The 1,007,323-nt window shown below is 38.0% G+C and overlaps 3 protein-coding genes and 1 non-coding gene across 4 annotated transcripts; 3 read left to right on the top strand and 1 right to left on the bottom strand.

The window, feature by feature from the left end:
* The first annotated feature begins 115,321 nt into the window (after window positions 1-115,321).
* Helz (Helicase with zinc finger) lies at window positions 115,322-625,142 on the top strand. Its single transcript, XM_090378353.1, has 16 exons — window positions 115,322-115,430; window positions 139,373-139,559; window positions 160,131-160,437; window positions 214,622-214,810; window positions 263,121-263,500; window positions 312,296-312,512; window positions 342,944-343,054; window positions 366,747-366,871; window positions 385,134-385,340; window positions 417,310-417,569; window positions 454,638-454,756; window positions 520,270-520,563; window positions 562,764-562,871; window positions 588,332-588,407; window positions 606,803-607,007; window positions 622,709-625,142. Exons 1-16 carry the CDS (start codon window positions 115,346-115,348, stop codon window positions 625,140-625,142), a joined length of 5,304 nt encoding a protein of 1,767 aa, XP_090234479.1. The 5' UTR covers window positions 115,322-115,345.
* Window positions 625,143-733,616: 108,474 nt separating this feature from the next.
* LOC150083007 (irregular chiasm C-roughest protein-like) lies at window positions 733,617-734,672 on the bottom strand. Its single transcript, XM_090378351.1, has one exon. The coding sequence runs from the start codon at window positions 734,670-734,672 to the stop codon at window positions 733,617-733,619; it is 1,056 nt and encodes a 351-aa protein (XP_090234477.1).
* Window positions 734,673-768,199: 33,527 nt separating this feature from the next.
* On the top strand, window positions 768,200-768,272 carry TRNAK-UUU (transfer RNA lysine (anticodon UUU)). Its single transcript has one exon. It is a non-coding gene; the product is annotated as a tRNA-Lys (tRNA).
* Window positions 768,273-779,716: 11,444 nt separating this feature from the next.
* LOC150083005 (nose resistant to fluoxetine protein 6-like) lies at window positions 779,717-947,329 on the top strand. The gene is made up of 11 exons (XM_090378350.1): window positions 779,717-779,816; window positions 794,673-794,760; window positions 820,168-820,262; window positions 828,792-828,974; window positions 855,157-855,250; window positions 881,672-881,837; window positions 882,152-882,231; window positions 893,831-893,953; window positions 898,696-898,816; window positions 914,008-914,194; window positions 947,175-947,329. The coding sequence occupies exons 1-11, from the start codon at window positions 779,717-779,719 to the stop codon at window positions 947,327-947,329; spliced, it is 1,392 nt and encodes a 463-aa protein (XP_090234476.1).
* Window positions 947,330-1,007,323: the final 59,994 nt, after the last annotated feature.

Raw genomic sequence — 1,007,323 nt, 5'->3', positions numbered from 1 at the left:
GTAAAATCGCTTTCCAGCAACATTGGGTAGAAAAGACTTCAGTTCGTGTCCCGTCGATAAAATCAGGAATTTTGTGGGACTTTTTCCACGATGTAGCTGAGTTACTCGGTTTCAGCTCTGGACAGCATGGTTTTTCTACCTAAACCTTAGGTTTTCGTCCATAAAAGTGAAAAATCGACCATCGAACTCACACAATTTAAAGACAATGTGCAACATGCCATATTCGTAATGCTCCTAAAAAGAAAATAAAACACAGTATAAGGTTTACTACAAAAAACAACACTCAACAAAGTAATTTAAGAGTTTTTATTACCCACTGAAAAATTAACAGAAAAAAATTAAAGCAATTAATATTAAAAACTACACTGATATTATATCAAAGCATCCTTCACGAGATCTTATTTCTACCTAACACAGATGGAGCATTCTGGCGATTAATTTTATAATAGTGTCTGGAGTAATATAATTCCGAGAAATCAGAAAGGTTTCCAATAAATTAATTATTATTATTATTATTATTATTATTATTATTATTATTATTATTATTATTATTATTATTATTATTTCTCCCTAATTGGGAGTTCCACATCGTGGTGGGTACTGCTCCCAGGTACACAGGGTGATTCTTCTTCAGTCTGGTGACACTGTTTGGTCGAGGAATTCTCTGACTGTCCTACTGTTGTTCTATATTGCGACTTTATGGAGTGCCTTGTATGTGTTCGCTGGAAGACCTATTCCTGCTGTGTTATTATGTAGCACTTTTGGCACCATACCTGTACCTGTGGTTGACACGATGATCGAGATCGTCGTTACTTGTAACATACACAACTTCTCTTTGATTTCCTGTCTTAGGTTGGTCTAATTCCTGATTTCTTCCCCGTGAGCAATCCATTGGAAGAAATTTTATCTCTGTAACCTTCATGGAGATCATTGTAGTGTCTGCCATGGAGTGCCTTCTCTGCAGATCTTTCTAGCATCGTTTGTACCCAATGGATGCCAGGAAAAACAGCAAAGGATTTATTTAGTTATATAAACTCTAAAAGGAAGGGGATGAATCTGATTCCTCCGCTTGATATCGATCGTTCGACAGTTAATGATCCTGCTCAGATAGCAAACGAACTGAATGAATATTTTGCATCTAAATTCACAAACCAGAAGTTATTAATGATTGAAAATGTCAGAAAGTTATCAAATTGTAACAGGATGCTTAATAATTTTGCAATAACTAAGTGGAAAGAGGAGGAGAAATTGTTGAAGTTAAACAGAAGAAAGGCACCTGGGCTGGATGGGATCTATCGAGTTATATTAAAGGAGGTGGCAAAGGAAGTAAGCAAACATTTAGCCATAATTATGAGAGCATCCTTGGACTCAGAAGAGGCCACCACGGACTGCAGATTGAAAATGTATCACCAATTCACAAAGGGGGAATAAAGGGTGACAGCAGTAATTACAGACCAGTTAGTTTAACATCTGTTCGGGGTAAAATAATGGAGTGACCGGTTAAAGATGCATTCAAGGATCATTTAGACGAGACTTCAGCAATAATTCAGACACAGAATGGGTTTGTTAAGGGAAAGTCTTGTCTCACAAATTTGGTCGGATATTATGATGTGGTTACAAAGAAGCTGGATGCAAAAAATAATGCTGAAATCATATACTTGGATTTCAGGGAGGGCTTTGCACTGTTGCACATGGAATACTACTGTACAAATTGGAGCAAAATGGTATTAGGGGTAAGTTGCTAAATGACTAAAAGAATGGTTAAACGGGAAAAAAGAGAGGGTGGTAATCAATGGGTGCAGCTATTCAAGGACCAATATTATTAGTGGGGTCCCACAAGGTTCGATGCTGGGTCCGCTGTTCTTTTGTAAATTTATCAATGATATTGATGAAGGTATATTAGTCTTATTGTCGAAGTTTGCAGATGATACAAAGGTTGGCAGGGTTGTTAATAACAGTAATGGCAGTGTGCTACTGAAACAGGATCTAGAAAATTTGGTACGATGTGCTGAGAACTGAACTGAACTTTAACTTTGACAAATGCAAAGTAGAAGTAGACAAATGCATATTGAAGTAACCCCAGTGGAACGTACAAACTTTGTGGTATTACACTTAAGGTGGTCGAAATGGAAAAAGACCTAGGAATAATTGTGAAGTCAGAAATTAAGTTTTATGAGCAATGCAGACACGCTGCCACGACTGGTCATGGGATTATTACAATGATATACAGGAATTTTGCTAGCATGGAAAAGGAGGTGTTGGCCCTCTGTATAAGAAAATGGTCAGTCCAAGCCTTGAGTACTGCATAGAGATATGGAGGCCTCATTTCAGGAAGGATATAAATTTGCTTGAGCGTGTACACAAAAGGTCAACAAGATTGGTGAGTGGAATGAACGGATCCTTTTACCTACAGAGGCTTAAGTTCTACAAATTGCAGCGGCTGGAGACTAGGCACCTGCGAGGTTATCGGATTGTGGTGTTTAAGGCGTTAAAAGGTTGAGCACGGTGAATTCTGATGGCATTAATCCACTTGTTCAGATTACGAAGCTAACGGAGCATCAATTGAAATTGAGGAAAGGCAGATGTAGAATAGATGGGCGGAAATTCGACTTTACCCAGTGGGTGGTTAATTGCTGCAACAAACTTCCATAAGGATGATAGACAAACTTCCACTTCCGTATCATTTTTATGGCCTGGAGCAGTGCTGCTGTGTGTTTCTGGAAGCGTTATAAAAATAAATAAACTCCAAGGGAACTCACTACACCAAGTCGCAGTGGCGGCAAAGAAAGATTCTAGCGACAAACCAAAGAACTACCACTGGACAAAAGATGAAGCTAAATAGGTCCACCTCCAATAATGGATGATGTCGCAGAGAACTATTAATCATACTGCATCGCTTGTAGCGCAGGATATAGTCACATATGTTCACGCCTTAGTCAGAGAGGCGGTTAGAAAAATCAGAGGCGTTCTCGCGAGGAAGACAGTGGAGCGAGTGACGCTGTTCTACATAGGGCTACCATAAGAGATGGGCAGGACACCATCCAGCCACACCAACTGGAAGTGGTTCCTACGTAACTGCACCAGTGTCCACCCAGCAAGGGAGAAAACGACAACACATCAACGGGAGCATCGAAATGAATACGTATATCATGCAAGCACACTACGAAATAACGAAGCTGGAAACCAATATGACAACTTACAGGGCGAAACTACATACCAAGTGGCGGGAACGATTCCCAGATATTCAGGTCACCGAACAGCGGACCACAGAGGGACCATTGTCAAGAAGAATCTGATAGCTGCAGCAATCTTCGAAGAAATCAAGCATGACGGGATCGATCAACTATAAAGGATAAAGAATATGGAACCGGGGGAGGAAGAACCTACAACCACCGAACAAGAGGAAATAGAACCCACTGCATCTCAATAGGAAACAGAAGAGGTCATGATATCCAGAATAGAGAACGAGAGGAAGAAGGCTGTAACAAAATTCGGAGGAATGAACCCCAAAAAGACTCACGTGATACCGAAGCATAGGCCGAATACAACCTTGTGGATAGTCACAGACCACCACTATCGGCACATAACACCACATTACCTCGACAGAATGGTTCAACACTGGAGACAATCCAGAGAGCCATGTATTGTGCTGCGGTATCAGCCATGAGGATTAATGGAAGAGAAGAGGGAGACCAGCAGCAGAAGAAAGACAAAGAACTTTTCCAGCTTGGGAAAGAAGATTATTTTTATTTTATTGTAAATAAAGTGTTTTAGTTGCAGGATTGGAATTTGTTTATTTGAATACCGGCTGCTGTAAAGTTTAATTGTTCAACAAGGAGAATTCAGCAGAAGTTAGAATAATTATGAGTCAAGATAGGCCAATTGACCCAGTACGAATGGGGGCAATAGCAGTAAGAAATTAATTGGAGAGTTCTTGGACACATTGAAACATAATCTCCTTGCACTGAGAAAGAGACTATGCCGAAACAAATAGAGAGCTCCCAGAGGGAAAAAAAAGAACCGATCTAAGACGACGACAAAAGAGGCTTCGACACGAATATCGAACAAGACCGGAAAGAAGGGAACGGACTACCCAAAAAGAAGACGATTGAGGAATTCTTTTGAAACATATGGAGCAGGGAATTAAGACATAACATCCGAGCCACCTGGATAGAACAAGAACGCAAGAAAACGATGAACTTACAAGAAATGAGAAGGTGAAAAAGACAAGAAATCACGAACTCTCAGATCTCGCGAAATCCAGGAATCGATAACGTCCACACTTCTTCTACAAGACGCTCACTTGCACACAAAAGCACCCGGCAGAGAAGTCACCCAAATGATAAGGCAACCAGAGACAATCCCGAAATTTCTCGAAATATCTGAAGAAAGACGAAGATATAAGAAACCAGGCAAAATATAAACCAATCACCTCCCTCCCAACAAAGTATAAGATCCTGACCAGCTGCATAAACGAGAAGAAATCAGACCACTTGTAGAGCCAGAAAATAATAGCCGAACAGCAGAAAGGATGCAACCGGCTGGGCAAAGGATGCAAGGAACAAAAAAAATCAGAGAATAGGAGATTAACCATAGATGCTGCGGTTATGGAGCAAGCCTACAAGAAGCGCGACAACATGTACACAGCCTACATCGATTACCACAAGACCTTCGACTCCGTGCCTCATAGCTGCCTAATAGAGGCGCTGAACATCTAAAAAGTCAATCCGATAGTGACAAACGTCCTAGGAGAAACGATGACGAAATGGAGAATCATGATTAAGGTCGAAAATAGCAAAGCCAGGCAAATCCCCATTAGGAGAGGAATCCTTTAAGCAGATGCCCTGATCCCCTTGTGATTGTCTGCGCGCATAGCACAGTGGTATCGTCACCGTCCTCCACGCACCGGGTGGAACAGGCCTGAGTTCGAATCCTGTCGATGACGCGAGGAACTTTAATGGGCTTTTTTCACTCCGTGGCTAAGTTAGTTTGTTTCAGGTGTTGATAACGAGGTTTTTCTTCCAAGTAACTGGGATTTTTTCCTCCAGCAAAACAGTCTAATCAACCATACAACATACGCAATTTACAGACACAAATACGAGTTAATGTATTTAATTACGGGCAACCCTAAAATAATAATAATTTTTTAATTCCCTTGTGGTTGTGTCTAGCACTTAACTAGCTACGGATGTATAACCTCAAAGAAGGAAGGAAGAAAATGTATATTCTCTCACCAACCTGATGTACATGTATGAAATCAAGCTCTACGAGGGAAATGAGAAGCGCTTTCCCATTACCGAAGAATTCAGCAATGGTATTAGGATGGAATTTGGTCTAGACATATACATCAACCACGGATTGCTTCAGGGAAAATTAGTCAATCGAAACTACGAGATGCAGAATGTTAAAGAGATCGAAGCGATGGCAGAGGAAACATCCCACAAATACTTGGGGATGATGCATGCTCAGCAGTTACAGCACAAGGAAATCAAGACCTGCCTAACCGAAAAATACCATCAGTTCCTCAGAAGCCTGCTGAAAGCAAAGCTGACACGAGTGAACACAGTTAAAGCCATAAAAACCTATGCAGTCCCAGAGCTAACATACTGATTCCAGGTCATAGATTGGGCTAACTCCGAGCTGGAGGATATCACGAGAAAGACAAGGACAATGATGACCAAGAGCCACCAACACCACCCGAAATCTGCCTTGGAGAGACTGACAATTGCCCGTGAAGAAGGAGGAAGGAGTCTGATAAGCCTCATGAAAAAAAAAAATTATTATTAATATTGTTGCTCTCTTATATTATTTCTCCCTGATTGCGGGTTCCACCTCGTGACGGATATTGCTCCCAAGTACACAGGGTGGTTCTTGTTATGTCGGGTGTTACTGTTGGTCGAGGAACTCTCTGACAATCGTGCAGGTGTTCAGGATTGCTACATTCTGGAGTTACTTGTAGGTGTTTGCTGGGAGACCTATTGCTGCTAGGCTGTTATGTAGGGTCTTTGGCACCATACCTGTGGTTGTCACGATGATTGAGATTGTCGTTACTTTTTACATATCCGTTATCTCTCTGATCGCCTGTCATAGGTTCGCGTACTTCCTGATTTTTTCCTCACGGGTTTTTTGCAGTTGCCAATTTTTTGTACCGCTGTGTCAATCAGATAGGTAGTCTTTTCTTTATTGTCCATAAGGGTTATGTCCGATCTGTTGCGCGGGATTGTCCTATCCGTTATTATGGCGCGGTTCCAGTACAGATTGTGCGTTGGGATCTCTCGTACTTACTGGGGTCTGTACTTGTACGGTACACTTTCTTCGACAATCTCGTATTTCCTTGCTAGCTTCTGATGTATTATCCTGGCTACCTGGCTACCTGGTCGTGTCTGTGAGTGTATTCAGTCTGGGTGGTCACCTTGCATCCCGCAGTGATGTGTTGAGTCGTTTCGGAGGTCAGGTGGCATCGTCGACATATGTCATCAAACATTCCAGGCTCCTTGTTGATGTATTTTGATATAGTTTCTGGTGTTGATTACCTGGTCTTCGATAGCGAGCTTAAAACCTTCAGTCTCGGGGAAGAGCGTCCCGCTCGTGAGCCATGCATTGGAAGCAATTTTATCTATATGATCTTGATGGAGATCATTCCAGTGTCTGCCGTGGACTATCGTCTCTGCCCAACTTTCTATCTTCGTTTGTACCTACTGATTGGGGGCGGATTCCTCACTTAGGTTCAGTGGGGTATACTGCTTGTCTATCTTCCTTATGGCCAGGTGGAGTGGTGCTGTGTGTTACTGTAAGTAATCCTTGAGATTAACTATTGCTGTTTTCTCTTGCTCTATCAAGTCTATCAGAGGTCTTCTTCCTTCTTCCCAGGCAATTGTCAGTCTCTCCACGAAAGATTTCGGGTGGTGTTCGCTGCCCTTGGTCATCATCATTGTCCTTGTATTTCTCATGATATCCTCCAGCTGGGTGTCAGTCCAATGTATCACCCAGGAGTATGTCAGCACTCGAACTGCATAGGTGTTTATGGCTTTAACTGGGTTCCCTCCGTTCAGCTTTGCTTTCAGCAGGCTTCTGTGTCTCTGATGGTATTTTTCAGTCAGGCAGGTCTTAATTTCCTTGTGCTATAACTACTGAGCCTGCATCTTCCCCAACTATTTATAGGCCTTTCCCTCTGCCATGGCTTCGATTTCTTTACCACTCTGCAGCCCGTAGTTTCGGTTGACTAATTTTCATTGACCAAATCCGTAGGTCTTGCATTTGTCTAGACCAAATTCGATCCTAATATCATTGGTGAATTCTTCGGAGATCTGGAGTAGTTTCTGAAGGTTTTTCTCAATTCCTGAGTAGAGCTTGCTGTCATCCGTTTACATTAGGTGGGTGAAGGTGTACAGGTTTTTCCTTCCTACTTTGAAGTTATATCCATACTTGCTGCCGTTGAGCATGGTAGATAGCAGGTTACATGCTAGACAGAACCACAATGGGCTCAGGGCTTCTCTCTGAAAGATTCCTCTCCTGATGAGGAATGGCCTGGTTGTGACGTTTCCGACCTTAATGGTGGTGCTTCATTTCGCCATCGTTTCGCCTAGTAAGTTTGTCACTATCGGATTGACTTTGTAGATGATCAGCGTCTCTATTAGCCAGCTATGAGGCACGGAGTCGATTGCCTTGCGGTAATCGATGTGAGCTGTGTACACGTTGCGGCGCTTCTTGTAAGCTTGCTCTATAACCGCGGCATCTATGCTTAATTGCTCCCTTCATCCTTTGCTCAGCCACTTGCATCCTATCTGCCGTTCGGCCATGATGTTCTAGTTCTCCAAGTGTTCTGATATCTTCCTGGTTATGCAGCTGCTCAGGATCTTGTTCACTGTTTGTAGGCAGGTGATTGGCCTATATTTCGCTGGGTTTGTTGTATCTTCGTCTTTAGGCTTCAAATATGTGATTCCTTGAGTGAGAAACCTCGAACTGTCTCTGGGTGCCTTATCATTCAGGTGTACTGCTCTTCCAGGTGCAAGTGAGCTTCTTGTACCAATAGTTGTTGACGTTATCTATTCCTGGAATTGGCCAGTTTTGAGAGTTCTTGATCGTCTGTTTTATTACTTCTTCCCGAATCTCCCATTCTCTCATTTCTTGTACGTCCTTGGTTTTCTTGCGTTCTAGTTCTATCTAGGTTGCTCGGCTGTTATGTCTTATTTCCCTATTCCATATGTTTCCCGCGAATTCCTCAATCGGGTGGTCCGTTCCCTTCTCGGGTGGTCCGTTCCCTTCTTTCCCGTCTTCTCCGAGTTTCCTGTAGAAGCCTCTTTGATCCTAATCGAGGATTCCGTTGTTTATTTTCCTGTGGGAGCTCTCTTTGTATCAGCATAGTCTCTTTCTGAGTGCAAGGAGGTTCTGCTTCAATGTGTTCAAGTACTCCCCTATTCATGTTTGCTGTGAACGCTGTCTCCTCTTGAGGATGCTCTTCACTTTTCCAATCAATTTCTTACTTGTATTACCCCGTTGGTATTCCGTCAATTGGCCTATCTTGACTCTTAGTTCTTCTATCTTCTGTTGAAGTCTTCTTTCCAATGCTGGAGATCCTTCTGTTTTCGTTTCTCCTGCTGCTGGTCTCTCACTTCTCTTCTATTAATTCTCTTGGCTGCTACCGCAGAACAATACACAGCAATGTAGATAGTCTCCAGTGTTTCACCTTTCCTCTCGAGGTAATGCGGTGTTATGTTCCGATTGAAGTGGTCTGTGACTCTCCACAAGGTTCTATTCGGCCTCTGCTTCGATATCACGTGAGTCTTTGTGGGTTCCATTCCTTCGAATTCTGTTAGGGCCTTCTTCCACTCGTCCTCTATTCTGGATATCATGATCTCCTCTGTTTCCAATTCAGCTGTTGTGGGTTGTATTTCCTCTTGCTCTTTCTCTTCTGGATCGGTGGCATATTCTTCCTACTCTAGTTCCCTATTCTTTATCCTTTGCATTTGATCGCTCATATCCTGCTTGATTTTTTCCAAGCGTGCAGGAGCTATCAGGTTCCTCGCGATGATGGCCTTCTCTAGTCCGATATACGCTGTTCGGTGATCTGAATATCTGGGAATCGTTCCAGCCAGTTGGTGTGCAGTCTCGCTCTGTAAGTTGTCATATCGGTCTCCAGCTTCGTTATTTCCCAGTATGCTTGCATGATGTACATATTCATTTCGATGCTCCAAGTAATGGGTTCCCGTTTTCTTCCTTCCTTCCTTCCTGGGAAGAAAACGCCAACGCATTAATATTGTTGTTGTTGTTGTTGTTGTTGTTGTTGTTGTTGTTGCTGTTTCTCTTATATTAATTCTCCCTGACTAGGTGATTTCACTCCGTGACGTGTAAAGCTACCACGTACACAAGGTGGTTGTAATGTCTGGTGTTATTCTTGATAGAGGAAATCACTGACTATCCTACAGGTGTTCAGGATTGCGACTCTCTGGAGTTACTTGTAGGTGTTCTCTGGGAGACCTATTGCTGCTATGTAGAGTCTTTGGCACCATACCGGTGGTTGACACTATAATCTGGACAGTTGATACTTCTTGATCTCCTGTCTCAACTTTATGTACTTCCTAATTTTTTCCTCATGGGTTTTATGGACATTGTTATTGTTGGGCACCACTATGTCAATCAAGTAGGTAGCCTTTTCCATCTTGTCCACAAGTGTTATGTCCGGTCTATTGTGGTGGATGGGCTTATGCGTTATTATGGCGCGGTACCAGTATAGCTTGTGGTTTCGAGTCTATAGTACTGCCCGTGGTTCGTACTTGTAATATGGTACACTTTCTTTGGTCAATTGGTATTTTCTCGCTAACTTCTGATGTATTATCCTTGCTACCTTGTCTTCTCTATGAGTGTACTCAGTCTGGGTGATCACCTTGCACCCCTCAGTGATGTGTTTGATCGTTTCTGAAGCCAGGAGGCATCGTCAGTATGTCTCATCAAAACATTCCGCCTCCTTTGGGATGTATTTTCTATAGTTTCTGCTGTTGATTACCGGGCCTTGGATGGCCAGCATGAATTCTTCAGTCTCCGGGAATAGCGACTCTCTTGTGAGCCATATATTGGAAGCAATATTATCGATGTGATCTTGATGGACGTCATTGCAGTGTCTGCCAAGGAGTATCTTCTTTGCCCATCTTTCTAACTTCGTTTCTTGTGCCGTCTGGGCAGGAGGGGGTTTCTCGCTTGGGGTGAATGGGTATAACACTTATCTAACTTCCTTATGGCTGTTGGGGTGGTGCTGTGTTGTTCTCGAAGTAATCCTTCAGGTGTATTATCGGTGTAAATACATACATCATAGTTTCCCCCATAAGTATAACTACATAAGTAGTGTAACTGCGTCGTTTGATTTTTGCCTCATGTTATGGCTAGCTTCACAACGAGATACTGTCATCAGGATACCTGACTATTATCAGGGTACCTGCCCGCCCTCCGATGAGTGAGCCAACAAGCTTCGAAACGCTTCTGTGTGGTGGTGGTATCCACTGAGAATAAATAACAGTATCGAGAAGCATTATTTATTCGAATTACAGCAATACCTGGTGTCTCGTTGTGAAGGTAGAGATGAAAAAGAGTTGAAAATCAAACAATGCCATTACACTACTTAAGTAGTTAAATTTATCGGGAAACTATGGTGTATTTACACCAATATTATATATTATTTTATTGTATTTTTTATATGTTATATGTTTAATTATAGCGTATAATAATGTAGTCCAACTTAGATTACCTAAATCTTGGTCTTATGGCTCTATAGATATCCTTTTACCCTGAATCCATATTTTTATTAAATTTTATTTGTCATTTGATTCCATAGGTATACTGTTTTTTAAAGACTGTAATATAAGTTTTATAGACTCATGTAATATTTAATCATTATCATTATGGCATTAATCTGATCTGACTCTCTAATTTTCTACTTTTCTTATTCTCAATTTTTTCTAGATTTGAACACTTATATATATATATATATACCCAAGGATCGTATATATATAAACCCAAGGTGATTTATATACACAAGGTGATTCACTACCAGTGCGACAAACTTGCAGGAGGTGTAGGGAGCACAAAGACGAAACGCAATCACATAGCATTGCAAGGTCTGAAATTCCTTTGTCGTGCGGTACAGGACGTTGAACTGGTGGTCACGTGAACAGCGATCCCGCCGGAAGTCAGCATTTGCGAATCGTTTCTGTTGAAGAAACCAAGTAGCAAAAGTCCTCCGGAGTGGATAATCCGCAGGCTCCAATGACTGGACGCGTTGCAGATGGTATTAACTCATTTGGTTTGTTGACAGTATCCTCCATACAGTGGATTGGGTAATACCCAATCGTTGGCCTATCGCTCTAGTACTCCTATTGGATTGCCTTCTGCAAGACGTAGGACATTCTCCTCATTGTCTGGCGTCCTCGTCGTTCGCTCTCGATTCATGGTACCTCTCGTGAAACAATCAGTCTCAGGTAACCTTCTGTGCACACGTGCGAAAATCGTATGATGAGGACCACGTGAACAGCGATCCCGCCGGAAGTCAGCATTTGCGAATCGTTTCTGTTGAAGAAACCAAGTAGCAAAAGTCCTCCGGAGTGGATAATCCGCAGGCTCCAATGACTGGACGCGTTGCAGATGGTATTAACTCATTTGGTTTGTTGACAGTATCCTCCATACAGTGGATTGGGTAATACCCAATCGTTGGCCTATCGCTCTAGTACTCCTATTGGATTGCCTTCTGCAAGACGCTGCAATGTTATGTGATTCCGATTCGTCTTTGTGCCCCCTACACCTCCTGCAAGTTTGTCGCACTGGTATCACCCTGTACATATATATATATACAAATTTGTACATGTACAGAATGTACAAACAGAATTAATGTTTAATCTCATACGGATGTCATTGATCGGTTCTGATATAATTTATTACTTATATCTAAAATGAAATACACCATTGCATTTTCGTATCCCTATATATATATATAAGCTGTATATATATATATAAGTATATATATATATATATATATATATATATATATATATATAAATATATATTAGTATTAGTATTAGTAACGGCCGCATGGTGCAAGAAAGCCTATGGCTTATGCTGCACCAGCCAAAAAAAAAAAAAAAAAAAAAAATTTTTTTTTTTTTTTTTTTTTTATATATAATATATATATATATATATATATATATATATATATAAGCTGGTTAAGCTTGCATTATGTCAGTGGTGTGGCTCTGATCAAGAGTGTTGTCTGTTCTATAGTTTATTTTTCGCTGCATAAGGACCACCGCCATGCAAATCCTCTGCATTGGTTTATCTATCGGAGAATGGAAGGGTGGTTTGGTTCTTCAATATTTTTGCCTTTGCGATGATTTGTATGACGATTGAAATGCAGCGATTCCATGATCATTATTGGCCTCGTGGTCCTCTGTCGATATGGGGCATGATGGTCAGTCTATTATTTTGATATTTTAGTTTTTTTGGTAGTTTCTTTAACCCTTTTTTGGTGATATTTCACGTTTTTTGGAACTGGTACCTTCTAGGGGGGTACCGCTAAATTATTTATAATTGGCATTATTTTAAATTTACAAATTTTTTATTAATTGGGTTTAATCATTAATTGACTAAATTATATAGGGGATTATCGACTACCTTTTTGTTCTATTATCGCTATTTTTCCCTTCCCTGTTTGTTTATTTTATTATTTTGCGTTTTGTTTCACTCTGTATTATTGCCGTACTACTGGCTGATGTTTTTATTTTAAATATCGTATTTATTTTTTTATTTTTTTTTTTTTTGGCTGATGCTGCATAAGCTCCTACACTTGCTTTCTTGCATCAAGTGCCACTACTACTACTACTACTACTACTATTTTAATTGTCAGATATATATATACAGGGTTTCTCAAAAATACACGGCATAACTTCAGGAATGAGTTCCTCATATGTAGATAATAAAAATATTTCATGTCAACATAGTTGGAAAATGCTTGGTTCCGAGGTGTTAACTGGAATGTCTTATCTCCGCAGGTGATTTCCTTCATCACAAGGTACAGACAGAATCTGGTGGTCTTCCATTCCGACCATGTACTCAAATAAAGAGCAAGCGGATATGCACTCTATGTACGGTTTGGCAGACGGCAATGCTCTGGAGGCCCGTCGTTTGTACCACAAAAGGTTCTCCGAACGAAGATGTCCAGACAGGAAAACGTTCGAAGGTATCTACCATCGCCTTTTTCAACATGGGACCTTTACACCTCGCGCTGCCAACAGGGGACGACCAAGATCTACAACTCCTGAAGTAAAGGAGGAGATTTGGATGTTGTGCATGCCACTCCTGTAATCAGTACATGCAGAATAGCAATGCGACTGGTTGTTCAACCTTCCACTATTTGGAGAGCATTGCGAGAACGCCAACTGTATCCTTACCATCTGCAACGCGTACAGGCCTTGTCACCAGAAGATTACCCTGCGCGAGTAATGTTTCTTCCAGTGGTCCTTGAAGCAGTGTGGTACAACTCCTCTATCTCCTGACTTCAAAGATGATATTCAAAGATGAAGCACAGTTCACACGATACGGACTCCAAAACTTTCACAGCCCTTCAATTGTATGGGTTGAGGAAAATCCACATGCAATTCTTCCATCACATCACCAACAGCGGTTCAGCCTCAACATCTGGCTGTTATTTGGGCCCATGTACTTCTAAACAAACTCAAACGGCAGGTGTACAGAAACTTTCTGGAAAACAACATGCCTGATTTCTTGGACAACACGCCACTGATCATTCATCAACAGGCACACTTCATGCATGATGGCGCTCCCGCACATTTCAGCCACCTAGCCGCAATTACCTGAATCGAAGGTTTCCTGGTTGGTGGATAAGTAGAAGTGGACCAACTGCCTGGCCTCCACGCTCACTTGATATAAGCCCACTAGATTTCTTCTTGTGGGGCCATGTAAAGTCATTGGTGTATTCGACTCCTGTAACTGATGTGGAAACTCTCCGCAATCGAAATGTGGCAGGTTGAGACACAATACGAAACATGCCAGGAATTTGGCATCGTCTTCGCGAGTCCATGAGACGTCGATGGGAGGCCTGTATTCAGTCAGAAGGTGGACATTTTTAACAATTACTATAAGGTCATTTGAACAGTTGTGTCATAGACAGACCTTTAAATTCGGAAACAAAGCATTTCCGGAACTGTGTTGATATAAAATATTTTTATTGTCTACATATGAGGAACACATTCGCGAAGTTATGCCGTGTATTTTTGAGACACCCTGTATATATATGTGTCATCGATGAAAGTAAAATAAAATAAAATAAAAATAAAAATAAATTAAAATAAAAATAAATATAGATGGAGAAGTTATTAAACACAAAATGCCGAGCCTAGTTGAAGAAAAAAAGAATGTTAAGAACCTATATAAAATTAAGTAGAATTAAATCTGAATTAATGCCGAATTAACAGGCCAATCATATGTACAAAAGCTGAAAGAAAAAGAGGGGAGGATAATAGAGATAAAAATTATAAAATAAAAATTAAAATTATAAAATAAAAATTAAAGAATTAAAAATTAAAAATTAAAAATTGGTACATAGATCAGGTATTTCATCATGGGGCTACACCTGATCATGTACCAAACACTGTGTTTCTATGCAAACTCATGCTGATGGAGAAGCTGTAGAAATGAAATGGATATAAAAAATGAAATAGATATAAAAAAAAAATTGATATAAAAATAATTTTTAAAAATTTTTTAAATCTCCAGAAACATGAGTGAGGTAGCCCCAACGTAGTGTATTTAGATTAATAAATTATGTAACGTAGTGTATTTAGAAATAAATTGAGTCGATAGTATGTAAGAACGCAAACGCAGTGTGTTTAGTAAATTAAATGTGTAAGAACGTAAGTTTAAATCAAAAGTATGTAAGTTAAATAATAATGAATAACAAGATAACAAGATAGCGGTATAGAAAAAGGAAGCAATGCAAGGTAGGGGAGGGAAAAGAAGTTAAAAATATAGAGGCGAAGATAGTGAGAATAAGAAAAGTGAGAATGTCCGAATCACCCTCGTATTACACTAATAGTTCAACGGACGGAAAAACGAAGATCAGAAAGTAGAAAGATGTAAAGAGAAGGAAAAGAGTTTAAAGGATACTAGGCAAGCTGGGTGTGTAAGTACCCAACCTCATAGAGAGGGCCTTATATATATATATATATATATATATATATATAAAGCAAGTATAGAGGTTGCAAGTATTGCTTTTACAAAATACAGGACAATGCTGTGTCCCAAAGCTCTAGATCTATCAATCAGATTGAAATTTGTTAGGCGCTAGGTGTGGTCCATACTCTTATACGGAGTTGAAACTCGGACACTGAAAACATCATGCAGGGAGAAAATAGAGACTTTCAAAATGTGGATCTACACATTTTTTTTTTTTTTTCTTTTTTTTTTTTTCGGCCCTCCCTGGGAAGCTCAGGCTAACCCCAGGGTCGGCCAGCCAGAGTTCTCTTTCCACATACCTGTCCGGCTCCAGTGCCAGTGACGGTAACTAGCAGTCTGTGGTGTTCACAGACCCTAGGCTAAGCGGCCAGATGAACAACATAACCCGCACTAAGCAAACATGAACATACACTAACATATGATATCTGGCCTTGACAGTACTGTACTGTCTTACTTCACAAGAGATTCAAATGCGGAGTTGTGCGAAAGCACCGGTGCCGCTTGTCAAAAAACACTATGTCACTATGTCACTATGTGGATCTACACACGCATGATAAAAATATCTTGGTTAGACAAAATCACCAACATTGAAGTCTCGAAAGAGCAGGAAGAAAACATGAATTGTTCAACCTAATGAAGAGAAGGAGAACTATACCTACCTGGTACACATCCTTAGAAAAATGTGAAATATAAATTGCTTCAAGTAATAATAGAGGTAAAGAAAGGAGTGGAAGGAGGAAACTTTTTTTGGCTGAAAAACATTTGCAATTGGGCTCGCAGATCAGCTGAGGAATTTTTCATCTTGCCCAAGACAGAGACAACCTCCAATAGGAGACAGCATCAAAAGAAGAAGGAGTATATGAGTAAGTGAACTGAACTGTCAGGTGGTTACCATGGAAAATAATTAAGGTGCTACAAGGTGCAAGAAAGCCTCAGGCTTATGCTGCACAAGACCAAAAAATTCCCGAATTACCCTGAGAGAGAGAGAGAGAGAGAGAGAGAGAGAGAGAGAGAGAGAGAGAGAGAGAGAGAGAGAGAGAGAGAGAGAGAGAGAGAGAGAGAGAGAGAGAGAGAGCACTCTCTTCTCATTCTTGGTGGTTCCTTTACTCTTCTCTCTCTCTCTTTCTCTCTCTCTCTCTGTCTCTCTTTTTCTCTCTCTCTCTGTCAATGAGGGTAACTCGGGAATTTTTTTGTTTGTTTTGGCTGGAGCAGCATAAGCCTCAGGCTTCCTTGCACCATACGGCTAATAATAATAATATCCAGCTCAGAAACCTGGATGTAACAAACCCATACTCACCAGCTGTGAACCTCTGGGGTGAATATATAATAAACGAGAAGCTTTTACCTTTAATGTAGTCAGAGTCACCCATTGGCACAAAGAAGGGCAAGAGGTTTGGTGAGGGGAACAAAGGAGTGCTCTTACCAAGAAAGGTTTAAATCCAACAGCTTAAAAAAGGATTATTGCTACCCATATGAAAAGTTCTGCATATGGGTAGCAATAATCGGAAAGAAATGTAATAATTGTGTCCGGTGCTACACTGAGCGAAGTGGAAAGTGAAAAAGACCTGGGGGTAATTGTTTAGTCGAATATGAAGTTCGCTGAGCATTGTAGATGTGCTGCCAGTGCAAGTCATGGAGTCTTGTCAATGATATATAGGAATTTTGTTAGCAGGGACAGGGAGGTGATTATCCCGTTATACAAGGCATTGGTGAGGCCTCACCTAGAGTACTGTGTACAGGTCTGGAGGCCTCATTTTAGGAAGGATGTACAGTTGCTAGAACGAGTACAAAGAAGGGCAAGAGGTTTGGTGAGGGGAACAAAGGAGTGCTCTTACCAAGAAAGGTTTAAATCCGCAAATTGCAACGCCTGGAAAGTAGGCACCTGCAGGTGATCTGATTAAGGTCTATAAGGCTTTCAATGGCTTGAGCAAGCTGATTACTGATGGGATTCTTCCTCTTGCCCAGATTAAGAACCTGAGGGGGGGGGGCACAGATTCAAATTGAGGAAAGACAGTTGTAGAATAGATGTCAGAAATTTGCCTTTAGCCAGCGGGTTGTTGATTGGTGGCACAGACTTCCATCTTTTATTGTGTAAGTTGATAGCTGAATAAATTTAAGGCTGAACTGGACAGGCATTTGGAACGAATGGTGGGGTGAAATGGGAATTTTTTTTTTTTTGGCAGCTGCTACATAATCTTGCTTTCTTGCATCGTATGCTGCTACTAATGCTAATGCTAAAAAGTGCATTCAAATATAATAATCTCTCAATGCATCAGTATTGCTACCATATGTAATAACAACAATATTTTTAGATGATATCAAATTATTCCATAATGACCTATTTGGTAATAGTTACCCTCATACTTCCTTTACCATCATTTTAGGAAAACACTGAATACCATGAAATTTAAAAAGCTTATTGACGACCATATTGATATTAATAACATATTTACTGGTTGATATCTTTTTACATTCAGGCTTGTACGTAATGGATAGTCAAATATCCCCTAGCCTCTTTTGCGTCTCACGGTGTAGAAAACTTGTTCCCTCCGATTGCCTAACTACGTGAGTATTATTTTGTTAGTTTTATCATGTTTGTTATTTTTTCGTAAACACATGAAGCCTATGCCCAGGGACCTACTATCGGTGCGGGTTACGCAACCCCGGATTGCCCTAGCACTACTATATTCCTCTTCTTCCAATTTCTTTTTGCTGTTCTTAAACACTACATTTTATATCTCGCGCGTGATTAGGTTGACCGAAATCATGTTTGTTATTTTTTCGTAAACACATGAAGCCTATGTCCAGGGACCTACTATTGGTACGGGTTACGCAACCCCGGTTGCCCTAGCACTACTATATTTCTCTTCTTCCAATTACTTTTTGCTGTTCATAAACACTACATTTTATATCTCGTGCGTGATTAGGTTGACCGAAAGCATTTATTTAAATGCCGACTTCCTCGTCTCACCGGTAAGGTTTACATTGAACTATTTACACCTTCTCTCCATTCTCGGGGTTGCTTTTACCGTTATAAATTGCTGGGCACTTTCGGCTAACTTCTTTGGTCTCCGATACAGCCTTGATGCGTTCGCTTCCCTCAGCCCATTTCACCGACTACTGTCAAGCTCGACAGTAAGTTGTCATATTCTGACTACATATCCTTTCGTCTTCATAATACAATTTCTCTGTTAAAATTCACTTAGGCTGTTTGCCATTCATCCAATTGGAATTGATTGGTATTAATTTATCTTAATTTTGCATTTTACTTTTATTTATTTTTGAATTATATTTCATTTTTTATTCCTTTTCTTTTTGGTCTCTGTTGCGTCCTGTATGACATATAGTATACGTCTGCTCACTTTTTCTGTTTGCTACGTGCATGCCATAAGAAACAGAGTCCTTACTTCTTGTTGTATTTTCTTTGGTTTTGGATGCCAAAGGAAATATATATACAGGAACTCTCCGACTTACGTAATACTCGACTTACGCAAGTTCGACTTTACGTTAGATTTTGCAGACCAGTGCAAACGAAAAAATTTTTTGTGGAAATGTATTTTGCATCTGTAGGGATAAATGGAGGTAATGTGAGAATATCGTAATGTGAACCCAAAAACATATATATATATATATATATAATATCGGTGTTTAGATACACCATAGACACTCTTAAAAAAACTACAAAGTAGTTGTTGTGGGCATCATTTGCTCTTTCTCATATTGTGCTCTGCCTTCACGACGAGTTGCCATGATACTGCACTACCTCAAATAAGTAACGCTTCACTAATAGAGAAGACTATTGTTACTTATTCTCAGTGAGTACCACCACCCAGACCATGTTTCAAGGCTATTGGCCTATCATCAGTGGGTGGGCAGGTACCCTAGTATTGCAGACATGACGATCCAGTTGTGAAGTTAATCGCGCAATATGAGAGATGCCAAAAGGTTACACCTTTTGGCACGAAAAAAAAAAAAATGATTTAGAAATGAAGGTGAAAATGATTAAATGTACAAGAGATGCCAAAAGGTGTAACCTTTTGGCATCTCTTGTACATTTAATCATTTTCATGAAATATGAAAAGGTAACAGATAAGATTGTAAAGGTTGTAGAGCTACTTCAGTTGGAGGTTGAAGTCAAAGACGTGGGGGAATTAATAGAGGAAGAAAAGAAGGAATTATCTAAAGAAGAACTTATTGACTTGCAAACAACGAAAATGATGAAAGAAGAAAATGGTGACGAAGCTGGTGATGAACCAAATGAGGAGCCGAAATGCTTCATCACCAGAGAGAGAGAAGTCAATGCCATTTCGTGAAATTGCATTGGGAATGGCGGGGTTTGAGAAGATGGATCCTGACAGCGAACGATTCTTAAGTTACCAGAGGGGTGATTGATATGCTTGCTTGCTACAAAGAAATCTATCAGATGTATCAGGCTTAGTGTTGAATTTTGCAGATGATACAAAGGTTGGCAGGGTTGTTAATGACAGTAATGGCAGTGTGCTACTATATGGGTAGAAGTAACCCCAGAAAAATGTACCATCTGTGGGGTACTACACTTAATGTGGTAGAAAATGAAAAAGACCTTGGAGTAATTGTACACTCAGATATCCAGTTTTCTGAGCAATGCAGGCACGCTGCCAGGACTTGTCATGGGATTATGTCAATGATATACAGGAACTTTGCTAGCAGGGAAAAGGAGGTTTTGTCCCTATATATAAGGCAATGGTCAGGCCACGCCTTGAGTACTGCGTACAGGTCTCATTTTAGGAAGGATGTAGATTTGCTTGAGTGTGTACAGAGAAGGGCAACAAGATTGTTGAGCGGAATGAAGGAATCCTCTTACCAAGTGAAGCTTAATTTCTGCAAATTGCAATGGCTTGAGACTAGCCACCTGCGCGGTGATCTGATTGATGTTTATAAGGCTTTGAATGGGTTGAGCACACTGAATTCTGAATGGATTCTTCCACTTCTTCAGATTACGAACCTAAGGGGGGCATAAATTCAAATTAAGGAAAGACAGATGTAGAACAGATGTGCGGAAATTTGCCTTTAGCCAGCGGGTAGTTAACTGCTGGAACAAACTTCCATCTGTCGTTGTGGAAGTTGATAGGTTAAATAAATTTAAGGAGGAACCGGACAAACATTTAGAGGAAATCGTTTTTGTGAATTTGTTTTTTATGGCTGATACTGCATAAGCTCATACCCTTGCTTTCTTGCATCACATGTGACTACTACTACTGCTGCTACGATGAAAAGAAAAAATCCACCGTGCAGTCATTCATTGATATGTTCTGTCATAAGGTTTAGCGGCCAACCCATTCTAAATTTCCACAGCGCTCAACTTCCGCAGCGACTTTCTTATTAGCTGAAGACGTCGATTCAGACAACGATGATCGAGGGGTAAAACTGACGAACGTTATGTGTGTCTCCTCTCTTTTTTGTAATTTTATAAATCTGAATTTTTTTAAATTGCACACTTTTGTAATTTTTCCTGCGGATGAGATAAAATATTGAATTAATACAGTAAATAATTATATTCACATGTTCGTCAAACATTTCTTTTTTTATTCAATCAATTCAGCATGCAGTGTTGTGAGTGCTGCCCAAGCATGTGGGAAATTCCAACTTACACGGGTATACCCTCTGGAATTGATTAATATGCGCAGTATACTCTGCTTTTTCGTAACATTTATAGACAAAGTGTATACCTTCTGCTAATTTTATCCACTACTGCACTTGGCTGCCCATAACTAAGTGCAAACCTTCGGGGGACCTTAACTGTCACACATTGAACTTTCATTTGGAACTATTCAAAAGATAGCAGATAGGAGTATAGAAAACGAAGGCAGAAGAAGTAAATATTAGGAAAAAGAAAACAAGCTATTACGTTAGGGTCACCCAGAAAGTTATTTCCAATCCCCATCTATGTATTGTGTCTGTAATTTATGTGTGTTCTCTGGTCGATTTGCCTGTTTTGCTGTACGAGAAACCCCAGTTTCTGGTGGAAAAGCTTTGCTCTCCACCGCTTAACTCAACCAGAGTGTTAAATTCCCATAAAAGTTCCTCACATTATTGACGGAATTCGAACATATGTTTTTTGAACACCGTCCTCCTCCTTCCGGTTTGAGGAGGACGTTGACGATACCATTCATAGTAAATATCACGAACTATTACTATTGTATTATATTAGTGTCACACGGTAATTTTTTATTTATATCCGTATTTGTCCTTGTAAATTGAGTGTATTCTCTGGTCGATTTGCCTGTCTTGCTGGACGGAAAAATTCCAGTTTCTGGGGCGGTGGAAACCTGTATATGTACTGAGTTAGACCGACTAACTCAGCCACGAAGTAAAAAAAAAGGCCATTATAGTTCCTTGCGTCATTCGACGGGATTCAAACTGGCCTTTTCCACTCGGTGTGGTGTGGTCGGTGATGATACCACTGTGCTACATGCACAGACAGTAAATATCAGGAAGAGAAACAAAAATGCGACAAAAAAAGTATAAAAAATGAAGTATATTTCCATTTTCCCGAAAATATAGGCTCGCAAAATCTGGTGCCGCCGAAGACCCAATCCGGGGACAAACACGTAGGTGCTGATGCACAATCATTCACACTCCTAAAGGATAGTAGAATTTGAAATAAAAGAGCACAGCAATGAAAGAAAAGATAATGGTAAGCACAGATTAGTATTCATCTGTGGTATCACTTTCATTGCTTACGGTTCTGAATGTTTTCGATCTGCTTTTGGACTGACGTGCGTTGGGAAGCATTAATTGTTTGTCGGTTTGTTTAGAATACAAACTTGGATCTCAGGCTATTTAATTATTAAAATTATATAAATATAGTTAGGGAAGGATGTTACTGGTTGTGTTACTTTAAGATTATTACTAAATATATTACCACTCTTATACCACGTGAAATGAATAATATAGTTTGTTAAGGTATTCGCCTCAACTCACATCTGGTGAGTATGGGCATGGCACACCCAGGGTCCTGAGCTGGATATCATCATTCTTATCTTTCTTGCTGATTCCCTTTTGTCTCTCTCTCTCTCTCTCTCTCTCTCTCTCTCTCTCTCTCTCTCTCTCTCTCTCTCTCACACACACACACACACACACACACACACACACACTGGATGGCTCAGGATTTTTTTTTTTTTTGGCTGGTGCAGCATAAGCTTTTGGCTTCCTTGCGCCATATAGCTAATAATAATAATAATAATAACTATTATACATTAAGGTAACGTTTCAGGTATTTTACCGACACCCATCATCAGACGGGTACTGCTGAGAGACTACTCTTGCCGATTCTCCCAGAAACCTGATGTGCATACGGCAGCATCGGCAAGAGGAGTGTGTACCGATGATGGGTATCGGTAAGATACCTGAAACGTTACCTTAATGTATAATGGTTGAGGCGAATAGCTTAATAAACTATATTATTCATTTCACGTGGTATAAGTGTGGTAATATATTTAGTAATAATGTTAATGAAAATTATATAAAGTTATTACAACAATATAAACGTTAAGAATCAGTAACCACTTCATTTGCCGTCCAATTAAGATTATTTTCTGTTTCTCTTTTTTTGTATAATGATACTGTAAACTAAGGAATTAAAATCCTATGCTGTGGGTGTAAGGTCGTATTTAATAAATGTAGGGGACGTTGATATGCGTGTATTGAGGAATTCTAATGCTTGTAATGTTTAGTACTTCTGTTTAGTTTCTTTACGTGTTTTGGTTATCAAGTAAATATATATTTTTGCCAAATGAATGCTTTCGTTTGTCCGATATATGTTATATCATGTAATTTTTTTTTTTTTTTTGCGCATTTTTATAAATTTTGGTAAGTATAGTTTTAGACTGCTGAGTTTGTAAATTCCACTCTATGAATTGAGGATAAATACGATCCTATTTAATGTGCTATTTTTACCGAGAGAATTTGACAGATATGTATATTAAAATTGTTATTTGCATCCATCGTAAGCTTTATTACTGTTTATGAACCATTTTTGTGATAACATCGTGAGATGATCTACCACCTGATCGATTTATCCCAAGAAACAGTTTTCATATTTCAGTTCATTACCATGATTCACGGTTATCAAAATAAACAAAGAAATGTGCGAGTGCAATATATGATTGGTATCAGCCTAGTTGTAGATGATATAAACGACATAGGAATTTAAAAAAATTCTAACGGACCTTATTAATATGAGGTATTTATAAGCCTTTGGTTGAATAAACATTATACAATAAACAACTAAATGAAGCCAACCCACAATTTACGTCTTCAATTTGTTACCTGTAGGTTGGACTTAAAGTGAAAATATTTATATGGAGAGGTCATTTCACTGTAAACACTATGCTGGTGTAGGCCTGTCGTTCTTAAACAACCGAAATCGAATCTTATTGTGATGTTACTCAATATTTTTTAACAGCCATTAGTACCATAAATACTACCTTCACCAAGGACAGTATTTAGTTTGCCAAATGATATTAAAGATATCTAATGAAACAGTTGACTTCCATTTGAAGTTTTCACTTTCAGTTATTCAATTGAACTTTTTACCTTCTGTTCAGACCTCCTGGGTCTCATTTGTGGAATTTTCTTTCTTTTTATGGTTCCATGGTGCTCCATCTTTCTTTGGGATGAAAATTTACTTACTGGCAGTTAATAGAATCCGTTGTTTTCACGTAGAGCTCCCTATAATATCTTATAGAGTTTCCAGACCTCTGCACATTTTACTTTGTTCAGAGACCAGATCATTTGTTTGAATGATCTCATTTATTGCCACCAATTGCTTATAAACTGATTAAAGATCATTCACTTTAAGAGATCTTAACAAAGGAATATTTAAGTCATCCTCATCCCATTCTTCTGGTCTTATTTTTTTTGAGCAGAATGAGATCTTCATTTCAATGGTTCCCTCATATGAGGGGTAACCAGTGGTTTTTCAAAGCCCAACTGTTTTCTTGGTTGCACAATATCAGCTTGAATTTACTCTGCATCTTCTTCAAATCTCTGAAGTTACCACAATATTTTATTTTTACGATAAGTTTTTCAGTCACTAACATTTTCTCTTCTTCATTTATCCTTTCTATTTCTGTTTGGAATCATGTAAATGTAAATGTCTTGAAGTCCTGTGTTCTGATTTAATAACCCATCTCTTATGATGTTTCTCCACTCTTTGCCTCATAGACATTCAGTTTCTGCTGCATGCCTTATCTATAGATACTTCCATGGGCCCTTTTTTATGCCCTGTCATTTGTAATCCTACGACTCTTCCAAATTACAGAACATGAGCCTTAACTAGTCAATGTCATTTCAGTCACTGAACTAACTTTTCTTCATTTATCTCTTCAATTTACATTCTTTGATGCAACCTTTCCTCACCTGTATTTCAAAAAAAATAGTCTACAGAAATTGAAGGCTAATGTAAACAAGTATCTTCTGTCTTAACCTTTAACCCATGTGTGGTACTAAACATTGCCCTAACACTTTTTTGAGTTTGGTGGTCTCAGAAAAAAAAAAAAAGGAAAAAAAGCCTAATTTTATTTAAACTCCGGTTTTGAACTGCAATATTTTAACTAATTTTTACTCCTCCATTGTTTTTATTATACTCAAAACATCTGGAAATACCATTTGTTATGTTTTACTGCTAATTTCATCTATTTTTGTCAGTTATGCCTGTATATACTTATATATTTGTGTAGATTTGAATATTATTAAATTTGTAGTATTACTGCTTCATTTTTATTTATTTATTTTTGGTTCATGATTATGTGCTGTTTTGTTGTTCATTTAAATAAATAAATGAATGAAATGTAGCTTGCCAAAAAAAAATAGTCATCAAAAAAAAGGCGGGGTTCTTCTCCCCACTTGCACACTCATCCCTACCTTGTATTCGTAACCTATTTCAGTGAATGACCAAAAATTTGGTCACTCACAAGTAGCGTGGCCGACCGGGCTAGCCGAGTGGGTAAAGTACCTGCCCGGCAACCCAAAGGTCGCAGGTTCGATTCCCGCCTCGGGCTTGGATCAAAGTACTGCAAAAACCTTGGGAGGTGCAATATGGCCACAGAAGCCGATGCGCCAACAACTACCAAATCAAAAAAAAAAAAAAAAAACAAGTAGCGTGAAGAGTTGCAGGTATTTGTCCTTCCTGTAGTTCAAGAAAATGTATTCATGCAAATTTTACCATTCAAATGTATTGTTTTCCAAATTGCCAAGGTGTAGCCTTTTGAAAAGAATGCATCCATTGGAAATGAGAAAAAAGGATTCAGAAATATAAAATTAAGCACACAGTCTCTCATATCAGAAAGCAAAGAAGCAGTTTACATTACCTGAATTAGGGTGGCCAGACTTCCAAGTTTTCTGGATTGACACAATTTTAGTCTTAATGTCCTGGGATAAAACAATGCCCCAAAACATTTTTGGGGATGCTTTTCACCTATTTTTCAAAGAAAGATACTTTTCTGAGCTGAATATGTATAGCAAAATTAATAATATGTAATTTTGTTAATTTAGAGTGGCACTCAAGATTATGATAATAAATAGCAACACACATACATTTTAAATATATCGTTGTTGAAGTGTGAGAATATTGTAATAAAGAAGATTGATTTCAACAGTATGTTCCACTTGCTTTTGGAACATACTGTTTTATGACTGACTGACTGACTTCATGTTGTGCTATTTTCACACCTAAATCTTAGCAAGCAGAATCATTTTATAGTTATTACTAAAATGGAACTTCAGATATTTTATTCTCTCCCCATTCAGTAAAATGCCTATGCATTTACAAGGAAGAATGTTTGAAGGAATGGACATTAGCAAAAAAAAAAAGCTTGCCTTGATGGTGAAGATGTATGCATGATAGTTTTAAGTACAATAGAAGTTGTTCTATCTGAAATGATTGGGACTGGCAGTTTTTCAGTTGAGTGAAAGATTTGATTAAAGCAATAAAACCTAAGAAAGCATACAATTAGGGGAGAAGACAGAGTGGTAATCATTGGACACTGCTCATTGTAGACTAATGTTATTAGTGGATTCCTCCAGGGTTTGGTGTTGGGACCATTGTTATTAATGATATTGATGAAGGTATATCAGGCTTAATGTCCAAGTTTGCAGATGATACAAAGGTTGGCAGATTATGTAATGATGGTATGTTGCTGCAACAGGATTTATAAAAGTTGGGCAGATGGGCTGAGATGTGGCAGGTGAAGTTTAACGTTGACAAATGCGCAGAATATTGCATATGGGTAGCAGTAACCCCAGAGTAACGTACCAACCTTCTGTACTATACTCAGAGTAGTGGAGAATGAAACAGATATGGGGGTAATTTTTCAGATATGAAGTTTTCAGAGAAGTGCAGACAGGCTGCCAGAGCAGCTCATGGGGTCTTGCGAATGATATACAACAGGGTGGGCAACCTTTGTAAATGGCAGGCCAAATAAAATGTCTGTGAGGTACACTTGGATTAAAAATTTTTTTAGCCTTCCATGATTTTTAGGATTATTAAAATGGTGTGTAATGAAAAAATTGTTATAAACAGTTTTATGTTATTTATATTGCAATATTTATATATACACGTACATATAATTCATTTTATTAATAAGAAAACAAAATACAAACACAACATAAAATGACAAAATACAATTGTAGTAAAAAAATACAAATGCAATTTCAGTAACAAAAATTTCAATATTTTACTTTTATAATATTTAATGAGAGATGTGATACTGTTTATTTTTATCGGTGAATATCTGGATCGATATTTGTTGTAGTAATGTGCAGACTTTTCTGAATTTATATCAGAAATTCCATTAATTCAAAAATATATATAATAAATGGCTGGCTGTTTATTATATATATATTTTGAAAATGACCACTGGCCGGATCATTCATGTTCGCGAGCCAGAGTTGGTTCATGAGCCAGAGGTTTCCCATCCCTGATGTACAGGAACTCTTTGCTAGCAGGGACAAAGAGGTGATTATCCCTTTGTATAATGCAATGGCAATGGTCAGGCCACACTTTGAGTACTGCATACAGGTCTGGAGGCCTAATTTTAGAAAGCATGTAGAGCTGCTAAAATAGTACAGAGAAGGGCAATGAGATTGGTGAGGGAAACAAAAGGGTGCTCTTACTAATTGCAGCATCAGGAGACTAGGCACCTGCGAGGTGATCTGATTGAGGTATATAAGGCTTTGAATGGGTTGAGCAGGCTCAATGCTGATGAGATTCTTCCTCTTGCTTAGATTACGAACCTGAGGGGACATAAATTCAAATTGAAGAAGGACGGTTGTAGAATAGATGTTCGGAAATTTGCTTTTAGCCAGCGAGTGGTTGATTGCTGGAACAAATTCCATCTGTCAATCCTTCAGGGACAGCTGTCTTTGCAATATCACTTGCAGTGTGCCTTGGTCATCAGACTGTATACAGTATGTTTGAAAGATGGAAGGGATTAATCTGGTGAGTTGGTTATGCATATGATTGGTTAAGTGCTTCTACTGTATTAGATTTGGTGGGCATGCTGATATATAAGCTTCATTTAAAATGAAGGTAACATAAACAAAATGGCCACTGCAGACAGGATTAAGCCTGGAATGGCAAAATTTCTTTTTCAGCAACTTGTTTGTTTGTTATTTGGTTTTTAGGAGCATTAGCAACGGTGGTCATTCCCTGACGTTTCCACATCCTCCGTATTTGGTGGTCACGGGCTTGAACCCCGGTCTAATCAAGAAGCGTGTGCTACGCACTGCTGCTCCTGCCCACCTGGCTACGGAGGCACCTTTTCCAGCAACTTAAGATTTGACTGTATTAAGTCTTAAGTGTATGGAATACTGCATCTCACTACTTAAAAAAAAGGCCCAGTAATGGTTCTGCTTTATCACTGGAGCTGGTGCCTGGATGCAGGGGCTTCCATGTTAACATAGCCTTGATTAAGGTTCTTTAAAATCATTTGATTTTTTTTTTTTTTTTTTCACTAAACAGTATTCTATTGAAGGATCAAAATGAAGCACTGCTAGTTTTCCTCACAATTTTTTAATTGCATAAGAAAAATTAATGCTAAAAATTAGGGTGCCCAAGGAAACCAAGGATGATAAAAAAAAAAAAAAGTATATTGGTTGGATTTTTAATAATTAGTGATGGAGGCATCCTGTTTTTTCTTCTTTTGTTCCAATTTTCATCCCTAACAATTTGGCTCTATACTAAATGCATCAGTATTGACTATTCATTCTCTTCTAACACTTTATTAGCTGATTGGACAGTATCAGTTCTTATTGATTAAAAGAACAGCCCTCCCAGCACTATGTCAAACATGCTGTGTATGTGATACTATCCACTAACTCTGGATAAAAACCTTACTCCACAAACAAAATGAACCAGCTCTTAAGTATGCAAAAGACATATAACTAGTGCTGAAGTCATGGATACCGTTAAAAATATTATATATTGGGAAGATGCAGTCCTTGAATTTGTTGATAGTCTCAGTGTATGTCAAATACTTATTTTCATTGCTTTCCAATGCAGACCTGCAGATTTCCTTATTGAATGTACTTCTTTAAGTGCCTGTATCAGTGCTGAAGCCCAAAAAATGTACATGTTAGCTCAGTAGAATTGTTGTGAACCTAAGACTAAGATGACATTAGTATTAGTAATGGCAAATGATCCAAGGAAGCAAGCTTAGACAGTATCTGCCAAAAAAAATAAAAATAACAAATTAACTCACGATAGTGCATTAACAAAAGGCAAATACCTCTGTACAGCCAAGGCAAGGGAGGTTTACAGTGTGAAAGAAAAAAAAAAAAAAAAAAAAAAGCATACATCATCCTTGAATATTACAACAGTCACATATCTTCTTCAATTTCTGATAATACATCCTTAGATCACCAAGCAGTCCATTCATCAATGCTGTTTTGTTTTCATAAAAAAAAAAAAATCCATTTTTCTGATCATATTCTATAGAGGAACATTCTTGGGTGTGAATCTAGATCCACAATAGGAATTCTATACGATAAAAACTGCAAAAGAGGAAATCCATCTGTTCAATTTTTAGATGCCTCATCAGCCAGCGTATTATTTTAATTTTCCATTTCACTAACACTGCTCACATTATTGGTGCCCAAAAAAGACTAGAAGGGCTTCAATTAATAATTTAACCACTTCATACAAAAATACAATAAACCCTTCATTTATTTAATTTTTTTTGTATTGTACTAAAAAGGGTGTCTGTTTTTAGTTGTTGTTGTTGTTATTTGGTTTAGAGCATTAGCAACTAAGGCCATATTGCTCCGGGAATATGCGGTGGTCATTACCTGACCTTTCCGCATCCTCAGTAGTTGGTGGTCACGGGCTCGAACCCCGGTCTAATCAAGAAGCGTGTGCTACGCACTGCTGCTCCTGCCCCTCCTGGCTACGGAGGTGCCCTCTGTTTTTAGTGAATGTCCATTAAATTAAATGTTTTTTTTTTTTTTTTTTTCAAGATCATTTGTTCCCCATATAATTGAAAATTTAAGCAGTTACTCTATATATATGTAAAAATAAAGGTAAACATTAAAAAAACAAGCTATTACTTATCTTGCCTTTATGGTTAATATTATACAAGTTAGTGCATTTACATCATTTCTGTACCTAGCCAACTACATAAGTAGTTAAAAAATTGGCATCATTAAGTATATCTCATATTGTGAATACCTTCACGAGTTGCCATGATATTGCACTACCTCGAATAAGTAATGCTTCACCATAGGAGAAGACTGTTGTTACTCATTCTCAGTGGATACCATCATCCATATGGCACCGTTTTGGAGCTTATTGGCTCCTCATCAGTGGTTGGTCAGGTACCCTGGTGTTGCAATGATAACAACCCAGTTGCGAAGTATAAATCCACAATATGAGAGATGCCTGATGGTGTGGAGTAATTTAGATTATGGTATAGTTTAGATTACGGTATAGTTTAAAGCCTCAGGTTACATAAATAGTTTAATGAATGTACAAGTTAGTGCATTTTCATAATTTCTGTATATAACCAACTACATATCGTTAATTAACCTAACTGCCCTCTTTTGAATGGAATCTAGAAGCCTAAGAGGTTTTGCAGCTCTAGATGTGGGAGCAATATTCCATGGTAGAGTGGATTTGTGATTTGTACAGAGGGAACAGCTATTTGGAAAAAAAATAATGCCAAGAGTGAAAAAGAAAACCCAGTTTTTTAGATGCAGAGGAAGCAATATTTGTAATGTGCTTATGCTAAGAGAGAGAGAGATTGGCCTTGCAAGTAGCACAGTGGTTATAATCACTGTCCTCCACACATCAAGTGGAAAAGTTCTGGGTTCAAATCCCATCAATGATGCAGGGAACTTTTATGGGCTTTTTTTTTTTTTACTCCATGTTTAGATCTCCAGCAAAGACAGCATGGTTCCCTCATATGGAAGCTTTGGTTTTTTTAATCAGCAAAACAGGCAAACTGACCATATAACATGCGATTTATGAACATGGTACATATGGGTGGTTAAGATATTCTTGGGTAACCTTAATATGCTATTTATTTATTTATTTAAAAAAAAAATTTTTTTTATCAAAATTGGCTTAATTGAAGAAACAGCAACATAACACCACATGAAGGACTCAGACAGAAGGCAGGGATTTATGAAACGTTTAAAGTACTTCATAATGGTTCTAAAATCGAATATTATAACAACATACAGTTTAGAAAGATAAAATACTTTTTTTTTAATGAAAACTCCAAATACAAGAGGTATTTCAACCTATAGTACTTTGTACCATGCATGGGCTCAAGGTTGAGAAGATGAAAGAAGATAATTGTTGACATAAGACTTGAATTTCTGCAGATTGTAATTTTCCAGAAATATGTATGATGGAAGATTGTTTTAGAAAATGGAAGTTGGATGAATAAATGAGGAAAAGAAAAGTTGATTCTGTGAGTTTGAAGTTCTACAGTAAAAGGATGTTGACTGGTTGCGGCATGTGTTCAGATTGCTTTGGGAGGAAGAGACAGTGGTAATTAGAGAAGTCAATTCAGAAGAACAGTGTCCATGGAATTACTATAGAAAAGGCATACAGCTGAAAGAGAACATCTATGAGACAGAGTGGAGAGAGACTGTTAGAGATGTCGTTAATTAACCTAACTGCCCTCTTTTGAATGGAATCTAGAAACCTGAGAGGTTTTGCAGCTCCAGATGTGGGAGTAATATTCCATGGTAGAGAGGGGATTTGTACAGAGGGAACAGCTATTTGGAAAAAAAATAATGCCAGGAGTGAAAGAGAAAACCCAGTTTTTTAGATGCATAGGAAGCAATATTTGTAATGTGCTTATGCTAAGAGAGAGATTAGGTGTGAGAGCAATCTCCATTAGATATATATATGATCTTGCCTAGAAATCAGTGTCATCGAAGATAAGCATAGGAGCAGAAGAAGCAAAAGCAAAAACACCTTTGGAATAAGAAAGTGAAAAAACGCAGAACAGGAGTAAGTTCAGGAGCACAGGTTTTGAGAACAAGTGGGGAAAGACCATCAAGACCTGGAGCTTTTTTAGCATCATGTTTGTTCAAAATCCTTCTGACATCCTTTTGGTTGAAGACCAGGAGGCTTCAAATGCAGTATACTAGGAATGGTAGGAGGTGGTTTACCAAGTTGATCAATACATGAGTTGGAAGAAAAGTAAGATCCTAGCAGGTCAGCTTTATCTTTGGCTGAAGTGACAATAGAACCATCTGGTTTTGACAGAGGTGGGACCTGAGTTGGGCAAAAGTTGTGGCCAGTAGTTTTGGCAATGCTTCACTACCATTTGGACAAGAAACAAGATTTCTACTCTTAGCCTGTTCAAAATCTAGTTTGGACTGATTAATAAATGCTTTACAATAAACGATCAAATAAATGATCAAATAAAAGCCAAAATAACCTTACAAATACCTTAAAAGTCAAGACCTGTATGCTTCAAAGTCACAATTTTTTATGGTCTCAAACAAGCACAAGTTCAACAGCACAGAACCTAATGTGGGGATTTCCCAATAATTTTTTTTGCATAATGAGTAGCAAGTCAACAGCAGGGATTCACAAAAAAGAATGGCAATGTTGAAAAATTATATCCAGCATAATAGCAGGGATTTCCCTGCACAAAAGCTCAAAAATACTGTTATGTGAAGGTTTTCTGCAATTCTCTAATTGCATTATATAACTACTGTGATGTGCGAGGATTGCCAATATGTCGGAGCGAATTTATCAATCATGTTAAGAGCAAAACCGTGTTTTAGAAATACCGTGCTATGCAGGGGATGCATGTACTAAAAATGCAACATACAAAAAGCATGTAATTTTACATAAGAATATTAAATTAAAAAATTAATTTTTCAAGTTCTTTTTGGGAAACAGCTTACCCTGCAGAAAATGAATGAATTATTTTGGATATTTTATTAATAAAAAGAAACCAAAATCAGTATAATAAAAACATAATTTGCAGTCATCATTATCAGCCATTTAAAATCCACTGCAGGATGAAGGCCTCTCCAGCAACTTTCCAGTTCCTTTTGTTTTGTGCAAAGGACATCCACCAACTTGTGAATTTCATCTGTCCATCTCTGTCGTGGTTGTCTTCTAGCTCCTCTTGGGTACCATTCTGTTATTTTTTTAGTCCATCTGTCATCATATCTTCGAGCTATGTGTCCTGCCCAAGACCATTTTAGTTCTTTAGTCTTGATAAGATATAAGGATGTCCTTTACTTGAGTTTGTTGCCTAATCCATGTGTTTTTCTTATCTAACAGTCTTATTCCTAATATAATTTGTTCTGTTCTTCGCTGTGCAGTTCTCAGCTTCTCTTCCATTCTTTTGGTGAGTTCCCAAGAGTCACTTCCATATGTCATGGTGGGGAGTATACATTGGTTCATTATTTTACAATTTCAGACAAATTGGGATATTGCGCTTCAGTATATGACTATATTTCCTGAATGCTATCCATCCAAAATTTATTCTTCTCTTGACTTTCAGCCATTTATCACTATGATAGCTAATGACTTGTCCCAGATAAGAATATGAATCCACCTTTTCAGTTATTGCTTCTTCAGTGATTATATATTCCTTTCTGTGGCATACTTGTTTATCATTACTTTTGTTTAGAATATTTATTTTTATTCTGAAATCCTTACTAACTCTGCATAACTGATGTAAGATTTTCCTCTAATTCTTTGGGAACATGGCTTATGATCACAGTGCCATCTGCAAATTGTAAATAGATAGGTGCTCTCTATTCACATTTGACTCCTTTCTGCAACCAGTCTTATCTTCTGAAAGCTTCCTCAAGGGCAGCAGTAAACAACTTTGGAGATAATGTCTCCCCCTATTGAACTCCTTTCTCAATTTTAAATTTTCTATTGTCTTTGGCTAGTCTAATAAAGGAGGTAGCGTTCTCGGTGATCAGATAAATGCGCACATGAAAAGAGCCCACACAAAAATTCTGCACAGAAAAAACCCCACTGTCATAAATGCTAACAAGAAAAATACCCACACAGAAAAGTGCTCGTACAGATGAATGCTCACATTATTTTTAGTTTACAAAAAACAAATTATTTCATATTTCAAAATGCAACAAATTGTTGAATTTATATATTTTATTTCTACTTTTATACAATGTATTTTAATATAACTTTTGATATAAAACTTTGATTTTAATATAAAATAGAATATTTCGATGTAAATGTTTGTTAGGGAAATTACAGGAAATAAAATGCTCTGGTCTTATTACAACTAAAGCCTTATTAGTTACAGGTCTTATTACAACTAAAGCCTCTTATTACAACTAAAGTGAACAGTGAACACTTTTTTGTTTTTTATCAACAAACAACTAATTCAGATATATTTCAGTGATTTATTTATTTGTCAAGAATTTGAATAGAATTTTCATTACTGTAAGTTAGCTAATCTCTGAAAGTATTTCAGTCTGTCTTCTACCTGCTCATATTCTGCACAAAAGTGGCAACCAAGTCATGCAGTGCATCATATCTTCTCTTTTTCACCTCTAGACGGACCTGCCTGTGCATTAGCCAGTGTCAATCTGTGGCAAGCCTCTATGTTGTGGATCAAGTACCTTATCAGGCAGGCTCTATTTGCTCTCTTGAGGTTATAAATGCCTTGATCCATTGGTTGCATTAAACTGGTGGTATTGGGGGGTAAAAACAACACCAGTAAATTTGTCAACTTAATTGTCTCGGCAGAATGTGCTGTACAACAGTCTAAAATCATCAAAATGGTCCTTTTTTGTGACGTCATTCTGTCCAATTTTGATAACCAAGACTGAAAACCAAGTTTGGCAGCAAATTAAAAAATAAACCTGTCTTGCCAAGATTAAAAATATCCTTTGCCTCATATTTTTCGAGGATGGACCATACAGAACACAACCAGTCTGTAACCTTTTCTTTGTCGACTAATCCAGACTCACCGCAAACATTTCGTGAAACCAAGTTATTCCTGTCTTTAAATCTTTAGAGCCAGACACTGCTGCATTTGAAGTCACTAATCCCATGTTGCTGAGCTAGATATTTTGCTTTTCTTGCAAAATCGGACCTGATATTGGCAAATTAGATGCATGCTTTTGTTGGTACCACTCAAAGTTTTGCACCACAAATTCGTTTCCTGTTTTTCATCGCTGATCCAGTTTGGTTTTTCAGTATTGTAGATAAAGTAGGATCCTTTGCAGTGTCCGTTTTGCTTCTATCCATCTTATCAGCCTCTTGTATAATTTTTAGTTTAATTTCCAGGCTTAATTCTGTCCGTCTACATTTTGTCACCATAACACTGCTAGATAAGATTTAATATAAACAAATTTTAAATTAATTTAAAGACACAAGTTCCAAAAAAGACATCAGCTCAGATAAAATAGCACAAAAAATAGATTGCTGTATAAAATAGCAAAAGACTCTTTGAACTGAGGTAACAATTGCAACTGACCTTATTCCCGTGGAGAGCGAGGGAGTGCATGTAAACACCTTAGAAAAACTTTTTATTCTTTTATTAATTTAACCACTCATCCTTCAGAAAGATGTTTTTCAGAGTGCAGTTGACGTTGTAGCTACCATAAACTGCTTTTGTTTATACAAAACTAATTTCTAACAAGTCAGTGCCATCCTTCAGGAAGTAGGAAGTCAGGTGGCCAGGGGCAATAATTGGATCGCTTTGCCAAGATTTGTATTAAACATACAAAATGACAATATTTATTTCTTACGGGGTGAAAAAGAACTTTGTAATACATATTAACCAAATTTTGTAATAAACAAATATATTTACATAGAAAACCTTATCCTTTCGCAGGGGAATGGTATGTGCTTCATATAAACAAGTACTTTGTATAAACCGAGTTTATATTAACAAGATTTTACTGTATTCTATTTTATATTAAAATCAAAGTTTTATATCAAAGGTTATATTAAAATACATCATATAGAAGCAGAAATAAAATATATAAATTCAATGTTTTGTTGCGTTTTGAAATATGAAATAATTTGCTTTTTGTAAACTAAAAATAATGTGAGCATTTATCCCTGTGAGCAATTTTATGCGTGGGTATTTTTCTTGTGAGTGACTGTGGGATTTTTTCTGTGTGGAATTTTCGTGTGAGTTTTTGTCAGGGAACTAGCATTCTCATATATTTTCTTCAAAATCATAATATATGGGGGTATCTATGCCTTGTCTTTCCTGTGCCAAAAACATTGCCTTATGCTGTATGGAGTCAAATATCTTTTCATAATCCACAAATGCCAGACATAATGGGGTTTTATATTCATTTGCTTTCTTCATTAGCAGTGATATTATGTGAAGATGATCCATAGTTGAAAATCCTGTCCTAAAGCTAGCTTTCTCTTTTGTTTGATTCTCATCAATTATTCCGTCTAATCTGTTAGTAATGACCCTTGTGAACTTGTAGATGTGAGATAACAAGCTAATTGGTCTATAATTTCCAATTTCTGATTTATCTTCTTTCTTATGCAGCAGAACTATGATTGCATTATTCCCCTCCTTAGGCATCACGCCTAAGGAGCGGAATAATGCATTTATTGAAGAGTCTTGCCAATTTCTGTGTCATGTCTCTTCTTCCCAATTTTAACAACTCTACAGTAACTTCATCTTCCTCCGGGGCTTTTTGATTCTTCATTTTCTTCAACGTATGTTCTACCTCATCAGGAAGGATATCGGGTATGTCATATGTGTTATTAATTTGTGATCCATCTTCCCCACTGCTGGCATCATTCCCTCGCTCCTTGTATAATTCTCTATAGTAGTCTTCTGCTATTTGTAAGTACACCATCGCATCACTATTCTTCAGTTTCAGTATCATTTGTCTCTTTGTATTACTTCTCATGGCTGCTGATTTAAGTCCTTTATTTTCACTTAATGCTTGTTCTACTTTTCTTGTGTTAAATCTTATGTCCTCTCTGAGTGTGTTTCTAATGACTTTGCATAACTCAGTATACTCAATTTTCTCCTTGTCAGTGTTTATCTTGCTCTTCATTTGTCATCTTTGGTTCATCGTGACAAGTGTTTCTTGACTAATTTTTTTTTCTTCGGATTTCTTTTTGCCTATAGATTTATTATCATTATCATTATTATCATCATTAGCCATATGGTGTAAAGAAGCCCGAGGCTTATGCTGCACCAGTCAAAAAAAAAATTCTGAATTATCCTGAGAGAGAGAGAGAGAGTCAGAAATAGAAGGGAATCACCAAGAAAGAGAAGAATAGTGATATCCAGCTCAGGACTCTGAGTGTGCCAAGCCCATACTCACCAGATGTGGGCCCTTGGGTTTCTCGGGCTTTATCACTTTAAGAAAGTTGTAGTATTCCTTGTCAATATCTTTGTCCTGAACAGTCTGCAGAAGCTTAAACTTGTTCTTAAGTTCCAGTACATACTGCTTTTTCTCGTCTTCTGTCATCTGAAAGCGCTTTGTATTATTTACTCGAGTCAGTTTTTTCGTTTCTTTTTTTACATCTATATCAAGTGTGCATCTTTCCATTCTGTGATCACTTCAAACATTTATCTTGTTCAGGTCGGTAACATGATTCATGATATATCTTCTGTTAGTGAGGATGAAGTGGAATTCATTAGTTGTTAATCGATTTGTGCTCTTCCATATCCACTTTCTCTTCACCCTTTTCTTGAAAAAAGTGTTAGTTACTGACGTTCCTTGAGATTCTGCTAATTCCTCAAGTCTTTCATCTCTTTCATTTCTTTCACCAATTCCAAAATTTCCTATAGTTTCCCTTTCTGTGTTGTTTTGTCTCTTTCCAACCTTAGCATTGAAGTCCTCCATAATGATAGTGTAGTGGGTTTTCTGCTCATCTAGAAGACTCAATTTCGGCGTAAAAAAAAAAAAAGACCAGATAAACTGCAGCCATTATCAACCCACTGCAGGATGGAAGCTTCTTTGACAATTCATGCTGAGGGAAATGGACCATAATCTGCCATGCTGATTCAGTGTGGGTTGGCAGGTGGACCGTATTTAGCAGTCTATGGCTTTAACCCTGGTCTACTCAAAGAACGTGTGCTACTGCACACCCGCTCTTGACCACTCGGCTGCAGTGTACATTTCTTCAACCTCTTCATCATCATGGCTCGATGTGTTGCATAAATCATTTTGCAGTGTATGATGCTTATTGCAGTCATGGATAATGTTTTCATGTAATTTTATCACTTTTATGAAATTCTGATCATATGTATATTAATATAGAGGATAAAACGTTTATTCTAAATGAGTGCTTTGGTAAGGGAAAAAAAGCCCTATTGCTTTTTTACCTTATTGTGGCTTATGCATGTGCAGTTGAACTGATTACCTAACATCCTGATTTGTTCTTGAACTCCAACACTTTGTGTGTCCAATTACTGCTGTTGTTTCGTTCAGTTCATATAGTTGTTGGCATTGTTACTCCTTGAAAGAAAGTACTGTATCTGTACCTTCTGTATATGTGAAAGCAAGTACTGTGGCCTACAGTAGAGCATTAACCCTTTTCTAATCCTTGATTTTAATATTTTCTATATATTTTTTTAATGGTTTTTATGGATTTCCAGACAGTTTCATATTTATTGATGACTTGGTTATTCTGTTGAAGAAACAGAATAGCCATATCATGTCAAAATTTTTCATGTTGTGTTCACAGAATAGGATAATATTTGGAAATATTTCTATATAACTTGTTAGCATGGAAATTAAGTACAGTATTATGGTATTTAACCCTACTTATTCATAATAGTCAAAAAGCTAAATTTTAGAAAGTTTATATTTTGTTATTTTACAATGTATCCATTTCTTTGATTAATCAGTAACGAGTCTTGTTTTGCTCAGACAGACTTTTTTGGGAAAGGGGCAAGTGGAGTTCATCTGCTCAAGTATTTACAGATATAAATGTATTCCAACTGTAGAAAGGAATGCATTGCAGTATATCCAGAATGGACAGTAAAAGGCACCTGAAAGAAAGCTACTGGGCAGAGTGTATTAGAAACATTCATTAAATGTTTCTAATACACTCTGCAATGCATTCCTTTCTACATCCAACTGTAGAAAGGAATGCATTGCAGTATATCCAGAATGGACAGTAAAAGGCACCTGAAAGAAAGCTACTGGGCAGAGTGTATTAGAAACATTCATTAAACTTTTAATTACCATCTGCAGAGACCAAGTTTGTAGATGAATATGATGTTAGCTTGGTCAGAATGGTGTAGGAAGAATGATTGAATGGTTACACACTTTGTTCAAGACTGTCTTCACACTCCAATATTTTCTGGATGTATGAAAAGGTAAGTTGGGCATAAGCCTTTAATAAGAAATCCAAAGAAGTTGAAATTAGAAATTAACAGAGAAAAATAAAAAATTTCTCTTTTGTTTTCACAAGTGTTTTTCATTTTGGTTTAATACCCAAATGGGCCAGGGTCAGCCTTGAGCAGGACCTATCTTTCCAAGAAGTAAACCCAAAATCAGTGCAAGTCTATATGACAGCTGTGAAAGACAGTCTTTAAAAACAATTAAAATAATTGAAAAATATTTTTTGACTGAATGTCTAAGAGTATGAAAGAGATTGTTTATGCATGGGTATGCACTTCCATCATTTCTACTACCCAGGTAGTATTAATGCATCGTTTATTCATATCTCATATTGTGAACACCTTCACAATGAGTTGCCTAGGTATTGCACTACTTCGATTAAGTAACATTTCTCTGGTAGAGAAGACTGCTGTTACTTATTCTCAGATGTGCACCGCTACCACCCAGATGGCCGTTTCAAAGCTAGTTTGCTTCATGAACCGTGGGTGGGCAGGTACCCTGTTGCAATAGTAACAGCCCAGTTATGAAGTATAACTCCACAATATGAGAGATGCTTGATGGTGTGCATGGTTTAATCGGAAAATATTTCTTGACTGATTGTCTAAGAGTATAAAAGAGGTTATTCATAAATGCATCGTTTATTCATAAACGATGCATTCATACTACCTGGCTAGTACAAATGATGGAAGTGCTATACCCATGCATAAACAACCTCTTTCATATTCTTAGACATTGTCAAGAAATATTTTTTGATTAAACCATGCACACCATCAAGCATCTCTCATATTGTGGAGTTATACTTCATAACTGGGTTGTCACTATTGCAGCAGGGTACCTGCCAACCCACTGATGATGAAGCCAACTAGCTTCGAAACGTTGCCGTCATGGGGTGCTTTATGCTGCCCTGAGTTTCTGAGAATAGGTAACAACAGTCTTTCCCACTGGGGCAGCATTGCCTATTCGAGGAGTTGATGAGTTTTTGAGTGGTGTGAGTTGAAGGAGTTAGTTCCTTTCATTCTTCTACACCATTTCTTTTCTTCTTCCTCTCCTACTATAGCTTTCCCTCTACTTTTTTGCTTTTCTAATTCTAATAGAGACAAGTGGATAGTAGAGTTATTATCCCACACGTATACAACTATCTTCGAAACGGTGCCGTCTGGGTGGTGGTGCCCATCTGAGAATAAGTAACAGTAGTCTTCTCTACCAGAGAAGTGTTACTTATTCGAAGTAGTGCAATACCTAGGCAACCTGTTGTGAGATATGAATAAACAATGTATTCATACTACCTGGGTTAGTAGAAGTGATGGAAGTGCCATACCTATGCACGAACAACCTCTTTTAATTAAAATAATTAATTTTAGCTTTTTTAGGCACCACCTTTTCTATGAGAACTGAGAGCAACATACTCAAATTAAACCGATTGTAATTACAAGGAGGAATTATGCTACTAATTGCAAGCTACAGTGCTCACAATTATGCTAGTGAATACTTTTTTTTAAGGAATTTGTTTAAAATTATATTGGTCTTTTAAAAATATACAAGATTCTCTTTGTATCCATTTGTTAAAATGAAGAACTGTATTACAAAGCATACATAATTTTTAAACTTTCTTTATTAATTAAAAATATTAAATGACTCACAAATTTCACCATATGACTGCTTTACTAAAATTTTTTGACCCACTCTTTGGAATTAATTATATGGTTCTTTACTTTCTCCATAGAATACTTAAATGGACAAGATATTTTCCTTATTTGGGATTTTTCTATTCAAGGCTGTCAGACAGTCTGTTGTAAATATAATTAGAATTTTACTGCAGTATAAAAATCGATTTAACCCCTCCGAACATGATTAAAGCTCTCCCTGATGGGTAATTAGGTGTATTATTTGCATTAGGTAAAATAACTGTGAACTTTGCTATATCGTAACACTAAATAGTGAATGACTATTTAATGTTAGGATGCTTATAGAGTTATTTGCATTGTGGTTCAGAAGCTCTTTGTAGGAAAAAAAAGTTGGGGTGAAAGGATCGTGTGTGTGTGTGTGTAGCCAGAAATGAGTCTGCAGTAGCTACGTGTAGGGTTCTGTATGCAAAAATCCATATAACACACTTTGACATTTGAATTATGAATTGTGTTTAGGATACTAATGTATCTAAGAAAATTGGTGGTGTAACTCGTAATCATGGTCGTTTTACCCCTCCACATCCATAATATAAACTGAGATTGATTTAGAAACACTTTTCTTGTTTTATTGTTGGGGTAATATGAAGACAGTTTTTAGTAAATGTTAAGATATTAAGGCCCCGAGTGCCAAGCGATAGTGACAAGCGATTTTTCTCTGAGACTCATAAAGTGATCTTTGAAAGTGATATAGTTCTATTTTTGTTGTGCGATTTTTCTTGTTTTGTTCACTTAAAGTGGTTCTTTGCTTAAAAAGTCTTTAAGAACCCAGAAAGGGAATCTATCTTTCTTTTTTAGTATTTATATTAAATACTAACTCACTCTACTAACCTTAATAACCGCTTGGTCACTGGTGGCACCGCTCCTGCCTCCACATGGCGGGGCCGGCAATCTGGAAGAAGAAAGTCCTTCTCCTAGGGTTAAAGGAGTAAACATGGACACTAATGATTTCCCACGATTAGAGCCAAAGAGCTCTCAACATGACAACCACGAAACTGATCATGACTTCTCATTGTCGAAAAGACTAAAAGAGGATGCAAACAAGCAGGAACCTCCAGCTTCCCTGATCATCTATTCTCTGACTTCGCAACCTGTCAGCAAGCTCTCCCCTTTTATCATACAACGATGCCTTATAAATGCAGCAGCATCCCTAAAAATGGTGAAACGTCTTCAATCTGGTGACTTGCTAATAAAGACCTCTCATCCAAGACACTTTGACCTCCTGTTAAAACTTACATCTTTAAGTGGAATTCCAATTCAAGTCACTTCACATAACACCCTGAATTCTTCCAACGGAGTGATCAGTGAATGGGACCTATTGAACGTTTCCGAGGAAGAAATAATCCAGGAACTAAAGGATCAAAATGTAACTCAGGCCAAGAGAATCATGATACAAAAAGAAGGCACCTTAGTCCCAACACGTAGCATAATTTTAACTTTAGTTCTCCGAATCTACCATGCTCAGTTAAAGCAGGCTGTTTAAACTGTCGTGTTCAGCTCTTTATCCCGAACCCTCTGAGATGGTACAAATGTCAGAAATTTGGCCACTCCCAGCATGCAGCATGTCCAAACTGCGGTTGCAAAACTCGTACTCAATCTGAATGCAAGGCACAAACTCCGCAGTGTCCTAATTGCAAGGGCAATCATCCAACTTACTCCAAAGATTGTGATCTCTGGAAGTTAGGAAAAAAATTACAGAAATACAAGACTGAAAATAAAATATCTTTTCAAGAAGTTAGAAGACAAGTAAAATCAAGTATTCCAAAAACCACTTGCGCTTCGGCTACTCATAGTTACAAATCAGTAGCATGTCAGACAGAAGTGTCAGTCTTTCCCGACAAATCGATCGCTGACTGGGCTCGATTAGTACTATCGACTCAGCCTACATCTGAATCACAGTTAGTGGACCAAAGTAATAATACGCCACTCACAATTCTAACACAAAACCTAACCTACAATAAAGTGGCAGAAAAATTGCATAAATCAGATCCTGTGGAGGTGAAACAACCAACAAGCATGGATACCGATGATATGCCCAACCAAGAAGATTTTCTTGAATTACATGCAGATGGAGATATGGAGGATAAAAATGATTCAGGACACCCTAATTTTCCCAGAAAAGAAAAATCTAAATCTGACCGTTACAAACAACCCATGCATAAAAAGCAGACAGATTCATCTTCCTCTTACAAAACCAAATAATGGAACTGTAGAGGTCTTCGCAGTAACATAGATGATATACATGAATTAATTCATCACTATAAACCTCTTGCAATGTGCCTGTAAGAAACTAATTTGACATCTCTGGTCTCAGTTTCAATCAAAAATTACACTGTAATCAAGCAAGACAGGGCTGACTCCGATAACGCTCGTGGAGGAGTAGCGATACTCGTGGATTCAAGCATCCCCGCCAGACGTATTCCGTTACAAACATCCTTAGAAGCCGTTGCCACGCGTGTTGTTAATGGTATTACTCTGACATTGATTCCATTTGTCTTCCGCCTAATCATCAATATTCTATTCAGGAATTTGAAGATCTTGTTATGCAGTTACCATCACCGTTTTGTTTACTAGGAGACTTTAATGCACATCACCCATTATGGGGTTCCCCCACCTCAGACAGGCGAGGTAAGCTTATCGAAATTAACATTACTGAATACTGGGTCTCCTACATATGTGCATCTCCCTACGGGCTCAACATCTGCAATAGACCTTTCCATCTGTTCCCCAATCCTCTTTCCAAGTATAGATTGGATATCTCTGAGTGATCCTTACAGTAGCGACCATTATCCGTTAATCTGCAAAATTCAAACATCCTATTCCTTTCCAACAGAAAGTCCAATTAAATGGAAATTTTCAAAGGCCAACTGGGCAAAATGCAGATCGCACATCTCATTTGACAACGATATCATTCAGTCCAGTTCCATCAATAGTGTTACTAGCACATCATGAGTCAAATGCTGGCAGCCGCTTCTGTCACCGTTCCTCAATATCAAGCAAGAAATAGGTGAAAAATAAATTACTGGTGGAATGAAGATTGCAATAATGCAAAAAAAGAGAAAAACAAAGCATGGAACCTTTTCCGCAAATATCCTACCACCTCCAATCTTATTAACTATAAAAAGGTTCAGAGCTAAAGTTCGCTATATCAGACGCAAAAATTCGCCTCATCAGTCAATAAAAATACCGATATCAGATTAATCTGGAGAAAAATAATGTTTGAACAATAAATTTCCACCTCTATCCACCCTGCTACTAAACTGGAATGGACAAGAACGCTCTAATCCCACAGATATATCAGATGCACTGGGAATTGTATTTTCTCTGTTGTCTTCTTGTAATGCTTATGATCAATCATTCCAAAAACGTAAAACAGTTGCAGAGAAATCCAGACTGAATTACACTGACAATTCTGCTTTATCTTATAATCAACCATTTACCATGTTTGAGCTACAGCAATCTCTTACCAACTCAAGAAACAGTGCTGCTGGACCTGATGGTATATATTATGTAATGATCCGAAATCTGGATCAAAGATCACTCTCTTCACTGCTCATATTTTATAATCGAATTTTTTCTGAACATACCTTCCCAAGCTCCTGGAGTCATTCTTATATACTACCAATTGCAAAACCCAGTAAAGATCATTCTGTTCCTCAAATTACAGACCGATAACCCTTACCAGCTGTCTCAGCAAAACTCTCGAGAAAATGATACATCGCCGTCTCACTTGGTTCCTCGAGTTTCAAAACTTGATAAATAACAACCAATTTGGATTCCGGAAAAGCCGATCTTCATTGGATTTCATGATAAAAGCCTAGACAAATATCAGAAATGCTTTCATGAAAAAGGAACATCTTGTCATGGTCTGTCTTGATGTTGAGAAAGCCTTTGACACTACTTGGCGTTTGTGGCATCTTAAAGGATCTAAATTCTCTTGGCCTGAGAGGTAATTTACCATATTTTATCCAAAATTTCCTTCAACGGAGATCCTTTCAAGTTCATTATCGGGAAACCCTCTCTAAAATCTTTATCCAAGAAGAAGGAATTCCACAAGGGTCTGTTCTCAGCGCTACCTTGTTTGCAATGAGAATGAATCATATAATTGAACTCATTCCGAAAACTGTGGATTCATACCTTTTTGCAGACGATCTCTCAATTTCTTGTCATTCTCAAAACATGCATTACATTGAACAGCAACTTCAAATATCAATGAATCGCATCCTGACATGGATGACACAAAATGGTTATAGACTATCCAGCTAGAAATCTACTGCCATTCACTTCTGTTCCAGATGCAATATGCATCCTGAACCCGAGCTGTGCTTGAATAACCATCCTCTTCCCATAGCTAATTGTATTCGTCTACTAGGATTGTTCTTTGACAATAAGTTAAATTTCCAAAAGCACATTGAACATCTCCGGACTACTTGTCAAAAAAAACTGAACATACTCAGTCTTATCAGCCACAACATGGGGAGCAGATCGTTACAGCCTGCTTCATTTATATACAACCATAATCAGATCATGACTGGACTACGGCGCACCTCTCTTAGACAGGCACGCTAGGGAGAGTGCTTTATCATGCATCAACCCTATTCAGCTCTCAGAACAGCACTAGGTGTATTCAGAACATCTCCAGTGCCAAGTTTGTATGTTGAAGCTCATGAACCTTCCCTAAATATCTGGAGAAAGATGCTGCTGCTGAACTATGCAACCAAGATCCAAAGTCAGATGACCCATCCTAATTGGTCAATACTTTATAATCCACAGTTTACAGGTGCCTCCGTAGCCAGGTGGGAAGGAGCAGCAGTGTGTAGCACATGCTTCTTGATTAGACCGGGTTCGAGCCCGTCACCACCAAATGTGGAGGATGCGGAAAGGTCAGGGAATGACCACCGCATATTCCCAGAGCAATATGGCCTTAGTTGCGCATCCGGGGTAGCCGATGCGCCAGCACTGGGGACCCAGGGTGCTGGTGTAAAGTGGACCACTGGCCATAGCAATAAGCTTATTACGCCGAAAAGGGCAATTAACATTGGCGAATGGAATGTTCGAACGGGACACCACGTTGGACAATCATTGCTCAAGAACTACTTAGGTGCAAGGTATCAATCGCGGCATTATCCGAATTAAGGCTCACCGGGTCTGGAACGATGATCATCCAACCACCAGCACCTAACGAAGCGGTTATCCTATTCTACTCTGGTGGTGAGAAACGAGAAGCAGGAGTGGGCTTTATGGTCGATGTTCAGGCCACCAGTAGTGTGATCGCTTTCCAACCAATATCGGACAGCCTGGCAGTCCTTACTGTCAAGGGCACTATCAAGACCCATATTATCTCCGCCTATGCACCAACTGAGACTAGCCTGGACCTGACGAAGAATGACTTCTACAACCAGCTCCAACGTATGCTGGATTCAATTCCACAGACAGAAGTGATCATCCTCGCAGGGGACTTTAATGTCCACATTGGCGTGGACAGATCCGGTTGGGAAACAACAATGGGCAAGTTTGGCCATGGGAAGATCAATGACAACGGACTACGTTTGTTGTCCTTTGCCGCATCTAACAACCTGATCATCGGAAACAGCCATTTCCAGCACCCTCAAAAACATCAACTTACATGGCGAAATCCATCTGGCAAGGACTCAGCAATCCTGGACTACATTCTGATCAATGCCCGATTTTGCTCTTCACTCATGGACGTTCGTGCCATGAGGGGACCTGATTGTGGATCTGATCACTACCTCATCCGGGCTAAGGTGCAGCTCAAATTACGGCATGCAAAAAGGTCATCTTGGTCAGCCAAGTTGGACTGGAGGCAGCTAATGAATGCTGCCAACAAAAGGGCATATCAGATCGCCCTATCCAACCGCTTCGAGACGCTAGCCGTGCCCGAGGATATAAATGAAGAAGAAAAGCAGATCTCTGATGCCATCCTGGAATGTGCCAAGCCCCTATGTCCACCTGCCCGACGTCGAACGCAACCATGGATATCAGACGAGTGCCTCGACCTCATGGACAAACGGAAACAGGCAAAGTTGGTCGACTTTGAATGGTACCGGCAGCTAAACCGAGAAGTCCGACAGAGGATGACAGCGGAAAGAGAAGCATACTGGAACCAAGTGGCAGACGATCTTGAAGTGGCGGCATCCAAGAACGAGTACCGCACCCTCAGATGTCTGAGTGGAAAGACCAAATTGACTAGTGACAACATCAAGAATGCTGATGGGACCTTCGTGCTATCACCGTCCGAACGCCTGCAACGGTGGAGTGAATTCTTCAAAGCATTGTATAATCACGACCCACCTCAGGAACCGCCAGAAGCTGCACTATCGATCGATCCCCCTGAAGTCTCCACAGTCGATGTTGAGCCTACAGTAGAAGAAGTGAAAGCAGCCATACAATCCCTAAAGAATGGCAGGGCACCAGGAGTGGACCAAGTCACCACAGAAGCGATCAAAGCTGGGGGAGATGTACTACTTCGCCGACTACACTCACTCCTCAAAACCATCTGGTGCACTGAACAAATTCTGCTAACATGGAGGAAAGCCATTATCATACCGATCCACAAGAAAGGTGATAACCGGGATTGCAAGAACTACCGTGGCATCAGCCTCCTTTCCATCATCGGAAAGGTCTTTATGAAGATCATCCAGTCATGGCTGCAAAAACATCGCGAGAAAACCAGTCGAGAAGAACAGGCAGGATTTAGACCCGTGCGAGGATGCTGTGATCAAATCTTTGCCATCCGTCAGCTGATGGAGGAGAGGATCCAGTGTGGACAGCGAACCGTCATTGTTTTCATTGACTTTAAGTCTGCTTTCGTCTATGTCCATCGGCCTGCCTTATGGAAACTACTAGAGGTCGAACATGTACCTCGAAAAGTCATCCCACTCCTCCAAACTGCATACAACGGTTTAACCAGCCAGGTGCGCATCCAGAACGATTTATCTGAGGAATTTACCATCCAAACTGGAGTCCGCCAAGGGGATGTAGCCTCCCCGTTGCTTTTCAACATCGTGGTCGACGCCATTATGAGGCAAGCATTCAGAAACAGACGGGGCATACAATATGACAAGGATCACTATGTGACTGACCTGATGTTTGCCGATGATAGTGCTATCTTTGCTGGTAACGACTCTGAAGCCACGGACATCCTCTACGACATTGCCCGCATTGCCCGGCCATACGGTTTGAAGATCAATGCTGATAAGACAAAGGCCCTGACAACAGATGGGTCGCAAGTCACCATCTATCTCGAAGGCGTCCAGATCGAGCAAGTGCAGGACTTTAAATACCTTGGGTCGCTGGTCCAGGAGAAGAAAGTTGTATCCACCATGGAAATCCACAGCAGAATTGGACAGGCGGCCACTGTGTTCGCCTCGCTCAAATGGTGTCTGTGGAAGAGGACCAACATTTCCTCAAAGACTAAAATCCGACTCTTCCAGACTTTGATCCTGCCCATTCTCCTTTATGGATCAGAAATATGGATTTGTGTCAAGCTAGATTTAAACAAACTTGAGGTATTCCAAATGCGATGCGTGCGGCAGATTTTGGGCATCTCACTTCGTGACCGCATCACTAATGATGCCATCTGCACCAGATGCCAACAGCAACCAACCATTGCCGACCAAATCCAGAAGCGAAGGCTTAGATGGTTTGGCCACATATGTAGAATGGGCACGAACAGAATACCATCCACACTCCTTTGGAGACAACGACCCACCCAATGGACTGCGCCTAGGAAAACGTGGGCCAAGCAAGTGGAAAATGACTTGAAGAGCCGACGTCTCGACCTTAACCAGGCCAGGACTGACGCCATGGATCGTAAAGTATGGAAGAACATCACAGAGCAAGTCCGAAACCCTGCGACACCTACAGCAGCATACTGGTTGCGTGGCCAACCGCCTCCTCCAGCTGCCAGCTAAGGACCAAAGAAGAAGAAGAAGAAGAAGAAGTTGCCAGTGCTCCTAAAAACCAAATAACAAACAAACAAACAATCACAGTTTACGACCTTCTATAGAAACAAACCACAGACAGTTCGGCCTGCTGGTATTAGGCTAAAACAACTAGCAGACGATTGGGATATACACTTCAATAAAATCTTACAAGATCCTATAGATCCCGACCCTCCATGGTCTCTCATCATGCCATCTTGTGACAATTATTTCCACCAGTGGGGGTAAACACTCTCTATCAGATAATAACATCCAACAGCTACACATAACGCATACTCAACGTTATTCTGACTTTGCTAAAATTTATACAGATGGATCGAAGTCTGAGAGTGGATCGGGCATAGCAGTAGTACTTCCTGATATTATCATTTCTTTATCTCTCCCAACAGAGTGCAGTAGTTACACGACTGAATTATATGCCATAAAGCTTGCTATAGAAAATATTTTCCGTATGTCAATTCAAAAGAGCTTAATATACACAGACTCTCAGAGTTCCTTATTAGCCTTGCAAAACAACTCCCCAATCTACTCACCCTCTGTTAAAGCTCATTAGAACAGAGTTGATATGTCTGAGAGAGCATCAACAAAAGGTTATTTTCTTCTAGATACCTGGCCATACTGGAATACCAGGAAATGAAATTGCGGATGATGCTGCCAAACATCCATCGAGAGTGGCCCCAATAAATTCCTTAGTACCATTCACAGATTATAAAATGAAGATCCGAAGTATATGTAAAGGTCGATGGACTCTTCAATGGCAAGCGCAAATTCATAATAAACTTTTTCAAATTAAACCTGTACCAAAATTATGGGCTTCCAGCCTCATTGCAAACAGACAAGAAGAAGTAATTCTAGCCAGAGCCAGAATCAGTCATACTCATATAACTCATTTGTTTCTCCTGTTAGGGAATGACCCTCCTCAGTGTAACCATTGTCATACACCACTCACAGTCAAACACATACTTCTAGAATGTACTCTGTATAATAACTCTTGACTAGTGTCATTCAGTTCTCTGGCAAGCTTAAAGGAACCTTTGTCATTTAGCAATATCATAGGCGAAAAATCAGATCTTGCAGAATTCTTCTCCTTCCTACAACAAATAGGACTGTATAGCCGTTTCTAAATGCTTCTACGTGAACCACCACATGCAGTACAAACCACTTTTCTAAGTGCAATATGGCCTAAGTAGCCATCGCACTTAAAACCCCCATCAACAACAACAATTAAGATATTAATTGAAAATAAGTACAGTCTGAAAAGAACTCTCTGAACAGAGTAGTAAAGGTTCTAGGACAACTCATGGTGTCTGGCAGTGATATACAAAAATTTTGTTAGCAGGGACATGGAGGTTATTGTCTCATTGTATAAGGCAATGGTTGGGGTACATCATGAGTACTACATACAGGGCTGGGAGCTTCATTTTAAGATGGATGTAAATCTCTTGGAACAGGTGAAAAAAGAAGCAATCAGAGTAATGGACATAAAAGGCTACTCTTACCATAAGTGACTTCAGTTTTGCAAATTGAAGTTGCCAGAAATGGTCACCTGCAATAGCTGTTGAAGTATTAAGGCTTTAAAGGTATTGAATAAACTAAATGCTGATGTCAACCTTACTTTCCCTCTCTCTGACAATACATAGAGGACATAAATTTAAGTTGAAAAAGGATAGATGTGTGAAATTTTGATTTCAGTCAGAGTGTAATTGATTGTTGGAAGAAACATTTGTGTGTTATGGATGTGGGTAGCTTGAATAAATTTAATTTGGTGTCGCTTCTCTAAGATGGATTATACCTGTATTCAAACGAAACCGGCTACTGGGACTGGAAACCTCTTCCTCCTTTACTATTCACAAAGTAGCTAAGTCAAGCCTAGTCAAGAAGGAGCTAAGGTCTTGTAACAACTTGAACAAAGACAGGCACCTAATTTTGGATATAGTCTCTAAGATTAAACACTGATGCTGGGATCTTCTGCACGGATCCTGCAATGGCAATGCACTCGAGACCTCTCACAAGGTGAAGTCCCAACACCACTGGGTGATTGACGGTACCTGTATTCTATCAGGCCATGAATACTAATGAGACTCGTAACAGAAAAGAAAAATGCATGGGATGCATATAAATTATCAAGCGACTCAGAAGCCTATGGCAGATATAAGCTAGTCTGTAATTAGGTCACAAAGGAGGTTAGGCAAGCGAAGGCAGATTACGAGAAATCTTTGGCAAAAGATGCAATGAAAAACAGCAAGGATTTCTTTACTTATATAAACTCTAAAAGGAAGGGGATGAATCTGATTGGTCCACTTGACATCAATAGTTCGACTGCTGATGATCCTGCTCAGATTGCAAACAAACTGAATGAGTATTTTGCATCTACATTCACACGTGAGGAATTATTAAGGTTTGAAAATGGCAGAAGGTTATCAAATTGTAGCAGGGTACTTAATGATTTTGTAATAACTGAGAGCAAAGTGGAGAAAAAATTGTTGAAATTAAACATAAGAAAAGCACCTGGGTGGATGGGATCTTATCCAGTTATATTAAAGGAGGCGGCAAAGCAACTAAGCAAACCCTTAGCCATAATTATGAGAGCATCCTTGGACTCAGAGGAGGTTCCCACGGACTGGAGATGTGCTAATGTATCCCCTGTTCACAAAGGGGGATCGAAGGGTGACACGAGTAATTACAGACCAGTAAGTTTAACTTCTGTTCCAGGTAAAATAATGGAGTCACTGGTTAAAGAAGCATTGCAGGATCATCTAGACAAGACTGCAGTAATAATTCAGACACAGCATGGGTTTGTTAAGGGAAAGTCTTGTTTGACAAATTTGATAGGATATTATGATGTGGTTACAAAGGAACTGGATGCAAAGGATGCAAAAAATAATTTTGATATCATATATTTGGATTTCAGGAAAGATTTTGACACTGTTGTGCATGGAAGACTATTGTACAAATTGGAGCAGAATGGTATTAAGGGTAAGTTGCTACAATGGATAAAAGGATGGTTAAGTGGGAGAAGACAGAGGGTGGTAATCAATGGGTGCTGCTCTTCGTGGACTAATGTTATTAGTGGAGTCCCACAGGGTTCAGTGTTGCGTCAACTGTTGTTTTGTATATTTATCAATGATATTGATGAAGGTATGTCAGGCTTAGTGTCGCAGTTTGCAGATGATACAAAGTTGGCAGGGTTGTTAATGGCAGTGTGCTACTGCAACAGGATCTAGATAATTTGGGCAGATGGGCTAAGAAGTGGCAACTGAAGTTTAACCTTGACAAATGCAAAGTACTGCATATGGGTAGAAGTAACCCCAGAGAAAAGTACCAACTGTGTGGTACTACACTTAAGGTGGTAGAGAATGAAAAAGACCTGGGAGTAATTGTGCAGTCAGATATGAAGTTTTCTGAACAATGCAGGCAGGCTGCCAGGGCAGGTCATGGAGTTTTGTCAATGATATATAGGAATTTTGCCAGCAGGGAAAAGGAGGTGATTGTCCGTCTGTATAAGGCAATGGTCAGGCCATGCCTTGAGTACTGCGTACAGGTCTGGAGGCCTCATTTTAGGAAGGATGTTGATTTGCTTGAGCGTGTACAGAGAAGGGCAACAAGGTTCGTGAGGGGAATGAAGGGATCCTCTTACCAAGAAAGGCTTAAGTTCTGCAAATTGCAGTGGCTGGAGACAGGCAGCTGCGCAGTGATCTGATTGAGGTGTATAAGGCCTTGAATGGGTTGAGCACGCTGAATTCTGATGGTATCCTTCCACAGATTATGAACCTAAGAATAGATGTGCGGAAATTTGCCTTTAGCCAGCTGGTGGTTAATTGCTGGAACAAACTTCCATCTGTCGTTGTGGAAGTTGATAGGTTGAATAAATTTGAGGAACTAGACAGGCATTTGGAGGGAATGGTGTGTTTTTTTTTTTTTTTTGGCTGATGCTGCATAAGCTCATACACTTGCTTTCTTGCATCACGTGCCACCACTACTACTACATAGATATTATTACAACTAGAATAAATGCTCTTCCTACCTTGGCAAGAACTTCAGGGGAAGGAATAAGAGCACAGCCTGTAGAGTGGGATGCCAAGCCACAGAGACACTTGCCCATGTTGCTCTGAGATGTCACCGAACCCATGGAATTGAGGGTCAAGAGACATGATGCAGTTGTACACATACTCGAAAACTGACTTTCTCAGTGCAAATGGATCGTGCTGAAGGAACCACATTACCAAATGGACCAGGGACTCAGGAACCTGATCTAATGTGCTTTAATGCACAAGGCGGTCACATAATCTACGCCCAAGGTCATAGGACATGGCCATGACCTTGATGTATCTCATAGATTAAAAACAAAATATTACGATACTCAAGATAGTCTCAAAAACCAAGTCAGAGAACTAACTGGTTTCAACCCTACAGTTTAAACTGCAACTATTTTACATAGAGTTATTTGGAGTCCGACCTCCTCCTCTTATCTACAGACCTTTGGCCTAACTGCCTCCGACCTAAAAATCACGGTGGTCAGGGACTTGCAGGGAACCCACTCCTGCTTCAGGGTCCATCAAAGGACAACCTCAATGGTCTGATGCCTCATTATGTAGCCCCTCCTGTGCACATACCACAGTCTACATCTCGCTGTTACAGAGAAGGAAATAATAATAATAGTAAGGTTAGAGAGGTTGTTAGAGGGAATATACAGATGATGTGGGTAGTTTTTTTTTTTTTTATAATTGTTTTAAAGGTATCAGTAACTATATACAGAGTGTCTCAAAAATATTGGTACAAACGTTTAGGGGAGGTCGGTAACATCTGAAGGAATGTGAATTGCATAGGAACCCATAACCGGAAACGTCACAGGAAAATAGTAGCAGAGGCATGAGAAGCAGAAATGACATGACACTAGTGGTAAACATTTATTTGACATAATATCAAAAATGGAGTACGAGATGGATGCATTTCATGGTGTTACAACAGATGCTCGAAGGTTCCACCACGAGACACGATGCATGCGTGACACTGACGCAGCATGGATTGGCAGACAGGGTCGAACACATCTGGAGTTTCTTTGATAGTAGCAGCAGTGCAGACGAGTCTCACCCCGAGATCCATTTCTGTCTCCACAGGTGATTCATACGCGATAGATTTGAGGCCCCCCCCCACAGAAAGAAATAAAGGCTCGATAAATCAGGTGAGCATGGGGGCCAGGCAACGGGTCCACCATGGCCAATCCATCGACGCCCAAAACGCCTGTTCAAATGGTCACAAATGCACCTTCCATAATGGGCAGGTGCTCCGTCATGTTGAAACCAAATGTTGCATCTAAAATTTGCTGGAACATCGTCAAGTAACCCTGGTAGAACTTGTTCAAGAAAGATCCAATATTTAGCGGAGTTCATGAGGGATGGTAACAGGCATGGGCCGACTAATCAGTCACTGACCATACCTGCCCACACATGTATTGCGAAGCGATGTTGTGCCGCATGGGAGCGCATACCGTGTGGGTTCTTGTGAGCCCACACATGAGCATTGTGTTGATTGAATAAGCTTTCACGAGTGAAATAAGCTTCATCCGTGAACAAAACATAGGCTGGAAAATTCAAGTTTTGAACACTTTCTTGGAAAAACCACTGCGCAAAAGCCACACATGAAGGATGATCTTGGGGGAGCAGTAACTGAACCCTTCGGAGATGAAAGGGGTGTGAGGAATCGTGGTGTCAGACACGCTGTACACTGCAACGAGACACTCCTAAGGCAGCGGCACGTGTGCTGGTAGTAGGATTATTCTGGACGGCATTCAACACACTTTCTTCCATGGCGGGAGTTCGCGTCGAACGTGGTCTGCCTGCACTACACCTGTTACCTCTAAATGACCCATAATTGCACAAATTGTGATGCACACGCGCAAACAAATGGTGGTCCAGTACATGTCTGTCTGGGAAGTGTTCTCCATAAATTTGTTGAGCGACTCGTTCATTGCCCTCTGCTAATCCATACACTAGGTGCATGTCTGCCAGCTCACAGTTCGTATATCGATGCATGCTCTTCGTGTGGCAACTACTGCTTGAATGAGTAAACCAGAAATTTTCCTTCTCGCGAACTGATGAACAGCGCTGTCTACCGACTTACGGTGACGTTTCCGATTATGGGATCTTATGCGATTCACATTCCTTTAGATATTACCTACCCCCCCTAAATGTTTGTACCAATATTTTTGAGACACCCTGTATACAAGCAGTTGACTGTCATGTTCACATTCAGTTATTCTTCAGTGTATTTCTGTAGTTTGTTTATGCAGTTTTTCTCTTTTCAATACAAGTTTATATGATATTATGATTTCAAAGTAGTAAGTGGAAGAAAATCTCCCTTGGAAAGGACGAAGGAAAATATTAAGCCTGAGCCATACGTAGAAATTTCAGAGAAAACATTGCAATTTAACAATAGTGCTATATCATTTTCTGTTGCATAAGGAGACTATGTGGGGAAATAATGAAGGATTTGGACTTTTTTTTTTTTTTTTTTTTTTAAGGTGCATTAGCATGCATATTAGAATAAGTAGAGGCATTTGATGCAAGAAAGCAAGCTTATGCAGCATCAGCCAAAAAAAAAAAAAAAAAAAAAAAACCACTTCCACTTCACTCCTCTGTTCGTTCGAAATACCTGTCCAGCTGAGCCTTAAACTTATTTAGGCTATCAACTTCCACGACAAGGGATGGAAGTCTGTTCCACCAGCCAACCACCCTCTGGCTAAAGGCAAATTTTTGCACGTCTATCCTACATCTGTCTTTCCTCAATTTGAATTTATGCCCTCTCAGGTGATTATTCTGAGCAAGAGGAAGAATCCCATCAGCATTGAACATTAAGTACTCATGCTCAAACCATTCAAGGCTTTATACACCTCTATCAGATCACCTCGCTGGTGCCTAGTCTCCAGACACTGTAATTTGCAAAACTTAAACCTTTCTTCGTAAGAGCAATCCTTTGTTCTATTCACTAATCTTGTTGCCCTTCTCTGTACTCGTTCCAGCAGCTCTACATCCTTCTTGAAATGAGGCCTCCAGACCTGTATACAGTACTCAAGATGTGGCCTGACCATTGCCTGATACAAAGGAATAATCACCTCCTTATCCCTGCTAGAAAAATTCCTGTATATCATTGATAAGACACCATGAGCTACTCTTGCACCCCGTCTGCACTGCTCAGAGAACTTCATATCTGCCTGCACAACCACCCCCAGGTCCCTTTCATTCTCGACCACTGTCAGTGTAGTACCACAGAGTTGATACGTTACTCTGGGGTTGCTGTTTCCCATATGTAGTACTTTACATTTGTCAATGTTAAACTTCATTTGCCACCTCTCAGCCCATATGCTCAACCTTTTCAAACCCTGTTGCAGCAACATAGTGTCAGTAGTGTCCTTGACAACCCTGCCAACCTTTGTATCATCTGCAAACTTGGACATTAAGCTTGATATACCATCATCAATATCATTTATAAATACAGAAAACAATAATGGACCCAATACTGAACCCTGAGGGACTCCACTAATAACATTAGTTCACGATGAGCAGTGCCCATTGATTATCACTCTCTCTCTCTCTCTCTCTCTCTCTCTTCTCCCCCTCAACCACCCCTTTATCCATAGCAGCAATTTACCTCCAATGCCATACTGCTCCAATTTGTGCAGCAGTCTTCCATGTGCAACAGTACCAAAAGCCTTTCTAAGATCCAAGTATATAATATCAAAGTTATTCCCTGCATCCAGTTCTTTTGTGACTGCATCATAGTATCCAATCAAATTGGTCAGGCAAGACTTCCCCTTAACAAAACCATGCTGTGTCCGAGCTATAACTGAAGTCTTGTCTAGATGATCCTGCAGTGCTTCTTTTAACTGCCTCCATTAATTTTCTGGGAACAGAAGTTAAACTAACAGGTCTGTAATTACCTGTGTCTCCCTTTGATCCTATTTTGTAGATTGGGGTCACATTTGCACATCTCCATTCCATGGGTACCTCCACTGAGTCCAAGGAAGCTCTCATAATTATGGCTAAGGGTTTGCTTACTTCCTTTGCTGCACCTTTAATATAACTGGATAGATCCCATCCACCTCAGGTGCCTTTCTTGTGTTTATCTTCAACAATTTCTTCTCCACTTTACTCTCAGTTATTACAAGATTCTCTAGTTTACTGCTAGAGTTGAATACACCTCTGGCATTCCCCTCGCTGAATAATTCCTCATGTGTGAATGTCGATGCAAAATATTCATTTAGTTTGTTAGCTACCTGAGCAGGATCATCACCAGTTGACCCATCGATAACAAGTGGACCAATCTGATTCATCGCCTTCCTTCTAGAGTTTACGTAAGTAAAGAACTCTTTCCTGTTTTTGTTTGCATCCCTTTCCAAAGATTTCTCATAATCTGCCTTCGCCTGTCTAACCTCTTTTGTAACTTGGTTACAGATCAACTTGTATCTATCATAGGCTTCTGTGTCACGTGTTAATTTGTATGTATCCCATGCATTTTTCTTCTCTGCCATATGTCTCATTAGTTCATCTGACATCCATTTAGGCCTAAAACTTGAACAGTATTTCTAAGTTGGTATGTAAAGCCTAGTAGCTTCCAAGATAAGTTCTTTGAATGCTTCCCAATTTGAATTTGCTGTTGGTAACATCAGTTGGTCCCACTGTATAGAATTTAAATACTGTCTCAGTCCATCGTAGTCGCCTATACAAAAGCAATAACCCTTCCCTTTACCCCAAATGGTACTTACCTCTTTGAGTAAATCCCACTTCAGCACAATGTGACCACTGCCACATAGTGGTTCATTTATCTGCAGATTCTTAATGCATGAAGGATCACTACTGATAATCAAATCAACAGTATTACTCCATCGAGTTGCCTCCCGAACATGCTGATGTAGAAATCATCCATTAAATCCCGAAAAGCCTTGCTAGTGTGTTAGTGACCAGCCCCCAAATTCCAGTCAATATGGGAAATGAAAATCCCCTATTATAAGACTCTCTGATTTACTGGCCCACTCTGTTTCTCTGTACAGTTTCTTATTATACTCATCAGAGTCATTAGGCCTATAGCACACTCCTACTCTCAATTTTGATCTCCCAGTGCTTATGTCACACCAAACTGACTCGACACTGCACTGTCCAGCGATGTCAGCTGGCTTCACTTCCTTGGATTTTATGTGTTTCTTAACTAATAGCATAACCCCTCCTCCCTTCCTATCCTGTCTATCCTTTCTGTAGACATTGTACTCCCCAAATTGCAGTTCTGCATTCCTTATATCTGTGTGACACCACGTCACTGAAATCCCAACAATATCCACCTGTGATGCTTTGAGCAATACCTCAAATTCATCAAATTTATTTACTAAACTCCTAGCATTGGTGTACACGCAAGTATACATGCACCTATTCTTTTTCTTAGCTACCCTAACACAACCCATGTGTTTACTTGTACCCCAATGATTCCCAGCAGTCTCTGAAATATCCTACATCTTATTTTCCAGGCTGCTGCTCATTCCAATAGAAGCAGTGCAAGAATCACTTTCACCTCTGCCAGTGGCTACTGTTAATCTATTAGTCCTTGTATCCCCCCAGTCTAGCAGTTTTCCGACCCACCTAACACTGCCTCGATAGCATCAGCAAATATTCTTGCACCCTTTCTATTTAAGTGTCTCCCATCCCTGTAGAAGCAGTCTCTCCTCTTAACAAGTACAGACCAGGCTGAAAAAAATTCTACCCCTTGAGCCTTGCCCAATCTTTCCAGAGCCAAATTGATCGACAGGGCTCTCATCATACACTCCCTCTTATCGTGTCTGGGCAGAATTGCAGACACATTCAAATTTCGAATTCAATATGTAAAGTGTATATTGCATAGCTGCCACCTCTCAATATACAACATCAAAATTGATGATAATATTAAAGTCTGAGTAAGCCATAGGAATTTTAGAGAAAACAGAATTTAACAATGGCATTCTGTCACTTGGTCTTGCAGTAGATATGATCTATATCGAGAATCTGTGAGATGTAATGAATAAGATTTGACCTTTGGATGAAGGTAAAGAAAGCCAACACGAGAACCATGGCCAACTTCGGGAAATTTATATGCATGGGATGCATATAAATTATCAAGCGATTCAGAAGCCTATGGCAGATATAAGCTAGTCTGTAATCAGATCACAAAAGAGATTAGGAAGGCGAAGGCAGATTACGAGAAATTCTTGGCAAAAGATGCTAAGAAAAACAGCATTTCTTCACTTATATAAACTCTAAAAGGAAGGGGATGAATCTGATTGGTCCACTTGACATCGATGGTTCAACTGTTGATGATCCTGCTCAGATAGCAAACAAACTGAATGAGTATTTTGCATCTACATTCACACGTGAGGAATTATTAAGGTTTGAAAATGGCAGAAGGTTATCAAATTGTAGCAGGATACTTAATGATTTTGTAATAACTGAGAGCAAAGTGGAGGAGAACTGTTGAAGTTAAACATAAGAAAAGCACCTGGGGTGGATGGGATCTGTCCAGTTATATTAAAGGTGACGGCAAAACAACTAAGCAAACCCTTAGCCATAATTATGGGAGCATCATTGGACTCAGGGGTGGTTCCCACGGACTGGAAATGTGCAAATGTATCCCCAATTCACAAAGGGGGATCGAAGGGTGACATGAGTAATTACAGACCAGTTAGTTTAACTTCTGTTCCGGGTAAAATAATGGAGTCGCTGGTTAAAGATGCATTGCTAGGATATTATGATGTGGTTACAAAGGAACTGGATGCAAAAAATAATTTTGATATCATATATTTGGATTTCAGGAAAGCTTTTGACACTGTTGCGCATGGAAGACTATTGTACAAATTGGAGCAGAATGGTATTAAGGTTAAGTTGCTACAATGGATAAAAGGATGGTTGAGTGTGAGAAGACAGAGGGTGGTAATCAATGGGTGCTGCTCTTCGTGGATTAATGTTATTAGTGGAGTCCCACAGGGTTTAGTGTTGGGTCCACTGTTGTTTTGTATATTTATCAATGATATTGATGAAGGTATATCAGGCTTAGTGTCGAAGTTTGAAGATGATAGAAAGGTTGGCAGGGTTGTTAATGACAGTAATGGCAGTGTGCTACTGCAACAGGATCTAGATAATTTGGGCAGATGGGCTAAGAAGTGGCAACTGAAGTTTAACCTTGACAAATGCAAAGTACTGCATATGGGTAGAAGTAACCCCAGAGAAAGGTACCAACTGTGTGGTACTACACTTAAGGTGGTAGAGAATGAAAAAGACCTGGGAGTAATTGTGCAGTCAGATATGAAGTTTTCTGAACAATGCAGGCAGGCTGCCAGGGCAGGTCATGGGCTTTTGTCAATGATATATAGGAATTTTGCTAGCAGGGAGAAGGAGGTGATTGTCCCTCTGTATAAGGCAATGGTCAGGCCACGCCTTGAGTACTGCGTACAGGTTTGGAGGCCTCATTTTAGGGAGGATGTAGATTTACTTGAGCGTGTACAGAGAAGAGCAACAAGATTGGTGAGGGGAATGAAGGGATCCTCTTACCAAGAAAGGCTTAAGTTCTGCAAATTGCATTGGCTGGAGACTAGGCACCTGCGCGGTGATCTGATTGAGGTGTATAAGGCCTTCAATGGGTTGAGCACGCTGAATTCTGATGGGATCCTTCCTCTTGTTCCTCTTGTTCAAATTACAAACTTAAGGGGGCATAAATTCAAATTAAGAAAGGACAGATGTAGAATAGATGTGCGGAAATTTGCCTTTAGCTAGCGGGCGGTTAATTGCTGGAACAAACTTCCATCTGTCGTTGTGGAAGTTGATAGGTTGAATAAATTTAAGGAGGAACTGGACAGGCATTTGGAGGGAATTGTGTGATTTTTTTTTTTTTTTTTTTTGCTGATGCTGCATAAGCTTATGCACTTGCTTTCTTGCATCGCATGCGACTACTACTACTTGCCAGACCAGCCGGTCTCCCTGCATTCTTGGTAACCAGAGTGTGCTTGTAATGCCTTCGCGGCTGAAGGAGATGGAGCCTTCTACAGGCTCCAACTTCTACAGATGGATCCTGTAGAAGTTGTTTTCCTATTTTAAAACAGTGGGAAAGGGGATAAATACCCTAAGATTGAGGCAGTCTGGAGGGTGTACCTGTAAGTAAATTTCAGCTGCGAATACAATCATGAACTCCAATAGGCTGCTTTTAATAACGAGAAAAAACTGATCAGTTCATCGTTATCAACTTCTACTGCCACTACCGATAACACACACCATCTGTTTACCGAGAATGCAGGGAGAAACTGCGGTAGTGGGAAACCAGTTTGTCTGGTAAGTGTCCCAAAGTTTGCCGTGGTTCTCACGTTGACCTTCTTCACTTTAGCCGTTTTTTTTTTTTTTTTTTAAGGCACATTAGCATACTTCACCCTAGCCGGTTTTTTTTTTTTTTTTTTTTAAGGCACATCACATGCCACTACTACTACTTACCAGACCAACCGTTCTCCCTGCACATATGCTAACCAGGGTGTGTGTGTAATGCCTTCGCGGCATTACACACACACTCTGGTTAGCATATGTGCATAGGTGCCCATTGACTTCATTGGGCACCTATGTGGATGGATTTTTATGAAATTTTATATTTGGTTCATATAGAAAGATTTGTGGTCATAACAAATTTCATTAAAATTAGACAAATAGCTGGCAGTCATTATTTATTTTTTTGATACAGTTCGTATGGTAAAAAGAAATTCATTGATATATATATATATATATATATATATTTTTTTTTTTTTCTTTCGTAGTTGTTGGCGTATCGGCTTCTGTGGCCATAATGCACCTCCCAAGGTTTTTGCAGTACTTTGATTCAAGCCCGTGGTGGGATTCGAACTCGCAACCTTTGGGTTGTTAGGCAGGCACTTTACCCAGCCGGTTAGACCGGTCGGTATGGTAAAAATAAATTCATTGATAAGTGGAAGCATAAGTTCTTGTTTATATTCCAGCACGACCACCAGGTCATGGAGTTTACAATAAATCATCAGTACAAACATTAATTGTATTTAGTAGTCATGGGCTTGAACGCTGGTCCACTCCAAGAGTGCATGCTATTGCACTCTCGCTCTTGACCACTCGGCTGCGTCAGGCCTAATAGTGTTAACAAAAAAAGCAAAGCCTGCCTGGACATTAGTCAGTTCGTGCATGCCTTGCGAAATATATTTGTAGAGAGTGTCTCAAAAATATTGGTACAAACGTTTAGGGGAGGTAGGTAATATCTAAAGGAATGTGAATTGCATAGGAACCCATAACTGGAAACGTCACCATAAGTCGGTACACAGCGCTGTTCATCAGTTCGCGAGAGGGAAAATTTCTGGTTTACTCATTCAAGCAGTAGTCGCCACACGAATGTGTGCGCCCAATGTGGAAGAACATCGCTTCGCAATAAATGTGTGGGCAGGTATGGTTGGTGACTGCTTAGTCGGCCCATACCTGTTACCATCCTGCACGAACTTTGCTAAATATCGGATCTTTCTTGAACAGGTTCTACCATGGTTACTTGATGATGTTCCAGCAAATATGAGATGCAACATTTGGTTTCAACATGACGGGGCGCCTGCCCATTATGGAAGGTGTGTGACTATTTGAATAGGCGTTTTGCGCATCGATGGATTGGCCGTGGTGGACCCGCTGCCTGGTCCCCATGCTCACCTGATTTATCGAGCCTTGATTTCTTTCTTTGGGGACCCTCAAATCTATCGTGTATGAATCGCCTGTGGAGACAGAAATGGATCTCGTTACGAGATTCGTCTGCGCTACTGTCAAAGAAACTCCAGGTGTGTTTGACCGTGTCTGCCAATCCATGCTGCGTCAGTGTCACGCATGCATCGCGTCTCATGGTGGAACCTTCGAACATCTGTTGTAACATCAAGAAATGCATCCGTCTCGTACTCCATTGTTAATATTATGTCAAATAAATGTTTGCCACTAATTACTGTCTTGTGTCATTTCTGCTTCTTGTGCCTCTGCTACTACTTTCCCGTGACGTTTCTGGTTATGGGTTCCTATGCGATTCACATTCCTTTAGATGTTACCTACCTCCCCTAAACATTTGTACCAATATTTTTGAGACACCCTGTATATTATGCAAGACTTTTAAATTAAAAATAAATATAAAAACAAGTGTCGATTATGTATATTTTATACATATAAATATATGTATAAAAAATATATATATATAGAGTCTACAGGTATAGGGTGCACAGTAGTCTGAAGAACTATCTGTTGAATCCATAGTAAAATTACAAGAAGGTATCTGTAAGCTACATATACTTTCTTGCAATTTTCTTTAAAGGTACTTTCTTGTAATTTTACTACGGATTCAACTGATAGTTCTTTAGATTATTCTGCACCCTGTAGGCTCTATATATTTTATCTATATTCCTTATAGTTTCTTGATTCAACTGATAGTTCTTTAGATTATTCTGCACCCTATACCTGTAGGCTCTATATATTTTATCTATATTCCTTATAGTTTCTAGTTTCTTCTTCTCTTTTATAGCTTACATACTCATTACCCCCTCTCTTAAAAACTTAAAATTATATATATATATATGCATGCAGAGAGAGAGAGGGAGAGTATTAGAGAAAAGATAAATATTATATGGTTATAATTAAACTGAATAGCTAAGTTTTCAGAACTTAAAGCAATGTAGTTTTATTAAGTATTCTTTAAAGTTATAATCTTAGTAATTAATTTATAAGGGGATAACTATATTTACTTTTCACTTCAGTTAATCACGGAAAAAGAAAAAAAAAATTCAATTTTATGAAAAAAAAAATAGTAATGTGCCTGAACTGTAAAAAATGTACATTACCCAACTTATAATGGAAGTATGTTACTGGATGTTTAAAAATTACTTGATAAGAAAAAGTTTAACCAATAGCACATTCAGTGTAGTTTTAATTGGTCCCAGGAAAGCTTTTAAGGTTAGTGATAGCTTCCCCTGTCTTCCCTTCTTCTTGACCATAGAAATATATTTATATATATGGAAGAAGTACATTCTGTATATTACTCTTATATGAAAAGTCATATTCAACTAATGTTGAAATTTTGGGTCTTGATTTGTACATGGGGGGAAAATTTGAGGTCTAGTTACAATTTCATAACCCTTGTTTTGCCTTCCCCCATAAAAATCAATATAAATGAAGGTATGTTTATGCATTAATTGGAATCAAAAGGTGACAATAAAAATGTGGATTGGTACTAAATTTTCAACGTATTCTGTTAGCCTCTGGGGTGGTTCTAAGTTTAGTTTGAATTTCATCATTCCTTCCCCAGTATTTCTCCTACAGAAATATTATTGTAAATCCGGAACAGAAGCTCTGATCCATTTCAAAATTCAGTGCTCCTTAGAATATTTTAGGAGTCTTTGTAATTTTTTTGTTGCTGGGTTGACTTATTTTGTTATAAATTATGAATTATAACTATTTGCTAATGTGCCTGAAATGTAATGTAAAGTAGTACTATGTCTGTTAACTAACTTGTTTCATATATGTGAAAATCACCTATTGCCTAGCTGCCAACTCACTGGATTTATGACAGAAAATCTACCTTTTTGACTTTATTTGAACCCTTCTCCATCTCAGTTTCTCTCTTTTTGCAAACACACCATTTTCATCCATCTTTTTCTTTTTTGCAAAAAATAGTAAAACTCCATTAAAATCAAAATTTTTTAATAGTTTCTTTAAAGAATACTAGAATTGTTTACTGTAGTTGTTCAATAAGCCATATTAAAAAAAAAAGAAGCAAAGTTATTCTGCAGGTTTTCATTTTACAATAAAGCAAGAAAGTAATAAAGAATAATAAAAGGAAAGTTTATTAGAAACTACTATAATTAAAGATTTATTTTCAAAGAATATAAATTTTGTTTTCAACTCCCAACTCATTGCTAGTAGAGTCTAGATTGCAAGTCAAAACACTGCTCTCCCCTCTCACTAAATTAATAAATGCTGCCTTCCTTGTCAATCACAATTACAAAAGAGCAGCGGGAGACTAGTACTGAGAAAATACATCATGAACAATAAAACAAGTTGACATTGCAAAACTTTAACATAAGCTGTTTTATACATATAGTAGAAAAAACAAAAAAAAACAAAAAAAATCTTAGTGTAAGTATACATTGTATGTAGTCTAAGTATACATATTACCACTAAGTATACATAAAGTGATTTGTATGCTGATATGAGCTAATGAATTTTTACAACTTCAAATATTTAATGCACCATAACAGGAGCTAAATGACTTCATGAATAAGTTTGGTGAATTGCTGACTTGGCCAACCAACTTACAATCGTGAAATCTTAAGACAAAAGCAGGTTTTTATATGATAGTTCCTAGATAGAAGTTGCCTAACATTGTAGGCATTCGGTTAAATATAACTTTAATTTAAATATAATTGTATTTGTAGATCCACTATGTCATCCAATAGAGCTATTTGGAAAACAAGTTTTTTGAACCAAATTGAAATGAATAAAAATATAAGTTTCAAGTAAGCACTTTTCAGTATCGTTGAAAATAAAGAAATGGATAGTTTGCAAGTCTCTTCTGTTAGTTTCAATATAGAAACCTACCAGAAGTTATTAAGAAACAAGAAATTTCTCATATGGCACCTAGCATAATGGAGGTGACCACCCAGGTGCGAACCAGAGTAAGCAGTGATTGAGGTGTGATGCCCACACCACACTGAAGAATGCCACCCTTCTGTTTTATCAGGCAATACTAGGTGGTAGATGACTCTCATGAACTGGTACAATACTAGCACTTTACTTATTGGAGGCTTGAAGTGGTGGAATCAACGTTTAGTCTCAAGATGAAAGCTGCGGCAATGCCCCCTTCCCCATCGCTTCCATTGTGCAGTATGACTGATGGCTTTTGAGGTTACAATGAACACCATGGTGAGATCCAATCTTCCTTATAATTTTGAGGGCACAGCTCTAAAAGTGTTTGCAAGCCGGTCGCTAGATAGTCCCCCAGACTGAACCTATTGGTAACTCTCTAATAGGCTTCTGGATCAGCTAGTGCTGCAGTTCTCACACTGTATATCACAATGCCCTGGGGAGAGAATGCATTGTGTTCCCTGACCGTATTATTATTTCATGTATTAATAATTATTGTATTAAAATATTAAAAATAATAATTTGCACAATTATAGATGTTTTACTTCAAGGGAGGTGCTGGGAACATTTTATGGGTCAAGGGAGGTGTGGACTCAGAAAGTTTGAGAACTGCTGAGCTAGTGTATAATCTCAATGTTAGATAGTGACTGGAGGGGGTCCAAGTGGTGTGTATTCAGGGGGCATTGTCAAGACCACGTTATGTATGGAGCAGGGTATATTCTTGCCTCGTGTACGGCATATCCAACAATTTCATTACTTCATACTGCATGTCTTCCCACCTTTTCTTACTACTGAATACATCAAGAATTGTCAAACTAATAGAACAAACTTATCTGAAAAAGAACTAAACCTCCCTAATACTTCCTCATTCATTTCACAAATATACATGCTCTCAGTTCTATTCTAAAATGATGTCCATTTCCACTTATAGTCCAAACCCCATATACTTTTTCTGACAGAATTTTAGTTATCGGTTGATTCTACCACTGTTCACCTTAGGTGTCTGAATTATTTGCTGTATGATTCCTTTCTCTTCACATGTGGTGCTTGTGCATATGTCTGTTCTGATATTCTCTGTCAGAGAGAGTAATTTGGAAACTCCTCTTTTCAATCTTCTTTGGCTTAAAATTTCTCTACCATATTCTGTCAAATTCACCAATTGCCTTTATCATTCTCTCAACTCCACTAAAGGTTGGAATGACCACCGCATATCCCTGGAGCAATATGGCCTTAGTTGCTAATGCTCCTAAAAACCAAATAATAATAACAACAACAACTCTCAACTCCACTAATCGCTTGGAACTCTTTGACTTCCTCTATTTGAAACTTCCTCTCTTGACTTTCCTAACAGTGAGGTAATTTTCCGTGGTGATTTTAATCTTCACAATTTCAGTTGGATTCCATTTTCTAGTCACACGAACCCAGCTGGTTGAGCTGCTGAGGTTTTTGCAATTACTAATGGCTTCGCATAGATTGTTCATTTACCTACCTGCTGGGTTGTGTATAATGTACAGGCATACCTCGAATAACGAATAGGATGCGTTCCACGAAATTACTTCGTTAAGCGAAACTTCGTTTTCAGAGGCAAAAATACTATGGCCAGAATAGGGATACGTTCCTACCTAAAGAAAATGAAAAGCTTTTTTTTCGAACGAAGAAAAGTTTTATTAAATAAACAGTCAACTTACATACAAAGTGAAATCACATTTTAAAATAGGAGTCTAAAGTTGATTGCTTATGCTTTTTTTCTCTTTCATTTAACAATTGCCTATACGGAGTTATTGCATTTAACACTGATCGCTTAACAATAAAACTTCTTCCTAAATCAGGATCATTTTCACTAAAAAAATTTAAAACGTTTTCAGTGTCATTTAAGCACCTTTTTAAATGGTTGTTAACACTTTTTCGGCAGGAACTTCTTTAACTTCGTCTTCATTATCTTTGTCTTTGTTGCTAACAAGGTTTTCTAAATCTTCCACTGAAAAAAACCATCATCTTCTGCATTCAATAAATTACTAACATCCTCTTCATCGACATTTTCGAAACCTATTGATTGAGCCATCTGGATAACTTAATTTCTAATTTCTTGGATGTTATTTTCTTCTTCTAGTACAACTTCTGGCCATATTTTGCGCCAAATTCCATTTAAGCATTTCTTAGTGACTTCTTTCCAAGAGCTATCAATGTTTTCAATTGCGTTTTTAATGGTGTAGTTTTTCCAAAAAGTTTTAACTGTCATTTCTTCTTTATCCTCTAGTTCAGTTAAATTGCTTAATGTTCGACGCAGATAATAAGCTTTAAAAGATGCTATTACTTCCTGATCCAGTGGTTGAATCAGGGAAGTTGTGTTTGCTGGAAGAAACACAACTTTGACAGGAATGCGTGTCCAACGTGTTAAGATCAGTAGGATGTCCCGGAGCATTGTCTAACAACAAAAGAGCTTTTTCTTCAAAGTTGTTTTTTTGACATTACCGTTTTACTTCAGGACAAAAGTGGTTAACAAACCAATCAGTAAATAACTCCTTGGTAACCCACACTTTTCTATTTGCTTTCCATATTACAGGTAAATTCATTTTTATGTTACCTTTTAACGCCCTCGGATTTTCTGAATGGTAAACTAATAACAATTTTAATTTATAATCGCCAGAGGCATTTGATCCAAAGAGTAACGTTAAACGGTCTTTAGCTGCTTTGAACCCAGCAGCTGATTTTTCTTCAATAGAAATGAAGCTTTTTGTTGGTAGCCGTTTCCAGAACAAACTGCTTTCGTCAACACTGAACGCCAAATTTGGTGGAAAATTTTCACGTTCAATTATTTCCTTTAGTTTTTCTGGAAACTTATTTGCAGCTTTTCCTGTTAATTTTACACTATGAATCCTGGCCCGTTTTTTAAATTTCTCGAACCAACCACGAGAAGCCCCAAAGGTTTCCGTAATTTTTTCAATTTGTTTAGATTTCAGGTGATTAAACTGGAATATTTTTTTTATGTTAAATGGGGCTTGAAATTGCGGACTTCGTTATATCGAAGCTTCGTTATCAGAGGTAACGTTAACCGAGATATGCCTGTATTCTGGTGTTTATTTCGTGCTCCTGTCTTTCTGGATTATTAAATCTATAGATATTGCCTTTTTCTTGTTACCAGGCAACCACAATGATGTTCTACCTGCCGTTGATCATTACTTTGATGGAATCATCTGTATTGATTTGATAACTATGAACCTCATGGCTGACACAAGTCTCTTTGTTGAGTGGTCAGGATGATTTCTGCCCGTGACTGCTAATTAGATAAATTCGTTGCTTTTTTTTGCAGAAGTACTGGACAGTGCTGCTTTTGTCACAATTTATTGCCCTTGGCTATACATGGACTCACTGTTCTCCCGATCTTTATTGCCTCTTTGGACTATAAATATCTTTAAATAGCGTAAACGCCTGCTCCGCTTCTAGGAGGGACTGAGGAGCTATTTTTGATTTTCAAGTTATTTGCTGCCGACATATTGTTATCGTCTTCTCCTTCTAAAAATTATCTAAGTAAATTTTAAAAAATTGTTACTTTTCTAATTCTGCTACATACCTAAAAATTGAAGTAACAATCTGAAAATTTGAAAATTAAGGAGCTTGTTTTGAAATCTACCACCTGCTAAAGACCTGGCTTTTCAATTGGCCTCTCCCTATTTTCTTATGGCAGTTCTTCAGTGGGAGAGCAGTTTTAAAAATTGTCTAATAACTGCTGATTTATTTTAGATTGTCTTATATTATTGAAACTTACAATGCCTTTTGTGGTATATATAGTCATACTGGTTAGAGGTCCAGGTAATCTCCATTTCTAGCTTTAAAAATGATTCTTGACAATCTGAAAATAGCCATCTAGTAGCAAATTTGGCTAATTTTCTATAACTTTGGAGCTGGCCTCTGAGCTCTCAGTAAGTCCTGGAGAGGTGAAGCTTTTATTTTGGACATTTTGTCAAATTACTTTTTTTTGGTAATTTTGTGGTGCCCCTGATCAAGTGAAGTGAAGTTATAAAATCTCAAACTTTAGTGATTTTATATGTTTTAGTACTAGAGGACTGATTCTAGTGCTGGTAATTTTTATTGTTGATATTTTAAACATAGTTGGTATCACGCTTTATTTTGCTAATTGTGTTTTTAATCTGTATTGTTCTACAATGTCGGATGAAAATTTATTATCATCTGTGTCCCCTATGCCGGACAATTTAACAATTGCCCCAGAGTTATTGGAAGCAGGGCTGCAGGATCTGCAGCAACCATTTAATAAGTTCGTTAACGTACCTGGGGAGGTATCCCCCCCCATTGTCTCAGACTCAAGTTGAACCTGATTATAGTAATATTAATATTTCAAATTCAGATCAGTTAAACGATACTGCAGATTTAGATTTTATATTTGCACTAAAAAATAATTTATTAGATGTGTTTAAAAGTTGTGTGAAAGTTATGCCCTCCATAATAGTGGACACAACAAAAATTTTCAAATCTGTGGAAAGGATAGTATTGGACCTCACAACAGAGAATGCTAAATTAAAAGCTAAACATGAAAATAAAGTAGTTACAGCAACCAGTTACACAGCTTCTGCCGCTACCAATGTAGGCAAACATGTTAATGTGTTACTAAAGGGTACTCAGGCAAAACATAGTTATAGTCATGGTTATAGAAGCTGTGAGATGAAGTCCAGTGAAAGAATCAAACAAATGGTTTCTAAAAGTTTTAAAGAAGAATTTAAAAAGGTTAAAATAAAATCAGTAAGAAAGATCCGAGATAAGGGTGTTTTAATTGAAACTTTATCCAAATGAGACCTTGATAAATTAAAGAATTATCAGAAATTCAGTGAAAACAAATTAAATGTGGATTTCCCAAAGAAGTTAAATCCAACGTTAATAAACTAAACATTTATTGGAAAAGATGATAGTGATGAGGAATTTTTAGAAGATCTCTTTGGTAAAAATATCGTGGAACAGATTTCTTAAAATCACAGAGGATTTTAGGAAATCTGTTAAAATAAGATTTAAATTAAAGTCTAGAAATAAAAACAGTGCACATTAGGTATTTGAAGCTCCTGCACCTGTCAGGAAAATTTTGATAAATTCCGGCAGCAGGAATTTCATTGGTTGGACCTCACATGGTATAAAAGACTTTCTAATAGCCTCACGTTGTTTGAACTGTGGGCATTCAGTAAGGAATTGCCATCAGACTGAAAACATGCGGACATTGTGGTGTGGTGTGGTGTGGTTGGTCACCAAGTCGAAGATTATCCGAATAAGGCTTCACTTGCAGTTTGTCCAAACTGCAAGTAAAGAAAGAAAAATGCTGACCATTCGTATCGGGATGCAAAGTGTCCCAAATACATAAGAGCTCAGAATGCAACCAAAATTAGAAAAAATTATGTATAATGTGCACTTAACAGATACAAATGTTAGTGAAAGTATCAAGGCACTTCAAATAAATTGTCAATGTTTGGCGATAGTTATGAATGATATTTCCATATTAGCAGATAAACAACATGATTAAAATTCTCATGTTGTAAGAACTTTATTCGTATAAAGGAGCAATTAAAGGCTTACCATTTAGTGCTAAGATTGTATAATCTGTCACTGAAGTTTCTGGCAGGAGGAGAAATGCAGTTGCCAGGGTCTGGGCTGCTGTGGCTGTCCTGGATCCTGGTATTACTGTAACCAAAATTGTGGGGCTATGTTCTACACATTCGGCTTGTGCATGCCTCAAAGGTTCTTTCAGTCAAATTTTTGTAATTTCAGTATATTTTCAGTGTAGTCAGCAGAATCAATAAATTGAACCATTTTTAAATTATGTAGAACAGGCATAATTCAAATTGGCAGGTAAAAAAGTAGTAATTTGTATGGACGCAAATGCCTCCACCTTGTGGAATAGTCCTGATACTGATCAAAAGAGAGATCTATTGGAACAATTTATATTTGCTAAGAATTTGCCCCTAGACCCGTAGACCCGTGCGTCTATGGGTGTCATTTTATTGGTGTTAAATTAATATGGTAGTATGTGTTTACTAAATAATAAAATAAGAATATATGTAGCATTTGTTGACCAAAAGTTTGTTTATGAATGGCAGTAATGGATAAACAATTGTTACTTACATCTGAAAAACATAGTTATATCATACATTTAGTTTTTTACAGTCTTGGCAGTATAGTAATATGCATAAGCTTTACATACGTATTTTGAGCAATTACAACATAGTATATTGGTTTTGTTGTCCTTCGAAGAGGGACAAAAATTACGTCTTTTACGCTTATTTGTGGTCAGCTGTTCCCTTGCTTTGGCAGTGCTGGTTGACGATCGTGCCCTTCTAACCATTTCAGCAGCAGGAATACTTTGAAGAAGGTGTTTTCTTTCTTGCAGTAAGGGAGCAATCAAGGAATTACCCAGTTCTTAAAGAAATAGTCGACATTTTGTAAGTTTCCCAGCATTCCAGGTTGGATTTACTTCGCACCACAGAACATAAGTGTTGTAAGCAGAAACATCCATATTATAAAAGATAGACATTAGCCATCTTTTAGTTTGTCATCTGCATGCGTATGTTGTAACCAACTTGTCTACGAGTATCTACAGCACCTTTTGTTTTATTGTAATTTAAAATCATAAATGGCTTTTTATGATCTTTATCTCTCTCTCTCTCTCTCTCTCTCACACACACACACACACACACACACACACACATACACACACATACACACACACACACACACACACACACACACACACACACACACACACACAGGAATTGTGTTGGAAGGTGCTTATGAGTGTCAAATTTTTATTCCGTTTCGGAATATAAGAAATTACCATTGTGTTACTGCTGAAGTGAACTTTGAAGAAAGTACTTCCTTCTTGGTGCAGACCAATTCGGTTGGCAATTCAGGCTTTTTTTTTTTAATAGTGCCAAGCATGGCAATATTTCTTTTCAGTAGCATCTGCCCCAGTTCGTAAGATGTAAAAAAAAAAAAATATTACACGTTACATTTTGCCCTTTTAGACCATAAGTAAGGTCTAGCACAACTGTTTTACCTTGGCCTTTTTCTGGAGGTTCACTTTTTTTTCCAAGGTATACTTGCATGTTATATGCATAAGCGTTTACAGAATCGCAAAGTCCAAATCTTGATTCCGTACTTGGCTGGCTTGTTGACTATTTACTGCCTAAATGGGCAATGGCCTCTAAAAGGCACCAGTTGCTCATCTACTGTTACATTTTCATTAGCATTATAGACTATAGGTAGAATTGTAACTCATTCATCCCACAAGTATGGCAGCTAATTTATCAGTCTGGCGCCATTGTGATAGAGTTCCTTTATCGTCAAAGTGAATTATTTGCGAAATTACATGGAATCATTGAGGGAAATTATTGCCCCGAATACAGGGTGGCCTACATTTCCATCCTATAGGCTGGAGGTTGCCTCCCCATGAGATTTATACACTCCAACGAAAAGCAGTAGGCCGAAATATGCTTCTAATTCAACTACTGTTAGTTCTTGCAACTGGTCACCATAAATTCTTTTTCCTTCTAAATTTGACATCTTCAAAATTAAGTTTACAATTTTTGGCATAAAAAATAAGTAGTAGGAGGATTTTATATCATATATTTTAGACGTAGTGGACCTTGTTGGTTCAGGATTCAATGTATTAATATTTTCTGAAAAAAATCTTCCTTGTTGATTAGGTGTGTTGCAATTCCACACTATATTGCCATTTTTTGAGGTTATGTAATTAGCCACAACAGCTTCATCTGAAACCGTAGGTTCCACTTCATCATCCGATTCACTATGCACCTCTGCTTCAGACAATTGGTCCTCTACTTCAGAAATACTATCATTACCATGAGAAGCATACAAAAGTTTCTCAATTTCACTGTCTGTCAACAATCTCTTAGTACACAACAATTTCTAATCACTGTGCGCAAATAATGCACATGTTGAAACTTGTTCAAGAAACATGGTAATGTAAGTTATTTCTATGAAAATAAAACAAAACTAATAAAATACAATCATTTATGATAATAATTCGCTTCTCATTCCTTAAATTTTAACAAAACTGATCGTCGGGTCATATTGACCCGAGCACAATAAGTGTAACAATTACGTTTATAAAAAAAAAAAACTAACTGTAAAATTTTTTTGTTAGTCTAGGTACACTGTTATTGGGGTAATTTAGTAAAAGTCATAGAGCGGCAACAAAATATTTAAATAAATATAGGATTTATTGGCATTAAAAGAAGGTGACCGGGTCATATCGACCCGAACACAATAGGAGGGTTAAGGTTTGGTTGGCAGGTGACCATTGCATGATTTTGAAATTCATTCAGGCCCAAATTTGACTTACCCTAGGAAATCGCATGATTTCCTTAGATATAAAATGCAAGGAACGAACCGGGGGAAATTTTGACTGAAAAATGAGAGAGAGAGAGAGAGAGAGAGAGAGAGAGAGAGAGAGAGAGAGAGAGAGAGAGAGGTAGCTATGCCTGAAGTTATAAATGATATTGCTCGACTCCTTGTGTTGTAGAGGTGCAAAAACTAATCATGCCTGTTTGCGATTATTCTTTTAAGAAAAAGAAAAGATAGAATAACTATATGCCTTGGTCGACTCAAAATTTGACATTTGAGAAATCAACTAAAGTCTGCTAGGTGTGATTTTCAGAGAGTGAAATGAGGAAATAGGCCTAGAGATGAAATGGACTGTCTGGCTGAGCTTTATAAGTCACCCAGACATCTTTACTTTAATAATATTTATAAAGAGAAAAAATTGGCCTGGGAATGTTTGGTTAAACTTGCATTAAATAATGAGCCTTGGAGGATGGCATACAAGATGGTTGCTAATAAGATCCATCCCAGTGAGATCTTTTCTTCCATTTTAACACCTGATAGACAGGAGACTCTTACTTGGTCGGACTCGATGAATGCCATCTTGAGTGGGCTTATCCACCAAGATATTTCTGTCCCAGAAAGCACTCATCAATCACACCTGAGAGATTTGGTCATTTGACTTATTTACTCTGGTTTAGTTTACGAGGAACCATTTATAAATGAAGAAATCTCACAAGCGATCGAATCAGTGAGGGATGGCAAGTGACCTGGTTTGGAATTTCTGGAGGTTGTTGGTTAAAAAGAGTGTGGTGGGTTGCTCCACAGTTGATTTCAAATCTTTTGAATAAATGTTTCTGTGATGGCTCTTTTCCAAGGACTTGGAAAAGATGTAATCTAAAAATCATACTTAAAAATCCGGGGGAATCCTGTAATGCAGCAGTTCTTAAATTGTGGGTCTCAAAAAAGATTCTGGGGGTCGCAGCAAACATTGATAAATGTGAGTAAATTAAATATTTGTTATAGAACTATTGAAATTATTATGGACTACAACCTTTCATTCTATATTCGTTTAGTTTATTGCTGAAATAAACGTCGTCAAGTATGATTACATGAACACAATTTCAATAATCGTTCGTATAATTAAGATCTGACACTAGACTCCAGTGACTAGAGTATAAAAAGTCTAACTTAACTTAACCAGTACTACCAGGGGTCGCTAATAATTTCATCTTATGAAAAGGGGTCATGAATAAAAAAAGTGTAAGAACCTGTGCTTGAATGTGCCCTCATCTTATTAACCCATTGCCCTTTTTTCAGTTTTGAGAAACGTGCTTGAAAAACTGATTGCTGGAAGGTTCCTGACATACTATCATGGTAACAATTTACAAGTTTTAACTCACTTAGGCTTTTCTAAGGGCAAATCTATGGTTGATGTGATCAGGTCTGTCATGGACTCTTTTTTTTTTTTTTTTTTGATTTGATAGTTGTTGGCGCATCGGCTTCTGTGGCCATATTGCACCTCCCAAGGTTTTTGCAGTACTTTGATCCAAGCCCGAGGCGGGAATCGAACCCGCGACCTTTGGGTTGCCGGGCAGGTACTTTACCCACTCGGCTAGCCCGGTCGGCTGTCATGGACTCAGTTTTGTCTACAGACTCCAAGTATGTTGTCAGCCTCTTTGTGGACTTAAAGGGGCTTTTGACACTGTATAGTGCCAAAGTGTCCTGGCGAGGTTCAAGGAGGCTGGGGTGTTCAGTGATAGAAGTCTTATTGTTTCATCTGAGTATTGATCCATATTTCGGCCTGTTACCAGGGGCTGCCCTCAGGGATCCATTTTAGGCCCAATTTGCTGGAATGTGGTCCTTGATGGGTGGCTTGCTGTACGACATGAAAAGATCCTTAAGATAACATACATGGATGATTTGGTGGTGTTATTTATGGTGAGTCAAGATTAGAATTTGAAGAGAGAGCAAATGATATACTGGAAGCTTAAATAATTGGTGTCAAGTTCACAAACTTAAAATTTCTACCACAAAAACCAAGCAAATGCTTTTAAAAGAGTATTTAAACCTAAACATGCCCCCATTTTTTAAAACTTAATGGTAATGTCATACAAATGGTTAGAACCTATATAAATACCCAGGCATAATGATGAATGACCATTTTAGTTTTATTGCACACACAAAATATGTGCTGCAAAAGATCACATTTTAAACAGGAAAATTAATAAAAATTACTAAAGAAGCATGGGGTATTAAGCCTAGAACTTTAAAAATTTACTATAAAAGTATTTTACTTCCAATAATTTGTTATGCTCCTGGTGCTTGGGGCTCACAAGTTGCTAATTATTCAGTGAAAAAATACATAACACAAGCGCAGCATTTCTTCTTTTTGGCTACCTCCAGAACATGTAAAACAGTTTCTACAGTAGCCTTACACGTTCTTAATTGGAAATTACCTATTTACTATGATGTTTTATTTCTACATCTTCAATATTTTAGAAGAAAGGGGTTACCAGCTAGAGCTGGTGATTATTATATAGATTTAAACATGCCTGTGAAGGATGATAACACTACAATCTAAAGTGAGTTCATACAGGATTGGCAGACATATTTGGGCCAGAATGACTAATAAGTTTTTTCCTAATGCTGCAGAGTTTACAAAACAACAACTGACCTGGTTAAATCCAGGATTAAATGTAACATTTTTGTTGACTGGGTACGGCAGCTTAAATTACAAGTAATTTAATTTTGGTCTGGCTGCCTCCCTGTTATGTAAATGTGGTGTTCAGGAGACAGTAGACTACTTAATACTAGATTGTTGCTTATATTTGGATTTAAGGAATAGTTTACAAATGTTGTTTTCTGTATTTATAAATGATATTGATGATGGTATATCAAGATTAATGTCCAAGTTTGCAGACGCTACAAAGGTTGGCAGGATTGTTAAGTACACTACTGATGCTATGCTTCAACAGGATCTGGAAAGGTTGAGCAGATGGGCTGAGAGGTGGCAAATGAAGTTTACCATTGACAAATGTAAAGTACTACATATGGGAAACAGCAACCCCAGAGCAACGTATCAACTCTGTGGTACTACACTGACAGTGGTAGAGAATGAAAGGGACCTGGGGGTAATTGTGCAGGCAGATATGAAGTTCTCTGAGCAGTGCAGATGGGCTGCAAGAGTAGCTCATGGTGTCTTGTCAATGATATACAGGATTTTTTCTAGCAGGGATAAGGAGGTGATTATTCCCTTGTATAAAGCAATGGTCAGGCCACACCTTGAGTACTGTATACAGGTCTGGAGGCCTCATTTCAAGAAGAATGTAGAGCTGCTGGAACGAGTACAGAGAAGGGCAACAAGATTAGAGAATGGAACAAAGGGTTGCTCTTACGAAGAAAGGTTTAAGTTTTGCAAATTACAGTGTCTGGAGACTAGGCACCGGCGAGGTGAGATAGAGGTGTATAAAGCCTTGAATGGTTTGAACATGCTCAATGCCGATGGGATTCTTCCTCTTGCTCTGAATAATCCCTTGTATCACCTGAGAGGGCATAAATTCAGATTGAAGAAAGACAGATGTAGGATAGATGTGTGGAAATTTGCTTTTAGCCAGTGGGTAGTTGGTTGGTGGAACAGACTTCCATCCCTTGTTGTGGAAGTTGATAGTCTAAATAAATTTAAGGCTCAGCTGGACAGGTATTTCGAATGAATGGAGGGGTGAAATGGAAGTGTTTTTTTTTTTTTTTTGGCTGATGCTGCATAAGCCATCTTTCTTGCATCATATGCCTATGCTAATGCTAACCAATGTTTATAATGTGGATGAATTGCCTTTTTTGGCAGGAAGTTCTCCTCCTGGCTCTTTCTGAATTCGCTGACAAACTGTTCAGAAGGAGAAAGAGAATTTATAGTGCCGAACCTGATGTAAATGAGCAGTAAGGCACTATTGTATTTTGCATAAATGGGTGAGCAGTGGTTTTGGAGGCTAACCTGTAACTGTCACATTTCCTCTGGTTGGGGCTAGATGTTTTCCAACTTGTATATATTCCCTTAATAGTTTACTTCATTTGATGGTGATTAATGCTAAGTATTATTAAAGGATTCATGAGTGCTGAATTATATTTTTGAGGCTGATTTTGAATAGATCTGATAATGTTGCCGCCATGGTTACGGTTGTAACAGACCACTTGATGTTGTTGAGCTGATAAATGTTATCAAGTTTGATGTTTTTTTTTTCCTTTTTCAATGGGGTAAATAATATCTTTTTAAGACTGTAGTGACTGAGTTGCAGAATTGTTGAACTGACACACCTTTTAATGTATTTTAAATTAACTTGGTCATTGCTGTATGCTGATAATGTGCCTCTCGTAATGCCCTAAGTGAGAGGGCTGTTATAATATTGTTAAGATGTTTTAATAGTTTCTCGGTTGGATTCAAGTACTTGTCTGGATGAGTTTTATTTGTTACCTGAGATTAGAACTTAACAAACCCAGTTTAATTGATAACCGAAAGAAAGATAAATTTAAACTTGTGACCCAAACTTTGTGAATTCAAACTTGAACTTTTACTGACAAACTGTCTTGGAAAAGGAAGTTGACTATGATGGAGCTGAAATGAGGTTTATGCAAACATAGTAACAAGTTAAATGCATTGAATGTTTAAATAGAAAAGACTGATGTGTTTAGCATGGAACTGTAATGATAATTCAGCTTGTTTATGTTGTTTAAGGCTCTTGTGCAGGTTGTATATGGTTAATCACAAGATAAAAGGTAGAATATTCTTGAGTGTTAAAGTGCAAACTATTTTGCATTCTTGAGGTCAAGTTAATGTAGTGAGTTCTGGCTGAGTAGATGATTTGACAACACTATTTAGGAATACAATTGAAGAAGTATGCATGTTATTGTTTTGTCTCTGGTGTTTGGGCAAGTTAATTAATGGTTAGTGGCCATTAATGTTAATTAATTAATAGTTAGTGCTTTGTAGCCTTGGTGTTCGAGTTATAGGCTTTAGATGTTTTGTTCCGTCGCTTACGAACTGTCGTCTATGGATTGGTAATGTAAATTCTAGGTGGTAGATGACTCTCATCAACCAGTGAAGTACCACCACTTTGCTTATTGGAGGCTTGAAGTGGTGGAACCCATGTTTAGTCTCTAGAGCTAAGTTCTGGTCAACCCTTCCCTATCTCTTCCATCATGCAGTATGATTGATGACTTTTGAAGTTATGATGAACGTCGTGACGAGATCCAATATTCCTTACATTTTGAGGGTACAGCTCTAAAACGGTGTTCGCAGGCTGGCCGCGTATCAACATCGGACCGGTTAGTACACCGGACCGAACCTATTGGTAACTCTCTAGGAGGCTTCCGGATCAGCTAGTGTATAATCTTGCTACCTCTACTCTGCCAGATAGTGACTGGAGGTAGTCCGAGTAGTGTGTATGCAGGCAGCATTGTTGAGGCCACGTTATGTCAAGGATCTGGGTATATTCTTACCATGTGTATGCCATATCCAAAAAGTTCATTACTTCATACAGCATGTCCCACCCACTTTTTCTTACTATTGAATACACCATGAATTGTCAAACTAATAGAGCAAGCTTATCTGCGAAAAGATCTAAACATCCCAAGCACTTCCTAATTCATTTCACAAATATACGTGGTCTCAATTCTAATCTCAACGATGTCCATTTCCACTTGCAGTCTGCCAAACCCCATGTACTTTTTCTGACAGAATCTCAGTTATCGGTTGATTCAACTACTGCTCATCTCAGATGCCCAAATTATTCACTGTATGAATCCTTTCGCCTCAAAGGTGCTACTTGTGCATATGTCCATTCTGATATTCCCTGTCAGAGACTTGGCAATTTGGAATCTCCTCTCTTTGATCTTCTCTGGCTTAAAATCTCTCTACCTCATTGTGTCAAATTCGTCTGTTGTCTCTACCGTTCTCCCAACTCCACTAATCACTTGGAGCTCTTTGACTTCCTCTCTTTGCAACTTGACTTTCACCAGTCCAACTTTCCTAACAGTGAGGTAATTTTCCTTGGTGATTTTAATGTTCAAAACTCCAGCTCACTTCCGTTTTCTAGTCACACCGACCCAGCTGGTCGAGATGCTGAGGCTTTTGCAATTACTAATGACCTAGCGCAGATTGTTCATTTACCTACAAGAATACCAGACAATCCTAATCAGCCAATACGCTTGATCTTTTTCTCAGAAACGACCCTTCTAAGCACACGGTAGAAGTGAGAGGTCCTTTAGGCACTTCAGATCACAACTTGGTGATTGTCTCTTCTCCAATGGAACCTTTATCTCATGGCTATTCCCAACCTCATGTTGTTTGGCATTATAAGAATGCAAAATGGGATGACCTGCGAGACTTCTTCTTTTCTTTGGTTGGATTACTGTTTCAAAACTTCTGATGTCAACGTTTGCTCAGATCGTGTCAGTGAAATTATTCTTGTAGGAATGGAATCCTTTATCCCACACTCCACTTTAAAATCTTGTCCTTTATCTAAACCTTGGTTTTCCAATAAATGTGCTAAGGCTGTTCAAGAGAAGAATGTTGCATATCGTAATTGGCTTGTTTCTAATTCTTCAGTTTCATTTTCTGCCTACACCAAAGCTCGCAACAGTTGTAAAGCAGTTATTAATCAGTCCAAACTAGAGTTTGAACAGGCTAAGAGTAGAAAACTTGCCTCTTGCCCTAATGGTAGCCGAGCATTCTGGTCTCTTGCCAAAGCTATTGGCCACAACTTTTGCCCATCTCTGCTCCCACCTCTGTCCAAACCAGATGGTTCTGTTGTCACTTCAGCCAAGGATAAAGCTGACCTGCTAGCATTTCATTTTTCTTCCAGCTCATGTATTAATGATCTTGGTAAAATACCTCCCACCATTCCCAACACACTCCGTTCAATGCCTCCTGTGGTCTTCTGTCAAAAGGATATCAGAAGGATTTTGATGAATCTTGATGCTAAGAAAGCTCAAGGTCTCAATGGTATTTCTTCACTTGTTCTCAAAACTAGTGTTCCTAAACTTACTCTTGTTCTTTGCCGCATTTTCCACTTTCTTGTTCCAGAGGTGTTTTTCCTTCTGCTTCGAAATTTGTTCATATCCAGCCAGTTCCTAAAAAGGGTGACAAATCCCTCCCATCCAATTATTGTCCCATTGCAGTTACTTCTACACTCTCTAAAGTAATGGAGAAATCAATTAACTGCCAACTCTTAAACTATCTAGAAACCTTCCTCCTTGATCAACGATTGCCAGTACGGATTCCGTTAGTGTTTGATCCACTGGTGATATTCTGGCTTATGTTACTCATTTGTGGATAAATTCAATGGAAAAGTTTGGTGAAACACAAGCAGTTGCTCTTGATATCTCGAAAGCTTTCGATCGTGTTTGGCATAAAGGTCTTCAAAACAAGCTTCCGTCTTATGGTTTGCCAACTGTTTTTAGTAATTGGTTATCCAGTTTTCTCTCTGATCGCTCACTGGGGGTGATAGTAGATGGCTCTCTGTCTTCTAACTTCTCCACTAATGCTGGTGCCCTCCAAGATTCAGTTCTTTAACCCACTCTTTTCCTCTTGTTTATTAATGACCTTCTTCCATTGACTGGAAATCCTATCCATAGTTTTGCCGATGATAGCACATTGCATTCCACTTTCCAATTTGAGAAAACTTGTCCTTCTCAATCAGCTTTAACTTCTCGAAAATCTGCTACCATTTTCTTAAATGCCGATCTTCAGGTAATTCTCCAGTGGGGCAAAAACAACTTAGTTGATTTCAACCCTTCTAAAACTCAGTCTTGTCTTATATCTCGCAAAAAGGATTCTTCTGCTCCTATGCTTATCTTTAGTGACACTCCGATTTCTAGGCAAAATGATATATTTCTTTTGGGGATTACCCTGACTTCTAATCTCTCTTGGCACAAGCATATTACAAATATTGCTTCCTCTGCATCTAAAAAACTTGGTTTTCTCTTTTGCTCTTGGTGCAACTTTTCTTCCAAACAGCTGCTCACTCTGTATAAATCGCAAATCCGCCTTGCCATTGAATATTGTTCCCACATCTGGGGTGGTGTCCCCAAAACCTCTCTCAGGCTTCTTGATTCCATTCAGAAGAGGGTAGTTAGGTTAATTAATGATTCATCTCTAACAGAGTCTCTCCCTTCGCTTTCTCATAGACGTACTGTTTCTGCTGCATGCCTCTTCTACAGATACTTCCACGGGCACTGTTCTTCTGAATTGGCTTCTATAATTCCCGCTCTCCCTTTCAAAACAGTCCGAACACATGCCGCCACCAGCCAACATCCATTTTCTGTCCAACTTCAAACCACAGAACCAACTTTTCATCTTCCTCATTTATTCATTCAACTGCTGTTTTCTGGAACAAACTTCCTTCGTACGTATTTCCTGAAAATTACAATCTACAGAAGTTCAAGTCCAATGTCAACAAATATATTTTTTCGTCTTCTGAACCTCCAACCCAAGCACGATACTAAGTACTATAGGTTCTAATACCTCTCGTGTTTGGGGTTCACATAAAAAAAAAAAAAAAAAAAAATTAACAGAAGTTGTGTTATATCGAAACTGCTACGTGATGCAGTGCACTGGAATTGTTAACACTTTCAAAAGTTTCATTTTGAAAGTTAATTATTATTATTATGCTGATGTGCAAGTTACACATTGGCTTTATATATTTATTCTGACTAATTTGTAAATGCAAAATTATTCTTTAGATCAGAATGGTGTTGTCCCAACCATAGGCTGGGCTTTTGTTGTTTAATTGGGTTGTACCCCATTTAAGTTGACTGGGACTCTTAGGATCAGTTATCTTATGTTTGTGCAGGATAGATAGTTTTTTATCATTAGTATTCTTCTTTACTTCTTTACTTTACTCTAACTGGCACTTCCGTAGCCAGGTGGGAAGGAGCAGCAGTGTGTAGCACACGCTTCTTGATTAGACTGGGGTTTGAGCCTATCACCACCAAATACGAAGGATGCGGAAAGGTCAGGGAATGACCACCGCATATTCCCGGAGCAATATGGCCTTAGTTGCCAATGCTTCTAAAAACCAAATAACAACAACTTTATTCTAACCAAGTTTTATTCTTCTGTTTCAGGGGTTGCCTGCTTCTTTCATCCCTTGCTTTCTGTCTACTTTCTTTTCTTTCTTCCTTTCTTCCTTCCTACTCCCATACGTCTCCCTCTAAATTCCTTTTCCTTTCCTTCAATACCTTGGACTTCCAAACATGCCTGATAGCCCCAGTAAGAGTCTCAGCTAGAAGTGGTCCCTGGTGGCCTCCACATGGCCAAGGTTGGGAGTCAGGAGATCAGGTGTAATTAATGGTTAGTGCCTTGGTGTTCGAGTTGTAGGCGTTAGATGTTTTGTTCCATCACTTATGGACTGTTGTCTCCCTGGCTATGAAGTTGCCAGGTGCCGCCACTCTACATAACAATACACATACATACATACACACACTTACTGACCTTGGCCTTTTGCCTTTTCAGATGCTACAGCAGCATATAGGGGGAACCCTGGAGATTGCAATTAAAACAAACACACCTTGACCTACCAGAATAGCAGACAATCCTAACCACACAGCCAAAAACACTTGATATTTTTCTCACAAACAACCTTTCTAAATACAAGAATGAGGTGAGTCGTCCTCTAGGGCACATCAGATCTCAACTTTGGTGATGGTCTCTTCTCCAATGGAGCCTTTTTCTTATGGCCATTCTCAACCTTGCATTGTTTGGTATTACAAGAATGCAAACTGGAATGATCTGCAAGATTTCCTTTTTTCTTTTCTTTGGTTGGATTACTGTTTCAAATCTTCTGATGTCAAAGTTTCCTCAGATCATGTCAGTGAAATTATTATTGTAGGAATGAAATCCATTATTCCACACTCCACCATAAAATCCCCTCCTTTATGTAAACCTTAGTTTTCCAATAACTGTGCTATGGCTGTCCAAGAGAAGAATGTTGCATATTGCAATTGACATGTATCCAAAATTGTGCAATTGACTTGTATCCAGGTTCATATTCTGCCTACACCAACACTCGCAACAATTGTAAAGCAGTTATTAATTAGTCCAAACTAGACTTCGAACAGGCTAAGAGTTGAAAACTTGCCTTTTGTCCAAATGGTAGTTGAGCATTCTGGTCTCTTGCCAGAGCTGTTGGCCGCAACTTTTGCCCATCTCTGTTCCACTTCTGTCAAAACCAGATGGTTGTATTGCCAGTTCAGAAAGGATGAAGCTGACCTGCCAGCATCCTATTTTTCTTCCAACTGGTGCATTGATGATCTTGATAAACCACCCCCACCATCCTCAGTACACTCCATTTAATGCCTCCTGTGGTCTTCCATTGAAAGCATGTCAGAAGGATTTTGAACAATCTTGATGCTAAGAAAAGCTCCAGATCCCGATTAGAGTTTGCAATACTGAGATTTTGGGATCCCGGTCATCTTTTTCCGGTATTCAAATCCCGGTATTGATACAAAAATACCAATTTTTCGGTACTAATTTAAAAAAATAATTATCCATGATTTATTCACATAAAGGTTATAAAATCTACAACAATAAATCATTAACTGCTGAATTTGCAAATGAGGGATTGTTATACACAGTACAAATGCAACGGAAACCTGAAAACGTCATTAAACTGTAAGACATAAAATCTTACAAATATATTTCTCTTAGTAAGTATAGTGTTTGTGTGGAAGTAAAGCACTTAAGGAATAATAAAAACATCATCACAGAAATATTTCAATTAGTGGCAGTAGGCCTGGTAGTGCAATTAAGGAATATGGTGAACAATGGTATGACAGGTGTGGAAGGGTTAAAATTAAAAGCTTCTGAACAATTAAATCCCCTATTACACCGCTATTTGAAGATGCGACACTTAGTGCATTTTGGGAAAGGGTGTTGGTATGGAGCAATTCAGAGGTTTTGCGAACAGGTGATCACAAGAAAATTGAAGGTATTGTGATCACCTGTTCACAATACAGGTGATCACAAAAGGTATTGTGAACAGGTGATCTGGCAGTAAAAGATGAAAGTGTTTCGTTGTGAGGGAAAAATATTCTTTTTTTCCCACCAAAGGAAGAAGAGTGAGTTTAAAGAATAACACGGTGATTGGGTTTAAATTAGATAGGGCAAGCTTATGTGCAAACCCAGAGGGGTTTGCACATAAGCTTGCATATAAAAAAGTGGTACAAGGGGCAATTGTAACTTGCAATCAATTCAATAAATAAATAAATGAGAAGGAAATAAATAAGGTGCTCACACCAAAAGAGGGGTTTGTGGTTGTTGTTCGAAGGGGTTGCAGACTTCCAGTGGTAGTTCTGGGTTCAGTTCGGGTCTGTTTCTTGGAGTGTCCAGCAGTGAAGGGTTCCGCTGGGCATGTTCTTGAGCAAGAAGTTAATCCGAAAGTTGAATAACAAGCCAGTCAGATAGTGCCCTGGCTTCTACTACTGCTGTGGTAATTTCCTTCAGTATTAACAGAGACCTGTTCTCGAAATAAGACAGTACTGGAAGAGCTATACAGTAGAGATACAGAGTTCAACTAAGGAGAGAGAGGTCACTGCACTCTGTGGAAGGAATCCGCACAAAGGAATCCCACCATTAAAGAAAAGGAAGGTAAGTCCTCTGAACTGTTGTTATTTTGGAAATGGTACTTAGATAAAGTGGGAAATTATTTTAGAGTAAGGTTGAAGTTGAAGAAACACAAGAAATAAGGAAATGCTTAGTATTAAGTTGGTTTATTGATTGAAGTTGTAAAGAAAATCGATAATGCTAAATTAAGAGAGATTACATGAAATTATTAGCATTAAGTTAGCGACTTATGGATTGCTGTTTTGAAGAGAATTGATATTGGTGATTAAGAGAAATATGAGGAAGTGATTAAGATTGGATTAGTTCAGTGTTTGAAGCTGTAGAGAGAGTTGAGATTATTAATTGATAGAAATTTTATGGAAATGAAAGCATGTATTAACAGAAATGTAATGAGAAAAATGAATAGATTAGATGTAAGTGAACACCAGTTATGTTTTGTAAGTAAATTTGTATGATAAATGACTTGTTTTATATTTGTGTCAATGCTCTTGAGAAACTGACAGCTCACATATAATATATATATATATATATATATATATATATATATATATACACACTCATGTGTGTGGGGGGGGGAAATATCCCTCAGCTCCTGGAAATTCTCATTTTTTAAAAACGGTCAAGTAGCTTGTGAGGCTTAGTGCTTGAGGGAGCTGCTGTACGAAAATCATAACAATGGCCACTGATGGCAATACTAAGGTACAGGGAAATAAAAATTAATAAATAAATAACCCCCCTACAACTTAAATTTGGTTTCCTCACCAAACTTAACCTTCAGTCCCTTTCTTTCGTTAATACGGATATAGTGCCATAAAAGGTCAAAAAGGAAATGATTTTTGAAGATGATGGAATAAGGGAGGGTTAAACTGCAACACATCTATGACTATTTCAGTACAAAGCACCAACCAGCATAGAATCCAAAAGGATGTTTTCTGCCGCTAATTAAATATGTACCAAAATTAGATCCAGTTTAAACAGTAACACTATTGAGTTTCTTAAGAGCTCAGAGCTCACTTTATTTGGACAGGTAGTGTGGTTGCTTATTTTTTTTGTTTTTAGAATAACTGTATGTTTAACAATTTTTGCTAGAATATTTATTATTGTAATAAAAGTTTGATTTAAAATGTGAATTCGAGTATTTACTTGTTTTTTCCTTACTTTATGCACCTAATTGTAAAAAAAATTTTGCGAAAAATGTTTTTTTTGGAATACCGGTATCCCGGTTTCATAAATTAAAAATACTGAAATACTTTCCATGCCACATACAGTATTTAGAATTTGACTGGTATTGTGAACCCTAGTTCCGACGGTATTTCTCCACTTGTTCTTAAAACCTGTGCTTCTGAACTTCTGTGTTGCCTTTTTTCACTTTCTTATTCAAAGGCATTTTCTTTCCTGCTTGGAAATTTGCTCATATCCTGGCAGTTCCTAAAACAGGTGACAAATCTATCTCTTCCAATTATCGTTCCATTGAACTTTCTGCTACACTTTTGAAAATAATGGAGAAATTAATTAACCACCAACTCTTAAACTATCCAGAAACCTTATATCTAATCAGTGATCGCCAGTATGGATTCTGTCAATGTTGTCCACTGATGATGTTCTATCTTATGTTACCCATCTGTGAACAAATTCGATGGAAAAGATTGGTGAACCTCAAGCAGTTACTCTTGACATTTTAGTCTTTTGATCACGTTTGGCATAAATGCCTTCTAAATAATATTCAATCCTATGGTTTAACCATCAGTTTTTTGTAATTGGGCATTCTGTTTTCTCTCTGACCTTTCACTACAAGTGATAGTAGATGGCTCTCTGTCTTCTATCATTAATGCTGATGTTCCCCAAGGATCAGTTCTTTCTTCCCACTCTTTCCCTCTTGTATATTTATGACCTTCTTCCATTGACCGAAAATCCTCTCCATAGTTTTGATGATAATAGCACATTGCATTCTGCCTTTCAGTTTGAGAAACCTTCCATGCACATACAACTTCAACTTCCCAATTCCTTAACTCCAAGTAATTAAATTAACACAAGTAGTTACCCTTGACATCTCAAAGGCTTTCAGTCATGTTTGGCATAAAGGTCTTTAAACAAGCTTCCATCTTATGGTTTGACAACTGTTTTTTGTAATTGGTTATCCAGTTTTCTCTCTGATCGCTCATTGAGGGTGCGGGTAGATGGCTCTCTGTCTTCTAACTTCTCCACTAATGCTGGTATCCCCCTAAGGTTCAGTTCTTTCCCCCACGCTTTTCCTCTTGTATATTAATGACGTTCTTTCATTGGCCGGAAATCTATCCATAGTTTTGCCGATGATAGCACATTGCATATCTCTCTTTTAAAATAGCATATTGCACCGTTCTCTTTCAAAACAGTCTGAACGCATGCTGGCACCAGCCAACACCCATTTACTGTCCAACTTAAAACTCACAGAACCAACTTTTTATCTTCCTCGTTTATTCATTCAATTGCCATTTTCTGGAACTACCATTCTTCTTACGTATTTCCTGAAAATTACAGTCTACAGAAGTTCAAGTCTAATGTCAACAAATATCTTCTTTCGTCTTCTCAACTTCCAACCCAAGCATGGTACTAAGTACTATAGGTTCTAATACTTTTTGTATTTGGGGTTTTCATAAAAAAAAAAAAAAAAAATTAAATAACTTAGTTGATTTCAATCTTTCTCAAACTCTCTCCTGTCTTATATCTCGCAAAAAAAATTCTCTGCTCCTGTGTTTATCTTCAATGACCTTCTGATTTCTAGCCTAGATCATATTCCTCTGTTGAGCATTAACCTGAATTCTAATTTCTCTTGGCATAAGAACATTACAAATATTGATTCCTCTGCATCTAAAAAACTGGGTTTTCTCTTTTGCTCTTGGCATTAGTTTTCTTCCAAACAGCTGTTCAGTACAAATCTGCCCTGCCATGCGAACAATATTGTCAGATAAATCTAATATATCGGTCTTCCAGTTTCTGAAATGCATAAACTACTATAATTTGATATAAAATCATAATAAGACATCAGTGAATAAACCAAAATCATAAATTTGGTGCATTATAGCCATAGAAGCTGATGCGCCAGTAAAATATCCAAACCAACCAAGCGCTGCCATGAATGTTCTCACATCTGGGGCAGTGCCCCAAAAACCTCTCTCATGCTTCTAGATTTGATTCAGAAGAGGGCAGTTAGGTTAATTAATGAATCACCTGTAAAAGAATTTCTGCATGCTTTTATCTCCTAGACGTTCTGTTTCTGCTGCATGCCTTTTCTGTATGTACTTCCATGGGCACTAATCTTCTGAATTGGCTCCTATAAATCCTACTCTCTCTTCCAAAGCAGTCTAAACACACGCTGCAACCAGTCAACATCATTTTACTGTAGAACTTCAAACTCACAGAACCCACTTTTCTTCTTCCTTGTTTATTCATTCAACTTCTGTTTTCTGGAACAACCTTCCTTCATACATATTTCCTGAAATTTGCAATATATTGAAGCATATGATGCTAGAAAGCAAGCTTATACAGCATCAGCCGAACAAAGGAAAAAAAACCCTTCCCATTTCACCCATCTGGTCACTCAAAATGTTTGTGTTTGTCTAGTTGAGTCTTAAATTTATTTAAACTATCAACTTCCACAACAACAGATGGAAGTCTGTTCCAGCAATCAACTACCCGCTGGCTTACGGCAAACTTCCACTCATCTATTCTACAACTGTCTTTCCTCAGTTGAATCTCTGCCCCCCTCAGATTCCTAATCTGAGCAAGCGGAATTATCCTGTCAGCATTGAGCTTGCTCAAACCATTCAGTGCCTTATTCACCTCAATCATATCACCTTGCAGGTGCCTACTCTCCAGATGCTGCAACTTGCAGGACATAAGCCTTTCATCATAAGCGCATCGTAATTGCCAACAATAACTAGTTTCTGTGAGGGCAGAGCATTCTGCCGTGGAGATTGTCACTGTGTTGCCTGATGCACAGGAGTGAGCTCTGGCACTGAGTTGGGCAGCTGAGAGTTTGATGGGTCCCCTTATATTAATTTCTTTGAGGGTATCTACCCTGCACCTCAGACCCTCCTAGTCACCTATCAGAACACTGAGTTAGTGTCTAATTTCTTCACTCTCTGCACCTAGCACACACACAAAGACATCCTCCTTGGCTAGATCATGCCATGTTCTAGACAGAAGTTCAGAAGAATATACAGAAGTTCACGTGTAATATCAACAAGTATATTCTTTCACTTCTCCTTCAACCCATGCTTAGTACTGAGAGAGAGAGAGAGAGAGAGATCTTGATCTTTATTGCAACAGTGATAGCGATGTACATAGTAGTGCACTTTCAACTACCCATCACGGCACAGTGGCCAAGGATAACAATGTAATGTAAAGACAAAATTGCCTGAATAGAGCAATAAAATAAAACTGCAAAATAATAATGAATAAGTTAAAGTATTAGAAAAATAGAGAAATGATTGGATATGCTAAACATTAAATGAGTGTACAGAACATTAGTAACAAAATACATAACATAAGAATATACTGTACATCGAAAGCATAATTATATACATTGAATTGAGTAAGAGATTATGTTGATTGTGACTCAAGTTATAATAGTGGTGGCTTTGGCCACCCACTACGGAGTATTCTCTGTACGATCCTGACTAAACTTGAAGTCAACATTTAGACCTTGGATGCATGATAACATCTGCTGAGGAAGGAACCAGTCTGATAGGTGAAGATGTGTTCGAAGAGGACATAGTTGTGGATTTGCTTGCAGATGTGCCACTGGGATCCTCCATGCACAGTTATCCCAGAAGGAGGGAGAAGAAATGAGACCAGTCACGAGTTTGACTAATGATGTCTCCTTTCATCAGTGACCCACATAAGTCTTGGGATGTTGAGTGTGTTGTCCATAGCAGTGGTTCGGCGCTGGGGAGGTAGGCTGAGCTTCTGTCAAGCCCATTTGAGGAGGCAATACTTGGAGAATGCTGGTTTCGTGCTAGAGGGAGATGCAAATGCCCAGATCTCTGCAGCATAGAGAAGTGGGGGGATAAACAATTGTTGAAATGTATCTGACAGTGGCGGATTTATCTCTTACATGTTACAGATGCTGCTTGCATAACCTTAGTAATCTTAGTCTAGCGGCTTTTGTGAGAAGCATGTCTACATGTTGGCTAAACAGATTCTTTGGGTTGAATCTGATCCCTAGGTCAATGTGGTTTTGAACAAGTGGGATGGAAGTTCCATTGGGGGTTTGATAGATTTTTGTTGGTTTTGTTTTAGTGAGAAAACCGTTGTTTCTGATTTCTCAGGTTTAATGCGTAGACCAAATTGCTTGAGGTAGGTAGATATTGCTGAAAGAGTGGATGTTAGCTCTATTATGATTTAGTGAGGGTCTTGGTTTGCCTTAATTGGCGGAGTACCTTTAGGTCTTTGGCATATATTAGGGTATTCAGCTTTTGGATTACCAGTGGAGCAATGAGGGCGGTGAAGAGGAGGCCGGATAGTACTACCCCGCGGGACTCCAACCGAGATTACTTTGCAGTATTTGGGAGTTATCTACAGACAGTTTCACTATACTGTTACACAGCAGAGATGTGAGGAATGCTAAGATGCCCCTATTTGATAGTGGTTTTCTAATAGCTTTAGGAGAGATGGGATGTACACAGCATCGAATGCAGATTCGATGTCTACATTGGTGGCTGCCAGTTTTTCTCTGGTAGTTTCTAGAAGATTGGTCACAGTTGATCTGTGTGGAAGTGTACAGTGAATTTGTTTGGGGTTATTTGGTAGGATCTGCTTGGTGAAGATTGGCAGCAGTATTTTTTTCTAGCAGCTTCAACAGGCAGAATGAGTTTGAGATTGGCCTGTAGTGTTTCACCTGTGATGGAGTTTGAATTGTTGGCCTTGACTAGGTATTTCTTCCATTGGTATGGGGAGCAGCGGTTTGAGAGTACAGTCAGTCCTTGTATAGCATGATAGTTGTGTTCCTAGAAACCCTCGTTCAATGCAAAATCGTGCAATATAAACAACAGGCCTATGGGAAAAATAGGGTTAGGTGCCGACCACCCAAGATTGAACACACATTTGTAACCAAAACATTACCAAACAATAAATAATCATAATAAAATACGTACGTACTTTATTACGATTATTTATTATTACACGTAATAAAAAAAATAGGGTTAGGTGCCGACCACCCAAGATAGTAGTAGTAGTAGTGGCATGTGATGCAAGAAAGCAAGTGTATGAGCTTATTCAGCATCAGCCAAAAAAAAAAAAAAAAAAATCACACCATTCCCTCCAAATGCCTGTCCACTTCCTCCTTAAATTTATTCAACCTATCAACTTCCACAATGACAGATGGAAGTTTTTTCCAGCAATTAACCACCCAATGGCTAAAGGCAAATTTCCGCACATGTATTCTACATCTGTCTTTTCTTAATTTGAATTTATGCCCCCTTAAGTTCGTAATCTGAACAAGTGGAAGGATCCCATCAGAATTCAGCGTGCTCAACCCATTCAAGGCCTTATACACCTCAATCAGATCACCGCGCAGGTGCCTAGTCTCCAGCCACTGCAGTTTGCAGAACTTAAGCCTCTCTTGGTAAGAGGATCCCTTCATTCCCCTTACCAATCTTGTTGCCCTTCTCTGTACACGCTCCAGCAAATCTACATCTTTCTTAAATGAGGCCTCCAGACCTGTACGCAGTACTCAAGGCGTGTTCATTGCCTTATACAGAGGCACAATCACCTCCTTTTCCCTGCTAGCAAAATTCCTATATATCATTGACAAAACCCCATGACCTGCCCTGGCAGCCTGTCCGCATTGCTCAGAAAACTTCATATCCGACTGCACAATTACTCCCAGGCCTTTTTCATTTTCTACCACCTTAAGTGTAGTACCACTAAGGCGCATTTAGGGCTAGGGCCTCAAGCTGCGAACAAATTTAGATGTGTTCCATCTAAATTTGTAGAAACGTACCAATTGTGTAGTACCACACAATTGGTACGTTTCTCTTGGGTTACTTCTACCCATATGCAGTACTTTGCATTTGTCAAGGTTACACTTCAGTTGCCACTTCTTAGCCCATCTCCCAAATTATCTAGATCCTGTTGCAGTAGCACGCTGCCATTACTGTCATTAACAACCCTACCAACCTTTGTATCATCTGCAAACTTCGACACTTAGCCTGATATACCTTCATCAATATCATTGATAAATATACAAAACAACAGAGGACCCAACACCGAACCCTGTGGGACTCCACTAATAACATTAGTCCACGAAGAGCAGCACCCAATGATTACAACCCTCTGTCTCCTCCCACTCAACCATCCTTTTATCCATTGTAGCAATTTATCCTTTATACCATTCTGATCCAATTTGTACAGTAGTCTTCCATGCGCAACAGTGTTAAACGCTATCCTGAAATCCAAGTATGTGATATCAAAATTCTTTTTTGCATCCAGTTCCTTTGTAACCACATCATAATATCCTATCAAATTTGTCAGACATGACTTTCCCTTAACAAACCCATGCTGTGTCTGAATTATTACTGTAGTCTTGTCTAGATGATCCTGCAATGCTTCTTTAACCAGTGACTCCATTATTTTACATGGAACAGAAGTTAAATTAACTGGTCTGTAATTACTCGTGTCACCCTTCGATCCCCATTTGTGAATTGGGGATACATTTGCATATCTCCAGTCCGTGGGGACCTCCCCTGAGTCCAAGGATGCTCTCATAATTATGGCTAAGGGTTTGCTTAGTTGCTTTGCCGCCTTCTTTAATATAACTGGATAGATCCCCTCCACCCCAGGTGCTTTTCTTATGTTCAACTTCAACAATTTCTCCTCCACTTTGCTCTCAGTTATTACAAAATCATTAAGCACCCTGCTACAATTTGACAACCTTCTGCCATTTTCAAACCTTTAATTCCTGATATGTGAATGTAGATGCAAAATACTCATTCAGTTTGTTTTCTATCTGAGCAGGAGCATCAACAGTCGAACCATCGATGTCAAGTGGACCAATCAGATTCATCCCCTTCCTTTTAGAGTTTATATAAGTAAAGAAATCCTTGCTGTTTATCTTAGCATCTTTTGCCAAGGATTTCTCGTTATCTGCCTTTGCCTGCCTAACCTCCTTTGTAACCTGATTACAGACTACCTTATATCTGCCATAGGCTTCTGAGTCGCTTGATTATTTATATGCATCCCACGCATTTTTCTTCTCTGTTACGAGTCTCATTAGTTCATTTGATAACCATTTAGGCCTAAACCCTGAACAATATTTCTTAATAGGTATGAAACTTCTACTAGCATCCACGATTAATTCCTTGAATGCTTCCCACTTAGAATTTACTGTTGGTCCCACTGTACAGAATTTAAAAACTGTCTGAGACCACTGTGCACACCTTTACGGAAGCAAAAACCCTTTTCTTTACCCCTGATGCTAATTAAATCTTTAAATAAATCCCACATCAATACACTGTGATCACTGCCACCTAGTGGTTCCTTTATATGCAAATTCTTAATACACGAATGATCACTGCTGATAACCAGATAAAGAGTATTAGTCTCTCTGGTTGCCTCTCGAACATGCTGCTGCAGAAAACAATCATCCAATAAATTCACAAAATTCTGACTAGTGTGTGAGTTACCAATCCACAAGTTCCAGTCAATATCTGGGAAGTTAAAATTCCCCATTATAAGACATTATGATTTACTAGCCCAGTCTATTTCTCTGTACAATTGTTCATTGTACTCATTCGACCCATTAGGCCTATAATACACTCCTACTCTTATTTTTACTTTCGCAGTGCTTATGTCACACCAAACCGACTCAACAGTGCACTGTTCATCTATATCAACTGGGTGCACTTCTTCTGATTTTATGTTTTTCTTAATTAACAGCATAAACCTCTTCCCTTCCTATCCTGTCTATCCTTTCTGTACACATTCACACCATTCCCTCCTATCCTTTCTGTACACATTGTACTCCCCAAATTCCAGTTCTGCATTCCTTATATCTGGGTGACACCACATCTGTGCTATCCCAACAATACCTGTCTTTGATGTCTTGACCAACACTTTAAATTCATCAAATTTATTTACTATACTTCTAGCATTGGTATACGTGCACCTATTCCTATTCTTAGTTACCTTAACACATCCCACATACCCACCTATTTCACGATGACTGCCATCCGTCCCTGAAACCCCCACCACCCCTCGCTCCAGGTTGCTACTTATTCTAATAGAAGTAGTGCAAGAATCACCTTCACCTCTGCCTGCGGCTACTGTTAAACTATTAGTCCTTGTATCCCCCAAGCTAGCAGTTTTCTGACCCACCTAACACTGCCTCGATATCATCAGCAAATATTCTTGTAAACTTTCTATTTAAGTGTATCCCAAGTGAACCTAAAGCTATAGGTTCTACCTTTCTTGTTTGGGGTTTTCATTAAAAAAAAAAAAAAAAAACCTCAAATTCTTGTCTTTCTGGTACAGTTTTGGAAATGATCATGATCAAGTTTGAATAGCAGTGCCAGAACTTTGATTCAACATTTCTTGAGAGGTGCTAAGTGTTCTACACTATCTTTCTTAAATCAGTCATAATCAGTTGATATCCAACCCACAGGTGAAACAGAAATCCTGAACTATATGCTTTTTAGGCGAGTAGTTTTAACAAATAGTGCTCATCGAGGGGTATCTAGACTCAAGAGTCCCTTGTAAACACATTCCTCTTTTAACCTGAAGTAATTTTGACATGTATAGTATTGGCACAGCCTTGACACTTGTTTCAATCTACTTTTCACTGAGCCATCCTTGTACAATTCAGGACCGGAAGACCTTGTTCTGCAGTTGCCATCTGCTTTCTGTTTATTAGGAGACTTTAATGGTAATTGATGATAACCATCATCATCATTGATTATGGGGTTCTTCCCCCCTCTCAGACAGATGAGAACAGCTGATTGAAATGTTATTCGATACACAGAATTTAACACTATTGAAAGCTATTACATCCATTTTTCTACGGGATCAGCTTCTGCAATAGATCTCTCAATTGTTCTCCAGTCCTTATCCCAAGTTTTTTTTTTATGAAAATCGAAACATGAGAAGTATTAGAACGTATAGTATTAATACCTCTCAATTTTAATGGTACTAAAACCTTAGTACATTAAAAATGATTGGTAGTATAGTACTTAGAGCCATTAAAAATAACACATGAACAAAGAGATGAGTATAAATGCTACACTATCCCTTGGTTGCGGGCTTTGTTATTTTTCAAAATAATGCTATTGGCTTTCTAAACCTAGCTAATTACAAAAATAAACTATGATTGGATTGGCTTATTTTTGATTGGATTGGCTTATTTTTGACTTTAAAACTGTTTATTTATTACAAATTGAAACATTGCAATTTAACAACTACAATGTACCTACAATTTACTAGTAATGAAATATGACATTTGAGCTAAATTATTGATAAAGGCTCTATTAATGTAACTTGTAATTTATGATATCCTTCATTAATTCAAAAATGAGCTGGTGTTATGATTAAGACAATTAAATTATTTATTAAACACAGCTTAATATGGTAATTAAGAAAAAAAAATTTAATTTTCCAATAACTTATCTGTTTCCAAGAGAACAAATTTTCAGTAGTTTCCTGCAATAGCCTTGATCACAGCCATATCTTCTAATAAAAATTGTACTAAATCTTAAGACATATTCAGATTATTGCAAAGTGTGAATTTTTTAAGGGAATTATCCACAAACTATAATTTATGGATTGAAATATTATCTAACTAGTATAATAGATAAATTCTTTATGATAGAACACACAATAGAACAGCTAACATACAAGGCTTCCATTAGTTTTTTCTAATTTAAATGAATGATTATTTGTATAATTTGTATAATAAAAATACATACTGATCCAGAAACAGGTAGGTAGCAAGGGAATTAGCAGTATTAGTAGTGGAAATTATGCAAGAAAGGAAGCTTATAAAGCATCAGCAAAAAAAAAACCTACATTCTTCACCCATCCATACCCTCCAAAAAATTGTCTAGCTCTTCCTTTAATTTATTCAAACCACCCGCTGGCTGAAGATAAACGTTCGCACATCTATCCTGCATCCATCATTCTTCAATTTGAATTTATGCTCCCTTATGCATGTGTTCAATTTGCGGAGGTAAAGCCTTCCTTGGTAAGACCATCCTTTTCTACTGTTCAGCAATTTGGTTGCCTTTCTCTGCACCTGTTCCAGCAGATCTACATCCTTCCTAATGTGAAGTCTCCAGACCTGTATACAGCACTTGAGTAATCTCAACAAGGGAAGAATGCCATTAGCATCTAGCTTACTCAACCCATTCAAGGCCTTAAACACCTCAATTAGATCGCCCCGCAGATGCCTAGTGTCCAGACACTACAGTTTGCAGAATTGAAGCCTTCCTTAGTAAGAACATCCTTTTCTTTTGTTCAGCAGTTTGTTTGCCCTTCTTTGCACTTGTTCCAACAGATCTGCATCCTTCCTAATGTGAAGCCTCCAGACTTGTATACAGTAATCAAGATGCATTCTACTACACTTTTTGTAGAATGCATCATTCTAACCATGGCATTGTACAAAGGGATAATCACCTCTTTATCCCTGCTAGCAAAGTTTCTGTATATCATTTACAAAACCCCAACAGCTGTCCTGACAGCCTGGTTGCACTGCTCAGAGAATTTCATATCTGACTGCACAATTCCAGGTCTTTTTCATTTTCCACTACCCTGAGTGTAGTGGAAATTGGTATGTTAATTTGGGATTACTATACCCATATGCAGTATCTTGCATTTGTCAATGTTAAACTTCAGCTGCCATTTCTTGGACCATCAACCAAATTTTCCCAGATCTTGTTGCAGTAGCTTGTGTCAAATTACTGTGGGATTACTACTACCCATATGCAGTATCTTGCATTTTTTAAATGTTAAACTTCAATTGCTATTTCTCAGCCCATCTCTCAGACAAATTTACTTAGATCTTCTTGCAGTAGAATACTGTCATGAATGACCCAGCTGATCTTTGTATCATCTGTACCTTTGACATTAAGCCTGATATACCTTCAACAATATCATTAATAAATATTGAAAGCAATAATTGGTCCAGCAACTGAATCTTGGGGAACTCCACTAATAACAGTGCATGAAGAATAGTGCTCATTGATAACTACTCTCTGTTTTCTCCCACTCAACCATCTTTTTATCCATAGCAGTAACTTGCCCTTACTGCCATATTGCTCCAGTTTGTACAGCAGTCTTCTATGTGCAACAGTATCAGAAGCCTTCCTAAAATCCAGTTATATCATATCAAAATTATATTTTGCATCCAATTCCTTGGTTACTGCATCATTGTATCCAACTAGATTGGTGAGATAAGAACGTCCCTTAGCAAATCCATTCTGTGGCTACAGAATCATTAATACATACTGAAAACAACGATGGGTCCAGTAATGGGACTTCACTGATAATATTATCCCACAAAAAGCAGTGTCTGTTGATAACCACTCACTGTCTTTTCCTACTCAACCATTCCTTTATCCTTAGCAGTAACTTATCATTAATGTCACCATGCCTTAATTTGTAGAGCAGTGTTTTATGTGCAGCAGTATCAAAAGCTTTGCTGAAGTATATGATATCAAAATCATTTTTTACATCCAATCAGATTTGTCAGACAAGATCTTCCATTATTGCTATGCTGTGACTGATGTATGATTGCATTCCTGTCTAGATGGCGCTGCATTAGTTCTTTAATCAGTAAGTCCATTATTTGCTCTGGAATAGAAGTTAAGCTAATTGCTCACAACACCCCTTTATCTGCCTTTGTAAATTGGGGATACATTCACCCATCTCCAGTCCTCCCCTGAATACAAAGATTTTCTCATAATTATGGCTGAGGGTTTGCTTGCTTACTTTGCTGCCTCACTTAATATAATTGGATAGATCTCATCAATCCCAGGTGCCTTTTTCATGTTAAATTTCAACAATTTTTCTTCCACTTTCCTCTCTGTTATTACAAAATCATTTAGCTCCTTGTTAGATAAACTTCTGGTATCCACTTCCCTAAAAAATTCTTAATGCTTGAAGTGGACCAATGTGATTCATCCCTTTCCTTCTAGTGTTTAAATAAGTAAAGAAGTCTTTGCATCCCTTGCCCAAGATTTCTCATAATATACTCTGGCCTATCTAACCTCTTTTGTCTACCATAAGCATCTTATCATCTAATAATTTATATGCATCCCATGTATTTTTCTTCTCTGCCATGTGTCTCAGTATTTCATATGATGTCCATTTAGGTGTAATCCTTGAGTATTTCTTAGTTGTATGAAAATCCTAGTAGCTTCTCAGATTATTTACCTGAATGCTTCTCATTAGAATTTGTTGTGAATATTACTATTAGTAGTGGCAAATGAAGCAAGAAAGCAAGCTTATACAGCATCAGCAAAAAAAAAAACTTTTCTATTTAACTTATCTATTCCCTCCAAAAGCTTGTCCAATTCTTCCTTGAATTTATTGGAATTCAATTTATTTATCAGTTGGAAGTTGTTTTCTGGCAATCAACTGCCTGCTGGCTGAAGACAAAGTTCTGCACATCTATTCTGTAACTATCCTTCCTGAATTTTTATTAGCATTATTAGAGGCATTATAATGCAAGAAAGCAAGCTTATATAGCATCAGCCAAAAAAAAAAAAAAAAAAAAAAAATCCCATTTTTCACAACCATTTGCTCTAACAGTTGCGAATTTCTTCCTTGAATTTATTTAAGCTATCAACTTCCACAATGACAGATAAAAGTTTGTTTGTTTCAGCAAACAACCACCCGCTGGCTAAAGGAAAATTTCTGAATATCTGTTCTATAACCGTCCTTCCTCGGTTTGAATTTATCCCCCCTCAGGTTCATAATCTGAGCAGGGGGAATCTCATTAGCATTGAGCCTGCTCAACCCATTCAAGGCCTTATACACCTTCATCAGATCACCTTGCAGGTGGCTTGTCTCCAGATGTTGCAGTTTGCAGAATTTAAGCCTTTCTTGTTAAGAGCACCCCTTCGTTCCCCTCATCAATCTTGTTGCCCTTCTTTGTACTAGCAACTTTGCATACTTTATAAAATGGAGCCTCCAGACCTGTACACAGTACTCAAGACGTGGCCTGACCATTGCCTTATACAAAGGAATAATCACTTCCTTCTCCCTACTAGCAAAATTCTTGTATATCATTGACAAAACTCCATGACTTGCTCTGGCAGCCTGTTGGCACTGCTCAGAAAACTTCATATCTGACTTCACAATTACCCCCAGGTCTTTTTCATTCTCTACCTCCGTGAGTTTAGTACCACACAGTTGGTATGTTTCTCTGGGATTACTTCTACCCATGTACAGTACTTTGCATTTGTCAGCATTAAACTTCAGTTGCCACTTCTGGCGCCTCCGTAGCCAGGTGGGAAGGAGCAGCAGTGCATAGCACATGCTTCTTGATTAGACCGGGGTTCGAGCCCGTCACCACCAAATACGGAGGATGTGGAAAGGTCAGGGAATGACCACCGCATATCCCGGAGCAATATGGCCTTGGGTGCTAATGCTCCTAAAAACCAAATAACTAACTTGCCACTTCTCTGCCCCCCATCTGCCTAACTTTCCTAGATCCTGTTGCAGTAGCATACTGTCATTACTAACCCTGCCAACCTTTGTATCATCTGCCAACTTGGACATTAAGCCTGCTATACCTTCATCAATATCATTGATAAATACCAAAAACAATAATCGGCCCAACACCAAACCCTAGGGAACTTCACTAATAATATTAATTCATGAAGGGCAGTGTCATTAATTACCACTCTCCGTCTTCCCGCACTCAACTATCCTTTTATGCATTGTAGCAACTTGCCATTAATGTCATACTGCTCCAATTTGTACAGTAGTCTTCCATGCGCAACAGTATCTAAAGCTTTCCTGAAATCCAAGTATATGATATCAAAATTATTTTTTGCATCCATTTCCCTTGTAATGACATCTTTGTATCCAATCAAATTGGTCAGACAAAACTTTCCCTTAACAAACCCATGCTCTTCTTGAATTATTACTGCAGTCTTGTTTAGATGATCCTACAATGCTTCTTTAACCAGTGACTCCATTATATTCCCAAGAACAGAAGTTAAACTAACAGGTGTGTAATTACTCATGTCATCCTTTGATCCTTTGTACAAATGAATCCCCCTTTGTGAACTGGGGATTCATTTGTACATCTCCAGCTTGTGGGGACCTCCCTTGAATCCAAGGTTGCCCTCATAATTATGGCTAAGGGTTTGCTTACTTCCTTTGCCGCCTCCTTTAATATAACTGGATAGATCCCATCCGCCCCAGGTGCCTTTCTTCAACAATTTGTCCTCCACTTTGCTCTCAGTTATTACAAAAACATTAAGCTCCCTGTTCGAGTTTAATAAGCTTCCATCCTCCACTTCCATACAGAATTCCTCATGTGTGAATGTACATGCAAAGTACTCATTCAGTTTGTTAGCTATCTGAACAGGATCATCCAAACAGTCAAACAATATCAAGTGGACCAACCTAATTCATCCTCTTCCTTCTAGAGTTTATATAAGTAAAGAAGTCTTTGTTGTTATTCTTTGCATCCTCTGCAAAAGATTTCTCTATATTTGCATTCGTTTGCCTACTCTCCTTTGTGACTTGATTACAAACTAGTTTGTATCTCCAGTAGGCTTCTGTGTCACCTGATAATTTATATGCATCTTTTATTTTTCTTCTCTTCCACTAGTCTCATTAGTTCATCTGACCTCCATTTAGGCCTAAACCATGAACAGTACTTCTTAGTTGGTATGAAAAGCCTAGTAGTGTCCAAGATTAAATCCTTGACTGCTTTCCATTTAGAATTTGTTGTTGGTAACATCGTCAGTTGGTCCCACTGCACAGAATTTAAAAACCGTTTGAGACCACTGTAGTCACATTTACGAAAGCTGAAATCCGTCCCTTTACCCCTGATATGAGTTATGTCTTTAAGTAAATCCCACATCAGTACACTGTGATCACTGCCACCTGGTGATTCTCTTATCTGCAGATTCTTAATGCATGAAGAATCAGTGTTGATAATCAGAATAAGAGTACTACTCCCTGTGGTTGCCTCTCAAACATGCTGTAGATAAAATCATCCAATAAATGTAGAAAAGTCTTGCTAATATGTGTGTGTTAAACCCACAAGTTCCAGTCAGTATCTAGGAAGTTAAAATCCTCCCTTATAAGATATTCTGATTTACTGGCACAGTCTATTTCTCTGTACTATTGTTCGTTGTACTCATCAGAGTCATTAGGCTTATAACCCACTCCACCTCCTCCTCTCATTTTTCATCTCCTAGTGGTTATGTCACAGCAAACTGACTCAACATTGCACTGTCCATTTATATAATCAACTGGATGCACTTCCTTATTTGTTTCTTAACTTACAGCATAACCCCTCCTTTATACTGAATTTATACTGTCTCATGCGTAGTCTGAGCAAGAGGAAGAATCTTGTCAGCATTGAGCTAGCTCATTCCATTCAAAGCCTCAAACAACTCAATCAGATCACCTCATCATTATTTGCGTGATTAATTCCATCATTACTTCCCATTTACAATTTGCAGTTGGTCCTACTGAAAGGAATTTAAAAATTTTCTGAAACCATCGTAATCGCTATTACGAAAGCATTCCTCCCTTTACCCCTTGACACTAGTTGTATTTTTAAGTACAGTACATCCAACATCAAAATATTAAAATCACTGCCACCTAATGGTTCCCTTATCTGGAGATTTTGAATGGATGACGTGTCAGTACTGATCAGATCAAGAGTTCACATATTTTTCTGTTGTTTTCACATATCTATTTTCTGGAACAACACAAGATGTGATAGGTGTGATAGAGCTCCACTTCAGAATATCAGGTATATTCATGTGTTTTCGTATCTGTCAAATCAGATCATCAGTATTGCTTTCTCTTGTCTCTATAACATGCTAGCATAGAAAGCAGTCATCTGTTTCCTTACATTCAGGTAAGCTCTTCTAGTGTGACCACCTATATGAGCCACCTATATACACAAGTTCCAGTCAGTATCTGGAAAGTGAAAATTGCCCATTATAAGGATATCCTGAATTGCTTGCTTATTCTGTCTGTCTGTGTAGTAGTTGTTCTTTGTATTCATCAATGTTTATATACATTTACAAGGTTGTCTCTGTGCTTCTGAATTTATTTTAAAAATATTGTTTCAGGAAAGTGATGATTAGAATTGTGGGAAATGACAAAAATAAATGTTTATAAAAAATTAACTATTATGATTGTAGATATATAATTTATATGTAATGTAGTTGTAACTTTAATGATTAGGGAAAAAAAAATCATTTGCAAATGTTCACATCCTACAGGACTATATAGTTCTGAAGAATGAGGTATGAACATCAGCATTTTAAACCATATAGCTTACAAAATTAAAGAAGGAAAAAAAAAGCTGCTATTACAATTATAATAGTTTAATGTTACAAAGGAAAGTGTTGTATGGAGATCACAAAAACTTTTTCAGTGTGAATTAACCATAAGTTCCCATGCTTATAAGCCCCTCGACGTGGGCACCTGTACGTGGTGAGGGGACCTCCCAGTGACGCTGCTGGACTCCCAGACTAGCATCACTGGGATCCAACGCCCACAGCCCAGGTTCCAGGCTTACATCAATGGAATCCGGCGTGTTTGCCGTGCGCTGCAACCCGTGGAAATTCGGAAAGGGGATCCTGGTGGTTGAGGGGCCCAGCTTCAATACACCACTTTGGCCCCTGCTTCGACAAGACGGGTGGTCCTGGAAGGCCCGGCTAGGATCAATCGGCTAGTAGGCTCGCCTGCGAGGGTCAACCGTGTCAATGCCATGCCCCTACCCTCATGATCCGAGGGACAGGATTCAGGCTGGCGGCGGTGCGGGTATAGTGTCTGGGTAGCCCTGGTGTTTCACTCCCGAGCGCATTTATTGCATACCGGGTAGTGTGCGTCCCTTTGGGCTCCGTGGTGGGTGGGGAGCCCGGGCACTGTACAACATAAAAAACTCAATGAATCCTGATAAACTTATTTCTTCAGGGGCCCCAACCCGGTCCCTATCTGAAAATTTAGACACAGATACAGATAGCATTATTGCTAAAAAGAGGCAGCGAACCGAATTACCATCAGGGCCAGTCCCAAGGTTCTTAATCATGCATTCTCCCAATGAGACACCGATTGGTAAAATGTCGCCCTTTTTTATTCAAAAAGGGTTAGATGGGATAGCAGGTTCTCCCAAATCAGTTAAGAGGCTCCGTTCTGGAGACCTCTTAATTGAAACTAAAAATGACAGGCAATCTGAACATCTACTCCGAACAACATCAATCGGAGGAATACCTATAACCGTGACACCACACAGAACACTCAATTCATCGAGAGGTGTCATTTCGGAGTGGGACCTTCTCGACGTAACTGAGGAGGAAATCTGCTCCGAATTAAAACCCCAGGGAGTTATTGTCGTCAAGAGAATTACTGCGCGAAGGGATGAAAAAATTGTTAAAACCAGGAGCGTTATCCTGACTTTTAACTCTCCTAAACCTCCTGATGAGATTAAAGCTGGATACATCAACTGTTCAGTGCGTCCATACGTTCCGAACCCTTTACGGTGTTTTAAATGCCAGAAGTATGGACATTCTCAAATGGCCTGCCGTAGGGTCCTTGCATGCGCTCGATGCGGTGCAAAGGACCATGAAACAACAGCATGTTCAGCCGCAAAACCTACCTGTATTAACTGTGAAGGTGAACACCCGGCCTATTCACGAGCATGCCAGAGGTGGAAAGAAGAAAAAGAAATTCAACGGCTGAAGGCAGAGCTAAATATATCATACCAGGAGGCAAGGAAATCGGTCAAACCCCTGAATATCAAGAAACCTACCTACGCCCAGAAGGTAGCAGGGAGATGTTCTGTCGGAACTCAGACGGACATGACCATTCCTCCAAAGAAGTCTTTCACTCCCATCGCGCAGTATCTCTTAAGTTCTCAAAAACCTGCACAAAAGGACCAATCAGCTGCCACTCCTATATCGGTACCTCCTAATGCTCCACAAGCAACAAAGGAAATTATGAAAGAAAAGAATAAGAAAGGGGAAGTCCCCTCTAGAACCCAAGAAAAGATGGATGTCGAGCAGAAGGAGGTACCCGAAGATTCAGTCTTGGAACTCTTTGCGGAGGAGGAAATGGACACGGGACAGCGTTCATTCTTCCCCAAAAAAGACAAATCCAAGACTGATAAAAGTAAGCCCTCAGCACCTCGGAAGCCGCCTGATGGACCCACCAAGCCAAAATAATGGCTAAATTCCTACAATGGAATTGTCGTGGATTCCGGCAAAATATTGATGACATCAAGGCCCTCCTGCAAAAGCACGAGCCAGTTTGCTTTTGCTTGCAGGAGACATATCTCCTGCAAGCAAAAGCAAATGATGATCCCACCATGCACAACATCACTTTTTTTTGAAAGGATAGAATTGCAGATGGCTCTGTACAAGGGGGAGTGGCTATCCTTGTGGGTAACCAGACCCCAGTGCAGCCCTTGCTAATTACAACCAGCATAGAGGCTGTTGCAATTCGCCTTTCAGTGGGATTTTTATTAACTGTGTGCTCCATTTATTTGCCACCTGGGATTGACATCTCCCAGGCAGACCTTGATGATCTTCTAACGCAGCTGCCTCCCCTTTTCTTACTTCTTGGGGATTTTAACGGACATAACACCCTGTGGGGTAGTGCTAACATCAACGGAAGGGGATGAGTCATAGAGCGTATGCTCAATGACAATGACCTTTCCCTTCTAAATACTGGAACAAATACCTTCTTCCACATGCCTACCCGTACTTTTTCTGCCATTGATCTCTCTATCTGCTCCCCTTCTCTACTCCCTTCACTCACTTGGGAAGTGGAGGAGAATCCATATGGAAGTGATCACTTCCCCGTGATAACCTCGTTACACAGTGGGAGACCATGTCTTCCCTTTAGGTTACCACGGTGGAAGATTGATCAGGCTGACTGGACTGCCTTCCAACATCAGGCAAATTTTGATCTTAGCACAGTCAGTCAAGAGCCTATCAATGATGCAGTTAAGTACATCACAGAAAATATTGTCCAAGCAGCTGCAAATGCTGTTCCAAAAACATCTGCCCAGTTTCCACCATTTCCTAAACCTTGGTGGAATTCACAATGCACAGCAGCAAAAAAGGCTCAAAACAAAGCGTGGGGGATATTCCCCCGATATCCTACCACGACCAACCTTATAGCCTTTAAACGTGCACGAGCCAAAGCATGATATATCCGCCGTCAGAGTCAAAAGGAATCGTGGATCCGTTTTACATCATCTATTAACCAGTCTACCAACTCTAAGGTAGTCTGGGATAAAATCCGGAAAATGAAGGGAAAATATACATCCCACCCTTCTTCAATCCTAGATTATAATGGATGCGCTATTGCAGATCCAACTGGAATAGCCAATGCTCTTGGGGAAACATTCTCTAACATCTCCGCAACATCCTCGTTCTCCCCAGAGTTCCTGGTCCTGAAACATAAACTGGAAAAACAAACACTTAATTTTAAGTCCAAGGGCCTCTATCCCTACAACGGGGTGTTCACTATAGAGGAACTGAAAAGAGCCCTCACTCTTTCCAAAGCAAGTGCTGTTGGACCAGATGGCATCCATTATGAAATGATTAAACATCTTTCACCAAAATCTATGGATTGTCTGCTCTTTCTGTATAACAGAATCTTTACTGAAGGGCAGTTTCCGGACTCCTGGCGAAAGGCAATCGTTCTTGCCTTTCCTAAGCCAGGAAGGGATCCAAAAGTCACCACCAATTATCGTCCTATTGCTCTGACTAGCTGTCTGTGCAAAATCCTGGAGAGAATGGTCAATTCTCGTTTAATATGGTATTTAGAATCAAATGACCTTCTCTCCAGCATCCAGTGCGGCTTCCGAAGGAACCGGTCCACTTTGGACCATCTTATTAGATTGGAAGCATCCATCCGGGATGCTTTCCTAAAACGCGAACACTTGGTGTCGGTGTTCTTTGACATGGAGAAAGCGTATGACACAACTTGGAGATTTGGCATTTTAAAGGATTTACATAGCCTAGGTCTAAGAGGGCATCTGCCCTTTTTTATTCAAAACTTTTTAGCCAATCGATCGTTCCAAGTTCGTGTGGGATCCTCACTCTCTCGCTCCTTTAGCCAAGAGGAGGGAGTACCACAAGGATCAGTATTAAGTGTCACGCTTTTTGCCATCAAAATAAATTCCATCACAGAACAACTTCCTCCAACTGTGAACAGTGCCCTCTATGTTGATGACTTTAGCATTTTTTGTCAGTCGTGCAACATGAGGGTTATTGAAAGACAACTGCAGAAAGCCATTGATAATCTGAATTCCTGGGCACTTGCTAATGGCTTCAGGTTCTTGCCGGAGAAGACCGTTTGCGTACACTTTTGTCGCAAGCATAATCTTCATAATGAACCTGAATTAAGGCTCGGACAAAATGCTATTCCAGTAGCAGCGAACACAAAATTCTTGGGACTCATATTCGATAAAAAACTGACCTTTTTGGATCATATTCGTCAACTCCGCACAAAGTGCACAAGAGGCCTTAATATGCTCCGCTCGCTCTCCTCTTTATCTTGGGGTGCAGACCGATGCACCCTTCTACGGCTTTACCGTGCACTTGTTTGATCCAAATTAGATTATGGGTCCCAAGTATATTCTTCAGCCAGAGACAGTGCCCTTCGATGGCTGGACCCTGTCCATCATCAGGCTCTACGTATCGCTACTGGAGCATTTCGAACATCTCCTGTCCAGAGCTTATACGTCGAAGCAAACGAACCACCGTTATCGCTTCGTCGTAAGCAGTTGTCTCTAAAGTACGCCTTAAAACTAAAATCCCTGCCAGACCATCCTACGTGGCCATTCGTTTTTGAGCCACGATGGGAAAATTTGTACAACACCCGTAAGACTGCCAATCGTCCTTTTGGTATTCGTCTCCAAGAGCTACTCAAAGAACTTAATATCAAGGAAAAGGTGGTTGCCCAAACACCAAAGCAACCCTTTCCACCCTGGCATGCTCATGTCCCGGCATGTGACTTGTCCCTTAGAAATTGGGGAAAGTCGGACAGTCCATCTTCAGTCTACCTGCAGCTTTATTCAGCACACCGAGCTGAACATTCCGACTTCGTGCCAGTCTACACAGACGGTTCGAAGTCGGAATCATACTTGGGATCTGCTGCTGTCTTTACAGACAGCACTACATCGGAGCAGATTCCCTCTGAATGCAGTATATTTACTGCAGAGCTGCATGCTATAGAGTTAGCCTTGGATCACATTAGTGAATGCCAATACCAACGGTTCATTTTATATTCCGACTCTCTCAGTGTGTTACAGGCTTTAATATCTGTGACGTATAATCCTCATCCAGTTCTGTCTAGCATTCAGCAGAAGATTCACGTTCTCCATGAATGCGAATATGACATCCGCTTCTGCTGGATTCCCAGCCACATTGGGATTAGGGGAAATGATTTGGCTGACGCCGCAGCCAAATCAGCAATTTCCAATAATAACCGCTGCCTGTCAGTCCCCTATACAGACTACAGGCAAATAATACACCAAAACATACACTCCCAATGGCAGGACTCGTGGAATAGACAGACTGGAAATAAACTATATTGTATAAAGCCTGTAATTGAACCGTGGCAGTCTAGTCTGCGCAGGAATCGTAAGGAGGAAGTTGTTCTTGCCCGGACCCGCATAGGACACAGTCATTTAACTCATTCATTTTTGCTGAGGGCTGATGACCCTCCTATGTGTGTGTCCTGTGGCACAATTTTAACTATGAGAAACATTTTAATTGATTGTCCAGATTTTAGTAATATCCGTTTCACTGCTTTTAATCATCTGACTGAGCCGTATCCAGGTATACACTCAGTCAGATTTTATCCGACAATGACAATGTGTCTGCTATTTTTAGATTTTTAAAATCAATAAATATTTTTACTCGTTTATAAAATTTACATTTTTCTTATACTTCTTGACATAGTGACCTAACTAATTAGGTCACTGAAAGTTTAAATAAATTTTTTTATAAATGACATGGTCTTGGCGCATTATAGCCTTAGTAGCTAATGTGCCAATAAAACCAAACCAAACCAAACCCATGGTTATAAGACTGTGGAGCACAGTATCCATACCACTCCAGTTCTCATGTTTTTCTATTCCATGCCATTTCTGACAGGTTTTATTGATTGATTTCAGTTTTAGTTGATAACTTTTTTTAAAATGATTTTTCCTTTTTATTTTATTGCAATTAAGGTTAAAGATCTGATTAAGGCATGTTTATATTTTAATTTAACTTTTTTAATAGTTTTTTTTTTCCTTCTTACTATATTATATATATATTTTTTTTTTATTTCAGAAACATTATGAAAGCATTATTTCAGGCCTTAAACAAAGTAAGCATTTATTATTTTTTATGAAACTTTCATTTATTTTGTTAAAGGAATATGTTATATAATTTGACCTAACCCAGTATACTGCTGGGTAAGATTTAAAGTACACACAATATGCCATTTAATGCTGGGGATTTGTTCCTGGAAACAAGAGAGCTAACTGACTTAGTACTATATGTGGTTATTATAGCATAGTCACGATGAAGATGCATTTCTGACATTTAATTTATTGTTACAGCCAGTGTATTCATGGTGTTTTGCGTTACTTAAGCAATAGTACAGGTAATAAACATGATTTAATAAATACACTTTGCATTGTCAAATGAATAATAACGAAAGAAAAATTGAATATAGTATCAGTGCATGGTGCATTCCCAAATGTGTCAAACTTTGTGTTGGGAGAGAAGACTGAAGTTACTTGTGGGAAGATGGGCAAGGTTGTGCTACAACCTACTTTATTGAGGGTCAATTTGCAAACTCGAAGCTTCTTCTCCCAGAGAGTTTTTTGTAGCAGGAGATTGCATCAACAAGAACTCTCTTCACTGCACTGTTATAGTCAAAATTTGCATCATTTTCAGTGAAGACCATGGATGATGGTCTCATTGAAGCCCTCTGTTAAAACTTCTCTTGTGAGATTACTGTTAGATATGTCTTCTGTGGAATCATCATTGTCCTCAGTAAAACTCTGCAGTTCCACCTGTACTAGCTCTTTGTTGGTGAAACTTACTTGGTAAGATTGGAGCAGCTCCTGCATATTGTCAGTGCTAACTTTTATCATTCCTCGTTATTCAGCAACCACAACAATGTCATTGGCAACTGCTGCATTGTTCTTTTCAAACCCTCTGAACTTGTGACGTGCCTCCAGTGATAATTACTTTCAGCTACTGTTCATATAGTTGGTTGTCACTTTTTCCCAGGCTGCAAAATTTTATGGTATTCTTAAAATTGTTGAATAACTTCCACCAATCATGCTTAACTATTTATCTTTACCATCTGTGTCCTCAGCGAGTTCCTTAAAGGTGCTTTGCAAGTAGTAGAGCCTGAAATTTGAAATGTAATTCTGATCCATTGGTTGAATCAGTGAATTCATCTTGTTGGAAGGAACACCGCTTCTACAGGATGTAAAGATTATAGGCTGTCCAAATTCAAGTAACAACAGTTGGCTCCAGGTCATTTTCTGCACAATAATGCTGTGTTGCTGGACAGAAATGGGAGATAGACCACTGCTGAAAGATGTCTCTTGTCAGCGAGGCATTTTTGTTTGCTTTTCAGATAGCAGGCAGCTGTTGTTTAGAAAGTCTTTCATGACAAACTCACAGCTACTTGATAGAGGTAGAAGTTTTGCCATGTAATTAGACATTTATAAATTAATTAGCATTGACATTAGCAGTGGCATATGATGCAAGAAAGCAAGCTTATACACCATTACCAAACAAAAAAACAAAACCACTTCCCATTTCACCTAACCATTCCATACAATAGTTTGTCTAGTTTTTCCTTGAATTTATTTAAGTTGTCAACTTCTACAACAGCAGATAGAAGATTGTTCCAGCAATCAACCACTAATTGCTGGCTAAAGACAAACTTTTGCAAATCTATTCTGCAACCGTCCTTCCTCAACTTGAATTTATGCTCCCTCATGTGTGTTCTCACAGAAAGTGGAAGTATGCCATTAACATTCAGCTTACTCAATCCACTTAAGGCACCAATCCACTTTAAACACCAATCAGATCTCCCAGCAATACCTCAAATACATCAAATTTATTTACCAAACTCCTAGCATTGGTGTACACGCAGGTATACATGCACCTGTTTCTATTCTTAGCTACCCTAACACAACCCATGTGTTTACTTGTACCGCAATGACTCCCAGCAGTCTCTGAAATATCCTGCATCTTGTTTTCCAGGCTTCTGCTCATTCCAGTAGAAGCAGTGCAAGAATCACTTTCACCTCTGCCAGTGGCTACTGTTAATCTATTAGTCCTTGTATCCCCCCAAGCTAGCAGTTTTCTGACCCACCTAACACTGCCTCAATAGTATCAGCAAATATTCTTGCACCCTTTCTATTTAAGTGTATCCCATCCCTGTAGAAGCAGTCTCTCCTGTTAACAAGTACAGACCAGGCTGAAAAAAATTCTACCCCTTGAGCCTTGCACAATCTTTCCAAGCCAAATTGATCGATAAGGCTCTCATCATCATCCTATCGTGTCTGGGCAGAATTGCATACACTTTCAAATTCAACCCTAATTCACGGCTTTTTTTTCAACAGTGACCTGTATTTGTTAAGTAATTCTGCCGGTCTCCTACTCTTAATATCATTAGTGCCAACGTGTACAACTATATCACCTTTTGTGCCCTTAAAATATGATATCTGCTCTACAACGTCATCAACCTTTGCCCCTGGCAGACATATCCTGGTCCTGTTCCACCTATCCTTTTTACAAAGCATATTCCCCGTGTCCCTGACAATAGAATCACCAACAACTACTAGTTCCTGTGGGACCAGCGCATTCTGCCTTGGGGGTTGCTGCTGTGTTGCATGATGACCAAGTGCAAGCTCTGGCGTTGATGTGGGCAGCTGAGAGCTTCATGGGCCACTCAATTTAGATCCTTTGAGGGCATCCACCCTGTCCTTCAAGCTCTCAGATAGGCCCATAACAATGCTGAGTTGTCACCTGATTTCGTTACACTCCTTGCATCGCACACACACAAAGACATCCCCCATGGCAATATCATGTCCCGTACCCGATTGTTCCACAAACATCATGCAAGCAGTGCATTTTAAAAGATTGTGATTCAGAGGGCAACTACCCCCCCCACCCAGTTTTCCCCTGAGCCACAGCACTCCCATTAGCTTGAGCCTTTTGCTTTGCTGCTCTGGTCTGAGTCATGATTTCGATTTAATTTCAATAAAATTTCAATTTCAGTACAAAATTATAACCCTAAACTTGTATCCCAACACAGTTATAACGCTATATATATTTTTCAGTATCAAGTATTATCTACGAGTTCCATTTATATAACTTCCGTATCAAGTTATGTATTAATTAATTATGTTAAATTTGTATCTAAGTCGTTATATATATTTAGTTAAAAGTACAATTTAGTTGACAACGAAGTTTAACAAAATTAATAGATTTTACTGATTAATTGAAAACATTATATTATATACTGTACTATACTAAGCTTAAGCTATCTAGTTCGGGGCCGACCGGGCTAGCCAGATAGGTAAAGTGCATGCCTGGCAACCCAAAGGTCGCGGGTTCAATTCCCGCCTCGGGCTTGGATCACAGTAAAATGCAAAAACTTTGGGAGGTGCATTATGGCCATAGAAGCTGATGCACCAACAACTAAAAAGAGCTATCTAGTTCGGGATATAACGTTGTGTTGTGTTGTATAACAATGGCGGCAAGTTACGAACGGTAAATCTACGGACACTTAAGTATTAATTAACTTCCAAATCTCGCTGTCCCAATTCAGAATAAACTATGAATCCTGACTAGGTCTATAAGCTACTTATAGGAAATAATTTGATGTAACAGTTGGTCAATAAAGCGGCTAAATATAGCTAAAAAACTTTTTGTTCAGCAGAGCTGCAACTTGTAACACGTGGATTTGATACCCTTACCGATACTTTTGTGCAATTACAAGGCCGAGTAAAGAATAAATACACCAGATTAATCAGAAAATCACAAAATAATGCTATACTACTAAATTTAAATCAAAAGTTTTAGAAAAACAATAATTTCAAATCAGTAAGTAAGAAAATCCACTTAGCGGCTTTGAACACGTCTGACTTAACTAATTTTATTGAAGATAATATCCAACACAGAATTCAGTTAAGTTAAATATTATAAAAAAAAAAAAAAAAAGGAGAGAGATTAGCCTATATGATGATCTGAAGAAAGCTCACCAAAAAAAAAAAAAAAAAAAAAAATGCGGAACCATTTAAAACTAGTAAGGGCTGGTTGAATAGATTTAAAATTCAGGGAGAAACTGCAAATGCAGATCAAGAAACTTTCAAAAAAGAACTTGTTAAAATTATTGAAGAGGGGTATTATGTGTTATACTTCTCAAATTTTTAACATTGATGAATCAAGACTTTTTTGGGAACGAATGCCTAAAAGAAGTTTCATGTTGAAAGAAAAAAAAAACATGTCAGATTTCAAAGTGGTGAAGGATCGGTTGACTTTATTGTTGGGTGGTAACGCTGTGGGGGATTTTTAAATTAAAACCCCTTTAATTTACCAGGAAGAGGGCTAAAATACAACCCAAAATAGACACATTTTTCATGATTAAATTCATCAATTTAAATCGATTAAATTCATGATTTTAATTGGAATTTTAAGTTTAATTTTGATACCTAAGTAGTTACCACATACATACATATGTAATGCAGAATATTTTGTATGTACAAATATTTGAATATTAAATATTTTGACCAAAATTTGTGCATCTTTTCACTACTGTTTATTATTAATTAGGAAATATTGTATGGCACTGACTGCAACTCACAAATACATATGTTACCTTATGGGAATGCAGCACTCGCTTACCGTGGATTCACTTAGCACTCTGTTTTTCTGGAACGAATTATCAGCATTAAGTGGGGGTTACCTGTAATACAAATATAATAAAGCATAATATTTTGAATTGATAAGAAATAAATTTGTGTAACAAGCATGAATTGATAAGAAATAAATTTGTGTAATAAACATGATTTAATAAATACACTTTGCATTGTCAAATGAATAATAACGAAAGAAAAATTGAATATAGTATCAGTGCATGGTGCATTCCCAAATGTGTCAAACTTTGTGTTGGGAGAGAAGACTGAAGTTACTTGTGGGAAGATGGGCAAGGTTGTGCTACAACCTACTTTATTGAGGGTCAATTTGCAAACTCGAAGCTTCTTCTCCCAGAGAGTTTTTTGTAGCAGGAGATTGCATCAACAAGAACTCTCTTCACTGCACTGTTATAGTCAAAATTTGCATCATTTTCAGTGAAGACCATGGATGATGGTCTCATTGAAGCCCTCTGTTAAAACTTCTCTTGTGAGATTACTGTTAGATATGTCTTCTGTGGAGTCATCATTGTCCTCAGTAAAACTCTGCAGAAATAAATTTTTTTTATTATTTGAATTAGCTTTGTGTAAAAAAATTTTGAAATTTATAAAAATATTTATGCTCCCGACTAAATATAATATTCAAATTATGGTCATATTTACATAAATGCTTACATTGAAAAATAAAAACCTTTTATTTTTCAAAGTCCTTGTAAAACCTTTTTGGTTTTTATAAGGACAACTTTTTTGGTTTTTTATATTTATCACAGAAATTCATCAAACAAAATCATTCAGGATCCAAAGTCATTCTGTTTGTCTGTTTGCTGGCTATTGCATTATACAATGTTTCAAGAAGGTTGTGTTTTTTTTTTTTTTTTTTTTTTTTTCTTGTTAGTTGTTGGCGCATCAGCCATAATGCACCTCCTAAAGTTTTTGTATTTTACTGTGATCCAAACCCGAGGCGGGAATCGAACCCGCGACCTTTGGGTTGCCAGGCATGCACTTTACCTACCTGGCTAGCCTGGTCGGCCAAGAAGGTTGTCTGGGAATCTCAAATATTATCTCACACTGCATTTACCTTGTGTTTCTTCATAAATTAACATAATTACACCATTTAACTTCATAAACTTATATTAACTGGAGAAATAAATGGCATAAATGTGAACAAGTGGTATGAGACAAGCAGTATGAGACATATCTCATACGGCTTGCTTGTGACTCGTGTGCCATGATATTTTTCCAGAAGCAGAAAATATGATATCATTTTGCTTATTAGCATGGTTCTGTGACAGAGGACAGAAGCATCTTGTTAGGTTCATTATCATTTCCTCTGTTCTCTTACCTGCAAAACCTCAGCATGTAAACTTTCATTTGGCTGAAATATTTTCTCACATATTATCAAACATATTATTTCTCTAGTTACCTCATTTTTCTTCATAAGTTAACATAATTACACCATTTAACTTTACAAACTTATATTAACTGGAGAAATAAATGGCATAAACGTAAACAGGTGGTACGAGACATATCTCATGCAGCTTGTGACTCGTGTCATATTTTCTCATTGGCCAGGAGTGACTTTTTTTTACAATTCAGAAGCCTCATGAAGTGTGAGGCATCTCATAAAAAAAAAAAAAAAAAAAAAAGTGTAAGAAATGATTTTTTAGAATTTTTTTTTTTAAATTATTTTTCAAAAGCAAAATGGTTGATAGCCTGTGTATCAAATTTATTTTTAACCTTACAGCAATTAATGAGTATTTTTAACCTTACGGCAATTAATGTTATTGTAAGTAATAAGGACCTCGTATGTGCCGTTTAAATTATATTCTAATTTTTAAAATTTTATTTTAAAGGAATTTCATGAAGAGAGTCAGTTAATCATGAATAAGGAAGAGGAGTTTGTACTTCCAGAAACCTTTCAACTGTGTAATAGAAGTATGGGTATAATGGATCCAGAAGCAGAAGGTGAATTCTTTAAATGAATTTTATGTAGCTCATCAAACTCATTAATCACTATGAAAAGTCAACCTGTAGAAGATGCATTAAATTTAAAGCACTAGTTATCCAAGGTATTTTTTAATCAGAATATTCATCAAAAGCAGAAAAAATGAAATGAAATCATTTTTATTATTAGCATGGTTCTGTGACAAAGGACAGAAGCATCTTGTTAAGGTGCAATTAACATTTCCTCTGTTCTGTTATCTGCAAAACCTCAGCATGTAAACTTTCATTTTGCTGCTGCCTTGAACAGAGTGAAGGCTTTCTCAACCATCTGACACGAGTTTAAAGGGTATTGAGATGTGCAGGTAGAAATCTTCAAAAACGTAACACATCACTATGTGGTTGTAGGACATATAAATATAATTTAATAAAATGCAATGGATAATTGCTGTAATGGGTGTCAGACATTCAACTGCATAGATTTGGAATTCAGTCAGCTTGGATAATTTAGAACTTACAGTAATGTTACAAAAATAAACAAACAGTGGGCATATGTTACAACCTGTTTTTTTTCTTGATCTTTTTCTTTTGACTTAAAATATAACAATGAGCAAAAAGTCTTACAATTATAGGATTCTTTTTTCCATATGTACGACTGAGGTCTGCTTAGTTACAGACAGGAAAATTGTCCCCCCCTTTTTTTTTTACACGAGAACAACTGGTTTTGGAATCAGCTTGATTGGTGGTACTATTTTTCTTGCATTATCATCATCATCATCAGCCATTTTCAATCCACTGCAGGATGAAGGCCTCTCCAGCCACTTTCCAGTTCCTTCTGTTTTGAGCACTGGCCATCCATTTACTACCCACAAACTCATGAATTTCATCTATCCATCTCCGCCTTTGTCTTCCAGGTTTTCTTCTAGCTCCTCTTGGATACCATTCTGTTATTTTCTTAGTCCATCTGTCATCATGTCTTCGAGCTATGTGTCCTGCCCAGGCCCATTTTAGTTCTTTAGTTTTGATAAGAATGTCCTTTACTTGAGTTTGTTGCCTAATCCATGTGTTTCTCTTCTTATCTAACAGTCTGATTCCCAATATGATTCGTTCCATTCTTCGCTGTGTAGTTCTCAGCTTCTCTTCCATTCTTTTGGTGAGTGCCCAAGTTTCACTTCCATAAGTCATGGTGGGGAGTATACATTGGTTCATTATTTTACGTTTCAGACAAACTGGGATATTGCTCTTCAGTATGTGACTATATTTCCTGAATGCTATCCATCCAAAATTTATTCTTCTCTTGACTTCCAGCCATTTATTATTATTACAACTAATAACTTGTCCCAGATAAGTATATGACTCCACCTTTTCAATTACTGCTCCTTCAATCTTTATTTCCCTTTCTGTGGCATACTTGTTCATCATTACTTTTGTTTTAGCCATATTCATCTTTAGTCCAAAATCCTTACTAGCTGTGCATAACTGATTAAGATTTTCCTCTAATTCGTTGGGATCGTGGCTAATGACCACAATGTCATCTGCAAATCGTAAATGGTTTAGGTACTCTCCGTTCACATTGACTCCTTTCTGCGACCAGTCTAATCTTCTGAAAGCTTCCTCAAGGGCAGCAGTAAACAGCTTCGGAGATATTGTGTCTCCTTGTCGAACTCCTTTCTCAATTTTAAATTTCCTACTGTCTTTATCTAGTCTAATAAAGGAGGTAGCACTCTCATATATTTTCTTCAAAATCATAATATATGGGGTATCAATGCCTTGTCTTTCCAGTGCCCGAAACATTGCCTTATGCTGTATGGAGTCAAATGCCTTTTCATAATCCACAAATGCCAGGCATAATGGTGTTTTATGTTCATTTGCTTTCTCCATTAGCTGTGATATTACATGAAGGTGATCCATAGTTGAGAATCCTGTCCTAAAGCCAGCTTGCTCTTTCGGTTGATTCTCATCAAGTATTCTGTCTAATCTGTTAGTAATGACCCTTGTGAACAACTTGTAGATGTGGGATAGCAAGCTAATTGGTCTATAATTTCCAATTTCTGATTTATCTCCTTTCTTATGCAGCAAAACTGTGATTGCATTATTCCACTGCTTAGGTGTCACACCTTTTCTAATGCACTTTGTGAAGAGCCTTGCCAGTTTTTGTGTTATGTCTCTTCCTCCCAATTTTAACAACTCTACAGTAACTTCATCTTCCCCCGGGGCTTTCTGATTCTTCATTTTCTTCAATGCATGTTCTACCTCATCAGGAAGATGAGGTAGAACATGCATTAATGTTGGGGTTATGTGGGTAGGTTCTTGGTTTTAATTTTGTGCTGGTTGAAAGAGATAAATTGAGGGGAAATTAAATTTCCTCCAATTTATCACTCACAATGAAGGCAAGTTATTCCAATGAATAATAGCTTATTGGCCAAAGGAAATAGTGTGTAATTCTAATTTCTTTCCCTGTGGTTCTAGTTGTTTCACCCCCCCCCCCCCCTCCCCAAAGTACCTTACCACACTCGTAATTACATATTTGAAGTCTCTTAGTTTCTGTTTGCTAATCTTACCAGATACATGACTTATTTTTTTCAAGAAGCTTTGTCTTTTTCTTAGGTTGGTTTCCGTTTTAATACTCGTCCATCCTACTGCCTCGGGAACCGGTTCGCAAATGCTGACTTCCAGCGGGATCGCTGTTCACGCGACCTCCGGTTCAATGTCCTCTACCGCATGACGAAGGCATTTCGGACCCTGCAATGCTATGCGATTTCGATTCGTCTTTGTGCCCCCTACACCTCCTGCAAGTTTGTCGCACTGGTAGTGAATCACCCTGTATATATCTCAAGAAATAGCTCTCCTGGCCCTGATGGAATCTACAATTTAATGATTCAACACCTCTATCAGAAATCGCTAATTTCATTGCTAAACTTTTACAGTAGAATATTCTCAGAACATATATTCCCTACTTCCTGGTGACATTAGCATTAGTAGAGGCATATGATGCAAGAAAGCAAGCTTATTCAGCATCAGCCAAAAAAAAAAAAAAAAACACAACCACTACTCCCATTTCACCCCTCCGTTTGTTCGAAATACCTGTCCAGCTGAGCCTTAAATTTGTTTAGGCTATCAACTTCAACAACAAGTGATGGAAGTCTATTCCACAAACCAACTGCCCGCTGGCTAAAGGCAAATTTCCGCACATCTATCCGACATCCATCCTTCCTCAGTTTGAATTTATGCCCTCTCAGGCAATTATTCTGAGCAAGAGGAAGAATCCCATCAGCATTGAGCATGCTTAAACCATTCAGGGCTTTATACACCTCTATCAGATCACCTCGGTGCCTAGTCTCCAGACTCTGTAATTTGCAAAACTTAAGCCTTTCTTCTTAAGAGCAACCCTTTGTTCCATTCTCTAATCTTGTTGCCCTTCTCTTTACTCGTTCCAGCAGCTCTACATCATTCTTGAAATGAGGCCTCCAGACCTGTATACGGTACTCAAGGTGTGGCCTGACCAATGCCTTATACAATGGAATAATCACATCCCTATCCCTGCTAGAAAAACTCCTGTATATCATTGACAAGACACCATGAGCTACTCTTGCAGCCCGTCTGCACTGCTCAGAAAACTTCATATCTGCCTGCACAATTACCCCCAGGTCCCTTTCATTCTCTACCACTTTCAGCGTAGTACCACAGAGTTGATACGTTGATCTGGGGTTAGTTACTGTTTCCCATATGTAGTACTTTACATTTGTCAATGTTAAACTTCATTTGCCACCTCTCAGCCCATCTGCTCAACCTTTCCAGATCCTGTTGCAGCAGCATAGCATCAGTAGTGTCCTTGACAACCCTGCCAACCTTCGTATTGTCTGCAAACTTGGACATTTAGCTTGATATACCATCATCAATATCATTTATAAATACAGAAAACAACAATGGACCCAACACTGAACCCTGAGGAACTCCACTAATAACATTAGTCCTCATTGAGCAGTGTCCATTGATTACCACTCTCTGTCTTCTGCCACTCAACCATCCCTTTATCCATAGCAGCAATTTACCTACAATGCCACACTGCTCCAATTTGTGCAGCAGTCTTCCATGCGCAACAGTATCAAAAGCCTTTCTAAGATCCAAATATATAATATCAAAGTTATTCCCTGCATCCAGTTCTTTTGTGACTACATCATAGTATCCAATCAAATTGGTCAGACAAGACCTGCCCTTAACAAAACCATGCTATGTCTGAGCTATAACTGAATTCTTGTCTAGGTGATCCTGCAGTGCTTTTTTAACCAGTGCCTCCATTAATTTTCCTGGAACCGAAGTTAAACTAACAGGTCTATAATTACTTGTGTCAGCCTTTGATCCTCCTTTGTGAATTGGGGTTACATTTGCACATCTCCAGTCTATGGGTACCTCCCCTGAGTCCAAAGAAGCTCTCATAATTATGGCTAGGGGTTTGCTTACTTCCTTTGCTGCCTCCTTTAATATAACTGGATAGATCACATCCACCCCGGGTGCCTTTTTTATGTTTATCCTCAACAATTTCTTCTCCACTTTCCTCTCAGTTATTAGAAAATCATCTAGCTCACTGCCAATGTTTACTTCACCTATGACATTCCCCTTCCTGAATAACTCCTCAAGTGTGAATGTAGATGCAAAATACACGTTTAGATTGTTAGCCACCTGAGCAGGATCCTCAACTGTTGAACCATCAATATCCAGTGGACCAATCTGATTCATCCCTTTCCTTCTTGAGTTTAAATAGGTAAAGAACTCTTTTCTGTTTTTCTTTGCATCCTTTGCCAAGGATTTCTCATAATCTGCCATTGCCTGCCTAATTTCCTTTGTGACTTGATTATAGACCAACTTATATCTATCATAGGCTTCCATGTCACCCATTAATTTATATGTATCCCATGCATTTTTCTTCTCTGCCATATGTCTCATTAGTTCATCTGACAACCATTTAGGCCTTGAACCTCGAACAATATTTCTCGGTTGGTATGTAAAGCCTGGTAGCTTCCAAATTAGTTCCTTGAATGCTTCCCATTTTGAATTTGCTGTTGGTAACATCATCAGTTGGTCCCACTGTATAGAATTTAAATACTGTCTCAGTCCATCGTAGTCGCCTTTATGGAAGCAATAACCCTTCCCTTTACCTCTGATGATAGTTACCTCCTTGAGTAAATCCCACTTCAGCACATTGTGATCACTGCCACCTAGTGGTTCCTATATCTGCAGATTCTTAATGAATGAAAAATCACTATTGATAATCAGATCAAGAGTATTACTCCTTCTAGTTGCCTCACGAACATGCTGGTGTAGAAAACAATCATCCAATAAATCCACAAAAGCCTTGCTAGTGTGTGAGTGACCAACCCACAGATTCCAGTGAATATGTGGTAAATTAAAATCCCCCATTATAAGACTCTCTGATTTACTGGCCCATTCTATTTCCCTGTAGAGTATCTTATTATACTCATCAGAGTCATTAGGCCTATAGCACACTCCTACTCTCAATTTTGATTTCCCTATGCTTATGTCACACCAGACTGACTCGACACTGCCCTGTCCATCGATGTCGACTGGCTTCACTTCCTTGGATTTTATGTGTTTCTTAACTAATAGCATAACCCCTCCTCCCTTCCTATCCTGTCTATCCTTTCTGTAGACATTGTACTCCCCAAATTCAAGTTCTGCATTCCTTATATCTGTGTGACACCACGTCTCTGATATCCCAACAATATCTGCCTTTGATGTTTTGACCAATACCTCAAATTCATCAAATTTATTTACTCAACTCCTAGCATTGGTGTACACGCAAGTATACATGCACCTGTTTCTATTCTTAGCTACCCTAACACAACCCATGTGTTTTACTTGTACCGCAGTGACTTCCAGCAGTCTCTGAAATATCCTGCATCTTGTTTTTCAGGCTTCTGCTCATTCCAATAGAAGCAGTGCAAGAATCTCTTTTACCTCTGCCAGTGGCTACTGTTAATCTATTAGTCTATGTCTCCCCCCAAGCTTGCAGTTTTCCGACCCACCTAACACTGCCTCGATAGCATCAGCAAATATTCTTGCACCCTTTCTATTTAAGTGTATCCCATCCCTGTAGAAGCAATCTCTCCTGTTAACAAGTACAGTCCAGGCTGAAAAAAATTCTACCCCTTGAGCCTTGCACAATCTTTCCAGGGCCAAATTGATCGACAAGGCTCTCATCATATACTCCCTCCTATCGTGTCTGGGCAGAATTGCAGACACTTTCAAATTCAACCGTACTTCAAGGCTTTTTTTCAACAGTGACCTGTACTTGTTAAGTAATTCCGCTGGTCTCCTACTCTTAATATCATTAGTGCCAACGTGTACAACTATATCACCTTTTGTACCCTTAAAAGATGATATCCGCTGTACAACGTCATCAACCTTTGCCCCTGGCAGACATACCCTGGTCCTGTTCCACCTATCCTTTTTACAAAGCATGTTCCCCGTTTCCCTGACAATAGAGTCACCAACAACTACTAGTTCCTGTGGGACCAGCGCATTCTGCCTTGGGGGCTGCCTCTGTGTGCAAGATGACCAAGTGCAAGCTCTGGCGTTGATGTGGACAGCTGAGAGCTTGATGGGCCCCTCAATTTATTTCCTTCGAGGGCATCCATCCTGTCCTTCAAGGTCTCATATAGGCCCATAACAACGCTGAGTTGTCGCCTAATTTCCTTGCTCTCCTTGCATCGTGCACACACAAAGACATCCCCCATGGCAGTATCGTGTCCCGTACCCGATTGCTCCGCAAACATCAAGCAAACAGTGCATCTTAAAAGGCTGTGATTCAGAGGGCAAGTGCCCCCCCTCAGTTCTCCCCTGAGCCATAGCACTCCCATTAGCTTGAGCCTTTTGCTTTGCTGCTCTGGTCAGAGTCATGATTTCGATTTAATGTCAATAAAATTACAATTTCAGAACAAAATTAAAACCTTAAACTTGTATCCTAACACAGTTATAACGCTTTATTTATTTTTCAGTATCGAGTGTTATCTACGAGTTCCCTTTATGTAACTTCCGTATCAAGTTATGTATTAATTACTTGTTACGTTTGTTCTAAGTCGTTATATATATATAGTTAAAAGTACAATTTAATTGACAATGAAGTTTAACAAGATTAATAGATTTAGTGATTAATTGACAATATTATATTATGCACTATACTATACGAAGCTAATGCTATCGAATTCCGGATATGCTGTATCGTGTTACAATGGTGGTAATTACGAACGGTAGTTCTACGGACTCTTAAGTATTGATTAACTTACAAATCTCGCTGTCTCAATTTAGAATAAACTAAGGATCCTGACTAGGTCTATAGCTACTTACAGATAATAATTTGATATAACAATTGGTTAATAAATCGGCTAAATACGGTTAAAAACCTCTCGTTCAACGGAGCTGCAATTTGTAACACGTGGATTTGATATCCTTACCGATACTAAGTAATACCTACAAAATCTCTATCAAGTTAAACTTTAAACTAAGTATCGTAACTAGGAATATAAAACTACTCTAGAAAATTAGTAAATATGCCAATTTATGCTAATAAAAGAGAAAATAAATCAGAAAAAACTTCTCTTCTTCAGGAGCTGCAAAGTAGCTGCGGCCGCACAGGCTACTCTCGAACCCGAGATTAGTTATGGCTATTACATTCTTATGTAATAGCCATACCTAAACCTGGGAAAGACCATTCCATTCCTAAAAACTATAGACCAATTTCTCTGACCAGTTGCCTGAGTAAGACTTTGGAAAAAATGGTTCACCATCGACTCACCTGGTACGTTGAATCCGAAAACATAATCAGTAATAATCAGTTTGGCTTTCGTAAGAATAGATCTTCCCTAGACCTCATGACCAAAGCCGAATCCAACATAAGAAATGCATTCATAAGAAATCAACATCTCGTCATGATATGCCTGGATATAGAGAAGGCCTTTGATACCACATGGTGCTACGGTATCCTAAGAGGTCTCCATCCTATTCATATGAGAGGCCATTTACCATATTTTATTCAAAGCTTCCTTCGGCACAGATCTTTCCAAGTGAGGTACCGGCAGGTTTTATCTTAAACATACATTCAAGAAGAAGAAGGAGTCCCACAAGGCTCTGTTCTTAGTGCCACTCTGTTTGCAATACGAATAAACAGCATCACAAATAGCATTCCAAATACTGTTGACTCGTATCTCTATGCAGATGACCTTACCATATCCTGCCATTCCCAGAATATGAACTATATTGAGAGGCATCTACAAATATCCATTAATAACATTGAATTATGGATGGCACAAAATGGATACAAACTGTCAAGCCACAAATCTACAGCTATACATTTCTGCACCAAGCGCACAATGCATCCTGAACCTGAGTTGCACTTGGCCAATCATCCACTACCAATTGTGAACAGTTTGCCTCCTAGGGCTAATTTTTGATAAAAAGTTAAACTTCCAGGAGTACATCAAGTATCTAAGAACCATTTGTCCAAAGAAAACGAATATACTCCTGGTCATCTCCAGTACATCTTGGGTGCCGATTGTTATACCCTGCTCCACTTATATAAATCTCTAATTAGATCTCGGCTAGACTACGGAGCACCTGTTTATGACTCAGCTAGGGAGAGCACCTTGGCCGTCTTGCCCCCATCCAATATTCTTCTCTTAGGATAGCCCTAGGTGCATATAGAACATCACCAGTTCAAAGTCTTTATGTTGAGGCTCACAAACTTCCACTTAGCATCAGAAGAAAGATGTTGCTGATGAACTACTCAGCTAAAATTAAAAGCCTGCCTACTCATCCGGTTTGGCCACTGTTGCATAATCCTCAGTTGAAAACCCATTATGCAAATAAACCTAGAAAAATTCAGCCTTCTGGTATCAGACTGCAGAATCTAACAGAAAGCTGGAATATTCAGCTTGATAATGTCATCAGAGAAACAAAAGATCCAGATCCCCCGGGGACTAACTTCACACTTTCTTCTGATGACCTTTGAGCAATGGAGTAAAGGGTCTATAGCAAATATTAACATCCAACAACTACATATTGCTCACTCACAAAAGTACTCCCACTTTACCAAGATCTATACTGATGGTTCAAAGTCTGACAATCGATTGGGTGCAGCTGCTGTCTTCCCTAATACAACTGTTTCTATTTCACTTCCAACCGAATGCAGCAGTTATACAGCTGAGCTCCATGCCATTAAGCTTGCTCTGGAAAACATCTCGCTAATGTCAATAAATAAAAGTATAATATATACTGATTCACAGAGTGCTCTTTTAGTTTTGAAAAGGACTTCCCCACCTAAAAATACTTTATTAAAGCTCATAAAACATAAGCTGATGTGTCTTCATGAGCATCAGAAAACTTATCTTTTCATGGATCCCTGGCCACAGTGGTATTCCAGGAAACGAATGTGCAGACAGTGCTGCTAAGTATCCTTCCATCATATCTTCAACAAATGACATAGTCCCATATCCTGATTATAGACATAATATATGAAGAACATCTATGGAACAATGGACACTTCTGTGGAAAATGCAAACAAATAACAAGCTATTCCAAATAAAACCTGAACCACAATTATGGACTTCTAGCCTTCATAAAAATAGAAAAGAAGTAATCTTGTCTAGAACTCGTATAGGTCACGCTCATCTCACACATCTCTATCTGCTTACAGGAAACGATCCTCCACAGTTTGTGCACTGCTCGCAACCACTTACAGTAAAACATATACTCCTTGAATGTAACTTGTTCAGCAATGCCCGATGAATGTCTTTTAGTTTCATTTCAGATCTATAGCAACCTCTCTCTCTCTCTCTGAATAGCATGATAGGTAAAAAAGCAAATCTCTGAATTCTTTTTCTATATAAAACAAATAAAAATGTATGACCGTTTCTAACTGCTCATCGTGAAGTTTTCATAAGTAACTCAATTAATTTGGGAGCCACAATATGGCCTAAATAGCTCTTGCCCCAGAAAACATCACAACAACAACAACAGTAACTCTGGTAACAGACAGAATTCGAAATCACAGCAAAGAACTATCAGATTCAAAACAATCCATGGAATTTAGAACAAAATCGCCAAAAAAGCTCTTTCTGCCAGCTGAGGACTCAGGTGACAGAGCTCCTTTACACAGCTTGTCTAGTTGGGAACCAGACAATCGACAAAAGACTTATCGCCTCAAAAGAGTTGCGATGATGATCGTAAAACCAACAACTATACAAGATCACTTGTCCCCTGGGTACCATACATGAAGGACAGTTCAGTTTATGTATAACTGTCTCTGGTGGAACCAGGCTGATGTCCATCTGCACCTATATTCGTGTATCCAAGTGGAACATCCAAAAAAAAAAAAAAAATAGTAACGAAGACTACTTATCCACCAGGGAGCAGGCACCACCAGGGCATCCCCAACCCAGCGTCCGTCCTCGGCACGTGGGTCTACTGTATTGTTTCTGTAAATAACACAAAAATCCTGCACCCAACAGCACTACTGCTGTTGGGCCAGTGTCTCTCGCTTCTAGGCTGCCAGTGTCTCTTCCTTCTAGGCTGCCCAAACCCAGGAGCCAGCAAACCCCCCCCCCCCCAAATTTCTCTCTTTAACCAACCTGCAGGGAATAATCCCGCATCAGTTTTGTCAATGATATACAGGAATTTTTCTAGCAGGAAAAAGGAGGTGATTGTCCTTCTGTATAAGGCAATGGTCAAGCCACGCCTTGAGTACTGCGTACAGGTCTGGAGGCCTCATTTTAGAAAGCATGTAGATTTGCTTGGGCATGTATAGAGAAGGGCAACAAGATTGGTGAGGGGAACGAAGGGATCCTCTTACCAAGAGAGGCTTAAGTTCTGCAAATTGCAGCAGCTGGAGACTAGGCACCCACGAGGTGATCTGATTGAGGTGTATGAGGCCTTGAATGGGTTGAGCATGCTGAATTCTGATGGGATTCTTCCACTTGTTCAGATTACGAACCTAAGGGGGCCTAAATTCAAATTGAGGAAAGACAGATGTAGAATAGATGTGCGGAAATTTGCCTTTAGCCAGTGGGTGGTTAATTGCTGGAACAAACTGCCATCTGTCATTGTGGAAGTTGATAGGTTAAATAAATTTAAGGTGGAACTGGACAAACATTTAGGGGGAATTGTTTCGTAAATTTTTTTTTTTTTTTGGCTGATGCTGCATAAGCATCAGCCAGAAACTTGCTTTCTTGCCTCACATGCCACTACTACTACTACTATCAGTAAATTCTACTGATGCCAGCAAACAAAGAAAAACTAATAAAATAAAGTAAAAAAAATATATTTTTAATTCCCTTTACAAGCCTGCCAAAGAAAGAATAGTTGCAAAGTGCAATCCCATATCAGCAATATTTAACTGATGCCAGCAAAAAAAAACAAAAATAAAAAAGAAATAAAAAAAAGAAAAAAGTACAGTCATGCAGTCATACTAAAAACCTAATCTACATTAATCAAAATAGATAGTTGCTTCCTTTTAAGAAATATGCTCCTACAAAATTCTTGTTAAAACATTTTTCATCAATCACCCATTCTGTTTCAGTTCCCCTATTCAATGTAGGCAAGCACATCATATGCTTCTTAATTTCTAAATTCTTCATAAATTGGACAATCGTACAAAACAGGATCCCAAGTCTCGTTGAACCTACAGGAACTCAAGGGATATGTTTCCAGACCTAGATCAGATAGCTTAGATTTTAATGAGCCATGTCCCGTTAGCAAATAAGACACTTCCATAGTTGGGTAAAACCACTTAGTCTTCTTACCCGTATTAAAACTTACTTTTGGAATAAATAGCCTAGTAACATATCTAGAATTACTTGCTCCAACAATTCTGCCATATTTCATTTAACTTTAACCATATATTCTTTTTCTCAATTTTCCTATCTACCAAAATGTCATTAGTAATACCCAAAAATGATATCTGAATTCCCTTTCTCAAAATATAGTTGAATGCCCTAAACTCTATATATAAATCTAACGGAAGGGTGCAAGCATTGCATGTGAGGAGACAGTTTTACATACTCTTAATATTGTTAGCAACATGGATCTCTGAATTGAGTTAATCTTATTCCTAAATTTAATTATATTAATTCTCTTAAATCAGTCAGAAGCAGCATATGATACTATAGGTAAACATATAATATAATCCAAGGACCCTTTTACCAAGTCCCCAGTCCTTTCTAGTAATCCTTACAATAGAGGAGTAAATCATTTAACCTTGCTACTCAGATATACTTGAAGGACGTTCAGGACAGGAGACGCAGAGGAGTATGCTCTTAGTTTAGAAGCATATTAAATCTAAGGCAGTGCATCCAGTTGACATTGGTGACCAATGAATTGTTGAGTCAGTTTGGTGTGACATAAGCACTGGTAAAGCAAAAAATTAGAGGAGTGTGGTATAGGCCATTCTTAAAGGAGGATCAAAAGGTGACATGAGTAATTACAGACCTTTAAGCTTAATGTCTGTTCCGGGGAAAATAATGGAGTCAGTGAAGTAATGCAGGACCATTTAGAGAGACAGGCATGCAGTTATACTGCAATCACAGCATGGATTTGTTAAGGGATAGGCTTATCAAACCAGTCTGGTAGGTTACTATGATGAACTGACTAAGTAACTGAATGCAAAAAATAATTTTGATGTCATATACTTAAATTTCAAGAAGGCTTTTGATCCTATTGCACATAAAAGACTGCTATACAGACTGGAGCAATGCATTAAGGGCAAGTTACTTCTATGGATAAAGATGGTTAAGTGGAAGAAGACAGAGAGTAGTTATCAGTGGAGACTGATGTTATTAGTGGAGTTCCACGGTTCAGTGCTGAGCCCATTGTTGTTTTCAATATTTATCAATGATATTTATTAAGGTATATCAGGCTTAATATCTAATACTGTAGATGATACAGACTGGTAGTCACAGTCATCACAGTGAGCCTCTGCAACAAGATTACAAAAATTGGGTCAATGGGCTGAGAAATGGCAGTTGAAGTTTAACATTGAGAAATTCAAGGTATTGCAATAACAGAGTAGCTTATCGACTGTAGTACTACACTCATGGAAGTAGAGAATGAAAAAGACCTCGCCTCGGGGGTGGGGGTAATTGTGCAGTCAGACATGAAATTCTCTGAGGAGTGCAGCCATGCTGTCAGGACAGCTTGCAGAGTTTTGTCAATGATATACAAAAACTTTGCTAGCAGGGATAAGGAAGTGATTATCTCTTTGTATAAGGCCATGTTTAAGCCACATCTTGAGTACTGTATACAGGTATGGAGGCCTCACTTTAGGAAGGATGTAGATCTACTGGAACAGGTGGAGAGAAGGGCAACGAGAATGGTGAAGGGAACAACAGGGTGCTCTTTCCTAGAAAGGGTTCAGTTCTGCAAATTGCCACATCTCAAGACTAGGCCCTGTGGGGAGATCTGATTGGGGTTTTTAAAACCCTGAATGGATCGAATAAGCTGAACGTTAATGGAATTCTTCCACTTGCTGAGACTGCACACAGGAGGGGATATAAATTCAAGTTGAGGAAGAATGGTTGCAGGATATATATATATATATATATATATATATATATGTTTAAGTTTGCCTTGAGCCAGGAGGTAGTTGATTGTTGGAACAGACTTCCGTCTGTTGTTGTGGAAGTGGTTCGGTTGAATAAATTCAAGGAAGAACTAGACAAATTTTTGGAGGGTATGGATGGATGGGTGAACTGTATAGGTTTTTTTTTTGTTAATACTATAAAAGCTTGCTTTCTTGAATCATTTGCCACTACTAATGACTTTATGCAATGCGAATGGAATGTTTTTTTTTTTTTTTTTTGTTATTGCTCCTCTAGACACCTCAAATCACAACTTGGTGTTAGTCTCTTCACCAATGGATCCCCCCCCTCTCTCTCTCTCTCTCTCTCACATGGCCATTCTAAGTCTTGTGTCATTTTGCATTACAGGAATGTGAAAGGGAAGGGTCTATGTGATTTCTGTTTCTCTTTTCCTTACTGTATTCTCAGTGAAATTATTCTTGTAGGGATGATACTATTTATTGTGTATTCTGCCTTAAAATCCCATCCATTATCTAAACTTTGGCATTCCAACAAATCTGTTAAGGCTCTTAAAGATAAGATTGTAGTATATTATAATTGGCTTGTATCCAACTCTCCAGCTTCATTTTTTGGTTACACTAAAACTCATAAAAATTATATTTATTAATCAATCTAAACTCAGTTTTGAACATGCTAATTGTGGAAAACTTACTTGTTGAAATGTTCATTAATTGTGGTGTCTTACCATATGTATGTATGTATGCATTCATGTATATTATGTCTTTGGCTGGTCAGAGAGCAAGTTCAGCTCCACAATGTAGTATTTGTTGCAACAGTTTACTGAAAAGTCAGTCATGTAATTAGTTGTAGGTTTGTGTTGATATGTTTTTAACTGGCCACTGAGCAATCAGGAAACAACACACACCAGGTCAGTCACTCTTTAGTCCCCAGTCTGGCCATGAGGAGGTGGGCCTTCATTATTGCCATTTTTCAGAGGAATTGGTAAAGCTCCCATGCCCGCTGCCAAACCAGAGGTGCCAGCAGTCCATTACCATCAGTGATCTGAAACTGATGGTACCAGCAAAAGAAATCCTTCCTTTGGCAAACTTAAGACCAATGAGTAATGTTCCCTAAAAGAGGCCATAAAAATAAAAAAAAGGAGGAAAGAAAAAGAAAGGAAGATATTATAGTGAAAAGATAACACTGAAGGACAGTAAAAATACTCTGGTAAAAAGAAATCATGATCAATGCAAGTAGGTTTAATGGATTTACAAGTATTATTTTTCATCAAAAAAAAATGTGAGTTAGGTGGGTCTGGATGCTGATTCCAAATCTGTTTTAAGTTTTCCTCTAGCACATTTTTGTGGCGAGACTCTTTATACCACTCACTTACCTGTTCAGCCAACCGACATGAATATAATTATTATTTATACATTTATATTTGTTATCATTTGAATGTATCTGTATCCTTGTTATTTCACGATTTAATTATTTGATTATGATTTGTTTCAGGTAAGATCTGGTGAAATCCATGTGTGTGGGCACCAAATAACGTGTGGTGCCCATGCATAATTCTAGTCACCTAGCGGACAGCCAAAGTTTCAAGGAATTGTGATGAAACACATTCATCACAATCCCTCGAAAGTGTACAAATTCTGCTGTGTGTGTGTGTGTGGGGGGGGCCTCTTTCTTAACTAAATCACAATAGCATACAATCGTGATGAACATTCGGAAACTTACAAGTTATACTTTGGCTGTCCGCTAGGTGACTAGAATTATGCATGGGCATCACATGTTATTAGATGTCCACACACACACACACACACACACACACACATGGAGGTTAATTTTGCCATGTGAATTAAATGGAAGTTGCATTCACATAACAGTGAAGAATAAGCATAAGATTGCTTATTGATATGTGAATTCATTGATCGATTAACCTCTCACAATGACAGTATGCCAATTCCGGTACTTCTCTGTCATCATGGTCTAGATCAGTGGTTTTCAACCGTGGTTTTGTGGCACCATAGGGTGCCTCAATAACATTTCAGGGGTGCCATATAATTTGGATTTAAGTTACTTAAACTTATTTTTGTTTTAAATTTATATATTTAATTTCATTATAAAAAGGTGTACAGCATCTTTTTAATTTTGTAGTGATCTAAATTGATGTTTATTTGGTACTGTTATATTATATTATTGTAATACAGATAATCCTCATATAACACGGTAGTTTGGTTCCTACAAAATCTCGTGTAATGCGAAACAGTGTTATATGGGACTAAGAACCAGTACAAAAAGGGGAGTTATGTTCCAAAAGCTAACAAAATTTACTTTTTTTTTAATAACTATTGGAAACTTAATTTTTATAGCAGTAATTACTTAATATTTTAACTATTATTTTTATAATAGTAGTAACATAAATAGTAATAACTGAACAAACATCTTACCTTACAAACTGTGATACTTATATGTCAGATCTAGATTTTGCGTACCTTTTGCTCTCTGTCACAATCAAAGTCACAATCTGCATGCTTCGAAGTTGCAATTTTTTTATGGTCTCAAACAAGCACTTCAATAGCATGGAACCTAACCCACGTTCAATAGCATGGAACCTAACCCAGGGATCTCCCAACAAAATACAGATATAAAACACAAATTTATTACCTTACCAATTAATAAAGTTAAATGATACGTGAAAATCGGAAGAATATTTTCCAGTTAGCAAAATAAAAATAAATTTACGTACATAGCTTAATTAATACATACTGTAATATGTACATACTAACTAATTGACATTTCTGTTCACTGACTTTTTTTTTTGTTGTAAAATTTAAAATAGTAAAAATGATAAGCAATTAATAACAAAGAACGCGGCTCACACAAGTTGCAACAAACGCGATATGCACAAGTGAGATATGGAGTAATGAGTTTCTGAAAATTTATTTATGTTTTTTATATGATTGAATATTTCATGGAAGGGGAAACACATTTTCACCATAATAATGTGAAAAACCACACAATTCCAGCTATCGGTACAATAGCAAATGCAAGAAGATCGAGTTTACTACCCATTTATAATTGATTACATTAACAGAAAAGACCAATAAATTGGAAACTGCAAATTGTTTTTATTGTTTTATGGTAGTGACCTCTAGAAATGTGCTTTAGAAAAATATCATGAAGGCGATAACGACTAGCGAATCAACAGCAGGGATTCACAAAAAGGAATGGAAATATTGAAAATTACATCTAACATAATAGCAGAGTTTTCCCAGCACAAAAGCTCAAAAATACCGTGTTATGCGAGATTTCCCGAAATTCTCAAACAGTGTTAGAGCGAAACCGTATTATATAAGTACTGTGTTGTGCGAGGATTGCCGTAATTCTCAAACCGTGTAATACAGGGGTTGCCGTAACTATCATATAGCATTTTTTTTAGATCTCTCTCTCTCTCTCTCTCTCTCTCTCTCTCACACACACACACACACACACAAGAATTGGATCTAATAGGCAGAAAATTGAGCTGGGGTGCCACAAAATAATAGAAATTACTTAGGGGTGCCATTATGAAAATAAGGTCGAAAACCAATTGTCTAGATTGTTTAGAAGATGAAATAGAATATGACAGTGTGTTTGGCAGAGAGATGCGAGAATTTCAGCTGATCCTGAGTACACATCTAATAAAAGAGACATCAGACCAGGATATGTTTACCCATAACATACCTACTAACTCTGGGTTTACAGTGGAGAATCCACCTTTTTTCTCTCTTTTTCTTATATTAGTAGTAGTAATTCCAAATGATGCAAGAAAGCAAGCTTATATAGCATCAGCCAGAAAAAAATCAACTCTATACAGTTCATCCACCTATCCATATCTTCCATGAATTTGTTTAGTTCTTCCTTGAATTTATTCAACCTGTTCGAATATATGGAAGCCTATTCCAACAATCAACTATCTGCTGGCTAAAGGCAAACTTCTGCACGTCTCTGCTTCAACCATTCTTCCTCAACTTGAATTTATCTTCCCTCCTGTGTGCAGTCTCAGCAAGTGGAAGAATTCCATTAATATTCAGCTTACTCAATCCATTCAAGGCTTTAAACTCCCCATTCAGATCTCCCCTGTCTCACCGTCTTAATATAGCTGGCGACAAAGAGTTTCTTCATTTTTGCAAAAACTTAGGTTTTCCCCATTATTTTCTTTTCTCAAAAAATATTAAAACTACTTTAAATTCGGATTGTTTCTGTAAATTCGTGCTTATTTTTGTTAATAGATTGACATGAGGTCAATCTGTTAAATAGAAATGCAGGATAATAGTTTTTTTTTTCTGATATGTGCAGATATTTCATAGTACTTGTATGGTGTGAAGCTAATTTTCAATGTCTTTTAGTAGATGCTGAAGAAATGCAACCTAAAATTTCTGATGATATATACATAAGTTTTGTAAAATCCACAGATTTTTTTTTTTCCCATTGTTTATTTGTATCTTTTGCCATAGAATATAATCTTCCTCTGAGTTGTGTTGATCATCAGAGATGTTGTTCAGAAGTTTATTTCCCAATAGTGAAATATCAAAAAAGCTATGATTGGGGAAGAACAAAACCAGCAGGAATTGTTAGTGAAATTGCAAGATCTCTATCTTGTAGAGAAAGAAGAGATAGTGATGCCTTTGAAAAATGTGGCAGGCATCTTTGATTGCTACAAATGGCAGTAATCAAAATGATTCTGCACTTTATTCCATTGTGGTCACCTTTTTTAAATAAAAAGAAAAAAAGAGAGAGAAAAAAAAAAAAAAAGAGTGAAATCTCTGCTTGTTCTCATTGCCAGCATTGGAATGTAACTCTACATGGTGTACAGCATTGGACATCCTTTTCACAACCTGAAAGCATGGTTTTCCTTCAAAAGACTGTCTAGTACTTAGTGTCAATAATGTGGCTGTTTAGGTAGGAGATTCTAAAACAAGAGGAAAAATTCTGTTCTTTTACTCAGTGAGAAAGCACTTTATGACTACATATGACTACATTATGCACAAGTGTCCATCAAAAAATGTTTTTCTTATTGTTGAGGTTGTTCAAATATCATTAATTGGCATTGCATCATTTTGAAATTGAAATTTTCTGTATTAGTAGTGGCAAATGATACAAGAAAGCAATCTTATAAAACATCAACCAAAAAAAAAAAAAAAAAAACCCTTCCCATTTAAGCTATCTATCCCCTCCATTCATTTGTCTTGTTCTTCTTTGAATTTTTCAAGTTATCCATTTCCACAGCAACAGATGAAGTTTGTTCCAGCAAACATCCACCTGCTGCATACAGGCAAACTTCTGTACATCTGCAACCATCTTTTCTCAATTTGAATTTATGCCTCTTTTGTGTAATCTGAGAAAGAGGAAGAATCCATTCAGCTTTCAGCCTTGCTCAGTTCATTCATAGCCTTAATCAGCTCAATCAGTTCACCTCGTAGGTGCCTAGTCTGCAGACACTGCAATTTGCAGAACAACTGTAATTACTTGTGTTACCTTTGTGAATTTGGGGATACATTTCCATATCTCCAATCCACATGGACCTTCCCTGAATCTGATGATGCTCTCATAATTATGGCCAAGGGTTTGCTTACCTCTTTTGCTGCCTTCCTTTATATAATTGCCTAGATTCCCTTCACCTCAGGCACCTTTTTTTTTATGTTTAGCTTCAACAATTTCTTTTCCACTTTTCTTTCAGTTATCACAAAATCATTTAGTTCCAAGTTAGGGTTTGATTGACTTCTAGCATCCCCTCCCCTTCTCTAAACTCATGTTCGAATGTAGATCTTGCACATCTCAAAGTGCAAAATTTTAATGGAAGAAACATACCAACATTATGTTTGAAAATGTAAAAAATTGTATTCTATGTAAACAGAATATGCTACCCTATATCAAAAGATTATGCCTCTTCTAATGTCAATATAATCTTGGCAGATTATCACTTGGCTATTCAAATTTGTACAGGAAATTCCCTACGCTGGAAATCTATGTAGTTATGGATTAGGTGGGTCGGAAAACTGCTAGATTGGTGGATTCACAGACTAAAAGATTAACGGTAGCCACAGGCAGAGGCAAAAGTGATTCTTGCTCTGCAAGAATCACATTCTCGATGAGCAGCAGCCTAGAGAGCAAGTTGTTGGGGAATTCAAGAGCTGCTGGGAGTCATCATGGAACAAGTAAATACATTGGCTGTGTTAGAGTAACTAAGAATAAGAACAAGTGCACGTATACTTGCATGTACGCTAATGCTAGAAGTATAGTAAATAAAATTGATGAATTTGAAGTGCTGATCACGACATCAAAAGCAGATATTGTTGGGATATCAGAGACGTGGTGTCACACAGATATAAGGAATACAAAATTGGAATTGGGGGAGTACAATGTGTACAGAAAGGACAGACAGGGTAGAATGGGAGGAGGGGTTATGCTGTTAGTTAAGAAACACATAAAATATAAGGAAGTGCATCCAGTTGGCATGTGTAGGCAGTGAAATGTTGAGTCTGTTTGGTGTGACATAAACACTGGGAAAGGAAAATGAGAATATGAGTATGTTATAGGCTTAATCACTCTGATGAGTACAATGAATGGTTCTGCAGAGAAATAGAATGGGCAAGTAAATCAAAATGTCTTGTAATGGGGGATTTTAACTTTCCAGATATTGATTGGAACTTGTGAATTGGTCACTCGCACGCTAGCAAGATTTTGTGGATTTATTGGAGGATTGTTTTCTACAGAAATATGTTCGAGGGGCAACCAGAGAGAGTAATACCCTTGATCTGAATATATCAGCAGTGATTATTCATGCATTAAGAATTTGCAGATAAAGGAAACACTAGGTGGCAGTGATCACAGTGTACTGATGTGGGATTTACTTAAAGATGTAACTACGATCAAGGGAAAAGGGATGGGTTTTTGCTTTCAATGACTACACTGGTCTCATGCAGTTTTTAAATTGTATACAGTGCAATCAACGGATGATGTAACCAACGGTGAATTGTAAATGGGAAGCCTTCAGGGACTAAATCTTGGAAGCTACTAGGCTTTTCATACCAACTAAGAAATACTGTTCAAGTTTCAGCCCTAAATGGATGTAGGATGAATTAACGAGGCTCGTGTCAGAGAAGAAAACTGCATGGAATGCATATAAATTATCAGGTGACACAGAAGCCTATGGCAGATATATAAGCTAGTCTGTAATCATGTCACAAAGCAGGTTAGGCAGGCAAAGGCAGATTACGAGAAATCTTTGGCAAAGGACACAAAGAAAAACAGCAAAGAGTTCTTTCCTTATGTAAACTCTAGAAGGAAGGGGATGAATCAGATTAGTCCACTTAACATAGATGGTTCGATTATTGATGATCCTGCTCAAGTAGCTGATAAACTAAATGAGTATTTTGCATCTGCATTCACACATGAGGAGTTATTCAAGGAGGGGAATGCCAGAAGTTTATCAAACTCGTACAGGGAGCTAAATGATTTTGTAATAACTGAGAGCAAAGTGGAGGAGAAACGGTTGAAGTTAAACATAAAAAAGCACCTGGGGTAGATGAAATCTATCCGGTTATAATGAAGGATGGAGCAAGCAAACCCTTAGGCTTAATTATGAGAGCATTCTTAGAGTCAGTGAATGTCTCCATGGACTGGAGATGTGCAAATGTATCCTCAATTCACAAAGGGGATTCAAAGGGTGACAAATAATTATAGACCTGTTAGTTTAACTTCAGTTCTGGTGAAAATAATGGAGTCACTGGTTAAAGAGGTGATACAGGATCACCTAGACATGACAGCATTAATAGCTCAGACACAGCATGGGTTTGTTAAGGGAAGGTCTTTTCTGATCAATTTTATTGGATATTACGATGTGGTCAGAAAGGAATTGGATGCAAAAAATAATTTTGATATCATATACTTGGGTTTCAGGAAAGCTTTTGATACTATTGCACATGGAAGACTGCTGTACAAATTGGAGCAGTATGGCATTAAGGGCAAGTTGCTGCAATGGATAAAGGGATGGTTGAGTGGGAGATGGCAGAGAGTGGTAATAAATGGACACTGCTCTACGTGGACTAATGTTATTTGTGGAGTTCCCTGAGGTTCGGTGCTGGGCCCATTGTTGTTTTGTGTATTTATCAGTGATATCGTTGTAGGTATATCAGACTTAATGTCCCAATTTGCAGATGATACAAAGGTTGGCAAGGATGTTAATGACAGTAAAGACAGTATGCTACTGCAACAGGATCTAGAAAAGTTAGTCAGATGAGCTGAGAAGTGGCAATTGGAGTTTAAAATTGACAAATGCAAAGTACTCATATGGGTAGCAGTAACCCAAGAGAAACGTACCAACTGTGTGGTTTTACACTCAGGGAGGTGGAGAATGAAAAAGACCTGGGGGTAATTGTGCAGTCAAATATGAAGTTCTCTGAGCATTGCAGATGGACTGCCAAAGCAGTTCGTGGAGTTTTGTCAATGATATATAGGAATTTTGCTAGCAAAGCAAAATAGTTAAGGCACACCTTGAGTACTATATACAGATTGGAGGCCTCATTTTAGGAAGGATGTAGAGTTGCTAGAACGAGTACAGAGATGGGCAACAAGATTGGTGAGAGGAACAAAGGGGTGCGCTTACGAAGAAAGGCTTAAGTTCTGCTGGGAGGTGATCATTGCGAAGTGATCGGATCGAGGTGTATAAGGTCTTGAATGGTTTGAGCAGGCTCAGTGCTGATGGGATACTTCTGCTTGCTCAGATTAAGAACCTGAGGGGACATAGATTCAAATTGAAGAAAGACAGTTGTAGAATAGATGGGCGGAAGTTTGTCTTTAGCCAGCAGATAGTTGATTGCTAGAGCAGACTTCCATCTGTTGCTGTGGAAGATAATAGCTTAAATAAATTTGAAGACTGAACTAGACAAACATTTGGAGTGTTGGATGGATGAAATGGGAAGGGTGTTTTTTTTTTTTTTGGGCTGATGCTGTATAAGCTTGCTTTCTTGCATCTGCTAATGATAATGGCAGTTTCTCTGAAAATAAATTGAGAATTTACACAACAGAATACTGTAAGATGTCAAAGAGGAAAAACGTCTAGTGGCTTCTTTTTATTATATGTAATTATAACAAGATGGGGAATTGAAGTGGACATGAAGATGAAATTGTATCTTAGAATTTGATAGTATAAGATATTTGATATATTGACGTAAACTTCTCTTATTATTTTACAAAAGGTATCGTAGAATGAAAAGGAATAAAAAAGTACTGCAGATGTTTTTTTTTTGGGGGGGAAATCTGATGGGTTGCAGTGTTTTATCTCCTCAGTGAAAGCCAAAGGCAAAAAAAATAATACCTGAAGTGACTTTACAGATATGATGAAAAGGAAATGGAGGGAAATTGGGAATTATATATTGTTGAAAACATTTGAAAAACAGCCACTGGTGGACACTTATCTACAAAAGAAAGTATAATTACTGTTTTTTTTAGATATAGACTAAACAGCAGACATGCAACCGCTAAACAAAAACAGTACTAATAATTAGTACTTTTTTTTGTTTAAGGTGCCTATATTTAGGCACACAGTTTCATTTTATTAAACTGCTATATCTGATGTTAATTATGATTTTGTGTATATTCTCTTGATGTAATTTTTGTCCTTTATCACGCGAAAATCTTTCACTGTGTAGTAGCATATCTGACTGCACAATTAACCTGAAGTCTTTCATTTTCCTCTGTAGTATCACACCACACAGCTGGTATGTTAATCTGAAATTACTGCTGCCCAAATACCTTGCATTTGCCAATATTAACTTCAACTGCCATATCTGTGTGGAAATGTGCCTTTAGCCAGCGAGTAGTTGATTGCTGGAACAGACTTCCATCTGTTCCAGCAATCAACTGTTGTTGTGGAAGTTGCTAGCTTAAATAAATTTAAGGCTGAACTAGACAAATATTTGGAGTGACTGGATGGGTAAAATGGGAAGGTTTTTTTTTTTTTTTTTTTTTGGCTGATGCTCTCTAAGCTTGCTTTCTTGCTTCATATGCCTCAACTAATGCTAATCTCTCAGCCCATTGACCTAATTTTCCTAGATCTTGGTGCAATAGTTATTAACCCTCCTGCCAACCTTTGTATCATCTACTACAAACTTAGACATTAAGCCTGATATACCTTCATCAGTATCATTAATAAATAAACTGAACTTCTGTTTAGCAAGATTTCGCCAATTAGCATGCTTCACACTGGACTGATTACATTGAATAATGGCTAGTGTTTCTGTGTTGTTATCTTTGCTCATTATTTTGTTAAATAACCAGTATGGATTTCCTTTGAGGTCTATTGTATTAATCTTATTTGTCCTCATTCCTTAGGTGTTCAAGCAGCAAACAAATACTATTGTTCATATTGTGGTCTAACATTTAATGGTGACGAAGAAATGAAACTACATTGCAATAGTGAGAATCATTTATTGGTTATCATGTCTGATGAAGGAAGAGAGTGGAAGAATAGAGCTCCTCCTAGAGGTCTAAGTGGTGAACAGTATACATTATGTCAAATGTGAGTATTTTTATTTCCTTCCCAATTCTAAATGCTTTAATTTTCATGTTAATATTAAGCTTAACCTTATATTAATTTGGAATGTTATATATATACAGCATACCTGGCTAATTGTGAACATCAGTGTTTGCAAGTTTGGTTTTTTTCATTATTTGGTTTATTTGTTGCCATTTTATTCCTGAAATCCCACATATTCATTGTTTTTTTTTTTTTTTTTGTCTTAATGCTGATGTAATAATTGTTAAATAAAAAAGAATAATTACCAAATAACTGTGCAAAAATACAAGATATAGTTTTTTTTTTTCTGCAATTAAAAATAATTTCTTGTGTTTTCCTGTTATTAGTTCATTTGACACTGTAAGCATTGTATTACAGGTGTTATTTCTGTGCATTCTTTGCTGAGCAGAGCTCACTTTGCATCGCTTGCTTGCTTGCTTGTTTGTTTGTGTCTTATTGATTCTCTTTAATTTTGCCTGTGTAATTAATTTTCAGTAGTTTCATAATGAAAATCTGTGGTTGTAAGAATTTAGGAATAGATTTAGGGTTTTGGCAGTAGAAAATTTACTCCACCCCCCATTTTCAAACAAACAACACCTGATAAATTCTCACTTGATTTATTACACAAATTTGAGCTTCTGTTCATTTTTAATATACAGTAATGAATAATGACATATTAAGGTTTCTTCTTTGTTTTTGTAAAATAACTTTATCTGCAACTTCTGTAAAACTAAATTATTTTTCCAAAATATCATTTATTATATAATAGGAAGAAATATAGCAATATTTCTTTTTTTTTGAAGTACTACTTAGATAGTTTTTGATCCTTTTTAATTCTTAAAAAATACTTTTCTACAGAAAAAACTATCACTGATAAGCTCAAATATATTTTGAATAAAATTAAAACAAAAAAAATTGGAAAAAATTCAGTCTAAATTATTTTTCTTTGCCAATTTAAACATATCCAAAACTATCCTCCCCTTTTTGTTGCTAATATAATTCTTAAAATATAGTAATTAGTTATATAGAATTTTTTGTAGATAATTGGCAAATTAACCGTAAATTTCTTTAGACTGATCTAATCAAGTTTTGTGTTAATTCTTTATCCTTCATTTCCTCACCGAAAATGTAATTTTTTTTATTTTTTTATTTTGGATCTTCTGAGAAAGGTTTTTTAATAACAGAAATGGAGTTAACTGTGTTTTTAAAATTACAAAGAACATTTTAGTTCAGACAAATATTCTATCAATAATCTGTATAAATTACAGATTTTTGATAGAAAATTAAAACAAAAAAAAAAAAAAAATTGGAAAAAATTCAGTCTAACCCTGGCCAACAGAAAGTTTTTTTTTCATACCTCCAAAGAGCAAATGCTACAGATTCTAAAGGAAATTGATTGCTGATTCCAAATGTGCCAAAATTATGGCTCTGTCACTTGCATTTGAAAGTTATACTGAAATTTTAGTAACTTAATGAATCATCATCATCATCAGCCATTTTCAATCCACTGCAGGATGAAGGCCTCTCCAGCAACTTTCCAGTTCCTTCTGTTTTGATCACTGGCCATCCATTTACTACTCAGAAACTCATGAATTTCATCTATCCATCTCCGCCTTTGTCTTCCAGGTTTTCTTCTAGCTCCTCTTGGGTACCATTCTGTTATTTTCTTAGTCCATCTGTCATCATGTCTTCGAGCTATGTGTCCTGCCCAAGACCATTTTAGTTCTTTAGTTTTGATAAGAATGTCTTTTACTTGAGTTTGCTGCCTAATCCATGTGTTTCTCTTCTTATCTAACAGTCTGATTCCCAATATAATTCATTCCATTCTTCGCTGTGTAGTTCTTAGCTTCTCTTCCATTCTTTTGGTGAGTGCCCAAGTTTCACTTTCATAAGTCATGGTGGGGAGTATACATTGGTTCATTATTTTACGTTTCAGACAAACTGGGATATTGCTCTTCAGTATGTGACTATATTTCCTGAATGCTATCCATCCAAAATTTATTCTTCTCTTGACTTCCAGCCATTTATCATTATTACAGCTAATAACTTGTCCCAGATGAGTATATGACTCCACCTTTTCAATTACTGCTCCTTCAATCATTATTTCCCTTTCCGTGGCATACTTGTTCATCATTACTTTTGTTTTAGCCATATTCATCTTTAGTCCAAAATCCTTACTAACTGTGCATAACTGATTAAGATTTTCCTCTAATTCTTTGGGATCATGGCTCATGACCACAATGTCATCTGCAAATCGTAAATGGTTTAGGTACTCTCCGTTCACATTGACTCCTTTCTGCGACCAGTCTAATCTTCTGAAAGCTTCCTCAAGGGCAGCAGTAAACAGCTTCGGAGATATTGTGTCTCCTTGTCTAACTCCTTTCTCGATTTTAAATTTGCTACTGTCTTTGTCTAGTCTAATAAAGGATGTAGCACTCTCATATATTTTCTTCAAAATCATAATATATGGAGTATCTATGCCTTGTCTTTCCAGTGCCCGAAACATTGCCTTATGCTGTATGGAGTCAAATGCCATTTCATAATCCACAAATGCCAGGCATAATGGTGTTTTATATTCATTTGCTTTCTCCATTAGCTGTGATATTACGTGAAGGTGATCCATAGTTGAGAATCCTGTCCTAAAGCCAGCTTGCTCTTTCGGTTGATTCTCATCAAGTATTCTTTCTAATCTGTTAGTAATGACCCTTGTGAACAACTTGTAGATGTGGGATAACAAGCTAATTGGTCTATAATTTCCAATTTCTGATTTATCTCCTTTCTTATGCAGCAAAACTATGATTGCATTATTCCACTCCTTAGGTATCACACCTTTTCTAATGCACTTTGTGAAGAGCCTTGCCAGTTTTTGTATTATGTCTCTTCCTCCCAATTTTAACAACTCTACAGTAACTTCATCTTCCCCCGGGGCTTTCTGATTCTTCATTTTCTTCAATGCATGTTCTACCTCATCAGGAAGAATATCGGATATGTCGTATGTGTTGCTACTTTGCAATCCATGTTCCCCACTGCTGGTATCATTCCCTCGCTCCTTGTATAATTCTCTATAGTAGTCTTCTGCTATTTGAATTATGCCTTCTCTGCTGTTTATAAGTACACCATCGCTATTCTTCAGTTTCAGTATCATTTGTCTTTCTTTATTACTGCTCATGGCTGCTGATTTAAATCCTTTGTTTTCCCTTAATGCTTGTTCTACTTTTCTTGTGTTAAATTTTCTTATGTCCTCTCTGAGTCTCTTTCTAATGGCTTTGCATAACTCAGTATACTCAATTTTCTCCCTGTCAGTGTTTTTCTTGCTCTTCATTTGTCGTCTTTGGTTCATCATGACAAGTGTTTCTTGACTAATTTTTTCTTCTTTGGATTTCTGTTTTCCTATAGGTTTCTTGGGCTTTATCAATTTCAGAAAGTTGTAATATTCCTCGTTGATATCTTGCTTCTGAGCAGTCTGCAGAAGCTCAAACTTGTTCTTAAGTTCCAGTACATACTGCTTTTTCTCCTCCTCTGTTATTTCAAAGACCTTTGTATTATTTACTCGAGTCAGTTTTTTCCTTTCCTTTCCTACATCTATATCAAGTGTACATCTTACCATTCTGTGATCACTTCCAACATTTACCTTATTCAGGACGGTAACATCATTCACAATATATCTTCTGTTAGTGAGGATGAAGTCGATTTCATTAGTTGTTAATCCATTTGGACTCTTCCATGTCCACTTTCTGTTCACCCTTTTCTTGAAAAAAGTGTTCATTACTGACATTCCTTGAGATTCTGCAAATTCCACAAGTCTTTCACCTCTTTTATTTCTTTCACCAATTCCAAAATTTCCTATAGTTCCTCTTTCTGCGCTGTTTTGCCTTTTTCCAACCTTAGCATTGAAGTCCCCCATAATAATAGTGTAGTGGGTTTTCTGCTCATCTAGAAGACTCAATTTCAGTGTACATTTCTTCAACCTCTTCATCATCATGGCTCGGCGTTGGTGCATAAATCATTATAATCTTTAGCTTGTACCTCTTAGAAATCTTGAGTATTAGTCTTGACATCCTTGGTGATGTACGTTTGAATTCCAAAATGTTGTTTTTAAAATCTTTAAGGACCAGAAACCCAACTCCACCTTCACTCCTTTCACTGTTTCCATTGGTGTACAGCAGATTTTCACTTGATAAACTTATAAGTGATTCATTTCTTCTTCTTGTTTCAGCCAAACCGATGATATTCCAATTCACATTTTCTAATTCCTTTTCCAGCTCTAATATCCTGTCTTCACCGATGAGTGATCGTACGTTATAACAGGCCAAGTTCAATTTCCGTGCATGGCAGCCTGGTCGTACCCAGAGATTCTTAGCACCCTCTGCTTCCACTCTGATCCTCTCGCTGCCGTAAGAGGGAGAGTGAAAGCTGCTGGGGACTGAGGGCCATTTGTATTGTTGTGCTCTCATTGCTGGAGGGTTTGGTCTTTTCCTCTTCACGCTTACCAGGCGTCTTGAAGAGAACCACTCTACACGTTCGTTGCCACCTAAGTGACGTAACAGGGCTTGCCATCGAGAAGGTGTGCATGAGTGGATTTTAGGGAGGCAAGCCAACCGGACTTCTCCTAAATCTTCTGTAATATAGAGATATTGGATCCATCAGTGTTTTAGGCTGAGTGTCTGATAACACACAGGATACCTGTTCCCCTCTAAGCCCCTTTTTTGGGCTTAATGAATAACCAACATCAAATATCATACAAAGTAGAGCATCGAAAATCCGAATGTCAATAATTCAAAACGTCGATAATCCGAACGAGCCAGCATATTTTTTTTTTTTTTTTTTTTTTTTTAAAGCTGATGTCATAAAATAATTACAGTAAGCGCCAGTCATTGTGATCACATTTGCAAATTGAATTTTGATTCTATTAAACGGCAATTCTAATAAGCAAAACTCAGATGAATATTATCCAAAGGCTATAAAAATGAAGATATAAAACACCAACTTACACTTTTTACCTTACCACTTAACAAAATTAAATGATATGTGAAAATCGGAAGAATATCTTCCACGCATTAACAAAATAAAAATAAATTTGTGCTTATGTACATAGCTTAATTAATATACATACATTACTAACTAAACATAACACTTTGTAATCTGATATGTTTTATCAATGATTTTATTCCAAATGTCAAGAATTATCGTGAATGAAAAGGCAAAATGGGCAAGGTCTTGCTTATCCTAGACAACGTGCCATCACATTGGAGAGGGTTCTGACTCTTTAAAAATTACAGCCGTGAATTACAGGCGCCGAAAAAGTGATGTGTTTGCCATTTTATTTACCTAATTGTTATTTTATATTGTACTTTATACGTAATCTTATAGTTCTAGTGACGCTGGTTATTTTTATTTTTAATTTAGATAAGAGTTTTTGTAGATTATTACTTAATATACGTAAAACCATTGTTTCATTTGAATCTTGCAGCTATTGTTTTTGTATAGAGCTGTAGAGAATTCAAATTTTTAATTGTGGTAACTAGGTAGCTCTAATGTAAAATTACGTAGCATAATACGCATCGCTGCATTTAGGATTCTATTAGATAGTGTAGTATTGACAATTTAATTAATTGAATTTATTGATCTTATTAATTTAAAACATGCCCCAGACTAGAGGAGCAAAGCAACGGGCACAAAGTGGCAGGAGTGCTGTGACTTGGGAGAGAACTGAGGGGGGCGATTCTCCAACGCATCACAGCCTAAAAAAAAATGTGTAACTTGTGAAATGTTTGCCGAACTCTCTGGAACAGAACATGATCTAGTCAAGGAGGATGTCTTTTTGTGTGTGCCAAGTGCTGAGTGTGTCTAGAAATCATGCGTCAACTCAGCGTTCTAATGGGCTTCTATGAGAGCTTGAGGTGTAGGGTAGATGCTCTTGAACAAATTAATGTAAGGGGGCCCATCAAGCTCTTAGCTGCCCAACTCAATGCCAGAGTTCACTCCTGGCCATCAAGCAATACAGCTGCAACCTCCAAGGCAGAATGTACTGGTCCCACAGGAGTTAGTTATTGTTGGTGACTTTATTGTCAGGGAGATGGGGAATATATTGTGTAAAAAGGATAGATGGAATAGGACCAGGGTATGTCGGCCAGGAGCAAAAGTTGATGACGTTGTAAAGCATATATTATCTTTTAAGGGCACAAAAGATGACATTGTTGTACATGTTGGAACCAATGACATTAAAAGTAGGAGATCTGCAGATTTACTTAACAAGTACAGGTCAATGTTGCAAAAAAGTCATGAGTTAGGGTTAAATTTGAAAGTGTCTGCAATTCTGCCCAGACATGATAGGAGGGAGTACATGATGAGAACCTTGTCAATCAATTCGACTCTGGAGGGCTCAAGGGGTAGAATTTTTTTCAGTGTGGTCTGTGCTCGTGGATGGGATACACTTAAATAGAAAGGGTGCAAGAATATTTGCTGATGCTATCAAGGCAGCATTAGATGGGTTGGAAAACTGCTAAATTGGGCGGATTCATAGACTAAAAGGTTGAAAGTGGCTGCAGGCAGAGGTGAAGGTGATTCTTGCACTACTTCTATTAGAATAAGCAGCGGCCTGGAGCAAGGGGGTGCTGGGGGTTTCAGGGACTGATGGCAGTCATCGTGAAACAGGTGGGTATATGGGATGTTTTAGGGTAACTAAGAATAAGAATAGGTGCATGTATACTTGTATGTATACCAATGCTAGAAAGTATAGTAAATAAATTTGATGAATTTGAAGTGTTGGTCAAGACATCAAAGCTGGATATTGTTGGGATATCAGAGACGTGGTGTCACACAGATATTAGGAATGCAGAATTGGAATTTGGGGAGTACAATGTGTACAGAAAGGATAGACAGGATAGGAAGGGAGGAGGTGTTATGCTGTTAATAAAAAAAAACATAAAATCAAAACAAGTGCATCCAGTTGATATAGATGAACAGTGCACCGTTGAGTCAGTTTGGTGTGACACAAGCACTGCAAAAGCAAAAATAAGAGTAGGAGTGTGTTATAGGCCTAATGACTCGAATGAGTACAACGAACAATTGTACAGAGAAATAGAGTGGGCTAGTAAATCATAATGACTTATAATGGGAGATTTTAACTTCCCAGATATTGACTGGAACTTGTGGGTTGGTCACTCGCACACTAGTAAGACTGTGGATTTATTGGATGATTGTTTTCTGCAGCAGCATGATTGAGAGGCAACCAGAGAGGATAATACTCGTGATCTGGTTATCAACAGTGATCATTCGTGTATTAAGAATTTGCAGATAAAGGAACCACTAGGTGGCAGTGATCACAGTGTACTGATGTGGGATTTACTTAAAGATATAATTACCATCAGGGATAAAGGAAAGGGTTTTTCCTTCTATAAAGGTGAGTACAGTGGTCTCAGACAATTTTTTTAAATTCTGTACAGTGGGATCAACTGATGATGTTACCAACAGCAAATTCTAAGTGGGAAGCATCCAAGGAATTAATCGTGGAAGCTACTAAAAGTTTCATATGTATTAAGAAATATTGTTCAAGGTTTAGAACTAAATGGTTATCAAATAAACTGAGACTCGTGAAAGAGAAGAAAAATACATGGGCTGCATATAAATTATCAGGTGACACAGAAGCCTATGCAAATATAAGGTAGTCTGTAATCAAGTCACAAAGGAGGTTAGGCAGGCGAAGGCAAATTACGAGAAATTTTTGGCAAAAGATGCAATGAAAAACAGCAAGGATTTCTTTACTTATATAAACGCTAAAAGGAAGGGGATTAATCTGATTGGTCCACTTGATATCGATGGTTTGACTGTTGATGATCCTGCTCAGATAGCAAACAAACTGAATGAGTATTTTGCATCTACATTCACAGATGAGGAGTTATTAAGGTTTGAAAATGGCAGAAGATTATCAAATTGTAGCAGGGTGCTTAATGATTTTGTAATAACAGAGCAAAGTGGAGGAGAAATTGTTGCAAGTTAAACATAAGAAAGGCACCTGCGGTGGATGGGATCTATCCAGTTATATTAAAGGAGGCGGCAAAGGAAGTAAGCAAACCATCTGTAGCCATAATTATGAGAGCATCCTTGGACTCAGGGGAGGTCCCCACGGACTGGAGATGTGCAATTGTATTCCCAATTCGCAAAGGGGGGGGATCGAAGGGTGACAAGAGTAATTACAGACCAGTTAGTTTAACTTCTGTTCCGGGTAAAATAATGGAGTCACTGGTTAAAGATGCATTGCAGGATCATCTAGACAAGACTGCAGCAGTAATTCAGACACAGCATGGGTTTTTTAAGGGAAAGTCTTGTCTGACAAATTTGATTGGTTATTATGATGTGGTTACCAAGGAACTGGATGCAAAAAATAATTTTGATATCATATACTTGGATCTCAGGATAGCTTTTGACACTGTTGCACATGGAAGACTACTGTACAAATTGGATCAGAATGGTATTAAGGGTAAATTGCTACAATGGATAAAAGGATGGTTGAGTTGGAGGAGACAGAGGGTGGTAATCAATGGGTGCTGCTCTTCGTGGACTAATGTTATTAGTGGAATCCCACAGGGTTCAGTTGTTGGGTCCACTGTTGTTTTGTATATTTATCAATGATATTGATGAAGGTATATCAGGCTTAGTGTCGAAGTTTGCAGGTGATACAAAAGTTTGCAGAGTTGTTAATGACAGCACTAGATCTGCAACAGGATCTAGAAAAGATGGGCAGATGGGCTGAGAAGTGGCAACTGAAGTTTAACCTTGACAAATGCAAAGGTTAAACTTCAGTTGCCATTTTCTCTGGGGAAGTAACTGCAGAGAAAACCCCAGAGTTTTCTGAGCAATGCAGACAGGCTGCCAGAGCAGGTCATGGGCAATTGTCAGTGATATACAGGAATTTTGCTAGCAGGGAAAAGGAGGTGATTATCCCTCTGTATAAGGCCACGTCTTGAGTACTACATACAGGTCTAGAAGCCTCATTTTAGGAAGAATGTAGATTTGCTTAAGTGTGTACAGATTAGGGCAAGAAGATTGGTGAGGGGAATGAAGGTGTCCTCTTACCAAGAGAGGCTGAAGTTCTGCAAATTGCAGTGGCTGGAAACTAGGCACCTGTGCAGTGATCTGATTCAGGTGTACAAGCCCTTGAATGGGTTGAGCATGCTGAATTCTGATGGAATTCTTCGGTTTGTTCAGATTACGAACCTAAGGGATATATTCATATCTGACTGCATAAATATCTGACTGACTAAGGGAGCATAAATTCAAATTAAGGAAAGACAGATGTAGAATAGATGTGCAGAAATTTGCCTTTAGCCAGTGTGTGGTTAATTGCTGGAACAAACCTCCATCTGTCATTGTGGAAGTTGATAGGTTAAATAAATTTAAGTTGGAACTGGACAAACATTTAGGGGGAATTGTTTCGTAAATTTTTTTTTTTTTTTTTTTTTTTAGCTGATGTGCATAAGATCATTCACTGCTTTCTTGCATCACATGCCACTACTACTGCTACTACATCCTTCAATGGAAGCATCGAACAAAACAGATGACGGATTCGAGGTCAGGTTTCTTCCATGAAACGTTACTGCATTCCTCCAACTTATGGACCAGGGAATCATCGAAAAGTTGAAGAGAATCTACAAAAAACAATCTGGTGTCGTTTACTTTTAGCAATCAATGAGCAGAATCGAAGGAGAGAGGGACTACTGAATGAGATGATCAGCTTATTTCAGTGAATCCCTGGGTTTGAAGATCGTGATGAAGGTGATGTTAAGGGCTTGGATGGAAAATGATATTGGTTCCACAGGGCAGGGCCACGTTAACGCTACGGCCAAACCGGCCATGGCTGGGGCCGCCTCCGTAGCCAGGTGGGCAGGAGCAGCAGTGCGTAGCACATGCTTCTTGATTAGACTGGGGTTCAAGCCCTTGCCCACCAAATACGGAGGATGCGGAAAGGTCAGGAAATGACCACTGCATATCCCCGGAGCAATATGGCCTTAGTTGCTAATGCTCCAAAAAAAAAAAAAAAAACCCAAATAACAGCCATGGCCGGGAACCTCATTTTCAGTGTAAATATTTTCAAAAGTAGTGATAAAAATTTCTAATAATAATAAACCAAGAAAATGTGTAATATAAGAGCATACTTAAACTTAACTTGTTATGTGTTTAAATTTTATTCTTACACCTTTTTATTGTACTTTTATTTTCTGTTGAAATTGTTTTTATTGTTACTTTATTTTTCAAGTCAAAGAACAATAAACATTTTTTACCTCTTATTTACATTTTTATCAAGGATAAAATTCACAATATAAATATAAAAACCTATGTAGTATTTGTATTTATATGTATGTGCTATATATATATATATATATATATATACTAAAGGGGCTTCAAATTTAAATATGTTTGGGGGCCTCTTCATCCTTAATCTGGTCCTGCTACAGGGTTTCCTGTTTTAAATAAAAACGAAGTTGTGAATGTGAAACTGGAGCTCCTGAAAATGATACGGATGAAGATGATGAGAAAGAAAATGACATCAACAGTGGGCTTACCTATGGTGAGGCATTCGCCATGCTAGAGACTGTGATGGCTTGGTACGAGCTACAAACTGAATGCTGTCCAATTCAACTACTCTTGCTGAAAAGAGAGAGAGAGAGCAAAGAAACAAAGTTTGAAAATCGTGCAGCAAAAAAAATGAGTAATTATATTTGTTAAAACCTATACATATGTGTCATTGTGGCTGAAAGTTCCATTTGTTTTGTTACTTAAGGATAAAAATATTAAGTACAACCTAGTGGTTTTTATTTCTAAAATTACTAAATCTTTTTTTTAGTCTCCAGAACAGTATTTTTGATCAGTTCAAAAATCTGAACAAATCGAAAGTCCAAACTACTCCCGGTGCCAGTTAGTTCGAATTAACAATATTCTACTGTATATATACCGTCTTGAAAATGAGTAATATTCAATTTAAATACTGTAATCAAACTTGTAATGTACTACATATATTACATTTTCTTAAATGTTTTCCACTCTTGAGTTTTTCATTATCATTTTGCTTTTCCTCTTGAGAAACCAGCAGTAATATCATGGCATATCCCAGTGACTTTGGTACTGTTTTTCCACTGTGCTAATGTTCTGATTAAAAAGCAATTCCTGTGCTCATCATTTACATCCTCCACATTCTGAGGGGAGAAAAAAACCAACCAGAAACTGAAACGGAGTGAAGAAAGTGAATTTTCAAAGATATTTTCTAGCCCACATCGTTATACATTACAGTGAAGTTGATACCAGAGATTCATAATTATTATCTTTCCTTCTTCCGAGAAGTCCATGCACAACTGCTTTAAGTGATTCCCAGCTTGTAGCAGGATCATTTAAAGGAGGATTCAAACCTGTAGCTTTGTTTAAAATAACATCATTGTTGAGGATTTCTTTATTTGGGGGCCAATAAAAATTCCTCCTTTCAGTTTTGCACATCTACTAAAGTGGGAAACACTTCCCTTAGGTAGCAGAATCCACTTTTTTCTCCAGAGCCTTAACAAAATTGTTCATTAATCCAAGCTTTATATACAAGGTAGAACAACAAAAATAACTTTTTTTTCCTTTTTTTTTTTGGTTTCAACCAGTGGGACATTTTATATTACTTCTCCCTGGTAAAAATTCTTCTCTCTTTTCCCACTTTTGCATAATTTGATGTTTTTATGTTTCATGACTGCCCCACAAAAATAGAAGACAACAGTCTTTTGCAAAACCTATCCATAGACTAGTGGGTAATCTAGTTACTTTAAGATCACAAACATTTCACGCACATACTCATATGTTTCTTTCAAACAAGTAGCTGTAGAGGAACTGATGGAATGCATTTCCATTGTGCAGGAAAAGTGTTTTTAAACTTAATTTTGAGCATCAATAAATACATACCATTCATTAAGATGTCTTAGATGCCCAGTTTATTCATAAGACCACTAATATCTCTACAGAAACACATACTAACTTCTATAACGAAACATTTTGAAAACACTTTGCAATGTTTTCAGTATACTGCAATTTTAGTTCATACTTCCTTCCATTGTAACTAACTTCCATTGTAGTAACCTTTTTTTGCTTAACTGATAGTGGCACATCAGAATTCTCTGATTGACAGGCAAAATCAGTCAAAGTGGATGATCCAGTAAAGTATGCAACACAAAAATCCTTGTTATTTCATCCCTATTTCCTTTACCCAATGGTTTTGGGTAGATCTTGTATTGTCTTTTTTTTCATTATGTGAAACAGACCTTATAGCAGGGTGATATTAGTATCAGAATCAGTAAGGGCAAATGATGAAAGCAAGTAGTGAAAGAATGCAGAGTATATAACAAAATATACTCAGATAAGGTATGATGCAACTCAAGGAGCTCCTCAGAGTTTTGAAGCACCATGGCCATAGTTGCCGATGTGCCTAATAAATCCTGAAACAAACAACATCCTCAGAGTTCATTTAAGTCAGTTTGCATTGAATTGTGTGTTGGATAGTTTGTTGAATAAGGAATGGGAGAGTGGGGGATTCCACTGTGTATGCTGATGATTTGTTTATCACGATGTATTGAAATTTGAGAAAAGAGCTTGGGGAGAATGCCTGAGAGTCATTAAGTATGGTAGAACAGTGGACAGATTTAAAAGGACAAAAGACAGATGATGATGTTGAAAGTTAGTCTCAGTAGGCGATGACATCTCTCTGTTAAATTGTATTCATAACTTTTTTTTTTTCTTTTATGTGAACCCCAAACATGAGAGGTATTAGAACTTATAGTACTTACTACTGTGCTTGGGTTGGAGGTTGAGAAGACGAAAGAAGATATTTGTTGACATTGGACTTGAACTTCTGTAGATTGTAATTTTCAGGAAATATGTATGAAGGAAAGTTGTTCCAGAAAACGGCAGTTGAATGAATAAATGAGGAAGATGAAAACTTGGTTCTGTGGGTTTGAAGTTGGACAGTAAATGGATGTTGGCTGGTGGCGGCACGTGTTCGGACTGTTTTGAAAGAGAGAGCAGGAATTATAGAAGTCAATTCAGAAGAACAGTGCCCATGGAAGTATCTGTAGAAGAGGCATGCAGCAGAAACAGTGCGTCTATGAGAAAGCGAGTGGAGAGACTCTGTTAGAGATGAATCATTAATTAACCTAACTGCCCTCTTCTGAATGGAATCAAGAAGCCTGAGAGAAAGAGAGAGAGGTTTTGGGGGCACCGACCCAGATGTGGGAACAATATTCCATGGCAGGGTGGATTTGCAATTTATACAGTGTGAGCAGCTGTTTGGAAGAAAAGTAACGCCGAGAGCGAAAGAGAAAACCAAGTTTTTTAGATGCAGAGGAAGCAATATTTGTAATGTGCTTGTGCCAAGAGAGATTAGAAGTCAGGGTAATCCCCAAAAGAGATATATCATTTTGCCTAGAAATCGGAGTGTCACTAAAGATAAGCATAGGAGCAGAAGAATCCTTTTTGCGAGATATAAGACAAGACTGAGTTTTAGAAGGGTTGAAATCAACTAAGTTGTCTTTTCCCCACTGGAGAATTACCTGAAGATCGGCATTTAAGGAATTGGTGGCAGATTTTCGAGAAGTTGAAGCTGATTGAGCAGGACAAGGTTTCTCAAAATGGAAAGTGGAATGCAATGTGCTATCATTGGCAAAACTATGGATGGGATTACCAGTCAATGGAAGAAGGTCATTGATATATAAGAGGAAAAGAGTGGGGGAAAGAACTGAACCTTGGGGGACACCGGCATTAGTGGAGAAGTTAGGAGACAGAGAGCCATCTACCATCACCCCCAGTGAGCGATCAGAGAGAAAACTGGATAACCAATTACTAAAAACAGTTGGCAAACCATAGGATGGAAGCTTGTTTAGAAGACCTTTATGCCAAACACGATCAAAAGCCTTTGAGATGTCAAGAGCAACTGCTTGTGTTTCACTGAACCTTTCCATTGAATTAGTCCATAAATGGGTAACATAAGCCAGAATATCACCAGTGGATCGACACTGACGGAATCCATACTGGCGATCGTTGATCAGACGGAAGGTTTCTAGATAGTTTAAGAGTTGGCGGTTAATTGATTTCTCCATTACTTTAGAAAGAGTAGAAGTAATTGCAATGGGACGATAATTGGATTGGAGGGATTTGTCACCCTTTTTAGGAACTGGCTGGATATGAGCAAATTTCCAAGCAGAAGGAAAAACACCTTTGGAATAAGAAAGTGTAAAAAGGCGGCAAAGAATAGGAGTAAGTTCAGGAGCACAGGTTTTGAGAACAAGTGGAGAAATACCATCAGGACCTGGAGCTTTGTTAGCATCAAGATTCATCAAAATCCTTCTGATATCCTTTTGACGGAAGACCACAGGAGTCATTGAATGGAGCGTGTTGGGAATGGTGGTAGGTGTTTTACCAAGATCATTAATACATGAGCTGGAAGAAAAATGGGATGCTAGCAGGTCAGCTTTATCCTTGGCCGAAGTGACAACAGAACCATCTGGTTTGGACAGAGGTGGGAGCAGAGATGGGCAAAAGTTGCAGCCAATAGCTTTGGCAAGAGACCAGAATGCTCGGCTACCATTAGGGCAAGAAGCAAGTTTTCTACTCTTAGCCTGTTCAAACTCTAGTTTGGACTGATTAATAACTGCTTTACAATTGTTGCGAGCTTTGGTGTAAGCAGAAAATGAAACTGAAGAATTAGAAACAATCCAATTACGATATGGTTATATATCGTAATTGGCTTGTTTGATCAACTATCTCACGGCTGGTTTTGAATGAAAAAATATGATAGATTGATCCACTGCAGCCAAATTGGGGGGGGGGGGGGTCAGAATGACAGACACACACCTGCGTGTACTCAACCCATCTGCACACCTATCATAGACATGCATAAGTACACACTTTTTTAATTTTTTTTTATAAACATTTATTTATGATCAGACTAATTAGCAGAACATCACACTGCAATTCACGCATACATTTTCCACCTTGCATTCATCATCATACAACTAGACAGGGCATAGGTGACACTTAAACATGAACAACTACCAAGATAATCACAATTTTTTTAATGTGTATATATATATATATAAAATACTTATCACGGGTATTTATTCGGTCACCAAAAAAGTTTACACAGATGACCTGGTATTCACTCACATTTATACAACTTAACTTGCAAAAGGGAAATATATATATACAGTGGGCCTTGACTTTTGTTAACATCAACATTCGATATTCTCAGGAACTGATTACCATCCATAAATGCTTTCATTTTAAGGAATGATGATATTTGTAGGAACAAATGGCTTTCCGATACAGCTGGAAACTGTATGTTGGAAATTTCCAGATGTGTGGAGCCTTGGCCAATCAGTGTGCAGAACATCACTCGTACATCCTTGTACAATTGTACCAATCAGCATCTTTGTTATTGTTCAGCACAACATCTCTCCCATTGTTTTGAAATAAATAATGGGCATTATTATTCTATGTGTAAACTGAGTTCATTTTTGTATATAATTCATTTGGTTGTGGTTATTTTTGAATTTATTAATTAAATAAATTGAAATTAATAACCATGGCTCCTAAAGTGCAAATTAAGAATAAAATTTCCATTAAAGTGAAGAGATATAATAAAAAAAAAAACGGAGCAAAAATTAGTGCATGAATATGGTTTCTCTCATTTGACCATTTCTACTGTAGTTAAACAAAAGGACATTCTGAAGAGTGTTCAAGTTTATGATTCCACATCAGCACATAAGGGTAGAGACTTTATTGTGGAAGTGAAAAGGCTTTTGTTAATATGGTTAAGGGAAAAGAAGAAAGGGTGATACAGTACCTAAACAAGTCATCTGTGAACGTACTGAGTGGCAGTGCTATGTGCTTTGAAGACTTTAAAGCCAGCAGAGGCTGCTTCATCTCGAAAACAGTGAATATCAAAAGTATTGAAAGACATGGATAGGCATCCAGTGCTGATCAAGAAGCAGCTTAGGCCTTTAAAATTAAATTCCGAGAGCTTGTTCATCACGAGGGTTATCTTCCTCAGCAAGTTTTTAATGTTGACAAAATTTGGCCTCTTCTGGAAGCAAATGCTCAGGAGAATTTACATCACTAAGGATGAAGCTAATTTACCTGGGCATAAGACTATGAATAATAAGCTCACTCTCCTGTTGGGTGCCAATGCCTCTAGAGATTTTAAGCTGAAGCCTTTGTTAGTGTATCACTCTAATACTTCGAGAGTGTTTAAATAACAAAAAAATCAAGGCATGCTGGGAATGTTTTGGGTTACAAGAAGTAGGCACTTGAAGTTTTATGTCTTTTCTTTTTGGGACCATTTAAGAGAAGTAAATAAAAAAAAAAAAAACACCCCAATGCTGAAAACAGAACTCCTGATGTGAATTGTGGTAGACAAAATTATTTTTTACTTCAGGAATCTACAAAAGTAATCAAAAAATCACTTGATTCAGCTGCACCACCATCAATTTCATCAGCCCCTGCACTTCACTTCTTAGGTAAATGCTAATTCATTGTTTTTTTTATTTTTTTATTTTTATTTTAAGATGTTTTATAACTATTTATTAAATCATCTTTGTAAAACACTCATTTTTAATGTAAAAATGGAGAGAGAGACTTTTATTATACCACATTCAATTGTAATAGTTACAAGATTGGATAGTGTTGCAATGTCCCTTCACAACCAAAAGGCCAGGGGTTGGTACTTACAGAGGTGATGGTGCCTCCGTAGCCAGGTGGGAAGGAGCAGCAGTGCGTAGTACACGCTTCTTGATTAGACCGGGGGTTCGAGCCCGTCACCACCAAATACGGAGGATGCGGAAAGGTCAAGGGAATGACCACCGCATATTCCCGGAGCAATATGGCCTTAGTTGCTAATGCTCCTAAAAACCAAATAACAAACAACAACAAACAAACAGAGATGATGACAACCAGATATATTACAGAAATAAAGAAATCAACATTATTATTAGCCATATAGTGCAAGGAAGCTTGAGGCTTATGCTGCACCAGCCAGAAAAAAAAAAAAAAAAAATTCCAATAGAGAGAGAGAGAAGAATGATGATGTCCAGCTTAGGACCCTGGGTGTGCGAAGGTCTCTCAGATGTGAGCCCATGGGGTAGAAGAATTAAGTGATATAGGACAGTAAGCAATTAAATGAAATTATTTAAAATGACATAAGACATTAAATGAAGTAAGACGATACATTGACATACATAATGGCATTGTTTCATAAAACATTAAGATGACATTAAACAAAATTACATTAAATAAAAACTGGCATAACATTAAAAATTAAATAAACAAAATGACACGTGATGCACTTGAAAGTCCCGATTTTTGTCTTCACAGTTCATGTCAGAAAACAGCATGAACAGAGGCAGTTGATTCCCATACATGCTGGCTCCTTCCTGGCATGCTCAGTAATTAACCGGAGCATTCAAATGGTGAATGCAGGGCATGTTGGCGTGGATGCATTGAAGAGAAGGCTTTTCATTTTGCAGACATCACTTCGTTGATTATTCCTTACTGGAAGGAACCTGGGGTGAATTTGCACGTGATTAGTGGTTCCAACAACTCCCTCTGTCTATGCTGAGTGATTGGGGGCCATGGGATGTGTGGGCCCAGAATCCCACATCTATAGCATCAGGTAACAGCAAATTTCTTTAGGTCGGCATCAGTTTCCTGATTTCTTCTGAGCATCTGGTAGGGTAGGAAGCGATCTGATAAGTGGAGGCAGGAGTGAAGAGGGCAAATTGTTGAATTCCCAAAAATAGTCTATTTTTGTTATTTTTCAGAAATGGTCCTTTTGGCTTGCAAGTACGGTATTGTTTAATAAATGTCTTCATATCTGCTGTTAAATTCTCTGAATAGTTTGCAGTGTCAGTGGGGTAATTCTCTGTTTTTATGATTTTCAATATTGATATTTTTGGTTTCTTTCAACATTGAAAAAATTCATTTTCTTCTGCAGAGGGAGATGGTCTACATGAGGATTCTTCTTCTTCAGGTGTTTTTTGAATGTCATTCTCTTGCTTAACCCCATGATGACTTTTTCCATTTTGTTGGTGTCAAAAGTTGTAGATTGACTTGTCATTGATGTTAATTCTATTTCTGGATGAGGAAAATACAGTTAGTTTTAGAATTTTTTTTAACTTCTTTTGTTAGAGCTTCATCAGCAGCGTGTTTTATTTTACATTTAAAAGCATTGCTTTTATGTTTTTTCTCAATGGTTAATTCGAAAAATAATTATAAAAGTTTTATAACAAACTAAATATAATCTTTTATTGAACTTATCAATGGAATGGCGTATGCATTTGGTTACTTAAAAAGATTAAAAAATTACAAATATTGATAAGGACTAAAGTACTATTAAATTAGTTGTAAAATATTGTGCCAGGATATTAATTCACTATAGGATATGCTAGCTGGAATATTAGCACAAATCTAAAATTACTTATAGACTTTCAGCACAGCCTACTCTGGTTATACTGTCACCCGTTATGTAGCAGAATACATCACTCCTAATCTCAATAACCTACACTTTACCCATTAATGCTGATCTGTTACTGTTTTAAAAATGGATGTGCACTACCATGTGAGTTATAACGTCATGAGTCCTTTATGAGACGAAAGTAAAAAACAAAGGAAACTGCAACCTTTAGATATTTTTTCTGTTTTTCTGTTAATTTCGAACAGAAATTTCGTGAGGCATAATAGCGTGAGCAGAGAAGCACATTTCAGGAGTTCTCCGTTTATTGGGCTTTTCTTTTAGCTCATTTGATTGCATTTGCTATAATACCGATAACTGGAATTGTGTGGGTTTTTACGTTACGGTATTATGGTGAAATAGGTTTCCCCTTCAATAAAATCTTCAATCATATTAGAAATACTAAATTTTCAGAATCTTCCTTCATTTCTATTTTCTTATTACAATGATGAAGCGAAAGTGACTAAAGGAAAGTGCAAGTGGTGGCAGTGCTAGGAAACGAAACAAAATTTTACTACCTACTGAACCCACTGACACCTTACCCTTATCTATGCTACGTAGGTCGACTAACTCTGGGTGTGCCAAGCCCATACTCCCCAGATGTGAGCCCCTGGCATTAATAGGCTTAACGTCCAAGTTTGCAGATAATACAAAGGTTGGATCTAGATCTTAGACAGATGGACCGAGAAATCGCAGTTGAAGTTTAACATTGATAGTTGCAAAGTACTGCATATGTGTAGCAGTAACCCCACAGTAATGTACCAACTGTGTGGTACGATACTGAAGATAGCGGAAAATGAAAAAGACCTGGTGATAATTGTGCATTCATATATGAAGTTCTCTGAGCAGTGCAGACAAGCTGCCTGGACAGCTCATGGGGTTTTGTCAATGGTATACAGGAATTTTGCTAGCAGGGATAATGAGGTGATTATCCCATTGTGTAAGGCACTGGTGAGGTTACACATTTGTACTTCATATAAGTCTGGAGGTCTCATTTTAGGAAGGATGTAAACCTGTTGAAAGGAGTTTAAGTAGGGTAATGAGATTGGTGAAGGGAACAAAGGGGTGCTCTTACCAAGAAAGGCTTTAGTTCTGCAAATTGTAGTATCTGGAGACTAGGCACCTGCAAGGTGATCTGATTGAGATGTTTAAGGCTTTGAATGGATTGAGCAAGCTCAATGCTGATGGGATTCTTCCCCTTGCCCAGACCCCCCCCCCCCACACACACAAGGAGGCACAAATTCAAGTTCATTAGCATTAGCATTAGTAGAGGCATATGATGCAAGAAAGCAAGCTTATTCAGCATCAGCCAAAAAAAAAAAAAAAAAAAAACCCACTCCCATTTCACCCATCTGTTTGTTCGAAATACCTGTCCAGTTGAGCTTTAAATTTGTTTAGGCTATCAACTTCTACAACAAGTGATGGAAGTCGGTTCCACCAACCAACCACCCGCTGGCCAAAGGCAAATTTCCGCACATCTATCCGACATCCATCCTTCCTCAATTTGAATTTATGCCCTCTGAGGTGATTATTCTGAGCAAGATGAAGAATCCCATTGGCATTGAGCATGCTCAAACCATTCAAACCCTTATACACCTCTATCAGATCACCTCGCCGGTGCCTAGTCTCCAGACTCTGTAATTTGCAAAACTTAAGCCTTTCTTCGTAAGAGCAACCCTTTGTTCCATTCACTAATCTTGTTGCCCTTCTGTGTACCCGTTCCAGCAGTTCTACATCCTTCTTGAAATGAGGCCTCCAGACCTGTATACAGTACTCAAGATGTGTATACAGTACTTTTATTTGTCTTTCATTTTTCTCATTTTTTCATCACCCATTTGACAAAAGAGACACGGTTAAGGATATATAAATATATTTTTAAGAAAATGGGAAAATCCATTTAAGTTTTGTCTACAGAAAAAAAATTGTAAAAACAATTGTTTTCTTTTTCAATTTTTCATACTTGCTGTATAGTTATTTTTTTATTGTTCTCTATTAGGTTTTTATCTCAGTTTGTTGATCTAATACACCAGTTTCATTTTATATCTATTTAGGTATTCTGAAAGTTCAAAGTGTAAATTTGGTCAACAGTGCAGCGAAGCACACAGTACTGAAGAATTGGTAGAATGGAGGGAGCGGTTTTTATACCGCCAGGCCCGGTTGCAGCAGGCCAGAGAGAATCAACTTCATGGCAACCATTATGGAGAACATTTGCTAGATAGGTTAGCCCATTCTTCAAATAAGGAATTGGTAATGAAAGAGAACTTGGACTTTGTGCATGTTAAAGTAACACCTGAGCTTAACCTTAGAGTTTCTGAGAAGAATGTGCGTAAAGAATGGACTTTTAATATTAAAAGTAAGGTGAGTGGTAAAATTTTAATATCTGATTTTCTTATTTGTGTATTTGGTTTGTTTTTCTTCAAGAGTAACAGAATCTTTTGTTTTGTGCATTCAAAGAAAAACACTTTTCTCATGTACTAATATTATCCTATAGAAATGAACAGGGTTTGTATAATGGTCAACAAAATAGTTTTTTAAGTAGTACTTATTTGCTTATTTTGTTAGCAGTATATATAATAGTTGAACTTGTCAGACATTAAATTAGCAACTACCATATTTCTTCGATTGTAAGATGCCATTGATTCTAAGATGCACCTTAATTTCAGTACCACCAACAGAAAAAAAGCTTTCATTCTAAGAAAAATAAATTAAATAAAATAAAACACTAAAATATATCTAACAAATATTTTCATTATAATAGAATTCAATTTACTAACAACAATAGTATTTATCAGTAGGTATGTTATTCATCACTTCTGCATCTGAATACATGCATCTGAATCAATATCAGAGTCTACTTCATATTCAGATGTCGTTATCTTCATTATCCCATAATATATCTTCTGAGCCATCGAGAGCTTTGGTGATGCCACATTTTTTAAACGAGTGCTGCACTATTCTTTCTGGGATTAGCTTCCAAGCTGTTGATACCCATTATGCCAATTTTGATGCCGGTGCTTTCTTAATTTTTTCGGAAGATGTGAGTGGAAGGTTGTCAGTCAACAGCCAGGATTCATATTCCTTTCTCAAGTAATCCTTAAATGGTTTGTTAACCGAAACGTTGAATGGCTGCAGTTGGCTAGTCATGCCACCAGGAATCACAACTAAATCACCACGTTTTTGTACGATTTTATTTTTGACCCGTTTGGACAAATGTCCACAAAATGTATCAAGTACAGGTAACCCTCGTATAACATGGTTATTAGGTTCCTGTAAAATGTCGTGTTGTGCAAAACTGTTATACGGGACTAAGAAAATGTACAAAAAGGGGGTTATGTTCCAAAACCTAACAGAAATACACTTATTTCGTTAACAAAATGTTCACAAAACAAACAAAAATACACCATTCTAGATTTTGTGTATCTTCTGCTCGCTTTAAAAAATCATTAATCTGGGTTTGTTTGTTTTTTCTTGTTAAATCTTTGTGAATTTCACCATATGGAACTGTGCATTTTTGAAGCTACTTTTGAATTTTGGGCTCCTTTCATTCCAGAATCTACATTCAAAACATAAGATTTTAATTGCTTGGCTAACTTTATGCCTTCCCCTATGCTTTTTAGTGTAAAATTTGGAAGTTTAGAATTTTCACCTGCAATACCATCATCTGAATTGATTTGATTTTACCTCCAATGCCATGTGCGCCAAATCCGCTACGCCGGCTTCTTTTTTCTACCAGTTATTCTAGAACGTCTTCAGTAAACATATTTTTAAAATTTTTTTAGGAGCATCGGCAACTAAGGGCATGTTACTCTGTGTATATTGTCTATAGATTGCATGTGTCCTGAGGTCAATTTTTTGTTTTGCTGGAAGGAAAACCCATGCTACCCTCTCCCGAGTCCGACTAACTCAGCCACATTGTGAAAAAGACACATAAAAATTCCTCCTGCCATCAACAGGATTCAAACTCAGGTCTTTACCACCCGGTGTGGCGAGGAGGACAATTCTATCAACTGTGCTATCCACGAAGGCTTCATATCATCAGTAGTCATATCATCAAAACCTTCCCCCTCCTACTGATGTAGCAAGTTCTACTATTGCACCGATTCCGTTTTCTGCCCGTTCGACCATATTTCCTGAATGAACTGACTCTGGCCATACATTTTTCCACACGCATTTAACGTTGGTGGTTTTACTTGAGCAATAAAGCTATGATTCTGATACAGTCCACAATTGAGAAATGTTTCCGTGCCTCCATTACTTCAATAGATTTGGAATCAATTTTTTCCAAAATCTGTTGTAATGATTATCTGATGGAATGAGTTTTAAAGGTGGATATAATGCCTTGATCTAATGGCTGAATGAAAGAAGCTATATTATCCCGGTACAAGTGTGGTGGTAGGAACATAACTTACGTTTGGATGACTTAAATCTTTTGGATGGCCTGGTGTGCTATCCAATAGTAATAAAACTTTGAAAACTAGATTTTTCCACAAGTTCAACAAATACAAGTTCAATAGCACAGAATGTAACACGGGAATTTCCCAACAAAATAAAATACAGGGATTTCTCAATAATTTTTTTTTGACTAGCGAGTCAACAGCATGGATTTAAAAACAGTGGAAATGTTGAAAAATTAAATCCAACATAATAGCAGTGTTTCCCTGCACAAAAGCTCAAAAATACTTTGTTATGAGAGGTTTATCGAAAATCTTTAACTGTGTTAGAGCAAAACCGTGTTATATATGTACCGTGTTGTGCACAGATTGATTTAATTTATTAGTCGTGTTAGAGCGAAACAGTGTTGTAGAAGTACTGCGTTATACTGGGCTGCCTGTACTAGTATGCTAGGTGGCTTACGAAGACTTCCAGGACATCTATTCCACACAACATTTAGTCAGTCTTCTGTAAGCTCTGCCGACATCCATCCAATTTTCCCCAAAGATGTTATTGTGCATGCACAATAACATCTTTGGGGAAAATTTCATTCTTCGGTATGGTTTTTCGATTTAAAATTAAATATGGTGGCAACTTTCGACCATCAGCGGTGATATGCTGCTTTTCTTAGCCTATGCTTATGATCTTGATTTCTTTAGCATTGACGGTGTAATTTCTAGACATATCGAAGAAGACCGGGGTTTCATCAGCATTTCCAATTTGACTAAACTCAGTTTCTTTTTTTACTTAATTTCATCAGCTTCTGTTGAAAGTCTGCAGGAATTTTTTGACAGATAGATGTTCTGCACCTTAACGATAATCCGCTACAATGTATGAGTCTGTCGCACCAGCCACAACTGCCTTTAAAAATTATTTTCTCCATTCTGAGGGACTTGGCAATTTCTCCGGCTTTCAATTGCATGGCTTGTCAAGTGATGGGTAATCCTTTTGCATGTGTCTCTGTTACAAAATGTATCACAGCTTCACTGACTTGTGGAACAGTTCCTTTCTTATGCCCTGTAAAACACTTGGTTGTTGCTTTGCACGAAAATAAGGAATTGCAATCATTTCTCCAACAAAGATTATTTACTTCACTAATGTCAAAATGTCGACCCGCAGCTCTATTTCCATGTTCTTTTGCATACACAGTAACTTTTCGTTTCAGTGCAGCTTCTTAGTGCAATCCTTTTGACAAAATTTTAATGTGCAATAAGGGATCAAAATGAATGAAATGTATTAAGTCCACTTCTTACGTACTTTCGAAGATGCAAACAAAACTTCCTAGTTTTTTGCTGAGTGAGCTCCACTATAATGAAATGACGGTGTCTTCACATTTCGAAAGCACGTGAAATCACCCATGCCACTATATTCTCCAAGGAATTTGAGAATGCGATGACGATCAATCTTGGAGGCAGGGTTTCTGCTTAAAAACAAAACGTGTGGTGCCGTGTGCAGATCGCTGAAAAATTCGAAAAAAAAAAAAAAAAAAACTGCAATTGTAAGACCCTATCTATTCTAAGATGCAACCCGTTTTTAGACAGGTTTATAGGGGGGAAAAAGTGCATCTTAGAATCGAAGAAATATGGTATTTGCATAATACGCTTTTCATCCCTTCTTACAAGGGATGCTTCTGATGTCCCTTAGAGCTTTTGGTCTGAAATTTTTTTATTTATGATATGTCCAAAATTATACCTGAGCCCTGACAAACATGCTAGTTGTGTTCTTAAAAAAAAAAAAAAAAAAAGAAGAAAAAGAATAGAATAAAATGATATTATGTTAGTTGGTCACATTTTCCATAAGAAGTAACAAACAGGGAAGGAGAGAATACATTCCAGCATACTAATCTTAGAGACTATTTTTAATTTTATTTTTAATTTTTTGATTTTTATTTGTTTATGTATAGTATATTTCTTTTGTGTAACTAATTTTTAGAGAAAAGAATCTGATAAAGGCAGAATTGGTAAGAATTTTAACACTTATAGCTGCTGTTGGGAGGGGAGGACAAAAAAAACCTTTAATACCTTGAAGTTTGCGCAACTGGGGGATGTTCTGGAGTATTATCCAACACTAACAAAATCTTGCAATCCATATTTTCAACCTTGCAGGCATTTCTGAAGTTTATTGTGCAGTTTTCCATTCACTAAATATTGATAATGAAATCCATGAACTTCCAATAAATAAGAAGGGATGATTTCAAAAAACTCTTTAGTATCGACTGGATTTTGAATATAATAGGTTATCCCAAAAATAATGCATAGAAGTGATTAATTTAAAATTAATTTATTTTGTAACATAATTTATGTTGAAAATCTTCAGTGTAGTCACTTTTACAATTTATCACTGCTTCTCAACATTTGGCTAATTTCTGAATGCTGTTTAACTGTCTTCTGGAGATAAGCTGTCTTATGCATTGGACCAAAACTTCTGCACTTCTTTATGCTTCAAAATACAGATTGTAATTGGTGAAAACAAGCTATACAGACTTTGATGTGAGACCATAAATTATCATGGAAAATGTGTACACTAGCTTCCAATGTCTGAGACTGCTTCTGGCAAATTTTTGGGCATAATTTCTGATGAAGAAATGTAGTGTAATAGTGACCAGTTAGTGATCTTCTAAGTGGCACATGATCAGTGGCAAGAATGCTCTCATAATCACAGGCCATGAATAACTATTTTGTTGACAGCAACACTTAAAAGGTATGGCAAAGATGGGTGCTTACACTGAAGTGATTGTGATTTCAATTCAGGTTCAAAGTCATGTGTCCATGTCTCATCATGGCATTTTAAAAATTCTTCACCTTTTTGTCAGTAAATTGTGAGTAACTGTGCTGCAGTTTCTTTACACTTTGTGCATTGTTCATGAGTCCATATTTGCTGTCATATAACTGACAGCAAATGCTGGCTCATCTCAGCAACTTTTCATTTTCATAACATCTTATTTCAAAGTCAGTGACCAGACAACTTTGGTATTCCAAATCTGTTAGCTATTTCTTTACAGGTCATAAAACATTAAATTAGTTAAAATAATTTAAGCCATTTGGTTTTGAATGACTTCCTTCCTAAAGCGGACCAGGGCTTTTCAACGGTCTGTTTTGGTCATAGGATAGAAGTAAGTTAGTGGGAATTTCTAAAAAATTGAGATTATTTAATATCTTGGTGCATGTGTGCAAATGACCACGAATCCGATATGAGAAATGGGTGTCATACATTAATGGATCTGTCTTCCACCAAATGGTGATAATAAGGATTGCTGATTTTTTGTCCATAGATGTTCTCAGTTTACCTGAGTATTGCTTGTCTTCAGCACTGGTTTGACTTTGATGAAACGTTTCAGACTAATGTAAAAACATGCAGTGATTTTCTTCTGACTCACTACATGCCTACCACAACAATTCAGAAATTTGTGTTAGTTTACACATGAAGTTTCAATTTCTTTTTATTAAAAGAACTGATTTAAATTGTAATTTGACCTGAAGCAATATTGTTATCCATTTAACAGAGCTATGATGCTCAATGAGTTCCACATTTGTACATTCATATATAGAAATAAAGATTAATTAGATAGTATATTGAAGTAAACTTCTCTTATTAATTTCTAATAGAAATAAAGAGGAATTTACCTTGATGCTTTTTGTAGAATACTTCAACACAACACACTCCTGAATTCAACACCTTCCTCGTTTCCTTCAACACCTTCACTTCATCAGAATTTTCAATGGTCCAATGCATCCGCGATCAATAGCTAAGGTCCCCCAGCCCGACTACCAGCACACAATTCTGAGTGTCAGAAGACATTATGTCTAATAATAAAATCATTAAAATGATTGCAGTGTATAAAAGTTTAAAAACATTAAATTAGTTAAAATAATTTAAACCTTTTGGTTTTGAATGACTTCCTTCCTAAAGCGGACCAGGGCTTTTCAACAAAGTCTGTTTTAATCATAGGATAGAAGTAACATGAAGTAAGTTAGTGGGAATTTCTAAAAAATTGAGATATATTTAATATCTTGGTGCATGTGCACAAATGACCACAAATCTGATATGAGAAATGGGTGTCATACATTAATGGAATTCTCCTGTAATTTGATTTCCAGAATTTCAGCGATTAAAGATTTAGTGTAGTTCCGCTGCATACTAAGTATTTTGGACTCTTCAAATAAAAATATGTGATTTTTATTAACGGCTTGGAAAGCTAATTCGGATGCAACTGCCATAGATGCACGTACTGAAGCTAACCGTTGTTTCATCTTAACATTCATCATGCACAGTGTCGACCCTTGATAAGATGAATCACATTCCCTACATGAAATGTTGTATACTATGTCATTTATCTGTGTCGAAAATGATGAAAGTATTGATCGATTGTTTAGTTCAGTATGTAATTTTCTAATGGATCTAGACAATTTTAAATTCCGTATCCTTGAAAAGTCTTAAGTTGTTTGTGCCATTATTCGATGTGGAATTTCAATAAAGTATTTCTTGGTATTATTGCTATTGACTAAACTTCTCACTTGTAGGTTATTTTTAGCTTGTATTTTAATCTGGTCTTGTATTTTAATAGAAAGAGGATAGCTTCTATTTAAAAATCTATCAGTTAGTGTTTCGATTTCATTGGTTAACAATAAATCCGATGTTGAATACTTATATGCATTCAGAAATTGGTTGAAAATAATAGATCATTTGTATGCAAACAGATGGTAGTTGCTGTAATGAAGGAACTTGCCCGTATTTGTCGGTTTCTGATAAATATTAAATTGGATACTACTAATGTGACGAGTGAGTTTAAAATTTAAGAAATTTAATGATTTTGTTTCAGAGTTCTCTGTTTCAAGTGTGAAATTCATGAGATGAGATGAGAATAATGAATTTCGATATCCTGAATAGCGTTAGTGATACATAGAACATCGTCCAAGTATCTTCCATAATATCTAACTTGGGGTAAAAAAGGGTTCAGATATACGCATTCAATCGTGGAAAGGTAAATTTTTTGATGAGACCGCTAAGTTTAAGCCCATTGGTAACCCAAAAATTTGTTTATATACTTTATCACAAAAATAATAAAATTAGTATCACTTAGAAGTTTCATCAAATGAAAAATTTCTTTAACCTGTTGACTGCTGTGGCTTATTTGGGGAAACCAGTCTCCGACGCCAATCTGAGTTAGGCATGTTAAATTATTCAAAACCCAAATTATAATATATATTCATCACTAAAACTCATAAAAAAAGCTTATTGTTGTAAAAACAAACTTCTCAAATTATCTCGTAGATCATGTGTAATAGAAAATTCCTCACAGCAGCCAACTACGAGTTAACTCAATTATCTCAGACATATTGTTACCTGCAGAATTCAGCATATGTGAGTCAGCGCTGTGTGTAAATCCCTAGTAGTTTGTTTGTTTGTTATTTGGTTTTTAGGAGCATTAGCAACTAAGGCCATATTGCTCCGGGGATATGCGGTGGTCATTCCCTGACCTATCCGTAGTAGTGATATAGACTGTGCCATGTATGTTGTATTTAGTAATATTTGTAAATGTGTTTTTTTTTTTTTTTTTTCAAAAAAAAAAATAACCTAAAACATGGATAAGAAGAGACCACTGACCGAAGAAGAGCTTGAGCTCTATGCTAATATGAATGACTCAGAATTTGAAGAGATTTTTGACAAGCTGTACGGTTCTGGTTCTGGCAGTGACAATTATGAACTTTCTAACGATTCAAGTGAGGATAGCGAAGATGAAGCCAGCTCCCAGCCTGAATATAATCCTAATTCTCTGCAGTCAAGTACATCAAATAATGACAATAATTTATGGAATGAAATAGCAGAAGATCCTCCACAATTTATTTTTGGAGAGAACGTTGGTTTTAAAATGGACACAACAGAATGTACAAAAATTGGTAGACATATTTTTCGGAAGAATTTCTTACATTATTAGTGAAACAAACTAATCTATATGCTTTGCAAGAAATTGAAAAATGTGGACAATCGTGAAAATATGCCAGGTGGGCAAGATGGAAGGACACTGACATCTCAGAAGCGAAAGTGTTTCTTGGACTTTTGTTACAAATGGTCGTTGTTCTTTTCCTTCAATAGAGCATTACTGGAGTATGAGTGCATTCAACAATGTTATGTTTTGATCATTTATGAGTCGAAATAGATTCCAGTTGATATTACGATATTTTCACTTGGCAGATAATTCAATAATTCTTACCTTCTATAGCCTGTCAGCAGATTACAATCTGCTGGCAGGCTATACAAGGTAAGAATGATTTTGAATCATTTTAATAATGTTATGTGCAATAATTACGTATCGAATAAAAACATCTGTATGAATGAGTGACACATGCCACAACATCATTGATGTTGTGGCATGGGAGACTGAATTTCTGCCAGTACATAAAAAATAAAAAGCACAAATACGGAATCAAACTTAGAAATTGAATCAGAAACTGAACAAAACATAGGTTATACTGCTGAAGTTGTGCTCTACATGATATGTATTATATATGGACAATTTTTATAATTCTGTTGCTCTGACGAAATTGTTGTCTGCTCGAAAAACTTATGTGGAAATATTACGTACCAACAGAAAAGAAAATCCAAAAGATTTGGTGATGCAAAAATTGAAGAAAGGGGAATTTTCATGGAAACGAAATGGCCCTGTTGTAGTATGTAAGTGGAAAGATAAAAGAGAAGTTCTCGCTATTTCTGACAAACACATTGTTGAAATGTCGAGGTACATAACCAGAATGGAAAAATTTCAATAAAACAAACATAATTCAAGATTACAATAGCAGGATGACCAGCATAGATCGATCAGATCAAATGCTCTCATATTATTCAGCGCTAAGAAAAACCATCAGATGGCCGAAAAAAAATTGCATTACATATTATAGAAATATATATACATAATTATGCATACATACTTTTCTGTCGTTACACCATAAAATCTCTAAAATCCAGAGAAACATTCATTGAATCTTTGATTGGAGAAAAGGTTCTAATCGTTCCAAAGAAGATTAGGTCTGAACGTGAAATTCATTATTTAGAGGCTATACCACCAACTGAAAAAAAAAAAAAAAAAACACCCCTGACTATGCCATGTTGAGTATGCACAAGGAATAAAAAAAATATCAGGAAACACAGGAAGCTCCACTTGATTAAATGTAAACGGCGGACAGCGATAGACGACGATATTGCACGATCTTCGATTTATTCAAGTATTACAACATGGATTTTTCAGGTTTGAAGAGTATCACAGATGAAGGTAAGTAAATTAAGTCGGGTAAGAATAGTTTTTGTGATTGTATTTGCCTATTTCTCTCTTTTGAGAGTGTCTTTGCTCAGTGCGATCGCTACAGCACCAGCGGTAGCGAACCCACTGGCATAGCCACTGATTTGAGTACGTCTCAAAAGTCCAAAAATTTTGAATATATTATACTTCAAACTGCTTGTGATAAGGTTATTTTGTATGGAAAATATAATGCTAGTGACGGAATTAACTTATACTTAGTATATAAGAGTTTTCTTTGGCGTTTCCCGCCAAAACTGGAAAATTGTGATTTTTGACTTCTAGTGGGCCTACAATGGGAATAAGTACTCCAAACCACTACTTAAAATGTCAACAGTTGAAAAGTGAATTTAATTCAGAAATTATTGCTGAAAAATCAAATAATGACAAAATTCTGAACAATGACTTAGACCTCTGAAAATGAAGCTAGAGTGCTCAGGGAGAAAGCCCCTATTAATGAGGAAAATGGTAATGAATTGGATAGCTGGCCTCCTGGCCTCCTCAGTATTAATAAGGGCAGGAAAGGGAAAAAATCAAGAAACTATAGAAATTCCAGAGATGCAACAAAAGACAGAAGAAGAACTAAAACTAGACTACTTAACAAATTTGACTGATCCTATCAAACAGGCAAAGGAAACCAGAGTGTATCTAGAAGAATATATGCACAAGCAAACCAACAGGATTACTTTTGCAATTAGGCTGCAGATAGTGAACTGTTGATCACTACTTGAGCAGTGCCTGATTGAATTAAACACAGAGAACCAAGTGTTAAAATCAAAATTAGAGATTACAACTGAGGAGAACAACTATAAAACAATGAACACATCAACCTATGCCCAATGTGCAAAGGTTAATGACATAACTAGAGCAAAACAATTAGCTACTAAGCAATGTAATATAAACAAGGAAAGCAACATTTATTATTCTGAAAGCAAAAAAGTGGCTCTACCCATAAAACCAGTGAGGCAGTTAAGGACACAGTGGTAACAAAGTTGAGGCCTCATCTGAGAGAAATAAAGATAAACAACATACAGAAAATCAGGAAAAATGGAATTCTGATCGAGGTAGCAAGAAAAGAAGATCTAAGAAAAATAGAAAACCATCCTGAGGTGGAAAAGCTGGGCTTGCTCTCTGAAAAACCAAAAGGGAAAAACCCAAATATAATCTTTGATGTACCTGTGTCAGTAATAGAAAAAGAATTCATGATGGACATCTACTTTAAAAACTTTAACAATGAAATGACAATAGATGAATTTGCTGCTGAGTTCCTGCTGAAAAGAGCAACAAAAAACGAAAAGAATGGACAGCTCAGCATAATTGCAGAATTACACCAAAAATTTGGAAGGTATTGCAGGGACAACAGAGAATCTATGCTGGCTGGACCAGTCATAGATTTAAGGAACACTTCCCTATCCAAAGATGCTTTAACTGCCATAAATATGGTCACATTGCCAGAAACTGCAGTCAGAAAGAACCTGTTTGTGGTCACTGCAGTAGCTGGCCATGATTACAAAAATTGCAAAAATAAGCTATGGGCCAGATTGTAATATAAACAAGGAAAGCAACATTATTATTCTGAAAGCAAAAAAGTGGCTCTACCCATAAAACCAGTGAGGCAGTTAAGGACACAGTGGTAACAAAGTTGAGGCCTCATCTGAGAGAAATAAAGATAAACAACATACAGAAAATCAGGAAAAATGGAATTCTGTCCAATTGAATGCTCAAAGAGCAAGAGCTGTTGTAGATCAGATCAAACTGAAATTAGAAGAAAATAATACTTAGTATTATTTTCTTCTAATAATAAATTTTAGTACTCCAAGAGCCCTACACACATATGAGTAGGGTTCAGGGATACCCAAGAGGCTATAAAATAATAGAATACCCTCAGGTGTCCCTTCTACAGCAGTAGTAGTTAAAAAATACTGACCTTACAGTCACAAAGGTGGGTCACCTCTGTTCTCCAGTGGGAGTGGGTGCCCATATCACCAGTGCTGTAGGACAGTTTTACATTAATTCACTATATTCCAGACCAGGTGAAGATATAAATCCAACTATTGAATAACTACAAGTAGTCACAAACTTTCTACCTACTGCAAATATAGTGTGTGTGTGTGTGCGCGCTGATGTCAACTGCTGGTCAGCCTTATGGCATAGCCGTATGGAAGACAGAACAGGCACACACACACACACACACACACACACACAACAGCCAGATACTTTCAGACTATATAGCCACCTCACCCTTTCAAGTACTAAACCAATCAAATAACCTCCCAACTTTTAGCAGTACCATGTGGGAGAGTGACATTGATGTTACTCTTGTCACCAATTCAATAGCTTGTAAAATCACAAACTGGTGTGTCCAGCCAGCCTGGACCACATCAGATCATAGAGTCATTTCCTTCAAACTAAACAGGCAATTACAAACAACCCAACACTCCCTGTTGGATATCAAAAGATATAACCTTAAAAAGGCAAACTGGCAGATTTTCGCAGAACGTACAGCAGCTGAGCTGCAAAAACAGGAAAACGAGTGGTCTAGATCAGCCAATTGTAGCCCTGATGAGCAAGCACTGACTATGACAAACATTTTAACAAAAACAGCAAGCCTGTCTATCCCATGAAAAAAACTGAGGAAGCAGGCAGTTCCCTGGTGGTGCCCCAAACTGGCTATACTCAGAAGTAGAGTACACCAGGCGAGGAGACATTTTCAAAGAGCCAGAACATCTTGGCCACAAAATGAGGTGGATGCACTGAGAGATTCTTATAGAACTCTCAGGAATCAGTATACAGCCCTCATAAGAGACAAGAAAAAGAGTGCTGGAGGCACTTAGTGGGAACTACTGGAAACAATAACCCTTGGGGAGTTGTCTACAGAATAGTGACCAACAAGCTGCCATGAGGAGATGCCTTGGAAACCACTGTAAAACCAGATGGAACCCCAACCCTGTGTTGGGCCGATTCTGTAAATAACATCCTAGACAGTATTATTCAGACTGAAACTGGGGATCATTCCCCCACCCAGGTAGACATTATAAAAGAAAACATTGAATATGATAATGCCAATATTGAACCTCTGTTTACTATACAAGACTTAAAAATAGCACTATCTAAAACCAAAAACAATAAATGCCCAGGTTTTGATCTCTTAGAGGTTGAGATTATCAAAAAATTATGGAAATAGCACCAGACAAATTAATAGCACTATATAATAACTGTCTATTCCCAAAAATATGGAAAAAAGCAGTGTTAAGATTAATTCTCAAAAACTCTGAATGATCCCAAATCATATAGACTAATAGCCGTACTCTCTGTACCAGGGAAAATATATGAAAGACTAATATATAGCAGATTAGCTCAATATTACACAGAAGAAGGTTTACATTCCAACAATCAATATGGTTTTAAGCAGGGCAATTCTATGGAGGATGCCATGCACTACCTACTGACAATAGTTAAAAACACAGAGGAGAAATATATGCTAGCACTCTCCATTGACTTTTCTGGGGCATTTGACTCACTCTGGTTGGCCTAGTGTCCTTAGGAGACTCCGCCAGGCAAATGCCCCAAAAACCTTTATAAGGTAAACAGCTATCTTACAGACAGAAGCATCTCAGTATGCACAAGGTTCCAGAAATTGACATGCCCTGTGAATAAAGGCTGCCCACAGGGTTCAATCCTTGGCCCTTTCTTCTGGAACATTGTTCTGGACGAATTTCTGGCCTTGAATCTGGGCCCCGTGGAAAGCCTGGCTTTTGCAGATGACATGATTTTCCTTGTAAAAGGTAACATGCGAGTGGTTGTAGAGTAAAGATCAAATGCTGCCCTCTTGCAGCTGCAGGAGTGGGCACAAATGCATATGCTCAAAATATCGCCTGAAAAAACCAAACAAATACTTCTAAAAGGCAATTTGGACATTAGAAGATGTCCACAAATCAAAATTAACACAACCACTATAAAAATGGTAACAGAACTAAAATATCTTGGAGTGGTCTTTGATTCAAAATTAACTTTTACCCCCATCCCTTTGATCTACTTGGCGAAGAAAGTGAGAAATTATACAGGTATGATTGCCAGGATCTGCCGAGCAGATGGGGACTCAAAAGAAAGACCCTGGGAATCATATACCGTGCAATGTTCCTACCTGTTATCACCTATTGAGCCGGTGCGTGGTTCACCCGCTTGGCCATAGTAAGAAATAGGAACAAATTAGAATCGATACAAAGGACAATACTACTCACTATTACCAGAGCATGTCACACAGTAAGCACACCTGTGCTACAGTTGCTGGCCGGAGCTCTCCCACATCACCTGGAAGTAGCCAAAAGAGGCTTATATTATAGATTTAAAAAGGGCATACCCACAGAATTGTTGGGGATAGTACTTGATACAACCAACACCTTCAATGCTGAAAGAAAAAGAATAGCCACAAAGCTCCATGAGCTATGGCAAGCAAATTGGGAGCAGGAAACCAGAGGTCTGGTTACCAAACGGTTTCTGCCACAGGTGTCAATGGTTAGCCCAAAGCCACCTAAATGATATACCCCTGGACTTTTTACAACATTTATATTGACAGGTCATGGCTCTCTAAAGGCTAAACTAACCTCCTTAGGACTGACTGATGACCCAAACTACACCTGTGGCGAGAGTGAAGACTGGGCACACATTCTGTATGAATGTATAATATATGACATCCCCAGAACAGAGCTAATAGCACAGATTGGCCCCCCTTCCCAGGGGGAAAGAACACCTGTTCATCATAGAAGAGGAAAATTATAAATCCTTTACATCTTTCACAGAGAAAGTATTTGAAATGTGCAGAACAGTTCAAAGAATGGCAATTCAGCCCGCCAGAAATTAAAAAATAATCAATAGTTAAAATTGCCCAAGTTTCCCACTATGCCCAGATGATGACTTAAAAACTATCAGGATAGCAGTATTCTTCACCCTGACAGAAATCTGACATGACAAAACTCCCCAGGACGGCCCTGCCATGTGTAGGAACCTGGGGCCCCACACCAAATAAGTAACCATGTAGGGGAGGGAGATGTACAGGCAGCCAGGCAAGCAGATTAGCTGAAAAATATCAGTAAGCTGATAGCAAGGGGATGCAATGTAGAATGAATGAATGAGAAAAGACAGAATGAATAGGTTGGGCTCTGAGTGAACTAGAAATTATGGTAAAAGGGAATAAATGGTGAAAGAGTGACCTAGCATGACGGAAGAGAGAGTGAATGGGAATGAGTGGAAGAGCAAATGTAGTTGGCCGAGATTGGGAATAACTTACATTACTTTATATATACTGACAAACATTTACTAACCACACAAACACTGCATTCTCCCCTGGCCTGCACCACAACTGAAGAATAATAGTAAGTTGAGGTGCCCAGAGAGTGGAGTGGAGTGGAGTGCAGTGCAGAAAGCAAGAGAAATTAAATGAAAGCTAGAAGAATGAACGAAAGTGTAAGTGTGTGAGAAAAAGAACACAAACCATAAATGCTACAGTTAAATACACACTAACCCTAGTTTTAATTAGTATTTAAATTTACATTACACATCATCGCATCCCCCCTGGTGTGTCAGAAAAAGATGAATGAGTGTGAGGGGAAAAAAATATATATACTGTATATAAAACTTGAAAAAAATATATATAAAATTTAAGAAAAAAAAAGTATTAAAAAAAAAAACGAATGCAAGTAGAGTGAGAATGCAGATTATGAATAAAGTAAATGTGTGTCTCTCTCACCCCTTCGCCTGGTGGGTTCCCGCTGCCAGCTAACATATCGCACCCCCAGAGCAGGATGGGCAGCTTGACCTTCTTACTGGATTTGACACTACATGGACATGACAACTATCACTGACGAAGACATACTGCGGCTATGCTGCCGACACGCCATTTAGTGATCTGAACTGGGTATTCTAACCAGGTTCCCTTTAAAATCCCATCCCCAGGCAAGAAGGGGAGGAGACAGAGACCTGTCTCCTCCCTCCCTTGCCTCCCCCATACTTCGCCTGGTGGAGCTTGTCTCCACTGACCTCTTTGGGGGATGCCTACTCTTTCATCCCTATTCTTCTATCTGTTTCCCTCCCCCAGTCTTCAGTCTCTCCCTCTCTCACTAAACAGACCGAGTACACTGCTTAACAATGCTTCCAAATTCTAATCAATGTCTAAATGCTACTGTTTTCACGTAAATCTCTTTCGGCCAAATTTTAGTGTATACCCTCCCTTTTTTTTTTTTTTTTTTTAATTTTTAATCTATTGGGTGCCTGACCTGCCTCCTTTTGGCAAAGTGTATGCAATGGTGGGTCCCAATAGGGGACAACTAACACTATAATTTTTCATCTAGCATATAGCCTCACGTCTAAATTTAATAACATCAAAATTTTACCCAACCTATTAGGCCTTTAAAAGCCTCTATAGCATTCAACCCCCAACCAGCGATTTCCTAACAGCAATCACATTAAGCATTAACGTAAAACTCATTTTTTTTTTTAGGTCCTAGCCACTGAAATTCCAGGAAACTAGGTGGCAGGACCAGCCAGAGCAACCTGTGATACTGGACACATCTGGCTAGCCTCCACGTGGTGAGGTATGGGCAACGTCGGGCCCCACTAGGGGCCTGGCGGCCAATAAGCTGGACAAACAATGGGCACAACACATCACACTGCGCAGACATGGCCCACACACTCAAGTCTCTGGCTTGACAGTGTACCGTCCTTGATACAGCGAACACACGCGGAGATGGGAGAAATCCCAGGTGCCGTCTGACACGAACATACCTTATTATTGTCCAGTGTGCCAAGAAAAGCCTGCTCTTTGTGTAGAAGAATGTTTCCAGAAATATCACAAATAAACAATTATTTTTGTAGTGTCTTAGTAATACACTTTTCTTTATGTATTTGTGAATAAAATATTTTTTTTGTGAATAAATTTTCTGTTTTCTGATGCCAGGATTGATTTTTCAATTCCTACTATTAGTTCACACTCTCCCTATATATATTTATATATCTTGTTCAAATTTTCCATCGTTAATAAAATACTTTTTATTCATCCACTCAAGTTCAAATACATTTTTTTAAACTTGTAGTGGATGACACTTGATGTTAATACAGTTTTTTCAAATATTAATTCACTAATTAAATTTAATTAATTAATTTTAGTTTTATATGGGAGAAAAAAATTTCTCTTATATAAGATATTTAGCAGGATATAAATTTAGGAATAAAATTGAAATCAGCAGGCAGTAGCTTAATCGGTAAAATGCAAGGATTTCAGTATTTTTCATGTGAAGGTGAAGAATGCGAGTTCAATTCTTGCGAAAATCAATAAATTTTTGAAGTCGAAAGTCGAAAGTTCGTTGTTGACCTAAGTAGGAATTGACTTTAAAAAATTTTTTTTTATATTACTTGTTCATTCTTATTTCAGAAGCCCACTATCCATCAGTTGCATGTATTTGCTACAAATATACTCGTAGCTGCACCTGAAAGGCAAGTCATACCAGTCCGAGTTAACTTGTTGGCGGTGTCTTGTGACAGATCGCCAGATATGAATTAACTCGTATTTGGTAGTCAACTTGTTAATCGGAATTTTGGTATGATTGATTGTTATAGTGTTATTACTTAACATGTCCCACACTACATCTAAAGTATGCTCAACATTTAAATTTGTGTACTGGAATGTAACATCCAAGGGGAAAAAGGTTATCATTGTTGTGTAATTTGAAAAGGTTCTGTATTCATTATTGAATAGAGAATCATAGTTCTTTATTCCAAATTTAATAGACTGGCTAAAAGGTTTGATGATATTATATAAGACGACCGAGCTAGCCAGGTGGATAAAGTGCCTGCCTGCCTGCCTGGCAACCGCAACCCAAAGGTTGCAGGTTCGTATCCCGCCTCGGGCTTGGATCAGAGTAAAAATGCATAAACTTTGGAAAGTGCATTATGGCCACAGAAGCCGATGCGGCAACAACTAACAAAAAAAAAAAAAAAAAAAAAAGAAGAAAAAAGATATTGTATAAGTGGATAGCTAGAGATGTGAATGCAGAATTTCTATATGAGACGATTGTGCCAATGGGAAATCCCCTTTTGTGAAGTTTTACACTACCAAAAAGAGTGGGAATGTTAAAAATTTTGGCTTTCATTCTTTTAATTAGGCCATAGTAATGAAATCATTTCTTCAATAAGTAGTTAATGTTCTGTCGTATTGATTGACTAAATTGATAAATAAAGTAGGGTTAACCTCTTGATAATCTCCCCCTTGTTCGTTTTTTGTTTTACAATATCCTTGTTTTTTTGAAGATCATGTAAGGCCTTGCTTTCATGCTTACTTAATTTGGGTTGCTGCGACTTTTTATGTTATTGATTTACTTGCTGTACAATTAAATCTTTTTGTGTAAAATTTTGGATACCAAATTCAATATCAATTACACACTGTTTCTTGGGTAAAACATGGGATGGTAAATTGTAGTTCAATCCCTTTGATAGATTTGAAACCTGATCCTGTGATAAAGTGTATGAAGACAAATTAATACATTGTTGTACTATCTTTTTGGAGAGAGTTAGTGGATAAACTATTCTGATCTTGGCTAGGATTGTGTGATAATACATAGCCGAGTGGTCAGGAGAGAGAGTGCATAGCACACGTTCCTTGAGTGAACCTTGGTTCAATCCCGTGACTGCTAAATACGATAAAAATCTGTACTGACGATTTATTGTAAACTCTATTGACTTGGTTGTCGTGCCGGAGTATAAACAGAAAATTTAATACATTAAAAATTATGTGTTTGCATGTTGTAGGTATGACCGGGGCATGTAGTGAATCTTGTATGAACTTGGTTGGATGTCTGTGATAATGTGTTCAAACTTATGTATGTGTTGATTCCTGATTTCGACTGCTAATGCCTCACGTTGCACATTAATGGTGGTCTTCAGTGATGACCAATCGATAGGGTGTAAATGTTTTTTTAAACTGTTGCGAATTTGTTTGACAGAATACCTAGAACTTAAAGCTAATTTAATAATAATACGTGATGTGGTAATTGCTAGTTTTTTTTATAACAGGAATTCTGTGATTATCATTAACTTTAGCAAATTTTGGGATTATATATTTTTGAAGACAATATTTTAAAAATAATATGTGGTGATTTTGGGCTAAATATTTTAATGTTAATTTAATATAATTATACACTAATATATCTAAAAAATCTCCCATCATTCCAAAAATTAACAGGATGTGATAGGAGGGGTGATGAAATTGAAAAAATAGTCAAAAGGAATTTGAATATCAATTAAGATAATTACCAGTGGGCTTAAACTTTAACAGTTTCTTATTAGAAATTTATCATTCCACGATTGAATGTTTATATTTCAACCCTTTTTTTATCCCAAGTTAGATATTATAGGAGATACTTGGACAATGTTCTACAATGTTCTTGGACAATATTATAGGAGATACTTGGACAATGAAACAGAGAACTCTGAAACAAAATCATTAAATTTCTTAAATTTTACACTGATTACATTAATAGTATATTTAATATTTATCAGAAACTGACAAATATGGACATGCTCCTTCATTACAACAGCTACCATATGTTTGCATACATATAATCTATTATTTTCAATCAATTTCTATTCAACATCGGATTTATCATTAACCAATGAAATCCAAACACTAACTGATAGATTTTTAAATAGAGGCTATCCTTTTTCTATCATTGACCAGATTAGCATTAGCAAAGGCACATGGTGCAAGAAAGCAAGCTTACATAGCATCAGCCAAAAAAAAACAAAAAAAACCCTTATTTCACTCACCCACTTGCTCCAAATGTTTGTCAAGTTCTGCCTTGAATCTGTTTAAGCTATCAACTTCTACAACGACAGATGGAAGTTTGTTCCAGCAATCAACTACCCGCTGGCTAAAGGCAAACTTCCGCACATCTATCCTACAACAGTCTTTCCTCAATTTCAATTTATGCCCTTTTGGGCGATTATTCTGAGCAAGAGGAAGAATAGATCGGGGTTTGAGCCTGTGCCCACCAAATATGGAGGATGCGGAAAGGTCAGAGAATGACCACCGCATATCCCCGGAGCAATATGGCTTTAGTTGCTAATGCTCCTAAAAACCAAATAACAAACAAACAAGAGGAAGAATCCCATCAGTATTGAACTTACTAAAACCATTCAAGGCTTTATACACCTCAATCAAATCACCTTGCAAGTGCCTAGTCTCCAGCCACTGTAATTTGCAAAACTTAAACCTTTCTTCGTAAGAGCAACCCTTTGTTCCATTCGCTAATCGTGTTGCCCTTCTCTTTACTCGTTCCAACAGCTCTACATCCTTCTTAAAATGAGGCCTCCAGACCTGTATACAGTACTAAAGGTGCGGCCTGACCATTGCCTTGTGCAAGGGGATAATCATCTCCTTATCCCTGCTAGAAAAATTCCTATATATCACTGACAAGACACTGAGGCTACTCTTGCAGACCATCTGCACTGCTCAGAAAACTTCATATCTTCCTGCATAATTACCCCCAGGTCCTTTCACTCTCTACCTCTGTCAGTGTAGTACCATACAGTTGATATGTTACTCTGGGGTTACTGCTTTCCATATATAGTCCTTTACATTTGTCAATGTTAAACTTCATTTGCCACCTCTCATCTCATCTGCCAAACTTTTATAGATCCTGTTGTAGCAGCGTACTGTCATTAGTGTCATTAACAACCCTGCCAACCTTCGTATCGTCTGTAAACTTGGACATTAAGCCTAATATACCATCATCAATATCATTTATAAATACAGAAAACAACAATGGACCTAACACTGAACCCTGGGGGACTCCGCTAATAATATTAAGTCCACGAAGAGCAGTGTCCACTGATTACCACTCTCTGTCTTCTCCCACTCAACCATCACTTTATCCTTAGCAGCAATTTGTCTCCAATGCCACATTGCTCCAATTTGTGCAGCAGTCTTCCATGTGCAACAGTATCAAAGACCTTTCTAAGATCCAAATATATGATATCAAAATTATTCTTTGCATCCAGTTCCTTTGTGACTACATCATAGCATTCAATCAAATTGGTCAGAAAAGACTTCCCCTTAATAAACCCATGCAGTGTCCGAGCTATAACAGAAGTCTTGTCTAGATGATCCTGCAATGCTTCTTTAACCAGTGCCTGAATTAATTTCCCTGGAACAGAAGTTAAACTCACAAGTCTATAATTACTTGTCAGCCTTTGATCCTCCTTTGTGGATGGCGCCTCCGTAGCCACGTGGGAAGGAGCAGCAGTACGCAGCACACGCTTCTTGATTAGACCGGGGTTCGAGCCCGTCACCACCAAATACAGAGGATGTGGAAAGATCAAGGAATGACCACCGCATATCCCGGAGCAATATGGCCTTAGTTGCTAATGCTCCTAAAAATCAACCAAACAAACCTTTGTGGATTGGGGTCACATTTGCACATCTCCAGTCCACGAGTACCTCCCCTGTGTTCAAGGAAGCTCTCATAATTATGGCTAACGGTTTGCTTACTTCCTTTACCGTCTCCTTTAATATAACTGGATAAATTCCATGCACCCCAGGTGCCTTTGTTGTGTTTATCTTCAACAATTTCTCCTCCACCTTACTCTCAGTTATTACAAGATTATCTACCTTACAGCCAGAGTTTAATACACCTCTGTCATTCCCCTCCCTGAATAACACCTCAAGTGTGAATGTAGATGCAAAATATTCCTTTAGTTTGTTAACTACATGAACAGGATCATCAACAGTTGAACAATTGATATCAAGTGGACCAATCTGATTCATCCCCTTCCTTCTAGAGTTTACATAAGTAAAGAACTCTTTGCTGTTTTTCTTTGCATCCTTTTCCAAAGATTTCTCGTAATCTGCCTTCTCCTGCCTAACCTTTGTGACTTGGTTACAGACCAGCTTATATCAATCCTAGGCTTCTGTCTCACCTATTATTTTGTATGTATTCCATGAATTTTTCTTCTCTATCACACGTCTGATTAGTTCATCTGACATCCATTTAGGCCTAAATCTTGAACAATAGTTCTTAGTTGGTATGAAAAGCCTAGTATAGTCAAGCCAAGATTAATTCTTTAAATGCTTCCCATCTTGAATTTGCTGTTGGTAACATCATCAGTTGGTCCCACTGTTTAGAATTTAAATACTGTCTCAGACCACTGTTGTCACCTTCACAAAAACAAAAATCCTTCCCTTTACCCCTAATGGTAGTTACCTCTTTGAGTAAATCCCATTTCAGCACACTCTGATCACTGCCACCTAGTGGTTCCTTTATCTGCAGATTGTTAATGCATGAAGAATCACTACTGATAATCAGATCAAGAGTATTACTCCCTCCCAAACATGTTGCTGTAGAAGACAGTCATCCAATAAATCCACAAAAGCCTTGCTAGTGTGTGAGTGACCAACCCACAAATTCCAGTCAATCTCTGGGAAATTAAAATCCCCTATTATAAGACACTCTGATTTACTGGCCCACTCTATTTCTCTGCACAATTGCTCATTATACTCATCAGATTCATTAGGCCTATAACACACACCTACTCTCATTTTTCCTTTCCAAGTGCTTATGTCACACCAAACAGACTCAACATTGCATTGTCCACCAACATCAATTGGATGCTCTTCCTTAGGTTTTGTGCATTTTTTAACTAACAGCATAACCCCTCCTCCTCTTCCTGTCCTATCTATCTTTTCTGTACACATTGTACTTCCGAAATTCCAATTCTGCACTGCTTATGTCTGTGTGACACCATGTCTCTTATATCCCAACAATATCTGTCTTTGATGTCTTCACTAGCACTTCAAGCTCATTGAATTATTAACCATACTCCTAGCATTGGTGTGCATGCAAGTATAAATGCACCTGTTTCTTCTCTTAGTTACTCTAACACAGCCCTTGTATTTACTTGTTCCACTATGACTCCCAGCAGTCCTGGAAATCCCCATTGCCTTACTTTCCAGCCTGCTGCTCAATTGCATTTCAATAGAAGCAGTTCAAGAATCACTTTCACCTCTGCTAGCGGCTACTGTTAATCTATTAGTCCGTGTATCCCCCAAGCTAGCAGTTTTCTGACCCACCTAACTCTGCCTCGATAGCTTCAGCAAATATTCTTGCACCCTTTCTATTTAAGTGTATCCCATCCCTGTAGAAGCAGTTTCTCCTGTTAACAAGCACAGACAGGCTGAGAAAAATTCTACCCCTTGAGCCTTGCACAATCTCTCCATGGGCGAACTGATCAACAAGTCTCTCATCATATACTCCCTCCTATTGTTTCTGGGCAGAATTGCAGGCACTTTCAAATTCAACCCTAACTCACTGCTTTTTTGCAGCATTGACTTGTACTTGTTAAGTAATTTCACCGGTCTCCTACTCTTAATATCATTAATGCCAAAGTGCACAACAATATCACCCTTTGTGCCCTTAAAAGATGATATCTGCTCTACAAAGTCATCAACCTTTGCCGCTGGCAGACATACCCTGGTCCTGTTCCATCTATCCTTTTTGCACAATGTGTTTCCTGTTTCCCTGACAATAGAGTCACCTACAACAACTAAAATATAATTATTTTTATTTATATGATTAAAATATAAGCTACAATGGCACAAACAACTTAACTGACTTTTCAGGGATATGGAATTTCAAATTATGTCTAGACCCATTTGAAAATTAGATACTTAACTATAAGCAATCGATCAATACTTTTGGCATTTTTGGCACAGATAAAAAACATAGTATACATCATATCATGTTGTATACCGAACCTTTTTGAACTGCCGAGCCCTTTTTAGGATCAATTTCTATGGAGGAGCCCCTTAGGCTTACCCTATGTTTTCAAGCTAATGGTATTTAAGAGTAGCGTTAGGGGGGGGAAGAGGGGTATTTACAATTGTACAATGTCCATGCAATAAAATTATATTTTAAAAACTTTGAAATTTTCCATAATATCTCAGTTTATTTTTAACTACCACCAATACACATGATATTGTCAAAACTTGACTATACATAAAAGTATAGTCAATGATATTACAACAGATTTTACATTATTGGTGAAAGCAATAATAAGGTCCATACAATAAACTCAGTTCCTCAAATTTAATTAATCCATCCAATTTGATTTTTAGTTCGGTGTGAGATGTCAAATCTATGAGGAACTCGTATTCTGCTGGGCTTTAAGCTAGATGGTTTTTTGTTCACGCTGAACACATTCAATACCCAATTAAGTCATTAAGCGCCTTCTCTTGAGCTGTCGGAAAATAATGTTCAAACGAGTCTTTCAATGCTTCGAAATGCGCCTGAATATTTTTCTGTATTTTTTCTTGAATCTTGATATTATTTTCGTCCAAGAAGCTTTTTGTAAGAGGGAAGCAATCAACATCTTCCTTTTCCACGCACTCCAACCAATACATAAGTTTCCGTTTGAACGAATACACTTTGGTGTTTGCATCAAAAACTGTGGCTGTTTTTCCTTGCAATGAGAGATTCATTCTGTTCATTTTTCTAAAAAATGTCAGCTAAGTACACCAATTTGCACACCCAGCCTCCGGTGCTCCGCTCTGCCTCGTCATCTGTCCACCTCGTACTACAATAATTTTGAAGCTAATGGCAGTAAAATGACTAAACATCATCTGCTAGAGAATGTGCAAAATTCAACTTGGCAAATTTTTATTCAGAATGTGATTTCTAGTCTTCTAATTTATGTTTGTAATTCTTTAATTTCATTCAATTTTTAGCTATTTTATTTTCCTGGAGCGGCCGTGGAGTCCCAGGGAAGTGTGCGCGGAGCCCTTAAGGCTACGCAGAGTGCAGGTGTAAGGAATGTGATTCATCTTATGAAGGGTCGACATGGTGTACTGTGAAGGTGAAGCAACATTTAGGTTCAATATGTGCATCTAGGGCATTTGCATCGGAATTAGCTTTCCATGCCGTCAATAAAAATCACATCTTTTTATTTGAAGAGTCCAAGATACTTAATATACAGCAGAACTTTACTAAATTATTAATCGCTGAAACTCTGGAAATCAAATTACACAAGAATTCTGTTAATGTACATCGCTCATTTCTCATATCAGATTCGTGGTCATTTGCTTGCATGCGTCAAGATATTAAATAATCTCAATTTTTTAGAAATTCCCACTAACTTACTTCATGTTACTTCTATCCTGTGATCAAAATGGACTGTCGAAATGCCCTGGTCCACTTTAGGAAGGAAGTCATTCAAAACCAATTGGTTTAAATTATTTTAACTAATTTAATGATTTTAACTTTTATACACTGCAATCATTTTAATGATTTTATTATTAGACACAATGTCTTCTGGCACTCAGAGTTGTGTGTTGGTGGTCGGGTTGGGGAACCTTAGCTGTCGATCCTGGGTACATCAGACCATTCATATGTGTTTGAGGGAAAGAAGACATTAAGAAATAATTTTCTTTTCGATTGAATTCAGGAGTGCGTTGTGTTGAAGTGTTCTACAGAAAGCTTTGAGATAAATTCCTCTTTACTTCTGTATAAGAAAATTTGAATGCAGTAACTTTGTTGAGGTTAAACTTCAAATTATTATACTGATAAATGTCAGTCTTATTTATCCTCACTTCATTTTCAGGAATGTGGAATGAGAAGCATATTTGCAGTGTGTATTGCTTTTTGGTGAAAACCCTTGTAAAACACAACGTCCTTCAACTTTTTTCAACATTTGCATCCCTTGCCCAGCATCACCATTACACATTCGTTTGCTGCATTTATTCCTGGCATCTTTTATTTATAACCAAAGATGTAAGTGGATGCCAGATAAACTGATGAGACTAGTGGCAGAAAAGAAAAATCTGTGGAATGATTATAGGAAGCCTGTGGTAGATATAAATTAATCTGCAATCAAATCACAAAATAGTTTCGGCAAGCTAAAGCAAATAGTGAGAAGTCTTTTGCTAAGAATGCAAAGAAAAGTAGCAAAAAATTCTTATCTTATGTTAATTACTAGATGGAATGGGATAAATCACATAAGACCACTTATGTGGTTATCGAATGGAAAACTGTTGATAATTCTGTTTAGTTGCTTATAAACAACAAATATTTTGCATGTATATTCACATGCAAAGAAGTTTTTTGGGATGGGATTACCAGAAGTGCACTAAGTTATAACTGTGAACTAATGATTTTTTGATAACTGAAGAAACTGGTAGAAAACGTTTGTCTCTAAAAGTAAATAAAGCACCTGTGCTTCATATAACTGGATGGAATCTATCCAGTTATACCTCAAAAGAGGTATAACTGGATAGATTCTGCAAACCTTTATCCATAGTTATGGGAACATATTTGCATTCAGGGGAGATGTGCAAATCTCTCTTCAGTTTACAAAGGGGATCAAAGATGGATTGAGTAACTATAAACTGTAAGCTTGATTTCTATTTCAGGGAAAATGCAGTCACTTGTTAAAGAAGTAACCCTTCTCGCCTATGCTGTCCTGTTTGCCCTTTCTGGACAAACAGGACAGGAGGAGGGAAAATACTCCCCATATTCAAATACTGTATCTGTTTTGTCTGAGTAACACCATGTCTTTGATATCCTTACAGTACAGCCAGGCCTCGCATAATGCGAGTTTGATTAATGTGTTTTTCCATTACCACTATTTGAAAAAAAAATTATACCAATTTTTACTTTACACAATGCAAATTTCCAGTTAGCATGATCTTTATTTTTTTTTATGTGATAGTTGAAAAATATTTGAATCGTGTGCTAAGCTTACTGCATGTCGAATTAGCAATAAACAAGCGTTTGCCCACTGCCCACCTCAGTCTGTTCCATCAACCATTGGAAGCAGACTTATTACTCGTCTCCCACTAATAAAGTCACGTACAGACTTGCATTTAAAAATTCTAATTTTTATTAGTGGGAGAAATTTATTAGCGGGAAATTTATTAGTTGAAAAAGATTTGAATTGTGTGTTAAGCTTACTGCATGTCGAACTAGCAGTAAACAAGCGTTCGCCCACTGCCCGCCTCAGTGTGTTCCATCAACCATTGGAAGCAGATTTGTTACTTTCTCCCACTAATAAAGTCATGTGCAGACTTGCATTTAAAAATTCTAATTTTGATTAGTGGTGACTTTATTGAGAAATAAACATTTCTCCCGCTTTCTTTTAAAAATTTAAAAATTAATTTAAAAATTTAATTTTAAATGAGCCAGATGAAAATGTTACTGCAAAGGAGATAACGGTAAAAGAGCTAGATAATCTTTCGTATCACAGAGAACCTCAAACTAAAAGTTTGAGGTTCTCCGTGATATTTATTTCACCAGGACCTAGAGAAGATTGTTGTTGGCTATTGGAAATTGATTGATGAAAAAAAGAAAGCAACACCGTTCAAACAGCTCTATTCAAATATTTCCATAACAAATAGTTTCTTCATTGTGTGTTTTATGCAATAAGAATTTAATTCTAAAATTATTTTCGTTTACATGGTATACAGTTAAAAAGTTTAAAAGATATTTTTAAAATTTTTTATGGACATTCCTGAAAGTCGCGGACCAATTATAATTTTTCCTATTGATTATTATATTCGATTAACATGTTTCTGTTTTGCATGATGCAGCTGGACTAATTAATCACGTTAATTGAGTCCAGCCTGTATCTGCATTTAGTGACTTAACCAGTACTTCATATTTATCAAATTTATTTATTATTAAGATCCAGCTAACATTAATGTATATGCAATTATACATGCACTTGATTTTACTCTTATTTACCTTAACATATCTCATATATTTGCTTATTCAATGAGGACTCCAAGCAGCTACTGCATGTTCCAATACAAGCAGAATGTAAGAATCACTTCCTGTTGAAACCTCTGCCTGTTGTTGTGCTTAATCGATTAGTCTGTGTATCTCCCCCCCTCCCAAGCATGGAATTTTCCTTTTCAACTTACCATACACTGTCTCAATAGCATCAGGATATATTCTTGCATTCACTTCTATTTAAGTGTACCCCATCCCTGTATAAAGAGGTTCCTGTTAACAAGCACAGAGCATGCACTGAAAATTCTATCCCATGAGTCTTGCACAGTCTCTCTGGGACAAAATTGATCGACAAGGCTCTCATCATGTAGTCCCTCTTTTGTGCCTTAGCAGAATTGCAGATGTTTTCACTTTCACTCCTAACTTTTGACTTTTTCATAACATTGCTCTATATGTGAATTAAATTCTAAGCTATCCAACATGTGCAAAATATCAACTTTTGCTTTTGCCACACATGTCCTTGTTCTCTAACACTTGTTGTTTTTGCACAATATACAATGTGTCCCAAAAGTCACTGCATATTTTGATGAAACAGTGTGATTTTTAAATAAATTTCATTACAAGTATACAGTCAGTCCTCGTATAGCACGATAGTTGCGTTTCTAGAGACCCTCGTGCAATGCAAAATTGTGCAATATAAACAACAGGCCCTATGGGAAAAATAGGGTTAGGTGCCGACTACCCAAGATTGAACACACATTTGTAACCAAAACATTACCAAATACAATAAATAATCGTAAAATTGTAATAAAATACTTAAGTATTTTATTACGACTATTACGTAATAAAATATTGCTAATGCTTTTGCTTCTATCGTAAGCAAACTTGTTTTTTTGTTTGATTTTCTATCCAAACAGATGACAGCCATTCCATCTCTTCCAATTCTTTTGTGTCTTAATCTAATGGATTTTAATTACACTTTGTGTTGTTCCTGCTATGAAAGTTGTTTTTATTTTCTCTGCATTCTTTGTAATTCTCGGCGTTGCCTCATTTAGGCCTGTAGCACGTGCAACACACAGTCTTTCATTTCGCTCAAAGCGTTTCACAATTTCATATTTTTTTTCTATCGACAGAGGCGGTCTGGCCATAGGCCTTACCGGGGAAACCCCGTTGGGCCGGTGGCCGGTGTGATTTTGGCCATAAACCATAGTATGAAGCCACTATAAATTTTCCCGGGTAAGAATTTTTGATCCAGTCCGCCTCTGTTTATCGATACAGTATTGCTTTTCTTTTTCTCTCTGAATCTGCAGTGTCTTCACCAGGACGCTTCCTTTTCACACCTTTTAATTAAGTATTTTACTCATTTTTAGGGAAGAAAGCACAATTACAAAACGAGGAGGCACACTTGATACACATAAACAAAGCTGCGCGCCTGTAGCAACTGAATAAACAACACCGTAAAGGCAGAGATTAACACCTCACATTTTACTAAAGCACATTTCTAGGGGTTACTACCATAAAACAAAAAATTTCCAGTTGCGTTTCTCTTAGTGGAATCTGTTATAAACTGGTAGTAACTCGATCTAATTGCATTTGCGATTATACCGATAGCTGGAATTGTGTTGGTTTTTATGTTATTATGGTGAAATGTGTTTCTCCTTCACTGATATAAAAAACAAATACATTTTCAGAATCTTGTCTTCATTCCTATCGTGTTGCATTCGGTTGGGGTGATTCTGCGTTCGACTGCCATTTCTTGTAAACACAAAGGTGAATCGTGCATAAGCGAATTCGGTTCGTGTTATATAAGATATCGATCCCCTATTTATAAATCGTGTATGATCGAATTCGTGTAGTGTAAACACGTGTTATACGACTGACTGTATTTATTTCTTTTTTACATAAAACATAAGTATTTGAATGTGTTAGAGATATTATTATAATTTTTATTAATTTTTTATTTAATGTTTTCTTTTCAGACCCATAATTCATGGTAAAGGTTCAAGAGCGAATTTTTGTTGTAACATCCCACATCAAAGGAATGAAGTTTTGGGAAATTAGGAAAAGATTTTCAAGGAGATTTCATAGTTCCAGTTCTGCAGACTATGCGATTCGTGCACTGGTGAATAAGTTTAAAAGAACTGGGTCTTTGTGTGTGTGTGACGAGGTGAGATGTGGACGCCGAAGGACAGCATATTAAAGCATTGAATCAATTCGAGAAATGTTCGAAGAGGACCCAGATTTATCAGTTAGTGAGGGTTCTCGAAGATTGAAAATACCTAAGACATCAGTTCACAGAATTTTGCATTCGATACTGATGAAAAAGCCCCACCACATCCAAGAGCTGCATGAAGATTTTCCACGTCGAGCAGCAATGTGTGCAGAACTTGTCGATAATATTCAAAATAACAGTTTAATGGACCACACCTTGTTGAATGATGAGGTGACTTTTCCCATTTGTGGTAAAATCAATTGCCACACTTGTTATATCTGGGCTTCCCAAACACCATCTGAGTTCACAGAATGGCAGAAGACTCCTGTAAAGTAAATGTGACTTGGGAGGACGAAGTCAAAAATTTTATTGACCTTTACATTTTTGCAGTCACAGGACCTGTGTACCTTGATATGCTTCAGCAGTTTCTTGAACCTCAACTTCGTGATGATGGTGTTATTTCGTGTAGTGTTTTAGCATGAAGGAGCACCATGTCATTATGCTTGAACTGTTCAGGAATACAGGCTGGCCTCGATTAATGCGATTAATTCGTCCCGCGATTGCATCACGCAAAACGGAAACGCGTTAATCGAATATAATAATCAATAGGAAAAATTATAATTGGTCCTTGACCTTCTGGAATGTCCATAAAGAATTTTAAAAATACCTTTTAAATAACTTTTTAACTGTATACAATGTAAAAGATAATGAAAATAATTATGGAATTAAATGTTTATTGCATAAAACAGCGGTTCCCAAGCTGTGCGCCGCAGAATATTTTAAATTTTCGAGGGAAACACAGCGATACTCGACATCTGTCAGACACCGTGCGAACTACTAGCTCGAGGTAGTCATGTTTCAGCATTTCTTATTAAGTTGTTTGGGCCTAACTACTAAACGGAACTGTTAAGTATTTCTTTTGGTCTGGGTGCGCCTTGAAAAAATTACTGAGACACTATGGGCGCTGTGAACTGAGAAAGTTTGGGAACCTCTGACATAAAATACACAATGAAGAAATGACTGTTGCAGAAATATTTGAACAGTGTTGACTTTCTCTTTTCATCAATCAATTTCCAATAGCCGACAACAATCTTCTCTGGGCCCTGGCAAAATAAATATCGCAGAGAACCTCAAACCTTTTGTTTGAGGTTCTATGCGATACAAAAGATTTCATCTAATTTTTTTACCGTTATCTCCTTTGCGGTATCATTTTCATCTGGTTCATTTAAAAATTTGAATTATTATGCAAGTGTGCATTGTCTTTATTAGCAGGAGACAAACAAATAACACATCTTCTTCCGATGGTTGATGGAACACATCGAGGCGGGCAGCAGGCAAACCTTTCGTGTTTGGGGTTTTCATAAAAAAAAAAATAAATAAATAAATAAAAAAAAGATCGCGTTAACTAGAAAGTAGCATCGTGTAAAGTGAAGAGTGGTATAATTTTTCAAATAGCGTTAACTGAAAATTGCGTTAATCAAACTCGCGTTATGCGAGGCCTGGCTGTACTTCAACAGGTGCTTTCTGAATTGGTGGATCGGGCATGGATGACCTAGACCTTAGGCAGATTGTTCTCTGGATTTAACTCCCTTCAATTTTTTTTTTTTTTTTGCTTGGGATTTCATAAAATCAAAAGGTTTATCGCAAGAAGATTCAAGATTTATCTGATCTTAGACAACACATTCAGGAGCCAGTGCAGGAAATTACTCCTGAAATGCTTGCAAATGTGTTCCGCAGCATGGCTGAGCGATTTGAAATTTTAAGGGACACTGATGTGGAAAGCAATAATTAAATTCTTGACATTTGTATGTAATAATTTTTTTTTTTTTTTTTTTTTTGAACTTGAATATTGTATAAAAATAAACTTGTAATCATTCTATTATAAGTCATTTGTCTCAAATTCACCGGATTTCACCAAAATAGCAGTGACTTTTGGGACACCCTGTATTTCCTGTTCCCCACAATAGGGTCATAGACAAATAACTGCATCTGGTGGGACCAGTTCATTCTACCTTTGGGATTGTTGGTGTGGTGTTTGTGTGAGTGTAAGCTCTAACACTGTGGTGGGCAGCTGAGAGCTTAATGCTGCCCCCCCCCCCCCATATTAATTCCTTCAAGGGCATCAATCTGCTTTTCCAAGGTCTCATAAATGCTGAGTTTGCACTCATTTTCCTTATACTCTTTGCATTGAACACTCACAGACTCCTCCTTTGTTGCATTATGTCCCGTTCCAGAAGAAAGGTCTTCAAACATAGACTAGTATACATAAGAGGATTGCTCCCTTCATTTCTCCCTCAAGCAACAGTACTCCTGCTACTTATGAATGTCACCAGGTGGCTGGTAGTATGAGTTGATAGTAAATTGTTCTCCCTAAAGTGATTTTAATTTAGTGATTATTCTAGTGTGTTACCTGATCTGACGGATATCATCGTGTAGTTGGACGCCAATAGCTTTCCAATCATACTGGTTTTGGAGGTACCGGACTTATAACAGATAAGTAACTTTTAATTTCATTTGTATATGAACAATCTTATTAAAGCCAAACTGCTGCCATTGTTTGACCGACTGAAGGTCACTGCTGGGAAACAACAGGTTAACATATATGTAAAGCTAATTGCAACGGTCATTCTGCTTTTACTACCCGCCTGCGACTACCTGTTTTTACCCCATTTCACTGCGGCAGCGCTTGTCCAACTTCAGTGCTGTTATTCTCCCTCAGACTCTACCAACTTGCATCTAGACTACAGAATTGTCGACTGACTGCCCCACCCCTAATAATTCCCATACCTTCACTATGAGTGATGCAGATATTGAGTTTATTGAGCGGCAGCTGTGTGACTATCCTATGCACTCAAGAAATGAAGCCCCAGCTACAAATGAAGAGACAACCAAAGCATTGAAATTAAAACTAAAGAAGAGGTGTAGAGGAAAATCCACAACATACTTGCAACCAGCAAAGGAACGATGGAGGAAACAATTCGACAAGTGATTCTGGCCACGAGGATAATAATACCAGAGTCTCTCCACTTACTCAGTCCTCCACTATTAGGAACCCCTGTCGGTTCCTAATAGTGGACCGAGTCATTGCTATCAGAGGGACACTTGATAAATATTTGGGCAAGAAATCTAATAGAGTCACTGCTGCTATCCGCACTGAGATTCTCACAATCTTCAGCAAAATGGAGACAGTAATCCTAAATCTCCATATTGAACATGAAAGACTAGAAGCCAAACTGGAAGTTCTTTCACAGGAAGGGGAAAATCAAATGCAACAACACCCCCCATCCTTTGCAGAGGTGTTGAGGAATGGCATGACTGTTGCACCTAATAAACCTGATATTTCCAAAACCAAGAGGACAACACGAATGCCAGAATCATACATCGTTTTGATTAAACCAGTAGAGGATGCACAGCTTGACACTAGTGAAGCTGTCAGAGTGACCCTGTCAACTAATCTAAAGGAGCAAATGAAGACTGTCAAGATTAGGAGTATCCTGAAGATCAGGCACCCAGCCATGGTGATAGTAACAGACACCAGGGAAGAGGCACAAACTGTCCTTTACAATGCCAATTTGAAAAAGTTTGGACTAAGGGCAGAAGCTCCCAAGAAAAAAAGGGCCTTCAATTGTAGTGTTTGATGTAGATCTGGGCATCAACCCTGAAGAACTTGCAGAAGAAATTTACAGTAAAAATCTCGGCCTGTACCTGCATGAAAATGCAGATGTAGACAATGTCAGTCCAAAATTCAAGACTAAATTGAAAACTCAATCTAACGTAAACTGGGTAATCCATCTCTCTCTCTCTCTCTCTACAAGAGCATGGAAAATCCTAGGAACTCTAAGCCACAGATTTAAAGAACATATTCCTATCCACAGATGCTATAAATGTTTCAGTTTTGGCCACACTTCACGCACGTGCAACCTGCGAGAGACGTGTGGCTACTGTGCCCAAAAAGGGCATGGATACAGGGACTGCTTAGCAAAAGATCAACCACCAACTGTGCCAACTGTAAGGCACCCCACCAGCACTCAATCAGGGATGGAGACTGTCCAGTATACCTAAAAGCTAAAAGTCTGTACCAAATGAGAATTAACTATGGATAGAGCCCCTTTAACCAATAACCAAAAAGAAATAAGAATTGTCCAATGAAACGCATAGAGCTAGGGGAGTAGCTGACCAGCTAAAAGTAAAAATAGAGGAAAATCAAATAGATGTGGTCCTATTTCAAGAACCCTATGTCAGCTCAGGAGTGGTTACATGGTATCCTGCATCATACAAAACAGTTTATTGCACAACAGAGAACCCTTGGGCTGCAATAATAGTCAGAATTTCCAGATTTCACTACCACCAAGATAACACCACTATGTTCTGCAAACAGTGCCTGCGTACAAATTATATCTCCCCTGGGCCTGCTATTCTTGTTGTCCTTATATACTCATCTTGGAGAAATATTGCCCCAACAATCTCAACTATCCAGACAGCTCTCCAACTTTTTGGGGGGGGGGGGAGTTGCTTCTAGCCATGGATACAAACTGCTGATCTGTGCTGTGACACAGCCGCACACCTGACAGGTCTCCCAAAGGAATGGTGCAAAATTTGAAGATGTCTCTCTCACACCAGGAACCCTATGTCAGCTCGGGAGCGGTTACATGGTGTCCTGCATCATACAAAACAGTTTATTGCACAACAGAGAACCCTTGGGCTGCAATAATAGTCAGAATTTCCAGATATCACTACCACCAAGATAACACCACTATGTTCTGTAAACAGTGCAGAACATAGTGGTGTTCGTGGAGTAGACAAGAGCTGGCCACAATTGTGGAGTTGCTTCTAGCCATGGATACAAACTGCTGATCTGTGCTGTGACACAGCCGCACACCTGACAGGTCTCCCAAAGGAATGGTGCAAAATTTGAAGATGTCTCCCTCACAACAGGACTTCAAGTTATAAACTGCCCTGGCCATCTCCACACCTACAGCGGCCCCCTCTGGGAGAGCAACATTGATGTTACAGCGCCGACTCCAGATATTGCTGGCAAGCTTACAAGGTAGATTGTTCAAGAATTCTGGACTATGTCGGACCACAGAGCGATATCATTCTCTCTGGTTCACTCTGGGGAATGTACCCATCCAGTCTCCAGAGATGTGATACTGAACTGTCAACGAGATTCCCTGATGATATTTCACTCCCTGACACACTAACTCTGGATGACTGTGTGAAAAGCATTACCGCTACTATTAGAAGCACCTGCGACCTTTCCATCCCACACAGAAGACTCTACAGGTATGCTGTCTCTTGGTGGAATCACCAGCTACATGACCTAAGATGGGTCTGCCGTGCTAGGAAAATGTTGCAGTGGGCAAGGGCGATGATGCCCCCCCCCCCCAAGAGATTACAGCAGCCAGAGAAGCTTACTGTAAAGTCAGGAATGAATATACTAAAGAAATTCACAAAAGTAAAAAGCAATTGTGGCCAGCTCTTGTCTACTCCAGGAACGAGAACCCCCGGGGCATCATTTTATAAATTGTAACTAATAACTCACCATGTGGTCAATTACTCGACACAACATCGAAAATAGACGGTACTTCCACCTATACCTGAGAGGACACTATTAATAACATTTTTGATACTATCTAACCTGTTGAAGAGGCACCTTTGACGCAACAGCAACAAGAAATTATTAACCAGAATTTAGAATACCACACAGCAATGGTGGAGCCCCTGTTCACCAGTTTTGAGATGGACCTGGCAATTAACAAGGTGAAAGATGGAAAAACACCATGTGCAGACCTGCTGGAGGTGGAAGTTCTCAAAAAATTCGCTGAAGCCTGCCCAGCTATACTTCTAAATCTATTAAATAAGTGCCTGGCATAGGGCACCTTCCCAGCATCATGGATGACTGCATCTTAAAACTAATTCTGATAAACCTGGACAAGTCACCACAGAACCCAGCCTCATATCGCCCAATTGCCTTACTCTCCGTGATGGCAAATTACTGGAGCATCTACTCTTGTTTCAACTTTCTGCCTGCTACGAGGAACAACAACTCTCCTCAGATAAACAATATGGCTTTAAAACAGGCTGCAGCACTGAAGACACTATCACCAGTCTAATCAACCAAGCAGTGCACTCAGCCTTCAAGTACTCTCTTGCTATATTGGTGGACTTTGCTGGAGCTTTTGACCACCTGTGGTGGCCCAGTGTACTTCGGAGGCTTTGGCAATCAAATGTTTCCACAAACCTGTATAACAGTTTGAAGTCTTACTAACCAACAGAAAAGTATGACTTACTAACAAATATCAGACAGTTACTAGATTCATCCACTGCAGCTGTCCGCAGGGCTCTGTGATTGGCCCATTCCTCTGGTCTATTGTCCTGGATGAGTTCCTTGGCTTGGACCTTGGGGGGAGTTGAGCCCTTGGCCTTCACGGACAACCTTGTCCTGCTGGTGCGTGTGGACACTAGTGCTTCCTTGAAAATTATTGCAAATGGAGCCCTTGTGAAGCTCCAGAACTGGGCTGTCTTGCACAACCTTACCATCTCTGGAGAAGAAACAAAATCCATTCTCCTCAAAAGCAGACTACAAATTAGAAGACCACCTACAATGAAATTAAACTTCACTCCCTTCCGACTGTACACAGAAGTTAGGTATTTACATTGGTATACTTAGGTATTTACTTAGGTAAATACTTAGGTATTTACATTGACTCAGGTCTTACTTTTTTATAACCACCTGAAATATCTAGCCACCAAAATCCGTAAGTATGCTGCCATGATCGGGGAGGTGAGCAGGGCCAACTGGGGCCAGAAGCACAAAGCTCTGGCCCTCATATACGAAGCAATCTATGTCTCGATAGTTTGCTCTGGTGCCTCCATCTGGTACAGACAAGCTACACTAGCAAGAAACAATCGGAAGCTGGATACAATTCAAAGGTTCAGGCTGCTATCAATCAGTAGGGCGTGCCGCACTGTTAGCACCCCTGCCTTGAAAGTTCTAACAGGATGTCAGCCACTCTACCTAGAGGTAGTCAGGCGAGGCCTATTCTACTCTACCACTTTAAGGAAAGGAACACCAGCTGAAATAGTAAATCTCCAGCTGAATCTTGCAAATGACCCACAAGATAGAGAGGAGAATCATCCAACACTTACAAGCGATATGGCAACAGAGCTGGGAAACCATGCAGAAAGGACACATCACGAGGCAATTGTTCCCAACTATAAACCAAACTCACCCAGAGCCCCCCTACCTGGTTCTTGCCTTGTCTGCTCGAGATGTTTATCATCACTGGACATGGACCTTTCTGTCAGAAACTTACGGCTAAAGAGACCCGTGGTGCCATTGTGGAGAAGAAGAGTCTTGGGGCATCTCATGTATGTGTGCCCTGCCTACGACAACAGTAGACTCAAATTCATCACTGCAATTCAAAGGAATCCACATAATCAGGAGTCCTTGCTGCTGCTTGGTGAAAACACGAACAACAAGGTACTAACCGTGTATGCGCAGGTAATCTTTCCACTGAAGTGAGCCAAGATCGCTGAAATAACAACATTGGATTATGCTCACCAAGGCCCGATCAGACAGGTGTAAGTTAGCTTCTTCTCTGCTAGACTGCCTTGACAACTTGCTAACTCTTTAAGGGTAGAAATACTGCTGGCACCATTCTGGTGCATGCGGGATTGATGGCACTCTCTGAGTGCAGGATAGAGTCCACTGGCCTCTGTTGATCATGTGGGGGCACCTGTCCCCTGCAGCTTTAACTCACACTCCCAGACCCCCTATTTTTGCCTCACAAAGAGTGGACTCCTCAACTTTCAGTCTGCCCTCCTTTCCTCTTTTTCTGTCCCTTCTGACCTGTACCTCCTTCATTCTGTGTTTTAATTTTTTTTTTTTTTTTTTTTTTTTTAAACCTGGCCTCTGTCAGGAAGCTCAGGCAACCCTTGCAAAGACCAGCCAGAGTATGATAGACAGCCTGGCTCACCCACCAGTGGTGGTGGTGGCAGGCAACGTGGAGTCTCACTAGGGGTTCTGCGGCCAAGCAGCCAGAGACACAACAAAACATAACACTACTCTGACAGAAACCAGACATTACACTTTTTCTGGCTTTTACAGAGATTCTGTATTTCGCAAAGTACCATGGCACAGTGGCAGGTGGGAAACCACCTGCCACTTTGCCACTTTGAGCTATTTTGCTTTGTTACTGTAGTCTAAGGCATTAAACTGAAATGCAATGTAAGTTGAGAATACTACACTAAATTAAAAAGATACTGAAATGCAATAATAACATTATTCTATTTGCATAATAAGTTTTATTCTATTTGCAAGAAATAATAAGTATTATTTCTGCAAGTTATGCAGAAATAATACTTATTACTCTATCAAGTTTGATAGAGTAATAAGTATAGTGAAATATAAACATAACTTTATATTTAACTATAAAGTTATGTTCTTAATGTTATGAATTAGTTCATAGCCTTACTTAAACTTCAAATAGTAATTACACTCCTACAAAATTACAAAAGATATAGGAAATAGCGACATAAAACGAAATAAGAAATCTTAATGTGATTAACTCTGACAGTAACAATAAAATTCCTTTTTACTCTGACACTCATTATTGGGTAATTTCGAAGCCCAATTAAGAAAGTTTTCGCCTAATTTATCAAGTTGACATATATAAAATTTATCTACTACAATTAGAACACTATAATTACCACTATAATACATTACACTACAAATTACTAATCAAGAGAAATTTGATATTTATACTGTAATCACCGATACAAAGGCTCTACAAATATTTAGTTCATCATCAGTCATTTTCAATTCACTGCAGGATGAAGGCCTCTCCAGCAGCTTTCCAGTTCCTTCTCTTTTGTGCAATGGCCATCCATGAATTTCATCATGAATTTCATCTGTCCATCTCCGTCATTGTCTTCCAGGTTTTCTTCTAGCTCCTCTTGGGTACCATTCTGTTATTCTCTTAATCCATCTGTTATCATGTCTTCGAGCTATGTGTCCTGCCCAAGAACATTTTAGTTCTTTAGTTTTGAAAAGAATGTCCTTTACTTGAGTTTGTTGCCTAATCCATGTGTTTCTCTTCTTATCTAACAGTCTGATTCCTAATATAATTTGTTCCATCCTTCGCTGTGTAGTTCTGAGCGTCTCTTCCATTCTTTTGGTGAGTACCCAAGTTTCACCTCCATAAGTCATGGTGCGTAGTATACATTGGTTCATTGTTTTACGTTTCAGAAAAATTGGGATAGTGCTCCTCAGTATGTGACTATATTTCCTGAATGCTATCCATCCAAAATTTATTCTTCTCTTGACTTCTAGCCATTTATCATTATTACAGCTAATGACTTGTCCCAGATAAGTATATGACTCCACCTTTTTATTTACTGCTCCTTCAATCATTATATCCTTTCTATGGCATACTTCTTCATCATTACTTTTGTTTTAGCCATATTCATCTTTAGTCCAAAATCCTTACTAACTCTGCATAACTGATTAATATTTTCCTCTAATTCTTTGAGATCATGGCTTATGACCACAATGTCATCTGCAAATTGTAAATGGTTTAGGTACTCTCCATTCACATTGACTCCTTTCTGCGACCAGTCTAATCTTCTGAAAGCTTCCTCAAGGACAGCAGTAAACAACTTCGTAGATATTGTGTCTCCTTGTCGAACTTCTTTCTCAATTTTAAATTTGCTACTGTCTTTCTGTAGTGTAATAAAGGAAGTAGCAGTCTCATATATTTTCTTCAAAATCAGAATATATGGGGTATCTATGCCTTGTCTTTTCAGTGCCCAAAACATTGCCTTATGCTGTATGGAGTCAAATGCCTTTACATAATCCACAAATGGTGTTTTATATTCATTTGCTTTCTCCATTAACTGAGATATTATGTGAAGATGATCCATATTTGAGAATCCTGTCCTAAAGCCAACTTGCTCTTTCGGTTGATTCTCATCAAGTATTCTTTCTAATCTGTTAGTAATGACCCTTGTGAGCAACTGTAGATGTGGGATAACAAACTAATTGGTCTATAATTTCCAATTTCTGATTTATTTCCTTTCTTATGCAGCAAAACTATGATTGCATTATTCCACTCCTTAGGCATCACACCTTTTCTAATGCATTTTGTGAAGAGTCTTGCCAGTTTTTGTGCTATGTCTCTTTCTCCCAATTTTAAAAACTCTACAGTAACTTCATCATCCCCTGGGCTTTCTGATTCTTCATTTTCTTCAATGCATTTTCTAACTCATCAGGAAGGATATCGGTTATGTTGTATGTGTTACTAATTTGCGATCCATCTTCCACACTTCTGGGATCGTTTCCTTGCTCCTTGTGTAATTCTCTATAGTAGTCTTCTGCTATTTGAATTATGCCTTCTCTGCTATTTATAAGTACACCATCGCTATTCTTCAGTTTCAGTATCATTTGTCTTTCTGTATTACTGCTAATGGCTGCTGATTTAAGTCCTTTGTTTTTCGCTTAATGCTTGTTCTACTTTTCTTGTCTTAAATCTTCTTATGTCCTCTCTGAGTCTCTTTTGTAATTGTAGTTACTTTTTTGTACTTCTAATTGTACTTACTTTCGAGAGAGAGAGAGAGAGAGAGAGAGAGAGAGAGAGAGAGAGAGAGAGAGAGAGAGAATATCCATAAATATTTAGTTGTAACTTACTAAATCCGTAGCTAAATTTAAAAATATGCTAATGAATGTGACCTTTACTATTTAAGCTATTTACTGAACTCAATTTAGTAGGTTAGTTTGCTAAAAAAAAAAATGGAAAAATTTTTCAAAACAACTTATCCTTTTTCAGGAGATAATTTCTTTCACCTGCTCAGTTCATAACCTCGAACACAAAAAGAATATATGGTTAATGGGTTAATTTAGTCATCAAGAAAGATAACAATTGTGCTATGAAGACAGTTGATAAATTTCTCGCGTGTTGACAAGATTGCTAAATTTCGTTTTTGTGTCCATTATGCAGTTCGATGATACAAACTATATATAAAATTAAGTGCTGTTTTGTTTATTATACTGATGTATAATTCTACTTACTTTTGAGAGAGAGAGAGAGAGAGAGAGAGAGAGAGAAAATATTCATAAATTTGGATACTATCTGCTATTTAATACTTGTAATAAATAGCAGATAACGTTTTTGTGTTATCACTTTCAGTATACTTCATTATGTGCAATGTTTACTGAAACGCTTACTGCTTGAGCTGGTGATCAGTTGATGTCATTTTAGAGTAGCTGGCATTGCTCAGTTAGAGGTCATTTGGCTTCATTTTAGAATGGAAAAAAAAAAAAAAAAAATTTTCCAATGTCTGATTACAGTTACAAAATTTTACCTTGGTTTTGGAATTAGATCTGCTTATATATTTATTTATTTTTTCTGTCTTTGTGTGCTTAAATAAGTCACTACTTACTAAAAAGAGTAACCACGGAATCTCTATGAAAAGAAAATATTACATGAACTCTATACTAAAACAAATACTGCATAACAAGGGGTAAAAAAAAAAAAGTATTTAGCCTACGTCCTTTTGACTGGCCATTTTGAGAGCCACTTGTGTTAGCTCTCTAAAATTTCCCAGTGTCTTGAAATTTCTAGTGTCTTAATTCCTAGTGTCTTAAAATTTCCCAGATAATCGATTTCCCGGTTAATCCAAAAATACAGCAAGGCTCTGACATATGTATGAGATACATTCCAGGACATCTTATGTAAGTAAAGTTTTATGTAACTCGGAAATGGCTAATAAAATATTGCTACTATATCCCTGATATGCCAAAATTACAAAAACCATATAAAATCCTCAAAAGAATGAAGAAAAATAGTTATATATTTTTAATTAGTTCAATTAAAAAAAATGTATATGGGGATGGCAGTGAGGTAGCCGGATTGGCACATAAGAAAAGAAAACATAAAAGGAAGAAAAAATGCATGTTAGTACTATAAAAACTGATGTGTGTTTCGTAGCCTTAGTTATAGTTGACTTCATTGGGGCTGATCCCTTCACTGCTTCTCGTATTCTTTCTTTCTCCTTTATTATTATTGTGTTTACCGTTGCTACTGACGAAATCTGAATTTCGCATGATACTTGTTAATGTTTGGCCATTTTCATACGTCCTTATTATTTTAATTTTCTGATCCAATTTGATCACTTTCTTCTCCTTGATAGATTTACTAGTACCGCTGTCACTTATTTTCTTAGTCAGCACCATGATGACAGTCAAAATTAAATTTTCTGAAAAGAACTTCACAGGGTTAAGGCGAAAACTCATTATTATCATCCTACGCGAGCTTACATTTTACTAGAGCACATTTCAGGAGGTCACTACCATAAAACAATAAAAACAATTTGCACTTTCTCGATTACTGGGCTTTTCTGTTAGTGCATCTAATTATAAATGGTTAGTAAACTTGATCTTATTGCATTTGTGCTAATACCAATAGTCGGAATTCTGTGGGTGTTTAAGTTACAGTATTATAGTGAAATGTATGTCCCCTTCGCTGAAATCTTCAGTCATATAAAAAAATCTAAATAATGTAATGTAAGTTGGGAACTTACTGTATTGAAAAATGTTCAGCAACTGATGTAAAAAGTATGGCAATAGACAAGAAAAAGAAAAAAGTTACCACATACTACTCGTATGTCCAATATGATGTTTCCCTTTATTTTTTACGATGTCAATTTCAATCTAATAGCTTCCCTTTATTTTTTACAGTGCCACATATGGTTTGGTCACCAACATTATAATGGTTCATTAGAGATTTAACAGATGCACTGTTTTCAAACTTTTGAAAATAATTTCAAGTTTTTGTTTAGCTGAAAGTGCAACACTTTTGTGTTTACCCATCATTTTCGCTATTTCTAGACATAAATAATGAAACAAACTGTCATTTTGCAGTGCAACGGAACACAAGAATTACTGCAATGCACTAAAACAAACTAAACATTTCTTTCTTTCTTTCTTTCTTTCTTTCTTTCTTTCTTTCTTTCTTTTTTTTTTTTTTTTTTTTTTGAGTGGCAGGTGTGAAGACAGGGATGATAATAGGTACATTATTTTCCAGTGACAACTTATAATGCCGCTTGTTGCTTATTTATGACTTGCAAAACATCTGATTATTTCTTGTTACTACTTGAATTTTATGATTTCTGGTTGTTGTTTTTTTTTTTTTGTTTTTTTTTAATTTGGAGTCTTGAAGTGTCCCTGTTAATCCGATTCCGGTAAATCGAGAGTCTGCTGTATTTGTAATTCTTTTCAATTCTGGAGAGGAACTAGGAAAGTTAAGCTGTCTTTTGATTCTCATCATAGTGGGGGATTTTAACCTCCCAGATTTAGACTGGAACTTATGGGTTGGTCACTCGCATACTAGTAAGACTTTTGTGGATTTATTGGATGATTGTTTTCAGTAGCAGCATGTTCAAGAGGCAACCAGAAAGGGTAATACTCTTGATCTGGTTATCAGCAGTGATCATTCGTGTATTAAGAATTTATAGATAAAGGAAACACTAGGTGGCAATGACCACAGTGTACTGATGTGGTATTTACTTAAAGATATAATTACCATCAGGGATAAAGGAAGGGGTTTTTGCTTCTGTAAAGGTGACTACAGTGGTCTCAGACAGTTTTTAAATTCTGTACAGTAGGACCAACTGATGATGTTACCAACAGCAAATTCTAAGTGGGAAGCATTCCAAGAATTAATAGTGGAAGCTACTAAACGTTTCATACCTATTAAGAAATATTGTTCAAGGTTTAGGCCTAAATGGTTATCAAATGAACTAATGAGACTCGTAACAGAGAAGAAAAATGCATGGGATGCATATAAATTATCAGGCGACACAGAAGCCTATGGCAATTATAAGCTAACCTATAATCAAGTCACAAAGGAGGTTAGGCAGATTATGAGAAATCTTTGGCAAAAGATTCTAAGAAAAACAGCAAGGATTTCTTTACTTATATAAACTCTGAAAGGAAGGGGATGAATCTGATTGGTCCACTTGATATCGATGGTTCGACTGTTGATGATCCTGCTCAGATAGCAAAAAAACTGAATGAGTATTTTGCATCTACACACACGAGGATTTATTAAGGTTTGAAAATGCTTATCAAATTGCCAGGTTATCAAGTTGTAACACGGTGCTTAATGATTTTGTAATAACTGAGAACAAAGTGGAGGAGAAACTGTTGAAGTTAAACATAAGAAAGGCACCTGGGGTGGATGGGATCTATCCAGTTATATTACAAGAGGCAGCAAACAAAGTAAGCAAACCCTTAGCCATAATTATGAGAGCATTCTTGGACTCAGGGAGGTCCCCACGGACTGGGGATGTGCAAATGTGTCCCCAATTCACAAAGGAGGATCGAAGGGTGACACGAGTACTTACAGACCAGTTATTTTAATTTCTGTTCCGGGTAAAATAATGGAGTCACTTGTTAAAGATGCATTGCAGTATGATCTAGACAAGACTGCAGTAATAATTCAAACATAGCATGGGTTTAAGGGAAAGTCTGTCTAACAAATCTCATTGTATACTATGGTGTTGTTACAGAGGGGTTGGATGCGAGAAGTAATTTTGATATCATATACAGTCAATCCTCGTATAGCACGATAGTTGTGTTCCTAGAAATCCACGTGCAATGCAAAATCGTGCAATAGAAATAACAGACCCTATGGGAAAAATAGGGTTAGATGCCGACCACCCAAGATTGAACACACATTTGTAACCAAAACATTACCAAACACAATAAATAATCGTAATAAAATACGTAAGTATTTTATTAGACTATTATATAATAAAATATTGCTAATGCTTTTGCTTCTATTGTAAGCAAACTTGTTTTTTTGTTTGATTTTCTATCCAAACAGATCACAGCCGTTCCATCTCTTCTAATTCTTTGTGTCTTATTCTAATGGATTTTAATTACACTTTGAGTTGTTCCTGCAATGAAAGTTGGTTTTTATTTTCCTCTGCATTCTTTCTAATTCTCGGCATTTCCTCATTTAGACCAGTACCACGTGCAATATCACATGGTCTTAATTTCGCTCAAAGTGTTTAAAAATTTCATATTTTTTCTCTATCAACAGAGACGGGACTGGCCTTAAGCCTTACTAGGAAAACCCTGGTGGGCCGGTGTGATTTTGGCCATAAATGCTAGTATGAGGCTGCTACAAATGTTCCCGGGTAAGAATTTTTCACCCAGTCCTCCTCTGTTTATCGATATTGCTTTTCTTTTTCTCTATCAATCTGTATTGTCTTCACCAGGATGCTTCATTTTCACGCCTTTTAAGTATTTCACTCATTTTTAGGGAATAAAGCACAATTACAAAATGAGGAGGCACGCTTGATACACGTAAACAAAGCTGCACACGTGTAGGAACTGAATAAACAACACCGTAAAGGGAGAGACACTAACACCTCACTAGCTCACATTTTACTAAAGCACATTTCTAGGTGTTACTACCATAAAACAACAAAAAATATTTCCAGCTGCCTTTCTGCTAGTGGAATCTATTATAAATTGGTAGTAAACTTGATCTAATTGCATTTGCGATAATACCGATAACTGGAAATGTGTGGGTTTTTACGTTATTATGGCAAAAAGCGTTTCCCCTTCACTGATATAAAAAACATAAATACATTTTCAGAATCTTCTCTTCATTGCTACCATGTTGAGTTCAGTTGGAGTGATTCCGCATTCGACTGCCATTTCTTGTAAACACAAAGGCGAATCGTGCATAAGCGAATTCGTATATAACACAAATTCAGTTTGTGTTATATACGATATCGTTCCCCTATTTATAAATCGTGTATGATCGAATTTGCGTTGCGTAAACACGTGTTATACAAGGACTGACTGTACTTTGAGTTTGGGGAAGCTTTTGACACTATTGTGCCTGGAAGACTACTTTATGGATCGGAGCATGTGGTGTTAGGGGTGAGTTGCTGCAATGGATAAAAGTGTGGTTGAGTGGGAGAAGACAGAGTGGTAATCAAGGGGTGCTGCTCTTCGTGGACTAATGTTATTAGTGCAGTACACTGGGGTTCAATTTTGGACCCACTGTTGTTTTGTATAATTATCAGTGATATTGATGAAGGTATATCAGGCTTAATATCGAAATTTGCAGATGATACAAAGATTGGCAGGGTTGTTAATGACAGTAATGGCAGTGTGCTACTGCAACAGAATCTAGAAAATTTGGGTAGATGGGCTAAGAAGTGGCAACTGAAGTGTAATCTTGACAAATGCAAGGTACTGCATATGGGTAGAAGTAACCCCCATAGAAACGTACCAACTGTGTGGTATTACACTTAGGGTGGTAGAAAATGAAAAAGACCTGGGAGTAATTGTGCAGTCAGATATGAAGTTTGATGGCTGCAAGAGCAGGTCATGGGGTTTTGTCAATATACAGGAATTTTGCTACGAGTGAAAAGGAGGTGATTGTCTCTCTGGTTAAGGCAATGGTCTGGCTACACCTTGAGTACTGCGTACAGGTCTGGAGACCTCATTTTAGGAAGGATGTAGATTTGCTTGAGCGTGTACAGAGAAGGGCGACAAGGTTGGTGTGTGGAAAGAATGGGTGGCCTTATGAAGAAAGTTTTAGGTTCTGCAGATTGCATTGTCTGGAGACTAGGCCCTTTCATGGTGATCTGATTGAGGTGTTTAAGGCCTTGAATGGGTTCAGCAGGCCCATTTCTGATGGAATTCTTCCTCTCAGTCAGATTACGAAGCTGAGGGGACATAAATTCAAATTGAGGACAGGCAGTTATAGAAAACAGATGTGCAGAAATTTACCTTTAGCCATCGGGTAGTGTGATTGCTGGAACAAACTTCCATCTGTCATTGTGGAAGTTGATAGCTTAAATAAATTCATGGTGGAACTGGACAAGCATTTAGAGGAAATGGATATGTGAAATGTTTTTTTTTTTTTGGCTGATGCTACATAAGCTTGCTTTCTTGCATCACATGCCTCTACTACATCCTTTCTAGCAATCAAGTAACAGTCACCAGTTTACCTAATTAATCCCTTTGTTGATTGAATTAATCTTCAAGCTGAATTATCATCAATAGAACTGGTTTCAAATAAAATTATGCTTCCATGACACTATCATATTAGTGATATGGAGATTTTAAAATTTAAGCATTGACTACTACTTTCACTAAACATTATGTTCTCTAACAGGATGGGGAAAGAATTTCCATATGATAAAAATAAACAGGTTACTATGTCCTTAATATTACAATGCAAAAAAAAGTAATGTAAAATAAAAAAATAAGTAATGCACAAAAGTGGATAATTTAAAATGTATTTATTTTATTATATCATTTTCATTACATGATGAAATAAAATAACTTTCAGTGTAGTCATCTTTCATCCCTTATGACTGCTTCCCACTGTCTGGATAATTTTTGAATCCCATGCCACGTAACTCATCTTCTGAAGTTAAGCTGTCTGATGAATTGAATGACAGCTGTACTTAGTGCTTCTGAAGACAGAAATCGCAATCACAAGGACTCATACCAGGACTATAATTTTTTTTTTTTTTTTTTTATTGTCCTCACTTTTCCCCCATTATATACGGGGTCAGCATTTTTTTTTTTTTTATTTATGTTTTTTTAATTGTTTTGGCATGCAATTTTTACGGCTGGATGCCCTTCCTGATGCCAACCCTCACCCTTTATCCGGGCTGGGGATATGCAGTGGTCATTCCCTGACCTTCCGTATCCTCCGTATTTGGTGATCACGGGCTCGAATCCCTGTCTAATCAAGAAGCGTGTGCTACGCACTACTGCTCCTGCCCACTTGGCTACAGAGGCACCATACCAGGACTATAATGGGGTGGGGTAATGATTTTCACTTGTAATCGAGGAAAACACATCACAAAATCTGTACAGACTGTGTGATTTGAGTCTGTGAGTTGTCATGGAATATAAGCACACCAGATTAAAAAATCTGTGGCTGCTTCTGACCAATTTTTGGGTGTAATTTCTGATAAAGAAATCTTCATAGTAATCTCCAGTTATTGATCTTTCAAGTGGCACATGATCAGCAGCAATAATGCCCTCACAATGTTGGACCACGATAACCATTTGTTTCACCTTTCATCGCTGCCTTTCATCTATGCCAGAAACTTTAGAGGAGCGTGGCAAAGATGGATGTTTCTACTGATGTGATTGTAACTACAGTTTAGGTTCAAAGTCACACGTCCATGTCTCACCAATGTCAGCAGTGCATTTTCTTCACTTTCCTCACTTTCACCTTCTTGTTAACATGCAAGTAACTGCATTACAGTTTCTCTGTGCTCATTGTAAATACATTAGAATGTAAATTAAAGAATGTAAATACATTCTACACTCTGTTCATCTAACAGCAAATGTGGGATTCATCAGGTGGCAATCTTTAGTTTTTGTAACACCCAAGTTAAAATTTGGTGAACTTATGATTTCACTATTCCAGATTCATTGGCTGTTTCTTCATCGATCATGTATCTCTCTCTCTCTCTCTCTCTCTCTCTCTCTCTCTCTCTCTCTCTCTCTCTCTCTCTCTCTCTCCCCCTCCTAAAAATGGAAGTTATAATGATTGCTGATGTGTTGTCCCTCTGTGCTCTGACCTGAAGCAACATCCATTCATTTTTAAGAGTATCTACACAAACATTCAATGCAGGATCTCTGTTTCAAGCACTAATATTACAGTTAAACTTCAGATTATTATCTTTATAAAAGCAGGTGTCACAGGCATGTAGAGTGAGGAGCATGTCGGCATGAGTGTGCATAACTTTTGGGGTAACCCAAAGTTATTATTGGTGACTCTATTGTCAGGGAAATGGGAAATATATTGTGCAAAAAGATGGGTGGAACAGGATCAGGGTATGTCTAGCAGGGTACAAACGTTGACGTTGTAGAGCAGATATCATCTCTTAAGGGCACAAAAGGTGATATTGTTGTACACTTTGGAACTAACGACATTAAGAGTAAAAGATCTGCAGATTTACTCAACAAGTACAGGTCAAAGTTGAAAAAAAATGTCATGAGATAGGGTTGAATGTTATTCCCCAAGCCTCAACTATCCACAGATGTAACTTATTGCAATATTTAAACAAATTCTGCCCAGACACGATAGGAGGGAGTATATGATGGGAGCCTTGTTGATCAATTCGGCCCTGGAGAGATTGTGCAAGGCTCAAGGGGTAGAATTTTTTCCAGCCTGGTCTGTGCTTGGTGACAGTAGAGACTGCTTCTACAGGGTTGGGGTACACTTAAATAGAAAGGGTGCAAGAATATTTGCTGATGCCATCGAGGCAGCGTTAGGTGGGTCGGAAAACTGCTAGCTTGGGGGAGGATACACAGACTAAAAAGTTAACAGTGGATGCAGGCAGAGGCAAAAGTGATTCTTGCACTGTTCTATTAGAATGAGCAGCAGCCTGGAAAGCAAGGCAAACGGAGATTTACAGAACTGCTGGGAGTCATAGTGTAACAAGGAAATACATGGGCTGTGTTAGGGTAACAAAGACTAGAAACAGGTGTATGTATTTACTAACTATACTCCTAGTTTACACCAGTGTAGGAGTATAGTTAATAAATTTGATGAGCTTGAAGTGCTATTCAAGACATCAAAGGCAGATATTGTAGGGATATCAGAGATGTGGTGTCACACAGACATAAGCAGTGCAGAATTGGAATTTGAGGAGTACAATGTGTACAGAAAGGATAGACAGGTCAGGAAAGGAGGAGGGATTATGCTGTTAGTTAAGACATGCATAAAATATAAGGAAGTGCATCCAATTGATGTTGGTGGACAATGCAATTTTGAGTCTGTTTGGTGTGATATAAGCACTGGGAAAGGAAATATGAGTGTAGGTGTATATTCTAGGCCTAATGAATCTGATGAGTATAATGAGCAATTGTGCAGAAAATTGAATGGGCCAGTAAATCAGAATATCTTATAATGGGGGATTTTAACTTTCCAGATATCGACTGGAACTTGTGGGTTGGTCACTTGCACACTAGCAAGATTTTTTGGATTTATTGGATGTCTGTTTTCTACATCATCAATTTTGAGAGGCAACCAGAGGGAGTAATACTCTTGATCTGATTATCATTCATTAAGAATTTGCAGATAAAGGAACCACTGGGTGACAGTGATCACAGTGTACTGATGTGGGAATTACTTAAAGATTTAATTACCATCAAGGCTAAATGGAAGAGCTTTTGCTTTCGTAAAGTTGACCAAGGGGGATCTCAGAGTTTTTAAATTCTGTACAGTGGGATCAACTGTTGATGTTTCCAACATTGAATGGGAAGCCTTCAGGGACTTAATCTTGGAGGCTACTAGGCTTTTTATTCCAACTAAGAAATACTGTTCAAGGTTTAGGCCTAAATTTATGTCAGATGAATTAATGAGGCTCATGGCAGAGAAGAAAAATGTGTGAGATGCATATAAAGTGTCAGGTGACACAGAACCCTATGGCAAATATAAGCTAGTCTGTAATCAAGTCACAAAGGAGATTAAGCAAACAAGGGCAGATTACGAGAAATCTTTGGCAAAGGATGCAAAGAAAATCAGCACAGAGTTCTTTACTTATGTAAACTCTAGAAGTAAAGGGATTAATCAGATTGGACCACTTAACATAGATGGGTTGACTATTGATGATCATGCTCATGTAGCTGATAAACTGAATGAATATTTTTCGTCTAAATTCACACATGAAGAGTTATTCAATGATGGGAGTGCGAGAAGTTTATCAAACTTTAACAGGGAGCTAAGTGATTTTGTAATAACTGAGAGCAAAATGGTGGAGAAATTGATTAAGTTAAACTTAAGGAAGGCACCTGGGGTGGATGGGATCTATCCAGTTATATTAGAGGCAGCAAAGGAAGTAAGCAAACCCCTTAGCCGTAATAATGAGAGCTTCCTTGGACTCAAGGGAGGTCCCCATGAACTGGACGTGTGCAAATGTATCACCAATTCACAAAGGGGTTTCAAAAGGTGACACAAGCAACTATAGACATGCTAGTTTGAGTTGTGTTCTGGGGAAAATAATGGAGTCACTGGTTAAAGTAGCATTGCAGGATCATCTAACCCTTGTAATTGCAATTTTTCTGTTCTTCCCCAATTTACTGTTTTTTTAATCATTGCTGAAAAGACCATTCTTTATCTGTCTTGTGGCTGTCTTTTGCCCTTCTTTCCCATTCATGTAAAAAGCATTGGTATATTTTTTAATATGCAAAATGCATACAAAGAAGAAAAGCTGGTAATTGTATAAGTAGTGGCAAATGAAAGAAAGAAACATATAAAACATCATAAAAAAAAAAAAAATTTCCCATGTTACCTGTCCATCTCCTCCAGTAATTTTTGTAGTTCTTTCTTGAATTTATTCAAATTATCCACTTCCACAACAACAGATGGAAGTTGGTTCCAAAAATCCAAGAGCTGCCTGCTGAAAGTACTTTCACATATCTGTATTGCAAACCATTCTTCCTCAATTTTAATTTATGCTCTCCTTTATTTGTGTTGAGTCTTAGCAATAGGAAAAGTACCACTGGCTTTGAGCTTCCTCAATCCATTCAAATCCTTGAATACCTTAAACAGATGACCTTGCAGATGCTACAGTTTGCAGAATGGAAGCCTTTCTTGGTTAAAACCAATTTTTGTTCCCCCTCCCCTATCTTTACAACCTTCTCTGCACCCATTCTAGCTGATCGATATCTTTCCTGAAATGAGGGCTCCAGACCTGTATACATTACTCAAAATGTGTCCTAAAAATTGCCTTTACCATGGGATAATCACCTTCTTCCCTTGCTAGCAAAATTGTTATATATATCTAGACAAAATCCCAAGAGCTGTGTCCTGACACTTGGTCGTACTGCTCAGAGAGAACTTCATATCTGACTGCACAATTACCCCCAAGTTTCTTTCATTCTAGAACATTAATCTGGCATGGCTATTACCGACATTGCTGCTACAACTATTGCAAAAATGGTGGTGGATCACCATTTGTCAACTTTTTGCTTGAAGTGTGTTGTGACACCAATGCTTGGAAGCTGTGTTTTGTATAGTTTCAGATTTTGTGTTTCCCACTTCACCCACTAGTTCAGTAGACATCTACAACCTTTCCCTAGTTGTTTTTGAAAGATATATATTATTGTTTTCACATAAATACAGGAAAACAAAATTCAGTATTCTTAAGATGGCTGGAAGACTTCTATAGTACAGAAAGCAAGATGTGTAGTTTCAAATTTCATGTGCTGTGATGCTCACTAGATTTTAAGTGAACCTGAAAACAAAAGTAACTTAAGTATTGAATATATGTAATTTGTTTTTAATATTTATATATAGAAGTGTAATAAGTAATGTGTGCATGCACATGTTTGAAATTTTGTACACATTTTAAAGTGGAAAATGGAAGAAACTAAGAAACTGAATTTCTGTTTCTGTGTTAAAAATTTTTATTTTATGTCAAACTTTTTTTTTTTTGAAAATTTTGTGAAGTATTAATTTTTTTTGAAAATAAAAGGTAAAACAGCATGTTTCAATATTTTTAATTTTTTATTGAAACTTAAAAGTAAATAAGAAAAGATGAAATATTGGAATTGTTTAACTTTGCATCACTGATGCACTCAGTTTAACAAAGACACTTACATGGCATCTGTGAGACAACCCTTTTTGTTTTAATTATAAAAAATTAATTTTTTGCTTTTTTTTTACTGAATTTAAAATGGTGAACTACTAAATATGATTTACTGAATTCAGTTATAAAATATAATGAAAGTAAATAAGAGAAACCAGTAATAATAATTTTAAAAAAAGTTTTATTTTTCTAGAATTTTTAAGGCATTCATCCTCTGAATGCCTTTTGATTCATGGCATCTAGCAGATGTAATGTGAAAATCTATTTTTTTTTTTTTTCTTTTTTTTTTTCAACTTGGCTTTTGCCCACTTGGCGTCTTCTAAATGGCAAACAAAATTTAATGTCTATTAATCCATAATGCATCAAAATGAAAGCAGAAAATACTATATAACAAGTTTTTCTCACTCAGATGTCTAGAAAGTCATCACAGGCATTGAGTATTTTTATAACAAATTTAAACCTGGCAAACTTTAACTAAAATTGTCTGGTGAGAACATTAGCAGTTTTTATGAGAATAAGGAATATTTGCAAGTTGGTCTGATGAATATCATGTTTTCTCAGTTGTCACATTAACGAATGAAATTCCAATGATGACTTCCAGAAATGTTTATGTGCTTTGAAGAAATGTATGGAACAGTCTGTACAAGCCGATTATTTTGAAGGGAATAACTTGTAAAGTTCGAAATATTTCATTATTATTTTATTATAACAGTCTTGTTAATTAATAGCCACACCTTGTATATTTAACCCCAGGGGCCTCACATCTGGTGAGTGTTGGCTTGGCACACCCACGGTCCTGAGCTGGATATCATATTTCTTCTCTTTCTTGATGATTTCCTTCTACTTCTCTCTCTCTCTCTCTCTCTCTCTCTCTCTCTCTCTCTCTCTCTCTCTCTCTCTCTCTCTCTCTCTCTCAGGGTAACTCGGAAATTTTTATTAACTGGTGCAGCATAAGCGTCAGGCTTCCTTGCACTATATGGCTAGTAATAATAATTATACAGTTTTTTAGGGTGGCAGAATTAATGAGCCATATTTCATTGAAAATATCCAAGATGCCCCAATTTTAGCAAGGAATCCTACAACACAATGTGTATCATGAACAAATGGAATTCTTCCATGCAGGTCTGGAAATATTTATCTTGCAGAAGGGCTACATTGAACAAACTTTCATCTGTCATTGTGGAAGTTGATAGGTTAAATAAATTTAAAGAGGAATTGGACAAACATTTAGAGGGAATGGTTTGTGTGAATTTTTTTTTTGGCTGATGCTGCATAAGCTCATACACTTTCTTTCTTGCATCACATGTCACTACTACTACTACATTTTTATCACCATATTTCCACAAGATGAAGCAACATTCCTTGCAGATTGTAGAAATTCGCATTTGCTTGAATAGATATTGCGTCACATTCCCAGTTCACCGCTGTGCAAGACATGGTGGTGAATTGTTAAGTAATGCACTCAGACTGATAGATGTAATATTTATGTGAGTTCAGAAAAGTTGACTTATACAATCATGACATTTAAATACACCTTTAAGATGATTTATAGAGCTTCTTAATGTACTGTTGTATAATCGACTTAATAATGTAAATAGCAATAAGAGCTTAATATACAGTACCCATCTCAGTTGATCTGCTTAGTTACACGGAGTTGAAGTGGAAATTAAGTTTAAAATAAGTTAAGTTGAATGAATACGGAATTGTTAAAACCTGTAATTAAAATTTTCTCAAGGAAGTAGAAGTGCACTACCTCATCCCTGGTTGTCATTTGAAAAAATTAATATGTTCATATTAATTTTTTCAAATGACAACCAGGGATGAGGTAGTGCACTTCTACTTCCTTGACAAAATTTTAATTACAGGTTTTAACAATTCTGTATTCATTCAACTTAACTTATTTTAAACTTCATTTCCACTTCAACTCCGTGTAACTAAGCAGATCAATTGAGGTGAGTACCGTCTATTAAGCTCTAATTGCTATTTACATTATTAAATACACCTTTAAGATAATTTTACTTTATAGCACGTATTCAGTACCCAGTTCGAAAAATATTATTGATGTTGTTAATATCATTTATAACTGATAGTTCTATATATTTCAACATTTATGCTGTCATTTGTGGCTGATATTACAGTATTTGCGAATTTACTGAGTTCTGAACAGATAATTTATTGTGCTTATATTTCTAGGTCTCTCTTCGCCAGGTTGCTCTTTTGTATGATGCCCATCGCACTCACTTTTTCATTTCAAGTTTGTCTGTAATTAGTTCTGATGGCTACAACATAATTAAATATGTTATGGATCAAGATTGTCAGGAATGGGCCAATCCCTCTTATACTCCTTCCGTTAATCATGTGGAGATTCAATATATATTTCAGGTAAAGTTTTTTTTTTTTTTTTTTTTTATATATATTGTATTGTATGTCAACTATGTATATATTACTAGTGCTGCTATAAATTAAAACACACTCAAGATTATGATTAAAGAGTTAGCTGCTCAAAAAAAAAAAAAAAAAAAAAAAGTTAATTGTTTTTTTTCTTTAAAATTACACTTTGGCTGCAAACAACGAAATTAAGCACCAAAGGCTCCATAAAGATTAGGATCCAAATTAAATGTTTCCCACAAATAGTATCACAATAACTTCCATAAAAATTGTGACACTCTTTGTGGGAAAATTAGCTAAAATACTATTATGAAAGATCTTATAACTTTTATGAAAAAAAAATAGGAAACCATTGTTGATAATGGAATCTATTCATTGAGAAAACTTGTGGACATTCTGAAGTGATTATTACTTCAAAAAATTTAATCATTAGCTGTTAAATCAATTAACATCAGCTGTTAGCTCATTTAGTGCAATTGTAGCAGATCAAATCTTAAATTATATTTCATATTTAGATCTGTTACAGTTACACTTTGTATTTACACTGCACTACCTAACCTAAGTACATTAGATATGTCTGCTGGGTCACTGAGACTGTGTGGGGTATGTCCAGTAACATGTTAGCTGCTGACTTGGACAGTACTGTCAATATTAGGATGCCTTATTTTTGGTTGCCACGGGCTCTAACTCTGACCATAAATAATAAAAACATAGTCTGTAGTTCAGTGGGTTCAGGTTGGGATTCCTAGTTGGCCATGCCAAAGACATGATGAAATACAGTATTTGGGTGAAAGCAATGATTGTGGTATTTTAGCAAGGAATCCTACTAAGAGGTCCGTTGGCTTCCATGGAACATGATTTGGTTAATTTTGACTTTGTTGATATTTGTATTAGCAAGAAGACAGTTATTATCATAGGCTGATTGATAGTAATAATAACAATAATTGTTGATAATATGAATCCTAATTACCTTTCTTCATGTGGCAAGAGTATTAACATTAATGCAATGGTGCTAAGCCCTTTTGCTGAACCAGCCAAAAAAAAAAAAAAAAAAAACATATATAATTAATAATAATGAAAAGTTGTAGTGAAAAATCGAAATGTCTAATGAAGAACAAAAAATTAGTAATATATTGTGCTAGTTTATGGATCTGTAACACTGCTAGTAACATACGTAAGTGTATGCTACTCATACACTTACCTAATATATTTGTCTATATATATATATATATATATGTATATAATCATCAAGAATAATATAATAGAGAAGTAATATTAGATAAGAGTTACAAAAATACCATAACTTGGCTAAATTCAAACAAAAACTACTAGAAATGCATAAAGACTTCATCATCACACCAGTTGATAAAGCAGCAAACAGCTATGCATTTATTTGCAAATCTTTTTATGCACATACCTTGACAACTGAACTTAACTCCAGCAATACGTACAAGCCTATATCTAGTACCTACAATAGCATCACAAAAAAACTCATAGCCTTCAATAAAAAGCTAAAACTAAACATGAACAATTACAGCTTACCTTATATATACTTCATTCCAAAATTTCACAAAAAACCCATAGGCTTCAGATTCATAACCTCCTGCAAAAATAGTTATGTGCACAAACCTGGAAAAGCACTTGAACAACTACTGCAACCACTGCTAAAAAACATCCATAACAGCAAAATCATAGGCAACAACCTACCGGTATTAAAATTTTTGCCGATGAATAGTAATGTTAACAATATACAAACCTTTGATTTCCACAGCCTATTTACAAGTATTAATTAAACCAAACTAAAATCTGTACTCAAAGATATTTATACTAAATATAATGATTATATATCCTGCAATACCTATTACTGGAACAACATACTGAACTTGTGTATCTCCAACAATTTTATATATGACGGTAATACAGTATATCAACAAACCAGTGGAACACCTATGGGCAGCCCAGCCTCATGCATAATAGCCAACCTATATCTATATTGGTCAGAGACCTCATTTTCATAGGACCTTATCCTATATAGATATATAGTGATCAACTGCCCGAATTTCATCAAGGAATATGGACACTTATACCCCAACAAACTCGTACTGGAAAAAACAAACAGCTTAGATACTGCAGCCCATTTCTTGGATCTAGACATTCAGTTAAAGAATAACATAGCCTACATCACCCTGTACAACAAATGTGAAGCTTTCAACTTTAGCATAGTAAACCTTACACAATGGAATTCAAATATTTCCAAAAAAGTACATGCCAACGTGATTCTAGCACAATGCATCAGAATAGCAACCATATGCAGCAATAATGAAACAGCCATTGATAACATCAGGATATTATACAAGAAACTCAAGAACAACCTTTTTCCTATAGCATATCTGCACCATCATATCAGTAAAGCCCTTAACATATTAAGGCACAAGAATATAAAAGATATTAAGATAAATAGCATCATCGACATATAATCAATCCCATACACATCTAGTATGTATATAGCGTAAATACAATACACTAGGCCTCTGTGGTGTCTTACAGTCTGGAAAACTCGTACCCACCAATTGGCCAATCACAGTGTATTTATCTTGTAATTATGAGCATTCTTAACTTTATTTATATTTAATTATATTATATTATATTCTAATTTAATATATTGCATTTTGACACTTTGTACACAACTGACCTTAAATACATGATGCACGAGCTCCCAGACGTTCGTTCAGGGTCCTAACTATAGGAATGGGTTTGCAACCCCGAACTATCCTAGCCCAACTACATATTTCTACCATAATCATCTTTCCACTTTACTAGCCTCTACATTTTATGCCCTGTGAGCCATTAGTTTACCGAATGCGATATTCAGGGCTCTATTTTTCTAACTTTACCCAACCTATTTTTCACCTTAAACAAAGTTTAGTTGCCTTCTATCGCTACTTTGTCAGCTATTATATTTCTTAACTATCCTGGGCAGTTTGAGCATCATGTACTTAACCTAGCGTAGCTTCACCATCCACGTTATTTCAAATATACACACACCAAAATCTGTCTAACGCTAGGCGCCGCTAGCGTACACATGCATATATACACTGGCAACCTACTGACACAGTCTTTTCTGTCAGTCCGGCATGTAGCGGTTAAGTTCTTGTCTTTCGGATTTTTCCTTGCCTTTGTCTTTGTCTTTTCTACTTTCATAGCGTTCCACTTACTTCTGTAAGGTCATCCATGTTCTGTATGATATAACTTATTAACACATTATGTAATTGCAAACTTGGCATAACGTTATTCAATTTTATTCATAATTTTATTCAAAATTTTATTCGTAACTTTATTAAAAACTTTAAAATTGTTATTACCACGTGGACTTTCGCACCTGTTTTTTGACATGCAGAACATGTCGGAAACAGAAGTAAGAGTATTGCTGTCTTTTTCATGATTTTGTGGATGACCTCTGATGAAGACACAAAAATTATGAAACACTCTGCAATGCTATCTCCACCTAGGTCGTCTCTTCAAAAATATTCTTTTGGTTTACTTTTCTATCGTTACAATTATTTTTCCGGTTCCTTGCTTCCCACCTTCGTTCACAACACATATCGCTACCAGGGAACACCGTATTTTCAGTAGATCTTTTCCATGCATAAACATCTACTTAATGTATTTTATACTAGCAATATTTTATATATATATATACATACAGGCAAACCCCCCCCCCCATAACACAGTTCTTATACAACATGGTTTCGCTCTAACATGATTAATGAATTGCGGAAATCCTTGTACAACATGGTACTTATATAAAACGGTTTCACCCTAACACAGTTAGAGAATTGTTGCAAACCTCGCATAACATAGTATTTTTTTAGTTTTGTGCGGAGAAAACTGTGCTATTATGTTAGATGTAATTCTTCAACATTTCCATTATTTTTTTGTCAATTTTTACTGTGTTAGGTTCTGTGCTATTGAACTTCGTTTGTTTCAGACCACAAAAAATTGTGACTTTGAAGTGTGTAGTTCGTGACTTTTAAGGTTTTTGTAAGGTTATTTTGGTTTTTATTTGATCATTTATAAATTTTTTTCAGGTATGTATTACTAAACTTTGTTCTTAAGAATCGTATTAGGATAATTTCTTTGTTGTGAATTAAATTCCAGTCCTAAATTGTGCCTAAGGAAATTATGCATAATTTTGGTAACTGCCCATTTATTTAAAGAATGGTTTCTAAGTTGTTTTTGTGCCAGCTGTGGAAAACTATTTAAAGAGGAAAAATCTATATTTCAAAGTTTTATTACTATTGGATAATGCACCAGGATATCCAAAAAGATCTGATTCATCCAAAATGTTGAAGTAATGTTTCTACCACCTAATATAACTTCTATAATTCGCCCATTAGATTAAGGCATTATATCTACCTTTAAAACTTATTACATCAGAAAATCGTTACAGTGGATTTTGGAAAAAAAATGATTCCAAATGAATTGAAGTGATGGAGGCATGTGAAACACTTTTCAATTGTGGACTGTATCGGAATCATAGCTTTATTGCTGGAAGAAGGAAATCCATGAACATGTGTGTATATGTGTGTGCTGGGAAAATATATGGCCAGAGTCAGTTCATTTGGTAAATATGGTTGAACCAGCAGAAAACAGAATCAGTATGATAGTAGAACTTGTTAAATCAGTAGGAGGGGGGGGGAAGATTTTAATGATATGACTACTAAAGATGTTCAAGAATTACTGGTAGAAAAAGAGGCTGGCAAAGTGTATATGGTGGAAATGTCATCGGAGGTAAACCAAATCAGTTGAGTATGATAGCGCAGATGAAAATTCAGAAGTTCCAAATTTTACACTAAAAAGCATATGAAAAGGCATAAACTTAGCCAAGCAATTAGAATCTTATTTTATTATTATATTTTTTTTTTGAATGCGGATGCTTAGACTGAAAAGGGGGGGGGGGACCAAGTTCAAAAGGGAGCTTCAAAAATGCTTAGCTCCATACCATACAATTTACAAAAATCTAAATTGCAAAAGCAAACAATCCCAGAATACTGGAATTGTCAGAGAGACAGGGAATATATTGTGTAAAAAGGATAGATGGAACAGGACCAGGGTATGTCTGCCAGGGGCAAAAGTTGATGACGTTGTAAAGCATATATCATCTTGTCGTTGTTGTTGTTTGGTTTTTAGGAGCATTAGCAGCTTAGGCCATATTGCTCTGGGATATGCGGTGGTCATTCCCTGACCTTTCCGCATCATCCGTATTTGGTCGTGACGGGCTCGAACCCTGGTCTAATCAAGAAGCGTGTGCTACTCACTGCTGCTCCTTCCCACCTGGCTACGGAGGCATATATCATCTTTTAAGAGCACAAAAAGTGATATTGTTGTACACGTTGGCGTCAATGACATTAAGAGTAGGAGATCTGCAGATTTACTTAACAAGTACAGGTCAATGTTGCAAAAAAGTCGTGAGTCAGGGTTAAATTTGAAAGTGTCTGCAATTCTGCCTAGACATGATAGGAGGGAGTACAAAATGAGAGCCTTGTCAATCAATTCGGCACTGCAGGGAATGTGCAAGGCTCAAGGGATAGAATTTTTTTTCAGTGTAGTCTGTGCTTGTTAACAGGAGAGACTGCTTCTACAGGGATGGGATACACTTAAATAGAAAGGGTGCAAGAATATTTGCTGATGCTATTGAGGCAGTGATAGATGGGTCGGAAAACTGCTAGCTTGGGAGGATTCATAGACTAAAATGTTAAAAGTAGCCGCAGGCAGAGGTGAAGGTGATTCTTGCACTACTTCTATTAGAATAAGTAGCGACCTGGAGCGAGGGTTGCTGGGGTTTCAGGGACTGATGGCAGTCATTGTGAAACCGGTGGGTATATGGGATGTGTTAGGGTAACTAATAATAAGGATAGGTACATGTATAACTGCATTTATACCAATGCTAGAAGTATAGTAAATAAATTTGATGAATTTGAAGTGTTGGTCAAGTTATCAAAGGCGGATATTATTGGAATAGCAGAGACGTGGTATCACACAGATATGAGGAAGGCAGAACTGGAATTTGGAGAGTACACATTGTACAGAAATAATAGACAGGATAGGAAGGGAGGAGGTGTTATGCTTTAATTAAGAAAAACATAAAATCAACAGAAGTGCATCCTGTTGATATAAATGAAGAGTGCACTATTGTGTCAGTTTAGTGTGACATAAGCACGGCGAAAGCAAAAATTAGAGTAGGAGTGTATTATAGGCCTAATGAGTACAATGAACAATTGTACAGAGAAATAGAGTGGGCTAGTAAATCAGAATGTCTTATAATGGGGAATTTTAACTTCCCAGAGTGGGCTAGTAAATCAGAATGTCTTATAATGGGGAATTTTAACTTCCCAGATATTGACTGGAACTTGTGGGTTGGTCACTCGCACACTAGTAAGACTTTTGTGGATTTATTGGATGATTGTTTTCTGCAGCAGCACGTTCCAGAGGCAACCAGAGAGGGTAATACTCTTGATCTGGTTATCAGCAGTGATCATTTGTGTATTAAGAATTTGCAGATAAAGGAATCATTAGGTGGCAGTGATCACAGTGTACTGATGTGGGGTTTACTGTTTTTGCTTCCGTAAAGGTGAGTACAGTGGCCTCAGACAGTTTTTAAATTCTGTACAGTGGGATCAACTGACGATATTACCAACAGTAGATTCTAAGTGGGAAGCATTCAAGGAATTAATCGTGGAAGCTACTAAAAGTTTCATACCTGTTAAGAAATATTGTTCAAGGTTTAGGCCTAAATGGTTATCAAATGAACTAATGAGACTCATGACAGAGAAGAAAAATTCATGGGATGCATATAAATTATCAAGCGATTCAGAAGACTATGGCAAATATAAGCTAGTCTGTAATCAGGTCACAAATGAGGTTGGGCAGGCGAAGGCAGATTACGAGAAATTTTTGGCAAAAGATGCAATGAAAAACAGCAAGGATTTCTTTACTTATATAGACTCTAAAAGGAAGGGGATGAATCTGATTGGTCCACTTGATATCGATGGTTTGACTGTTGTTGATCCTGCTCAGATAGCAAACAAACTGAATGAGTATTTTGCATCTACATTCACAGATGAGGAATTATTAAGGTTTGAAAATGGCAGAAGATTATCAAGTTGTAGCATGGTGCTTAATGATTTTGTAATAACTGAGAGCAAAGTGGAGGAGAAATTGTTGAAGTTAAACATAAGAAAGGCATCTGGGGTGATTTCGATCTATCCAGTTATATTAAAGGAGGCGGCAAAGCAACTAAGCAAACCCTTAGCCATAATTATGAGAGCATCCTTAGACTCAGGGGAGATCCCCACGGACTGCAGATGTGCAAATGTATCCCCAATTCACAGAGGGGGATCGAAGGGTGGCACGAGTAATTACAGACCAGTTAGTTTAACTTCTGTTCCAGGTAAAATAATGAACTCACTGGTTAAAGATGCATTGCAGGATCATCTAGACAAGACTGCTGCAATAATTCAGACACAGCATGGGTTTGTTAAGGGAAAGTCTTGTCTGACAAATTTGATAGGATATTATGATGTGGTTACAAAGGAACTGGATGCAAAAAATAATTTTGATATCACATACTTGGATATCAGGATAGCTTTTGACACTGCTGCGCATGGAAGACTACTGTACAAATTGGATCAGAATGGTATTAAGGGTAAATTGCTACAATGGATAAAAGGATGGTTGCGTGGGAGGAGACAGAGGGTGGTAATCATTGGGTGCTGCTCTTCGTGGACTAATATTATTAGTGGAGTCCCACAGGGTTCGGTGTTAGGTCCACTGTTGTTTTGTATATTTATCAATGATTAGCATTAGCATTAGTAGAGGCATTTGATGCAAGAAAGCAAGCTTATGCAGCATCAGCCAAAAAAAAAAAAAAAAAAAAACCCACTTCCACTTCACCTCTCTGTTCGTTCAAAATACCTGTCCAGCTGAGCCTTAAACTTATTTAGGCTATCAACCTCCACCACAAGGGATGGAAGTCTGTTCCACCAACCAACCACCCGCTGGCTAAAGGCAAATTTCCGCACGTCTATCCTACATCTGTCTTTCCTCAATTTGAATTTATGCCCTCTCAGGTGATTTTTCTGAGCTAGAGGAAGAATCCCATCAGCATTGAGCATGCTTAAACCATTCAAGGCTTTATACACCTCTATCAGATCACCTCACTGGTGCCTAGTCTCCAGACACTGTAATTTGCAAAACTTAAGCCTTTCTTCGTAAGAGCACCCCTTTGTTCCATTCACTAATCTTGTTGCCCTTCTCTGTACTCGTTCCAGCAGCTCTACATCCTTCTTGAAATGAGGCCTCCACGCCTGTATACAGTACTCTAGGTGTGGCCTGACCATTGCCTTATACAATGGAATAATCACCTCCTTATCCCTGCTGGAAAAATTCCTGTATATCATTGACAATACTCCATGAGCTACTCTTGCAGCCCGTCTGCACTGCTCAGAGAACTTCATATCTGCCTGCACAACCACCCACCACCAAGTCCCTTTCATTCTCTACCACTGTCAGTGTAGTACCACAGAGTTGATACGTTGCTCTGGGGTTGCTGTTTCCCATGTGTAGTACTTTACATTTGTCAATGTTAAACTTCATTTGCCACCTCTCAGCCCATCTGCTCAACCTTTCCAGATCCTGTTGCAGCAGCATAGTGTCAGTAGTGTACTTGATTACCGTGCCAACCTTTGTATCATCTGCAAACTTGGACATTAAGCTTGATATACCATCATCAATATCATTTATAAATACAGAAAACAATAATGGACCCAACACTGAGCCCTGAGGGACTCCACTAATAACATTAGTCCACGATGAGCAGTGTCCATTGATTACCACTCTCTGTCTTCTCCCCCTCAACCACCCCTTTATCCATAGCAGCAGTTTGCCTCCAATGTCACACTGCTCCAATTTGTGTAGCAGTCTTCCATGTGCAACAGTATCAAAAGCCTTTCTAAGATCCAAGTATATAATATCAAAGTTATTCCCTGCATCCAGTTCTTTTGTGACTGCATCATAGTATCCAATCAAGTTGGTCAGGCAAGACTTCCCCTTAACAAAACCATGCTATGTCTGAGCTATAACTGAAGTCTTGTCTAAATGATCCTGCAGTGCTTCTTTAACCAGTGCCTCCATTAATTTTCCTGGAACAGAAGTTAAGCTCACAGGTCTATAATTACTTGTGTCAGCCTTTGATCCTCCTTTGTGAATTGGGGTCACATTTGCACATTTCCAGTTTATGGGTACCTCCCCTGAGTCCAAGGAAGCTCTCATAATTATGGCTAAGGGTTTGCTTACTTCCTTTGCTGCCTCCTTTAATATAACTGGATAGATCCCATCCACCCCGGGTGCCTTTCTTGTGTTTATCTTCAACAGTTTCTCCTCCACTTTACTCCCAGTTATTTCAAGATTCTGTAGCTTACTGCTACAGAATCGTGATATTGATGAAGATATCAGGCTTAGTGTCAAAGTTTGCAGATGATACAAAGGTTGGCAGGGTTGTTAATGACAGTAATAGCAGTGTGCTACTGCAACAGGATCTAGATAATTTGGGCAGATGGGCTAAGAAGTGGCAATTGAAGTGTAACCTCTACAAATGCAAGGTACTGCATATGGGTAGAAGTAACCCCAGAGAAATGTACCAATTGTGTGGTACTACACTTAAGGTAGTAGAAAATGAAAAAGACCTGGGAGTAATTGTGCAGTCAGATATGAAGTTTTCTGAGCAATGCAGACAGGCTGCCAGGGCAGGTCATGGGGTTTTGTAAATGATATATAGGAATTTTGCTAGCAGGGAAAAGGAGGTGATTGTCCCTCTGTATAAGGCAATGGTCAGGCCACGCCTTGAGTACTGTGTACAGGTCTGGAGGCCTCATTTTAGGAAGGATGTAGATTTGCTCGAGCGTGTACAGAGAAGCACAAGATTGGTGAGGGGATCCTCATACCAAAAGAGGCTTACGTTCTGCAAATTGCAGTGGCTGGAGACTAGGCACCTGCACGGTGATCTGATTGAGGTATAAGGCCTTGAATAGGTTGAGCTTGCTGAATTCTGATGGGATCCTTCCACTTGTTCAGATTACGAACCTAAGTGGGCATAAATTCAAATTAAGAAAAGACAGATGTAGTATAGATGTGTGGAAATTTGCCTTTAGCCAGCGGGTGGTTAATTGCTGGAACAAACTTCCATCTGTTGTTGTGGAAGTTGATAGGTTAAATAAATTTAAGGAGGAACTGGACAGGCATTTAGAGGGAATGTTGTGATTTTTTTTTTTTTTTTTTTTTTTTTGGCTTATGCTGCATAAGTTCATACACTTGCTTTCTTGCATCACGTGCCACTACTAGTACTGCTAGATTCCATCCACCCCAGGTGCCTTTCTTGTGTTTATCTTCAACAATTTCTCCTGCACTTTACCCTCAGTTATTACAAGATTATCTAGCTTACTGCCAGAGTTGAATACACCTCTGCCATTCCCCTACCTGAATAACTCCTCATGTATGAATGTCGATGCAAAATATTCATTTAGTTTGTTAGCTACCTGAGCAGGATCATCAACAGTTGAACAATTGATATCATATGGACCAATCTGATTCATCCCCTTCCTTCTAGAGTTTATATAAGTAAAGAAATCTTTGCTGTTTTTCTTTGCATCCTTTGCCAAAGATTTCTCGTAATCTGCCTTCGTCTGCCTAACCTCCTTTGTAACTTAGTTACAGACCAGCTTATATCTATACTAGGCTTTTGTGTCACATGTTAATTTATATATAGTTCATCCATTTTTCTTCTCTGTCACATGTCTAATTAGATCATCTGACATCCATTTAGGCCTAAATCTTGAACTGTATGTCATAATTATATTAACACTTATATGGAATGAACATTTGAATTTTATTTATTTATTTTTATTATTATTATTATTATTATTTTTTTTATTTTTCAGATGTAATGGCAGACCGGTTAAATTTTGATTTCAGTTAATGTTGATTACAATAAATGTTTTTTCCCTATAAGTGTTAACATAATTTTGACATAGCCTGTATATATTCATGTATGTGGACAAATGTATTTTATCAGTGTGTTGAGTAGGTATATATATATATATATATATATATATATATATATATATATATGAATGAAGACTATAAAGCTTGTACTTGTACTCAGGTTATCCCTCCATGGGTGTAATTTCTTGTGTTCTGTGCTGGTGACAGCTGTGGATATTGTAGTTATGTCAACCATAAAATATATATATATATATATATATACACAGTGCTTTTTTTGTAAAGAAATAGGTGCCGGTACTCATTCTTTGCTATCGGGGAAAAATTGAAAATTAAAAGGATATGAAAAGTACTCTAATCCCCCCCCCCCCATATCTGATATTTTTACTTGAGTAGTAATTTTTTTTTTTTTAATAAGAACAAGAAATTAAGTATATTAACACAGTTTATTAAGCATAAATTTATTATTCAAGTATATAAAAAAATAAGTAAAATAAGTAAAAATAATTTTATAATAAAATTTTTGTAGAGTATTCCAAATTTTTATTAAGTTCTCACTTCTCTTCCTGCCTTTTTGTATCGGTTGCTGAATGAGGTTTCCGAAGCAACCACGAATCTACATATTTCGCTGGATTGTAGCAGGTCAGCGGACGGCCCACAGTTTTAAGAAACAGTAGTGAAGAAACTGTTTTTTTCATCAATGAAGCGTGGTTGGTGATCAGATTTATTTCTGAAAATCCTTGTTTTCATTCAGTCGGTGAAATTGGTATCGTACTCAGAGCGTTCATCAAATGCTTCAATTCTTCGGAAACCTTCTTATCAATTAGGTATCCACGAATTGCATTTAACTCTAATTGACAATTTTCTAACTTCATTTTCACCAAATGCCAACAATTCATGTTTAGAAGGTTTAATACCTTCGTTGTCCTCGTTTTCCTTCTCTCATCATCGGTATTGTCACTAGTTCTTAAATTAAAAATTTTTTTTTTTTTTTAAACTGTCCAAAATATCAGCGTTATTCGGATATTCAGGTAAAGTAAAGTGTAAACAGAGATAGGGAAAATTTACGGAAAAATGTGGATAACACACTTCCGCGAAATAACAGATGATTATTTATGGAGTAAAAGAAAATCACTTTTCTAATTTTCGAACGGGGCGCTTACAGTTGATTCACAGAGGTATCCAACCTACAACCAGCGATGAAAGTGAACTAAAACAGCATTTTAAATTTTATTATCAAAAAATTTTTCTAATTAAATGTTTTGTTTAGTAAATGTAATTGTGTATTGTAATTAATAAAATTTTTGAATATTTTCAATTTTACCTTTACATGCAATAAGATATTGAAAATATAACACACTAAAGAAACTTTGAATTTTTTGAATATGGGCCCGGTACTGGAGAAGGTTGGACAACGCTGCAGTAGGTGGGCTAGAGCCCATTGGGAATACAACTTTATCTGCTGACTGCAGACCAGCGCGACTTCTCCGTATGTGGGATAGGTGGTCGGATGGGTTTTACCAGGTACAGCTAAGTTATACAATACCAATCACTTTAGCTCTCTTAATTCGTGCAGCAGCACTGATTGCCTGAAGGCCAGAAATGCAAACAGGCCGTACCAAGTTAATTCTCTCCTAATCCGTTCGCTATATGAAAATTTTCTTCCATCAACTGAAACTATTTTAAATGTAACTTCCAAGGGAAATTCAAAATAATTAAACAAAGTTCCGACTGAGTAATTTAGAATTATAAAAATGGTTATACAGTTTTATATAGAAAATATCTTAATAATAGACAGTAAAAAATGCAAATTTAGTTAAATCATCTTAAGCTTATTTGAATTGTAGGTAAAAATGTGAAAAAATTTACGGAATATTATAAATTTTGAAGTGCATTGCAATCAAATGTCGCACGTCACTGTTAATAAAGGTGCCAGTACAGCGTACTGTTGCGTACCGTCACAAAAAAAGCACTGCACGCGCGTGCGCGCACACACACACACACACACACACACACACACACACACACACACACACACACACACAGTCATTCTTATCTGGAATATACACTCAGTGGATAGAAGTCATGGGATACCTACCTAGTAATGGGTAGGGCCACCTTTTGTCCGGATAAGGGAGTCACACGGTGAGGCATTGAGTCCACTAGTTCAAGAAAGTGTTCCACAGATATTTCCATGCATGCGTGCTGCACCGCTGTCCATAATTCCATCACATCCCTTGGTGGATGATCCAAAGCTCGATGGACCTTTCCACAGCATCCCAAAGATGCTCCACAGGTTTCATGACTGTTGAATGGGGAGGCCATTCCATGGTGATAAAATCTGCAGAATGCTCTATGAACCATGTTCTAGTCACCACGGCTCTGTGTCAAGGCCCATTTTTCTGCTGGAAGAGTCCATTGTCCTGTTGGTGACTGATGACCACGAAGGGATGCAGATGTTCAAGGATGGACACATAGTCTGTACCGTTCAGAGATGTGTCTAGATGTACCAGAGGTCCCAACATGTGTCATCTGAACAGTTTCTTGTTGACATGACAGATGCATAGCTTCGTGTGGTTTCTGCCAGATATGCACTCTGCTCGAAATAACTGTAAATCCTACCATACCTGGAGACCTGTCTCCAGGTATGGTAGGATACCAGGAGACAGGTCTCCAATCATCCATACCAGGAGACCTGTCTCCAATCATCCAAGGTCCAGTGCCGATGTTCTTTCTCCCACTTGAGGCATAGATTTCTGTGTCATGGTGTTACCAATGGGACTCTGGTGGGTCTGTGGCTCCCATAATCTATTGTGGGTAATGATCGCCTGATGGTCTTGGTAGAGACGTTTCTGGTACCTCCCTTGTTGAAGTTGGTGGTGATTTGTGCCACTGTTGCTCTCCAGTTGGTTGAAACAGTGCGAGACAGCACATTAATCCACTACCTTTTTCCGCCGTCCATGATGGTATGTTATTCCTGAAATGGCATATTCCCAATACACTTTTGATACTGTCAAATGGGGATAGTGCAATTTCTGTACCACTTCCGCGATAGTGACCCATGTGTCAGGCAACCACTGTCATCCCTCTTTCAAAGTTGGTTAACTCGCGATGTTTATCCATACTGACATCAAATTACCATATATATGAATACAGTTTACCTATGTACCTACCAAGCGATGGGTTCGTACACTGGTGAGAGGCGTGACAGCATTGTGTTTTGCAGGAACCAAGTATCCCATGAATTCTGTCCTTTCAGTATATATTTATATATACAGTCAGACCTCTTTTAACGAACTTTCCATATAGCGAATCTTTCTATGTAGTGAACCTTTTTGATTTCCTCTTGGTCTTTACATTGAAAATAGTTTCTGTATAACAAAACAAATTTTTATAAAATGAACTGATTTCGAGAGACCTAGGTACTTGTACCCTGGGTATTTGTGCATCTGACCTTTAGGGAATAAAGCCGGTGATGTAGAAGCATGAATTAAGAGCTAAAAGGATTAAGAATTAATCCCATTAGCATTTAAGAACTAAAGGGAGTAATTCCACGAATTAAGAGCTAAAAAGTTTTATAATTTAGTGGTTCCCATAAAACCCTGCAGGAGGAAATCGGCCAACCAAGGTGTGGGATAGAAAAAGATGGAAGGTTTTGGCAGAGGCCTTTGCCCAGCAGTGGGTCAGCAATGACTAAAAAGAAGTAAAACCTATACAACCTATACACTACTGTAACGAGAAGTTCATACTGGTCAACTGCCATCTATGTGTCCACAGCCATTGGCGAAAATTAAGGCATATTCCTGATGCAGACATTATACTCTGGTCAACCTGTTTTCTACTGTAAGCATCCTATGAGAGAATTGGGAGAGAGTGATTTTCCCTTATCCCGGAAATTCATTTGTTGTTTTTAAGAAATGAGTCATCCACACTTTCACTAAATTTCACTTCTCTGTTTAAATGGTAGGTACAAGTGGTCCCTAATTTCAGTTTTGTTTTAGCTGCTGTGCAAGTAACCTTACAGTAGTGTTACCAGATATCCTTGTTTCCGAGGGCATGTCCTAGTTTTATGTAATTTAAAAAAAAAAAAAGCATCTCGTTATAAAATGAATTTTCATTAAATATTCTGTTCATTGCACCTTCGGTCAGTACAACAGAATAAATAAAAACAATGCACTGGTTGCATTAAGAGGACTGTATCATCAACATTTGTCTAATTTAAAATCGATTATAAGAGGTTATTTGAATCCATTTTATGGAATTTGTTTCTGAGAAAAAGAAAGATGATAATTGGGAAAATGTATTAGCCCGCAAGAAATGGGTTGAATATTTTAATCAGTGCCAGAGTTCTGAGCTTTTAAAAATTGCTCAATATACATTTTCTATTTTTGCCCACAATGGGAACATAGAGTGTGTATTTTCATTAATCAGCAATATTAGTAAAAATAAAATAGAGACAAATACTGTGAATAATATTTTGTTGGTTACTTATAATTTGAGGAAAAAAATAAAGCCTGGAATCTATTTCGTAGGTTTCTCACAACTGCTAACCTCATATTATACATAAAACAAAAGGCAAGAGCATGACAAATCAGAAGACAAGCCAAAAAAGAATCCTGGATAAGATTTGCCAGTACCATCGCAAAGAACACTAGTAGTCGGTTAATGTGGAAGAAAATCCAACAATTAAATAATAAATGCATTCCTTTTTCTGCTCCAATCTTAATTAAAAATGGACAAGAACTGTCTTCTCTTAAGGAAATAGGCGATTTCCTTGGAGAGTCTTTCAGTCAAATATCGGCAGCATCTGCATATAACGGCACCTCCATAGCCAGGTGGGCAGGAGCAACAGTGCATAGCACACGCTTCTTGATTAGACCGAGGTTTGAGCCTGTGACCACAAAATACGGAGGATGTGGAAAAGTCAGGGAATGACCACCACATGTCCCCAGAGCAATATGGCCTTAGTTGCTAATGCTCCTGAAAACCAAATAACAACAACTGCATATGACAATTCTTTCCTGAAAATCAAAACCTCGGCAGAAAAATATAAAATTAATTTTAATACCATCCAATCATAACTCAGCCTTTTATCTTAACTGAACTTCAAGAAGCTCTGAACAGAACAGCAAACAGTGCAGCAGGACCGGACGGAATCTACTATATAATGCTGAAACATCTAAACAATACAGCCTTAAATCTATTATTAGTTTTCTATAATCGAATTTTTCTTGAATGTGCTTATCCTTCCTCATGGCGTCACTCTATCATTCTTGCTTTTCCAAAACCAGGAAAGGATCAATCACTTCCAGAAAACTATCTTCCCATTTCTCTCACTAGCAGGCTGAGTAAAACACTCGAAAAAATTATACATAGCAGCCTAAAATGGATCCTCGAAAGTAAAATGCTGTTAAATATCAATCAGTATAGTTTCTGAAAAAAACAGATCCTGCGTGGACCTAATGATAAGAGCCAAAACTGACATTCGCAATGAATATGTTAAAAACGAACATCTAGTAATGGTCAATCTAGATATTGAAAAGGCATTCGAAACCACATGGCGGTATGGCGTTCTTTGAGAGCTCCATTCTTAGGGGTGAGAGTATCTTACCTCAATTCATTCAGAATTTTCTTAAGCACAGAACCTTTCAATTCCATAACCAGAATGTACTTTTGCAGTATTTTATCCAAGAAGAAGGGGTGCCTCAAGGATCTATCCTTAGTGCCACCCTCTTCGCAATTAGGCTAAAATCATGATTCAAAATATTATCAAAACTGTAGAAATATATTTGTATGCTGATGATCTTGCCATATCTTGCCATTCACAAACTGGAAAAGACAATTGCAATTCACTGGTAAAGACTATTGCAATTCACTTTTGTAAAAAGCGCAAATTAACTTACAGGGATTTTTGGTTTAAAAGTAAGTTATGGGCTATAAAAATTTTTCTAAGAAAGGAAAGTGCACCTTCCATTCTATGGTTGCCTAATTAAATTAAATTAAATGAAGAAAATAGAAGCTAATAGCCACGCACGAGCGACTTTCAAAAATTCTTCCTCAGTTAGCTATAGTGGGGGGGGGGATTAAATTAAATGAAGAAAATAGAAGCTAATAGCCACGCACGAGCGACTTTCAAAAATTCTTCCTCAGTTAGCTATAGTGGGGGGGGGGGAAGAGTGCACGCTCGTGTTATATACGGGTTGGGTTCCTGAAATGCATTTCAGTGCACGTGGAAACTTAATACGTGCTAAATTCCAAATGGGGGAGAAACTGGCGGGAATCTTTTTGTTTAACATGTTGAGTGATGTATGGCGCTTAAACCATTCGATGACGAGGGCTTCGTTTTCAAGGATTTTGTAGCTGGAATTTAATTTAACTACTGGCTGAATCGATGAGTGAGTTGTGATTTTGAGATTGGACGTGTTGTGTTAGTTCTGTACTTGCTGAATTAGTTTTGAAGCTATTAAAGTGGTAGTATGCACGCGTGTTGGAAATTTTTGATGTCCAGAATTTTGCTGTTGTACTGCCTATGTAACATGCTTGGCAATCTGATTGGCATCTGATCAAATATATAATGTTGTTGTGATCTTGTGTCTCGTACTCGTGTGTTGTCTTGTATGAATTGAATTTGGAACTTAATTTGTTATAAGATGTGAATATTAATTTGATATCTGTATTTTTAAAAATCTGTTGAAGTCTTCTAACGTATTGTTGATGATATGGGAGCGCGATAAGGGGTTTATGTATCTTATTCTTGTTCACGTGGTTAATAATTTTGTTTGGGTTATTAGTGTTATTATGAACTTTGGTGATGGTTTCTTTTATTAGTTGTGATGGGTATTTTTTGTCAATGAATTTTTTGGCGAGGTATTGCAATTCTACAGATAAGTCTGTTTGTGTGTGGCTATATTTTACAGCGTTGTATGCCTGGTTGTATAGAACTGCTTTTTTGATGTATAGAGGGTGGTGTGAGTGGTAATGTAAGAATTTACCTGTATGTGTGTTTTTTCTATATATTTTGGTGCCTAAAGATGTGCTTATTTTGTATACAGTGAGGTTTAGAAAATTAATTTTATTATCGGTTTCTACTTCAAGGGTAAATTTGAGTCTTTCATGTGTTGTGTTAAAGGTGTTCAGTAAAGTATCGATGGTGGTTCTGTTGCCTATTAAGAGGACATCATCTGTACCTCATATATAGTTTAATTCCTGGGGGAAAGGGTTGGAGAATTTTTTTCTTCGATAGATGCAAGGTAGATCTCGGATAAAGGGGCAGAGATACCGAGGCCCATGGGAAGGCCGAAAATTTGTTCGTAGATGTTATTTTGGAATTTAAATTGTTTGGCGTCAAGTAACAGTGATGTGAGTTCTAAAATGTCATTAATGTTTAAGTCGGTACGTTTTGTCAATGTGTCGTCACAAAAAAAACCCCCACAAACTCAGTTGTTAACATCTCTACACAAACGTTTTCCCCTAACGAACTTGCCAGTCTAGAATATGGATTCAATTTTGCCATTAACAGCAACAACTACCCAGTTAAAGACGCCATGATAGAAATACAAACCAAACTTGATAACCACCCAGATAAATATCGAATCATACATGAAACTAATGCTGTTTTTAACTCCCAATTAATTAGTAAACCTAACATTCTCCAACAACAATTAACCCACATACGAGACTTTATGAAAACCCCAAACATTATAATACAAAAGGCAGACAAAGGGGATACCATCGCAATCATGGACAAAAACACATATATAAAGAAAATGTTACCCATCTGATCAGATTCAACAACACACAGAGCTTGCAACACGTTTAACATTAAAAAACTTAAAACTAAACTTGATGGGATCCTAAGAAGACTCAGTCAACAAACAAATTAATTTACATACCCTCCAGCAAATAGGCATACGCAGTAACATTCTCCCACACATTTTTGGAATAGTCAAACTCCATAAACAGGATTATCCTTTAAGGCCCATCATTTCCTATAAACAGTCCGCCTATGCTAACCTATCCATATTCCTCGTCAATATTATTTCACATTTAATGAGATTTTCTCGGTTCAGGGTCTACAATACTAAACAAGCACACGAACGTATAACTTCCATAACCATATCTGAAAACGATATTCTCGCGTCCTTCGACGTCGTCTCCCTATACACAAACATGCACATCGAATCCATGCTACTGGCCCTTAAAGAACTATTAATTAAAGACGACACATTGACAAAACGTACCAACTTAAACATTAATGACATTTTAGAACTCACATCACTGTTACTTGACGCCAAACAATTTAAATTCCAAAATAACATCTACGAACAAATTTTCGGCCTTCCCATGGGCCTCTGTATCTCTGCCCCTTTATCCGAGATCTACCTCGCATCTATCGAAGAAAAAATTCTCCAACCCTTTCCCCCAGGAATTAAACTATACATGAGGTATGCAGATGACGTCCTCTTAATAGGCAACAGAACCACCATCGATACTTTACTGAACACCTTTAACACAACACATGAAAGACTCAAATTTACCCTTGAAGTAGAAACCGATAATAAAATTAATTTTCTAAACCTCACTGTATACAAAATAAGCACATCTTTAGGCACCAAAATATATAGAAAAAACACACATACAGGTAAATTCTTACATTACCACTCACACCACCCTCTATACATCAAAAAAACAGTTCTGTACAACCAGACATACAATGCTGTAAAATATAGCCACATACAAACAGACTTATCTGTAGAATTGCAATACCTCACCAAAAAATTCATTGACAAAAAATACCCATCACAACTAATAAAAGAAACCATCACCAAAGTTCATAATAACACTAATAACCCAAACAAAATTATTAACCACGTGAACAAGAATAAGATACATAAACCCCTTATCGCACTCCCATATCATCAACAATACGCTAGAAGACTTCAACAGATTTTTAAAAATACAGATATCAAATTAATATTCACATCTTATAACAAATTAAGTTCCAAATTCAATTCATACAACACAACACACGAGTACGAGACACAAGATCACAACAACATTATATATTTGATCAGATGCCAATCAGATTGCCAAGCATGTTACATAGGCAGTACAACAGCAAAATTCGGGACATCAAAAATTTCCAACACGCGTGCATACTACCACTTTAATAGCTTCAAAACTAATTCAGCAAGTACAGAACTAACACAACACGTCCAATCTCAAAATCACAACTCACTCATCGATTCAGCCAGTAGTTAAATTAAATTCCAGCTACAAAATCCTTGAAAACGTAGCCCTCGTCATCGAATGGTTTAAGCGCCATACATCATTCAACATGTTAAACAAAAAGATTCCCGCCAGTTTTTCCCCCATTTGGAATTTAGCACGTATTAAGTTTCCACGTGCACTGAAATGCATTTCGGGAACCCAACCCGTATATAACACGAGCGTGCACTCTTCCCCCCCCCCCACTATAGCTAACTGAGGAAGAATTTTTGAAAGTCGCTCGTGCGTGGCTATTAGCTTCTATTTTCTTCATTTAATTTAATTTAATTAGGCAACCATAGAATGGAAGGTGCACTTTGCTTTCTTAGAAAAATTTTTATAGCCCATAACTTAGTTTTAAACCCAAAATCCCTGTAAATTATTAGAATCCTATAACCACTATGTATGTGTTAAAACTCTCCACCAGCTAAGCAGATTACTATGAGGTGAGTGCTGAAAATTAAGTTAAGCTATACATACGATCTAGTTTTTACATTACAGCACATAAGGACTCCTTAAAAAATCAAGAATCTAACCTGAACTTAAATTAAGAAATCGGCCAGTCCCTCTTGTCAGCAATATATGTTTTTTAGGTTTAACACTAGATATGAAACTCAGTTTTGCAATGCATATAAGTTACCTCAGAACTGTCTGCTTGAAAAAACTCAATATACTCAGAGCCATCTCAGCTATGGCATGGGGAGCAGATAGATACACTCTCCTGCATTTTTATCTCTCATCAGGTCACATCTAGACTATGGTGCAATAGTCTATGACTAATCTAGGAAAACTGTACTTACAAGACTGAATATTATACCACACAGTGCTTCATACAGTTCTTGGGGTTTTTCGAACATCCCTAGTCTAAAGTCTCTATATCAAAGCAAACAAACCACCACTCCTAAGAAGGAAAATGTTACTCTTCACCTGTGCAACCAGAATTAAAAGCTTTCTGATCATCCCAATCAACCATTACTTTTCAATCGTGAATGGATAACATTCTATAACAATAAACCCACTGAAAATAAACCAACTGTATTAGACTACAAGAGTTGATTTAATCTGGAATGTACATCTTGAAAACACACTTAATGAAACCAGAATACCTGATCCACCCTGGTCAACAAACTCAACTTACTGCGACACCTATTTCCAACAATGGGGCAAAAGTACCTGGAAAATTGTGACATAAAACAACTGCATGCAGGACATGCTTCTAGCAATGCTCAGAGCTGCTTAATTTACCGATGGCTCAAAATCAGATTCTGCCGTAGGTGCTGCAGCAGTCTTTCCCTCATTCATAGTGTCTGTATCTCTCCCAATTGAATGTAGTAGTTATACTGCAGAACTGTATGAAATCCAGCTAGCTATAGACAATATCAATATCCTTCTCAACCCCAGTAAGTTAATATATACACACTCCATGAGTGCACTGTCCACAATAAGTAATAAAATCTCAATCCCACATCCCATAGTAAAAGAAATCTGGTCTTGTCTAAATCATTTGCAGGATAGGAATCATACTGTAAGTTTCTGTTGGATTCCAGGGCACATGGGCATCACATGTAATGAAACAACAGGCCAGGCAGCCAAGCACCCAAACAGCAGTGCACCATCATCTTACCAGGTACCCTACATAGATCTTGTAAAAGATATCTGACATATCTGTAGAGGCCAGTGGTTAGACCTCTGGAAGACACAGATGTACAGTAAATTATTTGAAATTAAACAAGAACCACAAATATGGAACTCCAGCTTCAGACAAAACAGACACAAAGAGGTAATGCTGGCAAGACCTATCCCACTTGTTCCTGCTCATGGGCGGTGCTGACCCTCATATGCACTCATTGTTTATCACAACTGACAGTTTGCCATATCCTCTTAGACTTCTTTTTATTCTCACATCAGAAATACTACCTTCTGCTCCCTGGCCCAAATTCAAGAACCCTTATCACTAACCCATCTGTTGGGAAACAATGCTAATCTAGATGAGCTTTTCACCTATCTCAAAAAAACCAGACTGTATGAACATTTCTAATATCAAATAAAGAAAATTTCCAGCATATATCCAAACACTGGATTAGGCACTTTTTGGCCTTGTTGGTTGGTATAGAAGTTTAACGGCACAATGGGCCATTAAACTTCTATACCAACCAACCAACTTATAATTTGAAAATGGATTGTAAAAGATTTTAATTACGTCTTACTGAATATGTTTGGCAGTAATGATAATTATGTACAGTATTTATTAATAAATATCATTTTTAAAATGTCCTCATTTCATTCTCATTTTTAAAACTAAAAGCGTCCTAGTTTTTTGCCTATTTTGTCATAGCTTTAGAATTTAGATCTGGTAACCCTACCTTACAGTGTCAAAGAGGAAGAAATCCTTGGGTGTAGTGTGAAAAAGTGGAAGTGCTTAATAGTGTAGATTAGGGCGTTAAAATAAAAATAATAAATTGCTTTAAAATTTGGTATTCCTGCCAGTAGTGTGTTACCCATTCTGAAAAGCCGTATTTTGATTCTCAAACTGTTTGAGGAAACAGGACCCACTTGAAAGTGTGCGAAATTATGCCTGTATGAAGTTGTAGATGAAGCAGTTTTTAAATGGATGACGTTGATTCGAGACCAAAACATGCCGATATCAGGGCCATTAATAAAAGAAAAGGCTATGGAGTATGCATCTTTTTTTGGGGCCTAAAACATTCCAAGCCAGTTCTGGTTGACTGGACAAATTTAAAGAGTGCCATGGCTTACTCAAAAAAAGTTACTTCTGATAAAAGTGGAGTTGCAATAGCAGAAGGCTATACCCATTGGATAATTAACAGCGATGAGAGGGGTGAACTACTATAAGACATTGAGCAATCTTGGGAAGGTTCCAAGCGAGGTTTGATCAATAAAGAAATTATCCTTGATGAATTTTTAGAAGTTGATAACGATGTCATAGTAGCTGTATATCTGAGTGATTCTAACATTTTGGAGCGTATTTTAAGAACTGGGGACAAAATCGACAATGAGTTGGAAAATGAGGGCAACAAAGGGAATGAGGACAATAGCAATATTAAACCTTCCAAACAAGAAATGTTGGCACCATTTGAAACTTTGTGCCGCCGAGGCATTCAGTGGGAAGAAAATGTAACAGAAAATATATTTGAGTGTTTAAACAAATGCAAACATTTTTATGAATGGTGTACAATAGAATTCGGTACAACAACAACAAAAAAAAAATTACGACATAATTCTTAAAAGTGTACTAATATATCGTGCGCATCATGTAAGTAGTAATTTCTTTATGTATTAATAAATTAATAGTTTTAAAATGTTAGAAAATTTATTCATTCCCACTTATTTCTCATTTATTTCCCATCTTTTACTATATTTCTTAATTTAAAGTATTTTTCACTGTTGAAAAGGTCATATTTCTTTATAACGAAATTTCTGTTTAACAAATTTTTTCAAGGGAACAATCAATTTCATTATATAGAGGTCCGACTGTTTATTCCACATATACAGGAAAATTCAAAAAGAATGAATTTCTCTATGTGGGTGTCCCCATATGTTCACATGTTTTTTGCGAAGTAACCGATGAACCTACAGTCATGTGATGTGCACCAATCATTAGAAAAACTCAGAAAGCTTTATAACTTAAAGTTAAGAACTTTCATTGTGTGTACATTGTGTCACACAGCACACATCAAGTCAATCGTCAAAATACTGCCATACTTTCTCAAGCATGTCACTATTTGTTCATGTAATAGACTATGTCCTTCACATACCCCAAAGAAAGAAGTCTTACAGGGTGAGGTCTAGAGACCTAGAAGACAAATTACAGAAGGACAGTTCCAATCCACATGTGTGGAAGTGTTTCGTTGAGATAATGGTTCCCCTTCCCTCACTCTGTGGCCTGGAGAGATTGTTCTGTGGCTGAGTTAGTAATCAACTTAGAAGTGAAAATGAGGTGGAACACCATCCTTTTGGTAAATGTAGTCATCTGAGTCTTCCTCTGAGGAAAAGCCAATTGATCAGTATCCCCCTCATGATTAGGCAGTGGTAATAATCCCCACCCCACAACCCAGTGGGAGGGGACTTTGACATTGAACCCAAACTTTTTGGTGTGGGTGTGAATCCTGTCAGTGACATGCAGAACTTTCATAGGTCCCCTACCCCCACTCTGTGGCCTGGAGAAATTGTTCTGTGGCTGAGTTAGTAATCGGCATGGATAGCAAGGTTTTCAAAACCAACAATCAAACACATGGAATTTATGGACACATGGAATTTATGACGGATGAGCTTGTTCTTGGGACTGTTGGATAATCCTGGTGATTATATTTTCTATGAACTAAAATAAGCACTAGAATGTGATTTCCATTTGTTCTCTGTGAAGTGTTGCTGATTTTCAGTACCTAGTTGTGTACTTTATGGATATTTACTTTACTACTTACGTGAAATGTTGCTTCATCATTGAAGATCAGGCAGGTTACAAATTCACCTTCCACGTAAACTTGCATCTGTATGGAGAAATTGGGTCATTTAACTTTGTCATTGGATTTTAGGGCTTGTATCAGCTGCAACATATAACCTTTCATGGATAGTCATTTGCATAGAATGCGCCATATGTTTGCTGGGACAGCTATACCTCATGACTGCCTTCATATGTCGAATTCAATTCTCCTTCTGTATACCAGGGCAATCAGTGCTTTTCCTTCTCATGCTCCTCATACATACTCCAATAGATATCTGCCAACTTACTTAACATGTACAGGTCAATGTTTAAAAGGATTAAATTTGAAAGTGTCTGCAATTCTGCCCAGACACAATAGGAGGGAGTATTTGACAACATCCTTGTCAATCAATTTGGCCCTGGAGAGATTGTTCAAGGCTCACAGGATAGAATTTTTCTCAGTGTGGTCTGTGCTTGTTAACTAGAGAGATTACTTCCACATGGATGGGATATACTTAAATAGAAAGGGTGCAAGAATATTTTCTGATGCTATCGAGGCAATGTTGTGTGGGTCAGAAAACTGCTAACTTGGGGGGGGGGGGTTCCAGACTAATAGATTAACAGTAGCCACAGGCAGAGGTGGAAGTGATTATTGCATTGCTTCTATTGGAATGAGCAGCAGCCTAGAAAAGCAGCCTGCTGAGCATTTCAAGAACTGCTGGGAGTCATCATGGAACAAATAAATATATGGCTGTGTTAAGGTAAAAACAGTGAAGAGTAAGAACAGGTGCATTTATACTTGCATGTATGCCGATGTTCGAAGTATAGTTAATAAATTTGATAAATTTGAATTAGCATTAGTAGAGGCATATGATGCAAGAAAGCAGGCTTATGCAGCATCAGCCAAAAAAAAATAAAAAAACCCCACTTCCACTTCACCCCTCTGTTCGTTCGAAATACCTGTCCAGCTGAGCCTTAAATTTATTTAGGCTATCAACTTCCACAACAAGGGATGGAAGTCTGTTCCAACTACCCGCTGCTACAGGCAAACTTCTGCACTTCTATCCTACAACTGTCTTTCCTCAATTTGAATTTATGCCCTCTCAGGCAATTATTCTTAGCAAGAGGAAGAATCCCATCAGCATTGAGCATACTCAAACCGTTAAAGTCTTTATACACCTCATTCAGATCACCTTGCAGGTATCTACCTGCGAGGTGATCTAGTCTCCAGACACTGTTTTAAACAACTTAAGTTTTGCAAATTACAGTTGTTAAACTCTAATTTGCAAAATTTACACAGGCACATTCCGTCACACAGGCATATTAGCCTGTGTGACAGACATTTATCCAGATAATAATTTGATGTATAACATCAACATTAGTGTGCTAGAAACAGAGTTCCTGTTTTGAAAGTTTGTAGAGGCTTTTAAAAATCAATGATGATATTGCTTAAGGTCAGATAACTGTTTCAGATCAAAGCTCTTTTATACAAATTAAAATGTGGTCAATAGCCGATACAAATTTGTGATGTGTTGCAGGAAAAGTTTCTTGAGTCAACAGTAAATCAAAGCTTGATTTCACATTGGTTTCAAAGGTTTCTTCAAGATCAGACCATTTTTTAAGACAAGTGATACCCAGACAGACCAAGAGTATTTGTGGACAACACATTAACAGTCACCACCCTTTTGGAGGAAGATATGATTTGTGAAGAAATTAACAACAAACTTGGAATACCTAAATCATTTGTTCATCGAATTTTAAACATGCTCATCATACAAAAATGAAAGGTCATCACCTGATGGGTCCCATCTTTGCTGGCAGATGAACAATGAGCAACACATAAAAATATATACAGTGCAGTTACTCATATTATCAACAAAAAGGCAAAAAGATTTTAAAATCTGTGAGCTATGTACATGTGACTTTGAACCTGAGCTGAAGTCACAATCAGATCAGTGCAAGCATCTATTTTTGTACCACTTGTCTAAATGTTACCAAGAACAAATCTAAATGGTCGTTGTGGCCAACGGTTATGAGGGAACAGTTGTCATTAATCATGTGCCACTTGTAATATCAGTAACTGGAGACTGCTATGGATACAACCCACAGCCTCATATCACAAAGTCCATACCGATTTCACCGATTTCAAGTCAGAAGCAATAGTTCGTCCATTATAGCTGATATGAATCCTTATGATTATGATTCTTCCCTAAGCCAAAGGAGCCATTGAGTGTACCTAGATTTCTGTCTTTAGAAGCAATAGATGATGTAATAATATGTAGCACACAGCTTAATTTCAGCAGACAGTTAAATGGCATTCAAAAATTATCTGAACTTTTAGAAGCAATCATAAGTCATGAAGGAAACTACATTTAAGGTTCTAATGTAAATTATGTAATAAATTCATTTTAAATTTACTGCCTTCATGCATTACTTTTCTTATAACCTTCAAATATTAGGTCTGCTGCTCTATTCCTACTAGGAGCACTATCCATTAGAACCTGTAGTACTTAGTACCGTGCATGGGTTGAAGGATGAGAAGATGAAAGATGGTACTTGTTGACATTAGACTTGAATTTCTGCGAATCAAGAGTGTTAGGTATGTGGTTATGGTTGTCTGGTTTTCTGGTAGGTAAATGAACAGTCCCTGCAAGGTTAATTGTAATTGCAAAAGCCTCAGATCAGTTGTAATTGCAAAAGCCTCAGCATTTAGACCAGGTGGGTCTGTGTGAGTAGAAAACTGCAGCCAGCTGGAATTGTGAACATTAAAATCACCAAAGAAAGTTACCTCACTGTTATGAAAGTGGAGTGGAAAAATTTTAATTTCAAAGAAAGGAGACATCAAAGAATTCCAAGCGATTGGTGGAATTGGGAGATAGATAGAGGCAACAGATGAATTTGATAGAGTGATGTAGAGAGATTTTAAGCCAGAGAAGATCAAAAAAGAGGAGGTTCATAATTGCTAAGACTCAGTGAGGGAATGGCAGAGCAGATATATGCACCAGCACCATCATTTGAAGCCAAAGGAATTGTACAGCAAACAATTAGGACAACTGAGATGAGCAGTGGTTGAATCAACCTTTAATTGGGATTATGTCAGAAAAAGTAAGTGGGGCTTGGCAGACTAAGTGAAATGGAAAGTCATTCAGATTGGGACTGAGACCACATTATTTGGGAAAGAAATGAGGAAGTGTTTGGGAGATTTAGATCTCTTTGTAAATAAGTTTGTTATCTTAGTTTGACTATTCACGGTGTATTCCGTAATAAAGAAAGGTGGGAGGGGACATGTATGAAGTAATGAAATTTTTGGATATGGTGTACACATAACAATAAAATGCCCAGCTCTTTGACATAACGTGGTGTCGACAGTGCCCTCAACATACACGCTACTTAGACTCCCTACAGAGTCGAGGGAGCGAGATTATACATTAGCTGATCCAGATGCCTCCTTTGTGTAGCTATGTACATGTGACTTTGAACCTGAGCTGAAGTCACAATCAGATCAGTGCAAGCATCTATTTTTGTACCACTTGTCTAAATGTTACCAAGAACAAATCTAAGTGGTCGTTGTTTACTCAGACTTTTCTGGTTTGCGGCATTATCAAAACATTGTAAAACCCATTGGAATGCCTTGTAACTTTCCCTGAAGCGATGTAGTGTCAGCAGCCAAATTTCTCCTCCTTTCTAGGTATTTTTTTTTCCATCCTTTTATTATATACTTACCACAACCTCTGTTTCAAATCCATTGGATTATTTATTTTATTTATTTATTATTATTATTTTTTTCTTAATTCATTTCAGTTTGTGAGAACTTTATCCACTAAAGGAGACATATATGTTTTTCCAGATTTTCATTTTTTAAAATTCTCTTTCAGTCTATTATATAATTTATATAGGATAAATTTATGCCTAAAAGGATACTTACAGTTTCACTGAGATTTTATAGTTTTCCTCCTTCTTTTTCCCATCACTTCATTCATTTTATGTAAGGGTGAACTTTATTTTTCTCCTTAAAATTTTGTTTAAAATTTCAGGTTTCTCTAACCCCTGTTTTGGTTGGTGACTACATATATGTACCTTACTCTTAGTTTCACAAAGGGCTCTTTTGGTGTGTAATTGAATGTATTCTAACACCATATATACTGGGTGGTTATAAAATAAGTTTCCCTATTCTTGGATACCCTAGTGTCAAAACAGTTAGAGTTAGCACTGTGAAAATTGGTGGGTATGTCATTTAGGGTATGGGGAAGCGATTTGTAGAAGAAAAAAATTAGTTCAACTTTCTGCCCCCAGTGAAAAACGGTGCTGCACATATGTAAAAGTTGTCATTTACTTCAAGACACGCTGCTTACGCAAATGACATCCTGTTAGATAAAAGCAGAAAGGCCAATGCCATCATCAATAACCATTATGTTATTAACTCTTACAAAAAAAGGAACCTGCTCTAATAGTAACGCTAATGCAGCTCTACGTGAATATTGGAAACTTAAAGGTTTGCATAAAGGACTTTTGAAGTCAGTGGGGCTTCAAAAACTAATAAAGAAATTTGTAGTGACTGGGGAGTTGTGTAATTCCAGGCAGGGGACGACCACGTATCGGAACGGAGGTAGTGGATGAAGTGGCAGTTGCAATGGCCTCCAGGTCATAATGCGAAACACTATCAGTCAGTAGTCCAGAGGTGTGTTTTGCGCCACAAAAAATCAAAATCAATCAATCAACCAGAGGTGTGTCAAGAGACTTGAACCTTTCTTGGTCTACTGTACGTAAAGTGCTTCAAATAATTTTATGCTAGTTCCCGTACAAGATTCATGTAGTACAAGAAATAAAGTCTTGTGATCAGCAACAACGAATAGACTGCTCAAAGATTTCTGGCTCGTATGGAACTTGACAATACATGGGGTCGAATGATCTTGTGGTCTGATGAGGCACATTTCACTCTTCATGGGGTTGTAAATGCACAAAAGCTGAATAGGGAACTTGTCATCCATCTGCTGTGCATGAAAGACCACTACAAAGTCCATATGTCACATTATGTGGATTCACAGCAGAGTTTATAATCAGATCATTTTTCTTTGAGAGTCTACATCTCATGGCCCGTAAGGTGTGTGGCGCCTTCGTAGCCAGGTGGGCAGGAGCGGTAGTGCGCAGCACACACTTCTTGATTAGACCGGGGTTCGAGCCTGTGACGACCAAATATGAAGGATGCGGAAAGGTCAGGGAATGACCACCGCATATCCTCAGAGCAATATGGCCTTAGTTGCTAATGCTCCTAAAAATCAAATAACAACAACAACCACCATAAGGTGTGTAGGGTAACTAGTACATGGTACTGCGCTCTTCTAAGAGATCACATTACAGTCAGTCCTCGTATAGCACGATAGTTGTGTTCCTAGAAACACTCGTGCAATATAAACAACATGGAAAAAATAGGGTTAAGTGCCGACCACCCAAGATTGAACACACATTTGTAACCAAACACAATAAATTATCGTAATAAAATACTTACGTATTTTATTGCGACTATTACGTAATAAAATATTGCTAATGCTTTTGCTTCTATTGTAAGCAAACCTGTTTTTTTTTGATTTTCTATCGAAACAGATGACAGCCGTTCCATCTCTTCCAATTCTTTGTGTCTTAATCTAATGGAGTTTAATTACACTTTGAATTGTTCCTGCTATGAAAGTTGTTTTATTTTCTCTGCATTCTTTGTAATTCTCGGCGTTGCCTCATTTAGGGCTGTAGCACGTGCAATATCACATGGTCTTTCATTTCGCTCAAAGCATTCAACAATTTCATATTTTTTCTCTATCGACAGAGGCGGACTGGCCATAAGCCTTATCTGGGAAATCCCGGTGGGCCGGAGGTCAGTGTGATTTTGGCCATAAATGCTAGTATGAGGCCACTACAAATTTTCCCGGGTAAGAATGGTGCCCCTCCCCACATTGGCCGACAAGTGAAGGAACGACTCTGTTCAACAGTCGGAAATGATCGCATCATTTCTAGAGACTTTCTGAAGTTCTGGCCAGCCCGATCACAGATCTCAATCCCTGTGATTTCTGGCTATAAGGATACCTGAAAGACAGAGTTTACCATGGTAGCATATAGACGGTTATCGATTTGAAAGCAAGCATTAAACAGCATGTAGCCAACATCCCCAACTAGATGCTACGCAAAACTGCTTCGCAGGTAGTTCTCTGTTTTCAGAATGTCATCTGAAGTGAAGGAAAGCATGTAGAACAATATCTATAGATTTCTGATAGTGCTGATATTAAAATCTAATCCTAAGTTAAGTATTTCATCTCATGTTTACAGTACCAATTTAATTTCTTCCCTGGTGGCAGAAATTTGAACTAAGTTTTTTCTTCTGCAAATTGCTTCCCTATACTCTAAATGACATACCCACTGATTTTCACAGCACTTCTCCAACAGTTTTGACACTAGGGTCTCCTGAATAGGGAAACTTATTTTATAACCACCCGATATATATATATATATATATCTCGGGTGGATTCGGCCATTAACTTACAATATTTGAAAACTGAGGGTGATGAGAACTTTTAAGCATATAATTTACGCACTACAATAAAAAATTAAACAAAATTAATTTTGGAGTAACTGTAGGAATGGATGTTGTTATTTGGTTTTTAGGAGCATTAGCAACTAAGGCCATATTGCTCTGGGGATATGTGGTGGTCGAACCCTGGTCTAATCAAGAAGCGTGTGCTATGCGCTGCTGCTCCTGGCTACGGAGGTGCCTAGGAATTGATGCAAGTGTGTGTGTGTGTGTGTGTGTGTAGAATTTGATTATGAAACCATGACAATTGCAAAGGAAGAATGTAGAGAAAGGAGAATGAAAGGAAGAAATTAAGAATTATGAAGTAAATTAAGTAATAAAATGTTAGGTGCTATGTTTACTATAGAAGTTACCAGACTGTAAGAAAAAGATAAGAATTAAAATAAGATAGGAATTAGTTTGAAATAAAATAAGATGACAAACTAAAAAAACACAGATAAGAAATTAACAATCAGAAATGATCAAATAATATTGTCAAAAATCAGTGACGTATTTTAATAGCAAATGTTTTCAAGGACCGCAACAGTGACAATCCATCCTGGACAGCATTTTGGGCACCTAAACTATTGCAGGACCTTTGAAAGAAACTGTAATATTACAGTTACAAGAATTTTGAGCTCCTGGAAACATGTTTTTTGAAAAATTTTTCCTTTTCTTTTTTTTTAGTTAACATATTAAATTGCATTTAGTAAATAGTTTCAGTAGACCTAGTCACATTTGTTGGATTACATTGGTTGGCATCAATTTCCTCCCTGAAATAATTTTGACAGATTCTCATAAGAAATATGTTCAAAAACTCAGATATATGCTTAAAAGTTCTCATCACCCTCAGTTTTCAAATATTGTAAGTTAATGGGCGAATCCAGGACCTGTATTTTTTAAATTATCTTTTCCATTTATATATATATATATATATATATATATATATATTTTTTTTTTTTTTATCTCTTTCTTTGTTTCTTTTTTGTTTTCTAGAACATTCGGGAACTTTCAACAATATTTGAGAATGTTCCGGAACATTCTAGAATATCGTTTTGTACGGAATAAAGGTTGGGATGTTTCTGGAAGGCTCTAGAACTTTTGCTGTACTTTCATTATTTTTTTCCTCTAGAAACTCCTCTACTGGTATATATACAAGTGGGTTCCGCACCAATCAAGCATTTTCGTATTTCAAAAAGTGTTGTTTCAGAGAGCATATGTTGAAAAAGTGTTTTAGTAAATTAGTGTTTGTAAACAAATGTTTTAGTGAATAAGTGTTTGCAAACAATTGTTGTGTGCATTAGTGTAAATCATGAACAGTGTTTAAATTAGAAATAAAAATGTACAATTTCTTAATTGTGTTTTTGTGTGTTCATACCTCAACCATATATGAAATATGTCATGTTCTTGCCAAAGTATAAGCCTGATAGCTTTTGCTACATTTGCAGAGAAGTGGTATTAAAATCGCAGCAGAAGTCACTGCCACACTTGTGATAAAAACCTATGAACTCTATTTTGGATGCAAGGTCAGAGATCGAGATAAAGTTTTTTGTTTTTTGTTAGTTGTTGGTGCATTGGCTTCTGTGGCCATAATGCACCTCCCAAGATTTTTGCACTACTCTGATCCAAGCCCAAAGTGGGATTTGAACCTGCGACCTTTGGGTTGCCAGGCAGGCACCCGAGATAAAGTATGAGCACCAAATATTTCCTGTAGCTCATTAACAAGGACATTAATAGGCTGGCTTAGAGGTCATAAATGTTACAACGATGTCCAGGAATTAATGTAATAGTTATGTCTGGAGATGTTGGAGGCTGAAAAGCATCCACAGCTCCTGGTCTAGGTTTGGACTCCTTTTTTGTTGGCCCTTACTATATGAAAATAACTGACAGTGTTCATATTCTTGTAATTATCTTTTCTCTTCTGTCACTGTCACAATCTTTGATTTTAGGACTCTATTTTCTATTTTGTTCTATAAGTCTCTGTTCCAATATAGACCAGCAGTTCACGATTTGCATTCTTATGGCAGATTTGATCCTGTTTGTGCATACATTCTGTTTACATTGGTCTGTTTTGTGCATACATTCTTTTAGATATGTTTGGTTTTTAGGAGCATTAGCAACTAAGGCCATATTGCTCTGGGGATATGCGGTGGTCATTCTCTGACCTTTCCGCACCCTCTGTATTTGGTGGACCCTGGGCTAGAACCCCCGTCTAATCAAGAAGCGTGTGCTGTGCACTGCTGTTCCTGCCCACCTGGCTACAGAGGCACCCTTTTCTTTCACGTTTTATAGGGGGCGCCTCCATAGCCAGGTGGGAAGGAGCAGCAGTGCGTAGCACACACTTCTTGATTAGACCAGGGTTCAAGTTCAAGCCCGTCACCACCAAATACGGAGGATGCGGAAAGGTCAGAGAATGACCACCGCATATCCCGGAGTAATATGGCCTTAGTTGCTAATGCTCCTTAAAACCAAATAACAAACAAACAAACAAACATTTTATAGGATCTGATATTTTATTTAACATGTCCAATTTCCTTTCTTTTTCTTTTTCTTTTTTTTTTTTTTTTTTGCAGGTCTGGTTCTGCATATTCTTTTCTTTGTTCTGCTTATGTTAGATTCTTCCCCTTTCTTGTCTTCTTAGCACAAAGAGCCAGGGGGACAACTTTCTAAGTCTTCCATACCTTCCTCAGGGAGGCGGTCTAAATTAATTGCAATTGGTATTATTGAATTTTTTTTTTTTTTTTCTTTCCATATTTTGGTCTTTATTTGCCATTTTGATAAACTATTCTTTTTGCTGACTTCCTTGGGAACACGATGTGTTTTTTGTTTTAGTGAGGTTATTCAAACCCAAGTTTTTTGAGTTTTCCTTTCTGGCTAGAAAAATTTAATTTTTGGCCGTAAACAAAGAAAAGTCCTTCAAAAATAAAAAATAAGTCTAATTTCTACTTATATTCCAATTCCCTACCATTAAAAATATACCTACAGCTATTTTTTATCAATGAAAAACCAATATTTTTCAACTTCTGAGCGTTCGAAGTATGAGTGTTGGCAGCAATACGCTCACCAGGTGATCATTGTATCGACCGCATTGCTCCAATAAATCTAAAGTTATAAAAACTACAAAACTAAACACTAAGAACCCTTTTACCTCATTTAGATTACTTCCCTTCATCTGCTTCTTTCTTCAATATAAAGAAATGCATAGTAAAACTGATATAAAAATCGAAAACTGCTGCAATAAAGATCCACTCGCCTCTGCCATATACTAATCAAGCTTACCCCCGCACGTGCATGTCTGCTTCGTACCACGTCTACCCTCAAACTGCTAGGAGGGATTACGTGATCAGAGTCTTGTTAATCCATTTGCCCCTGGAGAGATTGTGCAATGCATGTTGGTTAAAATTTTTCTGAGTGTTGCCTGTGCTTGTTAACAGGAGAGATTGTTTCTACAGGGGACAGGATACACTTAAATAGAGGGGTGCAAGGATATTTACTGATGTTATTGAGACAATGTTAGGTGGCTCAGAAAACTGCTAGCCTTAGGGATAAAAAGACTAATAGATTAAAAACATCCAGGTGCAAAGATGGAAGTGATTCTCACACACTATTGGAACAGGCAGCAGCCTGGAATGCAAGGTGTTGGGGATTTCAAGGCCTGCTGTGTTTCAGTAAATGAGAGTAAGAACAAATACAGCTATAATTGCATATTAAGCGCAGTGTAAATAAATTTAAATTTGAGGTACTGGTTAAGTCGTGAAATGCAGACACTGTAGAGGATATTGGAGATGTCATGTTACAGACATAATGGATGTAGAATTTGAATATGGGGAGTATAATGTGTAATGAAGGGACATAGTGTATAGTGTTACAGGTCTTGCAGCCTCTTGGATTTTCCCCCAACTCCTTGATGATCTTTTATGACACAAAACAGACTGTAAAGGAAAGTGTAGTTTGTGTATAATTGCACAAACTACACATTGTGTTGGCCTCTTTGCCATTGGGCCCTTGGAAACCAAGGTCTCACCATTTCTCATCCTTTACCATGTGGAGGTGGGCCAGGCAGTAGGGTCCCCCTCAGTAACCCCGACAACAACTGTGTTCTTGAAATAGGCCTCTGGGGTTGGGCATATTCATAATATAAATTTTAGTAGTTTACACGAACCTTGCGTTGAAATAATAAAACCAAAAACAAAATTAATAGTTTAATAATTGGTATTACTAATTTACAATAAATTACTATTTACAATAAGTATATAAAAAGAAAAGAAATGAAAAAGAATACCATAAAATACAATAAAATATACAGAATTAAAAGCACTAAAATCTGAAGCTTTTGAAGGGTCTGCCTTCTTTCTCAACAGTACGCTTTATTTTTGCAGTGCAATCTTAAATACCTGCAGGTTTGCGGCACATGTCATGTGATTCAATAACACATGCATTGTTCTCATTCGTAACAGAACCGGAAGTGACATCTTATCTTAGATGTCACCTTAAATAGTAGGACCCAACTAGACGTGGAGGACATTTGTAAAGGTATAGAATTATGTTTATCATGCACCACTATGGTGTTTTGTAGCACTATGTATAAGCAGGTTCACGGGGCAGCAATGGGCTCCCCCATTATGCGATTATTGCTAATTTGGCAATGGAGGAGCTCGAGACTAGAATATTTAGTGATATGGTTCTCCCTATGCGTCCGTGGAAAAGATATGTAGATGATACGTTCTCAATTATTCGAAAAGGGAGTGAAGATGAGGTTTTGAATTTTCTTAATGGCTTCTCCCCATTTATACATTTTACCTCGGAGGTGAAAGTACGAGAGGTTTTACTGTTCTTGGATGTGTTGGTCTACAGAGAAGGCCCGTGTTTAAAGACTAGGGTTTACAGAAAACCTATGTGTAAAGGTCAGTATTCACACTATAATTCACACTATAATCCACAACCATCACAAGAACAGTGTGATTAGAACACTAATAGACAGGGCTAAATCACATTGTAGCACCTCCGAGGATAGAAAGAAAGAGTTAGAGCACATCACGGCGGATTTCCTGAGGTGTGGTTACCCCCAGAGGATCATAAATAATTATATCAAAGGAGAACAGAGGAGAGGTGAGGCATTTACGCCGATAGCCACCACACACATTCCCTATTATCCGGGTCTAACCGGGCAACTAGCCTGTGTATTACGGGACCATCAGACGTGTGTGCAGCTGCCAGGATGTGAGTTGCACACAGTGTTGTCACAAGTGAAAGATCCATTCCAAAAGAAAGTGTAAGTGGGGTCGTTTATAGCATTAAGTGCCTGGATTGTGGGGGAACGTTATGTGGGGGGAAACTAAATGGCGTTTTAAGGATCGTCTGGGGGAGCACACGAAGAAGATAAGGAATGCAGATTATGCGAAATCAGCCATGGCGGAGCATTATTGGGAGAAACAGCATCAAATCTCCCCGGATGAGGCTACTATCATCGACCGGGCGCATAGGTTTTGGGACCGCAAGTGGCTCGGGAGCTTGCGGATTAGTTCCATTGGGAACAACATTAATAGAGATAGGGGTATGCGGATTCATCCCCTCTTTGAGACAGTGATTCTTAGAGGGGATGAATGATTTCATCTGATGCGCTCCCCAGTCACTTCAGGTTCCGTTACGCATGAGAACAATGCACGTGTTATTGAATCACATGACATGTGCCGTGAACCTGCAGGTATTTAAGATTGCACTGCAAAAATAAAGTGTACTGTTGAGAAAGAAGGTAGAGCCTTCGAAAGCCTTCAGATTTTAGCGCTTTTAATTTTTATATATTTTATATATTTATTGTAAATAGTAATTTATTGTAAATTAGTAATACCAGTTATTAAACTATTAATTTTGTTTTTTGTTTTATTATTTCAACGCAAGGTTGGTGTAAACTATTAAAATTTATATTAACAACTGTGTTTGCAAAGGTTTGCCCAAAACAAGGAAAATTTTTATTGGAGACAAGCATGGGGGGTGACAGTTTGAGTCTGGAAGGGTGTACATGGTGAATGGTAAGAAGTCTCCCGCTAAGAATTAGAAAATAAAGGGACAGAGGGACACCTCTGTAGAGGCAACCCACCCTCTCTGGGGGTCAGGGGGACTGTTGAGCAGATAAAGTGTTTAGGATAGTAGACCCCACCAGGAGAAGGCGAGGGAAGTGGGTATTGCCCTAGGGAAAGAAGAGGGTTAAAGTCTTAGGGCCAGAGTGTGCTAATTGGAGGTACAGGTCTGCTCTGGCTGCTCAATCAAAATGAGACATCCCACAATGATGAGGCCAGCTGAAACCAGTGTCAGCATCCCACACCATGCTGCCTAAGAGAAGGAAACACATTGTTCTAAGCAGGGTGGGGTGGGGCCAGCTCTTGTCTACCACGAGAACACAATACATTTACAACAGTCTGGCACACACATTATCATTCCTACAATGTACACAAGGCACAAATTTTTGATTTATTTATTATTTTTTTTTTTGCCTATATTCAGGTGCACAAGTAACTGTAACATTGACACAGGTGCACTCAATTATTTGCCCATGACTCACTCCCTTTTGCACTCAGACAAAACAGTACCTGAATAAAAATGTATAAAACCTCACATACTTTTTTTTTTTTTTTTTTATAATAGATAGGATGCATAACATTTACTTGGACATTGCAATGTTTACACACACGAACAATTTATTCATTCTATTATTGCACATCTTAGCCTGCAAGAAAAAAAAAATTATTTTATTATTATTATTATTATTTTTGTGGACATGTATTTCAGGTGAACAATTAATTAAAACAGTAAAAGTCAATTGGATTTTCTCATTCAGTCATCATTTATATCTCCATTTGCCACAGCACTCTGAATATATATGGCACAGGCTTCTTTTTTATATTTTTTAAGGCTAAGTTTGGACAACAGCATTCATGCCAGACAGGGCTCCAAGAGTCAAGCATGGTTCACTCCCTGGTTGGTAGGGTTAAAGCCAGGGGGTGGATCTGCCTGATGGTTTTGGACCTGAATTCAGTTCCATATATAGTATAGTGGCATTTATATTTTGTCTAAGGTTCTGCCTTCTTGTTTCAAATAGTTTGGGCATACTGTTGAGTGCTTTGTAGTATTCCTCTTTAGTAATAAGAGAGGTGTATTCTTGATGCAAAGGGCGGACTAGTCCTTGGCTTCAGGGATCATCATAGCTTGGACACTTGTACAGCAAGTGTTTCCATTGTGTGCATCACAAGTGTGGCATGTGTCATCAGATAAGCCAAGGCTCGTCAACTGGGTCTTAAGGACCTATGTCCTCTTAATAGGAGTGTCATATATAGTCCAGGGACAAACCAGAGAGGTGATTTGGGGGAAACCATAGGCACATTGAGTATGAACTGCCTTGTTATTTCTTCTTTTGTGGACTGTTCCCAGTTTGGTTTCCACTGCCATGTAAGCACAGTGATAATTCTTTTTATTTCTCTCTTTAGGTCAACTGCCAAATCTAGTGCGATATCCAGGTGTTTGGTGGACATAGCTTTTCTAAGTCTATAATAAAGACTTTTGTGTACTATTTCCAAATCCAGGGGGAGAATACTTGCCAAGATTTGCAGGGCTGGGATACTCACTATACAGCAAGCTTTGGTTATGGGAAGTAGGATGTTGCTCTGTATCTAGTTTTCTTTTCATTTTATCTATTTTGGTTCTGTTATTTCAGATCCCAGCCCCATAGGAGATGACTGGAAATGAAAACAACTTCTTGGATCAGAGTCAGTGTGTTCTTTTTAAGTCTCCAGTTAGATCTGGTGAACCTGGAGAACATTGCTGCATAATTACTAAGTTTCTTGGCTCTGTGGTCAACATGGAGGTAGAAAGAGAACTTTGCTATTAAAAATGATACCAAGATATTTTAATTTGTGGACCATTTTGATAGTGATACCTGAGATTTTTATGATAGGCAATCTTTTTAATGATCCTTTCAGCAGGATTGTTTTAGTTTTTTTTTTTGGAGTTTTTTAATTTGTGGAGTAGTGTTCACTGTTACAGTGTTTGAAGGATTAGGTTTCCCTGGTTTTCTAGCCCTGCACAGGTGTCTGCCCCCAGTGATAACAAGAACATCTGTAAAGGTGAAGGCATCCTGGACAGGGACAGGTCTATGTTCAGGAGCTGATTAAGATTGTTCAGAGTGGCCCAGCAAACAGCAACTCTGAACAACTCAGGCTGTTACGAAAAGTGAAATGTCTAACCACTGTTATATCTCTGAAACTAATAGACAATAGTTTAAACAATTTATACTTATTTTGTCAGGTATATAATGCCGTCAAGGAATATGCAAGAAAAAAAAAGAGAAATTTTGATATTTAATATAATTTTTTTCTAAAAAACTAAAAAGTTCACACTTTGGTTATTTGCCATTGCACCTTGGTTACTTTCAATCTCAGTAACTTCTAAACTATGATAGATAGACATAAACAGTAAGCAACAGAATTGTTCAGTATGAAACATAGTTTTTACATATACTGTATATAAATAGTTTTAATGTGGCTCTTATGGTTCCCGAGTAACAGCGATGCAAAGTTTGGAGAGTTGAAAAATTCAAGCATTTTCAAGTTTGTTTTTGCAATATCTTGAAAACTATAAATGGTAGACAAAAACAGTAAGCAACAGAATTGTTGCCCTTTGAGAGCTCTACAAGGATATATAACTAGTTTTCAAATTGGGTTTTTAGTTTTGGAGAGTTGAACAACTCATTCAAGTAACTACTTCATTCAGTTACTTCGCATTTGTCGAGCAGTGAATTGTGTTTCTTTTAGTTAAGTTTTGACGATGCTGAAAGTTACATCAACTAAAATGTTCAAAGATTTTGACAAAATCACAAATCTAACATTGAAAAGCAAGCACCAAAGTTGGCGGCAGAATGCAAGAGAGAGAGAGAGTTGTAAACGCAAGCAAGATCAGTTAGAGGCAGATGTCCAGTCCCCAACATCGAAAAGAACAGTGCAAACATGCAACATTGAAGGTTACCACAAACCTTTATTGTTGATTGTAAATGAAAATACCAAATAAAATAAAACTGGTTTTATTAAACTTAAATGATATATTTTCATTTCAGATGATGTTATTCGCGGATCAGCCTTCGGCTCCATGGAGCCAACATGGATTTTTTTTCGCTGTTCTACATGTTTCATGGTATCTGGTACAAATTATTACATTTGAAACATTAGCCTGGTGTAGCTTCTAAGAATGCTCAGCCACCTCAGAATGTCAGAGGCACTAGCAAAATCTATAGAGATGGCAAGCATGTATTTTTTCTCTGTGTTAATCACTTCACTTATTAGCTGTTACATTGCATCTTCAGTTGAGTGGCCTGGCTTGAAGCCAAGTTGTTTGTCGGATTGCAGAGCTGCCATCTGCAATGCTGCCAAAGATCCATCCAGATCAGCCCCAACGAATTCCTTAGTACCGTTCACTGATTATAAAATGAATATACAAGGTATGTAAAGGTCGATGGACCCTTCAATGCAAGCGCAAATTCATAATAAACTACTTCAAATGAAACCTGTAACAAAATTATGGGCTTCCAGCCTGGTTGCAAACAGACAAGAAGTGATTCTAGCCCGTCAGTTCCTTTTGTCAGGGAATGATCCTCCTCAGTGTAATCATTGTCATACATCACTCACAGTCAAACACATACTTCTGGAATGTACTCTATATAATAATGCTCAGCTAGTATCATTCATTCAGTTCTCTGGCAAGCTTAAAGGAACCTTTGTCGCTTACCCATATCATAGACGAAAAATCTAATCTCACAGAATTCTTCTTCCTAAAATGAATATGACTGTATAGCCGTTTTCTAATTGCTTCTACATCAACCAACACAGGCAGTATGAACTAATTTACTTAGTGCAATATGGCCTAAGTAGCCATTGCACTTAAAACCTCATCAGCAACAATAATAACTGCCATCTGATCGTGGTCAAGTAGATGGCACAATACTATGTTCTCCAGGATCATCCCCAGCACAGCAGAGGTAATGGCTGATAAGCTCTGGGCTCAGTAGATAGCTTTTCCTGGTTTTTTAAGATTAACCTCAAAAGTGCCTGTTTCCATGGGGTGGGGAATATCCTATGGACATGGCAATGATTGCAGAGGTGAAGTAGTTGGCCTGGGAAGGTTGGAAGCAAATTTTTTAACAGCCCTAATTCCAGTAAATATAATCCAGGACATTCATTATTTTTTGTGTAATCTAGAATGGCCTCTAGTTCAACCTGGGAGCATGTGAGATCTGTTTCAGTAGAGTAATAGGCTAGATTATTATTACATACTGTATTTCCTGTTGGGCTGGAGTCAGGGCTGTGTTTCATTAGAGAATAGAGCATCTACGATGTTATTAATGATGTCCTCCCAATTGAGGGTGGAAAGGGTACCAGCTCATGGTTTTGGTGGGTCTACCTTGCGTGGTGGAAGCTTGTTTGTGACAATGCAATGCTGGATGAAGGTATTTCTGAGCACCAGGCAGAATGATTTTTCAGCATCCTTTACTAAGGATATATATTTTTTTGCCTCGTTCTGTTTTTGGCACCCCTTCAAGAATGATGCCCCGAGCAAAGGGGCCTGCTAGCCCGTACCTTAATCCGGCACTGTGACAATGTGGTATACGAATCTTCAAGGGTTGGCATCCCAACCAGCTGTTGCCAGGACTCTTTTCCTGTGCCTTTTAAAGGCTGTGAAATTGTTTGAGGGTCCTGTAGGTTTCCCTTAGGGCATTAACTTAATTTTTCCTTGCCTGATTGAACCTTCAACTAAGTTTTTTAGAGTAAGGTTTTGGGGGGGGGGCCGAGTTTGACAGCATTCTCTGCAGCAGCTCTCTTACTGTTTCCTGGAAAGTATCCCATTTAGCTTTTTTAATATTGTACCTTGTAATGTCATAGTAAGGTGGGGGGAGGGAAAGCTCCAGTTGATGAGCAATGTTTAAACGTTACGGCTCTGCGATCAGAGGTAGTCCAGGCATTACGGACACACCGATTTGTTATTTTAGAAACTATGGAGGCAGTAGCCAGATTAACATCAGTGTTTGATTTCCATACAGTTGACAGATTGTGAAGTCTGTTTATAATCACAATGGATGTAGTTGCAAGGAAGTCCTCCAATTTCTGGTCATTTTGAGTACCAGAACAGTCCTCATGCAGGTGCCAGAGTCTGCAGTGCAATCAGCATCCACTGCCCCAGAAATCTGTAACCTATTAGAGTTGTTTCTAAGTAATGTAAAGTAGCAGTGATGTCTTTCGCTAGGAGAGAGAGAGTGAGAGTGTTTACTTTAGTCACTGTTAAGGTGGTATGTATTACTATTATTGTGTCAGGTGTGGTTTCTGCTAACCTGAAGGAGTGGGGGGGGTAACCCAGTGACCATTCCCTCTTGAGCGTATGATTCTGGGTTGTTAAGATATTTAAATTGAAAGAATTTATTCTTTCAATTTAAATATCTTAATGTACAAGCTCCTTGTGCATTTTATTGGGAGAACTTCAGTGCCTTGCAAGTATTGTGATTATCCATAATTTATTCTTGTTTTGTATTGTTTAATAGCTCGCTGATAAACAGGAACAGTTAGTATCTCATGCAGAATGATTATAACTTAGTTACACTGCCTTGCAATTACTACACATTGTCTTTGTATTTCTTGTTTCACAGCTATTATATATGTGACCTGGGATAGCACAGTGATCACACTTTGAGAGCATGTGCGGCTGAATCTCTGCCAGTGGAAACATTTCAGCTCTACAGAGTGTTCTCTGAAGCAGTGACTAGTCCACCCGGGGTATATCTTGTCGTGAGCCCACAGAATGTTCCAACTTTTGTGGAGACTTCTAATATGCAATTCAATAATCCTGATGACTTGTTCTGGTTGAATGTTTTAAGACCATTTCTTTGGCAAATTCCTCTGCAGGGAGATGGTACTCAGAGTTTTTATAGTATATATTTTCCATCAGGGTCTGGAATGGGGTATCCTTTGCCACATCAAACAGAATAACAAGGGCCCTTGCCTCTAGGGGACTCAACTTTTAAACACAGTTTTACAACCTTTGGGCAGTTCTTTATGTTTTCTTTTACTGAAGCTGTCTCTATGATAACCCTCTGATTTTCCTCAGTGGTTTGACTTTCATATTCTTCATGTATGGAGCCAGGCTTGCTATAGCTTTATGCGCAGCTTCACTAGAATCAAGCTGTGCATTGGCAGTAGGTCTCAAGATTACTAAGTACTGGTCTCTGGTTGAGTATTATTTTGCTGAACCAGTGGCTTTTTTTTGCTTCATTTGTATTTTGATTCTGTTTGAATTCTGCATTTTTGGATTGTAAGATATAATTTCGTTAGAAGGATGTGGTTTGCTATATGCAAGTTAGTCTAATTGTTACCAATATTCCACAATTTTCACCCTGACAGTTGCAGTGATTCTGTTCAATTGTGCAGCCATCAGAATTTATAATTTATTTCTAACTGTGGAAATGGCATCAAGTAGTGATAGAGAATGAGTGTCAGGTTTGTATTGGTCTTGAGTTGTTGCTTCAATCTCTGATTCTCAACTGCTTTCTTGAGCTTCATTTACCTCACTTCTTTATAGATAGGTTCTTTTGAGATCATGAGGACAATATCTGGGTTTTCCTTGGCTTTCTTTTAGATGCAGGATTCAGTTTAAAGTCAATGTCTTCATCTGTATTAAAGGGCAAGTGCATTTTGGGTTTGCCTTGTTATAAGGTCTCCAGGTTACAGATCCAGAATCAGTATCTGATTTCAATATTTTTGCTTTAACGTCATGAATTTGGGGTAACAGTAAATTCACAGTAAATAATACTATCAAGTGAATTGCCTAATGCATAAGCATTAGGAAATTCACTGCTATTGTTGGCAATGGTTATTGTTGTTATCAAAACGTAGGGGAAAAAAAAAGTGATATTTTAACCAAAAATAGATGTTGGCTCCATGGAGCCGAAGGTGGATTAGTGAATAACGTCATGCGAAATGAAAAAATACAATTTAAGCTTAATAAAATCAGTTTTATTTTTATTTTATTCGGTATTTTCACTTACAATCAACAATAAAGGTTTGTGGTAACCTTTATTGTTGCATGTTTGCACTGTTCTTTTCGATGTTGATGGCCGGATAGCTGCCTCTAATTGATCTTGCTTGCGTTTATGCTTACGACTCTTCTCTTACATTCCACCGCCAACTTTGGTGCTTGCTTTTCAACGTTAGATTTGGGATTTTGTTGAAATCTTTGAACACATTTAGTTGATGTAACTTTTGGCATCGTCACAACTTAACTAAAAGAAACACAACTGCACTGCTCAACAAATGCGAAGTAACTGAACGAAGTAGTTACTTGAACGAGTTGTTCAACTCTCCAAAACTAAAAACCCGATTTGAAATTTAGTTATATATCCTTGTAGAGCTCTCAGAGTGCAACAATTTTGTTGCTTATTGTTTTTGTCTAACATTTATATTTTTCAAGATATTGCGAAAACAAACTTGAAAATGCTTGAATTTTTTAACTCTCTCAACTTTGCAGCATTATTACTCGGGAACCATAAGAGCTACATCAAAACTATTTATATATCTAAAAACTACGTTTCCTACTGAACAATTCTGCCACTTACTGTTTATGTCTATCGATGATAGTTTAGAAGTTATTAGAGTGAAAGTAACCAAGGCGCAATGGCAAATGACCAAAATGTGAAATTTTTAGTTTTTTCGAAAAAAATTATATTAAATATCAATTTCTCAATTTTTCTTGCATATTTGTCTATGGCATTATATATCTGGCAAAATAAGTATAAATTGTTTATACTATTGTCTATTAGTTTCGGAGATATAACAGCGGTTAGACATTTCACTTTTCGTGTCAGCCTGAGCGCTGTAGGGTACCCCCAGCATAGAAGTTATTCACGTCAAAAACTCAAACTGAAATGAGTAAAATTACACTTAGCTAATATCTCTTTTGAAAGACCTATCACTTACCCGATAGGTATTTTGAAACTGCACCAATACATACCATTTTCCTAGAGAATCCATACTTTTCCTATCAAAATAACGATAAATCGAAGAGCTGCAAATGACAACGTCTGACCTTCATGTACCTTCTAGCAGCCATCTATATGAAAATGACAGACCAGACAGGAAGGGAGAGGTGTAGGTTTATGCTCCTAGTTAAGAAGAATGACTAAGCCAGGGTGGTCAATGCAATGCTGAAACAGTTTGGTGTTGACTTAAGGACCAGAAAAAACAAAAAAATGAAAGTGGAATGTGTTGTAGGGTAATAAGTATAATGAACAACTATACAGCGAAATAGAGTAGACGTAAATCAGAATATTTTCGTTGGTAGGTGGACAGGTACCCTGGCATTGCAATAGTGACAAGCCAGTTATGAAGTATAACTCCACAATATGAGAGATTTAAGGGCAAGGGTCTCATGCTCTTTCCCTTAAATACTTTATAGTTTATTCTACTGTATGCCAACAGGCATCTCTCATATTATGGAGTTATACTTCATAACTGGGTTGTCACTATTGCAGCACCAGGGTACCTGACCGCCAATCAAAGAGAGGCCAACGAGCCTCGAAAAGGTGCCATCTGGGTGGTAGTATCTGCCGAGAATAAGTAAATTAGTCTTTTCCACTTGTGAAGCGTTGCTTATTTAAGGTAGTGCCATGGCAATTCATTGTGAAGGTATTGAAAATATGAAATATAATTAAAATGCTGTTAATTTTAGTACTTTGGTAGATGGCTATGAATTAAACTGATGCAATTGCACTAACTTATACGTTAGTACAAAAAACATCTATGAGCAGAGGTAGAGTACACTATGAGATTCATCTCAAACATTTCCTTAAATGCATGGCCCATTGCTGTTGAACTGATAGACTAACCAAGATGGCGCCTCCATAGCCAGGTGGGAAGGAGCAGCAGTGCATAGCACATGCTTCTTGATTAGACCGGGGTTCAAACCTGTCACCACCAAATACGGAGGATGCGGAAAGGTCAGGGAATGACCACCGCATATTCCCGGAGCAATATGGCCTTAGTTACTAATGCTCCTAAAAACCAAATAACAAACAAACAAACTAACCAAGATGAAGCACTTACAGGGAAGTTGTCATCTCCTCTGATGACCATACCAAGCATAAACAAAAATTTATTTAATTTGAAGCCCACAATGTTGAAATGCACGAAAAACAAAAATTGCATGTGTATTTCTCATTTTCAGGCTTCTAAAACAATTAAAGACGTCAGCTTCTAATTATTATACATAGAATATTAATTACCATTAAAAAAAAAAACTTTAAAGTTTGCCATGTATTGTTCTTGGTAGCACATCGCTGAACCCATGTAAATGGCACCTTTGTAATCATCTCTCATTGGTTTTGAATAATCACAACTGATACAGAAGGCTGCCTTTAGTAATTATTGGCAAAGCAGGTTGTCTTTTGGCTTGCAATCCTAGACTCCCAACTCAGTTGGCAAAATGGGAGGATCATAAAGGGTTAAAGGAATTGCCATTCAATGCATTTATTTCCTCTGAAAATAGATCTCTGGGTTGTTTAGTATGATCTACATTAGAAATGAAAAACCTGTAGGACCAAGAGTTTTGTTGATGGCTAACTAATGCTAATCCCAAATTTTAACCAATGTTTATAACAAACATTCATTACTTTTTCCTTTTTGAATTTCATACTGATTAGACGACCATAGTGTTTAAAGTATTTTAAATGAGGAGTCACTTAACCAATTCACATGTTGGTAAAAAAATTATAGTTTTATTGAAGCATATTAGAAGGTAAAAAACTCCTGACCTGGTACTTCAATTTACTAAAATGTTACAGGCTATGTTTATTTAGGTCTTCTATAGAACCCTTTTTTGTGTGACATGGGGAAGCTTGAAATTAAGATAATGTATACTTGTTATTATACAAATTTAAGGAACTATTTACAGAGTGAAGACATTATCCAAATTAAATGATTTTATACAAATGAAAATACATTCTGATTAAGATATTGACCAGAACTGATTTAATCATAATGACATAGAGCAGCATATTAGCATTAGCATATAAGATTCCCTTACCCCAAGGATTTTCACACATATCCTGTATGTACTTTGGCATGGTTGGAGGTATCCACACTCACTGCTATTTTACTGAGAACCATCAGGTACTTTTATTTAGTATGGAGACAATTGTAAATTATTTGGCAAAATGGCATTCTCTCTCTCTATACTATGCTGCTCTATGTTAGTTGTGATTCATTTTGGTTCTGTTCCATATCTTAAAAGTACTAGGTCAAGGGATTTGTATTTTCTAGTGTGCTTCAACTAAGATAAAATTTTGTTACCAACACATGGGTTGGTTAAGCATCTCTATGTTCAAAGCTCCTATGTGATGTTCTTTAGTAATTATACTACCACAGCATTTACTTTTGGCAGTCGAAAGTTGGACAGCCACTAAACATAGCTGTGGAGTGGGAGGTGCTGTGAACTGTTTTTTGATGTGTTAAGTTAAATATTATTTAACTTAAATATTATTTAAATATTATTTAACTTAAATATAATCATATTTAAAAAATGAAAAATAACTAAACTGCCCAGTTTTTGGGCTCTTCCAGTTTTCAGGATAAGGGGTACAATACTTGTACATAATTGACCTGTGAAATAAACAACATATTATATTGCATTTATTTTGGTCCAGCCTTTACATTTTAAAATTCCTAACTATTATAGGTGTATACAGACAGAGAAATTTGCCATTCAGTAAAATTCTTAGTCTCAAGAATGAGTACTAAAACTTTCTTTTGATTTTCATTAGTTATGCTACTTTTAATTTCAGTTCATATTTTGCATATATCATTCTGATGGAACTTTGTATCAAACTTACAATGATAATAAATAAATAAAAAAAAATTTTTTTCATGTAAACTACTACTATAAATAGTATTCGTTCCTTGCAGGTGGTATTTAAGACATCAATGTTTGGTACTTTTCGCCAAGCTATTGCTTTTGATTTTGGATGTGATCCAGCTTTAGTTCGAAGTTTTACAGTTGATGTAATTCCCCTTTTGCACTCGGAAAGGTCACAAAAGAAGAGGGAATTGAATATATCATTTGTTGAAAAATGGGACACAGAAAATTCATATGTTGTACCATTTGAAAACTCTCCGTACTGCTTAGCTGAGAAAGAAAAGCTGCTACTCTCTTGTTACCGGCTGCCAGATTTGTCAAATTATGAAGAAATTTCTCTGGATTCTTCTTTAACAGAATCTGATTATAAAAAAAAATTTCACCATTTATTGTATATGGAAGAAATGTCTCAGCATGAACTCTTGTCAAGGTAATGTAATTTAATGTTATGATATATTATTTATATAGCAGATAAAATTGTGATGTTTATTACAGACAATTTATATTTTTTGTTATTTCTAAAATTTATAATTTTATCTTTATATTTTTTCTTTATATTACCTTTAATATCTTTAAAATAGTTATACAAGAAATTTCTTTTAGTGGCAATGGTTATATTTATTCTATCCATCATATTTTATTCAGCAATAGTGGATGCTGCTGTAGGATTGTGGAAACTAATTTATAAGAATTAATTTCTCACAGGCTTATTTTACTATTTTTGAAATTGTATAAGGAAGGAGGTTGAACTAAAACCCTTTTAAGGGCATTTGCGTATTGCTTGGTAGATACAACATACATCTAGGATATCTTCCTGGCAATTCCTGACGAAATGAATCACCAATAGCTTGCTAAACTTCAATATTCAGCTGAAACTGGCATTCCTTTTAGAGGCCTGAAGATATGAAAGGCACCACAGTGTATCCAGTGGATACCATTTTTACTCTATTACTCTATGAAGCGTAGAAGCTGTGACTAATGTGTGCAGTTCTGGCTTTGACAGAACTGCACACATTTGTCTGTTCTGGTTCTTTGTGAAAATATGAATTGTTCTGCTTGCATCCCTCGATGGATCTTTTCCAACTGACATCTCTGTGTCCAAACATTTATAACTGTATTCCGGTTCTGTGTGGTCAGTTTATCTTTAACATCTCTTACATGTTACACAGCTTATCGTGCTGTCAAACGCATGACTCATCTGATCAACAATATGTTGTAACCTGCCGATTGATCTCATAAACATATAAATCAGTTGTCTTAATGTTGACAAACTAGTTTGAGATACAACTCTATTAAAATTATTTTTATAGAGTTATATCACTTAATCACTGTTACATGTCCCTGCTTGTGGAAATTCTTAAGTGTCTTCAGTTATGGCTGTATTCAGGTAATCCCAGGGGAGAGTAGGGATTTTCCATGTGAGTTATTCCAAGTATTTCAGCCACATAACATACAGATCAGCCAATGAAAATATGCTTTTAGAGACATTATACATATCTTCTGTGGAATTAGTGGTTTTGCCTTACTCATGTGAGCAGTCTAGGTTAGAATTCTATTGGATGCTGGAGGAATTCTTACGGTCCTGCTGGATCATGGATTTAGCTCTGGTTGGGCAGGTGGCAGGGAGGGAGTAACATTACCTTGAGGTGTGTGTGTGTGTGTGTGTTTTCAGTTCACACAACGAACACAGTTTTTCAGGCCCCAGGTGCCAAGCGAATCTTGAGGCCAAGTGATCTTCCCTGCGATTATATTAGAAAGATGTTTTCCCTTTTGAGTTCAGACATTTTTTCTTCCTCAAATATATAATAAGAGTTTTCTTTCTTAAAGCATAAGGAAGAAGTGTCCAGAAAGGAAAGTAACCTTTCTTAATTTTTCTCTGTACTAACCTTCTATTTTACTTGCTTGGTCACTTTGTGGCACTATTCCTGCCTCCCAATGGTGGGGCTGGACCTGGGTGAAAAGACACCACCCAGGACTAAAAGGAGTTTAAAATGGACCAAAAAACTAACAACACAAGATTGGAGAAAGTTAACACCAATAAATCTGATGACTTGCAACTAAACATGTCTCAGGCTAAGAGAATGAAAATCAGCAGCTCTCAGCCTACTGTACCTTTCTTTTCGGTGATACATTCGTTATCAACACAACCCGTTTGAAAATTATCCCTATTCTTAGTCCCGAAGTCTAGAGTCCATGATTGGATCACCAAAAATGATAAAACAATTACAATCAGGTGATCTCTTAGTAGAAACCTCACTAAGTCATCAATCTGAGAAATTGCTAAAAACAAAGAATTTTGCAGGACTGCCAGTTGAAATTATCCCACATAATTTCCTGAATACATTGAAAGGTGTTATTACTGAATGGGACCTCTTGACTGTTTCAGAAGAAGAGTTATTGTGCAAACTAACAGAACAAAAAGTAATACATGTTAGGAGGAGAATGATGAAGAAAGATGGCATTTTCACTCCAACCCAATCATTCTCACCTTTAACAATCCTTCTCTTCCCCACTCAGTTAAAGCAGGATATTTAAATTGCAAAATCCAACCATATATACCAAATCCAATAAGGTGTTACAACTGTCAGCGATACGGACACTCTCAAGCAACATGTCGCAGTGATCCCATCTGTCCGCTCTGTGGATCGAAAGAACACAATCAAGCAAACTGCACCTCCTCTACACCACTCTGTCCAAACTGTCATGGAAATCACCCTCCTTCTTCGAAGACATGCGAAATGTGGATATGGGGAAAACAAATACAAAAATACAAAGAAGAAAATAAAGTGTCTTATCTGGAAGCAAGAAAACAGATACTTTCAACCAAACCTTCACGTTCCTATGCTTCAGCAGTGAAACGACAGCAAACTACAGCCACTCAAACGGAGCTGGTAATACCTCTAAATCAAATTATAGACTGGAGTAAAGTAATATTAATGACAAAAACAGCTACACAAGAAAACATCCAGTGCTAAAGAGTAGGATACTTCCATGCCTGGAAGGCAGAAATCAGAAGTAACATCTTCAAAAACAAAGCAGACAGCATCTAGTAAACCGTGTGAAAGTCAGATTCAACAAATAGTTTTGAGACCTAAGTAATGCAGTATATTATTTTGCAATGGAACTGTTGTGGTTTACGTGGAAAATTCGATGAAATAAAAGATATTATTCAGCAGTATAAACTGGTCTGAATTTGCCTTCAGAAGACCCATCTAACACCTCAACCTTCACCCACATTTCAAAACTATACACTTTTCCTGAGAGACAGAAATGATAAAAGAACTGCCAAAGGGGGAGTGGCAATTTTGGTGAATACTAATATACTAGATAAGCAAACAACATTAAAAACCAATTTGGGTGAGAAGCAGTAGCAGTGAGAATTGCCATTGGAATTTCTATCACAACCTCATCCCTTTATCTTACACCAAATATTCCTCTCTCCCGGTCGGAATTAAAAAATCTTACTATGCAGCTTCAACCTCCCTATTGCCTTATGGGAGATATGAGTGCCCATCATCATCTGTGGGAATCTTCTCACATGGACAGTAGAGGTAACTTAATCAAAACTTTTCTAGATGATCAACAACTAAATTTACTGAATACCAGATCTCACACTTATATCAGTTTGGCTACAGATATCACTTCTCCAATAGACTGAACACTATGTTCTCCATAAATTTATCCCAGTATAGAATGGTTCGTATTAAATGATCCTTAAAACAGTGATCATTTTCCGATAGTATGTTCCATACAGACACAATCGACTCTTACAGAAGAAACCAGAATAGTATGGAATTTTTAAAAAGCTAATTGGAGTAAATATTTGCAATTAATCAAACTGGATAAGCAATTAATAGAAATCCTGCCAATAGATGATACTGTCATATATATCAACGATCAACTGCTAGAAGCTTTGAAAGCTACAGTGCTTCAAATAAGTAAGGCAAGGCAGGTGCGGTACAACTCTTGGTTGAATGCAGAATGTGCTACGGCAAAATCAAAACAAAATTGTGCATGGAATGGATTCCGGAAATATCCAACTACCCTCATTCTTAATTTGATTGCATATAAAAAAGCCATAGCCGAAGCAAGGAGAATTCAGAAAAAGGCAAAGAAAAATTCTTGGATCACGTTTGCTTCCACTCTGGGAACTCAATTCCTGGTTTGGTGTAGAAAAAAATTCGGATTTTAAGTGGAAGATATCCTAGCATACAATCTCCAGTCTTCCATTGGAAAGGGCAGGCTGAACAGAGTAAGTTGAATTTCTCTACCAAGACATCTGATTCCTATAATCTACCATTCCTTAAAGAGAAATTACTTAAAACCATTACAAAATTGCCTAATAGTGCACCAGGTCCTGATGGCATTTATTATACTATGATACAACACTTAAACGATGATTGTCTGGATATCCTACTAGCTCTATATAATAGAATTTTTCTGAACGACCTGTATCCATCCATATGGTGGCATGCATTTCTCAAACCTGGAAAAGATCTTTCCTATACATATAATTTTTGCCCTATTTCACTGATCAACTGCTTAGGGAAAATCCTTGAACAAATTGCACAATAGATTTGCATGGTTGCTGGAAAAAGAGAATGTTTTATCACCCCACCAATTTGGATTTAGGAAAAATAGATCAACACTTGATCTATATGTCAAAGTTGAAACAAATATTACAAACTTATTTATAAGAAAGCAGCATATGGTGATAGTAAATCTAGATCTTGAAAAATCTTTTGACACAACATGGAGATTCGGAATCCTACAAGATCTATTTCAGTTAGAATACAGAGGAGACAACTTCCACAAAATTTAAGAAAAGAAATTTTCAAACAATAAAAAGAAACTTTTGTATTAATCTTTGGTAAAACTCCAGAATACAGTGCATCCTCCAAAATGGCAGTGTGGAGAAGAGGGGGAGAGCAATGATTGACTGGTTGTGACTCTACTTACTCGCTGCATTTCCCCCTCTTCTTCTGGACTGCACATTAGAGGCTGATGTCATGTGGCTTGAAAATGAAGCAGAAAGAAACTGCAAAATGGCTTTTTTCTTTAATCAAGTAACAAAAATGCATATTATTTGGGGATCACAGTATTTGGCAGCTGAAATACAGAAACAGCAAAACTGCAATTTTTTTTTAAAAATCAAGTAACAAAAATTTTCACTGCTTGCAACCACTGATTCCTCCTGCCTGTGCATTATTAGATGATTCTATATCTAAAATGCTTTTTTTTTTTTATTAATTTTGGGGGCTACTGCTGCCAAACCCCAGCTTTTCTGACAATGCATCACTAGTTGATTCCACAAGCAGTAGCAATGAGAATTGCTGAAGCTCGTGGACACTAATGCTTTTTTTTTTTTATTCTGCTGCCCCCTAGACCCCCACTTTGGAAAAACAGTGTTAGACTAACCACTGATACAATAAATGGGAAAACAATGAAATCGTCAAAAAAAAACCTACATGAGTGCAAAGCAACTCACCTCATCAGTCCTGGCATGTGGGCTGATGTATTTCTAAACTCCTTTCAGGAAAACATCGGTCTTCACTCAGAGTGCATACACTGCCACATTCTGCACGTATGAGTCGAACTGACCATCTACTGTTCTCGATGGCAGTTGCCATTTAATAGCACTCCCTGATCCCTTAATACTGTTGGTGTTTGCACCAGTTTCAGGATCGATGACATGCAGTTTATTGCTATATGCTTAAACCCTCCATCCCTTAGGCAATCATAAGACTTCCAGCAGTCGATACTATAGTAGTACTGGACAAAATGCAAGTCTTAATGATGTCTAAGAGGACTTCTTTACTCCTTTTATCAACAACCGTGGAAAAACACAGTGATGTGCCTCGTTCAACCCCACCAAACACCCAGTGCCCATTCACTCTTTTACCTCTATTATACTTCCTTTTGCCAAACTTACTCTCATTAATTTCAACAATAGCACTCACGCCATCAATCATAATGTTTTCTTTCAAGTGCAGATCTACACATACCTCTAAAAAAAAAAAACTCCTCCAGTCACTCACTGTGGTGTGACTAACATGCATCTCATGTATAACAAATTCACACTGTTGACCAAAAAGCAGGTGAGAAGCACCTCGATCATATTTAATTCTCTTTCTGAAAACCATGAAGGGAAAAAAAATGAAAAAAAAAAAAAAAAACCCAACACGAATAACAATTAAAAATAAAAGAAGAGAAAAGGAAATGGCAATAGCAAAAAAAACAGATACAAGAACGATGCAGCATGATAATAACTGAACACGAGCACACAACAGCGAAACTAAGCAGGAGCCCTTATCGTGTAAAGTACATCCAGGAGCACCTATCATGTCTAAGCAGAATTGCACAAGTCGGATTTTCAATTTTATCCCTAATGTGTGACTTTCAACATTGCCCTTTACTTTTAAGTAACTCTGGTGATCTCCCACTCGTCATTAGTGCCATCATGTATAACAATATTTTTTGTGCCTTTACAAGATACCTGTTCTAAAATGTCATCAACTTTTGCCCATCTTGCCCTATTCCACCTATCTTTATTGCACAATATATTCCTGTTTCCCTGACAAAAGTCACCGACAACTAGCTCGTGTTGGACCAATGTCTTCTGCTTTGGAAGTTGCCGCTCTGTTGCCTGATGATCAAGTCCAAGCTCTGGCATTGTGGGTAGCTGACAGCTTGATGATCCTCCAATTTATTTCCTTTGAGGTCATCCACTCTGTTCGTCAAGCTCTGATAAAGGCCCATAACAATGCTGAGTTGGCACCTAAAATCTTTACTTCAAGCACACACAAAGAAGTCCCCCTTAGCAACATGTCTTGTTCCAGGTTACTTTTTGCAAATTCCCAGGGGTTTGGTGCTAAACAAAAGCTGGTAAGAGACAGAAAATTATGTAAAAATATCTTAATAAACTGTTTTCTTTGTTTATTTAGGATGGAGACCCCTAGCCTCTCAACTCCTTTGTTTGCTCAAAAAAGGTTTACAACCTTATAACCAGGACCGTTGGTTCATAAATGGTGTTATTCCTATCTTAATCACCTTTACAGACTTATGTTTTTTACTTTTCTCGGAATTCCAAGTTTGTAACCCCTTTTTGGGCAGCATACGTGCAGAACCCCGCAAATCTTTTGTAAAAACTAAACATTTGTACACCATCACCAACCAGAATAAAGAAATTTCACAATCAGATTTGCATTCAACAACTTTCCAACTTCAGCTTATGTATACTTTACCTATTTTTCCCTTTATTTTTATACTTGAATAAAGAAAATTTGTGTATTTCAGCTGAAAATAGCTGAAATAGGAATAAAAGGTGTATTTCACTAGAAAATTTACAAAACAGGAGCACGAGTAGGTTACCCTGAGAATTTAAAAATTGCCATTGCATTGCTATGAAAAGCTTGAACACAAAATGTAACAAAGCGTACGATACTACTAATCATATTGTTTCAAATAAGACAAAACTATACTTTTATGATTTTGCTTGACAATAGTAATTTTAAGAAATTCTAAAAAATAAAACCTTTTCACTTTGCTATGAGAGCTTGCACGATGATAGTCATATAAAATATATAACAGAGAAAATGTCCCTGGTAGCATGTAATGATAAATATTGATATTAGAATCAAATCTGGCCTATGCTATTATTACTGATGAAAAATATTAATTGTAATAACACATTAATTTCATTTATGATATTAACCACCATGTAAAAATTGAAAAAAAGTGTGGCCCTTTCAACCATTTACAAACTAAATGTAACTCCACAAGAATGCAGTCTTGCATCATCTGGAATATTCCTTTTTAAGATTCCAAAATTTGAAAGAAATCGTCAAAAAAAGGAATTTTCAGCACTAAAAGTTCAAATTCTAAAACCTCCATGTTTAAATGGATGTTAAGCTGGGTATCAAAATATTCAAATTTGTTTTTAACTTGCACCACTGGATTTTGCCTGTTTGCCAAAAGACATAAGAAGGCACTAGAATTCTCCAGGACTATCACTAGTTCGAATTCATAATAGGTAACTCAAAGAGTTTGACTCCCAGCCACCAATAGAAAAGCCGACCGGGATAGCCGGGTGGGTAAAGTGCCTGCCTGGCAACCCAAAGGTCGCGGGTTTGATTTCCGCCTCGGGCTTGGATCAAAGTACTGTAAAAACCTTGAGAGGTGCATTATGGCCACAGAAGCCTATGCGTCAACAACTACAAAAAAAAAAAAAAAAAAAACAATAGAAAACTAAATTCTTTTTTTTTCTTTTTTTTTTCCAATGTTAGAATCGTAATTTACAGGAGGTGCACAGAAAAATACCAAACTTGAAAAATGTTACAAAGCCAGAACCACAATTGTGTATTTTGAAATGCACAGTAGTATTTAGAATGACGTAGTGGACACATGACAAGTTTCTAAATACTCGTCTTCACTTATAAAATATCAGATTGCCACATCTATTCCACATCTCCAATGATTTCAGATTTAATTAAAAAATCAAGAGCAATAGCCATCATCTGTTGATGAAAGAATTGATTCCTGATATGAAACATTGATTGGAATAGTGGAATTCAGTGCTTTAGAAAAGCCATTGTAGCTCGATAATTGAGTACCTGGATTTATTTCTGCATGTGACACCGATGAAGACGTGACAGTCACTGGCCCTGAAAGAAAATTTGTCTGCATCGTATTAATAACTCGAAGGAACTAAGTAGGGGCACGGGCACTTTGAATAGATTTTCCCAGCGGGTGGTCTACTGCCCGCCCTGCCCCATGGTGGATGCACCTTCTAGCCACCGCTAGAGGGTGCATCCACCGAGGCACTTTGAACAGAATTTAATTGTGCCATCAGTACTAGAGGGCACAGCCATCAAGCCACTTTGAGCTGATTTTGTCTCCCTTGATCCTTTGCGCGATCTCCTCACAAGGACTCCAACATTTTTCCTTTCCCCAGATACATTGTGCGAGTTTCTCCCATGATGCTTTGCACTTGCCATGGGTTATTTATTTATTTTTTATTTTAAATTTTGCTGCTGGATGGCACCACAAGTTTCTTCATAAAAAGAATTTCAGTGGGATTTGAGCCCAGGTCTCTGGGCTTAGAAGTAACTGTTTTAACTATTGCACCACTCAAACACTTACATATAATATCGCAAAAGAATTATTAGAATGCAACTTGAACTGATTTTTTTTTTTTTTTTTTTTTAATTATTGTTATTTTGAACACAATGTGTGGCTTTTTATTATTTTTTTTATTACTTTTAATCAATAAATTTATTAGTGTTATTTTGAATACAATGTATAAATATTATTTGAACTTTTAATTACAATGTATGGTTTTATTTTTAATTCTTTTTTAAAAGCAAAATATATTCTTTAGTGGTGCTATTTTGAATACAGTGTGTGCTTTTTTAAATCAAAAGTATTATTAGAATATCACTTAAACTGAAATTTTTAAATCAATGTGTTTTTTTTTATTGAATACTGTTAAAAAAATTAGTTGCAAAAGAATCATTATCCTAAAAAATAATCAGTATTAAATAACAGCCTAATGGGTAACAGAAATATCAAGAATAAATAACAAAAGAATTGTAAAAACTCACCTGGTCCAGGGAAAAAGAAAGATCAATGTATTATTTAGTAGTTTTTATTTTTAAATTATTCATGGGCCATAATCATCAAATAATTTAATGAGAATGTAATTCCAATCAAGAAGTGTTTGTCTTTTCATGTTTTTATTGAATGTTATTAATATTATATGAAATTATAAAATTTGTGTCTTATATCTGAAAATTGTAATGTTCTTATTATTCTGCTAACTATATTAATGTGCATATATCTTTACCAATAATTAAAATGTTTAATGTTATTTGAACATGATTATTTTTAATTGTGCTTAATCAGAAAGTTAATTATTTTTAATTGATGCAGCTTAAAGGACTAACCAATATTTCCCCTGAAAATACAGTGAAAACTGAAGATATAATATATTTTTAATTTCACGCAGAGAGGTAAATGAAATCCGCACCCATTTTTGCCTTCCACTAGAGCTTGCAGTTCCAAAAATTTTGGACACTCGAACAATTCTAAATTTGCAGAAGGTATACTCAACCTTGGTAAAAGATCCCATTCTATGTGGCCACCTTTGTATGTGACAACATATTTATTGTCCTTCCTGTATTCATTATATTTATTTTTTATTATCTCATCTACACTACACCTTTCTATCTGTTCACCCTATCTGGGGTGCAGGATGAGACCATGTATATATGATTTTACGTAATTTACGCTTTTCCAGTTCTTCTTTTGAGAGATATTTTTTCTCACTTAACTTAAACTTGTGGGCAGTGGGTTCTAGTCGACCACTTACATTTATAACCCCCTAACTTCCTGCAATGGAACAAGGGCTTAAACCCCCACATTCAACCCCAGGGGTTCACATCTGGTGAGTATGGGCTTGGCACACCCCAGGGTTCTGAGCTGAAATTTTTTTCTGAACTACCCCGAGGCAGCATAAGCCTCAGGCTTCCTTGCACCATATGGCTAATAATAATAATAATTTATAGAAAAATTCCTTACTGACGGAACATTTCAGATACGATATAAAGGCTGTTTATCTACAATATATATATATATACAACAGGAAGGGGTCCCCCCCTAGGGCTCAGTATTAAGTGCAACCCTGTTTGTGCTGCGGGTGAACAATATCACAAAGGTTAAAGCACTTTCACTGGAAATATGTATGTATGCTGATGATCTTTCCATTTCATTTCAATCACAAAACATGAACACGATTGAACGACAGCTCCAATTATCCATAAACTAAGTAGAAGCATGGACTAAAAATAATGGATATAGAATATCTGAGAAAAAATCAGCTGTTATACATTTCTGTAAAATGCTTGGTCTTCATACTGAACCGGTCTTATAACTTAAAATAAAATTGCTCTACCTGTTGTTCAAAATTTCTCCTTTTAGGCTTAACATTAGATAAAAAAACTAAACTTTCATGAACATAGTACTAAGACTGCAAACTAGTTGCCTTTCAAAACTTAAAATCTTATGCACAGTAACCTCAATGGCCTGGGGAGCCGACAGTTACACATTACTACAATTATATAAAACTTTGATTAGATCTCGTTTGGATTATGGATCTTCTGTATATGCTTCAGCAAGAAGGAGCATGTTACATCGCCTAGATATCATTCACCATAATGCTCTCTGTATAGCTGTAGGAGCCTTTAGAACTCCACCAATTATACAGCTTGTATGTAGATGCATCGGAACCCCCCACTGCACCTTCAATGAGATTATCTACTGTGCTTGTATGCGGAAAAAAATATACAGTCAGCCATCACATCCAAATTGATCCATTATTCATGATCCACTATGGACGAGTAATTATGATTGCAAACCAAATGAAAATAAACCAGTAGGACTGCATCTCAGACACTTAGCTCAAATTTGGGAAATACGTTTCCAAACTACTGTGGAGTTTTACCGGAATATACTATATCTGTCTCCTTGCCTTATATTTACAATATTTTTACAGCAGAATTATATGCTATTAAACTACCACTGGATGATATTACCGAGCACCAACTTCTACCTGCTCTAACCTATACCGACTCCCTTAGTGCAGTAGCAGCTCTACAGAATAACAAATATTTCTCAAATTCCTTGATTCAGCATCATAAAAAACAACTCAGAATTTTGCATAAAGCAAGAAAACGTGTATATCTGTTGGATTCCCAGCCATGTTGGAATCCCAGGAAATAATCATGCAGACCAAGCTGCAAAAAATCCAGATCTTAATATACAAGATAACTTTCAGTTTGTACCATTTACAGATTATAGGGTTGTATTTCATACCAAATATACTTCCATTTGGAAACAGCTTTGTAGGGACCAACCATACAATAAACTCCGCAGAATAAAAAAAATCTATGTTCATGGCATTCTAGCTCACGTACAAACATGCAGGAAGAAGTTATATTGAGAAGACTGTGCATTCGGCATACCTTCCTCACTCACAAACATTTACTTCTATACACTTTGATATATCCATAAATCATTAAAATGAACATAGTGTTTCTGACAGACACATATTGGCCATCTCATGTCGCAAAATTTGCATAACAACAACAGTTTTTCAGATGTAATACCTGACATATATGACCTGTAATCTGTTCACTCCTACTTAAATGCTGACATAAACAAATACATGTGGTTAACAAGAAAGCCCTCATTTGTAAGTTGCTGAAATATTACTATACTTTTTAGTGTCTGACCAACAGGAGAGTTCATCACTCATTTGTATTTATGTTCTGATATAAGTAAGAATGAACATATACTATACAGTAACATAAAAACTGGTTTACTGCTATGACCTCAGTATCTGGTGGGCCAAAAATTTTCAAGGGCAAAGAACAAGAACATAAAATATGAAAATAATAAAACATGAAAACATAATATGAATTAGTGCACTATAACCAAAGTAGTTGAGCTCTTTAACCTGTAAAACAACTAACAGTATGGCAAGTACAGCATAGTTTATGTTAATTTTTTAATACTGTAAATAGTTTTGGTGCATAATGAATTTAAGATTGTTAATTGAAGTTGAAACTTTGACAATCCTGAACTGCAATGGTATACTGAATAAATATTTTGCCTCCAAATTTACATCTAAAGTTTTAAAACTTAAGATCTAGCTAACACTATGAATTGAATGAATTTATAATAACTGAAAATAGACTCAGAGTGACATTGCAATTAAAAGTGATCAAAGCACCAAGAACTCGTGGAATCTATGAAGATGGCTTTTTTTTTCCTTTTTTTTTTTAAATCACTCCAGCTTATAAACTTTTTTTTGAGATATTGTTCCTAAACATCATGCATTTTTGCCATCACAGTAGCAAGACACTGATGTCAGCAACATGAAATTAAATAAATAATTTCCATTTATTATGAGAATGTCTAGACTAGAAGAGTGTATTCATTACCACACAATAGGCATTTTTGTAGTAGCATACAGGCTTGAAGCCATGCATGCTAACCACTGGATCATGGTTAGCCACTATGATATAGGCTTACTGCATGGACTGCACTTGAGTTCATCATCTGCCTTGAATTTCTGCACAAACAAGTGATTATCACCTTGATTTTTTACTAGAGGCTTGCTCAGTTGAGGACAATGAAGCTCAATTACTTAAGATTGAGCAAGGTTTTCTGGCTTTTCAAAAATTTTCCAGGAAATTAATCTGGAGATCTGTACTACTTGAACTTGAGGAAAAAAATATTAGACGGCTTATCGTCTGATGACACGAATTCTGTATGACAGTTTAAGATGCTGAAATAAACTGCATAATTGTGTGTGATTGATTATTTCAGTCTTTTCTGAATCATCCTGCTATATATATTGTTTCATTATCATTATTATCATTAGCTATATGGTGCAAGGAAGCCTGTGGTTTTGCTACACCAGCCAAAAAAAATTTCTGAGTTACCCAGAGAGAGAGAGAGAGAGAGAGAAGGGACTCACCAAGGAAGAGAAGAATGATCATATCCAGCTCAGGACTCTGGGTGTGCCAAGCCCATACTCACCAGATGTAAGCCCCTGGGGTTTCTTAAAGCTTGGTTGAAATTGGAAAAAATCCTGGGGGTCTCCTGTTGTAAGTTATTTACACAGTAGATGCTTGGAGCTTGAATTTGATATAATTGGTCTTGATGGGCTGGTATTAATTGCACAATTCAATGATAGTGTGGAGATTTTCTTTTTTCTCCCTCCAGATCAGATCAGATCTTTTTATTTATAGAGTAGGCAGGATGAGAGGTACTATTCTGAAGTATTGGTGGGATGCTAGTCACAACATGTGCAGTATAGGATCATCTTTAGATTCTTGTGATTTCCTCAACTGTTTGACTGCTTCCTTTTTAATGGATTAATGAAAAGGATTGTGGTATATGTTGCAATTAGTTATGATACTTTTATTAAAACAATATTAGCTCATTGTATCAACCAATTTGTATGTCAAGTCATTAGTTTTCTGCAATTTTAGGACCAGTGAGGATTATTGAAGTCTTGCATTAGCCTTCATCTCATGTTGACTTCATAAGGTCATTGGCTCCTTGTGTCGTGTTTCTTCTTTCATATTATATGGCTCATCATGCCATATGCTTTGTCTAGTGGTTCCTTGCACCACAGATTATATTTCCGACATTTATTTCTAATGTGTCGTGTGATTTGTTATCTAGACATGTGATATGTTGATTGAGAATGGCTAATTGAATTCTCTCGGCTTGTTTTATGACCTTGTAATTTGTATATAATATGTATGTATGTACTATACAGGGTGATTCACTACCAGTGCGACAAACTTGCAGGAGGTGTAGGGGGCACAAAAACGAATCGGAATCGCATAACATTGCAGGGTCCGAAATGCCTTCGTCATGCGGTAGAGCATGTTGAACGGGAGGATCGCGTGAACAGCGATCCCACTGGAAGTCAGCATTTGCGAACCGTTTCTGTTGAAGAAACCAAGTAGCAAAAGTCCTCTCGAGTGGATAATCCACAGGCTCCAAGGATTGGACGCGTTACAGATGGTATGAACTCATTTGGTTTGTCGACAGTATCCTCCATACAGTGGATTGGGAAATACCCAATCGTTGGCCTATCGCTCAAGTACTCGTACATGGATTGCCTTCTGCAAGACGTAGGACATTCTCCTCATTGTCTAGCATCCTCATCGTTCGCTCTCGATTCATGGTACCTCTCGTGAAACAACCAGTCTCACGTAAACTTCTGTGCACACACGCGAAAATCGCATGATGAGGAGCATGCCTGTGCGGGAAACGTTCCTGGTACAAGCGCAGAGCGGCGCTCCCATTACAGTCCGCAGCTCCATATGCGAGGTGCATGTCGGCCAGTTCATCGTTTGAATACTCGTCCATCCTACTGCCTTGGGAACCGGTTCGCAAATGCTGACTTCCAGCGAGATCACTGTTCATGCGATCTCCCGTTCAACGTCCTCTACTGCATGACAAAGGCATTTCGGACCCGTCAATGCTATGTGATTCCGATTTGTCTTTGTGCCCCCTACACCTCCTGCAAGTTTGTCGCACTGGTAGTGAATCACCCTGTATATGTAATATGTATGGTGGAGTTTCTGGCTGGGGCCACTTTTTAATAAAAAATAAAAAATAATAAAATTAATGGGGGGCTTCACGATTTATCTGCCCAGATTTGATCTTTTCATCTTCAAATTTTCCATATATGGATATATAGTATCATGCAACAGAATGATTCACTTTTTCAGTTTTTCAGGCCTTTCCATGCAAATTGTTATTCAGGGTTGTTAAAATTAAAGTATCCCTAATTAGAGGGCTCTGCAGCGAGTTCTAAGGCTTGTACTGAAAAGAAATTTGGACAACAGGTACAATAAAGAATGCTCTCGCCATTTATTAGGAAAAAAAAAATTAGGTACAAAATTTGTCACTGTATGGCACTGTCACCGTATTATTATTATTACTGTTGTTCTCTTATATTATTTCTCCCTGATTGGGGGTTCCACCTCGTGACGGGTATTGCTACCCTGTACACAGGGTGGTTGTTGTTATGTCTGGTGTTACTGTTGGTCGAGGAACTCTCTGACTATCCTACAGGTGTTCAGGATTGCTACTTTCTGGAGTTCCTTGTAGGTGTTCGCTGGGAGACATATTGCTACTAGGCTGTTATGTAGGGACTTTGGCACCATACCTGTGGTTGACACGTGATTGGTATGGTCGTTACTTATTGCATATGCCACATCTCTCTGATCTCCTGTCTTAGGTTCACGTACTTCCTGATTTTTTCCCCACGGGTTTTCTGCAGGTTGCCAGTTTTGGGTACTGCTATGTTAATCAGGAAGGTAGTTTATTATTAATATAGGTAGTTTATTATTATTATTATTATTAGCAGCGATATGGTGCAAGGAAGCCTGAGGCTTATGCTGCACCAGCCAAAAAAAAAAATTCACGAGTTACCCTGAGAGAGAGAGATTGACAGTAGTAGAAAGAAACCATCAAGGAAGAGAAGAATGATGATATCCAGCACAGCACCCTGGGTGTACATACGACAAGACCATACTTGCTGGATGTGAGTCGTATGGAGCGTAACTATCTTAGTTACGATTATACAAATAACGTAAGTTATTGCCACAGCACCACTACTCAGCTCTACTGTAGTATAAAAGCAAAGTAATCTCTTAAAAATCATAAAGTAGATGTTTGCTTGCACTACAGCAGCAGCAGCAATACCAACAACATTGCAGGAAAAGGTGCTACTAGTGAAGCTGTACTAGAACAGCAACAATGTATCTGCGGCTATTAGAAATTCCACTATCAGAAGCGCATAAGGCGTGGACCTATGACTGTTTGTGCTGTCAGCGAAATGATTGGAAATTTGAAGCGACAGTATATCTTGGTGTTCAACCAGGTAGATGTCGAAAACGAGGATGGACTCCTCTCGTGTTAAAGATGTGGCTGTGGCTGTTGTGGATTTATCAAGACAATCTCCATGTGGTAGCGCAAGTGTGCCAGCTGTTTCTCATGAAATGAGCATGCCGTATTCCACTGTAAGGCTGCTTCTGGCGTTGCGGTACTATCCTTACAAGATGCACATGCTACAGCAGCTAAAGCATGGTGATGCAGATATTCGTTTCACATACACACTTCAGTTTCTGGCATGAATGACAGTGCATATCACTTGGCCATATAGCATCTTTTGGAGTGATGAAGCCCACGTCGGCTTAAATGGACAAGTGAATATGCACAACTGTCGCATTTGGGCAACAGAAAACCCTTGAGTTATCCAAGAGGTCCCGTTGCATTCTCCTAAAGTGAGTGTGGTGTGGATTTATGGCCACATTTATGATTGGGTCATATTTTTTTGAACAGGTAACACCGACTGGACCCCGCACCTGTTCCGTCACCGGACAACAATATTATGAAATGTTGGCAAATTTTGCAATACTAGAGCTGCAAGCAACAATGTGGGTACCTTCAGGATACCATATTCATGCAAGATGGTGTGCCATCCCACATCCACCATTGTGTCCAAAGATTGCTAAGGCAACACTTTACAGACGAATTGGTCATCAAATGTTGTTTCCAGACATCTTGGCCACCCCGATCACCGGACCTCACCACATCGACTTCTGGTTGTGGGGTTTTTTGAATAACCAGATATATCAGGAAGGATGTCAAATTCTGGCAGATCTGAAGGACAGCATTAGATGTCATGTGCTGGCTATTCCAGTTGACATGTTGCGTTCTGCTGTAGAAAATGCTGTTCTTCGAATGGAAACTATTATTGACCAAAACGGAGGACACATTGAACAATTGTAGTGCTGTTCAAGTGATTTGTATTGCCAAAGTGCCATATAGTCGCAAATTTTGTAACTAATTTTTTTTTTCCAATAAATAATGAGCGCCTTCTTTATTGTACTTGTTGTCCAAATTTCTCTTCAATACAAGCCTTAGAACTCGCTCCAGAGCCCTCTACATAGGAATATTTTAATTTTAACAACCCTGTGTATATACATATTGATTTTATATTAAACGTAATGTAAAATCAAAGTTTCAGTTGATGGATAAAAATAAAAAAGTAAGGTATGACAGATGCACCAAAATGTGCAAAGCAGCAGTAAAGGATGCAAAAGTATATATGAGAAGAATAGATAAGTCTGATAAAGTGTGCACAGATGGAGGTGAAAAGTACACAAAGTGTCAAGGACTAGACGGGTAAGGACAGTAGAAAAAAAAAAGAAATATTGTAGGTTTGTAAAAGGAAAAAGAATGTTAATATCCTAAAAGTCATGATGAATTAAGAAAATTACAGGCTGAATTGCAAAGCCAATTAGAAGTGGGGGAACTGTAAAGTAAAATGATTAATACCAAATGATTAAATAAATAAAATTAAATTAAAAATAAAAGGCGGTAAAGCAGTCATCAGATACGGGTGGACAGATTTAGTTATTGGTCGAAAACAGGGATAGCAAAGATGCAAAATCTTGTGTCAGATGAAGTAAAAATTGATACATGGTCAGGTATTTCATCAGGGAACTACACCTGATCATGTATCAGGAATTGTTTCTATACTTGTCCATAGCAGTGGAAGAGAGGAAAAATAAAGCAAAAAGATTAAAATTAGCACAATCTCTCACAGTATGGACAAGGTAGTCCCAATACAGTGTCAATGATATAAAAAAAATAAGGTAAAAATAAGGATAAAATATAAGCATTTTCAGAGTAGGAAAAAATATTTTTGAATTTAATGTAGGTTTTTAAGTAAATTTGGAAAAAGAAGAAAAAATAAATTTAGTGCTGGAATTTTGTGGATATTATATGAATTAAAATTAGAATTTAGAACAAGGGCAAAGTATTAAATTGATGATGAGGAAGGGATAAAGTAGTAATTAAATAAAGATGAAAACAGCAATAAAATGAGGATAGTTAGAATGTTTATATAGGTGTGTATGGGGGGGTGTGGTAGTAGAAATATTAGACTGTTAAGAAGCAAAATAAGCAGAAAAAGGAACATAACAAAAGTTATATGTCTACTGCTCCAAAACATGCTGTGCAGCAGTTAAGGAAGCAAAAGGATATAAATAATGTGTGGTTTGTAACGTAAATAAAGTGTCTCTGAAAATCGAAAATACAAAAAGTACCTGAACTAAGAGAAGTTTAAGGGATAGTAGAAATTAGAAGTGAAGTAGTGGTGAAAAAGTGAAAGAATTTGAAAAACTTAGTATAAAAATGAACTGGGACTGAGGAAGCAAACAATATTCAAAAATAATTTTATACAAATGTGAATAAAAAATAATAAATAAATAAATAACACAGTATTCAGATATGGGAGGACAGTTTTAGCAAGAGGTCGAATCAAGGGATGACAAATATGCAAAATCTGAATGCAGTAAATGAAAAGATGATACATAGCCAGATACATTCCCTGATGAAATTCCTGGCTGTGTATCATCTTTTCATTTACTGTATTCAGATTTTGCATATTTGCCATCCCTTGATTCGACCTCTTGCTAAAATTGTCCTCCCATATCTGAATACTGTGTTATTTATTATTTTTTATTTATTTTTATAAAATTATTTTTGTATATAGTTTTCTTCCTCAGTCCCAGTTCATTTTTGTACTAGGTTTTTCAAATTTTTTCACCACTACTTTACTTCCAATTTCTACTATCCCTTAAACTGTTCTTCCTCTACGACATTGCCCGCATTGCCCGGCCATACGGTTTGAAGATCAATGCTGATAAGACAAAGGCCCTGACAACAGATGGGTCGCAAGCCACCATCTATCTCGAAGGCGTCCAGATCGAGCAAGTGCAGGACTTTAAATACCTTGGGTCGCTGGTCCAGGAGAAGAAAGTTGCATCCACCATGGAAATCCACAGCAGAATTGGACAGGCGGCCACTGCGTTCGCCTCGCTCAAATGGTGTCTGTGGAAGAGGACCAACATTTCCACAAAGACTAAAATCCGACTCTTTCGGACTTTGATCCTGCCCATTCTTCTTTACGGATCGGAAACATGGATTTGTCTCAAGTTAGATTTGAACAAACTTGAGGTATTCCAAATGCGATGCCTGCGGCAGATCTTGGGCATCTCTCTTTGCGACCGCATCACTAATGATACCATCCGTGCCAGATGCCAACAGCAACCAACCATTGCCGACCAAATCCAGAAGCGAAGGCTTAGATGGTTTGGCCACGTATGTAGAATGGGCACGAATAGAATACCATCCACACTCCTTTGGAGACAACGACCCACCCAATGGAGCATCCAACGGACCGCGCCTAGGAAAACGTGGGCCAAGCAAGTGGAAAATGACTTGAAGAGCCGACGTCTCGACCTTAACCAGGCTAGGACTGACGCCATGGATCGTAAGGTATGGAAGAACATCACAGAGCAAGTCCGAAACCCTGCGGCACCTACAGCAGCATACTGGTTGTGTGGCCAACCGCCTCCCCCAGCTGCCAGCTAAGGACCGAAGAAGAAGAAGAAGAAGAAACTGTTCTTAAACTTCTCTTCTCAGCAGTGTTATCACCAAAAAGCTTATTGCCTTCAGCAAAAAATTAAAAATCAATTATACTAAAAAATGAATAGCAAATGCTTAGAATAGTTAAATTATAGTAATCTTATAATACCTTGATAAATCTGACTAAAAAATGAATAGCAAATCAATTTTAGCAATTATAATTACCCCTACATTTATTTCATGCCAAAATTCCACAAAATCCAATGGGTTTTAGATTCATCACATCTTGGAAACATAGTTATGCACATAAACCTGGTAAGACTTTAGCCTGTAATAGATGCCCTGAGAACTAATAACGTTATTAGCATATCAAAATATGACTTTAATAGCTTGTTCACCAGCATAGATCTATCAAACCTGAAGTCAGTTCTTAAACTGTAGAATAGCTAGACCATATTATAAATTTCAAACTAGCATATTGGAATAGTCTGACCAACCTATGCATTTCAAACAACTACATATTTGATGGCAATACAGTTTACTTTCAAACTAAAGGACCCCCCCCCCCCAGCATGGGAAGCCCAGCCAGCTGTGCCTGGCTAACCTCTATCCTCCTGGCTATCCTCCTGTACTATTGTGAAACCTTATTACTATGCATGTTCTGATGGTAATGCATGCTGGTACATGGATGACTTACTAGTAATAAATTGCACCAACTTTTTACAGTAGTTTGCCAATATTTATCCTCCAGAACTAACTATGAAAAAAACCAATAACCTTACAGCCAACTACCTAGATCTGAATATTGATATCAGTGGCTTACAAACCACCATTAATATCTACGACAAACATGATGCCTTTAATTTCGGTGGCACTCCAATATCTCTCGAAGAAAATACACGCAAATGTTATTCTTTTGCAGTACATTAGAATAGCCGCCATATGTAGCAGTAACAGACTGATCATGCACAACATTAGAATTCTATATAATAAGCTACTGGATAATATGTTCCCAGCTGCCTACCTTCTTTATCACTTCAACAAAATTCTTCTCTCCAAATATTAAAATATAAAAAATTAACCATTGATTAACCATTCTTTAGATATTGTGAATATATTAGCAATCTGACACCTCTGCATACAGGATGTGTATATAATGTACAGTCTACACTCCATAGCTTCTGGTTTCTCACGGTCTGGAAAATCTGTGCCCACCAATTGGCTAACAAAGGAGTATTTTTTTTAATAATTGATATTGTATTTTAATTGTAATATTTTATCATATTTTATGTTATTTCATTATCACTATTACAATCTTAGAAAGGTAATAATCTTTAAATACTATTATAATACTTGTCCTGCACCATTATTAACAAAATTGACTCTAACACATGAGACACACTCCCAGACTTATGTTCAGGGTCCTACTATAGCAAGGAGTTAACAGCTCTGAACTGCCCGAGCATACCTATATTCACCCTTTCTCATATTGCTTTCCACTGTCCTGGTGCCCTACCTTATTTCCCGTGAGTAATTAGGTTTTCAAAAGCAATATCGGGATACTGTTTTTCTGCTGTGATTGCTATTTTCGCCTTATACAAAGTTCAGCAACTGCATTACACTACTTTGTCAGTTATCTTTACTCCGCTACCCTGAGTGGTGTTGTTTCATCGTGTTTAATCCTGTTTCTTCCGAACACATTTAACTCCATTAGCCTCTTATGTCTTACTGCATTCCAATGCCTGAGGTCGCTTTTACACACTATATATTCACTGGCTCAAGTAAGTATTTCTCTTTATTTCCATTGCAGCATGCTGGCCTTCACTACACAACCTACTCCTCAACTCCGGCATGGTTATACAGTAAGTAGCGTTATTGATCCAATGATCCGACTCCTAATTTCAACCTTTCTTCTTACCTCAGCAATTTTTAATTTTTACTACTTTTGATTTCTCCATCTCTGTCAGGTCAGCCATGAAATATACTTCAGCATCCTGTACTAACCACTAACCTGACTTCCACTAATCTTCATATTATAACTTGGTTTTTTTTTATACCTACCACGTGCTATGGATATTTCATGTTAGAAACAGAGGCCTTACTTATTGCTGCATTTCCCTTGGTTTTGACGACTGACTCTTCAGAAAAAAAAACATTAAAATCATTAAATTTACAGCTTTAAATACTTTTAATAATGTATTAATTTTGCTTTCTTTTTACAGGAACAATTGTTTCGTTACTTGATTTCAATTTCTGGTTCTATTGGGCCACCTAATTCCCACTAGTCACATTAATTGCTTACAAATACACACACACACACACACACACACACACACACACACACACACACACACACACACACACACACACACACACACACACACACACACTTTATTTATGAGAATTTTACAAAGAATGTAACAGTATATATTATTAATGATTTATGGACCAGGGACATTGCCAAAATTAAGCAGAAAGAACCAAAAAACCACAATGAATACATAAGTTTGTAGGTAGAGAGGAAGGGAATGGAACAGGTAAAGTGCTAACAGAAATTGTAACTACAGAGAACAAGGAAGGGGAAAGAAGGTAATAAGTACTTAATGTTGTATATCCTATGATATCAACATCTTCTTCAAGGGCTAGCCGCTGAAATCAAAGAAAAAAAAAACAACAAGAAGTAAGGCCTCTGTTTTTGACATGAAATATATGCAGCATATGGTAGATTTGAAAAGCCGGTACAGAAGATAAGGGTTAAAACTTTTAAATTTAAATTATAAGGCATACATTTTATGGCTGACCCGACAGAGGCTAAATGCAAAGAGAAAGGTTAAAATGAAAGACGATAACTTACAGGAGTTGAGTTGGTATATGACTGAGAAGAGAGAGAGGTCTGTGGCACCTCCGTAGCCAGGTGGGTAGGAGCAGCAGCAGTGCGTGTGATACTGTTGATACTTTTGATACTGTTGCATTTGGAAGACTGTTGTACAAATAGGAATAGTATGGCATTAAGGGCAAGTTGCTGCAATGGATAAAGGGATAGTTGAATGGGAGATGGCACAGAGTGGTAATAAATGGACATTGCGCTATGTGGACTAATGTTTTTAGTGGGGTTCCTCAGTGTTGGGCTGGGCCCATTTATGTAGGAATTTATCAGCGATATTGATGAAGATATATCAGGCTTAATTTCCTAGTTTGCAGCTGATAGAAAGGTTGGCAGGGTTGTTAATGACACCAAACACAGTATGCTACTGCAATAGGATCTAGAAAAGTTAGGGAGATGGGCTGAGAAGTGGCAAGTGAAGTTTAACATTGACAAATGCAAAGTACAGTAAACCACCGCTATTCGCAGGGGTTACGTTCCTGAGAAATGCCGCGAATACTGAGTTATGGTTCCCATAGTAATAAAGGGGTTCCGTTCCAAAGTATGAAATATATAAGAAAAACTAGTCTAAAATTTTGTCTATGTATGTATTATATGTACCTTCATAATATGACTATGCACATAGTGAAATGCAAGCATATGGCATCCAAATGAAAATAAGAAACAATTTAATATTAAATGTAATATTTATTAGAAATTTCGAACAAATCTTTCAAACCAGCGCCTTTGTAGAAAAAAAAAAAAAAAACTTATCCCGCCAGTGCTATCACCAGTTTCGCTAAAGTGTTGATAAAGGAGTTTTGCCTTTTCACGAATGATGAGTGGACTTAACGGAATTTTATTTTTTGAGTTCGGTCTTCTATCCACAGATTTAAAGCCTTTCCCATTTTTTCTAATTTAACATCACGAGTTACAGAGCAAATTTTTGAAGCAACTAGCGCGTTTTCACGGACACTACGGCAGATTTTTTGATTGATCATACTGTTGACTCATTGATTTTATAATGTTTTGCCACTGAGGAGACACTTTCACCTTTAGAAATTTTGTCTATTAACTCAATTTTATTCGCTAATGTCATCACCTTCTTTGATATTTTCACATTTCTCTTGTTATTCGTAGCCATATTTTTGTACGGGTTAGAAAGAACTTGTCCACAATAGTCACTTTCGTCCGTTAACACACTCGAAAAAGTCTGTTTTACACTGCAAAACGGTAGATTTATCACTTTTATAAGCATATCAATTTATAAATTGATAAATTTATTCAATTTATAAGCATATAAATTAAAAGCAAACGACAAAAACTTCCATTGCAAGCGCATAACACATACTGAACAAGCATTAGCGAAAAACATCCACGCTGGCGATTTTGTCACCCCCTCTCCCCCCACCCACTGAGCGCTGTTTTGACCGGGAAAGATAATTTTAGCCACGCCCATGTTTTTTTATGGCGGATAATATTCACGGCGCTTTAAAATTCACATTTTTTTAGGTTTCATTTTATATTAGATCAGCAATCGCAAATACGTGAAACTGCAAATACAGATACCGCAAATAGTGAGGGTTTACTGTACTCCATTTGGGTAACAGTAATCTAAGAGAAAAACATACCAACTACACTCAGGGATGTGGAGAATGAAAAAGACCTGCGGGTAATTGTGCAGTCAGGTAAGAAGTTCTCTGAATGGTGCAGACAGGTTGCCACAGCATGTCATGGAGTTTTATCAGTGATATGTAGGAATTTTGCTAGCAGAGACAGAGGTGATTATCCCTTAGTATAAGGCATTGGTCAGGCCACACCTTCAGTGTTGCATACAGGTCTGGAGTCCTCATTTTAGGAAGTATATGGAGTTGCAAGAATGAGTACAGAGAAATGGAACAGGATTGGTGAGAGGAACAAAGGGGCAAGTTCTGCAAGTTGCAGCATCTGGAGACTAGGCACCTGCGAGGTGATCCAGTTGAGGTGTATAAGGCCTTGAATGGTTCGAGCAGGCTCAGTGCTAATGGGATACTTCTGCTTGCTCAGATTAAGAACCTGAGGGGGGGGGGGCATAGATTCAAATTGAGATAAGACAGTTGTAGAATAGATGTGTGGAAGTTTACTTTTAGCCAGCAGATAGTTGATTGATGGTACAGACTTCCATCTGTTGTTGTGGAAGTTGAAACTTAAATAAATTCAAGGCTGAACTAGACAAACATTTGGAGTGATTGATGGGTGAAATCTGGAGGAGTTTTTTTGGCTGATGCTGTATAAGCTTGCTTTCTTGCCTCATATGCGTAATCTAATGGTAATGCTTAGTGGAGGTATCCATGGACTGCAGATGAGCAAATGTGACCCCAATTCACAAAGGATCGTAAGTAATTATAGACCTGTTAGTGTAAATGTTGTTCTGGGGAAATTATTGAATGCGTTGTTTAAAGAAGCCCTGCAGGATCATCTAGCCAAGACTTCAGTTATAGTTTGGACACAGCATGGGTTAGTTATGAAGTCTTGTCTGACCAATTTGATTTGATACTATGATGTGGTCTCATAGGAACTGTACGCAAAACAAACAATTTTGATATCATATACTTGGATCTTAGGAAGGCTTATGATACTGTTGCACATGGAAGGCTGCTGTACAAAATGTAGCAGTGTGGAATTTAGGGCAAGTTCCTGCTATGGATAAAGGGATGGTTGTGGGAGAAGACAGAGTGGTAATCAGTGGACACTGCTCTTCTTGTACTAATGTTATTAGTGGAGTTCCTCAGGGTTCAGTGTTGGGTCCATTGTTGTTTTCTGTATTTATAAATGATATTGATGATGGTATATCAGGCTTAATGTCCAAATTTGCAGACAATACGAAGGTTGGTAGGGTTGTTAATGACACTAATGACAGTACACTGCTGCAACAGGATCTAGAAACGTTGAACAGACGGGCTGATGGCAACTGAAGTTTAACATTGACAAATGTAAAGTACTACATATTGGTAGCTTTTTTGCATCATATGCCAATACTAATGCTAAGATGACACTTTCATGTGATCTCAGATGCAGTAGATTAAATGGTTAAAGCCATGAAAGTTACCTCATTAAGAATACGGACTACTCGAGTAATCTAACTGTTGGTATAGCGACAGCTGATATAATCAGAAACACATTTGAAAAACCAGCTTATGTATCTCCTTTCATTACGATGGAAATCCATATGTTGTTGAATCAATAAAGGTGCCTCCTCCAAAAGACTCAGAAGTTGCTTTTCTAAAAAATTAAGGCAGTGTTTCTCAAATTGTGTGCCGCAGAAATTTCAAAAAAAAAAAAAAAATATAATAAAATAAATAAATCCAAGTTTTATGATAAAAATGAATTCAAAAATATTGGCTTTTTTATGCCGCACCGATTCCGGCGGGCAGTGTGACGTCACGTTTTGATTCCTAGTACTAGATCTGTTCACCTTTAATCCTTTATTCACCTTTTGATTCTTAGTAGTAGATCTGTTCACTTTTATTCAGCCATTCTTATCATTTGAGAGACTTTTCCAGGCTCCCTGCAGTTGTATAAGTGCAACTTGTAGGCAGCATAGTAAGAAATTTCCTTTGTGTTTTTATATCTCTAAAACATCATATTCAGTTAATTTGTATAGAACAGGTACTTTAAATTAACACGTAATTCAATTAAGTACATTCTAGAAATATCTTAAATTTTTTTAGAAATTATTAAAGATGCATAAATATTTAGTGAAAAGAAATCAGGAGAAGCAACTTGATAACGAGCTTCAAGAAAATGACTAAAATGAGCAACAATCAACATCAAAAAAGAAAACGTTGTAAATATGATGCCGATTATGTGGGGATTGGGATTTTTATATGCTGGTACCCAAGGTTGTCGTCTGCCTTTATGTATGGGATGTGGTTTAAAATTGTCGAATGAATCAATGGTGCTGAGTAAATTGTAGCATAATTTTTCTATGAAACAAGAGAATTTATCATCTAAAACTATGGAGTATTTTAAAAGACTGCAGGCCTCTACTAGAAAACAAGGTACATAATTTTATAGTATGGCTAAAATATCTGATAAAGCACAAGAATCCAGCTGTTTATTAGTTGAACGTGTGGCAAAAAAAAAAAAAAAAAAAAATCATCTCTCGTGATAGCAGAAAATCTGATTTTACCACCAAGTCGGGTAATCATAAAAAGTATTTTGGGAGAGGAACCTGGAAAAAAAATAACGACAGTACCACTTTCGAACAGCACAATTAACAGGCGTATAAAAGAAATGTCCGATGATAATGAAGAACAAGTTGTTCGAAATATTAATAATTTTGGGTGACTGTTTGCATTGCAAGCAGATAATTCTACTGGTAGTATTGGGAAGCTCAATTAATAGCATTTGTCAGGTTTATTGAAAACGACACAATTATTCATCTCTCTCTCTTTTTTTTTTTTTTTTTTTTGTTATAAAGAATTCACTGAAAGAACAACTGGCCAAGGAATTTTCAAAGTAATGAATAATTATTTACAAACGTGTGGTATATAATGGGAGTCGTGTGTTGGCATTTGTACCGACCATGCTCCCACAATGACAGGACCATAAAAGGATTTGTAAACTTAGTAAAACAACACAAATCAAATATTATTACAACTCACTGTTTTAGACACAGAGAAGTTCTAGTAGCGAAGACAGTCGTACCCAATTTAAAACATGTACTTGATCAAGCAGTTAAAATTATCAATTATATCAAAACTAGGACCACAAAAAAATATGTATTTTCAGAAAATTATGCAAGGAACTGGAGTCTGTATCAGTTTTCTCTTTAATGATGCATACTGAGGTTTGGTGGCTATCGAAAGGAAATGTACTTATGCGTATGTTCAAGTTGCGTGAGAAAATGCTTAAATTAGCTTTTCAAGTAGATTTATTTGCTCAGCTTAATAAGTTATATCAGTATGCAAGGTCTAGAATAAAATTTACTCAATTCTACTGACAAGTTAAAGAAAATTGCGAGGTGATCTGATTGAGGTGTATAAAGCCTTGAATGGTTTGAGCATGCTCAATGCTGATGGGATCCTTCCTCTGGCTCAGAATAATCGCCTGAGAGGGCATAAATTCAAATTGGGGAAAGACGGTTGTAGGATAGATGTGCGGAAGTTTGCCTTTAACCAGCGGGTGGTTGATTGCTGGAACAAACTTCCATCTGTCATTGTAGAAGTTGATAGCTTAAATAGATTCAAGGCAGAACTTGACAAACATTTGGAGCGAGGGGATAGGTGAAATAAAGGTTGTTTTTTTTTTTTTTTTTTTGGCTGATGCTATATAAGCTTGTTTTCTTGCATCATGTGCCCTTGCTAATGCTAAAAAGTTGAGTTACTGAGACGAATTATACTAAAACAATGAATGTAATAAGTGAAACATTAGAGCTGTTAAAGACAAAAATTGAGCATTACTTTCCATCCTTCGATACCAAAAAAAAAATCTGTGGGTAAGAGACCCAGTTGGAACAAGAAACCTTCCGACATTAGAACTTAATCTGCAAGAGGAAGAAGAATTGGCTGAGATCCATACTGACCAGTCATTGAAAATTCACTTTAATAACGCTAGTATTAGCAAATTTTGAATATTAGCAAAATTCAAAATAAATATTCATGAATTTCAGAAAAGGCAATTAGAATTTTATTGCCATTTCTCACTTCCTACTACGAAACAGGATTTTCCACTTTAAATGGCATTAAATAGAGAGAGAGAGAGAGAGAGAGAGAGAGAGAGAGAGACTAAAGTCGGTGGAGGAAGAGCTGAGAGTAAGCCTGTCTACAATAAATCGTCATATTAAAAAATCTGTGCACCTCCCATCAAACCCAACTGTTTCACTGATTAAAACATTAGAATTGTATATTTGTTTGTTTTTATATCTCATGCAATTTTATATCTCTTTTAAATTTCATGCAATTCATGAAAAAGAACATTAAAAGAACCTAAAACAGATAATAAGTGTATTATTAAGTATACTCAACAGAAATAACTTCCAGTTTGTGAATATATATTATAATATATATACAGGGTGTTTCAGTTAAACGTTTCAGAACTTCTAAGAGGGGTAGGGTACATCCTGACAACTCGAAATCATATAGCAATGTGGGGTCGGAAATGCTTTCCTGATGTGGTGTTGTACACAGAAGCACCATAAAAAGAAAAGAGACCGTAAGTGAGAAATCGTTTTAATAATACATGAAAAGAAGCAAAAGGTACATGGATTAAAGTAAGTGTTCGAAGTTTCTTCAACCTCGTATTGCTTTCGCACAGTGGTACCTTGGAAAATGTGCTACAAATCCCCTTTTTTCCTGCTGAAGTGTTGTTTTCCGATGAGGCATCCTTCACAAGGGAAGGAATTTTCAACACGCATAACGACCATATCTGGGCGGTCGAGAACCCGCATGCAATACGACGTCGTGCAGCACAGATTCGATTTTTGGTCAATGTATGGGCCGGTATTATGGGAGATCACCTCATCGGACCTTACCTGTTACCGTGTCATCTAACCCGACCTATCTACTTGATCTTTCTGCAGCAAGTATTGCCACAACTTTTGAGAGATGAACAGATTTCTGCATCGACGCAACAGACAATGTGGTTCCAACACGATGGAGCCCCTGCCCATTATAGCGGAGATGTTCGTAACTACCTGGATGTCACATTTGGTCAACAGTGGATCGGACGTGGTGGTCCCGTGCGTTGGCCTGCTCGGTCACCCGACCTATCATGTCTTGATTTTTATTTCTGGGGTCATATGAAATCGCTAGTTTATGACACCCCTGTTGACAATGCTGAGGAGCTGGTTGCAAGAATCGCAGTAGCTGCCGAAGAAATTCGAAATTCGCCTGGAGTATTCCAGAATGTTCGGATGTCCATGCGTCGGAGATGTGAGGCGTGCATTGTAGCCCGTGGAAGAAACTTCGAACACTTACTTTAATCCATGTACCTTTTGCTTCTTTTCATGTATTATTAAAACGATTTCTCACTTACGGTCTCTTTTCTTTTTATGGTGCTTCTGTGTACAACACCGCTTCAGGAAAGCATTTCCGACCCCACATTGCTATATGATTTCGAGTTGTCAGGATGTACCCTACCCCTCTTAGAAGTTCTGAAACGTTTAACTGAAACACCCTGTATATATATAATACATATATTATATATATATGTATATAATATACATTGTATATGAATATAATAATGATTGTAGTGTGCCGCAAAATTTTAGCACCTTTAAAAGTGTGCCGCAACAACGAAAAGGTTGAGAAACACTGAATTAAGGTATGTTTTGTGGCTCAGACAGTCATTGAACACGTGCTGCAATTAATTGGTTTTCAACAAATCTGAAACATATATTTACCAGAAAAAATTTTGGAAATTGGTTTAAAATATTGTATGAGCATTTTTAACTAGCCCATACATGCTTATTACAAGTATTATTCACTCCATCTCGAGTAAACTTCATCTTATTGTTGAATAAAATGTAACTTCTCCCATCGGGATTAGTGAGTGCCCAACAAAAAAGAACCGACCGGGCTAGCCAAGTGGGTAAAGTACCTGCCCGGCAACCCAAAGGTCGCAGGTTCGATTCCCGCCTCGGGCCTGGATCAATGTACTGCAAAAACCTTGGGAGGAGCAATATGGCCACAGAAGCCGATGCACCAACAACTACCAAATCAAAAAAAAAAAAAAAACCAACAAAAAAGTTCACTCCCAGCTCATAATCTCCTACTTTGAGTTACTAGCGCTGTACTTGGTGCAAATGGTATGGATATAAACACTACTCGGCATTCTTCAAACAGCTTTAAACAACTTTTACCTGTTTTAGGAATTCCAAAGCATGCAGATATTTTCTGAGTATTTTCTAGGGTTATATTGTACTGCCCAATTGCATTATTTTGAACTTTGCAGTTAATGTTACTTTCATATTCAACATTTTAGTGCGAATATGAATTTGAATTGTGGTAAATTGTATCATTTATGATGCAAGTTGCAACAAATGTTGGCATGTCAATTAGAGACAATATGGTTAGGAAATTGCTGTCAGTATTCTTCAACAGCAGCTCTCATGGTACCATTACAAAATTCATAAATGAAATTGATGACAGCATCCTCCTTATTTAATACTTTATTAATAAATAAAATAAATACTTTATTTACTGATGTTTTATCCATATAGAGAATAAAAGACAAAGTATTAAAGGTTATATCATTTCCTTTATATTCTACTAATACACAATGCTGTTGTGGACACATCCTTTCTGAAATACTCACCTAAGTTAGTTTGCCTGAACTGATGACAGCATTTTTTCAGTAAATAATTCTGAATAGTATTCGGATTCAATAAATGACCGTATTCCCTATCACTCTGGCGTTCTAACCATGCCATCACCCCATTAATTTTTTCAAGTACTTTGTTAACTTCTGATGCTTTTTCCTTGCATGAGTCATCCACATTATCTTCTGAATCACTCCTGATGTCACTGGTCTTCTGTTTGCGGATTGCCTTCCCACTGTTTTTACAGAGGCTGCGATTTCTTCTTTGCTCAGATGGAGCAAAGCAGGTGGAGCTTCCATACCCACCTCAATCCAAGCAGCCAGGTCATTGCTCCAACACTGCCACCAAGTATATTACAAGCAGCCTTTACTTCTCATTTTGAAAATGCTACTAATTCCAGCTTATTATTTCTGATTCTCATCTTTTCCATTTCATATTTTCCCGTATTCAATTGCTGTTGAGCTTACTTTCTCCCATCATCAGCCATTTTCAATCCACTGCAGGATGAAGTCCTCTCCAACAATTTTCCATTTCCTTCTGTTTTGTGCAATGGCCATCCATTTACTACCCACACACTGGTGAATTTCATCTGCCCATCTCTGTCGTTGTCTTCCACGTTTTCTTCTAGCCCCTCTTGGGTACCATTCTGTTATTTTCTCAGTCCATCCGTCATATCTTCGAGCTATGTGTCCTGCCCAAGACCATTTTAGTTTAGTTTTGATAAGAATGTCCTTTACTTGAGTTTGCTGCCTAATCCATGTGTTTCTCTTTTTATCTAACAGTCTGATTCCCAATATAATTCGTTCTATTCTTCGCTGTGTAGGTCTCAGCTTCTCTTCCATTCTTTTGGTGTGTGTCCAACTTGCACTTACATAAGTCATGGTGGGGAGTATACATTGGTTCATTAATTGACGTTTCAGACAAATTTGGATAGTGCTCCTCAGTATGTGACTATATTTCCTGAATGCTATCCATCCAAAATTTATTCTTCTCTTGACTTCCAGCCATTTATCATTATTACAGCTAATGACTTGTCCCAGATAAGTATATGACTCCCTTTTCAATTACTGCTCCTTCAATCATTATATCCCTTTCTGTGGCATACTTGTTCATCATTACTTTTGTTTTAGCCATATTCAACTTTAGTCCAAAATCCTTACTAACTGTGCATAACTGATTAAGAGTTTCCTCTAATTCTTTGGGATCATGATTTATCACCACAATGTCATCTGCAAATCATAAATGGTTTAGGTACTCTCCATTCACATTGATTCCTTTCTGTGACCAGTCTAATCTTCCGAAAGCTTTCTCAAGGGCAGCAGTAAACAACTTCGGAGATATTGTCTCCTTTTCAAACTCCTTTCTTAATTTTAAATTTGCTACTGTCTTTGTCTAGTCTAATAAAGGAGGTAGCATTCTCATATATTTTCTTCAAAATCATAATATATGGGATATCTATGCCTTGTCTTTCCAGTGCCCGAAACATTGCCTTATGCTGTATGGAGTTAAATGCCTTTCCATAATCCACATTTGCCAGGCATAATGGTGTTTTATATTCATTTTCTTTCTCCAATAGTTGTGATATTACGAGAAGGTGATCCAGAGTTGAGAATCCTGTCCTAAAGCCAGCTTTCTCTTTCGGTTGATTCTCATCAAGTATTCTCTCTAATCTGTTAGTAATGGCCCTTGTGAACAACTTGTAGATGTGGGATAACAAGCCAATTGGTCTATAATTTCCAATTTCTGATTTATTTCCTTTCTTATGCAGAAAAACTATGATTGCATTATTCCACTCCTTAGGCATCACACCTTTTCTAATGCACTTTTTGAAGAGCCTTGTCAGTTTTTGTGTTATGTCTCTTCCTCCCAATTTTATCAACTCTACAGTAACTTCATCTTTCCCCGGGGCTTTCTGATTCTTAATTTTCTTCAATGCATGTTCTTCCTTATCAGGAAGGATATCAGGTATGTTGTATGTGTTAATAATTTGAGATCCATCTTCTCCACTGCTGGCGTCATTCCCTCACTCCTTGTATTACTCTTTATAGTAGTCTTCTGCTATTTGAATTATGCCTTCTCTGCTATTTATAAGTACCCCATCTCTATTCTTCAGTTTCAGTATCATTTGTCTTTCTGTATTAGTGCTCGTGGCTGCTGATTTAAATCCTTTGTTTTCCCTTAACACTTGTTCTACTTTTCTTGTGTTAAATTTTCTTATGTCCTCTCTGAGTCTCTCTCTAATGACTTTGCATAACTCAGTATACTCAATTTTATCGTTGTCAGTGTTTTTCTTGCTCTTCATTTGTCATCTTCGGTTCATCATGACAAGTGTTTCTTGACTAATTTTTTCTTCTTTGGATTTCTTTTTGCCTATAGGTTTCTTGGGCTCTATCACTTTCAGAAAGTTATAATAGTCCTCATCGATATCTTGGTCCTGAACAGTCTGCAGAAGCTCAAACTTGTTCTTAAGTTCCACTACATACTGCTTTTTCTCCTCTTCTGTTATCTCAAAGACCTTTGTATTATTTACTGGAGTCAGTTTTTTCCTTTCTTTTCTTACATCTATATCAAGTGTGCATCTTACCATTCTGTAATCACTTCCAGCATTTTTTCAGGACGGTAACATCATTCATGATATATCTTCATGAGGATAAAGTCAATTTCATTAGTTATTAATCCATTTGGGCTCTTCCATGTCCACTTTCTGTTCACCCTTTTCTTGAAAAAAGTGTTCATTACTGACATTCCTCGAGATTCTGCGAAGACCACAAGTCTTTCACCTCTTTCTTTTCTTTCACCAATTACAAAATTTCCAATAGTTCCTCTTTCTGTGCTGTTTTGTCTCTTTCCAACCTTAGCATTGAAGTCCCCCTTAATGATATTGTAGTGAGTTTTCTGTTTATCTAGAAGACTCTCAGTTTCGGTGTACATTTCTTCGACCTCTTCATCATCATGGCTCGATGTTGGTGCATAAATCATTATAACCTTTAGTTTATACCTCTTAGAAATCCTGAGTCTTGACACCCTTGGTGATGTACTTTTGAATTCCAAAAAGTTGTTTTTTATATCTTTATGGACCAGAAAGCCAACTCCACCTTCACTCCTTGCACTGTTTCCATTGGTGTACAGCAGATATCCACTTGATATAACTTATAAGTAATTCATTTTTTCTTCTTGTTTCCGCCAAACCGATGATATTCTAATTCACATTTCTAACTCCTTTTCCAGCTTTAATATCCTGTATTCACTGATGAGCGATCTTACGTTGTAACAGGCCAAGTTCAATTTCTGTTCATGGCAGCCTGGTCGTACCCAGAGATTCTTAGCACGCTCTGCTTCCACTCTGTTCCTCTCGCTGCTGTAAGAGGGGGAGTGAAAGCTGCTGGGGACCGAGGACCATTTGTTTTGTCGTGCTGTCATATTCTGGAGGGTATGGTCTTTTCCTCTTCACGCTGACCAGGGTCTTGAAGAGAACTACCCATTCTTTGCCACCTAAGTGACATAACAGGGCTTACTATCGAGAAGGTGTGCATGAGTGGATTTTAGGGAGGCAGGCCAACCGGACTTCTCCTAAATCTTCTGAAATAAAAAGATATTGGATCCATCAGTGTTTTAGACTGAGTGTCTGATAACACCCAGAATGCCTGTTCCCCTCTAAACCCCACTTTCTCCAATACTAATCCAATTTTGTATACTTTCTCCCATACTAATCCAATTTTGTATACAACATATTTCAGTGTTAATGCTTTCAGAATTCTAGAACTTGAATTTCTCAGGTTACAACACAAGCAAGTGGCTCACCACAATAGTAAGATTTAAAGGCTCAAATAATTCCCTGATACATGGGCTGAATTACTGCAGTTGTGTTCCTTAGTAGAAACGTGACTCTGATCTTGCTATCTGTTGATTTCAACACATCAGCTGAAGGCTGAGCTGGACAGTGATTCAACATAACAGAGCCTATTCTTTAATTATTTTTAGTAAGCAAGTCACATCTCACCAGTGGTACAAACTCACTTTCAAAACGTTATTCATCCAACTGTTGGAGCTATTTTTATAAATCGTAGGTAGAGATTTCGTGTTGTTGTGCTTAAAACACCGGGGACTTTGACTTTTAATGATACATGATGTCTCTAGGTTTTGATTTCCAGGATTGTTTGTGTACCGTAACACAGTAATTCTCTCTTTGTCAGTTTTCATGCTCACTTGGTTGAGTGCTTTTTTAATATCCAGTGACTTGTTGGGAAGAAGTTTCGAAGTGCTGTTTTATTATAATTGTTCTGTTCTTCTGTGAATTCACTATCTTTAATCATATTACACAGAAATTCAGGAAACACTTCTGCTGCTGTAATGTCATCAAATACATGGGCCTTCCATCTCTAAAGCTACCCTTCAGAAGCTTTAAATGTTTCATCATCTCTAGCAAGTAGCTTATGAAATTTAAGGGTTGTGCTTTCAAAATTACCCCATTGATCAGTACTCCACTATGCTTCTGTACAAACCAGCTTGTTTAAACATTGGTCCAGATCACTCATTTTCACAAACTCTAGTTTTTTTTTTTGTTTGAAAGCCTACTTCATCTTCTATGAAGTCTGCACCAAACGAAATTTTTTTTCTTTTTTGTTAAACCGTGGATCATTCCACCTGGAATTCCACACTCGTGAAATATAATGCATTTTGTTTCCCCACACTCAGTCCTTCAAATATCTTTTAATTTTTCTTCAACTGTATAATTTTTCTTTTGGTAGCGATTGCATCAGTCCTACTGATTTACTAATTTTGCATTGTATTTATTTCTAATGCCCTAGATTTTTCTGTGTTTTGAGAAAACTAAATGAAAAACACTGTCTAGTCTATCATAGTTCTGAAGTGAAGTCACATGATTTCTCCATAAATCACTTGTCAAATTCATTATATATTTTTGTCTAGTTTAATCCTTTGCAGTTTTTGCTATCTAATTGTAATTTATAGTCAAAGAAAAGGGGATCATGTTTTGCTTACAAACATTTACTTTTTAACCAATGTGCTGCATTTAATGAATGGTACCCATATTCCATTCCAGAGTTAGCTGTTTGTAATTAGTAGTTCAGAACTGCATCTCTAGCTCAGGGAAGAAACTGGATGTCTGTTATTAGTTTCTGAGGAGTCCTGTTGTTTACAAAAATTACTCTGCGACTGAATACTGAATCATCATCATGATCAGCCATTTTCAATCCACTGCAGGATGAAGACCTCTCCAGCAACTTTCCAGTTTTACTTTTTAGAAATAAGCCTCTTGAAAACAAACCTACAGGAATCCATCTACGAGAACTGATTCAGCAGTGGAATATGCATTTGACCAATTCACATCAAGACAGAGAAATTGTACAACACTCCATAGAAAGTGTGTATAACTTCATGTGATGACTACTTCTGATGTTGAGGGAAACACTCTCTGAACAATCAAACCATTCAGACATGCAGCTCACTCCTTGGCAAATGCAGAAACCCTGCAAATTTATACTGACTGCTCCAAAAGTGAAACAGCTATGGGAGCTGCTGTGGTGCTACCAACATCAACAGTCTCTGTTTGATTACCACAAGAATGCAGCATTCTCACTGCAGAACTCTATGCCATTAAGATATGTTTGACCTTAGTTTCTAATGATTTCACTCCGAAGAATATAATCTGTACAGTGACAGCCCTCCAAGGCAATTTTCGCACTCCACATCCATTTATAAATCAAATAAAAACTCAAATATTCAAATTTCATAACAATAGGCAGACTGTCACTTTTTGTTGGATTCCAGAGCACACTGGAATACCAGGAAATGAGCATAAAGCACAGATAAAGCAGTAAGAAATCCCACTGACAATAACCATATCCAGATTCCTTACACAGACTATAAACCAATGATAAATTTGCAATGAAAAATGGAAAGAAATTTGGCATAATCATCTAAATAACAAGTTACAAAATATAAAACAGAATCCACAGCTATGGAAATCTAGCTTCTGCTCAAACAGATATGAAGAGGTTGTGCTTGCCAGAGCACGTATAGGTCGTACCCACCTTATACATCTATATTTATTGCAAGGAAATAATCCACCACTGTGCTTGCAATGTGATTCACCACCAACCGTAAAGCATATTCTTATAGAGTGCACTCAGTATCAGTATGCCAGAACCACATCATTCCGATCCCTATCTAATTTAAACGAGTCTCTTCAAATTAAACATTATTGGGGACAACTCCAATTTACCCGAGTTTTTCCACTCTCTAAAACAGATTAATATGTTTATGCTCATCTAAACTCTTTTTATTAATTGGTACAGTATCTCTCCACAGGAACAGGTGCAATTTGGCCATAGTAGCCCTTGCACTAAAAAAACCAATAACAACAACAAAATGAAATTGTAAGTCTTGCAAAAGAAGCTGGATTCTACGAAGTTGGTGATGGGGATATTACACAATTGCTTGAATCAAGTGCAAAACCACTTATAAATGAGGAGCTAGCAGAATTATACCATCTGCCACAAAAAATGAAGCCTTACATTGAAACACCAATGGATAGAGATTTGAAAATTAAAGAATTAAAGGAAGCCTTTGAGATAGTGACCAAGCACTTGAATATTTTTGTGAGAACGACCATCTTCATGATTGTGCACAAAAGCTAAGTGTGAAGTTAAAGACAGTGCTCCCACGTCTGATCCTCTCCACAGTGGCAGTGGGGTGAGTCTGAAATTCCAAAGTCATGTAGTTTTTTGTGGAAGGAGCCATGTCCAGTGAGGAGGTAGGCAGCATAGAATCGCTCCAGGTGAAAACCAGGCAGGTGTGAGGGGTAGGAGGCCTTGACATCTGGGAAGAATGTTTTGGTGAAAGTGCCTTTAGTTGAGGTCTGCCATCTTTCTTGCCAGGTGTCTGTTAGATGTTCATTAAGTCTGTTCTTTTCAGTGTTTCTATTATTTGCTGGTTTAGTGGTGAAACTGGCACAGGTAACTGCTTTTCCTTTGGCTAATTGGTAGAGCAACCCATGACAAACAATCTCCAGGTCCAGTGGAAGAGATCCAGTGAGGACCTGGAGCGCATGGGTGCTGATAGTGCGACAGGCATGCGGGACAGAAGGAGAAGAGAACACTGGATATTCCTAGGCACGATCTGTTCACAACTATATTGGCCTTCTTGTACCACACTCCAGAGTCATAGGCGATAGCCAGGATGAAAACTGCCTTATAGAAGAGGGAGAGCATTCTCTTCTTCAAGCCCCAGTCCTTCTGGGCAATTCTTGAGACTTGGGGCAGCATACTTCCTGATGTTAATCCTGAGTTGTTCTAGATGAGGAGTGAAGGAAAGGTTTTTATCTAAGATCAAACCCAGATATTTAAGCTCTGTTTTTGGTTTTACTGTAACACCATTGACCTTGATTTGGGGGTGGTCTTCTCAGATCAAGGATATCTTTTAGTAGGATCAAATTGGTTTTCTCCAGGGAGATCTTTAGGTTGTTATGCTCTGCCCAAGCTTGAAGGGTAGAGATGGCCTGGTTGGCAGTTGCTTCCAGATGGGCTCTGTTATTGGCAGAAAAGAGCATGACCAGGTCATCCGCATAGGCCTGGATCACCGACCGGCCAGATCGGTAAAGTGCCTGCCTGGCAGTTTATGCCTCGGGCTTGGATCGCAGTAAAATCATTGGATCAGAGTAAAATGTAAAAACATTGGGAGGAGCATTATGGCCACAGAAGCCAATGCGCCAACAATCAACAAAAAAAAAAAAAAAAGGCCTGGGTCTGTACATTGTTGAGTTTGGTGTTCAAGAAATCATCCAGCACCAGATTCCAGAGGAGAGGCTCCAGGAGAAATCCCAGAGGGGATCCCCTGAAGACTGGTCTGAAGACACGGCAGTGGGGAGTGGACATTACAACTGACCAGTCCTGGAGATAGGTCTTGATGCATCTATAGGGTGTCTCAAAAATATTGGTACAAACGTTTAGGGGAGGTAGGTAACATCTAAAGGAATGTGAATCGCATAGGAACCCATAACCGGAAATGTCACCGTTAGTCGGTACACAGCGCTGTTCATCAGTTTGCGAAAGGGAAAATTTCTGGTTTACTCATTCAAGCAGTAGTTGCCACACGAAGAGCATGATCGATATACAAACTGTGAGCTGGCAGACATGCACCTAGTGTATGGATTAGCAGAGGGCAATAGACAAGCCGCTCAACGAATTTATGGAGAATGCTTCCCAGACAGACATGCACCAGACCAATGTTTGTTTGCCATGGGCATCAAAATTTGTGCGATTATGGGTCATTTAGTAGTGACGTGGTCTGCCGGCACTACTCCATGCCAGGAGTAGTGCCGGCAGACCACGTTCAACGCAAACTCTCAACATGGAAGAAAGTGTGTTGAATGCCGTCCAGAATAATCCTACTACCAGCACACGTGCCGTTGCCTCTGCCTTAGGAGTGTCTCGTTGCAGTGTACAGCGTCTGGCATGACAATTCCTTATACACCTTTCATCTCCGAAGGGTTCAGTTACTGCTCCCCCAAGATCATCCTGCACATGTGGCTTTTGCACAGTGGTTTCTCCGAGAAAGTGTTCAAGACTTGATTTTCCAGCCTATGTTTTTTTCACGGATGATGCTTAGTGACTGCTTAGTCGGCCCACACCTGTTACAATCCCGCATGAACTCCGCTAAATATCGAATCTTTCTTGAACAAGTTCTACCAGGGTTACTTGACGATGTTCCAGCAAATGTGAAACGCAACATTTGGTTTCAACATGATGGGGCGCCTGCCCATTATGGAAGGTGTGTTTGTGACCATTTGAACACGCGTCTTGGGCGTTGATGGATTGGCCGTGGTGGACCCGTTGGCTGGCCCCCCACGCTCACCTGATTTATCGAGCCTTGATTTCTTTCTGTGGGGAGCCCTCAAATTTATCGTGTATGAATCACCTGTGGAGATGGAAATGGATCTCGGGGTAAGACTCATCTGCGCTGCTACTACTGTCAAAGAAACTCTAGGTGTGTTCGACTGTATCCGCCAATCCATGCTGCATCGGCGTCATGCATGCATCGCGTCTCATGGTGGAACCTTCGAGCACATGTTGTAACATCATGAAATGCATCCATCTCGTACTCCATTGTACATCCATCTCGTACTCCATTTATTTGACATAATATTATGTCAAATAAATGTTTGCCACTAATTACCATCTTGTGTCATTTCTGCTTCTTGTGCCTCTGCTACTACTTTCCCGTTACGTTTCTGGTTATGGGTTCCTATGCAATTCACATTCCTTTAGATGTTACTTACCTCCCCAAACGTTTGTACCAATATTTTTGAGACACCCTATATATAAGTTTTCTGGGACTTACGTCCTCCGGAGCCTGCCCAGGACACTGGGCCACCAGAGGGAATCGAAGGCACCAGCAAAGTTGAAGGAGATTAGTAGAAAGTATTTGGAGTTGCAGTTGGTAGCAGCTTCAATGATTGTTTCCAGTGCATCTACCGTGGAGCATGCTTTCTGGAAACCGTACTGGTTAGATGAGGAGACACCAGCGTCATTGTAGTGGGCTTCTATTCCATGGGAGATCATCCGTTCGAGAAGTTTACTGAAGACTGGCAGCAGTGCAATGGGGTGGTAAGATTGTGGCAGATCACGAGGCTTGGTTGCATTCTTCAGTATAAGTCTAACGGTTGCAGTCCTCCACTGTGTGGGGAAGAATCCTTGAATGAGATAGTAGTTTAACAGATTGAGTATGGTAGTAGGAATAAGTTCAATGGCTTTCTGGACAATTTCTGGATCGAGCATGTCTCTGCCCAGAGCCTTCTTGTTTCTGATTCTAGATGCAGCTAAGTTGAGCTCGGTTGGGGTGAAGGGTTCTTCAATTGGAGTTATGCGATATGTTTCATTTTCCATGCTGTTGTTGTTATTTGGTTTGTAGGAGCATTAGCAACTAAGGCCATATTGCTCCGGGATATGCGGTGATCGTTCCCTGACCTCTCCTCATCCTCCGTATTTGGTGGTGACGGGCTCGAACCCCGGTCTAATCAAGAAGCGTGTGCTACGCACTGCTGCTCCTTCCCACCTGTCATTTTCCATGCAGATCTGTAGCTGTTCCGTTGTGTGTGGATCAACAGGCTGCTGGAATGTAGCTTCTAGAATATTATTGACAGTGTCTTGCCATGTTTTGGTGTTGAGTCCGTACAGTAATTTTGTGGTTGATACGACGTCGCCTCTGGGGGGGGAGCTTGTTATTGGTCACTTTGTATACAACCCCCCCCCAGAGGTCAGCATTCCCTTCAGGGCTTCCCATGAGTGCTTTTTGCTCTGTTTTATTGTTCTGATGTACTGATTCCTGGTCACTCGATATTGCTGCAGTAAAGCCTCTGTTTCTTCTGGAGGCCATGTTCTTCTTTCACGTTGATAGCGTTTTCGTTGGTAAATGACTTCGCATCTAAGAGCCTGGAGTTCTGGAGGCCACCAGGGTACAGCACCAGGTATGAATCTCTTCTTTTTGATAGCCTTATTTGCAGTATTAGTGACAAGCTGTGTAATTGCGCATTGATGCTGGTCTGGGCTGAGGCCATTAGGATTGAAGCGGCTGCCTGCACTGGTCAATTCCACCTTAAAAAGGTTCCAGTCGGCCTTATTCAGGGCATATCTTCTTTGTTCAGTTCGGTTGGTTGGTTGAGTGACTAGTGAACGGTGTAATTGGAAGGTTAGTACCTTGTGGTCATAGGTGATCCAGTCTCACTGACTGTCCATGAAGCAAGGTGCTGTCCAATGGAACTTGAGGGTAAGGTGACATCTATGGTAGATTCCTAACTTTCTCCAGGGTACTGGAGAAAGTTGGCAGGCAGTTAGGTTTGTTTAGATTGACCAGATTGCTTTTAGACTGGTAGTCTTCAAGACGTTAGCCATTTCTATTTCCTCTATGATCTTGAGTTCTGCTGTGCCAGGCTGGGAACCTGCAGTTAACATGCAATGAGTTTTACCTTTGGCATTTGTAGCTTGATGGTCTGTAGATATGGGGGGGGGCAGGAAGAATATCTTCCCCCAGTCAACAGTATATCGAAGCTAAGTAGAATTGCCCCAGTGGTGAAATTACATGGGCGCACACAGCCCAGCTAGTAAACAGATCAGTGATTTTGGTGACAGTCATTTCAGGATTGCGAACGACGATTGCAGCCTAGAGTATGTCACCATCAACATGGACTACTTTAAATCCCAAGGGATAGCCTTTTTCCTCCTTGTTATAAGTGTATGGCTCCTGAAGGAGCAGCATGTCTTAAGTTCTCTTCATCTGCCCTTTTGACCAGTTGTGCAGCAACAGCCTTGGACCTTTGAGCATTATGTTGTGCTATTTTCACGGTGTGGATATTTAGGTTTGGTCTGTTACTCCCCATATTCTATTCTTGATTGTTGAGCACTTCTGGCTTTGAGATAAACTGGGCAACTGCCGTTACAGAGTGAATGGTTAGCTGGCACCTTTAGGGCCTTGCAATTGGCACATGTGGGAAGTTGAGACCTTTTTGGGCATGTAGTGTACTCATGCCCCATTTCGGCACAGTGGCCACAGGTGGGCAGATTTTGCCTGCACGTGTGCGCGGTGTGGCCGAAACGGCAACACCTGAAACATTTGGGGACGGCTACATTCTCCCTAAAATGGTGGCTGCCCCAGTTGATGTAAATTCTTGTTTTCTGGCAGAGGATCTTTCAGGCCTTTGGTGGTAGATAAGTATTGAATCCACTTTTTTCAATTACTGCTTCTTCAATGATTATATCCCTTTCTGTGACACTTGTTCATTGTTACTTTTCTTTTAGCCATATTCACCTTTATTCTTAAATCCTTACTAACTCTGCATAACTGATTTAAGATTTTCCTCTAATTATTTGTGATCATGGCTTATGATCCCAATGTCATCTGCAAATCATAAATGGTTTAGGTGTACTCTCCATTCACATTGACTCCTTTCTGTGACCAGTCCTTTCTTCTGAAAGCTTCCTCAAGGGTGGTGAAAACAACTTCGGAGATATTGGGTCTCCTTGTTGAACACTTTTCTCAATTTTAAATTTGCTACTGACTTTGTCTAGTCTAATAAAAGAGGTGGCATTCTCATAAATTTACTTCAAAATCATAATATATGGGATGTCTATGCCTTGCCTTTCCAGTTCTCGAAACCCTTTCTATTTAAGTGTATCCCATCCCTATGTGCAAGAATCACCTTCACCTCTGCCTGCGGCTACTGTTAAACTATTAGTCCTTGTATCCCCCCAAGCTATCAGTTTTCCGACCCACCTAACACTGCCTCGATAGCATCAGCAAATATTCTTGCACCCTTTCTATTTAAGTGTATCCCATCCCTATAGAAGCAGTCTCTCCTGTTAACAACTACAGTCCAGGCTGAAAAAAATTCTACCCCTTGAGCCTTGCACATTCTTTCCAGGACCAAATTGATCGACAAGGCTCTCATCATCGTGTCTGGGCAGAATTGCAGACACTTTTAAATTCAACCCTAATTCTCGGCTTTTGTTCAACAGTGACCTGTACTTGTTAAGTAATTCTGCCGGTCTCCTCTTAATATCATTAGTGCCAACGTGTACAACTATATCACCTTTTGTGCCCTTAAAAGATGATATCCGCTGTACAACGTCATCAACCTTTTTCCCTGGCAGACATACCCTGGTCCTGTTCCACCTATCCTTTTTACAAAGCATGTTTCCCGTTTCCCTGACAGTAGAGTCACCAACAACTACTAGTTCCTGTAGGACCAGCGCATTCTGCTTTGGGGGCTGCCGCTGTGTTGCGTGATGACCAAGTGCAAGCTCTGGCGTTGATGTGGGCAGCTGAGAGCTTGATGGGCCCCTCAATTTAGATCTTTCGACGGCATCTACCCTGTCCTTCAAACTCTCATATAGACCCACAACAACGCTGAGTTGTCGCCTGATTTCCTTACATTCCTTACATCGCGCGCACACACAAAGACATCCCCCCCATGGCAATATCATGTTCCGTTCCAGAGAGTTCAGCAAACATTTCACAAGACACACATTTTTTTAGGATCTGATGCATTGGAGAATCGCCCCCCTCAGTTCTCCCCCAAGTCACAGCAGTCCTGCCACTTTGTTTGTGTTGCTTTGCTGCCCTAGTTTGGGGCATGGTATTTTAAATTAATAAAATCAATAAATTAAATTAATTAAATGTCAGTACTACGCTATCTAATAGAAACAGTGAAGCGTATTACTCTATAAATTATACGTTAGAGCTACCTAACTACCTCAATTAAAATTTTGAATTCCCTACCACTATATACAAAAACAATGGCTGCAAGATTTGAACGAAATAACGGTTTTACGTATATTGGTAGAAGTAACCCCAGAGAAACGTACCAACTGCATGGTACTACACTTAAGGTTGTAGAAAATGAAAAAGACCTGGGAGTAATTGTGCAGTCAGATATGAAGTTTTCTGAGCAATGCAGACAGGCTGCAAGGGCAGGTCATGGGGTTTTGTCAATGATATATAGGAATTTTGCTAGCAGGGAGAAGGAGGTGATTGTCCCTCTGTATAAGGCAATGGTCAGGCCACGCCTTGAGTACTGCGTACAGGTCTGGAGGCCTCATTTTAGCAAGGATGTAGATTTACTTGAGCGTGTACAGAGAAGGGCAACAAGATTGGTGAGGGGAATGAAGGGATCCTCTTACCAAGAGAGGCTTAAGTTCTGCAAATTGCAGTGGCTGGAGACTAGGCACCTGCACGGTGATCTGATTGAGGTATATAAGGCCTTGAATGGGTTGAGCACGCTGAATTCTGATGGGATCCTTCCACTTGTTCAGATTACCAACCTAAGGGGGCATAAATTCAAATTAAGAAAAGACAGATGTAGAATAGATGTGTGAAAATTTGCCTTTAGCCAGCGGGTGGTTAATTGCTGGAACAAACTTCCATCTGTTGTTGTGGAAGTTGACAGGTTAAATAAATTTAAGGAGGAACTGGACAGGCATTTGGAGGGAATGGTGTGATTTTTTTTTTTTTTTTTGGCTGATGCTGCATAAGCTCATACACTTGCTTTCTTGCATCACATGCCACTACTACTACATTGCTTTCATTTGTTTTCTCCATTAGCTGCAGTATTACATGAAGGTGATCGGTAGTTGAGAATCCAATCCTGACGCCATCTTCCTCTTTTAGTTGATTCTCATACTGAAATTCTAATCTGTTAGTAATGATTCTTGTGAACAACGTATAGATGTGGGACAACAAGGTAATTGGTCTATAATTTCCAATTTCTGATTTATTTCCTTTCTTATGCAGCAAAATTATGATTGCATTATTCCACTCCTTAAAAGCATGACGCCTTTCCTAATGTATTTTGTGATGAGTCCTGCGAGCTTCTGTGTCATACCTCTTTCTCCCCATTTTAACAAGTCTACAGTAACTTCATCTTCACCTGCAGCTTTCTGATTCTTCATTTTCTTCAATGTATGTGCTACCTCATAAGGAAGGATATTGGGTATGTTTAAAGTGACCAGATCCTCAGTATTACAATGCTGGATATCTATGGGGGGGGGGATTTCAACCCTCCTAGAAACAATATACACATTTTTTTAAAATTTTTATATATAAAAAATATTCATATACAAAATATATATACTTCTTTGAACTAATCTTTTAAAATATCACACTTAAAAAAAAAAAAAAAAAATATATATATATATATAGGCTATATATATATATATATATATGTTTTTTTTTTGGATAAAACTGAGAAAAATAGTTGTAATTAGAATTGAAGAAAAACACTTATTGGAGGGGTCATGTTTTTAATGGATTGTCATTTTTGTTTAGTGAAAAAAGATTTGTTTTTTCTGAGAAATAATAAAAATACTTACTTCTTTTAACAATAAAAACAAGAGAAATTAAATAATATAATTAAATATATTTTTCCACTGAGGGAATTTTTCTTAATAATTCTTCATTATTCACTATTTCTTCGTAAAATTCTTCACAAAAATTAGCAAAATTGCACTTAACTTGTAGTATTACTTTCAGCATTTCTACGTTCAGTTGTGCTTTTGCTGACGTCCACAGCTTATTTACTATTGAAAAAACTATGCTGATGTAATGGTATGACGTAGCTCGTCACTGTTCAATTGTACTTGTGTCACTGCAACTAGCTGCGTACAATTGAGTTTTCTTGGGCACATGCGTTGCACTTGTTGCATCACTGCAGCAACAAGTAGAACGCATGTGCATCAGGTTTTGTGAAGATTTCTAGGTAACGTAACACTTTTTTCCAAATAACACCAGAAAAAAGTTTTTAACATCAAAACATAAATAAATTTTCATTCTTTTTTTTTTTTTTTTTTTTTAACCTTCGTAAACTTGTTACTCACCACTAATTGTGTTAGTTGCAATTTGTGCATGCCGTTAAAAAATGCTTATGCATGGTATCGTGAAATTTATAAAGAGAAGAGAAGAGATTATCTTGGGAAAAAACCCCTCTTGAAACATTTCTGAAGACAACTCCTTGTGCAACAAACAAATAATGAGTGCTGACCCAACGATGAGTGATCAACGAGTGTGCATTTAGTCAGTGATGAAGAATAAACATTCTTTAACATTTGTAAGTCATAAATAATTTCTTTAAATTATAATTTACTTGATTTTAAAGGCTATGTTTTCATTTCTTTGAATAAATCAATCATGGTTTAAGCATAAATTAATTTTATTGTTGAGAACGTAACCCCTGTTTTTAATATTATGTCTATGGAAAATAAACTCCTGCTTTACGAGCACGTGCTAGGAACAAATTAACTCGTTAAGTCGTTAACTACCTGTATATCGAAGCAAATATACAGCCAAATTTTTGAAATTGCTAATTCTTTGAACACTACTTTTTTTTTTCATAAATCGTTTTCGGGGTCATGATCACATCCGCAGATATCTGAAACCATGGTATGAAGAGGCACGTTATATTGAGTTTGCAATGTAATGATTTTTTATGAAATAAAAATACTTCTATATCACTTTGAAAAGATAGTTTCAAACTGTGCCCAGTAATGCTGTTAAGATCCAACAGCCACTTATACAAGCAAAAATAAAAATTCGAAACTTCAAAAATAAACAAATAGAAGACATATGCACACACATGTATGCAAGCCAAAACATTATGACCATCTGTCTCCATGTGTGGATGCATCCTACACCACCTGGGAGTGATATCACTGACTGGTGTGGCATTTATATAGTGACAGCATGGGTAACACTTGTCAGTACAAAGCCTGTCCATTGGGGAAGGGAAGAACCTGATGATGTTTAAATGGGAAATGATTTTGGTGTTGGGAAGGCAGGAGCCAACATCTCAGCAGCTACAGTCATTGTCTGCTATTCTGAGGCTGCTTCTGCAAAGATCTTGGAGGAATGGGCTGAAGTGGGACACAACCACCCAAATGTGCCAGGACTGGGAGACCAGCATTGGATGACTGGAAAAGAGTTGACCAGTCTGAATTCTACAGTTCCAGTTCCATCTTGTTGATGAATAAGTGTGTTGTCGACAGTGAGAAGGTGGATAGCTGCAACCAGAATGCACAGTTGAACGAAAACAGGTTGGTGTTGCAGTGACAGTATCATGATTTGTGGGGGGGGGCTGTCTTCTTGGACATCACTGGACCCCCTCATCGCCATTGAACACATCCTCACTGCCAGATCTTATATCTGCATTGTTTCAAACGAAGTGTTATCCTGCATGGTGACCATGTAGCATCATGTAGGATAACACTTGGCACTGGACTCTTTTAGCAAGACAATTCCTTATCTCACAAGAACCGCATTGTGCAGGAATGGTTTGAGGTTCGTGTTCAAACATTTTGTGTGCTCCACTTACCACTAAATTCCCCTGTCATCAGTCCCGTTGAAATCTGTGGGATGCAGTGATACACATCATTCATCGCTCCAAGCCAGTGCCTTACTCATGGATGTTCTGCCCTATCCTGCTAGTCCAGAATACCTGAACCACCTTCCAGTCTTATGGAGTCAATGCTATGCTAGGTGCAAGCAGTTATCATGGTGACAGGCAGCTTAACATGGTATTATGTAAGTGGACATAATGATTTTGGCTCATGAGTTACATGAATTATTTATTCTTTTCTAGCTTTTATCTTTATTGTAATTTTAATTTTTGCTTCCTATTTAGTTGGTCATTGGCACCTCATCTATGCTACTGGTGGCAGTTTGGAACTACCCTTCAGCGTGGTGTAATAGTATTTTAATTTCATAAAAAATCATTAAACATGTGATTGTTAGATTCTATTAGTATAAATAGCTCCTATATAGATGAGGTGCTTTCATTTCACATATTTTGATAAAGATAATCAGTGCAGCATGCCATTGAAATATTATATTGATTATAATTCCACCTAGAATTTTAACCAAGACACATTTTTGTGATAATAGTTTTCATGCCACTATATCCTTAAACAAACACATTTTCAATTTTAAGGGTTTTTTTTTTTTTGTTTCTTTGTTTTAACCAGAAATATCTGCAGTACTTAATTTTCTTATCATAGAAATAGTCTGGCAAATGAAATCTAAAATGCAAAACAGCACATAACTAAAATCAAAACACTATTTAGTTGTAAGAATAAACCACATTTCCACTGGAGATCACCCTGTTATTTGTGATGTGCTGTGCAGCAGGTTTTGCATTGAAGGAATTGTTCATGCATTGAGTTTGAGAATATCTTGCATCACATGCACTGTAAAATAACTTTTTCTTTTGTCTGTTATTGCTATTGTGAAGTCAAAGTAAGGTCAGTAACATTTTATAACTAAATTTTAATAAGTTAACTGTAGCTAAGTTAAGTTATAACTGATAACTAAGTATCATTAGTGACTGTCCGTACCAGAGAAATTTTTTATGTTTATTTTAAACTTGTGTTTCAAATATAAAAAAAAAAAAAAAAATAATAATAAAATTTTATATATATATTGAATTTGTCTAAAAAATTGCAGTGTTTATATACATTATGTTTGTATTTTAGGTTTAATGTACGTGTTAACCTTGTTCTGACTCACAGTTACCAGCTGTATTCTAAAACTACTGCTGTAGTGCGGTTTGCCCAGAACAATGAGTTATATGCTGCACTGAAATTAACTTCAGTTTTATCTGAAGATTCTGCTCCTGGAAGGCTTATTTTGACTAGCTGTAATACAGCTTTTATTTCACCTGTTTCTCCAGAAAAGAAGAAACCAAACAGAGTAAGTATTAAGTTGAGAGTGTACCTTAAATTCTTAACCCTCTGTCACTAATACTGCCTCTGACAGATGAATTTTTTTTCCTTCTCCTTTTCTTTTTAATATGAAAATGGCACCATCCCCCCAATATATAAAAAAAATTTCTGTTTATACTCCAGCATGACAACCAAGTCAGTAGAGTTTACAATAAATCGTCAATACAAATATTTATCTTATTTAGTAGCACGGGCTTGAACTCCGGTCCACTCAAGGAGCGCGTGCTATGCAATCTTGCTCCTGACCACTGGGCTACATCAGGCATCTTTCCCCATCAATTTTGTTTAAATTATATGATAAATGATATATTTTTGTTTAAATTATATAATAAATGATATAATTTTGTTTAAATTATATGAAACTACACTATGGGTTTTCTAAGTTGGGCTCATATTACTGATAATTATAATATGTATTTTTGTGAAATTTTTTCATCCCATGAACTAGAAGTTTTGACTTTGGTCTGGAAATTGGTCTAGTAATCAATCAAGATTTCCCCTTAATAGTGCTGTGTTGTTTGAAGTATAATTGTGGCCTTGTCTAGATAATCCTGCATTAGAGCCAGGCCTCGCATAACACTAGTTCAATTAACGTGTTTTTCAGTTAACCCTATTTGAAAAAACCATACCACTTTACACAATGCAAATTTCCAGTTAACGCAATCTTTTTTATGTGATAATTGAAAAGATTTGAATTGGGCTTTAAACTTTCTTTGCATCAGAAAGTCAATAAACAAGTGTTTCTCTGCTGCACACCTCAGTGTGTTCCATCAACCATTGGAAGCAGATGTGTTACTTCTTTGTCTCCTGATAATAAAGTCATGTGCAGACATGCATTTAAAAATTATAATTTTTAATGCAAAAAAAAAAAAAAAAAAAACTAAATTTTTAAATGACCCAGATGAAAATGTTACTGAAAAAGAGATAACGGTAAAAGAACTCGATGAAATCTTTCGTCACAGAGAACCTCAAACAAAAGGTTTGAGTTTCTCTGCGATATTTATTTTGCCAGGGCCTAGAGAAGATTGTTGTTCAGCTATCGGAAATTGATTGATTAAAAAAAAAAAAAAGCAACCCTGTTCAAATATTTCCGTAACAAATAGTTTCTTCATTCTGTATTTTATGTAATAAACATTTAATTCTATAGTTATTTTCATTATCTTTTACATGGTATACAGTAAAAAAGTTATTTAAAAAGTATTTTTAAAATTCTTTGTATACATTCCTGCAGGTCACAGACCAGTTATTTTTTCTATTGATTATTATATTTGATTAATGCATTTCCGTTTTGTGTGATGCCCTCACAGGACGAATTAATCACGTTAATCGAGATCTGCCCATACTTCTTTTACCAGTGATGCCATTGTTTTCCGTGGAACTGAAGGTAAACCTTTGTTCCCCTTTGTGAACTCGGGATACATTTGCACATCTCCAGTCCACAGGGACCCCTTGAATCCAAGGACATGCTCATAATTATGGCTAAGGATTTGCTTACTTCCTTCGCTTCCTCCTGTGATATAACTGGGTAGATCTCATCCATCACAGGTGCCTTTCTTATGTTTAATTTCAACAATTTCTCTTCCATTTTCCTCTCAGTTATAACAAAATTAATTAGTTCCCTGTTAGAGCTTGATAAACTTTTGGTATCCCCTTCCATAAAGAATTCATCATGTGTGAATATAGATACAAAATACTCATTTAGTTTATCAGCAACGTGAGCAGTATCGTTAGCAGTCAAACCATCAATATCCAGTGGACCAATCTGATTCATCCCCTTCTTTCTAGAGTTTACATAAGTAACAAAGTCTTTCCTGTTTTTCTTTGCATCCTTCTCCAAAGATTTCTTGTAATCTGACTTCACTTCACTGACCTTCTTTGTGACTTAATTATAGACTAGTATTTCTGCCATAGGTTTCTCTGTTGCCTGATAATTTATATGCATCCCATGCACTTTTCTTCTCAGCCACAAGTCTGATCAGTTTATATGGGCCTAAACCTTGAAGAGTATTTCTTAGTTGCTAAGGAAAGCACAGTACCTTCTATGATGAATTCCTTCAATGCTTCCCATTTAGAATTTGCTGATGGTAATATCAGTTGATCCTACTGTATAGAATTTCCAAACTGTCTGAGAACACTGTAGTCACCTTTACGAAAGCAAAAACACCTCCCTTTACTCTTGGTGGTAGTTACAGCTTTACATAAATCGCAAATCAATACACTGTGTTCACTGCCGCCTACTGGTTCTTTTATCTGCAGATTCTTAATGAATAATCACTATTGATAATCACTATTGACAGTATTACTCCCTCTTGTTGCCTTTTTAACATACTGCTGTAGAAAGCAGTCACCCAATAAATCCACAAGTCTTGCTAATCTGCAAGGGACCAACCCCCAAGTTTCAGTTTCGATATCTGGAAAATTGAAATTCTCCATTAGAAGACATTCTGATTTACTGGCTCACTCTGTTTCTCTGTACGGCTGTTCATTGTTTTCATCAGAGTAATTAGACCTGTAACACACTTCTACTCTAATTTTTGCTTTTACAGTACTTATGTCACACCAAACTGATTCAACAGTACACTGGCTGCCCATGTCAACTGGATATACTGCCTTAGATTTTATATGCTTCTTATCTAAGAACATAACTCTTCCCCCCTCCTATCCTTTCTGTTTATATTGTACTCCCCATATTCAGATTGTTGATGCGTTGACCAGTACTTTAAATTCATCAAATTTATTTACTATACTAAGCATTGGTGTACATGCAAGTATATCTATAACTGTTCTTACTCTTAGTTACCCTAAACACAGCTCATGTATTTACTTCTTTCACAATGACTCACATCTGTTTTTGGAGTGTCCCCAGCACTATGCTTTCGGGGCTGCTGCTCATTCCTATAGAAGCAGTGCAAGAATCAATTTCACCTCTGCCTGCAGCTATTTTTTATATATTAGTTGGCGTATCTAGCTAACAGTTTTCCTATCCTCATAACACTGCCTCGATTGCATCAGCAAATATCTTTGCACCCTTTCTATTTAAGTGTATCCCATCCCTGTAGAAGCAGTCTCTCCTGTTAACAAGTACAGACCAAACTGAGAAACATTCTACCCCATGAGCCTTGAACAATCTTTCCAGGGCCACATCGATTGACAAGGCTCTCTTCATATTCGTATTATGTCTGGGTCAGACAACTTCAAATTTAACCCTAACTCATGAGTTATTTTCAATATAGCCCTATACTTGTTAAGTAAATCTGCAGATCTCGTACTCTTAATGTCATATAAGTGCCAATGTGTACAACAGTATTACGTTTTGTGCCCTTAAGAGATGTTCTTAAGAGATATCTGTTCTACAATGTCAACTTTTGTACCCTTCTAGACATACCCTGATCCTGTTTCACCTATCCTTTTTGCACAATATATTTCCCATTTCCCTGACAATAGAGTCACTGACAACAAGTAGCTCCTGTGTAACCAGTGCATTCTGCCTTGGGGCTTGTCTGATGAACAAGTGCAAGATCTGGGATTTATGTGGGCAGTTTTGAGGGCTTAATGGTCCACCAATTTAATTTCTTCGAGGGCATCTGTCATAAAGGTCCATAACAATGCTGAGTTGGTGCCTAATATCCTCACACTCTTTACTTCAAGCACATCCCCCCCCTCCCCTCCTCAATATCATGACCCATTCCTGATAGCCCTGCAAACATCAAACAAACTACATATCATATGGCTGCGATTTGGAGGACAACTGCCCCCTTCGGTTCTCTCCAGAGCCACGACAATCCTGTTAGCTTGAGCCCTTTGCTTTACTGCTCTGGTCTCAGGCATGATTTTGGTCAAATTCAATATAATTAAAAATACTTCACACTAAACGAATATATCTAATGTGGTAATAACTGTACACCGGTAATGCTATGAAGTTTATGTTGTTAATTATATATAATTAAAATTCAAAAGTTCTTATTGATACATCAGTTACGTTGAATTAATAGTAACATGCTACCAAGTTTGTGTTACGTGTATTAGGCTATACCATTATGCTTAAAGTTAAAATTTAATTATTGTATATAACAATATTATCCAACTAACACCAATCTAGAGCACCTATTTACCACAATTAAAAAATTTTGAATTCTCCTACCACTCACTCTGTAACTATAACAGTGGTGGCAGATTCGAATGATACAAAGGTTCTGCTTATATTAAATAGTAGCCTACAGAACTTCTATTTAAATTAAAAAATAAAATGATGAGCTTGACTAGGACTATAAAGCTATTTAGAGTATGATTTAATATGACAATTAGATCAATAAATTGACGATTTCTCCAAAAACTTATTTCTTGGGGCTGAAAATTCTTTGACTAGTGCGTGGATACTTTTGTCCCTGAATGCGTCATAATAGTTAATAAAGAATAGTTATGATCATTACCTCTGTGTTATTAACTACTCTTCTGTGGGATATCTTCAAACTAGTATACCTTTTATCTTTCAATTTATTAAAAGGACTCCCTCCCCCTTCACACACACACACACACACACACACACACACACACACACACACACACACACACACACACACACACCTTTTCTCACTTGAAGTATGCTGAGTGACATCCTGATTGGCAGAATGGCCGCTGTTCTTTCTTTCTTTATTCATTTACCATTACCAACTGGATTTAAAATGCAATATTTCTCAAGAAATACATCATTACATCTCTGATTTTAAAAACGTTGAAATCACTATAGCACAGTTCTGTCACTAAAAACACAGATGATTAGTTTAAGACCTTCCTTCACACCTAACTAGAACTCTTCAAGATATCATTGTCATGGGCAGTGATGCACGGGGGGGGGATTGAAAGGGTAGTGATACAGAAAAAAATAATTTCCACTTAATGTATAACACTTCAAATGGTAACCCACAAATGCAGTTTCAGTAATATCTTTTTTTTATTATTATTATTATAGGCCCAGAGTTAATGGTGTGTGAATGTGGAAAGATGGACAAAATCGGGCACAATTCAGTCATCCAATATTTGAGAAAAGGGATTAGTGCCAAAGGCATTCATGAGGATATGGTTGCAGCATTCAGGGAGAATGCTCCTTCCTATTTTATGGTTAAGAAGTGGGCAGCAGAATTTAAACAAGGGATATATAGCCTGGAAGATGACTCACACTGTAGAAGACTGGCAATGTCCATCACTCCACAAGTTGTTGACAGTGTGCATGATCAGGCGAGGAGTACCGATCATTGGTACATTAGCAGTGGTACATTGCCAGTGCCTTTAGCATCTTAATGTGAACATGTGTACCACATAATAACAGAAGTCTTGCTGTGAGAAAGATGTCAGCGTGATGGTTTCTAAAGTTGTTGACAAAAATGCACAAGAGTTTTCAAGTCAAGTGAACATTTGTATTGTTTTCATGGAGATCCAACAAATTTTCTTGCAAGGTTTGTGAGCATGGATGAGACAGAGTTCCTCACTTGCAGCCAGAAACAAAGAAGCAGTTCAAACAGTGGAAAAACATCTCTTCTTCCACTTACAAAGAAAGCTAAGTCAATTGCTTCTGCTGGCAAGGTGATGGTATCCGTTTTTTTGGGATGCTGGTAGGTTGCTACTTGATGGATTACCTTCAGAAAGGTCAGACCCACAGGGGCATGAGGAGGCATTTATATGAAAATATCAAAGAACAAATGCAGAGGGGGAAAAAAAGAGCAAAGAAGTCTTGTCCCACCAGAACAATGTGCCTTCACAAGCTCGGAAGTCTGTCATTGCCATGGCTGCACTGCGTGCATGCAGCTTTGAAATCTTTGAGCCCGTATTTACCAGATCTAGCATCTCCGTCACCTGTTTCCTAAACTGAAAAAATACCTGGCTGGCATCCATTTTCCCACCAACACTGATGTACTTTCTGCAGTGGATGCATTCCTCAAGACCCAAGAAAAAATTTCTTTGCAGCTGGAATCAATACATTACAGCATTGGAGGCAAAAAGTGTGTTGACTCCAAAGGGGAGGAGGGGACTACATTGAAAAGTAACTTTACAGACTCCTGAAATAAATCCTTCATACTTAGGCCACAAATTTTCAAGCACCCCTCATATAAGTGACCTTTTTTTTTTTTTTTTTTTTTTTTTTCATTCTGACTAAAATTGCCAAATGATAAAAGTATAATTTTAAAATGGTCCACATTTTTCCATCTGTGGTCAGACCTATTTCACATGGGGATGTAACCGGAATATTATTGTCACGTACAGTTCCACGTGTCTGATGTTATGAATGAACAGTTATTTTATTTTATTATTTTTTTTAAATTTTATTTATTTATTTTTTGTTGTCTGCAATATTTTGATGTTTTCAAGAAATCGTTCATTTTTATCTTGGTAGCTTAATAATTATGTCCATTCTGGCTGTTATTACTAGCATACTTTTAGTAATGAAAAGTGGTAAATGAAAGGTAAATGGTGTACCTGGATTTGAAGTAGTACCACAGAATAACTCACAGGTAATCAGCCTTTATTATATGGATTGAAGCAAAAAGCACTGTTGTATCCAGTGTTTCTTTTTGAATTATATGCTGTAAATAAATTTTAAGTGTCTTTGCATAATAATTCCCTTTTTCAGTTTACTGAAAATGTTAATTATTATGCAAACCTAGTGCTAGGTAGAGGTAGTAAAGTAGTAAAGGTTCGGTGAAACCCAAGTAGTTGCTCTTGACATCTCAAAGGCTTTCGATCGTGTTTGGCATAAAGGTCTTCTAAACAAGCTTCCATCTTATGGTTTGCCAACTGTTTTTAGTAATTGGTTATCCAGTTTTCTCTCTGATCGCTCACTGAGGGTGATGGTAGATGGCTCTCTGTCTTCTAACTTCTCCGCTAATGCCGGTGTCCCCCAAGGTTCAGTTCTTTCCCCCACTCTTTTCCTCTTGTATATCAATGACCTTCTTCCATTGACTGGAAATCCTATCCACAGTTTTGCCGATGATAGCACATTGCATTCAACTTTCCATTTTGAGAAACCTTACCCTGCTCAATCAGCTTCAACTTCTCGAAAATCTGCTACCAATTCCTTAAATGCCGATCTTCAGGTAATTCTCCAGTGGGGCAAAGACAACTTAGTTGATTTCAACCCTTCTAAAACTCAGTCTTGTCTTATATCTCGCAAAAAGGATTCTTCTGCTCCTATGCTTATCTTTAGTGACACTCCAATTTCTAGGCAAAAGGATATATCTCTTTTGGGAATTACCCTGACTTCTAATCTCTCTTGGCACAAGCACATTACAAATATTGCTTCCTCTGCATCTAAAAAACTTGGTTTTCTCTTTCGCTCTCGGCGTTACTTTTCTTCCAAACAGCTGCTCACTCTGTATAAATCGCAAATCCGCCCTGCCATGAAATATTGTTCCCACATTTGGGGTGGTGCCCCCAAAACCTCTCTCAGGCTTCTTGATTCCATTCAGAAGAGGGCAGTTAGGTTAATTAATGATTCATCTTTAACAGAGTCTCTCCACTCGCTTTCTCACAGACGTACTGTTTCTGCTGCATGCCTCTTCTACAGATATTTCCATGGGCACTGTTCTTCTGAATTGGCTTCTATAATTCCCGCTCTCTCTTTCAAAACAGTCCGAACACGTGCCGCCACCAGCCAACATCCATTTACTGTTCAACTTCAAACCCACAGAACCAACTTTTCATCTTCCTCATTTATTCATTCAACTGCTATTTTCTGGAACAACCTTCCTTCATACGTATTTCCTGAAAATTACAATCTACAGAAGTTCAAGTCCAATGTCAACAAATATCTTCTTTCGTCTTCTCAACCTCCAACCCAAGCACGGTACTAAGTACTATAGGTTCTAATACCTCTCGTGTTTGGGGTTCACATAAAAAAAAAAAAAAAAACCTAGTGCTGAAGTGTAAGGTGGCAAAAATCATGCCTTCAGAGTCAGCACATGCACACGCACACACACGCGCACACGCACACACACACACACAATTGTGGCATCACTTTTTCAACACAACTTTTTCAAGTGAAGGTGCTGTGCAAAATTTCTTTGATGGAGCCAAAGTTTTGTGTTCCAAAAAACTTGGCAGCTGCTTTTATTTTGTCATAGTGACTGGTCCAAGGTGCATCATAGCTGATTATGGATGATAAAAAAAAAAAATCAATGATTTGTTTTAGTGAGTCGCATTTCACTGACAAGCATCCCTGTACATTCAATTTGGTCATCATTGACATTACTAGCAACCCAGTGTTGAATACACTCAGCTTGCCTCTGATCTCACTGTCATAATGTAGTTCTGGCGAAAAATTTAAATTGTCAGATGAATTCCTTGGTGGTAATCATCTGTCCATGTTCAACAGTTGCTCATCTTTCCTTATAGCTACATCTGTAATAGCATAGCTTGGTCTCCTACCTCCAGCATCATCAAGCACTTTTTCACCGACTCATTGCTTGTGCAAAATAATTCTGTTACACACATTTGACCGACCGGGCTAACCAGTTGGGCAAAGATCCTGCCTTGCAACCCAAAGGTCACGGGTTCGAATCCCGCCTCGGGCTTGAATCAGAGTAAAATGCAAAAACTTTGGGAGGTGCATTATGGCCACAGACGCCGGTGCGCCAACAACTAACAAAAAAAAAAAAAAAAAAACCACACATTTGTCTTAACACATGAAATGTTGTTCACCTTACCTTTGAAAGATAGGTTTTGTAAAACAGATATGAAACACTGTGGAATGTAACAACTGTTGCACTAATAACTCACCAGATGTTATGATACAACACAATGCATTCATGTTGTCAGTCAAGATTGTTACAGGAAAGCAGCATTACTTTTAAAACTCCACACGATTGAAAAATTTTATGGCATATCCATCATTTATTTCTTCCAGCCACTCATTATGTGGTAATTATAATGTCGCCTCACAACATTCGCACTTTTCCTTTGTTAAAGTCACATTTCATATATTTCACTAATTTTAAAACCCTTATTCTCCATATATCCCTTCCATGATGCTATTTTTAAAGTGATTCCTTCCTACATATAGTCAGTTGATGCTATATCAGCTTTGAAGGGTAAAGCACAATTCTTTAGTTAGTTCATCCAAAATCAAATGAAGAGGAATGAGTTCAGAGCAGAAGTTCATTATAAGTTTGAACTGCTCATGCAGATTTCTCTCTCTCTCTCATCACACTCCTGAATAATTTCAATATGCCTCACCAGTACTAATTTTCTATCCAGCATCTACCAGATAGCCTCTCTGTCATAAACTTTCCCCGGATCAGTGGATCAAATCCTTCCTGTTCTTTTTAAATTTCTTATTTATTGCTTCAAGGTGAAGGTGTCTCTTCTGTTGACTGTCCAGGAACAAAACCCAAACTGATCAGCATTAAACCAAACCCTGTACCATTATGCTTATAGATGGGAACTAAAGTTCTCCAAACATCTCAGATTCATCTGTCAGCAAATCGTTCTATTAAAAAAAAAAAAAAAAAAAACTGTCACCTGATTCCTACCCTTCAAAGCATGTGTCCATTATCACACTGTGAAGCACAGTTCCTTTATGCTCTCTTTTCATATATTATTACAACTAGCCATATAGTGCAAGGAAGCCTGAGGCTTATGCTGCATCAGCCAAAAAAAATTTCCGAGTTACCCTGAGAGAGAGAGAAGTAGAAGGAAATCACCAAGAAAGAGAAGAATGATGATATCCAGCTCAGGACACTGGGTGTGCCAAGCCCATACTCACCAGATGTGAGCCCCTGGGGTCAAATATATCTGATCTCACTTCCTCGGAGGAAATATCCTTAAGGAAACTTGTGCTTGGTGTGACAATTTCAAGCAGAATATAATTTAAATCATAAATAAATAGGTTTTTGAAAGTGCTATTGAAGATCATGTATGCCACACTGTTGAAATTGATTTTCTTTAAAATGGCAAATTTAAGATGAGGTTTAAGTTTCTCACGAACTAGTATTGGATAGATTACTGAAAGAAATCTTGCAACTACTGACAAAACATAAGAAATCAAACCTTTATTAAAATATAATTAAAAAATAATTAAAGGTGATTCCTTTATCAACTTTACAAATGAGTATTATGACCTATCATCATTATATTGCAGAACCAGAAAACATATCACAACACATGCTACTGCACACCAACGTAGACTTTGAAAGGCAACAACAAAAAAAAAAAAAAAAAAAAGTAAAAAGAAAGGTACAGATGACATCAATCAGACTTGTGCTCCTTGTGGATGTAGGACAATGTACATTTGTCATGTTGTAAGTTGCCGATGCTTGTCATGCTTTCAAATACTCACTTCCATAATGGGATAGTAGTAGTAGTGGCATGTGATGCAAGAAAGCAAGTGTATGAACTTCTGTAGCATCAGCCAAAAAAAAAAAAAAAAAAAAAATCGCACCGTTTCCTCCAAATGCCTGTCCAGTTCCTCCTTAAATTGATTTAACCTATTAACTTCCACAACAACAGATGGAAGTTTGTTTGTTCCAGCAATTAACCACCCACTGGCTAAAGGCAAATTTCCACACATCTATTCTACATCTGTCTTTCTTTATTTGAATTTATGCCCCCTTAGGTTCATAATCTGAACAAGTGGAAGGATCCCATCAGAATTCAGCATGCTAAACACTTTAAGGCCTTATACACCTCAATCAGATCACTGCGCAGGTGCCTAGTCTCCAACCACTGCAATTTGCAGAACTTAAGCCTCTCTTGGTAAGAGGATCCCGTCATTCCCTTCACCAATCTTGTTGCCCTTCTCTGTACACACTCAAGCAAATCTACATCCTTCCTTAAATGAGGTCTCCAGACCTGTATGCAGTACTCAAGGTTTGGCCTGACCATTGCCTTATACAGAGGGACAATCACCTCCTTTTCCCTGCTAGCAAAATTCTTATATATCATTAACAAAACCCCATGGCCTACCCTGGCAGCCTGTCTGCATTGCTCAGACTCAGAAAACTTCATATCTGACTGCTCAATTACTCCCAGATCTTTTTCATTTTCTACCACCTTAAGTGTAATACCACACAGTTGGTATGTTTCTCTGGGGTTACTTCTACACATAAGCAGTACTTTGCATTTATCAAGGTTAAACTTCAGTTGCCACTTCTTAGCCCATCTGTCCAAATTATCTAGATCCTGTTGCAGTAGCACACTACCATTACTGTCATTAAGAACCCTGCCAACCTGTGTATCATCTGCAAACTTGACACTAAGCCTGATATACCTTCATCAATATCATTGATAAATATACTAAACAACAGTGGACCCAACACCGAACCCTGTGGGACTCCAATGATAACATTAGTCCATGAAGAGCAGTACCCATTGATTACCACCCTCTGTCTTCTCCCACTCAACCATCCTTTTATCCATTGTAGCAACTTACCCTTAATACCATTCTGCTCCAGTTTGTACAATAGGCTTCCATGCACAACAGTTTCATAAGCTTTCCTGAAATCCAAATATATGATATCAAAATTATTTTTTGCATCCAGTTCCTTTGTAACCACATCATATATTTATTTATTATTTATTATTATTAGCCGTATGGTACAAGGAAGCCTAAGGCTTATGCTGCAACAGCCAAAAAAAAAAAATTCCTGAGTTACCCCCTGAGAGAGAGAGAGAGAGAGAGGAGAGAGAGAGAGAGAGAGAGAGAGTACAAAGGAATCACCAAGAAAGAGAAGAATGAGGATATCCAGATCAGGATCCTGGGTTTCCCAAACCCATACTCACCAGGTGAGCCCCCGGGGTTGATAATATCCTATCAAATTTGTCAGACAAGACTTTCCCTTAACAGACCCATGCTCTGTCTGAATTATTGCTGCAGTCTTGTCTAGATGATCCTGCAATGCATCTTTAACCAGTGACTTCATTATTTTACCAGGAACAGAAGTTACACTAACTGGTCTGTAATTACTCGTCACCCTTCGATCCCCCTTTGTTAATTGGGGATACCTTTGCACATCTCCAGTCTGTGGGGACCTCCCCTGAGTCCAAGGATGCTCTCATAATTATGGCTAAGGGTTTGCTTAGTTGCTTTGCCGCCTCCTTTAATATAGCTGGATAGATCCCATCCACCCCAGGTGCTTTTCTTATGTTTAACTTCAACAATTTCTCCTCCACTTTGCTCTCAGTTATTACAAAATCATTAAGCACCCTGCTACAATTTGATAACCTTCTGCCCTTTTCAAACCTTAGAAACTCCTCATGTGTGAATGTAGATGCAAAATACTCATTCAGTTTGTTTGCTATCTGAGCAGGATCATCAACAGTCCAACCATCAATATCAAGTGGACCAAACAGATTCATCCCTTCCTTTTAGAGTCTATATAAGTAAAGAAATCCTTGCTATTTTTCTTAGCATCCTTTGCCAAAGATTTCTCGTAATCTGCCTTCGCCTGCCTAACCTCCTTTGTGACCTGATTACAGACTAGCTTATATCTGCCATAGGCTTCTGAGTCGCTTGATAATTTATATGCATCCCATGCATTTTCCATGGATGTATGTGGATTCCATGATTGTGATTAATGTCGAAACTTCGCATAGTTACGTGGAGTGCTTCCACCCAAGAGCAATGAAGAGAATCATGTGCACTGTCCAAAATTTCAACATTGGCATATGAGTTACAATTAATTCTTCAAGGCATTATTATTGTTGCTGAGCATTATTGGTGCACATACCTTTCATCACTTCTGGCTGGAATTTCTCCATATAGCTGTGGCATATTGGTATACATTTTAATTTTATTGCAAAGAGCATTTTTCTGTATATTTTTTTATTTATCTTTGTGTTTTACTTGCGTTCTTTACAACATTTCTATTTTACTTCACTTTATTGATTTATTTATTATTTTTTGTTTTGTTGTATTTTAATAAAGTTTTATTTCTTACGTTTCATCAGTGGTTGCAAGATTGATTTCGGTATGCCTATTCCCTATGCACAAAGCTTTTTTGCAATATTCATTGATTAAATTCATTTAGTATTAGTAATGGCAGCATGGTGCAAGAAAGCCTATGGCTTATGCTGCACCAGTCAAAAAAAAAATAATAAATAATAAATAAATAAATAAATAATAATAATTAAAAAAAAAAAAAAATACCCGAAAGTACTATCCAGATGACCTTTGAATTTCCCCAAACTGTCGGCCTCTACCACCCATGAAGGCAACTTATTCCAGTAATTTATAACTCGCTGGCTAAAATAAAACTTCCTGCAGTCCAATCTAAACATTTCCCCCCATCACTTTAATTTATGTCCCCTAGTTCTAGCATCATTTATAATCTTAAAAATTTCGTCCTCATTCATTTTACTGATGCCTCTCAGATCCTTACACATCTCAATCAAATCTCCTCTAAGGTGTCTAGTTTCCAAACTCTGCAACCCACATATTCGAAGTCTTTCTTCATAAGGACGCCCTTTTGCCGATCTCACCAGGCGAGTTACCCTTCTTTGCACCCTTTCAAGAAGCTCGATGTCTTTTTTTAGGTGCTGTCTCCATATTTGAACACAGTATTCCAAGTGTGGTCTAACATAAGCCTTATATAATGGGATTATCACGTCCCTATCTCTACTTGCAAAAGTTCGATAGATCATCGATAGGACACCATGGGCCTTCCTTGCAACCTGTTTACAATGCGTTTAAAATTTTCAGGTGGCCAGTCTTCTCCCATGATTTTAGTGTCATCAACCTTACCTTGAACTATATTTTTTGTTTTTAGCAGCTACCCCAGTTACTTTCTTCATTACTAGATTTAAAAAGTGGTGGTAAAAAATAAATCTCTTTGTTTTAAACATGTATAAGTAAATGCATCTGATATACTAAGTTGAAAGGTAGAAATTACTCTACATTAGCATTAGCATTAGTAGAGGCATTTGATGCAAGAAAGCAAGCTTATGCAGCATCAGCCAAAAACAAAAAAATAAAAAAAATAAAAAATAACCACTTCCACTTCACCTCTCTGTTCGTTCGAAATACCTGTCCAGCTGAGCCTTAAACTTATTTAGGCTATCAACTTCCATGACAAGTGATGGAAGTCTATTCCACCAACCAACCACCCGCTGGCTAAAGGCAAATTTCCTCACATCTATCCTACATCTGTCTTTTCTCAATTTGTATTTATGCCCTCTCAGGTGATTATTCTGAGCAAGAGGAAGAATCCCATCAGCATTGAGCATGCTCAAACCATTCAAGGCTTTATACACCTCTATCAGATCACCTCGCCGGTGCCTAGTCTCCAGACACTGTAATTTGCAAAACTTAAGCCTTTCTCCGTAAGAGCACCCCTTTGTTCCATTCACTAATCTTGTTGCCCTTCTCTGTACTCGTTCCAGCAGCTCTACATCCTTCTTGAAATGAGGCCTCCAGGCCTGTATAAAGTACTCTAGATGTGGCTTGACCGTTGCCTTATAGAAGGGAATAATCACCTCCTTATCCCTGCTAGAAAAATTCCTATATATCATTGACAATACACCATGAGCTACCCTTTGAGGCCATCTGCACTGCTCAGAGAACTTCATATCTTGCCTGCACAACCACCACCACCAGGTCCCTTTCATTCTCTATCATTGTCAGTGTAGTCCCACAGAGTTGATACGTTGCCCTGGGGTTGCTGTTTCCCATATGTAGTACTTTACATTTGTCAATGTTAAACTTCATTTGCCACCTCTCAGCCCATCTGCTCAACCTTTCCAGATCCTGTTCCCGCAGCATAGTGTCAGTAGTGTCCTTGACAACCCTGCCAACCTTCGTATCGTCTGCAAACTTGGACATCAAGCTTGATATACCATCATCAATATCATATATAAATACAGACAAACAGTAATGGACCCAATACTGAACCCCGAGGGACTCCACTAATAACATGAATTATCATATTACATGCATGTGGAAGATTATCCTTCAACTCCTATACAGGGTGCCCCAAAAGTCACTATCCTACTTAATTTTCATAAAAATGTCCAAATGACATGATTATACACATTTTTCTACACAATTTAGGTATTTACATTGTTCTACAACTTTTCATAATTTATTAATTATTTCTTCTTTCCAGACACAAATATACATATAACATTGCCATTAAAACATTTTTTTGAAATTTGCCTTATTTAGCTTAATAGATAGTGACTTTTTGGGGGCACCCCATGTCATGACTAAATGGTTCTGATTTCACATTGTTTGCTGCTTGTTTTTCTGCTTGACTAGTTTCCAAATGCACACGTTTACTTACAAAACTAAAGTTCCTCTTTAGATAAGAATTTTTGAATATCCATTTTGCTATTAACAAATCTTTTTGTTGTTCTCTCTATGTCCTCTCGAACAGAGAGTCACATTTTTCCTAAAATGATATCTCTAAGCTTGTATACAATTTTCAGGATTTGACTTATTTTTTTAATGGTAATGTAATTGAATAATCACCCGTTCTTCTCTTCTGACAGGGGTGTTATATACAGGGTGATTCACTACCAGTGCGACAAACTTGCAATAGGTGTAGGGGGCACAAAGACGAATCGGAATCACATAGCATTGCACGGTTCAAAATGCCTTTGTCATGCAGTAGAGGACGTTGAATGGGAGATCGCATGAACAGTGATCTCGCTGGAAGTCAGCATTTGCGTACCGGTTCCCGAGGCAGTAGGATGGACGAGTATTCAAACATTGAACTGGCCGACATGCACCTCGCGTACGGAGCTGTGGACTGTAACGGGCATGCCGCTCTGGGCTTGTACCAGGAACGTTTCCTGCACAGGCGCGCTTCCCATCATACGATTTTCGCATATGTGCACAGAAGGTTACGTGAGACTGGTTGTTTCATGAGAGGTACCATTAATCGAGAGCAAATGAAGAGGACACCAGACAATGAGGAGAATGTCCTACGTCTTGCAGAAGGCAATCCGAGTACGAGTACTTGAGCGATAGGCCAACGATTGGGTATTTCCCAATCCACTGTATGGAGGATACTGTCAACAAACCAAATGAGTTCATACCATCTGCAACGAGTCCAATTCTTGGAGCCTGTGGATTACCCACTCCGGAGGACTTTTGCTACTTGGTTTCTTCAACAGAAACGGTTCACAAATGCTGATTTCCAGCGGGATTGCTGTTCACGCTACCTCCCGTTCAACGTCCTCTACCGCATGACGAAGGCATTTCGAACCCTGCAATGCTATGTGATTCCGATTCATCTTTGTGCCCCCTACACCTCCTGCAAGTTTGTCGCACTGGTAGTGAATCACCCTGTGTATCGACCGACCTCCACCCCCATAAGCTGTTCCAAAATCATTTTGAAAACTTTATATCAGATTTTATATACTTACAAGTCCTTTTTCATTATTGTCTATCTTGAATGCTACTCTAGGATTATTGCAACCCAGGAAGTATTTGCCATTGTTATATATATATATATATATATATATATATATATATATATATATATATATATATATATATATATATATATATATATACCTCAATTTCCATTTTTCAGCCCACACAAATAATTCAGGTAAGTCTTGTTAAAGTAGCAGACTCAGATTGATATCATTAACTGCCTTGCTCACTATTGCATTATCAGTAGATCTATGGTTTTCATGTGTGTGCTGTCTGGGCAGTACCTACATAAACGAGACAAAAAATTAGTCACTGTGCAGCTTTTTAATTAATAATGTGTCATCAATCCTCTTAGTGTGCCTTAGCCTATATTTAGCTCATTTTACAGCTTTTTTGGGGGAATCTACTCCACATATTCATGTTATGCAGTTCTCATCAAGCATTATCTCAAAAATCAGCTGACGAGGTCTTTGGTTAGCTGTTTGAGTTGTTGCCTTGTTTGAAGTCATTTTTTTATTTAATAGATGCAGTATTATATTCCAGTCACTTAACACAGGCTTTCAACCATAATTCTGTCATTGATTTCTGATAGAATTTGACTCACACCGTTCCTTAAAAACTGTTCCCTCTGAAACCCCAGTAAATTCTCCTACTTTATTAACAAAATTTCCTTTAGACCTGCCAAGAGCTATTACTGCTTTTCGACATCGCTGGACAGTGCAGTGTCGAGTCAGTTTGGTGTGACCTAAGCATTGGGAGATCAAAATTGAGAGTAGGAGTGTGATATAGGCCTAATGACTCTGATGAGTACAATAAGAAACTGTACGGGGAAATAGAGTGGGCCAGTAAATCAGAGTGTCTTATAATGGGGGATTTTAATTTCCCAGAAATTGACTGGAATTTGGGGACTGGTCACTCACACACTAGCAAGGCTTTTGTGGATTTATTGGATGATTGTTTTCTACATCAGCATGTTTGGGAGGCAACTAGAGGGAGTAATACTCTTGATTTTATTATCAGTAGTGATTCTTCATGCAATAAGAATCTGCAGGTAAATGAACCACTGTGGCAGTGATCAAGTGTGCTGAAGTGGGATTTACTCAAAGAGGTAACTACAATTAGGGGTAAAGGGAAGGGTTATTGCTTCCGTAAAGGCGACTACGATGGACTGAGACAGTATTTAAATTCTATACAGTGGGACCAACTGATGATATTACCAACAGCAAATTCAAAATGGGAAGCATTCGAAGAACTTATCTTGGAAGCTACTAGGCTTTACATACCAACTAAGAAATATTGTTCAAGGTTTAGGCCTAAGTGGATTTGAGGACTGAGACAGTATTTAAATTCTATACAGTGGGACCAACTGATGATTGTTACCAACAGCAAATTCAAAATGGGAAGCATTCGAAGAACTTATCCTGGAAGCTACTAGGCTTTACATACCAACTAAGAAATATTGTTCAAGGTTTTGGCCTAAGTGGATTTGAGGACGAGAGTTTCCTGTGCGGACGTGCCTTTCTGCCGCTCTTGGAACAGAGAAGTTTTTTCTGATTTATTTTCTGCTTTATTAGTTTAAATTGACATATTAACTTATTTTTAGAGTAGCTTTATATTCCTATTTACGGTACTTAAAGTTAAAGTAACTTAGATAGAGATTTGTAGGTATTACTTAGTATCGGAAAGGGTATCAAATCCACATGTTTACCGTTCATAAACAGCCGCCATTGTTACGTGAAAATTAATCAGTAAAATCTATTAATCTTGTCGAACTTCATTGGCAATTAAATTGTACTTTTAACTATACATATAACCACTTAGGTTACGGAACATAAATAATTAGTAAAAATAAATAATTAATACCTAACTTGATACGGAAGTTATATAAAGGGATTTCGTAGATAACACTTGTTACTGAAACGCGATACAGCATATCCGGAATTCGATAGCATTAGCTTTGTATAGTATAGTGCATAATATAATATTGTCAATTAATCAGTAGATCTGTTAATCTTGTTAAACTTCATTGTCAATTAAATTGTACTTTTAACTATATATATATAACGACTTAGAGTACAAACGTAACAAATAATTAATACATACTTGATACGGAAGTTATATAAAGGGAACTCGTAGATAACACTCGATACTGAAAAATAAATATAGCGTTATAACTGTGTTAAGATACAAGTTTAAGGTTTTAGTTTTGTTCTGAAATTGTAATTTTATTGACATTTAAATCGAAATCATGACTCTGACCAGAGCAGCAAAGCAAAAGGCTCAAGCTAATGGGAGTACTGTGACTCAGGGGAGAACTGAGGGGGGCAGTTGCCCTCTGAATCACAGCCTTTTAAGATGCACTGTTTGCTTGATGTTTGCGGAGCAATCGGGTACGGGACATGATACTGCCATGGGGGATGTCCTTGTGTGTTCACGATGCAAGGAGTGCAAGGAAATTAGGCGACAACTCGGCGTTGTTATGGGCCTATATGAAACCTTGAAGGACAGGGTGGATGCCCTCGAAGGAAATAAATTGAGGGGCCCATCAAGCTCTCAGCTGCCCACATCAACGCCAGAGCTTGCACTTGGTCATCTTGCAACACAGAGGCAGCCCCCAAGGCAGAATGCGCTGGTCCCACAGGAACTAGTAGTTGTTGGTGACTCTATTGTCAGGGAAACGGGGAACATGCTTTGTAAAAAGGATAGGTGGAACAGGACCAGGGTATGTCTGCCAGGGGCAAAGGTTGATGACGTTGTAGAGCAGATATCATCATTTAAGGGCACAAAAGGTGATATAGTTCTACACGTTGGCACTAATGATATTAAGAGTAGGAGACCAGCGGAATTACTTAACAAGTACAGGTCACTGTTGAAAAAAAGCCGAGAAGTAGGGTTGAATTTGAAAATGTCTGCAATTCTGCTCAGACACGATAGGAGGGAGTATATGATGAGAGCCTTGTCGATCAATTTGGCCCTGGAAAGATTGTGCAAGGCTCAAGGGGTAGAATTTTTTTCAGCCTGGAATGTACTTGTTAACAGGAGAGATTGCTTCTACAGGGATTGGATACACTTAAATAGAAAGGGTGCAAGAATATTTGCTGATGCTATCGAGGAAGTGTTAGGTGGGTCAGAAAACTGCTAGCTTGGGGGGAGACAAAGACTAATGGATTAACAGTAGCCACTGGCAGAGGTGAAAGAGATTCTTGCACTGCTTCTATTGGAATGAGCAGAAGCCTGAAAAACAAGATGCAGGATATTTCAGAGACTGCTGGAAGTCATTGCGGTACAAGTAAACACATGGGTTGTGTTAGGGTAGCTAAGAATAGAAACAGGTGCATGTATACTTGCGTGTACACCAATGCTAGGAGTTGAGTAAATAAATTTGATGAATTTGAGGTATTGGTCAAAACATCAAAGGCAGATATTGTTGGGATATCAGAGACGTGGTGTCACACAGATATAAGGAATGCAGAACTGGAATTTTGTGAGTACAATGTGTATAGAAAGGATAGTCAGGACAGGAGGGGAGGAGGGGTTATGCTATTAGTTAAAAAACACATAAAATCCAAGGAAGTGAAGCTAGTCGACATTGATGGACAGGGCAGTGTCGAGTCAGTTTGGTGTGACATAAGCATAGGTAAATCAAAATTGAGAGTAGGAGTGTGCTATAGGCCTAATGATTCTGATGAGTATAATAAGATACTGTACAAGGAAATAGAATGGGCCAGTAAATCAGAGAGTCTTATAATTGGGGATTTTAATTTCCCAGATATTGACTGGAATTTGTGGGTTGGTCACTCGCAGAATAGCAAGGCTTTTGTGGATTTATTGGATGATTGTTTTCTACACCAGCATGTTCGGGAGGCAACTAGAGGGAGTAATACTCTTGATCTGATTATCAGCAGTGATTCTTCATGTATTAAGAATCTGCAGAGAAATGAACCAATAGGTGTCAGTGATCACAGTGTGTTGAAGTGGGATTTACTCAAAGAAGTAACTACCATTAGGGGTAAAGGGAAGGGTTATTGCTTTCGTAAAGGCGACTACGATGGACTGAGACAGTATTTAAATTCTATACAGTGTGACCAACTGATGATGTTACCAACAGCAAATTCAAAATGGGAAGCATTCAAGGAACTAATCTTGGAAGCTACCAGGCTTTACATACCAACCAAGAAATATTGTTCAAGGTTCAGGCCTAAATGGTTGTCAGATGAACTAATGAGACATATGGCAGAGAAGAAAAATGCATGGGATACATACAAATTAATGGGTGACATGGAAGCCTATGATAGATATAAGTTGGTCTGTAAGCAAGTCACAAAGGAGATTAGGCAGGCAAAGGCAGATTATGAGAAATCCTTGGCAAAGGATGCAAAGAAAAACAGAAAAGAGTTCTTTACCTATTTAAACTCAAGAAGGAAAGGGATGAATCAGATTGGTCCACTGGATGTTTATGGTTCAACAGTTGAGGATCCAGCTCAGGTGGCTAACAATCTAAACGAGTATTTTGCATCTACATTCACACATGAGGAGTTATTCAGGAAGGGGAATGTCGTAGGTGAAGTAAACATTAGCAGTGAGCTAGATTATTTTCTAATAACTGAGAGGAAAGTGGAGGAGAAATTGTTGAAGATAAACATAAAAAAGGCACCCGGGGTGGATGGGATCTATCCAGTTATATTAAAGGAGGCAGCAAAGGAAGTAAGCAAACCCCTAGCCATAATTATGAGAGCTTCTTTGGACTCAGGGGAGGTACCCATGGACTGGAGATGTGCAAATGTAACCCCAATTCACAAAGGAGGATCAAAGGCTGACACAAGTAATTATAGACCTGTTAGTTTAACTTCGGTTCCAGGAAAATTAATGGAGTCACTGGTTAAAGAAGCACTGCAGGATCATCTGGACAAGAATTCAGTTATAGCTCAGACACAGCATGGTTTTGTTAAGGGCAGGTCTTGTCTGACCAATTTGATTGGATACTATGATGTAGTCTCAAAAGAACTGGATGCAGGGAATAACTTTGATATTATATATTTGGATCTTAGGAAGGCTTTTGATACTGTTGCGCATGGAAGACTGCTGCACAAATTGGAGAAGTGTGGCATTGGAGGCAAATTGCTGCTATGGATAAAGGGATGGTTGAGTGGCAGAAGACAGAGAGTGGTAATCAATGGACACTGCTCAGCGTTGACTAATGTTATTAGTGGAGTTCCTCAGGGTTCATTTCTTGGGTCCGTTGTTGTTTTCTGTATTTATAAATGATATTGATGATGGTGTATCAGGCTTAATGTCCAAGTTTGCAGACGATACCAAGGTTGGCAAGGTTGTTAAGGACACTACTGATACTCTGCTGCTGCAACAGGATCTGGAAAGGTTGAGCAGATGGGCTGAGAGGTGGCAAATGAAGTTTAACATTGACAAATGTTAAGTACTACATATGGGAAACAGTAACCCCAGATCAACGTATCAACTCTGTGGTACTACGCTGACAGTGGTAGAGAATGAAAAGGACCTGGGGGTAATTGTGCAGGCTGATATGAAGTTCTCTGAGCAGTGCAGATGAGCTGCAAGAGTAGCTCATGGTGTCTTGTCAATGATATACAGGAATTTTTCTAGCAGGGACAGGGATGTGATTATTCCCTTGTATAAGGCATTGGTCAGGCCACACCTCGAGTACTGTATACAGGTCTGGAGGCCTCATTTCAAGAAGGATGTAGAGTTGCTGGAACGAGTACAGAGAAGGGCAACAAGATTAGTGAATGGAACAAAGGGTTGCTCTTACGAAGAAAGGCTTAAGTTTTGCAAATTACAGAGCCTGGAGACTAGGCATCGGCGAGGTGATCTGATAGAGGTGTATAAGGCTTTGAATGGCTTGAGCATGCTCAATGCTGATGGGATTCTTCCTCTACCTCAGAATAATCACCTGAGAGGGCATAAATTCAAATTGAGGAAGGACGGATGTTGGATAGACGTGCGGAAATTTGCCTTTAGCCAGCTGGCAGTTGGTTTGTGGAATAGACTCCCATCGCTTGTTGTTGAAGTTGATAGCCTAAACAAATTTAAGGCTCAGCTGGACAGGTATTTCGAACGAACGGGGAGGGGTGAAATGGGTGTAGTGGTTGTTTTTTTTTTTTTTCTGGCTGATGCTGAATAAGCTTGCTTTCTTGCATCATATGCCTCTACTAATGCTAATGCTAATGTCAGATGAACTAATGAGACATATGGCAGAGAAGAAAAATGCATGAGATACATACAAATTAACACGTGACACAGAAGCCTATAATAGATACAAGTTGATCCGTAACCAAGTTACAAAGGAGGTTAGGCAGGCGAAGGCAGATTACGAGAAATCTTTGGCAAGGGATGCAAAGAAAAACAGCAAAGAGTTCTTTACTTATGTACACTCTAGAACGAAGGGAATGAATCAGATTGGTCCACTTGATATCGATGGGTCAATTGTTGATGATCCTTCTCAGGTAGCTAACAAACTAAATGAATATTTTGCATCGACATTCACACATGAGGAGTTATTCAGCGAGGGGGAATGCCAGAGGTGTATTCAACTCTGGCAGTAAGCTAGAGAATCTTGTAATAACTGAGAGTAAAGTGGAGGAGAAATTGTTGAAGATAAATACAAGAACGGCACCTGGGGTGGATGGGATCTATCCAGTTATATTAAAGGATGAAGCAAAGGAAGTAAGCAAACCTTTAGCCATAATTATGAGAGCTTCCTTGGACTCAGGGGAAGTACCCATGGACTGGAGATGTGCAAATGTGACCCAAATTCACAAAGAAGGATCAAAGGGCGACACAAGTAATTATAGACCTGTTAATTTAACTCTGTTCCTGGAACATTTATGGAGGCACTGGTTAAAGAAGCACTGCAGGATCATCTAGACAAGACTTCAGTCATAGCTCAGACAAATAGCATGGTTTTGTTAAGGGGAAGTCTTTCCTGACCAATTTGATTGGATACTATGATGCAGTCTGCAGGGAATAACTTTGATATTATATATTTGGATCTTAGAAAGGCTTTTGATACTGTTGCACATGGAAGATTAGCATTAGTAGAGGCATTTGATGCAAGAAAGCAAGCTTATGCAGTATCAGCCAAAAAAAAAAAAATAAATAAAAATAAATAAATAAAAAATAACCATTTCCACTTCACCCCTCTGTTCGTTCAAAATACCTGTCCAGCTGAGCCTTAAACTTATTTAGGCTATCAACTTCCACAACAAGGGATGGAAGTCTATTCCAGCAACCAACCACCCGCTGGCTAAAGGCAAATTTCCTCACGTCTATCCTCAATTTGAATTTATGCCCTCTCAGGTGATTATTCTGAGCAAGAGGAAGAATCCCATCAGCATTGAGCATGCTCAAACCATTCAAGGCTTTATACACCTCTATCAGATTACCTCGCCTGTTCTTAGTCTCCAGACACTGTAATTTGCAAAATGTAAGCCTTTCTTCGTAAAAGCACCCCTTTGTTCCATCTACTAATCTTGTTGCGCTTCTCTGTACTCGTTCCAGCATGTCTACATCCTTCGTGAAATGAGGCCTCCAGACCTGTATACAGTACTCTAGGTGCGGTCTGACCATTGCCTTATACAAGGGAATAATCACCTCCTTATCCCTGCTAGAAAAATTCCAATATATCATTGACAATACACCATGAGCTACTCTTGCAGCACATCTGCACTACTCAGAAAACTTCATATCTGCTTCAAAACTTCATAAACTTCATATTTGTGCAGATTGCTGCACAAATTGGAGCAGTGTGGCATTGGAGTCAAATTGCTGCTATGGATAAAGGGGTGGTTGAGGGGGAGAAGACAGAGAGTGGTAATCAATGGACACTACTCATCGTGGACTAACGTTATTAGTGCAGTGCCTCAGGGTTCAGTATTGTGTCCATTATTGTTTTCTGTATTTATAAATGATATTGATGATGTTATATCAAGCTTAATGTCCAAGTTTGCAGACGATACGAAGGTTGGCAGGGTTGTCAAGGACACTAATGACACTATGCTACTGCAACAGGATCTGGAAGGGTTGAGCAGATGGGCTAAGAGGTGGCAAGTGAAGTTTAACATTGACAAATGTAAAGTACTACATATGGGAAACAGCAACCCCAGAGCAACGTATCAACTCTGTGGGACTACACTGACAATGGTAGAGAATGAAAGGGACCTGGTGGTGGTGGTGGTGGTGGTGGTTGTGCAGGCGGATATGAAGTTCTCTGAGCAGTTCAGACGGGCTGCAAGAGTAGCTCATGGTGTATTGTCGATGATATATAGGAATTTTTCTAGCAGGGATAAGGAAGTGATTATTCCCTTGTATAAGGCAATGGTCAGACCACACCTAGAGTACTGTATACAGGTCTGGCGGCCTCATTTCAAGAAGGATGTAGAGATGCTGGAACGAGTACAGAGAAGGGCAACAAGATTAGTGAATGGAACAAAGGGGTGCTGTTACGAAGAAAGGCTTAAGTTTTGAAAATTACAGTGTCTGGAGACTAGGCACCGGCGAGGTGATCTGATAGAGGTGTATAAACCCTTGAATTGTTTGAGCATGCTCAATGCTGATGGGATTCTTCCTCTTGCTCAGAATAATCACCTGAGAGGGCATAAATACAAATTGAGAAAAGACATATGTAGGATAGATGTGAGGAAATTTGCATTTAGCCAGCGAGTGGTTGGTTGGTGGAATAGACTTCCATCACTTGTCATGGAAGTTGACAGCCTAAATAAGTTTAAGCCTCAGCTGGACAGGTATTTCGAATGAACAGAGGGGTGAAGTGGAAGTGGTTATTTTTTATTTATTTATTTTTTTTTTTGGCTGATGCTGCATAAGCTTGCTTTCTTGCATCAAATGCCTCTACTAATGCTAATGCCACCAGCCAACATCCATTTACTGTCCAACTTCAAACTCACAGAACCAACTTTTCATCTTCCTCATTTATTCATTCAACTGCTGTTTTATGGAACCTTCCTTCATACGTATATCCTGAAAATTACAGCCTACAGAAGTTCAAGTCCAATGTCAACAAATATCTTCTCAACCTCCAACGCTAGCACAGTACTAAGTACTGTAGGTTCTAATACCTCTCGTAAAAAAAAAAAAAAAAAAAAAAAAAATCTTTTGACTTGCAAATTTAGCATTAGCATTAGTAGAGGCATTTGATGCAAGAAAGCAAGCTTATGCAGCATCAGCCAAAAAAAAAAAAAAAAAACCCACTTCCACTTCACCCCTCTGTTCATTCAAAATACCTGTCCAGCTGAGCCTTAAACTTATTTAGGCTATCAACCTCCACCACAAGGGATGGAAGTCTGTTCCACCAACCAACCAACCACCCACTGGCTAAAGGCAAATTTCCACACGTCTATCCTACATCTGTCTTTCCTCAATTTGAATTTATGCCCTCTCAGGTGATTTTTCTGAGCTAGAGGAAGAATCTCATCAGCATTGAGCATGCTTAAACCATTCAAGGCTTTATAGACACCTCTATCAGATCACCTCGCTGGTGCCTAGTCTCCAGATACTGCAATTTGCAAAACTTAAGCCTTTCTTCGTAAGAGCACCCCTTTGTTCCATTCACTAATCTTGTTGCCCTTCTCTGTACTCGTTCCAGCAGCTCTACATCCTTCTTGAAATGAGGCCTCCAGACCTGTATACAGTACTCTAGGTGTGGCCTGACCATCGCCTTATACAATGGAATAATCACCTCCTTATCCCTGCTGGAAAAATTCCTGTATATCATTGACAATACTCCATGAGCTACTCTTTTTCCGCCCGTCTGCACTGCTCAGAGAACTTCATATCTGCCTGCACAACCACCCCCAAGTCCCTTTCATTCTCTACCACTGTCAGTGTAGTACCACAGAGTTGATACGTTGCTCTGGGGTTGCTGTTTCCCATGTGTAGTACTTTACATTTGTCAATGTTAAACTTCATTTGCCACCTCTCAGCCCATCTGCTCAACCTTTCCAGATCCTATTGCAGCAGAGTATCAGTAGTGTCCTTGACAACCCTGCCAACCTTTGCATCGTCTGCAAACTTGGACATTACGCCCGATATACCATCATCAATATCATTTATAAATACAGAAAACAATAATGGACCCAACACTGAGCCCTGAGGGACTCCACTAATAACATCAGTCCACGATGAGCAGTGTCCATTGATTACCACTCTCTGTCTTCTCCCCCTCAACCACCCCTTTATCCATAGCAGCAATTTGCCTCCAATGTCACACTGCTCCAATTTGTGTAGCAGTCTTCCATGTGCAACAGTATCAAAAGCCTTTCTGAGATCCAAGTATATAATATCAAAGTTATTCCCTGCATCCAGTTCTTTTGTGACTGCATCATAGTATCCAATCAAGTTGGTCAGGCAAGACTTCCCCTTAACAAAACCATGCTGTGTCTGAGCTATAACTGAAGTCTTGTCTAAATGATCCTGCAGTGCTTCTTTAACCAGTGCCTCCATTAATTTTCCTGGAACAGAAGTTAAGCTCACAGGTCTATAATTACTTGTGTCAGCCTTTGATCCTCCTTTGTGAATTGGCGTCACATTTGCACATTTCCAGTCTATGGGTACCTCCCCTGAGTCCAAGGAAGCTCTCATAATTATGGCTAAGGGTTTGCTTACTTCCTTTGCTGCCTCCTTTAATATAACTGGATAGATCCCATCCACCCCGGGTGCCTTTCTTGTGTTTATCTTCAATAATTTCTCCTCCACTTTACTCCCAGTTATTTCAAGATTCTGTAGCTTACTGCTAGAGTTGAATACACCTCTGGCATTCCCCTCGCTGAATAACTCCTCATGTGTGAATGTCGATGCAAAATATTCATTTAGTTTGTTAGCTACCTGAGCAGGATCATCAACGCTTGAACCATCAATATCAAGTGGACCAATCTGATTCATCGCCTTCCTTCTAGAGTTTACATAAGTAAAGAACTCTTTGCTGTTTTTCTTTGCATCCCTTGCCAAGGATTTCTCGTAATCTGCCTTCGCCTGCCTAACCTCCTTTGTAACTTGGTTGCATATCAACTTGTATCTATCATAGGCTTCTGTGTCATGTGTTAATTTGTATGTATCCCATGCATTTTTCTTCTCTGCCATATGCCTCATTAGTTCATCTGACATCCATTTTGGCCTAAACCTTGAACAATATTTCTTAGTTGGTATGTAAAGCCTAGTAGCTTCCAAGATAAGTTCTTTGAATGCTTCCCATTTTGAATATGCTGTTGGTAACATCATCAGTTGGTCCCACTGTATAGAATTTAAATACTGTCTCAGTCCATCGTAGTCGCCTTTACGGAAGCAATAACCCTTCCCTTTACCCCTAATGGTAGTTACCTCTTTGAGTAAATCCCACTTCAGCACACTGTGATCACTGCCACCTAGTGGTTCATTTATTGCAGATTCTTAATGCATGAAGAATCACTGCTGATAATCAAATCAAGAGTATTACTCCCTCTAGTTGCCTCCCGAACATGCTGATGTAGAAAACAATCATCCAATAAATCCACAAAAGCCCTGCTAGTGTGTGAGTAACCAGCCCCCAAATTCCAGTCAATATCTGGGAAATTAAAATCTCCCATTATAAGACACTCTGATTTACTGGCCCACTCTATTTCCCTGTACAGTTGCTTATTATACTCATCAGAGTCATTAGGCCTATAGCACACTCCTACTCTCAATTTTGATCTCCCAATGTTTATGTCACACCAAACTGACTCCACACTGCACTGTCCAGCGATGTCGACTGGCTTCACTTCCTTGGTTTTTATGTGTTTCTTAACTAATAGCATAACCCCTCCCCCCTTCCTATCCTGTCTATCCTTTCTGTAGACGTTGTACTCCCCAAATTGCAGTTCTGCATCCCTTATATCTGTGTGACACCACGTCTCTGATATCCCAACAATATCTGCCTTCGATGTTTTGAGCAATACCTCAAATTCATCAAATTTATTTACTAAACTCCTAGCATTGGTGTACACGCAAGTATACCTGCACCTGTTTCTATTCTTAGCTACCCTAACACAACCCATGTGTTTACTTGTACCGCAATAGCTCCCAGCAGTCTCTGAAATACCATGCATCTTGTTTTTCAGGCTTCTGCTCATTCTAATAGAAGCAGTGCAAGAATCTCTTTCACCTCTGACAGTGGCTACTGTCAATCTATTGGTCTTTGTCTCCCCCCAAGCTAGCAGTTTTCCGACCCACCTAACACTGCCTCGATAGCATCAGCAAATATTCTTGCACCCTTTCTATTTAAGTTTAATAGAAACCCTTTCTATTTGGTTTAAGGTAAGTTTATGATTCTACCATGGGCAACCAAATTGCTGCAGGAGATACCAACCTCTGCCCATAGAGAGAGAGAGAGACCCTATTGTGCCAGACAAACGTACCATTACCAAAGGTAATGATAGATTTGTGTGGAACAATAGATTCCAAGGCTGAAGATGATTTTCAAAGATTTCACTAGTTAACCTATCTGACAATCCTGCCATAAGTTTGTGTTCGACCATCCATGACGAAACTCATTTTCATTCTTTTATACCTCAGCAACTAGTACAACTCCATACATTAATGCCAAATTCTTGTAGACAGGAACTTAAAAATGATATTGATAAGGTATATCGGGCTTAGTATCGAAGTTTGTAGATGATAGAAAGTTCGGTAGGGTTGTGAATGACAGTAATGGCACTGTGCTACTGCAACAGGATTTAGAAAATTTGGGCAGATTGGCTGAGAAGTGGCAACTGAAGTTTAACCTTGACAAATGCAAAGTACTGTACATGGGTAGAAGTAACCCCAGAGGAATGTACCAACTGTGTGGTACTACACTTAGGGTGGCAGAAAATGAAAAAGACCTGGTTTTTCTGAAGACCAAGTTTTCTGAGCAATGCAGACAGGTTGCCAGAGCAAGTTATGGGGTATTGTCAATTACATACAAGAATTTTGCTAGCAGGGAAAAAGGTGGTGATTATGCCTTTCTATAAGGCAATGATCAGACCATGCCTTGAATGCTGTGTACAGGTCTGGAGGCTTCATTTTAGGAAGGATGTATAGTTTCTTGAATGAGTACAGAGAAGGGCAACAAGATTGGTGAGGGGAATGAATTGGTTCTCTTATCAAGAAAGGCTTAAGTTCTGCAAATTGCAGTGGCTGGAGGCTAGGCACCTATGAAGTGATCTGATTGAGTTGTATAAGGCCTTGAATCAGTTGAGCAGGCCCAGTTCTGATCGGATTCTTCCTCTTGCTCAGATTACTAACTTGAGGGGGCATTCATTCAAATTGAGGACAGAGTTATAGAACACATGTGTGGAAATTCGCCTTTAGCCAGCAGGTAGTTGATTGCTGGAACAAACTTCCATCTGTCGTGGAAGTTTGATAGCTTAAATAAATTCATGGAAGAACTGGACAAACATTTAGAGGAATTGGATATGTGAAATGGGTTTTTTTTTTTGGCTCATTTTACATAAGCTCATACGCTTGCTTTCTTGCATCACATGCCTCTATTACTATTACTAATGGCTTCAAATTTATGATTTCTAGCTGTCAGAGAAAATCCAGTTGTTAGAAAAACTGACTAGCCACCTAATTTCATTGTATGAGGGACCTGATTAATCCCTTTGATCAATCAGCACCCTCACAGGTCCTTCCGAAAGGAAATGTGCTCAAACAAACCTGTTTTTGTGTAACACTATCAAATAGTATATGAGGTTATTAAATAAATAGGTTTCTGGAACGCTTATTAAAGATTACACTTCCTAGATTGTTGAAATTGGTTTTACTTTAGATGAACTTAAAGTAATGTTTAAATTTTTGCCTTCTTCTTTACTTTCTTCTTATTATTTTTTTTCAATTTGCAAAGATATATGTTTTTTTGACAGAAAAGTACTAGGGACTATGAACTCGGAACACATTTAGAATTTAAATTGAAATATTTTAAAATCAGCTAAACTTTGAAATGTGCAATTCTTCTTGTAAGTTAATTTCTTCCTTTTATTTTTAAATAGGTTTATGAAGCTATAATTGAAGATAAAGGCAAGAACATTGTTTATCTCAGACTGTCCAGGCAGTGTGTTAAGGAACTTAACCTTAAGCCCCATAAAGATCTCCTAGTTGAGGTATGTTTGACTGTTTCTCTTGTTGTGCTTTCATATTTCTTTTGGATAAAAATTGGTAATTAAAAAATTATTGGCACTCTGGAATAATGAGCCACATTAATGCCTGATGGAACTAGTAGTCAGTTTAAGACATTGCCATTACATTCTCCTGTGTAGCCAATGTATTTTATATTCATGTTGTTGTCTAAATGGTAGAAGGAAGTAAGAGACTTGCTGCCTGAGGGAAGAAAAGAAGGAAAATCTACTGTGTGAGTTTTATCTCATAGTTACTATTAAGACAGCAAAATTTTGAATTTCCTCAGTCTTGCATCTTGTTCCAGTTATTAGTAATTACTGGCTAAAATGAAACTTCCTGCAATCTAGTTATTAATTCTCCCCGTTAGTTTGAATTTATATTCCCTACTTCTGATACCACGAAAATTTTACCTTCATTCAGTTTTCAGTCCGCACTTGAAACTTTATAAACTTCCATCAGATCCTTATTAAGGTACTTATTTACCAGTTAACTCCACATAATTGAAAGTCTTTACATGGGCACCCTTTATCTGTTTGCATCAGGTTTTATTGAAAATGTTTCTGGACATTTTCAATAAGGATCAGTGCCATTATTTTAGTGTTGTCATCATACCTGGGCACAGTATTCCAAGTATAGTCTCACAACTTCCTTTCATAAAGAAATTATAACTTCTCTATCCCGAATTCAATACATTGGGCTCTACCATCTTGGATTTCGAGCATGTAGCCAACTCCTCAAAAGTTTCTCTGCTAGTTTCTATTCTTTTACAGGATAAAAGGTTCACCATGAAATTCAGCTTTTGTCTCATCTGATGCCTGTTCCTTCAGACTTTCAACTAAGTTTGCTTTTAGTATTTTTTGTTGGGTTTGTTATATTGCTGTAACACAAGCAAACATGGTGTTACAGCAATATAATAATACAGAATATCACTAGACAGAAATTACTACTTGGTTTTTGTCTAGTGATATTCTCCCCAAACTCTTCCTTTTAGATATTGTTATTTGATATAGTGATTATTTTGATTTATAGACTTTAATTTATAGCTATATTTTTAATGCCAATATACCTTGTAATTTTAGCAATTGTAATGCTATACATTGTACACACTACATTCCCTGTTTTGTTCCCTTTCTGTCTAAATACTATAACTCACAATATCATCAACAGAAGTCTACACTATGCCTAAAGCCAGATTCCTTGTTGAATAATCCACTCAATTGAGCCATTTCTAGTATTGTGTCATGCAAATTTGACGATATGCCAGGTTAACTTGTTGTGTCATGTTTGATAACAAACTACTCTTCTATCCTCATATTGAACATTTAGCAAAAAAAATAAATTATGTAGCTATTATCTCCAGAATCAGTAGATCCAACTGGGGACTCAAAAAAGAAAACACTCTCACTAATTTTTAAAGCAATATTCATTCCAGTTATAACTTATGGGGCTGGGATTTGGCATGCTAGAGCAACAGTAGTAAGGAATTGCATACAAAGAAACAATTTACTGGTTATAATTGCTTGCTGTATGGTTAATACCACCTGCCCTGCAATTCTTGGCAGACCCCCCCCCCCCAGAGTTGGAAATAGTATTTTGACGTCTCAATTGTAGACTCAGAAAAGCCAAGCTCACCAAAAAATCTGAGCATTATTACCTTTGATCTTGCAGTTGATTCCAAACAGAATTGCCACAGAGCAGAGTTGCCAAACTGATGGCAAGAAAACTGGGATTAGTCCACAAAGGGTGAGGTGACAAGTAGATTCATAACCAGTCCTATGATGTCTCCCAGATCACTTCAATGGTTTGCCACTGGACTGTATATGACCTTCCTATTAAGTGATCTTGGTCTGACTGATGATCCATACTGCACCTACAGTGCATCTAAACTTTGGAGACACGTATTATGTGTCCAATCTATAATGTCCAAAGAATCATACTTAGTTCTAGGTTTGGTCCTCTCCTGGTACCTGCTGTAACCTGCAGGTGAGTGTGTGAAGTAACTGTATGTGTGAGTGTGTAGGAGCATGAATGTCTCTTGTGCTTGAGTCCTGACTGTCTCTGCATGTTCCTATTTGTGGGGGAAATTCCCTCTATTGTATAAGCTGCAGTGACTAATTCTACCCTGGGTCGTTGCCTGGGCCCTTGTGTTGATAATTATAATTACTGGCTAGGCAGTAAATTTAATGTATGGTGAATCTCTTCTACTAGATAATTTCACTCTAGTTCCCTCTTCTGCAGCCTGGTGTTACTGGGGAAGGGGTTTGCCTAAAGTAGTATATATTATTTACATGTTGTCTCATCATGAGGAGACTCCTTAGTGCCCTCATTTGCCAGCCAACCTTGGAGGGGAGGGAGCCATGTTGCCATCTTCTTTTCTCAACATCTATGTTTCTTGGGAACTAGTAGTATATTCCTGGCATATTGATGATTTTCCAGCTCCCCACAAGTGCTGTCTAAATTATTTCAACCCTCCTCTCTACTGCTTCCGAGGGCTTCCTCTGATCTATGTTGATTCGTGGCTTCATGTATGTCTCACATAAACCCAGAAGAGGGGTTTGGTCATCTTTTTAGACTCCAGAGGTTCCATATATTAATGTATGGTTATACGGGATGGCTGTCTTTGCCTGTCTTGTTCAGTATGTACCGGTGAACTTCCAAAACATATAAGGATAAACCCCACCCTTGACTAAATCCAAATTCAGAAATAAGCCCCTACTCCCTCTCTACACACTCTGATCTCTGGTTTCCTTGTGTCCCTGTGACTTCCCTGGCAAATGAAGTTGTTTATGTTTTGAGCAGCTGCGTACGTGCGTGCGTGCGTGTGTGTGTCTCAGCCCTTGGTTGGGCTGAGGAAGCCCCTCACCTTGGGAAGACCCAAAGTGTGGCTGTTGTATCTATGCATCCTTAGCCTAATCAGAAAAAAAGTGTGTAGTCTATTTTAATCTACATTGTTCTGGCTTTTACAGAGTGTTTTTTTTTTTTTTCACAAAAGATCATTGCAGAGTTGGGCGGAATCCCGAGGGCCATAAGACCTTTAACACTATACAGTGGGGCCTCAACATCTGATGGTAATTTGTTCCCAAAAACACATTGTGTTTTGAAAATATTGTTGTTGTTGTTGTTGTTATATGGTTTTTAGGAGCATTAGCAACTAAGGCCATATTGCTCTGGGGATATGCGGTGGTCATTTCCTGACCTTTCCACATCCTCCGTATTTGGTGGTCACGGGCTCAAACCCTGGTCTAATCAAGAAGTGTGTGCTACGCACTGCTACTCCTGACCACCTGGCTATGGAGGCACGAAAATATTGTAAGTGGAAACCAATAATACATTGATTTCCTGTAATTCGTTCGAAACCCTTACCAGGTGATCTTAATAATACATAAGATAGGTATTTCTTACATGTTATACTTGATTTTTACATTAAAAATGAGTGTTTTATGAAGATTATTTAATAAATTGTTATAAAATAATTTAAAATGAAAAACAAACAATATATTAGCATTTACCTTAGACTTGAAGTGCAGGGCTGATGAAATTAATGTGGTGTAGTGGTGGTCAGATAGATAGATCAGGTGTCTTTTCAGTCTTTTGTGTTTTGCTGCTACTGGAAAAGAAACTGTCCAAAGTGCACTGTTTTTTACAACTTTTTTGTAGTCACATGAAGTAAGAAATAACTTTGTCTTCCATTTTGCACATCACGAGTTCATTGTTTTCAACGTTAGGATGTTTTTTTAACCACTTCTCTTAAATGCTCCTAACAAAAAATGAGTCTTCAACTCTTAAGCTGACACTTTTTGGGTGTCCTCTCCAGAGTCACTCTTTGTAATTTTCTCCAACTCTTGTAGCTCCTCTGTCATTAGCTCATGCCCATGAGCGTCAATAGGGTCCTCCATCTTTGTCAACCAACAGACCCATTAATTTATCAAGAGTGACAATATCATTTGCTAAAGCACCATCATCTTCAAATCAGTCAAAGTTATGGATGATTAAAGGCCAGATGGTTTTCCAGGCTGAATTTCAGCATCCTGGTGGAAACATCATTCCAAAACTTACGATCAGCCTCACACAATTCAGGATGTTGACTTCAGCCTCCAAAAATCTTTGATGGTGACAGCATTTTCACCAGTGGTTGCTGCAAAGCAACAAACATTTTCTTAGTATTTTCTTGAAGTTTGCACTCGCTTGCTGGTCTATTGGTTGAAGAAGAGTGAGGTTGGGTGGCAAAAATTTGATTTAAACAAAGTCAAATTGTGCCTCAAGAGATTGAACAAAGTCAGGATCATGGCCTGGCACATTATCTAGCAGAGCAGTGCCTTCAGAATAAGCTTATTTTTCCCAAGATAACTCTTCACTGAAGGACTGAAAACTTCAAGTGACCATTCATTGAAGACATATCTTGTAACCCAGGCCGTTTTGTTACTGGAGCAAAATACTCCCAGCATGTCTTCATTGACTTTTTGTGGTTTAAATACTCTTGGGGGGGGGGGGATGTTAGAGTGATACACCAGAAATGCTTCAGCTTAAAATCTCCAGAGCATTGGCACCCAACTGAGAGTGAGCCTATCTTTCTTAGGCTTATGCTCAAGTAAACTAACCTCATCCTTAGTGATGTATGTTCTCCTGGGCATTCGCTTCCAGGAGAGGCTGGGCTGTCAACATAAAAAACTTGCTGGGAAAGATAACCCTCCTGATACAGAAAATCTTGGAATTCAATTTTAAAGGTCCTCAGCTGCTTCTTTATCAGCACTGGATGCCTCTTTTTGCCTTTCAACACTTTTGGTATTTGCCCTGTTTTTAAGTGCTTGAACCAGCCTCTGCTGGCTTTAAAGTCTTCAAAGTGCACAACTCTGCCACTGGTTGATGGAGCTTTAAGTTTCAGATTTCATAGATCTGCTTAGCATGTTTGCAGGTAAACTGTCTAGTCACCCTTCATCTGCTTTTCCCTAAACCATATTAACAAAAGCCTTTCCATTTCCACAATAAAGTCTCTTCCCTTATGCACTGATGTGGAATCATCACTAACTTTAATGCTCTTGAGAATATCCTTTTGTTTAACTATGCTTTAGGAACCATGGTTATTTAATTTAAATTTATTTTATTAATAAATTCAAAATAACTACAGTTAAATTACTGTAATTATAATTAACAAAAATACACCCTGCTTACACACTTGTTCAGTGTGTAAGCAGAATGTGTGTACACTCTGCTTACACACTGAACAAATGTGTAAGCAGAAGATAAAGAATAACATGCAGGAACATTGTGTTGAATAATAACAAAGACACTAATTGGTTGAGAACAATCATATGAGTGATGTTCGGCATGCCATGATCTGAAAATTTCCACCCATGCATTGTTCCAGCTATATTGGAAAGCCATCAGTTCCTGCAAATATCATCAGTCTTTAAAATAAAAGATCTTATGGAAGGTAAATCAACTGAGGATATCGATTTTATTGGAAATTGAGGCCCCACTGTACAGTTAAATAAATCATTGGTAAGACATCATGGGCCCTTCCTTCTCTCCTGTCTACCTGTATTGTAACCCTCAAATCCTTTCTTCCTCTACTGTTATTAAATCACCATAAGTGCATAAATTATTTTAGTATGTTATATCTGAAGTGTAAAACCATACATTTTTACACCATTAATACTTAGTTGCTAGTTGTGGAAAGTCCATTCAGTTTATTCTGAAGGAGAAAAATTGATGCTAGTCATTATCTACTTTCCAAACCCTTTTTCATTAGCTACTTTTCCAACATTTGCAAATTTTGAAAATGTGCCCTGTATCCCTTCATTACTCTCATTTAATAATATCATAAACAGGAGCATTCCAAGCATTGATTCTTGAGGGATCCCGCTTCTAACCCTATTGCTTTCTGTCCTGAGCTATCCTGGAATTAATATAAGGATTTTATCTGTGTTCCCAATATGTTCCAGTTTATGTAGCAAATGCTCTGCTGAAGTCCAAATAAAGTCAGGGTTATTTCCTGGATTTATGTCATAAGTTTTCTTATTAGTGTTATCAGATTAGTTAAACAAAATTTTACATTTATAAAATTGTACTTTGTTCCCTTGAAAAAACCATTTTTGTATAGATGACTCTGTATTGCATTGTTAACACTGCCCTCTCCCCATGAAGTTTTCTGCCACTTAAATCAAACTGACTAGTTTGTAGTTACTAACATTTTCTTTGAACTGCCTTTATTGATTGTTGATATATTGGCACTTTTTCATTTATCCCTGATTCTAATGAAGCCCTCAAGCTACATCTGTATCCACGCATCAGAACTTCTATAAGGTACAAATTGTGATACAATTGATCATACAAATTGTATGAAATTCTTCCTGCATTGACATTTATAGATTCATAGTGTTTATAACAGTCATGGTGCAAAATTGGATATACATATACAGTAAATCTCACTAATTTAGATCATATATCATTTGGACTGCCTTCTATTTTATATACACCTTACAAACATGAAACATATATATGTATGTTTTATTTATGATGAGCAGAATTCTCTTCTTAATGAGAATTTATTGATATAATTCCAAATTTCTTTCACAGCGGTTTTATAAATCACTTTGTAAATACATTGATTTAAAAGGAAACATTAAATGCAAATGAAATGAACATTACAGCATGAAGAATGAAGGGGCAGCACAATACAGGACCTTTACTCAAAAGAAAATTAATTTCTAATTTCTTCAAAAAAGATAGTATAATTTGGAAGGGATTGTTTATAAAAAAATATAAATATAAAAAAAATAATAAATCTCATTAAATTTATCATTTTTAACAATTAAGATATTAATTGAAGCTTATTAAAAAAACCAATTTATACATTTTGGTGCTAGGCTTCCTTAGTGAAGATATAGACTTCTGTAGGTGCTGCAAATGGATAAGGTTTCATTGAAATTTTATCATAGTAATAGAGGGCGCCTCCGTAGCCAGGTGGGAAGGAGCAGCAGTGCGTAGCACACGCTTCTTGATTAGACCGGGGTTCGAGCCCGTCACCACCAAATACGGAGGACGAGGAAAGGTCAGGAAATGACCACCACATATCCTGGAGCAATATGGCCTTAGTTGCTAATGCTCCTAAAAACCAAATAACAACAACATCATAGTAATAGTAGTAATAATTGTGGCATGTGATGCAAGAAAGCAAGCGTATGTGCTTATGTAGTATCAGCCAAAAAAAAAAAAAAAAAATTCACACAACCATTCCCTCTAAATGTTTGTCCAGTTCCTCCTCAAATTTATTTAACCTATGAACTTCCACAACGGCAGATGGAAGTTTGTTCCAGCAATTAACCACCAGTGGGTGGTTAATTCCCGCATATCTATTCTACAACTGTCTTTTCTCAATTTGAATTTATGCCCCATTAGGTTCGTAATCTGAACAAGTGAAAGAATCCCATCAGAATTCAGCGTGCTCAACCCATTCAACACCTTATACAACTCAATCAGATCACCTCACAGGTGCCTAGTCTCCAGTCGCTGCAATTTGCAGAACTTAAGCCTCTCTTGGTAAGAGAATTCCTTCATTCCTCCTCACCAATCTTGCTGCCCTTCTCTGTACACGCTCAAGCAAATCTACATCCTTTCTAAAATGAGGTCCCCAGACCTGTATGCAGTACTCAAGGCGTGGCCTGATCATTGCCTTATCCAGAGGGACAATCACCTCCTTTTCCTGCTAGCAAAATTCCTGTATATCATTGACAAAACCCCATGATCTGCTCTTACAGCCTGTCTGCATTAATCAGAAAACTTCATATCTGACTGCACAATCGCTCCCAGGTCTTTTTCATTTTCTACCACCCTACGTTTAGTACCACACAGTTGGTATGTTCCTCTGTAACCACAGAGGAACATACCAACTTACTTCTACCCATACGCAGTAGAAGTAGTGGTTACTTCTACCCATATGGAGTACTTTGCATTTATAAATGTTGAACTTCAGTTGCCACTTCTCAGCCCATCTTCCCAAATTTTCTAGATCCTGTTGCAGTAGCATACTGCCATTACTGTCATTAACAACCCTACCAACCTTTATATCATCTGCAAACTTCAGCACTAAGCCTGATATACCTTCAACAATATCATTGATAAATATACAAAACAACAGTGGACCCAACACTGAACCCTGTGGGACTCCACTAATAACATTAGTCCACGAAGAGCAGCGCCATTGATTGCTATCCTCTGTCTTCTCCAACTTCTCCATCCCTGATGGTAATTATATCTTTAAGTAAATCCCACATCAGTACACTGTGATCACTGCCACCTAGTGGTTCCTTTATCTGCAAATTCTTAATACACGAATGATCACTGCTGATAACTAGATCAAGAATATTACCCTCTCTGGTTGCCTCTGGAACATGCTGCTGCAGAAAACAATCATCCAATAAATCCACAAAAGTCTTACTAATGTGCAAGTGACCAACCCACAACTCCAGTCAATATCTGGGAAGTTAAAATTCCCCTTTATAAGACATTTCGATTTACTAGCCCACTCTATTTCTCTGTACAATTGTTCATTGTACTCATTCGAGTCATTATGCCTATAACACACTCCTACTCTTATTTTTGCTTTCGCAGTGCTTATGTCAGCCAAACTAACTTAATAGTGCACTGTTCATCTATATCAACTGGATGCACTTCTTTTGATTTTATGTTTTTCTTAATTAACAGCATAACCCCCTCCTCCCTTCCTATCCTGTCTATCCTTTCTGTATACATTGTACTCCCCAAATTCCAATTCTGCATTCCTAATTCTGTGTGACACCACATCTTTGATATCCCAACAATATCTGCCTTTGATATCTTTACCACTTCAAATTCATCAAATTTATTTACTATACTTCTAGCATTGGTATACATGCACCTATTCTTATTCTTAGTTACCCTAACACATCCCATTATCAACCTTTTTCTCAATGACTACCATCAGTCCCTGAAACCACCAGCACCCCTCGCTCCAGGCCGCTGCTTATTCTAATAGAAGTAGTGCAAGAATCACCTTCACATCTGCCTGTGGCTACTTTTAACCTTTTAGTCTGTGAATTCCCCCAAGCTAGGAGTTTTCCGACCTACCTAACGCTGCCTCAATAGCATCAGCAAATATTCTTGCTCCCTTTCTATTTAAGTGTATCCCATCCCTGCAGAAGCAGTCTCTCCTGTTAACAAGCACAGACCACAATGAAAAAAATTATATCCCATGAGCCTTGAATATTCCCTCCAGGGCCGAATTGATTGACAAGGCTCTTATAATGTACTCCCTCCTATCGTGTCTGGGCTGAATTGCAGTCACTTTCAAATTTAACCCTAACTCAAGACTTTTTTTTTGTAACATTCATACTTGTTAAGTAATTATGCAGATCTCCTACTTTTAATGTCATTGTTACCAACGTGTACAACAATATCACCCTTTTTGCCCTTAAAAGATGATATATGTTTCACAACATTATCAACTTTTGCCCCTGGCAGACATGCCCCTGGTCCTATTCCATCTATCCTTTTTACACAATATATTACTCGTCTCCCTGACAATAGAGTCACCAACAATAACTATTTCCTTTGGAACTAGCGCATTCTGCCTTGCAGCTTGCTGCTGTTTTGTCTGATGCACAATAGTGAGCTCTGGCATTGAGTTGGGCAGCTGAGAGCTTGACGGGCCCCTCATGTTAATTTCTTCTAGGGCACCTTCCCTACACCTCAAGCTCTCATAGATGCCCATTAGAATGCTGAGTTGACGCCTAATTTCTAGGCACTCTCTGCACCTGGCACACACAAAGACATCCTCCTTGGCTAGATCATGTTCTATTCCAGAGAGTTCGGCAAACATTTCACAAATTGCACATTTTTTTAGGCTGTGATGCTTTGGAGAATTGTCCCCCCTCCCCTCAGTTCTCCCCCAAGTCACAGCACTACTGCCACTTTGTGCCTGTTGCTTTGCTGCTCTACTCTGGGGCATGATATTTTAAATTAATAAAATAAATAAATTTAATGCATAGTTTTTTATTATTATTATTATTATTATTACCTGTATGCCATTATATTTTAGAACATTTTCTACACAGTGAAAGCCTCGACAAAGTTTCAAAATCTGCCAACATTTTATCTTCATAAAGTTTATGCAATCTCTTAGTTGCCTCAGTCGTTCTTTCACCCTCTACATTGCTACTGTCACTAGTTCTTTGAATACTGTGCAAAATGTCGCAATCGCATGGTTATTCAGCTACTGGGACCGTGTAAACATAGGCAGGAGAAATTTACTGGAAGACGTCGATCAGTCACTTTTCTGAAAAACATATGCCTGTTTATCAGAGTAAAGGGGGAACTATCCTTAATCAACACAGGTTGACCAGAGGCTATTATCCTTGTCAGGAATCCTCTGACTGGCTGTGCAGCTATGGAAAGCATATTGACTAGCGCCACTTTTCAGTATGTGAGTGCTTAGGTTTTAGGTAGACCACTAACATTGTCATATGGTAATCCCTTTCATCCTTAATTTGGCCTTTCTAATTACCTAAGTTGCCTAAAGGCCACAGGTAAGGACAGTGCATACAAACTTGTCTTTCATAATCCGTCTTTCATTTCTTGTCTTTCAAGAAATGAAACCACATACTATTGCAGAGAAACTAATTCCCCCCACCTGTGCAGTAATTTGTAAAACAATGTTTGGGATAGAAGAAAAAAAATTAAAGAAAATTCCTTTGTCTGATGATACAATTCGCAGACGTATTTGTGATATGTCAGATAATATTGAAAAAATTGTTTCTTCTAAAATTAAAGAATCTCCTATATTTGCATTACAAGTACAGTCTGTCCTCGTATAGCACGATAGTTGCGTTCCTAGAAACCCTCGTGCAATGCAAAATCGTGCAATATAAACAACAGGCCCTATGGGAAAAGTAGGGTTAGGTGCCGACCACCCAAGATTGAACACACATTTGGAACCAAAACATTACAAAACACAATAAATAATCGGGTAATTTTAATCGATTAAAATACGTAATAAAAATAATATTATATTATAATAAAGTATTTTTAGTATTTTTTAATACTAAAAAAGTATTTTTTACGGATAAAATACGTATTTTATTCGTAAAAAATTTATTATATTAAATAAAATAGTCGTAATAAAATACTTACGTATTTTATAATACGTAAGTATAAATTATAATACGTAAGTCGTAATAAAATATTGCTGATGTTTTTGCTTCTATCGTAAGCAAACTTGTTTTTTGTTTGATTTTCTAACCAAAAAGATGACAGCCGTTCCATCTCTTCCAATTCTTTGTGTCTTAATCTAATGGATTTTAATTACACTTTGAGTTGTTCCCGCTATGAAAGTTGTTTTTATTTTCTCCGCATTCTTTGTAATTCTCCGCGTTGCTTCATTTAGGTCTGTAGCACGTGCAATATCACATGGTCTTTCATTTCGCTCAAAGCGTTTCACAATTTCATATTTTTTCTCTATCGACAGAAGCGGACTGGCCATAAGCCTTACGGGGGAAACCACGGTGGGCCGGAGGCCGGTGTGATTTTCTCCATAAACCGTAGTATGAGGCCACTATAAATTTTCCCGGGTAAGAATTTTTGACCCAGTCCGCCTCTGTTTATCGATATTGCTTCTTTTTTTTTCTCTCTGAATCTGCAGTGTCTTAGCCAGGACGCTTCCTTTTCACACCTTTTAAGTATTTTACTAATTTTTAGGGAATAAAGCACAATTACAAACGAGGTGGCACGCTTGATACACAGAAACAAAGCTGCGCGCGTGTAGCAACTGAATAAACAACACCGTAAAGGCCGAGATACACTATTAACACCTCACATTTTACTAAAGCACATTTCTGGGGGTTACTACCATAAAACAATAAAAACAATTTCCAGTTGCGTTTCTGCTAGTGGAATCTGTTATAAACTGGTAGTAAACTCCATCTAATTGCATTTGCGATTATATCGATAGCTGGAATTGTGTTGGTTTTTACGTTATTATGGCGAAATGTGTTTCCCCTTCACTGATATAAAACACATAAATACATTTTCAGAATCTTCTTCGTTCCTATCGTGTTGCGTTCATTTGGAGTGATTCCGCATTCGACTGTTTGTTGTTTGTTATTTGGTTTTTAGGAGCATTAGCAACTAAGGCCATATTGCTCCGGGAATATGCGGTGATCATTCCCTGATCTTTCCGCATCCCCGTATTTGGTGGTGACGGGATCGAACCCCGGTCTAATCAAGAAGCGTGCGTTACGCACTGCTGCCTCTTCCCACCTGGCTACAGAGGCGCCACCCGCATTCGACTGCCATTTCTTGTAAACACAAAGGCGAATCGTGTATAAGCGAATTCGGTTCGTGTTATATAAGATAACGTTCCCCTATTTATAAATCGTGTATGATCGAATTCGTGTAATGCAAACACGTGTTATACGAGGACTGACTGTAGATGAATCTACAGATATTGGAGGTAAAGCTCAACTACTGGCATTTGTTTGTATTATTGAAAATGATAAAATAATAGAACAATTTTTATGTTGCAAAGAATTAGAACAAACCACGACAGGTAAAGATGTTTTTAACGTTTTAAATGAATATTTAAAATCTATAGATGAATCATGTGTGGGAATATGCAGAGATGGGACACCATCCATGGTCGGGTCATTAAAGGGTGTTCTATCTAGCCACAAAAGAAAATAAGAATATGATATCTGCTCATTGTTTTTTACATCGACAAGCTTTAATCGCAAAAACACTAGGAGAGGAATTACTAACTGTCTTGAATGAAATAATTAAGATGGTTAATTATATTAAGAGCAGGCCTCTCAAATCACGGTTATTTGCAAAACTGTGTGAAGAACTTGGATCTGTGCATTTGAACCTTCTTTTTCATACTGATGTCAGATGGCTGTCCAAAGGACAAGTATTGAGTCGTGTTTACGAATTAAAAGTATAACTTCTCACTTTTTTGAACAAGAAAACAAGCATGAATTTTGTCAATTGTTGAAAAATTATTTTTGGTGTACAAAATTTGCTTATAATAACAGATATATTTGAACAACTGAATAATGTAAACTCCAATATGCAAGGAAGAGATGAAAATATATTAAAATCTGATAAAATTGCCACTTTTAAAGTAGGGTAAAATTTTGGAAAATTAAAGTTAACAAAGCCAGCATGGAAATGTTTTCACAGACAGTTGCAACAAAAAATAAAAATATAAAGAAGTTAATTTCTGAACACTTAACATCACTAGAAGAACAGATTTGTCATTATTTTCCTGATATATCTATTGACAGTTTTGACTGGATACAAAATCCATTTGTCGAATTGACATGTAATAAAATGGAGTTAAGACTTAAAGAAGAAGAGGAATTAATACAAATTTGTGGTGACCGTACGTTGCGATTAAAATACTCTGCAATTTCACTCGAATCCTTTTGGATGTTAATTATGAAGGAATATCCCAACATAGGCCAGCGCACTTCAAGTTTTGGTGCAATTTTCTACCTCGTACTTGTGCGAACTCGTGTTTTCTATGCTTGTTAATATCAAAACTAAAAAGAGGGAAATTCAGCTGAAAATGAAATGCGATTATGTGTCTTAATATAAATTAACTATGTAAATCACATCAAGCACATGATTCACATTAATCGTGTTGTGTTTTGTTCTCTTTTTAAGAATATATTTTTATTGTAATAAGCATTTTTTCTTAAAATTAATAAAATTTCAATATAATTTTGTGTTTTTTTTTTTTTTTTTAAATTTTGTATTATTTTGGTTTCTGGATATAAATTATAAAATGTACTTTTTGTTCTAAAAACATTAAAATAAGTATGAAAAAACAATTGAATATTATTTCCATATTTTAGATTTTTTCATAGTTTATTATTCTTAGAGATATGGAAATTGTGCATAAAATGCGGTATGAGGCCAATTTTTAAATAAAAAAAAATTTTGTTTAAAAATCCTGTACCAAAAGCCAAACTTTTTTTCATGCATTTTTCAAAAAAAAAATTCCTTCATTGCCCTTCCACATGCACCACCTTACAAAATATTCTGCCAGTGCTCATGCACCCGGTGTTGGGGGTTCCAGGAATTTTTCATAATGGATTTAGGGTCTCTTCACATTAAAATGTTTGAGAACCACTTTTATAGAGCATCAGCCAAAAAAAAAAAAAAAAAAATTCTTCCCGTTTCACCCATTCGGTCACTCTAAACGTTTGTCTAGTTCAGTCTTAAATTTATTTAAGCTATCAACTTCCGCAACAACAGATTAGCATTAGTAGAGGCATTTGATGCAAGAAAGCAAGCTTATGCAGCATCAGCCAAAAAAATAAAATAAATAAAATAAAATAAAATAAAAATAAATAAATAAAAAATAACCACTTCCACTTCACCCCTCTGTTCGTTCGAAATACCCGTCCAGCTGAGCCTTAAACTTATTTAGGCAATCAACTTCCACGACAAGGGATGGAAGTCTGTTCCACCAACCAACCACCCGCTGGCTAAAGGCAAATTTCCTCACATCTATCCTACATCTGTCTTTCCTCAATTTGAATTTATGCCCTCTCAGGTGATTATTCTGAGCAAGAGGAAGAATCCCATCAGCATTGAGCATGCTCAAAAATATTTTTTTCAAAAATAATATATATATATATATATACTTCTTTTTTGCAATTTTTACGAGGTGGGGAAGTAAATTAATAATGTTATTTAAAACAAGAACTGCGAATTAAGTTGTAGAATGGATTTTGTATTGTAATATGTTACATTCTGTAAGGTTGCTAAGCTGATATCTAAATTTACAAACATTTTTTGCATCATATGGATTTTCCACAAATTGAAAAAAAGAAAACACACACATTTTGTTATTTTGTAAATTTTACTTGTCTAAACAACATTGTACTTTTTATAATAAAATGAACAAAACTCAGTTAAACTAATAAATTACACAGAAAAATATTGATATGAAATTGAACAAATTTATGCAGATTCACCCGAATTCTTTGTGTTTTAGGCTGATATGAACATTTTGTAGTTTTTCTTTTTGTGTTATATCAGACTGCCCTTTTAAAGATCAGCAGTAATATGCTATTATCATGGTTATGTTGCATCTCAATGGAATTTTCCACTCTGCTCCTTGCTGATGGAACCAATGTTTTCTAAAAACATATGTGAGTGCAGAAAATCAACCTTGAAGCTCAGATGAAGACCTCATAAGTATACAGTTAGTTTCCAACTTTACGAGTTAATTCTTTCCTAGTGCGAGCTCGTAAAGCAGGAATTTTTTTCCCCCATATATGTAATGTTGAAAGCAGGGGTTGCATTCTGAACAATGAAAATTGACCATAGTAATGTTAAATAAAGGTCAACAAAACAATAGTTTATGCTTAAACAATGATTATTTATCCAAAGAAATTAAAACATAGCTTTTAAAATCAAGCAAATTATAATAATAAAATTATTTATGTCATTAAAATATTAAAGAATGTTAATTCATCATTATCATTGACTAAATACACACTCATTGATGGTTCTTCGCTCATTGTTGGCTTGGCACTCTGTTTGTTGGAAGCATAAGGCAGCGTGCTCCTTCGGAAATGCTTCAAGAGTCGTGTGTTTCCAAGACAGTCTTCTCTTTTCTTCAGAAATTTCACAATAGCATGCATAAGCATTTTTTTAAAAATCTGTAGACTTTAATAGTGTGCTCGAAATTTGAATCTTGTTACTTGAAAATCTCAATTGCTTTTTCTGTGTTGAAAAGCTTCAAATTCCTTGAGAATAAAGGAACAAACAGGAGTTTCATCTATTAAATCTTCTTTTCCTCAGCTTCTTCACACTTTGCCATTTCAGGGTGGTCTTGATTTTTGAGCTCTCCATTGTGTGTTTGAAGCAGATCAGTGACGTTTAGTTGTAGAAACCCCAAGCTGTAATTGGTTAGCAATATTAATTAATGACCGTTCCTATTTTATTTTGTACGATCTCTGCTGGTTCTTGAAATCCTTCAAAATTATCATCATAAAACCATTACAGAGTTTATTCCAAACAACGTGTTCTTCTGTGTAATTTTGTCCCAAGTTCGTTTTATTATTTTGATTGCACCTAAAATTTGGAATTTTTTCCAAAATTCTTTAAGAGTTGGACCTTTCTCCTTATCTCTGCTTGAACAAATAAACACACAAGCAATAGTAGTGTATTGTATAGCTATATGCATGGTTTGAAATGCCATATTTATGAATGTTTAACATTTGTTTATTGCAATTAATGTTCATGGCTAAGGTTAAGAAAGGCAACACGAGAACCAGAGGAAATTTTGGGAAACTTACCGGGCAAACTCGTTCCTGCTACTGCAGTTTCTCCCTGCATTCTTGGATTAGTAGTGGTAGTAGAATTCGATAACAATGTATTGATTAGTTTTTTTCTCATTATTAAAAGAAGATTATTGGAGTTCAAGAATGGGTTGAAATTTAGTTTGGGTACACCCTCCAGACTGCCTCAGTTTCAGTGTGTTTATCCACCCTTCCCACTGTTTTAAAATAGGAAAATGACTTCTACTGCCACCACCAATAACATGCACCATCTGTAGAAGTGGTTTTCCTATTTTAAAACAGCGTGGTACACCCTCCCCAACTGAAGCAGTGTGGAGGGTGTACCCGTAAGTAAATTTGAGCAGTGAAGGCATTACACTCATAAACTCTAATAAACTGCTTTTAATAGTGATAATGACATGAGACGAATGTGGTAGCAGGAAATGCGTTTGCCTGGTAAGTTTCCTGTGGTTCTCATGTTGACTTTCTTTACCTTCACCATATTTTCGATTCTGTTGATACTTGATATTTGAAAAAAAGAACTTGTAAAGCAGGAACTACCTGTACTTGGTTTTTTTTTTTTCCCCTTTTGAGAATTTATCGGTACCAGTCTATTTTCTTTCTCTTTTTTTGATAGTTCTCTGAATGGAATGTTGAATTATTATACCCTGTAATATTCTTGGGAAACTATTTTATTTCATGTATTTATTCAAATAATATTAATAAAGGCTGGTTGCAGGGAAACCAGACATTTTCCAGCTCTCCTAGTTTTCCAACTTGAATTGACACATTTTGCTTTCCGTAAATTTGCTTGTTCTCCATGCTTGGTTTGACCAGGAAACTTTAAATTTCTGCAGTCATTATTCTGAGTAAAGGCTTGCAGATTCCGTTTAAATTTCAGTGTACTTAGCATTGTTATGCATAGTAGTGTAACATTTCAATATGTCTGTCAGGGGAAATAGCAGATGACATTGTAGGGGAGATATCATCTTTTAAGGGCATAAAATTAATACTGTTGAACATGTTGGCACTAATGACATTGAGTAGGAGATCTGCACACTTACTTAGCAAGTATAGGTCAATGTTGAAAAAGAATTTGAGTTAAAAGGCTAAATTTAAAATTGTCTGCTATTTTGCCCAGCCAGGATAGGAGGGAGTATATGATGAGAGCCTTGTCAATCAGTTCGGCTGTAGAGCGATTGTGAAAGGATCATGGGCTAGAACTTTTTTTGGCCTGGTCTGTGCTTGTTAATAGGAGAGATTGTTTCTACAAGGATGGGATACATTTAAATAGAAAAGGTGCAAATATTCTTGCACCCTTTATATTTAAATGTATATAAATAGAAAGGGTGCAAGAATATTTGCTGATGCTATCGAGGCAGTATTAGGTGAGTCAGAAAACTGCTAGCTTGGGGGAATTCACAGACTAATAGATTAACAGTAGCTGCAGATAGAGCTGAAAGTGATTCTTGCACTGCTATTGGAATGAGTAGCAGCCTGGTGGCACCTCCGTAGCCAGGTGGGCAGGAGCAACAGTGTGTAGCACACACTTCTTGATTAGATCGGGGTTTGAGCCCATGACCACCAAATACGGAGGCTGCGGAAAGGTTAGGGAATGACCACTGCATATCCCCGGAGCAATATGGCCTTAGTTGCTAATGTTCCTAAAAACCAAATAACAAACAAACAAACAAACAAACAGCAGCCTGGTAAGCAAGGTGCTAGGGATTTTAAGAACTGCTGGGATTTATCATGAAACAAGTAAATACATGGTATGTTTTATGATAACTAAGGGTAAGAATAGGTGCATGTACACCAATGCTAGGATATAGTAAATAAATTTGAGCTGCTGGTGAAGACATCAAATGTGGATATTGTTGAGATATCTGAGATGTGGTGTCACACAAAGATAAGGAATGCAGAATTGGAATTTGGGGAGTACAATGTGTACAGAAAAGATAAACAGGATAGGAAGGGAAGAGGAGTTATGCTGTTAGTTAAGAAATGCATAAAAGTTAAGGAAGTGCATCCATTTTACACAGACGGACAGTTCAATGTTGAGTCAGTTTGTGTAACATAAGCACTCGGAAAGCAAAAATGAGAGTAGGAGTCTGTTATAGGCCTAATGAATCTGATGAGTATAATGAGCAGTTGTACAGAGAAATAGAGTGGGCCAGTAAATCAGATTGTCTTATAATGGGGTATTTTAAATTTCCAGTTATTGAGTGGAACTTGTGGATTGGTTGCTCACACGCTAACAAGACAGGTATGGATTTATTGGATGATTGTTTTCTACTACAGCAGTATGTTCGAGAGGCAACCAGAGGCAGTAATACTCTTGATCTGATTATCAGCAGTGATGACTCATGCATTAGGAATTTGCAGATATCAGAAGAAGAAGAAGCCTACATAAAGGTAGAAGTAGATAAAAGCTGGTCTGTAATCAAGTCACAAAGGAGGTTAGGCACGCGAAGGCAGATTACGAGAAACCTTTGGCAAAGGATGCAAAGAAAAACAGCAAAGACTACTTTACTTATGTAACCTCTAGAAGGATGGGGATTAATCAGGTTGGTCCACTTGATATCGGCAGTTTGATTGTTGATGAACCTGCTTAAGTAGCTGACAAACTGAATAAGTATTTTGCATCTACTTTCATTCATGCGGAAATCTGTAGGGAAGTGGAGGCTAGAATCTTTTCAAGCTCTACAGAGAGCTAAATGATTTTGTAATAACTGAGAGCAAAGCGGAGAAGAAATTGTTGAAATTGAACATAAAAAAGTCACCTGGGCTGGATGTGATCTATCCAGTTATATTAAAGGAGGCAGCAAAGAATGTAATGAAACCATAATTATGAAGATTTCCTTGGACTCAGGGGAGGTCTCCATGGACTGAAGATATGCTAATGTGTGCCCTATTCACAAAGGGGGTTCAAAGAGTGATACAACTAATTACAGACCTGTTAGTTTAACTTCTGTTCCAGGGAAAATAATGGAGTCACTGGTTAAAGAAGCGATGCTGGATCACCTAGGCAAGACTGCAGTAATAGTTCAGATACAGCATGGATTTGTTAAGAGAAAGCCTTGATTGACAAATTTGATTGATTACTATGATGTGATCACAAAGGAAGAGGATGCAAAAAACAACTTTGATATCATATACTTGGATTTTATTAAAGCTTTTGATAATTTTGCACATGAAAGATTACTGTACAATTTGGAACAGTATGGCCTGAAGGGCAGGTTGCTACAATGGATAAAAGGATGGTTGATTGGGAGAAGACAGAGAGCGCTAATAAATGGACAATGCTCTTCGTGGACTATAATTATTAGTGGAGTCCTTCAAGGTTCGGTGTTGGGCCCAGTGTTGTTTTCTGTATTTATCAGTAATATTGATGAAGGTATGTCAGGGTTAATGTCTAAATTTCCAGACAATACAAAGTTTGGCAGGGTTGTTAATGACAGTAATGATAGTATAGTACTGCAACAGGATATAGAAAAGTTGAGCAGATGGGCTGAGATGTGGCAACTGAAGTTTAATATTGACAAATGTAAAGTATACTGCTACCCATATGTATACTTTACATTTGTCAATATTAAACTTCAGTTGCCACATCTCAGCCCATCTGCTCAACTTTTCTATATCCTGTTACAGTACTATACTATCATTACTGTCATTAACAACCCTGCCAAACTTTGTATTGTCTGGAAATTTAGACATTAACCCTGATATATATCAAGGCAGTGCAGAATGAAAAGGACCTGGCAGTAATTGTGCAGTCAGATATGAAGTTTTCTGTGCAGTCCAGACAGCCTGCAAGAGTAGCTCATGGTGTCTTGTCAATGATATTGAATACTGTATACAGGTCTGGAGGCCTCATTTTAGGAAGGATGTAGAGCTGCTGGAGTTGGTATAGAGAAGTGCTACGAGATTGAGTGGAAACAAGGATTGCTCTTCCCAAGAAGTTCAGTAAATTGCAACATCTAGAGATTAGACACCTGTGAATGGTTTGAACAAGCTCAGTAATGATGGGATTCTTCCTCTTGCTCAGATTACTCATCTGAGAGGACATAGATTCAAATTGAGGAAAGACAATTGTAGAATAGATGTGCGGAAATTTGCCTTTAGCCAGCGGGTGGTTGATAGTTAGGGCAAACTTCCATCTGGCGTTGTGGTCGAAAATTTAAATAAGTTCAAGGCAGAATTAGCCAAGCATTTGGAGTGAATGGATTGGTGAAATGAGAAGGTTTTTTATTTATTTATTTATTTTTTGGCTGATGCTATAAGCTTGCTTTCTTGGATATATGCCTCTAACTAATATGTTCCTTTTAACCATCATCATCATAATCAGCCATTTTCAATCCACTGCAGGATGAAGGCCTCTCCAGCAACTTTCCAGTTCCTTCTGTTTTGAGCACTGGCCATCCATTTACTACCCACAAACTCATGAATTTCATCTATCCATCTCCGCCTTTGTCTTCCAGGTTTTCTTCTAGCTCCTCTTGGATACCATTCTGTTATTTTCTTAGTCCATCTGTCATCATGTCTTCGAGCTATGTGTCCTGCCCAAGACCATTTTAGTTCTTTAGTTTTCATAAGAATGTCCTTTACTTGAGTTTGTTGCCTAATCCATGTGTTTCTCTTCTTATCTAACAGTCTGATTCCCAATATGATTCTTTACATTCTTCGCTGTGTAGTTCTCAGCTTCTCTTCCATTCTTTTGGTGAGTGCCCAAGTTTCACTTCCATAAGTCATGGTGGAGAGTATGCATTGGTTCATTATTTTACATTTCAGACAAACTGGGATATTGCTCTTCAGTATGTGACTATATTTCCTGAATGCTATCCATCCAAAATTTATTCTTCTCTTGACTTCCAGGCATTTATCATTATTACAGCTAATAACTTATCCCAGATAAGTATATGACTCCACCTTTTCAATTACTGCTCCTTCAATCATTATTTCCCTTTCTGTGGCATACTTGTTCATCATTACTTTTGTTTTAGCCATATTCAACTTTAGTCCAAAATCCTTACTAACTCTGCATAACTGATTAAGATTTTCCTCTAATTCTTTGGGATCGTGGCTTATGACCACCATGTCATCTGCAAATCGTAAATGGTTTAGGTACTCTCAGTTCACATTGACTCCTTTCTGCGACCAGTCTAATCTTCTGAAAGTTTCTTCAAGGACAGCAGTAAACAGCTTTGGAGATATTGTCTCCTTGTCGAACTCCTTTCTCAATTTTAAATTTCCTACTGTCTTTGTCTAGTCTAATAAAGGATGTAGCACTCTCATATATTTTCTTCAAAATCAAAATATATGGGGTATCAATGCCTTGTCTTTCCAGTGCCCGAAACATTGCCTTATGCTGTATGGAGTCAAATGCCTTTTCATAATCCACAAATGCCAGGCATAATGGTGTTTTATATTCATTTGCTTTCTCCCTTAGCTGTGATATTACGTGAAGGTGATCCATAGTTGAGAATCCTGTCCTAAAGCTAGCTTGCTCTTTCAGTTGATTCTCATCAAGTATTCTTTCTAATCTGTTAGTAATGACCCTTGTGAACAACTTGTAGATGTGGGATCACAAGCTTAATTGGTCTATAATTTCCAATTTCTGATTTATCTCCTTTCTTATGCAGCAAAATTGTGATTGCATTATTCCACTGCTTAGGCATCACTCCTTTTCTAATGCACTTTGTGAAGAGCCTTGCCAGTTTTTGTGTTATGTCTCTTCCTCCCAATTTTAACCACTCTACAGTAACTTCATCTTCCCCCTGGGCTTTCTGATTCTTCATTTTCTTCAATGCATGTTCTACCTCATCAGGAAGAATATTGGGTATGTCGTATGTGTTGCTACTTTGCAATCCATCTTCCCCACTGCTGGCATCATTCCCCTGCTCCTTGTATAATTCTCTATAGTAGTCTTCTGCTATTTGAATTATGCCTTCTCTGCTGTTTATAAGTATCCCATCTCTATTCTTCAGTTTCAGTATCATTTGTCTTTCTGTATTAGTGCTCGTGGCTGCTGATTTAAATCCTTTGTTTTCCCTTAATGCCTGTTCTACTTTTCTTGTGTTAAATCTTCTTATGTCCTCTCTGAGTCTCTTTCTAATGGCTTTGCATAACTCGGTATTCTCAGTTTTCTCCCTGTCAGTGTTTTTCTTGCTTTTCATTTGTCGTCTTCGGTTAATCATGACAAGTGTTTCTTGACTAATTTTTTCTTCTTTGGATTTCTTTTTCCCTATAGGTTTCTTGGCCTTTATCACTTTCAAAAAGTTGTAATATTCCTCATCGATATCTTGGTCCTCAGCAGTAACATCATTCACAATATATCTTCTGTTAGTGAGGATGAAGTCGATTTCATTATTTGTTAATCCATGTGGACTCTTCCATATCCACTTTCTGTTCACCCTTTTCTCTTAAAAAAGTGTTCATTACTGACAGTCCTTGAGATTCTACAAATTCCACAAGTCTTTCACCTCTTTTATTTCTTTCACCAATTCCAAAATTTCCTATAGTTCCTCTTTCTGCGCTGTTTTGCCTTTTTCCAACCTTAGCATTGAAGTCCCCCATAATAATAGTGTAGTGGGTTTTCTGCTCATCTAGAAGACTCTCAATTTCAGTGTACATTTCTTCAACCTCTTCATCATCATGGCTCGGCGTTGGTGCATAAATCATTATAATCTTTAGCTTGTACCTCTTAGAAATCTTGAGTATTAGTCTTGACACCCTTGGTGATGTACTTTTGAATTCCAAAATGTTGTTTTTAAAATCTTTATGGACCAGAAACCCAACTCCACCTTCACTCCTTTCACTGTTTCCATTGGTGTACAGCAGATTTCCACTTGATAAACTTATAAGTGATTGATTTCTTCTTCTTGTTTCACCCAAACCGATGATATTCCAATTCACATTTTCTAATTCCTTTTCCAGCTCTAATATCCTGTCTTCACTGATGAGTGTTCTTACGTTATAACAGGCCAAGTTCAGTTTCCGTGCATGGCAGCCTGGTCATACCCAGAGATTCTTAGCACCCTCTGCTTCCACTCTGATCCTCTCACTGCCGTAAGAGGGAGAGTGAAAGCTGCTGGGGACTGAGGGCCATTTGTTTCGTTGTTCTTTCATATCCTTTTAACCAGTGATCTTTAATTGTTTAAAAAAAGACAAGTCTGGCCATTAAACATTAAGGTACCAAAAGTAGATGAATATTATCTAAACTATATTAGTAATTCTATAAGAGATGCAAGTTTGTATGCAGTGATTGGTTTTTTCAGATAAAAACATAATATATTAGACTATTCATTATTATCTTAATTTGCTGACAGTGTGTTTCTTATTCTTGTTGTAGGTACAGTTCCAGCTGAACAGACTACCTATTTGTGAAATGCATTTTGCTTTAGATAGCCTCAGCCCTATTAACTTGGTATTTCCTGATATGGAGAAAATTCCTCCAATACCTTGGAGCCCTCAGAAGTAATACAGCTTATTATTATAAAATTGAAAAATTTAAGTTTTTTTTTTGGTTTTGTACCTTGTTGATCTTCAGTTTTAAAAACTCTCAAAATTGCAATAATAATTATAATATTAACCCGTCAAAGCAACCACTCCATACACTTGGGCCCAGTACCCGTCACAGGGCAGGGAAAATCCCATGAAGGAGAAAAAGGTTTTTTTTATAATAATAATATTCTATAATAACTAAAAGGTGAAATTAAAAATAATTAATTTTTTAAAATTAGAAAAAGAAAAATTTAAAAACAATCACAACTTTAATGTTTCAGTTGCATATAGTGGAAAAAAATAAAGTTTATAGAATCTATAAAATTCACATTAAAATTTTTTGGCTTATCTAGATAAGCCAAAAAAGAAACTTGATCTTTATTCTTCTGTATCCCTCCCAAAAGTCTTCAAGAAAATTTTGCTGTGAAATATTTAAGCTTGAAGTAGTCACTGGGGCTACTTCAAGCTTAAATATTTTACCAGTCAGTCCCTCCATATTTTAATGCATTTTTTCTCGTATAAGCCATTAATTATCCCAACCCCCTAGAGATCCTCATTAATTTTTGCTTGCTGTTATGACAGAAAAATGTGGTCAAAATTAAATGAGAAATGTGATAAAAAATAAATAAAATACTTCATTACAGGCTTGTTATCATCATTATTTCATAATTATTACCGTGATGACATAAGTGATGAAAAAAAAAATTCTGTAAGTGAGTTTTATTTCAGATGCACATAATGTATTACAATAAATTTAAATTCCCATACATTAGGTCTACTTAACCTGCTGTAGAGGTCAGTGGGGACTGAGCAATCCCTAAGATATTTAGAGTATTTGAAAAAAAAAAAAAAAAAAAAGAAAGAAAGAGGGAAAAAATTGCCCTAGCCCGATGTATCCTAGGTATCTTAAAGTAAAACTGTGATAAAGTTTTTGGTAATAATACCCTCCCATTATCTCCTGCTGTTTTCAGAAATAATCGACACATTATTTTGATTAATCCTGGTAACTTTGAAAGAAACCATTATTTTGTAACTCTTAATTTTTGAAGAGCCAGTAGTATCGTAACAGTTGTGACATGCCATGCATGAAAAGTGTCTTGGCTCTATAACTGCCATCCTTTGGCAGAGGATATCTGACTATTTGTTTATCCTGTTTGAAGCATCTCTTTTTTACAATCTCACTGATATGTTTATTTAAGAGATCCTCCTTCATAAGGCATTCCACCGAAAGAGTGCTTGTTAATTTTATTAAAACAAAATTTGGGTGACTTTACAAAAAAAGTTCTTAAAAATATATTTCAGCTATGAATTTTAAATTTTCATTTAATTTTTTTGCAAAATGAATGATAAATATGATATTTGATCTGAAAGACTATACCCTTCTTTATTAACAAGAGGAAATTAGTATTAGTAACGGCCTCATGGTGCAAGAAAGCCTATGGCTTATGCTGCACCAGCCAAAAAAAAAAAAAAGAAATCCTAACAAAACAATGATAAAAACAAAAAATAAATAAATAAATAAATAACTAAATAATAATAATTAATAAATAAAAAAAATAAAATAAAAAATAAATAAAAAGGAAATTAAACCTATCACCCTATGCGCTTCCCTTACCCGAAAGTACTATCCAGATGATTTTTGAATTTCCCCAAACTGTCGGTCTCTACCACCCATGAAGGCAACTTATTCCAGTAATTTATAACTTGCTGGCTAAAATAGAACTTCCTGCAGTCCAATCTAAACATTTCCCCCCCGTAACTTGAATTTATGTCCCCTAGTTCTAGCATCATTTATAATCTTGAAAATTTTGTCCTCATTCATTTTACTGATGCCTCTCAGAGCCTTAAACACCTCCATCAAATCTCCTCTGAGGTGTCTAGTTTCCAGACTCTGCAACCCACATATTCGAAGTCTTTTTTTCATAAGGACGCCCTTTTGCCGATCTCACCAGGCGAGTTACCCTTCTTTGCACCCTTTCAAGAAGCTCGATGTCTTTCTTTAGGTGCGGTCTCCATACTTGAACACAGTATTCCAAGTGTGGTCTAACATAAGCCTTATATAATGGGATTATCACGTCCCTATCTCTACTTGCAAAAGTTCGATAGATCATCGATAGGACACCATGGGCCTTCCTTGCAACCTGTTTACAATGCTCAGAGAATTTCATGTCTGACCGTATCTTAACACCCAAGTCCCTTTCCTCCAGTACTAGATTTAGTTGAACTCCACCAAGTGAATAAGTTTTTTTGGGATTACTGTTTCCCAGGTGTAATATATGGCCTTAGTTGCTAATGCTCCTAAAAACCAAATAACAATAACCAGGTGTAATACCTTACACTTTGTTGGATTAAAGTACAGCTGCCATTTTTCTGACCATTCCTGAAGTCTATCTAGGTCTCTCTGAAGAAGCTCAGCTTGACAGTGATCATTAACTACTCTACCAATTTTAACATCATCTGCAAATTTAGACATCATGCCCTCTATCCCTTCATCAGTGTCGTTTATGAAAATTAAAAACAACAGTGGTCCTAATACTGATCCTTGGGGAACCCCACTTCTTACATCAACCCAATCTGAGGAATAGCCATTTATCACAACCCTCTGCCTCCTGCCCTGAAGCCATCCTTCTATCCAACTAAGGATTTTCCCAGTGATTCCAACCTGTTCCAGCTTATAAAGCAACCGCTCATGTGGGACTGAGTCAAAAGCTTTGCTGAAATCTAAATAAACAATGTCGAAATTATTCCCTAAATCCAGCTCGTGAGTGACCCTTTCGAAATAGTGAACTAGATTTGTTAAACATGATTTTCCCTTTACAATACCATGCCGAGTATCCTTGAGAATTTCAATTCGATCCAAATGACCCTGAATTCCACCCTTGATCATTGCCTCCATGATTTTCCCTACTACTGAAGTCAGACTGACAGGTCGATAATTTCCAACTGCACTTTTAGAGCCACCCTTATGTATGGGAGATACATTTGCTCTTTTCCAATCCAAGGGAATCTCCCCAGAGTCTAGTGATGCTCGCATAATTAGCCTCAATGGTTCAATGCACTCGCTTGCCGCCTCTCTTAAGATTATAGGGTATATTCCATCAACTCCAGGAGCCTTACTGGTCTGTAGGCGCGAAGGTTTTTTCATTAATTACAATATCAATATCATTAATTACATATTTTTTTAAATATGTAATTAATGATATTGATGATTTACAAATTTCAATATCATTAATTACATATTTTTTAACTTCGCTCCCACAATTTCCCTTTGCCACAAAAGGCTTTTCATTTGTAAATATCAATGCAAAATAACTGTTGAGTTCATCTGCAACGGCAGCTGGTGTATTTATTACTATCTCCTTTCCCTTACGTAAAGGTCCGATCTGGTTTGTCCTGCTTTCTTGGCATTTATATATGTGAAGAATTCTTTATCCCCCCCCCTCTTTGCTCTGTTTGCTAGTGATTTCTCGTAAACTGCCTTTGCCTGTCGAACCTTTTCTGTGGCTCTATTACACATCACCTTGTAGCTGTTATAGGCTTCAGTACTTTTTATTGCTTTGTAACCTTTCCATGCCACCTTTTTCTGCTCAAGTAATGTGGCAACTTCACTATTCATCCAACTTGGAACACTTCTCGTGGAGTATTTTTTTAATGGTATATACACATTCAAGGCATCTGTGATTAATGTTTTAAAAGCGTACCACAGTTCAATTGTATTCATTCTCTGCGCGATATCTACCCAGTTAATAGAGGCCATGTAATACCTTAAGGCATCGTAATTTCCTTTTCTGAAATTAAAACCCATTCCTTTGCCTTTTACTTCTGCTACCTCTCTCGTCATCATCCACCGTAGAACTCCGTGATCACTTCCTGCTACTGGTTCCTCTACTGTCAGCCCTGTTATGTCATCTGATTCATGTGTGATGATGAGGTCTAGGATATTCTTTTCTCTAGTACTTTTCCTGACATGTTGATACAAATAAGTCATCTAATTGATTTAAAAATTTTGTACCCCATGTCGAGTTTCCTTCCCATTTACTCCAGTCAATTAGAGGCAAATTGAAATTCAGTGAGAAAGAGTTGTGTTTATTTTTTCCGCCTTTACTTTTAAAGTTGAGGTGTAAAAATAGCTAGAAATCCACTTCTGTTTTTTTTTTTAAAGCTGTTAATAATATTTTTATTATTATTATTATTAGCCATATGGTGCAAGGAAGCATGTGGCTTATGCTGCACCTGCCAAAAAAAATTTTCACCGTGAATTACTCTGAGAGAGAGAGAGAGAGAGTTGTTGTTGTTGTTATTTGGTTTTTAGGAGCATTAGCAACTAAGGCCATATTGCTCCGAGGATTTGCGGTGGTTATTCCTTGACCTTTCCGCTTCCTCCGTATTTGGTGGTCACGGGCTCGAACCCTGGTCTAATCAAGAAGCGTGTGCTACGCACTGCCGTTTCTGCCCACCTGGCTACGGAGGCGCCAGAGAGAGAGAGAGAGAAGTAGAAGGGAATCACCAAGAAAGAGAAGAATGATGATATCCAGCTCAGGACCCTGGATGTTCCAAGCCCATACTCACCAATGTGAGCCCCCCTGGGGTTTATATGAAACTGATATTTTGTGTTTAAAGGCCATATTGGTAATCGGTGAGAAGAAAATGATGGCTGCAATATAAGAGTTTAAAATTAGGGATTGGCTCAATCCCCACATGCATCATGACATTTCAAAAAGTATTCTCTGGTGGGCTAATAGTTGGTGACATTTAATGTTGAATTCTAGCATGAGACCTAAGGACAAATAATGAGTGAATGAAAGACATAACTGTACAGGGTGCAAAGCTATTTATTAAATGTAAACCTAAATACAGGGCAAAAAACTAGTTTGTAGTGAAATATAAATAGTTTTCTTCTCTGTATAGTTAGTTGTGTCTTTCATTGTTTCTTTATTCGTTCTTAGGCCTGCTGACAGGATTCAACAGGGAATCCAGAAATGTTACCAGTTGTTAATCAGTTCTGTTTTGTAGAAGTTTCAAAGTTATTGTAAATACCTTGTTCACAGTAAAATTCATTGGATAACAATTTTTGGATAACAATTCGTTGGATAACTGTTACACAAATATTTTAAACTTTTTTGAAGCTCATTAGGCACCTGCAAGAAATATCCCAAAAGTTTGAAATGGCCAGCATTCATTTTACAGAAAATGCTGAAACATGGGTTGTAATGCAGTGCAGTCCACAATAGTCAACAAAAAATGCAGTTCATGAACTTGGAATATCTCAGTGTTCTGTTCAACAAATGCTTCAGTTAGATTTGAAAATATTCCCATACCAGATTACAGTGCAATATAAACTTTCAAAAAATAATAAGCAGAGAATATTTCATGTAGCATGGGCAGAGGGATGAAAAACATGGTTTTTTCAGATGAATCCTATTTTCATTTTTATGGAACTGTGAATAAGCAGAATGTGTAGCTTTAGAAAGAGGACCTCCCATCAGCTCCATGAGAAAAGTAGTCACAGAGGGATCACTGACCATGTGAGGACTGGGTTACCCACATGGTCAGTGGCCCTCACTTATTGTCTTATCATTTTACAAATCACAGTTGGGATGATTTTACAAATGATATAGGTAGGTGCCATCAACATTATAATCTTAAATAGCAAGATGGAATAGCAGAAGAACTAGGTTGATATGAGATCAAAATATTAGTTATTGAGTAGAGTTATGGGGAACAAAATTTAAGATAGATTGTTCGCTGATGATATTTTCCTGTTTATATAGTTTAGTTGAATGTTTAGAAAATATGAAATAAAGTTCTTTAATATCTTAGGAAGAAAAGTGCTGGTATTTTTTGACACATCTGAGCCCATGTGACTATCTAATAAGATAGAAAGGGCTTCTTGAAAGAGAAATTGTTCCGCAGAAAACATGACTTGAACAATGATTGTTCAGGAAAGGCAGAACCATACAGGTTCAGTTGTCTTGCAAATCAGACATTGCATTAATAGAATCATCAGCTTTTATAAATACAATGATTAATGTTAACCTTCATTAACTTTTTGTCAAAATCCTTCATTTTTGGTGAAATAAGAATGTTTTCCATTTGAGCATGACAATTCTTAATATTTATAACAATGAATAAATGAGTTTCTTAGGTAGCATTTAAATGTGCCACATTTCATACATTAATTCATAAGAACAGCCATGTGATGCCCTTCTCTTAGCACATTAAAAAATGATATAAAATATGAGCAGTGAGTGGGCATTGCACCTAGAAATGTTGTAGCATTCATGCAGTTATGTGGAATATACTTGCTAATGGGGAGTGAATATGTACTCAGATTTGAATCTTGTGCACTTTGGTTTACACAGAGAGCAAATAATTACTAACAGCAAGCTAAAGAAACAGTTTTTCATATATTTGTATATGACTGACAAAGGGTTGTCTGATTAAAAAATTGCATAGAGATGTGTAAAAATGTGATGATTTTACGAAATATGTAGGTAGGTGCCATCAACTTTATAATCTTAAATGCAAAATATAATAGCAGAAGAACTAGGTTAATATGTGATCAAAAGAGTAGTTATTCAGTTAAGTTATGGGGAACAAAATTTAAGGTATTGTTGGCTGATGAAACTTGTCTGTTCATATGGCCTAGTTGAATGTTTAAAAAATATGAAATAGAGGAGTTCTTTAATAATAATATTAATATTATTATCATTATTAGCCATAAGGTGCAAGGAAGCCTGAGGCTTATGCTGCACCAGCCAAAAAAAAAAAATTTCCCTATTACCCTGAGAGAGAGAGAGAGAGAGAGAGAGAGAGAGAGAGAGAGAGGGAGGAATGATGATATCCAGCTCAGGACCCTGGGTGTGCCAAGCCCATTCTCACCAGATGTTGAGCCCCTGGGGGTGTATCTTAGAAAGAACAGTAGAAACTAATGACAAAGAAAGAATATTGTATAGAAAATCATAATTACATCTGCAAAGAAATTTTTAGAATCTTTTTAATGAAAGGTCAAACTAACAATAATGGTAAAAGGTTACTGTAATAAAGGCAAACAGTAGGTCACTCATCAGGCTTCCCTGTCCATACGCTCTTACTAACGTGAGTATTTAATGAATAGGGCTACTGAATGACTTTGAAGGTATACTTATTGTTTTCATCCTTTCTGTAAAATTTTTCTCGTGCCATACCCTCTAAATTAAAAACACACTATTTCAGCATAAATAATCATAGCCACAAGTTTACACAGAGGGTGCATAACAGATACAAGAAAAGCATAATTTGAATAAAACATTACAAAAAATGACTATAAAGATAAAAGTATATATATGGAGCAATTTAGATTGGAAGTTACCATATCTTGCATGGTGCAAATTAAATATGATAATTAACATAAAAAAGAGGTAAAAATAATAAGTGTTAAATTGGATGAGAATTCAAAAGTTTTCAGATTTGCTGACAGTCATTAATTTTAAAAACCTTCTTGCCAAAAAGTTAAATGACATTTCTGATGGTAATATACGTTTTGATAACGAAAGGGCAAAAATTTAAGAGAACTGAGTGGAAACTGCAAAAGAGGAATATGAGGAGAAGGCCTATAAAGATAGTAAATTCAGAACACTGCAATATGGAGCCAAGAAATTAAGAGATAGTTAGAGAAAATAAAATATATTGTAAGAAATTTTTCAGAAATAAATCTAATATCTCCTTACTGTATTAAAAGAAAAATAATAAGATATAGAAAACAAAAATCAGGAAGGCGGAAAATTTAAGTATTTAGTTAAAAATCTTAGAATAGCAGTTGCTGAAATAATCAAAAATGATAATGGCAAAGGATATTTTAGAAGTATGGAGTAAATATTCGATGATTTGCTAAGTGAAGCAACCAAGGACGTCACTGAAGAAGGAGGGGGGGGGGGGAATTGAAATTGGAGAAATTTTCAATATTTCTGTTATTGAAGTAGGAAAGTATTAACTATGCAGAGGAAGCTGTACAGATGAAATTAGATGTGATGTGCCAAATGTGATGAATAGGGGACAGATGCTGGTGGGGCGGATTTTGTAATATTAGTTAGATGACACTTACCAGAGGAAGAGTTCAGAAATTTGGGCCAAACCTAATTGTAATTATACTAATATTTAAAAATTCATAAAGCTGAATATCAAAGTTATAGAGAAATTTCACTCTACAGTGTATACCAGTTAAAATATGAAAAGGGTTAGAAATATTGTTGTTGAATGTAACCTTTTGGAAGAAAAAGATATTATGCCAAACAGGAAGATGCAGGACCAAATTTTATTAAACGCATGGGAAATAACCTTTATTACCTAGAAATCTTTGCTTTTATATTTTAGAAAAACATTAGCATTAAGGATAATACTTTAACTCTGTTTATTGTGCTAGATTGTAGTCCATAACCTTGTTCATTCATCACTAATAGCTTGTGTCAACTATGCACAAACTTTATGCAGTCTGTGTACTGTGTTTGATAATTTTAGAGCTGCTAGGAGGGCACCTATCCCTGCAGATAGGTTCTGTAATTTGTTGGCTTTCAAATAAACAATGAACTGTATAAACATTTGAAGATAGCAGATCAGCCAAGTTTATTATTGTTCCTAATAGAAAATTTTATCATGTGACATCATCAGTGGTATACAAAAATTAAAAATCACCATATGTGGACGATTCTGATAATGTTTTGTTTGATGATCTTGGAGGTCAGGGGTGATAATGAAATCAAACAACCCACGAAGAAACAGAGAAAAGAAATAAAGAAACAAAATGAACAATGCAGATGCATTGTTCCTTCCTAAAATGAGAGTTGAAGAACACTGTGAATGCCTTGAAGGAATTAAAAATGAGGCCAATCAAGCTCTCAGCTGCCCATCTCAGTAACAGAGCTTACACTCATTCATTAGACAACACAGTAGTAATCCCAAAGATAAAATGCACTGGTACCACAGAAGGTAGTTATTGCCATTGACTCTACTGTCAGGGAAATGAGAAATATATTGTGCAAAAAAGGATAAGTGGAATAGGGGGCAAAAATTGTTGACATTGTAGAGCAGATATCTTTTAAGGGATGAAAGTTAATAGTGTCGTGTTTGTTAACTAATCATATCAAGGGTAAGAGATCTGAGGACTTAATTAACCAGTACAGGGCAATGTTGAAAAATAGTCATGCACTAGGATTAAATTTGAAAGTGACTGCAATTCTGCCCAGACACAGTAGTAGGAGTACATAAAAAGAACCTTGACAATGAGTTTGGGCCTTGAGAGATTGTGCAAAACTAATGGGACAGAATTTTTCTGTTCCATTGTTAACAGAAGAGACTGTTTCTATGGGAATAGAAAAAAACTGATGTCAAGGCAGTGTTAGGTAAGTCAGAAAACTGCTAGCTTGAGGATATACACAAAATAATACCTTAACAACAGCCACAGGTAGAGGTGTGATTTTTTTTGCACTACTTCTATTGTAATATGCAGCATTCTGAAAAGCAAGGTGTCTGGAAATTCAAGGCCTGATAGGGATGCTCATGGAACATGCAAATATATGATCTGTGGTAGGGTAACACAGCCCATGCATTTGCTTGCTGAATAAGAACAGGTGCATGTATACTTTCATGTACACTAATGTTAGGTGTATAGTAAATAAATTTGATGAATTTGAAGTACTGATTAAGTTATCAAGTGTGGACATTTCCAGGATACCACATACGTTGTTTTGTTCAGACATAAGGGAAACCACGTATCTGGTATCCCTACTATGTCTACACTTGATGACTTAACCAGTATTTCAAATTCATCAAATTTATTTACTATGCACTATTTACTATGCACTACATTTATTTACTAACATTAGTGTACATGCAAGTATATCAGCAAGCAAATACATTACACCATGTACAGAAAGGACAGTCAGCACAGAAGATTGTGCTTTTAATTAAAAACCTATAAAATCTAAAGCAGTGTATCCAGTATATATAGATGGCTAGTGCTAATGCAAAGTGTTATGACATAAGAACTGGTTAAAGAGTAGGAGTTTGTGTGTTATAAGCCTGATGACTGTGATGTGTATAACAATCAGCTATACAGACAAATAGAGTGGACCAATAAATAGCAATGTCTTATAATGGAGGACACATGTACACTGGAACTTGAAGGTTGGTAACTGACACATTAGCAATACTTTTGTGCATTTATTTGATAACTGTTTTGCACAGCAATAGAAAAAAATACTCATTATCTTATTATCATCATCAATTTTTAATGCTTTATGAATCAGCAACTAAACCTCACATCAGTATAAGTAACACAGTTTATTGATATATAATTTACTTAAAGATGTGTTAAATGGGAAGCATTTAGAATTGGATGGCAGGACCATCTATAAGCTTTTATACCAACTACCAATTTTTTTTTTTGAATAAGGCATCCGGCTTGTATGATTTTTTTTTTTTTTTTTTTTTTTCCCAGCATTTTGTGAGCTCTTTGACCTTCTGCCTTGCCCTACATCTTTTAAGATCTCTCTGTCCTCCCAAAGCTTGTTGCATGGATGGCTTATCCTCTGTATGTGGTTTGCCTGTTTCCATTGCAGATTTTTGTAGTTTTTGAGACACCCTGATATATTGATCCTGGCTGCTAGGCAATAGTTTATCTAGTAGGATATGACTAGTTTTTTTTTCCCTAGTATAAGTTCTTGTTCTCATAAATTTAATTCTACTAGTAACCTTACTGTTGACTACTTGCAACATACTGCTATCTTGCTTTTCTGTTCACTTGGAGGGGGTTACTGGTTGTTACCCCCCTCCACTTTTTCCTAGGCACTCATCATACCCTTACATAAATGAAACTGACCATGACTCCACAATCAAATAAAAAAGGTTACTTGCAATTATACTGGAAAAGAATGTTGATCTTTACTTGTTTTCAGTTTCCTTGCAAATAAATCTTTTACTCTCTCTGCTCTCCTTATCTAGAGATGTTTAGAAAATGCAGGAAGAGGTTTACCCAAAAATGATAAAAAATATTTAGATCTGGCAACTTATTGAAACTGTAAGCAACTTGAGACTTTGTTAAAGATTCAAACCATTGATAGCAGGGCAGAACCGTGCAGAGGATGAGGCAAATTAGGGTCTTGCCTCAGGTTAAAAGCTGAAAGGGGCACCAAAAGAAAGATTAAATAATTGCTAGCGTTTTCGTTTTCATATTTTGATTATTCCAGTCCGTTTGTCGCACCACTGTACAGATACCGAGCTCTGTGCTCCAGTGCTATCTGGAGTGCCACCATGGTTGTCATTTTTATAGGCTCAATTTTAATTTTTTATTAAAATTAATACCAGAAATGTATTTTAAACAAGTCTTATTTTTTTTTTTTTTAATATTTTAGGGGAGGGTGCAATTTTTCATTCTTGCCTAAGGTACTAAAATGGCTTGGCACAGCTCTGATTGCTAGCATCATTATCCCACATTCTGTGCTAAATACCCCAAAGAGAATCCTTTCAGAGTGAGACCTGATAAACTGTTCCAAGAATTGTAAGATTAAAAAGGCATCCATGCCAAATAAAGAATGATCTGGAAAGACTGTAAACTTTTTCCCATGCAGAATATCATCTTTACTTTTAGCACACCTATCCTATCAGCTAGTATTACAGCTATTTAACTGAGATCTAGTGTGTTCTCCCTGACAGTATAGTGGTTTCACCACTTGTCATTTTAATGCTCATCATCATCATGAACTAGGTCCGGCTTAGGTCTTTTAAGACTTGTTCCATTGTAGCTCTTGGAGGTGGTCTTGATCTCACCATCGTTTTCTTGGTCGACCAACATCTCTCTTGCCTGAAGGTTTGTTCAGGCAAGAGAGATGTTGGTCCTGATACCGTTTTATGTCATTTACTATGTTGCGGATATCTAAATTTCTTTGGTGGTCTAGTCTTGTAAATCCTATTAATGGTCTTAAAAATCCTCATTTGTACTGCTTCTAATTTGTGTGCATCATTCTTATTTATGACCCAAGTCTCACAGCTGTAGAAGAGGGCTGGTTTTGAAGTGATGTTGTGCAGTCGTAATTTTGTTTCAGTTGTCATTTGTTTTCCGAGGCGCCTCCGTAGCCAGGTGGGAAGGAGCACCAGTGTGTAGCACACACTTCTTGATTAGACCGGGGTTCGAGCCCGTCACCACCAAATACGGAGGATGCGGAAAGGTCAGGGAATGACCACCGCACATCCCCGGAGCAATATGGCCTTAGTTGCTAATGCTCCTGAATAACAACAACAACAACATTTGTTTTCCGAAGTGGTGTTTAATCGTTCCATTCATTTTATTATATTTTTGTAGTTTAGTGTGGCTGTTTTTCCCTTCATTTGATATTAGATTTCCCAAATAGGTGAAGTCAGATATTTGTTCTATCATTTTATCATCATTAACAATTTTGACTCTTTGTATGTTTTTTCCACATAATCCCATTGATTTTGTTTTTGAGGTGGAGATTTTCATCTTGTACTTTTTACCTATTTTATTAAGTTCATTTGCAGCTGTCAAAATTCGGATTTTGCAGTTATAACTTGATCATCCGCATATAATGTAGTATGGATTTTATCACTGCTGTTCAACTGTATTCCATTGTTAATTGTTTGTTTCCATTCTTTAAGAATTTTATTGATGTAGATAGTATTAAAGCTATTTAACTGAGATCTAGTGTATTCTCCCTGACAGTATAATGGTTTCACCACTTGTCATTTTAATGCTAAATGGAACATTTTGATGCATATGATACAAGAAAACAAGCTTATACAGCATTAGCCAAAAAAAAAAAAAAAAAAAAAACCCTTCCCATTTTGCCCATCCAGACACTCCAAATGTTTGTCTAGATCCTTTATCTGCAAATTCTTAATGCACAAATAATAACTGATGGTAACCAGATGAAGAGTATTAGATTCTCTGGTTGCCTGTCGAACATGTTGCTGAAAAAAACAATCATCCAATAAATCAACAAAAGCTTGATAGTGTGTTATTGACCAACCCCCAAGTTCCAGTCAATATCTGTGAAGTTAAAATCCCCCATTACAACACAATCTAATTTACTCCATTCTATTTCTCTGCAAAGTTGCCTGTTGTACTCATCAGAGTTATTTGGCCTATAACACACTCCTATTCTCATTTTTGTTTTCCCAGTTCTTATGACACACCAAACTGACTCAACATTGCACTGTCATGTTCCAATGTGTTGACTAGCACTTCAAATTAATCAAATTTATTTACTATACGTCTAGCATTGTTGTACATGCAAGTATACATGTGCCTATTCTTATTCTTTTTAGTTACCCTAACATAGCCCATGTATTTAGCATTAATTGAGGCATATGATGCAAGAAAGCAAGCTTATACAGCATAAGCCAAAAAAAACTTCCCATTTCACCCATCCGGGTCACTCCACATGTTTGTCTAGTTCAGCCTTAAATTTATTTATGCTATCAACTTCCACAACAACGGATGGAAGTCTGTTCCAGCGATCAACTACCTACTGGCTAAAGGCAAACCTCCACACACATATTCTACAACTCTCTTTCCTCAATTTGAATCTATCTCCCCCTCAGTTTTTCAATCTGAGCAAGCGAAAGTATCCCATTAGCATTGAGCCTGCTCAAACAATTCAAGGCCTTATACACTAAATCAGATCACCTTGCAGGTGCCTAGTTTCCAGATGCAGCAACTTGCAGAACTTAAGCCTTTCTTCATAAGAGCATCCCTTTGTTCCTTTCACCAATCTTGTTGCCCTTCTCTGTACTCGTTCTAGCAACTCTACATCCTTCCTAAAATGAGGCCTCCAGACCTGTACACAGTACTCAAGATGTGGCCTGACCATTGCCTTCTACAAAGGGCTAATCATCTCCTTGTCTCTGCTAGCAAAATTCCTATATATCATTGAAAAAACTCCATGACCTTCTGTGGCAGACAGTCTGCGCTGTCAGAGAACTTCATATCTGATTGCACAATTACCCCAGGTCTTTTTCATTTTCCACCTCCTTGAGTATAGTACCATACAGTTGATACATTTCTCTTGGGTTACTGCTACCCATATGCATTACTTTGCATGTGTCAATGTTAAACTTCAGTTGCCACTTCTCAGCCCATCTGCCTAAATTTTCTAGATCCTGTTGCAGTAGCATACTGCTATTACTGTTATTAACAACCCTACCAACCTTTGCATCATCTGCAACTTTGGGCATTAAGCCTGATATACCTTCATCAATATCATTGATAAATATACAAAACAACAGTTGACCCAACACTGAACCCTGTGGGACTCCACTAATAATATTAGTCCACGAAGAGCAGCACCCATTGATTACCACCCTCTGTCTTCTCCCACTTAACCATCCTTTTATCCATCGTAGCAACTTACCCTTAATACCATTCTGCTCCAATTTGTAAAGTAGTCTTCCATGCGCAACAGTGTCAAAAGCTTTCCTGAAATCCAAATATATGATATCAAAATTATTTTTTGCATCCAGTTCCTTTGTAACCACATCATAATATCCTATCAAATTTGTCAGACAAGACTTTACCTTAACAAACCCATGCTGTGTCTGAATTATTGCTGCAGTCTTTAGCATTAGCATTAGTAGAGGCATTTGATGCAAGAAAGCAAGCTTATGCAGCATCAGCCAAAAAAAAAAAAAAAAAAAAAAAAGTAACATAAATAAATAAAAATAACCACTTCCACTTCACCCCTCTGTTCGTTCGAAATACTTGTCCAGCTGAGCCTTAAACTTATTTAGGCTATCAACTTCCACGACAAGGGATGGAAATCTGTTCCACCTACCAACCACCCGCTGGCTAAAGGCAAATTTCCGCACATCTATCCTACATCTGTCTTTCCTCAATTTGAATTTATGCCCTCTCAGGTGATTATTCTGAGCAAGAGGAAGAATCCCATCAGCATTGAAAATCATCTAGTCATTGCAGGATCATCTAGTCTTGTCTAGATGATCCTGCAATGCATCTTTAACCAGTGACTCCATTATTTTACCTGGAACAGAAGTTAAACTAACTGGTCTGTAATTACTCGTGCCACCCTTCAATCCCCCCTTTGTGAATTGGGGATACATTTACACATCTCCAGTCTGTGGGAACCTCCCCTGTGTCCAAGGATGCTCTCATAATTATGGCTAAGGGTTTGCTTAGTTGCTTTGCCTCCTCCTTTAAATCTATAACTGGATAGATCCCATCCACCCCAGGTGCTTTTCTTATGTTTAACTTCAACAATTTCTCCTCCATTTTGCTCTCAGTTATTACAAAATCATTAAGCACTCTGCTTACAATTTGATAACTTTCTGGCATTTTCAAACCTTAATAATTCCTCATATGTGAATGTAGATGCAAAACATTCATTCAGTTTGTTTGCTATCTGAGCAGGTTCATCAACAGTCAAACCATCGATGTCAAGTGGACCAATCAGATTCATCCCCTTCCTTCTAGAGTTTATATAAGTAAAGAAATCCTTACTGTTTTTCTTAGCATCTTTTGCCAAGAATTTCTCGTAATCTGCCTTCGCCTGCCTAACCTCCTTTGTGACCTGATTACAGACTAGCTTATATCTGCCATAGGCTTCTGAGTACATTATTATACAGCCAGGCGTAACGTGAATTCGATTAACGTGTTTTTCAGTTACCGCTATTTGGAAAAAATTTTACCCCTTTTCACTTTACACGATGCACATTTCCAGTTAACATGATCTTTTTTTTTTTTTTTTTTTTTATGTGATAGTTAAAAAAGATTTGAATCTTTCATTAAGCTTACCGCATGTCAGACGGGCAATAAACAAATGTTTGTCTGCTACCTGCCTCAGTGTGTTCCCTTAACCTTCAGAAGAAGACGTGTTACTTGTTTGTCTCCTGCTAATAAAGCCAATGCAGACTTGCATTTAAAAATTCTAATTTTTAAATGAGCCAGATGAAAATGTAACCGTGAAGGAGATAACAAACTATATGAAATCTTTTGTATCGTAGAGAAAGGTTTGAGGTTCTCTGTGATATTTATTTTGCCAGGGCCCAGAGAAGATTGTTGTCGGTTGTTGGAAATTGATTGATGAAAAGAGAAAGTCAACCCTGTTCAAATATTTCCATAACAAATTGTTTCTTCATTGTGTGTTTTATGTCAGAGGTTCCCGAACTTTCTCAGGTCACCGCACCTGTGGTGTCTCAGTAATTTTTTCACGGCCATCTAGACCAAAAAAAAATACCTAACAGTTCCATTTATTAAGAAGTTAGGTCCAAACAACTTAATCAGTGTTGCCAACTCTTAATAATACTTCCCGCTAGCCGCATGCTCAAAATCCATTATTTTTAATACTTAACCAACTTTTTAAATTTTCATTTGGGTTAAATCCTATTAATGAGTGCCATAAAAAATTTTTTAAGATCCCTACATTATGTTCATACAAAAACTTCCAAATTGCATATCAAATACAGTTTATTCTGAGGAAGAAGTCAAAAATAACAACTACCGTAATGGAATTGATGAATTTATGCAGTGGCAATATTAATCACTTGATTTCTTGGTTGGCGAAAAATCATATTTCGCAAAATGCAGCTTTTTGTGAAGTTTGCAATCTTGAAATGCTGTTTACCAAAAGTAAATGTAAAACTGATATGTTTAGATGTGGTTGTAAGAAACCATGCCGTAAAACAAAGAGTATTAGATATATATCATTTTTTGATGATAGTAGATTATTGTTATTTAAAAATTTATTATTTATTTACTTTTGGTCCCAAAATTGGTCTCAAGATCACATTGCTCTTGATTTAAATATCAATAAAAACACTGTTATTGAAAAATGCAAAGATCTGAGGTAGATCTGCATGATATGAATAATTGATTCAGATAGTTAGCTAGGGGGGATTTCAGAAAATGGAATACCTGTTGAAATTGATGAACCAGCATTTTTCAAAAAAAAAATATAATAGAGGACGACTAATAGGAACACAAATTCGATTTGATTCAACAATTAAAGCTATGAGCCAACAGTCATGTCGTTTGACCACGAGTTTAACTTCGTATTGAAATTGTTGGGGTTCCCCTCAGAGGAATCACTGAATAATATAAAACTGATTCTTTGCTTTATAAAAAAAAAAAACAAAAAACTATGAAATAAGATATCCCTTCTATGTTATGATGTATATCAATAAAACGTTTCAATTATGAAATATTTATATTGTTAAATAAATATTTCTTAATTTAAATATTACATTGCCAAAATATATAAAATGCTGAATATATTTAAAATTTTTACATTTATATTTTTTCCGCTATCCGCTATTACATATTTTAATCCGTGAAACCTGAAGCAATTCCGCTAAAACTAGCGGGAAAACCGCTAAATTGGCAACGCTGGATTAAGTTCTTAATAAGAAATGTTGAAACTGTGAACTACCTCGAGCTAGTAGTTCGCGTAGTGACCAACAGATGTCAAGTATCACTGTGTTTCCCTCGAAATTTTAAAATATTCTGAGGCGCACAGTTTGGGAACCGCTAGTTTTATGCAATAAACATTTAATTCCATAATTATTTTCATTATCTTTTACACGGTATGCAGTTAAAAAGTTATTTAAAAGGTATTTTTAAAATTGTTTATGGACATTCCTGAAGGTCAAGTACCAATTATAATTTTTCCTATTGATTATGATATTCGATTAACGTGTTTCCGTTTTGTGCGATGCGCTCGTGGGACGAATTAATCGCGTTAATTGAGGTCAGCCTGTGGTATGTTAATTAAGTAAGAAAGACAATCAGATTTTAGTTGTTCATCACTATCCAAGCAGGTAACAACAGATGTCCCAATATCATCTGAACACAGAAAGAAAATAAACTAAATTCTAAACTAAACTAAAGCCATCACCCTCAATAAGTCAAATAAACAAATTTAGGAAACAAAATGTAAATTTGAATATTGATCTAACCAATTGAAATTTAATCCAAATATAAGTATGCATATATATATATATTAACATTTAAAAAAAACTGAATCATAATAAACAGAATTTATTAGGACTTTTACCAAAATGCTGTGATAAAATTTTGTGTTTCAGTTTATACCAATACAGATTCGTAAATCATAGTATTTACTGGATTTTGGGCTTTTTACAGTGCATGCACTCACTCTCTCTCTCTCTCTCTCTCTCTCTCTCTCTGTTATTTTTTTATTTTAATTTAATTTAATTTTTTTTTCTTAAATAGGCAGTGGAATATTAATATTGACTCAAGGATGAACCCCAAACAAAAGGAAGCTGTTGTTGCAATTACAACCTCTTTGGATATCAGATTACCACCCATTTTAATCATTGGACCATTTGGAACAGGGAAAACCTTCACTTTAGCCCAGACCATAAAGCTAATATTAGCTGATGATGAAACAAGAGTTCTTCTTTGTACTCATTCTAACAGGTATTTAGAAGCATAATTAATTTTGAGTGCATTTGAGAGTGAGTGTAAAAACTATTGTGATATAGATATTTAAATCATAAATATGTATATCACAGTAAATATTGTTAAATTTTTTTTTGAAAAAAAGCAAAAAAAAAACTTCATAATGAACCATTTATGATTGTGATGTTATTTTGTAACAGATTTATTTGCTTTTATAAGATGTTGAGAATCAGAGAATTTTCTCCCTTTGTTGTATTATTAATTTTTCCTTGTGAATTTTGAGACCAAAGCAAATGAAACTGAAATTTACGTGCTGCCATTGGTATAAATTTTGGGATCAATACTAATGTTTCAATTAAACTACTAGACATGGTAGGTGTGCTCATGGAGTGATGCACCGCATCAGAGATAGTAATGGTGTTTATTTGCAGTCTGGGCTAGCACAGTGTAGTATTAATCAGTTTCTTGCTGTTCTTTCCACCAGAAATTTGCCAGCATATGGTGTGGTGTAAGTTGACAACTTCACATCATGCCTGTGATTGAGCAAATAGGCAAATCATTATACTAAAGGAAGAAAAACCCTGGAGGATGATCCTCATCCAAGATAAGCTTGCATATCACAAAATATTTCTTGGCAGGTATCAAAGAGGACATAAATGACTTCTTGGATTGCATGATGTGACTGTGGTGTGATGTGGTGAAATCAGAGAGCAATTAGTGCCGCATGCAGCGGAAACATCAGTCATTACCAATCTCGAAAAATTTTAAAGTGGTCAAAACACTGAAGAGGTTATGCTGTTATTTGACTCACAAGTACTGCTGCTATACCATTTTATATGTAGAGGTGAAACTATCAGCTCTCAAAGTTATGCAGAAACCTGAAAGTCTCAGCTGTCAAGCATTAGTGATAAGGTGATTCTCTGTTTGTTAGATATCGAGCATCTTCTTAAAGCTGGCTGCAGCTGTCATTCAGTGTTTAAAAGTTGTTCTCCTATTCACCTTAACTAAAAGTAAACTTACTGCTATGAATTGCAAGTTTCAGGAAGGAATACTGGTCATTCTAGCAGCACTGCACAAGCTGGGGCTGGAAATTTCGGAGAAGAAATCTATTCTTCCAAGGTCGAAAGGAGCAAAGATTATTGTTATTGTTACTATTAGCCGTTATGGTGCAAGGAAGCCTGAGGCTTATGCTGCACCAGCCAAAAAATATTCCCAAGTTACCCTGAGAGAGAGAGAGAAGAAAGGAATCACCAAGAAAGAAAAGAATGATGATATCCAGCTCAGGACCCTGGGTGTGCCAAACCCATACTTACCAGATGTGAGTCTCTGGGGTGATGATAACATGTTAAGAACTGTCAAGCTCAAGACCTGAGACAACCAAAACAGAACATGACTTTTTTTTCATCCTAAAAGATTGAAAACATTTTTTTTTTTTTTTTTTTTTTTTACAAATTTCTTCTTTCATTTCTGTGAAAGAATGAACTTTACAACATACTGTTAAGCATATGCTAAGTAATCCATCAGTAAAGAGCCTAGGTCATTTGCTGATGAACTTTCCAGCAGCTCAAAGTTCCCTGCAGTGCCCTCACAGAGATTATATTCAAATCTGAAGTACTTCGAATCCCATACTCAGGAGTAGGTTAGCAGAAGTTCTGCACCATGCCCTTCTGTATGAGACCCTAATTCAGTGGTTTTCAACAGGGGTGCCGCAACAATATTCCAGGGGTGCCGTGTAATTTGGATTTAAGTTACTTAAACATATTTTTTAAAATTTATATATTTATTTCATTATAAAAAGGTGTACGGTATCTTTTTAATTTTGTGGTGATCTATAATTGATGTTTATTTAGTACCTCTATATAAAGTATAAAATTATACAGTATATATGTAATTTGTATTATGAATTGTAATTTTAGCTATGTCATTGTAATAACTATCATATAACATATTTTTTAATATTTTATATATATACAGAGAGAGAGAATCAGATCTAACAGGAAGAAAATTGAGTAGGGGTGTCACAAAATAAAATAAATTACTTAGGAGTGCTGTTATTAAAAAAAGATTGAAAACTATTGCCATAATTGAACTAATCCGTGGAAACTGTCCATCCTTGTCTTTAATTTGCTGCTTTAAATCACTATTGGAGTAATAATATTTGCTTTTTATGCTATACAGCAGGCCCCTGTTATAACGCGGTTTGCTTTACACTGATTCGCTATAACACTGTTCTTATATTATAACCCGTATCTGACTAAACGCTGTCACAGATCTCTATAATGCTCATTACAGATTTTGGCATATTTAACGAAAAATCGTTTCATTTGATGGAGCCGATAGCTTGAAAATGAATAGCAAAACTGCATTAAAACGTTTCCCACGCTCAGTGAAATTTTCTCGCACGCTAATTTAATTGCAGTACAGTGACTTGTTACGTATTCCGAGATTAACATTTTAAAAAATGATCCAAGTATATTGCTTGTAATATTTGCGTTATATACATTTATCCGATGTCTAGTCATCACTCAGTACAGTATTAGACATCGTGCGTAATGGACAGTTTACTTGAACATTGTATCTTAATTAATGCAACCAACGCAGTTACATTTTCGAAGAGTTAATAATGGCCGATAAGAATGAAAAAGCAACGTCTGGGAGCAGTACGAAGACTGTAAATGTAAGAAAAAGACTGAATTTGAAAATTAAATTAGACGTTTTGAAGCGAATCGATTTCCGTCAACGACAAGCAAATGTGTGCCATAATTTAGGACTGGCAAGTTTAACTGTAAGAATTGCCTTTTTTTTTTGACAGTTATATTATTGTAATAACTGTCATATAACATTTTTTTAATATTACACACACACACACACACACACACACACACACACACACACACACACACACACACACACACACACACACACACACAATCATATCTAACAGGCAGAAAATCGTGTAGAGGTGCCACAAAATAAAATTACTTAGGGGTGCCTTTATTAAAAAAATGGTCAAAACCACTGTCCTAACTCATGACTTTTTCTCAGTATTGCCTTGTACTTTTTTGAATAAATTCTTAGACATCCTACTCATAATATCATTAGTTACATCATGTAAAATATGATAGCTGCTCTTTGTTGTTAACTTTTGCCCCACACAGATTTAGCCTGTTCTCTTCTACCTATCCATTTTACCAAGCATAGTTCCTATTTCTGTGACGATGGAGTCACCGAAAACAGGTACATTTTCTGAGACCAGGGCACTCTCACAGAGCATACTGTCCCCAAGAATGTAGCTATTGTTGGTGACTTGTTGATTGCTGTGGCTCAGACACAATGAAATTACTACAGGCCTAGGTCTGGGCTGATGCCCTAGCTTTTCTCAGTGATCTTGTTGTGCCTTGTGTTGCTTGGGTGTAGTCTGCAGTGTTGCACTGTGAGACTGAGTGCTTGAAGAGTCCTGTTTAATTTCTTCCTGTACATCATCTTGTTCCTCTAGCCTTAATATAAGGTCATCAGACTTGGCAAGTAAGATCGTCGCACTCTCTACAATGAACACACACAATGGCACCACCGTTACTTGTTCATGTCACACTATAGATAACTTCTTGTAAAAGGCCACAACAAGTAGCACAACTAGTGCTACTTGTCAACAGAACTGTCAACAGTTGTCTCCCAAGTCAAAGCATTTTTAATGCTTTTGAGCCATTTTTTAATTGCTGCTCTTGTGGTTTGAGGCATGATTCTTATAAATTTCATAAAAAATTAAATTTATTGCATGAACTTACAAGTTAGAATTTAACATGAGAGAGGGAGAGAGAGAGCAAGCACATTTACTTGTTTTTACCAGTAGATTGTAAAACTGTTTTATGTACTGCCTGTTTTGGGTGATTAATTATTAAATATTTCCTGTGTCCCATTTCCTATGCATATAATTCATATAATGTATGAATTATATGCATCTCTGTAGCAGAGATGCATATAATTCATACTGATAATTTTTTCTGTAAAGTGACAGAAAAAGGATCGTTGAATAAGCTTTCAGGTGGAGATAATTTTAAAGAGTCTGCAGTCACTGGATTGTTAGTGATGTGTTTTGGACTGGAGGGGTTTTATTGAAAGAAGAGGTCGGTAAAGGATTAGATGACAGTGGAGGCTTATTAGTGCTGTGGTGTGAAGAGATGGCTGGTGGGTTTAATGGGAAAAATAAGTGCAGTAAAAATTTTCATTAAGAGTGGTGTATATGATAAAATTAGTGAAGAATGGGGGGGGAGCATTTGCTTCTGTTTTGTTATAGTAATGAGTTGTTTACAGTAGTGGCTGTCATGTTACATTTGCTTATGTAGTGTCGGTGCTCAAATGGGTTAAATGTTGGAATCTTACAGTTTGCCCAATAGAATGCTTCAGAAATTTTTCTTGTTTGGAAAATTCTCTCAGCCACGACAGGCCCCTCGACGTGGGCACCTGTACGTGGTGAGGGGACCTCCCAGTGATGCTGCTGGTTTTCCAGATTAGCATCACTGGGATCCAACGCCCATACCTTGGTTCCAGGGTTACATCATTGGAATCCGGCGTGTGCAGCCGTGCGCCGCGACCCGTGGAAGCGGAAAGGGGGATCCTGGTGGTTGAGGGGCCCAGCCTTAATACACCACTTTGGCCCCTGCTTCGACGAGACGGGTGGTCCCGGACCGGCTCGACTGGGATCAATCGGCGGGTGGTATTATACTGCTAGGGTCAACTGCGTTCCAATAAGTCTCCCTCCCTATGGTCCTGGGACGGGATAAAGACTTATTGGTAACGTGGGTATGGTGTTCTAAGCGAACTCGGCGTCCCATTCGTGTACGCAGTACCTGCTAGTTCACGAGTGGGCGCCCCCTCGTAGGGCTCCGTGGTGGGTGAGGTACTTAGGCATCAGACATTTTTCTTTACTCTCATGAGTAATTCAAATCCCCTTTCTTCTGGGGCCCCAACAAGGCCCCTACCTAATCGAGATGATGACGCAGATAACACCTCTGCAAAACGAGCCAGAACTGAGGATAAATCACCACCATTAGTGACACCGCTTTTCCTCATTCTCCATTCCACCGGAGAGCAGTCCATTGGAAAGATGTCACCCTTCTTCATCCAGAAAGGATTAGAAGGGTTGGCAGGTTCACCAAAATCTGTAAAAAGACTGCGTTCTGGCGACCTTTTGGTCGAAGCTTCTACCACCAAGCAAGCGGAAAAAATCATAAAGGCTACATCCATAGGGGGAATACCTATCATCGTAACCCCTCACAAAACTCTAAATTCTTCACGTGGTGTCATATCAGAGTGGGACCTTCTTCATGTTTCTGAAGAAGAGATCTGCTCTGAATTGAAAGACCAAGGAGTGACAGCTGTAAAGAGAATATCGATACGGAAGGATGGGAATCTCGTCCCTACCCGAGTTCTCATCCTCACGTTTAACACCCCACGGCCTCCAAATTCCATCAAGGCAGGTTATCTAAACTGCCCAGTGAGGATTTATATCCCAAACCCACTGCGGTGTTTTAGATGCCAAAAATACGGCCACTCACAAACATCTTGTCGTGGTAACCCTGCCTGTGCTCGATGTGGTGTTAAAGACCACGAGAGCAAGGAATGTACAGCTCCAAAACCCGCCTGTGTTAACTGCCAAGGTGAGCACCCCGCCTATTCAAGAGCATGCCAGCGGTGGAAAGACGAAAAAGAAATCCAAAAACTAAAAACAGAGCTGAATATTTCCTACCCAGAGGCCAGAAAACGTATCCAACCAGTAAATAGCGGGAAACCTTCATATGCCCAGAAGGTTTCTGCTAAGAGCACTATCGGGACACAAACTGAGATGACTATACCACCAAGAGAGTCATTCACCCCGATTGCACGCTATTTATTGAGTTCTCAAAAGCCCACCAAAAAAACACAGTCAGTTGCCACTCCTATATCCGTACCTCCTAGTGCTCCACCACTACCAAAACCAAGTGGTAAAGAGCCTGAAGTAACAACAGAAAGAATGGATGTAGAGAACAAGGAGGTACAGGATGAATCAGTCTTGGAACTCTTTGCGGAGGAAGAAATGGACACGGGACATCGTCCATTCTTCCCCAAAAAAGACAAAGCCAAGACTGATAAAAGTAAGCCCTCAGCACCTCGGAAGCCGCCTGATGGACCCACCAAGCCAAAATAATGGCTAAATTCCTACAATGGAATTGTCGTGGATTCCGGCGAAATACTGATGACATCAAGGCCCTCCTGCAAAAGCACGAGCCAGTTTGCTTTTGCTTGCAGGAGACTTATCTAAAGGCAAATGATGATCCCACCCTGCATAACATCACAATCTTTCGTAAGGATAGAATTGCGGATGGTCCTGCTCATGGAGGAGTGGCTATCCTTGTGGGTAATCAGACCCCAGTTCAGCCCTTGCTAATTACAACCAGCATAGAGGCTGTTGCAATTCGCCTTACAGTGGGATTTTTAATAACGGTCTGCTCGATTTATTTGCCACCTGGGACTGACATCTCCCAGGAAGACCTTGATGATCTTGTAACGCAGTTGCCTCCCCCTTTCTTACTTCTCGGGGATTTTAACGGACATAACACCCTGTGGGGTAGTGCTAACATCAACGGAAGGGGACGAGTCATAGAGCGTATGCTCAATGACAATGACCTTTCCCTTCTAAATACTGGAACAAACACCTTCTTCCATATGCCTACCCGTACTTTTTCTGCCATTGATCTCTCTATCTGCTCCCCTTCTCTACTCCCTTCACTCACCTGGGAAGTGGAGGAGAATCCATACGGAAGTGATCACTTCCCTGTGATAACCTTGTTACACAGTGGGAGACCGTGTCTTCCTTTTAGGTTACCACGGTGGAAGTTTGATCAGGCTGACTGGAATGCCTTCCAACATCAGGCAAATTTTGACCTCAGTACAGTCAGTCAGGAGCCTATCAATGACGCAGTAACGTACATCACAGAAATCATTGTCCACGCAGCTGCTAATGCTGTCCCAAAAACATCAGCCCGGTTTCCACCATTTCCCAAACCTTGGTGGAATTCACAATGCACAGCAGCAAAAAAGGCTCAAAACAAAGCGTGGGGGATATTTCGCCGATATCCTACCACGAACAACCTTATAGCCTTCAAACGTGCACGAGCCAAAGCACGCTACATCCGTCGTCAGAGCCAAAAGGAATCGTGGATCCGTTTTACATCATCTATTAACCAGTCTACCAACTCTAAGGTAGTCTGGGATAAAATCCGGAAAATGAAGGGAAAATATACATCCCACCCTTCTTCAATCTTAGATTATAATGGATGCGCTGTTGCAGATCCAACTGCAATAGCCAATGCTCTTGGGGAAACATTCTCTAACATCTCCGCAACATCCTCGTACTCCCCAGAGTTCCTGGTCCTGAAACATAAACTGGAAAGAGAAGCACTTAATTTTAAGTCCAAGGGCCTCTATCCCTACAACGGGGATTTTACTATTCAGGAACTGAAAAGAGCCCTCGCTCTTTCCAAAGCAAGTGCTGTTGGACCAGATGGCATCCATTATGACATGATTAAACATCTTTCACCAAAATCTATGGATTGTCTGCTCCTTCTGTATAACAGAATCTTTACTGAAGGGCAGTTTCCGGATTCCTGGAGAAAGGCAATCGTTCTTGCCTTCCCTAAGCCAGGAAAGGATCCAAAAGTCACCACCAACTATCGTCCTATTGCTCTGACTAGCTGTCTGTGCAAAATCCTGGAGAGAATGGTTAATTCTCGTTTAATATGGTACTTAGAATCAAATGACCTTCTCTCCAACATACAGTGCGGCTTCCGAAGGAACCGGTCCACTTTGGACCATCTTATTAGATTGGAAGCATCCATCCGGGATGCTTTCCTAAAACGTGAACACTTGGTGTCGGTGTTCTTTGACATGGAGAAAGCGTATGACACAACTTGGAGATTTGGCATCTTAAAAGATCTGCATAGCCTTGGCCTTAGGGGGCAACTCCCCATTTTTATTAAAAACTTTTTAGCCAATCGATCTTTCCAAGTTCGTGTGGGATCCTCACTCTCTCGTTCCTTCAGCCAAGAGGAGGGAGTACCACAAGGATCAGTATTAAGTGTCACGCTTTTTGCCATCAAAGTGAATTCCATCACAGAACAACTTCCTCCAACTGTAAACTGTGCCCTCTATGTTGATGACTTTAGCATATTTTGTCAGTCATGCAACATGAGGGTTATCGAAAGACAACTGCAGAAAGCTATTGATCGCCTCAACTCCTGGGCTCTTGCTAATGGCTTCAGGTTCTCGCCGGAGAAGACCGTTTGCGTACACTTTTGTCGTAAGCGTAATCTTCATCCTGAGCCTGAATTAAAGCTCGGACAAAATGTAATTCCAATAGCAGCGGACACAAAATTCTTGGGACTCGTATTCGATAAAAAGCTGACCTTTCTGGATCACATCCGTCAACTCCGCACAAAGTGCACAAGAGGGCTAAATATTCTGCGCTCTCTTTCCTCAACATCTTGGGGTGCGGATCGATGCACCCTACTACGCATCTATCGTGCACTTGTACGATCCAGACTGGATTACGGGTCCCTGGTATACAATTCGGCCAGAGACAGTGTACTTCGTTGGCTCGATCCTGTCCATCATCTGGCTCTCCGTACCGCTATTGGAGCATATCGCACATCTCCTGTCCAGAGCTTATACGTCGAAGCAAACGAACCGCCATTATTGCTTCGACGTAAGCAGTTGTCTCTAAACTACGCTCTAAAACTGAAATCCCTGCCAGACCACCCTACGTGGCTAACCGTTTTTGAGCCACGATGGGAAAATTTGTACAACACCCGTAAGACCGCCAATCGTCCTTTTGGTATTCGTGTCCAAGAGCTACTCAAAGAACTTAATATAAAGGTAGACAGGGTTGCCCAAACACCAAAGCAACCCCTTCCACCCTGGCATGCTCATGTCCCGGCATGTGACTTGTCCCTTCGAAATTGGGGAAAGTCGGACACTCCATCGTCTGTCTACCTGCAGCTTTTTTCAGCACACCGAGCTGAACATTCTGACTTCGCGCCAGTCTACACAGACGGGTCGAAGTCAGAATCATATGTGGGATCTGCTGCTGTCTTTACAGACAGCACTACATCGGAGCAGATTCCCTCTGAATGCAGCATATTTACTGCAGAGCTGCACGCTATAGAGTTAGCCTTGGATCACATTAGTGAATGCCAATACCAACGGTTCATTTTGTATACCGACGCTCTCAGCGTGTTACAGGCTTTAATATCTGTGAGATATAATTCTCATCCAGTTCTGTCTAGCATTCAGCAGAAGATTCACGTTCTCCATGAACGTGAATATGATATCCGCTTCTGCTGGATTCCTAGCCACATTGGGATTAGGGGAAATGATTTGGCTGACGCCGCAGCCAAATCAGCAATTCCCAATAATGACCACTGCCTGTTAGTCCCCTATACAGACTACAGGCAAATAATACATCAAAAGATACATTCCCAATGGCAGGATTCGTGGAATAGACAGACTGCGAATAAGTTATATCATATAAAACCTGTAATTGAACCGTGGCAGTCTAGTCTGCGCAGGAATCGTAAGGAGGAAGTTGTTCTTGCCCGGACCCGCATAGGACACAGTCATTTAACTCATTCGTTTTTGCTGAGGGCTGATGACCCTCCTATGTGTGTGTCCTGTGGCACAATCCTAACGATTAGACACCTTTTAATTGACTGTCCAGATTTTAGCAGCACCCGTTTTACCGCTTTTAGTCATCTGACTGAGCCTTATACACTCAGTCAGATTTTATCCGACAATGACAACGTGTCTGCTGTTTTTAGCTATTTTAAATCAATAAAAGTTTTTAATTGTATTTAAAATTTGTTATTGTTATCTCTTTATTGATTTAATTTTTATATATTTGTTATTATTTATCTGGACATGGTGACCTAACTAATTAGGTCACCGAGAATTTAAACTTTTAAATATTGCATAGTCTTGGCGCATTATGGCCACAGCTGCCAATGCGCCAATAAAAAAACCAAAAACAAGCCACGACAGGTTCACATCATCGCTGGAGGTAAAGTAAACACAGCCTTGGCTTTATCACTTTGTCTGAAATTTACATTTTACTGCTATAACACTGAGATGCAATATTTTTTGGATAAAATCTGATTTAGAGATGGCCCATGTTACAAAACATTAGTATATCAATCTTCGTTGCAAAATTAAAAATAAAGGCATTTTTAAATTTCTCATGGAACAGCTTTCTTGCTGAATTATTCCCTGCAGTGCAAGTTCTGAAAAATAATACATACTGTCGTAATATAATTTAATATGTTAGTATATTATGGTTTCTCCTTTTTTTTCCCCTGCTTATCAGTTATTACCCTTTGTAGTCCAATGTCCCATCTCATACACCATCGTAAAATTTCTCTAAAGTCCAGTGTCACATCAGATGCACTTTTCTGCCTTGCCAATTACACTGGTGTTCAAAGAAAGTGCATCACCTAGGAATTTCACATTTCTAACCCTTTTTCACAATGGTATGTTACATTAATGACTGACATCACAAATAAAAATATAATCAAAAGATATTTATTACTAGTTAAGGCAAAGCTAAGTAATAATATAGGTGCTCTCAAAATATTCCAAAATGAGCATTTGCAACCTTTATACAACAGTTTTGGTAAACACAACAATTATGGCTGAAATGTTATTAGAAGCCATCAATTTGCTTCAGTTTATCATTTTAAATGGAAAACAAAATGAAAAGTTTACCAGGTGCAAACTAATATTTAGTTGAGCTGCCTCTGGCACTGATGACAGCAGCACACCGTCGAGGCATTGACAAGATCAATTTCTGAAGATAATCAACTGATAGTTCATGGATTCAAACATAAATTATGGCTTCCTGAAGTTCATGAAGGGTCTTTGGTTTCTTTATGGCAACTGCAGATGCCAACAGTTCTCTATAGGATTCAGGTCTGGGCTGTTTCCTGGCCAGCTAACAGTTGTAATGGACCATTCTTCCAACCATTTTTTCACGTGTAACAAATGTAAACACATTACTGTCAAACCTCTAATGCAGAAATGAAGCTAAAGTAACCGCAGAAGTGCCTACTTACACTTTTTGCCCGATGAGAAGGAGCAGAGTCGTCCTGAAAAATGCAGTTACCTGGCAGGTTGAAATAGTTTCTAACGGTTGGCAGCAATTTGCTTTCCAATATAGCCAGGTATCCATTGGTATTTACAGAACCTTTTATAAACTGCAAGTGACCTACTCTGCGATACGAAATGCACCCCTATATCATTTGGCTGGTAGGGAATTTCACTGTAGACACCATACAGTCTGGATGGCATTCTTTACCACGTCTATGGGAAATCGTTTGTCTCCCATCAGAGCCATGCAGGTTGAATTTCTTCTCATCCAAGAAAATAACTGACTTCCACTGCTCGGGGGTCCATTTGACATGCCCCTTACACCAAATTAATCGGGCCTTTTGCATTTTTTTGTGTGAGGAGGGTGGGTCTTTTTCTTGGGACGATGGGCTACAAGTCCATTTTTGAAGAGGTGTCTCACTGTTACTGCACATGCTACCACTCCTGTACGTTCTTCCCATTCTCTTTTCAGCTCAGACGAAGAAGCTTTACGGTTTTTAAGGTATAAGCACTTCAGAACACGGTCCTGTTTTGACGTAAAGACTACTTTGCGCCCAATTCCCTTTTTCCTATCAGCATAACCAGTATTTTTGAGTTTGGAAAAAAATCTGCTCACTGTTGACTGATTACAAGACACTCTTCAAGCTATATGACAGGAAGAACGTCCTTCCTCACATAAAGAAACAATAGCACCTCCCTTCGTGGCATCAACTGCACGTAACTCGCCATCCTAACACAAGCAAGGAATGACTACAACTCTTGCAGAGTGTACTTATCTAGCTGAAAGTAACAGCTGATGCAATATTACGTCATCATGTCAATCTTATCTGATACAATCTGTAAGAAATATTGCTATCATCATGAGCCATTTTCAATCCACTGCAGAATGAAGGCCTCTCCAGCAACTTTCCAGTTCTTCTGTTTTGTGCAATGGCCATCCATTTACTACCCACAAACTCATGAATTTCATCTATCCATCTCTGCCGTTGTCTTCCAGGTTTTCTTCTAGCTCCTCTTGGGTACCATTCTGTTATTTTCTTAGTCCATCTGTCATCATGTCTTCATGTGTCCTGCCCAAGACCATTTTAGTTCTTTAGTTTTGATAAGAATGTCCTTTACTTCAGTTTACTGCCTAATCTCTTCTCTTCTTCTAACTGTTTCTCTTCTTATCTAACAGTCTGATTCCCAATATAATTCATTCCATTCTTCGCTGTGTAGTTCTCAGCTTCTCTTCCATTCTTTTATTGAGTGCCCATGTTTCAATTCCATAAGTCATGGTGGGGAGTATACATTGGTTCATTATTTTGCGTTTCAAGCAAACTGGGATATTGCTCTTCGGTATATGACTATATTTCCTGAAGGCTATCCATCCAAAATTTATTCTTCTCTTGACTTCCAGCCATTTATCATTATTACAGCTAATAATAATATTGCTATATACTTACGTTATTCGGATGAGAATTACAATTTTAAGAACATTCTTCCTCACATAAAGTGATGCACTTTACGTGAGGAAGGATGCACTTTCTTTGAACACCAATGTACATAGCTTGTTTTCCTGCTCTTCTGGTGCAACTTTTCTTTACAAATTTTTTATACTTCATATAAACAATTTGACGAACTAAGTGAATGTTTACATTCAATTGTAGTTTTTCATTCTTAATGTTCGCTATGTATTTCCTCTCTGTCAGAAACAAAATGTTTAGTCATCACATCATCTTATAAAAGCATTTCTGACAGAGAAATTGTTAGAACTTACCAATTCAGAATTTGATTTAGTTTGTCCGATAGTGAGGACGATATTATTTTCAATCATGAGGATATTTCTTGATGAAGAAATTTCTACAACAATGCTGGTGTAGAAAATTGTAGACCAAGCAAAGTAGATGATATTTCATTCAAACATTTTCCCTTTTCTGCTCCGAACTGTGGATTTCGTTCAAGTAATTCAAGTCTTCCAAAAACTGAACTTGAATTTTTTCAGCTGTTTTTTACCAATTCTTTGTTTGAAAAAATTTTGAATGAAACAAATAATTATGCCAACAAGATTCTTCAACTAAGTTGCTTCCAATTGTTCCATATGGTTTGACTGGGGTTCAGTAAACGAAGTAAAAGGTTTAGTTCATTTATTTAAATATACAATATCCATTTTATTTATTTATTTTTTTGTGCTGGATCGAATGGGAAGACTGTAGAATAATTGCTGGACCGCAAAGGGTTAATTCTGTAATGCAAATTTATTTCCAGATGTCATAATCAGAAGAAACATTGAAGCGATACTGTCAGTTGAGCTGTTTGAATGTATTTAATGTGCTAAATAATTGTTTGCTAACTGGTAGACTTCAAAACTGTTTTATGTAGTTTGAAAAAAAAAAAAAAAAAAAGAAAAGCAAATTGTAGCATGTAAAAAATTAAACTTATAAAATTTAATGCTTATTTATTACTGTTTTGCCTTATTATTGTAAAAGATATTCTCTCTCTCACTCTCACTCAGTGATGCTACTCATACTTCATATTAGGATCACCAGAATCCAGCACAGATAGGCCTAGGTGTGCTGGGCTAATGTTATTATAAAAGAACCCTATTTTGGTCCATGCTTTGGCAAGATGGAAGAACTTGGGATAACCATACTGGTGCCACATACCTATCTCATGGTTCAAGGGACAGAATTCAGGCTGGTGAAAGTATGGGTACAGTGTTTGGGTAGCCCTGGCATTTTACTCCCAAGTGCATTTGTTGCTTGCCATTACATTTTTTTTTTTTTTATCTGAATATCAGACATGAAAAGTATTCAAACCTATAGTACTCAGCACCATGCATTGGTTGGAACTAACCAGAAGAAACATTGAATAACACAGAAGGTTCTTCTTGACATACACTTGAATTTCTGTGTCTTGTAATTTTCAGAAAATATATGTGAAGGAAGAATGTGAATACATGTTCCAGAAAGCAGAAGTTGAAGGGATAAATGAGGAAAAAGAAAAAAAATTGTTTCCCTGAGTAAATGGATGCTGCCTAGTTGCAGCATGTTTTTGAACTAGTTTTGAAGAGAGTGGAGGAATTACAGATGCCATTTCAGAAGAACAGTGCCTGTAGAAGTATCTATAGAAAAGGCATCTATAGCAAATGGCAAAAGTAGTATATCTATGAGACAGAGAGACTATGTAAGAGGTGAATCATTAATTGACCTTACTATCCTCTGAATCAAGTCTAGTAGTCTGAGAGAGAGAGAGAGAGAGAGAGAGAGAGAGGGTTTTGTAGCAGCTCCCCAGTTATAGGAACAGTCTTTCATTGCAGGAAGAATTTGATTTTATAAAAAATGAGTGAGTAGTTATTTTGAAGAACAGTAACGCTGAGAGCAAAAGAGAAAACCCCAGCTTTTTTAGATGCAGAAATGGCAAAATTAATTATGTGCTTATGCCAAGCGAGATTAGAAGTCAAGGTAATCACTATTAGAGATATGAGGTGTGGCTGTTAAATAACAGGTGACTCATTGGTTCAAGAGTGTGAGCTGCAAAGTCAAAGAATTTTGATCTCCTGGGAACATAAGTTTTTGAAAAATTTTGCCATTTTATTAATCTAATTAACAAAATTAAATCATATTCAATAAATAGCTTTATAGTCCTAGTCATGTTCGTTAGTTTATTTTGAAATGTAGCTAGAGATTTTGTAAGTTATGACTTAATATACGTTGAACCTTTGTATCGATGATTTGGCACAAATATCTTATTTCTTAACTTATATTAGTGCTTAGTAGGTGAATTTTAATGTTTTAATTCTGGTAAATAGGTGGTAAATGGAAATCATCCCTAAAACAAGAGTGTTGTGGGTTGGGGAGAAATAAAGGAGATGATTCTCTTACAAATCACGGCCTAATGAATTGTGCAGCTTGGGAGATTTCATTGTATGTTCAATGCAGAGAGTGCGAAAAAATTAGGTGCAAACTCAGCGTTCTCATGCGTGGTTATGTGAGCTCGAAGAGTAGGGTATATATCCTCAAAGGAATTAAAATGGGGTCCATCAAGCACTCTGCTGCTAAACTCAATGCAAAAGCCCACAGGAGGTAGTTATTGTCAGTGACTCTTGTCAGGGAAACAGGAAATATGTGCACGAAGAATAGGTGAAATAAGACCAGGATATGCCTGCCAGGAGCAAAAGTAGGTAAGTTGTAACATTGTTAAAAGTTGATATCTGTTGAGCAGATGGTAAATAGCTGGAGGTAGGGAGCACCTGACCAATACCTGGTCAGGTGCTCCCTACCTCCCATCCATTGCCACATGGAGGCATGCCCGAAACTAGAACAGCAAATCAACAGGCTCAAATTAGCAGGAGTGCTGTGGCTTGGGGGAGAAATAATGGAGGTGATTTTCTTACAAATCATGGCCTAACAAATTGTGCAGTATCTGTTAAGCAGATATCAACTTTTAAGGGTACAAAAGGTGATATTGTTGTTTACATTGGCAGTAATGACAGAGTGAGATCTGCAGACTTACTTAACAAGTACAAGACAATGTTCAGAAAAAAGTTGCTAGTTAGGGTTAAGGTGCCTCCGTAGCCAGGTGGGCAGGAGCAGCAGTGTGTAGCACACGCTTCTTGATTAGACCTGGGTTCGAGCCCGTGCCCACCAAATACGGAGGATGCGGACAGGTCAGGGAATGACCATTGCATATCCCAGGAGCAATGTGGCCTTAGTTGCTAATGCTCCTAAAAAAAAAAAAATTAAGAGTTAAATTTGAAAGGGTCTACAATTCTGCCCAGAAACAATAAGAGGGAGTATAAAATGGAAGTCTTGTTAATCAGTTCAGTTCTGGAGAGATTGTGCTAGGCTCATGGGGTAGAATTTTTCGCAACATTTGCAACAAGCCGTCTCTACTGTTAACAATAGAGACTTCTACGGAGATAGGATACACTTAAATAGAAAGGTTGCAAGAATATTTCCTGATGCTGTCGAGACAGTGTTAAATGGGCCAGGAAACTGCTAGCTTGGGAGGATACACAGACTAATAGATTAACAATAGCACAGGCAGAGGTGAAATTTTCCAGGCTGCTGCATGTTCCACAAGAAGCAGTGCAAGAGTCACCTCTTGCACTGCTTCTTGTGGAACATGCAGCAGCCTGGAAAGCAAGGTGTTGGGGATTTCAAAGCCTGCTGTGAGTCATTGCATAACAAGTAAATACAAGGGCTGTGTTAAGATAACTTAGAGTAAGAACAAGTGAATTTTTACTTGTGTTTACACCAATGCATGGATCATAGAAAATAAATTTGATGAATTTGAAATGCTGGTGAACACATCAAATGCAGCCATTGTTGGGATTTTTGAGATGTGGTGTCACTCAGAGATATAAGGGATTCAGAATTTGAATATGGGGAGTACATATATACAGAAAAGTGAAATGTGTTTGTGTTGCGGACCGCAGGGTTTCCCCCATTCACTGCCTAAGTGCACCTGTGATGAAGCTTTTGCTGTATCCAGTGGTGCTTTTGTAGTGTAGGATGTGTATGAGTTGTGATGTGTTCTGTTGGTGTGTTGTATGATTGCCATCTGATGTCTTAGCAGGTATTGAGCATCCAATACCTGGGCAGGTGCTCCCTACCTCCCATCCATTGCCACATGGAGGCATGCCAGGTTGTACACATCTCATACTGGGTCCCCCAAAGACTTGCTCTGAGAGGGAATAGCAGGAGAAGTACAGGTGTGGGGGTGGGGGTAAAAGTAATATAATGATGGGACGTAAGTAGGAGGCTCCCCAAAGAAAGGGAAATTATCTGGGGAAGAATAGAAGATAGGACAGTGCAATCTTGCCATGAGTGGCCTCTCAGGGTCAACCTAAATCCAACCTTGGCGACAAGTTGCCAAGGTCAGAAGTGAGGGTCAGCAATAGGGATCTCTGGATATGTGGTTAAAATGTTGTTGACTTGATCCTGTCTCTAGATGAGGCCATCATTGATCCCTCGCTGCCTAGCTGGGTCAGCTAGTCATATTGGTTGTCCTGACGGCACCAGAGGTCCCCCCCCCCATTTCCGCTACATATGGTTATAATGTGAACTCCAGATAGCTAGCATGAGGGGAACCTATGGTGCTGTCAGACAATTAACACACTATATCCATATTTTCCAAACCCATTAATGTGTTTCAATGCCAGAAATATGGACATTCACAAATGGCCTGCCAAGTTGAGCACACTGCATACTCGTATGCATGCCAGAGGTTGGAAGGAAGAAAAGAAATGAGACTTCAGGCAGAGCTGAAAATTTTATAACAGGAGTCAGGTATGTAAACAAATTTCAGTAAATAGCAATAAGGCAATATATGCTGAAAAGGTTGCCAAAAAATATTCTGTTAACTCTCAAATGGAAGTGACTATACCACCAAAAGAGTCATTTACCTAGTCCACTGTTTATCGAGTTCTGCAAAATATGCTTAGTAAACCCAAGTCAGCTGCCATTCCAATATTGGTACCTCCTAATGCTCCATCATTACAAAAATCAAACAATAAAGTAACAGTACCAAAAACGCAAGTGCCAATGGCAGTACAAGAAAAAAATGGATGTCAAAACCACAGAGATATCAGACAGTTGGAACTCTTTGCTGAGGCTCAGGACAGTATCCATACTTCTGAAAAAGAAAAGCAACCAAAGATTGAGGAAAAATAAGCTCTTAGAAATTTGCAAGCCGACCAATGGATCCACCAAGCCCAAATAATGGCTAAAATCCTACAGTGGAATTGTCATGGATTTCAACAAAATACTGAAGACATCAAGGTGCTCCTCCAAAGGCAATCTAATTTTGCTTACAGGAAACTTATCTTAAAGCTAGTGATGAGATCATGCATAACTCTACTATTTACTTAGTCTATCATTTGTAAGGATGATATTAAATCAATAATGATAGCAAACTGTGGATGAACCTGCTCATAGAGTAGTTGCTGTTCTTGTGGGTAACCAGACCCTATTTCCGCATTTGTTACTTAAGCTCAGCATAGAGGCAGTAGCTTTGCCTTATGGGGTGTTTATTAACTGTCTGCTCTCTCTATTTATTCCCCGGGACTGATCCCCCAGAGAGATCTTTAGGATCTTGTTGCATAGACCCCCCTACTCCACTTTGACTTCTTTTGAGATTTCAATGGACATAACACCCTGTACAGTTGCATTGAGCAATAGAAGAAGGCAAATCATAGAGTATGTACTCACTGACAGTTACCTCCCCTTCTGGGGATAAGTCATTGTCAGTTATATGGGAACAAACACCTTCTTCCTCATGATAGGTTACTGGCTGACTGTAATGATGTCAAACTTTGCCATCCAACTCCTGGGAAAGTTTGTCATCACTGCAGTCAGCCAGTGACCTATCTGTGATACAACCATGTGCATCACAAAAAGTATCATCCATGCAGCTGCAATTGCAATTCCAAAAAAATCTGCCAGTTTTCACCATTTCCCAAACCATGGTAGAATGCAACAGCAGCAAAAAATATGAATATCTGATGATATCCCACATTTAATTTCATAGTCTTTAAATGTGCAAGCAGTGAATCACATTATATTCAACATCAGAACTAAAAGAATCATGGATCTGTTTTATTTCCTCTGTTATCCAGTGGCACATTATATCCTTAGATGCTAATGTTCCATAAAACCCTTAAACAACCAACCATCTGTTACCCAGTCAACCAGCTCTAAGGTGGTCTGGACAAAATCCAGAAAGTGAGGGGAAACTACATGTCACACCCCTCATTGGTCCTGGAATATAATGGATGCACTACTGAAGACTCAATGGCAATAGCCAATGCTATTCAGGAAACATTTTCTAATATCTCAACCCTGTTCCTCAGAGTTTCTAGTCCTCAAACAAAAAGAATACAAAACATGCCCTTAATTTACATTAAAGGTCTTTACTCATATAATGGGCTTTACCATTCATGAGATGAAACAGCTCTCACCCTTCCAAAGGCAAATACTTTTGGACCAGATAATATCTGTTATGAAACACCTTTCATCAAAATCTATTGACCTCCTGATCTTCATATACAACAGAATTTTTCTTGACAAGCAGTTTCTGGATACCTGGCATAAGGCAACTGTTCTTGCTTTGCAGGAAGGGTTCCTATATTTCCAACAAACTACCACCCTATTGCTCTGACTAGCTGTTTGTGCAAAGTAGTGGAGAGAGTGGTCAACAGTAGTCTTTTATGGTACTTAGGGTCAAATGACCACTCTAGCATTCAATATGGCTTCTCGAGGAACAGGTCCACTTTGGATGGACTTATTCCTTGGGACATGTATTATTATTAACCATATGGTGCAAGGAAGCCGAAGACTTATGCTGCACCAGGCAAAAAATAAAAATAAAAATAAAAAAAATAAAAACAAAAAAAAATTCTGAATTACCCCGAGAGAGAGAGAGAGAGAGAGAGAGAGAGAGAACAAGAGTCAGAAGTAGAAGGGAATCACCAAGAAAGAGGAGAATGATGATATCCAGCTCAGAGCCCTGGGTGTGCCAAGCCCCACTCACCAGATGTGAGTATCTATTCAAGATGCTTTCCTAAAATGAGAGCACCTGGTGTCCATCTGTACTATGGAAAAAGTATATGACGCATCATGGAGATTTGGCATTTTAAAAGGTCTTTATAACTTTAGTCTAAGAGGTCACCTTCCTGTTTTTAAAACTCTTTATCTCATTTTTTCCAAGTTCATGAAGGATCCATCCTCTCTCTCAGCCCTTTTGCCAAGAGGAAGGTGAACCACAAGTATCTGTTTTAAGTATTATGCTTTTTTTTTTTCATAAAAGTAAACTCCATTATCGATCAATTCCTCTAACCATAAACAGTGTGCTCTGCATTGAAGACTTTAGCATATTTTCCCAGTAATGCAACGTTGAGAGTTATTGAGAGACAACTACGACAAGTTACTGATTGCTTTAACTCCTGGGCACTGGCCATTGGTTTCAGTTTCTCACCACAGAAGAACTTTGCATATATTTTTCTTCACCCCAAAACTGAATTAAGACTTGGCCAAAGCACTATTCCAGTGATAATGGAAACAAAATTCTTAGGGCACATATGAAAAAAGTTGACATTTCTTCAACATATCTCTCTTCAATGCATGAGGGTTAAACATCCTCCTTGCTCTCTCTTTTCTTTCTGGAGTGCAGACTTTGCTCCATCTGTTTCCTGCACCGGTGAAATCAAAATTAGATTATGGGTCTCGGGTACGGGTATCTAGCATCTTTTGATGACTTGACTCTATTTGTCATCAGTCTGTTTATATTGCTACTGGTGCATTCAGAACATCTTCTGTACAAAATCTGTATGTGCAAATACACCTTCCTTGTTGCTCTGACAATAACAGTTGTCTCTACAATATCCTTTTAAGCTGAAATCCCTGCCAGACCACCCCACATGGACAACCATTTTTGATCCATGCTGTGAAAATCTTTATAATACTCAGTAGATTGCCAACTTTCCATTCATTATTCGTGTTCTAGAGCTACTCGTGGAGCTTAACAGCGTAGGAGATAAGGCTACCAAATCACCAAGCAGCCCCTTCAACTTTGGCATACTGAAGTGTCAACGTGTGACTTCTCCCTTAATTAACTAGATGAAGTCTGTTTTCTGTTTACCTTCAGTTCTATTCAGGGCACTGAGCAGAACATTCTGACTTCTTGCAAATTTACATACATGGCCCAAAGTCTGAATGGTGTGTACGGGATTTGCTGTGCTATCTTTTCAGAAACTACTGTATCTGAGCAGATATCCCCCCCCCCACCTGAATGCAGTATTTATACTGCAGAGTTGCACGCTATAGAGTTAGCCTTGGATCAACTCTAAGAAATCACCAATACCAACAGTTTATTATATCCACCAATTCTTTGAGTGTACTACAGGCCAGAGCCGTGCCGAGGGTGAGGCAAACGAGGATCTTGCCTCGTGTGAAAAGCTGAAAGGGGTGACAAAAGAAAAATTAAATAATTGCCAACGTTGCCATCATTAACAGTAGGGCGCGATTTTTCATTCTTGCCTCAGGTACTAAAATGGCTCGGCACAGCCCTGCTACAGGCTTTATCATACACTATACCTCCAACTCACTCAGAGGTTGCAAAAGGAGGCCCTATCTCTCTCTCTCTCTCTCTCTCTCTCTCTCTCTCTCTCTCTCAACCCCCCCCTCACCTCCCCTCACTGGTATTCCAGTAAATGTGCAAGGCTGCTTAAGATAAAAAAAAGTTGCAAAAAGTCACAAATTGGCTTGTATTTGGATCTCTGGGTTCATTTAATGGAAATACTGTAGCTTGGAACAATTGAAAAACAGATATTAATCATAAAAACTAGATTTTCAACAGGGTAAGAGTAGAAAACTTGCTTCTTGTCCAAATTGTGTTTGGACAAGAAGTCTCTTGTTCTGTGCTCTTGCCAAAGCTATTGGCTGCAACTTTTGTCCATCTGTACTCCAACTTTTAAAATCTGATGATTCTATTGCCTCCCCAGCTAAAGATAAAGCCAAGTTGCTAGCATCTTACTTTTTTTCTAGCTCTTCTTTTGACAATCCCAATTGTAAGACAGCTCCAGGTCCAAATAATATTTCTTTACTTGTTCTCAAAACCTGTGCTCCTGAGATTACTCCTTTTCTGTGTCACTTTTTTTATGATTTCTTATTCCACTAGTGTTTTTTCTTCTGCTTGGAAATTGCTCATATCCATCCAGTTCCTAAAAAGGGTAGCAAATCCTTACTATCCAATTAATACCCATTGCGCTTATTTCTACTTTCTAAAGTAATGGAGAAACCTATTAACTGCCAACTTGTAAACTGTCTCAAAATCTTCCGTCTGATTAGTAATAACAAATATCACTGTCCATCCATTGATATTTTGGGTTTTGTTAACTCATTTAGGGACAAATTTGATGGAAAAGTTGCATGATTGAAACTCTAGCAGTTGATATTGACTTTTCTAAGACTTTTAGCTTTAGTATTTGTATTAGCATATGATGCAAGTTTATACAGTATCAGCAAAAAAAAAAAAAAAAAAAAACCAACACCTCCCATTTATTTCACTTATTCATCCCATAATTTGTCTAGTTCTTCCTTGTATTTATTTAAACTATCAACTTCCACAACAACCAATGGAAGTTTGTTCCAACAATCAGCCACTTCTGGCTAAAGGCAAACTTTATATAAATAAAGGCTGAGTTGCAGCATGACATGTAAAACCTAATTCAGATATACTAAGCTGTAACCATGGGTGGAAGGCTTATACATAATCAGTGAAAAAAATTGGGGGGGGAGTACTTCCCATTTTACCCATCCATCCATTCCTAAGGTTTGTCCAGTTCTTCTTTGAATTTATTTAAGCTATCAACTTTCACAACAGATTGAAGTTTGTTCCAACAGTCAACCATTGGTGACTAAAGGCAAATTTCTGCACATCTCTTGGACAACTGTCTTTCCTCAATTTGAATTTATGCCTCCTCAGGTATGTAATCCAAGCAAGAGGAACAAGAATCCTATCAGTTGTTATTTGGTTTTTAGGAGCATTAGCAACTAAGGCCATATTGCTCCGGGGATATACGATGGTCATTCCCTGACCTTTCCACATCCTCCGTATTTGGTGATCACGGGCTCGAACCCCGGTCTAATCAAGAAGCGTGTGCTATGCACTGCCGCTCCTACCCACCTGGCTACGGAGGTGACTCTATCAGTATTGAGCTTGCTCAAACTATTCAAGGCCTTATACACCTCAATCAGATGACCTCGTTCGGATCACCACAATGGCTTAAGTTCTACAATTTGCAGCACTTAAGCCTTTCTTGGTAAGAGCAACCCTTTGTTCCCATTACCATTCTCGTTGCCCTTCTCTGTACTCGTTCCAGCAGCTCAACATCTTTCCTAAAATGAGACCTCCTGACCTGTATGCAGTACTCAAGTGTGACCTGACCATTGCCTTATACAAAGAGATAATCGCTTCCTTATCATTGCTAGCAAAATTCCTGTATGTCATTGACAAGACCCCATGAGTTGCAATGTCTGTCTGCACTGCTCAGAAAACTTCTTGTCTGACTGCACAATTACCCCCAGATTTTTTCATTCTTTGCTACCCTGAGTGTAGTACCCACAGTTGTTACATTACTCTGGGGTTACTGCTACCCATATGCAGTACTTTGCATCTGTCAATGTTAAACTTCAGTTGCCACCTCTCAGCCCATCTGCCCAACTTTTATAGATCCAGTTGCAGTAGTGTACAGTCAGTCCTCGTATAGCACGATAGTTGTGTTCCTAGAAACCCTCGTGCAATGCAAAATCATGCAATATAAACAACAGGCCCTATGGGAAAAATAGGGTTAGGTGCCGACCACCCAAGATTGAACACGGATTTCTAACCAAAACATTACCAAACACAATAAATAATCGTAATAAAATATTGCTAATGCTTTTGCTTCTATCGTAAGCAAACTTGTTTTTTGTTTGATTTTCTATCCAAACAGATGAGAGCCGTTCCATCTCTTCCACTTCTTTGTGTCTTAATCTAATGGATTTTAATTACACTTTGAGTTGTTCCTGCTATGAAAGTTGTTTTTATTTTCTCTGCATTCTTTGTAATTCTCGGCATTGGCTCATTTAGGTCTGTAGCACTTGCAATATCACATGGTCGTTCATTTCGCTCAAAGCGTTTCACAATTTCATATTTTTTCTCTATCGACAGAGGCGGACTGGCCATAAGCCTTACCAGGGAAACCCCAGTGGACCGGGGGCCAGTGTTGATTTTGGCCATAAACCATAGTATGAGGCCACTATAAATTTTCCCGGGTAAGAATTTTTGATCCAGTCCGCCTCTGTTTATCGATATTGCTTTTGTTTTTCTCTCTGAATCTGCAGTGTCTTCACCAGGACGCTTCCTTTTCACACCTTTTAAGTATTTTACTAATTTTTAGGGAATAAAGCACAATTACAAAACTAGGAGGCACGCTTGATACACATAAACAAAGCTGCACACGTGTAGCAACTGAATAAACAACATCATAAAGGCCGAGATACACTATTAACACCTCACATTTCTAGGGGTTAAAAACAATAAAAACAATATCCAGTTGCGTTTCTGCTAGTGGAATCTGTTATAAACTGGTAGTAAACTCGATCTAATTGCATTTGCGATTATACCGATTGCTGGAATTTTGTTGGTTTTACATTATTATGGTGAAATGTGTTTCCCCTTCACTGATATAAAAAACAAATACATTTTCAGAATCTTCTCTTCATTCCTATCGTGTTGCGTTCAGTTGGGGTGATTCCGCGTTCAACTGCCATTGCTTGTAAACACAAAGGCGAATCATGCATAAGCGAATTCAGTTCGTGTTATATAAGATATCGTTCCCCTATTTATAAATCGTGTATAATCGAATTCGTGTAGTGCAAACACGTGTTATACGAGGACTGACTGTACTGTCATTACTATTGTTAACAACCCTGCCAACCTTTGTATCATCTGCAAACTTAGACATTACGCCTTATATACCTTCATCTATATCATTGATAAATACAGAAAGCAACAATGGGCCCAGCACTGAACCCTGGGGGACTGTACTAATAACATTAGTCCATGAAGATCAGTATCCATTGATTACCACTCTCTTTGTTGTTCCAATCAACCATCTCTTTATTCATAGCAGCAACGTGCCCTTAATGCCATACTACTCCAATCTGTACAGTAGTCTTCCATGTGCATTAGTATCAAAAGCTTTCCTGAAATTCAAGTATATGATATCCAGTGCTATGCAAAGGTACTTAGGGGGTCCCCCGATACAAAAGTTGTTAAGGGGGATCAGTTGATTAGGCCCCTCTTGATCAGGGGATCTGGTGCGGCGTATCCAATGTACTCCCAATTTGCACGGACCTGATGATATCAAAATTAATTTTTGCATCCAGTTCCTTTGTGACCACATCACTAATCAAATTGGTCAGACAAGACTTCCCATTAACAAAGCCATACTGTGTCTGAACTATAACTGCAATCTTGTGTTGATGATCCTGCAATTCTTTAACCAGTGACACCATAATTTTCCCTGGAGCAGAGGTTAAACTAATAGGTCTGTAATTACTTGTCACCTTTTTGCATTAGTTTGCATTAGTAGAGACACATAATGCAAGAAAGCAAGCTTATACAGCATCAGCCACAAAAAAAAAAAAAAAAACCCTTCCCGTTTCACTGATCCATTCGTTCCACATGTTTGTCTAGTTCTGCCTTGAAATTATTTAAGCTATCAACTTCAACAACAACAGATGGAAGTTTGTTCCAGCAATCAACTACCCGCTGGCTAAAGGTAAACTTCCGCACATCTATTCTATAACTGTCTTTCCTCAGTTTGAATCTATGCCCCCTCAGGTTTGGAATCTGAGCAAGAGGAAAAATCCCATCTGCATTGAGCCTGCTCAATCCATTCAAGACCTTATACACCTCAATCAGATCGCCTCACAGGAGCCTAGTCTCCAGAAGCTGCAATTTGCAGAACTTAAGCCTTTCTACATAAGAGCACCCCTTTGTTTCCTTTACCAGTCTTGTTGCCCTTCTCTGTACTCGTTCTAACAACTCTACATTCTTCCTAAAATTAGTCTTCCAGACCTGTACTCAGTACTCAAGGTGTGGCTTGACCATTGCCTTATACAAGAGGATAATCACTTCCTTTTCCCTGCTCGCAAAATTCAACTGAACAATTGAAGAAACAACTGAAAGGCTGTTATTTTCATAAAATCAACACTATTCAAAAAGCTGTGACAAGAACATTGAACAGTATATGTCATGGCCTTCCACCAGTTCTTCCATTAACTTTATGATTGTTGCATGCAGCGTGGGGATGTGGGAGGAAGTTACTTTGAATAAACCAGGGTCATTATTTTTTCTAGCATCAATCTTGTTTTCCATTTGTCATGCTATGCAAAACTTAATGTAACGAAAACAAAAAATTTATTTTCACTATATTTTAATAAAGTTTTATTTCTTGCATTTCATCTGTCAAATATAAAACATGAAACAACTGATCAGAAAAATGTTTAATTTAGAATAAAAACAATGTGTCCAGAATAGTCCAATACTATAGTTTGAAAAGTTATAATTAGGTAATGCTTGCTGCTTACAGTTTGAGCTACTTATTAAAAACATAATACACTTCAGACTTTATTGACATCAATTATTAAGCTCATGCTCATTATTATTATTGGAAATTCAGTAGCTTTTTTTTTTTTTTTTTTTTTTGAGACCCTTCACTACAACTACCATTCTTTAAAATAACATTGAGTGTAGAATGAAAAATTTTAACTTTTTGAAACTTTTTCAAGAGTATTTCCAGTTTGCAGTGACCTTTAAACATCATGTTATTGATCTGTACAGTATTAGTATTGTTGTGTAAGTAAAGTAACCACAGGATGCATAACCATGGTAAATCCATATTAATCACACTGTACTGTTGCTAGCATATGTCCCAACTGTCTTGCCGAGAGCCTGTATGTGATGTGACAATGTTAGCTTCATTCTCAGGTCAACGTTGTCATCCTGTCAGCATTGTAGGTTGTTTTTTGATGGTTTCAGTGCCACTTCATTTCATTTTCAGATAACGTCACCAGTCATTGACCTAGGGATCTTCGGTGTGTGGTTCTCTCCCAGTGGTGGGAAGAATTTTGTCTTATTGATTCTCTCGAGGATATATAGCACTCCTGTGTTCTTTCATATGGACTAAGAACAATTACCACCTGACACTTTCTGTATCTTCAGATACATCATCATCATCATCATCAGCCATTTTCAATCCACTGCAGGATGAAGGCCTCTCCAGCAACTTTCCAGTTGCTTCTGTTTTGAGCACTGGACATCCATTTACTACCCACAAACTCATGAATTTCATCTATCCATCTCCGCCTTTGTCTTCCAGGTTTTCTTCTAGCTCCTCTTGGATACCATTCTGTTATTTTCTTAGTCCATCTGTCATCATGTCTTCGAGCTATGTGTCCTGCCCAAGACCATTTTAGTTCTTTAGTTTTGATAAGAATGTCCTTTACTTGAGTTTGTTGCCTAATCCATGTGTTTCTCTTCTTATCTAACAGTCTTATTCCCAATATGATTCGTTCCATTCTTCGCTGTGTGCTTCTCTTCCATTCTTTTGGTGAGTGCCCAAGTTTCACTTCCATAAGTCATGGTGGGGAGTATACATTGGTCCATTATTTTACGTTTCAGACAAACTGGGATATTGCTCTTCAGTATGTGACTATATTTCCTGAATGCTATCCATCCAAAATTTATTCTTCTCTTGTCTTCCAGCCATTTATCATTATTACAGCTAATAACTTGTCCCAGATAAGTATATGACTCCACCTTTTCAATTACTGCTCCTTCAATCATTATTTCCCTTTCTGTGGCATACTTGTTCATCATTACCTTTGTTTTAGCCATATTCATCTTTAGTCCAAAATCCTTACTAGCTGTGCATAACTGATTAAGATTTTCCTCTAATTCTTTGGGATCATGGCTTATGACCACAATGTCATCTGCAAATCGCAAATGGTTTAGGTACTCTCCGTTCACATTGACTCCTTTCTGCGACCAGTCTAATCTTCTGAAAGCTTCCTCAAGGGCAGCAGTAAACAGCTTAGGAGATATTGTGTCTCCTTGTCGAACTCCTTTCTCAATTTTAAATTTCCTACTGTCTTTGTCTAGTCTAATAAAGGAGGTAGCACTCTCGTATATTTTCTTCAAAATCATAATATATGGGGTATCAATGCCTTGTCTTTCCAGTGCCCGAAACATTGCCTTATACTGTATGGAGTCAAATGCCTTTTCATAATCCACAAATGCCAGGCATAATGGTGTTTTATATTCATTTGCTTTCTCCATTAGCTGTGATATTACATGAAGGTGATCCATAGTTGAGAATCCTGTCCTAAAGCCAGCTTGCTCTTTCGGTTGATTCTCATCCAGTATTCTTTCTAATCTGTTAGTAATGACCCTTGTGAACAACTTGTAGATGTGGGATAACAAGCTAATTGGTCTATAATTTCCAATTTCTGATTTATCTCCTTTCTTATGCAGCAAAACTATGATTGCATTATTCCACTGCTTAGGCGTCACACTTTTTCTAATGCACTTTGTGAAGAGCCTTGCCAGTTTTTGTGTTATGTCTCTTCCTCCCAATTTTAACAACTCTACAGTAACTTCATCTTCCCCCGGGGCTTTCTGATTCTTCATTTTCTTCAATGCATGTTCTACCTCATCAGGAAGAATATTGGGTATGTCGTATGTGTTGCTACTTTGCAATCCATCTTCCCCACTGCTGGCATCATTCCCCTGCTCCTTGTATAATTCTCTATAGTAGTCTTCTGCTATTTGAATTATGCCTTCTCTGCTGTTTATAAGTACACCATCGCTATTCTTCAGTTTCATATCATTTGTCTTTCTGTATTACTGCTCATGGCTGCTGATTTAAATCCTTTGTTTTCCCTTAATGCTTGTTCTACTTTTCTTGTGTTAAATCTTCTTATGTCCTCTCTGAGTCTCTTTCTAATGGCTTTGCATAACTCAGTATACTCAATTTTCTCCCTGTCAGTGTTTTTCTTGCTTTTCATTTGTCGTCTTCGGTTCATCATGACAAGTGTTTCTTGACTAATTTTTTCTTCTTTGGATTTCTTTTTCCCTATAGGTTTCTTGGGCTTTATCACTTTCAAAAAGTTGTAATATTCCTCGTCGATATCTTGGTCCTCAGCAGTCTGCAGAAGCTCATACTTGTTCTTAAGTTCCAGTAGATACTGCTTTTTCTTCCTCTTCTGTTATCTCAAAGACCTTTGTATTATTTACTTGAGTCAGTTTTTTCCTTTCCTTTCCTACATCTATATCAAGTGTACATCTTACCATTCTGTGATCACTTCCAACATTTACCTTATTCAGGACGGTGACATCATTCACAATATATCTTCTATTAGTGAGGATAAAGTTGATTTCATTAGTAGTTAATCCATTTGGACTCTTCCATGTCCACTTTCTGTTCACCCTTTTCTTGAAAAAAGTGTTCATTACTGACAGTCCTTGAGATTCTGCAAATTCCACAAGTCTTTCACCTCTTTCATTTCTTTCACCAATTCCAAAATTTCCTATAGTTCCCCTTTCTGTGCTGTTTTGTCTTTTTCCAACCTTAGCATTGAAGTCTCCCATAATAATAGTGTAGTGGGTTTTCTGCTCATCTAGAAGACTCTCAATTTCAGTGTACATTTCTTCAACCTCTTCATCATCATGGCTCGATGTTGGTGCATAAATCATTATAATCTTTAGCTTGTATCTCTTAGAAATCTTTAGTATTAGTCTTGACACTCTTGGTGATGTACTTTTGAATTCCAAAATGTTGTTTTTAAAATCTTTATGGACCAGAAACCCAATTCCACCTTCACTCCTTTCACTGTTTCCATTGGAGTACAGCAGATTTCCACTTGATAAACTTATACTCATATCTTCAGATACATGGAGGTTAAACTTTGAGTTAGCTGGAAAAATAACAATCTCTGATTGATTGCTGTACCTGATGGCCTGTTCTTTTATCCATTTGAATAGAATCATATGTATATTTTTTTAAAACCTGGTTTTTCCCAGCCTGCTAATTCTTTGATCCCACGAATGTACTCTGATCCCATGAATTGTATGGCTTTAGCACTGAGAGCACCACAGCATTTTATCCAGCTCACTTCAGAGCTAAGTTGATCTGCCATATGGGTTTTTAACAAAAATGATTGGATTATATTTCTGAGGCATTTAAATCTTATAATGATCTTGATTGTGAAGATAAATTGCTACTTTTTTATGTGACATTAATTAAGGTGTTTATTCATCATTAGCATAAAACAAAACTGGTCACCGATCAGGATTAAATACTAAAATAGTGACTGATGAAATCACAGCTAAATTTGGCTTGATTTCCTTCAATTAAAGTGATATTATAAAATATGTGGTCCACATAATATTGTATAAGAATTGTTTATTATTATTTTAGTTATGTAATTATACACTTAAAGGTTTGTTAAGTTTTTGAAACTTTTTCTTCCACTACAGTATATTTAATAAATTTATTGCTGGCTCCCAAAGGTGTCAATCCACCTCATCTTTTTTTTTTTTCCTGTTTTTTTTTAATACTAAAGTAGAGGAATAGAGATTTTCTCTTTTCCTTTGAATTATTCTGGATTTTTTTTCACTCTGCACAGAATGCAGATTTGCTCATGACATACATTTGTACAGACACAAAACTACATTGTCACAATATGGCCTAAGCTGCTGATATTCCTGTAGAACCAATGACAAGAACAGATTGAACTTGAAAATTTTGTGTAATGTCCCCCCCCCCCCACCGTGAGAAAAATCATTACCAGCTAGGACTGTAACTGAAATAATAATTTTTTACAAAGTAAAGTCTAAAACACCACATGACATCTCTCATACAGCCAACTTCTTTTCTCAAATATTTTTAAAAATTATGCTAACTGGTAGCAACTAAGGCTATATTGCTCCGGGCATATGCGGTGGTCATTCCCTGACCTTTCTGCATCCTCCGTATTTGGTGGTCACGGGCTCGAACCCCAGTCTAATCAAGAAGTGTGTGCTACGCACTGCTGCTCCTGTCCACCTGGCTACGGAGGTGCTCCTGGTGTCTGCCTGCCATCTGATGAGTCAGCTGTACCATTAGAACTGTACTACTGTATCAGCTGTACTACAGCAGTGATATCTTTAAATCAGTGGCAAAATATTTCTTCAATTGTTATTATTATTATTATAGGCCATATGGTGCAAGGAAACCTAAGGCTTATGCTGCACCAGCCAAAAGAAAATAAAAAAATTCCCGAGTTAGCCTTACTTAATTCAGTCCTTGTTAACTCTCCTGTGGTATTACATTCATTGGCTATGAAGCATTGAGGTTCTGCAAACTGTGTTTCTTCTCCGATAGTTTGCAGTATATCTGAAATTACTAAATGGCAGCTGCAGGCCAATCAAATTTCATATAATCTCTGAAATATCAAATTTCTCTAGTCTGCCATCATTTTATTATCTGATGAGATCTTCAATCATTCAGAAAAATAAAAATAATACCTTGTTCATTGATGGCAATAACATATACAATTATTATTATATTGATTACTTTAATACACAGTAACATATTTAGTCTATTCAGGATTAGAGAAGTTTTCTTGTTTAATTTCTAAGCTAAATAAAATGAGTGAATTATTAAAACTGTCATATATATATATATATATATATATATTTTTTTTTTTTTTTTTTTTTAAACATAAACAACACTTATATGTTTCCAAAAAAGTAACACTTTCTTTGTTAATAATTCAGCAATCAATGACCAAAATATTCTTAAAATGAACACTAGGAAATATTATTAAGACTATAAAATTCTACAAAAGCAAAAAAAAAATTAAATGGAAATACCTTGCAGGCTGAAGGCAATTTGTACTTTTTGTTTTTGGTCCATCTTTTTCTTCCTTGTATTGTTTATTTGTAAGTAGTGCAATACTGAAATTTATTATTATTTCATTTTCAGTACAAACTAAAACTAGTAAGTCAGGATTAAAATATTATCCAACTGTTCTCGATTTTACTTTTCTGTTTAGGCTTGTAGATGAAATATTGAATTTTGCACTGAAACAATTAGATACTACTATCTCTTTTTTTCACAATTACATTAAACTGAGTTTCATGATTTAATGTAACTGCAGTGCCATTTAATTTGAAAAATTGCTATATTGAACAGTATTGTTTGTCTATTAAAAGGAATATTAAAAATTATTTATATTTTTAGTGCTGCTGATATATATATACAAGAATATTTTCATCCATATGTTGCTGAGGGCCATACTGAAGCTACACCATTAAGAGTTTATTTTCGACATCGAAGGCTGGAAACAGTAAATCGTGTTGTTCAGAAATATTGTTTAATAGCAAAAGAAGGACAGAATGCTACTTTCCTTGTACCTACTGTTGAAGATTTTGTGAAACACAGAATTGTAATCACAACATATGGTACATCTCGATGTCTAGCTGAAATAGGTCTGGAGAAAGGTGAGGTTATTTTATTTCCTGTTAAACTTAGTAAATAATAATTAAATTACAAAGTTTACTTAAAATTAACTTTAGTACAATTTGATTAACAATTTTAATGCAAATTTTAATTTAATTTATGATAGCGTATCACCACAAACCAGCTTCTCTAGTTTAGCTACAATTTAAATAAAACACAGAAATAGATCTGATAAGGAAGACAATGTCTGATGCGTCACTTGCTATTGCAATATCTAGACTGGGTAAACTTATTAAACATAATCAGGTTCACCTTAACTAATATAATTTATTAAAGTGATGAAGAATAAAAGGTAAATACTCTTAACTTTTGACAAGGTAATGAAGAGAAGTGAACAATAGTTTTGTGAGCTCAAGTAGCTTCCAAAAAAAAAAGGTAAAATTTTTAACACTAGATTTAATTTAATTAGGGGAGGAGAATAGTTGTACATTTCAGACATTCCTTTTTGTGATCTTAATCTGTAACAAGCCAGGAGAAAAAAGTCTGAAAATACAGATCCCTGTTTGTCTAACTTGAGTGCAGCAAAAGTAAGAAATTTTAAAATATTTTTTTTAAAATTCTTACCTTTGTTATTGCTCAATGAGCAATAAAAATAATCTAAAATAACAATTAAAAAAATTGTTTTGTTCTTCAGTGTTATAGTTTAATAATGGAAATAGAATTTTCTTAGAAATAAAAGAATGTTGTGAGACTGCATGAATATAGTCATCACTATTTTAAGCAAAAATAGTGCATATTATATTTTTAAATCAGAGCCAATGGGTACCACTTTTAGTGGTATCCATTGGCTCTGATACACTCCAATACCTCCAAAAAGATTTTGGCTCACACACTGGATTTGTTTTCTGGATATATCAGCCACTTCAAATTTAACTTTTTCCTTGAGTGAGATTATTAATTTTTTGTGTTTTGTAATAACCCTATTCTTTAAATAGATCTACAAAAAACATTGCATGAAATGATTTATGGAGAATGAGGCACCATAATCCACTACTTATATCCTTTCACTGAACATACTTCTCCATATCTGCATTGAATGAATGAATGTAAGTGTAATAGCAGAATCTTGTTGGAAATGTCCACTGAAGTTTTCTTTGTTTGTTAGTTCATTAAAGATGGTTACAATATCAGACTCTCATACCTTTCTGAGTAAAAGTTGGTGACTCTGTTGTCAGGGAAACGGGAAACATGCTTTGTAAAAAGGATAGGTGGAACAGGACCAGGGTATGTCTGCCAAGGGCAAAGGTTGATGACGTAGAGCGGATATCATCTTTTAAGGGCACAAAAGGTGATATAGTTGTACACGTTGGCACTAATGATATTAAGAGTAGGAGACCGGCAGAATTACTTAACAAGTACAGGTCACTTTTGAAAAAAGCCGTGAATTAGGGTTGAATTTGAAAGTGTCTGCAATTCTGCCCAAACACGATAGGAGGGAGTATATGATGAGAGCCCTGTCGATCAATTCGGCCCTGGAAAGATTGGGCAAGGCTCAAGGGGAAGAATTTTTTTCAGCCTGGTCTGTACTTGTTAACAGGAGAGACTGCTTCTACAGGGATGGGATACACTTAAATAGAAAGGGTGCAAGAATGTTTGCTGATACTATCGACACAGTGTTAGGTGGGTCGGAAAACTGCTAGATTGGGGGGATACAAGGATTAACAGTAGCCACTGGCAGAGGTGAAAGTGATTCTTGCACTGCTTCTATTGGAATGAGCAGCAGCAGCTTGGAAAATAACATGCAGGATATTTCAGAGACTGCTGGGAGTCATTGGGGTGCAAGTAAACACATGGGTTGTGTTAAGGTAGCTAAGAAAAAGAACAGGTGCATGTATACTTGCGTGTACCCCAATGCCAGGAGTTTCATAATGTCAGAGAGTCTTATAATGGGGGATTTTAATTTCCCAGATATTGACTGGAATTTGGGGGCTGGTCACTCACACACTAGCAAGGCTTTTGTGGATTTATTGGACGATTGTTTTCTACACCAGCATGTTCGGGAGGCAACTAGAGGGAGTAATACTCTTGATCTGATTATCAGTAGTGATTATTCATGCATTAGGAATCTGCAGATAAATGAACCACTAGGTGGCAGTGATCACATTGTGCTGAAGTGGGATTTACTCAAAGAGGTAACTACCATTAGGGTAAAGGGAAGGGTTATTGCTTTCGTAAAGGCGACTACGATGGACTGAGACAGTATTTAAATTCTATACAGTGGGACCAACTGATGATGTTACCAACAGCAAATTCAAAATGGGAAGCATTCAAAGAACTTATCTTGGAAGCTACTAGGCTTTACATACCAACTAAGAAATATTGTTCAAGGTTTAGGCCTAAATGGATGTCAGATGAACTAATGAGACATTTGGCAGAGAAGAAAAATGCATGGGATACATACAAATTAACACATGACACAGAAGCCAATGATAGATACAAGTTGATCTGTAACCAAGTTACAAAGAAGGTTAGGCAGGCGAAGGCAGATTACTAGATATCTTTGGCAAGGGATGCAAAGAAAAACAGCAAAGAGTTCTTTACTTATGTAAACTCTAGAACGAAGGGGATGAATCAGATTGGTCCACTTGATATCGATGGGTCAACTGGTGATGATCCTGCTCAGGTAGCTAACAAACTAAATGAATATTTTGCCTCGACATTCACACATGAGGAGTTATTCAGCGAGGTGAATGCCAGAGGTGTATTCAACTCTGGCAGTAAGCTAGAGAATCTTGTAATCTCTGAGAGTAAAGTGGAGGAGAAACTGTTGAAGATAAACACAAGAAAGGCACCTGGGGTGGATGGGATCTATCCAGTTATATTAAAGCAGGCAGCAAAGGAAGTAAGCAAACCCTTAGCCATAATTATGAGAGCTTCCTTGGACTCAGGGGAGGTACCCATGGACTGGAGATGTGCAAATGTGATCCCAATTCACAAAGGAGGATCAAAGGCTGACACAAGTTATTATAGACATGTGAGTTTAACTTCTGTTCCCAGAAAATTAATGGAGGCACTGGTTAAAGAAGCACTGCAGGATCATCTAGACAAGACTTCAGTTATAGCTCGGACACAGCATGGTTTTGTTAAGGGGAAGTGTTGCCTGACCAATTTGATTGGATACTATGATGCAGTCACGAAAGAACTGGATGCAGGGAATAACTGTGATATTATATACTTGGATCTTAGAAAGGCTTTTGATACTGTTGCACATGGAAGACTGCTGCACAAATTGGAGCAGTGTGGCATTGGAGGCAAATTGCTGCTATGGATAAAGGGGTGGTTGAGGGGGAGAAGACAGAGAGTGGTAATCAATGGACACTGCTCATCATGGACTAACGTTATTAATGGAGTCCCTCAGGGTTCAGTATTGGGTCCATTATTGTTTCCTGTATTTATAAATGATATTGATGATGGTATATCAAGCTTAATGTCCAAGTTTGCAGAGGATACGAAGGTTGGCAGGGTTGTCAAGGACACTACTGACACTATGCCGCTACAACAGGATCTGGAAAGGTTGAGCAGATGGGCTAAGAGGTGGCAAATGAAGTTTAACATTGACAAATGTAAAGTACTACATATGGGAAACAGCAACCCCAGAGCAACGTATCAACTTTGTGGTACTACACTGACAGTGGTAGAGAATGAAAAGGACCTGGGGGGTAATTGTGCAGGCAGATATGAAGTTCTCTGAGCAGTGTATACGGGCTGCAAGAGTAGCTCATGGAGTATTGTCAATGATGTACAGGAATTTTTCTAGCAGGGATAAGGAGGTGATTATTCCATTGTATAAGGCAATGGTCAGGCCACACCTTGAGTACTGTATACAGGTTTGGAGACCTCATTTCAAGAAGGATGTAGAGCTGCTGGAACGAGTACAGAGAAGGGCAACAAGATTAGTGAATGGAACAAAGGGTTGCTCTTACGAAGAAAGACTTAAGTTTTGCAAATTACAGTGTCTGGAGACTAGGCACTGGCGAGGTGATCTGATAGAGGTGTATAAAGCCTTGAATGGTTTGAGCACGCTCAATGCCGATGGGATTCTTCCTCTTGCTCAGTATAATCAACTGAGAGGACATAAATTCAGATCGAGGATAAACAGATGTAGGACAGATGTGCGGAAATTTGCCTTTAGCAGCAGGTAGTTGGTTGGTGGAACAGACTTCCATCCCTTGTTGTGGAAGTTGATAGCCTAAATAAATTTAAGGCTCAGCTGGACAGGTATTTTGAACGAACAGAGGGGGTGAAATGGAAGTGTTTTTAGTTTATTTATTTATTTATTTATTTTTTTTTTTTGGCTGATGCTGCATAAGCTTGCTTTCTTGCATCATATGCCTCTACTAATGCTAATGCTAATTTACTTAGTTATGGATTTAAATAAAACTAATTGCAACTAGGCATAATATTTTAAGAGTTTAAGATTCTATATTTATATAATATCAGTGTAGATACACCATAGACAACTCTTAAAGAAAAACTACAGTAGTAGTAGAAGTAGTGGTGTGAAAGGCATCATTTCATCTGTATCTCATATTGTGCTCATCTCTCACAGCGAGTTTCCCATATATTGCACTACCACGAATAAGTAAATCTTTACTAATAGAGAAGACTATTGTTACTTATTCTTGGTGGACACCACCACCACCCAGACTGCACCGTTTCAAAGCTAGTTGGCTTTTCATTGGTGGGTGGGCAGGTACCCTGGCATTGCAAACATGACAACCCAGTTGTGAAGTTCATCACACAATATGAGAGATGCCAAAAGGTTTTTCTTTAAGAGTTGACTTACCCTGATATTATATAGATATAGAATCTTAAACTCCTAAAATATTATACCTAGGTGCGTTTAGTTTTATTTAAATAGTATCGCATAAATCTTTTGGCATCTCTCATAATGTGTGATTAACTTTACAACTGGGTTATCATGTTTGCAATACCAGGGTACCTGCCCACCCACCATTGATAGGCTAACAAGCCTTGAAACGGTCACCAATGGGAGCCTGATATTCCCAGAGTTTTTGTGTGGTATGAATTGAATGAGTTACTGTCCCTTTCATTCTTCTACACCATTTCTTTTCTCTTCCTCTCCTACTATAACTTTCCCTCTACTTTCTAAATCTAATAGGGACAAGTGGATAATAGAGCTGTTAACCCACACAAATACAAACTAGCTTTGAAACGGTGCCGTCTGGGTGTTGGTGGTGCCCACGAGACTTCTCTGTTAGTTAAGCATTACTTATTCGAGATAGTGCAATACATGGGAAACTCACTGTGAAGGATGAGCACAACATGAGACACAGATGAAATGATGCCTTTCACACTACCACCGTAGTTTTTCTTTAAGAGTTGTCTATGGTATATCTATATAGATATTATATAGATTAGTTGTGGATTATATTCTTCTGGAGAATGTGGACACTGGAATCCTTCCTGACACTTTTTAGCAGAATTGGATCATGCTCGTCACCTCTCTCTCTCTCTCTCTCTCTCTCTCTCTCTCATTGTAGCTTCTTATTGCATGGAGTTCACCATGCAGAAAACCTGCCTATAGAAAAGGCATGCAGCAAAAATTGAACATCTGTGTGTACTAGGGAGGGGAGGGGAGAGGGATCATTATTTAAACTATTCTCTTTATTTGACAAAGTCAAGGATTTTGAGAGGTTCTGTGGACGCCATTCCAAATATGACTCAATGACAGAATCAGCTTTGGGATCTGCTGCCATCATCCTAGAGTAGACGGTACTTCACAGAAGATTTCCCAAGTGCAAATCTTCTGTGAAAATATGCACAATAGATCTGTATACTGTGGAGGCTTCCTTAGGACCACATTAAAACATACAACTACCGAAGGTGTATAGTATACTGATTCTTTAAGTGCATAACAGGATCTATCAGCAATGAGAAATATTTCTCATCCAATCCTGTTGCCAGTTCAGTAGATGGCCAGGCTTTATGAAATTACATTTAACTTCTGTTTATGTTAGATATCCGGTCACATAAAGATTTGGAGTTAATGACTGGCTGATGATGCAGCTAGATCAGCAGTGCCCCAGAATAGTCATAGCCTGCTGGTATTTAATACAGACATAGTACATAACAGCATAAACCCTAGTGGAAAGAATTGTGGCATGGGACAGGCCACAAATTAGTTATACCAGATTAGGTATAGTTGTGTATAATTCATATATTCATGTGCTCTGCTAGGCACTGGTGGCTGTCCCATGCATAGGAACTGCAAACCATTTTAACTATTTGTATTTTATCTGAGTGTAATCGTTTTTACCAATAAACGCTGTTCATCCTTTACTGATTTTTAGCCACTGAGCCTTATGCATTCAGTCAGATTTCTTCCATCCATAACCATGTCTCAGCTATTTTTAACTATTTAAAATCTTTGAACTTGCTTTAGATATATCTAAAATGGCACTCGACTTTTTACTGATTTTTATTCCTTATATGTTCTATCATTTATTTATACCTTTTGCATAGTGGCTTATTACAATAGCTCACTGAAATTTTATTTACTTTTGTTATCACCTACTTTGAGCTTTGTAGCTTTTGCTGCTGACACAAAGAAATCTAAACCAAAACAAACAAATCATAGTTGAATTATCAGTAAATGTATATCCAGGTAGTTGGTAATCAAGCACAGTTGTCCCACATGACCAATTAGTAATTCAGTTTAGCATCTTATATAATGATCTTTATTTCTCATTGACTAATGGACAGAAAAACTTTAAAATAAATTTATGAAAGATTTCTTGTTTTTAGGGATTAGGAATAGAATTTGTGTGGTCTAAAATGGTTGTAGGCAATTCCTCTCAGAAATTCTTGAAGTATTCTACTCGTGTTCTGCAAGCACATTCTGTATTCATTGCAAGCATGCATTGTTTAGTTGGCTAACTCACCTCTAATGGTAGATTAATTTATGTTCATTACTCTTTTTTCGTTCCTTCTGAATTTTTTCACTGATTTTTTACACATCCCAGTGAGTACTCCCAAGATTGCAATGAGAAATTATGGGAGTAATGTTGAAAAAAATGTAATTAATTTTGTTTAAATTTCACTTGTTTATTTAATGAAAAAATTTTCAAGCCTACGGGCCAGTAAGGCACCTGGGGTTGATGGCATATACCCTATAATTTTAAGGGAGGCAGCAAGTGAGTGCATTGAACTATTGAGGCTAATTATGAGAGCAGTCTTGGACTCAGGAGTGATTCCTTTGGATTGTAAAAGTGCCATTGTATCTCCAAGGGCAGTTCTAAGAGGTAAGGACATTTATAAGGGCAGTTCTAAGCGGTAAGTGGGAAATTGTGTAAGTGGGAGCCTAAATAAGTTTAAGGCTCAGCTGGACAGGTATTTCGAACAGAGGGGTGAAGTGGAAGTGGTTATTTATTTATTTTTTTATTTTATTTTATTTATTTTATTATTTTTTTGGCTGATGCTGCATAAGCTTGCTTTCTTGCATCAAATGCCTCTACTAATGCTAATGCTAATTACTGGCCAGTCTGTCTAACTTCAGTAGTAGAAAAATTCATGGAGACAATGATCAAGGGTGGAATTCAGGATCATTTAGATAGAAATGGAATTCTGAAGGATACTCAGCATGGTTTTGTAAAGGGAAAATCAAGCTTAACTAATCTGGTTAGCTATTTTGACAGGATGACTCAAGAGCTGGATTTAGGAAATAATTTTGACATTGTTTATTTTGATTTCAGTACAGCATTTGACTCAGTCCTACATGAGTGGTTACTTTATGAGTTGGAACAGGTTGGAATCACAGGAAAAATCCTTAGATGGATAGCTGGATGACTTCAGGCAGAGGGTTGTGATAAATGGTTATTCCTTAGATTGGATTAATGTAAGAAGGATCAGTAATGGAACAACTGTTGTTTTTGATTTTTCATAATTGACATCGATGAAGGGATAGATTGCATGATATCTAAATTTGCAGATGATGTAAAGGTTGGTAGAGTAGTTAATGATCAACTCCCAAGCAGAGCTTCTTCAGAGTGACCTAGATAGACTTCACGGGTGACCAGAAAAATGGCAGCTATGCTTTAATCCAGCAAAGTGTAAGGTACTGCACCTGAGAAACAGTATCCCCAAAATAACTTATACACTCGGTGGAGTTGAGCTTAAAGCCAATATTTTAGAAAAGGAACTTTGGTATTACTATACAGTCAGACATGAAGTTCTCCGAGCATTGTAGACAGGTTTCAAGGAAGGCCCATTGTGTCCTATCAATGATTTATCGAACAATTGCTGGTAGAGATAAGGACGTCATACTCCCACTATATAATGCTATTGTTAGAAGGCGTCTCCGTAGCCAGGTGGGAAGGAGCAGCAGTGCGTAGCACACGCTTCTTGATTAGACCGGGGTTGTAGCCCGTCACCACCAAATACGAAGGATGCGGAAAGGTCACGAAATGACCACCGCATATCCCGGAGCAATATGGCCTTAGTTGCTAATGCTCCTAAAAATCAAAAACAAATAACAAAACAAGCTATTGTTAGACTACACTTGGAATACTGTTTTAAAGTGTGGAGACCACACCTAAAGAAAGACATTGAGCTTCTTGAAAGGGTCCAAAGATAGATAACTCTCCTGATGAGATTGGCAAGACTTTGAATATGGGGTTGCAGAGCTTGGAAACTAGGCACTTTAGAGGAGACTTGATTGAGGTGTTTAAGGCTCTGAGAGGCATAAGTAAAATGAATGAGGGCAAAATTTGCATGGTTATAAATGATTCTAGAATGAGGGGCCATAAGTTATGGGGGGAAGATGTTTAGACTGGATTGCAGGAAGTTTTATTTTAGCCAGCAAGTTATAAATTACTGGAATAAGTTACCTACATGGGTGGTAGAGGCTGACAGTTTAGGGAAATTCAAAGGTCAACTGGATAATTACCTATGTGAGGATGGAAACCCATAGCTTGTCTATTTCCTTTGATCTTATTAATTTTTTATTTATTTTTTAATTTTCTTCTTATTATTTTTTGGCTGTTGCCATAGCATAATGGCATAGGCTTCCTTGCACCGTGTGGCCATTGTTAATACTAAAGTGAAGTTTCTCGGCAACGATGCCAATCTTATGGTAGGCCTTATGCAGCCCCCTTACCCCAAGTGTTGTCAACTTTTAAAGGCTCACACTGACAAATACTTATTGGACAGACCAAACCTCTGACAGAAAGTACCCTTAAGCATATTGGTTGGCTGCTCTTGTTGATGCTCAGTCTTCTTAGCATATGTAGCTTCCCTCAAACCATTGGACAAGTTCTGTGCAATTATCCATGTTTTTTTTTTTTTTTTTTTTCTCAAATTATATATTTGTATACAGTAACAGTAATAATGACAAATGATGCAAGAAAGCAAACTTGTATAGCATCAGCCAAAAAAAAAAAAAAAAAAAAAAGTTCACCCATCCATACCCTCTAAGAATTTATGCAGTTCTCCGTTGAATTTTTCAACCCATTCACTTCCACAAGAGATGGAAGCCTGTTTCAGCAATCAGTCACCTGCTGGCTGAAGGCAAACTTCTGCACATCTATCCTGCAATTATCCTTCCTCAACTTAAATTTATGCTCCCTCATGTGTGTAGTTTCAACAAGAGGAAAAATGGCATTCACATTCAGCTTACTCAATCCATTCAATCAGATTTCCCTGTACTTGCCTGGTCTCTAGATGTTGCAATTTTCAGAAGTGAGGCCCTAAAAGCACCCTTTTGTTCCCTTCATCAATCAGGTTTCCTTTCTCTGCACTTGTTCCAGCAGATCTACATGCTGAAGTGAGGCCTCCTGGACACAATACTCAAGATGTAACCTAACCATGGCCTTTTACAAACCTCCACCTCTTAATCCCTGCTAGCAAAGTTTCTGTATATCATTGAAAAAACACCATGAGCTGTTTTCACGGCATGTTTGCACTGCTCAGAGTATTTCATGTCTGACTGCATAATTACTCCCAGGTATTTTTCATTCTCCACTAGCCTGGGGGTAGTACCACACAATAGATATGTTACTGTGGGGTGACTGCTACTCATGTACAATACCTTACATTTCTCATTGTTAAACTTCAACTGCCATTTCTCAGCCCATTGACCCAATTTTCCTAGATCTTGTTGCAGTAGCTCACCATGATGGCTGTCATTAACCATCCTGCCAACCTTTGTATCACGGAAAACTTAGACATTAAGCCTTGATGTACCTTCATCAGTATCATTGATAAATATCGAAAACAACAGTGGACCCAGCCCTGAACCCTGGGGAACTCTACTAATAACATTAGTCCACAAAGAGCAGTGCCCATTGATAACTACTTCTCTGTCTTCTTCTTCCACTTAACCATCCCTTTAACCCATGCAGTAGCTTGCCCTTAATGCAAATTTGCTCCAGTTTGTAACACAGTCTTTTGGGTGCAACAGTATCAAAAGCCTTCCTGAAATCCAAGTATATGATGTCAGAAATTATTTTTTTGCATCTAATTCCCTTGCTCATTGCATTATAGTAACCTTTCAGATTGGTTAGACAAGACAAATCCATGTTTTGATTGCAGTATAATTGTATACCTGTCCAAATATTCCTGCATTACTTCTTTAACCAGTGATTCCATTATTTTCTCTTTAACAGACTCTAAGCTAACAGATCTGTAATTACTCATGTTGCCTTTTGATCCCCCTTTATGAATTGGGTATATATTCACACTTCAGTCCATAGGGTACTCCCTTCAATCCAAGGATGCTCTCATAATTATGGCTAAGGGTTTACTTACCTCCTTTAATATAATTGGATAGATTCCATCCACCCCAGGTTCCTTTTTTATGTCCATCCTCAATAATTTTTCCTCCACTTTCCTTTCAGTTATCTCAAAGTCATTTACCTCCTCGTTAGAGTTTGATAAACTTCTGGCATCCCCTTCCCTACAGAATTCGTCATATGTGAATGTAGATGCAAAATAACTATTCAGTTTGTTTGCAACCTGAGCAGAGTCATCAACAGTTAACCCATAGACATCAAGGGCCCAATGTGATTCAACCCCATCCTTCTACTGTTAGTATAAGCATAGAAATGTTTTCAGTTTCTTTGCTTTCTTTTCCAGAGAGTTCATTCTGTGTCATTGTGCAAGTTGATAGCTTAAATAAATTCAAGGAAGAACTGGACAAACCTTTGGAGTGTGTGGATAGGTGAAACGGGATTTTTTTTTTTTTATGGCTGATGAATAAGCTTGCATCATTTGCCACTACTAATGCTACACTAAATATGCTACTATTTACTTGAAAAAGCTATTCACTCTAAGGAAATTAAAGGAGGACTTAAAGATGACAAGTTTTTATTACCAAATGTAACAGTTTTAATCCAACCTTGTGGATCAAGAGGTTCTAGAATGTCTAAAGAGATGACGTAGGTGCAGATTTTTTAGTTGAGCCTTGGTTAAAACAGACATAAATATAGGTCTTATAGATTCATTAAAAGCTGTCAACACCACAATTGTGCATACAGAATAGCACTAGCATAGAATTAAAATCCTGAACTATAAGAAGGTAATGAAAAACGTAGTGTATTAACTGATTTCAGGCAAATTGAAGGATCCAAAGATTTACAACAAGAATACATACAACAATGGATTCAGTAATGTTTTATAACATTATTGAATCCAACAAATTCCTGGGCCAAAAATTTCTCTTGCAGCAGCTAAAAATGCCCTAGATACAACATTACATTTCATTGAACAACAGCCTTATTCAGTGTGTTGTTTTTACAAAAAAGTGGCAGAGGTTATGCTGCAAAACATCACATTTCATCATCTAAAGAGAAGAAAATTACTAACTTGATCTCATAAGAGAAAATAAAATTAAGAATCATCTGTATATTTTTGTATGATTCCCTGCTTTAGCCGACTTTTCAGATTAACTAACCAACAACAGTTTATCTAGGATAACATTGCTTCTACTGCAAGACCTTTTTAAAATGTTATTCCTTTTAATAGCATCCAAAAATAGGTTGAAGGTGCCAAAAAAAAAAAAAATTTAGAAGCAAGCATAATGTAGGATAGTGTGTGCAAGTTTAAACTTTCATATGAACCATTGCTTTATAAACTCTACAAACAAAATTGAAAAAAAACAATGTTATCTATTAAAATATTGTGGAAATATAAAAAATTAGCTTCCAAAAAGGAGTTCTGCTTATAACACTTTTCTACTAAGTGCTAAATGGATGCCAGATCAACTGATGAAACTCTTGGCAGAGAATAAAAATGCATGGGATGCATGTAAATTATAAGTGTCAGGTGATACAAATGCCTACAGCAGATTTAAAGTAGTTTGCAATCAAGTCACAAATGAAGCATGCTAAGGCAGAATTACAAGAAATCGCTAGCAGAGAATTCTGCCAAAGAGAAACTTTTTAGCAATGAGGGTAACAGAAGTGTATCAAATTCAAACCTGCGAACTGAATGATTTTGTGATAACTGAACAGAAAGTGAGTGAGAACTTGTTGAAGTGGAAGTGAATTTTTCCTGTTATATGAAAGGAGGCAGCAAAAGAGGTAAGAAAACTTTTAGCCGTGATTATAAGAGAATCCTTGGATTCAGAGTAGTTCCCAACAGGCAGTAACGATGTGGAAATGTATTCCCATTTCACAAAAGGGTGGATCAAAGGGTGACAGTAAATACAGACCTGTTAGCTTGATTTCTGTTCCAGGGAAAATAATGGAGTCGCTGATTAAAGAAATAATGCAGGACGATCTCGAGAGGGATTAAGTTATACTGCAATTGCAGTATGGATTTGTTAAAAAGGGATAGGGTTTGTCTGACCAGTCTGATTGAATATTATAACAGGGTATCAAAAGAACAGGATGCAAAATATAATTTAAACATTATATACTTAGATTTCAGAAAAACCTTTGATACTGTTGCATATGAAAGACTGCTGTTCAAATTGGAACAGTGTGGGCAAGTTACTGCTGTGGAGTCTCTCAGGGTTCTGTGCTGGTCCCATTATGGTTTTTTATATTTATTAATTATATTGAAGGTATATCAGGCTTAATTGCCTAAGTTTGCAAATGATACAAAGGTTGACAGGGTGGTTAATCACATTAATCAGGGTTGCTAGTACAAACAAGATGTAGACAAATCAGGCATATGGGTAGCAGTAATGTTGGATTAACATACCAACTGTGTGGTACCACACTCAATTTGAATTGTGTGTGGTACCACACACAGTTCAATTCAATTTGAATTTGAGAATGAAAAAATCCTTGGAGTAATTGTGAAATCAGATATGAAGTTTTCTGAGCTATGCAGATAGACTGTCAGGACAGTTCATAGGGTTTTGTAAATCATATACAGGAATTTTCACAGCAGGGATAAGGACGTGATTATCCCATTCATTAGGTCACGTCTTGTGCTGCATACAGCTCTGGAAGCATCATGTTAGGAAGGACATGGACATGTTGGAAAGGCTGCAGAGATGAGAACAAGATTTGCTTTGGGAGCAAAAGTTTGCTCTTACTAGGAAAGGCTTCAGTTTTGCAATTAACATTTGGAGACTAGGCAGCTGTAAGGAGATTGATTGAGGTGTTGAAGGCATTGAATAGATTGAGTATGCTGTTGGAATCCTTTCTCTTTCACACACACACACACACGTGCGAGGAGAGGATATAAATTCAAATCGAGCATGGATCCTTTAAGGACAGATGTACAGATTTTGCCTTCTGTTATTGGGTAGATGATTGTTGGACAAACTGCCATCTTGTGTTACAGAAGTAGGTAGTTTGAAGAAATTGGAACTAAATGAACTGATAGAGGGGATGGACAGGTGATGTGAGGGGTGCTGGCTTTTTTTTTTTTTTTTTTTTTGTTCCTGATGCTGTGTATAACAGGAGTTGTAGGTTTACTTTTGAATATTCAAGTACTTTTAAAGAGGTGATGTGACTTCCAATAATGTTTGTCAGTTCACCACTCTACCCCTCTGTATTTCTCTCCTGGCTTTGTTTTTCTTTTCCCTTCTTCTCTAATCTGTATTCTTTTATGCTTAATGTCTTGTATATTCTCTGAAATACAATAACATATTACCCTTTTAGTACAATTATTTATTTGGTGGTAATTAATTTCTTTGTTATGATTTTTTTACTCCTTATATACTTAAGGACTTGATTCGGCAGTCTCAAAACATAGCCAATTTGTATTGACGTGAATAGCTCAACATTGTATTGTCACATTTCATTAAATATCTTAATCTAAAAATGACATGGTATAATAGTGTTTTATTTGTTTAATAATTATAAACTGCATATCATCCCCTTTCTAACATTGCTAACATCTTTGATGTTTTTTCCAAGATGAATAATGGTTTAGACCAATTGCCCAACCAGCTGTCACAGGCCCAGTAGATTGCTATACTAACATGTATTACTGAGTGAATAATCATATTGAGCCCTAGAAAACACTGACTTATTGTAACAACTTATCCACTTCTGCCATCAGTAATTTGCTTTTTTATTATTAATTATTTGAGGAATATGGATAATGTAGAGGATATGATACAGAATTATTTAACCATGCCTCCCATACTTTTTTATGCCATTTGAGAGCTTACTGCATTTCTTTATTATTTTATCACCTTGGCACTGTATTGTGCGTAATGAGTTTCAGACATTACCGACAAAACCAAACTGCTGTTTATTTGTTTTATATGTTCCTACATACTTCTGACACGAATTTCATAAATTTTCTTTGTTCATAAACAGACATTTTATTAAAGGTGGACTTGGCAAGTAATTCATTGTATTTTTTCATAAAACTAGTTTTGTCTAAACAAAATATAAAGTACTATTAACCTCTTGACTGCTGCAAAACCATTTATGGGTTTAAATTTTAAACCAAAGGGAAGATTAAAATTTTGTAAGTAATTAGGCTGATGCACGTAGATTGAGTCTCTAAGGGTGCCTCCTGTTAACAAGCACTGACCACACTGAGAAAAATTGCAAGAAAAAAATTCTTACACTGTTTCTTCAGGGCTGAATTGATTGACAGCGCTTCCATCATTCTCCTTCCTATCGTATATCTGCAGAACTACAGGCACACTCATAACTCATGACTTTTTCCCAAAAATTGCCCTATACTTGTTAGGCAAATCCTCATATCTCCTACTCCTAATATCTTAGAGCTAGTTTACAACAGTGTCACCTTTTGTGGTACCGCAGTAAACTGTTCAAGGCTCTTGGGGTAGAATTTTTTTTTAGCATGGTCAGTGCTTACTATCAAAAGAGACTGATTTTACAGGGATGGGATGTGCTTAAATAAAGAGGGTGCAAGAATATTTGCTGATGCTTGAGCCAGTGTTAAGTGGGTAAAAAACTGCTAACTTTGAATGGGGGACACTTACTAACAGATTAACAGCAGCTGCAAGCAGAGGTGTAACTGATTCTTGCTCTGCTTCTGTTAGAACATGAGCAGTATATCACCTTTTGTGACTTAAAAGATAATAGCTGCTCATCATCAACTTTAGCCCCCACCGTTGGCACATATACTTGGCAAAGTGATTCTGCCTTTCTAGGCTACTACCATAAGAATCTGGCATGTTTGCCCTGCTCTGTGACTCATGGAAACTTGGAAAGGGGGATCCTGGTACTGATGGACCCCTGCTTCAGCACACTAGTTTGGTCCCTTCTTCACCAAGACAGATTGTCCAAAAATTCTATGTGTACCCTTTAAAACCCTTTCGTGTAGCTCCCAGGAGTACATAAAAGAGTTTTAAAGGGTACACATAGAAATTTTTTTATTTTACTTTTTTGTAGTTGTTTAGGCTACAGAAAACAATTTAATAAAATTTAGTACAGTGGTTTCTGCTTATCAAAATTACTAGTTAATTGAATCAGTCTCTTTATTGAACCAAAACTTGAAAATCGAACCATTTATACATTGCAGTGTATAAAACCCTTCTCTTATTAGAATGACAATTTCAGTTTATTGAATCGTAAAAGATGATAGATCTATATAAGGCGCCTCCGTAGCCAGGTGGGAAGGAGCAGCAGTGCGTAGCACACACTTCTTGATTAGACCGGGGTTCGAGCCCGTCACCACCAAATACGGAGGATGCGGAAAGGTTAGGGAATGACCACCGCATATTCCCGGAGCAATATGGCCTTAGTTGCTAATGCTCCTAAAACCAAATAAACAAACAAACAACAGATCTATATAAAGCCGTGATTTTTTTGGGTTTTCTCTATGCTTTAAGTGATCCAGTATATGTGTATTAGCTCACTGTGTGTGTGTGTGTGTGTGTGTGTGTGTGTGTGTGTGTGTGTGTGTGTGTGTGTGTGTGTGTGTGTGTGTGTGTGTGTGTGTGTGATTTACATGTAGTGACCCAAGCATTGTTTTACCAAACATCTGTGGGAAGTAATCACTTGATAATTATGCCATTTGTGTGTATGAACAGTAACTGGGTTAATTTTAGAATGCAAACGACAGTAGTCTTTTCAGAAAGCATACTTTGTTAAATTTTGACCAATCGTTTATTACTCAGTGAATGTTCTAAGTTGTCATGTAAAATATTAAAGAAAGTGCTCAGTATCTTCTAACATTTTAAATTTATATATTTTAATACCAATTTCATTACCAAAATAGTAAGTATTAAAAATGTGATTTCTTCGCTAGCTAACACGTGTACTTTAATTTCAGATGGTACGAATCCACCCTATATATATATATATCTAAGCTGTCCTGTCAGAATGTTTGTTGAGTTTTATTATTACTTCCATTTTTTTATATTATTATTTCTATACGTAGTATATATGTATAACTCTTATTATATAATAATAAATGAATATCATATATTGTACAGTCAGTTATGTATAACACGTGTTTACACTACACGAATTTGATCACACATGATTTATAAATAGGGGAACGATGCTGCATATAACATGAACTGAGTTCTCTTATGCACGATTCACCTTTGTGTTTAGAAGAACTGGCAGTTGAACTCGGTGGGGTGCCTCCGTAGCCAGGTGGGAAGGAGCAGCAGTGCATAGCACACGCTTCTTGATTAGACCAAGGTTCAAGCCCGTCACCACCAAATACGGAGGATGCGGAAAGGTCAGGGAATGACCACCGCATATTCCCGGAGCAATATGACCTTAGTTGCTAATGCTCCTAAAAATCAAATAACAACAACATAACAACATCGAATGCAATGGAATCACCCAACTGAATGCAACACAATAGTAACGAAGTGAAGATTCTGAAAATTTAGTTGTTTTTTATATGATTGACGATTTCATGGAAGGGGAAACGCATTTCACCATAACAACGTAAAAACCCACAGAATTCCGGCTATCGATAATATCGCAAATGCAATTACATCGAGTTTACTACTTGGTTTTTTATAGATTCCACTAGCAGGAACACCCAATAAACCGGAAACTGCAAATTGTTTTTATTATTTTATGGTAGTGACCTCCAGAAATGCGCTTTAGTAAAATGTGAACTGATATGAAGTGATAGTGTGCTTCTGCTTTTACTGCATTGTTTATTCAGTTCCTACACAGGCACTGTGCTGTTTGTGTATCAAGCTTGCTTCCTCATTTTTGTTCTTTTTATACTTGTCTTTATTCCCCAAAAATGAGTAAAATACTTGAAAAAAGTGTGAAAAGGAAGCATCCTGATGAAGATACAACAGGTTCATAGAGAAAAGGAAAAGCAATATCGAGAGGAAAAATACAAAATTGTGAAACACTTTGAGCAGAATGAAAGAATGTGGTATTGTGCGTGCCATGGCCTAAATGAGACAACACTGAGAACAATTTGAAAGAATGCAGAGAAAATAAAAACAACTTTCATAGCAGGAGCAACTCAAAGTGTAACAAAATCCATTACATCAAGACACAAAGAATTGGTAGAGATGGAACGTTTGTTATATGTTTGGATAGAAGACCAAACAATGGCCTACTTGCATTATACAGGGTATATCAACGAGTGTGCATCGACTAAATGCACACTCGTTGATCACTCATTATTGGCTCGGCACTCATTGGTTTGTTGCACAAGGAGTAGTCTTCTTCAGAAATGCTTAAAGAGGTGTTTATTTCCAAGATAATCTTCTGTTTTCTTTATAAATTTCAATAGTATACATAAGCATTTTTTAATGGAACGCACAAATTGCAACTAACACGATTTGCATGGAGTAACAAGTTTACAAAGCTTAAAAAAAAAAAAGGAATGAAGAGAAGATTCTGAAAATGTATTTGTTTTTTATATGATTGAGGATTTCAGTAAAGGGGAAAACACATTTCACCATAAAAACATAAAAAAACTACACAATTCCAGCTATTGGTATTTTTGAAAATGCAGTAATGTCAAGTTTACTACCCGTTTATAATTGCTTGCAGTAACAGAAAAGCCCAATAAACCGCAAAGTGCAAGTTGTTTTTATTGTTTTATGGTCATGACCTCCAGAATTGTGCTTTAGAAAAATATCACAAAGCCGTTCAAAATTGGTTTTCATAACAGAACATATGATAACGATGAAAGTGTAGTGCATTTTAACGATTTGAATTGGTAACTAATACAATTTACACTATAAAAACGACCTTTTAGAGAGTTTTATCTAGTGAAAATTTCACCATCCGAGGCCGTGGAACGAATTACCAAAAAAACAATGTGTTATTGGGTTCACATTACGATAATTTCACAATACGATGGTGTTTCTGGAACAGATTAATATTATAAAGCGGCGTACGCTGTACTGTATAACATACACTGTATTGTATAGAATATAGCAAAAGGCAACACAAGTAATTATAGACCTGTTAGTTCAACTTCTGTTCCAGGAAAATTAATGGAGGCACTGGTTAAAAAGCACTGCAGGATCATCTAGACAAGACTCCAGTTATAGCTCGGACACAGCATGATTTTGTTAAGGGAAAGACTTGCCTGACCAATTTAATTGAATACTATGATGTGGGCACAAAGGAACTGGATGCAGTGAATAACTTTGATATCATATATTTGGATCTTAGAAAAGCTTTTGATACTGTTGCACATGGAAGACTGCTGCACAAATTGATATTGATGATGGTATATCAAGCTTAATGTCCAAGTTTGCAGACGATATGAAGATTGGCAGGATTGTTAAGGACCCTAATGACAGTATGCTGCTGCAACAGGATCTAGAAAAGTTGAGCAGATGGGCTGAGAGGTGGCAAATGAAGTTTAACATTGACAATTGTAAAGTACTACATATGGGAAGCAGCAACCCCAGAGTAACGTATCAACTCTGTAGTACTACACTGACAGTGGTAGAGAATGAAAAGGACCTGGGGGGGGGTAATTGTGCAGGTAGATATTAAGTTCTCTGAGCAGTGCAGATGGACTGCAAGAGTAGCTCATAGTGTCTTGTCAATGATATACAGGAATTTTTCTATCAGGGATAAGGAGGTGATTATCCCCTTATATAAGGCAATGGTCAGACCAACCTTGAGTACTGTCTGGAGGTCTCGTTTTAAGAAGGATGTAGAGCTGTTTGAACGAGTACAGAGAAGGGCAACAAGATTAGTGAATGGAACAAAGGGTTGCTCTTAAGAGAAAGGCTTAAATTTTGCAAATTACAGTGTCTGGAGACTAGCCTCAATCAGATCACCTGTGAGGTGATCTGATTGAGGTGTATAAAGCCTTGAATGGTTTGAGCATGCTTAATGCTGATGGAATTCTTCCTCTTGCTCAGAATAATCATTTGAGAGGGCATAAATTCAAATTGAGGAAAGACAGATGTTGGATAGATGTGTGGAAGTTTGCCTTTAGCCAGCGGGTGGTTGGTTGGTGGAACAGACTTCCATCCTTTGTTGTGGAAGTTGATAGCCTAAATAAATTTAAGGCTGAGCTGGACAGGTACTTGGAACGAACGGAGGGGTGAAACGGGAGCGTGTTTTTTTTTTTTTTTTTTTTTTCTGGCTGATGCTGCATAAGTTTGCTTTCTTGCATCATATGCCTTTACTAATGCTACACTGTATTGTATAACGTGGTTTTGAAATGCAATATTTATAAATGTTTAACATTCATTTTTTGCAGTTAATGTTCATATTTTCGATTTTGTTGATACTTGAAAAAAAAAAAAAAAAAAAAAAACGGGAACTCGTAAAGTGGGAACTGCCCCTTCTAATTCTTGGGAATTTCTCTTGCAAGTATGTGACTGCAGGACCGTTCACTTCCAAAGCTGTCACAAACTTTTTTCATGGGCCCCAGTTCAATGTGGAGTGGTAGAAGAAAAACTTTATTTGGTTCTGCCAGAGGTTCAAATGCTATGTTCTTCATTCCAGGTGTTAATGATTTTCATTGAGGCCAACACCTCTTCTCATAGTGCATATCCTTGGCACGACTATCCCACTTGCAGAGAAAGCAACAGTACTTAGTGTAGCCTTTTGTAGTCCTAATAAATTGGTAATTACCTTTAAATCACCACATATCTACCACTCATCCTTCTGATAACGTAAGAGGGTGTTTTCCATGTTCGTGTATGTTTCTTTTGTGTGGATGGCATACACAAGAGGTATTGAAGGCAGCATATTTTCATTGTGTAATAACATAACCTTAAGGCTAATCTTAGAAGAGTCTATAAATAGTCGCCATTTTTCAAGAATGTGCCTCATGTTCATTGCTGCCATTAGACCATTCTTACCAAAAGGTAGTGACCTCCTTCACCTTCTGTTTGATAGAATTTATCATAATCTTTATTTAGAGTATGAAATATCACTTTCATAGAATGATCTGGAAGATTACACTGTTGTTGCCTCGAGGCCAAAAGCTCTGCCTTATTCTTCGGCAGTTCGAGATCCTTGATGAGGTCATTAAGTTCATTTTCTGTGATCGTATGTGGTTTGGAAGGATAAAGGTTTGGACGAAATGGTGGCCCCCTTTGATGTAGACTGCTGCTGCTGTACTTCTTCATGTGTATCAAGTTGATGTTGCGAAAGGCTTAAAGCATCCCTTTCGATTCACCTATGCATTGAGTTTTAATGAACAGATAGTGCAACATGTGTGTGGAGCTTTCAATGATGGGTTGGACTTCTAGGACAGCCAAATACATCTTCAGAAGCAAGGAGTAATAGCTCTTGTCCTGGTCACCTACTTACATCCAAAGTACAAGAAGTAGGCCTATTTTATGTCTCAAGTTAAGGGACGCTTTCTTGAAGCTAACGTGACTTCTCCGCATATGTAACAGAAGTCATCCAGACTATTCACACAATTATTGGGCATATTAATCTTATATGACACAAATACTATGCAAAAAATAGGAATCTCACAGAGAACAACTGTTATCTGAGGACAAATCACTTGGTATCTAGCCATTTTCAAGGATTACTGCAACAGAATTGAAGACGCATTTGAGGTGACAAAACTTATCATGTGATGCAGAGCAAAGCGATAGTTGCTGATCACATGGTAAGAGCACGGTGATACTGATACTGTGGTGTTGTGTTGAATTTTGCCAAGAGCTGTGGTTGATAATGTAGAGTAACTCCCTAATATGAGAGCCCAACTATAAAACAAGAGCCAACGGACAAATTTTAATGTGATTTTCATGTTCAGCAGCATGAAATTAGTCAAGAGTGGGTATTTTCGTTTTCATAACATTTTACGTGTTGACCAGCATTATTGTAAGTTCGAGAAACACTATGCTAGTGGGTTTACCTACAAGGGCCAACTGTGTCATTGGCATGCTCTACTCTCGTGGTCTGAAGGACAGGGTTCCTGGTGCCTAGTAATCCTATTGCATTCTCAAAAGCGTCTTCCTAACAAGGAATTTTTCTTTTGTTTAGTTTAAAATTAGTATTTAAGTTACATAAAATTCAGAAAACTTTTCTTACAAGCTGTGAGTAAAGTCAGAAAAGAAAATACATCTTTCCTTTATTATTATGGTCAGAAAAATGGCAGCTGTGCTTTAATCCAACAAAGTGTAAGGTATTACACCTGGGAAACAGTAATCCAAAAATAACTTATTCACTTGGTGGAGTTCAACTAAACCCAGTACTGGAGGAAAGGGACTTGGGTGTTACGATACACTCAGACATGAAATTCTCTGAGCATTGTAAACAGGTTGCAAGGAAGGCCCATGGTGTCCTATCGATGATCTATCGAACTTTTGCAAGTAGAGATAGGGACGTGATAATCCCATTATATAAGGCCTATGTTAGACCACACTTGGAATACTGTGTTCAAGTATGGAGACCGCACCTAAAGAAAGACATCGAGCTTCTTGAAAGGGTGCAAAGAAGGGTAACTCGCCTGGTGAGATCGGCAAAAGGGCGTCCTTATGAAGAAAGACTTTGAATATGTGGGTTGCAGAGTTTGGAAACTAGACACCTTAGAGGAGATTTGATTGAGGTGTTTAAGGCTCTGAGAGACATCAGTAAAATGAATGAGGACAAAATTTTCAAGATTATAAATGATGCTAGAACTAGGGGACATAAATTCAAGTTACGCGGGGAAATGTTTAGATTGGACTGCAGGAAGTTTTATTTTAGCCAGCGAGTTATAAATTACTGGAATAAGTTGCCTTCATGGGTGGTAGAGGCCGACAGTTTGGGGAAATTCAAAGGTCATCTGGATAGTACTTTCGGGTAAGGGAAGCGCATATGATGATAGAAGGCGCATTATGGCCAAAGTAGCCTATGCGCCATCAAACCTCCATATCAACAATATGATGATAGGATTAATTTCCTTTTTATTTAATTTTTAATTTCATTTTATTATTTTTATTTATTTATTAATTATTATTATTTATTTATTTATTTAATTTTTGTTTTTATCATTGTTTTGTTCGGATTTTTTTTTTTTTTTGGCTGGTGCAGCATAAGCCATAGGCTTTCTTGCACCATACGGCCGTTACTAATACTAATACTAATTATTATTATTATATTTTTTTAAATAATCCAACTAACTTAACTCACCAGTTGGCCACTTGGGGTATTACTTCTGCCTCCTTGTTGCAGGGCTGGTAATTGGGTGGGGGGATCCAACTCTCAGGGCCAAAAAGGAGTAGAAATGGACACAATGAATTCTCATGTTTAGAGCAAAAGCTCTTAACATAATGCCAATCATAAAACTGACTGTGAATTCTCTCTGTTCTGGCTGAGAGACTGGAAATAACACAAACAAGCAGTAACCTCCAGCATTCATGATATTGCATTCTCAGCACAGCTTGAGCAAGCTCTTCCCCATTCATCATTCAGATATGATTCGAAAATGCAGCATGAGCAGTGAAAATGGTGAAACATCTGCAATCGTATTTACTAATAGAGACCCCTCACCTAAGGCACTCTGAGCCACTATTAAGGTTCTCTCCTTAAGCAGAATTCCAATTCAAGTCATCCCACAAACTAGACTGAATTCTTCTGAGGGGCCCTCATCACTGAATGGGATCTATTAAATGTTTCTGAAGAAGAAATAGTCTACAAGATCAAAATGTAACTTCAAGCAAAAAGAATAATGATGTGAAAATATGGCTGTTTAGTCCCAACACATAACATAATCTTAACCTTCAGTGCACCAAATCTACCAACTTCAGTCAAAGCTGATTACTTAAACTGTTGTATTTAGAATTTTATTCTGAACCCCATAAGATGTTAAAAATGCCTCAAATATGGGCACTCCCAGTGAGCATTCCATGGTGATGCAACTCTTCAAATCTTGGTGTAAAACTCATACACAAACAGAATGCAGGGCACCAAATCTTCATTGTCCTAATTCCAGGGGCAGCCATCCAGCATACTCCAAAGTTTGTGAACTATGGAAGTTAGGGAAAAAAAAATACAAAAATATAATATTGAAAATAAAATTTATCAGTAAGCAAGAAAAAAAAGTCAAATTAAGTATACCAAAATTGAAAATGAATGCACTGCAAATTAAGTATACCAAATAAATAAGCAAGAAAAAAAGTCAAATTAATTACACCAAAATGCACTTGTGCTTCTGTATCAGGTAAATATCAGTAGCGTATCAGGTAGAAGGGCTAGTCTCCCCATATTGATCATAGGCTGGGCTTAAACAGTACTCCCAATCCAGCATAAATCTATACTGCACCAGGTAGACTAAAGCAATAATACTCCATTCACAATTCCATCCCAAAGCCTTCATTGTCAAGTAGCAGAGAAATCTCAAAGATCAGAGGTGTTGAGGTGTAACAGTCACACCCACCAAGCATGGATACAGATGATATGGAAACTAGATGTTCTTAATTAAATGACTATATAGACTATATCAATGACTCAGAACACCCCAATTTTCTAGAAAAGAAACATAAAAACATGACCTTTATAAAAAAATCCACTCCTAAAAAAAGCAGACAGATTCATCTTCCTCTTACAGAACCAAATAATGGGGAATTGCAGAGATTTTTGCAGCAACATTGATGATATCTATAAGCTAATTCACCACTACAATCCTCTTGCCATACGCAGGTGCCTCCGTAGCCAGGTGGGCAGGAGCGGCAGTGCATAGCACACGCTTCTTGATTAGACTGGGGTTCGAGCCCATGACTACCAAATACAGAGGATGCGGAAAGGTCAGGGAATGACCACCGCATATCCCCGGAGCGATATGGCCTTAGTTGCTAATTCTCCTAGAAACCAAATAACAAACAAACAAACAAACAAACTTAAACTTGCCATATGCTTACAAGAAACAAATTTAATACCCAAAATCTCCCTTTCAATCAGAAATTTTACTGCTCATGGAGGAGTAGCCATACTCTTGGACTCAAGAGTCCCCTTCATTGTATTCCATTGCAAACCTTAGAAGCTGTTGCCACACATATAGTAATTGGTATTACTTTGACACTGGTCTCAATTTATCTTCCCCCCCTTCACCCATGTACTATTCAGGGAATTGAAGATCTTGTTTTGCAATTACCATCTCTAATTTGTTTATTAGGTGACTTTAATGCACACCATCCATTATGGGGTTCCTCCACCTCAGATATACAAGGAGGAAAGCTTATTAAAATACTGACTGACAGAGAATTTAATGTTAAAGAATACTGGCTCTCCTACCTATACCATTTCCCTATAGGATCAACCCCCTACAGTTGACCTCTCTGTTTGCTCTCAGTCCTCTTTCCAAGTATAGATTATTGAACTCTTAACGATCCTCTCAGGAGCGATTGTTACCCACTAATACTTGGCACCACCAAATACAGAGGATGCGGAAAGGTCAGGGAATGACCACCACAATCCCGGAGCAATGTGCCTTAGTTGCTAATGCTCCTAAAAACCAAATAACAAACAAACAATACTTGGCGCAGTATAACCTTAGTCATTTTTGTGCCAATAAAATCAAAATCAAACCCACTAATATTTAAAATTCAAACATCCTACTCCTTACTAACAGATAATCCAGTAAAATAGAAATTTTCAAAGGCTGACTGGATAAAATACAACATTTATGTCTTGTTTGAAATCCATATCATTTAGCGCTGTTCCATCAATAGTGTTAATGAGCACTTTAGAAATCAATTGCCAGTATCAATGACAAAGCAATTCTGGTGGAATGAAGATGCAAAAAAAAAAAAAACAGGTTCCAAAGCATGGAACCTAATCCACAAATGCCCAGCCTCTTCCAATCTATTTATTATAAGCAACTTAGAGCAAGAGCCTGTTATATCAGACAAAAAAAGCAAAAAAAAGAATCTTGGATTCAATTTGCTTCTTCAGTTAATAAAAATCTGATTCCAGAGTGATCTGGAGAAAAATAAAATAGTTATGGTAAATATCCTCCTTTATCTACTTAACTATTTAACTGGAATGGACAGAGCTCTCTACTCTTTTTGATTATTACAGAAATGACAAATGAAATCACTAGGAATCATATTTTCTTAGTTATCCTCCTCAGCTGCTTATAACCAATCATTTCAAAAAATTAAAGCTGTATCTGAGAAATCCAAACTGAATTTCACTGACACCTGTGCTTTACTTTATAATCAACCATTTACAATGTTTGAACTACAGCAATCTTTTACCAACTCAAGGAACAGTACTGCTGGCCCTGGTTGGGATATATTATGTAATGCTCCAATATTTAGATCAAAAATCACTATCTTCACTGCTGACCTTTTTCAGTGGACTCTACAATGAACACACATTCCCAAGCTCCTGGCATCATTGTTATGTACTTGCAATCCCAAACCACATAAACACCTTTATGTTCCTGACAACTACAGACCGATTTCTTTTACCATCTGTCTAAACAAAACCTTAGAAAAGATATCGTTGTCTCACTTGGTACCTTGAGTTTCAAAACTCAGTTAACAAATGATCAGTTTGGATTCCGAAAAAATCAGTCATCATTGGCTTTTGTGATTAAAGCCAAATCAAGCATCAGGAATGAACATGTTGTGATCTGTCTTGACATTGAGAAAACCTTTGAAATGGCATTACATTTAGCATCTTTAAAGGATCTCTATTCTCTTGGCCTGAAAGGCCATTTACTATATGTCATCCAAAATTTCCTTCCACACAGATCCTTTCAAATTCATTATCAGCAAGTTCTATCAAAAATCTTTGTCCAAGAAGGAATCCCATAAGGCTCTGTTTTCAGTGTCACTTTATTTGCAATTAGAATGAATCATATAACCAAAATCGTTCTGAAAACAGTGGACTCATACCTGATAATCTCATAATCTTCTGTCATTCTCAGAACATGAACTGTGTTGAGGATAATTTTCAGTAAATTGCATTGAGCTATGGATGACAACACAAAACAGTTATAGATTATCCAGCCAGAAATATACTGTCATTCATTTCTGTACCAGTTGTAAGGTGAATCCTGAACTTGAATAACCATCCTCTTCCAATAGTGAATAGTATTTCCATTCTATGATTAATTTCTGACAGCAGGTTAAACTATCAGAAGAACATCGAACATCTCCAGACTGCTTGTCAAAAAAAAATAAATAAATAAATAAACATACACAGGGCCTTATCAGCCATAACCGGGATGCAGATCATTACACCTTGCTTCACTTATATAGATCCCTAATCAGATCTAGATCTTGCGTGGACTACAGTGCACCCGTTTTTTGCTTCTGCTAGGGGGAGTGCTTTATTCCACCTCAATCCTATCCAACATTCAGCTCCCAGGTAGCTCCAGTGCTTTCACATCACCAGTAAAAAATCTGTATGTGAAGCGTATGAAGCTCTGCTAAATATGAACAGAAAAACTGTCTTACTGAGTTGTTCGAAAACTAGTCCCCATCATCCTATTTGGTCAACTTAACAAACCACAGTTTACAACTTACTATTGAAACAAACTGCAGGCAACTTGGCCTGTTGGTATTAGGTTACATGAACTAGGAGAAACTTAGAATATTCATTTAGTAAAGTCCAATAAGATTGCATAGATACAGAGCCTCCATGGATTGCCTTCACGCTGTCTTATGACAGTTATTTCCAGCAATGAGGAAAACACTCCCTAGCAGACATTATTATCTAATAATACATAATATTATTCCAACTTAATTAAAATTTATACTGATGGATCAAAGTCTACGAGTCGGTTGGATGTAGCGGTGATACTCCCTGACAACTGTCATTTCATGTATCACTTTCCACAGAGTATAGTAGTCCCACTGAGTTATATGCCATAATTTGCTTTGCAAATTATTTTCCACCTCTCACTCCAAAAGAGCATAGTATACACAGACTCACAAAGTGCCCTGTCATTCCTGATTACAGCTGATCAGAGTAGAGCTGATTCATCTCAGTGAGTATCAGCAAATGGTTGTTTTCTTTTGGATCCCACGCCATGCTGGAATTCTAGGGAATGAAACTGGGTCATAATGCCAAACATCCAACAAATTTTCTATCAATATTCACTGATTACAAAACCGATATATAAAGAATATGTAAAGAACAATGGACACTTCTATGGAAAAGGCAAATAAATAATAAACTCCTTCAAATTTAATCTGTATACCACGATTATGGGCTTCGAGCTTCCATACAAACAGGAAGAAGTAACCCTAGCCAGTACCCAAATAAGCTGTGGTATTCCTTGAGTGGCATGATCCGTAGGTAAACTGTGTTGTTTGAAGATAATAATGTACTCAAACCTACATTGGTATTATTATGTGTATTTCTGAGCTGGAAATATGTACATAATGAGGTAAAATTTTCATGGTATTTTCTTACCACTTCTTCAGCAACAGCTGTCTTTGCAATATCACTGTCACAAAAGATCACATCTGTCCCAAAAACTTGTTGACTGAAACAATTTCTGAAGTGGAAATATGTACATATTTTCATTTCAGAAATTGTTTCAGTCAACTCTCAGACTTACAGGAACCTTTGTGACTTTGCCAAATCATAGGCAGAAATCTCAGCTCTCACAAAATATTTCTCTTTCCTGAAACAAATAGTGATTATGACTGCTTCCACAGCAGCCAACACAGGTAGTATGACCCACATTAATTGGTGCAATATGGCCTAAGTAGGCACCTCTGTAGCCAGGTGGGCAGGAGCAGCAGTGCTTAGCACACGCTTCTTGATTAGACCGGGGTTTGAGCCCGTGACCACCAAATACGGAGGATGCAGAAAGGTCAGGAAATGACCACCGCACATCCCCGGAACAATATGGCCTTAGTTGCTAATGCTCCTAAAAACTAAATAACAGACAACAAACAAATGTGGCCTAAGTAGCCATTGCACCAGAATCTCCACAACAACTGAGGATCAGAATTCAGGCTAGTTATGGTGTTTGGGTAGTGGGCATCCCATTTGGGCTCTGTGGTGGGTGGGTGGGGAGTTAGGGTGCTGAACTTTTAAAAAAAAAAAGAATCCTGATACTCAACTCTTCTTCTGGGATTCCAACAAGGCCCCTACTAGAAAATTTTATCATTGACATAGAAAATATTACCTCGGCAAAAAGACCCAGAACTGAAGGTACTTTAGGTCCAATAGCTCAATACTTGATTATATACTCTACCAGTGAAAAGCCCATAGGATGGAGCCCATCGGACAAAACATTGGTGGGCAAATGTGAAATTCCATTGGACATTTCTATAAATAAATAAAAAGAAAGAAAGAAAAGAATAAATAAAAGTAAACGAGAAGAGGGGAAAAAAATGTATTGAGCATGCCTGCTAGCCCTTCCAGAAGGACTTGGAAGGGCTAGCAGGCATACTAGCCCTTGTATGGGCTAGTATGCCTGCTAGTAAAAATTAGTAAAAATTTTCTAATTTTTACTAATTTTTAAAATTAGTAAAAATTAGAAAAAATGTCTTTTTTCTAATTTTTTAAAAAATGTCTTTGTAAATTAGTAAAAATGTCTTTGTTTTGGTGACCTTTATTGAGACCAAAAGTGACAGGAGCTCAGTACAGTTCCTCCAAACAGCATTCACTAGGGGAATCTGATTGTCATAACATCCCACAAGACATAAATTCATCATGAGCCGTAATGCCACAATGGAATCTGCTTGAAGTGTCTGAGAAAAAAATCGATTGAATCTACAATGAACACACGTTCCCAAGCTCCTGGCATCAATCTTGCAATCCCAAACCAGATAAACACCGTTCTCTTCCTGGCAACTACAAACAACTTCAGCACTAAATAAAAAAGCCAAGGAGTGACAGCTGCAAAATGAATATTTGTACATAGGAATGAGAATCCAGTATCCACTAGAAACTTTATCCTTACCTTTAATTCACCTAATTCAATAAAAGCTGGCTATCTTAATTGCACAGTACATTCATATGTACCAGATCCTTTAAAGTGCTTTTCCATCAGAAATGTGGACACTGATAAATGGCTTGTTGGGTGCTTTTGCATGTACTCGATGTGGTGCAAAGAACCGTGAAATTACATCATGTTTAGATACAAAGCCAACATGCATTAACCACAAAATACCAACAAATCTTCATAACCCAGATGGTGGTAGTGAGATGTTCCTTCAGATCTTGAACTAAAATGGCTATCCCACCTCTCACCCAAAGAGCCATTTTATTAAGTTCACAAAAACCCATACTGAAAGTTCAATCAGTTGTCACTCCTATATTGCTCCACTGCAAACAAAACAATGTTAGAATAAGGGCTAAGAAACCTGAAGTACCCATTGTAACACAAGAAAACATGGATGTTCAGGTAAAGGAGGTACCAGATGACTCAGTCTTGGAACTCTTTGCAGAAGAAGAAATGGACAACAGACAACCTCCATACTTCCCCAAAAAAGATAAATCCAACTGAGAAAAATAATCCCTCAGCACTTTTAAAGCTGAACAACAGATCCACCAAACCCAAATAATGGTTGAATTCCTACAGTGAAATTGGATGCTGGCAAAATACTGACAACATCAAGGCCCTCCTGCAAAAGAATTAGTCAGTTTTCTTTTACTTGCAGGAGACATACCTGAAGGCAAATGAAAAACCCTTCCTTGCATAATATTATTTTCATACATAGGGATAGAACTGGAGATGAACCTGCATATGAAGGAGTTTCTATCCTTTTGGGCAACCAGACTCCATTTCAACTTCTGTCACTTAGAATCAATGGAAATTCACGTTAAATTAAGGTTTTTATTAACATGTTCCTTCTATTTGCCACCTGGGATTGACATACCTTAGCCAGACCTTGCTGATCTCATTAAGCAGATGCTTTCTCCTGTCTTACTTCTTGGGGATTTTGATGGACATAACACCCTGTGAGGTAGTGCCAAAATTAATGGAAGGGTCGTGTCAAAGAGCATACAGAAAGGTCAAAGACAACTGCAACATGCATTTGATCGCCTCAATTCCTGGGGAGTGACCAATGGCTTCGGGTTCTCCCTGCAAAAGACCATTTGTACTTGCTTTTACCACATCTCCATCCTGATCCTGGATTGAGGCTTGGACAAAATAGTATTCCAAATAGTACCTGAGACCAGGTTTTTGGTGCTCGTATTTGATAGAAAGTTGACCTTTCTACATGTCTATCAGCTTTGTAGTGCATGAGAGACTTGAATATTGCCCATGCAATCTCCTCTACTTCTTGGGGTACCAATCAATGTACCTTACTACACCTCTATTGTGTACTTGTGTAATCAAAACTAGATTATAGGCCCCAGCTGTATCATAGCATACTCCAGTGGCTTGATCCTATTCTACCTTCAGGCGATCTGTATTGCTACCGGAGCATTTCTAACATCCCCTGTTCAGAGCCTGTATGTTAAAGAAATAAACCATCTTTATTCACTTTATTGGGTACGATTTTTTCAACAATACACTTCTAAAATAAAATCCCTTCCAGACTACCCCTTATGGACATGCATTTTTGTGCCACTTTAGGAAAATCATTAACACACGTCAAACTGCCAACCATCCATTCAGTATTTGTATCCAACAGCTACTCAGAAATTTACATATGATGGTAGTCAAGATTGCCCCATCAAGGCCCTGCATGCTTGTGTTCCAGTCTGACTTCTCCGTTAACAACTGAGCGAAGGCTGACACTCTATCTTCTGTCTACCTGAAGCTCCATTCTGCACACTGAGCTGAAATTTTGACTTATTACCAGTCTATATAGGTGGTTCAAAGACACAAGGATCCATGACATTGTGGTTGTCTTTGATGACACTATGATCTCCGTGCAGATTCAACATGCATCATATTTACAGCAGAGTTGCACACTGTACAGCTAGCCTTTTACTACATACAAACCCACCACTACCACTAAAAATGTTTTATATATATACTGATTCTCTCGGTTCGTTGCACACCTTGTCGTTGATGAGATTTAACCCTCATCCACTCCTGTCCAGGATACAGCAGATATGTTCTTTCTTCTGCATCTCAATTTGATATTTGTTTCTACTGGATCCTTAGCCACATTGGGATCAAGGGAAATGGTTTAGCTGATTTGTTGGGAAATCAACAATGACCTTGAGTAAATTCTGCTTGTCTTCTATACAGACCACAGGCAAGTATATTTGCTGATGCTATTGAGGTAGTGTTAGGTGGGCTGGAAAACTGCTAGCTTGGGAGGGGGCCAATCCCTGACTAATAGATTAACAGTAACCATAGGCAGATGTGAAAGTGATTCTTGCACTGCTTCTATTGGAATGAGCAGCAGCTCGGAAAATAAGGTGCTGGGTGTTTCAAGAATTGCTGGGAGTCATTGCAGAACAAGTAAATACATGGACCATGTTAGGGTAACTAAGTGTAAGAACAGGTGTATGTATACTTGCATGTACACCAATGCTAGGAGTTTAGTAAATGAATTTGAGGTGCTGGTCAAAACATCAGAGGCTGATATTGTTGGAATATCAGAGATGTGGCATCACAGATATAAGGAATGCAGAATTGGAATTTGGGGACTATAATTTGTACAGAAAGGATAGAAAGGGAAGAGGGATTATGCTGTGGGTTAAGAAACACATAAAATCTAAGGAGGTGCATCCAGTTGGCATGGGTGAACGATGCAATGTTGAGTCAGTTTGGTGTGACATAAGCATTAGGAAAGCAATATTTGAGAGTAGGGGTGTGTTATAGACTCTGATGTGTACAATGAACAGCTGTACAGAGAAATGGAGTGAGCCAGTAAATCAGATTGTCTTATAATGGGGGATTTTAACTTCCCAGATATCAACATCCATTCGCTCCAAATGTTTGTCTAGTTCTGCCTTGAATTTATTTAAGCTGTCCACCTCTACAATGACAGATGGAAGTTTGATCTAGAAATCAACCACTTGCTGGCTAAAGGCAAATTTCCGCACATCTATTCTACAACTTTCTTTCCTCAATTTAATTTATGTCCCCTCAGATGATTAATCTGGGCAAGAGGAAGAATCCCATCAGCATTGAGCTTGCTCAAACCATTCAAAGCCTTATACACCTCACTTCTGTGGATTTATTGGATGACTGTTTTCTACAGCAGCATGTTCAAGAGGCAACCAGAGGGAGTAATATTTTTGATCTGATTATCAGCAGGGATTCTTTATGCATTAAGAATTTGCAGACAAAGTAACCACTAGTTGTAGTAATCACAGTGTGCTGATGTGGAATTTACTCGAAGATGTAACTACCATCAGGGAAGAATTTTTGCTTTTGTAAAGGTGACTACAGTGGTCTCAGACAATTTTTAAATTCTATACAGTGGGACCAATTGGTGATGTTACCAACAGCAAATTCTAAATGGGAAGCATTCAAGGAATTAATATTGGAAGCTACTAGCCTTTTCATACCGATTAAGAAATATTGTTCAAGGTTCAGACCTAGATGGATGTCAGATGAACTAATGAGACTCGTAGCAGGGAAGAAAAATGCATCTAATGCATGTAAACTATCTGGTAACAGAAGCCTATGGTAGATATAAACTGGTCTCTAATGAAGTCACAAAAGAGGTTAGGCAGGCGAAGGCAGATTATGAGAAATCCTTGGCAAAAGATACAAAGAAAAACAGCAACGAGTTCTTTACTTACGTAAACTCTGGAAGGAAGGGGATGAATCAGATTAGTCCACTTGTTATTGATGGTTCGACTGTTTATATTCCTGCTCAGGTAGCTGACAAATTGAATGAGTATTTTGCATCTACATTCGCACATGAGGAGATATTCAGGGAGGGGAATGGCAGAGGTTTATCAAACTCCAGCAGTTAGCTAAATGATTTTGTAATAACTGAGAGCACAGTGGAGGAGAAATTTTTGAAGTTAAACTTAAGAAAGGCATCTGGGTTGGACAGAATCTATACAGTTGTATTAAAGGAGGCGACAAAGGAAATAAGCAAATCCTTAGCCATAATTAAGAAAGCTTAGGTAGGTCCCCCACAGACTAAAGATGTGAAAATGTGTCCCCAGTGCACAAAGGGGAATCAAAGGGTGACACAAGTAATTACTTACCTGTTAGTTTAATTCTGTTCCGGGGAAATTAATGGAGGCACTGGTTAAAGAAGCTGCAGGATCATCCAGATACAGTATGGATTTGTTAAAGGGAAGTCTTGTCTGACCAATTTGATTGGATACTATGATGTGGTCACAGGACTGGATGCAAAAAATAATTTTGATATCATATACATGGATTTTACAAAAGCTTTTGATACTGTTGCACATGGAAGACTACTGTACAAATTGGAGCAGTATGGCATTAAGGACAATTTGCTGTTATTGATAAAGGGGTGGTTGATTGGGAGAAGACAAGAGTGTTAATCGGTGTACACTACTCTTCATGAACTAATGTTATTAGTGGAGTCCCCCAGGGTTTAGTGTTGGGCCCATTGTTATTTGCTGTATTTAATAATGATATTGATGAAATTATATCAGACTTAACGTCCAAGTTTGCAGACGATATGAAAGTTTGCAGGGTTGTTAATGACACTAATGACAGTGCACTACTACAACAGGATCTAGAAAAATGGGTAAATGTGCCGATAGGTGGCAACTGAAGTTTTACATGACAAATGTAAAATACTGCATATGGGTAGCAGTAACCACAGAGTATCATTCAACTGTGTGGTACTTCATTCAGGGTAGTGAAGAATGAAAAAGACTTAGGGGTTAATTGTGCAAGAGTAGCTCATGGTGTATTGTCAATGATATACAGGAATTTTTCTAGTGTGGATAAGGGGGTAATTATCCCCTTGTATAAGGCTATGATCAAGCCATATCTTGAGTACTGTATACAGGTCTGGAGGCATTTTAGAAAGTATGTAGATCTGCTGGAACAAGTACAGAGAAGGGCAGTGAGATTGGTGAATAGAACAACGGGTAGCTTGTAAGAAGAAAGGCTTAAGTTCTGCAAAAATCCGGTGTCTGGAGGCTAAGCACCTGTGAGGCGATCCAATTGAGATGTATGAGGACATGAATGGTTTGAGCAAGCTCAATGCTCATGGGATTCTTCCTATTTCCCAGATTAATCATCTGAATGGACATAAATTCAAATTGAGAAAAGACAGTTGTAGAATTGATGTGCAGAAATATGCCTTTAGCCAGTGGGCAGTTGATTGCTGGAACAAACTTCCGTCTGTTGTTGTGGAAGTTGACAGCTTCAATAAACTCAAGGCAGAACTAGACAAACATTTGGAGACAATGGATTGATGATATGGGAAAGTTTTTTTTTTTTTTTTTTTGATTGATGCTGTATAAGCTTGCTTTCTTGCATCATGTGCCTCTTCTAACGCTAAGTAATACGAGGGCTGATAGACTTCATATGTGTGAGCACTGTGACACCATTTTGACTGTGAAACATATACTTACTGAATATCTCTATTTTTTAAATGCACACCTTTTAAAAACCAGATTACTCCCTGTTCCTATTCCACCTGCTCTTTTTTGCACAGTGTGTTTTGTGTTCCCATTTCCATATGTTTTCTAACAACAAAGTCACTAAATATAGGTACTTTCTGTGTAAGCAAGGATTTCTGCTGGGAAGGATGTCTTTGTGGATTTCTGCTGGGAAGGATGTGTTTTCTAATGCAGGAGCTTGGACTCTAGCGTTGTGTGGGGCAGCCTTTGAGGGCATCAACCCTGTGCTTCATGCCTTCATATAAGTCCACTGAATTTGCATTTCACCTCCTCGTGTTCTTTACAATGAACACACAAATGCATTCCCTTCAGTTGTATCATATCCTACTAAAAGAGCTTTGCAAAAAGGGAGCAAGTAGAGCATGTAATGTAATCCTGATTTGTAGGAGAACTGCCCTTGGCAGTGTCCTCCCCAAACCAAAGCATTCCTGCTGCTTTTAACTCTTTGCTCTGCCAGTCTAGTCTGAGGCATGATAGTTTAAATTTAATTTAAAACTTACTTTTTTTGGCTGGTGCAGCAAAAGCCCAGCCTAATACAAAAAATAGTAAATGAAACTAAGAGACTCAAAAAATAATAACACTACAGTTATTTGACTGCAATCAAATAATAGAATACTTCATAAAACTACATATGTGTTGCTATAAAATTATAGTTTATGGACCTAATAAAAATACTTGTAATACATTAGCACACTCCCTTAAAACTACATAGAAAATCACCAAGTAGCATCTGTATCAGTGTTGGGAGAATTTGAATGTTCTTATATCAGTGCAGTAAAATGGTGGCATTGTCGACTTTGGTTTTTTTAAGCATCTCTTAAGGTCAAGTTAAAGAACAAATTCACCAACTTAATCAAAAAAACATAACCACGTTACTAATTTTAAACAAAAGATAACAAAAAACAGTAATTTTTAAGCAATAAAAAAATTCTATTTAATAGCTGTCAAAAAAGAGATCCAATCCAGGCTAGCCTCAATTAGATGAGGATGACAACTCCACATTATTGCATAAATAATATAACAGTTAAATTAGATTGTTCAGGACCTGAAAATACTTTTGTTATAATGAGATATTCATTATAATATGATTTCATTTTAAAAATAATTTTTTTTTTGATATGCAGTTATCAAAAAAACTGTTTTTGTTTTCAATTGCCAAATTTCCACTTTTTAGTCACTTTCTTAAAACAATAGTTATCAAACATAATGAGCAATACATGCCAACAACTTCTCTAATAGTAATCAAAAAGAATAAAGTTTGCTGATAATATACTTTAGTATTTCACTGCTGCATAAATTAGAATCCTACCATGGTTTATATATGCCTTCATAATAATATTCTGTTTATGCTCTGGCATGATCACATAGATTGTATGATTTTATTAAAAATAGACATATGACAAGAATATCATCATTAACTGTAATTTGTGTTACACTGACTGAAACCATACCCAACAGAAGTGAGTGTACTTCACATTGATTCTTTGCACTCTGGGAAGCATAGCCAAGCCTGCAAACAGGCTTGGCTATGCTTCCCAGTATATGCTTTGTAATACGTATTTTATGCCAGTAGACTTACCAGATTTCACTTTTACCTTATCAGGCACTTTCGATATAGAATGCTCCAAAAGTAAGATATATTTGTTATTTAAGTTTAATTTTTTTTTGCACTTTATCTAGGGATAGACCTGTTCATATGTCGAGAATTAAAGATTTCAAATATTATAAACAAACAGTAATTAAACATTTTCTCTGTAATTGTCTTATACATTGTAAATGAAATTTATGATATTTTAGGTTTTTTTACACATATACTTCTTGATGAAGCAGCTCAGGCCATGGAATGTGAAACACTTATGGCATTAACTTTAGCTACTGAGAATACACATATTGTTCTTGCTGGAGACCACATGCAGGTAGTAAATTAAACTTCTAATTTATGGAGATTGTTATTTTATAATACAATGGGATGATATTCATTATTATTAATCTTTTTAATTCATGTTTTTATGCAAATATGATGTGCCAAAAAAGTCCTCTCACTTTTCTTTTAAAAATTTAAAAATATTTTGTGTGAAGTTAATTGTATCTAATGCCAGTTTGTAGATTTGTTTAGTGAATGTGACAGTAATGTTAAAAGATACTAATTAATATGCATGTATAGTCATTACAGATACATTGTAATGACTATACATGCATATTAATTGTTAATAAGCATGTGCTCTGCTTCTGGAACCAACACTGTATGCTCCTAAAGGAACCTCGAAATTATGTTATCAAGGTGAAATGCAGATTGCAGCTTTCATGTTTCTTAGCTTATAGGAGCTACGAACTTCCCATTGCATGCTTGCCAGCTTATGTTTTTTCCCACATTTACAGAAATCATGCATCTTTAAAGTAAGCTTATTTTTTTATATGATGAGAGAAGATTATTACATTGTTGTTCTTAATGAATTACATGAAATATGAATGGAACTAACAAGCCATTGAAAGCTGGGACTAGCTGTATTGATGATTCTTCTACCTATTCCCCAGCTTTCACTGCTTCTTGATTAGGCCCAATGGATTTAACATGGATTAATATTGCCATTTATTTAGTAGTTCTACTGTCTGAGAATTTACCTTACTATTGTACTGTGTATACAATAAAAAAATTCACCTTGTAATGGTTTTGCATGATTTTATTAATGTTATTTTCATTGATTAAACTGATTTTGTGATATATATTTTTCAAACGCGCATTTTATTTTTTTCACATATTGACCTACCAGATGGTATCAGATATGGCTTTCAAATCTATCATTAGCTGACTGGCCGATCTGCATAGAGATTAGCGTATACCAAGCATGTACCCTATATGGTTTTTGATTCATTTTTGCACTGGGCAATAGCATCATCTCCATGATTTATGAATTTCACAATGATATAATTAACCTAGTTTTTCATATATTATTTTAACTCAATTTTTAATTTTACTCTTAACAAAAAAAAAAAAAAAAAAAAGGTATTGGGAATATGCAGCTTACTTGAGATTAGTTTATTTTTTGTGAGTATTTTTCTAAATATATTAAATCTTGGACATTTACACTGGAATAAAAATAAAATTCTTCCTTTCATACACGGAGAAATTCAGAAGCCGAAATGTTATCCATCATCAGACAGCTTATATTTCAGCCATTTCTGCAATAGATGATAGTGATAATACAAAATTGGCTAGGGTTAGCCAATATTCTTGAAATGGATGGCATTCAGAAATGTGCCACAATATTTAAAATCTTTTTGTGGACTATGCAGGATATTCTAAGTCCTGCCTTTAATACGGATACTGTTCTGCTGTACTTGCATTAAAATTACATATATACAAAATGGTAATAATTGAAAATAAAATCAGACTGTATACTGTTCCGCAGGCTTCCTTCTGTTTTAACGTGTATGCTTGCCTAAACAACGTTCTCTATGAATCACTCAGCTTTTGACAAGCTGCACGCTAATATGTGTTTCCAGAAGGCCTGGGTTTAAAATGAAAGTCAGGTAGTTGGATTAGGACAAAATCTTGCACCCTCAAGCCCACTCAGACTTAAATAAGAGTAAGCCCGCAGCATCAAGATCATGTTGTGATTAACTCAAAGGTTCTCTCCTTAAGGTAAACCTTGAGCCCATATAACTCCAACTCAAAAACTCAATAATTATATAAATTATGTGTATCAGAGAATTGTCGCAGGGCAAAATGATCACCAAAACAAGATTTATTAAACATATAAGTCATATACGTGAGTACAATTGAACTGATCAAAAATTAGAATAATCGGTATGTGATTGATAGGTAAATTAACTGAATGCAAGCATTATCTTGCTGATAGCAGTATTACAGTTTTGTAATGTTTTTCATGTGGCTTTTCCACTAAGTCTCTAACATTGATTCACAATCGCTGATGACAGTTATGTCATACAATTGTTCCATTGATTGAATACAAATACATCTGTCAACATAACAATTATAATTAGTATTAAAACAACTAATTGGGCAATTTGTGCTTACTGTTACTTCTAACTATAAAAATAGATATGCATTTGTCAGAATGACTTTAATGAGAAGAGAGGTCAGTGCGTGTGAATTAAAGGCAGTGGAAAAATATGATTAACTTCGAGTGATTAGGTTACGTTGTTTAAGAAAAACTCACTTACCGACAAATGGTAGTTTGTCCCCGGCACTTCTTAGTCCTTCTCTTCTATCCATTCGTACGATTCTGGGCTAACTTCTTTTACTTTCTCTCTCTGCCGACTTAATCTTTCGCTTGGCTTCACGAATCCGCTCTCTCACTTTTTCAACCTTGAAACTTCGAAACCTACCGTAAGACTGTCCAAAGATAAAGATTCCTTTTCTTTCCTCTTTTTCATATAAATACCTCTGGTTTTTCCCCTTTAATTTGCCCTGACCTGTCCTGAGATCACAGGTCAATAATGCTGGGCAAAGAACTTCATTTGAGGACTGTCAACTTTGTGAATTGGCACCACTAAAAATGAAATATTGTGAGAGGAAAGGAAATTCCATGTTTGTGTAAGGCAATTCCTCTTGTTTTAAAATCGCGTCATCGAACATAAATCGATATGCTCATACGAACGGAATTTTAGAATGACAGTCATTGAGTTTATTAGTTTCGATCTCGTAAGGGATTATGTCTCGTGTTCTAATTTCTCACCCTCTTCTGTCAAAGTCGCAATCTGCTCTACTCGCTCATGAGCAATTAAGCATGTGCGGACTGGACTGCCCTTTGCCGTCGGGGAGAGGGGTGACTGATGTCATTTAATTGCTCTGGGCACTCAACACGGTGTATCGTTTCAACCACAACTTCCCCCAAGGGAGGCGACTGACTGCCGTTATGAAACCAAAAGTTAAAAGACGTTCATTCCGTCAGATTACTTGTATAGACCGTGGAAAAAGTATAGGACACTTTAAAGAATAAATGCTTCTTAAAAACAGGTGAAAGTGACAAAAAATGATAGCATTTTTTAACACTTTAACAATACCTTATACAGCATGGCAAATGAAATGCATATTTAAGTTTCCCATGAAATTAATTTTAATTTAACTACTTAAATTGTTTTGTGCATTATAAATGTTTCTCCATTTCGACGAGTTCCTGAGAGGATACACCAGTGTTTGTAATCACATGACATTTTCTCTCTCTCTCTCTCTCTCTCTCTTCAAATATTGCATAGCATTCAAGAAAGCAAGCTTATGCAGCACCCAAAATAAAGTTCCGATTTCACCCCTCCGTTCGTTCCAAATACCTGTCCATCTCTGCCTTAAATTTATTTAGGCTATCAACTTCCATAACAAAAGATGGAAGTCTGTTCCACACTAATCAACTACCTGCTGGCTAAGGCGCCTCCGTAGCCAGGTGGGAAGGAGCAGCAGTGCGTAGTACACGCTTCTTGATTAGACCGGGGTTCGAGCCCGTCACCATCAAATACGGAGGATGCGGAAAGGTCAAGGGAATGACCACCGCATATCCCGGAGCAATATGGTCTTAGTTGCTAATGCTCCTAAAAACCAAATAACAACAACCTAACAACAACAACCTGCTGGCTAAAGGCAAACTTCCGCACATCTATCCTACAACTGTCTTTCCTCAGTTTGAATTTATGTCCTCTCAGGTGATAATTCTGAGCAAGAGGAAGAATCCCATCAGCATTGAGCATGATAAAACCATTCAAGGCTTTATACACCTCAATCAGATCACCTCACAGGTGTCTAGTCTCCAAACACTGTAATCTGCAAAACTTAAGCCTTTCTTCGTAAGAGCAACCCTTTGTTCCATTCACTAATCTTGTTGCCCTTCTCTGTACTCGTTCCAACAGCTCTACATTCTTCTTAAAATGAGGCCTCCAGACCTGTATACAGTACTCAAGGTGTGGCCTGACCATTGCCTTATACAAGGGGATAATCACCTACTTATTCCTGTATATCATTGACAAGACACCATGAGCTACTCTTGCAGACCGTCTGCACTGCCCAGAAATCTTCATATCTGCCTGCACAAATCCCCCCCCCCCCCCAGGTCCTTTTCACTCTCTACCACTGTCAGTGTAGTACCAAAGATATGTTGATATGTTACTCTGGGGTTACTGCTTCCCATACGTAGTACTTTACATATGTCAATGTTTAACTTCATTTGCCACCTCTCAGCCCATCTGCTCAACTTTTCTAGATACTGTTACATCAGCGTACTGTCATTAGTACTCTCATAGACTAATACTCAAGACTAATACTCGTACTGTCATAGACTAATACTCAAGATTTCTAAGAGATACAAGCTAAAGATTATAATGATTTATGCACCAACATCGAGCCATGATGATGAAGAGGTTGAAGAAATGTACACCGAAATTGAGAGTCTTCTAGATGAGCAGAAAACCCACTACACTATTATTATGGGGGACTTCAATGCTAAGGTTGGAAAAAGACAAAACAGCGCAGAAAGGGGAACTATAGGAAATTTTGGAATTGGTGAAAGAAATGAAAGAGGTGAAAGACTTGTGGAATTTGCAGAATCTCAAGGACTGTCAGTAATGAACACTTTTTTCAAGAAACGGGTGAACAGAAAGTGGACATGGAAGAGTCCAAATGGATTAACTACTAATGAAATCGACTTCATCCTCACTAACAGAAGATATATTGTGAATGATGTTACCGTCCTGAATAATGTAAATGTTGGAAGTGATCACAGAATGGTAAGATGTACACTTGATATAGATGTAGGAAAGGAAAGGAAAAAACTGACTCGAGTAAATAATACAAAGGTCTTTGAGATAACAGAAGAGGAGAAAAAGCAGTATGTACTGGAACTTAAGAACAAGTATGAGCTTCTGCAGACTGCTGAGGACCAAGATATCGACGAGGAATATTACAACTTTTTGAAAGTGATAAAGCCCAAGAAACCTATAGGGAAAAAGAAATCCAAAGAAGAAAAAATTAGTCAAGAAACACTTGTCATGATGAACCGAAGACGACAAATGAAAAGCAAGAAAAACACTGACAGGGAGAAAATTGAGTATACTGAGTTATGCAAAGCCATTAGAAAGAGACTCAGAGAGGACATAAGAAGATTTAACACAAGAAAAGTAGAACAAGCATTAAGGGAAAACAAAAGATTTAAATCAGCAGCCATGAACAGTAATACAGAAAGACAAAGGATACTGAAACTGAAGAATAGCGATGGTGTACTTATAAACAGCAGAGAAGGCATAATTCAAATAGCAGAAGACTACTATAGAGAATTATACAAGGAGCAGGGGAATGATGCCAGCAGTGGGGAAGATGGATTGCAAAGTAGCAACACATACGACATACCCAATATTCTTCCTGATGAGGTAGAACATGCATTGAAGAAAATGAAGAATCAGAAAGCCCCGGGGGAAGATGAAGTTACTGTAGAGTTGTTAAAATTGGGAGGAAGAGACATAACACAAAAACTGGCAAGGCTCTTCACAAAGTGCATTAGAAAAGGTGTGACGCCTAAGCAGTGGAATAATGCAATCATAGTTTTGCTGCATAAGAAAGGAGATAAATCAGAAATTGGAAATTATAGACCAATTAGCTTGTTATCCCACATCTACAAGTTGTTCACAAGGGTCATTACTAACAGATTAGAAAGAATACTTGATGAGAATCAACCGAAAGAGCAAGCTGGCTTTAGGACAGGATTCTCAACTATGGATCACCTTCACGTAATATCACAGCTAATGGAGAAAGCAAATGAATATAAAACACCATTATGCCTAGCATTTGTGGATTATGAAAAGGCATTTGACTCCATACAGCATAAGGCAATGTTTCGGGCACTGGAAAGACAAGGCATTGATACCCCATATATTATGATTTTGAAGAAAATATACGAGAGTGCTGCCTCCTTTATTAGACTAGACAAAGACAGTAGGAAATTTAAAATTGAGAAAGGAGTTCGACAAGGAGACACAATATCTCCGAAGCTGTTTACTGCTGCCCTTGAGGAAGCTTTCAGAAGATTAGACTGGTCGCAGAAAGGAGTCAATGTGAACGGAGAGTACCTAAACCATTTACGATTTGCAGACGACATTGTGGTCATAAGCCATGATCCCAAAGAATTAGAGGAAAATCTTAATCAGTTATGCACAGCTAGTAAGGATTTTGGACTAAAGATGAATATGGCTAAAACAAAAGTAATGATGAACAAGTATGCCACAGAAAGGGAAATAATGATTGAAGGAGCAGTAATTGAAAAGGTGGAGTCATATACTTATCTGGGACAAGTTATTAGCTGTAATAATGATAAATGGCTGGAAGTCAAGAGAAGAATAAATTTTGGATGGATAGCATTCAGGAAATATAGTCACATACTGAAGAGCAATATCCCAGTTTGTCTGAAACGTAAAATAATGAACCAATGTATACTCCCCACCATGACTTATGGAAGTGAAACTTGGGCACTCACCAAAAGAATGGAAGAGAAGCTGAGAACTACACAGCGAAGAATGGAACGAATCATATTGGGAATCAGACTGTTAGATAAGAAGAGAAACACATGGATTAGGCAACAAACTCAAGTAAAGGACATTCTTATCAAAACTAAAGAACTAAAATGGTCTTGGGCAGGACACATAGCTCGAAGACATGATGACAGATGGACTAAGAAAATAACAGAATGGTACCCAAGAGGAGCTAGAAGAAAACCTGGAAGACAAAGGCGGAGATGGATAGATGATATTCATGAGTTTGTGGGTAGTAAATGGATGTCCAGTGCTCAAAACAGAAGGAACTGGAAAGTTGCTGGAGAGGCCTTCATCCTGCAGTGGATTGAAAATGGCTGATGATGATGATGATGACTGTCATTAGTGTCATTAACAACCCTATCAACCTTCGTATCATCTACAAACTTGGACATTAAGCCTGATAATCCATCATCAGTGTCATTTATAAATACAGAAAACAGCAATGAACCCAACACTAAACCCTGAGGGACTCCATTAATAACATTAGTCCACGATGAGCAGTGTCCATTGATTACCACTCTGTCTTCTCCCACTCAACCATCCCTTTATCCATAGCAGCAATTTGTCTCCAGTGCCACAGTGCTGCAATTTGTGCAGCAGTCTTCCATGTGCAACAGTATCAAAAGCCTTTCTAAGATCCAAATATATGATATCAAAGTTATTCCCTGCATCCAATTCTTTTGTGACTACATCATAGTATCCAATCAAATTGGTCAGACAAAACTTCCCCTTAACAAACCCATGCTGTGTCCAAGCTATAACTGAAGTCTTGTCTAGATGATCCTGCAGTACTTCTTTAACTAGTACCCCCATTAATTTCCCTGGAACAGAAGTTAAACTAACAGGTCTATAATTACTTGTGTCGCCCTTTGATCCTCCTTTATGAATTGGGGTCACATTTGCACATCTCCAGACCATGGGTACCTCCCCTGAGTCCAAGGAAGCTCTCATAATTGTGGCTAAGGGTTTGCTTACTTCCTTTGCTGCCTCCTTTAATATAACTGGATAGATCCCATCCATCACAGGTGCCTTTCTTATGTTTATCTTCAACAATTTCTCCTCCACTTTCCTCTCAGTTATTACAAAATCATCTAGCTCACTGCCAGAGTTTAGTTCACATCTGGCATTCCCACCCCCCCTGAATAACTCCTCATGTGTGAATGTAGATGCAAAATACTCATTTAGTTTGTTAGCCACCTGAGCAGGATCATCAACAGTTGAACCATCGATATCTAGTGGACCAATTAGATTCATCCACTTCCTTCTAGAGTTTAAATAGGTAAAGAACTCTTTGCTGTTTTTCTTTGCATCCTTTGCCAAAGATTTCTCATAATCTGCCTTTGTCTGCCTAACCTCCTGTGTGACTTAGTTTCAGACCAGCTTATATCTATCGCAGGCTTCCATGTCACCCATTAATTTATATGTATCCCATGCATGTTTCTTCTCTGCCACATGTCTCATTAGTTCATCTGACATCCATTTTGGTCTAAACCTTGAACAGTATTTCTTAATTGGTATGAAAAGCCTAGTAGCTTCCAATATTAATTCTTTGAATGCTTCCCATTTAGAATTTGCTGCTGGTAACATCACCAATTGGTCCCACTGTATAGAATTTAAATACTGTCTCAGATTCTTCACACTTGAACAATTGTGATTCCCAAGTCCATGATTATAGCCTAATTGTTTCCTGTAGAAACTCCACAAGAAAAAGTGACATGCATGCAATTAAGTCTGAAGTTAGAGGTGGCTGGAAGCACTGACAGTTTTATAATCACAATAACGTAAAAGAGCCAAAAACAATAAGAAAAAAATCCAACACTTTGTCTTTATATTGTGATTCACCATCTTGTGTAAACCACCAGGTGTTCATGGAATGCATCTTTGCCATGTTTGTTCATGGAATGCATCTTTGCATATGCTCTGGAGCATATGCAAATACTGCTGTTAGTTGTCTTTGAAAAAGAAAGGTCCAATTAAACCACAGGGCTTCCAAAACAGTCACTTTCTCCCTGTGGCTAATTCTTCTTGTGAAGTTGGCATGGAGATTCGGCGCCTCCATAGCCAGGTGGGCAGGAGCAGCAGTGTGTAGCACACTCTTCTTGATTAGACCGGAGTTTGAGCACGTGACCACCAAATACAGAGGATGCGGAAAGGTTAGGGAATGACCACGGCATTCCCACGGCATCCCCAGAGCAATATGACCTTAGTTGCTAATGCTCCTAAAAATAAAAAAATAAAAAATAACAAAAATAAATAACATGGCGATTCTGTGCGCATCTGATTGTTCACACTTCCATCCAAATGAAAATAAGTTTCATTTGAAGCTTATTTTTTTGTGTAACAGCACCAGTGTTACCCTGTCTATGCTTATTTTCAGAAAGTTTGTAGCGCTCTAATCTTTTATTGGAAATTTTGAAATTCAATTGAATCATTCATTCGAACAAAATGCCAGAATATTCCAAATTCATGAGCTGTTTTTCTCATTGACTGCAATTTTGTGGGCTTCAGTGTCTCCCGAAGAACAACAACAAACAACTTGAGCCTTCTGGCCAATTGTGACATATAACTTCTTTGCCATTTTGCTTACTGACAAGGACATGCAGGATTGAGAAGCATGTTAAACACTGACCATGTGAGGTTGTCTTGCTCTTTTCTGCAGCCTTTTTCTTCAAACTATTAGAATAAACAGCGTATTGTTTTCTTGAAGGTGCCTAGTGAGCTTCAGAAAGAGCAAAAAGTTTTTGTGCAGCAGGAATGCTTATTGGTTCAGTAAAGACACACACACACACACACACACACACACACACACACACACACACACACACACACACACACACACACACACACCTAGCCTCTAATCTGATTTTGAAGGTGCAAGCAACTGCAGACTACCACCAACTTTAAATTAAATTCAGTTTTTCCTCATGAACATACAAGTTTTAATAAAGGCATACTAAAAAAGAAAGAAAGAAAGCATTCTTTCTTTATTCATCAGGAGGAACAGTATCACAAGGTGCTCTTGCAAGTCTGTTCCACTGGAGATGTAAGTCTTATTAGAAACTTTATTTTTGTTACAGGAAGAAGGTCTAAAAATTACTATCACATATAGTCAATTTATTTTCTTCTGAGTTACACAACTTATTCAAATTCAGTGTGGTATTTTGAATGTATACTCATCAGAGCAATTATCCTTTTAATCTGGCAGTAATATCACCCCTTTTTTGTGGTGCCTCCGTAGCCAGGTGGGCAGGATCAGCAGTGCGTAGCACACGCTTCTTGATTAGACCGAGCTTCGAGCCCATGACCACCAAATACGGAGGATGCGGAAAGGTCAGGGGAATGACCACCGCATATCCCCGGAGCAATATGGCCTTAGTTGCTAATGCTCCTAAAAACCAAATAACAAACAAACCGCTTTTGTAACACAAGTGATATTACATTTTCTGACAGCCCCAGATTTTAATTTTAATATTCAAAGAAAATATTCAGTTTTCTGAATTGAGCTGGCAGTGTACTAATTCTTAATCTTTTACCAATAAACTGCAATGCTTATTAATTTCAATTCTTCATTTTTTCAGGCTACTAAAAATACTCATTAGTTTTAATGATAAAAAAAAAAAAAAAAGTTTATTGAATATATTTGAAGTTTGGGAAAATTTTTGGTAATATAAAATAGAAAAGTGAAATAATTAGCACTACAACACAAAAAAAGTAGCCAAATGTTTTTGAAAAATGCTTTCAAATTAATGCATTTCGATTTTAAAAATATTATTAATATTGCCAGTACATAACATTTAATTTTGTACATAATGAATATTATAAACATGAAATCATTTTTTCCAAAGATCTTATAATATTCACTAATAAAAAAATTCTGAATGACTGAAATACAAAAATAATTGCAATATGTTGCATTCATTGCCCATCTTTTATTGTGATATATATTTTTTTTTTTATGAAAAGGTTTCTTCGCATGTTATCACCTGCATGCCACTTTCAAATTGATGTTTCCTAAATTCATATAAGGAAAATTCACCATGGACTGGCATATAATATCCCAGTTGGTATCATACATGGCACACAACTCATTGAATTATCTGTGGTTCCTCTTCATGTTGAAGCATCCGTATTACTGCCATCATCATCAGCCATTTTCAATCCACTGCAGGATGAAGGCCTCTCCAGCAACTTTCCAGTTCCTTCTGTTTTGAGCACTGGCCATCCATATACTACCCAAAAACTCACGAATTTCATCTGTCCATCTCCGCCTTTGTCTTCCAGGTTTTCTTCTAGCTCCTCTTGGGTACCATTCTGTTATTTTCTTAGTCTATCTGTCATCATGTCTTCGAGCTATGTGTCCTGCCCAAGACCATTTTAGTTCTTTAGTTTTGATAAGAATGTCCTTTACTTGAGTTTGCTGCCTAATCCATGTGTTTCTCTTCTTATCTAACAATCCGATTCCCAGTATAATTCGTTCCATTCTTCGCTGTGTAGTTCTCAGCTTCTCTTCCATTCTTTTGGTGAGTGCCCAAGTTTCACTTCCATAAGTCATGGTGGGGAGTATACATTGATTCATTATTTTACGTTTCAGACAAACTGGGATATTGCTCTTCAGTATGTGACTATATTTCTGCCATGTTGTCTACTATATATCAGAATAACATTCTGGCCTTTTTGGATAGGATGCCCTTGTGACATTTGGAATGCTACACTGGGGTTAGCTGATTTCCTGTAAAAACACACACACACACACACACACACAAGTATTTCTCTTATTTTCAGTGATAATATTTATGTAGGTGATTAATGCAGCAGATACAAGTCTAAAGACAGTATCAAGAGGGCACAAAAAAGAATGTGCTACTAATTCCTAACCATTGAGTCATCACGGTTAAATATTTTTCCGCTGGGCCTGTGAAGGGACACAATACTACCGCTGGGTTATAGCCATGCTTGTTATTCATGCAATTTGTGCAGTGAAGTGTCCATGTAGTAATTTCATATATAAACATATATAAAATATCAGTCCAATTGAAAATCTTGAGTACATCAACTTCTGTTGATGTACTCAAGCCTAAAAAGTACCCAATTTATTAACTTCAAGAAGTAAAACCTTAACATGGTTTCCTCACAATAAACATGTTCTTCTCTTAACTTCATGTGAAACTGAACTTAATGGCTAATAACGTACTTTTACACTTTACCAATTGTTTGGTAAAACAATTGATAAAGTGTTTTACCAAAATTCTTGATTTTATGCTGTGTAAATTCTTCAGAATTAAACTTTACCATGTCTAATGTGATCAGATAGGAATAGAAACATTTATCCTGACCATTGGTCTTATTCTATATCAGTTTTGTTCAGCTCTGTTTTCCAAACTTGTAACAACCACTCCCACTCCCAACTTTATATATAACCTCTTTACATCAAATGTTACAACTTTAATGGCAGATTAATAACTTAAGTTTACTTAGTCAACATGGTAATTCAACATGGTAAGTTGGTTAAGTTCATTTAGATACTATGAACATTGAAACTATGTCTTTTAACATAGTTCCAATCCCACCAATTGGGATTAGTATTATAGTAAAGTACCAATCCCCATATTAGTTATAGTAAAATACCAGTCATTCCTACATACATATTTTATTAAATAAAAAATTTTCTCTTTAAGTCAGTTAATCATCAAGTTATATACAGTTCCTTTTGGATCTTTCCAAAGCAAAAAAATCTAAGCAAGAATTACAAATTAATCAATAGAGGACACATTGTATTAATGTAGTTTTATATTTCTAACCATATCTTAATTGCTATAATTTTGCTTATGTCTGAAAGAAGCTGAGATATAGAAACTGTTTATGAACTTTTAGAAGCTATATTTTATTTAAAGCATATAATCTTCTTTTTATTTAAGTAATAAAAAGATTTATATGTTATTAGTGTGCTCTTGTATTATTATATTTGCTAATTTGCTCCAACAATTAATTTTTCCAGCCTCCGAACATTGTTGTTAACAATATTCTTTTGGCCTGTGAAATATTTGCCACAGGTGAATATTTCACCAAAACTTTCAGGGAAGAAGTAAAGATTAATATTGAAATAATTACAAAAACCTCTTCCTCAGCTCCCTTTGCTGCTTGCTAAGGTAGCAGTGGGATAGACTCGGGTGATTACTCTTTTGTGCCCATGGCGAATATTTTGCCAAAACTATAACAAAACTGTTGCTCAACAGTCTCATTATGGAACTGTTAAAAAATAACAGAAATTTTTAAAATTGGTTGGAAAATTTTACAGCAAATTAGATTTTTTTTTTTTTTTTCCCCTCTTCTCCTGTCTTCTCAATTTTACTGCTGAATGAAATCTATTGCAAAAAGAATCAGGTCCAAAAGCTTGTTTAGTCTTTGAGTTATTCAAGTTCAAAGAGTGGACAGAGAGACAAGCAAATTATTATATAGATCTGGGGTAGGCAACAGAGGTGGACTGGCCATAAGACTTATCGGGGTAACCCCAGTGGGCTTGGAGGCTAGTAGCCGATGGAGGCCTGTGTGATTTTGGCCATAAACACTAGTATGAGGCTGCCATAAGTTTTCCCCAGTAAGAATTTTTGACCCAGTCCACCTCTGGTGGGCAATATTTATAAATTGTAAGCCAAATAAAATGTCTGTGAGGTACGTGCAGGTCAAATTTTTTTTTTAGCTTTCTACAATTTTTAGGATTATTGAAATGGGGTATAATAAAAAAATTGTCATAAACAGGTTTGTGTTATTTATTGTAATACTCATATTTATACATACACATACATATAATTAATTTTATTAATAAGGAAAACGAAAATACAAATTCAAGATAAAATTATGAAAATACAATTATAGTAACAAAATAGAAATCGATACGATTCGAAAACGATCGTGAGCTGGATCATGCACGTTTGCGGGCCAGAGGTTGCCCACCCGATATAGATTATTGCATATCTGACACATGCTGCTGAAGTAGAAAAAAAGGAATTCCAATTAGTGAAACAAACTCTGAAAGTTAATAAAATTTATTGAATTTTAAGCGAGAGAGAGAGAGTGTTAATATGGCTTTTACATATTAACATACATTTTCTATAGTTCTTTATGATTATAAGAAACTAATGGATAAAATTATATGATAATTGCATGCCTTCAAATATTTTAAAAACACATGTACATGAAAACGTATTCCACTGAAGAGAACAAGCTTAACCGTAATGTTAAAAATATTCTTGTCTGAACTAATGAGACAAATGAGTTGTTCTTTGAATTTTGAAAGAGCAAATATTTTATTACTGAACTGTAAGTTATGCCAGAACTTCTCTGCATAAAAATAATAATTCAATAAGCTAATAAACAAATACATTTTTTTTTTAATCTCACAGATTATGTATTGACAACATTGAAGCATGGAATAATTGTTTAAAAAGAGCGCCACTTAATGCTGAGTAATGAATATAGTTGTTTTAACAAAGATTGATTTGAAAGCATGCAAATGTAAACTATCTTTATATTTAACTCAGGAGAAGAGATATATGCAAGTTGTTTTATACACACAGTGTATGCTGTAATTTAATTCAGTTCTCTTGATTTTTGTTATGTTAGGCTTTGATATTGAAGGTAATTGAAGAAATTAGAAAAACTGGAAGAGAGTGCATAGGTTTAGTTTATTGGAAGCTCCGTATAGTTAGATATTGTTGTTTAGTTTTGTAAATGTTTTATTATTTTATTTTATTTACTTTTTTTATTATTTTTTTTTTTATTTATTATTTTTTGTTGTTTAACATAGTTGGTCTTTTTTATTTAATAAATTCCTGATCAATGGCAGTGATATACAGTAAGACCCCCGTATCTGCAGGGGATACATTCCAAGACAATGGAAGGCTGAAACCGCGGATATAAGCGAACACCTGCTGACCCCATATATAATGTGATTTTCTTGTATGTATGTACGCATAATAAAGTTTAATTGATAAATTAAACACACAGTAAGACTAAGACATTACCAACATTAAATATGGTAATAATAAAGTACAGCCGACTCCTGATTTACCGGGATTGGATTAACCAGGACACTTCAAGACTCCAAATAAAAAAAAAATAAAAATAAAAAAATCAACCAGAAATCATAAAATTCAAGTAATAACTAGAATAGATATAAACAGATATTTTGCAAGTCATAAATTAGCGACAAGAACCGGCATTATAAGTCGTCTTTGGAAGATTAGTGTACCTATTATCTTGCAACCCCGCTGTCTTCACACCTACCACTCAAAACAAAAAAAAAAAAGACAATGTTTAGTTTTATTTAGTGCATCGTGTCGATTGTTGTGTTCCGTCGCACCGCAAAAGGACAAATTTTGTTTCATTATTTATGTCAGGGATGTCGGAATTTTTTTTTATAGTAACTATATATTTTTTTTTTTTGTTTGTTTGTTTTTTTTTTTTTTTTTTGTTTAGAAATTGCAAAAATGATGGGCAAACACAAGAGTTGTGCTTTCAAATTAAACAAAAACTTGAAATTATTCAAAAGTTTAAAAATGGTGCATCAGTTAAATCCCTAAAGAACCATTATAATGTTGGTGACCAAACCACACACGACATTGTAAAAAATAAAGGGAAGCATCGTATTGGACATGCAAGTAGTAAGTGTTAAGTCTTTTCTTTTTTTTTTTTTTTTTTTTTTCATGGTTAACCGCGGGTAACTGAATCAGCGGATACAGGGGCACAACTGTATATATAATTGCACTACTTTAAATTAATATTATAACTTCCCTCTGTATGTTTATCTATTAACAATAAATACATGACTCAAGTAGAATAAATCTGTCAATAAACGAATAGACAAATATGAATAAACCTGAATAGACAGTATGAGTAAACAAATGTGAGCTGTTGCAATTCTGAAGTCAATGTTCTTCGAACATCCACTGTCATCTCATCAGTGTGATGTGCACTCTGTACAAATGCTATTAACTCAGTAGAATTTTAGTAGAATTTTTTCCTTTCCGTTCCAATTTTTTCAGAAGAGAAATTATCTATGTCTGCATCTGTCCTTCAGTGGAAGCCACTGCTAGTGGCTCGATAAAGGGTATTAGGGTTGTATGCTTTCATTGCATCATTACTGAAAATTTATTTATTTATTATTATTTTTTTAGTCATACGTTGTAGGGCATTCCCTAATTGCATTGTACCATTGGAAAAAAAAATAATAAAAATTTAATAGACATTTTGAAACTTTGCAATCTCTTAGACTGACAATAAAATGCATGCAAAAACACTAATTTCACCAAACATTCACTAAAAAAGAATAAATATAGTAATATAAAACATACTTATAAATCAGTTATCCATTGATTTAAGTTCTGAACAAACATTTGCAATACTTAATACAATCTAAGTCTAATTAGATCACAAAATTAAAACATAGAAATGTAATCTAAGAATGAATATCATTAAAAGGATCCAAATTAGAAATGTTTATTAACCTAAGATTAACCAACTATAACCCTATGATTTTTTTTTTTTTTTTATTGTTAAATTTTTTTTTTTATTTCTTGTAAATCTGTTTGGGACATAAAAATTAAAATAAGTTAATGTGTTTTCACTTTACAAGCAAATAACTGCTATTTGTTCAGGTTTATCGTACAAATAATAATTATTAGTGCGGTGAACTTTATCGTATAAGTTTTTAATGATAAATCAAAGACCTGAAAGAATATGCCATTTGACCAAAGGCTGAAAATTGTAATCTTGTAAGTATTCATCATATCAATGTTTAAAATATCTAATTTGACAATCTAGTCTAAGCATAGCTTTTTATAGCATCATGCTGTATGTTCTCAAGCAACAACCTGAGGGCCGGAAACAGGAGATCAAATAAAAGAGGCAAATTTTACAATGGAAAGAAATAAGGTGATGTAACATGTTTTGTGTATATATGGAGTATATATATGTATGTATATATGGAATATTGTTTCAACAAACGTAAGGATTGGTTACCGTGAGCAATAACATTTTTAATGAGAATTAGGAAACTGCATTTAGAAGTAGAAGTCTTTCTCAGATCTTCATAAGATGATGTTCACCCTTAATAACTTTTATCCATTAAGAAAAATAATCATTCTGTATGAACTGTATATGGAATATACACTTGTCACTTATATCAGTAAGTATATTGGCATACAATTTACATATTTACATTAAATGTTATTAACACAAACCCAAGAATAAAAGCTGTTCAATATTGTTTGTAATTCACAGGAATTTTTTATTTTGCTAACTTGGTGAAAATTTTTAAATCATTTGTATAATCTAATTAGCAAACATCACCTGAATTAATGACATTCAATAGATCATTAACATATACAGAGTACAGTAGTGGACCTGGTGAAGCTCCTTTAGACACACCAACTTTTAACATAAAATGAAAGGACAAGACTCCAGTAGTTACATAGTATTTATAATTTTTTATTTAATAAATACATGAATCAAATATTAATTCACACGTAAAATTATTTTTACATAGGCAAACTTAACCTGTTGCAATTCTGAAGTCAGTGTTCATTGGACATCCACTGCCATCTCATTAGTACAATGTTACACCTCATTTTTGCTCAATAAATTTTTTTCCCTTTCCTTTCCTTTCTTTGCAAATCAGATAATTACCCGCATCCCTCCTTCAGTGGAAGCCATCGCTGGTAACTTGTTAAAAGGTATGAGGGCTGCACAATTTGTGAATCTTTCCTTCAGTATTTTAGAAACCCGATGCCTTTGTTTTTTTATTAGAATGTGTTCTCTCTAGGAAGGCCTTCATCTTAGAAGGTGTCATTGCATCATTACTGAGTGTTCTTCCGTACAAGATGCTACCCAAATGTTCCTGAAATTTGAATGTTGCACAGGAACTACGTTTAGTACGGACTTGTGGTGCTATGTAACACTGCATGCACCCTTTGTAAATCAGTGTGCCGCATGGCGTTGGGCTGGATAGAGTAATTGAATATTTATGCACAGTTCTTTGGCGGTGTGTTTCGCGTAGTTTGCAATTGTTGTGATGGCTGATGTGAGAGAGCAATGTGCTTGCATCAAGTTTTGTTTCCTTCTTAACGACACAGCAGAAGAAACCCATAAGAAGTTGAAACAAGGTTTTGGTGACAATGCTTTAGGCCAGATACAGACCTACTACTGGTTTAACTGTTTTTAAAATGGTCAAATGTCAGTTGATGACGACAATCCTTCTGGGCATCCATCGTCAAGCGCTACCCCAGAAAAGTTGCAACGGTTCGGGTAGCGATCCATGAAGACCACAGGCAGACCATCCACGACATTTGTGGCATTGTAGGACTATCTACGGCACATGTCAGAGGATTTTGTGAGACGAGTTGAACATGAGAAGTATTGTGGCCAAGTTTGTGCCTCGGTTACTGAGTGAAAACCAAAGGCAGCATTGCATGGAAGTTAGCAGAGATCTTCAGAACGGGCTAGGAGTGATCAAAACTTCCTTTCTACAGTCGTCATGAAAGTTGGGTATATGGGCATGACCCAGAAACCAAGCAACAATCATTCCATTGGAAGAGCCCATCTTTGCCCCAACTGAAGAAAGCCCGAAAAGTGAGGAGCAATGTGACGTCCATGCTGATCTGCTTTTTGGACCTTGATGGGATTATCCATAAGGAATTTGTCCCTCCTGGCCAGACTGTCAACGCAAATTTTTACTTTGGCATCCTGAGGTGATTGAGGGAAGCTTTCAGGAGGAAACATCTAGAGAAGTGGTGCACAAAGAACTGGGTCCTTCATCATGACAACACGCTGGCCCACACATCTCTCGCTGTGGCACAGTTTTTGGCATCCAACAATGTGACAATTATCCCCCCCCCCCTATTCACCAAACTTAGCCCCCTGTGACTTCTTCCAAGAATGAAAATCGAACTGAAGGGTCAAAGATTTGACAGCATAGAGGATATCCAAACCGAATCACAGTAGTGCTGAACAACAGGATGAAGGCCTTTCAGGACGCATTCAAATCGTGAGAGAAGCATTGGGATCGGTGTTTACACTCTCAAGGGGACTACTTCAAAGGTGACGGTGGCAAATAAGACCAGGACGAGTCTAATTTATTTTATAAATACATTATGGGAACTTTTAGGTAGCACCTCGTATAGCAGACACATGGGTACTGTTTCATTAGTATTCAAAGGTATGAATAAGAATTTCAAATATTATTTTGAATATTGGTGGCTTTTTTTTTTTTTTTTTTTTTTTTTTTTTTTTTAGCATTTGGGAATCAACATGACTCAGGAAAATTTTATCAAATGAAAGTGCAATTCCAAGTGTTTTTTCACTTGGAATTGCACTTTTACTTGTAAATTTTTATAGTATTATTCATACATGCCTTGCAACAGTTATTCCCACATGATTAATTACCATGCTGACACAAATTCATGAAATTTCAGGAAGAGTTGAATCTGCTTTATGTGATATATGCCATTGTGTTTACAGTACACTTTGAGTGGTTATTATATTTCATTTTTATTGTTTTGAGTACAGTATATTATACATGAGTTCTCACTCTATAAAGCTTTTGGATATAAAAGGCTGTGCACATCAGTTTGCACATTTGATTTTGTCTGGCGCCATCATTGCTTAAACTAATTATACCTATTTATAGTATAGTTATTTCCTAACTTTTTATAATTTCATCATAGTTTGCTCTCATTGAAACACCATTGTAAAGGTGTGGGATACTGTCGTTTTGAGGTAAGCCCACAAAACTTTGACCTTGAATATTGGTCATCATTAATTCAGAGCTTTCTCGAATATCGAACATTTCAGGTTTGTTTTCAAAGTGCACTCGATAAAATCTCCATACAGTAGGAAGGAATTCCACAAGGGTCAGTCCTCAGTGCCACATTCTTCGCAGTTAGAATACACATTCTAACAACAACCATCCCGAATTCAGTAGAAACTTATCTTTATGCTGATGACCTCACTATCCAGTCACTCACAAAATATGTTCTCCATTGAAAGGAAACTCCAACTGTCAATAAACAAAACAATCGTGGATGTTACAGAATGGTTACCGACTATCTCCACAGAAACCGTTTGCTATACACTTCTACAAGAAACGAAAACTGCACCCTGATCTTGAATTGCACCTGGGAAATCATGTTATTCCAGTCAATGACAATATTAGATTCCTAGGTTTATTATTAGATAGGAAATTAAATTTCCTGAAACACATACAGCATCTAAAACTATTTGTTTGAAGAAAATTAATATCCTTAGAGTGCCTTCTCTGATATATCATGGGAAGCTGACTGATACTCTCTTCTTCATCTGTATAAAACCATAATCTAATCCAGGCTAGACGATGGTGCACCTGTATATGACTCTGCTAGATAATCAGCATTACAGTCCCTCAGTACCATTCAACACTTAGAATAACTCTAGGTGCCTTCCGAACATCTCCAGTCCATAGTCTATATATTGATGCACATGAACCTCCATTATCCTTTTGGAGACAGATGTTGCTGCTGCTTATGTACGCAGCCAACTTCGGAGTATGCCCTCATATCCCATTTGGCCTTACCTCTTTAATCCATCTTCTCTAAATTTATACAGGAATAAACCAAATGAAAATAAACCTGCTGGAATCAGATTGAAGGATGTTGCACAGAATTGGACTGTCCCACTCAATTTCTACTGAGACACCAGAGAAATGGAGCCTTCATGGTCCACTTTTAAACCTTTATGTGATGACTTTTTTTGGAAGTGGGGAAAACAGGCACTGGACAATCAAAATATACAGCAGCCACATTCAGCTCATGCACCAGCAAACACACTGTCTGCAAATATATACTGATGGATCCAAATCTGATACAGGTGTAGGTGCTTCGGTGGTTCTTCCCACTCATGCTCTCTCTCTGAAACACTTTTCCCTAGTTGTAGTATTTACACCACTGAATTACATGCAATAACAATGGCTATCGAACATATCAACAGCAGGTCTAACGAAGAGATAATAATCTATACCAATTCCTTGAGTGCAGCAAATTCCTTACAACATAAATGTCCGAACTCTCATCCTATTCTGAAAGAAATCAGAGCACAGTTAATTAATCTCACAGAATATAACACAGAGTTAAGGTTCTGCTTGATTCCTGGGCATGCTGGAATCCAGGGAAATGAGAAAGCAGATCAAGCAGCCAAAAGTCCAATCAACCATGTGTTTTCCCTTGCCTCGATTCCTTATATGGATTGCAAACTCATCATAAAACAGTTGTCTCTTGACCAATGGGTATAGCAGCAATAGACCATAATAAACTCTTTCAAATAAAGAAAAAGCCACAATACTGGAAATCTAATTCACGATTAAACAGACGAAAAGAGGTTGTCCTTGCAAGGACACGTATTGGGCATTCCCATTTCACCTGCCACCACTTGTTGACAGGTGATGAACCTCCTCACTGCCATCACTGTTGGTTATTGGAAGTTTAATGGCGCATCAGCATCTAAGGCTATCATGCGCCAGCCATCACTGTCCTGCCCTACTTACAGTGAAACACATCCTCCTCGAGTGTCCCCACAATCATGCTGCTTGATAAGAAAATTTTAAATCAGCTTTAACCCAAAACAATTCATTAGATATGAACCATATTCTCAGTGATGACGCAAATTTATCCGACTTTTTTAATTTTTTTAAAACAAATTCATTTATATGAACTCATCTGACATACATGCCTGCAAAAAAGAAGAAAAAAATTCATTTGCAGAATTACTGTGACAGGCACAATTTGGCCTTAGTTGCCCTGTGCCAATAAAATGTGCTCCTGAACTTACTCCTATTCTTTGCCGCCTTTTTTCACTTTTTTATTCCAAAGGTGTTTTTCCTTCTGCTTGGAAATTTGCTCATATCCAGCCAGTTCCTAAAAAGGGTGACAAATCCCTTCCGTCCAATTATCGTCCCATTGCAATTACTTCTACTCTTTCTAAAGTAATGGAGAAATCAATTAACCGCCAACTCTTAAACTTCCTAGAAACCTTCCGTCTGATCAACGATCGCCAGTATGGATTCCGTCAGTGTCGATCCACTGGTGATATTCTGGCTTATGTTACCCATTTATGGACTACTTCAATGGAAAGGTTCAGTGAAACACAAGTGGTTGCTCTTGACATCTCAAAGGCTTTCGATCGTGTTTGGCATAAAGGTCTTCTAAACAAGCTTCCATCTTATGGTTTGCCAACTGTTTTTAGTAATTGGTTATCCAGTTTTCTCTCTGATCGCTCACTGAGGGTGATGGTAGATGGCTCTCTGTCTTCTAACTTCTCCACTAATGCCGGTGTCCCCCAAGGTTCAGTTCTTTCCCCCACTCTTTTCCTCTTGTATATCAATGACCTTCTTCCATTGACTGGAAATCCTATCCATAGTTTTGCCGATGATAGCACATTGCATTCAACTTTCCATTTTGAGAAACCTTGCCCTGCTCAATGAGCTTCAACTTCTCGAAAATCTGTTACCAATTCCTTAAATGCCGATCTTCAGGTAATTCTCCAGTGGGGCAAAGACAACTTAGTTGATTTCAACCCTTCTAAAACTCAGTCTTGTCTTATATCTCGCAAAAAGGATTCTTCTGCTCCTATGCTTATCTTTAGTGACACTCCAATTTCTAGGCAAAAGGATATATTTCTTTTGGGGATTACCCTGACTTCTAATCTCTCTTGGCACAAGCACATTACAAATATTGCTTCCTCTGCATCTAAAAAACTTGGTTTTCTCTTTCGCTCTCAGCGTTACTTTTCTTCCAAACAGCTGCTCACACTGTATAAATCGCAAATCTGCCCTGCCATGGAATATTGTTCCCACATTTGGGGTGGTGCCCCCAAAACCTCTCTCAGGCTTCTTGATTCCATTCAGAAGAGGGCAGTTAGGTTAATTAATGATTCATCTCTAACAGAGTCTCTCCACTCGCTTTCTCATAGACGTACTGTTTCTGCTGCATGCCTCTTCTACAGATATTTCCATGGACACTGTTCTTCTGAATTGGCTTCTATAATTCCCGCTCTCTCTTTCAAAACAGTCCGAACACGTGCCACCACCAGCCAACATCCATTTACTGTCCAATTTCAAACCCACAGAACCAACTTTTCATCTTCCTCATTTATTCATTCAACTGCCGTTTTCTGCAACAACCTTCCTTCATATGTATTTCCTGAAAATTACAATCTACAGAAGTTCAAGTCCAATGTCAACAAATATCTTCTTTCGTCTCCTCAACCTCCAACCCAAGCACGGTACTAAGTACTATAGGTTCTAATACCTCTCGTGTTTGGGGTTCACATGAAAAAAAAAAAAAAAATACAGTACTCAAGGTGTGGCCTGACCATTGCCTTATACAAGGGAATAATCACCTCCCTATCCCTGCTAGAAAAATTCCCGTATATCATTGATAAGACACCACGAGCTACTCTTGCAGCCCGTCTGCACTGCTCAGAGAACTTCATATCTGCCTGCACAATTACCCCCAGGTCCTTTTCATTCTCTACCACTGTCATTGTAGTACCACAGAGTTGATATGTTCCTCTGGAGTTGCTGTTTCCCATATATAGTACTTTACATTTGTCAATGTTAAACTTCATTTGCCACCTCTCAGCCCATCTGCTCAACCTTTCCAGATCCTGTTGCAGCAGCATAGTGTCAGTAGCGTCCTTAACAACCCTCCCAACCTTTGTATCGTCTGCAAACTTGGACATTAAGCTTGATATACCATCATCAATATTATTTATAAATACAGAAAACAACAACGGACCCAACACTGAACCCTGAGGGACTCCACTAATAACATTAGTCCACGATGAGCAGTGTCCATTAATTACCACTCTCTGTCTTCTGCCACTCAACCATCCCTTTATCCATAGCAACAATTTGCCACCAGTGCCACACTGCTTCAATTTGTGTAGCAGTCTTCCATGTGCAACAGTATCAAAAGCTTTCTAAGATCCAAATATATAATATCAAAGTTATTCCCTGCATCCAATTCTTTTGTGACTACATCATAGTATCCAATCAAATTGGTCAGGCAAGACCTTCCCTTAACAAAACCATGCTGTGTCTGAACTATAACTAAATTCTTGTCAAGATGATCCTGCTGTGCTTCCATTAATTTTCCTGGAACAGAAGTTAAACTTACAGGTCTATAATTACTTGTGTCAGCCTTTGATCCTCCTTTGTGAATTGGGGTTACATGTGCACATCTCCAGTCTGTGGGTACCTCCCCTGAGTCCAATGAAGCTCTCATAATTATGGCTATCGGATTGCTTACTTCCTTTGCTGCCTCCTTTAATATAACTGGATAGATCCCATCCACCCCAGGTGCCTTTCTTGTATTTATCTTCAACAATTTCTTCTCCACTTTACTCTCAATTATTACAAGATCATCTAGCTTACTGCCAGTGTTTACTTCATCTATGGCATTCCCCTTTCTGAATAACTCCTCATGTGTGAATGTAGATGCAAAATATTGATTTAGTTTGTTAGCTACCTGAGCAGGATCATGAACATTTGAACCATCGGTATCAAGTGGACCAATCTGATTCATCCCCTTCCTTCTAGAGTTTACATAAGTAAAGAACTCCTTGCTGTTTTTCTTTGCATCCCTTGCCAAAGATTTCTTGTAATCTGCCTTCGCCTCCTAACCGCCTTTGTAACTTGGATACACATCAACTTATATGTATGGCGCATTATAGCCTTAGTTGCTAATCGCCAATAGAATCCAAACCAAACTTATATCTATCATAGGCTTCTGTGTCACGTGTTAATTTATATGTATCCCAGTCATTTTTCTTCTCTGCCATACGTCTCATTAGTTCATCTGACATCCATTTAGGCCTGAACCTTGGACAATATTTCTTAGTTGGTATGTAAAGCCTAGTAGCTTCCAAGATAAGTTCTTTGAATGCTTCCCATTTTGAGTTTGCTGTTGGTAACGTCATCAGTTGGTCCCACTGAAATAGAATTTAAACACTGTCTCAGACCATCGTAGTCACCTTTACGAAAGCAATAACCCTTCCCTTTACCCCTGATGGTAGTTACCTCCTTGAGTAAATCCCACTTCAGCACACTGTGATCACTGCCACCTAGTGGTTCCTGTATCTGCAGATTCTTAATGCATCAAGACTCACTACTGATAATCAGATCAAGAGTATTGCTCCCTCTAGTTGCCTCCCGAACATGCTGATGTAGAAAACAATCATCCAATAAATCCACAAAAGCCTTGCTAGTGTGTGAGTGACCAACCCACAAATTCCAGTCAATATCTGGGAAATTAAAATCCCCATTATAAGACCCTCTGATTTACTGGCCCACTCTATTTCCCTGTACACTTTCTTATTATACTCATCAAAGTCATTAGGCCTATAGCACACTCCTACTCTCGATTTTGATCTCCCGATGCTTATGTCACACCAAACTGACTCGACACTGCACTGTCCAGCGATGTCAGCTGGCTTCACTTCCTTGGATTTTATGTGTTTCTTAACTAATAGCATAACCCCTCCTCCCTTCCTATCCTTTCTGTAGACGTTGTACTCCCCAAATTCCAGTTCTGCATTACTTATATCTGTGTGATACCACGTCTCTGATATCCCAACAATATCCGCCCTCTGATGCTTTGAGCAATACCTCAAATTCATCAATTTATTTACCAAACTCCTAGCATTGGTGTACACGCAAGTATACATGCACCTGTTCTTTTTCTTAGCTACCCTAACACAACCCATGTGTTTACTTGTACCCCAATGACTCCCAGCAGTCTCTGAAATATCCTGCATCTTATTTTCCAAGCTGCTGCTCATTCCAATAGAAGCCGTACAAGAATCACTTTCATCTCTGCCAGTGGCTACTGTTAATCATTGCACACATAAAGCAAATCAATTCATACTTTTCTATTCAGAGGTACACATTCATTGTTCACTGAGTGTAAAAGGAAAAGGGGGGTAGACAAGAAAAATAACTTTTTAAACTTCACGTTATCTTTCTCTGATCAGAGAAATGACCTTTCAACAAATTTTAAATAAAAAAAAATATTTCCTGACACCAGAGTAATAAAATTACAAATCATTCTGTGAAATTTTAACAAAATCCAAGTAAAATAAATAAATAAATATACAGCAGTAAATAGTAAAATAAATAAATAAATATACAGCAGTGCATAATATATATTAGTATCAAAGCTAGACAAAGTTTGGCGATTGCCAACATCATGGATCATTCATAATTTGTGAATGGTCTTTCATGCAAACTAATGAAAACTAGAATAATAAATTTACTTACATCTTCAGCTTTTCTGGCACAAGTTATAAAAGAATGATGGTAATGTGCAAATATTTTGCATACTCTGCAAAACGTGAACATGTAGAATCACTACACTTTACAATGCAGAATTATAGTGTAGTATATAAAAGTTGCAGAACTGCCAATAAAGCAAAATGAACATCTCTGTGATTGGCTGAATTTTTTTTATTTCGTTACTCCTTCAAGTAACTTTGTGACAAATTTTCCCACCACAAACGAAAACAGAACAGGTACACATAAAAAGGTTATAAAATGTAATATTCATGGCCAGCAACAAATTTCAGGGCCTCTTAGCTTAGAAACAAAGCAATAGACAAGGGTAGAATGTTGTTGTTGTTATGAAAATGGGCAAATTAACTTCAAAAACCATAGATTTAATGAAACTTCATGCTTTGAAGCGACTGAAGTAGATGCTTTACTCTGCCTGGTCATTGCTTATTCCCATCTCCAAACACCATGGGATAAACGATAGTTACAGAAGGGGGTTTCTTCCAATGTACTGTCAATTTTAGAATGTCATTGACATACTCCTGGATCAAAGGATCCGAATTCAGATGTGTCTCTTGTTAGCATAGTAATAACTCATTCCAAGTCCCTATAGTTTTTCTTTTCAGATAAACAAGAAAAAGGCCAAGCCTAGTACGAAATGTACTGAAACGACAACACTAGTCATAGCTAGACTGTTTTGTGAAAAATTTTACATTTTTTAATTTATTTTAAATGAAATTGCTAACAGGGCAATGCCTCTACATTAGTAGAGGCATTGCCCAGCTGGAGACTAGGCACCTGCAAGGTGATCTGATTGAGGTGTATAAGGCCTTGAATGGTTTCAGCAGGCTCAATGCTGATCGAACAAACTTCCATCTATTGTTGTAGTTGATAGCTTAAATAGATTCAAAGCAGAACTAGACAAACATTTGGAGCGAGTGGATGATACTTCCACTTGCCCCGATTAAGAATCTGAGGGGGCATAGATTCAAATTGAGGAAAGACAGTTGTAGAATAGATGTGTGGAGGTTTGCTTTTGGCCAGCAGTTAGTTGGTTGCTGGAACAGACTTCCATCTGTTGTTGTGGAAGTTGATAGCTTAAATAAATTTAAGGCTGAAATAGACAAACATTTGGAGTGACCAGATGGGTGAAAATGGAAGGGTTTTTTTTTTACACTGCGAGCACTAGCATTGCACAAAGTCCAAAAAACGATGTGTGTTTTTTTTTTAATGAGAATCTCTCGCAGAACACCTAGCGATATCTCGCGGAACCCCGGTTGAGAAACCCTGATCAATACCATCGATTCTGTGAAGTCTGCCCATCTTCACAAAATTTATGGAAAACCTTGCATATCACTTAGAATAATGTTAGTCAAGACATTCTTTCATAAAATTAATTGCAAGAATGCCATGTCTGTATAAGGCAGTGATAAAATCTCGTGGAGATTGTCACTATTAACTAATATTAATAGTTGTTAATATTAATCATTTCAATATTTTAGTTGTTAATATTAATTATTTCAATAATTTAGTTGTAATATTAATAATTTCAATTTCCCCCATTATCCTCCCAACTTCTGAACTGGAATGCGCAGGAGCTTTCTTTTCCCACATATATAGCAAATGCCCACAGTTTCTGCCTCGATAGAAACTGTGGGCATTTGATTCATCATTCCAAAAGATCAAAGTAGCATTAGCATTAGTAGAGGCATTTGATGCAAGAAAGCAAGCTTATGCAGCATCAGCCAAAAAAAAAAAAAAAAAAAAAAAAACCCACTTCCACTTCACCCCTCTGTTCGTTCCAAATACCTGTCCAGCTGAGCCTTAAACTTATTTAGGCTATCAACCTCCACCACAAGGGATGGAAGTCTGTTCCACCAACCAACCACCCGCTGGCTAAAGGCAAATTTCCTCACGTCTATCCTACATCTGTCTTTCCTCAATTTGAATTTATGCCCTCTCAGGTGATTTTTCTGAGCTAGAGGAAGAATCCCATCAGCATTGAGCATGCTTAAACCATTCAAGGCTTTATACACCTCTATCAGATCACCTCGCTGGTGCCTAGTCTCCAGACACTGTAATTTGCAAAACTTAAGCCTTTCTTCGTAAGAGCACCCCTTTGTTCCATTCACTAATCTTGTTGCCCTTCTCTGTACTCGTTCCAGCAGCTCCACATCCTTCTTGAAATGAGGCCTCCAGACCTGTATACAGTACTCTAGGTGTGGCCTGACCATTGCCTTATACAATGGAATAATCACCTCCTTATTCCTGCTGGAAAAATTCCTGTATATCGTTGACAATACTCCATGAGCTACTCTTGCAGCCCGTCTGCACTGCTCAGAGAACTTCATATCTGCCTGCACAACCACCCCCAAGTCCCTTTCATTCTCTACCACTGTCAGTGTAGTACCACAGAGTTGATACATTGCTCTGGGGTTGCTGTTTCCCATGTGTAATACTTTACATTTGTCAATGTTAAACTTCATTTGCCAGCTCTCAGCCCATCTGCTCAACCTTTCCATATCCTGTTGCAGCAGCATAGTGTCAGTAGTGTCCTTGACAACCCTGCCAACCTTTGTATCATCTGCAAACTTGGACATTAAGCTTGATATACCATCATCAAATCATTTATAAATACAGAAAACAATAATGGACCCAACACTGAGCCCTGAGGGACTCCACTAATAAAGTCTGAAAGTATTAGCTGAAAAGTCCCAACTGAACTTCAGACCTAGATGTTCTCTACCTCCAATCAACTGCTTAAAATGCTTGAACTTCAAGAAGTTCAAAAATCTACTTAATCATCTTGATCTACTTAAAAAAAAAAAAAAAAAGTGCTGCAGGCCCCGTTTTAATATATTACATAATCCTTGGATAAAAAATCAGTCTCTTCACTGCTGACCTTTTTCGATCACATCTTCCTAGAACATTCTTTCCTATGTAATAGCAATTCCCAAACCAGGGTAAGGTTCTATTCCTAAAAATTATAGACCCATTTCTCTCAGCAGTTGCTTGAGTGAAACCCTGGAAAAAATAATTCAGTGTCGACTCACATGGTATCTTGACTCCAAAAATGTAATCTCTGATAATCGATTTGGTTTCAGAAAAAATCAGTCAGCCCTGGATCTCATGGTCAAAGCAGAAACAGACATCAGGAATGCATTCATCCAAAATGAGCATCTTGTCATTAGGATTAGTAAAGGCACATGATGCAAGAAAGCAAGCTTATATAGCCTCAGCCAAAAAAACAAATCTTCTAATTTCACCCATCCACTCACTCCAAATGTTTGTCTAGTTATTCTGCCTAGAATCAATTTAAGCTATCAACTTCTACGACAGATGGAAGTTTGTTCCAGCAATCAACCACACGCTAGCTTGAAGGCAAACTTCCACACATCTATTCTACAATTGTCTTTCCTCAATTTGAATTTATGCCCTCTCAGGTGATTATTCTGTGCAAGAGAAAAAAATCCCATCAGCATTGAGCATGCTCAAACCATTCAAGTCTTTATACACCTCAATCAGATCAGCTCACAGGTGCCTAGTCTCCAGACATTGTAATTTGCAAAACTTAAGCCTTTCTTCGTAAGACAACCCTTTGTTTCATTCACTAATCTTGTTACCCTTCTCTGCACTTGCTCCAGCAGCTCTACATCCTTCCTAAAATGAGGAAGGTGTGGCCTGACCATTGCTTTATACAAGGGGATTATCACCTCATTCCTGATAGAAAAATTCCTGTATGTCACTGACAAGACACCATGAGCTACTCTTGCAAGCCATCTGCACTGCTCAGAAAACTTCATATCTGCCCGCACAATTACCCCCAGGGCCTTTTCATTCTCTACCACTGTCAGTGTAGTACCACAGAGTTGATATGTCACTCTTGGGTTGCTGCTTCCCATGTGCAGTACTTTACATCTGTCAATGTTAAACTTCAGTTGCCACCTCTCAGCCCATCTGCTCAACTTTTCTAGATCCTGTTACAACAGCGTACTGTCATTAGTGTTATTAACAACCCTGCCAACTTCGTGTCATCTGCAAACTTGGATATTAACCCTGTTATACCATTATTAATATCATTAATAAATACAGAAAACAACAATGGACCTGACAATGAATCCTGAGGGACACCACTAATAACTTGATGTAGAGAAATCCTTCTACGCTACATGACAGTTTGGTATCCTGAAAGATCTGCATTCCCTTCACCTGGGAGGCCACTTACCATATTTCATACAGAACTTCCTTCAGCACAGGTCCTTTCAAGTTTGATACCGACAAGTCCTCTCCCAAACATATATAAATATATATATATATAAAAGAAGAAGCGGTTCCACAAGACTCTATGCTCAGTGCCACCTTATTCACAATAAGAATAAATCACATGACTAAAAATATTCCCATCACTGTGAATTCATACCTCTATGCCAGTGATCTCACTGTTTCTTGCAGTTCGCAAAACATGACCATTGAGCAGCAGCTCCAAATTTCAATACCATTCAGCTATGGATGGCACTGAATGGGTACCAACTCCGTTGTTCAAAATCTAAAGTAGTTCACTTTTGTAACAAACAGAAGATGCATCCAGATCTAGAGCTGCAATTAAGAAATAATCCCATCTCAGTTGTGAACTTCATGGAATACATTATTCATCTACGGACATCTTGCCAGAAAAAAAATGAACATACTCAAGAGTGATTTCTTCAACATCATAGGGTGCAGATCAGTACACATTACTTCATTTGTATAGAGCCCTAATGAGATCTTGCCTTGATTACAGTGCCCTGGTGTATGATTCTGCTAGGGAGAGCGTGCTAGCGCGACTTGCCCCAATTCAGCATTCTGCCCTGAGGATTGCTAAGGTACTTATAGAACTTCACCAGTTCAGTCTTTACATTGACGCTGATGAACTTGCCATAAATCTCAGGAGAAAGATGTTACTTTTCAACTATACAACTACAATTCAAAGTCTACCTACCCACCCCATTAGGCCAATACTTAACGATCCTCAGTTCACAATGTACTACAGGAATAAACCCAGCGCAGTCAGTCTACTGTTATCAGATTTGAGACATTATCAAAAACTTGGAATATTCATCCTGACAAAGTTCTTCGAGATCCAAACGGTCCAGATCCTCCCCATGGTCCTCTATTACACCTCTGTGACAGTTATTTCCTAAACTGGGGTGCCCTGGGTTTATTTCTGTATTATTGCCTGCGTGCAGAATTTTCTGCATTTTTCAAAAATATATGTTGATTGGTCAAAGTCTGGAAATGGAGTAGATGCTGCAGCTGTCTTTCCTCATAAAACCTTCTCTGTATCACTTCCCACTGAATGCAGCAGCCATATAGCTGAATTATGTGCCATCACACTTGCAATAGAAAATATGCTTCTTCTGTGTCCATCAAAAAAAGCATGATATATGCAGCCTCTGAGTACACTTATAGCTCTGCAAAATATCTCTTCTCATACACATCCTTTAATAAGGTTCATAAAATCCACTATGATGCATATCCAAGAACTCCAGCAAGCGAGTGGATCCCTGCTGGATCCCAGGCCATGCTCGAATACTAGGAAATGAATGTGCAGACTGTGCCGCTAAACATCCATCCCCCATCTCTGCAAAGTACACATTGCCATGTGTTAGAGTACACTGTAAAGCCCAGAGCTCCTCACAGGTAATGATTCACTGCAATGCACACAGTGTAACTCTCTTCTTACAATGAAACATATTCTTGTTGAGTGTACTTTGTACACCACTGCCTGCCAAACCTTAAAAAAACTCCTCACTCTCTACCACATGGAGGGTGTGTTTGGTCAACTGTACTTTATTTTGTTATATATGCAATGTTCCCAAACAAATCAATCCATCAACACATTCTTAAATTATCTAGAGGTAGCATTGAATAAGCTTTCGGGAAATAAATTTCTTATTCTAATAAATGCAACATCAGCTATGTGGAATGATCCTAATATGGATCCTAAAGGTAAGTTGCTGGAGGAGTTTATCCAGTCTAAGAGTTTGACACTCTGTGGAACTCCCCTGACTTTTGTTTCTGCCCCAGGGCAGTCTTTTATAGATATTCGTTTTTCAAACAGAGCATTTGGTCACTGTATTAGAAATTGGAGTGTTCAACCGTCATGATCTTGCAGTGACCATAATGTTATTTATTTTGATATTGTGTCCTCATATGATCCTAAAAGTTTAAGATTTAGCCATGACTTCCCAAGGTATGAGACCAAACAGGCTGATTGGGAGTCTTTTGCTATGACTGTTGAGGAGGTATTTACAACTGGGAATACTGACTGTTTGGGTGAGTTAGCCTTGACTTCTTAGTTGGAGGAGTTAATGAAGCTAATAACAAATTTATATGACAGTTCCACAAAAAAGAAAACGAGACATTAAAACTCCATCCCTTAGTGAACTCTCAGGAGAGTTGATGGTGAACCCTCGTTTGTAAGGTCTCTCGGTTTTTAAAAATAACCCTAAACACGCATGTCATGACTTCCAGCATGCCAAGCGAGGTAACAGACCACATGCTGAGGTTGGCTGTTTTCACGAAATATATAAAGGCTAGAGGGTCTTACTTCAATTCAGTTGACAGAGAAAAGCATTCTGCTTGGAGTTGCATGGTTCAGCAGCCACTTGGTAAACAATCGTGGGGGTTCAAGCTTGTGTACAAGCTCGTAGGATATAAGATTCACCCAGGAGACATTACTTCCTCTATTTTAAAACAAAATTAGCATTAGCATTAGTTAAGGCATATGATGCAAGAAAGCAAACTTATACAGCATCAGCCATAAAAAAAAAAAAAAAAAAGAACCCTTCCCATTCCACCAGTCCATTCATTCCAAATGTTTCTCTAGTTTAGCCTTAAATTTATTTAAGCTGTCAACTTCTACAACAACAGATAGAAATCTGTTCCAGCAATCAGCTGCCTGCAGGCTAAAAGCAAACTTCCGAACATCTATTCTACAACTGACTTTCTTCGATTTGAATCTATGCCCCCCTGAGGTTCTTAATTTGAGCAAGTGGAAGTATCCCGTCAACATTGAGCCTGCTCAAACCATTAAGAACTTATACACCTCTATCAGTTCACCTTGCGGGTGCCTAGTCTCCATATGCTGCAACTTGCAGAACTTAAGCCTTTCTTCATAAGTGCACCCCTTTGTTCCTCTCACCAATCTTGTTGCCATTCTCTCTACTCGTTCTATCAACTCTACATCCTTCCTAAATGAGGCCTCCAGACCTGTATGCAGTACTCAAGGTGTTGCCTGACCATTGCCTTATACAAAGGATAATCACCTTGTCTCTGCTAGCAAAATTCCTATATATCATTGACAAAACTCCAAGACCTGCTCTGGCAGTCCTCTGCTAATAACATTAGTCCAGGTAGAGCAGTATCCATTGGTTACCACTCTTTGTCTTCTCTCACTCAACCATCCTTTTATCCATTGTATCAACTTGCCTTTAATGCCATACTGCTCCAATTTGTACAGCAGTCTTCCATGTGCAACAGTATCAAAAGCTTTCCTGAAATCCAAGTACAGTGGATTCCGGTTAGTTGGGCCACCGGTTAATCGGGGCAGCTGTTTATTTCGGGCAAATCTTAAAAAACAGAAACCAATCAAGAAAATAGCCGGGGTTTACTTCGCTTAATTGGGACAGCATGCTGTTTAATTGCGGCAGGAGACCGCAGCACTGGAGATTACCTTACGATTATCTCCGACTGAACCACGTGGTTCATTCGAAATTCTGGAGGTCACAACCATAAAACAATAAAAACAATTAGCAGTCACCTATTTATTGGGCTTTTCTGTTAGTGAAATCTATCATAAATGGACAGTAAACTCGATCTTACTGAATTTGCGATAATACTGACAGCTGGAATTCTGTGGGTTATTATGGTGAAATGTGTTTACACTTCCATGAATTACAGCCGCATTTTAGCCGCAGTAGCTCTTGCGCCAAGAATTCTTAAATCAAATCAAACTTCCATGAAATTTTCAATCATATAAAAATAATTAATTTTCAGATCTTCTCTTTATTTCTATTTTTAAAGCTTCGTAACTTGTTACTCCGTTTTCACCTGCGCATATTGTGTTACTTAAAATTTGTGTGTGCCGTGTTCTTTGTTATTGATTGCTTATCTTTTTACTGTTTTAAATTTTAATCCCCACCCACAAATGTCAGTGAACAGAACTGTCAACTAGTTCGTATTTACATATTACAGTACATATTAATTATTCCGATTATCACGTATATTCTTCCGATTTTCACGTATCATTTAATTTTTTAATTGGTAAGGTAATAAAGGCTAAATTTGTGCTTAATATATCTTTACTTTTATAGCCTGTGGATAATATTCCTCCTATTTTCACTAATTAGAATTGCTGTTTAATAATTAAAATTCAATTCATAAACGTGATCACAATGACCGGCGCTTGCTACACATTGTATAGTGAACCATACTTTACTGTGTTGTGTTTGTCGTAACGTGATTTGATTATACAGTGAACCAATTGTAAAGGGGGGGGTACATTGTATTTTTAACTATTTACGTGAAACTTCGGATAATTGGGGCAGTCGCTTAATCGGGCCAAAATGCATTAGTCCCAATGTATCCCAAATAACCGGAATGGACTGTATATGATATCAAAATTGTTTTTTGCATTCAGTTCCTTTGTGACCACATCACAGTATCCATACAAATCGGTCAGACAAGACTTCCTTTTAACGATCACATGCTGTGTCTAAGCTATTTCTGCTGTCTTGTCTAGGTGAACCTGCATCAAACCTTTAAGCAGTGACTCCATTATTTTCCCCAGAACAGAAGTTAGACTAACAGTTCTATAATTATTTGTATCACCCTTTGTCAATTAGGGATATATTTGCACAACTCCAGTCCATGGGGACCTCCCATGACTCTAAGGATGTTCTCATAATTATGGCTAAGGGTTTGCTTACTGTCCTTGCTGCCTCCTTAATTATAACTGGATAGATTCCATCTGCCCCAGGTGCCTTTCTTATGTGTAACTTCAATAATTTATGCTCCACTTTCCTCTCAATTATCACAAAATCACTTAGCTCCATGTTAGAGTTTGATAAACTTCTATCAGTCCCCTCTTTGAATAACTCCTTATGTGTGAATGTAGGTGCAAAATACTCATTCAGTTTATCAGCTCCTTGAGCAGGATCATCAATAGTCGAACCATCTATGTTAAGTGGACTAATCTGATTCATCCTCTTCCTTCTAGATTTTACATAAATAATGACCTCTTTGCTGTTTTTCTTTGCGTCCTTTGCCAAAGATTTCTCGTAGTAGTAGTAGTAGTGGCATGTGATGCAAGAAAGCAAGCATATGAGCTTATGCAACATCAACCAAAAAAAAAAATTTACACAACAATTCCCTCTAAATGTTTATCCAGTTTCTCCTTAAATTTATTTTACCTATCAACTTCCACAATGACAGATGGAAGTTGATAGGTTAAACTTCACTTTGCCACTTCTCAGCCCATCTTCCCAAATTCTCTAGATCCTGTTGCAGTAGCACACTGCCATTACTGTCATTAACAACCCTTCCAACCTTTGTATCATCTGCAATCTTCGACACTAAGCCTGATATACCTTCATCAATATCATTGATAAATATACAAAACAACAGTGGACCCATCACCTAACCCTGTGGGACTCCACTAATAACATTAGTCCAAGAAGAGCAGTGCCAATTGATTACCACCCTTTGTCTTCTCCCACTCAACCATCCTTTTATCCATTGTATCAACTTACCCTTAATACCATTCTGCTCCAATTTGTACAGTAGTCTTCCATGTGCAACAGTGTCAAAAGCTTTCCTGAAATCCAAATATATGATATCAAAATTATTTTTTGCTTCCAGTTCCTTTGTAACCACATCATAATATCCAATCGAACTTGTCAGACAAGACTTTCCCTTAACAAACCCATACCGTGTCTGAATTATTGCTGCAGTCTCGTCTAGATGATCCTATAATGCATCTTTAACCAGTGTCTCCGTTATTTTACCCAGAACAGAAGTTAAAATAACTAGTCTGTAATTATTCTTGTCACCCTTCAATCCCCCTTTGTGAATTGGGGATACATTTGCACATCTCCAGTCCGTGGGGACCTCCCCTGAGTCCAAGGATGCTCTCATAGTTATGGCTAACAGTTTGCTTACCTCCTTTTCTGCCTTCTTTAATATAACTGGATAGATCCCATCCACCCCAGGTGCCTTTCTTATGTTTAACTTCAACAATTTCTCCTCCACTTTGCACTCAGTTATTACAAAATCATTAAGCACCATGCTACAATTTGATAACCGTCTGCCTTTGTAATCTGCCTTCGCCTGCCTAACCTCCTTTGTGCCTTGATTACAGACTAGCTTATATCTGCCATAGGCTTCTGTGTTGCCTGATAATTGATATGCAAACCATGCATTTTTCTTCTCTGCCACAAGCTTCATTGGCCCCTGGTGCCAAGCTTTTTTCGAGGCCAAGTGATATTACTGCAATTTATAGAGTGCTCTTGACAAGTGATTAAAGTTATTTTTAAGTTCCCGTCTTTCTCTCAACAGTCTTATTTAAACAGTTCTATACTTGAAAAACCAAAAGTTAGAATGAAGAAAGGAAACTCGCCTTTCTTTACCTTTTTTTATATATTTATAGTTTACACTAACCAACTAACCCTTCAACCGCTTGGCCTCCTAGCGACACTGCTCTTGCCTCCCTGTGGCAGGACTGGAAACCTTGGCAGAAAAGTCCTTTTGCCAAGGGCAAAAAGGAGCAAACATGGCAAACACACACCACGTTTCTGCTACTCAAGCTAACAGAAAACTAAATCAAATGGATTCGTGTAAGCTAAGAGACAAAGGACAGAGGAGCTCCCTCTAGTTGCATCACTGTATGTAGTTATTCATTCTAAGAATGAACAACTGATCAGAAGTTTCCTTTGTCACCTTTCAGAATTCAGAAAACTCTTGAAAGCATAGCTAGTTCTTCTAAAACAGTCAGAAGACTAAAATCAGGCAATCTACTAGTAGAGATAACAAATCAAAAACAAGCAGAGCATCTAATAAAAGCGAAAAAGCGAGAACTTTTGGAGAAATTCCAATAACAGTTACTCCTCATTCCACCCTGAATACCTCAAAAGGAGTAATTACAGATTGGGATCTCCTCAATGTTCCCGAAGATGAGTTAAAAGACCAAGGAGTTATTCAAGTGAAAAGAATAACAATTAAAAGAGAAGGAGAAATTATCTCAATGAGGAATATAATTCTAACTTTCACAACTCTAAAACCACCAAAAAACAGTAAAATCTGAATATCTAAACTGCCCACTGAGAACATATATTCCAAACCCTGTCCGATGCTTTAAGTGTCAGAAGTATGAACACTCTCAAGCAGAGTGTGGAGGCTTTTCTATCTGTGCCAAATGTGGGTCACGAGAGCACACACAACACAACTGTACAGCACAGAATTCAAGATGCCCAAACTGCAGAGGAGAACATAATGCCTACTCAAAAGAATGTGAAGAATGGAAGAGAGAAAAGAGAATACAGAAATATAAGGTAGAAAACAATGTAACATACCAAGAAGCAAAAAAAAAAATACAACCACAACGAACAAAGAGACCAACGTACACACAAGTAACGCAAACTTATAGGGCAGTAGAAACACAGACAGATGTAACGATCCCAACAAAAAAAATCAACAAAAAAAGAATGGACACGTTCTCTGCTTATTGAACCAAAAGAAAAACTTGAACAGACAATAAACACTCCCATTACAATACCGCCAACTAGAGAAACCACCAAAGCTACAAAACAAGTCAGAACCGCTGAAGTAAACAGAAATAAAATGGACAATTATGGAAGTAGAAGAAAAGAATCAGACAGATGAAGCAATACTAGAAACTTTTGCAGAAGAAGAAGAAGAGATGGATACCGGAAAGCCACACTTCCCTAAAAAAGGAAGACAAAAAATAGAGAACCGAAAGGCAGCAACCTCAAGAAAACAAGCTGAATGTACTAACAAAACCAAATAATGAATAATTTTTACACTGGAACTGTAGAGGATTCCGCAGCAATTTTGAAGATATCCATGATCTCATACCACAGTACAGTCCGATTAGTCCATGTTTGCAAGAAACATATCTTAAACCCCAGAATAAAATAACACTAAAACATTACAATACATACAGAAAAGACAGAATTACAAGTGGCAAAGCACATGGTGGAGTAGCAATCCTAGTAAATTCCGGTATACCAACTAAACAGATCCCTTTGCAGACTAATCTAGAGGTTATAGCAGTACAGATTGCAGTAAACTTTCATGTGACAGTTACCTCCATCTACCTACCACGAAATGAAGAAATAACCTATACAGAACTAGAAGACCTAGTAGTTCAGTTACCAACTCCTTTATGTATCATGGGTAGGGCTTACAATACCGAGATCCTGAATACCGGGATCTGGTCATTTTTTTCCCAATATTCAAATACCAGTATTGATACAAAAATACCGGTTTTTCGGTACTAATTTAAAAAAAAAAAAGTTTATAATTTAATCACATAAAGGTTATAAAATCACCTTTATGTGATTATGACATCTTTACCTCTACTAGCAAATGTTCGATAAATCATCGATAGGACACCATGCAACCTGTCCACAATTCTTGGACAACTTCATGTCTGACCGTATCGTAACTCCCAAGTCCCGTTCCTCCGCTACTGACTTTAGTTCAACTCCACCAAGTGTATAAGTTATTTTGGGGTTGCTGTTCCCCGGCTGTAAGACCTTCCATTTTGCTGAATTAAAGCATATAGCTGACACATTTCTGACCATCCCTGAAGTCTATCTAGGTCACTCTGGAGAAGCTCTGCTTGGCAGTGATCATTAACTACTCTACTGATCTTTACATCATCTGCAAGTTTAGACAGTTAAGTTAAGTGGAAGGAGGCAGAGGTTGGTAATCAATGGGTGCTGCTCTTTGTGGACTAATGTTATTAGTGGAGTCCCACAGGGTTTGGTGTTAAGTCCACTGTTGTTTTGTATATTTATCAATGATATTGATGAAGGTATGTCAGGCTTAATGTCAAAGTTTGCAGATGATACAAAGGTTGGCAGGGTTGTTAATGACAGCAATGGCAGTGTGCTACTGCAACAGGATCTAGATAATTTGGGCAGATGGGCTAAGAAGTGGCAACTGAAGTTTAACCTTGACAAATGCAAAGTACTGCATATGGGTAGAAGTAACCCCAGAGAAACGTACGAACTGTTGGTACTACACTTAAGGTGGTAGAAAATGAAAAAGACCTGGGAGTAATTGTGCAGTCAGATATGAAGTTTTCTGAGCAATGCAGACAGGCTGCCAGGGCAGATCATGGGGTTTTGTCAATGATATATAGGAATTTTGCTAGCAGGGAGAAGGAGGTGATTGTCCCTCTGTATAAGGCAATGGTCAGGCCATGCCTTGAGTACTGCATAGGTCTGGAGGCCTCATTTTAGGAAGAATGTAGATTTACTTGAGCGTGTACAGAGAAGGGCAACAAGATTGGTGAGGGGAATGAAGGGATCCTCTTACCAAGAGAGGCTTAAGTTCTGCAAATTGCAGTGGTTGGAGACTAGACACCTGTGCCGTGATATGATTGAGGTGTTTAAGGCCTTGAATGGGTTGAGCACGCTGAATTCTGATGGGATCCTTCCACTTGTTCAGATTATAAACCTAAGGGGGCATAAATTCAAATTAAGAAAAGACAGATGTAGAATAGATGTGCAGAAATTTGCCTTTAGCCAGCGGGTGGTTAATTGCTGGAAAAAACTTCCATCTGTTGTTGTGGAAGTTGACAGGTTAAATAAATTTAAGGAGGAACTGGACAGGCATTTGGAGGGAATGGTGTGGTTTTTTTTTTGGCTGATGCTGCATAAGCTCATACACTTGCTTTCTTGCATCACATGCCACTATTACTACTACTACATCACACCCTATATCCCTTCATAGATGTCATTTAAGATAATCAAAAACAACAGTGGTCCCAATACTGATCCTTGGGGAATCCCACTTCTTACATTAACCCAATCTGAGGAATAACCATTTATCACAACCCCCTTCCTGATGCCCTCAAACCATCATGCTATCCATCTAAGGATTTTCCCTATGATTCCAGCCTGTTCCAACTTATAAAGTAACCGCTCATATGAGACTGAGTCAAATGCTTTGCTGATATCTAAATAATGTCGAAATTATTCTCTAAATCCAGCTCACGAGTGACCTGTCAAAATGGCTAACCAGATTTGTTAAACATTATTTTTCCTTTACAAAGCCATGCTGTGTATCTCACAGAATTCCATTTCCATCTAAATGACCTGAATTCCACCCTTGATCATTAGCTCCATGATTTTCCCTACTACTAAAGTTAGACTGGCCTGTCGGTAATTTCCCGTTACACTCCTAGAACCTTTATGTGCCAATTTACACCAATCCAATGGAATCTCTCCTGTCCAGTGATGCTCTCATAACTAGCCTTAATGGTTCAATGCAATCACTTGCCACATCCTTTAAGATTATAGGGTATATGCCATTAACCACAGGAGCCTTACTAGTCTGTGAGTGTGAAAGTTTTTTCATTAAATCAACATGTGGAATTTCAACATCATTAATTACATTTTTTTCAACTTCACTCCCATAATTTCTCATTGACATGAAGGGGTTTTCTTCTGTAAATATTGATGCAAAGTAACTGTCGAGTTCATCTGCAACATCAGTTGGGGTATCTAATACTATCCCACGCAATTACATATGCATCTGATCTGATTTGTCCTTCTCTTCTTTGCATTTATATATATGAAGAATTCCTTTGCTCTTTGCTCTCTTTATTCCTTATCCCCACTCTTTGCTCTCTCCCAGACTCATTAAAGATACTGTAGTGAAAATTATACTTTGCTGAATAAAACGTTTTCTCCTTCAGAAAATGATGAACATAATTCAACCATGGAAGACCAACATGGAACAGAACATCAGTGTTCCGTAAATTCTTTCCAAAATAAGAAATTGCCTGAATCCAATGAGATTTTAAAAGATGAACTTGAGTCAGAAATTAACGAAATACTTTTAACTATTTTTTTTCAAAGCCTAGAAAATATGGACTGAGATCGTCTACGATTATCTCAGTACCAGAATAGACTCTGAAAGGGCATTTTCTGCCGCTAATCAAATATGTACCAAAATTAGATCCATTTTAACGATCATACTATTGATTGCTTATGTTTCTTAAGAGCTCACTTTATTCGGACAGGTAGTGTGGATGCTTAAACATAACTAAACTTTGCAGTAACAATATGTATTTTTTTGATTTTAGAATAAGTGTATTTTTAATGATTTTTTTCACAATATTTGTTATTGCAATAAATGTTTATTTAAAACTTGAATTAAAGTAATTACAGTACTTGTTTTTTCCTTACTTTATTAACTGTCACAAAATTTATTGAGAAAAACGTCTGTTTTTGGAATACCAGTATCCCGATTTCATAAATAAAAAATATCGAAATACCGGTATTGTAAGCCCTAATCATGGGAGATATGAATGGCCATCATCTATGGGAAAAAGAAAATATAGATAAAAGAGGTCAAATTCTAGAGAAACTACTTGATAAGCCTAATACTCTTGAATGACAGGACACCCACATATATATATATATATATGTCTAACCACAGGAACTAGCACAGCTATAGACCTTTCTATATGCTCTCCGTCAATATACCCTTTACTGGTGTGGGCAGTTCATAATGATCCCCTGAGTAGTGATCATTATCCAGTAAGGATTATTTTAAAAACCTACCCCTTGTCAACCAGAAAGAGCTCCAAAGTGGAGATTAGATAAGGCAAACTGGGCAAGGTACAAGGAGCTGGCAATATTAGAACAGCAACAAATCCAACAGGTATCAATTGATTCTGCAGTGAAATATGTGGCTGACAAATTCCTCCAGGTTGCAAAATTACCTATACCAAAAACTTCATCAAAATTTTCCATACATCCAAAGCCGTGGTGGAGGCGCCTCCGTAGCCAGGTGGGCAGGAGCAGCAGTGCGTAGCACATGCTTCTTGATTAGACTGGGTTTCAAGCCCGTGACCACCAAATATGGAGGATGCGGAAAGGTCAGGGAATGACCACCGCATATCCCAGGGCAGTATGGCCTTAGTTGCTAATGCTCCTAAAAACCAAACAACAACCGTGGTGGAATGATGCATGTTCCCTAGCAAAACGCGAGAAAATCAAAGCATGGAATATTTTCTGAAGACACCCTACCACAACTAACTTGATCATTTTCAAAAAGGCAAGGGCGAATGTTAGATGCATTACTAAGATTAGTAAGAAAAAATCTTGGATCTGTTTTGCCTCTACGATTACTAGGAAAACAGACAGCCGGAAAGTTTGGGACAAAATAAATAAAATGAACAACAAATATCTCCTCCTTTTATAAAATGGAATGGACAAAATTGAGCTAAACCTAAAGACATAGCATATGCTCTTGGTAGAACCTTTGAAAAAATATCAGATAGTAACTCCTATGAGGCAGCTTTCCAAACCATAAAGCCCATGCAGAAACATATAAATTGAATTTCTTTACTAAAAACAAAGAATGCTATAACCAACCTTTCACCCTCAGAGAATTTTATAAAGCCATTTCACAGACAAAGCAAAGTGCAGCAGGTTCAGATGAAATAGTATACATGATGGTACAAAAATTAGATGAGAAATCATTGATATTGTTGCTCCTCTTATATAACAGAATATACCTGGAAAATTCCTTTCCGAATCAATGGCACCACGCAATAGTCTTAGCCTTTCCAAAACCAGATAAAGGTCCCACAAATCCAAATCACTATCGCCCAATCCTTAATTAGCTGCCTTGGTAAAATACTTGAAAAAATGGCAAATGCCCGACTAATGTGGTTTTTATAAACCCATAACTTACTAAATACAGCTCAATGTGGTTTCAGAAAGAACAGGTGCACTCTAGACTTAATGATAAAAGCAGAAAACAACATAAGCAATGCCTTGTTAAGAAAACAGCACTTAGTAATGATATTTTTCGATATTGAAAAGGCGTATGACACAGCATGGCGATATGGAATACTTAACTTTGGAATGAGAGGACATCTATCAATGTATATCTGAAATTTTTTGCAACAATGAACTTTCCAAGTTAAGATATTAACCACACTATCGAAAGTCTTTGTGCAGCAAGAGGGAGTACCACAATGATCGGTATTCAGTGCTACCCTGTTCACCATAAAAATCAACTCAATAGCTAAACAAGTACCAAATACCATAGATGCAGCACTTTATGTTGATGATTTCAGCATTTCTTGTCTTTCACAAAACATGCGAACAATAGAGCATCAATTACAAACAACAATTAATAAAATAACTGCATGGACTCAAAAAATGGCTTTAAAATCTCTAAGCAAAAGACAGTAGGAATACACTTTTGTCGTAAAAGAAACTTACACCCAGAGCCAGAATTAAAGCTAGAAGAAGTAATCCCAGTAACATCCAGCACAAATTTTCTCGGATTAACCCTAGATAAGAAACTGACCTTTTTAGATCACATAAAGTGTCTTAGAATAAACTGCCTAAAAGAAATTAAATATTCTGAGTCTTATCTGCAACAAATTGGGGAGCAGATGGGTACACCTTATTACATCTGTAAAGAAGGACCTGTAATCGAGTTCGGATTACAGGTGCCCCGTAATCCGAACTCGATTACGGGGCACCTGTTTACAGCTCTGCAAAACCAAGTGCATTAAGATGGTTAGATCCTGTACGCCATAGTGCTCTATGCTGAGGCTTATGAACCACCACTTCACCTCAGAAGACAGGAACTCCTATCTTATGCAGAAATAAAGTATTTTCCAAACCATCCTCTGTTCAAAACATTATATACGGCAATATGGGAAAATATGTACAGAATACACCCAACAGTTAACAAACCAGCAAACATACGCATCAAGGAGCTACTTCCAATTGGTCTCTTGATTTCAACAAACTAGCTATCATATGAAATGCACCAACACCCCCCACCCCCCTCCCTGGGAAATAACATCACCAATCTGTGATACTTACTTTCACTCTTGGGGAAGACATTCCCTACCAGGAAGCAACTTTCAAAAGAAATAGCCATAATATGCTCAAATATATACAGATGGATCAAAAACCGATACAAAAGTAGGTGCGGCAGCAGTTTTTCCTCTGATGCTACAATAAACCAAGTTCTCCCAACAGAATGTAGCATCTTCACAGCTGAACCACAAGCAGTGAAGTTAGCAATAGACGAAATATGGCAGCAAAAGCTACCCCATAGTCTGATCTTTACAGATTCCCTCAGTAAAATGCAAGCAATACAGTGTGACACAAAGAATTTCAATCCAACTCTGAGACAAATCCAAGTCACCCTAAACACAGTCCTTAAAAGAAAACAAGTCATTACCTTTTGTTGGATTCCTAGACATATGGGAATTAAAGGAAATGAACAAGCACACCATGTAGCAAAAATGGCAACAGGCACTCTTTCTTCAACCACCAAAGTACCATTTACAGACTACAGACATAGTATCAGAGTGAACAGCAAAAAAACAGTAGCAAAAGAATAGGCAGTGAGCAAACACATAATAAACTTTTTCAAATTAAACCAGTTTTAAAGCAGTGGAAATCCAATGAAAGAGGTGTCCAAAAAGAAGTAACACTTGCCAGGTTACGGATAGGGTACACATACCTAACCCATTCCTATCTACTTAAAGCCGAAGAACTGCCTCAATGCATTCAGTACCATGTACAACAAACAGTTAAACATTTACTACTAGATTGTCGAGCCTTTATAAAAGAAAGAAAAATAGCTTTTAGGTCAGTAACTAAAATTCAAGATGCTCTAGTTTTGGAAAACATTCTCAGTAAGAAAATAGTATGAAAATTGTAGAAAATTGTACACCAATGCTAGGAGTTTAGTAAATAAATTTGATGAATTTGAGGTATTGCTCAAAACATCAAAGGCAGATATTGTTGGGATATCAGAGACGTGTTGTCACACAGATATAAGGGATGCAGAACTGCAATTTGGGGAGTACAACGTCTACAGAAAGGATAGACAGGATAGGAAGGGGGGAGGGGTTATGCTATTAGTTAAGAAACATATAAAAACCAAGGAAGTGAAGCCAGTCGACATCGCTGGACAGTGCAGTGTCGAGTCAGTTTGGTGTGACATAAGCATTGGGAGATCAAAATTGAGAGTAGGAGTGTGCTATAGGCCTAATGACTCTGATGAGTATAATAAGGAACTGTACAGGGAAATAGAGTGGGCCAGTAAATCAGAGAGTCTTATAATGGGAGATTTTAATTTCCCAGATATTGACTGGAATTTGGGGGCTGGTTACTCACACACTAGAAGGGCTTTTGTGGATTTATTGGATGATTGTTTTCTACATCAGCATGTTCGGGAGGCAACTAGAGGGAGTAATACTCTTGATTTGATTATCAGCAGTGATTCTTCATGCATTAAGAATCTGCAGATAAATGAACCACTAGGTGGCAGTGATCACAGTGTGCTGAAGTGGGATTTACTCAAGGAGGTAACTACCATCAGAGGTAAAGGGAAGGGTTTTTGCTTTCGTAAAGGCGACTACGATGGACTGAGACAGTATTTAAATTCTATACAGTGGGACCAACTGATGATGTTACCAACAGCAAATTCAAAATGGGAAGCATTCAAAGAACTTATCTTGGAAGCTACTAGGCTTTACATACCAACTAAGAAATATTGTTCAAGGTTTAGGCCAAAATGGATGTCAGATGAACTAATGAGGCATATGGCAGAGAAGAAAAATGCATGGGATACTTACAAATTAACACATGACACAGAAGCCTATGATAGAAACAAGTTGATATGCAACCAAGTTACAAAGGCGGTTAGGCGGGCGAAGGCAGATTACGAGAAATCCTTGGCAAGGGATGCAAAGAAAAACAGCAAAGAGTTCTTTACTTATGTAAACTCTAGAAGGAAGGGGATGAATCAGATTGGTCCACTTGATATTGATGGGTCAACTGTTGATGATCCTGCTCAGGTAGCTAACAAAATAAATGAATATTTTGCATCGACATTCACACATGAGGAGTTATTCAGCAAGGGGAATGCCAGAGGTATATTCAACTCTAGTTGAATACACCTCTGGCAGTAAGCTACAGAATCTTGAAATAACTGAGAGGAAAGTGGAGGAGAAACTGTTGAAGATAAACACAAGAAAGGCACCCAGGGTGGATGGGATCTATCCAGTTATATTAAAGGAGGCAGCAAAGGAAGTAAGCAAACCCTTAGCCATAATTATGAGAGCTTCCTTGGACTCAGGGGAGGTACCCATAGACTGGAAATGTGCAAATGTGACCCCAATTCACAAAGGAGGATCAAAGGCTGACACAAGTAATTATAGACCTGTGAGCTTAACTTCTGTTCCAGGAAAATTAATGGAGGCACTGGTTAAAGAAGCACTGCAGGATCATTTAGACAAGACTTCAGTTATAGCTCAGACACAGCATGGTTTTGTTAAGGGGAAGTCTTGCCTGACCAACTTGATTGGATACTATGATGCAGTCACAAAAGAACTGGATGCAGGGAATAACTTTGATATTATATACTTGGATCTTAGAAAGGCTTTTGATACTGTTGCACATGGAAGACTGCTACACAAATTGGAGCAGTGTGACATTGGAGGCAAATTGTTGCTATGGATAAAGGGGTGGTTGAGGGGGAGAAGACAGAGAGTGGTAATCAATGGACACTGCTCATCGTGGACTAATGTTATTAGTGGAGTCCCTCAGGGCTCAGTGTTGGGTCCATTATTGTTTTCTGTATTTATAAATGATATTGATGATGGTATATCAAGCTTAATGTCCAAGTTTGCAGATGATACAAAGGTTGGCAGGGTTGTCAAGGACACTACTGACACTATGTTGCTGCAACAGGATCTGGAAACGTTGAGCAGATGGGCTGAGAGGTGGCAAATGAAGTTTAACATTGACAAATGTAAAGTACTACACATGGGAAACAGCAACCCCAGAGCAATGTATCAACTCTGTGGTACTACACTGACAGTGGTAGAGAATGAAAGGGACTTGGGGGTGGTTGTGCAGGCAGATATGAAGTTCTCTGAGCAGTGCAGATGGGCTGCAAGAGTAGCTCATGGAGTATTGTCAATGATATACAGGAATTTTTCCAGCAGGGATAAGGAGGTGATTATTCCATTGTATAAGGCAATGGTCAGGCCACACCTAGAGTACTGTATACAGGTGTGGAGGCCTCATTTCAAGAAGGATGTAGAGCTGCTGGAACGAGTACAGAGAAGGGCAACAAGATTAGTGAATGGAACAAAGGGGTGCTCTTACGAAGAAAGGCTTAAGTTTTGCAAATTACAGTGTCTGGAGACTAGGCACCAGCGAGGTGATCTGATAGAGGTGTATAAAGCCTTGAATGGTTTAAGCATGCTCAATGCTGATGGGATTCTTCCTCTAGCTCAGAAAAATCACCTGAGAGGGCATAAATTCAAATTGAGGAAAGACAGATGTAGGATAGACGTGCGGAAATTTGCCTTTAGCCAGCGGGTGGTTGGTTGGTGGAACAGACTTCCATCCCTTGTGGTGGAGGTTGATAGCCTAAATAAGTTTAAGGCTCAGCTCGACAGGTATTTTGAATGAACAGAGGGGTGAAGTGGAAGTGGGTTTTTTTTTTTTTTTTTTTTGGCTGATGCTGCATAAGCTTGCTTTCTTGCATCAAATGCCTCTACTAATGCTAATGAGAAGTTTTTCACTACCTAAAATCAATAGGCTTATATAATCAGATTTAAAACACAAAAATCACCACAAGTCAATGAATCCATTTGGACTCTATCGCTTCATAAAGTCAGGTATTACTTAGATCTAAAATATGAAAGAAACCAGACTAGGAAAGCAAAATCAAGAGAGCTGCATTATGGCCACAGAAGCCAATGCGCTAACAACTAATAAACAACAACAACAACAACAACGAACCTCATTTATTCATCCAACATCCATTTAGGCCTGAACTTTGAACATATGAAAAGCCTAGTAGCCTCCAAGATTAAGTCCCTGAAGGCTTCCCATTTAGAATTCACCATTGGTAACATCATCAGTTGATCCCACTGTATAGAATTTAAAAACTGTCTGAGACCAATGTAGTCATCATTATGAAAACAAAACCCTTCCCTTTACCCTTGATGGTAGTTAAATCTTTAAGTAAATCCCACATCAGTACACTGTGATCACTGCCAACTAGTGTTTCTTTTATCTGCAAATTCTTAATGCATGAATAATTACTGCTGAAAATTAGATCAAGGGTATTACTCCCTCGAACATGTTGCTGTAGAAAACAGTCCTCCCATAAATCCACAAAAGTCTTGATAGTGTGCAAGTGACCAACCCACAAGTTCCAGTCAATATCTGGAAAGTTAAAATCCCCCATTACTAGACATTCTGATTTACTGGTCCATTCTATTTCTCTGCACAGGGACGAATCATTTGACAAAGCTCTCATCATATACTCCCTCCTATTGTGTCTGGGCTTTCAAATTTAAAATTCAAATTCAAACAGGACCCCTAGTCCTATTTTCCACCTCTCCTTTTTGCATAATATATTCCCCGTCTCCCTGACGTGGAATATATTATGCAAAATATTTCATAATAAAGCAAGATATTTCAGGTCCTGAGAACTTAGAACAAACTAGTCTTTGACTGGAACATTTTGACTTATGTGGGTCCTTGAGATCAGGAATAATTCACTCAGGAAGAAACAGCCCTTGCGTTAACTGTATGCAATGTGGTAAATGTCCCGGATTGGATTTAATGGAGGTTACAATAATGAAAAGAATTTGAAATAAACGTCCTAAATTATTTATAAATGTTTTTAACACATGCTTAAAGGAGGGCTTGTTTCCTAAGTCTTGGAAGCAGGCAAATCTTAAAATTATTTTAAAGAGTACTGAAAAACTAGCAAATTTAGCTGCTTGTAAGCCAATTGTACTACTTCCGGTTTTAGGCAAAGTTCTAGAAATATTGATAGTTGAAAGATTTTAAAATTATTACACAGGTAAAAACTTACAAACACTTAATCAGTTCGGGTTTACCAATGAGAAATCCACAGTAAATGCCATAAAATTTACTATGGACGAGGTTCTGGGAGGCCTGGTCTCTGTGCCTATCTATCATTTAATGCATGGTTATTTCCAGGACAGGTCTTTTCTGGCTCTTTTCTGTTGCGAGACTGGTCACCCCCTGCTACCCTCAAGGATCTATTCTCAGACCTGTCTGTTGGAATGTGGTCCTTGATGGGCGAATGGCATTTGAACACGAGAAAATACTTAACGTTCCCTATGCTGACTACTTGGTCGTTCTTGTTTTTGGTGACTCCAGGTGGGAGCTCGAAGAACGTGCCAACGATGTACTATCTGACCTTAATATCTAGTGTCAGATACACAAATTATAAATATTGATAACAAAACCAAGCATATGTTGCTTAAATTTCAACTAAATATAAACAGACCCTCTAATATTAGACTACTAGATCAACCAATTAAAATCATCAGAAATTAAAATTATTTCAAGTTATGGTTGATATCAGGTTCCAATTTGTCTCCCATGCTAAATGTGTATTGAAAAAAGTTAAAACTCTAACTGGTAAACTTATCAGAATAACAAAATGTTCATGGGGTATCAAACCCTTCACTCTGAAGTTGTACTATAAATACATTTTTATCCCAATAGTATGTTATAGTATGCTGTGGTATGTTATGCCAGGGGCTCCAGTATAGGTAAATATCTTGTGAATAAATATATCACACAGACCTAGAGTTTTATTCCTTCTGGCAACTTCTGGAGCTTTTTGCGCAATCACTACTACAGGTAATAACAGGAAAATTGCCTATTAAGTGTGAGGTGAACTTTAATTATTTACAATACCACTGAAAAAAGGAATTACATGTGGCATTTCAACATTATAATCTAAACTTTGATATACCAACTAAAAACGATATACATTATAAAGGGGTAGGATTACGAATAAATTTTTAATGGTGGAATTTAATAAATTATGCCAGAGTATATAAACAGCCAGGGTTAAACTAGCCCAATTGGCAGAATTTAGATTCTTCCATTTGGGCTAGTTTAACCCTGGCTTATATATTACCTTTTTAAGATCAGGACATGGTAGTTTAATCTCAAAATTGTTTGATAGGATTGGTTGCTTTCCCTTTGTGTAGTTGTGGCGTACCAGAGACATTGCAACATCTGACATTCGAATGTCATTGTTACCTTGACTATAGATCTGAACTGTAAATGTTAACAAATGTATATGATGAATGATATAATATTGGTGTAAATACACCACAGTTTACCCATAAGTTTAACTACATAAGTAGTGTAAAGGCATCATTTGATTTTATTTCATATTGTGGCTACCTTCACAACGACATATAAGGTATTGCACTACTTTGAATAAACAATGCTTCTCTAATAGAGGTGACTATTGTTATTTATTCTCAGTGGGCACCACCACCCAGATGGCACTGCTTTGGAGCTGCAGTCTGGGTGGTGGTGCCCACTGAAAATAAATAACAGTAGTCTCCTCTATTAGAGAAGCATTGTTTATTCAAAGTAGTGCAATACCTTATATGTCGTTGTGAAGGTAGCCACAATATGAAATAAAATCAAATGATCCCTTTACACTACTTATGTAGTTAAACTTAAGGGGTAAACTGTGGTGTATTTACACCAATATTATATAGTTAATTTCAATCCATAACATATTATGCCTTGTGCATTTAGTTTTCAAAATATGTTGAATGAATATGACTTATACAAATTACTTGAAAACAAGTTTAACTTCCTTGCTCTAGCAAAGTATGTAAACAAGGTTTTCAAGCGAAGTAAAAAACTTATTGGAAGTGATATATAGGTTTTTGGGAGACTTCATCTTGTGCCTTGAACTTCTCATGTCCTAGTGGCATTTCTGAATTGTGATAGAATTAATTAATTCTTCACTGAATTTGTACATAATGAGTTATTTTCTAGGGTTTGTGTCATGGAATCTTGACATTAGACCTGAACTTTCTGAACAATTTAACAGATTTGTTTTGAACACCTAATTTTGGTTCAGACAAACTGCTGTTTTGAATATGTTATAAACTATATACACCTAATTCTGTTTTTACACGATAGATACGTTCCTGAAAAATACGTGTAAAAAAATTCGTGTAAAAAAAGACATTGTATTTATGGAAGAAAAGAAGATTGGTTCCCGGATCTAAAAAATCAGTAAAAATAATTTAAAAAAAACATAAAAATATTCATTTTAAGCTTATTATTTTATTTCAACAAAATACACATGTAATAATATGTAATGAAAATGTATTAAAGTAAATTTATATGCATATAAAATGAAAAAAATTCTTCATTAACAAAAAAAATCTGTTTTACACATAACAAGATTTTATTCATTTTCACTTTCTGATAATAAACGGCGCATACGTTTGCGTACGACTGGAATATCACTGCTGTCACTAGAAATGTTGTGGACATCGTCTTTTTCCTCTATTAATGAAATTCTTTCTGTGATCTCTTGAGCAAAATCAGCACGAGTCTCCTCTGGTGCTGATGTTTCACCGGTTTTACGAACGAATTCAGTTATTAATCGTTGTGTTCGTGTTTTGGTTAGGGCGTTATATAATTCTCTGTAAGAGGCTGTCAACAACTTCAGTTCACGTTGAAACTTCCCAGCGCGTTCCTCACTAGGGTCATGTTTGACAAAATGATTACCTAATTTTCTGGCCAGTTCCAGACCTTCTTTTATTAAATCTGCATTTAGAACAGGATCAATTTCTTCATTATCACTACGTTCTGTGGGATAAGGAGTCCCAAGGACAACCTCTAATATTTCATCTTCGCTTAGAGCTTTGTCGGTTAACAATTGATCAATATCTTCAAACGATAGATCATCGAATCCTTCTCCACCAATTTTGTGTGCCATTGTAATGATGTTGGGAAATTCGGTCGTATTAGGGATGATGGGATCTTTGCTTTTTACACATTGTGGCCAAACCGCTTTCCAACATGCATTTAAATTTGCTGGTTTTAATTCAGTTAACGCTAATCCAACTTGATTGATACAATCCATAATTGAGAATTTCTTCCACACATCAACGACTGTTAGTGTTTCATCATTCAGTTTGTCCAAAACGTGTTGGAATGTTCGTTTTACGTAGTATGTTTTAATTGTCGCAATTATACCTTGGTCTAGTGGTTGTATCAAAGATGTAGTATTAGGTGGCAGAAATAAAATTTGTACGTTTGGGTGTTCCAAGACAGGATGGCCGGGTGCATTGTCAAGAATCAGAAGAAATTTAAATTCGAGACCTTTCAAATTCATATAACGTCTGACTTCTGGGGCGAAACATTTGTTGGACCATTCTGTAAAGATAGCAGTGGTCACTCAGGCCTTCTTGTTTGCCATCCCGTGAACAGGCAGTTTATTGATATCTACACCTTTCATTGAACGTGGGTTTAGGGCTCGATTTCCCAGCAGTGGTTTCAACATACGATCTCCTGAAGCGTTGGAGGAAAATAATAAGGTTACACGATCCTTAGCTACCTTAAAACCAACAGCAGTTTTCTGCGATTTGGCTACATACATTCTGTTCGGCATTCGTTTCCAGAAGAAACCAGTTTCATCTGCATTCCACACTTGATCAGGAGTGTATCCTCCATCTTCAATAATTTTTGCAAGTTCCTGCGGGAATACTTTAGCAGCCGATTCATCTGCAGATGTAGTTTCACCTTTAATTTTTATGTTATGAAGAGCATTCCTTTTAAGAAACTCTGTCATCCAACCTGTACTCGCAGAAAATTCATACTTTCTGTTTAACTGAGATGAAGTGCTTGGCTTCTTTTCTTTAATATGTGTGTAAATTCTTAGTGCTGTTTGCTTAATGGCATTTCCATCTACTGGTACTTAATGGCATTTCCATCTACTGGTACTTAATGGCATTTCCATCTACTTTTTTGTGACTGATCTTCTATCCATATTACCAGAGCCTTTTCCATTTTTTCTTTGACAATATCTCTTGTATATGATGATGAATTAACACTTACTTTTGTTCCAGAACATACAGACTTCCTATTTGCAGCTTCATTTTTCTTAATAGTTCTTACGGTAGCTTCATATACACCAAAATGCTTTCCTACAGACGTAGCCCCTTGTCCAGTTGCAAGACGATCTAAAATTTGAATTTTAAGTTCCAAAGAAATCGCTTTCCTTTTCATTTTGGTAATAGGCGAATTATTCGACATTATATGAGGGCTACTGAAAAATATCTCAGTTATAATTAATAAAAAAAGGTATGAAAAATTTGTAAACTTACAATTTATTGACTATTGGCAAAATTAATAAATTTATATGTGCACAAATTTCACTAAAGATTCTTTCACTTTGAAATAGAGCTTACCACTGAATGTCTTCCGAAGATACAATGCACGAATACCGTAGATGTGCACCAAATTCAATAAAAACGTTGATGATTCATAGATACCTAGACGTATACATTGGTAAACAAAAGCACGCGTTTCAAAACGCACACACTGGCTGTTATCCAATCTATTGGTGCGTGTAATATAGAAATGATACTAGTATGCCACAAATAAAAAAAAAAAAACCTTAGAAATCGTGTTAAATCAAAATGACTCGTGTAAAAAGAGAATCAAATATTTATTTTGAATTCGTGTTAAATCAAATTCGTGTAAAAAAAGTTCGTGCAAAAACAGAATTAGGTGTATATGTTATGTTGTGCTTGACAGACTGTTTTGAATGTATTGTATTAATTGGAAATATTGATAACCACCTTCAGAACTTTGTGAGCATGGCTCTATTTTAATCTGGTTGGGTCAGGCGCGCGGGTGCGTAAGTACACGCGCCTTGAGTGACCGGGGTTCAAGCCCGTGACTGCTGAATACGGTGCTGTTTCTTGTATTCTGTCTATTTGTGAACTCCTCTGACCGTTTGGTCGTCCCGGAGTATAAACAGAAAATTTATTTATTTTATTTATATCAGTTTACTTTCCTGATATTTATGAATAAATTGTTAATAACGATTCGTGCATGGGCTTAGTCATTTATTTGCTTAGAGTTAAGGAATTAAGTTCTATATATATGCTGTTTTGTGATAATCTGAAATTGTTCAGATTTATGTGTGTGGGTGGCAAATTGATGTAGTTTAATTTAAACTTTGAGATGTAATTTTAGATCAAGTCATATTTTTTCCTAGTTGGATGATACTACAGTTAACTTAATGTTTTAGAATAAGATTGATTGGACATCATCCTGGTCAGATTCTAAATTAATGAGGGTAAGGTAACTTACCAGGTGTGTGACAACTCTTTTGGTTCTGCTAGTTTGGTGGCTGTGTATTCCTCTAGGAAATTGTGTTGAATAATATTGATTATGTCTCAATACATTTGACACCAATGACTCTTGTTTCACTGCTGGTTAGGCAGTCTAACACATTCTAATGTATAGTTTATGAAAATTATGTTAATTGTTATTGGATTGAAAATTAACTTTGAGATTCTCCACTGGTAACCTACTAAACTTTACTAAACTATTTCATCCTATTTCTAGGAGATGCCCTCCACTTTCATCTCCTACTTTCTGTCTCTTTTCCACCCCTTCCATCTCCTACTTATCATTCTAATTCCTTTTTTTTCCATCCTTAATTCTTGGTCTGCCATTTCAGCACTAGTAAGACCTTGGCATGCCTCCACGTGGCTGTGGATGGGACTCAGGGAACCAGGTGTGTGCCGCGTCCCCCGGCTGCACAAGTTGCCTGGTGCTAGCACTCAATGCTCAACAGACCCGCATATACTATACACACCTACACTTACACACATGCCAGCCTTGGCAAATGGCCTGTCAGATGCATCAGTGCCATATAGGGGGAATCCTAGAGACTGCCTATAATACAGTAATACTGGAACTCCCCGACTTACATAATACTCGACTTGGAGGATGGGGTGTTGGGAGATTCAGGGACTAGTGGGGGTCATCATAAAACAAATAACTTTAAGAAACACACAATCTAAGGAAATGCATCCAGTTGACATGGGTGGACAGTACAATGTTGAGTTTCTTTTGTGTGACATAAACACTGGGAAAGGGAAAATGAGAGTAGAAGTGTGTTATAGGCCTAATGACTTTTTTTTTTTTTTTTTTTTATATGATGAGTACAATGAACATTTCTGCAGAGAAACAGAATGGACCAGTAAATCAGAATGTCTTGTAATGGAGATTTCAACTTTCCAGATATTGACTGGAACTTGTGGATTGGTCACTCGCACGCTAGCAAGACTTTTGTGGATATATTGCAGGATTGTTTTCTTCAGCAACATGTTCGAGGGGCAACCAGAGGGAGTAATATCCTTGATCTGATCATCAGCAGTGATTATTCATGCATTAAAAATTTGCAGATAAAGGAACTACTAGGTGACAGTGATCACAGTGTACTGATGTGGGATTTACTTAAAGATGTAACTACCATCGATGGGAAGGGTTTTTGTTTTTGTAAAGGTGACTACAGTGGTCTCAGTCAGTTTTTAAATTCTATACAGTGGGATCAACGGATGATGTTAAAACTGTATTCTAAATGGGAAGCCTTCAAGGAATTAATTTGGAAGCTACTAGACTTTTCATACCAAATAAGAAATACTGTTCAAGATTTAGGCCTAAATGGATGTCAGATGAACTATTGAGGCTCGTGGCAGAGAAGAAAACTGCATGGGATGGATGCATGTAAATTAGCAGATGACACAGAAGCCTGAGGCAGATATAAGCTAGTCTGTAATCAAGTCACAAATGAGATTCGGTAAGCAGAGGCTGATTATGAGAAATCCTTGGCTAAGGATGAAAAGAAAAACAACAGAGACTTCTTTACTAATGTAAACTGTACAAAGAAGGGAGGAATCAGATTGGTCCCCTTGATGTTGGTTGTTCGGCTGTTCATGATCCTGCTCAGAGAGCGGACAAACTGAATGAGTATTTTGCATTTCATTCACACATCAGGAATTCTGTAAGGTCAGGGAGAACAGAAGTTTACTAAACTGTAACAGGGTGCTAAATGATTTTTTAATTAAATAGAGCAAAGTGGAGGAGAAATTGTTGAAGTTAAACATAAAAAAGGCACCTGGGGCAGATGGAATCTATCCAGTTATATTGAAGGAGGCAGCAAGGGAAGTAAGCAAACCCTTAGCCTTGATTATGAGAGCAACCTTATATTCAGGGGAGGTCCTCGTGCACTGGAGATGTGCATATGTATCCCCAATTCACAAAGGGAGTTCAAAATGTGATGCAAATAATTATAGACCTGTTAGTTTAACTTCTGTTCCGGAGAAAATAATGGAGTCACTGGTTAAAGAAGTGATGCAGGATCACCTAGACATGACTGCAGTAATGGTTCAGACACGGCATGGGTTTTTAAGTGGAAGTCTTGTCTGACTAATTTGTATGGATACTATGATGTGGTCACAAAGGAACTGGATACAAAAAATTATTTTGATATCATATACTTGGATTTCAAGAAAGCTTTTGATACTGTTGCACATGGAAGACTTCTGTACAAATTGGAGTGGTATGGCATTAAAGGTAAGTTCTGCAATGGATAAAGGGATGAATGAGTGGGAGATGGCAGAGAGTGGTAATAAATGGACACTGCTCTACGTGGTCTAATGTTATTAGTGGAGTGCCCCAGGGTTCAGTGCTAATCCCATTGTTGTTTTGTGTATTTATCAATGATATCGATGAAGGTATATCATGCTTAATGTCCAAGTTTGCAAATGATACAAAGGTTGGCAGGGTTGTAAATGATACTAAAGACAGTATGCTACTGCAACAGGATCTAGAAAAGTTAGGCAGATGGGCTGACAAGTGGCAACTGAAGTTTAATATTGACAAATGCAAAAGGTACTGCAAAAGAAATGTACCAATTGTGTTGTACTACACTTAGGGTTTTAGAAAATGTATAAGGCAATGGTCGGGCCACACCTTGAGTACTGCATACATGTTTAGAGGCTTCATTTTAGGAAGGATGTAGAGTTGCGAGAAGGGCAACAAGGTTGGTGAGAGTTACAATGGGGTGCTCCTACTAAGAGAGGCTTAAGTTCTGCAAGTTTCAGCATCTGTGCTTGTTGACAGGAAAGACTGCTTCTACAGAATCGGATGCACTTAAATAGAAAGGGTGCAACAATATTTGCTGATATTATCGAGGCATTGTTAGGTGTGTCGGAAAACTGCTAGCTTGGGGGTGGGATACACAGACTAAAAGGTTAAAAGTGGCTGCAGGCAGAGGCAAAAGTTATTCTTGCACTGCTTCTATTAGAATGAGCAGCAGCATGGAATGCAAGGCAAATTTACAGGATTGTTGGGAGTCATAGTGGAACAAATAAATACATGGGCTGTGTTAGGGTAACTAAGTGTAGAAACAAATGCATGTGTACTTGCATGTACACCAATGCTAGGAGTATAGTTAAAAAAAAATTGATGAGCTTGAAGTGCTAGTCAAGACATCAAAGGCAGATATTTTTGGGATATCAGAGACATGGTGTCACACAGATATAAGCAGTGCAGAATAGGAATATGGAGAGTACAATGTGTACAGAAAGGATAGACAAGACATGAAGGGAGGAGGGGGACATGCTGTTATTTAAGAAACACACAAAATCTAAGGGAGTGCATCCAATTGATGTTGGTGGAAAATGCAGTGTTAGGCGTGACATAAGCACTGGGAAAGAAAAAATTAGTGTGTGTGTGTGTTATAGGCTTAATGAATCTGATGAGTATAATGATCAATTGTGCAGAGAAATAGTGAGCCAATAAATCAGAATGTCTTATGATTGGGGATTTTAACTATCCAGATATTGACTGGAACTTATGTGTTGATCACTTGGACCCTAGCAAGACTTTTTTGGATTTATTGGATGACTGTTTTCTACAGCAGCATTTCAAGATACAACCAGAGGGATTAATACTCCTGATCTGATTATCAGCAGTGATTATTCATGCATTAAGAATTTGCAGATAAAGAAACCACTGAGTGACAGTGATCACAATGTACTGATATGGGAATTACTTAAAGATATAACTACCATTAAGTCTAAAGGGAAGGGCTTTTGATTTTGTAAAGGTGACTACAGCGGTCTCAGACAGTTTTTAAATTCTGTACAGTGGGATCAACTGATGATGTTACCAATGTTGAATTCTAAATGGGAAGCCTTCAGGGACAATCTTAGAGGCGACTAGGCTTTTAATACCAACTGAGAAATACTCAGTTGGTATGAGAAGGTTCAGGCCTAAATGGATGTCAGATGAATTAATGAGGCTCATGGCAGAAAAGAAAAATGTATGGGATGCATATAAATTATCAGGTGACACAGAAGCCTATAGCAGATATAAGTTTGTCTGTAATCAGGTCACAAAGGAGATTAGGCAGGCAAAGGCAGATTACAAGAAATCTTTGGCAAAGGCAAACAGCAAAGAGTTCTTTACTTATGTAAAATCTAGAAAGAAAGGGATGAACCAAATTGGATCACTTAACATAGATGGGTTGACTATTGATGATCATGCTCAGGTAGCTGATAAACTGAATGAGTATTTTGCATCTACATTCATACATGAGGACTTATTCAATGAGGGAAATGCCAGAAGTTTATCAAACTATAACAGGGAGCAAAGTGGAGGAGAAATGGTTGAAGTTAAGGAAGGCACCTGGGCTGGATGGGATCTATCCAATTATATTAAAGGAGGAAGCAAGGGAAGAAAGTAAACTCTTAGACATAATTATGAGAGCTTCCTTGTACTCAGGGGAGGTCCCCATGAACTGGAGATGTGCGAATGTATTACCAATCCACAAAGAGCATTCAAAAGGTGACACAAGTAACTATAGATCTTTTAGTTTAAATAGTGTTCCGGGGGAAATAATGGAACCACTGGTTAAAAAAGCATTGCAGAATCATCAAGACATGACTGCAGTAATAGTTAAGACACAGCATGGATTTGTTAAAAGGGAGGTCTTGTCTGACCAATTTGATTGGATACTATGATGTGGTCCCAAAGGATCCAAATGTCAAAATGATTTTGATATCATATACAGGTGACCCCCGATTAACGCTGATAATTCGTTCCGGAAAAACAGAGCGCTAAGTGAATCTGCGCTAAGCGAGCTCCGCATTCCCTTAAGGTAACATGTATTTGTAAGTTGCGGTCGGTGCCATAGGATATTTCCTAATCAATAATAAACGATAGTGAAAAGATGCACAAATTTAGGTCAAAATATTTAATATTCAAATATTTATACATATAAAATATTCTGCATTACATACGTATATAATTATGCGGTAGCTACTTACGTATCAAAATTAAACTTAAAATTCCAATTAAAATCATGAATTTAATTGATCTAAATTGATTTAATGTAATTGATGAATTTAATCATGAAAAATGTGTCGATTTTGCGTTGAACTTTGGCCCTCTTCTAAATAAACTAAAAGGAGTATTAATTTTAAATCCCCCACAACGTTACCACCCAACAATAAAGTCACCCAATCCTTTGCCGCTTTGAAACCTGCCATGTTTTTTCTTCTTTCAATATGAAACTTCTTTTAGGCATTCGTTTCCACAAAAGTCGTGCTTCATCTATGTTATAAACTTGTTGAGAAGTATAACACACAATACCCCTCTTCAATCTGATTGAAAAGTTCTTTTTTGAAAATTTCGTCTCCTTGATCTGCACTGGCGGCTTCTTCCTAGATTTTAAATCTACTCAACCAGCTCTTACCAGTTTTAAATGGTTCCACATTTTTTTTTTTTTTTTTTTTTAGTTGAGTTTTCTTCAGATCATCATATTGACTAATCTCTCTTTTTTTTTTTTTTTTTTTTTTTTTTTTAATAATATTTAACTTAACCGAATTCTGCATTGGATATTATCTTCAATAAAATTAGTTAAAGTCTTTCCATTTCAATCCTAATAACCGGCCTAGCCCTAGTTGCTTGCAGTGGAACAGCTATCTTTCCCGCTGCTAAAATTAATTCTTTATTTTTTTATAATTGTTCTTACAGTTAAACTTGCAAGTCCTAAATTATGGCACACATCTGCTTGTCTTTGACGGGAATCGATTTGCTTCAAAACGTCTAATTTAATTTTCAAATTCATTCTTTTTCTTACATTTATAGTCTTCATACTGCGCCCAGACTTTGTTTTTTCATTCTTATCGGCCATTATTAATTCTTCGAATATGTAACTGCGTTGGTTGCATTAATTACGATACAATTTGCAAGAAACTGTACGTTACGCACAATGTGTAATACTGTACTGTACTGAGTGATGACTAGACTTCGGATAAATGCATATAACGCAAATATTACAAGCAATATACTTGATCATTTTTTAAAAGGTTGATCTCGGAACTACGTAACAAGTGACTGAACTGCAATTAAATTAGCGTGCGAGAAAATTTCACTGAGCGTGGGAAAATTTCTCAAGTCGGCATGGGAAATATTTTAATCCTGTTTTGCTATTCATTTTCAAGCTATTGACTCCATCAAATGAAACGATTTCATTAAATATGCCAAAAATGCAATCTGTAAAAGAGTGTTATAGTGATCTGTGACAGCGTTATAGTCAGATACGGGTTAAAATGTAAGAACAGCGTTATACCGAATCAGCGTAAAGCAAACCACGTTATAACAGGGCCTGCTGTACTTGGATTTCAGGAAAGCTTTTGATACTGTTGCACATGGAAGGCTACTGTACAAATTGGAGCAGAATGGTATTAAGGGCAAGTTGCTACTAAAGATAAGAGGATGGTTGTGTGGTAGAGAACAGAGAGTGGTAATCAGTGGATTTTCATGGACTGTTGTTATTGGTGGGATTCCCCAGGGTTCAGTGTTGGGCCCACTGTTGTTTTTATATTTATCAGTGATATTGATGAAGGTATATCAGGATTAATGTCCAAGTTTGCAGATGATACAAAGTTGGCAGAGTTGTTAATGACAGTAAAGATAGTATGCTACTCGAAGTGGATCTAGATAAGTTGGGCAAATGGGCTGAGAAGTGGCAACTGAAGGTTAACTTTGACAAATGCAAAGTACTGCATATGGGTAGCAATATACCCAAGAGAAACGTACCAACTATGTGGTACTACACTCAGGGAAGTGGAAAGTGAAAAAGACCTGGGGGTAATTGTTCAGTCAAATATGAAGTTCGCTGAGAAGTGCAGACGGGATAAAGGGCAGGTCATGGAGTTTTGTCAATGATATATAGGAATTTTGTTAGCAGGGACAGGGAGGTAATTATCCCGTTGTACAAGGCGGTGGTCAGGCCACACCTGGAGCACTGTGTACAGGTCTGGAGGCCTCATTTTAGGAAGGATGTAGAGTTGCTAGAATGAAACGAAGGGGTGCTCTTACCAAGAAAACCATGGGGTGCTCTTGCCAAGAAAGGCTTAAGTTGTGTAAATTGCAGTGCCTGTAGAGTAGGCTCCTGCAGGGTGATCTGACTGAGGTATATAAGGCCGTGAATGGGTTGAGCAAGCTAAATGCTGATGGGATTCTTCCTCTTTCTTGCTTAGATTAAGAACCTGAGGGGCATAGCCTAAATAAATTGAAAGCTGAGCTGGACCGACATTTGGAACGAATGGAGGGGTAAAATGGGAGATTTTTTTTTTTATTTTGCCTGATGCTGCATAAGCTTGTTTTCTTGCATCGTATGCCTATGCTAATGCTAAGCTGGAGACCAGGCACCTGTGAGGTGACCTGATTGAGGTGTATAAGGCCTTGAATGGTTTGAGCAAGCTCAATGCTGATGGGATACCTCTGCTTGCCCAGATTAAGAATCTGAGGGGGCATAGATTCAAATTGAGGAAAGATAGTTATAGAATAGATGTGTGGGAGTTTGCCTTTAGCCAGCAGTTAGTTGTTTGCTGGAACAGACTTCCATCTGTTGTGGAAGTTGATAGCTTAAATAAATTTAAGGCTGAACTAGACAAACATTTGGAGTGACCAGATGGGTGAAAATAGAAGGGTTTTTTTTTTTTTTTTTTGGATGATGCTCTATAAGCTTGCTTTCTTGGATCATATGCCTCAACTTATGCTAATATATGACTGTCATAAGGAGTGAAGAAATTATGCCAGCAGTGGGGAAGATGGATCGCAAATTAGCAACACATATGACATTTTTTTTGTTATTTGGTTTTTAGGAGCATTAGCAACTAAGGCCATATTGCTCCGGGGATATGCGGTGGTCATTCCCTGACCTTTCCGCATCCTCAGTATTTGGCGGTCATGGGCTCGAACCCCAATCTAATCAAGAAGAAAATGGAGAATCAGGAAGCCTCTGGTGAAGGTAAAGTTACTTTAGAGTTGTTAAAATTGGGGGGTAGAAATATGACAGAAACTGGCAAGACTCTTCACAAAATATATTTAGAAAGGTGTCACACCCACGGACTGGAATATTGCAATCATAATTTTGCTGCATAAGAAAGGAGATAAATCAGAAATTGGAAATTATATCCCAATTAGCTTGTTGTCCCCATCTGCTAGTTGTTCACGAGTCATCACTAACAGATTGAAAGAATACTTCATGAGAATCAACTGAAAGAGCAAGCTGCCTTATGATAGAATTCTCAACTATGGATCACCTTCACGTATTATCACAGTTAATGGAGAAAGCAAATGAATATAAAACACCATTATGCCTGACATTTGTGGATTATGAAAAGGTATTTGACTCCATACAGCAAAAGGCAATATTTCGGGCACTGAAAAGACAAGGCATAGATACTCCATATATTATGATTTTGAAGTAAATATATGATAGCGCTACTTCCTTTATTATACTACACAAAGATAGAAGCAAGGCGCCTCCGTAGCCAGGTGGGAAGAAGCAGCAGTGCGTAACGCACGCTTCTTGATTAGACCGGGGGTCGATCCCGTCACCACCAAATACGGGGATGCGGAAAGATCAGGGAATGATCACCGAATATTCCCGGAGCAATATGGCCTTAGTTGCTAATGCTCCTAAAAACCAAATAACAAACAAACAAACAAACGATAGAAGCAAATTTAAATTGAGAAAGTAGTTAGACAAGGTCACACAATATCTTCGAAGTTGTTTACTTCGAAGATATTGTGCAAGTTTTCAGACAATTAGATTGGTCACAGAAAGGAGATTCTGTGATTGTGAATGGAGAGTACCTAAACCATTTACGATTTGCAGATAGCATTGTGATCATTAGCCATGATCCCAAAGAATTGGAGGAAAATCCTAATCAGTTATTCAGAATTAAAAATTTTGGACTAAAGATAAATGTGACAAAAACAAAAGTAATGATGAACAAGTATATCACAGAAAGGGATATAGACATTGAAGGAGCATAATTGAAAAAAGTGGATTCATATATTATCTGGAACAAATCATTAGCTGTAATAATGATAAATGCCTGGAAGTCAAGAGAAGAATAAATTTCGGATGGATATCATTCAGGAAATATAGTCACATACTGAGGAGCAATATCCCAATTTGTCCGAAACATAAAATAATGAAAAATGTTCTTTATTTTATGTTTCATTATTTCCCCATCATGGCTTATGTAGGACTCATAGCTCAAAGACATGACGACAGATGGACTATGGAAATAACAGAATGGTACCCAAGAGGAGCTAAAAGAAAACCTGGAAGACAACAGTGGAGATGGACAAATGGAATTCGTGAGTTCATGGGTAGTAAATGGATGGCCATTGCACAAAACAGAAGGAACTGGAAAGTTGCTGGAGAGGCCTTCATTCTGGTGATGACAATGAGTTGCAATAAGTTGCTACTGTCTTTGCAGCTAGAGTAAACCATGTGATAAGAACTTTCTAAGTGATGATACGGAGAAAAACAGCATTAATGTATTTAAGGAGGAAGGCTAATTTAATACCTATGGCTTCTAAGTGATGTTGGAAGTTTGAGTGTGTGGGGGCAGTGGATGCACCAGAAACACAAAAATTAAAGGAATGTGATTACACACACAAGAATTCTGCGCAGGTAAATTGAATACCATTTTGGTGATTGAAAAAATCTTACCTAAAACACAGTATCATTGGGGTATGTGGTGTGTTAACTAACCTATAATCAAATATCTCCAAATTACATTTAAAATCATTTTAAAAAAATCACTATTATTAACCACACTCATGGATATTAAAATCACCAGTAGTTAACATAGGTGTCGAGCCCAGAAATTGTCAGTAGCCAGTTATAAAGTCCATGTACAGATTTACTCCTTATAGGAGTGGCAAGATAACAAAAAAATATATGACATCTCAAGTGCCCATTATCTTTATGGCAACTGCCTCACAGTTGGATGGCACCAAACTCCAAATTTTAATTGTGGAATACTCCTTCAGAATAAAGATACCTACTCCACCTCCATATTTCTCACACCTGGTGACTGCCTACAAAGTTATAATTAAAATGAACAGCATGTGTTGATAAATCATGATCTCGATTAAGCCTAGTCTTAGCAAATAAAAGGGTTTCAAATTCCGCAGAAGCAAGAATATCGGTAAGGCTACCCGTTTTATTGTTAAAATTAATCATATTTTGATAGAAATGTTTTAATTCAAACGTCGAAATTATTTCTCTTGGATTAACTGTCTAAATAATTGCCTATTATATTTAGTTTTATCCTTTCTCTTCCTCCTTTTCCCTCATCTTCTTCCTCTAAATAAATGTAACATGCAAAGTAAGGAATACATCAATTCCAGCAGTGGCTTATGAACATTATGAAACGCCAAATGACAAATTTTTGAATACACAATATACTCATAATGACAAGTGTTTTCAAGATAAAATTATACAGTAGTATGAATAACACAATCCACTACTAAACAGGTCATGCACAATGAACTCATAATGCAGACTACTCACACTTCCAAATGAATGAAGAAGACTGGTAGACAAGCTTTCTTCTTCTTCTTCCACTAACTTGCCACATGATGTGCACAATCTTTGTTCGTGAGCAGTCTCTCAGTTGAAACTGAACACAGATAATGAATGTGAATTTTGATTTTATTTCAACTACTGTGTTGTGAAATATCCCTGAAATCCTAGTGTTTTAAATGTGAAACAAAATTAGTTTTTTTTTTTTTTTTTTTTTTGCTCTATATTTTGTTTGCCTACTTCCTGCCCCAGATATTTATAAACAAACATTAGGTCATGCTATTAGAACACGTCAGTTCCCTTTCATAACAACCCCACCACGAAATGCCACAAATAAGACAAGCTTAAAGAAATTAAAATTTTTCTACATTATTTCAGTTATAGAAAATTTGCTTTCCTTCTTTTTATAATGCAACTAACTACTGTTTCTTTTTAATTCCTTTTATTTTACAGTTAAGTCCTGAAGTGTATTCAAAGTATGCTCGTGAACAGTACTTGCACAGGTCATTGCTGGAACGTCTGTATGATTATTATCCAGATGTTACTCCATGTAAAATTATGTTGTGTGAAAACTACCGCTCCCATGAAGCTATTATAGAGTACACTTCTGAATTATTTTATAATAATCATCTCTTATCTGCCGGACAGCAGCCTCGTCATGAGATATATTATCCCCTGACATTCTTTGCTGCTCGAGGAGAAGATATTCAAGACATTTCAAGTACTGCTTTTCATAATAATTCTGAAGTAAGTGTTTCTTATTACAGAAAATAAATAAATAATTTATTTGCTAATAAAGCTGTAACAACATATTTTCTCCTAGACTAGTATTTGTATATTATAGCATAAAAATCACTCAACACACACACTAAGAATTTCTAGGATCTTCTCAGCAGATTACAGTACTCTTCCATTTAGCATGGGATATATTATAGTTAACAACATGTTTAGATTGAAATACCATGAAGATTTCAATCACCAGCTGTTGAGACATACACTGCTCAACAAAATTAACAGAATGCATAGAAAACATGGTTTAACTTGTTCAGCTTGCAGTGAAACGGGACAAAATTTGCTATGGTGGTATACCATAGAATAATGATGAAATGAAGAGATGGCAAGAAACTTTGGACAGCTATAAGGGGCATATATAGGATTTGAATGAGAATCAACAAAAAGGTCACATTAGAAAAGTTGATACAAGATGCTCAAAAAAATGGTTACGTGGTTATACAATATGGTTAGAGCCACAATACCAAAGAAATAGAGGAAAATTTTAATCAGTTTTGCAGAGTTAGTAAGGATTTTGGACTAAAGATGAATATGGCTAAAACAAAAGTAATGATGAACAAATGCCACAGAAAGGGATATAATGATTGAAGGAGCAGTAATTGAAAAGGTGGAGTCATATACTTATCTGGGACAAGTCATCAGCTGTAATAATGATAAATGGCTGAAAGTCAAGAGAAGAATAAATTTTGGATGGATAGTATTCAGGAAATATAGTCACATACCGAGGAGCAATATCCCAATTTGTCTGAAACGTAAAATAATGAACCAATGTATACTGTGCACAATGACTTATGGAAGTGAAACTTGGGCACTCACCAAAAGAATGGAAGAGAAGCTGAGAAGTACACAGCGAAGAATGGAACAAATTATATTAGGAATCAGACTGTTAGATAAGAAGAGAAACATATGGATTAGGCAGCAAACTCAAGTAAAGGCCATTCTTATCAAAACTAATGCTAATATGTACTGAAAGCATACACAAAGTATTAAGGGAGGAGGGGTTATGCTCTTAGTTAAGAAACATAAAATCTAAGAAAGTGCATCCAGTTCACCTGGGTGGACACTGCAATTTTGAGTCAGTGTGGTGTGACATAAACACTGGGAAGGGCAAAATGAGAAGAAGAATATCTTATAGGCCTAATGGCTCTGATTAGGCAATGAACAAATGTACAGAGAAATAAAGTGGGCCACTAAATCAGATTGTCTTAAATTCTGAATTTTAACTTCCTAGATATTAACTGGAACTTGTGGGTTGGTCACTTGTACACTAGCAAGGCTTTTGTAGATTTAATGGATGATTGTTTTCACAGCAGCATGTTCGAGAGGTAACCAGAGGGAGTAATACTCTTAATCTCATTGTTAGTAGTGATTCTGCATGTACAGTAAACCCTCGCTATTCGCGGTATCTGTATTCGTGGTTTCGCGTATTCGTGATCGCCGATTTAATATAAAATGAAACCTAAAAAATGTGAATTTTAAAGCGCCGTGAATATTTTCCGCCATAAAAAAACATGGGCGTGGCTAAAATTAACTTGCCCGGTCAAAACAGTGCTCAGTGGGTGAGGGGAGAGGGGGGTGACAAAATCGCGAGCGTGAATGTTTCTCGCTAATCCTTGTTCAATATGTGTTATGCGCTTGTTATGGAAGGTTTCGTCGTTTGCTTTTAATTTATATGCTTATAAATTTATCAATTTATAAATTGAATAAATTTAGCAATTTATAAATTGAATAAATTTATCAATTTATAAATTGAATAAATTTATCAATTTATAAATTGATAAATTTATTCAATTTTATAAGCATATCAATTTATAAATTGATATGCTTACAAAAGTGATAAATCTACCGTTTTACAGTGTAAAACAGACTTTTTCGAGTGTGTTAACGGAAGAAAGTGACTTTATTGTGGACAAGTTCTTTCTAACCCCTACAAAAATATGACTACGAATAACAAGAGAAATGTGAAAATATCAAAGAAGGTGATGATTAGCGAATAAAATTGAGTTATTAGATAAAACTTCTAATGGTGAAAGTGTCTTCTCAGTGGCAAAACATTATAAAATCAATGAGTCAACGGTACGATCAATCAAGAAATCGGAAGAAAAAATCCGCCGTAGTGTCCGTGAAAACGTGCTAATTGCTTCAAAAATTTGCTCTGTAACTTGTGATGTTAAATTAGAAAAAATGGAAAAAGCTTTAAATCTGTGGATAGAAGACCGAACTCAAAATAAAATTCCGTTAAATTCACTCATCATTCGTGAAAACGCAAAACTCCTTATCAACGCTTTAGCGAAACTGGTGATAGCACTGGCGGGATAGGTTTTTTAGCTAGCAAAGACGCTGGTTTGAAAGATTTGTTTGAAATTTCTAATAAATATTACATTTAATATTAAATTGTTTCTTATTTTCATTTCGATGCCATATGCTTGCATTTCACTATGTACTGTCTATGTATATAGTCATATTATGAAGGTACATATAATACATAGACAAAATTTTAGACTAGTTTTTCTTATACATTTCAACTTTGGAACGGAACCCCTTTATTACTATGGGAGCCATAACTTAGTATTCGCGTTTTCGGTATTCGCGGCATTTCTCAGGAACGTAACCCCCGCGAATAGCGGGGGTTTACTGTATTAAGAATCAGCCGATAAAGGAATCACTAGGTGGCAGTGATCACAGTGTGCTGATGTGGGATTTACTCAAAGATGTAACTACCATCAGGGGTAAAGGGAAGGGTTTTTGCTTTCGTAAAGATGACTACAGTGGTCTGAGACAGTTTTTAAATTCTTAATAGCAAGCATTCAAGGAATTAATCTTGGAAACTACTACGCTTTTCATACCAACTAAGAAATACTGATCAAGGTTTAGGCTTAAATGAATGTCAGATGAACTAATGAGACTTGTGACAGAAAAGAAAAATGCATGGAATACAGAAGCCTGCTGTAGTTATAACTACTCTGTAATCAAGTCACAAAGGAGGTTAGGAAAGTGAAGGCAGATTACAAAAATCTTTGGCAAAGGATGCAAAGAATAACAGCAAAGAGTTCTTTCCTTATGTAAACTCTAGAAGAAAGGGGTGAACTAGATTGGTCCACTTCATATGGATAGTTCATCTGTTGATGATCCTGCTCAAGGTAGCTGGCAAACTAAATGAGTATTTTTCATCTACATTCACACATGAGTAATCCTGTAGGGAACTGGAGGCCAGAAGTTTATCATATTTAACAGTGGAACAGAATGATTTTATAGTTCATGAGAGGAAAATGGAGGAGAAATTGTTGAAGTTAAACGTAAGAAGGCATCTCGGGTGGATGGGATCTATCCAGTGATATTATGGAAGGCAGCAGCGGAAGCAAGCAAACACTTAGGCATAATTATGAGAGCATCTTTGGATTCAGGGGAAGGCCCCATGGACTGGAGATCTATAAATATATTCACAAAAGGAGATCAAAGATATGAGTAATTACAGACCTTTTAGTTTAAATTCTGTTCCGGGGAATTAATGAAGTCACTGGTTAAAGAAGCAATGCAGTATCATCTAGAAAGACTGCAGACTGATCAGACACACACAGAATGGGTTTGTTAAGGGGAAGTCTTGTCTGACTAATTTGATTAGATACTATGATGTGGTCACAAAGGATGCAAAAAAAAATTTTAATATCATATACTTAGATTTTAGGAAAGATTTTGATACTATCAAAGTTTCTTGCGACGACCGACTAACTGGTTAAAATAAATTCATTAAAATAAAAATGATATATACATAAGATAAAACAGAAATAAAATAAGATAAAAGCGTTATGAGAGCATAAAATAAGATAAAAGCATTATGAGAGCATAAAATAAGATAATGCTTTTACCTTATTTTATTTCTGTTTTATCTTATGTATATATCATTTTTATTTTAATAAATTTATTTTAACCAGTTTTTTGGTCGTTGCAAGAAACTTTGATGATATAATACAACCCGACACACAAGGCCTGTTTTCTAAGGTTTTGATACTGTTGCACACGGAAGACTACTGTAGAAATTGGAGCAGTATGGCATTAAGAACAAATTGCTGATATGGATAAAGAGATTCTTGTATTAGAGAAGACAAAGAGTGGTAATCAATGTTCACTGATCTTTGTGGACTAATGTTAATAGTGGAGGTAATAGTGTTAATACAGAGAAATATAGTGGGCCAGTAAATCAGATTATCTTAAATTGGGGATTTTAACTTCCTAGATATTAACTGGAACTTGTGGATTGGTCACTCGTACACTATCAGTGCTTTTGTGGATTTGCATGGGATGCATATAAATTATCAGGTGACATTGAAGACTTATGGTAGATATAAGTTAGTCTGTAATCAGGTCACAAAGGAGTTTAGGTAGGTGAAGGTAGATTACGAGAAATCTTTGGCAAAGGATGCAAAAAAAAAAAACAGCGAGTTCTTTACTTATGTAAACTCTAGAAGGAAAGGGATGAATCAGATTAGTCTGCCTGATATCGATGGTTCGACTGTTGATGATCTTGCTCAGTTAGCTGGCAAACTGAATGAGTATTTTGCATCTACATTCACAGATGAGGAGTTATTCAGGGACGGGAATGCCAGACATTAATCAAACTCTGGCAGGGAGATAAATGATTTTGAGAGAAAAATGGAGGAGAAATTGTTGAAATTAAACATAAGAAAGACACCTGGAGTGGATGGGATCTATCCAATTATATTAAAGGAGACAGCAAAGGAAGTAAGCAAACCCTTAGCCATAATTATGAGAGCTTCCTTGGACTGTGACCCCAATTCACAAAGCAGGATCAAAGGGTGACAAAGGTAATTAGAGACTTGTTAGTTTAGCTTCTGTTTTGGGAAAATTAATGGAGGCACTGGTTAAAGAAGCACAGCAGTTCAGACACAGCATAGGTTTGTTAAGGGGAAGTCTTGTCTGACTAATTTGATTGGATACTATGATGTGGTCACAAAAGATCCAAAAAAAATTTTAATATCATGTACTTAGATTTTGATACTGTTTTCATTGCAGACTACTGTAGAAATTGGAGCAGTATGGCATTAAGGGCAAATTGCTGATATGAATAAAGGGATGGTTGCATTAGAGAAAACAAAGCGGTAATCAGTGGGCACTGCTCTTTGTGGACTAATGTTAATAGTGGAGGTCCCCGGGGTTTGGTGTTGGTTCATTGTTCTTTTCTGTATTTATTAATGATGTTGATGGTGTATCAGGCTTAATGTCCAAGTTTGCAGAGGATACGAATGTTGGCAGGGTTTGTAATGACACTAATGACAGTATGCTACTGCGACACGATCTATAAAAGTTCAGCAAATGGGTTGAGAGGTGGCAACTGAAGTTTAACATTAACAAATGTAAAGTATTGCATAAGGGTAACAGTAACCAAAGTAACATTCAGGGTGGTAGAGAATGAAAAAGATCAGAGGGTAATTTGGCAGTCAGATATGAAGTTTTCTGAGCTGTCAGAAAGGCTTCCAGAGCAGGTGTTGGGTCTTCTCAAGGATTCACAGCAATTTTGCTAGTAGGGATAAGGAATTGATTGTTGCCATGTATAAGGCAATGGTCAGGCCACACCTTGAGTACTGTATACAGGTCTGGAGGCCTCATTTTTGGACGGATGTAGTGCTGTTGGAACAAGTACAGAAATGGACAACAAAGTTGATGAATGGAACAAAGAGTTGCTCTTATGAAGAAATGCTTAAATTCTACAAATTGCAGTGTCTGTAGACTATTACACCTGCATTGTGATCTTATTGAGGTGTGTATAAGGGCTTGATTGATTTCAGCAAGCTCAGTGCTGATGGGATTCTTCCTCTTGCCCAGATTAATTGCCTGAGGGCACATAAATCGAAATTGAGGAAAGACAGTTGTAGAATAGATGTGCAGTAATTTGAAAGGTTGTTAATGACACTATTGGCAGTACGCTACTGTGACACAATCTAGAAAAGTTGAGCAGATGGGTTCAGAGGTGGCATATGAAATTTAACATTAACAAATGTAAAGTGCATATCGCTAGAAGTAACCCCAGAGTAACATATCAACTGTGTAGTACTACACTTAGTGTGGTAGAGAATGAAAAAGACCTGGGTGTAAATGTGCAGTCAATGATGTTTTCTGAGCAGTCAGACAGGCTGCCAGAGCAGGTCGCGGGGTCTTGTCAAGGATAACACAGGAATTTTGCTTGCAGGGATAAGCAAGGAATTAAGCTTGCATGGATAGTAGGGATAAGGAATTGATTGTTGCCATAAGGCAATGATCAGGCCACACCTTAGGTACTATATACAAGTCTGGAGGCCCCATCTTTGGAAGGATGTAGAGCTGCTGGAACAAGTACAGAGACGGGCAACAAGATTGGTGAATGGAACAACGGGTTGCTCTTAAAATGTAAAAGTTACGAATGTTTTTCTAATATTCAGGAAAGACAGTTGTAGAATAGATGTGCAATAATTTGCCTTTAACCAGTAGGTGGTTGATTGCTGGAAGATACTTCCATCTGTCGTGGAAGTTGACAGCTTAAATTCAAGGCAGAACTAGACAAACTTTTGGAGTGAATGGATAGGGTTTTTTTTTTTTTTTTTTTTTTTTTTTGGCTGATGCTCTGTAAGCTTCCTTCTTGCATCATATGCTCTACTAATGCTAAATGATTTTTCTAATATTTTTAGAAAGTAAAATATTAGAGAATTTCCTTCTGTTGTTTTCTGTTATATATTGATGTCAGTCAAAAATATTCAGAATGTATAATTTTAGAATATTTCCCCTTGTTGTTTTGTATTGTATAGTGATGTCAGTCAAAAATTTCACTTCTTGATTCATTATAACAATTTGAGCACCAGACTCTGTCAGATAATCCAACCCATAATTGTAGTAATATTATTACTACAATTATGGGTTGGATTATCTTCTGGTTGGAAGTTTTTTTACTGCTCCTGGAATAGAGAAGTTTTTTTTTCTGTTTTATTAGCTTAAATTGGCATATTAACTTATTTTATAGAGTAGCTTTATATTCCTAGTTACGATACTTAGTTTAAAGTTTAACTTAGATAGAGATTTTGTAGGAATTACTTAGTATCGGTAAGGGTATCAAATCCATGTGTTACAAGTTGCAGCTCCGTTGAATGAGAAGTTTTTTAGCCATATTTAGCCGCTTTATTAACCAATTGTTATATCAAATTATTTTCTATAAGTAGCTAATAGATCTAGTCAGGATCCTTAGTTTATTCTGAATTGAGACAGCAAGATTTGGAAGTTAATTAATACTTAAAGTGTCCGTAGATTTGCCGTTCGTAACTTGCCGCCATTGTTATACAATACAACGTTATATACCAAACTAGATAGCGTAAGCTTAGTATAGTATATAATATAATATTTTCAATCAATCAGTAAAATCTATTAATCTTGTTAAGCTACATTGTCAATTAAATTGTACTTTTTAACTAAATACATATAACGACTTAGATTACAAAAGTAACATAATTAATTAATACATAACTTGATACGGAAGTTATATAAACGGAACTCATAGATAATACTCGATACTGAAAAATATATATAGCGTTATAACTGTGTTGGGATACAAGTTTAGGGTTATAATTTTGTACTGGATTTGAAATTTTATTCAAATTAAATCGAAATCATGACTCAGACCAGAGCAGCAAAGCAAAAGGCTCAAGCTAATGGGAGGGCTGTAGCTCAGGGGAGAACTGAGGGGGGCAGTTGCCCTCTGAATCACAGCCTTTTAAAATGCACTGCTTGCATGATGTTTGTGGAGCAATCGGGTACAGGACAGATATTGCCATGGGGGACGTCTTTGTGTGTGTGTGTGTGTGTGTGTGTGTGTGTGCGCGCGCGCGCGCGATGTAAGGAGTGTAAGGAAATCAGGCGACAACTCAGTGTTATTGGCCTATATGAGAGCTTGAAGGACAGGATGGATGCCCTCGAAGGATCTAAATTGAGGGGCCCATCAAGCTCTCAGCAGCCCACATCAGTGCCAGAACTTGCACTTGGTTATCACGCAACACAGCGGCAATCCTCAAGGCAGAATATGCTGGTCCCACAGGAACTAGTAGTTGTTGGTGACGCTATTGTCAGGGAAACAGGGAACATGCTTTGTAAAAAGGATAGGTGGAACAGGACCATGGTATGTCTGCCAGGGGCAAAGGATGATCACTTTGTAAAGTGGATATCTTCTTTTAAGGGCACAAAAAAGTGATATAGTTGAACACGTTGGCACTAATGATATTAAGAGTAAGAGACCATCAGAATTACTTAACAAATACAGGTCACTTTTGAAAAAAAGCCTTGAATTAGGGATGAATTTGAAAGTGTCTGCAATTCTGCCCAGACACGATAGGAGGGAGTATATTATGAGAGCCTTGTTGATCAATTCGGCCCTGGAAAGATTGTGCAAGGCTCAAGGGTGATGGGATACATTTAAATAGAAAGGGTGTAAGAATATTTGCTGATCCTATAGAGGCAGTGTTAGGTGGGTCGGAAAACTGCTAGCTTGGGGGGGGGATACAAGGACTAATAGATTAACAGTAGCCACTGGCAGAGGTGAAAGTAATTCTTGCACTGCTTCTATTGGAATGAGCAGCAGCCTGGAAAACAAGATGCAGGATATTTCAGAGACTGCTGGGAGTCATTGCGGTACAAGTAAACACATGGGTTGTGTTGGAGTAGCTAAGAATAGGAACAGGTGCATGTATACTTGCGTGTACACCAATACTAGGTGTTTGGTAAATAAATTTGATGAAATTGAAGTATTGCTCAAAACATCAAAGGCAGATATTATTGGGATATCAGAGACAGTGTCACACAGATATAAGGAATGCATAACTGGAATTTGGGGAGTACAATGTGTACAGTAGGGATAGGAAAGGAGGAGGGGTTATGCTATTAGTTAAGAAACACATAAAATCCAACGAAGTGAAGCCAGTCGACATCGCTGGACAGTGCAATATCAAGTCAGTTTGGTGTGACATAAGCATTGGGAGATCAAAATTGAGAGTAGGAGTGTGCTATAGGCCTAATGACTCTGATGAGTATAATAAGAAACTGTACAGGGAAATAGAGTGGGCCAGTTAATCAGAGAGTCTTATAATGGGGAATTTTAATTTCCCAGATATTGACTGGAATTTGTGGGTTCGTCACTCACACACTAGCAAGGCTTTTGTGGATTTATTGGATGATTGTTTTCGACATCAGCATGTTCAGGACGCAACTAGAAGGAGTAATACTCTTGATCTAATTATCAGTAGTGATTCTTTATGCATTAAGAATCTGCAGATAAAGGAAGCACTAGGTGGCAGTGATCACAGTGTGCTGAAGTGGGATTTACTCAGAGGTAACTACCATCAGGGGTAAAGGGAAGGGTTTTTGCTTTCGTAAAGGCGGCTACAATGGTCTGAGACAGTGTTTAAATTCTATACAGTGGGACCAGCTGATTGAAGTTACCAACAGCAAATTCAAAATGGGAAGCATTCAAAGAACTTATCTTGGAAGCTACTAGTTTTTTTAAATTATATTTTATTTTTAGTTATATTATTTTTAAGAATTATAGTTGCTGTATCTAGACTTTACATGCCAACTAGGAAATATTGTTCAAGGTTTAGGCCTAAATGGATGTCAGATGAACTAATGACACATATGGCAGAGAAGAAAAATGCATGGGATACTGTGTGACATGGAAGCCTATGATAGATGTAAGCTGGTCTATAACCAAGTCACAAAGGAGATTAGGCAGGCAAAGGCAGATTATGAGAAATCCTTTGCAAAGGATGTAAAGAAAAACAGAAAAGAGTTCTTTACCTATGTAACCTCTAGAAGGAGAGTGATGAATCAGATTGGTCCACTGGATATTGGTGGTTCAACAGCTGAGGATCCTGCTCAGGTGGCTAACAAACTAAAGGCTTAATTTGCATCTGCATTCACACATGAGGAGTTAATCAGGAAGGGGAATGCCAGAGGTGATGTAAACTCTGGCAGTGATCTAGATGATTTTATAATAACTGAGAGGAAAGTATAGGAGACATTGTTGAGGATAAACATAAAAAAAGGCACCTGGGTGGATGGTACCTATCCAGTTATATTAAAGGAGGCAGCAAAGGAAGTAAGCAAACCCTTAGCCATAATTATGAGAGCTTCTTTGGACTCAGGGGAAGTACCCATAGACTGGAGATGTGCAAATGCGACCCCAATTCACAAAGGAGGATCAAAGGCTGACACAAGTAATTATAGACCTGTGAGTTTAACTTCTGTTCCAGGAAAATTAATGGAGGCACTGGTTGAAGAAGCCCTGCAGGATCATGTAGACAAGACTTCAGTTATAGATCGGACACAGCATGGTTTTGGTAAGGAAAAGTCTTGCCAATTTGACTGGATGCTATGGTGCAGTCACAAAAGAACTGGGTGCAGGGAACACCTTTGATAATATATATTTGGATCTTAGAAAGGCTTTTGATACTGTTGCACATGGAAGACTGCTGGACAAATTGGAGCAGTGTGGCATTGGAGGCAAATTGCTGCTATGGATAGGGGGATGGTTGAGGGGGAGAAGACAGAGAGTGGTAATCATTGGACACTGCTCATCATGGACTAATGTTATTAGTGGAGTCCTTAGGGTTCAGTGTTGGGTCCGTTATTGTTTTCTGTACAAGCTTAATGTCCAAGTTTGCAGACGATACAAATATTGGCATAGTTGTGAAGGACACTACTAACGCTGTGCTACTGCAACAGGATATGGAAAGGTTGAGCAGATGGGCTGAGAGGTGGCAAATGAAGTTTAACATTGACAAATGTAAAGTACTACATATGGGAAACAGCAACCCCAGAGCAACGTATCAACTCTGTGGTACTATTCTGACAGTGGTAGAGAATGAAAAGGACCTGGGGGTAATTATGGAGGCAGATATGAAGTTCTCGGAGCAGTGCAGACGGGCTGCAGGAGTAGTTGATGGTGTTTTGTCAATGATATACATCAATTTTTCTAGCAGGGATAAGGAGTTGATTATTGCCTTGTATAAGACAATGGTCAGGCCACACCTTGAGTACTGTATACAGGTCTGGAGGCCTCATTGCAAGGAGGATGTAGAGCTGCTGAAACGAGTACAGAGAAGGGCAACAAGATTAGTGAATGGAACAAATGGTTGCTCTTACGAAGAAAGGCTTAAGTTTTGCAAATTGCAGTGTCTGGAGACTAGGCACCGGCGAAATGATCTGATAGAGGTGTATAAAGCCTTGAATAGTTTGAGCATGCTCAATGCCGATGGGATTCTTCCTCTTGCTCAGAATAATCACCTGAGAGGGCATAAATTCAGATTGAGGAAAGACAGATTAGCATTAGCATTAACATTAGTAATGGCTTGTATGGTGCAAGGAAGCCTAAGACTTATGCTGCACCAGCCAAAAAAAAAAAAAGAGTAAAATTATAATAATAATGAAAAAATAAAATAATTAATACATAATAAAAGAAAGGGAAATGGACAACCTATGTGTTTCTCTCCTCCCATAGGTCATCATCATCATCATCATTTTCAATCCACTGCAGGATGAAGGCCTCTCCAGAAACTTTCCAGTTCCTCCTGTTTTGAGCACTGGCCATCCATTTACTACCCACAAACTCATGAATTTCATCTATCCATCACCGCCTTTGTCTTCCAGGATTTCTTCTAGCTCCTCTTGGGTACCATTCTGTTATTTTTTTAGTCCATCTGTCATCATGTCTTCAAGCTATGTGTCCTGCCCAAGACCATTTTAGTTCTTTAGTTTTAATAAGAATGTCCTTTACTTGAGTTTGCTGCCTAATCCATGTGTTTCTCTTCTTATCTACCAGTCTGGTTCCCAATATAATTCATTCCATTCTTCGCTGCGTAGTTCTCAGCTTCTCTTCCATTCTTTTGGTGAGTGCCCAAGTTTCACTTCCATAAGTCACGTTGGGAGTATACATTGGTTCATTATTTTACGTTTCAGACAAACTGGGATATTGCTCCTCAGTATGTGACTATATTTCCTGAATGCTATCCATCCAAAATTTATTCTTCTCTTGACTTCCAGCCATTTATCATTATTACAGTTAATAACTTGTCCCCGATAAGTATATGACTCCACCTTTTCAATTACTGCTCCTTCAATCATTATTTCCCTTTCTGTGGCATACTTGTTCATCATTACTTTTGTTTTAGCCATATTCATCTTTAGTCCTAAATCCTTACTAACTGTGCATAACTGATTAAGATTTTCCTCTAATTCTTTGGGATCAAGGTTTATGACCACAATGTCATCTGCAAATCGTAAATGGTTTAGGTACTCTCCATTCACATTGACTCCTTTCTGCGACCAGTCTAATGTTCTGAAAGCTTCCTCAAGGGCAGCAGTAAACAGCTTCGGAGATATTGTGTCTCCTTGTCGAACTCCTTTCTCGATTTTAAATTTGCTACTGTCTTTGTCTAGTCTAATAAACGAGGTAGCACTCTCATATATTTTCTTCAACATCGTAATTAGCATTACTAGAGGCATTTAATGCAAGAAAGCAAGCTTATGCAGCATCAGGCAAAAAAAAAATAAATAAATAAATAAATAAAAAATAACCACTTCCACTTCACCCCTCTGTTCGTTAGAAATACCTGTCCAGCTGAGCCTTAAAGTTATTTAGGCTATCAACTTCCACGACAAGGGATGGAAGTCTGTTCCACCGACCAACCACCCGCTGGCTAAAGGCAAATTTCCTCACGTCTATCCTACATCTGTCTTTCCTCAATTTGAATTTATGCCCTCTCAGGTAATTATTCTGAGCAAGAGGAAGGATCCCATCAGCGTTGAGCATGCTCACACCATTCAAGGCTTTATTTACACCTCTATCAGATCACCTCGATGGTGCCTAGTCTCCAGACACTGTAATTTGCAAAACTTAAGCCTTTCTTCGTAAGAGCATCCCTTTGTTCCATTCACCAATCTTGTTGCCCTTCTCTGTACTCGTTCCAGCATCTCTACATACTTCATGAAATGAGGCCTCCAGACCTGTATACAGTACTCTTGGTGTGGCCTGACCATTGCCTTATACAAGGGAATAATCACCTCCTTATCCTTGCTAGAAAAATTGCTATATAAATTCCTATAGATGTAGGATAGATGTGTGAAAATTTGCCTTTAGCCAGCGGGTAGTCGGTTGGTGGAACAGACTTCCATCCCTTGTTCTGGAAGTTGATAGCCTAAATAAATTTAAGGTTCAGCTGGACAGGTATTTCGAATGAACGGAGGGGTGAAATGGAAGTGGTGGTTTTTTTGTTTTTTTTCGGCTGATGCTGCATAAGCTTGCTTTCTTGCATCTACTAATGCTATTATGGAAGTAATTGGTTGGATTATTTGTAAATGGTTGGTACTAAAGCATTAAACCCACAGAATAAATTAATTAAATTAATCACTTGGAACTGTTTAACTTCCTCTCTTTGAAACTTGACTCTCTCCAGTCCAACTGTCCTAACAGTGAGGTAATTTGTTTTGACAATTTTAATGTACATAAGTCCAGCTGGCTTCCGTTTTTCAGCCACACGGAGCCCAGCTGGTTGAGATGCTGAGGGTTTTGCAGTTACTAATGTGGGTAAATCATTAATTTACCTACCGCAATACAAGACAATCCTAACCATGCAAGCAACCTGTTTTTTTTTTTTTTTTCTCATAAACAACCCTTCTAACTACATGGTTGAGGTGGGTGGCCCTCTAGACACCTCAGATCACAACTTGGTAATACTCTCTTCTCCAATTGTGCCTTTCCTTCGTGGGCATTCTTAACCTCGTGTTGTTTGGCATTACAAGAGTGCAAAATAGGATGATCTGCGAGATTTCTTTTCTTTTTTCCTTTGTCAGCTTGCTGTTTCAAATCTTCTGATGTCAACGTTTACTCAGATCAGGTCAGTGAAATTATTCTTGTAGGGATTAGAATTAGTAGAGGCATATGATGCAAGAAAGCAAGCTTATGGAGCATCAGCCAAAAAATAATAATAATAATAAATAAATTTTAAAAAATTACAAATCAATCCCCTCTAAATATTTGTCCAGTTCCTCCTTAAATTTATTTATCCTATCAACTTCCACAACAACAGATGGAAGTTTGTTCCAGCAATTAACCACCTGCTGGCTAAAGGCAAATTTCTGCACATCTATTCTACCTCTGTCCTTCCTCAATTTCAATTTATGTTCCCTTAGGTTCATAATCTGAACAAGTGGAAGAATCCCATCAGAATTCAGCATGCTCAACCCATTCAAGGCCTTATACACCTCAATCAGATCACCTTGCAGTTGCCTTGTCTCCAGCCACTGCAATTTGCAGAACTTGAGGCTCTCTTGGTAAGGGGATCCCTTCATTTCCCCTCACCAATCTTGTTGCCCTTCTCTGTACATGCCCAATCAAATCTACATCCTTCCTAAAATGAGGCTTCCAGACTTGCACGCAGTACTCCAAGCGTGGCCTGACCATTGCCTTATACAGAGGGACAATCACCTCCTTTTCCCTGGTAACAAAATTCCTGTATATCATTGACAACAACCCATGACCTGCCCTGGCAGCCTGTCTGCATTCTCAGAAAATTTCACATCTGGCTGCACAATTACTCCCAGCTCTTTTTCATTTTTTATTTCCTTAAGTGTAGTACAACACAGTTGGTACGTTTCTCTGGGGTTACTTCTACCCATATGCAGGACTTTACATCTGTCAAGGTTAAACTTCAGTTGGCACTTCTCTGCCCATCTGCCCAAATTGTCTAGATCCTCTTGCAATAACAACCCTGCCATTACTATCATTAACAACCCTGCCAACCTTTGTATCATCTGCAAACTTCGATACTAAGCCTGGTATATCTTCATCAATATCATTGATAAATATACAAAACAACAGTGTGGTACTCCACTAATAACATTAGTCCACGAAGAGCAGCACCCATTGATTACCACCCTCTGTCTTCTCCCACTGAACCATCCTTTTATCCATTGTAGCAACTTACCCTTAATACCATTCTGCTCCAATTTGTACAGTAGCCTTCCATGCGCAACGGTGTAAAAAGCTTTCCTGAAATCCAAGTATATGATATCAAAATTATTTTTTGCATCCAGTTCCTTTGTAGCCACATCATAATAACCAATCAAATTTGTTAGACAAGACTTTCCCTTAACAAACCCATGCTGTGTCTGAATTATTGCTGCAGTCTTGTCTAGATGATCCTGCAATGCATCTTTAACCAGTGACTCCATTATAACGAAACAGGCCTACACGCTCTGGATTCATTGAGGAATTTATTGTAGCTTAAACACAGAGCGTACAGATAAAGCAGAAATATATGAGCTTTCGGCTATATGGTAGCCTTCGTCAGAATTCATGTATTTTAATTCTGACGAAGGCTACCATATAGCCGAAAGCTCATATATTTCTGCTTTATCTGTACGCTCTGTGTTTAAGCTACAATAAATTCCTCAGTGACTCCATTATTTTACCCGGAACAGAAGTTAAACTAACTGGTCTGTAATTACTCGTGTCACCCTTCAATCCCCCTTTGTGAATTGGGGACACATTTGTACATCTCCAGTCCTTTGCGATCTCCCCTGAGTCCAAGGATGTTGTCATAATTATGGCTAAGGGTTTGCTTACTTCCTTTGCTGCCTCCTTTGATATAACTGGCTAGATCCCATACACCCCAGGTGCCTTTCTTATGTTTAACTTCAACAATTTCTCCTCCACTTTGTTCTCAGTTATTACAAAATCATTAAGCACCCTTACAATTTGATAACCTTGTGGCATTTTCAAACCTTAAAAACTCCTCATGTGTGAATGTAGATGCAAAATACTCATTCAGTTTGTTTGCTATCTGAGCAGGATCATCAACAGTCGAACCATCAATATCAAGTGGACCAATCAGATTCTTCCCCTTCCTTTAGAGTTTATATAAGTAAAGAAATCCTTGCTGTTTTTCTTAGCATCCTTTGCCAAAGATTTCTCGTAATCTGCCTTTGCCTGCCTAACTTCCTTTGTGACTTGATTACAGACTAGCTTATATATGTCAAAGGCTTCTGTGTCGCCTGATAATTTATATGCATCCCATGTATTTTTCTTCTCTGCCATGAGTCTCATTAGTTTATTTGACAACCATTTAGGCCTAAACCTTGTTGTTGTTGTTATTTGGTTTTTAGGAGCATTAGCAACTAAAGCCATATTGCTCCGGGATATGCGGTGGTCATTCCCTGGCCTTTCCTCATCCTCCGTATTTGGTGGTGAAGGGCTCGAACCCCGGTCTAATCAAAAAGAGTGTGCTACGCACTGATGCTCCTTCCCGCCTGGCTAAGGAGGCGCCTCCTAAACCTTGAACAATATTTCTTAATAGGTATGAAACGTTTAGTAGCTTTGATTATTAATTCCTTGAATGCTTCCCACTTAGAATTTGCTGTTGGTAACATCATCAGTTGGTCCCACTGTACAGAATTTAAAAACTCTCAGACCACTGTAGTCACCTTTACAGAAGCAAAAACCCCTTCCTTCACCCCTGATGGTAATTATATCTTAAATTGTAAATCCCACATAAGTACACTATGATCACTGCCACCTTATGGTTCCTTTATCTGCAAATTCTTAATACACAAATGAACACTGCTGATAACCAGATCAAGAGTATTACCCTCTCTGGTTGCCTCTCGAATATCCTGGTGCAGAAAACAATCATCCAATAAATCCACAAAAGTCTTACTAATGTGCAAGTGACCAACCCACAACTCCAGTCTATATCTGGGAAGTTAAAATCCCCCATTAAAAAAAAAAAAATCTGATTTACTAGCCCACTCTGTTTCTCTGTACAATTGTTCATTGTACTCATTCGAGTCATTAGGCCTATAACACACTCCTACTGTTATTTTTGCTTTCGCAGTGCCTATGTCACACCAAACTGACTCAACAGTGCACTGTTTGTCTATATCAACTGGATGCACTTCTTTTGATTTTATGTTTTTCTTAATTAACAGCATAACACCTCCCTTCCCATCCTGTCTATCCTTTCTGTACACATTGTACTCCCCAAATTCCAGTTCTGCATTCCTTATATCTGTGTGACACCACGTCTCTGCCATCCCAACAATATCTGACTTTGATGTCGTCTCCCACTCAACCATCCCTTTATTTATTGTAGCAACTTAACCTTAATGCCATACCTCTCCAATTTGTGCAGCATTCTTACATGTGCAGCAGTATCAAAAACTTTCCTGAAATCCAAGTATATGATATCAAAATTATTTTTGACATTTAGTTCCTTTATGACCACATCATAGTATCCAATCAAATTGGTCAGACAAAACCACCCTTTAACAAACCCATGCTTTGTGTTAACTATTACTGCAGTCTTCTCTAGATGATCCTGTAATGCTTCTTTAACCAGTGACTCCATTATTTTTCCCGGAAAACACGTTAAACTAACAGGTCTATTATTATTATTGTTGTTGCTCTTATATTATTTCTCCCTGATTGGAGGATTCCACTCTTTGACGGGTACTGCTACCAAGTACACAAGGTGGTTGTAATGTCTGGTGTTACTGTTGGTCACGGAAATCTCTGACTATCCTACAGGTGTTCAGGATTGCTATTTTTTGGAGTTCCTTGTAGGTGTTCTGTGGGAGACCTATTGCTGCTATGTAGTCTTTGACACAAGACTTTGGTTGGCAAGATGATCATGATGTTCGATACTTCTTGCATATGCCTCATCTCCTTGACTTCATGTCTCAGGTTCATGTACTTCCTAATTTTTTCCAAATGGGTTTTCTGGACATTGTTTGTGTTGGGCACCGCCATGTCAATCAGTTGGGTAACCTTTTCACTTGTCCGTTCTGTTGTGTGAGATGGTCTTATCCGTTATTATGGTGCAGTCCCAGTAGAGCTTGTGGGTTCAGGCCTCTAGTACTGTCTGGGGTTCATACTTGTAGTATGGTACACTTTCTTTGGTGAACTGGTAGTTCCTCGCTAGCTTCTGATGTATTATCCTGGCTACCTGATCGTGTCTATGAGTGTACTCATTTTGTGTGATCACCTTGCACCTCGCAGTGATGTGTTGGATCGTTTCTGAAGCCAGGTGGCATCGTCGACATGTCATCTGACATTCTGGGCTCGTTTGCGATGTATTTTCTTTATTATTATTATTATTATTAGACATATGGTGCAAGGAAGCCTGAGGCTTGTGCTGCACCAGTCAAAAAAAAATTCCCAAGTTACGCTGAGAGAGAGAGAGAGAGAAGTAGAAAGGAATCACCAAGAGAGAGAGAGAGAGAGAAGAATGATGATATCCAGCTGAGAATCCTGAGTGTGCCAAACCCATTCCCACCAGATGTGTGAGCCCCTGGGGGAGATAGTTACTTGTGTCACCTTTTGAACCCCCATTGTGAATTGGTGATACATTTGCACACCTCCAGTCCATGGGGACCTCCCCTGAGTCCAAGGAAGCTGTCATAATTATGGCTGAGGATTTCCTTACTTCCTTTGCTGCCTCTTTTAATATAACTGAATAGTTCCCGTTCACCCCAGGTGCCTTCCTTATGGTTTATTTCAACAATATCTCCTCCACTTTGCTCTCAGTTATTACAAAATCACTTAGCTCCCTGTTAGTGTTTGATAAACTTCTGGCATTCCTCTCATTGAATAGTATTGAATAACTCCTCATGTGTGAATGTATATGCAAAATATGCATTCAGTTTATCATCTACCTGAACATGATCATCAATAGTCAACCCATCTATGTTAAGTTGTCCAAACTGATTCATCCCTTTCCTTCTAGAGTTTACATAAGTAAAGAACTCTTTGCTGGTTTTCTTTGGATCCTTTTGTCTTAAGTGTTACGCTTTTTGCCATTAAAATAAATTCTGTTTCTGAACAACTTCCTCCAACTATAAACAGTGCATTCTATGTTGATGACTTCAGCATATTCTCTCAATCATGCAATATGAGGGTTATTGAGAGACAACTACAACAAGCTATTGACCTTGTTAACACCTGGGCCACAGCCAATGGTTTCAGGTTCTCACCGGAGAAGACCGTTTGCGTCCATTTTTGTCGCAAACGTAACCTCCACCCCGAGCCTGAATTACGACTTGGACAAAGCACCATTCCAGTTGTATCAGAGGCAAAATTCCTGGGACTCATTTTTGACAAAAATTTGACATTTGTTCAACACATTCATCAGCTACGTACGAAGTGTATGAGAGGGCTTAACATCCTCCGCTCTCTGTCTTCTACCTCTTGGGGTGCAGACCGATGCACTCTACTACGTCTGTCCCGTGCACTTGTACGCTCAAAATTAGATTATGGGTCTCAGGTGTATGCATTCAGATGGTGCATTCAGAACATCACCTGTCCAAAGTCTGTATGTCGAAGCAAATGAACCATCCTTGTCGCTTCGACGAATGCAGTTGTCTCTACAATATGCCTTCAAGCTGAAGTCCCTGCCGGACCATCTCACGTGGACATCCGTTTTCGAGCCACGATGGGAAAATCTTTATAACACACGATGGACCGCCAATCGCCCATTCGGCATTCGTGTTCAAGAGCTACTCAATGAGCTTAACATCTCGGTAGACAAGGTCACTCGATCACCAAAGGAGGCCCCTTCCACCCAGGCATGCACAAACACCAGCATGTGACTTCTCACTCAAGATCGCGACGAAGTCTAATACTCCAGATTCTGTCTACCTTCAGCTCTATTCACAACACCGTGCAGAACATTCTGACTTCTTGCCAGTTCACACAGACGGCTCGAAGTCAGAATCGTATGTGGGATCTGCTGCTGTCTTTCCAAATAATACCATATCAGAGCAGATACCCGTTGACTGCAGCATTTACACTGCAGAGCTGCATGCCATAGAGCTAGCTCTAGATCAAATAAGAAAACACCGTTACCAATGGTGTATTATATATGCCGATTCAATGAGTGCACTACAGGCTTTAACAGCGATGTCACATACTAATCATCCAACCCTGTCCCGAATTCAGCAGATAATATACCGCCTCTATGTAAGTGGATTCGATATCCGCTTCTGCTGGATCCCCAGTCACATCGGGATTAGAGGAAATGATTTGGCTGACACTGCAGCCAAATCGGAAGCCCTGACGGATAATCCTGGCCTGTTAGTCCCCTATACATACTACAGGCAAGTGATCCGTAATAATTTACAATCTCAGTGGCAATATTCGTGGCATCGACTGATTACGACAAACAAACTGTCGAATTAAGCCTGTGATCCATCCTTAGCAGTCCAGCTTACGCACGGATCGCAAAGAGGAAGTTGTTCTTGCTCGGCTCCGCATAGGACACTGTCATATTACACACTCCTTTTTTCTGAGGGCTGATGACCCTCCTATGTGTGAGCAGTGCGACACCATTTTATCGGTTCAACATATTTTATGTGACTGTACCAGTTTTAGAAATGCTCGTTTTACCGCTTTTAACCATCTGACTGAGCCGTATACATTCAGTCAGATTTTATCCGACAATGACCATGTGTCTGCTATTTTTAGATTTCTAAAATCAGTAAACCTTTTTACTCATATTTAAAAAAAAATTTTAAGATTTACTATTGTTATTTGTTTACTGATATTTGTCTTTTACAGTTTATACTTGTTTTTATACCCTGATTTAGTGACCTAATTCATTAGGTCACTGAATGTTTTTACTAATTTTTTTGACAAGATTTTGGCACATTATAGCCTAAGTTGCTGATGCGCCAATAAAACTCAACAAACAAACAAACAAACTTTGGATCCTTTGCGGAAGATTTCTCATAATCTGCCTTCGCCTGCCTAACCTCCTATGTGACTTGATTACAGACAAGCTTATATCTGCCATAGGCTTCTCTATCACCTGATCATTTACATGCATCCCATACATTTTTCTTCTCTGCCACGAGCCTTATTAATTCATCTGAATCTTAAACAGTATTTTTTGGTTGGAATGAAAAGCCTAGTAGCCTCTAAGTTTAAGTCCCTGAGACTTACCATTTAGAATTCAGTGTTGGTAACATCATCAGTTGATCCTTCTGTACAGAATTTACAAACTGTCTCACACCCCTGTAGTCATCTTTACGGATGCAAAAGCCCTTCCCTCCGCTTCCCTTCCCTTTAGCCTTGATGGTAGTTACATCTTTGAGTAATTCCCAAATCAGTACATTGTGATCACTATCACCCAGTGGTTTCTTTATCTGCAAATTCTTAATGCATGAATAATCACTGCTGATAATCAGATCAAGAGTATTAATCCTTCTGGTTGTCTCTCGAACATGCTGCTGTGAAAAACAGTCATCGAATAAATCCAAAAAAAGTCTTGCTAGTTTGCGAGTGATCAATGCACAAGTTCCACTCAGTATCTGGAAAGTTAAAATCCCCCATTATAAGACATTCTGATTTACTGGCCCCACTCTATTTCTCTGCACAATTGCTCATTATACTCATCAGATTCATTAGGCCCATAAAACACACGTATGCTCTCATTTTTTCTTTCCCAGTGCCCCCTCAACGTGGACACCTGTATGTGGTGAGGGGACCTTCCAGATTAGCATCACTGCGATCTAACGCCCATACCTTGGTTCCAGGGTTACATTGTTGGAATCCGGCGTGTGCAGCCATGTGCCGTGGAATTTGGAAAGGGGGATCCTGGTGGTTGAGGAGCGCCCAGCCTTAATACACCACTTTGGCCCCTGCTTCGACAAGATGGGTGGTCCCAGACCGGCCCGACTGGGATCAATTGGCGGGTGGTTCTTATTGCTAGGGTCAACTGCGTTCCAATAAGTCTCCCTCCCTTTGGTCCTGGGACAGGATCAAGACTTATTGGAAACGTGAGTATGGTGCTCCTAAGCTAACATGCCGTCCCATTTGTGTGCGCAGTACCTGCTAGTTCACGAGTGGGCATCCCCTCGTAGGGCTCCGTGGTGGGTGAGGTACTTAGGGCATCTGAAACTTTTATCTTACTCATATGAGTAATTTAAATTCTACCTCTTCTGGGCCCCTAACAAGGCCCATACCTAATCGAGACGATAACACAGACAACACCTCTGTCAAAAGAACCAGAACTGAGGATAAAACACCATCTGTAACACCGCTTTTCCTCATTCTCCATTCGACCGGAGAGTAGTCAGTTGGAAAGATGTCACCCTTCTTTATCCAGAAAGGATTAGAAGGGTTGGCAGGATCACCTAAATCTGTAAAACGACTGCATTCTGGCGACCTTTTGGTCGAAGCTACAACTATGAAACAGACGGAAAAAATCCTGAAAGCCACATGAATAGGGGGAATACCTATCAGCGTAACCCCTCACAAAACTTTGAACTCTTCACGAGGCGTCATTTCAGAGTGGGACCTTCTTCATATCTCTGAAGAAGAGATCTGCTCTGAATTGAAAGAACAAGGAGTGACGGCTGTCAAAAGAATATCAGTGAGAAAGGATGGGAATCTCGTCCCTACCCGAGTTCTCATCCTAACATTTAACACCCCATGGCCTCCAAGTTCCATCAAGGCAGGGTACTTAAACTGCCCAGTGAGGATTTATATTCCAAACCCACTGAGGTGTTTTAAATGCTAAAAATACAGCCACTCACAAACAGCTTGTCATGGTAACCCTGCCTGTGCTCGATGTGGTGCAAAAGACCACGAGAGCAAGACATGTTCAGCTTCCAAACCGATCTGTATAAATTGCCAACAAGAACATCCTGCCTACTCCAGAGCATGCCAGCGGTGGAAGGATGAAAAAGAGATTCAAAAACTGAAAACAGAGCTGAATGTCTCCTATCCAGAGGCTGGAAAACGCATACAATGTCAGTTCCAGGTGGCAAATAAATAGAGCAGACAGTTAATAAAAATCCCACTGTAAGGCGAATTGCAACAGCCTCTATGCTGGTTGTAACTAGCAAGCGCTGTACTGGGGTCTGATTGCCCACAAGGATAGCTACTCCTCCATGAGCAGGACCATCTGCAATTCTATCTTTACGAAAAATTGTGATGTTATGCATGGTGGGATCATCATTTGCCTTTAGATAAGTCTCCTGCAAGCAAAAGCAAACTGGCTCATGCTTTTGCAGGAGGGCCTTGATGTCATCAGTATTTCGCCGGAATCTACGACAATTCCATTGTAGGAATTTAGCCATTATTTTGGCTTGGTGGGTCCATCAGGTGGCTTCCGAGGTGCTGTGGTTACTTTTGTCAGTCTTGGATTTATCTTTTTTTGAGGAAGAATGGAAGGTGTCCTGTGTCCTATCCAGAGGCTAGAAAACGCATACAACCAATAAATAGTGGGAAGCCTTCATACGCTCAGAAGGCACTATCACTGCAAAGTGCACTATCGGTACGCAAACTGAGATGACTGTACCACCATGAGAGTCAATTACTCTGATTGCACGCTATTTATTGAGTTCACAAAAGCCCACCAAAAAAACACAGTCAGCTGCCACTCCTATATCCGTACCTCCTAGTGCTCCACCACTACCAAAACCAAGTGGTAAAGAGCCACCGGTAATAACAGAAACAATGGATGTAGAGGACAAGGAGGTACCAGATGAATCAGTCTTGGAACTCTTTGCGGAGGAAGAAATGGACACGGGACACCTTCCATTCTTCCCCAAAAAAGATAAATCCAAGACTGACAAAAGTAACCTCAGCACCTTGGAAGCCGCCTGATGGATCCACCAAGCCAAAATAATGGCTAAATTACTACAATGGAATTGTCGTAGATTCCGGCAAAATACTGATGACATCAAGGCCCTCCTGCAAAAGTATGAGCCAGTTTGCTTTTGCTTGCAGGAGACTTATCTAAAGGCAAATGATGATCCCACCATGCATAACATCACAATTTTAGTAAAGATAGAATTGCAGATGGTCCTGCTCATAGAGGAGTAGCTATCCTTGTGGGCAACCAGACCCCAGTACAGTGCTTGCTAGTTACAACCAGCATAGAGGCTGTTGCAATTCGCCTTACAGTGGGATTTTTATTAACTGTCTGCTCTGTTTATTTGCCACCTGGAACTGACATCTCCCAGGAAGACCTTGATGATCTTGTAATGCAGTTTCCTCCCCCTTTCTTACTTCTCGGGGATTTTAATGGACATAACACCCTGTGGGGTAGTGCTAACGTCAATGGAAGGGGACGAGTCATAGAGCGTATGCTAAATGACACTGGAACAAACACCTTCTTCCACATGCCTACCCGTACTTTTTCTGCCATTGATCTCTTCTATCTGCTCCCCTTCTCTACTCCCTTCACTCACTTGGGAAGTGGAGGAGAACCCATACGGAAGTGATCACTTCCCTGTGATAACCTCGTTACACAGTGGGAGACCATGTCTTCCTTTCAGGTTACCACGGTGGAAGACTGATCAGGCTGACTGGACTATCAGGCAATTTTTGACCTCAGTACCGTCAGTCAGGAGCCTATCAATGATGCAGTAACATACATCACAGAAATTATTGTCCAAGCAGCTGTGAATGCTGTTCCAAAAACATCTGCCCGGTTTCCACCATTTCCCAAACCTTGGTGGAATTCACAATGCACAGCAGCAAAAAAGGCTCAAAACAAAGCGTGTTGGTATTCCGCCGATATCCTACCACGACCTACCTTATAGCCTTTAAACGCGCATGAGCCAAAGCACACTACATCCGCCATCAGAGTCAAAAGGAATCATGGATCCGTTTTACTTCATCAATTACTCAGTCCACCAGTACTAAGTTGGTCTGGGATAAAATCCGGAAAATGAAGGGAAAATATACATCCCACACTTCTTCAATCCTAGATTATAATGGATGCACTATTGCAGATCCAACTGCAATAGCCAATTCTCTTGGGGAAACATTCTCTAACATCTCTGCAACATCTTAGTATTCCCCAGAGTTCCTGGTCCTGAAACATAAAATCGAAAAACAGGCACTTAATTTTAAGTCTAAGAGCGTCTATCCCTACAACGGGTATTCACTATATAGGAACTGAAAACAGCTCTTATTCTTTCCAAAGCAAGTGCTGTTGGACCAGATGGCATCAATTATGAAAAGCATCTTTCACCAAAATCTATGGATTATCTGCTCCTTCTATATAACAGAATCTTTATTGAAGAGCAGTTTCTGGATTCCTGGCGCAAGGCAATCATTCTTGCCTTTGCTAAGCCAGGAAAGGATACAAAAGTCACTACTAATTATCATCCTATTGCTCTGACTAGCTGTCTGTTCAAAGTCCTGGAGAGAATGGTTAATTTTCGTTTAATATGGTATTTAGAATCAAATGACCTTCTCTCCAACATTCAGTGTGGCTTCCGAAGGAACCGGTCCACTCTGGACCATCTCATTAGACTGAAAACATCCATCCGGGATGCTTTCCTAAAACGTGAACATTTGGTGTCTGTATTCTTTGACATGGAGAAAGCATATGACACAACTTGGAGATTTGGCATCTTAAAAGATTTACATAGCCTTGGTCTTAGAGGGCATCTCCCCATTTTTATTAAAAACTTTTTAGCCAATTGATCTTTCCAAGTTCTTGTGGGATCCTCACTCTCTTGTTCCTTCAGCCAAGAGGAGGGAGTACCACAAGGATCAGTATTAAGTGTCACACTTTTCGCCATCAAAGTAAATTCCATCACAGAACAACTTCCTCCAACTGTAAACAGTGCCCTCTATTTGATGACTTTAGCATATTTTGTCAGTCATGCAACATGAGGGTTATTGAAAGACAACTGCAAAAAAAGCCATTGATTGCCTTAATTCCTGGGCACTTGCTAATGGCTTCAGGTTCTCACCGGAGAAGATCGTCTGCGTACACTTTTGTCATAAGCGTAATCTTTATCCTGAACCTTAATTAAGGCTCAGACAAAATGCTATTGCAGTAGCAGTGGATACAAAATTCTTGGGACTCTTATTTGATAAAAATCTGACCTTTCTGGATCACATCCGTCAACTCTGCACAGAGTGCACAAGAGGCCTGAATATTCTGCGCTCTCTATCTCTCTCTCTCTCTCCTCTACAACTTAGGGTGTGGACCGATGCACCCTACTACGCATTTACTGTGCGCTTGTATGATCCAGATTAGATTATGGGTCCCTGGTATACAATTCGGCCAGAGACAGTGTACTTTGATGGCTGGATCCTGTCCATCATCAGGCTCTCCGTATCGCTATTGGAGCATATCGAACATCTCCTGTCCAGAGCTTATACGTCGAAGCAAACGAACCACCGTTATCGCTTCGACATAAGCAGTTGTCTTTAAAGTACGCCTTAAAACTGAAATCCCTGCCAGACCATCCTACGTGTCCATTCGTTTTTGAGCCACGATGGAAAAATTTGTACAACACCCTTAAGACTGCCAATCGTCCCTTTGGTATTCGTCTCCAAGAGCTACTCAAAGAACTTAAGATCAAGGTAGACAAGGTTGCCCAAACATCAAAGCAACCCCTTCCACCCCTGGCATGCTCATGTTCCAGCATGTGACTTGGCCCTTAGAAATTGGGGTAAGTTGGACACTCCATCATCTGTCTACCTGCAGCTTTATTCAGCACACCGAGCTGAACATTCAGCCTTCGCACCTGTTTACACAGATGGCTCGAAGTTGGAATCATATGTGGGATCTGCTGCTCTCTTTACAGACATCACTACATCGAAGCAGATTCTCTCTGAATGCAGCATATTTACTGCAGAGCTGCACGCTGTAGAGTTAGCCTTGGATCACATTAGTAAATGCCAATACCAACGGTTCATTTTATATTCCGACTCTCTCAACTTGTTACAGCCTTTAATAACTGTGAGATATAATCCTCATCCGATTCTGTCTTGCATTCAGCAGAAGATTCGCTTCCTCCATGAACGTGAATATGATATCCGCTTCTGCTGGATTCCCAACCACATTGGGATTAGGGGAAATGATTTGGCTGACACTGCAGCCAAATCAGCAATTCCCAATAATAATCGCTGCCTGTCTGTCCCCTACAGACAAATAATACACCAAAAGATACAACTCCCAATGGCATGGTAGGATTCGTGGAATAGACAGACTATGAATAAATTATATCGTATAAAGCCTGTAATTGAACTGTGGCAGTCTAGTCTGCGCAAGAATCGTAAGGAGGAAGTTGTTTTTGCCCAGACCCGCATAGGACATAGTCATTTGACTCATTCTTATTTGCTCAGGGCTGATGATCCTCCTATGTGTGAGTCCTGTGGCACAATTTTATCCATCAGACACATTTTAATTGACTGTCCAGTTTTTAGGAATATACGTTTTACCGCTTTTAACCATTTGACTGAGCCATATACACTGTCAGATTTTATCCGACAATGACCATGTGTCTGCTATTTTTAGCTTTTTGAAATCAGTAAACCTTTCTACTGATATTTAAAAAATTGTTACTTGTTTATTGATATTTGTCTTTTACAGTTTATACTTGTTTCTGTACCTTGACTTAGTGACCTAATTCATTAGGCCACTGAAGATTTTACTCTTTAATAACCAGGTTTTGGCGCGTTATAGCCTTAGTTGCTAATGCGCAAATAAAACCCAACCAACCTTTCCCAGTGCTTATGTCAAACAGACTGAACACTGCATTGTTCACCAACATCAGTTGGATGTACTCCCTTAGATTTTATGTTTCTTAACTAACAGCATAACTCCTCCTCCCTTCCTGTCCTGTCTATCCTTTCTGTACTCACTGTACTCCCCAAATTCCTATTCTGCACTGTGTATATCTATGTGACACCATGTCTCTGATATCCCAACAATATCTGCCTTTGATGTCTTGATTAGCACTTCAAGCTCATCAAATTTATTAACTATACTCCTAGCATTGGTGTACATGCAAGTATACATGCACTTGTTTCTACACTTAGTTACCCTAACACAGCCCATGTATTTATTTCCAACAGTTCTGGAAAAAAATCCAATGCTTTCCATTCCATGCTGCTCCTCATTCTAATGGAACTAGTACAAGAATCACTTTTGACTCTGCCTGCAGCAACTGTTAACCTTTTAGTCTGTGTTTTCCCCCTAGGCTAGCAGTTTTCCGACCCACCTAACACTGCCTCGATAGCATCAGCAGATATTCTTGCTCCCTTTCTATTTAAGTGTACCCCCATCCCTGTAGAAGGAATCTCTCCTGTCAACAAGCACAAACCAGGCTGAAAAAAATTCTACCCCTTGACCCTTGTACAATCTCTCCATGGCAGAATTGATCAACATGGCTCTCCTCATATACTCTCTCCTATCGTGTCTGGCCAGAATTGTAGACACTTTCACATTCAACCCTAACTCGCAACTTTTTTCAACATTGACCTGTACTTGTTGAGTGAATCTGCAGATCTCTTACTCTCAATGTCATTAGTTCCAACCTGTACAACCATATCACCTTTTGTGCCCTTAAAAAAACGATATCTGACAACAGCATCAACTTTTGTCCCTGTCAGACATACCCTGGTCCTGTGGAAAAAGGATGAAATCCTTTTTCCACACCCCACCTTAAAATCTTGTACTTCATTTTCCATTAAATGTGCTAAGACTGTTCAAAATAAGAATGTTGTGTATCACAATTGGCTTGTAACCAAATCTACACATTCATTTTCTGCTTGCACCAAAGCTCGCAACAATTGTAAAGCAGTTAATAATGAATTCAAACTAGATTGCAAACAGGCTAAGAGTAGAAAACTTGCTTCTTGTCCAAATGGTAGTCAAGCATCCTCTTGCTAAAGCTATTGGCCTCAACTTTTGCCTATCTGTATTCCTGCCGCTGTCTAAACCAGATGGTTCTATTGCCACTTCAGCCAAAGGTATAGTTGAACTTTTAGCATCCTACTTTTCTTCTAACTGCATGTATTGATCATCGTGGTAAACTACCTCCTACTATTCCCAGTAAAATTCATTCAGTGCCTCCTGTGGTCTTCCGTCAAAAGGATGTCAGAATTATTTTGAATAGTCTTCATGCCTAGTAAGTGCCTAGTCCTGATGGTATATCACCACTTGTTCTTAAAACTATCTATAGACAAATTCGGTGGAAAAGTTTCGTCAAATTCAAGCAGTGTCACTTGACATTTCAAAGGTTTCTGATCATGTTTGGCATAAAGGCATTCTAAATAAAATTCTATTGTATAGTTTGCCGACTTTTTTTTTTTTTTTTTTCCTGTAATTGGGTATCCAGATATCTCTCCAAACGATTTCTTTCTTGTCTGTTGTTAGACGGCTCTCTGTCTTCTGACTTCTCTACTAATGGTGGTTCCCCAAGGTTCAATTCTTTCTCCCATACTTTTCCTCTTGTATATTAATGATCTTCATCCATTGACTGGAAATCCTATCCGTAGTTTTGCTGATGATAGCGCATTGCATTCCACTTTCCAGTTTGAGAAACCTTTCCCTGTGCACACACCTTCAACTTCTCAAATATACATTACCAATTTCTTAAATGCTGATCTCCAGGTAAATTTGCAATAGGGAAAAGGTAACATAATTGATTTCAATCTTTCTAAAACTTACTCACTCTTATATCTCACAGAAAGTATTCTTTAGCTCCTATGCTTTTCTTTGATGACTCTGATTTCTAGACATAAATCACATATCTCTAACCAAAAAAAAAAAACAGAATTTTCTCTTTTGCTCTCAGCATTACTTTTCTTCCAAACAGCTGTTCACTCTGTACAAATCGCAAATCCATCCTACTGTGGAAAATTGCCCCCAAGCTTTTATTAATCAGTCCAAACTAGATTTTGAACAGGCTAAGAGTAGAAAACTTGCTTCTTGCCTAATGGTAGCCAAGCATTCTGGTCTCTTGCCAAAGCTATTGGCATCAACTTTTGCCCATCTCTGCTCCCACCTCTGTCAAAACCAGATGGTTCTGTTGTCACTTCAGCCAAGGATACAGCTGACCTGCTAGCATCCCATTTTTCTTCCAACTTATGTATTAATGATCTTGGTAAAACACCTCCCACCATTCCCACATGCTCCATTCAATGCCTTCTGTGGACTTCTGTCAGAAGGATTTTGATGAACCTTGATGCTAAGAAAGCTCCAGGTCCTGATGGTATTTCTCCACTTGTTATCCAAACCTGTGCTCCTGAACTTACTCCTGTTCTTTGCTGCCTTTTTTTCACTTTCTTATTCCAAAGGTGTTTTTCCTTCTGCTTGGAAATTTGCTCATATCCAGCCAGTTCCTAAAAAGGGTGACAAATCCCTCCCATCCAATTATCATCACATTGCAATACTTCTACTCTTTCTAAAGCAATGGAGAAATCAATTAACTGCCAACTCTTGAACTACCTAGAAACCTTCCGTGTGATCAACGATCCCAGTATGGATTCCGTCAGTGTCAATCCACTGGTGATATTCTGGCTTATGTTACCCATTTATGGGCTAATTCAGTGGAAAGGTTCGGTGAAATACAAGTAGCTGCTCTTGACAACTCAAAGGCTTTCGATCGTGTTTGGCATAAAGGTCTTCTAAACAAGCTTCCATCTTATGGTTTGCCAACTGTTTTTTGTAATTGGTTATCCAGTTTTCTCTCTGATTGCTCACTGACTGTGATGGTAGATGGCTCTCTATGTTTTAACTTATCCACTAATGCTGATGTCCCCCAAGGCTCATTTCTTTCCCCCCACTCTTTTCCTCTTGTATATTAATGACCTTCTTCCATTGACTGGAAATCCTATCCATAGTTTTGCCAATGATAGCACATTGCATTCCACTTTCCATTTTGAGAAACTTGCCCTGCTCAATCAGCTTCAACTTCTGGAACATCTGTTACCAATTCCTTAAATGCCGATCTCCATATAATTCTCCAGTGGGGCAAAGACAACTTAGTTGATTTCAATCCTTCTAAAACTCAGTCTTGTCTTATATCTCGCAAAAACGATTCTTCTGCTCCTATGCTTATCTTTGGTGACACTCAAATTTCTAGGCAAATTGAAATATCTTCTGGCACAAGCACATTACAAATATTGCTTCCTTTGCATGGTTTTCTCTCTCTCTCTCTCTCTCTCTCTCTCTCGGCATTACTTTTCTTCCAAACAGCTGTTCACTCTGTTCAAATCGCAAATCCGCCTACCATGGAATATTGTTCCCACATCTGGGATGGTAGGCGCCTCCGTAGCCAGGTGGGAAGGAGCACCACACGCTTCTTGATTAGACCGGGGTTCGAGTCCGTCACCACCAAATACGGAGGATGCGGAAAGGTCAGGAATGACCACCGCATATCCCGGAGAAATATGGCCTTAGTTGCTAATGCTCCTTAAAAAAAAAAAAAAAAAACCAAACATCTGAGATGGTGCCCCCAAAACCTCTCTCAGTCTTCTAGATTCCATTCAAAAGAGGGCAGTTAGATTAATTAATGACTCATCTCTAACAAAATCTCTCCACTCCCTGTCTCATAGACGTTCTCTTTCTGCTGCATGCCTTTTCTATAGATACCTCCATGGGCACCATTCTTCTGATTTGTCTTCTATATTCCTGTTCTTTCTTCTAAAAAAGTCCTAACGCTTGCTTCAACCAGACAGCATCTCCTTACTGTTCAACCTCAAGCTCACAGAACCAACTTTTCAGGGAAGGTAAAGAAAGCCTGCATGAGAACGACGAGAAACGTCGAATAACTTACTTGGAAAATTTGTTTCCTGATACGGCACTCTAGCGCTGCTCACTTGGTAAACAGATGGTAGGTGTATATATTGATTGACAGGTAGGCATGGCAAATGATGTGCTGATTGGTGCGCGAACACAACACACGATAACATCGGTTTAGTATCACTTTAGCAGCACTAATGGTAACTTGTCCTAATTGCACATGCCCTAATGTTTTTTCACCATTACAGTATTTCGAAATGATGAAAAAAGGTCAGGTTACCTCGACTTGAATCCCAATGGAACTTGAACCTCTCCCGAAGTGGAGGAGTAACCTACCCTTTTTTCTTTAGAATCAGTCGTATTTAGAAGTACATTCATAAAAAATAAATTTTTTTATGACTGTATTTTTATTTTCTTGTTCAATAATATGCCCTAATGGTGAAAAAAGGTCAGGTTACCTCCACTTGAATCCCATGGGAGCTTGAACCCCTCCCGAAATGGAGGGGGTAACCTAACCTTTTTTCTTTAGAATCATGGGTAGACTAGTGCACAAATTGTTTATTAACAAAATGTTAATTTTTTATTAGGGTACTTTTATTTTTAAAGACACTCGTGCGGATACACACGTATCATAATGTCAATCAGCACCTCAAAAGATTCAGTGCTACAATTACTGTTCATTACAAAACTATTATGCACCGTTATTTACTAGTAAATAAATACACATCATAATGCCAACCAGTGACTACACAGTAGCTTGTCATCTGTCGCACCCACCACCAATCATTTCATCATTTTCCACGCCTACCTGTCAATCAGTATATCCTTCTCGATTTCGGCTCCAGACCAATAACACCTACCGTCTGTTTACCGAGCAAGCAGCGCTAGAGTCCGGTGTCAGGAGACTAATTTTCTGCATAAGTTATCCAACGTTTCTCATCGTTCTCATGCAGGCTTTCTTTACCCTAGCCAACTTTTCTTCTTCCTCATTTATTTGATCAACTTCCGTTTTCTACAACTTCAGTACTTTACATTTAAAGTCTATTCAAAATTAAAAAGAATGAAGAAATTTGTATACAAAATTGCTATCAAAGAATATTAAACTCATGTAATCAGAGAACTATTCAAATAGATAAACAATTAAGCAGTAAAGAGAAGAGGTCCAAACAAAGCTAAAAATGGTAAACCGGTATCAAAAACCAAAGATGAAAAAAAGAGTTTAATAACTATTTACAAAACCTACTCTATAGACTGGTTGAAAACGTGGATGTATAACTTACAGCTGTAATAATAATTCAAAAGATCTTCATCATCTTTATCTTTCTGATAAAGATGATAAAACACCTTAAAATAATCATATATCTACTGAGTCACAGTGGTGATGGTTCAATGCTATCTCTTGAAAATACAGTAGACTCGATTTTCCGGCATAGATGGTACAAAAAAGTCCCCGACATACGTAAGAGATACATTCCAGGACCTCTTACATAAATCGAAATTTTACATAAACTAACTGGGAAATGATTAATAAAATATTGCTACTATATCCCTGATATGCCAAAATTACAAAAACCACATAATATCCTTAGAAGCATGAAGAAAAATAGTTATATATTTTTAATTAGTTCAAACGTTATCTGGGGACAGTGATGAAGCAGCCAGAGTGGCACATAAGAAAAGAAAACATAAAAGGAAGGAAAAAATGCAGGTTATTGTACTGTAAAAACGGATTTGTATTTCTTAGCCTTGGTTATTATAGTTAACTTCATTGGTGCCATTTGCTTCACCGCTTTTCGTATTGTCTTTCTACTTTATTATTGTTTTCACCTTTTCCACTGACAAATCTGAATTCCATGCGATACGTGTTAATGTTTGGCCATTTTCATACATACTTATTATTTTAATTTTCTAATCCAAATCAATTGCTTTTCTGTTAGTGCAATTCATTATAAACGGGTAGTAAACTCAATCTTATTGCATTTGCAAAAGTACCGATAGCTGGAATTCTGTGGGGTTTTACGTTATTGTGGTGAAATCTTCAGTCATATAAAAAAAATATATAAATAATGTAACATAAGTCGGGGACTTACTGTATCGAAAAATGTTCAGCAACCTACGTAAAAAATATGGCAATAGATAAAAAATGAAAAAACTTACGACACTACTCGCGTGTCCAATACACAAGTAGTGCATATTTCACACACATTTATTTTTTACGATGTCGATTTTAAATCTAATAGCTTCCCTTTATTTTTTTACGAGGTTGCGTATGATTTGGTCATCAACATTGTAATGGTTCATTAGAAATTTAACAGATGCACCGTTTTCAAACTTTTGAATAATTTCAAGTTTTTGTTTAATTTGAAAGCACAACTCTCGTGTTTGCCCATCATTTTTGTGATTTCTAAATAAAATTTAAAAAAAAAAAAATTGTTAATCCAAAAAAAAAAATTCTGACATTCCTTACATAAATAACAAAACAAAATTTGTCCTTTAGCGGTTCAACACAATGCACTAAAACAAACTAAACATTTTGTTTTTTGTTTTTTTTTAGCAGCAGTGTGAAGATAGTGGATATTGCAAGATAATATTCTCTCAGTGACAACTTATAACGCCACTTCTTGTCGCTTATTTACAACTTGCAAAACATCTGTTTATGCTTATTCTAGTTATTACTTGAATTTTATGATTTCTGGTTTTTATTATTTTTATTTATTTATTTTTAATTTGGAGTCAAAGTGTCCCGGTTAATCCATTTTCCAATTAATGCGATCCCGGTAAATCGAGACTCTGCTGTACTTGAAAATAATTGATAATTCTTTATGATTGGATATTTTACATCAGCCCTAAAGAATTTGCTGGTCCTCCTCTAAATTAACTAATGGAAACAGTGAAAGGAGTGAAGGTGGAGTTGGGTTTCTGGTCCATAAAGATTTTAAAAACAACATTTTGGAATTCAAAAGTACATCACCAAAGGTGTCAAGACTAATACTCAAGATTTCTAAGAGGTACAAGCTAAAGATTATAATGATTTATGCACCAACATCGAGCCATGATGATGAAGAGGTTGAAGAAATGTACACCGAAATTGAGAGTCTTCTAGATGAGCAGAAAACCCACTACACTATTATTATGGGGGACTTCAATGCTAAGGTTGGAAAAAGGCAAAACAGCACAGAAAGAGGAACTATAGGAAATTTTGGAATTGGTGAAAGAAATAAAAGAGGTGAAAGACTTGTGGAATTTGCAGAATCTCAAGGACTGTCAGTAATGAACACTTTTTTCAAGAAAAGGGTGAACAGAAAGTGGACATGGAAGAATCCAAATGGATTAACAACTAATGAAATCGACTTCATCCTCACTAACAGAAGATATATTGTGAATGATGTTACCGTCCTGAATAAGGTAAATGTTGGAAGTGATCACAGAATGGTAAGATGTACACTTGATATAGATGTAGGAAAGTAAAGGAAAAAACTGACTCGAGTAAATAATACAAAGGTCTTTGAGATAACAGTGGAGGAGAAAAAGCAGTATGTACTGGAACTTAAGAACAAGTTTGAGCTTTTGCAGACTGCTGAGGACCAAGATATCGACAAGGAATATTACAACTTTCTGAAAGTGATAAAGCCCAAGAAACCTATAGGGAAAAAGAAATCCAAAGAAGAAAAAATTAGTCAAGAAACACTTATTATGATGAACCGAAGACAACAAATGAAGAGCAAGAAAAACACTGACAGGGAGAAAATTGAGTATACTGAGTTATGCAAAGCCATTAGAAAGAGACTCAGAGAGGACATAAGAAGATTTCACACAAGAAAAGTAGAACAAGCATTCAGGGAAAACAAATGCATTTAAATCAGCAGCCATGAGCACTAATACAGAAAGACAAATGATACTGAAACTGAAGAATAGCGATGGTGTACTTATAAACAGCAGAGAAGGCATAATTCAAATAGCAGAAGACTACTATAGAGAATTATACAAGGAGCGAGGGAATGATACCAGCAGTGGGGAAGATAGATTGCAAAGTAGCAACACATACGACATACCCGATATTCTTCCTGATGAGGTAGAACATGCGTTGAAGAAAATGAAGAATCGGAAAGCCCCGGGGGAAGATCAAGTTACTGTAGAGTTGTTAAAATTGGGAGGAAGAGACATAACACAAAAACTGGCAAGGCTCTTCACAAAGTGCATTAGAAAAGGTGTGACGCCTAAGTAGTGGAATAATGCAATCATAGTTTTGCATAAGAAAGGAGATAAATCAGAAATTGGAAATTATAGACCAATTAGCTTGTTATCTCACATCTACAAGTTGTTCACAAGGATCATTACTAACAGATTAGAAAGAATACTTGATGAGAATCAAACGAAAGAGCAAGCTGGCTTTAGGACAGGATTCTCAACTATGGATCACCTTCACGTAATATCACAGCTAATGGAGAAAGCAAATGAATGTAAAACACCATTATGCCTGGCATTTGTGGATTATGAAAAGGCATTTGACTCCATACAGCATAAGGCAATGTTTCAGGCACTGGAAAGACAAGGCATAGATACCCCATATATTATGATTTTGAATAAAATATATGAGAGTGCTACCTCCTTTATTAGACTAGACAAAGACAGTAGCAAATTTAAAATCGAGAAAGGTGTTCGACAAGGAGACACATTTTTCTCCGAAGCTGTTTACTGCTGCCCTTGAGGAAGCTTTCAGAACATTAGACTGGTTGCAGAAAGGAGTCAATGTGAACTGAGAGTACCTAAACCATTTACGATTTGCAGATGACATTGTGGTCATAAGCCACGATCCCAAAGAATTAGAGGAAAATCTTAATCAGTTTATGCACAGTTAGTAAGGATTTTGGACTAAAGATGAATATGGCTAAAACAAAGGTAATGATGAACAAGTATGCCACAGAAAGGGAAATAATGATTGAAGGAGCAGTAATTGAAAAGGTGGAGTCATATACTTATCTGGGACAAGTTATTAGCTGTAATAATGATAAATGGCTGGAAGACAAGAGAAGAATAAATTTTGGATGGATAGCATTCAGGAAATATAGTCACATACTGAAGAGCAATATCCCAGTTTGTCTGAAACGTAAAATAATGAATCAGTGTATACTCCCCACCATGACTTATGGAAGTGAAACTTGGGCACTCACCAAAAGAATGGAAGAGAAGCTGAGAACTACACAGCGAAGAATGGAACGAATTATATTGGGAATCAGACTGTTAGATAAGAAGAGAATCACATGGATTAGATAGCAAACTCAAGTAAAGGACATTCTTATCAACACAAAAGAACTAAAATGGTCTTGGGCAGGACACATAGCTCAAAGACATGATGACAGATGGACTAAGAAAATAACAGAATGGTACCCAAGAGAAGCTAGAAGAAAACCTGGAAGACAAAGGAGGAGATGGATAGATGAAATTCATGAGTGTTTGGGTAGTAAATGGATGGCCAGTGCTCAAAACAGAAGGAACTGGAAAGTTGCTGGAGTGGCTTTCATCCTGCAGTGGATTGAAAATGGCTGATGATGATGATGAATACTTCAAAGCCTAATTGCTAACAGTGCCTCTGGTAAGCAGATTTATACAAAGAACAACCTGCTAATGAGAGTAAAGTTAACTAAATATTACTAGTCCTCCTTTAACAAAATTAAAATGACCAGATTTCTGGGTGCCACATTAAAAATGAATAATCTTTGGCTTTACCCTCTAAGAGTGTGCGTGCGTGTGTACACATGCGCTTGTGACAATCCCTCCTTTGTTAGTTTATGGCCTTTCAGATTTATGTAATGGTCAAGTACATATGCATTTTTCATACATTTATTTTTTTCTTTACGTAATTAGTAAACTTTAATGCAGATAAGTTTTTTTTTTTTTTTTTTAAATAACCTTAACTGATAATCTTATTTTATTTAATTATATTATTTTATTGCATTCTAGTCACTTCTCCATAGCCAGGTGGGCAGGAGCAGCAGTGCATAGCACACGCTTCTTGATTAGACCGGGGTTCAAGCCCGTAACCACCAAATACAGAGGATGCGGAAAGGTCAAGGAATGACCCCCACATATCCCCGGAGCAATATAGCCTTAGTTGCTAATGCGCCTAAAAACCAAAATAACGACAACAATAACAATCTAGTCACTTATAACCAGTGGTGAGCTATAGTGGGCTCACGAGAGCCCATTGTTATTTATTTTTATTTTTTTTGTAAATTTGCGAGCCCATTGTTATTAATTTTTTATTTTTTTGAAAATTTGCGAGCCCATTGTTGAGCTGATCATTTATTTTACAAATGAAATCATGAATGCAATGATTAAGTATCCAGAGCCAAAACTAAGGTGGGGCGAGCGGGAACCCATTCCTAGCATTTTAATGGCACAATCGATCGGTTGTGTATTTTAAAATTGCTTCATTTTTGATTTAATTACAGTCGGACCTCTGTTTAACGAACTTCTTTATACCGAATTTTTTTGATTCGCCTTGGTAATTGCATTTAAAATTGTTTCCTTTGAAAGATGAAAATTTCCATGTAATGAACCGGTTAGGAGAGACAACTGTGTATGCATTTTTCTCACCTCTGGCCTTGAGGCAATTTAGGTAATTAGAAAGTGCGAATTAAGGGTGAAAGGATTACCGTTTCACAGAGTTAATGGTATCCGTAAAACCTATGCAGTCACATGCCGAGAAGTTGCGCTAGTCAATATGCTTTCCATAGCCAGTCAGAGTATTAAAAAGATTCTTGATACGGGTTATAGCCTCTGGTCAACCTGTGTTGGGTTCCCCTTTACTCCAACAAACAGTTATATGTTTTTCAGAGAAGTGACTGATCCATTCCTTCCAGTAAATTTCTCCTGTCTATGTTTACATGGTCACAGTAGCTGAATATCCGTGTGAAATATTGGCACCTTTCACTGTGTAGAAAATGTTCTAAAATATAATGGCATACAGGCAATAATAATTAAAAAAAAAAAAAAAAAAAAACTGTATTACCAATCTCCAAAAAACTAGCGCGAATTAAGGATGATTGCTAAAGAACTTGATGTGGAAACTATAAAGATCGATCGTGTGTTTGGTCTACAATGAGCAGCTTGTAGCTCGCGGACGACAATTGTGGGTTGGAGGAATTATTCTGCTTTGTGCAAACACTTTGAATCAGAAGTAAAATATTCCGGATTATTAAATCGACTTTTAACTTTGGAATTTCTTAACCATTTAGCATAATGATTGACATCCTGCAGGAACTCTCTTACCTTTCAGAAGCTTTACAGAATCACAATGGTAAAAGCATATAGATTAATTATTCGAACTATAAATGCTATTGCTAATTTGAAAAATTCCGAAGGAAATTATGAAGCTAAAATTGAGATCATGTTTGAAGTGGAAAGAATTTGAAGGAATCAAAATCAAAAGTAAAAAAATTACTTTGTGACATGTTATTAAATGCATTGTTTTATTCTTAAAGGATAAATTATTAATGCAACAGGGTGATTTTAAATTAAATAAAGAAAATAACAATGCCATTGAAAGAAATTTTAAACATATGCTACCCGAAATCCTGGAATGTGAAAGAACTTTCATCTCAATGGCAAGGTGGTGAAAACCGAATAAGAAATTTAAGTAATTTTCTGATAAAATATGAAATAAAAATGAATGATTTTAGAGATTTTGTCGAAGACAGTTTATTTTTAAAATCGAGTGAAATAATATAAATAGCAATAAGAGCTTAATAGAGCTTAAATCGAGTGAAATTACCTTTTCAATTAAGAAAGCCAGAAAACATCTTTGAAACCATTGTGATTAGCAGTGCCGAAGCTGAGTTCAGCTTTCAGCGTAATGAATAATATTGTGACAATTAAGCACATTGCAGATTATGAAGACCATACATCTAAATGGAAAACCATTGCTTTAATTTGATCCGGATCATTATGTCAAATCATCGCTCAGCTATTGAGCAAAGCAGAAGATTGACAACAAATATTAATAAAAAAGTAAATTCTATATGGCAATTTTTAGAATAAATTTTTCTTGAATATTTGTGAAATAATTTTTTTTTCATGTAATCTGTGATTTTTTGTTTACTTTTTCTAGAAAATTTTTTAGTGTTTTTTAACATTCCACAATATAATTTTTTATATTGTGGAATGTTTTGTGATAGTTTTTATGTTATTTGTGATATGGGAAATATTTCATGTTATTTTTTATTCGCAATATTAAAATTTTATGTTTGTTTGTTTGTTTGTTTTTTGGTTTTTAGGAGCATTAGCAACTAAGGCTATATTGCTCCGGGATGTGCGGTGGTCATTCCCTGACCTTTCCGCATCCTCCGTATTTGGTGGTGACAGGCTCGAACCCCAGTCTAATCAAGAAGCGTGTACTATGTACTACTGCTCCTTCCCACCTGGCTATGGAGGTGCCTTTAAAATTTTTTTCTTTTTTTTTTATCACGAAAAAAAATGTATCCATTATGTTTTCCTGGTTTAAAAAAAAAAACAAAGTTGTGCATATGCCGAGCACGCATGGTAGATGGTTTATGCAAAACATCTTTCGCGTTTATTTTAGGTATTTTGATTTGTATATATCGATTACGAAATAAAAGAGCTTTTTTTTTTATTGTCAATATTTTATTATCATTCACAGATTTTCATAATTTCTGGAAGACAAGATACAATGGATTTATGATAACTAAAGTAAGAGATGTATACTTGCGAGTGCAATGTATCTAAATATCTCTGTAAAACAGCACTGATTGGTGTACCGATCTTGTAGTTGAAACGACATATGCAGCTGTTAGGGGAACCTAACAGTGGAATGAAATGAAAATGCGAGACGAAAAAAGAAATTGTTGACAAGTATTTGTATTGTTGCAATCATACTTACTGCAGTAGTAACTTCGGGAAGCATGATTGTGATGTCATACTACACAAAAATTCTAAAAAGTTAGAACTCCAGACACTGTTGTATCCAGTTATCATCGTAAGACGAGGCATGACGACCAGATTTTTAAGTTTTTTTTTTTTTTTTTTTTTTTTTTTAGATAGACCTAGGAATGTTTTATACATTCACTTGTATGCATGGTTAAGGGGATATTAAGCTGCATTGTCCACCCTGAATGCTCCTGACTCGAGATATCATACCGGTCACGAAAAATGCATCACGCGCTCTAATCACACTACTGGTAGTGCAAGTGTGGGAAGCACCTCTGGTGGAAGGCGTGGATGACGTCACTTCCGTGACCAATCAAATTTACTCAGTAGAAAGTCCGAAAAACTGCGAGCCCATTGTTAAAATATTCACAACTCATCACTGCTTATAACCTTTCATCAGGAAATAAATAAATATGTATTCTGACATAGGTTGAACTGCTTTATTTCTCTTTTGACAAGATTGCTTAATTTGATATGCAAACTTTTTTAATGTTTTTTAATATATTAAATTTATAGTGCATGTTCACTATAAATAATATTTTTACAAGTAAAGCATTGGCATTTCATGTCAATAAAAATAAGAAGAGGGAGCCCTTCAGTGGTCTTTGCATATGGGCCCAAAAATTCTAGCCTACCACTGCATGTATTACTACAGTCATAAAGACTGGACTTGCTGATGATGCATCAAGAGGCCTCTAAGTGAACAAACAACATGCCCAGGTTAGTAACAACAAATTACATTTCCTAAATTATGTTTCACTATGGGCACATTATGTTCCACAAAAATATAGTGACATCATCAAGATTCCTATATTTAATTGGATGCATACACAAGAAAATGGTGATGTTGTTATTCCAGTATATATAAATATTGATTTAGGTCATTAAATTTTATTAAGTACAGGCAACTCTCAATTTATGAACATTCCCTATAACAAACGTCACAATTCATTTAAAATTTCTTAAATTCGCCAATAGATAGAGTTCCTTATAAAATGAAATGCCAAATGTATAGTGAACATAATTGTAACATTTAAATAAATAAACTTATAAAAATGTGTTTATTATAATAATTATCAGAAAATTATTATATGATAATTAAACTGAACTATTCTTGATTAATAAACTAATCTAGCCAGTAAAAAAACTGTTGGTTTACATGCCTCTTACATGAACTCTGATGAAGATATTGACGAGTAAAAGTTGAATACATATGTATGTACAGTACATATATATATATATATACATTATAATAAAACGTATTGTATAGACCATTCAATGTTTAGTACATAGTTTTAATGGAAGGCGTGGATGCTCTAAAATGGCTGCTAACATATACAATACGTATCATAAAAGCTCACAAATGCAAGATACACATAACGAACAAAACGTATGACGAACGTCTTGGAACAGAACTCGTTCATAAACCGAGAGTTGCCTGTATTACAAATAACAAATTTCAAAAAGTTACTGTTAGATGCTTACAGATATATTAATCAGAAAAAGTGGTGCAAACAGCTGCTTCTGAAAAGTAACATTGTAAACTATAAATTGGATACACTATAAAAGAGAACACTCAGTTGTCTAGATACTTTTGGAAATTTTTATTTTGTATATTTTCAGGTGTATGAAATTGCTGAAAGAGTGTCAGAATTGCAAAAGTCGTGGCCGAATGCATGGGGAAAGTTAGATGAATTTAGTATAGGGGTTGTTACCCCATATTATGATCAAGTTAGTATTTGTTGTTGTTGTTTGGATTGAATTTGGAGTATTTTTTCTAAGTAAAGCTATTAAAAATGTATAAGTGCTATTCAAAATTAAAACAGCATATGGTGAATTACTTCAACTTGTAATAAAGTGCTATAACCTTTTAAGAGTAGATACATAAATTTACATTTTACAAGTTCATTTCATATGATTCAAATAAAGCATCTATTGAATGTTTTGAAATATTGCAATACATGCTGCTATCTCTCTTGTGTGTTTCCACCTGATAACAGACACAATTTTAATAAACAGTAACACAAAAATAGTGATCACACCTTTTGGCAACTGTTGTCCAATTTGGGTTTAACAAAGCAAAATTCTCTGGACTTCTGCTCAAGAAATTGATTTAAATGGTAACTTAACAGATTTAGAGAATATTACTGCATTAAATAATAACAAAAACAATTTTTTTTAATATATATATTTTTTTGAATTATTTTATAATTTAAAACTTTTCTTATTTAATTTTTGGCAATAATTTCATTTTAATATTCGGTAGCTTGTTGAAAACAAGTGCAAATTAATATTTAAAAGCATTTAGGTATAAAGTTTTTATCTTTAATTTTTTAAAAATTCCCCAAAAAAACTTTCTTCGCAGAACTTGCTGTGGTGGAAGTCCCACTTCTCTGAGCCTATAATGTTCAGCAAATTCACAGAGGAAAGGATTACTCACTTTAACTCTCCAATCACATGATATACAGGTGTGGATTAGCAGTTTGGTCCCTCATTTATATTTTAGGTTTTCAAGTAGCACACTGTGGAATATCAAAGAGCGCGAGTGAGATGCACACTACACATAAACATAATTTAAGATGAAGGGTCAGCAATGCAAGGATTACAATTATCCTTCTGTAAAACACAGTGCGTTCCTAGGAAATATTTTGAAAAGCACTTACAAAGTGATGCTATGAGCCTGCTCAGACAACTTTCTCTTCTCCTAGCTAAGACAAATCAAAATATGCAAAAATTGTTTTAAGATAAATGATGCATCATCAGAATATTTTACAAGCCTGCCTAGAAACTTGATCTCTTTTTGCCAGATACCAGAAACACTCAGTTAGTGCATTATATTTCAGGAACGTATGATTTTTTTGCTTAAATTATATGATTGTTTTTTCGTTTTCTGTGATTGTACTTAACTAGAAGAAGAGAAAATTATATGAGCAAGCCCATAGCATTGTTTGTAGGCACTTTACAAAATATTTCATAATTGGAGTGGAATGTATTTTAAATACAGACAGTTGCAATCCAGGCAGTAATAATTGCCAGATTCCTGTTGTTTTCATTTTAATGAAATTTGGAATGACTCAACAAATCTTTCTAAAAGAACCAAATATAAAAATTTCATGAAAATCCATCCATTGGGATACACTTGGGTGGTCATAGTGAAGACAGTAGGCATTAGCATTGGTAGAGGCATATGATGCAAGAAAGCAAACTTATACAGCATCAGCCAAAAAAAAAAAAAAAAAAAAAAACCGTTCCCATTTTACCCATCCATTCATTCCAAATGATTGTCTAGTTCTGCCTTGAATTTAATTAAGCAGTTAACTTCCACGATGACAGATGGAAGTTTGTTTCCAGCCATCAGCTACTCACTAAAGCAAAATTTCCACACATCTAGATGACAACTGTCTCTCCTCAATTTCAGTTTATGCCCCCTCTGGTTTATAATCCGACCAAGAGGAAGAGTCCCATCAGCATTGAACCTGCTCAATCTATTCAAGGCCTTATACACCTCAACCAGATCACCTTGCAGGTGCCTAGTCTCCAGACATTGCAATTTGCAGACCTTAAGCCTTTCTTCATAAGAGCACCCCTTTGTTCTCCTTTCCAGTCATGTCACTCTTCTCTGTTTTAGCAACTCTACATCCTTCCTAAAATGAGGCTTCCTGACCTGTACGTAATACTCAAGGTGTGGCCTGACCATTGCCTTATACAAGGGGATAATCACTTCCTTATCCCTGCTTGCAAAATTCCTGTATATCATTGAGACCCTATGACCTATTCTGGCAGCCTCTCTGCTCTGCTCAGAAAACTTCATATCTGACTGCACAATTACCCCAGGTCTCTTTCATTCTCCACTACCCCAAGTGTAACACCACCCAGTTTGTACATTTCTCTGGGGTTACTGCTACCCATATGCAGCACTTTGCATTTATCGATGTTAAAATTTAGATGCCGGTGCCTCCGTAGCCGGGTGGGCAGGAGCAGCAGTGTGTAGCAGACGCTTCTTGATTAAACCGGGATTCAAGCCTGTGACCACCAAATACGGAAAATGGGGAAAGGTCAGGGAATGACCACCGCATATCTCCGGAGCAATATGGCCTTAGTTGCTGATGCTCCTAAAAACCAAATAACAAACAAACTTCAGTTGCCACTTTTCAGCCCATCTGCCCAACTTTTCCAGATCCTGTTGCAATAGCCTACTGTCATTACTGTTATTAACAACCCTGCCAACCTTTGTATCATCTGCAAACTTTGACATTAAGCTTGATATACCTTCATCAATATCATTGATAAATATACAAAACAACAATGGGCCCAACACTGAACCCTGGGAGACACCACTAACAACATTAGTCCGCAAAGAGCAGTATCCATTGATTACCACTCTCTGTCTGCTCCCACTCAACCATCCTTTTATCCATTGTAGCAACTTGCTCTTAATGTCATACTGCTCCAATTTGTACAGTAGTCTTCCTTGTGTAACAGTATCAAAAGCTTTCCTGAATGCAGCCAAGTTCGTGCCACGGTTACTAAATGAAGACCAAAAGTGCATGGAAGTTAGCAGAAATCTTCAAGAATGTGCCAGGTGTGATCAAAACCTCATTTCTATGGTTGTCACTAAGAGTTGGGTGTATGGGTATGGCCCAGAAACCAAGCAACACGATCATCCCAGTGGAAGAGCCTATCTTCACCCCGACCGAAGAAAGCCCGACAAGTGAGGAGCAATGTGTAATCCGTGCTGATTTGTTTTCTTGGACATTGATAGGATTATCCATAAGGAATTCATCCCTCCTGGCAATAGAAGGGAGACCATCAACTGAAAGTTCTACTGCGACTCCTGAGGCGGTTAAGGGAAGTCGTCAGCAGGGAACGTCCAGAGAAGTGCTGCACAAAGAACTGAGTCCTTCATCATGAAACCATGCCGATGCACACATCTCTTGCTGTGGCAAAGTTTTTGACATCTTACAACATTACAATTGTCTCCCCCCCTTATTTGCCAGACTTAGCATGCAACTTCTCCCCAAGAATAAAAATCAAACTGAGTTAAAGACCAAAAGTTAACAGAGATCTTCAAGTATGGACCAGGAGTGATCAAAACTTCCTTTCTACGGTCATCACTTAGAGTTGGGTATATGGGTATGACCCAGAAACCAAGCAACACGATCATCCCAGTGGATGATCGTGTTGCTAGAATTAATGAATTTCAGGTGGTGCTGAATACTCTGATAAAGAAGAACTTTCAGGACGTATTCAAATCATGAGAGAAGTGCTAGGATCGGTGTTTACGCTCTAAAGGGGACTACTTCAAAGGTGACGAGACCCATGGTGAGTCTCATTTATTTTATAAATACATTTTGGGAACTTTCGGGTAACACCTCATATTGTAGCTATTATAATTCCTTTGACAGTCCCTCGTGTATTATCCGCACTTTTAAAATAATTGCCGTTCCCCTACATTTCTTTGCCAAACTGTTACTTTGGTACTGGCACATTCCTTTTATCAGCTAAATGTGTTGTGCAGGGGCTGAAATAGCTAGAATTACTCATAAACCCACTCCACATGTGATTGCTTAAACTATAGTCTCAGTAAAGAGGGGCAACTCCGTAGCCAGGTGGGAAGGAGCAGCAGTGCGTAGCACACGTTTCTTGATTTAGACCGGGGTTCGAGCCCGTCACCACCAAATACGGAGGATGCAGAAAGGTCAGGGAATGACCACCGCATATCCCGGAGCAATATGGCCTTAGTTGCTAATGCTCCTAAAAACCAAATCACACACTCCATAAAGAGGTGAATCCAGACCTCACTCCAAATGAATGTCAAGTGGCAAGCCCAGTTGTAGTTTCATACAGGACACAATCAGAGATCTAGATTGGAGGACATACTCAATGATTAAAGTGTAAAGTGTGTTTGGTGTCGAGCGGCACCAGGGGTTCCCCCCCCATCTCCAAGTTACTTGCATTGTGATGGGTGTGCATGTCATGTACCATTGTTCATCTAGTCATTTAGCCACTGGACCCAACGTTGCCCCACTTTTGCCCCATGGAGGCAGACCTGGAAACCCAGTAGTTTTAGTTGTACTCTGGCAGGTCCTGCCACCTAATTTCCTGAGATTTCAGTGGCTAGGACCTAAAAAAAATAAATAAATAAATAATTTTTTTTTTTTTTTTGCGCTCGGTGGCGGGGAGACCGAAAGTAGGGGGCGAAGATGATTTTAGATAGTTTAATTTAGATTGTGTGGGGCATTCACTTGCTTGCAGGTAGAATGGGGGGAAGAAGGCAAAGACATGGAGCCGATAGGGAAGACAGCTTCAGTTTACAGTGGGGTATGCCCATGCCCCACCAGAGAGAGAGAGAGAGAGAGAGAGAAAGAAAGAATGGGGGTGGTGGTGGGGGGAGACAGTGGCACCGTCACCTCCCCTGCCCACCAGGGAGGGGTAAAAAAGGTGAGCCAGGCAAGGAAGCTGGCTCAGATCGTCAATAGGGCACTGTGTGCAAAGACAGCAATTTGTCCATGTGGCGCTAGGTATAGACCAGTAGGATTGATTCTCTTCCAGGATTTAAGTCCTCTTCTCTGATGTCCATATGAGCCAAGTTTGGCCGCCTATTTGGAGGTCGCTCATTGGAGCTGGGTCCTGTCCTGTTAAATCAGATTTTAGCGTCCATAGGATAATGTGTAGAGGGCTGCTCATCACTTTTGGTGTATACTACGTCTGTAGGTCAGGATTGAGTATTCAAGAACCAGGTTCAGGTCCATACAGTGCAGTCAATGCAAAGTCATTTGTTGAGTAGTCGCTTGTGGGACCCATGTCCCGTCCATGGATATTTGGAAGAGTAGGATTTATTCGCCACTGGAGCGAATTCCGTTGTTGTTTGGGAGAATGGAACTGTCAACCAGGATGCAAGTCCGAGTCGTATATTGTGCATGGAGGCTATGCTTGCTCTTTTGTTTGGAGGTTGCGTGGGAGCCAATCTCTACTGAGACTAGTGTTGCTCTCATAATTAGCCTCAATTGTTCTCTGCACTCAACCCCTTCAAACCCTGGAGCCTTACTCACCTGTAGGCTCAAAAGTTTTTTTAATTAAATAATCTTGTGAAATTTCAGTATCACTAATTATATAATTTACAACTTTACTCCCATAATTTCCAATTGACATCAATATTTACAGAAGTTTTTCTTCTGTAAATATTGATGCAAAGTAACTGTTGAGTTCATCTGCAAGATCAGCTGGGATATCTAATAATATCCAGCTGATCCAGTGTCCATTACATAAGGATCCAACTGATTTGTCCTTCTCTTTGCATTTATATATGTGAAGAATTCCTTATCCCCATGCCTTGCTCTCATTGGCAGCAATTTCTCATAATCTGCCTTTGCCAGCCTCACCTTTTCTGTGGCACTATTACAGATCAATATAGTCTTCAGTACTTTTAACTGCTCTATAAGTTTTTATGCCATCTTCTTCTGCCGACTTCATTATTCATCCAACATAGAATCCTCCTCTTGGAGTATTTTTATAATGGTTTATAATTATAGAGCTCAAAACGTTCTACGTTGATATCAATATTTGTAGAGGACTAAGAGAAGTTTACCTCAATATGATACATAGAACACTTCCGTATGATACTCTCCATAAATTAAAATAAAAACAATTAAAAAATCGAAAAACTTACATTACAGTCAAAAATAATTAAAATTCAATTGAACACAATTAAAAATCAATTTAAATGTAATTAAAAATTTTAAATCAAGTAAAAAACTAATTTAACAAAAAAATTGCAAAACGATTTTCCTTTCTGAAGCTGACAACGCTTTTCGACCATATGTTGTGTGATCACAGGAATGAAAATTACCGAATGGGGTGTGAGCATAAAACTTAAATATGGATTATTTGTCTTTGTGCATGCTCGTAAAAGACTATGAATCAGAGATTAGATACGGCTGGCAAACATTAACAGAATTCTCGTGTATTTTGATTTCAATGGTTTTGTATGATTACGTTGGACACTAAGTATTTTGGCTTCGTTAAGTAAAAAAAGGATGTTTTTCGTTAACAGCAGGAAAGGCTAATTCTGACACTACGGAACGAGAAGCATGAACTGAGGCCACATGTTTGTTAACACAAAAATTGAGAGGAAACCTCATAGAACCCTGATAAGATGAGTCGCAATCACCGCAAGAAATGATGTATACCAGGTCATTTATTTGTGTTGCAAACGAGGAAAGGACTGAGCAATTTTTCAGTATAGTGTGTATTTTCTGTATTGACCTGGTCACAATTTTAAATTCGGTATCTTTAAAGAATCTGTTAAGCTGTTTGTGTCACTGTTCAACATATAGAACAGAAATAAAGTATTTTTTGATATTACTATTGTTGGTTGGTTTAGTGTTTTGTATCCTATCCTTAGCTTGTACCCTAATTCGGTTTATTATAGCAAGGGGGTAACCCCTGTTTAAGAATCTGCTGGTTAATATTTATATTTCTGTGCCCAAAGCCGATTCCCTCACTGAATATTTATAGGCATTGAGAAATTGATTAAAGATAATCGATCTTTTGTAGGTGAACGGATGGTAGCTGTTATAATGCAGAAGCATACCAGTGTTTGTAGGTATACGATAGATGTTAAATTGGATTTTATTCAAGTCCCGAGTAAGTGCTAAATTTAGAAAATTTAATGACTTAGTATCCGTATTCTCCCTTTCCAATGTAAATTTGAGTCTAGAATGAATATTATTAAACGAATGTAAAATGTCTTGGATGGTGCTACTATCAGTAATAACTAAAACATTTTCTAAATACTTCCCATAGTAAGTAATACGGGGTAGAAAAGGTGTCAAATGTATAAGCTCAATCGTTGAGAGATAGATCTCCGATTTTAAGCCACTCAGGTTTAATCCCATTGGCAACCCAAAAATTTGTTTGTATACTTTGTCTCGAAAGGTGATATAGTTGATTTCAACAAAGAGTTTAATTAAATGAAAAATTTCCTTAATAAGAAGCTTTGTATAATTAATCGGTATTGAGTTATTATTTAACATATCCCAAAGAATATCTAATGTATATTCTTTGTTTACATTTGTATATAACGAGGTAACATCTAGTGAAAATATGGGGCTAGCCGAGTGGGTAAAGTACCTGCCCGGCAACCCAAAGGTCGCGGGTTCGATTCCCGCCTCGGGCTTGGATCAAAGTACTGCAAAAACCTTGGGAGGTGCAATATGGCCACAGAAGCCGATGCGCCAACAACTACCAAATCAAAAAATCAATCAATCAATCTAGTGAAAATAAATTATCATTATCACCAAGGCTACAGTCCTTAAGGTTGGTTTATTAAATAATGTATCGTAGTTCTTAATCCCAAATTGTATCTCCTGTCTAAAGGGTTTTATAATGCTAGATACATGTGCCTGGATGAAAATGCCAAGTTTCTGTAGGAAACAATAAGCCGAATAGGAAATCTGGTTTTATGTAATTTTACCTGACCGAAAAGTGCAGGAATATTGTATGTAATATTGCTTTAACTGAGCCCTAGTAATGTAGTAATTTTTTCAATACATGGTTAATGTTTTCTTTTATTGATTGACCAAATTGGTAAATAATGCCGGGTCTACTTCAAGATAAGTGGAATAGATACAACTGAATCTAAATAATTAATATAATCAGGTTTCTCGAGTATTACCACTGTTATCCCCTTTATCTGCTCTCTGAATAATAATGTCTTTATTTTCCCGAAGTTTGCGTAAAGCTGAACTGTCATGGGTATTCAATTTAGGAAGTCGCATTTCTTTTATGCCAATCACTACTTGGTTAACTTGTTGAATAAATAAATAAGTCCAAATTCAGTATCAATTATGCACTGTTTTTTAGGTAGTTTTCGAGGTGGCAAATTATAATTTAATCCTTTGGATAAAAGATAAATCTGGTCCTGCGATAGCATATACGAGGAAAGATTTGTAACCTGTTGATATGTCGATTTGTTAAATGTTGGGCGAGGCGGTGTTTATGAACATGTTGGTTTGTTAAAGGTCGGGCGAGGCGGTGTTTGCGAACTAGCTGAAGTATTCTGCGGTAGCACATTATGTGTATGCGGCGAGGTCGTCATCCAACTCATATGCACTTGATCGCAAGCTTGCGACAATGTGTTTGAACTCATATGAATGTGTCCTGACACTCCCAATAATGTATTCAATTTGTTAACGTTTTTGTTTTTTATTTCTGAGGCCTGTGCTTCATGTTACAAATCTATGGTGGTCTTCAATACAGACCAATCGTTAGGATGTAGATAATTTTTTTAATTTGTCACGAAGTTTCCTAACATGGGAAAGGTATTTATGTTTATTAGAATACCAAAATCTTAAGGCAAGTTTAACTACATTATGATGTGGTAAGTGCTAGTTGCTTTATGCCCAAAATTTTGTGACTTAAATTGACCTTGGCAAACTTTGGAACAATGTTGTTTTGAAGGCAATATTCTAGAAAAGAAATATGGTAACTTTGGGCCAAGTATCTTAGTGTTAATCTAATGTAATTTTGCACCAAGCTGTTCAAAAAATCCCCCATAATTGTGTGTAATCAATAGGTTATACCTGGAGAGAAAGGAAGTGAATTTTTTTCATTAAATTAATTTTTGCGTTTAAATTGATTTTTAATTGTGTTCAATTGAATTTTAATAATTTTTGACTGTAATGTAAGTTTTTCGATTTTTTTAATTGTTCATTTTAATTTCTGGAGAGTATCATATGGAAGTGTTCTACGTATCATATTGAGGTAAACTTCTCTTATTCCTTTACAAATTTTTTAATGGTATGCATGCATTCAAGGCTTCTGTGATTGTATTAAAGGTATACCATAATTCAATTGTATTAGCTCTCTGTGAGATATCTACCCAGTTAATAGAGGCCAAGTAGCATCTTAGGCCATCATAATTTCCTTTCCTGAAATTATAATCCATTCTTTTGCCTTTAACTACTGCTACCCCCCCCCCTCTCTTCATTGTCCACCCTAGAACTCCGTGATCGCTTCACCGCTACTGTTTCTGTACTTTCAGCCCTATTATGTCATCTGATTCGTGGGGTGATGATCAGGTCTATAATATTCTTTTCCCTAATAATTTCCCTGACATGTTGATACAAATAACAATCTAGTTCGGTAATTGCCAATCTTTTCATGGTGACTGGATACTTTTGATATTAATTAAACGGTCGCAGGCACCAAAGAACAATGCATTTATTAAGGGTCTTACATTGAAAGATATAAACTAGAAAATTAATACATACATTACATACTCTGTTATACATAATGTTATTTTATGATTTTTAAATAATAAAATAAAATTTAATTAAAATTAATGTGAAACTTGTGATTGTATTTCTTCATTTATCAAATGAAAATCTGGAGTATAAGATGAACACCCAACTTGCAAACAATCAATTACATGTGCATCTTTGAGTCTAGATCTATTCTTTAATTTTATGAACTTCATGCTAGAAAATAATGATTTGAAGAGGTACGTTGAACCAAAGCAAGAGTTCACCATCAGCCCTACATTTTTTAACAAAGATACTTATTCTTGTCCACCCGATTCCAGAAGTCTATCTTTTTTATATGATTGTAAAACAGTGTCACTTTGAAGGTTAGCAATTTCTAGTTCAGTTTCTGCAATGTCTGTTTTAAATAAGTTACCAATTAATATTGAAATCTCAGAAATGTCTACATTATTGAAAGGATTTAGAACATATTTCATATCCTGGAAATGCCATCTGAAATCTTGCGTTAGCTCTTCATGGTGTTCCACAAAAGGCTGAATATCAAAACTCTTTTCAGTGGCAGTTTCAATAATAAACTTTTTCAAATAAGGGAAGTGTAATGGTGACTTTTTTCTTATGTCAGATTCTCACAAGTTTAGTTTACCTTGAATGCACTCAGTGCCTTCATGTTATGGTAGGCATCGAAGCAAAATGCCTAGGGCACAATTTGGGGCAATAGGGGCAATTCACCGTCATGCGGATTATTTAATTTGATAGGTAATCCATATGCCCTAGGTAAATGCTTGATTTGCCTAGGGTGCAAAAATATCTCATGACAGTACTGAATGCACTGATTAAACTAATCATTTCAGCAATATTCTTGTCTTCTTCCTGAAGTTCAAGATTTAATACATTAAGTTTCAGGTTCATATCTGTGAGAAATGATACATCTAACAACCAAGTGTGGTCATTAAGTTGTTGATACTCCTCATTTCTGGATTCGAAAATTACTCAAACTTGGGGAAATAACTTACAAAACCTTTCCAGAATCTTCCCTCTACTTAACCGTCATACTTTGGTGTGGAGTATCAAGTCTGAATATTCAGATTCAACTTCTTTCAAGAAAGATCTAAATAGCCTATGCTGCAAACTTAAAGAATGAATGGAATTTATAATTTTTGTTACCACATTCATCACATACTTAAAATGAATCACTTTTGCATGGAATATTTCCTGATGGATAATACAATGGTATGTAATTAGTGCCAGAAATGAAGTATCTTTCTTATGCTAACTAATGAATTTGTTTCTGATACTTAACATCGGTGCTCATTGGCACTAGTTTTTGAAGAGGAATTTTGTTTTCCGAAGCATAATCTTTAAATGCTTAATAAATATCTTTTCCTATAGCTTTACCTTTCAATGCAAGAACTGTTAGAAGTTCCTCTTTCACCGAATTATCATAAAAAACCATTCAAACTATGACTGCTATTTGTGCTGTATCTGTTATGTCTGTTAACTCATCAAACTATAATGAATAGTAGGCACAGGTGTGAAGGTCACCCACTGTGGCTTTAAATTTTTTGAAATTCCCTCTGTCCTCCTTTTTATAGTGTTAGCAGATAGTTGTAATTCTTTAATTGACGAAATAATGGCTGACTTATTGCTGAAATATTCAAAAAGGGTTTCTGCAGCAGAAAACATTGCTTCCTTAACTAGTTCTCCATCCTCGAATGGCTTTTTTCTTTTTGCAAGAACATAAACAATTTTGAAAGGTGATATCGTTGCATTCGAAGACTTATCAGTGTGCATGGTGAAAAGCAACTGTTGAATTGAAATTTAAGATTTTAATGCATGAACTTTGTTTTTCCTTATAGCAGAGTTATTTGGATAGTCTGTGTCAAAAGTTCTGTGATTCGTTTTAAAATGCCTCTCAATGTTATGCTTCTTAGCTACTGCCACAGAATTACGACACAATAAACAAACACACTTTCCATTACACCTGATAAAGCGGAATTGTTCTTCCCATTCATTGTCAAAATGATACGATTTTCCCATTTGTCTTTTTCCACTTGTATTAAGTTACTCTTTGTGGGAGTCCACCTAAAAATAAACATATTGTATAAAATTATACCGAGGAATTATATACTTTTGATTTGATTTTAACATATAAAATTGTTAAATTCTCACAAAAGCCCAATAAATCTCTTCCACTACCCTCATATACACTTGTATCCAAAAAGGACTGAGAAACTATAAGCACTCTCACCAATGGTCTTATTTCAACGAAAATCCTAGAGGAACTGCCCAAAAAGGATACTTTTCTTTTCAGGCCGATTTGAAAAATTCTTAGAAAGAAAAGCACTTCCTCAAAACACTGTCGTTATTCAATAAAACTTCTACATCTGGAGAGTAAAGGTCATCTTGCTTCACCCTTTTCATGAAGACAAAGAAATGACTCAACCGTAATCTTTTCTCATTAACGGCAAATTTCTTCCAGTCCATATCCTATTAAGTTTGGGTCACCTTCCTGTGACCGTACCGTACTAATGTTAACTCTTCAATTCGATACCTTACGCTTCTTTCTCCAATGACACATATGAAGATTAAAACTGCCAAACAGATATTTACTTCATGAAATCACTGGATTTACAGGGTTCTCTTCAGACTTCCTAACTTCAGGACCGGGAAAGTTAGGTTAGAAAACCTGAGGAAATCGGAATAAAGAAAACTGAAAAAGACTAAAACAATTGGAAAAGTGCCAAAGAAAACATTTTTCAACCCTTTTGCCTGTTACACTTGGAATGCTGTTGCTGCAAGACATAAATATAATGTCCCGTCCTAGTACCCCAGGTTAGTGGTGACTCGACAATCCAAATGGTCCAGGGATCTACGGGGTGATCGCTCTGATTTTTCATGCAGGCACATGAAAGCCCTTTGGCGGGCACCTTGGTGCTACAGGCATATGGTTGGTGATCTCTGATCTAGTTAATGTAAAATTTTGTCCCCCATGTTAAGTTTCCTTCCCATTTGCTCCAATCAATTAGAGGCAAATTAAAATCGCCCATAATAAGACATTCACGGTTACTTGCCCATTACATTTGCATGTAGAGGCTCTTATATAATCTTCTCAATCACCTGGCCTGTAGATTACTTCTGCTCTCATTATACCGTTGCATGCAACTATCTCACGACATACAGATTCTATACTAGCATATAAAACATCTGTATCTGGGAAAGCTTTCATCACGCTCAGGCTGCTTTTGATAAGAAGCATGACCCCTTCTATCTGCCCTATCCTTCCTAAATACATTTTACATACCACACTGAAACTCATCATCCCCTATCTCCAGGTGGCACCACGTTTCCGTAAGCCCTATTATGTCAGCATTGCTTGTCCTAACCAGGACAAGCAATGCTGACATAATAGGGCTTATGGAAACTGACAGCATTGCTTAGGACAAGCAATGCTGACAATACTGTATTTATTGATGACACTTCTGACATTACTGTATATACACAATAAAACTTATATATATAGTTACTTCTTGTATAGTTAACTACCCTGACACACCCCTTGAAGTTATTTAAGCTTTCTTCTCTAGCATTAGCACCTTCTCATTTGAAACGTTTTTGAACTCAGAACATCTTGCTAATATGATCTATTGCATTAACAAACAAGAACTCTTAAGGTATGCTTGCACATATTTACTAATTTATCTAATACCTCAAGATAAATTGGTAAATATCACTTATATTTTTTGATGGTCTTTCTTGTAAATTGTATTGTCCCAAAAATCAGCATTGAAGGTATATGATTTTTTATTGTTATATAGTGGTTATAACAATATAAGATATAATGAAGTTATGCAGTTATGTAATTTAAAAAAAAAAAAATTAAGCAAAATTAAATAAATACCAGGAAAATAAACATTTTCCATTTTGAAAAATGTGTTGAAAATCCTACTCACTTGTAGTTTTGTACCTTTAAATATCCTTATTTTTTAAATTTTTAATTAAATTTTTTAAAAATTTAAAAAATAAACATAATACTGACATTGCACATAGCATTGATGGTGCTGTTGATCTCTTTGTTGTTCCATTACTGTTCAACACAATTTGCTCAACTGGCTATCTTAGTTTTAGTATTACTATTAATAGTGACAAATGATGAAAAGAAAGCAAGCATCAACCAAAAAAAAATAAAAATAAAAAATACCCCATGTTACTAGCCATACCCCCCCCCCCAATACTTTATCTAGTTCTTTTTTGAATTTATTCAAATTATCCACTTTCACAACAATTGATGGAAGCTTATTCCATCAATCAATCACCCATTGGCTGAAGGCAAATTCTTGCACTTCTATTCTGCAACCATTCTTCCTCAGTTTGAATTTGTGGTCCCTCTTGTATCATCTAAGCAAGAGGAAGAATCCCAGCTGCTTTGGGTTTGCTCAAGCCATTCAAAACATTCAGCACCTCAATCAAATCACTTCACAGGTGCTTAGCATCTAGACACTGCAATTTGCAGAACTGAAGCCTTTCTTGGTAAGAGTATTCCTTTGTTCCTTTCACCAATCTCATTTCCCTTTTCTGTACCTGTTCCATCAGCTCTACATCCTTCCAGAAATAAGGGCTGCAGACAAGTATGCAGTACTCAGATGTGGCCAGACCATTGACATATACAATGGGATGATCACCTCCTTATACCTACTATCAAAACCCTATTTGCTGTGCTGGCAGCATGTCTGCACTGCTGAGAGAACTTCATATCAGACTGCACAGTTACCCATGGGTTCTTTTCATTTTTCACTACTTGTGTGTGGTAACACCCATTTGGTATGTTAACCTAAGATTTCTGCTACCCATATTCAATACCTAGCTTTTATCAATGTTAAACTTCAGTAGCCATTTCCCAGTCCTCCTGCCTAATTTTTCTAGACCTTATTGTGGCAGCATACCTTCATTACTGTCATTAACTACACTGCCAACCATTGTATAAACCACAAACTTAGACATTAAGCCAGATATACCTTCATCAGTATCACTGATAAATACAGAAAACAATGGGCCCAGCACCAAACCCAGTGGAACTCCATTAATGAAGTTAGTCCACGAAGATCAGTGTCAATTGATAACTCCTCTGTCTTTTCACACCTGACGTTCCTTTTATCCTTAGCAGTAATTTGCCCTTCATGTAACACTGCTCCAATTTTTATAGCAGTCTATTACATGCAAAAGTAAATAAAGCTTTCCTGAAATCCAAGTATGTGATATCAAATTAATTTTTTTGTATCCAGTTGATTTGTTACTGCTTCAGAGTATCCAATCAAAATGGTCAAATAAAATTTCCCCAAAACAAACCCATGCTGTGACTGAAGTATAACTGCACTCCTGTCTAGATATTCCTGCATTACTTCTTTAACCAGTGACTCCATCATTTTCCCTGGAACAGAAGTTAAGATAACAGGTCTGTAATTACTCGTGTCACCCTTTGATCCTCCTTTGTGAATTGGGGATACATTCATTCACACATGTCCACAGGAATCTCCCCTGAATCCAAAGATGCTCTCATAATTATGGCTAACAGTTTGCTTACTGTCCGTTTTTTTGCTGCCTCCCTTAATTTAATTGAATAGATCCCATCCACCCTGGATTCCTGTTTATGTTTAAGTTCAACAATTTCTCTTCCACTTTTCTCTTAGTTATCACAAAATCATTTAGGGTCCCAGTTAGAGATTGATAAACATCCAACATCCCCCCGCCCTAGAGAATTCCTCAAGGGTGAATCTAGATTCAAAATAACTATTCACCCTTTAAGAAACCTGAGTAGGAGCATTGATATCAAATGGATCAATGTGATTCAGCCCCTGCCTTCTACTGCTGATATAAGTAAAGAAGTCTGTTGTTTTTCTTGACATTCTTTTCCAGATATGTGTCGTAATCTGCCTTGCCTAATCTCTTTTGTGACTTGAGTTTATATCTGCCCTAGGCTTCCGTATCATCAGATAATTTTTATGCATCCCATGCAGTTTTCTTCTATGCCACGTGTCTCAACAGTTCATCTGACAATCAGGGGTTCACATCTGGTTAGTATGGGCTTGGGACCCCCAGGGTCCTGAGCTGGATATCATCATTCTTCTCTTTCTTTGTGATTCTTTTCTATTTCTGACTCTCTCTCTCTCTCTCTCTCACAGGATAACTCAGATTTTTTTTTTTTTTTTTTTTGGCTGGTGCAGCAAAGCCTCGGGTTTCCTTGCACCATGTGGATAATAATAATAATTTATTCTAAGTCTTGAACTTCCCATTTAAAATTTTTTCTTGGTAACATCATTAGTTGAGACCATTGTAGTCTCATTTATGAAAGAAACTACCCTTCCCTTTAATTAATTTATATCTACCATAGACTTCTGTGTCACCTGGTAATTTATACGCATCTCGTGCACTTTTCTTCTTTGCCACATGTTTCAATAGTTCATCTCACATCCATTTAAGTGTAAGCCTTGACCAGTATTTCCTTGTTGGTATGAAAAGCCAAGTAGTTACTTTGATTACTTCACTGAATACTTCCCATTTAGAATTTGCTGTTGGTAACATCATCAGTTGGTTCCACTGCACACAATTTAAAAGCTGTCTGTGAGACCTCTGTAGTCACCCTTACAAAACCAAAAGCCTCTCTTTACTCCTGACAGTAATTGTGTCTTTAATTAAATTCCACATTAGTACACTGCGATCACTGCCGCCCAGTGGGTCGTTTATCTGCAGATTCTTAATGCATGAAGACTCACAGCTGATAACACTGGTCAACAAGTAAAATGTTACAAAAATGAAAATACCCAATCTTAACTAATTTTATGCTGCTGAACACGAAAATCACATTAAAATTTGTTGATTGGCTCTTGTTTTCGAATTACAGTTCAGGTCTCATATTAGTGAGTTACTTTACATTATCAACTATGGCTCTTGGCAAAATACATGGCAACACCACGCTCTTACGTGGTGTTGCCATGTAATGATAACTGTCGCCTCGCTGTGCTTCACGTGATAAGTTATATCCTCAAATGCATCTTCAACTCTGTTGCAGTAATCTGCGAATACCCCTAGGTACTGGGACATTTGTTCTCTGTTAACAGTTGTTGTCTGTAAGATTATTTTTTTTTGTGCAGTATTTCTGTCGTGTAAGATTAATATGTCTCATAATTGTGTAAATAGTCCGGATGACTTCTGTTACTTATGTGGAGAAGTCACATTAGCTTCAAGGAAGTATCCCTTAACTCAAGCCATAAAAAAAAGGCTAATTCTTGTACTTTGGATGTAAAGTAGGCGACCACAACAAGAACTGGGCTCCACACGTGCTGTACATCAAAAACTCAACATGTGGGTGATTTGAAAGGGGCATTTTATGCCTTTCGCAGTGTATGGTGCCTACTATTAGAAAAGGGATGACAATGAAGAAAAAGTGGACAGTGATGTGCCCAAATATACCATCTGCAATTCGTCCCATGCCTCACTGTCAAGTACTGCCTATTCCTGAACCACCTGATCATTTTTCTGTACACTCTGATGAAGATGACACTGAGGAACATCAATTTGATATACATGAAAAAGTATAGCAGCCATCTACGTCAAGGGATCCACCATTTCGTCCAAACCTTTATCCTTCTGAACCACATAAGATCACAGAAAGTGAGATTAATGACCTCATCAGGTATCTCGAACTATCACAGAATAATGCACAGTTTTTGGCCTCAAGGATACTACAGTGGAATCTTCTAGATCATTCTGTGAAAGTAACAATATTTCGTAATAAAGACTATGGTAAATTCTATTAAACAGAAGGTGAACTCACTGTTTGTAAGGATGGTCTAATGGCAGCAATGAACATTAGCATTAGAAGAGGCACGCGATGCAAGAAAGAAAGCTTCTACAGCATCAGCTAAAAAAACCCTTTCACTGATCCATTCATTCCAAATATTTGTGTAGTTCTGCCTTGAATTTATTTCACCTATAAACTTCCACAACAACAAATGGAAGTTTGTTTCAGCAATCAACTACCCGCTGGCTAAAGGCAAACTTCCGCACATCTATTCTACAACTGTCTTTGCTCAATTTGAATCTATGTCCCCCTTAGGTTCTTAGTCTGAGCAAGTGGAAGTATCCAATTAGCATTGAGCCTGCTCGAACCATTCAACGCTTTATACATCTCAATCAGATCACCTCAAAGGTGTCTAGTCTCCAGATGCTGCAATTTGCAGAACTTAAACTATTCTTCATAAGCACACCCCTTTGTTCCCTTCGCCCATCTTGTTGCACTTCTCTGTACTCGTTCTAGGAACTCTACATCCTTCCTAAAATGAGGCTGCTTCCAGACCTGTATGCAGTACTCAAGGTGCGGCCTAACCATTGCCTTATACAAGGGGATAATCGCCTCCTTATCCCTACTCGCAAAATTTCATATATCATTGACAAAACCCCATGACCTACTCTGACAGCCTGTGTGCACTGCTCAGAAAACTACATATCTGACTGCATAATTGCTCCACTACCCTGAGTGTAACACCACGTAGTACATTTCTCTGGAGTTACTACTACCCATACCCATTGTACCATTAAACTTCAGTTGTCACTTCTCAGCCCATCTACCCAACTTTTCCAGATCCTGTTGCAGCAGCATACTGTCATTACTGTTATTAACAACCCTGCCAACCTTTGTATCATCTGCAAACTTTGACATTAAGCTTGATATACCTTCATCAATATCATTGATAAATATACAAAACAATGGGCCCAACACCGAACCCTGAGGACACCACTATTAACATTAGTCCAGGTAGAGCAGTACCCATTGATTACCACTCTTTGTCTTCTCACACTCAACCATCTGTTATCCATTGTACCAACTTGCCCTTAATGCCATACTGCTCCAATTTGTACAGCAGTCTTTCTTGTGCAACAGTATCAAAAGCTTTCCTGAAATCCAAATATATGATATCAAAATTATTTTTGCGTCCAATTCGTTTGTGACCACGTAATAATATCCAATCAAATTTGTCAGACAAGACTTCCCCTTGACAAACCCATGCTGTGTCTGAATTATTACTGCTGTCTTGTTTAGATGTTCCAGCAATGCTTCTTTAACCAGTGACTCCATTATTTTTCCTGGAACAGAAGTTAAAGTAACAGGTCTGTAATTACTTGTGTCACCCTTTGATCCCCCCCCCCTGTGAGTTGGAGATACATTTGCACAACTCCAGTCCGTGAGGACTTCCCTCGAGTCCAAGGATACTCTCATAATTATGGTTAAGGGTTTGCTTATTACCTTTGCCACCTCCTTTAATATAAGTGGATAGATCCCATCTACCCCAGGTGCCTTTCATAGATTTAACTTCAACAATTTCTCCTCTACTTTACTCTCAGTTATTAGAAAATCATTTAATTCCCTGTTAAGAGTTTCATAAACATCTGGCCCTTTCCTCCTTGAATAACTCCTCATGTGTGAATGTAGATACAAAATATTCATTTAGTTTGGCAGCTATCTGAGAATGATCATCTACAGTCAAACCATTGATGTGGACCAATCTGATTCATCTCCTTCCTTTTAGAGTTTATATAAGTAAAGATATCTTTGCTGTTTTTCTTTGAATCCTTTGTCAAAGATTTTTCATAATCTGTCTTTGATTGCCTAACCTCCTTTGTATCTTGATTACAGACTAGCTTCTATCTACAATAGGCTTCTGTGTCGCCTGACAATTTATGTGCATCCCATGCATATTTCTTCTCTACCACGAGTCTCATTAATTCTTATTTGGAATAAAAAAAACCTAGTAACTTTAACAATTACTTCCTTGAATGCTTTCCATTTAAAATTTGCCACTGGTAACATCATCAGTTGGTCCTACTGTATAGAACCTAAAAACTGTGAGACTGCTGTGGTTACCTTTACAAAAGCAAAAATCCTTCCCTTTGCCCCTGATGGTAGTTACATCTTTAAGTAAATCCTACTTCAGTACACACTGTGATCACTGCCACCCAGTGGTTCCTCCATCTGCAAATTCCCAATGCATGAACAATCACTCCTTATAACCATATTAAGAGCATTACTCCTTGTTGCCTCTCCAACATGCTGCAGCAGAAAACAATCATCTAACAAACCCTCTAAAGCCCTGCCAGTGTGCAAGTGACCACCCCACAAGTTCCAGTCTATATCTGGGAAACCAAAATCCCCCACTACAAGAAACTCTGATTCAGTGGCCCGCTCCACCTCTTTGCACAATTGCTCATTGCACCCATGAGTCATCAGACCTATAACAAACTCCCACCCTCGCCCCTGCCTTCCCATTGCCCATGTCACACCACACCAACCAAACACTGCACTGTCCATCCATGTCAACTGGATGCACTTCCCCAGACTCTATGTACCTCTCAAACAACAGCACAACCCCTCCTCCCTTCCCATCCTGTCCATCCTCTCTGTACACATATGAAGCACATTCCCAAAGAATCGTGACTATTTATAGAGACTTCTAAAGTGCCTCTATTAATTTCCCTGGAACAGATGTTAGCCTTAATGCTGTGTTATTACACAATGGAAATATGCTGCCTTCAATGCCTCTTCAGTATGCCATCCGCAAAAAAGAAACATACACAAACATAGGGAACATGTTAACAGGAGAGACTGCTTCTACATGGATGGGATACACTTCAATAGAAAGGGTGCAAGAATATTTGCTGATGCTATCAAGGCAGTGTTAGGTGGGTTGAAAAACTGCTAGCTTGGTGGGATACAAGGACTAATAGATTAACGGTAGCCACTGGCAGAGGTGAAAGTGATTCTTGCACTGCTCCTATTGGAATGAGCAGCAGCTTGGAAAACAAGATGCAGGATAATTCAGAGACTGCTGGGAGTCATTGCGGTACAAGTACACACATGGGTTGTGTTGAGGTAGCTAAGAATAGGAACAGGTGCATGTATACTTGCGTGTACCTCAAATTCATCAAATTTATTTGGTAAATAAATTTGATGAATTTGAGGTGTTGCTCAAAACATCAAAGGCAGATATTGTTGGGATATCAGAGACATAATGTCACGCAGATATAAGGAATGCATAACTGGAATTTGGGGAGTACAATGTGTACAGAAAGGATAGACAGGGTAGGAAGGGAGGAGGGGTTATGCTATTAGTTAAGAAACACATAAAATCCAAGGAAGTGAAGCCAGTCGACATCGCTTGACAGTGCAGTGTTGAGTCAGTTTGGTGTGACATCAGCATTGGGAGATCAAAATTGAGAGTAGGAGTGTGCTATAGGCCTAATGACTCTGACGAGTATAATAGGAAACTGTACAGGGAAATAGAGTGGGCCAGTAAATCAGAGAGTCTTATAATGGCGGATTTTAATTTCCCAGATATTGAGTGGAATTTGTGGGTTGGTCACTCACGCACTAGCAAGGCTTTTGTGGATTTATTGGATGATTGTTTTCTACATCAGCATGTTCGGGAGGCAATTGGAGGGAGTAATACTCTTGATCTGATTATCAGTAGTGATTCTTCATGCATTAAGAATCTGCAGATAAAGGAACCACTAGGAGGCAGCGATCACAGTGTGCTGAAGTGGGATTTACTCAAAGAGGTAAAGGGAAGGGTTTTTGCTTTCGTAAAGGCGACTACGATGGTATGAGACAGTATTTAAATTCTATACAGTGGGACCAACTGATGATGTTACCAACAGCAAATTCAAAATGGGTAACTACCATCAGGGGTAAAGGGAAGGGTTTTTGCTTTCGTAAAGGCGACTACGATGGTATGAGACAGTATTTAAATTCTATACAATGGGACCAACTGATGATGTTACCAACAGCAAATTCAAAATGGGAAGCATTCAAAGAACTTATCTAGGAAGCTACTAGGCTTTACATACCAACTAAGAAATATTGTTCAAGGTTTAGGGGTGCCTCCGTAGACAGGTGGGCAGGAGCAGCAGTGCGTAGCACACGCTTCTTGATTAGACCGGAGTTCGAGCCCGCGCCCACCAAATACGGAGGATGCAGAAGAGTCAGAGAATGACTACCGCATATTCCCGGAGCAATATGGCCTTAGTTGCTAATGCTCCTAAAAAAAAAAAAAAAAAACCACATCAAGGTTTAAGCCTAAATGGATGTCAGATGAACTAATAAGACATATGGCAGAGAAGAAAAATGCATGGGATACATATAAATTAATGGGTGACATGGAAGCCTATGATAGATATAAGCTGGTCTGTAACCAAGTCACAAAGGAGATTATACAAAGGCAGATTATGAGAAATCTTTGGCAAAGGATGCAAAGAAAAACAGAAAAGAGTTCTTTACCTATGTAAACTCTAGAAGGAAAGGGATGAATCAGATTGGTCCACTGGATATTGATGGTTCAACAGTTGAGGATCCTGCTCAGGTGGCTAACAAACTAAATGAGTATTTTGCAGATACATTCACACATGAGGAGTTATTCAGCAAGGGGAATGCCAGAGGTGAAGTAAACTCTGGCAGTGAGCTAGATGATTTTGTAATAACTGAGAGGAAAGTGGAGGAGAAATTGTTGAGGTTAAACCTAAAAAAGGCACCCGGGGCGGATGGGATGTATCCAGTTATATTAAAGGAGGCAGCAAAGGAAGTAAGGAAACCCTTAGCCATAATTATGAGAGCTTCTTTGGACTCGGGGGAGGTACCCATAGACTGGAGATGTGCATGACCCCAATTCACAAAGGAGGATCAAAGGCCGACACAAGTAATTATAGACCTGTGAGTTTAACTTCTGTTTCAGGAAAATTAATGGAGGCACTGGTTAGAGAAGCACTGCAGAATCATCTAGACAAGACTTCAGTTATAGCTCGGACACAGCATGTTTTTTTTTTTTTTTTAGGGAAAGTCTTGCCTGACCAATTTGATTGGATACTATGATGCAGTCACAAAAGAACTGGATGCAGGGAATAACTTTGATATTATATATTTGGATCTTAGAAAGGCTTTTGATACTGTTGCTCATGGAAGACTGCTGGACAAATTGGAGCAGTGTGGCATTGGAGGCAAATTGCTGCTATGGATAAAGAGATGGTTGAGGGGGGAGAAGACAGAGAGTGGTAATCATTGGACACTGCTCATCATGGACTAATGTTATTAGTGGAGTCCGTCAGGGTTCAGTGTCGGGTCCATTATTGTTTTCTGTATTTATAAATGATGTTAATGATGGTATATGAAGCTTAATGTCCAAGTTTGCAGATGATACAAAGGTTGGCAGGGTTGTTAAGGACACTACTGACTCTATGCTGCTGCAACAGGATCTGGAAAGGTTGAGCAGATGGGCTGAGAGGTGGCAAATGAAGTTTAACATTGACAAATGTAAAGTACTACATATGAGAAACAGTAACCCCAAAGCAATGTACCAACTCTGTGGTACTGCACTGACAGTGATAGAGAATGAAAGGGACCTGGGGGTGATTGTGCAGGCAGATATGAAGTTCTCTGAGCAGTGCAGACTGGCTGCAAGAGTAGCTCATGGTGTCTTGTCGATGATATACAGGAATTTTTCTAGCAGGGATAAGGAGGTGATTATTCCCTTGTATAAGGCAATGGTCAGGCACACCTTGAGTACTGTATACAGGTCTGGAGGCCTCATTTCAAGAAGGATGTAGAGCTGCTAGAACAAGTACAGAGAAGGGCAACAAGATTAGTGAATGGAACAAAGGGTTGCTCTTACGAAGAAAGGCTTAAGTTTTGCAAATTACAGTGTTTGCAGACTAGGCACCGGCGAGGTGATCTGATAGAGGTGTATAAAGCCTTGATGGAAGAATCCCATCAGCATGCTGATGGGATTCTTCTTCTTGCTCAGAATAATCACCTGAGAGGGCATAAATTCAAATTGAACAAAGACAGATGTAGTATAGATGTGCAGAAATTTGTCTTCTGCCAGCTGGTAGTTGGTTGGTGGAACAGACTTACATCCCTTGTTGTGGAAGTTGATAGTCTAAATAAATTTAAGGCTCAGCTGGACAGGTATTTCGAACAAGCGGAGGGGTGAAATGGGAGTGGTTTTTTTTTTTTTTTTTTTTTTTTTTTGGCTGATGTTGCATAAGCTTGCTTTCTTGCATCATATGCCTCTACTAATGCTAATGCTAACATCATCTTAGGTGTACACTGTGATAAGTATGAGTGGAAGATATGTGGTGATTTAAAGGTAATCGCCATTTTTTAGGATTACAAAAGGATTGCACTGAGTATTGTTGCTTTCTCTGCGAATGGGATAGTCATGCCAATTATATGCACAATGTGAAGAGGAGTTGGCCTGAACAAAAATTATTAACACCTGGAATGGAGAGCATAGCATTTGAACCTCTGGTAAATCCAAATAAAATTTTGCTTCCACCACTCCACATCAAACTGGAGCTCATGAAAATTTCGTGAAGGCTTTGGAAGTGAACAGTCCTGCATTCACATACTTGCAAGAGAAATTCCCAAGACTTGGTACAACAAACATCAAGGCAAGCATTTTCATTGGTCCAAATTTAAGGTAACTTTTCAAAAACAAACAGTTCGAATGTGTCATTAGTATTAGCAAGAAATCAGCGTGGAAAGCCTTTCGAAATGTTTCAACTGGTTTTCTAGAAAATGTTAAAGCTGACAGCTACAGGCATCTTGTGGAAGATCATGTTACTTCTTATGAAAAACTGGGGTGCAACATGTCATTGAAGATCCATTTCTTTCACTTACACCTGGATTTCTTCCTGCCAAACTGTGGTCCATTAGTGACGAACATGGTGAGCATTTCTGTCAAGACATTATACCGATGGAACAAAGATACAAAAGCAAATGAACTGCCGCAATGTTGTGGCACTCCATTTGCTGGATGATGAAAAGGGATGCTTATCAGCCAATTATTGTTGAATGGTGAAAAGGGACGCCCCCGAAGCTGAATACAAGTGAAAGGTCACGTGTTTGATACAGGTATATCCGTAGCTACATCTGCCATATAAATTTTAAAAAATACCTTGTATAAATATAAAACTTTCTTTCAAAAAGAAGAGTTAAACTGCCATTTTGAGCACTATTTCCATGTTATCTATAAAGTAAACTTACTTTCATGCCCATAACAAGATATAATCCAAAATTTGTTATTCAATGTAATCAGATCAAGCTCATCACTCACTCTGGTTGCCTCGTGAACATGCTGCTGTAGAAAACAATCATCCAATAAGTCCACAAAAGTCTTGATAGTGTGTGAGTGACCAATCCACAAGTTCCATTCAGTATCTGGAAAGTTAAAATTCCTCATTATAAGACATTCTGATTTACTGGCCCACTCTATTTCTCTGTACAAGTTGTTTGTCGTACTCATCACAGTCATTGTGCCTGTAACACACTACTACTCGCATTTTTGTTTCCCCAGTGATTATGTCACACCAGACTGACTCAGCATTACGCTGGCCACCCATGTTAACTGGATACACTGCCTTAGCTTTTATGCGATCCTTAACTAAGAGCTTAACTGCCCTTCCTGTCCTTTCTGTGTATATTGTACTCCTCCTATTCAAATTCTGCACCCCTTATATGTGAGCGATACCATGTTTCTGATATCCCCACAATGTCTGCATTTTATGACTTCACCAGCACTTTAAATTCATCAAATTTATATACTATTCTTCTATATGATTATATACTATATGATATCTTCTGTACAAAATCATCAACTTTTACCCTTTGGCAGACATACCCTTATCCTATTCCAGCTATCCTTCTTGCACAATATATTTTCTGTTTCACTGATGATAGAGCATCCCCTCTAAGTCTAAGCTTATAGGCAAAGTCAGATTGCAGCTTGTTTAGCTGCACTTTTAATTTGTGGGTGTGCATGCGTGGAGTGAGAAAATCTAGTCTGTAAGGTTATCATACATTTTTTTTTTTTTTTTTTTTTTATTTAGGTATCAAGAATAAGAACTGAGCTTCGGAGAAGAAGAATGCATAATGTTTCTGTTGAAAGAGTACTCAATGTTCAAGGTAAATTGTTACATTCAGTCAAAAAAAAATTTTTTTTTTTTTATGAAAACCCCAAACACGAAAAGTATCAAAACCTATAGTACTTAGTACTGTGCATGGGTTGAAGGAGAAGTATGGGGGGAGGGGATGCCGGAAACTTTGCTCTAGAGACTAAACACGGGTTTAACCACTTCAAGCCTCCAATAAGCAAAGTGGTGGTATTTCATCGGTTGATGAAAGTCATCTACCACCTGCAATTTTGATGTGGTTTGAAAATTTCTTGATTATACAATTATGTTATACATATATAACATAACTGAAGTGAAATATCTTATTTTATAACTATACAATACTTTTCTCTTGTGCAAAAATATTTCCTCTATTAATAATAGCTTTAAATATTATACTGTCTGCCTACCCACCTGCCTGTGTGTGTAGTGGCAAGTGATGCAAGAAAGCAAGCTTATATAGCATCAGGCCAGAAAATTTTCCCATTTCACCTCTCCATCCACTACCAAACAACCACAGATGGAAGTTTGTTCCAGCAATCAACCACCCACTGGCTAATGGTGAACTTCTGTAGATCTATTCTGTAACCATCCATCCTCGTTTTGAATTTGTGTACTTTCACATGAATGGTCTGAGGAAGAATCCCTTTAACATTGATCCTGCTCAATATCTTCAAAGCCTTTTAAACACCTCAATCAGATCAGCTCACAGGTGTTTAGCCTCCAGACACTGCAATTTACAGAACTTAAGCCTTTGTTGGTAAGAACACCCTTTTGTTCCCCTCACCAATCTTGCTGCCCATCTGTGTATCCAGCTCTTTGCTCCAGCAGCTCTACACCCTTCCTAAAATGAGGCCTCCAGACCTGTATGCAGTACGCAAGATGCAACCAGACCATTGCCTTATACAATGGAATTATCACATCCTTATCCCTTCCAGCAAAATTCCTGTATATCATTTACGAAACCCCATGTGCTGTCCTGGTAGCCTCTCTACACTGCTCAGAGAACTTCATAGCTGACTGAACAATTACCCCTCAGGTCTTTTTCATTTTCTACTACCCTGAGAATAGTACCACACAGTTCGTACGTTAATCTGAAATTAATGCTACTAATATGCAGTACTTTGCATTTGTCAATGTTAAACCGCATTTCCCATTTATCAGCCCACCTTAATTTTTCTAGTTGTTCTTGCAGTAGCATACTGTCATTAACCATCCTACCAACCATTGTATCATCTGCAAACTTATTAAGGCTGATATACCTTAATCAATATCATTAATAAATACAGAAAACAACAATGGGCACTGCACCGAACCCTGGGGGATACCACTGATAACATAGTCCGAGAAGAAAAGTTCATTGATAACAATTAGCATTAGTAGAGGCACATGATGCAAGAAAGCAAGCTTATACAGCACTAGCAAAAAAAAACAAAAAAAAAACCCTTCCCATTTCATCTATCCATTAGTGTCTAGTACTGCCTTGGATTTATTTAAGCTATCCACTTTCAACTGTCTTTCCTCAATTTGAATTTATGCCCTCTCAAGCAATTATTCTGAGGAAGAGGAATGAGCGTGCTCGATGCCCATCGGCATTGAGCATGCTTAAACAACCCAAGGCTTTATACACCTCAGTCAGATCACCTTGCAGGTGCCTAGTCACGAGACACTGTAATTTGTAAAGCTTAAGCCTTTCTTTTTAAGAGCAACCCTTTGTTCCATTCACTAATCTTGTTGCCCTTCTCTGTTCTCATTCCAGCAGCTCAACATTCATTCCTAAAATGAGATTTCCAGACCTTGTATACAAGGGGATAATGCCTTCTACAAAGGGATAATCACCTTCTTATTCCTGCTAGAAACATTCCTGTATATCATTGACAAGACACCACGAGCTACTCTTGCAGACCATCTGCACTGCTCAGAAAAATTCATATCTGACTGCACAATTACTCCCAGATCCTTTTCATTCTCTACCGCTGTCAGTGTAGTACCACACAGTTGATATGCTACTGCTTTCCATATGAAGTACTTTACATTTGTCAATGTTGAACTTCAGTTGCCACCTCTCAGCCCATCTGCTCAACTTTTCTAGATCCTGTTGCAGCAGTGTACTATCATTAACAACCCTGCCCACTTTCGTATCGCATGCAAACTTGGACATTAAGCCTGATATACCATCATCAATATCATTTATAAATACAAAAAACAACAATGGACCCAACACTGAACCCTGCAGGGCTCCACTAATAACATTAATCCATGAAGAGCAGTGTCCACTGATTACCACTCTCTGTCTTCTCCCACTCAACCATCCCTTTATCCATAGCAGCAATTTTACTCCAATGCCATACTGCTCCGATTTGTGCAGCAGTCTTCCATGTGCAACACTAACAAAAGCCTTTCTAAGATCCAAATATATGATATCAAAATTATTCTTTGCACCCCATTCCTTTGTGACCATATCATTGTATCCAATCAGATTGGTCAGACAAGACTTATATTTTTAAAATTATATAATTATATTTTTAATTACAGACCTGTTAGTGTAACTTTTGTTCCCTGGAACAAAAGTTAAACTAACCAGGCGCCTTTCTTATGTTTATCTTCCACAATTTCTCCTCCACTTTGATCTCAGTTATTACAAAATCTAGCTCACTGCCAGAGTTTATCACCTTTGGCATTCCCTTCCCTGAATAAATCCTCATGTGTCAATGTAGATGCAAAATACTCATTTACTTTGTTAGCTACCTGAACAGGATCATCAACAGTTGGACCATCGATATCAAGTTGACCAACCTGATTCATCTCCTTCCTTCTAGAGTTTATATAAGTAAAGAAGTCTTTGCTGTTTTTCTTTGCATCCTTTGCCAAATATTTCTTGTAATCTGCCTTTACCTGCCTAAACTTCTTTGTGCATTGATTACAGAACAGCTTATATTTACCATAGCCTTTTGTCACCTGATAATTTATATGCATCCCATGCATTTTCTTCTCTGCCACAAATCTCATTAGTTCATCTGACATCCATTTAGGCCTAAACCTTGAACAATATATTTCCTAGTTGGTATGAAAAGTAGCCTCCAAGATTAAGTCCCTGAAGGCTTCCCATTTAGAATTCACTGTTGGTAACATCATCAGTTGTTCCAACTGTATAGAATTTAAAAACTGTCTCAGACCACCGTAGTCACCTTTACAAAAGCAGAAACCTCTGCCTTTACCCCTGATGGTAATTACCTCTAAGTAAATCCCACTTCAGCAAGCTGTGATCAATGCTACCTAGTGGTTACTTTATCTGCAGATTCTTAATGCATGAAGAATCACTACTGATAATCAGATCATGAGTATTACTCTCTCTAGTTGCTTTCCAAACATGCTGTTTTAGAAAATGATAATCCAATAAATCCACAAAAGCCTTGCTAGTGTGTAAGAGAACAATCCACAAATTCCAGTCAATATCTGGGAAATTAAAATCCCCCATTATAAGACACTCTGATTTACTGGCCCACTCTATTTCTCTATACAGTTGTTAATGACTCATTGGAGTCATTAGGCCTATAAAATACTCCTACTCTCAATTTTGCTTTCCCAGTGTTTATGTCACACCAAACTGACTCGAACTGCACTGTTCAGCCTTGTCGACTGGCCGTACATCCTTGGATTTTATATGTTTCTTAACTATTAGCATAACCCCTCCTCCCTTCCTATCCTGTTTAACCTTCCTGTACACATTGTACTCCCCAAATTCCAATACTGCATTCCTTATATCTGTGTGACATCACGTCTCTGATATCCCAACAATATCTGCCTTTGATGTTTTGACCAACACCTCAAATTCATCAAATTTATTTACCAAACTACTAGCATTGGTGTATATGCAAGTATACATATCCACCTTGTTTTCAGGCTGTTGCTCATTCCAATAGAAGCAATGGAAGAATCACTTTCAACTGTTCCAGCGGCTTCTGTTATTCTATTAGTCCGTGTATCCCACCCCAAACTAGCACTTTTCCAACCCACCTACCACTGGCTTGATAGCATCAGCAGATATTCTTTCACCCTTTCCATTTAAATGTATCCCATCCCTGTAGAAGCAGTCTCTCCTGTTAACAAGCACAAACCAGGCTGAGAAAAATTATACCCCTTGAGCCTTGCACTGTCTCTACAGGGCCGAATTGATTGACAAGGCTCTCATCATATACTTCCCCCTATTGTGCCTAGGCAGAATTGCAGACACTTTCAAAATAAATCCTAACTCATCACTTTTTTCAACTCTCGACTAATGTTATTAGTAGATCCCCCAGAGTTCGGTGTTGTGCTCACTGTTATTTTGTATATTTATATATAATATTCATCAAGATGTATCAGGCTTAATGTTCAGATATGCAGATAATACAAAGTAGGGTTTTTAATAAGTGTAATGATAGTGTGCTACTGCACTAGGATCTAGAAAAGTTGGGCAGATGGGCTGAGAAGTGGCAACTCAAGTTTAACATTGACAAATGCAAAGTACTGCATATGGGTAGAAGTAACCCCTGAGAAACATGCCATCTGTGTGGTATTACACTCAGGGTGGTAGAAAATGAAAAAGACATGGGGGTAATAGTGTAATTAGATATGAAATTTTCTGAACCCCCTGTTCCCCCTGCTCTCATCAAATAGGGGCACCATTTCGTCAGCTAGCCTCAGGTGTCGGAATAGCTTACCACGTAACTGATGTGGCCTGTAAGTGGCACCCTTGGCACCTGCCCCAATCCAAATGTGTTCCTACACTACTGCTCCCTGCTGATGATCAGATCAAGAGTATTACTGCCTCTGGAACATTGTGCTGTAAAAAACAGTCATCCAATAAATAGACAAGTCTTGCGAGCATGCAAGTGGCCAATCCACAAGTTTCACTCAATACCTGGAAAGTTAAAATCTTTCATTATAAGACATTCTGATTTAATGGCCCTGTCTATTTCTTTGTACAGCTTGTTGTGCTCATCAGACTCATTAGGCTTATAACTCCTACTATAATTTTTGCTTTTCCAGTGTTTATGTCACACCAAACTGACTCAACATTGCACTGCCTTAGATTGCATGTGTTTCTTAACTAACAGCTTAACCCCTCCTCCCTTCCTATCCTGTCTGTCTTTTCTGTACACATTGTACTCCCGTATTCATATTCTGCATCCTTATATCTGTGTGACACCACGTCTCTGATATGGTAAAAGTGTCCGCATTTGATGTCTTGATCAGCACTTCAAATTCATGAAATTTATTTATTGTGCTCCTAGCATTGGTGTAGATGCAAGTATATATGTACCTGTTCTTACTCTTAGTTACCCTAACACAGCTAGTATAACTTGGATTTGAAAGGGCTGATTGAACTCATTATTCGAGTTATAAAAATAAATAATCTTTTTTTTTTATTGCTGATAACCAGATACAGTGGGTATTAAACACCCATCACAGCATATAAAGCTAGCGGTTTAACTTCTGGATCTGCCACCTATATCCATGTCTATGTCAGCATACAGATAGCTATATAACAATAAGGAAATTAATAGGTCATGTAAACAATTAAGATAATGGAAAGTTAGGTATAATCTAAAGTAGGTTAACTGCTTCCTAAAAGTGAGGAAAGTAAATTATCTTGAATCATCCACCAACAGTGTGAAAGTGGATGTAAACTCAGATTATGAGGAACCCACACTAAAATTTCATGCAAATGACACTATGGATACTGGATGCCCCATCATCCCAAAAATAAAGGCCAGAACAAATGATCTGCATACAGAAAAACACACAGACAAGTCATTCTTAGCTAAATCTAAATAATGCACAACATCATACAGTGGAACTGCAGAGGACTAAGCAGTCATTCTAATGACTTAAGGGATTCACTCGCTCAATTTAATTCCATAGGCCTACAGGAAATATTCTCGTCACCGCAAGTTTCACCAAAATTTACAAATTACAGTCGAACTTCCCTGTAACGAATTCGATAAATCCAGCGAAAAAATTCGTTATAGAGAAATTTCGTTATACAGAGAATATCTTTTTTATTAGAAATTGTTATCTAATTAGAAAATGAAAACGAATCTACATTTATTTTTAATGTATTTTATTTAAAAAAACATACTTATTTAAATTACGTTTACACAATTTTCGCCAGTAAATATCACAAATTAAAAAAAATCTAATTTTCGTTTGCACAGTACAATTAAAAAAAAATTGTCTGATTCTCAAAGAAAACCTCACATTTGTTCAGAGCAATTATCAGGAACCTTTTCACAAAACTGTAGACCCATACGAGCCGTTTTAAAAGCTTTAAGCATTTCTTCGCGAGTTGGCTTTTCTGCGGGTTGTTCTGCTGCGTCTCTTCAGCGTCATCGTTAATTTCTTCGTGATCATGGTCGCGTCTAACACTGTTCAGCAGTATTTCATCTTCATTTGAATGTTCTGCTGTGATCCACATAAACATAACTATCCATTGTTATTTCATTTTCGATGTTTCCAGACGATTCTAATAATATCCAAAAGTTTTTCAGTTGTGAAAGGGGCTGGTTTTTTTTTTTTTTTTTTTTTTTTTTTTAGGAGCATTAGCAACTAAGGCCATATTGCTCCGGGATATGCAGTGGTCATTCCCTGACCATTCCGCATCCTCCGTATTTGGTGGTGATGGGCTCGAACCCCGGTCTAATCAAGAAGCGTGTGAAAGGGGCAGTTCATCTTGTTCGTTCAGTCGTTGTTCGACTTCTGTATTCAATGCAAATCCCGCTTTCGAAAAACAATTTTGAATAGTGTATTCAGTGACATCGTTTCTCCAAACTTTTGTCAGTTCAGAGATGCAATCTCTAAGGTAACCTCCAAGTTTCTATTTTCTGAGAACGCATTGGCAATCTTCATTATTATTCTCTTTCGATAATGAAATTTAAAATTTTTAATAATGCCTTGATCCATTGGCTGGAGTTTTGACGTTACGTTTGGTGGTAAAAACAACTTCGCACTTTTAAGTTTGGCAGGATGTGCCGGACAGTTGTCAGTTACCAACACGATTTTCCTTTTTTCTTTTGTTATACGCTTGTCTAGTTTTAATATCCATTCTTCAAAAATATCACTTGTCATCCATGCTTTTTTATTAAAGGTGTAGTTAACTTCCAAAGATTTTGTGCCTCTAAAACATGTTGGGTTTTCTGATATTCCGACGACCAAAAGTCTTAATTTTTCACTTCCTGTCATATTTGCTCCAACTAGCACAGTGATTCTTTCTTTGCTTTGTTTTCCGCCAAAACATTTATCATCCTTAAAAGCAAGTGTTCTATTCGGTAAACATTTAAAGAATAAACCCATTTCGTCAGCATTAGAATCATCCTTACGCTCATCTTCTTCCAAAATCTTCTGGTATTGTTCCTCCAACTGTTGCAATCTTCTTCGCTTACATTAACACTTTCTCCACAAATAACCTTTTCCACAATTCTGTGGCGCTTCTTAAATTTTTCTAGCCACCCAGTGTGATCGAATTGAATTCTTTATGTCTGAAGAACTGTACAAATTTCAGAGCTTGTTGCTTAATTATTAGGCTCGATATTGGGATATTCTTTTCACGTATCATTTGCACCCATTTTAGAACAGTTTTATCAACATCTTTGTATATACACAACTTAATTCGCTTCTTGTCTGCTCCTCCTTCAATTGCATTTAAAATTGATTCTCGATTTTTTTAAATTCGTAGATAAACTGCTTGCAGATATTGCCATATTTCTCCGCAACATCTTTTTTCTTAAAACCCTGGTCAATATCATAACAATCTTTGCTTTATCATTAATACTTAAACACTTTCTCTTCGACATTGTTTTCGCAATTGTAAAAATTACTGGACTGCACCGCAAACTTCGCTGCGCCGGCCATACAGTGAATTGTTAGTACAGGTACTGCCTACTCAATGAAGTTCGCTTGCCAATTCAACAGTATCGCTCCCTTTGAAGAAATATACGACTTTGTGAATTTCTTTTATTCCGCTTTCATGCATATATACACGAAAGAAAATTTATGATTAACGTATGCTGTATGTTACTTTTCAGAAAAAAAAAAAAAACAAGAGCATACAAGCCTATGTGATTGATGACGAACGAAAAAAAAAAAAAAAATCATGAAAACCATCTACTGGGGGTCCAGTTAGACGAGAACGGACATATATAATGATTGACATGAAGGTCACGTGGTACAGTTGAGGTGAGAAGCGAATGTCACTCAATAGGCGTTACTAAAAACCGACTATGGTAGCATTCTATGTATTGCCGCCGCAGCATGCTAAAGGTTTACCTCAGCGAATTTCGCTTTCCCCTGAGCCAACATCAATTTACAAAGCTACGCTATTTATTGTAAAGTTTACGACCACTTTTAAGAAAACCCATTTGGTTTAATAACTGTAACAAAAATGGAACAGAGACCCTCCTACGGGCGTCAACGGCCACAAGTGTTCACTAAAAGGATGATTATTTAATTCCAGATGGTAATACGCAATTTCGGAAGGAAGGAGGCAGTATATTTGAGCAGCTGTTTAGCAGTAAATGCTTGAAAATCTTCAAAAATGCTTTTGCTAATTTTTTTTTTAAAAATTCGTTATAGAGAGACTAACATTTCGTTATATGGGGTTAATTTTACATGTAATTTTGTTTCAAGGTGCAATGATTCGCGAAAAAATTCGTAATATAGAGAAATTCATTAAATAGAAGTTCGTAATAGAGAAGTTCCACTGTATATCATGTACAGATGTGATATGAGCTTAGAGTTTCCTGCCTGTGGTGGAGTAGCTATTCTTCTATTCTTACAAAACTCCCAACTGCAATTTGAGATCCACTAATAGATACAAGAGGCAAATTGATTGAAGAATTTGTGAATATTAATGATCTTAATTTAACTCTGGATCTGCCACCTATATTCATCTGTCTACAAGATCAATTGCAATTGACTTATCAGTTTGTTCACCATCCATCTTTTCAATTATGGCATGGTTAGTATGTATTAATTGTCTCCTTAATAGTGATCACTTTTCAATTATTTGCTCATTGCAAATAAGGATAACTTAATTTCCTGATAAATGATCCATTTGGAAGTTAAGTAAAGTGACTTGTGATAGCTATTCTGCCTAAATACGTTTAGACAGACTTTGTTTGACAACAACCTACTGATGATGTAACTACTTATATAACCAATCAAATTCAGGCTGCAGGTGATGCTTTCATGCCAAACTCTCCCTAACAGAATCATACACTGGGGCACTGTAATCAAAGCAAAATCTGATTAGAGCTCTATACAGGTGAAGTAAGGTGTAACAATCTGCATCCCATGTTGCAGAAGAAATAACACTGTTCTTTTTTTTTTTTTTTTTGGCAAACAGTCCATATATGTTTAACGTATTCTAAGAAGTTCAACTTGCTGTTGAAAATCAGACCAAAGATTACTTGACTACTGCTATTCACACCTGAGACAACATGGTTTGTTAAATGTAGCATTTAGCAGATCAGGATGCATTTTCTGTTTGTTACAAAAGTTTGACCAAAACTATTACAAAAGTGTATGACACTAGATTTCTGGTAAGATAGTCAGTACCCATTCTGTGCTATCAATAGCTCAATATTATTAATTGAGATTTGGAGTTACCTCTCAATGAAGCTCATATTCTGAGAAATGAGGGAAACATATATCTCATACACTTGCTTTCTTGCATCACATGCCACTACTGACTTGCAGCTTGCACTGCTAGATCTACAGAATACCTCCTCACACTTACCCATCATTTAATAAAGCACATAAGAACAAAGATGAATATCCAGGAACACCAGCAAATAGTCATCTTATGCTGTATTCAGGCCATAGTAGAATACCAGTAAATGAATGTGCAGAATATGGTGTAAAACATCTATCCAGCACAGCCTTTTCACATAATTGCATTCCATATCTTGACTACAGATCTAATGTATGAAGAATATGTAAGGAACAATTCTATGTCAAGCTCAAACGCTAAGCTCCTTTCTGGTTACACAGAAGCTGGAGATAAAGCTTCGGTGGACCCATCATCAGACCATGGTTTGATGATAGGTTCCAGCAGGTTAATAATGTTATTTAATTGTATAGTACATTTAGTCAATAAGACTAAATAAATTAACTTTTAAAAATTAACATGCTATAAGAGTGATTATTTAGAGAGAAAAAGTCTCACTCAGTTTTCTGCTGAAGCTTAAAGAACCTTTGAAGCTGTGCCATATCATAGCAATGATGCAAATCTATTGCAGTTTTTCTCTCTTCTAAAACAGATACAATGATATAGTCATTTCTGACTTTATCATTGTATCATAACCCTCACCATGTATAGTTTCCATATCATTGATAGGTGCAATATGGGCTAAGTAGCCCTTTCACCAGAAATAGTATTAGCATTAGTAGGGCATATGATGATGCAAGAAAGCAAGCATATATATAATAGCATCAGCCAAAAAAAAAAAAAAAAACAACAACACCCATTCTTGAATTACCATATAAAATCACTAACAGATCATCATCATAAGCTTTTAAGTCACAGTCTACGACTTTCAAGAGTTTGTGCAATAAACAATTCCACAATATATGGACCTAAAATGGAACCGTGAGGAGCTCCCCTTGTTACTAGTTTAGTAATTTTTAGAAATTTATCCCATATTGTGATTTCTCTTTTATTGAAATAGCTTCTTATAAGCTGATACGGGTTCTTTAGGCAATTAACATCTGTCAACCTTCTTATAACATTCTCCTACTGTAGACAAAAAAAAAATAGCTTCCTGAAAGTCAGTAAATATTCTGGCAACATATTTTTCCTTAGACTGCTGAGCTTTAACTAAAAACATAAAAACCCACATCTTCAGCTGATCTGAACTCTTAATCATCAATATTTCTAAAGTTTTACCCAACACACAGAAGTTCATCCAAAATTTTCTTAATAGAATTACTCTCTCTATTAAGAAAATTTTTTTCTTAATAGAGAGAGTAACATGGACCCATGGGGGTTATCATAATTTTATATGATAACCCCCACGGGTTCATGTTACTCTCTCTAACAAAATCTTGCCAAGATTTTCTCTTATAATACTTAATCTTACCAACATATTGTTTCTTAATTTCCATATATCTTCTTTATAACTCTCTTACCTCTTCATTCTCTTGGCATCTGGCATCTCCAATGGGTCTTATTAACTTGCCTCCTTAAACTATTCAATTCATCAGTCCACCAAGGAACAGCTGTACATTTCATTTTGCTTCTTCTGATTGAACTGCATGAGGTCTTAAATAAAATCTCAGTTAAAATCTGTGTGCCCTATCAGCTGCCAGGATGCTGTGCTACTTAATCTCATTTTCATAAGTTAATTGCTCCCTTGCTTCTTTCAATAAACAAATCCCATATCACTATCACCCAGGACATCACAAAGCTATCCACTTCATTTACATCCACATTCCTTACACTTTGGTATCTCATGCAAGATCACTGTGTGGTCACTTATATACCAATAATCAACTGCCTTCCACTTTACAATCTTAGAGACAGTATAGAACTACTACAGGCCGTGAAATCAATATTAGATTGTTCCAGTGTTAAGAAGAAAGTTCTAATCTGCTCTTGTGTATGAACTAGTTCAAGTCTGTTTACACAGAAAGGCCTGAAACATACTGCCTCTGTTATCAGTACTTTCACTACCCCACAACACTGAGTTTGCATTGGTGTTCATTTCTATAATATAATATTTATAAGAAAACAGATGACAAACTTTATCATTATATTCCAGACAGATTTGCAACTCCTTATGAAACTGACAATAAATACTTTATTTACTCTGCCAAAATGCCCTAAAACTGCAACACACACATATCATGAGAAAAAGTCAAGATATCCACTTGAGTAACAACTAACTATGAATTACAAACAACTACAGCAGACTGACAATCCTGATCAACTCAAAATCTCATCTTTAACCTTTAACAACCCCTCCAGTAGTTAGGGGCTCCTGAACCAAAAGAACATCATAACCACCACTTTCCAGAGTCTCAGTTAATTGTAATGCTACCTGATCAGATTACTGACCATTTATATGTGCAATTTTTAATCCATTATAATAAAATTTATTTGAATATTTATAACATCTATTCATAATTAATTCAATTTTTAGTTAATTCTATGTGCCGTCTATACTCTGGACAGTCAACTTCTCAGAGAATAGTCCCGTCTTTCCTCTTATAATTAATACAAGTAGCCATTTTCTGCTTCAGAGTACATTCCTTAAAGAAATTACCTTCTTCAGCACGGTGCCCACACTTCTTATTTCTGTAATTTTTGGAAACGTCCTAACGTTTAAAAGATTTTATCACGAATACTGTATCCTTTAATCTGTATGAAGACCAGTGCAAAAACACTAGCTACCACAATTCACCAAAAATCTTCTTACATCATATGAAACCTCTAGAAACCAGTTCTCAGTCACTTTATTAACAGATCTTGTTTAAACTTCTAAAAATTTCTTTTTTTTTTTTTTTTTTTTTTTTTTAACTCTCGGTTCAACTACATTCCTTTCCCATAATTTATCCAAGAAGTCCTGCCTCTCAGTATCTTTCTCCACATCATAAATTATCAATTTTGAGCCCAATTTCCTCCTAACTAGACTTTCATGCCTAAATCCTTGATTTTTCTCATAGTCTGTAATCTTTAGTATATCCTCCTTAGATTCTGCTTTGATTACCACAGCTTTATCATGAATTGTTTGCACTTTTACTTTCTTGAACTGCATTCATTTCCCATGAGTGTTCATGAAGTCCTGCTTCTCAATATCTTCCTCCACACATTAAATTTTCCATTTCAAGCCTAATCTCCTCTGTATCTTGACTTTCATGTTTAAGTCCTTGATTTTCTTGCAGTCCATAATCTTTTGTATATCCCCCTTAGATTCTGCTTCAGTTTGTGGTCTCATAGATTGTAAGAAGTCTTACAATCTGTGAGACCACAGATTGTAAGACTTCTTTCTGAACATTCATAACTCATCTTTAATTTACTACAGTCAGATTTAATTATAACCAAATGCGTAATTCTTTAGGTTTAGGTAGATCAGGCTCACCACCTTTATGCACAATCATATATGAATCCTCTATCTTACCAGCTGTCTCACAATTTCTAATTTTAGCTCTCAGAACCTAATTATCAAGGATCTCCTTCATAGCTGCTTAAGTTACTTTACTACTATCTAAGAAAAGAAAGTACAGTAGACTCCCGATTTTCTGGGATACATGGTAAAAAACAAATCCCGGATAATCGATTTCCTGGTTAATCCAAAAATACAAAAGTCCCCGACATGCATCAGTTATACGGTCCAGGACTTCTTACTTCGTTGAGTTTTACGTAACTCGGGAATGACTAATAACATGTTGCTACTATATTATTATTGACAAATCTGAATTCCGCGCGATACTTGTTAATGTTTGGCCATTTTGATACATCCTTATTATAATGATTCCTTAGAGATTTAACAGATGCACCATTTTCAAACTTTCGAATAATTTCAAGTTTCTGTTTAACTGAAAATACAACTCTTTTGTGTTTGCCCATCATTTTTGCAATTTCTAAACAAAAAAAAAAAAATTACTATAAAAAAAATTCCGACATCCCTGACATAAATAACGAAACAAAATTTGTCCTTTTGTGCTGCAATGGAACACAGCGATGCACTAAAACAAACTAAACATTTGGTCTCTTTTTTTTTTTTTTTTTTTTCTCTCTTTTTTTTTTGAGTGGCAGGTGTGAAGATAGCGTGGATTGCAAGTTAATAGGTACACTAATCTCCCAATGATGACTTATAATGCCACTTGTTGCTTATTTACGACTTGCAAAATATCTGTTTATACCCATTCTAGTTATTACTTGAATTTTTTGATTTCTGGTTGATTATTATTATTATTTTTTTATTTATTTATTTTTTTTTTTAAATTTGGAGTCTTGAAGTGTCCCGGTTAATCCGATCACGGTTAATCGAGAGTCTGCTGTATATGTAATTTTTTTCCTTTCTTTCCTGATATCTTCAAATGCCAAAGTAGGATATTCCTCCTCTAATGAATCTTTCAGTCTACATTTCTAACTCCTTCATGCACTTTCTCAAAACATGTACTTTATTCAAGTCACTGTCACCTTTTTCACTTGTAGATTCAGAGGTCTCCATATTACCCTTCCTTTTCAACTCCTTTCTTTCTACTCTCACTGATGATTCTTTCGTCTTTTGTGGAGAGTGTCCAACATGGGAGCTATGGAAAAAGGCATAAAAGTAAACAACCACATAATAAATAACATTCGTTATGCTGACAACACAGCATTAATAGCAGGCAACAACAAAGAAGTGCAAGAAATGTTAGAACGAGTCAATGAAGCATGTGAAGATCAGGGCTTGCACATCAACACACAAAAAACAAAATTAATGATCGGTGGTAAGACTGAAGTTGACAGAACAAATCTTGTTTTAAATGGCAAGAGTATTGAAAGAGTAAAAAGATCCAAATACCTCGGCTGCTGGCTGAATGAAAATTTAGACCCTTGGGAATTCTTGAGAAATTAATTTCTTTCAAATTTTCATTTCTTCAAGAAATTTTTTTTTTCCAAATTCAAGAATCTTAGTCTCGAATGCTGTAAAGAAAAAAAGCACCTCTAAATGATAATTCACTCCGAGTTATAATGTTATTATGATTGTCATTGATTGCATAGCAAATAAATATTCCTGTATGTTATCTTGACAAAGAATAACCTATGAATATGGGCAGATTGGGCTGCCAAAACCCTGGGCAACAAAGTCCTGTTTGTCCAACAGCCTATTGACCTAGGCAATCAGCTTCAGCTGTTTTTTTTTTTTTTTTTTTCTCTAAAGATACATGCGGTAGTCATGTGCAGAGGCAACCTCCTAGTGTCACGATTCCTGGTTGCAACTCAGTTCAAAGAGAAACAAGGTCCCATTGCTCTGATGCACTATTTTCTTTCCAAGGACTGTATAGTTCCTTGGTAAATAGACAGAAATGCTCCCATCTTGAGATTCCTGATATGTTCTATCAGTCCATAGAAACAGACTTCAATGAGCCATCCAGAATTAATCTGGCTGCCCACCCCAGACTATGTGGAAGCAGAAACCTTACCAAGTAGTCCAACTAGGCACTGCACAAAAGAAAAGTCAAGCTACAAAGCACAGTCAATTCAAGCACTATAATAAGCTCTAGACCAGCGGTTCTCAACCTTTTTTAATACTTGTACCACCAAAACCAAAATTGAAAAATTTCAGTACCACTCATTAAAATATACAGTAGACTCTTAATTTTCCGCGATAGATGGTAAAAAACAAATCCCAGATAATCGATTTCCCGGTTAATCCATAAATACAAAACTACCCGACATACGTAAGAATACATTCCAGGACTTCTTACTTCGTTGAGTTTTACGTAACTCGGGAATGACTAATAATGTATTGCTACTATATTATTATTGACAAATCTGAATTCCACGTGATACTTGTTAAAGTTTGGTCATTTTGATACATCCTTATTATAATGATTCCTTAAAGATTTAACAGATGCACCGTTTTCAAACTTTTGAATAATTTCAAGTTTTTGTTTAACTGAAAACGCAACTCTTTTGCATTTACCCATCATTTTTGCGATTTCTAAGCAAAAAAAAAATTCCGACATCCCTGACATAAATATAGAAACAAAATTTGTCCTTTTGCGCTGCAATGGAACACAACAAATCTATGCAATGCAATATATAAACTAAACATTTGGTCTCTCTTTCCTTTTTTTTTTTTTTTTATTGGACAGCGGGGATTGCAAGATAATAGGTACACTAATCTCCCAATGACGACATATAATGCCACTGGTCGCTTATTTACGACTTTCAAAATATCTGTTTTTACCTATTCTAGTTATTACTTGAATTTTTTGATTTCTGGTTGTTTTTTTTTTTATTTTTTATTTGGAGTCTTGAAGTGTGCCGGTTAATCGACAGTCTGCTGTATATTAAGAGAAAATATTTGCATAATAAGGCTATGTTATAAATTATACATATATTTTTATTTTATTTTTTAATACAAAAATTGAGCAAATTAAATAACAAATATTAAACAAAACAATACAAAATAAATAAAGATTTAATTGTAATCAATAGATGTGACACTTGAGCTTGAACTCCTTTACACTGCTGTGTAAGAGTTTTCCAGGAAATAATAGAAAACAATGCGAGATAAGACTCGGTCACAATTTTAAGCTTTCTGAGATGTGTATCGCTATCTGCTCAGAGATTGAACAAACAAAATATTTGAAAATCAACATATTTGTAAACTCCTGTTAGATTGAAAAAAGATAGATAAAACATGTAATTATTTAGAGGGAATTTTTAATATTTCTTTATTTAAAGAAAACATGACTTTAACTGGAAAAAAAAAAGTACATATATATATCAACCCTCTCCAACTTTGTTCTAGCTTTACGTGGGGAAATGGTCTCTTAGCAAATAAAGACAAATCTTGTCAATCAGATCACAGTGTTTAAGTTGCTGATGCATAAGAATAAAACGATTATCAACCCAGTGCAAGTCATAAAACACAGGAATTGCCAAAGTCAATCCAAACCAACACACTCCATTTTTGCAGAGAGAGAGAGAAAGACCTTCAACAAGCCATAAGTTATTTTTCTAACCTTAGGGTGGCTCCACTGCACATTTGTGAATCAGAGAAAAAGACCTACCTTTTTTCCTTCTCAAATGTCCTGTTTAAGCTGAATTGAATTGAATACATGTGTACGTTGTAATTGCCTACATTTTAATTATAACAAGGTGTATGTGTAACTTGGGAAAGTATCGATAGTACCATTCAGTTTTTCATTTCAGCTCATGTCTGTTTAACTTTTAAAAATTCATGAAATGCATTCAATGAAAAACACTAATATTTGTTGCTAGAACAATAACTGGACTTAATATTTGAAATTATTACGTTTTAAATTAACAGTTTCTGGCCAGTACAAAACTAGATTTTTTCATAAACCAATTCAGAATTTCAGTGTTAATTATATCTAATGAAACTCATTTAAACATTTTTTTTTTTAGGTGTACACTTTTTTGGGAATCCTGCATTAAAAATGTTATTAAACTTTAATTAAATTACCTTCACTGAAATAATTCTCTGTCTGTATCGTTACTGCATTCAGAATCGAAATAATCAATAAGCAACATACATTTTTCTTTAACTTTAACTGTAATGACTGGATATCACAACATGAACTAACCATGCGTAATTGTTTCAGGACTAAACTAAGTCAAGTATAAAATAAGCCATTTTATTTACAGTCCTTTCAAGTTGTGCTGAATTTGACGCAAGTTTAAACCAAATGTCAGGTGAAGATGTGTAACTCGCACATATAATAGTTTTAAAATAGCAGTCCAGTTCATTTCCTTATCCTTAAACAAAATATATAGAGTTGAATTTAAAAGGAAAAAAAAAAAGTTATCCATATGTATTTAGTACAAAACACAAATACGATCTTAAAATTGGAAAACTAACATTTTTCTTTATTAAGCTTAATAAAAGAAAAATTTTACTTAGCTTATTAAGAAATCATTTAACAAGCTTTAACAAAACAAGAATTTTTATGTGCTTTAATGTTTTGTGCCCCGATTTCTGCATATGTATTCCCCTAATTCTCAGTTTATGACCTTGAACTGAGTCATCAAATTGTTGATTGTAATGCATATAAATAAAAATATATAATTTTCTGGAGAACACCAGTACCAGAAAACTCATAAATTACTGGTCTGATTTAGTTTTTAAGTTTATTTCAAATTTTTATGTATCTACTTATTAATATATGTTATATAATAAAAAAGTATGATAATTCTACAAATAGCATATTTTATTTAAAATAGAGACACCTTTGTAAAAAATTGTGATATTCAAATCACATTATCTTGTTTATTTTTAAAGTAGCTCATATAGTGGGAAATACTTTCCCCACTATATGTGCGACTTGGTTTAAAAACATTGGGTACATGATATAAAGTATTATGTGGTTTCTTGAGTTGCATTCTGAAAAAAACATATAATAATATACAGTTATATGTTATTTTCCTCAAAATGGACTTGATATTTTATTTTCTCTACCATTCTCTGATATGGAGAAATTATAACAAAACTCAGAGCCCAAACATGACATGTTTATACCCTCTACCTTCCCTATGCTAGTGATCATACATAGATTTAATAAATTGAATTTCTCTGATTATTTCTGTGGAATTTTTTATATGTATGCAGTTAAAATTTTAAATATATACATGAAGAAGTGGTCAAGACATTGTTTCTGTTTGCTTTGTTTTTTTTTTTTTTTTAGGAAAACAGTTTAGAGTAATTATTTTAAGCACCGTAAGGACATTTCACACGTGTAAGATTACTGATTTCAAAATACCAGGCGAACTTGATCTTGAACATGGGTTTCTCTCAGATGCCAAACTGCTCAATACAGCCATTACAAGAGCTCAATCTCTTGTTGCAGTTGTAGGAGATCCAGTTTCACTGTGCTGCATAGGAAAATGCAGGTAACATTATTTTTGTTAATTGTTCAAGTTCATCCATGCTGATTGAAATTCTTATATTAAATTTCGTTAGTGTGGATCGACAGAAAAACAAATAGTACTTTAATGTGTATATTTCTACATATTAATTTGAATTATTTTGTATATCCTTCAAATTGTAAAAATACCACTTCATACCTTCCAACTTTTTTGGTTTGGCTGGAAGATTTCTTTGGTTTTGGTTTTTCAGCATACTCACTTTTCTTCTAGATTTTACACAAATTTTTGCATTTTTTTACATATTTCAAATAGACACTTTTTTATGTGTGTGTGTGCTGCATACATGCATGAATGAATATTGATATATCTTAAAGAGCAGGTATTTCTGAAAAATTAACACTTAATTGTAGAATTAAAGAATATTGTAACTGGGTTAATTATGACATTCCCCAAGATGTATTTCACCACATCTCCAAATGCATGTTTTGTTAGGTTCAAGTGTGTTTAGCACTTGAACCTGGCATCTTTTACCACATTGTGAAAACAAAGGTATATGTCAGTGATTTTCAACCTGAGTACCACATAATTTGGGTTTAAGCTATTTAAACTTATTTAATTAATTTATTTATTTATTATTTATTTTATTATAGAAAGATACATTCTTATTATTGTGTTCCATATACCACAATGATAGTATTTACATATGTCAACTGATCATTCTATTTACAATTCCAAAATAAAAAAAATTACAAAAAAACCTCACATTATAAAAGATAACAGTGTCGTTACATACAATATTGTGTTGCAGTTATGTGTTCCCTTGTCGAGTGGGACTCGACATTACACATGCATGTGCCCCAAGACTTATGTATCAAATTAAGCTTGACGATAAGTTGCTTACATATATTGAAGATATATTTGGCTACTTGGAAGAAATCTTTATTTGGATATATCATTTTTTCCTGGAAATAAAAATGTTTTAAATTTACTTTGCATCAACAAGATATAGCACTGCATCGCATGCAATAGTTAATTGAGAGTGGTAGGGTAAGCACACAGTGGAGGCAGCATGGTGCAAAAGGTTAAAGAATAAAAACTAATCTTAGAAAAAACTGGTGTAAGGTATGTTGGTGTCTAACGGCTCCTGGGATTTCTCCCATCTCTGCAGGTGTACATTGTATCGGGCCAGAGATTTGAAGGCATGTGGGGTCATGTGCAGTATATTGTGTTGTGTCCTTTGTTCTTCCGGTCTATTAGCCACCAAGCCCCTAGTGGGACCCGATGTTACCACACCGTGCCACGGGGAGGCTAACCGGGTGTACCACTGATGCTAGAATACTCTGGACCTATTGATTCGGATACTGTGGTGGTAGCACTTTCTGCCTGGTGATAGGTCCATTGCAAAGTGAGTGAGGGCTCGGTAAGTTTCTTCGTTCTGTAGGGTGAGGTGTTCTTGGCTTTGGTAGTTGAAGTGTAGTTCTGTTATTAGAATCCTCCTTAAGTCCTCGTAGATTTCACAGCTGTGGGCAAGGTGCTCCCACGTCTGATCCTCTCCACAGTGGCAGCGGGCTGAATCTGTAATTCTGAAGTCATGTAGTTTTTTCTGGAAGGAGCCATGTCCAGTGAGGAGGTAGGTAGCATAGAGTCCCGGTGAAAACCAGCCAGATGTGAGGGGGTAAGGGGCCCTGACGTCCAGGAGGAATCTTTTGTTGACAGCGCATTTAGTTGAGGTCTGCCATCTTTCTTGCCAGGTGTCTGTTAGGCGTTCATTAAGTCTCTTCTTTTCAGTGTTTCTGTTATTTGCTGGGTCAGTGGTGAAACTGGCACAGGTAACTGCTCTTCCTTTGGCCAATTGGTAGAGCAACCCATGGCGAACAATCTCCAGGTCCAGAGGGGGAGGGATCCAGTGAGGATCTGGAGTGCATGGGTGCTGATAGTGCAACAGGCACGTGAGGACAGGAGGAGACGAGAGTGCTGGATAGTTCTGTTTACAACTATATTGGCCTTCTTGTACCAGAGGCATAGGCGATAACCGGGAGGGATAAAAACTGCCTTATAAGAAGAGGGAGAGTATTCTCTTCTTCAGACCCCAGTCCTTCCGGGCAACTCTTGAGACTTGGCCAACATACTTCTTAATCCCGAGTTGGTCTAGATGAGGAGGTGAAGGAAAGGTTTTTATCTAAGATCAAAACCAGATATTTAAGCTCTGTTTTTAGTTTGACTGTAACACCGTTGACCTTGATTTGGGGTGGTCTTTTCCGATCAAGGGTACCTTTTAGTAGGATCGAATTGATTTTCTCTGGCGAGATCTTTAGGTTGTTATGCTCTGCCCAAGCCTGAAGGGTAGAGATGGCCTGGTTGTCAGTTGTTTCCAGTTTGGCTCTGTTATCGGCAGAAAAGAGCATGACCAGGTCATCTGCAAAGGCCTAGGTCTGTTTGTTATTATTGTTATTTGGGTTTTTTTTAGGAGCATTAGCAGCTAAGGCCATATTGCTCCGGGAATATGCGGTGGTCATTCCCTGACCTTTCCGCATCCTCTGTATTTGGTGGTGACGGGCTCGAACCCCGGTCTAATCGTGTGCTACGCACTGCTGCTCCTTCCCACCTGGCTACGGAGACGCCGCCTAGGTCTGTACATTGTTGAGTTTGGTGTTCAAGAAATCGTCCAGCACCAGATTTTAGAGGACAGGCCCCATGACAGACCCCTGAGGGCCTCACCTAAAGACTGGTCTGGAGACACTGCAGTGAGGAGCAGACATGACAACTCTGGTCCTGGAGGTAGGTCGGTCTGGATGCATCTATACAGGTTTTCTTGGACTTCTGCCCTCCGGAGCCTTCCCAGAATGCTGGGCCACCGGAGGAAATTGAAAGCACCAGTAAAGTAGATGGAGATTAGTAGAACGTTTGGAGTTGCAGTTGGTAGCAGCTTCAATGATTGTTTCCAGTGCATCTACCGTAGAGCATCCCTTCCAGAAACTGTACTGGTAAGTTGAGGAGAGATCAGCATCATTGTAGTGGGCTTCTATTCTATGGGAGATCATTCGTTCGAGAAGTTTGCTGAAGACTGGAAGCAGTGCAATGGACTGATCTACCACAATGGTAAGATTGTGGCAGATCATGTGGCTTGGTTGCATTCTTCAGTATAAGTCTAAGTTGCAGTCCTCCACTGTGTGTGGGGAAGAATCCTTGGTGGAGACAGTGGTTTAACAGTTTGAGCATGGTAGTAGGAATAAGTTCAATGGCTTTCTGGTCGATTTCTGGATCGAGCATGTCTCTGACCCCAGCCTTCTTGTTTCTGATTCTAGATGCAGCTAAGTTAGCTCAGTTGGAGTGCAGGGTTCTTCAATTGCAGTTGTGTGATATGTTTCATTTTCCGTGCAGAGCTATAGCTGTTCCGTTGTGTGTGGGTCAACATGCTGCTGGAATGTAGCGTCTAGAATATTGTTGGCAGTATCTTGATATGATCTGGTGTAAAGTCCGTTTGGTAATTTTGTGGTTGATATGACCTCGCCTCTGGGGAGCTTGTTAGTGGTTGCCTTGTACACGACTCCCCATGGGTCGGCATTCCCTTCAGTGTTTAGCAGGGCTTCCCATGAATGCCTTTTGCGCTGTTTATTGTTGTGATGTACTGGTTCCTGATCACTCAATATTGCTGCAGTAAAGCTTCTGTTTCTTCTGGAGGCCATGTTCTCCTTGCACATTGATGGTGTTTTCATCGCTAAATGACTTTGTGTCTAAGAGCCTGGAGTTCAGGAGACCACCAGGGGTGAATCTTCTTTTTGATATCCTTGTTTGCCGCATTAATGATGAGCTGTGTAATTGCACAGTGATTCTGGTTTGGGCTGAGGCTGCTAGGATTGAATTGGCTGGCTGCGCTAGTCAGTTTCTCCTTAAAAAGGTTCAGTCAGCCTTATTCAGAGCATATCTTCTTGGTTGGTTGGTTGGTTGGTTGGTTGGTTGGTTGGGCGGGCGGATGGGTGGTTGGGCGGGCGGATGGGTGGTTGGGTGGGTGACTAGTGAATGGTGTAGTTGGAAGGTCAGTACCCTATGGTCAGAGGTGGTCCAGTCCTCATGGACTGTCCAGGCTGCAAGGCACTGGGCTAGAGGCTAAGGTCACATCTTTGGTAGATTCCCACAGGGTACCGGAGAAAGTTGGCAAGAGTTAGGTTTGTTTAGAATGACCTTTGCTGTTATACAGGTAGTCCTCAAGACTTTGGTTATTTCATCTGCGATCTTGAATTTGGCTGTGCTAGGCCGGGGACCTGCAGTTAACATCAGCCCCAACAATGAGTTTTGCATTTGGCATTTGTAGCAGGATGTTCTATAGATATCGAGTGGCAGAAGAATATCTTCCCCCGGTCAACAGTATATCGAAGCTATGTAGAATTGCCCAGTGGTGAAATTACATGCACACACAGAAAAAACTGGTATTAATTTTCATTGCAGTAATATGACTAAAGAGATTATTGATTTTTTTTTTTTTGTCCTCTCCTTTTTCCCATTGTATATATATATATATATATGGGGTCAGCGTTTTTTTATTGTTTTGGCATTAAATTTTTACGGCTGAATGCCCTTCCTGACGCCAACCCCTCACCCTTTATCCGGCCTGGGGATAAGGGGATGGTCATTCCCTGACCTTCCACAACCTCCGTATTTGGTGGGCAAGAGCTCGAACCCTGGTCTAATCAAGAAGTGTGTGCTACGCATTACTGCTCCTGCCCACCTGGCTACGGAGGCGCCTAAAGAGATTATTGAATAATCAGCTGATATGTTTACTTACATACCGTAATGACCCATCGCCAACACAAATTTCTGTTAGTAAAGTACCCTTGATAGTAAGATGGACAAGTTTGCTATGAAGAAAAGAAGACAAATATTAGTATTAGCATTAGTTGAGGCATATGATGCAAGAAAGCAAGCTTATACAGCATCAGTTGAAAAAAAAAAAAAAAAAACTTCCCATTTCACCCATCTGGTCACTCCAAATGTTCAGCCTTAAATTTATTTAAGCTATTAACTTCCACAACAACAGATGGAAGTCTGTTCCAGCAATCAACTACACGCTGGCTAAAGGCAAACTTCCGTGCATATATTCTACAACTGTCTTTCCTTGATTTGAATCTATGCCCCCCCTCAGATTCTTAGTCTGAGCAAGCAGAAGTATTCTCAGCATTCAACCTGCTCAAGCCATTCAAGGCCTTGTACCCCTCAATCATATCACCTCACATGTGCCTAGTCTACAGCTGCTGCAACTTGCAGAACTTAAACCTTTCTTTGTAAGCACCCCCCTTTATTCCTCTCACCAATCTTGTTGCCCTTTTCTGTAATCGTTCTACCAACTCTACATCCTTCCTAAAATGAGGCCTCCAGGCCTGTATACAGTACTCGAGGTGTGGCCTGACCATTGCCTTATACAAAGGGATAATCACCTTGTCTCTGCTAGAAAAATTCCTATATATCATTGACAAAATTCCATGACCTGCTCTGACAGCCTGTCTGCACTGCTCAGAGAACTTCATATCTGACTGCACAATTACCCCCAGATCTTTTTCATTCTCCACCTCCCTGAGTGTAGTACCACACAGTTGGTACATCTCTTGGGTTACTGTTACCCATATGGAGTACTTTGCATTTGTCAATGTTCAACTTCAGTTGCCACTTCTCGGCCCATCTGCCTAACTTTTTTAGATCCTGTGTCAGTAGCATACTGTCTTTATGTCATTAACAACCCTGCCAACCTTTGTATCATCTCCAAACTTTCACATTAAACCTGATATACCTTCATCAATATCATTGATAAATACACAAAACAACAAGCCCAGCACCCGAACCCTGGGAGACTCCACTAATAACATTAGTCCATATAGAACAATGTCCATTTACAGGTCGACCATCACTAATCCAATCACTGGTAATCCGGTTCCACAACTAATTCGGGCATAATTTTCAGGAACGTAATTTCAAATTTCCAGGTCAGCACACTGACCTGCCGCTACTGTTTTGGTGGCATTGGTTGCAGCATCAGCTGTTGGCGCGAACTCGTAAACACTGTCAAGCAATTCGCACTTGTTTTTCTGCTTTTATTATTATAACCTGCTCACATTTAACCCCATCCATAGTTCCAGTGCATAAAGGAAATATCTCTCATGGTGTAAAGCGCAAACACCATACATTCTCCATAACAGATAAAGTTGAACCTCTGAAAAAACTCGACAGCAGTGTGTCTGTGAGAAGTTTACTTGTAAATTCCAGCAATTTCTCTCAGTTCTTGTACAACACTTGTACAAACTTGCGGAAAAACAACACAATATGATGGATAATACAGCGCGCTAATGAACTTGTTTTCACAAAATCTCTAACATCGTCATCATCATCATCATCATCAGCCATTTTCAATCCACTGCAGGATGAAAGCCTCTCCAGTAACTTTCCAGCACTGGCCATCCATTTACTACCCACAAACTCGTGAATTTCATCTATCCATCTCCGCCTTTGTCTTCAAGGTTTTCTTCTAGCTCCTCTTGGGTACCATTCTGTTATTTTCTTAGTCCATCTGTCATCATGTCTTCGAGCTATGTGTCCTGCCCAAGACCATTTTAGTTCTTTAGTTTTGATAAGAATGTCCTTTACTTGAGTTTGCTGCCTAATCCATGTGTTTCTCTTCTTATCTAACAGTCTGATTCCCAATATAATTCGTTCCATTCTTCGCTGTGTAGTTCTCAGCTTCTCTTCCATTCTTTTGATGAGTGCCCAAGTTTCACTTCCATATGTCATGGTGGGGAGTATACATTGGTTCATTATTTTACGTTTCAGACAAATTGGGATATTGCTCCTCGGTATGTGACTATATTTCCTGAATACTATCCATCCAAAATTTATTCTTCTCTTGACTTTCAGCCATTTATCATTATTACAGCTGATGACTTGTCCCAGATAAGTATATGACTCCACCTTTTCAATTACTGCTCCTTCAATCATTATATCCCTTTCTGTGGCATACTTGTTCATCATTACTTTTGTTTTAGCCATATTCATCTTTAGTCCAAAATCCTTACTAACTCTGCAAAACTGATTAAAATTTTCCTCTATTTCTTTGGTATTGTGGCTCTAACCATATTGTATAACCACGTAACCATATTTTTGAGCATCTTGTATCAACTTTTCTAATGTGACCTTTTTGTTGATTCTCATTCAAATCCTATATATGCCCCTTATAGCTGTCCAAAGTTTCTTGCCATCTCTACATTTCATCATTATTCTATGGTATACCACCATAGCAAATTTTGTCCCGTTTCACTGCAAGCTGAACAAGTTAAACCATGTTTTCTATGCATTCTGTTAATTTTGTTGAGCAGTGTATGTCTCAACAGCTGGTGATTGAAATCTTCATGGTATTCCAGTGCCCGAAACATTGCCTTATGCTGTATGGAGTCAAATGCCTTTTTATAATCCACAAATGCCAGGCATAATGGTGTTTTATATTCATTTGCTTTCTCCATTAGCTGTGATATTATGTGAAGGTGATCCATAGTTGAGAATCCTGTCCTAAAGCCAGCTTGCTCTTTCGTTTGATTCTTGTCAAGTATTCTTTCTAATCTGTTAGTAATGACCCTTGTGAACAACTTGTAGATGTGGGATAACAAGCGAATTGGTCTATAATTTCCAATTTCTGATTTATCTCCTTTCTTATGCAGCAAAACTATGATTGCACTATTCCACTGCTTAGGCATCACACCTTTTCTAATGCACTTTTTGAAGAGCCTTGCCAGTTTTTGTGTTATGTCTCTTCCGCCCAATTTTATCAACTCTACAGTAACTTCATCTTCCCCCGGGGCTTTCCGATTCTTCATTTTCTTCAACGCATGTTCTACCTCATCAGGAAGAATATCGGGTCTCTAACAATACTGACAAACTTATTGCGACGTTTGAGAGTTTATTTTATCGCAATTAGTTTTATTGCAGCGCTTGCCACGCGTGCAATAAACTAATCACAAACGACCTTCATATGTATGCGTAATAGCGTCACACGTATGTGGCCGACACAGCTTCTCAAGAAATAAAGTAACCTATTGGGCTACATACATTCGACATAAAAGACTTCTTTTTTTTTTTTTTTTGATATTTTAAGTGAAAAAACAACAACACTGAAATTACAATATTTATCTTAGAATTACTAATCAAATTATTTGCTAAATATTGTTTGGCCCCAGGGGAATTTTTTTCTTGGCAGTCACTGTGTTAAAGGTAGGATGAGGTGGCTAGCTGTTGGGTAAACTGTATGTGCTACAATAACCACTGGTGATCCAGCAAACTCACTAATCCAGCACTCCACAGGTCTCAACGCTGCCGGATTAGTGACGGTCGACCTGTATTACTACTCTCTGCCATCTTCTACTCAACCATCCCTTTATCCATTGCAGTAACTTGCCGTTAATGCCATACCACTCCAATTTGTACAGCAGTCTTCCATGTGCATCAGTATCAAAAGGTTTCCTGAAATCCAAGTATATGATATCAAAATTATTTTTTGCATCCAGTTCTTTTGTGACCATATCGGAGTAACCAATAAAATTGGTCAGACAAGACTTCCCCTTAATAAACCGATGCTGTGTCTGAACTATTACTGCAGTCTTGTCTAGGTAATCCTGTATCACCTCTTTAACCAGTGACTCCATTATTTTCCCCAGAACAGAAGTTAAACTAACAGGTCTATAATTATATGTGTCACTCTTTGAACCCCCTTCTTGAATTGGGAATATATTTGCATATCTCCAGTCCATGGGGGCCTCCCATGACTCTAAGGATGCTGTCATAACTAAGGATTTGCTTACTTCCCTTGCTGCCTACTTTAATATAGCTGGATAGATCCCATCCACCCCAGGTACCTTTTTTATGTTTAACTTCAACAATTTCTCCTCCATTTTGCTCTCAGTTATTACAAAATCACTTATCTCCCTGTCAGAGTTTGATAAACTTCTGGCATACTCCTCCTTGAATAACTCCTCTTGTGTGAATGTAGATGCAAAATACTCATTCAGTTAGGCACCTCTGTAGTCATGTGGGAAGGAGCAGCAGTGCATAGCACACGCTTCTTGATTAGACTGGGGTTCGAGCCCGTGACCACCAAATACGGAGGATGCGGAAAGGTCAGGGAATGACCACCGCATATCTCCGGAGCAATATGGCCTTAGTTGCTAATGCTCCTAAAAACCAAATAACTAGCTTTCTAGAGGCAAAGTTTTGTCATGAGTACTTGAACTGAAGGATGAGATTCATTCTTTCTTTGCCATTGAAAAGCAAGAAGAATTTTGTATGTTATTTGCAGATGATAATTGGTATGCCTAATTGTCATATTTAGTTGATATCTTTGAAACTTTAAACAAGGTATGAAAGGCAAAGTTGAAAATATCTTATCTTCAAGTGACAGAATCAAAGCTCTGAGAGATAAGTGAAGTTTGTGGTCACCATGGTGAAGGGAAGCAATGTGAATATGTTTCCACACTTTGCTACAACTAAGAATAAAGAAATAATACCATTGATGTCTGAGCATCTTGTAGCACTGGAAAAAAATATTCAGTACTATTTTCCAAATTTACATACCAAAGACCATGACTGGTTGAGGAACCTATTTATTACATCAGTTTCAAGCCATTGTGAGCTCAGGACGAGTTAGCATTAGCATTAGTAGAGGCATTTGATGGAAGAAAGCAAGCTTATGCAGCATCAGCCAAAAAAAAAAAAAAAACCACTTCCACTTCACCCCTCTGTTCGTTCGAAATACCTGTCCAGCTGAGCCTTAAACTTATTTAGGCTATCAACTTCCACAACAAGGGATGGAAGTCTGTTCCACCAACCAACCACCCGCTGGCTAAAGGCAAATTTCCGCACTTCAGTTAATTGAAATATATAATGATGGCAGTTTGAAATTAAAACATAAAGAAGTAACTATCGTGGAATTCTGGATAGAAATGAAGAATGAATATCCTCATATTTCAAAAAAAGGTGTAGTAATTCTGTTGCAATTTTCTACATCTTACCTATGCGAGTTTGCATTTTCTGTGTGCTTACCACTAAAAAATCTAACAAGAGGGAAAGACTACAAATGATTGGGGGAGAAAAATGAGAGTATGTCTTTCCAATATTCCAGCTAAAAGCAAAAAGATCTGCAAATCATACCAGGCACAAATCTTATTGAAAAGTTGTCAACCAAGTGTTTAAATACCTTCCATTGTATGGTATCTTTTTAATTTTGTGGTGATGTATAATTGATGTTTATTTAGTACCTCTATATACAGAATAAAATTATTATATAAGTATATATAATTTGTATTATGAATTGTAATTTTGTTTATAACTATATTATTATAATAACTGTCATATAACATATTTTTTTAATATGAGATATATATACCGGGTGGTATAAAGCGTTTAGGGCGTTGCATCACTCGGGTACCTACTCATCCACCAAAGAAGGGCCAAATAGCCCTGAAACGGTGCCGTCTGGGTGGTGGTATCCATCTGGGAATAAGTAACATTAGTCTTCTCCTCAGGTGAAGCATTACTTATTCGAAGTAGTGCATTATCATGGCAACTCGTTGTGAAGGTATTCACAATACGAGATATAACTTAAAACAATATTCCGCTTTGCTAATATTCTGTTCATTCAGATTTGGCTATGTATTATTGATGCTTTCGCACTATACTTATACATATACCGGGTGGTTATAAAATAAATTTCCCTATTCAGGAGACCCTGGTGTCAAAATAGTTAGAGTTAGCACTGTGAAAATCGGTGGGTATGTCATTTGGGGTATGAGGAAGCGATTTGTAGAGAAAAATAAAAAATTGTTCAAATTTCCACCACCAGAGGGAAAACAGTGCTGCACATATGTAAAAGTTGTCATTTTCTTCAAGACATACTACTTACGCAAATAAAATCCTGTTAGATAAAAGCAGAAAGGCCAATGTCGCCGTCAATAACCATTATAGCTCTTACAAAAAAGGAATGTGCTCTTTTACTACCACAATAATAGTAACACTAATGCAGCACGTGAATATCGAAAACTTAAAGGTTTGCAAAAAGGATCTTTGACATCAGTGGGTCTTCGAAAACTAGTAAAGAAATTTGAAGTGACCGGGGAGTTAGGTGTAATTCCAGGCAGCGGATGACCACATATTAGAACGGAGGTAGTGGATGAAGGCAGTTGCAATGGCCTCCAAGTCAGAATGTGAAAAACTACCAGTCAGTAGTGCAAGAGGTGTGTCAAGAGACTTGAACTTTCCTTGGTCTTCTGTACGTAAAGTGCTTCAAATAATTTTACACTGGTTCCCATACAAGGTTCACATACTGCAAGAACTAAAGGTCTTGTAATCAGCAACAATGAATAGACTTTGCTCTATGATTTCTGGCTCGTAGGGAACTTGACAATACATGGACTCGAATGATCTTATAGTCTGATGGGGTATTTCACTCTTCGTAGGGCTGTAAATGCACAAAACTGCCAAATATGGGGACTTTCTTATCCATCTGCAGTGCATGAAAAAACCACTACAAAGTCCATAGGTTAGGGTATGATGTGGATTAACAGCAGAGTTTATAATCGGACCATTTTTCTTTGAAGAGTCTACACCTCATGGCCCCGTAAGACGTACAGTAACTAGAGCACTAGAGCTATGAGAGCTTTTTTGCTTCTCAAAGCTGTTCTACTCAAAGTGAGAAAAGGCACTATATTCATCTACAGTATCCAGTATGTGATGGTTCTGGTTCTTAGGGATGTATCTGATCTTCGCAATGAATATGTTGTGGAGATCCTCATACCGGTGGTAGTCGTAAACAATATGGTAACCAAGTTTCAAGTCCTCCACACATGCATGTTGGATCTTTTGTAACTCCTGTAGCGGAGAGGTTGGCATTTATTGAACCATATCCAGTAAGCAAGAATGTCACAAAGTCCTGGTAAAAACCATTTGGGGGGGGGGGGTTGGATGCACTCTGTCAACATTGGGAATAAATTTCCAGGTGATATCATCATTTGAGGAGGTTGCCCATCTGTTTTACCTTGCCTGGTGCAGGTAGTTTTGAAACTGTCGGTTTTATGCTTTCCTGTTGTTAGCTGGGTCAGTGGTGTATCCCACATTCCAAAGTGGATAATCTCCAAATCTAAGAGAAGAACTCCAGCAAGGACCTGGAGGGCATGAGTACTTACCATGCAGCAGGCACAGGTGATGGTGAGAAGTATGGCTCTCTGGGTGGAGTCTAGGGGATCCTTTTGTTCATTACTGTGGTCACCTTAGTGAACCAGATACCTGAGGCCATAGGATATGGCCTGGATGAAAATGGCTTTTTAGAAAAGTGACAGAGTGCACTTGCCTCAGTGGCCTGGGTCTCCCAGAGGAAGACCCAGTCCACTGAGGCAAGTATAATTCCTGATTCCTGATTCAGGAATTATACTGAGGCAGTATAATTCCTGATCTTCTTTCAAAGATACTGTAAGTGCAGTTTAAAGGAGAGCGTGGAGTCGAGGACCACTCCTAAATACTTGAGTTGCCTGGAATGTTTGATTGTAATGTTGTCTGTTTTAATTTGTGGCAGTCTGGTAATGGTCAGGGTCCCTTTGAGAAGGATGGAGTTGGACTTAGTCGAGGAGATCCTCAGATGATGGAATTTCACCGTCCTGCAGAATTCAGAGGGAACAGTTGGCCAGGGTCTCCAGCTGTGTATTAGAGTTAGCAGAGACTGTGAGAGCGAGGTTATTGGCAAAAGCCTGCAAACAGGCCTCCAACCCCCCCCCCCCAAGTCAATAGACAGGAAATCATCCATCCATCAGGAGATTCCACAGGAGTGGACCCAGAACCAATCCTTGGGGGAAGTCCCTAAAGACCTGCTGTGTAATGCTTTGATGGTTATTTCCTCTTTGACAAATAGCTTCCGATGGAGGTTGTTGAGCAGTTTGCCTTCTGGAGTCAGCACAGGATGCTAGGCCACCATAAGGAATTGTGGACAGCGGTGCAGCAAGCATGGATGGAAATAGCTGTGGAACACTTTCGTGAACTAGTGGATTCAATACCTCGCCGTGTGACTGCCCCTATCTGGGTGGAAGGTGGGCCTGGCTGTTACTAGGTAGAGGTAACCCATGATTTCTGTCCACTTGATGTGTGACCATTGGAATAAGCTGCCTTCCTGGGAATTTTAAGTTGACAGTACTGTGTGGTTTAAGGAGAATGTGAATCATATTTTGGTGGTGGGAAGAATGTAATAAAGGACATGAATTGCATAGGGTTTGTTTTATTTTATTTATTTATTTATTTTATTTTATTTTTTTTTTTGCCTAACGCATCCAAGGGCCAAGTTCCCCAGAATCTTCTTTACTAATACTAATCCAAAGCATTTACTGAAACTACTTAAGTTCTACACAGATATGAACCTTCTAAACAGACAGGGTGAAGAAATCATTGTAGCTGTCAGCAGAAAGAATTAGAAGTTTAAATTCAAGTACAGCAGTCCCCCGTTGTAACGCGGTTCGCTTTACGCCAATTCGCTATAACGCTGTTCTTATATTTTAACCCTTATCTGACTATAATGCTGTCACAGATCACTATAACGCTCTTTTACAGATTGCATTTTTGGCATATTTAACGAAATCGTTTCGTTTGATGGAGTCGATAGCTTGAAAATGAATAGCAAAACTGCATTAAAACGTTTCCCATGCTCAGTGAAATTTTCTCACACGCTAATTTAATTGCAGTACAGTGACTTGTTACGTATTCCGAGATCAACATTTTAAAAAATGATCCAAGTATATTGCTTGTAATATTTACGTTATATGCATTTATCCGATGTCTAGTCATCACTCAGTACAGTATTGGACATCGTGCGTAACGGACAGTTTACTTGAACATTGTATCTTAATTAATGCAACCAACGCAGTTAAATTTTCGAAGAGTTAATAATGGCCGATAAGAATGAAAAAGCAACGTCTGGGCGCAGTACGAAGACTATAAATGTAAGAAAAAGACTGAACTTGAAAATTAAATTAGACGTTTTGAAGCGAATCGATTTCCGTCAACGACAAGCAAATGTGTGCCATAATTTAGGACTGGCAAGTTTAACTGTAAGAACAATTATAAAAAAATAAAGAATTAATTTTAGCAGCGGGAAAAGATAGTGTTCCACTGCAAGCAACTAGTGGTAGGCCGGTTATTAGGATTGAAATGGAAAGATGTTAACTAATTTTATTGAAGATAATATCAAGTGCAGAATTCAGTTAAGTTAAATTTTAAGCTTTCGCTATTCTTTTCTAGTTAAATATTATAAAAAAAAGAGAGAGAGAGAGAGAGAGATTAGCCAATATGATGATCTGAAGAAAAGTCACCTAAAAAAAAAAAAAAAAAAAAAAATGTGGAACCATTTAAAACTAGTAAGGGCTGGTTGAATAGATTTAAAATCCAGGGAGAAGCCGCAAGAGCAGAAGGAGCCTAAACTTTCAAAAAAGAACTTGTTAAAATTATTGAAGAGGGGCATTATGTGTTATACTTCTCAACAAGTTTTTAACATAGATGAAGCAGGACTTTTCTGGAAACGAATGCCTAAAAGAAGTTTCATATTGAAAGAAGACAAAAACATGCCAGGTTTCAAAGTGGCGAAGGATCGGTTGTCTTTATTGTTGGGTGGTAACGCTGTGGGGGATTTAAAATTAATACTTCTTTTAGTTTATTTAGAAGAGGGCCAAAGTTCAACCCAAAATCGACACATTTTTCCTGATTTTAATTGTAATTTTAAGTTTAATTTTGATACGTAAGTAGTTGCCACATAATTATATACGTATGTAATGCAGAATATTTTATATGTACAAATATTTGAATATTAAATATTTTGACCGACATTTGTGCATCTTTTCACTACCGTTTATTATTGATTAGGAAATATCCTGTGGCATCGACCGCAACTCACAAATACATATGTTACCTTATGGGAATGCGGCGCTCACTTAGCGCAGATTCACTTAGCGCTCTGTTTTTATGGAATGAATTATCAGCATTAAGCGGGGGTCACCTGTATAGTATAATGCATTCAATACAAATATAATACAGTGCACAGATGCTATTGCGCCTCCGTAGCCAGGTGGGAAGGAGCAGCAGTGCGTAGCACACGCTTCTTGGTTAGACCGGGGTTCGAGCCCGTCACCACCAAATACGGAGGATGCGGAAAGGTCAGGGAATGACCACCGCATATCCCGGAGCAATATGGCCTTAGTTGCTAATGCTCCTAAAAACCAAATAACAAAAAAAAAAAAAAAAAACAAACAAACAAACAACAGATGCTATTGGGTAGCAATTCTGACAGATAAGGGATTGAACTTCTAAAAATTTCAAGAATGTGTTCATGTGAATTAACGTTTAAATAAAGAGTTCTTTATGGTGCTTATGATGAATTTTCATGGCAGTTTTTATTTTCATAATCTACCTATATTTATGAAGGATCTTTAAATAATTTGAATTTTAAATGTGGCTTACTATTAACAAAAGGACTCCTGATTTAAAAAAGAAGAAAAAAAATTTTGCATATATGTTACCAATTTCTACTACATTATCCAGTAAATTTGAAAGCATGTATTTTATATAGTTTTGTGCATTTCTAAAATTTAACTATGTTTGATTGTAGAAAGTATATTATAAATTACTATTATTACTTGAATATTATATATTTCATATTACATTTTTAGGAAGCTCTGGGAAAAATTTATCAAGATATGTGACAGAGAAAACAGCCTTTTTGGCATGACATGGAATTCAGTGCAAGCTACCTTAGGTGCAATAGAGTTGCGAAATAATTTTGCTTTAAATCCGTTAGCTCCAGAATTTTTCCCACGAAACTTTAGTTTTCGTTCCTCCCCTGTAATTCCTTTTGGAAGCTTTGGAAGATCTAATATTGCTGTTTCGAAAGTTGCCATTCCTAGAGCCCAAATACAACCTGTTCCTGTGCCAGTAGGTCAAGTTTCTTGTCCACCTGTTGGATTAACACATATAGCACCATTGTTGCTTCCTAATACTTCTGTTGTTCAGAACTTTTCGCCTATGGTTGCCTTTCAGAGAGCTGCAGTCTTGCCATCTGCGTTTTCCCCGGGACCTGGATTTTATACAAAACAAGTTACACCACCCAGCCAACCATCAACAGGAATAGTGTCACCTTCATGGTCTGTAACATCCTCTGTCAAAAATAATCAATCATTATTTAAAGATACTGTACCTGATGAAGTGCATGCAAAGCAAGATAATTTAACACGTAAACTAAGGAATCTTGAAATTCATGTTCCAACTTCAAAACAAGCTAGTAAATTAATGGATAGGACTCTAACTGAATGCAGGAATACAACTGTTAATGAAGAGAGAATGCAAAAAGATCAAATAGGCATAATTCATGATATGGAGAAAGGCACTATGCATCAGTCTGTAATTATGGAATCCCACAGCATGACAAAGGAGAATTCAATAAAACTTCAGAATGGTTTAACAAACCACAGTGTTTCTGTCAGAAGTGAAGATGACAATGTATGTGGTGTTGATGATATTTTGTCTTGCATATTTCAGAGGAATTCAGAATTCATCAGCAGTAGTCATAACTTCCTCTCACAGAATAATTTATCCTGTGAACAGAGCTTAAATTCAAATTCTATGCCATTCTCATCAAATATATGGAGAGTTTCTTTATCACCAGAACAAAATAAAAAATTTGGTATTGCAGCAACAGCATGTGAAAATAAAGTACCTGCTTCTGCCAAGAACATTATGGATAATATTCACAGGGCTTCACCTTCTGTGTATAACATGTTTGAGGCAAATAATTTTCCTGTGAATATTCCTCATAATAAAGGAAACTTTTTTCCTGATTCTTGTTCCCTTTTGAATTCAACTATATACCATCAGCAGCATCATATAGAAAGTGAAAAAACCACACTACATAATGTTAATCCAGGAGAATGCCTTAATTCAACGAGACTGAATATGTCACCAGTAAATCAGATGTCTCTTAGTCAGTTGCAATCTTCTCTTAAAGAAAGGTTATCACTCCTAGAAAAAATTTTGCCACCTGACACAGATATAAGATCATTTATGAATTCACTTGAACAACAAAAAGGATTTTATTATTATTTGTTGGTTTCAGAAGGTACAATTGTTGCAAACAGGTTTGCAAGACTTGTAAGTGTTATTCGAAGAGATCAGGATTATATTAAAGAAATACAGCTGAATGTCTACAGTAATGCTCTTTCTAATGGAAGTGCATTTCAAAAAAGTCCTAGCATGTTAAATACAGAGCAAAACTTTGAAATGCCATCAAGAAGCATAAACATTGTTAATATGACAGACCCTTCACAAGTTGGAATGGTGGGAGGATCTGGAACAAGTCATACTTATTTACATAGCATGCCACCCTTATCACAACCACACACTTTAAACATTGGTGATTCACAATTTTGTGTTTTGAAAAAAAATGAAGAAAAATGGGCATGTAGTTTTTCTACCCCTGCTCAGAACGTACGAAGCACAGCCAGTGAGAATAGAATAGTGAAAAATAGCGGAAAAGAAAGATTAGAATTTGACAATTATTTGCCACAGTGTTTAAGTAAACAACAATTTAAATATTTAGGCCATAATGAGACAAGACCAGCATTGGATCAAAATAATCCCGATATTTTTAATTCTGATAAAGGAGACAGGCATAATCCTTTTTTGGAAGGTTATTCACCTGCCCCTGTTGAGTACTGTCATGAGCGGTTACAGGATGTGCAACAACCATTTTGTGCACCGGTTGAAAAGTCATCTCATCATTCTCATTGTTTATACACTTCAGAACAGTTTCCTGACCAGAGAAACCAAGAAAATTCTTTATTAAACATAACCATTCCATCAACAGCAAATGAACTTTACAAAAAACTTTATTCAGAAGAAATTGATACTTCTGTTGATTCAGATAGGCTATCAACTGATATGCAAACAACATCAAGAACACAGACCCTACCTTCTACATCAAGATCAGTTGATAATGTTCCATTTCCATTATATTTTACACAATCACAACAGACTGAAATTTCATCTGCTGTAACTAAAACATCTAAAGATGGTATGACATATGCTAAAGTGCTTTCACAGAAAATTTAAAATGTTGTTATATTATTTTATTATTATTTTATTTTATTATTATTTTTTTTTTTCATGAGATGAAAACTATATATATACAAATAACCGGTGTGAAAGTAACACCATCTTTTATAATTCTGTGTTTTGTGTGCATTATTGACTGTATAATTCAAGCCAATATTTGTCAAAATTTAGTACCTTTAAACAAATGTTAAAATAAAATAAATGTATTATACTCAGGGTTCATATGACATTAGTAATATATTTTATAATATTGCTTTTGGTCAATTGAATATTTCACTTGGCGAGTTTTTAGTTGCATTGATGTACAATATATAAATACTAGCACAAATATAGAAAAATTCTGTTGGAAAAGCTTTAGATTGCAAGGATAAGAACTCCATATTTTGACAGCATAGCAGAACTTATATGCTAGAAGATGTATATAAAAGGAAATGTTGTTGGGAATCCTGCTCATGTATTTCCACTATTTTCTTTAGTGGCTGTACATAAAATTTAAATAGTGTTAACAAAACTGGATCAAGATCATCCCTTGTTATGGGGGGGGGGAGAACTGCACAAATTAAGAGCTGATTATTTTGATATTAGTGGGAAATAGAAATCAACATAAAATAGCAGATTTGGGGGGAGGATAAACATTACTAAAAATAATATATCCACATTTAATATGTCATTATAACATTACAGTATGACTTAAAAAGATATTATTTTGTTTTCAGCAATAAAAAACATAATTTTCTTGTGATATTGCAAAAAAAAAAAAAAAAAAATTTAATGGTCTTTGCACATCTCTTAAATTCTTTTGTATATCTTTCTTGCACTTTGTGGTTCATTAGAAACAGTAGTTAAGCACACATAAAATGATAAGAGAGAGAAATAAAATCTGATTTCATATTTTGTATTCATTTTATATATGATTATAAAAAAAACTTAAAAATAGAATAAAAAGAATTAACAAATGTGATTATTTTAGATACGCAGCTATTTTTCAGCTGAAATTTGTACCTATATCTTTCTTATTCATTATATATAACTAAACCTAAACTGATTTAAGATTTGTGGCTGATTCTTCCATATCAGTCCTGACTAACTTTCATAAAGATTTTAAAAAGATATTTTCTGAAATTTGCATTAGTTTCTTTATAACTAACATAATTCTCAGAAAACTTTCAGAATTAAAAAGTACAAACAAGTGTATAGATTAGTGCAATTGCAGCAGTTTAATTCGTAGCCATCTACCAAAGTAAAGTTTTTAATTATATCTCATATTGTGAATACCTTCACAACGAGTTGCCATGGTATTCCACTACCTTGACTAAGTAACGTTTCACCAGTGGAGAAGACTAATGTTACTTATTCTTGGCAGATACCACCACCCAGACGGCACCGTTTGGAAGCTTATTGGCTTCTAATCAGTGGCAAAAAAAAAAAAAAAACTGATGCAATTGCACTAACCTATACATTAGTCATTCTACCACATAGCATGAGGCTCTTGCCCTAAAATACTCTATAGTCTATACTACAGCACACCATCAGGCATCACTCATATTGTGGAGTTATACTTCATAACTGGGTTGTCACTATCTCAACAACCAGGGTACCTACCCACCCACCAATGAGAAGCCAATAAGCTTCAAAATGGTGCCATCTGGATGGTGGTATCCGCTGAGAATAAATAACAGTAGTCTTCTCAACTGGTGAATCGTTACTTATTCAGGGTAGTGCAATACTATGGCAACTCATTGTGAAGGTATTCACATTATGAGATATAATTAACTACTTTCAAATATTCTAAAGGTGTACAAACAAGTAACTGATTAACCTAATTCCACTATAATAATTGAAGAATTATAACAAATGCAATTTGTCACATAATAGTGCACACACATGCCATTCTAAAACTACACTTCTTAACTAGATTAAATATTGCATTTTTAAAGAATGCTTTTGATTCTAATTTCTTATAAAGTTACAAACTTAACACTGTATTCCAGTGTTTTTCAACTAGTAAACTTGCTCCACAAGAATTGCACAAGCATTTCGTGAATGTTCAGGGTTGTACAGGACAATATATATATATACAATAGCTTACACCAGCAGTTCCCAAACTACTGAGATTTACGGATCTCTTCAAAAATCAAAACAAGTTTGGTGGACCCTATCAAAAATCAAAACAAGTTTGGTGGACCCTATCAAAAAAGAAAACCCAGTATGAACAGTGAGTTTTCTGAAAAGAAAATTCAAAATTTAATGTGTGAAAAAACTCAACTTTATTCTTATTTTTATACAAATACATAATAATAACTTTATTTATCATCAGTTTGCTAATTGATGATAAATAAAGATGATAAATTGATGATAAATAAATTTGCTAATTGATGATAAATACATAGAATTATTCATTCTATGTATAGCATCAAATTATTCATGCTATACATAGAATGAATAATTTGAAATATGTATACAATTATATATACTAATCGTATCGAAAATAAGTAATGTTTAATGACTGATTGTGATTTTGTCAGTATATTTGTTAAGAAAATAAATACACATTATTTGTGTATTTATTTCGCGGACCCCCTGGAACTGCTCTACAGACCCCCAGGGGTCCGTGGACCACAGTTTGGGTAAGGCTGGTTTACACCATATACCCTCTGGTTTTTCAAGCAAATAGGACTCTCTCGGCTTTTGATTAATTATATGCTGTTTTACCTGTACATGTATACGCTCTGCTTTTTTTATATTAACCGTTTTTTTTTTTTTTTTTTTTGTTTGTTTGTTTGTTTGTTTGTTTGGGGTTTTTTTTTTTTTTTTTTTATGACTACAGCACCAGAAATGCTGATATCAACATTTCAATATTTTTACACATTTTAAAATAAAAATAAAATATACTTGTTATATCATATTTGCTACAAAAAACAAATTATCTTGTGATTAATTAGTTGTTTTTAATTATGGAGACGATTTTTTGTGTTGAAAGTGAATGAACGAAAAATAAGGCTTATAGATTTGGGCTCTGCCTTGTGAAATACCATACATGGTATTCAACCATATAAAATTGGAGACTGATTCAAACTCTCCTGCATAACATGGTTCTTTTGCAAAGATATGCAGTTATCTCAGGTTGAACCAGTGATGGTTTTCTCTAATGCAAGGAAAATTCAGGCAAGTGCTCTCTACCCATGTTCCCCTTTTGTGGTGTTACTGGATTGCTCCTCAAGCTTGACAAGGAATATCTGGTATAATTTCTTCTCTATAGTATAGGTTGCTTCCCAAATAATGTGGTGTTCCACCATATATTTATTACTTATTCCAAAATGTTCCATTACTCATAAAAAAGGTTTAAAACTACTGCTATATTCAATGAAATATTTTAGTTGAAAATGTGAATGTGTGTATGTATACAGTACAGTGAAGGTGACAATGTACACTTCACTGTGTTAGGGAATTAATTTGAATAATTAATTTTCATTTAAAATGCCAAATGAAACATCTTTGCATTATTTCCCTTTCAAAACCATCAGATGCAAAACAACACAAAAAAAATTTTATTTGGATATCCAACTTACAAGGTTGTACTAAAGCTGTCCTACAATCCTGTAACAAAGCAGCAAGTGCTGCTACTGCACAGAGGAATAAAGAACACAATACAATGTTCTGACCATGTGCTGGACACAGTAGACTCAAATTAGATTCATGTCATTCTCAGACCGAAAAGATGGCTCAACCAATTCTGCTTCTGCTGTGGCCCCGGATAGCAAGTGTTTCTGTGGGAAAGCGATTATTGTGCATTTATAGAGCGTTTTTCACCCCAGAAAATGAGTTTTCCTTTGTTTTCTCTCGTATTAATTAAAATTTTCTGTTAAGTAGTTCTAATTTCTTAAAAGAAATAAGAAGAGAGCCCAGAAGAAGGAAGCACCTTTTTCTTTAATTTAGCTACCTTACTAACCGTACTACCTTCTACACTTGGCACTGCTCCTGCCTCCCTGTGGCAGGCCCAGTAACCTGGTTGTTAAAGAAACCCCTAGGGCCAAAAGGAGCCATCATGGATAAAAATAATTATCCACCCTTAGAGCCTTTGAGCTCAAGAACAGAAAACCTACATTGACCATGACTCCAGTCACGACTTAGGAAATGATAATCCTAAGAGACAGAAGACTAATCAGATGGAGCAAACCTGCCCATCATTTTTAATTTTCCACTCCTTCACTAGTCAGCCTATGATCAAACTGTCTCCTTTCGTAATAGAAAACATCTGGAAGGTATTGCAGAATCTCCTAAGACTGTTAAGAGATTCTGCAATCAGGAGACCTATTAGTGGAAACTATGAACCACAGGCATTCGGAGAAACTTTTACAGATTACAAACTTTGCTGGCATTCCAGTAAAAATATCTCCTCACGCAACCCTAAATTCATCTAAGGGTGTCATATCCAGTTGGGACCTTTTAAATGTCACATAAGAAGAAATAACCCAAGAGCTGCAGGAACAAAATGTAATTCAAGCAAAATGTATAATGACCAAAAAAGATAATCAACTTATACCAACCTGAAATATTATTCTCACCTTCAATACACCCAACTTACCCTCCTCTGTAAAAGCAGGTTATTTACTTTGCCAAATCTGTCCATACATTCCCAATCCTTTAAGATGTTAGCAGAGGAGTTCCCATTTGCTCCAATTGTGGGTTCTCAGATCACATACAAAGTGACTGTATGACTACAAAAATGATGTGTCCAAACTGCAAAGGTGACCATGCTGCATATTCCAAAACTTGTGAAAAATGGAAAAAAAAATGGTAAAATACAAGGTCGAGAACAAAATCAGTTACCAAGAAGCAAGAAAACTAGTTGCACCTACTATAACCAAAAATATGACCTATGCCAATGCTGTAAAAAAAGAAGCATCAAACAGTCTCCACACAAACTGATGTCATAGTTCCTACTAATAAATCAATTTCTGATTGGGCTAGAAATGTCCTCTCTGAACAACAACCAAAGGTACAAAAACAACAACCCAAACTCTCAGACCAAGCAAATAATATTCCTCTGACAATATCAGCGGCATCTCCTCTGACAATGGCGCCTCCGTAGCCAGGTGGGTAGGAGCAGCAGTGCGTAGCACATGCTTCTTGATTAGACCGGGGTTCTAACCCATGACCACCAAATATGGAGGATGCGGAAAGGTCAGGGAATGACCATCGCGTATCCCTGGAGCAATGTTTGTTGTTGTTTGATTTTTTTTTTAGGAGCATTAGCAACTAAGGCCATATTGCTCCGGAGATGTGCGGTGGTCATTCCCTGACCTTTCCGCATCCTCCGTATTTGGTGGCTCACGGGCTCGAACCCCGGCTAATCAAGAAGCATGTGCTAAGCACTGCTGCTCCTGCCCACCTGGCTACGGAGGCGCCCCCTGGAGCAATATGATCCTTAGTTGCTAATGCTCCTAAAAACTAAATATCAACAACAATCCTCCTCCAATGAGTGCTACCACACCCCATATTACAAACTCAAATGTAATGAAAAATATTCAAGACACAACCATGGACACAGATGGCACATCTATAAAGAAAGATTTTATTTTAGAAATCTATGCTGAAGAAGAAATGGACACTGGTAGGCCAGTTTTCTCCAAAAAAGATAAACCAAAATCGGAATGTCATAAGCCAGTCACCTTCAAAATGCAGTCAGATACAGCTTCATCAATTAAACACAAATAATGCCTTGTATTTTACAATGGAACTGCAGAGGCTTTCGTTGCAACACAGATTATCTAATTCTGTTAATATGTTTTAATTAGAGAATATCTTTTAATTAGATCCATGATCTAATTAAAAAATATTCTCCAGTTGCCCTTTGTCTTCAGGAAGCTTACCTAACCTTGCAAATTTCTCCTTCGATAAAGAACTGTTGCCTTTATTGAAGAGATCGTAATACAGCAAATGCTGCCTGTGGTGGTGGTGTAGCAATCCTGATAAATTCAAAGATCCCAAATAAACATATGCCACTTCAAACTGAAATAAAAGCTGTTGCTGTTTGTATAACTGTCCACATTCCAATAACATTAGTCTCAATCTACTTACAGCCAAACCATACTTACTGTTTAAAAGATCTTGAGGACCTCTTCATACAGATACCTCCACCTCTCTGTATATTAGGTGACTGTATCAGGCACCACCCATTATGGGACGCTCCTAAATTAGATAGATGGGGTTGACTTATTGAAAACTTTTTAGAGGCACTAAACCTCTCCATACCCAACACTGGCACTTTCGGCTCCCAACTGGACATACCTCAGCAATAAATCTCTCCATTTGTTCTCCAGTACTGGTCTGACCATAGAGTGCCATGTTATAAATGATCCTATGGGCAGTGATCACTTCCCAATTGTATGCAAAATGTTGATAGCACAAACTCCTCTATCTCAATCCTGCAGCAAATGGAAATCTGTCCAAGCAAACTGGGCAAAATTTCAGTCCTCAATCTAGTTTGACGAGGAAAATATCTATCTCAAGCCTATTGATGATGTGAGAGATAACATCACATCGCACCTCCTAAATGCGGCCAAAGACACAATACCACTATCAGATCCCCCAGGCCGAAAGCATTATAATTATCGGTAGAATGAGGAATGCACAAAAGCAAAAAAATAAAGCCTGGAATTTGTTTTGGCAATATCTAACCACAGCCAATCTGATTAATTATAAGAAGTCAAAGGCAGAATCATGTTTCATACAAAGGCAAGCCAAGAAGGAATCCTGGACCCATTTTGCATCTGGCATTAACAGAAACACTGACTGCAAAATAATTTAGGAAAAAAATTAGCTTTCTGGTAAGTTTCCAACCACACCTTCACCAATACACCCCAGGCGCTCACATCTGGTGAGTATGGACTTGGCATACTCGGGGTCCTGAGCTGGATATCAACATCATCTCTCTCTCTCTCTCTCTCTCTCTCTCTCTCTCTCTCTCTCTCCCTACTGTTTTGGCATTCTTAAAACCTGGAAAAGATCCCAACAAACTCCCATAGGTATAGACCAATATCTCTTCAAGCTGTCTCAGCAAAATCCTTGAAAAAACTGTCCACAGTAGACTCATCTGGATCATAGAGTCAAAACAGGTCATGTTGGATCTTATGGTTAAGGCTGAATTTGCCATTCGTAATGCCTTTGTAAAACACGAACATCTAGTAATGGTTTCAATAAATATAGAGAAGGCTTTTGACACAACCTGGCAGCATGGCATACTTAGAGATCTTTACGCTCTTGGTCTGCGGGGCAACCTTCTTATATTTGTGAAGAATTTTTTACATACTAGATCATTTCAAGTTCAATACCAGCATGCCCTTTCTGCAACGTTTATTCAAGGTGTTCCTCGGGGATCAGTATTGAGTGCCACTCTTTTCGCTCTTAGAATAGATTCCATCACTAAACAACTTCCAAATAACATCCTATTTCTAGGATGTTATTTGGAAGTAAATAAACGTACTTTGAAAATAAACGTACTTCCTGTTTAAAAAAGTTGAACATACTCGGGGCTATATCCGCCCAAACATGTGGTGCAGATCGTACCTCCCTGCTTCAGTTATGCAGGGCATTATTATTATTATTATTACTAGCCATATAGTGCAAGGAAGCCTGAGGCTTATATGCACCAGCTAAAAAAAAATTTCCGAGTTACCCTGGGGAGGGAGAGAGAGAGGAAGGGAATCACCAAGAAAGAGAAGAATAATGATATCCAGCTCAGGACCCTGGGTGTGCCAAGCCCATATTTTCCAGATGTGAGCCCCTGGAGTTATTAATCAGATCACGTCTGGATTATGGAGCTGCCATCTACGATTCTGCCAGAATGAGTGCATTGCGCTGGCTTGATCCAGTTCAACACAGTGCTTTGAGAATTGCACTTGGTGCATTCAGAATATCGCCAGCACACAGGCTCTACATTGATGCTCACAAGCCTCCACTAAGTTTATGTAGGAAAGAACTGTTACTGAAGTATGCTGTTAAAATACAAAGTTGTGCATCACATCCCATTCAGTCATGCCTATTCAATCCACCATTAGAAAACCCTCTACAGAAATAAACCTAGCATAGTAAAGCCATCTGGTCTTTGCCTTCTTGAATTGATACAGGTTTGGAATGTTTTCATCCATTCTGTACAACGAAAAGAAACTTTCACCCAGACACCACCATGGGATCCTCTTCCTATACAGCTGTGTGACACTCAACTCTGCCAATGGGGAAAATATGTTTTACTGGCATCTACTGTCAAACAACTTCATGCAGTTCACACTAAACGATATATTGATTTTTCCCCAATTTATACAGATGGCTCTAAATCTAATTCAAACGTTGGAGCAGCCACAGTGTTTCCGAATACCATTATTTCAGTGTCCCTCCCATCTGAATTCAGTATCTTCTCAGCTGAGTTATATGCAATTAAACTAGCCTTAGAAAATCTCTGTTCTGACGGTTCTTTAATAGCTGTTATTTATACTGATTTTCTCAGGTCAATCATTGCATTATGTAATTCCTCAGATAAAGTTCACCCAGTTCTAAATGAAATCAGAAGCTTATTACTGCAAATTGAAGAACACCATCATCAGGTCACTTTCTATTGAATTCTGGCCCATTCTGGTATTTTGGGCAATGAACTGGCCAATAAAGCTGAAAAAAATCCATCCACCCTAGATTTAACCAACATCCATGTTGGTTAAATCTAGGGTGGATGGATTTTTTTGATCACTATACATTGATCATTAATGCTGCATGCCTATCAGAATGGACAGCCCTCTGGCACTCTCAGACTAATAATAAATCCTTTCAGTTTAAACAGGATCTGAAAATTTACTGCTCCAGTGTCCATACATCAAGGCAAGAAGTAGTCCTTTCGAGAGCAAGAATAGGTCACACCCATCTGACCCACCTACATTTGCTTACTGGAGTTGGTCCACCACAGTGTCCACATTGTTCTATAAATCTGACTGTGAAACATATTCGCAGTGACTGTTCCTACTATAAACAAGACAGACTTCAATCGTGCTATCACTGGTTAATCTTTGTAAACCAATAACGCCTTAAAATCTCATTGGTGATAAGGCGTTCTGGGATTTCTGAATTTTTTTAACTTCTTCAGGCAAACTGGGCTTTTTAATCATTTCTGACTTCAGAATTTTTTCTGGCTTTATGGAAAGTTCTCATCTCTTTATATAATAAATGAATAGGCACATTATAGCTATAGCAGCTTATGTGCCATTAAACCTCCATAACAACAACAGCTGCTGCTTGAACTGGCTAGGGATGGCTTAATCCTCAGTCTGTTGCTGCTCTGCTTGTGGTAAGTTTCGTGGATCTTCTAAGACCAAAATGAGGTGGATCTGCTGGCATCATCATGCTGAACCATCCTTTGATTTTGGTTGGTGGTCTCAGCCTTATCTTGGCATATCTGTATGGATTTTGACTAGTTACACCAGGCATGCGTCTAGTCCTGGGAAACTTGAGCAGCATTATGACACTAATATTAGGAAATACAGTGTTGGTGGCTCTGCCGTCCGTCTCCTGTTGATATCTGGACTATAGTGTATGGCCCAGACTATAAAATCTCCAATCCAAGACATTGATTCTGCTGCAAGAATGTGCACTTGTCTCGGGTTGAAATTGGAGACTTTTTCAAAATCTCTCCTGCATGACATTGGTTCTTTTGTGCAGTTGCCTCAGATTGAACGAGTGATGGTTTTCTCTAATGCAAGAAAAGTCAGACAAGTGCTCTCTACCCATATTCCACTTTTGTGGTGTTATTGGATTGCTCCTCAAGCTTGACATGGAGCTTCTGGTATAATTTCTATATATAGCAGGGGTTGTTTCCCTAACTTTTATACCTTGAGCTCCCTTAAAATTTTTCATAAATTTCAAGTGCCTCTCCCCCCAAGGTTCAGAACAAGTGAATGAACACACCTGGCCTAAAATTTAACTATGACTATATATACTTTTATCAACTTCAATATGTTTTATCTCAAAGAAATAAAATATGAATAATAAAAAAAAAAAAAAAAAAATTTAAGTTTTGTACCTGGATTAGTTTGGATGGTTTGTCCATATTTCATTAAAAAAGTGCTTCTTGAAAACAAAAGCAGCCCCAAAAAACCAAGTGTACTCCCTACCTTTTGGGCACACTTGGTTTTTTGGGGTGCTGTCAGTGTGTACAGGTGGAGTAGTGGGAAATGCTGTGGCTTTCCTCCTGTTCCTATTGATATCTGGACAATGTTTTATGTACCTCAGGTGTTCTTAAAATTGCTTTGTTCACCAAACCTATGCGTTTTGCAAAGGTATGCATCATTTTTCATACTGAATCTGTGGTCCTTTAGTCTGACACAGCTTCTGCTATGACTGTCCTATACAGCATTTTCCAGATCGCAGTTTACTTGATAACTCTGTGCATAGCTACCAACTCTTTGGATTTATAGTGGATGATCCATCTGATTTTATTTGATTTGACCTGTTCTCTGTCTCACTGCCATAATATAGTTGGTTACAAACAGTTTCTCTGTGCTTTTGAAAAAGCATAGCTTTTCTGTAAAACTAATTTGAAAATAGATTTGTTTTTTTTTTTTTAATTCTCTGGATTTCTGCTTATTTTTACAGATAGGGAAAGAAGAGGCAGCAATGGCTCTGAAATATTGGATCATAATGGAATACTTTAAAAAGGAATCCTATATGTTCCCATAAATAGCATGAAGGATTACTTTAAAAAACACTGGCACTTGGTGTTGATATGCACCTGTTGTGGGAGGCTTAAAAACTGAAGTAACAAGGGTATTAAAAGAGGACATTGAGAACTTAGTAGTAATAGGCTATCCTTGTCATGTTATTCATTTTTACACTGAAAGGATAGAGTTTGAATGCTTTCTGTGAAAGTGTATGAATATTTGTAAATATACTACCTACTATCCAGAAAGAAGTGCTAAAAGGAAAAAAACACAGATTTAAACAATTCCAACTTTGAAGAGTGTATGTGCACGTGCACCTACACATGTTCTAAAGTTGGCTGTCTTTGGTTAAATGTGTAACTAGATTGGTAGAACAGTGGCAACTTTTAGTAAGTCTATTGAAAAGAATAGGTTTGAAGTGGTGAGAAAAGCCATATGAGCACTTTTCAGAATTAACAAATTCAAAAGTATAATAGCGAGTGGCCTGGCTCATGTTCAAATCCAGTTCATGATCTATAAATTTTGGAAATGGACAAATTGATGAACTCAAGAAAAAAAAACTTCACTTGTTTAGAAATGAACAGGTGAAGTAAGCAGATAATTCTAAGCATATAACCTCACTTGTGTAAAAAGTCTGTTCTTGTTCTTCTGTGGCTTTAGTAATGCAATTTGCTTGTTTCTTTTAAATGTTATGCCAATTTTTAAAAATCCAAGCACAGCTCTTCAATCTAGTGTATCTTACATCCAAGTACTCAGGTCCTCACCCTTAGATGTGTTGAAGACTGTTATGTGCAAATCTACTGTACCAACATTAGGCCTAGTCTTTTCTGCTGCTAATGTCATGAAGAGTCTAAAACAAGAAGAGAAGATTTTGTTCCTTTTTTTTTTTTTTTTTTTTGTGCAAATTTACTGTACCAACAATTTCTGAATTTTATACTAATATTAGTAATAGTATTTGCCATATAGTGCAAGGAAGCCACAGGCTTCTGCTGTACTGCCAAAAAAAAAACAGATAAGAAAATACAAATTATGTGCTTCCCTCCTCACGCAGGTAACTATCCAGTTGACCTTTGAATTTATTTAAACTGTCAACTTCAACTACCTGCAAGGGAAACTTGTTCCAGCAATCAACAACTCACTGGCTAAAAGAAAACTTCCTACAATCTAATCTAAACCTCAAGTCCTGTAGTTTGAATTTACGACCCCTAGTTCTGAAATTCTTTATAACAGTGAGAATTCGCTCACCTTCATTCATTTTACTAATCCCTCTCAGAACCTTGTAAACCTCAATTAGGTCACCTCTAAGGTGTCTGGTTGCCAAGCTCTGTAGCCCACATAAGAGTCTTTCCTCATATGGTCATCTGCTGATCTCACCATTCGAGTTGCCCTTTCAAGATGCCTCGAGAACCACAGTCTTTTTTCAGATGAGGTCTCCCTACTTGAACACAGTATTCCAAACATGGTCTTACAATTGCCTTATACAGTGGGATTACGACCTCCCTATCTCTACAGGATAAAGTTCCATAAATCGTTGATAGGACACCATGGGCTTTTCTGGCTGCCTGTTTACACTGTTCAGAAAACTTCATTTGCTATTGTAACTCCAGATCCCTTACCTCCTCTACTGTTTTTAATTAAACCCCACCAAGTGTATAATTTATTTGTAGGTTGCTATTCCCCAAGCGTAAGACCTTGCATTTAGCAGTATTAAAACATAGCTATTACATATATTAACAGCTTCATCCTATGTGTGCCTCCAGGGCCAAGGCCCATATGCAATAATTCTCTAAGATCAAAAGATCATGTATACAGTCTTTGATTTAAAATTATGTATTCATAACCAATTAAATAATAAAAATAAATAAAATTGAAAAATTACAATAAATCTTTCTAAAATTTCCAATTAAATTTTGATTCAATATCGATAAAATTTCACATAATATACCCTATAAAAACAGAGCCGGCATATTAGCCTGTCAGCACTGATAGCATGTTGCTAGCCAGTGCCTTCAGCTACCATTTCTATATCTTGTAAAGAAATGTCTCCACTATCAGGCATTTCTTTACAAGATATAGAAATGGCATTTCTTTTAAAAGGAGGTGGATGTTGTTATATGGTCCTCCTTTTAAAAACATTATTAACAAAAGTCGTGAAACATTTAAAAGACATTTGACTTACAAACAAATCTGGCAAAGTATCCAAATGAAAGGGCTCCTGTTCAAATTTGCTGCTCAGAGCTTCATGATAGGAACAATAAGAGCATGACATGAAGGCCAGTCTCCATCGTCTCACAGAAGCACAAACCAAACTGACTTAGCCTAGACATTAAACCATGCCCAGTCAGCAGGAAACAAGCACTCAAGTTGAACTGTAACCATGATCTTAATTTCCAATCCATGGTCATTATGGATGGGAAAAAAAGCATAGGTTTCCCTGCCTTTGTCAGAGTAATTCCATTTAGTTTGCCAAACATTTATTAACTCATCATGTATCCTCTGCCTCTCAGCGACAAACAGCCCCAGGCGCCTCCGTAGGAAGGAGCAGCAGTGCGTAGCACACGCTTCTTGATTAGACCGGGGTTCAAGCCTGTAACCACCAAATACAGAGGATGCGGAAAGGTCAGGGAATGACCACCGCATATCTCGGAGTAATATGGCCTTAGTTGCTGAATACCTAAAATCTCTGTGGAGATGCCTCTTCTAAGACCTCAAGCCTGCATGGATTACCAATAAATCTGCAGGCATTTTCCCAAATATTACATTTAGAGTGTCAGTAGAGACAGTATGACAGGCCCATGTGATACCTAGAAGAGTGAATCTTTGGGCAGACATTAAATGCCTCCTAATTACAACACTAATCACTATGACATCAAGCTGCAGCAGCATATGTGATAATTTGGACAAATACACACTCATATAATGTATTCAGTGATTGTTCTTTGATTCCCCATTTCACCTTTATTACTCTGTGGAGCTTGGCATAAAGGAGTTTAATTTTTTGTTTTAAATATATAACATGTTTTGTAAAAAAACACTCTCCTGGATATAACTCTCCTTTTCCTGACATTCCTCAAAGAGACACCTCTGCTACAAACAACAGGAGGCCTCATCCTGCTTAGCCTTCCCTTTAGGAATATTAAGCTTGTGCAGAGTACTTCAAACCAACAAATCTTGTCTTCAATATCACTCCTGTTGTTACCAGGACCTAGCAACACTAAATCATCCACGTAGGTGATGGCCTGTGAGTGCCCTATGTCATGCTCTAAAAATTCATCTAAAACCATGGGCCAAGAATTGACCCCCTGTGGGCACCCCATTTGACCTGAAAAGTCTCCTGAAGAGAGGACTGAACAATTATACACACTCATATAATGTATTCAGTGATTGTCCTTTGATTCCCCGTTTCACCTTTATTACTCTGTGAAGCTTAGCATAAAGGAGTCTAATTTTTTTTAAATATATAACAAGATGTTATGTAAGTCCCCGGGACAGAAGGTAGTCTCACCCTTGCAGAGGAAGCTACCTCACCATAGGGCATCAAAGCATCCCCCTCCCCCAAAGTCCACGAACAAGCCAAGGACATGTTGCCTTGGTTCTTTCTGTAAAATTGCAATTTGTGAATCACATCTTCGTTCGAGAAACCCTTCTTAAAACCATATCCTTTACTTGAAGATTTAAATTTTCGTACTTAAACTGATACCTGGAAATTAGGTAAAACTTTCTCCAGTAGACATGTATTGTAAAGGTCTAACTTTATATTGGGGAATCTAGAATAAACATGTTTTACAACAGGTGTCTCTCCCCGACACCTTCTCATCCCTTACCCTATTAACAGTGGCATCTAATTCAACTCGAGTAAATGGGGTCTCTCTCTCATTACAGACATTTTCCTGACTGTTAATAAGGAGATAAACAGAGACAAATCACTGTTTATCTCCTTATTATCTTTTAAAAACAATTCTGACAAGACTTGCCGGACTGACTGAGGTCATTGTATCCTCCTGGTTCCCATCCAGTACAGAATAAGCAATATCATCTAATACCAACTTCTCAGTGATAACCTTGTAGACCAGGTCCCAGGGGTCTGCATTTCCAACCTGTTCAACAAATAATTGCCATGGAAGGTGCTTATATTGTTTTATCTTTGATGAGTATTCATTCTTAACTCTTTAGCTTTGCTTTAATTCCATGATTAAAGCAGGATTAGCCATCCATCTTGCCCTCTGGAAATTTTTCCTAGCAGATCTTACCCTACGTTTAAATTTATCTAAATATGAATTCCACCACAGAACGGATTTAAAACACTTCTTTTTTCTACTCGTCAATTTTTCACTTGCTGACGTTAAAATATTAGTTAAGATTTCTACCTTTTGGGCAATACCACATAGATCACAGTCCACAACACCACTGATTTGACTCTGAATGTAACTATCACATCTATCCCAATTCATAGATCTAATATACTTATTGGTCTCCAGCCCCACAATAATCAAAAGAAATACCCCTGTGGTCACTTGTAGTTAATGCATCATGGACCTTCCAATTATGAATATTACCTAAAATAGCACTAGAACAGTGATATCAATGTAATAGTTGCCATGCAAAGATGAAAAGGTAGGAAGCTGCTACAGATTATTGATGACACCCCACCTGCAGAGCAAAGAAAATACTCAAGATCCTGCCCTGTTTCATCAGTATTCCCGGCTTCCAAGAATGTGGAGCCAGCATTCTTATCTGTCGCAACAATCACTCTCTCCACAGGACACCATCCATCTTTTCCAAATATTGTATATACTGGTCAATAATATTACTATACTTACAGTAAAAGGACACCAGGTACACAGAACCAGTAGATGTCATTATTTCACAACATGCCCACAATCAAAACACAAAGCTGTAATCACAGTAGCCACTAACCGTGGATTAATAACTATTACGGCAGTAAGAGGCATCTCCACTTTGTATTATTCTGTATGTACCCAGATATTCCCTTACTTTCCCTTTGAAAATATAGGTTTCCTGCACAAAGATTATGTCATACGATCCCTCCTCCATCACCTTACATAGCTAAAGTGCCACATCTTTTGCCCGCTGAGCTTTTATTTGTAAAACTTGAATACAAATGTATTTATGACTTTACTCATAATCAATCCTTTTCTTATTTTGTTCCAATACTTTAACACATTCAGGACATTGTTTATTTACTGCAATGCCCAGTGGAGCTTTTCTTGCACCAACAATTGATACACTTGGAAGGCTGATTTTTACGTTCCTTAAATGAGTGACCCCGTGCACTGCTGTGTCCACAGAAGATTTAGTTCCTACAATGTTTTGCTATATACCCATGGGCAAAACACTTATAACATTGGGTTACTGTTACAATGTCCTGCACCTGGCAGGAGTCCCAATTAATAAATAGCCTATCACTATTTAACAGTAGCCTGTAGATATGTCCGGACATCTGTAAAATCCAATTAGTTGTAAATTTTCCTTTAACTTTATTAATAGACAAAATAGAAACATCTTTCAACACCTGATCCTTAGTAATTCCCAGAGGTGTATTGCTAAAAAAAAATAGTACCGGCATGCTCGTCGATTAATAAAAATAGTTACCTATGCTTTTTTCATTTGCAAAAATAAATAAGTCAAAGATTAGAATATTTGTTCAGTATTTATTTATAACTATTAAATAAAAATTTCAAAAGTAAAAAACAGACAAACAAATTTATAAAAAATCAGAAAAGAAAAAAATGAAAACAAAAACTCCAAAATAATATAAAAAATACTGTTCAGAAGAATCATAGAAATTCCCATACAAGATCGATTACATATTCTTGTGTGACTGCCCTTTTTGTTTGTTGGTCAACAGCAGAACGATGAGACCACAACCAAGTTCGGACATAAAAATTTGGATTCCATAATTCTAATGGTGGACCACGTAGTTTAATAAACAACAAACTTGCCACATGTTCAGCAAGAATACGGGATCTTTTCTCAGTTAATATTAAATTCATATTGCTGAAGCCACGCTCGCATTCAGAAGAACTGCAAGCTATAATTTTGGAATAAGTTTTTTAAATGTTCCAAATCTGTGGGCACACTATGACCACCATTAGCTAAATAATCTCTGTAGGCATTCAAACATTTTGTGAAAGATAAATTAAAACATTTACAGAGAGATTCTATTTCATTTTCTCCAAATCCAAGATCAATTTCAGATGGCCATTCACTTGGTTCAAGAATTTGCAACTCTTTTATAATGTCTGAAGTTGAAATTCCTTCAGTAAATTCAGTAGAATCTGTACTAACGCTCAGCCTATGCGTCATATTATTAATAATACTGTTTAAAATTGATTTCTATGAGTTAATGTTACTGAAAATAATTGCATTTTTTCAATAGCATCTGAGGCAACTTTTCCTTTTTGAGGATCTTTTAAAAATTCCAAGTAAAGAATTGTACGACGAATCAATTTGTCTGCATATACTATTGTCATATCTCTTTTTTGCAATGACCGAAAGAATCGATAGCTCAAACAATACATTGTACATCAGGGCTAAATTTAGAACAAACTGTTTGGATGAAATTCGTTTATATAATCCATTGAACATGGTTTGTTCGGTTTTGTTTCAGTTGTTATCTTTACTGGCATTTTCAAAATGATGGCATAAAGATGCAAAATTTTGCCAAACTGCTGATACGGTCCTAAAGGAGCTGGCCACCCACCTTACATTAAATACCCATCCAATCCTTTTAATTTCTTCGCCGATGCTGGTAGTGCATGCTTCTATTTCTCTCTGTTTTTTTGGAGATTGACTGTACAAAGTGTATAGCTTGTCCATAAATATTTGAAAATGGTTAATTCCATGAACTTCTCATATTGCATCTCCAACTGATAACTCAAGCCGATGGTTTAAACAATGCCATATGATCAAATTTAGATATTTTTCTAATAATTTATTTCCAACTCCAGATTTTCTGCCCAACATGACACTTGCCCCATCACTTGGAAAAGAAATTAAATAGTGTTTTAAATAATTGTCATTGAATCCGTATTTTTCAAGACATTTTAAGAGACACTATTATTGTGAAAGCTGTTTGATCTGGAGATTCGATTAAATCAAGAAACAAGTAATGTGGATCTTTCATTTTATTGGTTTCACATTTTAAATAAATATTCAGAGTAGATTTCTTGCTTAGAGTGATAGACTCATCAATGAGAATTGATAAGTTTCCATGTATGTCCACAATTTGTTGGAACATTTTAATTTCATCTGCCTTCCGATATGCTCTATTATATTAGTAGCAGTTAATCTTGAACACAAACCATGAGCAATAACAGTGCCATTCAATTCTTGAAGGTTTTGTTTTTTTTTTTTTTTTGGTAGTTGGTGCATAGGCTTCTGTGGCCATAATGCACCTCCCAAGGTTTTCGCAGTACTTTGATCCAAGCCCGAGGCAGGAATCGAACCTGCGACATTTGGGTTGCGAGGCAAGCACTTTACCCACCCGGCTAGCCCAGTCAGCTCTTGAAGTTGTAACAACTCAAAATGGTCAGAATATGGTCGATCATGTTTCAAAATATAATATGCAGTTCTAAAAACCTTACAAGTTCTAGAAATTTTGGAGTCATTCATTTGATCAATTACCACTTCTAAATGTCATTTGCAGTTGCAAGATTTTTTCAGCCTGTATATGTGAAGTACTTTTTGAATGTTCATAAATTTTCTTACACAAAGATGTCAATTGTGCACTTCTATCTTTGCCATAAGATGATTTTTTTACAGCAGCACAAGTCAAACATCCTAATTTTACAGTGTTGCATGTAAGCTAGGTCCACATGTCAGCATTCCAGATGTGGGGCCAATTAAATTTTAATTCTGTGGCACTGTTTCTCTCATCTTTAGATCTTGATGGAAAAGAAGAGGTCATGTCGTTATCATTTCCACATGTTTGTACATTTTCATGCACAGTATTCAGTTTTTTGTCAAGAAATCTAATGTTGTTTGCTTGCGTTTTTTGCTCATTTTGTATTTAATGAAAATTTCTTCTTTTAATTTTTAAATACTGAAAATATGTAAATTTAAATTTATATATTTAATCCTGTAAAAATTAATTTTTACCTTAGAAAAAACTAATAAATTAATTAATTAATCTAACTAGTAGAAATCAGTCATAAACTCACATGTACATAATTTATATATAATACATATGTGAATGACAAAAAAAAATATCCTGTATGTCGTTCTCCAGAAGACTATATGATCATGCCACATCGACTGTACAGTAACTGAATCAGACTTCAGAGTCACGGTTCATAGAACAACCAGTTCTAGCGTTCAGCTCATGGTGAATTAAAATGCAGCATTCGCACACATCACAGTATATCTCATTAATTGGATCTCTTTATCTAACACATTGTACTTTAGTCAGAAACGTTCAAGTTTCATTGCAAAATTTGTGTGTTTTTAAAGAAATCTTAATTTTAAAGATTACTATTAATATATATTTTTAATAGCAATGGATAAAATAGATATTATTTCTCCCTCCTCTTTGATTATGCCATTGTTTCATAATATTAGGTGTATAAATTTAATGATTTTCTATTATGACATTTAGAAAAAAAGTAGCGGAACATTGTTCCGGTGCATTCCGGCCCGAATATACCACTGGAAATTTCATATTCATTCAAGTTCCTTTGCCATATTTGTTCAATAATTTGCTCTTTAGTAACCTCTTGACTAACATCAAAGACTAGCAGCTTGGGTTTCAATCTCTTACGTTTCTCCAAAGTCATGCCAAGATCTTTAAATTGAATGCATTGTTTAATTTTCTCAAGATCTCGGTCTAAATCTGTCTCTATAATAACCTTCCTATCCTTCACTGCTCTTACACTTTTAACTTTAATGTCCTGCAATATTACTGTATTTGGTTGTCTTACTATATCTTGTTCTTTTGACACAACTTAGGCATATGACTTTTGAGAATCCTTCTTTTCTTCCAATGTAGTTTCTAACACTTTATTCTCAGTTGATAAATCTATTATTGTCAATTCTAATCTATCCCAAAGATCCAGTATTTCCACAGTCGCAACACTAGGAATTTTATAATCTTAATTAAGAAGTAATTCTCTTAGTTTTAACTTACAGTTCTTTATTTTATCCTTTCCATCCAAACCCAATATTCTGTCTACTGCCATACCCAAGGAAATGTCACTTGAGCTTTCCAGATCTTCCCTTACCCATTTAGCCGGTCTATTTTCCTGTATCTTTCCTATATCTAAGTTGATCACTACATTCTTTAGTGATTGATTACTCTAAACTTTAGAATTTGTTCCAGGTTTCTTTGCTTTTAGTGTCTGCTTTTTAAATACCACATTTACTTCTTTACTAACTTTTTGAGATTCTTGAATGGCCTCATGAGATGTCTATTTAGCAACAATTTGTGTTGGAGTCATCAATTCAGGTTGGTTCCCTGACAAAAGCCCACACGAAAATTCCACACAGAAAAAACCGCACTGTCATAAATGCCCGCGTGAAAAATACCCACACGGAAAATTGCTCACAGAAGAATGCTCACATTATTTTTAGTTTACAAAATACAAATTATTTCAAATCACAACAAAATGTTGAATTTATATATTTTATTTCTACTTCTATACGATGTATTTTAATATATCTTTTGATTTTAATATAAAATAGAATATTTAGATGTAAATGTTTGTAAAGGAAATTATAGGAAATAAAATGCTCTGGTTTTATTGCAACTAAAGCCTTTTATTTTATTTATAAAAATAAATTATTTTTTCTCTGTCTTACAAAGTGCACAGTCAACACTTTTGGTTTTTCATCAACAAACAACTAATTCAGACATATTTCAGTGATTTATTTATTTGTCAAGGATTTGAATAGAATTTTCATTACTGTAAGTTAGCCAATCTCTGCAGGTATTTCTGTTTTTCTTCTACCTGCACAAAGGGACCAACCAAGTCATGCAGTACATCATATCTTCTCTTTTTTACCTCTAGATGACCTGCCTGTGCAATCTGTGGCAAGCCAGGTCCCTCTTCAGTCCATTAAACAAAAATCACACGCTGGGATGACTGCAGTGTAATAGGGAATTAAGTGCATTGTGAAATCCCTCACAGCAGTTTGTAGTTTTAGGCAACCATTCAAGAGCTGCATCATAATGATTCCATATTCTTATTGGAAACTGGAGATCTCTACCTTCTGCACCCTCAATTGTCATTCTGTTATGAAGACAGTCTGCACGGGTAGCACAGTGGTATCATCACCGTCCTCCCTACACCAGGCGGAAAAGGCCCGGGTTCGAATCCTGTCGATGACATAAGGAATTTTAATAGGCTTTTTTCACTCCATTGGCTGATTTAGTCGGTCTCAGGCATATATAGCAAGGTTTTTCCCTCCAGGAAACTGGGGTTTTTTCGTCCAGCAAAACAGGCAAATCGACCAGAGGATACACACAATTTACAGACATAATACATAAACGGGTATATGTAGTTATTTATGGAAGACCCTAATATAATAATTTTTTTTGTTATGAAGACAAAAGATGGCAACATAGCACAACAACAACCAACTGAACATTATCATGATGCCTGTCCTCAAAAAGCAGAAGCCAATGTTGCCAGAAGGAAAACAAGGCTATACATGAGAGTAATTAGTTCTACTCCTCGCAGTGTGATGGGGAATGTGTTTTCAAAGATCATGGAGAGGCTAAAATAAGAGGAAAAGATTCTGTTCTTTTCTTTTCTTTTTTGAAAAAGAAACTTGTGCACTGTGTAGTCACTGCTCCATGTGACTACACAGTGCACAAGTTCCTATTGAAAAAATATTATAAATGCTGGGATATCTCAAAGATCATCAATTGGCAGTGCATAATTTTCAACTCTGAAATTTTTTTGGACATGTTCCCTGTACTTCTTGCTGTCATTAAAGATGAAGAAATAGATGAAATGATAGATGTTTTGCAGCATTAGTTCTCTCACTTTCAGTGCAAGAACCTAACAGATGCTATTATGAAAGACTGATGTAAAGTGGTGCTTGGTTGAGGAACTGACAAGTGCAAATGGAAGCTTCAAATGTAACTTATCCCGTCATGCCTGGCATTTTAACAATTCCATATAGCAATGTTAAGTACGAAAGAATATTCAGCCAAGTGGATCAAACTAAAACTGAGTTCAAATCTCTTTGTGATAAAGCTTTGGAAATGCTCTTAACAGGCAAATCTAGATGGCAGAGCCATTGTTATGAACTAAAGTTTGACTCAACATTGCCAAACAGGGCAAAGTCTGAAACAGTATCTTTCGCGAATCAATCAGAATTAGTTGATGTCTAACAGAAATCCACAAACAATAAAAAAATAATAAAAAATCGCTAATTAAACTAATGTTTTAAAGCATACTGTACTGGTAAAAAATTCTGTCTATATTAAAAATGTCCTGTTCTCCTTCTATGTACAGTTATCTCCATATATATATATATATATATATCTGATAATTAAAATAAATATGATATTTAAAATAAAAACATCAGCCAGTAGTACGGCAATAATACAGAGCGAAACGAAATGCAAAATAATATAAAATAAACAAACAGGGAAGGGAAAGTAGAGGTAATAGGACCAAAAGGTAGTCGATAATCCCCTGTATAATTAAGTCATTAAACCCAATTAATAAAAAATGATGTAAATTTAAAATAATGCCAATTATAAATAATTTAGCGGTACCCCCCTCGAAGGTACCAGTTCCAAAAGACGTGAAATATCACCAAAAAAGGTTAAAGAAACTACCATAAACTAAAATATCAAAATAATAGATCAAAATGATGGACTGACCATCATGCCCCATTTCGACAGAGGACCACGAGGCCAATAATGGTCATGGAATCGCTGCATTTCAATCGTCATGCAAATCCTCTGCATTGGTTGATCTATCGGAGAATGGAGGGGTGGTTTGGTTCTTCGATATTTCTGCCTTTGCGATGATTTGTATGACGATTGAAATGCAGCGATTCCATGACCATTATTGGCCTCGTGGTCCTCTGTCGATATGGGGCATGATGGTCAGTCTATCATTTTGATCTATTATTTTGATATTTTAGTTTATGGTAGTTTCTTTAACCTTTTTTGGTGATATTTCACGTCTTTTGGAACTGGTACCTTCGAGGGGGGTACCGCTAAATTATTTATAATTGGCATTATTTTAAATTTACATCATTTTTTATTAATTGGGTTTAATGACTTAATTGACTAAATTATACAGGGGATTATCGACTACCTTTTGGTCCTATTACCTCTACTTTCCCTTCCCTGTTTGTTTATTTTATATTATTTTGCGTTTCGTTTCGCTCTGTATTATTGCCGTACTACTGGCTGATGTTTTTATTTTAAATATCATATTTATTTTAATTATCAGATATAATTAGGCATCATGTGGAGGATGTGCATTTGCTGCCTCTAATGATAGCTACATAGCCATATTTATTTATTTTTATTACTTTTGCCTAACTTTTACCTCACATAATATATATATACATACACACACACACACACACATACATATACACTACCAGTGCGACAAACTTGCAGGAGGTGTAGGGGGCACAAAGACAGAATCACATAGCATTGCAGGGTCCGAAATGCCTTCGTCATGCGGTATAGGACGTTGAACAGGAGGTTGCGTGAGCAGCGATCCCGCTGGAAGTCAGCATTTGTGAACCATTTCTGTTGAAGAAACCAAGTAGCAAAAGTCCTCCGGAGTGGATAATCTTCAGGCTCCAATGACTGGATGCGTTGCAGATGGTATGAACTCATTTGGTTTGTTGACAGTATCCTCCATACAGTGAATTAGGAAATACCCAATCGTTGGCCTATCGCTCGAGTACTCGTACTCGGATTGCCTTCTGCAAGACATAGGACATTCTCCTCATTGTCTGGCGTCCTCATCATTCGCTCTCGATTCATGGTACCTCTCGTGAAACAACCAGTCTCACATAACCTTCTGTGCACACGTGCGAAAATCGTATGATGAGGAGCATGCCTGTGTGGGAAACGTTCCTGGTACAAGCGCACAGCGGCGCGCCCGTTACAGTCCACAGCTCCATACGCGAGGTGAATGTCAGCCAGTTCAACATTTGAATACTCGTCCATCCTACTGCCTCGGGAACCAGTTCGCAAATGCTGACTTCCAGCGGGATCGCTGTTCACGCAACCTCCCGTTCAACGTCCTCTACCACATGACGAAGGCATTTCGGACCCTGCAGTGCTATGTGATTCCAATTCGTCTTTGTGCCCCCTACACCTCCTGCAAGTTTGTCACACTGATAGTGAATCACCCTGTATATATATATATATATATATGTACTATCTCCAACTTTCAAAACAGTTGGAGATTGTGTAACATGTTTTAATACCTTTGGATAGTAGGTTTGGGGACACTCTTGCTGTGGTGGTGGGGTAATGATTGCCTTTTTTTTTTTCATTATTATTATTATTAGCTATATGGTGCAAGGAAGCCTGAGGCTTATGCTGCACCACCCAAAAAAAAATTCCCGAGTTACCCTGAGAGAGAGTCAAAAGGGAATCACCAAGAAAGAGAAGACTGATGATATCCAGCTCAGGATTTCTTGAGAGTCCTGAAAATAATTCTATTATATTAGTTAGTATGGCAAATGATGCAAAAAAAAAGCAAGCTTATACAACGTCAACCAAAAAAAAAACTAACACTTCCCATTTCACTTGTCCATTCTCTCAACAGTTTATCTAGTTTTTCCTTAAATTTATTCAAACTCTCCACCTCCACAACACCAGATAGGAGTTTATGCTAACAATCAACCACCCTCTAGCTGATGGCAAATTTATGCACCTCAACTATGTAGTCTCGGAAAGAGGAACGACTGCAATGAGCTTACACAATCCATTCAAGGCTTTAAACACCTCATTGAGATCTCCTCACAAGTGTACTAGGCTCTAGTGCTGCAATTTGCAAAAGAGAAGCCTTTCCTGTAAGAATACCCTTTAACTCCACTCACCAATCTTGTTGCTCTTCTCTGCACCAATTTCAACAGATCCATGTCCTTCCTAAAATGAGGCTTCCAGACCTGTATACAGTACTCAAGATATGCCCTAACCATTGTCTTATGCAATGTGATAATCACCACCTTATCCCTGCTGGCAAAATTCCTGGTATATATATATATATATATACAAGGTGTCTCAAAAATATTGGTACAAACGTTTAGGGGAGGTAAGTAACATCTAAAGGAATGTGAATCGCATAGGAACCCATAACCAGAAATTTCACAGGAAAGTAGTAGCAGAGGCACAAGACGCAGAAATGACACAAGACAGTAATTAGTGGCAAACATTTATTTGAAATAATATTAACAACGGAGTACGAGATGGATGCATTTCATGATGTTACAACAGATGCTCGAAGGTTCCACCATGAGACGCGATGCATGCGTGACACCAACGCAGCATGGATTGGCGGACACGGTCGAATACACCTAGAGTTTCTTTGACAATAGCAACAGTGCAGACGAGTCTTGCCACGAGATCCATTTCCGTCTCCACAGGTGATTCATACACGATAGATTTGAGGACCCCCACAGAAAGAAATCAAGGCTCGATAAATCAGGTGAATGTGGGGGCCAGGCAACGGGTCCACCACGACCAATCCATCGTCGCCCAAAACGCCTGTTCAAATGGTCACGAACACACCTTCCATAATGGGCAGGCGCCCCGTCATGTTGCGTCTCACATTTGCTGGAACATCGTCAAGTAGCCCTGGTAGAACTTGTTCAAGAAAGATCCGATATTTAGCGGAGTTCATGTGGGATGGTAACAGGTATGGGCCGACTAAGCAGTCGCTGACCATACCTGCCCACACATGTATTGCGAAGCGATGTTGTGCCGCATGGGGGCGCACACCGTGTGGGCCCTCTGCTAATCCATACACTAGGTGCATGTCTGCCAGCTCACAGTTTGTATATCGGTGCATGCTCTTCGTGCGGCGACTACTGCTTGAATGAGTAAACCAGAAATTTCCCCTCTCGCGAATTGATGAACAGCGCCGTGTACCGACTTACGGTAATGTTTCCGGTTATGGGTTCCTATGCGAGTCACATTCCTTTAGATGTTACCTACCTCCCCCAAAAAAGGCGCCTCCGTAGCCAGGTGGGCAGGAGCAGCGGTGCGTAGCACACGCTTCTTGATTAGGCCGGGGTTCGAGCCCGTGACCACCAAATACGGAGGATGCGGAAAGGTCAGGGAATGACCACCGCATATCCCTGGAGCAATATGGCCTTAGTTGCTAATGCTCCTAAAAAAAAAAAAAAAAAACCTCCCCTAAATGTTTGTACCAATATTTTTGAGACACCCTGTATATATATATATATATACAACCGGTGCAATACCACCACTTTGCTTATTGTCTATATATATATATATATATATATATATATATATAGACAAATGTTTATATTCAGTTTATATGGAAGGGATGTTGACCTGTCAATTGTAATTACAATGGAAAAATTGAGAAGGCCTGTAAGGTGAAGGAGATAACCTGAAATAAATTGATTAACATAAAAATAGAAATAATAATGAAGATAACAATGTTACCTACAGTAGTGGCAAACGATGCAAAAAAGCAAGCTTATTCAATGTTAAACAAAAAAAAAAAAAAAACTAACACGTCCCATTTCAATTGTCTATTCTCTCAACAGTTTATCTAGTTTTTCTTTAATTTATTCAAACTCTCCACCTCCACAACACCAGATAGGAGATCCATAACACAGTTTAATAGTTTTGATTTAATACTTTGCTTACTTTGTCCTTCGGTAACTTAATTATATTTATCAATATTATATATATATATATATATCATTAACAAAACCCCATGAGCTGTCCTGGTGGCCTGTCTGCACTGCTCAGAGAACTTCATATCTGACTGCACAATTACTCCCAGGTGTTTTTATTCTCCACTGACCTGAGTGTGGTACCACACAGCTGGCACTTTAATCTGGGATTAGTGAGTAAGGGAGTAAGTACCTTGCATTTTCCACATAGGGAGTAAGTACCTTGCATTTCTCAATATTAAACTTCAATTTGCACTTCTAAGCCCATACTCTCATCAACCGGTGCAATACCACCACTTTGCTTATTGGAGGCTTAAAGTGGTGAAACCCATATTTAGTCTCTAGAGCAAAGTTTCCGGCATCCCCCTCCTCCCATACTTCTCCCTCAATCCATGCACGGTACTAAGTACTATAGGTTTTGATACCTTTCGTGTTTGGGGATTTCATAAAAAAAAAAAAAAAAAAAAAAAGTAGCATTCTCTGATTACTGTGATTAACTACTCTGCCAACCTTTGTGTCATCTGCAAACTTGAAATATTAAGATTATCTGAAAGCTAAGTATATGATATCAAAATTATTTTTTGCATCCATTTCCTTTGCTACTGTGTTATAGTATACAAACAGATTGGTCAGAAAAGATAAACCTAACAAATCCATGCTGTGACTGCGGTATAACTGCATTCCTCTATAAATGATCCTGTATTGCTTCTTTAACCCAGTGACTATTATTTTCCTTAGAACAGAAGTCAAGTTAACAGGTCTGTAATTACTCTTCTACCTTTCATCCCCCCTTTGTGAATTGGGGATACATGTGCACATCTCTTCATAGGAATCGCCACAGAATGACCTCATAATAAATGGCTAAATGTTTACTTACCTCTTTTGTTGCCTCCTCTAATACAACTGGATAGATCTCATCTGCCCCAGATCCCATTTTTATATTTAGCATCAATAATTTCTCCTCCACTTTTCTCTCAGTTATCACAAAAATCATTCAGCTCCCTGCCAGAATTTGACCCATTTCTTGCATCTCCATCTCTAAAAAATTCCTCGTGTGAATGTAGATGTAAAATGCCCATTCAGTTTGTCTGAATGGATACTTTGATAAACCTGAGAAGAATCATCAAAAGTTAAACCATTCATATCTAGTATACCAATGTAATTCAACCTCTTCTTTCTACTGTTTACATAAGTAAATAGGTCTCTGCTGTTTTTCTTTGCATTCTTTGTCAGTGACTTCTTGTAATCTGCCTTGGCTTACCTAGCCTCTTTTGTGACTTGATTGCAAACTAGTTTATATCTACTGTATGCACCTGTATCACTGATAATTTATGTGCATCCTATGCAATTTCTTTGCTGCAATGCGTCTCATCAGTTCATCTGTCATCCAATTAGGTCTGTGCCTTGAACTGTGTCTCTTTGTTGGTAGACAAGGCCTAGTAGCTTCTACGATAACATCCTTGAATGCCACCCAGTTAGAATTTGCTGTTGGTAACTTCAGTTGGTCCCATTGGATAGAGTTTAAAAATTGCCTGAGAACTTTATGAAATTGCAATAACTGAGGGCAAAGTGGAGGAGAAATTGTTGAAGTTAAACATGAGGAAGGCACGTGGGGTGGATGGGATCTATCCAGTTATATTAAAGAAGGCAGCAAAGGAAGTAAGCAAACCCTTAATCATAATTATGAGACGTTCCTTGGGCTCAGGGGAGATCCCATGGACTGTATGTGGTAAATGTATCACCAATACACAAAGGGGATTCAAATGTGACACAAGTAACTATAGACCTTTTAGTTTAACTTGTGTTCGGGGAAAATAATGGAGTCACTGGTTAAAGAAGCATTGCAGGATCATCTAGACAAGACTACAATAATAGTTAAGACACAGCATGAGTTTGTTAAAGGGATGCCTTGTCTGACCAATTTAATTGTATACTATAATGTGGTCACAAAAGGAACTGAATGTCAAAAATAATTTTGATATCATATACTTGGATTTCAGGAAAGCTTTTGATACTGTTGCACATGGAAGACTGCTGTGCAAATTGGAGAGTTATGGCATTAAGGGTAAGTTTGTACAATGGATAAAGGGATGGTTGAGTGGGAGACGACAGAATGGTAATCAATAGACACTGTTCTTCATGGACAAATGTTATAAGTGGAGTTCCACAGGATTCAATGATGGGTCCATTGTTGTTTTTTGTATTCATCAATGATATTGATGAAGTTATATCAGGATTAATGTCCAAGGTTGGCAGAGTTGTTAATAACAGTAAAGACAGTATGCTACTCCAACTGGATCTAGATAAGTTGGACAAATGGGCTGAGAAGTGGCAACTGAAATTTAACATTGACAAATGCAAAATACAGTGGATTCCATTTATTTGAGCTACCGGTTAATCGGGGCAGCCGTTTATTTGGAGCAAATCTTAAAAAACAGAACCCAATCGAGAAAATAACCAGGGTTTGCTTCGCTTAATTGGGACAGTAGATCGCAGCACTGGAGACTACCCTACGATTGTCTCCGACCGTTCAGTCGGATTTCTGGAGGTCACAACCATAAAACAATTAGCAGTCACCTGTTTATTGGGCTTTTCTGTTAGTGCAATCTATCATAAACAGATAGTAAACTCGATCTTATTGAATTTGCGATAATACTGGCAGCTGGAATTCTGTGGGTTATTATGGTGAAATGTGTTTACACTTCCTTGGAATCTTCAATGATATAAAAAAATTAATTTTCAGAATCTTCTCTTCATTCCTATTTTTAAAGCTTCGTAACTTGTTACTCTGTTCTCACTTGCACTTATCGTGTTACTTGCAATTTGCATGTCCCATGTTCTTTGTTATTGATTGCTTATCTTTTTGCTGTTTTAAATTTTAACCCCAATTTTAACAAATGTCAGTGAACATAAATGTCAACTAGTTAGTATGTACATATTACAGTACGTATTAATTCTTCTGATTTTCACGTAACATTTAATTTTTTAATTGGTAAGGTAATAAAGGGTAAATTTGTATATCTTTACTTTTATAGCCTGTGGATAATATTCCTCCTAATCGCTGTTTAATAGAATTAAATTTCAATTCACAAATGTGATCACAATGACCGGCGCTTACTACACATCGTATAGTGAACGGTACTTTACCAAGGTGACTCCATCATAACGTGATTTGATTGTACAGTGAACCAGTTGTAAAGCGGGGGTCCTTTTTTTATGTCAAACTTCAGATAATTGGGGCAGTCGCTTAATCGGGCCAAAATGCACTAGTCCTAATGTGTCCCAAATAACCGGAATCGACTGTACTGCATATGAGTAGCAATAACCCAAGAGAAACGTACCGTGTGGTACTACACTCTGGGAAGTGGAAAGTGAAAAAGACCTGGGGGTAATTGTGCAGTCAAATATGAAGTTCACTGAGTAGTGCGGATGGGCTGCCAGGGCAGGTCATGAAGTCTTGTCAATGATATATAGGAATTTTGCTAGCAGAAACAGGGATGTGATTATCCCGTTGTACAAGGCAATGGTCAGGCCACACCTAGAGTACTCTGTACAGGTCTGGAGGCCTCATTTTAAGAAGGATTTTTTTTTTTTTTTTGTTAGTTGTTGGCACATCAGCTTCTATGGCCATATTGCACCTCCCAAAGTTTTTGCATTTTACTGTGATCCAAGCCTGAGGCGGGAATCGAACCCGCAACCTTTGGGTTGCGAGGCAGGCACTTTACCTACCTGGCTAGCCTGGTCGGCAAATTAATTAAGAAGGATGTAGAGTTACTAGAATGAGTACAAAGAAGGGCAACAAGACTGGTGAGGGGAACAAAGGGATGCTCTTACCGAGAAAGGCTTAAGTTCTATAAATTGCAGTGCCTGGAGAGTAGGAACCTGTGAGGTGATCTGATTGAGGTGTATAAGGCCTTGAATGGGTTGAGCAAGATAAATGCTGATGGGATTCTTCCTCCCTCTTGCTCAGATTAAGAACCTGAGGGGGCACAGATTCAAATTGAGGAAAGACAGTTGTAGAATAGATGTGCGGAAATTTGTCTTTAGCCAGCATGTGGTTGATTGGTGGAACAGACTTCCCTCTTTTGTTGTGGAAGTTGATGGCCTAAATAAATTTAAGTCTCGGCTGTACCTGCATTTGCAACGAATGGTGGTGTAAAATTGGAGGGTTTTTTTTTTTTTGGCTGATGCTGCATAAGTTTGCTTTCTTGCACGTATGCCTCCAGTAATGCTAATGCTAATCTGGAGACTAGGCACCTGTGCAATGATCTGAGTGAGATGTATAAGGCCTTGAATGATTTAAGCAGGCTCAATGCTGATGGGATACTTCTGCTTGCTCAGATTAAGAACCTGAGGGGGAATAGATTCGAATTGAGGAAAGACAGTTGTAGAATAGATATGCGGAAATTTGCCTTTAACCAGCAGGTGGTTGATTGGTGGAACAGACTTCCATCTTTTGGTGTGGAAGTTAATAGCCTAAATAAATTTAAGGCTGAGCTGTACAGGCATTTGGAATGAATGAAGGGGTGAAATGGGACGGGGTTTTTTTGGCTGATACTGCATAAGCTTGCTTTCTTGCATCATAAGCCTCCACTAATGCTAGAAATCAAAAGACCTTTCCTTTGCCATCAGATACATCTTTAAGTAAATTCCACACAACACATGATCACTGCCACCTAGCATGCCTTTTACCTGCAAATTTTCAATGCATGAACGGTCACTGCTTATAATCAGATCAAGGCTATTGCTTTTTCTTGTTTCCTCTCTAACATGCCGGTGTAGGAAACAATCATCCAATAAATACAAAAAAGGCATGCCACTCTGTGAGTGACGAACGGACAAAGTCCAGGCAATATCTTGAAAGTCATTCATTATAAGACATTCTGATTTTTTGGCGCACTCTGTGTCTGTACAGTTGTTCATTATACTCATCGCAGTCATTAGGCCTATTGCACACTCCTATCTCCCCACTTCCCAGTGCTTGTCTCATCAACCAGAATCAACACACTGGCCACCCATGTCCACAAGGCGCCTCCGTAGCCAGGTGGTAAGGAGCAGCAGTGCGTAGCACACGCTTCTTGATTAGACCGGGGTTCGAGCCCGTCACCACAAAATACGGAGGATGCGGAAAGGTCAGGGAATGACCACCGCATATCCCGGAGCAATATGGCCTTAGTTGCTAATGCTCCTAAAAAAAAAACCAAATAACAAATAAATAAATAAATAACCCATGTCCGCTGGATGCACTGCCTTAGATTTTTATGTGCATCTTAACTAAATAACTCTTCCCCCCCCCCCTTCATTTATGTACATATTGTACTCCCATACTCAAATTGTGAATTATTTACATATGTATGACACCACATATCTCATATCCACCACAATGAAAGCGCCTCCGTAGCCAGGTGGGAAGGAGCAGCAGTGCGTAGCAAACGCTTCTTGATTAGACCGGGGTTCAAGCCCGTCACCATCAAATACGGAGGATACGGAAAGGTCAGGGAATGACCACCGCATTTCCCGGAGCAATATGGCCTTAGCTGCTAATGCTCCTAAAAACCAAAATAACAATAACACCACAATGATTTCCCTGCATTTGATGAGTACTTCAAATTCATCAAATTTATTTACTGTATATGCTCCTAGCATTAGTGTACATACAAGTACACTAATGTTTTTACTCTTATTAACCCTATTGCACTCTAAAAATCCCCCAACACCTTGCTTTCCAAGCTGTTACATGAATACAATGTTTTGATAGAAGATTACAAGAATTGCTTTCACCTCTTCTTGCAGGTAAAAGGTAAGGTAAACAGCAGCCATTATCAATCCACTATAGGATGGACGCCTCCTCAACAATTTTTGTTGAGGGAAATGAACCATAATCTGCCACGCTGGTCCAATGCAGGTTGGCAGATCGACCGTATTTAGTAGTCAGGGTCTACTCAAAGACTGTGCTACTGCACTTCCACCCCTGACCACTAGGCTATAGAGTACCATTAATCTGTTAGTCTGCATATCATCCTCCCTCCCAAGGCTAGTAGCGTTCTGATATGTAAGTTCTAGATGGTCACTGTATTGTACACTGTGTTGTATCCCCTGGTTCTGTGCTTGAGAGTTATAGTTTTGCAATACTGCATACACCCTATAGATTTTTAGGATGTATGCAGTATCCCCCACCACAATGTCAGCTTTAAGGATGAGGGGGTATCTGTTATTTAAGATGCATACAGAAAACTAACATGCATCTCCATGGGCTACCTGAGAATGGGAGGTGTTATAGATTAAGGGGAAAGCTGTTTCTTGTATGCTGTTGATGCTAGTGTTGGCATTATTTCAATTATTAAAATAATTGATTGTGCAATTAAAAAAATAAAAGTTTAAAAAAAAAAATCTGATATTTTGATGTCAAAATTATTTTGAGTTTTTATATAATAAATTTTGAATATTGTAATTTTGATAAAAATTTTTGAAAATATTCTGATATCAAAATATATACAAGTACAAAACGTAATCTTTAAGTTTTGCACTGATATATAAATTTGAGCTTCCTCATTCCTGTAATGCAACACTAATGTCCTGCTTTGAGGAAGAACTGGAGACAGATACTGTCACTGCTCTCTCTCTCTCTCTCTCTCTCTCTCTCTCTCTCTCCCCCCCCACCAATTTCTTGGCTTACGTGATTTCTTGTACTATGCAGGCCTTGTAGTTAACCTTGCTGTTTATTTGCAGTGCATGGCTTAATGGTACTGCTCAGTTCCTAGTATCAATTTAGTTGCTACAACACAGCTCCTTATGCTGCATGATCAGGATCCACAATTCACAGAGCTTGTGAGGTGGATTGTGGATCCTGCAAGTGAAGTTCCAGACGGAAACAGACTGAAGTCCATGTTGCAAGAACCTAGGGAAACAAAGAGCTTCAATGGTGCTGTTCTCTGTTTTTTTGGGGGTGTCCACTTCCACTTTCCCCCTCAACACTTTTATTATGTATCTCAAGAGTGTGTGTGTAATTCCTAGCACTGCATGGGCCTATTAAAATTTGCTGCTCCTTGAACTTCATTTGAATGGCATTTAATCTTAATTTTATTCTTAAATTCTTAATTTAATCTTTGCTGCATCCTACATGCAGCAAAGACTAAATTAAGTTTGCAATTTTTTCAAGATTGCTGTAAAAATTAAGCTTCTGCTGCTCCTTGTGCCATAATGCCGAAATCCTTGTGCCTCCACCCCCCCCCCTTGTTGGGGTGGAGGCACAAGGATTTCGGCATGCACGCATTATTATTGCTGCAATCGCATCTTTATAGTTAGTTTGGTGCTGATGGGATTGCATTGAGGGCAGGATGCTGTGTTACAATTCCTATGAAGCTTTATACAGAACTTGTGATAGAGACTTGCATTGATAATATTGCATTCACACCAGATTATGGCCACTCTGGTTTCCATTACAGTGGCCTACATGTTAGAACTCAATCAAGATATGAGGTTAAGGGTTAGTCTGAATGTGTTCCATCAATTGCCTGGAAGATATGGTCGGTTTGTTTGTTTGTTTTTTTTTTTTGCTATTCCTATTGTGAAGAACTGGGTGGGATTTGCTTATCGGTACAAAGTTTTGGTATAAGCAATAGGCAGCCTGCCTCCATGGGCTGTCTATTGTTGTTGTTGGAAAGGATGGAAACCAGTGTTTGATACTCTTCTACACACTGGGTTAACAGGCCAATCACTAAACACAACACTAGACTACATTTATACCACTATACAAATTGGCCTTGCTGGGTACAGTATCGTCCCAAATGTACAATGGGGTTGCCATTGTCTAGCTGGTTTGATTTGATTTGATTTGGTAGTTGTTGGCGCATCGGCTTCTGTTGCCATATTGCACCTCCCAAGGTTTTTGCAGTACTTTGATCCAAGCCCGAGGCGGGAATCGAACCCGCGACCTTTGGGTTGCCGTACATATACCCACTCGGCTAGCCCGGTCAGCTTGTCTAGCTGGGATCACCTTCACCTGGGGAGAGGGGTTGCATATCAATTCCATTTTAGAGCTTGTTAATGTGTCCCCCTTATATTATGTAACTGTTGGAGCCTATTCAAGTCTTGCAGCTGTTTTGTGGGCAGAAGAAATGCTGACAATAGGGCAGACTGGGAGCCCTGACTTGCCGTAACACTTCAAAAAAACTGAATGAAACTGAATTATTGGGATTATGGTGCTTGTGATATGCTGCTGGTGCTAGTCATAAGAACTGAAAGTCATACATCAGCAGAAATTAGGATAAAGAAAAGAGTTGAACAAGGATGCATGATGTTATCATTCCTCTTCAACCTATACACAGAAATGATATTCAGAGAGATTGAAGACCTGAGAGGAGTCGACACAGGTGAAAAAAATATAAATAACATACAATATGCTGACAATACGGCTCTACAAACTGAAAATGAAGTAGACCTGCAATTAATTGTAGATGCGCTGAACAGAAACAAAAAGGAATGGGGAATGAACGTTTATGTGAACAAGATGAAAGTGATGGCCATCAGCAAAAGGGAAGATGCCCAAAAAATAAGAATAGAAATAAATGGCATAACAATAGAAAAAGTGGACAAATTTGTATACATTGGACACACAATAACCAGTGACAGAAAAGAGTTGATATAGCAAAACAGGCATTTTATGAACATGAAAAAATTGTTAAAAACCCAAGACCTGGATGTCAAAATGAGGATTAGGATGATTAAATGCTTTGGGTAGTCTGTATTCTCATATGGTGTAGAAACATGGATGCTAAGCAAAAACAATGAAAATAAAATCGATGCTTTTTAAATGTGGACATGCAAGAGAATGATAAAGATATCATGGTAAGAAAATTAAGGAACGAAGATCTATTGAAAATGGCAAAAACTAAATGTACACTTCTAAACACACTGAAGCAATGGAAAATAGCATTTATGGGCCACCTGATTAGAAAAAAAGACATTCCGAAACTATGAATGGAAGAAAAAATAAAGACAAAAGAAGAGGACAATCCAGCCAATCATGGATAGGTAACATAGAGGATTGGAGTGGGCTCAAATACAAAGAATTTGGAAGAGTGGCTAAACAAAGAGAAATGTAGAGATCCTTGGCAACCAACCTCCCGAAAGGAGATGGCACATGATGGATGGTGCTTGTGAGTAGGTTCATCTCTTTCTTGCCAGCTGCAGAATAACTTTGATAATGTTCTTGAGCCTTTCTGTTGTCTTGGTTATTTGTAAATATCTGTATCCTATAGGAATTCTATATTATTTTTTCATCATTATTCTATTTATACAATAGGTGTACAGGTCACTTTAGTACAAATCAATTTAACTAGACTATTAGGCTTCCATTCACTATTTTCTTCCACACTTACTTTTCATTAGATTTGTTTCCTCAAAGTTTTTTTCTCTTTTGTAATAGGTCTTGCCATTGCCCCATATATTATTTCCATTTCTCTATTTTTAAACTAACATTTCTGAAGATTCTAGTTTTTTTTATTAGTCCCTTCATTTCTTAGCAACTCTCCTCATAGGTTGTTAAAATATCTATAAAAATGTATGCTATTTTTTTTTCTTTTGGATGATTTCTCTTTTTCTACAAATGAATTTGTGTAATTGGGTTTCTGCTTTGTTTATTCTTTTGTTTATTTCCATGTCTAATCTTCCTAGGCTGTTCTTTAAATAATCAATTACTAATTTTTTCCAGTTTGTGGTTATCAAGTCTACCTAAAATATCCTTCTCTCCCAACTTTCATAATTTCTCTTTCTGCATAACTAACTTTCATTCTGAATTCTTTTCATTCTTGCTCTGTTATATTCAAAGATTCTTGAAGATCTTGCAAGCTGTTATTTAATAGCACAATATCATTCACATATATACACAGTTTTACATCTCCCACACTATTCATCACTAACATTCATCCTTTGATTAAAGGAACCGTTATTGAAGAAACCATTTCCGGTCCTTCCACCAACCCTCACTGCAAATCTGGAAATTTTATAAATACTTTTTATTCTCTTTTAAAATGTAAAGTTCTAGTTACTTTATCTTATGCTCTTTAAAGATTGACAAATGTTAAATGCAGATTGACGAATGAACCCCTCTTTACATATACTCTCAAATCCTGTAAATCATTTGGCTTCTCATAGTTATTTTCCATAATCTTCTATAATTTGACATTAGCTGGAGGTTTGTATTCTTTCTTATGCAAATAGTGCAAAAGTCACAACCCATATAATCTTATTCTGAAAGATCAGCACTCTCGTGGTCTGTCTGCCAGCCCAGCAAAACTTGTCATGTTCCCTTCAATTTTCCTAAATTTTCTGTAACATTTCCTACCTCAGTAGTAGAGACTGTGGTGCCTCCGTAGCCAGGTGGGCAGGAGCAGTAGTGCGTAGCACACGCTTCTTGATTAGAATGGGGTTCGAGCCTGTGACCACCAGATATGGAGGATGCGGAAGGTCAGGGAATGACCACTGCATATCCCCAGCCCGGATAAAGGGTGAGGGTTCCGGCCGCAAAAATTTCATGCCAAAACAATAAAATACGCTGACCCCATATATAATGGGAAAAAGTGAGGACAAAAAAAAAAAAAAAAAATAGTAGAGACAGTAACCAAAATCTCCACCTCCAATTTAAATCCCTTTCCTCTTCTTCAATGGTGGTTTTCAGCTCTCTTGTTTTGCAAATCATCAACATATTTACTTTTATATGTAATACTTTTTACAGTATCATTTTCTTCTGTTTTACAACCAGCTTTATCATTTTAGATTGCCTTAGTTATGATTTTTATCCACTATTCTGAGTTTCCACAAAAAAAAAAAATCTTTGGCTTTGGTTTTTGGGGGGAATTCCCTCCAGTCACTAGTCAAACAATATTGTTTTCAGTATTTTACCTATTTGGAACTGCAGTAATTCTTTCATGCATATCTTCGTGCTCTTACACATTTCTTTGTCTTCAAATAAGGATTTATTAGAATTATTTGCCACAGATTTCTTATAAAATTTTGTGTATTCTTTAACTGTATGTTTTAACTTCTTGGGTCAGACATAGTGTTCTCATCTGCCTTTACTTCCCCTACATACCTCTTTTCAAGTTCCATTAAAGTTTTCTCTTAAATTTTTGCCTTTCCTCATCTAAAACAGGGGTGTTGAACTAAAAAGTGTACGTGAGTCAGTTTTTGTGGGTGAGCGCACCAGTGGCATTACTGAGAGAAATTTCCACATATCCCATTGTGTCAAAATACACAATCTCATAACAATCAACATTTATGATGGTTCATATAAGGGTCGTATGAATTTTATTTAAATCTTATATTAGTGTATCTCCTTTAAGTATCATGATCTATCCACTCTTGGATAGATCATGATGCTTAAAGTGGGTATTTAATAAAGTATATATATGACATTATAGATGTGTGCTCCAGTTCATTCTAAGCCTCACATTTATCATTATTCACATACAGGTTTAGTCATTAACTGAACGTTGATAGCATCTGGAAGACAATAAGCCACAGGTTTGGTATGCCTGATTGAAAGTCATATTGATATTAGTAGTGGCAAGTGATGCAAGAAAGCAAGGCAAACTTATATAGCAGCAACAACAAAAAAGTGAAAAAAAAAAAAAAACCACTACCCACCTCATTTTTTCATCCCTTCGAACAATTTCCTTAATTCTTCCTTAAATTTATTCAAAATACCCACTTCCACAACACCAGATTTTTCAATTTAAATTTATGTCCCTTTATGTCACCTGAGTAAGAGTTAGGATGCCATTCACATTTAATTTACTCATTCCATTTAAGGCCTTAAAGACTTCATTCCCCCACACGTGAATAGTTTTCAGACACTGCAATTCATAATTGAAGTCTTTTATGATAAGCAAATCATTTTGAATCCCTGAATAATCATGCTGCTCTTCTCTGCAACTGTTCCAACAGATTCACATCCTTCCTAAAATTAGGTCACCAGATCTGTGTGCAGCACTAACTGTACATAACCTAACTATTGCTGCATACAACAGAACAGTCACCTCCTTGTCCCTGTCGGCAAAATTCCAAATTCCCTTAACTTTATAAAAAAGGAACCATGTCCAGTCAAAAGATAAGTTGTATAGAGACTGGGATTAAACCAAGTTGCCCATTGTTACCATTAACCATCAGAAAAAATTTTTGTTACTGCTCCTTTCACACAATTGCTCCAACGTTCTTCCAACGATTTTAACAATTCTGTCCATAGACGCTTCCTTTGCTCTTTCTAACTTGCATCACAATCTATTTCAAGTGACAAGCAGTCATATGGCAGCCCCTTTCTTAAAGGATAACTCATTAATAAAAACACCAGGTGTAAGTCCGGTGGTAGATGGCCTGTTAAAACTTGTAGTACATCAGTAGACAGTTTGACTGGCCATACACATCTTCAGTAGGATAGATTGCTGAACTGTAATAATCTTTCACACATTGAATTTTTGCAATGTGTGAAACCAGATATGTAATGCATATCTGGTTTCACATCATATGCATTACATATCCAACCAGATATGTAATGCACATCAGGAAAATGCAGTCATAAAATAAGGCCATGCTTTACTCCTGATTTCCCATTCTTTCCTTGTCATTCGAGCAATCATGCCCACAAATGTTCAAATTTTGAGGAAAGACAGATGTAGGATAGATGTGTGGAAATTTGCCTTTAGCCAGCGGGTAGTTGGTTGGTGGAACAGACTTCCATCCCTTGTTGTGGAAGTTGATAGACTAAATAAATTTAAGGCTCAGCTGGACAGGTATTTCGAACGAACGGAGGGGTGAAGTGTAAGGCTTTTTTTTTTTTAGCTGATGCTGCATAAGCTTGCTTTCTTGCATCATATGCCTCTACCAATGCTAATGCTCTTAGAAATAGTGGTAATCTTGACAACTTTGGTGATGTACTTTTGAATCACTTATAAGTTTATCAAGTGGAAATCTGCTGTACACCAATGAAAACAGCAAAAAGAATGAAGATGGAGTTGGCATTTTGGTCCATAAAGATATAAAAAACAACACTTTGGATTCAAAAGTAGATCACCAAGGTTGTTAAGATTACTACTCAAGATTTCTAAGAAGTACAAACTAAAGGTTATAATGATATATACACCAACATTGAGCCACAATGATGAGGTTGAACAAATGTACACCGAAATTGAGAGACTTCTAGATGAACAGAAAACTCACTACACCATTACGAGGGACTTCAATGCTAAGGTTAGAAAGAGACAATGCAGCACCGAAAGGGAAACTATAGGAAATTTTGAAATTGGTGAAAGAAATTAAAGAGGTGAAAACTTGTGGAATTTTCAGAATCTCGAAGAATGTCAGTAATAAACACTTTTTTCAAGAAAAGGGTGAACAGAAAGTGGACACGGTAAAGCCCAAATGGATTGTTGTTGTTATTTGGTTTTTTAGGAGCATTAGCAACTAAGGCCATATTGCTCCGGGTTATGCAGTGGTCATTCCCTGACCTTTCCGCATCCTCCGTATTTGGTGGTGACGGGCTCGAACCCCGGTCTAATCAAGAAGCGTGTGCTAACGCACCACTGCTCCTTCCCACCTGGCTACGGAGGCGCCCAAATGGATTAACAACTAATGAAATTGACTTCATCCTCACTAACAGAAGATATATTGTAAATGATGTAACCATCCTGAACAAGGTAAATGATGTAACCATCCTGAACAAGGTAAATGTTGGAAATGATTACAGAATGGTAAGGTGCACACTTGATATAGATGTAAAAGAAGAAAGGAAAAAAACTGACTCAAATAAATATTATGAAGGTCTTTGAGATAAGAGAAGAGGAGAAAAAGCAGTAAGTACTGGAACTTAAGAACATGTTTGAGCTTCTGCAGACCTTTCAGTACCAAGATATCGAAGAGGAATACTACAACTTTCTGAAAAGTGATAAAGCCCAAGGTTTAAAAATAAATCTAAAGAAGAAAAAAAATTAGTCAAGAAATGAAAATTACAAATGAAGAGCAAGATAAACCTACAGAGACAAAATTGAGTATACTCAGTTATGCAAAGCCATTAGAACGAAACTCAGAGTGGACATAAGAAGATTTAACACAAGAAAAGTAGAACAAGCACTAAGGGAAAACAAAGGACTTAAATCAGCAGTCATGAGCAGTAATACAGAAAGACAGTCATCACACTTCTCCAAACTGCGTACAACGGTTTAACCAGCCAGGTACGCATCCAGAACGATTTATCTGAGGAATTTCCATCCAAACTGGAGTCCGCCAAGGGGACGTGGCCTCCCCTTTGCTTTTCAACATCGTGGTCGACGCCATTATGAGGCAAGCATTCAGCAACAGACGGGGCATACAATATGGCAAGGATCACTATGTGACTGACTTGATGTTTGCCGACGATAGTGCTATCTTTGCTGGAAACGACGCTGAAGTCACGGACATCCTCTCTGACATAGCCTGCATTGCCCGGCCATACAGGTTGAAGATCAATGCTGATAAGACAAAGGCCCTGACAACACATGGGTCGCAAGCCACCATCTATCTCGAAGGCATCCAGATCAAGCAAGTCCAGTTATAAATTACTGGAATAAGTTGCCTTCATGGGTGGTAGAGGCCGACAGTTTGGGGAAATTCAAAGGTCATCTGGATAGTACTTTCGAGTAAGGGAAGCGCATAGGATGATAGGTTTAATTTCCTTTTTATTTATATTTTATTTTATTTATATATATATATATTTTTTTTTTATTTATTAATTATTATTATTTAGTTATTTATTTTATTTATTTTATTTTTTTTTGTTTTTATCATTGTTTTGTTCGGATTTTTTTTTTTTTGGCTGGTGCAGCATAAGCCATAGGCTTCTTGCACCATGCGACCGTTACTAATACTAATACTAAGTGCAGGACTTTAAATATCTTGGGTCGCTGGTCCAGGAGAAGAAAGTTGCATCCACCGTGGAGGTCCACAGAAGAATTGGACGGCGGCCACTGCATTCGCCTCGCTCAAATGGTGTCTGTGGAAGAGGACCAACATTTCCTCAAAGACTAAAATCCGACTCTTCCAGACTTTGATCCTGCCCATTCTCCTTTACAGATCAGAAACATGGATTTGTCTCAAGCTAGATTTAAACAAACTTGAGGTATTCCAAATTCGATGCCTGCGGCAGATCCTGGGCATCTCACTTCGCTACCGCATCACTAATGATACCATCCGCACCAGATGCCAACAGCAACCAACCACCGCCGACCAAATCCAGAAGCGAAGGCTTAGATGGTTTGGCCATGTATGTAGAATGGGTGCGAATAGAATACAATCCACACTCCTTTGGAGACAACGACCCACCCAATGGAGCATTCAATGGACCGCGTCTAGGAAAACGTGGGCCAAGCAAGTGGAAAATGACCTGAAGAGCCGATGTCTCGACCTTAATCAGGCCAGGACTGACGCCATGGATCGTAAAGCGTGGAAGAACATCACAGAGCAAGTCCGAAACCCTGCGGTACCTACAGCAGCGTACTGGTTGCGTGCCAACCGCCTCCTCCAGCTGCCAGCTAAGGAACCGAAGAAGAATACAGAAAGACAAATGATACTGAATTTGAAGAATGGTGATGGTGTACTTATAAATAGCAAGAAGGCATAATTCAAATATCAGGAGACTATTATAAAGTATTATATAAGGAGAGGGGGATGATGCCAGCAGTGAGGAAGATAAATCACAAATTTGCAACACATATGACATACCCAATATCCTTCCTGATGAGATAGAATGTGCATTGCTTCATCAGCCAGTGGTTCACCACTTCAATGTGGTGAACCACTGGCTTCACCAATCCAATAAGCATATTGAGGTAGGATAGTTGCAGTTCAGATGTGCATAAATATGCCTCCAGCCAGAGGGGCAGTTGATTGTTAAAACAAACTCCCATCTAGTGTTTTAGAAGTGTGTAGTTTCAATAAATTCGAGGAAAAATAGATAAACTTTTGAGGGGATTGTCAGGTGAAATTGGAAGTATTGCCCCCTCCAATGCTGTATAAGCTTTCTTGCATTGTTTACCACTGCTATTACTGATAATAATAATAATTCAATTTGAGGAATGCCGGTTGCAGGAAAGATGTGTGGGAATTTGTCTTCAGCCAGCGTATAGTTGTTTTGGAACTTCCATCTGTTGTTGTTGAAGTGTGTAGTTAATAAATTCTAGGAAGAATTACACAAAGTCTTAGAAGAGATGTATTGTTTTTTATGTTATATAAGCATGCTTTCTTGTATCATTTGCCACTTTATACTAAAACTAATATTCATGACTTCCATAACTTTAAAAGTATACCATAATTCTAAAATTTGCACTGTGTGCCATCCCTCTAGTTGATAGCACTGAGCATGAATAGTGTAGCGCCTTATGATGTCACAATATCCTTTCCTGAAATTTATACCCATTCCTTTGCCTCTAACAACTGTATCCTCCCTCCCTCCACCCCTTCTACCCTGATGAGTTGCCAGTTTTGTCTCTAGGATGTCACAATATTGCCAGTTTTGTCTCTAGGATGCCAGTTTTGTCTCTTATGATGTCACAATATCCTTTCCTGAAATTTATACCCATTCCTTTGCCTCTAACAACTGTATCCTCCCTCCCTCCACCCCTTCTACCCTGATGAGTTGCCAGTTTTGTCTCTAGGACAAGCACCTGTATCTTCAGTGACTTAAATGTATCTAGCAATGCACAAAGTTTTAATTTGAGATTGATACACTCCTCCTCCTCCTTATATTGGAACAAAGGAAGAATTGTGACTGGCTCTGATTAACAACTAGATAATGATATAATGATCAACCTTTGAATGCATGCCTCAGGTCGTGCAAGCGATGACCTGATAACTCACAATCACTTATACCCATTTCTGGCTGACTCCTGATATCCTGTAGCCGAGTGGGTAAAGTACCTGCCCGGCAACCCAAAGGTCGCGGGTTCGATTCCCGCCTCGGGCTTGGATCAAAGTACTGCAAAAACCTTGGGAGGTGCAATATGGCCACAGAAGCCGATGCGCCAACAACTACCAAATCAATCACCTGATATCCTGAGAAGCAATATTCATTGGATATCTCTATATTATTTAGGTATCATTTAATTTATTTATCTTATCTTATGCTTGATAAGACCTTGATATATGCTTAATATATCGCTAGAAAAATTAGGCAGATGGGCTGAGAAATGGCAATTGAAATAGAACATTGATAAATGCAAAGTACTGCATATGGATAGCAGTAACCCCAGAGTAATGTACCAACTATGTAGTACTACACTCAAAGTACTGGAAAATGAATAAAACCTGGGATAATTATGCAGTCAGCTATGAAGTTCTCTGAGCAGTGCAGACAGACTCCAGATATACAAGAATCAATGATATGCAGGAATAAGGAGACGATTATCCCATTGTATAAAGCAGTGTTTCCCAAACTTTTAAAGTCAGAACACTTTTCATCTCACAATATATTTATTCAAACACTTACAAAACACACATTTAGCAGGAGCCAAAGAACTGTTTGCTAATATTTTATTACATACGACACGCTGTGCATTAGGGGCATCTTTATTTCCAACACATGTAAAGCCAAAATTCAAATAACTGTCATCATACTTTCATTTTAGTCTTTGATTAGTTGGTTCCTGTTTTTTCACTTCGGATTTTTGGGGAACAAATGGCTGCAATTGTTCATCCTCACTTTGAAGTGTGACAATATTGTGTTCGTTTTCATCGACCACAATTGCAATATCAGAAGTACTTGCTTCTCATTTTAAAGTTCCTTTTTTCAACCACGAATCCATGGTCATTTATTTTAATAATGATATTTCGAAATACTGATAATTACACTACCCAACATAATTTTTACCTCCAGCAAATCAACTGTTGTTTCTGGTCAAGTTTTATGTATAGAATTTAAAATCAAGCATACAAATTTCCTATCATGTCTCGGTTTTAAGATATAGATGAATAACTGGATTCTGTACAACAATATCGTTACTGTTTGAAATACAATTTTAAAACTTGTTAACTTTTGGTTGGTTTTGTTTATTGGGCCAAAAGTTAAGCAAGTACATCATTACTGTTCTTGCAATATTTGATGCACTTTTCCAGACAAGTTAGTATTTTTATTAATTTTATTACACCATTCAACTGTTCAATATATAGTGAATGATAAACTACGCTACAAGAATTAGGCGCACTATAGTCAGTGTAGCTTATGCGCCATTAAACACCCATAACACACACGCTACAGGAATTTACCAATTGCTTTTACTGTTTTTAGGTTAATGTATTGTTAAAATGGAGAAGACAAAGCACAGAACTTGCATAAATCACCAAGCCCACTTCTGCTATGTTTGTGGACACTTAACCCCAAAAACTCAGATGAAGAAAATATATAATGTCACAAAAGTTGCATATTCATTGTACTTCAGCTGCAAGATCAGTGACCAAGAAAAAAATTGGGCTCCACATACCTGTTGTATTACTTGTAAAATGAACTTAAGACTGTGGTTATGTGGCAGGCCGAGAGCATTACCTTTTGCCATCCCTATGGTGTGGCACGAGCCCAAGAATCATTTCAATGACTGCTATTTCTGCATGACAAAAATAAAAGGTATTTCCAAAAAGAGCAAGCGCTGCATCAAATATCCAAATATCCCATCAGCAATTAGGCCAATGCCTCACGATAAAGAACTGCCAGTACATGTGCCACCAAAATCTTGGGGTATTGGAAGCAGTGATGAAGGTACAGAAGAAATCGTTTTACCAGATGTCGCGGAACCATGTACTTCGCATGATTTCGATTACGAGCCAGAAAAAGAAAAGGCTTCACACTACATTGAACAAGAAGAATTAAGCCACTTGATCAGAGACCTGGGCTTACCCAAAGAGAAGGCTGAATTACTCGGATCCAGACTACAACAGCGGAACTTACTCGCCAAAGGTACAAACATTACAATATACCGTAAGCGAAATGAATAGTTTTCAAGATATTTTGCAATGATAAACAACATGTGTATCTGCAAAGACGTCGTTGGTCTTATGTAAGAACTGAACATTGATCACAATACCTCTGAATGGCATTTGTTCATTGATGCATCAAAACTAAGTTTGAAAGCAGTATTGCTTCATAATGGAAATATTTTACCATCAGTTCCTCTTGTTCGTGCTGTTGGCCTGAAAGAAACTTATGATAGTATGTCCCAGATTCTTGCTGCTATACGTTACAGTGACTATGGTTGGAATATTGGTGGTGATCTCAAAGTGATTGGACTGCTTGTTGGGTTGCAAGGTGGTTTCACTAAATACTGTTATTTCCTGTGTATTTATGGGATAGGCATACAACAGCCAAACGTTACATTGAACAACACTGAGACGAGAGATGAATATATTTCCCGGCAAAAGCAAAAGCAAAGCAAACCAGAGCAGCAAAGCAAAAGGCTCAAGCTAATGGGAATGCTGTGGCTCAGAGGAGAACTGAGGGGGGGCAGTTGCCCTCTGAATCACAGCCTTTTAAGATGCACTATTTGCTTGATGTTTGCGGAGCAGTCAGGTGTGGGACATGATACTGCCATGGGGGATGTCTTTATATGTGCGCGATGCACGGAGTGTAAGGAAATCAGGCATCAACTCAGCATTGTTATGGGCCTATATGAGAGCTTGAAGGACAGGGTGGATGCCCTCGAAGGATTACAAGTGAGGGGCCCATCAAGCTCTCAGCTGCCCACACCAATGCCAGAGCTTGCACTTGGTCATCGCGCAACACAGCGGCAGCCCCCAAGGCAGAATGCGCTGGTTCCAAAGGAACTAGTAGTTGTTGGTGACTATTAGGGAAATGGGAAACATGCTTTGTAAGAAGGATAGGTGGAACAGGACCAGGGTATGTCTGCCAGGGGCAAAGGTTGATGACGTTGTAGAGCGGATATCATCTTTTAACTGCACAAAAGGTGATATAGTTGTACACGTTGGCACTAATGATATTAAGAGTAGGAGACCGGCGGAATTATTTAACAAGTACAGGTCACTGATGAAAAAAAGCCATGAATTAGGGTTGAATTTGAAAGTGTCTGCAATTCTGCCCAGACACGATAGCAGGGTGTATATGATGAGAGCCCTGTTGATCAATTCGGCCCTGGAAAGATTGTGCAGGGCTCAAGGGGTAGAATTTTTTTCAGCCTGGTCTGTACTTGTTAAAAGGAGAGACTGCTTCTACAGGGATGGGATACACTTAAATAGAGAGGGTGCAAGAATGTTTGCTGATGCTATCGAGGCAGTGTTAGGAGGGTCGGAAAACTGCTAGACTGGGGGGATACAAGGACTAATAGATTAACAGTAGCCACTGGCAGAGGAGAAAGTGATTCTTGCACTGCTTCTATTGGAATGAGCAGCAGCCTGGAAAATAAGATGCAGGATATTTCAGAGACTGCTGGGAATCATTGGGGTACAAGTAAACACATGGGTTGTGTTAGGGTGGCTAAGAGGAAGAGCAGGTGCATGTATACTTGCGTGTACACCAATCCTAGGAGTCTAGTAAATAAATTTGATGAATTTGAGGTATTGCTCAAAACATCAAAGGCAGATATTGTTGGGATTTCAGAGACGTGGTGTCACACAGATATAAGGAATGTAGAACTGGAATTTGGGGAGTACAATGTCTACAGAAAGGATAGACAGGATAGGAAGGGAGGAAGGGTTATGCTATTAGTTAAGAAACACATAAATTCCAAGGAAGTGAAGCCAGTCGACATCGCTGGACAGTGCAGTGTCGAGTCAATTTGGTGTGACATAAGCATTGGGAGATCAAAATTGAGAGTAGGAGTGTGCTATAGGCCTAATGACTCTGATGAGTATAATAAGAAACTGTACAGAGAAATAGAGTGGGCCAGTAAATCAGAGAGTCTTATTATGGAGGATTTTAATTTCCCAGATATTGACTGGAATTTGGGGGCTGGTCACTCACACACACTAGCAAGGCTTTTGTGGATTTATTGGATGATTGTTTTCTACATCAGCATGTTCGGGAGGCAACTAGAGGGAGTAATACTCTTGATTTGATTATCAGTAGTGATTCTTCATGCATTAAGAATCTGCAGATAAATGAACCACTAGGTGGCAGTGATCACAGTGTTCTGAAGTGGGATTTACTCAAAGAGGTAACTACCATTAGGGGTAAAGGGAAGGGGTATTGCTTTCGTAAAGGCGACTACGGTGGACTGAGACAGTATTTAAATTCTATACAGTGGGATCAACTGATGATGTTACCAACAGCAAATTCAAAATGGGAAGCATTCAAAGAACTTATCTTGGAAGCTACTAGGCTTTACATACCAACTAAGAAATATTGTTCAAGGTTTAGGCCTAAATAGATGTCAGATGAACTAATGAGGCATATGGCAGAGAAGAAAAATGCATGGGATACATACAAATTAACACGTGACACAGAAGCCTATGATAGATACAAGTTGATCTATAACCAAGTTACAAAGGAGGTTAGGCAGGCGAAGGCAGATTACGAGAAATCCTTGGCAAAGGATGCGAAGAAAAACAGCAAAGAGTTCTTTGCTTATGTAAACTCTAGAAGGAAGGGGATGAATCAGATTGGTCCACTTGATATCGATGGGTCAACTGTTGATGATCCTGCTCAGGTAGCTAACAAACTAAATGAATATTTTGCATCGACATTCACACATGAGGAGTTATTCAGCGAGGGGAATGCCAGAGGTGTATTCAACTCTGGCAGTAAGCTAGAGAATCTTGTAATAACTGAGAGTAAAGTGGAGGAGAAATTGTTGAAGATAAACACAAGAAAGGCACTTGGGGTGGATGGAATCTATCCAGTTATATTAAAGGAGGCAGCAATGGAAGTAAGCAAACCCTTAGCCATAATTATGAGAGCTTCCTTGGTCAGGGGAGGTAGATGTGCAAATGTGACCCCAATTCACAAAGGAGGATCAAAGGCTGACACAAGTAATTATAGACCTGTGAGTTTAACTTCTGTTCCCGGAAAATTAAAGGAGGCACTGGTTAAAGAAGCACTGCAGGATCATCTAGACAAGACTTCAGTTATAGCTCAGACACAGCATGGTTTTGTTAAGGGGAAGTCTTGCCTGACCAATTTGATTGGATACTATGATGCAGTCACAAAAGAACTGGATGCAGGGAATAACTTTGATATTATATACTTGGATCTTAGAAAGGCTTTTGATACTGTTGCACATGGAAGACTGCTGCACAAATTGGAGCAGTGTGGCATTGGAGGCAAATTGCTGCTATGGATAAAGGGGTGGTTGAGGGGGAGAAGACAGAGAGTGGTAATCAATGGACACTGCTCATCGTGGACTAATGTTATTAGTGGAGTCCCTCAGGGTTCAGTATTGGGGCCTTTATTGTTTTCTGTATTTATAAATGATATTGATGATGGTATATCAAGCTTAATGTCCAAGTTTGCAGACGATACGAAGGTTGGCAGGGTTGTCAAGGACACTACTGACACTATGTTGCTGCAACAGGATCTGGAAAGGTTGAGCAGATGGGCTGAGAGGTGGCAAATGAAGTTTAACATTGACAAATGTAAAGTACTACATATGGGAAACAGCAACCCCAGAGCAACGTATCAACTCTGTGGTACTACACTGACAGTGGTAGAGAATGTAGGGACCTGGGGGTGGTTGTGCAGGCAGATATGAAGTTCTCTGAGCAGTGCAGACGGGCTGCAAGAGTAGCTCATGGTGTATTGTCAATGATATATAGGAATTTTTCTAGCAGGGATAAGGAGGTGATTATTTCCTTGTATAAGGCAATGGTCAGGCCACACCTAGAGTACTGTATACAGGTCTGGAGGCCTCATTTCAAGAAGGATGTAGAGCTGCTGGAACGAGTACAGAGAAGGGCAACAAGATTAGTGAATGGAACAAAGGGGTGCTCTTACGAAGAAAGGCTTAAGTTTTGCGAATTACAGTGTCTGGAGACTAGGCAGCAGCGAGATGATCTGATAGAGGTGTACAAAGCCTTGAATAGTTTGAGCATGCTCAATGCTGATGGGATTCTTCCTCTTGCTCAGAATAATCACCTGAGAGGGCATAAATTCAAATTGAGGAAAGACAGATGTAGGATAGATGTGCGGAAATTTGCCTTTAGCCAGCGGGTGGTTGGTAGGTGGAACAGACTTCCATCCCTTGTCGTGGAAGTTGATAGCCTAAATAAGTTTAAGGCTCGGCTGGACAGGTATTTCGAACGAACAGAGGGGTGAAGTGGAAGTGGTTATTTTTTATTTATTTATTTTACTTTAATTTTTTTGGCTGATGCTGCATAAGCTTGCTTTCTTGCATCAAATGCCTCTACTAATGCTAATGCTAATGTAAAGTATGTTCCATTGGCTGATCCGCAAAAGGTTTTTCTTTCCCCTTTACACATCAAGCTTGGACTGATTAAGAATTTCACTAAGGCAATAGATAAAGAAAGCAGAGGATTCACATATTTACTGAAAATGTTTCCAAATTTATCTCATGCAAAGCTGAAGGAAGGAATTTTCATAGGTCCTCAAATAAGAATGCTCCTAAAAGATGAAGAATTTCAAAGAAACCTGAATGATGTTGAACTTGCTGCATGGAGATCTTTCACGACTGTGTTACATGGATTCCTCGGAAAGAGAAAAGAAGAGAACTATGAGCAACTGGTGACAAACTTGCTGAAAGGTTACAAGAACATGGGGTGCCGAATGTCATTGAAAATGCAATTCTTTCATTCCCATCTGGATTTCTTTCCTTAAAACTTAGCAGATGTCAGTGATGAACAAGGAGAGTGCTTCCTCCAGGATGTATCTGCAATGGAAAAATGATACCAAGGTCACTGAGACTCTGCCATAATGGGAGATTACTGTTGGTTCCTTAAATGGCAAGCTATCTGGAGTATAAAAGGAAATCACTGAGTGGGAAAAATGTCTAAGTAACATATATTGTGTGTAATAATTACAGCCATTTATGCTGATATTGTATAAAAACAAGGAATTTAAAAAATGCATATATCTTTTGATGTAGATGTGATAGAAGTAAAAGACTGATATTTTCATAATCAGGACATTAATTTTGTTAAGAATAACCAACCAACTTTCGTTCCAGAGGTATGACGAAAAAAAAAGTTTATACAAGGAAGTGAGTTTAGTTATGATATCTGTTTGCTTCCCCCACTCCTTCAACCCATGTAAAAGTAAAAAAGTAAAGTGCAGCCATTATCAACCCACTGCAGGATGGAAGCCTCCTCAACAATTCATGCTGAGAGAAAAATGCACCATAATCTGCCATGCTGGTCCAGTGTGGGTTGGCAGATCGACTGTATTCAGCAGTCAGGGGCTTGAACCCCGGTCTACTCAAAGAGCGTATGCTACTGCACTCCCACTCGGCTACGGAGGCCGTCTCAACCCATGTACTCTAGGCTAAATCCCATACAAATGGCATATTAGATCTTTACATTGCTTTACATAGATGTCATTACCTCTACGCATTCTTGTTTATGCAAAAGTCCCTCAAAATAAAGTGTTCTGTGATCCATTTGATTATTAGTCTATGCCAGTATATTAATAACCGAAAAAAAATAATGTTAAAAACTATAAAGATACAAAAGTGGTGTACGCTGCAAATATTCAAAATTTATTTATTTTATTATTTTTTTTATTATTATTAATTACAATTTTTCATGGAACATTAGTTGCATCTTATTATTATTATTACCAGCCATATAGTACAAGGAAGCCGAGGCTTATGCTACACCAGCTAAAAAAAAATTCCGAGTTACCCTGAGAGAGACAGAGAGAGAGAGAAGTATAAGGAAATCACCAAGAAAGAAGAATGATTATATCCAGCTCAGGACCCTAGGTGTGCCAAGCCCATACTTACCAGATGTGAACCCCTTATGTGTATCATCCAAGAACAGGGATGCCACCAGCATTTAGTGTCAATTCATTTTACTCATCCCTTTATAGTGTGAATCAATAAATCAGGTCTCCTTGTAAATGTCTAGTTACCAGATACTGCAATTTGCAGAACAAAGTCCTGCTTAAGAGTGTAAGAATACAATTTTGTGCTGCTTTCTAATTGTTTGCTCTCTACACCCATGTGAACAGAGCTACACCTTTCCTAAAATGTGGCTTCTAGATCTGTATGCATTACTCAAGGCGTAGCTTAACCATTGCCTTATACAATGGAATAATTACCTCCTTGTCCCTGCTAACAAAATTCGTGTGTGTTTCATGCGTGCGTGCACAGTATATATATGAGGACTATTCAATAAAGAATGATCATAATTTTTCGTGAACAACTGTAACGCTTGCTATTTCTAGCAGATCTGCAGAATTTAGACCAAATCACGTTGCATCACAAAGCAACTGTCAGTTGTTGAACATGTATAAATTCAGTCAAGTTTATACTTGACTGAATTTACAAACAGCATAGCTCACAGGTGGTTTAGAATATTTACATATGGACATGATTCAATCACAAAATTGGTGGTCCTGGAGCCCCAACGACTGCTGTCAACAAGAAATCACAAACACTGCTTCTGAAATCATCGTATAATAGTAAAATAACTTTCAGTTACTGAGAATATCACTAAGAAGCATGTGGTATTCTTCATGACCATTTGCATATGACGTGTTTGTGCACACTGAGTTCCAAGGCTATTGGCATCTGAGCAACAGCAAGTTCGCATGGAGGTTTGTTAGGAGCTGCAAGGGATATTTACTGAAGATGATGAGGTTCTGCACAAGGTGATAACAGCAGATGAGACACTGCTTTATCATTTCGACCCAAAGAGTAAGTAACAAAGCTAGGTTTGAAAGGTTATTGTCATCTCTTTTTATGACATTTCAAGTAATGGGTATCAGCATGTTGTGTCACATAATGTTATGGGACCTTACTACAGAACTGTACTGTACTACACACTTTGCGAGATCACATTTGTCATAAACAATCCCAAATACACACAGTTAGGGTGGATGCTGCATCACAGCAATGCAAGACCTCACAATACTCATACTGTCATAGAATACTTAGTCCGGCATTAATGCCAAAATGTGTTCCTCATCTGCCCTACAGACCTGACACTGCACCCTGAGATTTTTTTTTTTTTTTTATATCCAAAGTTATAAAATGAGCTGCAAGGAAAATGTTTCCAGTCATCAGAAGAAGTTGTAAAGACATCGGAGGCAATTCTCAAATGCATGTCAAAAGAGGCTTCCACCATGTTTTTGAAGAATGCCAGAAACTTTGGAGTAAGTACATATCATCAAATGGGGTATATTTTGAAAAGGATCATCGATACATGGATGATTAATAAAAGTGTGTTGTGAAAAAAAAAAATTATGATCATTCTTTAACAGCCCTTGTACTAAGATGGACAAAACAATGGAAACACCTGTGATAAGAGTTACAGGTATGCACTAATATGGTGTTGGGCCACCCTTTGCTTTTAAAGTAGCTTGTATTCTGACAATAACCGAGTTAAAAGGCATATTGGACATTCTTCATGGAGGAAGATTTCAAGCTCCTTGAGCAATGAAGGTAGAGGAAACTTGCTTTCCACTCTCCTTTCCAAATATGCCCACAGTGGCTTAATAATATGTCTGGTGATTATGCAGGCCATGGGAGATGCTTTGCCTGTTTCACACTCCTCAAATCAAGACTGGACCCATCTGACTGTGTGTATTAAGCATTATCATCTTAAAACATGGCATTTGTAGGAACAATGTTTGCACCATTGGACAAACCTGGTCACTCAGAATATGAGCATTGGCTAAGAGAGCAAAGAATGAGGAAAGGAATTTTTCCTGTATGTGAATATGAAGAAGAAAGCTAATCAGATCGGACCCTTGCACTGGGTGTGGGCAAATCTTAAATAATCCAGCTGATGTGGACGAATTGAATAGGTACTTTGCATTGGTCTTTCCTGGTAAAAGACACTTCATGCTGAGAAGAGGCTCTGCGAGTGAAGCTCAGCCATATGAAATTAGTGATTTCATAATTATATTGTTTATTAGAAAAAAACTTGAGCATAAAAGCAAGTAAGGCTTCCCGAGTTGATGGCATCTGGTAGTTTTGAGGGAGACCACTAGGGACTGTATTGAACTACTGATGATGAGAGCATCTATGGACTCTTGGGATTTTTCTTTGAATTAGAGAAGTGGCAACATGTTTAACTAACTTAGTAGGCTATTTTGACACAGTTACTTATGAACTGGATGAAGGGAACAATTTTGACATAGTTTATTTGGATTTTAGTAAAGCAGATGACTCAGTCCCATGAGAGGTTACTGTATAAGCTTGAACAGGTTCGGATTACTGGTAAGATTCTAAGATGGATTGCTGGCCAGCTGCAGGGCAGAAGGCAAGTTGTGAATAATCAATATTCTTCAGATTGGTGTAAGAAGTGGGGTCCCCCAAGGATTTGTTCTTGAACTGTTTCTCATTTTCATAAATGAGATTGAGAAAGGTATAGAAGCCAAGATGTCAAAATTTGAAGACAATGTAAAGATTGGTAGAATGGTTAATAATCAGTGCCAAGCAGCAATCCTGTAGGATGACATGAACAGACTCCAAAGATGGTCAGAAAACTAGCAGCTATGTTTTTATGCTGCTAAATGCAAAGTCTTACACTTGGAGAACAGCCACCCAAAAATAAATTATACACTTAGTGGGGTTGAATTAAAAACAGCAGAGGAGGAAAGGAATCAGGGTGCTACAATACAGGCACATATGAAGTTTACCAAACAGTGTAAACAGGTAGCCAGGAAAGCCCATTGTATTGATGATTTATCAAACATTATCCTGTAGAGATAGATAGGTCATAATCTCACTGTTATAACAATAATTTCAGATTAGAAATTATTTTTCAGAGGCCACAAAATAATTGTAACACCACATTTGGAATAATGTTTATTCCAAATGTGGAATAAATGTGTTCCAGTATGGAGACCTCATCTGAAAAAAAGACATTGAGCTCCTTGAAAGGGTCCAAAGACAAGCGACTTGAATGGTAAGATTGGCAAAAGGATGACCATATGAGAAAAGGTTCCAATTATGTGGGCTACAGAGCTTGACAACCAGGCACCTCCAAAAAAGTGACCTAATTGAGGTTAAGGCTCTGAGAGGGATTAGTAAAATGAGTGACAATGGACTTTTTAACTGTTATAAATAATTCCAGAACTAGGAGCCATAAATTCAAATTACAGGAGTTGAGATTTAGTTAGATTGTAAGAAGTATTCTTTTAGCCAGCAAGTCATTACTGGAACAAATTGCCCTCACAGGTAGTTGAGGCTGACAGTTTGAATAAATTCAAAGGTCAATTGGATGGTTACCTGTACGAAGAGGGAAGCATATAATTTGTATTTTCTTATCAACTTTTGGTGGGTTTTTTTTGTTTGTTTTTTTCCAGTTCACCAAAAGTCTGTAGCTTTCTTGCACTGTATGGCAAATACTATTACTATAATATCCAGGTAATCAGTGGCAGTAATTCGCCTGTTCAGGGTAATGACAAGGCCTAAAGAACACCAAGATATTGCTGCTTAAACCATTGTTGATCCTCCTCAGTGTTTGATGGTTAGCACAAGACAGTATGATGTGCTTCCTTTGCCATTCACCATTCACCCTAAAGTTGAAAAATATGTGAATGTTAATTTGTCTGAAAATATCACGTTTCCAATCATCAAGTGTCCACCACTGCATCCTCATCTACAAGCCTTAAGACATGCAACAGGAGGTTGCCCAGATCTCATCTGGGCAATCTCTTGTGTTCTAAAGCTGCCATTACTAAAGTGCTATAGAACTCAAATAATTTTTATTGCTTTAAAGATACAATCAAACCCTTCAAAGCTGAGGATTATAAGCAATTAGTTATTTGAGAAATCAGCCAGATAAGATGGCTTTAGATTCTTGAGATCACCTGACTGGTGGCAGATACCTGCTGTTGTTTATGAGTTGTAGTGCTGAGTTAGGGAATATCTGTCTGTCTGGTGGAGTCTTTTAAAGATAGTTCTAACACAATTTAGGAAACGTTGGTATAATGCAATGGTCAGGCCACATCTTGAGTACTGTATACAGGTCTGGAGTCCTCATTTTATATAAGATGTAGAACTGCTGGAACGAGTACAGAGAAGAGCAACAAGATTGGTGGGAGGGAACAAAGGAGTGCTCTTAGCAAGAAAAGCTTCGGTTCTGCAAATTTCAGAATCTGGAAATTATGTACTTGCGAGGTGACCTGATTGAGGTGTATAAGGCCTTGAAGGGTTTGAGCAATCTCAATGCTAATGGGATTCTTTCTCTTTCTCAGATTACACGCCTGAGGGAAAGGGAGACATAAATTCAAACTGAAGAAAGATGTGGAAGTTTGCCTTCAGCAACAATTGGTTGATTGCTGGAACAAGCTTCTGTCTGTTGTTGTGGAAGTGAATAGTTTGAATAAATTAGAGGATGAACTAGAAAAACTATTGGAAGGGATGGGTAGGTGAAATGGAATTTTTTTTTTTTTTTTTTGCTGATGAGCTAGCCTTACATCATTTGCCACTTTTGTTTTGTCAGCTTCGGATTTGAATTCCACGAAATTTCTTTTTTTTTTTTTTTCAGCTTTTATAAGCCAAAGCTAGACAACACTGTCGATCAGCAATATCAGTGGTGGCTTTGGACTGCCATCTGTTAAAATTGTGTATACATACTGTTAAGAGATGCAGCATATACTGGACAAATTTCAAGAAAGTAGACTAAACTGACTGGCCTCAAAAGAACACAGGTTATGGGTGAAACTTGCAGTAATGAAAAAATAGCTGAAAAGAGTTTCATGGTAATGATGTGTGAAAATATGTCAGCAAAGTTTTCACCCTCTCATTTTCAAATAGGGCCCTTTTCAATGTGGTTTCTAAGTAATGAACTTAGAAACCAGATTGAAACGCATTGCACTCCCCCTCCCATGATCCCAAAATGCCACAGATATGACCAGGATTAAGTATTAAATGTAAAACAATTAACATTAATTAAATATGTCATTGTTCAGTACAATTGCATTATTACTAAACAGTTGAACTGAAGACAAACCAATGTTGTACTATTGGTATTATTATAACATCTCACATCAATGGCATATCCAGGTATCATTGTAAGGGAGGCATGGCAACCAGGTGGTTCAATGTTTTTTTTTAGATAGACCTAGGAACACTTATACACACACACACATAAATAATGTTTTATTGATTATCTTTATTTGAATATTAGGAAAGCATGTGAATAATAATACGTATTAATCACAAAAAATGACAATAATACTGTATATTATTTCCAAATATTTGACAATATAACACATGGAACAAACAAGTTTATTATTATATTATTTCTCCCTGATTGGGGTTCTACCTCTGGACGGGAATTGCTACCAAGTAGACAGGGTGGTTGTTGTTATGTCTGGTGTTACTGTTGGTCGAGGAACTTTCTGACTATCCTACACCTGTTCAGGATTGCAACTTTCTGGAGTTCCTTGGAGAGTGGGAGACCTATTGCTGATAGGTTGTTATGTAGGGTCTTTGGCACCATGCCTATGGTTGACACAATGATCAGGATGGTTGTTACTTGTTGCATATGCCACATCTCTTTGATCTCCTGTCTTAGGTTTGTGTACTTCCTGATATTTTCCCCATGTGTCAAAACTGGCAACTCATCAGGGCAGAAGGGGTGGGGGAGGGAGGGAGGATACAGTTGTTAGAGGCAAAGGAATGGGTATAAATTTCAGGAAAGGATATTGTGACATCATAAGGTGCTATACTATTCATGCTCAGTGCTATCAACTAGAGGGATGGCACACAGTGCAAATTTTAGAATTATGGTATACCTTTAAAGTATGGAAGTCATCAATATTAGTATAAGTAATTGCAAATGATACAAGAAAGCATGCTTATATAACATAAAAAACAATACATCTCTTCTAAGACTTTGTGTAATTCTTCCTAGAATTTATTAACTACACACTTCAACAACAACAGATGGAAGTTCCAAAACAACTATCCACTGGCTGAAGACAAATTCCCACATATCTTTCCTGAAACCGCCATTCCTCAAATTGAATTATTATTATTATCAGTAATAGCAGTGGTAAACGATGCAAGAAAGCTTATATAGCATTGGAGGGGAAGTAGTAACATCCAAAACTTCTTGTACCAGTAGTTTTGGACATTATCTATTCCTGGAGTTTGCCAGTTGTGAGAGTTCTTGATGGTCTCTTTTACTTCTTCTTCCCGAATCTCCCACCCTCTCATTTCTTGTACGTCCTTGATTTTCTTGTGTTCTACGTATATCCAGGTGGCTCGGCTGTTATGTCTTACTTCCCTGCTCCATATGTTTCCCCAAAACTCCTCAATCGTCTTCTTCTCGGGTGATCCATTCTTTCCCATCTTCTCCAAGATTCCTGTAGAAGCCTCTTTGGTCCTAATCGAAGATTTGGTTGTTTATTTTCCTCTGGGAGCTCTCTTTCTACAGGCATAGTCTCCTGCTCAGTGCAAGGAGGTTCTGCTTCAATGATTCCAAGTACTCTCCTATTCTCTGATTTTTTGTCTCATGTTTGCTGTGGATGCTGTCTCTCTTGAGGATGCTCTTCACTTTTCCAATTAATTTCTTACTCCTATTGCCCCATTGGTACTGGGTCAATTGGCCTATCTTGACTCTTAATTCTTCTATCTTCTGCTGAAGTCTTCTTTCCCAAGCTGGTGGTTCCTTCTGTTTTTTAATTATTCTGCTGCTGGTCTCTCGCTTCTCTTCCATTAATCCTCGTGGCTGCTACCACAGCACAATACACGGCTGTGTAGATGGCCTCCAGTGTTGCACCATTGCTGTCGAGGTAATGCAGTATTGTGTTCCAATTCAGGTGGTCTGTGACTCTCCACAAGGTTCTATTCGGCCTCTGCTTTGGTATCATGTGTCTCTGTGGGGTCCATTCCTTCGAATTCTGTTAGGGCCTTCTTCCACTTCAGCTCGTCTGTTTCCACTTCAGCTGCTGTGGGTTGTATTTCTTCTTGCTCTTCCTCTTCAGGTTCGGTGGTGGATATACTTCCTCCTCTGGTTCCATATTCTTTATCCTTTGAGTTGATCACTCACGTCCTGCTTGATTTTTTCCACGATTGCAGGAGCTATCAGGTTATTTGTGACGATGGTCCTTCTCCGGTTTGCTGTTTGGTGACCTGAATATCTGAGAATCGTTCCAGCCACTTGGTATGTAGTCCCGCCCTATAAGTTGTCATATCAGTTTCCAGCTTCGTTATTTCGTAGTATGCTTGCATAATGATTATTATTAATATTATTATTATTAGCCATATGATGTACGTATTCATTTCGATGCTCCACTTCATGCGTTGGTGTTTTCTCCCTTCCTTGGTGGTCACTAGCGCAGTTGAGCGGGAAGCACTTCCAGTTGGTGGGGCTAGATGGTCTTGCCCTTCTCATTAGTATTATTAGCCATATGGTGCAAGGAAGCCTGAGGTTTACGCTGCACCGGCCAAAAAATATTCCCAAGTTACCCTGAGAGAGTGTCAGAAGTAGAAAGGAATCACCAAGAAAGAGAAGAATAATGATATCCAGCTCAGGATCCTGGGTGTGCCAAGCTCACAGATGTGAGCTGACCAGAGCTGTTCTCACCAGATGTGAGCCCCTGGGGTGATTATGAAATATATAAGAAAATTATAAAAGGAAGGAATAATAGACGTATGTGCAGAGGTGGATTTACAGTGAAGCTAATGAAGCTTAAGCTTCAGGGCTAATTACCTGCACAGGCCCCTTCAACCCTGGGAGGTGCCCTAGCAATATGTTCCCTTGGTCATATGTTTTTGCAAGGTTTGCAAAAGTAAGATAGTTTAACCACAATCAGTTAACACCATTTTCTCTTTTCATTCCGACTTCACCTCCTTCACACTGTCTTGTTGGGTGGCATTAGAGTCATGAGCGCCGGTAGGATATTTTGCAAGGTGGTGCAGGTAGGTATTTTTGGTTCACCAAATTTTTGAATACATGCAATATTTTAATTAAGTCAAGTTTGACTGATTTACATGTACAGCTGAGCCAAAAGTTAGTGATCAGTGGGAGAAAGTACTTGTATTTTGAAAGTATGAATTTGTATTGTTTTAATGTTTCAATAAATTAATGAAATTATTAAAAATTGTGTATTACTTTGAAATCCAAAGGTGGTGCACTTGCACCATGCTGCTGGCATCCATGGTTTGAGTGGCCACCAGCTTTAAGAAAAATACAAAGAAATTTTGCATTCTTTTTCTTAAAGAGGGTCCCAAAAATTGTATACGTTTCAGACCCCACAAAACCTCCATCCCCCCTTTGAAAAATGCTATGCTGCTTTCTGCCATTGCACGTTCTGTATCGCCAATTTTCTTCAATGGCAATACTCTCCAATGCTGAAAACTAAAGGGCTCTTTGGCTTTCTTGTGCTTCGTTTGTATTATGACGCCTTTCAATATCACTTAATTCATCTGTCAGCGTGCATTTACAATATATACAAAAACATTTTAAATAATCGTCGTCTAATTTGCAGAGCCAGTTATATTTAGCATCTTTGAGCCATTGATCATGATAGTGCTGACAATATTTTTTGCTCGTTTTCAAAAAGGGGAAAAATTACACACTATATTTTAATATTAAAATTCATAAGTGAAAAAAAAAAAAAATAGTTACCTACTCAAAGTAACTGAATCATCACAAACAAAAAGGGGCAAGTTTTCGTCAACACTGTTAAATCTATTCAGAACAGTTGTTTTGCATGTGGAAACAATTTAAGTTACTTCATCTTTGTTTTGGGCAGTCTACTCCAGTAATTTGAAAAGTGAACCAGCATAAAGCGACCCTCCATATTAGGAAAGTTAGACTGCAGAAAGTCGAATTTCAAAGAAAAGAAGTTGAAGAGTTCTGAGTGATTGGGGGAAATTCATATTATAATATTTTTCTTTTATCTGTAAATGATCCAGCAACAAATTTTTAATTAAAAAAAAAAAAAAAAAATCCTGACATCAGAGTAATAAAATTACAAATCGTTCTGTCAAATTGTAACAAAATGCAAAGAATAGTAAAAATAATAATAAATAAAAATATATTTAGAGCAATGGGTAACATATATTAGTATCACAAATCAGCCCTGCCATGGAATATTGTTCCCACATCTGGGGTGGTGCCCCCAAAACCTCTCTCGGGCTTCTCGACTCCATTCAGAAGAGGGCAGTTAGGTTAATTAATGATTCATCTTTAACAAAGTCTCTCCACTTGCTGTCTCATAGAAGTACTGTTTCTGCTGCATGCTTCCATGGGCACTGTTCTTCTGAATTGGCTTCTATAATTCCCACTCTCTCTCTCTCTTTCAAAACAGTCCGAAAACGTGCCACCACCAGCCAACATCCATTTACTGTCCAACTCCAAACTCACAGAACCAACTTTTCATCTTCCTCGTTTATTCATTCAACTGCCGTTTTCTAGAACAACCTTCCTTCATATGTATTTCCTGAAAATTACAGTCTACAAAAGTTCAAGTCCAATGTCAACAAATATCTTCTTTCATCTTCTCAACCTCCAACCCAAGCTCCGTACTAAGTACTATAGGTTCTAATACCTCTCGTGTTTGGGGTTTACATAAAAAAAATATTAGTATCGCAAACTGTACAACATTTGGCGATCGCCAATGTCATGGACCATTCATAATTTGTGAATGGTCCATCATGTAAACTTATGAAAACTGGAATAATAAATTCACTTACATAAAGGCCACCATAGGCGAGTGATCAGGTGCGAGCGAGGGTGCATAAGTATACGTACCTTGAGTAACTGGGGTTCAATCCTGTGACCATGGGTGCCGGCAGCATGGTGCAAGTGGATTTTGAAGTAATACACAATTTGTAATATTTTCATTAATTTATTGAAACATTAAACCAGACACGAAACATTGGCTCGGCTGGACACGTAAATCAGTCAAGCTTGACTTATGAGTAATTAAATGATTTCTTTGATCTGTAAATGATCAAATAAACGAGCATTTTTTTTTAATTAAATGTAACAAATTCTTATCAGCACAGTGACTGACTAGTTTATTTGAAAATTTGGTGAACAAAAAATTTATTCCCACATGTGTGCACCACCTTGCAAAATATTCTGCTGGCGCCCATGCATGACTGTTAAATACTGAGCCGTTTCTTGTATTCTCCCTATCTTGTGAACTCCTCTGACTGTGTGGTCATCCAGAGTATAAACAGAAAATTCATTCATAAAATCACTTATTACAGAATCACTACAAAGTTGGCATTGCAATGTGCACATAAAGCAAATCAATACACACTTCTCTATTCTGAGGTGTGAATTCGTTGTTTACTGAGCACAAAAGGTAAAAAAAAAAAAGAAGAGGTAAGGGAAAAAAAATAACTTTTTGAAATTCATATTGCATCTTTCTCTAATCTGTAAATGATCCATCAACTGGTTTTAAATAAAATAAAATTTAAAAAAAAAATAAAAAATACTGACACCAAGTCATCTTAAAATTAGTGGGTCTTGATCACACAAGTTGTCTGTCCAACATGTCACTCCAAAGCATGCAGTTCCATTAAATTTATGGTTTTGAGTTCATTTGCCATTTTCACAACATGCTACCCTTGTCTATTGCTTTCTTTCTATACAGCCAACAAGACTGGACTTTGTTGCTTTAATACATTTTATAACCGTTTTATATGTATCTGTTCTGTTTTCGCTTGTGGTGGAAAAATTTGTTGCAAAGTTACTTGAAGGAGAAACTGGGGAAACGAGAGTGGGAAACAAAACAAAAAAAATTCAGCCAGTCAGATTTTTTCATTTTGCTTTAACAAAATTGCAAATTTTGTTACTTTAACAGAGTAACAAAATTACAGATTGTTCTGTCAATTTGTAACAAAATTACAGATTGTTCTGTCAATTTGTAACAAAATGCAAAGAATAGTAAATAATCTACAGCAATGAGTAACATTAGTATCAAAACTGGATAGTGTTTGACAATCACCGACATCATGGATCACTCAAAATTTGTGAATGGTCCATGTAAACTAAAGAAAACTGGAATAATAAATTTACTTACATTTTCAGCCTTTCTATCACAGGTTAGAAAAGAATGGTTGTAATGGTAATGGGTGAATTTTTTTAATGTAAATCACTACACTTGAAAATTTAGAATTATAGAATAGTACATGATATTTAATAAGAGCTGCAGAACTTTCTTTCTTTGCCAATAAAGCAAAATGAAAAAATCTGATTGGCTGAATTTTTTTTGTTTTGTTTCCCACTCTCGTTTCCCCAGTTTCTCCTTCAAGTAACTTTGCAACAAATTTTCCCACCACAAGCGGAAACAGAACAGATACATATAAAATAGTTATAAAATGTATTAAAGCGACAAAGTCCAGTCTTGTTGGCTGTATGGAAAGAAAGCAATAGACAAGGGTAGCATGTTGCGAAAATGGCAAATGAACTCAAAACCATAAATTTAATGGAACTGCGTGCTTTGGAGTGACATGTTGGACAGACAACTTGTGTGATCAAGACCCACTAATTTTAAGATGACTGAAGTAGACATTTTACCCATCCTTATCATTGTTTAATCCGCTCTCTGATACCACAGGATAAATGCTAATTACACAAAGGGTTCCTCCCAATGCACTGATCACTTACAGATCGCCATTGACATATGCAAGGATCAAAGGATTGGCAGTTTAGATATGTCTCTGGTTATCATAATAACAACTCATTGATGGTCATTGTAGTTTTTCGTTTCAGATAAACGAAAAAAAGCCGAATCTAAGGCACTAAAATGACAACAGTGGCCATAGCTAGACTGTTATGTGAGAAATCTGTGTATTGAAAAATAAAACATTGCCCTCCAACAACAATCAGTGTACCCACACACACAAAAAAATGTAAAATAAAATCAACACTAGAATAAAATCAGATGTGATGTATATCTATATTTGGCACTGGTTTTGCTGAATATTTCACGACTATCTTTTATTTTCTACTATTTCTATACAGCAGTGCGTAGCACACACTTCTTGATTAGACCGGGGTTCGAGCCCGTCACCACCAAATGCGGAGAGGTCAGGGAATGACTACTGCATATCCCCGGAGCAATATGGCCTTAGTTGCTAATGCTCCTAAAAACCAAATAACAACAACATTTCTATAAGTAGTATATTGTTTTGACACAGTCAAAACAATACTCGGACAGCCAGTCGCTGTGCTGATAAGAATGTGTTACATTTAATTTTTAAAAATGCTTGTTTATTAATGAAACTTGTTAATTGTCTTCAGAAATAAATCTGTCTTCAGAATTTCACGTGCCCCATTCAACCTCGGGCCCAAATACAGCTGCATTGGCATAGTTATGCCACTGAACAAAATCATTGGTTTTTCTGGAGATTTTGTCTTTATGTTAGCTCTTTGTACTCTGAAAATCCCTTGAGAGAATAGAGAAGAAGCAAAACGGCTTCCCGCATTCTTTTTCTTTAATTTCAAATTTTTGGTTAAGGGAGGGCATATACCCTCTCTGCCTCCCCCTGAATATGCCCCTGCCCCTGTCTCACATTGCAAAATCCTTCACAAATTGCCTTTCCCTTTACTTTGAATAAGAAATACTTTTCCACTAGAGAAGCCTGCTGTTACTCAGTTGAACGTTACAATAAAATTTTATTAGTCTAAAGTACACCTTTTGGCATCTTTCACATTGTGTAAATAGGTTACAACCAGGTTATCAGCTTTTATACCTTTGGATACTCAAAGAAACTTTGCTATCAGGGAGGTGATTATCCCTTTGCATAAGGCCATAGTTAGGCTGCATCTTGAGTACTATATATAGGTCTGGAGGCCTCACTTTAGGAAGGATGTAGATCTGCTGGGACGGGCGCAGAGAAGGGCAACCAGATTGGTGAAGGGAACAAAAGGGTGCTCTTAGCTAGAAAACCTTTAATTCTGCAAATTGCAGTCTCAAGACCAGGCACCTGCAGGGAGATCTGATTGAGGTGTTTAAAGTCTTGAATGGATTGAGTAAGTAGAATGTTAATGGTATTCTTCCACTTGCTGAGACTGCAGCACACGAGGGGACAAAAATTATAGTTGAGGATTGTTGCAGGATAGATGTGTGAAAGTTTGCCTTCAGCCAGTAGGTGGTTGATTTTTGGAACAGGCTTCCATCTGTTGCTGTGGAAGTGGGTGAGTTGAATAAATTCAAGGGAGAACTAGACAAATTCTTTGGAGGGTATGGATGGGTGAACCATTGTTTTTTTTTGTTTGTTTGTTTGTTTGTTTGTTTGTTTGTTTTTTTTTTTGCCTGATACTATATAAAGTTGCTTTCTTGCATCATTTACTATTACTACTACTACTCACCTACCCACAAATGAAAGGTAAAACAGCTTTGAAATAGTGCTGGTCTTGGGTAGTGCTGATGGTAACACTCAACTGAGAATAAGTAACAACAAACTTCTCTAAAGTGGAAGTGTTACTTATTTGATGTATTGGGGAGGGGGGATTACATTAGGCATCTTTATTAAAACATCTCGTATTGTGAAATCCTTTAAAACAATCCTTTAGTTTGTCTTAAAATTCATTACAGTCATGTAGTAATGATGCAATTTCACTAAGCAATTTCATAGCTTCAGTTCTTCACTAAATATTAAATAGCAAACTCTGTGCAGAATGAGTTAATTACTAATTTTACATAGTGTTTGAACATTGGCAACATCCTTTACTGCCATCTTAAAGTTATCCAAGGCATACCCGCACATTGAATCCTCCATGTAAAAATATGCACAAGCAGACATATGTACATCCCAGCTCTTGAGCTCTTATTAGCATTGATGTGAAAAATGACATTGACAAATGCAAGGTACTGCATAAGGGTAGCAGTAATCCGAGGTTAACATACCAACTGTGTGGTACTACACTTACCATAGTTGAAAATGAAAAATGACATTGGAGTAATTGTGTAGTCCAATATGAAGTTCTCTGAGTAGTACAGACAAGTGCCAGAACAGCACATGTAGTGTTGTCACTGATATACAGAAATTTTACTAGCAAGGATAAAGAGGTGATTATCCCATTGTAAAAGGCAGTGGTCAGGCCACCTCTTGAGGTACTGCATACAGGTCTGGAGACCTCGTTTTAGGAAAGATGAAATGAGTACAGAGAAGGGTAACGAAACTAGTGAAGGGAATAAAGGGGTAATCTTACTAAGAACGGCTTCATTTCTGCAAATTGTGGCAATCATATAAAAATTGTGATTCATAGAGAATGGAGGCTACATGTCCAATCCAGGACATTTTACGGGACAGTTTGCAATGCAGGGCAAACAACTTAAATCCAGGAAGCCTGGTCACTTATTATTATTATTATTATTATTAATATCCATATGATGCAAGGAAGCCTGAAGCTTATGCCGCACCAGGAAAAAAAAAAAAAAAAGTTCCCGAGTAACCCTGAGAGAGAGAGAGAGTCAAAAGTAGAAGGGAATCACCAAGAAAGAGAAGAATGATGATATCCAGCTCAGGACCCTGGGTGTGCCAAGCCCATACTCACTAGATGTGAGCCCCCGGGGTAATTTTAGGCAAATCTTTGGCCTTGAACACTTTGAATTTATCCCTCCACACCAGCAGTTCAGTATTTAATATATTTAAATTAACACTTCACTGCAAATCAGTCTTGTAAGTTTTTATTAACAACTAATTTTTCTTCGTAATTGTCTAGATAAGGCTTATTAGGTAACAAGATGTTTGTTGGATTACCATGTTGGCCAAGATTTTTGCAGCTCCGGCGAACGCCAACTAAATATAAATATTTTATATACATATAGGCCTTTTATTGACTTAACTGTTATACTAAATTATTTTCAATAAGTAGCTTTATAGCCCTACTGAAGCTCCTTGGTTTATTTGAATTTAGATAGCGATTTTGAAAGTTAATATTTAGTGTCCGTAGATCTTACCATTGTTAGACGATACGGAACAGCGTAACGTAAATCCTGAACTTCATAGCGTAAGATTTAACGTAAAACTAAATAGCGAAATACGTGGCATTGTATTAGAAATCTGTTAGATTAGTATAGTATCATCAATTAATCAGCAAAATTTATTAAACGTATTAAATTTCTTTCTTAATTATATTATACTTAAACAGAATCATGACCCAGACTGAGAAGCAAAGCAATAAACACACAGTAGCGGGAAAACAGAAGGGGCGATTCTCCAATGCATTACATTAAAAAAAAAAATATATGTGAAATGTTTGCAGGCCAGTCTAGAACAGGACATTGTCTAGCCAAGGAGGATGTCTTTGCCCATCAGAATGCTGATTCTGATGGGCATCTATGAAAGTTTCAGGTGTAGGGTACTGCCCCCAAAGAAATTAATATGAGGTACCCATCAAGCTCTCAGCTGCCCAACTCAAAGCCAGATCTCACTCCTGTGTATCAGGCAACACAGCAGCAATCTCCAAGGCAGAATGCGCTGGTCCCACAGAAAGTAGTTTTTGTTGGTGACTATATTGTCAGGAAGACGGGGGAATATATACCAATGAGCCAAAACATTATGACCACCTACCTAATATGATGTTGGTTCTCCACGTGCGTGTGGCACCTCCATAGCCAGGTGGGAAGGAGCAGCAGTGCGTAGCATACGCTTCTTGATTAGACCGGGGTTCGAGCCCGTCACCATCAAATACGGAGGATGCGGAAAGGTCAGGGAATGACCACCGCATATTCCCAGAGCAATATGGCCTTAGTTGCTAATGCTCCTAAAAAAAAAACCAAACAACAAACATCCTCCACGTGCAATAAAAACAGCTTGTAGCCGGCAAGGCATGGATGCTACAAGATTTCTAAATGTGTCTTGTGGAATCTGGTACCAACACATAACCAGCAGATCCTTTTAACTCCTATAAGGTCCGTGGTTGAGACGCCGCAGATCAGAGTTGCTGTTCCAAGACAAACCATTGATGATTGATGTTGGGGGAATTTGGAGGCCAGGGCAATACCTGGAAGTCATCCTCATGTTCCGCGAACCAGTCTCGAACAATCTGGGCAGTGTGGCATGACGCATTATCCTGCTGAAAGACTTCACCTCCAGAGGAGAAGACCATTGCCATGAAGGGGTGTACCTGGTCAGCAATGATGTTTAGGTAGGTAGTAGACATTAGTGTGCCCGGCACATGATGTCTAGACCCAGGGTATCCCAGCAGAACATCGCCCAAAGCATGACACTGCCGCCTTGTTTTCATCCCAAGGTACATCCAGGTGCCATCACTTCCCCGGGTAAATGAAGCACCCAGCCGTCCACATGTGCAACAGGAAGCGTGATTCATCGGACCAGACTGCCTTTTCCAATCACTCAAGGTCCAGTTTCGATGCTCATGTGCCCATCATTGGTGTTGTCGCCAGTGAATCGTGTCTTAGAATGGGCACTCGGAGCAGCCTGGGCTACACATCCCCATTATCAGCAGGGTTCAATGTACTGTGTATTGTGGCACATTACTCCCATCACCAGCATTCCGATTACCGGTGAGTTGTGCCACAGTCACCCTTCTGTTGCCACATACCATCCGGGACAGCCTTTGCTCACCTCGAGCATCAATGAGCCGTGGTCGTCCAACACCTTGCCAGTTGTTTGTGGGTTTTCCCCTCCTCAGACCACTTTCGGTAGGCACTAACCACGGCTGACCGTAAGCATCCCACCTTCCAAGCCATTTCGGATAAGCTTTATCTGTGTTCCCTCCATTCAGCTTTGCTTTCAGTAGTCCTCTGAGTCTCTGATGGTATTTTTCGTTCAGCCAGGCCTTAATTTCCTTGTGCAGGATGATGCAGGCTCAGCAGTTACAGCTCAGGAGAGATGTTAACCCCAGGGGCTCACACCTGGTGAGTGTGGGCTTGGCACACCCAGGGTTCTTAGCTGGATATCATCATTCTTCTATTTCTTGGTGATTCCCTTCTCTCTCTCTCTCTCAGGGTAATTCAGAATTTTTTTTTTTTTTGGCTGGTGCAGCATAAGCTTCTGGCTTTCTTGCACCATATAGCTAATAATAATAATAATTGGAGGTCTCTCCCTCTGTCATGGCTTCAATCTCTTTACCAGTCTGCGGCTGGTAGTTTCAGCTGACTAATTCATTCCCAGATATTTGAGGTGTCTCCCTCTGTCATGGCTTCAATCTCTTTACTAGTCTGCGGCTGGTAGTTTCAGCCGACTAATTTCCCGTGTGATACAATCCTTGGTCCTTGCATTTGTCTAGACAAAATTCCATCCTGATATCATTGCTGAATTCTTCTGTGAACCAGAGTAGTTGCTTCTCGTCGGTTTCCGTGTAGAGTTTGATGTCATCCATGTACATTAGGTGGGTGAGGGTGTACAGCTTTTTCCTTCCTTCTCTGAGGTTATATCCATAGTTACTGCTGTTGAGGATGGTGGATAGTGGGTTTGGGGCATCTCCCTGAAAGATTCCTCCTGATGGGGATCAGTCTGGTTGCGATGTTCTCGACCTTAATGGTGGTACTCCATTTCGCCATCATTGCTTCTAGGAAGTTTGTCACTGTCGGATTGACTTTGTAGATCTTCAGCATCTCTATCAGCCAGCTATGAGGAATAGAGTCGAAGACCTTGCAATAATCGATGTAGGTGGTATACAGGTTGCAGCAATTCTTGTAGGCTTACTCTATAACTGCGACATCTATGGTTAATTGCTCCTTGCATCCTTTCTACTGTTCGTCCATTATGTTCTGGCTCTCCAAGTGGTCTGATATCTTCTTGATTATGCAGCTGGTCAGGATCTTGTACACTGTAACAATGTACAAGATCCTGACCTAATTTATTATCTATGATCCTGACGTAATTTATTATCTATCTATACATTAAAAAAAATTTTCCTGCTAGTGATATTTATGTGAGCCAGTGGGAGAAGAGAGTATAGAAATTACGTCACTACAAATGTGCAGGTAAATAATTACATTGTTATCTTCCATTGAAAGACAATTGCATGCATAATGTTTGCCAACCTCATACACATGCTTCATTTGATGTTCCATTGTAATGTGAGCTGAAGCAGGGACCTGATATTGTTTGTATATTTGTAAATAGTTTAGTAATTTGTAAATATTTTAAATATTTGTAGTTTGTAAATGTCGTAGTTAAATATTTTAGTCCTGCTCTTTCAGATGCAGCAGTATTCCTCATGCATTATGGAACCCGAAGCAAAAGGCCTTTTCCTAAGTGATCTATGTAAATGCAGGTAAATAATTACATAGTGATATTTATTAGACCTTGAGAATTCCGTGTGGTGGAGTAGCCAGTGGGAGAAGAGGGATGCGGTTCACATGGTACAAGTAGGTGGGGAAATTACATCACTACAAATGCCCAAGTAAATAATTACATAGGTCATTTCCTGATTAGATATCGATCATAGTGGCATAGTGTTCAGATAAGATGCCACCTGTGGTTTCCCATAACTGTGCCATCAGTAGTACTCTTGTGATGAATACAAAACCTCTGTAAAAGCCAGAAAAGTGTTTGTGTTGCATATGCAGTTTAGTGTTGTTTCTGTTGTTTGTGCAATATGGAGTCCCACTAGGGCCCTAGTGGGACTCCATATTGCTTGTCACCACCACCACCACCACTGGGAGGTGAACCAGGCTGTCCACAGTACTCTGGCTGCTCTCCATCAAGGGTCACCTGAGGTTCCTGGTGGAGAACAAAAGAAAAAAAAAAGCATGAGTGAGTGAGATAGCTGAAGGGGAAAAGAACATCAGTGCTTTTCGGCAGGTGTCTTTTACGTAGAAAATATTTGACCTACTCCACATGCCTCTACATTTTACATAGAAAAGCATGCTTAAGCAATCTTCTTTAAAGTTTTTTTCAAAAATCGGCACAAAAATAATATTTTTACTAAAACGACAAGATGACTGGGACAGCAAAAAAACCGGCACTATCCTGTTGAAAACGGGATATATGATCAGTCTATGCATTATGGAACCATTAGCAAAAGGCCTTTTCCTAAATCACCTATGTAAATACATGTAAATAATTACATAGTGATATTTATTTGACCTTGAAAATACGTGTTGGGAGGTGGGATAGCCAGTGTGAGAAGAGGGGTGTGAGTCATGTAGTACAAGCGGGCGGGGAAATTGCGTCACTACAAATGCACAGGTAAATACTTATATAGGTCATTTCTGATTAGATATCAATCAGTGTGTTTTGACAGATGTGTATTTTACATAGAAAAGATTTCACTTACTCCGTCATACCTCTACATTTCGCGTAGAAAAGCGTGTGCGGGGGTTGACGAGCAAAACGAGCAGGGGGAAAAGCCCCCTTGTTATTGTTATTATCATCTTCATCATCATTGATTATAATAATAATTATTATTACTGATGAAAATAAATTCTTAAAATTCTCAAACAAAAAGTTTTCCATATGCTCTGAGTCGTTTACCCAGTCGCTAAATAATAAATTCAATTCCTACATGTTTTTCACCACACAATTCCGACTTCTTTAATTTGTGCAATGAGTCATCAGTGGTATGTCACAGAACTGTTTTATCAGTTAAATAGATGAGAGGATAAATAGGAAATTAAGGTTAAATCTCAACTGATAAACAAGAAATGTGGAAAGGCAAACAGTTTCGAAAACGTCAATCATCTTACAGTTTTCGCAACTGGTATTTTAATATTGCGAAACTCTCACTGATGTAACAGATTAGCTGAAATAAAACATTTTAAGCATGTAATTGTCGTATGGAAAAGTGGGGCTGCGCTTTGAAGCGATTAGAAACATGAGTAAATTTTTAAATGCAATCGGCTGTAAAAATTTTACCCCCTTTTCTCAGTCTCACTCTTTGAATCTGTGATACAGTAACATCCCAGAGTTACGATTTTCGGATATTGTTTAAGCTATGAATATGTTCAGATTTACTGCTGCTTTAATCATTGTTATCAGCGGTATCTCGGTAGCTAAAAGAAAGTTACTTTCTTCTGACAGAAACATTTCCGATGCGATAACATGGAAACAGGCTGATGAAAAACTGAAGAAAGAATATTTTGATCCTATACGAAAACGCTACTTTGCACAGATTTTACGAATAGTATACGAAACACGAGTTTCAATTCCCTGTTTTTCTGCACTTTTACGATATGCTGGAGGTTTACGACAGGTAGAAGAGTGGGCAATAAGAAGTAAGCTTTTATATCTTGAATTTGACATTCGTTTTCATTAACTTCAATAATTTTAACTTCATTAATTTCGATAACTTCTAATTTTGGGAAGAATGAATTTTCAAGTAAAATTACTCATTTTATTTACAATAACGTAATGAGGGGAAAACACTTAAAAAGTAAAATTAAAATAAGTATTTAATATTAATCCAATAAAAGATATGTTTTCCATAAACAATAAAATAATAGGTAATATATATAGAAGAATGATTTAACATAAATATGGATCAATTCTCCAGAATTGTATGCTTCTTACATGTACATATATTAGCATTAGTAGAGGCATCTGATGCAAGAAAGCAAGCTTATTCAGCATCAGCCAAAAAAAAAAAAAACACACCACTCCCATTTCACCCCTCCGTTCGCTCGAAATACCTGTCCAGTTGAGCCTTAAATTTGTTTAGGCTATCAACTTCAACAACAAGTGATGGAAGTCGGTTCCACCAACCAACCACCCGCTGGCCAAAGGCAAAAAAAATATTGGAGATGTGCAAAAATACTTTAATTACTTTATTAATAAAAATACTTTTTTTTATTGACCTCGCGGTAGCACAGTCAATATTACCATCTTATAATCACCGTCTTCACACACCACGTAGAAAAGGTGAGGAATTTTTAGGGGCCTTTACACAGCGTGGATGAGTCAATCGGTCAGCCGAGGGTTGCATGGTTCCCCCTACCGAAAACTTAGGTTCTACATCAAACAAACAACAAACCTACTGAAGATCACGCAATTACACGCACAATATACAATAAGGCTATGACGCCTCATGGCCTTAGTTTTCTGGACCTTAATACACACACACACACTTTATTTTATTTTCTTGGGTTAGAATTCCGTAACAGTCGGGGTAAAAATGTGGTGAAAGCCGTAAATACCAAAATATAAACGGGAAACGATCTGTAAAGTCTACATAATAATAATAACCTGCAATTAAAATTTATTAAATTTTTACATATATATATATATATATAATATGTATTACATATTTATATATATATGTAAACAGCAGTATAACAAAAAATATTATTATTGTACGTACAATAGGGGCTCACACTGGCGAGTATGGGCTTGGCACACTCAGGGTTCTGAGCTGGATATCATCGATATCATCATTCTTCTCTTTTTTGGTGATTCCCTTCCTACTTCTCTCTCTCTCTCTCTCTCTCTCTCTCTCTCTCTCTCTCTCTCTCTCTCTCTCTCTCTCTCTCTCTCAGGGTACTCAATTTTTTTTTTTTTTTTTTTTTTTTTTTGGCTGGTGCAGCATAAGCCTCAGGCTTCCTTGCACCATATGGCTAATAATAATAATAATAAAATAATAATAATAAATAACTTGGGTCAAGACTGGATGCAAACAAGCAAATGGTTCTCTCCAAACGTGAAAGGCACCGATGTTCATTTTGTCGCATTTCCTGCCAAATGTGAAAAAAATCTGTGGTCATTTTCCCGCTTTCATGATAACACGGTTTAAAAAATATTATTATTAAACACTCAATATTTTATTTCGAGGTTGTATCATCCTCGAAATAACGAAACCTCAGGAACAGCAATATTACTTGTGTTAAACGCTATTCGCTTTATCGCGAATCACTGAAATGTCGCTGGAATCTGATAAATACAATTACGAAAGACACAAAAGTGTACAGTCATATTAACTTTTAATATGCACCTCCGTAGCCAGGTGGGCAGCTGCAGTGCGTAGCACACGCTTCTTGAATTAGACCGGGGTTCGAGCCTCGTGCCCACCAAATACGGAGGATGCGGAAAGGTCAGGGAATGACCACCGCATATCTCCGGAGCAATATATCCTTAGTTGCTAATGCTCCTAAAAACCAAATAACAAACAAACTTTTAATAATATATTTATTTTAATTTAATTTATTATAAATTTCAGCTGCAATACAATTAGAAAAAGATATCTAGGGCAGTTCACTGAATGTGCACCAGTTGGTTTTCACTTGATTTTAGAGTTGGTTTTGATTTTAGAAGATTTGACACAGAAAACTTTTTATTGCCATGTTTAATTTTTTCTGTACGAAGTTGTTCAACAATTTATAATCAGAGGTATGCGGCACAGTCATTACCTACTGAGTGGTTCCAGTTCAGTGATCATTGAGTGTATATAAGTTAAAGAGCCTATTGTCTTCGTCATGTAACAGTGGGATTCCCAGTGTACAGATTCTGATGATATTTTGTATTTGGGCTTGATAAAAATATTTAAAAAGTCAAACCAAATTTGATTAAAATCGGACAAATACAAATCCGGCAATTATTATTTTATTATTATTTTTTTTCCATATAATTTGTATAGAAAAAGAAGTTCGCATATTAAATGTAGTATGGCTAGTAATAATAAGAATAATAAGTTTTAACGCAGTATTGTTAGCTTTAGACGTTGGTGCACCCTACGCGTGTGCCCTCGTTTTTATTGTGGTATTGTCTTTAGCATAAACATATGATGTAAAAAAGCAAATGTTACAGCCAAAAGGAGCATCGGCGACTAAGGCCATATTGTCTTAAATTGCTTTTGTTCTGAGGTCGATTTTCTGTTTGCTGGACGAAAAACCCAAATTTCTTGGAGGGAGGAAAAAAAACATGGTACCCTCACCTAAGACCGACTAACTCAGCCACGTTGTGAAAAAGGCCGCGATTGTACCCACATTGGGTGGGAAAGACCTGAGTTCGAGAGCCGTCGATGATGCGAGGAATTTTTATGCGCCTTTTTTCACAATTTCACAACGAGGCTGAGTTAGTCTCTCTCTGGCAAGGGAGCATATTTCCCTCCAGAAATTAGGGTTTATCGTCCAGTAAACAGCAAGTCGACCACAAAGCACATGCAGTTTACAGACATACAGTAGACGGTCGAAATAACGGAACATTCGAGCTGGCGGCACATTGAGATCGGATGTTTACATACAGCGCAGATGTCTTGCAATAGTAAAAAGAAAACAAGTCATGTGACTAATGTATAGCAGTCACGTGACCTGTTGTTTAATCAGTGTGTACAGCAGTATAACACGGATCACACCGCTGTTTTACATTTATTTTAAATGAAAAACTGCTCACTATGGATCCTACAGTTAATAAACCTCATAAGAGAAGAAAAGAAGAACATTAAAGCTTAGTGACAAACTTGATATAATTCAAACTATTACATTAGGGTCACCCGAAATTTAATTCAGATACCCATGTGTATTGCATGTGTTCTCTGGTCGATTTGCCTGTGGTGCTGCACGAAAAACCCAGTTTCTGGGGAAATAAACCTTGCTATATACGCCTGACTAACTTCCTATATCCGACTGACTCAGCCGCAGAGTGAAAAAAATTTCATAAGTTCCTCACGTCATCGACGGGATTCGAACCATGACCTCTTCCATACGGAGTGGGAAGGACGGTGAATTACCACTGTGCCACGCGCAGACTGAACTTAATATAATAAACAAAATAGAACGGGACGTAAGCAGGAGTGTATTAATGGAAGAATATAACATTGGATCGTCAACATGCTTATGTTTTTTTATGTGCAGTTAATAAAATTGTATTCTTAAAAAATCTCTCTATTTCTTATTTAGTCTCAGATATATTAGGCGCCTCCATAGCCAGGTGGGCAGGAGCAACAGTGCGTAGCACACGCTTCTTGATTAGACCGGGGTTCGAGCCCCTGACCACCAAATACGGAGGATGCAGAAAGGTCGGAATGGCCACCGCATATCCCTGCAGCAATATGGCTTTAGTTCAGGGGTGGGCAACAGCCGGCTCGCGACGATGTTGAATCCGGCCCCCTCGGTAAATGCATAAATATAGAAAATCCATACCTGACTACACTTCCAGTCAACTGGTTCACCCACAATGTAAACTACGCGGAAATGGGGGAACCCCTTGTGCCGTTTGACCCTAAATACACTTACACTTACCTGACTACACTCGCCGTAAACGTTCGGCTTAATTCGGTTCAATCGGGAATCGCGGGCAGTGCAACAGTAACCAAGTGATTCTACGCAGCGTCAAAGAGTTATTTCCTAATTATTATTGTAGCATCGATCGAACGAAGTTCCTTTGGGTTTGACTTCTTATTGAAAAAAATAATATTGGTGCGAGATATTTTATGTTTTATGCTTTTTCTAATTATTACAATTTTTAATTTAATATAATTTATAGCCCATAAAATGAGCCAATTAAAAAAAAAAGAAAAATTGATGCCGAATGCCGCATTTTCAATGATAATTGGACATTCAGATATTTTTTTTTAAAAATACATTAATAATTTGGTAATTCAAGTAATATAACATTTTTTAGGTTCTGATTTTTTTTTATTAAATCGTTCAATCTATTCCGGCCCGCATCATGATGCGAAAATTTCATTCGGCCCGCATCATGATACGAAAATTTCATTCGGCCCGCTGACGAAAAAAGTTGCCCACCCCTGCTTTAGTTGCTAATGCTCCTAAAAAAAACCAAATAAAATATAATAACTGAGATATATTAAAAATAAAACTTTCTAGATAACAAAAAATCAAAACAACGGCAACATGAATCCCAACAGTGCCGTTGTTCTGAAAGTCTACTGTATTATATACGGCGCAATATGGCCTATTCTGATGTGCCTAAAACCCTACAATAACCAAGCAACCAGCTTCGCATGTATTATTATGCAAGATTTGTGAACGTAATGGCTTGTGAATATATACATTGTGTGATCACTGAATTATGACCACCTACCTAATACTTCGTAGGTCCTCCTTTTGCCCTCAGTACAGCAGATATCCGACGCGGCATTGATTCTGCAAGATGTCGGAAGCGCTCGGGAGGTATGGCCAACCAAGCTGTGTGTAATGTGGCTAGCAATGCAGGTATGGAGGTGATTGGTGTATCCAGACGCCTGATATGCCTTTCCATAGTGTCCCACAAGTGCTCTATGGGATTGATATTGGGGGAGTTCGGAGGCCAATCAATATGCTGGAAGTGAGAACTGTGTTCCTCAAACCATTCCTGCACATTAAGTGCCCAATGGCTCGGCGCATTGTCATCTTGGAAGACACCATCGCCATTCGGGAAAAAGTGTAACGTAGCGGGGTGTACACATTCAACAAGCAGTTGACGATAGCGGAGACCAGTGATACGTTGTTCCACATGCACCAGGGGGTACAAGTTCCTGTCAGTGAAAACATGCCCCACACCATACAACTGCCTCCACTGGACTGCACTTTTGATACCATGCATGATGATGACGAGCCTCATGTTGACGCTAAATACGTACACCACCATCCACGGTGTGGAGTAAATAACGTGACTCATCCAACCAGCACACCTTCTTCCAGTCTTCTAATGTCCAACTTTCATGCTGCTTGCACCAGGCGAGTCTTTTACGCCGATGAACTTTGGTTACGAGAGGATGCCGTAGGGGTCGTTTGCTAGTATAGCCCATACGTGCGATGCATGGTCATGCCAGATATTGTTCCGGGTTGACCCATGTTGTATTGGGTACCATTTTAACCTCCATTCGCCGAATCCGCTACCGAGGCCGTAGCCTATCCGCGGTAATGTCAGAGAATGGGATTTTTCCTAACTTTTAGAATTCAATTTTGTTAATAAATAAATAAATAATAACCGAACAATAAACAATTCCTATCTGGCCACTTAGCCTCATGCAAGGAGAATCAAATTTGATTTTCTATCCATTGATCCTAATTGGATGAGTTGACATCCCTGCCACTTGGAGGCGTGCCACTACTACCCAGCAATCTAAATCTTCTTTTAAAGACTTCCGAAACGTACTTATTAAAATAAGTAAATAACCTTTTATCAGTGAACATAACATGGAGTCTCTCTTTCTCCAGATAGCCAATTGATAGTTCCAATTCCATTCTCAAGTCAACATAATAATTGCAGTCAAGCATAACATGCTCAGATGTTTCAAGCTCTCCACATTTACACAACCCATTTTCTTTAAGTCCGAGCTGAAAGAGTCTCAATGCCAATCCATGTCCAGTTAACAAAAACGTAGAACAAAGACCAAACTGTTGCCACAACTTTCTTTTAACATCAATTATATTAATTCTCGGCAAAAACATAAAGGTCTGTCGTCCTTTTTCAGATGCTTCCCATTCCATTTGCCATCTAATTTTAACTTCTTCTAAAACTCTGTTCTTTTCATTTTTAACATCTGCTCTTGTATAAATTTTTCCTGGTTCTGGACAAGTTCTTATTCTTACTATTGTCTTCCTGATGTTTCGCTTAGTAAGATATCCAACTCCAGCTATTAATACTACATACTGGACTGGCAACCTACCTGATATTACCTGCAAGGCTTCTGTGGACACCGTCCGACATGCCCGAGTAATCCCTAGTAATGCAAATCTTTGTGCTTGTACTAGGTGTTTTTGAATAACCTTATTCCCAATCCTATGAACCCAAGCCCCGGCAGCATAACACATTATAGGTGAAAATAAACAATCATATAACAGATTGAGGCCTCTACCTTTTATACCCCAATCTCTTCTAATCACCCTCCGGAGCTTGGCATATAAGGTTTTAATTTTAACTTTTAAATATTAAGGTTTTAATTATTAACTTTTTGTATTGGGTAGTCAACTTTTCAACAGTGCTGCGTCTGTTCGCCTGTACGGGTCATCGGATTCAGCGCTCAACTCTAAGGTTAACATCAACCTTTCGCTGACATTTGCAGTTTTGCCGTCGGGTCGTTGTTTGATAATTTTGATACGTCCTGGTACACTTTAATAACGGCTGCTCTCGAACACCCCACCAATTCAGCCGTTTGGGAAATCGAGGCACCAGCTCGTCGAGTTCCCACAATCTGTCCTTTTATCAAAGTCCAATCAATCCTTCCTTTTACCCATCATGCTCGGAATTTTACCACCTACTGAACCACTGACATCTGTACTACGTAGGTCAACTAACTGCTCACTCTCGTACCTCACGTGGTCAACGGGTCGCATTTGGTTTTCATAGGGGTGGTGATAATTCAGTGAACACTCAGTGTGTGTCTGTGTGTGTGTGTATATATATATATATATAGAGAGAGAGAGAGAGAGAGACTTTAAAAAAAAAAAAAAAAAAGAGTATAATGAGAGGAGAGTAATAAATATTATATAGTTGTAATTAAACTAAATGGCTAAGTTTAAGAACGTAATTTATAGAGTTTTATTAAGTATTCTATAAGGTTATTACCCTAGTCATAGTTAAAGAGATAACTACAGTATGTATATACTTTTCATCTTTATCAGTCACAGAAAATAAAAAAAACATTTAATTTATTAAAAAATCGAATGCGCCTGAAATGTACTGCGCTGCGTACATTAGTCAACTTGTTCAGATTATGGAAAACGCCGCCCAACCTTGCTAATTAGTCCACATAAAAACGATTACGACTTTTATTCCTATTATAGTAGACTTTCAGAATAATGGCACCTTCGGTGATTCAAGATGCCATTACTTCGATTTTTCCGTTATCTAGAAAGTTTTATCTTTAATATATTTAATGCAGAAATAATGAGACTAAATAAGAAATAGCGAAATTAAGAACGCAATTTTATTAACTGCACATAAAAAACGTAAACGTTGACGATCAAATGTTATATTCTGCCACTAATACACTTCTAATTATGCCCGTTCTATTATTATATCAAAAGTTTGTCACTAAGCTTTAATGTTGTTCTTCTTTTCTTCTCTGTATGAGGTTTATTAACTTTAGGAGCCATAGTGAGGAATTTTTAATTAAAATAAATGTAGAACAGCGGTATAATCAGTGATATTTAACCCCAGGGACTCACATCTGGTGAGTAGGGGCTTGACACACCTAGGGTCCTAAGCTGGATATCATCATTCTTCTCTTTCTTGGTGATTCCTTTCTACTTCTCTCTCTCGCTCTCTCTCTCTCTCTCTCACAGGGTAAATCAGGAGTTATTTTTGTCTGGCGCAGCATAAACCTCAGGCTTCCTTGCACCATATGGCTAATAATAATAATAATAATAATTAGGGGCTTTGCTCGCCCACCCCCCACGCTTTTCTACGTAAAATGTAGAGGTATACGCAGTAAGTCAAATCTTTTCTATGTAAAAGACACACCTGTCGAAACGCACTGGTTTAAATCTAATCTAATCTGGAAATGACCTATATAATTATTTACCTGTGCATTTGTAATACGCGGCATTCTCAAGGTCGAATAAATATCACGGTAAATCTCCAGAACGGTGTACACCCTCCAACATGGCAACAAGCAAAGCAGTAATTGGCAGATGCCACTGCTTTCCCTGCCCACTGGTCTCCTAGGGAATCCTGGAAAAAATATCTCCAGTAAAAATATCCCATTTTCTTGTTAAGATACGTAAACGTTTGATTATAATTTGTATGATTTTTTTTGTTTTCTTCGTAAAAATATTTTCTGGTATAAGGCGATCGAAACGGGAGAAAATATCCCCGGTAAAAATGATCCATTTTCTTATTATTATAATATTATTTAAGTAGGTAAAACTCCAGATCAGTGATTGACAGATGCCACTCACTGCTTTCACCGCTCACTGTCCTCTTACATTGATATGCGGCGCCTCCGCAGCCCGGTGGGTAGCACACACTTCTTTATTAGACCGGGGTTCGAGCCCGTGACCACCAAATACGGAGGATGCGGAAAGGTCAGGGAATGCCCACCGCATATCCCCGGAGCAATGTGGCCTTAGTTGCTAATGCTCCTAAAAACCAAATAACAACAACATTGATATGCCTAGAGTGTTTCTCTCCACTTGACGATGTTTTTAAATCACGAACTCTACCGATTTTAAAACAGCTGGATAGGGAGAAACACCCTACCCCAGCTAAGACCTTCCCCTCGACGACACAAATCAATCAGAAAGAAAACGCTCCCGTTTCACCGAATCACAAAATTCGACTGTACAATCAATCCATTTTTACCGGGGATATTTTTACCGATTACCCCTGCTAGGTTGAAATGCCTATTGTGTTTGTTCTCTATTTTTAAATCGGGAACTCGTTTTCCGATTTTAAAACAGCGGTATGGGGGGATAAATACCCTACGTAAACCAAGAATCCCCCACCTCGACGGCACAAAACAATCAGAAAGAAAACGCGTTCACAATAATCACCCAATCACAGAACTCGACCGTACAATCACTCCGTTATACGACCACGCCCACTGCGCGGAGACAAGTATAATGGGTTTAGCCATTTTTTTTAAAACAGCGGGATGGAGGGATAAACACCTTACCTAAGCTAAGCCCCTTTTCTAGATCACACAAAACAATAAGAAAAGGGAGGTGCTGCCTTCACCTGACAATTAACCCCGTCTTCCTGGCTTTCATCGAAGCACCTATATATATTTGGATTTCAGGAAAGCTTTTGACACTGTTGCGCATGGAAGACTATTGTACAAATTAGAGCAGAATGGGATTAAGGGTAAGTTGCTACAATGGATAAAAGGATGGTTAAGTGGGAGAAGACAGAGGGTGTTAATCAATGGGTGCTGCTCTTCGTGGACTAATGTTATTAGTAGAGTCCCACAGGGTTCGGTGCTGGGTCCACTGCTGTTTTGTATATTATCAATGATATTGATGAAGGTATATCAGGCTTAATGTCGAAATTTGCAGATGATACAAAGGTTGGTAGGGTTGTTAATGGCAGTGTGCTACTGCAACTGGATCTAGATAATTTGGGCAGATGGGCTAAGAAGTGGCAACTGAAGTTTAACCTTGACTAATACAAAGTACTGCATATGGGTAGAAGTTTTTTGTTTGTTATTTGGTTTTTAGGAGCATTAGCAACTAAGGCCATATTGCTCCGGGATATGCGGTGGTCGTTCCCTGACCTTTCCGCATCTTCCGTATTTGGTGGTGACGGGCTCGAACCCCGGTCTAATCAAGAAGCGTGTGCTACGCACGGCTGCTCCTTCCCACCTGGCTACGGAGGCGTCTATGGGTAGAAGTAACCCCAGAGAACGTACCAACTGTGTGGTACTACACTTAAGGTGGTAGAAAATGAAAAAGACCTGGGAGTAATTGTGCAGTCAGATATGAAGTTTTCTGAGCAATGCAGACAGGCTGCAAGGGCAGGTCATGGGGTTTTGTCAATGATATATAGGAATTTTGCTAGCAGGGAAAAGGAGGTGATTGTAAATCTGTATAAGGCAATGATCAGGCCACGCCTTGAGTACTGCGTGCGTACAGGTCTGGATGCCTCATTTTAGGAAGGATGTAGATTTACTTGAGCGTGTACGCAGAAGGGCAACAAGATTGGTGAGGGGAATGAAGGGATCCTCTTACCCAGAAAGGCTTAAGTTCTGCAAATTGCAGTGGCTGGAGAGTAGGCACCTGCACGGTGATCTGATTGAGGTGCATAAGGCCTTGAATGGGTTGAGCACACTGAATTCTGATGGGATCCTTCCACTTGTTCAGATTACGAACCTAAGGGGGCATAAATTCAAATTAGGAAAGGACAGATGTAGAATAGAAGTGCAGAAATTTGCCTTTAGCCAGCGGGTGGTTAATTGCTGGAACAAACTTCCATCTGTCGATGTGGAAGTTGATAAGTTGTATAAATTTAAGGAGGAACTGGACAGGCATTTGGAGGGAATGGTGTGATTTTTTTTTTTTTTTTTTTTTTGGCTGATGCCGCATAAGCTGATACACTTGCTTTCTTGCATCACATGCCACTACTACTACCTGCCAGTGCATATACTGGACTTCAGCCAATATCACTATTTAAGTATTTACCTGCGTTTACATAGGTCACATAGGAAAAGGCCTTTTGCTTCGGGTTCCATAATGCATGAGGAATATTGTTGCATCCGAAAGAGCAGGACTAAAATATTTAACTGAAATATTTACAAACTATACAAATATTTAAAATATTCACAGAATACTAAACTGCAGTATTTACACATATACAATATTCATTAGTATACAAAAACGTTACAATAGAACATCAAATAATCTTGCTACCTCTACTCTGCCAGATAGTGACTGGTGGGAGTCCGAGTAGTGTGTATGTGGAGAGCATTATAATCTTGCTACCTCTACTTTGCCAGATAGTGAGTGGAGGGAGTCCGAATTGTGTGTATGTGGGGAGCATTGTCGAGGCCACGTTATGTCAAGGATCTGGGTATATTCTTACCACATGTACACCATATCCAAATATTTCATTACTCCATACAGCATGTCCCACCCACTTTTTCTTACTATTGAATACACCATGAATTGTCAAACTAATAGAGCAAGCTTATCTGCGAAAAGATCTAAACCTCCCAAGGACTTCCTAATTCATTTCACAAATATACGTGGTCTCAATTCTAATCTCAACGATGTCAATTTCCACTTCCAGTCTGTCAAACCCCATGTACTTTTTCTGACAGAATCTCAGTTATCGGTTGTTTCAACTACTGCTCATCTCAAATGCCCAAATTATTCGCTGTATGATTCCTTTCGCCTCAAAGGTGGTACTTGTGCATATGTCGATATTCCCTGTCAGAGACTTGGCAATTTGGAATCTCCTCTCTTTGATCTTCTCTGGCTTAAAATCTCTCTATCTCATTGTGTAAAATTCATCTGTTGTGTCTATCGTTCTCCCAACTCCACTAATCACTTGGAGCTCTTTGACTTCCTCTCTTTGCAACTTGACTTTCTCCAGTCCAACTTTCCTAACAGTGAGGTAATTTTCCTTGGTGATTTTAATGTTCACAACTCCAGCTGGCTTCCGTTTTATAGTCACACCGACCCAGCAGGTCGAGATGCTGAGGCTTTTGCAATTACTAATGACCTAGCACAGATTGTTCATTTACCTACAAGAATACCGGACAATCCTAATCATACAGCCAATACGCTTGATCTTTTTCTCACAAACAACCCTTCTAAGTACACGGTCGAAGTGAGAGGTCCTTTAGGCACTTCAGATCACAACTTGGTGATTGTCTCTTCTCCAATGGAACATTTATCTCATGGCTATTCCCAACCTCGTGTTGTTTGGCATTACAAGAATGCAAAATGGGATGACCTGCGAGACTTCTTTTCTTCTTTTCCTTGGTCGGATTACTGTTTCAAAACTTGTGATGTCAACGTTTGCTCAGGTCGTGTCAGTGAAATTATTCTTGAAGAAATGAAATCCTTTATCCCACACTCCACTTTAAAATCTCGTCCTTTATCTAAACCTTGGTTTTCCAATAAATGTGCTAAGGCTGTCCAAGAGAAGAATGTTGCATATCGTAATTGGCTTGTTTCTAATTGTTCAGTTTCATTTTCTGCCTACACCAAAGGTCGCAACAATTGTAAAGCAGTTATTAATCAGTCCAAACTAGAGTTTGAACAGGCTAAGAGTAGAAAACTTGCTTCTTGCCCTAATGGTAGCCGAGCATTCTGGTCTCTTGCCAAAGCTATTGGCCGCAACTTTTGCCCACCTCTGTCCAAACCAGATGGTTCTGTTTTCACTTCAGCCAAGGATAAAGCTGACCTGCTAGCATCCCATTTTTCTTCCAGCTTATGTATTAATGATCTTGGTAAAACACCTCCCACCATTCCCAACACGCTCCATTCAATGCCTCCTGTGGTCTTCCGTCAAAAGGATATCAGAAGGATTTTGATGAATCTTGATGCTAAGAAAGCTCCAGGTCCTGATGGTATTTCTCCACTTGTTCTCGAAACCTGTGCTCCTGAACTTACTCCTATTCTTTGCCGCCTTTTTTCATTTTCTTATTCCAAAGGTGTTTTTCCTTCTGCTTGGAAATTTGCTCATATCCAGCCAGTTCTTAAAAGGGTGTGAAATCCCTCCCATCCAATTATCGTCCAATTGCAATTACTTCTACTCTTTCTAAAGTAATGGAGAAATCAATTAACCGCCAACTCTTAAGCTACCTAGAAACCTTCCATCTGATCAACGATTGCCAGTATGGATTCCGTCAGTGTCGATCCACTGGTGATATTCTGGCTTATGTTACCCATTTATGGACTAATTCAATGTTAAGGTTCGGTGAAACACAAGTAGTTGCTCTTGACATCTCAAAGGCTTTTGATCGTGTTTGGCATAAAGGTCTTCTAAACAAGCTTCCATCTTATGGTTTGCCAACTGTTTTTAGTAATTGGTTATCCAGTTTTCTCTCTGATCGCTCACTGAGAGTGATGGTTGATGGCTCTCTGTCTTCTAACTTCTCCACTAATGCCGGTGTCCCCCAAGGTTCAGTTCTTTCCTCCACTCTTTTCCTCTTGTATATCAATGACCTTCTTCCATTGACTGGAAATCCTATCCATAGCACATTGCATTCAACTTTCCATTTTGAGAAACCTTGTCCTGCTCAATCAGCTTCAACTTCTCGAAAATCTGCTACCAATTCCTTAAATGCCGATCTTCAGATAATTCTCCAGTGGGGCAAAGACAACTTAGTTGATTTCAACCCTTCTAAAACTCAGTCTTGTCTTATATCTCGCAAAAAGGATTCTTCTGCTCCTATGCTTATCTTTAGTGACACTCCGATTTCTAGGCAAAATAATATATCTCTTTTGGGGATTACCCTGACTTCTAATCTCTCTTGGCACAAGCACATTACAAATATTGCTTCCTCTGCATCTTAAAAACTTGGTTTTCTCTTTCGCTCTCAGCGTTACTTTTCTTCCAAACAGCTGCTCACTCTGTATAACTCGCAAATCCACCCTGCCATTGAATATTGTTCCCACATCTGGGGTGGTGCCCCCAAAACCTCTCTCAGGCTTCTTGATTCCATTCAGAAGAGGGCAGTTAGGTTAATTAATGATTCATCTCTAACAGAGTCTCTCCACTCGCTTTCTCATAGACGCACTGTTTCTGCTGCATGCCTCTTCTACAAATACTCCCATGGGCACTGTTCTGCTGAATTGGCTTCTATAATACCCGCTCTCTCTTTCAAAACAGTCCGAACACATACCGCCACCAGCCAACATCCATTTACTGTCCAACTTCAAACCCACAGAACCAACTTTTCATCTTCCTCATTTATTATTTCAACTGCCGCTTTCTGGAACAACCTTCCTTCATATGTATTTCCTGAAAATTACAATCTACAGAAGTTCAAGTCCAATGTCAACAAATATCTTCTTTCGTCTTCTCAACCTCCAACCCAAGCACGGTACTAAGTACTATAGGCTCTAATACCTCTCATGTTTGGGGTTCACAGAAAAGAAAAAAAAAAAAATGTTAGACATTGAATCACGTGCACGAGGTTCCTGAGTGTTATGGAGCAGTTGTCAATAATTAATTGCATTTGTAGTGACGTAATTGCCTCGCCCTCTTCTCCCATTGTCTAGAATAAACATCACTAGGAGGAAAACTTTTTTAATGTACAGATGGATAATAATAATAATAATATCGGTACAGAATTCACTTTAAAAATGGCGAACGTAAACAAGTACAGTAATCGTATGACTTGCCGATTTCTTTTTTCGGCACTGCAAGACATCTGCGCTGTATGTAAACATCCGATCTCAATGGACCGTTAGCTCGAATGTTCCGTTATTTCTGCAGCAGTATAAATAATTTATTATTTTATTATAATTTGCCATATGGTGCAAGGAAGCTGAGGCTTATGCTGCACCAGCCAAAAAAAAAAAATTCCCGAGTTACCCTGAAAGAGATTCACAGGTAGAAAGGAATCACCAAGAAAGAGAAAGATGATGATATCCAGCTAAGGACCCCGGGGTGTGCCAAGCCCATACTCACCAGATGTGAGCTCGCCCCTGGGAAATAAACAGTCCTTATCGTTGTAATGATAACGATTTTATTTTACCACATTTGATTTTATATTATGAATTTTATACTGATTTTATTATTATGAATTTTATATTGAATTTTACTTTGGGTTTTATATTATGAATTTTATATTGAATTTTACTTTGAGTTTTATATTATGAATTTTATATTGAATTTTACTTTGGGTTTTATATTATAAATTTTATGTTCTCTTTATCAGACCATGAAATTAACTCTATATAACTAATATATCTGTATTCTTACATACTGAAAATGATTAAATTATGTGACGTATTCCATATAAATAAATACCAATATTAGTGAGAATAATTAGATGATTATATGTGCTAATGATGTTTGTATAGTTGTAATGAATACTTCATGTATTAGTTGAAGCTAAGTTCCGATCAGCGTATGTCAAAAACGTTTAATGCTAATCCAGAATAAATACAGTACTAATTACATTTATTGGAATATGACATGTCAGAAGCAAAGTGCTCTAAGCTTGTAGGAACAGGTTTTCTAACCGTTGTAGAAGACGTGTGCATGGTCAGTGACTTCATTGTAGTGTATGAGCCCACACAATCACCGGACATATTTCGCACTGTATATTATATATGGATAAAAATCAAGTTATCGAAAATTTCCATGAAAGGCATAAAAAATAGCAGTTACGTAAAGGCACTCGGAGTCTCCAGTCCAAACTATCCGTTTGACTCAAAGCCTATTTCCAGTCACAAAAATTTTTGGCTTGTCGACAGGCAAACTTGTTTGGTTTTAAAATAAAATTGTTGAAGACTATTGACCAATTAGGGAAGGAAACTCCACATGGGGTAAAAAGTTTAAAATCAACTAGACTGTTATTTGTATCAACATATAAAAAAAAAAAAAAAAAAATTCTGTTTATACTCCGGGACGACCAAATGGTCAGAGAAGTTCACAATAGACAGAATACAAGAAACAGCACCGTATTCAGCAGTCACGGGCTTGAACCCCGGTCATTCAAGGCACGTGTACTTATGCACCCGCGTGCCTCACCACTAGGCTACGGCTCAGAGAAAGTACTTGGGAAAATAATATTCTAGACATCATCATCACCCATGAACCAGATGACATAATAAGACTGACAATACAGGAACCAGTAGCAGAAAGGGATCATGAAGTTCTACAGTGGACGATGAAGAGAGAGGTAGCAGTAGGTTTAGTAGCCAAGGGATGGGTTATAATTTCAGGAAAGGAAATATAGGAAATACGACGACTTAAGGTGCTACACAACCGCTATTAACCGGATAAATATCGCACAGAGAGCGAATACAATTTAATTATTGTATACCTTTTAAAACATTAATCACAGAAGGCTTGAATGTTTTAATACCATTTAAAAATACTCCATAAGGAAGTTTCCAAGTTGGATAAATAAGGAAGTTGCCAGATTACTTGAGCGGAAAAACACAGTGTGGTAAAGTTACAGAGCAATAAAAAGTACTGAAGCCTATAACAACTACAAAGTGATCTGTAATAGTGCCCCAGAAAAGGTTAGGCTCACAAAGGCAGATTATGAGAAATCGCTGGCAAAGAGTGGGGATAAGGAATTCTTCACATATATAAATGAAAAGAAGAGAAGGACAGACTAGATCGGACCCTTATGTAACGGACTTGGTATAATATTAGATATCCCACCCGAAGTTGCAGATGAACTCAACAGTTGCTTTGCATCGATATTTACAGAAGAAAAACTCTTTGTGGTCAATGAGAAATTGTGGAAGTGAAGTTGAAAAAATTGTAATTAATGATGTTGAAATTTCGCATGATTATTAAAGGGAAAAAGTTTCGAGCCTACAAGCAAGTAAGGCTCCTGGCGTTGAGGCATACACCCTATAATTTTAAGGGAGGCGGCAAATGAGTGCATTGAACAATGGAGGCTAATTATGAGAGCATCACTGGACTCAGGAGAGATTCCAAAGGATTGAAAAAGTGCCAATGTATCTCCAATGCATAAGAGCGGTTCTTAGAGTGAAGTCCGGTCAGTATAACTTCAGAAGTAGGGAAAATCATGGAGACAGTGATCAAAGTTGGAATTCTGAAGGATACTCAGCATTGTTTTGTAAAGAGAAAATCATGTTTAACTAATCTGATTACCTGTTTTGACAGGGTCACTCAAGAGCTGGATTTAGAGAATAATTTCGACAATGTTAATTTTATTTCAGCAAAACATTTGACTCAGTCCCACATGAGCGGTTACTTTATAAGCTGGAACAAGTTGAAATCACAGGAAAAATCCTTAGATGAATAGCAGGATGGCTTCAGGGCGTAGGGGTGTGATAAATGGATATTCCTCAGATTGGGTTAATGTAAGAAGTGGGGTTCCCCAAGGATCAGTATTGGGAACACTGTTGTTTTTGATTTTCTTAAATGGCATTGATGAAGGGATAAAGGACATGATGTCTAAATTTGCATATGATGTAAAGATTGGTAGGGTAGTTAATGATCACCGCCAAGCAGAGCTTCTTCAGAGTGACTTAGATAGATTTCAGGGATAGTCAGACAAATGGCAGCTATGCTTTAATCCAGCAATTTTTCAGGTATTACACCTGGTGAACAGTAACTCCAAAACAACTTATACACTTGGAGTTGAACTACAGCCAGTATTGGAGGAAAGGGACTTGTGTGTTACGATACAGTCAGACATGAAGTTCTCCGACCATTGCAGAGAGGTCGCAAGGAAGGCTCATGGTGCCTTCCTTGTGACCTATCGATGATTTATCGAACAATTGCTAGTAGAGATAAGGACGTTATAATCCCATTATATAAGGCTATTGTTAGACCACACTTGGAATACCGTGTTCAAGTATGGAGACCGCACCTAAAGAAAGACATTGTGTTTCTTGAAAGGGTCCAAAGACAGGTAATTCGCCTGTTGAGATCGGCAAAAGGGCGTCCATATGAGGAAAGACTTCGAATATGTGGGTTGCAAAGCTTGGAGACCAGGTACCTTCAAGGAGACTTGATTGATGTGGTTAAGGCTCTGAGAGGCAATAGTAAACTGAATGAGGATGAAATTCTCACGGTTATAAATGATTCTAGAACTAGGGGCCATAAATTCAAGTTACGGGGGAAGATGTTTAGACTCGATTGCAGAAAGTTTTATTTTAGCCAGCATGTTATAAATTACTGGAATAAGTAACCTACATGAGTGGTAGAGGCTGGTAGTTTGGGGGAAATTCAGAGGTCAGCTGGATAATTACCTACGGTGGAAGGAAACGCATAGATTGTCTATTTCCCTTTCTCTTATTAATTATTATTTTTTAATATTTTCTTCTTATTATTTTATTATTATTATTTATTTATTTTTTCGGCTGGTGCAGCATAAGCCTTACGCTTCCTTGCATCATATGGCCTTGATAATACTAACACTATTAAACACAAAATTATTGAGATTTTTAATAAAAACTAAAGATAGAATATACATATGAGAGCGAGATTAATTTGCATATAATCGATTATTGATAATTCGATTATGTACATTACTAACTGAGATCTTTACTACCAGCTGTGGGAAGTCAATAAATACAAAAAAAGCAACTTAACGGAACATCGTCCCGACTCCTAATACGCATCAGGTATACACGTTAACTGCTATCTGTTTGTCACCTTGACAAGCCTTCAGTTTCATAAAACGTTTTTTTTATTTTGTGCCCTTTAGTATACTCAGAAACATCTGCGATATAAGGACTACTTTATGTATGATTGAATCTAAGCCAAAGGATGTGACGGAGGCTCAAAAATACATAATTGTAGATTTTTATTGACTGAGGGGAAACCGCGAGTTTCCCTTTAGTTGGCGAGCTTATATATATATATATATATATATATATATATAATTAGCTATTAAATGCATTCACGCCCGATATTTATAGTAATTTTATTAACCGTCATTAAAAATTGATTATATATTTGCCGAGTTATATACCTTGAATAGACTCTAAAAGCTGAGGTAATTTGTCGCAAATATAGATTTATATATATCTAAAATATATATAAATATTTATATAACAGAAAAAATTAAAAAATCGTAATTGGAGTTAACAAAATTTCAAATTGCGGAGTTTCAAAGAGTGGTAGCTCGTGAGTCGGTACCTCAGTATCGGAAACGGTACGTCTCTTCGGTTGTTCACGGCCAACTGTGGTTAAGGTGTACAAAGAATGGTGTCGAACGGGTCACACCCAGAGGTGTATTGTTAAAAAAAAATAGTACCGGAACGCTCGTTCTCCAGAAGACTATATGATAACGCCACATTGACTGTACAATAACTGAATCAGACTTTATATTCACTGTTCATAGAACAACCAGTTCTAGCGTTCAGCTAGAACTGGTTGGCGAATCAAAATGCAGCGTTCGCACGCATCACAGTATATCTCATTCGTTGGATTTCATCTAACACATTTTACATTAGTGCGAAATTTATATTTTTGTTTTTAAATAAATTTTTAAAGAAATCTATTAATTTTAAAAATTACTATTAATATATATTTTTAGTAGCAATGGATAAAATAGATATTTCTCCCTCCACTTTGATTATGCCCCCATAAATTTAATGATTTTCTATTATGACATTTAGAAAAAAGTACTGGAACGTCGTTCCGGCCCGAATACACCACTTGTCATACCACTCTTTGTAAAGGTGTGCAAAGAATGGTATCGAACGGTCATACAACCTCCGCAGACAGGACTGTAAAGGATTACACAAGGTGGATGCAGAGCGTTGTAGGAGCTCACAGGCAGTTCATTGTGCCAAAGCTGACGTTGCAATACAATATGGGAAATGCAAGAACAATATCCCAAATGACGACGCGCCGAACAATGAGACATATAAAAAAATAATAATAAAACTAAACGATTATAATTGGGTAACCTAGAAAGTTACTTTTAATAACCCATGTGTATTGGTGTCTTTAAATTGCCTGCTTTGCTGGACGAAAAACCTTGCCTGACGCAAGGTTTTTCGTCCTGGCCGAGTGGTCAGGAGCGTGAATGCAGTAGCACACGCTCTTTGAGTGCGCCGGGGTTCAAGCCCGTGACTGCTAAATACGATTAATATTCGTATTGATGATTTATTGTGAACTCCACTGACCTGGTGGTCGTGCCGAGTATAAACAAGAAAATTATTTTATTTATTTTTTTTTTTTTTTCACCCAATGTGGGGAGGATGGTAACGATATTACTGTGCTACTACCGCGCATTTCATTCTTTTTTTTTCATTCATTTATTACACACAATTTATACCATCTCAAGGTTATAACATCAATTTATATATACAAGATTATTTACATACTGCACCAATCTTAGCCCGTGTGTGTGTGTGCAGTGGCGGATTAAGGATAGTTGGGGCCCCTAGGCAAATTATATTTGGGGGCCCCCAAAAAAAGAATAAAAAATAAATAAAAGTTAGGTGGCAAATAAATGAAATTTTGTACTTTTGCTTAAATTTTCGCTTAAATTAATCAAGATTTTTATGATGTTTACTGAAAACATTAATCTATTTTAGAACACTATAGGAAAATGTCTTGGCTTGGGCCCCCCCCCCAAAGCCTGGGGCCCCTAGGCATGTGCCTCATTGCCTTAATGGGTAATCCGCCACTGTGTGTGTGTGTGTGTGTGTGTGTGTGTGTGTGTGTGTGTGTGTGTGTGTGTGTGTGTGTGTGTGTTTCTTGTATTGGGGTAGCTCCGAGGCATAAGCCCATCTTCACCTTGGTGGCCTGTGTTGTTGTAGAAACTACATAATAGCCGGCCTGGGGATTATTTGGAATAAAAGCGTGAGCTGAGCCCTGGTTTACTGTCACTGTTTGTGCGTATAGCACAAGAATACCGCACCCACAGGAAGTAGTACAATACTAGTGGGTGCCTGCAATCCCGAAAAATAATAATAATAAAATTTAAAAAAAATAAAATAAGTGGTAAATAAACTCAGGCCAGACATGACAACAACAAAATTCAAGTGTGGCCTTCCAGAATCCAGTTGACAGAAGATCACCAAGAACTAGGTTCAAGGTTCAGGATCAAGATCAAAATTCAGGGATCACAATCAACATCAAAGTTCAAAGTACGGTACATCCAACCCAAGCCCAGCACAATGAGCTGAGGTCAATATATAGCAGATCGCACTACAGTTCGTCTTTTGAAGACTGCAATTGAAAACTCCTGGAATATGTTGAACTTATTAATGTCCTCAAGAAGGACAGACACATTATCTTCATTTATATTTGGAATGCCGGTCAAGAGAAGTTGACGTTCCTCTGCGTACTCTACACAAGAGAATATTACATGTGTCCACGTTTCATGAGCCCTACAGGAGCAGAAGGGGTCTGGCTCCGATCCTCTCTCAAATAATTTAGCTTGAAGAGATCCATGACCCGTTAACAAAAAGGATATAAGCATTAAAGGAGAAAACCAAGACCGCTGTGACACACATTCCACTGCTCTAATATATCTTTTGGTAACAACACGGTGTTCACTTGTATCCCACCTACGCTGCCAAATTCTTATTAAGTGGTTCCAAATAAGTGACTTCTCTTCTCTGATATTATTAGCAAGATCCGTGGTGATATCTAACATAATCACAGAGATGCCCTTTCTTAGTTTATACAGCAAGCCTCAGTAAGCAATACATAAGTACAGTGGTAAAAAACCTGCAAAGGCATTATACGATACTGTTCTAGGTACAGAAGTTATTGTCTGCCCACCCCTGAATAGGCCCCTGGAGTACAATATATCTTTGTACGCCAGGGGCGTATTCAAGGATGGGCAGAGAGGGCATATGCCCCCCTTAACCAAAAATTTAAAATAAAAATAAAAATAAAAATAACGCAGGAGGCGTTCTAAAGAAAAACTCAAAAGCCTGGTCGCCATTCTCCCGCTTACGATGATACCTGGACCTGATCGCCTCCCCCCCTTTTATGATGATACTACCTGGATACGCACTGTTGTACGCTGTAATGATAAGACCCTCGATGCAATCTCAACTATATTCACCCTAAAGAACCAACATCCAGCTGCATAAGATACTATCGGCTGGAATACTGTCTTGTAATAAAATCTTTTTATTCAATCACAACTCTTTTCTGGAAATCCGAGCAATTGAAACTGTAAAATTTCTTACGTTCTCATTAATTTTAGTACCATGTGATAAAAACGACAATCTTTCATCAATTATCAGTCCCAAGTATTTCGTTTTGGAAACGTAGGGAACCTGTACCCCATTCAAAAGGGCACGAGGTGGCCTACGATAATCAAAATGCTTTCTAAACACCATGAAACAAGTTTTGCTAGGTGAAAATTTTAATTTATTCATATTTGCCCATAACAAGAAGTCCTCCAATATAAGTTGCACTTTATTTTCGAAATCAGCCTTGGAACGTCCAGGCATTTCAATAACCAAATCAACTGCATAAGCTATTTTAACATATCCCTTATGGTTCCTAATCAACCATTGATCCAACACAGTGTTCCGCAGCAGAGGACCCAAAACCGATCCCTGCGGGCATTCTCTAGAAGCTGATTTACTATACGATAAATGTTTAGTATAAACCTTAACCATCCTATTCTGGAAATATGATTTCATAACTTGAAACATATAATAGTCACATTGGGCGGACACTAATGAATTAATAGCACTCTCCCACCATAAGAGATGTTGGCCTATAAGCTCTAGGGTCGGTTTTCGGTTTCCAGGTTTGTGCAAAATCTTCAACAATGCCTGCTTCCAGGGTCTAGGAAAAACCCCTTCCAGAACCTTTATTAAATAAGTTCAACAAAACTTGAGGGAAGAAATCAAAGAATTTTATAATGACCTGATTTTCAATCAAGTCAATTCCTGGGCATTTTTTAACATTAATTTAAGTTTTGAGATCGCTGCAGCCAAATCCATTAAGTTGATCCAACATATTCTATATTTTCTCTACGAATCTCCGCCTGCTCCTGAGTATCGTCATGAGGAACATCACACGGAAACAGATTTGCGATTATTGACTCAACAATTGTCAACCAATCTAGTTATCTGATTATTGCTAATAACCGTATTATATACATCCCTAGAAAGCGGCTTATTACGAGAGATTTGGTGAATCAGTCCTCAAGGGTTCGTGTTTCCAGATTCTTTGACCAAATTCTGCCAGCAACCGATTTTATTTGCAGTTACAGCACTATGAAAATTTCTACGAGCTTCTCAATACGCCTCCCTCAACAGCTGCATGTTGTCCTCAGAGAGGTGTCTATTCCGCTGATAATTTTTTCTAGCTCTATTCATTACAGACCTCAAATCACACAACGCGGAACTCCACCAAGGAACCGATGGTTTTCTAGATTGTTTCTTCCGAGTAGACATTACTTATCAAATACTGGATATAATCAACACACTCAGTCAGACATTGAGGCAAGGTCCTCGATACACTCTTCACTAAAAGTAGATTGCAGATACTCTTTAAATTTAGTCCAGTTAACTCTGTCCATACAATATCTTGAAAGATACAGAACATAGACCTCTGCCCTCGCATCATTAGAACCTACACTAAAAGTAATTGCCCGATGATCACTATGGATCATATCTAATCTAACATCCCAGTCATGCACCCTATCAGCCATTCGGCAAGATGTCAATGTTACATCTATATTTGACTCTCCATTCACCGTAGAAAAGATCTATCGGGAAGATTCTATACACAAAGGTCATAAGAAAGAATTAACTCCTCAATACATCTTTTTCTTGAATCAGTAAACCACTATAGTTATCCCCAGGGGCTCACATCTGTTGAGTATGGGCTTAGCACACCCAAGGTTTCCCCCCCCCCTCTTTTTTTTTTTTTTTTTTTTGCCTGGTGCAGCACAAGCCTCAGGCTTCCTTGCACCATATAGCTAATACAGTAATAATAATATTCCAGAAATCAGATTTAGCATTCAGATCAGCAACAATCAACAATCTAGTAACGAATGGGCCTGGTGTACTGGGATCCGTGGTTGAGAGAACAAATATAGATACGTATAATTATAACCCAGTTTAATTATAACCCAGTTTAATGTAAAATATACTAATAAGTAACAGGCAGTAACTTTCGAGACTAACGAGTCTCTTTATCAACTGAAATTCAAATACAAATACAACGGATAAGTGCAATGAGCTGAGTGAGGCACGTTATTCATGTGCTATTGTTGCACGGACGTGCGCTGTTTTTACTCCACTGATCATCTAGCATTAAAACGGTTGTCTCTAGGATGGAGTGTAGACGTATGCCTTTGTGGCGGTTTATTGCCTTTGGATTGTTTAATATGTTAAGTGACTCTAGCCATAGGCGGTGGCGAAAGTGTCGTGAGTGGTCTACTATTTCAAAGTCACGTTTGGGATCAAGATCGTGGTTGGTGGCCCAAAAATGTTCCGCGACTGCGGACTGGTCAGTTTCGGCAAGCCGGATTGCTCTTTCATGTTCCGTAAGGCGATCTTGGAGACGCCTTGATGTTTCTCCTATGTAGCAGCTGTCACAGTCTCTACAGGTGATGCGATATACTACATTGCTGCGTAAGAGAGGTGTGGCAGGGGTCTTCACACTGGAGACAAGTGAACGTAGGTTCCTGCAGGGTAACTGCACGCATATGATGTTGTAATTTCTAAGAATCTTCGAGATCCGTCCTGACACGCCTGGATAATAGGGAATGTAGGCAGACGGTATACCGTCTTGGTTCGATGGTCTTGGGTGGGATGTGAGTTCTTGTGCCTGTAATAGGCACCTGTTTAGCACATAGGACGGATAACCATTTGGTTAGGTCCGCCTTCACACGGGAGATCTCGTTAAATGTGGTTATCCATCCCAACATGAATAACGTGCCTCACTCAGCTCATTGCACTTATCCGTTGTATTTGTATTTGAATTTCAGTTGATAAAGAGACTCGTTAGTCTCGAAAGCTACTGCCTGTTACTTATTAGTATAATCAACAATCTTTCAGAGGCAAATCTCATACAAACTTCCTCCAACTGATGCAAAATAATTTAAGTTTCCTCTGCAGGAGGACAATAAAATACAACCAAATAGAACGAGAAGTATGAAACTAACACACATGTTATGCACGCAGAACATAAACCTGTAACAGAGGTAATCACTAAATCCTTAGTAAAAATCACAATCCCTGTTTTTGGTGCCATATCACTAGATGAAACGTTCCTGACAGAAGATGGGAATCCCATAATCCTATGGGCTGCTCCTCTAACCTGAGCAGAGAAAAATAGCTCCTGAATACAGACAATGTCAAATGAGTTCTCTACAGCAGTTATACGAAACTCATCGCAACAGCTCGACATCGCTGTCCATTAATCTGTAAAATTTCCAAATCTTTATGTTCATAATTAACCCCAGAATAAAAATGATAAGAATTTGTATTACTCATTAACAGTTTTCCTATTTACAAGTTCCACTGCACTTACATACTCAGGACACTTACTGTCCCTAACAGAATGGTTGCAATCTCTGTTTCGAATCTTGCAATTAATGCATTGCGGCGAATTCTTTATTAGAACAATCAGCAAAGACGTGATCTCCATTTGCACAGTGCCCACACGACACTGTTTTGTGGGAACAGACCTGTGCTGAATGCCCATAACCTAGACATTTTAAACATTTATTCACAACTGTGAATTTTCGAAATCGATGTGAAGTAAATCCCAAATAAACACAATCACTCTGAAACAGACACTTCAAATGACGGGGAGAAAAACTTATTATCCAGTTAGTTACCTTAGATCCTGATCCAGAGATAAATCTGAACGTAGTTTCCTTTCTTATTTCATCTTCTGAAAATTCATAGTCCTTAAAGTTCTTAAGATATAAATCTTAAAGATTTCCTCCTTCGCATATTCCTTGGGTACACCATAAATAAGAACTGTAAGATTAGACATTCTCGGTTTCTCTATAGATATTCCAGGCTCTTTCAAGGCCAGTGCATTTTCAATATTAACAAAATCATCATGATTTGTTGTCTCCATGAATATGCCCTTGTTCCTCAAAGACGAATGCTTTTCACTTTCATATTTTTATGGTCTTTCTTAAGAGACTCAGTCACAAGATTTTTAGCATCTTGGCTAGAAGCCAACGCAGAATCACACGAAGGTCTAAGTATAACCAAATTTTTAGGGTCAATAACCCCTCGAGAGAAAGATGAAGACGAGGGTCGTGCCTGATTTCCAACAGTCCGCGTACTTCTCAAAGTATTCCTACGAGTATCAGAGCCCTCAGTATTTTGTCTCACTATATCAGAAAAAGATCTCTTATGGAGATCATTTTGTCTCTCTATCAGCTGGTCAAAAATACCTGCACGCACCTCAAGTTCAGCAGATTTCACTTTCAATCATTTATTATCAATTAATAGCGCTGTTATTACAGCCTCCAAATCATGGATACGGTTCGAAGCTGCTTTGGTAATCTTACTAGATTCCACGGTTATAACTTTACCTAAAGCCTTTCTAATGCTAGTAACCGTTGTATATACCACTGAAGCCTCAAGAGATCCCCCCAAGATCCAGTCACTCTGTGAGCGACGAATTCTGAATTGACTCCGATTGGTTAGTATCAATTTGTTTATCTACATTTTCAATAGAAGTACCAGCGCAGACAATTCAAGAGACACCTCTCTCTCTCTCTCTCTCTCCTCACCGCTGATCGTCGTCAATGGCGAATGCTGTGGTGTCAACAACACGCCGGAGGCCTGGAAACGAGTGTGCTGGTCGGATGAGTCCAAATACCTGGTGCACCACGCCGACGGACACCTTCGTATGTGGCGCCAGCAACACTAGTCCATGAACCCATTGTGCATGATGCCTCACTCTGCGGCTGAATTAGTCGGTCTGAGGCATAGATAGCAAGGTTCCCCCGCCGGCAACTCGGGTTTTTCGTCCAGCAAAACAGGCAGATCGACCAGAGAACACATGCCATTTACAGACAATACACATTGCACGGCAGATGAATTTAATTATTCAGGTGGCCTTAAAATAATAGTTTGTTTTGTGCATGGTGCCCCCTGTCCAGGCAGGTCGCGGTGGTTGTTTAGTATGGTGTGTGTTTTGCTATCAAGAACTAGGACCTCTGGTGTTCATGGACCTAGGTTTCACTGATGAGGTCTACTGGCAGCTCTGGTTGGGCATTATAGCCTTAGTTGCTAATGCGCCAATAAAACCCAACAACCAACCAACCAACCAACCAGCAGCTCTGGTAACACCTGGCCGGCCTCACCGTGGCTGGTATTGGTAACGTCGGGCCCCACTAGGGGCCCGGCGGCTAACAGGCCGGATAAACAATGGGCACAACATACTACATATCCTACACACTTTTAAATCTCTGGCTTGACCGATACAAAGAACATACGCGGAGATTGGAGAAATCCCAGAAATTGTTAGGCCCTCAACATATCAAATACCAGCAGCTCTAAAGAGACCATGTGCATCGCTGCCGTGTTGCATTTTTTCCCGGACAGAAAACAAGATCTTTCAAGACGAAAATGCGCCGTGTCATTGAGTCGCACTGTGCACAAGTGGTTCGAGGAACACAACGAAGATATCATCCATATTGATTGGACTCCACATTCCTCTGACCTTAATTCAATTTAACACCTGTGGGATGTTAAATTGAATTTAACATCCCACAGGTGTCAAACGTTCACACGAAACCGTCATCTATTCCGACACTGTGAATAGCCTTGCAAGTTTCTACGAATGTCTTCCAATATCTTAGAGGAGTCAATGCCTAGGCCAGTGGTCTCCAAACTTTCTTGGTCGCGCACCCTTATTTTACTTAAAAGGACCAGTGCGCACCCCGGAAAAAAAATATTAAATATATAAATTTAATATATTTTTTTATTTATAAATAATTTACATGGAAGGCATTATATCTAAAAATCACAAATAAAAAAAAAATTTTAAAAAATTAAATTGAAGTTCAAGTACAAAAAATGATAAGAAATAATTAATGTACAAAGGGTACTAGGAAAGTTTTGCAATACAGCTTTGTTTATTTAATTTTTTCAAAGTAATTTCCTCTACATTCAATACACCTCTCCATCCTCCGAAACCAATCTTTAAACCAGTTCTGCCAAGTTTCATTAGGGAGTAAAGCACACTCGTTGTCCCAAGCCTGTAGAAGGTCCTCATCACTGGAAAACCGCCTCCCTTTTAGCTTCATTTTCACATGCGGGAACAGTGCAAAGTCACAGGGAGCAAGGTTTGGACTGTAGGGAGGGTGCTCGAGAAGTTTCAGTCCTGTCGTGGTCAAATATTCGGTGCAGGCTTTGGTGCGGTGAGCTGCAGCATTATCGTGATGGAGGTACCAGGTGTCCATTCTTGACTTTGGCCGCAGGTTCTTCATAGATCCAATGACTTTAGGCAGGCATTGTTCAGTATACCACTTAGCTGTGACTGTCTTCTGCGTGTCCAAAACGACACGTTCCACAATTCCACTCGATTTGAAAAATACAGCTATCATTTTCTTCTTTACAGATCGGGATTTTCTGACAATTACGGGTGTGTCGTCATCATCAATGACCCAAACTTTGTTTTGAGCCTTGGTCGGCAGATCGTAATAGTACAGCCAAGTCTCGTCACCTGTCACGATGTTGTTCACATACCGAGATTGTCCCTTATCAAACTTTTTTAACATCTCCCGGCACCAAGTCACACTTCGTGTCATCTGCTGTTCAGTCAGTTGATGCGACACCCAGAGAGAACAAAGTTTCCTCACGTGCAAATGATCTTGCAGAATCGAACGAATTGCTGGTGCATTTAGGCCCAAAGTATCCTCTATCTGTTGGTAGGTCACTCGCCTGTTTTCAAGCATTTTCCTCACAGCAGTAACGTTTTCCTCCGTAACTGACGTTCGTGGCCTTCCCGGCCTCTCAGAATCCTCCAGAGTGAAATTTCCCCTTTGGAATTCTCTATACCACCTGAATATCGTTGTACGATGTGGACAATCATCATGGTTAAACCACGCACGAAATTATACCGCAAAACTGTCCTTATCTCATTTCGTGACCACGATGCCATCGCAAGCACTTTACACTCTCACTACTAATGAATAACTGAGCCCATCGACTTGGCGCGGCGGCTACTATGCACGTATGAACATGTCTCAACATGCAGCAACAAGTAGCTTCCTGTGATTCATTGTTGCGTCATATTGCAAAACTTTCCTAGTACCCTTTGTAACAAGTGTAATAAATGTAACGCAGTACCATTTGTTTTATTTATAAATAATTTACATGGTATGCATTATATCTAAATTTTATTATCTAGATAAAATGTATTATATCTAGATTATATATCAGTGTGGAAAACAGCCCTCACGATTTCATTGAGTATTATCTGGCGCACCCACTTTGGAGACCACTGGCCTAGGCGAATAGCGACTGATATCCATGCGAATGTTGACCCAACACGGTATTAGGTAAGTGGTCATAATTCAGTGAATGAGCGTAACGCGAACGCGCCTAAAAAAAAAAATAATCTTTTCTTTTTGTAATTAAAAATTGGGAAATGTATTGTAATCATGAGTTATTCATGCAGTTACCATTAATGGCTTGATACATGAATTTCGATCCTAATTGCTGTCTTTTTTTGGTGAAGGGGTTTTAATTTATATATCTTCAAACAGCCTTCGTTGGCTGCTGTATGATAATCGCTAAGCCTGTCATATCTGCAGTGGCGGATTACCCATTAAGGCAATGAGGTACATGCCTAGGGGCTTTGGGGGACCCCCAAGCCAAGTCATTTTCCTATAGTGTTCTAAAATAGATTGTTTTCAGTAAACATCATAAAAATCTTGATTAATTTAAGCAAAAAATTCAAAAGTACAAAATTTCATTTATTTGCCACCTAACTTTTATTTATTTTTTATTCTTTTTGGGGGCCCCCAAATATAATTTGCCTAGGGGCCCCCAACTACTGTATCTGTAATCTGCCACTGCATAATCTGATTTAATATTGATCATTTTCGTTTGAATGTTGTGTAAGTTACAGATGTGAGAACAGTCTCCAGACCAAAGAGGACATGCGAACTCTAATATGGAAAGTACTAAATAACATTTTGTGAGGATCTTTGTAAAACACTAGTTTATATATATATTTTTTACATTTATATCAGGTTATTATACTTAGTCCGATAATAAAAGGATTCTATGAAAAACTGGAGTTTAATATAATCCTCTAAAGAATTACAGGATTTGTATAGCTTAATATCATCTGCTTATATCATCAGTTTAACATCTTGTAGTCTGGAATAGTATTAGGTAAATGATGTAAGAAAGCAAACTTAAAAGGCATCAACCAAAAAAAAAAAAAAAAAAGTAAATCCCACAGAGTTCTTCCATGAATTTATTCAAGCTACCCACTTCCACGACAGCAGATGTAAGTTTCAACAACAATCAACAACCCGCTGGCCGAAGGCGAACCTCCCAACATCTATTACGGCCATACTTCTTCAATTTGAATTTATGCACCCTCATGTGTGCAGTCTGAACAAGAGGAAGAATGCCATCAGCTTGTTCAATTCATTCGAAGGCTTAAACAACTCAATCAGATCACTTCACATGCGCCAGGCACCTCCGTAGCCAGGTGGGAAGGAGCAGCAGCAGTGCGTAGCACACGCTTCTTGATTAGACCGGGGTTCGAGCCCGTCACCACCAAATACGGAGGATGCGGAAAGGTCAGCGAATGACCACCGCATATCCCGGAGCAATATGGCCTTAGTTGCTAATGCTCCTAAAAACCAAATAACAAACATCACATGCGCCTAGTCTCAAGACGCTTCAATTTGCAGAAATGAAGCCTTTCTTGGTAAGATCACCCTTTCAATTCCTTCACCAATCTCGTTGCCCTTCTCTACGTCCTTTCTAAAATGAGACCTCCAGACCTGTATGCAGTACTCAAGATGCGGCCTAACTATTGCCTTATACAATGGGATAATCACTGCTAACAAAGTTCCTAGATATCATTGACAAAACCCCCATATTCTATCCTGGCAGCCTGCTTACGTTGCTCATAGAACTTCATATCTGACCCTTCATATAGGAATGCATGTTACATCGTTTATATAGATATTAAAAAGGAGAGGAACCAAATAATTCGATATGTAAGTTATTTAACATAAACTTATATTTAGTTTAAAGGTGGTGTACAAACACTAAAAATATACAATTTTCATTTTGAGTTCGTGATTAACTATCGAAACCGTAGGGAGAGAGATCCGTATGAATTATATCAACCTAGTTTCCGCCGATCAGTGTTGACGGACCCCCCTCCCCAAGAACGAAAACAATATTGGTCTTCAGTTCACATAGGATTGAAGTACTGTATAATGCCAATTTATGCTGAACTATTGTATCTAATATTTTTTCTATTGTATTAATTTGTGCAATTGGCCACTAATTATTTAGAGTTTGGATACACGTTTGTGTATGGTAATATGTGATCCACCTTCAAGGTGGTAAATGCCACTTTTTATTTATTTCTTAAAAATATGTAATAAAAGAGTTGATAACCGATCGACACCGCTTCCAGAAAATCCATAGGACCAGACGCTCCTCTGGGGTAATTTTATAAGGTGTTTTAATGCTGACTACAAATCAGAATATTCAATACCTATACGCGACATATCATTACGTTCAGCTAAGTGGTCATAATTAGTTATATACAGGGCCATTTTTCCGGAAGTTTATTATTACTAGTATCGGCAAATGATGCAAGAAAGCAAGCAAGCATATATAGCATCGGAAAAAAAAAAAAAAAAAAAACTACACACTTCTCCCATCCACACCCTCCAAGAATATGTCTAGTTCTTCCTTGAATTTATTTAAACCGTTCACCTCCAAAACAATAAATTGCAACAATAAGCCTGTTCCAACAATCAATGGTTGGCCGAAGGCCCTCGTGAGTAGCACAGTTAGTAGGATCGCCGTCTTCCCTACACTGGGTGGAAAAGACCTGAGTTCCAGTCCCGTCGATGAATTTTCATTGGCCTTTATATATATCTTTATTGCAATCAGTGACTAGTTTTACATGGATGCCTGATACAATATCCATTACAGCAACAATGCTAGGGGTTAGTCTTTCTCAGTCGAGGATAGCGTGATTTTTTTTTTTTTATACCGGAAAGTCGGGTTTTACAACCAACAAAACAGAAAATCGATCTCAGAACCCATGCAATTTACAGACAGTACACATGGAGCAATGTGGCCTTAGCCACTGATGCTCCTAAAATCCTACTACAACAACAAGCTGGCTGAAGGCAAACTTTAGCACAACTATCCTGCAAACATCCTTCTTCAACTTATGTCCCCTCATGTCTCAGCAAGAAGAATGCCATTCACATTTATTTTACTAATGCCTTTGGCGCGTTGTGCGTCAGAAGCGAGCTAAGCTGGATGCACATCTTGACTCTGTGACTCATCTATTGAAAAGTTCGTCAATCGCAATGCTTAATTAATCATTAAAACGATTATTAACACCATGGCATATTCAGGACTATCATGCAACCTTAGACATAAACAGTAAAAATAAAAATAAAAAAATCGCAAAAATAAATATGATAACATGCTTTTACTGTGGCAATATTTATAAAACATTTTGAATAATAAATATATAACACCGACTAAATTAGTTTGGCCCAATTTACTATACTTTTGTAATTTGAAATGTCAAATTAGCGCTTATGACGCCGTTATTTAAAATCATCACTGGGGAAGGGGAATTGGTAAGTGCGAAATTATTGAAGTATCAAATAAAGGAAATTGACTTTAGAAATGCTTCTTGGTTCCAATTTCCCGTATCACAGTTTTTCTATAGGTATTGATTACAATTATAAAAACAGAAAGTTTACATTACCTAATATTTTGCAGCTGTCCTATGTATAATGCATAAATCCAGCGATGGTTACTGTACGTCAGGCACGGGCAACCTTTTTTATTCAGCAGGCCACATTACTAAAATAATGGCAAATTTACTTATTAGTCGTAACTTGTAACATAAAATAATAAAATTGCAACATTATAAATAAATCATAAAAATTATGAATTAGGAAATATAGTTGAAGCAATTATATTTTCATATATCTAATAGCCATTCATCAAATTCCAAAAATATATACAATATTGTAATTATGATAATTGTATAATTATAGAAACAAAGTTTATTAGAAAAAAAAGGTAACCAATTTACTTACAGTTAGTGAGATACTTCTGCTTGAGGATCTTTTTACCAAATTTTCAAGGTTAGCGGGAATAGTTGTTACTACCCTCAAGTTGCTTTCTAAATGCGTGTTTGTCAATCTTGATCTTGTTTTTGACTTGGTGAATTTCATTCTTGAAAATAGCTTCACATTTATACACTGGTGTTCAAAGAAAGTATATCACCCCTTAAAATTGTAATTGTCGTCCGAATGACGTAAGTGTATAACACTATTTCTTACAGATTGCATCAGATAAAATTGACACGCATAGGTGATAACGTAATATCGCATAGGTGATGACGTAATATTGCACGAATATAAGTAATGTTCGTGCTTATATAGCTGAACATTACTTTCAGCTATATAAGCACGCTCTGCAAGAGTTGCAGTCATTCCTTGCTTGTGTCAGGATGGCGAGTTACGTGCAATTGACGCCACGAAAAGTGTGTTATTGTTGCTTTACATGAAGAAGGCTGTTCTTCCCGTCATACTGCTTATAGAGTGCCTTGTAATCAGTCGACAGTGAGTAGTTTTCTTTCCAAACTCAAGAATACTGGGTTCTGTTACCCCGCACACACACACATACTCACTGTACTTACTGCACTTACTTACCTAGGACTTGTGTGTACTAGGGTGTGGTCGTTACAGAACTAGTTAGTCTAGGCATAACTTATACTTTTTATTCTAAGTGTAGTTAAGTCGTTTTCGACTCTTTTCTTTTGGTTGGCCATCTTAATTTACCTTAACATGTTCATCTCGTCTATCTGGAATATAGTTCTGTTTTCGTCTAGTGGTTTTGTTTAGGACAAAAGCTTCGTATACCCTCAGGGATGAAGAGAGATGGAGCTATTTACCCCCTCTCTACCCCTCCCCGCGGTTTGGGCTTCGCGTTGTGCTTATTATTATCGGGTAATCATGCAATTGATTACTCGACACCGCAATTAACCTCTAATCATGCTTTGACATTTAGCTCTTCTACTTTAGTGGTTGAATGTGAGGTTTTGCCAGAGGACAAGAAAACTCCTATAGTGCAAAACATAATAAAGTTTAATACAAGAGAAAGTAAATCTTACATATTTTAGTTCTTCCAATAATGTAAATTCATTAAAACATTACGATAATAATAGGATTATGATTTTTAGGATTGTCATTCTTAAACAAAGGTACAAGCTACAAGATTATAAGAGGCTAGAAAGAATCCATCTTTTCATCATCAACTTACCAGTCTAAGATACGGCTGGGCGGCGGCTCTTCCCTCCGTTCTCCGTGACTGGAACTTCTCTATTCTCTTCTATCCTCTGCAGTATCTTCTTTGCTCTCACGTCTCTTCTTCTCGTCACCTCCTCTTCTCTCGACTTCTCTCTGGGTCTCGAGGACCCGCTTTTATACCCCTAGTTCTCCCTTTTGTTTATACATTTTCCTTTCTCTTATTGGAGGACTCCACGTTATGGGACACTTAATCGAAGGAGTAACCATCATCCTCGATTACGCCATGTACCAAACATTCTGGTAACACGTGTAGTCACTCTTCACCAGCTCCTTATTAGGAAAATGAATAGTCTGTAGTTTACATATTCACCGAGTTTACGAGGCTGGGAGGAATCTACGATATCCGTTCATACGGGTGTCTGTATCTCTTTCTCTCTGATTTCCCCCCCCCCTTCTGTCGTCATTATTTGCATGTCAAGCTAAGCACATCTTTCCTGTTTATAGAAATCTAACCCGTAGGTGGCTCCCGAGATAGCTGTCGCTGGCAAGCAACTGCAGGCTTCTGTAGAGTTTTACATAGGCTTTCTTTTTAATACATAGTTGCTGTGGCTAATTTCGCCATCTTTTTAGTTGCCATTAAAAACAGGTTCCAATTTAAGCATTTAAGGACATCTAATTTGCTTTAATACTCAGTTTTAATAACTCTAAAACTGTTAATAAACGAGGTTTTGGGCAATAACTAAGTAGGGGAATTATGAGAAATTAAAATTAATATTCTTATTATAGATTTAGAGGAAAAGGCGGAATTAGTACTGCAACATCTTCCTCCACTTCCCCTTTTTCAGAATTGAGACTGGGGATTTAGAAAAAATCACTCTTCTCAATTCTGAAAAAACAAATCGGGCCGTAAATTGAAATTCCCAAAGTAAAAGATGGGTTCTTTCTTTACAACTGCCTCTACAACTAATCTATATATGTTTTCAAACACAAAATACTAGAAGGTTAATATCTATAATAGTATAACATTAGTAATATTGGTATAACATTAGTAATATTGTATCATGAACAATAATAGGTTCTTAAATCTTCCGTTGGATATCCTCACACATTATCGCGCACGCATAGTCTTACAAAGTATACACTTCTTATCTTCGTGATGTCTTCTCAAGTGTCCATATCACACACTCTAATTAGTTTATTACACACAGTCACGGAATTCTGTTGGTCTGCTAGGCTGTAGTACATTTCTGTTTTAAGATTGATGCACATCTTTTCCACAGCATAATCGTCTTCCAAGATTATTCTCCAAGCATGATACATTGTCCATGTAATAAAATAAACTAAGTTAGTACATATTCTTATCATTATATTTATATATGTGTTTTTCATAATGCTAATATATAACTAATGCTGATGTATAACTACAAATAACACTGACCACTAGTAGAAAAGTAACAATCAAATTATTTTTCAAGAGTTTAAATCTTTAAAAGCATTAATATTTTCATAATTATTTCACAATTACTATTACAAGTATATCACTCTAACACAGTTATTCCATTAAAACTTCATTTGAATGTCAATAGGAGTATTCATAAAGTTCAAAGTTCTAAGTGTTTCCTTCAATTCACTCGAATGTTTTTTTTTTTTTTTTCTTTCCATGGGACGATGCGTCCCTGCACACACACACAGTTTGGGGTTTCATAAAAAAAAAATAAAAACACTTCTGAAGTTCATTTAGACATCAGAGAAGAGGAGAAAGACTTTTCCTCCCCCTTTCTTCTTATTCTAGGCTGGTAATGCTCACACGATCATTGTCATTCTCGCTATAATAGACTTGGTAAGTGGGTAATTGATTTGAGGCTTCCATATTGATGCTTCCACACTTCCATAGCTTCCATAACACCGCTCCTAGTGTGATTATGATCAACACTACGGCTGGAATTCCTAAAGTAAGGTATACTGCTTCACGAGACCAATTCCTTTCTAGATGCACAATTAATTTTAATTGTCCCCACTGATTCCACACAAGACATTCATAAAAGCCAAACTGTTCTGCTCGAACCGAGCCGATGCTAAGAGTACTGATTACATCTCGTTGATTCCATACTTCTAAGTGAGTAGTTAACAGTTCATTAGTCATGGAATTTTTCCAGGTCACATTAACCAAAGGTGGGACATGTCTAAACACACACTGTAACCGTACGTCGTCTCCTAAACTTGCTAGATGTGTTTTACAGTTTCCTTCTGGCGATCCTTTTATATAAATTAATGCTTCGTCTTTCACTAAAGGATAGTTTGAGATTTCTGCTGTACAAGTGTAGCGAGCTGATGTTCGACGTGACATCTTAGGAATTGATAAAGTGGAAATGATACTGCTTTGAATAATCTTACCCTCGAATTACCATTTTACTACTGGAAGTGGATTTCCTCTAACTTCATACTGTAGCAAAACTGGACTTCCTTGGATTGTAGCAATATCATTCAATTTGGATATGAGGATGGGTCCATAAGACACTGTCATTACGTAGGAAGCTTGGGCTGTTCCCAGTTCATTCCGAACTGAGCAGGTGAAGTTGTCGCTATGATTTGTTCTCATAACACTTTTAATTTCAAGAGAAGCGTTTCCTTGTTTTGTTAGTAGTTCTCCGTTTTTAAACCATTCATAGGCGAAGACATCTGGGTTTGCTCTGGCTTCACATTTCAATTTGAACCGATCATATTCACGTACGACTTTTGAGGTTGCTCTCATAGTGACTCTTGGCTTATACTTCACTAGGACCGTAATTGAGATCATCATAGGATGCGAATAAGTTAGATGATTAGCGACACAAGTAAATGCTTTCTTATCATACTCTGGTGATAGAGTGGTTATCCATTTCAAATAAGTGTTCACTCTTATTTTGTCTGACCATAATTCCTGACTGGCTTGTACTGATCCGTTGATGGGATTGCCATTAAAATGAATCCGTCTCAAAGTAGCTGGTGGTTTTCCTGCTAAAGATTTACATGTAAGAGTGGCTTGCTCCCCTTCGTTCCCATTAAGGAATGAGCCTTCTCCGATTAGAGGTGGTAGAGGCGTAACATAAATTGTTACAATAGATGTACTAGATCGGAATTGACGTCCATCCTTAGTTTGAACGTGGCAAAAATATTTACCTTCATCTGTCAGCTGCAGTTGGGTAATTTGCAATGCAAAATCTTTCTCTCTAGGTGATTCGACGACTTTATAATCAGGAAGCCGTGATGGTCTGTAAAGATGGTCTGTGCTTTTTCCATTGAAAAACCATTTTACAGTGACTGTGAGATTTGAAACTAATCTACAGGGGATGATGATAGTTTGACCAGCAATGGCCTCTCTATCTAATGGCTGAAGAATGAAGATACCGGTATGATAAGGCGTACACCGAATGAGCAGTGTAACTAGCAGGAATATGGCCTGTGCTGGAGTAGTCATATTGATGAGTATTCTGATATGTATCCTGTCCAAAATATCGTCACTCCCTTTATTTTTTCTGGGCCTAAAGTAAAATAAAATTGTAATATGGGAGATAAAGGATTTTTTTTCTTTCCTTTTCTCACATTAAATTTATTTCAAAAACCTAAAATACTAGAATCAGGGTTGAACATATATATATATATATTTTTTTTTTTGATCGTTCAATTTGATAGGCTCATTTTTTTCCAGGAGGGGTGAGAAGACAAATATAAAACTTCTTTTGTTACTTCTTCCTCTTCTTCCCTTCTCTCATATATATATATATATTTTTTTTTTTTTTTGATGAAAAAAAGAATATATATATATATATTTTTTTTTTGATGAAAAAAAGAAGAATCTTTCACTCAACATCTGAATATTGATCTTTAGTTTTATTCATCCCTCTAAGCATTAGATATACAAAGTGAGAGAGAGAATCTACCCTAATTGCTTCTTCCTCCTTCCGATTTTTACATAGTTGGATGATTCTTATAGGGAAATTACAGTATTTGCTGAGTGTCTGAAACGAATAAGAGGTATTGTTTATAATCTAAATTTATCAAGATAACTCTAGCTTTAGTATACATTTTACAGGGGTGTGATAAATCTGCATCACACTCTTCCACCTCTGCCTGCAAAATCTGATGGTTTGTGCAAGTCGCTCCAGCTAGTAGAAGGGTGTCTGTATCTCTTTCTCTCTGATTTCCCCCCCCCCTTTCTGTTGTCATTATTTGCATGTCAAGCTAAGCGCATCTTTCCTGTGTTTATAGACTAACCCGAAGGTGGCTCCCGAGATAGCTGTCGCTGGCAAGCAACTGCAGGCTTCTGTAGAGTTTTACATAGGCTTTCTTTTAAATACATAGTTGCTGTGGCTAATTTCGCCGTCTTTTTAGTCGCCATTAAAAACAGGTTCCAATTTAAGCATTTAAGGACATCTAATTTGCTTTAATACTCAGTTTTAATAACTCTAAAACTGTTAATAAACAAGGTTTTGGGTAATAACTAAGGGGAATTATTATATGAGAAATTAAAATTAATATTCTTATTATAGATTTAGAGGAAAAGGCGGAATTAGCACTGCAACAGTTCTGCTGATAGGAAAAAAGGAACCGGACGCAAAAGAATATCTACGCCAGCGCGTAGACGGCAGCGCGTTTTGAAGCGCTTATGCCTTAAAACTGTAAAGCTTCTTCGTCTGAGCTGAAAAGAGAAGGGGAAGAACATACAGGAGTGGTAGCAAGTGCAGTAACAATCAGAAGACACCTCTTCAAAAATGGACTTGTAGCCCGTCGTTCTAATAAGAAGCCCCTCCTCACACAAAAAAATTAAAAAGGCCCGATTAATTTGGTGTAAGGAGCATGTCAAATGGATTCCCGAGCAGTGGAAGTCAGTTGTTTTCTCGGATGAGAAGAAATTCAATCAGCATGGCTCTGATGGGAGACAAACAATTCGCTGTAGACATGGTGAAGAATACCATCCAGAATGTATGGTGTCTACAGTGAAATTCCCTACCAGCCAAATGATATGGGGATGCATTTCGTATCGCGGAGTAGGTCATCTGCAGTTTATAAAAGGTTCCGTAAATGCCAATGGATACCTGGCTATATTGGAAGGAAAATTGCTGCCAACCATTAGAGACCATTTCAACCTGCCAAGCAACTGCATCTTTCAGGACGACCCTGCTCCTTGTCATCGGGAGAAAAGTGTAAGTAGACACTTCTGTAGTTACTTTTGCTTCATTTCTGCATTAGAGGTTCGAAAATAATGTGTTTACGTACAGGTGAAAAAATGGTTGGAAGAACGGTCCATTACAACTCTTAGCTGGCCAGGAAACAGCCCGGACCTGAATCCTATAGAGAACTGTTGGCATCGTGTGGAATCTGCAGTTGCCAGAAAGAAACTAAAGACCCTTTGTGAACTTCAGGAAGCCATAATTGGTGTTTTGGAACCACGAACTATCAGTTGATTATCTTCAGAAATTGATCTTGTCAATGCCTCGACGGTGTGCTGCTGTCATCAAGGCTAGAGGCAGTTCAACTAAATATTAGTTTGCACCTGGTGAACTTTTCATTTTGTTTTCCATTTAAAATGATAAACTGAAGCAAATTGAGGGCTTCTGATAACATTTCAGCCATTATTGTCGTGTTTATCAAAACTGTTGGTTGCAAATTCTCATTTTGGAATATTTTCAGAGCACCTGTGAAATATTACTTAGCTTTGCCTTAACTATTAATAAATATATTTTGTTTATATTTCGATTTGTGATGCTAGCCATTAATGTAACATACCATCGCGAAAAAGGGTTAGAAATGTGAAATTCCTAGGTAATGAACTTCTTTGAACACTAGTGTAGGTACTGCCAAAAATTGAGGCATGTTTTATGGTAAATTTTATCACTCGTGGAAAGCAATCTAACAGAAGAGAGGCATAGATCTTTTTTAAAAAAAGGCCGGAACTAATTGAACTTTTTTTAAGTTCAATTAGTTCCTTTTGCAGCTGCTCTCTCGCCTGATAAATATCTGCATTAAAAATATTTGAAATCTGCGTCTTTTGATTTGAAATCTAACACCGAATTCTAAGTTAATGGCTACTAACTCTTCAGCAGCGGCGTCACTACGCTGCTGAAGGAGGATGCTGCCAGCACCGAATACATCAAAATGACGGTCTATAAAATTAATGTATCTCATGTAACGGTAAAGTTTAATGTTAAAATGAACATAATTTTGATGTAGTTCTTAAACGTTATAACTTCGAATTCTGTTGTTTTCTTACCGAATTTCCACTTTAACCACACGAAACTATGTAAATATAAATACATTTAGGCTGTGCGTATGATATTGTAATTTAATTAAAGGTGTAATTTTAATTTTGCTAGTTGTTTATGTCACTACTATTGCCATTACATTCAGTGATATACTGGAATTACGATTTACGAGCAACATTAGTACAAAAAACATGACTAAGGATTCTGTATAGTCTGGTATGGGAGGAGGTCCATGGGGTTGACACCATGAGTTACTGCACTGGGTAGCACTAACCCTAGTGACGCCACTGCTCTTCAGCATATGAAATATACTCAGAACTGTTGTGATTGCCTAAAGTTGGAAAGTGGTGTCACCATCTCTAAGTTGTCTTTCCCAAAGTTCAAGTTTGGTTTGAAAAGCTTTTATATGAGAATAAAGTTCATGAACTAACTGATTTTGTACTTCAGTGCGACCGGAAGAACAGTAACTGGGTTTAATAAGTAATTAACTAACAAGTAATTAACAGAAGCTTTCGAGATTTATGTATCTCTTCGTCAGCTGCGTGAATACATACATAAATATAAAATATGAAATTACAAATGGAATTGGCAGAGCGTGGTCATGTTGAGTTAAAAGAGAGAGCGTGCACCTGGATACGGGAATACTAAAGCATTACAGTGTAGGACTAGGCGATTGTTGTGGATGCTGCCAGCATTTGTCATGCTGTAACACTACAAACTGTATTATTGAGTGTAGCCGCATGCCTCTACTGCGGTTAAAAACGCTATGACAACCAGATATGTGCATGACTCAAGCAGAGTCGTTGATAGTAGTGGAGGAATTGGTCAACCAACTCGGTATCACGTCTGGAATTGAGGTCGTGTTGCATCGACCAACAATAATGCCCTGCAACTGCAGAGTAACGGGTTTGTTTTTTGATTAAAAAAAATAATCATTTGTCCACCGTCCTTGAAACAGTCTCTTGATGGAGGCCCTGTCACCTAATTTGCTGGGGTTTCATTGGCAAGGGCCTAAAAAAAATAATAATAATAACGACTCTGTAGGAGTTACACGTAGAAAGGTGTACAAGGCCGAAAAATTGGGCGAACAGAATTTTAGTGCTTTTTAGTTTCGACTGTGTGGGACATACACTGTGTGAAGTAGACAGAGTGTGTGGGGAGACTGATGGCTGGGGGTAGAAGTTGTCTGCGCGGTAGCACGGTGGTATCGTCACCGTCCTCCCACACCGCGTGGAAAAGGCACGGATTCGAATCCCGTCGATGACGCGAGCAACTTTAATGGGCTTTTTTCACTTTGTGGCTGAGTTAGTCGGTCTCAGGTGTACATAGCAAGGTTTTTCCCCAGAAACTGTGGTTTTTTCGTCCAGCAAAATAGGCAAATCGACCAGAGAACACACGCAATTTACAGACAAAATACATATATGGGTATATATTAGAAATAATGGTTGGCCCTAACATAATAATTTGAACATTTCGGGGGGGGGGTAGAAGTTGGAAGTAAGGGATCGATAGAGAGAGAATGATCCCTGCATTTGACAGTGGGACAGGCCCATGTCCCACCAGAAGGAAGAATGGGGAGGAGGGGGGAGAGAGAGAGAGAAAAGGGGACCGTACCCCTCCCCTCCTCCTCCTCCCCAGGAAGTGGTAAAGAAGCCACTGTGCAAGAGAGCACTGGTGCAGGCCAAAAGGCCTTTGGTGGTGTCAGTCCAGTTGGTAAAGTCCAAATTAGTGGTTGTCGATTTCAGCAGGTTTGTCTGGAGGGAGTCAAGAATTGTCCTTCTTACAGTTTTGTTATTACAAAAGTTCTGTTTTACTAATGAGCATCTTGGTTTGGTGGATCATCTTGTTCAAGTCTGCCTTTGTTCTGCCAGGAGAGTTCTTCATCTTGTGAAGAGTTCCTTTGCAAAGCAAGAGAAGACACTATATTCATCTTGGGTGTCTAAGAGGTGAGATTCTTCATCATTTGGAATATATCTGATCTTCGTAATGAAGATACAGTGAAGGTCCTCATATAGCTGGCAGTCATAGATGGTGATGCCAGCTCTCAAGCCCCCCTCCCCCTGCAGGTACATGTTGGGTCTTCTGTGATGCCAAGAGCAGAGAATTAGTATTCATAGAACTGTGACCAGTAAGTAAAAACGTTGTGTATAGGCCTGGGGAGAACCATAGTGGGGTCTGGGAATGGTTCTATTGACATCTGGTAATAATTTTCTGGTGATCTCTCTCCCTTGGTCGAGTTTGACCACCTGGTTTGCCATTCCTGCTGCAGATGGGCACGGAGGCGATATTTTTCAGCTGTCTTGCCATTTGCTGGATTAATTGTAAACTTGAGGAAGGTTTGTGGGTTTCCCTTAGAAAGGTGGTACAGTAGACCAGTTATAATGATCTCGCGGTCGAGACGTAAGGCACCAGCAGGCACTGGAGGTGACGAGCAGTACGGAAAATTGGAAAACCTGGAGTGCGTGAGTGCTCACTGTGCAGCAGGCACTGGAGGTGACGAGCAGTACGGAAAATTGGATGGCATCCAGGGTCCTTCTGTTGGTGGCAGTGGTAGCTTTGGTATACCAGATTCCAGAAGCATATGTTATTATCGGTGTCAAAGCAGTTTTGAAGAATAAAGATAAGGTCTTCCAGTTGAGTCCCCAGTCACGACGTGAAACCCTGGCAACCAGGACTGCATAATTTCGTACGTTTTTCATGAGGTATTTGAGATGAGATTGGAATGAACATATTGTGTTGAGGATAACTCCCAGGTACTTTAATTCTGTTGAAAACTTGATAGTTGTGCCATTGATTCTGATCAGCTGGGGGAGGGGGGGCCTTCTGAATCCAGCTTGCCTTTGAAGAGAGAATTGGTTTTAGTTGCAGATAGTTGGAGATTGTTGTCTGTGGCCTGTAGAGTATGGAAGGCTTGGTTTGCCAGGGCCTCAAGGTGGGCTCTGCTGTCAGCAGCCACAGTGATAACGAGATCATCGGCATAAGCTTGGGCATTTACCTTCCCCAAGTCCTTGTTGAGGAAACCATCCATGGCAATTTTCCAGAGCAGGGGACCGAATACCAAACCTGTGGACAGCCCCAGCGAACTATTCTAGAAACACTCTGGTATGGTGTGTTAACCACTACTTTCCTGTTTGAGAGGTATGTTTTGATAGTTTCATATAGGTTCCGTGGTAAGGTGGCTCTGCACAACCTGCTGAGGATGCTCGGCCACCAGAGAGTGTTGAATGCCCTGGCAAAGTAGACAGAAATCAGCAAAAAGTAATTTTTGTCACAGTTGGCAGCCGATATGAGCAGGTTGTGAAGGGCATCCACAGTAGAAAGTCCAGGTTTAAATCCAAATTGGTTTATAGCTGCAAGGTTAGCATTCTCATAGTGCTGGAGGATTCTTTGGTATAGGAGTCTTTCAAAGAGCTTACTTATAACAGGAAGTAAAGCGTTTGGCCTGTAGGATTGTGGTAAATTAGGGGGCTTGTTTGGATTCTTTAGAATTAGTTTTAAGTTTGCAACTTTCCAATCATTGGAAAAATTCGAGTTAGTAGGCAGTGGTTGACCAGATCAAGAATCATCTCCGGGCAGAATTCAATGGTCTTTTTTATTATCTCCGCTCCAGAAGATCTGTCCCCAGGCATTTTTTGTTTTGAATGAGTGCTGCTGCAGCATATAGCTCTTCCAAGTTAAAGGGAGGTTCCAAGTTCTGGATTTCTTAGTTGTTCTTATCAAGGCAGAGTTGTAATTACTCCTCTGAGGCTGGGGCCACAGGCTGCTGGAAGGTGACATCTAGAATGTTGCAGACCGTCTGCTTCCATGAAGTAGTCATGGTACCTTGTGGGGTCCTGGTGGTGGTGACCACTTGCTCCCTGGGGAGCTTATTGGTAGTGACTTTGTACACCATCCCCTAGGGGTTGTCATTACCAGTAGTGGACATTAGTGTTTCCCAGGAGCGTTTTTTACATTCTCTTATCTTTGCTGTGTTTCTGTTGTGGGCCTCTCTATATAAGTTTCGTAGAGCTTCGACCTCATGCGCAGGCCAGGAACGCTGCGCTCGTTGGAAACCCTTACGTTTTTTGATTGTTTCTCGCCGTAGACAGGTCAAGTCCTGACACCACCAAAGGACTGCACCAGGCATTGGATTCTTTTTCATGAACAAGGATGTATGGGAGTTGCCATACAAAATATTGTTTGAAAAACTGAAACAGGTATTCCATACTATGCAAGTAGATCAGTATACTATTGATTGGGAATCATCTGTGAGCTGTTTGCTCTCCTAGTTGTTTCGAAGGGACCGCCCAAGTATTGAGAATAGGGAACAAAGTAGAATTAGGAGTTTGAATATTGGTTATGCAGGAGAACAGGAAGAGGAAAGAGAGTTTGAGCAGGAAGAATTGCGAAAAGCTTTGGAGAAGGTGAAACTAAAGAAAGCTCCTGGAAATGATGGTTTATTACCTGAGGCAATTAAGAAGTTTGGAGAGAAATGGGGAAATGAACTTCTGGTATTATTTAATAAATGTTTAAAGGAAAAGACATTTCCAAAGAGATGGAAGAAGGTCCATATAAAGATGTTGAAAAATCGACATAAGATAGTAACGAACCCAGGCTCATACCATCCAGTGGCTTTATTGCCAATAATGGCAAAATTATTGGAGAGATTGCTAATGAATCGATTGGAGGAATACTACGGAAAAAGCGGAATGAGTAGCTCTAGGCAGTATGACTTTAGAAGGGGTATATCTACTGAAGATGCCATTGATACAATGGTGACATACGTTCAAGAGGCTCCAGAGAAGTATGTACTTGGTATAATTAATTACTTTAAGGGGACATTTGAGAGAATGTGGTGACAGAGTTTTTCAGCAAGGCTGAGAGAGTTGAAATGTTCTGGGCAGTACTATGGTGTGTTAAAGTCTTATTTTAATCAGAGGAGTGTAACAGTAGTTATAAGATATGGTAAAATCTCACAAGAAGTGGATAGAGGAGCCCCGCAAGGATCAGTTATCGGCCCATATAGCTGTAATGTCAGTTATGGGCCCATATGGATGAGCTACTGACTCAAGAGTGGGACAGATGTGAGCCAGTGGCTTATGTAGATGACCTAATTATAATGATGAAAGGTAATTCAAGAAGAGAAATAGGTTGAAGAAAACTGTGGGGCTATTAGAAAGATAGTTAATAATGCATAAGATGGAGTTATCTACTGATAAATAAGACTAAAATGGTGCTGCTCAGAGGAAAGTTGGGTGAAAGAAGAAGGCCGACTTTGAAGATATTAGGAACATCTGTGGTATATGTCCCTGTAATATATGCCACCTTGGAGTACATGTGGATGAGAAAATGTTATTTTTGCCTCACGTGCAGAATTTGAAAGAAAAAGTGCAGGTTATATACTCTAAAATAAGGAAGATTAGTAGAGTAGATGGGGGGTGAAAGTGAAATCCCTGGATCTCCTCTATAAGTGTATCTTTGTGCCCATTGTGACTTATGCATGGTTTCTTTCCATGGCGCACTATAACCTTGCTGTTTTTGCGCCACAAAAATCAAACTCAAAATCAAAAAATCAAATCAAAACTTATGCATGGAGGCACAGGGTGACTAATAGTCACGTTAAAAGGAGTCTAATTTCTGCTCAGAGATTTGCCCTTTTGGTGTGATGCGTTCGTGTAGAATGGTTTGAAATGATACATTACAAGTGGTATCAGGAAAAGAACCAATTGTTTTGGTTGTGATTAAACAAATAATGGTGTATGCAATCAAGAAAAATAAGAGGATGGAAATATTGGGGATTAAATCTTATATTGAGGAAAATAAGGTATATGGGAACAAGATCTAAAGAGAGAGAGAAAATTATTGCAACAAGAAATAGATAGTATTTGGCAAGAAAAGTGGAACCGTTCTGACAAGGGCTATGTCACATATGCCTTTCTGCCTGGAGTGAAGGTAGTAAGAGAAGTGGATAGATGGCTGGGCTTGGGTATGATGGCTACAATGATAGTAACTGGGCGTGGAATGAGCAAAAAGGTTGGTGGAGCTGGGAATAGAAAATGATCTAAAGTGTGTATATGGACACATTGAAGATACGGATCATGTGTTGGAAAATTGTGCAAGGTACACAGAACAGAGAGAAATATTTTTCTCTAAGATAGGCCTGACTCATACACCTGCAGTGACTTATTTAAGAATAGGATTGGTATGAAGCTTTTTTGGATTATGCTAAGGGAATTAATGAAATAAGGAATATAAGATTGAGAAAATAATGGATTCTGTACAGGTTAAATATATACATATGTAAATGGGGATTTAAGAGTTTAATTTGCATGATGCTATTTTTATTTACATTTTTTGCTATCATATCTTTATTTATATTTTCAGCTATTTATATCACCTTTATTTTTTCCCTGATGAGTTTTTATTTATATTAACAATTGTTGAGTTGAAAGTTTTATGGGAGTTTACAGTTTGTAAAAAAAAAGAAAAGAAAAAAAAGAGAGAGAAAAAAGGGGAGAAAAAAGAAGGGAAAGGAAAGGAAAAGGAAGAAAGTGGAAGAAGGAGAAAAAAAAAGGAAAGCATTAGCATTAGCATTAGCATTAGTAGAGGCATTTGATGCAAGAAAGCAAGCTTATGCAGCATCAGCCAAAAAAAAAAAGTAACATAAATAAATAAAAATAACCACTTCCACTTCACCCCTCTGTTCGTTCGAAATACCTGTCCAGCTGAGCCTTAAACTTATTTAGGCTATCAACTTCCACGACAAGGGATGGAAGTCTGTTCCACCCACCAACCACCCGCTGGCTAAAGGCAAATTTCCGCACATCTATCCTACATCTGTCTTTCCTCAATTTGAATTTATGCCCTCTCAGGTGATTTTTCTGAGCTAGAGGAAGAATCCCATCAGCATTGAGCATGCTCAAACCATTCAAGGCTTTGTACACCTCTATCAGATCACCCCGCTGGTGCCTAGTTTCCAGACACTGTAATTTGCAAAACTTAAGCCTTTCTTCGTAAGAGAACCCCTTTGTCCCATTCACCAATCTAGTTGCCCTTCTCTGTACTCGTTCCAGCAGCTCTACATCCTTCCTGAAATGAGGCCTCCAGGCCTGTATACAGTACTCTAGGTGTGGCCTGACCATTGCCTTATACAAGGGAATAATCACCTCCTTATCCCTGCTAGAAAAATTCCTATATATCATTGACAATACACCATGAGCTACTCTTGCAGCTCGTCTGCACTGCTCAGAGAACTTCATATCTGCCTGCACCACCACCCCCAGGTCCCTTTCATTCTCTACCACTGTCAGTGTAGTACCACAGAGTTGATACGTTGCTCTGGGGTTGCTGTTTCCCATATGTAGTACTTTACATTTGTCAATGTTAAACTTCATTTGCCACCTCGAAGCCCATCTGCTCAACCTTTCCAAATCCTGTTGCAGCAGCATAGTGTCAGTAGTGTCCTTGACAACCCTGCCAACCTTCGTATCGTCTGCAAACTTGGACATTAAGCCTGATATACCATCATCAATATCATTTATAAATACAGAAAACAATAAAGGCCCCAATACTGAACCCTGAGGGACTCCACTAATAACATTAGTCCACGATGAGCAGTGTCCATTGATTACCACTCTCTGTCTTCTCCTCCTCAACCACCCCTTTATCCATAGCAGCAACTTGCCTCCAATGCCACACTGCTCCAATTTGTGCAGCAGTCTTCCATGTGCAACAGTATCAAAAGCCTTTCTAAGATCCAAGTATATAATATCAAAGTTATTCCCTGCATCCAGTTCTTTTGTGACTGCATCATAGTATCCAATCAAATTGGTCAGGCAAGACTTCCCCTTAACAAAACCATGCTGTGTCCTAGCTATAACTGAAGTCTTGTCTAGATGATCCTGCAGTGCTTCTTTCACCAGTGCCTCCATTAATTTTCCGGGAACAGAAGTTAAACTCACAGGTCTATAATTACTTGTGTCAGCCTTTGATCCCCCTTTGTGAATTGGGGTCACATTTGCACATCTCCAGTCAATGGGTACCTCCCCTGAGTCCAAGGAAGCTCTCATAATTACGGCTAAGGGTTTGCTTACCTCCTTTGCTGCCTCCTTTAATATAACTGGATAGATCCCATCCACCCCAGGTGCCTTTCTTGTGTTTATCTTCAACAATTTCTCCTCCACTTTGCTCTCAGTTATTACAAGATTCTCTAGCTTACTGCTAGAGTTGAATACACCTCTGGCATTCCCCTCGCTGAATAACTCCTCATGTGTGAATGTCGATGCAAAATATTCATTTAGTTTGTTAGCTACCCGAGCAGGGTCATCAACAGTTGACCCATCGATCTCAAGTGGACCAATCTGATTCATCCCCTTCCGTCTAGAGTTTACATAAGTAAAGAACTCTTTGCTGTTTTTCTTCGCATCCCTTGCCAAGGATCTCTCGTAATCTGCCTTCGCCTGCCTAACCTCCTTTGTAACTTGGTTACAGATCAACTTGTATCTATCATAGGCGTCCGTGTCACGTGTTAATTTGTATGTATCCCATGCATTTTTCTTCTCTGCCATATGCCTCATTAGTTCATCTGACAACCATTTAGGCCTAAACCTTGAACAATATTTCTTAGTTGGTATGTAAAGCCTAGTAGCTTCCACGATAAGTTCTTTGAATGCTTCCCATTTTGAATTTGCTGTTGGCAATATCATCAGTTGATCCCACTGTATAGAGTTTAAATACTGTCTCAGTCCATTGTAGTCGCCTTTACGAAAGCAATACCCCTTCCCTTTACCCCTAATGGTAGTTACCTCTTTGAGTAACTCCCACTTCAGCACACTGTGATCACTGCCACCAAGTGGTTCATTTATCTGCAGATTCTTAATGCATGAAGAATCACTACTGATAATCAAATCAAGAGTATTACTCCCTCTAGTTGCCTCCCGAACATGCTGATGTAGAAAACAATCATCCAATAAATCCACAAAAGCCTTGCTACTGTGTGAGTGACCAGCCCCCAAATTCCAGTCAATATCTGGGAAATTAAAATCCCCCATTATAAGACTCTCTGATTTACTGGCCCACTCTATTTCTCCGAACAGTTTCTTATTATACTCATCAAAGTCATTAGGCCTATAGCACACTCCTACTCTCAATTTTGATCTCCCAATGCTTAGGTCACACCAAACTGACTCGACACTGCACTGTCCAGCGGTGTCGACTGGCTTCACTTCCTTGGATTTTATGTGTTTTTTAACTAATAGCATAACCCCTCCTCCCTTCCTATCCGGTCTATCCTTTCTGTAGACATTGTACTCCCCAAATTCCAGTTCTGCATTTCTTATATCTGTGTGACACCACGTCTCTGAAATCCCCACAATATCTGCCTTTGATGTTTTGAGCAATACCTCAAATTCATCAAATTTATTTACTAAACTCCTAGCATTGGTGTACACACAAGTATACATGCACCTGTTCTTTTTCTTAGCTAGGGAAAGAGAAAGGGAAAGAGAAAAGAAAAAATATTATGAAAGAATTATAAAATTAGAAAATTTCGGGGTAGGATCAATTGAAGATGAAATTATAGATTAAAGATTTAAGTGCGGATGAGTGTTGCTCAGGTAGCGCATTGTACAAGTAGTGTAGGTTAGTGATGATGATGATGATGCCACAGTATCAGATCATCTGCAAAGTCCTGGGATCCCACCTCTCTCAGGGCCAAAGTAAATAATTTCTGCCTCCATGGGGCCAAGTGTGGGCAACGTTGGGCCCCAGCAGGGGTATAGCGGTTAAATGGCCAGAAGAACAACGATACACAACACTACACTCATACAATATCCATACACTTTTAAATCTCTGGCCTTCCCAGTGAATTGGTATGCATACAATGAAAGCAACGTGGAGATGGGGGGAAACCCCTGGTGCCGTTTGACACTAAATACACTTTACCCTCTCAGAGCAAGGAATTTGTCCAAGATGAGTGGACCCAGAACAGAGCCCCGAGAAAACTCCTGATAGACAGGTCTAATAAGTTTTCTGTAGGGAGCATTTACTTCAATTCTCCTGTTGGAAAAGTGCCTTAATGCTATTCAGGTTGATTGGTACATGTACAGCCTGGCAAGGATGCTCAGCCATATGGTGTCGAACGCTGAAGCGAAGTCGATTTAAACGACCAAGAAGTATTTTTTAGCAGAGCTTGAAGCTGCATCAGAAAGCATATGGAGGGCATCAGTGGTAGAGTGGCCCAGTTTAAAGCCAAATTGTCTTGGTTCATTATAGTATGTTGAATTCTTGCATGCAGCATCCTCTCTAGAAGTTTTATTGTTACCAGGAGCAACGCAATCGACTAGTAGGAGTCTGGGTTGTCTGGTGGTTTGGTAGGATTCTTCAAGATCAGTTTGATATTAGCTGTTCTCAGGTCAGTCAGGAAGAAACCCTGATTTCAGACAATAATTGAAGAGAGTAAGAAGTTCTGGTGCCATTTCTACAGTGCGTTTAGTTATTTCTGGTTCTGTTAAGTGCAATCCTGGATATTTGTTGTTTCTTTCGAGTACTGCAGCTGCTTGGAGGTCATCCAGGATGAATGGTGGTTCAATCTGGTCCGTATGGTAAGAGTAATTTTCTTGGCAAAGTAAGAGTTGTTGTGGTGTGGTCATGTGAGTTGGTTGCTGCAGGATGACATTTATAATGCTTCCAATTGACTCATCCCATGTAGTGGCTGGGACACCCTGCAGAGGTGTAATGACCACCCCTCTGGATAGTTGATTGGTGGTGACTTTGTAGACCCCCATGGGTCAGCATTTCCTGTTTCGGGTACTAGATGCTCTCAAGATTTTTGTTTACTTGGTGTGATTCAAGTTTGTATAGCAGTTCCTTGCTTCTCTGTACAGTTGTCTTAAGGCTTCTACCTCCGCCAGGGGCCATGTACATTGGGATCTCTGAAATCATTTTCTTCTCTTGATGACCACTTTTCTGAGGGCCTGTATCTCTGGTGGCCACCATGCCGTGGCCCCTGGGGCTGGCAACCTTCTCTTAATGGCTATATTACTAGCTTGGGTTATGATTCTGGTCACTCTCCTTTGGAATTCATCCAGATCCATCCAAGGGATAGTATTTTGGTGTTGGTTTCCAGCATGTTAGCCGCTCCTTGAAGAGGTCCCAGTTTGCTTTAATAATGGGAAATCTGTTTAGCTGTTGCTTGATTATTGGGGTTCTAATTATGGATAGGAGCATTTGGAAAGTAATCACTCTGTGGTCAGACATTATCCGACTGTCTTTCACCTTCTAGTCGGAGATGTATCTAGCAATGTTCCTTGTAGCAAGGGCTTCCCAATGTTACAGGTCAGAAGTTGATTTGGACAGCCACTGAAGGGTTCCCCAAGTTCTCCTCAAGGAGCTGACCATTTATCGTTCCTCGCTAGTCTGGGGTGTCGCTATGCCATGTGGCAGAGCAGCAGTTAACATCAGCTCCCACAATAATTCTCTGGTTTGGAAGTGCATCCATAAGACTCAGGAGGTATCTATTAGAAAATGTAATTTATTCTCCTGGTGAGCAGTACAGGGCAACAATATAAAAGGTTCCTAGTGGATTGTAATGTAAGCACGTGCAGCTTGGACGACAACCGTCACCCAGGGGGGTGCGATCATTCACTTATTATTATTATTATTAGTAGTAGTAGTAGTATTAGCCATATGGTGCAAGGAGGCCTAAGGCTTATGCTGCACCAGGCAAAAAAAAATTGTGAATTACCCTGAGAAAGAGAGAAAAGTAGAAGGGAATCACCAGGAAAGAGAATGATATCCAGCTCAGGACTCTGGGTGTGACAAGCCCATACTCCCAGATGTGAGCCCCTGGGGATATTGTATTACTTTATAAGTCGTAGGATACCATCTAACCTGTTTAGAATGGGTGTAGGGCTCTTGAAGGTTTAGTAATCTGTATTTTCCTCTTCTGCTTTCATTCGAAGTTGTTCAGCCATTGCTCTGGCCCCTCTGCGTATTTTGTTGAAGGACCTTTATCTTGGTGGAGTTGTAGCTTTTAAGGCATGCCCCCATAATCTAATTTATCCTGGTACAAACTCATTGTTTTCGTATAGGTTTGACACTGTGGAACCCTAGTCAAATTTTGAGGACTTTCAAATTTGCACAGATTGACTCTTTTGTTTTGTTTGGACAATTGGCGTAGTCATGCCCCTTTTTAGGTCAGTGACTGCAAGTGGCCCGAGTGCATGTATGGGGGGCGCCTCCGTAGCCAGGTGGGAAGGAGCAGCAGTGCGTAGCACACGCTTCTTGATTAGACCGGGGTTCGAGCCCGTCACCACCAAATACGGAGGATGCGGAAAGGTCAGGGGATGACCACCGCATATTCCCGGAGCAATATGGCCTTAGTTGCTAATGCTCCTAAAAAAAACAAATAACAATAACATAGCATGTATGGGAAGTGTGGCCGAACTTGCTGCAGCAATAGCATTTGGGCACGGCCACACATTCCCTGAAGCGGTGACCTCACCAATCAACGTAGATCGTGGACTGCTGTTTGAGTGCTTGACAGGCAGCAGGTGCTAATTCCACCATCCAGTTTTTAGTTGTTCCAACTTTTGAGCTATCTCACACGTCACATGGGGATGGGAACGCTCAAGTGCAAAAATGTGCCTAGGGAGACAGAACTACTTCTGTCCAAAGTTTCTGGGGGCACAGAGCATGGTGGTAACATAAATTTTTGTTTCTGATACTCCAGTGCAAAGTTCAATCAACCCCATATAAAGTTTATGGAAGAGGGAGGATTTCACTAAACACATGGCAGAGCTGCTAATATCACTAACAGTTTAACACAGTTTGTTGGGGCACTCTTTCAGCCCAGGGAGAACATTAGAGGGTACACCCTCCCTAATCAAATGCCAAGTTTGAGCGTGGCAGCTAAATTATATTGCCCACATTATTTTCTTGTTATCAGCGGAATGGTGATCTGTCTGACAACAAAGGGAACAGATAACGCTGAAAACTGCCGAAAAACACAAAAGCTCTAAAAGTTTCTCGTCACTGTTCCTGGGAGAACACTGATTATAATTGTAACTGAGATAAAAGCATAGATTTGAGCAGATTTTAACAGAGCTAAAATGCACGCAACTATCGTAGAAGGCAGCCATATTGGCAATCGGAAACTGTTTCTATAGTGCCAAGACAACGCTGAGTAACCCATTAAGCAAACGTGCCACCTCTGTCTGCGACTGCCCAGGTCATCCAATGGCCCGCTATCTCAAAGAATCATCTAAACAACAATGTTTTGCAATCCTGAGTACTGGAGATGTGGCTATCCCATTGAGGAAGCCAAAAAATGAAATGAAGTGATATAGTCGCAACCCATGATTTTAAAGGCATGAAAAATTTGCATAATGTGCAGCTCTGTATGGTGATAGATCGATTTCTATTGGATATTCGGTATTTCCATGCCAGGATACCTATTATATAAAATATTTGCCTTCGACGACACTTCACAATAAAATACTACTGTAAAACATTTTGTTCTGTTTGTGTCGAGCATGTACGTACGGTCACTTACCCTCCCAGGCTTAGAGGGGAACAGGCATTCTGTGTGTTATCAGACACTCAGTCTAAAACACTGATGGATCCAATATCTTTCTATTTCAGAGGATTTAAAATACATCCGGTTGGCCTGCCTTCCTAAAATCCACTCACGCACATTTCGATGGTAAGCTCCGTTACGTCACATAGGTAGCAATGAACATGTAGAGTGGTTCTCTTGCCTGATCAGCGTGAAGAGAAAAAGACCAAACCCTCCAGCACATGACAGCACAACGAAACAAATGGCCCGCAGTCCCAAGCGACTTTCACTCCCCCTCTTACAGCAGTGAGAAAATCAGAGTGGAAGCAGAGGGAGCTAAGAATCTAATCTCTGGGTACGACCAGGCTCCCATGCACGGAAACTGAACTTGGCCTGTTACAATGTAAGATCGCTCACCGTTGAAAACAGGATATTAGGCCTGAAAAAGGAATTAGAAAAATGTTTAATTGGAACATCACCGGTTTGGCTGAAATAAGAAGAAGAAATCGATCACTTATAAGTTTATCAAGTGGGAATTTGCTGTACACCAATGGAAACAGTGAAAGGGGCGAAGATGAAGTTGGCTTCTGATCCATAAAGATAAAAAAAAACATTTTGGAATTCAAAAGTACATCACTAAGGGTATCAAGACTACTACTCAGGATTTCTAAGAGGTACAAGCTAAGGGTTATAATGATTTTTGTACCAACATCGAGCCATGATGATGAAGAGGTTGAAGAAATGTTCGCTGAAATTGAGTCTTTTAGTTGATTTGGTTCGGTTTTTTATGGCGCATTGGCTTCTAGTTGAGCAGAAAACCCACTACACTATTATTACGAGGGACTTCAATGCTAAGGTTGGAAAGAGAGAAAACTGCGAAGAAAGGGGAACTATAGGAAATAAAGTGATTGAAGAAAAGCATTGGTTTTTCAAAAAAAAAAACAAAAAACTTAAGACTTAAAGAAAAAAAAAACCATGATATTCAATTTTCTTGTGACTGAATGAATTCATTATCTAATTAAAATTAGATTATGAACTTTATTTAATCATTGCTTGCAATATTTGTGAGTGGTACTCTGGTAATAGCTTGCATTATCCCAAAATCCATCTCTACTTCTTCAAAGGGCAGAAGATGCATTTTCTGACCAGTCTTGATTAAGTCTATTTGTTAATTAAAAAAAAAAAAAAGAAAAAAGAAAGAGGAATGGTTGAAGATATTTAATTCCATATTTGCATGACACTGTTGACTGGACTGTCATAGGAAAACTAATACGTTCCTATTTTTTTTCAATAAGTGTGCAATGACAATGACTTAATGAAACTAATCTTTTCTGATACATGTTTTTTTTTGCATAGATTTTGAAATTACACCTACATCATATTCCTTATTGGTATTTAAAGTCCCATTATTTAATGTGTCAAGCAAAATGTTCATCTCCTTCACAAAGGCCGACCGGGCTAGCCGGGTGGGTAAAGCGCCTGCCTGGCAACCCAAAGGTCGCGGGCTCGAATCCCGCCTCGGGCTTGGATCAAAGTACTGCAAAAACCTTGGGAGGTGCACTATGGCCACAGAAGCCGATGCGCCAATAACTACCAAAAAAAAAAATCCTTCACAAAGTCTACTGTAAATGAAGAATCTGCAAGTAAGCTACCGATAAATACAAAGGCCAACTGTCATAAAATGACTAGGTATCTGTGGTTTCTAATTTAACAGATGTGTTTCCCATCCTGCTTATTATTAAATTCCTTTTGGTCAAACATGGTGCTTGCTGATATGTCTTAGCATTAGTAGAGGCATATGATACAAGAAAGCAAGCGTATACAGCATCAGCCAAAAAAAAAAAAAAAAACCCCTTCCCATTTCACCCATCCATTCGCTCTGCCTTGAATTTATTTAAGCTGTCAACGTCTACAACGACAGATGAAAGTTTGTTCCAGCAATCAACCATACACTGGCTAAAGGCAAATTTCCGCACATCTATTCTACAACTGTCTGTCCTCGATTTGAATTTATGTCCCCTCAGGTGATTAATCTGAGCAAGAGGAAGAATCCCATCAGTATTGAGCTTGCTGAAACCATTCAAGGCCTTATACCCCTCAATCATATTACTTCGCAGGTGAAATACCTGCAAGGTGATCTGATAGGCTTGGTACAAACTCAAAATATTTAAATATGTGATATCCTCTGCAGAAGTTCTATCTGTGGCTGAAAAACATGGGCTGTATAATAGACAATCGATAAGCAGTACTTTATGTGCTGCTTATTTCCATGATTGGAGAGAAGCAGCACATAGTGTTATTATATATTATTGAAAAATAATCCTTATTCTGCATTCTTTACTAATTGCTTTTTAACACTCAGTCTGCCTTTAAAAAAAGAAGTCAGAAGGAAGGGATGCTATTTAAATTAAAAAAAAAAAAAAATATATATATATATATACATATGCAGGAATGGTTGGCATGGTAAGGTATATTTAATTACCTGCAAATTTGGGGGAAGGGGTTGGGAAACACCCAACTTGGCAATATCAGTTAAAAAAAAAGTTAAATTCATTATTCAAGTTAAATTCGTTAATTATTTTACTGTTATATACTATTACTAATTGTGATTAATATCAAATTATATTAGTGCTCTTAATATTAATTAATATGTTTAGTTATAAATAAAGTTAATTTTGTTATTAAGTAATTTTTTATTATATTTCATTAAATACTGCTTTTGTTATTCTTTTTGTATCATTTAAGTTTTTATTACCTTGAATGTAATTTTGAAATCAGTACAATCATAATTTTTATGCTTGCTGCATACTAAATGAATAAATTGAATGCATTCATTCATTCAGTGATTTATTCATCAATGAATTCATAAATAAATCACTATGTGAAAACTTCAAAACTATTTTAACCATTCATTTTATTTTTATAAAATGCCCTATTTAGCATTAGCATTACTAGTGGCATATGATGCAAGAAAGCAAACTTATATAGCATCAGCAAAAAAAAACAAAAAGTTTTTCCATTTTTCCTATCCATTCACTCGAAATGTTTGTCCAGTTCTTTCTTAAATTTATTTAAGCTATCAACTTCCATAACAACAGATGGAAGTTTGTTCCAGCAATCAACCACTCGCTGGCTAAAGGCAAATTTCCACACATCTATACTGCAACTCTCTTTCCTCAATTTAAATTTATTCCCCCCTCAAGTGAGTAATCTGAGCAAGAGGAAGAATACCATCAGCATTGAGCTTGCTCAAACCATTCAAAGCCTTACACACCTCAATCAAATCACCTCACAGGTGCCTAGTCTCCAGATGCTGCAATCTGCAGAACTTAAGCCTTTCTTGGTAAGAGTACCCCTTTTTTCCCCTCACCAATCTTGTTACCCTTCTCTGTACTCATTCCAGCAGTTTTACATCCTTCCTGAAATGAGGCCTCCAGGCCTGTATGCAGTACTCAAGGTGTGACCTAATCATTGCCTTATACAAAGGAGATAATCATCTCATTATCCCTGCTAACAAAGTTCCTGTATATAATTGACATGACCCCATGAGCTGCTCTGGCAACCTGTCTGCACTGTTCAGAAAACTTCATATCTGACTGCACAATTACCCCCCCCCCCCCACAAGTATTTTTCATTCTCCATTACCCTGAGCATAGTACCACACAGTTGGCATGTTTCTCTGGAATTACTGCTACCTGCATACTGTACTTTGCATTTGTCAATGTTAATCTTCAATTGCCACCTCTCAGCCTATCTGCCTAACTTTTCTAGATCCTGTTGCAGCAGCGTACTGTTATTACTGTCATTAACAACCCTAGAGAACTGGACATTAAGCCTGATATACTTTCATTAGTATCACTGATAATATAGGAAACAACAATGGTCCCAACACTAAATCCTGGGGAACTCCACTAATAATATTAGTCCATGAAGAGCAGTGTCAATTGATTACCACTCTCTGTCTTCTCGCACTCAACCATTTTTTTATTCCATAGCAGCAATTTGTACAGCAGTCCTTTAAGTGTAATAGTATGAAAAGCTCTCCTGAAATCCAAGCATATGATATCAAAATTATTTTTTGCATCGAGTGCCTTTATTGGATACCACTGGATGCAAAATTATTTTTTGAATCCAGTAGTATCCAATAAATCAAATCTTTTTGAAAATGTAAATTTTTTTCATCTCTAGGAAATGAGATATCAATTTCAGATGTGCTGCAGAAAATCAGGAATTTCTTTAAAACATAATGCTGGATCAGGAAGTTAATATAATATGACTAATTCATGTTCAATATCTACTTTGTGGTTTTCAGAATGTTCAATGGCAGCAGGAAATTCAACGCTTGAACAGATACAGAAGTTGCAGAGAAGTTACTGTGACAAGTTTTGAAAACTTTTCCAGCTGCATTTTTCTGTAATTGAGTGTCTTCCTTAACTTTGTGTCTTCTTTTTTCAGCTCTAGGTAATTTATTGAGCCATTATGTTTTATTACAACACAATTTATAATAATAAATTAAATTTAAGAACTTCAATCAGGATGGCATAACAGTACAGTAAAGTACCAGGGAAAAGTTGAGGTGACAATGCAAGTTACTGAAAATATGTTTATGTATACTTATTAGTCAAAGCATAGTGGGACAAAGGCTAGCACATCAACTTGTCTGTGAAATAAGGGTGGCTCCAGACTGGTTAATATAACAAAAGTAAAAAGCAAGAGAATAATTGCCTTGGGGTGAGGGAATGTGTTGGATTCCATATCATAGGTTCATTTTCATAAAGATTTAGGAAATGTATAGTTGCCTCGTTACACTATACCATTTTTTATTAAACCAAATGGAACAATATAAATGAAAAGAAATCAACAAGTAAACTCAGTCTTAGAACGAACTTTTTCATAAGTCCTCCAGTGATACAGAACAACTTTCACCATTCCTTTAACTTGTGCTCAATTACTGGCTTTCAGTGGGGAAATTCTTGCACAGATACCAAATTGTGCAGTTCATATCTAAGTCATTCGACTAGTGTAAGTCACTAGTCAAATGACTTACACTAGTCACTAGTCACAGCAGCAGCAACATGTAGATTTGGCATGGAAATAATAAAGAAAGAATAAAATATTTCAACAAATCCTTTATATATAATTTTATTATAAAACATATTGAGGTTCATAGTATCCCCAATCACTTGGAGCCTGGGACAATCATCTCTTTCACCCTGCCCTGTATGTGCTTGACATTGACCATCTTAGAAAACAATATTTTTTGCACTGCAAATTTAATAACCAGAGTGCTTTGAGCTTACCTTAAAAAAAAGTAGGCCTATTAACCAGAGATGGCATTCTGGCCCAGTTCAATTACTGCACAGGGCCAGGTGCCAGAGGCGTACTATGCTTGGCCCTCAGTTCTGGACCCTATCTTAGAACTATGCTCATAATTAAAGTATAGATCCAAAAATTTAATTTTTAGACTTGAACATATAGCACATCAGAGCTTTATCCTTATCTTTATATTTTTAAATTCTGATGTTTAGGTTTAAATTATATGTAATATTCCTGTAATGATGCCAAATATTAGAAAAATAAATTTATGAAAAAGACCCTCCAAATACTAATCAGCAGCCCAGTGCAGTTATTTTTCATTTGGTCATGCAAATTCTGGAGCTGTGATCTATTATAATGGAGGTCATTCAGTTCAGCAATCTTTTATAGTGTTTTGATATAATAGAGAGACATGACACAGATATTATTCCCATTTATACAAACTTGAAATAACAAAAACATTTTTGTTATTTAAGGCTGTCTTGAAGCATGACTGTTATTTTTTGTGCAATAAAAAATAAAAAAATTGCTTTGTTATACTTTGTTTCATATATAATCATTTATTATAGGAATAAAACTTTATTTGATTAGTATTATTTATATTATTATTATTACTGACAATATCATAGATTTTTACACTAGAGACAAGGAGACACCACCAGATATTTTTCCTGAAAAAAAAATTATTCAAACTGGCCATGGTTGTACGTTACTTTTTCATATTACATATGAAATATGTAATATATATATTCAGAAATAGGTGATATATATATATATATATCTCACCTATTTCTGAAAAGCCATTTTCCATCCCATGGTTATGACTTTGTCTTAATTTTGAAAGCTTATTCCCAAGGTCTAGTGTAAAATATAATATACCTAAGCTCCAATTCTGAGCACCTGTGACATTATCATTACCTGAATCCAAAGAACAAGTTAACAAGTATATAATAAATGCTGTTCAGTACACATCCTCAATCATAATGGCTGTTGATAATTGAAGTTTTGATAATTGAAGTGCTGATAGTTGAAGTGATAATTGAAGTGTTGATAAAAGAAGCACTGCAGGATCATCTAGACAAGACTTCAGTTACAGCTCGGACACAGCAAGGTTTTGTTAAGGGGAAGTCTTGCCTGACCAATTTGATTGGATACTATGATGCAGTCACAAAAGAACTGAATGCAGGGAATAACTTTGATATTACATACTTGGATCTTAGAAAGGCTTTTGATACTGTTGCACATGGAAGACTGCTGCACAAATTGGAGCAGTGTGGCATTGGAGGCAAATTGCTGCTATGGATAAAGGGGTGGTTGAGGGGGAGAAGACAGAGAGTGGTAATCAACGGATACTGCTCATCGCGGACTAATGTTATTAGTGGAGTCCCTCAGGGTTCAGTATTGGGTCCATTATTGTTTTCTGTATTTATAAATGATATTGATGATGGTATATCAAGCTTAATGTCCAAGTTTGCAGACGATACGAAGGTTGGTAGGGTTGTCAAGGACACTACGCTACTGCAACAGGATCTGGAAAGCTTGAGCAGATGGGCTGAGGGGTGGCAAATGAAGTTTAACATTGACAAATGTAAAGTACTACATATGGGAAACAGCAACCCCGGAGCAACGTATCAACTCTGTGGTACTACACTGACAGTAGTAGAGAATGAAAGGGACCTGGGGGTGGTTGTGCAGGCAGATATGAAGTTCTCTGAGCAGTGCAGATGGGCTGCAAGAGTAGCTCATGGTGTATTGTCAATGATATATAGGAATTTTTCTAGCAGGGATAAGGAGGTGATTATTCCCATGTATAAGGCAATGGTCGGGGCCACACCTAGAGTACTGTATACAAGTCTGGAGGCTTCATTTCAAGACGGATGTAGAGATGTTGGAACGAGTACAGAGAAGGGCAACAAGATTAGTGAATGGAACAAAGGGGTGCTCTTACGAAGAAAGGCTTAAGTTTTGCAAATTACAGTGTCTGGAGACTAGGCACCAGCGAGGTGATCTGATAGAGGTGTATAAAGCCTTGAATGGTTTGAGCATGCTCAATGCTGATGGGATTCTTCCTCTTGCTCAGAATAATCACCTGAGAGGGCATAAATTCAAATTGAGGAAAGACAGATGTAGGATAGATGTGAGGAAATTTGCCTTTAGCCAGCGGATGGTTGGTTGGTGGAACAGACTTCCATCCCTTGTCGTGGAAGTTGATAGCCTAAATAAGTTTAGGGCTCAGCTGGACAGGTATTTCGAACGAACAGAGGGGTGAAGTGGAAGTGGTTATTTTTTATTTATTTATTTTTTATTTTATTATTTTTATTTTTGGCTAATGCTGTATAAGCTTGCTTTCTTGCATCAAATGCCTCTACTAATGCTAATGCTAAGTTCAAGAATGATTTGAATAATAAATGACAATTGTTTCCTTGGCAACAATGTATGTTGGTACATTGACCTCCATGACTTCTAAACAAGTTGAATGTTGTGTGTCAGTGTGCAGTTCATGTTTTTTGTGTTAAGTATACCTTTTACATTTTCTACAGATATGCTGTAGATATATTCTATAGACATTCAACAATGGATAAAAGGATGGTTAAGTGGGAGAAGACAGAGGGTGGTAATCAATGGGTGCTGCTCTTCGTGGACTAATGTTATTAGTGGAGTCCCACACAGGGTTCGGTGTTAGGTCCACTGTTGTTTTGTATATTTATCAATGATATTGATGAAAGTATATCAAGCTAAATGTTGAAGTTTGCAGATGATACAAAGGTTGGCAGGGTTGTTAATGGCAGTGTGCTACTGCAACAGGATCTAGATAATTTGGGCAGATGGGCTAAGAAGTGGCAACTGAAGTTTAACCTTGACAAATGCAAAGTACTGCATATGGATAGAAGTAACCCCAGAGAAACGTACCAACTGTGTGGTACTACACTTAAGGTGGTAGAAAATGAAAAAGACCTGGGAGTAATTGTGCAGTCAGATATGAAGTTTTCTGAACAATGCAGACATGCTGCCAGGGCAGGTCATGGGGTTTTGTCAATGATATATAGGAATTTTGCCAGCAGGGAGAAGGAGGTGATTGTCCCTCTGTATAAGGCGATGGTCAGGCCACGCCTTGAGTACTGCGTACAGGTCTGGAGGCCTGATTTTAGGAAGGATGTAGATTTACTTGAGCGTGTAAAGAGAAGGGCAACAAGATTGGTGAGGGGAATGAAGGGATCCTCTTACCAAGAGAGGCTTAAGTTCTGCAAATTGCAGTGGCTGGAGACTAGGCACCTGCGCGGTGATCTGATTGAGGTGTATAAGGCCTGGAATGGGTTGAGCACGCTGAATTCTGATGGGATCCTTCCAATTGTTCAGATTACGAACCTAAGGGGGCATAAATTCAAATTAAGAAAAGACAGATGTAGAATAGATGTGCGGAAATTTGCCTTTAGCCAGCGAGTGGTTAATTGCTGGAACAAACTTCCATCTGCCGTTGTGGAAGTTGACAGGTTAAATAAATTTAAGGAGAAACTGGATAGGCATTTGGAGGGAATGGTGTGATTTTTTTTTTTTTGGCTGATGCTGCATAAGCTCATACACTTGCTTTCTTGCATCACATGCCACTACTACTACTACTACATTTTCAAATCTACAGAATAAACAGATATAGTGTAAGTTTATGAATTGTGCTGTGGGAATACCAATGCTGCTAAATATTAATGATGATTTCCACTCTGAAGAATTCAGAATTGATGAGTATTTAGCAACATTTTCATTTTAGAAATTCTGAAAGGCTGGTGCATTTCCTTGTGGCTCTACTTCAGCTGAGTGCTGCTGCCACAGAATGTGGCTAAGGAAGAACAGATTATTCAAAATTATGATATGTGTGTGTATATAATGGATCATATACTCCTCATATCAGTATTTGATTTCTCTGTTTTACTGTTTCTCAAATTATGGTATGTCCATACACACACGGTGGATTCAACTTCTAGAATCAACGGATCATGCCAAATGGCTGGAATTTTGTGGCTGGCTCAATGCCGATCAACAGTGGTGTTAATATTTTTTAATTGGTGACAAGGTTCACTTTACCTGTGATGGCACCAACAATACATTTTGCACTTGAGGTCAGAAATGAATCCCCATGGTACTGCAAAAATTAATTTCTGACATTAATTTTGCATAGATATGTTGTGTAGTATTCTTAGTGATTAGTTCCCACAATTGGCCTATTTATCTTTAAGGGTTATCTTAGAGGTGATTCTTGTATACAATTATTGCAGAACAAACTGGTGGACCTATTAAGAGATACACCAATGGAAACACAACTGCATATATATTTCCAACACAATGGAACACCACATTTCAGCCATGTGGTGAAAACATATCATTGCCTTTCTAGTCAATGAACTACTTGTGATGGTCCACAACATTAACCACTTGAACTTCCAGACCTCAATCCATGGATTTTTCTATAGCAGCGAAAAGTGGAAACACTTGATGCATTGATCCATCACATTTTGGATGCTCCAAGCTGTACAAGGACAATCTCACAAACTGATGTTAATTATATACTTGAATTATAAATGAATGAGGATGTATATTGAAGCTCAGAGTGGTGATTCTCAGCCTTAATACCCATCTCTAAACAATGATAAATGTTGATTCTCAACATTTATTATTGTTTATTAACAATTATCAAGATATATATTTGTATAGTAACATAACTGTTAACATACAAGTTTAATATTAACAATTATGAACTATAATTCAGCAGGAAAAATTTTATGTTAAGTACTTCTTTGCTTATGCTTATTTTTAATATTCAGGTTAAATAACTCCAAACTGTTAAAAATCTGACTTATCTTTACGAAAGTTTTCTGGAAATGACCAGTAAAGTTCATCATCATCAGCAATTTTCAATCCACTGCAGCATGAAGACCTCTCCAGCAACTTTCCAGTTCCTTCTGTTTTGTGCAATGGCCATCCATTTACTACCCACAAACTCATGAATTTCATCTCTGTTGTTGTCTTCCGGGTTTTCTCTTAGCTCCTCTTGGGTACCAGGCGCCTTCGTAGCCAGGTGGGCACGAGCAGCGTGCGTAGCACACGCTTCAAGGTGGGCATGGGCTTGACCGGGGTTCAAGCCCATGCCCACCAGATATGTAGGATGCAGAAAGGTCAGGGAATGACCACCTCGGAGCAATATGGCCTTAGTTGCTGATGCTCCTAAAAACTACAAAATAACAATAACATAACTCTTGGGTACCATTCTGTTATTTTCTTAGTCCATTTGTCATCATGTCTTCGAGCTATGTGTCCTGCCCAAGACCATTTTAGTTCTTTAGTTTTGATAAAAATGTCCTTTACTTGAGTTTGCTGGATAATCCATTTGTTTCTCTTCTTATCTAACAGCCTGATTCCCAATATAATTCGTTCCATTCTTCCCTGTGTAGTTCTCAGCTTCTCTTCTATTCTTCTGGTGAGTTATATTTGTTATTTGGTTTTTAGGAGCATTAGCAACTAAGGCCATATTGCTCTGGGGATATGTGGTGGTCATTTCCTGACCTTTCCGCATCTTCCGTATTTGGTGGGCATGGGCTCGAACCCCCGGTCTAATCAAGAAGTGTGTGGTACACACTGCTGCTCCTGCCCATCTGGCTACGGAGGCGCCTTTTTGGTGAGTGCCCAAGTTTCACTTCCATAAGTCATGGGGGGGGGGAATATAGATTGGTTCATTATTTTACATTTCAGACAAACTGGGATATTGCTCCTCAGTATGTGACTATATTTCCTGAATGCTATCCATCCAAAATTTATTCTTTTCTTGACTTCCATCCATTTATCATTATTACAGCTAATAAAATGTCTCCACATTTTCAATTACTGCTCCTTCAATCATTATATCCCTTTCTGTGGCATACTTGTTCATCATTACTTTTGTTTTAGCCATATTCATCTTTAGTCCAAAATCCTTACTAACTCTGCATAACTGATTAAGATTTTCCTCTAATTCTTTGGGATCTTGGCTTATGACCACAATGTCATCTGCAAATCGTAAATGGTTTAGGTACTCTCCGTTCACATTGACTCCTTTCTGCGACCAGTCTAATCTTCTGAAAGCTTCCTCAAGGACAGCAGTAAACAACTTCGGAGATATTGTGTCCCCTTGTCGAACTCCCTTCTCCATTTTAAATTTACTACTGTCTTTGTCTAGTCTAATAAAGGAGGTAGCACTCTCATATATTTTCTTCAAAATCATAATATATGGGGTATCAATGCCCGAAACATTGCCTTATGCTGTATGGAGTCAAATGCCTTTTCATAATCCACAAATGCCAGGCATAATGGTGTTTTATATTCATTTGCTTTCTCCATTAGCTGTGACATTACGTGAAGGTGATCCATAGTTGAGAATCCTGTCCCAAAGCCAGCTTGCTCTTTCGGTTGATTCTCATCAAGTATTCTTTCTAATCTGTTAGTAATGACCCTTGTGAACAACTTGTAGATGTGGGATAACAAGCTAATTGGTGTATAATCTCCTTTCTCATGAAGCAAAACTATGATTGCATTATTCCACTCCTTAGGTGCCACACCTTTTCTAATGCATTCTTTGAAGAGTCTTGCCAGTTTTTGTGTCATGTCTCTCCCAATTTTAACAACTCTACAGTAACTTCATCTTCCCACGGGGCCTTCTGATTCTTCACTTTCTGCAATGCATGTTCTACCTTATCAGGTATGTTTTATGTGTTACTAATTTGCGATCCATCTTCCCCACTGCTGGCATCATTCCCTCGCTCCTCATATAACTCTTTATAGTAGTCTTCTACTATCTGAATTATGCCTTCTCTGCTATTCATAAGTACACCATTGCTATTCTTCAGTTTCAGTATCATTTGTCTTTCTGTATTATTGCTCATGGCTGCTGATTTAAATCTTTTGTTTTCCCTTAATGCTTGTTCTACTTTTCTTGTGTTAAATTTTCTCATGTCCTCTCTGAGTCTCTTTCTAATGGCTTTGCATAATTCAGTATACTCAATTTTCTCCCTGTCAGTGTTTTTCTTGCTCTTCATTTGTCGTGTTCGGTTCATCATGACAAGTGTTTCTTGACTGATTTTTTCTTCTTTGGATTTCTTTTTACCTATAGGTTTCTTGGGCTTTATCACTTTCAGAAAGTTGTAATATTCCTCATCGATATCTCGGTCCTGAGCAGTCTGCAAAGGCTCAAACTTGTTCTTAAGTTCCAGTACATACTGCTTTTTCTCCTCTTCTGTTACTCCTCTTCTCAAAGACCTTTGTATTATTTACTCGAGTCAGTTTTTTCCTTTATTTTCTTACATCTATATCAAGTGTGCATCTTACCATTCTGTGATCACTTCCAACATTTACCTTGTTCAGGACAATAACATCATTCAAGATATATCTTCTGTTATTGAGGATGAAGTCGATTTCATTAGTTGTTAATTCATTTGCGCTCTTCCATGTCCACTTTCTGTTCACCCTTTACTGACATTCCTCGAGATTCTGCAAATTCCACAAGTCTTTCACCTCTTTCATTTCTTTCACCAATTCCAAAATTTCCTATAGTTTCCCTTTCTGCGCTGTTTTGTCTCTTTCCAACCTTAGCATTGAAGTCCCCCATAATGATAGTGTAGTGAGTTTTCTGTTCATCTAGAAGACTCCCAATTTCGGTGTACATTTCTTCAACCTCTTCATCATCATGGCTCGATGTTGATGCATAAATTATTATAACCTTTAGCTTATACCTCTTAGAAATCCTGAGTAGTAGTCTTGACACCCTTGGTGATGTACTTTTGAATTCCAAAATGTTGTTTTTTGTATCTTTATGGATCAGAAAAAATCATGATAAAATCAGTAAAGTTATCAAATTATTAATCACCTTATACTGTGCATGTATCTAATAACATATGAAAATAAAATCTTAATGCCTTATTTTAATTAATATAAAATTTTCCTATGTAATGAAGAACAGGAAGTTGAAAAACCTTGTTCTAGACTGTTTTAAAATATCCTTTTTGTTTTATATAAGAAATTTCAGGGATTCTCAAGAAGCTACATGTGTCTTTTTCCTTCTCTAGTGTTAGATGCAACTGCCAAAATACCAAGTGGCATTCTAGATGGCACATTTTTAAATCTCGGTTCATACGACGAGTGCTTGGATATATCACTTCAAAACAGAAAAATGAATAACAATCAACGTATCCCCACTCACTTCTTAACAGGGAAGTACTGCCTTTTTAAACTGATTCATCCCTTGTTGAGTTCAAGAAACCTATCAACAAACAATATTCCTCAATTTCAGAAGCTTCCAGAGTGGGTAAGATTGTATTGATAATTCAATTTTCTGATATTCTAAATACAGTAAAACCTCAATAACTGCTAAATCCAATTTTTTGTTAAAACTAATAGAAAAAAATTATCTGCCAAAAAACATCTGAACCTCCAAAATCTTTCTCACTTATTTCTCAAATATATGTGGTCAGTTTCAACCATGATACTTATTTCCTCTTGTAATCTTCTCAGCCCCCACTTACTTTTCTGACAGAATCTCTGTTATTGGCTCTCATAACCAATACTCATCTCAATTACCCTAATTATTTGCTCTATGATTCCTTTTACTTCAAAGGTAATAGTTGTACATATGACTGCTCTCATATTCCTTTTCAAGACTTTCTAATTTGAAATTTCCTCTTTATTGATCCCCCCCCCCCATTAGCTTAAAATCTCTCTACCCCATTCTATCAAACTCACCTGTTGCCTTTATCATTCTCCCAACTCTATTAATCACAAGGAACTTTTTAACTTCCTGATTTTGAAACTCAACTTTCTCCAATCATACTTTCTTAACAGTGAAATAATTTTCCTCTGTGATTTTAATGATCACAACTCTAACTAGATTCATTATCTAGTTACATGAACTCAGATAGTCAAGATGCAATTACAAATGACCTCACATGGTTTATTCATTTACTTACCAGAATACCAAACAATTTTGTTAATCTTTTCAGCACACAACTGTTAAGAGTACACAGTCAATGTCAGTGGTCCTCTAGGTGCTTCAGATCACAGCTTGGTTTTGGTCTCTTCTCCAATGGAGCCTCTCTCTCTCTCATGGCCATTCTCAGCCTTGTTGTTTGGCACTACAAGAATGCAAAATGGGATGATCTGTGTATTTCTATATCCCCCTCCCTTTTCTTTGATTTGATAATATTAGATTGCTGTTTTAAATCTTAGGATCCAATGTTTGTTCAGACTGTCAGTGAAATTACACTTCTAGGAATGAAGTACTTTCTTCCACCCTAAAATCTTGTTCTTTATCTAAACCTTGGTTTTCCAATAAATGTCCTAAAGGCTGTTCACAATATAAGAATGTAACATATCTCAGTTGGCTTGTATCCAAATTTCCTGCTTCATTTTCTGCCTACAACAATTGCAAATACAGTTATTAATTAATCCAAACTTGATTTTGAACAGGTAAGAGTAGAAAGCTTGCTTCATTTCCAAATTATAGTCGAGCATTCTAGGGGATAGCTGAACTCTCATTTGTGTTTAGCATTGACACTGATATTGGCAGTATGGATTCTATCAGTGTCAATCCACTGGTAATATAAGGGATTGTGTTAGTTATCTTTAGACAAATTTGATGGAAAAGTTTAATGAAACTCTTGCCAGAGATATTGGCTACAACTTCTCTCCATCTATACTACCACCTCTGTTGCAATCAGATGGTTCTAATATATCCTCAACTAAAGATAAAGCTGACTTAGCAGCAGCCTAACTCTTGTATTGACAATTCTTGGTAAATTACCTCCTATAATACCCAGTACACTCACTGCTTCCCATGGTCTTCCAACAGAAGATTCTGATCAATCAAACAATCTTGATGCCAAGAAAGCTCCAAATTTGGATAGCATATTCCCACTTGTTCTCAAAAACTGTACTTCATTTAAGCATTTCTTTAATAGCAACCTGTCTACATTGCACAGAGAACTCCATGTCACACTGTACATTGCCCCTACAGCTTTCATTGTTCATTTACCTTGAATTTGCTAAAACCCAAATAGCATATCATTCTGGGACTATTTCTACCCAAATGCAATACCTTGCATTTTTAAATGTTAAACTTGTTTTTGTTTTAAGCCCCCCAATCTAATTGATCCAGGCCTTTTGGGAGTAACATATCCTGATAACTGTCAGTAAGTACTCTATTCACCATTGCATCATCATAAACTCAGACATTAAACTTGATATGCCTACGTTAGTATCACTGATAAATATTAAAAACAGTAAGGGGCCCAACACTGAACCCAAAGTTGTTCCATTATAACATTAGGCCAGGAAGAGCAGTGGCCATTAATAACCACTCTGTCTCCTGCCATTCACCCATCCCTTTATCCATAGTAGTAATTTGTCCCAAGTACCACACTGCTGCAATCTATACAGCTGTTATTCATGTGGGACAGTAGCAAAATTTTTTACATAATATTGTTGAGTGATTATTTCTAGTTCAAGATCTTAGAAACTTCACTCTAAGATAATTTTGAAATGAATACAACACCATGTCACATCTACAGTGAAAAATGGATTCAGATAAAAGGAAATTGTGGGTTCGTTGTCACTCAAATTGTCAAATTTTTGTGTTGAATTAAGTGTTTAAGAATTTGTAAGGCATGATTAAAGTGAGTATATGGTTATCATTTTCACCAATGCTGCACCATGTCATTTCAACTTTTTTCAAGTTGTTTCTTTTCTATATGCATTAACTTGGTTTGAACAAATTGATTGAACACATCACCCCAGGGACTCACATCTGGTGAGTATGGACTTGGCACACCCAGGGTCCTGAGCTGGATATCATCATTCTTCTCTTTATTGGGGATTCCCTTCTACTTCTGACTCTCTCAGGGTAATTCAGAAATCTTTTTTTGCTGGTGCAGCATAAGCCGCAGGCTTCCTTGCACCATATAGATAATAATATTAATAATAATAAAAATAATGTCCTTTCCTCTTCCTTGGAGCTCCAGTTCAAGTCATTTTGTTTTCCGTTAGAGGTTGCTGCACATTATTATTATTATTATTATTAGCCATACGGTGCAAGGAAACCTGAGGCTTATACTGGACCAGCCAAAAAAAAAAAAGAATTTTTTTTTTTTTTTTGGCTGGTGCAGTATAATGTGGGGGGGGGGGGAGAGAAAAAGAGTCAGAAGTAGAAGGGAATCACCAAGAAAGAGAAGAATGATGATATCTAGCTCAGGACCCTGGGGGTGTGCCAAGCCCATACTCAGCAGATGTGAGCCCCTGGGGTTAATTGTGATATACTGAAGCAAGTCCTTTTATAGTTTTCTACCTCATTCTGTTTGTGTACTTGAATATTCTCAATTTTTATTTTGTTAAAATAACATTGAAAGTTAAGTGAATGTGATATGTTTTATTGAAAACAACTGACACTTTATTGTTTCAGTTTATTATATATTTCATTATATTAATTTATGTTTTATCAAGTCTAAAACTTTAAAGATTCTCGATAATACAAGAATAATAAAAACTGAATGTACATAAATTAAATTGAACAAACTTATAAAATGATAACAAAGCTTACTTAGACAGAAAATACCAGACAAAAAATACCAGTGGTTTCAGAGTAGTAACATACGCTGCGAATGGTATTTTCTCAAACTGTTTACTAGACAGCAAGTTGAAATATCGAATGTCTGAATCAAAACCGTATACCTGGCAAGATTACCAGCCCAGGCTTAATATTGAATAAAATGAGAAAGAATATGTCAATTCAATTTATTCGTGTGTGTGTGTGTGTATATATATATTACAATGATAAAGCAAAATAATGTAAATAACTAAACAAATGAAAAGGAACAATTTAGTATTGCCCGGATAGCTCAGTCGGTAGAGCGTTAGGCTTTTAACCTAACGGTCCAGGGTTCGAGTCCCTGTTCGGGCGTGTTTTGCTTTTTTTTTTTTTTTGCTCCCTTTCCCAAAATTTCAATTTTACCTAAAGTGACCAGATCTTTAATATTCCAATGAGAGACATCAGATTTTCCGCCCTCCCCCTAAAAACAATGTACACATTTTTTTTTTAATTTTTTATTTATAAATATATATATTCACATATAAAATATAAATTAAACACATACACTTCTCTGAACTAAACTTATAAAATAAAATATCACACTATATATATATATATTTTTATTATTTTTTTTTTCCCAGATATATTTGTTTTATTTCACCTATATAATATTATACCTATATTATATAGGTATTTCTGTGAAATAATAATGAAAATACTTACTTCTTTTAACAATAAAAACAAGGCATCTAATTGTCAAGAAACACTTGTAATGGTAATAAATATACTGCCCTACCATTTATCCACTCTGTTGATAATTAGTCCCATTCTTATCCATAAAATATAAATAAAAGAAAGGCCTAAATTCTGCAAATTTCAGCGTCTGGAGACTAGGCACCTGAAGGCGATCTGATTGAGGTGTATAAGGCCTTGAATGGATTGAGCAGGCTCAATGCTGATGGGATTCTTCCTCTTGCTCAGATTACAAACCTGAGGGGGGAATTAAATTTAAATTGAGGAAAGACAGTTGTCGAACAGATGTGCAGAAATTTGCCTTTAGCCAGTGGATGATTGATTGCTGGAACAAACTTCCATCTGCCATTGTGGAAGTCGATAGGTTAAATAAATTCAAGGCTGCTTTCTTGCATCATATGCCTCTACTAATGCTAATAAGCCTTGGATCGCATACAGCAGCCTAGAAAGCAAGGATTCAAGGCTGGCTGAGGGAGTTCTCATGGAACAAGCAAATTGGGCTGTGTTAGGCAGTGCTTTTTTTGTAAAAAAATAGGTGCCGGTATTCATTCTTTGCTATCAGGAAAAATTGAAAATTAAAAGGACATGAAAAGTACAGTACAGTACTTTTCATGTCCTTTTAAATTATTTCAGAAAAATTTATTTCCTGATATTGTTACTTTAGTAGTAATGTTTTTGGAATAAGAACAACAAATTAAGTATATTAACACACAGTTTATTAAGCATAAATTTATTCAAGTATATAAAAAATAAGTAATAAGTAAAAATTAGTAAAAAAAATAGTAATAAAGTTTTTATAGAATATTCAAAATTTTTATTGAATTCTCATCCAACACCTCATCAGAGAAGAAAAATGCATGGGATACATATAAATTAACACGTGACACAGAAGCCTATGATAGATATAAGTTGATCTATAACTAAGTTACAAAGGAGGCTAGGCAGGTGAAGGCAGATTACGGGAAATCTTTGGCATGGAATGCAAGAAAAACAGCAAAGAGTTCTTTACTTTGTAAACTCTAGAAGGAAGGGGATGAATCAGATTGGTCCACTTGATATTGATGGTTCAATTGTTGATGATACTGCTCAGGTAGCTAACAAACTAAATGAATATTTTGCATCAACATTCACACATGAGGAGTTATTCAGCGAGGGGAATGGCAGAGGTATATTCAACTCTGGCAGTAAGCTAGAGAATCTTGTAATAACTGAGAGTAAAGTGGAGGAGAAATTGTTGAAGATAAACACAAGAAAGGCACCTGGGGTGGATGGGATCTATCCAGTTATATTAAAGGAGGCAACAAAGGAAGTAAGCAAACCCTTAGCCATAATTATGAGAGCTTCCATGGACTCAGGGGAGATACCCATAGACTGGAGATGTGCAAATGTGACCCCAATTCACAAAGGAGGATCAAAGGCTGACACAAGTAATTATAGACCTGTGAGTTTAACTTCTGTTCCAGGAAAATTAATGGAGGCACGGGTTAAAGAAGCACTGCAGGATCATCTAGACAAGACTTCAGTTATAGCTCGGACACAGCATGGTTTTGTTAAGGGGAAGTCTTGCCTGACCAATTTGATTGGATACTATGATGCAGTCACAAAATAACTGGATGTAGGGAATAACTTTGAAATTATATACTTGGATCTTAGAAAGGCTTTTGATACTGTTGCACATGGAAGACTGCTGCACAAATTGGAAAAGTGTGGCATTGGAGGAAAATTGCTGCTATGGATAAAGGGGTGTTTGAGAGGGAGAAGACAGAGAGTGGTAATCAATGGACACTGCTCATCATGGACTAATGTTATTAGTGGAGTCCCTCAGGGTTCAGTGTTGGGTCCATTATTGTTTTCTGTATTTATAAATAATATTGATGATGGTATATCAAGCTTAATGTCCAAGTTTGCAGACAATACAAAGGTTGGCAGTGTTGTTAAGGACACTACTGATGCTATGCTGCTGCAACAGGATCTTGAAAGGTTGAGAAGATGGGCTGAGAGGTGACAAATGAAGTTTAACATTGAAAAATGTAAAGTACTACATATGGGAAACAGCAACCCCAGAGCAATGTATCAACTCTGTACTACACTGACAGTGGTAGAGAATGAAAAGGACCTGGGGGTAACTGTGCAGGCAGATATGAAGTTCTCTGAGCAGTGCAGACGGGCAGCAAGAGTACTCATGGTGTCTTATCAATGATATAGAGGAATTTTTCTAGCAGGGATAAGGAGGTGATTATTCCCTTGTATAAGGTAATGGTCAGGCCACACCTTGAGTATTGGGAATTTTACTAGTCTCCAGACACTGTAATTTGCAAAACTTAAGCCTTTCTTCGTAAGAGCAACCCTTTGTTCCATTCACTAATCTTGTTGCTCTTCTCTGTACTCGTTCCAGCAGCTATACATCCTTCTTGAAATGAGGCCTGCAGATCTGTTACAGAGAAGGGCAACAAGATTAGTGAATCGAACAAAGGATTGCTCTTACGAAGAAAGGCTTAAGTTTTGCAAATTACAGTGTCTGGAGACTAGGCACCGGCGAGGTGATCTGATAGAGGTGTATAAAGCCTTGAATGGTTTGAGTATGCTCAATGCTGATGGGATTCTGTCTCTTGCTCAGAATAATCACCTGAGAGGGCATAAATTCCAATTGAGGAAAGACAGATGTATGTAGGATAGATGTGCAGAAATTTGCCTTTAGCCAGCGGGTAGTTGGTTGGTGGAACAGACTTCCATCCCTTGTCGTGGAAGTTGATAGCCTAAATAAATTTAAGGCTCAGCTGGACAGGTATTTCGAACGAACGGAGGGTGAAGTGGAAGTGTTGTTTTTTTTTTTTTTTTTTTTTTTGGCTGATGCTGCATAAGCTTGCTTTCTTGCATCATATGCCTCTAGTAATGCTAATGCTAACACACTATGCCCACTTCTTATTGTTTGTGCTGTTGCTGAATGACATTTCCAGAGCAGCCACGAATCAACATATTTTGCTGGATCGAAGTGGGTCAGCGGTGGGCCACAATTTTAAGAAACAGTAGTGAAGAAACTGTTTTTATCATCAACGATGCTCTGGTTGGGCTGATGATCAGATTCATTTGTGAAAATCCTCATCCGCATTCACTCGATGAAATTGGTATCATACTCAGAGCATTCATCAAATGCTCTTCAATTTTTATTAAAAACTGTCTTTTTGATTAGGTATTCCCGAAATGGGCGAATTGTATCTCTTTCATTTAACTTAAGTCAATTGACAATTTTCTAAATTCATTCTTACCAAGTGCCCCCATTTCATGTTTAGAAGGTTTAATCCCTTTGTTGTCCTCATTTTCCTTCTCTCGTCATCGATATTGTCACTAGTTGTTAAATTTGATTTTTTTTTTTTTTTTTTTTTGAAACTGTCCAAAAATGTGGACAGTTTTGCATGGCTACTGTGGTCATGTTTTTTTTTTTTTTTTTTAGGAGCATTAGCAACTAAGGCCATATTGCTCCGGGATATGCGGTGGTCATTCCGCATTCTCCGTATTTGGTGGTGACGGGCTCGAACCCCGGTCTAATCAAGAAGCGTGTGCTATGCACTGCTGCTCCTTCCCACCTGGCTACGGAGGCGCCGCTCTGTGGTCATGTAAACAGAGATTTATGGAAAATGTGGATAACGCACTTCCGCGAAACAATTTGTCGAGGTAAAGAAAATCACTCCCTCCTAATTCTTGAATGGGGCATTTACAGTTGATTCCCAGTAGTGTCCAACCTATGGCCCTTGCAGAAAGTGAATTAAAACAGCATTTTAAATTTTGCTAATTATCAAAAAATTCTCATTAAGTGAGCATTTAATGGCAAAAGTAAGGTATTTTTTTAAAAACAAAAGAAAGTCATATTTTTATAATTTTATATAATATTGGTGTAAACACACCATAGACAACTCAAACAAAAAACTACGTTAGTAGTGTGAAGGCATAATTTTGTCTATCTCATATTGTGCTCTTCCTTCACTAAAAGAGAAGACTGTTACTTATTCTCAGTGGACACCACCATCCAGATGGCACCGTTTCAAGGCTTGTTGGCCTTTCATCGGTGGGTGGGCAGGCACCCTGGTATTGCAGACAATACCAAGTAACAATAGTTTTCTCTTTTAGTGAAGCGTTACTTATTCGAGGTAGTGCAATACATGGCAACTCGTTGTGAAGGAAGAACACAATATGAGATACAGATAAAATGATGCCCTTCACACTACTAAAGTAGTTTTTTGTTTAAGAGTTGTCTGTGGTGTGTTTACACTAATATTATATAGATTATTATACTTATAAAGATATGATGCCTTGTTGCATTTAATTTTTACTTTTATAATTTTAATAAAATCTAAAAAATAAATTAGTGACATAGATTTGTTACACATAAAAGTATTGGGAATTTGCATTTTTAATATATAGCCTGAAAATAAAAAACGGTAACATGAAAACAGAAACTTCCTTTTACATGTAACAAGATATGGAAAAAAATGTAACACTAATTTTTCTCGAATAACTCAGTGCAGACCCAGAAAGAATTCTAACTTTGAATATGCTCCTCGTATGAGAAATGGTTGGACACCACTGCAGTAGAAGGTGAACCAGTGCTCATTGGGAATACCCCTTGATCTGCTCACTGCTAACCAGCGCGACTTCTCCATATATGGAACAGGTGGTCGGATAGGTTTTACTAAGTTACCAGGTACCACTAAGTTGTAGAATGGTAATCCCTTTAGCAGCAGCAGTACCAATTTCCTAAATTGCTTGAAGGCCAAAAGTGCAAACAGTGTGTATGCAGTTAAGTCCCTCCTAGGCCATTCATTATATGAAAATTTTCTTCACTCAACTGAAACTATTTTAAATGTAATTTCCAAGTCGATTAAAAAAAAAATCACTCTAAAAGGAGTTCATTAAACAGAGGTCTGACTGAGTAATTTAGAATTCTAAAAATGGTTATAAAGTTTTATATAGTAGATATCTTAACAATAGACAAAGAGATGCAAATTTAGTTAAATAACTTTAAGCTTATTTGAAAAGTAGGTAAACATGCAAAAAAATTTACCGAATATTACAAATTTCGAAGTGTACAGCATCCAAATGTCACAAGTCACTGTTAATAAAGGTTCCGGTACGCCATACCATTGCGTACCGTCTCAAAAAAAGCACTGGTGTTAGTTAACTAAGAGTAAAAACAAATACATGTATGCTTGCATGTACACCAATGCTAGGAGCATAGTTAATATATTTTACCATTTTCAAGTAGTGGTGAAGAAAATGTGAAGATTTCGGACACAGTGTCTCTTAGACATAAGGGATGCAGAATTTTAATAGTGATTATACAAAGTGTACAGTAACAACAACAACAACAACAGGAGAAGGGAATATGCTCATAGTTAAGAAGTATAGCCCAAGTGCATCCAGTTGACATGGGTGTCCGTGCGTTCAGTCAGTTTGGTGTGATCACATAAGCAACTTGAGTTAGTTGCTCACCTAGTAGCAAGATTTTTGTGGATTGACTGGATGGCTATTTTCTACATATCAGAAGGGAAATGAGAGAAAGCTATATTCTTCATCTGGTTATCAGTAGTGAATCTTCATGCATTAAGAATCTGGAAATAAAAGAACTACTTGGTGGCAGTGATAAAAATTGTACTAATGTGTGATGTATTTAAAGACATAACTACCATAAGGGATAAAGGGAAGGGTTTTTTTTACTTTCAAACAGTTTTTAAATTCTATTCATTGGAGCCAATTGATTGGCTCCAGTGAATAGAATTTAAAAACTAAAACTCAGAGAAGCTTTCATTCCAACTAAGAAATACTGTTCAAGTCCTAGACTTAAATAGATGTTGTATGAACAATTTAAACTCATGATAGAAAAGATGCATGGGCTGCCTATAAATTATCAGGTGATAGGGAAGCCTATAAAGTAGACTGCAGTCAAGTCAAAAAGGAGGATAGGCAAGCTAAGGCAGATTATGAGAGGTTATTGCCAAAGGATGCAAAATAAAAAAACAAAAACTTATTTACTTATGTAAACACTAGAAGGTAGGCGAGATGAATCACATTGATCCACTTGATATTGATGATTTAACTATTGAGGATCTTGCTGCGGATGCCGACAAACTGCATAATTACACTGCTCTACAAAATTAACAGAACACGTAGAAAACATGATGTAACTCTTGCAGCTTGCGATGAAGCAGGACAAAATAATGTACCATAGAATAATGATGAAATGAGGAGACAGTGAGAAAATTAGGACAGGTACAAGGAACATTAGCGTTAGTAGAGGCACATGATGCAAGAAAGCAAGCTTATACAGCATCAACCAAAAAAAAAAAAAAAAAACCTTCCCATTTCACTGATCCATTCGTTCCAAATATTTTTCTAGTTCTGCCTTTAATTTATTTAAGCTATCAACTTCCACAACAACAGATGGAAGTTTGTTCCAACAATCAACTACCCACTGGCTAAAGACAAACTGCCATACATCTGTTTTACAACTGTCTTTCCTCAGTTTGAATCTATGCCCCCCTAAGGTTTGTAATCTAAGCAAGAGGAAGAATACCATCAGCATTGAGCCTGCTCAATCCATTCAGGGCCTTATACAACTCAATCAGATCACCTCGCAGGTGCCTAGTCTGCAGAAGCTGCAATTTGCAGAAATTAAACCTTTCTTCGTAAGAGCACCATTTTGTTCCCTTCACCAGTCTCATTGCCGTTCACTGTACTCACTCTAGCAAATCTACATCCTTCCTAAAATGAGGCTTCCAGACCTGTACACAGTACTCAAGGTGTGGCCTGACCTTTGCCTTATACAAGGGGATAATCACCTCTTTATCCCTGATTTTGTATTCCTACATTTATAGAGGTTGTGTAAAAATTATGAGGTTGTGTGCAAGGTCATATTTAGCATTAATAGGGCACATGATGCAAGAAAGCAAGCTTATATAGCATCAGCCAAAAAAAAAAACATACAGACCCTTCTCATTTTACCCATCCACCAGCTGCAAATTTTTTCTAGTTCTGCCTTGAATCTTTTAAGGCTATCAACTTCTACAGCAACAAATGGAAGTTTGTTCCAGCAGTCAACCACCCACTGGCTAAAGGGGCACCTCGGTAGCCAGATGGGCAGGAGCAGCAGTGCATAGCACACGCTTCTTGATTAGACTGGGGTTCGAGCCCGTGACCACCAAATACGGAGGATGCGGGAAGGTCAGGGAATGACCACCACATATCCATGGAGCAATATGGCCTTGGTTGCTAATACTCCTAAAACCCAAAAATAACAACAAACAACAAACTGGCTAAAGGCAAACTTCCCCACATCTATCCTACAATGGTCTTTCCTCAATTTGAATTTATGTCCTCTCAGCCGATTATTCTGAGCAAGAGGAAGATTCCCATCAGAATTGAGCATGCTCAAACCATTCAAGACTTTATACATCTCAATGAGATCACTTCGCAGGTGCCTAGTCAGCAGGCACTGTAATTTGCAAAACTTAAGCCTTTCTTCATAAGAACAACCATTTTTACATTCACTAATCTTGTTGCCCTTCTCTGTAATAGTTCCAAAATTCTCCAGATCTGTATATAGTACTCAAGGTGTGGCCTGACCATTGCCTTATACAAGGGGATAATCACCTCCTTATCCCTGCTAGAAAAATTCCTGTATATCACTGACAGAACACCAAGAGCTACTCTTGCAGACCATCTGCACTGCTCAGAAAACTTCATATCTGCCTGCACAATTACCCCAGGTCTCTTTCACTCTCTACCACTGTCAGTGTAGTACCACACAGTTGATACATTATTCTGGGGTTACTGCTTCCCATATGCAGTACTTACCATTTGTCAATGTTAAACTTCAGTTGCTACCTCTCAGCCCATCTGTTCAACTTTTCTAGATCCTTTTTGTAGCAGCGTAGTGTCATTAACAACCCTGCCAACCTTCGTATCATCTGCAAACATGGACATTAAACCTGGTATGCCATCATCAATATCATTGATTGATAAATATAGAAAACAACAATGGACCCAACACTGAACCCTGGGGGACTGCACTGATAACATTAGTCTGCGAAGAGCAGTGTCCATTTATTAGCACTCTTTGTCTTCTCCCACTCAACCATCCCTTTATCCATAGCAGCAATTTGCCTCCAATGCCACACTGCTCCAATTTGTGCAGCAGTCTTCCATGTGCAACAGTGTCAAAAGCCTTTCTAAGATCCAAATATATGATCTCAAAATTATTCTTTGCATCCAGTTCCTTTGTGACTACATCATAGTATCCAATCAAATTGGTCATACAAGAATTCCCCTTAACAAACCCATGCTGTGTCTCAACTATTACTGCAGTCTTGTCTAGGTGATCCTGTATCACCTCTTTTACAAGTGACTTCATTATTTGCCCCGGAACAGAAGTTAAACCGACAGGTCTATAATTATTTGTGTCACCCTTTGCACCCCCTTTGTGAATTGGGGGTACATTTGCACATCTCCAGTCCATGGAGACCTCATCTGACTCTAAGGATGCTCTTATAATTATGGCTAAGGGTTTGCTTACTTCCCTTGCTGCCTCCGTCAATATAACTGGATAGATTCCATCTGCCCCGGGTGCTTTTTTTATGTATAACTTCAACAATTTCTCCTCCACTTTGCTCTCCTTTATTACAAAATGATTTTGTAATAAAGGAGAGCAAAGAGCTATATGTTAAGAGTTTAATAAACTTCTGTCCTCCCCTTCCTTACAGAATTCCTCATGTGTGAATGTAGATGCAAAATACTCATTCAGTTTGTCAACTATCTGAGCAGGATCATCAATAGTCTATGCCCCCCTAAGGTTTGTAATCTAAGCAAGAGGAAGAATACCATCAGCATTGAGCCTAAGTTAAGTGGACCAATCTGATTCATCCCCTTCTAGAGTTTACATAAGTAAAGAACTCTTTGCTGTTTTTCTTTGCATCCTTTGCCAAAGATTTCTCATTATCTGTCTTCGCCTGCCTAACTTCATTTGTGACTTGATTACAGACTAGCTTATATCTGCCATAGGCTTCTGTGTCGCCTGATAATTTATATGCATCCCATGCATTTTTCTTCTCTGCCACGAGCCTCATTAATTCATCTGACATTCATTTAGGCCTGAACCTTGAACAGTATTTCTTAGTTAAGCCTAGTATGAAAAGCCTAGTAGCCTCCAAGATTAAGTCCCTGAGGGCTTCCCATTTAGAATTTACTGTTGGTAGCATCATCAGTTGATCCCACTGTATAGAATTTAAAAACTGTCTGAGACCACTGTAATCACCTTTACGAAAACAAAAACCCTTCCCTTTACCCTTGATGGTAAATCCCACATCAGTACACTGTGAACATTGTCACCTAGTGGTACCTTTATCTGCAAATTCTTAATGCATGGATAATCACTGCTGATAGTCAGATCAAGAGTATTACTCCCTCTGGTTGCCCCTAGAACATGTTGCTGTAGAAAACAATCCTCCAATAAATCCACAAAAGTCTTGCTAGCATGCCAGTGACCAACCCACATGTTCCAGTTAATATCTGGAAAGTTAAAATCCCCCATTACAAGACATTCTGATTTACTGGCCCAATCTATTTCTTCTACACTCCTACTCTCATTTTCCCTTTCCCAGTGTGTTTATGTCACACCAAACAGACTCAACATTGCACTGTCCACCCATGTCAACTGGATGCACTTCCTTAGATTTTGTGTATATCTTAACTAACAGCACAACCCATCCTCCCTTCCTACCCTCTCTATCCTTTCTGTACACATTGTACTCCCCAAATTTCAATTCTGCATTGCTTATATCTGTGTGACACCATGTCTCTGATATCCCAACAATAACTGCCTTTGATGTCTTGATCGGCACTTCAAATTCATCAAATTTATTTGATGAATTTGAACTATACTTCTAGCACTGGTGTACTGCAAGTATTCGTGCACCTGTTCTTACTCTTGGTTACCCTAACACAGACCATATATTTACTTGTTCCACGATGACTCCCAGCAGCTCTTGAAATCCTCAACAACTTGCTCTCTAGGCTGCTGCTCATTACAATAGAAGCAGTGCAAGAATCACTTTTGCCTCTGCCTGCCGCTACCGTTAATCTTTCAGTCTGTGTATCCCCCCAAGCTAGCAGTTTTCCGATCCACCTAACACTGCCTCGATAGCATCAGCAAATATTCTTGCACCCTTTCTATTTAAGTGTATCCCATCCCTGCAGAAGCAGTATCTCCTGTTAGCAAGCACAGACCACGCTGAAAAAAATGCTATCCCGTGAGCATTGTACAGTCTCTCCATGTTGATTTGATAGTCCATTTTTCACTTAAAGCACACACACATTCACTTAAAGCACACACATATGCACCCTTGCACCTAACCACCAGGCTAGGCAGCCCACTTATGATAAATTTTTTGTTTAACTGTATATGACGATTCAAACTTAATCATTCTCCAGAACACTGCTTTAGCCATCTCGTTTAGAAAAACCTGAGACTTTCAAGGAGTTCAGGAATGTCTGTTGTCAGTGGTGCCACAAACATGATCCTTTACATAGCTAGAAATAAAGAAGTCATATGGTTTTAGTTCCAGAAACATGGGGGGGGGAACAGTTAATCATGGTTCTAAACAGCCTAAATCTGGCAATGTTCATTGGTGATGAACCTTTATTCGTGATGCTATATAATTTAAAAAAATAGCATCTTGGGTAGAACCACTGATGACAGAATTTGTTTTCAAGTCAAATATAAGTCCAAGCCATAAGATCAAATATTCATCTCTCATCTTCAGGAAGAGCAAAGAGCTCCTTGTGATCACAGTAACAGTATAAATTTTTATTTAAACTACTGCATTGAATTTTTATTTAAAATATTGCATTAAAATATTTTCCTGCAATCCAGTAGTATGAAGTTCATTCCATTCTCATAAATAATTCTTTCTTTGTTTTATCATCATTTTCAAATTTATTCACTAAATAATTATACAATGTGTTTCTCTATTTGTTATTTGTTTCTTGTACACCAATAGTTCCAAACCCTGTTAATGCGCAGTGGAGGGTCTGAGAAGCTGTTAGGACTTTGGTATGGTGTTTGCATTCCTTCTAATTGTTCAACAAACGACCTTGATTTGCTTTTACAAGGAGGTAAGTTTAGTCAAGTAAAGTTAATTGATGAAACCATGATGCATCTGGAAGAAATACACATTTACAAAAAAACACACTGTAAATGCAACAGCTGAGGAAATATGAAATCCATTATATTGGATTGTCCTTATAAATTATCAAGAAGTATAAACTTGTCAATTAAAGTCTAATAAATTGAGAATCTCAGGTATATTTTAATTTTACTTCTACTCATTACATTCCTCTTTCACTAAGCATTAACAGCGACTACTGATGTGTTATCTTGCATATGAATGTTTCACAAAGAAACAATTTGCAACAATGTTGAATAACTATGCAAATCAGGACGGTGTTGAACACTCAATGCCAGGATGCATATCAAAGATTATGGCTGAATACACCTGATACATTGAGCAATAATGTCTTCTCTCCATATATTAAATAAATAAAACAACTCTATATCAGGTTTTTCCTGATATATAGGTAAAGTGTGATTAGTGTCAAGCGGCACAAGGGGTTTCCCCCATCTTCTCTGATATATAGGTATAGTGTATTTGATGTCTAACAGCACCAGGGGTTTCCCCCATCTCCATGTAGTTTACATTGTCATGTGATACAGTACACTGCACAGGCCAGAGATTTAAAAGTGTATGGATATGTGGTGCGTAGTGTCACGTACTGTTGTTCTTCTTCTGGCCATTTAGCCACTGGGACCCTGGTGGGTCCCAACATTGCCCACACTAAGCCCCATGGAGGTAGACCAGGTACACCAGTATTTTGTTTTACTCTGGCAGGCCCTGCCACCTAATTTCCCGAGATTTCAGTGGCTAGGGCCTAAAAAAAAATAAATAAATAAAAAATTGGGGAGATAACGCTAGAATTGGAAAAGCCTGGTGAATGCGGTTTAATTTTGTCAAATTTAAATTTGACAAAAGAGAAGACAACTCCAATGATTTCCAGTGGGGGCATGCCCATGCCCCACAGGAGAAAGTGGGGGGTGGTGGGGAAGGAAGGAGACAACAGATCATCCCCTCCTCTCCCCCCACCAGGATAGGGAAAGAAAGTGGGTGAGGCTAGGTACCCTACGCAGATTGCTAACTAGCAAGGTGGCAGCTTAGCTGCATTCAAAGTCTTGGTTTTCACAATGTGCCCAGCCAGGGCTGGACACATTGTGAGGGTTCAGTGCAGGGTTCATAGTGATGAGGTTGTTCTGGTCATGCTAAGTAGTTGCCAAGTTTCTTGGTTGCGGTAGGGTTCTGTGCCTTGTGAACAAGTCTTGGGAAAACTTTGTGAATGGTTTGTAGTTCTGTTTGTCATCAAGTAGGCAGTGTTCCTGGTTCCTGGGATTGTACTGGAGCTGAGTGATGAGAAGGGCTCGGGATCTTCGTACAGTTGGCAGTCAAACATCAAGTGGTCCCAGGTTTCTTGGGAGCCACGTGCACATAGGAGTTGTTTTTGATGCCTAGCATGGTGAGTTTGCTGCAGATGGCACCATGTCCAGTTAGAAGATAGGTAGTTTGTAGTCCTGGTGAAAACCAGGTTGGGGACTGGGGTAATACTCTGTCGATGCCCGGTATAAATATTTGAGTTATTTCTCCTTTGGTGGAGGTTGTCCACCTTTCCTGCCAAATTTGTCGTAGGTAGGTCAGAAGTCTTCTTTTCTCGCTGGGCCTGTTACTTAGTGGATCTGTTGTATGGTCAATATAGGTTTGTCCCTACTGAGTTGGTAGAGCATTCCAACACGTGTGACCTCCAGGTAAGGGGTAGCACCCCTGCCAGTACCTGCAGGTCGTGCATACTAACCGTGTTACATGCCCTGTTCATGTTAAGAAGAATTGGCCTGTGAATGGACTCCAATTTTCTTATTGACTACGGTGGAGGCCTTGTGAAACCACACCCCAGAGGCATAAGTGATTGTGGGAATGAATAAGGCTTTATAAAAGAGAGGCAGCATGCGTTTTTTCAACCCTCAGTCTCAGTGGGTCATCCTGACCACCATTGCCATGTAGGTCCTGATCTTTCTTTGTATATAGTTCAGGTGTGGGAGGAAGGATAGGTTCTTATCTATTATTATTCCTAGGTGCTTTAGTTCAGTGACAAGTCTGACTGTAATGTCATGGATCTTGATCTGTGGTGGTCTTGTTGGTGCCAGGGAACCTTTTAGCAAGATGGATTGAGATTTTGTGGGTGATATTGTGAAGTGGTGGAGTCATACCCAGTCCATAAGGGTGGTGAGGGCACGATTTGCATAGGTTTCAAGTTGAGCCCTTGAGTCAGCAGCCAATATTAGTGACAGATCATCTGCATAGGAACCAGGAACTCATCCAGGACATAGGTGCAGAGCTGTGGGCCAAGAACCGAGCCCTGGGGACAACCTCGGTAGATTTTCCTCTTCACTTGGCAATAGGCGCCTGGACTAACACTTCTGTTTGTTAGACAGTTTTTTTATGCAGTTATAGAGGTTGTTAGGGAGTTGCGCTTGTTGCAGTCGGCCAATGAAGCTTGGTCACCAAAGGGTGTCGAACGCCCCAGCAAAGTCGACTGAGATAACTAGGAGGTATTTCTTGTCACAGTTGTTGGCTGCATTGATGAGATTTCCCAATGCATCAACAGTTGATCTTCCTGACTTGAAGCCATATTAATTTGGAGCAGGCATCTGTGCAGCACTGTAGTGGTTGTCTATTTTTGGATGGAATAAATGTTCAAACACCTTACTCAGCACTGAGAGTAGGGCGATGGGCTTATACAAGTCAGGAAGTTCTTGAGGTTTAGAAGGATTCTTCCGAATAAGGCAAATACCTGCCGTCCGCCAGTCTGATGGGAACCACCCCCTGTTGTAGGCAGTGGTTATAGAGGTTTAGAAGGAGGTGTGGGGTGTATTCTGCTACTTTTTTCATGATTTCTGGTTCTATCAGGTGAAGTCCAGGGGCTTTTCTGTTTCTTATCTTGTTGACTGAGAGATGGAGGTCAGTTATGGTGAGAGGGTCCTCTGTCCGGGTAGAGTGGTAGTTTTCATTGTCCAGGACAAATCTGCTGTTCATCAGGAGAATTTTATTCGTCTAGTTGTTTGAATAAGGTGCTGAGGATTTTACTAACTGAGTCACTCCAGGTGGTGGTCATTAGCCCTTGTGGGGTTCTCGTTGACTGTGTTACCTCACCTCTGGGGAGCTTGTTTGTTGTCACTTTATAAACAACTCCCAGGGGTCAGTGTTTTCTATTGTTGAGACGAGGTTCCCCCAGGACTGCTTTTTGCATTGCCTGATTATTGCTGTGTAATCATTCCTGGTCTCACAGTATTGTTGCCGCAGGTATTCAACTTCTGCAGGTGGCCAGGTCCTCCTTGCCCTCTGGAAGGCATGTCATTTCCAATTTACCTCAGTGCCTGAAGTTCTCTGGACCACCAGGGCACAGCTCCTGGAAAGGGATTTCTTTTCCTGACAGCTTCATTAGCTGCACTCACGATTTCATCCGTTACTGCCCATTGGTGCCAGTCAGGGTCTTGGTCTTAGGGGTTCTTAGCCAATAATTGTTGCTCTTTTTTGGTTAGCATCTTAAATAGGTTCCAATTTTCCTTGTCCATGGCATAGCATTGGAGTCTCTGTCCTGTTCTGTTCATGTTGAAAGTAATGACACGATGGTTGGAAGTGGTCCACTCCTCCCGCACAGTCCAATTGGTGATGTAGCCTGCAAAGGGTCTGGTTGATGAAGTTACATCTATGTTGGCTTCCCAGAGACTGCTGGATAAGGTTGGCAGATTGTTAGGATGATTATGGACGACCAAGTTTCTGTTTATTATGAAGTCTTTTAGACGCTGGCTGTTTCTTGCCCCCCCCCCCCCCCCCCCCCCCCCGCATTCCTGGGTTTCGCTGTGCCAGAGTGGAGAGTGGCAATTTATGTCCGCACAGATTAGGATTTTTGCTCCTTTTAGTTCAGTGAGAAGGTGTTGAAGGTACTGTATAGCTGGCAGGATATCCTCTCCTGGCCAACAGTATAGGGAAACTGCGTAAAAATCCCTAAGCATTGTAACTATGTGGGCGCACACTGTCCAGGCCAAGCGGAGATAGGAAATCTTTGTGACTCTGAGGTTGGGGTTTTGCATGACTATGGCCGTCAATGGCATCTCTTCTTCCACCTGGACCAACTTGTAGGATAGAGGATAGCCTTTTATTCCATTGGCAATGGCATAGGGCTCCTGGATCAGGAGAATATCTACCATATTTCCTCATGTATAAGACGCACCTTTTTTCGAAAAATTTGGGGTCTAAAAACTGGTTGCGTCTTATACAGTGGTTGTAGATTTTTTTTACTCGCATTTCTCGCTTTTTCGTGCTTGTTGTCTTTGCACTCATTGTTTCACACTTGTTACCGGTATATTAGGTTATGTTTTTGCCACGTTCTGCCCAGAAATGGCTCAGAAAAAGATTTTCGTACAGTGTTGAATTCAAGTTAAAAGTGATCCAATTTGCAAAAGTGAATGGAAATCGTGCTGCTGAACGTAAGTTTGGTCCTCCTCCAACTGAGAAAACAATCCGAGACTGGCTACGGGAAGAAGAAACCCTATTGAAAATGCCATGGCAGAAGAAGGCCATTAGAGGCAAGTCAGCAAAATGGTCTAATTTAGAGAGGGAATTGAAGATATAGATTGAGGAGCAAAGGGGATTTGGAATTCCTGTGTCCACAAAGATGGTTCAGCATGAGGCAAGAAGAATTGCTGATGAAAAAGAAGTTACTGATTTCAAAGGAGGACACAATTGGTGCTTCAAGTTCATGAAACGGAATGGACTAAGCATGTGTACATGCACCAGACTTGCCCAAAAGATGCCTGAATGAGCAGAAGGTCCTTGAATTTCATCATTTTGTCATTCAATGTCGGAAGACACATCAGTTTGAGTTGGGACAGATTGCAAATGTGGACAAAGCCCCCCTTCAATTTGATGTCCCAAGTAACAGAACTGTTAATAAGAAGGGGGTGAAAACTGTAACTGTGAAGACAAGTGGACCTGGAAAGAGCCATTATACAGTTGTTCTAGCTTGTTGTGCCGACGGAACCAAGCTGCCTCCTATGCTGATTTTCAAACACAAAAGAAGATATTCCTCGAGGAGTGATTGTCCATGTTCATGACAAGGGTTGGATGGATCAGGATGGGATGAAGATCTGGTTTGAGAAAGTTTGGAGCAGGAGACCATGCACAAACCTGCGCTTACGCAAACCTGCCCTATTGGTGCTTGATCAGTTCAGGGCACATATAACAAAAAATACAAAGAAGATTGCTGCAGAGCAAAAAACAAAACTTGCCGTCATACCTTGACATCCCAGCTCCAACCACTTGATGTCAGGATTAACAAACCCTTCAAAGCTGACATGAGAGATGAATGGAACCAATGGATGAAGTCTTCTGGAGACAATTTGATACCAGCAGGAAGAGTGAAGAAACCAACTATAGGAGAAGTTTGTACCTGGGTGAAAAGATCCTGGGATAATATCAAGATTGAGATCGTTGTCAAGTCATTTAAGAAGTGTGGCATTTCAAATGCCATAGATGGAACTGAGGACGAGGCAATATATGAAGACAGTGATTCATCACAGATGAGGACAAGCTAATGGATGGGAGTTTTGACAGTGACGAGTTGTATGAATTTTATGATGAATAAAACTTGAGTTCAATAACTTTATGTAATACATTTTTTTTCAAATTTCAGGCCCAAAAATTAAGGTACGTCTTATACATGGAGAAATACGGTATATTTTCTTCTTCGATCTTCTGTCTGATTTGGCCAGCTACTGCCTTAGCTCGCTGTGTGTTAATTGGGAAAAATTTAAGCCTGGTGTTATTATAGTGTCTAGTCATAGTCCACATATTCAGTTCTTTGTTGCTGTGTGCTCTTTGCCTTAACATATACAGGGCATTTGTTGTCATGGATTGAGTGAATGTGTGGTAATTTTAGGCCTTGGCAGTTTGCACAGATTGGGTCACTGGTTTTATTAGGACATGGATCATAGCTATGATCCTTTGTCGCACAGTGGCTGCAGGTCTGCTCCACCTGTGTACATATGGGCGTTGTGTGGCCGAAGCGGCAACACTTGAAACACTTGGTGACAGCCACGTGTTCCCTAAAATGGTGCGAGCCCCAATTTATATAAACTCTTGTATGATGAGTGAGTGCCTGCCAGTCTTGCGGCGCAAGCTCCACAACCCAGTTTGCGGCATTCCCAGTCCTGGATTTGGTCTGGTATTTTGGTGTGATGAGTTCCTCTGGCTTTCCATCTGGGAAGTACTGCTGCAGGTTTCGGTGGTAGATTTCTTCTCGGAGGGTGGTGTGATTGATGCTGTTTTCAATGTCCAAGATTTTATTGACGGGCCTTTTTTGTGCAGTGGTTCAGCAAGGAATAGGTGTGTTTGTGTCAAAAGCACCTGGGATTTCTTCCAACTCCGCACAAGGAGTAGGTAGTGTGATAAGGATCTATCACAGGCCTATAATATTTTTATCAGACTCCAAACCATTTTCAAACATTCATATACAATATAACTGCAAGCTACACATTATTTCAAATTTGTTATTCCTAAGAAGATAACCACTTAAAAATAAGTTCAGTAGATTTAACCAATATCCTTGTTCTGGCATCAGACCATGCAATAACCATTCTGAATGCATGCCTGTCAGAATGGACAGCACTCTGGCACTTGCAGACTAATAATAAACTTTTTCAGTTTAAACAGGATCCGAAAATTTGGCGCTCCGGTGTCCATACATCAAGACAAGAAGAAGTAATCCTTTCAAGAGCAAGAATATATCATACCTATCTGATCCACCTCCATTTACTCACAGGAGATGATCCACCGCCGTTTCCACATTGTTTTATAAATCTGACTGTGAAACATATTCTGATTGACTGCCCCTACTATAAAGACCGAACTTCAACCTTGCTAGTTGGATTTTTTGCAGCTTTATCAACCAGTTCATTGCCCAAAATAGCAGAATGTGCTGGAATCCAGCAGAAGGTGACCAGTTTATGGTGTTTTTAAATTTGTAACAATAAGCTTCTAATTTTATCTTCAGATAAAGTTCACCCTGTGAACTTTATCTGAAGAATAAGATAGTGCCATGATTGAGCTGAGGGAATCAGTGTAAATAACAGATTTTTAAGAACAGTCAGAACACAGAATTTCTAAAGCTAGCTTGATTGCATATAATTCAGCTGAGAAGATACTGAATTCAGATGGAAGGGTTGCTGAAATAATGATATTTGAAAACACTGCTGCTGCTGCTGCTGCTGCTCCGTTTGCATTAGATTTAAAGCCATCTGTATTAATTGGGGAAAAATCAATATATCTTTGAATGTGAGCTGCATGAAGTTGTCTGACATTTGATGCTTTTAAAATATTCTTTACCCATTGACAGACGTAAATGTCACAGGTCAGTACAGGAGGAAGAGCTCATGGTGGTTGAGAGTAAGTTGCTATCTGTTGTATGGAATGGATGGAAACATCCCAAACCTGCGACAGTTCAAGAAGGCGTAGACCAGCTGGTTTAATCGTGTTAGGTTTATTTCTGTAGAGGTTTTCTAAAGGTGGATTGAAAAGGTATAACTGAATGGGATGCAAGGCACAACTTTGTATCTTAACAGAATACTTTAGTAACAGTGTTTTCCTATGTAACGTTAGTGGGGGGCTCGTGAGCATCAATGTAGAGACTATGTGTGGGTGACATTCTAAAAGTACCAAGTGCAGTCCTCAAAGCACTTTGTTGAATGGGATCAAGCCAGCATAATGCACTCGTTCTGACAGAATCATAGATGGGAGCTCCATAATCAGGGTAGGATCTGATTAATGCCCTGTACAGCCGAAGCAGAGAGGTACGATCTGTACCCCATATTTGGATGGATAAAGCTCTGAGTATGTTTAATTTTTTTAAACAAGAAGTACGTACATTTTTAATATGGTCTATAAAATTTAACTTGTTGTCAAGGATTAATCCTTGAAATCTGATGTTATTAGTGACCAGAATGGAGACATTAGAAATTTGAAGTTCAGGATCCAGATGAAGTAGGCATTGCCTACAAAAATGGATAGCAACTGTTTTCTGCTGCGAGAGTCGATAGCCATTGAGGCTGGCACACTGTTGTATGTTATTAAGTGATATCTGAAGCTGCCGTTCAATAGATCTCATATTTTGGGAATGGCAGGAGATGGAAATATCTGCATAAAGGTAAGTCTCAACTGTATTTGAAAGCTGTCTTTTGATGGAATCTATTCTAAGAGCAAAAAGAGTGGCACGCAGTACTGATCCCTGTGGAATGCCTTCTTCCTGCATGAATGTTGTGGAGAGAGCATGTTGGTACTGAACTTGAAACGATCTAGTATGTAAGAAGTTCTGAACAAATATAGGAAGGTTGCTCTGCAGACAAAGAGAGTAAAGATCAGTAAGTATGCTATGCTGCCAGATGGTGTCAAAAGCCTTTTCTATATCTATTGAAACCATTACAACATGTTCATATTTAACAAAGGTATTTCGAGTGGCAAATTCAGCCTTGACCATAAGATTTAAACATGACCTATTTTTACGAAAGCCATATTGACTATGGCTCATTAAATGTTCTAACTCAATGATCCCGATGAGTTTTCTGTGGACAATTTTTTATAGGATTTTGCTCAGGCAGCTTGAGAGAGAGAGATTTATTTAGGTTATCAACTTCTACAACAAAAGATGGAAGTCTGTTCCACTAATCAACTACCCATTGGCCAAAGGCAAATTTCCACATATCTATTCTAAAACTGTCTTTCCTCAATTTGAATCTGTGCTCCCTCAGGTTCTTAATCTGAGCAAGAGGAAGAATTCCATCAGCATTCAGCTTGCTCAACATTCAAGGCCGTATACACCTGAATCAGATCACCTCGCAGGTGCCTACTCTCAAGGCACTGCAATTTGCAGAACTTAAGCCTTTCTTGGTAAGAGCACCCCTTTGTTCCCCTCACCAATCTTGTTGCCCTTCTTTGTACTTGTTCTAAAAATGCTACATCCTTCCTAAAATGAGGCCTCCAGACCTGTACACAGTACTCTAGGTGTGGCCTGACCATTGCCTTGTATAACGGGATAATCACCTCCCTGTTTCTGCTAGCAAAATTCCTATATATCATTGACAAGACTCCATGACCTTCTCTGGCAGCCCTTCTGCACTGCTCAGCGAACTTCATATATTTGACTGCAAAATTAACCCCAGGTCTTTTTCGCTTTCCACTTCTCTGAGTGTATTACCACACAGTTGGTACATTTCTCTTCAGTTATTTCAATACATATGCAGTACTTTGCATTTGTCAATGTTAAACTTCAGTTGCCACTTTTCAGCCCATTTTCCCAACTTATCTAGATCCAGTTGGAGTAGCATACTCCAACTGGATCTAGATGGAGTAGCATACTGTCTTTGCTGTTGTTAACAACCCTGCCAAACTTTGTATCTTCTGTAAACTTGGACATTAAACCTGATATACCTTCGTCAATATCATTGATAACTATACAAAATAACAATGGGCCCAACACCGAACACTGGGGAACTCCACTAATAACATTTGTCCATGAAAAGCAGTGTCCATTGATTATCACTCTCTGTCGTCTCTCACTCAACTATCCCTTTATCCATTGTAGCAACTTACCCTTAATACCATTGCTCTCCAATTTGTACAGCAGTCTTCCATGTGCAAAATTATCAAAATTAGTTTTGGCATTCAGTTCCTTTGTGACCACATCATAGTATCCAATCAAATTGGTCAGACAAGACCTCCCTTTAACAAACCCATGCTGTGTCTTAACTGTTACTGCAATTTTGTCTAGATGATCCTGCAATGCTTCTTTAACCAGTGGTTCCATTATTTTCCCCAGAACACAAGTTAAACTAACAAGTCTATAGTTACCTGTGTCACCTTTTGTGAATTGGTGATACATTTGCACACCTCCAGTCCATGGGGATCTCCTCTGAGTCCAAGGAAGCTCTCATAATTATGGCTAAGGACTTGCTTACTTCCTTTGCTGTCTCCTTTAATATAAATGGATAGATCCTGTCCACCCCAGGTGCCTTTTTTATGTTTAACTTCAACAATTTCTCATCCACTTTGTTCTCAGTTATTAAAAATCACTTAGGTTCCTGTTAGAGTTTGATAAACATCTGGCACTCCCCTCATTGAATAACTCATCATGTGTGAATGTAGATACAAAATACTCATTCAGTTTATCAGCTACCTGAGCATGGTCATCAATAGATTCAAGGCAGAACTGGACAAACATTTGGAGCGAGTGGAGGGGTGAAATCGGAGTGTTTTTTTTTTTTTTTTTTTTTTGGCTGATGCTGCATAAGCTTGCTTTCTTGCATCATATGCCTCTACTAATGCTAATGCTAATAGTCAAGCCATCTATATTAAGTGGTCCAATCTGATTCATCCCTTTCCTTCTAGAGTTTACATAAGTAAAGAACTCTTTGCTGTTTTTCTTTGCATCCTTTGACAAGGATTTCTCGTAATCTTCCTTTGCCTGCCTAACCTCCTTTGTGACTTGATTACAGACTAATTTATATCTGTCATAGGCTTCTGTGTCACTCGATACTTTATATGCATCCCATACATTTTTCTTCTCTGCCACAAGTCTCATTAGTTCATCTGACACCCATTTAGGCCTAAATGAGAAGCCTAGTTGCCTCCAAAATTAAGTCCCTGAAGGTTCTCATTTAGAATTCAACGTTGGTAACATCATCAGTTGATCCCACTGTACAGAATTTTAAAACCACTGAGACCCCTGTATTCATTGTTACGAAAGCAAAAGCCCTTCCCTTTAGCCATGATGGTAGTTCCATCCTTAAGTAATTTCCACATAAGTACATTGTGATCACTGTCACCCGGTGGTTCCTTTATCTGGAAATTCTTAATGCATGAATAATCACTGCCGATAATCAGATCAAGAGTATTACTCCATCTGGTTGTCCCTCGAACATGTTGCTATAGAAAACAGTCATCCAATAAATCCACAAAAGTCTTGCTAGTGTGTGTGTGTGTGAGTGACCAAGCCACAAGTTCCAGTCAATATCTGGAAAGTTAAAATCCCCCATTATAAAACATTCTGATTTACTGGCCCACTCTCAGATGAAATTGTGTGTGTGTGTGTGTGTGTGTGTGTGTGTGTGTGTGTGTGTGTGTGTGTGTGTGTGTGTGTGTGTGTGTGTGTGTGTGTGTGTGTGTGTGTGTGTGAGTGAGTGAGAGTGTGAGTGAGAGAGAGAGAGAGATGAAAAATGGTGCATTTCCATCTGGAAACTTGTAAGCCTAAGACTTCAACCAAAGGATCCCACTGCCCAGATATCAGCCTATTGTCCTCTAGCACTTTTACCAATACCGGGTAAAGTGTTTGAGAGACTTGGCAACTCCTATCCAGTTTGGGTTCAGGCTGGGTTGTTTCATGACTGACACTCTAATCATGATTCTGAATTTTGTGAAAGATTCTAAGGACCCCTATGTCTTAGCAATTTTTATAGATTTTAAGGGAGCCTTTGACACAATTTGGTAGCTGGCCATCCTATAGAAGGTTAGGGCCACTGACTGCTCCCAGAATCTGTTCAACTGCCTCAAGAGCTGCGTCTCTAACTGAAATGTCACCATCAAAATGAAGTTTCATTCCATCACCTGGATATTTACCAGGGGCTGTCCCCAAAGTTCCATCCCTGGTCCAGCAGTGTGGAATATGATCCTGGATGACTGGCTCCTGAGGATCTATCCCAGGGTCACACAAACTTCTTATGCCAATGACCTTGTCATCGTCATTGAGGGACCTATGAGAGCTATAATATAAACTAGGGTCCATAATATAAACTAGTGCAGTACTGTCTGCCTTATCCAAGTAGGCTGAGAACAACAAACTTTCAGTCTCTACTGAAAAGAGCAAAACCTTCTACTGAAAGGTAAGTTGGATGTGAGAAGACCTCTCACCATCCGTTATGAAGGGCAATCACTCAAAAATCAAATCTCTCTCAAATATCTGGGTATTACACTGGATGATTGAGGAACGTTCATTCCCTACCTATGTTCCATCAAAGATAAAATTAAAGCTTATATCACTATATCTGACACACTTCACCCGCAAAGAATGGGGCCTCGAAGGCCGGATTTTTCATCTTCTTTACACCATAGTATTTATTCCCATAATCACATATGACGCTGTGGTGTGGCATAACAGGATGATGATAGAAAGACTACGTCTGATCCTTGGGTCCAGTGGCTTATGATGCTGCAAATGATTCATGTGCTGGACTGCTTCAACTGCCCCACTGCAAGTTCTTACTGGATGCCTACCTCTATCTGGAATAAACAGGTTGAAATACTCACCATTAAAACATGTACAGACACTAACACTAACATCAAACATGAGATGGCTTGTGTGTGGACTGAACTGATTTCCCTATAGCAGACACGATGGAATAGCTCATCAACAGGTGAAATTACTTAAACTCTTCTTTCTGGACGTTACCTTCCCCAACAAATGACTTTCCAACTGGTTCTATCCTCATGTTTACACATCCTTCCTTTTGACTGGCCATGAATCATTTAAAAAGCATCTTCTTGACGTTGGTCTGGGGAACGATGCTTTTTGCATCTGTGGAGAGCCAGAGGACTGGAACCACACGATGCACTTCTGTTCGATCTACCTGGATCTCTGCAACCAGTTTCTTCTTCTGATCCTCAATACACCAGTAATCCATCCAGAGGCTAGGATATTGGAACCAATAAAGCATTCTTAACCTATACAACCGCTGTCTTCAACACATGCTGCTATCACTCACAACCTCCAACTGGTACACATCTATAACTACCACAGTTCATTCTGTTATCTAGCCCCTCACTGCCAGTCACAGCAGGAATTAAGTAACTTGTCAACCATACAGATATACCAACTCCAGTAATGATTCTGTGCTCCACAGGATCCACCACTGCAGTTACATCACCGGTCTCTACTATGCGACTACTCGAGAGCCATCTCTAGCTTTGCCCTATCCATCCACCCTGGCTTCATCTCCTTCAATGCTCCAAGGAGACTTCACCAGGTAATACTCAACTTCTCTTGACAAACTCCCACTGGAGATCCTTGCAGACATCGACACTTCTCTCTGTGGGGGATGTTGTTGTTGTTTTTTGGTTTTTAGGAGCATTCATTAGCAACTAAGGCCATATTGCTCCGGGGATATGCGGTGGTCATTCCCTGACCTTTCCGCATCCTCCATATTTGGTGGGCATGGGCTCGAACCCTGGTCTAATCAAGAAGTGTGTGCTACGCACTGCTGCTCCTGCCCACCTGGCTACGGAGGCGCCTCCCTGTGGGGGATAAACCACTTGTGCAACCAAGGATCTTTCTTAGGTGGGATTCCTGCCTTCACCTCTTCTCCTTGAAGCTCTTTTGCTGATGCCAGTTCTCCACCACCGTGAGATTAGATACTTTTGGGCTCTTCTGCTGGCTGGGGACACTTCCCCAGGCTGAATTTTAACCACCCTCAATGACTCATTCTCATCGAAGGGGTTCTGCAGATGCTGTTCAACTGACAGGCATGGGATCACCTGGCCATTTGGCCTTCTGCAGGCCCGGGATCCTTCCCGGGCAGGATTCTTTCTGCTTATACACTTCCTTCCGGAAGACTTGCTGCTTCATCAGGTGGACACCCAATCTACAAAGTTACCTCCTGCTCCATAAAATGTTCAACTCCACCCTTCACCTCCCAGTAGTATGCCATCTTGGTGATCTCCTACTGTCTCCACTTATCTCTGACAGTTGCTTAGTTAAAACAACATTCTTCATTTGTCGACAGTTCTACATGCACTGCAACTCACAATGCAGTTGTCCTTCAAGGCAGTCTTTTACCACACTTTAGCACTTTCTCTTCTTCCCTAACTTCTATTCCTTCTATAGGGACCTCCACCTATGTGTCTTGCACTTTTCCTGCTCCAACTCGCCTGGGGGGGTAGCCTTCCACTCTGCCTAGTCTTGCTTCCTTCCCTTTTCTTACCTCTCCTGTCCAACTCACTCCATTCCTCTAACTTGGCCTCTCTCCTCTCCTTCTCTGCAGGTGGGGAGAGAGCCCATCAGGTATCTCTTCTGCCTTCCTGGCCCGGTTCCTCGTGCTGGTGGACAGATGCTGAAAGGCTCTTTCCATGGTGATCGCACCTCTCAGTCTCAGGCCAGTTGAACAACACACTACTCATACATAATCCACACCAACTGGCTTTGAAATGTTGTGCATACATCACAGAGTACTCAATGCAGATTTGTGGGGAACTGCAGGAACTGCTTGACAAACTGTCAAGCGTCCAGGTAGACCTGGACACACTGTCTACTGTGTCCAGGTCTACCACAATGGGAGATCTGAAATGTCATGAGACCGGGTGGTTGGTTTAGCAAGATTGTTAAAGAGCATGAGATAAGTGGCTTATTATTGAATTTTGTTGGGGGGGGGAGCAAAATTTGTAGTTTCACTACTGCTGGGATCACTGGTCGTGGGATAGACTGATGTTCTGGCAAGTTCCACTCTTTCTACACTGTGGCAGCATTATGAGCAAGGCCTTGTCTGTTTCAGCACGACAGTGTACATTATACTGCACTGACCATCTGCAGAGACTTTGAAAATGGGGTGTGTAAGAGCTCCATTGGCTTGCCTGGAACCAGTAAATTATACCTTATAAATTACGTGCACCTTATATAATTCGGATTTATGTTGTATTTTATTGTGATATGCATATTTTAATTTACTTCTTTGGTGGTTTATACTGCTGTTGGTGACATGACTCAAATTAGGAAATAATAATAATGATGGCTTTCCATATGCATTGTTGTATTGTGTTTTGTTTTATTTTGTAGTTGTGAAGCCGTTTGGATTTCAAGTAAACATCAAAGACTGCGAGACAAAGAAACCATTTGAATTGCTGCCTGGCCAACTGACAGCATTGTTAGTCATGCTCATTTAAAATTTCATAAGATCAAAAATTATACTATCTAATATATATGTTTTATTTTAATTTTCCTATTTTGACTGAAAAAAATTGTTATAAGTAAGATTGGCAGATTTAAAGATTTAAGCATTTTTTTTCATTTATTGTACCAGGCAGTCCCTGCCAGAAACTGGTAACCACACTACCTAATTATGTATTATATTCTATGTATTACCATACATAGAATAGCACAAAGAAAGCTGTACAATTTGCACTATCATACAATGGACACAAAGTTCACCAGCTCATGACAAAATATAAACGAGTCATTGCATTACAAGAACATGCAAGTTCACTAGTCACATCATTACATCACAAGAAGATGCAAATTTATTAGTTGCATTCCAGTAATTGCATCACAAGAAGATGCACTGAGATCAATAGTTGGTATCACAGAGAAGAAGGAAGAAATAGCTTGAGCCACTGCATCATAACTAGTTCCTGTAGATCAGTTGTAGCTTGAAGAACCAATATTCCAGTCATTCCTCTTGCACATGGAAGAATTAGAATGAGTTCCTCAGAGTTGTCATTATATCATATTGAGATGCAATAAGAGAGAAAAGCTGTGTTTTCGTCTCCAGTCACTATATGCTTTCACATGAGATGTGACTTAAAAATTAGATACACGTCTGTCATTAGCTGCCATTTTTAACCCATGCAGTTGCACTTCAAGAAAATATGATAAAGTATAAACATAGTCTAACCTTCAGGTGCATGATTACATAATAAAGTTGCCCTGTCAGTGCATTAACCTGAAATGCACAATATAATGAAAAACTACGAATAGGTATATTCATTAGCACCAAGATAAGCTGATTGATGCTGATTTGTGCAGAGCATGCTTCCATCAATAATCAGAATGGTACCACACATCTTATGTTTGCTCTGTTAATTCAAATTGAAACTCCATTCTGGTGAGCAAGCTGCAGATAAAGACTGCAGAGTTTATCAATATTTTTATGAACAGATCACAGTTCCATATTCAGTAAATTGAATGAGTTAGGGATATGCCAACAGACACAATGTAAGTATGGAATGACAGAGGATTGGCAATATGTTTTTATAACTGCCAGGAGTGTGATAATCTCAGATTAGGCCTGGTGAAAGGATTGCAGAATTTCCATTTTTTGACTTCAGGTTGTGAGGGGAACATTGGTTGGGACTAGGGAAAAATTTGAGGTATTTCAAGTCTTTGCAATGGATTTATTCAGTAGAAGAATGTACTACTGCAGATGGAGCAATATTCTGGCTGATAAACTATGCAGTCTGTATCTGCAGATTGCTCATCAGAACAGAGTATAAAAGTTAAAGTATATATATATATATATATATATATATTTTTTTTTTACCAGGTGGTCCCTTCCAAATTTGAGCCATCTCACTATATATTTACAGTACCATACATACAGTATTACAGATGCAATTCATAGCATTATACAGAGAATGAATGAAGTCTATCCATTCAAAGAAGGAAACAACAAAGAAGGCAAAGGTGGATCCAAAGTCCATCTGCATAAGAACCCTCCAAGATATCTCTCTCTCTCTGAAATGATTTGGGTGTCATTGCACACACAGGGTAAACTCACATGTACGTAGAATGGTACTGTACATTCCGCACCTGCCTTGTAGAAATATTGAAATCCTTTCTAACGATCAGCCAACCTAGTTGTTTTCCAGTCAGCCACAAGACCTCATTGTATGATGCAGCAATTAATTTTTCTTGTTTCTCTCTTTGTAACAAGATTAACCATCTTCAAAATACTGGATGGCAAACTCATGGAAAGATTTGAAATCTGTCTCTTTCCTACCAGAAGCTGTTTACATCCAGGATTGAAAACTATATGTAGATGACTGATCACAACTTGCAATGCATCATTTGAAACAGTTCTGCAGGCCGCACTTAGCTTCAGTAACATTGCACACTGTATTGCAGACAGTTTCCTGACATTCACCTTTTACAACCCACAGTCTAACCATACATGTACACCATAATTAACAGTTGGCAAGAAGATGAAGTCATAGAACAAATTCAGTGTTCTTCCTTTTATTCCCCAGTCCTTCCTTGTTATCCATGCAATCATTCCAACAAATTTCTGGATCTTATCCACTATGTAAATAACATGGGAACAGAAGTATAGCTGCCTATCAATTAGGCTCCTTAAGTATTTTATCCTTTTCACAGACTGGAGATGAGCTCCACCTAAAGAAACACTGGATTCCGAGTCACTGACAGGAGTGTCCTTTCAATTACAAGTTTTACTTTTTATTGTGGACAACATCAGTCCATGCAGTTTCACCATTGATGTAGTTTGACAGAATCGAGTTTGAATGTTCTTCCAATTGTGCTTGCAAAACACCTTCCACTAAAAGAACCAGGTTATTGGCATAAGCTACCATCAAGATATTATTATAGTTTCATTTTAGCCATTCATTGAGCATCGGGTTCCACAGAAGTGGTCTAAAGACATATACCTGAGGGCACCTCTTACTACATTCCATCTAATTGTTGCATAGGAAGACTTGACAGTAACAGTTCTATTTGTGAAATAGTCCTTTATGACTGAATATAATTACTTTGTACATTTTGCTTGTTGCATAACAAATAATGATGGATCAGCTGTTGATGATATCGATGGAGGCGCCTCCGTAGCCAGGTGGGAAGGAGCAGCGGTGCATAGCACATGCTTCTTGATTAGACCGGGGTTCGAGCCCGTCACCACCAAATACGGAGGATGTGGAAAGGTCAGGGAATGACCACCGCATATCCCGGAGCAATATGACCTTAGTTGCTAATGTTCCTAAAAACCAAATAACAAACAAACAAACAAACGATATCGATGGTTCAACTGTTGATGACACTGCTCAGGTAGCTAACAAATTAAATGAATATTTTGCAGCTACATTCACACATGAGGATTTATTCAGGGAGGGGAATGCCAGAGGTGTATTAAACTCTGGCAGTAAGCTAGATAATCTTTTAATATCAGCAGATGGACTTTTAAAGGTGAAGGAGAAATTATTGAAGATAAACATAAAAAAGGCACCTGGGGTGGATGGAATCTATCCAGTTATATTAAAGGAGGCAGCAAAGGAAGTAAGCAAACCCATAGCCATAATTATGAGAGCTTCCTTGGACTCAGGGGAGGTACCCATGGACTGGAAATGTGCAAATATGACCCCAATCCACAAAGGAGGATCAAAGGGAGACACAGGTAATTACAAACCTGTTAGTTTAACTTCTGTTCCAGAGAAAGGAATGGAGGCACTGGTTAAAGAAGCATTGCAGGATCATCTAGACAAGACTTCAAATATAGCTTGGACACAGCATGGGTTTGTTAAGGGGAAGTCTTGTCTGACCAATTTGATTGAATACTATGATGTAGTCACAAAGGAACTGGATGCAAAGAATAATTTTGAGATCATATATTTGGATCTTAGAAAGGCTTTTGATACTGTTGCACATGGAAGACTGCTGCTCAAATTAGAGCAGTGTGGCATTGGAGGCAAATTGCTGCTATGGATAAAGGTATGGTTGAGAGGGAGAAGACAGAGAGTGGTAATAAATGGACACTGCGCTTCGTGGACTAATGTTATTAGTGGAGTCCCTCAAGGTTCAGTGTTGGGTCCATTGTTGTTTTCTGTATTCATTAATAATATTGATGATGGTATATTAGGCTTAATGTCCACGCTTGCAGATGATACGAAGGTTGGCAGGGTTGTTAATGACATTAATGACAGTATGCTGCTGCAACAGGATCTAGAAAAGTTGAGCAGATGGGCTGAGAGGTGACAACTGAAGTTTAACATTGATAAACATAAAGTACTACATATGGGAAGCAGTAACCCCAGAGTATCGTATCAACTGTGTGGTACTACACTGACATAAGGTATAAGGTATAAGGTATGTTCGTGTCAGACGGCACCTGGGATTTCTCCCATCTCCGCGTGTGTTTCGCTGTATCGAGGACAGTACACTGTCAAGCCAGAGACTTGAAAGTGTGTGGGTCGTGTCTGTGCAGTGTGATATGTTGTGCCCATTGTTTATCCGGCTTATTGGCCGCCAGGCCCCTAGTGGGGCCCGACGTTGCCCATACCCTGCCACGTGGAGGCTAGCCGGGTGTATCCAGTATCACAACAATTTGCTCTGGCAGGTCCTGCCACCTAGTTTCCTGGGATTTCAGTGGCTAGGGCCTATTTAAAAAAAATAATAATAAAATGAAATAAAATAAAATAAAAGTTTATGCATTTGACATTAATGCTTAATGGGATTGCTGTTAGGAAATCGCTGGTTAGGGTTGAACACTAAAGAGATGTGTTAAAGGCCAAATAGGTCGGGCAAAATTTTGATGTTATTAAATTTAGACATGTAACGCTAGATAAAAGCTGATAGTGTTAGATATCTTAGAGATTTGCATAAAACCGGTAGAATTTAGACGTTGGTTATAATTTGGCGGCATTGTTAAGGGGTGTACTCGGTCGATTTAGTGAGAGAGGGGGGGGGAGATTGAAGACTGGGGAGGAAACAGATAGAAGAATAGGGACGGATAGAGTAGGCATCCCCAAAGAGGTCAGTGGAGACGAGCCCCACCAGGCGAAATATGGGGGGTAGGCAGGGAGGAGAGGAGACAGAGGTCCATCTCCTCCATTCCCTGCCTGGGGATGGGGTTTTAAAGGGAACCAGGTTAGAGTACCCAGTTCGGATCGCCAATGGCGTGTTGGCAGCAAAGCCGCAGAATGTCTTCGTCGGTGTCTTGTCCAAGGAGTGTCGAATCCGGTATGAAGGTCCAGCTGCCCATCCCGCTCTGGGGGTGGGATATGTTAGCTGGCAGTGGGGAACCTACCAGGTGAAGGGGGGGAGATGCACACATTTACTTCATTCGGAATGTGCATTCTCACTCTACCTGCATTCTTTTTTTTTTTTTTTTTTTTTTTTTTATACTTTTTTCTTATTTTATAATTTTTTTTTTTATTATTATTTTTTTTTTATACTTTTTTCTTATTTTATAATTTTTTTTATTTATTTATTTATTATTTTTTTTTATACTTTTTTTCTTATTTTATAAATTTTTTTTTTTTTTTTCACTCGAGACTCATTCATCTTTTTCTCACACACCAGGAGGGGATGCAATGATGGGTAGCGTAAATTTAAATACTAATTAAAACCAGGGTTAGTGTGTACTTAACTTAGCATTTGTGTTCTTTTCTCTCACGCTTGCACTTTTATTCATTCTTCTAGTTCTCATCTCATTTATTCGACTCTTTCTTTCTGCACTCTCTGGGCACCGCAACTTACTGTTATTCTTCAGTTGTGGTGCAGGCCTAGCTGCAAGGTTTTTTTTTTTTTTTTTTGCAGGCCAGGGGAGAATGCAGTGATAGTGTTTATGTGGTTTGTAAATGTTTGTTGGTACAGTATATATAAAGTAATGTAAGTTATTTTTAACTTTGTATTCTTTCGGCCAATTACATTTGCTCGTCTGCTCACTCCCATTCACTTTCTCTGCATGCATTCCCATCCCCCTCCCCTACATTGGTTTGGGGCCCCAGGTTCCTACACATGGCATGGTAGTCATGGGGAGTTTTGTTATGTCAGGGTGCAGAATACTGCTATCCTAACAGTTTTTAAGTCATAATCTGGGCGTGGTGGGAAACTTGGGCAATTTTACTATTGATTATTGTTTAATTGCTGGGGGGCTGAAATTGCTCTGCGCATTTCGAAAACTTTCTGTGTGAAAGATGTAAAAGCTTTATAATTTTGCTCTTCCATGATGAAGAGATGTTCTCCCCAGGGAAGGGGACCAATCTGTGCTATTAGCTCTGTTCTGGGGATGTCATATATTATACATTCATAGAGAATGTGTGCCCAGTCTTCACTTTCGCCACAGGTGCAGTTTGGGTCATCGGTCAGGCCTAAGGAGGTTAGTTTCGCCTTTAGGGAGCCGTGCCCTGTCAATATAAATGTTGTAAAAAGTCCAGGGGCATACCACTTAGGTGGCTTTGGGCTAACCATTGACACCAGTGGCAGAAACCGTTTGGTGACCAGACCTCTGGTTTCCTGCTCCACTTTGTTTGCCATAGCTCGTGGAGCTTTGTGGCTATTCTTTTTCTTTCATCATTGAAGGTATTGGTTGTATCAAGGGCTATCCCCAGAAATTCTGTGGATATGCCCTTTTTAAATCTATAATATAAGCCTCTTTTGGCTACTTCCAGGTAAAGTGGGAGAGTTCCGGCCAGCAACTGTAGTGCAGGTGTGCTTACTGTGCGACATGCTCTGGTAATAGTGAGTAGTATTGTCCTTTGTATCGATTCTAATTTATTCCTATTTCTTACTATGGCCGAGCGGATGAACCACGCACCGGCTCCATAGGTGATAACAGGCAGGAACATTGCACGGTATATGATTGCCAAGGTCTTTCTTTCGAGTCCCCAGTCTGCTCGACTGATCCTGGCAATCATACCTGCATAATTTCGCACTTTCTTCGCCAAGTAGATCAAATGGGGGTAAAAAGTTAATTTTGAATCAAAGACCACTCCAAGATATTTTAGTTCTGTTACCATTTTTATAGTGATTGTGTTAATTTTGATTTGTGGACGTCTTCTCATGTCCAAATTACCTTTTAGAAGTATTTGTTTGGTTTTTTCAGGCGATATTTTGAGCATGTGCATTTGTGCCCACTCCTGCAGCTGCAAGAGAGCGGCATTTGATCTTTGCTCTACAACCACTCGTGAGTTGCCTTTTACAAGGAAAATCATGTCATCTGCAAAGGCCAGGCTTTCCACGGGGCCCAGATCCAAGGCCAGAAATTCATCCAGAACAATGTTCCAAAAGAAAGGGCCAAGGATTGATCCCTGCGGGCAGCCTTTATTCACAGGGCGTGTCAATTCCTGGAACCTTGTGCGTACTGAGACACTTCTGTCTGTAAGGTAGCTGTTTATTACCTTATAGAGGTTTTGTGGGGCATTTGCCTGGCGAAGTCTCCTAAGGACACTAGGCCACCACAGTGAGTCAAATGCCCCAGCAAAGTCAATGGAGATTGCCAGCATATATTTCTCCTCTGTGTTTTTAACTGTTGTCAGTAGGTGGTGCATGGCATCCTCCGTAGAATTGCCCTGCTTAAAACCATACTGATTGTTGGAATGCAAGCCTGCTTCTGTGTAATATTGAGCTAATCTGCTGTATATTAATCTTTCGTATATTTTCCCTAGTACAGGGAGTAGGGCTATTGGTCTATATGATCTGGGATCAGTAGGGAGTTTTTCAGGGTTTTTCAGGATTAACCTTAACACAGCTTGTTTCCATATTTTTGGGAATATACCTTCTGTCATACAGTTATTATATAGTGCTATTAATTTATCTGGTGCTATTTCTGCTAATTTTTTGATAATCTCAACCTCTAAGAGGTCAAAACCTGGGTATTTATTGTTTTTGGTTTTAGATAGTGCTATTTCTAAGTCTTGTATAGTGAACAGAGGTTCAATATTGGCATTGTTATATTCAGTGTTTTCTTTTATAATGTCAAGCTGGGTGGGGGAATGATTTCCAGTTTCAGTCTGAATGATACTGTCTAGGATGTTATTTACAGAATCCACCCAACACAGGGTTGGGGTTCCATCTGGTTTGACAGTAGTTTCTAAGACATCTCCTCTTGGCAGCTTGTTGGTCACTATTCTGTAGACAACTCCCCAAGGGTTATTGTTTCCAGTAGTTCCCACCAAGTGCTTCCAGCATTCCTTTTTCTTATCTCTTATGAGGGCTGTATACTGATTCCTGTGAGTTTTATAAGAATCTCTCAGTGCATCCACCTCATTTTGTGACCAAGATGTTCTGGCTCTTTGAAAATGTCTCCGTGCCTGGTGTACCCTACTTCTGAGTATAGTCAGTTCGGGGCACCACCAGGGAACTGTCTGCTTCCTCGGTTTTTTCCGTGGGATAGACAGGGTTGCTGTTTTTGTTAAAATGTTTGTCATAGTCAGTGCTTGCTCGTCTGGGCTACAGTTGCCTGATCTAGACCACTCATTTTCCTGTTTTTGCAGCTCAGCTGCTGTATGTTCTGCAAAAATCTGCCAGTTTGCCTTTTTAAGGTTATACCTTTTGATATCCAACAGAGAGTGTTGGGTTGTTTGTAATTGCCTGTTTAGTTTGAAGGAAATGGCTCTGTGATCTGATGTGGTCCAGGCTGGCTGGACACACCAGTCTGTGATTTTATAAGCTATTGAATTGGTGGCAAGAGTGATATCAATGTCACTCTCCCACATGGTACTGCTAAAAGTTGGGAGGTTATTTGGTTGGTTTAGCACTTGAAAGGGTGAGGTGGCTATATAGTCTGAAAGTATCTGGCCGTTGTGTGTGCCTGCTCTGTCTTCTGTACGGCTATGCCATAAGGCTGACCGGCAGTTGACATCAGCACACACTATGATATTTGCAGTAGGTAGCAAGTTTGTGACTACTTGTAGGTATTCAATAGTTGGATTTATATCTTCACCTGGTCTGGAATATAGTGAAATAATGTAAAACTGTCCTACAGCACTGGTAATATGGGCACACACTCCCACTGGGGAGCAGAGGTGACCCACCTTTGTGACTGTAAGGTCAGTATTTTTAACTACTATTGCTGTGGAAGGGACACCTGAGGTGTATTCTATTATTTTATAGTCTCTTGGGTATCCCTGAACTCTACCCATATGTGCGTAGGGCTCCTGGAGTACCAAGATATCTATATTATTTTCTTCCAATTTGAGTTTGATCTGATCTACAACGGCTCTTGCTCTTTGAGCATTCAATTGGACAAGATTTAGAGCCCTAGTCACATTTATGTTTTCAATCTGGCCCATAGTTGGTCCTAGATTGTATAAGTTTTGCCATTTTTTTATAACTGGGGCATTTATCATCCCTGATACTATGTGTATAGTCAGTCAGCCGTGCTGCCTTGCAGGTAGCACATTTTGGCTGCTGAGACTTATTTTTGCAATTTTTGTAATCGTGGCCAGTGACTGCACAGTGACCACAGACAGGTTCTTTCTGAGTGCAGTCTCTGGCAATGTGACCATATTTATGGCAGTTAAAGCAACTTTGGATAGGGAAATGTTCTCTAAATCTATGACTGGTCCAGCCAGCATAGATTCTCTGTTGTCCCTGCAATACCTTCCAAATTTTTGGTGTAATTTCTGCAATTATGTTGAGTTCTCCATTCCTTTTGTTTTTTGTTGCTCTTTTCAGCAGGAATTCAGCAGCAAATTCATCTATTGTCATTTCATTGTTAAAGTTTTTGAAGTAGATATCCATCATGAATTCTTTTTCTATTACTGACATAGGTACATCAAAGATTATAATATTAGGGTTTTTCCCTTTTGGTTTTTCAGGGAGCAAGCCCAGTTTTTCAATTTCAGGATGGTTTTCTATTTTTCTTAGATCTTCTTTGCTTGCTACCTCGATCAGGACTCCATTATTCCTGATTTTCCGCATGTTGTTTATCTTTATTTCTCTCAGATGAGGCCTCAGCTTTGTTACCACTGTGTCCTTAACTGCCTCACTGGTTTTATGGGTAGAGTCACTTTTTGCTTTCAGAATAACAATGTTGCTTTCCTTGTTTATATTAGGTTGCTTAGTAGCTATTTGTTTTGCTTTAGTTATGTCCTGTTTGCTATTAGCCTTTGCACATTGGGCATAGGTTAGTGTGTTCATTGTTTTATAGTTGTTCTTCTCCTCAGTTGTAACCTCTAATTTTGATTTTAACACTTGGTTCTCTGTATTTAATTCAATCAGGCGCTGCTCAAGCAGTGACCAACAGTTCACTATCTGCAGCCTAATTGCAGAAGTAATCCTGTTGGTTTGCTTGTGCATATATTCTTCTAGATACACTCTGGTTTCCTTTGCTGTTTGATAGGGTCAGTCAAATTTGTTAGGTAGTCTAGTTTTAGTTCTTCTTCTGTCTTTTGTTGCATCTCTGGAATTTCTATAGTTTCTTGATTTTTTCCTTTCCTGCCCTTCTTAATACTGAGGGGGCCAGCTATCCAGTTCGTTACCATTTTCCTCATTAACAGGGACTTTCTCCCTGAGCACTCTAGCTTCATTTTCAGAGGAGTCTTTTAGGTCATTGTCCAGAATTTTGTCATTATTTGATTTTTCAGCCATAATTTCTGCATTAGATTCACTTTTAGCAATTTTCTGACGTTTTAAGTAGTGGTTTGGGGTACTTATTTCCAGTTTAGGCCCACTAGAAATCAGAAATCGCGATTTTCAGGTTTTGGCGGGAAACGCCTGTAGACAAAGAAAACTATTTTATAAGCTAAGTATAAGTTAATTCTGTCAGGAGTATTATATTTTCCATACAAAATAACCTTATCACGAGCCGTTTCAAGTATAATATATTCAAATTTCTCGACTTTTGAGACGTATTCAAATCAGTGGCTATGCCAGTGGGCTCGCTACTGCTGAAGCTGTAGCGATCGCGCTGGACAAAATCACTCTCAAAAGAGCAAAAATAGGCAAATACAATCACAAAAACTATTCTTGCCCAACTTAATTTACTTACCTTCATCTGTGATACTCTTCAGACCTGAAAAATCCATGTTCTAATACTTGCCTAAATCGAAGATCGCGCAATATCGTCGTCCGCCGTTTACATCAAGTGGGGCTTCGTGCAGATGCGTCCGTACACTTCCGCGACCACAGCGACACCCGTACTACACTGACAGTGGTAAAGAATGAAAAGGACCTGGGAGTAATTGTGCAGGAAGATATGAAGTTTTCTGAGCAGTGCAGATAGTCAGCAAGAGTAGCTCATGGTGTCTTGTCACTGATAAACAGGAATTTTTCTAGTAGGGATAAGGAGGTGATTATCCCCTTGTATAAGGCAATGATCAGGCCACACCTTGAGTACTGTATACAGGTCTGGAGGCCTCATTTTAAGAAGGATGTAGAGCTGTTGGAACAAGCACAGAGACGGGCAACAAGATTAGTGAATGGAACAAAGAGTTACTTTTACGAAGAAAGGCTTAAGTTTTGCAAATTACAGTGTCTGGATTACGAGGTGATCTGATTGAGGTATATAAAGCCTTGAATGGTTTGAGCATGCTCAATGATGATGGGATTCTTCCTCTTGCTCAGAATAATCGCCTGAGAGGTCATAAATTCAAATTGAGGAAAGACAATTGTAGGATAGATGTGCGGAAGTTTGCCTTTAGCTGGCATGTGGTTGATTGCTGGAACAAACTTCCATCTGTCATTGTAGAAGTTGATAGCTTAAACAGATTTAAGGCAGAACTAGACAAACATTTGGATCGAGTGGATGGGTGAAATGAGAAGGGGTGTGTGTGGTTTTTTTTTTTTTTTTTGGCTGATGCTATATAAGCTTGCTTTCTTGCATCATATGCCCTTGCTAATGCTAATGCAAATGCCACCCTGTTCCGATCAATTGTGTCAAATGTCCCAGCAAAATCGATGAAAATGCCTAAATTATATTTAGCCATACACTGCTGTAACACATCATCTGTTCTGTTGCCTGCATTGCAACCATACTGATCCTCAGATAAAATGTAGTCACCTCGCACATGATTCATTATTTTCACCACCAGGAGTCTTTCACATACTTTTATCAGTGCACTTAATACAGCAATCAGACAATAAGATTCCACTCTGTCCTTTGGTTTCACTGGAGATTTTATAAGAAGTTTTAATACTGTCTCCTTCCATCGGGCTTAAAAGACCCCCATCTCCCAGATATGCTTATTGAAGATGCTGAGAAGGTGACGTTGAATCAGCCTGAAACTTCACTTGATAATCTCACCCCTCAACAAGTCCATTGCTGGACATTTATTGTCTTTTTGATCTTGGGAATAGCCATTTCTAACTCTTCAACTTGAAAGTCACTCTCATCTCCCTCACCTTCGTAACAATCATTTAACTTTTTCATTTCCAAGTATTTAGCATTAGTAGAGGCATATGAGGCAAGAGAGCAAACTTATGCAGCATCAGCCAAAAAAAAAAAAGAAAAACTTCCATTTCACCCCTCCGTTCGTTCAAAATAAAAATATCTGTCCAGCTGAGCCTTAACTTTATTTAGGCTATCAACTTTCACAACATGGGATGGAAGTCTGTTCCACCAACAAACTACCCGCTGGCTAAAGGCAAATTTCCACACATCTGTCTTTCCTCAATCTAAATTTATGCCCTCTCGGGTGATTATTCTGAGCAAGAGGAAGAATCCCATGGCAGTGAGCATGCTCAAACCATTCAAGGCTTTATACACCTCTATCAGATCACCTCGCCGGTGCCTAGTCTCCAGACATTGTAATTTGCAAAACTTAAGCCTTTCTTCGTAAGAGCAACCATCTATTCCATACACTAATTTGTTGCCCTTCTCTGTACTCGTTCCAGCAGCTCTACATACTTCTTGAAATGAGGCCTCCAGTCCTGTATACAGTACTCAAGGTGTGGCCTGACCATTGCCTTATACAAGGAAATAATCACCTCCTTATCCCTGCTAGAAAAATTCCTGTATATCATTGATAAGACACCACGAGCTACTCTTGCAGCCCGTCTGCACTGCTCAGAGAACTTCATATCTGCCTGCACAATTACTCCCAGGTCCTTTTCATTCTCTACCACTGTCATTGTAGTACCACAGAGTTGATACGTTGCTCTGGGGTTGCTGTTTCCCATATGTAGTACTTTACATTTGTCAATGTTAAACTTCATTTGCCGCCTCTCAACCCATCTGCTCAACCTTTCCAGATTCTGTTGCAGCAGCATAGCATCAGTAGTGTCCTTAACAACACTGCCAACCTTTGTATCGTCTGCAAACTTGGACATTAAGCTTGATATATACCATCATTAATATCATTTATAAATACAGAAAACAATAATGGACCCAACACTGAACCCTGAGGGACTCCACTAATAACGTTGGTCCATGATGAGCAGTGTCCATTGATTACCACTCTCTGTCTTCTCCCCCTCAACCATCCCATTATCCCTAGCAGCAATTTGCCTCCAATGCCACACTGCTCCAATCTGTGCAGGAATCTTCCATGTGCAACAGTATCAAAAGCCTTTCTAAGATCCAAATATATAATATCAAAATTATTCCCTGCATCCATTTCTTTTGTGACTGCATCATAGTATCCAATCAAATTGGTCAGGCAAGACTTTCCCTTAACAAAACCATGCTGTGTCCAAGCTATAACTGAAGTCTTGTCTAGATGATCCTGCAGTGCTTCTTTAATAAGTGCCTCCATTAATTTTCCTGGAACAGAAGTTAAACTCACAGGTCTATAATTATTTGTGTCAGCCTTTGATCCTCCTTTGTGAATTGGGGTCACATTTGCACATCTCCAGTCTATGGGTACCTCCCCTGAGTCCAAGGAAGCTCTCATAATTATGGCTAAGGGTTTGCTTACTTCCTTTGCTGCCTCCTTTAATATAACAGGATAGATCCCATCCACCCCAGTTGCCGTTCTTGTGTTTATCTTCAACAATTTCTCCTCCACTTTACTCTCAGTTACTACAAGATTATCTAGCTTACTGCCATAGTTGAATACACCTCTGGCATTCTCCTCGCTGAATAACTCCTCATGTGTGAATGTCGATGCAAAATATTCATTTAGTTTGTTAGCTACCTGAGTAGGATCATCAACAGTGGAACCATCGATATCAAGTGGACCAATCTGATTCATCTCCTTCCTTCTGGAGTTTACATAAGTAAAGAACCTTTTGCTGTTTTTCTTTGCATCCTTTGCCAAAGATTTCTCGTAATCTGCCTTCGCCTGCCTAACCGCCTTTGTAACTTGGTTACAGACCAGGTTATATCTATCATAGGCTTCTGTGTCACATGTTAATTTATATGTATCCCATGCATTTTTATTCTGAGCTATATGTCTCATTAGTTCATCTGACATCCATTTAGGCCTAAACCTTGAACAATATTTCTTAATTGGTATGTAAAGCCTAGTAGCTTCCAAGATAAGTTCTTTGAATGCTTCGCATTTTGAATTTGCCGTTGGTAACATCATCAGTTGGTCCCACTTTATAGTATTTAAATACTGTCACAGACCATCTTAGTCGCCTTTACAAAAGCAACAACCCTTCCCTTTACCCCTGATGGTAGTTACCTCTTTGAGTAAATCCCACTTCAGCACACTGTGATCACTGCCACTTAGTGGTTCCTTTATCTGCAGATTCTTAATGCATGACGAATCACTACTGATAATCAGATCAAGAGTATTACTCCCTCTAGGGAGTAATACTCTTGATCCGAATATGCCTTCCGAATATGCTGATGTAGAAAACAATTATCCAATAAACCCAGAAAAGCCTTGCTAGTGTGTGAGTGACCAATCCAAAAATTCCAGTCAGTATCTGGGAAATTAAAATCCCCCATTATAAGACTCTCTGATTTACTGGCCCACTCTATTTCCCTGTACAGTTTCTTATTATACTCATCAGAGTCATTAGGCCTATAGCACGCTCCTACTCTCAATTTTGATCTCCCAATGCTTATGTCACACCAAACTGACTCGACACTGCACTGTCCAGCGATGTCGACTGGCTTCACTTCCTTGGATTTTATGTGTTTGTTAAGTAATAGCATAATCCCTCCTCCCTTCCTATCCTGTCTGTCCTTTCTGTACACATTGTACTCCCCAAATTCCAGTTCTGCATTCCTTATGTCTGTGTGACACCACATCTCTGATATCCCAATAATATCTGCCTTTGATGTTTTGAGCAATACCTCAAATTCATCAAATTTATTTAACAAACTCCTAGTATTGGTGTACACACAAGTATACATGCACCTGTTCCTAGCTACCCTAACATAACCCATGTGTTTACTTGTACTGCAATGACTCCCAGCAGTCTCTGAAATATCCTGCATCTTGTTTTCCAGGCTGCTGCTCATTCCAATAGAAGCAGTGCAAGAATCACTTTCACCTCTGCCAGTGGCTACTGTTAATCTATTAGTCCTTGTATCCCCCAAGCTAGCAGTTTTCCGACCCACCTAACACTGCCTCGATAGCATCAGCAAATATTCTTGCACCCTTGCTATTTAAGTTTATCCCATCCCTGTAGAAGCAGGGATGGGATAAACAAGTACAGACCAGGCTGAAAAAAATTTTACTCCTTGAGCCTTGCACAATCTTTCCAGGGCCGAATTGATTGACAAGGCTCTCATCATATACTCCCTCCTATCATGTCTGGGCAGAATTGCAGACACTTTCAAATTGAACCCTAATTCACGGCTTTTTTTCAACAGTGACCTGTACTTGTTAAGTAATTCTGCCGGTCTCCTACTCTTAATATCATTAGTGCCAACGTGTGCAACGATATCACTTTTTGTACACTTAAAAGATGATATCCGCTCTACAACGTCATCAACCTCTGCCCCTAGCAGACATACCCTGGTCCTGTTTGACCTATCTTTTTTACAAAGCATGTTTCCCATTTCCCTGACAATAGAGTCACCAACAACTACTAATTCCATTTCTCAGGTCCAATGTCAGTGTTTACCTTTGTTAGAACCACCTAACAGATAATTGAGAATAAGCTGCACACTTTCTTCCCAAGATTTTGAATATTGACCATTAACATGAATAGAACAGGTTACGTCTTCGGCAGGATGCTTTAACTTGTTAGTATAAATCTTATAAACTATATCCCAGGGGTTGTTATTACCACAGGATCTCACTAGTTCTTTCCAAACTATATTTTTCATTCACAATCAAAGTCCTCCAGCTTCTGTGTTAACAGAAGGAAGTAATCTTAACCAGAGAGCGAATTGGCCATAGTCAACTTACCCACCTTTATCTGCTCACAGGTAATGATCTTCTGCAATGAACACAGTGCAACTCTCCTCTTACAGTAAAATGTATTCTTGTTGAGTGTACTTTTTATACCACTGCCTGCCAAGTCTCATTTAGCTTTCTACCAATCCTTAAAGAACCCCTGACACTCTACCCTATCAATGGTAACGAAACTAATGTGCTGGAATTTTTCCACTTCATTAAACAGATAAAATTGTGATTGTTTTTGACTGATGTCATAACAGTCACTATGCATGAATAACATTCAAAACGTTCATAGGTGCAATATGGCCTATGTAGCCTTGAGAGAGAGAGAGAGAGCTGAAGAGCTGTACATAGTCAACCAAGAGTTCACAACATCAGCAGAAGACTAATATTAAGCCTACCTTCCAGATGACAAGGAAAGATCAGTATGATCAGAACAGATACTCTCTTCTGATTTTGGATCCAACTTGGTGGGAAGTATTCCAAAGAATAATGAGTCAAATCAGTGCATTCACAATGAGTCCATATTAAGTGTACAGTACTATCCTTGACTTAATCTACTGACAGAGAGCGACTATCTTAAACCTTGAGAAAGAGATTGCTGCAGAGATAATTTAGTGAAACATAATATGCAAGGTATGATGAGTTGTGTTTTTAAATGACTCTTTGGTTGGTGCCGTTTTAGTGGATTGTCATTTCTGTTACCCTATGCAAATCTTATGAGCCTCTGTTCACCTCTTGCATAAAAGAGCTGTTTCTGACCATAGGATTACCATCTGCTAGTTGGGTATGAAATTATGCTTCTCCATTTCATTAAAAGTAGTAGTAGTGGAAATGATGCAAGAAAGCAAGCTTATATAGCATCAGCAAAAAAAACCAGAAAAAGACACTTCACTCATTCATACCCTCCAAAAATTTTTCTAGTTCATCCTCAAATTTATTCAAACCATCCTCTTCCCTAACACCAAGTGGAAACCTATTTCCAAATTTGACTACCTGTTGGTGAAGGCAAACTTCTGAATATTTATCCTGCAACCATCCTTCCTCAACTTGAATTTATGCAACCTCTTGTGTGCAGTCTTAGCAGGAGAAAGATTTGTTGTTGTTTGAGAACTGTTGTTGTTGTTGTTATTTGGTTTTTAGGAGCATTAGCAACTAAGGCCATATTGCTCTGGGGATATGCGGTGGTCATTCCCTGACCTTTCCGCATCCTCTGTATTTGGTGGCTCACGGGCTCGAACCCCGATCTAATCAAGATGTGTGTGTGCTATGCACTGCTGCTCTTGCCCACCTGGCTATGGAGGCGCCATTGTTTGAGAACTATTGGTGCAATAGCAGCTTAGGCTATAATGCACCTAACCTAACTTCCTCCTGAGCTAACCTAGGTCAGGAGGAAGAATGCTATTAACATCTAGCTTACTCAATCCATTAAAGGCCTTATACACCTCAATCAGATCTCCCCACAGGTGCCTAGTGTTCAGACACTGCAATTTGCAGAACTGAAGCCTTTCTAGATAAGAGCACCCTTTTGTTCCCTTCGCCAATCTGGTTGCCTTCTCTGCACCTGTGCCAGCAGATCTAAATCTTTCCTAAAGTGAGGCATCCAGACCTGTATGCAGAACTCAAGATATGACCTAACTGTGGCCTTGTACAAGAAGATAATCACCTCCTTATCCCTGCAAAATTTCAGTATATCATTGACAAAATCCCATGAACTGTAATGGAGCATGTCTGCACTGCTCAGAGAATTTCATATCTGACTACACAATTACTCCAAAGCATGGTGCAAGGTGGCACAAGTGCACCACCTTTGGATGTCAAAGTAATAAACAATTTTTAATATTCTCATTAATTTATTGAAACATTCAGACAATACAAATTCTACAAAAAAAAACTAAAAGATTAATTCAAATAATTTATTAAAACAAGAACAAAATTAAAATAACTCTTGCAAAACAGAATTAGACACAGTTAATTTTTGCCATTATTTTTAAATAAAAATTGCAATCTTCTAGGCTTCTCTGTGAATATAGTTTGATATAGTTGTTTTCATAAAATCTTCATTGCCAGTGACGAAATTTTGCACCTTTTTCTTTTTAACTCTGCCCGAACGTGCTCAGTCCGCGCAGTTCTTTCTCCCACCGATCACGAAATGTTGGCTCTGCTGCACATGTAAATCAGTAAAACTTGACTTAATTAAGATATCGCATGTATTCGAAAATTTGTTGAACAAATCATTTATTCCCATATGCATCACCTTCAGTCTGCGCAGGTGGCACAGTGGTATCATCACCGTCCTCCCCACACCGAGTGGAAAAGGCCCATGTTCAAATCCTATCAATGACACGAGGAATTTTTATGGGCTTTTTTCATTCCGTGGCTGAGTTAGTCAGTCTCAGGTGTAGATAGCAAGGTTTTTTCATCCAGAAAAACAGGTGAATCGACTAGAGAACACATGCAATTTACCGATACAATACACATGGATTAAATGTAATAACTTACCTGGTGACCCTAATGTAATACTGTAGAATGTCGATTATGTGAACTAATTGGGACCAAGGTTGGTTCGGATAATCAAACATACATGAGAATACCCAATTTATACAAAACAAATTGTAATTAGTACAATTAAATTATTGTGCGCAATGTTATTGCTACTGTATTTTGAAATATGAAGTCTTATAAAAAATAATTAATTTAGGAAATGGTTTGTAAATAATAACCAAAATGTTTTTAAGAAACAATGTATATTATATATTACATTTATTTTGAACTTACCTAATTGGTTTATATGGTTTCAACTATAAATCACATTTTTTTTTTTTTTTAACATAAACAGAAATAAACAAATAAAAGTAATTGCGCACAAATAAGAGTATAATGAATCTTGGGAAGGTTTATTTTTTTAAAATATGTAATCCTGAATTTTTCTTTAAACTATGCGAGATTTGTCTTTTTTTTCATGGTGAGGTCTCTCATCCTCTTTAATAGTAATATCTCCATAGAACTGCATTCAGACAGTTACACAATGCCATTGCAGTGTGAGTGAACTTGGCCTGTTATAACGTAAGAACACGGCCTGTTATAACGTAACAACGGAAACTGAACTTGGCCTGTTATAACGTAAGAACACTCATTGGTGAAGACAGGATATTAGAGCTGGAAAAGGAATTGGAAAATGTGAATTGGAATATCATCGGTTTGGCTGAAACAAGAAGAAGAAATGAATCACTTATAAGTTTATCAAGTGGAAATCTGCTGTACACCAATGGAAACAGTGAAAGGAGTGAAGGTGGAGTTTGGTTTCTGGTCCATAAAGATTTTAAAAACAACATTTTGGAATTCAAAAGTACATCGCCAAGAGTGTCAAGACTAATACTCAAGATTTCTAAGAGATACAAGCTAAAGATTATAATGATTTATGCACCAACATCGAGCCATGATAATGAAGAGGTTGAAGAAATGTATACCGAAATTGAGAGTCTTCTGGATGAGCATAAAACCCACTACACTATTATTATGGGAGACTTCAATGCTAAGGTTGGAAAAAGACAAAACAGCACAGAAAGGGGAACAATAGGAAATTTTGGAATTGGTGAAAGAAATGAAAGAGGTGAAAGCCTTGTGGAATTTGCAGAATCTCAAGGATTGTCAGTAATGAACACTTTTTTCAAGAAAAGGGTGAACAGAAAGTGGACATGGAAGAGTCCAAATGGATTAACTACTAATGAAATCGACTTCATCCTCACTAACAGAAGATATATTGTGAATGATGTTACTGTCCTGAATAAGGTAAATGTTGGAAGTGATCACAGAATGGTAAGATGTACACTTGATGTAGGAAAGGAAAGGAAAAAACTGACTCGAGTAAATAATACAAAGGTCTTTGAGATAACAGAAGAGGAGAAAAAGCAGTATGTATTGGAACTTAAGAGCAAGTATGAGCTTCTGCAGACTGCTGAGGACCAAGATATCGACGAGGAATATTACAACTTTTTGAAAGTGATAAAGCCCAAGAAACCTATAGGGAAAAAGAAATCCAAAGAAGAAAAAATTAGTCAAGAAACACTTGTCATGATGAACTGAAGACGACAAATGAAAAGCAAGAAAAACACTGACAGGGAGAAAATTGAGTATGCTGAGTTATGCAAAGCCATTAGAAAGAGACTCAGAGAGGACATAAGAAGATTTAACACAAGAAAAGTAGAACAAGTATTAAGGGAAAACAAAGGAATTAAATCAGCAGCCATGAGCAGTAATACAGAAAGACGAATGATACTGAAACTGAAGAATAGCGATGGTGTACTTATAAACAGCAGACAAGGCATAATTCAAATAGCAGAAGGCTACTATAGAGAATTATACAAGGAGCACGGGAATGATGCCAGCAGTGGGGAAGATGGATTGCAAAGTAGCAACACATACGACATACCCAATATTCTTCCTGATGAGGTAGAACATGCATTGAAGAAAATGAAGAATCAGAAAGCCCTGGGGGAAGATGAAGTTACTGTAGAGTTGTTAAAATTGGGAGGAAGAGACATAACACAAAAACTGGCAAGGCTTTTCACAAAGTGCATTAGAAAAGGTGTGACACCTAAGCAGTGGAATAATGCAATCATAGTTTTGCTGCATAAGAAAGGAGATAAATCAGAAATTGGAAATTATAGACCAATTAGCTTGCTATCCCACATCTACAAGTTGTTCACAAGTGTCATTACTAACAGATTAGAAAGAATATTTGATGAGAATCAACCGAAAGAGCAAGCTGGCTTTAGGACAGGATTCTCAACTATGGATCACCTTCATGTAATATCACAGCTAATGGAGAAAGCAAATGAATATAAAACACCATTATGCCTGGCATTTGTGGATTATGAAAAGGCATTTGACTCCATACAGTATAAGGCAATGTTTCGGGCACTGGAAAGACAAAGCATTGATACCCCATATATTATGATTTTGAAGAAAATATATGAGAGTGCTACCTCCTTTATTAGACTAGACAAAGACAGTAGGAAATTTAAAATTGAGAAAGGAGTTCGACAAGGAGACACAATATCTCCGAAGCTGTTTACTGCTGCCCTTGAGGAAGCTTTCAGAAGATTAGACTGGTCGCAGAAAGGAGTCAATGTGAACGGAGAGTACCTAAACCATTTACGATTTGCAGATGACATTGTGGTCATTAGCCACGATCCCAACGAATTAGAGGAAAATCTTAATCAGTTATGCACAGCTAGTAAGGATTTTGGACTAAAGATGAATATGGCTAAAACAAAAGTAATGATGAACAAGTATGCCACAGAAAGGGAAATAATGATTGAAGGAGCAGTAATTGAAAAGGTGGAGTCGTATACTTATCTGGGACAAGTCATTAGCTGTAATAATGATAAATGGCTGGAAGTCAAGAGAAGAATAAATTTTGGATGGATAGCATTCAGGGAACATAGTCACATACTGAAGAGCAATATCCCAGTTTGTCTGAAACGTAAAATAATGAATCAATGTATACTCCCCACCATGACTTATGGAAGTGAAACTTGGGCACTCACCAAAAGAATGGAAGAGAAGCTGAGAACTACACAGCGAAGAATGGAACGAATCATATTGGGAATCAGACTGTTAGATAAGAAGAGAAACACATGGATTAGGCAACAAACTCAAGTAAAGGACATTCTGATCAAAACTAAAGAACTAAAATGGTCTTGGGCAGGACACATAGCTCGAAGACATGATGACAGATGGACTAAGAAAATAACAGAATGGTATCCAAGATTAGCTAGAAGAAAACCTGGAAGACAAAGGCGGAGATGGATAGATGAAATTGATGAGTTTGTGGGTAGTAAATGGATGGCCAGTGCTCAAAACAGAAGGAACTGGAAAGTTGCTGGAGAGGCCTTCATCCTGCAGTGGATTGAAAATGGCTGATGATGATGATGATGATGCCATTGCAGTTTATAGCCAGTGAAGGCCTTCATGTGAATGGGCCTACTCCCTCTTCTTCTTTGTCATCAGAATCACTTTGGTTAAAGTCAGAATGTTCTTCATCCTGGACTAATGCAACAATTCCTTCTTCGGCTAAAATATGGATAACTAGGATCATCAGCATCGTTGTTTAACCATGCCTCTGCATCATCTTTCCCACACTCGGGAAAACCCAGGAATCCCTTGAAATAAAGTTATAATCTCACCTACATCTTCATTCAAATGTTACACGTGTGACCGTCTCTTCGGCAGCACCTCAAAGTTTATGCCATGCCTTTATCCGATTTCTCTCCGACAACATGTTCCAGGCATCTGCAATAATATATCGCAACAATCCTTAATGTTGAGCTTCTTTGAAAACTCAACCATGTTCTCTTCATCTCCTTCTGGTAGCAACAAGCAACACAAGACTTGTTTTTTGAATGTCTTTTTTAGTTTTTCTATAGTACTTTGATCCATTGGCTTCAGCAGGGCTGTAATGTTTGGCAGTAAAAACCGGATAATGAAGTTTTTGTCAATTGAATTCATTTTTTCAAGAGAAGGGTGGGATGGTGCATTATCGATAAAAAACAAAACTTTACCAGCTTTACCCCCATTTTCTCAATGCCTCTTCACACTTGGAATTCATCCAAGCATTTTTCTGTCCTTTATATCGTACTGGTAGGCACTTTACACGTTTAAAGCATCTTGGATTTTCCAATCATCAACAATGGTAAAACATGCTGCCCACTTGCATTTGCAAACACCATAACTGTAACATACTCTTTGTTAGCTTTGAAATGAGCAGCCATTTTGCATCATGATGCAAGTGATTTACACGGAGTGACTTCCAAATAAGACCAGTTTCATCTGCATTGTAAACATCATTCCTTCTTCCTCTGCCATTTTCAGAGAAGACTTTAAAAGCTGCTGCTTCCAGGACATCACCTGGTAAAGCTTCTCCCTGAATTTCAAGCTTCCTTATACCGTGGTGAGATTTGAAATTTTTCAGCCATCCTGTACTGGCTTTAAATTCAGATGGATTTTAAAATTTTGATACAATTGTAACGCTTTTTTTGCATAACAGAGGTCCAGAAATAGGTTTGCCTTGACTTCTCTTTTGTAGAAACCATAAATGAACAGCATCTTCTCAATTCTCGTCACTAGCTTTTTTCATAGTTTTCCTGTTTTTTAGAGCGATGTTCATTGTCTAAATTTGAAGTAAACTTCAAAATTTCATTTTTTTCCCTGCTCTTTATGTCAGATATGGTTGCTTTACCAATGTTAAAAATCTTAGCAAGAGATATGCTGGTTTTTTTGGCAAGAGATTTGCCCTTTTCCAGTCTATTAATAATTATTATCTTGTCTTCTATTGACAACACATTGCAGTTTCTTTTGCTTGTAGACACCATTATCAACACAAATGGACAGCAGTATTAAAATTAAAAAGCAAAAACACAATATTTCACTTTGAAATATTGTGTTTTAGTTTATTGTGTTTAACGAACAAAAACTCAAACATTGAGTGATTAGAAACAAAACACCTGAAATAGCCTCACACTTCATGGCTCACAGCAGACTGAGTGAAAGCTAACTACCCCCAACCCTCACCATACTGCCACACTCACAAAGGACAACGGTACAGCTGACAATGACACAAAGGTCATGGGAACAATCCTGGGTCCACACAGTAGTTAAAGCCAAAATTTGATTTTTATCTCCTGTAATGACAAATTAAGACTATTTCTATGCTATATTGCATATATCTTCAAATAAATATTCAGAAACGAATACACCAAGTGGCAGAAGTAATATTTCAGCATCATAACAACCAAAGCACTAAAAGTAGATACTGTAATTTGGGGGGGGGGCAGTGGTTTGGATAATTGACGTTCTACTGTAGTTTTTTTTTTTTTTTTTTTTTGCACCACCTTTCAAAATAGCCTGCTGGTGCCCATGCTCCAAGGTCTCTTTCCTTTACCACTACCTTGAGTTTGGTACCACACAGTTCATAAGATACTCTGGGATTACTGCTACCCATATGCAGTACTTTGCATTTGTCAATGTTAAACTTTTACTGCCATTTCTGAGACCATCAACCTAATTTTTCTAGATCTTGTTATAGTAGACCATCATGACTGTCGTTAACCACCCTACCAACCCTTTGATTCATCTGCAAACTTAGACATTATGTCTTCTTCTACTTAACCATTCCTTTATCCATAGCAGTAACATACCCTTAATGTAACATTGCTCCAGCTTGTACATCAGTCTTTTATGTGCATACAGGGCTGGCCGTTGGCACCCAGGTGCCGCATGCCCTAGGAACGTCCCTGTGTGCAATTATCAGAAGCCTTCCCGAAATCCAAATATATGATATCAAAATTCTTTTTTTTGCATCCAATTTCTTGGTCACTGCATCTAGCTACATATCAGATTGGTTAGACAAGACCACCCCTTAACAAATCCATGCTGTGACTGAAGTATAATTGCATTCCTGTACGAATGGTCCTGCATCACTTCTTTAATGAATGACTCCATTATTTAACCTGGAACAGATGTTAAGCTAACAGGTCTGTAATTACTCATGTCACCTTTTGATCCCCTTTATGAATTTGGGGTACATTCCATATTTCCAGTCTATAGCAACCTCCCCAAATCCGAGGATGCTCTTGTAATTATGGCTAAGGGTTTGCTTATCTTCTTTGCTGCCTCCCTTAATATAATTGGATAGGTTCCATCCACCCCAGGAACCTTTTTTATGTTCAGCTTCATCAATTTCTCTTCCACTTTCCTTTCAGTTATCACAGTCATTTAGCTTTCTGTTAGAGTTTGATAAATTTCTAGCATTCCCTCCCCTAAAGGATTCATCACATGTGAATGTAGCAGGGTCATCAACAGTTAATCCATTGACATCAAGTGGTCCAATGTTATTCAATCCCTTCCTTCTGCTGTTAATATTAGCATAAAAGTCTTTGCTGCTTTTCTTTTCATTCTTTGCCAGAGACTGCTCATAATCATGCCTAACGGCCTTTGTGACTTGATTACAGACTAATTTATATATACCATAGGCTTCTGTATCACCTGATAATTTATATGCATCCCATGCACTCTTCTCTGCCATGTGTCTGAGTAGTTCATCTGATATCCATTTAAGTCTAAGCTTTGAACAGTGTTTCTTCATTGGTATGAATAGCCTAGTAGCATCTATGATTACTTCCCTGAATGCTTCCCATTTAGAATTTGCTGTAGGTAACATCATTTGGTCCCACTGCATAGAATTTATTTAAAGGCTTTTCCTTTAAAATGAATTTAAAGAAAAAGCCTTTGACATACACTTTAAATAAAATGCAGTGTACTTCTCCATCAGAGCTATTTATTTTGAGTAGTGCAATACTAAGGCAACTTGTGGCGACGTGACTGGACAGTATAAGGTCAATGAAGTTACATCAATGATGTAGGAAGTAGCAAAACTAGTTTGCTCAAAGCTATATACAGAAAGAGGCTGTACCCAACATACATATTGTATGTATTTATGTACATATGTAATTCAGTAATCATACTTAAGGTGTTTTGTGTATGCAGAATGAAAGTGCTTATTAAAATTTTCTCTTTTCTAGATGTATCCTAGGAATAATTAGCCTCTTTGTTTTGATTGGGACATTGATAGATATACTTTGTAGATGGAAAGAAAAAATTGCAGAAAAGGAAAGAAGTAAGTAATGAGACTTTTCTTTTAATAAAATGTTGGAATAGTTTATTTCTATAGAAAATAAGTTAATTTCCATAGGAAGTTTAATAATAATAATCTCTCTCTCCCTTTCTCTCTCTCATCACATTATTGACGGGATTCAAACTTAGATCTTTTCCATCATTTTGGGAGGACGATAATTATACAAACTGTGTTACCCACAAGGGATGTAGAAGCGTATAGCATGTTATGTACAGCAGATCCAGAACATTAATTAAATTCTGCCTTGATATACTGTAATGGTACGAACTTCTAAAACAGCCAGAAATGTGTTATGTTATGTTATGCTATGTTTGAGCAGTGTATGTGTGTTGTATTTTCTAGTTAAAAGATAAGGTCTTGACCAAGGTTCTCCAATATGAGTATTGGTCTCTGTGAATGTGAATGATTTAAAGGTTTTTCAGGTTTGATGATAATTGCCAAGAGAGTGCGTTATTCCAAATTGAGGGAAAGAAAAAGTATTGTAAACATTTGTTGAAAACTTTAATCAGTATATTTGAACATTTAGCATGTAGCTTAAATATGAAAGCTCCTTAGTTAAGGTCAGAACCAGGACATTTATTCAGACAGATTCTTACAATAGCATTATTAACTTCTTCAGGAGTAAAAGGAAAGGCATTAATGGTAGAGTAATAATCTGAGTTTAATTACCTATTAAGGGATAGAATAATAAAAGGTTTGAGTAGAATTTTTCTAGCATGGTCTGTGTTTGCTAACAGGTAGAAGCAGTCTTGCTTCTACAGGGCTGGGATACACTTAAAAATAAAGGGTGCAAGAATATTTGCTGATGCTATTGAGGCAGTGTTAGGTGGGTCAGGAAACTGCTAGCTTTTTGGGGTGGGGATAAACAGACTAATAGATTAACAATAGCTGCAAGCAGAGGTGAAAGTGATTCTTGCACTGCTTCTTTGGAATGGGCAACAGCCTTGAAAGCAAAGTGCTGGGTATTTCAGAACTGCTGGGAGTCATCATGAAACAAATAAATATATGGGCTGTGTTAGCGAACTAGGAGTAAGAGCAAGTGCATGTATACTTGCTCTTACCAATGCTAAGAGTATAGTAAATAAATTTGATGAATTTGAAGTGCTGGTCAAGACATCAAATGCAGACACTGTTGGCATTTCAGAGACATGGTGTCACTCAGATATAAGGGATGCAGAATTTGAAAATGGGGAGTACAATGTATACAGGAAGGATAGACAGAACAGGAGGAGTGGAGGGGTTAGGCTCTTAGACAGTGCATCCAGTCGACATGGGTGACCAGTGCAATGTTGAGTCAGTTTGGTGTGATATAAGTACTGGGAAAACAAAATTGAGATAGGCCTAATAACTGTGATGAGTATATCAAATAGCTATACAGAGAAATAGAGTGGGGAAGTAAACCAGAATGTCTTATAATTGGTCATTTTAACTTTTCAGATGTTGGCTGGAATTTGTGGAATGGTCACTGATATACTAGCAAGAATTTTGTAGATTTTTTGGATGACTCTTTTTTACAGCAGAATGTTAGAGAGGCAACAAGGGGAAGCAATAATCTTGATCTGGTTATCAGCAGTGATTCTTCATGCATCTGCAACTAAAAGATCCACTGGGTGGCAGCAATCAGAGTGTACTAATGTGTAATTTAATTAAAGACATAACTACTGTCAAGGGTAAAGGGCTTTTGCTTTTGTAAGGGGGACTACATTGGTCTCAGACAGATTTTAAATTTTATGCAGTGGGACCAGCTGATGATGGTCCATCAGCAAATTCTAAATGGGAAGCAATCAAGGAATTAATCATAGAAGCTACTAGGCTTTTCATACTAAGAAATACTCTTTGAGGTATGGACCTAAATGAATGTCAGATGAACTGATGAAAATCGTGGCAGAGAAGAAAAGTGCATGGGATGTATGTAAAAATTATCAGGTGACACAGAAGCCTATGGTAGTTGTTTTTTTTTTTTTTTTTTGGTAGTTGGCGCATCGGCTTCTGTGGCCATAATGCACCTCCTAAGGTTTTTGCAGTACTTTGATCCAAGCCCAAGGCGGGATTCGAACCCGCGACCTTTGGGTTGCTAGGCAGTTACTTTACCCACCCAGCTATGGTAGTTGTATATTACATCAGATTGAATGCCATTATTATTAGCTCCTTTTACAACTGAACAATATGCTAATATTTTATCTACTCCAAAAGTAATATTACCTTCATTTATTCTATCTTTATATTTCGTTTGTTCAAATCCTAACACAATACATAACTTCTCTTCTGAAAAGTCAATTTCATAACCTTCATCTAATTTAACTAAGAATCTCCCTGCAGACAAACTACTAAGAATCTCCATGCAGACAAAAACAATAGGTGATTTTTCTGAATCAAAATGAAGTTTCAAATAATCATTAAGAAATCTAATTCATAAATGCCATTAGGAAACATTATTAATTTCCATTCATGACTATCAAAATACTTGAAGTGATTATTATCACACTGATTACTCACACTGAACCACAAATAATATTAACTTAGTTAATGCAACTTCGTAAGAATTATCTAATAAAAAAGATATATCTGAATATAATCTTGAAGATTCTGGTATTTGCTTTAGAATATATGTGTAGACATTTTTCTTTAGCCAGCAGGTGGTTCATAGTTGGAATAAACTTCCATCTGTTATAGTGGGGGTCAACAACTTAAATGTGCAAGGAAGCCTGAGGCTTAAGTTGCACCAGCCAAAAAAAATTTCTGAATTATCCCAAGAGAGAGAGAGAGACCTGGGTGTGCCAAGCCCATACTCACCAGATGTGAGCCCTAATGCTAATCTTAGAACTAATTAGTATTTCACCCATTTATAAATAAGGAATTTAATTAAAAAATATATATACCTTAATTTGATAAAAGATTCTTACATATTTTAATTTCTTCTTCAATGTCAATGATTTTTTCTTTTAATAACATAATTTCAGCACTTAATTTTCTAAGCTTGAATTCTTTCTAATTTAATATATATATTTTTTTATTTCTATTAATTTTTATAACAATACCATCATTATCAAATGTAGTCTTTTCAGTTCTTGATTTTAAATACAGTATATATTCTTTCAATTTCTTTTCTCATTAAAGCTACCTGATCTTGTAACTGTTTAATTATTTCCTGATCTGTCATGGAACTTGCCATTATCTAAAAGGGGAGGTTTCTGTACATTGTGCTTATTTATATTTCACACTTATCAAAAATGCATCCTGTAAGTGTTTAATACAAGTGGTAAGGACCATTACACGTTTCACTGAAAAATAATTTCTAAACATCACTTACAGAACAAACTTAATTTGTAGATTGTATTACAGAATGTATTCTAATAGATAACATTATTTCTACCTAATTATTGCAGTAAGGAGAGATAACAACACAGTTTTTATCAGTATAGCTATCTGAACATTTTATTAGTTGACAGTTCAAAGTAACAGCTGGAGAGCTATTATGTAAGTCTAACATGGCGAAATCTATGAAATTAAAAAAACTACATGGTTTTAATTCAGTTAATTCTAGTAATTTATAGATATGGGCATACATAGGCTAAAGGTGATGCAGCTTTAATTTTCAATATATCATTCTTCTTTGCTGTTATAAATAAAGTCTTTTCTTTGCTTACTTCTATTAATTTATTTTCAAGTTTTTGGTTTCCAATAAATAGTTTATATGTAATGAAAAGGAATTCTCCACTTTGAAAATAAATTGTTAATTTAATATCAATGTCATCAGTTAATTTCATATCTTTATCTAATAAAACACCACTATGCATTTCAAAGTTAATTACTTGGAAATCTTTTTGTAAAATACATTCTTTAGTGGATACGTAGAATGGGACAGAATATTTTCAGATTTATTGTTATATTAATTGGACTTAGGATCAGATATGTTAATTATGCATATCCCCATTATATCATAAGACTCATTGGAAATAGATAATGCAGCACTTTGTGTGCTAAATTTTATTTGATCAACATAAGCTTTATTAACAGCACTATCATCTTGAGGGTTAGCTACTTGAATTATTCTTTTATTCCTTGCATTAAAAAAACCTGATATGGGTATAAAAGAAACTGAGCATATTGAACAAATTATTTATTTGCAGCATCATTGGGATCCTCAGGAGGATATACATTTATGATTTTTTTTCTATTTGCATTGTAGATATCTTTTTAAAGAGTTAACACATTCTCCATTTTTAAGTTCAGAGGCTTATCTGAAGTTTATTTTATAAATTTTCTTGTTGTCTAGTCTAATGCTTTAATGTTGTTCTCAAGGTTATTACTTTTATTTTGTAGCTCAACACTTAACATCTGTAATTTTTTATTGATATCATTAACTATTGAATGTACGTTTTTGCTGTTTGGTTCAATATAAGTTTCAAGATTTGATTGCACATTGTCAATTTCTTTTGTAAGAGATTCTTTATTACTTTTTATGTCATTATTTAGAATTTTTAATTTGTCTGTCTTCTCTGATATTTGAATCACTACTCAATTTTATACTATCAATGTTTTTATTTGTAGTTGATTTGCAGCTCTTTAGTTCACTATTTAATTTTTGATTATCTTCTTTAAGATTAACTAAATCATTTTGCAAAGTAAGTTTTTCTTTCTGCATTCTCTCTCTCTCTGTAATGTGAGTAACCAGTAGTGTAGCTACCCTTTTTTGGGTCTGGAGGCAAAGAACATGCTCGGGGCCCCTACTTAATTAATGAAAATTGCAAAAAGAGGAGACAGCCAAAGACACTGGGCCCCTAAAGGGCCTGGGCCCAGAGGCAATTGCCTTGCTTGCCTACATGGTAGCTATGCCAGTGTGAGTAACATTCTCATCTACATATTTTTTAGTGGTTGAATCCATATCATGCTCTGGATTTTTTGCATTCTTCAGTTGCTTATTATCAATATTAAAATTACCATTTTCATCTAACTTCAAACCTATACCAGGAGGTCCTCTTTCAACTTTACTAGTTTTTGGTGTAGTTATGGTACCTAACTTACTTAAGTAGCTCATTTATTATTATCTAAATTTATCTATTTCAATTTATTCTCACCAGTAACTTTAACAATATAAAAAACAAATTATACCATTTTTTAACAGCTCCAGTAAATAATTTTATGAACTCTTTACTACTCAGTTCAATAGTATGTTCATTTTTAATCTCATTTATTTCTTTTCTATTAGGAAAAGCAAAAAATGCAAAGTAATTACACTGAAGTAAGTACCTAAAGATGAATATCTTTAGGTACTGCATAATAGCTCTGCATTAAATAAATAATAGAAGCATTTTTCTTTCTACCTCTAATGAATAAATCAATTATTTTATCTTGATTCTTTCCATTAACAAAATCATCAAAAACTATAAGATTTTTATTAGTTTGATCAAGTGAATCAATATCAATCATATTAGCAATAACTGATTCAAAAGAAGCAACAATAGGGGCTTCAGTTTTATAATTTTGTCTGATGATATCATATAGCTGTTCAAAGATCTCTTGTAAGTAAACATATTTTGATTCACTAAGGTCTTTTTTCATAAATATATAGCTTATTATAACATAGATAATCAAATATGAACTTAATTAGTAAATTAGTCTTTCCAGATGTGCTAGAACCACAAATTAATAGACAAAAAAGCCATTTTGGTGCTAATCATGCACATCCATATATTTCTTTTCATCTGTTTTGTAATTTTTGATAGGTGCGTTTTTCATTTAATAATTATTTTTTTATAAATGAATAATCCTTGTGGTATATTCAAACTGATAGTCTATTGCAGAGAAGCAAATGAATATTACAGCTCATAATAAAAACAAACTTTAAGAAGAACTTCTAACAGAGGATATTATGAAATTTCAGAAACCAGTTATAGAAAAGCTAGACGCTATACCTTCAAGTATAGCTAAAGCTATTGAAGGATAACTTAGCTACCTTAGCAGGTAAAAAATCTAAAATGATGGAATACATCGAGTTTCTCAAGCTTGATCCTGATAAACGATTAGATAGAGAATATTTAGAAACTAAGGAATCAAAGATGCTTAGTGAATTAATACTAACAGTAACAACATCTGAAACATAAGATTAATTGCTAAACTAAAATCCTTAGGTGGAAAGAAAAGACAGTCTCCTGATGTTAAAAATCTCATCAATCAAGAGATTGAACATTTAAGAAAATAAAAGAAAGTTAGTTTAATACCAACAACATTAGAATATAAAGGATCAGGATTAGTATACTCAAACATGGATGCACTCTATGAAAAATTAGAAATGAGTATTGCATCAAAGATAGTTTGAAATAATAGCACTGAATTAAGAAATCAAATTGTAGAAATTCTACATATTTTCTTGAAAAATAATGAACTCACTCAAGATGATCATAGACAATTGTATGAATTATATCTTATATAAATTTAATTTAAATAAATGACATATTAATCTTATAAAGTATACTTATCTGATAATCAAAAGAAAAAAATTGCTGGCACGTACAAAAATAAACAAACTGTTGGAATAAGAATTGATAAAATTAAACCCGTTAATTCTAATTTACAATTAACTCAGACTCAAATTAATCATATTGATAAATCACAACAAGAATGTAATATTACTTTAAATAAATCTTAGTTACAACAAATTGGAGGTTTTCTTCAATTTTATTACCTCTATTACCTGCTATTGCTAAGGAAACTCTAGGTGCAGTAGGCAGTACAAGGCTTACTAAAGTTGTAGATAAATTAAGTAGAAAGGAATGTTTATTGTAGATCAACCAATAAACGTAGTGAAGGATGTAAAAAAAAAAAAAAATTGAGCAATTTTGATATGGCAAATTACATGAAAAATTTAAAAGGTTTTCAAGGTATATTCTCTAGAGATACATTTCACAATAAAATAAATAAATTTTAAAGCAGTATTGTTAATCTAGATTCAATTACAGGAAATGGTACTCACTGGGTATGTCATTACAATAAAAATCCAAAATATGTAGAATTTTTTGATTCATTTGGGTTTCCTCCACCAAAAGAAATAAAAAATGTTTAAAAACTTTAAATATTTTTTATTGTTTAGTGTCTCACACCTGAAAACTCTCTCCTGACCACTTGGCTATGTCATAGCCCATTTTTCAGTGTCCCACACCATGTTGCAGGTAGTGTAATTATTAAAACAGACACAGATGTTCAGAAATCTGCATTTTTCAAATTCTTTCTAAGGCTGTCTACTGACAAAAGTCCTTCCTCTAAAATCTCTGCATAGTCATCTGAAACAAACTGGAATACCATGAGATAGCACTTTCTAAAGTGGGTTTTCTGATATTGGAGTATCATATCATGTCCAAAAGGGTGTCACCAATTTTTGACATCATATCAGCTTTGTTTACACTCTGATTTCTTTTCACTGCTTATATTGATGTAATTGTTTGAATAAAATGTAATTACTGAGAATATATTAAAAATTTATTTCTTTATGTGCTTTTATACTCAACAGCCAATAAGCTCTGGGTACATTCTTTCTTTTTGAAAGCTAATAAATAACATAACAGATTTTGGATAACCTTGGTTAAGCTTGTGCTTAGTGCCACCCATTTTCTCTCTCTTACCGTCATCCATATATTTTTGGCCAAAGGATGCTGTTACATTTACCATCAGCTTAAAGATAATGAAAAAAAAAAGAATGGGGATTCAAATTATTATAAACTTCCTGGTGGGATCTGGAATAATTACTGAACTGTGCCTGAGATCTGGAGTAATTACAGAATTCTGTATGGTGTTGAATCATTTTTGGCATCTACATAGTGTGTCCCTGTCTAAAAGGTTTCGAAAGCACTGCTGTAAGATCTGCTGCAAGTAACTGTGTGATATCTCCTCAGTTTACAATAGCTTGAAACTCTTTGTGCTTTCTGAATTGCTGTCTCAAATCTTTACTAGACAGATTTTGGCACTAGACTCATTCAGAATCTTTCTCCAAATTTCAGTGACTCATACAAAGAATAGCTTCAGTTCATTGTATCCAGATCTTAACTTGACACACATTAGAAAAACTTTCTGATCCGAGTGACTTCCCTTACAAATGAACTAAAGCTGGATTTAACTGAAAACCTCAACAGCTGCATCTCTAAATTCATTCAGATTATTGCTCAATATCTCTTGCTGGCTAGAATATTGTCCAAATAACTTTGATTCATAAGGCTATTTTTAATTGTTTTAATTGCTTGATGAGCTGCTCTTCAACTTAAGCAATGATACTGTTGGTTGTCTCTTTGTAAATTCATCTGTGTGAAGTAATTTTGTTAGTTAATTTTCTTTATAGGTAAATAGTATAAATATTTTCTTGAAGGTTGCAGAGACAGTACATGATCTGCTTTTCACTACTAATGCTTAAATGTCAGTTTTGGAATTAAAACAAGAAAAATATTAAGAAACAGAATTACTAAAATCAAATAAGTTGTGGTATTTTATTGAACTATGATATATATATTTTTTATTATATAGGCCTCTTATTGATGACAATTACAGCTTTTTCTGTTTACACAAATACGAAAAATCTGTCAGAGAATACTGGATCAGCAGAAAAGGAACTTGGCTTTTTCTGTGGCCTGAAGTTTTTCTCCTGTCTGTGGGTGATTCTTGGACATACATACTTCTATACGGACCCTTGGAATTTACTTAAATACCGTAAGTGATTAAAAATATGTATTTTAAAATCTGAGTAGGCAATACTTGAAATAGAATTATAGGTAATTTCTGAAATGAAAAGTCACAGAAATATATGCTACCTAGATAGAAGCAATCAGTTCTAGTCACAGCTCTCTCTCTCTCTCTCTCTCTCTCTCTCTCTCTCTCTCTCTCTCTCTCTCTCTCGCAAGCAACAAGTAATTACAACCAATGTCTTTTCCATGCCATGTGAAAAATAAAGTTTAAACCCCGTTAAGGTGGGAGGAATTTCTGAGATTTTATTGCACCATGGAAGAGTTAGTCAATTTTGGGTTAGGATTTTTTAATCACTAAGCATTGGATTTTTCTTCCAGAAAAATAGCCAAATGTACCAGAGAATACACACAATTTTATAGATACAATATACTGATGCTTCATAGTCTTAATTTTATGCATAAAAATAAACATACAGCTACATCTCTTTCAGAGCATCATAACTGTCACACATCATATTTTGTCCTCTTGACTAGCACATGGTTATGATTACCATTCTTCCACACCATATCGAAAAAGACCTGGGTTCAAATTCAATCTAGATGGGAGGGAACTTTTATTGGCCTTATCGCAACATGAACACATTAGTCACTTTTTGGCAAGGAGTGCATGGTTTCATCTTCTGGGAACTCTTCTTTATTTCATTAATACTTGTTTAGGAGACAGGCTAACCAAATAATAAATGCTATTACAAACACAGTATACTGATTCCTCATAGCCTAAGTTGTTTTGGCACTATACACAATGAAGTTTCACATCTTTAGTGGTGAGGTGAGAAACCAGCTGGCACTTCTCCATTCCTATTCCTGGGCAATGAATGTACTCATTTACTTCAGTAAATCTGGCCATGCTCATGATGTTCTTTCAGGGTTCCCCTAAGCTCATCATATTTCGCTAGGACCAACCTTGGTGTCCTACCCCAGAGAAACATGGAGGGGTCCCAGAACAATTCCATCATTGTGTGTCTAAGTCCCTGTGACCTTATTTTAAAAGCTTATAAAAATATGGGGTCACAGATTACTGCCTTAAACTACCCAAACCAGTATTAGTATTAGTAGTGGGAAATGGGACAAGGAAGCTAGCTTATTAGAGCATCAGCAAAACAAAAAAAAAACAATTCCCATATCACCAACTCTAATGGGTAGCACAATTAGTATAATCATTTTCCTCTACACACTGAGTGGAAAAGACCTGAGTTCAAATTCCTTCAATTATGCAAGGAATTCTTTTTCACAACATGACTGAGTTAATGTAGGATAGATGTGCGGAAATTTGCCTTTAGCCAGCGGGTAGTTGGTTGGTGGAACAGACTTCCATCCCTTGTTGTGGAAGTTGATAGCCTAAATCAATTTAAGGCTCAGCTGGACAGGTATTTTGAAGGAACGGAGGGGTGAAATGGAAGTTTTTTTTTTTTTTTTTTTTTTTTTTTCCTGGCTAATGCTACATAAGCTTGCTTTCTTGCATCATATGCCTTTACTAATACTAATACTAAATACTAATTGATCCCATGCAAACATATAATGGTTTTTTTCTCCCAGAAACTTGGTTTTTCATCTACCAAACAAAAAATCTACCACAGAACACACACACACACAGTTTAGAGATATAATATATGCGATGCAATGTAGTCTAAGTCAATAATATGCTTAAAACCCTACAAGAACCAACCAACCCATATCACCTGTCCATCCTATCTAATAGTTTGTCTAATTCTATCCTGGATTTGTTAAAATTAACCAAAACATCAGATGCAAGCTTGTTCCAATAATCAGTTACTGTCTGGCTGAAAGCAAATTTTCACACATCTATCCTACAATCTTCCTTTTTCAATTTCAATTTATGTCCTCATTATGTGTGAGTTATCCAAGAAAGAATAAGAATGCCATCAGGACTTAGTTTACTCAATCCATTTATAGCCTTAAACACTTCAGGCAGGTCTCCTTGAAAGTGTGTAGATTCCAGACACTGCAATTACAGAACTAAAGTCTTTTATGATAAAAGTACCTTTTTGTGCCCATAACTCATCTTATTGCTCTTCTTTCTGTATGCAGTACTTTAGCTTCTACAGCTCAAGGTGTAGCCTAACCACTACTTTATACAATGTGATAATCACCTCCTTGTCCCTGCTGGCAAAATTCTTGTATATAATTGACAGAACCTCCATAAGTCGACCTAACAGCCTGTGTGCACTACTCAGAGAATTTCATGTTGGACTATATAATTGCCCCTAGCCCTTTTTCATTCTCCACTGCATGGAGAATAGCAGCACTCAGTTTGTATGTTATTCTGAAATTACTCCTACCTGTATACATATCTTTTGTTTGTTAATTTCCAGAGCAACTAAGACTCTGAGGAATTATTATATCTATATTTTGCATGTATTCTTTGGTTGATTTGCCTGTTTACTATAAAGAAAAACCCTAGTTTTCCAAAGGAAAAACCGTCAACTCTCACATTAGACCAACTAATTTGGCCATGATGTGAAAAAGCCCATTAAAGTTCCTTGCATCACAAAGGTCAAACCCAGGCCTTTTCCAACTGGTATGAGGAAGACAGTGGCACCTGTTCTCCCATTATACCACTGTGAGGGCATTACCTATATTGCCCCATCAGTTTCCAGTTTTCAGTCCATCTGCTTAATTTCTAGTTATTAAATACCCTGCCAATGTTTGTATCATTAGCAGACTTGGACATCAGACTTGTTTTGCCTTCAATATCATTAATGAATTTTGAAAACAGTATAGTGCCCAGCACTGATGCCTGAAAGGATCATATAATAGCATTAGTCCAATTGGGCGCCTCCGTAGCCAGGTGGGAAGGAGCAGCAGTGCGTAGTACACCCTTCTTGATTAAACTGGGGTTCGAGCCCATCACCACCAAATACGGAGGATGCGGAAAGGTCAGGGAATGACCACCGCATATTCCCGGAGCAATATGACCTTAGTTGCTAATGCTCCTAAAAACCAAATAACAAACAAACAACAACAAACAGCATTAGTCGAAGATCTGTGTCCATTAAAAACCACTCTCTGACTTCAGTACTTAAGTAGTGGCCAAACTAAGGCTTTGTATAAAGAGATAATTACCCCCTTATCCCTGCTAACAAAGTTCCTGTACATTATTGAAAAAAAATTAACCTATGTGCTGTGCTGGCAGCCTGTCTGCATTGCTCAAAGAACTTCATATCTGACTGCACAATTATCCACAGGGTGTTTCGTTATGTTGAGTGTAGCACAGAGTTGATATGTTATTCTGGGATTGCTGCTACCTATGTGCAATACCTTGCATTTTTTACAGCTGCCATTTCTAAGCATATATGCCTAATTTTGCTAGATCTTGTTGCAGTAGCTTACCTTGATTATTGTCATTAACCACCCTGCCAACTTTTGTATCACCTGCAAACATAGACATTTAGCCTGATATGCTTTCATCAATATCATTAATAAATATTGAAAACAACAATGGGCCCAGCACTGAACCCTGGGGACTCCACAAATAATCCTATTCCACAAAGAGCAGTGCCCATTGATAACCACTCTGTCTTCTATGACTCAATCATCCCATTATGCATAGCAGTAAGTTGTCCTTAATGCCACACTACTCCAGTTTGTACAGCAGTCTTTTATAGGAAACTGTATCAAAAGCTTTCCTGAAATCAAAATATATGATATCAGAATTATTTTCTTCATCCAGTTCATTTGTTACTGCATCATAGTATCCAATCAGATTGGTCAGACAAGACCACCTCTTAAAAAACCTATTCTGGTATAATTGAATTGCTGTCTAGATGGTCCTGCATTACTTCTCTAACCAATGACTCCATTGTTTTTCTTGGAACAAGTGTTAAGCTTACAGGTCTGTAATTACTCATGTCATCTTTTGAACCCCCTTTGTGAAGTGGAGATACATTGCCACATCTCTAGTCAATAAGGACCTCCTCTGAATCCAAGGATAATCTCATAATTATGGTTAAGGGCTTGCTTGCTTCCTTTGTTGCCTCCCATAATATAACTGGATTGATTCCATCAACCCCAAGTGCCTTTTCATGTTAGCTTCAACAATTTCTCTTCCACTTTCTTTTCAGTTATCACAAAATCATTTAGCACTCTGTTGAAGTTTGACAAACTTCTGGCATCCTTTTCCCTGAAGAATTCCTCATGTTGAATGTAGATGAAAAATACTTATAAAAATGCAATATTCAGTTTATGAGCAACCTGGACAAGTTATCAACATTTAACTCATTGACAAGTGGTCCAGTGTGATTCAACCTATTTCTTCTACTGGTAATATAAGCATAGAAGTCTTTGCCACTGTTCTTTGCATTCTTTGCCAGCAATTTCTTGTAAACTGCCTTAGTTGCCTATCCTCCTGTACATTATTGAAAGCCTCCTTTGTGACTTGATTACACACTATTTTATATCTACCATAGGCTTCTGTATCCTCTGGTAATTTTTATGAATCCCATACATTTCTCTTCTCTGCCTCATCAGTTCATCTGACATCCATTAGGTCTAAGCCTTGAACCATTAGCTGGTATGAAAAGCCTAATCTGTGATTATTTTCCTGAATGCTTCCCATTTAGAATTGGCTGTTGGTAATACAATACTATGCAGTGGGACCAACATTAGTTGGTCCCACTGCATAGTATTGAAAAACTGTCCAAGACCACTGTAGTCACCTTTATGAAAGCAAAAGCCTTACCCTTTATTCTTGACAGTATTTATGTCTTTAAGTAAATTCCACTTCAGTACACTTGCGATCACTGTTACCCAGTGGGTCTTTTACCTGCAGATTCTTAATGCTAGAAGAATTGCTGCTGATGACCAGATCAAGAGTATGCTTCCTCTTGTTGCTTCAATAACATGCTACTGTAGAAAACTCATCCAAAAATTTGGTAAAAAAAAAGCCATATAAGCACTCCAGCATTACCAAATTGAAAAGCACAACAAGTGCTCGCTAGTGAGTCACCCATATCTCCCCAAGAAAAGATCTTCCGAATTGCAAACTTCTGCTGAACACAATCCTAAAGAGGCCTAGCAAGCTGATAATTCTAGTTTCATGTTTCTCTCAGAAGGGAGAAACATGAAAAGATTTTCTGCAGGAGTGGGAACATGTCTAGTGTACCCCACATCCATGTTGTGAAGTCATTACTCCAAGATTTACATTGAAGAATGTTATGTGCAAATTTAATTTATCAATACTTTTCAAATTTTCCGCTTCCCTTTTGTGTGTTGATTATCTGTAGACTATCCATAGATTATCTGCATGATGATTCTTGATTTAGTCATAGGAATTTCTACTGCTTAGGTGGTGGACAGTCTAAAACAAAATGCTATTCTTTTTTTCAGTGAGGTCCCCATTAAAAAATGTTCTTTTTGTAACTGCTGAGGTAGCACAAATTTCATTAATTCCAAGCGAATCTTGGTATCTTTAACAATAAGGAAGCAGATGAATGAAGTAATAAATGTTTTGCAGCATCAGTTATGTCAGTATGAAAACCTAACTGGGGCTATTATGAAATTATAAAGTATTAGTAGTGCCATATGATGCAAGAAAGAAAGCATATAAAGCATCACTGAAAACAAAATTGAAACATTCCTATATCACATGCCCATCCCCTCCAATAATTTGTCTAATTCTCCCTTGAATTTATTAAAACTACCCACTTTCACAACAACAGGTGGAAGTTTGTTCCAACAATGAACCACCTGCAGGCTTAAGGAAAATTTCTATGTATCTATATTGCAACCATCCTTCCTCAATTTGAATTTATGCCCCTAATGAGTTAGTCTAAGCAAGTGGAAGAATGCCATCAGAATTGAGCTTATTCAATCCATTCAACAATGGGCCCAGCACTGAACCCTGGGGCCTCCACAAATAACCACCTCAATCAGATCTCCTTGCAGATGCCTAGTCTCCAGATGCTGCAATTTACAGAACTGAAGCCTTTCTTGGTAAGTCCACCCTTTTGCTCCCTTCACCAGTCTTTTTGCCCTTCTCTGCACCCATTTGAACAGATGTATATTCTTCTTAAAATGGGGCCTCCAGATCTGTATAGTACTCAAGGTGCAGCCTAATCATTGCTTTATACAATAGAATAATCACTTTCTTATCTCTTCCTGCATATCATTGGCAAAACCCCATGAGCTATCCTGGCAGCCTATCTGCATTGCTCAGAGAACTTCATATCTGGCTGCACAATTACCCCAAGTCTCTTTCCTTTTCCACTACTCCAGATCTGTATAGTACTCAAGGTGCAGCCTAATCATTGCTTTATACAATAGAATAATCACTTTCTTATCTCTTCCTGCATATCATTGGCAAAACCCCATGAGCTATCCTGGCAGCCTATCTGCATTGCTCAGAGAACTTCATATCTGGCTGCACAATTACCCCCAGTCCCTTTCCTTTTCCACTACTCTTATGCTACATTAATATGGGATTACTGCTATCCGTAATATGCAGTTCGTTACATTTGTCAATGTTGCACTTAAAATGGCTGCCATTTCTCAGCTCATCTGCCTAATTTTTCTAGAACTTGTTGGAGGGGAGGGGAGGGGAGTTTTGTATTTCATGTCACAGCATCGGCAAAGGGGCCAGTGATGGAGGGGGTTCTCTGGGCCTCTATGTGTTGCTAAATGAAGAGAAAGAGAGAGAGATCAGGTGCTCCTAATATTTTTCACCATCAGTGTACTTAAGTTCTCAACATTCCTCTAGCTTAATATATCCATCTAGTGGTAAAATAGGACAATAATCCCATGTATCCTGAAAGGGTGGGGGAATCACCCCACCAATAAAATACAGGTAGTTCTCGACTTTACAAGTTAATTCGTTTCTAGCGCATGCTCGTAAAACGAAAACTCATAAAGCAGGAATTTATTTCCATAGACATAAGGTTAAAAATGGGGGTTACGTTCTCAACAATGAAATTAGTTAGCTAATTAGTTTTATGTTTAAACAATGATTGATTTATCGAAAGAAATTAAAATGTAGCCTGTAAAATCAAGCAAATTATAATAATAGAGAAATTATTTAGGACTTCCAAATGTTAAAGAATATTTATTCTTCTTCATCATCGACTAAATGCACACTCATTGATCACTCATTATTGGCTCGGCACTCGTTGGTTTCTTGCACAAGGAGTTGTCTTCTTCAGAAATGCTTCAAGAGGTGTTTGTTTCCAAGATAATCTTCTCTTTTAATTATAAATTTCACGATTGCATGCACAAGCGTTTTTTTAACGGCACACACAAATTGCAACTAACACGATTCACATGGAGTAACAAGTTTACGTAGCTTAAAAAAAAAAAGGAATGAAGACAAGATTCTGAAAATTTATTTATGTTTTTTATACAATTGAAGATTTCAATAAAGGGAAATCACATTTCACCATAATAATGTAAAGAAACTACACAATTCCAGCTATTGGTATTTTTGCAAATACAAGAAGGTCGAGTTTACTACTCATTTGTAATTGCTTGCAGTAACAGATAAGCCCAATAAACCAGAAAGTGCAAATTGTTTTATGGTTGTGACCTCAGAAATGTGCTTTAGAAAAATATCACAAAGGCATTTAAATTGATTCTTATAACAGAACATATGATAACGATAAAAGTGTAGTGCATTTTAATGATTTGAATTGGTAACTAATACAATTTACACACCAAGCTCACGACCTTTTATGACCTTAAGGTCACGCTCGTGACCTTAAAAATGACATTTTAGAGAGATAATTAACTTAGTTATACAGCAAAAATTTCAACTTCCGAAATCTTGAAAAGAATTACCAAAAGCCAATGTGTTATTGGGTTCACATTAAGATATTTTAATGATAAGATGGTGTCTCTGGAACTAATTAATATTATAAAGTGGGGTACACTGTATTGTATAGCTATGCATATGGTTTGGAATGCAGTATTTATGAATGTTTAACATTAATTTTTTGCAATTAAGGTTCATATTTTCGATTTTGTTGATACCATTAGTTTACAAATTTAAGTTTGTTCACTGGGGTTTGAATTTCAATAGGTCCTTCTGCCGAAATATGTTGCTGTGATTTCAAATATGACTTAGATTTTTTTTCTATCACATACAGATACATCACAATTTAAGAAATAAAAAAGTATTGTTTTTACGAAAGTATATAACTTTATTGTATTTAGTAATGACAAATTGATAGGATTACATTTTTATATATCAAAAAATACGTAAATATTAATGAGTATTAATCAAAATTCTGAAACTTTCATTAATCAGACCTTCCTCTCTTTGTTTGAAAAGAACGTTTAATTGGTTTTCTTTTATGTACAGTGCCAAGTTTCTCTCTTTTTAAACACCAGCATTAGTCGGCCATCATGCTTGTATTCCACCTTCCCTGGTACCTCTGCTCCATTTACTTTATGTCCTGATGGAATCTCTCCCATTGTTCTTCATTCTGTGCAAAATTTTCGGCGGAAAAATCAAGATGGGCATGCAAAAAGTGAATTTTGATGCTTATATTGCAACCTAAATTGCGAAGCTTTTTGAGAATATTTTGAACAATTTTCTCATAATCCTGTGATTTATGATTTAGCATTAGCATTAGCATTAGTAGAGGCATATGATGCAAGAAAGCAAGCTTATTCAGCATCAGCCAAAAAAAAAAAAAAAAAAACCCTTTCCCATTTCACCCCTCCGTTCGTTCGAAATACCTGTCCAGTTGAGCTTTAAATTTGTTTAGGCTATCAACTTCAACAACAAGTGATGGAAGTCGGTTCCACCAACCAACCACCCGCTGGCCAAAGGCAAATTTCCGCACATCTATCCGACATCCGTCCTTCCTCAATTTGAATTTATGCCCTCTGAGATGATTATTCTGAGAAAGATGAAGAATCCCATTGGCATTGAGCATGCTCAAACCATTCAAAGCCTTATACACCTCTATCAGATCACCTCGCCGGTGCCTAGTCTCCAGACTCTGTAATTTGCAAAACTTAAGCCTTTCTTCGTAAGAGCAACCCATTGTTCCATTTACTAATCTTGTTGCCCTTCTCTGTACCCGTTCCAGCAGCTCTACATCCTTCTTGAAATGAGGCCTCCAGACCTGTATACAGTACTCAAGATGTGGCCTAACCATTGCCTTATACAAGGGAATAATCACCTCCTTATCCCTGCTAGAAAAATTCCTGTATATCATGGACAAGACACCATGAGCTACTCTTGCAGCTCGTCTGCACTGCTCAGAGAACTTCATATCTGCCTGCACAATTACCCCCAGGTCCTTTTCATTCTCCACCACTGTCAGTGTAGTACCGCAGAGTTGATACATTGCTCTGGGGTTACTGTTACCCATATGTAGTACTTTACATTTGTCAATGTTAAACTTCATTTGCCACCTCTCAGCCCATCTGTTCAACCTTTCCAGATCCTGTTGCAGCAGCATAGCGTCAGTAGTGTCCTTAACGACCCTGCCAACCTTTGTATCATCTGCAAACTTGGACATTAAACTTGATATCCCATCATCAATAACATTCATAAACACCGAAAACAACAACGGACCCAACACTGAATCCTGAGGAACTCCACTAATAACATTAGTCCACGTTGAGCAGTGTCCATTGATTACCACTCTCTGTCTTCTGCCACTCAACCATCCCCTTATCCATAGCAGCAATTTGCCTCCAATGCCACACTGCTCCAATTTGTGCAGCAGTCTTCCATGTGCAACAGTATCAAAAGCCTTTCTAAGATCCAAATATATAATATCAAAGTTATTCCCTGCATCCAGTTCTTTTGTGACTACATCATAGTATCCAATCAAATTGGTCAGGCAAGACCTGCCCTTAACAAAACCATGCTGCGTCTGAGCTATAACTGAATTCTTGTCTAGATGATCCTGCAGTGCTTCTTTAACCAGTGCCTCCATTAATTTACCTGGAACAGAAGTTAAACTAACAGGTCTATAATTACTTGTGTCAGCCTTTGATCCTCCTTTGTGAATTGGGGTTACATTTGCACATCTCCAGTCTATGGGTACCTCCCCTGAGTCCAAAGAAGCTCTCATAATTATGGCTAGGGGTTTGCATACTTCCTTTGCTGCCTCCTTTAATATAACTGGATAGATCCCATCCACCCCAGGTGCCTCTTTTATGTTTATCCTCAACAATCTCTCCTCCACTTTCCTCTCAGTTATTACAAAATCATCCAGCTCACTGCCAATGTTTACTTTACCTACATCATTCTCCTTCCTGAATAACTCCTCATGCGTGAATGTAGATGCAAAATACTCGTTTAGATTGTTAGCCACCTGAGCAGGATCCTCAACTGTTGAACCATCAATATCCAGTGGACCAATCTGATTCATCCCTTTCCTTCTCGAGTTCAAGTATGTAAAGAACTCCTTTCTGTTTTTCTTTGCATCCTTTGCCAAGGATTTTTCGTAGTCTGCCTTTGCCTGCCTAATCTCCTTTGTGACTTGGTTACAGACCAACTTATATCTATCATAGGCTTCCATGTCACCCATTAATTTGTATGTATCCCATGCATTTTTCTTCTCTGCCACATGTCTCATTAGTCCATCTGACAACCATTTAGGCCTAAACCTTGAACAATATTTCTTAGTTGGTATGTAAAGCCTGGTAGCCACCAAGATTAGTTCCTTGAATGCTTCCCATTTTGAGTTTGCTGTTGGTAACATCATCAGTTGGTCCCACTGTATAGAATTTAAATACTGTCTCAGACCATCATAGTCGCCTTTAAGAAAACAAAAACCCTTCCCTTTACCTCTGATGGTAGTTACCTCCTTGAGTAAATCCCACTTCAACACACTGTGATCACTGCCACCTAGTGGTTCATTTATCTGCAGGTTCTTAATGCATGAAGAATCACTACTGATAATCAGATCAAGAGTATTGCTCCCTCTTGTTGCCTCACGAACATGCTGATGTAGAAAACAATCATCCAATAAATCCAAAAAAGCCTTGCTAGTGTGCGAGTGACCAACCCACAAATTCCAGTCAATATCTGGGAAATTAAAATCCCCCATTATAAGACTCTCTGATTTACTGGCCCACTCTATTTCCCTGTACAGTATCTTATTATACTCATCAGAGTCATTAGGCCTATAGCACACTCCTACTCTCAATTTTGATTTCCCTATGCTTATGTCACACCAAACTGACTCGACACTGCCCTGTCCATCGATGTCAACTGGCTTCACTTCCTTTGACTTTATGTGTTTCTTAATTAATAGCATAACCCCTCCTCCCCTCCTGTCCTGTCTATCCTTTCTATATACATTGTATTCCCCAAATTCCAGTTCCGCATTACTTATATCTGTGTGACACCACGTCTCTGATATCCCAACAATATCTGCCTTTGATGTTTTGAGCAATACCTCAAATTCATCAAATTTATTTACCAAACTCCTAGCATTGGTGTACACGCAGGTATACATGCACCTGTTTCTATTCTTAGCTACCCTAACACAACCCATGTGTTTACTTGTAACGCAATGACTACCAGCAGTCTCTGATATATCCTGCATCTTGTTTTTCAGACTTCTGCTCATTTGAATAGAAGCAGTGCAAGAATCACTTCCACCTCTGCCAGTGGCTACTGTTAATCTATTAGTCCTTGTATCCCCCCCAACTAGCAGTTTTCCGACCCACCTAACACTGCCTCGACAGCATCAGCAAAAATTCTTGCACCCTTTCTATTTAAGTGTATCCCATCCCTGTAGAAGCAATCTCTCCTGTTAACAAGTACAGTCCAGGCTGAAAAAAATTCTACCCCCTGAGCTTTGCACAATCCCTCCAGGGCCGAATTGATCGACAAGGCTCTCATCATATACTCCCTCCTATCGTGTCTGGGCAGAATTGCAGACACTTTCAAGTTCAACCCTAATTCACGGCTTTTTTTCAACAGTGATCTGTACTTGCTAAGTAATTCCGCCGGTCTCCTACTCTTAATATCATTAGTGCCAACGTGTACAACTATATCACCTTTTGTGCCCTTAAAAGATGATATACGCTCTACAACGTCATCAACCTTTGCCCCTGGCAGACATACCCTGGTCCTATTCCACCTATCCTTTTTACAAAGCATGTTCCCCGTTTCCCTGACAATAGAGTCACCAACAACTACTAGTTCCTGTGGGACCAGCGCATTCTGCCTAGGGGGCTGCCCCTGTGTTGCCTGATGACCAAGTGCAAGCTCTGGCGTTGATGTGGGCAGCTGAGAGCTTGATGGGCCCCTCAATTTATTTCCTTCGAGGGCATCCACCCTGTCCTTCAAGGTCTCATAAAGGCCCATAACAACGCTGAGTTGTCGCCTGATTTCCTTGCACTCCTTACATCGTGCACACACAAGGACATCCCCCTTGGCAGTATCATGTCCCGTACCCGAGTGCTCCGCAAACATCAAGCAAACAGTGCATTTTAATAGACTGTGATTCAGAGGGCAACTGCCCCCCTCAGTTCTCCCCTGAACCACAGCACTCCCATTAGCTTGAGCCTTTTGCTTTGCTGCTCTGGTCAGAGTCATGATTCCAATTTAATTCAATAAAATTTAAAACAAAAATTAAATCCTTAAGTTATATCCCAAAACAGTTATGTTATATATATATATATATATATATATTTTTTTTTTTTTTTCGGTATCTAGTGTTCCCTTTATACAACTTCCGTATCACGTGTACCACTATAGTTATGTATTAATTATTTGTTACGATTAAGTCGTTATATATATTTATAGAGTTAAAAATACAATTTAATTGACAATAAAGTTTATCAAGATTAATAGATTTACTGATTAATTGACAATATTATATTATGCAGTATACTACACTAAGCTTATGCTATCGTGTAAAAATGGCGGGAAGTCACGAACGGTATTTCTACGGACTCGTAAGTATTGATTAGCTTCGAAATCTCGCTATCTCAATTTAGAATAAACTAAGGATCCTGACTAGGTCTATAATCTACTTATAGAAGATAATTTGATATAACAATTGGTTAATAAATCGACTAAATTTGGTTAAAAGACCTCTCGTTCAATTTGTGACACGTGGATTTGATACCGTTACCGATACTAAGTAATATCTACGAAATCTCTGTCTAAGTTAAACTTTAAACTAAGTATCATAACTAGGAATATAAAGCTACTCTAGAAAATAAGTTAATATGACAATTTAAACTAATAAAGCAGAAAATAAATCAGGAAAAACTTCTCTGTTTGAAGAGCTTTAAGGAGCAATGTCTGCACAGGCTAACCTCGCTAGAAAGTTTTCCATTGCACTTTTAAAAGCAATGCAGGCTTCCATTTCAAGTTGATCAGTCATAGTAGTTTCAAACTGCCCGTCTAAAACCAATTTTCTAATTTGGGGACCAATGAAGAAACCCTCCTTAAGTTTTGCATCAGATAAACTGGGAAATTTACTTCAAAGGTACTTAAAGCAGTTGCCATCCTTATTCAATGCTTTTACAAATTGCTTCATTATGGCTAACTTGATATGTAATGGAGGTAAAAGTATTTTATCACCAAACTTTCGTGCACAATATTTTTTGACCCCGGTGTAAGATTGTGCCTCCAAGGCCATTGCTTCTTTGTCCAACGCAGCGCTTTAGCTCTGCTGTCCCATTCACAAATAAAGCATGGCATTTTAGTGTACCCACCCTGTTGCCCCAACAACATACATAACACTTTTAAGTCTTCACATAGTTGCCATTCGTGATCTTGATATTTAATTTTCTCCAGAAGCAACTTCAGATTGTCATAGGTTTCTTTTAAGTAGACTGAATGAGCAACTGGCACAGATATGTACTTATCTCCATTATACAAGAGAACACCTTTTAAACTAGTCTTAGAAGAGTCTATAGTCTCCATTCACTAGGAACATATGACGGAGCTTCTAAGGCACTTATTAAAACAGGCGATATCACTGCAATATAGGAGAGGACCTTCTTGTGAAAAATACTGTATAAACTCCCTTTCACGATTTCTATACGATGAAAATGATGTACCTGAAGCAAGTAAATTCTTTACTTGAAGTCTGGATCCCAGAATTTCAGCAGCATACTTTGGAAGACCCAAGTCCTTTACTAAATCGTTCAGTTCGACTTGCGTGAATTGCTGTGGCGTTAAAATATTTTCTGGTTGATAACATTCCTCTTCACTAACCTCTTTAGCTTCTGCTTCGGTGGAAGAAGATTTGGACTCCAAAGTTTCTGGTGGAGGTTTTACAGGCAGATCAGGTCCATGCGGAACTGGTCTTATGGCTGACGGTAGATCAAGATATTTGTTGTCCTTTTTATTTTTTGAATTGTAACCTTTAACGTCACATACACAAAAGTAACATTCGCCATGGCTTACTGGCTTGCGCCACACCATAGGAATAGCAAGTGGCAAGCACACCTTTTTTCCTTGACTCCATTTTCTAAGATATTCGACACATGTATGGCATACTTTATGCGGTGTCTAGTTTTATGTCAAAGTATGCATAATATGATTTTTTTACAAAATCGGTAATATTTCGCCTCTGCTTTACAGGAACAAAACAACCACATATGTAACAAAATATGTTGGGACTGTTTATACACTTTCTGGTTGCCATACTAAAAGAAAACTAACACACAATGAGAGTTCACGACGGTTTTTACAGGAGTACTGTGACTGCATAAGGGATGTGCCACTTATATAGGCTCTGTGGTTGAGTGGACTTTACAAACAAGTGAGTGCATGCTCAAACAAGTTTAACCCATAACTACACATAGGAGTTTCCCAGACTCCACTCGGAAACTAAAATTCTGGGAATCACAGATGGGCCAGAAGAGCATGGTGGGGGGGGCTGCCTACCTTCCTGGGTCAAGGTCAGCTACCTTGCAGTGTGTGTGTAGTTATGGGTTAAACATGCATAATCTGTTGTATTTGAGGCAAATATTTGATACTGATTACGAATATAGGGGTATAAAACCATTGCAGAAACTATAGTTATGTACAAATTTGCAGGCGCCTCCGTAGCCAGGTGGGAAGGAGCAGCAGTGCGCAGCACACGCTTCTTGATTAGACTGGGGTTCGAGCCCGTCACCACCAAATATGGAGGATGCGGAAAGGTCAAGGAATGACCACCGCATATCCCAGAGCAATATGGCCTTAGTTGCTAATGCTCCTAAAAACCAACCAAACAAATAAACAAATTTGCATATAATACCTAGGTAATATTTTGTTAATGAATTGTGAAAAATCTTTATGTGATAGAAACAAACGGACTTCAGTTTAGTAATCAGTAAACATGCATAAATAACTGCCACATACTTTTACTCAAACCCCAGATACACTGTAAACCAGCGTACTTGATACATGGGGAAAAAAAACCCGTACACCCGGGAACTCGTAAAGCGAAAACTCATAAAGCGAGAACTGCTTGTATCACGATTTGGATTAGCATTGTGTTACAGTAGAGACTTTAGTTATGCAAATTAGCTTAAATCTCTATTGCAGCAAAACCTTTCTTGATTCTAAAACTGGTTTTTCTCTGGTGTAAATGAAGAGTTAACAGAGAGAGACAATTATTTCAAACAAAACATTTAATATAAAAAATTAATAAACAAACATACGTCTCACCTTCCATTCAAGAAGATTAAAAAGATTAAAGACATGAGCATTCTAATATAACATATGCGATATTTATGAGAGTAAGTCAACATAATAATTAGTTATAGTGGTCACTCATTTGATATTATAGTAATTTCACATAAGTAGCAATTGTCATTGCTTTACATAGAAAACACGTTATTGGAAATATCAGTTCACTAGTCATATCTGTTAAGTTACCAGAATACTAAGAAACACAAGATATACTATGCATAACACATTAAGAAGAAATATATTCTTCGGAAGAAATCATCATTTCTTATGGGTAAGAATTAACATGAATATTTTCTGTTCAGTTATCATTTCTTCACAATCCTTTCACTCTTATGAAAAGGGATTCTCACTTACCCCATTCTTCTCTCTCACTCCCTTGCTATCCTCTCACAGGCAACTTCATCTGGACGAGTTGGGCAGTGGCCTTCACCTCGACAACGTCACAGGCACCATACCACAAAAAAATACTGCCATGACATGTTTCGTGCACTATGGTCAAAACTGCTTCAATGACACCTCCCGACACTCTCCTTCCCTTCCACTCTACTCCAGGGTCTCCCAGGACCCAATTTTTAAAGGGAGAAGATCCTGCAGAGTTTACATAAACCTGAGATCTGATTGGACTCTCCAGTACTCGTCTCGTGCACCTGAATGGCATGTGATCGAAAAGGAATGATCACAATGTCCCTCCCATCTCTCTCTCTCTCTCTGTCTCAATCTGTGTCCGGCCCTGAAGGGTGACTACTTGAAGTACCAAGCGCATTTCCATATTTGGCACAACTGCTGATACCCATATGCGTGAATATCCACTAAAGGCATGTGACTTTATTTACAGAGAAGCCTTCTCTGTTTATAGCATTAGTATTCGCATTAGTAGAGGCATTTGATGCAAGAAAGCAAGCTTTCTTGCATCAAATGTTCACCCCTCTGTTCGTTCAAAATACCTGTCCAGCTGAGCCTTAAACTTATTTAGGCTATCAACTTCCACGAAAAGGGATGGAAGTCTGTTCCACCAACCAACCACCCGCTGGCTAAAGGCAAATTTCCGCACGTCTATCCTACATCTGTCTTTCCTCAATTTGAATTTATACCCTCTCAGGTGATTATTCTGAACGAGAGTAAGAATCCCATCAGCATTGAGCATGCTCAAACCATTCAAGGCTTTATACACCTCTATCAGATCACCTCGCTGGTGCCTAGTCTCCAGACACTGTAATTTGCAAAACTTAAGCCTTTCTTCGTAAGAGCACCCCTTTGTTCCATTCACTAATCTTGTTGCCCTTCTCTGTACTCGTTCCAGCAGCTCTACATCCTTCTTGAAATGAGGCCTCCAGACCTGTATACAGTACTCTAGGTGTGGCCTAAGCATTGCCTTATACAAGGGAATAATCACCTCCTTATCCCTGCTAGAAAAATTCCTATATATCATTGACAATATTGACAATACACCATGAGCTACTCTTGCAGCCCGTCTGCACTGCTCAGAGAACTTCATATCTGCCTGCACAAACACCCCAAGGTCCCTTTCATTCTCTACCACTGTCAGTGTAGTACCACAGAGTTGATACGTTGCTCTGAGGTTGCTGTTTCCCATGTGTAGTACTTTACATTTGTCAATGTTAAACTTCTTTGCCACCTCTCAGCCCATCTCCTCAACCTTTCCAGATCCTGTTGCAGCAGCATAGTGTCAATAGTGTCCTTGACAACCCTGCCTACCTTTGTATCGTCTGCAAACTTCGACATTAAGCTTGATATACCATCATCAATATCATTTATGAATACAGAAAACAATAATGGACCCAACACTGAGCCCTGAGGGACTCCACTAATAATATTAGTCCACGACAAGCAGTGTCCATTGATTACCACTCTCTGTCTTCTCCCCCTCAGCCACCCCTTTATCCACAGCAGCAATTTGCCTCCAATGTCACACTGCTCCAATTTGTACAGCAGTCTTCCAGTATCAAAAGCCTTTCTAAGATCCAAGTATATAATATCAAAGTTATTTCCTGCATCCAGTTCCTTTGTGACTGCATCATAGTATCCAATCAAGTTGGTCAGGCAAGACTTCCCCTTAACAAAACCATGCTGTGTATGAGCTATAACTGAAGTCTTGTCTAAATGATCCTGCAATGCTTCTTTAACTAGTGCCTCCATTAATTTTCCTGGAACAGAAGTTAAACTCACACGTCTGTAATTACTTGTGTCAACCTTTGATCCTCCTTTGTGAATTGGGGTCACATTTGCACATCTCCAGTCTGTGGGTACCTCCCCTGAGTCCAAGGAAGCTCTCATAATTATGGCTAAGGGTTTGTTTACTTTCTGTGCTGCCTCCTTTAATATAACTGGATAGATCCCATCCACCCCAGGTGCCTTTCTTGTGTTTATCTTCAACAATTTCTCCTCCACTTTACTCTCAGTTATTACAAGATTCTCTAGCTTACTGCTAGAGTTGAATACACCTCTGGCATTCCCCTCGCTAAATAACTCCTCATGTGTGAATGTCGAGGCAAAATATTCATTTAGTTTGTTAGCTACTTGAGCAGGATCATCAACAGTTGACCCATCGATATCAAGTGGACCAATCTGATTCATCCTCTTCCTTCTAGAGATTACATAAGAAAAGAAACTCTTTGCTGTTTTTCTTTGCATCCCTTGCCAAAGATTTCTCGTAATCTGCCTTCGCCTGCCTAACCTCCTTTGTAACTTGGTTACAGATCAACTTGTATCTATCATAGGCTTCTGTGTCATGTGTTAATTTGTATGTATCCCATGCATGTTTCTTCTCTGCCATATGCCTCATCAGTTCATCTGACATCCATTTAGGCCTAAACCTTGAACAATATTTCTTAGTTGGTATGTAAAGCCTAGTAGCTTCCAAGATAAGTTCTTTGAATGCTTCCCATTTTGCATTTGCTGTTGGTAACATCATCAGTTGGTCCCACTGTATAGAATTTAAATACTGTCTCAGTCCATCATAGTCGCCTATAATATAGGTTATTTTAAGAAGCAGCTCAGTAGAACTTTGTGAGAGTTTTGCTTCATTATAATGGAGTTGATAATTGAATAATACAAGTGTAACATCATCAGTTGGTCCCACTGTATAGAATTTAAATACTGTCTCAGTCCATCATAGTCGCCTATAATATAGGTTATTTTAAGAAGCAGCTCAGTAGAACTTTGTGAGAGTTTTGCTTCATTATAATGGAGTTGATAATTGAATAATACAAGTAAAAGATTCTGTATAAATCCTTAGTAAGTAGGCATAACAAAGGAAGTATTCAAACAACAGAAAAGAGGTTAACTTTGTAATAAGAAATATGCAGGGGGGGATTTTATAAACAATTAAAACAGGTAAATGAACTCCATTATGACAATCTTGTTGCAGTACCATACCTTGATTACTGTCATTAACCACCTTTGTATCATGAACTTTGTATCATATATAAACTTAGACATTATACCTTTTAATAACCACTGTGTTTTCTCACTCAGCTGTCCCTTTATCCATATATCCATAACAGTAACTTGCCCTTAATGGCACACTTCTCTAATTTATACAGCAGTATGAGCAATAGTATCAAAAGTTTTCCTGACATCTAAGTATATCATATCAAAATTATTTTTTGCATCCAGTTCCTTTTTTTACTGCATCATAGTGTCCAATCAGATAAGTTTGTCTCTTAACAAATCACATGCTGTGACTGCTGTATATTTGCATTCCTGTCTAAATGGTCTTGCATTACTTCTTTAACGAGTGACTGCTATTTTCTGTAGAACAGAAGTTTAGATCTGAATCAGCATGGCTGGATTCTGATGATCAAAGCAGCTTAGTTTTCAATTTTCTTAGCTGTGTGGTCTATATATGGTGCAAATGACAGCGTGTTATCAAAAATGATACCAAGATGCTTTAACTCTTGGTTGTTTTGATTTTTAGGAGCATTAAGCAACTAAGGCCATATTGCTCTGGGAATATGCGGTGGTCATTCCCTGACCTTTCTGCATCCTCCGTATTTGGTGGTGACAGGCTTGAACCCCGGTCTAATCAAGAAGCATGTGCTACGCACTGTTGCTCCTTCCCACCTGGCTACGGAGGCGCCTTAACTCTTGGACCATTCTGATAGAAGTGTCATAGATTTTGATAACTGGTGCTCTTTTAAGGGTTGAGGGCACCTTTTAATAATGTAGTTTTAGTTTTTTCTACAGCAATTTTTAGTTTGTGGATTTGTGTCCACTCCTGTAATTTCTTCAGAGTGCATTTAGCCTGTTTTCAATTTCATTTCAGCAGTTTGCCCTTACAGTGATGACAAGATCATCAGCAAAGGCATCCAAATGGTTTAGATCCATATTTAGGACATCTAGGACTATGGTCCAAGAGAATGGACCCAGTACAGAGCCCTGTGGGTAGCCTTTTCAAATTGTCTTCATTTTTCTTGAAATCTGCTTCTGACTATAGCATATCTATTTTTAAGATAGCTGCAGGTGATGCATTGGCTCTTTGGCCTAGTGTAGCCTTCTGAGAATGCTGGGCCACCGCAGGGTGTGAAAGGTACCAGCAAAGTGTACAGAGATGGCTAACATATTCTCTGTTGTTAGCTTCATTTAGCAGATGCTCCATACCATCATCTGTTGGGTGACCAGGTTGAAATCCACATTGTTTATCAGAGTACAGAGCTGCTTCCTCATAATTATCTAGTAGCCGGCAAAACATGTTTCTCTCTCTAAGGTTTTATCAAACATTAGTAGCAAAGCTAAAGGCTTTGCTACTAATGTTTTTGGATAATAGGAAAGAAGAAAACTATGAAATGTTGGTGTCTAATTTGCTTGAGTGCTACATGGGCTGTTGAATGTCATTGAAAATTCATTTTCTTCATGCCCATCTCAAATTTTTCCCCAAACATCTGGGAGATGTGAGTGATGAAAGAGGAGAGCGATTTCATCAAGATATTTCCACAATGGAAAAGCAGTACCAAGGTTGCTGGGGTTCTGTAATGATGGGGGATTACTGCCAGTTCTTTTTGAGGGAGAGTAAGCAGGAATACAAGAGAAAATCTTTTAGTAACAAACATTTTTAAGGTCAATTACAGGCAGTGGTGAGCTATAGTGGGCTCGCCAGAGCCCATTGTTATTTTTTTTGAAAATTTGCGAGCCCATTGTTAAGACGATCATTTATTTTACAAATAAAATCCTGAATGCAATTATTGAGTATCCAGAGCTGAAACTATGGTGGAGTGAGGGGGGGGGGTCCATTCCCAGCATTTTAATGGTGCACTTGATCGGTATTTTAAAATTGCTTCACTTTTTATTTAATTACAGTCCAACCTCTGTTTAACGAATTTCTTTATAGTGAATTTTTTTGATTCCCCTTGGTAATTACATTTAAATGTATGCATTGTTCTCACCTCTGGCCTTTAGGCAATTTAGGTCATTAGAAAGTGTGAATTAAGGGTGAAAGGGATTACCGTTCCACAATGTTAGTGGTGTCCATAAAACCTATGTAGTCACATACTGAGAAGTCGCGCTAGTCAATATGCTTTGCATAGCTAGTCAGAGGATTAAGTTCTCGATACAGATTAAAGCCTCTGGTCAACCTGTGTTGTGGTTTCCCTTTACTCTGACAAATGGGCATATGTTTTTCAGAGAAGTGAGTGATCCATGCCTTCCAGTAAATTCTCCTGTCTATGTTTATATGGTCACAGTAGCAGAATATTTGTGTGATTCTGACATTTTGCACTGTATTCAAAGAACTAGTGACAGTAGCAACATAGAGGGGGGGCATTGAGGCAACTAAGATATTATATAAACTGGTAAGAAGGTGAAATGTTGGCAGATTTTGAAACTTTGTCGAGCCTTTCACTGTGTAGAAAATATTCTAAAATATAATGGCATACAGGCAATAATTAAAAAAAAACCCACTATTACCAATCTCCAAAAAATTAGCACGAATTAAGGATGATTGCTAAAGAACTTAATGTGGAAACTATAAAGATTGGTAATGTCTTTGGGCCACAATGAGCAGCTTGTAGCTTACGGACGGCAATTGAGGGTTGGAGAAATTATCCTGCTTTGTGCAAACATTTTGAATCAGAAGTTAAATATTCCGGATTATTAAATCGATTTTTAAATGTGGAATTTTTTAACCATTTAGCACTAATGATTGACATCCTACAAGAGCTCTCTTACCTTTCAGAAGCTTTACAGAATCACTATGGTAAAAGCAGATAAATTAATTATTCGAACTATCAATGCTATTGCTAATTTGAAAAATTCTGAAGGAAATTATGAAGCTAAAATTGAGAGTATGTTGAAGTGGAAAGAATTTGAATAAATTGAAAGTAAAAAAAAATTACCTCGTGACAAGTTATTAAATGCATTGTTTTATCCTCAAAGGATAAGTTATTAATTCAACAAAATGATTTTAAATTAAATAAAGAAAATAATGATACCATTGAAAGAAATTTTAAACACAAGCTACCAATCGTGGAATGTGAAAGAACTTTCGTCTCAGTGGCAAGACGGTGAAAACTGAATAAGAAATTTAAGTTTTCTGATAAAATATGAAATAAAAATTAATGATTTTAGAGATTTTGTCGAAGACAGTGTATCTTTAAAATCGAGTGAAATTACCTTTTCAAATAAGAAAGCCAGAAAATATCTTTGAAACCACTGTGATTAGCAGTGCTGAAGCTGAGTGAGCTTTCAGTGTAATGAATAATATTGTGACAGTTAAACACATTGCAGATTATGACGACCATACATCTAAATGGAAAACCATTGCTTCAATTTGAATTTCAATTTGATAAGATACAATGGATTTATGATAACTAAAGTAAGAAATGTATACTTACGATCCGGATTGTTACGTCAAATCATTCCTCTGTAATCATCGCTCAGCTATTGAGTAAAGCAGAAGATCGACAATGAATATTAATAATGAAGTAAATTCTATGTGGCAATTTTTAGAATAAATTTTTCTTGAATATTTCTGAAATAATTTTTTTTCATGTAATCTGTGATTTTTTGTGTACTTTTTCTAGAAAGTTTGTTTTTTATGTAATATTTGTTTTTATATTGTGGAATGTTTTGTGATAGTTTTTATGTTTTTTGTGATATGTAAAATATTTCATGTTATTTTTTATTCGCAATATTAAAATTTTATCATGAAAATAATGTATCCATTATATTTCCCTAGTTGTTAAAAAAACAAAAGACGAATAAAAAAATTGCGTGTGTGCCGAGCACGCGCAGTAGATGGTTTATGCGAAACATCCTTCGTGTTCATTTCTTTTAGGTATTTTGCTTTGTATATATCGATTACGAAATAAAAGAGCTTTTTTATTGTAAATATTTTATTGATCATTCACAGATTTTCATAATTTCTGGAAGATAAGATACAATGGATTTATGATAACTAAAGTAAGAAATGTATACTTACAAGTGCAACGTATCTAAATATCTCTATTAAATAGCACCAATTGTGTACTGATCTTGTAGTTGAAGCGACATACGCAGCTGGTAGGGAATCTTAACAATGAAATTTAATGAAAATGCAAGATGAAAAAAGAAATTGACAAATATTTGTATTGTTGCAATCATACTTACTGCAGTAGTAACTTCAGGAAGCATGATTGTGATGTCATACTATTCAAAAATTCTAAAAGATTCAACTCTAGACACTTGTATCCAGTTATCATTGTAAGGTGAAGCACAAAGACCAGGTTTTTAGGTTTTTTTTTTTTTTTTTTTAGATAGGTCTAGGAACGTTTTACACATATACCCACTTTACCTTAAGGGGGTAATGAGCTGCATCTGTCCACCCCCCCTAAATCCATCCCTAACTCGAGATATCATACCGGTCACGAAAAATGCGTCACACGCTCTAATCACACTACAAGTAGTGTGAGCATGGGAACTGCCTCTAGCGGAAGCAGCGGAACTGGATGCAAAAAATAATTTTGATGTCATATATTTGGATTTCAGGAAAGCTTTTGACACTGTTGCACATGGAAGACTATTGTACAAATTGGAGCAGAATGGTATTAAGGGTAAGTTGCTACAATGGATAAAAGGATGGTTGAGTGGGAGAAGACAGAGGGTGGTAATTAATGGGTTCTGCTCTTCGTGGACTAATGTTATTAGTGGAGTCCCACAGAGTTCGGTTTTGGGTCCACTGTTGTTTTGTATATTTATCAATGATATTGATGAAGGTATATTCAGGCTTAGTGTCGAAGTTTGCAGATGATACAAAGGTTGGCAGGGTTGTTAATGACAGTAATGGCAGTGTGCTACTGCAACAGGATCTAGATAATTTGGGCAGATGGGCTAAGAAGTGGCAACTGAAGTTTAACCTTGACAAATGCAAAGTACTGCATATGGGTAGAAGTAACCCCAGAGAAACGTACCAACTGTGTGGTATTACACTTAAGGTGGTAGAAAATGAAAAAGACCTGGGAGTAATTTTGCAGGCAGATATGAAGTTTTCTGAGCAATGCAGACAGGCTGCCAGGGCAGGTCATAGGGTTTTGTCAATGATATATAGGAATTTTGCTAGCAGGGAGAAGGAGGTGATTGTCCCTCTGTATAAGACAATGGTCAGTCTGCGCCTTGAGTACTGCGTACAGGTCTAGAGGCCTCATTTTAGGAAGGATGTAGATTTGCTTGAGCATGTACAGAGAAGGGCAACAAGATTGGTGAGGGGAATGGAGGGATCCTCTTACCAAGAGAGGCTTAAGTTCTGCAAATTGCAGTGGCTGGAGACTAGACACCTGTGCCGTGATCTGATTGAGGTGTATAAGGCCTTGAATGGGTTGAGCACGCTGAATTCTGGTGGGATCCTTCCACTTGTTCAGATTACGAACCTAAGGTTCATAAATTCAAATTAAGAAAAGATAGATGTAGAATTGATGTGCGGAAATTTGCCTTTAGCCAGCGAGTGGTTAATTGCTGTGACAAACTTCCATCTGTCGTTGTGGAAGTTGATAGGTTATATAAATTTAAGGAGGAACTGGACAGGCATTTGGAGGGAATGGTGTGATTTTTTATTTTATTTTATTTTTGGCTGATGCTGCATAAGCTCATACACTTGCTTTCTTGCATCACATGCCACTACTACTACTACTACTATGACGTCACTTCCGTGACCAATCGGATTTACTCGGTAGAAAGTCGGAAAAACTGCGAGCCCATTGTTAAAATATTCACAGCTCACCACTGATTACAGGTATGCCGATTATATATTATTGAAATATAACTATTTTGCTATGATTTATGATAATTTTTGAGAAGTTAAATTAGTTATAGAGAACGTATAATTTTTTTTACACTTGTATTACAAACTTGAATTATACGTATATATCCCTTTATTTTAACCTTAAACATTGGTACACCTTTTGATGTAGATGTAATAGAGAACTTTTATGGTGATTTTCAGAATCAGCACATTTATTTCCTCCAGAATCACATATTTTCATTGCGGAGGTATGACAAAAAATATTTCTTGTTGATAATGTAGCTATTCTGCTTTATTTTATTGAAAATATTGCAGCCCAATTATAAATGGCACATTTTATGTGATAGTGTTTAATATTGGCCACTGTGTTTTTAATTCTTGTCAGAATCATATAAGATAAATAAACCAAACACTCTTCAATTGCTTCCTTCAATACACATGTTTTCAGCTGAGTATGATTCTCTCTCTGATCCATTAGTTGTAATATATGATAATGGGAGGTAAGAAAAGGCACTTGATATATTGCCACGACGCTGGATAAAACTTCGCCAGAAGGAGGAATAGTGGTGTTATTTAACAATAAAAATATGTTATTGTTTACATTTGTATTTGATTTTCAAAGTAAAATCTTCTTTTTTTAATGGTTGGCTGTTGGGCCAGTTAGTATTAGTAGTGTCAAATGATGCAAGAAATCAAGCTTATAAAGCATCAGCCAAAAAACATTGCTCACATCACCTGTCCATTCCCTCAAATAGTTTGTCTAGTTCTTCCTTGAATTTATTCCCACTTCCACCACAACAGATGGAAGTTTGTTACAACAATCAACCATCCTCTGGCTGAAGGCAAATTTCTGCACATCTATTCTGCAACATTCTTTTCTCAATTTGAATATTTGCCCCCTCATGTGTGTAGTCTAGGGTTTTGTCACTTGTTGGATGTAATTCAGCCTGCTCATTCCATTCAAAACCTTAAACACTTCTATCAGATCACCTCACAGGTGTCTATGCTCCAGACACTGCAATTTGCAGAACTGAGCCTTTCTTGTTAAGATCCCTCATTTGTTCCCCTCACAAATTTCACTGACATTCTCTGCACCTGTTCCAGGAGATCTACACCCACCCTAAAATGAGGCCTTTAAACCTGTGTGCAGTATTCATGATGCACCTTAACTGTTGCCTTGTACAATGATATAATCAGTTTGTGAATCTCATGGGGTGGCTCATAATTTGTAGTTTTGCCACTGATTCCAATTTAATTTTAGTATTTTATTTAATGTGATCTCTTAATATTTCACAGGTAATATGCTTGGCTTTGAAGATTTCCAGAAAAGTTTTGTATTAGCACCAGTTGAGAATTTTACTCTCTCAGTAGACACATTTTTCTTCATTAGGTAAGTGAGAAATAACAATTACTAGTTTATTTTATTTCAATTTTTGTCACATAGAAAATGATTTCGCTCTCATTTTTTATGATTGAGCATTTATTCATATCAGACATTCTAAGAGCATTAATCTCTAGTTACAACTCCTTTGTGACATTTGTGACAGTCTAGTGGTTTCAACACTTTTCACTTCCCAGGAATGCGAGTTCAAATCATTTTGGGTAACTGGAGGAATTTTTAATGGCCTCTTTAATTGGGGTTGTAATTATCCAACTCATGCAGAGGGAGTAGAATTTACCTCCTATGAATTCCATATTTTTTTCGGCCCAAATGATGTGCAAAATGAACCTGTGAACATGCTGCTGCAAGCATAATACAGTGGCACAATATGGCCATAGATGTTGATGCTCCATAAAAATCCAGCAACTAATCTGCTATAAAGCAGACCTAATAATAACAGTATTTAAAGAAATTCATATTAAAAGTTTTTGTTCATATTCCATAAAGAAGAGACAGAAAGGTAGTTTACTCTATTGCATCTCGTACACTCCTCTTCTCTGCCACATGTCTCAGTAGTTCATCTGACCTCCATTTAGGTCTAAGCCTTGTTCAATATTTGTTTTCATGAATAAAGCCTTCTTTGATTGCTTCCCATTTAGAATTTGTAGGTCCAACGGATGGTAACATCCGTTGGACCTACTGCACATAATTTAAAAACTGTCTGAGATCTCTGTAGTAAACCTTGCAAGAGCTTTTCTCCTTATCCTTGACAATAGTTATGGCTTTAATTAAATTCCACATTAGTACACTAATTGCTTCCACCCGGGAAGGGGAGGGGTCTTTTACCTGCAGATTCATAATGCATGAAGAATCACTGCTGATAACAGGATCTAGAGTATTGCTTCCTCTTGTTGCTTCTCTAACATAGCATGTAGAAAACAGTCATCCATATACTACACAAAAGTCTTGCTAGTATACTGAGTGACCAACCCACAAATTCCAGTCAACATCTGGAAAGTTAAAATCCCCCACTATTAGACTTTCTGATTTGGTGGTCCACTCTTTCCCTGTATAGCTGTTTGGTATTCTTGTCACAGCCATTAGGCCTATAACACGCTCTTACTCTCAGTTTTGTTTCTCAGTGCTTATTCACACGAAACTGACTCAACATTGCACTCGTAACTCAAGTCAACTAGATGCACTGCCTTAGATTTAATATTTTTCTTAAGAGCATAACCCTCCACTTCTCCTGTCCTGTCCTGTCTGCCCTTCCTGTATACATTGTACTTTCCATGTTGAAATTCAGCTTCACTTATGTCTGAGTGACACCACATCTCTGCTATTCCTACAATGTCTGCATTTGACAACTTAATCAGTACTTCAAATTCATTAAATTTATTTACAGTGCTCCCAGCATTAGTGTACATGCAAGTATACATGCACATCTTTCTTATTCTTAGTTAGTCTAACACAGCCCATGCATTCATTTGTTCCACGATGATCCACAGCAGGGTCTGAAATCCTAGACACCTTTATTTCCATTCTGCTGCATGTACCATTAGTAGAAATGAAAGAATCACTTTCACCTCTGCCTGCGGCTCTAGTTAAATGATTAGTCTGTGTATCCCACAAGCTAGAAGTTTTCAAACCATCCTATCACTGCCTTGATAGCATTAACAAATATTCTTTCATCCCTTCTATTCAAGTGTATCCCATCCCTGTAAAAACAGCCTCTCTCTTGTTAGCAAGCACAGACCAAGCCAAGAAAAATTCTACCTGACGAGCCTTGCACATTCTCTCCGGGGCTGAATTGATTGGCAAGGCTCTCGACATATAATACCTCCTATCATACACTTAAATACTTAAATAGAAAGGTTGCAAGAATATTTCCTAATGCTATCGAGGCAATGTTAGGAGGATCAGAAATCTGCTAGCTTGGGGGGGGGGGGACTCACAGATTACTAGATCTGTGAATCCACACCTTTTCCTGCGGCTAGTTTTAAAGTGATTCTTGCACTGCTTCTATTGGAATGAGCAGCAGCAGCCTTGAAAGCAAGTTGCTGGGGATTTCAAGAACTGCTGGGAGTCATCATGAAACAAGCAAATACAGTAAACCCCCGCTATTCGCGGGGGTTACGTTCCTGAGAAATGCCGCGAATACCGAAAACGTGAATACTGAGTTATGGCTCCCATAGTAATAAAGGGGGTTCCGTTCCAAAGTATGAAATATAGAAGAAAAACTAGTCTAAAATTTTGTCTATGTATGTATTATATGTACCTTCATAATATGACTATGTACATAGACAGTACATAGTGAAATGCAAGCATAAGGCATCAAAATGGAAATAAGAAACAATTTAATATTAAATGTAATATTTATTAGAAATTTCAAACAAATCTTTCAAACCAGCGCCTTTGCTAGCAAAAAAAAACTTATCCCACCAGTGCTATCACCAGTTTCGCTAAAGTGTTGATAAAGGAGTTTTGCCTTTTCACGAATGATGAGTGAACTTAACAGAATTTTATTTTGAGTTCGGTCTTCTATCCACAGATTTAAAGCTTTTTCCATTTTTTCTAATTTAACATCATGAGTTACAGAGCAAATTTTTGAAGCAATTAGCGCGTTTTCACGGACACTACGGCGGATTTTTTCTTCCAATTTCTTGATTGATCGTACCGTTGACTCATTGATTTTATAATGTTTTGCCACTGAGGAGACACTTTCACCATTATAAATTTTATCTAAAAACTCAATTTTATTCGCTAATGTCATCACCTTTGATATTTTCACATTTCCCTTGTTATTCGTAGCCATATTTTTGTACAGGTTAGAAAGAACTTGTCCAAATAAAGTCACTTTCTTCCGTTAACACACTCGAAAAAGTCTGTTTTACACTGCAAAACGGTAGATTTATCACTTTTGTAAGCATATCAATTTATAAATTGATAAATTTATTCAATTTATAAGCATATAAATTAAAAGCAAACGATGAAACTTTCCATGACAAGCGCATAACACACTGGCGCCTCCGTAGCCAGGTGGGAAGAAGCAGCAGTGCGTAACGCACGCTTCTTGATTAGACCGGGGTTCGATCCCATCACCACCAAATACGGGGATGCGGAAAGATCAGGGAATGATCACCGCATATTCCCGGAGCAATATGGCCTTAGTTGCTAATGCTCCTAAAAACCAAATAACAAACAAACAAGCATAACACACTGAACAAGGCTTAGCGAGAAACATCCATGCTTGCAATTTTTTCACCCCTCTACCCCCCACCCACTGAGCACTGTTTTTACCAGGAAAGATAATTTTAGCCAAGCCCATGTTTTTTTTTATGGCGGAAAATTTTCACGGCGCTTTAAAATTCACATTTTTTTAGGTTTCATTTTATATTAAATCAGTGACCGCGAATACAAATACTGCTAATAGTGGGGGTTTGGATTGAATCCAACTGAATGGTAGCCTTAAGTTCATCATTGTCATTAGTGGTCATTCATCCTTCATGGGGTGTGTCATCAAGTGTCTCATCACGATAAAGTTTTTTAACCAATTTTGGGTTGTGTGTACACTCTCTGTATCATCTGTGAATAAAGTACATATCTTTTAGATTGTTTTGTGTCGTGTTTGTGCCTAGTTTATAGTTTATACTCATAAAGTAAACATGTTCAGATAACTGTAATTGGGACAACCATCGTTCAGTCCATTTTCACTATTTTTCCAAACACTTTGCTTAATAGGCATCTACTGATTCAATATCACTTGTACTTTCAAAGTGCATTGATAAATAATCACTTTATAATTCTACATATTTGCCAAGCTTTTAACCTTGGTTAAAAAAAAAACAACCATGTTTTTTTTTTTTAACTTTTTAAAAAACTTTTGTTTTTTTTTTTAAACAAAAAAAAAACTTTTTTTTTTGTTTTAAATGGGACCACCATGGCTGCAGCAGCATTAATGAGTTACTCAAAAGCAACTCATTAATGAAATAAACCCTTTCTTCTTTAAAAATACTGATTAATGATTTATGTTTTTCTGTTTATGCATGTCATGCTAGTATGTGTGTTATAATCTCAAGAATATTTTGTGCAAGTAAAATGTATTAATGAGAAAGTATATCAATAAACAGAACCAGAAGGTTTTGCAAGGTCTGAGAAAATAATTTCTGAGACCTTGCAAAAGGTCTCAGGAATTCAGGTTTCAGGTCTTAGGTTTCAGGTCTCAGAAAATAATTTCTGAGACCCTTAAAAATATTATTTATTTTAAAAGAAAGGAATCACATAATATAGTAAAATAAAAACATGTTCATTTCAATTAAATATTAAATTTTAATTGTTGATTAATTAGAAAAAACAGGTATTATAGTACACATCATTATATTCTTAATATGAGGCAAAGTGCAGGGACAACACCCTGTACCTGATGTTTAATTGCTCCTTCTTCTAAGAAAATTTTTTTTTAAATTTTTGGAAACTTCTACTCTAGTGTGTTAATTCATGTCCATAAGTTGAATATGTTCTTAAGGCCACTTTGTTTGTTTTTAAAATTGCCATTGTTTCTTGGGCTAAAAATTGCTAACTTCTTCAGAGCCCAACTAATTCATAAAAAGAAGAAAAATTCTAGGGGGAAAAAAAAAAGTTCTTTTAATATTATTTTCATTTCTTTGAATAAACATTTACATTTGAAGTTCCTTAATTATAATAATCCTTTCTTCATAAGCAGTCAGTTGACTGCTTTCTTTTAATATTGACTAGGGGGCCTTGCCCCCTGCTCACTGCACTCACTTCTTTTGATAAAATAAAATAAAATACTTACAGAAGCTTTCGACACTGTGTGTCTCTTCCTCAGCTATGAATACATAAATACGTTACTTATGGAAATCAAGAATGGTACTGCATGATCATGTTAGATAAACAAAGTGTGTGCACGAGGTTTATCTAGAATGACCGCACTTAAATAGAAGCTTGTTTTACTACAGTAAAACAAGCTTCTGTTACGTATTTTAGTATTTGTTACGTATTACTATGTACCCTACATCCCTCTTCTCCCATTGGCTGAATAAATATCACTAGGAGGAAAATTATTTTAATGTATAGAAAGATAATGTAGCATAACAATGAACTTTTATAAAGATTTATTATGAAGTTCTCTTCTCGAATTTTAGTGGCTTTTTAACAATGTGGAGTACATGGAAAAAAATAGAAAAAGGAAATAGCTTGTGTCACATTGGATGGTTTCTTCTTCATCGATTTTTGAGGTGAGCTGTAATTAAAAATTAATGTAAAATCATTGAATTATTTTTTATAATGAACTTGAAATATTTTAAAATAGTTTTCAATTGTTATTGTTATTCGGTTTTTTTTAGGAGCATTAGCAACTAAGGCCATATTGCTCCGGGATATGCGGTGGTCATTCCCTGACCTTTCCGCATCCTCCGTATTTGGTGGTGATGGGCTCGAACCCCGGTCTAATCAAGAAGCGTGTGCTATGCACTGCTGCTCCTTCCCACCTGGCTACGGAGGCACCATGGTTTTCAATAAAGATGGAAACATCAGCATCTTGAAAACTGAAAACCATAAGATGCATGGCAAAAAATTGAAAACCATAAGACTTCTGGATAAATTAATTAACTCAAAAAAAAAGCAGCAGCCTCTTTCTCTCTCTCATACAATGAGCTAGTCAAAAAAAAAAAAAAAAAAAACAGCCAAGTCAAAACACTTGGATATAGTAGTACATGCATTTCAGTTGACCATACTTCTATCCTATGTGATTGTCAATATGGTTGTATTCTCTTGTATTCTTGTATTCTCTTGTATTCTCTCTCTCTCTCTCTCTCTTGTAATCTCCTCACCCTGTCTAGCTATCCCAGAGCCTAAACAGTAAATTTATTATTTATAATCATGGATTTGTTACATAAAGGCTTCACAATCTTCTGTACACTCTTATACTGAAATCAGGTCTAAAGTTGAGAGGATGCCACTTACTGTTTCGAGTTGTTGGTTTTTAGGTGCATCAGCGGTGGCATAGCTACCATGTAGGCAGGCAAGGCAATTTCCTCCGGGCCCGGTGTCTTTGGCTGTCTCCTGTTTTTGCAATTTTCATTAATTAAGTAGGGGCCCCAAACATGCTCTTTGCCTCCGGGCCCAAAAAAGGGTAGCTGTGCTATTGAGCTTAGGCAATATTGCACCACTGTGTATTTTCTGTATAAAGTGTGTATTCGTGGGCTGAAAAAAAAAAAAAAAAAAAAAAACTGGAATAACTAAAGGAAAAGCTCTGCTCCCTCCACCTGATATCAGCTAATATAGCCCCAACTGAAGTGATGTTTAGAAATTCCTCCACTGTGTGATAGGACTTGAATCCAGACCTCCCCAAACAAATGATAAATAGCACATCTACTATACTGTCACTGAGGATTACTACCTGATATATGCAGTGTCTTGTGTTGCTACTGCTACCTGGCGGTGGTAGCACAGTATCCTTCAGTGTGATCGCCATACACTACATTCCATTGTAAGATAATGTGAGAAAGTAATTTTCATATTTGGAAAAAGAATTTTAGCATTGAAATGATTTTTTGGTTTATAAAATACTAAGCATGTAATTAGAATAATTTTTCCCATTTAAAAATAACTACAAAACAACTATTACTTCATTTAATTTTTGAAACTAGATTGCTGTACTGAAATTGAATTACTGGATATATGCTGGTGAAATGTGAGGGAAATTCAAAAAGTAAAGGCATACATTAAATACTGATAATATGTTGTCAGGATTCACTTAACAATGGTGCAATCTGAATTGAAAGCACAACTGATGTGCTTAAGTTTTAACAAAACTAGATGCAGTAAACATATCACAATCCAGTATTATACCTAAATTTGTATCAGTATATAGATAGGTGTAGTAAATAAGGCCCAATAAAAAATTTGGTGATTTGTAAATTTTCATTGGTGCACCCTGGAAAGTTAAAATAACATTTGTCTGTTGTCCAATACATTTACTTCAAGATAGCCATTTTTCCAATTAAAATTTGTAGTACTTATGCCTTATAATTTCTGCAAGTTGGCAAAATGGGCGTATTATGAGTATGAGGTTCTAAATAAAACCAAGGGTGTCTATGGAGAAAATTCTAACTCTGCCAATTTGTTTTTCATCACTTCCACTTTGCAGGTAATTCATCAGCACCTTCCTGAAAATTCAGAACTGTTTTGGTGTAGTCATTACTGCTAAGCCTTCATTTAAGGCTGATTCTCTCTGGAGGACTACTGACCTATTCTTGGCTATTTCATGTTTTAGGGCATAGAAAATAAAACACTTCATTCATATTTGAACAATCACATGTGAGGAAATATCACAAAGCATCATTTTATTTTTGAAGTAGGGCATATACAAATAACACTCACCCTGGAATTTATATGGATCCTCCTAGTTTTTAGGCATGCTAGCATATATACATAAAACACCTATTGCCTTCACCATGTACATCTGCATGTAATAGCTCAACCCCTAGTGGATGGATTTTTGTAAAATTTTATACCTCTTTTAAAAGGAGGTATGACAAAAAAGAGCCACCCCAAATTTCATTAAAATCTGTTGAGCCACCCCAAATTTCATTAAAATCTGTTGAGCCACTCCAAATTTCATTAAAATCTAACCAATAGAAATAGCAATTATTATTTTTTTGTTTGCCTGTCTGCATGTAATAGCTTTAATCTAAGTAGTTTAATTTCATGAAATTCTGTGGTCAGATATTTTAGAATAAGTTGTTGAGCCATCCCAAATTTCATTAAAATTGGTTATCCATATATCATAAAATTATAGCTGAGGCACTGGATATTGTTTGTTGCCATTCTCTGATTGGAGGTATGAATGAGCAATATGGCAGATGTGCAGAAAAAAATTGTTCTCAATTCGCAGATAAAACGCATTGATTTTTGGCTCTTTTTTGTTATAGATCATGAATTATTACTATTTGTTAAATGCATCTGAAATGTAATGATCTGCGTGCATTAACTTGTTATTTTTGCCTCTAGCTACATTTCCACATAATATTTTTTCGGTCAGATCATTCTACAGATACCTAGTCTCCAGACTAGGTATCTGTAGGCTGCAATTTACAGAATTGAAGCCTTTCTAGGTAAGAGCACCTTTTTGTTTGCTTCACCAATCTCTGCACCTGTTCCTGCAGCTCTGTATCCTTCCTAAAATGAGGCCTCCAGACTAGTATACAGTACTCAAGATGCAGCCTAACCATAGCCTTATACAAAGGGATAGACACCTCCTTATCCCATCCAGCAAAGTTTCTGTATATCATTGACAAAACCCCATGAGCTGCCCTAGCAGCATGGTGGCACTGCTCAGAGAATTTCATATCTCACTGCACAATTACTGCCAGGTCTTTTTTTTTTTTTATTTTCCACTACCCTGAGTGTAGTACCACATAGTTGATCAAGTTACTCTGGGATTATTGCTATCCATATGCAGTAATCCCATGGCCTCCATAGCTGAGTGGTCAGGAATGGGAGTGCAGTAGCGCACACTCTGAGTAGACTGAGGTTCAAGCTCCTGGACTGCTAAATATGGTCAATCTGCCAACCCACACTGGACCAGCATGGCAGATTATGGTCCATTTTCCTCAACAAGAATCATAGAAAAAGCTTCCATCCTGCAGTGGACTGATAATGGCTGCAGCTTAAGTAGTAATCCCAGAGTAACTTATAACAACAGTAATCTCACCTTGAATACTGTTATTAACCAGCCTGCCAACCTTTGTATCATCTGCAAACTTAGACATTAAGCCTGATATGCCTTCATCAATATCATTAATAAATATTGAAAAAACAATGGGGGCCCAGCAATAAATCCTGGGGAACTCCACTAATAACATTAGTCCACGAAGAGCAGTGCCCACTGATAACCACTCACTGTCTTTTAGCATTAGTTGAGGCATATGATGCAAGAAAGCAAGCATATAAAGCATCAGCCAAAAAAAAAACCTTCCCATTTCACCCATCCAGTCACTCCAAATGTTTGTCTAGTTCAGCCTTAAATTTATTTAAGTTGTCAACTTCCACAACAACAGATGGAAGTCTGTTCCAGCAATCAACTACCCGCTGGCTAAAGGCAAACTTTCGCACATCTATTCTACAACTGTTTTTCCTCAATTTGAATCTATGCCCTCTCAGGTTCTTAGTCTGAGCAAGCGGAAGTATCCTGTCAGCTCTGAGCCTGCTCAAACTATTAAAGGCCTTATACACCTCAATCAGATCACCCTGCAGGTGCCTAGTCTGCAGATTCTGCAACTTGCAGAACATAAGCCTTTCTTTGTAAGTGCACCCCTTTGTTCCTCTCACCAATCTTGTTGCTCTTCTCTGTACTCGCTCTAGCAACTCTATATCCTTCCTAAAATGAGGCCTCCAGACCTGTACGCAGTACTCAAAGCCTGACCATTGTCTTATATAAGGGGATAATCACCTCCTTGTCTCTGTTAGCAAAATTCTTGTATATCATTGATATACCCCATGACATGCTGTAGCAGCCCGTCTGCACTGCTTTCAAAATTTCATATCTGACTGCACAATTACCCCCAGGTCTTTTTCATTCTCAACCTCCCTGAGTGCTGTACCACACAGTTCGTACATTTCTCTTAGGTTACTGCTACCCATATGCAATACTTTGCATTTGTCAATGTTAAACTTCAGTTGCCACTTCTCAGCCCATCTGCCTAACTTTTCTAGATCCTGTTGAAGTAGCATACTGTCTTTAGGTCATTAACAACCCTGCCAACCTTTGTAATATCTGCAAACTTGGACATTAAGCCTGATATACCTTCATTGATATCATTGATAAATACACAAAACAACAACAATGGGCCAAGCACCAAACCCTGGGGGACTCCATTAATAACATTAGTCGACGTAGAGCAGTGTTCATTTATTACCACTCTCTGCCATCTCCCACTCAACCATCCCTTTATCCATTGCAGCAACTTGCCCTCAATGCCATACTATTCCAATTTGTACAACAGTCTTCCATATGCAACAGTATCAAAAGCTTTCCTGAAATCAAAGTATATGATATCAAAATTATTTTTTGCATCCAGGTCTTTTGTGATCACATCGTAGTATCCAATAAAATTGGTCAGACAAGACTTCCTCTTAACAAATCCATGCTGTGTCTGAACTATCACTACAGTCCTGTCTAGTCATAGTTCAGTTCCTGTATCATCTCTTCAACCAGACTCCATTATTTTCCCTAGAACAGAAGTTAAATTAACAGGTCTATAATTATTTGTGTCAACCTTTGAACCCCCTTTGTGAATTGGAGATACATTTGCGCATCTGCTGTCCATGGGGACCTCCCCCAAATCTAAGGATGCTCTCATGATTATGACTATGGTGTTGCTAACTTCCCTCGCTGCCTCCTTCAATATAACTGGATAGATTCCATCCACCCAGGTGCCTTTTTTATGTTGTTTATGTCTTCTTCCACTTAACCATCCCTTTATCCATAGCAGTAACTTGCCCTTAATACCATATGATGCCAGTTTATACAGCAGTCATTTATGTGCGACAGTATCAAAAGCCTTGCTGAAAGCCAAGTATATGATATTAAACTTATTTTTTGAACCCTGTTGCTTAATCACTGCATCATAGTAACTATCAGATTGTATAGACAAAACTGCCCCTTAACAAATCTGTGCTGTGAGTGCAGTATAATTGCATTCCTATCTAGATTGTCCTGCATTATTTCTTTAACCAGTGACTGCATTATTTTCCCTGGAACAGAAGTTAAGTTAACAGATCTCTAATTACTCATGTCACTTTATTATCCCTCTTTATGAATTGGTGATAACTTTAGGAATTGGCACAACTCCAGCCCATAGAGCAGCGTTTCCCAAACTTTTTAAGTCACGGAACATTTTTCATCTCACAACATATTCACTCACAACATTTCGTAAGTACACTTACGAAACACAAGTTTAGAGGGAGCCAAAGAATTGTTTGCTAATATTTTATTACATATGATGCACAGTGCATCGTATATAATAAAATATTAGCAAACAAATTCAAATAACTGTCATCATACTTTCGTTTTGGTCTTTTATTATGTGGTTCCTGTTTTTTCACTTCAGATTTTTAGGGAACAAAAGGCTGCTATTGTTCACTTTGAAGTGTGACAATATTGTGTTTGTTTTCATCGACCACAGTTGCACTACTAGAAGTACTTTGCTTCTCATTTTATGGTTCCTTTTTTGACTACCAATCCATGATCACATATTTTAATAAAATATTTAGAAATACTAATAATTATCAAACAAAATTTATACAAGGAAGTGAGTTTAGTTATGATATCGGTTTGCTTCCTCCTCTCCTTCAACCCATGTACTCCAGGCTAAATCGCATACGAATGGCATACTAGGTCACCACATTGCTACTTTTTTGTAGGTGTCATTACCTCTACGCATACTTCTCTATGCAAAGCCTGCAAAAATAAAGTGTTCCACAGTCTATTTGATTATTAGTCTATGCCATTATATTAATAACTGAAAAAAAATTGTTAAATATTATAATGATACAAAAGTGGTGCACACTACAAATATGCAAAATTTATTTATTTTATTTTATTTTATTTTTTAAATTATTAATTACTATTTTTTGCGGAACACTTGTTCACATCTCACAGTACACTAGTGTTCTGCGGAACACAGTTTGAGAAACGCTGCCACGAATCCATGGATGCTCTCATAATTATGGCCAAGGATTTGCTTACCTCCTTTGCTGCTTCCCTTAATATTATTGGATAGATCCCATCCACCCCGAGTGCCTTTTGATGTGAAAATATCTATGTTGACATTAGAGTAAAATCGAGTGGTAATGAAATTTTCTTATGGTAACAGAAATAATGCAATTGATTAGTAATGAACTTTTTTTAAGGAAATGATGCAATTGACGTAACTTCCTATTAGGTTTTTAATGGCGCAAATGATGTCACTTCCTAAATGATGCCAACTCAGTCACCAACATTAATTCTATAGAGTAAGCAGCAGGTAGTAATATTTTGCAAAAATAAAAACAGAATATTATGCAAGAAAGCGGGTAGTAATATTATGCAAGAAAGCGGATAGTAATATTATGCAAGAATATAATGCAGACTTTAATAAAATCTGCTTCTCAAGATTTTGATCAACATCAACCTTCTAAGTAGAATAAGTAAGTTTCGATCAAACCATTCAAAAATTTAAACAGTTTAACCCTAGTGCAGCCATAGATGTTTTCACATAAAATAAAAGATCTTTCGTGTGTACAGGGTACACACGCTGCTCTTTTTTTTATGTTCAGCTTCAACAATTTCCCTCCCACTTTACTTTCAGTTATCACAATATCTTTTAGCTTTCCATTAGCATTTGATAAACTTCTGGCATTGACTTCCCTAAAGAATTCCTCATGTGTGAATGTAGATGTAAAATACCTATTCAATTTGTCAGCAACCTGAGCAGAGTCATCAACAGTTAACTCATTGACATAAAGTGGCCCAATGTGATTCAACCCCTTCCTTCTAATGTTAATATAATCATAGAAGTCTTTGCTGCTTTTATTTGCCTTCTTTGCCAGAGACTTCTTATAATCTGCATCAGCTTGCCTAACCTCCTTTGTGACTTGATTACAGACTAATTTATATCTATCATAGGCTTCTGCATCACCTCTTAATTTATATACATCCCATGCACTTTTCTCTCAGCCACATGTTGTTAATAGGAGAGACTGCTTCTACAGGGATGGGATACACTTAAATAGAAAGGATGCAAGAATATTTTCTGATGCTATCGAGGCAATGTTAGGTGGGTCAGAAAACTGCTAGCTTGGGGGGGGATTCACAGATGAATAGATTAACAGTAGCTGCAGGCAGAGGTGGAAATGATTATTGCATTGCTTCTATTGGAATGAGCAGCAGCCTGGAAAGCAAGTTGCTGGGAAGATCAGGAACTGCTGGGAGTCATGAAACAAGTAAATACATGGGCTGTGTTAGAGTAACTAAGAGGAAGAACAGGTGCATGTATACTTGCATGTACACCAATGCTAGGAGTATAGTAAATAAATTTGATGAATTTGAAGTGCTGGTTAAGACATCCAAGGCTGATATTGTTGGGATATCAGAGACGTGGTGTCACTCATATATAAGGAATGCAGAATTGGAATTTGGGAAGTACAATGTGTACAGAAAGGATAGGAAAGGAGGAGGGATTATGCTGTTAGTTAAGAAACATAAAATCTAAGGAGAGCATCCAGTTAATATAGATGGACAGTGCGACATTGAGTCAGTTCAGTGTGGTGTAACATAAGCACTTGGAAAGCAAAAACGAGGATAAAAGTTTGTTATAGGCCCAATGACTGTGATGAGTACAATGAACAATTATACAGAGAAATAGAGTGAACCAGTAAATCAGTGTCTTATTATGGGAGATTTTAACTTCCCAGATATAGACTGGAACTTGTGATTTGGTCACTTGCACACTAGCAAGGCTTTTGTGGATTTATTGGATGATTGTTTTCTACAGCAACACGTTAGAGAGGCAACAGAAGGGAATAACACTCTTGTTCTGATTATCAGCAGTGATTATTCATGCATTAAGAATTTACAGATAAAGGAACTACTAGGTGGCAGTGATCACAGTGTACTGATGTGGGATTTACTTAAAGATGTAACTACCATCAGAGGTAAAGGGAGGGGTTTTTGCTTTCGTATAGGTGACTACAGTGGTCTGAGAGATTTTTTAGGTTCTATACAATGGGACAAACTGATGATGTTATCAACAGCAAATTCTAAATGGGGAAGTATTCAAGGAAGTAATTTTGGAAGCTACTAGGCTTTTTTTCCAACTAAGAAATACTGCTCTAGGTTTTGGTGCAAATGGATGTCAGATATGAAACCTTGAGACCTAATGAGACCTTGTGGCAGAGAAAAAAATGCATGGGATGCACATAAATTATCAGGCGACACAGAAGCCAACGGTAGACACAAGCTAGTCTGTAATCAAGTCACAAAGGAGGTTAGGCAAACAAAGGCAGATTATGAAAAAACTTTGGAAAAGGATGCAAAGAAAAACAGCAAAGATTTCTTTACTTCTAAACTATAAAAGGAAGGGGATGAATCAGATTAGTCCACTTGATATCAATGCTTTGACTGTAGATGATCATTCTCAGATAGCTGCCAAACTGAATGAGTATTTTGCATCTACATTGACACATGAAGAGTTATTCAAGGAGGAGAGGGCTGGATGTTCATCAAACTCTAACAGGGAGTTAAATGATTTTGTAATAACTGAGAGAAAAGTGGGGGAGAAAACGTTGAAGTTAAACACAAGAAAGGCACATAGGGTGAGGGGATCTATCCAGTTATATTAAAGGAGGTAGCAAAGGAAGTAATAATTATGAGATAATTATTAGCCATAATTATGAGAGCATCCTTGGACTCAGAGGAAGTCCTGAACTGGAGATTTTGAAATGTATCTCGAATTCAGAAATTGAGGGATCAAAGGGTAACAAAAGTAATTACAGACCTGTTAATTTGACGTCTGTTCCAGGGAAAATAAGGGAGTCACTGGTTAAAAAAGCATTGCAGGACCATCTAGACAAGACTGCAGTAATAATTCAGACACAACATGGGTTTGTTAAGGGAAAGTCTTTTGTGACCAATTTTATTGGATACTATGATGCGGTCACAAAGGAGCTGGATGCAAAAAAATAATTTTCATATCATACACTTGTATTTCAGTTATCAATGGATACAGCTCTTCGTGGACTAATGTTATCAGTGGTGTTCCCCAGGGTTCAGTGTTGGGCCCATTGTTGTTTTATATATTTATCAATGATAGTGATGAAGGTATATCAAGCTTAATGCCAAAGTTTCCCGATTATACAAAGGTTGTCAGGGTTGTTAACAACAGTAGTGACAGTATGCTGCTGCAACAGGATCTGGAAAAGTTGGGCAGATGGGCTGAGAAGTGGCAACTGAAATTTAACATTGACAAATGCAAAGTACTGCATATGGGTAGTAGTAACCCCAGAGTAACATACCAACTGGGTGGTGTTACACTCAGGGTAGTGGAGAATGAAAGAGACCTGGGGTAATTGTGCAATCAGATATGAAGTTTTCTGAACACTGCAGATGGGCTACACCATGTATAAGGCGTATAAGGCGATGGTCCCTTGTATAAGGCGATGGTCAGGCTACACCATGAGCTGTGTACAGGTCTGGAAGCCTCATTTTAGGAAGGATGTAGAGTTGCTAGAACAAGTACAGAGAAGGGCAACAAGACTGGTGAGGGAAACAAAGGGGTGTTCTTATGAAGAAAGGTTTAAATTCTGCAAATTGCGAGTCAGGACACTAGGCACCTACGAGGTGATCTGATTGAGATATATATAACTCCTTGAATGGATTGAGCAGGCTCAATGCTGATAGGATTCTTCCTCTTGCTCAAATTACAAACCTCAGGGGACATTAACTGAAACTGAGAAAAGACAGTTGCTGAATAGATTTGCATAAATTTGACTTTAGATAGCAGGTAGTTGATTGTTGGAACAAACTTCCATCTGTCGTTATGGAAGTTGATAGCTTAAATAAATTGAAGGCAGAACTGGACAAATATTTGGAATGAATGGATGGGTGAAATGAGGAGGTTTTTTTTGGCTAATGCTATTTAAGCTTCCTTTCTTGCATCATATGCCTCTACTAATGCCTCAATAGTTCATCTGATATCCATTTAGGTATGAGCCATGAACATTATTTCTTTGTTAGTATGAAAAGCCTAGTGGTTACTATGACTAATTCCCTGAACACTTCCAATTTAACATTTCCATACATATCCCTTCCCGCTCTACTTTTTCCTGATATGCAGTAGTAGTAGCACTAGAATATTATGCAAGAAAGCAAGCTTAGATAGCATCAGCTAAAAAAAAAAAAAAAAAACCCCTACATATTTCACCCATCCATACTCAATCAAAGTAACATCAATAGTTGGTAACATCATCAGTTGTTCCCACTGCAGAGCACTTAAAAATTGTCTGAGACCATTGCAGTCATCATTACAAAAGCAAAAGCTTTTCCCTTTGCCCATGTTAATGGTTATGTCTTTAAATAAATTACACATTAATACACTGTTATCACTGCCATCCAGTGGGCCTTTTACATGCAAATTCTTAATGCATGTAGAATCACTGTTGATAACTAGGTCAAGAGTATTGCTTTCTCTTGTTGCCTCTCTAACGTATTATCATAGAAAACAGTCAACCAAGAAATCTATTCCAGTATGCAACACTCTTATCTTGAACAGCCTTAGCAGATTTATTAGAAAGCTGAGTTTTAGGTAAAGACAAGATTTTGAGGTGGGGTGTAGAATAAAGGATTTCATCCCTACAAGAATAATTTCACTGACATGATCTAAGCAAATATCGACATCAGAAAACATAAAACAGTAATCTAACCAAGAAAAGGAAGAATATAAATTGCACAGATCATCCCATTTTGCATTCTTGTAATACATGTCAAACAACATGAGGTTGAGTATGGTCACAAGAGAAAAGCTCCATTGGAGAACAGACCATCATGAAGTTTTGATCTGGGGTGCTTAGAGGACCACTCACTTCAAACCATGTACTTGGAAAGGATTTTTGTGAGAAAAAGATCAAGCGTGTTGGCTGTGTGGATAGGATTGGCTGGTATTCTGGTAGGTACATGAACAATCTGTGCAAGGTCATTAGTAATTGGAAAAGCCTCAGTGTCTTGACCTGCTGGGGCCATGTGACTAGAAAATTGAAGCCAGCTGGGGTTGTAAAAGTTAAAATCACCAAGGAATCTCACAGTTAGAAAAGTTGGTTTTGAGAAAGTAAGTTTCAAAGCGAGGAAAGTCAAATAGTTCCAAGTGATTCATGGATTTGAGAGAAAAATAGAGGCAATAGATGAATTTGACAAAATGGGGTAGAGAGATTTTAAGCCAGAGAAGATTCCAAATTGCTAAATTTCTGACAGGGAATAACAAAGTGGACATATGCACAAATACCACCTTTGAAGTAAAAGGAATCATACAGCGAATAATTATGACAACTGAGGTAAGCAGTGGTTGAATCAGCTGATAACACTGGTCAGCAAAAAAACAAAACAAAACATTTTTTTCGATCCCTCTTAAAATTTAGGGTGATTCTTGTAGATTTGACATTGCTGAATTAAAATATCGCAACATATTGCCCTAACACCCATCAATTTTAAGGGAGAAAGGATTAAAGTTCCAAAAACTAAGATTCTAGTAAAAAATATTTCATATATTTTTAAGATAATGTTACATACAGTAATAAATATTGAACAATGGTTCTATTAACCTTATTCTATGTACAAAAATGTTTATCTGATGACAAAACACTTATTTTGTCATTTTTTTGCCTTTTATAATCTTCTATTGGTGTCTCCAATATAAGATTCCAACAGTAGTCTGCCACATGCTTGGACTCCATTTTCCCTTGGTATCTTTTTTCCATATGCAAAATATCTAGGTGAAACCTCTCACTGTGTTCATCGGCGACCGTTCCCCAAGTTTTCAAGAAAAAAGTCTAAATGGAATGTAGGAATTGAAGCGTTTAATGACATGTTACATCTCAACTCTCTGCATACTAAAATTAGCTCATCCACAATTTCACTGTAATTTTGTGATTTTTCATTGCCTAAAACGTTCTGGCAGACATTTTTGAATGCCTTCTAGCTCTTATTTCTGTTTCATTTAATTTTTTAGTGAATTCCTCATGTTGGAATAGCAGTTTGATTTGAGGACCCACAAAAATTTTCTTTTATCTTGGCCTTACTGATTCGAGGAAATGTTTGCCTCAAACCAGAAAATCCTTCTTTTTTGTCCATCACTTTCACAAATATTTTTACCAAAACTTTGAGGTAAACAAATATTTGACTTATCCACCAAAGGAGAACGTGCTGCATTTTTCTGGCCTAGTGTAATTTCTGAACAATCTAGCTTTTTTTATCCTGTAGTGCCAAAACTTTGCTCAGTTATCTCACTCACATAAAAAGCAGCAGATTTAGTGTATCCACCTTGAAACCCAGTCAGCAAAGATATTACATTTGTATTCTTGATAGCATATTTTTTGCAAAAGAACCTATAGGTTCTTGTACATTTCCTTCATGTGAACTGCATGGGCCAGTGGTATAGATGGCAATAGTTATTTCCATTATGGAGTAAAACTGCTTTCAAACTGACATTGGATGAATCAATGAAAAGCTGCCACTACTTGGGGATGTGCTCCAGATTAACTCTTTCATTAATTCCTGGACATTGTTACAATAAACCAATGCACCATCGATGGAGCAATATGTGGTTATGTTAGATCGCCATTTTCAAGAAGATTCCACTCATTATCATTGTCATGCTCATTATTTGCTCCATGCATGTTTACATTAATTTTATTTAAGTTAGCTTTATAATAATATTTTCTAAAAGAGGTTTACATTTTCCAAAATCTTCTATCTGAAGATCTTATTTCTCCCTCTAGTATAAGAAATATTTATATCAAGTCATTCCTGGTGACATCTAACTACAGGTCTCCAGAGTGGAATTGCCTTTGCTGAAGTGGCATATCGCTGGCTATTCTCTGACCTGCTTCCCAGTGTCTGAACTAACTTCAAAGACACAAAAGTGCCCATAGACTTTTATTTTGAACTTTCTTTCACAATAAAATGTAAAGTGTGTTTGGTGCCGCTTGACACTAAACACACTTTACACTTTATTCATAATGGATGGAGGCGAGTCGTGGCGCTGCTGATTGATGCTTTAGAAATTTTGATGCTTATGCTCTAGTTGTTATTTTAAGGTAACGTTTGCATTATAAACTGAAAGAAGGCTTTTCCTATAGCTAGGTGGACGCTATCTAACTTCCTGTGCAATTTTTCTCTATTTTATCAGGTATTTCCTTTACATATTATAAAGTTTGTCTCATTAGGCTTAACATTCTGCTGACCGTATGCTAATACATTATGTCACGGGTTGTTGCATCGTAAACACAGAGATTAGGCTTAGTGTGTTGGCTACTTGCTACTGCTTAAACTCTGATAGCAAATGCTCATTAACACCAGTTATTGAGTCTGTTGATATTAGTGAATCACTACCACATCCCACTGGGAAAGTAGTCCCGTCCTTCTAGGGGCATTTCTATATCTGGCATTCCCCCCCCCCCCAAGTGCTGTGGGGATACCCCCAAAACTTCCACAGTCCACTGTGTGCCTCCAAATACACCCACGAACTTGTGGTTGGCATTAATCGCCATCATTTTTAACACACTATCTGACCTCAACATTGTGAACCCGATTAACCGAACAGTTCCGGTAATCCGGAATAGACAGATATGGAGGAGAAATTAGACAAGCACAAAGATCCCCTGACTGAGACACAAAATGATGACCACATCTTATTGATCAACTGGAGGATTTAGAGGACACCCGACCTGGGACCCCCTCAACCAAACGGAAAACCCGCAAGCGAGTGGTTCCCAAATCGGAACGGGAAACATGATCTCAGGCTGAAATAAAGGAACAGACAGAAGCAACTGCATTGCAAAAAGAAAAAAATTATGAAAAACAACAAGAACCATCTCTGGACCATACCATACCAGAGGGCTCCGTATATGAGAAAACTCTCTTTCTGAAAACGGCCCTCGAAACCATTTTTAAGGAGAATCCCAGTAGAATATCATCTGGCCTGAGATTGCAGATTGTCACCATCTTTCACAAGATGGAGACAATTCTGCATGACACACATGTAGAAAACGAGCAAGCCATCACACGGCTACACACCTACATGGAATGCGGGGCAAGACAAATGCCACAGCACGCCCTGACATATTCTGAAGTGCTGAGGACCAAACCTGCCACTACTACTACTGTCACCACCACAAATCCGGCACCCAGGAAGACACTGCTTCCTACTCCACACTTCGTGGTTCTCAAACCTACAACCACTGACACTCTTAAAACTAGTGAAGAAGTCAAGAAAAAGGTCATTGACTCCCTAACTCAAGAGTTTAGAACAGCTAAAATCGGAGCCATTAGGAAGACACAAAACACAGGGGTCATAATTGAGACCGAAAACAAAAGTGATGCAGATCTCATCATCAATAACTCCAAGATTCCGACGCTTGGACTCTCTGCTGAGCTGCCCAGAGAAAAAGGCCCCCCCCCATTGTCATATTTGATATTGACAAAGATCTGACTCCTACTGCTATATGTGAGAAGATATATATACGCAACCTCAAGCAAGACTTACCCGATAGAGACCATACTACTTTACTAATGCCCAAGCACCAAACCAAGAGTAGGAATGACAACCTGACAAACTGGGTGGTCGGATTGGCCCCCGATACATGGAAACTCATAACAAAACAAGAGAGAATATACATAAATTGGAGCTCACATCACTTCAGGGAGCACATTGCCGTGCCAAAGTGCTTCCGGTGTTGCCGATTTGGCCATACCACCCACACATGTGCTCAACGGGAGGCAACCTGCGGACACTCTGCTGAGAAAGAGCACAACTTTGGAAACTGCCCCAACAGAGAAAATAATCCAGTCTGTGCAAATTGCAAGTGGCAAAAGCTTCCCCACACACATTCAACCAGAGATAACAAATGCCTTGTTTATATTAAAGCAAGAAGTGCCCAACAACTAAGAATCCATTATGGGGACTCTGCCTAAAAGACATCACACTAGTTGCATTAAATTCCTACAACTTAACGCACAGCGAGCAATTGCTGTAGCTGGACAGATCAGACAGAAGGCTGAGGAAGAAAACCTCGACATCCTCCTGCTACAGGAACCCTACACCTATGCGGGCACCGTCCGGGGATATCCGCCTAACTACAAGATCGTCCAGGTGGATGCGCAACCCCTTGGGCTGCGGTGGTGGTCAGGAATCCAGATATAACGGTCACTAGGATCTCGCACCTGTGCTTCAAGTGGGCCTCCTGTGCACACATCGTCTCCTCCCTAGGGGAACTCTATGTGATTTCACTATACTGCCATCCAGGGGAGGACATCCTTCCAGCAATTCAGTACTTACAACAGTACTTTGGACTTACAACAAGTCGAAACCAAACTTTGGGGAGCAAAAATTCTTGTCTCTGCTGACCTCAACAGCCGCTCATCCCTGTGGCATAGCGAAATGCCGGAGTGCAGAGGCTGTAGAAACGGCCAGCATATGGAGGAGTTCCTGGCAAACAGCAGCTTTGTTGTTATTAATCGTCCTAACAACCTTCCCACATTCAGCTCAACCCTATGGGAGGCCACTCTCGACGCCACCATGACTACCAGAATCCTTGCCAGCCACTTGACAGACTGGATGGTGCAGGAGGACTGGACCAGCTCTGACCATAGGGTCATCACCTTTACCATGCAAAGATCACTCTACCAAGCTCCAATAAACAGCCTCAAACAGAACAGATACGCAGTTAACAAAGCAAACTGGGATGCATTCAAAGTCGCCATCATCAACAATTTACGCAATCTAATAGCCAACCAGCTACAGAACCAAACCCTGGATCAACACCAACGTGCGGTCACAAATGCCATTGTGAGTGCAGCCAATCAAACAATCAAGAAGAGTTTTCTGATGTCAGGTGCTGTCCCATTGTGGTCACGAGAACTCGATGCTCAGGAAGAACCATGCATCAGAAGAGGCGTGCCTTCCAAAGAGCCAGACGAACTTGGCCCCCCCATGAGGTAGAGTTCCTCAGGCATCAGTACAGGGAGGCTAGAAACACATACACTGCAATGATCAGGCAGCGAAAAAAGCTGTCCTGGGAGCATCTGGTCTCCACTGTGGGTAACTCTGGCCCATGGAGCATCATTTACCGAATAACTACATATAAGCTGCCCAGGGGAGAGGTGGTACCCTCCACCATAACCCCCCAAGGTGCCATGACCAACAACTGGCAGGACACCATCAATAATATTTTAAATGCCAATTTCAAACCTGTAGAAGGAGACAACACCCACGAACAACAACAGATATGCCAGGTCAATGACACCTACCAGTCCCCTCAGGTAGAGGATCCATTTACTCACCTAGAACTCCAAACTGCCATAAACAAAATCAGAAACAAAAGAATCCCTGGACTTGACATGTTTGAGCCAGAACTGGTCAAGAAGGTGGCCGAATTTACCCCGGACCTGCTCTTGGAACTGTACAATACTGTCTCCACTCTGGCACGTTCCCCTCGGATTGGAAAGTTGCTAGCCTAAAACTAATCCTCAAAAATCCAACTAAACAGCCACACATACCAGAATCCTACCAACCAATTGCACTCCTCTCTGTGCTGAATAAAGTGCTAGAACAACTGCTCAAACAGAGAATCGAAATACACTACTCTACAGCAAATCTTCCTGCAAACAGGCAATATGGCTTCAAGTCAGGAAAATCCACTCTGGACCCACTGGAATGCATCCTGAACACGGAAGAAAACTGTCCACAGAAATATCTACTTCTCATCTCTATCGACTTTGCGGGGCATTCAATGCCCTTTGGTGGCCGAGCGTCCTCGCAAGACTCAGGGCAGCTCATCTGCCGATAAATCTCTACAGCTGCATAAAAAGCTACCTAAGCGGAAGAAGGGTCTTGGTTTGGGCCCCCTACTGCAAGGTCGAGCACCAAGTACACCGGGGATGCCCGCAGGGCTCTGTATTGGGTTCCCCCCTCCTGTGGAACTATGTGTTGGACGAGTTTCTCCACCTTGACCTAGGGGATGTACAAGCACTGGCATACGCTGATGACCTTTCCCTGGTCCTAACTGCAGACTCAAGAGCTCAAATGGAAATTCGTGCAAACACAGTGCTAACCAAACTCCGAGAATGGACAGAAAGGCACCTTCTCAATTTCACCCACCAAAACTCAATCTGCCCTACTGATTGGGGTTACCTAACCCCAACTAGACCATCACAGATTAGATCCAAGACAGAACCATCAAGCTAGTTACTGAATTGAAATATTTGGGAGTTATCTTGGATTGGAACCGGTCGTTCACTCCACACCTAAAGTACGTGCAGAATAAGATAAAAAATTATGCAGCCCTGCTCACCAGAGTTACACGCTGAGACTGGGGGGCTGAAAAGGCGCACCTTGGCGATCCTCTATAAAGCAGCAATCATCCCGGCAATCACACATGCGTCTGGCCCATGGTTCCACAAGGCCTCAACCGTGGTAAATCACCGCCTGCTGGAAATTATACATAGACCCATCTTATTGACCCTCACCCGAGCATGCAAAACAGTGTCGACCCACGTGCTGCAAGTGATTACAGGGGGCTCTCCCCCTCGACCATGCTGCAGCAGCTTAGACGGGGAAAGGTTACAACATATCTGGACCACACAACAGATCCGACAAGCAATTGAAAAGTCGAGAAGAACAAGCTTCAAATCTACCTGTGATCAATCTGGCAACAGCGCTGGACAAACTCTGACAGGGGGGGAAGTCACGTAAAAGTTCTTTCCAAATATGGAGCAAGTGTACCCTATATTTCTGACATGGTTTTGCCCAGGACTGCATGTCACCTATCTCCTTACAGGACATGGAGCGATCCTTCACAAGCTTCATCTCCTTGGAATCACAAACAACACTGCATGTGCCTGTGGCTCCCCCGAGACCTGGGATCACCAGATGCATGAGTGTGAATTGTATGATGACCTACGTGCCCAGCTGATCATGCAAGTGCATTGCAACCTTAAAGACCAGTGCTGGAGGATGGGACAACCTACAAAGCCTTAACTGAATTTGCTCAGAGCCTATACGCTAGACGACTAACCCTTCCACTGCCTGCAAACCACGAACAACAAGGACAAATTTAGTACTCCACGCACCTCAAACCTGAAAGCTCCATGATCAGGTGGAAACTTATAATTCCATCAATACCAGATTACTGGGGTAGGACCATTAAATATCCCAAGTCATCAGCAATTATAATCAAATGGAACACGTATCATAGGAAGAGTATGGGGAAGAACCTCCCAGTTCTACCCCCATTGATAATGCTGGATATCATGGCAGAACTGGAACTCACCACAACCATACTCAATTACTTTCCACCGCAAATTGACTCGTGGATGGGACATGGCTCCCAAGGGCAACCTCCAAAGAAAAGAGCAAGCACAGCCTCCGTACACAATATACCACCCGGACTTGCATTCTGTTTGACAGCTCCATTCTTCCAAACAACAATGGAATCCACCCTAATGATGAATAAATCCTACTCTTCCAAATATCCATGGACGGGACATGGTTCCCACGAGCGACTACTCAACAAATTGCTGCATTAACTGCACTGTATTGACTTGGACTTATTGATTCTACATTTCCAGCATCAAATGGACCTGGACTTGCTTCTTGAATACTCAATCCTGACCTACAGATGGAGTATGCACCAAAAACGGCGAGCAGCCCTCTATAGATTATCCTATGGATGCTAAAATATGATTTAATTGGACAGGTCCCAGTTCCAATGAGCGACCTCCAAATTGGCGGCAAAACGTGGTGCACACAGACATCAGAGAAGAAGAGTTAAATCCTAGAAGAGACTCAATCCATCCTACTAGTCTATACCAAATGCCACATGGACAAATTGCAGTCTCTGCACGCAGCACCGTATTGGCGATCTGAGCCAGCTCCCTTGCCTGGCTTACCTTTTCCGTCGCTTCCCGGCAGGTTGGGGGTGTGATGATTCCACCGTCCCCCCCATGCACTACCCCCATTCTTACTCTCTGTTGGGGCATGGGCATGCCCCACTGTAAACTGGAGCTGTCTTCTCTATCGGCTCCATGTCTCTGCCTTTCCCCCCCAGTCTTCAATCTACTCCCCCCGCTCTATGCAAGTGAATGCCCGACACAATCTAAATTAAACTATCTAAAATCACCTTCGCCCACTACTTTCGGCCTCTCATTCCTAGCACCTCCCTGCCACGCGAGCGCATAAAGGGTATGTATATATATATTTTTTTATATGTGTGTGTATATATATATATATATATATATTTTTTTTTTTTTTTTTTTAAGGTCCTAGCCACTGAAATCTCAGGAAATTAGGTCACAGGACCTGCCAGAGTAAATCTTAGTCTACTGATGTTTCCTGGTCTGCCTCCACGGGGCGAAAGTGGGGAAACATTGGGCCTCAGTAGGGGGTCCAGCGGCTAAATGATCAGACGAACAACGGTACACGACACTACACATGTACAATATCCATACATTTTTGAAACTCTGGCATTTCCAGTAAACTGGCACACCCATCACAATGCAAGTAATACCGAGATGGGGGAAATCTCTGGTGCCACTTGACACCAAACACACTTTACACTTTATTCATAATGGACATTTCGACAGTGTGGACAGCTAAAACAGGATATTGATATCTTAAAACCATACTATTTCCAAACTTCTCAGCTACTCCTTTCGGTTTCCTTTTCAAGACTGCACTTATCAATTACATCTTTCCAGTCATCAAACCACATCACTCTCACAACTCCAGCTCCCTTTTACACTCCAATATCCAAGTCCACTCTCCCCTATGGCCATTTCCACATGATAAATTACATATGTATTTGCCTTCAAATTTCTTATCTCCGCCTTTCTCATTTTAATTTAGCCCACTGGAATTGTCACTTCCCACTCTATCCCATTCCTATTTGTTAACACTGTAAATTTTACGAATATGCAAATTCCTTTATTTACTGAGTTTTGACCACTGATAGTTTCGTCTCATGTTTGCTTATTAGGCCAGTCCATATGATTTTCCCTGCTATATTAGATATATGCCACTCTAACAGCTTGCCCTAAATTTAAGTAAACAGCCACTGCTACATATCTATTCCTAGAGGGTTGTTTCCAGCCATTTTAAAGCTTTCCAAAGTGGCTCAAGAAGTTTCTGCTTTCTGCCACACAGTTTCAAACATACATGCTGTTTCTTTGTTTAAATAGTGTGTTTCAACAAAAAAATGAGGTTATTTACCTCATAGAAATTTAACATTCCCTGTATAGTTTGTTATACCAGTATATGTATATATGATAATAATTTATATCTTTCCCATATCTTTTCTCTTCTATATATAAAAATAAAGCTCTCAAGACTAGATGTCTTTCAATATCACTTTATTTTCTTATCTTATAATATTGTTGTTTTCTTTTCTGAATAATATCTCCCAACTCAAATCAAACCTTTAGAAATATATATGGTTAATGACGGGTTTCAAACCCAAACCTTTCCGATTATTTGACAACCAGCAAAGCCAATATGTTCTCATAGTGTTATAAGACACATTAATTTTTTATTATGGTAATGATTTAAGAAATTCATTTATGATTAGACAACTGAATATCTGAATATTAATTTTATTTTTCAGATTGACACCAGTTCAAATGATAATCATTGCCATCTTCATGATTCTCCCAACACTGAATTCAGGTCCTTTATATCGGTCAACTCTGGAACCACAAATTGCCACCTGCCAACATAACTGGTGGTACAATTTTTTCTATTTTCAGAATCTGTGGAATGCTAGTGATATAGTAAGTGGCCTTAGGCAGTAGTCTACTTTCATAGTCAAAGGTTTTATATTGTAAATATTATACTTTTATAATACAAAAAATATTTATTTTGCTTGGTTTATCAAAATTATATTTAGCAATTATTTAAAAATTAAAACTGAATTATTTGAATTGCATCTTAGAACTTCTTCAGAAATAATATGCATTTTAATTGTTGTAATTCATTAGTTTGCACTTTTCAGATATTTTGCTAGACATTCCTACTGTCATTTTCTTTAGTTTTCTTGAGGAATGAATGAATGAATGCTAATTCTAAATGTTTTTATTTCTTGCAGTGCCTCATTCATACATGGTATTTAGCAGCTTTGATGCAATACCATCTGTTAGGTATTTTACTCTTGCTGCTGTCATATAGGTGAGGAAGTTGCCCTTCAAATTACTGTCAATGTGAAACTAAAGTAAAGACTAGTATTTTGCCAACCATATTTATGATGTGATTAGTCATATTCATGTTAAAGCAGTATACAGGAACTCACCGACTTACATAATACTCGACTTACGGAAATCCGACTTTACGTAAGTTTTTGCCGGCCGGTGCAAACTTAAAAAAATCATGGAAACATATTTTGCATCCCGTAGGAGGTATTGTGAAAATATCGTAATGTGAACCCAAATAACACATTGTTCTTTTTTTCTTTTTTTCTTGTAATTCGTTCCAAGTCCTTGGAAGTTGAAAATTTCGCTATAATACTAAACTATTTATCTCTCTAAAAGGTCATTTTTATATTGGAAATTGCACTACACTTTCATCGTTATCATATGTTCTGTTATAAGAATCAATTTTGAATGCCTTTGTGATATTTTTCTAAAGCTTGTTTCTGGAGGTCATGACCAAAAAACAAAAAAAAATTTGCACTTTCCAGTTTATTGGGCTTTTCAGTTAGTGCATCTAATTATAAACGGGTAGTAAACTCGATCTTATTGCATTTGCGATAATCGCAAGAACTGAAATTGTGTGGAATTTTACGCTATCATGGTGAAATGTGTTCCCCTTCACTGAAATCTTCAATCATATAAAAAACAAATTTTCAGACATTTCTCTTCATTCCTATTTATGTATTACAATGATGAAGGAAAAGTGACCAACAAAAAGTGCAAGTGGTGGTAGTGCCAGGAAATGAAACAAAATTGATTTAGAAATGAAAATGATTTAAGAGGTACGAAGCAGGACAGAGTTTATCATCTATTGCATGGAATTAGGTCTCGCTGCTTCAACAGTGAATTAAAGGACAGTGTGCATATAAAAGAACATGTCAAAGGATCAACACACTTAAGATCAACAGTTATCACAAAATAGCTTTCAGGTGCTATATTGAAGATGGAACAGCTGTTAACTATTGTTAGCTGGAACAGCTGGAAAATCAGATTCAGAAGCGAGTGCCCCTGAGTCCAATGGCCATTCAAGCAAAAGCAACAAGTATTTATAAAGATATTAAGGATAAGTACGGCAAACCCCAACTCAAGTTCGTGACAAGCAACGGGTGGTTTAATATGTTCAAGCATCACGCTGGTTTCCACATATGCGAAAGAGGAAAATAGAATGCCAAGTTTTAAGGCATCAAAAGATAGGGCCACACTCTGCTTGGGGGCTAAAGAAGTGGGATATTACAGTTTAAAACCACTGCTTCTGTACCATTCTGGAAATCCTCGTTCAATTGCGCATGTCCGATTGAACCAGAGAGCATGGATAACAATATCTCTCTTAGAGGATTGGTTTAAATGCTGCTTCATTCCCAAGGTTGAAAATTATTGTAAAGACAATGACATTCCTTTCAAGATTTTTGTTTCTATTAGATAATGCTCCTTGACATCCTACGCATCTAGATGATTTCAATTCAAACGTGAGAGCCATATTTCTACCGCCAAACACGATCAGGATCAGTGTGTTATTTCAAATTTAAAAGCATACTATTTACACACAACATTTGCTCGGGCATTGTCTGCAGTAGACGGTGAGAAAAATTTTACGTTAAGAGACTTTTGGAAATCTTACGATATTTACCATGCCATATTAAACATTAATAAGGCTGGGCAGAAATTACTAAAGGTCTTTTAAATGGTGCATGGAAGAAAATATGCCCACGGCATGTAAAAGGCTTCGAAGGGTCTGAAAAAGACAAATCATATGAAGAGGTTACAGATAACATTAAAAAGGTTGTAGAGTTACTTCATTTGGAGGTTGTTGCCAAAGATGTGGAGGAGTTAATAGAGGAAGAAGAGAAGGAATTATCTAACAAAGAACTTATTGACTTGCAGGCAGCAATAATGAAAGAAGAAAATGTTGACAAAGCTCAATATGAACCAAATGAGGAGCCAAGATGCTTCATCACCAGAGAGATGGTAATGGCATTTTGTGAAATTGCACTGGAAATGGTGAGGTTTGAGAAGATGGATCCTGACAGTGAATGATTCTTAAAAGTTAAAAGAGGGATAATATGCTTGCTTGCTACAAAAAAACTATGATGAAAAGAAAAAAGCCATTGTCCAGTCATCTATTAATATGTTCTTTTATAAGGTTGAGCGGCCGACCCCTTCTAAACCTCTGCAACGGCGTACTTATCAGCTGAAGACGTCGATTCTGGCAACAATGCTCGAGAGGTAAAACTTGCTGCCGTTATGCCTGTCTCCTCTTTTTTTTGTAATTTTATAATTTTGAAATTTTTTTAAATTGCACACTTTTGTAAGTTTTCCTGCACATGAGATAAAAAATTGAATAAATACAATAAATAATTCTATTTACATGTTCATCGAACATTTCTTTTTTGATTCAATCAATTCAGTGAGTACAGTTGTGAGTGCTGCACAAGCATGGGGGAAAATTCTGACATGTAAAATACGACTTGCGTAGCGTTCTGCTGAACACAACCCTTACGTAAGTCAGGGAGTTCCTGTACTTTCTTCTCCAGTAATTTTTTGCTCTCTAGTGTAATTATTTTCATTTTAGAATTTTATAGTATTTAATAGTGGCAAATGATACAAGGAAACAATCTTATACAGCATCAGCAAAAAAAAAAAAATACTTCCCACACCAGCTGTCCATTCCCTCTATTAATTTGTCTACTTCTTGCTTAAATTTATCAAACTGTCCTCTTCCACAACACCAGCTGGAAGTTTATTCCAACAATCAGCTACCTGCTGAGTGGAAGCAAATTTCCATATGTCTATAACTGTAACTATCCTTTCTCATTTTAAATTTATGCTCCCTTATGTTGCCTGAGCAAGAGTGAGGATGCCATCAGCATTTAGCTTACTCAATTCATTCAAACCATTAAACATCAAAATCTGGTCTCCATGCAGGTGCCTTACATTTTGATAAGCAATTTCTGTTTGTATATTTCATGTTGAAATTATGTAGAAACTTTATTTTAGTGTTAAATATATTCACATAAAGATAATTTGTTTTTTCCCTCTCCATCTTACACTGCAAAAAACAATTGACTTTAAGAAACAGGGAAGGATTTAAGCTGATTTGAGGCACAAAGTCAGTTAGTGAGCTCCCTAATGGTTCAGTGGCCCACTCCCAAGTGATGGGCCACTGAACCATTTCCTGGTGGTCCCATCTAATGGGGAGCTTCCATCTAGTACCTCATATGCATATCCATAAATGCACCCCTGTAAAGAAAGGGATTATGATGAAGGTTCATGATAAATATGAGTGGGAGATTGGCAGGAAAAATAAATAAACAAAAAAATGATGTATACATTTTAAAGAATTTCTGAAAAGCTGCCACAGGAATTGAAAAGGAATTGCCGCCATTGTTATAGGATACAACGTTATATCCCGAATTAGATAGCATTAGTATAGTATAGTATAGTATAGTATAGTATAGTATATGATATAATACTGTCAATTAATCAGTAAAATCTATTAATTTTGTTAACCTTCGTTGTCAATTAAATTGTACTTTTAATTAAATACATATAACAACTTAGATTACAAACGTAACATAATTAATTAATACATAACTGGATACGGAAGTTATATAAACGGAACTCGAAGATAATACTTGATACTGAAAAATATATATAGCATTATAACTGTGTTGGCATACAAGTTTAGGGTTATAATTTTGTACTGAAATTGAAATTTTATTGAAATTAAATCGAAATCATGACTCAGACCAGAGCAGCAAAGCAAAAGGCTCAAGCTAATGGGAATGATGTGGCTCAGAGGAGAACTGAGGGTGGCAGTTGCCCTCTGAATCACAGCCTTTTAAAATGCACTGCTTGCATGATGTTTGTGGAGCAATCAGGCACAGACATGATATTGCCATGGGGGATGTCTTTGTGTGCACGCGCAATGCAAGAAGTGTAACGAAATCAGGCGACAACTCAGCGTTGTTATGGGCCTATATGAGAGCTTGAAGGATAGCGTGGATGCCCTTGAAGGATTTAAATTGAGGGGGCCCATCAAGCTCTCAGCTGCCCACATCAATGCCAGAGCTTGCACTTGGTCATCACATAACACAGCGGCAACCCCCAAGGCAGAATGCGCTGGTCCCACAGGAACTAGTAGTTGTTGGTGGCTCTATTGTCAGGGAAACGGGGAACATGCTTTGTAAAAAGGATAGGTGGAACAGGACCAGGGTATGCCAGAGGCAAAGGGTGATGACGTTGTAGAGCGGATATCATCTTTTAAGGGGACAAAAGGTGATATAGTTGTACACGTTGGCACTGATGATATTAAGAGTAGAAGATCGGCAGAATTACTTAACAAGTACAGATCACTGATGAAAAAAACCCTGAATTAGGGTTGAATTTGAAAGTGTCTGCAATTCTGCCCAGACATGATAGGAGGGAGTATATGATGAGAGCCTTGTTGATCAATTCACCCTGGAAAGATTATGCAAGGCTCAAGGGGTAGAATTTTTTTCAGCCTGGTCTGTACTTGTTAACAGGAGAGACTGCTTCTACATGGATGGGATACACTTAAATAGAAAGGGTGCAAGAATATTTGCCGATGCTATCGAAGCAGTGTTAGGTGGGTCAGAAAACTGCTAGCTTGAGGGGATACAAGGACTAATAAATTAACAGTAGCCACTGGCAGAGGTGAAAGTGATTCTTGCACTGCTTCTATTGGAATGAGCAGAAGCCTGGAAAACAAGATGCAGGATATTTCAGAGACTGCTGTGAGTCATTGCAGTACAGGTAAACACATGGATTGTGTTAGGGTAGCTAAGAATAGGAACAGGTGCATGTATACTTGTGTGTACACCAATGCTAGGAGTTTGTTAAATAAATTTGATGAATTTGAGGTATTGCTCAAAACATCAAAGGCAGATATTGTTGGGATATCATAGACGTGGTGTCAAACGGATATAAGGAATGCAGAACTGTAATTTGGGGAGTACAACGTCTACAGAAAGGATAGACAGGATAGGAAAGGAGGAGCAGTTATGCTATTAGTTAAGAAACACATAAAATCCAAGGAAGTGAAGGCAGTCGACATTGCAGGACAGTGCAGTGTCGAGTCAGTTTGGTGTGACATAAGCATTGGGAGATCAAAATTGAGAGTAGGAGTGTGCTATAGGTCTAATGACTCTGATGAGTATAATAAGAAACTGCACGGGGAAATAGAGTGGGCCATTAAATCAGAGAGTCTTATAATGGGGGATTTTTAATTTCCCAGATATTGACTGGAATTTGTTGGTTGGTCCCTCACACACTAGCAAGACTTTTGTGGATTTATTGGATGATTGTTTTCTACATCAGCATGTTTGGGAGGCAACTAGAGGGAGTAATACTGTTGATTTGATTATCAGTAGTAATTCTTCATGCATTAAGAATCTGCAGATAATGGAACCACTAGGTGGCAGTGATCATAGTGTGCTGAAGAGGGATTTACTCAAAGAGGTAACTACCATCGGGGTAGTTACCTCATTGCTTTCGTAAAGGCAACTACGATGGTCTGAGATAGTATTTAAATTCTATACAATGGAACCAACTGATGATGTTACCAATAGCAAATTCAAAATGGGAAACATTCAAAGAACTTATCTTGGAAGCTACTAGGCTTTACATACCAACTAAGAAATATTGTTCAAGGTTTAGGCCTAAATGGATGTTAGATGAACTAATGAGACATATGGCAGAGAAGAAAAATGCATGGGATACATATAAATTAACACGTGACACACAAGCCTATGATAGATATAAGTTGATCTGTAACCAAATTACAAAGGAGGTTAGGCAGGTGAAGGCAGATTATGAGAAATCTTTGGCAAGGGATGCAAAGAAAAACAGCAAAGAGTTCTTTACTTATATAAACTCTAGACGGAAGGAGATGAATCAGATTGGTCCACTTGATATCGATGGGTCAACTGTTGATGATCCTGCTCAGGTAGCTAACAAACTAAATGAATATTCTGCATCGACATTCACACATGAGGAGTTATTCAGCAAGGGGAATGCCAGAGGTGTATTCAACTCTGACAGTAAGCTAGAGAATCTTGAAATAACTGAGAGTAAAGTGGATTAGAAATTGTTGAAGATAAACACAAGAAAGGCACCTGAGGTGGATGGGATCTATCCAGTTATATTAAAGGAGGCAGCAAAGGAAGTAAGCAAACCCTTATTAACCATAATTATGAGAGCTTCCTTGGACTCAGGGGAGGTACCCATAGACTGGAGATGTGCAAATGTGACCCCAATTCACAAAGGAGGATCAAAGGCTGACACAAGTAATTATAGACCTGTGAGTTTAACTTCTGTTCCAGGAAAATTAATGGAGACACTGGTTAAAGAAGCAATGCAGGATCATCTATGCAAGACTTCAGTTATAGCTCGGACACAGCATGGTTTCGTTAAGGGGAAGTCTTGCCTGACTAATCTGATTGGATACTATGATGCAGTCACAAAAGAACTGGATGCAGGGAATAATTTTGATATTATATACTTGGATCTTAGAAGGGCTTTTGATACTGTTGCACATGGAAGACTGCTGCACAAATTGGAGCAGTGTGGCACTGGAGGCAAATGGCTGCTATAGAATTTTTTTCAGCCTTGACTGTACTTGTTAACAGGAGAGATTGCTTCTACAGGGATGGGATACACTTAAATAGAAAGGGTGCAAGAATATTTGCTGATGCTATCGAGGCAGTGTTAGGTGGGTCGCAAAACTGCTAGCTTGGGGGGAGACAAAGACCAATAGATTGACAGTAGCCACTGGCAGAGGTGAAAGAGATTCTTGCACTGCTTCTATTAGAATGAGCAGAAGCCTGAAAAACAAGATGCATGGTATTTCAGAGACTGCTGGGAGCCATTGCGGTACAAATAAACACATGGGTTGGGTTAGGGTAGCTAAGAATAGAAACAGGTGCAGGTATACTTGCGTGTACACCAATGTTAGGAGTTTAGTAAATAAATTTGATGAATTTGAGGTATTGCTCAAAACATCAAAGGCAGATATTGTTGGGATATCAGAGACGTGGTGTCACACAGATATAAGGGATGCAGAACTGCAATTTGGGGAGTACAACGTCTACAGAAAGGATAGACAGGATAGGAAGGAGGGAGGTGTTATGCTATTAGTTAAGAAACACATAAAAACCAAGGAAGTGAAGCCGGTCGACATCGCTGGACAGTGCAGTGTTGAGTCAGTTTGGTGTGACATAAGCATTGGGAGATCAAAATTGAGAGTAGGAGTGTGCTATAGGCCTAATGACTCTGATGAGTATAATAAGGAACTGTACAGGGAAATAGAGTGGGCTAGTAAATCAGAGAGTCTTATAATGGGAGATTTTAATTTCCCAGATATTGACTGGAATTTGGGGGCTGGTTACTCACACACTAGCAGGGCTTTTGTGGATTTATTGGATGATTGTTTTCTACATCAGCATGTTCAGGAGGCAACTAGAGGGAGTAATACTCTTGATTTGATTATCAGCAGTGATTCTTCATGCATTAAGAATCTGCAGATAAATGAACCACTAGGTGGCAGTGATCACAGTGTGCTGAAGTGGGATTTACTGAAAGAGGTAACTACCATTAGGGGTAAAGGGAAGGGTTATTGCTTCCGTAAAGGCGACTACGATGGACTGAGACAGTATTTAAATTCTATATAGTGGGACCAACTGATGATGTTACCAACAGCAAATTCAAAATGGGAAGCATTCAAAGAACGTATCTTGGAAGCTAATAGGCTTTACATACCAACTAAGAAATATTGTTCAAGGTTTAGGCCAAAATGGATGTCAGATGAACTAATGAGGCATATGGCAGAGAAGAAAAATGCATGGGATTCTTACAAATTAACACATGACACAGAAGCCTATGATAGATACAAGTTGATATGCAACCAAGTTACAAAGGAGGTTAGGCAGGCGAAGGCAGATTACGAGAAATCCTTGGCAAGGGATGCAAAGAAAAACAGCAAAGAGTTCTTTACTTATGTAAACTCTAGAAGGAAGGGGATGAATCAGATTGGTCCACTTGATATTGATGGGTCAAGTGTTGATGATCCTGCTCAGGTAGCTAACAAACTAAATGAATATTTTGCATCGACATTCACACATGAGCAGTTATTCAGCAAGGGGAATGCCAGAGGTGTATTCAACTCTAGCAGTAAGCTACAGAATCTTGAAATAACTGGGAGTAAAGTGGAGGAGAAACTGTTGAAGATAAACACAAGAAAGGCACCCGGGGTGGATGGGATCTATCCAGTTATATTAAAGGAGGCAGCAAAGGAAGTAAGCAAACCCTTAGCCATAATTATGAGAGCTTCCTTGGACTCAGGGGAGGTACCCATAGACTGGAAATGTGCAAATGTGACCCCAATTCACAAAGGAGGATCAAAGGCTGACACAAGTAACTATAGACCTGTGAGCTTAACCTCTGTTCCAGGAAAATTAATGGAGGCACTGGTTAAAGAAGCACTGCAGGATCATTTAGACAAGACTTCAGTTATAGCTCAGACACAGCATGGTTTTGTTAAGGGGAAGTCTTGCCTGACCAACTTGATTGGATACTATGATGCAGTCACAAAAGAACTGGATGCAGGGAATAACTTTGATATTATATACTTGGATCTTAGAAAGGCTTTTGATACTGTTGCACATGGAAGACTGCTACACAAATTGGAGCAGTGTGACATTGGAGGCAAATTGCTGCTATGGATAAAGGGGTGGCTGAGTGGGAGAAGACAGAGAGTGGTAATCAATGGACACTGCTCATCGTGGACTAATGTTATTAGTGGAGTCCCTCAGGGCTCAGTGTTGGGTCCATTATTGTTTTCTGTATTTATAAATGATATTGATGATGGTATATCAAGCTTAATGTCCAAGTTTGCAGATGATACAAAGGTTGGCAGGGTTGTCAAGGACACTACTGACACTACACTGCTGCAACAGGATCTGGAAAGGTTGAGCAGATGGGCTGAGAGGTGGCAAATGAAGTTTAACATTGACAAATGTAAAGTACTACACATGGGAAACAGCAACCCCAGAGCAACGTATCAACTCTGTGGTACTACACTGACAGTGGTAGAGAATGAAAGGGACTTGGGGGTGATTGTGCAGGCAGATATGAAGTTCTCTGAGCAGTGCAGACGGGCTGCAAGAGTAGCTCATGGAGTATTGTCAATGATATACAGGAATTTTTCCAGCAGGGATAAGGAGGTGATTATTCCATTGTACAAGGCAATGGTCAGGCCACACCTAGAGTACTGTATACAGGTCTGGAGGCCTCATTTCAAGAAGGATGTAGAGCTGCTGGAACGAGTACAGAGAAGGGCAACAAGATTAGTGAATGGAACAAAGGGGTGCTCTTACGAAGAAAGGCTTAAGTTTTGCAAATTACAGTGTCTGGAGACTAGGCACCAGCGAGGTGATCTGATAGAGGTGTATAAAGCCTTGAATGGTTTAAGCATGCTCAATGCTGATGGGATTCTTCCTCTAGCTCAGAAAAATCACCTGAGAGGGCATAAATTCAAATTGAGGAAAGACAGATGTAGGATAGACGTGCGGAAATTTGCCTTTAGCCAGCGGGTGGTTGGTTGGTGGAACAGACTGCCATCCCTTGTGGTGGAGGTTGATAGCCTAAATAAGTTTAAGGCTCAGCTGGACAGGTATTTTGAACGAACAGAGGGGTGAAGTGGAAGTGGGTTTTTTTTTTTTTTTTTTGGCTGATGCTGCATAAGCTTGCTTTCTTGCATCAAATGCCTCTACTAATGCTAATGCTAATGGACAAAAGGGTGGTTGAGGAGGAGAAGACAGAGAGAGAGAGTGGTAATCAATGGACCCTACTCATCATGGACTAATGTTATTAGTGGAGTCCCTCAGGTTTCAGTGTTGGGTCCATTATTGTTTTCTGTATTTATAAATAATATTGATGATGGTATATCAAGCTTAATGTCCAAGTTTGCAGACGATACAAAGGTTGGCACGGTTGTTAAGGACACTACTGACGCTATGTTGCTGCAACAGGATCGGAAAAGGTTGAGCAGATGGGCTGAGAGGTGGCAAATGAAGTTTAACATTGACAAATGTAAAGTACTACATATGGGAAACAGCAACCCCAGAGCAACGTATCAACTCTGTGGTACTACACTGACAGTGCTAGAAAATGAAAAGGACCTGAGGGTAATTGTGCAGGCAGATATGAAGTTCTCTGAGCAGTGCAGATGGGCTGCAAGAGTAGCTCATGGTGTCTTGTCAATGATATATAGGAATTTTTCTAGCAGGGATAAGGAGGTGATTATTCCCTTGTATAAGGCAATGGTCAGGCCACACCTTGAGTACTGTATACAGGTCTGGAGGCCTCATTTCAAGAAGGATGTAGAGCTGCTGGAACGAATACAGAGAAGGGCAACAAGATTAGTGAATGGAACAATTTGTTGCTCTTACGAAGAAACGCTTAAGATTTGCAAATTACAGTGTCTGGAGTCTAGGCACCGGCGAGGTGATCTGATAGAGCTGTATAAAGCCTTGAATGGTTTGATGGTTTGTTATTTTTGTTATTTGTTATTTGGTTTTTTTTTTAGGAGTATTAGCAACTAAGGCCATATTGCTCCGGGATATGCGGTGGGCATTCCCTGATCTTTCCGCATCCTCCATATTTGGTGGTGACGGGCTCGAACTCCGGTCTAATCAAGAAGCGTGTGCTATGCACTGCTGCTCCTTCCCACCTGGCTACAGAGGCGCCCAATGCTGATGGGATTCTGCCCCTTGCTCAGAATAATCACCTGAGATTGCATAAATTCAAATTTAGGAAAGACAGATGTAGGATAGATGTGTGGAAATTTGCCTTTAGCCAGCAGGTATTTGGTTAGTGGAACAGACTTCCATCCCTTGTGGAAGTTGATAGCCTAAATAAATTTAAGGCTCAGCTGGACAGGTATTTCGAACGAATGGAGGGGTGAAGTGGAAGTTTTTTTGTTTTTTTTTTTGCTGATGCTGCATAAGCTTGGTTTCTTGCATCATATGCCTCTACTAATTGTTATTGTTATGGTTATTTGGCTTTTAGGAGCATTTAAGCCACTAAGGCCATATTGCTCCGGGGATATGCGGTGGTCATTCCCTGACCTTTTTGCCTCCTCTGTATTTGGTGGGCACGGGCTCGAATCCTGGTCTAATCAAGAAGCTTGTGCTACGCACTGCTGCTTCTGCCCACCTGGCTACGGAGGCGCTGTCGCCTCTACTAATGCTAATGCTAATATGCATATTAGCATATTAGATTAAGGGATTAAATATGAGCTGGAAATTGGCAGGAAAAATAAATAAACAAAAAAACGATGTATACCTTTTAAAGAATTTCTGAAAAGCTGCCACAGGAATTGAATTCCTTTTCAGAAATTCTTTAAATACTGAACAGATTAATTTTTCTAACTGCACTTCATTAAACAAAGTGTGTTTTCGCTTCAGGAAGGCATCACTAAAATAACAAAGGCATACTGTTTTTAATAAATATATATATATCATGTTTAGTCAGCAGATTTTTAAAACTTTTTTCTCTTTCAGATTTCCTATTATAGGGCTGTGTACCGGCATTTTGCTGCTCTTGTTGAGTTCAGTTGCTACAGGTGTACTTACTGTTTTGTATGACTTTCCCCCTACACTGTTAGCAGTGGTTAAAAATTTTGAGTAAGTTTTTAAATATATTAGAATTTAACATTTAAAGACTTTAATTGTAAAGTGATTATGAAATTTAAAGACATACTCATGAAAAACATGGCAGTTATCACTTTCTAGCTAATTGGAGCATATAAATTGTTGTTTATTATACCTCAAAAAAAATTTTGTTTTAAATTTTAATGGTATGTGGGCATCATAAAACAAATTGTTTCCTATATTACCAAAATAAATTACTATTTGCACAGTTGGCTCCATACTGAATTGGTAGGTAAGTTGATGTTTCTATGGAAAATTCTGATCTTTATATAAAATCTAATCTGAAAGAGCTTATCGCAGAGATATTCTCCTGCTTCATTTTCTTAAAATTGTTTACTGCATTAAAATTGTTTATTGAATTCCTTGATAAATTATTTACTAACTGAAAAAGGAGTGTGAATTCCTTGATAAATTATCCACTAACTGAAAAAGAAAAAAACTGACTTTCTTTGTATGAAATCGCTAGTGCATTTTGAATTAAAGATATTCTCATTTAGATTTCAAGTGTTTTCAAGTAAGATACTACTCTGTTAGCAAAGTAATATCTTGATTAAAGCATAAAGCTAGGATGTAAACTGATTAAACTGACATTCCACTGAAATTTTGAGAATCACAACCAAATTTACTTAGCTCTTTAATTGCTATTTGGAATTACCCACTTCATTACATTACAAATAGTCACATCTCTCAGGCTGAAGTGATGTATTGACTCAGGGTGGATTAGCATTAGTAGAGGCATATGATGCAAGAAAGCAAGCTTATTCAGCATCAGCCAAAAAAAAAAAAAAAAAAACACACCACTCCCATTTCACCCCTCTGTTCGTTTGAAATACCTGTCCAGTTGAGCCTTAAATTTGTTTAGGCTATCAACTTCAACAACAAATGATGGAAGTCGGTTCCACCAACCAACCACCCGCTGGCCAAAGGCAAATTTCCGCACATCTATCTGACATTCCTCAATTTGAATTTATGCCCTCTGAGGTGATTATTCTGAGCAAGAGGAAGAATCCCATTGGCATTGAGCATGCTCAAACCATTCAAAGCCTTATACACCTCTATCAGATCACCTCGCCGGTGCCTAGTCTCCAGACTCTGTAATTTGCAAAACTTAAGCCTTTCTTCGTAAGAGCAACCCTTTGTTCCATTCACTAATCTTGTTGCCCTTCTCTGTACCCGTTCCAGCAACTCTACATCCTTCTTGAAATGAGGCTTCCAGACCTGTATACAATACTCAAGATGTGGCCTAACCATTGCCTTATACAAGGGAATAATCACCTCCTTATCCCTGCTAGAAAAATTCCTGTATATCATTGACAAGACACCATGAGCTACTCTTGCAGCTCGTCTGCACTGCTCAGAGAACTTCATATCTGCCTGCACAATTACCCCCAGGTCCTTTTCATTCTCCACCACTGTCAGTGTAGTACCGCAGAGTTGATACGTTGCTCTGGGGTTACTGTTTCCCATATGTAGTACTTTACATTTGTCAATGTTAAACTTCATTGGCCACCTCTCAGCCCATCTGTTCAACCTTTCCAGATCCTATTGCAGCAGCATAGCATCAGTAGTGTCCTTAACAACCCTGCCAACCTTTGTATCATCTGCAAACTTGGACATTAAACTTGATATACCATCATCAATAACATTCATAAACACCGAAAACAACAACGGACCCAACACTGAATCCTGAGGAACTCCACTAATAACATTAGTCCACGTTGAGCAGTGTCCATTGATTACCACTCTCTGTCTTCTGCCACTCAACCATCCCCTTATCCATAGCAGCAATTTGCCTCCAATGCCACACTGTTCCAATTTGTGCAGCAGTCTTCCATGTTCAACAGTATCAAAAGCCTTTCTAAGATCCAAATATATAATATCAAAGTTATTCCCTGCATCCAGTTCTTTTGTGACTACATTATAGTATCCAATCAAATTGGTCAGGCAAGACCTGCCCTTAACAAAACCATGCTGCGTCTGAGCTATAACTGAATTCTTGTCTAGATGATCCTGCAGTGCTTCTTTAACCAGTGCCTCCATTAATTTTCCTGGAACAGAAGTTAAACTAACAGGTCTATAATTACTTGTGTCAGCCTTTGATCCTCCTTTGTGAATTGGGGTTACATTTGCACATCTCCAGTCTATGGGTACCTCCCCTGAGTCCAAAGAAGCTCTCATAATTATGGCTAGGGGTTTGCTTACTTCCTTTGCTGCCTCCTTTAATATAACTGGATAGATCCCATCCACCCCAGGTGCCTTTTTTATGTTTATCCTCAACAATCTCTCCTCCACTTTCCTCTCAGTTATTACAAAATCATCTAGCTAACTGCCAATGTCTACTTTACCTACGTCATTCTCGTTCCTGAATAACTCCTCATGCGTGAATGTAGATGCAAAATACTCGTTTAGATTGTTAGCCACCTGAGCAGGATCCTCAACTGTTGAACCATCAATATCCAGTGGACCAATCTGATTCATCCCTTTCCTTCTTGAGTTTAAATAGGTAAAGAACTCTTTTCTGTTTTTCTTTGCATCCTTTGCCAAAGATTTTTCGTAATCTGCCTTTGCCTGCCTAATCTCCTTTGTGACTTGGTTACAGACCAACTTATATCTATCATAGGCTTCCATGTCGCCCATTAATTTGTATGTATTCCATGCATTTTTCTTCTCTGCCACATGTCTCATTAGTTCATCTGACAACCAGGCCTAAACCTTGAAAAATATTTCTTAGTTGGTATGTAAAGCCTGGTAGCTTCCAAGATTAGTTCCTTGAATGCGTCCCATTTTGAGTTTGCTGTTGGTAACATCATCAGTTGGTCCCACTGTATAGAATTTAAATACTGTCTCAGACCATCATAGTCGCCTTTACGAAAACAAAAACCCTTCCCTTTACCTCTGATGGTAATTACCTCCTTGAGTAAATCCCACTTCAACACACTGTGATCACTGCAACCTAGTGGTTCATTTATCTGCAGATTCTTAATGCATGAAGAATCACTACTGATAATCAGATCAAGAGTATTGCTCCCTCTTGTTGCCTCACGAACATGCTGATGTAGAAAACAATCATCCAATAAATCCACAAAAGCCTGGCTAGTGTGTGAGTGACCAACCCACAAATTCCAGTCAATATCTGGGAAATTAAAATTCCCCATTATAAGACTCTCTGATTTACTGGCCCACTCCATTTCCCTGTACAATATCTTATTATACTCATCAGAGTCATTAGGCCTATAGCACACTCCTACTCTCAATTTTGATTTCCCTATGCTTATGTCACACCAAACTGACTCGACATTGCCCCGTCCATCGATGTCGACTGGCTTAACTTCCTTGGATTTTATGTGTTTCTTAACTAATAGCATAACCCCTCCTCCACTCCTGACCTGTCTATCCTTTCTATACACATTGTATTCCCCAAATTCCAGTTCCGCATTCCTTATATCTGTGCGACACCACGTCTCTGATATCCCAACAATATCTGCCTTTGATGTTTTGAGCAATACCTGAAATTCATCAAATTTATTTACCAAACTCCTAGCATTGGTGTACACACAAGTATACATGCACCTGTTCCTATTCTTAGCTACTCTAACACAATCCATGTGTTTACCAGTACTGCAATGACTCACAGCAGTCTCTGAAATATCCTGCATCTTGTTTTCCAGGCTTCTGCTCATTCCAATAGAAGCAGTGCAAGAATCACTTTCACCTCTGCCAGTGGCTACTGTTAATTTATTAGTCCTTGTATCCCCTCAAGCTAGCAGTTTTCTGACCCACCTAACACTGCTTCGATAGCATCGGCAAATATTCTTGCACCCTTTCTATTTAAGTGTATCCCATCCATGTAGAAGCAGTCTCTCCTGTTAACAAGTACAGACCAGGCTGAAAAAAATTCTACCCCTTGAGCCTTGCACAATCTTTCCAGGGCGAATTGATCAACAAGGCTCTCATCATATACTCCCTCCTATCATGTCTGGGCAGAATTGCAGACACTTTCAAATTCAACCCTAATTCAGGGTTTTTTTCATCAGTGACCTGATGAAATTCCGCCAGTCTCCTACTCTTACCTGATGAAATTTCATCAGTAATTCCGCCAGTCTCCTACTCTTAATATCATTAGTGCCAACGTGTACAACTATATCACCTTTTGTGCCCTTAAAAGATGATATCCGCTCTACAACGTCATCAACCTTTGCCCCTGGCAGACATACCCTGGTCCTATTCCACCTATCAGATTGGATTGTTTAAGGATTGGATTGTTTAAGGTTTGTGCTGAGGCCAGACAGGATAGCATTATATCCTGTCTTTAGCACACACACCCTTTGAGTAGACTGGGATTCAAGCCCCTTCAAACTGCTAAATGTGGATTGAAACTGCTAAATGCAGTCAATCTGCCAACCTGCAGTGGAACAGCATGGCAAATTACGGTCCATTACCCTTGATATGACTTGTTGAGGAGGCCTCCATCTTGCAGTCATACAGTGGAAGGTATGTATCACTGGTACATACCTTAATGCAATAGACTAGGTCTTTTTGTGAAAAATGTGTTTAAAACCCCAAAAAAAGAATAGGTGAGATGATTTTCATTCTGTAATGTTTCATTTGGGCATCATTGCTTAGAAGTTTATGTTTAGTAAGTGTTTGAATTGGAATATAATGCACTATTTGAGCTATACTTGTTTCATTATGTTCATTTACATTTTCTTGCATAGTCTGTTGCTGGATTACACCTCTGTTATATACATCAAACCGTACTGCCACCTAGGAAGCTATTTGGTGGGAATTATTGTTGGATACATTGTTCAGAAGTACCAGAGGATAAACTTATCAATTGTAAGTAGCTATTCTCTGTCATCTAACCCATTACAAATATACAACTCTAATAAAATAATCACTGTTTCCGGTGGCTAATGAAATTCATTATCTTAACAGAGAAAGAAAGAAGAAATTGATTACCTTCACTAATGTTTCAGGGGTTCTAACAGTTTCCTCATGGAAGCTGCTATTACAACTAACTTCCACAAAACTACAGCTATTTTTTTTTTTTTTTTTTTTTTTTTTGGAATTTGGTTGGGACAGCATTTCCCACTCTACTCTAAAGAAGTAATTTAGATTGATATATCCCCCCACCAAACATAAATGTCAGTGTAGATAATAAATTTATTCCTTTTCTTTCTTTCTGTATTTGAAACAATGGTGGAAGTAGTGGCAAATGATGCAATAAAACAATCTTATATAGCATCAACCAAAAAAAACCCACACATTTCACCCACCATACCCTCCAAGAATTTATCTAGTTTTCCTTGAATTTATTCAAACTATCCACTTCCACAACAATAGATGGAAGCCTGTTCCAAAATCAACCACCCACTAGCTGAAGGCAAACCCACACACCTATCGTGCAACCATTCTTTTCTCAACTTGAATATATGCCCTCCCTTCATGTGTGTAGTCTCAGCAAGTGGAAGGATGGAATTAACATTTAGCTTACTCAATCCATTCAAGGTCCTAAACATCTCAATCAGATCTCCCTGCAGGTGCCTAATCTCTAGATGCTGCAATTTACAGAACTGAAGCCTTTCTAGATAAAGGCACCCTTTTGTTCTCAATGCCCTTCTCTGCACTCATTTTAGCAGATCTACATCCTTCCTAAAATGAGGCCTCCAGACCTGTGTACAAGGGTCATGGTTAGTTGCAGACTAACCATGACCCTTGTACAAGAGGATAATCACCTCCTAATCCCTGCTAGCAAAATTTCTGTGTATCATTGACAAAATCCCATAAGCTGACCTGACAGAATGTCAGCACTGCTCTGAGAATTTTATATCTGACTGCCCAATAAACACCCCATGTCTTTTTTTTATTATTTTCCACTACCCTGAGTGTAGTACCACACAGTTGATAAGTTACTTTGGGATTACTGCTACCCATATGCAGTACCTTGCATATGGTTAATGTCGAAGTTTAAACTTCAAATGCCAGTCTAATTTTTCTAGATCTTATTGCAATGGACCATCATTACTGTTGTTAACCACCCTGCCAACCACTGTATCATCTACAAACTTAGACATTAAGCCTGATATACCTTCATCAATATCATTAATAAATATTGAAAACAACAAAGGACCCAGCACTGAACCCTGGGGAACTCCACTGATAGCATTAGTCCATGAAGAACAGTATCCATCGATAACCACTCTCTCTGTCTTCTTTCACTTAACCATCCCTAATAGCAGTAACTTCCCTTAATGCCATATTGTTCCAGTTTGTGCAGCAGTGTTTTAAGTGCAAGAGTATTAAAAGCCTCCCTGAAATCCAAGTCTTTGATATCTGCATTACTTCTTTAACCAGTGACTCCATTATTTTCCCTAGAACAGATGTTAAGCTAACAGGTCTGTTTGTTATTTGTTATTTGGTTTTTAGGAGCATTAGCAACTAAGGCCATATTGCTCCAGGATATGTGGTGGTCATTCCCTGACCTTTCTGCATCCTCCGTATTTGGTGGTGACGGGCTCGAACCCCGGTCTAATCAAGAAGCTTATGCTACGCACTGCTGCTCCTTCCCACCTGGCTACGGAGACGCCAGCTAACAGGTCAAAATTACTCATGTCATGTCACTTTTTTAATCCCCCTTTATGAATTAGAGATACATTCGCACATCTCCAGTAGATAGGTACCTCCCCTTCATCCTAAGGTGCTCTCATAATTATGGCTACAGGTTTTCTTTCCTCCTTTGCCACCTCCTTTACTATAATTTGATAGATTCCATCCAACCCTAGGCAGAATTTTTATGTTCAATTTCCCTTCCCCTTTCCTTTCAGTTATCACAAAGTCATTTAGCACCCCATTGCAGTTCGATAAACTTGTGGCATTCCCTCCCATAAAGAATTCCTCGTGTGTGAATATAGATGCAAAATACCTATTCAATTTGTCAGCCACTTGAGCAGGGTCATCAACAGGTAACCCATTGACATTAATTTCCCCAGTGTGATTCAATCCCTTCCTTCTAATGTTAATATGATCATAGACATCTTTGCCTTCTTTGCCAGAGACGTCTCGTAATCTGCCTAAACTGGCCTAAGCCCCTTTGTGACTTGAATACAGACTAATTTATATATACCATAGGCTTCTGTAGCACCTGATAATTTATATGCATCTCATGCTCTTTTCTTCTCTGCCACATGTCTCAATAATCCATCTTACATCCATTTACACCTAAGCTTTGAGCAGTATTTCTTCGTTGGTATAAAACACCTAGTAGCTTCTATGATTTCTTCCTTAAATGCTTCCCATTTCATATTTGCTGTTTGTAACATCATCATCATTTGGTCCCACTGCATATAATTTAAATGAAAGCAAAATCCTTTCCCATTACCCTTGACAGTAGTTATGTCTAATAAAATTCCACATTTGTGCACTGTGATCACTGCCACCCAGTGGGTCTTTTACCTTCAAATTCTTAATGCATGAAGAATCACTGTTTATGATCAGATCAAGAGTCTTCCTTCCTCTCGTTGCCTATCATGCTACTGTAGAATCAGTTACCCAAGAAATCTACAAAAGTTGTTCATGTGTTAGTGATCAACCCACAAATTTCAGTCAATATCGGGAAAGTTAAAATTCCTTATTATTAGACATTCTGATTTACTGGCCCACTATTTCTCTCTATAGCTGTTTGGTATAATCATCACAGCCATTAGGCCTCATATCCACCCTTAATATAATTAGTACCAAACGTGTACAACAGTATCACCTTTTGTACCCTTAAAAGGTAATATCTGCTATACAATATCAATTACTTTGCCCATGGCAGACGTACCCTGGTCCTAGTCCACCTATCGTTCTTGCACAATATATTTCCCATTTTTCTGACAATAGAGTCAGAAAAACCAGTGCTTGGAACCAGTGCTTTCTGTCTTGAGGATTGCCACTATATTCCCTGATGCAGAAGTGTGCATACAGGCATTGAGTTGGGCAGCTGAGAGCTTGATGGGGACCCCATATTAATTTCTTTGAGGGCATCTACCCTACTCTACAAACTCTCATAAACGCCGTCAGAATGCTGAGTTGACATTTAATTTCTTTATACTCTGTGCACCGAACACACACACACACACACACATCCCCATTGGCTGTATCATGGCCTGTTTCAGATAGATATGCAAACATTGCACAAGTTGCACATTTTGTTAGGCTATGGTTTCATAGGAGAATCGCCTTCAGTTCTCCCCCGAGCCACAGCAATCCTGCTACCGTGTGTCCATTGCTTTGCTGCTCTAGTCTAGAGCATAATTTCAACCTAAATGCAGTTTAATTGACTAGCAATGAAAATTAATAAAATTAATTAATTTAATTGATTAATTGACAATATTACACAAAGTTAAAAAAATTAATAGATTCCTAATGCATTCATACGTATTATGCTATCAAGTTTTACATTATACCTAATGCTATCAAGTTTTATATGGTATATGCTATCAAATTCAGGATGTATGCTACACTATACCATTACGATCACAGAGTTTTAAATTAGTTATATTATACTAAAACTAAAATTTATTAGCTAAAAACAAAAAGTAATACGCTTAACAAGCATATTGTTCAGATATCAGAGATGTGGTGTCACATAAGCAGTGCAGAATTGGAATTTGGGGAGTACAATGTGTACAGAAAGGATAGACAGGACAGGAAGGGAGGAGAAGTTATGCTGTTAGTTAAGAAACACATAAAATCTAAGGAAGTGCATCCAATTGATGTTGGTGGACAATCCAATGTTGAGTCTGTTTGGTGTGACATAAGCACTGAGAAAGGAAAAATGAGAGTAGGTGTGTGTTATAGGTCTAATGAATCTGATGAGTATAATGAGCAATTGTCCAGAGAAATAGAAGTGGGCCAGTAAATCAGAGAGTCTTAAATGGGGTATTTTAATTTCCCAGATATTGACTGGAATTTGTGGGTTGGTCACTCACACACTAGCAAGGCTTTTGTGGATTTACCGGATGATTGTTTTCTACAGCAGCATGTTTGGGAGACAACTAGAGGGAGTAATACTCTTGATCTGATTATCAGTAGTGATTCTTCATGCATTAAGAATCTGCAGATAAAGGAACCACTAGGTGGCAGTGATCACAGTGTGTTGAAGTGGGATTTACTCAAAGAGTTAACAACCATTAAGGGTAAAGGAAAGGGTTTTGGTTTCAGAAAGGTGACTACGGTTGTCTCAGACAGTATTTAAATTCTATACAGTGGGTCCAACTGATGATGTTACCAACAGCAAATTCAAAATGGGAAGCATTCAAAGAAATAATCTTGGAAGCTGGTAGCTTTTCATACCAACTAAGAAATATTGTTCAAGATTTAGGCCTAAATGAATGTCAGATGAACCAATTAGACATGTGGCAGAGAAGAAAAATGCATGGGATATATATAAAGTAACAGGTGACACAGAAGCCTATGATAGATATAAGCTGGTCTGTAACCAAGTCACAATGGAGGTTAGGCAGGCAAAGGCAGATTACGAGAAATCTTTGGCAAAGGATGTAAAGAAAAACAGCAAAGAGTTCTTTACTTATGTAAACTCTAGAAGGAAGGGGATGAATCAGATTTTGTCCACTTGATATCAATGGTTCAACTGTTGGTGTTCCTGCTCTGGTAGCTAACGACTAAATGAATATTTTGCATCTACATTCACACATGAGGAGTTATTCAGGGAGGGAAATGCCAGAGGTGCATTAAACTCTGGTAGTAAACTAGATAATCTTGTAATAACTGAGAGTAAAGTGGAGGAGAAATTTTTGAAGATAAACATAAGAAAGGCACCTGGAGTGGATGGAATCTATTAAGTTATATTAAAGAAGGCAGCAAAGGAAGTAAGCAAACCCTTAGCCATAATTATGACAGCTTCCTTGGACTCAGGGGAGGTACCCATGGACTGGAAATATACAAAGGTGCCTCCAATCCACTAAGGAGGATCAAAGGGAGACGCAGGTAATTACAGACCTGTCAGTTTAACTTCTGTTCCAGGGAAAATAATGGAGGCACTGGTTAACCCCTTCAAGGAACATTTTTTCCCGGAAAATGTGCCGTAACGGATCGACTTTTTTTATTTTACAGATTAAAAGTATGCACCATGCAAATACTCATTGTATAGTTTTTTGTATTTTTTATTAATTTTTTTCATAGAAAATACATGGGAGTAATTAACCCATTTGGGCTATCTCAAGTTATCTTGTGTATGCCAAACAGTGTGCAAATTATACAGATTTTTTTAATAAATTAGTGCTTGAGCTAAAAGAAAGGCACAGAAAAACTCTTCATTACTCATTATATAGTAAATAAATTTAAAAAATCAAGTGGAATGCACAAGCAGTAACCTCCCGCCGCAACCAGTAAGGTGTAAGGTATATTGTTTTGTTGTCATGCGGCACCAGGGGTTCCCCCCTCTCGGTTTTGCTTTCTTTGTGGGTGTACCAGTTTCCTGGGAATGCCAGAGGTTTAAAAGTGTGTGGGTATTGTACCTGTGTAATGTCGTGTACCATTGTTCATCTGGTCATTTAGCCGCTGGACCCCTGCTGGACCCCAGCGTTGCCCCACCTTCACCCCGTGGAGGCAGACCAGGAAACACCAGTAGACTAAAATTTACTCTGGCAGGTCCTTCCGCTTAATTTCCTGAGATTTCGGCAGCTAGGACCTAAAAAAAAAAAAAAAAAACACAACTTATGTGCACATATACACAACAGTGATACATAATATATACGCATCTATGCAATCGTAATTACTTTGGATGTTTGCATACATCACGTGTGCACACATTCATATGGCAGGAGTAAGGCAGTGCGTAGGATAATTAGGCCGAGACTGGGCGAAGATTATTTTTGGGCTAGATTAAATTTAGTGTGTAGGGTGCTCATGTCGTGTATAGATAGAGTGGGGGAGGGGAGGAAGAAGGTTGGGGGAAAAGGCAAAAGTATGGGGGACACAGAAGAGATTCCCAGGTGGTCAGTGAGGCATGCCCATGCCTCACCAGAAGGAAAGGTGGGGTAGCAGGGGAGCGAGGTGACTGGTCGTCTCGTCCTCGTGCCAGGAAGGGGTATTAAAGGAGAGCCAGGCTAGCTTGGCTCAGGCCGCCAGAACAGCTGCTATTCATCTTCATTCAGATTTTTTGTCAATCTTCATGGTTGCTTGGTAGGTTATCTTTGGCATTATGCACATTTTTGCTTCTAGCCATTATGTGGCTAGTGTGCATTCAGGTCCCATCTTCTTCTGTACAAGGCTTCAGCGAACTTTGAGAAGGCAATCCTCCCATCCAGGAGGTGTTGTTCTCTATCTCTGGGCAAAAAGGTGATCCGGGTGATGAGCTGGCAGCGGAGGTCATCATAAAGCTGGCATTCATGCATGAGGTGATTCCAGCTCTCCAGCTCTCCACAGCAGCAAGTAGGGTCATCTGTAATGCCCAGGGCTGTAAGTTTAGCCTGAAAGGCACCATGTCCTGTTAGCAGGAAGGTCACGTGGAGTCCTGGCATGAACCATGCTGGAGCCATTGGATAGAGTTTGCCAACGTTGGGGAAGAATCGTTTGGTGACTTCTCCCTTTGGGGAATTCTCCCATCTGGTTTGCCAGGTTTGCACCTTTTTCTCAGCCAAACGGTTTGTGGTAGGATCTGAGTCAAAGCTGGCGAAGGTGCAGGCTCTTCCCTTGGAGAGTTCATATAATACTCCACATTTAGCTACTTCGAGGTCCAAAGGTAGGGTTCCCGCCAGCACCTGCAGCGCGTGGGTGCTAACTGTTCTGCAGGCCCAGGTTATAGCGAGCAGCATGGCTCTATGGATAGAGTCAAGGATTCGCAAACTAACTACATTCTGACACATGGCCGCCACAAGTGGACAGCGAGGTAAGCGTCACTTACGGGCGGCAGTTCAAGAAGGCGCCGAAATATTTTTGAATATTGTTTTTATGAATTATTTTCGTGGGTTCAGTATTCTGCATTTAGGATGGCAAATTATATTTTACTTATTGGCAGCACAGGAATGCACACTACTGTTCTGACATTGCTGTACAATATAAGTAAAACAAAAGCCAGTCGTTTGCTGCCAGGTGTAAGAAAATCCTGAGAAAACTCAGGATTTACCTGCCTAATGCAAAATTAGCCAGTAAATGCCAGAGAAAATACGTTTCAATCCTAAATTTGGAAGTATTATTGTTTGCTTCAGGTATTATTGTATCCCGAGATATTTCGTGTAGTTCCAAATAACTTTTAAAACTAAAAACAAGATATTTCGGGATAATCCATGAAGCGGTTAAAGAAGCATTGCAGGATCATCTAGACAAGACTTCAGTTATAGCTCGGACACAGCATTGGTTTGTTAAGGGGAAGTCTTGTCTCACCAATTTGATTGGATACTATGATGTAGTCACAAAGGAACTGGATGCAAAGAATAACTTTGATATCATATATTTGGATCTTAGAAAGGCTTTTGATACTGTTGCACATGGAAGACTGCTGCACAAATTGGAGCAGTGTGGCATTGGAAGAAAATTGCTGCTATGGATAAAGGGATGGTTGAGTGGGAGAAGACAGAGAATGGTAATAAATGGATACTGTTCTTTGTGGACTAATGTTATTAGTGGAATTCCCCAGGGTTCAGGCTGACCAGGCTAGCCGGGTGGGTAAAGTGCCTGCCTGGCAACTCAAAGGTCGTGGGTTCGAATCCCGCCTCGGGCTTGGATCAAAGTACCTGAAAAACCTTGGGAGGTGCATTATGGCCACAGAAGCAGATGCGCCAAGAACTACCAAAAAAAAAAAAAAAAGAAAAAGAAAAAACCAGGGTTCAGTGTTGGGTCCATTGTTGTTTTCTATATTTATCAATCAATGATATTGATGATGGCATACCAGGTTTAATGTCCAAGTTTGCAGACAATACGAAGGTTGGCAGGGTTGTTAATGACACTATGCTGCTGCAACAGGATCTAGAAAAGTTGAGCAGATGGGCTGAGAGGTAGCAACTGAAGTTTAACATTGACAAATGTAAAGTACTGCATATGGGAAGCAGTAACCCCAAAGTAACGTATCAACTGTGTGGTACTACACTGACAGTGGTAGAGAGTGAAAGGGACCTGGGGATAATTGTGCAGGCAGATATGAAGTTTTCGGAGCAGTGCAGACGGTCTGCAAGAGTAGCTCATGGTATCTCGTCAATGATATACAGGAAGTTTTCTAGCAGGGATAAGGATTATCCCCTTGTATAAGGCAATGGTCAGGCCACACCTTGAGTACTGTATACGGGTCTGGAGGCCTCATTTTAAGAAGGATGTAGAGCTGTTGGAACGAGTACAGAGAAGGGCAACAAATGGAACAAACGAAGAAAGGCTTAAGTTTTGCAAATTACAGTGTCTGGAGACTAGGCACCAGTGAGGTGATCTGATTGAGGTGTATAAAGCCTTGAATAATTTGAGCATGCTCAATGCTGATGGGATTCTTCCTCTTACTCACAATAATCGCCTGAGAGAGCACAAATTCAAATTGAGGAAAGACAGTTGTAGGACAGATGTGTGGAAATTAGCCTTTAGCCAGCGGGTGGTTGATTGCTGGAACAAACTTCCATCTATCGTTGTAGAAGTTGATAGCTTAAACAGATTCAAGCCAGAACTAGACAAACATTTGGAGCAGGTGGATGGATGAAATGAGAATGGGGTGTGTGTTCTTTTTTTTTGGCTGATGCTATATAAGCTTGCTTTCTTGCATCATGTGCCCTTGCTAATGCTAAATGCTAAAATTTTTATGCTTGTTAGTCATATACAAGGGGGCATTCAATAAATTATCTACCTACATATGAAAGAAATGAGATAGAGGCAAAAATATGTTTTTATTGTTCAAGTAACTCCACTGAACTTCAATACACTTGTTCCATTTTGTTGTTAATGAAGAAATACCAGACAAATAAAATTCTTTGTGCTGTCCATCAGAGAATGCAGAAAAAGCAGACTTTAGTTCATTATTATCAGCAAAAGCATCCACATACACTTTTCTTGAGGTGTCAAAACAAGAAATAGTCACTGGGGGCCAGATCTGCCCTTTAAGGGGATGGGTAAGTTCTGTAAAATCAATCTCTCGAAGCAGCAACAATAGCATGTGACCTATGCACTGGTGTGTTGTCTTGAAAAAACAGCACTTTTCCTTTATGACTTCCCTTAGGTTGTACAGTAGGGATGCATATGACTTCTCAGTGACTGTCTGGTTGTGTTCCAAGTAGTGAATGCACAAAATTCCCTAAGCATCCCAAAAAATGGGGCGCCTCCGTAGCCAGGTGGGCAGGAGCAGCAGTGCGTAGCACACGCTTCTTGATTAGACCGGGGTTCGAGCCCGTGACCACCAAATACGGAGGATGCGGAAAGGTCAGGGAATGACCACCGCATATCTCCGGAGCAATATGGCCTTAGTTGCTAATGCTCCTAAAAATCAAAAACAACAACAACAACCCAAAAAATGGTGTCCATAATCTTGCTAGCTGAAGGTTGTATCCGAAATTTTTTGGGTGTGTGAGAATCCTAGTGCTTCCATTGCATTCATTCTTGCTTGGTCTCAGAATCCCAGTGATGAACCCATGTTTAAAGGCAAAAACGATACTGATGTGGATAAAGGGATGGTTAAATGAAAGAAGGCAGAGTGGTTATTAATGATATTGATGAAGTTATATCAGGCTTAATGAATATGTCAAAGTCTGCAGATGATATAAAGGTTGCAGAGTAGTTAACAACAGTAATCATGGTGTGCTACTGCAACAAGTTCCAGGAAAATGGATCATTGGGCAGAGAAATGGCAATTGAAGTTTAAAATTTGCAAATGCAAGGTACTGCATATTATGGGTAGGAGTAATCCCAGAGTAACTTTATCAACTGTGTGGTACTGCACTCAGGGTAGTGGAAAACGAGAAAGATCTGGGGATAACTTACAATGAGATATGAAATTCTTTGTGCAGTACAGACATACTGTCAGAACAGTTCATGGGGTTTTGTCAGTGATATACAGAAACTTTGCTAGCTGGGATAAGGATGTGATTATCCCCTTGTACAAGGCCATGGTTAGGCTGCACTTGAATATACAGGTCTGGAGGCCCCACTTTAGAAAGGATGTAGATTTGCTGGATCGGGTACACAGAAGGGCAATCAAATTGGTGAAAGGAACAGAATGGTGCTTTTACCTAGAAAGGCTTCAGTTCTGAAAATTGCAGCTTCTGGAGACTGGGCATCTATAGGGTGATCTGACTGGGGTGTTTAAGGCATTGAACAGATTGAGTAAGCTGAATATGAATGGAATTCTTCCTCTTGCTGAGACTACACATGTAAGGGGGCATAAATTTAAATTGAGGAAGGATGTTGTTGCAGGATATATGTGCAAAAGTTTGCCTTCTACCAGCCCTATACACATATATATATATATATATATGGCTGGCTTTTATATATATATATATATATTTTTTTTTTTTTTTTTTTTTTTTTGTCCTTGCCTTTTTTTCCCATTATATATATATATGAGGTCAGCATTTTTACTGTTTCAGCATGAAATTTTTATGTCCGGATGCCCTTCCTGATGCCAACCCTCATCCTTTATCCAGGCTGGGGATATGCGGTGGTCATTCCCTAACCTTCCGCATCCTCCATATTTGGTGGTCACAGACTCGAACCCTGGTGTAATCGGGAAGCGTGTGCTACGCACTGCTGCTCCTGCCCACCTGGCTACAGAGGTGCCACCAGCCAACCCTATATATATATATATATACGGTTGGCTGGTGGGAAATTTAACAACCCTGTGTGTGTGTGTGTGTGTGTGTGTGTGTGTGTGTGTAAACACACACACAGGATTGTTAAAATTAAAGTATCCCTATGTAGAGGGCTCTGGAGCGAGTTCTAAGGCTCATACTGAAGAGAAATTTGGACAACAGGTACAATAATGTGCTCGCCATTTATTGGAAAAAAAAATTAGTTACAAAATTTGTCACTGTATGGTGTGTAACTATCTTAGTTACGATTATGCAAATAACGTAAGTTATTGCCACAGTGCCACTACTCAGCTCTACTGTACTGTATAAAAGTAAACCAGTCTCTTCAAAATCATACAGTAGATGTTTGCCTGCACTACAGCAGCAATGCCAACAATGTTGCAGGAAAAGGTGCTATTAGTGAAGCTGTACTATCAGAACAGCAACAATGCAGCTGCAGCTATCGGAGAATTCTGGCATCAGAAGTGCATAAGGCATGGACGTATGACTGTTTGTGCTGTCTGCAAAATGATTGCGAAATTTTAAGTGACAGGATATCTTGGTATTCAACCAGGTAGAGGTTGAAAATGAGTGGACTCCTCTCATGTTGAAGATATGGCTATGGCTGTCATGGATTTATCAAGTCAGTCTCCATGCGGTAGAGCAAGTCTGCCAGCTGTTTCTTGTGAAGTGGACATGCTGTATTCCACTGTAAGGCTAGTAATGTGTCAGGTGTTGTGGTACTATCCTTACAAGATGCACATACTACAGCAGCTAAAGCATGGTGATGCAGATATTCGTTTCACATATGCAATTCAGTTTCTGGCACGAATGACAGTGGATATCACTTGGCCATGAACATCCTTTTGAGTGATGAAGCCCACTTCTGCTTAAATGGACAAGTGAATATGCACAACTGTCTCATTTGGGCAACAGAAAACCCTCGAGTTATCCAAGAGGTCGAGTTGCATTCTCCAAAAGTGACAGTGTGGTGTGGATTTAAGGCCACATTCATGATTGGACCATATTTTTTTGAAAAGGTAACACCGACTGGACTCCGCACCTGTTCAGTCACTGGACAGCGATATTATAAAATGTTGACAAATTTCGCAATACTAGAGCTGCAACAATGTGTGCCTTCAGGATACCATATTCATGCAAGATGGTGCGCATTCCACATCCACCATTGTGTCCAAAGATTGCTAAGGCAACATTGTACAGACGAACGGGTCATCAGCCATTGTTTCCAGACATCTTGGCCATCCCGATCACCGGACCTCACCTCATGCGACTTCTGGTCGTGGGGTTTTTTGAAGAACCAGTTGTATCAGGAAGGATATCAAACTCTGGCAGATCTGAAGGACAGAATTAGATGTCATGTGCTGTCTATTCCAGTTGACATGTTACGTTCTGCTGTAGAAAATGATGTTCTTTGAATGGAAACTGTTGTTGACTAAAATGGAGGACACATTGAACAACTGTAGCACTGTTCAAGTAATTTGTATTGCCACAGCACCATATAGTGACAAATTTTGTAACTAATTTTTTTTCCAATAAATGGCGAGCGCATTCCTAATTGTACCTGTTGTCCAAATTTCTCGTCTTAGAACTCGCTCCAGAGCCCTCTACATAGGGAAACTTTAATTTACCCTGTACATGAAAGAGAAGAAGTTGAAAATGAGAAAAAGAGGAAAGTATTTATAGGCAAGGGCCACCGACAGACTTTCTGTCTGTCGGTGGCCCTTAATCATGTCGATGAAGTACTTCATATGGACTGTGTGCCATGAACCTGCATGCAGCATCACATTTACTAGTTGTGACTTCTACACTTGTGTTGCCAGGCAGGGAGGAACAGGAGGTTACTAAAGCATGGGAAGTGGTCATGTGGTTTGACTGGACGTAGTGTATAGTGTAATTTATATGGTAGCACTGTGGGACCCCCAACTTCACAGTAGTACCATTGTGATGCATGCAATACTGCAATACTTTGTAAAGACCAGAATGTGAGTAATGTGTGTGTGTGTGTGTGTGTGTGTGTGTGTGTGTGTGTGTGTGTGTGTGTGTGTGTGTGTGTGTGTGTGTGTGTGTGTGTGTGTGTTGTTTATCTGGACTCTTAGCTTTGGAGCCCCAAGAAACACCACTGATTTCTTTTTATTGTCCACCAGCACAGAGAGCCGGACCAGGAGAATAGGGTGGTAAACTCCAAAGGGGTTAACTCCAGAGTCATCTGAGCTTTCTGGGGAGATGCTATAGTTAAAAAAAAAAAAAAAAAAAAAAAGAAAAAAAAGAAAAAAATTATTTAAGGGGAGCATAAAACATCTGCCAGAAGGCGTAAGAAAGGAGGAAAGAGGGGTATCCTGTAGGGAAGGGGATGCCCATTTCTCCCTATGAGAGAAAGAAGAATAAAGCTAAACAGAAGGTTGTAGTACTAGTAGTAGTAGTGGCATGTGATGCAAGAAAGCAAGTGTATGAGCTTATGCAGCATCAGCCAAAAAAAAAAAAAAAATCACGCCATTCCCTCCAAATGCCTGTCCAGTTCCTCTTTAAATTTATTCAACCTATCAACTTCCACGACAGATGGAAGTTTGTTCCGGCAATTACCACCCGCTGGCTAAAGACAAATTTCCGCACATCTATTCTACATCTGTCAAGGTTAAACTTGACAAATGCAAAGTGCCACTTCTTAGCCCATCTGCCCAAATTATCTAGATCCTGTTGCAGTAGCATACTGCCATTACTGTCATTAACAACCCTGCCAACCTTTGTATCATCTGCAAACTTCGACATTAAGCCTGATATACCTTCATCAATATCATTGATAAATATACAAAACAACAGTGGACCTAACACTGAACCCTGTGGGACTCCACTAATAACATTAGTCCAAGAAGAGCAGCACCCATTGATTACCACCCTCTGTCTTCTGCCACTTAACCATCCTTTTATCCATTGTAGCAACTTACCCTTAATACCATTCTGCACCAATTTGTACAATAGTCTTCCATGCACAACAGTGTCAAAAGCTTTCCTGAAATCCAAATATATGATATCAAAATTATTTTTTGCATCCAGTTCCTTTGTAACCACATCATAGTATCCTATCAAATTTGTCAGACAAAACTTTCCCTTAACAAACCCATGCTGTGTCTGAATTATTGCTGCAGTCTTGTTTAGATGATCCTGCAATGCATCTTTAACCAGTGACTCCATTATTTTACCCGGAACAGAAGTTCCGGGTAAAATATTGTCTTGAGGAGAGAGAGATATCCCACCCTTCCTCGGGGGGGGGGGGGTAAAAGGCATGTGGACACAGGGTATCCTTTTGTAGGAAGGATAGTAGTAGTACTAGGGGGGGGGAACAGATGAAGAATAAGGTGGACGTGAGTAGGAGGCACCCACCAGGCAAATGAGAAGGGTAGATAGCAGGTATTCTGGGAAGTCCTGGGGGAAAGAAAGTGAACCATGGGGCAGAGCACCCTATGTTGTTGCTGCTTGGTGCAACATGCTATACTGGGCACTGCCTGGCAGTAGTAAATCATCCCACATGCATAAATGGTGTCTGTTTTGACTGGGCAGTGTATATAACAGTTCAGTTTCTCTGTGAGATGATTTAATTTTTTTCATATTTAAATTGAAAAATTACATCGAAAACATTGCTATAAGAAAAAAAGAAAGAAAAGGACAAACAGGAGAAAGTGTAATGTTGCTTACTTTTTTATTTTGTGATGTTGACAAGGCATAAAAAGTGAGTAAATGACAATGTTAAACATATACAAGCTCATAAGACATAAGAGCACTGCCTACAAAGGAAAATAGAACAATGAAAGTTTATAAAAACCCATCTGTCTGTCATATATACAAAATAAGAGCTACAGAAATATCCGCAGTTATTCCTGCCAAATTCCACGTGAACGTGGAGAAAGCCGACAGTTAAAACATCGGACTTGCTGGCAACATTGTTAGCAAAAGATGTGGTATACGTCTGTTGCAATATATATATATATATATTTTTTTTTTTTCCCCCCAGCAAAATCAATATCAATAAAATGCTAGATCTTACCTCCTGAAAACAAACAGTTTACGTTGCTTACAACAGAAAGTCCCTAACTGTGAACATTGTTTTATTGGTAATCAGTTTTCATGATTTTTAAATGAATTTTATCCTTGGAATTTATTCAAATATTTTAATGAAAGCTTTCCTATTTTTCCTTCCATACTCCTGTTCCCTTCCTCTGCTTTCCCAGGGGATTTATTTATTTTCTTTTACAGTCTATTGAAGTTGTTGGGTGGCTGATTGCATCTGGCTGCATGACATCAGTTATTTATGGACCATACAACTATAGAAGAGGATTTATAGTAAATTCAAGAGTTACTGCATTTTATGCAGCATTACACAGAACAGGCTGGGCTATGAGCATTGGGTGGCTTACCTTGATTTGTTTCTGGAAATGCAATGGTAAGTAGTATCATTCATTGATTTCTGTGCAATTCTTGCTGAGGTTGAGTTACCAGCTGCAGATAATATATATATACGGTGTTTTATAATGTGGACAGATAATATATATAGGGTGTTTTATAATGTGGACAGATAATATATATAGGGTGTTTTATAATGTGGACAGATAATATATAAGATAATAAGGTGTTTTATAATATTTCCAGAATTGATTCAGAACCTGAAAACCTAGAAAATAAGTTGATATAAGTTGTCTGATTTTGGACCGTTACAGAAAACTGTTGCTGTATAAATTTTAAAAAATGGCTATATAGTAAAAGGTAATAAAATACCAAAAAATATATAAGAATCAGCAAAATGAAAAAGTTTAATTTCTTATTATGAAAAAAGTTTTATTAAATGTCTGTTTATCCTTATTTATTGTTTTATTTTTATCATTGAGAACTCCATAGCCATATTTTAAATATGGCTATAGACTTTTCAATGTTTAAAATACTTTTTTCAGTGTTTTTATTCCTGAGCCGATCCTGAAAGTGCAGCCCACATATTATGAAATACCCTGTTGTGGGGATGTGCGTGTGTGTGTGTGTGTGTGTGTATATATTATATATATATATACATAGTACATTCAAAAAATTCCCAGAATCACACATTTAGTATTTAAATAGTTTGTGCATTGGCTGTAAGGTTTAGCGGAGCATTGACCTTGGTGCGCATGCATGTCAAGTCGGAACTGGCTCAACCACTCGTGTCACAGCTGATTGATTGTGGAATGTAGCAGTTTGAACAGTGTGCTAATGTCAAGTTCATTAAACTCGGAAAAAGTGCTACAGAGATGCTGCATGCATTACAGAAAGTTTGTGGAGATGATGCTTTAAAGAAAACAGCAGTTTATAAGTGGTTTAATCAGTTTAAAAATGAACAGGAAACGCTAGAAGGTGAACCTCACAGTAGATGCCCTTTGACATCATGAAATGACAGAATTGTCACAAAAGTGAAGAAACTTGTGCAAAATGATAGGAATATGGCTAGTGTTGAAATTTCTCTTGAAGTTGGACTGCCTGTAGTTGCAATACACATACACAATCCTGACTCAATATTTAGGGATGCATCGTGTGTGCAAAATTAGTTCCACATTTGATCAAATAGACTGCAGGAAAGCCATTGAAAGTGATTTGTTTGAAAAGTCTACACAGGATCCAAGCTTCCTGAGAAATGTGGTCACTGTGGATGAAAGTTGGATGTTTTCCTACAACCACGAGACCAAGGTGGAATCATCCAAATGGCATACAAAAATATCCCCACAGACTAAGAAGTCTCATGCAACAAAAATCCAACATGAAAGTCATGCTGATTGATTTTTTCAGTGATGAGGAAATAGTGCACCACAAATTTGTGACTGAGTAGAAGCATTACTGCTGCATACTATGTTGAAGTTTTCACACATTTACGTGAGAATTTGAGGCAAAGATGACATCAATTATGGAAGGATGGCTGGATCCTGCACAATGACAATGTGCCCAGTCACATGGAGATAATTCTTAGTTGCAAAAAAAGCAGTATGCAGCAGCCTCCCTACTCCTCCAACCTTGGCTGTCTGACTCATGGCTGTTCCCTAAACTGAAAATGGAGCTTTAGAGTCATTGTTTTGCTACAGTGAATGATCTCTTTACTTGGTATAATCTCTCTACTTTTTTGATATGTAGGGCAACTTGGGATCTTGCATTTAATGATCATGATTAATTTTGTTCATCTTGCAGTTTACACAGCTGGGGGGGGGGTCATCTCTCTTTTGAGGCGTCTCTGTAGCCAGGTGGGAAGGAGCAGCAGTGCGTAGCACACGCTTCTTGATTAGACCGGGGTTCGAGCCCGTCACTACCAAATATGGAGGATGCGGAAAGGTCAGAGAATGACCACCGCATATCCCGGAGCAATATGGCCTTAGTTGCTAATGCTCCTAAAAACCAAATAACAACAACAACGTCTCTCTTTTGACACTCTTTGTATATGTGCCCTTTTTCTGTACAGTGCCCACAAATGGACACTGTAGCAGTACAGGTATGTGTTGTATGCCCGAATGTGGCATCTGTAACATTTTGGCACTGAGATGAACTCTGTACCTGTGGGACCTCCAGCCAATGTACATTTTCTCTTTATGATGATATTCCATATATTGGGAGCAAGTTCAATGATCCAATTAACATTTCATTTGGATTTGGTCGTTGTGCTGTATTTAGGTAGAAAAAAAGAAAGCCTTTTTGCAGGTCCTCTTTTGTGATTTAGTCGCTGAAGTTACATTCATGAACCGTTTCAAGAAGCCTTCTTGGGAGATTTGCTGGGAACATCAAAGATGATGATAGATGGTGCTTTGGGTTTGGGGGGGGATTCTGCTCATAGGCTAAGATTTGTTATCAAGTGAGATTGGAGTAGGGCATTTGCATTGGCAGGAGTGGCTGTTTTCTACTATAATTCCTGTATTTCTCGTTTTCCAAATGGCATTTACTTTTAGATTCTTCACATTTATATTTTTATATGCTTAGTCATTGCTTCTTTGATGGCTTCACTGGTGGTGGTTGAAGAATTTTCAAGTAGACATAGATGACAATGTTGGGTTTCTTTTCCTGGTGCATTTTTTTGTCCACTGTTTTGAGGTTGGCTGATTGGTGATTCTTTCCACAAAGCTTGGGCATAAGAGCAAGTGCACTGTAACATGTTTGATTCTTACTTTTCCAATTGTGCCAGCCCATATGAATGGGGATGCTGAAGGATTCCACTCCCCCCCCCCCGCCTGTCTAAGTAAGTGTCCAGCTTCACCACTGCTTTTCACTCTGTGTGTGAGTGGTTATAAGTAAGTACTCCATTTTTGACCACATTTGTATGTCTCCTGAAGGGCAGTGGTAATTCTGTTGCTGGACTTCACCATTAGTGTTTCCAGCTCACTGTGGAGAGCCAATACTTGATCCATAATTGGACCCTTCTGCAATGCTGGCTGAGAGCAGGGGATGAGTCATTTTGGTAGGTCTTGGATCTCTGTTGGGTTGCTGGTACTAGTCTCTTGGTTGGGTTTTTTCACTATGTTCTTTTTCTTATTGGCAGGACCAGGTCTGCGGTCCTCCAGTCATCCTGGGCCTCATTGGTGCCCTGATCCATCCGACTTTTGGTAAGGCAATTGCTGGCTGTCAGTCGATGCAATCAAACTCGTTGTCAGACATATTGTGGTAGTATTTGGTTTATTGGACATAGTGTGTAGTTCTATTTGTAATGCAGCTCCAGGGGTTTCCTCCAACTCTGCGTTTAACTCTGTGATGAATACAAAACACTGTAAAGGCCAGATTTACGTAGGTTAGTTGTGTTCGTGTAGTGTTAGTGAGGGTTACATTGTTTCTGCTGTTCATCCGGCCTCTTAGCCTAGGAGCTTGTGTTTGGACACAAAAACCTCTACTTTACCTCTAACCCCATGAGGAGGTGGGCCAGGCAGTAGGCAGTGTAAGCTCTGGCAGGGCAAACCCCAAGGTAGCCAAGGCTACAGGCAGGGAGGGCCAAAAAAAAAAAATTGAAGTTTAGAAAAGGTAGTGGGGAGATAGGAAGAAGGGAGGATAAAGGATAAAGTGGTAGAAGTGATAGAGGGGGCTGTAGTGGAGGTACCCACCTGGTTGAAAATGGGAGGACAGCAAGGGGACCCCAGCACAGGATGCCATCCTGGTCCAGGGTGGGAACTGAAAGTTGACAGTAGGGTGAACTACCAGGCAAAGGGTGGCTCCCACAGAGGGAAAGGGATCCCTATGTTGGAGCACCTGTAGACAGCTCTGTCCCACACTGGCCAGGGATCTAACTCTAGCCAGTGTCAGCATCCCACACCATGTCAGCTGAAAAGAGCTACAGCATGGTGTCTGCTTGGATGACCGTGGGGCCATCAATCTATCCGGTGAGGGGGGGGCTAGAAAATAGAGACAATTTGTAGTACGCTCGTTCACTTTACTTTTATTCAGATATATTTTTCTTAAATTTTCTATTAAAAATTTTTTTTTTCCCCACTGATCCATCATCTCTCACATGCCGGGGATATGCAGTGGGTATGTTGGTGTAACATGAAGACTCAAAATGCTCAATGTAAATAAATAAAATAAAAGAAGATAAAGTAAGATAAATATGAATCTTATTAATAATATAAACATAAAATAAGTAAAAGTACTAAATGTGTAATCATTCACACAATCCCCTCAAGTATCCATGTTCACTCCAGCATCAGTTATTCCCTTTCACCATAATACTCATTCACTCACTTACCACAATGTTCAGTCATTCCCTTTCACCATAATACACAGCCACTCTCTTTCACCACAACTACTGTTTCTCATGTGGTTTCTACTCTTTCACATCCATTGAATATTCAGCCCAGTCACACTGCCTACATTCTCACACCCATACATCGTCATTCGCTCGGTTTTTCACATTCAATTCTTTCTCTCAACATTGCACCACTGAGAACCTCAGCTCACTACTGTTTTTTAGCTGAGGTGCAACCCTGGCTGCATTATTAACGGATGGTGACTGGACATCTCCTCCCAGTGGGAGAGAACATGTCCAGTCACCATCCATTAATAATGTCAATTTTGGGTGTCTAAGCAGGGTGTTGAAGACAACTCCGTGTGCCTTGCTAGATTAGAATGTCATCATTTGGGCGTGCTGGGAGACATGGGCAGTTTTGACTATTGATTATTGTTTGATAGTGGGAGAGGCTGTAGGGCCTGTCTTCTCTTTAGGTTTTTTCTGATTTTGAAAACTTTCTGAGTGTAGTTGGTGAAAGCCTTACATAGACAATCCTCTGTTATGAATAAATACTCTTGTCCCCTGTGACGGGGGTCAATTTCTGCTATGAGTTCTGTTCTTTGTGTTTCATAAATTATGCAATCATATAGAACATGCCCAGACCTTGCTCTTGCTACAAGTACAGTTGGGGTCATCGGTCAGCCCCAAGGAATTTAGTTTGGCCTTTAGGGAGCCATGACCTGTCAGTATATAGGTGGTGTACAATCCAAGGGCATACCACTTTGGTGGTTTTGGACTAACCATAGCCACCAATGGTTAGTCCAAAGAAGAAATCTATGGGTGACTTCACCTCTGATTTCTTGCTCCCAATTGTTTGGCCATATCTCATAGAGTTTTGTGGTGATTGTGAGAAGTATAGTTTCCAACTATACTTCTCACAATCACCAAACTTCTCCTGTTTCTAATTATGGCCATGCAGATGAACCATGTGCTCCATAGGAGATGACAGGGATAAATACTGCATGCTAGATAATTTCCAGGGCCTTTCTTTTAAGACCCCAATCCACTCTGCTGATCTCAGCAATCATGCTGGCATAATTTCTCACTTTTTTTTGCCAAATATGTTAGGTGGGGATAGAATGTTAATTTGAATGAAATACAATCCCCAGGTATTTTAGTTCTGATACCATTTAATTGTAGTTCTGTCAATTTTTATTAGCAGAGGTCTCCTAATATCTAAATTTCCCTTTAGTAAAATTGATTTTGTTTTTTTTTGGCAATATCCTGAGCACATGCATTTGTGCCCACTCCTGCAGTTGCCAGAGTGCAGCGTGATATCTTTCCTCTACAACCACACTTGTGTTTCCTTCCACCAGGAGAATCAAGTCATCCAAAAAAGCCAGTGTGTCCACAGGACCCAGATCCAAGGCCAGAAATTCATCCAGGACAACAGATTATTGGATTATTGGACATAGTGTTTGGGTCAGGTGCCACCAGTGGTTTCCCACATCTGCCCCATAAGTACTTTTGTGAAGTAATACAGTACCACTGTAAAAGCCAGAAAAGCGTTTCTTCAATTCCAGAAAATTGGGAACATGTTCGCTATGGTTAGGGTGACCATATGTCCCAGTTTAGCCAGAGACAGTCCCGGATTTTAGACTGTTATCCCAGCAAGTTTAGTGTATGTTCCGGTTAAAACTATTTTTATTTCAACTGTGAATTTTTTATTGGTCAATTTTTCTATTCCATAGAGATTAATTAACACTAACTTCCTAAGGATTTTTTTTTCCTAAGGAATTTATGGCTTCCAAGTTACTTAAGTAAACAATAAATATGGAATAAATAAATTATCATGCTATACTAAATCTCAAACACAGCAGTGTTATCTATTACACAACTAGACAGCAGCCTGTGGGTGCTTGGCAGTTTGTGAACCTTTCTCTAGCTATCCTCAGAGCAAATATTTTTCATTAAAAAGTATCTATTGTTTAAAACTCCACTAGAGAAGGCTTACCTTAATAAAATAATTTTAATTTTCAGCCTTGCCATTTCAATGAAAAAACGAAAATTAACATTTAATGAACAGCTACGTGCAGTTTATGTGCATGTAATTAAAAAGATGAGAACACTAACATTGTTCTGGTTTTGTTCCTGGATTTCCTTCTTTTAAACAGTCTCATTGTCCCAGTTGTCTTGGTTTTGCTCCAAAAGTATATGGTCACTATCTACGACTGTCACCTTTATCATCCACCCAGAAGCCACATGCTCACACAATTACTGTCCCTCCCACGACGTGAAGAAACTGAACACACATGAAAATCATTCTACACAGGCAGGTTTGATGGCAGGCAAACTGAAAAACTGAATGCCATTCTGGGAAAGAAAATTTTCCTATTGTCCCAGCAAGTTTAGTATTGGTGACTGTTTGTGATTTCTCAGGAATTCATTATTACCATTCCCTTTACCTGTAGCTCGGGTTTGCCTCACCTGCTCTCTCCTCTGGAAGTCAATCCTTGAATCAGATCTCCAGAAATTAGATAATTAGATTTTCATCCCAACTTAACTTCATTTCACTGATCGGCATATCCCACTGTTTTTTTTTTCACTGTATTACTTTAATTTCACTTCTAGGGCCTTTTTGAATTTCTCAGCTGGGAAAGTACACCCCTTCTCCTTCACTTTTTCTTACACGTGCTACCCCTACCCACACTTCACCCTATCCAAAATACCAACACACTGTGACCATGATAACACTATACTAGCATCCACCTCCACTTCTTTTCCAAGAGCCTTGACCAGACTAGTGACAACCTAGTTTTTATTTTCTTTCAAATGTATAAAGTCTGGTTATTGGTATCCGTGTAGCCTGGTTACGTCCCTCTTTGACCAATAGAAATTCCCTACAATATTTTTTCTATGTCACAGTGAAGGTGGTGGGTTTGCCCTCTTTTTCAAGAAAAGAAAACACAGCCTCCCCCTTCTTACGTTACTCTCTTAGAATTGAAGTTTGTCCCTTTTTGGTATCTTTGACATCTGTTAATGTCCACTCTCAGGGAAGGGTAAACCATTACCTCTAAATATCTTCACTGTGTAACATTCATTGTCTGCAACTTTCCCTCCATCTCTCCTTTTTCTATCAACTGAATTTTTCACAGAAATTGAGAAATTAAATTTTACCTAAAATTGTAGCAGAAATAAACTAAAATCACATCCTAGAATTCTTGCCTTAACTTCATAATGCAGAGTAAATTTAACCAATTGTAAATATGTTCTAAAAAAAAAAATTGGTATGTGAGAGCTTTACAACTTATTTTCTTGATTTCTCTAGTTAATTACTGCAACTAATTATAACCCATGTTTGTGGATTTTTTCTTTTTTTCTTTGTCTCTTTGCTGGGTAGTAGTCATCAATAGACTTGGAAAATTTTTTGTGGACAATTATGAACTCATACTTTATCTGCGCCTCTTCTACCCTCCCCCCCACAGAATTTCTGTTATTTTCATTTTCCATTATTTTGTCCACCCCTTTTATATTGCCTGTAAAATATTGACTTTGATTTTGAAAACTATAAAAAGGTTAAAAAGCAGCCATTATCAATCCACTGCAGGATGGAAGCCTCCTCAATGATTCACGTTGAGGGGAAACTGACCATAATCTGCCACGCTGGTCCAGTGGGAGTTGGCAGATCGACTGTATTTCAGGGGCTTGAATCCCGGTCTACTCAAACAGCATGTGCTACTGCACTCCCACTCCTGATAACTAAGCTATGGAAAGCTATGCTGTGTTGCAAATGTTGGGTTGCTAATCTTCTCTAATTAGTTGCTGTTGTTTTCTGTTCGTGTAATATTTTTATCTTTCTGTTCATACAGGCCAGAGGGTTTTTTTAACAAAAAAACCCTCTGGCCTGTATGCCTTTCAGCATTGTCTGGTGATACCATATCTGATATATTGAATGATTTAACAGATTTTTTTTTTTTATTCATTTATAATGTGTATTAAATAAATTTTCTGTTTATACTCCAGCATAGTCACAATATCAGAAGCATTAGCAAGACAGTGAGATAATACAAGGAAACAGCACCATAAGTTAGAAGTCACTGTAGGCTTAAACCACTGGCACTCAAAGCATGTATAATTATACATCCTCGCACCTGATCACTCATCTATGGTGGCATGGTTTTAAAACTGTTCTTGTTTATACACTGGCATGACCACTATGTCAGAGGCATTTACATTAAATCATAAATATAAACGTTAATCGTATTTAGCTGTCATGTGGATTTGAACCAGGGTCCATGCAAAGAGCGAATGTGTCATTGCACTCTCATTCCAGACCACTCAGCTATGTTAGACACTGATTGTTTATTTTAATTAGTGATTCTCATGTTTGTGTGATGTATCTGCGAAATTATATGCAATAGTTTCCAACCCTTTCCTAAATTAATCTTGAAATGATTTCAGGTTGAGGACCCTGGCACCTAGTCTCCTGGCTGTGGGCAGTATATATGTTCCATCTGTATTGCATATGGATTATACACTTGCTGGCCAAAAAATTAGAAATCTTTTGCAATTGGAATTAACAGATAATTAAATATACAGTATGCAAATATAAGTTGTCACATGGTATGATCACTGGCTCCTTGATATCAGATATATATATATATAAATATATATATACATACATACATATATATATATATATATATATATATATATATATATATATATACACAATGTACACTTGCCTGGGTGAAGCATACAGTATTTATCCTCTCTTGGAGCTTTTCAGTTGATCCAGTTATGGAGAAGTGGCTGATCATTCTGATTTTCAGAAAGGTGTTACAGTTGGAGCATTTAGCAGGAGCCACAATTGAGAAAACAAAGAATGTAGCTCTAAAAGCAAGAAATGCAGCAGAAAGCCAATACTCAAAGAACAAGACTGCAGGAAATGTGTGTCAGAATAGAAGGTCCAATGTGCAGCAGATGACTGAAAAATTCAATTTAAGCAAAAAAAGATCCATTTCTAACATAACTATGTGGCAAGAGTTGAAGAATCTGGGATTTGGTAATCATGTGCCCATACGAAAGGCACTTCATTCTGTAAAAGATCTTGTGGTCTGACGAGTCTTGATCTACACTCTTTTGTACCAGTAGTAGTAGTATGAAAGATTGGTATGAACTGGAGCCTGCTTTATGAATACAGACTGTCTCGTGCCCACACTCGAGGCTATTATAAATTGGCTGGATGCAGTATAATGGTATGAGGCATGTCCTAGTGATATGGACTGGATCCATTCATACCATTAGTAGGTTGTGCTACCTCCAATGAATATTTTTTTCTGTCATATCGCACAAACTTTACCTAGCATGCTTCTTTTTTACCCAGACTGCGATGGGTTCTTTTAAGATGACAATGCAGCTATCCTGTTCTACAATTACCTGTGGAATTCTCCAGATTGGAATCCAGTCGAGAATATCTGTTCTAGGAAGTGTTGGAAAAGGCAGTTCTCTACCAACAACAATATATCTGCAGACAAATATCCTGTTGGAAGAATCATCAAGGTGGAGTTAGACTCCCTCAGACAACTAGTGGAATCCGTGCCACAACATGTACAGGCTGTAATTCGGGCAAAAGTGGCCCTACTAGATAATGAATAAAGGTTTCTAAATTTTTGGCCAGGAGTGTATATATATTGCATTCATATACAAAGTTGTTTGTTTGTTGTTTATTTGGTTTTCAGGAGCATTAGCAACTAAGGCCATATTGCTCCGGGATATGCGGTGGTCATACCCTGACCTTTCCGCATCCTCCGTATTTGGTGGTGACGGGCTCGAACTCCGATCTAATCAAGAAGCGTGTGCTACGCACTGCTGCTCCTTCCCACCTGGTTACGGAGGTGCCATATACAAAGTAAATGAATGCAATATTGCCGTCATATACAAAGTAAATACATAAACAAAAATGTAGTGGAATATTGGCTGGTGTAACAAAAATGTTTTAAGCTCCTTTTGCCACTGGGTGGCTTATATGATTATAAAAAGCAATAGGTTACTAAGATGCTCTCTCTCGGGGTAGCACAGTAGTCAGTGGCTGCTGGTGATTTCAACTGGTCATGTCAAAATTAAAAAAAAAAAAAATTCTTTTGTTGGAACATTGTTTTTCCACAATATTTAAGTGAGGGAGAGATATGCCTAATTGTTTAATATTAAGATTACACTAGCCAACAAAAATATTTTTTCTTCATATCTCTGCAATGAGAATAAGTGATTCTGGAGGAAATAAACATGCTGATTCCGAAAATCACCTTAAAAAGTCTCTATCACATCTACATCAAAAGATGTACCAATGTTTAATGTTAAAAAACAGGGATATATACGAGGGGGTATCGAAAAGTTTGTACCCTTACCTAGAAATAGTAGCCCTAGAAAAGTGAAACTTCACAGGAAGTTTAATCCTTTTCTATGTACTCTCCATGTATAGTAACACATTTTCAAAAGAGAAGAAATTGATCATAGAAGTCCGCACTTTTTGCCGGAAACCATGATTCCACTTTATTCACGACTTCCTGAGATGAATCAAAGCGGCGTCCAGGCAATGGTTTCTTCATTTCTCGAAACAAGATGTCTGATGGTGGTGGGTGCTGCAGTAGCATAAATCCAACAGTTGGTGAGAACATTACACTCAACATTGCTTCTGCAAAATCATCAGTAATCTTGGAACCTATCATGCAGAGACCTTAGACATTTTGTGTAGATGATCATGTAAAATGCTGTGGGCAGACCCATAACTAATTCCCACTGCATTTGCGATGAAATGAATTGTCACACATCTGTCATTCAGCACAGCTGCTCAGCCTTTGCAACTGTCTCACTGTCTATGGATGTTGATGGCCTTCCTTCTCTTGGCTCATCAAAGACACTTGTACGACCACACTGGAACTCCCATTTCCACTTTTTTACAGTGTCATAGGATGGACAATTCTGTCTATACACAGCTTTCATTTCGTCATCAATTTCCTGAGCTTTCTTGCCCTGCAAATGCAGGAACTTGATCACTGCTGAATACCCCACTTTGTCAACCATAGTGTCCTTCCTCAGATTCCGGGCTCCACCTCTGCTGTACGATCACTTACGAGAATGAAATTTCACATGTAAGTTATTGAATATGTAGACAACTTATATTAAAAATGGCACTTTCCTGCTGATATTTTATCTAAGTCAGAGTACGAACGTTTTGATACTCCCTCGTACGTATAATTCAAGTTTGTAATACAACTATAAAAAAATATTATACATTCTCTATAACTCATTTAACTTCGGAAAAAATATCAGAAATCTTAGAGAAATAGCTATATTTCAATAATATATAATCAGCATACCTATAATTGTCCTGTAAAATTGTTTGCCACTAAGGGATTTTCTCTTGTATTCCTGCTTACCCTCCCTCACAAGGAATCAGCAGTAATCCCTCATCGTAATCAAGTCACAAACAAGTTTAGGCAAGTGAAGGCAGATTATGAGAAATCTTTGACAAAGGATGTTCAGAAAAACAGCAAACGCTTCTTTACTTATATAAATTCTAGAAGGAAGGGGATGAATCAGATTGGTCCACTTGATATCGATGGTTCAACTGTTGATGAACCTGCTCAGATAACTGACAATCTGAATGAGTATTTTACATCTACATTCACACTAGGAGCGTTCGTAGGGTATGGGGCACCATGGTGCCAATCGCAATTTGATGCCCGGGTGCCAATTAAAAATTTTTCTTCATATATGTATGTAAGTTTCAGGTTTTTGGGTACCCCTTGAACATTGGTCCTCGAGGTTGTCACAGACATTCTCTCAGATATGCCAGACAAGCTGTACTTGCTACCTGGGAGTCCAAAACGCTGATGGAACTGATATTCGGGTGACACTCAAGTCAAGTGGACCCAATTTCGGCAAAGTCTGGACTGTCTGTGACAACCAAATCCTCTGCTTGCACCTTCATGATGGTGGGACTGTTAGTAATCCTGGGTGTAACCTCCATGCACAAGTATATGGTGGGTGACCACCCAGGTGTGAACCAAAGTAAGCAGGGGTCGAGGTGTGGACCCACACCACATGGAGGAACGCCGTCTCTCTATGTTACCAGGCAGTACTAGGTGGTAGATGACTCTCATCAACCAGTGCAATACCACCACTTTGCTTATTGGAGGCTTGAAGTGGTGGAACCCATGTTTAGTCTCTAGAGCTAAGTTCCGGTCAACCCTTCCCCATCTCTTCCATCATGCAGTATGACTGATGACTTTTGAGGTTATGATGAACATCATGGCGAGATCCAATATTCCTTACATTTTGAGGGTACAGCTCTAAAACGGTGTTTGAAGGCCGGCCGCTAGTTAGTACACCGGACAGAACCTATTGGTAACTCTCTAGGAGGCTTCTGGATCAGCTAGTGTATAATCTTGCTACCTCTACTCTGCCAGATAGTGACTGGAAGGAGTCCGAGTAGTGTGTATGTGGGGAGTATTATCGAGGCCACGTTATGGCAAGGATCTGGGTATATTCTTACCACATGTACGCCATATCCAAAAATTTCATTACTTCATACAGCATGTCCCACCCACTTTTTCTTACTATTGAATACACGATGAATTGTCAAACTAATAGAGCAAGCTTATCTGCAAAAAGATCTAAATCTCCCAAGGACTTCCTAATTCATTTCACAAATATACGTGGTCTCAATTCTAATCTGAACGATGTCCATTTCCACTTTCAGTCTACCAAACCCCATGTACTTTTTCTGACAGAATCTCAGTTATCGGTTGATTCAACTACTGCTCATCTCAGATGCCCAAATTATTCGCTGTATGATTCCTTTCGCCTCAAAGGTAGTACTTGTGCATATGTCCGTTCTGATATTCCCTGTCAGAGACTTGGCAATTTGGAATCTCCTCTCTTTGATCTTCTCTGGCTTAAAATCTCTCTACCTCATTGTGTAAAATTCATTTGTTGTCTCTACCATTCTCCCAACTCCACTAATCACTTGGAGCTCTTTGACTTCCTCTCTTTGCAACTTGACTTTCTCCAGTCCAACTTTTCTAACAGTGAGGTAATTTTCTTGGTGATTTTAATGTTCACAACTCCAGCTGGCTTCCGTTTTCTAGTCACACCGACCCAGCAGGTCGAGATGCTGAGGCTTTTGCAATTACTAATGACCTAGCACAGATTGTTCATTAATCTACAAGAATACTGGACAATCCAAATCATACAGCCAATACGCTTGATCTTTTTCTCACAAACAACCCTTCTAAGTACACGGTCGAAGTGAGAAGTCCTTTAGGCACTTCAGATCACAACTTAGTGATTGTCTCTTCTCCAATGGAACCTTTATCTCATGGCTATTCCCAACCTCGTGTTGTTTGGCATTACAAGAATGCAAAATGGGATGACCTGCGAGACTTCTTTTCTTCTTTTCCTTGGTCGGATTACTGTTTCAAAACTTCTGATGTCAACGTTTGCTCAGGTCGTGAAAGTGAAATTATTCTTGCAGGAATGGAATCCTTTATCCCACACTCCACTTTAAAATCTCGTCCTTTATCTAAACCTTGGTTTTCCAATAAATGTGCTAAGGCTGTCCAAGAGAAGAATGTTGCATATCGTGATTGGCTTGTTTCTAATTCTTCAGTTTCATTTTCTGCTTACACCAAAGCTCGCAACAATTGTAAAGCAGTTATTAATCAGTCCAAACTAGAGTTTGAACAGGCTAAGAGTAGAAAACTTGCTTCTTGCCCTAATGGTAGCTGAGCATTCTGATCTCTTGCCAAAGCTATTGGCCGCAACTTTTGCCCATCTCTGCTCCCACATCTGTCCAAACCAGATGGTTCTGTTGTCACTTCAGCCAAGGATAAAGCTGACCTGCTAGCATCCCATTTTTCTTCCAACTCATGTATTAATGATCTTGGTAAAACACCTCCCACCATTCCCAACATGTTCCATTCAATGCCTCCTGTGGTCTTCCGTCAAAAGGATATCAGAAAGATTTTGATGAATCTTGATGCTAAGAAAGCTCCAGGTCCTGATGGTATTTCTCCACTTATTCTCAAAACCTGTGCTCCTGAACTTACTCCTATTCTTTGCCGCCTTTTTTCACTTTCTTATTCCATAGGTGTTTTTCCTTCTGCTTGGAAATTTGCTCATATCCAGCCAGTTCCTAAAAAGGGTGACAAATCCCTCCCATCCAATTATCGTCCCATTGCAATTACTTCTACTCTTTCTAAAGTAATGGAGAAATCAATTAACCGCCAACTCTTAAACTACCTAGAAACCTTCTGTCTGATCAACGATCGCCAGTATGGATTCCGTCAGTGGCGATCCACTGGTGATATTCTGGCTTATGTTACCCATTTATGGACTAAATGGGTAAGGTTCGATGAAACACGAGTAGTTGCTCTTGACATCTCAAAGGCTTTTGATCGTGTTTGGCATAAAATTCTTCTAAACAAGCTTCCATCTTATGGTTTGCCAACTGTTTTTAGTAATTAGTTATCCAGTTTTCTCTGTGATCGCTCACTGAGGGTGATGGTAGATGGCTCTCTGTCTTCTAACTTCTCCACTAATGCCAGTGTCCCCCAAGATTCAGTTCTTTCCCCCACTCTTTTCCTCTTATATATCAATGACCTTCTTCCATTGACTGGTAATCCTATCCATAGTTTTGCCGATGATAGGACAATGCATTCCACTTTCCATTTTGAGAAACCTTGTCCTGCTCAATCAGCTTCAACTTCTCGAAAATCAGCTACCAATTCCTTAAATGCCGATCTTCAGGTAATTCTCCAGTGGGGCAAAGACAACTTAGTTGATTTCAACCCTTCTAAAACTCAGTCTTGTCTTATATCTCGCAAAAAGGATTCTTCTGCTCCTATGCTTATCTTTAGTGACACTCCGATTTCTAGGCAAAATGATATATCTCTTTTGGGGATTACCCTGACATCTAATCTCTCTTGGCACAAGCACATTACAAATATTGCTTCCTCTGCATCTAAAAAACTTGGCGTTACTTTTCTTCCAAATAGCTGCTCACTCTGTATAAATCACAAATCCGCCCTGCCATGGAATATTGTTCCCACATTTGGGGTGGTGCCCCCAAAACCTCTCTCAGGCTTCTTGATTCCATTCAGAAGAGAGCAGTTAGGTTAATTAATGATTCATCTCTAACAGAGTCTCTCCACTCGCTTTCTCATAGATGCACTGTTTCTGCTGCATGCCTCTTCTACAGATACTTCCATGGCCACTGTTCTTCCGAATTGGCTTCTATAATTCCCGCTCTCTCTTTCAAAACAGTCCGAACACGTGCCGCCACCGGCCAACATCCATTTATTGTCCAACTTCAAACCCACAGAACCAATTTTCATCTTCCTCGTTTATTCATTCAACTGCCATTTTCTGGAACAACCTTCCTTCATACATATGCTTATCTTTATCTTTAGCATAAGCCATAGGCTTTCTTGCACTATGCGGCCATTACTAATACTAATACTAATATTTCCTGAAAATTACAATCTACAGAAGTTCAAGTCCAATGTCAACAAATATCTTCTTTCGTCTTCTCAACCTCCAACCCGAGCATGGTACTAAGTACTATAGGTTCTAATACTTCTCGTGTTTGGGGTTCACATAAAAAAAAAAAAAAAAAAAAAAATTGGTGCCCGGGTGCAGTGCACCCCTTGCACCTCAGAACGGCCCAGACCTGATTCACACATGAAGAATTCTGAAGGGAAGTGGAAGCTTATTAAACTCTACTGGGAGCTTAATGATTTTGTAATAACTGAGAGCAACATAGAGGAGAAATTGTTGAAGTTAAACATAAGAAAGGCACCTGGGGTGGATAGGATCTGTACAATTATGATAAAGAAGGTGGCAAAGGAAGTAAGCAAACCCTTAGCCATAATAGCCATAATTTTGAGAGCATTCTTGGACTCAGTGGAAGCCCCCACAGACTGAAGATGTGCAAATGTATCCCCAATTCACAAAGGGGGATCAAAAGGTGACATGAGTAATTACAGACCTGGTAGTTTAACTTTTGTTCCAGGGAAAATAATGGAGTCACTGGTTAAAGAAGCATTGCAGGATCATCTAGACAAGACTGCAGTAATAATTCAGACACAACATGGGTTTGTTAGGGGGAGGTCTTGTCTGACCAATTTTATTCGATACTACGATATGGTCACAAAGGAACTAGATGCAAAAAATAATTTTGATATCATATACTCAGATTTCAGGAAAGCATTTGATATTGTTGCGCATGAAAGACTACTGTACAAATTGGAGCAGTATGGTATTAAGGGCAGGTTGCTACAATGAATAAAAGGGTGGTTGAGTGGGGAAGACAAAGAGTGGTAACCAATGGATGCTGCTCTTCATGGACTAATGTTATTTGCGGAATCCCGCAAGCTTCTGTGTTGGTCCCACTATTAATAGTAGTAGCAGCAGAGTAGAGGCACGTAATGCAAGCGCATGAACATATGTAGCATCAGCCAAAAAAAAAACCAATTTACACATCCATTCCCTCTAAAAATTTGTCCAGTTCCTCCTTGAATTTATTTAAGCTATCAACTTCCACGATAGCTAGAAGTTTGTTCCAGCAATCAACTACCTGGTAGCTAAAGGCAAATTTCTGCACATCTATTCTACAACCATCTTTCCTCAATTTGAAAGTATGCCCCCCTCAGATTCCTAATCTGAGCAAGCGGAAGAATTCCATCAGAATTCAGTGTGCTAAACCCATTCAAAGCCTTATACACCTCAATCAGATCACCTCGCAGGTGCCACTGCAATTTCCAGAATTTAAGCCTTTCTTGGTAAGAGAACCCCCTTCATTCCCTCACGAATCTTTTCTCCCTTCTCTGTACACGCTCAAGCAACTCTATATCCTTCCTAAAATCGGGCCTGCATACCTATAAGCAATACTGAAGCGTGGCCTAACCATTTCCTTATACAAAGAGATAATCACCTCCTTTTCCCTACTAGCAAAATGCGTGTACATCATTGATAATACCCCCTGACCTGCTCTTTCCGCCTGTCTGCATTGCTCAGAAAACTTCTGACTGCACAATTACTCAGAAGTGTTTTTCATTTTCTACCACCCTAAGTGTAGTACCACACAATTGGTACATTTCTCTGGGGTTACTTTTACCCATATGCAGTACTTTGCATTTGTTGATGTTAAACTTCAGTTACCACTTCTCAGCCCATCTGCCCAAATTTTCTAGATCCTGCTCCAGTAGCACACTGCAATTGCTGTCATTAATAACCATGCCAACCTTTGTATCATCTGCATACTTGGACATTAAGCCTGATATAACTTCATCAATATCATTGATAAATATACAAAACAACATCGGGGCCAAAATCGAACCCTGGGGGTACTCCACTAATAACATTAGTCCATGAAGAGCTGTGTCCATTGATTACCACTCTCTGTCTTCTCCCACTCAACCACCCTTTTATCCATTGTAGCAAGTTGTCCTTAATACCATACTGCTCCAATTTGTACAATAGTCTTCCATGCGCAACAGTATCAAAAGCTTTCCTCAAATCCAAGTATATGATATCAAAATTATTTTTTCATCCAGTTCCTTTGTAATCACATCATAGTATCCTATCAACTTTGTCAGACAAGACTTCTCATTAACAAACCCATGCTGTGTCTGAATTATTACTGTGGTCTGGTCTAGATGGTCCTGCAACGCTTCTTTAACCAGTGACTCCATTATTTTACCCGAAACAGAAGTTAAACTAACAGGTCTGTAATTATTCATGTCACCTTTTAATCCCCCCTTTATGAACTGGGGATACATTTGTACATGTGTAGGAGATCTGCAGATTTACTTAAAAAGTACAGGTCAATGTTGAAAAAAGGTTGCAAGTTAGGATTAAATTTGAATGTGCCTGCAATCCTACCAAGACATGATAGGATGATGAGAGACTTGTCAATCAATTCAGCCCTGGAGAGATTGTGCAAGGCTCATGGGATAGATAGGCTCATAGAAACAGGAGAGAGAGATTGCTTCTCTCCTGTTTACAAGCACAGGGATGGGATACACTTAAGTAGAAAGGGTGCAAGAATATTTGCTATACTATCGAGGCAATGTTAGGTGGGTTGGAAAACTGCTAGCTTGGGGGGAATTCACAGACTAATAGATTAATAGTAGCCACAGGCAGAGGGGGAAAATGATTTTTGCACTGCTTCTACTGGAATGAGCAGCAGCATGGAAAGCAAGTTGCTGGAGATTTCGGGAACTGCTAGGAGTCATGAAACAGGTAAATACATGGGCCCTGTTAGAGTAACAAAGAGCAAGAATAGGTGTATGTATACTTGCATATACACCAATGCTAGGAGTATAGTAAATAAATTTGATGAATTTGAAGTGCTAGTTAAGACATCCAAGGCGGATATTGTTGGGATATATGAGAGACATGGTGTCACTCAGATATAAGGAATGCAGAATTGGAATTTGGGGGGTACAATGTGCACAGAATGAATAAACAGGATAGAAAGGGAAGAGGGATTATGCTGTCAGTTAAGAAACACATTAAATCTAAGGAAGTGCATCCAGTTGACATAGCTGGACAGTGCAATGCTGAGTCAGTTTGGTGTGACATACGCACTGGGAAAGCAAAAATGATGGTAGGAGTTTTTTAAAAGGCCTAATGACTCTGATGCATGGGTACAATGAACAATTAAACAGAGAAATAGAGTGGGCCAGTTAATCAGAATGTCTAATAATCGGGGATTTTAACTTCCCAGATATTGACTGGAACTTGTGGGTCACACACTAGCAAGACTTTTGTGGATTTAAGAAATAATAATAACGTATATATCCAGTAAAATATAACTTTAATTAAATAGTTTGGAGCTTTCAAGGCTGAACATGCCTCTTTGTTAACAAATTCTAACAGAATGGAAACTTGAGAGATAAAATTATTTTAACGGATACAAAGTTGTGCATACAGTGAGGCATGCGAGGGCACGAGATAGGCATTCAACCTTTAGATTGGTGTTCATTGTTGCTGCATGGACGTGCATAGTTTTGCCTCCAGCGCTTATCTAGACTTAAAACAGTTGACTCCAAGATGGGGGTGTAGTCTCATGCATTTGCAGCAGTTCATGGCTCTTGAATTGCACAATATATTAAGTGACTCTAACCAGAGGCGGTGGCGAAAGTGTCGGGACTGGTCAATCACTTCATAGTCATGCTTGGGATTGAGGTCGTGGTTGGTTGACCAGAAGTGTTCTGCGATTGCGGACTGGTTGGTCTCAGCAAGGTGAATCGATCTGTTGTGTTCTGCAAGGCGGCCTTGAAGACGTCTCAAGGTCTCTCCTATGTAGCAGCTGTCAGTCTTTGCAGGCTATGCGGTATACTACACTGCTGTGTAAGAGAGGGGGGTGACCAGAGCATTTACGTTGGAAACTAGAGAATGTAAGTTCTACCAGGCAGCTGCATGCATTTTATGTGGTATTCTAGGAGGATTTTTGAGATCTGGCCCGACATGCCAAGATAGTAGGGAATGTAGGCGATAGGCACATTGTCCTGAGTTGATAGTGGTCTCGGGTGGACTGTGAGCTCTTGTGCTTGTAATAAGCCCTTGTCCAATATGTGGGTTGGATAGCCACAACTGATCAAGTCTGTCCTCACTCTGGAAATCTCATTGCGCCTAGCTTCATCTGTGCTGGAGTGGCTCCAAGCCCTGGAGAATAGAGTGCTGTTGAGATGGCTAGAGGGCATGGCCAGATCTGTAGTTGGTGAACTGTCTGCACCACATTGGCTTACAATATACTGTACTGAGGTTTCTAGATGTGGGCCCACATGTTTTACTAGGACATCCAAGAATGGGAGAGATCCATCTATTTCTAACTCTAGAGTGAACTGGATGAACACTGACAAGAAATTAGGATGCTCTAGCAGTGTTGCTTCGGAGCCACTTGGGATGATGGTGAAGATGTCATCGACGTATCTGAACCATGCTGTAATAGGTACTGGTCGGCTCAGGAATATCTATTCTTCCATGGCGATGTTGGCCACGAGAAACTAACAGGGGCACCCATGGCACTGCCGTGTACCTGATGGTATTAGCATTACCAAAGGCAAATGATGCAAAAAAGCAAGCTTATATAGCATCAGCCAAAAAAAAAAAAAAAACCCTTATCTCAACCATCCACTCGCTCCAAATTTTTTTCAAGTTCTGCTTTGAATCTATTAAAGCTTCTAAAACTTCTACAGCGACACATGGAAGTTTGTTACAGCAATCAACCACCCACCTGCAGGCTAAAGGCAAACTTCCACACATCTATCCTACAACCGTCTTTCCTCAATTTGAATTTATGCCCTCTCAGGCGATTATTCTGAGCAAGAGGAAAAATCCCATCAGCATTGAGCATGCTCAAACTATTCAAGGCTTTATACACCTCAATCAGATAACTTTGCAGGTGCCTAGTCGCCAGACACTAATTTTCAAAACTTAGGCCTTTCTTCATAAGAGCAAACCATTGTTCCATTCACTAATATTTTTCCCCTTCTCTGTACTCGTTCCAACAGCTCTACATCCTTCTAAAAATGAATCCTCCAGACCTGTATACAGTACTCAAGATGTGGCCTGACTGCTTTATACAAGTGGATAATCACCTCCTTATCTCTGCTAAAAAAATTCCTGTATATCATTGACAAGACACCATGAGCTACTCTTGCAGACCATCTGTACTGCTCAGAAAACTTCATATCTGCCTGCACAATTACCCCCAGGTCCTTTTCATTCTCTACCACTGTCAATGTAGTACCACAGAGTTGATACGTTACTCTGGGGTTACTGCTTCCCATATGCAGTACTTTAGATTTGTCAATGTTAAACTTCATTTGCCACCTCTCAACTTTTCTAGATCCTGTTGCAGCAGCATAGTGTCATTAACAACAGTACCAACCTTCATATCATCTGCAAACTTGGACATTAAGCCTAATATACCCTCATCAATATCATTTATAAATACAGAAAACAACAATGGACCCAACACTGAGAGACCCTGAGTGAACCGTGAGGGACTCCACTAATAACATTAGTCCACGAAGAGAAGCATCCATTGATTAGCGCACTCTGTCTTTTCCCACTCAACCATCCCTTTATCCATAGCAGCAATTTGCCTCCAATGCCACACTGCTCCAATTTGTGCAGCAGTCTTCCAGGTGCAACAGTATCAAAGGCCTTTCTAAGATCCAAATATATGATATCAAAGTTATTCTTTGCATCCAGTTCCTTTGTGATTACATCATAGTATCCAATCAAATTAGTGAGACAAGACATCCCCTTAACAAACCCATGCTGTGTCCGAGCTATAACTTAAGTGTTGTCTAGATGATCCTGCAATGTTTCTTTACCCAGTGCCTCCATTAATTTCCCTGGAACAGAAGTTAAACTAACAGGTGTGAAATTACCTGTGTCTCCCTTTGATAGTCCTTTGTGGATTGGAGTCACATTTGCACACCTCCAGTCCATGGGTACCTCCCCTGAATCCAGGGAAGCTCTCATAATTATGGCTAAGAGTTTGCTTACTTCCTTTGCCACCTTCTTTAATATAACTGGATAGATTCCATCCACCCCGGGTGCCTTTCTTATGTTTATCTTGAACAATTTCTCCTCCACTTTACTCTTAGTTATTACAAGATTATCTAGCTTACTACCAGAGTTTAATGCACCTCTGGCATTCCCCTCCCTGAATAACTCCTCATGTGTGAATGTAGATGCAAAATATTCATTTAGTCATTAGCTACCAGAGCAGGATCACCAGCAGTTGAACCATCGATATCAAGTGGACAAAATCTGATTCATCCCCTTCCTTCTAGAGTTTACATAAGCAAAGAACTCGTTGCTGTTTTTCTTTACATCCTTTGCCAAAGATTTCTCGTAATCTGCCTTCGCCTACCTAACCTCCTTTGTGACATGGTTACAGACCAGCTTATATCTATCATAGGCTTCTGTGTCCCCTGTTATTTTATATGTATCCCATGCATTTTTCTTCTCGAGCTCACATCTGGTGAGTATGGGTTGGCACACCCAGGGTCCGGAACTGGATATCATTATTCTTCTTTTTCTTGGTGATTCCCTTTGATTTTTTTTTCTCTCTCTCTCTCTCTCTCAGGGTAACTCGGGAATTTTTTTTTTTTTTTTGGCTAGTGCAGCAGAAGCCTCAGGCTTCCTTGCACCATGTAGCTAATAATAATAATAATAATAATAATGTCTAATTAGTTCATCTGACATCCATTTAGGCCTAAATCTTGAAATATATTTCTTAGTTGGTATGAAAAGCCTAGTAGCTTCCAAGATTAATTCTTTGAATGGTTCCCATTTTGAATTTGCTGTTGGTAACATCATCAGTTGGTCCCACCGTATAGAATTTAAATACTGTCTCAGACCACCGTAGTCACCTTTACGAAAGCAAAAACCCTTTCCTTTACCCTTGATGGTAGTTACTTCTTTGAGTAAATCCCACTTCAGCACATTGTGATCACTGCCACCTAGTGGTTCCTTTATCTGCAAATTCTTAATGCATGAAGAATCACTACTGATAATCAGATCAAGAATATTACTCCCTCTAGTTGCCTCCCAAACTTGCTGCTTAGAAAACAATCATCCAATAAATCCACAAAAGGCTTGTTAGTGTGTGAGTGAACCAGAAATTCCGGTCAATCTCTGGGAAATTAAAATCCCCCATTATAAGACACTCTGATTTACTGGCCTACTCTATTTCTCTGGACAACTGCTAATTATACTCATCAGATTCATTAGGCCTATAACACACACATATTCTCATTTTTCCTTTCCCAGTGCTTATGTCACACCAAACAGACTCAACATTGCATTGTCCACCAACATTAATTGGATGTCTTAGATTTTATGTGTTTCTTAACTAGCAGAATAACCACTCGTCCCTTCTTGTCCTGTCTATTCTTTCTGTATACATTGTACTCCCAAATTCCAATTCTGCACTGCTTATGTCTGAGTGACACCACGTCTCTCATATATCCCATCAATATCCGCCTTGGATGTCTTAACTAGCACTTCAAATTCATCAAATTTATTTACTATACTCCTAGCATTGGTGTACATGCAAGTATACATGCACGTGTTTCTACTCTTAGTTACTCTAACACAGCCCGTGTATTTACTTGTTCCACTACGACTCTCAACAGTCCTGGAAATCCGCATTGCCTTCCTTTCCAGGCTGCTGCTCAATTGCATTTCAATAGAAGCAGTGCAAGAATCACTTTCAACTTTGCCAGCGGCCACTGTTAATCTATTAGTCCGTGTATCCCCCACAAGCTAGCAGCTTTCCAATCCACCTAACTCTGCCTTGATAGTATCAGCAAATATTCTTGCACCCTTTCTATTTAAGTGTATCCCATCCCTGTAGAAGCAGTCTCTCCTGTTAACAAGCACAGACCAGGCTGAGAAAAATTCTACCCCTTGAGCCTTGCCCAATCTCTCCAGGGCCGAACTGATCGACAAGGCTCTCATCATATACTCCCTCCTATCTTGTCTGCGCAGAATTGCAGACACTTTCAAATTCAACCCTAACTCACGGCTTTTTTTTCAGCATTGACTTGTTAAGTAATTCCGCCGGTCTCCTGCTCTTAATATAATTAGTGCCAATGTGTACAACAACATCATCCTTTGTGCCCTTAAAAGATATCTGCTTGACAACGTCACCAACCTTTGCCCCTGGCAGACATACCCTGGTCCTGTTCCATCTATTCTTTTTGCACAATATGTTCCCCATTTCCCTGACAATAATCACCCACAACAACTAGTTCCATTGAGACCAGTGCATTCTGCCTTGGGGGTTGCATGATGTGAAAGCTCTGGCCTTGATGTGGGTAGCTGAGAGCTTGATAGGCCCCTCAATTTAAATCCTTCAAGGCATCCACCATATCCTTCAAGCTCTCATATAAGCCCATAACAATGCTGAGTTGGCACCTGATTTCCTCAATGGTATAAGGAATCCTCAAAGGTAAAGACGCTGCCTGACAAGCACAAGTTGAGGGCAGTACAGATGTTGTCTGTGGAGAGTGATGTTCTGTTTGGTAGGTTTGGGTCATTCTCTAGAAGCCTCTTGGTTCAGTTTTCTGCCTGTTGGTCTGGGATCGATGTAAATAGGGACACTTTTGTGGATTTATTGGATGATTATTTTCAACAGCAGCATGTTAGAGAGGCAACCAAAGAGAATAACACTCTTGATCTGATTATCATCAGTGATTATTCACGCATTAAGAATTTACAGATAAAGAAACCACTAGGTGGAAGTGATTACAGTTGTTGTTTGTAGTTTTTTGGCACAAAAGCTGCTTTGGCTATATTGCACCTAGTGATCACAGTGCACTGATGTGGGATTTACTTAAACATATAACTACCATCAGGGGTAACGGGAAGTGTTTTTGCTTTTGCAAAGGTGAATTTCTAAAGGTGAAAGTACATTGGTCTCAGAGATTCTTTAAGTTCTCTACAGTGGAAACAACTGATGATGTTACCAACAGCAAATTCTAAATGGGAAGCATTCAAGGAAGTAATCATGGAAGCTACAAGGCTTTTTGTTCCAACTAAGAAATACTGTTCTAGGTTTTGGCCCAAATGGATGGCAGATGAACTAATGAGACTCATGGCAGAGAAGAAAAATGCATGTGTTGTATTTAAATTATCAGGCAACACAGAAACCTATGGTATATATAAGTTTGTCTGCAATCAAGTCACAAAGGAGGTTAGGCAAGCGAAGGCAGATTATGAGAAATCTTTTTCAATGGATACAAAGGAAAACAGCAAACACTTCTTTAGTTACATAAACCCTAAAAGAAAGGGGATGAATCAGATTGGTCCACTTGATATTAAAGATTTGATTGTAGTTTAACTCCAGGGGCTCACATCTGGTGAGTATGGGCTTGGCAAACCCAGGGTCCTGAGCTGAATATCATCATTCTTCTTTCTTTCTTTCTTGGTGATTCCCCCTTCTACTTCTCTCTCTCTCTCTCAGGGTAACACGGGATTTTTTTTTTTTTTTTGGCTGGTGCAATATAAGCCTCAGGCTTCCTTGCACCTTATGGCTAATAATAATAATAATAATGATCATTCTCAGATAGCTTACAAACTGAATGAGTATTTTGCATCTATATTGACACAATCTGGCTCTCTCCTTCTTAGTCAATATTGACCAAGAAGGAGAGAGCCAGATGTTTATCAAACTTTAAGGGGAGTTAAATGATTTTGTAATAACTGAGAGAAAAGTGGAGGAGAAAATGTTGAAGTTAAACACAAGGAACCTGAGGTGGATGGGATCTATCCAGTTATATTAAAGAAGGCAGCAAAGGAAATAAGCAAACCCTTAGCCATAATTATGAGAAATATACCCAGATCCTTAACATAATGTGGCCTCTACAATGCCCCCCCCCCACATATACACTACTCAGACTCCCTCCAGTCACTATCTGGCAGAGTAGAGGTAGCAAGAGTATACACTAGCTGATCAAGAAGCCTCCTAAATAGTTACCAATAGGTTCGGTCTGGTGTACTAACTAGCAGCCGGCCTGCGAACATCATTTTAGAGCTGTACCCTCAAAATGTAAGGAAGATTGGATCTCGCCATGATGTTCATCATAACCTCAAAAGTCATCAGTCATACTGCATGATGGAAGAGATGGGGAAGGGTTGGCCGGAACTTAGCTCTGGAGACTAAACATGGGTTCCACCACTTCAAGCCTCCAATAAGCAAAGTAGTGGTATTGCACCTGTTGATGAGTGTCATCTACCACCTAGTATTGCCTGGTAACACAGAGGGGCGGCATTCCTTCATGTGGTGTGGATGCCATACCTCAACCCCTGCTTACTTTGGTTCACACCTGGGTGGTCACCCACAGTGCACTTGTGCATGGAGGTTATACCCAGAATTACTAACAGTCCCACCATCATGAAGGTACAAGCAGAAGATTTGGCTGTCACAGACTGTCCGGACTTTGCCGAAATTGGGTCCACTTGACTTGAATGACACCCGAATATCAGTTCCATCAGCATTTTAGACTCCCAGGTAGCAAGTACAGCTTGTCTGGCATATCTGAGAGAATGCCTATGACATGATTTAGAAAAGTTGGGCATATGGGCTGAGAAGTAGCAACTAAAGTTTAACATTGACAAATGCAAAGTAATATGGGTAAAAGTAACGCCAAAGAAACATACCAACTGTGTGGTACTACATTAGGGTGGCAGAAAATGAAAAACGCCTGGGAGTAATTGTGCAGTCAGATATGAAGTTTTTTGGGCAGTGGAAACAGGCTGCCAGAGCAAGTCATGGGGTATTGTCAATGATACTTCTTCAAACAGGCCTCTGAGATTGGGTATATTCATATTGTAGTTTTAAATGTTTTTCACCAACCTTATGTAGAAATAAACCACAACGAAAACGAAAACTGGAATCTTGATAACTATGTATTTACAATAAATTATATTTAACTTTACAACTAAAATATATGAAATATACATTTAAAATATACTGGGTTAAGAACAATAAAATACATTAAAATATACTAAATTAAAAGTGATAAAACCATAGCTTTCGAAGGCTCCTGCCTTCTTCTTCAGCAGTATTTTCTTTGTTCTGCAGTGCATCTTTAAATACCAGCAGATTCACGGTACTTATCATGTGTTCCGTTCTCTTGTGTTATGGAAGCGGAAGTGGCTTGGGAGTGGATCATATGGAACCGTTCATCCCTTCTGAGGATAGTAGCCTCAAAGAAGGGATGGATCCGCGTTCCTCTATCTCTGTTAATGTTCACTGTGGAACAGATCTGCAAACTCTCGAGCCACTTGCGGTCCCAGAACTTATTCGCCCGATTGGTGATGATAGCATCGTCCGGGGAGATCTGGTGCTGCTTCTCCCAAAAAAAAAAAACATTTTTTTTTTTTTGGGAGAAGCAGCAAAGATCTTCTCAAAGATCATCTGGGGGAGCACACTAAGGCAATAAAAAATGCGGAGTATGGTAAGTCTGCCGTGGCCGAGCATTTTTGGGAGAAGCAGCACCAGATCTCCCCAGACGATGCTATCATCGCCAATCGGGCGAATAAGTTCTGGGACCGCAAGTGGCTCGAGAGTTTGCAGATCTGTTCCACAGTGAACATTAATAGAGATAGAGGAACGCGGATCCATCCCTTCTTTGAGGCTACTATCCTCAGAAGGGATGAACGGTTCCATATGATCCACTCCCAAGCCACTTCCGCTTCCATAACACAAGAGAACGGAACACATGATAAGTACCGTGAATCTGCTGGTATTTAAAGACGCACTGCAGAACAAAGAAAATACTGCTGAAGAAGAAGGCAGGAGCCTTCGAAAGCTATGGTTTTATCACTTTTAATTTAGTATATTTTAATGTATTTTATTGTTCTTAACCCAGTATATTTTAAATGTATATTTCATATATTTTAGTTGTAAAGTTAAATATAATTTATTGTAAATACAGGCAAATATAATTTATTGTAAATACAGGCAAATAATTTATTATAAATACATAGTTATCAAGATTCCAGTTTTTGTTGTGTTTTATTTCTACATAAGGTTGGTGAAAAACATTTAAAACTACAATATTGTCAATGATATACAGGAATTTTACAAGTAGGTTAAAGAAAGTGATTAAACCTTTGAATAAGGCAACACCTTGAGTACTGCATACAGGTCTGGAGGCCTCATTTTAGCAAGGATTTCGAGTTGCTTGAGTGAGTACAGAGAAGGGCAACAAGATTAGTGAGGGGATTGAAGGGGTCCTCTTACCAAAAAAGCCTTAAGTTCTGAAAATTACAGCATCTGGAGACTAGGCACCTGTGAGGTGATCTGATTGAGGTATAGGTCCTTGATACACCTCAATCCCACCAGAATTGAGCAGGCTGAATTCTGGTGGGATTCTTCTTCTTGTTCAGATTACAAACCTGAGGGTGATAAATTCAAATTGAGGGAAAACAGCTGTAGAATAGATGTGTGGAAATTTTCATTTAGCCTGCAGGTAATTGAATGATGATTCTTCTGACTCTGATGATGATAATGACTCCAGACAAGCTTCAGACTCTCAGGCTAAAAAGATTGATGAGGAAAAAGCCAAGGATGTTATCCAGTACGTTGCTTTATTGATGTTTTGAACATGTATATCCTGGTATAATATACTGTAAATGAAATTTAACTATGAACAAACTTTTAATGCCATCAGGCAATTGTGAAAAATCATTTACACAGTTGCCTCATGGCAACAAGACTGCTTATGCATATAATTATGTTTATTGTAAGTTAATGGCAATCATTAGTATCAATTTATATACAATCAAATCTCAAAAATGGTATACACTTAAATAAAAAGGGTGCAAGAAAATTTGCTGATGCTATCAAGGCATTGTTAGGTGGGTTGGAAAACTGCTAGCTTGGGGGGGGGATACATGGATGGATAGGTTAACCGTAGCTGCTGGTAGAGGTGAAAGTGATTTTTGCACTGCTTCTATTGGAATGCGCAGTAGCCTGGAAAACAAGTTTCTGGCGATTTCATAGACTGCTGGGAATCATTGTGGAACAAATAAATACATGGGCTGTGTTAGGGTAGCTAAGAATAAGAACAGGTGTATGTATACTTGTATGCACACCAATGCTAGGAGTTTAGTAAAAAAATTTGTTGAATTTGAGGTGCTGGTCAAAACATTAAAGGAAGATACTGTTGGGATATCAGAGATGTGGTATCACACAGGTATAAGGAATACAGAATTGGAATTTGGGGAGTACAATGTGTACAGGAAGGGGAGGAGGGGTTATGCTGTTAGTTAAGAAACACATAAAATCTAGGGAAATGCATCTAGTTGGTATGGGTGGACAGTGCAATGTTGAGTCAGTTTAGTGTGACCTAAGCACTGGGAAAGTGAAATTGAGAGTAGGAGTGTGTTATAGGCCTAATGACTCTGATCAGTATAATGAACAACTTTACAGGGAAATGGAGTAAGCCAGTAAATCAGATTGTCTTATAATGGGATATTTTAACCTCCCAGATACTGGTTAGGACTTCTGGGTTGGTCACTCGCACACTAACAAGGCTTTTTTGGATTTATTGGATGATTGTTTTCTATAGCAGCATGTTTGAGAGGCAACTAGAGGTAGTAATACGCTTGATTGATTATCAGTAGTGATTCTTCATGCATTAAGAACCTGCAGATAAAGCAACCACTAGGTGGCAGTGATCACAGTGTGCTGATGTGGGATTTACTCAAAGAGGTAACTACCGTCTGGGGTAAAGGGAAGGGTGTTTGCTTTCATAAAGTTGACTATGTTGGTCTGAGACAGTTTTTAAAGTCTATACAGTGGGACCAACTGGTGAAGTTACCAACAGCAAATCCTAAATGGGAAGCATTTGAGGAACTAATTTTGGAAGCTACTAGGCTTTTTGTTTCAATTAAGAAATACTGTTCAAGGTTCAGTCCTAAATGGATATCAGATGAACTAATGGGACTCGTAGCAGAGAAGAAAAATGCATGGGATGCATATAAATCATCAGATGACACAGAAGCCTATGATAGATATAAGCTGGGTGCGTAATCAAGTCACAATTTGAGAGAATTATGGTAATCCTGCAGTTCAGTGTCATGAGTCAAGGTCAGCCCGCAAATCACCACCCGCTCCAACCTGGCGTGAATCGTATTCTGAAGGGGCAGTTCCGACTTGACTGAGCATGTGCGACACTGATTATATACTAGCCACAGAGTAGTAAAATACTCTGTGATACTGGCAATGTAATAAGTACTTGCAGTGGTAATTTTTTTTTTTTTTTTTGTTTTCAGAAAGAATAAATACAATTTTCTGACTACATAAGAATTTGATTATAAAAATAAAAGTTGATAGTTATAAAAACGATAATGGAAATAGGTAATTAATTTTCAGGTAATATATTTTGTATTGCCTGAAAATAATAATATGAATATATTTTGTGATTATTTGTAATAATTTGTGAAAAGGTGAATTAAATAAAAATACATATAGTACTTAATGCTATAGATCCAATGATTTTAACTTTCTATCTATATATAGTGTGTGTGTATGTATATATATATATTTTTTTTTTTCACAAATTTTATTTCTAATAAAAAAATCCATTATTCCATTATTGTTTTTATAACAATCTACTTTTATTTTTATTATCAAATTCTTATTTAGTCAGGAAATTGTTTTTATTCTTTCTGAAATAACCCCAGGGACTCACATCTGGTGAGTATGGGCTTGGCACACCCAGGGTCTTGGGCTGAATATCATCATTCTTCTCTTTCTTGGTGATTCCTTTCCACTTCTGACTCTCTCTTTCTCTTGGTGTAATAACGATTTTTTTTTTTTTTTTTTGGCTGGTGTAGCATTCCTTGCACCATATAGCTAATAATAATAATAAAACGAAAAAATAAAATAAAAAATGACTACGAGTACGTAGTACATTACCAGTACTGTATATAGACCGGCAGATAGTGTCGCGCATGCTCCGTTACAATTCCCAGCACAGACCGGCAGATAGAGTGAGTGTCACACATGCTCAGCAAGTTGGAACTGCCCTTCAGAACACAGAATAATAAAATATCTTACTTCTCTGTGCCTCAGAATACGATTCACGATAGGTTGGAGCTGTGGGTGACTTGCGGGCTGACTGTGACTCACGACACTAAAGTGCAGGATTACCAGAATTGTTTGTAATTTTATTACTCTGATGTCAGTAATTTTTTTTAATTGAAAATTCGTTGCTGGATCATTTACAGATCAGAGAAAAATATTATAATAGGAATATCCACCATCACTCGGAACTCTTCAACTTCCTTTCTTTGAAATTCGACGGTCTAATTTTTCTAATACGGAGGGTCGCTTTATGCTGGTTCACTTTTCGAATTACTGGAATGGACTGCACTGCTCAGAACAAAGATGCAGTAACTTAAACCGTTTCTGCATGCAAACCACTGTTCTGAATAGGTTTAACAGAGTGTTGACGAAAACTTGCCCTTTTTCGTTTGCGATGACTCAATTATTTTGAGTAGGTAATAACTAATTTTTTTTTTTTTTTTTTCCGTTTAGGAATTTTCATATTAAACTAGTGTGTAATTTTGCTCCTTTTTGAAAATGAGCAAAAAATATAATCAACACTTTCGTGTTGACTATTTATTAATCAATGACTAATTAATCAATGGTTGAAAAATGTTAAATCTAAGTACTGGCTCTGCAAATTTGACGAGCCGACCGAGTTAGCCAGGTTGGTAAAGTGCCTCCCTGGCAACCCCAAGGTCGCGGGTTCGAATCCCGCCTCGGGCTTGGATCAGAATAAAATGCAAAAACTTAGGGAGGTGCATTATGGCCACAGTAAGCCAATGCGCCAACAACGGGGAAAAAAAAAAAAAAAAAAATGACGATGATTATTTAAATGTTATTGTAAATGCACGCTGACAGCCTAATTAAGTGATATTGAAAAGCATCGTAATACAAACGAATCACAAGAAAGCCGAAGAGACCTTTAGTTTTCAGAATCAGACTATTGCCGTTCATGAAAATTGGTGATGCAGAACGTGCAACGGCAAAAAGCAGCACAGCGTTTTTCATAGATGTGCAGGAAGATGGAGGTTTTGTGGGTCCCTCTTTAAGAAAAATATTGCAAAATTTCTTTGTATATATTTTTTAAAGCTGATGTCACTCAGACCATGGACATTCGAAGCCCAAATGTAGTGCAATTGTATCATATTGTATATTGAAGTAATTTATTGAAACATTAAAACAATACAAGTCCTTTCTCCCGCCAATCACGAAACATTGGCTCAGCTGTACACGTAAATCAGTCAAACTTAACTTAAGTAATTAAAATAATGCATTTGTTTTCCAAAAATTTGGTGAACAAATATTTATTCCCACGTGCATCGCCTTGCAAAATATCATGTTGGCGCCCATGACTCCAATGCCACCCAACACGACAGTGTGACGAAGGGGAAGTCGGAATGGAAAAAGACAGCGGTGGTTAAAATTATTATTATTATTATTAGCCATATGGTGCAAGGAAACCTGAGGCTTATGCTGCACCAGCCGAAAAAAAACATTTCTGAATTACCCTGGAAGGGGGGAGAGAGAGAGAGAGAGAAGGGAATCACCAAGAAAGAGAAGAATGATGATATCCAGCTCAGGGTCCTGGGTGTGCCAAGCCCGTACTCACCAGATGTGAGCCCCAGGGGTTCAAATTATCTTACTTTTTCAAATCTTACAAAAACATATGAGCGTGAGAACATATTGCATGCAAGTGACGGGCATCCTGAAGCTTAAGCTTCACTGTAAATCTGCCTCTGCACGTACTTCTATTATTCTTTTCTTTTATAATTTTCTTATATGTATTTCATAAACTTGTTTGTTCCGTGTGTTCTATTGCCAAATGTTTGGAAATAATACATTATTGCCATTCTGTGTGATTAATATTATTATTGACATGCTTTCCTAATATTCAAATAAAGATAATAATCAGTAAAATAATAATTGATAAAACATGTGCGTGTATAAGTGTTCCTAGGTCTATCTAAAAAAAAAAATTCAAATACCTGGATATGTCACTGAAGGTTGGTGGATTTAGAACTTCACTTTATTTTTAAAATATAATTTGTTTTACAGGAATTGTGAATTCTGTATTGTCCTGGAAGCCATTTTGCATAGCTAGTCGTCTTAGTTACATCGCTTATCTGATTCATCCTCTCGTTTTAATGTACCGCACAGGAAGACTTCGTCAGCAACTATATTATAGTCACTTTGATATGGTGAGTAGATAACGTTGTCCGATCATTTCTAAGTAAACATCAATTTGTACTAAAAGTCAATTTTTAAAATCGTATCCGCTCGTTCAGAGCTCAGTAGTAAATTGAACGGTTTTTACTGCGTGAAGGATGATATCTACCGTAAAATGAGTGCACTTGTTTAGCATAAGAAATGTAAGTGGCGTGACCTGTCACACAAATAGTCGTGTAGCACATTATTATTATTAGCTATATGGTGCAATGAAGCCCGAGGTTTATGCTGCACCAGCCAAAAAAGAAAAAAAAAAATTCCCGAGTTACCCAAAGAGAGAGAGAGAGTGTGTCAAAAGTAGAAGGGAATCACCAAGAAAGAGAAGAATGATGATATCCAGTACATGAATAGTTTGGTCGACCTGTGGAAGCTGCAGTACCTAATACAGTCGACATGCCATTCTTTCCAAGTCCTGTACATCAGTTTTAATCCGTATGTGAGACAGCAATTCGATCGAAAACCATAATTCTCTGATAAAGTGTAAAGTGTGTTTAGGGTCAAGCGGCACCAGGGGTTTCCCCCATCTCCGCGTAGTTTACATTGTGGCTGAACCAGTTGACTGGAAAAGCCAGAGATTTAAAAGTGTATGGACTTTGTATATATTTGATGCCTTGTACCGTTGTTCATCTGGTCATTTAGCCGCCAGATCCCCTACTGAGGCCCGACGTTGTCCCACTTTAGCCCCGTGGAGGCAGACCAGGTACTCACTAGTATATAGTTCACCCTAGCAGGTCCTGCCACCTAATTTCCTAAGATTTCAGTGGCTAGGCCCTTAAAAAAAAAAAAAAAATCGTGTACGCGTCGCGGGGAGCGCTAGAAGTCCAAAATGTTGGGCAAAATTAATTTAGATTGGTGATTTTAGATTGTGTGGGGCGTGTTCACATTGCTATCAGATAGAGTGGGGCGAAGGCTGAAGACTGGGGGGGCAAATAGACAGAAATATGGAGCCGAAAGGGAAGGCAACTCCAGTTTACAGTGGGGCATGTCCATGCCCCACCAGAGGGAAGAAATAGGGTGGGGAGGGGACAGTTTACTGTCCCCTCCTCACCTGCCAGGAAGAGGTGAGACAGTGAGCCAGACAAGAGAGCTGGCTCAGGTTGCCAATGTGGCCTGTGTGCATGGGTGGGAGCAAACCAGACCGCAGGATCAGGTCCGCACCATCCAGAAAAACTTGAGGCCCAGCAGAGGCGATCCAATGTTGGTTTGGCTGAACAGGTTGTGCAAAATGTCACAGTTGGGAGTCATTCATGGGACTGTTGTCCCGTCCGGTAGTCAATGTTCTGGGAAGTGGAGTTTTCTCACTTCTCATAAGAGTTCCAGTTTTGTCTTGCATGAAGGATCAAGCAGTCAAACCTGACATCTGGTTGGGGGTATCTGAGAAGCTTTGTCACATCTATTCGAAGTTTGCAGGCAGAGGAATGGTCAAGCGTCTAGCATACAGGTTCTGGGCAAACTTGGTGAACGCTATATATGAGGCTTCATCTTCCAGTAAGTAGTGTTCCCGGTTTTTGGGATTAAGGCGCACTTGGATGATTAATTCAACACGAAGATCTTCATAAAATTCGCAGTCATCCATCTGGGGTCCCCAGGTCTCCACAGAGCCACATGCACACATTGGGTTGTTTTCGAGTCCGAGAAGGTGTAATTTGTGGCGGATCGCTCCATGTCCTGTTAGGAGATACGTGCTGTACAATCCAGGGCAAAGCCATACCGGATACTGTGGGTATATTTGTTGTAGATCGGGGAGGAACCTCCGCGTGACTTCCCCTTTTGTGGAGGTCGTCCAGCGCTGCTGCCATATCGATCGCAAATAGATCTGGAGTCTTTTCTTCTCCACTGTCCGATATGCAGTTGGGTCTGTGGTCTGATCCTGGAAGGTAGTTGGATTACCGCGTCTAAGCTGCTGTAACATGCCTAGGCGAATCACTTCAAAATCAAGAGGGAGGGTCCCAGTGAGTACTTGCAGCGCATGAGTAGATACAGTGCGGCACGCTCTGGTGAGGGTTAATAAAATCGGTCGGTGAATGATGTTGAGTAGCCGACGATTTACCGCCGTAGAGGCCTTATGGTGCCAGACACCAGAAGCATATGTAATCACAGGGATGATGGCTGTTTTGTAAAGTATTGCAAGGGTTCTTCTTTTCAGCCCCCAGCCGCGCGTGTAATCCTGGCAAGCATGGCAGCATAGTTTTTCATTTTCTTCTGGATGTATTTTAAGTGGGGTGTAAATGATAAATTTCGGTCCAGGATCACTCCTAGGTACTTGAGTTCTGTGGCCAACTTGATCGTTCTGTTGTAGATTTTTATCTGCGGTGGTCTGGTAGGAGTTAGATATCCCTTTAGTAGGATAGATTGGGTTTTGGTGGCAGAGATATTAAGGTGATGAGTTTCGGTCCACTCTCTTAGTGTAGAAAGTGCTGAGTTGGCAAGCGTTTCCAGTTGTGCTCTTGAATCAGCAGAGAGGATTAGAGAGAGTTCATCTGCGTATGCGAGCGCTTGCACACACCCCCCAGTTCCAGGGAGAGGAACTCATCCAGCACGTAGTTCCAAAGGAGGGGACCCAGTACAGAGCCCTGAGGGCAGCCCCTGTGTACCTGACGTTCAACCTTGTAGTAGGGAGCCTGCACTAGGACCTTCCTATTGTTCAGGTAGCTCTGAATGCATCCATAATAATTCTCTGATAGCAGGAGTTCTTCCATCCTTCCTTCCCACATTTTCTAGATAAGGCTTCTAGAGGAATAAAAAAATAAAAGCACATTTGTACCTTCGCGACCCACACAAATGGGCTTCCTTTTTTTTTTTTTTTCACATACTTTGGCTGAATTATTCGTGTCTCCATCGGAGAAGATCTGAATAACTTAGCCAAGTCTTATTTGGTCCCTTACTTTCCTCATGCAAATCTAAAACAACTCAGCGACTCAATACATCTTGGTCACTTACCATTCATGATTTAAAAAAAAAAAGGTAAAGTGCAGCCATTATCAACCCACTGCAGGACGGACGCCTCGTCAACAATTCATGCTGAGGGAAATGGACCATAATCTGTCACGCTGGTCCAGTGCCGGTTGGCAGATCGACCGTATTCAGCAGTCAGGGGTTTGAATCCCGGTCTATTCAAAGAGCGTGTGCTACTCACTCCCGCTCCTGACCACTCGGCTACGGAGGCCAATTCCATTTATGATTACTGTCTCTGTATCTTGATATACCGGTAGTTGGAAAAGTCATGTTGAAACGTCAGAATTGGATTATCACTGAAATGATGTAGAAATTTTGTCAAGTTCGTAAAAAAAATTTCTATATGTTTTAAAGGAAATATCGAAACTAAAAAAAAAAAAAAATTCTGTTTATACTCCGGCACGACAACCAAGCCAGTAGAGTTTTCAATAAATCGCCAATACAAATATTTATCGTATTTGTTAGTCACGGGCTTGAACCCCGGTCCACTCAAGGAACGGGTGTTATGCATTCTCGCTCCTGACCACTGGGCTACGTCAAGTTGCTCGTATATTGTAACAGACAGCTGTTGGTTGATTGATTGATTGATTTGTAGTTTTTCGGCACATCAACTGTAAAGATCAATGCGCCAATCAGACAAGCGAAAATGTAATGTTCCAGGCAGACCTTGACCGAGAAGTGCATTTTATATTAGCCGGCTTGTTGGCGAGAGCTTCAATATTAAATGAGAAATCAACTTCGCGTTTTTCCGTAGAGAATGATAATGAAAATTGTGAATCTATTTTCATCGAAGAGAATCAGTAGCGTTACTTATTGGGCTGTAGTTCCAAACAAAATTTGTGGTGGAATACAAGTAATCCTTTGTTGACCATTCAAATTAATTTTAAGAATTCAAATAAAGCTCCTAAGATTATTTTAAAATTTTAATTTTTATAAATTAAATGATATTTTAATTTTAAAGAAATCTAAAAAAAGTTGTATTTCTACTTCGAAGCGCACCCGATTCTTCATTTAAATAATCATCTTAAGTGGGTAAAGTACAAAGTTTGTATGTAACAAAGAAATTCCCCGCACATAGTGGCCCCACGTTTAATAAAATTTATTCTGAAACAATAAACATTGCAAATTTTTCAACCATATGAGGCAAGTTTTATCCATGTGTGTGTGTGTGCTGCTTTTGTTAATGGCATATTTTAAATACTAGATATAATTGTACAGTCAAAATGCTCTAAATATATTTAAATGCTATAGTTCCTACTGAACAATGTGCATTTTTTCTTGGAGGAACCGTTACAGTTAGTTTTATCTCATTTTGCCAACTTTCTTTGTAGCATTTGACAAGGGTTTTCCCTTGGATATAGTTTTTACGGATCTGTTCAGAACATGTGACCTTTTTTACTGGTTTTAGCTATATGATTATTTTAATAGAATGCTCGAAAACAGCTATTTTTAACGGAACTACGGCACGTCCATTTTTTTTTTTTTTTTTCCCCTTTAGAGACACTTCCATGGTGCAATTTTTATGTCCCCTCCCTCTCTTATTTCACGTATACGCAGCCCTACCATTAACATCCGGATACCCCCCCCCCGGTCACATCCTGCCTCAGCACCACATTATTATTATTATTAGCCATATGGTGCAAGGAAGCCTGAGGCTTATGCTGCACCAGCCAAAAAAAAAATTTCTGAGTTACCTTGTGTGTATGTGTGTGTGTGTGTGTGTGTGTGCAGGAGCGGATTAAGGTCGGTTGAGGCCCCGGGCGCAGAAGAAAATATTGGGCCCCTTAAAAAAAAGAGAGAGACAGGGAAAATAAAAATACATGTTAAAAATACAATAAAAAATATTATGTACTATTAATGTTTTATTTCCAATAAAAATTTGAATATAATATATGTATAATATAATAGCATAATAATAATCACAAAGTTTCGAACTAATATGTTCAACTAATTTGTTGGGTTTTGCGTGGGCCCTTCAGAAGTCGGGGCCCAGGGCGCGCGCCCGGTGCGCCCGCCGTTAAATCCGCCTCTGTGTGTGTGTGAGAGAGAGAGAGAGAGAGAAGTAGTAGGAAATCACCAGGAAAGAGAAGAATGATGATATCCAGCTGAGGACCCTGGGTGTGCGAAGCCCATACTCACCAGATGTGAGCCCCTGGGGTTTATGTTAGGCACAACTATAAATATGCTTGCAAAGGGCTGTGAGGAGACTAATACCATTGTGAATGCAAGATGACCGATCGATGAAATTAAGTCCCTTCCATTGCGGAATGATAATAGGCATATATGCAGTCGGTTTGTACGTGACAGTTCAACGGTGCTGAAGTTCCCTAGGCTAACGATTGGTGATGTGATATGCAAATTAAAGTGGGCTGGTGTTGAAACCTTCATGAAACGATCCACAAAACCTCCGAAGCTAACAGAACGTGACAGGAGAGCCTTGCAAAGACGCGCCCACTCAGAATGCATTCGATGTTGTCGGACACACGCACACAGCCCCAGAGTGAAGAAGATTGAGAAACATGTCAGTACCAGTAAAGTGCGCAGGATGCTACGTGATTGGGTTACCACGGTCGTGCATCCATCCACAAGCCACTAATCCCAGCGACTAATGTCAGACACCATCTAGCTTGGTGTAAGGCGTTGAACCATAAACCAGTGAAATAAAAGCGCTGTGGAGTGGTAGTAGTCTAGGGTTGTTTGGCCTGGAACAAATTTCGAAAAACCATGAATGCTGAAATCTGGACAATAATGGGCTACTTACGTTGTGGCAGCACTTCGGGAAGGCCCCTACTTGTATAAGCAAGACAACGCTCTATGTCACTCTGCTCGCGTCATTGGACTAGTTTGAAGATATGAGAGTAAAAAAAAGCTGGATTGGCCAGCCTATATATTATTATTATTATTAGCCACATGGTACAAGGAAGCCTGAGGCTTATGCTGCACCAGCCAAAAAAAAAAATTCCCGGGTTACCCTGAGAGAGAGAGAGAGAGAGAGAAGTAGAAAGGAACCACCAAGAAAGAGAAGAATGATGATATCCAGCTCAGGACCCTGGGTTTGCCAAGCCCATACTCACCAGATGTGAGCCCCCGGGGTTTATACAACCGATCTCAATCCCATAGAGAATCTCTGGGATGAATTGGATCATCGGTGTGTGTGTGTGTGTGTGTGTGTGTGTGTGTGAGTGAGTGAGTGAGTGAGTGAGTGAGTGAGTGAGGAGACACTGCCCAAAAAAGCAGAACTAAATTTATCGCTGCTTTGATGGCCGAAAATATCTGAGGACATTTTCAAAACTGGCGTTTTCACGCACACTTTATTACTTGACCTCTAAATAAAGATTATTTGCAGGTGATAGTGCAATGCATATCAGCGACCTTCTACTCATGCCTATTATAAAAACCTAACTGTAGATATAAACTATTATTTTTAGGCCACCCGAATAATTAAATTCATCTGCCGTGCATTGTGTATTATGTCCGTATATTGCGTGTGTTCTATGGTGGATTGCCTGTTTCGCTGGACGAAAAACCCGAGTTGCCAGAGTGTCACCTTGCTATCTACACTTGAGACCCACTAACTCAGTCATGGAGTGAAAAAAGCCCACTCAAGTTCCTCGCGTCATGGATGGGATTCGAACCAGGGCTTTTTCCACCCGGTGTGGGGAGGACGGTGACGATACCGCTGTGCTACCGCGCAGACCATGCCTATTATAAATGGCCAGAGCGCTGTTATACTTTTTAATGAATAATGTTGAAGAACAAATGCAAAGGTTATGATTTTATTTGCCGAAATATCAGCGCCATCGTATAGTCAATCAAGTTTCGGAAAAAACGGCCGATAGATGGCAGGAGCGTATATGTCCAAGAATATGTTAACAGCTGCAAGTTCTGACATAGTGTATCTGCTAGTTGCAAACTAGCATTAAGTCACCTGCTTGAAGTGCTAACCGTTTTGTGAGTTGTTTCAGGATCATAACGACTGATACATATCTTATCACCAGTTGCTTTGTGACTAAGAAATTCTTCACTGGATCTCTCAGACGGTTTTAGCATTTCTCTGCACACCCTACTCAATTTTGTTTCTGACAGGTGAACAAAAAAAATCGCAACATGTTAGGTGCTTTGTAACAATTTATATTAGATTGGCATTCTGCTGTTTATCTGAAGAATTTTGATTCTCTGTCTTCGTCCAGAATTTCCTGGAGCTGTGCTCTAGATTGGCGGAAGTACTCGGCTATCCGGGCCCCGTGTCCTAGCTCCAGCCTCAGCGTGTCAGCTTCAGATTTTCAACTTTTAATGCATATGTGCCATTTGAAAATTGCACTTTTCTTTAGTGTCTGCACGTGTAGCACAGTGGTGTTGTGACCATCTTTCCTACATCGGGTGGAAAAGGCCCGGGTTCGAATCCCGTCGATGACACCAGGAACTTTTTAATGGGGTTTTTTCACTCTATGGCTGAGTTAGTCGTCTCAGGCGTAGACAGCACAGTGGTATTGTCACCACCTTCCCTACATTGGGTGGAAAAGACCCGGGTTCGAATCCCGTCGATGACGCCAGGAACTTTTTAATGGGGTTTTTTCACTCTGTGGCTGAGATTAGTCGGTCTCAGGCGTAGATAGCAAGGTTTTTTCCTCGAGAAACTGGGATTTTATTCGTCCGGCAGAGAACACACGCAATTTACAGACAAAATACGTATATGAGTATATGTAATCAATTACGGTGACCCTAATATAATGATTTGCACTTTTCTTCAAACCATTCTTTCTGTAAGCCTGCAACATTTCTTTCACATTCTCTGTAGCTCTTCGAACACAATAATATAACAAAATGTTTCTCATTCTTCAAATCTTCCATTACGCAACACAACTTTGCAATTACTTTACGACACTTTACAACTACTACGAGACAACATGTCAAAACTTGCAACCCTCTGTCAGCCTATTCTTGGGCATACGGTGGCACTGCCATTCTGCGAATTAAATTATCAGCCCGTATACTTACTGTCCTTCAGTTATCTCCTACAAGTATCACAAGGTGGTTAGGTCACGTAAACGTTTTATTTGAAAGTGTTTGGAGGACATTACATGAGGACTGTGGCCATTTCACACTACGCTATACTGTAAAATGGTTACATTTCTTGCCATAAGATATAAATGAATGCAGAAACTTTTATTAGTGACATCTTGCAATGTACGTGTGACCCTCAATTTCTTAGCCCTTTCTGGTTAAGATGCCATGTTTTACAAGAAATGGAATTCTGAACTCTCGAAACCTTGGAAAAAATTCGGCCCACGTACGATTTTGAGTACTCATTAACATACCTTTTTAAATGAAAATGTTTAGTGTGGTGTTCTTGGGGACAATTGGTCCTTATTGTTAACTAGAAAGGCTTTCGGGAATTTCATACCTACATTTTCTGTGGAGCAAATGGAAACTACTGGAAGACACTCATTGAAAATCAGCCGAGATATGATATGGCCTATGCACAATGGTCAGCCAACCAGCCCACTTTTCCGTGATAAATTGGAGTACGAAAACCGATGGATTGGTCGGAACTACCCTATATAATGCCACCACGATCACATGTGTGGAGTGACAGAAAGTCCATGGTTTATTCTATCTCATCACCATGCAAAACAAACAATTTTTAGTATACGTACTGCTGAAGCAACTACATGCAACACGAACCGGTGGATATGTGTATTGTGGGGGTGGGGATTTTATAATACTTTTTTATTACATATATATTTTATATTTGTATATCTTTTTCTATATATATTTTTAGCTATCCCCTTGTGATTAGATCCCCTTTAAAATAACTCCCCACTTGCGCATCTGACTATTAACTTCACAGAAAATTCTAGGTTCAAGGGGAAAAGCTCTTAGATGTATTTAATTCCCTTCGGATAGGCTTATGCTCAGAACAACAAAAGAACACACAATGTTGCATATAAAATTCAGTTTATTATACATATTTACATGAGTGTATTAAAACCAAAATAATTAACTCATACATAAGACAACATGATTTAGTCTCACCTACATGTGTATATATATATATATCATAATCACACATCAGTTAAAATCATTACTACTGATATCAATCCCTTCCTTTCTAGGTATATTTAATCCTGAATCATTTAAATACCATTAGCAAGAAATATCAATTCCATTCTATCCCTTTCTACATATGTTTAATACTGCATCATCTAAATAAATTAATAAGAAACATCAATTCCACCCTATTCCTTCCAAAATATCATATATATATATATATAATAAATTTCCCCTTTTGTTAATGTCCTTCCTTCCTGATTCTTCTCTAAACTATCCTTACAATTAGGTATTTCTAGTACCTATCTCACAGTATTTTTTTAAAGGTCCTGCTAATTAAATTTCGGGGTTCCTACAGTTCTTTATGTGTGAAGGTACTACTACGATCTAGCCACTTACTTGTAGAACTCTGCGGGGCGTCACCTTTCGTCTTTCCGGTTAGGTACTGCTTATCTTCACTGTCTGGGGCGGCGTCTTACTATCTTCGAAGAATTTGGCACGGGTAGTAGGGCTGCCAGGTAGATTTCGGCTTCATTTATTCAGCCCGCTTGATGCACTTCTGTTCCAGAATGGCTACTCTCATGTCGGTCGGTGTTCCGATTCCATCCGGTTCGGTACTTTGCCTTCCAAGATTTCAGGAATCTTGATCTTTAACGGCAGATTTGATTTACCTTTTTCTTATGAGAGACTCGTTTTGTCTTTCACTCTTTCACTATTTCTTCCCAACTCCTAGACTTTCCAAAGAAACTCCTAGACTTTTCATTGACTAGGTTCCACTTTCTCCTCGTCCACTTACTTGTCACAGGCACTTGCTATCGACATTTCCTTTCCCCTTCATTTTTTCTTACTACTCGATTCCCAGTACACTACACTACGCTACAGTACTACACTGTGCTATACTTTTGTACACTTCTTTACACATCTGTATTGCCCGACTTACTTTCTTAAAATCATCTCTCTTCCTCTCTACCCACTCCTTCACTCAAGGAAAAACTCTCCTTCTCAACTTTGTGTCTTTGACTAACTCATCTTCAGAAACACCGACTAAAACCTCAACTCTGTCTGTTAAACCATTTTCACTCACCCCACAAAAATCTCAACTTTGTGCCCTAAACCATTTTTACTCACACCCACAAAAAATCTCAACTTTGTGTCCCTGTCCAATACTTTCACTCCCTTTTTCCTTCATCTTACTCCCGATTTCGCCACGCCTATTTTCAGTGACTCCTTCCAATCCTATATCTACTTTCGGATTTTTTTCATTCCATTTGTTGGAAAACTCTTATTCGGCCGGCCCAGTAGCACGTGATCAGTACTCCCCTTTTTACAACCTGCTGGATCTGCTGCCATCCTGTGTGCCCTTTGATGTTTCCGAACATCCAGAAAACAACTCTTCTCCTCTCATATAACGGCTTGCCTCCATAGCGTTCCAAAACCACAAAAAATGACATTAGTGACCACAGCATCTATCTTTGGAAACTTGTGTGCTCTTTAAGAACTCACTTCCTGTTTACGACCTACTAGGTTCGACCCTAAATATAGCTTAATTTGTCTGTTGTTGTTGGACCATGCTGCGTTGCGGTAGTTTCCCTGCTTATAACGGAAGTAGATGGCTAATGGCTCTGCTTTTATTACTTACACCCATCAAATTTATATTCCATGCTGAAAATTCGTTATTATTGAAATTGACGATATTACTTTCTTATTCACTAGCAGCAAGAATTCCTATTTCTTAATTAATAAAAACAAACTAACTTTCAAAGTCTTTATTAAAAAAAATTTATTTTTGTAAGATTTCAAATCTTACAGTATCTTATGTAAGGCGGCCCTGAGCACTAGTTTTACTCTGCCATGGTATTCTGTATTGATACAGAATCTGTAAAATGGCAATAAACGAGTGTAGTACTATGTTTGTGTGGTGTCTATGTTGTTGTTTAGTTGTTTCTGGACACTTTGCTACCAGGAAAGCTGTTCCTCCGTACCCACGTCCACACCACGAGGAGGTGGGCCACAACTACACGCGTGCTGTCCAAACAACAAACAAATTATTTATTAGGGTTACCCGTAATTGATTACATCTACCCATGTGTTTTGTGTCTATAAATTGCGTATGTTCTTTAGTCGATTTTGCCTGTTTTGATGGACGAAAAACCCCTGTTTCTGGGGGGGGGGGAAACCTTGCTATCTACGCCTGAGACCGACTAACTCAGTCACGGAGTGAAAAAGCCCATTAAAGTTCCTCGCGTCATTGATTTGATTCGAACTCGGTGTGTGGAGGACAGTGACAATACCGCTATGCTAATCACGCAGACTCGCGTACTGTCCAAGCAAGATGAATCAAGGAATCGGATTTTGGAAGCTGGTTAAACTATTAAGAATAGTTCTGAAGTGATAATACATGCAAGGGAATTCGTTGTGCCGAATGCAGCGTTGATCAGAGTAGAGATCACTTTGAACAGCTGCTTTAGATATTTCCCCTTTAGATGTTTATTTCCGTTTCTTTTTATATTTTGTAATTTATAATTAATGTTTAACTATCGAAAATAAAGACTTTTGAGAGGTTAAACATTAAATATTACTTATGGATTTTTTGTTGTTGTTGTTGTTATTTTTAGCAGTAGAATATCTCCTACATTTTTTCCATGCAATTTTTAAACACAGTATAATGTAAATTCTTTTAAAAACTAGAAAACAAGTGCCCAATTAAAGAAATTCTAAGTATTCTTAAATTGGAAATTTTTAGTTTTTTACCTAAACGTGACATACACACTGGGTCCGTTTGAGTGTCCCGTTTATGTAAAGTTGACAGGATTCAAAAATTTTAAATCATGCTATTTTGGATCAAAATAGCATGATAAAGCATACAAAGTATGGATAGAAAGTTCTAGGGGAACAACTTTATAAGTAAGTTAAACTTGAATTTAGCTGTTATTTCCTTTTGTCTTCTTGGGAGGTTTCCATGAAGCGTTTCTCTTCTGCCATGATTAGAAACGTTTATGGAACGCTCTTATGTTTCCTTATACGAACGCTGGTGTATTTCCTCCAATCCCAATGTGTGTCCCTTTCAGCAAGGTTTTTAATTCTTGAAAATATAAAGAAGTCAGATGGAGGAAAGTCGGGAGCAAGTTCCATCTGTGGAATCAGTTTTTTGGCTTCAACTTCTAATGGAACTTCATTTCAAGATTGCTTAAAATTTGCTATTTTTACAAGAATGGTCAGATTTTAACCAGTTTTGAGTTAATTGATTTTGACATGAATATAATCATCACCGTATTCAGCGAAGTCGGCTTGAACCATGAGAAACTTAAACGCGTGTACTATTGCATTATTGAGTTAACTGCTCAGTTATCAAGCCATTATGTTCTGCTATCATTGTTGTAGATGAGAGTCTGCTCGGGACTTTTCCACACTGGGTGGAAAAGTCCTGGGTTCGAATCCCGTCGATGACGCGAGGAACTTTAATGGGCTTTTTTCCTGAGACCGACTAACTCCGTGCCTGAGTTAGTTGGTCTCATGCGTAGATAGCAAGGTTTTTTCCCCAGAAACTGGGGTTTTTCGTCCAGCAAACAGACAAATCGACCATAGAACACACGCAATTAACAGACAAAGACACAGCACGGCAGATGAATTTAATTATTCGGGTGGCCTAAATATAATAGTTTAGTTTGTTGTAGATGAGAATCATTGGCATGAACATTTTCTCTTCCTTCAGAATTTTGCTTTTGCCCTTCGAAAACTCGACCCATCGACATTGAACACACACCCTAACAATTAGTAACTTTTGGTGGGAGTTAGCTGGAAATTTCATGTACTTCACAAAATTTCAGGTAAATTTTTGAGCAAAACTAATTTTAATTTTATTTAATATTGTGAGATACAATAAACACATAGCAACTTATCAGTGGGCAATGAGAACCCATGGGGACCTCTTTTGGAAGTGCTGACGACGAAAATACCAGTTGGAGGGAAGGCATGGCTGCTATTTTCGATCATCTGATTGAGGATACTGCCTCTGAACAATATGATAAGGATCATGTGTTGATGAAAAGGCTGAATCATGCTTACGCTGGGGTACGTGATGAAGATCCCATTAGTCTTATTGATGCTGTACAGTGCATAAGGAACAATAAATGCCTGGGGACGGGCCTCATTGAAGGAGAGGTCATTCTTCGTGAGGTCTTTAATAGCTGCCTGAATCACGCGATCTTTCCATCACAATGTAAGGATGCGTTATTAACGTTAATAACGTAAGCATGCGGCCGACCGGGCTAGCCGAGTGGGTAAAGTACCTGCCCGGCAACCCAAAGGTCGCGGGTTCGATTCCCGCCTCGGGCTTGGATCAAAGTACTGCAAAAACCTTGGGAGGTGCAATATGACCACAGAAGCCGATGCGCCAACAACTACCAAATCAAAAAAAAAAAAAAAAAAAAGTAAGCATGCGCTATTAACGTCTAGGCTAAAAATGATCCACGATCTTATCTACCTATTGCCCTCCTCCCTGGATTAGGAAAGGTGTTTGAAAGAATGCTGGCAAGACGGATTACTGATTATACTGAAAACCACTTACACTGGTCTGGCAGACAATATGGGATTACTTGAGGTCATGAGACAGAAGATGCCCTTTGGATAGTGCGGAACCATACGCTCGAACGCTCGTAATATGTCTCGGAATCTATTGATTTTGAGGGAACTTTTGATTCCATTTAATGGAACAGCGTTCTTAAGATGTCGCGACTTGCAGGCTACTCAACTGAGGTCTTGAGGGTAGTAAAGGGCTCCTTTACGCACGTTACGATACCTGTTAAGTCGTCAATTGGTTAGTTGGTTCCATTGTACGAGAGGTGACCAGCGGATGCCCACAAAGATCGGTTTTTGGACAGCTAACAGTAGCGTAACTAGGGTGAAGCAGTTGGGACACGTACCCTGGGCGCCAAATTTTGGGGACTCCATTTTTATGGTTAAAAAATGCTAAAATTCTAATTCCGTGTGTGTTCTCGTGGTATTCATCGCTGTCGTATTGATGTTTTGACTTGCTCTCGCGTTTCCCTAATTTGTATTTCCAGTGTGTGTGTTTATTTGGTGGCTCAATATAGTTGTGTTACTGTTACGGTCATAACAATATATTTTTTAATTATTTATTTATTTTTTTCTATTCCAGAAAGTCTTACCATGAAACGAATATACCAAAAAAGAAGCCGTGGAGCAGAAGGCAGGAAGAAAAGGAAAGGAAAATGCAAGAAGAAGCTAAAAAGTCAAGTGGCCTTATGATGTCATTTTTTGAAAAGCAAGAAGCTGGTACTTCATCAACAGTAACTGCATCAGATATGAGTGTGGATCAACCTACCAGTATATCAGATGGAGAATTGTGTCTTTCAAGAAGCCAGAAGATACTGAAACTTTGAGCAGTGAACAGCAGGAAAAAACAGCACAGACCATACCAGATGCGATTCAGTATCATGATGTAGGCTCCTTGGGTTTGATAAGACATCAAACAAGTCATCTCCAAAGAATTCTCCGATAAAATTTATAGCAACTCAGAACATTGCATTGCGTGGCCACAAGGAATCCTTAGACAGGAAGAGGAAAGCAGTATTGGAAATTTCCTTGGGTTACTAAAGTTATTGGTAAACTTTGATCCTGTCATGAAAGAACATCTCAGTAATGTAAGAAAAAAAAAAAAAAACACCCTGGAACAACACCATATTTATCTCTTTTAGCGATGAATTTATGCAGAAATTGTTACAGATCATCCATAAGGCCAAATATTTTGGCCTCGTGTTTGATTCTACTCCAGCTCAGGCACATCGATAGCAGATAGCACAAACAGTTCGTTATGTTGATATTGATTTTCAGAAGAAGAAATTTAATGTAAAAGAGTCTTTCCTTTGATTTATCCAAGATCATACCATGAACTTTCATGATGCTGCTTATGATTTGAAAGCTTCAAGATTATTTTTTGAGCAATCGAGAATCATTGGCCAGTGAATCACTTGAATCGTGACTGAAACTGTGATGAATGGGATATTCAAGTAGAAAGACCCATCAGAAAAAAAAAATAAATGCCCGGTGAAAAAGCCAAGGATGAAGAGCTCGCTGCAAAAGAAGAAATGATGAGATTAATGAAAGGAACTATTGGTTGCCTCCATAACGAAATGGAAGGAAGATTTGCCCTTCTCCATGTCTTGGATTCAAAATTTGGATTTCTTTTAAATGTTAAAGGATTATTGCTTGACTCAAATGAAAGCAGAAATCGTCTATTGAAGAAAAGTTCTCTCAACTTTTCTTCAAGGGGCGCTATTTTTTTTATTTTCCCTGGGAGCTATCAACCCTAGTTATGCCTCTGACCACTAATGTGGAACCTTCTTCTGGAGAAGTGGTTGCGTAACCAATTCTCCAGTGCTGCTTAGTGAGGGAAATTCACGGACGCAACTAGAACCCATGTCACAGCAGGTTTTGGATGAACTTGTGTGCCCAGTCTTCACCCTCGCCACAGGTACAGTTTGGGTCACCAGGCAGCCATAAGGAGGTTAATTTGGCCTTTACGGAGCCGTGGCCTGTCAACAGAAAGGTAGAAATGAATCCAGGGGCATACCACTTTGGTGGCTTTGGGCTAACCATTGCCACCTGTGCCAGAAACCTTTTGAGAGCAGGTAACCAGATCTCTGGTTTCCTGCTCTCAATTTGTTTGCCATAGCTCATGAAGCTTTGTGGCTATTCTTTTCCTTTCAGCTTTGGTGGTGTTGGCTCTATCAAGGGCTATCCTCAGAAATTCTGTGAGTATGCCCTTTTGGCTTAAGTAGCCAAAAGGCCTCTTTTGGCTACTTCCAAGTAGAGTGAGAAGGTGTACTTACAGTGCAGCATATAATAGTGAGAAGTTTATTCCTCTGTATTGATTCTAACTTATTCCTGTTTCTTACTATGGTAGAGCGGGTGAACCACGCACGACTCCATAGATTATAACAGATAAGATCACTGCATGGTATATAATTTCCATGGTCTTTTTTTTGAGCCCCCAGTCTGCTCGACTGATCCTGGCATTCATGCCTGCAAAATTTCGCTTTCTTTGCCAGATGGGGAAAAAATGTTAAATTTCAGTCAACTTCTACAACTCCAAGGTATTTTAATTCTTTTACCATTGTGATAGTAGTTGTGTCTATTTTAATTCGTGGAGGTCTTATGTCCAGATTGCCTTTTAGAAGTATTTGTTTGGTTTCGTCAGGTGATATTTTGAGCATGAGCATTTGTGCAGCTGCAAGAGGGCGGCATTTGATCTTTACTCTACAACCACTCGCGTGTTACCGTTTACATGCAGGACTGTGTCGACCTCAGCTTTGCAGGCTGTGACTGGAAAATTGCCAATTGATCTGCATAAATTTACAAGCTATGTTCTTATCGACTGGCCATGGTTCGATTAATCAAAGTTGCACGATTTAGGAATCACCGAAAGATCTGGTTGCCATTATGATGAAAGGGAATCATGGGAACATATTATGTACACCTGTGAGGAGTATAGCGATCTCCTAGTTGAATTGATATCTCGGTGAGTAATCTCTATCTTAGAGCAGAAGGCTGACAGACGATTCTACTTGGTATCCAGGAGAAATTGGCTTTCCAGGACTTTTGAACTGTTGTATTTGTTAGGCGAAAGATACTTCTGCATCTGGAAGCCTTGGATTGGTATTGCAGTATGGTGTATCACTGGATCGACCCCAGGAGCTCACATCTGGTGAGTATGGGCTTGGCACACCTAGGGTCCTGAGCTGCTGGATATCACCATTCTTCTCTTCCTTAGTGATTCCCTTTTATTTCTCTCTCTCTCTCTCTCTCTCTCTCTCTCTCTCTCTCTCTCTCTCTCTCTCTCTCTCTCTCTCTCTCTCTCTCTCTCTCTGAGGATAACTCAGAGATTAATTTTTGGCTGGTGCAGCCATATGGTGCAGCAAAAGCCTCAGGCTTCCTTGCACCATATGGCTAATGATAATAATAATAAAAAAATAATTGAATTGGCTAGAACTCTGAGCAACCGTTTTGAATGGCTTTGCTTTGGCGGAGGCATAAGTTCATGCGCTAGAATCAATGATGTGAATTTGCATGCTCTGGTGGTGGATATAACAAATCCTTATCTCTTTCCCTCCTTATCGGGAAAATTGGGGAGTCCCTCGTAGTTTAATATATTACTGCGGTAGATGAGATTCTTGTGAACTAGAGGTGAGGATCTTGGATAGACTTGAATCTCAACTGCGGAGGAGGAATAGAGGGGATGTGCAGTATTGATGCTCGGCTAGGGTATACAGCTCATATTCCTCAAATGATGAATGAATGAGTCAGATGAACTGATCAGACTCATGGCAGAAGAAAAATGCATGGGTTGCATATAAATTATCAGGCAACACAGAAGCCTATGGTAGATATAAACTGGTCTGTAATCAAGTCACAAAGGAGGTTAGGCGGCGAAGGCAGATTACGAAAAATCTTTGGCAAAGGATGCAAAGAAAAACAGCAAAGACTTCTTTACTTATATAAACTAGAGCGAAGGGGGATGAATCAGATTGGTCCAATTGATATTGATATATTGACTTTTGGTGATCCTGCTCAGATAGCTGGCAAACTGAATGAGTATTTTGCATCTACTTTCAAACATGAAGAATTTTGTCAGGAAGTGGAGAACAGAAGCTTATTAAACTAACAGGGAACTAAATGATTTTGTAATAACTGAGAGCCAAGTGAAGGAGAAATTGTTGATGTTAAACTTAAGAAAGGCACCTGGGTTGGACAGGATCTATGCAGTTGTATTAAAAGAGGGGTCAAAGAAAATAAGCAAACCCTTAGCAATAATTATGAGAGCATCGTTGGACTCGGAGTAGGTCTCCACGGACTGGAGATGGGCAAATGTATCTCCAATTCACAAAGGTGATCAAAGGGTGACACGAGACCTGTTAGTTTAACTTCTGTTCCAGGGAAAATAATGTAGTCGATGGTTAAAGAAACACTGCAGAATCATCTAGGCAAGACTGCAGTAATAATTCAGACACAGCATGAATTTGTTTGGGGAAGTCTTGTCTGAGCAATTTGATTGGATACAATGATGTAGCCACAAAGGAACTGGATGCAAAAAATAATTTTGATATCATATACTTGATTCCAGGAAATCTTTTGATACTGTTGCACTTGAAAGACTACTGTAACAATTGGAACAGTATGGCATTAAGGGCAAGTTGCTACAATGGATAAAAGGATGGTTAAGTGGAAGAAGACAGAGAGTGGTAATCAATGGACACTGCTCTTCGTGGACTAATGTTATTAGTGGAGTTCTTCAGGATTCGGTGTGGGGCACATTGTTCTTTTAAGTATTTATCAATGATATTTATGAAGGTATATCAGGCTTAACTTCGAAGTTTGCTGATGACAAAGTAAGGCAGGGTTGTTAATGACAGTAATGATATTATGCTACTGCAACAGGATCTAGAAAAGTTGGACAGATGGGCTGAGAAGTGACGTTTAACATTGACAAATGCAAAGTACTGCATATGGTTAAAAGTAACCCAAGAGAAATGTACCAACTGTGTTGTACTACACTTAGGGTGATAGAAAATGAAAAAGATCTGTGAGTAATTGTGCAGTCAGATATGAAGTTTTCTGGGTGGTGCAGACAGGCTGCCAGAGCAGGTCATTGTATGTTGTCAATGATATACAGGAATTTTGCAAGTAGAAAAAAGAAGTCGATTATCCCTTTGTATAAGGGAATGGTCAGGCCACGCCTTGAGTATTGCGTACAGGTCTGGAGGCCTCATTTTAGGAAGGATGTAGAGTTGCAAGAACAAGTTTTTAGTGTTAGAATTAGCAATAGCCACATGATGCAAAGAATCCTGTGGCTTATGCTGCACCAGCCAAACAAAAAATAAAATAAAAATAAATAAATAATAATAATAAAAATAAAAAAATTAAAAATAAATAAATAATTAATAAAAGAAAAGGAAATAGATAACCTATGCGTTTTATTCCTCCCGTAGGTAAATATCCAGCTGACCTTTGAATTTCCCCAAATTGTCAGCCTCTACCACCCATGTAATTAAGTAATTTTTATCTTGCTGGCTAAAATAAAACTTCCTGCAACCCAGTCTAAAATCTACACCCCCCGTAACTTGAATTTATGGCCCCTTGTTCTAGAATCATTTATAACCATGAAAATTTCGTCCTCATTCATTTTGCCTATGCCTCTCAGAGCCTTAAACACCTCAATCAAGTCTCCTCTAAGGTGTCTAGTCTCCAAGCTCTGCAACCCACATATTCCTCATCTTTCCTCATATGGACGCCCTTTTGCCTATCTTACGAGGCCAGTTAACCGTCTCTGGACCCTTTCAAGTAGCTCAATGTCTTTCTTTAGGTGCGGTCTCCATACTGGAACAGAGTATTCCAAGTGTGTTCTGACAATAGCCGTATATAATGTGATTATAATGTCCTTATCTCTATTAGAAAATGTTCGATGAATCATCGATAGGACACCATGGGCTTACCTTGCAACCTGTCTACAATTCTCAGAGAACTTTATGTCTGACCGTATCGGAACACCCAAGTCCCTCTTCCTGCACTGCTGGCTTTAGTTCAATTTCACCAAGTGTATAATTTATTTCGCTTATTTAAAAGTGTAAGGTATTTAAAATACCTTACACTTTGCTGGATTAAAGCATAGCTACAAGTTTTCTGATCATCCCTGAAGCCTATCTAGGTCACTCTGCTTGGTGGTGATTATTAACTACTCTACCAATCTTTACATCATCTGCAAATTTAGACATCACGCTCTCTATCCCTTCATCGAAGTCAATTATGAAAATCACAAACATCAGTGGTCCTAATACTGTTCCTTGGGTAATCCCACTTCTTACACCAACCCATTCTGAGGAATAACCATTTATTACAACCTTCTGCCTCCTGCCCTGAAGTCATCCTGCTAACCATCTAAGGATTTTCCCTGGGATTCCAACATTTTTTTATAAAGTAACCGCTCGTGTGGGACTTAATGAAATGCTTTGCTGAAATCCAAATAAAGAATATCAAATTTATTCCCTAAATCTAGCTCAAGAGTGAACTGCCAAAATTGCTAACCAGATTTTTTAAACATGATTTTCTCTTAAACCGTACTGAGTATCTTTCAGAATTCCATTTCTATCTAAATGATCTTGAATTCCACCCTTGATCATTGCCTCCATGATTTTCCTTACTATTTAGACTGACTTAATGACTGTCCGGTAATTTTCCACTTCACTCTTAGAACCACTCTTATGTATTGGAGATACAGTGATACTTTTCCAAGAGAATCGCTCCCGAGTCTAGTAATGCTCTCATAATTAGCCTCAATGGTTCAATTCACTCACTTGCTGCCTCTCTTAAGATTATAGGGTTTATGCCAACATCAGGAGCCTTACTGCCCTATAGGCTCGAAAATTTTTTCATTAAATAATTGTGAAATTTCAATATCATTAATTTCATATTTTTCAACTTCACTGCATTAATTTCTGTTTGACATAAAGTGTTTTTCTTCTGTAAATTTAGATGCAAAGTAACTGTTGAGTTCATCTGCAACATCAGCTGGGGGTATCTTATACTGTCCCATGTCCATTACATAAGGGTCCGATATGGTTAGTCCTTCTTTTCTTTGCATTTATACAGGGTGTCTCAAAAATATTGGTACAAACGTTTAGGAGAGGTAGGTAACATCTAAAGGAATGTGAATCGCGTAGGAACCCATAACCGGAAACGTCACGGGAAAGTAGTAGCAAAGGCACAAGAAGCAGAAATGACACAAGACAGTAATTAGTGGCAAACATTTATTTGACATAATATTAACAATGGAGTACGAGATGGATACATTTCATGGTGTTACAACAGATGCTCGAAGGTTCCACCATGAGACGCAATGCATGCGTGACACTGACGCAGCATGAATTGGCGGACACGGTCGAACACACCTGGAGTTTCTTTGACAGTAGCAACAGCGCAGATGAGTCTCGCCACGAGATCCATTTCCACCTGCACAGGCGATTCATACACGATAGATTTGAGCCCCCCCCACAGAAAGAAATCAAGGCGCCATAAATCAGGTGAGTGTGGGGGCCAGGGAACGGGTCCACCACGACCAATCCATCGATTCCAAAAACGCCTGTTCAAATGGTCACAAACACACCTTCTATAATGGGCAGGCGCCCCGTCATGTTGAAACCAAATGTTGCGTCTCACATTTACTGGAACATCGTCAAGTAACCCTGGTAGAACTTGTTCAAGAAAGATCCGATATTTAGCGGAGTTCATGCGGGATGGTAACATGTATGGGCCGACTAAGCAGTCACCGACCATACCTGCCCACACATTTATTGCGAAGCGATGTTGTGCAGCATGGGGGCTGGCACCCGATTTACATCTTTCTCTTCACTGTAGCCAGGGTGTGGGATTAAAATTATTTATTTATTCTTTAATTATTTTTATTTTTTATTTATTTTTATTTTATTATTATTTTTATTTATTCTTTTTTATTTTTCCTCAAACCTGCATTCTGCACTGTTTCCGGGTCCTGCCCTGGAACTAGGAGCGGCCTTGGCTCACCTTTTCTTCTTTCTCCCTCTGTGCAGGATAGATAACCACTCTCACATTTTTTTTTTTTTTTTCTCTTACTCTCTCTCTGCTGGCACCCCGACTTACATCTTCCTCTTCACTGCGGGATTAAAATTATTTAATTATTCTGTAATTATTATTATTATTATTTATTATTATTATTTTTTTTTCATTTACTTAGCTTCATTTTTTTTTTTTTTTTTTTTTTTACTCGTGCTCTGTTCAGACAACTGGGATGTGGACTATCATTGGTGCCAGACAGCTCTCCTTTTTTTTTTTTTTTTTTTTCATCACAGGGAATTTATTTTATTTTTCTTATTTTATTTAATTATTTATTTATTATTTTTTTATTTTTATTATTATTTTTTTAATTTTTTATTTATTTATTTATTATTATTATTTTTTTTTTTTTTTTGCACCACGGGAAATACATTTTGTTTCTATTTTTAGTTTAATTTTTATTTTATTTATTTATTTTTTTTCCCCTCTCTGGAGTGGGCCCCCAGAGAAATCTGGCCCACCTTTTGGCAACATCAGGTGGTTCAGAGTCTCGTATCGAGACAGTACGTGCTCCATTGGGACTGGCCCACCTTCCCGTGGTGTGGACGAGTACCCAGAATCATCTGTCCAGGTGACTGATGCTTCTGGGTAGCCAAGCGGTCAGAACATAACAACAGAACACACACATAATACACACAAACCGACGTCACACACATCTGGCCCATTTGTAGTGATACTGTTCTTCACAGAGATACGAGGCGGAGTTGAACTCACGTTCTAGGAGCCGCCCTTTACAAAAACACATGTCCACATGTGCCGCATGGGGGCGCACACCGTTTGAGTTGTCGTGAGTCCACACATGAGCAATGTACGCTGATTGAATAAGCCTTCCCAAGTGAAATAAGCCTCATCCGTGACCAAAACATAGGCTGGAAAATTCAAGTCTTGAACACTTTCTTGGAGAAACCACTGCGCAAAAGCCACACGTGCATCTTGGGGGAGCAGTAACTGAACCCTTTGGAGGTGAAAGGGGTGAAAGGAATCGTCGTGCCAGACACTCTGTACACTGCCACGAGACACTCCTAAGGCAGAGGCAACGGCGCGTGTGCTGGTAGTAGGATTATTCTGGACGGCATTCAACACACTTTCTCCATGGCGGGAGTTCGCGTCGAACGTGGTCTACCCGCACTACTACTGTTACCTCTAAATGACCCCTAATCGCACAAATTTTGATGCACACACGCAAACAAACGGTGGTCTGGTACATGTCTGTCTGGGAAGCGTTCTCCATAAATTCATTGAGCGGCTCGTCCATTGCCCTCTGCTAATCCATACACTAAGTGCATGTCTGCCAGCTCACAGTTCGTATATTGATGCATGGCCATGGTTCCTGCGCAGTTGTGGCCTACCTCCCCGTTGTGTAGACGGACACTGGGCAGGCTTTCGAGGTGATCGCCTGCCTGGTGACAAAACGGCCAGAAACAACAAAACAACACAACAACACACACACACACACTACACGAACATAACGTTACACACATTCTGGCCTGTTACAGTGCTTTGTAACCATCACAGTGTACAAAGACGGGGTTGAACTTTCGTTCAGGTGCCGTCCTACATAAGATACTATACATGTCTACATGTCTACATATTGATGCATGCTCTTCGTGCGACGACTACCGCGCTGTCTACCGACTTACGGTGACGTTTCCGGTTATGGGTTCCTATGCGATTCACATTTCTTTAGATGTTACCTACCTCCCCTAAACGGTGTACCAATATTTTTGAGACACCCTGTATATGTGAAGAATTCCTTATTGCTCTCTTTGCCATCATTTTTTTCTCATAATCTGCCTTTGCAGCCTAACCTTTTCTGCGGCACTATTACAGATTAATTTGTATCTGTTATAGGCTTCAGTACTTTTTATTCCTCTGTAACGTATCCATGCCGTCTTTTTCTGCTCAAATAATCTGACAACTTCATTATTCATCCAACTTGGAATCCTCCTAGTAGAGTATTTTTTAATGGTATATACGCATACACTGCTTCTGTGATTAATGTTTTAAAGGTATACCATATTTAAATTGTATTCGCTTTCTGTGCGATATCTACCCAGTTAATAGAGGCTATGTAGCACCTTAAGGCATCGTAATTTCATTTTCTGAAATTATAACTCATTCCTTTGCCTTTGCCTTTAACTCCTGCCACCTCTCTATCTTCATAATCCATCGTACAATTCCGTAATCACTTCCTTCTATTGGTTCCTCTACTGTCAGCCTTATTATGTCATCTGGTTCATGGTGATGATTTTCCCTAGTACTTTCCCTGACATGGTGGTACAAATAAAAATCTAGTTGATTTAAAAAATGTTTCCTCCCTGTCGAGTTTCCTTCCCATTTGCTCCAATCAATTAGAGGCAAATTAAAATCGTCCATAATACATTCACGCTTACTTGCCCATTCCATTTGCATATATGCATATAGAGGCTCTCATCATAATCTTCGCAATCACTTGGCCTGTAGATTACTCCCACTCTCATTATACCTTTGTTTCCAACTACTTCACACCATACAGATTCTATACTAGCATACGAAACGTTTGATTATGGGTAAGCTTTCGTCGCACTCAGGCTGCTTTTGATAAGAAGCATGACCCCATCATCCCTTCTATCTGCCCTATCCTTCCTAAATTCGAATTCACTCATTTTATTGGCGACACTTCTGACATTACTGTATAAACAATTAAGACTTAGTGTTTTGTAGAGTTAACTACCCTGACACACACCCATTGAAGTTATTTCAGCTTGCTTCCATGGCATTAGCTATCCACTCATTTGACACGTTTCTATCCGTAGAACATCTTGCTAATATGTACTGTTGCGGTAACAAACAAGACTTCTTGAGGTATGTGCAAGAGTTACTTTGACAAATATTATCAGATAAACGGGTATCTATATTACCCTTGTTCCCCCAAACTAGCAGTTTCCCTGAACCTTTAAGGTATCCTCAATAATACTGGCTAAAACCATTGCACTACCTTTGTTTAAATGCATTCCATCTCTACAAAACATTCCTTCTACCTGCAAGTGCGGGCCAAGCTGACAAAAATTTCCCCCAAAAAGCCTTGCAGAGTTCTTCGAGTGTCGAGTTAATCCCAAGGCTTTCATCATATAATCCCTCCTATAAGTGTCTGGGCAGAATTGCAGACACATAGACATTGTGATCTAACTCGCGGCATTTCTTCGGAGTACAGAGAAGGGTAACAAGACTGGTGAGGGGAACAAACGGGTGCTCTTACGAAGAAAGGCTTAGGTTCTGCCAATTGCAGCGTCCTCAATCAGATCACCTCGCAGGTGATCTGATTGAAGTATATAAGGCCTTGAATGGATTGAGCAGGCTCAATGCTGATGGGATTCTTCCACTTGCTTAGATTACAAACCCGTGGGGGCATAAACTCAAATTGAGGAAAGACAGTTGTTGAATAGATGTGCGGAAATTTGCCTTTAGCTAGCGGGTAGTTGATTGCTGGAACAAACTTCCATCTGCCATTTGTGGAAGTTGATAGCTTAAATGAATTCAAGGAAGAAGTTGGCAAACTTTTGGAGCGAATGGATGGGTGAAATGGGAAAGTTTTTTTTTTTTTTTTTGGCTGATAATAATAATAATAAGATTCTTTATCAACATAAATTTTATACAATAGTGATTCCTTACACAGAAAGCCAGAGGAAGCTTACAATTCGTTGTTTGTACAAGTGATTTTGTTTTATAATAGAAAAAAAAAATTAAATAATAATAAATAATAATCAAAATGTAAAAATGAAGTAGTAATTACAACGACAAGGACTACAAGTTGAGCAGAACATGAAATGACATCGGCTAACTAAGATCGGCACTTACATAAATGTCCTTTACAAAAAGCAAGATCGGCCAAGATGCCATCGCGATATGCCTTGTCTATAGTCCACAGGTCGATGTCGATGTTGAGCGAGTTGAGAGTATCCAGAGTCACATTTGGGAAGTGCCTCTTGAAATTCTGTAACCTTTGGAGCTTTGAGCACAAGGAGGGGGTACTGCAGAGATGTCTACCTGGCAAATTGAACCCAACCGTGTTTCAGATGTTGATGTGATCCTGCTTAGCTGAGCACAGATGAAGGAATGACTTTATTTTTAGCACATGGGCTCTGTGAACTGTGGGCGTATATTGCAGGTTGGAGCAGAGTGCAGATTTAGATGTCGTGTAGATCTAGTGCGACCACAAGTTGGCCCACTTCAGCACCCAGAATTCGAGGCTCCACAGTTTCCTGAGGCTGGTGGATGGTGCCGCCGACCAAACTGCTACGGCATAGGAGAGCACACTGCAGAAGTAAGTTGCAAGGTATTTCTTGATTATTTGCTTATTGTGCGTTTTCCACAGATCAGTTTTCATTCCCCAGACTGCTCTCAGGGCTTTGGAATACTGATCTTGGATTTGTTTTTTATAGGTGAGGTTGGCATCAAGGATTACTCCTAGGAATTTGACACTTGCTGTATAAGCTTGCTTTCTTGCATCATAGCCTCTGCTAATGAAAGTATTGTGCTGTGCTACGGAACAGAATGAATTCACTTTAGTGGAAGTGGACAAGGCTGTGGTATTCTTTTCTTGAATTTGTGTTGGTATCCACTTCCACTTGAAATTCCACTTTCATATCATCAATGTTTTCTATCTACACTGGACATTCTTTGCAGTTCATGTTGCTGTCAACACTGGACATTTTTTGCAGTTCATGTTGCTGTCAACACTGGAAGAAACAGCCATGTCATCTCTTTTTGCTCATTAGACACAGCTCCTTATGGTGTTTTTTTCTTATTCACTGCAGCTCCATCGTTTTGCTATATCTACTGCAACTCCAGCACCTTGTGCTGGCAGTTCTGTTCTCCACAGTTCCTTGTGCTGCTGGCTCTCCTAAACGGAGTTCCTGGTACTGATATCTGAGCAGATGTAGCTCTTGCGATGAGCTGATTGAAACCGGAATTTGGTCTCCGTCTGTTATTTAATTATATTTAATTTTGTATAATTTTAATTATTTTCAATGTTTTTTTTTTTTTTTTTTTTTTTTTTCTTTGTATCTGTTTTGGTCGTGGCAATCTTTCCCTCCCTGTTATTGGGGAATGGGCATACAGGAGATGGAATACTGTATATTAGAGTAAATTATCTGTAAGTGACGGCGAAGTCGCCATAGTTTGCTGGGACTGCCTTAATAAATAAATAAATAATAATAATAATAATAATAAACTATCCTGAGTGTAATACCACACAGTTGATAAGTTATTCTGGGATTACTACTACTCATGTGTAAAACGAATCCGCTTAACCGCAGGGGTAAAAAAATCAAAAAAAAAAAAATCACATATATATATATATATGTGTGGGTGTGTGTATATATATATATTTGTATATATATATATATGTGTGGGTGTGTGTATATATATATGTGTGTGTGTGTGTGTGTGTGTGTGTGTGTGTGTGTGTGTGTGTGTGTGTGTGTGTGTGTGTGGAGAGAGAGAGAGAGAGAGAGAGAGAGAGAGAGAGACTGAGACTGAGTTATAACCACCGTTATGAAAAGTGAATACTACCTGTTGACCACGTGAGGTACGAGAGTTCGCAGTTAGTCAACCTACGTAACATAGATAAGGTGTCAGTGGTTCAGTAGGTAGTAAAATTCTGAGCGTGATGGGTAAAATGAAGGATTTATCGGTCTTTGTAAAGGACAGATTGTGGAAGCTCGACAAGCTGGTGCCTCGATTTCACAAACGGCTGAACTGGTGGGCGTTCGAGAGCTGCCGTAGTTAAAGTACCAGGACTGGCGTCAAAATGGTCAAACAACGACCCGTCGGCAAAACTGCAAAGATCAGCAAAAGGTTGAAGTTGGAGATGAGCGCCGGGTCCGACGACTCGTACAGTCGAATAGGCGCAGCACCGTTCAAGAGTTACTACCCAATACAACATGGGCCAACCCGGAACAATATCTGGCATGACAATGCGTCGAACGTATGGGCTATACCAGCAGACGACCCCTACGGCATCCTCACCTAACCAAGGTTCATTTGCGTAAAAGACTTGCCTGGTGCAAAGAGCATGCAAGTTGGACGTTAGAAGACTGGAAGAAGGTGTGCTAGTCGGATGAGTCGCGTTATTTACTCCACACCGTGGATGGTCGTGTACGGATTTGGCGTGAACAACATGAGGCGCTTCATCCATCATGCATGGCATCAAAAGTGCAGGCCGGTGGAGGCGGCTGTATGGTGTGGGGCATGTTTCACTGGCAGGAACCTGGACCCCTGGTGCATGTGAAACAACGTATCAGTGGTCTGCGCCATCGTCAAATCCTTGCTGACTGTGTACACTCCGCTGTTACACTTTTTCCCGAATGGCAATGGTATCTTCCATTGTGATAATGCGCTGTGCCATCGGGCAATTGTTGTAGGAATGGTTTAGGGACACAGTTCTGACTTCCAACATATCGATTGGCCTCCGAACTCGCCCGATATCAATCCTATAGAGCATTTGTGGGACACTATGGAAAGGCATATCAGGCGTCTGGATACACCAATCACCTCCATTCTTGCATTGCTGGCCGAATTACACACAACTTGGTTGGCCATACCTCGCGAACGCTTCCGATATCTTGTTGAATTAATGGCACGTCGGATAGCTGCTGCACTGAGGGCAAAAGGAGGATCTACGAAGTATTGGGTATGTGGTCATGATTCAGTGATTTCTCAGTAATCACTGAGAAATCACTGAATTAACCCAGAGATAATGTTATCTCTGGGTTAAAAACCCAGAGATAACATTATCTCTGGGTTAAACATTATCTCTGGGTTAAAAAGTACAAATGAGAGAGAGTATACTGATCACTTGTGTAAACTATGCGGTGACTGTGTGAATGCGCTATGATTTGCTCAAAAGAAAAGAAAAAAAAAAAAAAAACCTGCCTTGGCAGATGTCTTCATGTAGGTGGCACTTGTATCCTGCCTGAATGTGTGCTGATGGATGAAACAAGATAAATGAGTGTTGTGTACTGTTAGAAAGCAGTCTGTCCCTAAATAAACAAAAAAAAAAAAAAAAAAGAGAAAAAAGAAAAAAAGTGTACTTGTGTAATTTTCAGTATGATAGCTATACAAATATCGAGTGAAATAAATGGTCAGTATGTGTTGTTCTAGCCAGGCACCCCTTCTCCAAATTGGAGTGCAGTGAGACAACCGATGTGGAATTCCCCTGCACTGCTGACGTCATCCTCTCATTTGTGGCATGGCGTGGGATATGCTGACACCAGCCACAGCTGGTCCAGGTGGTGTGGGATTATTCATAGGGAACCATTGTCCTCAGTGGGATCTCTGCCCAACATAGGGCACCCTAGCCCTATTCTTTATTCTCAACTTACCCATACTTTCTCCCTTATTTCACCTCCCATCCCTATTTTTCGCCTGGTGGACCCTACCCCCAAAAATCTTTTACTTTTCTTGTCTGCCCCTGTGTGGATGATGTGGATGCCCCTCTATTCCTTTAATTTCCTACTTCTTGGTGGATAGCCTCCCTGTCATCTACCCTAACCTTCTTGCTCTGCTCCCAACCCTTTCATGTCTTCCTCTTCTAGAGAGGTGTTTTTTTGTTTGTTTGTTTTTTTTACATTGGAGTCTAGGGTTCGTCCCGCCAGAGTCTTTCTTCTATTGTACGCGGCTGCCTCACCGAGGTGGTGGACGGAAAAGCGGGGTCCCACTAGCGGCCCTGGCGACGATGAGTGAAGAGTGGCAGTAAATAAGTCCCAATTAGCCTTTTTGTTAGAGAATCGATCTATATTTTTATCAAGAAGTGTCTGAAGCAAAAAGCTTCTCCATGTTAAGTCGGCCGTTGCACAATGCGCACTATGATCAGAAATTTAAATCAGAAATGTCTGCAAGTATGCGTAAATAAGTTCAGGTAGTATAGTTTTAGACTTCCCTATTTCTTCGAATAGCTTTAAAATGTATACGTCAACTTTACTGTTATTTTCTTTTGCAAATAAATTCGTCTCTTAAGAATGTTAATTAACAAACTTCCCCTAAAAATTTTGGCAGTACCATTAATTTTGTTTGCATATTACCCCGATTAGTTTAATAAATTGTAATTTATTTTGCAGATGTACAGTTTTATTGGCCACGCCGTGATATCTTTTGCTCTGTCTTACATTCTACATGTTTCTGTGGAATCACCGTCTGCCAGAATACAAAAACTTTTGCTTACTGGCACTTCCAGGAAAATAGTAAAAAGCAATGTGGAAAATAATGGAATGGCAACAAACCTTTGAAAATCAGTCTTTTAAAATTAGATATCATGTATCAAAAGAATTTAATATGATTATGTTATTTTTTATATAGTCTTTGTAAATGGATTTTAAAGTAATTTTACCAAACATTATTTTAAAATAAATGCATTGTTATCATGATATTATTTCCTACTTTTCTAGGAGTCAGGGAGGCGATATAATTGTGTTGATAATGTATATTTAATTGACAGTAATTTAAAATTAAGTTGGAGCTTAGCTTGAAGCTATCTCGAAATTTTGACCGGCTTTTATGTAAAATGTATAACGAATAGTTACCATATAAATGTACTATATTTACATACATATAGAATAGAAGTAATAGGTACAGGAGTTGTAATAAGAGGAATATATGAAGGAATATAGACCTGGGTTACTACGATGTAGAGCAGAAGGCACCCAACTATAAATAAATAAATATATATATATAAAAAATAGGAGGTTATGCTTTTAGTGTGGAGAGAGAGAACAGCAAGTAGTGTAATCAACCAACCGGTTAGATAACATGGAAAGGCAGTCATAAAATAACACAATTCGAACCTGCAACACAAAAGTCAAAAATATTATAAGCTGTACTTCAGATGATTTCAACGTCGTTCACGAGGGCCAGCTGTCAAAATCAAGCAAAATGCCACAAAAAGTAAGGCCTCTGTTTCTAATATGAAATATAAGTAGCATATAAAATAAAATAAATAAATTTTCTGTTTATACTCCGGGACGACCAAACGGTCAGAGGAGTTTACAAGATAGATAGAATACAAGAAACATGGTAAAAAGATACCAGGTTTTTAGTTTATTGTTAATGTTCGGAAGCCAGGTTAATCGTAATGCTAACGAATATATCATGGCTGACCCGACAGAGGCGGAGAAATGATAGATAATAAGAAATATAGGTAGTAAAAAATCATTGAAAGTTAAAATCACGAAATGGTGCAGACGGTCAGGAATCGTACTTACTGTTTCCGCAAGCCAGAGAAGTGGGGACGGTTCGGTGTACTGCGAGGAGAGAAAGAAAGCTACGTGCTTGTTTCAATGACTATATGATATGTAGAAGTGACCATTGTCCAATTCTCTACGGTATGTAGAAGCGACCTCAGGCGTTGGAACGCCTGAGGTCGCTTTCTCTCGCCGCAGTACACCGGACGACCGTCCCCACTTCTCCGGCTTGCGGAAACAGTAAGTACGATTCCTTACCGTCTGCGCCATCTTGTGATTTCAACTTTCAATGATTTTTAGTAATTTTTTACTACCTATATTTTTCTTATTATCTATCATTTCTCCGCCTCTTTCGGGTCAGCCATGATATATACGTTAGCATGGGCGTCCACAGAAAATTTTCTAGGAGGGGGAAAAGCTTGGAGACAAATAATTACATCAATAAATTTTTATTTAATTTTTTAAATAATTATTTAATTAAACAAGTAGATTATAGAATGCAGTATTGCATCAGTACAAAAACACATACACAATGTATATAAATTTACAATATAAAGGAAACAAGAATTAATATATATATATATATAACAAATTTTTTAGTTAATTGTAATACCAACTAGATAAATTGGAGAATTTAGCATAAAAGTATTGGGGGTACAAACTATACTCATTTCTGTTTGCCATTTTCCAGATCGCAAATAGCAAACAGAAACAGATAGCTTCAGCTAATTATCGATGGGATATATTGAGTGGAGCTAGCCTTAGTTAACGTTCCATTCAATGTATCCATATATCTATAATTAGCTATATTATCATTTTAATTTTACTATTTTATGTGTTTATTTATAGGGTACAACAAAGAAGTCCAACTTAGGTTACCTAAACTTGGCCCTTTGAACTATGAGTATAGTTTGCACCCCTAATACTTTTATGCTAAATTCTCCAATTTATCTAGTTGGTATTACAATTAACTGAAAAATTGTTATATACAGACAGATATAATGTACAATCATAAATTTGATGGCATTAATCTGTTCTGTCACTCTTTCTCCTTTTCTAATTCTTATATTCTTTTACATAACTTCATATATATATAAATAATAATAATAATTTCAATAATCACGTATCGTATAAGAATTGAATTCTCCGTTAATCGCTTGGAACCCTATTGATGACATTTTCAATAAATTTCTTCTTTACCGCTTCCTCTTCTAGTTTCTTCCTGCGTACACTAATCATACATAAACCTTATAGGCGAGTTTCTGAGATAGTGGACATGTTTTCACACGTCTCAAGGTGCTGAAACTTCTTTCAATGGTACAGGTCGTAGCAGGTAAAATGTCATACCAATAGCTATTGCCGAATTAATAGAAGGGAAATAATCGCAATGTTCCAAAACTTCTGGTAAAGTTTGGGGAATATCAATGGATGAACCAAAAACAGGAACACGTGTTTTATTGCTGCAATAGATGAAACACGTGTTCTATGGTTACCCCGCCGAAGGCCTAAACCGGCCAACCCGTAATAAAATTTTAAGGCAGACAAAGCGTCCCATGGTCGAGGGTGTAAGGTTACATATCTCAATCACTTTTACGATTATAATTTGTGGAATTTTTTACTCGATCCCAGGGAGGGGCAAGTGCCCCGTTTGCCCCCCCCCCCCGTGTGTGTGTGTGTGTATACAGGGTGATTCAGGAGGAATAGTAAATATTTTGGGAGGTTATAGTATCGATTATTCTGAATAAAAAACTTCATATAAACATGCGTCCAATTCTCAATGGATACGGGGAGCTGTTTGAAAGTGGCGCGCACAAAGCCATTGTGAGAGGTAAAGAAAGATTAATGACTTGGTTGTATTTATTGACTTTTTGAATGATACAAAACACAAATAATTGACAAATTTTTACAGTTCACAATAAATGTTCGAAAATCCCACCGCCAACCTGGATGCACTTTGCAACCCTTGTGGTAATATGACGTGTTGTTCTTCTGAGGTCGTATTGGCGTTCCTTTATGAGGGCAACAGTGTCCAAAATGCGAGCCGAGGAATTCGTCACTTGTATTCACCTTTTCTTTATATACTGCGCTATTCATCCATCCCCACAAACAAAAATATAACGGAATGAGGTCTGGATACCTTGGTGGCTAATGAAGGGGACCACCGCGGCCCATCGATCGTTCAGGGAGAGTTTGATTTAGATATTGTATCACCAGACGGGTATAATTAATGTGTAGGAGCTCCGTCATGCTGAAAGTACATACCATTCCTTGTAGCTAAGGGAACATCCTCCAATAGTAGTGGAAGTTTGTTTTGCAGAAATTCTAGGTAAATGGACCCTGTAAGACCATTTTGTAACACAACAGGCCCAATTAACTGATTGACTGATACCGCACCACAGAGAAGCGATGTTGAAAATTTGTTTCTATAGTGGCATGTGAATATTCATCTGATCACCTATGAGAGTTACGGGTGTTTATATGAACTTTTTTACTCAGAATAATCGATACTATAACTTCCCAAAATATTTACTTTTCCTCCTGAACAGTATTAATTGAACTAATCGGCGATTAGCATTTACACACCGACAAAATTCCAATCGCTGGGTGTTGTCTCCTGTTGAAGGCGTTGCGCCCGCTGTATGTGAAATGGACACAAGCCGTGCACTCACTCAGGGGCTGAGTTAGTCGGTCTCAGGCGTAGATAGCAAGGTTCCACCCCCCCTCTTTTTTGTTGGACGAAAACCCCGTCCAGCAAAACAGACAACTCGGCCACAGAACACATGCAATTAACAGATATAAGACACACAGAACGGCGGATGAATTTAATTATTTGAGTGGCCTAAAAATAAAATACATATACTATACAAGCCGTGCTCACGTAATGTTCGCCATACTGTTGTCTGCGGAACACCGAAATGCGTAGAAATTCTTCGTGTGCTAATAGTAGGACTACATTCTACCGACTGAAGAATGTGTTCCATTTCATCCACATTTTGTTCATTTGCATGTTCAGAAGAAATATGAGCGCTGGAAACTATACCAGTCTCACGCAGTTTGGTGTAAACACTAGTAAACGCTCTTGAATCCAGTATTCTGCGGTTAGGAAACCATCGATGGTATTCTCTACAAGCAGCAGTAGCACTTCCACCACAAAAACCGTAGACAAGCACCATATCGGAATATTGAGCATGTGTGAAGATGTGCGACATTCTTAACAACACTTCTAACACCAAACAGCGTCAGGTTATAACTGCCTCTTGGTCACATCTCATTCAGGGAGCTGTGCGTGCCAGTTTCAAACAACTGTATCTCCGTATCCATTGAGAATTGGACACATGTTTATCTTTTTTACTCATAATAATCGATACTATAACTTCCCAAAATATTTACTGTTCCTCCTGAGTCACCCTGTATATACACACACATATATATATATATTCCAAAACAAAACATCCGACCTGTTCCAAAACATCCCACAGGTTGAACACCTGTGAGATGTTTTGGAACAGGAAGTTAGCATTAGCATTAGCATTAGTAGAGGCATTTGATGCAAGAAAGCAAGCTTATGCAGCATCAGCCAAAAAAAAATAAAAAGTAAAATAAATAAATAAAAAATAACCACTTCCACTTCACCCCTCTGTTCGTTCGAAATACCTGTCCAGCTGAGCCTTAAACTTATTTAGGCTATCAACTTCCACGACAAGGGATGGAAGTCTGTTCCACCTACCAACCACCCGCTGGCTAAAGGCAAATTTCCGCACATCTATCCTACATCTGTCTTTCCTCAATTTGAATTTATGCCCTCTCAGGTGATTATTATGAGCAAGAGGAAGAATCCCATCAGCATTGAGCATGCTCAAACCATTCAAGGCTTTGTACGCCTCTATCAGATCACTTCGCTGGTGCCTAGTCTCCAGACACTGTAATTCGCAAAACTTAAGCCTTTCTTCGTAAGAGCACCCCTTTGTTCCATTCACTAATCTTGTTGCTCTTCTCTGTACTTGTTCCAGCAGCTCTACATCCTTCTTGAAAGGCCTCCAGGCCTGTATACAGTACTTTAGGTGTGGCCTGACCATTGCCTTATACAAGGGAATAATCACCTCCTTATCCCTGCTAGAAAAATTCCTATATATCATTGACAATACACCATGGGCTACTCTTGCAGCCCGTCTGCACTGCTCAGAGAACTTCATATCTGCCTGCACAACCACCCCCAGGTCCCTTTCATTCTCTACCACTGTCAGTGTAGTACCACACAGTTGATACGTTGCTCTGGGGTTGCTGTTTCCCATATGCTCAACCTTTCCAGATCCTGTTGCAGCAGCATAGTGTCAGTAGTGTCCTTGACAACCCTGCCAACCTTCTTTTTTATTTTATTTATTTTGGTTTTTTTTTTTTAGGAGCATTAGCAACTAAGGCCATATTGCTCCGGGATATGCGGTGGTCATTCCCTGACCTTTCCGCATCCTCCGTATTTGGTGGTGATGGGCTCGAACCCCGGTCTAATCAAGAAGCGTGTGCTACGCACTGCTGCTCCTTTCCACCTGGCTACGGAGGCGCCCTGCCAACCTTCATATCTTCTGCAAACTTGGACATTAAGCTTGATATACCATCATCAATATCATTTATAAATACAGAGAACAATAAAGGACCCCATACTGAACCCTGAGGGACTCCACTAATAACATTAGTCCACGATGAGCAGTGTCCATTGATTACCACTCTCTGTCTTCTCCCCCTCAACCACCCCTTTATCCATAGCAGCAATTTGCCTCCAATGCCACACTGCTCCAATTTGTGCAGCAGTCTTCCATGTGCAACAGTATCAAAAGCCTTTCTAAGATCCAAGTATATAATATCAAAGTTATTCCCTGCATCCAGTTCTTTTGTGACTGCATCATAGTATCCAATCAAATTGGGCAGGCAAGACTTCCCCTTAACAAAACCATGCTGTGTCCGAGATATAACTGAAGTCTTGTCTAGATGATCCTGCAGTGCTTCTTTAACCAGTGCCTCCATTAATTTTCTGGGAACAGAAGTTAAACTCACAGGTCTATAATTACTTGTGTCAGCCTTTGATCCTCCTTTGTGAATTGGGGTAACATTTGCACATCTCCAGTCTGTGGGTACCACCCCTGAGTCCAAGGAAGCTCTCATAATTATGGCTAAGGGTTTGCTTACTTCCTTTGCTGCCTCCTTTAATATAACCGGATAGATCCCATCCACCCCAGGTGCCTTTCTTGTGTTTATCTTCAACAATTTCTCCTCCACTTTACTCTCAGTTATTACAAGATTCTCTAGCTTACTGCTAGAGTTGAATACACCTCTGGCATTCCCCTCGCTGAATAACTCCTCATGTGTGAATGTCGATGCAAAATATTCATTTAGTTTGTTAGATCAAGAATATTACACCCTCTGGTTGCTTTTCGAACATGCTACAGCAGAAAACAATCATCCAATAAATGCACAAAAGTCTGGCTAGTGTGTGAGTGACCTACACACAATTTCCAGTCAATATCTGGGAAGTTAAAATCCTCTATTATAACACAATTCAATTTACTGGCCCATTCTATTTCTCTATAGAGTTGTTTATTGTACTCATTAGGCTTATAACACACTTCTCCCATCATTTTTGCTTTCCCAGTGCTTATGTCACACCAAACTGACTCAATATTGCACTGTTCCTCTATGTCAACTGGATGCACTTCCTTAGATTTTGTTTTTCTTAATTAACATCATAGATCATCCTCCCTTCCTATCCTGTCTGTCCTTTCTCTACACATTCTACTCACCATATTCAAAGTCTGCATTCCTTATATCTGTGTGACACACCATGCCTGTCATATCCCAACAATATCTGTCTTTGATGTCTTGACCAGCACTTCAAATCCATCAAATTTATTTACTATACTTCTAGCATTGTTGTACATGCAAATATTCTTTTTCTTAGTTACCTTAACACAGCCCTTGTATTTATTTGTTTCATGATGACTCCCACCAGTCCCTAAACCCCCCCCCCCACAGAATGCTGCTCATTCTAATAGAAGCAGTGAAGAATCACTTTCACCTCTACCAATCTAGCAGTTTACCGACTTATCTACGACTGCCTCGATAGCATCAGCAAACACTCTTGCATCCCTTGTATTTAAGTGTATCCCATCCCTGCAGAAGCAGTCTCTACTGTTAACAAGCACAAAACATGCTGAGAAAAATTATACCCCACGAGCCTTGCACAATTCCTCCAGGGTTGAATTGATTGAAAATGTTCTCATCATATACTCCATCCTATTATGTCTGAGCAGAATTGCAGACACTTTCGAATTGAACTCGAACTCACGACTTTTTTTCAGCATCGACCTGTACTTGTTAAGAAATCTGCAGATCTTCAACTCTTAATGTCATTAGTGTTAACGTGTACAACAACATCACCCTTTGTTGTTGTTTCCATCTATTCCATTGCAGCCGACTTTCGGAGGCTTTATGGGTGAGCTGCCTCCATGCTATCAAGTCTACAACTTCTTCCAAGTCTTTCATGCTCATGCCAGTGTCCCTCTTGATGGTGTCGAACCAGCGTTGTTGTTGTTGTTGGGTTTAACGACACAAAGGCTACTTGGGCCATATTGTGTCTTCTAATGGTGAATATGAAATAATATCTATATTTTATGATATATTTGTATCCGGTTTAGGAAAGTATATAGTTCCTTTTTATTAGAATCATCTCCCAGAATCTGCAATAAATTTATTGATGACTGTGTTTTAGCAATTGATTTAAAAGTATCTAAGCGGATGTTCTGAAGGTGGGGACAGTCCACTAACAAATGGCGAATGGTCAGTTGTACTTGACATGATGTACATTGTGGAGCGCTGTCATTAGTTAATAGATAGAGGTGAGTGAGATAAGTATGCCCAATCCTGAGCCTTCCTAAAATTGTTTCTTCTCGTCTGCTTTTCTGGAAGCTGGAGGGCCACAGCTTTGGTTCTGGTTTTATTTGGAATAATTTGTTTTCTGGATAACTTCTCCAGATTAATGACCAGCTATTGTAACATGCTTTATGGATGATATGTTTATAATCAGTATATGGGGATCGAAAAGTCTGCAAAAAAGTAGTATCTGGTTGTTTGGCTGCTAGATCTGCTCTTTCATTTCCTGCTATCCCAGAATGACCTGGAATCCAACAGAATGTTACAGTTTGGTTTGACTCATTACACACAAGTAATTTAGAATGGATTTGTTTTATTACAGGGTGAGAGGAGTTGGTATTACTATTTATGGCAGAGACAGCACTGAGCGAGTCAGTGTATATTATGGCAGACGAAATTAGAAGTTGAGTGATATGCCCTAGAGCCAAGTTAATAGCACAAAGCTCAGCAGTGAAGATACTGCATTCTACAGCTAATGAGACAGAAGTGCTGAAAGATGGAAAGATCGCAGCAGCGCCTACTTGGGTCTCAGTTTTCGATCCATCTGTATAGATCTTACAGGCCTGTGAATTAAAAGCAGAGTGAGCTTCATGTAACTGTGCTATATTGAAGGGACACAAGGTGTTCTTTCCCCACTGTTGGAAATAGTCATCGTAAATTGCAGGGATATTTGTCCACGGTGGATCAGGAGGTGTTATGTCCTGATATATATTGTCGATTGCAATATTCCACGTTTGAGTTAGTTCTTTAAGTCTAAGTGCAGCAGGTCTGTTTTCATTTGGTTTACTGTTGTAAAATGAGTCCCATTCGGTGTTGTACAGACATCTCCAATTCGGGTGGTAGGGAAGACTGCGGATTTTTGCGGCATACATTAAAAGCAATGTTTTCCTCCGAAGATGTAAGGGAGGTTCGTGGGCTTCAATGTAAAGGCTCTGGACTGGGGAGGTTCTGAAAGCCCCTAGAGAAACTCGAAGGGCACTGTGCTGGATGGTATTTAATCGTTCTAATGTACTCTTCCTCGCAAAGTCATATACTGGAGAACCGTAGTCCAAACGGGATCTGATGAGAGCTCTATAAATATGGATAAGCGTATGCCGATCAGCGCCCCAAGACATGGATGACACACACCGAAGGATATTCAATTTCTTCAAGCAGATGGTACGAAGATAGGCCACATGTGCTTGAAAGTTCAGTTTTCTATCTACAATCAGGCCAAGAAAGCGGACAGTGTTAACCAGAGGAACCGACACATTTTTTATCTTTAACTCAGGATCAGGATGAAATGACCGGAGTTTGCAGAAATGAGTGGTAGTGGATTTCTGTTCAGCAAGATGGTATCCATTGCGTAAAGTCCACGATTCTATTCTGTTTAGAGTAATTTGTAACTGTCTTTCGATAGTATTCATATTTTGTGATTGGCATGATATGGTGAGGTCATCTGCATACATATATACTTCAATAGTTTTTGGAAGATCTTCCAATATATTGTTGACCCTAATTGCGAATAGGGTTGGACTCAGTATAGAACCCTGTGGGACACCCTCTTCTTGAATATGAGATGCTGATAGGAAGTTTTGATATCTGACTTGAAAGGTACGTAACTTTAAAATGTTCTGAATAATTTGAGGGAGATAGCCTCTCAACCCTAACTGATGCATATCTGTGATAATACCATGACGCCATGTGGTGTCGAATGCTTTCTGAATATCCAGGTTGACCATAACTAAATGTTGTCTCCTGATGAAGGCGTTACGTATGTTGGATTCAATTTTGACAAGTAAATCTAGGGTGGACCTGTTTTTGCGGAAGCCATATTGGTGATCAGAAAGCAGATTTTGGGATTCAAGAATCCAGGTGAGCCTCTTATGCACCATCCTTTCGAAGGTCTTGCCCAAACAGCTTGTCAATGATATTGGTCTGTAATTTTGAACTAGAGATGTATCTTTTCCCGGTTTTGGTATTGCACAAATATAGGAATGATGCCATGAGAGAGGATATGTGTTTTCTGAGAAGATCCTATTATAAAATAGCAATAGTATGTACAGATCAGCTTCACACAGATGTTTAAGCATTCTGTAGTGAATGCCGTCTGGTCCTGCTGCACTATTTGGAGATTTACTCAAGGATTCTTTGGGTTCAGCTATAGTAAAGGGCTGGTTATATGGAAGTGGGTGATTAGTTGAAAAATTCAATTTTTTTCGTTCTTCATTAGTTTTAATTCTCTGAAAAGCAGTCACATAAGTGGTTGAGGCAGAAGTATTATAGAAATATTCTGCTAAAGCATTTGCGATGTCAGTAGGAGAAGATAGGTCCTGCCCATTCCACTGAATTATTGGAGACTGTAGAGGTAGAAATTTTCCATTGAGAGCTTGTATTTTTTTCCAGATAATCCGAGTGTCAGTATTTTTGTTAATAGTTGAGGCGAACTTAATCCAGGAGTCACGTTTTGCTTTTTTCCTAATTTGTCTTGCTTTGGCTCTCAGTTTTTTGAAAGCTATAAGGTTGGCAGTAGTGGGGAATTTGCGAAATTGGTTCCAAGCACGGTTTTTTTCTACTTTCGGTATGGTGCAATCTTGATTCCACCACTGGTTTTGGTGTACCCGCTTGCTCTGGTTGGATTTTGGAATAGAAATTTCGGCTGCTGATAATATATGGCTGGTAATGTGTTCGGTTACGTCATCAATATGTTGTTGCTGTACATACTGTTTGTTTAATAGGACACAAGTACAGTAGTTTTTCCAGTCTGCTTTGTGGAAATTCCAAGATATACGGGCTTTGGGGCATGATACGACCTGTGTTTGAATTGAGCTGATGATTGGAAAATGGTCACTGTGGAATGGATCGTTCAACACCAACCATTCCATACTTGGAAAAAGAGATGCTGAACAGATAGATAAATCTATGGCAGATGTTGTGCCTGCAGGTAATTGAACATAAGTTGGAGAGCCAGTGTTTAATACAGTCAGATTATGGTTATCTAGGAATGTTTCAATTAATTGGCCTCTCTTATCCATAGTGGAGGATCCCCACAATGGATGGTGACCGTTAAAATCACCGAGTAAACAGACAGGAGGTGGCAGTTGTGTTAAAAGGTTGTCAAGTTCAGTCTGGGTACAAGGATAATTAGGTGGTATATAAACAGATGCAAGGGTTAATGATATTCCCATTGCTATCCAAACTGCTACAACTTCTAGGGAGGTTTCTAGTTGGAGATGTCTTGATGGTATGGTAGTTTTGACAAGAATACCTACCCCTCCACGAGAAGAGTCAGAATCCCTGTCTCGCCTAAACATAGTATAGTTTTTGAATTTGAGTGAAACTTTTGGTGATAAAAATGTTTCCTGTAAGCATACTCCTAATGCGTTAGTTTGTGTGAGTAAATCATTCAGGTCATCTATATTACTGCGTAATCCTCTGCAGTTCCATTGTAGGAATTTGTTCATTGCTTGGGTTTATTTGACGAAGATTGATCTGACTGTTTTTTCTGAGGTTTCTGCCTGCTTAGTTTTGATTTTTCATTTTTGGGAAAGGTTGGGCGTCCTGTATCCATGGTATCATTGGCATGTAATTCTAGGACTGTGTCTTCGTCCTCTGACTGAACTTCCATTTGAATGTTGTTATAGCATGATTTCATTGTCTTTTGATTTTCAACACTAACAGATTTTGTTCTTTCGGGCAAGGTTGAGATGGCATCAGTTGGGATACTGATTGGCGTGTTGCTGGTTTCATTAACTGTAGATTTTTTATTGCACGTTAGCATAGTTTTGGCCCAGGTGGCAAATGAAATGTTTGGTTCTATGGAGACATCTGTTTGAGTTGAAATTGACCGGCTGTTTTTAGAGACCGATGCGTATGATCGGCTAGGCATGGTTAACAGTATTTGCTTCCTTGCTTCAGGGTATGTGACTTTATGCTCTACCTTATATTTCTGGATTTGTTTGCCTGTTTTCCAAAGGTCACATGCTTTAGAAAAGGCAGGATGGCTTCCTTTACAGTTAGGGCAACTAGGAGTGGCAGCTGTACAGTCTCCTTGGGAATGCTCCTTAGAGCCACAAATAGGACACACAGCATCGCCTCGGCATGCCGTCTGAGAATGGCCATACTTCTGGCACTTAAAGCAGCGAATGGGATTTGGGATGTAGGGCCGAATCTTGCAGTTTAAATAACCTGCTTTAACAGAAGATGGAAGAGTCGGAGTACTAAATGTCAAAATGACGGACCTGGTTGGTAGTAGGTTCCCATCTTTTTTGGTCATTATTCTCCGCGCATGAGTCACTTTTTGTTCCCTGAGTTCTTGTATTATCTCTTCTTCTGACACTGATAGTAAGTCCCATTCGCTGATAACGCCTCTAGAGGTGTTAAGAGTGTTATGGGGCGTAACTGACACTGGAATACTGTTAAATGATGTTAATTTTAACAGCTTCTCTGAGTGAGTTGTCTTAGAAGTTTCAATTAGAAGGTCTCCAGATTGGAGACGCTTAACCATTTTAGGAGATCCACAAACCGATTCTAAACATTTCTGTATAAGAAAAGGCGATAGTTTGCCAACAGGTTGCGTGGATAATGAGTGCATTATAAGAAATGCTGGCACGTCATTATTCTGATTTTCCGTCCTTAGTCTCTTTGGACGATTGGAGTCATGGTCAATGTCAGGAATTTCTGACCTTGAGCTCGAGGGCTCTAACAGTGGATAGTCACTTATATCCGTGTCGGCTCCTTTTGGCCCTGGGGGTTTGTCTTTACCACCCAGGTTACCGGCCCCGCCACGGGGAGGCAGGAGCAGTGCCACAAGGTGACCAAGCGGCTATTAGTTGTGTTAGTAATAAAGAAAACGAAACAGAAAGGTTTCTTTCCTTTCTGGGCCTTTGCCTAACTTCTTGTAGAACAAAAGAGCTACTTAAATATAAAATGAGAAAAAACGGTATTCAGAAATAAACAGAATATATACAATGGCAAAAGCTCTTTAGATAGCTCGCTTTGGAAAACGCACTGAGATCGCTTGGCCACGGAACGCTTGGCACCCGGGGCCTCGAACCAGCGTATTCTTTGCTGACCTCTTGTCCTTGTTCCACTGACTTTTCCAACATTAAAGATTTATTCTTGAGCTCATTCATAAAGTTTTCTGGCGAAAAATACTGGAGTAGGTCACCAAGTCTTTCTTCAGTGGTGGCGCTATTATATGGTTGTATAGACCTTTACTAATTAAAACTCGAAGTCTTAAAAATATATATCTTTTCCGATAAGGTGATATTTTGTCCAAAAATTGGACAAAATAATAATCAGAATGACAAACCATACCACCTAATTAAAGTCCCCTGCATCCATAACTTGTAGAATTTTAAAAGCAGCTCTTCAAACTTTCCAATATCAACACTATGCTACAGCATGGGCAGCTGGAATTGACAGTTAGAACAAATAATGCTCTAACTGACAAAACACACTTATTGTAAATTTAGCATAAATATTACCTTTTCATGATTATAAATTGTCAAACCTGATGAACCTTATCACACAATACTCAAGTTTCACAAAAGAATTTAAAATAATTCTAAATTTAGAATTTAATATCTGAGATTACTGCTTTCCAAATGAAGAAATCTATATTTACTAATGTTATACTTTAATAACTGCCATTACTTGGGTCTCTGAATGGCGAGTCAATTCTTAATGAAACTCCAAATACCTTCTCTTCCCATATTACCAGAAAACTCAGACATCAAACTTTGATATAAAATATACTTGTATCGAACAAATTTAGACTTAATCAAAATAACAATTTAAAATAAATGATATGACCTTATGCTATTTTTGTGGTATAATTATAGTTTTTAGCAGAGTATTATATTACATCTGGGTGCCACCTCTCAGTGTTTTTGAAGGTCCAAAAATTCCAAGTTATTCATGAAATTAATGAAACAAATAGTAAATAATCCCTGGCTTCGAAAACTTTCTTTATTTATTTTTTTAATATATATTTTTTTTATCAACTTTGATTTTAGCTCTATTTTTTTTATTGAAAATTCAGTGTTCTTCTTTAGAAGATAATTAGTATCCTTTGTAGAGAAAAAGTGATCTTCATTATTATCTGTTTATAAGCCACTGGCTCAATATCAGTTCTATTTTCCTCTAGGTTTATGAAAAAGCACATTAGAGAAACACTCTGAACTTGAAATTAGCTTCTGATGAGAAATATAAACTTTTACTGTAGTCCCACTGAAGATTAAACAACTAGTTAGTTAATGTATGGAGTGTGTTACAATTCATGTGCATTGATCAATAGTAATAATTTGTGCATTGTAAAAAAAAAATAAAACAAGAGATCAAAAAGTGTCAACTTTTATGCATGAACTGAAAGCATGTTGTTTCCGCACGTATGCCATATTGCCCATAGGAATAAATATCCAGTGCTTCAGCTACAATATATGGTGCGTGAATAATCTAAGTGATATGCAATAAAAAAAATTATAAAAATCCAGATTTCTATTGGTCCTATTTTATGGGAATGCTTGAGAAACTATTCTGAAAGAGCCAATTATAAAATTTCATGGAAATCCATTCACAAACGTTTGTGTTATTACATGCAAAGGAACACACAAAGAAATAATAACTCTCAGATTTCTATTTAACTGATTTTAACGAAATTTGGGATGGCTTCTAAAAGAGCCAATAAAAGTTTATAAAAACTCATCCATTAAGAGAATGGGAATGGACAGACAAACAATAGGTGTTTTAAGCATATATGCTAATGTGCTTAAAAATGAAGTTCCAGGCAAGTTTCATAATTATCCTGCATATTACAGCAGTACAAAATCAGTCTCCCAACACAATAACAACAACAAAAATAAATAAAAAAAAAAAAATAATAAAAAAATATATAAATAAATAATAACAGAATTGGAATGTGCAAGACTTGAACATGATAAATACAAACTGCCAAGAAAAGGGGTCACATGAAAATCAAAGGAAAAATCTGAATTTAATGATGTATCAAAATGTATTCAGTCCTCAGGTATTCCGAATTCTTGGCAAGTACTGTCATCATTGTTTTCTGCTCCATATTGTATCAGATATCTGTTCTTTTATAGAGTATGCTGAAAAAATTAAAAGAATCTACACATGTTTTTATTAAAACTTGTGCTGTAAACTGCATGCAACGGCCAAACATTTTAATGAAATGAATGACATTTAAAAAAAAAATGTTAATGAAATTATAGTTATGATTCCAGTTTAAAAACCATAACCAAAATTGTAGTAGATTCACTTTACAATGTACATACAGAGGATAATAAAATTCTCATTAAATTTAAATGTGAATTAATGTCATGTGCAAAAAAAGTTATGATATTGTCTCATTTACTAATATTTGTTTTTTTACTGCATGCAACATGCATTCATTATAAATGAAGAAATTTAAGAAATAGTGGAAACTTTTTCAATAAATAAATAATAATAATAAATTTTTAATGATGAAAACCTTAGAATTCAGCATCCTAATCCTTTAAAAAAAGGGTAACTCACTCGTACTCATTCACACGTTAGGTTTAAGGTCACTGAAATGCTATGCCCCATGGTTGTTTCAGATGACAGTGACTAATGCTGTGTGATGAAATGGGGCCTAGCAGATGAAATTCTTTTTTATTTCATCATAAATATTTTAATTGTATTCTACCATTTATCTTTTGACCACTCAGTTCATAAATCCCACAACCTGAAAGAATGTGCTTCAAAGTAGGCAGGGACATCTCAGAAGCAATGTATTAAAAAAATGTAATTTTTTGTCCCACAAATTTTTTCCAATCATATTGACATCTGTATTTAACTTAACTGTGTATGTGTCTTTGAAAGTCAACTGTATTTGTGCAATGTAAAAGCAATGTAATTAAAAAAAAAATAATAATAATTTCTTTCTATTTCAGTGCAGCACAGCGTTGTGTGATTAGCTTGAGATTCCTGCATATCTGTTACCTTCACTCACATTTTGAAGTAAGTGCATGGTTTACACCTTTCTCCAGAAATAGAAAAGAATGAGAAAAAAGGTGTGATTGATAAAAGTAATCTGATACCACATTTTTAATTATAACAATAGCAGCACAGTGGGAACTGCATTTTGTGTTCATGGTGAATTTATCGAAGAGACTGGCTTTCGGGCATTATGAATAATCACTATCAACAACACAATTAATAAAAGGGTCAATAATCATCTTTGCTGATCTTCCCCAAACATCTTTTGCATAACTATGTTCAATAGATGAAGCAAGACCTTTGTTTTTTATAATTGACTGTGCACTTGCTGAAAGATATCAGAAAAATATGATTTTAAGTGCATGTTTACCCTAATTTTGATATAGAATCTAATAAAAAAAAAAAAAATTAACACAGCTCTCATTTCAGTTAGTGAAATGAGAAATGGAATGAAATGTTTTGTTGAAAGCAATTCTATAATAATTTGCGCTAATAATCTAATACATAAAAGTTTTCTTCTCTGTAACTTAGAGACAAGATGTAAGTAAAATTAGTAAAAAGAGTGTGTGTGTGTGTGTGTGTGTGTGTGTGTGTAACCATTAAGAAATTCTTCCACTAACGAAAATATAGTATTTAAAAGTTTGACTGCTTGATGCTTGGAGAGAAATGAAATGTACTACTGATATCTTATCTAAAAAGACATGATGTTCCCAGGCAAGCAACACACACATGGCTTGATACAACTTTGCAATAAGTTAATTGAAATAATTCACTTCACAAAGAAAAGAAAATGAGATACCAATATTTCCATATTAATTTGTTGACGATTTTTTTTTTAGGAGCATTAGCAACAAAGGCCATATTTCTCCGGGGATATGCGGTGGTCATTCCCTGACCTTTCTGCATACTCCGTATTCGGTGGTCACGGGCTCGAACCGCGGTCTAATCAAGAAGCGTGTGCTACGCACTGCTGCTCCTGCCCACCTGGCTATGGAGGCCCCTTTGTTGATGATGACTGGCATCCTTACTTAATTTTAATGGTATATACATCAATGAAAATTACTTGTTTTGTTCTTCCATACTTACATTTTGTAAAACACTGAGCCAACAGTATTGCCATGTACACTGTTCATATAACTTATTTTGCTTTATAAAGGAAACTTTTTGGATAAGAACCACAAAATCTCTGAATCTGTCTCTAACTTTGTTATATACTTGTACTATATAACAAGGATGCAAATCCTAACATAGCTATACTTTAAAAAGGAAGTAAATGCTCTATCGATACTTGTCCCACATAAATTTTTTTTTCTAATCATATTGATATCTGTATTTAATTTAACCGTGTGTGTGTGTGTGTGTGTGTGTGTGTGTATGTCTTTAAAAGTCAACTGTATTTGTGCCATGCTATTAGCAGTAGTTTTTTTTCACCTTGCATTTTGTAAAATTCAGCAATAATTATGCTTATGACTTCTGGCTTGATTCTAGGTGGTGGTGGTGTTTACAGTGTTCTGAAGAATCCTTGTTTTTAATTTTCATTAATGATATCACAAGTTTCATGTCAAAACTTATTAAGGTTGTTACAATAAAATTATACAACTGGTCTAAAAAATGGCATGCTAGTAAATGCAAGGTTCAATAATCCCAAGTTAAATTATCAACAGAATAATGCACTCAATGCTGCTCAAGATGAAAAGGACCTTGAGATTATAACACAGTCAATCATATACATTTTGATGGAGAGATAAGTAAGTGAGGCGTATGGACACGCAACCGTCATCTATTCCGGCAGTGAAAAGCTTTGCAGGCAGATCATCCCTATGGACGTCTCCAGACATCTAGTGGAGTCAATGCCTAGGCGAATAGCGTCATCCGTACGAACGGTGACTCCAACCCGGTATTAGGTAGGTAGACATAATACAATGATCACCGAGTGTGCGTGTGTATTAATGTACAACGTAACAATAATAAAAGGCCTGAAATCTTTCATGAATACAATATAATAGAACATAGCCTTTAATTGCAGCATGATATACATACAATTAGTCCCTTCACGGCATGGTGGTGCCAGGGGTTTACAATACATATTTACAAAAGAGATACACACGAGAAAAACATATATGTTACATATATCCAAGCACAGTTCTACATTTTCAGTTTGACAAGGATTCCCTTCCTGTATTTTTTATTGTTGACCACTTCTTGGAGGTCACCGTCGATCTCTTGCAGTGACATAGTGACATAGTGTTTTTTTGACAAGCGGCACCGGTGCTGTCGCACAACTCCGCATTTGAATCTCTTGTGAAGTAAGACAGTACTGTCAAGGCCAGATAGCATATGCCAGTGTATGTTTTTTTTTTTTTTTATGAGAAGTCCAAACACGAAAGGTATCAAAACCTATAGTACTTAGTTCAAGGAGAAGTATGGGGGGGGATGCCGGAAACTTTGCTCTAGAGACTAAACATGGGTTTCACCACTTCAAGCCTCCAATAAGCAAAGTGGTGGTATTTCACCGGTTGATGAAAGTCGTCTACCACCTATAGAATGTGCATGTTTGCTTAGTGCGGGTTATGTTGTTCATCTGGCCGCTTAGCCTAGGGTCCGTGGAACACCACAGACCGCTAGTTACCGTCACTGGCACTGGGAGCCGGACCAGGTATGTGGGAAGAGAACTCTGGCTGGCCGACCCTGGGGTTAGCTTGAGCTGCCCAGGGAGAGCCAAAAAAAAAAAAAAAAAAAAAAATAATAAATAAATAAAAAATAAAAAAAATAAAAAATAAAAAAAATTAAAAAATAATATAATAAAATAAAAATAATAATAATAATAATAACAAAAAAATAAAAAAAATAAAAAATAAAAAAAAATCAAAAAATAATATAATAAAACAAAAAAAAATAATAATAATAACAAAAAAATAAAAAAAATAAAAAATAAAAAAAAATTAAAAAATAATATAATAAAATAAAAATGATAATAATAATAACAAAAAATAATAAATAAAAATAAATAAAAAAAAATAATAAAAAAAAATAAAATAAATAAAAAAATAATAAATACATAAAAAATAAACAAATAAAAAAATATATATATAAAATAAAAATAAAAATAAATAAAAAAAATAAAATAAATAAAAAAATAATAAATACATAAAAAAATAAACAAATAAAAAATATATATATATAAAATAAAAATAATAAATAAAAAAATAAAAATTAAAATAAAAAATATATATATATATATAAAATAAAAATAAAAATAATAAATTAAAAAAATAATAATAATATAAAATAAAATAAAAATAATAAAAAAAATCAGATTGCCTAATAGCATGACCCTGCATTTGATGTCAAATGCCAGTCCCACTCCCAGAGGAGTATTTATATGAGTTCCTACACAAGTAGGAAAATCAGATATTGTCCTACACCTTGAAGAGGAGAGGTGCCGGCAAGTGAGTGGCTGCCACATTGGGCAAGGGGCCCAGTGTCAGCAATTTAATCTTCTTCATCCAAGGGTGACTTGTGGGCAATGAGCAGTGTCCCACACTGGGTAGAGGACTTGGATAACCTTCTCTTAGGGGATGAGAGGAGGCACATGGATTCATGAAGCTCGAGGATTGCTTGGAGTTCTTGTGTCTATTGTAGAAAAGTCCTTTTTGGGTTCGTGGGTTTGTCAGATAGCTTCCTTTGTGAACGTCGACAGATTCCTGTTAGGTCAGGATAAAGATCAATAACCTGTTTGTGTTTTCTTTGATTCCATTCAGGATATGTTCTGTGTATTGAGTTTTGGGTTCATTATAAGATGAGGGTGCGTTGAACAGTTTGCTGTAGATGAATTTGACGCATTTCAAATACAGTCTGGGCAAAAGTAGTGAAGGCTTTGTAGTTGGTTTCGTCAATTATGTAGAGATGTTCCTGCCCACTGGGTATATTTCCAGTTCTGGTAATTAGGAGACTTCTGGGTAAATCATAAAGAGGGAAATTATACATGAGGTGAATCCAGTCTTCATTGTCGCCGCATGTGCAGAGAGGAGAATCGGTGAAACCCAGGGCATGCAGCTTGGCCCGAAACGATCCATGACCAGTGAGGAAGAACGAGACTTGAAGGCCTGGTGAGTACCATGGAGGAGGTTTTGGTGCAGTTATCATAACTTGTGGAAGAAATCTTTTAGTTGTTTCACCTTTGATTGTTTGCTCCAAAGATCTTTGCCAATGCTGGAAGAGCTTAGAGTAAATCTGTTTCATTTCGTTTTTTGGATGATTAGCTAGATCGAGTGTTATATCCAGAATGGTGGTGGGAATTCCTCTCTTTATGCGGTATGCAAGGCCGCGACGAATAATCTCCAGGTCCAGAGGAAGAGTACCTGCTAAGACCTGCAGGGCAGGATTACTGACTGTGCAGCAAGCTCTGTCACAGTGAGTAGGATATTGCATTGAATTGTATGTAGCTTTGCTTTATTACGGGCAATGATGGCACGAGGGAACCATATGGCTGCACCATAGCACACAGCTGGTAAGAGGATGGTTTTGTAAAGTAGCATGAGAGTCCTCCTCTTCAAACCCCAGTCTGCTCTGCTAATTCTTACGATCATGGCAGTATAACGACGTATTTTGTTGGAGAGGTAATTAAGATGAGGTAAGAATGTTAATCGGGAGTCGAAGGTTACTCGTAGATATCTTAGTTCTGTTTTGAGTTCAAATGTCTGGGCAGACATTTGAAGCAATGTCTGCCCAGAGATTTTAATTTGGGGCAGTCTTCTTATGTCCAAGGATCCTTTGAGGAGGATGGTCTTCGTTTTTTTCCCCAGAGATGACTAACTTGTGGTTGTTTGCCCAATTTTGGAGGATCTCTTGCAGTGAGGGAAACATTTGCTTTGGCAGGAATCTGCCGGTTATGGTTTGCTAGCAGCTGTGCTGAAGATCGGAGATAAGGGGGAGGAATGCGTCAAGAGCAATGATCCCAGAAGTTCGGCTCTGCAATTTTACCGGTGGCCATCTTGATGGTGAATAGCAGATTTCTTTCTCCGATGTAGGATCGGAGCCTGCGCAGTTGAAGGGCATCTGCTAACTGCGTTGATCTGAGAGCTGGGGGAAGGTGGAGTTTGGTGTTAGCCCATTTTAGAAGCCAGAATTCGGCAGAGAATATTCTTTTAATGTTGGATTCGGCAGCCGAGGCTCATATCTCTGAAGCATACGGTATTGGCGGGTATATGTTTGCTACGATGTATCTTTTTACCAGGTGTGGGTCGTTGGTGTGGAGCAGCTGTTGTTTGGCGACCCAGCACAGTGAAGTCAGCCTTGACTGTATGAGGTTTATGTGATTGTTAAAGGATAACGTGGAGTCGAAAAGGACCCCCAGATCTTTGTGCGTTTGAACACTTGAAACTGAGGAGCCATTGAGCACAGGCTCCAACGATTGTTGGGCTGCCCTTTAGTGAAAAAATTATTTTTGCCGATTTTAGGGGGTTCATTTGGAGATTGAATGCGTTAAGGTAGTCAGCGATGTCCTGTAGCTTGCTGTTGATTTGCTAAGTGGTTTGGGCTGCCGAGTCGGATGGCGATATCCTAGTAAAGAGCTTGACATCGTCAGCATATGTGATCCAATTGCATTTGTTGGCCGTAAACGGCACCATGATTGCTGTGAAGACAACGCCAAACAGGACCCCGCCCCCCTTGAGGAACATTGGCAGTTATGTGACGCATGAAGATCTTTAGCAGAAGGGGGTTAATCTGGTTTCTAGAATCTCTCCTATCCTCTTGGATAGGAGAGATTCTAGGAACCAGAGAACATCGCCGCGAAAATTGAAGTAGTTTTCTAAGAGATGTAGGAGATTGGATATATAGATGCATCAAATGCAGAATGGATGTCAAGATATATAAATAACAATTCCTGTGTCTGCGCGGTATCGTCACTGTCCTCCCCACACCGGGTGGAAAAGGTCCGGGTTCGAAACTCGTCGATGACGCAAAGAACTTTAGTGGGTTTTTTTCAATCTGTGGCTGAGTTAGTCGGTCTCGGGCGTAGATAGCAAGGTTTTTTTCGTCCTACAAACAGGCAAATCGACCAGAGAACACACACAATTTACAGACAAAATAAATATATGGGTAGATATAATCATTTACCGGGGACCCTAATATCATAATTTGGTTGGTTTGACAGTTGCTGTCTTTGTTATAAGGCTTCTAAGATGTGCAGTGTGGTTGTTGCAAGGTTAGTTATAATTTACCTTCCTGATGTCCCATAGTGTATTTGCTGAGGACTGTCTCAGAGAATTTGATGGGTGATGAACGGTAGTAGTGGTGCTTTCTCCAGAATTTTTAGCAATACAGAGGCGATGCTTGGCGATAATTTTAGCAATACTTGGGCCTATGTTGACTTGGGAGAGTTGGTTGTTGGTGCTTAGGAAGAGGCCAGATAGATACACAGATCTGATAACGAAGAGCAAAGGCAAAGCTTGGGAGCATTTGGTCAGTACTACTCGAAATATTGATCCCTGGGCAGTGGCGTACAGAGTCACCACAAATAAGCTCCCCAGAGGAGAGGCTATTACTACTACGCGGACGCCGCAGGGAATCATAACTGCTACATGGGAACAATCAATCCATAACATATTGAACGCAATCTTCCAAGAATCAGCCACTCCGACTCTACCGGAGCAGCTCCAAATCTGCACTGATAATAACACATATATAACAGAACATATATAACATATATATAATATAACATTGGAGGAGCTAGCCACCAACTTAATCAGAAACAGGAAATTCCCATGGCGCAGATCTACTGGAGCCAGAAATCATCAAAAAAGTAGTAGAAACTACACCGAATCTCCTCCTCCTCATCTTATTTAATATCTGTCTGAAGACAGGGACCTTTCCAACTGGATGGAAGGCAGCGAACATAAAATTTATCCTGAAAAACCCCTCCAAGCCCCCCGACGTACCGGATTCGTATCGCCCAATAGCTTTGTTACCAGTTGTCAGTAAGCTCTTTGAAGGATTTCTGCATAAAAGGATTAGCCGCCACTACGAAGCAGCAAATCTAACTATACCAACTCAATTTGGGTTCAAACCTCGATGTTCCACCATCGAAGCACAGAGAAATCTCCTGCACTTTGAATCCACTTGCGACAAGAAATATTTCCTTGTCATAACTATTGATTTCGCCAAGGCGTTCGACACCATCTGGTGGCCGAGCGTCCTGACCAGGCTAAGATGCTCCCACATCCCAGTTAACCTCTACCTAGCAATCAAGTCCTACCTCTCGCAGAGAAAAATAAATGTCGTCACACCATACAAAAAGCTGACCAGACTGGTTCGCAGTGGCTGCCCTCAGGGTTCTGTTCTGGGACCGCTCCTGTGAAACATGATTTTAGATGAGTTTCTGGCTATGGATCTTGGTGACGTCAGCTCCTAAGCTTTTGCTGATGACTTAATTTTGACGATCACTGCAGACAGCAGGATCCAGCTCGAAACCAAAGTAAACAAGGCATTGAAGATCCTACAAGACTGGGACCAACCAAGATGTCCTCCATCTTACTTAAGGGAACTCTCAACCTACAGAGACCACCACAGCTAAAAGTTGATAATACAACTATCAAACTGGTAGACCAGCTAAAATATCTTAGCTTCATCTTGGACCCTCATCTATCATTTCAACACCACTTGAAGCACATAAGAACAAAGATTAAGAATTACTCTGCACTGGTTGCCAGAATCACAAGACGGGATTTGGGGCTCAACAAGCGCACTCTGTCACTGTATTATAAGACTGCATTCCTACCTGCAATAGCTTACACATCCTGTTTGGTTCCGTAAAGCTGCAACCGCAATAAACCGAAGAATATTGTACATAATACAACTGTCGATACTACTCACCATCATCCGTTCCGTTCAACCAGTACATACGCCCTCCAGGTCCTTGCTGGAGCCCTCCCTCCGGACCTTGAGATAATCAGCTGCGGTATGGCATATTACATTGCCAAAGGATTGCCCTGCACCTTTTTGAATTTCACTTATAACTTTAATAACACTGTTGTTGAATTATTATTATTATTATTATTATTATTAAATCTGTTTATTGCTCTGCCGAAGAGCCACCCCCTGGACAGCAGAAAGCTAGGGGATGATATTTACATACAGAGGTTAAGACAGGGACATGTGCCTGGCGGTTACATGTGGCCCATGTATGCTTAACCCGAAAGGTACAGAACTTAGTGTTTATTATTTTACATAATTGAAAAAATTAAAGGATATTATTTTCTCAACATTGCTATAAATTACAAAAGCATGAGAGAAATATACAAAATATAGAGAAATGAGGCAGTCCTTCACCGGTTGTTGCACGTGGTATCTCTTCAATTCTTCAATCTTGAACGTAATAGTGCAGCCAGGCGTCTTTGGAGTAGTAGATTCTAAGAGATGGAGGACCAGTGATGGCTTCACTTTATTTTCCTTTTCACCTATCTTTAACGGGATGCATTGTGGTGGTATTTCCTTCTGGTGGCATCTCATAAGTGTACATTTGCATATGTGTCCTTTAGCTTTTGACGTCTGTATGAATGCTGCTCGCAGAATCTATCCAGGTCGATGGCTAGATTGTTCATCAAATCTACCGTGTTTCCTGGGAACATGCGTCTCAATCCTTTCAGGTTGTTCAAGCTGATTGTGAGTGGGAGCCTTGGGTCCATTTGATTCCTTCCGGCAATGCGTGGAGTTTTTATTAAATCAGTAATTTCAGGGGCGTCGAGTCGTCTTGTGATTAGTCTGGCAAGTGTAAGAAGGCTTGCTGCCACAATCTGTTGTTTCCATGGGGTGACTTCCAGATTTATGTAGAACTGAGCCCTAGAAATGGTGTATTGGTTGCCAGTCCGCCAGTTGAGCCATTTCAGGAGCCAGTATTCCAGGCTGAGGAACTTGTTGAAGTGTGTTGTGGGAGCAGAGGACCAAATGGTTGAGGCATAGAGAGGTATAGGATAGACACATCGGACAACGGAATGGTTTACTCCTCTCTGCCATAATTGGTCTTTACTTGTTGGTTTCACTTTGCATTGATTTAAATGGGGCATTTGCCGTCCCTGATTGAGTAGGCTGCATCCATTTTCGCTACTTTGCACACACTGCAGCGGGTGATATAATCATGCCCTTTTTGGGAGCAGGTTGACTCCATCTGCGGGCACGTATGGGTGTTGTTCCCAAAACTATAGCATCTGAAGCATTTAGGAACAGCCACGTGTTCCTTGAACAAGTGGCTGTTCAAGGCCCAACCAATAAAGATCCTGTCTTGCAGCTTTAGTTGGTTCCAGGCTAGTGGAGAGAGTTCCACTACCCAATTGCAGAGGTTAGGAGACTTGGAGTAGGTGCGGTATTTTGGTTTTAAGTGATCCCTATCTCTTTTTTTTTTTTGGGTCGAGTCCCAGATGTTCCTATAAAAAATTTCTTCAGCGATGCTGTCTGGGATAATTTCCCAGTCCAAGTCAAAAATAAGGATTGATGAGACTTTCCTCTTGGGATATTCTGCTGTTAGATCGAGGGAACTAATTGTAGGATTGAAAATGATTACCTATGCCATTTGTTTTGTTGCAGCCTCGATTATGACACCAGTGTTTCTAGTTTTTTTGATGGACTTTATATTTTAGTTGTTTTTAAGTCCCGAACAAGCTTCTGAACAACAGTGATTTTTAACTGCTTCGCTCGAGTCTAGTGATGAGTTCTCTATAGCTTTGAATAGAACAAGGGGAGGTTCTTTGAGAAGCGTTTTCTTTTGATTTGGTTTGTTGGTGGTAGTTGCATTCAGTGGAATCGTCCAAACGCTTGGGCGTAGGTAGGGGTGCTGTGGTCTTTTCATTCACCTTTTTATTTAGATAGGCGTTCAAGTTTCGCTTTGGTTCTCTCGTGCTTCGTAGCTGAAGCATGATATTATGTTTGTTGCCATGTTCTGGTTGGAGGAATGAATGGGTATGTGGCGGATGGGCAGAAACAAAATGCTCCCGGTTCGCCCAAAGATTTTTTTTTTTACAAATTATGAATTATTACTCTTTGCTAAGAGGCCTGAAATGTAACGCACGGCGTACATTAACTAACTTGTGAAATGTTAATATTATTTTATTATTTAAAGATCATATTCCATTTTAATTCACATTTTCCATTTTCTCTTATCTCAATAAATTCATCAATACATCATACTTATATATAAAATCTCTCAGTGTTATGATATCACTGTAAAAATGTTTGTCTTGACTCAACCACAGTAAAGAAAAAACTATGGGCTGATTAAAGTCATTTACTAGGCCTTCCCAAGCTGATCAGTGAGGAGAAACTAGTTGACTAGCTTTGTTTTATAAGATAAAATCGATCTTCCTGATGAAACATGAGTAACAAGTATAAGTTTTCCTAACACGTTACAGTCCGATATAAACATTAAGAATGATTAAAGCGTTTGTATCGTATTAACGTAAATATTTACTACTGATGTTCAACTTCAGTATTGGGCATTGTGATTCCATTGAACTTATCACGACGAGACAGCTTACATCTCTTCTTAAAACGTTTGTTTATTCTAGCGATGCAATAAACTTGCTTTACTCAGAATGATACAGGACTGAACTTTCCAAGTTGACAGTGTCATTTATTCTTAATTCAGCAAACATGCTTTTGTTATTGCAATTACACGCATTTTTTTCTATCGATGTACCAGTTTTGATAAGAAAGGTTTGCATTGGCGAAGGAACTTGCTTTGTAAGCATGCACCGCACGCACTGTTTATGTTTCTGCAGGAAAACGATCAATCAAGAATCTCTTGGATAGCCGCTAACGGCACCACGTTAGTATGATAGTCATATTCGTTTGTACGCTCCATGGAAGTAGTTTTGTTTGAGTGTGTCCCATTACTGGGTAATATGAAACAATGATATCCTACAGCAAACCGTTCTTGAAGATTCTAATAGTCTTCAATTCATTCTTGTTTTTCTCTTCTGAAGAATGGTAAGCCATTATTTAGATAAATAGAAATCCAGAATTAAATTTTAAAAAATCCAAAGGAGTGAGTGTAAAGTGTCACCTTTGCACTTTTTATTCATGCAAGGTAATTTTTCTCACTTGTGTTTGTGTCACAGCTAATAACTATTCTTAAATTTCTCGCCATGCAGTATCTGATAGGATAGATGCTGTACTGTATTAGTTACAATCATTTTGAAAATTTCTATCTGACTTTCCGGGTATTTAAGGAGGAATTTGCTTGATTTTGAAAAAGACATCGAAAAGAACAAAAATCGTAATAAGAAGACTAAAAGTCAAGATTAATTCACTAAGTATGTGAATTATTACACCAAGGAGGAACAGTTGAGCAGAACGTGGAGGGTAAATACATAATTTGTATCACTTTAAAATTAGTTACGCTTAATAACGACGAGCTTCTATGAAATAGTAAATACTATATACGTATATGAAAAATCAACGTACTTAATAGGAAGGAAAGAAATAATGAAACATATTTACTCCAGTCATATGCTCCATTCAAAATGCAGCGTGGCACTAATCTTGGCTACCGAGTTTTCTAGTAGAATGATATAAGATTTATTTCTCCTGCTCCGCGAGTATCTTGAGAACATAGCTGCAACTTCCGAGCGGCCTGTATACGCTGAGTGGCCAGTTTGTTAAGTATACCAACCTAATAGCGAGTAACACTTCCTTTACCCTCAGAGCAGCCTAACGTCGTCCGGGCATGATTATATGAGATACCAAAAGTGTTACATACTGTAGAGCCAAGCAGACTCGATCGCTACTGCCAATTTCCCTATATGTATTGGACTGTGGAGGTTCCCTGCCGTGAACACTCCTCAATGTCCACTGTCGGTAATCCTCCACTCCGCGATACCAGTAGTTGATTGTTTTTAGCTGACTAAAGTAAAACCCGGTGAAGTCGTATTCTGCAATCTGTGAAAGGGTCTGAAGCATTGTTGTCCCTTTGATTCGAATGCCCGGTCGACACAATAGTTCAACACCTCTACCGACGCAAGAGGAGACACGTTAGATGAATTTATTGCCTCACGCGGCCTTGAAATCATCGACAGACTTGGACAACCAACCACCTACTCTTCGGGAAATGGAGAGTCTAACCTGGACATCACACTGACTACTTCTTCTCTTCGCAATAGACTCCTTCAATGGCAGGTGCATGACAAGGCTGCTACTAGCGACCATCGCCTCATCACCTACAGCGTCACTGATTCTGCCATCCCTCGTCAAGTGTCTGTCCAGGATATTGCAAGATTCTCTACTAAAACAGCCGAACTGGGACCGGTTTGACAATGTAATTCAAGATGTTCTTGAATTAACAATTTGACAATGTAATTCAAGATGTTCTTCAGGACCCAGCTAGCAACTCTTACCAATCAATGAACAGTGTGCAGAAAACAGACTTTGTGCAGAGTCTGCTTCTCAAAGCTTCCGAGGCTTCCATGAAAAAAATATTCCAGGAACCCAAGATCTGTATCATGGTGGTCGCAGGAACTCACTTACCTGCGCAATTCTCTGAAGCACGCTCGCAAAAGTATCAACGCAAGCGAAGGACTGAACCTGCTCACATTGTAGAACAGTATAGAGACCGATCCAAAGCAGTCCGCCGTGAATATACTTACAAAATTTACCATGCCATGCAGAGTTCCTGGCATTCCCTTGTCGAGATTGAGGGGAACCGGAATCCGTGGGGTTTAGTCCACAAACTCGTGAGGAATAAGCTGGGATCCACGGATGTCATAAACTCTGTCCGCTCTGATGATTCATCTGAGACTACACACTGGGAAGATACAATCAACCGGATTCTGGATGAACTAATATATCAGGACAACACCAACTCTGACACTGACATCCACAGGAAGATTACAGCACAAAATTCCAGCTTCCAGCCAGACATTATGGAGGAATCATTCACAGAGGAGGAAGGCGATGCAGCAATTAAAATAATCAAAAAAAGTAAAGCTCCTGTTCTGGTCTGGATGTTATTGAAGGCGAGACTGTGCAGCATCTCTGGGCCATAGCTCCAATGATACTTCTTCAGCTCTTCAACACCTGTCTGAGTGAGGGCAACTTTCCATCATGTTGGAAGCATGCTAACCTGAGGTTCTTACCTAAAGATCCCACTGGTACCTCCAAGGCATACTTCCCGATTGCGCTGCTTCCCATTCTCGGCAAGGTTTTTGAGAGACTGCTGCTCTCCCGCTTCCAATCCCGATATGAAGCCAATGGTTTGGCATCCTCGCTTCGATTTGGATTCAAACAAGGGTGCTCCACAATTGATGCTCTATCTAAAACCCTCAAAGTGGCAGAACAGTCTGGCAATTGGCAATCTTCATTGACTTCAAAGGAGTTTTTGACACAGTGTGGTGGCCGGGTGTTCTTCAGAGGGTCAGAGTCTCTAACTGTACCTGGAATTTCTACCACTGCCTCAAAAGATACTTCTCTAATCGCAAGGTCAGCATCAAAACAAAATATCACTGCATCACCCGACATCTAACCTGAGGCTGTCCCCAGGGCTCCATTCTGGGGCCAGCTGTATGGAATATGATACTCGACGACTGGTTCCTGAGGGACCATCCACACACTACTCAGCTTTCTTATGCTGACGACATGGTTATCATCGTCGAGGGCCCCCACCCGCGCCACCATAGAAATCCAGGCTGCAGTTGTTCTCTCTGCTCTGTCCATATGGGCCACGGAAAACTCTGTCTCCACTGAGAAGAGCAAAACCCTCCTATTGAAAGGCAAACTGGACTTCTCCAGACTTCCTACCATACGTTTTAATAGCCGCCCACTGAAAAACTACCGATCAGTGAAGTACCTAGGAGTAATTTTGGACGATAGGAGAACTTTCATTCCCCATATCCAAGCTATCAAAGAAAATATAAAAAATTATATCACTATGTTAGCACGCTTTACCCGCAAGGACTGGGATCTTAAAGGACCAACTCAACGCCTTCTATATATTCAGCAGTATTCATACCAATTGTCACATATGGAGCTGCAGAATGGCACCACCGTTGCGTTCTACCTAAGAACGCAACTACTCCTAGACCTCCACACTATGCTACTACAAATTACTCGCGCATGTAGAACGACATCAACTGCCGCCCTACAGGTACTTTTTATTTTTTTATTTTTTTTTTATTTATTAACACACAACTGTATATACATTCTCAAGTTATCTTAATCAAT

Source organism: Mastigoproctus giganteus, chromosome 7 (genome assembly GCF_048544385.1).
Source record: "Mastigoproctus giganteus isolate SK-2022 chromosome 7, ASM4854438v1, whole genome shotgun sequence".
NCBI lineage: Eukaryota > Metazoa > Arthropoda > Arachnida > Uropygi > Thelyphonidae > Mastigoproctus > Mastigoproctus giganteus.
The sequence above is the reverse complement of the archived record's forward strand: the minus strand, read 5'-3'. Positions and strand labels throughout refer to the sequence as shown.

Bases quoted from the DNA above. Each gene is read 5' to 3' on its own strand.
- Helz (XM_090378353.1), top strand. From the start codon at position 115,346: ATGAATAAGGAAGAGGAGTTTGTACTTCCAGAAACCTTTCAACTGTGT. The intron at 115,431-139,372 runs GTGAATTCTTTA...CTCATTCCTTAG, and splicing joins AATGGATCCAGAAGCAGAAG to GTGTTCAAGCAGCAAACAAA. The intron at 343,055-366,746 runs GTATGTTTGACT...TTCTTGTTGTAG, and splicing joins ATAAAGATCTCCTAGTTGAG to GTACAGTTCCAGCTGAACAG.
- LOC150083007 (XM_090378351.1), bottom strand. From the start codon at position 734,672: ATGACTACTCCAGCACAGGCCATATTCCTGCTAGTTACACTGCTCATT.
- LOC150083005 (XM_090378350.1), top strand. From the start codon at position 779,717: ATGCGCAGTGGAGGGTCTGAGAAGCTGTTAGGACTTTGGTATGGTGTT. The intron at 828,975-855,156 runs GTAAGTGATTAA...AATATTTCACAG, and splicing joins TTGGAATTTACTTAAATACC to GTAATATGCTTGGCTTTGAA. The intron at 855,251-881,671 runs GTAAGTGAGAAA...TTTATTTTTCAG, and splicing joins GACACATTTTTCTTCATTAG to ATTGACACCAGTTCAAATGA.